General features: G+C 38.6%; 7 protein-coding genes, 3 long non-coding RNA genes, 1 other non-coding gene and 4 pseudogenes across 27 annotated transcripts; 5 read left to right on the plus strand and 10 right to left on the minus strand.

The window, feature by feature from the left end:
• Window positions 1-69,926: 69,926 nt before the first annotated feature.
• Window positions 69,927-867,565, minus strand: Nup205 (nuclear pore complex protein Nup205). 9 transcript variants are annotated; one of them, XM_067782251.1, is made up of 17 exons: window positions 867,284-867,565; window positions 774,767-775,090; window positions 666,426-666,527; window positions 619,851-620,404; window positions 619,301-619,795; window positions 486,430-486,623; window positions 465,463-465,615; window positions 461,960-462,161; window positions 372,731-373,586; window positions 311,916-312,659; window positions 311,649-311,856; window positions 224,850-225,069; window positions 192,971-193,694; window positions 192,616-192,923; window positions 161,139-161,299; window positions 148,046-148,213; window positions 69,927-70,068 (listed from the first exon to the last, which is right to left on the minus strand). In XM_067782251.1, exons 1-17 carry the CDS (start codon window positions 867,476-867,478, stop codon window positions 70,043-70,045), a joined length of 5,634 nt encoding a protein of 1,877 aa, XP_067638352.1. In that variant the 5' UTR covers window positions 867,479-867,565; the 3' UTR covers window positions 69,927-70,042. The 9 variants fall into 9 exon arrangements, with proteins under 9 accessions (XP_067638352.1, XP_067638350.1, XP_067638349.1 ...); XM_067782249.1 differs by lacking the exon at window positions 69,927-70,068 and adding an exon at window positions 112,744-112,988 and having other exon boundaries at window positions 192,616-192,908; XM_067782248.1 differs by lacking the exon at window positions 69,927-70,068 and adding an exon at window positions 112,744-112,985.
• On the plus strand, window positions 182,061-183,626 carry LOC137247643 (uncharacterized; annotated as a pseudogene).
• Window positions 342,832-359,190, minus strand: LOC137250046 (uncharacterized). The gene is made up of 2 exons (XM_067782263.1): window positions 356,943-359,190; window positions 342,832-342,846 (listed from the first exon to the last, which is right to left on the minus strand). Exon 1 carries the CDS (start codon window positions 358,582-358,584, stop codon window positions 357,871-357,873), a length of 714 nt encoding a protein of 237 aa, XP_067638364.1. The 5' UTR covers window positions 358,585-359,190; the 3' UTR covers window positions 342,832-342,846; window positions 356,943-357,870.
• Window positions 525,508-528,639, minus strand: LOC137250041 (uncharacterized). Its single transcript, XM_067782257.1, has 2 exons — window positions 525,742-528,639; window positions 525,508-525,670 (listed from the first exon to the last, which is right to left on the minus strand). The coding sequence occupies exon 1, from the start codon at window positions 528,479-528,481 to the stop codon at window positions 525,956-525,958; it is 2,526 nt and encodes an 841-aa protein (XP_067638358.1). The 5' UTR covers window positions 528,482-528,639; the 3' UTR covers window positions 525,508-525,670; window positions 525,742-525,955.
• Window positions 769,717-773,316, minus strand: LOC137247645 (uncharacterized; annotated as a pseudogene).
• Window positions 777,925-784,315, minus strand: LOC137247646 (beta-1,4-N-acetylgalactosaminyltransferase bre-4-like; annotated as a pseudogene).
• LOC137247647 (helicase ARIP4-like) lies at window positions 784,578-787,623 on the minus strand. Its single transcript, XM_067778620.1, is given in 5 exon segments — window positions 784,578-784,657; window positions 785,813-786,621; window positions 786,623-787,192; window positions 787,254-787,362; window positions 787,443-787,623. Coding segments are annotated over 5 exon segments (1,749 nt in total).
• A 32,756-nt stretch (window positions 867,566-900,321) lies between the features above and the next one.
• Window positions 900,322-906,021, plus strand: LOC137250047 (uncharacterized). 4 transcript variants are annotated; one of them, XM_067782266.1, is made up of 7 exons: window positions 900,402-900,422; window positions 904,074-904,123; window positions 904,187-904,241; window positions 904,300-904,374; window positions 904,876-905,051; window positions 905,120-905,279; window positions 905,337-906,021. In XM_067782266.1, exons 3-7 carry the CDS (start codon window positions 904,187-904,189, stop codon window positions 905,474-905,476), a joined length of 606 nt encoding a protein of 201 aa, XP_067638367.1. In that variant the 5' UTR covers window positions 900,402-900,422; window positions 904,074-904,123; the 3' UTR covers window positions 905,477-906,021. The 4 variants fall into 4 exon arrangements, with proteins under 4 accessions (XP_067638365.1, XP_067638367.1, XP_067638366.1 ...); XM_067782265.1 differs by lacking the exon at window positions 900,402-900,422 and adding an exon at window positions 901,967-902,388; XM_067782264.1 differs by lacking the exon at window positions 904,074-904,123 and having other exon boundaries at window positions 900,322-900,422.
• A 22,475-nt stretch (window positions 906,022-928,496) lies between these two features.
• LOC137250048 (uncharacterized) lies at window positions 928,497-938,435 on the minus strand. 4 transcript variants are annotated; one of them, XM_067782269.1, is made up of 8 exons: window positions 936,071-936,086; window positions 933,065-933,134; window positions 932,823-933,008; window positions 930,117-930,179; window positions 929,457-929,669; window positions 929,242-929,398; window positions 929,085-929,174; window positions 928,497-928,891 (listed from the first exon to the last, which is right to left on the minus strand). In XM_067782269.1, the coding sequence occupies exons 3-7, from the start codon at window positions 932,868-932,870 to the stop codon at window positions 929,131-929,133; spliced, it is 525 nt and encodes a 174-aa protein (XP_067638370.1). In that variant the 5' UTR covers window positions 932,871-933,008; window positions 933,065-933,134; window positions 936,071-936,086; the 3' UTR covers window positions 928,497-928,891; window positions 929,085-929,130. The 4 variants fall into 4 exon arrangements, 3 of the variants coding, with proteins under 3 accessions (XP_067638370.1, XP_067638371.1, XP_067638369.1); XM_067782270.1 differs by lacking the exon at window positions 936,071-936,086 and adding an exon at window positions 935,863-935,884; XM_067782268.1 differs by having other exon boundaries at window positions 933,065-938,435.
• A 52,476-nt stretch (window positions 938,436-990,911) lies between these two features.
• Window positions 990,912-993,398, minus strand: LOC137248605 (putative nuclease HARBI1). Its single transcript, XM_067779514.1, has 3 exons — window positions 992,975-993,398; window positions 991,337-992,182; window positions 990,912-991,086 (listed from the first exon to the last, which is right to left on the minus strand). The coding sequence occupies exons 1-3, from the start codon at window positions 993,187-993,189 to the stop codon at window positions 990,912-990,914; spliced, it is 1,236 nt and encodes a 411-aa protein (XP_067635615.1). The 5' UTR covers window positions 993,190-993,398.
• A 17,175-nt stretch (window positions 993,399-1,010,573) lies between these two features.
• On the minus strand, window positions 1,010,574-1,010,681 carry LOC137251541 (U6 spliceosomal RNA). The gene has a single exon (XR_010953286.1). It is a non-coding gene; the product is annotated as a U6 spliceosomal RNA (small nuclear RNA).
• A 27,835-nt stretch (window positions 1,010,682-1,038,516) lies between these two features.
• Window positions 1,038,517-1,045,364, plus strand: LOC137250053 (uncharacterized). 2 transcript variants are annotated; one of them, XR_010952711.1, is made up of 5 exons: window positions 1,038,517-1,038,743; window positions 1,039,132-1,039,305; window positions 1,039,378-1,039,608; window positions 1,043,656-1,043,835; window positions 1,043,906-1,045,364. It is a non-coding gene; the product is annotated as an uncharacterized lncRNA (long non-coding RNA). The 2 variants fall into 2 exon arrangements; XR_010952710.1 differs by lacking the exon at window positions 1,038,517-1,038,743 and having other exon boundaries at window positions 1,038,775-1,039,305.
• Window positions 1,045,365-1,082,037: 36,673 nt separating this feature from the next.
• LOC137248606 (THO complex subunit 5-like) lies at window positions 1,082,038-1,083,355 on the plus strand (annotated as a pseudogene).
• An 11,431-nt stretch (window positions 1,083,356-1,094,786) lies between these two features.
• LOC137250054 (uncharacterized) lies at window positions 1,094,787-1,102,596 on the minus strand. Its single transcript, XR_010952712.1, has 4 exons — window positions 1,102,282-1,102,596; window positions 1,101,713-1,101,886; window positions 1,095,850-1,096,030; window positions 1,094,787-1,095,779 (listed from the first exon to the last, which is right to left on the minus strand). It is a non-coding gene; the product is annotated as an uncharacterized lncRNA (long non-coding RNA).
• Window positions 1,102,597-1,114,436: 11,840 nt separating this feature from the next.
• Window positions 1,114,437-1,129,249, plus strand: LOC137248057 (uncharacterized). Of its 2 annotated transcripts, none has more exons than XR_010952038.1 (3): window positions 1,114,437-1,114,486; window positions 1,119,221-1,120,612; window positions 1,128,401-1,129,249. It is a non-coding gene; the product is annotated as an uncharacterized lncRNA (long non-coding RNA). The 2 variants fall into 2 exon arrangements; XR_010952039.1 differs by having other exon boundaries at window positions 1,114,467-1,114,648.
• Window positions 1,129,250-1,153,433: the final 24,184 nt, after the last annotated feature.

The following is a 1,153,433-nucleotide window of genomic DNA, read 5'->3' on the forward strand; positions in this document are numbered from 1 at the left end:
TTGCGCTTTCAAATTCACCCTTCGAAGCAAACTTTTGCTTCGTTTCAATTAAAATTTCATACGAAAACAAACCAAACATGAGAATAGTTCGTGAGAGACCGTTGTAGCTTGTATCCATATGCATCATAGCTTATACTTACACAATAATTTTTGTATGTAAACGAATAGATCAGGCTAGCTGCGCTTGGTTGTTTTATACCTACTCATACTCAAATCTTGCGATAGCAAGAAAAGGAGATCCTAAATGTTCTTAGTTATACCATTAAAATTTAACACATTTTTTATTAGAACAATTTGGACTGTGATATAAACTGTAAGATTTAATAATTTAGGTGTAAAGTTTTAATGTTAAAAATATATAATTATGTACAATATACAATTTTTTTGTCGCAGGCGAAATAGCCTAATTATCGTTAAAGGTTACAATGAACTTATAAAGTGTTATATTTCTTTAGAGTCAATTTATTGTTTAATTTTTAGTTAATTGTATTAACCAATAATAAAAGCTTATTTTTAAAAAAGTTTTTTTTCTTCAATTTTATTTGTTTTTTCTCACCAAGTTTTCTGGTACAGTTTTTCAAAGCGTATATAGTTGTTGTTGTTTTTAATGTAATTGTTTCTAATTTATGTATTATTTCTGTTTCCCATTAGTTTCTGTTATTATTAGTTCAAAATTTTTTTATTATTTCCGTTTTTTAATTAGTTTTTGTATTATACGTATTATATATATTCTTTACCTGTTTTTTTAACTAATAATTTTTCCACTAGCCACTGCCATAAGACACCAACACTGCCTTATTTCAAATTTTGTGATTTTTGTAGTCGTTTTAAATGTTTGTATTTATTTGTAATTTTTTGATTTTGTACTTTTTTTGTAGAGATTTTTAAATATATTGTAATTTTTTGTAATGGTTTTTTAAATTTTTGTATTTTTTTTTGTAATGTTTATAGTTTTTTAAAGAATTTTTTTTGTGTAGTTTTTAGAATTATCAGATTTTTTTTGTAACATTTTTGCATTTTTATATTTTTTTATGGTTTTTAAATTTTGTAATTTTTTTTGTAGATTTTTAAATGGTTTTAAATTTTTCTTTGTAGCGTTTTTGTAAGTTTTGTATTTTTTTTTGTAATTTTTTATTTTAAACTTTTTTTGTAGCTTTTCATTTTTATAACTATTTCTTTGGGTATATCTATATTTTTTTTGTAATCTTGTTAATATTTAATTTTTTTCCGATTTTATAAATTTTGTAGGTTTTCGATTTTTTAAAAAGAATTTTTTTTTGTAATTTTTTTTTTTCATTAATTAGTGCACCCACGTCCGTTGGGAGGCTTGCCTCCTACCGGCCACTCACCGTTTTTGCAGGCCTTTGGCCCACGGTCGCCATATAGCGGATCCATTATTCGGGATCCTGCAAAAATGTTCTGCGCAAGACTACTCACTGTTTAATTTATTTTGATTTCTTTCTTGTTTAATTAAAAGAAAGTTTATTTCGGTCCTATTAAGCTGGCAGACACACTATAGCAAACAACAATATTATATATTAAATAATTTTTACCTCATTTAATGGCAATTTATTACCGCAAAAAAAAATTAAGCTGCGTCCGGTTCCGAGAAACGGGAGTTTCTGCTAGCTTTAGTCTTAAGCCAGCAGACACTTCGTGAATACACGACCTACAGCTTCCGAACGACCTGAATAATTGATATTACATTTATTGGCAATTTATTACCACAAAAAAAATTTAAAGCTGCGTCCCGTTCCGAGAAACGGGAGTGTCTGCTAGCTTAAGACTCAAGCCAGCAGACACTTCGTGAATACACGACCTACAGCTTCCGAACGACTTGAATAATTGATATAACATTTAGTGGAAATTTATTACCGCAAAAAAATTTTAAAGATGCGACCGGTTCCGAGAAACGGGAGTGTCTGCTAGCTTAAGACTCAAGCCAGCAGACACTTCGTGAATACACGACCTACAGCTTCCGAACGACCTGAATAATTGATATTACATTTATTGGCAATTTATTACCACAAAAAAAATTTAAAGCTGCGTCCCGTTCCGAGAAACGGGAGTGTCTGCTAGCTTAAGACTCAAGCCAGCAGACACTTCATGAAAACACGACCTACAGCTTCTGAGCGACTTGAATAATTGATATTATATTTATTGGCAATTTATTACCGCAAAAAAAATTTAAAGATGCGACCGGTTCCGAGAAACGGGAGTGTCTGCTAGCTTAAGACTCAAGCCAGCAGACACTTCGTGAATACACGACCTACAGCTTCCGAACGACTTGAATAATTGATATAACATTTAGTGGAAATTTATTACCGCAAAAAAATTTTAAACCTGCGTCCGGTTCCGAGAAACGGGAGTGTCTGCTAGCTTAAGACTCAAGCCAGCAGACACTTCGTGAAAGCACGACCTACAGCTTCCGAACGACTTGAATAATTGATATTACATTTAGTGGAAATTTATTACCGCAAAAAAATTTTAAACCTGCGTCCGGTTCCGAGAAACGGGAGTGTCTGCTAGCTTAAGACTCAAGCCAGCAGACACTTCGTGAAAGCACGACCTACAGCTTCGGGACGACTTGAATAATTGATATAACATTTATTGGCAATTCATTACCGCAAAAACATTTAAAGCTGCGTCCGGTTCCGAGAAACGGGAGTGTCTGCTAGCTTAAGACTCAAGCCAGCAGACACTTCGTGAAGACACGACCTACAGCTTCTGAGCGACTTGAATAATTGATATTATATTTAGTGGTAATTTATTACCGCAAAAAAATTTAAAGCTGCGTCCGGTTCCGAGAAACGGGAGTGTCTGCTAGCTTAAGACTTAAGCCAGCAGACACTTCGTGAAAACACGACCTACAGCTTCCGAGCGACTTGAATAATTGATTTAAGTTTATTGGCAATTTAGTACCGGAAAAAAATGTAAAGCTGCGTCCGGTTCCGAGAAACGGAAGTGTCTGCTAGCTTAAGACTCAAGCCAGCAGACACTTCGTGAATACACGACCTACAGCTTCTGAACGACTTGAGTAATTGATATTACATTTAGTGGAAATTTATTACCGCAAAAAATTTTAAATCTGCGTCCGGTTCCGAGAAACGGGAGTGTCTGCTAGCTTAAGACTCAAGCCAGCAGACACTTCGTGAAAACCCGACCTACAGCTTCCGAGCGACTTGAATAATTGATATTATATTTATTGGCAATTTATTACCGCAAAAAAAATTAAAGCTGCGTCCGGTTCCGAGAAACGGGAGTGTCTGCTAGCTTAAGACTCAAGCCAGCAGACACTTCGTGAAAATACGGCCTACAGCTTCCGAGCGACTTGAATAATTGATATTACACTTATTGGCAATTTATTACCGCAAAAAAATATTTAAAGCTGCGTTCGATTCCGAGAAACGGCAGTGTCTGCAAGCTTAAGACTCAAGCCAGCAGACACTTTGTGAAAATACGACCTACAGCTTCCGAGCGACTTGAATAATTGATATTACATTTATTGGCAAATTATTACCGCAAAAAAAATTTTAAGCTGCGTCCGGTTCCGAGAAAAGTGAATGTCTGCTAGCTTAAGACCCAAGCCAGCAGATACTTCTTGACAACACGACATACAGCTCCCTAACGACTACAATAATATATACCTTATTGATTGCCAAAATGTTTCGTTGTCCTGAAAAATATTTTCACTATACCAAAAGGAAAAAGTTAACTTTTTATTTTTTGCCGACCCTAATAAACATAAACTATAACTTTCGAAAATCAGCGAGTTCGAGAAGTTTTGAATACCGTGCGCGTAGGATTTCACAGCAATTTACTTCGGAATGATATATAAATTCGTTGTTACAAAACTATGTTGACCTTTGTTATACATTTCCTCAGAATTTAATAAATTTCAAAAACTCAACTTTGCGGAAATAAAAGATTTTCGTAAAAAGTTCCGTAAAATTCATGTTAGGACAAAAAATAATTTTTCCCATGTTAACGAAATTGGAAAATACCTGCGTCCGCGGCACAATGAAATTTTTCATATAGACCCGTTTTGCACAAGATTATGCATTCCAGTAACATCGCGACAATCAAGCAAGATGTTGCGTTTATTAATATGAAGCAAAGACTTGGCTCTATTTCGCCTTGCCCATTCACATTCAAAATTTTGCGAATCATTGTTATAACCATTCTCACTATACAAAAAATTTACTTTCTAACATATTTTGAACGCATAATGCATAGGATTGAGTTAAAGGCATCTACATATATGAAAAACTGGTTATGTGACGGTGCTTTAAGTCCCAAGCCAACAGACGCTTCGCGAAAACACACGCGTACAATGATTTAAGTAATGCGTGAGTTTAGTAGCATCAATATGTTGATTGTTTTTGTGTTTACACAAATAGATATTTGCTACTATAACGGTTTATAAAATACACGTCGGTCTTCTTTCTTTCGAAAATCAGAGAAAAGTTTGTATTTTGTATTTCTATTTACCTGCTTGCTCGCAGGATTTCTGATAACGGGTACATACTTATGTATGTACATATGTGCTTTAGGGTGTGCCGAGAAAAACAAGTTTCAAATTTCTATCCACTCAAATGTTTCTATTTTATAAAAGCTTATTTTTAAAAAAGTTTTTTTTTCTTTAATTTTATTTGTTTTTTCTCACCAAGTCTTTTGGTACAGTTTTTCAAAGCGTATATAGTTGTTGTTGTTTTTAATGTAATTGTTTCTAATTTATGTATTATTTCTGCTTCCCATTAGTTTCTTTTATTATTAGTTCACAAATTTCTTATTATCTCCGTTTTTTAATTAGTTATTGTATTATACGTATTATATATATTCTTTACCTGTTTTTTTAACTAATAATTTTTCCACTAGCCACTGCCATAAGACACCAACACTGCCTTATTTCAAATTTTGTGATTTTTGTAGTTGTTTTAAATGTTTGTATTTTTTTGTAATTTTTTGATTTTGTACTTTTTTTTGTAGAGATTTTTAAATATATTGTAATTTTTTTGTAATGGTTTTTTAAATTTTTGTATTTTTTTTTTGTAATGTGTAGTTTTTAGAATTATAATATTTTTTTCGTAAGATTTTTGCATTTTTATATTTTTTTTATGGTTTTTAAATTTTGTAATTTTTTTTTGTAGATTTTTAAATGGTTTTAAATTTTTCTTTGTAGCGTTTTTGTAAGTTTTGTATTTTTTTTGTAATTTTTGATTTTAAACTTTTTTTGTAGCTCTTAATTTTTATAACTATTTCTTTGTGTATATGTATATTTTTTTGTAATTTTGTTAATATTTAATTTTTTCCGATTTTATAAATTTTGTAGGTTTTCGATTTTTTAAAAAGAATTTTTTTTTGTAATTATTTTTTTCCATTAATTAGTGCACCCACGTCCGTTGGGAGGCTTGCCTCCTACCGGCCACTCACCGTTTTTGCAGGCCTTTGACCCACGGTCGCCATATAGCGGATCCATTATTCGGGATCCTGCAAAAATGTTCTGCGCAAAGCTACTCACTGTTTAATTTATTTTGATTTCTTTCTTGTTTAATTAAAACACAGTTTATTTCGGTCCTATTAAGCTGGGAGACACACTATAGTAAATAACAATATTATATATTAAATAATTTATACCTCATTTAATGGCAATTTATTACCGCAAAAAAAAATTTAAAGCTGCGTCCGGTTCCGAGAAACGGGAGAGTCTGCTAGCTTAAGACTCAAGCTAGCAGACACTTCGTGAAAACACGACCTGCAGCTTCCAAACGACTTGAATAATTGATATTACATTTATTGGCAATTTATTACCGCAAAAAAATTGAAAGCTGCGTCCCGTTCCGAGAAACGGGAGTTTCTGCTAGCTTAAGACTCAAGCCAGCAGACACTTCGTGAAAACACGACCTACAGCTTCTGAGCGACTTTAATAATTGATATTATATTTATTGACAATTTATTACCGCAAACAAAATTTTAAGATGCGTCCGGTTCCGAGAAACGGGAGTGTCTGCTACCTTAAGACTCAAGCCAGCAGACACTTCGTGAATACACGACCTACAGCTTCCGAACGACTTGAATAATTGATATTACATTTATTGGCAATTTATTACCGCAAAAAAATTTAAAGCTGCGTCCGGTTCCGAGAAACGGGAGAGTCTGCTAGCTTAAGACTCAAGCCAGCAGACATTTCGTGAAAACACGACCTACAGCTTCTGAGCGACTTGAATAATTGATATTATATTTATTGGCAATTTATTACCGCAAAAAAAATTTAAAGCTGCGTCCGGTCCCGAGAAACGGGAGTGAAACACGACCTACAGCTTCCGAACGACTTGAATAATTGATATTATATTTAGTGGTAATTTATTACCGCAAAAAAAATTTAAAGCTGCGTTCGGTTCCGAGAAACGGGAGTGTCTGCTAGTTTAAGACTCAAGCCAGCAGACACTTCGTGAAAACACGACCTACAGCTTCCGAGCGACTTGAATAATTGATATTACATTTATTGGCAAATTATTACCGCAAAAAAAAATTTTAAAGCTGCGTCCGGTTCCGAGAAAAGTGAATGTCTGCTAGCTTAAGACCCAAGCCAGCAGATACTTCTTGAAAACACGACATACAGCTCCCTAACGACTACAATAATTTATACCTTATTGATTGCCTAAATGTTTTGTTGTCCTCAAAAATATTTTCACTATACCAAAAGGAAAAAGTTAACTTTTTATTTTTTGCCGACCCCAATAAACATAAATTATAACTTTCGAAAATCAGTGAGTTCGAGAAGTTTTAAATACCGTGCGCGCAGGATTTCACAGCAATTTACTTCGGAATGATATATAAATTCGTTGTTACAAAACTATGTTGACCTTTGTTATACATTTCCTCAGAATTTCGTAAATTTCAAAAACTCAACTTTGCGGAAATAAAAGATTTTCGTAAAAAGTTCCGTAAAATTCATGTTAGGACACAAAATAATTTTTCCCATGTTAACGAAATTGGAAAATACCTGCGTCCGCGGCACAACGAAATTTTTATATAGACGTGTTTTGCACAAGATTATGTATTCCAGCAACATCGCGACAATCAAGCAAGATGTTGCGTTTATTAATATGAAGCAAAGACTTGGCTTTATTTCGCCTTGCCCATTCACATTTAAAATTTTGCGAATCATTGTTATAACCATTCTCACTATACAAAAAATTTACTTTCTAACATATTTTGTACGCATAATGCATAGGATTGAGTTAAACGCATCTACATATATGAAAAACTGGTTATGTGACGGTGCTTTAAGTCCCAAGCCAACAGACGCTTCGCGAAAACACGTATGAACATACATACATATGTACACCTGTTAGCGCGCACACAATGATTTAAGTAATGCGTGAGTTTAGTTGCATCAATATTTTGATTGTTTTTGTGTTTACACAAATAGATATTTGCTACTATAACGGTTTATAAAATACATTTCGGTCTTCTTTCTTTCGAAAATCAGAGAAAAGTTTGTATTTTGTATCTGTATTTTCCTGCTTGCGCGCAGGATTTCTGATAACGGGTACATATGTATGGGCATATGTGCTTTAGGGTGTGCCGAGAAAAACAAGTTTCCAATTTCTATCCTCTCAAATGTTTCTATTTTATTAAAAAAAACCCTCACCAAGGATGGGTCATATAACTCCAGGCTACGGGGTACGATGTTTTTATTTTATTTTCCCATTTCGTTATCATGGGAAACATTATTTTTTGTCCTAACTTGAATTTACTTAACTTTTTACGAAAATGTTTATGTGGCGTTTTGACTAGTTTTGAGGTCTTATACAGGTTACAAAAAGTTTTTATGATTTTGGGGGCGAGAAATCCGTTTTTCGGGTTCCCCTTAGGGTGGAGTAATAGGACCAAACTTTGGTGAGGGTTTTATTTTTACATCAAATAGAAACATTTGAGAGGATAGAAGTTGGACAAAATTTTTTTCGAACCACCCTAATGTGCACTTTTTCATATGTACCCGTTAGCGCAGAAATCCTGCGCGCATGCCATTTGAAGCATATCGAAATAAAAACTTTTCTCCGATTTTCGAAAAATAGAGCGAGATGTATTTTAGAAACCGTTATAGTAGCAAACGTATCTGTTACCGCCACATAATACATTTAGCTTCTAGTAGTTATTCAACACTGAAATTTTCGATTGTTATTATTCTTTAGTACATACGATCTTCGTCGATTTCCGTACTCACACGGACTTATACACATTTTTCGAAACTAAGCTATCACATGTGAAATTTGAGGTTAATCATTGCAATTTGAACAGTGTCCGAGTTAAGATAACTTAGTATAAATCACAAGTAAAATTGTCTGTCTTTCTTCACTAAAAAAGTATGTATACTTATCCAAACTTTAATCATATTCTGTTAATAAGAGAAATTCCAATTTCCTCCAGGAATTTTAACTCTTTATGTCACTCCTGGTATATCCAGTCCTGATTTGAATTCAAAATCGACGAAGATCGGCAGACCATACGCAGAATAAATTTCTCCGCTTACAGTATCATTTTGTGCTAACACATCCACAATCAACATATTCATGCAACTAAGTTTACTCATTACTCAAATCATTTGTAGTAAGTATGCTCGCTAGCATGAGTGTATGTTTCAGCGTTATCACTTGCGCAATTTTTTTGTTCCAAAAGTGTATCATTCCTGAAAAAATTTATCAATTCGTTTCAATAGATTAATACATAGTTCTTGAGTCATTTCGTCTGAATTTTATACTATGTGTGAAACAAAATTCTGAAATTCATAATATTTAAAACAAAACATCGCCGCATAATTTTAGCTAAACGGATCGCACAACTGAATTTTATAAAATTTTACCAACGCTCAGTTTTAAATAAAGCTGTAGTTACCCACCGACGTGTGCAACGTATACGTATACGTATGCCGTACGTACATACATTTGAGCGAAATTTATGCCCGTAGTGGCAACGAATGGGCTGGAATTAATATTAAATAAGTATAAATAAATTACATATTTATAATTTGAACTTTTACATAATTATTTCGAATTATTTCCACATTTTTTCAAATTTTAATTAGGAGTTTTTGCATAAAAACTGCAAACGGTCAAAACTTAGGGCGCAAAAGTTTACTAGACAACTCTGTCTAGTAAGAGAGTGATCAGCTGACACGTTTACGGAAAAAATCAAAATTGTTTTGATTTCTACGTTCCGGGCTACGGACGTACGTGCGTTGAACGTCGGTGAGTTTTCGTTTACAGTGCAAATTCATAAGATAGGTCGTGTCAGCTCACACGTTTTTTGTACATACGTTCGTGGGTAACTGCAGCTTAGATGTCGCTGTTATAAAAGTTTTTCTATTTAACATATCGAATCGCGTTTATTTAAAAGTTTTTATTATATATACTTTTTGTAACAAACAATACTTATTTTAAACAAAACTAATATCAGCAAAATAATTATGTAGAAGAAATACGGTTTATCTATGTATATAATATAGCAGGGATGCACCTTAACGTTAAGCTAATCGTTTATCAAAAAATTTCCACCGTTTCCGTTGAAACACTTCGAAATATTATCGATAAATAAATTATCAAAATAAATTGTATCTCGTTTTTAACCGAAACGAAAAGCTTTCGTTAACGTTAAAAACGTTAACAAAAACGTGATACTTTATGTTTGAATTGTGCTGGCAATGCTACAGCCATGGTGAAGCCGTAAGGTGGCAACAACGAGCGCACATACACACACAAACTCTATGTAATTTGTTTGTGTAATTCGTTGGTGGTAATGTCAAAAATACTCTGAGAAATGTTCGTACTGTCAAAATTCAAGAGAAAAGTTGCAATCAGCTTGGCTAATGCTTTCACCTTTAATGACTCCGCCATCAATCAGCTTTGCCAGCATAGTTTGAAATTAATAATCAACATAAACGATTTGATTTCGTTTTGATATGGCAGAAAACGAAACGAAATCATTTCGTTAATTTGACGATCTTAACGTTAATAAACGAAACGAAATGAGTTCGTTTCGTTTATTAACGTTGATTATCGTAACGAAATGATATCGTTTCGCTGGTTAAGCATGCCTGTAATGTAGGTATAAAGGAAAAAATAAATATCATTCTAAAATTTTTTTACTATAAAACTGCGTATTCAAACATTTTTTAGAAACCTTACTGAAAATTTTTGGTTTCCATGACAGGGACAGAGCTTGAATCTTCCAAAGTAAAAATGTATCCATTTTAGATTTTTGTATCTATGTATCCAAATGTATACAATTGTATCCAAATGGCAACCCTGGCATGCACATTTTACGTATCTGTTTTCATGTGTATGCACTAGGGCAGATCTCCTGCGCACATGCTATTAGAAAATATTGTTGGGGACAACGAAAAATTTAGCCTCTAAAAATTGCAGCTTATAACTTTAATGTTAAGAGGTGGATCATGCGAATCTAGTTTTCTCTTAAAAATTACATGGGGAATTTTCATTCGAACTGTACCTACGCTTTATGACTTTTACTTAAATGGTCCGGAAAAGTTCCACCAAAAACACTTATAGCGTTTTCTTTTCCGTCAAAAGTGTTACGCTTTTTGTACGCCGCCAAGGGTTGTAAATATATTTTTGTCGCCCACTAACCAGAACCATAATGTGCCATTTTTCCGATTTTGTGTTATAGGCGATATATTACCCGTTAGATTCTCTAGGTTCTACTTAAATCTAGAGCTTCCTTCGCACATGGAGACCCCAATAATTTGCAGTGCCATTTTGATGAATGTACAATTCAGTCACACAAAGATGAACCAGAAAAATGAATGTAGCACATTCATGTTTCTGGCTGGCAACGAGGTAATGATTTTCCTGTTTGTATGACACATTCGTTGATATGGCTAAACAATTTTTGAAAAAAAGTAGGAACAGCACACATTCGTATGCTCGAATGTTCCGGTATAAGTGCCTGAATGTTGGACACCAACTCGTAACTCACCAAAACTTTTCGAGGTTCACACACAATTGTATGACGATTTTTTATTTATAATTATTTTACTCAGGGATCTATAAAACTACCCATGCGATATATATGCTAGTTGAGATACACAAAAGATGAGCTGTATAAGGTATTCTTCATAAAAAAATTATATCGATGAAGAATTTTTAATAGCTTGATATCCGAAAAAAAGATAGTTGTTTAATTGAAGACAAACCTATTTAATCAAAGCCGTTGCCTCTTCTCGAATCAAAACTAAAATACTTGAAAAAATTTTGTGAAAAACTGGTTATATCAAAAGAATATCATTTTTTGTATCGAAATCTTGAGGGCAACGCTTTATCCGAACCCAATATTTCAGAATATTCTGATTCTGATGAGAATAAGAACTAGTTCTAAGTTTACAATAATATCTTAAATAAAAACACATTAGTGTATATGAAAATGAATTGAATGTGTAACTTTTTCATTTACATACATACTTTCGATAAGTCAAAGGCGCGGATGTTTTCCCAAGTACTGTGATGCTCCGAATCCGAATCCGCCAACAGAATTGGCCTAGCAGGTATTGGCTTGGCCCTAACATTATTTAAAAATCAATCTGCAATGATTTTTTTACGTGCTTTGAGGTTAAGGCCATACCATGACCACTTGAGCCGATTCTTATAGCGTATTTGGATTCAGCGCATCAAAATGTATAGAAAACATGAGTCGCATTATCTGATCCGACTACTTTTAATTTTTTTATAGCTGTGTTACAAAAAATTAGATCAGTTTTTAAAATTTTTGTTGTGCCAAAAAAATGAATGTGCTAAAAATCTGAAAATAGAAGGGATGCGATCAGAGCGATTATCTCAGTTGAAAGAGCATAGTGTGAGTATAATATATAGATACACTTTTACATTAGAAACTAATTCTTCTAATTTTGAGGGAGCAATAAACTTTGAAACTGGATTTCCCAACATTTTCATTTTGGCACATTCGTGCTTCTGGCAAGCAGGCGACGTTTTGTTCTCTTCTAAAAATCAGGTAACGCCTTTACGAGGTATTTCGTTCTTTTGTAAAAATTGTTGCCAGCAGCAACGCAAAAGCGTTACACTTTTACCCTACAAAAAATGGCGGTGTGGCAGTACAACCAGCTAAACCAGCTGATCGTGGCAATTTGTTTTCGTAACTTCGCAAATTTTTAGAGAAGAAATTGAAATGAAGGAAATAATTGCTAATGAATTTTTATTTCATTGACAGCGCATTTATGTTCTTTGCAAGCAGTATATATGTTGAAAATTTTCTGGGGTAGGAGTAACTCTGTTGAGGCTTTACCATTTACTTAGGCAACAATTTATTTCAGAAAAGGAAACTCTATTATTCTCCTGGAATATATGGCAAAAGTGCGTAATTAGTCTTAAAAATATTTTTTTTTAATTCAACACGGCTTCTCAACTACTTGAAACTCACACTTTGCCTTACTCAAATTTATTTGGTATCAACACTGCATAACCAGAATTGTTCTGAAGAGCTTAAGTCAATGGTTCAAAGTTTAGATAAAATATGCAGCCCTTTGCATTTGGGGTTGACATTCAACCCAGAATATCTTTGAAACGATTCGTCTTATTGAAAAATCTCTATAGACCTTTTTTGTAGATCGTCCAATTTTTTATACGAATGGGTATTGCTCATCATTTAAGACCCAGTCGTTAAAGCGCAGGTACACTTCAAATAAAAAGTCAAAACCTTCCCATGTAATTTTGTATGGATAAACTAAAATCGCGGTGAGTCACTTCTTAACATAAAAATTAAAGGCTTTTTAGGACAACCTTTTTGGTTGTCCTGAACAATATTTTTACTATACCAAAAGAATCAAGTAAGGAAGGCTAAGTTCGGGTGTAACCGAACATTACATACTCAGCTGAGAGCTTTGGAGACAAAATAAGGGAAAATGACCATTCAGCAAAATGAACCTAGGGTAACCCTCGAATGTGTTTGTATGGCATGGGTTTCAAATGGAAGGTATTAGAGAGTATTTTAAAAGAGTGTGGGCCTTAGTTCTATAGGTGACGCTTTTTCGAGATATCGCCATAAAGGTGGACCAGGGGTGACTAGAATGTGTTTGTACGATATTGGTATCAAATGAAAGGTGCTAATGAGTATTTTAAAAAGGAGTGGGCCTTAGTTTTATAGGTGGACGCCTTTTCGAGATATCGCCATAAAGGTGGACCTGGGGTGACTCTAGAATGTGTTTGTACGACATGGGTATCAATTGAAAGGTGTTAATGAGTATTTTAAAAGGGAGTGGGCCTTAGTTCTATGGGTGGATATCGGAAAAGTGGGCGTGTTCATATTCGGATTACGGCCATTTTTTATACCAAGATAAAGTGAGTTCAGATAAGTACGTGAACTAAGTTTAGTAAAGATATATCGATTTTTGCTCAATTTATCGTGTTAACGGCCGAGCGGAAGGACAGAAGGTCGACTGTGTATAAAAACTGGGCGTGGCTTTAACCGACTTCGCCCATTTTCACAGAAACCAGTTTTCGTCATAGAATTTAAGCCCCTACCAAATTTCACAAGTATTGCTAAATTTTTCTTCGACTTATGGCATTAAAAGTATTCTAGACGAATTAAATGAAAAAGGGCGAAGCCACGCCCATTTTGAAATTTTCTTTTATTTTTGTATTTTGTTGCACCATATCATTACTGGAGTTGAATGTTCACATAATTTACTTATATACTGTAAAGATATTAAATTTTTTGTTAAAATTTGACTTAAAAAAAATTTGGGTTGTAGTCCGATTTCGTTCATTTTAAATAGCGATATGAGATGAGCGCCTAGGGACCTACATACCAAATTTCATCAAGATACCTCAAAATTTACTTAAGTTATCGTGTTTACGAACGGACGGACAGACAGGCGGACATGACTAAATGAATTTCTTTTTTCGCTCAGATCATTTTGATATATAGAAGTCTATATCTATCTCGATTAGTTTAGGCCGTTATGGATTACCGTTATGCGAAAAAAGTTAATATACTCTGTGCTCTGCTCAGCTGAGTATAAAAATTTTACTTTTTATATCTGGCCCATCCTAAAGAACATAAATTATGAAATACATCTTGCTCTTCTATACTCTTCATATACATCTACATTTGTGGTTAAAAAAACGCTTAGATAATGTTTAGGAGACCCATCTAGCGGTAATTATTGAAGAAACGCGGCAGTGGTAAATAACTTGGTACAAAACGGATTGTTCTGAATAGCGGAGACACGCACCTCTGTTGGTCATAGTTTATAACCTATTGCTGAATCGGTTGCGATTAATAGTAGCCACACATCCACCCTTTTTCGGTCATAGAAGTGGAGAATGACGCGGAGATAAAACGGAGAGGCACATTTCAGTTGCAACTGAGTATAATGCATACTGCAATTTAGCAGCACTAATTTTAGGCGCAACAATTTCATAATAGATAAAATTACACCTTTAAAGGCCTCCTGCGATTTACAACGAGATTGACTGAATTTTTGTATATGTGCGTGTCGGGTATTTGACGATTGCCCGCGACTATAAATAAAAAGCCATCAATCAACATATGCATTGAGAAACCGTAGCTTTCGGGCGTGAATATGTCGTCATCGGATGATGAGTTTTTTACTTGCAACTACAGCAGTTTTATTAAATAATAATAAAATTAATAAATATTTTTATTAAGTAATAATAAAAGCTTTACATTCCATAAAGTTGGTAAAGATTGATAATTTTTAATAAATTTTAATATGAATTGCTGTTCTTCCGAGCACTTGTTCATTTTGAATGTCGACACAAACTAAATACAACACTGCTGTTTTGTCAATCACACCCCGCGACTATCAAATAAGCAAGCGTCAAATGAAAACATAAAAAATTTTTGATTTTCATCAACGTGTAGCCGACAACAAATACGTGTGTCACGAAGCCACCCGACTGCACTAACACACACAAAATTCAGTCAATCTCGTTGTAAATGGCAGGAGGCCTTAACAGTCCATATAGTGGCGTTTTGACTAGTTTTAAGGTCTTGTACAGGCTACAAACAATTTTTATGATTTTTTCTGTAATATATCATTTATAAACACTCTTTAATATATTGAGATCTTAATTACGATTTTTTCCAAAATTCATGGCTATTTGAAGTTATGTTCTTTGACGAAATTGTTTAAACAGTTAGTTGACACTTAAAAAGTGTATTGAAATGATAAAAAATAAATTCAAATAGCCATAACTAAAATGATATAATAATAACATAAATTCGTAATTAAGTTCTCAATATCTTAACAATGTTTTCAAATGATATGGTTAAAAAAAAATTATAAAAACTTGTTGTAACCTGTACAAGACCTCAAAACTAATCAAAACGCCACATACAAATTTTCGTAAAAAGTTGGGTAAATTCAAGTTAGGACAAAAAATAATGTTTCCCATGATAACGAAATGGGAAAATAAAATAAAAACATCGTACCCCGTAGAGTGGAGTTATATGACCCATCCTTGGTGAAGGTTTTTTTTTAATAAAATAGAAACATTTGAGAGGATAAAAATTGGAAACTTGTTTTTCTCGGCACACCCAAACGCACATATGTACATACATATGTACCCGTTATCAAAAATCCTGCGCGCAAGAAGGAAAATACAAATACGAAATACAAACTTTTCTCTGATTTTCGAAAGAAAGAAGACCGACACGTATTTTATAAACCGTTATAGTAGCAAATATCTATTTGTGTAAACACAAAAACAATCAACATATTGATGCAAATAAACTCACGAATTACTTAAATCGTTGTATGCGCGCTAACATGTGTACATATGATAGTATGTTCATACGTGTTTTCGAGAAGCGTCTGCTGGCTTGAGACTTAAAGCACCGTCACATAACCAGTTTTTCATATATGTAGAATGCAATCCTATGTATTATGCGTACAAAATATGTTAGAAAATAAATTTTTTGTATAGTGAGAATGTTTATAACAATGATTCGCAAAATTTTGAATGCGAATGGGCAAGGTGAAATAAACTTCAACTGCCAAGTCTTTCCTTCATATTAATAAACGCAACATCTTGCTTGATTGTCGCGATGCTGCTGGAATGCATAAGCTTGTGCGAAACGCGTCTATATGAAAATTACGTTGTGCCGCGGACGCAGCTATTTTCCAGTTTCTTTAACATGGAAAAAATTATTTTTTGTCCTAACTTGAATTTTACGCAACTTTTTATGAAAATCTTTTATTTCCGCAAGGTTGAGTTTTTGAAATTTACGAAATTCTGAGGAAATGTATAACACAGGTCAACATAGTTATGGAACAACGAATTTATATATCACTCCGAAGTAAATTGCTGTGAAATCCTACGCGCACGGTATTCAAAACTTCTCGAACTCACTGATTTTCGAAAGTTATAATTTATGCTTATAAGGGTCGGAAAAATATAAAAAGTTTAATTTTTCCTTTTGGTATAGTGAAAATATTTTTCAGAACAACGAAACATTTAGGCAATCAATAAGGTATAAATTATTGTAGTCGGTAGGGAGCTGTACGTCGTGTTGTCAAGAAGTATCTGCTGGCTTGGGTCTTCAGCTAGCAAACATTCACTTTTGTCGGAACCGGACGCAGCTATACATTTTTTTGCGGTAATAATTTGCCAATAAATATAATATCAATTATTCAAGTCGTTCGGAAGCTGTAGGTCGCGTCTTCACGAAGTGTCTGCTGGCTTGAGTCTTAAGCTAGCAGACACTCCCGTTTCTCGCAACCGGACGCAGCTTTAAATTCAATTTTCATGAAAGTACAATTCAGTCACACAAAGTTGAGGCAGAAAAATGAATGTAGCACATTCATGTAGCACATTCATGTTTCTGGCTGGCAACAAGGTAATGATTTTCCTGTTTGTTTCACACGTTCGTTGATACCTTGGTAACCTTGCCGTGCGCGGACGTGTTTTTGATCGCTCTTCGAATTGTTATTCTTTTTACTTTGTAAACAAGTTTTATCTTTTATGAATATTCATTAATATAATAGAAAACAGTTTCTAAGTTTAATTTCGTATTAAATCTTTACACAGTGCAATATACATAGTGGCTTTTTGTGCAATTTAAACATTCAGTATGTGTGATCATATATCATAGATTTTCACAAAAATTTGTGATAACTGCATACCTTTTTGTTGGTAGCTGCTATTAGCAAGTCATTGTGTGCTCTTTTTGCTTTCTGTTGTGTTCGCTGCTAGCTATACGCTGTCTTGCGATTTGCATCCAGTGCGCTCCAAAATAACTCGCCCATATTTTTTGAATAGCTGTTCAATTTATCCTATACTTATAGTTTCTTTTGCCTATTTTACTTTTGGGTTTGTTTAACTTTGCAATTATGTTGGATTGCTGTGTCAAGAAGTGCACCAATCAAAAGAAAATTTTCCGTGGTGATACTTATGTTTGTTGTTGGCTCTGTGATAAAATGGCTCATGTTATCTGTGCCGCTTTCTCTCACATAGGTGGTCGGGTGGTTGACCTAATATCCAGCAAAATTGGACTGAACTGGACATGTCATGATTGTCGTTCCGTAGAAAATGACATTCGAGCTTTTATGAGGCAAACTCAGAAAGAGTTCAACAACATTTTTATTGGGTTTCGTGACCTTAACGAAAGATTCAAAACGATGGAGGCTCACTTTAAAAATTTGAAAGTGATATCTGAATCCCCAAAACGTAAGAAATGTATGCCCAACAATGACTTCAACTTGTCTTCGAGTCAGGGGCAAAGCTGTCCTCCTACGAATGTCCCTTCAATCGCGTTGACTGATACGAACAGGCTTACAAAAGACGTTATGAACAGTGCAGCTCAGGAATCTCCACAAGGCTGTGCCGAGACTTCCAGTGAGACGATCTCTGGCAAATTAAACGATGCACGAACTAATAGTGGTACCTTTGCGGCTGTTTGTTCTACGTCACCAGTGTTGATTTCGCTGGACTCCCCAATTCATCCTACACTTCCACCGGTATCTTTAGCTCCAACAATAATAGTTACCGATACTGGGGTTGTTGCTGGCGATACAAGTGTACCTGAAAAAATAGTACTTCTTTGACGGGCTCGATAACCAACGCAAGGTCAAGCAATGCGTTTTCTTTCAACTGTTCTATAACGGCCGCACCTTCCCAGCTCTCTGGTGCGCTATCCGCTACTCCTTTGCAGGTGACTGCCGTGCCACCTCTTAGGGCTGTATTTGTGTCCCGATTGCATGCCTCGCTTACCGAAAATGATATTGCTCATTACGTTTGCTCTAAACTTGGTGTTGCACCCACTAGTAACATCAATGTGTATAAATTTAACTTTAAATATGACAGAGACATCTCCTCATTTAAAATATCCTTTTCAGATGAGTATTTCGATAAGGTACTTGATTCCTCTTTTTGGCCTAAGCACACTGTGGTTCACTTGTTCACAAGAAAGGCGAGGGCCGAACCTGTTTTATTACAGCCAAAAAACGGTATGACGAACACAGTAATAACAACACAAAGGTAATTGCTGATCTGTCCCGTCTTCTCATCAATTACCAAAATGTTCGTGGTTTACGATCAAAACTTGTTTCATTCTTCCTTAATTCTTTCAACTTTTCTGCACAAGTTGTAGCTTTTACGGAGACCTGGCTAAAGCCTGATATTTACAATTCTGAGGTTTTTTCAAATAAATATACTGTTTATAGGCGTGATCGCATCTCTAGAGCGGGAGGTGTCCTTATTGCTGTTGAATCTAACATATCATCTGAGTTGATTTCGCTGGACAATATCTCTCATATCGAATTCATAGCAGTTAGGCTTTCATTCGGTAGCTATAGCGTAATTGTTTGCTGTTCGTATATACCACCTCGTTCGGATTTGGATGTTTATGCTAGTCATACCTCGGCCATCTGCGATTTACATTCGCAGTTGGGAGATAACGATCGACTTGTTGTTGTTGGTGACTTTAACTTGCCAACAGTTAATTGGGTTAATATAAGTGATTCAAACTTTTTAACTCCCACTGCTCAACATGAGTTTCTCAATTGCTTGTTAGACTCATCTCTTTTACAGATTAACAATGTTCCAAATAGTGGAAATAAAATGCTGGATTTAGTATTTGTGGATGGCTCGGTGGGTACTGCCCTTACGCATATACCACCTTTATCCCTTCCAGAAGACCCTCTTCACCCTACTCTAGAGATATCACTTGATATCAGCCTACCCCGTACGATTCAAGTACAGTCTCGTCCCCGATCTGGATGCTTCTACAAAGCGAATTTCATTAAGCTCAATGATCTGTTGGCTTCCCATGATTGATCGGATCTCTATGCTTGCACTGATGTCGATTCGGCTATCTCTATATTTTACAGTACGCTTGATGGCTTCTTTGATACCTGCATTCCTACTCGATATACCCTATGTTCGAATAAGCCCCCTTGGTTTTCAAGGCAACTTATCAGACTTAATAACATTAAATCTAGGCTTTATAAGAGATTCAAGAAATCTGGAGCATCTGCAGACCTCTCTAAATATCTAATAGCTCGTTCTAAATTTCACCGTCTTAATCAGCTTTGTTATAAAAAATACTTGAGTTGTTGTAAAGCCCAATTTTTTAGAAATCCAAAAAAGTTTTACAGTTTCGTAAATTCAAACTTTTGGGTATCCTTCCTCATTAAACTTTGGAGGTAAAAAAGCTTGCACTGATGACGACGTTGCTGAACTATTTTCTGAGTTCTTTAAGTCCACGTATTCATCCAGTGGTTTTCATTCCGGTCACATTCCGGTCAATATCCCTATCGCTTAGATAGCTCGAATTACATTAGGAATCCTGCTATTGATGGTAATATTGTTCTTCAGAGTCTTCAATCTTTGAAGCCCACCTTTTCTCCGGGACCGGAAGGTGTTCCTAGTTGCGTGCTTAGGTACTGCGCCGAAAACATGTATGAGCCTATTTTAAAATTATTTGAGCTATCTCTGGGATCTGCGTCATTCCCGGCACCTTGGAAACAGTCTTTTATTATACCCCTGCATAAAAAAGGTAGTAGGTCAAAAGTTGAAAACTACAGGGGTATTGCTAAACTTTCAGTCATTCCTAAAGTCTTTGAACAGATTGTTACCAGTCAACTCCAATATCAGTGTTCTAGTCTTTTGTCTCCATGCCAACACGGTTTTATTCGTCAAAGGTCAACCACTACAAATTTGCTTGTATTCACCTCTATAGTTATGGAAGGATTTTTAGCGAACAGGCAAACGGATGTCATCTACACGGACTTCAGCAAAGCATTTGATACCGTCAATCATGAGTTGCTTATTCACAAGCTTGTTTTACTGGGCTTTCCGTTTCACCTATTAATGTGGCTGAAAAGCTGTCTTTCTAACCGGACCCAAAAAGTCCTGTTCAAGTGTAATCTGTCGGAATCGTTCGGAGTTTCCTCCGAAGTACCCCAGGGAAGTCATCTAGGCCCTTTGCTCTTTGCCCTTTTCATTAATGTCTTGTCACAGACAATATTATATTCCCATACTATAATGTATGCGGATGATGTAAAACTTTGCTACACTTACTGTCCTACCGATTTGAGTTCCTGGGATCTTCTTCAGGCCGACTTGGACTCATTCCAATGTTAGTACACAACAAATTTACTAGCTTTAAATTGCTCTAAATGTAAGCATATGACATTTCACCGAGTGAAGCCAGCATTGAAATCTTATGTAATAGATGGTACAGCTTTGGAGCGTATATCTATTGCAAATGATCTAGGTCTCCTTTTTGATCCGAAATTGAATTTTAACATGCATATTTCATCTATAGCCAACAAAGCGTTGGGTTTACTTGGATTTTTTAAAAGATGGGCTAAAGAGTTCGATGATCCGTAGCTCACTAAGGTTCTTTACACATCGCTGGTTCTTCCAATACTCGAGTATTGCTCATGCGTTTGGTCCCCTGTTTCTCAAAAGCATATAAAGTGTCTTGAGTCAGTTCAAAAGCAATTTTTGATATTTGCATTGCGCGGCCTTAATTGGAACTCAAGTCTCCACCTTCCTCCATACAGAAGTATACTTCTTCTTATTAACTTACCCACTCTGGAAAATCGGAGAATATTACTGGGGGTATTGTTCATCCATAAGCTCATTATTGGAGAAATTGATTCTGCGGACCTCCTCAGCCGCTTGTTTTTTGCGGTTCCGCTAGAGTATCCAGACACTACGTTCCTTTCTATTTACCCCTTTGTCGACGAAACTTTGCTAAAAATAATCCTCTTCTTATCTGGTGCGCGCACTACAATGACTTGTATAGCTGTATCAGTCTTGAATGTACTTTTGCCACTATACGTAATGCAATACTTGCCTATCTAATTTAAGAGATACAAGCTAATTTAATTTGCCGGCATTTTATTGCTTCCATAAAAAACAGGAACTATCTCGCTTAAGGATGGAGGAACATTTATCAACATGTATCATTAAGAAGGAACAAGACAGTACTGTGTTGATTGGAATCTGGTGCATTCCAACAACGTAAAAAACATGCTTTTTCATGAGTCACTGACCGGAATCGTATGCATTCCGGCAGTATAATCTTATGGGTCAGGCATCGAGCTGATTGGAATCCGGTGCATTCCAACAACACAGGTCATGTTACTTTTTTATGTCTTGTGATGGCGTATCCTCATTACACTACTCTTAGCACTGCCGGATTCCCATGACATGCTGATTGGAATCTTGTTGCATTCCAACAGGAAGATTGGAATCCACTGCATTCCGAAATCATGCTGAGCGGAATCTGATGCATTCCGCCAGTATAAGATTTCGGCATAAGATCTTATTTCTGCTCATATTTCTTATTAGATATTATTATATTCTGAAATTAAAGAGTAATGTTCATTAATATTTCTTTGTTTGTAATATAACATTGTTGAAATATCGATATATCTTAAATTTTATCTTTTGGGTTGTATATTTATATATCTTTTATATTATGCAGTCGATCATAATTTGTCGTCGACTTTAAATAATAAATAAATAAATATGGCCTAAAAAAAGTAAGAACAACACACATTCGTATGTTCGAATGTTCCGGTATACGTGCCTGAATGTTGGGCACCAACTCGTAACTCACCAAAACTTTTCGAGGTTCACACACAATTGTATGACGATTTTATATTTATAATTATTTTAATTTTTATAATTTATTTATAACTATTACTACCCATGCGATATATATGCTAGTTGAGATACACAAAAGATGAGCTGTATAAGGTATTCTTCACAAAAAAATTATATCGATGAAGAAATTTAATAGCTTAATAACAAAAAAAAAAGATAGCTGTTTAATTGAAGACAAACCGATTTAATCGAAGCCGTTGCCTCTTCTCGAATAAAAACTAAAATACTTGAAAAAATTGTGTGAAAAACTGGTTATATCAAAAGAATATCATTATTTTTATAAAAATCTTTTTACCCGAACCCAATATTTTAGAATATTATGATTCTGATGAGAATAAGAACTAGTTCTAAGTTTGCAATTATATCTTAAATAAAAACACATTAGTGTATATGGAAATGAATTGAATGTGTAACTTTTTCATTTACATACATACGTCCGATAAGTCAAAGCCGCGGATGTTTTTCCAAGTACTGTGATGCTCCGAATCCCAATCCGCCAACAGAATTGGTCTAGCAGGTATTGGCATAGCCCTAACATTATTTAAAAACCAATCTGCAGTGATTTTTTTTACGTGTTTTGAGGTTAAGGCCATACCATGACCACTTGGGCCAATTCTTATAGCGTATTTGGATTCAGCGCATCAAAATGTATAGAAAACATGAGTCGCATTACCTGATCCGACTACTTTTAATTTTTTTGTATAGCTGTGTACAAAAAATTAGATCAGAAAAATTGTGCCAGAAAAATGAATGTGCTAAATATCGGGAAATAGAGGGGATGCGAGCAGAGTGTTTATCTCAGTTGAAAGAGCATAGTGCGAGTATAATATTGTAACGAATTTGCTTGCAAATCCTCTTATTTGCCTTTTTGCTAAGTTCGTATCACTAAACTGTTGAATAAATATCTCCAATATTGAATAATGGAAAAATGGCCTTTATTAAAGTACTTCACAATAACACTTATACTTTGCTACTCGCTGGCTTAATAACCAAACTGATTGATAACTCAAATGAAACTTTACTATTGACCGCCAGATCGCGTGCTTAATCAATAACTGATTGATTGCTCAACTCAAACTGAATTACAGCGCCTCTACATCTGTCGCCTTTTATACTCTTTGATTTTAATATTCGCATCTTCTAGTCGCTTCGAGAATCTACTAGTCCAGCAGCTCTCAAACTTCTCAGCTGTAACTACAATTGCACAATTTTATAGTTTTTCTCACTGCATACTTATAGGAGTTTCTCAGATATATGCATGTGTTTGCGCATTGACTCTCCGCTGCTTATACGTACATGGTACATATATGTAGACGCAGTTATTGTTTCGTTTATGTAGATACATAATGATTGAATTATTGATGTGCATTCACGTCACTGCTTAGCATCGGCTTAGAGACGGCAGCACTCCTTAGTTTTGCTAATATTCGTAACACTGCCCTCCACCTAAGTCTGATCGTCCCGATCAGACAGTCTCTCGTTCTAAACGCTGCTAGCATCGCCAAATGTACCACTCTTCTATTTCGTGATTTCCCAATTGCTTGTATGCGGTAGACGACATCACTGATCGCCTTCACAACTCTGTACGGGCCTTCCCAACTGCACCGATATTTGGATGGAACACCTTTCCGCCGGTGAGGGTTGTATAGCTGTACCAAATCTCCCTCCCGGAAACCTTCCAAATTATTTTCCTTGTCGTACCTGTGTTTCATCTTACTACTCATTATCCTGGATCGTTCCCCCGCACTCTGTTGCTTGGCCAATGAACTACTTCGTAGATCTTCCCATATTTCGCAACAGTAGTGCGCTCCGGCTTGAAACTACCCTCGCATTCTTTCTCGGAAATTCGTTGCTTCGTTTTCCTGCGTCTTTTAGGTTTTGTCAATGCCAGTGTTTCTCTCGCAGGTACTTTTGCTTTTGCTTTATTTAGCCCATTCGACCTATTAACCTTTGCTCGATCTACTTTCGTTGACTTTCGTGGTCTCTGTCGAATCTCCTCCACCAGCACTCGCTTACTGCTGAACCCTTTTTCCAAACTGAAGTTAAGTGGCACATCTTGGTTCTCATAATGCACCACCCTTCTCTGCATATCGATCTTGATGTCACGGTCAACCAAGAAATCCACTCCCAATATAACTTCATCAACAATCTCCGCCACAACGAATTTGTGTAAAACCATGACCTTCCCAAATAAAACTTCACAGATCACTCCTCCCCGGACTTGGTTATACTCGCCAGTGACCGTACGCAACCTCGCTCCAGGTAACGGTTTTACTCTCCTGTTGACCAAGTCAGATCGGATCAAGGAGTGAGATGCGCCCGTATCTACAGTCAGTACACGCTCCTTGCCATCCACATTCCCTCTGACGGTAAGACTGCTTGATTTCCTTCCAATTTGCGACACAGATATCACAGGACATTCAATAGCCGGGGTAAGTTTTCGTTCTTTACATCCGACACGCTCTTGCTCATTTCCTCCAGCTTTGCGTTTACGGCCACCCCCATTGTTGGAACTATTAGGACCAAGATCGCAATGACGTGCAATGTGACCGGACTTCCCGCATTTGAAGCTTTTGCTAACTTTTTCACTCCGCTTTTGCGATCCTTTCAGCGCCTCCAATATTTCGTCTACCCAATCTGGTCTTTCCACTTCCACACGATGAGCTTTGTATGCTGGTTTACTCAATAGTGAGGCGGTTTCCTGAGTCAATGCATGTGATACCGTCTCTGCAAATGTTGGCTTTGGGTTTGCGTATGTGGCTCGCTTCGTTTCGACGTCCCGTATGCCATTTATAAGCTCTGAATTTTTACTCTTTCGGTGTATTCCACGGGTGCGTCGGCATTCTCCAAATGTGCAAGCCTTTCGACATCTGACGCAAACTCCTGCAAAGTCTCATTAGCTTTTTGGTAGCGGTTTTGCAACTCTATTTGGTGTATCTGCTTCCTGTGTTCGCTTCCGTATCGCCTCTCTAGAGCGCTCATCAATGTTTCGTAGTTGTTCCGCTCTCCCTCGGAAATAGTCTGTAGGATTTCACCAGCAGATCCTTTCAATGCCACGAATAGTGCAGCAACTTTATCTTCCGCACTCCAGTTGTTCACTGCTGCGATCTTCTCAAACTGAAACTTAAACACATGGAAAGGAACAGAGCCGTCAAAAGTTGGAGTTTTTACCTTCGTATTGCTTGCTGACACAACTGGGCGAATTAGTTGCAATTCCTGTATACCACCTCTCAAAGCATCCACCTCTGCCTCGAATTTTTCTTCAAACTGCGTTATTTTCTCGTGCCTCTTGCTCTTTCAGTTGTGTTTCCATCTTTGATGTAATCTGTGTCGACATTTCTGAAATACGTGTCTCATGTGATTCCATCTTGGATGTTATACGTGTCTCCTGCGATTCCAATTGTGATGACATGTTGGTAGATATTTGTAATGACATTTCGGACATTTGTGCCGATATTGCAGCCAATATCATGTTCAGGTCTGTGTTCGCCATTGTCTGCGGTGTTTCTTCCATTTTTGTTATTTCCTCGCCATCAAGATGAAAGTCATACTCTTCCACATCAATTCCTTCTGCTTCCATTGCCTCTCGTAGCCGTGCCTGAAGATCAAGTTTAACGCCGCTTGTACTCAATCCACGGGTCTCCAACTCCTTCTTTAGTTGCTGGATCTTCAATTCACTGAACTTTGCCATGTCCTTGTTGTCCTCTGGAATTTATTCAACAATTCCTCTTCTGACACCAATTGTAACGAATTTGCTTGCAAATCCTCTTATTTGCTTTTTTGCTAAGGTCGTATCACTAAAATGTTGAATAAATAACTCCAATATTGAATAATGGAAAAATGGCCTTTATTAAAGTACTTCACAATAATACTCATACTTTGCTACTCGCTGGCTTAATAACCAAACTGATTGATAACTCAAATGAAACTCTACTATTGACCGCCAGATCGCGTTCTTAATCAATAACTGATTGATTGCTCAACTCAAACTGAATTACAGCGCCTCTACATCTGTCGCCTTTTATACTCTTTGATTTTAACATTCGCATCTTCTAGTCGCTTCGAGAATCTACTAGTCCAGCAGCTCTCAAACTTCTCAGCTGTAACTACAATTGCACAATTTTATAGTTTTTCTCATTACATACTTATAGGAGTTTCTCAGATATATGCATGTGTTTGCGCATTGACTTTCCCTGCTCGTATACGTACATGGTACATATATGTAGACGCAGTTATTGTTTCGTTTACGTAGATACATAATGATTGAATTATTGATGTGCATCCACGTCACTGCTTAGCATCGGCTTAGAGACGGCAGCACTCCTTAGTTTTGCTAATATTCGTAACAATATATAGATACTCTTTTACATTAGAAACTAATTCTTCTAATTTTGAGGGAGCAATAAACTTTGAAACTCGATTTCCCAACATTTTCGTTTTGGCACATTCATGCTTCTGGCAAGCAGGTGACGTTTTGTTCTCTTCTAAAAATCAGGTAACGCCTTTACGGGGTATTTCGTTCTATTGTGAAAATTGTTGCCAGCAGCAACGCAAAAGCGTTACACTTTTACCCTGCAAAAAATGGCGGTGTGGCAATACAACCAGCTAAACCAGCTGGGCGTGGCAATTTATTTTCGTAACTTCACAAGTTTTTAGCGAAGGAAATTGAAATGAAGGAAATAATTGCTAATGACTTTTTATTTCATTGACAGCGCGTTTTTGAAAATCAGCTAATACAGGGGGTAGCCATTTATGTTCTTTGCAAGCACTATAAATGTTGAAATTTTTCTGGGGTAGGAATAACTCTATTGACCCTTTATCATTTACTTAGGCAACAATTTATTTCAGAAAAGGAAACTCTATTTTTCTCCTGGAATATATGGCAAAAGTGCGTAAGTTAGCATTAAACATTTTTTTAAATTCAACATGGCTTCTCAGCTACTTGAAACTCACACTTTGTCTTACTCAAATTTATTTGGCTTCAACATTGCATAACCAGAATTCTTCTTAAGAGCCTAAGTCAATGGTTCAAAGTTTAGATAAAATATGCAGCTCTTTGCATTTGGGGTTGACATTCAACCCAGAATATCTTTGAAACGATTCGTCTTATTGAAAAATCTCTTTAGACCTTTTTTGTAGATCGTCCAATTTTTTATACGAATGGGTATTGCTCATCATTTAAGACCCAGTCGTTAAAGCGCAGGTACACTTCAAATAAAAAGTCAAAACATTCCCATGTAATTTTGTATGGATAAACTAAAATCGAGATGAGTTTAACATAAAAATTAAAGGCTTTTTAGGACCACGTTTTTGGTTGTCCTGAACAATCACCCCTATTCTGTATTTCGATTACGTTCCCGTTCTACGCTCCGCTTTAATCGAAGTTTGGTATTCTGCATTACGACGGAATCGTAACGAGAAGAGGAAGAGCGAATGATTTTTCGAAATCAGCCGTTTGTACGGAATGTGTGAACATTGGAACAAAATAAATTAAAGAAAATTTGTAAAAAACACTGAAAAACGTTTATATTTTATTATCCTCGCCATTTTTGTACAAAAAAAAAGCAATAGAATATATTGTCGCAGTGTTATATTTTTTTGAGTGAAGTGTTTTCATAATTGTAAGTGTGTTTTTGTCGTTCTTTTGGCCAATTCCCTGCCGTGGCCATCATGTTTTGTTAAAACGGATTCCTGCACCAATATAGCTGACATTTTCTGAACTTTATGGATGCTGATTTCGTTGCACTCGCCTAAAATTCTTTATAAAGATTTATTTATTCTTTCCGCAAGGATTGTTTACGTTTTTGCTTCACCTTCCTCTACTCCGGCAGCTTGCTTTTCCATATAACTGGACCCAACGAACAGACACAAATTATAGCTGTCTATTATAAAGGAATCAATAGCCGCGGCATTATTTGTGGAGTTTGAAAGCAACGCATACGAAAATGGTCAGGCGAGAATGGAAAGGCAAATGTTGCGAGATTTTTGTAATCCATTTGAGATGAGTAACGAATTGTAAGAAATTGAACTTAAAAGTGGTAAAGTTTAATGACATATTTTCTTATTTAGGTTCAAAAAAACTTTCGACTTAATAAGGATGCTTTCAAGTATGTGATAGATACTTTTGCGGGGAAAATACGTCCAAGGACTTCGACATCGACTTGTTGTTTTTGACCCGGAAACATATAAAAAAACAATCATCATGAAGCCTTTTACGTTTCTTAACAAGTTTTACTTAAATTTTTGTTAAAATTCTGTTATAAATTAAATTTCTGTTATAAATAAAAAAAATAAAAAGAAAATATTTTTCCGCCAACTAATTTGCAACTTAGAAAAACGATCGAAATGCAGAATACACAAAATCGAACGATTCGAAGTTGGATCGAAAGAGATTGAAACACAGAATACCAAAATAGCCAAATCGAAAAAATTCCAATACAAGTCGAAATGCAGAATAGGGCTGAATATTTTTACTATACCAAAAGAAACAAGTAAGGAAGGCTAAGTTCGGGTGTAACCGAACATTACATACTCAGCTGAGAGCTTTGGAGACAAAATAAGGGAAAATGACCATTTAGCAAAATGAACCTCGGGTAACCCTGGAATGTGTTTGTATGGCATGGGTTTCAAATGGAAGGTATTAAAGAGTATTTTAATAGGGTGTGGACCTTAGTTCTATAGGTGGACGCTTTTTCGAGATATCGCCATAAAGGTGGACCAGGGGTGACGAGAATGTGTTTGTACGATATGGGTATCAAATGAAAGGTGTTAATGAGTATTTTAAAAGGGAGTGGGCCTTAGTTTTATAGGTGGACGCCTTTTCGAGATATCGCCATAAAGGTGGACCTGGGGTGACTCTAGAATGTGTTTGTACGATATGGGTATCAAATGAAAGGTGTTAATGAGTATTTAAAAAGGGAGTGGGCCTTAGTTTTATAGGTGGACGCCTTTTCGAGATATCGCCATAAAGCTGGACCAGGGGTGACTAGAATGCGTTTGTACGATATAGGCATCAAATTAAAGGTATTAATGAGGGTTTTAAAAGGGCGTGGCCCTTAGTTGTATATGTGAAGGCGTTTTCGAGATATCGACCAAAGTGTGGACCAGGGTGACCCAGAACATCATCTGTCGGGTACCGCTAATTTATTTATATATGTAATACCACGCACAGTATTCCTGCCAAGATTCCAACGGCTTTTGATTTCGCCCTGCAGAACTTTTTCATTTTCTTCTACTTAGGTGTCACACCCATTTTACAAAGTTTTTTCTAAAGTTATATTTTGCGTCAAAAAACCAATCCAATTACAATGTTTCATCTCTTTTTTCATATTTGGTATAAAATTATGGCATTTTTTCATTTTTCGTAATTTTCGATATCGGAAAAGTTGGCGAATATGACGGATTTCGGCCATTTTTTATACCAAGATAAAGTGAGTTCAGATAAGTACGTGAACTAAGTTTAGTAAAGATATATCGATTTTTGCTCAAGTTATCGTGTTAACGGCCGAGCGGAAGGACAGAAGGTCGACTGTGTATAAAAACTGGGCGTGGCTTCAAACGATTTTGCCCATTTTCACAGAAACCAGTTATCGTCATAGAGTCTAAGCCCCTACAAAATTTCACAAGTATTGCTAAATTTGTGTTCGACTTATGGCATTAAAAGTATTCTAGACGAATTAAATGAAAAAGGGCGGAGCCACGCCCATTTTGAAATTTTCTTTTATTTTTGTATTTTGTTGCACCATATTAATAATGGAGTTGAATGTTCACATAATTTACTTATATACTGTAAAGATATTAAATTGTTTGTTAAAATTTGACTTATAACATTTTTTTTTTAAGTGGGCGTGTTCGTCATCCGATTTTGCTAATTTTTATTTATCACACATATAGTAATAGAAGTAACGTGCCTGCCAAATTTCATCATGATATCTTCAACGACCGCCAAATTAGAGCTTGCAAAATTTTAAATTACCTTCTTTTAAAAGTGGGCGGTGCTACGTCCATTGTCCAAAATTTTACTAGTTTTCTATTTTGCGTCATAAGGTCAACGCACCTACCAAGCTTCATCGCTTTATCCGTCTTTGGCAATGAATTATCGCACTTTTTCGGTCTTTCGAAATTTTCGATATCGAAAAAGTGGGCGTGGTTGTAGTCCGATTTCGCTCATTTTAAATAGCGATCTGAGATGAGCGCCCAGGAACATACATACCAAATTTCATCAAGATACCTCAAAATTTACTCAAGTTATCGTGTTTACGGACGGACGGACATGACTAAATGAATTTCTTTTTTCGCTCAGATCATTTTGATATATAGAAGTCTATATCTATCTCGATTAGTTTATGCCGTTATGGATTACCGTTATGCGAACAAAGTTAATATACTCTGTGAGCTCTGCTCAGCTGAGTATAAAAATTTTACTTTTTATATCTGGCCCATCCTAAAGAACATAAATTATGAAATACATCTTGCTCTTCTATTCTCTTCATATACATCTACATTTGTGGTTAAGAAAGCGCTTAGATAACATATGTATATATAATACTTCTATATCAATACTATCCTATCTTCCTAATGTGCAAACTTTCTGTCAATCATTATTTGCTGAAACTGTGCAAATGTAGGTTCTGCACATGCGCGGGCTTTGTAAGCGTTAGTGAATTGTAGTAGCGTGTGTAAAAAAAGTATTAAAAGGAGACAACGGATCACTATCCCCTTACCCAACTTCTGCATACTAATTATTACAAAATCTCAGTTTAGTCGATTAAACAATGAAAAGGCCAACAAATACAATTAGGGAGTTCACAATATGTACTATTCATGCTATTACATTAGCACAGTTGTAAAACTGTTGTTTTTGTTTCACATGCACAAATATTCCTATTTCAATACAACCTTGGAAGGTATGTTTAGTGTGCTATTTGTGTATGCTATACGATCAGCTGATTTTGTTTACCATCATTTTTACAATTTGTGCAAGACCGAAATCAAAAGTAATTACTAATAAAACAGAGGAATGGAATTAGAGCAAAATAATAAAGTAAGTAATATTTTTTTTAATGAAAACTCATTTGGCTTTTTAAAAACTTGTTTGATTCCAGGTCAAAAGCAAGCGCATTCGCTGCAACCCAACTCGGAGATGAACGGTGGCAGATGAGAAGTGTCTGATTGAATTTTTACTGGAAAATCGGCTACTTGAGGTTTGTTTTTGTTTGCACAGAAGTAAAATAAAATTATGTGGAAATATACATATATACATACGTGCATACGTTTATTTTGCAGAAGCCGTCCGCTCAAGTTTACTATAAGCGGTTTTGCGAGGAGAAGAATGTCACAATGGAGTCGAAGCTGGTGCGTGCAAAAGTGCGGAACATGAGGTCGGGATACAATAAAGCCAAAGCATGGGAGGGTTTGACGGGAGCAGGGAGCATGACCGGCGATACCATTAAAGGTATATAGGTTCTTAAAATATTTCTTTACCGATGAATTTCAATAGCCAACATTTTTTCCAAGGAACTTTGCTAAAAATGTGCACATTTTTTTACGAGCTGGATGAAATTTTTGGAAGCCGAATTTGCGAGTCTTTCGTAATCGATGACACAATGGCAAATTTAAATGAAGAGGGCCAAATGATCGAAGTGACTGAAGAGTGCCAAATAATTGAAAGCGAATCGCAAAGGCCGGTACAGATTACGGAAAGCTATCATATTCCGGTATGCTCTTCTAAGATGACACCACCACGAGCTCCCAGAGTCCAACAGCAGGCATGAGCTGTAAAGGTATATACAGCCGGACAGCAGCTTCCGACATTATGAAGGTGCAAGCTGAAGCAATGGCATTCAAGAAGCAGAAATTGGAGGCAGAAACTATAGCAAGAGAGAAGGAGTTGGTCATAAGGGAAAATGAATTTACCCTTAAGCAAAAGGAGTTTGAGCTAAAGGAAAGACAGGCACGAAATGAAGAAAATTTTAAAGAAAAGCAACTCCAAAGCCAAGAAAAATTGAAAATTCTTGAACTTGAAATGCAAGAGCGTTTGGCTATGGAGGAATTGAAACTAAAGTTTAAATGAAAAACTTCATTAAATAATGTCCTCATATACGTATGAAAATATTTTTTTATTAATAAAAAACACACAACTGATTGAAAATTATAAGTTATTCAAAACCTTTTTTCAGTGCTACACAATTTTTTTAAAACTTTCTGATGTCAATTTGTTAGTGTACATTTTAATATCATACCGAAGTGCCTTGGCTTCATATGGAAGTGATTTTTCTTTGCACTTTTAGAAATTCAGGCACTTTTATATGAATGTGAGGGCATATGGGAGTGCTATGAAAATTGTTTTTAAATTCAGGGTGTGAATTTGTATCTGTGCCTATTCTTCAGGGTAAAAAAAAACAAAAATGCTACAAGTGGATATGGGTTGAAAGCTCTGCTATAAGTAAAAATATTTGGAGTAACCATCTTTTATTAACATGATGGAGGAGTTTGATAGTAGCATTAATTACTGGGTTGATTTTGAATAAAGTTTAATAAACTATCCCTGAGGTTCGTTAACGGTAATAAGTTGGCAGTTGGCTCTAAACTACTTTCTTCATCCTCATTGTTGAAGCTTACAAAATACAGCTTGTACAAAATACAGCATACCATTATCCAATCATTGCAATCTCTCTTGTTTTGTATTGTATGCAATCTGAACTTGAGTTCTTTCAGGCTAGGAAATTTTTCTTTCAAAGCCCCGAAACAATTTTCAATTCGCACGCGATATTTTGAGAAGTACTTGTTAAATTTTTCTCGCTCCTCTCTAGTGTATTCTGTGCTATTTTGGCGGAATGGGGTCAGTAGATATGATTTCAGTGGATATGCACTATCACCAGCAATCCATTGCGATGTCGACAAAAACCTATGTGGGTGTTTTGAGAGCAAGGAGTCCGAAAACATTTTTGCATCGTGGACACTACCCGGGTAACCTAGTTTAGCTTGCCTTATGCGTAAGCGATAATCACAAATTACTTGAATTTTGATGGAGTACTGGCGTTTACGGGAAAAGAAGATCTCATGATGCCTTACGGGTGCTTCGGCCAATTTAATTTCGGAGCCGTCAATATATCCAACACATCCAGGCATTTCTTTTTCTGTGGCTGCAATCAAGTTTAAACGCTCCCTTTCATTAGGCCAAAATAAAAATCTACCCTTTAAATTGAGAATGGCTTGAAAAACTCGCCTAGTTACGATTTGAATAGTACCGCCATCTCCAACACCAAACAAAGATGCCATTTTACGGATCGAAAGTCCTTCACCTGAAGATCCCAACCTATAAAGTACGATTTTAAGCTGAAGTTCAATCGGAAGTTGTACTGTGTTGTTATCACTACGAAACGCATCATCGTCTTTTACTAAGTTAAAAAGGTGGTCAAACTCCGTTTGGTTTACGCGCAGCATTTGGCAAAATCTATTTTCATCTAAATGCTCCAATACATTCAGCTCCCATTGGTTGAACTTAGGAATTCCTAAATGGACACCTCGGCGATTGTTTAGCAATAGCAGCATATTCAGTCTGAACCTTTCATCGATATCTTCCTGCTCGTCTTCGTCACCTACAATCAACACGTAAAAAAAGCACAAAGGAAGTGTTGGATTGCTTACTCTCTTCCACAATGACGACGTCATATGTATATTTTTGACAAATCGCAGCTATTATTTTACTTTTTTCGCTCCTCCTGGGCATTTTTATGTTTATATTTATATTTTGTATTATTTTCTCTTCTGCTAAACAGCTGATTAATTGTGTGAATAGCACACACAATATTGCATAAAATAGCACAGGATGTTCACACGTTCGGCTATGCAAGTGTGCTATATCAATAGCAGAAGGTAGAAATAGCATCAATAGTACACCTTGTGAACTCTCTAAATACAAGGCTTCATGTATTCATTATTTAAATATGGGCCGCAGCCATACAAAGCACATTATTTACATAAATAGTAAAAAAAAAACAAGGCAAAGAATTTATATTTTTGAAGTGAAAAAAAATTAAAATATACATGAATAAAAATAATCTTATACATACAGCCCAACAAGCATTTATTTAAACGTTTTAAAAAATAACTTAAAGTGAATTAGCTTGAAAAAACAATATATAAACGTTTTCCAAATTTTACTTATTTTGAGTTTTTTAATGAAGTAAATTTTTGATAAAGTAAACAAAATACATATGAGTACTGGGCTGGCTGATATTGGTGTTGAAATAATATCAATTTTGTAAATTTTTTTCTAACATACTTTTTTCGTCCGTGCTTTTTTCGTTTCAAAAAACAAACGAATATCCAAATAAAAACTTATTACTTCCTTACACAGCTGCGTCCGGTGATTATTAAATATGTCATTGCTAAATAAATTTTCGATGGCTATGTGATCGTCCATGATACTATTGGAGAATGCATCACTTGTATTTTGAAAAATTTTATTTATAAAACTTAATTTTGCCTTTCCAATTTGGCATGCCTTTACATATGTCCACAGATGGTGCGACAAACGGACCTTTATTTTTGTGCGCTGAAAGTAAAGGCATTTACTCACCTATCAATTTCCCTTGACATGTGGAACATTTTATTTTTTTTTTGTACCTTCCAAGCAACATAGCCAGCAATATAACGAACAACATTGTCCATATATATAGACAATCCCCACATCGTATTAACATAAACATTTGCTAACTCGAAATCTATTACCTCGCTAATATTTTTAAGGATACTAGTAGACGCTGATGACGCCTCTAGAATGGATACGCCATCGAAGGTACAATTCCCACTTTCAACCGCACTTAACTCGTGCCTTACTAAGAGCCGTCTATATGCACTTTTAAATTGAACTGCGTTGCCCTAACTGCACCAAAAGAGGTTTCCAGGAAATCTTGTGAAAGCTTATAAGTTAAAAGGTATGTCATGCCAAAATGTTTAAGCTTCTCAAATAGTGGAAAAATATTTCTTAAAGCAACAAATTTTGTGGGGCTCACAACAAATTGCAAGATTTTTACCAGCGCTTTTTGTGCGATCAAAGGCGAAAGGAAATTTCCGACTTTTCGTCCATCACAGGTTTCGAATTTCATTTTATCCCATCGCGATCGACGCATTTCGGTGGGCTCTGGGAAGCTGCTGTTAAATCAGCAAAGCAACGATCATACCAACAAATCCTGTTTTCCGGCCACATTGAACCAGAAGGGTGCCATTAGCATCTCGTAATGAAGAGATATAATCCTCGAATCCCTGCGCGTGCGTCTTTAAGTTGCAATATGATTCATCCGTCAAAGGTCGTCTGAATTCATTCGTAGAAAAATAATTTTTGCAATTGAGTACATCGGTGATAGACGACTTGTTGAAATATACATCTATTTAAGCCCCTTTTTTTACAAAAATTTAACGACAGCCTTGAGATTTTCTCCCCTTCTCTCCGTGTATATCTGTACTGTATGTTTGACAGACTGCACAATTCAGTAGTAGTGATTTAGAAGTATTACATATATGTTAGATAGTGTGTAGGAGACCCATCTAGCGGTAATTATTAAAGACACGCGGCAGTGGTAAATAACTTGCCACAAAACGGATTGTTCTGAATAGCGGAGACACGCACCTCTGTTGGTCATAGTTTATAACCTATAGCTGAATCGGTTGCGCTTAATAGTAGATACACATCCACCCTTTTTCGGTCATAGAAGTGGAGGATGACGCGGAGATAAAACGGAGAGGCACATTTCAGTTGCAACTGAGTATAATGCATACTGCAATTTAGCAGTACTAATTTTAATCGCGGCCACCGTGGTGTGATGGTAGCGTGCTCCGCCTATCACACCGTATGCCCTGGGTTCAACTCCCGGACAAATCAACATCAAAATTTTAGAAATAAGATTTTTCAATTAGAAGAAAATTTTTCTAAGCGGGGTCGCCCCTCGGCAGTGTCTGGCAAGCGCTCCGATTGTATTTCTGCCATGAAAAGCTCTCAGTGAAAACTCATCTGCCTTGCAGATGCCGTTCGGAGTCGGCATAAAACATGTAGGTCCCGTCCGGCCAATTTGTAGGGAAAAATCAAGAGGAGCACGACGCAAATTGGAAGAGAAGCTCGGCCTTAGATCTCTTCGGAGGTTATCGCGCCTTACATTTATTTTTTTTTTTTTTATTTTAATTTTAGGCGCAACAATTTCATAATAGATAAAATTACACCTTTAACAGTCCATATAGTGGCGTTTTGACTAGTTTTAAGGTCTTGTACAGGCTACAAACAATTTTTATGATTTTTACTCTAATCATATCATTTATAAACACTCTCTAATATATTGAGATCTTAATTACGATTTTTCCAAAAGTCATGGTTATTTGAAGTTATGTTCTTTGACGAAATTGTGTAAACAGCTATTTGACACTTAAAAAGTGTTTAAAAATGATAAAGAATAAATTCAAATAGCCATAACTACAATGATATAATAATAACATAAATTCGTAATTAAGTTCTCAACATCTTAACAGTGTTTTCAAATGATATGATTAAAAAAATCATAAAAACTTGTTGTAACCTGTACCAGACCTCAAAACTAGTCAAAACGCCACATAAAAATTTTCGTAAAAAGTTGAGTAAATTCAAGTTAGGACAAAAAATAATGTTTCCCATGATAACGAAATGGGAAAATAAAATAAAAACATCGTACCCCGTAGAGTGGAGTTATATGACCCATCCTTGGTGAAGGTTTTTTTAATCAAATAGAAACATTTGAGAGAATAGAAATTGGAAACTTGTTTTTCTCAGCACACCCTAACGCACATATGTACATACATATGTACCCGTTATCAGAAATCCTGCGCGCAAGTAGGAAAATACAAATACGAAATACAAACCTTTCTCTGATTTTCGAAAGAAAGAAGACCGACATGTATGTATTTTATAAACCGTTATAGTAGCAAATATCTATTTGTGTAAACACAAAAACAATCAACATATTGATGCAACTAAACTCACGCATTACTTAAATCATTGTATGCGCACTAACAGGTGTACATATGTATGTATGTTCATACGTGTTTTCGCGAAGCGTCTGCTGGCTTGAGACTTAAAGCACCGTCACATAAGCAGTTTTTCATATATGTAGATGCGTTTAACTCAATCCTATGCATTATGCGTACAAAATATGTTAGAAAGTAAATTTTTTGTATAGTGAGAATGTTTATAACAATGATTCGCAAAATTTTGAATGTGAATGAGCAAGGCGAAATAAACTTCAACTGCCAAGTCTTTCCTTCATATTAATAAACGCAACATCTTGCTTGATTGTCGCGATGTTGCTGGAATGCATAAGCTTGTGCAAAACTCGTCTATATCAAAAATTTCATTGTGCCGCGGACGCAGCTATTTTCCAATTTCGTTAAGATGGGAAAAATTATTTTTTGTCCTAACTTTTGTTTACCATCATTTTTACAATTTGTGCAAGACCGAAATCAAAAGTAATTACTAATAAAACAGAGGAATGGAATTAGAGCAAAATAATAAAGTAAGTAATATTTTTTTAAATGAAAACTCATTTGGCTTTTTAAAAACTTTTTTGATTCCAGGTCAAAAGCAAGCGCATTCGCTGCAACCCAACTCGGAGATGGACGGTGGCAGATGAGAAGTGTCTGATTGAATTTTTACTGGAAAATCGGCTACTTGAGGTTTGTTTTTGTTTGCACAGAAGTAAAATAAAATTTTGTGGAAATATACATATATACATACGTGCATACGTTTATTTTGCAGAAGCCGTCCGCTCAAGTTTACTATAAGCGGTTTTGCTAGGAGAAGAATGTCACAATGGAGTGGAAGCTGGTGCGTGCAAAAGTGCGGACCATGAGGTCGGGATACAATAAAGCCAAAGCATGGGAGGGTTTGACGGGAGCAGGGAGCATGACCGGCGATACCATTAAAGGTATATAGGTTCTTAAAATATTTCTTTACCGATGAATTTCAATAGCCAACATTTTTTCCAAGGAACCTTGCTAAAAATGTGCACATTTTTTTACGAGCTGGATGACATTTTTGGAAGCCGGATTTGCGAGTCTTTCGTAATCGATGACACAATGGCAAATTTAAATGAAGAGGGCCAAATGATCGAAGTGACTGAAGATTGCCAAATAATTGAAACCGAATCGCAAAGGCCGGTACAGATTACGGAAAGCTATCATATTCCGGTATGTTCTTCTAAGATGACACCACCACGAGCTCCCAGAGTCCAACAGCAGGCATGAGCTGTAAAGGTATATACAGCCGGACAGCAGCTTCCGACAGTATGAAGGTGCAAGCTGAAGCAATGGCATTCAAGAAGCAGAAATTGGAGGCAAAAACTATAGCAAGAGAGAAGGAGTTGGTCATAAGGGAAAATGAATTTACCCTTAAGCAAAAGGAGTTTGAGCTAAAGGAAAGACAGGCACGAAATGAAGAAAATTTTAAAGAAAAGCAATTCCAAAGCCAAGAAAAATTGAAAATTCTTGAACTTGAAATGCAAGAGCGTTTGGCTATGGAGGAATTGAAACTAAAGTTTAAATGAAAAACTTCATTAAATAATGTCCTCATATACGTATGAAAATATCTTTTTATTAATAAAAAACACACAACTGATTGAAAATTATAAGTTATTCAAAACCTTTTTTCAGTGCTACACAATTTTTTTAAAACTTTTTGATGTCAATTTGTTAGTGTACATTTTAATATCATACCGAAGTGCCTTGGCTTCATATGGAAGTGATTTTTCTTTGCACTTTTAGAAATTCAGGCACTTTTATATGAATGTGAGGGCATATGGGAGTGCTATGAAAATTGTTTTTAAATTCAGGGTGTGAATTTGTATCTGTGCCTATTCTTCAGGGTAAAAAAAAACAAAAATGCTACAAGTGGATATGGGTTGAAAGCTCTGCTATAAGTAAAAATATTTGGAGTAACCATCTTTTATTAACATGATGGAGGAGTTTGATAGTAGCATTAATTACTGGGTTGATTTTGAATAAAGTTTAATAAACTATCCCTGAGGTTCGTTAACGGTAATAAGTTGGCAGTTGGCTCTAAACTACTTTCATCGTCCTCATTGTTGAAGCTTATGAAAATGTTGTGCAAAATACAGCATACCATTATCCAATCATTGCAATCTCTCTTGTTTTGTATTGTATGCAATCTGAACTTGAGTTCTTTCAGGCTAGGAAATTTTTCTTTCAAAGCCCCGAAACAATTTTAAATTCGCACGCGATATTTTGAGAAGTACTTGTTAAATTTTTCTCGCTCCTCTCTAGTGTATTCTGTACTATTTTGGCGGAATGGGGTCAGTAGATATGATTTCAGTGGATATGCACTATCACCAGCAATCCATTGCGATGTCGACAAAAACCTATGTGGGTGTTTTGAGAGCAAGGAGTCCGAAAACATTTTTGCATCGTGGACACTACCCGGGTAACCTAGTTTAGCTTGCCTTATGCGTAAGCGATAATCACAAATTACTTGAATTTTGATGGAGTACTGGCGTTTACGGGAAAAGAAGATCTCATGATGCCTTACGGGTGCTTCGGCCAATTTAATTTCGGAGCCGTCAATATATCCAACACATCCAGGCATTTCTTTTTCTGTGGCTGCAATCAAGTTTAAACGCTCCCTTTCATTAGGCCAAAATAAAAATCTACCCTTTAAATTGAGAATGGCTTGAAAAACTCGCCTAGTTACGATTTGAATAGTACCGCCATCTCCAACACCAAACAAAGATGCCATTTTACGGATCGAAAGTCCTTCACCTGAAGATCCCAACCTATAAAGTACGATTTTAAGCTGAAGTTCAATCGGAAGTTGTACTGTGTTGTTATCACTACGAAACGCATCATCGTCTTTTACTAAGTTAAAAAGGTGGTCAAACTCCGTTTGGTTTACGCGCAGCATTTGGCAAAATCTATTTTCATCTAAATGCTCCAATACATTCAGCTCCCATTGGTTGAACTTAGGAATTCCTAAATGGACACCTCGGCGATTGTTTAGCAATAGCAGCATATTCAGTCTGAACCTTTCATCGATATCTTCCTGCTCGTCTTCGTCACCTACAATCAACACGTAAAAAAAGCACAAAGGAAGTGTTGGATTGCTTACTCTCTTCCACAATGACGACGTCATATGTATATTTTTGACAAATCGCAGCTATTATTTTACTTTTTTCGCTCCTCCTGGGCATTTTTATGTTTATATTTATATTTTGTATTATTTTCTCTTCTGCTAAACAGCTGATTAATTGTGTGAATAGCACACACAATATTGCATAAAATAGCACAGGATGTTCACACGTTCGGCTATGCAAGTGTGCTATATCAATAGCAGAAGGTAGAAATAGCATCAATAGTACACCTTGTGAACTCCCTAAATACAAGGCTTCATGTATTCATTATTTAAATATGGGCTGCAGCCATACAAAGCACATTATTTATATAAATAGTAAAAAAAACAAGGCAAAGAATTTATATTTTTGAAGTGAAAAAAAATTAAAATATACATGAATAAAAATAATCTTATACATACAGCCCAACAAGCATTTATTTAAACGTTTTAAAAAATAACTTAAAGTGAATTAGCTTGAAAAAACAATATATAAACGTTTTTCAAATTTTACTTATTTTGAGTTTTTTAATGAAGTAAATTTTTGATAAAGTAAACAAAATACATATAAGTACTGGGCTGGCTGATATTGGTGTTGAAATAATATCAATTTTGTAAATTTTTTTCTAACATACTTTTTTCGTCCGTGCTTTTTTCGTTTCAAAAAACAAACGAATATCCAAATAAAAACTTATTACTTCCTTACACAGCTGCGTCCGGTGATTATTAAATATGTCATTGCTAAATGAATTTTCGATGGCTATGTGATCGTCCATGATACTATTGGAGAATGCATCACTTGTATTTTGAAAAATTTTATTTATAAAACTTAATTTTGCCTTTCCAATTTGGCATGCCTTTACATATGTCCACAGATGGTGCGACAAACGGACCTTTATTTTTGTGCGCTGAAAGTAAAGGCATTTACTCACCTATCAATTTCCCTTGACATGTGGAACATTTTATTTTCTTTTGTACCTTCCAAGCAACATAGCCAGCAATATAACGAACAACATTGTCCACATATATAGACAATCCCCACATCGTATTAACATAAACATTTGCTAACTCGAAATCTATTACCTCGCTAATATTTTTAAGGATACTAGTAGACGCTGATGACGCCTCTAGAATGGATACGCCATCGAAGGTACAATTCCCACTTTCAACCGCACTTAACTCGTGCCTTACTAAGAGCCGTCTATATGCACTTTTAAATTGAACTGCGTTGCCCTAACTGCACCAAAAGAGGTTTCCAGGAAATCTTGTGAAAGCTTATAAGTTAAAAGGTATGTCATGCCAAAATGTTTAAGCTTCTCAAATAGTGGAAAAATATTTCTTAAAGCAACAAATTTTGTGGGGCTCACAACAAATTGCAAGATTTTTACCAGCGCTACTTGTGCGATCAAAGGCGAAAGGAAATTTCCGACTTTTCGTCCATCACAGGTTTCGAATTTCATTTTATCCCATCGCGATCGACGCATTTCGGTGGGCTCTGGGAAGCTGCTGTTAAATCAGCAAAGCAACGATCATACCAACAAATCCTGTTTTCCGGCCAGATTGAACCAGAAGGGTGCCATTAGCATCTCGTAATGAAGAGATATAATCCTCGAATCCCTGCGCGTGCGTCTTTAAGTTGCAATATGATTCATCCGTCAAAGGTCGTCTGAATTCATTCGTAGAAAAATAATTTTTGCAATTGAGTACATCGGTGATAGACGACTTGTTGAAATATACATCTATTTAAGCCCCTTTTTTTACAAAAATTTAACGACAGCCTTGAGATTTTCTCCCCTTCTCTCCGTGTATATCTGTACTGTATGTTTGACAGACTGCACAATTCAGTAGTAGTGATTTAGAAGTATTACATATATGTTAGATAGTGTGTAGGAGACCCATCTAGAGGTAATTATTAAAGACACGCGGCAGTGGTAAATAACTTGCCACAAAACGGATTGTTCTGAATAGCGGAGACACGCACCTCTGTTGGTCATAGTTTATAACCTATAGCTGAATCGGTTGCGCTTAATAGTAGATACAGATCCACCCTTTTTCGGTCATAGAAGTGGAGGATGACGCGGAGATAAAACGGAGAGGCACATTTCAGTTGCAACTGAGTATAATGCATACTGCAATTTAGCAGTACTAATTTTAGGCGCAACAATTTCATAATAGATAAAATTACACCTTTAACAGTCCATATAGTGGCGTTTTGACTAGTTTTAAGGTCTTGTACAGGCTACAAACAATTTTTATGATTTTCACCCTAATCATATCATTTATAAACACTCTCTAATATATTGAGATCTTAATAACGATTTTTCCAAAAGTCATGGTTATTTGAAGTTATGTTCTTTGACGAAATTGTGTAAACAGCTATTTGACACTTAAAAAGTGTTTAAAAATGATAAAGAATAAATTCAAATAGCCATAACTACAATGATATAATAATAACATAAATTCGTAATTAAGTTATCAACATCTTAACAGTGTTTTCAAATGATATGATTAAAAAAATCATAAAAACTTGTTGTAACCTGTACCAGACCTCAAAACTAGTCAAAACGCCACATAAAAATTTTCGTAAAAAGTTGAGTAAATTCAAGTTAGGACAAAAAATAATGTTTCCCATGATAACGAAATGGGAAAATAAAATAAAAACATCGTACCCCGTAGAGTGGAGTTATATGACCCATCCTTGGTGAAGGTTTTTTTAATCAAATAGAAACATTTGAGAGGATAGAAATTGGAAACTTGTTTTTCTCGGCACACCCTAACGCACATATGTACATACATATGTACCCGTTATCAGAAATCCTGCGCGCAAGTAGGAAAATACAAATACGAAATACAAACCTTTCTCTGATTTTCGAAAGAAAGAAGACCGACATGTATGTATTTTATAAACCGTTATAGTAGCAAATATCTATTTGTGTAAACACAAAAACAATCAACATATTGATGCAACTAAACTCACGCATTACTTAAATCATTGTATGCGCACTAACAGGTGTACATATGTATGTATGTTCATACGTGTTTTCGCGAAGCGTCTGCTGGCTTGAGACTTAAAGCACCGTCACATAAGCAGTTTTTCATATATGTAGAAGCGTTTAACTCAATCCTATGCATTATGCGTACAAAATATGTTAGAAAGTAAATTTTTTGTATAGTGAGAATGTTTATGACAATGATTCGCAAAATTTTGAATGTGAATGAGCAAGGCGAAATAAACTTCAACTGCCAAGTCTTTCCTTCATATTAATAAACGCAACATCTTGCTTGATTGTCGCGATGTTGCTGGAATGCATAAGCTTGTGCAAAACTCGTCTATATCAAAAATTTCATTGTGCCGCGGACGCAGCTATTTTCCAATTTCGTTAAGATGGGAAAAATTATTTTTTGTCCTAACTTGAATTTTACGCAACTTCTTACGAAAATCTTTTATTTCCGCAAAGTTGAGTTTTTGAAATTTACGTTTCTCAGAAGCGGACGCAGCTTTAAATTTTTTTGCGGTAATAATTTGCCAATAAATGTAATATCAATTACTCAAGTCGTTCGGAAGCTGTAGGTCGTGCTTTCACGAAGTGTCTGCTGGCTTGAGTCTTAAGCTAGCAGACACTCCCGTTTCTCGGAACCGGACGCAGCTTTAAATTTTTTTTTTGTGGCCATAAATTGCCAATAAATGTAATATCAATTATTCAAGTCGTTCGGAAGCTGTAGGTCGTGTTTTCACGAAGTGTCTGCTGGCTTGAGTCTTAAGCTAGCAGACTCTCCCGTTTCTCGGAACCGCACGTAGCTTTAAATTTTTTTGCGGTAGTAAATTGCCAATAAATGTAATATCGATTATTCAAGTCGTTCGGAAGCTGTAGGTCGTGTTTTCACGAAGTGTCTTCTGGCTTGAGTCTTAAGCTAGCAGACACTCCCGTTTCTCGGAACCGGACGCAGCTTTAAATTTTTTTTGCGGTAGTAAATTGCCAATTAATGTAATATCAATTTTTCAAGTCGTTCGGAAGCTGTAGGTTGTGTTTTCACGAAGTGTCTGCTGGCTTGAGTCTTAAGCTAGCAGACACTCCCGTTTCTCGGAACCGGACGCAGCTTTAAATTTTTTTGCGGTAGTAAATTGCCAATTAATGTAATATCAATTTTTCAAGTCGTTCGGAAGCTGTAGGTCGTGTTTTCACGAAGTGTCTTCTGGCTTGAGTCTTAAGCTAGCAGACACTCCCTGTTTCTCGGAACTTGGCGCAGCTTTAAATTTTTTGCAGTAATAAATTGCCAATAAGTGTATTAATTATTCAAGTCGCTCGGTAGATGTAGGTCGTGTTTTATGAAATGTCTGCTGGCTTGAGTCTTAAGCTAGCAGACACTCCCGTTTCTCGGAACCGGATGCAGCTTTAAATTTGTTTGCGGCAATAAATTGGCATTAAATGTAATATCAATTATTCAAGTCGTTCGGAAGCTGTAGGTCGTGTTTTCACGAAGTGTCTGCTGGATTGAGTCTTAAGCTAGCAGACACACCCGTAACTCTGAACCGGATGAAGCTTAAAATTTTTTTTTGCGGTAATAAATTGCCAATAAATGTAATATAAATTATTCAAATCGTTCGGAAGCTATAGGTTGTGTTTTCACGAAGTGTCTGCTGGCTTGAGTCTTAAGCTAGCAGACACTCCCGTTTCTCGGAACCGAATGCAGCTTTAAATTTGTTTGCGGCAATAAATTGCCAATAAATGTAATATCAATTATTCAAGTCGTTCGGAAGCTGTAGGTCGTGTTTACACGAAGTGTCTGCTGGATTGAGTCTTAAGCTAGCAGACACTCCCGTAACTCGGAACCGGATGCAGCTTTAAATTTTTTTTGCGGTAATAAATTGCCAATAAATGTAATATCAATTATTCAAGTCGTTCCTAAATTGCTAATAAATGTAATATCAATTATTCAAGTCGTTCGGAAACTGTAGGTCGTGTTTTCACGAAGTGTCTGCTGGATTGAGTCTTAAGCTAGCAGACACTCCCGTTTCTCGGAACCGCACGTAGCTTTAAATTTTTTTGCGGTAGTAAATTGCCAATAAATGTAATATCAATTATTCAAGTCGTTCGGAAGCTGTAGGTCGTGTTTTCACGAAGTGTCTGCTGGATTGAGTCTTAAGCTAGCATACACTCCCGTATCTCGGAACCGGACGCAGCTTTACATTTTTTTTTGCAGTAATAAATTGCCAATAAATGTAATATCAATTATTCAAGTCGTTCGGAAGCTGTAGGTTGTGTTTTCACGAAGTGTCTGCTGGCTTGAGTCTTAAGCTAGAAGACACTGCCGTTTCCCGGAACCGGACGCAGCTTTAAATTTTTTTGCGGTAGTAAATTGCCAATAAATGTAATATCAATTATTCAAGACGCTCGGTAGATGTAGGTCGTGTTTTTTATGAAGTGTCTGCTGGCTTGAGTCTTAAGCTAGCAGACACTCCCGTTTCTCGGAACCGGATGCAGCTTTAAATTTGTTTGCGGCAATAAATTGCCAATAAATGTAATATCAATTATTCAAGTCGTTCGGAAGCTGTAGGTCGTGTTTTCACGAAGTGTCTGCTGGCTTGAGTCTTAAGCTAGCATACACTCCCGTATCTCGGAACCGGACGCAGCTTTAAATTTTTTTTTGCAGTAATAAATTGCCAATAAATGTAATATCAATTATTCAAGTCGTTCGGAAGCTGTAGGTTGTGTTTTCACGAAGTGTCTGCTGGTTTGAGTCTTAAGCTAGAAGACACTGCCGTTTCCCGGAACCGGACGCAGCTTTAAATTTTTTTTGCGGTAGTAAATTGCCAATAAATGTAATATCAATTATTCAAGTCGCTCGGTAGATGTAGGTCGTGTTTTTTATGAAGTGTCTGCTGGCTTGAGTCTTAAGCTAGCAGACACCCGTTTCTCGGAACAGGATGCAGCTTTAAATTTTTTTGCGGCAATAAATTGCCAATAAGTGTAATATCAATTATTCAAGTCGTTCGGAAGCTGTAGGTTGTGTTTTCACGAAGTGTCTGCTGGCTTGAGTCTTAAGCTAGCATACACTCCCGTATCTCGGAACCGGACGCAGCTTTAAATTTTTTTTTGCAGTAATAAATTGCCAATAAATGTAATATCAATTATTCAAGTCGTTCGGAAGCTGTAGGTTGTGTTTTCACGAAGTGTCTGCTGGCTTGAGTCTTAAGCTAGAAGACACTGTCGTTTCCCGGAACCGGACGCAGCTTTAAATTTTTTTTGCGGTAGTAAATTGCCAATAAATGTAATATCAATTTTTCAAGTCGCTCGGTAGATGTAGGTCGTGTTTTTTATGAAGTGTCTGCTGGCTTGAGTCTTAAGCTAGAAGACACTGCCATTTCCCGGAACCGGACGCAGCTTTAAATTTTTTTGCGGTAGTAAATTGCCAATAAATGTAATATCAATTATTCAAGTCGTTCGGAAGCTGTAGATCGTGTTTTTCACGAAGTGTCTGCTGGCTTGAGTCTTAAACTAGCAAACACTCCCGTTTCTCGGAACCGGACGCAGCTTTAAATTTTTGTTTGCGGTAATAAATTGCCAATAAATGTAATATCAATTATTCAAGTCGTTCGGAAGCTGTAGGTCGTGTTTTCACGAAGTGTCTGCTGGCTTGAGTCTTAAGCTAGCAGACACTGCCGTTTCTCGGAACCGGACGCAGCTTTAAATTTTTTTTTGTGGTAGTAAATTGCTAATAAATATAATATCAATTATTCAAGTCGTTCGGAAGCTGTAGATCGTGCTTTCATGAAGTGTCTGCTGGTTTGAGTCTTAAGCTAGCAGACACTCCCGTTTCTCGGAACTGGACGCAGCTTTAAATTTTGTTTGCGGTAATAAATTGCCAATAAATGTAATAATTATTCAAGTCGCTCGGTAGATGTAGGTCGTGTTTTTTATGAAGTGTCTGCTGGCTTGAGTCTTAAGCTAGCAGACACTCCCGTTTCTCGGAACCGGATGCAGCTTTAAATTTGTTTGCGGCAATAAATTGCCAATAAATGTAATATCAATTATTCAAGTCGTTCGGAAGCTGTAGGTCGTGTTTTCACGAAGTGTCTGCTGGCTTGAGTCTTAAGCTAGCAGACACTCCCGTTTCTCGGAACCGGACGCAGCTTTAAATTTTTTTTGCGGTAATAAATTGCTAATAAATGAGGTATAAATTATTTAATATATAATAGAGTTGTTTGCTATAGTGCGTCTGCCACCTTAATAGGACCGTTTATTTCGTTTAGTTTTCTTTAATAGGTATATATATAGTCTCTTTAATATAAACTTGCTTAGTTTTTGGTTACTTTAGTGTATAACTTTTAGTTTTCTTCGTTAACTCGCGTGGTTAGCTGGGCGCCGGTCTACTTCAAAACTGTTTTTCTCCTTTTTGATTTCAACCCACGCTGAGTTGCCATTTTTCAATTGCTGAATGCAATTGGCACTGCTGAGTGCAATTGGCACTGCTGTTCAGCAACAGCTGACAGCGATGCCAGTTGCACTCAGTGGTGTGTTCATTGCGTAAAGGCTGGGTAACGCAGTGCGGTTATACTGTCAAACACTTGTAGCTCCTTGATACAATCAGGGAGCCTACAGATATCTTTCATCTCAGCCTCAGAAGTGGGTGGCCGAGCCACTACTTCTTCAACCACTGGAGTAGTGGCCGCTGTAGATGAAGAGCTAGCTGAATCGACGCGAGCCAACCGCCTTTCTAGCAAATTTATTTTTTCAAGAAGCGCGTTGACGGCCCCAGTCAAATTTGTCACTGTGGTTCTTATATCTTCCATTTTTTGTGGGAATATTTTTATATTACTTTACCTTCGTGTTTTTTTATACTCACGTGATGAGATAAATCATCCGTATTATATCAGAATAATATTGCAGTGCGTCCAGGCGCTCTTAGGAACTTTCAATAGCGTCCACAATTACGTTGCAGTGCGTCCAGGCACTTTGGGAACTTCCACTAGTAGGTAATGACGGCATTAGGTAATGCTGATGATCTTGACAGAACATTTTCCTTCAGTTTTTTACAGTTTTCTTCTTTTAAACAAATTCTTTAGACAGTTTTTTCTTTTTAGAATTTTTTGCAAAGTTCCTTTTTTTCAAAAAATTCTTTAGACAGGGTTTTCTTTTTAGAACTTTTTGCACAGTTCCTCTTTTTTCAAACAAATTCTTTAGCCAGTTTTTTTTTTAGAATATTTTTGTACAGTTCGTTTCACTTCTTGGGTACCAGCTCGGGCGCCAGTTAAAGGACAATGGTCCTTGATTGTTAAAAAAATTAATTTGTTGGGCTAACTTGCCCAATGAACAACACAACACAAGTTTAAATCATAATTTTTAATTATACTTGAATGTACTTCCAATTACAATTAAAGGTAACGCTAATTATTACTAAACGCTATTCCGGCCCGAACTCGACTGCTTGCTCTGCCGCAACTGCTCCCTCATATAGCCCAATAACCAGCAGCGACGCGCCTCTTGCGTAAATTGTTTACAGCCCGTTGTCTGAGAATGTTGAAGTCGGTTTCTTACAGGTGCCGTATGCGTGTATTTCACAATTATGTGCAATATAATTTTGCTGACTGTGCGTCTGGAGTAATTCTGCAGCATAAGTATTAGTTGCCGTCACTAACTATGGCCTTGAATTAAGGTGTTAGGTTGCCATGCGCGACCGTATGTTGTGAGAAATATAATTTGCTGACTCAGCGCACCTATACTGGCCATACGTGGGAGTGTTGCAATAAGGGCAACTGCCGCGTGTCAACTTTAATGATATAGAGAATCGCCAACACGAATGCAAGTGGTTTCAAACCACTGGTAGGCAATTCACAATTCAAGTTCAGAAAATTACACTTGAAGTTCTGAATTTTCAATAGAAGTTCAGTAAATTACAATTGAATCTCAGGAATTTCAACTAAAGTTCAGAAAATTACAGTTAAGTTCAGAATATTACAATTTAAGTTCAATTATAATTTTCTGAACTACAAACAAATAAACAAAACAAACAAATAAACAAAATTCTGATCTTCAGTTTTAATTTTCTGAGCTACAAATAGAAATTCTGAGCTTCAATTTTAATTTTCTGAACTTCAATTGTAATTTTCTGAACTCCAAACAGAAATTCTGAACTTCAATTTTAATTTTCTGAACTACAAATAGAAATTCTGAGCTTGAATTTAAATTTTCTGAACTTCAATTGTAATTTTCTGAACTTAAATTGAAATTTTTGAACTTCAATTGTAACTTTCGAACCTAATTGCAACTTTCTGAACTAAAATAAAAAATGTGTAGCATTAAAATTGGCGAATTACAAGTCGACTTACTCACATTGTGAATTGCCTACTCGCGATTTGGTGGTTTACTGCTTGCAACCAATACTTCTGTTAGTTCTTCTCTTTCATCATATCTATTGTTTTCTATATCATTAATTAATTTATTTAAATTTCCCTTAAGTCTGTATGCATACAATCGCATACTATAAAATTTGTATTTGAAAAACTATTCCTTCCTTATGACTTATAGTTAATAATTTACAACTTTAACAGAGAGGACAAATAAACTTTACAACGTGTGGATTGTTGTGCAGAGAAGTTTTCTGTACTTTATTTAATATAATTAAGGTCGTGGGTAGTTACAATAATTGTGGTTACAGATTGGATAATATAATCGCACAGTATGGTAACTAGTCTAGGTAGTAAGAACTTAGAATAAAACTCCTTGATTTAACGCCTTCGACAGTTGAACGCAATTGAAGGAGAAAACTCAAGGGATCGCGCTTTTATAGTAGCTCGAAAAGAGCTTTAGGTATAGCGCTATCTCTCATCAACTTAACGTTACTTCACCTAAATTGAGTGGAATACAATTAAAATTGAGTCTAAAACAGTAACTTACAATAAATAGTATAAATTGAGTGAAGCACAAATGCAATGGTATATATAACAATCTATATAACAATGTTTCACGTTACACACTCCCCCTTGATGATGAGTAGGCGAATCAGTCGTCACAATGCGCTTGCTTCTTCTTTGGTCTTCCTCTTCTGCGGATAGGTTGCACTGGAGTTGGTACTTCATCATTGTTGTTGCTGCCTTTATATAGCGTCAAGGCAGATGCGTGGTATGTTCCGAGTGGCACATTTTGTTCACTTTTAGCTGCTACCTCATGTGTGGATGCGCCAATTTTACGCGTGACAATGTATGGCCCATCTCATCGCGGTACGAACATCGATGTAACTCCCTTAGAGGCATTGCTGAGCACATGCGTCTTCACTAAAACTTCTGATCCTACCGTGATGTATTCTTGCGGTTGACTATTTTTTATTTCGATCTTGCATCATATTCTCTTTCTTTTTAGCGTTCTAAAAATTCTCTGTCATATTTCTCAAATAAGGCGTGATTTGTGGAATAAAATTTTCACTCTCAGTTATGGCTCTTGTATCATGTTGCACATCATCAGAGGTTCGTAACTATCTTCCAAAGGTGAGGTATGCGGCAGAGTAACCGGTACATTTAGCAGTATTTATCTCAAAACGAATGGCAGGTAATCCAATATTCCATATGTTGTGCTGATTTTGAACAAAAATTGATAACTGAGCCTTGAGGTCGCGATTCTTTCGTTCGACTGGATTTGCTTCGGAGTGATACACAGGTGTGAACATTTATTGTATGCCCATACAATATGTGGCCTGCTGCATGATAGCAGATATAAATTGAACACCGTTGTCAGTTCTAAATTGTCTTGGTACACAATATCGAATAAAAATTTCATTAATTAAAATCTTAGCACACATTTCGGCTGTGGCTTCTATCATTGCAAAAATTTCAACCCATCTACTTGCAACATCTTCCACAATAAGTATCCACTGGAAATCTTCAGTAGTCTTTAGAAGAGGGCCAAAAAAGATCAACAGCAACAACTTCAAAGCGTTGCTTGCTTACACTTGTTTGTAGTAAGCCCATTGGTTCCATGTTCGTAGCTTTATATGACATTCGATGCAGTTTTTCGTATACTTAGCTATATCGGCGAGCATTCCTGGCCAGAAATAACGATTGAAAATGCGTGCAATTTCCTTTCTACTCCGTAGTGACCTGCAGTACGTTCGTCGTGGTATGTTTTCAGGATGTCCAATCGTTCGTGCTGTGGTATAATGAGTTGTGCATCTTCTGCGCCGTCATCGAAGCAGTATAAAACACCACCGTTCAGGAGATAACCACGCTTGAACCATAAGGTGACAGTCTCGTCACTCTCTTTCAATGATTTAACAATAACCTTCAAGTATTCGTCCTTAAGCTGTTAATTTCGTTGCTCGTTAGCGTTCTTTTTGGGTCTATCTATGTTAAAAGCGCAAATACAATTTGGAGAGCAATGTTCGCTTACTTCGTATGATGGGCGTGACAACATGTCAGCCAAATAATTGCTTTTACCGGGCGTATAATCGATTTTAATGTTATACTGTTGGATTTGAAGTGCCCATCTGGCGAGACGTCCGGAAGGAGATTTCATCGTCATGAGGCATTTCAGAGGTTGATGATCTGTCATTAAATGCACTTATGCGCCATCGATGTAGCCTCGAAATTTGGCATATGCCCACACAATATCGAGCGGTTCCCGTTCCGTAGTGGAGTAATTCCGTTCGGCTAGCGTTAACAACCGGCTCGCAAATTCTATAGGGTGTTCTCGATTTTTCTCCCACTGGAGTAAAGCTACCCTCAACGCGTACGAACTTGCGTCAGTTTTAATTACAAAAGGTATCAGGTCTTCTTACTCATTCCACTGCCATACGGCAATTTTCTTAAAAAGGTTCGTAAGTGGTTTCGCTATTTTTGCAAAATGGTCAATAAAATAAAGACAACCGCGATAATAAACAAAAACACTCTGAAGACTCACCTAACGCTTTGAATCTTAATCCTGCTCAGAACATTAATCTTCCGCAAGTGAAGCTCATAGACTTGGCTTCCCCTAATCCGCAAGCTGTGGTTCCATCCACTTCTAAGGCCGCGGAAAAAACCTTAGAGCCTCAAACTGTAACTTTTGAAACTGTAACTTCTGAAACTGTAACTTCTCAATCTGTGACTTCTTATTCAGAAGCACCGGCTAAGAAGCTGGTTGTAGTCCCGCTCAAAAAATCGATTTTTGTATCTCGCTTTGACAAAGACACTTCCGTTGAGGATATCAAGTCTTATGTCACTTCGAAAACTAAGGCTGACGGCATGACTTTAGGAAAATTTAAATATAATTACGAAAGAAACATTTCTTCATTTAGAATTGATGTCTTCAAAAGATTTTGATAAACTTTTGGACAGCGCATTTTGGCCGCCAGTGGCTTTTGTTCGCGAATTTGTGCATAAGACCATTGAGATTACTCAAAATGTAGCAAAAATTCCTCCTCAAAGTTCCGATCCAAAAAACTTAATTTAACATCTTGCTTAAGCATTTACTATCAAAACGTTAGAGGCTTAAATACTAAATTAACTGACTTATATTTGAAAACCATTCACTGTAACTATAATATTATTGCTTTTACCGAAACATGGCTGAAACCCAATGTTTTAAATTCCGAAATTTTTTGCGGTGAGTATCAGACCTATAGAAATGATCGCTTAAATAGGACCGGAGGTGGTGTCTTGCTAGCTGTACATTCTTCAATTCCATCTGAAGATCTTAATTTAGCCGAAGTTGATTCCATCGAGTTTAAATGCATCCGAATCTTACTACGCCGGGGTCATATTTACTTAGCCGTTTGCTATATTCCACCGTCTTCTGATCTATCAGTGTATATGCACCATATTTCACTGTTACAATCAGTCAATTCGATGATAAAGCCCGTTTTACATTTTAATAAAACGATTTATACTTTATTTGAAAAACATGTGCCCAAACGCACATGCTCGTACATTGCACCAGTGCAAGCCTGGTTTACTAAAGATTTAAAAGCTTTAAAAAATAAGAAATCACGTTTATTCAAATTATATAAGAGAACCGGCTTACATTCTTATTATGCACAGTACGCTATTTTCCGTCATAAGTATTTTGAACTTAATAAAAAGTGTTATAAAGCTTACATATGTAAAATTAAAAGAAACATTATTTGCAACCCGAAGTCTTTTTATGATTTCGTAAATTATAAACGCAGAACTAACGGGTTTCCTTCTGCCATGAAGTTTAGAAATAGCATTTCCACAGACGATCAAGAGATTGCAAACTTCTTTGCTCAATTCTTTCACTCTAATTACTCTGCTGTGGTTGATTCATCACCTACAAATTATCCGTATGAGCTCCATTCTAGTAACTCAATATATGCCCCACATTTGTTGCCTGAAGATGTTCTACTACATCTAAAGACCCTAAAAGAATCCTTCAAATACGGTCCCGATTTGATCCCATGTTTCTTAAAAAATGTGCGGAATACATTTACCAGCCCCTTACTGATCTGTTTAACCTCTCTTTAAAAATGGCATTTTCCCGACGGCTTGGAAGGAATCTTTTCTTATCCCACTCCATAAAAAAGGAAGCAAGTCGTCTATTGAAAACTATCGTGGAATAGGAAAGCTCTCCGCTATCCCTAAGCTTTTTGAAGCAATCGTTACCAATCACCTTACATTTTCGATTTCTATATTGATAGATAGTTCTCAGCATGGCTTTTGTAGAGCCAAATCAACCACAACCAATTTGCTTGAATTTACAACTCACGTCTTTAATGGGTTTAGAAACAATCATCATACCGACGTTATATACACTGATTTCAGCAAAGCATTCGGCAAAGTACGCCACTCATTACTTGTTTATAAACTCGAATTGCTTGGTTTTCAACCTGGCCTAACTCGCTGGATCTCCTCCTATCTTTGCGGTAGAACTCAAAGAGTCATTTTTAAAAACATTTCTTCGAATGTCATCGATGTTCCCTCCCGTGTGCCTCAGGGCAGCCATCTCGGTCCTTTTCTGTTTTTGTTCTTTATAAACGATGTTTCCACAACTATAAAATATTCAAAAAATTTTAATGTATGCCGACGACGTAAAACTTGTTAAGTCATACGCGTCGGTCGAAGCACGTTCTGTACTCCAGGCGGATTTAAATCGTTTAGTTACTTGGTGTAATACGAATTTTATGCCTCTCAACATAGAAAAATGTAAATCCATGTGTTTTTCACGTGGGAACATACAGCCAGCTTCCTACACAATTAATGGCCAAACTCTGGAAAGCGTTGATGTCTTTGTCGAATTGGGAGTTACAATGAATTGCAAACTTAGTTTCGACCCTCATTTTAATGCCACCGTCAATAAAGCGAGAGGAGATTTAGCATTTGTGAAAAGATGGGCAAAAGCGTTTAGTGACCTTTACGTTACAAAAACCCTTTTTACATAATTGGTGAGGCCGATATTAGAATATGGATCGATAATTTGTAATCCGCGTTATCAAGTTCATGTGGATAGAGAAGAATCAATTCAAAAACAGTTTTTACTTTTCGCCTTGAGAAATCTTCAATGGGACTCTCCGTATAATCTTCCCCTTTACACTAATCGATTAAAACTAATAAACCTTCTTACCCTTGCAAGTCGTAGAGAAATGCTAGGTGTACTATTTATGGCTAGACTTTTAAATGGATCGATTTCAAGCCCATTTCTTTTGAACGAAGTAAACTTGAATGTTCCATGCCGAGTTTCAAGGCATTATAAACCTATAATTCTTAAACAATGCAGAAGCAATTTCCAACTACACGAACCTTTTCTATGTTTGTGTGAAGATTATAACTCTCACTCGAGAATAATTGGTGTTTAGGACTCGCTCTTTGCCATAAAAAAGACGGTTCTATGTTCTCTTAATAATTAAAAAATTATATTTATACTTTTAATCTATTGTATTTTGTGAATCTATATTTCTCAGCTGATGAGTTTCTCTGTAGGTTTTAGATCTCGGCGCTTAAGAAGCCACTGCCTCTCAAAGACTCGGTAACAAAAAAATTATAAATAACACATAAATAAGAATTAGGATAAAAAAGAAGTATGTATGAATTAAAAAAAAAAAACAAAAACAGGATTAGCCTGGTTTCATCGGGCCACTTGAGGGCAGTGCGCTGCCACAACGTCCGAGAACAAAAAAAAGCACATTTGTATAAAAGATATAAGCTCCTTAAGATTTTTCGGCTCTCTTCGCTGAGTTATTGCCGACGTCTTTTCTGGATCAACCTTAATTCCTTCAGGCGTCAATACATGGCCAAGGTATTTCACTTTAGTGCAACAACAATCGACACTTTTTCATATTTATACGCAACTTTAACTTAACCAATTTCTCAAGTACGCTACGCAAAGCATTCATGTGATCCGTGAAAGAAGCTCAACAAATAATTATATCATCAAGATAAGCTAGTATTTGGACGTTTGGCATGGCTGTCTTAAACCGATCTATTAAGCTTTGAACGGTTGCTGGAGCATTGCGAAGGCCAAACGGCATACGCTTGAAACGATAAGTTCCAAATGGTGTGCTAAAACACGTTTTATCACGATCTTCTTCAGCAGCAGATATCTGGAAATATGCACATTGTAAGTCCAAAGTACATTCAACAAATCATCGATTCTAGGTATCGGGTACCTATCTGGTTTCGTAATGGAATTCAATTTGCGATAATTGACACATACTCGTGTGCTTCCATCTCTTTTCGGCACCATAACCACTGGAGATGCCCATGCTGAATCGCAATCATCAATTACCTCACTATCAAGCATCTTGCTTATTTCATCTTTTTGTTCACGAAGTTTTGGAAATGGCAAGGCTATGGGTTTGTGATTACCCGCATCAATAAAATGTTGAGCATACGGCGTTGGCTCAGACGATGCACCAGAAACTATAGAAAATTCAATCAGCATCATATCCAACTGCTCCTTTTCTACCTCTACCAGCTCGACCCCGTCTGTTTCCTTCAAAAAACGAAAGTTTATTGAAAACAAATCAACATACGAAATTGGCCTATAAACACCATTAAACAGCTCTTTCTCTTTCTTTCGCTTGGACGTAACCATATTTGGTCGGAGTGCGTTTTTGAATATTGCATGGGGTGAATAAGTAACCATTTCTTCGGGTCCGTAGTATTCAAACTCAGACATGTAAATTCTTGGTTTGTCACCTTCTCTATCTAACTCCGTATATGGTTCACGTTTATTACGTGCGTCAGTTAATTGGAAATCGTCATCTTATGATTTGCGTTTAGGTACGACGCCACTTACTTTCACAATCTCTACAATATTTAATTCCAGCGACAATGCGTCTACAAAATCAAATTGGATTGAAGGTTCATTTTCGAAATGTCAATACCTTTGGCCCATGTTCATAACAATGCCTGCTTTTTCTAAGAAATCGGCTCCAAATAACGATCTATTGTTTTCAGCGTTTGGCAACACTATAAATTGTATATCGTGCTTGCGTCCGCCTATTGCCATTTCGCATATAGTAGATAAGCACTGTTTGGTTGTAGTATGACCATCAGCGAGAGCGACTTCGCAATTTACGTATTTAAATACACAACGCTTAAAGTCCATTACCTTTTTCAGGTTTGCATTGGCAAGGCTAGTTCGTGCTCCAGAAGCGAAATAAGCCTGACCCGGTACGCCAAAAATCTGAATGTTCGTTACTGGAATATCTCGCCCTATAGAAACGTTAATTGTATTAAAGTTCACGGTACCTGGATTTCATATTGGCTTCTTAGTACAATTTGTGCAATTAGCTCTGGTTACCCCTGGCGCATTGCACCCATAACAAGCGAATTTTGGTACCTGGATTTGATATTGGCTTCTTAGTACAATTTGTGCAATTTGCTCTGGTTACCCCTGGCGCATTGCACCCATAACAAGCGAATTTTGGTTTGAGCGATTGCGCTTGCGATAACGTTGCAGCGTGTACTTTTTTTGCTTCTTCATTTTTCTTTTTGAAGCCAGATTCAACATTATGACCCTTTTGCGACAAAAACTACAGCGAACTGGACCACTTGACCTTTGCGGATCAGCGTTCACAATTTGACTCTTGCGCTGATTCAATTGCATTTCTGCTTCATGTGCTTCTTTCAATAGCCCATCAAAATCAACAACACGTTCGCGGCATACCCTATCTCTAATTTGAAGATGCAACAACCCAAAAACAATATCAATCTGGTCAGCTTCTGTTGGCACATTTGTCAACTGGGAAAATAAGGCACGCTTTCTTCGGATAAAAGTATCCGTTTGTTCATTTCGTGTCTGCTTGGATTCGAAAATTTCCACACAAATGCGCCAATACGGTTAGGGAAGAGAGGACGCTTGAGCTTGAGCATGTGCACAACGTCGCTAAAAGCTTCGGCTTTGGACTTTACACTCTGCCACCATTCTTCTGCGTCGCCCTCAAGTACCATTGACATACCATTAATTCCATTGGAATGGCTTATTTTCTCGACTGCTTTGAATTTCTGAACAGCCGCCAAGAATTCCTCAACCTTTCTGGAGCTACGCTCTCCATTAAATCGAGCAGTGCAACTGCTAAACGAGCCTAACCTTTGATTGCTTTTATTGATTGCTTGAAGCAATTCGCTAAATTGTTCACTGGTAAGAGTGGCCATTTTACTATTTTTCCTCGAAATGCGTTCGCTTCGACGGACAGGCGTGAAATTCAAGAGGTTTGACACTATGTTGGGCGCCAATTTTAAACAGAGAGGACAGAGAAATAAACTTTACAACGCGAGGATTGTTGTGCAGAGAAGTTTTCTGTACTTTATTTGATATAATTGAGGTCTTGGGTAGTTACAATAATTGTGGTTACAGATTGGATGATATAATCGTACAGGATGATAACTAGTCTAGGTAGTAAGAACCTAGAATAAAACCCCCTGATTTAACGCCTTCGACAGCAGTTCAAAACATTGTACTCCAAGCCAGCTAGCAGTAATTACACTGGTTTACAGCCAAAATGCACCAGAGACGCCATTATGAAATTCCTATGTAAAATCACCCACTGATTTCGAAAATCAAGGTTATTTTTAATTCTATGGTAACGTTTTTGAGATATTTACAAATAACGGTTTTTCCAAAAAAAATAGAAATTGGGTCACTTAATCGTATATATCTCAAGAACGAATTGAGCAATTCCAAAACGGTTTGAATTTGCTATAAACTGTGCATACAACACTTTTTGCTAGGCCATGCAGATGCAAAGATAACGAACAATAATTACGGATTTTTTCCATTTTTTTTTTTTTGGTAAAAATATAAAAAAATTTGTATTTGCCGAGGAAGGATCTCGAAAACTTTTTATTTTTTTGCAGATTTGTTTTTTTCTCTCTAAGCTCTGTTTTATTACAAAAACAATAAGCTTTCATTCAACAAAATCGATGGACTAATATAAAAGTTATAAGCATTCATGGGTACTTAAGTATTAAATGGATATATTTACTTGAATGCTCGCAAATCATTCATGTGATCCGTGAAAGAAGCTGAACAAATAATTATATCATCAAGATAAGCTAGTATTTGGACGTTTGGCACGGCTGTCTTAAACCGATCTATTAAGTTTTGAACAGTTGCTGGAGCATTGCGAAGACCAAACGGCATACGCTTGAAATGATAAGTTCCAAATGGCGTGATAAGACACGATCTTCTTCAGCAACAGATATCTGGAAATATCCACATTGTAAGTCCAAAGTAGTCATAAATTTAGCACTTTTTGCAGCATGCAACAAATCATCGATTCTAGGTATCGGGCACCTATCTGGTTTCGTAATAGAATTCAATTTGTGATAACCGACACATACTCGTGTGCTTCCATCTCTTTTCGGCACCATAAACACTGGAGATTCCCATGCTGAATCGCATTCTTCAATTACGTCACTAGCAAGCGTCTTATTTATTTCATCTTTTAGTTCACGAAGTTTTGGAAAAAACAAGGTTATGGGTTTGTGATTACCCGTATCAATAAAATGTTGAGCATACGGTGTTGGCTCAGACGATGCATCCGAAACTATAGAAAATTCATCCACACCATATCCAACTGCTCCTTTTCTACCTCTACCAACTCGACCCCGTCCGTTTCCTTCAAAAAACGAAAGTTTATTGAAAACAAATCAACATACGAAATTGGCCTATAAACACCATTAAACAGCTCTTTCTCTTTCTTTCGCTTGGACGTAACCATATTTAGTCGGAGTGCGTTTTTGAATATTGCATGGGGTGAATAAGTAACCATTTCTTCGGGTCCGTAGTATTCAAACTCAGACATGTAAATTCTTGGTTTGTCACCTTCTCTATCTAACTCCGTATATGGTTTACGTTTATTACGTGCGTCAGTTAATTGGAAATCGTCATCTTAAGATTTGCGTTTAGGTACGACGCCACTTACTTTCACAATCTCTACAATATTTAATTCCAGCGACAATGCGTCTTTTTTTTTATTTTTTATTTTTTGACAATGCGTCTACAAAATCAAATTGCTTTGAGGGTTCATTTTCGAAATGTCAATACCTTTGGCCCATGTTCATAACAATGCCTGCTTTTTCTAAGAAATCGGCTCCAAATAACTAATACCTTTGGCCCATGTTCATAACAATGCCTGCTTTTTCTAAGAAAAAGGCACCAATTAACGTTCTATTGTTTTCGGCCTTTGGCAACACTATAAATTGTATATCGAACTTGCGTCCGCCTATTGCTAATTCGCATATAGTAGACAAGCACTTTTTGGTTGCAGCATGACCATCGGCGAGAGTGACTTCGCAATTTACGCTTTTAAATACACAACGCTTAAAGTCCCTTACCTTTTTCAGGTTTGCACTGGCAATGCTAGTTCGTGCTCCAGAGTCGAAATAAGCCTGACCCGGTACGCCAAAAATCTGAATGTCCGTTATTGGAATATCTCGCCCTATAGAAACGTTTATTGTATTAAAGTTCACGGTACCTGGATTTGATATTGGCTTCTTGGTACAATTTGTGCAATTTGCTCTGGTTACCCCTGGCGCATTGCACCCATAACAAGCGAATTTTGGTACCTGGATTTGATATTGGCTTCCAAAAAATACAGCGCACTGGACTTGACCTTTGCGGGTCAGCGTTCACAATTTGACTCCTGCGCTCACTCAATTACATTTCTGATTCACGTGCTTCTTTCAATAGCCCATCAAAATCAACAATACGTTCGCGGCATACCCTATCTCTAATTTGAAGGTGCAACAACCCAAAAACAATATCAATCTGGTCAGCTTCTGCTGGCATATTTGCCAACTGTGAAATAAGGCTTTCTTCGGATAAAAGTATCCGTTTGTTCATTTCGTGTCTGCTTGGATTCGAAAATTTCCACACAAATGCGCCAAGACGGCTAGGGAAGAGAGGACGCTTGACGGAGCATGTGCACAACGTCGCTAAAAGCTTCGGCTTTGGACTTTACACTCTGCCAACATTCTGCTGCGTCGCCCTCAAGTACCATTGGCATACCATTAATTGCATCGGAATCGCTTATTTTCTCGACTGATTTGAATTTCGGAACAGCCGCCAAGAATTCCTCAACCTTTGTGGAGCTACGCTCTCCATTAAATCGAGCAGTGCAATTGCTAAACGAGCCTAACTTTTGATTGCTTTTATTGATTGCTTGAAGCAATTCGCTAAATTGTTCACTGGTATGAGTGGCCATTTTACTATTTTTCCTCGAAATGCGTTCGCACCGACGGACAGGCGTGAAATTCAAGAGGTTTGGCACTATGTTGGGCGCCAATTGTTAACAGAGAGGACAGAGAAATAAACTTTACAACGCGTGGATTGTGGTGCAGAGAAGTTTTCTGTACTTTATTTGACATAATTAAGGTCGTGGGTAGTTACAATAATTGTGGTTACAGATTGGATGATATAATCGTACAGGATGATAACTGGTCTAGGTAGTAAGAACCTAGAATAAAACCCCCTGATTTAACGCCTTCGACAGTTGAACACAATTGAAGGAGAAAACTGAAGGGATCGCGCTTTTATAGTATCTCGAAAAGAGCTTTCGTCATAGCGCTATCTCAACAACATATCAACTTAACTTCACTTACATTGAGTGGAATACAATTAAAATTGAGTCTAAGACAGTAACTTACAATAAATGGTATAAATTGAGTGAAACAATGGAATATGGAACACAAAACATGCAAATATGGTCATAGATTATATATGACCCTGTGAGAAATATATACATATGAGCTATATTTATATTTAAAATATGTATATATTTTATCTATATAACAACGTTTCACGTTACACAACTATTATACAGATGTGGCCAACTAAATAGAGCCATCGTACACTTTCTTATTCTCTCTTAACGTTTCATTATTTTCTCTTTGATAACAGACATTTCCCCCCTTTTTGTATAGATTGTGAGTCGTTGAGTGAGAAACAGTTTGATTGAAAATATTACGATGGTTTTAATTGAACTTAATTGAAAAAAAGTTAGTAGTGCATTATTGCTTGGACAGCTTAATAGAGCCTTTTTGATAAATTTCAAATTCTAAATAAACAAAAGCAGTAAAAATCCTTTATTCAAGTAAGTAGAGAAGAGCATTACGAAATAAAATATTGTAGCTGTTGAATTTCATAGTCTCACGTTTGGCAGGTCAAAACATTGTACTCCAAGCCAGCGAGCAGTAATTACACTGGTTTACAGCCAAAATACACCAGAGACGCCATTATGAAATTCCTATGTAAAATCACCCAATCAAATAATGTACAACAACGCATTTAAATATATGCCAAGAAATGAATAAATGGCAAGAAATTTATGACAAATTATCAGAAGACACAATTAAAGCGGAAAAAGCATACAAATGCATAAATAAAAACGACGATAAAGCCAGAAACTAAAGTTAAACATTTAAACAAATCGTAGAAGCCCTAAATAATATAGGACAGGTAATCAATACAGTAAATAATATACTCACTAAAGAACACCTAACAGCAGTTCTCCCACTCACAAACAAAGGTGGAATTCATCAAAACTGCCTCGTCAGTGCTACCAGAGGTTGATGGCAAGCCTGAAAATTTGCATAGTTTCTTAGATGCCCTTGATATCCTCGACCAAATCAAGGATAATCATGAGAAGATGGCTTTCCAATTCCATGCGATGGAGTAATAGGACTAGACTTTATAAAGGAGTATAACTGTATTTTATACTATGGAAAAACAGAGGGTAAACTAATACTAAGACCATATGATTTTCCACAAACAATAACAATGCACCTAACAAATTGTCTGTCCGTCAATACAATTACGATCCCTGCTAGATCTAAAGTCATTAGACAAGCAACAGTAAACACTGATAGTAAAAAAAACCTTCATACCTCATCAACAATTATCTGAAGGCATTTTTATAGCAAATACAATCACAAATAAAGATAAAACTTTCGTCAAAATTATTAACACCACACATAAAAACACAACTATTCAAAATTGCAAAATAAACACTGAAAATTTAGATGACTACACATTAATTAAAACAAACGCACACAATAAACAAAGTAATGATACAGAAAAATTAAAAAGATTAACTAAAAATTTGCCAAAATTTGTCAATTAACTTCATTATGCACAGAATTCATAGACATATTTGCACTAGAAACAGAACCAGTTTCCTCTAATAATTTTTACAAGCAAAAACTTCACATGAAAGACGACACACAAGTTTACATAAAAAACTATAGGTTGCCCGAGAGGGAAAATAAGCAAACAGGTTAATAAATTGATCGAAGATGACATTATAGAACCCTCAATATCAGAGTACAACAGACCAATTTTACTGGTACCTAAAAAATCACTACCAGGCAACACAGAAAAAAGATGGAGATTGGCAGTTGACTACAGACAAGTAAACAAAAAATTAGCAGCGGATAAATTCCCACTTTCAAGAATTGGTGATATTTTAGACCAACTTGGAAGAGCAAAATATTTTTCATGCCTAGATCTTATGTCAGGTTTTCATCAAATAGAATTACACACAGATTCTAGAGATATAACCTCATTCACAGCGGAAAATGGCACATATAGATTCAAAAGACTACCCTATGGATTAAAAGTAGCACCAAACTCATTCCAAAGAATGAGGACACTGGCATTTGCAGGCCTCAAACCATTTCAAGCATTTCTCTATATGTATGATTTAGTTGTACTAGGGTGTTCAGAAAAACACATGCTGAAAATTTTAAAAGATGTTTTCTCTTCTTGTAGGAAGTACAATTTAAAATTACGTCCAGATAAATGCCTATTTTTCAGTCAAGAGGTAACTTATTTAGGACATAAATGCACAAGCAAGGGAATACTGCCCGACCCAAGCAAATATGAAACAGTTCAAAACTACCCAACACCAAAAACAGCAGATGAAGTTAAAAGATTCGTAAGGTTCTGCAATTGTTACAGAAGATTTTTACCGAATTTCGCAGAGTACTCAAGAAAATTAACTAGGCTTTGTAAAAAGAATGTTTCCTTCGACTGGACAGAAGAATGTCAAAAAGCTTTTGTATACTTAAAGGAAGCATTAATAAGCCCAAAACTTTTGCAATATCCTGACTTCAATAAAGAATTATGCAGAACAGACGCTATTGGGTATGCTTGCGGAGCAGTCCTAAGCCAAGAACACGATGGCAAATAGTTACCAATTGCTTACGCTTCTAGATCCTTCACAAAAGGTGAAACTGACAAAGCTACAATACAAAAAGAATTAGCAGCAATCCCTTGGGCCATAACCTTCTTCAGACCATACGTCTATGGCAGAAAATTCTTAATTAAAATAGACCATCGCCCTTTAACATACCTATTCTCGATGAAGAGCCCTTCATCTAAATTAACACGAGTAAGATTTAGAGGAATATGATTTTGAAGTGGAGTACCTTGCCGGAAAAGAAAACCATGTCGCGGTCGCATTGTCTCGCATTAACATAACAAATTTAAAAGAAATGTCAGTGGAACATGCAAAATAATGAAAGTCACAACTACATCAGCAGCTAAACATATCAAAAATAATGTTAAAATTGAAGAAAGTCACACAGAGGACCCCTAAATATATTAAGCGCTAAATAAATTTGAAGTAAAAAGACTAGTCGAGCTCGTTTTCAATCCTTCGAAATTCTATTTCAAAAAAGAAAAGAAAATTTGTACGATTTTGATACAAGCAGCCTAATTGTTGACTTAGGACAATTCTTTAGGCTTGAAAAAGAAGCCGGCAATTTAGGCCTTGTACAAATACAGTTGTCCTTAGGGGACGAATTGTTTAAAAGAAATTATACTGCAGTAGGAAATTTTATTGAAACAGGAAACAAGGTTCTCAAAAACTAACAATTGGCTAACCCCAGAGGTTATATACGTGACTAATCCCGGGAAAATTAAAGAAATTCTGCATAAATATCATGACGATCCTATTTATGGTGGCCACCCAGGAATAAATCGCATGAAAGATAAGATCAAGCAAAAATATAGCTGGCTAAACGTGAAAAATGACGTAAGAAAATACGTAAAGAACTGCATCCACTGTCAGAAAAATAAAACAAATAAGCATATAAAAGAGCCAATGACAATAACGGAGTCACCTCCGAAGGCTTTTGATATTGTACAAATCGATGCAGTAGGACCACTACCGGAATCGATAAATGGAAACGAATATGCTGTTACCATTATATGTGTGTGTTCAAACACGCAGCAACAGTCGCTGAAGCCGTGTTTGAACACTTCATTTTGAGTTATGGACCAATGAAGACAATCTTAACGGATATGGGCACAGAATACAAAAATAGTCTATTTGAAGAACTGTGTAAACTGCTAAAAATTGAGCACAAAACCTCAACACCGTACCATCATCAAACTTTAGGCACCGTAGAACGCAGTCATAGGACATTCAATGAATATGTACGCTCATACATATCCAGTGACAAAGATGATTGGGATGAATACCTCAGGTATTTCGCATACTGTTACAATACTACACCATCAACCATACATAAATATTGTCCTTTTGAGTTGACATTTGGAAAGAATCCCCAGAATTTCGAATTTCTTAAGGATAACAAAATAGATCCATTGTATAATCACGAAGCTTATGAAAAGGAAGTAAAATATAGACTTCAAATAACACAACTAAGAGCTAGAAAATTAGTAAAAGAAGCTAAAGAAAAACAAAAATTTAATTATGATAAAAGTAGCTACAGTAAGGAAATAAAAATAGGAGACCTAGTGTTAGAGGAGAAGCAGCTCATAAGCTAGATAATAGATATAAAAGAAATTATAAAGTAAAAAGTATCGATAAAAATAATAATTATACGTTAATACCTAATAGGAAATAGCGATAGTACAAACAAAATAAAAGAAATAGTAATCCATAAAAATAGGCTTAAACCAGTATAGAACATTTGCTAGTAACCCAAATAATTTGAAAAAACAAAATCAAAACAATCGCACTATAAGCATTCCAATTTACTCACTAAACAAAAATCAGCACCATAGATGCGTAAGAAAGAAAATGTAAATAAAAAAAATAATAATAATAAATACAAAACCATGTTGGCATCAAGTGACAGTTACTTCTTCATAAATTCGTAAACATAAGCAGATTTTAATTGGGTCGACACACTTAAAATTCTGATATGTAAAAACAAATGTCAATAACAATTGATGCAAAACATTATTCATAATTACAAGCACACATCCATACAAAATAAATACACAAAAAATAATAATATGTAAATACGAAAGTCAGTACAACAACTCAAATTATATACGTTCCTCCCTTCAAAACATATTAAAAAATGTACAAGCAAAAGAACAAAAGAAAAAAGGATCAGCACAAACTCACACATGTCAAGCAAATGTAAACGGATATAAAAATAAGTAAACAAACTCTTCACTCTCAATATCAAGATACCGCAATACAATAAATTACAATAGAAAATCCATTTTTGTTTAATTTACTTCGCACTTATGTGTGAGCAGTATGGGCAATGACATAAAGAGGTACGATACGGAATGGAATGGTCACAAAAGTTCCCGATGCCCCTGAAAAATGTTTCTGACGATTTTACGTGTTTCATCGTCACAGTTAGGATAATTTTACTAGCCAATTTACGGGTACAGTTTTGCTGAGTAACCGCTGCAAAAAGTCACAATGACCGCAAAATAATTAGTCAAATGACGCGGCGCGTTTTTGCAGGGTATTGTTTTCTGTTGTTGATATACTATATGTAGTATAATTTTAGGCGCTGGTGGAAAATAAGGTTACAGCATTACTACAGTATTTTTACACTGTACACTCACGCCCCGATTCTGAGCGTTACCACTAAAATATTGCTCAGAACATTATGTAACCGAATATCGTTACCAGTTCTTTTATCCGCGATTCTGGCCTAAGTGGCAACGCTGTCATTACCGAAAAACTCACCAGTGTCCGTGGAGAAATTGGAAAGGTAGTTTTCTTCGCTTTCGCGGTTGCCACTTTGGTCCATTTGGACCAAAAATGGTCCCTTCCAACCCCATTTGGTCCGCTGGTCCCTTTTCTTCAATTTTGGTCCTTTTTAGGCAGTAGACACGATTGGTACTTTTCTTTCTTTTTCACTCAGGTAAAAATTCACAACATTGCCCAAAAATTCGCCACACTTTCGTTAGCCCCCTTATAATTTTGAATTTACTGCTTGGCAACATATTGTCGTTAATTGTTGATGAAATAACCGACTAATCAAAAAAAAACTTTTTTTATAATAATATTAATAACGGCTAGATATCTCGATCGGTTATACAACACTATGTAAAATATATATATTGTAACGAATTTACTTCAAATTCTCTTTTGCAACCTTCTGCTAAGTTCGAATCACTAAACTGTTGAATAAATAACTCCAATCTTCAATAATGCAAAAATGGCCTTTATTAAAGTACTGCACAATAACACTTATACTTCGCTTACTGATAGCTTGCTTAACTCAACTGATTGATAGCTTAAATGAAACTAACTCTACTATTGCCCGACAGATTGCGTGCTTAATCAAAACTGATTATAGCGCCTCTATTGTTGAGGCCTTTTATACTCTTTGATTTCCTCGTTGCATCTTCTAGGCGCTTCTGTTCTGGAATCTACTAGTTGGTTATCTGTTATAATTATAACTACAGATGTACGTGTATATCTCTCATATGCGCGTGTGTTTGTGAGCGAAACTTCCACAATTATAATTGCATATCTCAGATAAGATATATGCATGTGCTTGTGCGCTGCTTCTCTGCTTCGTGTACGTACATATGTGTAGACATAATGATTGAATTACTGATGTGCATTCACGTCACTGCTTAGCATCGGTTTAGAGATGGCAGTACCCCTTAGTTTAGTATATTCGTAACAATATAAAATAAAAATTACTTCTCGCCTAGCATAGCTTATAGCGAGTACTCTGCCGTCAGCCTAACACTTTCAAAACTTATACAAAGAAATTATATGCATTACTTCTCGTTTGGCACGTTGATATTTAAATCTTTCTCACCCAGCTCAATGAGTTCAAGGAATTCCAGGACTATTATGGTGTTAAGCCACGCGAGGTAATTGAAAATTAAGTATCTTGGCACAAGAAATATTTTAACTCGCAAACAGAAGGAAGCAAATGCAAAAGAGATTTGATTTCGGATGAAATGTTTTGTATAAAATTATTCCCGTAGGTGCTAGCAGAACCCTTGAGGCCTGGGATCAAAACTAACACTTACTGAATATAGGCTCTGATATGAAGTTTAAACGTTAAGGGAAAAAGTAAGCATCTATAAAAATAGCACTAACAAAATTGCCTAGTTTCGTTTATGATTTACTGATTTTTCCACATACATAGTTCTGCAACACCAGAACGCAAATTTTGAACCGCTTCTTACTAAAACCTAACTGCACTATATATTTTATTTCATTACAATCAACAACATAATTCTAGAACCAAGAGCTTTGTGACCAACACTAGGTTCACAACATTTGGTTGGTGAAAGGCATAGACTTACCCTATGTCAAAATATAGAAACACTTTTTGGTTGCATGCACATATATTTGTTTGTTCAGCTTGAGTTATAGGAAAGTCTTCACTACGTTTAGTAAAATTTTATGTAGAAACATCCTAAAATTTTGTATTTAATACTAATAAAATAAAACAAAAATTTGGTCCTTTTTTTCGATGAATTTTGGTCCCAAATGAAAACATGGTGTGGTAACCGTGTTCGCTTTACCGAAAATGTCTCACTTGTAGATACGACCCTGCTAACCATGAGTGGATAAAAATTTGGGTAAGCATATACACACGCTATCCAAAAAATTGGATAATAAGTTGGATAATTTTGTTCGGAGAGGCGCCGATATTATCCATCTTCCATCTCTGTAGCACTCATTCAGAACCGCCATATCAAAAATGAATAGCTAAACTGCTCTCAAAATGTCATTTTAAAGAGGCTGCATACTTTTAGGCGCTCCAGAGTTGCCATCCCGATAATCAAATAACCTATAATGCGAATTGAAAATACCTAAAAAATTGCAAAAACCCCACAAAATAACCAAAAACCGCCCAAAAATGTCCAAAAATTTTCATTCTATGTTTTTATTAAGAAATTATGGTTTTCAATTTAAAAATACAACAAATTAATTTTAAGGGAATATGAATAATTTAGATGTATGCATATTTTAGATATTTACAATAAAATATATTAACAAAAATTCGCTTTAATTCATTCATTTATATATTAATTCATTTCATTTTTCTTTTGGTTAGTGTTACGTTTGAGTTTTGATTTTGACGTAAAATTAAAATAAATATTTTTTCTTACTTATAATATTTATTTATTTATTTATTAGTCTACAAACTTAACTTTTAATCAGACTAAGTATAATTACGGATTACAGAAGCATACATAGTGAGCAAAATTATATTATAAAATATGTATATATATTATTAAATCAGTTGTCGGGATGGACTGTGATGCCATGCAACGGAATTGATTATTAGTGCTGTCGGAATGGACGTGATTTCGATGTATATTTAACACACAATGAGTAGGGCTGCGATGTGTGGGAGGTTGGAAAGGACGTGATTCCAAGCCACCAACCCAAAGTAACTATTGATTATTAGTGCTGCCGGAATGGACGCGATTTCGAGCAGCTGGTGTATATTTAACACCCAATGAGTAGGGCTGCGATGCGTGGGAGGTTGGAAAGGACGTGATTCCAAGCCACCCGCCCAAAGTAACTGGAGCTGGTAACAGATTTAGTTTAACATGTTAATTTTGAATAAGTTATGAGTTCAAAACAGTGAGTATATATTTTTTTATACTGTAGAGTGTGTCACAAGTATCAATATTATTGCAGTGATTATGGAAATCTTGACACAGACAACGAAGTGGTTCATGCATTTGAAAATTCGATCTACAGGTAATTAAATATAGCGGTTGGAAATACCGAGAGGGCCTAAAAGGGACATTTAGCATCACCTCGCCAAGCAGAATTGGACTGTTTATCATCCCTCTTAATATAGATTTAATTTACTTAGTTGTCATTGGCTTAAAAACTAAACTTTCAATTGAATTTAACATATACTCTTGATTTAAATATTTGGTTATAATAATTTAAGAAAAGTTTTTTATTGAATTAAAAATAAAAATAAAGATTGAAAACGCAGCAGGTTAAAATAATGGTGTAATCCACAATATCCCCAACGTCCTTGTTCTTCCACTTTCGGCATATCTGTCACAGTTTAGACCACCTTTTTTGAATTGTTACCTATTCAGTAATAAAAGAAATTTTGTTAAACTTCTTTAATTTTAGTAGCAATACTATAAAAAATAAGGAATTTAAGTGAAAAAGTCACGTTCCTTACAACATTACATTATTTGATCTGAAATTCGCAAAATTTTCGAAATAACATTTAATTGGCTCTATGAAAGCAATTGGAATTGCCTTTCCTTTGATGCATTTTAACATTTAAAATTCCTTAATAAACATCCAAAAAAAATTACTTTCCTTGCAACTTTACACTATTTGCTCTGACTACATATTAATGTTTCCGAAATTCGCAATATTTTCCAAAAAATATTTAATTGGCTATAAGGAATTTTCCATCAAAAGAAAAGTAATTAAATGGATAATCTAAAAAAAATTACTTTCCATCTAAAAAAATGACTTTCCCTACAACTTTACATTATTTACCCTGACAACTTATCCAATAATTTAAATAACTTTCCTTAAGTGAAACAGTCTCCGCACCACTCTGTCACTCACTGCATTTAACATGGGTCGATACCCCGTTCTTTTCCAGGGCCTTCCTGAACTTGCCTGTAAAAAATTAAGGATTTTATTTTTGACTAAAAACTCTTGATCAGCCAAATCATGACTTTTTCATCAAAAGTTCCACTACAAATTTATTCACGTCGAACAAGTAGCAAAATAACTTGATAATCAGGTCGATATTAATACAGAAAATTTTCATTGCATTACAATAATTTAAGGAAATCTTTTAGGTGGAACTTGTGATCACATTGAAGTTAAAATTTGGGTTATAAAGCTAGCGTTTAAGTATACTGGATGTCCTGTATGCGATCTGTCCCCACATGACACCCAAAATCTTTTCAATTGTAATATGAAAACTACGCATCTAACACTGATCTCCCTATGGTCCACACCTGTTGAGACTACCATTTTCCTTTGTCTCCCGTTATAGTACTTTGATGACAATTTGTGAATGGCCGTGCTCATTAAATGGAGCGAAGCCTTGTTAACATAACAACAACATGATCCTAGAAGTATCCATAGTGGTTCTGCGTTGGCGGTCGCCCGAAGGCCGCTTAAAAGAATCACACTTAGTCTAACATCGAATTGGGAATCAAAATAAAAAACGCCTGAAACCTTTCAGCATTTGTGTGTATACAGCAAAATCAAACCAATTAGAATAACCACTTGCAAAAGTCATTTCTAAATCAAATCCATGTCAAACCCCAAAAAAGTTGGAATGGGGTGAAGCACTGGTAACACAACAAAATACATTTTGGATAAAACAATGACAAAATAATTGACTATTTTCTGTTTCAGCAGTTTATTATTTTGCCATAACAGCTGATTTGAGCAATCTTACCTCGTGTTCCAATGGTACATGAACCAGATACGGATAGAGATTTAACATGCAAATGCAACAACAATGTTATCCATATGTCCATATGTAACACGAGGTTAGTGTTCTCGTAGGCAAGGTGCAGACGGGGCTACGCGTCATCCACGCGTACACGATATTTCATGAAGCTAGAATTCCTCTACGCTTCAAGATCTGCATACGTAGCTACTTCCAAGCTTCGCTACAAAATGAAAAATATTTCTAAAAAAATTAAACAAATTAATTTATGCCGTATAAAACAAAAGTTGATTGTGTATTAAATCAAAATGGAAAGTTTTCACCGCCGCGCATAAGTGAAAAAAAGAACTTTAACAAGTTTGCAAACGAAAAATTGTAAACAAACATCTTCTTCTTGCTCTTTTCTAGGCGTATTTACGCCTAGCGACCAACATTGCTGTACGCCTAGCTACACATGAAACTTTAATGCTTTGTCGCTTTCATGCAGCTGACGCCTCGTACGCAGCTCTCCATTCAAGTACATGTGTTCGACATCAAAGTGTACAGATTTCGCCTTCAGCGTCTAATACGCGTCTATGAAGCGTAGCCTCGTGTGCACCTTGCCTTAATCAGATTACGCTACGCCTCACATTTTTACAAACTTGTGTGCTGTGCTTCTGTTGCTATAAAGATATAGTGAAAGCTTTCCTTTTTAATTTTATACACAATCAAATTTTGTATAATTGCAATTATACAGTATAAATTAATTTGTTTATTTTTTTAGAAATATTTTTTTTTTAGCTACATGAAATATCGTGTACGCGTGGATGACGCGTAGCCTCATGTGCACCTTGCCTAAGTGCGCATAATCCCCTGATAATTCGCGAAACACACTTCGGCCTAATTGGGGTAAACGCAATATTTTTGAGGATGGTAATTTACAAGCGATCATCTGCAAGCAGCAAAAAATTCAATTTCAAGAGAATCCAAATTGTTTACTTTGTTTAAAAATGTTAAAGAAATAAAATTATATTACGTTTATTTAATACGGAGACAAAAGCTCGCCTACCACCCTCGAAAGTGTTGGCGTTAAGTGTTACCCCAAGAAAATACTGTGATGTCATTTATATGATCCTGTTGGCAAACAAAGAATGTGGACATACATATTAAAAGATACTGTTTGTGAATTAATTTATGTAATTCTATACAACAGCATGACCCTATAAATACAAGTCCAAAAATATCGGGAGATTTATCAAAAGATGCGTCTTAGACCCAGAATGAGAATCCGAAAACGGAAAACAAAAATTTTGAGTCGTTCAAAAGATGATAATTATATACGAAAGCATGACACCCTTAATACACGTCCAATAATATCGGGAAGGGTGTAAAAAAAAACGCTGGCCGGTCCCCCAATGGGGTGCAATCAAAATTTAATCCGTGCAAAATCCCTTTGTGCACAAAATGATTTCCTGTGTACACCAACATTACAACAACCACACGAAAAGTTGCAATTTCTTCAGCAAGTATCTCTTCACAGACTCAAAATTTGTGTTTTTATATTCGCGTTTCTGGGTCCAAGACGCATATTTTGATACACCGGTTTGGAGACAAAAATTAAAATGCGCAAAACACTTATGTTCACAATTTTTTTTTTGTGGGTACACCAACGTTACAACACCCACATAAAAATCGTCAACTTCAACTGCAAATATCTCCGGACAGAGATAAAATTTTCCGCCTTCGGATTATTGTTGTCGAGGTCAATACGCGTCTTTTTACACGTCTCTCGATATTTTTGGACGCGTATTAGCAGTGTCATGCTGTCGTATAGAATTACCAAAAGATGCGTCTTGGACCCAGAATGCGAATCCGGAAAGCAAAAATTTTGAGTCGTTCATATGATGGCAATTCTATACGAAAGCATGACACTCTTAATACATGTCCAAACATATCGGGAAGGGTGCCAAAAAACACTGGCCGGTCCCCCGATGGGGTGCAATCAAAATTTAGTCCGTGCAAAAAATCCCTTTTTACACAAAATTATTTCCTGTGTAAACCAACATTACAACAACCACACAAAAAGTTGCAATTTCTTTTGCAAGTATCTCTTCACAGACTAAAAATTTGTGTTTTCATATTGGCGTTTCTGGGTCCAAAACGCATATTTTAATACATCTCCCGATATTTTTGGACGTTTATTTAGAGTTTTGTTGTTGTTGTAGCACTGATTTATTTAGAGTGTATAGAATTACCTAAATTAATTAACATACATATCTTTAAATATGTCCACATTCTTTTTCTTTGCCAACAAGATCATAAACAAATGACACCATAGTATCTGCTTGTTACCCCAAGCAGACTAATACTATGTTCAAACAGAAAAATAAATTGAGGCTATTTCGATTTAACTTGAGTGGTGTTCATACAACTCTATTTAGCTTACACAATAGTAATTTGATAGCTGGTTGGCTCATCTCTACAGTAAGAACTTTGTTGAGACTGTCAAAATGTGCGTGTTGGTATTAGGTGCATGGAATGAAATGAAAACATAAAACTTTGAAATTTTTGTGCGTTGTAAGAAAATGTGTTCAATGTTTTGGTTTCATTTTGATGTTGCCATCTTCTTTTGACAATCCCTACTCCAGTGAAATGAAAGACATAAAATCAGCTGATGAGATGAGCCAACCATATAGTTCAGCCATGCGTAACTGACTTTTAATATACTCAATAAACACACTTCACAATGTTGCATTTGCAGTTTGAAACAATTTATTACGCAATTTTTTTTAAATTGGCAATTTATTATTACAATTTATTATACGACAAATTGCAAAATAAATTGCCCAAATAGTATAAATTGCCAATTTGGTGTGTGTTTGAACCTAGTATAACATTTTCGAGGGTGGTATAAATAAGGCGAGCGTTTGCTCCTGTATTAAATAACCAGAACATAATAACTATTTATTTCACATTTTTATAAAAAAAAAAAAAAACAATTTTCTTTAGCTCACATCTGCTAAAGTAGTCAAAAAATATCGGGAGAGGTGTCAAGAGGCGCCTTTGAATCAGGACATCGAATCCGAAAGCGGAAATTGAAAATTTTATATCTGCGCAGAGATATTTTTAGTTAAAGTTGGCATTTTTCATGTGATTATTGTAATGTTGTTGTTCACAGGAAAACATTTTATGTACGAAGGGAATTTGCACTGATTTAATTTTGATTCCACCTCCTTGGTGGTGATTTTTTATAAGCGCGGCCGAAGGCCAAAATTCTATGGATCACACCGCCTGTTTCGGAGGGAGCAGGGGTAATTTTTCGGGTTTTCGTTAATACATTTTGGGTAACTCTGCCTTCTGGGTAATAACTCTGCACAGATATAAAATTTTCAATTTCCGCTTTCAGATTCGTTGTTCTGAGTTCAAAGCGCTTCTATTGACACCTCTCCCGATATATTTCGACTAGTTTTAACAGTTATGTGCTAAAGAAAAAATTACCAGCAAAAATTGTGCCATCAAACTTATGTATGTATATAACTACATACCCATATTATGGTGATCAAAAACAAAGTCCTGCGTTGGACGGGCAAAACTCCAACTAATTTGGCTATCACCATAACACCCGTATTTCCCAGAACCATTCATATTATGACGATACCAAACTATATTCCTGATCTCGGTCAGGTCCATAATATGTAACACTGATTGGTATCTTCATAATAAGGGTAAGTTCTGCAATATATTTCCAAATTTGCACTGCTACAACAACAAAAAAGTTAGTTATACTAAAATAACTAAACATTTACTTACCTCGGATAATCCAACGTGGAAGTGGCGTCTTGGAGAAGCCCTTTTGTGGCTGGTGAAAGCTGGTTTGCTATGCTGGAGATTTTTTTTGAACGTTCGCCCGTTTTTCTTTAGCGAACCCCGAATTATTGCGCGAAAATTATGTCGCACACTTTTCTGTTATATTTTTTTTGGTTTTTAATGTTCTTACTCACTTGAGCGCTTGTAAAATTCAATTTTCATTAAATTATTTCGCAATGAGACGCCTTTTGCTTAAAAAATTTTCAAAAATGGTGGCGAAATCTGTAGGATCTTATTGTTTCATCCCTACATCATACTACTGTTTCATTCGCACATCTTAGAAATCTACCACAATTATGAAAAATGTCCCACAAATGTGAGTTGGTGTTAGTTGTGTCCAAAAAGAAATTGAGATAGTGTTGGAGTTTGAGGTGAAAAAAGCAAAATGTGGTTAGCCATGGTTAGCAGGGGAGGTTAACGAATAAACGGGACGATGTGTATGTATATGCATATTATGCATGATAACTTTCTACAAAGGTATATTGTAATTTATTCTGTGAAAGTACATAATGTAAACAAATACATATGTATAGCAAGAGGCAACACTTTTATTCTTTTACTAACTTTACTTATTTGCACTTACAATTCTTTATTTTTCAGTTTCGCCTTTTTCTAAACAACAGCTGTTGTGTGGTTATTTCGATGTAACCACCTACTTTTGTGGGTAAAAAATTATCCGGCTACATTCGTGGGTAGAATACCAAAAGGGTGTAAAAGTTGCCACATGATTTCTTTACCGTGGTGAAGAATGTTGTTACCACACTAGAATCAGGGCGTTACGGTAAAAAAAAAAAGCCGAAGAAACAGTTTTCCCTGTCACGGCGTTTCTACAGTATTCAAGTTTATCGGGGTATTTATGTTTTTTTTTTCTGTATATTGCCATTTACTGCTGATCGTCATATGATGGTTGCCTTGTTGATGTAACTGCCTGCTATCACCTGTTATATGTTCCTCTAGCAATAGCCTTAAAATTATGCTATACATACCATATTAAATACCAGGCACAGTGGTGGTAAGCGTTGGAAAAATAAGGGAAATTCAAAAATGACATTTTTTTTTGCTTTTTCTGCTTATTTTTCTTTTAATTTTTTTTCTTTTTTTTACTTTTTAGTTAATAAATAAATAACTAAATTAAAAATGGGGATTTAAAATTTTTATTAGTAAACGTATACAGAAAAAAAGTGTAAATTCCCTTGTGAACTCCCCGACGATTCGAAGAAGAAGCTAGTAAGGGAGGGAGGAAGATCTAAAGAACTGCAACCTCTCTGCGGGTGTTGGTAAATTGTGGTCAACCGGCAAAGCCAACTAAACACAACGATAAATATCCAAAGTCTTCATGAACAAAACTTTATCTGATTCGAAGAAATGCGCGAGCGCCTTTTGCCGACTATTTATATTCTTCTGTAGACAAAGCCAAACGACGTACATACAGACGGGCACATAAACATAAACACGGCGTGCCACCCTCCAAATAAATAGGCCCAAACGGAATAGACATGCCAATGCTAAACATCTTGGCGCTGAGGGAATAAACTATCTAACACACGTTTTCAACCTGTCGCCATTCCTGAAAAATGGAAAATGGCAAGGATAAATTCACTACTAAAGCCATTTTGCTCCCTCATTTCATGGCAAATCTTCGCCTAGCACCACCACCACGCTAAATGCCATAAACATCCAGAAAATTACGGACTTAATCAGGAAAAACCACATCATAGGACGGTGCTCGTGGCACTTGACATGCCAAAAGCTTTTGACACAGTCAACCACGGCACGCTAGTCCAAGACATAAAAGGCTCACACCTTCCCCCTTGTCTAAAAAGATGGACCGCAAACTATCTGAACGAGCGTCGTCAAAACTCCCTTCCCCACCAGAAGGAGTTACAATCATTTCCTATGCCGACGATTGCAAGATTATGACAACAGGACCTGGCCTTTCAATTGATGAATTAGTTTTTAAATTAAACAGCTATCTCCCCGATCTTTCTAGTTTCTTCCCCTCGCGCAACCTGCCGTTTTCATAGATAAAATCCACGGCCACTCTGTTTACGACGTGTTAGGCACAGATATCCGAAATAGTAATTAAGAAAGTTGTGAAACCTTGTTTTGTGGGAATATTATTTTCTTTCAGATTTACATTGCGAATCGAGTTTCTAAAACTGTATTGGCCAATTACGAACCTCTGATGCATTCTTTGAAAATGCTTTAATAGAGATATTTCATCGAATTGAAGTACTAAACAAAGAACTTCAAAAGGTAGAACTTTGTGTCGTAGATTCATCTCGTAAAATTGAACCTGTAACATACACGTTGGAAATTTCTCGCGATTACAAATTTGAATCAATTTGCCTAAAATGCATAGAGTTATCAAAGAAATTTGAAATCAAGAAACCGAATTTGCGACGTCAACGGAAAATTTCAAAGCAAATCGACAGTAAAAATGATAACGACCATGGTTTCAACACTCCAAAATAATATTATCGTAAAATTTACTGTGAACCAAGTACTTTTTTGCTCTTTGAAAAATTCAGCCAAATTTTTTCGAACATTGGTACAATTTGCAGGCGGTGAAACAGTTGACGTGGAAAAAATCATACTGTTTTATAAGGTAATTTTCACGAGTTCAGGTTAGTCAGTGGCAGAGATGTGCCATTGAATTTAATGAAACGTACAAAAGTATTTCCAATTTATGAAAAAAAATAATTGGTGTTGAGGACTTGTTCGTGAATATTTAAGTTTTATACAATTGCTCATTACTATTCCGGGGTAAACTTGTTCTAACGAGAGAGTAAAAAATTATTTGAGATCGACTATGGCGCAAGATCGACTGAACCATGTCGCGATTCTACATTCGCATTCTACATTCTCAAAGGAAACTGATGAGCTTGAAATCCTCATGAATAAATTTATAAATTTTAAATATTCGTTTAAATTGTAGTTTTACGAAAATTATTTTTTGTAACTTAAAGTTGGTTGAAAACAGTACAATGTTATAATTTTATAAGAATACCAGCAAAAGTCAAAATAAGGGGAAGTTTTTCCGGTTCGAAAAATTACCCACCCGGGCTTTTTATGTTTCGCCGGCCCTGGTTGTGTGTATGGTTTATTTCAAATAAATATTATGACTATTGACATAAGTACAGAAAAACAAGGAGTTATCTCATTCGTGTGGATGGGATTTGCAATGGGTCGAGTCCATCGTTTAACGCAGCATATATGTATCATTGCATAGATCTTTTGTCTACATGTGGACTTAGAAACCCAGTTAAATGCAGGGTTTGAATTGCTTACTGAAAAATAGTAAAATTTACAAATTTTTGGCTTTACCAGCAATGAGTGTTTTGTCGGTTTGAAATTTTTGTATACAGCTTACATTTGTATTTGAAAAATATTTCAGCAACAGAAAAAAGCCAATCAAACAATTTCTTTTTTTTTTCATTTTACTTCAGATATTACTTGATGCGAGTTGTCGTCGTCAGCAGAAAAAAAACTTGAATATTTTACTGTGCTTTGAAGTTATAAGTATTTCATGATCAATTATTTTTAAGTAAACATTTTACAGTTTCAGTAACAACCGAAATTCTGGTTTCGAATTACTTGTTTTTATGTTGTTTTAACCCCCGAAATATATATATACGCATGCTTCTACTGAAAAAAAGACAAATACGACGCGTCGGCGCCTTTTGTGTTTTTTCTTTGCAAAAATCATAACTTTTGAACCAATGAAGATATTAAATATTTAAAACGCAAATGAAAGCTAATTATTTGAAGTTTTATTGTGGAAAGCTCAGAATGTGCTTCAAAAAAATTCGTCAAAGTCGAAAATTTTTCGAAAAATGCAAAAACAAAATGTTTTTAGTAAAAAATAAAAAAATAAAATGAGATTCGTCTTATAATGACGTATTTAAGCATTAAATAAGATAAACTAATGATTTTGATAAGATAGCGTGGCACTGCCCACTTATGATAAAAAGTTGTATCTAAGTAGTCACGTAATCAATAACTACCAAAATTGTAATGACATTCCCCTCTTCAATTTCAATTATTGTTGGTTCTAATTTGGCAATTTGATTTTTTATATCACCCACTGTAGCTTTTATGAGTTCCGAAGACTCCTTCTCGTATTTAAATAATATCGGGCGGCACAATATAGTTGATGACGGACGTGGATTTTTCCAATATTCTCAAGCTTCATCTTTTAGTCGTAATGGAAAAATAGAAGCCATAAACATATTACTATCTGTATTGTTTCATCGTCTACATTTATTCCAGGCATGCTTAACGAACGAAACGATATCATTTCGTTATGATAATCAACGCTAATAAACGAAACGAAGTCACTTCGTTTCGTTTATTAACGTTAAGAACGTCAAATTAACGTTAATCTGACGATCTTAACGTTAATAAACGAAACGAAGTGACTTCGTTTCGTTTATTAGCGTTGATTATCGTAACGAAATGATATCGTTTCGTTCGTTAAGCATGCCTGATTTATTCTTTGTTTATATGCGCTTTGTCCTGATGATCCATCACAGCCCCACTTAGTTATCAATGCTAGCTCCTTTGGCAGTGATTTCAACTTTTCTTCAGTAAAACTTTGAAGGAGTCATGTAGACGTATGATCAATTAGGTTTTGTAGCTCAATTTCAGCTGATACTTCGGTTATTTTGGGACTTAGAGGAACTAGTTCTTTCTTGGCTTGAGTAATTTTTTTGTATCCAGGTAAAATATCAGCATTACGTTGCAATAATGACTTACGCAATATAATATATTTTTTCTTCGTTAAACCGAGATCTATAAACAGCGCCAAAGCTTCTTCGGGAGTGTATTTCCTAGGTAGCGCATTTGGTGGTGTGGGAATGCTGTTTTTGATTCCCATTAGTCGCACTGGACTTGCTACCGCAACTGCTTCTGTTATATGAGACTTCACGTTTTCTTCGTCTTTTTTAGATTTAATAGCCAGTGCTTCTGAAAGATGAGTCGTGGCCATAGCTTTTGTGGTATCAGGCAGCTTCCTTTTCATTGTGTAGGTAGAACACTCTTCTATGGGGTTTGTTGGTCTCCCTCTAGTTGAATTGGTTGACGTGCTAGGCGTTTCTTCGTCCAAAAAAATGTTGTCAGCTAGCATGTTTACTTAGAAATTTTGAATTTTTACCATAGACGTCCTTCCATCGCTTCCCAAGGCAGTCGGTTCTAGGTACCGGAGCGACTCGGGATTTTTCCCGACCAAGGACTGTCATTTCAGTGTGACCCCATTTAATTTGTTTCGTCCCTCCAAAAAATTGTCGACCTCCCAGCAGCTCCTTGCAGCAGGACTGCTCCATATTCTCTTTCTCCGGGAAGGCATCGAATCCAATCCGGGTCCGTCTCCTGACCGCGGTCCTGAGAAATGGTTTTGCTGCATCTGCGGGAAAAGAATCTTTTTAGGACGGTCATACTCTTTTCAGTGTGTCTCGTGCAAGGGATGGTTGCATCGGACAGGTTGTTGTGGGCTTGATCCCAAAACCCGACGTCCACGTAACTTTTATAAATCTTTTGTGGCTTCTTGCTGTTCACGCCCAAGGCCGTCCCGTAGTCTACGCCTACGCGCTCCCCACTACCTTCCAGCAGCCCCGCTGCTCAGCAAGCCACAACAAGTACCCGCTGCTGCTCGCGCCCCACGGTGCCAACAACTCAAACAGCTGATACCACTCATAACTACTACCTTCGTAGTAGAGTTGGTAGAAATGCTGAGCATCAGCCCCTGCCCCCGTCTTCTCCCCCCCCCCCCCCCTCTTTTCCGGCAGCAATCGTGCAGGTCATGGAAACAGACTCTTAGTCCCTACCTCCGTTTGCACCGTCTGCCAGCACAGAATATATAGGTTTGCGACATCCGCCCAATGCAGCTCCTGCCTTGGGTGGTGCCACTTTCCTAGATGTTCTGGTCTCCGCGACGGCAACCCCCCTACGGGTTTCATCGCGCCATGTTGCCAGGTCGCAAACCCAAATCATCCGGGTACCCCAATGCTTGCCCAAGGACGCCCAGTCCCAGGGCCACAACAGCAATTGCGTCCTGGCCTTCCACAACCCAGGCGTAGTCACCCGTAACTTACCCCCAGAGTGGCGGCGTCTCCCCTTATGCACTTCAGAATTTTGCAGTTAAATTGTAATGGACTAACTGGGAAGATTACGGAGATAGTCGATTTCATGAAGCGGCACAACATCCGCATTGCTGCGATTCAAGAGACTAAACTCACAGCAGGATCTGCATTGCAGACCTGCTCTGGGTATAATGTACACAGGAAAGACCGCGAGAGCGGAAATGGAGGCGGCCTCGCGTTTATCATACACCACTCTGTGCAATATTATATATTTGATCCTGGCATCGACCGCAGGGACAATGTCTTACAACGTCAAGGCCTATCTGTCCGGTCAGGCGATGCAAACCTAGAAATCATCAACATCTACATCCCTCCTGCCACCTGTTGCCCCAGTGGATACCGCCCTAATATCAGGGCCTTACTAGCGGGCGGACAGTAGGGGTGAGATGTTGGCGGATCAAATAGAAGAAACGACGTTCTGCACAATAAACGGAGACGCCCCCACACGTATGGTAGGAAGCTGTCACAGCTCGCCAGATATCTCAATCGTGAGCGCAGAACTCGTAAACTGCGTCAACTGGAAGCCGATGGTAACAGTGGCATCCGACCACCTGCCCATACTTATTTCGCTCGAGCGTACCGCCGACTTCATCGTCACTGAAAAACGCACTTTCATAAACTTCAAAAAAGGAAAGTGGGAAGAATATAAATCCTTTACAGACAACCGCTTTGCTGCCCTCCCTATCCCGACTGATGCCCGCCAAGGGGAGCGTGCCTTCCGTAAGGTCATTGAATCCGCCTCGGCACGTTTCATTCCCGCCGGGAGAATTCCCGAAATCCGGCCCCACTTCCCGGCGGAGGCCGCAAACTTAGCGAGAGAACGTGACCTTATAAGACAGCTTGATCCAGGCGACCCCATATAAGGGATATAAACCAACGCATCAGACTGCTTGTGGATGAACACAAGCGGGCGAAATGGGAGGACCACCTAAGAGGTTGTAACCTCTCTACCGGTGTGGGTAAACTTTGGTCCACCGTAAAGTCCCTATCGCACCCGACTAAAAAAATGCGCGAGAGCTTTCTGCCGACAATATATAATGCATCCTACGGTCGACAAAGATAGACGGGAGCCAATAGACATGCACATAAACACAAATTCAGCTCTCCACCAATCACCATCACCGCTAAAGAGGTTGAGGACGCCATTGGTCGTGCTAAACCATTCAAAGCAGTGGGCCCAGACGGCATAGTCATGCCGATGCTTAAAAGCCTACGGAAAGAGGGTTTCAAATATTTAGCGCATGTCTTCAACCTGGTCTTTGTCATACCCGAGAAATGGAAGATGGCCAAGGTGGTCCCGCTACTAAAGCCTGGGAAACCAGCTAACATAGGTGAGTCGTATCGTCCGATATCTCTCCTATCGCCAGGGGCAAAGACGCTTGAAGCCATTTTGCTCCCTTATTTCCAAGAAAATTTGCAGCTAGCCCCTCATCAGCATGGCTTCAGAGAACTCCATAGCACTACCACCGCGCTAAATTCCATTAGCACCCAGATAAATTGCGGTTTAAATCAATACCCCCACCATAGAACAGTACTCGTAGCGCTAGACCTATCAAAAGCTTTTGATACGGTCAACCATGGCTCGTTACTGCAAGACCCCATGTCTTAAAAGGTGGACCGCAAATTATCTGGGTGTTCGGCAGGCATCGGTGCAATTTAGAAACGAAACATCAAAACCAAGGAGAATTAAACAAGGGGTGCCACAGGGTGGTGTGCTATCCCTACTTTTGTTTAATTTCTACATATCTAAGCTACCTTCACCACCGGAAGGCGTCACAATCGTTTCCTACGCCGATGACTGCACAATAATGGCCACGGGCCCAGGCCCAAAGATCGATGCGCTATGCAATAAAATAAACGGCTACCTCCCTGATCTCTCCAGTTTTTTCGCCTCGCGAAACCTGGCATTATCACCGACTAAATCTTCCGCGACCTTATTTACAACATGGACGTCCCAAATGTCGACCATTTTGAACATCCACGTCGATGGCACTACGCTACCGACTGTCCTACACCCCAAAATCTTGGGTGAGACGTTTGATCAGGATCTACATTTTGGTGAGCACGCTGTCGAAATTGTTCCGAGAATTCAGAGCCGTAACAAAATCCTCAAATCCCTCGCTGGCAGTACCTGGGGAAAAGATAAAGAAACTCTCATGACTACATACAAAGCAATTAGCCAGCCGATTACGTGCCACGCGTCACCCATATGGTCGCCAAGCCTAAAAATTACCCACTGGAAGAAACTACAGGCCTGCCAAAATACTGCTCTCAGAATCGCCACGGGCTGTCTTCTTATGTCCCCAGAACACCATCTGCATAATGAGGCGAGAATACTCCCCATCAGGGAGAGAAATGAGATGCTGACCAAACAGTTCCTGTTGAATACCCAGAAACCTGGGCATCCCAACAGACATCTGATTGATGAACCAGCACCGCCTAGGGGCTTAAGGAGTCATCTCCGTAAGCATTTTGAGGAAATACGGCACCTGAGAACCCAGCCGTATGAAGTGAAAAAACACAAGCAGGTCCTTGGTGAACTCCATAAACAGGCGTCGGACCTTTATGCCGGGAATTGCCCGGTGAATCCAGTACTTAAAGAAAATTATCCACAACTCGCGGAAGAGGAACGCATACTCCCCAGGGAAACGCGTGTCACTTTTGCTCAACTTCGTTCTGGATACTGTAACAGGTTAAACTCTTACCTATCCAGAATCAACCCCGACATACAAAATGTATGCCCCGCTTGCAATGTGTCCCCACATGACACCAACCATCTCTTTAATTGTAATGTGGAACCAACGCCTCTAACACACCTTTCCTTATGGTCCACCCCTGTTGAAACGGCAAATTTCCTTGGACTCCCGTTAGAGGATATTGATGACAATTTGTGATCGGTCGCGGCTATTAGGTGGGGCGAGCATTGCTACAACAACAACAACAACAACGTCCTTCCATTTTTTTCTATCATAATGTATTGTAAACCAATTTTTTCTTCCAGGTCTTCCTTTTCTTTAATGCTTGCTTCACTCGCTAATTCTCTCATAATAGCCTCAACGACGTCCCGTCTTGACTTTGTAGATTTAAACACCGCAAATAGTTTCGAGTTTCCTAGATACATATTAGAATTGGCTTCGAGTGTATCTGACTAAATATTAAACTGTGAACTATATTTAAAAACAATATTCACTTTATTTATGTAAACAGAATACTTAATTCCTTAATCTCCAAAAGACGAATGATAATGTGCATTGTATGATGGATAGCTCTATATACCTACTCAAATTATTAAAATGAATTTCAGGTATACAATTCGTAACTAAAAAGATGTATGTTGTTAACAAGTTCCAATAACAAAAACGACCTTACGGCCGTACTGAATTATATATACCTGCTCAGGCGCGTATTTATGTCCAAGGTTGTTTAACTTTATTTGATGTAAAAAGGGAAGTTGCAGCTGGACGCAGGCTGCAATGACTTATGAATTTAGGTAACTGAATATTTCGCAAATAACTACTGTTAATTTGACGGAGCACATATTTTAACATTTTTTTTTCCATCAAAGTTTTAAAAAGGGCCTAAAAATAGGCATTTCGAAAAACAGGTATATCCGCCAATTTTTAACAAAAAAAAAATTATTTTTTTTTTCAATCCTAAATTAAATTATCTTTAATTGCTGTACAAGAAAACGACAACCGGCCGCTTTATTTACTCACAAAACCATTTTAAATACAACGAAAAAGAAGAAAAATTTCAAATGTTTCCCAATGTTGAAAATTGGTCAACTTTGAGCGGCTATATCTGGTAAACTATAACGCTTTCATGCTTTTTTTGATTTTTGCCATGCTTTAACCCGGTTCTTACTAAAACTATTTTTTGTCTAGTTACAACGTGATTTTTTAATATTATTACCATAATGCATCTAGTAAACAAGGAAAAATAGTAAAAAAATCTGAGTTTTCTGAAAAGCTTGGAAAATGATGATCTTTATAACGATCAGTAGTAATAAGCAGGTAGGTACCTGCCCATATAAGTACAAGTTAGTCGATCTTACCCTATTCCAACCAAAGAAACAACTTTTTTTTACTGAAAATGGTTTATTTTACTTCATTTTCATTTCAATTCACTTTATTTTTAATTTATTTAAAGAAAAAAATTAGTACCCAGTTTATCTATATAGGAGTATGGTATGTTACAAAACATGATTTAGGGTGCAAATGAATTTTACACTTTTGGCAAGTAAAGTTTGTATTTTTTTTGCAAATCCAACATCGAAGCTGAGAGTCATTGTACTGTATTAAATGATCAATCTTATCGTAACGTGAAGTTTCCCTATAAGTTCTAGGAGTGGGGCAGGGACCGCGTTTTTCACTCTTTTTATGTGTTTCCAAGATACCTCTGGCGACAATTCTCCGGAATAAGAGATGATCGTACTCTCCTCCATTACTTTTGTAAAGTTGCATTGCATTGTGTGTGGCCATGTCCAAGCAGTGAGAAAATAATGAAAAATACCATTTTTTACCACGAACAGATGTACGATAGAGTCCAATGTTTTGATCGGACCTATCGACCCCACCCATATTTTGGTTATAACTTTTTATAATTGCTGGCTGATCAATCATTATATATTTCTTCTGCTGCTGGGAAAATCGTTTTGGTTTATGTAAAGTTTCTATTGTTTCTGAATTTGATGCTACAGTCACCACACTATTGTCATTCCAATTACAAACCAAAATATCTCCAGGTTGACTTGACTTGTACTTGAATGTGCCCCTTTCTGCTTTCTTGAAATCTTTATTGCACGGTAAAGGACAGTTTTTTGTACGGTCTTCGCGAATTGTTCCTGTGGCTTTGAGTCCTCTTTCACCTAATTCGTGAAAGAGAGGAATAGAGGAAAAGAAGTTATCAAAGAATAGGTGAAAAGGCACATCTGGGTAACAAAATTGTAAACAATCAGAAAAACGTAAAACAACAGCAGCCCCTAGACCTAACTGTCTATAAGCCGATGGAATAACTGCGGCATGGCCTTGGTATGGATCAAACCATAATACATATCCTAATCTAGTCGCACCAACCCAAAATTTATACCCCCATCTAATTGGCTTTCCCCGGATAAATTGTTTACAGCTGTGTCCTCCGTAGTAAGGCACCATAGCCTCGTCAATACTGTAAACTTCTTCAAAAGGAGCCATATCGAGAAATATTTCGTTCAACATACTGAACAGTGGTCTCAGCTTGGCAAATTTGTCGCTTTCGGTAGCTATTTGAGTGTTGTCGCAACAGTGAAGGTGAGTCATGATAAATGTGAATCTATCCCTTGAAATGGCGTTATATACAATATCGAAATCAGTGTCGGATGATTTTTCCCAATACATGTATCTTCTTGGAACTACAATATATGCACTATAAAGGAGAACTCCCAGAAAGCACTTCATCTCGCTGTTTGTTACATTACCAACTTTCTTTTTTTGAGTGGCGTAAATATTGGTGTATGTAACCAAAAGATCTATTACGCCATCGCCAAACATACAATCAAAATAACATAATGGACTTTGAGGGTATCGTGCCCCCTGAATTTCTCCCCATTCTAGTTGGCCGCAGGGATTGTGGCGATTTCTCCAAGTATATTTATCTTTGTTGGATACTTTTGGATCAACGAAAGGAATGGATGTTGTAGTTAAACTGGGTAGAGAAAGCTCTGATTCACGTTGTTCAGATATGGGTTCCTCGGTTATTCGACCCCTTTTAGCCAAAAAAGACAAAGGTACATCGTCATCATCACTGTCAGAGGACATGCATTCAATCTCTGCCGGAGCTCTTAGTTGAGAACCTACATACATAAAAATAACGATGTTAGGTATATAAACATTTATATAAGATCTATATCAAACCTGGAAGATTGCTCAATGTTACTATCTCCTCATCACCGGAATCTTCATCGGTAAGTTCACAATTGGCGTTGTCCGGTGGAAAGATGGTTACATTTCTTGGAAATGGACTATGATCATCTAATTTCTCCAATTCATCAATGATTTCATTGAGCGACAAAGGTTTACTGTGCCTTGAGCTTGAAGTAAAAATACATCCAAATATTACTACCGATCTTTTTAACGATCAAGAAGTTTAACATAATTTTATTAAAAAAAAAAATGTATAAAACATCAAACTTTGCTTCACTGGTTTGTTAGGCGGGTTATGAATTTATAAAGTATGTGCACAAAATACATTTCTACTACAAGAAATTTAACAAAAACTTACCGCTTCGTATCCATAGTAAACTTCAATTCCACCAATCTGAATTAAAATGTATATGATTTACGAAATAAAAATCTCAAATTAAATTTGTATGCACCGAAACAATTCTAAACAATCACTTCGACGATCTGTAAACAATAAACAATAAATATATGAGCGTTACTGGTATTATGCTGAAGGTAACTTCGAAGAACTTTTTGATCTTTTTAACGATCGGTCACTGTAAATGGGCAGAGGCGCCACTGTGCGACGTACAAATTCTGCACCTCCACCGGTAGCTTGGTATATGTACTGTAGTCATTAGGGGCTTTTTCCGCGACCAAAGCATGGCATTTCAATGTAGCACGGCTCAATTTCTCTCGGATCGTTCAAAATTTGTCATACAATGAGTAGCTCCTTGTGGAGAGACTGTCCTTTATTCGGTCCTAGCACTGCCGCATCTACCGAAGAAATACATATTTATAAAACAGGCACATATTGTCACATGCACAACGCGATGTTTTAGGCTAACCCCTAATACTTGTAGTCGACGCGATTTCTTTAAAACATGTATGGCTCCTTTCTGTTCTCAACCAAGAGCGATTCACGCCGCGTTTAAGCACACCTCCGTTCCTTCACCACTAAAGCTGGTCTGATAGCCAGAAAAAATTCTCGTTTGTTGCTAATGTTGCAATGAAATTTGTCATGCCGCTACTTTCGAACACGGGTAAGATTCCTACAAGAACTGGCCGTAGTCTGTATATAGCCACGCAGAATTTTTATATGTATATCAAATATATCCTGTAAATTGACGTTTCGATATTTAAGTACCTAATTGAGCTATTGCCTTCAAGTCGGGAGCAATATCTTCAGATATTCCTATTCAAGGAGGAAGTGCTCAAAAAAAAAAAAAAAATACAATCGGCACACAACTACGTCCACTTTTTTATAAAAATACAAATATACATATAAGATATCTCTGTAACTTACGAAGAGCTGCAATCTTAAAAATTAAGGGGAATATCCTGGTAATGATGACTTAAATTACGATTTTACAATTTTGAAAAACAGTCGTGGCAACGGCATGTACACTATTGCACTTATTTTGACGACCATGACACGTTAAAAAATTAAAAAATCAACATAAGGCACGATATACCTTCGAGGTGATTTAGGCGAGCTTCTCTTTCAATCTGCGTTGTTTAAACCAATTCCGCACAGCATCTGCGAGGAAGATGTATTTTAGAAGGTTTAATGTGGTTATATTAATCGTTCCCGAGATGGTCGGGCTAGTACCTTAATAGTGCTTTGTTACCGGAACGTACCGGATCTATATCCGGCAAAGGGCCATCAACATCGATAGCACTCACCAAAGCCTTCGGGGAGTGTCGTTATCGTTGACATATGGTGCGCACGGTGTGAGTCATCTTATGATCTTGTCTCAAATGAATGTTTGTGCCGGAAATGTTGGTGGTCGGGAATTCCGAGCTTGTGAGATTGTATCTCTTAACTTCAGGGGCCTTTTAGAGCTAGCAACAAACGAGAATTTTGTCTGGCTATCAGACCAGCTTTGGTGCTAATAGATGAGGAAGGAACAGAGGTGCGCTTAAACGCGGCGTGAATCGCTCATGGTTGTGAACAGAAAGGAGTCATACATGTTTTAAAGAAATCGCGTTGACAACAAGTATTAGGGGTTAGCCTAAAACATTGCGTTTTGCATGTGACATATACATATGTGCCCGTTTTATAAATACACTTACGGTAAAAAAAGCCGAAGAAACAGTTTTCCCTGTTACGGCGTTTCTACAGTCACTACAGCTGCGTAACGAAACTTTTTAGTTATTGCGGTTAATATTGATATTTCCTTAACTAATTATGCGTATTTTACGGCGATAAAGTTAGAAAATCGCTAGCAGTTTTCGTAAAATCAACTATATCTCATATAAGTAATAATTTTATCCTTGAAGAAAAAATTAATATATTTGTCTAAAAAGAACAAATCACGCAAAATATGGAAAGCGTCAACGGAGAACATTATAATGAATTATCCCTAAGAAGATTCTGGGACGAAATATATTGAATAGGTGAATTTATTCACACGTTATTAAAGTGGACGACCACGAAAGGCCACTGAACGCGTTAATAGGAATATCGTCAGGATAGCTCCTCTGAATACATTTAAAGTTGTTCCAGAAACTATCGCGGAATTGAAGGATGGTATAAACACGAAAACTATAATATTGTTGGTCCGCCGTTAAAAAAAAAAATAAATGTAAGGCGCGATACCTCCGAAGTGATCTAAGGCCGAGCTTCTCTTCCAATTTGCGTCGTGCTCCTCTTGATTTTCCATACAAATTGGCCGGACGGGACCTATATGTTTTATGCCGACTCCGAACGGCATCTGCAAGGCAGATGAGTTTTCACTGAGAGCTTTTCATGGCAGAAATACACCCGGAGCGCTTGCCAAACACTGCCGAGGGACGACCCCGCTTAGAAAAATTTTCTTCTAATTGAAAAACCTTATTTCTAAAAATTTGATGTTGCTTTGCCCGGGGTGTGAACCTGGGGCAACGGTGTGGTAGGCGGAGCACATTACCATGACACCACGGTGGCCGCCGATTACTTGAGGTAAAATAATTAGATGGTCCCTGGCTAGAATAAAAACAGCTTCTTAGCACAGAGGTATATTGAATAGGTGAATTTATTCACACGTTATTAAAGTGGACGACCACGAAAGGCCACTGAACGCGTTAATAGGAATATGTAATGGAACCATGCAAATATATTTAAAACCTACATAGCATAATAGGGCCCTTAGGATATAAATAGGAATAGAACTAGCTTTAATGACATTCGCCGCAGCGCAACCACAACCAAGTTAGCGTGCTTTCAAAAGCTCTACGAGAGGTAGAGACAAAAAATGTAAAGAAAATCAAAAGAGTCATTTTGAGTGGTTCACGCGCGTCGTATACTAAAAAGTCGTATTAAAAGAATTTTTGTGAAATTATATACATTTTTCTAAAATATAATAAAGAGGCTAATCACCAACGCTTCTGTAAGCAAACAAATCGGGTTTTTAATTAGTGCCTTCGCAAGTAAATCATGAAGTTTACGATGGCGCGTGCCCATTTTAAAGCTACAGTGAGTAAAACCTCAATAGGCTCCAATTTGGAGTCGTTTCATGGCGACCGTGACCGTGTGCCTGCCTGCAAAATCGGCGGACACGAGATGTACGTAGCGGCAGCTACGATAAAATATAAAAAAGTTTAAAACAGAAAATTTTTGATGAAATGAATTCCTAAGTTCGTGCTAGTGGCCAGCAAAGTATAACAAAAACTTACAAAAAACCCTACAAAAAAATTTAAAAAAACTTTCAAAAAACTACAAAAAAACATTTAAAAATTTTCAAAAATTTAAAAAACTCAAAAAATTACAAAAAAATTAAAAACTTTTAATAACTACAAAAAAAAAAAACTACAAAAAAAATTTTTTTAATACAGCATAAAATTCTACATAACTATAAACTATCAAAAAATTGCAACAGGAATATATATATGAAATAGCAAACAACGATTTCTAAAATACAAGTTTTTATATTAATCAAAATAAATTACAAATTGGTGAACATTTTTGTGGCGATGCCGAAAATAAAACTTTACCATCATTTAAAAAAAAAAAAATCGTGAAATCATCAGCAATGTGTTAAAATAAGAAAAACATGTAAATCTGAATTTTGGGCAAAAATTGGCAAAACCAATTAACTACAAAAAAAAAAACGCAACACGACATACTTTTTACTAAACATTTTTATAACTTGAAGAACTAAAAACTCGAAATTTAACCAAATTTTTTCTGGTTTTTAACAAAAAGGTTGCGAAGTCCCGTTTGAAAAATGTGTATTTTTGATGATGTGCAAGTGTGGTGTTACGGTATTAATAAAGTGCTGGTGGCATGATTTAGTAAAAACAAAGGCATTTAAATAACGGTTGAGAGAAACATTTGTGAATATATAAATTGTATGTACATAGACAGTACAGTCTTTGCCAAGCGACAAAACAGTGCATCAATAATTTGGTTCATAGCGGCACGCAAAACTCTACCGGAAAAAAAAACCAATAGAAACAAAGAAACTGTAATAGCGGAAACGCTAAAATCATCTTTAATTAGCACAATCACAGCACGAGCATGGAAAGACGAGAGTAGCCAAAGCCAGCAGAAGCAACATAAGTATATACTAACACCTACGTATATATTCTTTCATATACATACATTCTATTATTTATATTCCATTAAATTTTGATACATACATATATTTAACTTGCATTACACTAACGTTTTTCAATTTTCCTATATGGCCAGTAGCACACAAATTTTATTCACAATTATTTCTCTTTAAATTTAAATTTCAAAATTTTTTTTAAACAAATTTTTCTTTTTTCAAATGGATTTTTCACATAAACCTAAATGCATATGTATTGTAATACTTAAATACATACATATATGTATGTATACATATGAAATATCATTTTAATAATAACCATTTAAAACATATTTATATGTACTGTTCTTTCTTATTTGGAATACTGGTTTAAACATACAGTTTTGTGAAAAAAAAAACCTTTAATTGAATTCCTTTTGACACAAAAGAATAAAATAAAAAATCTGCACTTATAAACCCCCTTTTGCTATTTAAATGCGTTTCCCGACGGAAAATATAAATTTTTTTTTATTAAAAGCCTGCTATGAAAAGGTTAGCAATAATTTGGAAATACAGTGCCTACCAACAAATTCGAAAACCCTTGTACAATTATTTTGCAAAAAAACATTATTTTCTTATGAATACAAAATAAATTCGTGCCTACATTCTTTTGCTTTTATTTAAAGCTACAGTGCCAATCAACATTTTCATAATAACTTGTATACAATTTCAACTTTGAATTTTTTTTAAAATTGTCGATTTTTAGAAATTTTTCTCTGAAACTACAGTGCCTTCTACAAATTTACAAAATTTTTTCGATTTTTTTTGCATCTGTGCCTACAAAATATTTTTTTTCATAAAATAAACCTACAGTGCCCATAACAACGTATTCGGAATCCTCTAATGTGTATACCTCGTTACCAAGTGCCTATAACAACAATTTTACATTTACTCTACTTACAAACTTTTCAAAGTCTATATTTTGAGTGTCACCATAAAGCCATTGCCGCCTCTTCCCTTGAGCCAAACTAGATTTTTTTTTTCAACTTTGCTATAAATTCTCACTACAAGTTATCGAATGTTACTGTAGATGTCATATTCTGAAAAAGATTTCCAAGACGCGAGCTCAGAGGAAGTATCATTTACGTATAGCCCTCCATCAAGAATATCCTTACGTGAAGATTTTCGGGGGTTTAATAACGAATCGAGCACAACAGACGCCTCAGATAATAGTACAATTATTAGCGTAAATAGCAGCAATACAATTTCTAACGAAAGCAGCAACGATACAATATCCACTAATCGCGTGAACACAACTGCTGATAGAGATATAAATATGGCTACACCGGAACAGAAAAGAGCAGCTATTAGCCTATGGGCTTCTATGATGCGCGAAAATTATAGCGGAGATCCGTTATCGCTTCCGTCTTTCATTGACAAGATAAACCTAATAGAAAATCTTTCAGATGATTCACTAACGCCAACACTAATAGCTTTTCTCAAATCAAAGTTGGAAGGCAAAGCGCGCGAGTCATTACCAACAGAAGTTAGTACAGTTAGTCAGATAAAAGAAGCGTTAAGTAGCAAAATAAAACCTGACAACTTCAAAGTTGTCGCTGGCAAAATCGCAGCATTAAAAATCACCAATAACAACTATGCCGAATTTGCAAAACAGGTAGAAGAATTGTCTGATTCGTTAGAACGCTCTCTTATAATAGAAGGCATGACCCAAGCAAAATCCCATGAAATGGCCGTGGAACAAACAATTAAGGTTTGTAGACTCAACAGCAGATCAGACATGGCCAAATCCGTTTTAGCTTCGTCCACCTTCACCGATTCGAAAGACGTGGTCGCGAAGATGGTAATAGAAAAGGATAATGAGGTAAAAGAGAGACAAGTATTGGCGTTTCGCTCTAGACCGATACGGTCAAACAATTTTAGAGGTAACTTCCGTGGTAACAATTTTAGATACAACAACAATAATTACAGGTACAGTAATACAAATAGGCAAAGTACTAGTTCAAATTATAGAGGAAATAACAATTATAGTAGAGGAGGTAACAATTACAACAGAAGAGGCAACAATTCCTCCAATAGGCCGAATAACTACAATAGATCAAATACGACAAACAGAAACAACAATTCGAGTTTAAATAATAGTACGGAATTTAAACGCCGAAGCCCCTCAGACGCGAACACTGAGGGAGGAGGAGTAAAAAGCTCTACTACACAATCCATTTACTGTCTAAATTTAAACTACTCTGATTTCATTGAGGTTAATTGTTCTGATTCCGAGAAAACATGTACATTTTTAGTAGATTCGCAAGCAGATATATCCGTCATTAAAATTTCCAGTTTATCAAGAAAAGCAGTAATAAATAACAATAACATTATCGATATCACTGCTGTAACTTCTGACAAAATTACAACTTTAGGCACAATAGATACGAACCTAATAGTACCGGACATTTTAATTCCACACACTCTTCATGTTGTGCACGACTGTTTCAATATACCATCCGATGGCATACTCGAGAAAAATTTCTTAAAAATAAACAAATGCATAATGAATTACGCGAACGACACAATACAAATTTATCACGGGGCAAATAGGGTTAATGTTTCAATTCTACATAGTACATCCAACAATAGTTTAGCAATTCCACCAAGGTGTGAAGTTTTCCGTATTCTTAATTTGGGTAATTCAAAAAATCCAGTTTTCGTAGATTCACATGAAGTTTCCGATGGCGTTTTTACAGCCAAATGCATAGTTGACACGAAAAACCCGATTTTAAAAGTAATTAATACTACAGATGAAGTAAAATACGTAAAAGATTTCAACATTAAGACTGAAGATATTAATAACTTTAACATATACAAAATTAGTAAAGCGTTAGATAATCCAGAAAGATTAGAAGAACTAAAGTCAATTTTAATAAATCAGATGCCCACGTACGCAAACGATGAGCTAATTGAATTATGTTTAAAATATCCCGAAGTATTCGCCCTTGAAACAGACGTAATGACTTTAAATAACTTTTACCAACAAAAACTTAGACTTGCGGACAAAACACCAGTTTACATTAAAAATTACAGATTACCGTATTCACAACGCAGAGAAATTAATAGACAAGTTGACAATTTACTGCAAAATGATTTGATTGAACATAGTCATTCGAATTATAACAGCCCGCTAATATTGGTACCCAAAAAAGACCCAAGTGGACAGAAAAAATACCGCATGTGTGTCGATTTTAGGGCAGTTAATAAAAAACTAATAGCCGACAAATTCCCGCTAGCACGCGTGGATGACATTTTAGATAACCTTGGTCGAGCAAAATATTTTTCTACTTTGGACTTATACTCAGGTTTCCACCAAATCCCGTTACATAAAGATTCGAGAGACATCACCTCTTTCAGCACTGATCGTGGTGCTTTCCGTTGGAAGGTTTTACCTTTCGATTTAATTGTCGCGCCTAACTCATTTTCACGAATGATGTCCATTGCTTTTTCCGGTATTTCCCCAAGCCAAGCCTTTTTACACGTAGACGATGTAATAGTCATAGGGTGTAGCGAGTCTCACCACCTCAACAATTTGGAGAAGGTCTTTCAAACATGTAAAAAGTTTAACTTGCGTTTAAATCCCAAAAAATGCAATTTCATGCGCTCAGAAGTCACATTTCTAGGGCATAAATGCTCGTCCGAAGGACTGCTACCGGATGATTCGAAAATAGTTGCAATTAAGAAATATCCCAAACCGCGCGATAAAGACGCGGTACGAAGATTCGTTGCATTCGCTAACTACTACAGAAGATTCATACCCAATTTCGCATCAATAGTAGCACCTTTGAACAGACTGAGCAGAAAGAAAGTAGAATTTAAATGGGATGACCAATGTGAAAGTGCGTTTGAAAAACTCCGCAAATCTCTCATTTCCCCCCAAATACTGCAATATCCGGACTTAACAAAGGAATTTACTATTACAGTTGATGCGTCGAAGATTGGTTGCGGTGCCATTTTGAGCCAAAATCCCAATGGCAACGACTTACCAATCTGTTTTGCTTCAAAATCATTTAATAATGCAGAACAAAAAAAAGGCAATAATCGAACTGGAACTTTTAGCTATATATTTTGCTATCAAACAATTTCGACCCTATGTCTATGGTACGCATTTTAACGTAAAATCAGATCATCGTCCTTTAGTTTATTTGTTTAACATGAAAGACCCCTCTTCAAAACTTTCACGCATAAGACTAGAATACAATTTCACTATAGAATATACAAAAGGAAAATCTAATGTCGGTGCAGATGCATTATCTCGAATTTCACTTGATGAACTTAAAAACTCAACAAATCAAATCTTAGCGGTACAAACAATGGCAATGTCGAAACAAAACAAACAACAGCAACAAACACATGAAGACATAGACGAAGACATAAAATTACAAGTATACGACAAATTTTCATACAACTTTTCAAAGAAAATTCCGAGGATAAAAAGCCAAATAAATCACGACAAAAACAATAAAATTTCGAATATATACGCACATTTAAAGCATAAAAAACTCGAGTTAATAAATATAAAATCTCCCGACTTTTTATTCCGGATTTTCGACTGCGGCGTTTTTTTTTTACTTTAATAATTAATGTTAAAAAAAGTTTAAACCTTATTGTAATATCCAAAAAATATTTGGTATTTAAATTTGTGTGACTTTTATTCTAAGGATCGGTGGTGCTGTCCAGGTTTTGACATTAATTCGCTTTTGCAAAAAGAATTAAGTCAAATCGGAGCAAAAGTTTTCTGACATTAATCCGCTTTTGAAAAAAGAACTAATGTCAATAACGTCTAATCGACACGAATCGGTAAACACATTTGCTAAGTCGCGTCCGGTGAGCCCTGTTGCAGAAGAAAAAAGCAGACTACCAAGGGAGACACGAGTCACCCTGGCCCAACTTTGTTCTGGATTCTGTAACACCAACTATCTTTTTAATTGTAATGTGGAGCCTATGCCTCTTGATTTAATCCGAAATTTATCTGAGTCCTAACGGCATTTAGCGCGGTGGTAGTGCTATGTAATTTTCGGAAGCCATGCTGATGATTGGCTAGTTGCAAATTTGCATCAAAGTAGGGAAGCAGAATGGCTTCAAGTATCTTGGCTACTGGTGATAGGAGACACACGCTTTAATTGCAACCTAAGACTAAATTAAAGTCACACGTCTGGTGAAGAATGCAGCCGAAATTAGAGGTGACTTTTGTTCGTTGTATTGCATTCCTCCCAAACTGTAAGAATCAAGATATTCACGTCGGGGTCAACAGTACCTATTTGGACAAAGCCTAACATACATCTGTACCGGGTTCCCGGACATAAAAGGATAGAAGGTAACGAAAAGGCCGATGAGTTGGCAAAGGAGGGTGAAGCACTGCTGAATCGACGGTAAACGTCCCGACCCGTTTGGGAGAAATCAAAACTAGACTGGAGTTGCATATAATCCATCAAGCTGGAAATCATGTGCAAATTCTACGGTATTAGACTCAGAAAGTGGTTCATATCTCTGAATAAAGAATACTTTAGGCTCACAAGTAGTATGGAAAACCGATTCTAGCCCAAATGGAGAAAGGAAAAATGAGAAAGGAAAAGTATATACACACCGACACACATATATATATACAACAAAACAATTTCATTGCCTACTTTTAGGCGCACACGTTCTTAAGCTTAGAGCTTTCGGTTTGTGTTCTGGCTGATCTTCCGGTTCCGGTTTGTGTTCTGCCTAACTTCCGCTAGGTGGCGCATATTTATTTTTTCAAATATTTTTTCGATATCGTATCTAAAAGTTACCGGGAACAAAATTCTAAAACATTTTGAAATTATATTGACTGACCCCGTAGAAACAGTGACCGACAACGACAAAAAACTTAAACTGATGACAATCTACCATAATGATCCGATAACAGGTGGACATTTTGGAAGCAAAAAACTATACGTGAAATTACGTACTAAATATTATTGGAAGAATATGACACGTGAAATTGCAAAATTCGTAAAAAATTGCGAAAAATGTTTGGTAAACAAAGTAAAACCAAAAAACAAAGAAAGAATGATGCTTACGCCAACTCCCTGCAAGCCTTTCGATATCGTCGTTATGGACACTACCTCAGTCAATTAATGGTAATAAGTTCGCAGTTACCATTATATGTGACTTAACAAAATATTTAGTAACAATACCAATACCAGATAAAAGCGCTAAAACTGTCGCTTCTGCCGTTTTCGAATGTTTAATTTTGATATACGGCACTATGAAATCAATAAAAACCGACCTTGGCACAGAATTCAAAAACGAAATATTTTCAGAATTAATGAAACTTTTAAAAATTACACATAATTTTTCTACACCATATCACCACGAAACAGTTGGCACTGTTGAAAGAAACCACCGAGTTTTTAATGAGTATTTACAGGCTCATTTAAAAGACAACTTCGATGATTGGGACGTTTATTTACGTTATTTCACTTTTTTGCATAATACAACGACAAATACTGTATTCGATAAGCTAACACCGTATGAATTAATATTCGGAAAAAAAGCAAATTTGCCACTCGAAATGCAAAAAGATGAAATTGACCCAATCTACAATATTGAAAATTACGCGAAAGAAGTAAAATATCGTTTTCAAAAAACAAACTCACTCGCGGAAAAATACGTTAAAAAGCACAAGGTTCAAAACGAAACCGGATACAACCGGGACTCGCAGCCAATATCGGTTAAAGTCCATGACAAGGTTCTATTACAAAAAGAACCTCGCGATAAACATGCTAGCATTTACCAGGGTCCACACGTCGTAACAAAAATCGACGACGTTAACATAACATATTTTGATAAAACAAAGAACAAAGAAAAGACAGTACATAAAAATAGGATACGAAAATTGTAACCTAAATAGCTTGGGAATACAAAAATCAATATTTTATTCCAATAAATAGTATTTTTCTAAACATACCTTAAAACGAAATACATAACGTTTACCTTACAACAAAAAATATATCTTAACTTTACTAGTTAGTATTAAACATTACTCACCTTAGCATAAAATTTGATAAGTAGCTAGTAATAACAACCTACTTTAAAACGTAGAAATTTAAGTTCTTTTAAGATGTGAACTTTATTTTGAATTGTATAAAGTGTTTTGAACGAGCGAAAACGAGGAATGGATTCAGTAAAACATAAATTCGCTCATTCAAGGCAATTTACATCATCTGGGTCAAGAAGCGTTGGTCAAGATTGATCACCTTGACAAACTCTTCTTTTCCAAAAGGGAATGATGTAATGGAACCATGCAAATATATTTAAAACCTACATAGCATAATAGGGCCCTTAGGATATAAATAGTAATAGAACTAGCTTTAATGACATTCGCCGCAGCGCAACCACAACCAAGTTAACGTGCTTTCAAAAGCTCATGAGAGGTAGAGACAAAAAATGTAAAGAAAATAAAAAGAGTGATTTTGAGTGGTTCACGCGCGTCGGATACTAAAAAGTCGTATTAAAAGAATTTTTGTGAAATAATATACCTTTTTCTAAAATATAATAAAGGGGCTAATCACCAACGCTTCTGTAAGCAAACAAATCGGGTTTTTAATTAGTGCCTTCGCAAGTAAAGCATGAAGTTTACGATGGCGCGTGCCCATTTTAAAGCTACAGTGAGTGCAACCTCAATAGGCTCCAATTTGGAGTCGTTTCAAATATCATCAGGATAGCTCCTCTGAATACATTTAAAATTGAAGGATGGTATAAACATGAAAACTATAATATTGTTGGTCCGCCGTTACTTGAGGTAAAATAATTAGATGGTCCCTGGCTAGAATAAAACCAGCTTCTTAGTACAAAAATCCTTCCTCCCTACTAAGCTGGTTCTGCTAAATATGAAACTGGCCTCGGAGTGACTGGGGACGAGTCATATTCTCAGAATAGCGCAAAATAAATAAATTTAATTCTGTACCAAAGCGTGGTGGCAACGGCGCGCACCCACGGAATTGTATAAGAACAAGATTTAGGCGGGAAAAGGAAAGGAAAATAAAAACACCAAAAATTTCGTACTAGTAAACGAGAAATACAATGGTTTTTATTAAATGGCTTGAAATGCAACAAGTGTTAAGGTAGATTTAACAAATGTTGTGAAAATATATGTATTTTGAAAATATTGAAAAGTATTTGAGAATATGAACCCTTCGTGACGTGAGATAACGTGTACCTTCGCTGGCTGCTGGATTCAAAGTGGACGAGCCTCTTTGCGACATGAGCCGATGAACTCACGATATAGCTCCTTGTTGTTGTTGTTGTTGTAGCGATTAGGTTACTCCCCGAAGGCTTTGGGGTGTGTTATCGATGTGATGGTCCTTTGTCGGATACAGATCCGATACGCTCCGGTAACACAGCACCATTAAGGTGCTGGCCCGACCATCTCGGGAACGATTTATATGGCCACATTGAACCTTCAGGCCATCCCTCCCTCCCCACCCCCAAGTTCCATGAGGAGCTTGGGGTCGCCAGAGCCTCGTCTGTTAGTGAAACGGGATTCGCCGCTCGAAGGTGAGGTTGACAATTGGGTTGGAGAAGCTATATATTGCGCTACACAACCCCTAGCTCCTTCGTTGGGTTTCCCGACAACAAAGTTGTTATACCGCGGGCTCACAGCGGTAAAAATCAAAGATGCATACGTACTACCACTCACAGATGCCTTTGTGTATTAGTGATCACAAGCATATGTGGGCGGTAGTAAACGAAGGAAAATAAACTAAAGGAAATTATGTTACGAGGGGGGGGGGGGATATATTTAGGCCTGTGGCCTAAACATACCGGCCCCTTGCCGTAAGCAACAAAGAAAAAAATTGAAAAAAGGAATGCCACGTCATCGCACGTCCAGTAAGGCGCTGTAACGAAATAAGGCAGTGCAGATGCGGACTGCAAGCACTGCACGCCAGATGGTTGACCACACGTTTCTCTCTCCTGTGGAAAAAGAAAAGAAGTTATTAAATATACTTACGTGGTTTTGAATTCCGTGCATATTTACTTAAATATATATAAATGTCGCATGTGTGAGGCGTGAAAATCGGATATTTATCTTTGGCAGGCTCCCGAGACCACCAGTCCGAACACGGTCGCTTGTCTTAGGAGACCGCCAACTGTCAATAATAATAATAATAATTTATTTATAATAATAATAATAATTTATTTATTTACGGTCTTTAAGACCTAGTTCAAGGTAAAAAAAAAATATATATATATATATATATATATATATATATATATATATATATATATAAATAAATTGTATACATTACATGCTTAATGACTTACAGTATAAAAATAATTTTGCTTTAAACTTATTAATATTTTCACAGTCTTTTATCGCATTTGGTAATTCATTGTACATTTTATAACCTATATATTCTAAAGTCTTCTTCGCGAACTCCGTTCTTACTCTAGGCAGTCTTATATTTCCGCTGCTTCTAGTTCCATGGTTATGTATTTCATGATTAAAATGTATTCTCCCGTTCAGATAATTCGGTGTTATTCCTAATTTCATATGATGTATAAATTTCAATGTGAAATAATATATCGACTGTTTTACACTGAGCCAGTTTAACATATTTAGCATTGTAGTTTTTGATGCCGGTGTACCGCCCACCATCATTTCGGCGTATATGTCAGCGCCGAGTGTAAGCCGTATTGGTGATGAGCGGTAGAATTGCGGATTCGCTAGCCGCATGAAATCGAAGGGCGCGGCAACCTTCGGATCCACATTAGACGGCGGACTCAGGCGATAGTGGCCTTTGACCACTGCGGCTTGAGTGGTGACATGCGTCGATGACCCGAACTTGCCGCGCAGAATAAGGGTGCATTACCCTGGTCTTTGGCGCTCCAATTGTAGATCGCGTTCCAGCTCTGCATCGACGATGGTGCTGGTGGCGCAGGGATCGATGATGGCGCGAACCAAGTGTAAGTGCCCGCGTGATTCGATGCGCACGATGGCCGTCGGCGCAATTGATACGAAAAGTCGCATGATGGAGCTGGAGTAGCTTGGAGGAGTCGACCCGTACGAAAATCTTCCGGTATGTCGCGCATAGTGCTCGTATATTTTGGGCGTCAGAAGGGTATGGCGTCGATTTATTTCGCCGCTGCTGTCTTCCGCTTTTGGAGGACTTGGTCGGGCCTCCTTGGAGTCTGATGTCGCGGTGCCGCCAGTTGTCTCATTCGTTTCGACGTTTATTTGCTTTCGCCGCGCTTCTTTCATGCTGTAACAGCGGCCGGACACTGCGCATCCCATGATTGACCGTTGACGGTCTTGTCTCCGTTTTACCTCTTTCTTCCTCCGCCTTTGCTCTCTCCTCCACCATTTCTTCCTCCTCCACCTGCTGAGCCGACGTGTTGTCGTCGCCATTTGTGGTTGTCTCGTCGCATACCTGACGACGCTCATCTAAATGAAGCGTGGTGTGGTGCTTCTCTTGGCACCTCTTGCAGCGATACTTGCTGCTACACTTGTTCACCCGGTGAAAGGGTGACAGACAGTTCGGACAGTACTTATGTAGAAGCACTACCCGCAACCTCTCTTCTGGAGATTTTTTCCGATATTCGGGACAGATTCGGAGACTATGGTCGGTAGGTATTACAGAGTTGTACTTCCACCATTCAACATTATTTTCGACGTATATTGTCGATAATGTTGAGATTCGTGGAATAAAGTATTTTAAATTTCGTCCAAATGAATGATTGATCGCGATATTTAGTACGCGACACGTAGCGTGTAGTAGCGCATAAGGCCTAATGTCGGTAACGCAGTGAATTGACAGTCAGAAATTAAATATGTAGATTTTAGCATCTGCTACGCTTTTCCATTTCCTGAATGGGAAAAAAAGTCATTCATTTAAACACGCGGTGGTGAAGGACTTGTTGCAGATTAGATTGTATTTCTTTTAATTGAGTTTTTCTTCTTTTTACTTTCAGATATGTGGCACTTTTGCTGATGGTGGATAGAAACGGCAAACACACCTTCTTTCAAATTATGTACTTTAAAGAAGTTGAAAAAGTTGGCTTGTGAAATATGTATGTATGCCGTAACGCAATATGACAGAAGTCATAGAAATTAAAATGAAACAAAATGAGTTTACTTGAATACCATTTCGCGAGTTATAATGTTAATAGTGGGAGAGGGGGTTGTTAAACTAACTTTGTTGGTGCTTCAACAAAATGGCTATTCGGAACTGGTGCTTCGCGTACGCAGCTTATGGTACTTGCAGGTTTCTCCGGCACTCACAAAGAGCAGGCAGACAAATTCCAGCAATTATTGGTGACGGTGCTGAATGGTGCCGGCAACGAACCTTTGAACTATGATAGCCATGAACGGCATGATATACCAAATGACGTCTTCGAATTGGATGATAGCATGTTTATAAAGCGCTCCCAAGTCCCGTCGCTGGACATTACGCCACTTTCAATCCCATGCTATGATTGGTTCATCCTGCGGTTAAAAACCATGTGCAGTATGCTTTCGACATTTTCAAGCATAAACATGGCATCAAATATAAGATGGTGGTGAGCATGAATCTCGGAGGAGTATTTTTAGACAGAATTCACGTTTCATACATTTGAAGAGTCGTGCGTGTTTGAGTTAGTTTGGCTGCTAAGACGAATGAGGTATTTCACGCAAGGCGTGGCTATAAATCACTGGTGTATTAAATACATTATTGGTGACGGTGTTTCATGACACCGGCAACGGACTGTGGACACACTGATTTTATTTGTGATTATAGTTAATGAACATGTCCATTCGGTAGTTCCACGACAAATTCTCAATGATGATAGCCACTCCTTGTGTAAACTGATGATATTTCGAAGTAAGTGTCTCATTTTGCATTAGAAAGAGTGCACCCACGCGTTCCCTCCTATGAGGAGCAAGTTGCCGGCATCGGAATATCGAATAAATTTATGGAAAATATTAGATATATAAAGGTGGGCGTGGGTTTATGACGATTGTGCCTATTCTAAAGAAAACGAAAAGAAAACGTTGAAAATTAAGTGGAGGCCGAAGTTCTGTGGATAGGGCCCGTATGTTTAAGGTTTCTTGCAACTGCTGGTAGTTTGCCAGTTGACTTGACATAATACGCAATTCTAGTCCTTGACCAAAAACAGCCGAATAAAGCTTCCAAATCCTCTTCGGAAGCACGATATGGAATATTACCAAGGAATAACTGTTGGTTGTCGCATTGTTGGGAATTACTGGTACGTCGCTGTTCAAAGTTTTTATTGATACGAGATATATTAGCATATTGCGGCAAAGGCCCACCTGGAGATACGGAGTCCATTGTGTTGTTTTTTAAGCGCAACGAGTTTTCATTATTGCGATTGTTATAAACCGAAAGTGATGATGTCGAATTCGAGTTCGACTGTGAGTATATTGTGGTGGATATGGTGGTTGTCGATTGATAAGTGTTATTAGATGATTGTTGCTGTGGTGGATCAACCGACACAACCGCGTTATTAGGATTTACCTGTGCTGCTACAGCCTGTTGATCATTGCCCGGAGCGGCAGATGTAGTTACAGAGGAGAGCGTAGATGGCTGAAGTTGCTGCGCGAGCTCTTCATCGTTCTCTGGCCGTGTTGTTCCCTCAAACTCTTCTTCTGAATACATGTCCTGATACCGAAATATCATTATGAACATAATATTTATTGGGTAACTATGATGCCAATACAAAAGGTGTGAAACGACGCATTGGTTGGCCATCATTCGATAATTCGCCAGTAACTTGTACAACAACACCATTGCTCAATGTTGCTTGAGCATTCACCTGACGCATCTTAGCATGACAATCCTTAAAATTTAATTTCAGAATGCCATTATGGATGTTACGTTGTCCCACAACCAATGTTGATTCTTCATGGATGAATGAATAATTATTATTGTAGAAATGTTGTAAATGGTTTTGGTGCACGATTAAGTAGAATATAATATTGTCGCACAAATTCGCGACCAACAGATTGTGGATAAGTTCTTGGTATTGAGTCGCCTCCATTACCATTGCGCTTTAACTTTTAATATTTACTCTACTTTGTTGGTTGGGTCGTTCCAAATTCAGTTACAATAGGAGATATACTGTTTGTATGGAATCAAAATTTTTCAAAGCGGCCTAAAGACGCTATGCAGCAAGGTTATCAATATTAAGGAAAGAAGAAATGTCTGCCATGTTTTACAATGGTGGGTTCAGCAAATCAATCTCGACGTTCATGCGAATGTATTAATGTTGCTATGGCTTGTCATCTAAAATGTGATGGCTATATTTATTCAATGTTCCGTCCCTTGCTTCACGCAGAAATGCTTTAAGCCCGGATCGTAAAGACCGCGAAGCTCCGACAAAGTTAGTCCCATTGTCGGAGTAAACGTTTTTCGGACAGCCTCGTCTAGATACAAATCTGGCGAAGGCAGCTAGGAAGGACCCGGTGCTAAGGTCTTTTGTCGCTTCTAGATGGATGGCTCCCGTCGAAAAGCAAACGAACAGACAAACATATCCTTTTGAAATTCGACATCCCCTCCCTCGGTAGGATTTTATATCGAATGGTCCCGCGAAATCTACCCCAGTGTTGGTGAAGGACCTAGTAAAGGTGGTGCGCTATTTCGGAAGGATCCCCATAAGTTCGTTTGTGTCCGCTTCCTGTAAATAGTACAGACCTTACAGTTGTGGATAACAGACCTTATCATGATTTTAACACGTGGGATCCAGTACTGAGTGCGGATATGACGTAGCATCAGCTGATTCCCTCCATGCAGAGTGGTCTTATGAGAGGATTGAACTATAAGTCTGGATAACCTGCAGGTGTAAGGAATGATAATGGGATGACTTTCGTTATGGGACATGTCTTTGATGCCCCAACACCCCCCCCCCCCCCCCCCCCCCCAGTTCGAATGATGCCTTCTTCGTCTATATATGGATCCAGGGTAAAATCTCACTCTTGCCATTTATTAGTTTTCCTGACTTCAAATTTGCGTACTCTTCTTGATAATGTTGCCTTTGGCATATTGTTATCAATATTTGTGTTGTTTTTTCTATTTCGTCGGGGCCTATCGAATGAGAATCCCTTTTATCCCTTTTTGATAATGTTGCCTTTGGCATATTGTTATCAATATTTGTGTTGTTTTTTCTATTTCGTCGGGGCCTATCGAATGAGAATCCCTTTTAAAGGAGGCTTTAGTTGTTGGGTGCGTATTCTGGAAAAAACCGAAGAATATAGGATATAACCCGCAAAGCCCTTGGAAGATCGGAAAACCTATCCAGAATATCAAAGTTATTTTCGACCGATGTTGCATGAACTTTCACCTCTTTTCTTCGATATTTGTGTTATAATGCTCTTCTTGTGTTGACCAATTTTCCTTGTCTTCTTGTAACCTGCCACCACAAAGAATTGTCGATTAAATCCGAAGCGAGGAGGCCTCTGCTCGCCAAATCTGCAGGATTTGACGCGGAGTCTACATGCCGCCACACTTTGTCTCCTACTTTGTCGATGATTTTCGTTATTCGATGTGCCACAAACGTTGACCACGAACATGGTGGCTTTCGGATCCATGCCATTGGAAAGTTGCATATTTTCTATGGCCGACTCTATAATTTCTGCAAGTAGGACTGCGCCGCAGAGTTCAGTTCGTGTCAATGATATAGTTTTGACCGGGGCTACTCTTGTCTTTGCAATTAACAGATTGGTGAATACTCGATCCTTTGTCTGAACCCTCAGGAAGACAGTGGCTGCATATGCTTTTTCCGAAGCATCGCTGAATCCATGTATTTCAACGCTGTCCTTTGGAGTAAAATGAACCCATCGCGGTATGCGGATATCGTTAATTTTTCCGTATTGTTGTATAAATGCGGTCCAACGATCTAGAGTAGTTTGTGATACTTCATCGTCCTAACTCGTGCCTTCCAACTAAATATTTTGCATTATAATCTTGGCAGCCAGCCAAGAGGGTCGAACAGCTTTGCAATCGCAGAAATTATAGCCCTTTTTGTGATGGAATCGCTGTTTTCAAAAGGTTTAGCTGTAAAATAGAATAGGTCGGAATGCGCGTTCCACTTAATGCCTAGAGCTTTAACCATACTAGTATCTTCAAACTCTAGGAAGTCCTCTGCTAATAAATGCTGCTTCGGTATACCCTGCAGAATTTTCTTGCAGTTGTACGTCCATCTCCGCAATGGAAAACCTGCCGATTGTAATGCCGATGATATCTGATCCCTTGCCCTTATCGCAGTTTCGATGCTGTGTCCACCGGCGAGTACGCCATCAACGTACATACAATTTCGCAAGATATCTGCTGCCATTGGATGCGAGGTCTCCACGTCATCAGCCAGTTGGTGTAGTGTTCGAATCGCAAGGTAGGGAGAGCAATTCACTCCAAATGTTACTGTTTTCAGTTCATAAAGGTTGATTGGATCCTTGGGGCAGTTGCGAAATACGATTCGCTGGAATTTTATTTGATTTTCATTAACCCATATTTGGCGGTATATTTTTTCTATGTCACTGTTAAATACGTATTTGAACAGCCGCCAACGTAGCATAAGGATTGTTAGGTCGGATTGGAGTATTGGACCTGGGTATAGTGCATCATTTAAACTTTTTCCGTTTGTGGTAGGACATGATGCATTAAATACGACTCTGACTTTTGTCGTCGTATTTCCCTCCTTTATAACAGCATGGTGAGGTTGGAAGTAACAGTCATTTGAGTCTGGCGAAATATTGCCTATTTGTTTCAAGTGCCCTAAGGTTTCATATTCGGATACAACTCTATTATATTCCGTTTGGAGGACTGGGTTTTTTCGCAAGTCGTGTCTCGTTGCGATAGAATTGAGAACATGCACTTCTTAATGAGGGGCCTAAGTTAAACTCTTTCCTAAAGGGTAAGGAGACTACGTATTTGCCATCGTTGCTCCGAACTGTTGTGGATTTATATAGTTCCTCGCAGTAAGTGTCATCGTTATTGAAGCGCCTCTTCTTTGGAATTTCCTCTATCTCCCAAAAAGCCGCCAGTTGTTTGTCTAAAGCGACCTCGTTGAAATATGAATCTAGGGTTTTGTTTGTATCAACCGCATCTGTCCGGCCTGTCAAAATCCCGCCGAACACCGTTTCTTGTGCTATTAATGTGTTTAGCACATCTTTCCTAATGCCGCCTAACATAATTTGGGGGTATATGTCTCCGCCCAGAATTAGATCGACTGGCTCATTGACAAATAATCTTTTATCAGCCAGTACTAAGTCAGGGAACGCTCGCCTAGTCATTGCGTTTATTTGGCAAGTTGGAAGATTCCCTGTTAATTGTGGTAAAACCAGCATGATCGTATTGATCTCGATTAATGGGTCTGTTGGTGACCGCAGTTTTATGTTGCACGCGTCTTTTACTTGTGCAGACATTGTATTATTGATTCCCGAGACTTGGGCATGCAGGTGTTTGGATGGCAGATTAATTCTGCGCTTGAGTTTCTCGGTAATGAATGAACATTCAGATCCCGAGTCTATTAGGGCTCTCGCCGAATAGTCAACACCATTAAAATGAATATTAACCTGAGCTGTCCCTAGTAATACCCCTTTATTGGTATTAGCAAAACATGAGTTCACATTATTAATCGGAGCATTTTCTCGTTCAGCATTGCGTCGTATTTGAGCTTCTCTTGACGTAGATGCTCCGATAGTGTCTGAAGTATTTGTTGGTTTTGGCTGATTCGAAACATGAAGCAGCGTATGATGTCTTAAATGACATGTGGTACAGTTCATTTGACTGGTGCACTTTGTTACCGAATGGCCAGCAGAAAGGCAGTTTATACACCCACGGTTGCTCTTAATTTGTTCAAACCGTTTAGTAGGCGTTAAACGTAAGAACTTTTCGCACTTTGAAATTCGATGTGCAGGACTTTTGCACATCTTACACGTAGGTTTGGCTATACTTGCACTTGCCTGATAGGACCCTAATTTTTTAGTAGATGTATTTGTTGTCGAACGAGATACTTGTGGCTTTGAAGGTTTGGAAACTGTATCCCCTCTCAAATCAGTCACGGTTTCTAGGGTTTGGAACATAGATATGTTAAAATTGCATCCCAGTTTGATATTTCTATATGATGACATTGGAGCGCCGAGATGCACTTATTTATTTCACGTTGCAGTTTCTTTATAGAGCTACCGCATTCACTCTCAACTGCTTTCAAACTAAAAAGAATTTTTAATTGGGCGTTTACTAAAATACGTTTATTTTCGTATCTGTCACAAAGATTTTTCCACGCTGTTTCGAAACCGTCTTTCGTTAAAGGACATCGCCCAACTATCTCTTTGGCCTCACCTTGAGTCTTTTGGTTTAAGTAATATAATTTTTCTACTGCTTCGAGGTTTTTGTTACGTATATATATAGCAGTTAACATGTCTCTAAACGAAGGCCAAGAAAGGTAATTTCCTTTGAAAACGTCCGTATCACACGGTGGCAGGCGCACGCGATATTCCCTATCTCCTGAGCTTTCTTCTTTCTTTTCAGCTTTCTCAAGTTTTTCCGAAAGTTCAGCCATCGCTGCCTGGCACTTGAGAAAGCTGAAGTATGTAACTTTGTGCTTCTTTTTAATGGCCGACTACTCTTTTGCCTCGAGTTCTGAGGAGCTCAAGAGTTCTTCATATGTCTGCTTCGCCTTCTCCAATAGCGATTTCAACTCCTCCCTTTGTACTAAAAGGGTGTGTTTTGTATGGTCTGAAGGGGACATGTCATTATAGTCATTTTCAAACTCAGTCACTGCCTCTGCTTGGCGTATATAGGTATACATTATATTAAATGAAAATTTATTGAAATATTAATTAATTAATTGCCTTTGCAGAGAGTTTTGAGTGAAAATGAACTGGAATGAAGGACTGTATTCGAGAGAGATTTCTCGGTGAAGTGGCCTCGAAGCTTGCGAGAAAGCTAGTAGTTTAAGGGAATGTCCAATTGCGTGGTGGCAACGGCGCGCACCAACGTAACTGTTAAAAGAAAGTGCTAATGCAGATGCGCTAGTGAATTGTGTAAGCCAATTAGTAATAGCTAATGAAAAGTGGTGTTAGTAAAACAATAAAATATATATATATATATGGACTTTTAGAGAGCCTAACCAAGGACTGTATTAAGACTTTAAAGTGATTAGTGTCTTTATATCACCAAAAATAGATTAGCCAAACTGATTTGAGTATTGCCGCAAGTGAAAACTAAACTAAAAATATTGCAATTAAAAAAAAAAAATTGGACAAGAAATGAGCCTATTGGCCACCCAAACAACAACAACAATATGTGCAGTTTAAAAATAAGTGTACTTTGCACTTAAACAACAAAATAAATTGCAGTCGTGCTACCGGAGTAAATGCAAGTGATTTGTATGTGAGATAAAAAATTTTATTTAACTGAATGTGCGCGTAAATTCAATTACAGATTTCTATCTAAATAACCTTAAAAGATCAAAATTTATTTCGGTGAATATTTTGAAAATGAAAATTATACAAAAGCGAAAGTAAAAAAGTGGCGCTAAGCGATGTTGAGGTTATGTTAACCTTTTAGAGCAGTGTTGTGCTACCTTGAGCTGTGTCCGGAAAATCTTACCGCGGGTGGGGGATTATTCCGGATAGTCACAAGGCGTGATGCATAAACTTTAAATAACTGCGTTAAGCGCTTTTTTTCTACTTTTGCACAAAATAAGACTTCTCACTTCACAACAAAAATCACTTGAACGGCTTTAATAAAGGGAAACACTTTCTACCGATTTATAATTTTATTTTTTGAAATTTTTATTAAACAGTGAAAAGGAAACCCCTACAAGCACGGAATGTTTATAAAACCACGTACCTTCGTTATATTGGTTATCCGGAGTACTGATTCTGATTTTTGATGTTGTTGTTTCCAATATGAACTTGCTGGTATCACCAAGAAAGCTGTTGTGTGCAAATTGCTGATAATATCACCACGTACAAAAGCGTACTTTTTGATTTTATCACCACAGTTTTTTAATGCTGAAGTTTCGCTGTAAGATTGGTGTGGACTGTATTTATGAGTTGCTGGTTCTCTTTACCGGCGTGGTAAGGACCATGTACAAAAGCGTGGTGGCAACGGCGCGCACCCACGGAATTGTATAAGAATAGGATTTAGGCGGGAAAAGGAAAGGAAAATAAAAACACCAAAAATTTCGTATTAGTAAACAGAAATACAATGGTTTTTATTAAATGGCTTGAAATGCAACAAGTGTTAAGGCAGATTTAACAGATGTTGTGAAAATATATGTTTTTTGAAAATATTGAAAAGTATTTGAGAATGTGAACACTTACGTGACGTGAGATAACGTGTACCTTCGCTGGCTGCTGGATTCAAAGAGGACGAGCCTCTTTGCGACATGAGCCGATGAACCCACGATACAGTTCCTTCGTTGGGTTTCCCGGCAACAAAGTTGCTGTACCGCGGGCTCACGGCGGTAAAAAGCAAAGATACATACGTACTACCACTCACAGATGCTTGTGTGTATTAGTGATCACAAGCCTATGTGGGTGGTAGTAAACGAAGGAAAATAAACTAAAGAAAATTATGTTACGAGGGGGGGGGGGGGGATATATTTAGGCCTGTGGCCTAAACAAATTCAGTTTTGTAATGCGTGGTTAGTCCCAAAAATACCAAAATATGGATTCGCAGCTGCGTTCAAATTACTGTGCTCGACTAGCCCCAAATTCTTGGTGAGATGCCGTCTTAAATGCTGTCAATGTAGGCAGCGGAGTTAGGTTAACTCCCCATTAACAAAATCTAAGCACCTCTCACGGTTTTTAATGCGTTCCACTCCATTATATACGGAGAGTCCTTCCGTTGTTGCCTTAACGCAGTTCTGACTCAATCTTCCTGATTTTTGGGACTTACTACGCATCGCGAAACTTAAGTGAATAAAACTTATTTTGCACTCATAAGAAAATATGAATCACGACCAATCGTTCCCTGTCCAATTTATGTTTTTGTAATACCAGTTAGCGTGCGGGATGGCTTTTTTGTGGTGGAAGTGGGTTATTTTTTTGACCATGGGCCATCAAATAATTTTTTCTCCAGAGACACTGTGCCGTTGCTATTGTAGTTTTCGTGTTTATATTATCCCTCAATTCCGCGAAAGTTTCTGGAGTAGTTTTAATTGTATTAAGAAGAGCCATGATGACGATATTCCTATCAACGCGTACATTGGTGTTTCGTGGTCGGCCACTTCGCAAAAGTGAGGATAAAGTCATCTATTCAATATATTTCGTCAGTAATCTTTTTAAGGATATTGCATTATGATGTACACCGCCTACGATTTCCAAATTTTGCATAATTTGTCTTTCGTAGACAATTATGTTAATTTTTTCTTCAAGGATAAAACTATTACTTTTATGAAAAATTTTTGCTTTTACTCAAACTGCTAGGAACTTTCTAGCTTTTTCGCTTTAAGATATCACCTAATGAGTTAAGGAATTATCGATGTTAATCACAATAACTAAAAAGTTTCGTTACAGAGCTGCAATGACCGTAGAAACGATTTAAAAGGGGAACACATTGTCGTCGGCTTTTTATGACCGTAAGTGTATGTGTCAGCTGATAAGTTTATCAGCTGATGAGTTCTCTGTAGCTGAGCAGAGCTTTGGGTCTCAGCGCTTAACAGGTCCATGCCGTTGAAAGATTCGGCATATTAAAAACGCATGGCTTTGATAGTTATAATTATTTTGGGTAAATAAAGTCTATTATTTTGTTCACGCCAGGCAGGTCATCTAGTTAAATACTTTTTTTTTTTTAATAAATTTATTATGCTATGCAGAAAACAATTCGTAAACACATAACTTGATGACATGGTCAATTTCAAAAAAAACATACGCATTATATATATTTTCATAATTATAAATTTATTGGCCGGTTTTTTTAAAGATAAAACATTATTCACACACCTGATAAATGTTGTATTAACGACTTTATACGTCGCACCAATGTGCGATTGAAGTAGTTCTCAATGGCAGATTCAGACACTGATGAGAGGTAGCTGCACAATGTTTCGTTAAATACTGATATAAGATTTTGTTTTAACAATTTTATGTCGTCCACTGATGTCGCATTGGGAAGACCTTCTGGAAAAATAGAAAAATCAAATCAAAACAAATGTAGCAATAGAAAGCAGCCAACCAACAAGGTAGCGTATGTTTTAAAACAGAGCCGGCCACACAAATACTAAAACAATTGCGTAAGTGTGTGTGGAAATTGAGTGACAACTCCCCACAGTGTGCTAAAAGAAAATGTGGACTGTGAAGTTTGAAATTAAAAAGGATTTTGGTTATTTGATTTCAAGGTAATCCTGATTATATTTACTTATATTCGTACAACTAAGAAGCGGAGGTCGAGCTAGCAAGATACAACTTCTTTATAGAAGAAGGTATGGTGTTTCTTCAATGCAAAATTTACTTAAAAAAATTCACTTTTTCATTAAGAAAGAACTATGCGAGTAAAACAAAGTAAATGTAAAGATAGAAACATATATTTTCAAAACATAAAGTCATTCAATAATAAAAAATTTATAAAAATTAATAAAACTAAGTAGAACGTATAAAAAGTTACTTATATTAAATTGTCAATATTTATTTCCTTGTTATGTAACTTTATTCGCATCAAGTCTAGCAGATGACTATGACTTATAGAATTACGCCACTGGATTTGAATTAATTTCATTTTTGAGAACGCAGCCTCACAATTACATATAAGGACTGCGTTTGAAAAAATTGTGCATCACTAAATACGAAAAACTTTCTAAACCCGTAGTCCGATTTTAATTACTTTTATCATATTTACATGTTTATTCAGTCGCAATTTTTATTGTACGTTTAAACTTTTTCATTTATTTTTAGTTTGTAAAATATTTTAATTTTTCGGGCACCCCTTCCATTAACGATTTCATTGTACAATATACTATTTTTTGAGTTGCAGAACGCCATTTCTTCCGAAAATCTTCAGCGTTCCGTGCCGCTTTCTTTCTTACCTTGATTTCCCTTTTTACCAAAGCCCAGTATCTTTCGATTGGTCTCAGTTCTGGGCAGTTCGGCGGATTTGCATCTCTAGGCACTAAAATCATATTATTTTTTGAGTACCATTCCAAAGACAATTTGCTGTAACGGCATGAAGCTAGGTCCGGACGAAAGAAGGCTGAAACCTTATGCTGTTTTAGGAAAGGTTTCAGCCTTTTCTTCAAGCACTCTTTAACATACTTTTATGTGTGTATGGTTCCCGTTGTCACAAAAATTGCTTCTTTCGCCACAGCTGCATATTGCCTGCCAAACCAAAAATCTTCGGGAAAATTTTGACTGTCTTTTTGTTTTGTACTTCACATCCACATTACCCCGCGAGTCTGCAGTATGAAATTCTTGGCCTGGAAGCTGCGAAACATCGGCTAACACATAAGTTTCTTCGTCCATAATACAGCAACTGAACTTTTGAAAAAAAAATTGTTCTTAATTTTTTGGAACGTTGTTTTGCTTCAATGTTCTTCACAGCTTTTCTATCTGGAACTTTTTGAACTTTAACTGTCTTGAGACCAGCCTCCTTTTTAGCTTAACTGGGGACATTCCAGTTTCTGCGCCAATTTTCTGCCCAAAATACTGGGGTTTCTCCGTAAACTGGTTATAATTTTATTCTTCTTATTTTGGCCAGTGATTCCTTTTTTTCTGCCAGAACTAGGCTTTCGAGTGACAGTCAACTCCTCTTTACAGCATTCTAAAACTCTGGACACAGTTTTTGGGCACACTTTTACATCCCTCGCAATATTTTTGAAAGTTCACTGAGGATGGTATTGATAAACTTGCACAATTTGTTCACGTATTTCCAATTCGCTTGTTATTTTTAATGGAATAAAAGTGTTTAGAGAAAATATTTGTGTGCAAAATATTTTTGACATTTATAACAAAGCATACAGTAAAAAAATAATTTAAATACATCAATTTGGAAAAGAGTTATTTGATTAAATAAATGTGACAAACTTTTCAAACGCAGACCTTATGTAGATTAGGGTGGTTTTTAAAATGTTTTGTCGAATTTTTACACGTGCTCACTTCTTAAAATGTGCTGTTTAGTGCAAAAATGCAATTTTAAAAGTTTGAACTCAATCGGACTTTGCTTTCCCGTGACGAAAGACCCCTGAAGTTGCCCAACTCATAATTTTTCGTGAAAAATCAATTTTTTTTATTATTTGCAATATATTATACATGTTGAAATAAGTTTATTGTCAAATAAAAGGAAATTTAATGGACTTTAAGTATATAATAGACATCTTCTTTTAAAAATGGGTGGTTTGATAGATATATAATATTTAATGAATCAAGTTCGTGTGAAGTGACCTGGTATGGTATTGCGCTGTTCCCTACAATTTTGATCAAGTCAAGTTCCAGTTTATTGATGTTCTATAAAACTTTTTAATATGACATATTTTTAGCACCGTATACGTTCAGACTACGTTCATTGTTTATTGAGCTCCTCTAGCTTACGCCACGTTGAATTATTTCACAACATTGTGTTTCATGAACACTTTTCTTGCTCTAGGTTGCTCTATCTTTTGTTTCATGAGTATGCTCAATACAAAACTAGAGTAATCCAGATCACAACTTTCTGCTTTAGTTTTTTGTGGAGTAAGTTAGGGCAGAGAAGTAATTGTCAGTTAAGAAAAAATAAATTTTTGAAAACTTCAAAAAACTAGCTTGCAAGAAAAACCACGTTTTAGCATACGCGCATTTGCATTAATTTTGAAGATTAAAAAAAAAACAAATAAATGGAAACTATCGAGATTCAAGTGTTTCATGTCATTGCTGCTCTGAGTTGCTCTAAGTTGCTCTATTTCTATTTTGTCAGCTGTCCTTCTGCTCTGAACTTTTTTTTGTTCGTTTAACAGACCTCGAGCTTTTTGACAAAAATTCAATTATGCGAATATTGATATTTGAAACTTCTGGCATATTTTAGTTCATTTGATATTTATACATAAAAGGAATTTACATTGCCCAACTTTGCTGTTGATTTTTAAAATTGCCTAGTGTAAACGGGTCGTACAAAAACAAGAATACCTTGTCAGATGCCGAAAAATGCTGTTTGTAAAGTTGAAAAATTATATAACGAATGGAGATAACTTCAAAGGAATTCAGCATTGAAGACAAAATTCCAGGAAGGAAAGAATCTTGGATTCAAATCCAAGCTGTCCGACCTTTTTGATATAGCAGTGGAAGATGCCATTTCCAAAATGTCGAATAAAGATGTTCGATTTTTGGAAAGTCAGAGAATGAAGGGTTGCAAAGGTGCATGGAAGGTGTCGATAGGAATACTGCTGGAGCTGATCAAAGGAGAGTAGAAAGAGAGAATAGAAGAGAAGAAATAGAATCTAAGGAAGAACAGTGCAGACTACAAACTTCACTATCAGATGCTGGTGAGTTTATATTATATTTTTCCAATTTAAGCCAAAAACTATATTCTTAGAAGTTATAGCTTTTATTTTTACCAAATTCAACAGTAGATTCCTCCTAAAAACTCTAAACTTTATCTTCTTTTATCACTGCAGCGGAAAGTATGCAAGATAATTCAGAGTCTTTTGAATCCGAAATGGAAATAATAAGTTCTGGTGAAGAATTTATTGACGATAAGAAAATCCACAAAGCGAAAAAGAAGAAACCAGTACATAGTTGTGGGCAGAAGGAAGTAATGACGGAAAATTGTCGATTTTGATAGATAGATGTAGAATTTCTGATAGAAATGCTGTGCGAATAATTTTCGCAACAGCTGAAAGTCTGGGCTCTAACGTGGACGAACTAGCACTTAGTAGAAGTACGATAAGAAAACGTAGAATATCATTTCGGGAGCAAAGGGCACAGAAAATCAAGACGAGCTTTAGAAATTCAGACTTGAAGGGTTGTGTTGTTCATTGGGATGGAAAACTGTTGCCAAAACTTTTTCAGAAGGACTGTACTGAAAGGCTTGCAATCTTAGTAATCAAAGGAGATGAAGAACAACTACTGTCAGTCCCTGAATTAGAGAATAGCACAGGTTTATGTCACGCAGAAGCTGTTAGCGGTTGCCTAGAAGAATGGGATGTTCGAGATAAAATTGTCACATTTTAGAAGTCGCTTTACGGTCAGTGTTTGAGTACAAAATGGGATCAACAACTGCTCCCCAACCCGATATTTTTAGAAAATTTCAAATTCATTGGCCTAACATAGATCAGTCTAAGTACTTGCAAGGGGTAAAGGATGATTCGGTAAAGAGATCAGTGAAAGAATTCGAAAAAGACGTTTCGGAATTTCTTCGCCTTCAGTTAACTGCAATAACTGCCGAGAGTTACCTCGAATTTATCAAGTTATGTTTGATATTTCTAGGAAAACTTCCTTCTCGTGATGTTTCATTTCGCTCTCCTGGTGCTTATCATCACGCTCGTTGGATGGCTAAAGTCATTTACGCTTTAAAATTTTTTATTTTTAGGGAGCAATTTCCTATGTCCAAAGAAGAGTTCAGTTCAATAAAAGTTATTTGTTTATTTATTGTCAATCTATATGAAAAATGTGGTATCAAGCTTCAAACGCTATTACGGCGCCCAATAATGATTTAATGTTTATTAAGAACGTCATTAAGTACAAACGTTTTGATCGAGGTATATCAGAAAAGGTATTGGGAAAATATTTGCATCACTTGTGGTATCTGAATCCGGAATTGATTTGCTTCAGTCTGTTCGATAAAAATGTTTCAAATGAACTTAAGGGAACAATTGCACAAAAGATTTTATCATACAAGGATTTAAGAGAAGATGACAGATTGGTTGATTACGGATAAGGTAAGATATCAGTAAACGTAAAATTGTTTTCGAAATTGTGAGGAACAGCGAAATAACATACCAGGTAACAATCTTTGTCCACTAAATGTTAAATATCTTAACAACTGTCAGTTTTAGAGAAGAAATGTTATTATCTATATATTAATACGCTAACAAAATTTCCATACAATAAATTGACAGGCTGTTTCGCATACTTAGCATACGTAAAATCATATAAAAGTTATATGAATTGATTCGTATTGATCAGCCGCAGCCTTTTTTGTTAACAAATATTACTCTGCTTGTTTATAATTAATAGAAAAAGTTTTTTGTAAATTCGAACAATTCATACAAATATTGTAATTCATTTTCGTGCACAAGCGCGCCATCTTTGGGAACAATTATCTAAGTGTTCTAATGCGAATTTCAAAGACCTAAACCTTTATGCACAAGCGCGCCGTCTTTGCGAACAATTATCTAAGTGTTCTAATGTGAATTTCAAATTTTATGTATCCCCGCTAAATCCGAAAGCACAAATGTTTCACCTACATACAAATATGGTTTCCCATTGTTGCCACTTACATATAATAGCCTCTACCAAAATCCTAAAAAATGTGTTCCAGAATAATTTGTAGCGTACCAAAAAATCTTAAATAGAATTAATTTTTGACCGGCCCATTTTTTGTGGCAAATTTCACTTACACGTAAATACATAAGTCTTTATTTTACAGATTTTTTTGTTTTTTATTTTAGTTGTTTTCAAAAAAACATGAAATCACAAATAATGAGTTAACTTTTGTTGAAACTAATTTATTTATAACAATTAAAGGCAAATTTGCTCGAAAATGTGTTTGCATTTGCAGACTTAATCCTTATTTTAGATAAAGTACGTCTTATACTGAACAAAAAAAAAAGTTACAAATATATAACATTACATTTTTTATATTGCCTTTTATGCTAATTACGAAACAAAAAAACGTCGCAAAAATGTTTTTGATTTTTGGTCAAAGCGGCAACCGGCATCATAGCGGCCGTATTGCATAGGCAGTATATTACCCACTATATTCATTATTAGGCTAACTTTGTTGGATTATATATCCATTAATCGGATGCTTAGATCCCATAACCCTAATTTGTTTATGTCGCTTAAAGTGAATAATTTCAATGCTCTTTTTGTTTTTCTTTTTTTCCTAATTTATTCTGCTTTGTTATATCTTAGTATTATATTGTTCACAGACGATATTTTATGGTAGATATGGTCATATATATTTGTAACGAGCTGACAAGGTTTTTTGTTAGCTGATGCAAAATAAAAACGATGCGACAATTATGATGTGCTAAAGTAGACATAACTTTATTTTTGACTTTCAGTATTCCAGTTCATACCTTTCGCATATGAGCATATATGTATATGTATAAAAAAAATAATAAATGTAAGGCGCGATAACCTCCGAAGAGATCTAAGGCCGAGCTTCTCTTCCAATTTGCGTCGTGCTCCTCTTGATTTTTCCCTACAAATTGGCCGGACGGGACCTACATGTTTTATGCCGACTCCGAACGGCATCTGCAAGGCAGATGAGTTTTCACTGAGAGCTTTTCATGGCAGAAATACAATCGGAGCGCTTGCCAGACACTGCCGAGGGGCGACCCCGCTTAGAAAATTTTTCTTCTAATTGAAATGTATATGTATGCTTAGTACATAACTGGTAAATTTATTGTTTTACAAACTAAGAACCGTTACCGTTATCGGTTCGCCTAATGCGACAAACTAAATTTATTTATTAATACCTTCAGCTGCTATAAGTATGCCCAACAAAGTGTATGATATATACATATGTACATACGTGCATACAGCAATGCAAATAATGAAACAATAGAAATATAACGTTGAATGCGGTGAATGATGGGAGAATATGACTACAAAAAAAAGGTCGATGCACAGGCATATTTAACCTTTCCATGGACATCAATGCTTAACCCTTAACATCCTCCCCCGTTGAAGGATTTAGGCCTTCAAACGTTTCTATAGGTAAAAGTGCAATTTTATTAATGGCTCGCTTTATGACTCCATTCTCTGTTCGGATAAGCGCTATTCGAGCCACTTTGTCCTTGCCTAGAATAACATCCACCACACGACCAAGTTGCCATTTTAATGGTGGGAGGTTTTCGTCTTTCAACAGGACCATTGCTCCTTCTCGTATGTTCGGTGTCTTTGCCTTCCACTTGCTTCTTTCTTGTAAAATGGTTAAGTAATTTTTGCTCCATTTCCTCCAAAACACCTGCTGCATGCAAGACAAACGCTGCCAGCGATCTAATCGGCTTGTTTCAATATCAGTGACATTTGGCTCAGGAAAGCTGGTAAATGGAGCTCCGATTAAGAAATGTGCCGGTTTTAAAACCTCCAAATCGTCGGGATGCTCTGAAATTGCATAAAGTGGTCGAGAATTGATTATAGCACATACCTGGCATACAAGCGTACGCAATTCTTCGAAAGTAAGCACAGAGAGACCGACAACACGTTGAAAATGAAATTTAGCTGCCCTTACCGCTGCTTCCCAAAGACCCCCAAAGTGCGGAGGTCTTGGTTGAATAAAGCGCCATTCAATTCCATCGTCCACACAGTGCCTTTGAACACTTTGGAGGTGAGATGTGGATAGCAAGAGATTTTTCAGATCAGCTAATTCGTTTCTTGTGCCCACAAAATTTGTAGCATTATCTGACCAGATTACCTTTGGTCTCCCCCGAATGGAGATGAATCGCTTTAGAGCCGCCAAGAACGAAGATGTGGATAAGTCACATACCAATTCCAAGTGTGTTGCCTTTGTAGCAAAACAAATAAACACGCAAATGTAACACTTGACCGGACCCTTGTAGCGCACTGCCGACTTGTAAAAGAAAGGACCACAAAAATCAATGCCCGTTGTGAAAAATGGCCTACAAGGCTGCACTCTGTGCTGTGGCAAACTACCCATAATATGTTCCATAACCTTTGGTTTTAGACGAAAGCATCTTAAACATTTATTGACGACGGTGGCAACTGTCTTTCGCCCACCAATCGGCCAAAACTGCAAACGAATCGAAGCTGTCAAGCTTTGGGGTCCGGCGTGCATTAACTTGTGATGGAAATGGCGAATAATTGCTATAGTAATGGGATGTCGTTTTGGTAGGATTATTGGGTGGCGAGCTTCATAATCCCACAACGAGTTGTCAAGGCGACCACCAACTCTAATAAGTCCGACTTCGTCAAGAAATGGGTTATGTGAGTACAATGAGCTGGATGAGTCAATGTTTCGTTTAGCCTTTAAAGCTTTGTACTCCGAAGCGAAGTGAATCTGCTGGATCAGGCGTAGTAGTAGTTGTGTTCCATGTTTGATATCTTCGGGTGTAAGCTCACTACTCACTCTTGAATTTCTTCGATCGTTTCTTGCAATAAACCTTGACACGTAAGCAAAAACGCGCTGCATGGTGCTGAATGAGTTAAGATACCAGCGCAAGGAAATATCTTCGAGTTGGATTGCAGCAGTTAAGGTTGTACGTCGCCGCTCTGGTACGTCAGTGAAAAGCGTAGGAGCTGCTGGCCACTCCCTTTCATCTCCTAGTAGAAAAGAGGGACCATTCATCCAAAGTTGTGAATTGAGAAGTTGATTTGGCGTTGCTCCCGTGATAATATGTCGGCTGGGTTGAGCGCAGTTGGAATATGATGCCACAATGCCCCCTTGGTGAGCATTTGTATACGGCTGACCCTGTTCGAGACAAAAACATTGAAGTTCGAGGACTCCTCCCGTAGCCATGATATAACGATGGTTGAATCCGACCAACAGTGTATGCAGCAATTAAATATTTGTGACTGCTGGATCGATTCTAATAGTTCAGCAAGTAGCAGGGCAGCGCATAACTCGAGTTTTGGGACAGTTAATGTCTTCAATGGCGCTACTCTTGATTTTGAGCATAAAAGGCTAGTTTTGACGCCATCGATGTGTTGGACTCGAACATATACACATGCCCCATATGCGGCTACACTGGCATCACAAAATGCGTGAAGTTCTAAATGAGAATTCGACATTAGTACATACCGAGGAAAATGAAAATTGGATACTAATTCAAGTTCATCGCAGAAATCGGTCCAACTCTTGTGCAAATGTTGTGGCAAACTTTCGTCCCAGTGAAGTTGGTATTTCCACATGTTTTGTATGAATATTTTTGCTTGAGTTAAAACTGGAGCGATGAGACCAAGTGGGTCGTAGAATCTAGCTATTGTTGATAATGCGATACGTTTAGTTACCTTTTTATAGTTGCTCATTGGCGCAAGTGAAAAAATAAAATCGTCCGATGTTGGATCCCAGACTAGTCCAAGCGCCTTTGTAATGTGCGTACCATCCCGAAACTGTAGCAATGGCTCGCGGTCATCGTCAGTCACACCAATAAGCGATTCAGAAACATTTGAACACCACTTTCGAAGAACAAAGTTACCCCTGTGAAGTAACTTCGTTGTTTGGCGTCGAATTTCGATTACTTCCTCTAGCGTGTCTGCACCTGTGATAAGATCATCGACGTAAAAGTCTCGACGAACGATTTGTGCACCAAGTGGAAAACTGGGTTCTTCATCTGCTGCAAGTTGATGCATGGCGCGAATCGCCAAGAATGCGGCGGGCCTGGTACCATATGTCACAGTGTCGAGTGTGTAAATCTTCAAATTATCATTGGGATCGTCGCGCCACAGGATGCATTGTAGGTTATTATCCGGATGCAAAACACGAACACAGCGGTACATTTTACAGATATCTCCTGTTAAGGATAGCTTGAACGTACGAAAACGCACAATCATATTGAAGAGTTTAGGTTGAATTGTTGGACCAACCATAAGAATATCATTTAACGAGTATCCGTTGGTTGATTTTGCGGAGCCATCGAAAACAACTCGCAATTTCGTAGTTGAGCTTTCTGCTTTGTGAACGCAGTGATGTGGCAGAAAGAAAGTTTTAGTTTGTGGATCCAAATTTGCCGGCGACATGTGCTTTAGTTTAGCATATTCCATCATGAATGCAGAGTACTGGGCTTTAACGCCAGGCTTCTGCTGCAGCTTCCTCTCTAAAGTAAAGAATCGTTGCTTGGCTTGTGTGTATGACTCGCCAAGACTATTAGCAGATTGATTTAATGGTAGTCGTACAGCATACTCACCAGAATCAAGACGAATGCGGTTTTGTTGAAAGTGAAGCTCGCACGATATTTCTTCCTGAGTTTGAGTATGTGAAGATAAGCAACTTTCGACCTCCCAGAACTGTTTGATAAGATCCTCGAGGCTATCTGTATCTTCTTCTTGCTGAGCATGAACAGCAACTAAAGCCGATGATTTGTGAAAGTGCAATCCTCCTCCAGAAGCGACCCACCCAAACTTCGTCTTCTGCAAGATTGGTAAATTTTTGGCTAATTTGATTTGACCGACGCTCATCAATTCAAAAAATAGTGATGCTCCCAACAATGCATCAATGCGTTGCGATTTATAGAAGAGTGGATCTGCAAGTTTGGTGTTCGGAGGAATATTCCATGAATCGATATTTAGGTCAAAGTTTGGCTGATGATCGGTGATGGTGTTTGTGACAATGGCTTCAAAGGAGAATGTATATTCATCATGATGTGACTTTGCAAAAATATCAACTGCCTTTTCAGCGATGAAATTCGATTCACCAATGCCGGATATCGAAGTGTTAATCTTTTTCGCTTCTATTTCAAGATGTTTTGCAAGGCGTGATGTAATAAAGTTCACTTGAGAAGCGGAGTCGAGCAGCACCCGACAAGGCACGTATCAGCCTGTACGATTCTTAATGAGTATAATTGCCGTTGCCAGTAAAACAAAGTTTGCTGAGGATGCAGCGGTAGCTACCTGCTGCACGTTTGACAAAGATGTTGCAGTAGTCCCAACCTCGCTGATATTGTTAGCATCAGGCGGCGATTGTTGCTCGGCTTTAGGCATGTGCAAGAGTGAATGATGCTTGGATGGACATTGCCGACAATGCCCTGATTTGCATTTCTTAACTGTGTGCCCTAGACGAAGGCAGTTGATGCACAACTCTAGCCGCTTGGCTTCTTTATAACGCGAAGCAGGTGATAGGGCTCCGAATTGAGCACATCCGTAAATCCAGTGACCAGTGGAACCACAAAAGGAGCATGTATTTGAAGATGCTACAAGCGCCTTCCGTGAACTATTGTTGCTATGAGGTACACGTTTTACTGCAGGGGGTATGTTGTTCGCTGCTGGTACTGTAGCTTCGACATTTTCGAGCATGCGACATCTTTTCTCCAGAAATGTTGCCATAGATTTCCAAGTTGGCAACGAATTTGTAGGCAGATCTTCTTCCCATTTTATTTGCGTTTTTGTGTCGAGTTTTTTGGTTATAAGGTAAATGAGGAAACCATCAGCAATCTGTGCCTCCGTTGCCATGGTTTGTAATGAGCGTAGGTGTGCATTTAACTTGTCGTTAAATGAGCGCAGGCCAACAGCGCAGCCACCTTCGACATTTTTGAGCGAAAATATTTCCTTTATATGAGCCTGAAAATTGAGCAGCTGGTTTCCAAAACGTTTCTTCAAAAGATCTAAAGCTTTGTCGTAGTTAGCGTTACTTGGCTCCAAGGACCGAATTGTGTCCAAGGCGGCACCTCTTAAATTTGCCCGTAAATGTTGAAACTTTTCAATTTTGCTTAGTTCACTGCAGTTGTTAATAACAGAGTTAAACATTGCGATGAAGTCTGGCCAATCTGTGTATGCACCACTGAAGTGTGGAATTTTCTATTCGGGAAGCCGGTTGCGTTGAGATATTATAAACGAGGGTGATGAATCATCGATTGCGAATGGGCGAGCTGTTGATGAATGTGCAATACCGGCCCTGCGTTGATTAAGTTCACGAGTCAGTTTGCCTTTATCCTCCATATGTAGCGTAGCGAACGACCAACTGACTTCGCTATATAACTCGTTGTGATCTTCAGTTTCAAGGCAGGATTGAGCGTCATCAAAACTTGCTCGCAGACGCTCGACTAACTCCAAACGCATAGAAATGTCGACCTCATCTAAGGTCGCCAAAGAATCCGTAGACAATTGTTGGTTGACTTTATCTAACTGTTTTTTAACGAAATAGTCCTCTTTTTGTGGAGGGATTCTATTACGCCAACACCAGTGGCACCTTCAGGTCCGGGAGACATGTTAAATTGTCGTTGATTAACTTATACAGTGCTGTGTGCACGGTGAAGAAAAGTCCCAATAAAGCGATGAATCTTGTACGTGAATACGATCACGTCGGGGTCACCAATGTAACGAGCTGACAAGGTTTTTTGTCAGCTGATGCAAAATAAAAACGATGCGACAATTATGATGTGCTAAAGTAGACTGATAACTTTATTTTTGACTTTCAGTATTCAAGTTCATACCTTTCGCATATGAGCATATATGTATATGTATGCTTAGTACATAACTGGTAAATTTATTGTTTTACAAACTAAGAACCGTTACCGTTATCGGTTCACCTAATGCGACAAACTAAATTTATTTATTAATACCTTCAGCTGCTATAAGTATGCCCAACAAAGTGTATGATATATACAAACATATGTACATACGTGCATATAGCAATGCAAATAATGAAACAATAGAAATATAACGTTGAATGCGGTGAATGATGGGAGAATATGACTACAAAAAAAATGTCGATGCACAGGCATATTTAACCTTTCCATGGACATCAATGCTTAATCCTTAACAATATTAATGAAATGGAGTGTTTACAAATTTAATACAAATTAATTACGTACAAAGATCTCAATTGGAAACCCAAAATTAAATATCCGAACATTAGCTAAACTTTCAGTCATTCCTAAAGTCTTTGAACAGATTGTCACCAATCAACTGCAATATCAGTGTTCTAGTCTTTTATCTCCATGCCAACACGGTTTTATTCGTCAAAGGTCAACCACTACAAATTTGCTTGTATTCACCTCTATAGTTATGGAAGGATTTTTAGCGAACAAGCAAACGGATGTCATCTACACGGACTTCAGCAAAGCATTTGATACCGTCAACCACGAGTTGCTTATTCATAAGCTTGATTTACTGGGCTTTCCGTTTCACCTATTAATGTGGCTGAAAAGCTATCTTTCTAACCGGACCCAAAAAGTCCTGTTCAAGTGCAATCTGTCGGAATCGTTCGGAGTTTCCTCTGGCGTACCCCAGGGAAGTCATCTAGGCCCTTTGCTCTTTGCCCTTTTCATTAATGACTTGCCACAGACAATATTATATTCCCATACTATAATGTATGCGGATGATGTAAAACTTTGCTACACTTACTGTCCTACCGATTTGAGTTCCTTGGATCTTCTTCAGGCCGACTTGGACTCGTTCCAATGTTGGTGCACAACAAATTTATTAGCTTTAAATTGCTCTAAATGTAAGCATATGACATTTCACCGAGTGAAGCCAGCATTGAAATCTTATGTAATAGATGGTACGCCTTTGGAGCGTATATCTATTGCAAATGATCTAGGTGTCCTTTTTGATCCGAAATTGAATTTTAACATGCATATTTCATCTATAGCCAACAAAGCGTTGGGTTTACTTGGATTTGTTAAAAGATGGGCTAAAGAGTTCGATGATCCGTACCTCACTAAGGTTCTTTACACATCGCTGGTTCGTCCAATACTCGAGTATTGCTCATGCGTTTGGTCCCCTGTTTCTCAAAAGCATATAAAGCGTCTTGAGTCAGTTCAAAAGCAATTTTTGATATTTGCATTGCGCGGCCTTAATTGGGACTCAAGTCTCCACCTTCCTCCATACAGAAGTAGACTTCTTCTTATTAACTTACCCACTCTGGAAAATCGGAGAATATTACTGGGGGTATTGTTCATCCATAAGCTCATTATTGGAGAAATTGATTCCGCGGACCTCCTCAGCCGCTTGTTTTTTGCGGTTCCCCCTAGAGTATCCAGACACTACGTTCCTTTCTATTTACCCCTTTGTCGACGAAACTTTGCTAAAAATAATCCTCTTCTTATCTGGTGCGCGCACTACAATGACTTGTATAGCTGCATCAGTCTTGAATGTACTTTTGCCACTATACGTAATGCAATACTTGCCTATCTAATTTAAGAGATACAAGCTAATTTAATTTGCCGGCATTTATTCCTTCGATAAAAAACAGGAACTATCTCGCTTAAGGATGGAGGAACATTTATCAACATGTCTCATTAAGAAGGAACAAGACAGTACTGTGTTGATTGGAATCTGGTGCATTCCAACAACGAAAAAAACATGCTTTTTCAAGAGTCACTGACCGGAATCGTATGCATTCCGGCAGTATAATCTTATGGGTCAGGCATCGAGCTGATTGGAATCCGGTGCATTCCAACAACACAGGTCATGTTACTTTTTTATGCCTTGTGATGGCGTATCCTCATTACACTACTCTTAGCACTGCCGGATTCCCATGACATGCTGATTGGAATCTTGTTGCATTCCAACAGGGAGATTGGAATCCACTGCATTCCGAAGTCATGCTGAGCGGAATCTGATGCATTCCGCCAGTATAAGATTTCGGCATAAGATCTTATTTCTGCTCATATTTCTTATTATTATTATATTCTGAAATTAAATAGTAATGTTCATTAATATTTCTTTGTTTGTAATATAACATTGTTGAAAGCTCGATATATCTTAAATTTTATCTTTTGAGTTGTATATTTATATATCTTTTATATTATGCAGTCGACCATAGTTTGTCGTCGACTTTAAATAATAAATAAATAAATAAATAAATAAATAAATAAATTAGAATATTCATATTTCCACAATGATCACATTAGAACCCGGAAAAAAGTCTAAGTGCACTTATTGCGTTTTTATATGGAGCTGTTTGTTCACTTCACTTAATTTTTTCGCAATTTAAGTACTTTATTTTTTTCTTCTTTAATTAAACATTTTTTTAGTAAACTCTGCCTTCTTTCTCATTACATAATTTTTTTTATATTTTTATTTTATTTTTTATGAAGGTACCCATCCTCTATTCTACTCGAAATTTTTGTTTTGTGTCACGCTTACATGTTAGATATGTATTTATACAAAATTAAACGGGTGGCGTGAAATAGGCTAAATTCCTTTAGCAAATTTCTTCGTTTTTAACTAAAAGTTCATGTTTTTTGAATTATGAGACTATTGAAGTAAATGGGCGATATATGTATATGGGTGATATAGGCCTACTGGGGAACCGAGCTCCCAAAACTAACTTCGGTAACGCTCCAACGGGGACCTTCCGGCTGTGGAAAGACCTATTTTTCAATTCAATTTCAAGTAATTTCACCATAATTCTATGTCAATTTCATTTGATTTTACATAATTTTAATATTTTTGTTTAAGGCTCTCCATACCAAAACGTTATAATTACATGTGAAAAGTTTGTAGAAAATTTAAGAAAATACAATCAAAAAGTAAAAAGTCTTAGATCAAATTCAAAATTTTAAAGAAAAAGTTAAGTAAGTTAGACCAGTTTGCTATATTTCCAACACTTGATGCATAGACTGAGTTGAAAAAAATACACGTTGTTCGAATTTCGACCACAGGTGATACTAGTATACTTTAAAGTCTATTAAATTTTATTTCTTTTAATAATATACCTGTTGCAATGCGGATATCTTATCGCATGTTAAAACAAAAAATTTTCGAGTTTTCGGTAATTGGGATTTTGTCAAACTTCCAGGCTCTTTCGGCTCGGGAAGGCGAATTCCGATTGAGCTGGAACTTATACAATTGCATTTTCATATCTAATAGAACATTTCTAGAAGTGAGCACATACAAATTTCGGAGAAAAAAACTACCCTGTATTGCAAAACCACCCTAATGCAGATCCAAACATGCTATATAGTTTTAAGATTTCAATTCTAATGTTTCGATATTTTTCTGCACTAAGGTTTTTCCAAAAAACTTTTCCAGTTCCTAACGGTAAATTGAAATCTAAACGCATTCTTTGAAATTCGGCACCAAGACACGGGTTCAATTGGGAAATGTCGCTGGTTATTGGATCGTTATGAATATCAATTATGGGTTGAATAATTTTAAAATCTTGGAATCTTGTCTGCAGATTTTTTAAGAGGGACTCTGTTACTATAGCAAATTCTTTTATTTTTTTTGGTTTGAAATGGTAGGTTTTGTATTATGATGGAAATATTACATATAGTGAATACACCGACGGACATACGTATGAATTACAAAACAGATATTGATATTACAGCGCAAGCATAAAGACACTTGTTAACAAAAAAATAAAAATAAATTATAAAATTAAAAAAATTGCTTCAAATAAATGTTTTCATACATTTGAAAAAGCAATATGGGCAACCCCGATTATTAAAATCATACAAAAAAATAAACAGTTTAATACTCCTCGTTATACACTACGGATGTGAAATAAATGTATGTGTCAGGTGTTTTGATTAAATTATAGAATTATTGTTTTTTACATTATATGTTTTTATGTTTGTTGTTAGTTCGCCCTTGAAGACGATTACAGATGTGTAATCGAAATATATTGGCACAAAATATAAACACCTTGTTCTTATTTATATGACCTCGACCCAGCAAATAAAAAGGTAGGTTTTGTATTTGGCCGAAAAATGCGGTTGTTTTAACCAGGGAAGAACAACCTCCATTTTTACGTTGTGGAACTAATATTGATAAGTTTCCTTCACATTGCCTTATGCAAAACAAGAGGTCAAAAATATTTTTGTTTTATCCTTGCATCGCTAAACCTCATTCATAAATTGCGTTAAATCACATAAAAATGACAATTCTGAGATAAAATCTATGTTTTTAACTTCATCTGCCAATACATTTTCATTGCTTTGCTCAAGAAACCACTCTACTTCTTCCCTCAAATTATAAAAACGTTCCAAACTTTTACCATGACTTAACCAAAGAACTTCTGTATACATAGATCAATCCCTATGATCCGTTCCAAGTTCGTCGAGAAACTCCTTGAATTTCCGATGGGTTAGTGCATGGTTACCTCCCTTTATTTTGTTTATGACTTTCACAGCAGTGGTCATAGTGTTGATTTTATTTATCTCTTTCGCAAAAAGAGCTTGCTGATGAATAATGCATTGAAACGTGGGAAAATTTATATTGCTGCTCTTTAGGCGTCCTATAAGGCCCGTTTTTATAATTATAAGTTTTTTTTATTTAGTTTCACTTTTGTTGTCTGTAATGGAAACTTGCAAGTTAAATTTGATACACTTCCCGGTGTCCGATTGAGCTGAAATTTTGCACACATGTATAACTCCGGTGACAATGCAATATTACTTTGTTAGAATTCGATAAATTAATCGATAACACAGTTATCGGTAAAGATTTGTATTTACTTTGGCATAACAGCCTAAGTCCCATACAAACCCGCCGGTACCTATCCGTGGATTGTGATATTTGGACGTGGTGAATCACGCGTGTCACGCGTGGTGAATCTCAACGCTTGCGAAAAGCGGAGACACAACCCTCTGTTGTATTTCTGTGTATAACCAACATAGATGAATTTTTAAGGCTGTTTAACTCTGTAATCTTTTCTGTAATTTATTTTGCTTTTGGAAAAATTACCTATTTGAAAAAAGCTGGCTGAAAAATATTGGCATAACAGCTTAAGTTAAATCAAGAATGGAAAATCTTGGAAAATTTGAGCAGATGTGGCAATTTCGCGCGTCCTTTGAACGAAATATTGACAATCTGCTGATCATCGCTAGGAAATTAGCGACATTCCATCAACTAAGCAGCACTTTAGCAATACTACTGTTATTATTTGGCCGCTCAAACACACATATATTAATTGTGCATTAAATCTAAAATATACAAATACACCATAATAATTTACACGGCCAAAGCCATAATAATTTACACGGGTCATCAATTCTTTCTCTGATTCAAAATCTGAACTACCAGCGCTACCGTCAACAGCTCAGTGTCATCATTGCCAGTAGCGCCAATAACACCAAACTCGTGCCTGACACACAAAAGTCGTTTCACTCAATAGCGCAAGTAAAATGTACTACGCACTCACTACTAAGTAGCGTCAAAAATTCGCTTGGAGTCATTTCGTCAATGAGCTACTATTGAGCTGGCACCGCATTGGCGCTGGCGCCATGCAATTTACATCACTAAAATTGCGCGAATGCCCAGGCTCATGACTTCAATACTTATATTTTATATTTACTATGCTTTAAACTTTGAATACACCGCTGAAGTTGCTGCGCATAAAATGTGTACTAATAAATTCCAATCCGCATTATACCAAAAATTTTTGAATATAAAGATATTGCATGCGCGAACTTCGGTGGATAACAAAATTCTAGTAGGTCACTTTCACCACACCAAAAACTTTAACACAATTTTTAACATAATTTAAGCACAGAAATACACTGGTTGGAGTTTAAGTGAGTAAAAGTTAAAATTCTGAACACATTAGCTGAATAAAAACTGTACAAATAATTATTAAATAACAAATACAGACAGTGGTAGTTTAACAAATTCTGCTGTGGTAAGTGGTCAATGTGACCTACTAGAATTTTGTGAAGCTTGCCTCACACGATTTTTCGTCTATGCAATGTCTCTATATTATATCGTTTCTGATTATACGCAGATGTAACTGAAATATGTGTTTTTGTTTCACCTCCTTTACTTATATTTAAAGCTTTTCTAAGAACAAGCTTCTATTACTTGTTAATAAAACGAACTAAAAAGTAAAAAATAAAATTAAAGAAAAAAAAAACTTTTTTAAAAATAAGCTTTTATTATTTTGGTTAATAAAATTAACTAAATAGTAAACAATAAATTGACTCTAAAGAAATATAACACTTTATAAGTTCATTGTAAGCTTAAACGATAATTAGGCTTTTTCGTCTGCGACAAAAAAATTCTATATTGTACATAATTATATATTTTTAACATTAAAACTTTACACCTAAATTATTAAATCTTACAGTTTATATCACAGTCCTAATTGTTATAATAAAAGCGTGTTACATTGCGATAGCAAGAAAATGAGATCCTAAATGTTCTTAATTATACCATCAAAATTTAACACGTTTTTTATTAGAACAATTAGGACTGTGATATAAACTGTAAGATTTAATAATTTAGGTGTAAAGTTTTAATGTTAAAAATATATAATTATGTAAAATATAGAATTTTTTTGTCGCAGACGAAAAAGCCTAATTATCGTTTAAGCTTACAATGAACTTATAAAGTGTTATATTTCTTTAGAGTCAATTTATTGTTTACTTTTTAGTTAATTTTATTAACCAAAATAATAAAAGCTTATTTTTAAAAAAGTGTTTTTTTTCTTTAATTTTATTTTGCCGATCATATTTGGGGCACCATCTATACAAATTGAGCTCAATTTATTTGGGCTGCATAATGAAAATACGTGGTCATTTACGGCGTCATAAATAGTTTGTCCATTAAATTGGTTATGTAATGCAACAACTGTTAATAAATACTCACTTGTTTCAAAGCTTTGATTAACGACCTTTACAAAAAAAACCATTTTCCTTATATTATTAATATCAGTACTTTCATCTAAAGATAAAGAAAAAAAACTCACGTGTTTCTAAGAGCTGTTTCAATTCCCTTAAAATATAAGCGCTAATATTTTCGGTTTTTCGCGTAATCGTCTGCCTAGATAAAGGTACAGTACTTAATAGGTACCTGATTATTTTGCCTTCTTTTTAAAAACATGAAAAGAATTCCTTCGCAAAAGATTTAAAAAATTCTTCATCTTCATAAGGGCAGCATTGCTTTGCTAAAAATAAAGCGACGACAAAAGAAGCTTTCTTTATTTCATAGTTTCTATCTGCTGTATCTGATTCGCTATCCGAAAATAGTTGGCTTTATCAAATAAACTAAGCTTTTTTGCTTTGGAAGCGGAAGCTATGTCTTTATGGCAGTTATTAAAATGCCATTTCAAGGAAAAAAGTTTATTTGATGTGAAAATTCGCTGGCACAGCAAACATTGCAGCATATTGTTTTTATTTAATGAGCAAAAAGTAGCATTGACATTTTCTAATGCATTCATTCTGGTTTTGTTTAGCATGCGCAGCCGTCTTGCTTATGCAGCGAATGGCAAGCGATAGCAAAATACAAAGAACTATAAAACAATGTAAAAGCAAAAATATTTTTACATTAAGTTTTAAAAAATATGTATATTCAAAGGAACTTAATAGTACTACCTAAAACGTAGTCAAAGTCAAAAAGTAGCATGGACTTTGCCTTTTGCATTCACTGTTAATTTTAGTGAGTGACAAGCGAAAGCAAACGATCGTGATCACACATCGTTAGTGTCGGTGTGAAAATACGAACTCAAATTGCACAATGTGCAACTTTTGGCCGGCCTTGTTTTAAAAGCATTTGGGCATAGCAGAGCTGTGCAGTAGTGAGTAATTGGTCAATAACAAGTATTTGGTAATTAAAAGCTTTAACTATTGAACAATTACTTTTTTCTGGTAATTGGTAATGAATACTTCTTTTTTCAATACTTTCAATTATTTTCACATAATTGCTAATATCTGGTAAACTAAAAAAGACAATGGAATTAGGGTAATGGAGTTCTGATGAATTTTAGATGCAGAAATCAGAAAATAATACTTCCATTCAATGCAATAATTGGCGGCCGCCGTGGTGCGGTGGCAGCGTGCTCCGCCTACTACGCCGAGGGCCCTAGGTTCAACACCAGGCAAAGTACCAAAAAATTATAAACAGGATCGCCGCTCGGCAGTGATTTGGCAAAATTTGCGAGTGTAAATCTGCCATGAAAAGCTGCTCAGTGAAAATTCATCACTGCAGATGCTGCTCGGAGTCGGCATAGAACATGTACTTCCCGTCCCGCCAATTTGTAGGGAAAATTAAAAGAGCCCGACGCAAATGGGAAGAGACGATCGGCCTAAATCTCTTCGGAGGTAAATCGCGTCAAGTATTTTTTTAATACCCTTATTATAGCTTTAACTCTTTGTTAGCTTTTTGCATGTGACAGACTCTTTGGACTCGATTTTGACCCACTTTAAAACGGACAGATTTAATCCAAACTTGGCACACTTATCATAGACCGATGGCAATGCAATAATTTGATAGTGGGGTGACACAAGGTCAATTCACCTTATGACCACTTCAAATGCCCATAAGGTAAATTTGAACTTTGGGGACGTACCAGGGACCGATGATAGTAAAATAATTCGGTTCTCAAGGCAACCCGTTCTATGTACCAGAACGACTCGATATTTTTCCCAACTATTTGCTGTCATTTCGGTGTAGGTTATGTTAGGTTGAAATGACCTGTCCATGAGGACCTCACATAGACTGAATGAGTTTGTAGTGTTGCCAAAAGTTTATTTAACGACCAAACTAAAAAACCCTATCAAAAACCAGGACCTATGTTATAAAATAACTCCGTCCTCTTGGCAAATACTAGAAGCTTTCTAGGCCCTATGCCACTTGCTCCTTCTAGGTCTGACAGCTGTATCACTCCTAATAAGTAGCTGAAGTCTTAGTCTGGCAAGCGCAGGGCACGAGCACAAAACGTGCCCGATCGTTTCCTCCTCCAACCCGAACTTCCTACATCTGCTATCACTGACCAAGCATAATTTAAAGGCATGTGACGCCAGAAGGCAGTGTCGAGTCTGAATACCCGTCATGAGTCTACAGTCCTCTCTTTTTAATGATAGAAACAACTGTGTTAGTGTAAGGTTTTAAGACCTACATATGATCTTCGACACTTTACAGTCCCGCGCTTAGAGCCACGCTTTTCCCGCTTGGTCGATCATGTGCACCTCTCGCCTTCTCTTAATCTCGCTCAATCTAGACGTCTACGGGCACGTTTAAAGAGATGGGACCTTTTTAGCTAGTTCATTCGCTTTTTCAATCCAATTTTTTCCCATATGCCCTGGGACCCAATATATATGCATGCTTTTCCCCGTCCCGATTCTTTCCAGGGATTTATTACACTTTAAGATGCGGTGCTATGCGAGATTATTACCTTGATTGCTGCTTGGTTGTCAATATAAAAGTTAACACGGGCGCAGTTTAAGCTATTATCTTCCAGTGTTTCTATCTATTCGATCTCGACATCGGACAGGGACAGTTGAACAGTGACCTGGAATCTTTTTATTCATACTACAAACCAGAAGCTCCAAATCAATAATTAATAATTAAATGTCTTAGTACAAATACAATTTATTAATGAGAATTTTAAGTAGGTTAGACCAACTATTCTTATACTTTCAAGTTACTATCTTGAAGATATTGGAAAAGAGAATATGAATTTATCAGAATCTGAAACAAATTGTATGTGCACTTATTGCGTTTTGGAATTGAACTCCTTAAGTAATAGTCCAAAAATGTGGTATATCCTATGGTTTTACCTAAATTCGCAAGTACACAACCTAAAAAGAAGTTGGAAAATTGCTTTATTTATTTTGCATATATTTAAAGAAACGTGGGATGAAACCCCGAGCATAAACTAGTGTAAAATAAGTCCAAGTATGCAAAACTTAAGTACCACTTTTAAAAGTATTAAATGTCTTTTGGCATTATTTACATATTTATATTGGAAATTGAATGATTTGCAAAAAAGGTTTAATTTTCATATTTGCTTAATTTTTTGTTAAAAAGTTAATCGCGGTTCAATTTTAATGTTATATGTACCATTTGGGCTCGAACCTTAACCTCAAGCATCAAAAATTTAGAACAATTTTTGTTAAACGATGTCTCGGCAGTGATTTGGCAAAAATTCCGAGTGCATTTCTGCAATTAAAAGCTTCTCATCTGCCTCTCAGCTGCCATTCGGAGTCGGCATAAAACATGTAGGTCGGTCCCGTCCCGCCAGTTTGTAGGGAAAGCTAAAAAGAAAACGACGCAAATTGGCCTCAATTTCCTCGGAGATAATTCGGAGTATTTTTTTAATTTGTTTGTCATTCAAACTTCATGAAAGCACACATCCCCGATTTGTATATCGTATAGTTATAGAAGGTATTAGAATACCCAAGGAAAAGATATGTATATGGCCAGAATCGCGAAAAGTGAAACCGGCTTTTTTTTTTTTTACAAATACTGTATGAAATGTTACTTGATACGAAAGATTATTTCGTAAAATATCTAGTAACACTATATTTCAAGAAAATTAAAATTGTCTGTATTTGACATTTCTCACTCTTTTAAAATTAATCTCCGAATTGAAAAAATGGAAAAAATTTCGAAAAAAAAGGTAAATAAAATTATTTTGACCTATTTTTTCCAGAATTTTCAAGTTTTAAGGGAAGACAATAGTATATTTGGATACTTATCACACTAGATAAGTATCCATATACCTCCGGTATGCATTTTTGGCTTAAAATATTTAGATCGCAAATTATATGTAACGTCGCAGTGCAAACAACTATTTTTTTTTTGTTTGTGGCGAAATTGACCGCTGTTTTTAAAACTCACTGGTATGTGTTCTTAGTATAATCCGCGATTTTTCGGTCTCATTAGAAATCACATTAATAAAATTAGGTAGCATCGAATAAAATGTGCCAATCATGTGTAACGTGGCAGTGATTGTTTTTAATAATTTAACTATGTATATTCTAACATACTAATTATAAAACCTCAGGTTCGTGTAAGTAAAGCTCAGCAAAATAAAAATTACATAGCTAAGCTTAAAAACACCGGAAAATTTGAGGAGTATAAAAAGAAAAGAGCTGCAAGTACGAAACTTTACCGGCGAAAAAAGAAAAATGAAGAAAATGAAATGCCGCAAACAACAATAAGTAGTGTGCTCGAAAAACGACATGAGAACATTCGGCAAAGAGTACAGAAGTTTCGTGAAAAAAGCGTACTGGGGAAAAACGGAGCAGATCAGTTTTGAGTGACACTTAATTAACAGGGTATAACTGTTCACAAACATTCGGTAAGGCGGTGAGGAAAGCAGAACGCGCATTACCCCAATCACCAACTAAGCGGAAAGCTGTCCTGACCAAAATTTTTAGTAACGTGCGTGAAGCCAACAAAATGGACATGGAGACTAGTATTCTACAACCACCGCCCCAAAAAAAGATCCACCAAAATATCTTACTGCTCAAAAAAGGTATTATAGCTTTCTATCAGCGTGATGATATTTCGCGAGTCTCGCCCAGAATTCGAGATGTGAAGGAATATCTGTCCGAAAGTGGCGAGAAAATCTTGTTGCCCACTAGGCATATGGTACTAATATGTACTTTTTATTTACTGTTTAAGACCACTCCACTTTGTTAAGGAAAAACTAGGTTTAAAATTTCTTTCCCTTCCATATAGATACGTGTGGAAGTACTTTTTTCCTAAGGTATCGACCGGATCATGCCAAGTTTATAAAAGAATTGCCACATAACATGTGCTTATGCTCATACCATGCTAATTTCATAGATGTCGTCTCTGCTTTACATAAATTTGTTGCCCACGTATCAGATTATGAAAATGGTTTTGTATTGCAGTTCTTGTGTGATATACCTTCAATGGACAGCTGGTATGGCGAGTGCGTTAAATGTACTGGTATAACAGTACCGAAATTGACTGCCCTGGTGGGTGAAGCTGATCTCGATATGCAAGTATCATGGATGAAATGGAAGAAAAACGATGGTGTAAATCGGACTGAAAGACGACAGAAAAGTGGAAAGCTAACTGATCTTGTTGCATATATATCTGGCTTGTCGGCGCTATTTTTAATACATAGTTTTAACAAATGCGAGCAGTCCGAAGTATTTAATGTTCATGATCGCCCAAGAGCTCTTAGTGTGAATTATGCCGTAGAAGGTCTGTTGCAAGTGGATTTTGCGGAAAATTTCGTTTGCGAAAATCAAGATGAAGTCCAAAGTGCACACTGGAATCAGCGGCAGCTTTCAATTTTTACCAGTGGCTTATATTATAACGAAACCTTCACTGCCAAGGTGCTGGTATCAAACAATTTGTCACATACAAAAGACACTATTGTTCCATACTTGTATATATTGTTTAAAAATTTGCCAAGTACAGTTAGAATTTTAAAAATGTGGAGTGACGGACCATCCTCACAATTCAAAAACAAATATATTGCAGCTTTAATTCCTCATTTTGAAACAATATTTTGAATGAAAATTGTTTGGAATTACTTTTCAACATCACATGGCAAAGGTTGTGTAGACGGGATTGGTGCAACCATTAAAAACAATCGTTCGAAAACATGTAAGAGCGCGTGATATAGTCGTCAACAATGCATCTGACTTTGTACAGGCAGTCCACATGACTCCATCAAAATTATGATTGAAGAAGTAACAACCAATCAAATTGAAATGATTAACGCTGAATTGCAAGTTGTAGAGCTGTTTTCAAGAGCAAAGCCCATACAAAATATTTCTAGCGCCCATCAGATACACGTTCGCGATAATAAAATAGCTACTTTTAATACATCCAGACAAGGGTATAACTAATAACCTGTATAAATGTTTCTTTAAAATAAGATTTTTTGTGTATAGGTACTTAGAATAGCTAACCTATACATTCAGAATAGATTGAAAATTTTAAAAATAAATCATATAAAAAAGCCGTTATTGTTTCACTTTTATTAGACCCTCCCATGAGCAAGTCCTATATATTCTAAAAGAGGAGCTAAACACAGAGTCTCATCCTGTCTTCATTTATCAACTAAATCAATTCGTTTACTCCTATAAAAAAGCAAATGGAAATACATAGAGTCAATGTTATTCATACGCCCAGTGCTTATAAATTTGTTAGTTATATTTTTGGAACGTTTTGTGTATGCAGCTTAATAGCATAATTAGCATAATTAAGTGCAAGTCGTTAGAAGTTATATATATTTTTGAGTATCTATTCACTTTCCGCAATAGCGTTTTTCAAAAAATCGTACGTGTAACGTCGCAGTGATATGTTGTAACGTGGCAGTGCTCAAAAATATACTTATAACGTATGCTGTAATGAGATTTTACGCAAACAGAAGGTGTCTATCTATGATTTCCTCTTTTTCCCATGACACATAAAACAGGGAATATTATCAGATTCGTAGATTCGCAGATTTTTCACAAAACTTCCCATAACATCGAAAACCACTTCCGAAATTACGTAACGTGGCAGTGCAACTAAAAACGGCTTAACTTTAAATTTATAACAGATATAAAGAAATGCCAATATAAATGCAATGCTATTCATCGGTCTCTTTATACGTGCCTAGTAGATTATTCATTTAGTATATACTCTGATAGTTTTAAGCTTAAACAAAGTACGACTGTAATGTGGCAGTGGGAAATTTTGACCATATGCAGGGTTTGAATTGCTTACTGAAAAATAGTAAAATTTACAAATTTTTGACTTTGCTAGCAATGAGTTTTTTGTCGGTTTGGAATTTTTGTATACAGCTTACATTTGTATTTGAAAAATATTTCAGCAACGGAAAAAAGCAAAGCAAAAAAAATTATTTTTTTCAATTTACTTCAGATATTACTTGAATGGATGCGAGCTGTCGACGTCAGCAGAAAAAAAAACTTGAATATTTTACTGTGCTTTGAAGCTATACGTATTTCATGATCAACTATTTTTAATTAAACATTTTTCAGTTTTTTAACAGCTGAAATTCTGGTTTCGAATTACTTGCTGAAAATAAGTGAAAGTAATTTTTTTTACTATTTCAGCTGAAATATTTGATTTTCAAAGGGACATACAAATTTACATACAAATTGTTCGATGTATTGATCGTAATAGCCTTCATCTACGAGTAGGTATTTCTTGTTATACCTTTCATGAACATGGTCCGATGTTTGTAACGTTGAGAAATATAGAAGATAGACTCACCATTAAGTATACCGAATTGATCAGGGCGACGAACTAAGTTGATATAGCCATGTCCGTCTATCCCTCCGTCCGTCTGCTTGTTTGAACGCAAACTAGTCACACAAATTTTGAGATATCTCAATGAAATTTGGCACAAGGATTTTTGTATTATATTAGACATTTGTCGGATCCGGTAGGATCGGACAACTATAACGTATAACCGACCGTTCAGATAAGACGATTTTGGTCATTCCTGCCGCAATTTAGAAATGATAAACGTGAAACTCGGTGATATATATTCTAATATATCATAGAAGATATCCTGAAAAAATCACTTTGATCGGAGCTATATATAGTTACATCCCATACAACCGATCGTTCAGATAGAAAGATTTTTGGCCGTTTCTCCCTTTATTTAGAAAGTATAAACGTGAAACTCGGTGATATATACTTTAATATATCATAGAAGATTTTCTGAAAAAAATCACTTTGATCGGAGCTATATATAGTATATATCCCATACAACCGATCGTTCATATAGAAAGATTTTTGGCAATTTCTCCCTTAATTTCCAATATAAAAACGTTAAACTTGGTGATATTTATTCTAATATATCATAGAAGATTTCATGAAAAAATCATTTCGATCGGAGCTATATATAATATATATCCCATACAACCGATCGTTCAGATAGAAAGATTTTTAGCCATTTCTCCCTAAATTTCCAATATAAAAACGTTAAACTTGGTGATATTTATTCTAATATATCATACAAGATTTCCTGAAAAAATAACTTTGATCGGAGCTATATGTATATAGTATATACCTATCCCATACAACCGATCGTTCAGGTAGAAAGATTTTTGAACATTTCTCCCTTAGCTTCCAATATAAAAACGTGAAACTTGGTGATATATATTCTAATATATCACAGAAGATTTCCTGTAAAAATCATTTCGATCGGAGCTATATATAATATATATCCCATACAACCGATCGTTCAGATAAGGGGGTTTTTTGCCTTTTTTATTTTATATTTATCTTAAAAATCCTTTAGGTATGTACATCTGTTCATTATATATTTCTTATCTTATACATCCGATTATTTGGAGATTACGAACGGGATAAGATTATTGTTCAGCCCCGTTCATGAAAGGTATGAAGTCTTCGGCACAGCCGATGGCAGTCCCGTCCTTACTTGTTTTTATGTTGTTTTAACACCCGACACACATATACACGCATGCTTCCACTGAAAAAAAAGACAAATACGTACGTCCAAAATCTGCATCTCCACCGGTAGCTTGGTATATGTACTGGAGTCGTTGGGGGCTTTTTCCGGGACCAAAGCATGGCATTTCAATGTAGCATGGCTCAATTTCTCGCGGATCGTTCAAAATTTGTCATCCAATGAGTTGCAATGAGTTGAGACTGACCTTCATTCGGCCCTAGAGCCTAGCACTGCCGCGTCTACCGAAGAAATACATATTTATAAAACGGGCACATATATGTCGCGATGTTTTAGGCTAACCCCGAATACTTGTTGTCGACGCGATTTCTTTAAAACATGTATCGCTCCTTTCTGTTCACAACCAAGAGTGATTCACGCCACGTTAAAGCGCACCTCCGTTCCTTCAGAATCTATTAGCACCAAAGCTGGTCTGATAGCCATAAAAAATTCTCGTTTGTTGCTAATTGTTGTAATGAAATTTGTCATGCCGCTACTTTCGAACACGAGTAAGGTTCCTACAAGAAGTGGCCGTAATCGGTATATAGCCACGCAGAGTTTTTATATGTATATCAAATATATCCTCCAAATTGACTTTTCGATATTTAAATACCTAATTGAACTATTGTCTTCAAGTCGGGAGCAATATCTTCAGATATTCCTATTCAAGGAGGAAGTGATCAACAAAAAAAAAATACAATCGGCAGACAACTACGACCACTTTCTTTATAAAAATACAATCATATACATATAAGATATCTCTGTAACTTACGAAGAGCTGCAATCTTAAAAATGAAGGGGAATATCCTCGTAATGATGACTTAAATTACGTATTTTACAATTTTGAAAAACTGGCGTGGCAACGCCTTATTGGCCCATGTATACCCTGCAGTCAAAAGCCCAAGTAGTCAGCAAACATTCTAGTTCATTGACTAGAATTTTGTGGGGTTATTCATACTAGTCAGCTTTTGACTAGTTCATTGACTATAATTTTGTGGTGTTATTCATAATACTTAGTGTATGAGTAGTTAATTGACTAGAACTTTTTGGCGTTCATCATACTAGTCAGTTTTAGAATGGTTCATTGACTATGATTTTGTGGTGTTATTTACAGTAGTTAGTATTTGAGGAAATGTGCGAGTGCCTTCTGTAGCTAGTTTGCAATGCATACTTCAGTTGACAATGCTGGATATCGTCCAAATCAACGAAAAGGCCAAGCCTTCCATATCAATAGTCTCAGACGGAAAACCTATGCCAATGCCAAAACCCCTTGGCCATGAGGGCATCAGCAGCCTAGCATATTTTTTCTACTTGTCGTTAAAAGCCTTTGCAATTCCAGAATAACGGATAATGGTAAGGATAGGAAGACCAAAGACCGGAAACCCAGCCAGTGCCTACCTTTGGTCAGTAACGAAAACGTTTAAAGCCGTTATTGTTCCCCCAATTAAATGAAATTCTTCGGTAATCCAGCCATCATCATGACTTTCGTAAGGTACATATCACTACCACCGTTCTGAACTCCATTAACACTCATCATGGGATGGTGCTAGTGCAGCTTGGCCTGTTTTGACCTAGTCAACCACGATTGGTTCGTCCTTCTCCGTTAGATAGATAGATAATTTATTGAAGATTGCACTGCGACTATTGGTCTATTATGCCCTCACCTCCTTCACAACACATCATCCAAGCCGACTTCCTTGATGAACCCTAGCAGTTCTCTCGGTTTGAGGGATTTAATGTGGGAATTGTCTGGCCATGGTGAGCCCATAAACTAAGCCCTGCGTCTTGAGATTGTGTCACATTCCAGGAGGAGGTGGTCCGCCGTCTCCGCTGATCGATCACAAAATCGGCATGTGTTATTCCGTTACTTTTTAGGTTTTATATATGTGTACGTATTTTTATTAAAATTTATTCCAAAGTATAATGTATTGAAGTGATAAATTTTAAAGTTATATATGTATATATAAATTAGGGTGGGTCGATTTGTTTGGACGAAAGTTAACCGATATCGCGCCATCGATTTTTCGATATGATTTGGGCTCAGGAAAAAAAGTTCCACTCCGCATACCCAAAAATAATTTTTAATTTTTTTTCGACTTTGAATTTTTAGGCTTTTTTCATGACCTACTAAAAAATGTTCATATGTATAGCCTGACCGATCCAAAAATGTCCGCTAAAAACGTTGCCGATAACAGTTTTTTGAAAAAAAAAAATATATTTTAGGGGACATTTTTGGGTCGGACAGGGTATACATGAAAATTTTACAATCAAATGAAAATTTTTTTAGTAGGTCATGAAAAAAACCTTAAAAATCAAAGTCGAAAAAAAGTAAAAAAAAAAAAATTAAATTTCGCAGGCTCGAAAATTATTTTTTTGGGTACGTGTGGTGGAACTTTTTTTCCTGAGCCCAAATCCTATCGAAAAATCAATGACGCGATATCGGTTAATAAATCGACCCTGTATGTATACTAGACTTTTTCTATATATGAAATGTAATGAATAAAACAAATTTGAGCTAATTTATAAATTTTCAAGTAATTTTTCAACCCAACTAGGACTAGTATATTAACTAGTAGGAGGCTGATGCAAATATCCACTAGTATGATAACTGGTATTACAATGATGGGTACACTGAGTGGTATGCCAACTGGTATGTTGATAATGAATACACTGACTAGTATGTCACAGTTGGTATGATATGATGTATATAATAACTAGTATGCCATTTGGTATAATGCTGGCGCAAAGGCTGACTAGTATGTTAATTGGTATGACCTTGATGGGTATGCTGACTAGTATGTCATCTGGTATGATGTTGGTGTATATAATGACTAGTTTGTCAATTAGTATGAAGCTGGTGCAGAGGCTGGCAATTGATATTTCGTAGGACATCGCCGTGTTAAAAATACCAGTTGCTAATATGGAAAAAAGACAGAACTCATACTAGTTAGGATTTTTGGCAAACTAGAATTCTTCTAGTATACAACTAGTTGGTTTGACTGCAGGGTACTATTCCACTTATTCTGACGACCATGATACAATGTCCCTTAAAAAAATCAATAAATCAACATAAGGCGCGACATACCTTCGAGGAGATTTAGGACGAGCTTCTCTTTCTGTTTAAGCCCATTCCGCACGGAATTTGCGAGGAAGATGTATTTTCGGTGAAAAGTTTTTTCATAGCAGAAATATACTCTGAGTATTTGCGAGCCCACTGCTAAGGGGCGATGTTGATGTTGATTTTCTAGGTACTATAACCCAGTTTGGCGGCCACCGGGGTGTGATGGTAGCGTGCTCCGCCTACCACACCAGATGCCCTGGGTTCAAACCCCGGGCAAAGCAACATCAAAAATTTTAGAAATAAGGGTTTTCAATTAGAAGAAAATTTTTCTAAGCGGGGTCGCCCCTTGGCAGTGTTTGGCAAGCGCTCCGGGTGTATTTCTGCCATGAAAAGCTCTCAGTGAAAACTCATCTGCCTTGCAGATGCCGTTCGAAGTCGGCATAAAATCATGTAGGTCCCGTCCGGCCAATTTGTAGGGAAAATCAAGAGGAGCACGACGCAAATTGGAAGAGAAGCTCGGACTTAGATCTCTTCGGAGGTTATCGCGCCTTACATTTATTTTATTTTTTATAACCCAGTTCCTTCGGTGTAGTAGGTAATTCTGTTACAAATATGAGTGTATTATACACATATTTAACAGGCGAAGCTCTGGCGGCCCCAAGTTCCTCATTGAACCATGGGATGGGGAGGACGGAATGGCCTAATGTGGTCATATTAATCGTTCCCGAGATGGTCGGGCTAGTACCTTAATAGCGCTTTGGTAGCGGAACGTACCGGATCTATATCCGGCAAAGGACCATCAACATCGATATCACTCCCAAAGGCCTTCGGGGAGTTTCTTTATCGTTGACATATGGTGCATACGGTGTGAGTCATCTTATGATCTTGTCTCACATGAATGTTTGTGCCGGAAATGTTGGTGGTCGGGCATTTCGAGCTTGTGAGATTGTATCTCTTAACTTAAGTCGCCTTTTAGCGCTAGCAACAAACAAGAATTTTGTCTGGCTATCAGACCAGCTTTGGTGGTAATAGATGAGGAAGGAACGGAGGTGTGCTTAAACGTGGCGTGAATCGCTCTTGGAAACAGAACAGAAGGAGCGATACATGTTTTAAAGAAATCGCGTCGACAACAAGTATTAGGGGTTAGCCTAAACCATCGGGTTTTGCATGTGACATATATGTGCCCGTTTTTTTTAAATATGTATTGGTAGACGCGGCCACCGTGGTGTGATGGTAGCGTGCTTCGCCTACCACACCGGATGCCTTGGGTTCAAACCCCGGGCAAAGCAACATCAAAAATTTTAGAAATAAGGGTTTTCAGTTAGAAGAAAATTTTTCTAAGCGGGGCCGCCCCTCGGCAGTGTTTGGCAAGCGCTCAGTGAAAACTCATCTGCCTTGCAGATGCCGTTCGGAGTCGGCATAAAATCATGTAGGTCCCGTCCGGCCAATTTGTAGGGAAAATCAAGAGGAGCACGACGCAAATTGGAAGAGAAGCTCGGCCTTAGATCTCTTCGGAGGTTATCGCGCCTTACATTTATTTTATTTATTTATTGGTAGACGCGCCAGTGCTAGACTCTAGGACCGAATGAAGGACAGTCTCTCCACAAGGAGTTACTCATTGTATGACAAATTTTGAACGATCCGCTAGAAATTGAGCCATGCTACATTGAAATGGCATGCTTTGGTCCCGGAAAAAGCCCCGAATGACTCCAGTACATATACCAAGCTACCGGTGGAGGTGCAGATTTTGTACGTACGTATTTGTCTTTTTTTCAGTAGAAGCAGCGTATATATGTGTGTCACGTGTTAAAGCAACATAAAAACAAGAAATACCTACTCGTAGATGAAGGCTATTTCGATCAACAAATCGTACAATTTGTATGTAAATTTTTATGTCCCTTTGAAAATCAAATATCGTTAGCTTAATGTGAAAATGTGCTAAGTCACTTTTTTTGAAAAATTGTATTTTAATGCAGTTTTAAAACTGAATTCAAAATACATCGATCACAAAAAAAATATTTAAATTTTTTATTTTTACGTGCTGGGGGCAATGATGTGTAAATGTGCTAAGTCGTCTGCTGTTAAAAAAAAATGTGCTAAGTCAACTTGTCAATAATACCAATCTAAATTACTAGTCATTTCTTTGTGCGCGCATTTTATTTATTTATTTAATTCATTCAGTCTAAAAGTACATGCTTTGTTGTTGTTGTTGTATTAACGATAAAGACACTCCCCGAAGGCTTTGGGGAGTGTTACCGATGTTGATGGCCCTTTGCCGGATATAGATCCGGTACGTTCCGGTACCAAAGCACTATTAAGGTACTACTAGCTCGACCATCTCGGGAACGATTTATATGATCACATTAAACCTTCTAGGCCATCTCGCCCTCCCCACCCCTTGTTCCATGAGGCACTTGGGGTCGCCAGAGCCTCGGCTGCCAATGAAACAGGATTCGCCACGGTTAGGTGAGTTGACAATTGGATTGGAGAAGCTATATATTGCGCTGGAAACCCCTTGAGAGGGTTGCGAACACAGCCCGTTGAAATTGGATTTACCCAATTGAGGCATGCCTTTGGTGTATGATAAATGCTTTGCGCTGACTATAATCTACTTCAATTCTTACATGTCGATAACTACATGCTTTCTTACAGACTAGTTAAATTTGGAAAACAATTCAAGCTTAAACTTATATAAGCTGTTATTAAAAGTAATAATACTACTCAATCGATTTGCTAGATGTATAGTCCTAGTTATAGGTTCATTCATAGCATAATTCGTTTTATGAGTTATTTCGATGACTAATCTATTATGCCGAAGATCACGCAGTGGAATATATGGAATGAACAAAGTATATAAATCAGAGCAATTCGTTCTAAAGTTTATTACATTATAGGTAAGCATGAGTGAGATAAAAGTTCTTTTGTCATGCAAAGCCTGAAGACCAAGCAATTTGTGACTGCTGGTATATGATGGGAGGCCGTCTGGCCAGTGAAGTATACGTAAAGCAATTTTGTAACAATTTTTGGAACTTTCTCAATTTTATAGGAGTTAGATTCATAGAAAGGATTCCATATTATTGAGCAATATTCAACACCACTTCTGACCAAGGATATATAAAGTGGCTTCAACGTCATAGTGTCCTTAAAGTCACTGGTGTTTCGTCTACTGAAGGACGACGACAACGAAATAAATGTGACTAGAAAAAGAGAGTTTGGAGTCAAAAATTACACCCAAGTCTTTACTCTCTTGACAACGATTAAGCGCTTTAGCATTTAGTTTGTAGATAAAGTATGTGGCAGTTGTCTTTATGGAATAAGACACAACACAGCATTTGTTTGAATTTAAAAATAAGTTATTGTCTGCGCACCATCCGGCAAAAGAGTCCAGATCAGAACCGTTAGAAATAAAGAAAATTTTCTTCTAATTGAAAAACCTTATTTCTAAAATTTTGATGTTCCTTTGCCCGGGGTGTGAAACCAGGGCATTCGGTGTGGTAGGCGGAGCACGCTACCATCACACCACGGTGGCCACCAATAGTTAGAAATAGTTTGACAAATAAATAGTATTTTTTGTGTTATATTTCAATCATTAAATGGGAGGAGTGATGGGGAAACATATTGAGTAAAAAGTGCTAAGTCAGGAGAAAAAATTTGTTTTGAGTGAGGAAATTGTGCTAAGTCATAAAATAGCTGCTGGGTTTAGCATACATGGTTTTTATTTATCTTTTTAAAGCTTCTGCACTTAAAGATATTGCAACTAAGATATCCTCATTCACAGTTTTGAAAAAAATAGTTATTTCAAAAATTATTCAGTTTTTTCGTCTCCTGTAAAATTCGTAAAAAGTGACTTAGCACACTTTCACATTAAGCTAACGATATTTCTGCTGGAATAGTAAAAAAAAATTACTTTTACTTATTTTCGGCAAGTAATTCGAAACCAGAATTTCGGCTGTTAAAAAACTGAAAAATGTTAACTTAAAAATAATTGATCATGAAATACTTATAGCTTCAAAGAACAGTAAAATATTCAAGTTCTTTTTCTGCTGACGACGACAGCTCGCATCCATTCAAGTTACATCTGAAGTAAAATGAAAAAAAAAAATGTATTTGTTTGCTTTGCTCTTATCTGTTGCTGAAATATTTTCCTACTTTAAATTCAAGCAATTTTGTAATACTAAAAATGAGTTCAGCATTTTCAAACCCTGTGTATATGTAAACTGCATTTATTATTACCTTCAAAAGCTGACCGAGGCCACTTGCCATCTCTAGTTGCAGATGTTACATAAAAATCCAAATGCAACCATAACAAATATAAAGTCTGCTCTACGATGAAAGTGTAAACTGAAAGTTCTTTTTGCCAAGTTCCATATTGCCTCATCCATTCAACACAAGAGAGGTGAGCTGAAATTTTAAAATAAGTTAAAAACATGAGTTTAGTAGTAGCTATCTAGAAACCTATCATATATTACACAAGACAAAAGTATACATGATAGCTAGTGCAAATAAATTACATTTATTTGTAATTTTAATTATATATTTTAACAATAAATAATAATTATTGTATTAATTTGTTGTTATTATATTGTAACGAATTCACTGCAATCCCGCTTATTTGCAACCTTCTGCTAACGTTCGAATCACTAAACTGTTGAATAAATAACTCCAATATTCGATAATGAAAAATGGCCTTTATTAGACTACATACAAAATAACACTCTATTGCTCGACAGATAGCGTGCTTAAATCAAACTGACTTTCGTGCCTCAACTGCTGCTGCTTTTATAGTGTTTGATTTCCTCGTTGGCGTATTTCTAGGCGCTTCTATTCTAGAATTTACTAGTTAGTTAGCAGCTATAAAATTACCAACAAAACTACGTTTATAGCTTCTCATATGCGCGTGTATATGTGAGCGTTACTTGCACAAATTATTGCCTATTTTTGAGCGCATCTCAGATAAGATATATGCATGTGTTTGTGCGTTTTCTCTCCGCTGCGTGTACGTAAATATGTGTAGACATAATGATTGATTCGTTTATGTAGATACAAGTTTATTTTATTTATTATTTATTGTTGTTGTGCCTTCATTTACTTAGCTTCAGACTAGTGATGTGAGTATTACTTAGTGTCACTAATATTCGTCACACTGCTCCCCACCTAAGTTTGATCGTCCCGATCAGACAAATCTCTCGATCAAAACGCTGCCAGCCTTTCCAAATGAACCACTTTCTTTTTGGTTCGTGGTTTGCCAATGGTTTGTATGCTGTACCCTACATCGTTTATCCGTTTTACAACTTTGTATGGGCCTTCCCAATTACACTGCAATTTCGGGGACAAACCTTTTTTTCGTTGTGGGTTGTTTAACAGCACCAAATCTCTTTCCTGAAAACCTTCCGAATTAATTGCTTTATCGTATCTGGCTTTCATCTTGTCACTCATAATCTTTGATCGTTGCCTTACAAGATCGTGTATCTCTCTCATCTCTTCTTCCAAGACAGCAGTGGATTTCTTGACATTTCTCTCCGCATCGGCATCTATCCCAAACTTCATATCAGCTGGCAGTCGAAGGTCATTGCCAAAAATTACCTTTGCAGGAGTTTGGCCCGTTGTCTCATGCACTGCCGACCGATAAGCCATCAAGAATAAAGATATGTGTGTATCCCACTCCTTATGGTACTTGTCTACTACTTTCCTTTAAATGCTCCTCCAAGGTTCTATTGAAACGCTCCACCATACCATTGGACTAAGGATGCAATGCAGTTGTCCGTATTTTTCGAATGCCCAACTTCTTACACATTTCTTGGAACACAGCTGATTCAAAATTCCTACCTTGGTTAGAATGTAACTCCATTGGTACACCATACCTTGCAACCCAATCGTTTGTAACCACTTCTGCTACTGTTTCCGCTTCTCGGTTTGGGATTGGGTATACCTCTGGCCATTTACTGAAATAATCCATAACCACCAGTACGTATTTGTTTCCGCGATTGCTAATAGGAAATGGACCTGCGACATCCATGGCGATCCTTTCAAATGGTGCACCTGAGTTATATAGCTTCATCTGGCCATGATTTCGGGTTTTGGGCCCTTTCGCTCTGCTGCAAACCTCGCAGTTCGCAATCCACTCAGTGCCCGACTGACGGCAACCAACCCAATAGAATCTCTACTTAATTTTCTCGAGCGTCTTCGTGATTCCAAGATGACCTCCACTTGTACCGTTATATAGTTCACTGAGAACGTCGGGAATCCTTTTCCTTGGAACAACTATCGGTTTCTTCTTAATTTGACCATCCTCACTCTCCCATACTCGATGCAAGCAACCGGATGTCAACTCTAAACTGTTCCACTGTGCCCAATATGACTTCGCAATGGGACTCTCTGCTGACATCTCCTCTCTATTTTGTCTTTCGTTTCGTTCGAGCCCTTGTATAACCGGTGACAGATCTGTACCTTCTAGCTGACACTTCCTTAGCTGTTCCTTGTCCCATTCACCTGTACATGTTATAGTCATTAGCCGGACATCTATAATGTCTTCTTTAGCCTCGGCCTTTGAACAGTGCTTGTACTCCAAACTACATGGCCTTAGTGACATTGCATCAGCATTTCCATGGGTACTACCTTTTCGATGCTCAATGGAAAAGTCGTAGCTTTGTAGTCGCTCGATCAACCGTGCCAATTGTCCTTCTGGATTACGGAACTGCAAGCGCCATTTTAACGCTGCGTGATCTGTCCTGACGCGGAATCGCTGGCGGTAGAGGTACTTGTGAAAATGTTTAATGCACTCTACCAGTGCCAACAGCTCTCTCTGCATAACGCAGTAGTTCCTCTCTGGTTTTCCAATCGAACGGCTGTAATATGCAACTAACTTCTCCTGTCCATCGACGAGTTGTGATAAAACGCCTCCTATAGCATATCCACTCGTATCTGTATCTAGAATAAATTTTGCTCCTGGAATCGGATATGCCAACATTGGGGCAGTGCACAACCGCTCCTTCAATGTTTGGAAGCCACCTCTTGCTCCTTCTTCCATTCAAAAGCTTTATTTTTCCTTGTAAGCTCATGGAGGCTATGAGCTACGCTGGAAAGGTTTGGTACAAATCAGCGGTAATATGTGCACAGCCCAAGGAAACTTCTCAATTAATGCAGGTTCTGTGGTCTTGGCCAATCCTTTACAGCTTCTGTCTTTTCGTTCGCAGTGCAGATGCCCTCTGTCGTTATCTTGTGACCCAAGTAATTTACTTCCTTTTTAAACAGCGCACACTTTTTGGGACTTAGTTTCAGACCAGCGCCAGCTATTCTTTGGAAAACTTCCTCCAAGTTTTTAAGATGTTCATCAAAGTTCTTGCCCAATACGATGACGTCGTTCAGGTATACCAAGCATGTTTTCCAATGTAGTCCTTTCAATACCTGATCCATGAGTCTCCCAAAAGTAGCTGGTGCATTACAAAGTCCAAAAGGCATTTCTGTAAATTGCCAAAGACCATCTCCGACGCTGAAGGCTGCTTTTTCTTTGTCTTCCTCCTTCACCTCCCCTTGCCAGTAACCACTTTTCAAGTCCAGTGTGGAAAACCATTTCGTACCAGAGAGCGAGTCCAGAGTGTCGCCAATTCTTGGCAATGGGTAGCTATCCTTTTTCGTGACGTCGTTCAACTTGCGATAGTCCACGCAAAACCTCATTTTCCCATCCTTCTTCTTCACAAGTACCACCGGTGAGGTCCGTGGACTAGATTATGGTTCGATGACGCCGCTGTCGCTCATTTCTTGTACGATTTGACTCACAACTTCCCGTTTCGCCAGTGGAAACCTACGAGGAGCTTGACGTATCGGCTTCGCGTCTCCAGTGTCAATTTGATGTTTCACATCATTGGTGCGGCCTGGTTTGGTCAAATATGTTTGCGTATTTAGGAGCAGTTGCTTTGCCTTACTCTGATAATCTTCCTCTAGCCCCTCCGTGCATGCCGTGATGTCATTTGAAAGATCAGTCTTGCTAGTTGAAACGTGTTCGTGGAGCTGTTCACAGTTAATAACTACTTCAGCCTCTTGGCATCTTCCCAATATAGCTCCTTTGGTCAGCTTGAGTAGTGACTTGAACTCATTGAGTACTCTTACCGGAATACGTCCATCTTGTTTTGTCATAGCCAGGGTTTTTCTACAAGTACTTTCGGTGCTGATTTGTTTGCTGCTTCGACAACCCACAATTTGTTTGTCCCACAATCTCCATCAACCTTTGCCCAGATGACTGCTTCTGATTTTGCTGGTATATGCTGAATTTCTTCCACTAGCACTCGTTTACAGCTGTAGTCTCTCTCGTAGCCGAAATTAAGTGGCACATCCATGTTCTTATATCGCATCGTCTTGCTTTGCATGTCGATCTTGATACCTTCGTCGATTAAGAAGTCCACTTCAATTATGATTTCATCAACAATCTCTGCCACTATAAAACTGTGTACTACCGTGACGTTCCCAATTGCGACTTCACATGATATTTCCCCTAGAACCGTGGTGTCTTCTCCAGTGGCTGTACGCAATATTGCTACATGCAATGGTCTTATCCTCTTGTTGACTAAATCCGCTCGAATGATGGAATGAGATGCACCCGTATCTATAGTCAGTAAACGTTCCTTTCCATCCACATGTCCTCTGACAGTAAGATTGTTTGACCTTCTTCCAATTTGTGAGATAGAGATTATGGGGCATTCAATTGCGGGGGCCACCTGTTGCCCCTTGCGGCTGACTCGCTTTAGTTTAACGATTGAGTAGATTTGGAGATTAGCTCATCCCCTTCAGCTCTGTGTTTACGGCACACACATTGTTGGAACTGTTAGAACCGGTACTACAATGACGTGCATGTGACCTGGGTTGCCGCACTTGAAACATTTCATAACTCCAGCATTTTTCTGTTGTGACCCCTTCAGTGCTTCCAAAATTGTGTCTACCCAGTCTGGTCTTTCCACTTCCAAGCGCCTGTATACGACCTCTCCAAGCATCCACCTCTGCCTCGATTTTTTCTTCAAACTGCATTATTTTTTCGTCCATGCGCGCTTCGAGTTTGGATGATATACGCGCCTTTTGTGCTTCTAGTTGTACTGTTATGCGTGTCTCTTGTTCTTCCAGTTGAGTTCCCATATATGTCTTGTTCTTCCAGCTGTGATGAAAATTGTGTTTCCTGTGCTTCTATTCTATTATTATCTGTGTCGACATTTCTGAAATACGCGTTTCTTGTGCTTCAATCTTGGACGTTATGCGTGTCTCCTGCGATTCCATATATGTCTTCTGTTCTAACGGTTGAGATGACATGTTGGTTGATATTTGTGACGACATTTCTTTTATACCTGTATCCTGCGATTCCAGTTGGGATGTCATATATGTCTTCTGTTCTGCCGGTTGAGATGACAATGTCGATGTTTGAGCAGATATTGCAGCCAAAATCATGTTCAAGTCTGTGCTCGTAACTGTCTGCGATGTTTCATTTTTCTCTTTAATTTTTGTTGTTGTCTCGTCCCCATCAGGATGAAAGACATCATCGTCCACATTAATTCCTTCCGATTCCATAGCGTCTCGTAGCCGTGCTTGGTGTTCGATCTTATTGCCGGATGTATTCAATCCACGGCTCTCCAACTCCTTCTTCAGTTGCTGGATCCTCAATTCACTCAACTTTGCCATGTCCAAGTTGTATTCACAATCTTCGGAATTTATTCAACAATTCCTCTTTTAAAACCAATTGTAACGAATTTACTGCAATTCCGCTTATTTGCAATCTTCTGCTAACGTTCGAATCACTGAACTGTTGAATAAATAACTCCAATATTCGATAATGCAAAATGGTCTTTATTAGACTACTTTCAAAATAAATATCACTTCTATTGCTCGACAGATAGCGTGCTTAAATCAAACTGACTTTCGTGCCTCAACTGTTGCTGCTTTTGAAGTGTTTGGTTTCCTTGTTGACATATTTCTAGCCGGTTCTATTCTAGAATTTACTAGTTAGTTAGCATCTATAAAATTACCAACTATAACTACTTTTATAGCTTCTCATATGCGCGTGTATATGTGAGTGTTACTTGCACAAATTACTGCCCACTTTTGAGCGCATCTCAGATAAGATATTTGCATGTGTTTGTGCGTTTTCTCTCCGCTGTGTGTACGTACATATATGTAGACTAGAGTCCTGCGTGGATGCATTCACATGTGAATGTACAATGAGACATACTGATACTGTCTCAGTATACATTGTACTACACACCAATAAATTTGTATTGTATGAGTGATGGTTTGCAAAGAGAATTGTATGTACCCGCATTTTGTCTGCGTTGTATACGTGCGTATTCATACCATTACCAAAGAAATTCATACATATACATGTCTCATCGAGAAGCACAATGAGATAAACATTGTTAAAAGTTGTACCGTTGAATGTACTATGAGTACTAAGTACCTAATTCTTTTCGCTCTAAAGTAATGTGTGCATTTATGAAAAGTTAAATGTTTGCGTTGAAACTATGAAAAACGTAAAAAAATATGGGTATTTTTGGGTGGCTAATGCAAAATTTTATAGAGAATTATTCTAGGCTGAAGCTCCTTAATTATTTGGCAAAACGTTATTCCCTAAAATGAATACACATGTATACACACATAAAACTATTTTCATTAGACAATGAAAATCCGCGATACAAAACAATGGCAGGCATTCTTAATTTATGTGGGGATTTCCCATAATTAACGATCCTGAAACATGTATCTTGTGCATCGCTAATCACCATACATACACTTGTATGATGATAGACACTTGCCTACCTGAAGACCATGGATTATGGCCTTAAAAAATGGGTTAGGATATATTTATGTATATACATACATATTTTATTGTAGAAAAATGTCAATATCTATTTCTTTAACTGTAATTAAACGCACTTCAGTACATAAAGAATACATGTACGCTTTGAAATAAAGCGCGGAATAGAACTGTATAAATAGAGAAATTACCTGAAAAAGATCATACCAAGGGATAACTACATTGAAGTATCACCAACTAAACAACAATACATTTTCTGTAGCCTTTTAATATTTAGTATACAAATATATACATATATCATGGACCAATTAACATCAGCCAATTCACCGATATCCGTAAACAATCGTAGATATTGGCGGCAAGTTTTTGGACAAAGTAGTAGCATGCAAAGACTGCAGTAGCGTTCTAACCTTTACAAAGAGCACATCGAATTTAGTCAAACACAAGTGTTACAAAACTTTTACAGATCGAGTTGACAATAGGCCCCGAATAGATGTTGATGACGAAACAACAAAGGACGTTGTCCGATGTTACAGGATGGATTGTAAAAAATTGCCGATCGTTTGAAATTGTCGAGGATGAAGGCCTGCAGGGATGCACAGAGCTAATATTGCCAATTGTAGACGTCGAAAAATTGCTACCACACCCTACCACTGTATCCAGAAACATAGACAAGCTCTACAAAATTGCCTACGAAGAAATTAGAAAAGAACTAAAGAACTAAGTGGCGGATTTCTGGGACTTACTTCGGATTTATGGACAGACGCTGTTTCAAAACATTCCTAATTATCACTAACGGTGCACTTTATTACTTACTTACTTACTGGCTTAATTGACGCTTAACCGTCTAACGCGCCAGTCGCTCCTTCCCTCCGCCAACCGGCGCCAATTGGTCACACCAAGGAAGTTTAAATCGTTTTCCACCTGGTCCTTGCAACGGAGTGGGGACCGCCCTCTACCTCTGCTTCCATAGGCGGGTTCCGATAGAAACACTTTCTTGGCCGGAGCATCATCTTTCATTCGCATAACATGGCCTAGCCAGCGCAGCCGCTGCATTTTAATTCGCTGGACTATGTTGGATGTCTGCGTATAGCTCGTACAGCTCATCATTAAATCTTCTTCGGTATTCGCCATCGCCAACGCGTAGAGGTCCATAAATCTTTCGAAGAACTTTTCTCTCGAACACTCCCAAAGCCGCTTCATCTGCTGTTGTCCATGCTTCTGCCCGATATAGCAGGACGGGTACGATAAGTGACTTGTAGAGTACGATTTTCGTTCGCCGAGAGAGGACTTTACTTTTCAATTGCCTACCTAGTCCAAAGTAGCATTTATTGGCAAGATTGATTCTTCCCTGGATTTCAGTGCTGATGTTGTTGCTAGTGTTGATGCTGGTTCCCAAATAAACGAAGTCTTTTATATATAAATAAATGTAAGGCGCGATAACCTCCGAAGAGATCTAAGGCCGAGCTTCTCTTACAATTTGCGTCGTGCTCCTCTTGATTTTCCCTACAAATTGGCCGGACAGGACCTACATGTTTTATGCCGACTCCGAACGGCATCTGCAAGGCAGATGAGTTTTCACTGAGAGCTTTCCATGGCAGAAATACACTCGGAGCGCTTGCCAAACACTGCCGAGGGGCGACCCCGCATTAGAAAAATTTTCTTCTAATTGAAAAACCTTATTTCTAAAATTTTGATGTTGCTTTGCCCGGGAGTTGAACCCAGGGCATACGGTGTGATAGGCGGAGCACGCTACCATCACACCACGGTGGCCGAAGTCTTTTACTATTTCGAAATTATGGCTGCCAACAGTAGCGTGGTTGCCAAGGCGCGTATGCGCTGACTCTTTGCTCGATGACAGCAGGTACTTCGTTTTGTTCTCATTCACCACCAAACCCATCTTTACCGTTTCTTTTTCCAGTTTGGAGTAAGCAGAACTAACAGCGCGGGTGTTTAGGCCGTTGATATCGATGTCATCAGCATATGCCAGTAATTACACGCTTTTATAGAATATTGTTCCAGTGCGTTTAAGTTCTGCAGCTAGTATAATTTTCTCCAGCATCAAAATAAAGAAATCGCACGATAGGGGGTCACCCTGTTTGAAACCTCGTTAAGTTTCGAACGCTCGGAGAGGTCCTTCCCAATTCTGACTGAGCTGATGGTGTTGCTCAACGTCATTTTGCACAGCCGTATAAGTTTGCGGGGAAACCAAATTCATTCAAATTATTCCGCAAAGTCTGAATTTGGTTTCCCCGCACTTTATTACAAATGCAAAATTAGTCACAAAATTGCTTGCTTTGAAGTCCATGGACTCCGAGCCGTGCACCAGTAAGAATTGCCGATTTCAATACCCTGATTGTTTTTTCACGTACTTTTTCACAGTAGATCAAAGAATTCTGCAAAAAGTGAGGGAAGCTCTGCACGAGGTTGGTTGCTTCTTGGATAAAGCCATTATTGTTACGGATAGAGGAACTAACATGAAATCCCCTTTCCAACATCACAACCACATATTTCGTATTACCCATTCATTGCACAACATCGTAGAAAAATCTCTTAATGAGTCAGCCGATATTAGTGAAATGAAAGAAAAATGCTCACATGTCGTCAGGTATTTCAAGAAATCTGGAGCCAATGCACAATTGACAACAACCCTTAAAAGCATTTCTCAGACAAGATGGAACACAGTTTACTACATGCTCCTATAACTGGGTTGACGTTGGAAATATTTTGGAGGCAAATCGTCAACTGAGCCGTTTTAGTGGAATAAGCTTAAATACCTTAACAGATACCCTTAAAGTGCTAGCCACATTTGAGGATCCATCAAAAGAGTTAGAAGGCGATATCTATCAAACCATACATCTAGTAATAGTACATGTTTACTATTTAATGCGGCATTGTGAATCAACCAACGATGAGTTAGAATACATACAAAATTTGAAGCTACGCCTGCGCACATTGCTTAAGGACACTATACTTAGTAATTTAACAATGATTCATAAAATAGCTATATTTCTGGTCCCACCGACTAACACTCTGTCCCAGTTTACTGCTGTTGAGAAAAATGAAGTCAAAGAACATTCTAAAACTTTGCTTGAAAGGCTAGTAAATAAAGACAGTTTGATAAACAATGAAAACTGTCAGCATAATTCTCTTCCAAACGAAAAGGAATGTCTATTTTCCGGATTTCTCCAGCCTCAAAACATACCTAGTAGTATTGACCGAGCACAACTAAAATTTATGCTATATGACTCCGAGGTCTTGCACAACGATTTTGACGTTCTTAAGTGGTGGGAGTTTAATAAACTTAAATATCCTCTGTTATTCCAGCTAAGCCGAAAAATATTTGGTGTTCCTGCTAGTAGTGCCCCTTCAGAAAGAGTATTTTCAAGCGCCAAGCAATTACTTTCAGATAAGCGTAGTTCCCTAGGGTTTAATCCGACATGTGTTAAAAAAATTATGTTTTTACATATCAATATGAAACATATTTAGAACATATATTAAAAAAAATTGTTTGCTTAAGTAGTATAAGTTAAATCTACTTAGTTAAATAGATATTCAGATCTAACATAAGAAAACGAAATGAAAAATAAATAAAATCCTAAAATGGCACATTTATGCCCTTTGTTATAATAAATGGGTTTTACACAGGCAACTAGTGTACATTTTTATAATTCCTTAAAATTCACCAAACTGTAGTTGTATACACAAGTATACCTGCGATACAAGTAGTACTACTGAATATACAAGAATATACTGAATATACAAGTTGTACTACACACATGCGTTGAAGCCATTGGTTGTAGTTGTGCTGCATGAAACGAGACCATGCAAGTACTTGTGTATTTTGCTACTCACAGTCTTTTGTGCGCATGCACATCAGTTCTCATTCCAGTGAATTGAATGAGTACTTGTACAAAATTTGTGTGAATGCATTCTTAGGCATATTTTTGTGCATTCATGCAGGGGTCTAGTGTAGACATAATAATTGATTCGTTTATGTAGATACGACTGCCTGCTTTATTGTTGTTGTGGCTTCATTTACTTAGCATCAGACTAGTGATGTGAGTATCACTTAGTGTCACTAATATATTAAATTATTATACATAAAAAATTAGTAAATTAGAAAAAACAATATTTAATTCATTTTCTAGGTATAATAATTTAATATAAGATAAAAATATAACAATTAATTATTTACAGACCAGTAAAACCAACATAACAATAAATGATAACATTTGACAACATAAAACAAAGGAGTTGCGATTTTCAATTCCACATTTTCTTTTCATAATTTGCTCTGGCTAAAATCTATAAATCTTATAAAATAAAGTCGCTAAATGCCATGTATGCACATAGCTTCACACAGAATGCTCCAATTTTAAAACGGTTTTTTGCATTTGAAAGCTTAGCTATGTGAGATGGTACAGTTAATATAATTTGAAGATATATATCTTAGGGGCGTGGCAAATTACCAAAATGTAGTAAAAAATCATAAAATTATTGTGTACACAGCTATAACTCATAAACGAATGGACGGATTTAAAAAATTCTACTTTTCAGTAAAACTTTGAAATATTTACCTTCGATCTTCATCAAAAAAATACTTGATTCATTTCTTATATCAGACAAATTGTTTAAACAAAAGTAACATTTTTACCAAAAAATGTGTTTGTGTGGTCGTTCGCTGTGAACTGTGCGCGCTAATTGCTTTTGAGTGAGGCATGATGCGACACATACATACGTACATATATAGCATTCGCTGCGTTATTTAACTTCGGGCGTAGGTTTGTAGGTATGTATATCACTACATAGTATAAAACAAAGTCGATTTTTCTGTCCCTATGTCCCTTTGAATGCTTAAAGCTTTAAAAATACGCAACGGATTTTGATGCGCTTTTTTAATAGATAAAGAGTGATTGACGAAAAAGGAACGGATCAACATATTTGGCTGAAAATTGGTGGAGGGATAGCTTAGAACCTGGAGACAGACATAGGATAATTTTTATACCGTTCTGGAGGGTCTTGAGATTAAAACGTGGATCTGGGTAATCTTGGGATATGTTTGTACAATATGGGTATCAAATGGAAGCTGTTTATGAGTACTTTGATACGGGGTATTCTTCGTACCCGCGGGTAACTAGGGTCTCGAGATATAGGCCAAAACGTGGACCCGGGCACCCCTAGAATGTGTTTATAAATTATGGATATGAAATGAAAGCTGTTGATGAGTGCTTTAGTACAGGGTAGTTTTTCATACCTATTGGTGACTAGGGTCTCGAGATATAGGCCAAAACGTGGACCCGGGCACCCCTAGAATGTGTTTATAGAATATGGATAACAAATGAAAGCTGTTGATGAGTGCTTTAGTACAGGGTAGTTTTCATACCTATTGGTGACTAGGGTCTCGAGATTGAGGCCAAAACGTGGACCCGGGTACCCCTAGAAAGTGTTTATACTATATAGATAACAAATGAAAGCTGTTGATGAGTGCTTTAGTACAGGATAGTTTTAATACCTATTTGTGAAGGGTCTCGAGATTGAGGCCAAAACGTTAACCCGGGTACCCCTAGAAAGTGTTTATACAATATGGATAGCAAGTGAAAGCTGTTGATGAGTGCTTTAGTACAGGGTTGTTTTCATACCTATTTGTGCAGGGTTTCGAGATATAGGCCAAAACGTGGATCACGGTAACACTAGGATGTGTTTTTACATTATGGTTATCAAATTGAAGCTGTTGATGAGTGCTTTAGTACAGAGTAATTTTTATACCGCTGGGTGACTACGGTGGCAAGATACAGGCCAAAACCTGGACCCGGATACCCCTAGAATGTGTGTGTAATAGGGATATCAAATGGAAGCTGTTGCTGAGAGCTTTAAAGTAATTTTCATTGTGATATTCGATTTAGTCCCATCAACCTGGCAAAACTGATAAATATGTATGCGAAGCCGAAATAAAGACATGAATTAATATTACCCACATAACTATTTACATACGTCCTATTCGATTTGCCTGGCAATAAGGGATGAAGATGAATGGGAAAAACTTGAGAGAAGAGAAAAGATGGAAGGAGAAGGAGACTGAGAAAGAGATAGAGTGAGACGGAGATAGAGATAGATAAAGCGAAAAGACAGAGGGAGGAGTGAATAAAAGGATTAAGAAAAAGTGAGGGGGGGAGCATAGTTAGACGGAAAAGCTTATTAAAATTTATGTAGATAGACCAATTTAGGGCAGAACAACGTCTGACGGGTCTGCTAGTATTAGTAATAAATGCAACTCTTAGTGCACAGCTCTCATACAACTGCCAACAATACTTTTTTTTTTTAATTTTGATAAATAATACCAGTGTTGTGAAGAAAAAGTGATTTCGAAGACATTTGATTGTACAGTCTTAAAATTATGTGATCGTTCATTTCTAGGTTGTACGCGAAGAATTACAGCTAATGTTTAAGTTGGAAAAAGAACCTTTACAAATGTTTGGAACCGGTACCCGAAATTAATATACGATCGGTCACTAATATGCAACTTAATGTACTTACAAGAGCCTTCAATGCCGACATCAGCCATATAAGATTTTTGTGAAACCATGTTATCCATGAGACGTTTCTGAATTTCTAGACATTCTATCGAGCCCTCTAAATGGTTTAACACTGTTGCGAAGTCCAGTGAGTTATTAACAGTTCTATCCAATTTGTCAGCTCTGAAAAAAAAAATGGGTTTCTCTTTATATTTACACATGTATAGTAGAAAAAAAGAAAATACGCACTTTACTGTGTTTGTAATTCAAAGAGTTTGAACTTTTTTCCTATAAATCTACTGTACCTTAGCTAATATCCAACGTTTTAAAAAGATATATCATATTTAGTAAATTTCAAACATCGGGTACTCTTTGACTTTCAGTCTCTCAGTTAAGGAATGTAAAACTTGCCTTAATTTTTGTAAGGTTTCCACACTTTCACAAGCAATAAATAACTGCTTCCACACATTTTAATTTTATTTTTATTTTTATGAATTGATATCATTTCGCTTGGCTTATCCTAATTGTAAACGTAGGTCTCATACGTTTCTATTTATCAAAACTAGTATCGCCTGTGGTCGAAATTCGACCAACTTGTATTTTTTTTTCAACTCAGTCTATTCATCCAGTGTTGGAAATATAGCAAACTGGTCTAACTTACTTAAATTTTTCATTCAAATTTTGAATTTGATCTAAGACGTTGTACTTTTTGATTGTATTTTCTTAAATTTTCTACAAACTTGCCAAATGTAATATAACGTTTTGGTATGGAGCTCCTTAAATAAAAATATAAAAAATATGTACAATCAAATGAAATTGACAGAATTATGGTGAAATTACTTGAAATTGAATCGAAAAATAGGTTTTTCCACACCACCCGGAAGGTCCCCGTTGACGCGCTACCGAAGTTAGTTTTGGGTGCTCGGTTCCCCAGTAGGCCTATTTCACCCATATACATATATCGCCCACTTACTTCAATAGTTTCATAATTCAAAAAACACGAACTTTTAGTTAAAAACGAAGAAATATGCTAAAGGAATTTAGCCTATTTCACGCCACCCGTTAGGTATGTAATTGGCGCTCTACCGAGTTTAATTTTGTATAAATACATATGTAATATGTAAGTCTGACACAAAACGAAAATTTCGAATAGAACAGAGGATACCTTCATAAATAATAAAATAAAAAAATTATGTAATGAGAAAGAAGGCAGAGTTTACTAAAAAAATTTTAAATGAAAGAAAACAAGTAAGGACGGGACTGTCTTCGGCTATGCCGAAGAGTTCATACCTTTCATGAATGGGGCTGAACAATAATCTTATCCCGTTCGTAATCTCCGAATAATCGGATGTATAAGATAAGAAATATCTAGTGAACAGATCTACATACCTAAACAATTTTTAAGATAAATATAAAATAAAAAATAGGTAGGTACTTTGTGTGAGGATGCAAAGTTTCAGGTTTTTTGTGGTCTGCGTGTAAAAACTATGACTCCGAATCACGTATTTCAACAACATATGACGTAAACGTAACTATTTGATGAAATGTTATGAATTTTGAAGCTTCTAGCCGTAAGAAAGGGGCAAAAAATACAGTTTATATGGGGTATATAATATATGTACCACGGATCTCTATGATTTTTTCAGACAATAATATATGCTATATACGTAAACATTTGGTGAAATTTGAAGCTTCTAGCTGTTAAAACGGGGCAGAAATTGCGCAAAGTTTCTTATCTGAACAATCGGTTGTATGAGATATATACTATGTATACCACCGATCTCAATGATTTTTTCAGACATCAATATATGCTATACACGTAAGCATTTGGTGAAATTTGAAGCTTCTAGCTGTTAAAATGGGGCCGAAATCCCAAAAAAAAAATATATATATACGATATATACCATCATATATATATTATATATATCACCGATTTCTATGATTTTTTGACACAACAATATATACTATATACGTAAGCAATCGGTGAAATTTGAAGCTTATAGCTGTTAAAATGGGGTAGACATTGCGAAAAGTTTCTTATCTGAACAATCGGTTGAATGAGATATATACTATATATACAACCGATCTCTATGATTTTTTCAGACAACAATAACAACAATATATGCCATATACGTAAGCGTTCGGTAAAATTTGAAGCTTTTAGCTGTTAAAATGGGGCTAAAATTGCGAAAATATATATATATACTATATATATATACTATATATACCACCATATATATACTATATATACCACCGATCTGTATGATTTTTTCAGACAACAATATATGCTATATACGTAAGCATTCGTTGAAATTTGAACCCTCTAGCTCTTAAAATAGGGCAGTAATTACGAAAAGTTTCTTATCTGAACAATCGGTTGTGAGGGATATATACTATATATACGACCGATCTCATAAATTTTTTCAGGCAACAATATGTGCAATATACGAACGTATATGGTGAAGTTTGAAGCTTCAATCTGTTAAATTGAGTAAGATATTACAAAAATCCTCTTTTTCTGAAAAATCGGTTGTATGGAGGATATATGCTATAGTGGTCCGATCCGGCCGGTTCCGACAAATGTCTAATCGGACACCCAAATACACCTGCTCACAAAATTTTATCAAGATATCTCAAAAATTGAGGGACTAGTTTGCATACAAACAGACAGACGGACAGGCGGATAGGGCTAAATCAACTCAGCTCTTCAACCTGATTACTTCGGTATACTTAATGGTGGGTCTATCTATTTTCCTTTAAGGACTTACAACTTTGGGTTTCGTGACGAAATTAATATACCATTTCATTTTCATGAAAGGTATAAAAATAAAGTACTTAAAATGCGAAAAATTAAGTGAAGTGAATAAACAGTTCCATATAAAAACGCAAAAAGTGCACTTATACTTTTTTCCGGGTTTTTAATGTTATCATTGTGGAAATATGAAGATTCTAATGTTCGGATATTTAATGTTGGGATTCCCATTGAGATCTATGACCGTAATTAATTTGTATTAAATTTGTATACACTCCATTTCATGACAACAAAAACATTGAAATTATTCACGCAAATATATTTACTAACACGAGATTAATTTCATAGCTTTAAGCGACATAAACAAATTAGGGTTATGGGATCTAAGCATCCGATTAATGGATATATAATCCAACAAAGTTAGCCTAATAATAAATACTAGTAGCGCCTGTGATCGAAATTCGACCAACGTGTATTTTTTTCAACTCAGTCTATGCATCAAGTGTTGGAAATATAGCAAACTGGTCTAACTTACTTAACTTTTCTTTAAAATTTTGAATTTGATCTAAGACTTTGTACTTTCTGATTGTATTTTCTTAAATTTTCTACAAACTTTTCAGATGTAATTATAACGTTTTGGTATGGAGCTCCTTAAACAAAAATATAAAAATTATGTAAAATCGAATGAAATTGACATAGAATTATAGTGAAATTACTTGAAATTGTATTGAAAAATAGGTTTTTCCACACCTCCCGTGAGGTCCCCGTTGGCGCGCTACCGAAGTTAGTTTTGGGAGCTCGGTTCCCCAGTAGGCCTATATCACCCATATACATTTATCGCCCATTTACTTCAATATTGTCATAATTCAAATATAGTAATAGTTCAAATAACACGAACTTTTAGGTAAAAACCAAGAAATTTGCTAAAGGAATTTAGCCTATTTCACGCCACCCGTTTAATTTTGTATAAATACATATCTGTTACCGCCACTGTCTAAAATCTATTACTTTCTAAAATTAATCGATTATCATCAAATTTATTATCGATAAACTAAAATGTCATATGGGTCGTGAGATGAATTCTCTAACTGCGCCAAATTGTTATAAATAAATTAGTTAGTTTCAACAAAAGTTAACTCATTATTTGCGATTTCATGTTTTTTTTAAAACAACTAAAATAAAAAACAAAGAATCTGTTAAATAAAGACTTATGTTTTTACGTGTAAGTAAAATTTGCCACAAAAAATGGGCAGGTCAGAAATTAATTCTATTTAAGATTTTTTGGTACGCTACAAATTATTTTGTAACAATTATTTAGGATTTTGGTAGAGGCTATTATAGGGAATTGGCAACAATGGGAAACCATGTTTTAATCTTTCACCATGTAGCGCGTACGCTTATGTAGGTTTGTGTCTTAGAGCACTTACATAATTTGTCCAAAGATGGCGCGCTTTTGTGAGATTTTTGGATTTACAAAAAACTTTCTTGTGTCTTAGAGCACTTACATAATTTGTCCAAAGATGGCGCGCTTTTGTGCAAGAAAGTAAATATCCATATTTGGAGAGATTGTTGGATTTACAAAAAACTTTTTCTATTAATTATAAACAAATATAGTAATATTTGTTAACAAAAATAGGCATATGCACTGCGCCTGATCTATACGAATCGATTCATATCACTTTTATATGCTTTTACGTATGCTAACTATGCGAAACCGCCTTTCAATTGTTTGTATGGAAATTTTGTTAGCGTATTAATATATAGATAGTGGGTAATATACTGCCTACACAATACGGCCGCCATGACGCCGGTTTGGCCTAAAATCAAAAACGTTTTTGGGACATTTTTTTTCATTTAATATACAACGTGATATTTTCCGATTTAGTCAAGTTGCATTTAAATAATAACAACCTAAGTTGAAATAAAAGAATATATAATAAAATAAAATAAGAAATAAAATAAATTAGCATAAAAGACAATATAAAAAATGTAATGTTATATTTTTGTAACTTTTTTTTTTGTTCAGTATAAGACGTACTTTATCTAAAATGAGGATTAAATCCGCAAATGCAAAAACATTTTCGGACAAATTTGCCATTAAATGTTATAAATAAATTAGTTAGTTTCAACAAAAGTTAACTCATTATTTGCGATTTCATGTTTTTTTGAAAATAATTAAAATAAAAAACAAAGAATCTGTTAAATAAAGACTTATGTTTTTACGTGTAAGTAAAATTTGCCACAAAAAATGGGCAGGTCAGAAATTAATTCTATTTAAGATTTCTTGGTACGCTACAAATTATTTTGTAACAATTATTTAGGATTTTGGTAGAGGCTATTATAGGGAATTGGCAACAATGGGAAACCATGTTTTAATCTTTCACCGTGTAGCGCTTACGCTTATGTAGGTTTGTGTCTTAGAGCACTTACATAATTTGTCCAAAGATGGCGCGCTTTTGTGAGATTGTTGGATTTACAAAAAACTTGTTCTTGTATCTTAGAGCACTTACATAATTTGTCCAAAGATGGCGCGCTTTTGTGCAAGAAAGTAAATATCCATATTTGGAGAGATTGTTGGATTTACAAAAAACCTTTTCTATTAATTATAAACAAATAGAGTAATATTTGTTAACAAAAATAGGCCTATGCACTGCGGCTGATCTATACGAATCGATTCATATCACTTTTATATGCTCATACGTATGCTAACTATGCGAAACCGCCTTTCAATTGTTTGTATGGAAATTTTGTTAGCGTATTATTATATAGACAGTGGGTAATATACTGCCTACACAATACGGACGCCATGATGCCGGTTGCCGTTTTGGCCTAAAACCAAAAACCTTTTTGGGTCGTTTTTTTCATTTAATATACAACGTGAAATTTTCCGATTCAGTCAAGTTGCATTTAAATAATAATAACCTAAGTTGAAATAAAATAAAATAAGAAATAAAATAAATTAGCATAAAAGACAATATAAAAAAATTAATGTTATATTTTTGTAACTTTTTTTTTTGTTCAGTATAAGACGTACTTTATCTAAATGAGGATTAAATCTGCAAATGCAAAAACATTTTCGGGCAAATTTGCCATTATATGTTATAAATAAATTAGTTAGTTTCAACAAAAGTTAACTCATTATTTGCGATTTCATGTTTTTTTGAAAACAACTAAAATAAAAAACAAAGAATCTGTTAAATAAATACTTATGTATTTACGTGTAAGTGAAATTTGCCACAGAAAATGGGCCGGTCAAAAATTAATTATATTTAAGATTTTTTGGTACGCTACAAATTATTTTGGAACAATTTTATATGATTTTGGTAGAGGCTAGCGTAATGTGGCAACAATGGGAAACCTTGTTTTAATCTTTCACCGTGTAGCGCGTACGCTTATGTAGGCCTGTGTGTTAGAGCACTTACATAATTTGTCCAAAGATGGCGCGCTTTTGTGCACGAAAGTAAACATCCAAATTTGGAGAGATTGTTGGATTTACAAAAAATTTTTCTATTAATTATAGACAAATAGAGTAATATTTGTTAACAAAAATAGGCCTATGCACTGCGGTTGATCTATACGAATCGATTCATATCACTTTTATATGATTTTACGTATGCTAACTATTCGAAACCGCCTGTCAATTGTTCGTATGGAAATTTTGTTAGCGTATTAATATATAGATAGTGGGTAATATACTGCCTATGCAATACGGCCGCTATGATGCCGGTTGCCGTTTTGACCTAAAATCAAAAATGTTTTTGGGACGTTTTTTTGTTTCGTTTAATATACAACGTGAAATTTTCCGATTGAGTCAAGTTGCATTTAAATATTAATAAACCAATTTGAAATAAGAGAATATATAATAAAATAAAATAAGAACTAAAATAAATTAGAATAAAAGGCAATATAAAAAATTTAATGTTATATTTTTGTAACTTTTTTTTTTTGTTCAGTATAAGACGTACTTTATCTAAAATGAGGATTAAATCTGCAAATGCAAAAATATTTTCGGGCAAATTTGACATTAATTGTTATAAATAAATTAATTAGTTTCAACAAAAGTTAACTCATTATTTGCCATTTCATGCTTTTTTTGAAAACAACTAAAATAAAAAACAAAGAATCTGTTAAATAAAGACCTATGTATTTACGTGTAAGTGAAATTTGCCACAAAAAATGGGCCGGTCAAAAATTAATTCTATTTAAGATTTTTTGGTACGCTACAAATTATTTTGGAACAATTTTTTAGGATTTTGGTAGAGGCATAGGTAAGTGGCAACAATGGGAAACCATGTTTTTAGAGTAATATTTGTTAACAAAAATAGGCCTATGCACTGCGGCTGATCTATACGAATCGACTCATATCACTTTTATATAATTTTACGTATGCTAACTATCCGAAACCGCCTGTCAATTGTTTGTATGGAAATTTTGTTAGCGTATTAATAGCCGTGTTTTTTAACACGCGTATATCCGTTTACGCTTAAACTTTATATTGACTGCTAAGAGACAAACTATAAATACACCTCTGAAATTGCTGCGCATAAATTTTGTCCTACTAAATTTCAATACGCATTATACTCAGATGTAACTGAAATATGTGTCTTTGTTTCACCCTGTACACTAATTCTATGTATTATATGTGTGTCCACAATTCATCGCAACTGATTCAGCTATATGTTATACCCTTTGGCCATCAGAGCGTTGCGTCTCCGCTTTTCGGTACACCCTGTTGCTGTAGCTAGTTGTTTTACCACAGCCGCTAGATGGGTCTCCTAAGCATTATCTAAGCGAAGATAGGCGTTTTTTAACACGCGCAAACGAAACGTATACGCGCGTGTTAAAAAACACGGCTAATATAGATAGTGGGTAATATACTGCCTATGCAATACGGCCGCCATGATGCCGGTTACCGTTTTCACCTGAAATCAAGGGACGTTTTTTTCGTTTAATATACAACGTGAAATTTTCCGATTCAGTCCAGTTGCATTTAAATAATCATAAACTAAGTTGAAATAAAAGAATATATAATAAAGTAATATAACAAATAAAATAAATTAGCGTAAAAGACAATATAAAAAATTTAATGTTATATTTTTGTACCTTTTTTGTTTTTTGTTCAGTATAAGACGTTCTTTATTTAAAATGAGGATTTAATCTGCAAAGTCAAAAACATTTTCGGGCAAATTTGCCATTAATTGTTATAAATGAGTTTCAACAAAAGTTAACTCATTATTTGTGATTTCATATTTTTTTTGACAACAACTAAAATAAGAAACAAAGAATATGTTAAATAAAGACCTATGTATTTACGTGTAAGTGAATTTTGCCACAAAAAATGGCCAGGTCAAAAATTAATTCTATTTAAGATTGTTTGGTACGCTACAATTTATTTTGGAACAATTTTTTAGGATTTTGGTTAAGGCTATTATAGGTAAGTGGCAACAATGGGAAACCATGTTTTAATCTTTCACCGTGTAGCGCGTACACTTATGTAGGTTTGTGTCTTAGAGCACCTACATAATTGGTTCTAAGATGGCGCGCTTTTGTGTAAGAAAGTAAATATCCATATTTGGAGAGATTGTTGGATTTACAAAAAACTTTTTCTATTAATTATAAACAAATAGAGTAATATTTGTTAACAAAAATATGCCTATGCAATGCGGCTGATCCATACGAATCGATTCATATCACTTTTATATGATTTTACGTATGCTAACTATACGAAACCGCCTGTCAATTGATTGTATGGAAATTTTGTTAGCGTATTAATATATAGATAGTGGGTAATATACTGCCTATGCAATACGGCCGCTATGATGCCGGTTGCCGCTTTGACCTAAAATCAAAAACTTTTTTGGGACGTTTTTTTTTTGTTTAGTTTAATATACAACGTGAAACTTTCCGATTCAGTCAAGTTGCATTTAAATAATAATAAACTAATTTGAAATAAGAGAATATATAATTAAATAAAATAAGAAATAAAATAAATTAGCATAAAAGGCAATATAAAAAATTTAGTGTTATATTTTTGTAACTTTTTTTTTTTGTTCAGTATAAGACGTACTTTATCTAAAATGAGGATTAAATCTGCAAATGCAAAAACATTTTCGGGCAAATTTTCCATTAATTGTTATAAATAAATTAGTTAGTTTCAACAAAAGTTAACTCATTATTTGTGATTTCATGTTGTTTTGAAAACAGTTAAAATAAAAAACAAAGAATCTGTTAAATAAAGTCACAAAAAATGGGCCGGTCAAAAATTAATTCTATTTAAGAATTTTTTGGTACGCTACAAATTATTTTGGAACAATTTTTTAGGATTTTGTTAGAGGCTATTATAGGTAAGTGGCAACAATGGGAAACCATGTTTTAATCTTTCGCCGTGTAGCGCGTACGCTTATGTAGGTTTGTGTCTTAGAGCACTTATAATTGGTCCAAAGATGGCGCGCTTTTGTGCAAGAAAATAAATATCGATATTTGGAGAGATTGTTGGATTGACAAAAAACTTTTTCTATTAATTATAAACAAATTGAGTAATATTTGTTAACAAAAATAGGCCTATGCACTGCGGCTGATCCATATGAATTGATTCATATCACTTTTATATGATTATACGTATGCTAACTATGCGAAACCGCCTGTCAATTGTTTGTATGGAAATTTTGTTAGCGTATTAATATATAGATGTAAGCAATAATGCGGTCGCGACCGTACGAAAAATGGAAGCCGAATTTAAGTGCTTTCAAAAAGGTGCAAAATATGAGTGGGCTTTTTAAAGAAATTCATCAAATGTTAAAACAGGATAAAAACTATTCCCTTAGATTATTTGATATTGATAGTGTTAAAAGCGAGTCACGAACGTACACTGAAAATAAAATTTCCTAAAAGTGATACGAAAGGCTTTCGAATTACGAAAAATTTTATAAAAATGAAGCAAGATTTTACCAACCATTTGTCAAACTTTGTTTACATTTTTTGTTTATTTACATTTGTTGTGAAAATTGTTTACCTCGCAGCAAATTTGAGTAAAATAAAAGGAATTTAACTATTTGCTTTTTTTCTTCAAAATGGGAAAGTGATTTCTCTGCAGAATAAGAAGGGAGGAAGCGTGTGTCAAGCCTTTCACAATCCTGAAGGTCCTACGAAGAAGCAAAATTGGGACAATGCTTATGGCGTGCAGAGTTCAAAATGGTTTGATTTGCTAGCTTCTTTTTCAGGCGTTAGACTTATTTGAGTACCGAAAATTGTATATTTAATGCCCAACTCCATGTCTGAGTAGAATAGCATAACTGTTTGGTAGTATGACACCAGGCATATAAAAGCTCAACGGGTCCTAAGAATTGTTGCTTCTATGACAGTATTCCGAAGCTCTGTCATTTTAATGCGGTCTTACTCCCGCTAACTACCCTCTCTCTATTGCCCTTTTCGAAAGGACTGTAATTAATTCTAGCTCCTTATTAGTTATTGGGCATACTTATACATAGCCAATAATTGTTCTTACGCTTTATTGTTTGTATGAATGTGTCCATTCAATGAAGACATTAGTTTCTGCACTCAAGGAATAACCTTGCATACATTATCTGCTACGAGTTACTCATCAACTCTATTTAGGATCCAAATCCTGACCGATTTGAAGCGCAACTTCCGAAGATTCTTGTTGTATCAACGATATATACACATGTTGTTGTATTTTCGATAAAGACACTCGCCGAAGGGTTTGGGGAGTGTTATCGATGTTCATGGCCCTTTGCCAGATATAGATCCGGTAACAAGCACCACTAAGGTACTAGCCCGACCATCTCGGCAACGATTATATGATCACATTAGACTTTCTAGGCCATCCCGCCCACCCCCTAGTTCCATGTACCAGAGCCACGCCTGCTAAATATAAGTATGGTACATTAAAAGCTATAAAGTTTTGTGTTAGGCTTATCAACCCCTTGAATGAGGTAAGACGGCTATTTATAACATTGCTATTTACAGTATTTACCGCTTATATGCACCCCGGTTATAAGCATTTTCCGGTTAAATAGCGCTACAAAAATTGTAAAAAAAAGTTCCTCTATTTCAATGTAAACAAAAAATAACGATATAAGCACCCCGCTTAAAAGCACCGATTTTTTCTAAAGTTTTGTAATTTTCCCGCTTATAAGCACTAAATAAAAAAGTTCTATTTTAAATCTTCTCACACACGAATTTATTTGGCTTCTTACTAAATTTACTGCATTAACCATATTACTATTCATTTATCGATTCTATGCATTCTTGCCTGCTACGGAGAATCTCCTGACGAACATATAATCGCAGAAGCCTTCACAGGAGAAAATTCAATAAGAGAAGAATCATCCGATGATGAACCTCCTAATAGTGTTGCAGATAATTTCCAAGCCATAAGGAAGTCATTGATTCCATTGATACTATCCGTAGGGCACTTATGCCTTCAAATAAATTTATGCTCGAGATCGATAAAATTGAGCAATACTATTTCTAATTAGCTAAATTGATCATTTAGTCGAAAATTACACACTTTTTTAAAAATAATTAACGAATTCGTACATGCATTATATGTAGTACTTATATGTAAGTACATATATAAAACCCAATGAATGATACAAAATTCAGTATACCTGTTAATGTATTGATATTTTTACACTTGAAATTATTTGTTTTAAATAAATGAATTCTCTGTTGTTCCTTTTTAAATTGTTTGTGTTAGAGGCACTGGTAATTAAATAAAAATAAATGTAAGGCGCGATAACCTCCGAAGAGATCTAAGGCCGAGCTTCTCTTCCAATTTGCGTCGTGCTCCTCTTGATTTTTCCCTACAAATTGGCCGGACGGGACCTACATGTTTTATGCCGACTCCGAACGGCATCTGCAAGACAGATGAGTTTTCACTGAGAGCTTTTCATGGCAGAAATACAATCGGAGCGCTTGCCAGACACTGCCGAGGGGCGACCCCGCTTAGAAAAATTTTCTTCTAATTGAAAAATCTTATTTCTAAAATTTTGATGTTGCTTTGCCCGGGAGTTGAACCCAGGGCATACGGTGTGATAGGCGGAGCACGCTACCATCACACCACGGTGGCCGCCACTGGTAATTGGGGATTTAAATATTCGTGCTTTTTCTTTTTTTCAATAAACACCTCCCTAGGTGCAATAGTTATACTATGTTCAAACAGAAAAATAAATTGAGGCAATATCAATTCAAATTGAGGGGTGTTCATACAACTCAATTTAGCTTACACAATAGTAATTTGATGGCCGGTTGGTTCATCTCTACAGCAACAACATACCTGTGTAAGATAATGTGTTCAATGTTTTGGTTTCATTTTGAGTTTGCCATCCTCTTTTGACAATTCCTACTCCAGTGAAATGAAAAAAATTATTTCAGTTGATGAGATGAGCCAAACATATAGTTGAGCCATGCGCAACTGACGTTTTAATCTACTCAATAAACACACTTTACAAGGTTGTATTTACAGTTTGAAAAAATTTTTTACGCAATTTTTTTTTAAATTGGCAATTTGTTATTACAATTTATTATATGATAAATAGCGTAATAAATTGCCCAAATGGTATAAATTGCCAATTTGGCGTGTGTTTGTACCTAGTATTAGAGAATATCACCAAATTGAGCTTTGTAAATGTACGAGAGATTTGGGGCTAATAGTGAGAAAAAATGGGAACAAAAACTCCCCCAGCGGATAAGGCGACTTAGAATATACCCGCGGCAGGTATACCTGTCGTAGGAGGCGACTAAAATAATAAATTGATTCAAGGGGTTGTGTGGCGCAACCCTTTCAAAAGGTTGCCGGTGCAACTCATAGCTTCTCCTACCTAATTGTCAACCTCACTTCAAATGGCGAATCCTGCTTCTTTAACCGCCGAGGCTCTGGCGACCCCAAGTTCTTCATGGATTTAGGAGGTGGGAGGGCGGTATGGCATAAAAAGTTTCATGTGGTCATACTAAATCGTTTCCGAGATAGTGGGGCTAGTACCTTAATCGTGATTGTTACCGGAACGTACCGGATCTGCATCCGGCAAAGGACCATAAACATCGAAAGCACTACCCAAAACCGTCGGCCAGTGTCCTTATCGCTACAAAAACAACAAGGGAACAAAAAATTTGTAAATTGGCTCTATGATCTGGTAAAACAAAGACTTAGAATTATTTAAACAAATAAAAATTATATCTTTATTTCGGTGCAGCACTTATGATACGGTACCTAACAAATAAAATTGCTAGACAAATATCCTGTAACGATTTTACTGAAATTCCCCTTATTACCAATCTTCTGTCAACGTTCGTATCGCTAAACTGTTGAATAAATAACTCCAATATTGAATAATGAAAAAATGGCCTTTATTAAAGTACTTCACAATAACACTTCTACTTCGCAACGAATAGCTTGCTTAATAACCAAACTGATTGATAGCTCAAATGAAACTGACTCTCGCCTCCACTGTTCTCGCCCTTTTATACTGTCCGACCTCCTCATTGCATATTTCTAGGCTTTTCTAATTCCAGAACTTACTAGTTAGTTATAAATTTCTCAGCTACAACTACAGATGTATAATTTTTATAGCTTCTCTCATACCCCATGCGCTTGTATGTGTGAGCGACACTTCCACAATTGTAATTGCATACCTTTAGGAGCATCTCAGATAAGATATCTGCATGTGGTTGTGCGTTGCTTCCCAGCTGCGTATACGTACATATGTGTAGACATAATGATTGATTCGTTTATGTAGATACTAGTGACTGTCTGCTTTATTGTTGTTGTGACTTTATTTACTTAGCATCAGACTAGGGATGTGAGTATCACTTAGTGTCACTCATATTCGTCACGCTGCCCTCACTTAAGTCTGATCGTCCCGATCAGACAAATCTCCCGATCTAAACGTTGCCAGCCTTTCCAAATAAACCACTTTCATTTTGGTTCGTGGTTTGCCAATGGTTTGTATGCGGTACACTACATCGTTGATCCGTTTTACAACTTTGTATGGGCCTTCCCAATTACACTGCAATTTCGGGGACAAACCTTTTTTTCGTTGTGGGATGTATAACAGCACCAAATCTCCTTCCTGAAACTCTTCCGAATTAATTGCTTTATCGTACCTCGCTTTCATCTTGTCACTCATAATCTTTGCTCGTTGCCTTACCAGATCGTGTATCTCTCTCAGCTCTTCTTCCAAGACACCAGTGGATTTCTTGACATTTCTCTCCGCATCGGCATCTATCCCATACTTCAAATCAGCTGGCAGTCGACGGTCATTGCCAAAAATTAGCTTTGTGGGAGTTTGGCCCGTTGTCTCATGTACCGCCGATCGGTAGGCCATCAAGAATAATGATATGTGTATATCCCAGTCCTTATGGTATTTGTCTACTTCTTTCCTCAAATGCTCCTCCAATGTTCTATTGAAACGTTCCACCATACCATCGGACTGAGGATGCAATGCAGTTTTCCGTGTTTTCCGAATGCCCAACTTCTTGCACATTTCTTGGAACACAGCTGATTCAAAAGTCCTGCCTTGGCCAGAATGTAACTCCATTGGTACCCCATACCTTTCAACCGAATCGTTTGTAACCACTTCTGCTACTGTTTCTGCTTCTTTTTTTGGGATTGGGTATACCTCTGGCCATTTACTGAAATAATCCATAACCAGTAGTAGGAAATTGTCCTGCGACATCCATGGCGATCCTTTCAAATGGTGCACCTGAAATATACTGCTTCATCTGGCCATGACCTCGTGTTTTGGGCCCTTTCGCTCTGTTGCAAACCTCGCAGTTGGCAATCCACTCGGTGACCGACTGACGGCAGCCAACCCAATAGAATCTCTGCTTAATTTTCTCGAGCGTCTTCGTGATTCCAAGATGACCTCCACTTGGACCATTATGCAGCTCGCTGAGCACGTCAGGAATCCTCTTTCTGGGAACAACTATCAGTTTCTTCTTGCATTTACCATCCTCACTCTCCCATACTCGATGAAGGCAAGAGGATATCAATTCTAAACTGTTCCACTGTGCCCAATATGACTTCGCAATGGAACTCTATGCTGACATCTCTTCTCTGTTTGGTCTTTCGTTTCGTTCGAGCCCTTGCATAACACGTGACAGATCTATGTCTTCTAGCTGACACTTTCTTAGCTGTTCCTTGTCCCATTCATCTGTACATGTTATAGTCATTAGCCGGACATCTATAACGTTTTCTTTAGCCTCGGCCTTTGAACAGTGCTTGCATTCCAAACTACATGGTATTCGTGACATTGCACCAGCATTTCCATGGGTACTACCTTTTCGATGCTCAATGGAAAAGACATAGCTTTGTAGTCGCTCGATCCATCGTGCCAATTGTCCTTCCGATGCTGCGTGATCTGTCCTGACGCGGAATCGCTGGCCGTAGAGGTATTTGTGGAAATGTTTAATGCACTCTAGCAATGCCAACAGCTCTCTCCGTGTAACGCAATAGTTCCTCTCTGGCTTTCCAATTGAACGGCTTGATACTGGTTTGCCAGTAAAAAGTCTGTGGAAAAATCTGAACACTCTGGGCATTGGGGGAAAAATTAAATCAGAAAGTGACTTGGACCCTGATAATATGAAAGATAACTTCTTCCAGTCGTGCAAGTTCCAGAATAATGTGGACTTTAAAATAAATGAGACATTGGTTTATAAACAAGTAATTTTATTTCAGTTTAGTGCAGTTACAGAAGACGATGCATTAAGATGTATGAGTTCTATTAAATCTAATGCATCAATGGTATCAGTCTAAAGTTTTTAAAATTAGTAATCCAGAGCATAGCCCCAACGCTGACTCATATTATCAACTTTTCTATAACAACATCAACCTTTCCCAGCTCGTGGAAGATAGCGAAAGTCATTCCAGTTGCTAAGAAACCGTCGGCTACATGGTTGACAGATTTTCGCCCGATCAGCATATTGCCAGTATTGTCAAAAATCTGGGAGAAATTAGCGGCTGTACAAATCACAGAGTACCTTAATGCCAATGGACTCCTAAGTGAAAATCAGTCTGGTTACAGAGCATTCCATAGTTGTAATACCGCCTTGCTTAAAATTATTGAAGACATTCATCCAGCGTATGACCGAGGTGATTTAACTGTTCTGGCGCTTTTAGATTTTTCCAAAGCTTTCGATACAGTGGATCATTCCATTCTTTTAATAAAACTAAGTAAATACTTTGGTTTCTCATGTAGTGCTGTGAGGTTGCTAGAAATTATCTACGTAATCGGTGGCAGAAAGTAGTGGTCGGCAACAGTTGCTCGGAAATGAAGCGTCTTGATTCGGGGGTGCCACAGGGATCAATACTTGGTCCGATTTTGTTTACGATGTTTATTAATGATATGACTTATTGCTGCAGGAGTGTATCGATACACTTATATGCTGATGACGCTCAGGTATATTTATCTCGCCCGATTCGTTTATGAGAGGACTTAGTTTTCAGGATGAATGAAGACATTGAAAGCATCTCTTCCTGGGCAAATGATAATAAATTAAATCTTAACGCATCCAAGACAACGGCCACATGTTTTACATATTCCTGGCAATTGGTTGAAACATTGCCATCACTTTGCTTTCAAGGCACGTCAATCAGTTATGAGCCCGTTGTTACTAGTCTTGGGTTTAAATTAAATTCTTATCTTGGGTGCAAGGAACATATAAACTACATTTTGAGCAAAATATACTTTGTATTAAGAAAGTTGTGGTACACTGCGGACTTTGTGCCAATCAATGTTAAATTAAGGCTGGTGAAAACTCTTATAGTTCCACTGATATCATTTGGGGCGACCGTATTCAGCAATATTGATTGTGAGTCACAGAGAAAGTTGCAACTTGCTTTAAATAACTGTGCTAGATATATATATTTTTTTTTCAAACGCAAATTTGACCATATATCGGAGTTCTCCATCAAAATCCTTAATTGCAGCCTTGTAAATTTTTTAAATTACCGCAATTTAGTCTTCTTAAATGAACTTATTCATAGAAGGCAGCCTGATTATCTTTTTAGAAATCTAAGTTTCCTCGATCAGACAGAACTTGCAATCTTATTGTTCCATGGTATAGATATCTCACACCATCTAGAACATTCTTTGTTAGTGCTGTAAAACTTTGGAACTCATTACCAAATAAAATTAAAAATTAACGCAATAGTAGACGCTTTAAATGGGAATTATTTGAATATTTGCAATAGCAGGAAAAAGTATATAACTGTTTCCACAACTTCATTTTATTAATATTGTACAATTAAATTATCTATATAGTCAATCTATCCATACAATACATAAATACATGTCTAGTATGATTTATATAATTTTTCTTCTCCTTTTTTTGCTGTCATAGCTCACTTTAAAAAAAAAAAACTTGTATAGTTAAGTTATTTATTATTATTATTATCATTTTGTAATCGTATTTTAACATATATACGTACTAGTTTTATTTCCAAATGTTGATGTACTTTAAGAGACAATAGTCTTACTTGTACAAATTATTAAATAAATTGAAATTGAAATATCGAGATATCTTCACTAAATTCGGTAAACGGACTTATCTGAACCCAGAATAGATTGGTATTATTAGGCTTGCGTTTGCCTAATGACCTCCATCTTCCAATTCTGATGGTTTATTTTGTATGCGTATCTCATTGAGATCTGCAAAATAATGCAAAATAAATAAATAAATACATATGACATAAAAATAAAATTTTAAAAGCATGTTTATACCTTTTCTTTCGCTAAAAATGCCTTTAAACCACAAGTTTATAAGAAAACCAACATTTCTTGCTCTTATACTGACTTTTATCTCGGTTTCTCATTAAAAAAAATTAAACAGAGATTTAAAAAAATTTTTAAATTTTGAGGCCGTCGAAGGGTTAGGGTCATCTAAATCAAACAATAACCAAAAGATTGTATCAAATTTACTACGGAAATAAAGACGAAAAGGGTTAACTAATACAAAACTACCTGCCACGCGTTGCATAGTTTGGGTTCTTCCGGCAGAGGTGGAAGGCGGTTTCATTATTTTTGTTTTTATTTATTATTTTATGCGATATGTATTTATGTATATCTATGTATATGTTAACATACCTAAACTATAAGCGTGTTAAATTTTGATGGTATCATTAAGAATTTAGGACCTCCTTTTCTTGCTATCACAATGTAACACGCTTTTATTAGGACTGTGATATAAACAGTAAGATTTAATAATTTAGGTGTAAAGTTTTAATGTTAAAAATATATAATTATGTACAATATGGAATTTTTTTGTCGCAGACGAAAAAGCCTAATTATCGTTAAAGGTTACAATGAACTTATAGAGTGTTATATTTCGTTACAGCAATTTATGTTTTACTTTTTAGTTAATTTTATTAACCAATAATAAAAGCTTATTTTTAAAAAGTTTTTTTTTTCTTTAATGTTATCTTCAATTATGTTTTGTGTTGACTTTTCTGTCACCCAAAACTGTGACAATTGTCATAAAATAATTTTGTTTTTTTAACAAAATTATTAAATCGTGCACATTTTTTGTGTATGATGATGGTAAGATCTTTTAAATATTAAATTATAATAATAGTAACAGTTTAAAATATGTTTTCACAGCTTTCTAATGTAATCAGAAGCCGTATACATGAAGTTTTTTATGTTTAAACATAGTGCTGGATGAGACTGCGTCAACTGGCAGCCGATGGTAACATTGGTATCCGACCACCTACCCATACTCCCTTCGCTCGAGCAATCTGCCGACTTCATCACTATGAAATACGCACTTTCATCAATTTTAAAAAGGAAAGTGGGCAGATTACAAAACTTATACTGACAATCGTTTTGCTGCCCTCCCTATCCCGACTGATGCCCGCCAAGGGGAGCTTGCATTCCGCAACTTCATTGAATCCCGGAAATCCGACCCCATTTTCCAGCGGAGGCCCCAACTCTAGCGAGAGAACGTGACCTTATAAGACAACACTACCCCGGCGACACCCAAATTAGGGATACAACCCAACGCATCAGGTTGCTAGTGGATAAACACAAGCGGGCAAAATGGAGGGAGCACTTAAATAATTGTAACCTCTCTGCCGTTGTAGGTAAACTATGGTCCACCGTAAAGTCCCTATCGAACCCGACTAAGCTCAACGACGAAATTTCCATCGACTTTGGCGATAAAGTGCTGTGGAATGCGAAAAAATGCGCGAGCGCCTTCTGCCGACATTACGTAATGTATCCTACGGTTGACAAAGATAGATGGCGGGCCAACAGACGCGCACACAAGCATAAACACAGCCCGTCCCAATTACGATCACCGCCAAAGAGGTTGAAGATGTCATCGTTCACGCTAAACCATCTAAAGCAGTGGGCCCAGACGGCACAGCCATGCCGATGCTTGAAAAACATGGCAAGGAGGGATTTAATTATCTAGCGCATGTCTTCAACCAGTCCCTGTCCACCTTCGTCCTCCCCGAAAAATGGAAAAGGATGATTCGACTATTAAAGCCTGGGAAACCAACTAGCTTAGGAGATTCTTATCATCCGATATCTCTAATATCGCTACTAGCCAAACTTTGAGCCATTCTGCTTCCCCATTTCACTGCAAATTTGTGCCTTGCCAATCATCAGCATGGCTTTCGGCAACTACATAGCACTAACACCACGCTAAACGCCATTAACACGCAAATAAGTTGCGGATTAAGTAAAAAAATGCCACCATAGGACAGTACTCGTGGCGCTAAACCCGTCAACAGTTTTTGATACGGTCAAACACGACACGTTACTCTAAGACTAAGGGTCCTCCTCCTCCAAGTCTTAAAAGGTGGACCGCAAATTATCTGCCTGGTCGGCAAGCATCGGTGCAATGCAGGAACATAACATCTAAACCAAGAAGAATTAAATAAGAGGTACCACAGGGTGGTGTTCTATCCCAGCTGTTGTTCTTAAAAGGTGGACCGCAAATTATCTGTCTGGTCGGCAAGCATCGGTGCAATTCAGGAACATAATATCTAAAACAAGAAGAATTAAACAAGGGGTGCCACAGGGCGGTGTTCTATCCCAGCTTTTGTTTAACTCTTACATATCGAAGCTACGTTTACCACCAGAATGAGTCACTATAATTTCCTACGCCGATGACTGCACAATAATGACCACAGGCCCAGGCCCACACATCGATGAGCTTTGTAAAAAAATAAAGAGCTATCTTCTTATCTCTCCAGTTTTTTCGCTTCGCGAAACCTGACATCCCAACAGCCATCTGGTTGAAGAGGTCGCACCTTCCGGTGGCTTAAGAAGTCATCTCCGTAAGTATTATGAGGAAATACGGCACCTGAGAACAGAGCCGTATAATGTTAAAATACACAAACAGGTTTTCAGTGATATCCTCAAACGGGCCTCGGACCTCTATGCCAGGAAGTGCCTTAAAGGAAAATATCCAGAGCTCGCAGAAGAGGAACGAACTCTCCCTAGGGAAACGCGTTTCACTCCAGCTTAACCTCGATCTGGGTACTGTAACAGGTTAAACTCTTACCTATCCAGAATCAACTCCTACATATAAAATATATGTCCTGCTTGAAATGTCCCCATATGACACCAACCTTAAATTGTAATGTGGAACCAACGCCTCTAACACCCCTCTTACTATGGTCCACCCCTGTTAAAACTGCAAGTTTCCTTAAACTCCCGTTAGGAGATATTGATGACAATTTGTGATCGGTCGAGCCTTTTGGTTGGGGTGAAGCACTGCTACAACAACAACAACAACATTAGGGACCGACAAAGGCAATCAGCAGGAATGCATAACGTAAGATCTCGATGTGCAGGCTGAATTCTTTGATTGTGGCACCAAATATACCTTTGTCAATCGTGGCGAATGAACCCAAAAGCGGTATACAGTATTAAGGTACCATGCTCACGTCACCAAGGATGACTTATGGATAAATTAGCGTGGCTAATGTAAATTATTGAAATACGTTTAATTTTTGATTTCAATCTTTATTTCCCTGACACAAGTCAAAGCCGGTTAGATGAGCAACTATGACTAAATTACGACTTTTCGGTAACTGCACCTGAATGCCTATCTCTACTTCCCGAATCGCAACGCTGCTGCCCGTGATAATGTTGACTTGGCATTTGCCGTTTGCTGTTATGTTCGGCTTTCATTAGCAGAGGCGAGTTTCGCATTGCCGTGAGAATGATTACAGCTTGGTGTTCACTTGCTGATTCAGCGTCTGGCTTACTTTGTGCTGTTGTTATGATACGTTTTGTTATTGTTGCTGTTGGCATAATTATTGTTGGGTGCAGTTGTATATAAAGCCTTGCATTCGGCTATATCATCATATAGATAACAGAACCTATAGTAAAGCACCGAGTATTCTGCAGCATAGCGTTGTTACTTATCAAGGTGAAAAAGAGGATAAACATGAGAGTAAGGACTCTGGCAATGGTACTAAAGAAGAAGATGATTCTTGTATACTGTCGCTGTCTCAAATAAAGAAGGCATTTATCCAAAACATTGATAACAACATTTCGTCTGTGGATCTTATCGACTTATTAAAAAAAAAAAATTAAAAAAGAACAAATCACCACAAAATCGCAAACAAAGTGATGCGGTACAAAATCAATCATTATCGCCAAAAAATATTGGCAGCTAAAGAACTAGCTACCAATGCGGGCATGCGTCACTCAGTCGAGCAGTATACAAGCAGTCTTAATACACTCGAGGAACTGCTATCAGAGAACAAGGAGAATTGGGATCCGGAAAAAATGCGCGGTAGGGAATCTCAAGCAGAAACCATGAGTTTCACCGATTCGCTGTTTGAATGCAAGTGATTTGAAGGAGTTACAACACAGCATAGCACAACCACGTTCCCCTATAAGTCCTTTGAACATACCTAATTTACGACTCACACCGAATGAAATCGAAAATGAAATTGAAGATCAAACTAATTCGCCAAAAGTGTCTACAAACCGCAATAGTTCTTCTACATGTAGGGCTAAATTAAGTATGCAAAATAAGTCGATATCATTAAATCGTGGTGAAACAAAAACACTTAATAAAAGCAGTAGTAATATTCAGCTAAAAATTGGCTCACCAACTTCACAGAGTTCTTCATTACAAGGGCGAAAGCCGTTAAGCTCTACGCGATTTGATGACCAGAAAAGTGAATATGATTTTGCTGCCCAAAATGTATCCAAATCTGCAACATCATCCAAAAATAATACAGCTGAACGTACCCTATTAGCTAATGGCAGTCCATATGGCAGCGTGTCTGCTGGTTTACAAAGTCCACCTGCATCGCCAACAGCTAGTAATTCCGTGGATAATGATAATAATACACGTCGGCTTTGTGAAAATTGTTCACCACAAATGCGTGTCAGATTCAGACTGCGACAACTAACGCCATATTACAACGAATGCCGTCCTCCCCGTCGGCAAGTGAGGCCAGTAGTGCCAAAAGTGGTCTACCAAAGCGTACACTTAGTGGATTCTCGTTGAAAAGCAGCAATAGTAATGCTGGCAACCCCGGCGGCGTTATTCGTTGTTCCAGTAGTAGCGAATTTAGTAATAGAGATGGAAACCTAACCCCTAAAAGTAACAGCTCTCGAGTTATCTTGGGGTAGTACACGCTTAAGGAATTCCGCACATAAGTCAATTCAAGTAAATAATACTGCTAATAAAAAGCTTACGCTACGTATAGATGTACATGGTCCCGGATATCAGCTGGCATTCGGCTATATCTTCTGTTTCCAATTATAGTATCTTTTCGTCGTGTATCACGGGCAACATCCTTAAAAGATTACAAACACTAGCTATCTTTGTATATTTTATAACGAAATAAATACAGTGGACCCTCGGTTAACGTACACAATTGGTTCTAGCATCTTGCTCGTTATGCAAAACGTTCGTTAAGCAAAACCATTATTCCTATAAGAATCAATGTAAACTAAAATAATGCGTTCCAGGTCGAAAAAAAATACAGTCTTATATGTTTCAATTTGAATTTTTATTGAAAGAAACCTAGTACCTAGCATTATTAATCTACATTAAGGAAAAAACTGTCTAGAGTCGTTTGTTTCTGACGTCCCTTCAAAATTTGTTCAAAATGGGACACAGCATTATCGTTGAATAATTCTGTTGCACGTACTGCCGCTGTCTGACTGGGGTGATGCTTTTTAACGTATGATGCCACAAACTCCCATGTTTTGAGCATTTCTCTGATTGCACTAGACGGTTGCTGTTCTTCGGTTATCTCCTCGTCTGATAAAGTTTGCTTCTTAACATCTTGTTGTAAATCACATTGCAATTCTATAAGCTCGTCGGTAGTCAGATCTTCACTGTGCTCTGCCACAAGTTCAGCGATGTCATTTCCATCCACCTCTAGCCCAATACGGTCAGCCAAAAATATTATTTCGTTGGTTATTGGATCCGTAGATACTGCGTCGAGTCCTTCAAATGTGCATTCGGCAAAGCGGTCGGGCCAAAGATTTTTCCAGGAAGATTCGAGTGTTCTCTTAGTAACGCCTTTCCATGCCTTATCAATAATTTTCAGACAGGCAACAATGTGGAAGTGATCTTTCCAAAACTCTTTTAGAGTAAGATTTGTTTTTTCAGTCACGTCAAAGCAATGCTGGAAAAGTTCTTTTGTGTAAAGCTTCTTGAAGTTAGAAATCACTTGCTGATCCATGGGCTGAAGCAATGGGGTTGTATTAGGTGGCAAAAAGTGAATTTTGATGAATTTAAACTCTTCAATGAGTTCATCTTGTAAACTTGGTGGATGTGAAGGAGCGTTATCCATAATAAGCAGGACACGAAGAGGCAAATCCATCTCAATCAAATATTTCAGCACAGAGGGGCCAAAAACATTATTGATCCACTCAGTAAAAAGAACACGTGTCACCCAAGCTTTACTGTTCGACTTCCACATGACATTTAGCTTACTCTTGTCAACATTATGCTTTTTGAAGGCACGTGGATTCTCTGAATGATAGACAAGTAGCGGTTTTATTTTCAAGTCGCCACTTGCATTGGAACAAAAAAGCAGAGTAAGGCGGTCTTTCATTGGCTTATGGCCGGGCATTGCTTTCTCCTCTACTGTTATGTAAGTTCGCTTGGGCATCTTTTTCCAAAAAAGACCCGTTTCGTCGCAATTAAACACCTGCTGGGGCAAGTAACCCTCAGTATCCACAAGCTTCTTGAATTCGCCTACATAACTCTCGGCAGCCTTAGCGTCTGAGCTTGCTGCTTCACCATGCCTTATAACGCTATGAATACCAGTACGTTTTTTGAAATTCTCGAACCACCCCTTACTTGCTTTGAAGTCTTCCCTTCTTGCTGTTGATGTTCCTGGCGACTTTTCAATCAGAGTAGTGAATATCGTTTTAGCCTTCTCACAAATTATATTCTGCGAAATTGTGTCAGCTTGCATTTGCTTTTCGTTAATCCATATCAAAAGCAATCTTTCAACATCATCGAGAATTTGTGGTCGTTGCGAAGAAACTCTTGATACTCCCTTTGAAGCGTTTAGCACCTCAAGCTTGTCCTGATTCTTGAGGATAGTAGAAATCGTTGATTTCGACAAGTTGAACGCACGTCCTAAATCAGCCACACCCAAACCTCCTTTATGTTTTTGAATGATCTTGAGTTTCATTTCAATAGTTATTTTGGTCCTTGTATTTTTCTCCTTTTCCGAATTTTTTTTTGAGGGCATTTAATGTTAGTTATTTTGCAATTTTTATAAAAGCAAAATTAAAAATAAAAAATTTGTATGTTTCAACACGTCTTGTTAATTTTACGAACAATTCTGCACTAAAATAAAACAAAATTCTGAACTATGAAGCAAAAGCTAAACGCAGACAGCCCAATAATGTGAATTCGGGGTTTCCCCTGTTTAGGTTGTTATGCGAGACTTCGTTCGTAAAGCGAAACTTTTTTCCCAAAAAAATGTATTCGTTATGCGAAATGTTCGTTATGCGGGGCGTTCATTAACCGAGGGTCCACTGTACATTCATTACTTTGACATATTTTGATCATAAAAATAAATAAATAAAAATGTAAGGCGCGATAACCTCCGAAGAGATCTAAGGCCGAGCTTCTCTTCCAATTTTCGTCGTGCTCCTCTTGGTTTTCCGTACAAATTGGCCGGACGGGACCTACATGTTTTATGCCGACTCCGAACGGCATCTGCAAGGAAGATGAATTTTCACTGAGAGCTTTTCATGGCAGAAATACACCCGGAGCGCTTGCCAAACACTCCCGAGGGGCGACACCGCCTAGAAAAATTTTCTTCTAATTGAAAAACCTTATTTCTAAAATTATGATGTTGCTTTGCCCGGGCTGCGAACCCAGGGCATACGGTATGGCAGGCGGAGCACGCCACCATCACACCACGGTGGCGGCCATTTGATCTTAGAAACTTGTAGTAAATCACTTATAGTTACGTTGGCAGAGTGTTCAGAATCCAGCATTTCCTTACTTCAACACCGTTCAGCAAAATAGGGTTGATTATATTTACCTTACCCAGGGTGACGGATGTTATGGCGGTCTTTAATTCCATCATCATCGCCCTGTTCCTAGCGGTTGCCAAAGAAAAAAGTTGCCAGTGTCTATATGGGTTCGCTTGGCGTTCTTATGCAGTTCGTTAACGGTATTTGTCAATTCATTTATTTTTTCTTGTGGTTTTGAGTTGAACAAAATTTGCTTTTCGTGCGATTCTGTTAAGGTTTCAGTTTCCATTTCAATTTTTAAGAAGTCATCAAAATCAAGCGGTTCGGCGATATATTTTAGGGCACTCCCTCAAACGTTGATGCTACGAGCATGTCGGTAATGTACCCTAACTGCGTCCAGTAGTAGTGTCATTTGTTTCGCGTCACTTTCTAGTAGTTGCCGTACATGTGACTGTGGAACCTGCTCTGATAGCCTGGTCGTGTCGTCAACTATTGTCTCATACAGGGATAAGTTTGTTTTGTGCAATAGAAATCCGCATTGTTCGTGAGTGGCCACTTTACCGGTTGTGAGAGGGATGTAGTAGGAACTGGTGTAATTAAATACCTTTGTTTCGACCGAAATTCCGAGAAAAATGATAGACCTGTAAGGAGACGAAAGGCGTTTCTTAGTATTTTAAGTTACTTTTGTGAACTTTTCTGTTGTCTATCAGGACGGTTGTCCCAAGATCCCTCTGCACCGTTTTTTCGACATAGAGTTTTGTGAACTTGTTACATATTCTTTTGTTCGTCTTCACGAAGAAATTTTCCCCCGGACTATAGAGTCGTAATTTGCTTCCCACATTGTGTCTTACCAAGTGTGACTGTTGAGTTTCCAACAGCTTGAGTCGTATTTGTTCCCTAAGTTCTTCAGGAATAGAATGAATTATATCCATGGGCCTTTTTCGCGTTATGGAATGGACTGTGCGATTGTATTTTGATGTTGCGACAAGAATCAGTTCAATTGTGTCGGAGGGATACCTTACCCTCTAGCTTCCGGCAACGGGCAATTTCAGTGAGTGTACTATGGAACCGTTCAATTTGAGCCATCGAAATACTATGTGCAGGAGGTGTGGTATACATTTCTACACCGAAATTATTTCTTAGTATTGTCTTAATCCGTTTCCGAGTTTAGGGACTTTTCATTGTCGCAGACTAAGGTTTTGGTATTTTTATAAAAGTTAAGCAATTCATATATGTGTTCTTTCACGTCAATTATTGCTCTAGACCAGCGATGGGCAAAACGGCAAAACGGCTCGTATGAAAATTCCTCCATAATTTGAAATTTATAAATGAAAACAGTTATGTTTATAATAAAACTGGTAAAATTAGTCGTTCTTTATGCGATTGGTACCTTTTTTTATTTGTAAACTGATACATTTCTTTCTAAGCTCACGGCAACACTGCCAAAAGTTCTGAAAAGGGTTTCGTTTTCCCACGATTGTATACGAAACGTGCATTAGTACGTTTTTCTACTACTACTTCCTCTAATGCTACTACTTTAAAAATACTTTTTTAAATACTTTTATGTATATATTACAAAATGAATCGGCTTGCATATAATTAAATGTATGTGAAGGCGAAATGAATGTCAATAATGCGCTGCTTAACATAAAGTCGACTTCAGTCTATGGTTATTCCGTTTTTCGTATTTCTTGCCAAAAAATGTATGTTTTTGTTTTCGTACTATTGCAACACAGTTTGGGAATTGGTTTTCGAGGTTGAGAGATAATATTTTCATTTCAGTTTTTTAGTGTTTCCGCAACCTTCTTGCGATGAATATCGTTTGAGACGAGGTGTACGATATTTCCAATGTATTTTTTTACTCCACTAACATTACAAAACACACAAACGTCTCACCTAGCACTCGCTGGCACTGAAACTGACTTAGGAGCCGAAAATAGGCCCATCCCTGCTCTAGACTTTATTGGGAATACTACGGCGAATTTCGAAAATTTGTCTATGGATGTTAGGAGTGAGTTTTGTCCGTGGAATAAATATCCACATGGATAATTTCCCCTGGACACGAGGGAATAGGGGTTTTCCCTACTCCCGGGTTTGGTGGATGCCGTTGGTATTTAGCCTCATGGCATACTTTACAATTAGAATGCCAGGAACTTAGTAGCATTCGAGGATTTGGTGTACATTTTCACGCAACGATCTATGGGCCCTGGTGTGTTCGTCTATGACCTGTTTTTCGTATGCCGTATCCTAACTGCGGGAAACTCGGTAAGTATTTTGTTTTGCATTTTAGCAAGAGTCGGTAAGTCACACACCACACCGTTCACAACGTTTGTATTAACGCATTCCTTCATTGCGCGTACAAGTTCGTCCGGGATACTGAAAATTACACGGTGTCTCATCCTTGTCTTAAAAATTATTTTTGTGCTTTTCGAGAATGATTCACCCTCCTCACGAATAATTTGATTCCGAAAACAGTTTAAAGGATTTGGCACCATCGAAATAGCCTGGGTAAAGGACTGCTCACTATTCGCTATCACGCTGTCTGACCGTTCGCAATCCATCGCATTTATATTGTGACTAATATTCGTCATCACTAAGCGATACTACCATCAATAAGCCGATACTAAGCAGCCACTCGTATGTACGTAAATAAATCAATCATCATGTACACACATACATACAAGGCAGCAGAGAGATACACAAAAACGCATGTCATCATTAGCCGAAGTAGTACTCACATATACATACATATATTGCTCCTAAAAGTAAATGCACACAACTATTTAAAATATTAATTAAGGGAGTGAGGACGATCTACTTCGCCGTTTACACGATGTTCGAACGTCAAACATACGGAGGACAACTTATAATTGACTTCGGGGGATTTGTACCCTGCCCTTTTCAAGCACTGGCCACTTTCCAGTAGTTTAATTATTTTACCCTTTCGTTCGTCATTTCTGGACTCTCTTGCTATGTGTTCTGAACTTAGTGGTAATTGGTTGACTTGGCGAATCATGAAGTCAGGTTGTAATATTTGTGATAATGGCTTATGATCGGTGATTAGTGTCCAATGACGTGCGTATAAATATTTGAAAAATTTCTGAACCGCCCACACAATTACCAATGCCTATTTGTCAATCTGTGAATAGCGTTGTTCTGTAGCATTCAATGTTCGACTTGCGTATGCAATTGGTCGTTCGGTCCCGTTCTCTAAACGGTGTGAAAGCACGGCTCCTAGTCCTGTTGGACTCGCGTCTGTTGCCTGTAGTACAGGTAGTGTTGGGTCGTATGACATCAACACTTGAGGTGAAACCAACGCCTCTTTCAATAGGGCAAACGCTGCGTTTGCCTCCTTAGTCCAGTAAAATTTCTCTCTTTTCAGCATATCCCGCAATGGCCGTGCAGTTGTGGCTAAAACTGGAATAAATGCGCTATAATAGTTGGTTTTTCCTAAAAACATCTATAACTCTTCGAAAGTAGTTGGCTTGGGAGCGTTTAGTACCGCTTCAATATGTTTTTCGGATTTATGTACGCCCTGTTCGTCGGTGCGGTGGCCAAGGAACTCCACCGATGGTGTCGCAAAGACACACTTTGACTTGTTCAAATGCAAACCATGTGATTTAATGCAACTTAGTGTCGTTTCCAAAACTATAAGTAGCCGCTCGAAGTTTTCAGCAAACACCAAGATATCATCAAAAAAATTTAAAACATTTGGGACTCCCTGTAACACAGTCTCCATTTTTCTTTGTAGGATAGCTGGAATATTTGCTGCTCCATATACCGCACGAGTAGGTCGTAGTAACCCATGCGTCACTGTATTTAATGTCAATAAATGCGCAAACTCATCGTCAATTGTTAAAAGCGTATATGCATCTGTTATATCTAAGTGACAAAATATTGTAGCGTTTTTCATTTTTTTTAAACAAATCTTCTGCTTTTGGAATCGGGTGTTCGTCGATGATCATTTTTGGATTGACAGTGGGCTTATAATTACCGGTAATGCGAATACCCCCATTCTTTTTTGCTACTACGTGTGTTGTTGAGGCCCATTCTGAATGCTCTACTCTCTTGTAAAAACCTGACTGAATTTTACGATCTATTTCCTGGGCATACTCCTCTCTCACCGCCATCGGTACATCGCGCGCTCGCGCGAAAACTAGTGTTGCTCCAGCTTTGAGCTTTACTTTTGTAGGTGGCCCACTCAACTTCCGAGCTGTCGTACTGAAGATGTCCTCAAAACGTGTAATGAGATGTTGCAGTCGCGTTTGTTGGTTTATTGATAGCTTTGGTGCTGTTGAATTTATAGTATTGATTCGGTTAGACGATGAAAACAGTTCAGTGAAGTTTATTTCTCGTGCGAATTGCGATATCCATTCTCGGCCGCAAAGTGTATCACAATCTCCTTGAACGACATACAAATTAAGTCGTCGTGAAGTTTTCCCCATTGTCGCAGTTACCCGTCCAATGCAGTTCACCTTGTGGCCCGTATAGCTTGTAAATCGTCGATCTGTCTTTAACAACCTAAAATTGGTTTAATCGAACGCTACGTTTTGCAATTCATTACTGCACATGGTGCACCCGTATCTAATTCCATCTGAATTTGTTTTCCATCTATATATATGAATCATTTTTCTATCTACTGCATTACATTCATTAACACTGTTTAGTTTTTGAACTGATTCACATTCATCCTCTGAAATCTCATCTAATTTGGTCTTGCACACTTTGGCGATGCGGCCCACTCTTCCACATGCAAAGCATTTGGAAATATTAAATTTGCTGTCTTTTCTAAGGTGCTGCCCCCCACATCCGTAACAATTGGACCCTTTCTCTTTTTCCCTCTGCATCGGTTTTTAGAATTTTTATTTCTTTTTATTTTAACTGGTGCGTATCCCAGTTTATACGTTGGCTCGCTTGTTTGTATCACCTCTGTGCACTTTAGGTCTGTTGTGGCGTTTTGTGTTAATTCGATTGTATGCGCAATTTCGTATGCTTCAGCAAAATTTTTTGGTTTCTTTGCAATAACTTTATTACAAACAACTCGTGATTCTAAGCCATACAACAATTTCTCTATTAGCATTCTATCTAAGAATTCTCCATACTCACAGTGTTGAGCCGCTTCTCTTAACCGAAGTGCGAACTTGCAAATCGGCTCTCCCTTTTCTTGTTTGTTTTGCCGGAACTTGATACTTTCTGCATACTTATTCCTACAGCCATCAAAATGGCGAATCAAGATATTTTTTATTTCGCTGTAGTTGAGCGAGTCTGGTGTTTTTGGGCTAACAAGAATTTTTAGCGCTGTATTAATTTCTGCCCCCATGTGTACACATACGAACTTGTGCTGTTCCGCTTCTGGAAACTTGCTCAACTGTAATGCCCAATCTACACGTGTGAAATAATCCTGTACTGAGGATTTATCTTCTGATGTGTATTCCGTAATACTAAACGGTGGCGGTTTGGGTGACACCGAACGATTTACGTTTGTATTTGCCGCAGCATTCTGTACAGCCTCCTCCACAGCTCCTCGGATTGCTCCTGCTAGCGCATCCAACACTGTTTTTAAATCGTCCGGTGTAAGGCTCATTTTTAAAATACACCTCTGACACAACTTTTATATATGAGTGTTTATTTAATTAATGAAATAAGTTAATTGTTACATTTTAAAGTTAATGCGTCAAAGTATATCAATTGAAAGATAAAAAAGTAATAAAGAAGAAGATAAAGAATGTTCTTGTTGTATATATAAATAATTTATTGTCGTGGTGCTGCCATCTCGTTTCATACATAACAGGATGTCAACATATAATTATGTTCAATCAATCCGCGTTGTGCTCCCTTTAATTTGTCCTACAAATTGGCTAGACGAGACCTACGTGTTTACCGCCGACTCCGAACGCCATTTGGAAAGCATATGATTTTTCCTGAGAAGCTTTTCGGGGCAGAAATATACTCGGGGTGTTTGCCAAATTACTGCCAAGGTGCGTCCCCGCTTAGAAAAAAAAATTTATAATTGAAAAAACTTGTTTCTAAATTTGTTGCTTTGCCCTGAACGCAGGATCTTCGGTATGGTAGGCGGAGCACGCTACCTCCACACCACGGCGGCCACGACTCTAAATAATACTTCTTTTTTCACCTCTTACTAAATCATTTAGAGAAAAATATCCCTCAGAAAGTGTAATTCCCTCACTCAACCTGTCATCACTGACCTAATAATTCATCAAACATAAAGGAAGAAATCCAATACAATCCTGTGTAATTGAACATTTTTATTAATGTTATTTGTATTTAACCAAAGTTCTTACCTTTTTATAGCTGTATCCTTTTTTGGCGTGAATAAAATATCACTCAGATTCATCGTATGTGTAAACTTATAACGGAAGAAAATTGTAACATTAGCTGTAACTTCAACTAGACTTTTTATATAACTGCAATGTGGTTCAGATACTTCATTAAAATGTGCATCTGGTTTTGATTTCCTTTTTAGAATGTCGTTATTTAATACAAAAAAGTAGAAAATATGCAGCATATATCTATTAATTTTATGAATGTAGATTTTATTTTGATTACATTTTATATCATCAGGCAAACATACGTCCTTAAATAAAGAAAACTATGTAAATTGATATGTTGTTTAAAAAGTTCGCAAAAGTTACCTACCTTTTTTACTACACGGGCAATAATTCCAGTAACTGCAGAAAGCTCTTGCACTGTACCGAAATCTGAACGTGATATTCCAGTCCTTAATATAAACTCAATTACTTCAAAGTGAGAAAATAAAAAGTTTGATATCTGAGAAATTGCAGATTGGTTTTCAGTTCCAAGTGTTGTTACTATGGCATTACACAACTGCAGAGCCGGAAAAAATATTTGTCGGAAACGGCAATCCACTGCAGGTAAAAAGTCATGTCCGACGATCGGATTTCGTAGACATCCTTGGAAATCTGGGTGCATATCAAATACTCTCATTTTAGACAGTATACTTAACATTTTACACGAAAGTAACATTTCCGCGCCAACATAAGAATTAGCAAACTGCAGAAGTAGTGCCATATGTGATTCATAAACGTATAACGCTTTTAAATTTTTAATGGAATCGTTGACCACGAGACATAAATCTTCATCTGATTGTTCCAAGTTCTCGATAATATTTGCCAAATATCCGCGGTATGCAAACAATTGCGTGACGCTGGGAATGGTATTAAATTCCAACATTGAAACGAAGCACGACATTGCAAGCATTTTACATACATCATGCCCAATAACGCAATCCCGGCACATTATTTCAATTAATTTGTCTCCAAATGAAGACAACAATTCAGTTACCACCTGCATATCAGTAGACCCTATAAATGTATTTTTTTTATCCAAGCGAGACACAAATCTGTAAAAATAAAAACTTTTTATATAAAAACCACTCAGATTGTATTTAAAAAGTAAGGGTGTATAAGTTCGAGTGTAACCGAACATTAAATACCCAGCTTCTTTCATATAGTTCATATACCTTCACACAGTGTATTATCAAAAGTGAGTGAGTTTACGCATACTTTTTATTATAAGTATGACGAGTTTTTTCACGATAGATAAATTTTGTTATGGTGAAAAAAGGGGCGAACCCACGCCCGTTTCGAAAAGTTGTTTTTTATTTTATTTCCTGCTGTCGTTTCATTTTCAAAGTAGAATGCCTTTGATATAAAGTTAATTTTCGCAAAGATATAGCCCATTATATTCGTTATAGTGCCTTTGAACCCGTTTTATAAAAAACTAAAGTACCAGCAAACTTTGTACTGCCTGAAAATTAGTTTGTTTACATTTCGAATGTGAGCCTCGCTTCCCCATTTCACTCTCAATCCTGTTTTCTTCTACTTTGTCGTCCATTTTTCTTCTCCATCCTTTATTCCATTTATCTTCCTCCCACTCCCGAACTCATTCGCACTTCAACTTCTTCTCACACTCCTACTCCTACTACCACTACTACTCCTACTCTTACTTCCACTCCTATGCGCACTCCCTCACCCTCTATAACTCCTAGTCCCACTACCACCACTGCTCCGAGTTCCACTCCCTCTACCTCTGCCACCCCAATTTCTACATATTTGGAGTTTGAAATATGGAATACCTGCTTCACTTGACGGCCCGATTATAATATCTTTGTGTTTATAAGTCACTAAGAAACTGTAACACTAACACAGGCACAATTTTTTAAAACGCATTCATCTTTACATATAAGATATAGATAGATAATTGAGACGTTCTCCTGCCCGTTATTCACTTTCTCTCTTCTAATCCCACTTAATTCCTCTCCCACAGCTTCCCTCTTATTTTCTTAATCTCCATCCTTTCTCTATGTTCCTATATTCTTGCAATTTCTCCACTTTTATCTCCATCTACGAAACATTACGAAGCTAGTGCAGCTATAATTTTTAAAATTGATTCATCCGATATTGAGTTATAAAATAAACAAAAGATTTTGCATTCACTTTTATACATATATAGAACTAACCTATTCGAAAGGCTGTCGGAATATGTAATAATTTTCATAGAAATCGCTCAACCCATGTCCACTTTCCGAAAAAAGGTGCCCCAAAAACTAAGCTTGTAGAAGAGTAAATCGTAGCATAAATATAATGTTTGTAGCGTTACAATAACCTGCGCCTGAAATTGTAAAACACATAGGCAGCCAACAGAACAATCACATACCGATGCAGTCGAGTGGCATTTGTTGACAACAAGGCATATATAACATTGCGACCCATAGTAAATGGCATTTCACTGAAGTGCCAAATTAGCGTAACAGAAGCAGTATATAAGAAATGAATTTGCTGTTGCCACTCCATTCCTCACAGGTTAGTCGAAGGAGGTGGTTGCCTTATTAAAGGCAGCCTGATCTCTTCTCCCGTCTAGCTGAGTGGAAGGGGTACTGCCTTAGCACGGGTCACCATTTGCTTGCAAGAACAACGGGCTTCGCCTTTAATGTTATCTCGCCCGTGTCCAAGCTAAGTTAGGGAGGCGCACGTCTCCTTATTGCTATCCCACCCTTCCCCTCAGCCAAGGCTCCAGCCGACGCGGCTATACAGCTGCGTAGCGTTGATGCCTTCGGGCCCAGATTTTCCTCGAAGCCTACGAACAGGCAAGTGCAGAGATAGCGCACCGCTTCCCGGCACCTTTGTGTGCGAACTCGGGATGGGCGATGTCCAGCGAGCGAGGCAATCCTACTTGCGGAGTGGAAGGGGGTGCCGACATGGCACTGGTCACCCTTCGCTTGCGGAGGCAACGGACCGCACCTCTAAGGCAATCAAGTTCGTGCCCAAGCTAAGACAAGGGAGGCCGACTTATGGCCACCCGACCCTTTCCCCTCCGCCCTGGCTTCAGCCGTAGACCGTTGATCACCTAAAGGGACTATAGCTGTGCTATCAAGGTGCACTTCCCCCCAGCCCACGGATCCACCTACCGAGTTTCGGTCGGTACAACTCCGCGTCCAGCTCTGCCTCCATGCAGGCATAGAGGCGGTGGAGTTCAGCTAGCGTAACGATTCATTCCTCGCAGTCTTTTTCAGGTCACCGACAGGTTCGATCCTGCCTATACCGCCGACGACTACCCCTGAAGGAACAACCGGCCGCTGCAAAGGTAAAACCCCTCACCGGTATTTATCCCCTTCCGCCTACGCCCTGGTACGCGCTCCGTAGCCCACTGCAGATGCTGTGGCACTGTCGCCGATCTGGTGCCGCCAGTGCTACCATACCGCCGTACTGATCCGTGAACAGCCTTTCTCAGGTGATCAAAGATCACGTTGATAGCAGCCACCTCCGCCTGAAAGGCGCTGCAATGATCGGATTGGCTTAAGGATAGATTCCACCCTAGTTGAGGTGCAAAGACACCACTACCCACCTTATCATCCAGTTTGGATCCATAAGTATATATCTGCAGCCTATCGCTCAGGTCCGACGGCTCCTTCAACCAATAATCCCTATCCGGGATAACAACCTCATACTTCATATCGAAAAAGACAGTCGGAACGCAATAGTCCGACGAAGCCGAATCCAGATGCTTAAGGATGGCTGCATGGCCATTCACACTGTCTCTGCAGCCGGATAACTCTCGCAGCCGCAGAGCAGAAAATGACGCAAATTGCTTGGCCATTAAATATATTGGCAGGCAACAAATAAGAAAGAGTGACCAGCGCTTCCGCAAGGGTGGTGCGCAGAGAACCCCGACGCAGACCAGAGCACTTCTTTGTACCTTCTGGAATACCCGTATGATTGACTTAGTGTCTAAGCTCGTCAACCAGACCAATAAACCGTATAAAAGGATTGGTCTAACCACAGCAATGTTGAGCCACAGGGTAATATCCGGTGATAGTCCCTAATCTTGGCGCAACAGCTCCCCTACAGCTGTACAGTGCCACCGTTGCTTTTTTCATACGCTCCTGAGCGTTTACCCTCCAGGATAGTTTCCTATCCAAAATTACTCCTAGGTATTTGGCAGAGTCCCTTAGCGTCAGGGTAGTATCAGCTAGCACCGGCAGCTACAACGCAGCTTTCCTATATTTCCTTGCCCACAGAACCAGTTAGGTTTTATCTGAATTGACCGATAGAACTTTAGCCCGGCCCAGTTCTCCAACAATCTCAGTTCAGTTTGCATTAAATCGAGTTAATGTGTGCGATTATATAACTACTTCCTACTGTCGGTCTACTTCTTTGTCTTTTCCTCTTCTCTTCTTTATATTGATTTTTCTACTAATATGTATACAACTTTTCTTCTATATATAAGCTTAATTAAATTTAAGTTTAATGCCTTTTATATAATTCTATTATGTTAATTTTAGTTGATGTACTTTTAAAAGACTGTTGTCTTACGTGTACAACCGCTGTTTGTTGTTAAATAAATAGTATCTGCGGAAACTTCCCGCTATCTAACAGCGCGAGGACATCTGCATATGCAATTACCTTCCTGCAGCCATTCATCTCAAGAAGAACAAAGAGCTCATTAAGCGTGGGAAGCTAGAGAAGTGGAGAAGGTACCCCACCCTGTGGGGTGCCTCTCCGTATGTGTTTGACCATCGTTGAACCTGCCAGATCGACATGAACCTTTCTTCGCAAAAAACAACTGCTGAACGAGTTTCACTAACCCTGAATCGGCCCCAAATCCGATGCTGCTGGTTATGTGTGTGTGAAATAACTTCTGCTCTTAGGTGATGATTACATGATGTGTGACTGTTTCTCTTTGTTCTTCGCCTTTACCTGTTGACTGCATGTATGTATGTATGGCTGATTGCTTTGATGTTTACATGGATGTGTGTCGAATATTAGCAGTTTCGATAAGTCACTATGCTGCTGCTAAATAATAGCACAACAACAGCGAAGTAGACAGCCACACATTCATGTAAACAGCAAAGCTAAGAGCGAAGAAGAAAGAGAAAACAGACACACATAAGTACTTGTGCAGCAATAAAATATTACTCAACCACATACACACATATTCATAGAAGGCAACAGTTAGAGCGCATAAAAGCTCAGACGTTATTACACATCCGTGTAAATAACAGCTAAAGCGCAGACATATACACTCATAAAAAAGAAGGCCAACCTGAATATGAGTAGGGAAATGAGAAATAAATAAGAAAGTGTTCGAGAAAGCTGTTCGTAAAAAGTTTAAACCCTAGCAAAAATAGGCGAACGAGACTCCGGAGAGTAACACGCTATCAGTGAAGTACGCCGGTAATCTAATGGTGAACTATTTTGCTATACTGAATATTTGACTTATTTATTCGACAATTTAGAGATTCGAACGATTACAGAAGCTGCCAAATAACAAGAAGAGGATTCATGAAATTCGTAACATTGTTGGAAAAATTCCAGAGTCTCAGAGGAAAATGAGGACATGACCAAGTTGAGTGCTTTAAAGATCCAGCAACTGAAAAAGGAGGTGGAGAACCGTGGACTGAATACAAACGGCATAAAAGCGAACTTGTTGTTGTTGTTGTTGTAGCAGTGCTTCGCCCCATCTAATAGGTCATCAATATCCTCTAACGGGAGTTCAAGGAAACTTGCAGCTTCAACAGGGGTGGAGAGGTGTGTTAGAGGCGTGGGTTCCACATTACAATTAAAGAGACGGTTGGTGTCACATTGCAAGCGGGGAATACATTTTATATGTCGGGGCTGATTCTGGATAGGTAAGAGTTTAACCTGTTACAGTATCCAGAACGAAGTTACGCTAGAGTGACTCGCGTTTCCCTGGGGAGTATGCGTTCTTCTTCCGCAAGTTTTGGGTACTGTTCTTTGAGTACTGGATTCACCGGCCAATTCCTGGCATAAAGGTCCGACGACTGTTTGCGGAGTTCGCTGAGGACCTGCTTGTGTTTTTTGGCTTCATACGGCTGAGTTCTCAGGTGCCGTATTTCCTCATAATGCTTACGGAGATGACTCCTTAAGCCCCTGGGCGGTGTTGGCTCATCAATCAAATGTCTGTTTGGTTAGCATCTCATTTCTCTCCCTGATGGGGAGTAGTCTCACCTCATTATGTATATGGTGTGCTAGGGACATAAGAAGACAACCCGTGGCGGTTCTGAGGGCAGTATTTTTGCAGGCCTGTAGCTTCTTCCTGTGAGTGGGCTTTAGGCTTGGCGACCATATCGGGGATGCGTAGCATGCAATCGGCTGGCCAATTGCTCTGTAAATGGTAATGAGCGTTTCTTTATCTTTTCCCCAAGTACTGCCAGCAAGAGATTTGAGGATTTTATTACTGCTCTGCATATTCGGTACAATTGCGGCTGCATGCTCACCAAAATGTAGATCCTGATCAAACGTCACACCCAAGATTTTGGGGTGTAGGACAGTCGGTAGCGTAGTGCCATCGACGTGGATGTTCAAAATGCTCGACATTTGGGACGTCCATGTTGTAAACGGGGTCGCGGAGGATTCAGTCGGTGATAATGCCAGGTCTCGCGAGGCGAAAAAACTGAGAAGATCAGGGAGGTAGCCGTTTATTCTGTTGCAAAGCTCATCGATCTGTGGGCGTGGGCCTGTGGCCATTATTGTGCAGTCAGCGGCGTAGGAAACGATAGTAACTCCATCTGGTGGCTAAAGTAGCTTTGATATGTAGAATTTAAACAAAATTGGGGATAGGACACCACCCTGTGGTACCCCTTATTTAATTCTTCTTGGTTTAGATGATTCGTTTCTAAATTGCACCGATGTCTGCCGACCACCAAACTTCATGCATGGCTATGAGAGGTTATGGAGTCCCCAGCGGGTTAGGGGGCTTAAAATATACCCGCGACAGGTATGCCTGTCGTAAGAGGCGACTAAAATACCAGATTGATTCAAGGAGTTGTGTAGTGCAACCCCTTCACGAGATTGCCAGCGCACTTTATAGCTTCTCCAATCCAATTGTCAACCTCACCTACAAGTGGCGAATCCTGTGTCTTTAACAGCCGAAGGTGTGGCGACCCCAAGTTCCTCATGGATCTAGGAAGTGGGAGGTCGGAAGGCCTAGAAGATTGCATGTGGTCATACTCGAGAGCTCCCCAGATGGTCAGGCTAGTACCTTAATGGTGCTTCTTAAAGGAACAAACCGGATATGCATCCAGCAAAGGACCATCAACATCGATAACACTCCCCAAGGCCTTCGGGGAGTGTCCTTAACTCTACAAAAACAACAACACCAAGATTATGGAGTCGGATGAAATTAATGTGAAGGAGTATGTATTTTATCCTGATGGGAAGAGGCAACACAAAAATGTAAGACAAAAACGAAACATCGCAGACAGAGACGAGCACAGACTTGAACTGGAATCCCAAAAGACACGCATAACATCCAAGATGGGAGCGCAATTGGAAGAAGGGAATACATAACTGATATCTCATCTGCAAGTGCAAGAGGCACGTATATCTGAAATGTCAGCACAAATTTCGGAACAGGTATCATGGCGACCGTCGTGGTATGATGGTAGCGTGCTCCGCTAACCACACCGACGATCCTGGGTTCACGCCCCGAGCAAAGCAACATCAAAATTTTATAAAAACGTTTTTTCAATTTGAAGAAATTTTTTCTAACGGGGTCGCCCCTCGGCAGTGTTTGGCAATCACTCCGAGCGTACCTCTGCCATTAAAAGTTCTCTGAGAAAACTCATCTGCCTTGCAGATGCCGTTCGGAGTCGGCATAAAACAAGTAGGTCCCGTCCTACCAATTTGGAAGAAATATTAAAAGGAGCACGACGCAAATTGGAAGAGAAACTCGGCCTAAAATCTCTTCGGAGGTTATCGTGCCTTACATTTATTTATTTATCATGGCAGATCTTTTCAGAAAAAAATAGAGGCAGAGGTGGATGATTTAAGAGATCGTATACAGGAGCCGCTTCACCGAGTAATCCAAAGGTAAAAACTCCATCTTTTGACGGTTCTGTTCCTTTCCAGGTCTTCAAGCTACAATTTGAGAAGACCGCTGCAGTTAATAGCTGGAATTTCGACGCCAAAGTCGCTGAACTATTTATAGTATTGGAGACAAGCGGCCGAAATCTTACAGACAATTTCCAAAGAGAGCGAAATAACTTCAAAAAATTGATGGACGCTCCAGAAAGCGAACACAGGAAGTATATACACCAAGTAGAATTGCAAACCCGTAATGAAAAAGCTAATGAGACTCTGGAATATGAAACGAATCGAGCGACATACGCAAACCCAAAACCTACATTCGCAGAAACGGTATTGCATGCCTTGACTCAGGAAGCTGCCTCATAATTGAATAGAAAGACCAGACTGGGTAGACAGAATTTTGGAAGCACTGAAAGGATTTTAACAGAAAAATACCGGAGTTATCAAATGCAGTTGAGTGCCCTCAAACATCGGAATAAGGTTACGCAATCTTACTGTTGGAGGACATGTGGGTTGGAAGGAACGTTTACTGACTGTAGATACGGGAACATCTCATTCCATCATTCGATTTGATTTAGTCAACACGAAGATAAGACCATTGCATTGAGCGAGATTGCGTATGGCCACTGGCGAGAACACCCAGGTCCTGAGAGAAGTACCATGTGAAGTCGCAATTGGGAGCGTGACGGTAATACACAATTTTATAGAGGCGGAGATTATAAATGAAATCATAATTGGGGTGGACTTCTTAATCGACCAAGGCATCAAGATCGACATGCAAACCCAGACGATGCGATATAGGAACAAGGATGTGCAACTTAATTTCAGCTACGAGAAAAATATAGCACTAAACGAGTGCTGGTGGAGGAGAGCCAGCAAATACCACCAAAATCGGAGGCAGTTATCTCGGAAAAGGTTGATGGAGATTATGGGACTAACAAATTGTGGGTTATCGAGGCAGCAAAAAAATCAGCACTGAATATACTTATGGGAAAAATCCTGGCTATGTAACTGAACAAGATGGACGTATTCCGGTAAGAGTACTCAATGAGTTCAAGTGAAACATCGAATTGACACTGGTGATGCGAGGATACCCATTACCATGAATTGACGATACTGTGGATTCGCTAAGTGGTAGAAATTGTTTTTCACACTAGAGTTAAAAAGTGGCTACTGGCAAGATGAGGTGAAAGGGGAAGACAAGGAGAAAACATCCTTCAGTGTTGGAGATGGTCTTGGCAATTTACAGTGATGCCCTTTGGACTTTGTAATACACTAGCTACTTTTAAGATACTCATGGATCAGGTATTGAAAATACTACATTGGAAACCATGCTTGGTGTACCTAGAAGACATCATCGTATTGCGAAAGAACTTTGAGGAACATCCTAAGAACTTAGAGGAAGTTTTCTAGAGAATAGCTGGTACTGGTCTGAAACTAAGTCCCGAGTGTTCATTGTTTAAAAAGGAAATAAGTCATTTGGGTCATTAAATAACGACGGAGGGCATCTGCACATCGAATGAAAAGATAGAAGCTGTAAAGTACTGACCAAGACCACATAACTTGCATTAATTAAGAAGTTTCCTTGGGCTGCGCACATATTACCGCCCATTTGTACGAAATTTCGCTAGCATAGCCCATACCTTTAAAGAAAGAAGGAGCAGGAAGTGGCTTTCGAAACATTTAAAGAACGTTTGTAAACTGCCCCAATGTTGGCATATCCGATTTCAGGAGCAACGTTTATTCTAGATACAGATGCGAGTGGATATGCTTTAGAACTGTTCGATGGACAGGAGAAGGAGTTGTCTACTACAGCCGATGAATTTGGAAAAAGAGAGGAACTTTTGCGTTACACGGAGAGAGCTATTGGCATTGGTAGAATGCATTAAACATTTTCACAAGTACCTCTACGGGCAGCGGTTCCGCGTCAGGGCAGATGACGCAGCATTGAAATGGCTCCTGCAGTTACGTAATCCAGAAGGTCAATTGGCAAGGTCGATCGAGCGACTAAAAATATATGACTTTTTCATTGAGCAGCAACGGCGGTCACCGTGGTGTGATGGTAGCGTGCTCCGCCTACCACACCGTATGCCCTGGGTTCACACCCTGGGCAAAGCAACATCAAAATTTTAGAAATAAGGTTTTCAATTAGAAGAAAATTTTTCTAATCGGGGTCGCCCCTCGGCAATGTTTGGCAAGCGCTCTGAGTGTATTTCTGCCATGAAAAGCTCTCAGTGAAAACTCATCTGCCTTGCAGATGCCGTTCGGAGTCGGCATAAAACATGTAGGTCCCGTCCGGCCAATTTTTAGGAAAAATCAAAAGGAGCACGACGCAAATTGGAAGAGAAGCTCGGCCTTAGATCTCTTCGGAGGTTATCGCGCCTTACATTTATTTTATTTATCGAAAAGGGAATGCTGATGCAATGTCACGAAGACCATGCAATGTGGAATGCAAATATGGTTCGAAAGCTGAGGCGAAATATGACATTATAGATGTCCGGCTAATGAGAGCAACATGCAGGAATGAGTGGAGGTCATCTTGGAATCACAAAGACGAAAGCAGAGATTATATTAAGTTGGTTCCGGTCAGTCGGTCACTCAGAGGATTGCCAATTGCGAGGTTTGCAGCAGAGCAAAATGCTGGAAAATCCTACATTCATGGCAGTAATTTTGAATCAGTTTGAGTTTAAAATGTGTAAGACATTGGAAATTCGAAAAACTCGGGCAATTGCAATGCTTCCTCATCCCGATGGAACGATTCAATAGAACCTTGGAGGAAAACTTAAGAAAAGTAGTGAATAAGTTCCACAAAGAGTTGAATATACACATATCCTTATTTTGATGGCGTAACGATCGGCAGTGCACGAGACAACGGGCCAATTTCTCGCAAAGGTAATTTGTGGCAATGGCTTTCGACTGCCAGCTGACTTGCAGTCTGAGATAAATGACGATGCGGAAAGAAATGCCATGAAATCCGCTGGGGTCTTAGAGGAAGAAATGAGGAAATACACGATATTGTGAGGCAACGAACCAGTGACATGATAAAATCCAGGTCAAATAAAAAAATTTGTTCGGAAGGTTTTTTATAAGGAGATTTGTTGCTGTTATACAACCCACAATGAAAAAAAGCTTTGTCCCCGAAATTTCAGTTTAACTGAGAAGGCCCATACGAGGTTGTAAAACGGATCAAAGATGTTGTCTACCTTATAAAAACCACAAACCATTGACAAACCACGAAACCGAATTGAAAGTTGTACATTTGGAAAGGCTGGTATAGATCGGGATATCAGAGTTGAGGGAGGGCGGTGTGACGAATATAAGCAGTTTCAATAAGTTACTATGCTGCTGGTAAATAAATGTACGATAAAAGCGAAGTAACAGCCATGTAAACAGCAAAGCTAAGACCGAAAAAGAAAGAGAAAACTGACACACATATATGTACACAGCAATAAGTGGCGCATATTTCTAAGCCATGTACACACATATACACAGAAGGCAATAGTGAGAGCGCATAAGAACTCAGACGTTATTACACATACATATAAACAACAGCTAAAAGCGCAGAAATTATTTCTCACACATATACACGCATAAAAAAGGAAAGAAAACGTGAATATGGGTACAGAAATTAGAAATCAATAAGCAACTGGTCGAGAAGAAGCAGCGCAAGCCGAGGAGAAATCAATCAGTTTAATTTTAACATGCTATCAGTGAAGTGCGCGAGAAATCTAATTGTGAAGTACTAATGCCAAAGTAGTGTTAATAAAAAACATTTTCCTATACTGAACATTTAAGTCATTTACTCACCAATATAGAGATTCGAACGAAATCAGAAGCTGCTAAATAAGTAAGAGGATTCATAAAATTCGTAATAATAGTTATGTATCGAAATGCTAATATTCGCCATAATATGTTATGTTGATGCTGGCTACTCAGAAATAATGCCTTAAAATTATACCAAAAATTCAGCGGATAACGAAAGATTTCAAGACCGGGACATATTCCTGCAGGAACGATAATGGCGACATGGTAACTGACGTACAGAACGTGCTTAAGTTGTGGAGGGAACACTTCTGCTCATTGCTAGCTAGCGACGGAGAAGACGAACCCGATATCCCAATCGCCATGATGGAAAATACGTTCCGGCACCCTACTATGATGAAGTGAATGGCAATATCCCCGCTGAAAAATCACAAGGCGTCAAGGCGACATAATACCCGCCGAGTTGTTTGCAAACGGGAAAGTTGGTTAAGAGCATGCATCAAATCCTATGCAAAATATGGTCGGATGAGCGCATACCTTCAGATTGGAACTTAAGTGTACCCTGCTCAATCCACATGAAAGACGATCCCGCAAACCGCGCCAATTACCGCGAAAACAGCCTGCTTAATATCGCATATACGGTTTTTTCTAGGGTACTGTGCGAACGACTGAAGCCCATAGTGAACAAACTGATTGAGCCTTATTAGTGCGGCTTCAAACCTGGTAAACCTACTGTCGACCTGATCTTCCCGACGCGCCAGATCCTGGAGAAGACTAACGATTAGAAAGCAGCATTTGACAGCTCGAAAAGAAGCTGATTGTATGCTGCTATGTCTGAATAAAAGTTCCCTGCAAAGTTAATAAGGCTCTGCCAAATGACGTAGAGCAACACCACCAGCTCCGTAATTATTGGGAAGGACCTCTCCGAGAGATTAAAAACCAAGCGAGGCTTCAGACAAGGTGGCTCCTTTCGTAACATTTCTTTAACATAATGCTGGAGAAGATAATTCTAACTATACCGTGATGGTACAATCTATTATAAAGCGTACAATATTTGGCGTATGCTTACGATATTGATATTATTGGCCTGAAAACGCGCTGTGGCTTCTTCGTCCACGAAAGTATTTCAGTCGACACCGCACTTTGGAAGCAGAGGAAGGAGGAGACCTCCACTGAGTTGGGAGAAGCAGGTGTAGGCAGACCTGACTTCATGATGCTCCCAATTGGCGCTAGTTATCACAAAACAGGGATAGCTGGCGTGACTTGTTATCAGTTATCACAGCCAAAAAATCTTAGGCGATTAAAGGCTTGGTTTCCTCGAAAGCGGTGCCGCTATATAGCGGCCGCTAAGTAGCGGTAGAGTACGTTGTCAAAAATGTTGCAAATGTAAAAGTAATTATGTGGAAACTAAGAAGACGGTGAAGCTCACCGTTATTGTTGTTGTTGTATTAACAGTGCTTCGCCCCATTCAATGGGCACGACCACTCACAATTTGTCATCAAAGTCCTCTAACGGGAATCCAAGGAAACTGGCTGTTTCAACAGGGGCGGATCATAGGGAGAAAGGTGTTAAGAGGCGTAGGTTCCACATTACAATTGAAAAGATGGTTGGTGTCATGTGGAGATACATCACATGCAGGACATACATTACGTATGTCGGGGTTGATTCTGGACAAGTAGGAGTTTAACCTGTTACAGTATCCAGAACGAAGTTGGGCCAGGGTGACTCGTGTCTGCCTTGGTAATGTACTTTCTTCTTCTACAAGGGTGGGATATTGCATATTAATAACGGGGTTCACCGGGCGCGTCCTGACATAGGCGTTTACCGATTCTGTGTGGACTTGGCTAAGGGCCTGCTTATGCTTGCCTGGATCAAACGGCTGTGTTGGCAGGTGTCGGATCTCGTCATAGTGCTTTAGGAGATTTTCCCTTAATCCCCGTGGAGGCGGGGCTAAATCAAGCAGTTTTTTGCTAAATGTCCTGGTTTGTGACAATTAAGCAAACACTGCTTGTTCAGCGTTTTGCTCTTTAATATTGAGCTCTTTGGCCTCACTATTCGGGGGTCATTAGGAGACATCCGGTGGCAGCTCTGATTGTAGCATTGTGACAGGTCTGTAGCCTTTTCCAGTGTGTATTTATAGACCAGGCGACCAGACTGGTGACGCGTAGCTCATGAGCGGCCGGCCAATTGCTTTGTACGTGGTTAGCAACGTTTCTTTATCTTTTCCCCATGTGCTGCCGGCAAGCAACTTGAGGATTTTGTTACCACTTAGTACTTTAGAAACAATCTCGGTTGCATGAGCCTTGAAGGTTAGAGTATTATCGAACGTTACCCCTAAGGTCTTTGGGTGACTGACAGTCGGTAGTGTTACACCAGGGACGCGTACGTCCAATATTTGCGAAATCTGTTCCTTCCACGTGGTAAACAGGTGGCCGTGGATTTTGTCGGTGATAATTTCAAGTTGCGCGAGGCGAATAAAACGGAAAGACCGGGGAGATAGCTATTTTTTTAGAAACTAATTCATCAATGGAAGGGCCAGGTCCTGTATCCAAAATCGTGCAGTCGTCAGCAAAGGAATGATTGTAACTCCATCTGGTTGGGAAAGGAATTTTGATATGTAAAAATTAAACAGAAGCGGGGATAGGACAGCACCCTGTGGAATCCCCTGTTTAATTTTTCTGGGTTTAGAAATTTTGTTCCTAAATTGAACCGACGCCTGCCGACCATTCAGATAATTAGCGGTCCATCTTTTTAAACAAACTGGAAGGTGAGAGCCTTCTATGTTTTGGAGTAGCGTGCCGTGGTTTACTGTGTCAAAAGTTTTTGACAGGTCAAGTGCCACGAGCACCATCCTATGATGGAGTTTTTGCTGATTTAATCCGTAATTAATCTGAGTGTTAATGGCATTGAGCGCGGCGGTAGTGCTGTGTGTTTTACGGAAGCCATGTTGGTGCGTGGCTAGGCGAAGATTTGCTGTGAAATGAGGGAGCAGAACGGTTTCCAATGTGTTAGCTACTGGCGAAAGGAGTGATATCGGTCGATAAGGCTCGCCTTCGTTAGCTGGTTTTCCAGGCATTAGTAGCGGAATTATCCTTACCATTTTCCTTTTTTCGGGAATAACGAAGGATTCCACTGACAGGTTGAAAACATGTGTGAGGTACTTTATTCCCTCACCGCCAAGGTGTTTAAGCATTGGCATGGCTATTCCGTCGGGGTCTATCGACTTTGAGGGCTTGTCTGGCTTTGTTTACAGAAGAGTGCATTATAAATTGTTCGCAAAAGCCGCTCGCGTATCAGAATCAGATAAAGTTTTGTCACCGAAGGCTATAGATACTTTATCGTTGTATTTAGTTGGATTAGACAAGGATTTTCCCCGGTGAACAATTTGTCAAATATTTGAAATTATTTATAAAATAAACAACACTTTTGAATAAAAATTTTGTTTTTTCCACGCTTATTTAAAAAACCAAGAAAACCAAGCCTTAAGCGTTACTTAATGATGATATATAATATATCTTATTAAATGAAAAAACAAAACTCGTGGGTTGGATTCGAGCTCAAGGCCTAACAATAATTATTTTATTATTATTATTGTTTTGATAAATCAGAATAGAAGAAAAAAAAATTTAGACAACTGCAATAGCTTGTTGTATAGATCCATTTCGAACTGCTTCGGAACTGCTAAATTCCTTCATCGGCACCGGTTAGGCGCCGCTGCTATAATCATAACAGGTCCTGTTGCAATTGTCGTGCGATCGCCGGCTTAGGAAATGATAGTAACTCATTCTGGTGGGAATAGAGCTTTTATATGTAGAAATTAAATAGAAACGGGGATATGACATCACCATGTGGAACCTCTGTTTAAGGTTTCATTTCTAAATTGAATCGACACTTGCCAGATAATTTGCGGTCCATCTTTTTAGACAAGAGGGAAAGGATAAACCTTCTATATCTTGGAGTAGCGAACCGTGATTAACTGTGTCAAAAGCTTTTGACACGTCGAGTGATACGAGCACCGTCATACGATGGGGTTTTTCCTCATTTAGTCCGTATTTTATCTGGGTGTTTATGGCGCTTAGCGCGGTGGTAGTACTATGCATTTTGCGGAAACTATGTGTGGCTGGCCGAATATTCGCAGTCAAATGAGGGAACAGGATGGGTTAGCATTACCAAAATACACTTTACATACAATGCATTTTTTATGCATATACAAATATCGACCACACACAGTCAAGCCATAGCGACCCAAATAAACTACTCTGAACTCAGCTTGAGTTCAACATCATACAAACATACCGACACCCAAGGCACAACCCTAATTGTTAACGCGTCACATTGACAAACACACTTATCGATCAGCGTGACTGATCGACATTGTGGGTTCGTCAATGTGGCTGCCAAAATATTTACATTACACTATAACTATAATTAGGTCAAAGTAATATATGCTGATTTGGCATACAGGCATTAGGAATGTAGATACTTTTAGTTTGTAAGTGTTAGTGTAATTTTGTATATGTAAGTTAAACAATTTTGTATAAAAGGAAATGCATTTCTCAAATAAAATCAATAATATTCTTACACTGTACATCAGCGTTTCTTTCTAATTTATTTTTCCAAGTTAAGTGTAATTTTGTATATGTAAGTTAAACAATTTTGTATAAAAGGAAATGCATTTCTCAAATAAAATCAATAATATTCTTACACTGCACATCAGCGTTTCTTTCTAATTTATTTTTCCAAGTTTACACGGCGATCCTGCCAGATCGTTAGTAAGCAGAAAAATTTGCTGACAAGCAAAACTCGCTAAGAAGATCTAGCTGAGATCCTGCCACTTATTCGAGGAAGACCCGGTTAAGAATTAAATCCTGAAAAAGAGGATCAATTATTTCCTTGTAAAAACGGGTTAAACTATTTTGAGTCCATCGAAGATGATTGAACATAGCGATATGAGCAACTTACATTCAGCAATATTTGGAGACTTGGCCATGGGTCTCAAGGAATAGTAACAACCACCAAATGACTGGCAGCAAATACACAAAAGAAGCAGAATATTGACACGGCAGCTGGCAGCAAATACAGAGAAGAAGCGGAACATTACCTGAAAAGAAGATTTTCATTGACGGCAAGACTGCATAACAGGGTGGAATATTACCTGAAAAGAAGATTTTGACTGGCAACATTCTAACTGGCAGCAACTTGGCGTAACTTTTTTATATCTTAAAATTTAGAATAAATTGAGCGGCCTTACGGATGCTTAACCATGAGCAAAAACTTTTGTTTTAAGTAATAACTACGGAAGTTATAGAGGCAGAAGGTTCAGATCGCAACCAAGATATAACAATAACACAAGACCGAATAACAATTCCCAAAGGGTCGCAACCCAAAATGGAAATATAAATTATAGCCAGGCCCGTAACGTATGCAACTGTACGCACCAGGAAAACCAGTAGACTCCACTTCAATAGCAGTAAGCAAAAAAATATGTGTACTAAATTTAAACTTAAATAGCTACATATCCACCAAAACGACCTAAGTAACTCAGTTTCAAACCTCCTAGTAGATACAGGAGCAGATATTTCAATTATAAAAAATAATCAAATATATAATCATAAAAAAATAAATAAAACACAAGTAATAGACTTAAATGGCATAGGTCAAGGCATAACCAGCACATTAGGCACAGTCAAAGCGGACTTAAAAGGTGATGACCTCATAATTTATCATAAATTCCACATCGTAGAAGACGACTTCCAAATACCATGCGATGGAATTATAGGACTAGATTTTATAAAGAAAACCAGATGATTTTCCCCAAACAATAACAATGCATCTGACAAATTGTCTGTCTGTTAATGCAATTACGATCCCTGCTAGATCTGAAGTCATTAGACAAGTTACAGTGAACACTGATAGTGAAAACATTTCCATACCCCATCAACAATTATCTGAAGACATTTTCATAGCAAACACGATCACAAATAAAGACCAAACTTTCGTTAGAACTATCTAAAATTTCAAAATTAATACTGAAAATTTAGATGACTATACACTAATTGAAACAAGCAGACACAATAAAAATAGCAATGATACAGAAAAATTAAAAAGACCAAACAAAAACTTTCCAAAATTTGTAAATTCTCAATTAACATCGTTATGCACAGAATTCATAGACATATTTGCACTAGAAACAGAACAGATTTCTTCCAATAATTTTTATAACCAAAAACTACACATGAAAGAGGACCCTCCAGTTTACATAAAAAACTATAGATTGCCTCAGACACAAAAAGGGGAGATAAGCAAACAGGTTAATAAGTTAATCGAAGATGACATAATAGAACCTTCCATATCAGAATACAACAGCCCAATCTTACTAGTCCCTAAAAAGTCACCTCCAAGGCATACAGAAAAAAGATGGAGATTGGTTGTTGATTATAGACAGGTAAATAAAAAGTTAGAGCAGATAAATTTCCACTCCCAAGAATTGATGACATTCTAGACCAACTTGGAAATATTTTTCATGTCTAGACCTTAGGACTCTAGGGATATAACTTCATTCACAGCCGAAGACGGCACATATAGATTCAAAAGGCTACCATATGGATTAAAAGTAGCACCTAATTCGTTCCAAAGAATGATGACATTAGCGCTCCCAGCCCTCAAACTTTCCCAAGCATTTCTCTACATGGATGATTTGGCTGTACTGAAAAACATATGTTAATAAACCTATGAGACGTGTTCTCTACCTGTAGGAAATACAACCTAAAATTACATCCGGATAAATGCCTATTTTTTAGCCAGGAAGTAACTTACTTAGGACATAAATGCACAAGCAAGGGAATATTACCCGACCCAAGCAAATTTGAAACGGTTCAAAACTACCCAACACCAAAAACAGCCGATGAAGTTAAAAGGTTCGTAGCGTTCTACAACTATTACAGAAAATTTGTACCGAATTTCGCAGAATACTCAAGAAAACTAACTAGGCATTGCAAAAAGAATGTTTCCTTCGATTGGACAGAAGAATGTCAGACAGAAGCATTAATTAGTCCAAAAATTTTGCAATACCCAGACTTCAATAAAGAATTCTGCATAACAACAGACGCTAGTGGGTATGCTTATGGAGCAGTCCTTAGCCAAGAACACGATGGCAAACAGTTACCAATTGCTTACGCTTCTAGATCTTTCACAAAAGGTGAAACCAACAAAGCTACAATACAGAAAGAATTAGCAGCAATCCATTGGGCCATAACCTTCTTCAGACCATACGTCTATGGCAGAAAATTCCTAATTAAGACCGACCACCGCCCTTTAACAAAGCTTTTCTCAATGAAGAGCCCTTCGTCTAAGTTAAAACGAGTAAGACTCGATTTAGAGGAGTATGATTTTGAAGTGGAGTACATTGCTGGAAAAGAAAACTCCATCGCGGACGCATTTTCTCGCATTAACATAACAAACTTAAAAGGCATCAGTGGAAGCATGCAAACTATTGAATTGATTTCTTTATTTCAACTGAACTTGACACATTCTTTTACAATACATACTTGACAACATCAAACATAAAAATAATTTGAATATTAATATTTCCTAGAATTTTAAATTCCCAGCTTTGATATCTGCATAGTATTAATATACATGAGTAAATTCCAAGTATTCATATCCGCAAAGTATCAATATAAGCAAAATTGATTTTTATAAATACAGAGTAGCATTGGAAATTATTATTTTTCTACACAAACTAATGAAAGTCACAACTAGATCAGCAGCTAAAAATACTAAAGATAATATTAAAAATGAAGAGAGTCACAAAGAGAACCCCAAAATATATGAAGCGCTAAATACATTTGAAGTAAAAAGACATGTCAGGCTCGTTTTCGATTCCCCGAAATTATATTTCAAAAAGGGAAAGAAAATTTGTAGCACTATAAATACAAGCAACCTAATTGTTGTTGATAAAATTGACTTAGGATAATTCTTTATCAGGCTTGAAAAAGAAGCCGCTAATTTAGGACTTGCACAAATACAGTTGTCTTTAGCAATGATACAGAAAAATTAAAAAGACTAACCAAAAACTTTCCAAAATTTGTAAATTCTCAATTAACATCGTTATGCACAGAATTCATAGACATATTTGCACTAGAAACAGAACAGATTTCTTCCAATAATTTTTATAACCAAAAACTACACATGAAAGAGGACCCACCCAGTTTACATAAAAAACTATAGATTGCCTCAGACACAAAAAGGGGAGATAAGCAAATAGGTTAATAAGTTAATCGAAGATGACATAATAGAACCTTCCATATCAAAATACAACAGCCCAATCTTACTAGTCCCTAAAAAATCACTTCCAAGGCATACAGAAAAAAGATGGAGATTGCTTGTAGATTATAGACAGGTAAATTAAAAGTTAGCAGCAGATAAATTTCCACTCCCAAGAATTGATGACATTCTAGACCAACTTGGAAATATTTTGCATGTCTAGACCTTAGGACTCTAGGGATATAACTTCATTCACAGAAGATGGCACATATATATTCAAAAGGCTACCATATGGATTAAAAGTAGCACCTAATTCGTTCCAAAGAATGACATTAGCGTTCGCAGCCCTCAAACTTTCCCAAGCATTTCTCTACATGGATGATTTGGCTGTACTGAAAAACATATGTTAATAAACCTATGAGACGTGTTCTCTACCTGTAGGAAATACAACCTAAAATTACATCCGGATAAATGCCTATTTTTTAGCCAGGAAGTAACTTACTTAGGACATTTATGAAGAACACGATGGCAAACAGTTACCAATTGCTTACGCTTCTAGATCTTTCACAAAAGGTGAAACCAACAAAGCTACAATACAGAAAGAATTAGCAGCAATCCATTGGGCCATAACCTTCTTCAGACCATACGTCTATGGCAGAAAATTCCTAATTAAGACCGACCACCGCCCTTTAACAAAGCTTTTCTCAATGAAGAGCCCTTCGTCTAAGTTAGAACGAGTAAGACTCGATTTAGAGGAGTATGATTTTGAAGTGGAGTACATTGCTGGAAAAGAAAACCCCGTCGCGGACGCATTGTCTCGCATTAACATAACCAACTTAAAAGGCATCAGTGGAAGCATGCAAACTATTGAATTGATTTCTTTATTTCAACTGAACTTGACACATTCTTTTACAATACATACTTGACAACATCAAACATAAAAATAATTTTAATATTAATATTTCCTAGAATTTTAAATTCCCAGTATTGATATCTGAGCAAAGTTGATTTTTATCAATACAGAGTCGCATTGGAAATTATTATTTTTCTACACCTTTCCTCAATGAGAATCTGTTTACATTAACTAAGATAGGTTCATTAATTTCAAAAAATGCAAATGCTTTGCTTTCGTAAGATTCTTAGTTAAAACATCTGCTATCATATTTTCAGTTGAAACATATTTTAGTTCTACATCACCAGATTGGATAACCTCACGGACGAAATGATGCCTGATGTCGATGTGTTTTGATCTGGAATGGTAAACAGGATTTTTCGCCAGATTTTGTGCACTCAGATTATAACCATATAATACGGTGGGTGTATTAGCTTTGCCACAACCAATCTCAATAATTAAACGTCTCAAATGTAACGCTTCTTTAGCTGCAGACGAAAATGCCATATACTCTGCTTCTGTGCTGCTTAAAGCCACACATCCCTGTTTCTCCGACTTCCATGAAATGGGTCCACCAGCTAAGAAAAATACATACCCGGTGTACGATCTGCGGTTGATCTTATCACCACCCCAATCTGCGTCTACGAAACCTTCAAGTGCCTCGCCACATGAAGAATAGTTTAATTTAAGATCTTTTGTAGCTGCTAGGTAGCGTATTACATGTTTACGCCTGTGACATGTTCACTATGGGGATTGTTATTTCTTTGTGCCAGTTTTACAACCGAATGATAGATATCTGGTCTCAAAGTCAAAGTTAGCCACATTAGCTCACCAATTGTTGACTGATATGTCGTTAAATCTTCAATTACGCATTCTTCGTTATCACACGCTACTTGAAAACCTGTATCTAATGGCGTAGCTGCAACTCTACACTGTTGCATACTGTGAGTTTGTTACATATTATTGATACAAAGTGACTGATTCATCGATATGTTCACCGTCCCGTTGAATCTGTATACCCAAAAACATCTTCAATTGACCCTTATCAACGCTTTCAAACTTCGTCGAAATCATCGATTTTATTTTCATCAAATCTGTTTTGCTCTGGCATGCTATTAGTAAATCATCTATATAGATTAATACTAAACAAAGACTACCTTTTATATCCTGTTTATACAAGCATGGCTCATTCGTGCACTGAGTAAATCCCATTTCACATAGCGCTGCGTTTAATTTTAAGTTCCACTCTCTCCCCGCTTGTTTTAAACCATAAATAGCTTTGTTGAGCCTCAAAACTTTTTCTCTACTGTCTTCATACCCCTCTGGCTGCCTCATATAGACAACATCATTCAACTCTCTATTGAGATAGGCGGTACAAACGTCCATTTGGTGTAAGTATAGCTTCAGCTCAACAGACAAAGCAAGCAATAAACGTATCGTTTCATACCGGCACACTGGTGAAAACGTCTCACAGTAGTTAACGCCAAACTTTTGTGAGCACCCTTTGGCTACCAAACGAGCTTTATAACGCACCATTACACCATTTCCATCTTTTTTTGTTGTATATACCCACTTGCATCCAATTACTTGCTGACCCTTGCGTTAGTCTGTCAGCGTCCACGTACCCTTCGCAATCAGTGCCTCATATTCCTTGTCCATGGCTGCCTCCTCGGCTTGTACTGAATTTATGATATTATAACTCTTCTTCGGACGTCCTCTGATGCCTGTCCGAATCAGTCTCGGTCTGCCTGGCCCGATTTTTAAATCTTGTGTATGTTCAAAATCTGGTTCCTCTGCACTCGCGAAATCGTCACTTTCCATATCGTCTCCACTGCTCATTTTTTCAAGCTGGATGGTGTCAACTTTACATGGAGACTGCTTGACTGTATCATGACTTGACACTTCCTATTGGTAGATCAAACAATATTTGGTCATCACTCCGATCAAAATGTGAAGGTTCATCAAACAAAACATCCCGTTTTTCCACAATTTGATGTTTTTCCTTATCGTAAAGTCTGTATGCTTTTGACACTAATGAGTATCCTACCAGGCGATACTCCTTCCCTTTCGGCTGAAATTTGCTATGACGTGTCTTATCTAAACCTACAGCTACGGACCCAAATGTACGCATATTTTTTACATTCGGGTTTCTTCCGCTCCACGCCTCGAATGGAGTCATACCAGTCAGCGCTGATGTTGGCGATCTGTTCCGTATATAACACGCTGTCTGTACTGCCTCCGCCCAGAGAAACTCTGGCATATTAGAATGTACAAGTCAACTTCTTGCCATTTCAACGAGAGTGCGGTTCGCCCTTTCTGCAACACCGTTCTGCTGTGGACTATATGGAACAGACAATTGCCGCACTATACCATGCTGTTTTAGGAAATCATCGAAACGTTTATTGATGTACTCTCGGCCGTTATCACTACGGATTGCTTTGATTTTTCGCCCAGTCTGACGCTCTGCCATATTCTTAAATTCTATAAGTTTTTCGAAAACCTCATCCTTTGACTTCAAAAAATATGTAAATAGGCGCCTAGACATGTCATCAATGAAAGTTAAAAAATAAGCTGACCCACCAAGGGAATGCTTCTCAAAAGGGCCACATACATCAGTATGTATTAACTCAAGCAATACCTTTGAGCGATTTTCTGACGCAGCTGGAAATGGCAGTGTATGTATATTACACTTCATACACGTTCTGCACTGCGAATTGTCAGGAAAATCAGCAGTTTCTATGCCGAGCACCATCTTATTTTTTATGAAATTTTTCAAACTACCATAATTCAAATGGCCATACCTGTCATGCCATACTACTCCACTGCCCTGCGTTAAACCATAGCATACATTATTTTTGCTTTCAAAGATAAATAACTTTCCTATTTTTTTAGCACTCAAAATTGTTTCGCCTTGTTGGCTTATAATAGCGTATTTGTTGTTGAAACTCACTGTACAACCACGCTCTACTGCTCGACTTACTGAAATAAAATCCCCCCTCATTTGCGGGACATGCAGAACGTTCTCTAACTTAAGCTCACATGAACCGGTTTGAAGTACGACATCACCTCTGCCTACTGCAGGTATTACCTTATTATCAGCCAACACTGCGTCTTCCTCCTGAGAGCAGTAATTCGTAAACAAATTACGTAAGCAGCACATGTGCGCTGTTGCTCCACTGTCCACACACCAGGTCGAAACATCTATATTACCCGTTTCCGTTGCTGCCGAAACTGTAAATGAACGATTTGGTTGCTTCTGCGTACTGATCGATTCCGCCTTGGCTGCATTTTTACATTGATTTTTCTAATGCCCACGCTGACCGCACTTATAACATTCGATGTGTTTCTTCTCTCGACGCTTTTTCTGCAAAGGCTTGGTATTCGCATGAAACGCCTGTTGCTCGCTGCATTGTATTGGTTTAGGTTCCGCCCCTCTGCGGTCCCCTTCTTCTAGTAATTCAATTTTTAAGACTTCTAGGGAAGGCAAACTATTGCGTGTTTCCATAGCTATGACGAAATTTTCATATTGCTTCGATAGACTAGAAAGCAATATGATTACTGCCAGCTCCTCGCCAAGCTTAATGTCGATTTCCGAGAGCTTATCTATGACTGAACAAAATTTATTTATATATTCACACATACCGACACCATCTATCATTCGCAAACCGAGCAACTGCTTATATAGGGATACCTTCCTTACTGGTCCGCTGGGTTGATGTACATCTTTGAGCTTCCGCCAAGCATCCGCTGCATTCGTGGAATTCTTCAAATAGCATAGTTGTGATGGCTTCACGCTCAGCGTAATCATTGCTAAAGCTTTTTTATCCATTGCATCCCAAGAAGCTGGTTCTGTTTCTGGCCGTTGTTCCTCCATTACCTTCCATGTCTCTGCATGCACCAGCACACTACGCATTTGGATGCTCCAGGTATCATAATTATCTGATACATGGAACTCATTACGACTGTATGCAAATGTATGTGTTACTCGTGAACGATAAATAATACTTTAAAATTGCGGAGCCTCCGTGCCTGGGCCCATAACCTATTGAATTGATTTCTTTATTTCAACTGAACTTGACACATTCTTTTACAATACATACTTGACAACATCAAACATAAAAATAATTTCAATATTAATATTTCCTAGAATTTTAAATTCCCAGTATTGATATCTGCATAGTATTAATATACATGAGTAAATTCCAAGTATTCATATCCGCAAAGTATCAATATAAGCAAAGTTGATTTTTATCAATACAGAGTCACATTGGAAATTATTATTTTTCTACACAAACTAATGAAAGTCACAACTAGATCAGCAGCTAAAAATACTAAAGATAATATTAAAAATGAAGAGAGTCACAAAGAGAACCCCAAAATATATGAAGCGCTAAATACATTTGAAGTAAAAAGACATGTCAGGCTCGTTTTCGATTCCCCGAAATTATATTTTCAAAAAGGGAAAGAAAATGTTTAGCACTACAAATACAAGCAAACTAATTGTTGATGATAAAATTGACTTAGGATAATTCTTTATCAGGCTTGAAAAAGAAGCCGCTAATTTAGGACTTGCACAAATACAGTTGTCCTGAGGGGACAAATTGTTTAAAAGTAATTGTGCTGCAGTAGGCAAATTTATAGAAGGTACCAAGGTTTTCAAAAATCTAACAATAAGAGGTTATATATGTGACAAATCCCGGGAAAATTAAAGAAATGCTGCACAAATATCATGACGATCCTATTAGTGGTGGCCATCCAGTAATAAATCGCATGATAAAGAAAATCAAGCAAAAATATAGCTGGAAAAACATGAGAAGTGACATAAAGAAATACGTAAACAACTGCATCCACTGTAAAACGAATAAAGATAATAAGCATATAAAGGAACCAATGACAATAACGGAGACACCTCCGAAAGCTTTTGACATTTTACAAATCGATACAGTCGGACCATTACCGAAGTCGATAAATGGAAACGATCTATATGCGATCTAACCAAATACTTGGTAGCAATCCCAGTCCCAAGCAAACATGCGATAACAGTTGCTAAAGCTGTATTCGAGCAATTCATTTTGACTTATGGTTGCATGAAAACAATCGTAACAGATATGGGAACCGAATACAAAAATAGCTTATTCGAAGAACTATGCAAACTGCTAAAAACTGAGCATAAAAACTCAGCACCATACCATCATCAAACTTTGGGCACTGTAGAGAGTACTCACAAAACGTTTAATGAATACGTTCATACATATCCAGTGACAAAGATGATTGGGATGAATAGCTTAGGTATTTCGCGTACTGTTACAATACAACGCCATCGACCGTACATGGGTATTGTCCTTTCGAGCTTATATTCGCGAAAAACCCCCCCACTTACGAATTTCTAGAAGAAAATAAAATAAGCCCAGTGTATAACCACGAGGCATACAATAAAGAAATAAAATACAGACTACAAATAGCCCAGCAGTGAGCTAGGAAATCAGTCCAGGAGACTAAAGAAAAACAAAAAACAAACTATGATAGAAGTAGCTACAGTAAGGAAATAGGTATAGGTGACCTAGTGTTAGTTAGAGAAGAGGCCGGCCATAAGTTAGATAATAAATATAAAGGACAGTATAGAGTAAAGAATATTGACAAAAACAACAATTTCACATTAATACCACATAGAATAGGAAATAGTGATATGACCAATACAGATAAGGAGATAATAGTTCATAAGAATAGACTTAAACCATAATAAAACATCTGCTAGTAACTCACATAATTTACCAAAAAAAAAAATAACACGATTTCAACATAAGCATTCCACTTTACTCGTCCAAAAAAAAAAAAAAAAACAAAAAAAAAAAAACAAGTAAGGACGGGACTGTCTTCGGCTATGCCGAAGACTTCATACCTTTCATGAATGGGGCTGAACAATAATCTTATCCCGTTCGTAATCTCCGAATGATCGGATGTATAAGATAAGAAATATCTAGTGAACAGATTTACATACCTAAACGATTTTTAAAATAAATATAAAATAAAAAATAGGTAGGTACTTTGTGTGAGGATGCAAAGTTTCAGGTTTTTTGTGGTCTGCGTGTAAAAACTTTGACTACGAATCACGTATTTAACAATATATGACGTAAACGTAACTATTTGATGAAATGTTTTGAATTTTGAAGCTTCTAGCCGTAAAAAAGGGGCAAAAAATACAGTTTATATGGGGTATATAATATATTTACCACCGATCTCTATGATTTTTTCAGACAACAATATATGCTATATACGTAAGCATTTGGTGAAATTTGAAGCTTCTAGCTGTTAAAACGGGGCAGAAATTGCGCAAAGTTTCTTATCTGAACAATCGGTTGCATGATATATATACTATATATACCACCGATCTCAATGATTTTTCCAGACAACAATATATACTATACACGTAAGCATTTGGTGAAATTTGAAGCTTCTAGCTGTTAAAATGGGGAAGAAATTGCGCAAAATTTCTTATCCGAACAATCGGTTGTATGAGATATATACTATATACACCACCGATCTTAATGATTTTTCAGACAACAATATATACTATACACGAAAGCATTTGGTGAAATTTGAAGCTTCTAGCTATTAAAATGGGGAAGAAATTGCACAAAGATTCTTATCTGAACAATCGGTTGTATGAGATTATATATACCACCGGTCTCTATGATTTTTTCAGACAACAATATATGCTATACTCGTAAACATTTGGTGAAATTTGAACATATCTAAACGATTTTTAAGATAAATATAAAATAAAAATTAGGTAGGTACTTTGTGTGAAGATGCAAAGCTTCACGTTTTTTATGGTCTGCATGTAAAAACTACGACTACGAATCACGTATTTCAAAAGTATATGAAGTAAACGTAGCTATTTGATGAAACTTGATGAATTTTGAAGCTTCTATCCGTAAAAAAGGGGCAAAAATGACAGTTTGTATGAAGTATATAATATATATACCACCGATCTCTATGATTTTTTCAGACAACAATATATGCTATATACGTAAGCATTTGGTGAAATTTGAAGCTTCTAGCTGTTAAAACGGGGCAGAAATTGCGCAAAGTTTCTTATCTGAACAATCGGTTGTATGAGATATATACTATGTATACACCCGATCTCAATGATTTTTTCAGACATCAATATATGCTATACACGTAAGCATTTGGTGAAATTTGAAGCTTCTAGCTGTTAAAATGGGGCCGAAATCGAAAAAAAATATATATATATACTATATATATACTTATATACCATCATGCATATATTATATATATCACCGATCTCTATGTTTTTTTGACACAACAATATACACTATATACGTAAGCAATCGGTGAAATTTGAAGCTTATCGCTGTTAAAACGGGGCAGAAATTGCGAAAAGTTTCTTATCTGAACAATCGGTTGTATGAGATATATACTATATATACCACCGATCTGTATGATTTTTTCAGACAACCATATATGCTATATACGTAAGCATTCGTTGAAATTTGAAGCCTCTAGCTCTTAAAATAGAGCAGTAATTACGAAAAGTTTCTTATCTGAACAATCGGTTGTGGGGGATATATACTATATATACGACCGATCTCATCAATTTTTTCAGGCAACAATATGTGCAATATACGAAAGTATATGGTGAAGTTTGAAGCTTCAATCTGTTAAATTGAGTAAGATATTACAAAAATCCTCTTTTTCTGAAAAATCGGTTGTATGGAGGATATATGCTATAGTGGTCCGATCCGGCCGGTTCCGACAAATGTCTAATCGGACACCCAAATACACCTGCTCACCAAATTTTATCAAGATATCTCAAAAATTGAGGGACTAGTTTGCATACAAACAGACAGACGGACAGACGGACAGACAGACAGACGGACATGGCTAAATCAACTCAGCTCTTCATTCTGATTATTTCGGTATACTTAATGGTGGGTCTATCTATTTTCCTTTAAGGACTTACAATTTTGGGTTTCGTGACGAAATTAATATACCATTTCATTATCATGAAAGGTATAAAAACACAAAAAAAAGAAACAAAAATCAGCATAATAGATACATATGTAAAGGAAATGTAAACAAACAAAAGCAAAGAACACATACACATACAAATTCATTTTAGCATCAAGTACTATTACCTCATAAATTATGACCATACAACGATTAAATGTTAAAGAATAATTTGTATACATAAGCGGGTTTTAGGTGGGTCGACACACTTGAAAGTCGATTGTGTCAAACGAATTTAATGGGTCACAGATGTAAAATGATACGAAACTTTACTCACAATAGTAAATATGCACACAAGCCAAAGAAAACAAAAACAGCATGATAAAATAAAAATATACTAAAAAACCAAAGTCAGCACAACAAACACACATGTGAAACAAATTTAAATAGATATAAACAAACTCATTACGTTCAATATCTTTAATAGTCATATACCATTGTCTTCAATTATATATGACTATTTCTAAGGCGGATGGTGTAGCACTACCAAAATACGCACATACAATGCATTTTTTATGCATATACAAATGCATATACCAATATCGACCACACACAGTCAAGCCATAGCGACCAAATAAATTATTCTGAACTCAGCTTGAGTTCATCATCACACAAACATACCGACACCCAAGGCACATATGTGTTTACATTTGTCAACCAGAATTGTTAACGCGTCACATTGACAAACACACTTATCGATCATCGTGACTGATCGACATTGTCGGTTCGTCAATGTGACTGCCAAAATATTTACATTTCACTATAGCTATAATTAGGTCAACGTAATAATATGCTGATTTGGCATACAGGCAGTAGGAATGTAGATACTTTTAGTTTGTAAGTGTTAGTGTAATTATGTATATGTAAGTTAAGAAATTTTGTATAAAAGGAAATGCATTTCTCTGATAAAAACAATAATATTCTTACGCTACACATCACCGTTTCTTTCTAATTTATTTTTCCAAGTTTACAATGGTTTCCGATGTCTTTGCTATTGGCGAAAGGAGTGATATCGGTCGATATGTCGTTAGCTGGTTTTCTAGGCCTTAGTAGTGGAAATATCTTTGCCATTTTCCATTGTTCGGGTATGACAAAGGCCTTTACCGACAATTTGAAAACGTGCGTTAGGTAGTTTATGCCCGCAGCGCCAAGGTTTCTTAGAATTGGCATGGATTTTCCGTGTGGGCCTATTGATTTAGAGGGCTTGTCCTTTTTGATGGCTTTTTCAACCTCTGTAGGGGTATAAGGTCGAATTTTCTGGTAAGGTCACGTTCTTTTGTTAAGTTTGCTGCGTCAGCCGGGAAATTGGGCACTACTTCATGTATTCTACCGGCCGCAATAAAACGTTCCAAAGCTGAAGTGGTGACCTTGCGGAACGCACGCTCGCCTTGCCGGACATCAGTCGGAATGGGGAAAGCAGTAAAAGATTGATTTGTGAAGGTTGTGTAGCCGTTCCAGCTGGCTTTTTTGAAATTAATAAAAGTCCGATTTCAAAGGTGAAACAATTAGCAGGTCGCTGTATTGAAAGAAGTATGGGCATGTGGTCAGATGCGAAAGTGAGCATCGGCTGCCATTCGACACAGCTGTGCTGCGCTTAGGATGAAAATATAGCTGTGACAGTTACCTGCGATTCGAGTAGGGCATAGCAACAATACGATAAGTCTATTTGCTTTGTAAGTTGTCTGCCTCTGGTGTCGACTGGCAAGTTGGAATGCCTGATTTTGTGGTGTGCGTTGATATCACTCTGCTCTGGGGGCTAGATATGGGTCGACACGGCTTGAAAGATTTAGGCTTTGTCGGGTGTGCTGCCCAACTGCTGCTGTAGTACCTGGTGTTGCCGGTTGCCATTGCTAATCCTGAAACATCTATAAAGGTGGAATCGGAAAATGCATTGGCACCGTTTGGCACAACAGCGCACATAGGTAGATTTTCAAGTTTTAGGCGGCCAAAAATATTTTTCTTTTTGTACATCAACAAGGGTGTATCAAACCCTCTATCTAACCCCTATCTGCAAGTATCTGCAGCTAAATTTAAAGCAGTTAGCAAGCTAATTGTGCCAAGTACCATGTTCAAAACTAATTTTCACTTGGACGGACTTGAAAACATAACAAAATTGGTTTTGAACACAAACAATTTTTTAACATCCTAAACAAAACAGGTTCTTTATCAATTTATAACTTTTAAAAATCACAAACACCATTAATAATGTTAGTATTTACCTGAAATATCAGAATCCATCACAATTACTCAATTCAATTGTCTTAAAACTTAAAATAGTCACGTTAAGACACGCGATTTCACATAGGTTAAAAAAAAAAACTATAACACGCGTTTCAGAAATAGCCAAATTCCGATTACTTGACAGCTAACGCCAGCTATGCGATGGATAGGAAGGGGTATAATTATTGTTCCCCTGTCTATCCTTAAGCTGAGGGAGTGATTTTTTTTTTTTTTTTGTAATTGTGGTAACTTTCAGAAATTCAATTATGGCCGCCTAAATGTTTAAAATCTACCTTCGTGCAGCGGTCAGTTGATGTAGCCTACAGGGCAGCGTTGCTGCTAGAAAGTGGCGGTGGTACGCTTGAGCGTGAACCGCGGGTCGTCCTTGGACGCGAACAGCAGGGAGCCACAAAAGTTGTGTAGTAATTTCGGGGACGACGAACGTTGGGTTCTAACCCAGAACATTCCCAACGATGCAACTGTCTTTTCCGCGTGACACACTGACATGAGTATGACCGTCTGAGGTAGATCATTTTCCGGCATATACAGCAAAATCACATCTTTAGACCGATGTTAGCTTCAATACCTTCCCAGAGCAGGAGGGTATGGAGCAAACCAGCTGCAAGGAGCTGCTCCGATATTGGCAATTAGTGGGAGGACGCAACAAATTAAATGGAGTTACACTGAAATTACAGCCCTTGGTCGGAACGAGACGCTACGGTACATAGAACCGGATGCCATGAGAGGCATAGAGCTTTGCTCAGCTGAGTACAAAAATAAAATACCAAATGCAAATCCAGCAAAGCAAATCAAATCGGCTGTGAATAGGAAATGCAGGAAGTTTGCGTGTAAAGATTTGCAAGCATTGTGCCAGAAAATGCCAGTAAAGGGAACGTGGCAAAATAATTATATAGTACTTAAAAATATTCCCTCACAATTTCAGAAAATATTATCGTGACATTAACATAACCCTTATAAGATATTAATTAATACGTACGTAAGTTTGCTATTGTGTGTTGTATTTTCTGACAAATGTCCATTAAATATTCCAAGGCAGGCCAACACTGCAGCATACAAGTTGATTCGAAGTTTTTGAGAGTTAACATTGCTAATAACAATCCATTCCAATAGTCGCTTCAAAACAGTTTTTAAGTTCAAGATGTTTGAGTCTGAGCGAACAATATTCTCAAAGTGGTATGTTCCATTTGTTCCAATTCCTGTGAGATTAAAAAATATGTAGTATTATTATATTTCGCCAGTGGAACAGTTTTGCACATAGGTAGTATAAAGACCAGCATAACAAAATGCAATAATTACATTCTAAGAATGCTAAGAAAACTAAAATATGTATGAAAAGTTGAAAGCTTTAATACCGATCTAAATATTTATATGCCATTTTAATTAGGTTAGTCGAATAAACGTTACATCTTTCAAGTGCCCTTATAGCATTTGGTTTTAAATTCTTCATATTTACAACTTGCCTACATAAGAATCTACGAGGGAACATCATAATCTTTAATTTTAAAAAACCTCACATGAATTAATTCCGACAAAAATTTAAACAATTTTATCAATATATATATTTTGGGTGATTTTGTTGAGGTTTTGTGTTCGAATTTAGTTTATTCAAGAATATGGCTAGTAGGAATTTTATCGTATCTGGATTATGAGTTTCGGGATTGCATGCCCGGTCCCAGGCCGTGGTTTGTGAGATAACAGTACGTAGTAAAATTAGCACCAAGAAAAAAATTTTTTCCAATGGACTCATGCCACTGTCAAAAAATCGGCTCATGTGAGTGCTGGGCAGTAACGCAGAGATAATTTGTGATTTTTTAACGCAGCCATAGTCTTACAGAATAGAAAACCTTGACAAAGTTGACAAGCTCCGGTCCATGGTGCAATAAAGCCGACATGTGAATCAGAAGCATAAACAAAACCAATTTTAGGTCCCTCATAATCCGGCTATGAATAAGGAAGTGGAAAGTAACCTTAGTGCGATATATGTGTGTATATCAACAGAGGGAAAGTGAAATTGAAATATAACTGCCAGCCGGTTCCATTTACCGGAATGACTCGGAATATTTTCCAGATCAAGGGCAGTAATTTCAGTGTATCCCGATTAAATTTGTGTCGTCCTCCCACATGATATTGTGGCGGATGTTGACATCACTAGGCTGTTAGTAAATAATCACGCAACAACAAAAACATGAAGCAGCCACTCTTATATACATGTATATATAGCAACACTTATGTAGAAGGCGACGAAGAGATATCTCACACACACACACATGTAGTCATCAGCCGAAATAGTTTCTCACACATACACACGCATATGGCTATAAACTCCAAATATACACGTATATAGCTGGTAACCAAGCACGAGCTATAAGAGTTCTAGAAGGTGAAACGTCTATACCTTTGGAGAAATATGCGGAAGAGGCAACAGAGAGTATAAAGCAGCGCAAGCTGAGTAATAACTAATCAATTTGATTTAAACGCGCTATTGGTTGTGAAGTATAATTGTGAAGTACTACTCCCAAAGTAATCTAAATAACCACCAGTTTGCAATACTGAATATTGGAGTGATTTATTCAACAGTTTAGCGATTCGAACGTTAGCAGAAGGTTTCAAATAAGCATAATTTCCCTAAATTCGTCACAATATTATCCTCAGAGCAGCTCCTTGCAGCTTGAATCCTCCATACCCTCCTGCTCCGGGAAGTTATTGAACCTAACCCCGATTCCAGGTCAAACGGCGCCTCCATATTATGCGGCCCCTCCAGCCCATCACTACTATCTACGTAGCATGGACAGAAATATTCCGAGCAGCCTGTAGCCCCTTCTCGCTCCTCCTATTCCGGCACACGCAGCATCATAGTGAGTAAGCATCATAGTGCAATTTCAGTTTTGTAGCTATTAAAGTGAGGAATATATGACGAAAAACCTCTTATCCGAAAAATCGGTTTTTGGAGATATATTCACTAGTAGTCTACTCCAGTCGGTTCAGACAAATGATCAACCGGAGCTTGCGTTCAAACAGATAGACTGACGGAGATGGCTAAATCAATCGTAATCTTGATTATTTCGGTGTACTCATTGGTGGGTCTATCTCATCTCCGGAATAAACCTAATTGACCATTTCGTTTTCATGAAAGGTATAATAAAAAAGATACCAGTATGAAATTAAGTATTATAAAAATTATTACTAAAACAACTTAGCCTTAAACTCAATGAACCACCAAATTAAGCAACAATTTGGGGGCTTAAAACTTTTAAACTTAAGTTGTAAAAATACTTCCAAACTGGCTTCCATTGCGAAAGGCCTAGAAAAACTTGAAAAAAAAAGACCTTTCCCAGCCGTTCGAGACCAAACGAGGTTTCAGACAAAGTGGTTTCGTAGTGCATGATTGATTTTACTTGAATACTAGAATAGAGAGCTCCAGCCGCCAAACAAAATCTATCAGGAAAGTTCTTTTATAAAAGCGTGCAATTGCTGGCGTATGCTCGTGGTATTAGTATTATTGGGCTTGAGTTTAAGTAGGATATGTTAAGGTATTTTTCTGTCATGGAAGACGATAGCCGTGTTACATGCTTCTACATTTGCGGGTAAAAAAACGCTTATCATCACTTAGATAATGTTTGGGAAACCCATCCAGCGGAAATTATTGAAGACTCGCGGCAGTGGTTAAATAGATCGATTTTAAACGTGTTGTGCTTAAAAGCGGAGACACTCACCTCTGTTGATCATGGCATATAACCTATAGCTGAATCGGTTGTGATGAATCGTGGACACACACACACTTTTCAGTCATAGAAGTGGAGAATAGTGTAGAGATAAAATAGAGAGACACATGTCAGTTGCAACTTGGTATAATGCATACTGAAATTTAACAGTACTAATTTTTATACTCAGCTGAGCAGAGCTCACAGAGTATATTAACTTTGTTCGCGTAACAGTAATCCGTAACGGCATAAACTAATCGAGATAGATATAGACTTCTATATATCAAAATGATCTGGGTGAAAAAAGAAATTCATTTAGCCATGTCCGTCCGTCCTTCTGCAAACACGATAACTTGAGTAAATTTTGAGGTATCTGGATGAAATTTGGTATGTAGGTTCCTGGGCGCTCATCTCAGATCGTTGTTTAAAATGAACGAAGTCGGACTACAACCGCGCCCACTTTTTCGATATCGAAAATTTCGAAAAACCGAAAAAGTGCGATAATTCATTACCGAAGATGGATAAAGCGATGAAACTTGGTAGGTGCGTTGACCTTGTGACGCAAAATAGAAAATTAGAAAAATTTTGGACAATGGGCGTGGCACCGCCCAATTTTTAAAGAAGGTAATTAAAAAGTTTTGCAAGCTGTAATTGGAAGTCGTTGAAGATATCATGATGAAATTTGGTAGGCACGTTACTCTAATTACTATATGTGTGCTAAATAAAAATTAGCGAAATAGGATGACGAACACGCCCACTTTAAAAAAAATTGTTTTAAGTCAAATTTTAAGAAAAAATCTAATATCTTAACAGTATAAGAGTAAATTATGTCAACATTCGACTCCAGTAATGATATGGTGCAACAAAATACAAAGATAAAAGAAAATTTCAAAATGGGCGTAACTCCGCCCTTTTTCATTTAATTCGTCTAGAATAGTTTTAATGCTATAAGTCGAACAAAAATTTAGCAATCCTTGTGAAATTTGGTAGGGACATAGATTCTGTGACGATAACTGTGAAAATGGGCAAAATCGGTTGAAGCCACGCCCAGTTTTTATACACAGTCGACCGTCTGTCCTTCCGCTCGGCCGTTAATACGATAACTTGCGCAAAAAACGATATATCTTAACTAAACTTAGTTCACATACTTATCTGAACTCACTTTATCTTGGTATAAAATATGGCCGAAATCCGACTATGACCACGCCCACTTTTCCGATATCGAAAATTACGAAAAATGAAAAAAATGCCATAATTCTGTACCAAATATGAAAAAAGAGATGAAACATGGTAATTGGATTGGTTTTTTGACGCAAAATATAACTTTAGAAAAAACTTTGCAAAATGGGTGTGACACCTACCATATTAAGTAGAAGAAAATGAAAAAGTTCTGCAGGGCGAAATCAAAAGCCCTTAGAATCTTGGCAGGAATACTGTACGTGGTATGAAATATATATATAAATTAGCGGTACCCGACAGAAGATGTTCTGAGTCACCCTGGTCCACATTTTGGTCGATATCTCGATAACGCCTTCACATATACAAATAAGGGCTACTCCCTTTTAAAACCCTCATTAATACTTTTAATTTGATACCCATATCGTACAAACACATTCTAGAGTCACCCCTGGTCCACCCTTATTGCGATATCTCGAAAAGGCGTCCACCTATAGAACTAAGGCCCACTACGTTTTAAATAATCATTACCACCTTTCATTTGATACACATGTCATACAAACACAATCCAGGGTTACCCTAGGTTCATTTTGCTAAATGGTGATTTTCCCTTATTTTGTCTCCAAAGCTCTCAGCTGAGTATGTAATGTTCGGTTACACCCGAACTTAGCTTTCCTTACTTGTTTGTACAACAATTTCATAAGTCCGGCAGTCTCCTTTGAGCGGCTGAATTAAATCGGCAGACTCCCTCGTCTGCTGCTTGAAATATATTCAGACTTCCTTTAAAAATCCTTAAACTCTTGAAAGGATCCTGCAATACCTGCTACAATATCTCAAGCAGGACAACCACCTACTGTATTAATTGATTATCCTGCCAAGTACTACCAGCAGACAGTTATTTTGAAGCAGACTGCTAAACTCTTGACAGAACGCACACATCAACTTATTCCCGATGACATATTTTCGAAGTATTTAATTCCTAGGACATATTATTTTCGAAGGCACACTCAGGTGATAAAACGGACGACTTCTTTGAAAAAGTCTACAGTCAGAGAAAGAAACCAAGGAAGAAATTCAATGCCAAGCATAATTGTAGGGTAGAATACACAACAATTTGAATGGCAGTAATAAACAAAAAATTTGAAAGGCAGTAATAAACAAACAGTTTGAATGGCAGCATAAAGTATATCGACGTCGAATAAATCCTGGCCTGAAGCAAACACATCAAGGAGAAAAAGAGGACAGTAGAATATGTATTTATTATTCAAGTATTTTAACATTATATCAGAAACATATGGCAACCTAACGGCTGCCAGTTTAAGGGCAAAAAGTAGATTTTTGCCAATAAATTTAAGAAAGTTTTTTTTCTTTCTCTATCCTTTTCAAATTAATGACATTAATAGTCAAGACGATTTTGACGCATTATTCTTTCGTTGTGGTAAATTAATTGAAGAAGAGGAAAAAAATTAGAAATAGTAGTAGCAAAATCAGTAGAAATAGAAACAGTAGAAAAAATTAAACAGGGCCCTAAGGCAATTACAGTAGAAGAATATAAGCGTAGGATAAAACAACAAAAGATAGAGGAACCAAGGATTCCAAAGCCTACTAAAAGCAAAAGAAGGAAAGGAGGAAAAAGGTTTAATTTAAGAAGGGAAGTAGCGATTTTGTACCAAAAAATTAATTTGACAACAAGCACGGAAGAAAGAATCCGTTTGAAGAATGAAATACGAAATTTAAAGGTCATATAAAAAAAATATATATATATATAATAAATATATAAATATTAGAGTGCTAAACATTTGTAATTTTTACATGGAAAAAGGTAAAAAGTTTGGGACTTATCCAAAAGCCGCAATTGAGGAAATAGAAATCGAAGACGATGAAAGAACTTTAATATGGCTGAACAAATTTTGGAAGGATATGGAATGACTAGAGAGCCAAATATGGAGGATGTTACTAATCTTACTACTAGAATTGAGGAAATCAGACGCATGTTGATAATATATAACCTTACAGATCATAAATAAAAATAAATTAAAAAAAAAGGAACAAAATTTTTGTATATATCTTTTTGACAATGGGAGGCCAAGAATCAAAATTAGAATGTAATCAATTCCATTCAGGTGATTGACCATAGCGAGGCATTAGATATTATCAAAATCTTGTTGATAATTTTGAAAGTCTGCACTTGTCTCAACTTATTCCTAAAATTATACTCAACTCATAATAAATGTTTAAAGAAAAAATACATGAGCCGAGCAGATGGTCTAGACAAGGTCTAAACCCAAGGGAAAAATATAGAACAAAAAAAAAACATTTTTTTTTCCTTCACCTCAATGGGCAAATGGGAAACTATTCTGAACACACCTCTGGAAGAAAAGATTTTGGCAGAAAAATCTTATAAATGTATTAATAAAAATAAAAATGCAAACATACAAGAGAAACTCAACCCAATTTAGGGGAACCCCAAAATTGAAATTCTTGATAAAAACTCACAAACTGAAAACGACAAAATGCCACAAACAATAGTCGAATTTTTTAAGTAAGTAAAGCCGGGAACTTGAATAGCTTCTTGGGTGCTCTGGATATCCTAGAACAAATTAAGGATACCCATGAAGCTGTAGCGGTTTAGATGATAAAAACCAAGCTGAAAGGAACAGCCAGAAACCTGTTAAGCACTGAAAGCTCAATTGAAGCGATAAAACAAAAATTAAAAACAGCAATTAAAGGTGAATCAGTTGAAGTTTTGAATATATAACAGCGCAGTAAAACTGCAAACCAATATACTGCGGAAATAGAAAAACTCACGAAATCGTTGGAAGGAGCATACATATCAGATGGACTATCACCAGAGTTAGCAACCAAGTATGCTACACAATCAGAGTAAAAACTAGCATGCAAGCTGGAACGTTCACAAAAATGAACGAAGCTATATCAAGATTTACTAACAGTTGCACAGAAGTAACTGGAAATACAAATTCGCTTTTACATATTCTCCAACAAAATCACTTCCGAGGTAACTTCCGTAGGAGTTATCAGAACAATAATTCTAGAGGTAATCAGAGGCGCACTTTCAATAATTATAACAATAATAATAACAGACCAAATAACCAAAGATCTGGTCGAAATTTCGGATCCCGAGGATCTAACCGCAATAACACGAGGATCTAACCGCAATAACTCCACCTCAATAAATAAAAAAATATATTTTTTCAATTTACACCTTAATAGCTACATATCTTCCAGAACAACTCTGAATGATTCCATATCAACCCTCCTAATCGATACAGGAGCGGATATTTCAATAATAAAAAAGGGTCAAATTGACAGTAATGTCACGATAAATAATTCTCAAAAAACAGATGTAAGAGGAATTGGTCAGGGTATAACAAGCACTATTGGCACGGTTAAAGCAGACTTAAAAGACGATTATCTATTAATTAGACACAAATTTCAAGTAGTAGAAGACAATTTCCTAATCCCATGCGATGGAATATTAGGATTAGATTTCATTAAAAACAATTAAGGAAGATTAAGTTCGGATGTAACCGAACATTACATACTCAGCTGAGAGCTTTGGAGACAAAATAAGGGAAAATAACCATTTAGCAAAATGAACCTAGGGTAACCCTGGAATGTGTTTGTATGACATTGGTTTCAAATGGAAGGTATTAAAGAGTATTTTAAATGGGAGTGCGCCATAGTTCTATAGGTGGACGCAATTTCAGGATAGCGCCATAAAGGTGGACCAGGGGTGACTCTAGAATGTGTGTTGTACGATATGGGTATCAAATGAAAGGTGTTAATGATTATTTAAAACGTAGTGGGCCTTAGTTCTATAGGTGGACGCCTTTGCGAGATATCGCAATAAGGGTGGACCAGGGGTGACACTAGAATGTGTTTGGACGATATGGGTATAAAACGAAAGGTGTTATGAGTATTTTAAAAGGGAGTGGGCCTTAGTTCTATAGGTGGACGCCTTTTCGAGATATCGCCATAAAGGTGGACCAGGGGTGACTTTATAATGTGTTTGTACGATATGGGTACCAAATTAAAGGTATTAATGAGGGTTTTAAAAGGGAGTGGCCCTTAGTTGTATATGTGAAGGCGTTTTCGAGATATCGGCCGAAATGTGGATTAGGGTGACCCCGAACATCATCTGTCGGGTATCGCTAATTTATTTATATATGTAATACCACGAACAGTATTCCTGCCAAGATTCCAAGGGCTTCTGATTTCGCCCTGCAGAACTTTTTCTTTTTCTTCTACTTGATATGGTAGGTGTCACACCCATTTTACAAAGTTTTTTCTAAAATTACATTTTGCGTCAATAAACCAATCCAATTACCATGTTTCATCTCTTTTTTCATATTTGGTACAGAATTATGACATTTTTTAAATTTTTAGTATTTTCGATATCGCAAAAGTGGGCGTGGTGATAGTCGGATTTCGACCATATTTTATACCAAGATAAAGTGAGTTCAGATAAGTACGTGAACTAAGTTTAGTTAAGATATATCGTTTTTTGCGCAAGTTATCGTGTTAACGGCCGAGCGGAAGGACAGACGGTCGACTGTGTATAAAAACTGGGCGTGGCTTCAACCGATTTCGCCCATTTTCACAGGAAACAGTTATCGTCATAGAATCTATGTCCCTACAGAATTTCACAAGGATTGGTAAATTTTTGTTCGACTTATAGCATTAAAAGTATTCTAAACGAATTAAATGAAAAAGGGTGGAGTTACGCCCATTTTGAAATTTTCTTTTATCTTTGTATTTTGTTGCACCATATCATTACTGGAGTCGAATATTGACATAATTTACTTTTATACTGTTAAGATATTAAATTTTTTCTTAAAATTTGACTTAAACAAAATTTTTTTTTTAAAGTTGGCGTGTTCGTCATCCTATTTTGCTAATTTTATTTAGCACACATATGGTAATAGGAGTAACGTGCCTACCAAATTTCATCATGATATATTCAACGACTTCCAATTACAGCTTACAAAACTTTTAAATTACCTTCTTTTAAAAGTGGGCGGTGCCACGCCCATTGTCCAAAATTTTTCTAATTTTCTATTTTGCGTCACAAGGTCAACGCACCTACCAAGTTTCATCGCTTTATCCGTCTTTGGTAATGAATTATCGCACTTTTTCGGTTTTTGAAATTTTCGATATCGAAAAAGTGGGCGTGGTTGTAGTCTGATTTCGTTCATTATAAATAGCGATCTGAGATGAGCTCCCAGGAACCTACATACCAAATTTCATCAAGATACCTCAAAATTTACTCAAGTTATCGTGTTGACAGACGGACGGACGGTCATGGCTAAATGAATTTCTTTTTTCACCCAGATCATTACGGATTACCGTTATGCGAACAAAGTTAATATACTCTGTGAGCCCTGCTCAGCTGAGTATAAATACACTCAAAAAAAAGTTATCATCAAGGCGATGCCATCTAGGCATCAATGTGCAATTTTTGCTTATCTGTTTTTCGTCATCAATGATCTTATGTTATTGACATTTTCGAAATATTAGTTTGATAATTTATTTGTCAAGTTAATAGACTACATACAAATGTAATGCGTTTTATAATCAATCTAGTATTAAATGTTATCATAATGAAACTAGGAAATTTGTACAGTTATCATTTTGATACATTTTAAGGGCGAAACAAATATTTTCCATGGGCAAATCAATAGTCAAGATACAAAATTGATACTATTAATTATACTTTTTATAATATTTATCGTTGCATTGATGCCACGAAAATGATATCGTTAATTGTTTCATTTTTGCACATCGTGTATTAAAATGATAGTGATACTTTTTTTTTGAGTATATAATTGCATCTTGGATTATCAAACAGAAGGAGACACTCTAATAATAAGACCATATAACTACCCAGAAAACATAATAATACAGATGACTAACAAACCAACAATCAATAGTATTTCAATTCAAGCAACATCAGAAGTACCTCGACAAATTCAAATTAAAAAGAACAATTCAGATTTACTAATTCCACAACAAGAATTGTCTGAAGGCATTTTTATTGCAAACACCTTAGCAGATTCACACCAAACATTTGTCAGAATTATAAATACAACAGATAAAAATGCAATACTCCATGATTTCTATATACAAACAGAAAATTTGAACGATTATACAATAGTTAAAAATAATAAACTCGAAAATGAGGCCAACAGTAAAGAAAAATTAGAAAGATTAAATAAAAATTTTCCAAACTTTGCAAATAAATCACTTAATGCATTATGTGCAGAATTCATTGACATTTTTTCATTGAAAGCAGAACCTATTACCACTAATAATTTTTACAAACAAAAACTTCATATGAAAGACAATAACTCGGGTCTACGTAAAAAATTATAGAATACCAGAAGCTCATAAAAGTGAAATTAGTAAACAAGTAAATAAATTAATTAAAGATGACATAATAGAACCTTCAATTTCAGAATTTAATAGTCCAATTTTATTAGTACCAAAGAAAACACTCCCAAATAACCAAGAAAAAAGATTGAGAATGGTTGTAGATTACAGACAGGTAAGTAAAAAACTAACCGCAGATAAATTCCCGTTGCCAAGAATTGATGACATACTAGATCAATTAGGAAGAGCAAAATATTTTTCATGCTTAGATTTATTGTCGGGATTTCACCAAATTGAACTCAGCTCAGAGTCAAGGAATATCACATCCTTTACAGCAGCTAACGGTACTTTTCGATTTAAAATATTACCGTATGGCCTTAAAGTAGCCCCGAACTCATTCCAAAGAATGATGACATTAGCATTTGCAGGATTGCAACTGTTTAATTACATACTATACTACTCTAATTATATTATCTACTCCTAATTGTACTATATGGTACTAGCACTGCCTGTACTTGCTTAAGTCCGAACAATTGCACGCACAAGAATTCCGCTATACTTAAAGGGTTATTATATGCTTTAAATACATACACCAATAAATGCATTTTTTATATTTTGTTGCTTCTCCCACTTCTAAGTTGGGAGAAACTGCTTTGACAAATTGTAATTGCAAAGCAAAGTAGGTCACCGACTGCTACATCAGCTGATGGTACAGCTAATAAGCAATATACGGTATTGTGCAGCGAAGAATCGACGACCTCTAAATGATGTGATTTGCACAATTGGTGTGGACATATGTACGTATGTACAATTAAATGTATGTATGTATATCGAATATTGTAATTAGGGCGACGTTGGCTATTTAGCTTATGTATACTTCTTTTTTTTCTTGCTGGACTTCGACATTGTCACATCGATTGCGGTAAAATAAATTATAATAAAAAATATTAAATCTTGGCTTTTATTTGGACGCAATTGGCATAAGCTTCACCCCTTACTAGTTGGCTCCACCGTTTTGGATTTTACAGCGTTTCTACAGCGGAGAATTTGCACTGGTTTTATCTAGGTTTGTCTTTTCTTTTTGGAAGCGATTGGTATCAGCTACAGTGCTTAAATTTGGCTATACGATAGAGGCATTTACTATAGTGGTTTTTCAGCTCAGTTCTTTATGCGGTGCAGTTTAATTTGCTTCAGAGGTTTGGCGAACTGCATCTCATTTTATTTGGCAACTGGCTGCTAAAAAAGCTTAGCGGCCACGAAACATTTGGTGACCCCGACGTGATTTGCGATCACAGCCCGTATTATTTAACCCCTTCTTTATTTAAATATTATTAGCGATCATATCCATAATGCCGCCAAAGAAATCGGAGGACTTAGGAGGCGCAAAAAAGAAGCGAGATTCCCTTGTGCAGCAACTTACTGCGATTGACGACATGCTAACATTCGAAGCACTGCGAAATATGGATGAACTGGCAATTGAAGTGCGAATAGAGCAGGTGGAGCGGCTAGAAAAAAGGTTTGATGTTGCGCATTCACAACTGGAAGATGAGGATGGCTCCGAGGAAATTCTTTTGACATTCACAAATCGCTACATAGAGGCTAAAACAAAGTTGAAACGCCAATTACATACGCTTCGTTCAGCCGCATCTGATACATCGACCAGTAGAATAAATGCAGGAGAACAATCCATAATCGTTACACCGCCCAAACAGAAACTACCAGTACTCCAGATTCCGCAGTTTAGTGGTAATTATAAGGAATGGCCTGATTTCTTTTCAAAGTTTAACACAGTGGTGCATCAAGATGTTGATTTAACTCGTGTTGAAAAGTTCCAACATTTGCGCTCTAGCCTTCGCGACGTTGCTTTAGACACAATACGTTCTTTGGAAATTTCAGAGAAAAATTATGAAAAGCCAATCGATTTACTAAAGGCACGATTTGATAATAAAACGTTTGAATTTTCAGGCACATATAAGAGATGTTGTACAATTTAGGAGCATCGAAGGTGAGTCAGTGGCAAAACTTCGGGAATTAAGTGACGGTATAAACGCTCATCTACGCGCACTGCATACAATGGGTACGAAGGAGCAAATTGCGGATGGTATGCTTATCCAACTTATTTTTCAAAAAATGGACGTCGCCTCCAGAAAGAAATGGGAAGAAGAAACACCCATAAATGAATTACCATCCTGGGACTCAATGTCTAAATTTTTGGAAAAACGCTGCCAGCGCTTGGAAAATGTGGAAAACGCAGAAATTGCACTTAGGTCCGACAAACAGGTAGGAAAGCGATCAAATTTAAACAATAATCGTAAGGTATCGCTTGCTTCGACGTCAAGCGAATGCAAATCATGCAAATCTAACCAGCATACCATCGTACAGTGTGAAAACTTTCTTCGGCTTTCACCCTCCTTGCGGTTAAGGAGGTTAAAAAATTGCAACTTTGCATAAACTGCCTTCGAGCTGGACATTCGGTCAAGAGCTGTAGATCAGGCAACTGCAAATATTGCTCATCGAAACATCACACGTTACTTCATCTAGGTAATGCGCCATCCAACAACGCATTAGTGTACGATTCGCCGTCAACATCAAACTATGGACTTTCTTCAGGTAATGTGAACAATTCTAGTTTACCATCAACACAGCACACAGGTTCCACATTGGTGAGTTCTGAGTTTAACTCTAGTAAAACCAATATGCCATTTGTAATCTTAGCAACAGTCGCAATTTACGTAAAAAATCGTTCTGGTTCGCTGGTTCCTCGCAGAGCGTTGATTGACTATGCATCCCAGCTGAACTTCGTCACGAATCGCTTAGTTAATCAGCTTCAGTTAAGAAAATTTAAATCATCATTGTCCGTTTCTGGCATAGGCCAAAATGGATTTGTTGCAGATCATATCGTTGATCTTGAACTACACTCACGTATCACTAATTACTCTACCAAATTATCAGCAGTCGTCGCACCTACCATCACCGATGTGCAACCAAGCCGTTCTTTGAAATCCGTTGACTGGAAGATTCCAACTAACATTAATTTAGCAGATCCACTATTTTTTGAACCGCAGCGCATAGATATGCTTATTGGAGCCAGTTTATTCTTTGACCTGTTATGCGTCGGGCAAATACGTTTGGCCGAAGATTTACCTGTATTACAAAAAACAAAATTAGGATGGGTTGTGTCTGGAAGCAGTACCACAAAGTCATCAAAATTTTCATGTTTGACAGCTGTTGGCATCTCAGGTGAGGTTGAAACAAATATATAACTTGATAATTTCGTAAAGCGTTTTTGGGAAATAGAGGAACGTATAAATTCAGCTTCTCAAATGACTGTGGAAGAAGAAAGGTGCGAAAATCACTTTCTTAAAAATTACACTCGCTTGGAATCTGGCGCTTATTCGGTACATTTACCTAAAAAGATGCCGGCAGAAGAATTAGGAGAATCGTATGAGAAGGCCTTAAATAGATTTAAATCACTTGAGCGTAAGCTTCAGCGTAATCCGGAACTCAAGCAACTATACTCTGCTTTTATTAATGAATATATCGATCTTGGTCATATGTCAGCGGTTGACGTTATACCAGCCCAGGTACGTGCACATTTTTTACCACATCACTGCGTTCACAAAGCAGATAGCACAACAACAAAGCTACGCGTTGTATTTGACGGTTCTGCGCCAACCAGCAATGGGCGCTCACTAAACTCAATTTTAATGGCAGGGCCTACAATACAGCCCACCTTATTCGACACGCTATTGAACTTTCGAGCATTTAAAATTGCTCTGACTGCAGACATATGCAAAATGTATCGTTGCGTTAAAATGTCTGATCCTGATAATTATCTGCAGTGTATTGTCTGGAGGGATCGTCCTACTGAAAACTTTCGTATTTATAAACTTGACACGGTAACTTATGGTACAAAACCAGCTTCGTTTTTAGCAATTCGAGCAATGCAAATTCTTCATATTTACAACTTGCCTACATAAGAATCTACGAGGGAACATCATAATCTTTAATTTTAAAAAACCTCACATGAATTAATTCCGACAAAAATTTAAACAATTTTATCAATATACATATTTTGGGTGATTTTGTTGAGGTTTTGTGTTCGAATTTAGTTTATTCAAGAATATGGCTAGTAGGAATTTTATCGTATCTAGATTATGAGTTTCGGGATTGCATGCCCGGTCCCAGGCCGTGGTTTGTGAGATAACAGTACGTAGTAAAATTAGCACCAAGAAAAAAATTTTTCCCAATGGACTCATGCCACTGTCAAAAAACCGGCTCATGTGAGTGCTGGGCAGTAACGCAGAGATAATTTGTGATTTTTTAACGCAGCCATAGTCTTACAGAATAGAAAACCTTGACAAAGTTGACAAGCTCCGGTCCATGGTGCAATAAAGCCGACATGTGAATCAGAAGCATAAACAAAACCAATTTTAGGTCCCTCATAATCCGGCTATGAATAAGGAAGTGGAAAGTAACCTTAGTGCGATATATGTGTGTATATCAACAGAGGGAAAGTGAAATTGAAATATAACCGCCAGCCGGTTCCATTTACCGGAATGACTCGGAATATTTTCCAGACCAAGGGCAGTAATTTCAGTGTATCCCGATTAAATTTGTGTCGTCCTCCCACATGATATTGTGGCGGATGTTGACATCACTAGGCTGTTAGTAAATAATCACGCAACAACAAAAACATGAAGCAGCCACTCTTATATACATGTATATATAGCAACACTTATGTAGAAGGCGACGAAGAGATATCTCACACACACACACATGTAGTCATCAGCCGAAATAGTTTCTCACACATACACACGCATATGGCTATAAACTCCAAATATACACGTATATAGCTGGTAACCAAGCACGAGCTATAAGAGTTCTAGAAGGTGAAACGTCTATACCTTTGGAGAAATATGCGGAAGAGGCAACAGAGAGTATAAAGCAGCGCAAGCTGAGTAATAACTAATAAATTTGATTTAAACGCGCTATTGGTTGTGAAGTATAATTGTGAAGTACTACTCCCAAAGTAATCTAAATAACCACCAGTTTGCAATACTGAATATTGGAGTGACTTATTCAACAGTTTAGCGACTCGAACGTTAGCAGAAGGTTTCAAATAAGCATAATTTCCCTAAATTCGTCACAATATTATCCTCAGAGCAGCTCCTTGCAGCTTTAATCCTCCATACCCTCCTGCTCCGGGAAGTTATTGAACCTAACCCCGATTCCAGGTCAAACGGCGCCTCCATATTATGCGGCCCCTCCAGCCCATCACTACTATCTACGTAGCATGGACAGAAATATTCCGAGCAGCCTGTAGCCCCTTCTCGCTCCTCCTATTCCGGCACACGCAGCATCATAGTGAGTAAGCATCATAGTGCAATTTCAGTTTTGTAGCTATTAAAGTGAGGAATATATGACGAAAAACCTCTTATCCGAAAAATCGGTTTTTGGAGATATATTCACTAGTAGTCTACTCCAGTCGGTTCAGACAAATGATCAACCGGAGCTTGCGTTCAAACAGATAGACTGACGGAGATGGCTAAATCAATCGTAATCTTGATTATTTCGGTGTACTCATTGGTGGGTCTATCTCATCTCCGGAATAAACCTAATTGACCATTTCGTTTTCATGAAAGGTATAATAAAAAAGTTACCAGTATGAAATTAAGTATTATAAAAATTATTACTAAAACAACTTAGCCTTAAACTCAATGAACCACCAAATTAAGCAACAATTTGGGGGCTTAAAACTTTTAAACTTAAGTTGTAAAAATACTTCCAAACTGGCTTCCATTGCGAAAGGCCTAGAAAAGCTTGAAAAAAAAAGATCTTTCCCAGCCGTTCGAGACCAAACGAGGTTTCAGACAAAGTGGTTTCGTAGTGCATGATTGATTTTACTTGAATACTAGAATAGAGAGCTCCAGCCGCCAAACAAAATCTATCAGGAAAGTTCTTTTATAAAAGCGTGCAATTGCTGGCGTATGCTCGTGGTATTAGTATTATTGGGCTTGAGTTTAAGTAGGATATGTTAAGGTATTTTTCTGTCATGGAAGACGATAGCCGTGTTACATGCTTCTACATTTGCGGGTAAAAAAACGCTTATCATCACTTAGATAATGTTTGGGAAACCCATCCAGCGGAAATTATTGAAGACTCGCGGCAGTGGTTAAATAGATCGATTTTAAACGTGTTGTGCTTAAAAGCGGAGACACTCACCTCTGTTGATCATGGCATATAACCTATAGCTGAATCGGTTGTGATGAATCGTGGACACACACACACTTTTCAGTCATAGAAGTGGAGAATAGTGTAGAGATAAAATAGAGAGACACATGTCAGTTGCAACTTGGTATAATGCATACTGAAATTTAACAGTACTAATTTTTATACTCAGCTGAGCAGAGCTCACAGAGTATATTAACTTTGTTCGCGTAACAGTAATCCGTAACGGCATAAACTAATCGAGATAGATATAGACTTCTATATATCAAAATGATCTGGGTGAAGAAAGAAATTCATTTAGCCATGTCCGTCCGTCCTTCTGCAAACACGATAACTTGAGTAAATTTTGAGGTATCTGGATGAAATTTGGTATGTAGGTTCCTGGGCGCTCATCTCAGATCGTTGTTTAAAATGAACGAAGTCGGACTACAACCGCGCCCACTTTTTCGATATCGAAAATTTCGAAAAACCGAAAAAGTGCGAAAATTCATTACCGAAGATGGATAAAGCGATGAAACTTGGTAGGTGCGTTGACCTTGTGACGCAAAATAGAAAATTAGAAAAATTTTGGACAATGGGCGTGGCACCGCCCAATTTTTAAAGAAGGTAATTAAAAAGTTGGCGGCCACCGTGGTGTGATGGTAGCGTGCTCCGCCTATCACACCGTATGCCCTGGGTTCAACTCCCGGGCAAAGCAACCTCAAAATTTTAGAAATAAGATTTTTCAATTAGAAGAAAATTTTTCTAAGCGGGGTCGCCCCTCGGCAGTGTCTGGCAAGCGCTCCGATTGTATTCCTGCCATGAAAAGCTCTCAGTGAAAACTCATCTGCCTTGCAGATGCCGTTCGGAGTCGGCATAAAACATGTAGGTCCCGTCCGGCCAATTTGTAGGGAAAAATCAAGAGGAGCACGACGCAAATTGGAAGAGAAGCTCGGCCTTAGATCTCTTCGGAGGTTATCGCGCCTTACATTTATTTATTTATTTTTTTTTAATTAAAAAGTTTTGCAAGCTGTAATTGGAAGTCGTTGAAGATATCATGTTGAAATTTGGTAGGCACGTTACTCTAATTACTATATGTGTGCTAAATAAAAATTAGCGAAATAGGATGACGAACACGCCCACTTTAAAAAAAATTGTTTTAAGTCAAATTTTAAGAAAAAATCTAATATCTTAACAGTATAAGAGTAAATTATGTCAACATTCGACTCCAGTAATGATATGGTGCAACAAAATACAAAGATAAAAGAAAATCTCAAAATGGGCGTAACTCCGCCCTTTTTCATTTAATTCGTCTAGAATAGTTTTAATGCTATAAGTCGAACAAAAATTTACCAATCCTTGTGAAATTTGGTAGGGACATAGATTCTGTGACGATAACTGTGAAAATGGGCAAAATCGGTTGAAGCCACGCCCAGTTTTTATACACAGTCGACCGTCTGTCCTTCCGCTCGGCCGTTAATACGATAACTTGCGCAAAAAACGATATATCTTAACTAAACTTAGTTCACATACTTATCTGAACTCACTTTATCTTGGTATAAAATATGGCCGAAATCCGACTATGACCACGCCCACTTTTCCGATATCGAAAATTACGAAAAATGAAAAAAATGCCATAATTCTGTACCAAATATGAAAAAAGAGATGAAACATGGTAATTGGATTGGTTTTTTGACGCAAAATATAACTTTAGAAAAAACTTTGTAAAATGGGTGTGACACCTACCATATTAAGTAGAAGAAAATGAAAAAGTTCTGCAGGGCGAAATCAAAAGCCCTTAGAATCTTGGCAGGAATACTGTACGTGGTATGACATATATAAATAAATTAGCGGTACCCGACAGAAGATGTTCTGAGTCACCCTGGTCCACATTTTGGTCGATATCTCGATAACGCCTTCACATATACAACTAAGGGCTACTCCCTTTTAAAACCCTCATTAATACTTTTAATTTGATACCCATATCGTACAAACACATTCTAGAGTCACCCCTGGTCCACCCTTATTGCGATATCTCGAAAAGGCGTCCACCTATAGAACTAAGGCCCACTACGTTTTAAATAATCATTACCACCTTTCATTTGATACACATGTCATACAAACACAATCCAGGGTTACCCTAGGTTCATTTTGCTAAATGGTGATTTTCCCTTATTTTGTCTCCAAAGCTCTCAGCTGAGTATGTAATGTTCGGTTACACCCGAACTTAGCTTTCCTTACTTGTTTGTACAACAATTTCATAAGTCCGGCAGTCTCCTTTGAGCGGCTGAATTAAATCGGCAGACTCCCTCGTCTGCTGCTTGAAATATATTCAGACTTCCTTTAAAAATCCTTAAACTCTTGAAAGGATCCTGCAATACCTGCTACAATATCTCAAGCAGGACAACCACCTACTGTATTAATTGATTATCCTGCCAAGTACTACCAGCAGACAGTTATTTTGAAGCAGACTGCTAAACTCTTGACAGAACGCACACATCAACTTATTCCCGATGACATATTTTCGAAGTATTTAATTCCTAGGACATATTATTTTCGAAGGCACACTCAGGTGATAAAACGGACGACTTCTTTGAAAAAGTCTACAGTCAGAGAAAGAAACCAAGGAAGAAATTCAATGCCAAGCATAATTGTAGGGTGGAATACACAACAATTTGAATGGCAGTAATAAACAAAAAATTTGAAAGGCAGTAATAAACAAACAGTTTGAATGGCAGCATAAAGTATATCGACGTCGAATAAATCCTGGCCTGAAGCAAACACATCAAGGAGAAAAAGAGGACAGTAGAATATGTATTTATTATTCAAGTATTTTAACATTATATCAGAAACATATGGCAACCTAACGGCTGCCAGTTTAAGGGCAAAAAGTAGATTTTTGCCAATAAATTTAAGAAAGTTTTTTTTCTTTCTCTATCCTTTTCAAATTAATGACATTAATAGTCAAGACGATTTTGACGCATTATTCTTTCGTTGTGGTAAATTAATTGAAGAAGAGGAAAAAAATTAGAAATAGTAGTAGCAACAGGGCCCTAAGGCAATTACAGTAGAAGAATATAAGCGTAGGATAAAACAACAAAAGATAGAGGAACCAAGGATTCCAAAGCCTACTAAAAGCAAAAGAAGGAAAGGAGGAAAAAGGTTTAATTTAAGAAGGGAAGTAGCGATTTTATACCAAAAAATTAATTTGACAACAAGCACGGAAGAAAGAATCCGTTTGAAGAATGAAATACGAAATTTAAAGGTCATATAAAAAAAAAATATATATATAATAAATATATAAATATTAGAGTGCTAAACATTTGTAATTTTTACATGGAAAAAGGTAAAAAGTTTGGGACTTATCCAAAAGCCGCAATTGAGGAAATAGAAATCGAAGACGATGAAAGAACTTTAATATGGCTGAACAAATTTTGGAAGGATATGGAATGACTAGAGAGCCAAGTATGGAGGATGTTACTAATCTTACTACTAGAATTGAGGAAATCAGACGCATGTTGATAATATATAACCTTACAGATCATAAATAAAAATAAATTAAAAAAAAGGAACAAAATTTTTGTATATATCTTTTTGACAATGGGAGGCCAAGAATCAAAATTAGAATGTAATCAATTCCATTCAGGTGATTGACCATAGCGAGGCATTAGATATTATCAAAATCTTGTTGATAATTTTGAAAGTCTGCACTTGTCTCAACTTATTCCTAAAATTATACTCAACTCATAATAAATTTTTAAAGAAAAAATACATGAGCCGAGCAGATGGTCTAGACAAGGTCTAAACCCAAGGGAAAAATATAGAACAAAAAAAAAAACATTTTTTTTTCCTTCACCTCAATGGGCAAATGGGAAACTATTCTGAACACACCTCTGGAAGAAAAGATTTTGGCAGAAAAATCTTATAAATGTATTAATAAAAATAAAAATGCAAACATACAAGAGAAACTCAACCCAATTTAGGGGAACCCCAAAATTGAAATTCTTGATAAAAACTCACAAACTGAAAACGACAAAATGCCACAAACAATAGTCGAATTTTTTAAGTAAGTAAAGCCGGGAACTTGAATAGCTTCTTGGGTGCTCTGGATATCCTAGAACAAATTAAGGATACCCATGAAGCTGTAGCGGTTTAGATGATAAAAACCAAGCTGAAAGGAACAGCCAGAAACCTGTTAAGCACTGAAAGCTCAATTGAAGCGATAAAACAAAAACTAAAAACAGCAATTAAAGGTGAATCAGTTGAAGTTTTGAATATATAACAGCGCAGTAAAACTGCAAACCAATATACTGCGGAAATAGAAAAACTCACGAAATCGTTGGAAGGAGCATACATATCAGATGGACTATCACCAGAGTTAGCAACCAAGTATGCTACACAATCAGAGTAAAAACTAGCATGCAAGCTGGAACGTTCACAAAAATGAACGAAGCTATATCAAGATTTACTAACAGTTGCACAGAAGTAACTGGAAATACAAATTCGCTTTTACATATTCTCCAACAAAATCACTTCCGAGGTAACTTCCGTAGGAGTTATCAGAACAATAATTCTAGAGGTAATCAGAGGCGCACTTTCAATAATTATAACAATAATAATAACAGACCAAATAACCAAAGATCTGGTCGAAATTTCGGATCCCGAGGATCTAACCGCAATAACACGAGGATCTAACCGCAATAACTCCACCTCAATAAATAAAAAAATATATTTTTTCAATTTACACCTTAATAGCTACATATCTTCCAGAACAACTCTGAATGATTCCATATCAACCCTCCTAATCGATACAGGAGCGGATATTTCAATAATAAAAAAGGGTCAAATTGACAGTAATGTCACGATAAATAATTCTCAAAAAACAGATGTAAGAGGAATTGGTCAGGGTATAACAAGCACTATTGGCACGGTTAAAGCAGACTTAAAAGACGATTATCTATTAATTAGACACAAATTTCAAGTAGTAGAAGACAATTTCCTAATCCCATGCGATGGAATATTAGGATTAGATTTCATTAAAAACAATTAAGGAAGATTAAGTTCGGATGTAACCGAACATTACATACTCAGCTGAGAGCTTTGGAGACAAAATAAGGGAAAATAACCATTTAGCAAAATGAACCTAGGGTAACCCTGGAATGTGTTTGTATGACATTGGTTTCAAATGGAAGGTATTAAAGAGTATTTTAAATGGGAGTGCGCCATAGTTCTATAGGTGGACGCAATTTCAGGATAGCGCCACAAAGGTGGACCAGGGGTGACTCTAGAATGTGTGTTGTACGATATGGGTATCAAATGAAAGGTGTTAATGATTATTTAAAACGTAGTGGGCCTTAGTTCTATAGGTGGACGCCTTTGCGAGATATCGCAATAAGGGTGGACCAGGGGTGACACTAGAATGTGTTTGGACGATATGGGTATAAAACGAAAGGTGTTATGAGTATTTTAAAAGGGAGTGGGCCTTAGTTCTATAGGTGGACGCCTTTTCGAGATATCGCCATAAAGGTGGACCAGGGGTGACTTTATAATGTGTTTGTACGATATGGGTACCAAATTAAAGGTATTAATGAGGGTTTTAAAAGGGAGTGGCCCTTAGTTGTATATGTGAAGGCGTTTTCGAGATATCGGCCGAAATGTGGATTAGGGTGACCCCGAACATCATCTGTCGGGTATCGCTAATTTATTTATATATGTAATACCACGAACAGTATTCCTGCCAAGATTCCAAGGGCTTCTGATTTCGCCCTGCAGAACTTTTTCTTTTTCTTCTACTTGATATGGTAGGTGTCACACCCATTTTACAAAGTTTTTTCTAAAATTACATTTTGCGTCAATAAACCAATCCAATTACCATGTTTCATCTCTTTTTTCATATTTGGTACAGAATTATGACATTTTTTAAATTTTTAGTATTTTCGATATCGCAAAAGTGGGCGTGGTGATAGTCGGATTTCGACCATATTTTATACCAAGATAAAGTGAGTTCAGATAAGTACGTGAACTAAGTTTAGTTAAGATATATCGTTTTTTGCGCAAGTTATCGTGTTAACGGCCGAGCGGAAGGACAGACGGTCGACTGTGTATAAAAACTGGGCGTGGCTTCAACCGATTTCGCCCATTTTCACAGGAAACAGTTATCGTCATAGAATCTATGTCCCTACAGAATTTCACAAGGATTGGTAAACTTTTGTTCGACTTATAGCATTAAAAGTATTCTAAACGAATTAAACGAAAAAGGGTGGAGTTACGCCCATTTTGAAATTTTCTTTTATCTTTGTATTTTGTTGCACCATATCATTACTGGAGTCGAATGTTGACATAATTTACTTTTATACTGTTAAGGTATTAAATTTTTTCTTAAAATTTGACTTAAACAAAATTTTTTTTTTAAAGTTGGCGTGTTCGTCATCCTATTTCGCTAATTTTTATTTAGCACACATATGGTAATAGGAGTAACGTGCCTACCAAATTTCATCATGATATATTCAACGACTTCCAATTACAGCTTGCAAAACTTTTAAATTACCTTCTTTTAAAAGTGGGCGGTGCCACGCCCATTGTCCAAAATTTTTCTAATTTTCTATTTTGCGTCACAAGGTCAACGCACCTACCAAGTTTCATCGCTTTTTCGGTTTTTGAAATTTTCGATATCGAAAAAGTGGGCGTGGTTGTAGTCTGATTTCGTTCATTATAAATAGCGATCTGAGATGAGCTCCCAGGAACCTACATACCAAATTTCATCAAGATACCTCAAAATTTACTCAAGTTATCGTGTTTACAGACGGACGGACGGTCATGGCTAAATGAATTTCTTTTTTCACCCAGATCATTACGGATTACCGTTATGCGAACAAAGTTAATATACTCTGTGAGCCCTGCTCAGCTGAGTATAAATACACTCAAAAAAAAGTTATCATCAAGGCGATGCCATCTAGGCATCAATGTGCAATTTTTGCTTATCTGTTTTTCGTCATCAATGATCTTATGTTATTGACATTTTCGAAATATTAGTTTGATAATTTATTTGTCAAGTTAATAGACTACATACAAATGTAATGCGTTTTATAATCAATCTAGTATTAAATGTTATCATAATGAAACTAGGAAATTTGTACAGTTATCATTTTGATACATTTTAAGGGCGAAACAAATATTTTCCATGGGCAAATCAATAGTCAAGATACAAAATTGATACTATTAATTATACTTTTTATAATATTTATCGTTGCATTGATGCCACGAAAATGATACCGTTAATAGTTTCATTTTTGCACATCGTGTATTAAAATGATAGTGATACTTTTTTTTTGAGTATATAATTGCATCTTGTCTGAATTGTCTGAAGGCATTTTTATTGCAACCACCTTAGCAGATTCACACCAAACATTTGTCAGAATTATAAATACAACAGATAAATATGCAATACTCCATGATTTCTATATACAAACAGAAAATTTGAACGATTATACAATAGTTAAAAATAATAAACTCGAAAATGAGGCCAACAGTAAAGAAAAATTAGAAAGATTAAATAAAAATTTTCCAAACTTTGCAAATAAATCACTTAATGCATTATGGGCAGAATTCATTGACATTTTTTCATTGAAAGCAGAACCTATTACCACTAATAATTTTTACAAACAAAAACTTCATATGAAAGACAATAACTCGGGTCTACGTAAAAAATTATAGAATACCAGAAGCTCATAAAAGTGAAATTAGTAAACAAGTAAATAAATTAATTAAAGATGACATAATAGAACCTTCAATTTCAGAATTTAATAGTCCAATTTTATTAGTACCAAAGAAAACACTCCCAAATAACCAAGAAAAAAGATTGAGAATGGTTGTAGATTACAGACAGGTAAGTAAAAAACTAACCGCAGATAAATTCCCGTTGCCAAGAATTGATGACATACTAGATCAATTAGGAAGAGCTAAATATTTTTCATGCTTAGATTTATTGTCGGGATTTCACCAAATTGAACTCAGCTCAGAGTCAAGGAATATCACATCCTTTACAGCAGCTAACGGTACTTTTCGATTTAAAATATTACCGTATGGCCTTAAAGTAGCCCCGAACTCATTCCAAAGAATGATGACATTAGCATTTGCAGGATTGCAACTGTTTAATTACATACTATACTACTCTAATTATATTATCTACTCCTAATTGTACTATATGGTACTAGCACTGCCTGTACTTGCTTAAGTCCGAACAATTGCACGCACAAGAATTCCGCTATACTTAAAGGGTTATTATATGCTTTAAATACATACACCCATAAATGCATTTTTTATATTTTGTTGCTTCTCCCACTTCTAAGTTGGGAGAAACTGCTTTGACAAATTGTAATTGCAAAGCAAAGTAGGTCACCGACTGCTACATCAGCTGATGGTACAGCTAATAAGCAATATACGGTATTGTGCAGCGAAGAATCGACGACCTCTAAATGATGTGATTTGCACAATTGGTGTGGACATATGTACGTATGTACAATTAAATGTATGTATGTATATCGAATATTGTAATTAGGGCGACGTTGGCTATTTAGCTTATGTATACTTCTTTTTTTTCTTGCTGGACTTCGACATTGTCACATCGATTGCGGTAAAATAAATTATAATAAAAAATATTAAATCTTGGCTTTTATTTGGACGCAATTGGCATAAGCTTCACCCCTTACTAGTTGGCTCCACCGTTTTGGATTTTACAGCGTTTCTACAGCGGAGAATTTGCACTGGTTTTATCCAGGTTTGTCTTTTCTTTTTGGAAGCGATTGGTATCAGCTACAGTGCTTAAATTTGGCTATACGATAGAGGCATTTACTATAGTGGTTTTTCAGCTCAGTTCTTTATGCGGTGCAGTTTAATTTGCTTCAGAGGTTTGGCGAACTGCATCTCATTTTATTTGGCAACTGGCTGCTAAAAAAGCTTAGCGGCCACGAAACATTTGGTGACCCCGACGTGATTTGCGATCACAGCCCGTATTATTTAACCCCTTCTTTATTTAAATATTATTAGCGATCATATCCATAATGCCGCCAAAGAAATCGGAGGACTTAGAAGGCGCAAAAAAGAAGCGAGATTCCCTTGTGCAGCAACTTACTGCGATTGACGACAAGCTAACATTCGAAGCACTGCGAAATATGGATGAACTGGCAATTGAAGTGCGAATAGAGCAGGTGGAGCGGCTAGAAAAAAGGTTTGATGTTGCGAATTCACAACTGGAAGATGAGGATGGCTCCGAGGAAATTCTTTCGACATTCACAAATCGCTACATACATAGAGGCTAAAACAAAGTTGAAACGCCAATTACATACGCTTCGTTCAGCCGCATCTGATACATCGACCAGTAGAATAAATGCAGGAGAACAATCCATAATCGTTACACCGCCCAAACAGAAACTACCAGTACTCCAGATTCCGAAGTTTAGTGGTAATTATAAGGAATGGCCTGATTTCTTTTCAAAGTTTAACACAGTGGTGCATCAAGATGTTGATTTAACTCGTGTTGAAAAGTTCCAACATTTGCGCTCTAGCCTTCGCGACGTTGCTTTAGACACAATACGTTCTTTGGAAATTTCAGAGAAAAATTATGAAAAGCCAATCGATTTACTAAAGGCACGATTTGATAATAAAACGTTTGAATTTTCAAGCACATATAAGAGATGTTGTACAATTTAGGAGCATCGAAGGTGAGTCAGTGGCAAAACTTCGGGAATTAAGTGACGGTATAAACGCTCATCTACGCGCACTGCATACAATGGGTACGAAGGAGCAAATTGCGGATGGTATGCTTATCCAACTTATTTTTCAAAAAATGGACGTCGCCTCCAGAAAGAAATGGGAAGAAGAAACACCCATAAATGAATTACCATCCTGGGACTCAATGTCTAAATTTTTGGAAAAACGCTGCCAGCGCTTGGAAAATGTGGAAAACGCAGAAATTGCACTTAGGTCCGACAAACAGGTAGGAAAGCGATCAAATTTAAACAATAATCGTAAGGTATCGCTTGCTTTGACGTCAAGCGAATGCAAATCATGCAAATCTAACCAGCATACCATCGTACAGTGTGAAAACTTTCTTCGGCTTTCACCCTCCTTGCGGTTAAGGAGGTTAAAAAATTGCAACTTTGCATAAACTGCCTTCGAGCTGGACATTCGGTCAAGAGCTGTAGATCAGGCAACTGCAAATATTGCTCATCGAAACATCACACGTTACTTCATCTAGGTAATGCGCCATCCAACAACGCATTAGTGTACGATTCGCCGTCAACATCAAACTATGGACTTTCTTCAGGTAATGTGAACAATTCTAGTTTACCATCAACACAGCACACAGGTTCCACATTGGTGAGTTCTGAGTTTAACTCTAGTAAAACCAATATGCCATTTGTAATCTTAGCAACAGTCGTAATTTACGTAAAAAATCGTTCTGGTTCGCTGGTTCCTCGCAGAGCGTTGATTGACTCTGCATCCCAGCTGAACTTCGTCACGAATCGCTTAGTTAATCAGCTTCAGTTAAGAAAATTTAAATCATCATTGTCCGTTTCTGGCATAGGCCAAAATGGATTTGTTGCAGATCATATCGTTGATCTTGAACTACACTCACGTATCACTAATTACTCTACCAAATTATCAGCAGTCGTCGCACCTACCATCACCGATGTGCAACCAAGCCGTTCTTTGAAATCCGTTGACTGGAAGATTCCAACTAACATTAATTTAGCAGATCCACTATTTTTTGAACCGCAGCGCATAGATATGCTTATTGGAGCCAGTTTATTCTTTGACCTGTTATGCGTCGGGCAAATACGTTTGGCCGAAGATTTACCTGTATTACAAAAAACAAAATTAGGATGGGTTGTGTCTGGAAGCAGTACCACAAAGTCATCAAAATTTTCATGTTTGACAGCTGTTGGCATCTCAGGTGAGGTTGAAACAAATATATAACTTGATAATTTCGTAAAGCGTTTTTGGGAAATAGAGGAACGTATAAATTCAGCTTCTCAAATGACTGTGGAAGAAGAAAGGTGCGAAAATCACTTTCTTAAAAATTACACTCGCTTGGAATCTGGCGCTTATTCGGTACATTTACCTAAAAAGATGCCGGCAGAAGAATTAGGAGAATCGTATGAGAAGGCCTTAAATAGATTTAAATCACTTGAGCGTAAGCTTCAGCGTAATCCGGAACTCAAGCAACTATACTCTGCTTTTATTAATGAATATATCGATCTTGGTCATATGTCAGCGGTTGACGTTATACCAGCCCAGGTACGTGCACATTTTTTACCACATCACTGCGTTCACAAAGCAGATAGCACAACAACAAAGCTACGCGTTGTATTTGACGGTTCTGCGCCAACCAGCAATGGGCGCTCACTAAACTCAATTTTAATGGCAGGGCCTACAATACAGCCCACCTTATTCGACACGCTATTGAACTTTCGAGCATTTAAAATTGCTCTGACTGCAGACATATGCAAAATGTATCGTTGCGTTAAAATGTCTGATCCTGCAGTGTATTGCCTGGAGGGATCGTCCTACTGAAAACTTTCGTATTTATAAACTTGACACGGTAACTTATGGTACAAAACCAGCTTCGTTTTTAGCAATTCGAGCAATGCAACAACTTTGCATTGATGAAGGGCAAGCCTATCCAATTGGGGCAAAAACCATCACTAATTCTTTTTATGTAGACGATATGATTACAGGTGCCGATTCCTTGGATGAAGCTCGTGATATTTTATACCAAACAAGAGATTTACTTTCTTTGGGAAATTTTGAGTTGCGGAAATGGTGTTCAAATGACAAGCGTTTATTACTGGATATAGCTGATCCAGAAAAGCAAAGTTTTTTAGCCTTTCATGATGGCACTACCGTAACGAAAACACTTGGATTAATTTGGGAACCTAACTTAGACACTTTTATATTTTCATTCTCGCCTTTTACAGCACCAACAAAGGTCACAAAGCGCACTATTTTATCAACTATTGCCATATTATACGATCCACTTGGTTTGATTGGGCCTGTGGTTGCGAAGGCCAAAATATTTCTACAACAACTTTGGAAGGAAATTTTGCATTGGGATGAAAGCCTACCCCAATCCATTCAGACAGCGTGGCTAAACATCTGTAACCAATACGAACTCGTTCCTCGTTTCGCATTTGATTGTACAAATGGCTGATGCCGATATACAAATCCATGGATTTTGCGACGCAAGCTTGGCAGCATATGGTGCTTGCGTATATATTCGGGTCGAGAAAGAGAAAATCGTTTGCACAAATCTACTTTGCTCTGGATCGCACGTAGCTCCACTTAAAACACTCACAGTGCCAAAGCTTGAGTTATCGGCCGCCTCGCTATTAGCAGAATTACTAAGTAAGGTGACTAATCTTCGCATTTTTAATGGTAAGGTATTTTGTTGGTCAGACTCGACTATTGTTTTATCCTGGCTGCGTAACGAGCCAGCTAATTTTAACATATTTGTTGCCAACCGTATTAATAGCAAACAAACAATGACACAAAACACGACATGGCTGTATGTTCCATGTGAAATGAATCCAGCTGATATATTATCTAAGGGAGCCAGCCCAAATGAATTATTAAGTAAGCCAATTTGGAAGCACGGACCATCATTCCTCGCAAATGACCAATGCAAATGGCCAGTATCTCCTGCCCTACCAAAGGTACTACCAGAGAAGAAAAAAGGTGCGTTTCGCACTTGAAAGAGGACTATAATTTGTTAGAAGCTAAACTGCAAGTGAAGACTTCATCGGACATTCGATCTTTGAACCCCTTTATCGACGGAAATGGATTGCTTCGAGTTGGTGGTAGAATTCAGAACTCATCTTTAGACTACTCCGCAAAGCACCCAATCATTTTGCCCAGGAAGCATCCGATAACTGATGCAATTATTACATTTTTTCACGAACAGCTGCTTCATGCCGGTCCACAATCCCTGCTAGCCTCTATTCGCCTTCAATACTGGCCTATTGGTGGTAGAAAAACAATTACTCGTGTCATAAACAAGTGCGTTCGCTGCTTTCATGTTAAGCCCAAGGTAATGGAACATTTGATGGGCAGCTTGCCTCCACAACGAGTTCAGTTCAACCGAGCATTTACAACTACGGGTATAGATTTTTGTGGGCCGTTTGTTTACAAGTCTGAAGTCAGAAATCGGCCTCCGATTAAATGTTACATACGCCTTTTCATCTGTTTTTCAACAAAGGCAGTTCATTTGGAACTAGTAAAGGACTTATCTACTCCTTCGTTTTTAGCCGCACTAAAACGTTTCGTATGTAAGCGTGGAAAGCCCCAAACAATATGGTCTGATAATGCAACGAATTTTGTTGGGGCAAAACGTGAACTGAGCGAGCGAAAAGAACTTTTTTTAAATCAGCACCATATAAGATCAGTAAAGGAGCAATGTTTGAACAACGGCATTGAATGGAAATTAATACCTCCACGCTCTCTCCATTTTGGTGGCCTTTGGGAGGCCTCTATCAAGCTAATCAAATATCATTTTTATCGTATTGCAGGTCTCTCAGCTCTGAACTTTGAAGAGCTTCGTACATTGGTTTGCCAAATTGCTGCGATTGTGAACTCAAGACCACTTTGCCCTATCTCAGAAAATATCGATGACTTAGATGTGCTTACTCCTGCATATTTTCTAATTGGCGCACCTTTTACATCTATCATGGAACCCAATCTAACACAAATTGAAATAAGCCGGCTCAACAGATGGCAGCGTATGTGCTGCATGCAACAGCAATTTTGGAGGAAATGGCAGTCCGAATATTCAACTCTCTTGCAACAGCGACAAAAATGGAGTTCGTCCGAAATTAACCTAAAGGTTGGTGATATGGTTTTGGTGAAGGAAGAAAATTATCCTCCTCTAAAGTGGCCTCTCGCTAGAGTCATGGAAACGATTCAAGGAAATGACGGTGTAGTTCGTGTTGCCGTGCTCAAAACCACAAATGGTGTATACAAGCGACCCGTGGCGAAGCTATGCCTTTTACCCATCGACGACAACATTTTGAAAGCCTAAGCCTTTCAACGGGCGGAGGATGTTTAATTACATACTATACTACTCTAATTATATTATCTACTCCTAATTGTACTATATAGTACTAGCACTGCCTGTACTTGCTTAAGTCCGAACAATTGCACGCACAAGAATTCCGCTATACTTAAAGGGTTATTATATGCTTTAAATACATACACCCATAAATGCATTTTTTATGTTTTGTTGCTTCTCCCACTTCTAAGTTGGGAGAAACTGCTTTGACAAATTGTAATTGCAAAGCAAAGTAGGTCACCGACTGCTACATCAGCTGATGGTACAGCTAATAAGCAATCTACGGTATTGTGCAGCGAAGAATCGGCGACCGCTAAATCATGTGATTTGCACAATTGGTGTGTACATATGTACGTATGTACAATGAAATGTATGTATGTATATGTACATCAGCTGATGGTACAGCTAATAAGCAATCTACGGTATTGTGCAGCGAAGAATCGGCGACCGCTAAATCATGTGATTTGCACAATTGGTGTGTACATATGTACGTATGTACAATGAAATGTATGTATGTATATCGAATATTGTAATTAGGGCGACGTTGGCTATTTAGCTTATGTATGTATACTTCTTTTTTTTCTTGCTGGACTTCGACATTGTCACATCGATTGCGGTAAAATAAATTATAATAAAAAATATTAAATCTTGGCTTTTATTTGGACGCAATTGGCATAAGCTTCACCCCTTACTAGTTGGCTCCACCGTTTTGGATTTTACAGCGTTTCTACAGCGGAGAATTTGCACTGGTTTTATTCAGGTTTGTCTTTTCTTTTTGGAAGCGATTGGTATCAGCCAGTGCTTAAATTTGGCTATACGATAGAGGCATTTACTATAGTGGGTTTTCAGCTCAGTTCTTTATGCGGTGCAGTTTAATTTGCTTCAGAGGTTTGGCGAACTGCATCTCATTTCATTTTGGCAACTGGCTGCTAAAAAGGCTTAGCGGCCACGAAACAGCAACCTGCACAAGCATTTTTATACATAGACGATTTAGTCGTATTAGGATGCTCCGAACAACATATGATTAAAAATGTATGAGATGTTTTCGCAACTTGTAGAAAATATAATTTAAAATTACATCCAGATAAATGTATATTTTTCAACCAAGAAGTAACTTACCTTGGTCATAAATGCACAAGCAAAGGAATTTTGCCGGACCCCAGTAAATTAGAAATTGTTAAAAACTATCCGACACCTAAAAATGCGGATGAAGCAAAAAGATTCGTCGCATTTTGCAATTATTACAGAAGATTCATACCAAATTTTGCAGAATATTCTAGAATAATAACAAGACTTTGCAAGAAAAATGCATTTTTCGACTGGACAGAGAACTGTAAATAATCGTTTGACTATTTGAAAGCTGCATTAATAAGCCATATTATTCTACAATATCCAGATTTCAGTAAACAATTTTGTATAACAACAGATGCTAGCGGCTATGCTTGTGGTGCAATTTTGAGTCAAGAATACGAAGGAAGGCAATTAACAATTGCCTACGCATCAAGATCATTTACTAAACGAGAAATTAATAAAGCAACAATTTAAAGAGAATTAGCGGCAATTCATTGGGCCATAACATATTTTAGACCATACGTTTACGGTAGAAAATTTTTGGTCAAAACAGACCACAGATCCTTAACATTCCTATTTTTGATGAAAAATCCGTCATCAAAATTAACTAGAATAAGATTAGATTTGGAAGAATATGATTTCGCAGGAAAAGAAAATTATGTAGCAGACGCATTATCACGCATAGATATCAAAGACTTAAAGAAATATCGGTAGAAGCGTGTAAAATCTTAAAAGTAACAACCAGATCGAATACTAATTCCAGTAATAACCGTAGTAAAATTGAAAACAATACAAGTCACTAAGAGAACCCAATAATATTTGAAGCGCTTAATAAATGTGGAGTAAGAAGACTAGTCCAGCTCGTTTTCGTTCAACCGAAATTATATTTAAAAAAAGGAAAGAAAATTTGTAGCGAAATTAATATATATAACCCAATTTAGGAATTGGAAAAATACAGTTGTCCTTAGGAGACAAATTGTTTAAAAATAGTTATACCCGGGTAGACACATTTAAAGAAATTGGTACCAAAATTCTCAAAAATTTAATTATAGCATTAACTCAAGAAGTTATGCACGTGACAAATAACGAAGAAATTAAAGAAATTCTTCACAAATTTCATGACGATCCTGTTTTTGGTGGCCACGCAGGAATAAATCGCATGGCAAATAAAATAAAATAAAAACACTACTGGAAAGGAATGAAAAACGATATCAGAAAATATATCAAAAAATGCGTTCACTGTAATAAAAATAAAATAAATAAAAATTTTAAAGAGCCTATTATTATAACCGAAACGCCCACAAAAGCGTTCGACATAGTACAAATAGATACGTATTGGAGAGGGTGCGAATCAAATCAAAAACGTATTTTCAGCGTATCCAATTGCTGGTAGTAATGCTAAAATCTATATTTATTTAATTTATTAACAAATCAAGTGTATTTATATTTTTTACAAGATTCTTACACTTATATTTTTGCGTGCTAAGAAGCGACCTTCTCCAATTAAGTTAGAATCCAAAAAGAGCGAATTGTATTCACGAACGTAGGGAAAGCAATTGACAGCGCAGCCAGGTAAATGCAAAGCAGCGCAAAATAATTAAATGTATTGTAGACGTGGGCAATACATTCACAGCTAAGCAGAAGTTAAGTAGTGCAAAGAGAGCGAATTGTATTTGCGAACGTAAGCAAAGGCAAACTCAGAAATACAACGCCGATCAGTCTCGGCGTACGGCGTTAAACTGGAAGCGGCGTAACATACTCCCCTCCGTGAACTTCGTGCTGCTCCGCTGTACGTGGTTCACTTCGCACATCAAGCTTCGCAAGCTTAACAACTGGCCTGGTATAAAATCCTTCACTGGTTTTGATTACAGCACTGCGTACCTTACCGTCAGTTGATTGATTGACGTCCACAACGATCCCCTTTTTCCAAGTATTTCGTTTAACGTTTTCGTCAACGACGATCACTATATCCCCAATTCGTATAGGGGTAGCTGTTTTGTTGAACCATTTTGTCCTTCTTGTCAGCCAAGGTAAATATTCTCGTAACCATCTTTTCCAGAAATGTTCAGCCACTTGTCCAGAGATTCGTAGGTTTTTATTCAGTGTCGCATTATCAGTATCGTCAAAGCAGAATTTTCTTTCTCCGTTTGAACTACCCAGCAGAAAATGGTTAGGCGTAATCGCATCTGCCTCTGGTGCATCAAGCGGGACGTATGTAAGTGCCTTTGCCGCATTTCGTTCACCACGATTTCATTATGGTGATGGTGAAACTTACGATGATAAAAGTCTGCTATGAGACGTGTCACCTGGTGATGACGGGGCAGAATCGTAGGGCGCTTTACCGAGTAACTAACTCCTTCTATTGCGTCGATTCTTCCTTGTACTCTCAAGATTCCATATTCGTCCAAGAAGGGAGAGCATTTGTAAATGCTACTTTTCGGAGATATATTTCCACCCGCAATAAGACATGAGATCTCTTCGTAATAAATTTCCTCTTGACAATTGCGAATAATAACACATTCGTATCCTTCGACGTCTAGCTTACTCAACAAATTAAACATTTTGGAAGACTGCAATATCTTCAACGCGATTTTGTTGAGGAAGCGTATTACATAGCCTTGCGCGTTTCTTAGCCTCTCCCACCTGCAGAATCTACCAGCTTCGGGGCTAATGATCTTAAGAGGTGACATCGTTTTTCGTATTAACTCCATATGAAACAGAGGTTCTGACTCACAGACTAGATTTCCCTTCGGCCATTCACTTTCAGGAAGGGTTAAAAAATGCGGGCCCTTAAACCATCGGGCGTCCGAGTCTAACACCGGTTCCCTCGACCACTTGGTACCTTCGTCGGCCACGTTTTCTGATGTGGGGACCCACCTCCATTCATCCACTAATGAGTCTTCCAATATTTCGCCTACCCTTACAGCCACGAACTGCTGAAATTTTCTTGCATCGGATCGGATCCAGTATAATACATTTTTCGAGTCAGACCAAAAAATCCTGCGTTCAAGGGAAACCGAAAGCTCCTTTTCTAAAAATTTTGCTAATCGTAACCCAAGAATCGCAGCCATTAATTCCAATCTGGGAATCGAAATGGGCTTCAAAGGCGCCACGCGGGTTTTCGAAGCCACCATACTGCAAACAAATACGTTCCTTCTTTCTGCGCGCAAATATGCGACCGCTGCGTAAGCGTCCATACTGGCATCCACAAAAACGTGCAGCTCAACCCTCTCGGCGGAGTTAACTAAGGAATAACAGCGAGGAACACGCACATTTGTTATAGATCCTAGGCGGCTTAACCAGGTCTTCCACTTTTCCTCTTGCTCAGCCTTAATGCACTCGTCCCACATGACACCTGATCGCCATATCTCTTGCATTAGTATCTTCGCATAAATAAGATAGAATCCCAAAAGTCCTAAGGGGTCAAATATTCTCATTATTAACCGAAGTATCTCACGTTTAGTTGGAGATTTATCCACACCATAAACTTCTCTCGAAAACCTATCAGAGAACGTGAACACGTCGTCGACCGGAGACCACCACATTCCCAAAATTTTCTCTTGATACGTACTTGGGTTTTCGATATGTTTGTCCTCTTGATGAAAGTGTCCGCTTAAGGCACCCAACACGGCTGTCGAGTTCGATTTCCAGCTTCTCATATCGAAACCCCCGTCAGCGTGGATACCACGTACAACTGAAGCCAGTTCTATCATCTCCTCCTCTGTATTTGCACTTTGAAGCCAGTCATCTACGAAGGTGTTTTCGATTATCGCATCTACCGCGGCAGGGTGCTGATCCCGGAATCGCTCAGCGTTTTTGTTTTTTACGTAATTGGCTGATGAAGGCGAACATGAGGCTCCGAACGTCATTACCTGCATGATATATATATCGGGATCTCTCGATTTGTCTCCCTCACGCCATAAAAATTTCTGCGCAGCTTGGTCGTCTTTATTCACTAATACTTGATGATACATTTCGCGAATATAGCCACATAAGGCGATTGGCTTTTCCCGAAATCGGATTAGTATGCCTACAAGAGACTTTGTGAGATCTGGGCCCTTCATAAGAAAGGAATTTAGGGACATATTATTAACAGCCGCTGCCGCATCCCACACCAGACGAGTTTTGTTTTTGTTAACGTTAGCAACAGTAAAAATTGGATTATACCACGATTTATCACTCTGGCATGAATCATGCTTACCAAGTTTTTTCACATACCCTTTGCGCTCGTATTCTGCGATGGTAGTTATAAGAAATTGTTTCAAACCAGGATCGCGTGTCATCTTTGCTTCTAAACACTGCAGCCTGCGGCTTGCCATTTGAAAGGAGTCGGGTAGCTTTACGTTGTTGGACTTCCACAAAAGACCCGTCTCCCATCTTCTTTCGTTAGGACGATATCTTGTTGTAGACTCCATAATTCGAAGAGAACGTTCGTCTTCCTTTGAGATGAGGGGTTCAACTGCTCGAATTCCTACCGACTCTAAGGAAAAGTATGACTGAAGCAGCTTCTCCAAACGGCCGCTATTATCGCAATCGCAAACGTGCATCACCCTCTGCGAAGTATCTTCGTTGTTGCTATTCTTACCGAATACCGACCACCCTAGCTCACACCTAACTGCGATGACGTTGTCTAACTCCGATTGCCGAATTTCTAGTGGTACGCAAAGTTTAATATTGTCTAAGCCTATAAGAACTCTAGCTCGTACTGCTTCATAGGGATAAACTGGTACATTCTTTAAATGTTCACGTTCTGATATGTCTTGTTCATCCAAAGATTGTAATGGTAAATTTAGTTTTGACACTGTACGAGCATTATGCAGATAGAAATCTGGCGCTCCTCTATTCTGAGCTGATATTTTCACTCTAACTGTCTTTGATTTTAATTCATTCTGAGTTATGTCGCCCGTCCATTGCAGACAAAGCTCTTTCTGCGGGCCGTCTAAACCCAACTCGTTTGCTAAACTGTGCTCTATTAGCGTGCATGCTGATCCTTCGTCAGCGAATGCGTACGTATTTACGACTTTGTTTTGGCCAAACAATGTCACAGGTATATAACGAAAGAGAGTGCGCTTACTATACTTCAGGTGACATAAAATGGGAGACGTCGTCTGATTTTTGACGTCTGTTTGATTTTTCGTTTGCACGTCGCCGTTGGTTTTAGTAATGGTATGCAAGAGTGGGTTATGAGCCATTTGACAGCCGTCAACACCACATTTCTTCTTTGAGTTACAATTCCTAACGAAATGCTGTTTAAAACAGCGAATACATAGCTTTTCCTTGCGCACAAATTCCCATCTAGCCTCTTTTTTCATAGCTAGAAACTCACTACAATTTGTCAATAAATGATTAACGTGGCATTTCGGACAATCAATTTGCTTCCGGTCTCCCCCAACTACGTCGTGCGTCATAAGGATTTCACGTTGCTGCTTACGACTACCCCTTTTTTCTTCTACACTAGACGAGGATAAAACAGAGCTGCCAATAGGCGTAACCTGACTGGCACATGTGGCCAGAGCGAATAACCACTCGTCAAATGCAATCATGTCAACTCGTTGGTGCGTTAACCTATAACGTCCCCAATCTAGCTTAAGGTCGTAAGGCAACTTGGCCAGCAAATCGTTGAGCAACATTGGGTCATTTAAATAAGTGTCTAACCCGATTGCTTGCATGGTCGTTCTGTAGTTTTGAACGGCCAATGCGAAATTAATTAAAGTATCCATTTTGTTCATCCTTACCTCTGGGTATTGTCTTAGCTTAACTTGCAATGTTTGCTGTATTACGTCGGCACGGCCATATAACATGCGCAAGGTTTCGAGTGCAAAAGGAACAGTGCTCGGCATCATGAGCTTTCCCCGTACAGCTTCCAGAGCCTGACCTCTTAGGCATTTTTGTAGACGAATCAAGTTCTCTTGATTGCTAAAACCGCAGCGCTCTGTAGATTGCTGGAAATTGGTGATAAAAACTGGCCACTCCTCCGGGTTACCCGAAAATAGCGGTAGATCCTTTGAAATTACGTGTCGTGCAGAAATATGAGATGCAGACAACGTTATGTCGTTCTCCGAGTTGTGTCCATATAGCTGATTGCCAAAGGAAGCGTTGGAAAAATTTGGTAGGTTATGGAATGACGTTGGCGGTAAAGCGCTGTCATATTGGTTAGAGCGATTTGGAAAATTCCGAAATGTGTTTGGTTGGTAACCAATAAACGGTTGCGAAGAACTTATCGGATAATGCAATGAAGCTGTCGGCACGTCTATGGGAAATCTGTTTGAACGGGCTCCGCAACTCTGTATACCAGAGAATAAGGACATGCCTTCCCGGTGGTTGCCCGATATGCTGAACACGGGACCCAGATTTGGTGCGAATGCATTTGATACGTTTGTGCCGCTAGATGCAGTATTCTGCGAAGAAATTTCAGAAAAAATTCCAGAAGAACAAGTAGTCGTATGCATTTGTTGTGCATAATTGCGACCAATCACGCCGGTCGTTGCGGGAAAATGTTGAGAAAGGCTGTAATTAGTTAATTCAAGAGGTGGAAAGTTACTTTGCAGCTGACCGCATGTCGAAAACGGTTGATGGAACATACTGACAGTAGGTTTATTACGCAACCCCATTTCCGACGACTGTGTTCCCAGTTCTAGCGACGCATCGTTACGAATAGATATAGGTGGCAGTGAACTAGGAACATAGTTGCTAGAACCGGTACCCCATCTTACTTGCAGATTACTTTCAATACTTGCGGCGTCTCTGGCAATATTTGCTTGTGCAGACCGTGCTCGCTTTTTAGGATTTTCCCTTTCTTTGAGCAAAGTTCCCGCCCGAGTTCGCCGAGGAGAGGGATCACGTGACGACCCTTCTGATGGTTGATGTACAGGTGAGGTTGCTTGCAAGGGCATTGGTGTAGATGCGACGAATATTTGAGTGGCATGAGTACCAGCCACAGTTATTGCAGGTGCCTGTGCTTCTGTGGACGCGCAAACAGTAGACAAAGCTGTGGCGCCGGTTGGAGCGATTTGGCCATCCAAGTTAACAGTGGCTGCATTTTGGTCAACCGAATGCTGTTCTGTCTGAACATTCATTTTCGTTTTTCAGGTTATGATTACACGTGCCTATTCGATCGTTTACAAGATGCGGAAGCACCAAAGTATTTTAGTTTATTGGAGAGGGTGCGAATCAAATCAAAAACGTATTTTCAGCGTATCCAATTGCTGGTAGTAATGCTAAAATCTATATTTATTTAATTTATTAACAAATCAAGTGTATTTATATTTTTTACAAGATTCTTACACTTATATTTTTGCGTGCTAAGAAGCGACCTTCTCCAATTAAGTTAGAATCCAAAAAGAGCGAATTGTATTCACGAACGTAGGGAAAGCAATTGACAGCGCAGCCAGGTAAATGCAAAGCAGCGCAAAATAATTAAATGTATTGTAGACGTGGGCAATACATTCACAGCTAAGCAGAAGTTAAGTAGTGCAAAGAGAGCGAATTGTATTTGCGAACGTAAGCAAAGGCAAACTCAGAAATACAACGCCGATCAGTCTCGGCGTACGGCGTTAAACTGGAAGCGGCGTAACAGATACGATTGGCCCTCTTCCCAGGTCGGAAATGGAAATGAATATGCAGTCACTATAGTATGTGACCTGATGAAGTATTTAGTTACAATACCAATACCCAGAAAACATGCAAAAATAATAGCCAAAGCGATATTTGAAAATGTTATCCTAGTTTACGGTTGCATAAAGACAATTATAACAGATATGGGAAGCGAATATAAAAATAGCTTATTTGAGGAATTATGCAAGCTTCTAAAAATACACCATAAAACTGCAACACCTTACCACCATCAAACTTTAGGCACAGTTGAACGTAGTCATAAAACATTCAATGAATATGTACGTTCGTACATATCCATTGACAAAAACGATTGGGATGAATACCTTAAATATTTTTCGTATTGTTATAATACAACACCATCTACAGTTCATAATTATTGTCCATACGAATTAGTCTTTGGTAAAAAACCCCAGACTTACGAATTTTTACAAGAAAATATAGTAAGCCCATTATACAATTATGAGGCTTACGACAAAGAAATTAAATATAGGTTACAAATAGCGCAAGATAGAGCTTATAAATTAGTAAAAGAGGCTAAGGAAAAACAAAAAATTAGTTATGATAGGAAAAAACAATATAAAGATATAAATTTTGAAGATATATTATTAGTCAGAGATGAAGCAGGTCATAAGTTAGGTAGTAAGTATAAGGGGACCTATAAGGTAGAAAATATCGATAAGAAAAATAACTTCGCCTTAATTCCCTATAATGTAGAAAATAGAAACGATGAAAACATAAATTATCCTCTAAGCTATAAAAATAAGAAAATCATAGTACATAAATATAGGCTTAAACTCGTAGAATAAGAACACTTCAATTTTGTAAACACAAAGAAAATTTCTATTGAATGCAAAAGAAAAATGCAATAATAAAAACAAACAAAAATTCTGAATGACATAAATTATCTAATAGCCCAATTGAAAATCTAGTAAACAAAACAAAATTTTGTCACATAAGTAATTACCTAACACCAAAGAACAAAGCAAAAAAAAAATGTAAAGTCATAAACTCAAGTACTTCACACTGACACATATATACCGCACAAGTAAAACAATTAAAATGGAAAAAAAAATTATTTACAAAATCAAACCCACTTATTAATAAGCAAACCACTTGAGACTCTGTCATAAATTTAATTGAAATAGAAGGCACAGTGAAATAACTCCCAAATGCAATAACTCCTAACAAAAAAATGAAATAACTCCAAATGTTTTCCATACAAATTGGGATTTATTTCATTTTGAAATAGCTCCCAATTTATTAGGACTTATTTCATAATTTTTGATGGTAATTATCTTATAATGAAATAACTCTCAAATGAAATAATCCCCAATAAAATTTCTTTGGGAGTTATTTCATAATTTTTTGAGATTGGGATTTTTTTCATTTATATTGGGACTTACTTCACTGTTAGTAATTCAGGCATTTTTCATTTTTGTTGGGAGTTATTTCATTTTCTTAAAAATACAATTTTATCAAACTTGTCAAAAATGTCAAGTCTTGATTTGGAAGTAGTGAGTGGAAAAAGAAGAAATAGCAAATTATTGTACATAAAAAATGAAAAACAATTTTATTTAAAAAAATCTGAAAGTAATGGTAAAATATTCTATATGTGTTACGAAACAAATTGTAAATCGCGAGTAGGTATCTTTGGAAAACGGACAGTGTCGAAAGGTCCGAAACTAACATGAGCCTATATAAACATGAGCTATATAAAGAACTCAAAGCCCTTAATGAAATAAAGGATAGATGTTTACATTCCACAAGTACTTTTGATGCATCTAGTACTGTCAGCGGAATCCGAGAGAATTTTCAAGAAATATGCATGAGGTAAGTTCATAGTGTTACATGCATGTGTAAACTCACATTGGGTGTTAAAAAATGTCTTTTGTTAATAAAGCCAGCAGGAATCGACGAAAAATATTGATTTTAATAAAATCAAGCGTGGTCTCCAATATTTGACAGCCAAAGTGTTTGCAGCATCTCCGAAGACCCCAACTGATGTTGTTAATATTTTTAAAAAAGAAAATATTTTCAATAACTTTGGACTTACTTTGCACGAGAAAACACCCTTTTATAAAGTTTGCCATAACTCGAAGGATTTTGCGTACTGCGTATTTGCATCTGATAAGATAATCAAGCTGATCGGTGAAAACGTTCTCAACAACAACAATAAACAGATTTTAATTGATGGTACATTTTCAATTGTACCACTTGGCTTTTAAGCAGTTGATTTTAATGCATATTGAATAGTACGAAAAGGTTAGAAACGGCGGGGGGAGAGGGGAAGGGGGGCCGCGCGTCGCGTTACGCCCGGTCGCGCCTGCGCCGCGCCGCCACCCCTTCCTCACCCTTTTTTATATATTAATTAATAAGGTTCCAAAATAATTTCGTTTACTTTTACTAGGTTTTTCCAGTATTTTTTATTTTGACAAATAAAAAGTCAACAAAATGCTATACACATTTATTCAACTACATAAATTCAAATCTTTTGCCACGCGGTACGACGCCAAATAACTACAAAGCATAAACAACTTGCTCAATTGATTCGACAAAACAGTAAGGCGTCATTGGAATACCACAAGCTTTCGTCACTTCCTCTGTTGCCCGCCGATGATATAGTGGCCACATTTCTAAAAATTAAGGACGATATTGGAAACCTCGAGTGTCATTTCCACTTTGCAAGCTTTTTGGAATATTTCGAGAAACAATGGCTAAAGAAGGTAAACTCTATTAAAGAAATCTCGGTAAAAGTCTAGTTGAGGGGTCGACTGCTAATACGCTACCAAAAATAAAAGACAAATTTTATACCGTTCAAAAGATATTAACGAAAAACCGAAAAATGACCCCGGGGGTGGAATCCATAGTATTTTGCGCGGAACACCTTTCTGCGTCGCCGGCCTTCGGCCGCGCTTATAAAAAATTACCTGGGCTACGCCATGCCAAGTCCGGGTGTGTGGTATAACAGTGGCTACAGCCACTGTGTTGTCCTTCTGCGTACAAATTTTTTTCAGTGTACAACAACATTACAACAACCACATGAAAATTGCCAGCTTCAACTGCAAATATCTCCGGACACAGATACAATTTTTATTTCCGCCTTCGGATTATTGTTGTCGAGGACAATACGCGTCTTTTGACACCTCCTTCGATATTTTTGGACACGTATTAACAGTCGACCCCTCATCAACTAGACTTTTACCGAAATCTCATACAAGTCTTGCGTATAGTTCGTTGTTGGTTTTGTTTTTTGCTTTTTATTTATATCGAATAAAGATTGGACCAGATGGAATGTCAGTCTTTGCGACAACAACACGGACGACATCGGCCATCGAGGGATATAATGGAGCGCTGGCAAAAATGATACCAAAACAGGGAAACTTTTATAAATTTATCAAAGTTTTGCAAACAGAGGAGTCCCGAATTTTCAAAATGCTGGCTAAAAGACGGAAATTTATTGGAAAAGCTGAACTGATTGCGAAAGCCAACGAAAATCTACGTTCTGGAATCATAACAGCTACTGCGTTTGTTAATCGAATGGTGTATCCAAAAAATAAAATTGTCAGTGAAATGGAGCCAGAAGAAGATTTTTTTGAAGATCAACCGTATCTTGAAGAAGAGGAGGAGGAAGAACAAGATTCCGCATCAAAGCCATCAGAAATACCGCGCTCACAAATTTTATGCGTAATTGGATTTGAGGTTGAACCCAATGTACTATTGATGTCGTGCAAACATTTAAAAATATGCAACGCTTGTGTTCTAGTGCTGCAAGCTAAGAGTATTTCCGAAGGACTAGAAAGCTTTAACTTTCCAATTTGCCGTGAAAACGTCGACGACACTATTCAAGTTTTCTTGTAATTGTAACTTTTACATATGTACAAAATAGTTTGCTGTATTTTTCAAATCTCATTGTAACTGGTTATATAGTATCAAGATACCATTTCCAATTTTGATTTGGGATTTATTTAATTTTTTTGGGACTTATTTCATTTGGGAGTTATTTCATTTTTTTTTTTTTTGGGACTTGTGGTTTCATTATGAAACAACTGGCAAATATTGGGAGTTATTTCATTTCCTTCTTTGGGAGTTATTTCATTTTTATTGGGACTTATTTCATTGGGACTTATTTCATGGGAGTTATTTCATTTGGGAGTTATTTCACTGCAGCGAAATAGAATGCCTCTACACTCAATGTAAAGTCATCCTCTAAAAACTTGTGGTGTAACATACATATATATTCTTGCATTCTAAACGTTTCTCACGCTGCAGTGCATTCGACACTCTGCTTGTGTCCTAAGTGTGAATGTGTTTATTTTAAGCAATGCGAACATAATTACGTTCCCAGTGGCAAGCAAGCAAGCAAACGCGTGCGATATATTAGCCACGCTAATGCACCAGCGACCGTGCGAAAGGTTGCTATGTACAAACGGTTACATCGCCCATGCAATATGTATGTACGTATGTTTAGTATATAGGAACTTTGGTACATAAGAATTTGTTTAGAATATTTTAGTATAAATAAGCCGAAATGTTATGAATAAAGAGAACTTACTCTTGGTGCCGAATAAATGGCACTTCCTTAATTATTTGCATTCTTATTTTAAATTCTACAGTTGAAGTAAATGCGTGCTTTTTCGTCTATAGGCGGCTTTACGTACAAAAATTTACTCTCTTTAGAAATATGAGGGCGCATTTTGGCGGAAACACTTCAGCAGCAGCTTTTGCTAACCAACTTCTTGAAATTAAATAAAAATAAAATTGCAAAATTCCTATTTCTTTACTAACAGATTTGATTTCTTTTCCTGCAAGTTTTTGAGAAATTATGACATCACCTGAAGCTTTAATAGCTAATGTTTCTTCCATATATTGAATCTATCTTTACAAACTATAAATGGCTTTGAGAAAAGGCATTTTAGGCACCTTAAAATGAGGATGTTAATATCACTAGAACCAAGACAACTCATTATTCTATTAACACAGTCGTGGAAGAGTCCAAAGCTGTGCATATCCGATTGAGTTTATTAACTCTTTTGAGCCATCAGAAACATCTCATCGAATGATCCTTAAAAAAGGGCCCATAATATCGTAATATTTATTATTCGTTATTTCGATTCCCCACGCTTATGTGGTGGGAAGGACAAGGCTTTTCATCACAAAACTTTTACGAATGTCATTGAAGCAATTCATTTTACCGGAAAATTTCGAAAACAAAAAAGTTTAAAACCAAGGATTCCATTGATACGGATAGATATGTATTTTCAATTTTAAATGCCTCAAATTACCTATCCCTATCAATGAAGCTCAAAGACGATCATTAGATGCGATGATGAGCGCAATACAAACCTTTATAGTTTCAGAGCTTCTGCAAGTCAATTGTCAACCTCACCTACGCGAGGGGAATCCTGTTACAAATATGATGATATCATACAACAACAGTCATTAGCTGTAGCAGAAGTCAATCTTACCAACTCATGTTTTACCCATGGCCAGTTATGCGTAGCTTGCATATTTTTATAGAAACGTGGGGTAAAGCCACGGGCATAAGCTAGTATTACATATAGTCCTGTAGAAGTGACATCAAAAAACTTTGGAGTTCGAGGAGGGACAAGCATAAGTGGCGCAGAGTCGAGTAAAGTCTTTGGAAGGATTATGTATTGAGGACTTAGATTGTAACAAATTGTCAGGAAAGAGTCCTTGTAATAATGAGTCACTAAATGAACTAAATAGAATGAGAGGTAATAGGCAATTAAATAAAGACTAAAAACTTGAAAATAAAATAATTAAAAAAAAAATTTTTAAATTAAACGGTTTTATTGAAAACGATACGTACATGAAGTAATAATAATAATACTAAAAGCTAGAAAATAATTAGGTAGGTCCTAGGTACTAGGCATCACACTCCTCATCAATCTAAGGCGTTGATCAGACAATTAAATAAAAGCGTTGGACGCATCAAATTTCTCTTGATAGTCATAAGTAAGACCAACTGAACCTTAATAAGGCTATGCTACGCCTCACATTATTGGACTTTTTTTTATTATTTAACTTTTCTTACAAGAAGTTAAATTTAAAAAAAAAAATTTTTTTTTAATTTTAAGTTAAACGGTTTTTTTGAAAACAATACTTACATTAAGTAATAATAATACTAAAAGCTAGCAAATATTTAGGTAGGTCCTAGGTACTAGTCGTCACACTTCTCATCAATCTAGGGCGTTGATCAGACAATTAAATAAAAGCGTTGGGCGAGTGTGACGACTAGTACCTTTTTTGTATTGACTGTAATGAAGTATATAATACTAATCTACATAGTAATTTCTTATCACAAAACGGATTTTTACTAATTTTTAATTTTTCTGGAGTTTGGGAGTTCTTTTTTCATTATTATTGCATTGTCATCGGGTTCTGAACTACATTCCAAGTTTCAAGCTTGCAGCTACTTAAATTTCAATTACAAAATTCGTGCCAGCCAGCCTGTCAAGTCAAGCTAAATTAAACCGTTTAAAAATACTTGATAACATATTTGTCCAATTTCAGTTTTTAACTGTGAAAAATGCTAGAATAGTACCAAAGAGCGGGAAAAATAATTTCACAATAATTATTCTTCGTATGCTTTACATATAGAACAAGTTGGAGATTGCCAACTTTTGTATGTCAGGTGGCGGTAGAGTCGCTCGATTTGTAGTTCTCCGTAAAAACACGTGAAATCTACTAATCAGGCATAAAATTGCGTTGAACGCATCTATATGAAAAAGTTCATTGTGACGCGGCCATAAGTTACATACCGTACACATACGTAATCTGTATTCATATGTAAATACCATTGTATCATAAATTCCAAAATGAAAGGTGCTTAGCTATTCTTATATAAGAAATATTTATAGGAATGAGTATTTATGTATGTTCTATATATGTAGAATCATATCATCAATTGTACTTCAAGCACGTTCTGTATAACTTTATCTGTAATAAAAATATTTTCAAATCTAAGATAATAACCAATTTCCGTTGCATAAAAGCTCTACAAATGAAAGAAATTGTTTGCTTTCTTGTATTTGATTAGGATATTTTAAAAAAATTTAAGCTCAAAAACATCCTTGGAAGTAAACATTTTTTATTACATATTTACTAGCATAACAATATTCTGTCTATCTTTGTTGTCACTGTTCATATTCATATGAAACGGATGCCCGAGCTTTGGAATTGGACCCATCCGGAAATGCAAATAAAATCTATCATTGCAAAATATCTAATATAAAATAATCACAGCTTTTGTCCAAGAAATTCGAGTAGTCTTGAACAAATGTATTGAATGTAATTGGAAATTTTCAATACCTTTACGAAAATAACAAAAACAAGACATTCCGATGAAGACTCGATTCTGTTTTTTTTTTGACGAACATACATTTTTTAATGACTCTCTCCATAGAAAGGCGTTAGTTAAGGAAAGTTATCATCTTAGGGAACACGTCTGCAACAACTTAACTCATCTCAGACGCATAAACAGAAGTTATGCGGCAGTCAGTTGTTGGATGTTGTTATTGTGTTTTAACCGCGAAAACAGTAATTTTACGCTTAGGGTGCGTTATAGATTTGAACAGTTCTTTGCCTATATGAATACGGTACTCTCCGACTCTGACCATTACCTTCTGGTAGCCAAGATAGGGCCAAGATAGGTCCGGGCCTCTGTGCACCGAAGATAGTGCGTGCATTGCGCAAGGCACCTGCTCACTCATTGCAATCGTTGACACGACGATGCAACGGAGTAGTTAAAGCACATTTCTCACTCACTTGATATCACCGCTGCGGACACCAAATCACTCCTGTGATCCCAAAAACTGATTCGATCAGGAATAACGTGCTGTCTCGGAAAAGAAGAACGCTGCTTACAGGGCTTACAGGCATGTATCGAATGAGTGTTAATAGCAAACTCTATGAGCTTTAGGGAAATTTATACATAGTGATGAGCCAGCCCGGAAAGTTTTGGTTGAAATTAAATTGGGATTAAATTAATTTTTAATTATCAATAGTGTTTTCAATTACAATTTGGCCAACACTGATGTCAAGCTGGGTAATCAAGTTATCTGAGTGATGTCCAGTGATCATCCCGGAGCTAAGATTCGAAGCCCGTTTTGAGGTGCCTACATTCATTTTCGTTCTTTTCTTTCGTTTTATATTTATATCCGCTGTTTAGGGGATTATTACCCTACCTCGCCTCCTATCTCGAACAAAGTACTTTTGAAAAACGCCTTATTTCAGAATATGTTTGAGAAAAGTTTCACTAAAGCATTTTATCGAAAAAGGCCCTATCTCAGAAGTTGTTTTAAAAATACCGCAACTAAGCACAAATTTATGGCAGTTTATGAAAAAAATTCCTTGGATGGGACGTTCTTTAACCGAATTCTCAAATGGGGAGTTTTAGCAACGAATCTTGAGATAGAAGGTTTTTTATAGCTTAATTTTTATCGCTTGAATGAAAATATTTTTCGATCAGTGATCGTATGTTACGATTCCGCAGCTGTAAAGTGGCAAAAGTACATTCAAACCTGATACAGTTATAGAAGTCATAGTAGGGGGGGGGGGGGGGGGGGGGGGGGGGGGGATTATTAGAGGATTATTTTTAGCAAAGTTTCTACGATAACGGGGTAAATAAAAAGGAACGCAGTGTCTGGATACTCTAAGAGAAACCGCACAAATCGACTGAGGTCAGCGGATTCAATTTCTCCAATAATAAGCTTATGAATGAACAATACCCCCACTAATATTCTCCGATATTCCAGAATGGGTAAGCTAATAAGTCTACTATAGAGGAAGGTGGAGGCTTGAGTCCCAATTGAAGCTGCGTAATGCAAATATCAAAAATTACTTTTGTAATAACTTAATACGCTTGGAATTCCTCTGCTTCCATAGGCGAGTTCCGATGTAAACACCTTCTTAGCCAGAGTGCCGTCTTTCACTCGCATAACATGTCCTAGACAGAGTAGCGGCTGCGTTTTAATTCAATGGACTATGTTGATGTCTGCGTAAAGCTCGTACAGCTCATCATTAAATCTTCTTCGGTACTCGCCATCGCCAATGCGTAGAAGTCCATAAATCTTTCGAAGAACTTTTCTCTCGAACACTCCCAGGACCGCTTCATCTGATGTTGTCATGGTCCATGCTTCTGCACCAGATAGCAGGACGGGTACGATAAGTGACTTGTAGAGCATGATTTTCGTTTGCCGAGAGAGGAATTTATTTTTCAATTGGATACCTAGTCCAAAGTAGCATTTATTGGCGAGAGTGATACTTGGCTGGATTCCAGAGCTGATGTTGTTGTTAGTGTTAATGCTGGCACGAAGTCTTTTACTATTTCGAAGTTAAGGCTGCCAACAGTATCGTGGTTGCCAAGGCGCATATGCGCCCACTCCTTGCTTGATGACAGCAGGTACTTCGTTTTGTGATCATTCACCATCAAACCCATCTTTGCCGCTTCTTTTTCCAGTTTGGAGTAAGCAGAACTAACGGTGGGTGTTCAGGACGATGATATCAATGTCATCACCATATGCCAGCAATAGCACGCTTTTATAGAATATTGTTCCAGAGCGGTTAAGTTCTGCAGCTAGTATACTTTTCAAGAGCATCAAATTAAAGAAATCGCACTATAGGGGGTCACCCTGTCTGAAACCTTGTTTAGTTTTGAACGGCTCGGAGAGGTCCTTCCCAATTCTGACTGGGTGGATGGTGTTGCTCTGCGTCCTTTTGCACAGCCGTATAAGTTTTGCGGGGAAACCAAATTCAGACATAGCGGCATATAGTCAGCTCTTCGTTCTGTAGAAGGCGGCTTTAAAATCGACGAAGAGGTTATGTGTGTCGATTCTTTTTCTCGCGGATTCTTTCCAAGATTTGACGCAATGTCGATGGTAGCTTTACCAGGTCTGAAGCCGCACTGATAAGATCAAATCAGCTGATTCACGGTGGGCTTCAATCTTTCGCACAATACAATATACAGGACCTTATATGTATGCGATATTAAGAAGGCTGATTTCGCGAGAGTTGGTGCAGTTTGCAGTATCCCCTTTCTTGTGGACTGGGCAAAGAATATTTAGATTCCAATCGTCGGGCATGTATTCGTCCGATCATATTGTGCAAAGAATCTGATGCATTTGCCTTACCAACTCCTCGCCACCGTATTTGAATAGCACCGCAGGCAATCTATCAGCGCCCGCGGCCTTGTTGTTTTTTAATCTGGTTATTGGTATTCTGACTTCATCATAATCGGGTGGGGGATCGGGCTCATCATCCCTGTGCGGTAAATCGCTGTCTCCATTTAGGATAGCAGAGAAGTGTTCTCTCCATAATCTAAGTACTCTCTGGACATCGGTTACAAGGTCGGCGTTTTCGTTCTTACAACAGTTTGGCCCGGACTTAAAACCAACCGTCTGTCACCGAATTTTTTGGTGAGATTTCCGGGCGTTATTCCTGGTGGCTGGCAGCTCAAGCTCGTTGCACTCACGCCTTTCTGTCTCTGCTTTTTTCTTCCTGAATAGAAGTCTCGCTTCCCTTTTCAAATCACGATAGCATTCACACGCTCCTCTTGTTGCCCTCGCTTTTAACATAGCCCTGTGGGCAGCGCCTTTTCTTTCGGTTGTAACGCGGCATTCTTCATCGAAACAGTTGTTTTCCGTGGTCTCCGGTAAAGTATGACCGTGTGAGGGAAATCCTTTTCTGACATATGCAGCAGAACCACAGCCTGGGATCGGGGTTAGGTTCAATACCGTTCCGTAGCAGGAGGGTATGGAGTAGTCCAGCTGCAGGATGCTGCTCCGAGGATGACAATTTGTGAGAGGGACGCAACAAATTAAATGGGGTTACACTTAAATGGCAGCCCTTGGCCGGGGAAGAAAAACCCGGTACGCTCTTGTACCTAGAACCGGCTGCCATGATAATGTACTTTGGTGCACTTGAAGCTACACGGCAAAATTAATATAATTAAGCCCATATACTTGATGTTAGGTTTAAGTCAGCTGTTCAATAAAGCACATTTAAACTAACCAGTATCAATACGACTAAGAAATGCTTTCTTGGCCCATTGTTTTCTAAGTTAAGAATGACTCTTTGCATACTAATATATGTAACTGCAACTTTTATAATTACCAGCCGATTTTTAACCTCTTTGGATAGCCAAAATTTGGATGTGTGTGAACATTGGTGTGTACTCAACTCAAAATGTATTCAATGTTAAAGAAAATTTGTTTAATGTTAGATTTTTGAAGTCAATTGTTAAAAGAATTTCAAAATAATACAACCTTCTACCATCGTTCGAATCACTAAACTGTTTAATAAATAACTCCACTATTCAATAACGCAAAATGGCTTTTATTAAAGTACTTCACAATAACACTTCTACTACTCGACAGATAGCGTGCTTAAATCAAACTGATTGGTTGCGCCTCAGCTGCTGCTGCTTTTATACTTTTTGGTTTCCTCGTTGACATATTTCTAGGCGTTTCTATTTCTAGAATTTGCTACCAGCTATAAAATTACCAGCTATAACATAACTACATATGTACGTTGTAGCTTCTCATATGTGAGTGTATATGTGCGTGATACTTCCACATATAATTGCCTTCTTTTGGCAGCATCTCAGATAAGATATATGCATGTGTTTGTGCGACTCTCTCCGCTGCGTGTACGTACATATGTGTAGACATAATGATGGATTCGTTTATGTAGATACAAGTGACTGCCTGCTTTATTGTTGCTGTGGCTTCATTTACTTGGCATCAGACTAGTGATGTGAGTATCACTTAGTGTCACTAATATTCGCCACACTGCCCTCCACGCTTTCCCGACCAAGGACTGTAATTTCAGTGTAACCCCATTTAATTTGTTGCGTCCCTCCCACAAATTGTCATCCTCCCAGCAGCTCGTTGCAGCGGGACTGCTCCATATTCTCTTGCTCCGGGAAGGTATCGAATCCAATCCGGGTCGGTCTCCTGACCCCGGTCCTGAGAAATGGTTTTGCTGCATCTGCCGGAAAAGAATCTTTTTAGGACGGTCATACTCTGTTCAGTGTGTCTCGTGTAAGGGATGGTTGCATCGGACAGGTTGCTCTGGGCTTCATCCCAAAACCCAACGTCCACGTAACTTTTATAAATCTTTTGTGGCTCCTTGCTGTTCACGTCCAAGGGCGTCCCGTAGTCTACGCCTTAGCGCCCCACTACCTTCCATCAGCCCAGCTGCTCAGCAAGCCACAACTAGTACCCGCTGCTGCTCGCGCCCCGCGGCGCGAACAACTCAAACAGCTGCTACCACTCATAACTACTATCTTCGTAGCAGAGTCGGTAGCAATGCTGAGCATCAGCCCCTTCACCCGTCTTCTCCCCCCCCCCCCCCCCCCCCCTCTTTTCCTGCAGCAATCGCGTAGGTCAGGGAAACAGACTCTTAGTCCCTAACCCCGTTTGCCAGCACAGAATATATATGTTTGCGACATCCGCCCAATGCAACTCTTGCCTTGGGCGGTGCCACTTTCCTAGATGTTCTGGTCTCCGCAACGGCAACCCCCCGACGGGTTTCATTGCGCCATGTTGCCAGGTCGAAAACCCCAATCCACCGGGTACCCCAACGCTTGCCCAAGGATGCACAGTCCCAGGGCCACAACAGCAGTTGCGTCCTGGCCTTACTCAACCCAGGCGTAGTCACCCGTCACTTACTCCCAGAGTGGCGACGTCTCCCCCTATGCACTTCAGAATTCTGCAGTTAAACTGTACTGTACTAACTGGGAAGATCACGGAGACAGTCGACTTCATGAAGCGGCACAACATCCGCATTGCTGCGATTCAAGAGGCTAAATTCACAGCAAGATCTGCACTGCAAACCTGTTCTGGGTATAATGTCCACAGAAAAGATCGCATGAGCGGAAATGGAGGCGGCCTCGCGTTTATCATACACCACTCTGTGCAATATCTTATATCTTATATGGCATCGACCGCAGGGACAATGTCTTAGAACGTCAAGGCCTATCTGTCCGGTCAGGCGATGAAAACCTAGAAATCATCAACATCTACATCCCTCCTGCGAGCTGTTGCCACAGTGGATACCAACCCTAATATTAGCGCCTTACTCACTGGCAACAATCGCTGTATCTTAAAAAAAAAAAAAAAAAATGTAAGGCGCGATAACCTCCGAAGAGATCTAAGGCCGAGCTTCTCTTCCAATTTGCGTCGTTCTCCCCTTGATTTTCCCTACAAATTGGCCGGACGGGACCTACGTGTTTTAAGCCGACTCCCAACGGCAAGGCAGATGAGTTTTCACTGAGAGCTTTTCATGGCAGAAATACACACGGAGCGCTTGCCAAACACTGCCGAGGGGTGACTCCGCTTAGAAAAATTTTCTTCTAATTGAAAAACCTTTATTTCTAAAATTTTGATGTTGCTTTGCACGGGGTGTGAACCCAGGGCATACGGTGTGGTAGGCGGAGCACGCTACCATCACACCACGATAGCCGCCTATCTTAGGCGACTTTAATGCCCATCACGATCTATGGCATCCAACTTGCGGGCGGACAGTAGGGGTGAGATGTTGGCGGATCAAATAGAGAAACGACGTTCTGCACAATAAACGGAGACGCCCCCACACCTATGGTAGGAAGCTGTCACAGTTCACCGGATATCTCAATCGTGAGCACAGAACTCGTATACTGCGACAACTGGCAGCCGATGGTAACATTGGCATCCGACCACCTGCCAATACTTATTTCGTTCGAGCGTACCGCCTTCATCGTTACAGAAAAACGCACTTTCATAAACTTTAAAAAAGGAAAGTGGGAGGAAAACAAATCTTTTACAGACAACCTCTTTGCTACCCTCCCCATCCCGACTGATGCCCGCCAAGGGGAGCGTGCTTTCCGTCTCGGCACGTTTCATTCCCGCCGGGAGAATTCCCGAAATTCAGCCCCACTTCCCGGCGGAGGCCGCAAATTTAGCGAGAGAACGTGACCTTATAAGAAATCTCGACCCAGGCGACCCCCAAATAAAGGATATAAACCAACGCACCAGATTGCTTGTGGATGAACACAAGCGGGCGAAATGGGAGGAGCACCTAAGAGGTTGTAACCTCTCTGCCGGTGTGGGTAAACTTCGGTCCACCGTAAAGTCCCTATCGAATACGTCTAAGCACAATGACAAAGTTTCCATCGCCTTCGACGATAAAGTGCTCTCGGATTCGAAAAAATGCGCTAGCGATTTCTGCCGTCAATATGTAATGCCTTCTACGGTCGACTATTTTTGTCGGAGGGCCAACAGACACGCACATAAACATAAATTCAGCGCGTCACCAATTACCATCACCGCCAGAGAGGTTGAAGATGCCATTGGTCACGCTAAACCATCCAAAGCAGTGGGCCCAGACGGCATAGCCATGCCGATGCTTAAAAGCCTAGAGAAGGAGGGTTTCAAATACTTAGCACATGTCTTCAACCTGTCTCTTTGCACATTTGGAAAATGGCCAAGGTGGTCCCGCTACTAAAGCCTGGGAAACCAGCTAACATAGAAGAGTCGTATAGTCCGATATCTCTCCTATCGCCAGTAGCAAAGACGCTTGAAGCAATTATGAGGTGGGTTTTGTTTAAGGCTGGGTAACGCTCAGTCAATCCAGAGTATAGTAAAGGTCCCACAAACCCCTACTGAATAAATACACGATATTTATGTGTTACGAACACACGCACACACGGCTGGAGATATTAGGCGGGCAGCAGCTTTCCGTCGCAAGATGGCGAGGGGGCGGAGCCGAGGCTAACGTTCGTTGGAGTAGAGGAGGTTCGGTAGGGCGGTTGAACGATCGGGTAACGGACGGACTGGTACGGCGGTACAGAAGCAGCGGCGGGATAGAAGCAGTGGCTTAACGGCGGTAGGATGGCAAGCGGTCAGTGGCTGGCGTAGCAGCGGCGTGACGGATGCATCAGCTTAACGGTGGTAGGACGGCGAACGGCCAACGGTCGTCGTAGCAGCGGCGGGACGGAGGTAGCGGCTTAACGGCGGTAGGATGGCAGACGGCGAACGGTCTTCGTAGCAGCGGCGTGTCGGATGCAGCGGCTTAACAGCTGGAGGATGGCAAACGGCCAACGGTCGTCGTAGCAGCGGCAGCTGAATGGCGATAGCACGGCGAACGGCCAGTGGTTGGTGTGGCAGTGGCGGCCCCAGCAAGGCGGGATGGGCACGACGGTAGTATGGCGGACGGTCAACGGCCAGCGTAGCACCCGCGGGATGGAGGCAGCGGCGGTGGGCTACGGAGCGCGTACCAGGGGCGTGGTGAGAGGGGAAGTAGGCTGGCGATGGGGTTTACCTGGACAGCGGCGGCTCGTTCCGGGCTCGATGGTAGGCCGGTCGGTTACCTGGGGAAGAGACTGCGTGGTCTCGGGTTAGTGCTGGTTTCACCGCTGGACACCCCCGCCACCCTACTTGCACACTAGTAGAAGGTGCATAAGGGGGGTGGGGTTGTACCAGCCGAGACGCGGTGGGTCGACCCGTGGCGGAGGGGAAGTGCACCTTAACGGCACAGCGGTAGCCCCTTGTGCGCACGCATCGGCTCACGGCCGAAACCAGAGCTGCGGAGAGGGGGTCGTGCGGTCGTTCGGGCGGCGAGTCATTCCTTACCAGACCAGGACGACGGAGGGAAGGGTAGTCCGAAGACACCACTCGCGTCATCTTGGTGCAGGGGGGTTATTTGGTCATTAAGGCAGCGCGCCGCTCAACACCGAGGTGGGCGACGGAGGGAAGAATAGTCCGAAGACACCACTCGCGTCGTCCAGCCCATGTGAAGGGTGACTCGCGCCATGACAGCGCTCCCTCCGCTCAGTCCGAGCCGCGGGAGAGGGGGGTTATTTGGTCATTAAGGCAGCGGGCCGCTCAACACCAGGGTGGGCGACGGAGGGAAGGATAGTCCGAAGACACCACTCCCGTCGTCCAACTCTGGTGGAGGGTGACCCGCGCCATGACAGCGCCCCTTCCACTCAGCTAGCTAGCCGGAGTGCCAATTTTGTCTTTAAAAAGACAACCACTCCCGCTGGCTCACCTGCGAAGACTGAATAAGTACAGGAAGGTTCGGGTGGCTATGCTATAGAAAAATAAGTACAGGGAGGTTCAGGTTTAAGTGAATAAGGAAATACAGGGGGTTACGTTATTGTAACGCTACGTTACAGTCCCCTCCCACTTCGGTTGACGGAAAGCTACGGTGGGGAAAGATGGATCTCCAGGAATGGCCTAGGTCTTATGCCGGTGTGCATGTGGGCGAAGCTCTTTATAAATTTTTTTTTTTTCTCAAAAATACACAGAGTCATTCCACTTATATCTAACAGAGTTTATGTTTTTAATTCATTTGTATAACGTAAGAATAATAACATTTCATTGTTCTTAAAACCCTTCGTGTTTTTGTTCGGTTGGCTGGCCACTGGTACAGCTCCCTCCGTTTGCACCCGCTCTGACGTTGTTTTATTTCGCCGAAGTTTATGCCTGCTGCAGATGTTTTTGATGGAACGGTGCTAACGCTTTTCCGCCAAGCTGCTTCTCATTGTCGGTGAGGAAGGTTTTCGGACAACCAAGAAAGTATATGACCTTTTCTTGTATCGCTTTGAGCACGCTTGCCGTTTTTGCTTGGCGCGCCGGGATCAACTACACCCACTTGTAGAATTTGTAGATCATGGCGAGGAGGTAATTGCTTCTTTGCCTGGAACGTGGTAGTGGTGGCACGAAGTCGATGGTTACTATTTCCCATGGCTGCGGCTATTGCATGTTTGCCAATAATCTCTCCGGGCTCTTCTCTGTCGCTTTTTATTGTGCAAAATATGTCTGGTTTTTGTGTCGGTGTTTTGTAACGGGCGGCGGGAGAGCGTATTGAATATCGCGTTCGGCGCTCTTTTTCGGTGCACTTTATTGCGGTTGTATTTTTGTATAGCCGGGTAACGGGGGTGGAAGCGTTGCTTCAGCGGTCGGTTATGTTTACGGATGATCGAATGTTTGGCTGCGGTAATTGGGCTAACGGTTTTGCACGATCGCTTCTGGTAGGGCGCTGAAAAAGTTTCCTGCTCCGAATTTTGGCCATGCTCGCGTGTTCCCAGCTGGTCATTGCACATAGTGTGTCTAGCTCGGCTGATCTTCTGGTCAAGGTGACTTCTAACGGCTGGCCATCTAGCGTGAGGGTGATTCCCCTTTCCACTAAAAAGTCCATTCCTAAGATCATCCGTTCTGCCAGCTTCGGGATGACGGACATCATTGTGTTGGTCGTTCGTCCTTGGTATGTAATCCTTGCTGTTTAGGAATTCGAACTATAGACACACGTCTGGTCTGCCAATTGGACGCTCCGCCTGTTAAGACGTGGTTTGATGTTGCTTCTCTCCAGGTGATTTCGTATTGACTCATCGACGTATGAAAGGGTGGCGCCGGTGTCCTCTAGCGCGCGCACGCTCATGCCCTCGATGGTTATCGGTATATAGAAACGGTCATCTACTTGCATTTCGGCAGCGGGATCGCAGGCTGGTGGTTCAATAGGCTTCTGTGGCCGCACAAATAATTCTTGGCGACTTCCTCTCACATAACTTGACGGCATCCTGGATGTGTTGTTGTCGGCGGATTGGTTGGTCGAAGGGCATAGGCAGTCCCTGGAGAGGATGTTGTCTTGTCCACACCTGGAGCAGAACATTCTCCAGCGGCCCCTGCATTGGAGGCGGCGGTGTCCGCGTTCCTTGCAGCGCCAGCAGCACTCCTTGCTATCGTACTCCTTTTGAAGATGATACAGGCTGTGGATCACCTCTTTGTCCTGTTTCGCTTCCTCGCTTTTTAGCAGCTCATATTCCTTCGCTATTTCCAGCAGCTCATCGATCGTCTTAAACTCACTGCGCTTGATGAAGAGGCGGTATTCAACGCGTAGGCCATCGTATATTCGCTCGAGGTGATTTTCCTTGCACATTGTCGGATGCTGGCGGATCAGCGTTTCCAATGCGAGGACGTAGTCCTTGGCTCTTTCTCGGCCTTGTTGCCTGCGTTTTCGGATGACCTCTTCTAAATATGTCGCTCATTTCTTGTACGATTTAACTCACAACTTCCCGCTTCGCCAGTGGAACACTACGAGGAGCTTGACGTATCGGCCTCGCGTTTCCAGTGTCAATTTGATGTTTCACAACATGGGTGCGGCCTGGTTTGGAACCATCCTGGTCAAATATGTTTGCGTACTTTGGGAGCAGTTGCTTTGCCTTACTCTGATAATCTTCCCCTCCGTGCATGCCGTGATGTCATTTGAAAGATCAGTCTTGCTAGTTGAAACGTGTTCGTGGAGCTGTTCACAGTTAATAACTACTTCAGCCTCTTGGCATCTTCCCAAAATAGCTCCTTTGGTCAGTTTGAGTGGTGACTTGAACTCATTGAGTACTCTTACTGGAATAAGTCCATCTTGTTTTGTCATAGCCACGGTTTTTCCTACAAGTATGTTCGGTGTTGATTTGTTTGCTGCTTCGACAACCCACAATTTGTTTGTCCCACAATCTCCATCAACCAGATTACTGCTTCTGATTTTGGTGGTAGTTGCTGACTCTCTTCCACCAGCACTTGTTTACTTCTGTAGCCTCTCTCGTAGCCGAAATTAAATGGCATATCCATGTTCTTATATCACATCGTATTGCTTTGCATATCGATCTTGATGCCTTGGTCGATCAAGAAGTCCACTCCAATTATGATTTCATCAACAATCTCTGCCACTATAAAATTGTGTACTACCGTGACGTTTCCAATTGCGGCTTCACATGATACTTCTCCTAGAACCGTGCTGTCTTCTCCAGTGACTGTACGCAATCTTGCTCCATGCAATGGTCTTACCTTCTTGTTGACTAAATCTGATCGAATGATGGAATGAGATGCAGCCGTATCTACAGTCAGTAAACGTTCCTTTCCGTCCACATGTCCTCCGACAGCAAGATTGCTTGACCTTCTTCCAATTTGCGAGATAGAGTTTATGGGGCATTCAATTGTGGGAGCCAGCTGTCGCCCCTTGCGGCTGACTCGCTTTAGTTTAACGATTGAGGGGATTTGGAGATTTGCACATCTCCTTCAGCTCAGCGTTTACGGCCACCCACATTGCTGGAACTGTTAGGATTGGTACTGCAAAAACGTGCAATGTGCTTTCCACGTTTAAAGCATTTGACGGCACCATCGTTTTTCTGCTGCGTTCCTTTTAATGCTTCCAAAATTGTGTCTACCCAGTCTGGCCTTTCCACTTCCACGCGATGACCTTTGTATGCGGGCTTACTCAAAAGTGACGCTGTTTCCTGAGTCAGTGCATGGGATACCGTTTCTGCGAATGTGGGTTTTGGGTATGCATATTTCGCTCGCTTCGTTTCTACGTCCCGTACGCCTTTTATAAAACTCTGAATTTTTACCCTCGCGGTGTACTCCACGGGTGCGTCCGCATTTGCCAAATGAGCCAACCTTTCAACCAACATCCGAAGCAAACTCTTTCAAAGCCTCATTAGCTTTTCGGTAACGATTTTGCAACTCAATTTGGTATATCTGTTTTCTATGCTCGCTTCCATAACGTCTCTCGACAGCGGCCATCAATGCTTCATAGTTGTCCCGCTCTCCTTCGGGAATCGTCTGTAGGATTTCGGCTGCTGGCCCATTCAATGCTACGAATAGAGCTGCAACTTTATCTTCAGCGTTCCAGTTGTTCACTGCTGCGGTCTTTTCAAACTGTAGCTTAAAGACCTGGAAAGGAACAGAACCGTAAAGAATGGCGTTTTTACCTTTGGATTACTCGCTGAAACTGCTGGCCGATTTAAATGCAACTGCTCCATACGACCTTTTAAATCATCGAATTTTGCCTGAAATTGAGCGATTTTTGCATCCTGCGCTTCCAGCTTTGATGTTACCCTTGTTTCGTGTGCTTTTAACTGCGAAGACATTTGTGCCACCTGCAATGATAAACGCTCCTCTTGTTCTTCTATCTTGGATGTTATGCGTGTCTCCTGTGCTTCAATCTTGGATGTTATACGTATCTCCTGTGATTCCAGTTGAGTTTCCATCTTGGATGTTATCTGTATCGACATTTCTGAAATACATGTTACTTGTGCTTCAATCTTCGATGTTAATGTCGACGTTTGTGCAGATATTGCAGCCAATATCACGTTCGAGTCTGTGCTGGTAACTGCCTGCGATGCTTCGTTTTTCTCTTAAATTTTTGTTGTTGTCTCGTCCTCATCAGGATGAAAGACATCATCGTCCACAATAGTTCCTTCCGACTCCATAGCGTCTCGTAGCCGTGATTGAAGTCCGATCTTATTAACGGTTGTATTCAATCCGCGGGCTTCCAACTCCTTTTTCAGTTGCTGGATCCTTAATTCACTTAACTTCGCCATGTCCTTGTTGTGCTCTGCAACTCTGGAATTTATTCAACAATTCCTCTTCTGACACCAATTGTAACGGATTTTAGTGCAACTCCTCTAATTTGCAACCTTCTACTAACGTTCGAATCACCAAACTGTTGAATAAATAACTCCACTATTCAATAATGCAAAATGGCCTTTATTAAAGTACTTCACAATAACACTTCTACTACTCGACAGATAGCGTGCTTAAATCAAACTGATTCGATGCGCCTCAACTGCTGCTGCTTTTACATTTTTTGGTTTCCTCGTTGACATATGTCTAGGCGTTTCTATTTCTAGAATTTGCTACCACCTATAAAATTACCCGCTATAACTTAACTACAGATGCACGTTATAGCTTCTCATATGCGCGTGTATATGTGAGTGATACTTTCACAGATAATTACCTACTTTTGGGAGCATCTCAGATAAGATATATGAATGTGTTTGTGCGACTCTCTCCGCTGCGTGTACGTAGATATGTGTAGACATAATGATTGATTCGTTTATGTAGATACAAGTGACTGCCTGCTTTATTGTTGTTGTGGCTTCATTTACTTGGCATCAGACTAGTGATGTGAGTATCACTTAGTTTCACTAATATTCAGTCACAATATAATAAAATTCTAACAGCTAACGATGTCTGCACATTGAAGATATTTCAGAAAAATTGATAGGAGAGGTCCTTATTGGATCTTCTGAACCCAAATCAGCAGTTTTTAAAATTTGTGTCTGTCTGTATGTTTGTACTCGCATCACTCCGAAACCGCTGCATAGAATTGAGGGCAACTTTCATTGTTACATCAGCCTAGGTCTATCTTAAAATGGTATAGCAAAAATGTGCCCTGAGAGAGAAACCTATATCGAAGCTTATGTTTAAACTCGATGAACAAATTCTATTAATTTACTTTTCAGGGCCACCTTAATCTTTGACCTGGAGATATTAAGCAAAATATGCGTATGACTAACTTTTATTAAAAAAATTATATCTGGAAAACTAAAAATGCTAGAGATTTTAAATCAACGCAAGGCTTTATGTCATTTATAGAGGAATTCAATGCAATTTTTTTTTAATTTCAGGAATGTTTTTTTTCATTAACTATGTTTAAGAACAAAAATATAAAAAACATTTCACGGGCCCTGAAAATTACAATCACGAAAAAAATTTGTACTGTTTTTATAAAAAGTGCGCGAGGGAAGAATTAACGCAGCACTTATTTAAAGTTTTATTATCAATATTTATTATTTAACCGACTGGGCTGTATTTGTGTCCCGATTACACGCCTCGCTTACCGAAAATGACATTGCTCATTACGTTTGCTCTAAACTTGGTGTTGCACCCACTAGTAACATCAATGTGTATAAATTTAACTTTAAATATGAGAGAGACATCTCCTCATTTAAAATATCCCTTTCAGATGAATATTTCGATAAGGTACTTGATTCCTCTTTTTGGCCCAAGCATACTGTGGTTCACTTGTTCACCAGAAAGGCGAGGGCCGAACCTGTTTTATTACAGCCAAAAAACGGTATGACGAACACAGTAATAACAACACAAAGGTAATTGCTGATCTGTCCCGTCTTCTCATTAATTATCAAAATGTTCGTGGTTTACGATCAAAACTTGTTCCATTCTTCCTTAATTCTTTCAACTTTTCTGCACAAGTTGTAGCTTTTACGGAGACCTGGCTAAAGCCTGATAATTACAATTCTGAGGTTTTTTCAAATAAATAAGCTGTTTATCGGCGTGATCGCATCTCTAGAGCGGGAGGTGTCCTTATTGCTGTTGAATCTAACCTATCGTCTGGGTTGATTTCGCTGGACAATATCTCCCATATCGAATTCATAGCAGTTAGGCTTTCATTCGGTAGCTATAGCGTAATTGTTTGCTGTTCGTATATACCACCTCGTTCGGATATGGATGTTTATGCTAGTCATAGCTCGGCCATCTGTGATTTGCATTCACAGTTGGGAGATAACGATCGACTTGTTGTTGTTGGTGACTTTAACTTGCCAACAGTTAGTTGGGTTAATATAAGTGATTCAAACTTTTTAACTCCCACTGCTCAACATGAGTTTCTCAATTGCTTGTTAGACTCATCTCTTTTACAGATTAACAATGTTCCAAATAGTGGAAATAAAATGCTGGATTTAGTATTTGTGGATGGCTCGGTGGGTACTGCCCTTACGCAAATACCGCCTTTATCCCTTCCAGAAGACCCTCTTCACCCTACGCTAGAGATATCACTTGATATCAGCCTACCCCGTAGGATTCAAGTACAGTCTCGTCCCCGATCTAGATGCTTCTAGAAAGCGAATTTCATTATGCTCAATGATCTGTTGGCTTCCCATGATTGGTCGGATCTCTATGCTTGCACTGATGTCGATTCGGCTATCTCTATATTTTACAGTACGCTTGATAGCTTCTTTGATACCTGCATTCCTACTCGCTATACCCTATGTTCGAATAAGCCCCCTTGGTTTTCAAGGCAACTTATCAGACTTAATAACATCAAATCTAGGCTTTATAAGAGGTTCAAGAAATCTGGAGCATCTGCTGACCTCTCTAAATATCTAATAGCTCGTTCTAAATTTCACCGTCTTAATCAGCTTTGTTATAAAAATTACTTGAGTTGTTGTAAAGCCCATTTTTTTAGAAATCCAAAAAAGTTTTACAGTTTCGTAAATTCAAAGCGGAAAACTTCTGGGTATCCTTCCTCATTAACCTTTGGAGGTAAAAAAGCTTGCACTGATGACGACGTTGCTGAACTATTTTCTGAGTTCTTTAAGTCCACGTATTCATCCAGTGGTTTTCATTCTGGTCAATATCCATATCGCTTAGATAGCTCGAATTACATTAGGAATCCTGCTATTGATGGTAATATTGTTCTTCAGAGTCTTCAATCTTTGAAGCCCACTTTTTCTCCGGGACCGGACGGTGTTCCTAGCTGCGTGCTTAGGTACTGCGCCGAAAACATGTATGAGCCTATTTTAAAATTATTTGAGCTATCTCTGGGATCTGCGTCATTCCCGGCACTTTGGAAACAGTCTTTTATTATACCCCTGCATAAAAAAGGTAGTAGGTCAAAAGTTGAAAACTACAGGGGTATTGCTAAACTTTCAGTCATTCCTAAAGTCTTTGAACAGATTGTCACCAATCAACTGCAATATCAGTGTTCTAGTCTTTTATCTCCATGCCAACACGGTTTTATTCGTCAAAGGTCAACCACTACAAATTTGCTTGTATTCACCTCTATAGTTATGGAAGGATTTTTAGCGAACAAGCAAACGGATGTCATCTACACGGACTTCAGCAAAGCATTTGATACCGTCAACCACGAGTTGCTTATTCATAAGCTTGATTTACTGGGCTTTCCGTTTCACCTATTAATGTGGCTGAAAAGCTATCTTTCTAACCGGACCCAAAAAGTCCTGTTCAAGTGCAATCTGTCGGAATCGTTCGGAGTTTCCTCCGGCGTACCCCAGGGAAGTCATCTAGGCCCTTTGCTCTTTGCCCTTTTCATTAATGACTTGCCACATACAATATTATATTCCCATACTATAATGTATGCGGATGATGTAAAACTTTGCTACACTTACTGTCCCACCGATTTGAGTTCCTTGGATCTTCTTCAGGCCGACTTGGACTCGTTCCAATGTTGGTGCACAACAAATTTATTAGCTTTAAATTGCTCTAAATGTAAGCATATGACATTTCACCGAGTGAAGCCAGCATTGAAATCTTATGTAATAGATGGTACGCCTTTGGAGCGTATATCTATTGCAAATGATCTAGGTGTCCTTTTTGATCCGAAATTGAATTTTAACATGCATATTTCATCTATAGCCAACAAAGCGTTGGGTTTACTTGGATTTGTTAAAAGATGGGCTAAAGAGTTCGATGATCCGTACCTCACTAAGGTTCTTTACACATCGCTGGTTCGTCCATTACTCGAGTATTGCTCATGCGTTTGGTCCCCTGTTTCTCAAAAGCATATAAAGCGTCTTGAGTCAGTTCAAAAGCAATTTTTGATATTTCCATTGCGCGGCCTTAATTGGGACTCAAGTCTCCACCTTCCTCCATACAGAAGTAGACTTCTTCTTATTAACTTACCCACTCTGGAAAATCGGAGAATATTACTGGGGGTATTGTTCATCCATAAGCTCATTATTGGAGAAATTGATTCCGCGGACCTCCTCAGCCGCTTGTTTTTTGCGGTTCCCCCTAGAGTATCCAGACACTACGTTCCTTTCTATTTACCCCTTTGTCGACGAAACTTTGCTAAAAATAATCCTCTTCTTATCTGGTACGCGCACTACAATGACTTGTATAGCTGCATCAGTCTTGAATGTACTTTTGCCACTATACGTAATGCAATACTTGCCTATCTAATTTAAGAGATACAAGCTAATTTAATTTGCCGGCATTTTATTCTTCGATAAAAAAACAGGAACTATCTCGCTTAAGGATGGAGGAACATTTATCAACATGTCTCATTATGAAGGAACAAGACAGTACTGTGTTGATTGGAATCTGGTGCATTCCAACAACGTAAAAAACATGCTTTTTCAAGAGTCACTGACCGGAATCGTATGCATTCCGGCAGTATAATCTTATGGGTCAGGCATCGAGCTGATTGGAATCCGGTGCATTCCAACAACACAGGTCATGTTACTTTTTTATGCCTTGTGATGGCGTATCCTCATTACACTACTCTTAGCACTGCCGGATTCCCATGACATGCTGATTGGAATCTTGTTGCATTCCAACAGGGAGATTGGAATCCACTGCATTCCGAAATCATGCTGAGCGGAATCTGATGCATTCCGCCAGTATAAGATTTCGGCATAAGATCTTATTTCTGCTCATATTTCTTATTATTATTATATTCTGAAATTAAATAGTAATGTTCATTAATATTTCTTTGTTTGTAATATAACATTGTTGAAAGCTCGATATATCTTAAATTTTATCTTTTGAGTTGTATATTTATATATCTTTTATATTATGCAGTCGACCATAGTTTGTCGTCGACTTTAAATAATAAATAAATAAATAAATAAATAAATAAATAAATAAATAAATAAATAAAAATAATCAAAATATACTAAGACTAATCTTCCTGACCATTGTAGTAACCACTTCAGTTTCATACTCGCAGCAATACGGACGTGTTTTGTAATTGCTTGCATGCGCCTTTTTTTAATTTTCTAAGTATTTAAATATATATTCCTCAAATGCCATGTAGTTGTGGTCTTAGGGTTGATCGCACTCAACCAAAGGTTCAATGTGCTAAGTGCTGTAATTTTTTTCATCTGCCTTGTGTGGGTGTGCTGCAGACCGATCTCAACTTTTTAAACGAATCCAATAGTGCTTTTTATTTTAATACTTGTGCGTGTGAGCGTCGCAGTTCTATTCGCTCACTGCCTCTCTCTCCAAACAATACTTTTTCGAACGAATCGGATGGTGATGCTGTGAACAAAAGCAATAATGCTAATAATATGTACAGTGTCGAGACAACACTTAAATGCATAATGAGAGAAATTACTGCGCTAATAATGCAAAGATCGTGTGTGTGCTTGAATCATCGATAGCTGAAGGTACTCACCTACGTACTCAAGTCAGTGACGTGCAAATTGAGCTTCGCTCTATGTACCAGTCACTGTGTGACAATAACATAATCGTTTCTAATGAGCTCAGGCACTTAAAAGCTGATATTGCTAAATTTAATGCAGAATTGCCGTTGAATACCTGCGCTTTCTCGAATTCTGCTTTTGGCTCTGTTTCTAAACAAATAATAATAAAAAGCGTAATGCTGTAACTAAACGTCACAAGCACTTGAATACTGCTGCTTCGTGTTCCACTTCAATTTCAAATTCGTCTTCGAGTTTGGCATCAACTATAGCATCTGCATCTACTACTACTGTGAAGTCTGTAACTACAACTCCTTCTGTACAAAGTAAATGCAACGAAAATGTTAATCGCCGTCATGCAAATTTTGTTGGATTAAATATAAGTACAGAATTGAGTGTAGTTAGTATGACTTGGCTGCACTTATCATCATTTAGCCATCAGTTTCCTCTAATGATATCATTAGTTATCTGGTAAGACATCTGAAAGCTGATGCCTGCAAAAGGCTTATAAAAAACTACACTCCCCTTGACTCATTAACAAAAGTCAACTTTAAGCTTGGTGTTACAGAAACACTATATGATGCCGTTTTATCACTAGATTTGTGGCCTGCTGGGGTGAACGTTCGGTCATTTCGTTTTTTTCTCCAAAGAGGTAAGGCAAAGGAATTGCCCTTAGTTGCCAGTGGCAATACTAACCTTGTCAACAAGTAACTAAATATCTATTTTCAAAATATTCTGGCATCAGAACAAAAGCGCATGATGTTAAGTCGCTGAGCTCGCAGTTAGAGTACGATATCTTTGTCAATGTTGAAACTTGGCTGACTGCAGATTTTTTTGATGGCGAATTCTTCGATCCCAATTTGTTTGTCGTTTTCCGTAAAGACAGGGATGCTGAAAAAACTGGGCGTTCTCGAGGTGGAGGTGTACTTATTGCAGCTAATTCAGCTGGATAATAACGATTCGCTACTTGATCAGCTGTGTGTTAATGTTAGTGGCTCTACGTACTCCGAGTCTCTATTCTTGATGGCATCTTATATTCCGCCGAATAGTTCTGAAGATCTTTATAAAGCTCATGCTGACAATATTTCATTTGTAGTTCTTAATAAGCTTGGTGATAATCATGTATGTATTTTAGGTGACTTTAATCTAAGTGATGTCACTTGGTCTCAGGGTTTCTGTGGCCTCATGCCAAATAATATATCGAAGTTCTATGAGATTTATTTTTAGATAACATGCTAAGCTTAAACTTGCTGCAAATCAATAACTTCACTAACATGCTTTACAGAATATTAGATCTTATATTCCTCAGTGATAATATTAATTTTAACATATCCGAATGCCATGCACCATTTGCTCCGCCGAATATGCATCACACTACTATTGTTCTTAAACTTGAGTTTTATGAGTTTTGTGTACCCTCTGTAAATGATGATATCGCTTTTAATTTTGCACGGTGCGACATGTCTATACTTAACCATGTTTTCTCGAAAATTAACTGGGTTGATCTTTTTCCTCCTCAGATGTTAGCATTTGCTATGAAATATTTAGATCCACGCTTTTTGACCTATGTTTAAGGCATGTTCCAGTCTTTAAGAAAAAACCATATATGTAAATTACCTTGGTATACTAAGGGTTTAAAAAAATTGAAGAATTTGCGAAACAAATACTACAAAAAAATTAGTCAGGCCAAGAATCTGTTCTTTTACGAGAAGTATCAGCAGTATCTAAAGGAGTTTAACTGTCTGGATAAGTTTCTTTACAAAAACTATATTCTTAGCTTTGAGACAAACATTAAGTCCAATCCAAAAACATTTTGGAATTTTATTAAATATAAAAGGACCTGCTCCTCGATTCCTGCTTCTGTCTTTTACCAAGATAATGTAGCTACAAATTCTAATGCGAAAGTGAACCTGTTTGCGGACTATTTTAGTGCTAATTTTGCATCCTATTATGATGCCCCTTCTTTCGACTTTGCATCTGATTTAAATTCTTCTCTGGATTTCGGTTCAATGTCAATTTCATGTGACGATATCTCAAGTGATATTACTAAATTAAAGCAATCAGTCAAGACAGATTCTGAGGGTCTCTCAAGTGCCTTGATTAAAGGTTGTCCGGCCTTAGTTTTGCCTCTTGAGATCCTGTTTAATATGTCACTTCAGTGCGGTGAGTTTATTGGTGGCTGGAAACTTGCATCGATAACTCCTATCTACAAATCTGGAAATAAGAATGATGTCTGTAACTACAGACCTATATCAAAGCTCACTACTGTTTCGAAGTTATTTGAATGTGTTGTAAAAGACAAGTTATACTTTTCAGTGAAGAGCCTAATTTATGCAAATCAGCATGGTTTTGTTGCGGGACGTTCCACGGTCACCAATCTAGTGGAGTTTGATGAGTATTGTATATCTGCTTTTGCATCTGGATACAAGGTGGATTGTATTTATACTGACTTCTCCAAAGCCTTCGATAACGTATCACATGAGATCCTTATTCATAAACTTTGCTGTCTTGGTTTTCACTCAATTTTTCTGCAGTGGCTACAATGTTATTTAATTAACAGATAGTGTGTTGTCTGTATTGATGGTGTATCATCCGATCCTTACGTTGCGACTTCCGGCGTTCCGCAAGGCAGTATTCTTTGACCCTTGCTCTTTGTCCTGTTCATCAACGACATCAGCGCTTGCTTTTCGTATGCTAGGTTTCTCTTGTACGCTGATGATCTTAAATTTTTCTCCATTATAAAGTCTTCGCGTGATATGCTCTTCGAACTTCAGTGTGAAATTAATAATCTCTATTCCTGGTGCGTTAGATCGCACCTTTCTTTAAATATTAGTAAATGCTTTCACGTAACCTACTCTAAATTGCGCTTTAAGTTTAATAGTTCATATACAATTGATAACAATCCACTGCAGACTGTTGATAAAATCAATGGACCTTGGTGTGGTTTATGATACCAAATTTTCTTTCAACAGCCATGTAAACTTTATCATAGCCAAATCGTATGCAATGCTTGGTTTTATTCGGCGTAATAGTTCAGAGTTCTCTGACCCGTATTCACTTAAATTGCTCTACAATTCATTTGTACGATCTCATCTCGAGTATCATTTGGCGACCGTTCCAACAGTTTGCAATTAACAGGATTGAGCGAGTTCAAAAAGTTTTTCTTAAATACTGTCTGCGATCACTTAGATTTACTGGCCCTCTTCCCTCATATAATGCACGTTTACTTCTTTTAAATCTTAAACCTTTAGAAGCGAGAAGGTCTATTCTTTCTTTGACCTTTTTGTATTGCATCATCCATGGGGATACAGATTGTGCTGCTCTTCTTGAGAAAATTAATGTTAATGTTCCATGAACTTAGAAGCTTTTACCCTTTTTATGGTATTAATAGTAGAACGAATTATGAGAGAAATGCCCCAATTACCCGCGCTATGAGTGAATTTAATAAGATCTCATATTTTATCGAGCTTGATTTCTCTTTGTCGAAGAATGTTTTTTTTTAATTTATTAAAGTGTGTTTTTAGCTATCAATACTTTTATATTAGTCTGTAAGTGCTAGTTTTTCATTGACTTGTAAACTTTTTGTATTTCTTAATTGTAGTCTGTTTTTTAATTGCATGAAAATTGTTAGTAGTCTGTAAGAATTTTGTTAATAATATGCTGTATAGTTTTTTCATTGGTAGTCTGTAAGAACATGTGTTCATAGACTTAATAAATAAATAAATAAACAAACCAAGAACTGGAATACTCTGAGCTGCAAAAGCTTGGTAAGAATCTCAGCCGGGCGCAGTATTTTTAAACGGGGTTTATTTAGCTTGACTCTGTGTATCGAACAGAATTTGCTAATTAAAATTTAAGTAACTTATCGATAAGCTACATGCTTGAAACTTGGAATATAGTTCAGAACCCGAACATCTCCATTCCTCCTGCTGTTCAAGTGGCTACCGCGCTAATATCAGCGCGTTACTCAGTGGCGAAAAGACGGGTTTCGCGGCGATTTCAACGCACACCACGACCTCTGGCATTTCAGCTCACCAGTCGACACCGACCGTCGACTGCGATACCCTCACTCAAATTGCAGGTAAGTATCACAGCTCGCCAGACATTTCCATCATCGGCTCAGTGCTCAAAAGCTGCGACCTGCTAATTTTATCAGGCTACAAAACCTTCACGAAACTATCTTTTACTGCTTCCCCATTCCGACTGATGCCCGGGAAGGCTAGCGTGCGTTCGGGAAGGTCATCGCTTCAGTTTCGGCACGTTTTACCCTTATTTGAGGGTCGCCGGGGTCGTGATGTCTATAAGGTCACGTTCTCTCGCTAAATTTGCGGCCTCCGCCGGAAAATGAGGCCGGATTATCCGAATTCTTCCGGCGTGAATTAAAGGAACAGATGCGGATTCAATGACCTTGCGGAAAACACGTTCCCCTTGGCGGGCATCAGTCGGGATAGGGAGGACAGCAAAGCGATTGCCTGTAAAGAATATTTAGTCATCCCACGTTCCTTTTTTAAAGCTGATAAACGTGCGGTTCTCAGTAATGAAGAAGTCGGCGGATCGCTCGAGCCAAAGGAGTATAGGCAAGTGGTCAGATACCAATGTTATCATTGGCTGCCAGTTTACTAGTCCTGCGCTCACGATCTATCGTGAGCTATCCGGTCTGGTGAACTGTGACAGCTTCCTACCATACGGGCGGGAGCGTTTCCGTTTATTGTGCAGAACGTTGTTTCCTCTATTTGGTCCGCCAGCATCTCACCCCTGCTGTCCGCCTGTAGGTTGAAATGCCATAGATCATGATGGGCATTGAAATTGTTTAAGATAATGTGATTATCGCCTGCGATTAGTGCTCTGATATCAGGGCGGTATCCACTGGTGCAACAGGTTACAGTAGGGATGTATATGTTGGTGATTCCTAAGGATACATCTCTTGACCGGACAGATATGCCACGACGTTCTAGGACACTGTCCCCGCGGCAGATGTCGGGATCGAATAGATTACATTGCACTGAGTGGTCCCCAGAACACCATCTACATAATGAGGCGAGAGTACTCCCCATTAGGGAGAGAAATGAAGTGCTAACCAGAAACCTCGGCATCCCAACAGACATCTGATTGATGAGGCTACACCGCCCAGGGGTGTAATGAGTCATCTCCGTAAGCATTATGAGGAAATACGGAACCTGAGAACACAGCCGTATGAAGCAAAAAAGCACAAGCAGGTCCTCAGTGATATCCGCAGGCAGGCGTCGGACCTCTATGCCGGAAATAGCCCTGCGAATCCAGTGCTTAAAGAAAAATACCCAGAACTCGCAGAGGAGGAACGCACTCTCCCTAGGGAAACATGTCTCACTCTAGCTAAATTTCGATCTGGGTACTCTAACAGGTTAAGCTCTTACACCCCGACATACAAAGGTATGTCCAGCTTGCAATGTGTCCCCACATGAGACCACCCATCTCTTCAATTGTATTGTGGAACCGACGCCTCTAACACCCCTCTCATTATGGTCCACCACTGTTGAAACAGCAAGCTTCCTTGGACTCCCGTTAGAGGACATTGATGACAATTTGTGATTGGTCCCACCTATTGGATGGGGCGAAGCACTGCTACAACAACAACAACAACATAAAGTATCCATCCCTTTCGCTAAAAAATTGTATTGGATTCGAAGAAATACGCGAGCGCCTTTTGCTGACAAATGGTAATGCGTCCCTCAGTAAACAAGGCCAGACGTCGTGCAAACAGACTGGTACATAAACACAAAAACGACGTATCACCCTTAACCATCACCCCTACAAAGGTTGAAGAAGCCATACAAAAGACCAAGCCCTCTAACTCAATAGGCCCCGACGCAATAGCCATGTAAATGCTAAAAAACCTTAGCGCTGCAGGGATAAGCTACATAACGCACGTTTCCAACTTGTCGTTGAAGTCCTTTGTCCACAACTAAAGACTGGAAAACCAGCTAACGAAGGCGGGTCGCATCGACCGATATCACCAGTAGCGAGAACATCTGAAACCTTCATACTCTCTTATTTCACGGCGATTTTTCGTCTAGCCATTCACTTACATGGCTTCCACAAAATGCATAGCACTACCACCTTGCTAAACGCCATAAACACACAGGTAAATTACGGACAAAGTCAAGAAAATCCCCATCACAGGACTGTGCTCGTGGCACTCGACCTGTCAAAAGCTGTTGACACAGTCAACCACGGCACGCTAAGACATAGAAGATTCATCCCTTCCCCCTTGTCTAAATAGATGGACCGCAAATCATCTGAATGGTCGGCAAGCGCCTGTTTAATATAGGAACAAGAGCTCAAAGCCTGGGAGAATTAAAGGGGGAATTTCCTCTCCCCGCTTCTGTTTGATTTCGACGTATCGAAGCTCACTTCCCCACCAGACGGAGTTACAATCATTTTCTATATCAACGACTGCACGATAATGGCAACGGGACCTGGCCCTCTAATATATGAACTAGTTTCTAATATAAACAGCTATCTCGCTGGTCTTTATGGTTTCTCCACCTCGCGCAACTTGGAATTATCACCGACAAAATCCACAGCTACTCTGTTCTCTGTTTACGACGTGGAAGGAACAGGTGACGCAAATATTGACGTTTACGTTGATGGTGTTACGCTACCGACTGTCAGTCACCCAAAGATCCTAGAAGTAACTATAGAACAAAGGCGCAACCAAATTCTCACGTTGCTTGCCGGCAGCACTTGGGGAAAAGATATTAACAACGTTTCTTTACCACGTACAAAGCTATTGGCCGGCCGCTCATGTGCTAAGCGTCACCAGTTTGGTCGCCTGGTCTTTAAATGTTTTCACGGGATGTCTCTTATGCCCCCTGAACATCGCCTACACATCGAGGCCAGAGAGCTCTACGTTAAATAGCACAACGAAATGCTGTACAGATAGTTTTTGTTAAATTGTGACAAACCAAAACACCCTAGCAAACAACTGCTTGATCTAGTCCCGCCCACAAGAGGGCTAATGTATTATTTCCATAAGTACTATGATGAGATCCGGCAATTGTCAATACAGCTGTTTAATCCAGATGAGCATAGGGAGGCCCTAGGCAAAATTCACACAGAATCGGTAAACGCCTTTGCCAGGTTATCAATCACTGTTATCAATTTTCAAAATCCTACTCTTGCCGAAGAAGAAAGCACACTATCAAGGGAGACACGAATCACCCTGGCCCAACTTCGATCTGTATACTGCAACAGGTTAAACTCTTACTTGTCCAGAATCAACCCCGATATACGGACATACGTAATTTATGTCCTGCATGCGATGTATCCCCATTTGACACCAAACATCTTTTCAACCAACCTCTAACACCAATCTCCCTATGGTCCGCCCCTGTTGAAATTGCCAGTTTCCTTAGACTTCCGTTAGTGGACTTTGATGACAATTTGTGAGTGGTCGCGCCTATTGAATGAGTGTTAAGAGAACAACAACAAGAGAAAAGGAAAATACAAACGACAGTCAAAAATAAAACAGGGGAATGGAGTAAGAGAAACTAGTAGGGAAGATGGAATGGTTTTCGGGTTTCGTGTTGTTCATAATACAAGCTTTACAGATGGTGATTTTCGATATATATTTGCTAGTAACAGTCTTCAAGGCCGTCCCAGATATTTCTGAATGTAGTAAATGTTTAGAAATCAAAACATCACTTAACTTTTATCGATAGCACGGTTCTAATACTGCATAAAGATATTATGCTTAACATAACGCAATAAATAAATGTAAATAACGTGTGTGTTGTAAAATTGCAAGAGGCCCAAAATTAAATCACTGATTAACATCTTTCACCATATATTTACGTTTTCACTGAGGTTAAATCAAATCACATAAAAAAGAACACTGTGCACAACTATTTCACGTCTGCCGTTTCATGTTTTTAAACGCATTTGTCTCCACTTTCACTGCAACGTCACCCACGAGAAGCACCTAAAATCTTTCTTATTTGTGTGGCAACTGATTTCCACTTCCCTTTAAAAAAATTAATGCTTGATTATGTAGAAATGACCAAAAACAGTTTTACAATATAAAATGTCAAAACATGGAGCCATTGAATGCGGGAACAAATTTTGGGATTAATGGTTGTTTTTTAATGTATGTACTAGCTCACTAAGTCATATTTCCAATTAGAATTGAAGCATATAAAATTGAGTTTCATTTATTTGAGGCAAAATTTTATTCAGTGAATTTGTAATCAACTATAAATTCGTTGCTGCGTTTTCAGAACCATCTATCGACCAACTGCAATACCCGCTATCTGATAGCATTTGAATTTTACAGTAGAGCAGAAAAGCTTGTTTTACACGCTTTTTGATTTAGGATTTTTTTTATGATAGATTATAGTAATTTTTTAATCTAAATATGTTATAACATTAAGATTGTATATACTCAAAAATGCTTCCGTTTTCCCCATTAGGCGCTTCACATAAATTAAAAGGATTAAATGAAGTTCTGGAGTCAAGATTCAATTTAACCGTTTTTTTATTCAAATTTGAAAGTTATGATGTTTTTGGATGGAGCTGGATATACTAAGCTCAGTGCTATGAAATCTCAAGTTTGCCACATGGTGGTATTAGGGTGATTGTGAAATATGGCGGTCCTGGTTTTTATTACTATTTTAACAGCTTCAATCCAATCACGGATATGTTAAACATCAAAAGTGCGAAAATATCAACCATGAAAACGGAAATTTCAATGGAACTAAATGAAAAAGTGGTTCCATTCAGCAAATAATGCAGTCACAGTGAGTGGGAGTGTTCTCGATGAATTCATAACTAAGCTGAATGCTTTTCTTACAGTCATTCAACAAATTTTTGAATAGAAATAATTAAATCGCATTCAAAATTGGCCAATAAATTTGAAATCAACCAATCATATCATTTACTGATTTGCATGAAATTTTCAATAAACATAGATTTTAATCCCGACAGTGTTTGACGGTATGCAGGAAAGGAGTTACAGGGCTTTAAAATCTTACAGAAATACACACACACACTAATAATGCCGCTTAGATTTCCTTCCTGTGTTGTCTCTTTGCTTACCAATGCGCACAGACTTGAAGCAAATAATCACTCTTTTCTCTATGTGCTACATGTCTACAAGTGTACAGAAGTTGCAAGGCAAACGAAAATCGACGTTAATTAGCAGTGGTCGCATCAAATAATTTTTATTTATAATTACATCTGAAAAAAAATTTACTAAATTCACCCATAGAATGCTCCGATTTTCGAACGGGTTCTTGAATTTGAGAGCTTAGCTACATACGTGAAATGAACATTTTCAATGTTAGAGGCGTTGGTTCTACATTTCAATTTATTACAGTCATTTTATTTTGTCCTACAACTCAGCTGAGTGCAAAACAAAACCATTTTCCCAAATAATTAACAATAAATTATAAAATTAAAAATTGCTTGAAATAAATGTTTTCATACATTTAAAGAAATAAGGGTAATCCCCGCTTAAAAACTCATAAAAATTATCATTATTGGAAGTTTTCTATGCAAATATTTTTGGCATAACCGCTAAACTGTGAGTGAAGGCTGGTGCATTAATCAGGTGGGAGCATATTGCAAGCAGGTCATACATACTGTCACGGATATTACCATCACTAAGTTATCCCATCACTAAGGCGATGCTAAGGCCACGATAAGCAGTATTTACGTCAATAATCAAATCATGTATACACATATATAAGGCAGCCGAAATAAGTCAACACAGATGCATTTACTTATACGCCTATGTATGCGCGAGAGACTGTAAACTACACACATTCACATCAATAATTCAATCATTATGTATCTACATAAACGAATAAATAATTGCGTCTACACATATGTACGTATACGAGCAGCGGAGCGGCAATGCACAAACACATGCATATATCTTATCTGAGTTGTCACAAGGGAGAGCAATAATCTGTGCACGTAGTTGTGGCTGGCGATTTTGTAGCCGAAAGAAACTAGTAAGTTCTGGAAATCGAAGAGCCTAGAAGTATGCAGCGTAAACTATAAAAGCGGGGCAAGCGAGTAAGAAGTAATTCAGTTTGAGTTGAGCAATCAATCAGTTATTGATTAAGCACGCGATCTGGCGGCCAATAGTAGAGTTTCATTTGAGTTATCAATCAGTTTGGTTATTAAGCCAGCGAGTAGCAAAGTATAAGTGTTATTGTGAAGTACTTTAATAAAGGCCATTTTTTCATTATTCAATATTGGAGTTATTTATTCAACAGTTTAGTGATACGAACTCAGCAGAGGATTGCAAATAAGAGGATTTGCAAGTAAATTCGTTACAATTGGTGTCAGAAGAGGAATTGCTGAATAAATTCCAGAGGACAACAAGGACATGGCAAAGTTCAGTGAATTGAAGATCCAGCAACTAAAAAAGGAGTTGGAGAGCCGTGGATTGAATACAAGCGGCGTTAAACTTGAACTGCAGGCACGGCTACGAGAGGCAATGGAAGCAGAAGGAATTGATGTGGAAGAGTATGACTTTCATCTTGATGGCGAGGAAATAACAAAAATGGAAGAAACACCGCAGACAATGGCGAACACAGACTTGAACATGATTTTGGCTGCAATATCTGCTCAAACATCGACAGTGGCTTCTCAACTGGAAGCGCAAAAGACAGATATAACATCTCAACTGGAATCGCAGGAGACACGCATAACTTCCAAGATGGAAAAACAACTAGAATCACAGGAGAACCGTATAACATCGAAGATTGAGGCACAAGAAACGCGTATGTCAGAAATGTCGACACAGATAACATCTAAGATGGAAACACATTTGGAAGAACAGAAGACATATTTGGCATCTCAACTGGAAGCGCAAGAGGCACGTATATCTGAAATGTCGGCACAAATTTCGGAACAGGTATCATCGCAGCTCTTTGTGAAACTGGAAGAGCAGGATGCAAAAATTTTACAACTCGAGGACAAAATTGATGCCGAAATAGAAGCGTTAAAAGGTCGTATGGAGCAGTTACAACTAAACCGCCCAGCTGTTTCAGCAAGCAATCCAAAGGTAAAAACACCATCATTTGACGGTTCTGTTCCTTTCCAGGTCTTCAAGCTACAGTTTGAGAAGACCGCAGCAGTGAACAACTGGAATGCGGAAGATAAAGTTGCTGCACTGTTCGTGGCATTGAAAGGGCCTGCAGCGGAAATCTTACAGACCATTCCAGAGTACGAACGGAACAGTTATGAAACATTGATGGCTGCTGTAGAACGACGTTATGGAAGCGAGCATAGGAAACAGATATTTCAAATTGAGTTGCAAAACCGCTACCAAAAAGCAAATGAGACATTGCAGGAGTTTGCCTCAGATATTGAAAGATTGGCTCATCTTGCAAATGCGGACGCACCCGTGGAATACACGGAAAGAGTGAAGATTCAGAGCTTTATAAATGGCATACGGGACGTCGAAACGAAGCGAGCCACATACGCGAACCCAAAGCAAACATTTTCTGAAACGGTATCCCATGCATTGACTCAGGAAACGGCGTCATTATTGAGTAAACCAGCATACAAAGCTCATCGTGTGGAAGTAGAAAGGCCAGAGTGGGTAGATACAATTTTGGAAGCTCTGAAGGGATCACAACAGAAAAATGCCGGAGTTATGAAATGTTTCAAGTGCGGTAACCCAGGTCACATTGCACGTCATTGCAGTAGCAATTCCAATAGTTCCAACAATGTGGGTGGTCGTAAACGCAGAGCTGAAGGAGACGAGCAAATCTCCAAATCCACTCAATCGCTAAACTAAAGCGAGTCAGCCGCAAGGGGCGACAGCTGGCTCCCTCAATTGAATGCCCCATAATCTCTATCTCGCAAATTGGAAGAAGGTCAAGCAATCTTACTGTCGGAGGACATGTGGATGGAAAGGAACGTTTACTGACTGTAGATACGGGTGCATCCCATTCCATCATTCGATCAGATTTAATCAACAAGAAGATAAGACCATTGCTTGGAGCAAGATTAAGTACAGCCACGGGAGAGGACACCCAGGTAATTGGAGAAGTAGAATGTGAAGTAGCAATTGGGAACGTCACGGTACTTCACAATTTTGTAGTGGCAGGTATTGTTGATGAAATCATAATTGGAGTGGACTTCTTAATCAACCAAGGCATCAAGATCGATATGCAAAGCAAGACGATGCGATATAAGAACATGGACGTGCCACTTAATTTCGGCTACGAGAGAGGCTACAGTAGTAAACGAGTGCTGGTGGAAGAGAGTCAGCAAATACCACCAAAATCAGAAGCAGTCATCTGGGCAAAGGTTGATGGAGGTTGTGGGACAAACAAATTGTGGGTTGTCGAAGCAGCAAATAAATCAGCACTGAACATACTTGTAGGAAAAACCCTGGCTATGACAAAACAAGATGGACGTATTCCGGTAAGAGTACTCAATGAGTTCAAGTCACCATTCAATTTGACCAAAGGAGCTATTTTGGGAAGATGCCAAGAGGCCGAAGTAGTTATTAACTGTGAACAGCTCCAGGAACACGTTTCATCTAGTAATACTGATCTTTCAAATGATATCACGGCATGGACGCAAGAGCTAGAGGAAGCCTATCAGAGTAAGGCAAAACAACTGCTCATAAAATACGCGAACATATTTGACCAGGATGGTTCCAAACCAGGCCGCACCAATGTTGTGAAACATCAAATTGACACTGGAGACGCGAGGCCGATACGTCAAGCTCCACGTAGTGTTCCACTGGCGAAGCGGGAAGTAGTGAGTCAAATTATACAAGAAATGAGCGACAGCGGCGTCATCGAACCATCAGCTAGTCCATGGAGCTCACCGGTAGTACTTGTAAAGAAGAAGGATGGAAAAATGAGGTTTTGCGTGGACTACCGGAAGTTAAATGACGTTACGAAAAAGGATAGCTACCCATTGCCAAGAATTGACGACACTCTGGACTCGCTATCTGGTACGAAATGGTTTTCCACACTGGACTTGAAAAGCGGTTATTGGCAAGTTGAGGTGAAGGAGGAAGATAAAGAGAAAACAGCCTTCAGTGTCGGTGATGGTCTTTGGCAATTTACAGTGATGCCTTTTGGACTTTGTAATGCACCAGCTACTTTTGAGAGACTCATGGACCAGGTACTGAAAGGACTACATTGGAAAACATGCTTGGTGTACCTGGACGACCTCGTCATATTGGGCAAGAGTTTTGATGAACATCTTAAGAACTTGGAGGTAGTTTTCCAGAGAATAGCGGGCGCTGGTCTGAAATTAAGTCCCAAAAAGTGTACGCTGTTTAAAAAGGAAGTAAATTATTTGGGCCACAAAGTAACTACAGAAGGTGTCTGTACAGCGAATGAAAAGATAGAGGCAGTAAAGGATTGGCCAAGACCACAGAACCTACATGAATTGAGAAGTTTTCTTGGGCTCTGCACATATTACCGCCGATTTGTACCAAATTTTTCCAGCGTAGCCCATAGCCTCCATGACCTTACAAGAAAAAACAAAGCTTTTGAATGGAAGAAGGAGCAAGAAGTGGCTTTCCGAACATTGAAGGAGCGTTTATGCACTGCCCCAATGTTAGCATATCCGATTCCAGGAGCCACATTTATTCTAGATACAGATGCGAGTGGATATGCTATAGGAGGCGTTTTATCACAACTGGTCGATGGACAGGAGAAGGTAGTTGCATATTACAGCCGTTCGATTGGAAAACCAGAGAGGAACTACTGTTACGCGGAGAGAGCTGTTGGCATTGGTAGAGTGCATTAAACATTTTCACAAATACCTCTACGGCCAGCGATTCAGTGTCAGGACAGATCACGCAGCATTGAAATGGCTTCTGCAGTTTCGTAATCCGGAAGGACAATTGGCACGGTGGATCGAGCGACTACAAAGATACGACTTTTCCATTGAGCATCGAAAAGGTAGTACCCATGGAAATGCTGATGCAATGTCACGAAGACCATGTAGTTTGGAATGCAAGCACTGTTCAAAAGCCGAGGCTAAAGAAGACATTATAGATGTCCGGCTAATGAATATAACATGTACAGATGAATGGGACAAGGAACAGCTAAGAAAGTGCCAGCTAGAAGATGCAGATCTGTCACGTGTTATGCAAGGGCTCGAACGAAATGAAAGGCCAAACAGAGAAGAGATGTCAGCAGAGAGTCCCATTGCGAAGTCATATTGGGCACAGTGGAACAGTTTAGAATTGATATCCGGTTGCCTTCATCGAGTATGGGAGAGTGAGGATGGTAAATACAAGAATAAACTGATAGTTGTTCCCAGAAAGAGGATTCCTGACGTGCTCAGCGAGCTGCATAATGGTCCAAGCGGAGGTCATCTTGGAATCACGAAGACGCTCGAGAAGATTAAACAGAGATTCTATTGGGTTGGTTGCCGTCAGTCGGTCACTGAGTGGATTGCGAACTGCGAGGTTTGCAGCAGAGCGAAAGGGCCCAGAACACGAAGTCATGGCCAGATGAAGCAATATAACTCAGGTGCGCCATTTGAAAGGATCGCCATGGATGTCGCAGGTCCATTTCCTACTAGAAACCGCGGAAACAAATACGTACTGGTGGTTATGGATTATTTCAGTAAATGGCCAGAGGTATACCCAATCCCAAACCAAGAATCAGAAACAGTAGCAGAAGTGGTTAAAAACGAATGGGTTGCAAGGTATGGTGTACCAATGGAGTTACATTCTGACCAAGGCAGGAATTTCGAATCAGCTGTGTTCCAGGAAACGTGTAAGTCATTGGGCATTCGAAAAACACGGACAACCTCATTGCATCCTCAATCCGATGGTATGGTAGAACGATTCAATAGAACATTGGAGGAGCACTTAAGGAAAGTAGTAGACAAGTACCATAAAGAATGGGATACCCGCATACCATTATTCTTGATGGCTTACCGATCAGCAGTGCATGAGACAACGGGCCAAACCCCTGCAAAAGTAATTTTTGGCAATGACCTTAGACTGCCAGCTGATTTGAAGTTTGGGATAGATGCCAATGCGGAGAGAAATGTCAGGAAATCCACTAGTGATTTGGAAGAAGAGCTAAGGGAAATACATGATCTGATAAGGCAACGAACAAAGATTATGAGTGACAAGATGAAAGCCAGATATGATAAAGCAATTAATTCAGAAGGTTTTCATGAAGGAGATTTGGTGCTGTTATACAACCCACAACGTAAAAAAGGTTTGTCCCCGAAATTGCAGTGTAATTGGGAAGGCCCATACAAAGTTGTAAAACGGATCAACGATGTAGTGTACCGCATACAAACCATCGATAAACCACGAACTAAATGAAAGTGGTCCATTTGGAAACTGGCACCGTTTAGATCGAGAGATTTGTCTGACCGGGACGATCAGACTTAGGTGGAGGGCAGTGTCACGGATATTACCATCACTAAGTTATCCCATCACTAAGGCGATGCTAAGGCCACGATAAGCAGTATTTACGTCAATAATCAAATCATGTATACACATATATAAGGCAGCCGAAATAAGTCACACACAGATGCATTTACTTATACGCCTATGTATGCGCGAGAGACTGTAAACTACAAACATTCACATCAATAATTCAATCATTATGTATCTACATAAACGAATAAATAATTGCGTCTACACATATGTACGTATACGAGCAGCGGAGCGGCAATGCACAAACACATGCATATATCTTATCTGAGTTGTGACAAGGGAGAGCAATAATTTGTGCACGTAGTTGTGGCTGGCGATTTTGTAGCCGAAAGAAACTAGTAAGTTCTGGAAATCGAAGAGCCTAGAAGTATGCAGCGTAAACTATAAAAGCGGGGCAAGCGAGTAAGAAGTAATTCAGTTTGAGTTGAGCAATCAATCAGTTATTGATTAAGCACGCGATCTGGCGGCCAATAGTAGAGTTTCATTTGAGTTATCAATCAGTTTGGTTATTAAGCCAGCGAGTAGCAAAGTATAAGTGTTATTGTGAAGTACTTTAATAAAGGCCATTTTTTCATTATTCAATATTGGAGTTATTTATTCAACAGTTTAGTGATACGAACTCAGCAGAGGATTGCAAATAAGAGGATTTGCAAGTAAATTCGTTACAATACATTATGTATGTCGGGGTTGACAGTTTAACTTGTTACCGTATCCAGATCGAAGTTCAGCTAGAGTGACGCGCGTTTTCCTAGGGAAAGTGCCTTCCTCTGTTGCGAGTTCAGGGTATTTATCTTTAAGAACGGAGTTCGCTGTACAATTCCTGGCATAGAGGTTCGACACCTTTTTGCGGATATCACTGAGGACCTGTTAGTGTTTTTTTTCTACGTACGGCTGTGTTCTGAGGTGCCGTATTTTATCATAATGCTAGCGGAGATGACTTCTTAAGCCCCTGGGTTTCTGGGTATTCAACAGAAACTGTTTTTTCAGCACTTCATTTCTCTCGCTAATGGGGAGTACTCACCCATCACTGTATAGGTGGTGTTCTGGCGATGTAAGAAGACAGCCCGTAACGATTCTGAGAGCAGTATTTTGTATTTTCTTCCAGGGAGTAAGCTTTAGGTTTGGCGACCATATCAGGGGCGCGTAGCATGCATACGGCCAGTCAATTGCTTTGTAATCGGTAAGGAGCGTTTCTTTATCTTTTCCCCAAGTACTGCCAGCAAGAGTTTCGAGGATATTATTACGGCTCTGGATTTTCGGTACAATTTCGGCTGCATGCTCACCAAAATTTAGATCTTGATCAAACGTCACATTCAAGATTTTGGGGTGTAAGACAGTCAGTAGCGTAGTGCCATTGACGTGGATGTTCAAAATGGTCGACATTTGGGACGTCCATGTTGTAAATAAGGTCGCCGATGATAATGTCCGGTTTCGCGAGGGAAAAAAACTGGAGAGATCAGGAGGGTAGCCGTTTATTTTGTTGCAATGCTCATCGATCTGTGGGCCTGGGAATGTGGCCATTATTGTGCAGTCATCGGCGTAGGAAATGATAGTATCTCCTTCTGGTGGCGAAGGTAGCTGTGATATGTAGGGTAGAGGGGGGAGGCTTCGACAGGTTAAGAGAAAATGATTTTTTTTAGAGAAACTAGAATGAGAAATAGATAACTCCTTTCATAATTACGGATGCCATGTATGTTTATCACACTTCGGATTTGTGGTTAATATTCCACATGCTTTTTTTTTCTAAGTTATAATCAAATAACCAAAAACAAAAAATATCACGAAACCTCCCTTTTTTGGGGAGGCTTCGTCAGTCATCTGGGTGGCTTCGACATTGGGTGGGAGGTTTCGACATTTATCAAATATAGCCATTTAACCAGCAAAATAAAAAAAGGATGTTGGAAAAAACTCTAAATACGATTTTTAATTCATATTTGATGTTATTTATTTCAATACAGTAACAAATTTTTCGAACAAAAACATAAAAAATTTAAGCGAAAAATAAAGTATAACTGCACTTTTAACGAACATCTAAATTTGAAAAATCAAAGTTAAAAATAAACTTGCTTTGCGCACGTGAAGTTCCTGGTGGATGTTCAGTTGAGGGCAATATACTTATTATATCCTGCTTTGAAACCAAGTGTCTGTCTTCAACAATCGGTTCATAGAAATATTGGGTTTTATTTTGATGTCTGAGGAATTTCGCGACACACGTCGAATTTTCAACTTCCACGACTACACCAGTGTAAAAGAAATTTGTTTTGTCAGTGAACATAATAACAAAAACAAAAACGAATCGTCTAGCCAAGTCATACGTCAATCCATGATGAAGATTTGAACATTTCTTGAAGTAAACCGTTAAGTCTTTTTCCTGGACAGCTGTAAGTACTTGATTGGAGGAAAACTTCGACTAAAAATCTTTAACAGTTCCCATATTTGTTTGCTCTTTTGAAATTCGAGATATTAGTGTTGTCCGCTTCAAGTTATATTTCCGAGCAGCGCTTGATGGGGTTTCTTTTTTTTGTTTTATCTCCTCGATGGCTTTTTTCATTTTATCTTCGTTGATGATCTTTTCAGGGAACTTTCTTTTGTAGATATTTGGCATCTTGATGGCGGTAAAATATTACTTGATACGTAAAAACTTTGTCGAAGCCTCCCAAAACATATTGTCGAACCCTCCCCCGTGCACTTATTTCAGATTTTTCGCTCAAAATATACATCTTAGTGTTATTGAAAAAGTCTTTAAAAGCAATAAATCTTCATTTTATTGCAATATTAATGGGCAGAAAACTCATGTTATATATTCTATATTGTACACTTTACACGCGAATACTTACCAGCAATTTTTACATCAACACTTTTCAAAAATAAAAAATCTCGTCTGCATACTATCGCCGTTGAACAAGCACTGAATAGCTTTCATGACAGCGTCACACTCAATTTGGTGACTGTTTATTGGTGGAATAAGAACAATGGCAGTACTAACGGCGGCCAAATTTGAAAAAGTCGAAGCCCCCCTCATGTCGAAGCCTCCCCCTTCTACCCTAGAAGTTAAACAAAAGTGCGGATAGGACACCCCCCTGTGGCACCCCTTGTTTAATTCTTCTTGGCTTTGATGTTGCGTTTCTAAATTACCGATACCTACCGGCCACCCAGATAATTTGCGGCCCACCTTTTAAGACTTGGGAGAAGGGTAGAACCTTCCAGGTCTTGCAGTAACGTGCCATGGTTGACCGTATTAAAAGCTTTTGATAGGTCTAGCGCAACGAGTTCTGTTCTATGGTGGTGGTTTTGATTTAAACCGCAATTTATCTGGGTGCTAATGGCATTTAGCCCGGTGGTTGTGCTATGAAGTCTTCTACAGCCATGCTGTTACAGGCTAGTTGCAAATTTGCTTTGAAATAGGGGACCAAAATGGCTTCATGCGTTTTGGCTACTGGCGATAGGAGAGATATCGGGCGATATGAGTCTCCCATGTTAGCTGGTTTCCCACTTTTTCGGGAATGACAAAGGTGGAAAGGGACAGGTTGAAGACATGTGCTAAATATTTGAAACCCTCTTTTCCTAGGCTTTTAGGCATCGGCATGGCTATGCCGTATGGACCCACTGCTTTAGATGGTTTAGCATGACCGATGGCATCCTCATCCTCTTTAGCGGTGATGGTAATAGGGGACGCGCTGAATTTATGTTTATCTGCGCGTCTGTTGGTCCTCCGTCTAACTTTGTCAAACGTAGAATGCATTATATATTGTCGGTAAAAAGCAATCGCGCATTTTTTAGCATCCGACATCACTTTATCGCCAAACGCGATGGATATTTGTCATTGTGCTTAAACGGATTCGATAGGGACTTTATGGTGGACCAAAGCTTACCCACACCAGCAGAGAGGTTACAACTACTTAGATACTCCTCCCATTTCGCCCGCTTGTGTTCATCCACAAGCAATCTGATGCGTTGATTTATATCCCTTATTTAGGGTCGCCGGGATCGATCTGTCTTATCATAAGGTTCTCTCGCCAAATTTGCGGCCTCCGCCGGAAAATGAGGCCGAATTTCGGGAATTCTTCCGGCGGGAATAAAGCGAGCCGAGGCGGATTCAATGACCATGCGGAAAGCACGTTCCACTTGGCGAATCACTCGAGATAGGGAGGGCAGCAAAACGGCTGTCTGTAAAGGATTTGTATTCATGCCACGTTCCTTTTTTAAGTTTATGAAAGTGCGTTTTTCGGTGACGACGAAGTTGGCGGTACGCTCGAGCGAAATAAGTATTGGCAGGTGGTCGGACACCAATGTTACCATCGGCTGCCAGTTGACGCAGTTTACGAGTCCTGCGCTCATAATTGATATATCCGGCGAACTGTGTCAGCTTCCTACCATACGAGTGGGGGCGTCTCCGTTTATAGTGCAGAACGTCGTTTCTTCTATTTGATCCACCATCATATCACCCCTGCTGTCAGCCTGCAAATTTGAATGCCATAGATCGTGATGGGCATTGAAATCGCCTAAGATAATGCGATTATCGCCAGTGATTAAGGCGCTGATATTAGGGCGGTATCCACTGGGGCAGCAGGTGGCAGGAGGGATGTAGATGTTGATGATTTCTAGGTTTACATCGCCTTACCGGACAGATAAGCCGTGAAGTTCTAAAACACTGTCCCTGCTGTCGATATCGGGATCAAATATGTATATGATATTGCACTTAGTGGTGTATGATAAACGCGAGACTGCCACCATTTCTGCTCTCGCGATCTTTTCTGTGGACATTATACCCAGAACAGGTCTGCAGAGCAGATCTTGCTGTGAGTTTAGTCTCTTGAATCGTAGCAATGCGGATGTTGTGCCGCTTCATGTTGTGTCTCCGTGATCTTACCAGTTAATCCATTAAAGTTTAACTGCAGAATTCTGTAGTGCAGCGGGGGGGACGTCACCCCATTTCTGCCCCTTGTGATCATCCAAAAGCAATCTGATGCGTTGGTTTATATCCCTTATTTGGGGGTCGCCCGGGTCGTGCTAACTTATAAGGTCACTTTCTCTCGAGTTGCGGACTCCGCAGATATGCCTTGACGTTCCAAGACGCCGTCCTTGCGAATGATGTCGGAATCAAATAGATTATATTGCACTGAGTGGTGGGTGATAAATGCGAGACAGCCTCCATTTCCACTCTCGCGATCTTTTCTGTGGATGTTATACCCAGAGCTGATTTGCAAAGCAGACCTTGCTTTGAGTTTAGTCTCTTGGATCACAGCAGTGCGGATGTTGTGCCGCATCATAATGATGGGGTTAGCATTGGCATGGCTACTCCCTCTGGGCATATTTATTTATAGGGCTTGGCCTTGTTGATGGCTTATTCAATCTCTGTGGGGGTGATGGTATTGGGTGGCACGTCGTGTTTGTGCTTATGTGCCCGTCTGTTTGCACGACGTCTGGCCTTGTTTACTGAAAAATGCATTATAAATTATCAGCAAAAGGCGCTCGTACCTTTCCTCGAATCCGATAGCTTTATCGCAGAAAGGGGTGGATACTTCATTGTGTTTTGTTGGGTTGGGCATGGATTTGACGGTCAAGGTTCACCAACACCCGCAGAGAGGTTGCAGTTCTCAAGATGCTCCTCTCGCATCGTCGTTTATCGTGCAGAAAGGCGCATTGTCTATTTGCTCTGCTAGCTGCCTGTTGCCGCTGTCGACTGGCAAGCTGAAATGCCAGAAGTCGTGGTGAACGTTGAAATCGCCAATGATAATGCGGGTTTCGCCACAGAGTAGCGTACATCGGGGCGATAGCCACTTGGACAGAAGGTGGCAGGAAGGATAAAATGTTAATTTTTTCTAGGTCATCATCGCCTGACCCGGTTATTATCCCTTGACTTTCTAAGGTTTTATCACTGCCGCTGCTATTGGGTTGAATTAGACTATATTGCATGGCGTGATGGTGATAAAGGCAAGGCCACCACCATTACCCTATATCAGTAGATATGGGATGGTAAAAACGACAGTTCTGGCGCTGAGCTTAATAAAAGCATCATTGCTTATAGAAAATAAAGCATCATGGAGTGATTCGCTTACCTGAACTTTCTATTTTTCGGGAAAAAGACTGCCTTAAACAAACGATAAGTACAAAAATTGCTTCCGAGGTTAAAAGCAATATCTCAAAAGCAGGTTGCTTTGATATTGATTTGTTGAGAAGTTTCAGCAGCATTTCAAATAGAAGCTCTTGTTTTATAGCATATGACAAAGTTGTTTCCGGAGCGTAAATAAACAAAATTTCAGTGACCTAAATATTAAAAAGTAACTATTATTTGATATTAAATTGTAATTTAATTTCGTTCATACCTGTGCCCATGCGTCCATAACTTTTACTGTTCCTCTGTTTTTATTTCTCATCTCATTTATTTTTAGGGCATATAGCAATATGGACTCAATTTCTTTTAATATTAATTTTCGTTGCCCAACAACTACAGTTCCCTGTATATTACATAATTCCTCGTTAAGTATTTTGTGCAGTTTTTGTAAATTAATTAATGAGTGGCCTTCTTCGCATCGTGTTTCACACTCGTCAAATATCTGCTTCGACATAGAGCTATCAAAAAAATCCCAATTGGGACTATTTATATCTTTTGTCTCAAATGTTAACCAATCTAGAATACTACTCAGCAGAAAGTGCGGTACTTTTTCCGATTTCGGTTTTATAAACTGCTCGCTAATAACTGGCGATGAATGTGAAAAAAATAATGTTGAATTAATTGACAAACGGTCCTCTGCCTTATTCGAAATAGTACCCACTAAAATTTCACAGATTTGTTGAATTCTACTTAATTGTGAATGGAAACTCGCTAGTTTTAGCTCTATTGCCGTACATTCCAGCAAATAACTTGTCTGATACAGGATATTCGAATACTCTGTATTCTTGAATGGAAGCGTCCGAAGATGTCGGCAAATAAAATCATTCGAGGAACGCAAATATCGCAACATTCCTTCTGATGTGCGTGTAGATGAACACAGTGAATACAGAAGCAAATACGTTCGTTTAATTATTTGTTCCAAATCAGCATCATATGTATTTGACGTTTTCTTTATCTGTAAAAAAGGAAGTGGTGTTGAGAAGACTGCCGTGTATAACAAAAAGGCAGTAAAGTGAACTCATTGCTTTTTAGGATATTTGATGGCAAACAATTTCTGCCATTATAATTTACTCACTAACTAAAAACCCCTTATTTGTTATTTAAATTCAACAAGCAAGGAAGGCTAAGTTCGGGTGTAACCGAACATTACATACTCAGCTGAGAGCTTAGCTGTGTTGATTTCGTAGGGTTTCGTAGATGGTTTATAAGTGGTTTTTATTCCATATCACATACGTTTGGGAAATATCGACCAAATTGTAGACCAAGGGTGACGTTTTTTGGAACGATTTTCCTTCATTATTTGTCAAACAAGGGAAAATCAACATGTAGGAAAATGAACCTAGGGTAACCCTGGCATGTGTTTGTATGACATGGGTATCAAATAAAAGGTATTTTAAAAGGAAGTGTGCCTTAGTTCTATAGGTGGAAGCCTTTTCGAGATATCGCCATATAGGTGGACCAGGGGTTACTCTATAATGTGTTTGTACGATATGGGTATCGCATTACAGGTATTAATGATGGTTTTAAAAGGGAGTGGCCCTTAGTTGTATATGTGAAGGCGTTTTCGAGATATCGGCCAAAATGTGGACCAGAGTGACCCAGAACATCATCCGTCGGGTACCGCTAATTTATTTATAGATGTAATACCACGAACAGTATTCCTGCCATGATTCCAAGGGCTTTAGATTTCGCCCTGCAGAACTTTTTCATTTTCTTCTATTTAATATCGTAAAAAAACCAATCGAATCACCATGTTGCATCCCTTTTTTTTGTATTTGGTATAGAATTATGGTATTTTTCGAAATTTCGATAACGAAAAAGTGGGCGTGGTCATAGTCGGATTTCGTCCATTTTTAATACCAAGATAAGGTGGGTGAAGATAAGTACGTGAACTACGTTCAGTAAAGATGTATCGATTTTTGCTCAAGTTATCGTGTTAACGACCGAGCGGAAGGACAGACGGTCGACTGTGTATAAAAAATGGGCGTGGCTTCAACCGATACCGCCCATTTTCACAAAAAAAACAGTTATCGCCATAGAAGCGATACTCTTACGAAATTTTACAAGGATTGGTAAATTTTTGTTAGACTTATGGCATTAAAAGTATTCTAGACAAGTTAAATGAAAAAGGGCAAATTTTTATTTAGAACTCATGTAGTAATAGGAATAACGTTCCTGCCAGATATCATCATGATATCTTCAACGACTGCGAAATTACAGCTTGCAGAACTTTTAAATTACCTTCTTATAAAAGTGGGCGGTGCCCCGCCCATTGTCCACAATTTTACTAATTTTCTATTCTGCGTCATAAGGTCAACCCACCTACCAAGTTTCATCGCTTTATCCATCCTTGGTAATGAAATATCGCACTTTTTCGGTTTTTCGAAATTTTCGATATCGAAAAAGTGGGCGTGATTATAGTCCGATTTCGTTCATTTTAAATGCGATCTGAGATGAGTGCCCAGGAACTTCATTAAGATACCTCAAAATTTACTCAAGTTACCGGATGGATATGACTAAATGAATTTCTTTTTTCGCCCAGATCATTTTGATATATAGAAGTCTATATCTATCTCGATTCAGACATAGCTGCATATAGGCAGCTCATTTCCGTACTGTCGAAGGCGGATTTAAAACCGACGAAGAGGTGAAGTGTGTCGATTCTTTGCGATATTAAGAAGGCTGATTCCAGGATAGTTGGCGCAGTTTACAGTAACCCCTTTATTGTGGACTGGGCAAAGAACACTTAGATTCTAATCGTCGCGTATGCCCTCGTCCGACCATATTTTGCAAAGAAGCTGATGCATGCGCCTTACCAACTCCTCGTCGCCGTATTTGAATAGCTCCGCAGGCAATCCATCAGTGCTCGCGGCGTTGTTGTTTTTTAATCTGGTTATTGCGTTCGTTCGTAACGTCGTCATAATCGGGTGGGGGACATTTATTCCACCATCATCGATTGCGGGATTGGGTTCGTCATCCCTGTGTGGTAAAACGCTGTCTCCATTTAAAGAAGCAGAGAAGTGTTCCGTCCATAATCTAAGTACTCTCTGGACATCGGTTACAAGGTCGGCGTTTTCGTTCTTACAAAAGTTTGCCCCGGACTTAAAACCTTCCGTCTGTCACCGAATTTTTTGGTGAGATTTCCGGGCGTTATTCCTGGTGGCTGGCAGCTCAAGCTCCTCGAACTCACGCCTTTCTGCCTCTGCTTTTTTCTTCCTGAATAGGCGTCTCGCTTCCCTTTTCAACTCACGATAGCATTCACACGCTCCTCTTGTTGCGCTCGGTTTTAACGTAGACCTGCAGGCATCGTATTTTCTTTTGGTTGCAACGCAGCATTCTTCAGCGAACCAGTTGTTTCTCCGTAGTCTCCGGTAGGGTATGACCGTCTGAGGTAAATCCTTTTCCGACATATGCGGCAGAACCACAGCCTGGGACCGGGGTTAGGTTCAATACCTTTCCGTAGCAGAAGGGTATGGAGTAGTCCAGCTGCAGGAGGCTGCTCCGAGGATGAAAATTTGTGGGAGGGACGCAACAAATTAAATGGTTACACTAAAATGGTAGCCCTTGGTTGGGGAAGTAAAACCCGGGTCGCAATGGTACCTAGAACAGGCTGCCATGGTAATGTACTTTGGCGCACTTGAAGCCACACGGCAAAATTAATATAATTAAGCCCATATACTTGATGTTAGGTTTAAGTCAGCTGTTTAATAAAGCACATTTAAACTAACCAGTATCAAAACGGCTAAGAAATGCTTACTTGGCCCATTGTTTTCTAAGTTAAGAATGACTCTTTGCAGACTAATATATGTAACTGCAACTTTTATAGTTACCAGCCGATTTTTAACCTCTTTGGATAGCCAAAATTTGGATGTGTGTGAACATTGGTGCTACTCACCTTAAAATGTATTCAATGTTAAAGAAAAATTTGTTTAATGTTAGATTTTTGAAGTCAATTGTTAAAAGAATTTCAAAATAATAAAATCAAATTTTTAAATCTGTATATATAATAAAATTCTAACAGGTAACGATGTCTGTACATTGAAGATATTTCAGAAAAATTTATAGGAGAGGTCCTTATTGGATCTTCTGAGCCCAAATCAGCAGTTTTTAAAACTTTTGTCTGTCTGTATGTTTAGGCGGCCACCGTGGTGTGATGGTAGCGTGCTCCGCCTACCACACCGTATGCCCTGGGTTCACACCCCGGGCAAAGCAACATCAAAATTTTAGAAATAAGGTTTTTCAATTAGAAGAAAATTTTTCTAATGCAGGGTCGCCCCTCGGCAGTGTTTGGCAAGCGCTCCGAGTGTATTTCTGCCATGGAAAGCTCTCAGTGAAAACTCATCTGCCTTGCAGATGCCGTTCGGAGTCGGCATAAAACATGTAGGTCCTGTCCGGCCAATTTGTAGGGAAAATCAAGAGGAGCACGACGCAAATTGTAAGAGAAGCTCGGCCTTAGATCTCTTCGGAGGTTATCGCGCCTTACATTTTTCTTTTATTGTATGTTTGTACTCGCATCACTCCGAAACCACTGCATAGAATTAAGTGCAACTTTCATTGTTGCATCAGCCTAGGTATAGCGGAAGTGTGCCCTCAGAGAGAAACCTATATCGAAGCTTATGTTTAAACTCGATGAACAAACTCTATTAATGTACTTTTCAGGGCCACCTTAACCTTTGACCTGGAGATTACTTACTTACTTAATTGGCGCCTAACCGTCTAAACGGTTATGGCCGTCCAACAAGGCGCGCCAGTCGCTCCTTCGCTCCGCCAACCGGCGCCAATTGGTCACACCAAGGGAGTTTAAATCGTTTTCCACCTGGTCCTTCCAACGGAGTGGGGGCCGCCCTCTACCTCTGCTTCCATAGGCGGGTTCCGATAGAAACACTTTCTTGGCCGGAGCATCATCTTTCATTCGCATAACATGGCCTAGCCAGCGCAGCCGCTGCGCTTTAATTCGCTGGACTATGTTGATGTCTGCGTATAGCTCGTACAGCTCATCATTAAATCTTCTTCGGTACTCGCCATCGCCAACGCGTAGAGGTCCATAAATCTTTCGAAGAACTTTTCTCTCGAACACTCCCAGGACCGCTTCATCTGATGTTGTCATGGTCCATGCTTCTGCACCAGATAGCAGGACGGGTACGATAAGTGACTTGTAGAGCATGATTTTCGTTTGCCGAGAGAGGAATTTATTTTTCAATTGGATACCTAGTCCAAAGTAGCATTTATTGGCGAGAGTGATACTTGGCTGGATTCCAGAGCTGATGTTGTTGTTAGTGTTAATGCTGGCACGAAGTCTTTTACTATTTCGAAGTTAAGGCTGCCAACAGTATCGTGGTTGCCAAGGCGCATATGCGCCCACTCCTTGCTTGATGACAGCAGGTACTTCGTTTTGTCCTCATTCACCATCAAACCCATTTTTACCGCTTCTTTTTCCAGCTTGGAGTAAGCAGAACTAACAGCGCGGGTGTTTAGGCCGATGATATCAATGTCATCAGCATATGCCAGTAATTGCACGCTTTTATAGTATATTGTTCCAGTGCGGTTAAGTTCTGCAGCTAGTATAATTTTCTCCAGCATCAAATTAAAGAAATCGCACGATAGGGGGTCACCCTGTCTGAAACCTCGTTTAGTTTCGAACGGCTCGGAGAGGTCCTTCCCAATTCTGACTGAGCTGATGGTGTTGCTCAACGTCATTTTGCACAGCCGTATAAGTTTTGCGGGGAAACCAAATTCAGACATAGCGGCATATAGGCAGCTCCTTTTCGTGCTGTCGAAGGCGGCTTTAAAGTCGACGAAGAGGTGATGTGTGTCGATTCTCTTTTCACGGGTTTTTTCCAAGATTTGGCGCATTGTGAAAATCTGGTCGATGGTAGATTTACCAGGTCTGAAGCCGCACTGATAAGGTCCAATCAGCCGGTTCACGGTGGGCTTGAATCTTTCGCACAATACACTTGAAAGGACCTTATATGCGATATTAAGAAGGCTGATTCCACGATAGTTGGTGCATTTTGCAGTATCCCCCTTCTTGTGGACTGGGCAAAGAACACTAAGATTCCAACCGTCGGGCATGCTTTCGTCCGCCCATATTTTGCTAAGAAGCTGCTGCATGCGCCTTACCAACTCCTCGCCGCCGAACTTGAATAGCTCCGCAGGCAATCCATCAGCGCCCACGGCCTTGTTGTTTTTCAATCTGGTTATTGCTATTCTAACTTCGTCATAATCGGGCGGGGGGACATATATTCCATCATCATCGATTGCGGGACCGGGTTCTTCATCTCTGCGCGGTGAATTGCTGCCTCCATTTAGGAGAGCAGAGAAGTGTTCCCTCCATAATCTAAGCACTCTCTGGACATCAGTTACATGGTCGCCGTTTTTATTCCTACAGGAGTTTGCCCCGGTCTTAAAACCTTCCGTCTGTCGCCGTATTTTTTGGTAGAATTTTCGGGCGTTATTCCTGGTGGCTAGCAGCTCAAGGTCCTCGCACTCACGCCTTTCTGCTTCTGCTTTTTTCTTCCTGAAAAGGCGTCTCGCTTCCCTTTTCAACTCCCGATAGCGTTCACACACTCCTCTTGTCGCGCTCGCTTTTAACGTAGCCCTGTAGGCAGCGTCTTTTCTTTCGGTTGCAACGCGGCATTCTTCATCATACCAGTTGTTTTTTCGGGGCCGCCGGTAACCAATTTTTTCCTCGGCGGCGGTACGAAGTGCTTTGGAGATATGCTCCCACTGCTCTTGTATTCCTTCAGGATGAGTTATGCCCTCAGAGAGCAGGTGTGAGAGTCGAGTTGCGAAATCATTGGCAGTCTGTTGTGATTGAAGCTTTTCGACGTCTAGCTTCCCTTGTGTTTTTTGTTCCGTGTTTTTAGCCGCGTTGAGGCGGGTGCGTATTTTGGCTGCAACGATTATCAATATCTATATATATAAAAAGAAGTGTACATTTCGATTGTCACTCCATAACTCGAGAACGGCTCGACAGATTGCCATGAAATTTTTAGGAAATATACAGGAAGGAAAGGTGATGGTTAGTTGATTTTGAAATCTCAAATCGGTTTAGCCATATATATATATAAACCAAATTCTGTGTGTGTGTTCGCTATGGAAACGTATTTCCCACACATCAATCATCACCAAATTTTGGTTATGGGTTCCTTCGATCAACGGGAAGGTTTTAGGCTAAAAATAATTTCGATATTAAAAGGGGCGTGGCACCTCCCATACAAATTGAATCTTTGGTACTGCATACCTTTGAAGGTATACATGCCAGAACATTGAAATTCAATGAGGAGTCATATGAGGTCAATCCCTAACACCACCAAGAAAATGCGGAATTTGGAGAAAGGGGGCGTGGCACCTCCCATACAAATGGAATCTTTAGTAATGCATAACTTTGAAGGTATACATGCCAGAACATTGAAATTCAGTAAGGAGTTATTTGAGGTCAATCCTTAACACCACCACTCGGGCGTTAAAACGTGCGCCTGGTAAAGCTAGTTTATTATATAACCGACAAATCAAAATATACTAGGACTAATCTTCGTGACCATTGTAGTAACCAACAACTGGAATACTCTGAGTTGCAAAAGCTTGGTAAAAATCTCAGCGGGGCGCAGTATTTTTAAACGGTTTTATTTATCTTGACTCTGTGTATCGAACAGAATTTGGTAATTAAAATTTAAGTAACTTATCGATAAGCTACATGCTTGAAACTTGGAATATAGTTCAGAACCCGAACATCTCCATTCCTCCTGCTGTTCAAGTGGCTACCGCGCTAATATCAGCACGCTACTCAGTGGCGAAACCCGTCTTATTCTTGGCGATTTCAACGCACACCACGACCTCTGGCATTTCTGCTTACCAGTCTACACCGACCGGCGACGGCGATACCCTCACTCGAATTGCAGGTAAGTGTCACAGTTCGCCAGACATTTCCATCATCGGCTCAGTGCTCATAAGCTGCGACCTTTCTATACAGCGACCTGCTAATTTTATCACCTCTGAAAAGCGGACTTTTATTAATTAAAAAAAAAAAAACTAACTGGTCGGGCTACAAAACCTTCACAAAACTATCTTTTGCTGCTTCCCCCATTCCGACCGATGTGCGGGAAGGCTACCGTGCGTTCCGCAAGGTCATCGCTTCAGCTTTGGCACGTTTTACTACGGCCCGTGGAGTACCCGAAATCATACGGCTGAAGCCGCAAACTTAGCAAGAGAACGTGACCTAGCGAGACAACTCGACTCTACAGGCCCCATATTACGAATCTTAACTTGAATATTATGCGACTGGTAAATGAACACAAACGGGCTAAATGGGAGGAGCTTCTAAGGATGTGCAACTTCTCTGCGGGTGTTGGCAAACTGTGGTCAACCAAAAAATCTCAGTCCTATGCAACAAAATACAATGATAAATTATCCATAAGAAGACAGCCCGTAGCGGTTCTGCGTGCAGTATTTTGGCAGGCTTGTATTTTCTTCCAGTGAGTAACCTTTAGGATTGGCGACCATATCGGGGACGCGTAGCATGCAATCGGGCGGCCAATTGCTTTGTAAGTGGTAATGAGCGTTTCTTTATTTTACCCCAAGTGCTGCCGGCAAGAGATTTGAGGAATATGTTACGGCTTGCGCCTGCATGCTCTCCAAAATGTAGATCCTGATCGAACGTCACACCCAAGATTTAAGGGTGTAAGACAGTCGGTAGCGTAGTGCCGCGTCCATGTTGTAAATAAGATCACCGATGAATTAGTCTGTGGCAATGTCAGATACCGCGAGAAGAAACTGGAGAGATCAGGGCGATAGTTGTTTATTTTGTTACAAAGCTCATCGATCTGTGGGCCTGGGCCTGCGGCCAATATTGAGGTAGCTTTGATATGTAGAAGTTAAACAAAAGTGGTGATAGGACACCACCCTGTGGAACCTCTTGTTTAATTCTTATTGGTTTGGATGTTACGTCCCTGAATTGTACCGATGCTTCCCGACCAGACAGATAATTTGCGGTCCACCTTTTGAGACTTGGAGGAAGGGCAGAGCCTTCCAGGTCTTGCAGTAACGTGCCATGGATGACCGTATCAAAAGCTTTTGATAGGTCTAACGCAACGCGTACTGTCCTATGGTGGGAGTTTTGATTTAATCCGCAATTTATCTGAGCGCTAATGGCATTTAGCACGGTGTTAGTGCTATGTAATTTTCGGAAGCAATGCTGATGATTGGCTAGTTGCAAATTTTGCAGTAAAGTAGGGAAGTAGAATGGCTTCAAGTGTCTTGGCTAATGGCGATAGGAGAGATATGGGACGATAAGAATCTTCTATGTTAGTTGGTTTCCCAGGCCTTAGTAGCGGAACGACCTTGGCCATTTTCCATTTTTCGGGGATGACGAAGGTGGAAAAGGGCAAGTTGAAGACATGCGCTACAAATTTAAATTCCTCTTTGCCTAGGTTTTTAAGCATCGGCATGGCTATGCCGCCTGGGCCCACTGCTTTAGATGGTTTAGCATGAACGATACCATCCCCAACCTCTTTGGCGGTGATGGTAATTGGGGACACGCTGTATTTATACTTGTGTGCGCGTCTGTTGGCCCGCCATTTAACTTTGTCTACCGTAGAATGCATTAAATATTGTCGGCAAAAAACGATAGCCCATTTTTTCGGATCCGACAGCACTTTATAGCCAAAGGCGATGAAGATTTTGTCATTGTGCTTAGACGGTTTCGATAGGGACTTTACGGTGAACCAAAGCTGACCACACCGGCATAGGTTACAATTCTTAAAATGCTTCGCCCATTTCGCCCGCTTGTGTTCATCCACAAGCAATCGGACGCGTTGGCTTATATTCCTTATTTGAGGGTCGCCGGGGTCGTTGTGTCTTATAAGGTCACGTTCTCTCGCTAAATTTGCGGCCCCGCCGGAAAATGAGGCCGGATTTCCGGAATTCTTCCGCCGGGAATTAAACGAGCCGATGCGGATTCAATGACCTCGCGGAAAACACGTCCCCTTGGCGGGCATCAGTCGGGATAGGGAGATCAGCAAAGCGATTGTCTGTAAAGAATTTGTAGTCATCCCACTTTCCTTTCTTAAAGTTGATAAACGTGCGGTTCTCAGTAATGATGAAGTCGGCGGATCGCTCGAGCGAAAGGAGTATAGGCAGGTGGTCAGATGCCAATGTTACCATCGGCTGCAAGTTGACGCAGTTTACTAGTCCTGCGCTCACGATGGATAGATCTGGCGAACTTTGACAGCTTCCTACCATACGAGCGGGGGCGTCTCCGCTTATTGTGCAGAACGGCGTTTCCTCTATTTGGTCCGCCAACATCTCACCCCTGCTGTCGGCCTGTACCTTGGAATGCCATAGATCATGATGTATGACATTATGTGTGTCGGGGTTGAGAGTTTAACCTGTTACCGTATTCAGATCGAAGTTCAGCTAGAGTGAGGCGCGTTTTCCTAGGGAAAGTGCCTTCCTCTGTTGCGAGTTCAGGGTATTTATCTTTAAGAACGGAGCTCGCTGTACAATTCCATAGAGGTCCGACACCTTTTTGTGGATATCACTGAGGACCTGTTAGTGTTTTTTTCTACGTACGGCTGTGTTCTGAGGTGCCGTATTTTATCATAATGCTAGCGGAGATGACTTCTTAAGCCCCTGGGTTTCTGGGTATTCAACAGAAACTGTTTGTTCAGCACTTCATTTCTCTCGCTAATGGGGAGTAATCACCCATCACTGTGTAGGTGGTGTTCTGTGGACATAAGAAGACAGTCCGTAACGATTCTGAGAGCAGTATTTGGGCAAGCCTGTATTTTCTTCTAAGGAGTAAGCTTTATGTTTGGCGACCATATCAGGGGCGCGTAGCATGCATGCGGTCAGTAAATTGCTTTGTAATTGGTAATGAGCGTTTCTTTATCTTTTCCCCAAGTACTGCCAGCAAGTTTTGAGGATTTTATTACGGCTCTGGATTTTCGGTACAATTTCGGCTGCATGCTCACCAAATTTAGATCCTGATCAAACGTCACACCCAAGATTTTGGGGTGTAAGACAGTCGGTAGCGTAGTGCCATTGACGTGGATGTTCAAAATGGTCGACATTTGGGACGTCCATTTTGTAAACAAGGTCGCCGATGATTTAGTCGGTGATAATGTCAGGTTTCGCGAGGTGAAAAAACTGGAGAGATCAGGAAGGCAGCCGTTTATTTTGTTGCAATGCTCATCGATCTGTGGGCCTTGGCATGTGGCCATTATTGTGCAGTCATCGGCGTAGGAAATGATAGTAACTCCTTCTGGTGGCGAAGGTAGCTTTGATATGTAGAAGTTAAACAAAAGTGCGGATAGGACACCCCCCTGTCGCACCCCTTGCTTAATTCTTCTTGGTTTTGATGTTGAGTTTCTAAATTGAACCGATGCCTGCCGGCCACCAAGATAATTTGCGGCCCACCTTTTAAGACTTGGGAGAAGGGTAGACCCTCCAGGTCTTGCAGTAACGTGCCATGGTTGACCGTATCAAAAGCTTTTGATCGGTCTAGCGCAACGAGTTCTGTTGTATGGTGGGGTTTTGATTTAAACCGCAATTTATCTGGGTGCTAATGGCATTTAGCGCGGTGGTTGTGCTATGAAGTCTTCTAAAGCTATGCTGATGACAGGCTAGTTGCAAATTTGCTTTGAAATAGGGGAGCAAAATGGCTTCATGCGTCTTGGCTACTGGCGATAGGAGAGATATCGGGCGATATGAGTCTTCTATGTTAGCTGGTTTCCGATTTTTTTCCATTTTTCGGGAATGACAAAGGTGGAACAGGTTGAAGACATGTGCTAAATATTTGAAACCCTCTTTTCCTAGGATTTTAAGCTTCGGCATGGCTATGCCGTCTGGGCCCACTGCTTTCGATGGTTTAGCATGATCGATGGCATCCTCAACCTCTTTGGCGGTGATGGTAATAGGGGACGCGCTGAATTTATGTTTATCTGCGCGTCTGTTGGTCCTCCGTCTAACTTTGTCAACCGTAGAATGCATTATATATTGTCGGCAAAAAGCACTCGCGCATTTTTTAGCATCCGACATCACTTTATCGCCAAAGGTGATGGAAATGTTGTCATTGTGCTTAAACGGATTCGATTGGGACTTTACGGTGGACCAAAGCTTACCCACATCAGCAGAGGAGTTACAACTACTTAGATGCTACTCCCATTTCGCCCGCTTGTGTTCATCCACAAGCAATCTGATGCGTTGGTTTATATCCCCAAATAAGGGATCGAGCTGTCTTATCAAAAGGTCACGTTCTCTCGCCAAATTCGCGGCCTCCGCCGGAAAATGAGGCCGAATTTCGGGAATTCTTCCGGCGGGAATAAAGCGAGCCGAGTCGGATTCAAAGACCATGCGGAAAGCATGTTCCCCTTGGCGAGCATCAGTCAGGATAAGGAGGACAGCAAAGCGGTTGTCTGTAAAGGATTCGTATTCATCCCACTTTCCTTTTTTAAATTTATGAAAGTGCGTTTTTCTGTGACGATGAAATCGGCGGTACGCTCGAGCGAAATAAGTATTTTTTCTTAATTGAAACAACAAACATTGTTAATACATTCAATAAATATGACACTATGGCATCATTGCCATGAAAGAAGTCCAATTTACAAATCCTTTCTGCAACAGATGTCGCAGTGCTGTGAATATTAATTGGCAAGAACCAGGATAGAAGTAGAAATAATGAAGACAAACAAGCAACCGCTGTGATAGCTGAATGGTTATAGCAGCGGCGCCTAAACGTTGGCGATGAAGGAATTTGGCTGTTCCCGAAATGGATCTATACAAGGAGCTTTGGCAGTCTAAATTTTTTTTTCTTCTATTCTAATTTAAAATTTTTTCAATTGAGAAAAAATCTATCATAACAATAATAATGATATAATAATTATTGTTAGGCCTTGAGATCGATTCGAACCCGCGATCTTACAAATCAGTAGGCCGATATAACAATAAAAATTGTAAATTCATTTGAAAAAGGCAAACGCGAAAAAAATTTATTAATTACATGCTTGCTATTGCACACAATTCAAAATTTTAGATTGTACTACTTTTTTTTATACATAATTCCTTCCAAATAAATAAACGTTTTTGAATTTTGAGAAAAATTTAATGTTTTTTCTGTCGTCTGATTACTTTCTGAATTTTGCCTTCTGAAATTTGACTTCTGCAATTTAACTTCTGAACTTAGGCTGACTTCTGAGCTTTGACCTTTGAATTTTGTCTTTTTGAAAAAAGGGTTCTGACTAATGTTTTCTGAAAAAATGTGTTTCTGAATTTTTGCTCTCGGAATTTATGGAGGGCATCCATTTGTGCACCTATGAATTTTTATTTAATTATTTATAATAAAAACTTAACAAAAACTAATAAAAGCAATTTTTCATTTTAAGAATGTATCTTGATGAAATTCTATATATCTATTTTTGTTATAACTCCAAATATTTCTTCACAAATAGGCCATATCTTTGTAAAAACTACCTGTAATATTGAAAAGATCATTTTGTTAATATTCATTACTTTTAACTCTGAATTAATTTTATATAATTGTGATGGTAACTATGAATAAAATGATCGTACCACAAGTACGGATCACCTCTGGCGAGGCCTTGTACGTGGCGAAGCGTGCATGATAGTGTTAGCCTGGTCTAAGCTCGCCGGATTGGGGTGGTTCTTGCTTGCCACTAATGTACAAGCTTTACCCATTTCACAAAAAAAATCATGCACACAAAAACATTGAACCAGAAAATCCAAAAAAAATCTTTAACCCCAAAAAAACTCCCCAGTATTAACGGACAGACGGACATGAAGAAAATTTGGGGATGCACCAACCTAACCACAGAAGCAGCAAAAACGCTTCTCTTCTCTCCTCCTACCCAACCATTGAGAGGTAACTTGCAACAAGAAAAAAAAAACTCCCAAAACCCAACCATACCTGAACGAAAGCTTAAATCACCCTACACTCCTTTAAAATAAAAAATTAGCACCGATTCATTTTAAATTCACAAATCGATTACGTATTTATTCGACAATTATATGCATATCTTAATATTTATGTAGCTTTATAGTTTCTTATCAAATATTAATCATTAAAGTTTACAAATATTAACAATTGACATTCTCCTGTGAAATATGAATAAAGATATTCATCAAAAAAAAAATGTCTAGTAATAATATTTTACAAGGATTATTTCATTATAAATTATCAATCAATTAATTCCTAAAAGATAATTCCTATTTAGACAGATTTTGACTGAAATGTTCTTAGTTCGAAACAGAAAAACTGCTATATTACTGATTTAGATAGAAAAAAGTGTTTGTGAACATTAATTCAAGATCTATTCCACTCTAAGCAATCAAGCGTTTATTTTGATCATTATTTACTACTCCAATAACAACAAAATAGTTCTTTTGTCCGCACAACTAAATTTCCAAAAACTATATTTATTATTGACAAATATCAGACATGAGAAAGTTTATTTAACTTAGTTAGCAGTTCTTAGTCTTCACATTTTCTTACATTCAAATAATCGCAAGAGAAAAATTAACATCTGTTTTATTATACCATTTCTAATTGGAATTTGGAAAATTTAAATGTTGAGAGGAAAAAAAAAGGTATATGTCAACTGTGGCAACGCAAAAAAAAAATAACAAAATAACACGTTCTGGTAAAGGGAGAGGGAGTAACGTGATCAAAGCATATAATTATGAACAGCTATTTTCTTGTGTTTTCCATGTTACCTTCTCTCGCTCTACACGCGTGAGCAAATTATCATATACATATTACCAAAAAATATAAGAGAGTGTAATTTAAGAGAACTTACATGATGAGATCCAACGTGGTCAGCAGGCGCCTGTTGAGGTGTGTTGGTTTGCTAAAAAAATTAAAATGATTGCTTTTTCTCTCTCTCTGACGAATATAATTCTTATTAGAAATTTTATTTTAAACTATTCTCTGTATACACAAAAAAATTCTTATTGCCTCAAATATGTAAGACCATTTACCATGTTTTTAACCCTACAATGCTCGAATCTAAAATTTAGAACTCTTTAAAACAAATTTTTCCTCTATTTTTGCAACTCAATTAAAATTACTCATTTAACGTTTCTTTCCTAGTTAGATTCTTTTAACTAATTACACTATAACAAGAAAATTAGGTTTTGATTCATATTAATAGTTTCAATTTATTCTCCTTTTCAACTTTGCTTTAGTTAATTTTTATTTTCTATTTGCTTATACATATGTTCGGCCGGGGTGCGTTTGCTCCTGGAGGTAGGTGGGCGCACCGGGGTCGATCTCAGTGGGAATAGGTGTATGGAATAGAAAATAAGCAAATACACGAGATTTCTCGTTATAATATATATGCTTTATTGGGTAAATGTAAAAATAGCAATAGTTACAATATTACCTGAATAAAACGCAAAAATACGGCAGAGATCGCTGGGGGCAGATGTTAGCTGGTTGGCTGTTAGAATCCAAGAGGCCGGTTGTATAGCAAGCTACAACCGTTGACCCGCAAAATCCTCCGTTTTGGAGGGGAAAGGCACCCACACATCAACCCCGATATGCATATGCATGAGTGCTGACAAAAAGCACACATACACGTGCATGTACATGCATGCACATGCATGTGGCGGTGATGGTGTGGGTGGTTATAAATTAAGTCGAGTATCGAGTATCGATTTGCAGAGTTGCATTTGGGGGGATCGCAATCAGATGCGGAAGAGTTAGGCATCCTGCCTAAACATGCCGGCCCCCCTTGCGATACGCAACATCGTTTTCCGCCAATGACCTCCGCTGAAACGAGAAAAATGAATATAAGACTTACACACTAAACTTAATCTACATGAGGAGTTCGTCTGCGACGCAAACTGGCCGGGAATCCTTTCCGACTTGCTTAGCATGCCACCTGAGCTAAGATGAAAAAATTAGCGGTTATGAACAGGTATAAGTGAATATTTCTTGCCTTTAATTATACATAATTCTTAGATATATATAGAATCCATAAAGGGTTATGACGTAGAAGGTCAATAGTGCTGGACGAAGAGGCCGAGGTCTCCGTTCCAGACTGGCAAAAAAAATGTGTTTCTTTTGTTGGACGGAGAGGCCGAGGTCTCCGTTCCAGATTCGCATTGTTTTTGTTTGGTTGGACGAAGAGGCCGAAGTCTCCGTTCCAGACTCGCATTTTTTTGTTTAGGTTTTTCTGGGCTGGACGAAGAGGCCGAGGTCTCCGTTCCAGCGTCTAGTGTATCGTGTCGCTCTCGCGGCGACTGCCTTTTTTTGTTGGATGAGGTGTGGCATCTTTTGAGGTGCCAGGGCGAGTGATCGTGAGGTTGGTTGGGTGAAACGGCGGTGTTTTATTACAAAACGTATATTAAAATAGATGAATAAAGCGAGTTTAAAACGAAGCGTAGGGGCCGACGAAGGTATGTATTTAATTTTGTGCGACAGCTCATGACGAACAGCGCAAATCGTAATTAAATTCGAAAGTGTACCAACTGCCGGTTCTTACATGCAGATTGGCGATGCGTTCTCCACGACGCGTTCTATCTGCACATACCATTCTGAGATTGCATGCAACCCTGTCATGTATTTATTGGTTAGCTGGCAGCAGGTATGGTGAGTTTGTAGCGTGCGAATATATATATACATATATGTATTTGCTTGCCCTTGAAAAACAAAACTGGGTCACTGGGGCAGTAGCGCACTAGGCCAGTAGAAACAGTTTACTTTTTCCAATTTCGGGATTTTGTCATGTCGGGATTCTTTAATTTCGGGACTCGGGTTGTTTTTGTACCGAACCCTTATAATGACTGTTTGTGATGTTTGTTGTTGAAAACAAACAAGTCCTGCCCCGCCCAAAAAAAACAAGCAGTACCGACGGCAACCAAAAAACAAAACAAAAAAAAACACATTTTTTTGTTTGTTTTTTTTTTTTGTAAATGAAAACATAATTATTTTTAAATGAGGTGTTGGCCGTTATTTTGTGCGTTAGTATTTTTTTGGGACTGCCCGAGGCGTCCGTATGGGTCAAAAAGCCGATCCCGAATTTGTTTCTTTTGCGGGTATTCGGTACCAGCGTGCGTCATTTGACGCAGCACTAAAAAAAATAAGCAAATAGATATACATAAGTTGGTATACGCACATGGACAGTCAGTGCACGGACTTTTCCACTTAATTGATAGATGGAACAGCTTTTTGACCCGTTTTCATTGTTACTACTTCTATCACCAAGGGCCAAAATCTACCAATATTTCAGGATTTTTCGCATTGAAAAACAAAGACTGCGATCATTTGGTAAACGTATTTAATTGCTGAGCACAACCAACTAACATTAGGCGGTTACACTAACCAACCCCACCAAATTTGAACAAAGTTGTGCACAAATTCAAGAAAGAAATAAATTTGCTTATGAAATAAGTGTAGTAAATGAGCACGCAAATAATTTTTGGCGCTATTGTCATCTCCTTTTGTTGTGCGAATAATTTTTCGAATAACATGCAGAAATCGGTTATTTTGTGGCCGTATCTTTGGTACATTGGTAAAATCTACCACTACCAGCATTTCATTATTTAACGGCCGCGCACTGGTATAGGCATACCAGCTGCAAAGCAAAAAATGCTCGCGAACATTTATACATACTTATGTATAGAATGAAAATTCCACAGAATTGAAGTAAATTCGATTCATTGCGCCCTTGCTTTATTCCTTTCAATTTTACGCGTTACTCATGACGAACAGCGCAAATCGTAATTAAATTCGAAAGTGTACCAACTGCCGGTTCTTACATGCAGATTGGCGATGCGTTCTCCACGACGCGTTCTATCTGCACATACCATTCTGAGATTGCATGCAACCCTGTCATGTATTTATTGGTTAGCTGGCAGCAGGTATGGTGAGTTTGTAGCGTGCGAATATATATATACATATATGTATTTGCTTGCCCTTGAAAAACAAAACTGGGTCACTGGGGCAGTAGCGCACTAGGCCAGTAGAAACAGTTTACTTTTTCCAATTTCGGGATTTTGTCATGTCGGGATTCTTTAATTTCGGGACTCGGGTTGTTTTTGTACCGAACCCTTATAATGACTGTTTGTGATGTTTGTTGTTGAAAACAAACAAGTCCTTCCCCACCCAAAAAAACAAGCAGTACCGACGGCAACCAAAAAACAAAACAAAAAAAAAACACATTTTTTTGTTTGTTTTTTTTTTTTGTAAATGAAAACATAATTATTTTTAAATGAGGTGTTGGCCGTTATTTTGTGCGTTAGTATTTTTTTTGGGACTGCCCGAGGCGTCCGTATGGGTCAAAAAGCCGATCCCGAATTTGTTTCTTTTGCGGGTATTCGGTACCAGCGTGCGTCATTTGACGCAGCACTAAAAAAAATAAGCAAATAGATATACATAAGTTGGTATACGCACATGGACAGTCAGTGCACGGACTTTTCCACTTAATTGATAGATGGAACAGCTTTTTGACCCGTTTTCATTGTTACTACTTCTATCACCAAGGGCCAAAATCTACCAATATTTCAGGATTTTTCGCATTGAAAAACAAAGACTGCGATCATTTGGTAAACGTATTTAATTGCTGAGCACAACCAACTAACATTAGGCGGTTACACTAACCAACCCCACCAAATTTGAACAAAGTTGTGCACAAATTCAAGAAAGAAATAAATTTGCTTATGAAATAAGTGTAGTAAATGAGCACGCAAATAATTTTTGGCGCTATTGTCATCTCCTTTTGTTGTGCGAATAATTTTTCGAATAACATGCAGAAATCGGTTATTTTGTGGCCGTATCTTTGGTACATTGGTAAAATCTACCACTACCAGCATTTCATTATTTAACGGCCGCGCACTGGTATAGGCATACCAGCTGCAAAGCAAAAAATGCTCGCGAACATTTATACATACTTATGTATAGAATGGAAATTCCACAGAATTGAAGTAAATTCGATTCATTGCGCCCTTGCTTTATTCCTTTCAATTTTACGCGTCGTTGGAGTAGGGTGGTGTTTTGCTTTGGTATCATGAATGGTAAAAAATGGTAAGTAAATGGAAACATTTTCAATTAATGTTATTACTATCAATTATCTGTCTTTTCTCTTCAGGTTCAAACAATTTCCATAGATATAGCGGCGGTGAGGAACTATGTATGGTAAAATTTTCAGATTTTGGAACATATATGAATCCACTCCCAGGAACGGCGAAAATTAAGCTCGCCTATTGAATTACATATTCTACAAAAATGTTTATATGATGCGTACGCAGCAGGAGATGCACCTTTGTTACCCGGAAACGAAATTAGTGCTATGTGTAGTATCAGTCACTGATATTTGGTATAGCATTCAAATTGTTGAACCGGATAGGGAGGGATGGTGCAAGACCATGTGAACACCATTTACAACAGATGTGACAACTATGCTATTATTAATGCCTGCGATGAGTTTGAGGCTGTAGATGAAGTATTCTTTCGGTAGGTAGAGGACCAACAGTTTGAGGGCTTATCCTTGCCTTGTGAGGTTAGGATAACGTTTTCTTGGTGGGCATTGTGTGATCCTTGCCAAAGCAGCTTTAATTGCACTATCGAAACCTTTGCTGGCGCATGTGCATACCAATTGCCAGCATTGTTTGATTTGCGTATAACTACATTTGCTGCGGTTTTTTACTTTAATATGATTTATACATGGGGATTTTCTACCACTTACTAATTTGATTGATGCCTCTTTGTTACAATCTTCCTCAACCTTCACTGGTATATTTACTTTCACGGAAAGAGTTCTCTGGCGAGATGCCTGGGGGTACGGGGGGGGCCCTGCATGTTTTGCGCTAAGAACTAATTCGGTTTGCAATAGACTGAGGTGCTGAGGAAGTTTTTGAAAGCAGAAATACAGAATCATGTCTACCTATTTGCGCGGGCATAGTTTTGCTAAAGAAATTTCACGCTAAACCTTTCCACACAGACGAGAGTTAATTAGCGTGGAGTGTGAGATGGGTATGGGTAGTCACCTCATATATGTATTTGCTGAAGAGGGTAACGATGTGGATGATATGTTTCGAGAGCTATGAGGTATGTCAGTGGGTACGCGTGGGGCAATTGGAGCGTTTGGAACGATTTACTCCATTGGAAAATACAACCACGCAAATGCCGGTGATACGGCAGAATCCAGATTGGCGAACCTTTCGCCATACCATGTTGTACAAAGAAATTACGACCTTATGTGCATTACCAGCAAATAGCAAGTGCCCCAGTGCTCGTTGGTCCTTGGCATGCGGTAAACTCAAAACGTGAGCATGGCGTCGCAGCACATACAGCTGACTCGGTTACCAAATCAACAACGTCACCAAGCAAATTTATTTGTACCTAACATTAAGGAGGAACGTCTTATGCCATTAAAAGCTAGATTTTTGCTTGGCAGTATGACTACAGCTTGCTTGCTGTAAATTTTGATCCTGTTTCCAGGCCAGAAGTCCGACCCATCATAAAATTTAGGTAGCAGCTTTGGTTGAAAACCGACCACGGTGGTCGCACCAACTCCATAACACCAACCGTATATAACGTTGCCGTAAGGTGTATTATGATTGTAACCAAAAAGATTCTTTCAGGTTTTGGTACGGAACTTGTAGGCCTTTGGCTCATCTTATTGTATCGGAACGTTGTGCCCAAGATGTCGCAAACTTTAAATGCGCACCTGTACCGCCAAATTGCTGTTCGGAATGGAACATTTTCATAATTGATTTTATTTAATTGATGTTGGGGAAAGTTATTGTGGGTAGCTGGATTGAATGCAAATTTTTCTCCTACTTTACAATGTCGGGATGACGGCAAGGATGTTAAAGGACACATATAGAGCTATGCATGATAAACGAGAAAAGCTCATTTTTTTCCAATTGCTTCAGTAGCGGCTACCAGCAGATTCATCCAGCCACTCAAAACAGTAAGTTTTTGTGAAATAGGGTATTTAACCACAATAAATGCAAAATTTTTCATCATCACTGGTTAGGCTCACGCTTTGGCATACGTTATCACAATGCTTCCTCGCCTGTTGCAGTTTGGCAGTGGCATACTCAGTGCGGGTAAATTTTTCTGTATCTACGGTCGCGCTGACAACTAAAACTGCAGCACTTGCCTTGATGTAAGTACAATATTCACGTGGGATGCAAAGCTCTGCATGTAGAAACATATTATAATAAGATTATAGTGCTGATTATTACAGCCAAATGAGTATATACATACGTATGTTGTTGGCACATATTGCTCAAATTAACACCTAACCATACATTTTTTTGTCTTCGGTATTGCACCTCATATGCGTCATCGCATCAAGGTACGATTCGAGTTGAGTATTCTATCGAAAGTGGCGCTGTCAGATTCATAATTTTGTTATGTGAAGAAATATACCCAAAGAAAAGACAAATTCTTCCGAGGTTTACTAACGATTTATGTATTTAGGTACATCATGTTTATGTTTACCTATGAATTATTTGAATCGCGACTCCATAATCGCTGCTTGACAAAGCATTTTCTTTTGCCTCACAAGTGGGCATTATGGTGCTTTAACGAGGCCTCCAGAAGGGAGTAGAGCCTAGTATGCCACTATTGTCACTGTTGCGTTTATTATGGCAATAGTAAAACGGGTGGTTGACATAATTAAAAATTATTGCGAAAACAAATACAAATCATAAATAGGTTAATGCTGTCATCAAAACAATTGTTTATTGCATTGCACTTTAGCTGCGCCGTGTTTTAAAATAAAATCTGTTTGATCAAAAAGCAAAACTTGAGTAGACAACAGCTGATCTTATACGGTTAACTTGAACATATCAAAATATATGCGAGGTGGTCAGTCGGTTCCTTCTTAACTATTTTGGGGTTTGCTTTTTTCGTTAAAACAACATCAGAGAGATCAAGAAATAACATGACCTCCTCTAAGCATGCATTGAACCTATCTGATAAAGCCTGGGAAAAATTTGTGTGAAAACTGGACAACCATCGTTTTATGTGATCCCAGTATTATTGAGGTTAGCAGGTTTCTACATCATTCTTGTGAAGGATATTTTAACGATAGAACGATTTTGAGCAGGCATGGGGTGATACTCTACTCAGCAGCTGTAATAAATTGACGAAAAAATAAAGAAAAAATGGCTTATTGTCTTCCAGCTTTATATTCCGTCCTTGACTTTGACAGAAGAGTCAAACTTTTGTGCGGTCGTTCTAAACAGGGAGTATTCACCTTTTTATTCAAATATTTCGGAAAACTCCTTTTCGGCTAGGTAGTCCTAGACGTGTTCCGGATAAACCGTTAGTTTCCAAGAAGTTCCATGAATTAAGTCCTTTGGTTGATGTAAAGGCTAATTACATTTGACATAAGAGGCACCTGGAGCGCTTATATTTCACAAAGACACTATAACTGACATAGTTTTTTTTTTTTTTTTTTTTTTTTTTTGTTAGTCGAGCTATAGTATAAGGCCCATGAACTAAAGTTCATCTACAACAGAGGAACGTACGAAACTTTAAATTATATTTCTGAGCTCAACCCACGTATTCGTAAAAAATACAAAAAATTTTAATGGTTTTATATTATAAAAATTGTGAAAAGAAGCTTTGGGCTTTTATGCTTACACTGAAATTCACCTTAATTGGAGAAATGCTTGAAAACTTTTTGACAATCTATCTTAAAAAAAAGAACTGTTAGTTATAAAGGCTTTTGGGAGTCCACTTAAACTTGCTTTCTTTTAAAAATTTTTTAAGAGTTTTTATTTGTTTATTTTTTTTTCACAATTCGTGAACAAACATCAACGCCATATAAGCTTAATGTTTGTTTGAGAAAACTTTATTATTTATTTATTTTTTTTTCTCACAATTCGTAAACAAACATCAACGCTTTATAAGCTTAATGTTTGTTTGAGAAAACTTTATTATAGACTTCCTGTATGACGTTTACTTTGTTTTTATGAGTTATAAACTATTGAAATCCTGATTGCTAGGCCCGCTTCGGTGCTGTCGGCCTCGTGCATTTGACAGAGTGCATATGTGTTCTGGGGCAGACCGTGGGTCTGTATTAGGGTTCTAGTATCCTCGCTCGGGGTGAGCGAATGAATTTGGGGTTGATTTTGTAAAAAAAAAGGGAAAAATAAGTGTTTGGTGGCAGATGGGGGAACTGAATTAGGGTTGTCGTTTGGCCTCGTTTCGAGTAAACGAGAGCTGGGTTTTATTTTTTTGAAAGTAGAGATATGGAGGAACGGAGGGATTGTTAGGAGGAGCTCTGGGTCCTCTTGCAATCTATCTAATCTGTGGGAAGAAGGATCAGTTTTACCAAAGGTCGTCTGACTTGACCGTTCTCGGTTATGAGGTCGACTACGCGTACTCGGCCATTTTCGCCGGGGTGTACGTTGGCAACTCGACCTAACCTCCATTCGTTGGGAGATAAGTTATCCTCTTTGAGGACAGCGAGATCTCCCACTTTTATATTTTGCCTGGGATGCTTCCACTTCACTCGTTTTTGAAGTTCGGATAGATATTCGGTTTTCCATCGCTTGTAGAAAGTGTGATGGGGGGCTTTGAGTTTCTGCCACCGATTGATCATCGAGGCAGGGCTATCACTAGCATCTGGTTCTGGCGGAGCCAGTAGATGGCTTCCAGTGAGGAAATGGCCTGGGGTAAGTGGCTCTAGGTCCGTTTGGTCATTGGATGCCGGGCTGAGTGGCCGAGAGTTCAGGCATGCCTCGATGCGGCACAAGAGGGTATGGAATTCCTCGAAGGTGAATTTGTGTGGAGAGGCTATCTTTTTGAAATGTCTTTTGAAGCTTTTCACTCCAGCCTCACACAGCCCTCCCATATGAGGAGCGCCCGCAGGGATGAAATGCCACGTGAGTGACTGGTGGCTGTACTTTGAGACAGCGTTCTCTCGCGCTTGTGAGATAAAGGTCTTGAATTCTGATCGTAAGGATCGTGACGCTCCGGCAAAGTTCGTACCATTGTCGGAGTACATATTTTTTGGGCGTCCGCGCCTAGATATGAAACGGGCAAATGCCGCTAGAAATTATGGTGTGCTGAGGTCAGTAGTGGCCTCCAGATGAACTGCTCGTGTGGAAAAACACACGAACAGGCAAACATAGCCTTTGGATAGTCGACACCCTCTGCCGCGGTAACTTTTAATGTCGAAAGGTCCGGCGAAGTCGACTCCAGTATTCGTGAATGCACGGCTGAATGTCGTGCGTTCGCGAGGGAGAATACCCATAAGTTGGGGCTGAGCACGCTTTCGGTGTATAGTGCAAACTTTGCAATTGTGAATTGTTGCCCTAATCATGGTTTTGATGTTAGGTATCCAATATTGGGTGCGTATCAGACGTAACGTTGGTTTTCCCCATGCAGACTTTGTTGATGAAACATTAGGACTGTCAGACGGGATAACCGGCAGTTGTATGGGAGGAGGATTGGGTGGCGTTCATTGAAAGCTAAGTCCTTTGACGCCCCGAGTCGCCCTCCTACCCGAATGATGCCATCTTGGTCTAAGTAGGGATTAAGTGAGAGTATTGCACTTTTCCCTGCAATTGGTTTTCCGGCCTTTAGATCATTATATTCGGAACTATAATGTTGTTTCTGGTAGATTTTAATTAAGACTTGGGTTACTGATCTGATCTCATCAGGAGAGATTAAAGGTGACTCGACCTGAAATGATTTTTTTGTTTTGGGGTGAGTTCTTCGGTAGAACCTCATAACGTATGAGAGCACCCGTAAAGCCCTAGGTAGGTCTGAAAAGCGTTGGAGAACATCGGTAGTATTTACTGTTGTTGTTGCGCAGGTCTTCGCCCTATTTTCCTCTACGGAGGTGATGTAGTCACTTTCTTGTGCTGGCCATTGGGAAGTGTCTTCTTGCGGCCAAGAAGGTCCCTGCCACCACAACGAATTTTTGACCAATTCAGATGCCGGTAATCCTCCGCTACCTAAATCTGCTTGGTTAGACTCTGAGTTCACGTGCAACCAGTCCTTATTTCCGACCATGTCGATGATCTTGGTTATCCGATGTGCGACGAAGGTTGACCAGGAACAAGGCGGTTTCCTTATCCATGCGAGGACGATCGTTGAATCCGTCCACAGGTGAACTCTCACTGGTCCCAATTTAAGGTTCCTGAAAATTGATTCGGTGATTTCCGCTAACAGCACGGCTCCGCAAAGTTCCAATCGTGGAAGAGACAGGGTTTTCACCGGGGCTACTCGGGTCTTTGCTAGCAGCAGGTTTGTCCAGATGTCGTTATCCGTTCTCACGCGCATGTAAACGGCTGCTGCGTAAGCCTTCTCGGATGCGTCACAAAATCCATGGATCTCGATGTCGGTTCCTGGAGAAAAATTGACCCATCTAGGTATCCTTATTTTATCAATATCATGGTATTGGTCGGTGAAGGTTTTCCATCGTTCCAGCGTACTGGTAGATACTGGTTCGTCCCAAGCGGTGCCTTCCAACCAAATACTCTGCATGAGTATTTTTGCCACAATGACCATTGGTGCCAGCCACCCTAATGGATCAAAAAGTTTGGCGATTGCTGATAGTATCGCTCTCTTTGTAATGTTTTCCGGGTTGTCCAGCGTCCCTGCTTTAAAATAAAATAAATCGGATAGGGCATTCCATCGAATTCCTAATGCTTTAACGGAACTGGTATCTTCGAAGGCCAGGAAGTTTTCACTGAGCAGGTCTGCTTTGGGGATGTCCCTTAGAATGTCCTCTGAATTGGATGTCCATTTGCGAAGTGGAAAGCCCGCGGAGTGTAGGACTTGACGAATTTCATCTCTGGCTTTAATGGTCGATGTAATCGTATGTCCACCCGCTAACACGTCATCTACATACATGTATTCTCGCAGTATGCTAGCCGCTGTAGGGTGCGAGTTTGAGACGTCGTCTGCTAGTTGTAGGAGCGTTCTTATCGCGAGATATGGAGCGCAATTCACTCCGAAGGTAACCGTCTTTAATTCGTAGAGACTAATAGGGTCATTCGGGGAAGTGCGATATACAATGCGTTGACATTTGGTGTGATTTTCGTTCACCCAAATTTGACGATACATCTTTTCGATGTCGCTATTGAAGACAAAACGGTATAGTCTCCATCGTAATATAAGGATGGGTAGATCGGCTTGTAGAACTGGGCCTGGGAGTAGAATATCATTTAAGCTATTACCGTTGGCCGTAGGGCTCGAGGCATTGAATACTGCGCGTACCTTTGTAGTGGTACTTTCCGCTTTAATAACGGCGTGGTGGGGCAGGAAGTAATGATGCGAATCGTCGGATGGGATATTCTTTTTTAATTTTCTCATATGTCCAAGCGTTTCATATTCTGACAACACTCGAACATATTCTTTACCTAAAACTGGGTTTTTTGTTAGCCGCCCCTCATTCCGGAAGAATTGAGAGCATGCTCGTTTCAGGGACGGTCCTAAATTGATGTTATTAGGGTAATCCTGCCTGAATGGTAATGATACGGTGTATCTTCCATCTTTATTCCGTTTCGTTGTTTCCTTAAATAATTGTTCGCAGTACCTTTCCTCTTCATTCAATATTTTATTTTTGGGTAGATTTTCTACCTCCCAGAAAGCTTTTAATTGATTGTCTAACGCAACCTCGTTGTAGAAGGACATGATGCTCTTCGTTGGATTCGGTGCTTCGATACGACCGATTAGTATCCAACCGAACAATGTCTCTTGGGCCAGAAGTGTGTTAAGCACGTTTTTCTTAAGGCCACTTAATATGATTTGGGGATATATGCCTCCGCCAAGTATGAGGTCTACGTCTTCGTTGACGTAGAACCTCTTGTCTGCCAAAACCAAGTCTGGGAATGCCTGCATAGTCATTGCGTTGATATGGCAGGATGGAAGATTCTCAGTGAGTTTCGCTAGAACTAGTACGGGTGTAGTCAGGCTGAAGCAGGGATCCACTGGTGAACGTAATTCGATGTTGGATGCTTCTTTCACCTGAGCTGACACCGCATTTGTGATGCCTGAAACATGGGCATGCATTTTCCTCGCTGGCAAATTGATTCTGCGTTTCAGTCTTTCAGTTATAAAGGAACATTCAGACCCAGAATCAATTAATGCCCGCGCGGAGAAGTCGGTACCATTATGGTGAATGTGTACGCGAGCAGTTCCTAAGAGCACACCTGTGCTGGAATTGGCATGGCAGGATTTGACAGTCTGGTTCGTAGAAGAAGGTGGTTGTCCCGAATCCTGTCTTTTCCGTGCCTGTACCGAAGTTGATGGGGTATTATCCGCATCTTTGAACGGGTTGCGCACCGCTGGTTGCTGAAGTGTGTCCGCATGCAGGAGGGTGTGGTGACGAGAGTGGCATTTGGAACAGTTGTATGAACTGGTGCACCTCGTCACTGTGTGTCCTGGGGATAAACAATTCAGGCAGCCATTTGTGGACTTGACGAATTTAATCCTTTCTACCGGGTTTAAATCGCAAAAACGTGAACAGTTGCGTAATCTGTGCTCCGTAGATTTGCACATTTTACATATTGATTTTGTTGTTTGCTTGGTTACTTTTGTTTGAAAAGCACCAAGTCTTTTTGTAGGGGTTTCTGTCGACTGGCGCGACGCATTTGATTTTTGCACTTTAGAAGTGGCATTCCCTGTAAAACCAGACACGGTTTCAAGTGTCTGGAAACGATTTGACAAGAATTTGTCCATATCCTCCCACTTGGATATGTCCGTCTTGTGGTCAATGCTCTGCTCCCATAGAGCCAACGTATTCTCAGGTAATTTTGTCGAACATAAATAAGTAATAATCGCATCCCAATTTGAAACGTCAATCTGATGTGTTTTTAAGGATGCTAAACAATTATTTATGTCGCGCTGTAAGGTTTTGATTGAGCTGCCGCACTCGCTATCTATCTTTTTTAGATTAAACAAAATTTGTAGTTGTGAGTTTACGAGAATCCGCTTATCCTCGTATCTCTCACATAGGTTTTTCCAGGCTGTTTCGAAGCCTTCATTTGTCAAAGGACATTTCTTGACAATGTCCTTTGCCTCACCTTGGGTTTTTTGGTTAAGGTGGAACAACTTTTCTACCGGGCTTAAGCGACTGTTATTTTTATAGATGGCCGTGAACAGGTCACGAAACGTTGGCCAAGATAGGTAGTCGCCCTTGAATACATCAGTATCGCAAGCTGGCAGGCGGATACTGTGTTCACGCGCGCGTTCTCCCTCAGGTTTGACTGCCCTATCTTTTTCCTCCTTCAATTTGGCTTGAAGTGCAGCCATGTTCGACATGCATCGCAAGAATACGGCATATGCCGCTTTATGCTTGATCTTGACCGCTGCAATTTTCTTTGCGTCGAGCGTGTCAGAGCCAAGCAACTCCTCTAGGGCGTTCTCTGCCTTTTCCCACTTGGCTTGCAACTCTTTTTGCTGTATTGCAAGAGTGTGTACAGTGTGCAGAGCCGCATTTATATCATTAAAATCGGCCTCGAATTCGATTATTCGATCGGCCAATCTAATGTAGGAATCCATGTTCATGGTTGAAAAATTTGTGGACAAATTGAGTAGGAATGTAAATTTGTATGAACCTGTTCGAATCACCCAACCAACAACTATTAAATTACGCAAAATTTTAGTTGTTACTCCTAATTTGTTTATTTTGTCTGACTTTGCAGAGTATTTGTGCTGTAAAACAGCGAGTAGGGGGAGCAATACCAATGTGTACTGTGTGAGGTAAAGGGGGCCACTCGCCAAACGTTTAATTTTATTATAAAATAAGTGCGCGCGTTGATATAAACTCGACGAAAAGTGTGAAATCGTGAAATAAATATTATGCAATAAAGAAGAAAACTGTGTAACAAAGATTGATTAGAGAAATTAGTGAAAATAATAGTGACGCAAAAGAAAGTGAAATTTGCCGCAATCGAATGGCGTGAATTTTTTGTGAAAGTGAGGTTATGTGCACCTCTTCCTTGTGCTGTGTCTGGAGAGCCTTACCGCTGGTGGGGGGACAGACCAGATAGTCATAAGGGATCTAAGACAACGTTAATGTCCCGCGTTTGCACTTAATTATCTTTTCGACACTAATAAATTATTCACACTTTTCGCGGTTAAATACGATTACTACGTGTATGGCACTCACAATATATATTTTTACACGGTTTTTGTATAGTTTATAACCAAAAAAACAAATTGTGGCAAGAAATATTGCACTTACGTTGTGGCTGTTTGCTGTTCTGGTGATGATGTGGCAAGATGACTTGTGGTGTTGCTGATGGCTTAAGCTGGCTGTCGCTTGCTCAGTGTTTTTTTCACGTTTTGATATCGAATATAACCTTTCAGTTTTGGTTTTGTATAGCTGTTGGTGGGCAAATATTTTTCCGTATAAATTTTCGGGCTAATTATGTTGTGGACTGTATTGTTAAAGTGCTGTTTCCAATTCCTGGTGATATAGGACCAAATGTTCGGCCGGGGTGCGTTTGCTCCTGGAGGTAGGTGGGCGTACCGGGGTCGATCTCAGTGGGAATAGGTGTATGGAATAGAAAATAAGCAAATACACGAGATTTCTCGTTATAATATATATGCTTTATTGGGTAAATGTAAAAATAGCAATAGTTACAATATTACCTGAATAAAACGCAAAATTACGGCAGAGATCGCTGGCGGCAGATGTTAGCTGGTTGGCTGTTAGAATCCAAGAGGCCGGTTGTATAGCAAGCTACAATCGTAGACCCGCAAAATCCTCCGTTTTGGAGGGGAAAGGCACCCACACATCAACCCCGATATGCATATGCATGAGTCCTGACAAAAAGCACACATACACGTGCATGTACATGCATGTGGCGGTGATGGTGTGGGTGGTTATAAATTAAGTCGAGTATCGAGTATCGATTTGCAGAGTTGCATTTGGGGGATCGCAATCAGATGCGGAAGAGTTAGGCATCCTGCCTAAACAACATACTTATATATTTTCCTTTAGAAATATGTACGCCTAGAGCATATTTATATTATAAATGTATATATATATATATATATGTATATATATACGTATGTATATGAACCGTAATTATTCCTACATCTTTTTTCTCTTTTAATAGGAAAACTTTTCACCACTATTTTTTTTTTTTTTTTTGTAGTTTCAATGTGAAAAAAATACTAATGATGAAATTTTTAAAATCACAAACTTACCACATTAAATTTACGATTAGATATCCGATCTCTTTTTTCTTTTCTATGTCTTAACACTTTACTTCTTTAATTTTTCCCTTTTTTTTTGTTTTACAGCGGGTAATAACTAAATGTAATAAAAAAATCATATATATTCATTTATATTTTTAGAGCAGAACAAGTTAAATATTAAATAATATTAAACCACAAAAGTTAAATATAAACCGCATTGTATTTTGATCTCCAAGATCTCTAAACTGGAATTGAATTTAGTAACTTTCAAGCCTTTCCATTGCAAATCTCGTCTAAGTAAAGCTTTCTAAGAGGTCTTCATAATAAAGTGATTACGTAACATTTTTGGCCTCGTGCTTTAAAACTATATAGAAATCTGCCAACAGGTTCCCGGATGCTGATGCATTTTCTTGATTTTTCCTCCTGGTATCTGTTAGTACAACAGGAAAACTTGATGCAGGAAAAGGTTTATGGTTTTTTTTTTTTTGACGTAATTCGTTGAAATTATCGTGATTACGCGAGGAAAGCTTCAAATATTTCCTTATATTTTTGTAATTTCACCCGTAACCGAAGTAAATTTGGTGACCATGCACCGTTTCATAAAACTAAGCCCAATGCGGTATCGAAGCACAACTTGTCACTTTGAGATCTCCAGCCAGAAAGAAAGAGCTCATTTTAGCGGAAATCGATCTTTACCTCCTCTTTCTCTATTCTCATTTTCCTAAACCCATCATGTCTGCAGTTAGACCAATTGCCACAGGGTTGCCACTGAGCTAATTCCTTTTAACTTTAACCCTAGTAGGAATTTGTGAAACCAATTGTTGCCAATTGTTATCCTCAAAGAATTTAACTACCAGGCCATTCTATGTGAGTACATCTTACTAATATTACCATCAACAAAGAGACTTTAGGAATCAAATCCGCGCTCACAAAGCAGGTTTCGTATAAACTATATGCATATATATTTTACACGGAATCTGAAAAAGGTGGAAGATTAGCATGGCTGATTGTTACGTGGCTGACTGTTTGGGTGGTGAGGAGCGGCGGCAAGCAGGTATGCTTGCGGGCCCAGGCTAGCTCGTCGTCTTGGGCGGGGTATTGCACCACCGACCTCACCCGCAGCCACATGAACAAAATTGGGGTTCATACCTGCATGATGGAAAAAAAGGATGAAAGAAAAGCTGAAAAAGATATAAATAAACGTGAGGGGCAAAGTTAGAAGGGGAAAGCCTAAGGGACAGAAAAAGCTGGAGGCCTGTCCTGTCAGGTGGAGTCTACCCTCCCTCTGCAGTGCAACTTGCACTGCACCGTGGGCACTGTGCTGACTCCTATTTACCTTACAGTGCCCCCAAACCTGACCTGAGTCTGTCCATCCGTCAATAAGTCATTTCCCTATTACTCACCTTCACCTTACCTTACCGCGCGCAAGCGCAGCACCAACACCAAAATTCGACTTAGCCCTGCATTATGAGGTCTAAATAAAAAAAGGACTGGTAAATTCAACGTGTAGTTCAATAAGGTTTATTTAACAAAACGAAATTAATTGGCAATAAAGTTAAAAAAAAAGGACAAGATGGAAATCCACTCGAAAAATATATTAAAAAAAGGTATTTACAATTCACCAAAAAAAATAACTATTTTATCAATAAAATTTATTTCTAGTACTTAATTCAATTTTAACAAATTTAATCCAATTAATTCAAATAATCAGTAAAAGGGAAAATAATTAGGCCAGGCTAATTTTATATATATATATATATATATATATATATGTATATACGTATATAGATTAGTATATGTATGTACTTATATGCCGCTTTATACTTCTATAAATGAGACAAAAAACTTCAAGATGCAAATATGAAAAAAGCCAAAACGATAAAAATAATGGGGGTAAGATAATGAAAATACAAGGGTAAATGATTAATGAGAAAAAAAAGGGGCTTTTAGAGTCACGGTCCGCGAGGGACAAACAAAATTGTCAAAGCACCAAAGACAAAGGTCGGAATTATCGTACCGCCACTGTTATGCATACGCTCAATTGTGTGGTATATATATATGTTTATGTATATACATAGTGTAAGCAAACTTTAACATAACTTAATAACTAGCACTCACCGATCTACCCAGCAACGATGGCGCCTGCGTCGAAGGGAGGGGGGTTGGCTGAAAAGTTAAAAGTGCATACATAAACTGACATATACCTATGAGCGGACTCTATGTTGGAAGTTTTTCCAATCTACCAACGTTAGTGGGAGAGGAGATATTTTCTGATTTGACTTTATTCGGACATGCGGTCGCGGTCCGAATCGAAGTAAAATATCTCCTCCCTTTTCTTATGCGAAAAAAAAAATATTAATAACTAAATAAAAAGGTAATTAAATAAAAAAAAAAAGCTATGGATAAAAATCAAGATTGATATAGTGCAAAAGAGGTGGCTAACGTGAACTTTGTGAAGGTAAAAAAACTCTATTGACCTGGCGGAATTTAAGTACAAAAGAAAAAAAAGCCAAGAAAGAAATGAAAACAAAAACAAAAAAAAAAATGGTCAAAAGCGAATATGCGAAAAGGGATTGTGTGATAGAAGAAGCAAATTTACTGGGAAGATAGGCAAAGCAAAGGTAGGAAATTAAAAGAGAATCTAGTGGTTTTGGTTAAAATAAACAAACAAAAAAATAAAATACGCCATCACCTACAAAAAGGAAAAATAGCCGAATTGGGGGCTTGGTGACATACATATATGTGTCTATATACACATATATTCACATGTGTCTTTAAAATTTAATAAGAATTTCACGAAATTGAAAGTTAGTTATTAATATTACGGTGCAAGGAAAAGGATAAAAATTTAAAAATTAACAATGAAACCAAACGAAAATTATTAACCTAAATTACCTTACGGCTAACTAATGGTGTTCAAGAGAACAGACTAATAAAAAAAAAACCCTAATGCAAACGTAATTCAAACAAAAATGTCCACAAGAAAATGGACAAGTAATTTTTGGTCTCTGCTCGGCAGTGGCTCGAGACTTGCTCCTCCTCCCCTCTTCGATGTTTTCCTCTGCTGCAATAATGTATAATCCACAACAATGATGGCGGTGCCAGGATAGGAGCGCCAAGACGCCCTTTTACCCCTTTGATGTTCGGCCTGGCACCGTCTGTATGCTTCCTCTTGTCTTCTCCAACTTACTACCCCGCTTTTTTTTTTCTGTTGACTTTAGTGTATGTGTGTGTGTGGCAAGTTCCTGTATGAAGTACTCGATGGTGGTGGTAGATGTGGCAGGCTTTACCTTTAGCGCCGCGATCTATTCGAGGGGAAAAGAAACAGTTTCAGGGGCTGGGTCATAGCAAATAAGGGAACATTTAGATGCATGTGAACTTTATTTAGCTTATATCTTTGTTTTGCCCACTGTATCTTTTATTTGTTATAGTTATTGAATTTTATTAAATTGTGTAATTTTATTTATTTATTTGCTTTTTTTTTGTTTTTTTTTTTCCAATATACCTATTTGTCATTTTATCTATTTAGTTGCTTTTAGTTTATTTTACTTAATTTTATCTGTATATTTAATGTTATCTAGGTATTAGATTTTACTCAAATGTTGGACTTTATGTATTTATGTAAGTTATTTTATATATATTTTTGCCGGCTCGAGGTCAATTAAAAAATAAACACAAGTTTTCTTTAAGTTATTTTATTTTATTTTATTTTATAATTTTAGTTAATTTATTCAAATTTAATTTTATTTTTAACTTTCATTATTTTATTTAATTTTATCACTTCACATTATCTTTGTATTTACTTATATTTATTTATTCAATTTTATGAATTTTAGGTATTTAATTTTATTTAATTTAATTTACATTTTTAACAATTTTATTTATGTTCAGGAATAGTCCACATGCACCAGGGACTGGGGCTGGGGATTTCACTGACTCACCTGAATAGGATCCAGGACACCGAGTTGTTTTTTCCTATGTGCCGGTGCTTAACGGGCCAATAACGCGGTTAGTAACAACCGTAAACCGAAACTTATTTTTTTTTTCACAAAGGACTTTTTTTCCACTTAAAACGGATTTAGTAGCTTCCGCACTCACTTGCATGTACTTTACATTTGAGACATGCCCTGTCATCGTTTGGCGATCGTACCCCACAGATCGAAAGCATTTCTTTCTCACCACTTTCACTCAAGAACGAAAGACACCAATACATACACCCTATTTTGGCGGGAAACGACAGACATAAACTTTGACGATACCAATTTCACCCACACTAACAGATACATATTCATACATCCAAATCACGTTACTAACACACATAAGGGTAACTCCGTTGCTGTTAACACACAGATACGGCGGTGTTCGGACTTTTGCAATGTTGCATTAACCCACAGGCCGCCGCTACAGGCTCGGACGCCGCCGATGTTGCCTGCAACATGGAGCGTGTCCGCAAAAAGATTCAAAGCGCAGTCTGTACTATCCTAGCTTTGTGTGCCCAACGTGTGGCTTCGACCCGCGACCCAAAGCCGGGCTATCTCCTTACCTATTCGATATTTCGTTAAGCTAACGCTCATTTATTTTATGGGCAGTACTCAGAATTATTTTGTCTGATGTCTACTAAAATCTATATCACAGTCTACTATCTAAACGGCTAGAATAGCATGCGGGTTAAACTTAAAGCTATATCACAGGTAAGTATCTAAGTCTAAATCACAGGTGAGAATCCATATCTATATCACAGTTTTGCAAGTTAATAAAAAGGGTGTCAATAAATAAATTCGTAACTAAATTAGTCAATAGGTGGGCAAATAAATCAATATATAATTACAAAAGGAAATAATTAAATGATTAATAACTAATAATATAATACAAAAATATATAAATACAAATATAATTACAGGGGTGAAACTAAAGGGTATAAATAATTGTCAACATGTTTACGCACCGTCAAGACTTTATTGATTACAACATGAAACATGTAACACTTCTACACAAGCCACCTGCCACATATAACAAACTACATGTAACACAGATTTAAGCAACAAAAATGTCTTTAGCGTGGTATACGCCGATTCTCTTGCCACTGGTATCGCCGAGTTCGTACATTGAATTTCCAATAGCTTTCAGGACTACACACTTAACTTGCTTTGGGGCAAGTTTAGCGTTGTAGTTTTCAATCTTCGAACTCTGCTTGAAATTTCGGCGGTATACCACTTGTCCGGTTTGGAATTTCACATCTTTGCTACGGGTATTATACAACTTTTTACTTCGCTCATGTGCTAGTTTGAGTTCCTTCAGTATAGAGTCCCTAATACTTTGTAGTCTATCTGCCTTAGCATTTATCTCTAAATCCACGTCTTTAACTGTACCCAATTTGCGGCATATTTCGTATGATGCCCCATGTTGCATCATGGGCATGCCAAACGTGGCATAGTATGGGGAGCAGTTAATCGACGTGTGTACCGCGCTGCGAAGGGCAAAAGCCGCATCGCTGATACACCTATCCCAGTTCTTTTGATTATCCTTAATGAAGGACCGCACTATTTGGAGCACAGAGCGGTTAACCCTCTCCGCTGCATTCCCTTGGGGGGAATAAAATGCAGTTCTTATATGTTTAACTCCATACTTATCTAAAAATTTAGCAAACATGTCGGAGACAAATTGTTTCCCATTATCGGAATGAACGTATTCCGGGACCCCAAATATGTGAAATACTTCTTTTTCTAAAAATTTACAAACATCTACTGACGTGGCTTTACGCATTGGTTTTAAAAAGACAAACTTGGAAAAATGGTCCAGACAAACAAACACATAGACATTACCGTCACTTGTGCGTGGGTATGGACCCATAAAGTCAATATACAAACGTTGGAAAGGTCTTTCGGTTACGTGTTGCTTCCCCATGAGTGGTTTGTGGAAAGAGTTTTGGGTTTTATTTCCCTTACAGACTTCGCATTCCCTAACATAATTTTGAATCTCTGTTACCATACCAGGCCAGTAGTATTTTTCACGTATTCGGGCTAACGTTTTATGGATGCCTCCGTGCCCAGCAGAAGGTGAGCTGTGGGAGGCTTCCACCAATCCTGCCCGCAATTCCGACGGCACCCAGAGTTTCCAGGCTTGGTCCTGCTGAAGATCGTCTCCCCGGTAAAACTGAGTCCGTTTATATACGTAACCGTCCGACACGCATAGTTCTGGAAGTTTGTCCTGGTTTTCTGTCACGGTTTTTCTAAGTTCGTCATACTCTTCAGTTCTAAAGTGGTCCGAGTCCAAGTCAACGTCCATTAGTCTGTCTGATAGCTGCATTTCCTCCATGTGCGCTCGCGATAGCGTATCGGGTACAACATTGAGTGCTCCTTTTCTGTGCTCGATTTGAAAGTCATACGCCTGAAGTTTTAAACTCCACCGCGCGAGTCTTCCTGACAGGTCCTTTTGGTTCATCAACCATTTAAGACTCGCGTGGTCGGTTATGATAGTGAAGGGTAAGCCTTCGACGTATGGCCTAAATCTTTTCACACTTATCACCGCAGCGTAGCACTCAAGCTCGGTGATACTATAATTACGCTGCGCTTTGTTTAGTTTAGCGGAAATGTAAGCTATGGGTCGTTCGTTGTTCTCGTCGTCTAACTGAAAGAGTACCCCGCCCACTCCGTCTGTAGAGGCATCGCACTGGATGTAAAAACGTCTATCAAAATCAGGATGTACCAGTACGGGAGCAGAAATAAGGCTCTGCTTTAGCCGCTCGAACGACTTCCTCGCTTCGTCTGTCATCGTAAATTTCTTGATTTTATCTTTAGTGAGACAGTCGTGCAGCGGCGCTGCAATGGTCGCGTAGTCTTGGATAAAACGGCGGTACCAGCCTGACATCCCTAGAAACCGTCGGAGCTGCTTTGGTGTTTTCGGTTCGGGGAAATCCCTCACAGCAGCAACCTTGTTCGCATCGGTACGGATGCATCCATCGCCCACCACATAACCTAAGTACCTAACTTCTTTAAAACAAAATTTACTCTTTTCCACGTTAATGGTAAGGTTAGCCCCACGTAAACATCTAGCGACCTTTTCCAACAAACATAAATGAGACGAAAAATCTACGGAACATACCAACAAATCATCTAAATACACAAACACGGAATCACGTAAAGAAGCGGGTATAACCTTGTCCATAAGTCTACACATTCTTTGCGCTGCGTTACACAGTCCAAACGGCATGACTGTGTATTGGTATAGTGGACGCCCTGGTACTGTAAATGCAGTCTTCTCTCGGGACTTCTTCTCCAATGGTATTTGCCAAAAGGCATCCTTTAGGTCGATGGCCGAAATGAACCTGGTATTTTGGAGGCGGCTGAGAATCCCATCAACGTTCGGAAGGGGATAAGCGTCCTTTATAGTTCGCTCATTCACCTTCCTCGCATCGAGACAGAGACGCTTCTTTTCACCCTTTATCACCAGCGATACGGGGGAGCTCCAACTGCTATTACTCTCCTCAATCACCCCCAGACCCAGCATGCGGTCTAGCTCAGCAAAAACAAGTTTTTGTATGGCTGGTGATATCGGATAGTGCCTCTGTTTCACGGGGAGATTCTCATCCGAAACCTCGATCACGTGTTCCTCCACGCTGGTTTTTCCCAACCCCAATACAGCAAAGGATGGAAACTGCGCCCTGACCCCCTCTAAGGCAATACTTTGCTCTTTCGTGAGGACATGTTGCACGGCATCAAACGACAAATCGCCCTCAGCGGGTACTAACTCCGCAACGGCAGTGCGGGTTGAACGCACCATCTTTCCTCGACTAACAACATCCAGGTCGAAAGCCTGCCAAAAGTCCACCCCTAAATAAACTTCCTGTTGGAGGCCTGGCACGATTAGGAATTCCAAATTCTTAACTTCTCCTTCCCATAAGACAGACAGAGTGATAGCACCTACTACCGGGGTTTCACCGCCGTTTGCTGTACGAATATTTTGATTAACTAACTTAATGATGCTATCCTCTCTGCCTTCTATCAAATTTTCAAAATTTTTTCCTAAACAATTCGCGCCAGCCCCCGAGTCTAACAAAGCTAGGACATCCTTGCCTCCAATCTTAGTTTTCGCAAAGAAGCGATTATCTCCCTTGAGGGTTACGATGGTTGACACAATCTGATGGTGTATTCTTTTCATCATTTTCCGCTTTTCGCGCATCTTCTTAATTTTATCGTAACTCCTCTTCTTTATAGAAATTTCTTCAAAAAAAATACGATGCCTAGCTTCCTCATAATCTATTTTCCTCTGGTGTAGACCTTTTGGCTCGGCTTTCTTCCCTTCCGCTGTATTTTCACTATCCTTCACCCCGCTTTCCCTCTTTAGAATTTTTACGCTGTGTTGGTCTCCGGGTAGTCTGTCTCCTGGCGAGAGCTCCCGGCAATCTCCGCCAGTTGGGAGTTTCCCTTCTTAAACACACAAAAAGACGTATCCTTACCACACGCAAAACAGATCATATTATGGAACGGGGACTTACAATGGTTTTCTTTCTTTAGCTCGGACGGATTCTTTACAAAAAAGTCGACAGGCATACCACACGCATAACACAACATTAAATGGTAAGGGGAGGCACAAAAAGCATTGGTGGTGGGATTAGGGCTGAACGTTGCCTTCGGCTGTGCCGAATTTCCTTGGATTGTTGTAGTCGTTTGTTGCTGGAATGGCGTTCTACGCTGGAAATTATTGTTCGTGATCGCGTCTACGGGAGCCTGCTTTACTTCCTCATCCGCCGGTGCCGCTTCGGGATACACTAACTCACTAACGGCCTTGGCCCTACTTTTATTTTCTTTTATGAGCCGTTCCGCTCGCCTACACTCAGCCTTTAACCCAGCCAGCGTGTCGATTTTCGACGCAAACGTTAAATTTGCCAAGTAGGGCTTCAGGTTCCCCCTAATTATCCCTACCAGCTCCTTCTCTGGGATACTTTTCCGGAGCCGGAATGTCAAATTATGGACCTCACCGTAGAAGTCGTTGAACCCTTCCAGTGGCTGTTGTTTGCGTTCCATTATCTCGCGGATTATCTCATAATCGGACTCCGCTGTCTTGAAGTGGGCTAGCAGCTCCGCCCTTAGCTCGGAGTACCCAAACTCGGGTTCGTCCGAGTGGTCCTCTAAGACCTGCCAGTACCACTTCAAGGCAGAGCCCGTTACGAGACAGTGGAAGTCGGTGAAGAGCTGAAAGTGTGAAATATTATGTTGCTGTCGCAACTTCTCAATTCTAAACAGAAAGCTCTCCACCGTTATTCCTTTACTCGTACCGTCAAACTTCACGTGCCACTTGTCCAGGTCCAACTTCTTCCATTTCGGTGGGTCCTGGGTGTTCCTCGAGGAACCTGAACCCCCCAACGTAGCATTTGAATCGACACGCTGGTTGGCTGCTTCATCCCTACCATCCCTCTCTGGCGTCGATGACTGACCAGGACGGCTACCTATCCCTTGCGCCGAGGTTTCCATCACAGCGACTCGGTTACTGAGGTTTGCAATGTTGTCGCGGATATTGCGGACCTCGTCCATATACTGCACCATCACCTCATTTTGTTGCGCCATCATTGCCATCATATGGCTCAGCTGGTTTATGTTCATGGCCGTTGAAGTTGGTCTGCCTTGCCGCTGTTCCGCCACATCAGCACCCTGGTCTTTTGATGGCTCCTTGCGTCTAGGGATAGCCCCGGGTCCTGATCCGCCAACCACTCCACCAGCTGCTCCCTCCTGCTCCGTGTCGGACATATTAAAAAGTTCGTCGATTTTCCTCGAAAAACTACTTTCCCCCCCAGAAAAAGAAAACGTTTCGGTTACTCTAAAACTAGACGGACGGACTGATTGGACTATCTGTTCCCCCGATGACCTAAAAACCTGCGAAGCGCACCTGTTAATTAGGTCCGTTGGTAAGCACTCGGAATGAGGTATGCCCGTATCGATTTGGGTAAAAATGGATCCGATGACCTCGTTCCGCAACGCCCTGGTGATACTTCGAGTCACTATTCGATCCGTGTTCAACCCCAGTCCACCAACAGCTTCTTCCTGCGCGTCCCCCTCTTCCATACACGGAACTTTCTCCACTATTACGAGGTCCGACTCGCCAAACGATGCAGGCACTGACAGTGAGTATAAGGGTTAAGGGCCACAAGTAAAGGAACCAAGGTCTCCAGCTAGAAACCCCAAAACAAATAAACCAAAAAAAAAATCGAAGGCTCGGCCAAGGGCAAGAAAGAAAAACAAAATTATCCAAAAATTTCAAAACGAATTCAAAACTGAAATGATTTATAACCAAAATGAAAAAATATACTATAAAAAAGTACAAGAGGGGAAAGAAACTATTATAGGTCACGGTACCGGAGATAGTAGTTGTAGTAGTTGAAGAGAGAAAAAAAAAAATATATAGGAAAATTTTAGAAATTCAACAGAGAACAATCTTCAAACGTAGGTAATAATAGGAAAGGGATTGAAAAGTAATAAAAAAAAATATAGTAGGAAACCTATTTGGAATCAAAAAATTTAACCAATCCAAATGTTCCTAAATAGTAAAGCAATTTAAACGAAAATTCAATAAAGTAATAATATAATGAGTAAGAAGAAAAAAAACTTCATATATGAACTTTAAACCTAGCTCACGAACGGGTCAATCAAAAATTCAGAAATTTTAAATGTTGAAAACTTATGAACTATTATGTCTAAAGACTAGTAAAAAAATAAAAAAAAAATATAAGTAACCGAAATTCCAAAAAGAATGATACGTAATGAAAAAGTGAGTAAAAGAAAAAAAAAACACAAAAAAATGTTTAAATACAAACCCAAATTCGACTTAATTCAAAGCCTACGCTAAAATCCAATACAAGGCGACAAAAAAAAAATATGTATCTATATATGTTATTAAACAAAGAAAATTATAAAGATCAAATATAGCCAATAAAAGTTAAATTTAGCAAAAAGGAATAAAAAGAATCTACCTTTTCAACCAAAAAAAACAAAAAAAACAGGAATATCCGTGTGTTATTAAAACACACGTGGTGGTAGATACGTAGAGTTAATTATAATATATTTGTATACGCTTTTGTTTTTCTGGTATTTTTTTGTTGTTGCTTCAATTTTTGTTTATATAAATAATTATAAATGTTACTGGTGTGTGTTGGTGTTGCACCTCGGCGAGGTCCTAGTGAATGTGAGTGAGTGGTCCGTTTGTCACTAGTCTAGGTCCTAGTCAAGTAAGTCACCCAAATACGTCCGTGTATTAAGTGTAGCACTACAAGCCTACAAGCCCAGGCCTCAAGCTTGGTTGCCACACTGTTTCCAATCGCCTTCGTGTAGGCTGATTCCAAACCTCACGTGCACGCAGTGCTGGACTAAGTACCCGGTAGCTCAAACAGTCGCCTACACGCTACAACATCTATTTGTCTATATACTAGTCTTACCGCCGAATACCACTTATGTAAGCGTTGCAGCTTACAAAAGGAACTTCTACGGCAAGACGAGTATCCCCCCTTGTGTTTGTTGTAGTGGCACATATCGCGTCGGACAGATCCAAGCGATGATGCCCCTACAACGGTCTCAGTCCTGTCAGAGAAGTAAAACTGAAATTGAGAGAAAGGTAAAAGTTATAAATGTAAACATCAGATATCGTTAAGAAAAGAGTTATGGGAAAAAGGGTATAGGAAAGAAAGGAAAAGTTATAAAAAAAAGACAAAATTTTCTTGGAAAAATAAAAAAAAATTTTTAGGAATGCTAAAATAAAACAAAATAAAGATGGAACTGAAATTAAGAAAAACTTGAAATTGAAAATTGGGCTATTGCGTTGGGCGCCATTGTTACGTGGCTGACTGTTTGGGTGGTGAGGAGCGGCGGCAAGCAGGTATGCTTGCGGGCCCAGGCTAGCTCGTCGTCTTGGGCGGGGTATTGCACCACCGACCTCACCCGCAGCCACATGAACAAAATTGGGGTTCATACCTGCATGATGGAAAAAAAGGATGAAAGAAAAGCTGAAAAAGATATAAATAAACGTGAGGGGCAAAGTTAGAAGGGGAAAGCCTAAGGGACAGAAAAAGCTGGAGGCCTGTCCTGTCAGGTGGAGTCTACCCTCCCTCTGCAGTGCAACTTGCACTGCACCGTGGGCACTGTGCTGACTCCTATTTACCTTACAGTGCCCCCAAACCTGACCTGAGTCTGTCCATCCGTCAATAAGTCATTTCCCTATTACTCACCTTCACCTTACCTTACCGCGCGCAAGCGCAGCACCAACACCAAAATTCGACTTAGCCCTGCATTATGAGGTCTAAATAAAAAAAGGACTGGTAAATTCAACGTGTAGTTCAATAAGGTTTATTTAACAAAACGAAATTAATTGGCAATAAAGTTAAAAAAAAAGGACAAGATGGAAATCCACTCGAAAAATATATTAAAAAAAGGTATTTACAATTCACCAAAAAAAATAACTATTTTATCAATAAAATTTATTTCTAGTACTTAATTCAATTTTAACAAATTTAATCCAATTAATTCAAATAATCAGTAAAAGGGAAAATAATTAGGCCAGGCTAATTTTATATATATATATATATATATATATATGTATATACGTATATAGATTAGTATATGTATGTACTTATATGCCGCTTTATACTTCTATAAATGAGACAAAAAAACTTCAAGATGCAAATATGAAAAAAGCCAAAACGATAAAAATAATGGGGGTAAGATAATGAAAATACAAGGGTAAATGATTAATGAGAAAAAAAAGGGGCTTTTAGAGTCACGGTCCGCGAGGGACAAACAAAATTGTCAAAGCACCAAAGACAAAGGTCGGAATTATCGTACCGCCACTGTTATGCATACGCTCAATTGTGTGGTATATATATATGTTTATGTATATACATAGTGTAAGCAAACTTTAACATAACTTAATAACTAGCACTCACCGATCTACCCAGCAACGATGGCGCCTGCGTCGAAGGGAGGGGGGTTGGCTGAAAAGTTAAAAGTGCATACATAAACTGACATATACCTATGAGCGGACTCTATGTTGGAAGTTTTTCCAATCTACCAACGTTAGTGGGAGAGGAGATATTTTCTGATTTGACTTTATTCGGACATGCGGTCGCGGTCCGAATCGAAGTAAAATATCTCCTCCCTTTTCTTATGCGAAAAAAAAAATATTAATAACTAAATAAAAAGGTAATTAAATAAAAAAAAAAAGCTATGGATAAAAATCAAGATTGATATAGTGCAAAAGAGGTGGCTAACGTGAACTTTGTGAAGGTAAAAAAACTCTATTGACCTGGCGGAATTTAAGTACAAAAGAAAAAAAAGCCAAGAAAGAAATGAAAACAAAAACAAAAAAAAAAATGGTCAAAAGCGAATATGCGAAAAGGGATTGTGTGATAGAAGAAGCAAATTTACTGGGAAGATAGGCAAAGCAAAGGTAGGAAATTAAAAGAGAATCTAGTGGTTTTGGTTAAAATAAACAAACAAAAAAATAAAATACGCCATCACCTACAAAAAGGAAAAATAGCCGAATTGGGGGCTTGGTGACATACATATATGTGTCTATATACACATATATTCACATGTGTCTTTAAAATTTAATAAGAATTTCACGAAATTGAAAGTTAGTTATTAATATTACGGTGCAAGGAAAAGGATAAAAATTTAAAAATTAACAATGAAACCAAACGAAAATTATTAACCTAAATTACCTTACGGCTAACTAATGGTGTTCAAGAGAACAGACTAATAAAAAAAAACCCTAATGCAAACGTAATTCAAACAAAAATGTCCACAAGAAAATGGACAAGTAATTTTTGGTCTCTGCTCGGCAGTGGCTCGAGACTTGCTCCTCCTCCCCTCTTCGATGTTTTCCTCTGCTGCAATAATGTATAATCCACAACAATGATGGCGGTGCCAGGATAGGAGCGCCAAGACGCCCTTTTACCCCTTTGATGTTCGGCCTGGCACCGTCTGTATGCTTCCTCTTGTCTTCTCCAACTTACTACCCCGCTTTTTTTTTTCTGTTGACTTTAGTGTATGTGTGTGTGTGGCAAGTTCCTGTATGAAGTACTCGATGGTGGTGGTAGATGTGGCAGGCTTTACCTTTAGCGCCGCGATCTATTCGAGGGGAAAAGAAACAGTTTCAGGGGCTGGGTCATAGCAAATAAGGGAACATTTAGATGCATGTGAACTTTATTTAGCTTATATCTTTGTTTTGCCCACTGTATCTTTTATTTGTTATAGTTATTGAATTTTATTAAATTGTGTAATTTTATTTATTTATTTGCTTTTTTTTTGTTTTTTTTTTTTCCAATATACCTATTTGTCATTTTATCTATTTAGTTGCTTTTAGTTTATTTTACTTAATTTTATCTGTATATTTAATGTTATCTAGGTATTAGATTTTACTCAAATGTTGGACTTTATGTATTTATGTAAGTTATTTTATATATATTTTTGCCGGCTCGAGGTCAATTAAAAAAATAAACACAAGTTTTCTTTAAGTTATTTTATTTTATTTTATTTTATAATTTTAGTTAATTTATTCAAATTTAATTTTATTTTTAACTTTCATTATTTTATTTAATTTTATCACTTCACATTATCTTTGTATTTACTTATATTTATTTATTCAATTTTATGAATTTTAGGTATTTAATTTTATTTAATTTAATTTACATTTTTAACAATTTTATTTATGTTCAGGAATAGTCCACATGCACCAGGGACTGGGGCTGGGGATTTCACTGACTCACCTGAATAGGATCCAGGACACCGAGTTGTTTTTTCCTATGTGCCGGTGCTTAACGGGCCAATAACGCGGTTAGTAACAACCGTAAACCGAAACTTATTTTTTTTTTCACAAACAACTTTTTTCACCACTTTCACTCAAGAACGAAAGACACCAATACATACACCCTATTTTGGCGGGAAACGACAGACATAAACTTTGACGATACCAATTTCACCCACACTAACAGATACATATTCATACATCCAAATCACGTTACTAACACACATAAGGGTAACTCCGTTGCTGTTAACACACAGATACGGCGGTGTTCGGACTTTTGCAATGTTGCATTAACCCACAGGCCGCCGCTACATGATCGAGTACGTTTAAAAATTCGTTGTCGTGTCTGATGATAAGATTGAAGTCGCTCATGAAATGGTTTTAAAGGGTATAATTTTGGAAAAGGTTTCGCAATTTGACTGTCTGGTTTTAAAATAATTATGGGCATATTAGAGTCTGGGCATCCGATTGTCATTTGGGATGTCTGGACATGTTGCCGACATCCTCACCCTGTTTTCCGGACTATTGCATCTGGGACAATTAGGTAAGAAAAATGCAATTAACCCACACCCGTAGCAAAAAACACGCCTAGGCTCGATGCAGTTTTTATAAGTGTGACCCGTTTTGTCGCAGTTCCCCACGCTTGAATTGGATGCCTGGTTTAGATCACAAACTTCATCGCTTGGTAACGCTTTGTCAACTTCGACTTCTGACACTAGTCTTCTTTGACCGTAAAATGGTTTGGATTGATAGGATTTTCCCTGAATTTCCGAAAAAAGGTTTTCACGTCGTCGACAGGACCTACGAAGTTCAGATATTGTACGAATATCAAGGTGTAGCAGCTCTAGCCGAATGTCTGAGTGTAAATTCCGTATAAGGGTCTCAACCATTTCATGCTCTGTCAGATGTCTACGCAACCCGTCGGCTATGTTCATTATAGAGTCTAGATAACGTTCGAAAGATTCCCCAATCTTCTGTTTTCTATTTCGAATTGTCTCTAAAATGTCAAAATCGGTTCTGAAATCCTTGAAATATCTCCTCATATCCTCACATATATCTGCCCAATCAAGTGCATTGGCAGAACGATGGTATCGCCAGAACCAACGTTTAGCCTTACCTTCGAAAAGGACATGACATGGCAAAGCAATTCAAAATTTTCACGCAGAGTCGATCGAGTTAACGCATTTACTATGTAAATAAATTCATCCACCGTGATGCTATCTAACGAACCATCAAAAGATCATTTCCAACCCGATACGATTTTCGCCGCTACAGATACTGGAGGATTATCTCGTTCTGCACGCGGATTTAACTGATTACCGCTAAAATGAACTTCGTTGCCTGGAGGTGAACTATTTTGTGGAGCCACTCTATTATTAACTGAGTTACTATTACGAGGTATATTTAGACTCATATTATTGAAATAACTCCCCAAGGAATCCGCGACAGCCCTAGTGATTTCTTCCCGCATCTGTCGAGAAGCACGTTCTTCATATTCCCTAAATGTACCTTCTATCATATTATGCATAACATTTTGATTAAAAAACTGACCAGAGGTTTGTGGTGTGCGAGCATTGTTTCCCCCACGATTTATACCTCGCCAGTTGCCATGGTTTGAAGTACGGCGAGTGGAAAACACTTCATTACTATTTACTCTCGATCTTGTGATCTCACCTTCTCGTCTTGGTATTGCACCTTGACTGAGAAAAGTGTCTAAATTAGTTGTAGGATCTTGTTCGTTGAAACTCTTAAGCGACTCAGTTTCGCAAGACCGCCTACATAAGGGACAAGCATTGTTTTCTGTTAACCATCTGGTTATACAGGTACGATGAAAGGAATGTTGACAAGGAGTCGTGCAACCGTTCTCCAATGTCAATTCTTCATTGCAAATAGTACAAGTTAATTGCTGTACACTTAAGTTAACTAAATCTTCGCTGCTATGACGCACAGCCATTATGAATTCTCAAAAAAGTGTCTTATTCGCAAAAAGAATTTGTTAAAGTTCGAATATCGCAGTTTATGTAAACTCGTAAAAAAATTTGTAGGTATGTAGGTTTCTCGTAACTGAAATGAACAGGAATGTGATAATGGTTTTTATAAGCCTTCGTTCGAGCAGAAGAAAGCAGTTAGGTCTAGCATTTCCAAAAAGTAAAAAAAAAAATAATAAAAAAGAGTTTGTATAAGAAACTCATTCAAAAAGTATCTACACTCACAAGTGGTGCTCAGACAATTCCATAATAAATGAATTCACTTTCCCCCCTCATTTTGTCATTTGACTGGTTACGCAACCAATAATGAAACAGTTCGCGTAATTCTGCGCCAAACAAGCAAAAGTTGATAAAAAATTGTTTGTATCTATTTAGTAATTTGATTAGGATTGTGAATTGTGATTTTCACGAAAACGCAGACTAATTCCATTCGCATTAAATCAAACCGAAAGAGAATTTATTTGGTTGGTTAGCTAAAAAGTGCGAAAAGACTTAAAATAACTAAATTCCATACTCAAACAAATTTTTCCCTAAAAGGTTTCAATAAAGCCTATTAATATTAAGTATATATTATTTAATAACGTATAACTGTAATAGTCTGATATCCAACAACTATTCATTGGTAGAGTGTAACAAACTAATATTATTTCAACTCTATTCCAAATGAAAAAGCAAATAGAATCAAACAATCATTGCTAGTGTTTAAATAAAAAAAATGTAAATTCGGGTAACAAAGAGGGCTTGGGCGCCATTTTTTGATGATAACTATGAATAAAATGATCGTACCACAAGTACGGATCACCTCTGACGAGGCCTTGTACGTGGCGAAGCGTGCATGCTAGTGTTAGCCTGGTCTAAGCTCGCCGGATTGGGGTGGTTCTTGCTTTCCACTAATGTACAAGCTTTACCCATTTCACAAAAAAAAATCATGCACACAAAAAAATTGAGCCAGAAAATCCAAAAAAAATCTTTAACCCCAAAAAAAAAACTCCCCATTATTAACGGACAGACGGACATGAAGAAAATTTGGGAATGCACCAACCTAACCACAGAAGCAACAAAAACGCTTCTCTTCTCTCCTCCTACCCAATCATTGAGAGGTAACTTGCAACAAGCAAAAAAAATCCCAAAACCCAACCATACCTGAACGAAAGCTTAAATCACCCTACACTCCTTTAAAATAAAAAATTAGCACCGATTCATTTTAAATTCACAAATCGATTACATATTTATTCGCCAATTATATGCATATCTTAATATTTATGTAGCTTTATAGTTTCTTATCAAATATTAATCATTAAAGTTTACAAATATTAACAATTGGCATTCTCCTGTGAAATATGAATAAAGATATTCATCCGAAAAAAAATGTGTAGTAATAATATTTTACAAGGATAATTTCATTATAAATTATCAATCAATTAATTCCTAAAAGATAATTCCTATTTAGACAGATTTTGACTGAAGTGTTCTTAGTTCGAAACAGCAAAACTGCTATATTACTGATTTAGATAGAAAAAAGTGTTTGTGAACATTCATTCAGGATCTATTCCACTCTAAGCAATCAAGCGTTTATTTTGATCATTATTTACTACTCCAACAACAACAAAATAGTTCTTTTGTCCGCACAACTAAATTTCCAAAAACTATATTTATTATTGACAAATATCAGACATGAGAAAGTTTATTTAACTTTTATAGCTTTTTATTGAACTTAATTAAACCCAATTCTGCACATCTATATACTAATGGCAGTTCTTAGTCCTCACATTTTCTTACATTCAAATAATCGCAAGAGAAAAATTAACATCTGTTTTATTATACCATTTCTAATTAGAATTTGGAAAATTTAAATGTTGAGAGGAAAAAAAAGGTATATGTCAACTGTGGCAACGCAAAAAAAAAAAAAAATAACAAAATAACACGTTCTGGTAAAGGGAGAGGGAGTAACGTGATCAAAGCATATAATTATGAACAGCTATTTTCTTGTGTTTTCCACGTTACCTTCTCTCGCTCTACACGCGTGAACAAATTATCATATACATATTACCAAAAAATATAAGAGAGTGTAATTTAAGAGAACTTACATGATGAGATCCAACGTGGTCAGCAGGCGCCTGTTGAGGTGTGTTGGTTTGCTAAAAAATTAAAATGATCTCTCTCTCTGGCGAATATAATTCTTATTAGAAAATTTCTTTTGAACTATTCTCTGTATATACAAAAAAAATTCTTATTGCCTCAAATATGCAAGACCATTTACCATGTTTTTAACCCTACAATGCTCGAATCTAAAATTTAGAACTTTTTAAAACAAATTTTTCCTCTTTTTTTCCAACTCAATTAAAATTACTCATTTAACGTTTCTTTCCTAATTAGATTCTTTTATCTAATTACACTATAACAAGAAAATTAGGTTTTGATTCATATTAATAGTTTAAATTTATTCTCCCTTTTCAACTTTGCTTTAGTTAATTTTTATTTTCTATTTGCTTATACATACTTATATATTTTCCTTTAGAAATATGTACTCCTAGAGCATATTTATATTATAAATGTATATATATATATGATGAAATTATTAAAATCACAAACTTTCCACATTAAAATTACGATTAGATCTCCGATCTCCTTTTTCTTTTCTATATCTTAACACTTTACTTATTTATTTTTTTTTTCTTTTTTTTTTACAGCGGGTAATAACTAAATGTAAAAACAAAATCATATATATGTAAAGTTATGCAATTAATAACCTGTATTATTCAATTCAAAGTTGAGTATTCGAAAATAAGTACAATTAAAGTTATGGTTTAAAGTGGATTACAATTAAAGTAGGTTGGATTACGACTGACTTGTCCGCTCGCTATTAGTTTTTTCTCCGAGTTAATTTACTCAGGCTGCGCGCTCTTTATTCGCCTTGAGTGTTTTACGTTTGCGCTGCCATATGTGTTGGTATATGCGTGCTGTCACAATGCCTCCTCACCCGACTTACATTCGGCCACCCCGATTAGTCATCTGCCTCAGATGACAAAAGCTCTTCGTTGTTGACTGTATACTTCCAAAGTTTCATATTATCGCAACTCGTGAACGTATTACAGGGCCCCTCTACATCTGCCGCCTTTCTAACGTTGAACCGGCCATTTCGTTTAACTTGTGTGATTTCGTACGGGCCGAGATATTCGCTAGCCAGCTTTCGTCCGGCTACAAACTGCGTGCGTCGTATTGCTACTAAATCGCCGATCTTGTACCCGTATTCCTTCTTTCGTTTGCTATCAAACTGCTTTTTGTATTGATTCTGAGCGCGCTCGATTTCGTGCCTCGCCTCTTGCCGCAAATTGTGCCGCCCTTCGTCGTATGCATCATATAGCTCCTGCTCGAGTAAAAGATGTATCTGATCACTGCATGTGTGGTTCATTTTGACACCAAACATAAGTTCAAACTGCGGCCGCTTTGTAGACGCATGAGTATGTGAATTAATAGCTTGCTGTACTTTTGGAACTAACTTGAACCATTTTGCAAGTTCTTCTGCAAAGAGCTTTGCAATAATCGACAGAACCGTTCGATTCACTCTTTCGATCTGTCCGTTTCCACGTGGGACTCCGGTAGTGCTCCAGATGTGATCAATACCCCTCTCCTTTACGTGCTCTGAAAACATATGTGCCGTGAACGCGGCACCTCTATCGGTAACTATGCGTGCGGGGCTTCCAAAAACCGCAGACCATGACTCCAGCTTCTTCGCAACCTGTGCTCTTTGTGGGGCACAGCCACACAAATTTGGTAAACGCGTCGACGATTGCCAAGATATATTTATACTGCTTTGAGGTAGCGTCCATTGTTCCCAGATGGTCAATATGCAACGTATGCAATGGTTGGTCACCTTTATCAATTACGTGCACATAACCCTCTTTTTTTACCCAGCTTCTTATTATAAATGATACATTTCACACAGTTGTTGATTACCTGCGTAAATTTTTGTTCCAGGTGTGGTATCCAATAATTTTGTTGTATAGCATGCATAGTTTTCTGCACCGCAAAGTGACCAACATTATGAGCATCGACAATAATTTCTTTTTCCATCTTCTTTGGAACCATCAAAAGATCGTTACCCTCAATATTTTTATATAACAGACCACCTTTTATTTTAAAAGCTTCGTATTGTCGGCTTTCAAGTAGATCTGCGATTGCTTTAGTCATTGTATCCTCTTGCTGTGCTTTTTTAATACGAGCTGCCAACTCCGACGCTACTATCATAACCTGCTGTGGGTATCGACTGAGGCAATCAACGTGCTTTAACCTTTCGCCTGCTTGGTGTTCTACACTAAAGTCGAAGTCTTGCAGATAAACCACCCACGAAGCAACTTCTCGGGGTACATCCTTTTTACTTAACGTTTGTTTGAACGTCGCGCAATCAGTCACCAGCTTAAAATGAATGCCCAACAGGTAGTGAAGAAACTTTTTAAAAGCGAGGTATACCGCCTTCGCTTCCAAAACATAGCTCTGCTGTCGCGCCTCTGTCTCCGTCGACTTTTTGCTCCAGAAGTACACTGGGTCTGGCGATGTTTGAGTATCCCTTAATGAACTTTCGAAAAAATGCCGTTAGGCTTAAAAACGACTGCACGGCCTTAACATTTTTTGGGATTGCGAACTTGTTAACCGCATCCGTTTTCTCTTTGCCTGGCCACACGCGTCCATCTTTAACAAAGTGGCCCAGGAAACTTGCAGACGCCTGCATAAAATGGCATTTTGGCCATTTGATTTTTAACCCGTGTTCTGCTGCCGTTGCAAAAACCAGCTTTGTTTTATGAAGACAATCATCAGCTGTTTCTGCATGAATGATAATGTCGTCCATATATAAGTCTAATACGTTATTATTTATTAGATTCTGGAAGACGTAGTTACCGAATCGTATAAAAACGGCGGGAGAGTTGCAGAATCCAAACGGAGCCCGATTAAATTCGTAAAGCCCCCTTGTTGTTGTGAAAGCGGTGTATTTTTCGCTACTCTCTTCAATGGGGACGTGTAAAAACCCATTTTCCAGATCCAAAACCGTAAAAAATTTCGACTTCTGCAACTTTTCGAGTACGTCCTCAATTATAGGGACCGGAAAACAATCTTTTAGTACAGCCGAGTTAATTTTTCGAAAATCCACACAAATGCGGCACGTACCGTCCTTTTTCTTCACGATAACCATGCGGCTGGCGAAGTTGGACGTAGACTGTCTTATGATTCCAGCTCTAAGCCACTCATCAATTTGCTTGTTGACTGCTTCAACTTCGTGGAATGGTATGCGACTTGGAGAATGCCTGAACGGGACAACGTTACCATCCGGAATGATCTTCAATACAACTGGACATTCTCCAACATAATCGACTGGATTGTAATTGGTAATCAAGGAGCGAATTTCGGCTTCGTACTGCGGAGGAACATCAACATGAGAATTTGATTCGGTTACATTATAAATACTTATCTGATTAAGATCCTCCTCATAAGTTTCCCCCACGTTTAGCGGAGAAAACTTATATCCATCTGCCGTCGCCGCCAAGTTGAACTTCGAAATAAAATCGTAACCCAGTAGCGCATCATACATAACGTCTTTGTCGGATACTACAATGAATTTTTGCTGCGTCAGTAAGTCGTCAACACCAACTTCAGCAACGAAACACCCAATTGGTTTTGTAGATTTAGTACCGAGGCCGCGAAGCTGTTGCGTATATGTTTGCAGCACACCTCCACCAACTTTGTCGAATGTACTTTTTTTCATAATAGTTATATCTGTGTGTCTACTAACCCGCTTACTTCGACGTTGTTAATCTTTATGTTTTTACAGCGTTTCGAATTATGGACCAGCTTTACAGCAGCAGCTACAGTTGGACAGTCTTTCGACAGATGCCCACTTTTATTGCAACGAAAACACTTTGTTTCTGCTTGGAAATTTTTCCGCATATGATCCGTAGCGCCACAGTTAAAGCAATGTGTTTTCTTTTCGCTTGAATTGTGTGAACGCTTCTCGTTTACGTGTACTTGCCCTTTATGCTCTTTGTTGCTTTTTTCCCGCAAAACTATTTTCTCGTAAGCTTCGTATTGATCTTGCAATTCCTTATATGACTTACAGCTGCAAAGGTTGTATTTAAATTCGTCTTTTAATTGAAGTCCACCAACTATATAACGAATCACCGACTGCGTGTCTATATTACTACGTGTAGCCAATTTCTTCATCTGCAGCACATATTCCTGGAAACTTTCATTCTTTTGTTTTTTTCATTCTCGTAGCTCTGAGTGAACATCAGCACTACACATTTTTGACTTGTCAAATTCGTCTTCCAACATTGTGCGCATTGCACCATATTCGTAAACAGCTACCGATTCAAGAAAAGGTTTCGCAGTTTTCGTCATTTTCGCCCTTGCTTGCACGTACTTCTGTACATTGTGCAAACCGTATGCAGCTGCGTTTAATTCAAAGTTAGTAAACCAGTGTTTCACTGGCATATTTCCTCCATTGAATTCGGGTATAATTTTGCCAAAACTTTCTGCCGTAATTTTGGTTTCGGCCTGCTTTGTTTCGTCTGCTTGGATTTTCAATGTAAGCAATTGCACCAACTGTTGTAGCAATTCATTATTCTTACATTCCACTGTTTTGTTTTGTTCTGCCATTGCCGCTGCTTCTTTTACTGCTTTCTGCTGCTCTGCTTCTGCCACGACTTTCTTGGAAGCTGCCTGAGCGTATTCTCTCCACCTCGCTGCCTGCTTTGTTGAGCGTGTGTTGTAACGCCGTCTCGCTTCCTCTACCTGCTTTGTCTGCTTATTTTGGTGATGTTTTTTGAATCGCCTGCGCTTTGGCGACTAACACGAGTCATATGCGTTGAACGGAATTTCTTTTTTGACCGATCAACGACCCTTTTTTTTTTTGCGACTGGACTGCAACTGTACAAGTACTGTTTTGCCAACTTTACTTTATTACACTGCTTGCCTATTGTTCTTCAATTCGGCTGCAACTTACATAAGTTTGATTCAATTTGTATCAAGGTTCGGCAGGTTGAGCCCCCAAATGTAAAGTTATGCAATTAATAACGTTTATTATTCAATTCAAAGTTGAGTATTCAAAAATAAGTACAATTAAAGTTATGGTTTAAAGTGGATTACAATTAAATTAGGTTGGTACAGCGAATAATTATAGTAACGACGGCTGCTTTGGTCGACGGCTGATTACGACTGACTTGTCCGCTCGCTATTAGTTTTTTCTCCGAGCTAATTTACTCAGGCTGCGCGCTCTTTATTCGCCTTGAGTGTTTTACGTTTGCGCTGCCATATGTGTAGGTATATGCGTGCTGTCACATTGCCTCCTCACCCGACTTACATATATTCATTTATATTTTTGGAGCAGAAAAGTTAAATATTAAATAATATTGAAACACAAAAGTTAAATATAAACCGCATTGTATTTTGATCTCCAAGATCTCTAAACTGGAATTGAGTTTAGTAACTTTCAAGCCTTTCCATTGCAAATCTAGTCTAAGTAAAGCTTTCTAAGAGGTCTTCACAATAAAGTGATTACGTAACATTTTGGCCTCGTGCTTTAAAACTATATAGAAATCTGCCAACAGGTTCCCGGATGCTGATGCATTTTCTTGATTTTTCCTCCTGGTATCTGTTAGTACAACAGGAAAACTTGATGCAGGAAAAGGTTTATGGTTTTTGTTTTTTTTTTGACGTAATTCGTTGAAATTATCGTGATTACGCGAGGAAAGCTTCACATATTTCCTTATATTTTTGTAATTTCACCCGTAACCGAAGTAAATTTGGTGACCATGCACCGTTTCATAAAACTAAGCCCGATGCGGTATCGAAGCAAAACTTGTCACTTTGAGATCTCCAGCCAGAAAGAAAGAGCTCATTTTAGCGGAAATCGATCTTTACCTCCTCTTTCTCTATTCTCATTTTCCTAAACCCATCATGCCTGCAGTTAGACCAATTTCCACAGGGTTGCCACTGAGCTAATTCCTTTTAACTTTAACCCTAGTAGGAATTTGTGAAACCAATTGTTGCCAATTGTTATCCTCCAAGAATTTAACTACCAGGCCATTCTATGTGAGTACATCTTACTAATATTACGATCAACAAAGAGACTTTAGGAATCAAATCCGCGCTCACATAATGAAATGGATTGCAAATAAATATTTATATTAAACATACTAATTAAAATAATTAACAAGCTCCTTTTTAAAGAAATACTAGTTTCTTCAACAATTCGGAAGTGGTCGGGAAAACCTTCGCGCAAACGCTTACGAAGTGTACATATCTTTATATCTATATATATAAAAATCATGTGCCACATTGTTTGTCCGCGATGGACTCCTCAACTACTGAACCGATTTTGAATTTGTTTTGCACCCCGTTTGATCTAACTTGAAATATAGGATAGGTTATATCTCAGTTTAAAGTCGCAATATTATTTTATTGCAAATTTTTTTATATGTTTATACGTAATAATAAAATGTTACGTATACGCACCGGCACTCATATTTTCAGGTGGTGCGGATATGCTTCCGTGGTTGGTGTTTAATTAAACAACGTGCTTATCAATAAGAAATATTATAGCGAATAATATCAAGTATAGAACATCACCAGGCCCGAGGGTGGGGATTAGGCCCGGGCCGGGGGTTTCTGAGGGAGCCCGTTATTTAGAGGTACTATGACATTTTTTTTAATTCAGGAGAGTCTTTAGTTTTTCCATGTGCAATTTTTGAGCCGAATTTCAAAAGCAACGAAAATCTGCATTTCGTTTTAATATTATAGTGAAGTGTGAAAAATAAAAATCTATATATATATATGACTAAAAAGAGTCATAAGCCACCTTTTCATAGGCCGGTTCACATATATAAAAAGAAAGGCTAAAATGTGTGTTAGTTGGTCGCCGGTGTTTGAAGAGATGCGTCGGTCGATTTTGTTCAAACTTTCACACAAGTTGCGTATACCTCACGCGGGTGGTTACTACATAGGTTTGATTGCGATCGTTGTACTGGCTCTCGAGATATAGGCCGAAACGTGGACCCGGGTACCCCTAGAATGTGTTTATAGTATATGGATAACAAATGAAAGCTGTTGGTGAGTGCTTTAGTAGAGGGTAGTTTTCATACCCCTGGGTGACTATGGTCTCAAGATATAAGCCAAAACGTGGGGCCGTGAATGCCTAGACAGTGTTTATACAATATGGATATCAAATAAAATCTGTTGATGAGTGCTTTAGTACAGAGTAATATATTATAACGCTGAGTGACTAGGGTCTCGACATATAGGCCAAAACGTGGGCTCGGATACCCCTAGATTGTGTGGGTATATTGGATATCAAATGAAAGATGTTGTTGAGAGCTCTAAAGTAATTTTCATTGTGATATTCGATTTAGTCGCATCAACGTGGTAAAACTGATAAATATGCATGCGAAGCCGAAATAAAGACATGAATTAATAATATCCACATACCTATTTACATACGTTCTGTTCGATTTGCTGAAATTTGGTATATAAATTTGCCTATATTAGTATTTACGATTCTTTTTTCCGGGAAGTAGACCAGAAACGCACTGGGATTAGGACTAGGACCGGGACCGAGACTCGGAGTGGGACTGGGACTGGGACTGGAACAAAATACATACCACCCCTGGGAAGGCAATAAGGGATGAAGAAGAATGAGAAGAACTTGAGAAAAGAGAGAACGAGACTGAGAAAGAGAAAAAATGAGACGAAGATGGAGATATATGAAGCGAAAAAGACGGAAGGAGGGGTGAATAAAAAGAATTAGGAAAAAGTGAAGAGGGGGGAGGGCAGAGTTAGACGGAAAAAGCTTATTAAAACGTATGGAGATAGGCCAAATTTAGGGCAGAACAACGTCTGCCGGGTCTGCTAGTACGCATATATAATACGTCTATAAATGTTTGGTTACTCATACGCAACGGATGACCTGTTTATGTATAGTATTCAATTTATCTGCAATAGCAGAGTCTACGCGGTTTTAATAAATTATTAGATGTGACGACGGATTTGAGTGAAACGTACAATCTCTCTCAAATTGCAACAATATTAACTGTTTACTGACGCATTGTAAACATTCAAACGGCGAACACTTAGGTGTAAAACGCGAAAACGAACCAAATGGGTATAAATAAATTAAAAAGCAATAACGAATTTGTTGCTAAAAAAATAAAAATGGTTAAAATTGGCGATTTATGTATTGATCCAATAAAACAAATATTGCATGATAAGAATCTTCCGTGGTTCAAAAGCTGAACTAATTCAAGTTTATATAGAATTTATAGGCACAGACGAAGTGCAAGATACAAATAATAGTATGCAACAGCAACTAAATGAAATGCGTAAAATGATTGAATCTTTGACAACCAAAATTTCTGAAATTAGTGTGGTTTCACAAGTGCCGGTTAATAATACATCACAAGATGCAACTGATCTCGAGTTAAATCGTATCGCGAGCTCAGTATCGACGGGATCAGGACGTAGTTTATATTCTGTTAAAGAAATTGCAGAGTCTAGAGCAGAATTCGATCCGATGGACATGCAATCAATAACAGTTGAACATTTTGTAGAACGGGTAAACGCGGCAGTTAATGCAATAAATGGGATGAAAAAGGACTCATGTTGGCAGTGTTTGGTAAAATGAAAGGTGCAGCGAAATGGTGGTTAGATGCATCTAAAGTTGTATATTCGAATTGGATAGATTTTTCTAGAGATTTAATAAGTGAATTCGGCTTAAATTTAAATGAGGCTGAAGTGCACCATCGAATGTCTGCTACGCCGCGCCGATATAATGGAAACATTATTGACTATTGTTTTCAATTAATACTGTTTTCACACAGAAACTTAATGATCTCATTTCACCTGCTAATGAAATCGTAAATTTTTTGCTTTCACACAGAAGTAACTGCTCGATTAGTATGAAGGATGAGACAGACAATTATGGCGGAACGATACAAGGTGGGAGCATGGTGACATAAATACAAACAAAAAAAATTCCATGTACTTGTAAATTCGATGGACAAATGTCAAAATCGTACTGCGCCGGCAGTTGATGTATCAATTCAAATAAAAAAGGTTATAATCAGCTGTTCGATGCGGCCACCTTGTATCGTTCCGCCATGCAGACAATGACATTTGCTTTGAAAACTAAGAAGCGGAAACGGAAGCGGAACGCTGCCAACAGAGTTGCATTGTGCTTTTGACTTCATTAGGCATTCGATTAGCTACTAATGAAATAATAATAGATTCGAATTTTGTAGGGAAGATTGAGCTCAATAAGCGTCTTAATGTAGAAAATTGCCTTTATTATTCAATAAGCCGTCTGTGTGAAATTAGTATAAGCTCATTAGGTAGGCGTTTTAACTTGAGTGAGCAAGCTATAATAAGATATATACGTGACGGTTTCGACATCGCGATTTACAAACTGCTATTTCGGCAATGAAATTTCGGTCTATAAAAGAACTTTGTGAACATATAACAGAATTTTTCCAACATAATCCGGGTAACTCCAGAGGTACGTGCGTTGTCAAATCGAAAGTTGATAATGTGACTAATAATTTGCAGACCATGGAATCAATATCTCCAGTGAAGTGTTACAACTGTGGAGAAGCAGGACATACATCATTTAAATGTACTAAACCACCACGTCGTCCACGTTGCATAGATTGTGATAAGGTTCATGCTAAAGATGAATCTCAGAATTGTGGCAAATCTAAACCAATTCGGCCAACTATGTGTGATGGCATGGAAAAAGTTTTTGAAAAGATTGCGTATATAAATAAACGCGAACTTATTGCATTTGTGGATAAATCGGTTGCGGATACGTTAAATATAAAACAAGAGTCGTGTGTATTAAAAATTAGTGGCATTTGTGGCGGTGAACGATTTACAATAGCAAAATCTGAAATTAAAATTAGTATCGATGATGTTATCATATCAATACATGTTTATATAGTTGATGATGAAATTTTAACACACAACTTGTTAATTGGTCAAAATATTTTTCGTGATTTAAATTTTACTGTCGAAAACGGAACGGCAAAGTTTTTGAATAGCGGGGCAATGGAAAAATTGCAAGGTAAACCAGAAAAACATTTAATAAATAATACTGACACAACTTTCGGAATCGGTGATGAAAATGTGCAAGACATTGTAGATAATTAAATTAATTAATGAATATCGAGATATATTCGCTTGTGGGTTGCATGAAATAGGTTAAACGAATCCAATGGAAATGAAAATTAATTTAACAACTAATGAACCTGTAGTGCAACAACCATATCGTGTCTCGGAACCAAAACGTGTTATCGTGTCGAAAATTATTAACGAATTATTAGAAAATGATATAATACAAAAGTCGGAATCGGAATATGCTAGTCCAATTACACTCGTCAAAAAGAAGAATGGTCAAGATAGTCTTTGTACCGATTATCGTTAATTGAACAATTTTACAAAAAAAGAAATTTTTCCAATGCCTAATATAGAAGAAACCTTACAGGACGCGAAACGGTATCGAATATTTTATGCGTTAGATTTAAATAGCGGTTATTATCAAGTGCCGATTTCAAATGAAAGTAGAAAATATACTGCATTTGTGACAACCGAAGGATTATACGAATTTAAACGCATGCCGTTCGGGTTAAAAAACGCACCAGCAGTTTTTCAACGTTTGATGGCGAAAGTTAAGGAAAGAACTGAACCAGGTGACATGATCCATTACATGGACGACATATTGGTTTCTGGTAATACTCGTGAAGAAATTATGCAAAAGTTGAGACGCGTCTTTATTGCAATACGTGAGTTATCCCTAACACTCAATATTGGTAAGTGCACTTTCTTTCAAGAAACCATTAAATTTTTGGGTCACCAGATTGTTCCTGAGGGTATAATTCCTGGTAAATTGAAAACTTTAGCCATACAAAATTTTAAGCCACCAACAAATGTTACAGAAGTTCGGAAATTTTTAGGCCTTAGTGGCTATTTGTGCCGCGCTATGCTATATTATCATAACCAATGCGATTAATTTTGCGCAAAGATCAGCCGTTCATTTGAGAGTGCGAGCAAAATGAGTCTTTTGATAAATTAAAGTTAGCACTTATATCGCAATCTGTTATTGCTGCTTTTCGACTTGATACTGAACATTTGTTACATACAGATGCTAGTTCTGTTGGCTTGGCTGGTGTATTGCTGCAATGTGAGGGTAATGATTGGAAACCTGTAATATATTACAGCCGATCGACCACTAACGCAGAGAGACGGTATCATAGCTACGAGTTGTGTGTTTGGCTGTAGTTGAATCTTTGGAGAGGATGAAATACTATATTCAGGGTAAATCAATAGTTGTTGTGACTGATTGCAGTGCTATAAGAACAGTCATGGTGGCTACGTATACAGGATTATGAAATTAAAATTGAACACAGAGCGGGAAACTTGATGTGTCACGTTGGCGCATTGAGTAGGGCTCCTGCCGAACCATCACAGGAAAAAGAAAAAACTTCGTTAAGAATAGGTAAAGTCAACGTCGAAAGTGAAGATTGGTTGTTAGTTTGAAACTTCAGGACGAAAAAATTAAAGCAATTAATGATTCGATGAAGCACCGAAATATTTCGAAGATGGATGGTTATAAGAAAACACATTCTACGGTATTTTCAACAGAGAAGTTAAAACCGTCTAATTCTATGATTCCTGACTATGATAACGAAAGTATTGATGAAGATATAAGCAACAATGAAATCTGATTGAGGTCAATCTGAAATGCAGGAAAGGCCGAGTTGTTACGAATATTTAGTAGGCGGTTTGAATTGAAAAAAATAGTTGGTTGATATTGAAAAGATCATTTTGTTAATATTCATTACGTTTAACTCTGAATTAATTTTATATAATGAAATGGATTGCAAATAAATATTTATATTAAACATAATAATTAAAATAATTAACAAGCTCCTTTTTAAAGGAATACTAGTTTCTTTAACACCTGTATATACTTGCTTCTTCCAAAATACCATTACAAAAAGAAATTAGAAAAATTTAAAACATTAGAAAAAGGGCGTGGGTTCGGAATTCCGATGAAACATTTTCTTTAGATCTTACCTCCAAGTGATTGTCCAAAAACATAATTAGGGACTTAAGACAGTGATTAGATGAATCGGTTATGTTAAGTTTTCGTTTTTCTATAGCATTGTTTGTACATTCAAATCCAAGAAGGTAAAATCCAATATTTGGATAAGGCTGTGTTATACAATTCCTTAGTAGCTCTATTATTGATGCTTTCATTTTTAAATAGATCTTTTGTGAAATATTTAAATCGTTCGCGTTTTCGTAAAAATTAGATGATGCTGGATTTACCTCTATATCTAAGCAGTCTACAAAACCTTGCCGAATCTCATCATACATATGGCTATTTGAAATAAATACATCCAATATTTGGGTAGAGATGTTCGGTGCATTAGATACCATATGGAGTATATTTACAGCAGCATACGAATGATTCGGTAAAGAGCTGCAATAAATTACAAATTGTGTAATATTCAGCAGATGATCGGGACTCTGGCTGCGTGGATTAACATCCAAAAGAATTTTATTCAGACCAAACAATATATTGGGACAATTTGCAGTAACATGACAGTCTAGAAACAACTTTTGCTTTTTTAGACCTTCTTCGATTATCAAAAGGCAAAGAAGCGCACATTCTTCCATCACTTCTTTTTCATTAAATTGTTGGTGATCATCTAGCTTATGTCGCGCGTCATCAACTATTAGAAGAAGCAAGTTCAAAAAATGAGATTTCTTTTGCATCTGCAACATTATGTGGTATCCCAACGATGAGCTTCGATCAGCTTGCTCTTTAAAATCGCTAGGTGTGGGTTCATAAATCTTTACTAAATAATTAATTATCCTCAAACATTTTAAGCCGATTTCCCATTTCTCTGTCTGGTTTTTGTATTGTCTGAAAAGATAACACAAATTAATTAATTCAATTAATTATAAATTTTTATTTTTATATTGATTAACTTTTAGCTGATATTTGAGTCGAAACCATGATACAAATATAGAGTTAGATCCACTACTTCTGCTCCCCCATTGCCACCAATTGACATAAATTGTCTTTTGGCATTCCATGTTTAAATAGCGCTACCTTGTCTTTAAAATATAAACGTCCCAAAACGATACTATCAAGTATTGAATACAAAACCTGTCCAAAAACATACAAGAACTGTATCTGCCGGAAAATATGTATATTGCTCCATTGCATTGATTCCAATATAACGGTTGCTCAAAACTTTACCCATCGCAAACATCCATCAGTTTCCTTTTCACTATTGGATCTTGCCATTTTTAGGACAAGATTGTTACTGTTAAAAGGGCTTAGCCCTCCTAATTACCTGAGTGGCGCTTGCATGCGTGAACTACGTTATATTTGGGTCGCCTTGCAAAGTAAAGGTGCCCTTATCGCAGCAATGGGCGCAGCTGCTAATAAATGATTGATAAGCTGAAGTGTGCTGATACAGAGACTTCGGCAAAATGCTGCTACTCCGGTTGTCCATAAGAAGATGGACGGAGCGATGAAGCAGTCGCTGACTAGCAAACAATGGAGTTAAGTTCATAAGGCTGAACAATATAAACCAATTAAAATATACAAAGGAGTTTTTCCAAACTTACAAAGGCAGGTCAGGAATCCCATCTGAGGTGAAGTCTGACGACGCGCGAAACTGTTGCATAATCATAATCGTAGCATACTGACACTGGACAAAAAGAAGACGTAGTCGCACCCCGAAATGTTTTACGGGATAAACAAACTGCTATGGTTTCCAGGGTGGTTTTCTCACTTAAGAGGTCAGAGATCTTAAAGCACTACTCTTCTCAAAGGAGTATACAGATTCTGCTCTACGTTTTGGTTGCGGTACTTTTTTTTTGAATTTACTTTTTACAAGTTCTGTAAATATTCATCCTTTTAATAGCGATAGTTGAATAAGTGTACCCCATAAAAAATTTAAAACTTCCAATAGATAATTTGGTTGAGGTGGCAATGCTTTTTCAGAATTTGACAAATAGTATCTGTGAAAACTAACACCGTTTACGTCAAAAATGTCAAAAGTGGAATTACTTTCTTTCTTGTATAATGGCCAAAACTATAAATTCTGATCGGGGTTCGAATCGAGCTCAAGGCCTAACAAAAATTATTTTGTCATTATTATTGTTATGTTTTATGTTTTCTTAATTGAAAATTCAAGAGACCAAACTCACAGCAAGATCTGCTCTGGGTATAACGTCCACAGAAAAGATCGTGAGAGCGGAAACGGAGACGGTCTCGCGTTCATCATTCACCACTCAGTGCAATATAATCTATTCGATCCAGACATCGGCCGCAGGGACAATGTCCTGGAACGTCATGGGTTATCTGTCCGATCAGGCGATGTAAACCTAGAAATCATCTACATCCCTCCTGCCTGCTCCAGTGGATACCGCCCTAATATTAGTGCGTCACTCACTGGCGATAATCGCATTATCTTAGGCGATTTCAATGCCTATCATGATCTATGACATTCTAACCTACAGACGAACAGCAGGGGTAAGATGTTGGCGGGCCAAATAGAGGAAACGACGTTCTTCCCAATAAACGGGGACGCCCCCACTCGTATGGTAGGAAGCTGTCAGGGTTCGCCAGATCTATCCATTGTGAGCACAGGACTAGTAAACTGCGTCAACTGGCAGCCAATGATAACATTGGCATCTGACCACGTGCCCATACTCCTTTCGCTCGAGCGATCCGTCGGGATCATCATTACTGAGAACGGCACTTTCATCAACTTTAAGAAAGGCAAGTTGGATGACTACAAATCTTTTACAGACAACCCGACTGATGCCCGCCAATGTGAACGTTCTTTCCGCAAGGTCATTGAATCCGCCTCGGCTCGTTTTATTCCCGCCGGAAGAATTCCAGAAATCCGACCTCATTTTCCGGCGAAGGCCGCATATTTAGCGAGAGAACGTGACCTTATAAGACAGCATGACCCCGGCGACCCCCGGATTGCTTGTGGATGAACACCAGCGGGCGAAATGGGAGGAGCATTTAAAGAATTGTTACCTCTCTGCCGGTGTGAGTAAGCTTTGGTCCACCGTAAAGTCCCTATCGAATTCATTTAAGCACAGTGACAAAATCTCCATCGCCTTCGGCGATAAATTGCTGTCGGATGCGAAAAAATGAGGGAGCACTTTTGCCGACAATAAGTAATGCATTATACGGTTAAAGAAGTTAGGCGCGGGCCAACAGGGGTTAAAGATATGGTCGCCAAGCCTAAAGGTTACTCACTGGAAGAAAATACAGGCTTGCCAAAATACTGCCCCCCTCAGAACCGTTACGGGATGTCTTCTTATGTCTGGGGGTACTCTCCATTACGGAGAGAAATGAAATGCTATACAAACAGTTTCTGTTGAATACCCAGAAACCTGCGCATCCCAACAGGCATCTGATTGATGAGGCTACACCGTCCAGGGGCTTAAGGGGTCATATCCGTAAGCATTATGAGGAAATACGGCACCTGAGTACACAGCCGTATGAAGAAAAAAAGCACAAGCAGGTTTTCGGTCATATCCACAAACAGGCGTCGGACCTCTATGCCAGGAATTGTCCGGCAAATCCGGTACTCAAAGAAAAATACCGAGAACTAGCAAAGGAAGAACGCACTCTCAATTAGCAGTTCCCGAAATGGATCCATACAGCGAGCTTTGGCAGTTGTCTCAATTTTTTCTTTCTTCTATTCTAATTTAAAATTTTTTTCAATTAGGTAAAAATGTGTCATAACAATAATAATGATAAAATAATTATTGCTAGGCCTTGAGCTCGATTCGAACCCGCTATCTTGCAAATCAGTACGTCGACATAACAACAAAAATTATAAATTCTAATGTGTATGACTGAAATTTTAAAGTTAAAGTGGTAAAAAATTGTTTTTGTTTTCTAATGTTGTCATGTACTCTGGAAGCAGTCCTAAGTCCTACAACCATTGCACTACAAACTTAAAGCCCAAAACATAAGTGCGGTATTGCTGCGCAGCGAGACTGTAAAGAAACCTGTTTACACTACGTAAAACACATGTGTCGCTCCATGTTCAGCAGCGCGCTGCATGACCTAGTTAAACAAAATTTGATGTAAAAAATCTGTGTTGGGTAGGAAAAAACCCAAACAATCACGAACAAGCACAAAACAAAATACCAAATAAACAAATATTTTTCTGTCATTTCAGAGGTTTTGCTAGTTTAAAATGAAAAATTTATATTCAAAACTTTTTTTTTGGATTTAAAAATTGATTTTGAATTGTAAAATCGAATCGAGTTAGTAAAATCAAGAAAAATATTACTGAAAATTTTACATACATAAGTCGCTTCAATGCCGGCCAGGTAAATATAACTAAAGCGCTGCAGACAAAACTGCTGCACATGTATTTTGGTCTTTGAAATCAACCATACTCGAAACAAAATTTTCGGATTTTAAACTGATTTTGGATTAACAAAAAAAATCACTATTTCAAACACGCTGAAAAATATCGGTGAAATTTTGGCATAATTCCATTAATGGAGCTGCCAGGTATTTATAGCTTGACATGTGTTTAGAAAGCAATGAAGCAGCAGCAATACTAGCAGCACTGCAGGTAAAACTGCTGCATAGGTGGATGGGTTATCAAAAAAAGTAAGTTTTCTATAGTTTTCGCGAAATACGATTACGCAATAAAGAAGTTGTAACGAAATCTTAGCATTTATAACAAAGTTATATGAATAGTGTTTAAACTTAGCTATCTATAACACAGAACATTTGTAATTTTAATTGTTTCCGGAATTTGGCTTCTTGCAGTAATAAAAAAAAAAAAAAATTAATAAAAGCCTTAATACTTTTCTCCCCTTTTTAGATTTTGGTACTAAGTTGTCTAATTTTTATGTTAAAGACGTGTATACTCAAAAACGGCCAAAAAAAATTACATGAAGTAACAGATAATTTCAAAACTACAAAAAAAAATTAATAAAAATAACGACAAAAAAAAAATTATAAAATTACAAAAAATTACAAAAAGACTACAAAAAAATGTTCATAAAATTGTAAAGCTACAAAATTAAAAAAATTTCAAATACTACAAAAATATATAAAACTTCAAAACAAAAACTACAACAAAAAATATATGTAATTTCAAAAAAAAAAAACAACCTACAAAAAATAAATAAAATTTCAAAAAAACGCCACAAAAAAAGGTATATCCTAAATGGCAAAATGAACTATTTAGAACATACACATACATTTAAAAATTAATTTGACAAAAATTTAAAGAAATTTAAAAATACAATTTTTAATAAATATAAATTTGGAACTTGAACAAAATTTACGGCAAAATTGTGGTGTTAGATATATACATACATGTATCCGGAAAAATTATTTTTGAACTGGCTGTACCACGCCATAACGGTGATACTAAAAACACAACCACCAGCGACGCCTTAACAAGCACCGTTAATAGCGGTAAAACATCGACAACACGCCATTTACTCATCCTAAAATGCGTCAAAAAATTCGAGAGAAAATTAGGAGAGAACGGGAGGCAAAGAAGCAGAAAGAACATCAGTTGGTAATAGCAGCATTGCGGAAGGCAGCAACGAAAGACAACACCAACAACAACTTATTCCAGCAAGCACACACAGGGCAGTACAGTACAGTAGAATTATATAAGTAACATTTGATTTCGGTATATAAGTAGACACTTGGTTTTCTCTCAATACACATGCATACTATGCACGTAGCAATAATTTTTGATAATACACATGCAGACCTGTTAAATAATGATTAAAAATGTTAATAATTATTAATTATAATGAGTTTTCCTCAGCCAATTGTTTAATGATTAAGCACAAGTACGTATGACCTTTTAATGATTATTAATTAATTATTTTCATTAAAAAATTGTAATTAATTAATTAATTATTTTTAATTGCATAATTAATACAAACAATGTTGATTATTTTTAATTCATTTTTCGTTTGTCTTATGGAATGATAAACATAATTATTTGGTTGTTGTAATTAATTTTGATTATTTTTACTTACATAATTAATATAATTATTTGATTAATCTCAATTAATTTTGATTATTTAAATTACATAATTAATACAATTAAATGATTTTTTTGATTAATTTTAATTATTTCTGTGTTTTTCCAGCATCATAATATATTCAACAAAGTAAAGAAAATATTACAAAGATATTTATCTCTGAACGGGCAGTATAGTAACGTAAAAGATATACATAGATACATAAGAATAACAAACAAGAGAAAGAGTACATTGTTTTACTAAATACCAACTAATTACACGATATTACACGATATACGGGTACTATTTTTTTTATTATTAGGTACTAGGAAGGGGACTGCATATACACAAACAAGTAAAGCTTGTATAAGCGTGTTAAAAAGATTAAGTGCTGTTTGCATTTTCTTTAAATAAAACTAGTTTTTCAAATGAAAAATGCATCAAAGATTGAAGCATTGGAGAATTTATAATGCCTGCGAAAGGGAAAAGCCTCTCAACTGGGGCAGACGACGGCAGTAGAGTGTTAAATAACATTGGCGCTTCTTTCAGTATTTGGTGGGTTTTTCAAATTTCCGCATCTATGGAACAATCACGTAGGTAGCTGTAAAGTTGACTTTGAACAAGGATCCTCAAAGTTTCTTTAGAAGTTGAAACTTGCGCAGCACTTGGGTCATTTTCATTATATACAATTAACTTTCATTATTTTTTGAATAATTTTTGAATGTCAACAAAGTTATTTACCATCATCCTCGAAATGGAAGTATTTCCATCGCGATGACGTTTGATTAGTGTTCGTACCGTCGACTTCAAATGAAAGTTTGCACTGTTGGTGATACAAGCATATGTTTGATACAACTCTTTCGTATATAACATCTTCCAGCAAATCACTGTTTGTCTTCTGCAACACCTTGAGCCAGTTGACTTTAACATCTGGTGTTAAAACAGAAGCAGATATTGCAATATTTGCTTCTTGAGCAAACGTTGAACGTTGCTTTAACTGCGCTTCTAATTTTTCCGAAATAAAGCTTAAAAATGTATCGTTTCTTCTACTAAGTTTATTTAGTTTGGTGCTTAGTGTCATGCGCACTGGAAGGAAATATCCGTACACAACGTTTCCTTCCCCTTAAGAGCTTGTGCTATGGACTGCATTATACAGATATATAATTGTGAATACCCGAATATCAAATTACAGGACGATTTGTTTGAAGTTGATGCGGAGCTTTCGAGCTTGCTTTTTCTTTTGATCCGTTTTGGTAAATAAGTTGGATCACGAATAACGCGGTCCACAGAGAAATCCGCCATATTTTCTTCTCCAACCATGTTTTCGACATAAATTTTTTCTGCAAATAATTCATAATGTGTAGGCTTATTGAATGGTAAACAAATTTATACAGATATATACTTACGTCTGTGGTGTAATAAGCCAAAATTTACGCTCCCCAATTTGGTTTTTAAAAGTTTTCACAAAAAGCAGCGACCCTTGACAATATCAGTAAGAATAAATATGTATCTAATATTTCACACACAAGTATGTACATACAATAGTACATTTGGTTTCAGCGACTTATTTCTTACTTCAAACATTTTCTCTTTCACGTTAATAATTCAAAATAATCATATAATTGGAAATAAGTATATAATTAAAAATAATTAAGTAATTGAAATTAATCAAATAATTAAATTTAATTATTAATTGTTGATTAAATTTAATTTTTTGATTAATTTTAACTGTTTGATTATTTTTAATTACTTAATTGTTCTTAATCATATGATTGTCTTTAATTTAAAACAAGGGGTATATTTTTTAATTATTTTTTATTATTATTTTAATGGCCAATAATCATGATTATTTTTAATTATTTTTTTAATTAATTAATTATTAATTGCTAGATGCTGTGGAAAAAATTAATTAGTCATTAAAATTAAAAAGGGAATAGAAATTAATGATTATTAATGTTAATGGAAATTTAACAGGTCTGTACACATGTATACTATGCATGTAGCAACACAAATTGACACTTTGCTCCTAAACATACCTTTCTAAAAACATTTGTATACCACGCATGTAGCAACATACTTTTCTTACTTTAAATACAAAAATTAAAAAAAAAAACTACATAAAATTTCAAAAAAAAAAAAAGCCACAAAGAAAAGGTAAATCCTAAATGGCAAAATGAACTCTTTAGAACATATGGGGTATTCCAGCCCATTTCGACCAATTTTGAACCCGGCCCTTTAGAATTGGCTGAAAGTTTTTCTTCTTTTTCTAGCTTACGAAAGACGTTTTTCAGAATTTTTTCAAATTTTTTCATCCAACTCAAAAAAAGTTATGAATTTAAAAACAAACACCGTTTTTGTTTTCAAAATGCTATAACTTTTTCAAAAATTGACCGTTTGTGATCTTTTTTTTTTAAGTTTTTTTTTAAATGTACTTTTCGGAAAAAATACAAAAAAAATTTTAAAGTTTTTTTTAAATTTTTCAGTTTTTCGAGATTTTTCGAATTTCGCCATTTTTTTCTCATAAAAAACTTCAATCAATTCGGCAATCATCCCCACTAATCCCGGAGTGGGCCGATTTTTTTTTATATTTTTTTTATTTAATTGAAAAAAAAATTTTCAAAAATAAAAATTTTTTTTTATCAATTTTATTTATATAACAAAAAAATGTAGAAAATCATTTTTAAGTATTCTTTTCTTTATATATTATGGTAATCTACGATTAAAATGACTCACTTTCGCTGTCCACCAACTGCATTAGGCCGGTATACACATACATTCGTATTCAATTAATCGTAGATTACCATAATATATAAAGAAAAGAATACTTAAAAATCATTTTCTTACATTTTTTTGTTATATAAATAAAATTGATAAAAAAAAATTTTTATTTTTGAAAATTTTTTTTTCAAATAAAAAAAAAATATAAAAAAATTCGCCCACTCCGGGATTAGTGGGGATGATTGCAAAATTGATTGAAGTTTTTTATGAGAAAAAAAAATGGCGAAATTCAAAAAATCTCGAAAAACTGAAAAATTAAAAAAAAAACTTTAAAATTTGTTTTGTATTTTTTCCGAAAAGTACATTTAAAATCAAATTTTTAAAAAAAAAAAGATCCCAAACGGTAAATTTTTGAAAAATTTATAGCATTTTGAAAACAAAAACGGTGTTTTTTTTTAAATTCATAACTTTTTTTGAGTTGGATGAAAAAATTTGAAAAAATTCTGAAAAACGTCTTTCGTAAGCTAGAAAAAGAAGAAAAACTTTCAGCCAATTCTAAAGGGGTCGGGTTCAAAATTGGTCGAAATGGGATGGAATACCCCATATACATTTAAAAATTAATTTGAGAAAAGTTAAAACAAATTAAAAAAAAAAAATTTTAATAAATATAAATTTGGAACTTGAACCAAATTTACGGAAAATTGTGGTGTTAAATATATACATACATGTATATATAAGTAACATTTGATTTCGGTATATAAGTAGACACTTAGTTTAATATCAATACACATGTATACTATGCACGTAGCAATAATTTTTCATAATACACATGTATACTATGCATGTAGCAACACAAATTGACACTTTTGCTTCTAAACATACCTTTCTAAAAACATTTGTATACTACACATGTAGCACCATACTTTTCTTACTTTAAATACAAAAATGCGTTTAACTAAATAATCTAAGAAATTGAATTTTTTAAACTACACTTTTTCATACTTTAATACAAAAAATGTTTGTCTAATTAAATAATTTACAAAAAATGGAATTTTACAACTAGAAACACATACAAACGTAAAATTCGAATGTACATTAATACAAAGATAATTTCAAATATACGTTTATTAACATGGAACTTGAATTTTTTGTTTAAATTTCGAACATTGATTCATAATCAATACAATCGAAAAACTTTCCTTTTTCATAAATTTATTAATTCCCTTAAAATTTTTGAAACGTAAATTATAAAAACAAAACATCAATCTCATAAAATTGAAAATTCAAAAAAAAAATCAAAGCAAAAAATTTAACCGAACCGGAAATGACCGGTTACCCAAACGCTGAAAATCGAAAATAAAAAAGCTGAAAATTGAAAAGGAAAAAAGGGCCGAATATACATGGTGGCGCCGCTGGTGTTGTTGCGACGCCCGGTGCATAATCCCACCCACCCTCAAAACCATGGCCGCCGACGCACCTATATTTTGGTGGCCCCTTACCTGCGTTACCTAGTGCCTTCTAAATAAAGGGAGGCGTCGGCATTCCCATTTATAGTACAATTTATTTAAGATACATTAAAAAAAAACAAGGATACAAAATTTATTTAAATTTTCCATCTACTCTACTGGCGAAACAGAGAATATGGGTAACCGCAAAATCATAAATTCTTATTGTAAGCTTTTAGCTGTAGATTTTAGTTGAACGCTTATTGGTAAGTATAGCTATTAATCCTAGTTATAATTAATAAGGGGGGCATAATTGGTTCAATTTTTATTGTGTTTTATTTCCTTTTATTTTATTTTATTTTTATTATTATTATTTATAATCTTTATTGTTTATTAAATTTTATTTTATTATTATTATTTATAATCTTTATTACTTATTAAATTTTATTTTATTATAATTTATTTATCTGTGAGTTAAGCTGGCTCGAGGCCAGGTGTAACAAAACACAAGAAGTTCTTGTATAACCGATATATTTCGATTACCTTCGGTAATCGTCCTCAGGGTAACTATTAACAATAAAAAACAACATGAAAATTATAATGAAACAATAATCACAAATAACAATAATTTTTCTTTAAAAAACTAATTACATACATTTATTTCACGTTTACACTGTCTGACGTGGAGTACTGTTTATTTTTTGTCAACAAGTGTCTGTATGACTGTGCAGTATTATCTATATCTGTTTTGTAGTTAATTCGTATGTTTGAAGGTGTGTTAACGATATGTAACATTTCTAATGTGTACCTCTTCTTCCATTTCTCTTCTTTCTAACTGAAGCGTCGTCGAAGTTTGGACTGTGATAACTGCTGGCACAGTTGGCCATGAGAGCTGTTTTATGGTTGTTAGTAGAAGTACATTGTTACCAGATTTGTGTTGTGACAGTCGAGTTTTTAATTTTGCTTTGGTTGTGCCCACATAAATCTTATTACACGATTCTTTATCATTACCTTTGCAAGGAATTTTATATACAACATTGCTTTTTTCGGTGTTCGGTATTTTTGATTTTGTTTTATTGAAAATATGTTTTAGAGTGTTTATTGGTTTATGGGCAATTTTTGTTTCTTCGCTTTTATAGCAATCTAATTTGGCAAATCGCTCTGATAAACCAGGTATGTAAATAACAGATTTAAATATTTTTGGGGTTTTTGGTATAAGATCTCAGTTTGTTGATCGCGTTCTTCTTATTAAACTTTTTATAATATTCTCTGGAAAATCATCATCTCTTAATAGTAATTTAATTTCTTTGTGGTAAGTGTCGTCCGATATTTGTAGCATTCGTCTTATACAGCCCGTTGCTGTATTGATAATCATCGCCTTTGGGTGTTTGGAGTTAAAATTGATGATGCGTCCTGATGATATTGATTTCTTATACCACTTCAATTTAATTTTATTGCCTTCTCTTATTACAAGTGAGTCAAGGTAGGGTAATTTTCCATCTTCTTCGATTTCCGTAGTAAATTTTATATGTCGATCAAAGGAGTTTAATACGTCAAGTGTGTTTTGTACCTCCGTTTCTTTTACTATCGCAAAAATGTCATCAACATATTTTGCTACAGATCTTGGCTTTTGTATTAGCTTTTCAATGCTATTTTCCAACAACTTTTCCATTAATGTGTCTGCTATGATAGGTGAGGTCGGTGATCCCATTGGTAATCCTTGGAGTTGAGTATATATCTTGTCATTAAATTTAAAATATCTATTTTCCTCAATGCAGAACTTTACTATTTCCATAAACATTTTTCTAGGTATTTTAGTGTACTCTTCTATTATTGTCCATGTTTCTCTTATTACGTCAAGTGCAAGTTGTGTGGGTATGCTAGGGAACAGTGATACAACATCGCAAGAAATAAGTTTTTCATCGTCATAAATAAACGTATTGTTTATCTTTTCTTTAAAATCAATGGTATTTTTTACGTTGTAGCTCGAATTTAATGTTAATTTCTTTAAAATGTTTGAAATATATGTACAAAGGCCGTAGGATGGCAATGTTATAGTTGAACATATGGGCCTGAGAGGTGTACCTTCTTTATGAATTTTAGGTAGCCCGTAAATCCTCGGTAGTAATGCCGTTGTTGTAATCATCTTGTTCCTCTCAGGCTTTGAAATAAGTCCCATTTTAAACAATCCGTCAACTAAAAGATTATTTTTAGTTGGAAGTCTAGACGTAGGATCTTGCCTTTGTACTCTGTACATGGTCAAGTTATTAAGTATGCCGTTCATTTTATTGTTGTAATCATCAATTTCCATTGCTACTGTTTTATTGGCTTTGTCAGATGTTAGAATTCTAATATTGTCATTTTGCCTAAGAAATTTACGTGTTCGTTCCACTGTGTCCACTATTGCACGATATATTGCACTTGGTTTGATTTTTGCTCTATATTCTTTTATTAATAGAGAAAACTTTGTGCGAGCGTCTTCTTGCTGCTCTTTGATTTTGTGTGTTTGTATCAGCTCTTCCCCATCCGCGATATATTTAAATATAGGAAAACTCCTGTTTTCAATTGGTAGCGCGAATTTCGGACCCTTAGCTAAGAGCGATTTTATGTCCGATGAGAAATCCACTTTCGTTTTGTTTATAAACCAATCTTGTTTATTGTCGACTAAAATATTGCTGTACGCATTTTTTAGTCTCTCATATTTACTCTCTTGTTTTTTCTTTAATGTTGCTGTTAGCCCGCTAGTTACATATTTTTCACTCTTCAAAAATTCTTCAAAATCATGCGTGTTTAATCGTTTCTTAAGATATTTTGTAATTCCCTCCAACTGTTGTTGTTGTGTTGTTAGTAATGTGTACTTATGTTTAATTAGCAAATTTAGTATTTTTGTATGGTAGTTAAATGTATGTGTATCTAAGATGCTATCAATATCTCGGTGTATGTCGTGGTCAAATACAATTAATTTATTAAATTTAGTTGCATTTTTTATAAAATTGGGGATTAATTTAGATTTTCTGCACTTTAATAGGAATTTTATACTCGATTTAGTTTTTACCAGTTTCTTTGATATATATTGGAACTTGTTTATCGTTGTTTTTGAGTTGCTGTTGTTGTTTTTTCTTTCCGCATATCCCATTTTGTTACTTTGCTTTACGGCGTGCCTTCCGTCTTTGTATTAAGTTAATTTAGTGACCTTTAATAATGTATCTGTGAGTTGAGCTGGCTCGAGGTCAGGTGTAATAAAACATAAGAAGTTCTTGTATAACCGATATATTTCGATTACCTTCGGTAATCGTCCTCAGGGTAACTACTAACAATAAAAAATAACATGAAAATTATAATGAAACAATATATCACAAATAACAATAATTTTTCTTTAAAAAACTACCTTGCAAAGGTAATGATAAAGAATCGTGCAATAAGATGTATGTGGGCACAACCAAAGCAAAATTAAAAACTCGACTGTCGCAACACAAATCTGATTATAAACAATGTAATTCTACTAACAACCATAAAACAGCTCTCATGGCCCACTATGCCAGCAGTTATCACAGTCCGAACTTCGACGACGCTTCAGTTATTGAGAAAGAAGAGAAATGGAAGAAGAGATACACATTAGAAATGTTACATATCGTTAACACACCTTCAAACATACGAATTAACTACAAAACAGATATTGATAATACTGCACAGTCATACAGACACTTGTTGACAAAAAATAAACAGTATAATACTCCACGTCAGACAGTGTAAAAGTGAAATAAATGTATGTAATTAGTTTTTTAAAGAAAAATTATTGTTATTTGTGATATAATTGTTTCATTATAATTTTCATGTTGTTTTTTATTGTTAATAGTTACCCTGAGGGTTATACAAGAACTTCTTGTGTTTTATTACACCTGATGTCGAGCCAGCTTAACTCACAGATACATTATTAAAGGTCACTAAATTAACTTAATATAATTTATTTATTATTATTTTTTTTGTATATTTAGTTTAGTTCTATTGTACTTTATTTTATGTTATTTGATCTTAGTTATATTTAATTTAATTTTATTTTATTTCAGTTTAATTTAACTTAAGTCTATTTTATTTTATTTTATCTTACGTTTTTTCCCTTCACATTAAGCCGATTTTATTAAATCAATATAGGTGTTTATGTAAATAGGTATGTATGTGTTTATATATATTTATGAAATTTTACTGCTATAGATCTAAGCTTATACTAATTTCCTCTCCATTGCATTATCGAAAGTTAATGCTAGGCTACCCTTTTTTTTTGTTTTGTCAATATTCATGAATGTCAGAAATTTAATTGGAATTGGAGGAAAAATATTCTAATTTTAAAATTCTATTTTTAAATTTCCTTCCTCCTTTTTTCTTTCTTTTTTCTTTCACTTAATTTCCTTTTCTGGTTACGTCTAATGGTTCCTTAATTAATGCATGTACAACTTATAGATGTGGTAGGCATATATGTATTCGTACGTACATTCGTGTATGTATGTATTATGTAGTGTTATTAAATATTTGTTATTTTGTTTTTCATTTATTTAATATGACGGCATGCATGCGTTCTTTTATGTTTGTATGAATGCATCATAAAATATGTTTAACTAATATTGCCCCTCCTCTTATGTATTCACTATGTATGTGTGCATACATACATACACAACTACATGTATGTATGCATAGTTTACCCAGCAATTCGGATACAATTTAAATTTTTCTTTATTACCTACATACATTTCTATCTTGCGCCCGATTGCCGTTTCATTTAACAAAGTTCTTCGCTTTAATTTTAGGGTTTTCGTATGCTAATAGTGATTTTACTTGATATGAATTTTAGTTACATTATGTATATTTTTACCATTAGTAATATAATGGAAGAGATTCATATGGAATCAGCTTTCGCCAAAAAAAAAATTTTTTTACCGCTACGCAGCGTAAAGTATAATAAACCTGAACTGTCACACCCAGCTTACGTGATGTTGTTCGACTTTAGCAAAATTTTCTTTAAGCTCCTACCACTCCTCCTACTTCCCTACCAGTTTACAGCACAATAAAAAACTCAACGGAATAGAGATTCTGCTAAGGGTTTGGAATTTCTACATATATTGAAACGAACTCTACAATGGCACGCTTTGAAAGTTGGATAGCCCTCATACATCGCATAAGCTGGATGCAAAAATTGTTTGTTGATTTGCTGGGTTGCGGTCTGCGGTAGGAATTGACACGAATATAAATTTAATCTTTTATGAATCGTTATTTAGAATATAGGTGTTTTTTACTATACTAATATATCTGATTATCGTGGCTACAGTTGTTCGAGAAAAAAACCCAAATCTCAAATATATCAAATGTTGACACATATCGGTTATGCTGAAATTAGGATAATTGAAATTTTATGATTGACAACAAAAATGAAGTAACTACTAAATACAGTGCAGGGGAAATGAGAATCGCAAGTTTTTATCATCAGATCCCTTCGCCATCTTATACTAAGTATTTACAAAGTAGTAATATTATTAAGTTACCCGTATTACGGAACGAACTCACCGCGTTTTATGTAGTTATTGTTGTAGTTGGTGGCTGTATCAGCAAGCCTATGTTCGCCGCCCTGCTGTTGTTGTTGTAGCTGGTAAGTGTTCTTGTTGTGCCGCCTGTTGTTGTTGTTGGTGGTAGTAGCAGCAGGCCTATGTTCGGCGGACCTGTGGTCGTTGTAACTGGTGGTGGTGGTAGGTCTGGTGGTTGTTGCGCGTTTGGTTGGTGCTGTCGATGTGGTTGGCGCGGTCGAGGTGGTTGCGCTCGTAGTTTTGCGCTATTGGTGGTCGTTGCGCTCACGATGTTGTTGGCACTGCGATGGTGGTTTGTGCGTTTGGTTGGCGCAGTCGAGGTGGTTGTGCTCGTAGTTATCGCTATTGGTGGTCGTTGCGCTCAAGATGTTGTTGGCACCGCGATGGTGGTTTGCGCGTTTGGTTGGCGCTGCCGATGTGGTTGCGCTCGTGGTCTCGGGTCTCTGCACTTTACACTTTCACTGTGCCGCTTGCAACAACGTGAATAAATCCCCCAGTTGTTTAAATGATTAAATTGCACACGTTTTGAACTGAGGAGCTTTGTAAAAGTGTATTACAGCAATTTTTCGCATAATTTCCGAAGTAACCAGTCGTATACACATTTCTATCTAAGAAAATAGCCTATCAGGCAATTGGCTGTATTTGTATTTATGGCACACTTTAGTGCTATCACTTCTGTGGTTTTATTTTATTAAATTTTGCAATTAAATCAAAATTACCGAAGAATGATTCTTAATAAACGCGTTATATGTTTTATGCGCGTTTACCAACCGGGCAGAAAAAGAGCAAAATTCGATTCGTTATGGCCACGGCACGACCGATCACTTCACCCTACTTGGTTTCTATAGTAAAAATGTTATTTCTTTTAAATAAATCTTCAGTTTTCTCTAATTTTTATATCGTTTCCTGAGAAATTACCAAAATTCTACTCGAATTTTCACACCACTGGAATATTTGCGATGGCACCCGCGCGAAATTAGAGATAATTTGTTTTAACCACCCCAGGCAGACATGAGTGAGGGTGAATCCTAACCTTTTCCCTATTAGCTAACCACCTAGTGCGTTCAAAATGTGAATCCTCACAAGTGGACCACAACAAGTCATATCATAGTAATGGTGAAAATTTATTTATCGGTGAAAATTTACTTTTCTCTTCTAACATATATAACATATAACATCTAAGATGTTATAAATATTTATTTTTCTCAGCGAATACAGTGTTTTACATATATTTTCCAAGTCAATTTTGAAAACCATTCGACGAATACAGTGCTATAGATATATTTTTCAAATCCCTTTGTAATGACAATTCAAATAATACAGTGCGTATAAATATTTCAAAATTTTATGTTCAAATGAAAGGAGTTATAATTTAATTTATTGGATGAATACAGTGCCATTCAAATATTTCAACAGTTCCTTCGAAGTATACTACGAATACAGTGTCTTTCAAATATTTCAAAATCCCTTTTCCATTTACGATCTTTTCAAACTATGAAACAAATACAGTGTATTTCAAATATTCCAACAGTTCCTTCGAATTATTAAACGGCATTGGTTTAAATATTTCAACATTCATTTGCATTTACAATTCCTTCGAAGTAAGACACGAATACAGCGCCTTTCGAATATGTGAATCTTCTTTACCATTTACCTTAATTCATCAATTTTAAATATTTCAAATCTTTTCTGATTTACAAAAAATTTATTTTTTAATTGCGAACCACAATTACAGAGTGAATGGATAGACTCAACTTTTTTTTTGTATAAACAGTGCCTATCAGCTAACCTTCAAACATTTTCGATTTATTTTATAAAACTATTTTTAATAATTGTAATAAAGTTTTCTTTCGCCACTGCTTGTTGTCAAATTTCAGATTTCGATACCGATTTCAAAGATTTACGTTCTAATTTCACTAAATTTACCAAACGAGTTTTAAATAACCGATCTATCTCTGCGAAAAAGTCAATAGAATATGAAGATGCTTTAATTAAAAGCTATAACGAGATTTTAAAACAAGCAAATTCATATTTTGAAAATCGAGATAAGCCTAGTTCAATAATCGAAAGTTTGTCAAAGTGCAGAGAAAAACTCAGTAAATGTTTTTCCAGAATTAACTGTAATACAAAATTACCCAAAGATCTTTTTGAATCAATACAAGAAAGCGAATCAAGCTCGGATTTTGATACTGAGGAAGAATTCACTGAGGCACCGACACCTTCGACAGACGAAGCTAGTATTATTAGAAAAAGTACCGTATCTTTTCTTGAGGATTTCGCTGGATTTACCAATTCAGTTAACATTAATAATTTAGAAACAATTAGCGAAGAATAACCAACAATGGCGACTGCAGAACAAAATAAGACTTTTGGTAACGTTTTACACGACGGTGCACCACCTATTTTTTTATCAAAAATCATCAAAGGTGGTATCAAAATACCACGTCTCGACGTTTTAAGAATCCGAAAGCGAAAATTTAAGTCTTTATTTCTGTCAAAAGATATAAGCAAAAAATCGGATAAAATTTTCATATGATTGTTGTTTTTTGCCAGATTGACACACACTAATGCAGAAAGGTGTTCTGCGCGCATTTACTTTTGATCCCCAAACCGGTGTCGGACCCACCCAGGATTATTTTTTTAAATCGCGGCCGAAGACCGCCAACGCAGAAAGGTGTTCTGTGCAAAAAAGGTTACGATCGGGCCCCATATTTCGGACCATGTCGGGGTCATTTTACGGTTTTTCGTGAATAACTTTCGACAGAAATAAGGTCGAGACGCATCTTTTGATACCACCTTTGATAATTTTTGATAAAAATTAGGTGATGCACCGTCTTTTAAAACGTTACCAAACTTTTATTACTATGTGTGCCTCTATAATTAGAGAAAACTACAGCGGCGATCCGCTTTCACCTGCATCCTTTATAGAAACAATTATTTTGATAGAAGATATAATGGCACAAAATTTGATAAATACTTTCATTTCGTTTATAAAATAAAGCTAGAAGGAAAGGCTCTCGCGCAATTCCAAATGAAGTAACAACAATTCAACAAATAAAAGATGCGTTAAAAGGTAGAATAAAACCTGACAACTCGAAAGTTGTTGCAGGAAAAATTGCATCATTAAAAGTTTTTAACAATAATCACTCTGAGTTCGCCAAACGTGTAGAGGAACTTTCCGATGCTTTAGAACGATCATTAGTTATAGAAGGAATGACTCAGGAAAAAGCGCACGAGATGGCAGTCGAACAAACTGTCAATGTTTGTCGGCTTAACATTCGCTCAGACCTAGTAGTCAATTTTGGCGTTAACTACGTTTACTGACTCTAAGGATGTAGTTGCTAAAATGATCGTAGAACAAAATAACCAAGCTAGTGAAAGGCAAGTGTTAGCGTTTAGATCGCGTTACATTAGGCAAAATAGTAGTTGTCGAGGTAACTTCAGAGGAAATCAGTATAATAGGAACAACTTTTCGTGGTACAACAATTTTAGCAGAAACAACAATAACATTATAGGCACAATAACAACAATAATTATGACTAGCGAGGTAATGGGAATTTTCGTAATAACAATAGCAGACCCGCAAACCGAAACAATAGTAACAACAATAACACCAACAATCGACGTTCAAATACAACACATTTTTTATTAAAATTTTTCAATTCCACATACTCTAAATATTGTAACGAATTTACTGCAATTCCCCTTATTTGCAATCTTCTGCCAACGTTCGTATCGCTAAACTGTTGAATAAATAACTCCAATATTGAGTAATGGAAAAATGGCCTTTATTAAAGTACTTCACAATAACTCTTATACTTTGCAACGAATAGCTTGCTTAATAACCAAACTGATTGATAGCTCAAATGAAACTGACTTTCAAAATAATACTGCTATTGCTCGCTAGATAGCGTCTTAATCGAAACTGCTTGTAGCGCCTCTACCGCTGGTGCTTTTATACTCTGTGATTTCCTCGTGGCATCTTCAAGGCGCTTCCAGAATTTACTTAGTCACCGCCATATAATTATAAGTTCAGATGCACGTATATGCTTCTCATATGCTTGGATTTGTGAGCGACACTACCACAATTACAATTGCATACTTTTGGGAGCATCTCAGATATCTGCATGTGTTTGTGCATCTCTTGTCTGCTGCGTGTACGTACATATATCTAGACATAATGATTTATTCGTTTATGTAGATACAAGTGACTGTCTGCTTTATTGTTGTTGTGACTTCATTTACTTAGCATCAGACTAGGGATGTGAGTATCACATAGTGTCACTCATATTCGTCACAATATAGTAGATGATAAATTTAACATACCGTCAGATGGTATTTTAGGCAAAGACTTTTTGAAAAAATACAATTGCATAATAGACTATGCAAACGAGAGCATAACAATTGGCATTGGTAAAAATATTCATAAAATTTAAATTTTACATAGTACAACCGATAACACTTTGGTAATTCCTCCTAGATCCGAAGTTTACCGCTCATTTAAGTTGAAAAAATCTAATTATCCAGTTTTTATAGACGCACAGGAAATTTGTAGTGATGTGTTCACCGCAAAGTGTATTGTGGACACTAACAATCCGATAATAAAAGTTTTAAACGTCACCGATGAGGTAAAATACATTAGAAATTGCAACATAGTTACGGATAAAATCACCAACTATAATGTGTATAAAATCAACGAAGTTTCAAAAGATTCGAAAAGGTCAGAGAAATTAAAATCAATTTTAGAAAAACGATTACCAAATTATGCCAAACCAAAGCTTCGCGATTTATGTCTAAAATATGATGACGTGTTTGCATTAAAGACCGACCGTATGACGCTTAACAACTTTTATGAACAGAAATTACGATTGACAGATAAAAATCATGTTTATATAAAAAAATTACCGTTTGCCATATTGTCAGAGAGAGGAAATCAATAGACAAGTTGATAATTTATTACAAAATGATCTTTGAGAACACAGTTATTCTAACTATAATTGCCCTTTGATACTGGTGCCAAAGAAACACCCAAACGGACAGAAATCCTACCGCATGTGTGTCGACTTTAGAGCCGTAAACAAAAAATTGATAGCAGAAAAATTCCCACTTGCACGAATAGACGATATTCTGGATAATCTAGGCAGAGTAAAATATTTTTCTACATTGGATTTGTATTCAGGTTTTCACCAAATTCCATTAAATAAAGATTCTAGAGACATCAACTCATTCAGCACTGATCGTGGTGCTTTTCGATGGAAAGTTTTACCATTCGGTTTAAACGAACTTCCAAACTCATTCTTAAGAATGATGTCAATTGCCTTTTCAGGAATTTCTCCAAACCAAGCATTTTTATATGTCGATGATCTAATAGTCATTGGCACACAGCGAAGCTCACCATCTTAAAAATTTAGAACAAGTATTTCGAACATGCAAAAAATTTTGTGAAGTTCCACTTTGGAACTTCTAGAAAAATTATTGTTCTGCGCGCACACACACCCTACTATGCGCACGTACCTCTCAAAACACCAAACACGTATTTTTAGTTTAGTTTACTTTTCTTTATTTAAGTTAGTTTTAGTTCCTTGGTGTAATAAACGTTTTTAGTCTTTAACACTATACTTAGTTTTATTTTAGGTTATCCTATTAATTATTTTAGTTTTGATTTGCACGCACTTAGTTCACGTTTCTCCTTCGTCCAAAATTATAATAATGGCCGGTCCTTTTTGCCGAGCCGAGTTGCTCTGTTTCCAGATTGTTTCAACACCTGTTGTCCGTTCGCCATAGACAACAGTGTTGCACCAATCTGAAAACAGGGTGACATTATTATTGTGTATTAGGCTGCTGTTACACCACCCCCTTTGCGAAAAAAAGGTTGAAGTCGACAAGTTGATCAAGTTTGTCAGCTTATGCCCCTATTACCGTTTACAACTCAACTCTGATTGGGTTGAAATTTCGCAATTTGGTATTACGGATTACAACTCAACCTGTCAAAAAAAATGTCGGTTGAGTTGTCTAGTCTAACAACTTTGTGTGGCATTACCGTTTACAACCTTGTGTTGGTGTAGTTGTCAAAGACTTCAAAATCTTACAACTGATTACTAGCAGTTGTCTCATACAATTTTGCAGTTGTTTTGAAAAAATGTGAAGTTTTAGAAGACGGTTCACCACCTAATTTTTAACAAAAATTTTCAAAGTTGGTATCAAAAGACACGTTTCGACCTCCGATTTAAGAATCCGAAAACAAAAATTAAAAATTTATTTCTGTCATATCATTTCGGTTCAAATTTTCATGTGGTTGTTGTATTTTGCCAGATTTTTTGTACACACTAATGCAGAAAGGCGTTGGATCCACCCAGCGTTATTTATACAAATCTCGGGCAAAGGCCGCCAACGCAGAAAGATGTTCTGTGCATCGGACCTCATATTTCGGAGCCTCTCGGGCCATTTTGTGAGTTTTTGTAAATATCTTTCGACAGAAATAAAATTTTTAATTTCCGCTTTTGAATCCTAAAAACGGAGATCGAAACACGTCTTTTGGTACCACCTTTGATAAGAGTTAAATGGCGCACGGTCTCATAAAACGTTACCTAATAAAAACAAAAAATTGAAAGCCGGTAGTTAAACCTTTTTAATCAAACAATAAACAACAATTTTGTATGGAAAAAACACGTTTAAACGAAGGATTACATTGAATAATTTTTTGACTATGGAGCGACATTCCGAAGTTGGACGAGGCTGGCCGCAGTTCGGATGCAGCCAAAATAGGTGAAATAATCATCAATTTTGTATACATTTTTAGAAAAAATAACGTTTAAACGAATTACATTTAATAACTTTTTGACTTTATGTAGCGACATTCCATAGTTGGACGAGGCTGGTCGCAGTTCGGGCGCAGCCAAACTAGGTCGAATTATGCGAGTCCCATTGATACTAATCACTACTCCTGGGAATCCTATTTGAGTAAAATACAGTTTTTTCTGTTTGGGTTTTAATCTACTTCGCACAAATACGCTCCTCAATAATATCTAAAACCAGTCCAACACCAAAATCATTTCCACAGCATATTTGATAGCTGCCGTCAGCAAGGAATCGAATTGTGGCGCATAATTTTAAAATACGAACGCGTATGCGGTCCTTAATTTTGTTTAGTATTGAGTAAAATGCTTCCTTTCAAATCTGCAAAATAACTTCATATGAAGCTCATTATTTGTCACTTAAACATTTTCTTACTTGGTGCTTGGTAGTTCCAAGGGATTGTAATGATCACGCGAATGTTTTCCGTATTCGCGACATGTCAATCACCAACATATTCGCCATTATAAAATAGATTTCATATAATATTAATAAAAAAAATCACATTTGAAAATGCTTAAATTTCTGCCACAAATTGATCAGCTGTTCATTTATCTGTCAAATCATCATTTTCTGAGCTTGGCAGCAACAATTCAACTTCAACTGAAATAAGTTGTAATTCGTAATACCAAACAGGAGTTGAGTTGTCTGAAAGTTGAGTTGTTTTAATTACAACCCAACTAAGTTGAGTTGTTCACCGTAATAGGGGCATTCATCTTTTTTGGTGGCGTGGGTTTAAATATATCCCAAATTGAAAAAAATTTACTATGCTTATTTACATTTGCGGTAAGCCTACATATTTACATATATGAATGTTACTAACTTATATATATTTTTTTTTTTTTTGTAATACAAAATTTCATTTTTGTAGGTTTTGTGTGTTAACTTATACATACATTTTCTTTTTGCTTCTTTTACTTAAATTAAGTATAGTTTTTACAGAATTGTATATTCTTATTTAAATTTGCTAAAATTTAGCTTAATAAAATAATTTTAAAACATTTTTTTTTGTTTTTTGACTATCTCAAAATGAAATTGGGTACATCCGATTTTATTTATCCAGGTACTCCTCTTATGCGGTTTTTATGTACCGTTTTGTATTTTTTGTTTTCATTATCAAAAATGGTTACATTTACACCGTCTATATTTGTTACTAGGTATGAGCCCTGATATATGTTTTTGTTTTTCACGTGGTTCTTTTTGAACTAAAACCATATCGTTTATGTTTACATAAACATTTTTGTCGTATGCATCTTTATTTCTTATTTTGTGCCAAGGCGTGGCATTTTTGCATTCGATACTTTACTTCTTTTGAATAATTTTCGATATTTTAAATTGGCTCGATTGTTTCGTTCTTCAATTCAGATGGCACAATGGCCTTTACCCAAAAACTAGTTCAAATGGAGTAAGTTTATTATCGAATACCGTATTTGGCGTTGTGTTATGCCAAAACGTGAAATATTTCAAATATGTATCCCAATAATCAAAAAATCATTTAAGTACGCACGTAGGTACTCGTTAAAAACTCTATGGTTTCGTTCGACAGTTCCTACGGTTTCATGATGGTATGGGGTAGAAAAGTTATGATTGATATTTAGTAAGCTGGTTAAATTTGCAAAAATTTCATTTTTAAATTCAGTGCCTAAATCCGACTTAATAAAGCACCATACATTAAAATAAAGCTTTCGAATAGTGCTGACGCGATGGTTTTTGCGCTTTTATCCGGTGTTGATATTGTAACTAAGTATTTTGTTAGATCGCAAATTATGGTAAGTGCGAACTTTTTACCACATCTCGATTCTGGCAATGGGCCTATGGTATCAATTACGACAATTTCGAAAGGCTTATTAGGAGTAGGAGTTAGAACGAGTTCTTCTTTACTTCCTAGTTTGACTTTGTTCGAAAAACATTTTTTGGATTTCCTAACATAACAAGCTATGTCTTTTGTCATGTTTTTCCAGTAAAATTTGTTTCACAATTTGGCATATAGTTTTTTCGTTCCACAGTGACCTCCAGTGATGGGATCATCGTTATAAATTTCTAATAATTTTGATTTTAGTTCCTGATTAAAATATGATTAAAATAATTTTTAAAAATTGTAAAAAGTTATTTCATCTTTAAAATTTGCAATTGTAATGTATTTGAAAATTAAATCGTTTTTTGGCCATTCTTAATATTAAGTTTTCCGGCTTCTTTTTCTAGCCTCGGAAGTAAAGTATCGAAATTCTTTATTTCGTTAGAAAATTCAAAATCAAATAAAATTATTCTTTTATGCATTATATGCACGCATATTCTTAAAAATTGTTTAATGTTTTTATCATGAAATATTTCGGATCTAATACGAGGATTTTTTTTTTTTTTGAAAAGTTATGAGTGAATTTATCACAAACGTTTAATGTTTGTATATTTTCGCATATTTGTATATTTTCGATAGAACCGCATTTATCTTTTTTCTTACTCATAGCCCTAGTCTGAACTGCAAATATATTTTTGGTCGATTCTTGTATTTCGCCAATGGTTATACGAGAAAGTGCATGTTGTTGTTGTTGTAGCAATGCTCGCCCCACCTAATAGCCGCGACCGATCACAAATTGTCATCAATATCCTCTAACGGGAGTCCAAGGAAACTTGCCGTTTCAACAGGGGTAGACCATAAGGAAAGGGGTGTTTGAGGCGTTGGTTCCACATTACAATTAAAGAGATGGTTGGTGTCATGTGGGGACACATTGCAAGCGGGGCATACATTTTGTATGTCGGGGTTGATTCTGGATAGGTAAGAGTTTAACCTGTTACAGTATCCAGAACGAAGTTGAGCAAGAGTGACACGCGTTTCCCTGGGGAGTATGCGTTCCTCTTCCGCGAGTTCTGGATATTTTTCTTCAAGTACTGGATTCACCGGGCAATTCCCGACATAAAGGTCCAACGCCTGTCTATGGAGTTCACCAAAGACCTGCTTGTGTTTTTTCGCTTCATACGGCTGGGTTCTCAGCCGTACTTACGGAGATGACTCCTTAGGCCCCTAGGCGGTGCTGGTTCGTCAATCAGATGTCTGTTGGGATGCCCAGGTTTCTGGGTATTCAACAGAAACTGTTTGGTCAGCATCTCATTTCTCTCCCTGATGGGGAGTATTCTCGCCTCATTATGCAGATGGTGTTCTGGAGACATAAGAAGACAGCCCGTGGCGATTCTGAGAGCAGTATTTTGGCAGGCCTGTAGTTTCTTCCAGTGGGTAGTTTTTAGGCTTGGCGACCATATGGGTGACACGTAGCACGTAATCGGCTGGCTAATTGCTTTGTATGTGGTCATGAGCGTTTCTTTATCTTTTCCCAGGTACTGCCAGCAAGGGATTTGAGGATTTTATTACGGCTCTGAATTCTCGGAGCAATTGCGGTTGCGTGCGCACCAAAATGTAGATCCTGATCAAACGTCACACCCAAGATTTTGGGGTGTAGGGCAGTCGGTAGCGTAGTGCCATCGACGTACATGTTCAGTATGGTCGACATTTGGGGCGTCCATGTTGTAAATAAGGTCGCGGAAGATTTAGTCGGTGACAATGCCAGGTTTCGCGAGGCGAAAAAACTGGAGAGATCAGGGAGATAGCCGTTTATTTTATTGCATAGCTCATCGATCTCTGGGCCTGGGCCTGTGGCCATTATTGTGCAGTCATCGGCGTAGGAAACGATTGTGACTCCTTCCGGTGGTGAAGGTAGCTTAGATATGTAGAAATTAAACAAAAGTGGGGATAGGGCACCACCCTGTGGCACCCCTTGTTTAATTCTCCTTGGTTTTGATGTTTCGTTTCTGAATTACACCGATGCCTGCCGACCACCCAGATAATTTGCGGTCCACCTTTTAAGACATGGGGGAAGGGTAGACCCTTCCAGGTCTTGCAGTAACGAGCCATGGTTGACCGTATCAAAGGCTTTTGATAGGTCTAGCGCTACGAGTACTGTTCTATGGTGGGGGTATTGATTCAAGCCGCTATTTATCTGGGTGCTAATGACATTTAGCGCGGAGGTAGTGCTATGGAGTTTTCTGAAGCCATGCTGAGGAGGGGCTAGCTGCAAATGTGCTTGGAAATAAGGGAGCAAAATGGCTTCAAGCGTCTTTGCCACTGGCGATAGGAGGGATATCGGACGATATGACTCACCTACGTTAGCTGGTTTCCCAGGCTTTAGTAGCGGGACCACCTTGGCCATTTTCCATTTCTCGGGTATGACAAAGGTGGAAAAAGACAGATTGAAGACATGCGCTAAATATTTGAAACCCTCTTTCCATAGGTTTTTAAGCATCGGCATGGCTATGCCGTCTGGGCCCACTGCTTTGGATGGTTTAGCGCGACCAATGGCGTCCTCAACCTCTCTAGCGGTGATGGTGATTGGTGACGCGCTGAATTTGTGTTTATGTGCGTGTCTATTGGCTCTCCGTGTATCTTTGTCGACCGTGTGATGCATTATATATTGTCGGCAGAAAGCGCTCGCGCATTTTTTCGCATCCGACAGCACCTTATCGTCAAAGGCGATGGAAACTTTGTCTTTGTGCTTAGTCGGATTCGATAGGAACTTTACGGTGGACCAAAGTTTACCTACACCGTTAGAGAGGTTACAACCTCTTAGGTGCTCTTCCCATTTCGCCCGCTTGTGTTCGTCCACAAGCAATCTGATGCGTTGGTTTATATCCCTTATTTGGGGGTCGCCTGGATCAAGCTGTCTTATAAGGTCGCGTTCCCTCGCTAAGCTCGCGGCCTCCGCCGGGAAGTGGGGCCGGATTTCGGGAATTCTCCCGGTGGGAATGAAATGTGCCGAGGCAGATTCAATGACCTTACGGAAGGCACGCTCCCCTTGGCGGGCATCAGTCGGGATAGGGAGGGCAGCAAAGCTGCTGTCTGTTGCAGATTTATATTCTTCCCACTTTCCTTTTTTGAAGTTTATGAAAGTGCGTTTTTCGGTGACGATGAAGTCGGCGGTACGCTCGAACGAAATAAGTATGGGCAGGTGGTCGGATGCCAATGTTACCATCGGCTGCCAGTTGACGCAGTTTACGAGTTCTGCGCTCACGACTGAGATATCTGGCGAGCTATGACAGCTTCCTACCATACGTGTGGGGGCGTCTCCGTTTATTGTGCAGAACGTCGTTTCCTCTATTTGATCCGCCAACATCTCACCCCTACTGTCCGCCCGCAAGTTTGAATGCCATAGGTCGTGATGGGCATTGAAATCGCCTAAGATAATGCGATTGTTGCCAGTGAGTAAGGCCTCGATATTAGGGCGGTATCCACTGGGGCAACAGGTGACAGGAGGGATGTAGATGTTGATGATTTCTAGATTTGCATCGCCTGACCGGACAGATAGGCCTTGCCGTTCTAAGACATTGTCCCTGCGGTCGATGCCAGGATCAAATATATAATATTGCACAGAGTGGTGTATAATAAACGCGAGGCCGCCCCCATTTCCGCTCTCGCGGTCTTTCCTGTGGACATTATAACCAGAGCAGGTCTGCAATGCAGATCTTGCTGTGAGTTTAGTCTCTTGAATCGCAGCAATGCGGATGTTGTGCCGCTTCATGAAATCGACTATCTCCGTAATCTTCCCAGTTAGTCCATTACAGTTTAACTGCAGAATTCTGAAGTGCATGAGGGGTGACGCCGCCACTCTAGGGGTAAGTGACGGGTGACTACGCCTAGGTTGTGGAAGGCCAGGACGCAATTGCTGTTGTGGCCTTGGGACTGGGCGCCCTTGGGCAAGCATTGGGGTACCCGGATGATTTGGGTTTGCGACCTGGCAACATGGCGCGATGAAACCCGTCGAGGGGTTGCCGTCGCGGAGACCAGAACATTTAGGAAAGTGGCACCACCCAAGGCAGGAGCTGCATTGAGCGGATGTCGCAAACCTATATATTCTGTGCTGGCAGACGGTGCAAACGGAGGCAGGGACTAAGAGTCTGTTTCCCTGACCTGCATGATTGCTGCCAGAAAAGAGGGGGGGGGGGGGGGGGGGGGAGAAGACGGGGGCAGGGGCTGATGCTCAGCATTGCTACCAGCTCTACTACGAAGGTAGTAGTTATGAGTGGTATCAGCTGTTTGAGTTGTTGGCGCCGTGGGGCGCGAGCAGCAGCGAGTACTTGTTGTGGCTTGCTGAGCAGCGAGGCTGCTGGAAGGTAGTGGGGGGCGCTTAGGCGTAGACTACGGGACGCCCTTGGGCGTGAGCAGCAAGGAGCCACAAAAGATTTATAAAAGTTACGTGGACGTCGGGTTTTGGGATCAAGCCCAGAACAACCTATCCGATGCAACCATCCCTTGCACGAGACACACTGAACAGAGTATGACCGTCCTAAAAAGATTCTTTTCTGGCAAATGCAGCAAAACCATTTCTCAGGACCGGGGTCAGGAGACGGACCCGGATTGGGTTCGATACCTTCCCGGAGCAAGAGAATATGTAGCAGTCCTGCTGCAAGGAGCTGCTGGGAGGATGACAATTTCTGGGAGGGACGAAACAAATTAAATGGGGTCACACTGAAATGACAGTCCTTGGTCGGGAAAAATCCCGAGTCGCTCCGGTACATAGAACCGACTGCCTTGGGAAGCGCCTGGAAACTTTGTCTTTGTGCTTAGTCAGATTCGATAGGGACTTTACGGTGGACCAAAGTTTACCCACACCGGTAGAGGGGTTACAACCTCTTAGGTGCTCTTCCCATTTCGCCCGCTTGTGTTCGTCCACAAGCAATCTGATGCGTTGGTTTATATCCCTTATTTGGGGGTCGCCTGGATCTAGCTATCTTATAAAGTCACGTTCTCTCGCTAAGTTTGCGGCCTCCGCCGGGAAGTGGGGCCGGATTTCGGGAATTCTCCCGGCGGGAATGAAACGTGCCGAGGCGGATTCAATGACCTTACGGATGGCACGCTCTCCTTGGCGGGCATCAGTCGGGATAGGGAGGGCAGCAAAGCGGTTGTCTGTAAAAGATTTATATTCTTCCCACTTTTCTTTTTTGAAGTTTATGAAAGTGCGTTTTTCGGTGACGTTGAAGTCGGCGGTCCGCTCGAGCGAAATAAGTATAGGCAGGTGGTCGGATGCCAATGTTACCATCGGCTACCAGTTGACGCAGTTTACGAGTTCTGCGCTCACGATTGAGATATCTGACGAACTGTGACAGCTTCCTACCATACGTGTGGGGGCGTCTCCGTTTATTGTGCAGAACGTCGTTTCTTCTATTTGATCCACCAACATCTCACCCCTACTGTCCGCCCGCAAGTTTGAGTGCCATAGATCGTTACGGGCATTGAAATCGCCTAAGATAATGCGATTGTTGCCAGTGAGTAAGGCTCATATATTAGAGCGGTATCCACTGGGGCAACAGGTAGCAGGAGGGATGTAGATGTTGATGATTTTTAGGTTTGCATCGCCTGACCGAACAGATAGGCCTTGACGTTCTAAGACATTGTCCCTCCGGTCGATTCCAGGATCAAATATATAATATTGCACAGAGTGGTGTATGATAAACGCGAGGCCGCCTCCATTTCCGCTCTCGCGGTCTTTGCTGTGGATATTATACCCAGATCAGGTCTGCAATGCAGATCTTGCTGTGAGTTTAGTCTCTTGAATCGCAGCAATGCGGATGTTGTGCCGCTTCATGAAATCGACTATCTCCGTAATCTTCCCAGTTAGTCCATTACAGTTTAACTGCAGAATTTTGAAGTGCATAAGGGGAGACACCGCCACTGTGGGGGTAAGTGACGGGTGACTACGCCTGGGTTGTGGAAGGGCAGGACGCAATTGCTGTTGTGGCCCTGGGACTGGGCGTCCTTGGGCAAGCATTGGGGTACCCGGATGATTTGGGTTTGCGACCTGGCAACATGGCGCGATGAAACCGGTCGGGGAATTGCCGTCGCGGAGACCAGAACATCTAGGAAAGTGGCACCACCCAAGTCAGGAGCTGCATTAGGCGGATGTCGCAAATATATATATTCTGTGCTGGCAAACGGTGTAAACGGAGGTAGGGACTAAGAGTCTGTTTCTCTGACCTACACGATTGCTGCCCGAAAAGAGGGGGAGAAGACGGGGGCAGGGGCTGATGCTCAGCATTGCTACCGACTCTACTACGAAGGTAGTAGTTATGAGTGGTAGCAGCTGTTTGAGTTGTTGGCGCCGTGGGGCGCGAGCAGCAGCGGGGACTTGTTGTGGCTTGCTGAGCAGCGGGGCTGCTGGAAGGTAGTGGGGGGCGCTTAGGCGTAGACTACGGGACGCCCTTGGGCGTGAACAGCAAGGAGCCACAAAAGATTTATAAAAGTTACGTGAACGTCGGGTTTTGGGATCAAGCCCAGAACAACCTGTTCGATGCAACCATCCCTTACACGAGACACACTGAACAGAGTATGACCGTCCTAAAAAGATTCTTTTCCGACAGATGCAGCAAAACCATTTCTCAGGACCGGGGTCAGGAGACGGACCCGGATTGGATTCGATGCCTTCCCGGAGTAAGAGAATATGGAGCAGTCCTGCTGCAAGGAGCTGGGAGGATGACAATTTGTGGGAGGGACGCAACAAATTAAATGGGGTCACACTGAAATGACAGCCCTTGGTCGGGAAAAATCCCAAGTCGCTCCGGCCTTGGGAAGCGACGAGAAAGTGCATCAGCTCCTACATTTAATTTTCCCTTTATGTACTCTATTGTAAAACTGTATTCTTCCAACTCAAGTCTAATTCTAGAAAGTTTAAAAGATGGGTCTTTCATAGTAAATAAATAGGCTAAAGGCTTGTGGTCTGATTTTACAATAAAGTGATTTCCATATACGTACGGTCTGAATTGTCGATGACTATAATGTCGTCTACATAAAGAAAAGCTACGTTAGGTGGTATTCCTGAAAATGCGATGATCATCATTCTTGAAAACGAATTTGGTGCAATGTTCAAACCAAATGGCAATACTTTCAATCGATACGCTCCGCGATCAGTAGAAAATGAGGTTATATCGCGCGAATCTACGTGTAATGGTATTTGGTGAAATCCAGAAAAAAGGTCTAAGGGTTAGAAAAATTTGGCTCTGCCAAGATTGTCTAAAATATCATCGATTCGTGCTAATGGGAATTTGTCTGCTATTAGCTTTTTGTTAACTGCACGAAAATCAACACACATCCTGTACGCTTTTTTCCCACTTATTTTCTTTTAAGGAACTAGGATAAGAGGGATGTTGTAGTTATAATAGCTGTATTCGATTAAATCGATCTCTAGTAATTTTGTAAATTGTTTGTTAATTTCTTCCCGCTGAGAATAGGGTAGACGATAATTCTTTATATACACTGGTCCGTTGTCAGTTACCCACAATTTCTGCTCATAAAAATTGTTTAACGTCATTTTGTCGTTGTCAAGCGCGAATATGTCAGTATATTCTATGCAGAGATCTAAAAGTTCAGATGGTGCATCTTTGGGAATTTGATTTTTTAAAATTTCATTAATTCGTTTCTCATCTGACTTAGTTTTGTCGATTACATAGACGTGATAGTTTGATAGGTTTTCTGTTTTAATAGAATTTTTGTTTACGAATTGTACATCACTTGTGGTATTGATTAATTTTATGACTGGGTGATTGGAGTTTGTAATGCATCTTGCGGTAAATACGCCTTTTTGTATTTCTTGAGATTCAACGAAAAGTGGACTTGTTGAGTTACCTAAGTCGAAATTTCAAAAAACTTCGCATCTTGGTGGTATAATACACATATCTCTTTCCGTTCCGTGTAGGATTGGCATAATGACTTTTTCTTTATTTGCCCAGAATGAGATGCTATTATTTGAATAATTTATTACACATATGTTATAGTGAAGAAAGTCTTTACCCAGTATACCATCTGATGGAATATTGAAGTCATCGTTTACCACATGTAGGCTATGTTCGACTGGATTATTAGAAATATGTAGGTCTATGTTTAATTTATACAAAGTAGGAACAGAATTTGATGTAACGCCAGTGATATTAACTATATCGTCAGAGTTAAGGGGAATTTGCTTATTTAATCTTGAAATTTTAATCAAAGAAATATCGGCCTGTGTATCTAGTAAAAATGTGCATAGTTTGTTAGACTTAATCTCCAATATCAATGGTACGTGATGTTTATCAGTATTAGATAACGGGCAGAGAGAACGGATTAAATTATAATTAATATCATTGAGGATTTTACCTATCGTATTTTCAAAATCCTTGATTTGAACTAACTGTAAACTATAAAAATTATCAACTAAGTACATTTCACTAGCTTGATTGACATTAGTAGGTATGAGAGTTTTCTCACCTGCAAGATAATTCCATACGATTTTATTTAAGTTAAAATCCCCTAAAATACAAAATTTAGAATTCAAGTTAGTGCTCGAAACATGCATTATATTATTAACGTGATTTTCATAAACACTCACTATTTGGGGGTATATAAGAAACACTGACAAATAGACATTCTGTTTTGCCTTTTATACTGATTATAAGCTGATCAATAGAAGTATCAGCGATATCAAGAGGAACCTCCGAGGTTTGTAGGCTTTTTCTTTCAGCAATTAGCACTCCTCCACCTCGATAAAGTCCTGTACTTACACTATCACGACAAATAGACATTCTGTTTTGCCTTTTATACTGATTATAAGCTGATCAATAGAAGTATCAGCGATATTAAGAGGAACCTCTGAGGTTTGTAGGCTTTTTCTTTCAGCAATTAGCACTCCTCCACCTCGATAAAGTCCTGTACTTACACTATCACGATCTTTGCGATAAATATTATACAGATTTTTATCAAAAAACTCATTACTAAAAAAGTCTGCAGTAAGCCACGTCTCAACAAGAACTATCAAATCGTATTCTTCACTAGAGGTAGCAGCAAATACAGCAGAGGCCTTAGTTCTCATGCCTGATATGTTTTGAAAATATATTGATATTGAGTTCTTTAAAGAACGGGCATCATCAATTAGACAGGAATTGTAGCAGTCATTATTGGTGACGGAGCGAGGACTTATGAGTTGTCCTTTGCACCACAGTCCTTTGAAAAAAACGAAACGGCCTTACTTTTACATCCGATAGCCAAATTGACGAAAAGAGCAACTTATTGTAATTAGATGCTGAAATCCCAAGCTTAAAATTAACACTCCGTAAGGATTTTTCATCTACGTCCCTTTTCGTAAGTTTTTGGCAGCGCATTAATAAAAGTGAAATATTTGCAGTTCTTGATACATAGTCAACTATAGTTTCAGCATTCACAGATGGCTTAAAAGATGACAGATGAAGCCATTTGAATCGTACACTAACTTCTAAACTAGCATTAGAGTTACTACCAACAACTATTGGACGCGCCTTTTGGTTATTCATTCCATCACTTTGGGAACTATTTTTCAATTGCTCATTGGGATGTCCAGTATTAGAAGAAACAGAACGAAATGAAGCGACAGACTCTGAAGTATCAGAAACAGCGCCAGCTACAGCAGAATAACTACCAGCATTCACACTCCCAATATCAGCGACGCCAGCAGCAGCTGCAGCAGCATCTTCACCACCAACAAGACTCCGGCTCGCATTATCAAAATCACTAGCACTCAGCTGTTGAAGAGAGTGAGATTGCATCTGACACTGCATTTTTTCTATTACTTTTTGTGGTCGTTTCACGTTCGGTTCGACGCCCTTTGTTTTTGACCGCGTTACAATAACATTGTCTTTAGCAGCAGAGTTATTTTTGTTTCTCTGTTTATTATTAGCATTATTATTTAACGACTTGAAAAAGCTACTGAGAGCTTTGAGACTTTTTTGAGTCTCTGCAATTTTGGTCCGCATAACGGAGGGCAAACCAACAACACAATTGTCACATCTGTAGAACAGGTTATTATTGTTTTTTAATATATTAATAATATTAGCACTAAGTTTTGTGCATTTTATGGGCGTTTTTATTTCACATAGGCCACACATTAAGTGGTCATCACCACCACACAAACTTGTACACTTAAGACAGCTATTCATCATTTAAAATATGATACAAGCACGGCGAATAAAAACACGTCTGCTCACTACTAGGTTCAGTGAGATCCGGTTATATAAATTTCGACAAAATCCGAGTAATTTAAATTCAGACAAAAAACATTTTTAATATTTATTCGCTTATCTCCTCGTCCTTCATTGTTCGCTGCTGAGGGGCGTCCAAGTTTAAAGAGCGAAAGTTTGCATTATTTCGGGTATTTGAACTTCCGCTGTTAGTATTGGTTCTGTTTTCTAACCTATTTTGACTGTTGCTAGTGTTATGCGAATTACTATTGCTTCGATTGTCGTTGTTTTGCCTATAATTGTTGTTTTGCCTATTTTGATTGTTATTGTTGTATCTACCGTTATTATTGTTTTTGTACCTATTGAAATTATTGTTATTGAATCTATTGAAATTACTATTGTTGTTGTACCTTATAGTGTTGTTGTAGTAGTTATTTCATCTATTGTTATTGCGAAAATTATTTTGATTGTTAAACCTTGATCGAAAAGCTAATACCTGTCTTTCTGTAACCTGATCGTTTTGTTCGACTATCATTTTTGCTAAGACGTCTTTTGCGTCACTAAAAGAGGTTGATGCCAGAATTGCTTTGACTAAGTCTGAGCGCGTATTTAGCCTACAAACGTTTACTGACTGCTCTACTGCCATCTCGTGCGCTTTGGCTTTTGACATACCCTCAATAATTAGAGACCTCTCTAAATCATCAGATAATTCCTCTACGCGTTTGGCAAATTCGGTTAAATTATTGTTGGTAACTTTTAGTGAAGCTATTTTTCCTGCAACGACTTTTGAATTGTCTGGCTTTATTCGACTTCTAAGCGCATCTTTAATTTCTTGATAGATGTTATATTTGTCGGAATTGTTTCTCTTGCTTTCCCTTCGAGCTTCGATTTAACAAATGAAATAAAAGTTGGCGTAAGATCTGGATCTGTAAAGCCTTCTACTAGTTCAATTTTATCTATGAAGGACTCTAGCGCTAATGGGTCACCGTTATAGTAATAATAATAGTATTAATAAAATGTTTCTTTTGCTCTGATGTAGCCATTATTGTTGGTTCTAGAAAATTACTACAGATTGGTTGGAATTTGAAAAAGTTGTAAAAAGCCCTAAAGGATTGTTTGATGTAACTACTGGGTTATCGAAACCACAGAAGTTTCCTTGTAATGAAATATTTTCAGTATGAGGTAAAGAACGACTATGTTCACCGATACGACTATCGAGTGTATCTAGCTTTGCTGGGTCAGAGAATTCTTCTTCGTCGAAGGATTCTTTTTCTTCACGATCAGTGTCTGACATAAAAATGTTATCTTGGACTAAGTCGCTGTAGTAAGTTGATACTTTAACTGTGCAGTTGAGTTTTGTAAAGCATTTAATTAATTCTTCCCTACAACCTGATAAACTTTTATTCACAGCAACTGGTCTAGATCTGTTTTCAGAATGATCATTTACCTCTACTAGAATGTTATTATGTGCCTCAATTAAAGAATTTTTATATTCATCTCACTTCTCCTGCCTTGTCGGTAAAGAACGACCTGTATCTAAAACGCGTTTTTTAATTTTAAAGAAATTTTCTCTCAATTCTTTGAATTTTGTTTCGAAATTTGACATTAGCAGAAGAAAAAGGTGTGAGAGCTTTGGTTGTTTGGATATTAACAATATTATTCGAGTAAAAAAAGTTGAAATGATTTTGTAACCTAAATTGAATTAAGAAAAAGTTGCAAGTTTGAGTTGTGAATGTGAATTAATTTGAATGGAAAGGAAATTTTAAATGATTTTATCACCTAAATTGAATCCGTTTTACTTGAATTTTGTATTGAATGTTGGCATTTGTTTGTTAGAATTACTTGAAAGTGAGTTGAATTGTATTCCCTGTGAACCATCAATTAAATTTTGCTTAAAAAATTTTTTTGTTTTGTGCCGGGTGTGCTACCATATACGGTATATAAGAGAGAAGACTGATCTATTTTCCGATTGTCTTGCGCCAACTAAAATATATTTATTGCAATTTAATATTTATTACAATTGTTTAACGTGACGGCCGCACCGTTGCACTAAAAAAACATTAAATTTTAGGGTTTAACGCACGCACAGTTTTCATCAAAAATATGTATTCGTTTTACAGCAAAATGTTTCTTTTTTTTGTATTTTTTTTTTTGTGTTTTAGTATTTTAAAGTATTTCAAACGTATCGAATGTAATAAGAATTAAGTAAGTTTTTAATGTACTAAATTTTCATAAAATGTATCTATGTATATGCATACTTTGTTTTAAGAATGCAATATATTCGCTTTTAGTAACAATGTATGTTAGCGTGCTCTGCCTACCACACCGTATGCCCTGGGTTCGCACTCCGGACAAGGCAACATCAAAATTTTAGAAATAAGGTTTTTCAATTAGAAGAAAATTTTTCTAAGCGGGGTCCAACCTCGGCAGTGTTTGGCAAGCGCTCCGGGTGTATTTCTGCCATGAAAAGTTCTCAGTGAAAACTCATCTGCCTTGCAGATGCCGTTCGGAGTCGGTATAAAACATGTAGGTTCCGTCCCGCCAATTTGTAGGAAAAATCAAGAGGAGCACGACGCAAATTGGAAGAGAAGCTCGGCCTTAGATCTCTTCGGAGGTTATCGCGCCTTACATTTAGTAATTTTTTTTTTTTTTTTTGTATGAGCATATTATGTGCATATACCTACACACTTTATAAAAATTTCTATTTCCAAAAAGAGACTTTGCATATGTAGTTAGTTATGCATTACTGCAAATGTTTTGTAAAGAAAATATAAATTTCGGTGTAATGTGTGTCACCAGTTTCATTTTTCCCAGTTTGTGTCAACAATTTTTTTTTCTTTTTTGTAAATTTTAGTAATATTTGTTTAGCGCGAAAAAAATTCAGAATGTTTTATATAATGTGCAATATGTTATGCGGACGCACCGCGTTTAATAAAAAAAATGGTAAGAGTTAAGTGTACATATGTATATGTACTAAAACCCCTACGAAAAAGTAATTTATTGAATACGTTCATACTTATATATACTTATTTTTTTTTGCCGCTACCTCTGCTGCCGTTGGTGGCTGGTATTTATCGCTGTTGCTGATGTCAATGCTGCTGCCATAAGTCGCTGCTGCTGCTGATGTTCGTTGGTGCTGGCTGTGCTGGCACTGCTGATGTTCGCTGGTGCTGGCGGTGGTACAGTATATGATGCCGTTATTTGAGTGGCGTGGGCTTTTACATGCCGTTATTATATATGCCAGGCATGTTACGTATTTTATATTATATCCGTATTTATTAATTTAAAAAATTTTTAAAGTCGAATTTAGTTATTTGTATTATCTCCGGAGTTTTAGTTTTTAGACAATTTTACGTAGTATATTTTGTATTGTAGTATCTTGTTTCTATAAGAATTTATTACCCCTGCTGTTTATTAGAAAATTGTATTATGTAAATTTCTATTATTTCCGCATTTTGTTGTAATTTAGGTTTTGTAGAAAATTGTATTTGATGAGTTTTTATTATCTCCGCATTTAATTATGGTTTGAGTTTTGTAGAAAAACGATTTAGTGCATTTTTGTTATTTCCGTATTTTATTATAATTTGAAATTTGTAGAAAATTTTATTTAGTGAATTTTTACTATTTCCGCATATTGTTATAATTTAGATTTTGAAGAACATTGTATTTAGTGCATTTTAGTTATTTTTTCATTTAATTGTAAATTAAATTTTGAACCAATTTGTTATTATTAGAAAACTATTTTAAAGCACACGCACTCACTCACTCTGGTATATCGCAGCCTCCTATGCCGCCACTGTACCACCGTCACAAAAACCTCCATGGTGGTTATGATTGGCAGCTTAAAATGTGCCCACAGAAATGCACGTAGTAGTGCACGCCGATGAAACGCCTCGATTAAATTTCCTATCTTGATTGTAATTAATGTTGCAAACACCACTTCATTCACTCATATATAAATATTTATTATATGATATATTTTATATATTTATTAAAGTTCACTACAAGTAACTTAAAAATTGGATAAACGTTTTAGCTTGATGCTGAATTATATGCTGCTTGTCTCGTTTAACCACGCTCAAGATGTCTGCCCGCTGTATCTGTCCAAAATTTAATGATGGCCGGTCCTTTCTGCCGAACCGAGTTTCTCTGTTTCCAGATTGTTTCAACACCTGTTGTCCGTTCACAATAGACAACAGTGTTGCACCAATCTGGAAACAGGGTGACATTATTATTGTGTGTTAGGCTGCTGTTACAATTTAATTTGCCTCTAAATCCCGAAAAATGCAACTTCATGCGTTCAGAAGTTACTTTTCTAGGACACAAATGCTCATCAAAAGGTTTACTTCCCAATGATTCCAAAATAATCGCAATAAAGAAATATCCGAAGCTCTGTGATAAAGATGCAGTAAGACGATTCGTGGCATTCGCCAATTATTATCGAAGGTTTATACCAAATTTCGCTTCAATAGCAGCACCTTTAAATAAACTTAGCAGGAAAAGAGTGGAATTTAAATGAGATGAGTCGTGCGATATAGTTTTTGAAAAACTTCTAAAGTCTTTAATTTCTCCTCAATTTCTCCAATACCCAGACTTCAAAAAGGAATTAATAATCACAGTCGACGCTTCAAAAATTGGTTGTGGTTATTTTAAGTCAATATAAAGATTGCATTGACTAACCAATTTGCTTCGCGTCTAAATCATTTTATAGTTCAGAACAAAAGAAATCAATAATTGAGCTAGAACTTTTTGCTATATTTTTTATTATATTATTATGGCACACACTTTACCGTCAAGTCCGAACATCGTCCATTAGTTTACTTGTTTAATATGAAAGACCCCTCTTCAAAACTTTCACGTATTAGGCTTGAGCTCTCAGAATACAACTTCACTATTGAGTACATAAAAGGAAAAACCAATGTAGGCGCACATGCACTCTCTCGCATCACAATAGAACAAATTAAAAATTCAGGAAAATTGATTTTAGCGGTACAGACAAGATTACAGACAAAACAAGAACAATAAACGCAACAACAAATAGGCAAAGAAGAAAAAGAAAACATAAAATTCATATGTTCGACTTTGATAACGCGAAAATCATAGATAAAGAAATAAGAACAAAAGTCAGATATACATTAGAGCGCCTAAGAATTTTGCAATAAGGATAAAAGAGCATAAATTTAAGAGGGGACAGTGACAATATTGCCGCTGCATATTTAGTTTGTCTATAATTTAAGTTTAGTATGACAAGTGTACCACACAAGATGGTATCGATCTCTTTTTCTTCTTTTTTATACTGTTGATTGTTTGTTTAGTTCAGTTTTAAATGTTCTAATATAATTTCAATCACCACATTTTATTGTAAGTAAAAATAAAAATTCACAAAAAATCTTTTGTTCATTTTTGTTACTTTTATGTCCAGTGTCATACAACTATATACATGTAAAAGTAATAAAACTTAGGTATCTTGTTGTTTTTTGGAAAAAATAAATAGAGAATTATGCCCTTGAAAATGCCAAGGAAATTTGGCGAAACGTCGGGCTGAAGGTGGAATAATCGTGTTGACAATTTTTCAAATCAATTTCCAAAGAAAATACCCAGAGTAAAAACCCAAATAAGTTATGATAAAATTACAAATTTTGAGATAAATGCGCATTTAAACACACACAAAAATTGAGTTAATTAAGGTTGCGTGTGCTAACAAAATAATACATTTAGATGAATTACTTTTGAAGCTCGAAAAAGAAGCTGACAAGAGTAATATTAATATAATTGAATTGCAAAAAATTATAATCTTTTTAAATATTTTTCGATATCAGATCTGAAAACCACTGGGAATAAAATTATAAAACATTTAGAAATCATCCTAGCAGAACCTGTCGAAACTGTGACAGATGAAGACAAAAAACAAAAACTGATAACAATTTACCACACAGACCCAATTTTAGGAGGACATTTCGGTAGCAAAAAAGTTTATGCAAAACTAAGAACCAAAGAAAGGCATAGCGACATTTGTTAAAAAATGTGAAAAATGTTTTTTAAACAAGGTAAAGCCTAAAACAAAAGAAAATTTAATTTAACTGAAACACCCTGTAAGCCATTCGACATTGTTGTTATTGACACTATAGGGCCTCTGCCTCAATCCGATAATGGTAACAAGTTCGCTGTCACCATTATATGCGATCTCAGCAAATACTTAGTAATGATTGCGATACCTGATAAAAGTGCGAAAACGGTTGCATCAGCTATTTTTGAAAATTTTATACTAGTATATTGTATTATGAAAACAATTAAAAATCGAACATAAAATTTCCACAGCGTACCATCATGAAACTCTTGGCACCGTAGAGCGAAACCACCGAGTTTTCAATGAATATTTAAGATCTTATTTAAATCCAAATTTTTCTGATTGGGATGTTTACTTTAAATATTTCACTTTTCTTCACAACACAACAACAAACACAGTATTCGATAATAAGTTTTCGCCATACGAATAAGTCTTTGGCAAAGCAGCTAATTTACCAAATGAACTACAAACCGATAAAATAGACCCGATTAACAACATAGAAAACTATTCGAAAGAAGCACTTGGGAAATGTCAAACAAAATAATTGACAATAAACAAATCCAACATTATCAGCGCCTTGCAACAGATGGCGCAACGCTGAATAAATATAGTTGGTAAGAAGGAATAGAAGTAGCAATTTGTCAGTCAAACAAACCACCGCTGTATAGCTAAATGGTTAGCGCAGCGTGCCTAATAGCTCCGACACGTAAGCAGTTTGTCATATAGATGAGTTTAACACATGCTTTTGCATTATGAGTAGATTGCACGTGTTTTTATGGAGAATGGTAGAATGAGCGCCACTGGCGCCATCTGATATTGAAAAGTAGCCAACTCCCCAATTTTGTTCCAAGCAAATCATAAGAAGAAGAATTTGACATTTGCTTTGGCTAAGGGTGTTGGCACACTTTGCAAGTGAAATTATTTTTCCCACTGCTTGGTAAATTTTCTAACATTTTTCGCAATTAAAAACTGCAATATAACAATCGAGTACGACACAAAATATGTTAGCAAGTATTTTTGTTGTATAGGGAAAATTTTTACAACAGTGCTTCGCGAAATTTTTTATGTGAATGGGCAAGGCGTAATAAACTTCAATTGCCAAGTCTGAAGTTCCTTCATATTTACAAACGCAACAACTTGGTTAATTGTGGCGATGTTATTGGAATGCATAAGCTTGTGTTAAACGCATCTATATGAAAAATGTCATTGTACCGCGGCCTTAAAGCGTACTGATGACGAAGGCGTAGCACCCTTCGAAATTGATCTATCTGCGCAGCTATGGCAGGTTGTCTGAAAAATTGGCTACTCACTATTCCAAAAACAAAATAAAAATTTTCAATTATAGAATAATTAAAAAAAATAATATTCCTTACAAAAAATTATTGTTCTGGCCTTGAGCTCGTTTCGAACCTTGAACCTTGAATATTCGAAAGAAGTTAAATTTCGTTTTCAAAAAACTCACGCATTATCAAAAAAATCCGTTACAGAACACAAATTAAAAAATCAAACCGGATATAACAAAAATTCACAACCAAAATCTGTCAAGGTGCTTGACAAGGTATTGCTTGAAAAAGAACCCCGCGACAAGCATGGCAATATATATAATGGTACTTATACCGTATAAGGTATTGACGGTGTTAATGTCACAATAATAGATGACAAAACGATAGAATAAGAAAAATGAATTAAATCAAATTATTTAGATTTAAAGTTAATTTAAAGTCAATTTCTATTGTTAAATTAGAACTAAAAATCTTTCATCAAAATTTCAAAAAAAAAAAAAAGAAAATTAAATCAAATAAATTTAAATCCCCATTAAAACTTAAGAACTTAGTCGTACATTAGATTTAAAACAACAAACACAAAAAAAAATGTTATTATAAAAAATAAATTTAAGCCCTAAATTAGATCTAATAATAGATGTATATTTAACTTTTAAAAGACTGTTAAACTTTTTTTAAGATAAATTACATCACGTTTGGGATAGAAGAATTTGGCCAATTCTTCTTTTCCAAAGGGGGATGATGTAATGTAACCCTTATGTTAAGTGTTGATTGACCATAACAGTCAAGCAATGCTTATTAAACATATCAATCATACATTATTAACCACATCAATCATTCAAAATGAGGGTTACCTTACAAAATGTCAGATTTAATGACGTCAGAATTTTTGCGCGTGTTAAACTGAACGGTCGATCTAATTACTTGTGGTGGTTGTAATAAATTTGATATACTGAAAAGTTCTCAGTTAACTTACTTGTGATTTTTTATAACTTTTTATTAAATAAACTGTAAACGTTTTTCATCTAAATCAGTGGAACAATTTTTCTTTCAAATTTATGGAAACAAGTGTGAGTAAGCTAATTCTAGCAATTGTGCAGATATTTCGACCGAAGACACCAGTCTACAAATATATGGCGACCATTTTGGCCAAGCCGGAATTGGTCTCCCTACACCACGAATAAAAATAAAATCAAGACCTTTATTTTATAAGTTATTTTTAAAGGACAAATAGAGGTCCGGTCATATAACTATTGAACGGCTCATCCAAATAAAATGACAAATTGAGCTAGCACCGCAGATATACAACAAGACTTTCTGCACGATAAATAGCGATGCTGTCGCCAAGTGTAGGTTTAATTTAGGAACGAAACCTCAAGGCCTAGGAGAATTAAACAAGGGGTGCCACAGGTTGATGCCCTATCCCCAGTTCTGTTTACCTTCTACACACGTCTAAATACTGCTTTCTCCACCAGAAGGGGATTATATCATTTCCTACGCCGATAATGGTAACAGAACCTAACCAAAAGACGAATAAGTTTCTAGGATAAACAGTTTTCTCTCCAGTCTTTCTGGTTTCTTCACCTCACGTGACCTGGAAATATTACCAAATCCACTGCCACTCTGTTTACGACGTGGAAGGAACGGATGGCGCAAATATTGGACGATCACGACGATGGTGTAACGCTACCGACTGTCAGTCACCCAAAGTACTGCTACATCAACAACCACAACAGATACCCGAAGATTTTTGGGGTTAAGATACCACTCTCACCTCCAAGGCGCACGCTGCCGAAATTGTATACGAAGTACAAAGCCGCAGCAAAATATTCAAGTCGCATGCAAGCAGCACTTGTGGAAAGATAAATACACGCTGCTACCCACTTACAACGCCATCGGCCGGTCTATCATGTGCTACGCGTCACCAATCTGGTCGTCTGGTCTGAAAAACACACAATGCAGGCCTTCTAGCGCCGTAGTCGAAAATCTCCCGACTTTTTATTCCAGATTTTCGACTGCAGCGTTTTTTTTTTCTTTAATAATTAATGTTAAAAAAAAGTTGAAACCTTATTGTAATATCCAAAAAATATTTGGTATTTAAATTTGTGTGACTTTTATTCTAAAGATCGGTGGTGCTGTCCAGGTTTTGACATTAATTCGCTTTTGCAAAAAGAATTAAGTCAAATCGGAGAAAAAGTTTTCTGACATTAATCCGCTTTTGAAAAAAGAAATAATGCCAATGACATTTGATGCAGACAAGCATAAGGTGGCCCTAAGTCTAATCGACACGAATCGGTAAACACATTTGCTAAGTCACGTCCGGTGAGCCCTCTTGCAGAAGAAAAAAGCAGACTACCAAGGGAGACACGAGTCACCCTGGCCCAACTTTGTTCTGGATTCTGTAACACAAACTATCTTTTTAATTGTAATGTGGAGCCTATGCCTCTTGATTTAATCCGAAATTTATTTAGCGCGGTGGTAGTGTTATCTAATTTTCGGAAGCCATGCTGATGATTGGCTAGTTGCAAATTTGCATCAAAGTAGGGAAGCAGAATGGCTTTAAGCATCTTGGCTACTGGTGATAGGAGACACACGCTTTAATTGCAACCTAAGACTAAATTAAAGTCACACGTCTGGTGAAGAATGCAGCCGAAATTAGAGGTGACTTTTGTTCGTTGTATTGCATTCCTCCCAAACTGTAAGAATCAAAATATTCACGTCGGGGTCAACAGTACCTATTTGGACAAAGCCTAACATATATCTGTACCGGGTTCCCGGACATAAAGGGATAGCAGGTAACGAAAAGGCCGATGAGTTGGCAAAGGAGGGTGAAGCACTGCTGAATCGACGGTAAACGTCCCGACCCGTTTGGGAGAAATCAAAACTAGACTGGAGTTGCATATAATCCATCAAGCTGGAAATCATGTGCAAATTCTACGGTATTAGACTCAGCAAGTGGTTCATATCTCTGAATAGAGAAGACTTTAGGCTCACAAGTAGTATGTAAAAACCGATTCTAGCCCAAATGGAGAAAGGAAAAATGAGAAAGGAAAAGTATATACACACCGACACACATATATATATACAACAAAACAATTTCATTGCCTACTTTTAGGCGCACATTTCTTAAGCTTAGAGCTTTCGGTTTGTGTTCTGGCTGATCTTCCGGTTCCGGTTTGTGTTCTGCCTAATTTCCGCTTGGTGGCGCATAAGAAAAAAAGCTTTTTACCTTTAGCACAGCTTTGCCGTAAACATGACAGCATATAAATTATATATGGGGTATTCCATCCCATTTCGACCAATTTTGAACCCGACCCCTTTAGAATTGGCTGAAAGTTTTTCTTCTTTTTCTAGTATACGAAAGACGTTTTTCAGAATTTTTTCAATCTTTTTCATCCAACTCGAAAAAAGTTATGAATTTTTAAAAAAACACCGTTTTTGTTTCAAAATGCTTTAACTTTTTCAAAAATTGACCGTTTGGGATTTTTTTTTTTAACAATTTGTTTTTAAATGTGCTTTTCGGAAAAAATACCAAAACATTTTTAAAGTTTTTTTTTCTCATAAAAAACTTCAATCAATTCTGCAATCATCCCCACTAATCCCGGAGTGGGGCGATAATTTTTTTTATTTAATTGAAAAAAAAAGAACTTTAAAAATTTTTTGTATTTTTTCCGAAAAGTACATTTAAAAACAAATTTAAAAAAAAAAAGATCGCAAACGGTCAATTTTTGAAAAAGTTATAGCATTTTGAAAAAAACACCGTTTTTTTTTTTAATTCATAACTTATTTTGAGTTGGACACCGTTCGGCCCACTCCGGGATTAGTGGGGATGATTGCTGAATTGATTGAAGTTTTTTATGAGAAAAAAATGGCGAAATTCGAAAAATCTCGAAAAACTAAAAAATTGCAAAAAAAAAACTTTAACATTTTTTTTGTATTTTTTCCGAAAAGTATATTTAAAAACAAATTTAAAAAAAAAAGATCCCAAACGGTCAATTTTTGAAAAAGTTATAGCATTTTGAAAAAAACAGTTTTTTTTTAAATTCATAACTTTTTTTGAGTTGGATGAAAAAATTTGAAAAAATTCTGAAAAACGTCTTTCGTAAGCTAGAAAAAGAAGAAAAACTTTCAGCCAATTCTAAAGAGGTCAGGTTCAAAATTGGTCGAAATGGGATGGATTACCCCATATATGTCTTTTTTATTAGGTTATAAGTTTGTGTGCACATGCTGATGCTGGTCCATATATATATATATAGATATCTATATATATATATATATATATAGAATTTCATAACTAAGTAAAGGTTATCTTAATATTGAACTCATGATTTTCCATTTGAGCTCCTTAAAAATGAGAGCATATACATAAATTATATTTCATAACTAAGTAAAGGTTATCTTAATATTGAACTCATGATTTTCCATTTGAGCTCCTTAAAAATGAGAGCATATACATAAATTATATTTTTTAAATATGAATATTGAATATTTTGTGTACATGTTTGTTTGATTGTAAGTTTGTGTGCACATGCTGATGCTGGTCCATATATATATCCATGCGAGAATTTCATAATTAACTAAAGGTTATCTTAATATTGAACTTATGTTTTTTTGTTTTGTATTTCAATAAAACATGTTCTCACATTGATTACAACCATTTGGGCTCCTTAAACATGACGGCTCATTGCTCTGTGAAAATCGTATTCTAGGGATCAAAATAAGAAACTTTGCCGAAGGAACCATACCTCTAAAACGAATTCTGATGCCCCCCCCCCCCCTACGACCCAAAGGGGTTTAGAGGTATGGTTTCTTCGGCAAAGTTTCTTATTTTGATCCCTAGAATATGATTTTCACAGAGCAATGGGCGATTTTTTTGCCTCCCCACAAATCGACCCGGCCTAATATATATATATATATATCAACAAAGCGCAAAATACATACCGACACAGTCACATCCATCCATATACATACATTCAGAAAGATAAGGGCTACTTGGCTCAATGTATATAAATTGGACATCTTTTCGGTAAAAAAAAATTTAGTAAATTGTTTAAAGCCGCTCAGCAATCATCTATATTTCACGGATAAACATTTTATACGGATTTTCAACCGTGTTGAATCAGGATCACTTCTAGTAAACATTATAAACTTTAATACTTATACATCGACACATCTCTAACACCATTACTTATTGTAGGCATATTCCACATTATGAATCAAGTTCTTAAGGATTTAAAAGCAATTTCAAAGGAAAAGAGCTCGAAAAAGCCAATTAATAAAAAAATAAAAATGCATCCGTGTAGTTCTTGTGAAAAGATATATACTCGGAAAAGGAATTTAGATAGACATATTGCAATGAAACATCAAGTTATAAAAAAAACCCGCCATTTTTTGCGTGCAGTGTAAAATTCAAGTGAAACAAAATGTATGGACAGCACACTTGAGATAGTAATGTTAAATGTATTAACGCTATGTTTAATAATCGTATTGAGACATACGTTTTGGAAAACGATCAACCCAATGATTTAATTTCTGAACATTTTTTTGAAAAACATTTTAACGAATTATCTGCACTTTTACAGAAATCTATAGAAAAGCATGAAAGCATCAAATTTAACTTTGAGTTATTTTGTAAATATATTCAAATAAAAGAAAATATTGAAGAATTCGCTATAATGCACACCAAACACTAATGACTGAAGCATTTATGGAGAACAATAATGTTGGTGATATAATTAAGGAAAAGTTTAGTAAATTGATTGAAAAAATGAAAACATTTCAAGAGCGAGATAGTGGTTGGAGTCTAAGTGAAATTATCCATCTAGAAGTAAACATAAATAAATATCAACCAATTAGAGGCTCATTATATAAGTTAAATTACTAAAAGTTATTTAGTTGAAAAAAAAAATGTTTTTATTGGGAGCTATGGCTCCTTTATTATTCAATGTCAGAATTAGAACTAACTTTTACAAATATTATTTTCTTACAACTAACTTATTTTGCCGCCGCTCTACCGACTGCGCTGCTGTTGCCGCTTTGTGAATTCGCTGACGATGCGCTTCCCACCGCTTGCTGCATTCTTACTTATTTTCGTGATGTTATGACTTGGTTGAAATTGTTGACGATGCATTTCCCACCGCTTGCTGCATTCTTAGTTATTTTCGTGGTGTTATGTTTCGTTATGGAATTTTGTTTACCAGCTTGTGCAACAAGTGTCTTCTTGCTTTACTATTTGGCGTGCGTCGTGCTAACAGCTCCCCCCCTGAAATTCAAACGTCGGCGTTTGAGGTGCTGGGTTTTTGAAATATTTGATTTAGCCTCTCTATTGCAGCCTCTGTCAGTTCGATGGGCTGCTGTTGGTTGACCTTTTTGAGGGGTAATCTTGACCTTGTAATGGATATAATAATGATTATAGCTACCAGTGCGATACTGATATTAGTAGCATAGTTGAAATGATTTGCAGATTTTGTGTATTCTATTAGTTTCGTGTTATTTATGTTTATCTGCTTTAGCATTTGTAGGGACAATATTTCTTCGGTTGTATTTGATTCTGAAAATGGCTGGAGTATAGCGGGTAGGGGCTTGCTTGTGCGCTTTTCTGTATTGGAAAATTTTTTCCCGTTGATTATAATTGTAGCGTTGTTGTAGTGTATTATAAATGTGCCGTTAAGGGATGTAGTTTCTTCGTTTATTACGATTTCTCCTTTAAAGTCGTTCAAAAATAGGATGTCTGGTGAGAGTGCTTCAACTTCCGGTATGTGTTGACTGTTGGTCACTGTGCAGTTCGGCAAGCGGCTGTTTAGGAGATTACTTATACAATAGCCCCTACTTAAATCTAACAAATTATTTTTTGAACATATTTGAATTGAGTTGTATTGTTTACATTCTTTTTGTATGCCATAAAGGTTTCTTTCACAGGTAAGTATTGATTCGAAATTTATTTTATTAATCTTATTGTTTTTCTTTATTGCTCTAATGTCTATTGTTTTACAAGTTTGTTCTTCTACCGTGGGTAGACTTATGATATAAATGATAATTTTGCCATTTGTTGCTATTTTAATTTGTGAAAATTCTAAAGCTTCATCCAAATTTATAAACGGAATATTATCTTTTTCGAAAATCTGTTTGGCAATGTCTACTTCTTCACTTGACATAATATATGAGTTTACTATATTGGCTTTAGCCCAATGAATTGCATATGCTATATTTATGATTTCTTACTTTAAAATTTCTAATTTGTATTTCAATTTCAAAAATGCTTCTATTTCCCTGCTTTTGTCATTCTGCAATTCCTTGGTAATATTGTTTGTAATATTTGTAATTTCATTTATCTTTTTTATTGTTAGTTTGTTAATAATAACCTGATTGTTATTATTTTCAAGGACGTTATTTAATTTATTCAAAACTATTTCATGATCCTCGTGGTCTGGATTTCCTGCGATCCATTTCCACGCACTACCTATGAAATTTAGTGACCTTTTCGATCTTCCTTCTATTTTTAGATTATTTAGATGAGCCTTTATTTGTGATATGAGAAGGGATAAGAAGGGATAATTGGGATTTTTATAGAGTTCTTCTGCTTGTGTTTTCAGTTCTATATGCTCCAGGATTTCGTTGTATTTGTCAATGTCGATTTCGTGTATTATTCTAAATGTTCCAGTCTGTAGTTTGGCCGTTCCTTTTTCTATTGTTACAAGTTGGGAGTTAGAGTAGTCGAGTATTTGTACCTCTGCTAGGCAGAGCGGTATGAAAAATCTGCAAAGAAGAAGTTTTACACATCGTTTAATTAGTTGCGTATCCTACTTTTGTGTACTATTTGTCCTTTTTCGGTAATTACTGTACTATTTCGATCCTCCTTAACTATTTCCTTAGTATATGGCTTACTTAATTTAGTCCCTAACCTCCTGTTTTTCTTGACGTAAATGATTTGACCTGGTAAATATGATTTTACGTTATGTTTCTTTCTGTTGTGGTATTCTATGTCCTTTCTCTGTTTAAGTGCCAGTTTCTCTAAGTTACTTTGCCTACTTCTTTCTATATCTTCTGGAGTAAACGTGACGTTTCTACCGAAATATAAATCTACTGGCCTCTTTTTAGTCACAGAATGGATAGTATGATTGTATTCCGACACAGCTCTTTCTAGGAGCTCGTCAAATTTCCTTTGTCCTCCATTCTCTTTGAGGCAACGCATTATTTCCACCAGAGTAGAATGGAACCTTTCTACTTGCCCGTTTGCCTGGCTTTTGTATGGTGGTGTTGTAAAAACTTCTATTCCCAACTCGTCCGTCATCATAAATTTAATTGAACTAGAATTCAATGAAGGTTCGTTGTCGATTACAATCAGTTTTGGCACTCCGAAATAGAAAATCAAGTCTCTTAAAGGACCTCTAACGTCTACTATTGCCCTGCTTGAAAGCTTCCTTGTTTGTGCGTATTTCGTAAATTTGTCCAGGGCAGTCATAATTACTTTACCTTCTGTTAAAAAAATGTCTATGTGGACCGTGTGTCCGGGATATGTGGGTAATGGCGTCTCGCCAATTTTGGGTTGGTTGGGATGGCGTTCGTATTTGTTTTCTTTGCAAGTTGTGCAATTAGTTACAATTCTTTTTATTTTGCTGAGCATTCCTGGGAAATAGCTTTTTTCCAGAATCTGTACTTTGTTTTCAACTGCATTTCTGTGTGCGCGTTTATGGATGTCTAAAATAGTGTTTTCCTGGTCCTGTTCGTTGGTGATGTCGTCAACTAATTTTTGGGTATAGCGTATCTTATAGTTACTAAAATGTAGTGGATAGATGTTTTGGATCATGCCCATTATCCTTTCATCTGTGTTGATTCCGTTGATGACGGAGGGGTTAAGGTATCGTTTTAGGTGCGTAGTGAGAATTTGATCGTCATATTGGGGTTCTGTAATTATGTGACGATGGATTGTTGGAAATATTATTTTAAATTGATATGAAGCTGTTTCGTCTTGCTTGAAAAATATTTGATTTTTAAAAACGTTTATTGGGGCCTCTGTACATGGTATGAGGTTATGGCTTGAGCTCTCGTCACTGTGGATTGTGGGTGAGGGAATTTATTTGGGGAGGTATCCTTGATAAGCCGTCTGCGACCACGTTGGAGTACCCTGGTTTATACTTCAGTTCGTAATTATATTCCTCCAGGATTGCTTTCCATCGTTTCATTTTGCTATTCGTATTCCTTGTACTTAAAGCGTATGTAAGCGGTTGGTGGTCGGTAAATATATTTACTTTTCTTGACCCGTACAAGTAGTTCCTTAAGGAGCTTAAGGACCATATAATGGCCAGCATCTCCTTCTCATTGGTTGCATAAGATTCTTCGGTTTTGTTGAGGGTTCTGGATATGTATGTTACGGGTTTTTTATTTTGTGATAGTACGGCGCCTATTGCGAAGTCGGATGCGTCCGTGGTCAGTTCGAAGTCCTTTTCAAAATTCGGATGGGACAGAACGATGTCCGGTGAAGTAAGGGTGTTTTTTATTTTGTCGAATGCATTTAATGCTTCCTGATCTAGGGTAATGAATTGCTTCCTTGATGCGTTTTTGGAAATATTTCCAAATTCGCCTCGCAAAATGGCCGTAAGTGGCTTGGCGATCTTGGCAAAGTCCTGAATAAATATTCTATAATAGCCTGCCATGCCAAGGAACGAACGAAGTTCCTTAAGATTTTTAGGAGGAGGCATATTAACTATGGCTTCTACCTTTTTTGGGTTTGTTTTTATTCCTTCCGGGGTAACAACGTACCCCAGGAATTCTACTTCCTGTTTGGCAAACTCGCACTTGTCTAGCTGTATTTTCATGTTTGCTCTCTCTAGGGTTCTGAACACTAATTCAATATTTTTTAAGTGTTCCTCTTCGTTTTTCCCAAATATTATTACATCATCGATGTAGACGTAACATCTTACGCCGATATGTTGCCGGAGGATATCATCCAGTGCCCGTTGAAATGTGGAAGGGGCATTCTTAAGCCCAAATGGCAATCGGAGAAATTCGTACTTTCCGTTGTTTACGGAAAATGCCGTTTTCTCGATATCGGACTCACGAAGTGGAATCTGATGAAATCCGCTTTTAAGATCAACAACGGTAAATAGTGAATTATTTCCGAGGTTTGCAAGAACCTCATTTATTTCTGGTATAGGGTACTTATCGGGGATTGTAACTGAATTGAGCTTTCGATAGTCGATCAGCATCCGGTATTTCTTTTTACCAGAGGCGTCCAACTTTTTGTCGACTATCCAGACTGGTCAGTTATAGGGGGATTTTGATCTCCTAATTATCCCGTTATCTAGGAGTTCATCTATTTGCCTTTCTATTTCCTCTTTAAGCGCCATTGGATAAGGATAAGGCTTGGAATATACGGGTGTGTCGCTGGTAGTGCGGATTTCGCCCTTCACTAAAGTAGTATATGTTAGTTTTTCGTCGGGATCCGAGAACAGATTGGGACATTTCCCAATTATGCCATTAATTTTTGATTGAATTTCGGCAGAAAGATGTGGTATTTTTATTCCTACATTATTCACTTCTTGTGACACCCTTTGTTTTAGAGGGATAACTATATTTTCGAAAATTGTCATCATATTTTTATCAGTGTGGATTGTTGCTTACAGTTGTTTGAGCGTGTCGTTACCTATTATTCCGTGAAAGGATTTTAATGTTGGTAAAATGAAAAATTTAATTTTGCCTACGCCGTGTCCGAAAATATCCGCGTACGTGTGGTGAGTGATCTCTATGTCTCCTGCGACAGAGTTAACTTTAAAAGTATGCTCATTAGGAATTGGATTTCTTATCCTCGAGGATTGTATGTAATTTTTATTCGAGCCGGTATCTATTAGAAAGTCTAGTCCATCTCCGCTCCTAGCAATGAACTCGTAATAGGGGAGTGAAGATGGAGTTAGTCTAAAAAATGAATAGTATCTAGTTCGGTGCAATCCTGCCCGTTCAGGCCGGATTGTTGTTTGTGATTAAATTAAGGTTACTTTTTGGTATGTGGTCTGGTTGATTTTCATTTCCATAATTAGTTAGGACGGGATTATCCTCGTAGATTTGGTGAGGATCTACCTGATCGTAGTATTCATCCGGTTTAGTGTAGTCCGTATTGGCGTAAAAAGTTCTTTGCATTTTATTTGGTGCGTGAGGATGTTGGGTAGAAAGGGGACACTTCTGCGCGAAGTTGTTTTGGTTATTCTGCGGCCGGTTTTGATAGTTGACCTGCCTGGAATGTATGGACTGGTCTACATCCATTGGTACTGGTGGTTTTGGCGGTAGATTATTTCTGTTATTATTGGAGTAATTATTTTGATTGTTGTATCCTGTTGGGTTCGAACGGAAATATGGGTTATACTGGGGATAATTGGTTTGGCCGTAGTATCCCGTGCGGAATCCTTGTTCATATCCGGGGTAATTGTAGTTGCCAGGGCGATTAGTTTGTGGAATGAATGGATTATTTGGGTACCTATTTGGTTGTCGATTAAACTGTTGCGACCTCGGTGCAAAACTAGGTTTTGGTGCTAAGGAATAAGTCAGCTCGGGATAGAAGGGTCTGTTATTGTTATAATTTGTGGTATTTCGTGGTGGTCGTGGCGGTCCGTTGATAATTGATCTATTCACAGTGTTTGCGTGGTTCATTCGGAAGGACATGTTATCAAGTTTTTGACACAGGTGCAATGCCTGTGGCAGGGTGGTTGGTTCACGGATGCTGAGGAGACGGGGTAGGTCTCCATTAAGCCCGCGAATAAACGTATCCAGAGCTTTCTCCCTGTAGGAGTTTGTCATGGCTCTGATGAACTCTTCGCCCAAGTCGAGGCAGGAAATTTTGTCAAGGATTAGTGAAAGATGTTGATAGACCTTCTGATAGAAGGTAGAAATATCATCGTGGCGCTGGGCCAGTGTGGTCATTTGGTATTCTAAAGTACCAATATCTCTCTTGTCGGAATAGTGCATCATAAGGCACTTTCTAATATGCGTCCAATCTAGTGGAGTACTATAGGATTCGAGAGCCGTGTCGGCATCGCCGACAATTTTGTGTCTGATTGTATGTAGTATGGCGAAATATTTAGGTGTGTCTTTCAAAGATTCATATGCTTTTAGTATTCTGTCGACACTTTTTCTCCATGAGCTAAATTCTCCTGGTCGTCCTGAGAATTCTCTCAGGCATTTTACCATATCTGGTACCCTATATAGATCGTTTATATTTTGCGCATTTAATGTAACACTATGGTCTGGTGGCAAATCATTAGGGGAAGTCCTATTCATTCTATCTAACGCTTCTATAGCTGCTGATTCTACTGCCGTCGTATTAGAGACGGGAGGATTTCCCTGACGGGTATTTCCGTATTCCAACCTAAGTTGGTTCAATTGATCAACGAGTTTTTTTTTTTTTTTTTTATATTTGATTGCTAATTTCTTTTAGTTCTTCTTTTATTTCACAAGGCACAACTCTGTTTACTTTTCAAAATGATTTCTGTATAATATTTTCTTTAGATTTTATGGATTTGTTTCCTAATTTCTAGTTAATTTTTCTTTCACAAAAAGCAATTAAATTTACTTTTCACAATAATTCCCTTTTCTTTTTTGTTCCACAAGCGCAACTCAATTTACTTTCTCGCAATGACTTCTGTGTAAATTTTTGTCTTTGATTTTATGGATTTGTATGCTAATTTATCTTTTAATTTTTCTTTTCTTTCACAAAGCACAATTAGATCTACTTTTCCTAATAATTTCTTTTTCTCTTTTTTTCAATTGTTATTATTATTTTTGTTTTCAATTATTTACTTATTACTATTTAATCTTACGCTAGTATCATGTCCAACGCTGGATGTGGGGTTTTCGCCTCTTCGGTGTTCGTCCTTTTCCCTCCTGGTACTTGGGTACCTCGGTCGTACTGCTTATTCCACTTCCCGGTGCCGCTGTAGACGCGTGGCCTTACTTGTTATTTTTCAGGGACTTTTAAAGTTTTTTTTTTTTTATATACGTCACTCCTTACTTTTTGATTTTCAGGCACTACTACTTTCCGACACTCGCGCTGCTCCCTGCTCGGGCGCCAGTTAAATTACTAAAAGTTATTTAGTTGAAAAAAAATGTTTTTATTGGGAGCTATGGCTCCTTTATTATTCAATGTCAGAATTAGAACTAACTTTTACAAATATTATTTTCTTACAACTAACTTATTTTGTCGCCGCTCTACCGACTGCGCTGCTGTTGCCGCTTTGTGAATTCGCTGACGATGCGCTTCCCACCGCTTGCTGCATTCCTACTTATTTTCGTGATGTTATGACTTGGTTGAAATTGTTGACGATGCATTTCCCACCGCTTGCTGCATTCTCAGTTATTTTCGTGGTGTTATGTTTCGTTATGGAATTTTGTTTACCAGCTTGTGCAATAAGTGTCTTCTTGCTTTACTATTTGGCGTGCGTCGTGCTAACATATATACCACTACCAAAAGTAATAGCAGTTAAAAAAGCTTGTACTAATATTGTTAACAATGGTATACATATATTGCTTTAAGTGGGCCATAATTTCATCTCTTTAACAACCCTCAAAACATGGACAAAGGTGTTCTTCATATGACATTACAAATATCCAAGATTCCATTATAACTTTAATTAATGATAAAGTAGTCAATTTTGAAAATTTGAATTTCCCATTACAATGGAACTTTTATTAAATGAGAGGGTAGCAGACCATTGCCATTTAACTGGTGAATATAGAGGTCCAGCACATAATAAATGTAATTTAGAATATCAGATAGCAAATTTTATTCCAATATTTTTCCATAATTTATCTAAATATGATTGTCATTTATTAATTAAAGAGTTGTCATCTGTAGAGAGGGATATAAATAATAAAGAGTTGTATATTTCAATATCAAAGAGAATATACGTTAATAATAAAGATACTTGATCATGCCTTCTAGCTTAGACAGTTTAGCTAAGAATTTAAGTAATAATGATTTAGAAATAACAAAGGCTTATTTTCCCAACGATCATCACTTTGATTTAATGAAACGTAAAGGTATTTTTCCATATGACTACTTACATTCAGAAGAACGTCTCAATGAAACACAATTACCTGATCGTTCACTTTTCTTTAATAAATTATCAAATGAATCGTGGGGTATCGATGATTATCAGCATGCAAAAAATGTTTGGACAACATTTAGTTGTTCCAATTTATTAGATTATTTATTATTATATCTAAAAGTAGATGTGCTACTCCTCAGTAACATTTTTTAAAATTTTAGAAAATTATGTAAAGGAATTTATCGACTAGACCCTTGTCAATATTATACATCTCCAGGATTATCTTGGGACGCAATGCTCAAAATAACTAGAATAGAATTAGAATTGTTTACTGATGAAAACATGCATAATTTTATAATGTCGGGAATTAGGGGCGGGATTGTTCAATGTTGCAAACGGCGTTCAGTTGCTAACAATAAATATTTAAGTGATTACGATGAGACTAAGGCTTCAAATTATATAATTTATTTAGATGTTAATAATTTATATGGATATGCTATGTCACAATATCTCCCTCATAATAATTTTGAATGGATTGAAAACGTAGAGGAGTTTGATGTTTTTAGCATACCAGAAGATTCTTTAGTCGGATACATATTAGAAGTAGATTAAGATTATCCCATAACCACTCACAATATTGATAATGATTTACCATTTTGTTTTGAAAATAAAAAAGTTGGCTCAATGAAAAACTCAAAGTTGATTGGTGATTTGAGAAACAAAATAAAATATATTATTCATTATTGGAATTTACAACAATGTATTAAACATGGACTTGTATTAAAGAAAATTCATAGAATTCTACAATTTAATCAATCAGATTGGCTAAAAAAATATATTGATTTAAATAATTATCATAGAACATTAGCAGTAAATAAGTTTGGGGAAAATTTCTTTAAATTATTGAATAATGCTGTGTATGGGAAAACTATGGAAAATGTAGATAAAAGAGTAGATGTTAAATTAGTACAAGATTGGGAAAATACTAGTATTGGGGGAAGAGGTAGGAAAAAATTAGGTGCAAGGGCCTTAATAGCAAAACCAAATTTCCATAGTCTAAGCAAATTTTTTAATAATTTAATAGCGATTCAATTGAAACAAGTGTCAACTCTGTACAATAAACCGATACATATTGGTTTTACCGTTTTAGAACTTTCTAAATTTAAAATGTATAGTTTTCATTATGATTATATCAAAGAGAAATATAAAAATAATATAGCCTTGAATTATATGGATACTGATTCATTCATATATGATATTCAAACTGATGAATTTTATAATGATATTCGTGATGATATTTCAAAATTTTTCGATACATCGTCATATCCAAAGGAAAATATTTTTAATTTTCTCAGCTGAATAAGAAGGTTCTAGGTATGATGAAGGATGAATGTAATGGGAAGTTAATAAAAGAGTTTATAGGTTTAAGAGCAAAAATGTATTCATTTAAAATTGATAACGATATAAATGAAACTAAAAAAATTAATGGAATAAAAAAGTGTGTAACTTCTACATTGAGTTTAAGTTATTTTAGAAAATGTTTGTTGGAAAATAAATTGTATAATGCATCAATGTATACATTTAGATCTAAATTACATGCGGTTTATACACAAAATATTTATAAAGTAGCTCTAAGCAATATGGATGATAAGCGAATTGTACGAGAAAATCATATTGATACATATGCTTATGGTCATTTCGAAACCTTATAGTAGTACTTTACTATAAAAAAAAAATAAAAAAATAAATGTAAGGCCCGATAACCTCCGAAGAGATCTAAGGCCGAGCTTCTCTTCCAATTTGCGTCGTGCTCCTCTTCATTTTCCCTACAAATTGGCCGGACGCGACCTACATGTTTTATGCCGAGTCCGAACGGCATCTGCAAGGCAGATGAGTTTTCACTGAGAGCTTTTCATGGCAGAAATACACCCGGAGCGCTTGCCAAACACTGCCGAGGGGCGACTCCGCTTAGAAAAATTTTCTTCTAATTTAAAAACCTTATTTCTAAAATTTTGATGTTGCTTTGCCCGGGTGCGAACCAAGGGCATACGGTGTGGTAGGCGGAGCACGCTACCATCACACCACGGTGGCCGCCGTAAATAAAAATTTTAAACATAATTGACCACATATTACTGTGTTGTATTTTTGTTTCTGATCATAATTGTAATGTATTGGTGGCTTCAGATAATTAATCAGTTCAATTGGTGGATGCAAATTTCCAAAACTATCAAAATATTCTTTATAATTTTTATACTCAGTTGAGCAGAGCTCACAGAGTATATTAAGTTTGATTGGATAACGGTTGGTTGTACATATATAAAGGAATCGAGATAGATATAGACTTCCATATATCAAAATAATCAGGATCGAAAAAAAATTTGATTGAGCCATGTCCGTCCGTCCGTCCGTCCGTTAACACGATAACTTGAGTAAATTTTGAGGTATCTTGATGAAATTTGGTATGTAGGTTCCTGGGCACCCATCTCAGATCGCTATTTAAAATGAACGAAATCGGACTACAACCACGCCCACTTTTTCGATATCGAAAGTTTGGAAAAACCAAGAAAGTGCGATAATTCATAACCAAAAACGGATATAGCGATGAAACTTGGTAGGTGGTTGATCTTATGACGCAGAATAGAAAATTAGTAAAATTTTGGACAATGGGCGTGGCACCGCCCACTTTTAAAAGAAGGTAATTTAGAAGTTTTGCTAGCTGTAATTTGGCAGTCGTTGAATATATCATGATGAACTTTGGCAGGAACGTTACTGCTATTATTATATGTGCGCTCAATAAAAATTAGCAAAATCGGAGAAGGACCACGCCTACTTTTAAAAAAATTTTTTTTTTTAAGTAAAATTTTAACAAAAAATTTAATATCTTTACAGTATATAAGTAAATTATGTCAACATTCAACTCCAGTAATGATATGGTGCAACAAAATACAAAAATAAAAGAAAATTTCAAAATGGGCGTGGCTCCGCCCTTTTTCATTTAATTTGTCTAGGATACTTTTAACGCCATAATTCGAACAAAAACTAACCAATCCTTTTGAAATTTGTTATGGGCATAGATTTTATAACGTTAACTGTTTTCTGTGAAAATGGGCGAAATCGGTTGATGCCACGCCCAGTTTTTATACACAGTCGTCCGTCTGTCCTTCCGCATGGCCGTTAACACGATAACTTGAGCAAAAATCGGCATATCTTTAATGAACTTAGTTCACGTGCTTACTTGAACTCACTTTATCTTGGTATGAAAAATGAACGAAATCCGACTATGACCACGCCCACTTTTTCGATATCGAAAATTAGGAAAAATGAAAAAAATGCCATAATTTTATACCAAATACGAAAAAAGGGATGAAACATGGTAAGGTAATTGGATTGTTTTATTGACGCGAAATATAACTTTAGAAAAAACTTTATAAAATGGTTGTGACACCTACCATATTTAGTAGAAGAAAATTAAAAAAGTTCTGCAGGGCGAAATAAAAAACCCTTAAAATCTTGGCAGGTACTGATGATGTTCTGGGCCACCCTGGTCCACATTTTGGTCGATATCTGGAAAATGCCTTCACATATACAACTACCACCACTCACTTTTAAAACTCTCAATAATACCTTTAATTTGATACCCATATCCTACAAACTTATTCTAGAGTCACCCCTGGTCCACCTTTATGGCGATATCTCGAAAAGGCGTCCACCTATAGAACTAAGTCCCACGCCCTTTTAAAATACTCATTAAAACCTTTCATTTGATACCCATATCGTACAAACATATTTAAAGTCACCCCTGGTCCACCTTTATGGCGATATCTCGAAAAGGCGAACACCTATAGAACGAAGGCCACTCCCTTTTAAAATACACATTAACACCTTTCATTTGATACCCATATCGTACAAACGCATTCTAGAGTCAACCCTGATCCACCTTTATGGCTATATCCCTAAATGGCGTCCACCTATAGAACTATGGCCCACTCCCTCATAAAATACTCTTTAATGCGTTTCATTTGATACACATGTCATACAAACATATTCCAGGTTTTCCCTCGGTTCATTTTCCTACATGGTTATTTTCCCTTATGTTGTCACCATAGCTCTCAACTGAGTATGTAATGTTCGGTTACACCCGAACTTAACCTTCCTTACTTGTTGTTTTTATAGTATGCTACCCAGTGAGTGCCAGGACCATCAACATCGTCTAAATTAAGAATTCCACATTCTTGGGCATTCGGTTTATTCGGTAGGGATTTCGCATAAAAATTCCTCTGAAATGTTTAAGATGTTGCAATATTTCATTAAATCTATGTCTATTACCGGTCTTTTGGGTAGGCTTTTTATTCGTTTTTTGGATAGGATCGTGAAAATAAACCATATCCCCTTCTTACGGTTTGAGGCATAGTCCCTTCCCCATAGCGATTGATTCCATATATCTATTATGACGGCTAGCCTAAGCCAATTGCTCCTTTCCATTCCTGATATCATTCAAAACTTTTGCTATAGCTGATCCACCAGATGCTATACCACCAAGTGCACCCAACGCTGTTAAAATTGGAAGTAGTGGTAAAATTCTACCAATTTTTGGGACTGGAATTATTCTCGGTATATTAATTTCTTTATTTTTAAAGCTAGACTCTATAGCATTCTAAGAAATGTTATAGGCCTCATTAAATGACTGCGGCTTCTTTTCGTTAAGTATGTTGATACCTTTTTCTTGTTAGATGATACTTTAGGAGTTTTCATCTTTTTCCGTTTTTTACATTTAGATGTATTTCTTTTCTTATTTTTTAAACCCATTCCCAATTTGAGTTTTGCTTTCATTGCATTTGTAACTGTTGGATTTATCATTTATTTAATAGTTAATTTTTAATAAGCAAGTTGAATTTATTGTAAGTCCGAGTTACATGAACGAGTTTCTTAAACTGGTACTTGTGCTCTTCTTCTTATGTCTTATAAGTAAACTTAACTATGTAAGTATGCAACTATGCGTGAATAAACATGTGTAAAATAATTGAGTTCAGGGTTGTCATATTTATTTATATTTCCAACACACCTCTTTAAATTTACAATCCTGAACAAATTGTTTTAATAAATAAAGTATTCATACATTGTATTGCAATGCTCAAATTACTCTCAAAGCTTCCCTATTTCTCAAAAAGTTTCTTTTCTCTAAACTCTTTGTTAACATATCAGCTAAATTTAGTTGTGAATTTATTTTAACAATATCGATTACTCCTTTCTCATAATTTTCATTAATATAATGGTATTGCACTTCAATGTGCTTTGAATTCTTTGTAAAATTTCCGAATTTCGCAATTGCAATTGCACCAGAATTTTCTTCATACCTCTTTACCGCTTTATCAAATTTTACATCAAATGATTCAATTAATAAATTGCTTATAAATAATATTTCTGTTACTGCTTCGGACATAGCAGTGTACTCTGCAAAGGTTGAACATTTTGTTACAGTATTTTGTATGTGTGTTTTCCAAAATATCAAATTTCCATATAATCTTATTACAAAACCAGTTTTGGATTTCCTATCTACATTGTCTCCTGCAAAGTCAGAATCTACCATACAATCCAGTATCTCACTTTCTAAATTGTCATAAAATGTTAACTTTAAGTTTTTAGTTGAGTATAAATATTTTAATACTCTCATAGCATATTTAAAGTGTGTAGCGTTGTAGCAACTTTGCTAGCGACTAAAATAATTTGTAGAGTAAGCTATATCTGGTCGTGTGCCAGTACTTATATATAGTAATTCGCCTATGAGATTTCTATATTTAATACTTTCATCTATTTCGCTAGCTTGGGTAAGTTTAAGACTTGTTTCCATAGGAGTATCGTATAGTTTTGCGTTCTCTAAATTGTACTTTACAGCTAAGGACTCAATGTACTTTGTTTGGCTTAGAGTCATAATTTTCTTATCTTCACTATAGCTTATTTCAATGCCAATATAGCTCTGAATCTTACCTAGGTCTTTCATAGAAAATCTTGCCATTAAATATTACTTTACTTCTTTTATTTCTTTTTCATCTTTGCAGCAAATTAAAAGATCGTCTACAAAAACTACAATAGTATTTTCTCTTGAATTATTTACATACAGGCAGTAATCATAATTGCTTCTTACAAAGTTCAATTTCTCAATAAATTTAAATAATATAAATAAAAATTAAATACCATGCTCTGGGACTCTCCCTTAATCCATATAGAGCCTTTTTTGATTTGTAAACTTTGTTTTCCCCCGTTTCGTAACCCTTTTGGTCGTTAACATAAACTTCTGATTTTACAGAGCTATTCAGGAACGCCGTTTCTACGTCCATTTGCTCCACATATAAATTGTTCTTACAGCAGAACGACAACAAAGTCTTCAGAGTTTGTATTTTACCTACGGGCGAATACACATTTTCAATATGTTCTTTTTGTTGGTATCCCCTCACTACTAATCTCGCTTTAAAAATGTTATTATTCCTCTTTTTATATATCCACTTAACATCTATGATTCTTTTGTCTTTTGGTTTTTCTGTTAATTCCCATGTATTGTTTTTCTTTAAACTTTCCATTTCTGAGTTCAATGCATTTCGCCATTCCCTATATTCGCTACAATTACTCGCTTCTTCGAATGTGCTTGGTACGTTTGCATTTATATAATTTACATATATTATAATTTACATATATACAATGTGTTATTGGGCTTCCAAACCTCTCTACCGGTGTTTTCCTTCTATTCGATTTTCCTTCAAATGCATTTTTTTTCCTGATTTCTGTCACTAGGTTCGTTCGTATTTTCATTTGATTCTATCTTAACATCATTTTCTTTCCTAACATTGTCGTCATTGTCTATACTCTTTGTCTTGTCATATTTCTCGTCATCATTTTCATTTTCCCTTCTTGTACTTTCTGGTTTACTTTCGTAGCTGTCATATCTTTCTGAATCGGAACTTTATTGTTTACCAAAGCTCTGTACCCATTATTTGTGTATCCTACTAACACACCCATTTCCGCCTTGTTGTCCCATTTCGATTTGCTTTTCACCTCAGGAACTCTGACAAACCCCTGCTTTTTATTCAAAAATATTTCATAGGGACTTTTGCTCTCGACTGTGTTTGCTATAGTTCTGTTTTTTAAATAAGCTACCGTGTTCATTACTTCCGGCCAATACTTTCTATTTATTCTGGCTTCTTTCATCAGACACCTACCTATATCCATAGCAGATCTATTATACCTTTCAGCTACACCATTTAGCTCATGCACATAGGGTGGACATGGCAGTAATTGTATGCCTTTATAGTTGATAAAGTCGAATATTTCTTTGTTCATAAATTCTTTTCCATTATCGCATTGCAGTTTCTTTACCCGCTTATTAAATTGATTTTCAACTAAATTACCATAGTCAATTAAACAACCTGCAGTTTCAGCTTTGCTTCTTATGCAATATATTCTTGCACATTTGCTAAAATCGTTGATAAACGTTAAACAATATTTTTCACCACAATAACCAGTGGTGCTGTGTGGACCATTTAAATCAGTATGTATAAGTTCTAATGTTTCTGTTGTTCTAGACCTATTATTATTACAAGGTTCATTTGACATTTTGCTTTCAATACAATTAGCACATTTCATTTCTATATTTTCAAGTTCTTGTGGTAATCCGTCCAGCAACTTGTTCTTTACAATTTTACTAAGATACTGAAAATTTACGTGTCCTAACGCTCTATGCCATTTCTCTTTATTTGTTATTTTTGTTGAGTTTGTATATACCCTCTTCTCCCTTTCTGTAATGTAACTATTAATTTTATACAAGTTGTTTTCTTTATATGCAACAGCTAATAGCTTTCCATTTTCTTCATAAAACTTTGCGTTATTATTCTTTGCGACAAAAGTGCAATGCGCTTCTGTTATTTTAGATAAACTTAGTAAATTTTGATTAATGTCTTTAATGTAGTAAACATTTTGTATATCAATTTCGTTTTCGGTATTATAAGTTTTAAAGCTTTCGTAGCTTTCAAAATGTTTCCGTCGGGTAGTTAAACACTAACATGTTCTTTTAATTTCTCGTATTTATCAAAAAACTTACAATCCATAACTATGTGGTCGGAGCAACCACTATCTACCAACCAGTTTATTTCGTTCTCTTTACGCGAATTTTCCCTATCCCTTTTTACCTCTGAATTGTACACTTGGGTGACCCAAACATTTGCGAAGTTAGAATTGTTGGTACTCTGGTTTCGTGAATTCTCGCCTCTTGGTAGGGGTGACTGGTAGCCTCTTCCTCGTCCGCGACTGCTGTATCCACCGCCTCGGTTGTAGCTATGATGATTTCTTACACTTCTTTCTTTATCACTCTTCTCTTCTCGATTGCTCTTGTTCGCTTCTGTGTACCAGCAATCTTTCTATATGTCCCGGCTTTTTGCATGTAAAGCAAACACCTCTTGTTGTTGTTGAAAACGTACTTACGTTGTTCCTCTTTTCAGTTTGGTTTGTATTCAAGTTCTTCTCTATGATTTTTGATTTTACGTACTCCACAGTTCTCTGCTCTTCTGGTATGACATCCAAAAAATCTCGTATATAGCTGTGACTTGGTGGTAATGCTTTCAACGAATATCTCATTTTTTCTTGTTCTTCCATCTTGCCGCCTGCTGCTTTGAATTCATGTACAGACTTTTCAAACTCTAAAAAGAATTCTTCAGCAGTATCGTAATTTTTAAGCTATTGCATAATTTTATCGCGGGCTTGGCGACTAAATCAAACAAAACCGTAACGGATATTTGTCAAAAAAGATCCGAAAAGGCTCGAAAAGGTTCGTAAAGGTTCGGTGTTAGCAACAGGTTAAATACATAAAATTGGATCTCTATCATAAACAGCGGTGGGCACCACTACTTTACATCGAGTTAGGTTTTCACGCAGCAAATTCAATTTGAGTTGCTCTCATACAAGTTGTATGTACCTGAGACATTTTTGACAGAAAATGACTTGCGTGCGTTTATATTAGGTTGGCTTGTTAGCAGGTGCTAAGCTCACGCCCACCCCGGATCATAAAGTTAAAGTGAATGTTAAAGTTAAAGCGAAAGTTAAAGTTAAAAATAAAGTTAAAGATAAGTTAAAGTGAAGGCTAAAGTTAAGGTTAGAGTTAAAGTTGAAGTTGAAGTTAAAGTTAAAGTTAAAGTTAAAGTGAATGTTAAAGTTAAAGCGAAAGTTAAAGTTTAAGTTAAGGTTAAAGTTAAAGTTAAATTTAAGGTTAAAGTTAAATTTAAAGTTAAGGTTAAAGTTAAAGTTAAAGCTAAAATTAAAGTTAAAGTTAAAGTGAATGTTAAAGTTAAAGCGAAAGTTAAAGTTAAAGTTTAAGTTAAAGTTAAAGTTAAAGTGAATGTTAAAGTTAAAGCGAAAGTAAAAGTTGAGGTTAAAGTTAAAGTTAAAGTGAATGTTAAAGTTAAAGCGAAAGTTAAAGTTAAGGTTAAAGTTAAAGTTAAAGTTAGGGTTAAAGTTAAAGTTAAGGTTAAAGTTGAAGTTAAAGATAAAGTTAAAGTTAAAGTCAAAGTTAAAGTTAAGGTTAAAGTTAAAGTTAAAGTTAAATTTGAAGTTAAAGTTAAAGTTAAAGCTAAAGTTAAAGTTAAAGTGAATATTAAAGTTAAAGCGAAAGTTAAAGTTAAAGTTAAAGTTAAGTTAAAGTTAAAGTCAAAGTCAAAGTTAAAGTTAAAGTTAAGGTTAAAGTTAAAGTTAAATTTAAAGTTAAAGTTACAGTTAAAGTTAAAGTTAAAGTGAGTGCTAAAGTTAAAGTTAAAGTTAAAAATAAAGTTAAAGTTAAAGTGAATGTTAAAGTTAAAGTGAAAGTTAAAAATAAAGTTAAAGTTAAAGTGAAAGTTAAATATTAACTTCTCTTTTATTCAATAAAAGTAAAAAATTTGTTTTCTTTTCGGTCACCACGCTTAAAAAGGTTAACTTGAATTAATATCAAAGACAAAACTTGAATTAATATCAAAGAAAACAAAATGTTGCATAAATATTATAATTGCATAAGTTGATAATATGCAATAGCTTTACTGCGGCAGTCCACGAATGCCACACGTCCTTTTTTTAATTTAATTTCATCAATATTGTTTCTACGTAAAATTTGTAAGCCGTTGATTGGGTATTGTACATCCTGTCAAATTTGCTGAGCATTTCCAAAGATCAGACACAATCGCAAATATACTCTAACTGTTTGTCTGATATTGTGCTAATTAATATGGTTTTAGCTTTTAAATCCTTTTTGTTCCACTGAAGTTCATCATCGTCTTCCGCTTTTATTCCCGTAGCCGGTTCTTTGCAACCTTTGTACTCCAACAGCATCATGAGTCGTATCTTCCAGCTCGAAAAATTTGAACCATCAAAAATTGGTATGGCAATATCTTCGAATTTTGCATTGGCCATCGTGAGTTTTTATTGACACGTTGTATAGTCTATACGAGCTACTTTTAATCTGACGACATCAGTCCTTCCATACACATTTGAACATCCACGTTTTAATTTTAGAAAGTTAAATAAATATTTTTCACGTAGGGGCGTATATATTTTTTTATTTTTTTAAACGCTGTATGTCTATAAATGACTTTTTTAATAAACTTAATCTCGCCCACGTGTCTATCAAACTTCTTCTTCAATAATTTAAGCTTCCACGTTTTTATGATGTGATTAACATTATTTTTGATTGTCTTTATTTATATAATCACACTTTTATCATTAATTTTAAATTAGGAACCTTGCTCTGCTACCATGTTGGATTTATCATTTATTTAATAGTTTATTTTTAATAAGTAAGTTGAATTTATTGTAAGTCCGAGTTACATGAACGAGTTTTTTAAACTGGTACTTGTGCTCTTCTTCTTATGTCTTATAAGTAAACTTAACTATGTAAGTATGCAAGTATGCGTGAATTAACATTTGTATAATAATTGAGTTCAGGGTTGTCATATTTATTTATATTTCCAACAGTAACGAACCAAGCGTTTGCTCGTTCTTTGAGATCACTTTCCTTAGATGTTACACGTTGCCAGGCTTTCTCAGATAAAACTTTATCAGCTTGGTGTCTCTTATTTATATCTTTCGATTGGGAATATGCAATATCATGTTCTCTACAGGCTTCATCTAAAGGATTTATACCCTTATATCCTCTTTCTATCCGTTGTCGGAGTTTCGTTCCAGGACCACAAAATTGATATCCAGGTAAATGAAGCTCAATAGGTAAAGAATTAATCAAACTATTTACAAAACCCTGGCCAGCCTTTTTACGCATTCGTCCCATTAAGTGTTTGTTTGTTTATATTGCTATAAATGTAGTAAACAAAATGAAAGTTGTTAAACAACGTCTCCAACTTAAGGTTACTAATGCCGACAATTGTATAAATGTTAAAAATGTTACAAGACATAGTCCCCTTTTACCAAATTCCATACGAGCGCTGATTGTGGGACCGTCAAATTGTGGAAAAACTAATGTTATGCTCAGTTTAATTGAAAGTCAAAACGGGCTTAATTTCCGAAATATATACATTTATTCAAAATCATTTTATCAGCCAAAATATATCTATCTAAAAAGGCTTATTGAGCCGATAAAAGGAATAAATCTTTATACATTTAGTGAAAATGTTGATGTCATCAAACCCGCTGAAGCTAAACCAGACTCAATTTTTATATTCGATGATGTAATATGTGGAAAACAAAGTACAATACGAGATTATTTTTGTATGAGTCGCCATAAGAGCATTGATTCTTTCTATTTATGTCAAACTTATACAAAAATTTCTAAACACTTAATTCGTGATAATGCAAACATGATGATTGTGTTCAAGCAAGATGAAATGAATCTTAAGCATATCTATAATGATCATGTTATCGGAGATATGTCATACAAAACATTTTTAAAAATTTGTATAGAGTCTTTGAGAAATGAATACGGTTTTGTTGTTATAAGTAAAGATGATCCTATAAATAAAGGTCGATATCGAAAGGGTTTCGATAATTTTATACAACTATAAAAGATCTATAAAAGACATATACCACACCAGATTCTTATCAGATACAGAGCTGATAGGTAACAGATTTACCAAAATCATGTCAAATAATCATATGACTGTATTAGCAAATCTTGTTAAGATCAGGAAAGTATTAAAAGAAAAACTTAAAAGAATGAAATTGGGAGAATTGGATAGAATCAACTTGTTGGAGGATACATTTATACCCATTTCGAAACCATTAAATGAATTAGTTGATAATTTGAAAAACTCTAGTAAGAAAAACCAATTATAATGGTGATGATGATGATGATGATGGTGAAATTTTGCAGGCGGACAGTGCAAAAGAAAGTAAAGGCATGGAAGTTGATACATTGCCAACCGTTGAAAATTATGTGAATGATAATGATATCGACAGTAAAACAAACATTTATTCGAACGATGCAGATTTAGAATAATCTACAGATAGTTCTCGGAAAGAAAATGTTGAGAGGCAAGCGATGAAGAAACCTAAAAAAAAGAAGCGAAAACCTATTGATATTATTAATGAGCAATGTTTTAATAAAAAACAAAAACCAGATAATTTTGTTAGCGTTAGACGAAAAATAAATTTTATGAACGACTGCGAAAGACCAGCTTCGTATATTGCAAGTAAACCTCATGACGACGAATTAATAAAAAGAGCTGTACAAAGCAATGTAATGAAAACTGAATCAGATATCGATAGAAAACCTGAAAAGCGAAAATCTGGCGATATCATTAATGAGCAATGTTTTGATAAAACCCAAAAATTAGATAGTGTTATCGGCGCTAAAGAAAAAATTAATTATATGAATAATTGTGAACGACCAGCCGCGCATATTCCCAGTAAACTAAGTGATGAACAATTACTAAACAAGGCTGTAAAAAGTGAAAATCAAACTGAAACTTTAAATGATAATACTTCTCTAACTGAATATGATATTTTGAGAAGAATCGAAGAAGATCCTAATATGTGGGAAAGACATACACCTGTAGGAAGTCAAAATCAAGCTGAAACTTTAAATGATAATACTACCTGAGGTGAGGCTTTGTCCTTCGCAAGAACAGTTGAAGTCAGGTATGAAAACGGAATAGACGTGTAAAATTTCGCTGACAAGAAATCGCACCTTTTTTGCTAATAAACTTTAATTCAAAACTTAAATTGTGCTTGAATTCAGTATTAATATAGTTGCATGCGTTTTAATAAATAAAAACAAAGTTGGTTTGCTTTAGATGGTTCTATTTGTTTGGCTGAAAGTGTTGTCAATCTAAAAAGTTTAATTTTCTGCTGCACCTGTTCTTCCTATATTGCATATTTATATTTACATACAAATCTAAAATGTCAAAAGACAGAAGCAAAAGACAACAACACCGACGGCTGCTGAAGGCAAATGCTAATTTATCTTCGCCGAATACATTGACCACCACTCGGAATCCAGAGAGAAAGGTACAAGGTGAGCTGGCTACATATGAACAGCTTCTTGATATGTGGGTGGAGAAATTAAAGAAACATGAAGATAGCATAATAAAGAAAATCAACGAGTCTATGAAAAATTTGGAGGAGAGGGTTATGCAGAGAAAAAGCTTAGAGCTTTTTACCTTTAGCATAGCTTTGGCGTAAACATGACAGCATATAAATTATATATATATATATCAACAAACCGCAAAATACATACCGACCAAGACACACCCATCCATATACATACATTTAGATAAGAGCTACTTGTCTCAATGTATATAAGTTGGACATCTTTTGAGTAAAAAAATGAGGATCGTGAAATGGGGGCCCTACATTTTTAAAGGGCCGCAAATTTTTAAATGTCTCCTCATATTTCTAATGACTCCTAGACTTCACCCAAGTCGTTTTAAAGAGTCCCATAGATTTCTAATCGAGCGACTGCTCCCCAATCTCCCCACCCACCCCCTTTTTTCTCGTCTACAAAAAGTGGCAGTTGGGCACCTGTAGTACAACCCAACCCCCAACCCCCCAACCCAAACCCCCTTTTTTCTCGTCTACAAAAAGGAGTCGATGGGCACTTGTAGTACCGCCCCCCCCCCCTTTTTTTTTCTCGTCTGCAAAACGGGCCGGTCGGGCACCCGATCAGGGGCAGATTGAACATTTTGTTTGGCATTTTATTAGATTGGGTATGATGAAAGATGATTATAATGGCAAATTAATGAAGGAATTTATTGGTTTGAGAGCAAAAATTTATTCTATTCGCAACGATCAAGAAGAAAAAAGATTAAAATATTAAGGGTGTTAAACAATGTGTTACTCTCAAACTTTCTGCAAATGATTTTAAAAGATGTTTATTCGAAAAGAAATTGTATCTGACTCAATGTATGTTGTTAGATCACAATGTCATGAATTGTATACACAAGAAATAAATAAAGTAACGTTAAGTTTTTAGATGATAAGAGATTTGTAAAAAATAATGGAATAATACCTACGCTTGGGAATGTTTGTACAAGAGAAAAAATCAAAACATGCTGATAAGAAACCTTAAATGATCAACACTGAACATATATATATATGTATATATATATGCATGTGCATTAGGGTGGGCCAAAAAAAATCGATTTTCGTTTTTTTCTAAGGGTACACAGATTTTCGAATTCCTGATCATAAATGGAGTATAATGACCAAATATGAGTTTTTTATGTTAATGGGAAAGCGTGCCTCATTGACGTTTTTTGTTTTCGTGGAAAGCTTTTATGTAAATGAATATATCTTCTCACCCAAATATCGTACAACCAACTTTTACCCCCGCTTTTGCAGGGAATTGAGCGCTCTAAATTTTTTTCATTAATGTGACCATTACAAAGTTCTTCGAGGTCGAAAATTGACTAATTTCTGAAACCCATAAGGTTTTGTTAAAAGTTGTGTAGCTCAAAAACAGCAAAATATTAAGTAACGAATTTTAGATATTTAAATGGGAAATTTTACGGTCTACAAAAAAGGTCACATGCATTTTTTTCATTTACCAAACCATAAAAAAGATATTCACGGTTAACAACGGAACATTTAAAATCGGCATTAAAATTGCAGAATTTGGATGTTGCCTACATTGCTGCCCATATCTGGTTTGCAAAAACAACAAGAACCGAAAATAACCAGTTTTGCAAGTGTCCTAGAGAAGATTTAATATATTTAATATTATAATGTATTTACGCCTGCCTGAGATTCTTTACGAATACATAAATGTGCCACCGCACATGCATACATTCATACACGTACCTAACGCTCGTTAATAGCGATTCAAGTAGATCTTCTTAAATAAAGGATTAGGTAGTTAGCAGTTAGCTACATCTTTTCATTTTACTCAACAGAATCGAAAATATACATAGTATACCACAGAACTCATGCATATTGAGTGCATTTTGTAATAAAATTATTCATTTCAGAAAAAATAAGTTTTTGTTAAGTAAATTTTATATTTTATTTATTAAAACCATTATACTAAATTTTGTTTCTTAATACAGTATTAATACCTAAATATTACATTGAAGAACATTATTTCTAAGCCCTTAGTTATAAAAATCTTGTTTTATTGTAGAGCGTTCAATTCCCTGCAAAAGCGGGGGTAAAAGTTGGCTGTACGATATTTGGGTGAGAAGATATATTCATTTACATAAAAGCTTTTCACGAAAACAAAATACTCCAAATTTTTAAAGGGTCCATATTTCTAAAGTATATAAGTGTGGGCGAAATATAAAAATTCTATTTTATCCCCAACTATACTTCACCTGTCTGTGCTTAACGTATAAAAAGCCTACCATTACAAAGATATTTCTTTATTAATTTTCATAATGTTTGCGACAGTAGATGTGCAAGGCTTTAAAGCATACGATAATAGATTTATTGTAAAGGAAATAGCTGTGGTCCTCAACAATGAAGAATTCCATTGTTTCCACATAAAAGCTCTATTTGAATTTTCGGATCTGAGTAAGGAAAATCAACGACAAGCTAATTGGTTAATGTTACACCACCATAATTTATTATGGTCCTATGGAAGCGATAGTTTTAAATCTGTAAAAAACTATTTGATGTCAACATTGAAGAACATAAAAGTTTATGTTAAGGGGCGACAAAAAAGTGTATGGATAGCAGAGTTCCTCCAAAATCCGGTGTTTAACATTGAAGAGGAGAGCACAGGATGTGATGGAATGAATCTCTCTAGATTATATAGTTTACACCCAGATGTTGTGCGTTGTCAATATCATTTTCATACTGATTGTAATGTAAAAATCAACTAACGACAAATTCGTTGTGCTTTAAAATCAGCATATATTTTGTTGAAATACATATCGGGTAGTAATTTAAATTTACAATGAAATAAAATAGAATTAGAAATCTTCAGTTTGGTGTTTTTATTTTAAAAGGGTGAGAATTAGAAGAAAATTAAGTATATAAATAATGTATATTGGAACGATTTTCCGTCATCTCTTGTCAAATTTGGTTTTGATACAAACCGGTTTCGGCGTTGTGCCATCATCAGTGTCGATTTTCGTTCTGATCTGTTGTTGTCGTTTGTCCTGTATTTATTGTTTGTGTGGCTGACTGGTGTAGGTAGAGATCTGTGATTTTAGTCGTTTGACCTTCTTTGTCGGTTTTTTGTTTTGGTGTGTTAATTGTTTTGTGTTTATTTGTTGTTGTGTGTTTGTCTGTTGTACCTGTGTGATTAAGTTGTTTCCTGTAAACAAGTTTTAAAGGCTCGAATATTGTGTGAGAAATTGTGTTTATCTGTTCGTTTATTATTCTACCGTCGAATGTTTTCTGTTTGTAGATTTCCATGTTTTCGAGTACGTTGAGACGTCGGCCCTTTTCTTGTATGTGAAAAACCCTAACTGTTTTATTGATGTTTGCTGGGGAACATTCATTCTCGACCATGTGATTTGCGAAGTTAGACTCGGGTATAATGTTTGGATTCCGTATTTTTTTGTTGTAATCTCTAATATGTTCTCTGAACCTCGTTCTTATTTGCCGTCCTGTTTGTTCTATGTAACTATGCTGGCATCCGCAGGTAAGCTTGTATACGCCGTGGCTGCTAAACGGATCCTCCGAGTTAATGTTAGTTCTTAGTTTTCGCCCTAGATTGTTCGATGTTTTGAATGCTGTGTTAATGTTGTATTTTTTAAAGAAGTTTGCCAATTTATATGTTGCTTTTCCAGTATATGTCATAGTCGTCAAGCAATTATTTTCCTTTTCATTAATTCTTTTTGGTTCTCCATTTGTCCTTCTGAGCTTATCTACTAGTGTTTTTTTATATCCGTTGTTTGCAGCGATATTATATATGACCTCAAGTTCTCTCTTATATGCCTCTTGTGTAAGAGTTGTTCTTTCAAGTCTATGTACCAAGTGCCTTAATGCTGCATTTTTATGCTGTTGAGGGTGACTTGAGGTATTGTGTATTATTGTGTCGGTGGCCGTTGACTTTCTATATATGTCATAGTTAAATCTTTTGGCTTCTTTATCAATATTTATCGTGAGGTCTAGATAGTTGATTCCTCCGTCTTTTTCGGTTTCCATTGTAAATTTTATATTTCCGGGCTGCTTGTTGAGGTACTCCAGTACAAGCTCTTCGTTATTCGTAGTTAAAACGCATATTATGTCATCCACGTATCTAGCATAAAATGACACGCCTAATTTGGACTTCAGCTCATGTATGTACTTTTCTTCCAGATTTTGCATGAACACTTCCATAAGAATTGCTGATGTGGGGCTTCCCATTCCAAGACCGTTTGTTTGTCTATATATTTTATTGTTGAATTGAAAATAGTTTTGAGGTAAAGTGGTTCTTAGCGTATTTGTGAATTGCATACTTTTCACTTTGTTTTTTGTGTTATGAACTATTGTTGAGCTATGTCCAAAATCTCCGATAGTGGTATAGATGGGTATAAATCTTTTATGTCAAAAGATACCAATTTGCTGTTTCTTGTTAGCTCTACGGTCTCGAGTCTCTCTATTAGTTCTGTTGTGTTAGCTATTGCATATTCGTTCCTTAGCTCCAGAGTATCTATCAATATCGTTTTTAAATATGTGGACAGTTTGTAACATGGTGCCGATTTAAAATTAATGATGGGCCTCATTGGCGTGTCCGGCTTGTGGATTTTTGGTAGCGCAACAAGTGGAGGAGCCGAAGGGTTCATTTGGACCAATCTATTTGCCATGTTAGAATCTACTATATTTGTTGCATTTTTTATAGCAACTTTGATTTGTTTTTGGTATTCATCTGTGGAATCCTCTCTCAATCTACGGCATTTCAATTCCTCTATAAGATCCTCGGTTTTGGATATATATTGCTCTTTTTCGATTAGCACAGTGGTGTTTCCTTTGTCCGCTTTCGTCGTGACAATATTGGTTTTCCTTAGTTTATGCCGTAGATTCTTTATTGTTTTCTCCTCTCTATTCGATTTTTGTCCTTCCTGCGCTTTCACCTCGTTTTTTATGATTTCCCTGCACACGTGTCTTGCGTGCTCCTGTTCTTCCTGTGGTATCAATGATATTACGATCTCCGCATCTACAATCGCTTGCTCCGTTTTTCTTACTGTATTCTGGTCCATGATATTGTGCTTCAGGCCCTTTTCGAGAAGTTGTGCCTCTTCCTTGGTAATGGCCACTGTTGTGAGGTTAACGAACTTGTCATGAAACTGGTGAGTGTTTTGGTTTTGGTTACCCTCTCGTCGTCCTGCCAGCTTGTCCAATTTTTGGTTCATCGACCTGTATTTTTGTTGTAGTTCCTGATCGACCTCTGTCTTAATGCGGTCGAAACATTCCATTAATGCAGTCGTAGGTAGTTGTTCTGCCAATCTTAAATGGATAGATAATAACTCGGCATTTATCTCATCCTTCTTCGAGTATAAGCTTTCCAACTCATATTTTAAAAACTCCTTTTCCGCTTTTCTAACTGTTTTCCTGCTAGATTTGGTATTTGCCTTTATTGTTATTTTTGCGAATTTCGGAGTAGCATTCAATTCCAGGCATTGTTTGTTGAACCAAATGCTCGCCTTTGCTTTATATATTTTCAGTAGGCGTCGCTTGTAAATTGTTAGTAGTCCGTTCGCGTTCAAATTAAAAGCCTGACAAGCAATAACTGACTTATCTTGTTTGGACAAAAATCGAGAAAACAATAAAGAATTTACGGCAATATTGTCACAACGAAAGCGGACAAAGGAAACACCACCGTGCTAATCGAAAAAGAGCAATATACATCCAAAACCGAGGATCTCATAGAGGAAATGAAATGCCGTAGAATGAGAGAGGATCCCACAGATGAATACCAAAAACAAATCAAAGTTGCTATAAAAAATGCAACAAATATAGTAGATTCTAACATGGCACATAGATTGGTCCAAATGAACCCTTCGGCTCCTCCACTGGTTGCGCTAACAAAAATCCACAAGCCGGACACGCCAATGAGGCCCATCATTAATTTTAAATCGGCACCATGTTACAAACTGTCCAAATATTTTAAAAACGATATTGATAGATACTCTGGAGCTAAGGAACGAATATGCAATAGCTAACACAACAGAACTAATAGAGAGACTCGAGACCGTAGAGCTAACAAGAAACAGCAAATTGGTATCTTTTGACATAAAAGATTTATACCCATCTATACCACTATCGGAGACTTTGGACATAGTTAGCTCAACAATAGTTCATAACACAAAAAACAAAGTGAAAAGTATGCAATCACAAATACGCTAAGAACCACTTTACGTCAAAACTATTTTCAATTCAACAATAAAATATATAGACAAACAAACGGTCTTGGAATGGGAAGCCCCACATCAGCAATTCTTATGGAAGTGTTCATGCAAAATCTGGAAGAAAAGTACATACAGGAGCTGAAGTCCAAATTAGGCGTGTCATTTTATGCTAGATACGTGGATGACATAATATGCGTTTTAACTACTAATAACGAAGAGCTTGTACTGGAGTACCTCAACGAGCAGCACGGAAATATAAAATTTACAATGGAAACCGAAAAAGACGGAGGAATCAACTATCTAGACCTCAAGATAAAGATTGATATAGAAGCCAAAAGATTTAACTATGACATGTATAGAAAGTCAACGGCCACCGACACAATAATACACAATACCTCAAGTCACCCTCAACAGCATAAAAATGCAGCATTAAGGCACTTGGTACATAGACTTGAAAGAACAACTCTTACACAAGAGGCATATAAGAGAGAACTTGAGGTCATATATAATATCGCTGCAAACAACGGATATAAAAAAACACTAGTAGATAAGCTCAGAAGGACAAATGGAGAACCAAAAAGAAATAATGAAAAAGAAAATAATTGCTGGACGACTATGACATATACTGGAAAAGCAACATATAAATTGGCAAACTTCTTTAAAAAATACAACATTAACACAGCATTCAAAACATCGAACAATCTAGGGCGAAAACTAAGAACTAACATTAACTCAGAGGATCCGTTTAGCAGCCACGGCGTATACAAGCTTACCTGCGGATGCCACCATAGTTCCATAGGACAAACAGGACGGCAAATAAGAACGAGGTTCAGGGAACATATTAGAGATTACAACAAAAAAATACGGAACCCAAACATTCTACCCGAGTCTAACTTCGCGAATCACATGGTCGAGAATGAATGTTCCCCAGCAAACATCAATAAAACAGTTAGGGGTCTTCACATACAAGAAAAGGGCCGACGTCTCAACGTACTCGAAAACATGGAAATCTACAAACAGAAAACATTCGACGGTAGACTAATAAACGAACAGATAAACACAATTTCTGACACAATATTCGAGCCTTTAAAACTTGTTTACAGCAAACTTAATCACACAGGTACAACAGACAAACACACAACAACAAATAAACACAAAACAATTAACACACCAAAACAAAAAACCGACAAAGAAGGTCAAACGACTAAAATCACAGATTTCTACCTATCCCAGTCAGCCACACAAATCGATTAGTAAACCACCCTCGGTTCTGAATGAACACACAGCACATACACATAACTAAATATACACAAGCATCAATTTGACAATACCTGGTCATATACCTACGAACTATAAATACAGGACAAACGACAACAACAGATCAGAACGAAAATCGACACTGATGATGACACAACGCCGAATCCGGTTTGTCTCAAAACCAAATTTGACAAGGAATGACGGAAAATCGTTCCAATATACATCATTTATCCACCCTGTCGGAAAATCAACCAAACAAGGTAAGTCAAGTATATAAATACATTAAGGGGCGACAAAAAAGTGTATGGAAAGCAGAGTTCCTCCAAAAGCCGGTGTTTAACATTGAAGAGGAGAGTAGAGGATGTGATGGAATGAATCTCTCTAGATTATATAGTTTACACCCAGATGTTGTGCGTTGTCAATATCATTTTCATACTGATTGTAATGTGAAAATCATCCAACGACAAATTCGTTGTGCTTTAAAATCAGCATATATTTTGTTCAAATACATATCGGGTAGTAATTTAAATTTATAATGAAATAAAATAAAATTAGAAATCTTAACTTTAGTGTTTTTATTTTAAAGGGGTGAGAATTAGAAGAAGAAGAAGAAAAGTAAATATATAAATACATTTTTTTCTAATATCAACCTCATTTTAAATTGACGTAAACAAAGGGATATGTTACAATGAATTTTAAATTTTATATCTCATTATTATTATTATTTGTTTTCAAAGCTACCTACGGAGCACCATTTTGGGAAAACCTAGAAAGTAATGCGCTTGCGATAAACCAAAGTTCGAAAAGTATTCAATTTAATTTAACATTACCGAATAGTAATGATATTTTATCAATCAATATTTCATTATTATTACTAAAACAAAGTGAGCCTCTTTTAACTAATGACGAAGAAGAAATTGAAGTGTTGTCAATGATACCATTATTTTCACCATCCAAAACAATCGCACCATCGTCTAAAGATGATTTTTCAACGGAAGGGAAACCTATGAGAACTTTTACTATAGATGAAGCTATAGAGGCATTTCGTAGAGAGCTCATTGAAAAGGAATCTGATTTTGGAGGAATCATTGAGGCAAAACAAGCATTTTATCGACATTTTAAATTGGAATATGATAATTTCGATCTACCAATTCATTGTACTTATGATAGTAGATACATGGAAAAAATGTTGAGCATCAAGTTCTTTGAATATCGTGAAATTGAAACTGAACGAATTCTTAGTAATGGTGATATTGAAAAGATTCTAGCCCAGGATACTTCATTTAAAAGACCACATATAGAAATAATTGATGTGAAAAACTATACACAAACATATAATATTGTAACGAATTTGCTTGCAAATCCTCTTATTTGCCTTTTTGCTAAGTTAGTATCACTAAACTGTTGAATAAATAACTCCAATATTGAATAATGGAAAAATTGCCTTTATTAAAGTACTTCACAATATCACTTATAATTTGCAATTAGCTGGCTTAATAACCAAACTGATAGCTTAAATGAAACTGACTTTCAAAATAATACTGCTATTGCTCGCTGGATATCGTCTTAGTCGAAACTGCTTGACAACTCAAATCAAACTGAATTCCAGCGCCTCTACATCTGCGGCCTTTTATACTCTCTGGTTTCCTCGTTCGCATCTTCTAGAATCTACGAGCATTGTCCATGAGCTCTCAAACTTCTCAGCTATAACTAAAATTGCACGATTTTATAGCTTCTCTCATACCCCATGCTTGTATGTGTGAGCGACACTTCCACAATTATAATTGCCTACATTTAGGAGCATCTCAAATAAGATGTCTGCATATGGTTGTGCTTTGCTTCTCAGCTGCGTGTACCTACATATGTGTAGACATAATGATTGATTCGTTTATGTAGATACAAGTGACTGTCTGCTTTATTGTTGTTGTGACTTTATTTACTTAGCATCAGACTAGGGATGTGATTATCACTTAGTGTCACTCATAGTCGTCACACTGCCCTCCACCTAAGCCTGATCGTCCCGATCAGACAAATCTCCCCATCTAAACGCTGCTAGCATCTCCAATTGAACCACTCTTCTACATCGAGGTTTCCCAATGGTTTGTATGCGGTAGATGGTGTCACTGATCTTCTTCACAACCTTGTACGGGCCTTCCCAACTGCACCGATATTTGGATGGAACACCTTTCCGCCGGTAAGGGTTGTATAGCAGTACCAAATCTCCCTCCCGGAAACCTTCCAAATTATTGTCCTTGTCGTACCTGTGTTTCATCTTACTACTCATTATCCTGGATCGTTCCTTTGCACTCTGTTGCTTGGCCAATGAACTACTTCGTAGAGCTTGCGCTTGACGGATTGGCTTCGCATAATCAGTATCGTTCCCACGTTTCACAAGAGTAGTGCGCTCCGGCTTGAAACTACCCTCGCATTCTTTCTCGGAAATTCGTTGCTTCGTTTTCCTGCGTCTTTTAGGTTTTGTCAATGCCAGTGTTTCTCTCGCAGGTACTTTTGATTTTGCTTTATTTGGCCAATTCGACCTATTAACCTTTGCCTTTGACTTCCGTGGTTTTTGTCGAGTCTTCTCCACCAGTACTCGATTACTACTGAACCCTTTCTACAACTTGAGGTTAAGTGGTATATCCTGGTTCTCATAACGCATCACCCTTCTCTGCATATCGATCTTGATGTCATGGTCAACCAAGAAGTCCACTCCCAATATGACTTCTTCAACGATCTTCGCCACACCGAATTTGTGTAGAACCGTGACCTTTCCAATCAAGACTTCACATATCACTTCTCCCTGAACTTGGTTATACTCGCCATTGTCCGTACGCAACTTTGCTCCAGGTAACGGTTTTATTCTCCTGTTGACCAAGTCAGATCGGATCAAGGAATGAGATGCGCCCGTATCTACAGTCAGTACACGTTCTTTACCATCCACATTCCCTCTGACGGTAAGACTGCTCGATTTTCTACCAATTTGCAACACAGATATCACAGGGCATTCAACAGCTGGATCTAGCTCTCGATTTTTACCTCTTACTCGCTCTTGCTCATCTCCTCCAGCTTTGCGTTTACGGCCACCCACATTGTTGGAACTATTAGGACCAAGATCGCAATGACGTGCAAAGTGACCGGACTTCCCGCATTTGAAGCATTTGAACACTTTTTCACTCCGCTTTTGCGATCCTTTCAGCGCCTCCAATATTGCGTCTACCCACTCTGGCCTTTCTACTTCCACACGGCATGCTTTGAAAACTGGCTTACACAGAAGCGACGCTGTTTCCTGAATCAGAGCTTGTGACACAGTTTCTGCGAATGTTGGCTTTGGGTTTGCGTATGTAGCTCGCTTTGTACCGACGTCCGGTATGCCAGTTATAAAGCTCTGAATCTTTACCCTTTCAATGTATTCCACGGGTGCGTCCGCATTCGCTAAATGTGCTAACCTTTCAACATCCGAAGCAAACTCTTGCAAAGTCTCATTAGCTTTTTGGTAACGGTTTTGCAATTCTATTTGATCATCTGTTTCCTGTGTTCGCTTCCGTACCTTCGTTCTACAACAGCCATCAATGCGTCATAACTGTTCCGTTCGTACTCTGGAATAGTCTGTAAGATTTCCGCGGCAGGCCCTTTCAGTGCCACGAACAGAGCAGCAACTTTATCTTCAGCACTCCATTGGTTCACTGCTTCGGTCTTCTCAAACTGTAGCTTAAAGACCTGAAAAGGGACAGAACCGTCAAAGGATGGTGTCTTTACCTTTGGATTACTCGTTGAAACTGCTGGGCGATTTAGTTGCAACTGCTCGATATGTCCTCTCAAAGCCTAAACCTAGGCCTCGATTTTTTCTTCAACTGTAAAATTTTTGTATCTTGCGCATCCAACTTCGAGGAAATACGTCCTTCTTGCTCTTCCAGTTGAGCAGAGATCTGCGATGATATCTGTGCTGAAGTTTGCGCCGACATTTCGGATATCCGTGCCTCTTGTGCTTCAATCTTCGCTGTTATACGGTTCTCCTGCGATTCCAGCTGAGATAACATTTGCAACGACATTTCGGATATACGCGTTTCTTGTGCTTCTATCTTCGATGTTATTTCTGACGACATTTCTGCAATATGTGTCTCCTGTGATTCCATCTTGGATGCCATATATGTTTTCTGTTCTTCCAGTTGAGTTTCCATCTTGGATGTTATACGTGTCTCCTGTGATTCCAGTTGAGATGCCATTGTCGATGTTTGAGCAGATATTGCAGCCAAAATCATGTTCAAGTCTGTGCTCGTAACTGTCTGCGTAACTGTCTCTTCCATTTTTGTTGTTTCCTCGCCATCAAGATGAAAGTCATACTCTTCCACGTCAAAACTGTTGAATAAATAACTCCAATATTGAATAATGGAAAAATTGCCTTTATTAAAGTACTTCACAATAACACTTATACTTTGCAATTAGCTGGCTTAATAACCAAACTGATAGCTTAAATGAAAATAATACTGCTATTGCTCGCTAGATATCGTACTAGTCGAAACTGCTTGACAACTCAAATCAAACTGAATTCCAGCGCCTCTACATCTGCGGCCTTTTATACTCTCTGGTTTCCTCGTTCGCATCTTCTAGAATCTACTAGCATTGTCCATGAGCTCTCAAACTTCTCAGCTATAACAAAAATTGCACGATTTTATAGCTTCTCTCATACCCCATGCTTGTATGTGTGAGCGACACTTCCACAATTATAATTGCCTACATTTAGGAGCATCTCAAATAAGATGTCTGCATATGGTTGTGCTTTGCTTCTCAGCTCCGTGTACCTACAAATGTGTAGACATAATGATTGATTCGTTTATGTAGATACAAGTGACTGTCTGCTTTATTGTTGTTGTGACTTTATTTACTTAGCATCAGACTAGGGCTGTGAGTATCACTTAGTGTCACTCATAGTCGTCACAATATAATCATTGTATAATGTGACTTATACAGGTATAGATAAAAATAAAAAATAATAACCGATATGAAATTAGCTAATTTAATAAAAAATTTACTTATCTGCTTGTTTCACTTAATTTATGGAAGAAGTTATGCCTAAAATCAATTTATGAATCAAGAACAAAATATAAACAGCTTTAGAAATTTTGAAAATAGTAAACAGACTAGTTTTGAATGCAATATTCCAAACACTTCATTACGTTTAAAAATAAATGTAACAATTCAATTTTTAGATCAGAGTTTTCCTGAGCTCAACCCATCATTATTAAAAACAACAGCAACAACAACAACAACGCAGAGCCCTGTGGGATCTTTTAGACCAACTATCCTCGATCAAAGGAGTGAGTCACATGGTGTGAAAAAAAGTGAATACACCATTCTAGAGGCTATTGACAATTTTAAAGAATTACTAGTTGAAAAGGAAAATAGAATAGGAGGCATTCTTGAAAGCCCAGAGGTTTTTTATAGAAATTTCAATTTAGTTTACGATAATTGTGAAATACGAATTAAATGCTCTTATTACAGCAATTATATACAGCGTACTTTAAATATCTATTGCTTTGAATTTCCGGAAGACAATACGAAGACATTACATAAACGAGAAGCATTATATGAGCACACTTCGTACGATATAAATGCAACAATAATTCATGTTGATCGTTATTATCAAACATTGCATATGAAGGTTCAGTAACCACAAACATGTCATCGTCGTCATCGTCGTCAACAGCAGTAGACATATTTAATTTTCTGAAACAATTTAAACATATTTTATCTGAAGAGCAGAGGAAAAGACTTCGAAATTCATTCAAAAATTGAGTATAGTTATAAATTAAGTAAAATAAAAAATCATTTCGGTGAACACTATGAAAACTGTGTTTAGTCGAATTCTAATAGCACAGATGGTCCATACACTTGCAATTGCTCACACCTAGAGCGTTTGGATGAGGAAGCCTACGAAATTATCAACACTTACACAAAATATTTATAAAGTAGCTCTAAGCAATATGGATGATAAGCGAATTGTACGAGAAAATCATATTGATACTTATGCTTATGGTCATTTCGAAATCTTATAGTAGTACTTTACTGTAATACATTTAAGAAAAAAATAATAAAAAATTTATATTTTATATAATTTATTTTTATTAAATAAAAATTTTAAACTTAATTGATGACATATTACTGTGTTGTATTTTTCTTTCTGCTCATAATTGTAATGTATTGGTGACTTCAGATAATTAATCAGTTCAATCGGCCGCTATAAATTTCCAAAACTATCAAAATATTCTTTTTAGTTTTTGTTAATATTTCATGGTCTTAGCAAGATTTGCTAATACAGTCATATGATTATTTGGCATGATTTTAAACGAGCGATCGGAAAATCTGTTATCTATCAGCTGATAAGAATCTGATAAGAATCTGCTAAATATGTTACCTATCAGTTGTGTATCTGATAAGAATCTGGTCTGATATCAATTTTACTTATTTTGAACTGTTATATATTAAACTTGTCTCGGGGTTTGCTAACAATTTAATAATGTTACCCGTAATTTCCTTGTACATATTTGTTGTGAAGATCTCTTCTAATTATAAATCGATTTTGTTTTTGCAGATGGTAGGTTTTTATGTGTATATTAATCCACAAGTTGATTAAGTATATACACACCGACACACATATATACAGCAAAAGAATTTCGTTGCCTACACTTAGGCGCATCCGTTCTTTCGGTTTGTGTTCTGGCCGATCTATATCATTTAGGTGCATACGTATGACAACGCAAAAGGACAAAACAATTTCGTTGCCTACATTTAGGCGCATCCGTTCAAAACCGCAAATGTGTGCATGTGTGTGCGCGTTTGAACTTTGTAAACCCAGTAAGAAATCGAGCGACTGATACTGATCTGATCTGATCAAATCAGTATCGGTCGCTCGATTTGCTGGGTTTACAAAGTTCAAACGCGCACACACATGCATACATTTGCGGTTTTGAACGGATGCGCCTAAATGTAGGCAACGAAATTGTTTTGTTGTTTTGCGGTGTCATACGTATGCACCTAAATGATATAGATCGGCCAGAACACAAACCGAAAGAACGGATGCGCCTAAGTGTAGGCAACGAAATTCTTTTGCTGTATATATGTGTGTCGGTGTGTATATACTTAATCAACTTGTGGATTAATATACACATAAAAACCTACCATCTGCAAAAACAAAATCGATTCATAATTAGAAGAGATCTTCACAACAAATATGTACAAGGAAATTACCGGTAACATTATTAAAGGTTACAGTGACCTTCTTAGCAAACCCCGAGACAAGTATAATATATAACAGTTCAAAATAAGTAAAATTGATATCAGACCAGATTCTTATCAGATACACAACTGATAGGTAACAGATTTAGCAGATTCTTATCAGATACACAGCTGATAGATAACAGATTTTCCGAACGCTCGTTTAAATTCATGTCAAATAATCATATGACTGTATTAGCAAATCTTGCTAAGGCCATGAAATTATTAAGAAAAACTAAAAAGAATATTTTGATAGTTTTGGAAATTTACAGCAGCCGATTGAACTGATTAATTATCTGAAGTCACCAATACATTACAATTATGAGCAGAAAGAAAAATACAACACAGTAATATGTCATCAATTAAGTTTAAAATTTTTTTTTAATAAAAATAAATTATATAAAATATAAATTTTTTATTATTTTTTTCTTAAATGTATTACAGTAAAGTACTACTATAAGATTTCGAAATGACCATAAGCATAAGTATCAATATGATTTTCTCGTACAATTCGCTTATCATCCATATTGCTTAGAGCTACTTTATAAATATTTTGTGTAAGTGTTGATAATTTCGTAGGCTTCCTCATCCAAGCGCTCTAGGTGTGAGCAATTGCAAGTGTCTGGACCATATGTGTTATTAGAATTCGACTAAACACAGTTTTCATAGTGTTCATCGAAATGTTTTTTTATTTTACTTAATTTATCTCTATACTCAATTTTTGAATGAATTTCGAAAAGTCTTTTCGTCTGCTCTTCAGGTAAAATATGTTTAAATTGTTTCAGAAAATTAAATATGTCTACTGCTGCTGACGACGATGACATGTTTGTGATTACTGAACCTTCATATGCAATGTTTGATAATAACGATCAACATGAATTATTGTTGGTTTTTTATCGTACGTAGTGTGCTCATATAATGCTTCTCGTTTATGTAATGTCTCCGTATTGTCTTCCGGAAATTCAAAGCAATATATATTTAAAGTACGCTGTATATAATTGCTGTAATAAGAGCATTTAATTCGTATTTCACAATTATCGTAAACTAAATTGAAATGTCTATAAAAAACCTATGGGCTTTCAAGAATGCCTCCTATTCTCTTTTCCATTTCAACTAGTAATTCTTTAAAATTGTCAATAGCCTCTAGAATGGTGTATTCACTTTTTTTCACACCATGTGACTCACTCCTTTGATCGCGGATAGTTGGTCTAAAAGATCCCCCAGTGCTCTGCGTTGTTGTTGTTGTTGCTGTTGTTTTTAATAATGATGGGTTGAGCTCAGGAAAACTCTGATCTAACAATTGAAGTGTTACATTTATTTTTAAACGTAATGAAGTGTTTGGAATATTGTATTCAAAACTAGTCTGTTTACTATTTGCAAAATTTCTAAAGCTGTTTATATTTTGTTCTTGATTCATAAATTGATTTTAGGGATAACTTCTTCCATATCTTAAGTGAAACAGGCAAATAAGTAAAATTTTTATTAAATTACCTAATTTCATATCGGTTTTTATTTTTTATTTTTATGTATACCTGTGTGAGTCACTTATACAATGATCATATTATATGTTTGTCTATAGTTTTTCACATCAATTATTTCTATATGTGGTCTTTTAAATGAAGTATCTTGGGCTAGAATCTTTTCAATATCACCATTACTAAGAATTCGTTCAGTTTCAATTTCACGATATTCAAAGCACTTGATGCTCAACATTTTTTCCACGTATCTACTATCATAAGTACAACGAATTGGTAGATCGAAATTATCATATTTCAATTTAAAATGTCGAAAAAATGCTTGTTTAGTCTCAATGATTCCTCCAAGATCAGATTCCTTTTCAGTGAGCTCTCTGCGAAATGCCTCTATAGCTTCATCTATAGTAAAAGTTCTCATAGGCTTCCCTTCCGTTGAAAACTCATCTTCAGACGATGGTGCGATTGTTGTGGATGGTGAAAATAATGGTATCGTTGACAACACTTCAATTTCTTCTTCGTCATTAGTTAAAAGAGGCTCACTTTGTTTCAGTAATAATAATGAAATATTGATTGATAAAATATCATTACTATTCGGTAATGTTAAATTAAATTGAATTAGAGTTTTGGCTTATCGCAAGCGCATTACTATCTAGGTTTTCCCAAAATGGTGCTCCGTAGGTATTTTCAAAACAAATAATAATAATAATGAGATATAAAATTTAAAATTCATTGTGATATACCCCTTTGTTTACGTCAATTTAAAATGAGGTTGATATTAGAAAACAATGTATTTATATATTTAATTTTCTTCTTCTAATTCTCACCCTTTTAAAATAAAAACACTAAAGTTAAGATTTCTAATTCTATTTTATTTCATTGTAAATTTAAATTACTACCCGATATGTATTTCAACAAAATATATGCTGATTTTAAAGCACAACGAATTTGTCGTTGGTTGATTTTCACATTACAATCAGTATGAAAATGATATTGACAACGCACAACATCTGGGTGTAAACTATATAATCTAGAGAGATTCATTCCATCACATCCTGTGCTCTCCTCTTCAATGTTAAACACCGGATTTTGGAGGAACTCTGCTATCCATACACTTTTTTGTCGCCCCTTAACATAAATTTTATGTTCTTCAATGTTGACATCAAATAGTTTTTTACAGATTTAAAACTATCGCTTCCATAGGACCATAATAAATTATGGTGGTGTAACATTAACCAATTAGCTTGTCGTTGATTTTCCTTACTCAGATCCGAAAATTCAAATGGAGCTTTTATGTGGAAACAATGGAATTCTTCATTGTTGAGGACCACAGCTATTTCCTTTACAATAAATCTATTATCGTATGCTTTAAAGCCTTGAACATCTACTGTCGCAAACATTATGAAAATTAATAAAGAATTATCTTTGTAATGGTAGGCTTTTTATACGTTAAGCATACAGGTGAAGTAGAGTTGGGGGTAAAATAGAATTTGTATATCTCGCCCACACTTATATACTTTAGAAATATGGACCCTTTAAAAATTTGGAGTCCCCCATTTAAAATCTGAGATCGATACTCTCCTGCACTGATGAACTTCTAAGCTCTTTTTTTCTTGCAGTCAGAACACAAAACAAACAATTCGAAGCGTTTTCTTATAGATTAGATAGAACGAATGCGTCTAAATGCAGGTACACAAACTAAAAACTAATAAGAAGATAAACAAAATGTTTAGTCTTCACATTTATTTGCGGTTTTATGAAATTCTCACATGCATATATATCCATATACACATGCACATATATATATGGGGTATTCCATCCCATTTCGACCAATTTTGAACCCGACCCCTTTAGAATTGGCTGAAAGTTTTTCTTTTTTTTCTAGCTTACGAAAGACGTTATTCAGAAGTTTTTCAAATTTTTCCACCCAACTCAAAAAAAGTTATGAATTTAATCCTCATTTTTTTACTCAAAAGATATCGAACTTATATACATTGCGACAAGTAGCCCTTATCTAAATGTATGTATATGGATGGGTGTGTCTGTGTCGGTATGTATTTTGCGGTTTGTTGATATATGTATATATATAATTTATATGCTGTCATGTTTACGGCAAAGCTCTACTAAAGGTAAAGAGCTCTAAGCTTTTTTTTATGCGCCACTTAGCGGAAGATCTGCCAGAACACACCACCTAGCGGAAGTTAGCCAGAACACAAACCGGAAGAACGGATGCGACACCTAGCATATATGTGTGTGTGTGTATATATTTTTCCTTGCACCATTTGGGCTAGAATCGCCTTTTTCATACTACTCTCCAGAAAGGAACGGTAGAGCACGTTCTGGGTTCGTGTCCTGCGCTCGCCAGATCAAGGCTCCAGCTAGTAAGTGTGGCAGAGTTACCAGCTGTCGAGACAGCAATTAAGGTACGTTCTAGAAAACTTCTAATATTTGCCAAGACGACGGAGTTATTGTATATCATAAGTTCTGGCATCTGATTGAGGTTCTTACGTTTGGTCGTCTAACAAATTCTGGTAACACTTTGGCACATTCAGTCTATGTGAGGTCTTATTGACCTGCCAGTTAAACCTAACCTGGCATAGACCTATGATTTGGCCGACTAGAAAATCTGGGAAAATGTTATCTGTGGGCTTAGGCAGTAAATAAACATCTATTCGATCAGACGATGCCATCCTTGAAATTTGAAACATCTACTTCCCCCTTTTACCTGCGCCAGCGCAGTGTTTCCTGTTCTGACTTCACTGCACTAATATGGTGAAAACCGTTTAATTTTAATGCACACCACGAACTGAGCGAGAAAAGCTAGAGGTAAAAATAGACACAAAAGTTTGCACATTGAATGAGAACGCCCCCATATATGTAACAACTTCTGGATAAACAAGTTCGGGCGAAATCATTTAAAGAACTGCAACCTATGTGATGGTGTTGTAGGTTATGGTCAACCGTTATGTACCTAAATAATAATAAGGAGTGCTTAAATTGAGATACTAGCTGTATTTTTTATATGTATGTATATACAAATGCACCTAAACTTTATATGGGCTGCCAAGTGCTTAACATTGTCTACACTTGTGAAATTGTTGCGCAGAAAATTAGTACTGCTAAATTTCAGTTTGCATTATACTCAGTTGCAACTGAAATACGTCTTTCCATTTCATCTCAACACTATTCACTAACACTTCTATGTCCGAAAAGTGCTTGTCCATGATTCATCGCAACCGATTCAGCTATAGGTTATAGACTATAACCAACAGAGGTGTGCGTCTCCGCTATCAGGCAAAACCCGTTTTGTAGCGAGTTGTTTAACAACTGCCGCCACTGTATTTAATAATTTCCGCTAGATGGGTGTCCTAAACAGTATCTAAGTGACGATACGGGTTTCTTTACACGCAAATATAGACATACATATATACCTGTAAAAAAAACCCACGACTAATATGTAGCGCAATTTGCTACATGTCTTCTTGCCATAATGTATGTAATTTAAAAGAAATACTTTTTAATTGCTTGACATATATACTTACCGGTCGTAAAATTTAAAAAAAATTTCATCAATAACAAATGTTACATATGGTTGTACACCCGGTTTTCTTTGATCCGCACCTAAATTCTTTGGTATGTCGGCATTTAACAACGAATAAACTAGATCTAATATTCCCCGAGAAAGAGGATATTTTTCAAGGCGAGATTCATTCTGTTCTATTTCTGTTTGAAGATTGCATTCACCTGAAATACATAAAGATATATTTGATATTTACAATTAATTTGTCATCGATCTTACTTAAAACTAGGCACAAGGAAACACAGCGAAAAGAATTAAAAATAAATTAGCTCATATAATCTTTCTTACAATAAGGGTATTCATTAAAATTCTTACATGCCTCGTATTTCGGTTAACCTCGATTACCCTCTTGTAAAACACCTATTAAAATTGTATGAAAATTCGTTTCCACCATCTGCGTAAATTTACGAGCAGAAATTGATAATAGATATGGTAAACTTACGAAGCAGAATATACAACCGTACTTGTATCAACAGATTTATTTACATTTCATATTTAGCCAATTCCCAAGGCCTCTCATTCAACGCACGTATGTGCTATAATTTTAAACCTGCTCACACATGCAGGATGTTGTTTTTAAACGGTTTTATTTAGCTTGACTTGACAGGCTGGCTGGCCGGCATGAATTTTGTAATTGAAATTAAGTAACTTCCCGATAAGCTACAAGTTTGAAACTTGGAATATAGTTCAGAACCCGATGACAATGCAATATAAGAAAAAACTCCGATAGGTGGCGCATGGATCGAAATATTCCAAAAAATCGTATTTGTGGTTCGATTTGGTTCATATTTGGAACACATAATACATACATGAATAGAAAGCGACCCATGAAAAAAATCGCCGCTAGGTGGCGCAAGGATCGAGATATTCAAAAAAATCGTATTTGTGGTCCGATTTGGCTCATATTTGGAACACATAATACATACAAGAATAGAAAACTGCCTGTGAAAAAATCACCGCTAGGTGGCGCAAGGATCGAGATATTCGAAAAAAAGTGTATTTGTGGTCCGATCGATGGCAATTAAATAACGACTAAAAACTTGAAAATAAAATAATTAAAAAAAAATTTTTATGTTAAACGGTTTTATTGAAAAAAAACTTACATGAAGTAATAATAACTAGTCGAAATTCGACCAACTTGTATTTTTTTCAACCCGGTCTATGCATCCAGTGTTGGGGGTAGTGCAATAATGCGTTAATAGTTAAGCAGTGAGTGGAAATATAGCAAACTGGTCTAACTTACTTCAATTTTTCATTAAAATTTTGACTTTGTTCTAAGACGTTATACTTTTTGATTGCATTTTCTTAAATTTTCTACAAACTTTTCAAATGTAAGTATAACCTTTTGGTATGGAGCTCCTTAAACAAAAATATACAAAATATGAGAAGCAAATGAAATTGACATAGAAATATGGTGAAATTACTTGAAATTGAATTGAAAAATAGCTTTTTCCCCACCACCCGGGAGATACGCCGTTGGCGCGCTACCGAAGTTAGTTTTCGGTGCTCGGTTCCCCAGTAGACCTATATCACCCATATAAGCTACTTATACATATATCGCCCATTTACTTCAATAGTACCATAATTAAAAAAACACGAACTTTTAGTTAAAAACGAAGAAATGTGCTAAAGGAATTTAGTCTTTTTCACACCACCCGTTAGGTATGCAATTAGCGCGTTACCGAGTTTAATTATGTATAAATACATATGTAATATGTACGTGTGACACAAATCGAAAATTTCGAATAGAAGAGAGGATACGTTCATAAAAAATAAAATAGAAATATAACAAAATTATGTAATGGGAAAGAAGGAAGTTTACTAAAAAAAATTTAAATGAAAGAAAAAAAATAAAGTACTAAAATGCGAAAAAATTAAGTGAAGTAAATAAACGGTTCCATATAAAAACGCAATAAGTGCACTTAGACTTTTTTCCGGGTTTTAATGCTATCATTGTGGAAATATGAAGATTCTAATGTTCGGATATTTAATGTTAGGATTCGCATTGAGACCCAACGCTTATATTTAATTGTCTGATCAATGCCCTAGATTTATGAGGAGTATAATGACTAGTACCTAGGACCTACCTAATTATTTTCTAGCTTTTAGTATTATTACTTCATGTAAGTATTGTTTTCAATAAACCCGTTTAACTAAAATTTTTTTTATTATTTTATTTCTCATGAAAGTAAAAAATAAATAACATTAATCTTAATCTTAATAATATTATAAATGCGAAAGTTTGGATGTTTAGATGTTTGGATGTCCAGACGTTTGTCTTTGCGACCCAATCACGCAAGAACGGCTGGACGGATTTTGATGCAATTTGGCACACATATAGCCAATAGTATGGAAGGACCTACTAGCTATATTTTTTTGAAAAGGTGGGAGGTCCCCGCCCCGTAGGAACAGTTATAATTTGATTTTTGTATTTTTTCGCCTTTGTTAATGAATTACGCCAGAACGGCTACATGGATTTTTGATGAAATTTGGGACACAGATAGACAATAGTCTACTGGCAAAATTTTTTCGAAAATGGAAAGGAGGAGGAGTACCACGACCCTTCGAACAATTACTTTTTAATAATTTCTACACCTTATAACTTTACCTTTACTGACCTGCACCAATATTACAAACTCAATAGGTCAAATAAGTCGAGGGCTTACAAAGTAAGCAGTGACACCCTCCGTCTCCAATAGGGCATGGTCTTACCCCCCTTATTAAAAATAAAAAATTTATAAAAAAAAAGAACATTTCCATACGAACTTCCAATTAGAAGACCTTTAAAAACTTTTTTAAATTTAAAATTTTTTTTATTACCCCCTTATTAATAAAAAATTATAAAAGTTTTTAAAGGTCTTCTAATTGAAAATGTTTTTTTTTAAGCTTTATAAACCATGTTTATTTTTAATGCGTGGTTAGTTTATAACACAAAGTTAAGTTGCAGCTTTTTGACATAAGTTCCTATGACCTATCTGTATATATATATATGTTTATTTTGTTATGACTCAATAAGTATACGAATTTAATGTTGTCAGTATTGTAAGTTTAGTAAAATATAAAATCAATTTCAAATATTACATGTTAGTTTGCCTTTATTTAATAACTTTGCTTTTTCGTATTTTCAAAAATAAATTAGAGTCCTGATGAAGACGCGAACATGCGTCGAAACACGTAGATTGAAATGCAAAAATAATAGTTTTTGTTGAAAATACTTGGCCCTACAAAATTATTTATTAAGCTGTAACTAAATTGAAAAACTATTTTATTTTGACTAAGAATATGCGCCAAAAAAAAATATATATAATAAAATATCGATTCTTCGATCGTTAAGAAAATATCGATTAAAAATCGAATCGATATCCAGCTCTATTGTATGGATCATTTAATATAAATAATGCTCAGTTACCGCTTAGTTATAATTATTAATAAATACATGTTATGTTAACGTTTCGTAATACTCACAGTGGGATCCTTGAGTAGGAAATGTTGGAATAATTTGAGCTGATTCGATTATGTTCCATAGGATTGTTGCTGTTTCTTTAGATTTGCCTAGCGCGGACAATGTCTCCAAAATATTTCCTTTCAAAACAAGTGGCACTGGGCAGCTTAACAAACCTTGAATAAAAAATGTTTTGATATTATCATGTAATATATACAAATAACGAAATCGTCAGGATAGCTGTGTAGTTGTATATACATTTTGCTATGTTAATTTGTTACATTTAATTTAGTTTACCTAAAACTTTAATCATATTTTGTGAAAAAATGAAGTCAAAATAATGCATTTGGTTTGTTTCATACATACGTATATTCACATTTTACGAATTTCAATTCATTTTGTGTCTCACATTGTGTTTACGAGATATTTTGCATTGTGTATTTATCGTGGCATGATTAGGAGCCATTCTTACAACTTTGCATATTATTTTTCTGCGTTATTTTTGTTTTATAGATTATAGAATTAATTGCTTTATCGTACCTCGCTTTCATCTTGTCACTCATAATCTTTGCTCGTTGCCTTACCAGATCGTGTATCTCTCTCAGCTCTTCTTCCAAGACACCAGTGGATTTCTTGACATTTCTCTCCGCATCGGCATCTATCCCATACTTCAAATCAGCTGGTAGTCGAAGGTCATTGCCAAAAATTACCTTTGCGGGAGTTTGGCCCGTTGTCTCATATACTGCCGATCGGTAGGCCATCAAGAATAATGATATGTGTATATTTATTTATTTATTTATTATTACGGCTGGTTAGGCCTAAAACTTAAACTACTAAGTACAATTCATTATTATATCATTTATTTCTATTGAATATGCTGTTGGAATGCCATGTGATTCCGATCAGCATATTTACTGGCGTAACAAACGGACGAGTCTGGGAGCCAGTCATTTAAGGAAGGTTGGAAAGGACGCGTTTCCAATCCTCCAAGGCTCCCAGCTTAAGGCAACAAAATTTGGAACTTATATTTTTCAATTATATTTGTATTTTAAGCTGTCGGAATGTATTGGTCTCCGATCAACACAGCTAAACATGTCTTTGGATGTTGTAAATTGAAGTGTACCCAATCACCCCTCAACTTTGTTTAGTAAAGACGCTGTCGGAACGCATGAAGATTCCGAGCAGCACATCTCAAAATATATTGGGAGGTTGAAAAGGACGTGTTTCCAATCCCCCCTGCTCCAACTTTTGTTTGACCTTATTTTGGTTACACATCATATAATTTTATTGTTATATTAATGCTGTCGGAATGCGAGTGATCCCGATCAGCAACAGTAAATATAGGCTGAAAATACCGAATTCTAGCGAAATTTGTTGTTGGAACTGTCTGGAGTTACAGGTGGCGACTGATTTTCTTTTCCTTAGGCCTGGGTGCATTGTATTTTGCTGCTACCAGTATTACCATTCCCTTTTCGCGCTCCAGTATCGGTATGTCATGTAAAAAATAAAATAAAAAAAAAACTTTATCTTATTGGAAGGGTTTTACAATGCTCCAATAACCTTTTTTTAAAGGTATTGAAGTTATTACTAGTTTTTATTTGATTAGGAAGTTCATTGAAATATTTCAGGCCCTTATAAAATATATTTTGCTTGTCCACTTCTGTTTTGAAAAGAGGTAATCTAAAATTATTGTTTTCTCTGATTACGTATGAATGTGCATCATTTACATATCTAAGCTTTTCGCTGAGGTATGTTGGTAATTTACCGTGCTTAATATTAAATACAAATTTCATACTGTGGTAGAATATGAGCTGTTTTATACTCAACCAGTTTAGTGCTTCTATCATGTTATTAATGGGAATATCATACCTCATGTTTAATATAAATCTCATAGCTTTATTTTGCATAACTTGTAGCTTATCTACCTGAGTTACATTGGCCATAAAGACTATTGTGGGACAATATATGAAATGCGGCTCTAAGATGGATATATACACTTTCAGTTTGTATTTTCTACTGATAAATTTGCATGACCTTTTCCAAAAACCAATTTTCTTGCCTATTTTGGCAACTATATAATCAATATGATCATTAAATTTTAATTTATTATCAATCTGAACCCCTAAGTACTTGAAAGTTTTAACTTCGTTAATGTTTGAGTTCATTATTTTTAGCTCGATATTACAAGATTCCTTATTCATCGCTCTAGATATGACCATAACTTTAAGCTTATTGTTACAAAGCCACCTGTATAGGGTGTTCAAGTCTTCCTGCTAACATGATATTAAGTTCACTTACTTCGAGCAGTGCGTCATCCGCAAACAGCCTTATTTTACTATGTTTTAGCGCCGAAGATATATCATTTATATATATGTTAAATAGGACCGGTGCCAAAACCGATCCTTGTGGCAATCCAATTCCTGTCAATACCTCTTCCGAGACAACCGACTCAATGGCTGTTTTTTGTCTTCGGTATCCCAGTCCTTATGGTACTTGTCTGCTAATTTCCTTAAATGCTCCCCCAATGTTCTATGGAAACGTTCCACCATACCATCAGACTGAGGATCCAACGCAGTTGTCCGTGTTTTCCGAATGCCCAAATTCTTGCACATTTCTTGGAAAACAGCTGATTCAATATTCCTGCCTTGGTCAGAATCTAACTCCATTGGTACCCCATACCTTGCAACCCAATCGTTTGTAACCACTTCTGCTACTGTTTCTGCTTCTTGGTTTGGGATTGGGTATACCTCTGGCCATTTACTGAAATAATCCATAACCACCAGTACGTATTTGTTTCCGCAGTTGCTAGTAGGAAATGGTCCTGCGACATCCATGGCGATCCTTTCAAATGGTGCACCTGAAATATACTGCTTCATCTGGCCATGACATCGTGTTTTGGGCCCTTTCGCTCTGTTGCAAACCTCGCAGTTGGCAATCCACTCCCCAGCGGGTTAGGGGATCAGAATATACCCGCGGTAGGTATGCCTGTCGTAAGAGGCGACTAAAATACCAGATTCAAGGGGCTGTGTAGCGCAACCTTTCAGGTTGCCAGCGCAATATATAGCTTCTCCAAACCCAATTGTCAACCTCACCTATCCGCGGCGAATCCTGTTTCACTAACAGACGAGGCTCTGGCGACCCCAAGCTCCTCATGGAACTTGGAGGTAGGGGGGAGGGAATGGCCTGAAGGTTTAATGTGGCCACATAAATCGTTCCCGAGATGGTCGGGCTAGCACCTTAATGGTGCTATGGCACCGGAGCGTACCGGATTTGTATCCGGCAAAGGACCATCACATCGATAACACTCCCCAAAGCCTTCGGGGAGCAACCTTATCGCTACAACAACAACAACAACAACCGACTGACGACAAACAACCAAATAGAATCTCTACTTAATTTTCTCGAGCGCCTTCGTGATTCCAAGATGACCTCCACTTTGACCACTATGCAGCTCGCTGAGCACGTCAGGAATCCTCTTTCTGGGAACAACTATCAGTTTCTTCATGCATTTACTATCCTCACTCTCCCATACTCGTTGAAGGCAACCGGATATCAATTCTAGACTGTTCCACTGTGCCCAATATGACTTCGCAATGGGACTCTCTGCTGACATCTCTTATCTGTTTGGTCTTTCGTTTCGTTCGAGCCCTTGCATAACATGTGACAGATCTGTATCTTCTAGCTGACAATTTCTTAGTTGTTTCTTGTCCCATTCATCCGTACACGTTATAGTCATTAGCCGGACATCTATAATGTCTTCTTTAGCCTCGGCCTTTGAACAGTGCTTGCATTCCAAACTACACGGTCTTCGTGACACTGCATCAGCATTTCCATGGGTACTACCTTTTCGATGCTCAATGGAAAAGTCATAGGTTTGTAGTCGCTCGATCCACCGTGCCAATTGTCCTTCCGGATTACGGAACTGCAGAAGTCATTTCAACGCTGCTTGATCTGTCCTGACACGGAATCGCTGGCCGTAGAGGTATTTGTGAAAATGTTTAATGCACTCTACCAATGCTAACAGCTCTCTCTGCATAACGCAGTAGTTCCTCTCTGGTTTTCCAATCGAACGGCTGTAATATGCAACTAACTTCGACCAGTTGTGATAAAACGCCTCCTATAGCATATCCACTCGCATCTGTATCTAGAATAAATGTTGCTCCTGGAATCGGATATGCTAACATTGGGGCAGTACACAAACGCTCCTTCAATGTTTGGAAAGCCACTTATTGCTCCTTCTTCCATTCAAAAGCTTTATTTTTTCTTGTAAGCTCATGGAGGCTATGGGCTACGCTGGAAAAATTTGGTACAAATCGGCGGTAATATGTGCATAGCCCAAGGAAACTTCTTAATTCATGTAGGTTCTGTGGTCTTGGCCAATCCTTTAAAGCCTCTATCTTTTCGTTCGCAGTGCAGATGCCCTCTGTCGTTACCTTGTGACCCAAATAATTTACTTCCTTTTTAAACAGCGCACACTTTTTGGGACTTAACTTCAGACCAGCGCCAGCTATTCTCTGGAAAACTTCCTCCAAGTTCTTAAGATGTTCATCAGAGTGCTTGCCCAATACGATGATGTCGCCCAGGTACACCAAGCATGTTTTCCAATGCAGTCCTTTCAGTACCTGGTCCATGAGTCTCTCAAAAGTAGCTGGTGCATTACAAAGGCCAAAAGGCATCACTGTAAATTGCCAAAGACCATCACCGACACTGAAGGCTGTTTTCCCTTTATCTTCCTCCTTCACCTCAACTTGCCAGTAGCCGCTTTTCAAGTCCAGCGTGGAAACCCATTTCGTACCAGATAGCGAATCCAGAGTGTCGTCAATTCTTGGCAATGGGTAGCTATCCTTTTTCAACTTCCGGTAGTCCACGCAAAACCTCATTTTTCCATCCTTCTTCTTTACAAGTACTACCGCTGAGCTCCAGGGACTAGCTGATGGTTCAATGACGCCGCTGTCGCTCATTTCTTGTATAATTTGACTCACAACTTCCCGCTTCGCCAGTGGAACACTACGTGGAGCTTGACGTATCGGCCTCGCGTCTCCAGTGTCAATTTGATGTTTCACAATATTGGTGCGACCTGGTTTGGAACCATCCTGGTCAAATATGTTTGCGTACTTTAGGAGCAGTTGCTTCGTCTTTCTCTGATAATCTTGATCTAGATTAAGAGGTCCACTCCAATTATGATTTCATCAACAATCTCTGCCATTATAAAATTGTGTACTACCGTGACGTTCCCAATTTCGACTTCACATAATACTTCTCCTAGAACCGTGGTGTCTTCTCCAGTGGCTGTACGCAATCTTGCTCCATGCAAAGGTCTTATTTTCTTGTCGACTAAATACGATCGAATGATGGAATGAGATGCACCCGTATCTACAGTCAGTAAACGTTCCTTTCCATCCACATGTCTTCCGACAGTAAGATTGTTTGACCTTCTTCCAATTTCTGAGATAGAGATTATGGGGCATTCAATTGAGGGAGCCAGCTGTCGCCCCTTGCGGCTGACTCGCTTTAGTTTAACGATTGAGTGGACTTGGAGATTTGCTCATCTCCTTCAACTCTGCGTTTACGGCCACCCACATTGTTGGAGCTATTGGGACCGGTGCTGCAATTTCGTGCAATATGTCCTGGGTTGCCGCACTTGAAACATTTAATAACTCCGGCATTTTTCTGTTGTGATCCCTTCAGTGCTTCCAAAATTGTGTCTACCCAATCTGGTCCTTCCACTTCCACACGATGAGCTTTGTATGCTGGTTTACTCAATAGTGAGGCAGTTTTCTGAGTCAATGCATGTGATACCGTTTCTGCAAATGTTGGATTTGGGTTTGCGTATGTGGCTCGCTTCGTTTCGACGTTCCGTATGCCATTTATAAAACTCTGGATTTTTACCCTCTCGGTGTATTCCACGGGTGCGTCCGCATTTGCCAAATGAGCCAACCTTTCAACATCCGAAGCAAACTCTTGCAAAGTCTCATTAGCTTTTTGGTAACGGTTTTGCAGCTTTATTTGGTGTATCTGCTTCCTGTGTTCGCTTCCGTATCGCCTCTCTAGAGCACTCATCAATGTTTCGTAGTTGTTCCGCTCCCCCTCGGGAATAGTCTGTAGGATTTCAGCAGCAGATCCTTTCAATGCCACGAATAGTGCAGCAACTTTATCTTCAGCACTCCAGTTGTTCACTGCTGCGGTGTTCTCAAACTGAATCTTAAACACCTGGAAAGGAACAGAGTCGTCAAAAGATGGAGTTTTTACCTTCGTATTGCTTGCTGAAACAACTGAGCGATTTATTTGCAACTCCTGTATATGACCTCGCAATGTTTCAATCTCGGCATCGATTTTGTTCTCAAGTTGCAAAATTTTTGTGTCTTGCGCCTCCATCTTCGAAGAAATACGTCCTTCTTGCTCTTCCAGATGTGCAGAGATCTGCGCTGAGATTTGTGCCGACATTTCGGATATTCTTGCCTCTTGTGCTTCAATCTTCGATGTTATACGGTTCTCCTGCGATTCCAGTTGAGATGATATACGTGTCTCCTGTGATTCCATCTGTGATGACATATATGTTTTCTGTTCTTCCAGTTGAGTTTCCATCTTGGATGTAATCTGTGTCGACATTTCTGACATACGCGTTTCTTGTGCTTCAATCTTCGATGTTATTTCTGTCGACATTTCTGACACATCAATCGCCCACATCAATTCCTTGCGACTACATTACCTCTCGTAGCCGTGCTTGAAGTTCGATCTTATTGCCGGTTGTATTCAATCCACGGTTCTCCAAATACTTTTTCAGTTGCTGGATCCTCAATTCACTGAACTTTGCCATGTCCAAGTTGTATTCCCAATCTTCGGAATTTATTCAACAATTCCTCTTCTGACACCAATTTTAACGAATTTACTGCAATTCCCCTTATTTGCAATCTTCTGCTAACGTTCGAATCACTAAACTGTTGAATAAATAACTCCAATATTGAATAATGGAAAAATTGCCTTTATTAAAGTACTTCACAATAAATAATACTGCTATTGCTCGCCAGATAGCGTCTTAATCAAAACTAACTACAGCGCCTCTACCGTGGTTGCCTTTTATACTCTTTGATTTCCTCGTTGCATCTTCTAGGCGCTTCCATTTCTAGAATTTACTAGTTGGTTATCTGTTCTAATTATAACTACAGATGTCGTGTATAGCTATCATATGCGCGTATGTTTGTGAGTGACACCTCCACAATTATATTGCATATCTCAGATAAGATATCTGCATGTGTTTGTGCGTTGTTTCTCCCTGCGTATACGTACATATGTGTAGTCATAATGATTGAATTATTGATCTGACTTGAATCAATGCTTAGCATCGGCTTAGAGATGATAGAATCTCTTAGTGCTGCTAATATTCGTTACAATACCATCAATTGCCTCATCTTGGAATATTCACGCAAGGAAAGTTATTGATGTTTGTACATGGGGCAAATATACGAAATTTCCGACAAAAATTGGCAATCGTCAAAAAAGGTAGACATGTTTTTTTTTAAACCAGGTTTTATTTAAAAGTAAATGAAAAAAACACAAATTTGGTACATATTAAAAAAAAATTTTTTCTACACTTTTTGACGATTGCCAATTTTTGGCGAAAATTTCGTATATTTGCCCATGTACAAACATCAATAGCTTTCCTTGTGTGAATATTCCAAGATATATATCTCTAAAACCGGGTTTCGGGTATCAACAAAATTTTACCTAAATATACCCCACATACATATGTACATCCTGATAAAATTTCAATACAATCAGTTAAGAAGTGTTTAAATAAGTAAAAAAATTTAAGGTTTTCCGGGTTTATATTTTTATCAATATCTCCAAAACCGGATCTCGGGTATTAAAACTTTGTTACCTAAATATACTTCGTTCACATATCTATATGCTTTTAAAGTTTCAAAAGAATCGGTAGAAAGGTGTTAAAATAAATGTGTTGCAAACTTTGCAGTAAAAAATATTTGGCGGTTAATCGGTTTTATATTTTTACCGATATCTCGTGTATCAAAAAAATTTTACATAGCTAACAGCTGCATATATCTCCATATTTTGTTAAAATTTCGATATAATCGGTACAGAAGTGTTGAAATAAATGTATATTTAACATTGCGATCTCAATTTATATATAGTTTGTTCGATCTTTTGACTATATCTTTTTGAGGCATTAAGTAAGACGAGAAACGGCGATGCAATATAGGTCCAATTTACCACTCAATGTTCCTAACAAAAGGATATTTGCGTGATACCATGTTTCAAAAAAAAATGTTTTTCTCCAAAAAAACCAAAGTTTGGCGGATTTCCCCATATATATTGTGACGAATACTAGCAACACTAAGGGGTACTATCATCTCTAAGCCGATGCTAAGCAGTGACTTGTATGTACATCATTAAATCAATCATTATGTCTACCCATATGTCCATACGAGCAGCGGAGAAGAGACGCACAAACACATGCATATATCTTATCTGAGATGCTCACAAAAGAAGGCAATAATTTGTACAAGTATGACTCGCATATACACGCGCATATGAGAAGCTATAATCGTAGTTATAGCTGGTAATTTCATAGCTGATAACTAACTAGTAAATTCTAGAATAGAAAAGACTAGAAATATGCAACGAGGAAACCAGACAGTATAAAAGGCAGCAACAGTAGAGGCACGAGATTCAGTTTGATTTAAGACGCTATCTGGCGAGCAATAGAAGTGTTATTGTGAAGTACTTTAATAAAGGCCATTTTGCATTATTGAAAAGTGAAGTTATTTATTCAACAGTTTAGTGATTCGAACGTTAGCAGAAGGTTGCAAATAAGAGGAATTACAGTAAATTCGCAACAAAATATTATTATTATTGTAAATTCTTTCTTCTTGAGGTTTAGAAAAATATTTTACATTTAATAACGTTGAGTTTTAAACGTCATTTTAAAAATTTTGATATTATATTTTAATTATGCTTCGCACACCACGACAGAAACATATCTACACCAACACATCAGGTTAACGATTCACTTATTGATTTAGAAGGTGCTTCTTCACAAAATGACATAATAAATACATATGAGAATCAAAACAATAACGAATTTTTTTCCACTTCAGTGAAAATTCCTCAGTTTTGGACAACTTTTCCTGACGCATGGTTAATACATGCTGAAATGCAGTTTAATACTAAAAAAATTACTCAAGAAACAACTAAATACGAGTATATTATTACTGCATTACCTCAGGAAGTCATAATGACCATTTTAGATTTTATTCAAAATCCACCAGAAATAAACAAATATTCTGCATTAAAAAAATTTTTTGATTGAAAGACATTCCTTAAAGAGAGAATGCGAAGTTATATAACACAACACGTCCGATTCTGAAATGGGTGATCGTAAAGCTTCGGAATTTTACCGATCGTTGGTTCTACTTTCTGGTTCTAATTTCAGCCAAGAAATTTTAAAGAAACTTTGGATGCGAAAATTACCCAAAAACTGGAATGTAATTTTAACAAGTTCGAATTCCAATGACATAAATGATTTAACTTAATTAGCTGATAACGTTTGGAAAGTTATCGGGAAAAATGAAATTGCTTTGATAAACAGTTCTCAAAATTCAAAAGGAGAAAATTCTATTATTACTAATTTGGTTAAGACAACATCTTTAATTTGTGAAAATTTTCAAAAATGATCTTTGGAATTAAGTGAAATTAAGAAAGAAATTAGTCAGAATTAATCAAGATCACGTTCAACAAGTAGAAGTAGTTTTAGAAGTCCTGTTAGATATAGTTCGAAATCTCGTGATAATCCCAACTGGTGATGTAGATATCATCACAAATTCGGAAATAAAGCTAGGAGATGTGAAGAACCGTGTGCGTTTGTGAAAAATAGTAATCCAAAAAACTAAAATGTTCCGTTATGGCAGCGTCAAATAACGGAATCTCAGAAGTATCAACTCGTCGCTTATTTATATTTGACAAAGAAAACAAATTAAAGTTTTTGGTTGATAGTGGGGCAGAAATTTCAGTGCTTCCAGTTTCAAGATTCTTGTGTACAAAAAAATCATCAGAAATTATCTTAAGAGCAGCTAAGGGTTCAACGATTTTTACAAAACTTGTAAAAGTTAATTTAGGTTTAAGGCGAGAATTTCCTTTTGTGTTTTTTATCGCAGATATGGCGCAACCGATTATAGGTGCAGATTTTATATGCAAATATGGACTTCTCATTTGATATTAAAAACAAATATTTAGTAGATCCATTAACAAATTAATCAGTTAACACGACTATTGTAATGTCTCTCTTCCAAAAATTTTTTCGGTAGAAGATCAATACAAAAAAATTTTGGAAGAATTTCCTTCCTTATAGCAGAACCAAATTATTCGAAACCAGTTAAACATACCACAGTTCATAGACTTGTTACAGAAGGCAATCTTCCTTTCTCAAAGCCCAGACGTCTAGACCCAATCAAATTTAAGGTAGCTAAAACTGAATTTGATTTTCTTGTAAAAACTGGAATTTGTAGACCACCAAATTCCTCTGTAGCATCACCTCTTCATTTGGACCAAAAAAAGAGAGTAATGATTGGCGTCCCTGTGGTGAATTTAGAAGACTTAATACTGTTACTGTTCCTGATCGCTATCCTTTACCACATATTCAGGATTTTAATATGAATCTAAGAAATAAAAAGATATTTCCAAAGTTAGATCTTGTTAGAGCGTATTACCAAATACCAATGGCAGAAGAAGATATATAGGTGCAGATTTTATATGCAAATATGGACTTCTCATTTGATATTAAAAACAAATATTTAGTAGATCCATTAACAAATTAATCAGTTAACACGACTATTGTAATGTCTCTCTTCCAAAAATTTTTTCGGTAGAAGATCAATACAAAAAAATTTTGGAAGAATTTCCTTCCTTATAGCAGAACCAAATTATTCGAAACCAGTTAAACATACCACAGTTCATAGACTTGTTACAGAAGGCAATCTTCCTTTCTCAAAGCCCAGACGTCTAGACCCAATCAAATTTAAGGTAGCTAAAACTGAATTTGATTTTCTTGTAAAAACTGGAATTTGTAGACCACCAAATTCCTCTGTAGCATCACCTCTTCATTTGGACCAAAAAAAGAGAGTAATGATTGGCGTCCCTGTGGTGAATTTAGAAGACTTAATACTGTTACTGTTCCTGATCGCTATCCTTTACCACATATTCAGGATTTTAATATGAATCTAAGAAATAAAAAGATATTTCCAAAGTTAGATCTTGTTAGAGCGTATTACCAAATACCAATGGCAGAAGAAGATATTTATAAAACTACTCCTTTTGGCATGTTTGAGTTTATTCGAATGCCTTTCGACTTGAGGAACTCAGCACAATTTTTTCCAAGATTCATCAATGAAGTTGTAGGTGAATTAGATTTTTTTTTTCACGTACATTGGTGATCTTTTAGTTGCAAGTGAGAGTGAAGAGCAGCATTTTAAAGATCTCCGTATACTTTTTGGCCGTTTGTCTGAATATGGTTTGAATGTTTGGTGTTACTAGAACAGATTTTCTTGGGAATAGTATTTCTGAATTAGGAATACGTCCATCTGAAAATAGAATAAAAGTATTCGAGATTTTGAAATACCAAAATCCATTAAACAAACACAAAAGTTTATTGGTATGGTTAATTATTACCATAGATATATTTCACAATTAGCAGAATTTACTGGAGTTACATATGATTTAATTAATTAATCAAGTAAAAACCGAGACAAAATTCTAGTTTGGGATGATAAATCTATTAAAGCGTTTGAATGCATTAAAGATAAATTTGCATCTAAGGTCTGGTTAAATCATTTTAGCAAAGATGCAAAATTGACTTTAACTGCAGATGTGTCCAATACGGCAGTCGGTGGTGTTCTACAACAAAATTTTAACAATAAGTCTGAGCCTCTCGCATTCTATTCGAAGAAACTTTCTCCAGCTGAAATGAAATAATGATAATAATGAAATTAGCAATTTATCTTAATATTAAACATTTTCGATACCTATTAGAAGGACGACAATTCACTGTGTGTACTGATCATAAGCCCTTAATTTTCGCTGTCAATTCAAAAACTAAACGAAGTGCACGACAAACCAGACATCTTGAATTTATTGCACAATTTACAAGTGATATTCAGCATATTACTGGACAAGCAAATGTGGTAGCTGATACTTTATCTAGGGCATTTGAAATAGAAGCAATTCAAAATTCAGAACTTAATTTTAAAATTCTAGTAAAGGAACAGCAACAAGATGATGAACTAAACAATATTTTACCTGAACAATCATTTCAAAATTTAAAATTAATTTTAAATTTCAATATATGGTGTGAATAATCCGGATTGTCCTAGACCGTTCGTTCCAAACAACTTACGCAAAACAGTATTTGATAAGTTACATGAGATAGTGCATCCGGGTACTAAAGCTACTCGCCGTCTAATTATTAAAAAATATTTTTGGCCAAACATGAATAAAGGGATTAATAGATGTTCCATAGAATGTATTAGTTGTGAAAAATCTAAAGTTTATCGACATACGAAGTCACCAGTTAGTAAAATTTCAATACCGAACAAAAGATTCGAACATATTGATTTAGATATTGTAAGACTTTTACCTATGTCAAAGGGACATCGCTAAATTTTGACTATTATCGATAGGTTCCCAGAAGCATACGGATTAAGGGAAATTTCTGCAGAAGCAATTGCAAATAAATTTTTCGTGAATATATACCTCGGTTTGGTGTACCTCTAGAAATAACTACTGATCAGGGTGCTCAATTTACTTCAAAATTGTTTCCAGAATTAACAAACTTATTAGGCAGTCATCAAATTACAACGTCAACTTATCATCCTCAAGCGAATGGCATTGTAGAGCGATTTCAAAGACAATTGAAATCTTCTTTAATGGCGACAAATGGAACCAGAGATTAGTATGGTGAGCTACCTCTAATACCGTTAGGCTTGCGATCAACATTTAAAGAAGACATTTCAGCTACACCGGGTGAAATGGTTCTTGGACAAAATTTACGATTGCCCGGTGAACTTATTGTTCCTACATCTGAAAATTCATCGTAAAATGAAATTTTGAGTAAATTACGTGAAAAATTTAGAAATGTTCATTCGAGTTTAAATCAGCACAACTCTAATGTTGGTATTTACGTTCCGAAACATGTAAATTTGTTTTTTGTTCGTTTAATTAATAAGCGTCCTTTACAACAACGGTATGAAGGTCCATACAAAGTACTTGAAAAAAACAAGAACTATTTTAAAATTTAAATTGATAATGCAATCAAAACTAATCCAATTGACAGACTAAAACCAGCAATTATTGAAACGTTACCTAACAACTCTAACACTTATCACAATAACAATGGAACAAAAAAGAAAGACACATTTAATTTATTTAATGTTAATTCTCTGGAAGGGGGAGTAATGTAGGGTTTCTATTATATTATACATTTTACTTGTTAACTTTATATACTTTGTGAATTCAATAGTTTATGTTCAATCATTTTATTTTCATTATTTTGATTTTTCAAATATCAAAAATTTTCATTCTGTTAAAAATATTTATCAAATATAAAATCTACATTTAGGCGTTTCTTAATAAAAAGTTTTTATAAAATATAATACTGGTTTCAACCAATAAATAAAAAAAAAAAAAATAAATGTAAGGCGCGATAACCTCCGAAGAGATCTAAAGCCGAGCTTCTCTTCCAATTTGCGTCGTGCTCCTCTTGATTTTTCCCTACAAATTGGCCGGACGGGACCTACATGTTTTATGCCGACTCCGAACGGCATCTGCAAGGCAGATGAGTTTTCACTGAGAGCTTTTCATGGCAGAAATACACTCGGAGCGCTTGCCAGACACTGCCGAGGGGCGACCCCGCTTAGAAAAATTTTCTTCTAATTGAAAAACCTTATTTCTAAAATTTTGATGTTGCTTTGCCCGGGAGTTGAACCCAGGGCATACGGTGTGATAGGCGGAGCACGCTACCATCACACCACGGTGGCCGCGGTTTCAACCAATACATTTGATTTAATAAAAGTGGTTTCAACCACTACACCCGTTATGCTAATTGTTGATACTCTGCATATCCCCTTTAGTTTTTGGTATGCGTACTCTTTTTGTGGGGCTATCCACCAAACAACGACTCCATAGTATAAAATGGCTTTGACAACCGTAAGTACCCAATGAGAGAGTTTGGGTGATAGGCCCTCGTGCATTCTAGCCCCGTCTTGTATGCATGCAGTACCGTGGAGTCTTTCTTCGCTCTCTCTTCCACATGGAGTTTCCATAACAACTTAATGTCTATGATGACTTCTAGATATTTTGTGCTAAATTTTCTTGTAGCTTAGGCTTTGTCCAAATAGGGACCTTACATTTCCTAGTCAATAATACTTTATCGGTTTTTTCCGCGTTGGCGGTTAGCCCAACTTCAGCATATACATCCCGAAGTGCTACTGACTTGTCTTTGGTGTAAGCATGTTGTGCTGAGGAGAATAATTCCTAATTCATATTTGATTTTATATACACATCTATTATCTCTCTAGGGTTTTGGGCAGAAAAGATGTCAAACTAATAGGCCTGTGCAGATGACTTGGCTTTCGATATGAAGACCACCCTAGCCGTTCTCCAATTGTGCGGGACGTGGTTCAGTTTTATGCATCCCTCAAAGATTTATGGTAGGCAATTCTATAGTAATTCCATTAGTTTCTGGACCGCATTTCCCTTCTATAGGACTTTCCTCAGTCTCGCCGTTTCGCTGGAGCAATCTATGCCAGCACAGAAATTTTTCATGAATAAGATCTCTATATACGTCCTAGTACTCCTCGCTTTAAGCAACTTCTGTCAACTTAAAAATCTCTTTTACCTGCCCTCTAAGAAGATGATAAGAAGTCGTTGCACTCTTCCAGTTCTTCTACGGTGGTAATCTCTTTAAGCTGCCCGAGTCTTCCTGATACACCTTTTTGAAATTTGTACCAGTCCACTGGCCCAGTGTTTCTAAAGGTTTTTTCGTTGGCTATATAATGAAAAATTATTTTTCAATTATAGAAAAAATAAAAAAATAACAATAATTATAATACTAGTATTGTTCTCGCCTTGAGCTCGAATCGAACCTTGAGTCCTTTATCAATGGCCGATAAAAGAAAAACAATCGTTAATAAAAACCAAGAGCACATGGAAATGTCAAAAAGACATTGACAGTGAACAAAAAAAAAACACTATCAGTGATTTGCAATAAATGGTGCAACGCTGGTAATATATGGTTGGTAAAGACGAATAGAAGTAGCAATTAATCAGTCAAACCCACCACCAATGTGTAGCTAACTGATACAGAATACTGATGATGAAGGCTTAGCAATTGTGTACATTACCAAGTGTGCCAACTAAGCGATAAATGTCAAAATTACAAACAGCCTCGCTCACCTGACGCAAATCTCAGGTCTAGAGTTGCATTTTTGGTACGTAAGAGTACTTTAAGCTGAGTTGCATTAATTAATAATAAACAATGCGGAAACATATGGAAAGCAAAATTTAGGCTCAAAAAAGTCTAGAGAAACTTAACAAAATATAAAGCGCCACACGTGTGACATTGTTGTTTTTTTTTTTTTCATTTAAAAATGTTGTTACCAGATTCTTGTATTACACAAATATAATGAACTTGGGTTCAGAAATTCAGAAATCCTAGAAAATATTTTACCTTGTTTAAAAAGTTTTTCACAATAATTTGAAAGACTGTAAGGGAGTTAAGGATTTTGTGCAAATGGCCTAGCATCATTGCATTTGCAAACTGGTGTAGTATTTTTACACAAAACGCCAAAAAATTATACGGCTATGCATTTGCTACGTCATGGAAAATACGCAACCTCAAAAACCGTAGTTAATTTTTTCAATTTTGAATAGCAAATGACCAACTGTCAAAATAAAACAAAATATGCAAAGAAAAAATTTTAAACGAGAAAAAGTTGTTCACGATCGATAGCTTTCATTTTCTATAGCAACGTTTCCAACACCAAATACACAAAACTCTTAACTCCCTTATAAAGGCATGTTGTCTATACTTTTTACACTTAGAAAAGTAACCTCATGTAATAAATTAAATTTTTAATGAAAATCAATAACTCTGAACTGAACAATTTTCGCCATGATATAAAACTAAAATGCTGTGTAACAAGAGCAACACTTTTGTGACTACATAAACCCTGTTTCAATCTTTTACGACACTGCACAGAACCCTAATTTACTCTTTTTAACCGAAACAACAATGGCAACCCAGATTTTCGCGTTATGCTAACTTAAGCGAGTGCCTGTCAGAAAGAAGTCAACACACTTGTACTTATCCACAATGGGTTTAGCAACCTTCGAAATGGATCTATCTGCGCAGCTTTGGTAAGTTGTCTGAAAAATTTTCTATCTTCCATTCCAAAATTATAAAAAAAATTTTCAATTATAGAAAAATTATAAAAAAAAACAATAATTATCATAAAAATTATTGTTCTGGACTTGAGCTGCTGCCAACTGAAGTCCACGCGAGTGTAGCCAGTCCTTTGTGCGTATCATGTGTATATTAAGGATAATGTTTTGCCTCTTCTATGTTTCGGCTGTAATGACTCCAGCAATGTCGTCTGGTATTCAACTAAGAGCCATCAGGCGCTTCAAGATTGAATATTTCATGGTAATTGGCGTTCCACAAGTCAGGACCAAGAATTGATCCCTGCGCTGTTCCGCATGTGGCCTTCTGAGGCTTGGCATATAAGGGTGTGATCGCTGAGGTTGCTTCTGATGACGCGCTGTAGGTAGCCGCTGCTCTAAAGCGGCCAACATGTCTTTCCATCTCGCACTATTGAAAGCGTCAGAGACAATTTTAAAGTAGAGATGTTGCATGCGCGAAAAATAGTGTGAAGCAATCTTCACAAAACTTTAGTAGGTCATATTCACCACTCACCACAGCAGAATGTGTTAAACTACCACTGCCTGTATTTATTATTTAACAATTATTTGTACATTTTTTATTCAGCTAATCTGTTCATAACTTTTAATTTTTACTCTCTAAAACTCCAATCAGTGTATTTTGTGTGCTTAAATTATGTTAAAAATTGTGTTAAAGTGAGTGGTGCGGTGAAAGAGTCCTATTAGATTCTTGTGAAGCTCCGCTGCTTTCCACTAAAGTTCGCGCCTGCAACACCTGCTTTTACGTTCTAGGGGGGGAACATTTTTTTAAATATCTATAATAATAACGTAAAAGAGCAATAAAAATTAAAAATTAGTAAAAATCCGTTTTGTGATACGAAACTACTATGTAGATTAGTATTATATATTTCATTACAGTTAATACAGGGGAGGGGGGGGGGACCCCCCTGGAACCCCGCATGGTAATATACATATCCAACATGGGCACATTTTCCCGATTTTCTTAATGGCTTCTGCTGGAATGCCATCTGGACTTGGGCCTTATTATTTTTCAAGCTTCTTGCAGCAAGTTTTGACTCTGGTCGTGTATATGGCGGAAGTTCTTCAAGTGGGCTTATATGGAAATCACTATTTTCCCTTATTTCGTGGAGAGGGAAAAATGGTTTACTATAGCATTTTCAGGTCAAATGAAACTTTTTTCAAGTCAAATGAAACTTTTTTCATTTCAAATGAACCTTTTTTCATTTTAAATGAAACTTTTTTCATTTTAAATGAAACTTTTTTCATTTCAAATGAAACTTTTTTCAAGTCAAATGAAACCACACTACTGAGGTAATTGTCAATATATTTATATCGTACTTTATAACGCTAAGTATTTATCAAATTTTTCTTTAAGACAACTATTTCTAATTAGCCACACTGAAGGCAAAATTTTTGCTTAAATTTTCTTTGTGAATTTAAGCTGCACCTAAGGTCGGCTTAGTTTAGCCTTGCCTTTTGATCGTTTCAATTTTTAATAGATAAAGTAGCAGGGTTATATGCTAGGCAACTTATATACTACAGTTTAACCGCCCACTTAAAACAAGCACCTATATTTTTTACTTGTATCTACTCCTCTTATATATAAAGCACATTCTTCTTCTAAATATACTTCGTTAATAACGTAGGAATAAGGCAACGTAAAGAACAAATAGAAGGAACAAAAGAGCATGATGTGAGCGTATTTCCTATTCACTGTCTGACACCAACTAACACATTGGTTGAATCCTCTGTATTATGCTTTTCTCTTTGACCAACGTCTTACCAAACAACATAAAACGATAGCAAGGTATTGAGAGAAACATTACTTTTACCAACTATATAGTAGAGCATGTGGACTGTGGAGAGATCCTTTTTAACTATGCTGAAAAACATAACGGTAAAAAGTGATCTTTTCTACTCTATGGCGTAGTTACATTGCACTTCACTCGTTTGGGCCTTTGAAAATATATATACTTGTTTTTATTCCATTATTTTTCATCGTATATTGTATTTAAATGTAATACTTAGAATATATATATTAGAATGGGTCGATTTATTAACCGATATCGCGCCATCTATTTTTCGATGGGATTTGGGGTCAGGAAAAAAAGTTTCACTACGCATACCCGAACAAATAATTTTCGAGCCTGCGAAATTTCATTTTTTTTTTTTTTACTTTTTTTGACTTTGATTTTTAAGGGTTTTTTCATGACCTACTAAAAAAATTTTCGGAGATTAAGTTTCCTTTAAACTATTCTAATCTTTTTCGTTGTAGTGCGAATAAAAACAAAGTTTATTCCACCTTATGATATGAAAACTAAATACAATTTACAAAACTTACACCACTAATTACATAGAAAATCGGTACCATCGATTTGTGGTGCACTTTGTCACATTAAACACTATGAAGACTATAAAATTTGAAATTAATTGTATAATTTTCATGTATACCAACGTTTTTCACGGACGTTTTTTGGTCGGACTGGGTATACATAAGAAAATTTTTTAGTAGGTCATGAAAAAAACCCTTATTACCTACATTTAAATACACAATATACAATGAAAAATAATGGAATAAAAACCAATATATATGTTTTCAAAGGCCCAAACGAGTGAAGTGCAATGTAACTACGCCATAGAGTAGAAAAGATCACTTTTTACCGTTATGTTTTTCAGCATAGTTAAAAAAGATCTCTCCACAGTCCACATGCTCTACTATATAGTTGGTAAAAGTAATGTTTCTCTCAAAACCTTGCTATCGTTCTATGTTGTTTGGTAAGACGTTGGTCAAAGAGAGAAGCATAATACAGAGGATTCAACCAATGTGTTAGTTGGTGTCAGACAGTGAATAGGAAATACGCTCACATCATGCTCTTTGGTTCCTTCTATTTGTTCTTTACGTTGCTTTATTCCTACGTTATTAACGAAGTATATGTAGAAGAAGAATGTGCTATATAAGAGTAGATACAAGTAAAAAATATAGGTGCTTATTTTAAGTGGGTGGTTAAACTGTAGTATATAAGTTGCCTAGCGTATAACCCTGCTACTTTATCTACTAAAAATTGAAACGATCAAAAGGCAAGGATAAACTAAGCCGACCTTAGCTGCAGCTTAAATTCACAAAGAAAATTTATGCAAAAATTTTGCCTTCAATGTGGCTAATTAGAAATAATTGTCTTAAAGAAAAATTTGATAAATACCTAGCGTTATAAAGTACGATATAAATATATTGACAATTACCTCAGTAGTATGGTTTCGTTTGACTTGAAAAAAGTTTCATTTGAAATGAAAAAAGTTTCATTTAAAATGAAAAAAGTTTCATTTGACCTGAAAATGCTATATTTTATCCATTTCAGCTGTATCTACATATTCTAGTATTATTTTGTATCCCATGTCCCATGGGTCCCAGTTGACAGCGTCTCCAAGCTCCATTTCCGCTTTTTGCTGGTAAGTATAGCGTTCTTCAGTTCTTTCTATTTCTTGTATAACTCTCCTTCGACAGTAGCTTGCATGGCATATATTTGCTGCATGTCTGTTTGACGCCAAGTATAGTAGCTTTAACACGCTCTTCAACATTCTATGAGACGAGATTGTTTAGCGGGTATGTGTCGATGTCGGCAATTAGGGCGTCAGTGTTAAGATTTACCACGTTCCATCTGCGGGTGCTTCTAATTGTGACCACCCTAGGCACTTCTTGTGACCCAGAAATAGAAAGAAATATAATGGTGATCGTTGCCAGTGAAGTCTTCAATCACTTTCCACTCATGTACGGCTCCAGATAGGCTCTCCGACTATATCGTGATATCCGGTATTGTTTCGTCGCAGCCCGGTCTCCAGGCCTTGTTCCGTACCCGTCATTCTCTTGAGTTAGTGGTTGGCATTGATATTGGGAGATTTCATATCCCTTGGTGCTCCCGAATGGCGTCAGTTCAGCTGGCGCGACCTGTCAGGGATAGCGTCAGTTATTGAAATAATGGCGATGGCTGCGCTGTAAATAATGAAGTTATTTATTTTACTTCAAAGTTAGTTTTTTCAAAAAGCAGAATGGTGCAGTTCACAAGAGAGTCGTATTCGTCGCATAGCCTTAAGTTTTAAGTTGTTTCCATGGTTTCCAATTCAAAACTTAATTATAATAGCACATACGACAATAGATGACCTTTGAATTGGCTAAATGTATTTCAAGCTGTTTACAGCAAGCAAAATTTATGCTTATCCCTTCAGTGTATGGGTGTGTCCGAGCTGCAGATGTAGGAGCAGTGTTACTTTGTATGACAGAGCATACCTTTTTTCGGTAGCAGCTGTGGTATTGTCACGCGTTCATTGAATGAAATGTCTAAAGTTTTTGATCATCACTAGCATACCAACCGCAACAAACATAAAAATTTACACTGCGCTACTGCAGCACATAACAAGCTTGAGTATCAGCAACACTTCATCAATTAAGTAGAACTTTAGCAATCCTGCTGCAATTATTTGGCGGCTCGGACACACCCTTTATTTAAAATAAAACATAGAAATCTTACCTAGAAGGATTTGCAATGCTGCCCAGTTCGGGTTTTCACAAATTGCTATACGTGATAATTCATCATAATTAGCCACACATCGTATCACTTCGAGTACTGCTTGTAGGGCTTCCATTTCTTGAGGATTAATGCAGCGGTTTATATGGCTTTTGTAAGATGTTTCACTACCAACACAATGTTCCTGTCGCAAATTCCTGCAAATATAAAACGATTATTTTCTTTCTTAAGTAATAACACGGCGCTCATGGGTCATTATTTTACAACCCGTTAGAGCTACAACATAGCTCATTACAGCATCTATATTTTCATACCGATGTTTTTAAAAAGTCAGTGCTTCGCCACATTTAATAGGTGCGAACACTCACAAATTCTCATGGATATCCTCTACCGGAAGTCCAAGGAAACTTGCACTTTCAACTAGAGTTGGTTCAAGAAGAGATTGAAAACATGGTTGGTGTCATCTGTAGGCACATTATTTAAAAAGGGTGCCAAAAATCATATACCAACTACCGAAAAAATTTTTTAATTTTTGCATTTCTGAAACTTTTGAAAAGCTTGTTAAATGTAGAACTCCTTCATTCCTTAATAACATAAACTTTTTCTCCTCGATGCAGCACGGATTTAGAGTAACATAGCGAGATATACAAAAAAGGGAACTGTGCTGGATTGATCACCAAATCATCTATATATGTATATAAAAGAAAGTGGTGTTAGTTACACTACGCATAACTCAAGAACGAATGAAGCGACTTGGCTGAAAATTGGTGGAGACGTAGCTTAGAACCAGGGAAGGGCTACAGGATACTTTTTATACCGTTCTGGCTAGGGTCTTGAGATCAAAACGTGGATCTGGGTAATCCTGGGATGTGTGTGTACAATATGGGTATCAAATGGAAGCTGTTTATGAGTGCTTTGATACTGGGTGTTTTTCGTACCCCTGGGTGACTAGGGTCTCGAGATATAGGCCAAAACGTGGACCAGGGCACCCCTAGAATGTGTTTATACAATATGGATATCAAATGAAAGCTGTTGATGAGTGCTTTAGTACAGGGTAGTTTTCATACCTATTGGTGACTAGGGTCTCGAGATATAGGCCAAAACGTGGACACGGGCACCCCTAGAATGTGTTTGTACAATATGGATATCAAACGAAAGCTGTTGATGAGTGCTTTAGTACAGGGTAGTCTTCATACCTATTGGTGACTATGGTCTCGAGATATAGGCCAAAACGTAGACCCGGGCACCCCTAGAACGTGTTTATACAATATGGATATCAAATGAAAGCTGTTGATGAGTGCTTTATTACAGGGTAGTTTTCATACCTATTGGTGACTAGGGTCTCGAGATATAGACCAAAACGTGGATCCGGGCACCCCTAGAATGTGTTTATACAATATGGATATCAAATGAAAGCTGTTGATGAGTGCTGTAGTACAGGGTAGTCTTTATACCTATTGGTGACTAGGGTCTCGAGATATGGCCAAAACGTGGACCCGGGCACCCCTAGAATGTGTTTATACAATATGGATATCAAATGAAAGCTGTTGATGAGTGCTTTAGTACAGGGTAGTCTTCATATCTATTGGTGACTAGGGTCTCGAGATATAGCCCAAAACGTGGACCCGGGCATCCCTAGAATGTGTTTATACAATATGGATATCAAATGAAAGCTGTTGATGAGTGCTTTAGTGCAGGGTAGTTTTCATACCTATTGGTGACTGTGGTCTCGAGATATAGGCCAAAACGTGGACCCGGTCACCCCTAGAATGTGTTTATACAATATGGATATCAAATGAAAGCTGTTAATGAGTGTACAGGGTAGTTTTCATACCTATTGGTACCTGGGGTCTCGAGATATAGGCAAAAACGTGGATCAGGGTAACAATAGGGTGTGTTTTTACATTATGGGTATCAAATGTTGATGAGTGCTTTAGTAGAGGGTAATTTTCATATCCCTGGGTGACTAGGGTCTCGAGATATGGGCCAAAACGTGGACCCAGGTGTAGTGGTACTTGTTTATTGTACAACTTAGATATGTTATACGAAAAATTTAATTTATTAGTTATATTTTCTTTTCCATATGTTGTGCTCTTAGTATAACCAATTAATATAAATTTATTGCAGTAATAATAATATTATTTATTGAAAATAAATTAAAGGAAATTGATGTTTTAAAATTGATAGAAAATTTATATATGAAAATTTTTAACATTCTTTGAAATCAAAAGAAAATATAACTAATAAATTTAATTTTTCGTATAACATATCTAAGTTGTACAATAAACAAGTACCACTACATTTGTTATGCTCTTAGTATAACCAATTAATATAAATTTATTTCAGTAATAATAATATTATTTATTGAAAATAAATTAAAGAAAATTGATGTTTTAAAATTGATAGAAAATTGATATATTAAAATTTTTAACATTCATTGAAATCAAAAGAAAATATAACTAATAAATTTAATTTTTCGTATAACATATCTAAGTTGTACAATAAACAAGTACCACTACATTTACTCCCCCTCCAGTGAAACATATATGTAAATAAGTATTAAGTATATTCTTTACACAAAAGCAACACAACTAATTAATATTAAAAGTAACCTTTTTTATTGTTTGTGCAGGTTCAGTTGAAAAATTAGATGATATATGAGCAGGTTTTAAATGATTTATTGACACAGCTGTAATAACATTAGCTTTCTGAATTCTAAAGGTATTTTTATGTTTCGATACGACTTTATAAGGTCCTTCATAAGGCGGATTAAGTCCTGAAGTCTGATTAACTTTTACAAAAACATATTCACATTCTTCAAGAGATTTTGGAACATAACTCACATCTTTATTATGATGTAAAATTTTTGTTCTAACTCTTGAAAAATGATCTCTTAATTTTTTAATAGTATTATGTACGGAATTTTCATCATTTCTAGAAACGACTAATTCTCCAGGAACTCGAATAGTTTGTCCATAAACTAACTCAGCAGGGGACGATTTTAAATCCTCTTTCACTGCAGTACGTAACCCTATGATTCTATGAATCTCCTGAAGCTATAATTGAAGTTTTGAGTTGACGATGGAATCGTTCTATCATGCCATTAGCTTGTGGATGATAAGCAGACGTTTGAATTTTATGTGAACCAAGAATTTGAGTGAGTTCATTGAATAATTCAGATGAAAATTGTGCACCTTGATCAACAGTAATTTTAAGAGGAACACCAAATCTAGAAATATAATTTTGCACGAATGCTTTTACCACCGTATGTGCAGTTATATTTCTAAGAGGATAAGCCTCTGGCCATCTTGAATGTCTATCAATAATCGTCAGAATATATCTATAACCATCAGATGGTGGAAGTGGTCCAACCAAATCTAAATGGATATGTTCAAATCGGTTATTGGGTATATCAATTTTCTGTATAGGAGGCTTAGTATATCTTGAATTGAAATTTTCGATTGTTGACAAGAAATACAATTTGATACCAATTCATTTATATCCTTCCGCATATTAGGCCAAAAATAATTTGATTGAATTAAACGCCTGGTCGCACGAACCCCTGGATGTGACAAAGAGTGTAATTTTGAAAAAATTATTTCTCTCATGGAACTCGGAACATAAGGACGTGGTATTGAACCCGAAATATCACACCAAATTTTAAAATTATGGATTGGAATTAAAATTTGTTTTAAATTATTCTTCGATAGTGGAGAAGATACTTGAGTTTTAAGAGTCTCATCAGTTTGTTGTTCAACAAACAAAGTATAAAAATAAATATCTTTTGCTGAAAGTGAATCTATTTCTGGAAACCTTGATAATGCATCCGCTACAATATTATTCTTTCCAGATATATGTTGTATATCATTCGTGAATTCTGCTATATATTCTAGATGTCGCGTTTGTCTGGGAGATCTTCCAGTTTTTGAATTTAACACATGTGTCAATGGCTTATGATCTGTATATACTGTAAATACTTGACCTTCTAAAAAATGTTTAAAATGTTTAATAGCTCTATATATTCCTAAAAGTTCCCTATCAAGAGTTGAATATTTACATTCTGCAGGACTCAGCTTCTTAGAAAAAAAAGCCAAAGGTTCCAAAATATTATTTTTTAATTGTTGTAAAACTCCTCCAATTGCAACATTTGAAGCATCAACAGATAAAGATAATTTTGAATGCCCATCAAAATGATTTAATAATGTATTTTGAGCAAAAAGATTTCTCACTTTATTAAATGCTTTAATTGATTCATTAGTCCAGTTAAGAGTTTTACTCTTATTTTTATTTGCTATAGTTAAAATTTAAAGGAATAAGATCTTCTGCAATCATTGGAATATAGCGATGGTAATAATTAACCATTCCAATGAATTTCTGAAGTTTATTAATAGAGTTAGGTTTCTCAAAATTTGTAATTGTTTCTATTCTTTCAGTTGATGGTTTAATACCATTTTCTGAAATTTTATAACTTAAAAAATTGATAACAGGAGAACCAAAAACACACTTTGTTGGTTTAATAGTGAGTGAAAATGAGAAAACCACCTTAGAGGCCAGCTAGAAAAATAATTCTTGCACACGAATTTGCCGTAAATTTGCCGTAGATAAGTGGCATATTTTATAACTTCGAAAAAAAAAATTTCAAAATTTCTTTTATGTTGAACCGCCAACTTCACGTGAAGTCCGCGTGCCACTTTTCGAAAACCACCTTAGACACCAGTTAGGAAAATAATTCTTCCATGTTAATTTGCCGTAAATTTGCCGTGAATTAACCGTGAAACAAAAAAATTTGCCGCGGCCATGTTTTAGAAAATACAGGGTGGCACGCCAACTTCACGTGAAGTTAGCGTGCCACCCTCAGATAACCACCTTAGAGGCCAGCTAGAAAAATAATTCTTGCACACGAATTTGCCGTAGATAAGTGGCATATTTTATAATACGGCATATTCGTGTGCAAGAATTATTTTCCTAGCTGGTGGTTTTCTGAGGGTGGCAGGCTAACTTCACGTGAAGTTGGCGGTGCACCATAAAAAAAATTTGAATTTTTTTTTCGAATTTATAAAATATGCCACTTATCTACGGCAAATTCGTGTGCAAGAATTATTTTCCTAGCTGGCCTCTAAGGTGGTTTTTGAGGGTGGCACGCGAACTTCACGTGAAGGTGGCGGTGCACCATAAAAAAATATGATTTTTTTTTTCGAATTTATAAAATATGCCACTTATCTACGGCATATTCGTGTGCAAGAATTATTTTCCTAGCTGGCCTCTAAGGTGGTTTTCTGAGGGTGGCACGCTAACTTCACGTGAAGTTGGCGGTGCACCATAAAAAAATTTGAATTTTTTTTTTCGAATTTATAAAATATGCCACTTATCTACGGCAAATTTACGGCAAATTCGTGTGCAAGAATTATTTTCCTAGCTGGCCTCTAAGGTGGTTTTCTGAGGGTGGCACGCGAACTTCACGTGAAGGTGGCGGTGCACCATAAAAAAATATGAATTTTTTTTCGAATTTATAAAATATGCCACTTATCTACGGCAAATTTACGGCAAATTCATGTGCAAGAATTATTTTCCTAGCTGGCCACTATGGTGGTTTTCTGAGGGTGGCACGCTAACTTCACGTGAAGTTGGCGGTGCACCATAAAAAAATTTAAATTTTTTTTTTCGAAATTATAAGATATGCCACTTATCTACGGCAAATTTACGGCATATTCGTGAGCAAGAATTATTTTCCTAGCTGGCCTCTAAGGTGGTTTTCTGAGGGTGGCACGCTAACTTCACGTGAAGTTGGCGGGGCACCATAAAAAAAAATTGAAATTTTTTTTTTCGAATTTATAAAATATGCCCCTTATCTACGGCAAATTGACGGCAAATTCGTGTGCAAGAATTATTTTCCTAGCTGGCCTCTAAGGTGGTTTTCTGAGGGTGGCACGCGAACTTCACGTGAAGGTGGCGGTGCACCATAAAAAAATATGAATTTTTTTTTTCGAATTTATAAAATATGCCACTTATCTACGGCAAATTCATGTGCAAGAATTATTTTCCTAGTTGGCCTCTAAGGTGGTTTTCTGAGGGTGGTACGCTAACTTCACGTGGAAGTGGCGGAGCACCATACAAATTTATGATTTTTTTTTTAGAATTTATAAAATATGCCACTTGTCTACGGCAAATTTACGGCATATTCGTGTGCAAGAATTATTTTCCTAGCTGGCCTCTAAGGTGGTTTTCTGAGGGTGTCACGCTAACTTCACGTGAAGTTGGCGGTGCACCATAAAAAAAATTTGAAATTTTTTTTTTTCGAATTTATAAAATATGCCACTTATCTAAGGCAAATTTAAGGCATATTCGTGTGCAAGAATTATTTTCCTAGCTGACCACTAAGGTGGTTTTCTGAGGGTGGCACACTATCTTCACGTGAAATTGGCGGTGCACCATAAAAAAAATTTCTAATTTTTTTTTCGAATTTATAAAATATGCCACTTATCAACGGCAAATTTACGGCAAATTCGAGTGCAAGAATTATTTTCCTAGTTGGCCTCTAAGGTGGTTTTCTGAGGGTGGTACGTTAACTTCACGTGAAAGTGGCGATGCACCATAAAAAAATATGAATTTTTTTTTCGAATTTATAAAATATGCCACTTATCTACGGCAAATTTACGGCAAATTCGTGGGCAAGAATTATTTTCCTAGCTGGTCTATAAGGTGGTTTTCTGAGGGTGGCACGCTAACTTCACGTGAAGTTGGCGTGCCACCCTGTATTTTCTAAAATATGGCCACGGCAAATTGTTTTGTTTCACGGATAAATTACGGCAAATTCACGGCAATTTTCCCAATAGGTAATTTTTTTCCACGTAAAAGTTGTCTTGCCAACTTCAGAGAGATGGAGGGAGGAGTGAATACAAAGATTAGGAAAAAGTGTAGAGGGGCGAGAGCAGAGTTAGACGGAAAAAGCTTATTAAAATGTAAGATGGACCAAATTTAGGGCAGAACAACGTCTGCCAGGTCTGCTAGTGTTAGATAAATTATGTTAAATTTTTGAGATAAAATTTAACAGGAAGAATGCAGAAAACAAATGTTGGAAGTTGTTTAAGTAATTATGTTACAATTACCTTAGGAGTACCCTAAGGGTCTAATATTGTTCTTGATTTATTTTAAGTTCATTTTTGCTTTGACGTTTTTAGGAAAGATTAACGCTTTACAGACGACCTTGCTATGGCATATAGTTTATCGAACTATCTGGATTTGGTAGCAGGCGTCAACTACGAACATAAACTGATTGTCAGCAGGAAAACACTGTTGTTTAAATTTACAACCAAACTGGCCGATCCATTAAGACCAAAATGAACAAGTAATGAAGGCTAAGTTCGGGTGTAACCGAACATTACATACCCAGCTGAGAGCTTTGGAGACAAAATAAGGGAAAATCACCATGTAAGAAAATAAACCTAGGGTAACCTTGGAATGTGTTTGTATGACATGTGAAAGCAAAGATTCGACTATTGCTTCTTGATTTTAGTATTACAAACAAAAATAGATATTTATTGACTTTAGTTACACTGAACAGTTAATTTAAATAACAAGACTGATTTAATATTTAAACGTATGAATACGAGTGGCCCCTCTTAATCGCGTCTTAACGAATACTACCTTCACTGCTACATAGATTCGAACACAAGGTTGCTTATAAATTGGAAAGCAGGGTGTTACAGTCGGCCATCCTGTTTATGGGGCAACCTCGTCACCTTCATCATAGTTGCATTCTAAACCGTCGTCGATATCATCTTTGACAGGTAACATGCACCAGGGTTTAAGCTTGTCCACCGAGTAGACAGATGCGTAATGTTTGCGACAACAATCGACGACGTATCGATATTTTTCGAGCTTTTTAGTAATGATAAACGGACCCTTGTATCGCGGTTCGAGCTTTCGAGAGCAACCAGTGCTAGGGGGTTCGTTCTCCGCGAGCACCAGGTCACCTTCACTGAATTGTTTGGGTTTTGAACGTTTAGCGTCGTAGCGTAGCTTTGCTAATGCTCGTTTGTCGTTAACTCGATTTGCCGCGGTAGTACGCAAGTTCGTTAGCTCTTCGTCGTTAAGCCACTGTTGATCGTGTATGCTCGAAATGATTTTGTTCTTGAGTATATCTCGAGGATGAAACCCGTAAAGTAACTCGTATGGGGTACATCCGGTCGTTGCGTTCTTCATAGTGTTGATACACCACTGGACGTTGCGGATATTGTCGTCCCATCGCTTATCATTTGACGTTGATGGAAGTAGCATAGAAAGTATGGTACGGTTGGTGCGTTCAGCGTGGCCGTTTGCCCTAGGCGTACGGACAGCTGTGAGTATATGTTCGACGTGGTTTTCGGCACAATAGTTCCGGAAATCTCCAGAGGTGAATGCCGTTCCGCGGTCGGTGACGAACTTCTCAGGCATTCCCGTGAAGCTACACATGTCGTTCAACGCTTCAATAACACTTTTAGTTGCTGTGCTTTTAACTGGTCGTAGAAATGTAAACTTGGTGAACGAATCGACGATGACTAAGAGATGTTTGTTACGTTTCGCGCTTTTAGGAAACGGGCCTAAGTGATCAATATGCACCGTCTTGAAAGGTATCGGGTCAATGTCTTCGTAATTATAACATGATTCTTCCTTACCCTCCTTTCGCTTATACTACGCACAATCGACACAAGTTTTTATGTAGCTTTTCAGAAAATTGCGCATTCGAGGGAACCAAAGATGTTCTGTTAGTCGTTGAACTGTTTTATCAACACCCATATGTCCGGCGCGATCATGAGCGTCTTGCGTTACTCGATGTCGCAATGTTTTGGGGACAACCCATAAGGTTTTGTTGTTTGACGTTGCGAAACAATCTACCACTTTTAAGAACGTAGTCACCATCTGTGGTTTTGTTCTTATAGCAAATTTCGTTTACGATTTGACGTAATTTGGCGTTTTGCATCTGCATGCTAAATAGCCAATCGGAATCGTCGATGGCCACCTTAGATATGCGTAGATGAGCTGTTTCTGCGTTGGACGCTTCCTCTACTGGGGCACGGCTTAAAGCGTCGACGTGCTCCATCCTCCTGCCCGCTCTGTGTTGAATTTCGATATCATAATCCTGTATTTTGAGCCACCATCGTGCGATACGTGGTACTGACTCTCTCTTTTGCATTGCTGTACGTATGGCGCTGCAATCGGTTCTCACCGTCACTCTCTTGCCGTATATATAATACTTGAAGCGCTCAAGTGACTCTACGGCCGCTAAAGTCTCTAGTTCGAAACTGTGAAACTGCTTTTCAGTTTGGGACGTTGCTCTACTGAAATATGCTATGGGCTTTAGATCGTCACCATCTCGCTGCAGCAGAACGCCAGCCAAGCCGATGGCGCTTGCATCTGCGTGTATTTCATGCTCTGCGTTAACGTTGTATGCGACTAGTAGAGACTGCGAGACTAACTTATCCTTGAGCTGTTCAAAAGCGTGACTCTGTTCGGGCAGCCACACGAACTTCGTTCCTTTCCGAAGAAGTTTTCTTAGAGGTTCTGAGATTACAGCGTAACCTGGAACGATCTTTCGAAAATAACCGCTAAGACCAAGGATACGACGTACGTCGCCTACGTCCTTTGGTGTTGCAAATTCTGATGTGGCTTGCGTTTTTACCGCACCCGGAGTGATGCCTGCCGGAGTTATTTCGTGTCCCAGAAACGTTATCGTCTTTCGCATAAAACTACATTTCTTAGCATTCAGCGTAAAACCCGAATCGCGTAATGCTGTTAGCACACGTCGTAGTTTCGAAACCATTTCCTCTGGCGAATTGCTACCGACCAAGATGTCGTCCATGTACACCAGCATATCGCCCGGCTGGGTCTTTTCTTGCACCTTCGTCATTAATCGCTGGAATACAATGGGTGCATTGGTGAGGCCAAAAGGCTTTCCCTTGAATTCGTATAAGCCGTCCGGAGTTATGAACGCTGTATACTTTCGGCTACTGGGTGCGATGGGTATCTGATAGTACCCGCTATTCATGTCCACACCGAGAAATACCTGTACTGCTTCGCTTCGTGTAGGCGCTCTTCGATGTTAGGCACAGGAAAGTTCTCATTCCGAACTAGTTGGTTTAAATGTCGATAGTGTACGTATAACCGATCGCCGCCGTCTTTTTTCTTGACCAAGACGAGAGGACTCGCGAATTCGGAGCTTGATTTAGTAATTATGTCGGTTTTTTTAAGTTCGTTGATCATTTGAGTAACTACAGCCCTTTTTGGTGCTGGTACGCGATACGGTGGTTGTGAGATGACTTTATTACCGATTATATCGATGTGCATTTCGACCAGACTAGTTTTATCGATCCCGTTTAAACCTTCCGCGAACACGTCTTCGAAACTTTTAAGTACATTTGCAATTTGTCCGTGTTGGCTTTTATCTTCTGAAGCATAGGCTAGCTGAGGAATGTCGATATGTTTAGGTACGCTTTGCGTCACGACCCGTTTGTTAACGAATTTTGATTTCCCGTCACATACCTCTAATTTCACCGACGAATTAGTTATAATATCCTGGCCGATTAGGAAATCTGTTTGAAGCATAATATCATCAACTATGTAAAACGTTGCATCAAACGATATTCCATCTACCTTAATAGTCAATGAACACTTTTCTCGAATAACATGGGCACCGCCACATTATTTGACATTCTTCCCGTTCTGCACTGAGTGACTCAATGACTGATTTACGCACCGTGTTGCACTGACAACCGGTGTCTATAAATGCTTTAAACTTTTCTTTTTTAACGGAAGTATATTTTGTGAAACATTCATCCAGTGATGATGCCTCTAATCGACGTATTTCTAACCCGCATTTACCGCAGTTCTGGGGTTCACTTCTTGGGTGCACCTTATTACAGTCAACGCACCTTGCACGACGTTGGGGTTTAGGGCATTTGCTCGAAATGTGACCAGCTTCTTTACAATTAAAACACGTAACAGATGATTTTACATTACTGCTGGTTGGGTGCTCCTGCTTGCTGGCGTTTTTCGGTTGGATATCAGTAACTTTACCGCGATTCAACAAGTAGTTTTCGATTGTTTCGCGCATTTCTTTCACGGTCTTAAACTTTGCTGCTGCGATTGCGATTTGTAAGTCTCGGTGTCGTAAACCTGCGCGGATATAATTAATTATTGCAGATTCACTTAAGTGATACTGTTTACCGAGAGCGTATATACGAAAATAATAGTCATTCATTCGCTCACTCGTTTTCCGAACGTTATCGCTCATGGCGCGATGAATTTGCGCTTCGTCGAGATGGATGCCAAATTCTGTTACTAAATCTTTCGAGAATTCATTCCACGTAGTGTGTACTCTTGACAATGAGTCGAGCCACATACGAGCCGCACCGCGCAGTCTGCTATTCACGGCTACCAAAACACATTTCTCGTCGAATTGGTATGCTCGTACGACACTACTAACGCGATCTGTGAACTGTTCCACGGTTAACGACTGGGGATTAGTTGGATCGAATTCGGGAATTGTCTCGCTTATCTCTTTGACCGTTTGACTTCTGCCGCCCGTTTCTAACGTGCTCACCTGCGAAATTGGTGGAGTATCGGTACCTCGATTATTTGCAGTTGTCGTACCTTGTTGCAATAACGATAGAATATTGTCTATACTAACACGTAACTCATTTACTTGCGCCTGCAGATTAGCACTTGCAATACCCGTTTGTTCGCTAGGTAGCTGAATTTCATCGGAATCTGTATTATCGCATAAACGTTGTATAAGCTCGGCGCGAGTGCCTGACGTTGGCAAACTTTTTTGATTTAGTATCGATTTAAGTTGTTCGATTACGTTTTTAGCTTTGACGTTTATTTTCTACTCGTTGTGTTCGCTAATCGTTGATTTTCGTTTTGCTTATGCACACTCGTTCTCATAAGCTCATATACACTTATCGTACTCGTTCGCACTTTCTGCGTTTATGCGCATTCAAAACTGTCTGTATATTATGCGTTAATCGTGTCAATCAAACGCAACTATTTCACCTTCGCTTTTTTTTTGTTATTTCTCCAGTGGAGAGTATCCACGGAAAATTTTACCGGCGTTGGTATAACTGTGATTTCTCCTGCGTAGCGGGCAATCAATTCTCGAATGTTCTCAACATTTGGGTTAAACTTCTACTATACCCATTTGTTAAACGATTTAGGTTATGCTTTTCTGCACAACACTTTGCGAATTTTAATCGGTTTTTGGTGAAATGGCGAGTTTGCGCCGCTTAAGCGTTTTCGACGGAGCCGTTTGTGAAAAATTACACCTTTTGAGTATTCTACTTGCGCGCGCATTTAACTTTGCCACTCGTATTCAATTTAAGGCCGGTCGTCCCTACTTCTGAACTGAAAGCAAATATTCGACTATTGCTTCTTGATTTTAGTATTACAAACAAAAATAGATATTTATTGACTTTAGTTACACTGAACAGTTAATTTACATAACATGACTGATTTAATATTTTAACGTATGAATACGAGTGGCCCCTCTTAATCGCGTCTTAACGAATACTGCCTTCTCATGCTGGATTGATGTTGTTCGTTAGTACATTCAGGGTTGCGGGATACTGCTACATAGATTCGAACACAAGGTTGCTTATAAATTGGAAAGCAGGGTTTTACACATTGGTATCAAATGGAAGGTATTAAAGAGTATTTTAAAAGGGAGTGGGCCATAGTTCTAAAGGTGGACCAGGGGTGACTCTAGAATGTGTTTGTACGATATGGATATCAAATGAAAGGTGGTAATGAGTATTTTAAAAGCCAGTGATCCTTCTATAGGTGGACGCCTTTTCGAGATATCGCCATAAAGGTGGGCCAGGGGTGACTGTAGAATGTGTTTGTACCCATAGTATCAAATGAAAGGTGTTAATGAGTATTTTAAAAGGGAGGGGCCTTAGTTCTATAGGTGGACGCCTTTTCGTGATATCGCCATAAAGGTAGACCAGGGGTGACTCTAGAAAGTGTTTGTACGATATGGGTATCAAACGAAAGGTGTTAATGAGTATTTTAAAAGGGAGTCATCCTTAGTTCCATAGGTGGACGCCGTTTCGAGACATCGCCATAAAGGTGGACCAGGGGTGACTCTAGAATGTGTTTGTACGATATGGGTATGAAATGAATGGTGTTAATGAGTATTTTAAAAGGGAGTGGGCCTTAGTTCTATATGTGGACACTTTTTCCAGATATCGCCATATAGGTGGACCTGGGGTGACTCTAGAATGCGTGTGTGCGATATAGGTATCAAATGAAAGGTATTAATGAGGGTTTTAAAAGGGAGTGGCCCTTAGTTGTATATGTGAAGGCGTTTTCGAGATATAGACCAAAATGTGGACCACGGTGACCCAGAACATCATCTGTCTGGTACCGCTAATTTATTTATATATGTATGTAATACAACGAACAGTATTCCTGCAAAGATTCCAAGGGCTTTTGATTTCACCCTGCAGAACTTTTTCATTTTCTTCTACCTAATATGGTAGGTGTCACACCCATTTTACAAAGTTTTTTCTAAAGTTATTTTTTGCGTCAATAAATCAATCAAATTACCATGTTTCATCCCTTTTTTCGTATTTGGTATAGAATGGTATTTTTTCCATTTTTCGTAATTTTCGATTTCGAAAAAGTGGGCGCGGTTATAATCGGTTTTCGGCCATTTTTGTACCAAGATAAAGTGAGTTCAGATAAGTACGTGGAGTAAGTTTAGTAAAGATATATCGGTTTTTGCTCAAGTTATCGTATTAACGGTCGACCGGAAGGACAGACGGTCGACTGTGTATAAAAATTGGACGTGACTTCAACCTATTTCGCCCATTTTCACAGAAAACAGTTACCGTCATAGAATCTATGCACCTACCAAATTTCAGAAGGATTGGTAAATTTTTGTTCAACTTATGGCATTAAAAGTCTTCTAGACAAACTAAATGAAAAAGGGCGGAGCCACGAACATTTTGAAATTTTCTTTTATAGTAAAATTTTTAGCCATTTCTCCCTTCATTTCCAATATAAAAACGTTAAATTTGGTGATATTTATTCTAATATATCATAGAATTTTTCCTGAAAAAATCACTATGATCGGAGCTATATGTATATAGTATATACCTATCCCATACAACTGATCGTTCAGATAGAAAGATTTTTGGCCATTTCTCCCTTAGTTTCCAATATAAAAACGTGAAACTTGGTGATATATATTCTAATATATCATAGAAGATTTCTGGTAAAAATCATTTTGGTCGGAGCTATATATAATATATATCCCATACAACCGATCGTTCAGATAAGGGGGTTTTTTGTCATTTTTTATTTTATATTTATCTTAAAAATCGTTTAGGTATGTACATATGTTCACTATATATTTCTTACATCCGATTATTTGGAGATTACGAACGGGATAAGATTATTGTTCAGCCCCATTCATGAAAGGTATGAAATCTTCGGCACAGCCGAAGACAGTCCCGTCCTTACTTGTTGGAATAGCCGAAAGTTTAGCTATGCCCCTATAGTTTTCAATATTTATTTATTTATTCTTACAGCTTATACTAAGCCTAGCTTATATCTATATAGAGTTATTAATAAATAATCTAAATTAAGTTATTTATATGAGTCTATTGACTGCCCAAATGGAGTGAGAGGTAGGTATCAGACGAATGACACCAACGCAAGGATTGTACCAGTTGCATCTGACGCTATTAACGTATTTAAAGTGCGAATGCAACATCTGAACAGTGATGCACTTATTAGGTTGAGTGATGCGTTACAGTATGCGCTTCGGCTATTTTTGCATACGTGGGAAAGCTTCCTAGTGCCAGCGTAGAGTACTCGGGATGTATGTATTGCTATTGGTGATTCGAAAGTTTGCGCACCTTGCACTAGAATGGCAGTGTTCTACAGTAATTGTACAATTTCTGTTTAAATTCCCTTATGTTACTAGATTTTACTTCATTTGGTAATTCATTGTAGAATTTTAATCCTTTATAGTACAAATTACATTTGTCTGCTTCTGTTCTATAAGCTGATGAATTAAAATCATTCCTTCTTCTTGTATTTACGGAATGAATATTTCTTACATATTTTATGTTACTTTTCAAATAATCAGGCAAGTTGCCTTCTATTATGTTTCTAATAAACTTCATCGTATGATAAAACAGTACCTGTTTAATGCTTAGCCAATTTAGAGCGGCGAGCATATCTCTGATAGGTGTGTCATAGCGTTTCCTAAGAATAAATCGCAAAGCTCGGTTCTGTTGCTTTTGCAGTTTGTAAATTTGGCTATCTCTCATAATGAAGAATAATGTTGGACAATATATGAAGTTAGGTTCGATTATCGATCTGTAAACCATTACATTGTACCGTCTACTTAAATACTTGCAGGTTCTTTGCATGAAATATATCTTTTTGGCTATATTCCAAACCGTGTAATCGATGTGCTCACTAAAGTTGAGTTTATCGATTCCTAAATACCTGAAAGAACTGACTTTGTCAATTGCTTCGCTGTTTATATTTAGATGTGGTAATTCATTGTTTTGAAAATTGCTTCTTGATATAACCATAAATTTTGTTTTGCTTATATTCAGTTTCAATCTATTCGAGCATAACCAATCATATACTCTGTTTAAGTCTTCTTGTAATTTTCGATATATTTCAGTGACAATATCTCCACTAAGCATCAACACTGTATCGTCAGCAAAGAGTTTAATATCACAGTACTTTAGAGAATTGGTTATATTTTGGTGCGCAAATGAAAGAGTGAACAACGCGATATTCTACAACTGATTGAACAGATATATTTCAATATAAATTACAATACACAAAAGTTAGTTGTTGATCGTGCAGATGGCAGAATGAATAATAATAATAAGAAGAGAACAGGAAGTGTCAGTCATCTGTCAAAGGTGATAGATAGTTGCCAGACGTATGTTGCCAATGACCCTTGTGTGGGAGTTGCCACATGACTCCCCCGCTAATGACCCAGCCGATCATGAATTTTTATTCGTCTCCCTGATCTAGTTTGTTTTACTGGTGCCTGTGACTCTATTTTATCTTGCTTTTGACAATTTAACTCGTAGATTGGCTCGTCGGTTTGCTTTTCAGTAAATGCGGTTTTCAGACGATCAATTGACACGATTTTGTTTTCTCCGTTGATATTGAGTTTAAAATGTTTTTTTCTATGTTTTCGTACTTCGAATGGGCCACAGTATGGAGCTTGTAGTGGTGTTTTGTGGCCATCGACTCGCACAAATACATACTTGGCATTCGGAAGATCCGGATGTATGAAAATTGATGGTGAATCGTGGAAGGAGGTTTCACGAGGTCTGATGTTGTTCATTTTACGTTTGAAAAAGTTGATAAAATCGCTATCTTTTGTACTCTTCGTCGCCTCATTGAAAAATTGTCCTGGTATTGTGAGAGTTTTTCCATAAACCATTTCAGCTGGCGATGCATTCAGGTCGTCTTTTACAACCGAGCGTAGTCCGAGTAAAATGAGAGGTAACTCTTTGATCCAGTCGTAATTTTCAAGTTTCGCTTTTAATGAGGATTTTAATTAGCGATGCCAACGTTCGATAATACCATTTGCTTTCGGGTTGTATGCTGACGTTCGCAAGTGTTTTACCCCAAGTAATCGATTCAGCTCATTGAACAAGGTGGACTCGAACTGTCGGCCTTGGTCTGTCGTTATTTTTTTTTTGGTACACCAAATCGGGAGATCCACCCTGATACTAATGTGTCTGCGACTGTTTCGGCGGAGATGTTTGAGATGGGGAGGGCTTCGGGCCAACGGCTGGCTCGGTCGATGCACGTTAGTAAATACGTGAAGCCTTTAGATTCGGGTAGTGGCCCTACTAGGTCGATGTTAATGTGTTCAAATCGGTCACATGTGATATCGTAATGTTCAATTGGTGATCTCGTATGTCGATGTACCTTAGCTTTTTGGCATTTTAAACAATTACGGACGAATTGTTTACAATCTTTGCGTTAATTGTCCCAGACAAATCGTTGCTGAACAAGTTTTGTTGTGCCGCGTACTCCGGGATGGCTCAGGTCGTGCAATTTGCCTATAACGAGATTTCGAAATTTGTTAGGAACGAAAGGGCGAATATAATTACCAGAAACATCGCAGAACAGTTCTGCCTCCGATCCAGGAATTTTTACTTGTTTCAGTCGGATACTGGTGCTTTTGTTTTTGAGCAATGTATTGAGAGAGGTGTCGTTTTGTTGTTCAGCGGCCATTTCTTCGAAATTTATCTCGCCTCCTCCGATTGCATCAATTCTTGATAGTAGATCTGGAACGACGTTATCTTTCCCTGGGACGTGGCGAATGTGTGTTGTGAATTCGCTGATGTAACTTAATTGTGCTGCACGTCTTGGAATAATTTTTTCGCTGAATGTTGTGAACACGAATGACAATGGCTTATGATCGCAATGTACTTCGAATTCACGTCCGTGCAATAGGTACTCAAAGTATTTTATTGAGCGATAAATTGCTAATAATTCTCGATCGTACGTGGGATACAGGATCTCTGTCTTCCTTAACCGCTTCGAAAAAATCCCAGTGGCTTGTGCTGACTATTCTCAACTTGATGAAGCACTCCCCCAATAGCAGTAGAGCTGGCGTCTGTTGCCAGAATTAATTTAGCGTTAGCTGCTGGATGCACGAGTACCGACGCGTTTGCCAGTTGTTTCTTGTATTTTTTAAAAGCCTCCCTCGCGTCCTCAGTCCACACGAGAGGTGTTTTATCGTTTTTTTTGTTATGTTTTATTAGTGTTTGTAATCGTTGTTGTGTCTCGGCAGCATCTTTGATGAACCGACGGTAGAAGTTAATCATCAACATAAATCGTTTTAAGTCTTTCGCAATCATCGGTTCTTTGAAGGATAGTATTTTTTCCACCTTTTCTGGTACGGGTTTGATACCGTCAGGTGTCACTTCGTGTCCCAAAAATGATATTTTATTTACTGCACAGATGCATTTTTCAGCGTTGATGCGAAGTCCGAATTCGCGCAACCGGCTGAATACGCCTCGGATATCTTGTACGTGTTGGTCGTACGACTCTGACGCGATGAATATGTCATCCACGTAAGCGAAAACGTAGTCAAGTCCACGAAGCACTTCATCAATTAACCGTTGAAATGCTTGTGATGCATTTCGGAGTCCGAAGGCCATAAAAACATATTCAAATAAGCCGAATGGGGTTATGATGGCAGTCTTCGGGATATGTGACTCTTCGATAGGGACTTGATGATATGCTTTTCTCAAGTCGATGCGGCTGAATATCTTTTTTCCATGCAGTATATTCGTAAAGTCTTGCACGTGGGCACTGGATATTTGTCCGGCTTGGTACGGGCATTTAATTGGCGGTAGTCCCCACACGGCCGCCAGTCGCCATTGTTTTTCTGCGCCATGTGGAGTGGCGAAGCATAATTTGATTTAGAGGGTCTGCAAATTCCCAGTCGAAGTAGCTCGTTGAATTCCTTTTTCGCTGTCTGGAATTTTTCGGGTGATAGCCGTTTTGCTTTTGCAGTTACTGGAGGACCAGTCGTTTCGATGAAGTGTGTTACCTTCGCCCTCTCTTTTACCCGAAATGATGGCTTCTCGTCGAGCAAGTCTTTGAATTCTGTTAGCAGAAACGCACATTTGATTGCTGAATCAATTATGGTTACCTGTTGCAAAGACGTTGCAAGAACTTCACCCTTCGAAGACAACCCTGTCATTGGATCGATCAGACGTTTGCGTTTTATGTCAACAAGCAATCCATATTCGTTTAAAAAATCTGCTCCAATTATCGAAGTAGAGCAATCGGCTATAGTGAAATTCCATGGAAGTTCGCGTCGTAATCCAAGGCTTACAGTTAAAAGACGTTTGCCATATGTTTGTATTGGCGAACCATTTGCCGCGTAATATTGTGCGTACTCTTCTACTTTGGCATTGTTGTATCAGCTACGTAATTTTTATTTCATACGATGAGTTGGTCTCAGTATAGAGTGATCAGCACCAGAATCTATTAAAAAGTCAGTGTCGGTTAGTTTGTCGTGGATAAACAGGCGTTTAGATGTCGTGCATAGCGTCGAAGCCTGTGTCGAAACTGCACACGTTAGTTTTTTTGTTTTGCTTTGAACGAGCATGGTGAACGACAGTTTTTCGCATTGTCTCCCAGTTTGCGGTGATACCAGCATACGTCGCTATTATCCTCATCTTCTTTGTCGCTTCGCTTTTTGTTTGTTGACCGGCCCCGTTTTCGATGCGGTGTGTGTTCTCGCCGAGTAGATCGCTTTGGCGTTTCGATTGCGCTTAGCCGATTGGATAATTTGTCTAACTTTTGTTGGATTATTTCTAACGTTTGTTCAAATGGCGCGGTTTTTGCAACGCTGGAAATGGTTACTTTGTCTGAAACTTCCCACATTCGGTCGGCGATCTGTGCGAGGTCATCTAACTTATCTTTTGATGCGGCCAAAACAGTTCTCGTTGTTTGTGAAAGCTTTTTCATCCATAGATTTTTGATGAAATCATCGCCAAAGTCTTTCGATGCGAGGGATTTAATTTTTTGTAACGCCTGTGATGGCCTCATGTCACCCAGCGGCTCGTTGGAAATCAACTTCTCGAATTTTATTGTTGCCGTTTCTGAGTAGATTGATATGAGTTGTTGCTTCAGTTTGTCGTATTTTTCGTCGTTGAATGGTTCAAGTAGCAATTGCCTCACTTGCAGAGCTACTTTGCTTGATAAGTTTGCGACAGTGTGCAAGTATTTTGATTTATTTGAGGTTATTTTTCGTGCCTCAAAATGTGATTCTACGATGACGAACCATAGTTCCGGGTCGTTTTCATAAAACTGCGTGAATTTGACTTCCGAGACAGATGTTATTTGGTTTGCCGAGGAGAATCCATTCTGTCCTGACGACTGCTGTGCACTTATGGACAATGCCTCGTTTAGTTGAATTTTGAGCGATTCAATTTGTTCAGCAAGTTCTTCACTGGTAGGCATTTTGCTTTCATTCACGTCCAATATTTGATTTTGGCAAAATATTCTTTTCTCGGGGTCACCAGTTTTGGTGCGCAAATGAAAGAGTGAACAACGCGATATTCTACAACTGATTGAACAGATATATTTCAATATAAATTACAATACACAAAAGTTAGTTGTTGATCGTGCACATGGCAGAATGAATAATAATAATAAGAAGAGAACAGGAAGTGTCAGTCATCTGTCATAGGTGATAGATAGTTGCCAGACGTATGTTGCCAATGACCCTTGTGTGGGAGTTGCCACAATATCATTAATATATATATTAAACAGTATAGGTGCCAGGACAGACCCTTGCGGAAGTCCAACAGGCACCTCTCTTTTTTCTGACAGAGATGATCCAATTATAGTTCTTTGACTTCTCTTCATGATAAAGTCTTGGAACCATTTCAGCTTCGTTTCAGTAACACCTATGTTATAAAGTTTTTTTAGCAATAAATTTTGATCGATACTCTCAAAAGCACGTTTTAAGTCTAGGAAAACAGCTATTATATGTTTATTTCTGCTCAGATCTTCTTTCCAGTTAGCTAAAACAAGGTTCAAGGCACTTTCACAAGAATGTTTTTTCCGAAAACCTGATTGCCGCGGTATAATAACTTTATTATCATCTAGGTACTTCACTACCTGGTTTTTAACTACAACTTTCAGTATCTTTTCATCACACGCTAACGTGTTAATTGGTCTTATCTCATCAGCTCTTATAGTATTCTTGACTTTCTCTATTGGTACCACAATTGAAGTTTTCCATAGGTTAGGAACTACCCCTTTGTCTAGACTTTCATTTACAATTTGAGTATAAAAGTATCCCGTGTATGTTATAGAGTCCCTTATGACTCCTTCAGTTATAAGTTCTTTCCCTCCAATTTTATTTTTGAATTTACTAACTATTTCTATAATATCGCTTGCAGATACCTTCTGAAATTTGAAAGTAAGAGTGCTAATTTGAACTGCCGGAAAAGCTACGATATTGTTATTAACTGGAATATTCGAGCTGACTTCGACTATACTGTCAATGAAATAGCTTTGAGCGACTCGGCTATTTCATTCTCCTGAGTATATAGTTGGTCGTTTATCAATATTTTATTTATTCCATTATTTTCTTTGGACATACATATAATTTTCTTCAAATGCTTCCACATTGCCTTACTATCCCCAACATTATGTGTAATTCTTTGTTCCATATTCTTGGCCTTTTTAATCTTTATAAGATTTTTATACCTGCGTTTTGTAAGGTTGTATTCATTCCATTCACCTGTTCTTCGAGATATTTTGTATAGATTGAATTTATATTTGTGCAGATTCGCTAGTTCAGAGTCGTACCACCTGTTCATAAGTTTCACAGTGATTTCTTTAGAGTATGTTAATGTAGTCATTGCATTCGATAATGTATTGTTTAGGAATGAGACCTTGTTTTCGACACTGAGATTCTCAAATCCAGAGTAGTTAACCTGTCGTAATTGGTTGAAAGACTATCACATGCATAATACTCCCAAGAAGTAATAGTTTTTTTAGCTCTCATTTGAAATTCTCTATCTAACTTGATTTTGAACTGTATGGATTCGTGATCAGAAATCTGATGCTCTTCCAATTTTTCACATGAGATGGATTCACTATTCGTAAGGAGCAGATCTATCATTGTTTCGGTATTATCGGTCTTTGGGGTATAAAAATCAATTTTTTGTACCATAGCAAAAGACCTACATAGGTCAACTCTGCTTGCTATGTGTCGTGCTTCTATTAAGATTTATGTTGTAATCCTCAATGAAGATGACCTTGTCGAATGTAAGAAAGTTGTTGTTGTTTAGAATTTCGTTAAGGTATGCAATAAAGTCAGCATCACTCGCACTAGGCGAGTGATAAACCAATCCTATTTGGTACTGGGGAAAGATGTTTTTGATTTTTATTATTATGCACCAAATATTTTTGTTAATAGTATTATTGTAAACTATTTTATACTCTATTGAGTCATGTATATATACTAAAACACCCCCTGTATGCCTGCTATGTGAATTACACCGTAAAGGTTTATATGTTGATATCTGTAACTCTTGGTTTGTTATTTCATCTGTGGAACAGCTTTCTGAACAAAGAATCAGATGTGGTTTCAGAAGTTCGGTAAGACGTTCTAGCTCACCTTTATTAGCAACAATACTATTTATATTTAAATATACACAGTTCTATTCATGTAATGCTCGTTGCTAAACGCGCACTTTATTTTTTAACTGCGCGTGTTTTTTGTACGCTGGACAGTCTTTACTGAAAGTGTGATGACTGACATCTACGTCAATCACTTTCTTTTTCACCAGTTCACAACAGTTAACACATTTAATCGTACTTGATGTACATTCCTTGCTGTCGTGGGATCCAGCAAATTTGCTACAAGCCACTTTATTTGTACAATCGCTTGCTTTGTGCTTATATCCCGCGCACTTAAAGCATCTCAAAACACTTACGTGTTCGTAAGAGACACAGGTATCTCACTCTATATACAGTCTTTTTTGCTGCAATATATTCTCGACTGTTATTGCGTCAGTTTCTACTAATGCAATATACCTTTCTTCCCTACGATTCGTATTTTCATACACCTTTCTAACTACCTGCACAAGATTCGTTCTGCTTCGTTAAACACTCTATTAACCGTTCATTGCTAATTTTTTCAGTTATACCAACTATCTTAACTATATTTTTTATCTCACTTTTATTTTTTGTTTTCTCCACTTCGTAATCTTTTCCTATAGTTTCTTGTATTTTCTGACGGACTTGTTCACAAGCTTCCTTGTTTCTACATTCCACTATTATAGCCCCTTTATTTATCTCTTTAAAATTTCTGACATGGCCATCTGTGGGATCAAAAACTTTCGTTAGAGCTTCCTTAGTTTCCTTCGCTTTCTTTTTTTCATTTTTCGGTTTAATAACGATTTTGTTCTCATTTGTTTTAACGGCCTAAGCAAATGTCAACTTAGTGTTTACGTTCTCACTAGCTGTCTTTAAGTTACTAATAACTTCATTACTCTTGTGGAATTGATTAGCTATATCCTTTAAAATTTCATTTTTCATTTCATTTATTTTTACTTCTATATTGTGCTCCAGAACGGAGTTGAAATCTGTTTGGATGCTACTTTTTAATTGTGAACATTTATCGATAAATATTTGTTCGATTATTTGTTTTACATCGGAGACTTGCATTTCTGATTGCTCACTTTTGTTTATAAGGTGTTTGATCTCAATGAACTTTGTATTTGTATCTGGCAAAGTGCATTGATTGCAGAACCATTTTAAATTAAAATTTTTTTAGATTATTTTTATCTCGTTTCTTTTTATGTTACTGCATTTGATGCAAAAACTATAACCACACCCACCAGAGCATGCTATCATTTCATCTATCTGCAGCAATTTCGCTGTACATTCTTTACATTCTGCTGGCATTATGGATGTATATTGTTTGTGAAATTATCGCAAATATATACATTAATTAATAACAACGTTATCTTATAAAAATGTTTATATGTATAATCACTAAAAATTTTATGTAAACTCTAGTTGTAATAGCAAATAACTAAAACTAAACGCGGTACGGTGAATGAGAGGTGGCAGCACGATCTTTGTAGATGTTAAGTTTTCAGGCAGATGTCGCCACTGTAAGTTATACAGGACACAAACCAAGATCAAATGTTATCCGACAAACAGATGGCGCTGAACACAAGAACAGATGATAGATTCTCGTGTTGTTATATCGAGACAGCAGGTTTGCCAATACAAGAAAAAGCAGCAGGAGCATCTTTAAAAACTTACTTGTTTTTACAAAAAAACGTCCGCCGGAATAAATTTTTTATGATGAAAGTTGTTAAATGCACTTTAGTTTGTGAAATTAGCTTTATTTATATTTAATTGGCTACTAAGTCTTTAATTTAAAACAAAATCGTATAAACAGCGCGAAAATATTTCCTTTAGTCACCAGGGTTACCAGGTGATTGGACCTACTACCTTTCTTATGTAAGGGAATAATAAATTATTGCTTCTAAATTGAAGGGAATGCAGTAGATACAAGAGAAAGTGTAAATAATTTAAGGATCGGCTTGGATAAATTGACAGCGCAGAACTTTATTATACAACTAGGAACACCATCTGGATCCGGAGAAGAAAGCGGTTTCAACTCCAGAAGACTCTTCAGAACAACATCTATATCTATAATACAGTTAGAACTGTCTAAGATATACTATACGGATAGAGGTCTGATTGAAAAACTCAGATGAATAGGTTGTTGTTGTTGTTGTAGCAAAGTTTCGCCCCACCTAATAGCTGCGACCGATCACAAATTGTCATCAATGTTACGGTGAAGCCTTTTCAGTTTTTTCGGAAGGCTCACAAAAAGCCTCCTCGCACACAGTAGGGAGAAATCGTCCCGCTAATAAAAGCAGTAACGACTTAAGGATATATTTTCACAATGTATCTGGCATGAGAACCAAGTCTGATCTTGTGTATAATTTTAGTGCGCAAATGGATTATGATATCTTTGTCTTCATCGAGACATGGCTCAATGAAAAATTTTTTGATAGTGAGTTCTTTGACCCAAATCTTTTCAATGTCTATCGCAAGGATCGGGATGCTGGGAAAACTGGTTGCATTCGCGGTGGTGGTGTTTTAATTGCTGTCAAGCGCCAGCTGCGTTCATTTTTATTTCCGCTCAACAATGACGACTCGCTACTTGACCAAATCTGCGTGTGTATAAATGGTTCTGGTTCTGGTGCGCATGGCTCCCTATATCTGCTTGCCTCTTATGTTCCACCAGGCAGCGCATTTGATGTATAAAAAGCTCATGCTGATAACATAATCTCTCTTGTTTTACGAAACCTTAATGATAACCACCTCTGCGTGCTTGGAGACTTCAACCTTTGTAATATTCACTGGTCAACAAATAATTCTAGTTATGGTCTCACACCTAATAATCTTTCTTTGAATCACGAACTGTATTTCATTGATAAGTTATTGAGTCTCAATTTAAAGCAAATTAGTAAAAGTGTTAATGCCCTAAATAGATTATTGGATCTAGTATTTATAAGTGACAACATTAATTGTGAAGTCAGCGAATGCTCTAATGCAGTTATTCCCAAGGATAGGCATCACCTACCACTGGTCATTACTTGTAGTTTTTATTGTTATGCGTCGGATACTTCAGATAGCAGATTAACATTCAACTTCAATTCGTGCGATTTTCCTAGATTTAACGATTTTTTAATGGAAATAAACTGGGACGAATTACTGGAGGGACTTGATACCTCTAACCGCTTCGCCACGTTCAAATCCACTCTATTTAATCACTGTTTGGATAAAATTCCGGTAAAGCGAAAGAGGCCGTATAAACTTCCGTGGTATTCGAAAGAATTAAAAAAACTGAAGAACATAAAAAATAAATATTTGCGTAACTTCAAACGGTCAAAGAATCATATATTCTTTACTAAGTACAAGCACTATTTAAAGATATTTAATCATTTGGATAAGTTTCTGTACAATAACTATATTTATAATATTGAGTCGAATATTAAATCGAATCCTAAAACTTTTTGGAACTATATAAAGTCAAAAAAAGGCGGCTCCATTGTACCCTCTGGAGTTTTCCTTGATGATCAACCTGCGCGATCTCTAAGTGAGGCAGCGAACTTATTTGCTGAGTTTTTTAAGTCAAATTTTTCTCAGGATGATAATAATAAAGCGGTTGATTTTTCATTGGATGCCGTTAGTACCCTGAACTTCGGTACGCTTACTCTCTCCTGTGAGGATGTTAGTAAGGCTATTATTATACTTAAATCCTCATCCCAAACTGACGTTGATGGGTTTTCTTCTGTCTTGTTAAAAAACTGTCCAGCCTTGGTCTATCCGTTGACTCTGATTTTCAATAAATCATTATCATGTGGGACGTTCATCGATGATTGGAAGCTCACCTCGATTACGCCCGTTTTCAAATGTGGAAATAAGAACGATGTGCGTAACTATAGACCAATATCCAAGCTGTCCACAATCTCTAAAATTTTTGAGCATGCTGTGAATGCCAAGTTGAGTTTTGCTGTTAAATCCCTTATATCACCCAACCAGCACGGGTTTGTTGCTGATAGGTCCACGGTTTCAAATCTTGCTGTTTTTAGCGAATACTGTGTAGATTCTTTCTCTGCTGGACTACAGGTTGATTGCATTTACACTGACTTTTCCAAAGCTTTTGATAGAGTTCCTCACACAGTTCTGATAAAAAAATTAAGCTGTATCGGTTTTCATTCAACGTTTCTTTTGTGGATTCGTTCTTATTTAAGTAATAGACACTGCGTTGTTACCATTGATGGGAAAATGTCTAGTCCGTTCGTTGCGACTTCTGGCGTTCCCCAGGGAAGTATACTAGGCCCACTTTTATTTATATTATTTATTAATGACATCAGCAGTTGTTTTTCGTTTGCAAAGTGTTTACTTTATGCAGATGACTTAAAAATATTCTCAGCTATTAAATCGCAAGAAGATGCCATAAAGCTGCAGGACGATATAAATAAGCTTCACCAATGGTGCCTGAACTCCTGTCTCTCTTTAAATACGCAAAAATGCTTCCAAATAGTTTATTCAAAATCAACTAACAATTTCTCTACAAAATACAGTATATCTAACTGTGAACTTCAATGTGTTGACGAGATTAAAGACCTGGGTGTCGTTTTTGACAAAAGGTTTTCCTTCATTAATCACATTAACTACGTAACATCGAAAGCATATTCTATGCTCGGATTTGTAAGGCGCAATGCTTCAAAATTCTCAGACCCCTATACCTTTAAGGTGCTCTACACGTCATACGTTAGATCTCACATTGAATATGCTGTCTTCATTTGGAGACCAAGCAACCAAACGGCCATTTGTAGAATTGAGAGAATTCAAAAAATTTTCCTTAAATATGCCCTTCGCCCGTTAAACTTTTCGGAACCGATTCCTTCCTACTCTGCACGTCTTTTACTTTTAAGCCTCAAGTCTTTGGAAAATCGTAGATCTATACTGTGCTTGTCATTCATGTATAACGTTATTAATGGCTACATTGATTGCCCTTATTTGCTGGAAAGGATTCGATTTAATGTTCCCCAAAGATCTCTCAGAAATTCCTTTCCATTTTATTACGATTATTTCAGAACGAATTACGCTGGTAATGCTCCCATTACGCGTGCTATTCGGGAGCTTAACTCAATAAGTAATTCCGTTGCTCTTGATTTTTCTATACAAAGAGCTGAATTTATGAATATTTTGAAGTCTGCTTTCTAAGTAAACCGATTACTTTTAGGCATAAGTATTTTTTAAATTTTCCTTGTATCATAGTCTGTAAGGATTAAAATTCATAGACTTAAACAAATAAATAAATAAAAATAAAATATCCTCTAACGGGAGTCCAAGGAAACTTGCTGTTTCGACAGGGGTGGACCATAATGAAAGGGGTGTTAGAAGCGTTGGTTCCACATTACAATTAAAGAGATGGTTGGTGTCATGTGGGGACACATTGCAAGCGGGGCATACATTTTGTATGTCGGGGTTGATTCTGGATATGTAAGAGTTTAACCTGCTACAGTATCCAGAACGAAGTTGAGCTAGAGTGACTCGCGTTTCCCTGGGGAGTATGCACCCTCTTCCGCAAGTTTTGGGTACTGTTCCCTGAGTACTGGATTCACTGGGCAATTCCCGGCATAAAGGTCCGACGCCTGTTTGTGGAGTTCACCAAGGACCTCCTTGTGTTTTTTTGCTTCATACGGCTGAGTTTTCAGGTGCCGCATTTCCTCAAAATGCTTACGGAGATTACTCCTTAAGTCCCTAGGCGGTGCTGGATCATCAATCAGATGTCTGTTGGGATGCCCAGGTTTCTGGGTATTCAACTGGAACTGTTTGGTTAGCATCTCATTTCTCTCCCTGATGGGGAGTATTCTCGCCTCACTATGTAGATGGTGTTCTGAGGACATAAGAAGACAGCCCTGCGCTCAGATGAATAGGTCGACTTAAAATATTCAGCAAATAAGTTGGCAACATCATCATCAGAGCTTGCGTCCTCACATCCATAGGCAAAAGCACACCAAGTTTTTCTCTTGGAATTAACAAAACTATAGAATTGTTTCGGGTTGTTAAAAAATTGAGGTTTACACCGGTTTAAGTAACATTTATAGCAATGCTGATTAAGACGATGAAAGTTTGATCTAGCAACTAAATATTTAGAAAAATCGGAGCATAATCCTGATATCTTAAGATTTAATATTATATAGTCTTACAACATATCTTGAGAACCACGGGGCTTGCCCGTTCCGGCAATGCCATGACGAAGAGGCACATAGAATTCAAAGAAGCCATCGAGAGAACTGTAGAAAATAGAAGTTCTGACTCGACATCATTACAAGCATAAAGATCCGACCAGTCATGGGTAGAAATAAGATAATTCAACTTATTAAAATTTGCCTTATAAAAACATCTTGATCGAAAACTAGATTTTACTTTTGCTGCATTAAACAACACAGGCTGAGCATAATCAAGCATTATCTCAAGTGTAGGATGTAGTGGTTCCTCTGGGAGTGATAATGGAGGAATTCGCTTGAGGGCAATACCCACAGGGTCATTCAATCGTCTCTTCATTCCAAACTAGGTTCGCCTCATTTCCCAAAGCGTTTAATCTCTGTGCCCAAAATACATTTTTGTGTACAACTTTTTTGACAATATTCTTGGCAATCTATTTTCATTATATTCAAACAATGTCTTGTAAACGTACCCCAAATGCAGATTTAGTATGTACAAATGTCCGTTTTCCATATCTGATTCCAGCATTATTGCGCAAGCTGGAGTGCAGTTGGGAAGCCTATAAATTCTTTTGAAGAAGTAACATTGCAATTTCTCTACCCCGCTAAACATTTCAGAACCCCATATTTGCGCTGCATACCCTTGTATAGCTCTACAGATCACATTGTACATTTGCCACTTTTCCTTCATTGAAATTTGGTCGTTATTTAAATACGTACCCCAAGTTGCATTTATGCTTGCCTTCGCAGAAGCATTCCTGTTTTCCAGATGCTGTGTAAATACCATTTTTGGTGTGAGCGTTACTCCTAAATATTTATATTCAGATACTATTTTGAGTTCTTCCCCTTTGTATATACATCTTTCCCTGTTAGACAGCCTACCTCCTTTCCTAAACACCATAACTGCTGATTTGGCTAAATTTACCTCTAAATTCCAACTTTCGCAATATGTTTCAAGGTTACGAATCATTTTCTGTACCGTTTGTGCATCATCGGACAAAATCACTATATCATCTGCATATAGCAGCAACCTTATGTTCAGTTCTTCTATTTGCAAACCATTTTTTTAGATATAATGCAAATAGAAGAGGGGAGAGTAAACAGCCTTGTTTGACACCAGAAGTTGTGTTAAAGCTATCGGACACTTCGCTTCCGTTCCAGACTACCAAATTTGTCGTCTGATAAACCTGCTCAATAAAATCTAGGAATTTGCTTGAAACACCTATGCTTCTTAGTTTGTAAATAAGTAATTTTCTAGAGATTTTATCGAAAACCCCTTAAGATCTATGAACACAGAGCATACTTTCTTTTTTCATTAAATTTCAACTTTACGATGGAGGCTAAATTGTAAAGATTGTCGGCTGTGGAATAGTTTTTACGAAATCCTGCTTGATACTCAGACATAATACTATTGTCTTCAACCCAACACGACAGTCTTTCATTGAGCACATCCATCAGTATTTTTGCATTTGTATTCATAAACGCCACTCTCCTATAATTGGCCGCAGCTGAGCTGTCTCCCTTTTGTATATTGGAAATATTATACTCGTTGCAGAGTTTAAATCTTCCCTTCCTGAGTCATACATCTTATTGTATACCTTCGTAAGTTGCTCTAAAAATTCAGTATTTGCATTTTTATAAAATTCATATGGGATTCTATCTAACCATGGCGCCTTCCCGTCTTTTGCTTTTTTTAAGACTTGCAATATCTCCCCCACCGTTATAGTTTGGTAGAGCTCGTCGATTTCTATAAGGTTTGGAGCATACTGCACATTTTTCGCCGTTTGCGTGTGATTAAGGCCTTCAAAGTGCGTCTTGAATTCGTTTGGCGCGATCCGTACCTCATTTATTGACGGCACATTTCTTAGCTTTTTAATCAGCTTCTACCATTCTTTGCCACTTTTAATCGTGTTCATGCGTGTCTCCAGATTTCTATAATATTCAGCTTTACTTTTCCTACATACCTCTTTATATTTCTTATTCGCTTCAAAATATTTTACTCTATCAGTGCTGTTTTCTGTTCTTCTATACTTTCTCAATAAGTGTCTAACCTTTTTTTCGCGAAAAAACATCGGGAGTTATACCATTTTGATTTCCTACCGTTCTCCCATTAGTATTATTTGTCTGCTGTTAACGATCCCGTCTTTTGATTTTCTGAACTCAATACCTGACTTAAATTCAATTAAAAATATTTCCTCAATGTTTTGTTGCATTTTTCCTATTCTGACATTTAGATCGCCTATTAAAATTGTATTTTCAATGTTATTCTCCACCAAACGATTAGCCAGTTGTTGGAAATTATTTTCCCAATATTTACAATTTAGGTATAATGGAACTACTTTGAGATCTGTGGATTTTGTTTTTAAGTTTATTATGTGGATATTATTTACATTTTCAAAACTGTACTCAAAGCCAGCGCTCCTTAGCTCTTTTCTAATTCCGTGAATTTCTCCACCACTAGCGCGGCCAAATGGACTTATTAGTAGCTTTATTAAAATCTAAATCGAAACCCGAGAAATATTTTCTATAATTTTCTAAGTGTTTTTCTTCTATATGTGTTTCGAGTAAACAAAATATATCATGGCCTTTGACGAATTCGAAAAAGTCTTGAAAGATCTTTTTATTACTTAAACCGTTTATATTGTAAGATAAAATACGACCATTTTTGAATTTATCAACTAAATTACTTTTGCTTTCCCTTACATTTTCCCCGCAGATATAGCGTCCCTATTTTTCTTCTACCGTTTTCAACAATTGTTCATAATTAACCTCTATTTTTGATGCTAAGTTTTTATACAATTCTTTTAAAATCGTTTCACCTTTTTAATCGTTACAGATCGGTTCATTTTTATCGCCCCAGTGGTCCCCGATTTTTAGTTTTTCATTCCTAACGCTGACCTTGATTATGAGTAACTTTGTTTGTATAATATTTGGGTGATGCTAGGTTACGACTGCCATTAATGGTTACTTTTAATTGACTTAGGTTTAGTTAACATTACCGGTATTGAAGAAGTCGTTATTTCCTGCATGTAAAGTTCGAAAGTTATATAACATATTGGTTGCATGTCGCGTTATATGCGACTGGCTCAGTCCTACTAATACCTACTTAACTTTTTCTGTGAGAGAAAACTTAAAAATTTAAACACTGAATTTAGATTTATTACTTTTCACCTGCCAATTCGATTAACTCCACCAGTCACATAAAAATTGTAAGGTTTCTGACGATAGTTTTTTGGCTAGTCTTTCTTATTAATTTTAAATACTTTTAGATGAAAGCTACATCTTTATTTATGCATTATATACTATTTATTAGAATTTATATTATAAAGGGAAAAACTATGCATATTATTTAATCGTATTTCTCTACTTTCTGTTTTATGGAGTTAATCGTTTTGTGCATTGAAAGGCTCATATATAAAAGTAAATAGGTTTATTAAAGAAAAGAGCCGCATATACGCAGATATATGCGGACTCAAGAATTAAAAAGGTAAATTACAATAAGCGAATTGCAATAATAATTCAGAAAAATGGTGACTATAGCTCACCTTAGCTTGAAAAATGCTGCTTTTGAACGCTGTCAGAACTGCTGTCGCAAGTAGAACTAAAAACTCTTCAGTTGAGCACAGCGTTCGTGAACTCTAACTTCGAAAGGGAACCACCGGTAGATTTCCAACCACAGCGCAGCCTTATGGCAAACAGCTGTGAATGGAGATAGACCAGTGGGTCCCAACTCTTGAGGGCGTTTGCCTTCAGCATTGCCGCCGGCCTTGTAACACATCGGGTTTGCAACAATTGAAAAGCTAATATATGTACATATAATAATCTACAACTAAAATTCATTAAATGCGTGTAAAGTAATAAATTGTTGAGTGGTCTTTCGTATAGACAGTGCTTTATTGTAGTTATTTCTAATTAATTTTCGTATTTTATAAATTCATAATTGCTGCCCAGTAGGGGTTATAATGTAAAGGCAACTTACTTATATAATTAAGAACCAAGATAATAAAATTCTGTTACGCTAGCCTTAAGATACATAGATACATATGCCACCGGCAACCGTACTTGTTCTTGCGTTACACCATTATCGACAAAATGTGTCTCAACCAGGTATCTGCGCGGGTTGCGCAACATTAGTGGAAGGAGGCCTACATGTACAGGTATGAATGTGTGCATGCGCAAAAACGAAATGCAACTGTACATGCGTGGGTGTGAATTGAGTGAAAGTGGTAGGAAATTCCGTTTAGATACGAATCGGGGTATGCGCACGATAGAGCTGAAGCTCAGAAAATCATTGCAAAAGTTGGATTTAAAGTACGTGGGCGTGCCGCGGAAAAGCTAAAGTATAGCGCCGGTCAAGTGAAAAAAAAAATCCATTTTAAAAGAAAAAAAAAATCACGTAATTTTCGCAAAACGGTTTCAATTCCGTTCAATCAGCACAATTGTAAAGTACAAGCCAACCAACAACGAAAAGGAAATTTCGTTGGACACCCTGCCACCGGTAAGTACTAAGGTACAATTTATTTAATTAAATTCCGTTTTGTGTCTTTTGCTGAAAATTTAAATTGTTGATTATTTCATTCTTTTTTCGAGAAAAAAAAACAAAAAAGATTCACGTTTGAAACTTAGTAAAATTTAAATGCACAGCATTTTTCCAATTTTTAGTTACCTCTTTTTGTACTCGTAAGTTGAGCGAAGTTTCCCTTTTGCAATAAATGTAAAAATCATTAAAATAGACCTTGATCTCAAATGACGCAAAAGAATTTTTTTTTGCAGACAGTTGAACTTTAGCAATATTATTTTTCGCCACGGTAAAATTATATAAATTATTCCCTCAGTTGACATAAATTAAAATTTAGCTAATTTTTCATCAACTTAAACCTAATCTAAAGATTTTTTTGTATTAAACATAAGTGGAAGATAAAATAATCTCTTTAAAATGCAGGCTAAAATTGAATAAAAAAATTAAGTGAATAGAAAAATAAATAGGTAAAAAAAAAAATTAAAATTTTTGGAAGTTAGAAATTAGTTACAATAAATGGTGTAAAATGAAAAAAAAAAATTAAATAAAACCAAAAAAAAGAAAAAAAATTAAAAAGAAAACAATTTTATTAATCAGAATTTGTCTTGAGTTTGAATTTTCGAGTAGCAGAAGTTAATTTAAATTAAAGTAAAAATCCGAATTAAATTAAAGGAGTTTTCTTTTCTGAAAATGGTGTAGCCCTGTTGGTTTTTACCAACTCTCTTGTGAGTTTGTTTGTTCTTTTCAAAAAAATATTTTCCACCGAATAAGAAAAGGGGTCCATTAACTACGAAGAAGAGCCATTTTGCATCGCGGCAGGAGGCTAGATCAAAAGTTAGAATCTATGAGGGCAACATTTTTTTTACAGAAAAGAAAACGCTATAAAATTAACTCGAAATTAGTTAAAAGGAGAAAGCTTAATTGATTAAAAAAAAAAATTGAAGTTGAAATGAGATTAGTAGGTGAAAACAGAAGGAAAGAACTTTTTCTTTGGTTTGCTTTATTGCATGCATATATGTATGTATGTCCATACTTACTGCATTATGTGCCAATTGGGATTGGAAAGGTAGGGTATGGCATGGGTGCAGGAAGCAATAAAGGAGACAACGAGACATGATATTCAGCCTGTATACAATTTTTCGTTTTTTTTTTTTTGTTTCTTGTTTCTTTTATAGATTTTGTGGCAGGACCTAGGAAGGGGCTAAGGCACGTACTTACCCGCATTTTAAACATTTTTTAAAGGGAGTGATTGGAAAGTTTGGAACACATATGTTCCAACGACATATGTAGCGCACTGGATTGCCGTGGAATGTCACAGAGAGCAGGGAAAGAGAAAGAACGAGAGAAAGAGAGAGAAACTTCCAGGCTAGAGAGTGATCGTAGCCTGCAAGCGACAAAAACTGGGCGAAAGCCAGCGCCCACGCCAACGCCAACTTTCAACAGAGGAAGCCAGCCAACGTCAACAGCAGCGACAGCATCACCACCAACAACACGACAGCAGCACCAGCGACGACGTCACCACCAATACAATCGAGCCCAAGGAGGGCAAATGAATGTTAATAGGAATAATTGTTTTTTTATTTTTGATAATTTTGTATTGATACACTTGTTTGCATGCGTTCTATAATATCTCTATAGAAGTTTTTTTTTTATATAAATTTTTTTTGGATTTCTTTATTGCTAGTTTTATAGGTCAAAATTACTTTTGAACTTTACCTTCTTGCATTTAAATAAAATAAATAAATAAATTTTAAATTAAATTACATTTTTTAAATAAGAATATTAAGTTTATTTCGAATTACATTTTTCTGATTGAAGAACGACATTTTTAAGCAGTAGATTTATGCAAAGTATTTTTATACTCAGTTGAGGAGAGCTCACAGAGTATATTAACTTTGATTGGATAACGGTTGGTTGTACAGGTATAAAGGAATCGATATAGATATAGACTTCCATATATCAAAATCATCAGTATCGAAAAAAAATTTGATTAGGACATGTCCGTCCGTCCGTCCGTCTGTCCGTTAACACGATAACTTGAGTAAATTTTGAGATATCTGGACGAAATTTGGTATGTAGATCCCTGGGCGCTCATCTCAGATCGCTATTTAAAATGAACGATATCGGACTATAACCACGCCCACTTTTTCGAAATCGAAAATTTCGAAAAATCGAAAAATTGCGATAATTCATTACCAAAGAGGGATAAAGCGATAAAACTTGGTAGGTGCGTTGAACTTATGACGCAGAATAGAAAATAAGTAAAATTTTGGACAATGGGCGTGGCACCGCCCACTTTTAAAAGAAGGTAATTTAGAAGTTTTGCAAGCTGTAATTTGGCAGTCGTTGAAGATATCATGATGAAATTTGGCAGGAACGTTACTCCTATTACTATATGTATGCTTAATAAAAATTAGAAAACTCGGAGAACGACCACGCCCACTTTTAAAAAAGTTTTTTTTGGCAGGCACGTTACTCCTATTACTATATATGTGCTAAATAAAAATTAGCAAAAACGGATATCGAACACGCCCACTTTTAAAAAAGTTTTTTTTTTAAGTGAAATTTTTACAAAAAATTTAATATCTTTACAGTATATAAGTTAATTATGTCAACATTCAACTCCAGTAATGATATGGTGCAACAAAATACAAAAATAAAAGAAAATTTCAAAATGGGCGTGGCTCCGCCCTTTTTCATTTGATTTGTCTAGGATACATTTAATGCCATAAGTCGAACAAAAATTACCAATCCTTGTGGAATTTGGTAGAGGCTTAGATTCTAGGACGATAACTGTTTTCTGTGAAAAAGGGCGAAATCGGTTGAAGCCACGCCCAGTTTTTATACACAGTCAACCGTCTGTCCTTCCGCTAGGCCGTTAACACGATAACTAGAGCAAAAATCGATATATCTTTACTAAGCTCAGTTGACGTACTTATCTGAACTCACTTTCTATTGGTATAAAAAATGGCCGAAATCTGACTATGACCACGCCCACTTTTTCGATATCGAAAATTACGTAAAATGAAAAAAGTGCCATAATTCTATACCAACTACGAAAAAAGGGTTGAAACATGGTAACTGGATTGGTTTATTGACGCAAAATATAACTTTAGAAAAAAACTTTGTAAAATAGGTGTGACACTTACCATATTAAGTAAAAGAAAATGAAAAAGTTCTGCAGGGCGAAATAAAAAGCCCTTGGAATCATGGCAGGAATACTGTTCGTGGTATTACATATATAAATAAATTAGCGGTACCCGATAGATGATGTGCTGGGTCACCCTGGTCCACATTTTGGTCGATATCTCGAAAACGCCTTCACATATACAACTACCACCACTCCCTTTTAAAATTCTTATTAATACCTTTAATTTGACACCCATATTGTACAAACACATTATAGAGTCACCCCTGGTCCACCTTTATGGCGATATATCGAAAAGGCGTCCACCTATAGAACTAAGGCCCACTCCCTTTTAAAATACTCATTAACACCATTCATTTGATACCCATATCGTACAAATAAATTCCAAAGTCACCCCTGGTCCACCTTTATGGCGATATCTCGAAAAGGCGTCCATCTATAGAACTAAGCCCCACTCCCTTTTAAAATACTCATTAACACCTTTCATTTGATACCCATATCGTACAAACAAATTCTAGAGTCACCCATGGTCCACCTTTATGGCGATATCTCGAAAAAGCCGTCCACCTATAGAACTAAGACCCACTCCGTTTTAAAATACTCATTAACACCTTTCATTTGATACCCATATCGTACAAACAAATTCTAGAGTCAGCCCTGGTCCACCTTTATGGCGATATCTCGAAAAGGTGGACACCTATAGAACTATGGCCCACTCCCTCTTAAAATACTCTTTAATACCTGCCATTTGATACGCATGTCATACAAACACATTCCAGGGTTACCCGAGGTTCATTTTCCTGCATGGTGATTTTCCCTTATTTTGTCTCCATAGCTCTCAACTGAGTATGTAATGTTCGGTTACACCCGTTGTTTCTTTTTATAATGAATAAAAATATGTTTATAACGTTTAGTAACTTAAAGGGTTGAACATTTTATTTTTAATAATGGAGGGCTAAATCCATATTCTTTGGTGCGGGTGTTGTCCTTGGGTTGACGGGGGAAGTGGGAGGTGATGATCCGATAGACCTTAGACAGATGGACTTGAGTCAGACATTGGGGGCGTCGTAAAATTAGAGGAGTCAGCACGGCGCCCATGGCTTCGCGTAAGATAAGCGAAGAGGGTGGGTAGACTCCCCCTGACTCTGGACGGGCCTTCTTTCCTTTTTTTCTTCCATTTCCTACTTTCCCTCTATTTACGTATTCTCCTCTAGGCATGAACCACTTTTTTTGTTTAGATAACTGCGGGTAAGGCAGGTGTGCAAAACCCCACCCCATCCGACGAGCTAGCAGGGGCTTGCAACCATGCCACGTGCCACCTCCGCCTTACCATTAAAAGTCAGTATCGGAGCAATGGCGCCCAACGCTAATAGCCCGAATAGTTTTTTTTTCGATTTCCCATTATATTTCTCCTACTTTTAGTCACCTCAATATCCCTTCTTACTTTACTCACTTCTCTATCTTTATCCTTCACTACTTTCCGGACAGAGCTAGGGTTTTAGGGATCATGGTTGCAGCCATGATAGAAGGGGGGGTTTTATCTCTATCCTTTCAAGGTCCCTTTTGCTATCTTCAAAGCTGGCACTAGTGGTACTTGGAGGATTTGGAGGTGCATATGTGGTTTAAATCTTCTTTTATTAAAATTTAATTTCCTTTTTTTTTGTTTCCTTTTTTGTGTGTATGCATTTGCTGAAGCTACTGCACACTCGTTCCAGCAACAAGTGTGAATGAGGCTTGCAACATGCATTCAAATGGGGGTAGTTTTACAGGGTGGGTATAAAGGTGTTGCATCCGTACTTCAGTGCCGAGTACTGGGTATCGACGTGCACCCTTTACAACGATACATGGGGAATTAGCTAGCTGACACAAGGACAGAATAATACCGGACTGAAACCCTCCACAATGACCTCGCCAAGTGCAACACCACGAACACTCCAAAGCAAATCAATAGATACATAAACTAATAGAGTAAAGTTATTCCCGCCTTGAATTATATTTTATAGGAAGTATAAACCATTTTTTTTGTTCTGTTGTATGTATAACTGATAAAAACATCAAACACATACGTATATCTAAACACACCTTGATACTAAATATACCCACGTTTATATAAATACATATAATTTTTTTTCATTTTTGAAAATTCTTTTTGTTTTAAATTTTTTTTTGGGCTGAAATTTCATTCAATTGAAAACTTAGTTACACAAACATTTTTTTTATTATTACTATTTTTATTTTATTGTTATTACATCGACAGTAATTTCTTTTGCGAAGTTAGATTGCTGTTGTGGAGTTCGAATAACGAATCGCAATTCACACTGTTAGTTTTATCGTAAAACTTTCAATTTCTGAAAAAAAAAAAAAAAAAACTTGTTTGCTTTGAATGCTTTTTTATATCAATTTAAGATTTGGAGTTTAAAATTTTTATTTTTAAAATTCAATCTTTATAATTTTTGTATTTTTTATAGTTTTTTTCTTCTCACCTTATTTCTTTAAATTAATTTTTGTACTTTCTTTAGTTTAAATCTAATGTTTGATTTTTTTTATTCTTTGTATTTATTTTTAACGGGGTATATCCCGTTAATATTACCATTTAAATCCAATTACTTGAATTACCTCTTTGGCCGTTTTAATTTAAGTTCGGTTGTATTTTATTTGGTTTAGGGTTTTGAATTGAATTTCGATAATCCATTGAATTTGATTTGTATCCCATTTTTAAGCTTTGCAATTTTTATTTAATCTTTTTTGAAATTAGTTTTGTTCTTAAAAATTATTAAATATTTTTTTTTTTTTAATATAAAAACTCTATTACCACTTAATTTAAGCTTTACATTTTTTTCAATCAATTTTTAATTTTGAATTTAAATCTAGAAGTTAATTTCCCTTTAGTATTTTGAATTTCATTATCCAAATTGCTTTGTTTTTTTTTTTACTGTTAGTTTTAATCTAATTTCGAAAGGTTAACATTTCGTTTTTACCTTTGAATCGAAATTTTGAATTTTTTTATTTTAGTTTGTCTAAAGTTTTTTTTCAATCGAAGTTTTACTCTTGAATTTATACCTTTTTATTTTTATTTTCGCAAAATATTTAAATTTAATTCCTATAATTTTTTAAATATAAACGAGCTCTAGGCCAAATATTTGTATATTCTTAATAAAACACAATACGTGAATTTTTGATATACAATTATATTATTTAATTTGTCGATATTTCGACTTCAGTCTGAAGTCATCATCAGGACTAGGTACGAAAAGAACAAACATACATATTAAAATCATAAAAATACACATTTGTACAAGTACAGAACTTACATTTTTGAATGCAATATGTCGACTAGTGTAACAAAAATATAAGTTTACGAACAGTGCAAAGCAAATAACAATAAAATGTAAATAACACACAGCCGTTATCATAAACAAAAAATGAACATAAGCAGAAAGTTATCTAAATGAGTAGTGAGCGCCGCTCAAGTGATATCAGCTGCAGCCTGCAGGTGAACTCTTTGGTAAACAGTGGGAGATGCTCTTATCTATTATTGTTGTTGTTGTTGATCAGCTGCCTAAAGGCAGAGGCAATACCAATTGTATCAGATTTGAAGTTCATCCGTTTGTCGCTGGGTGTATTTATTATGTGCAGCATCTCTAATATGTAGCGTTTGTTGTAATTCCTCTCTTGCTGTAGAATTTCTACATTTTCTAAATTGGGAGAGTGTCCAGTTTCTCTGCAATGCTGTGTTAGCGCCGTTTTGCCATCATTAGGGTTGTTGCGATTTTTAATATTCGTTTTATGCCCGGAAATCCTCGTTTTTAGTTTCGATTTAGTAGTCCCCACATATACTTTGTCGCATACGTGGGACCCGTCACCATTACATAGAATTTTATATATCAAGTCCGATTTCTCATATTTATCTATTCTACTCTTGGTATTACTGAAAATTTGTCGCAACGTATTATTGTAGGTAAAGGCTAAATTATATTTCTCTTTGTCATAAATATTTGAATATTTTATTCTGTTAGACAGGCCTGACACATATGTAGTCGATTTATATATTTTATTATTTTCGGCATTTTTCCTCGCAGTGGGTTTCTTATAATAATCTCTTATAAAGTTTTTTATTATGCGTGTAGGAAATTCATTATTTTCTAGAACATTTATTATTATTTTAATGTTTTCTTTATGATAAACTTCATCGCTGATCGAGAGAACTCTGTTGATAAAATTTCTGGCCGTATTGACTATTGTAGATTTGTCATGTTTAGAATTAAAGTTAATTAATCTACCTGACGCGGTAGGTTTTTTATACCAATCAAAACATAATTGGTTATTCTTTTTTATAATAAGAGTATCGAGAAACGGTAGTTTTCCGTCCTTCTCCACCTCAATTGTAAATTTAATACTCCTGTTGTATCCATTTAGAATATTTAGCAATTCTTCCACCGTATCAGTTTTCACAATTGCGAAAAGGTCATCGATGTATTTGGTAAGCAAACGTGGCTTATAAGGGGAGTCATCTTCAAATTTCTCCAGTAATTCTTCCATTACAATGTCTGCTATGACGGGGGATGCTGGGGAACCCATGGGCATACCGCAGCGTTGCTCATAAATTTTATTGTTTAATTTAAAATATCTATTATCTCTAATGCAGAAACGAACAACTTCTAGAAAAAGTTCTTTTGTGAGTGTGGTGTGGCTCTTTATCTGGTTCCACTTAGATGCTATAATTTCTAAGGCATGATCTACGGGAATGCTGGGAAAAAGTGAGATGACATCAAATGACACGAGACTCTCATCATCATATATGTATGTATCTTTTATTTTGTTTTTAAATTCAATTGAGTCTTTTACGTTATATTTGGACGATTTGGTTATGTTCGTGAGAATATTAACCACATACTTGCATAAATTGTACGAAGGGGAGTTGACAGACGAACAAATAGGTCTCAAAGGGATATCTGCTTTATGAATTTTGGGCAGGCCATATAATCTAGGTGCATTGGACGTTTTGCTTATTAGTTTGTATTTCTCTTTTAAATCTATAACTTTGTTTTTAAACAATTTTTCTACAATCTCGTTATTTTTTTCTTGTAATTTATTAGTGGGATCTCGTTTCAATACCCGGTATGCCGAAATGTCATTTACCAAAAGTTGTAACTTCTTTTCATAGTCCGACTTATCCATTAACACGGTAACATTACCCTTATCTGCATTCAGAACCAATAAGTCTTTGTTGTTTTTTAGAAAAGTTTTGGCCGAGTGTAGGGTATCTAAAACAAATTTGTCGCGCGCGCTATTTTTGGGTTTCTTAATATGATCCCGTATTAGTGTTGTTAAATTATTCCTCTCAATCTCTTGCTGCTCTTTATCTTTGATAGTTTGAATGCAGTCTTCTCCGTCTGCTATCACCTTGAATAAAGGGAACCCACTATTTGTTGTTGGCAAAGAGTATTTTGGACCTAAAGAGAGGAGCCACTGAATATCTGTAGGGATCTCGGTTTTCGTAGTATTATGAAACCAATGGGGTATATTTTTAATGTTAAGAGATTGCCTATGTATGTTTTTGAGCTTCTCGAATTTTTGTGTGTGTGTTTTCCTAATTGTTGTTGTAAGGTTATTAATTAGGAGTTTCTCACTTTCAAAAAACGCGGTAGAATCTTCTTCATCAAGAGTTTGGTTTATTTTGTTAGTTAATGTGCTTACCTCTCTTTCATTTTGTTTCTTATGTTCATATTTAATTTTTATGATCAGGTTCAAGAGTTTACATTCCACCGTTTCTATAAATTTTGTGAGAGCCTTATTGATGTTGTTGGGCAAATGCTTGTTGTTGGTGTTGCAGTTTAGTACGTACAAAATATTTTTGGTGGCGTTGTTTATGAATTTGGGTGTTAAGCCAATTTTTCTGCAACTTACCAGAAACTTAATCGACTGTGTCAATTTAGCCAGCTGTTTTGTGCTTTGTTGGTATCGATTTGTGTACTTCTTGATCTCTATACCATACTTGCTTTTCATATGTCTGTAGGTGTTTTTGTTGGCGCGGTGTGCTCTCCGTTCCATAATTATTTTTGTTGTTTACGGCCTTTGAATTATAACTTTTTAAATATAAACGAGCTCTAGGCCAAATATTTGTATATTCTTAATAAAACACAATACGTGAATTTTTGATATACAATTATATTATTTAATTTGTCGATATTTCGACTTCAGTCTGAAGTCATCATCAGGACTAGGTACGAAAAGAACAAACGTACATATTAAAATCATAAAAATACACATTTGTACAAGTACAGAACTTACATTTTTGAATGCAATATGTCGACTAGTGTAACAAAAATATAAGTTTACGAACAGTGCAAAGCAAATAACAATAAAATGTAAATAACACACAGCCGTTATCATAAACAAAAAATGAACATAAGCAGAAAGTTATCTAAATGAGTAGTGAGCGCCGCTCAAGTGATATCAGCTGCAGCCTGCAGGTGAACTCTTTGGTAAACAGTGGGAGATGCTCTTATCTATTATTGTTGTTGTTGTTGATCAGCTGCCTAAAGGCAGAGGCAATACCAATTGTATCAGATTTGAAGTTCATCCGTTTGTCGCTGGGTGTATTTATTATGTGCAGCATCTCTAATATGTAGCGTTTGTTGTAATTCCTCTCTTGCTGTAGAATTTCTACATTTTCTAAATTGGGAGAGTGTCCAGTTTCTCTGCAATGCTGTGTTAGCGCCGTTTTGCCATCATTAGAGTTGTTGCGATTTTTAATATTCGTTTTATGCCCGGAAATCCTCGTTTTTAGTTTCGATTTAGTAGTCCCCACATATACTTTGTCGCATACGTGGGACCCGTCACCATTACATAGAATTTTATATATCAAGTCCGATTTCTCATATTTTTCTATTCTACTCTTGGTATTACTGAAAATTTGTCGCAACGTATTATTGTAGGTAAAGGCTAAATTATATTTCTCTTTGTCATAAATATTTGAATATTTTATTCTGTTAGACAGGCCTGACACATATGTAGTCGATTTATATATTTTATTATTTTCGGCATTTTTCCTCGCAGTGGGTTTCTTATAATAATCTCTTATAAAGTTTTTTATTATGCGTGTAGGAAATTCATTATTTTCTAGAACATTTATTATTATTTTAATGTTTTCTTTATGATAAACTTCATCGCTGATCGAGAGAACTCTGTTGATAAAATTTCTGGCCGTATTGACTATTGTAGATTTGTCATGTTTAGAATTAAAGTTAATTAATCTACCTGACGCGGTAGGTTTTTTATACCAATCAAAACATAATTGGTTATTCTTTTTTATAATAAGAGTATCGAGAAACGGTAGTTTTCCGTCCTTCTCCACCTCAATTGTAAATTTAATACTCCTGTTGTATCCATTTAGAATATTTAGCAATTCTTCCACCGTATCAGTTTTCACAATTGCGAAAAGGTCATCGACGTATTTGGTAAGCAAACGTGGCTTATAAGGGGAGTCATCTTCAAATTTCTCCAGTAATTCTTCCATTACAATGTCTGCTAGGACGGGGGATGCTGGGGAACCCATGGGCATACCGCAGCGTTGCTCATAAATTTTATTGTTTAATTTAAAATATCTATTATCTCTAATGCAGAAACGCACAACTTCTAGAAAAAGTTCTTTTGTGAGTGTGGTGTGGCTCTTTATCTGGTTCCACTTAGATGCTATAATTTCTAAGGCATGATCTACGGGAATGCTGGGAAAAAGTGAGATGACATCAAATGACACGAGACTCTCATCATCATATATGTATGTATCTTTTATTTTGTTTTTAAATTCAATTGAGTCTTTTACGTTATATTTGGACGATTTGGTTATGTTCGTGAGAATATTAACCACATACTTGCATAAATTGTACGAAGGGGAGTTGACAGACGAACAAATAGGTCTCAAAGGGATATCTGCTTTATGAATTTTGGGCAGGCCATATAATCTAGGTGCATTGGACGTTTTGCTTATTAGTTTGTATTTCTCTTTTAAATCTATAACTTTGTTTTTAAACAATTTTTCTACAATCTCGTTATTTTTTTCTTGTAATTTATTAGTGGGATCTCGTTTCAATACCCGGTATGCCGAAATGTCATTTACCAAAAGTTGTAACTTCTTTTCATAGTCCGACTTATCCATTAACACGGTAACATTACCCTTATCTGCATTCAGAACCAATAAGTCTTTGTTGTTTTTTAGAAAAGTTTTGGCCGAGTGTAGGGTATCTAAAACAAATTTGTCGCGCGCGCTATTTTTGGGTTTCTTAATATGATCCCGTATTAGTGTTGTTAAATTATTCCTCTCAATCTCTTGCTGCTCTTTATCTTTGATAGTTTGAATGCAGTCTTCTCCGTCTGCTATCACTTGAATAAAGGGAACCCACTATTTGTTGTTGGCAAAGAGTATTTTGGACCTAAAGAGAGGAGCCACTGAATATCTGTAGGGATCTCGGTTTTCGTAGTATTATGAAACCAATGGGGTATATTTTTAATGTTAAGAGATTGCCTATGTATGTTTTTGAGCTTCTCGAATTTTTGTGTGTGTGTTTTCCTAATTGTTGTTGTAAGGTTATTAATTAGGAGTTTCTCACTTTCAAAAAACGCGGTAGAATCTTCTTCATCAAGAGTTTGGTTTATTTTGTTAGTTAATGTGCTTACCTCTCTTTCATTTTGTTTCTTATGTTCATATTTAATTTTTATGATCAGGTTCAAGAGTTTACATTCCTATAATTAAATTTTTTTAAATTTTTTTTATTTTTATTATTTCTTCCTTGTCATCCCACTTGAATTATTTGAATTTTTTTTTGGGAACTTCTGTTTATTTTAAGTCACACTTGCTATCAAATCTTTATTTTGAATTTTGAGTAAATCCCTAAAATGTTTAGTTTTCGTTCAATTGCTTTAGTTTCTTTTTTAAGCACTTGACTCAATTTCCCTTGTTTTTGGCTTTTTTTTTTGAATTGCTATTTAATTTCGTAATTTTCTTTTATTAGTTTCGTAAAATTTTTTTTTGAGTTATCGGTTAAGTTTCTTTACTTGAATATTTTTTGTTTGTGAAACTTTTTTTTCTAAATTTTTTGGGTTCTGATTTTCAATCAGTTTTGTTTAAGTTGTCTTAATTTTTTTTTGGAAAGGACAATTGAAGGTCATTTTTAAATTTATTTCGCGGTTACTGCGCGTTTGAGATAGTGTGAATCCGTAGAGTGTGTCTGAGTACATATCTGACGGACATAACAGGGAAGAAAGAGTTTTTGGTGGTTTGGGCCTATTCAGCGGAGACAGGCGTATCACGCGTGGCTTTGCGCGTGCCCTTGGAAATCAGGTAGTTGGGTCACTGTTCAACCAAATTGATACAGGTATTCAACACCCGGTAGATTTCGTCCCTGTAAACTACTTTAATCAGTGCACTGCTAGGATTTTCGGCCCTTTCGAAGGAGGGAGCCGACGCGAAGCTAGTGTGTCCCTTGTGAGCCAGGTAGTGGCAAATAGGTCCGAAGAGAGCCTGAAATTTTCGAAAAAGACCGACGAAATTTTAGATATGGCAGACGACGAACAGGACGGTGCTGAGGGGGGCGTTGGTTCAGTAGGGAATCAGATGCCAGGGGTTCCGGCAGCTGGGGTTGCGGCAGCATCAGGAAATAGGATGGCGAACACCGATACCAACACCGAACAACTAAGTTGTTTGATGGCCATGATGGCTCAGCAAGGGGACCTAATGGCGCAATGGACAAACGAACTCAGAAATATCAAAACCTATGTAGCCAACATCAGCGGCCGAGTAGCAGAGATCGAAACCTCTGCAGCACAGGCATTGGACCACCGCTCCACTCTGGCATCGACGCCGAACAACAGAGGCCAAACAAATTCAGATGGAGCAGGCAACAACACCAACAAAGGAGAACGACGAACGGGCGGAGGAAGTCAGGCCACACAGGAGCCACAGCGTTGGAAGAAAATGGACCTGGAGAAGTGGCATATTAAGTTTGACGGCACGGATAAGGGGATTTCGGTCGAAAGTTTCTTATTTCATATTGAGAAGATGGGGGTGCAGCATCAAATCACTCATCACCAGCTGTTTACTGATTTCCATTGCCTCGTGTCGGGCGCGGCTTTGAAATGGTACTGGCAGGTGTTGGAAGATCATGCAGAAGATCCAAACTTCGGATATATGGATCTGAAGGCAGAATTGCTTGCCCATTTCAAAACCGCAGAGTCCGACTACGAGGTAATTCGGCAAATCATGGAACGAAAACAGTTGGTGCATGAGGGATTTGATGAATTCTATGGGGAAGTTCACAATCTAACGTTTAGGCTTCGGAAGAGAATTCCTGAAAAGGAGCTAATAGGAATCATTAAGGGGAACCTAAAGCCATATCTGGCTAACCTTACATTCTCATCGAAAATGGACACACTAGCCGAGCTACAGGCTGAGTGCCGGCGTGCCGAAAAGGTTATAAAGGAAAACAAAAGTAGGTCTAAAGGGGCGGTAAGCGAACTGGTCTACCTCGACGTACAGTTCCCAGAAGAGATGGGTAGTTCCAAGCCACTTGAAGCGATAGGGAACCCATTTAAAAATAGGTCGAACAGTGGTCAGTTACCTGAAAACAGGACACAAAACCTCGCACCGCGTGGTGCACCTGCCACAACGTCTACAACCGGTACCAAACCAACAATAAACTCTTTCTGCCCTCACCTTTCCACTTAATGTTGTGCTTCCCTTGTGGAATACCGGTTGACCATTTTGTGAAGAATCCCGCGGAAGCCAATAGGGAGACGCGATGCAAATATAGCTTCCACAACATGATCTGCTTTTCGTGTGGGGGGACAGCTCTTTTTGTGTTTTCAAACCTGCTAAGGGAAATGAGAATCTGGCAGAGATGACCGGGGTACTCAGCCAGGACAAGGAGCGCCCGGACAACAAACAATGAAAATTTTAAAAAGAGAAAATAATAATGGAAGAATAGAAAACAGTTTAGATGTAAGAAAGAAGAGAGAATTGAAGAGTTTACATATAAGGAAACTAGAATATGAGGAAGCCCGCAGGAGAATATTTAATGAGGATATAGTAGAAAGAAAAAGAAGCAGACATATTAAAAAGATACAAAAGATGAGAGAAAAGAGAAAGATGTTTAGAAGAATCAGGAGCAAAATAATTTCGACAATAGTCACTTTAAAGGGTGACAATAGATTTTTTGCGCAAACCAAGATAGGGGGTAAAGACACATTAGCTTTGTTACATTCGGGAGCAGGAGCATGTTGTCTGGGGAAAAATAGTGAGAAGTTTTTAGAAGGGCACGAAGCAAGGATCCTGCCAATAACACATCAATTTATTAAGACGGCAAACGGAGGAGAAACACCAGTGACAGGCGTGGTAGTATTACCAGTGATGTGGGATGAGATGTGCAGGGACTTAGAGTTTTTAATAGTACCAGGGCTCCAACAAGAAGTATATTTAGGGATTGATTTTTGGAAGATTTTCAACCTGAACGTAGTTAGTAGAGGCCCCAGGGTAAAGGCACAATTCCCGTCGTTCGCTGTCTTAGGATTAGGCCGTACCGGATTAGAAGAACATGTGATAGAGGTACGCGATGAGAATTTACCTGTTAAACAACGTCACTACCCCATCTCACCACCGATTTAAGTTAGTTTACGCCGAATTAGATCGAATGCTTAGTATGGGGGTAATCGAAGAATCCAATAGTAGTTGGAACTCACCAGTTTCACTTGTTATTAAGGGAACTAAGAATAGACTTTGCCTGGATGCGCGTAAGGTAAATGAGCGAACCGTCAAGGACGCCTGTCCACTCCCTCACATCGACGGAATACTTAGCCGGCTACAAAATACTAGGTATATATCAGCCATAGACCTGAAGGACGCCTTCTGGCAGATTCCGTTGGAAAATAAGTCGAGGGAGAAGACAGCGTTCACAGTGCCAGGGAGACCCCTCTACCAATTTACAGTTATGCCCTTCGGACTGTGCAACGCGGCACAAAGAATGTGTCGATTAATGGACAAGGTTATACCCGCGTCGTTACGTGAATGTGTGGTTGTGTACTTTGATGACTTGTTAGTTTGTTCGGAAGATTTTTCGTCTCATATATGTTTGTTAGAAAAGGTCGCTCGGTGTTTTCGCGAAGCAAACCTAACGATAAACGTAGAGAACAGCAAATTTTGTTATAAAGAAGTTCGATACCTTGGTTATGTTGTAGGTGACGGCTGCATTAAAACTGATGCAAACAAAGTAGCAGCTGTGAGGGACTTTCCCGAGCCGAAAACCCCGAAACATTTACGACGGTTCCTAGGCATGTCAGGCTGGTACCGACGCTTCATACAAGATTACGCGACTATTGCAGCTCCGCTGCACGACTGCCTCACCAAGGAAAAGATAAAGAAATTCACTATGACTGATGACGCTAGACGAGCATTTGAACAACTCAAACGAAGCCTAATATCGGCTCCCGTCCTAACGCATCCAGATTTTAACAGACGGTTCTACATCCAATGCGATGCATCGACAGACGGAGTGGGCGGTGTTCTTTTCCAACTCGACGAAGACAATAACGAAAGACCAATTGCTTACATGTCTGCAAAACTGAACAAAGCACAGAAAAACTATAGTGTGACAGAACAGGAATGTTACGCAGCGGTTCTAAGCGTAAAACGTTTTCGACCTTATGTGGAGGGCTTGCCCTTCACGATAATAACGGACCACGCAAGCTTAAAATGGCTTATGAACCAAAAAGACCTTGCTGGACTACTTGCTAGATGGAGTTTAAAACTCCAAAGTTTCGATTTTGACATCGAATATAGAAGAGGCTCACAAAACGTTGTACCGGACACTCTTTCCAGAATGGACATGGAAGAAATTAGACCCAGTGACAGAGTGATGGACATATGTCTAGACTCGCCATATTTTGAGTCAGACGAATACCGTGAGCTACAAAAAACAGTGACGGACAACAAGGATAAATTGCCAGAATTATGTGTATCTGACGGATACGTATATAAACTGACACAGTTTGACCGGGGGGACGTACTTCAAGCGGACCAAGCCTGGAAGCTTTGGGTTCCGTCGGAGCTGCGATCGGGGCTGGTAGAATCTGCTCACAGCTCACCTTCAGCTGGTCACGGTGGAATCCACAAAACTTTGTCCCGTTTACGCGAACGATATTACTGGCCAGGAATGGTAAGAGAAGTTTGCACTTTTATTAAAGGATGTGAAGTCTGCTCAGAAAGCAAGACACAAACTGCTTTTTACAAGCCCCTTATGGGTAAGCAACATGTAACCGAACGGCTTTTTCAACGTTGTTTGTAGATTTTATGGGTCCGTATCCCCGTACGTCTGATGGTAATGTTTATGTGTTTGTATGTTTAGACCATTTTACCAAGTTTGTATTCTTGAAACCTATGCGCAAAGCAACTTCAGCAAAGGTGGTGAAATTTCTGGAACGAGAAGTCTTCCATATATTCGGGGTACCCGAATACATCCATTCGGCCAATGGAAGACAATTCGTTTCAGGAACTTTCACCACCCTTCTAGAAAAATATGGTACTACCCATATCAAGACAGCATTTTATTCACCGCAGGGCAACGCCGCAGAGAGGGTCAATCGGTTCTCCAGATCGTAAGATCATTTATTAACGAAAACCAAAAATCTTGGGACCGGCATATTAGTTATACCGCGTTTGCACTTCGAAGTGCTGTCCACTCCGCAATCAACATGACGCCTTATTATGCCACTTTCGGTATGCCTATGATACTGCATGCAGCATCATAAGAGCTATACCGAAAGTTGGGGTCGCTGAAGGATGTTGATTGCCTGTTCAGCGGAGACAGGCGTATCACGCGTGGCTTTGCGCGTGCCCTTGGAAATCAGGTAGTTGGGTCACTGTTCAACCAAATTGAAACAGATATTCAACACCCGGTAGATTTCGTCCCTGTAGACTACTTTAATCAGTGCACTGCTAGGATTTTCGGCCCTTTCGAAGGAGGGAGCGGACGCGAAGCTAGTGTGTCCCTTGTGAGCCAGGTAGTGGCAAATAGGTCCGAAGAGAGCCTGAAATTTTCGAAAAAGACCGACGAAATTTTAGATATGGCAGACGACGAACAGGACGGTGCTGAGGGGGGCGTTGGTTCAGTAGGGAATCAGATTCCAGGGGTTCCGGCAGCTGGGGTTGCGGCAGCATCAGGAAATAGGATGGCGAACACCGATACCAACACCGAACAACTAAGTCGTTTGATGGTCATGATGGCGCAGCAAGGGGACCTAATGGCGCAGTGGACAAACGAACTCGGAAATATCAAAACCTATGTAGCCAACCTCAGCGGCCGAGTAGCAGAGATCGAAACCTCTGCAGCACAGGCATTGGACCACCGCTCCACTCAGGCATCGACGCCGAACAACAGAGGCCAAACCAATTCAGATGGAGCAGGCAACAACACCAACAAAGAAGAACGACGAACGGACGGAGGAAGTCAGGCCACACAGGAGCCACAGCGTTGGAAGAAAATGGACCTGGAGAAGTGGCATATTAAGTTTGACGGCACGGATAAGGGGACTTTGGTCGAAAGTTTCTTATTCCATATTGAGAAGATGGGGGTGCAGCATCAAATCACTCATCACCAGCTGTTTACTGATTTCCATTGCCTCGTGTCGGGCGCGGCTTTGAAATGGTACTGGCAGGTGTTGGAAGATCATGCAGAAGATCCAAACTTCGGATATATGGATCTGAAGGCAGAATTGCTTGCCCATTTCAGAACCGCAGAGTCCGACTACGACGTGATTCGGCAAATCATGGAACGAAAACAGTTGGTGCATGAGGGATTTGATGAAATCTATGAAGTTCACAATCTAACGTTTAGGCTTCGGAAGAGAATTCCTGAAAAGGAGCTAATAGGAATCATTAAGGGGAACCTAAAGCCATATCTGGCTAACCTTACATTCTCATCGAAAATGGACACACTAGCCGAGCTAAAGGCTGAGTGCCGGCGTGCCGAAAAGGTTATAAAGGAAAACAAAAGTAGGTCTAAAGAGGCGGTAAGCGAACTGGTCTACCCCGACGTACAGTTCCCAGAAGAGATGGGTAGTTCCAAGCCACTTGAAGCGATAGGGAACCCATTTAAAAATAGGTCGAACAGTGGTCAGTTACCTGATAACAGGACACAAAACCTCGCACCGCGTGGTGCACCTGCCACAACGTCTACAACCGGTACCAAACCAACAATAAACTCTTTCTGCCCCTCACCTTTCCACTTAATGTTGTGCTTCTCTTGTGGAATGCCGGTTGACCATTTTGTGAAGAATCCCGCGGAAGCCAATAGGGAGACGCGATGCAAATCTAGCTTCCACAACATGATCTGCTTTTCGTGTGGGGGGACAGCTCTTTTTGTGTTTTCAAACCTGCTAAGGGAAATGGGAATCTAGCAGAGATGACCGGGGTACTCAGCCAGGAGAAGGAGCGCTCGGACAACAAACAATGAAAATTTTAAAAAGAGAAAATAATAATGGAAGAATAGAAAACAGTTTATATGTAAGAAAGAAGAGAGAATTGAAGAGTTTACATATAAGGAAACTAGAATATGAGGAAGCCCGCAGGAGAATATTTAATGAGGAGATAGTAGAAAGAAAAAGAAGCAGACATTTTAAAAAGATACAAAAGATGAGAGAAAAGAGAAAGATGTTTAGAAGAATCAGGAGCAAAATAATTTCGACAATAGTCACTTTAAAGGGTGACAATAGATTTTTTGCGCAAACCAAGATAGGGGGTAAAGACACATTAGCTTTGTTACATTCGGCAGCAGGAGCATGTTGTCTTGGGAAAAATAGTGAGAAGTTTTTAGAAGGGCACGAAGCAAGGGTCCTGCCAATAACACGTCAATTTATTAAGACGGCAAACGGAGGAGAAACACCAGTGACAGGCGTGGTAGTATTACCAGTGATGTGGGATGAGATGTGCAGGGACTTAAGAGTTTTTAATAGTACCAGGGCTCCAACAAGAAGTATATTTAGGGATTGATTTTTGGAAGATTTTCAACCTGAACGTAGTTAGTAGAGGCCCCAGGGTAAAGGCACAATTCCCGTCGTTCGCTGTCTTAGGATTAGGCCGTACCGGATTAGAAGAACATGTGATAGAGGTACGCGATGAGAATTTACCTGTTAAACAACGTCACTACCCCATCTCACCACCGATTCAGAAGTTAGTTTACGCCGAATTAGATCGAATGCTTAGTATGGGGGTAATCGCAGAATCCAAATGTAGTTGGAACTCACCAGTTTCACTTGTTATTAAGGGAACTAAGAATCGACTTTGCCTGGATGCGCGTAAGGTAAATGAGCGAACCGTCAAGGACGCCTATCCACTCCCTCACATCGACGGAATACTTAGCCGGCTACAAAATACTAGGTATATATCAGCCATAGACCTGAAGGACGCCTTCTGGCAGATTCCGTTGGAAAAAAGGTCGAGGAAGAAGACAGCGTTCACAGTGCCAGGGAGACCCCTCTACCAATTTACAGTTATGCCCTTCGGACTGTGCAACGCGGCACAAAGAATGTGTCGATTAATGGACAAGGTTATACCCGCGTCGTTACGTGAATGTGTGGTTGTGTACCTTGATGACTTGTTAGTTTGTTCGGAAGATTTTTCGTCTCATATATGTTTGTTAGAAAAGGTCGCTCGGTGTCTTCGCTAAGCAAACCTAGCGATAAACGTAGAGAAAAGCAAATTTTGTTATAAAGAAGTTCGATACCTTGGTTATGTTGTAGGTGACGGCTGCATTAGAACTGATGCAAACAAGGTAGCAGCTGTGAGGGACTTTCCCGAGCCGAAAACCCCGAAACATTTACGACGGTTCCTAGGCATGTCAGGCTGGTACCGACGCTTCATACAAGATTACCCGACTATTTCAGCTCCGCTACACGACTGCCTCACCAAGGAAAAGATAAAGAAATTCACTATGACTGATGACGCTAGAAAAATATGGTACTACCCATATCAAGACAGCCTTTTATTCACCGCAGGGAAACGCCGCAGAGAGGGTCAATCGGTCGGCTCTCCAGATCGTAAGATCATTCATTAACGAAAACCAAAAATCTTGGGACCGACATATTAGTGATGCGGCGTTTGCACTTCGAAGTGCTGTCCACTCCGCAATCAACATGACGCCCTATCATGCCACTTTCGGTATGCCTATGATACTGCATGCAGCATCATACGAGCTATACCGAAAGTTGGGGTCGCTGAAGGATGTTGATTGCGAGGTGGAGACAAATGGTGATAGATTGCAGTTACTGAGGGACAGAATTAAAAAGGAGCTGAAGTTAGCATACGAGCGTAGTAAGAAAGTGTATGATACCAGAAGTAGGGACGTTAGGTTTAAAATTGGACAAGTGGTATACCGCCGGAATTTTAAACAGAGCTCCCAGATTGACAACTATAACGCCAAACTGGCACCCAAGCAAGTCAAATGTACAGTGCTTAAAACAATAGGAAATTCAATGTACGAGCTAGGGGATGCTAGCGGGAAAAGAATCGGGGTATACCACGCTAAGGATATATGTACAAAGTAAATGTTATATGTTGCATGTTAGACGTGGCACGTTGAATGTTATATGTTAACAATGTGATTGTCAAATACCTTACTAATCTTCTACTTCGGACGACATAATTATTTATCTACATGCTTGACGGTTCCCATATCTACCTTTCTATTGACGTAGGATTTTTAGCATTTTTGCACCCAGTGATTTTTTTATACACCTACTTGACCATTTAGTAATTATTAAACCCTTTCTTATTTATTTATGCAATTATTTATTTGTTAATATTTTTTTGTTTTTTGAGTCAACTAGCAATATTCAGCAATCTGTGATATTTTTTTTCTACGACCTTAATCCTTACTGTGATATATTTTACTAACAATATTGACAGACTACTAAAACTGTGATATTTTTTTTTTTTTAACCTAGAATTATGAGTGAGTTTGTGATATAATCAGTTAGCAGATACTTAGATATTGATGTTGTAAGTACGTGTATAGCAAGTACGTGTTGCACATACCCAGCTATAACTGACTTGGAAGATTTTTTTTTACCTGCCCGGCATTAATTCGTGGGTCGAGGCCACACATTGGGGTTGATGAGGGAAAAGACGCGTAGAAGGCTGCGTATGAATTTCTTTTACGCACACGCTCTATGGGGCAAGCCCCATCGGCGGATGCGAGCCTGTTACGCTAGCCTTAAGATACATAGATACATATGCCACCGGCAACCGTACTTGTTCTTGCGTTACACCATTATCGACAAAATGTGTCTCAACCAGGTATCTGCGCGGGTTGCGCAACATTAGTGGAAGGAGGCCTACACGTACAGGTATGAATGTGTGCATGCGCAAAAACGAAATGCAACTACACATGCGTGGGTGTGAATTGAGTGAAAGTGGTAGGAAATTCCGTTTAGATACGAATCGGGGTATGCGCACGATCGAGCTGAAGCTCAGAAAATCATTGCAAAAGTTGGATTTAAACTGCGTGGGCGTGCCGCGGAAAAGCTAAAGTAAAGTATAGTGGCGGTCAAGTGAAAAAAAAAAAAAAATCCATTTTAAAAGAAAAAAAAAATCCCGTAATTTTCGCAAAACGGTTTGAATTCCGTTCAATCTGCACAATTGTAAAGTACAAGCGAACCAACAACGAAAAGGAAATTTCGTTGGACACCCTGCCACCGGTAAGTACTAAGGTACAGTTTATTTAATTAAATTCCGTTTTGTGTCTTTTGCTGAAAATTTAAATTGTTGATTATTTCATTCTTTTTTCGAGAAAAAAAACAAAAAAGATTCACGTTTGAACTAAAACTTAATGAAATTTAAATGCAGAGCATTTTTCCAATTTTTAGTTACCTCTTTTTGTACTCGTAAGTTGAGCGAAGTTTCCCTTTTGCAATAAATGTAAAAATCATTAAAATAGACATTGATCTCAAATGACGCAAAAGATTTTTTTTTTGCAGACAGTTGAACTTTAGCAATATTATTTTTCGCCACGGTAAAATTATATAAATTATTCCCTCAGTTGACATAAATTAAAATTTAGCTAATTTTTCTTCAACTTAAACCTAATCTAAAGATTTTTTTGTATTAAACATAAGTGGAAGATAAAATAATCTCTTTAAAATTCAGGCTAAAATTGAATAAAAAAATTAAGTGAATAGAAAAATAAATGAGGTAGAAAAAAAAATTAAAATTTTTGGAAGTTAGAAATTAGTTAAAATAAATGGTGTAAAATGAAAAAAAAAATTAAAGAAAACCAAAAAAAGAAAAAAAAATTAAAAAGAAGACAATTTTATTAATCAGAATTTGTCTTGAGTGTGAATTTTCGAGTAGCAGAAGTTAATTTAAATTAAAGTAAATATCCGAATTAAATTAATGGAGTTTTCTTTTCTGAAAATGGTGTAGCCCTGTTGGTTTTTCCCAGCTCTCTTGTGAGTTTGTTTGTTCTTTTCAAAAAAGTATTTTCCACCGAATAAGAAAAGGGGTCCATTAACTACGAAGAAGAGCCATTTTGCATCGCGGCAAGAGGCTAGATCAAAAGTTAGAATCTATGAGGGCAACATGAGGGCAACATTTTTTTTACAGAAAAGAAAACGCTATAAAATTAACTCGAAATTAGTTAAAAGGAGAAAGCTTAATTGATTTGAAAAAAAAAAATTTGAAGTTGAAATGAGATTAGTAGGTGAAAACAGAAGGAAAGAACTTTTTCTTTGGTTTGCTTTATTGCATGCATATATGTATATATGTCCATACTTACTGCATTATGTGCCAATTGGGATTGGAAAGGTAGGGTATGGCTGGGCATACATATGTACATAGGTGCAGGAAGCAATAAAGGAGACGAGACTTATGATATTCAGCCTGTAGACAATTTTTCGTTTTTTTTTTTCTTGTTTCTTTTATAGATTTTGTGGCAGGACCTAGGAACATTTTTTAAAGGGAGTGATTGGAAAGTTTGGAACACATATGTTCCAACGACATATGTAGCGCACTGGATTGCCGTGGAATGTCATAGAGAGCAGGGAAAGAGAGAGAACGAGAGAAAGAGAGAGAAACTTCCAGGCTAGAGAGTGATCGTGGCCTGCAAGCGACATTAACTGAGCGAAAGCCAGCGCCCACGCCAACGCCAACTTTCAACAGAGGAAGCCAGCCAACGTCAGCAGCAGCGACAGCATCACCACCAACAACACGACAGCAGCACCAGCGACGACGTCACCACCAATACAATCGAGCCCAAGGAGTGCAAATGAATGTTAATAGGAATCACTGTTTTTTTATTTTTTGATAATTTTGTATTGATACACTTGTTTGCATGCGTTCCATAATATCTCTATAGAAGTTTTTTTTTTATATAAAATTTTTTTTTGGATTTCTTTATTGCTAGTTTTATAGGTTAAAATTACCTTTGAACTTTTCCTTCTTGCATTTACGTTTTTTTTTTTTTTTGTAATTTTTATGCGAAAACCTATCCCAAAAATTAATTTTCCTTTGAAAGTTTTGTGGTCAACTACACCTTTGGCTCCACGCGGTTCCAATATTGAAGCCAACCCTTTCTTGTTGTGCTAGTGTTGGCTTTGGAGATTTTTTTTGGTTCGATAACACATGCACACGCGGTCTGGTTAGCTTCTTTTAAATTTTCTTTCTTTTTTTATACTTTTGTTAGCGTTTAGTAATCATTAATTAAATTCACTTCTACTTTTATTTGGTTTCTGACCGAACTAATTTCTACTTATTTTGCACCGCTTATTCTGGCCCACTCGACGCCCGCTATCGCGAGTGAGTGAGCGCGATATCAATAGTAAGAAATCATTGAACCTAGTTTAGGTGGTAAATGGTTTCTATGTACACATAGGAAGGAACATATGTATGCAAAATTCTTTTCCTCACAGGTCCCCCACAGTTTGCAGGCGCCTTCAATGCTGATGTGCTGATCAGGTGAGTGAGTAAAAGATCATGCTTGTTTTTCTTTTGTCACACGTATATACATACATATGTAACAAACAATCTCTTTGCTGTGTGCATGCCAAGTACCTTAGCCTAGGTCAGGGATTTTTTGCTTTTCACACACAGTAAATTTTTGATGCACAGATTTTTTTTCTGTTGTGTTTTGGGGTAATAGTATTTAAAGATACAAAGGGTATCTTATATATGGTTATACCAAGTAATTGGCCGACACCACCTGCATTAGGGTGTACCTAAATTACTTTTAAAATTTTCTTATTTTTTTTTTTTTTGTAACAATTATTTTTTTTTTGTTTCAATTTAATCGTTTTTTTATATACCATATTTTTTTTGTATTAGGATACGTCTAACGATGAATTGAATAAGTTAGTCTAAATTTTAAATTAAATTACATTTTTTAAATAAGAAAATTAAGTTTATTTCGAATTACATTTTTTTGATTGAAGAACATTTTTAGGCAGTAGATTTATGCAAAGTATTTTTTTGTTTCTTTTTATAATGAATAAAAATATGTTTATAACGTTTGGTAACTTAAAGGGTTGAACATTTTATTTTTAATAATGGAGGGCTAAATCCATATTCTTTGGTGCGGGTGTTGTCCTTGGGTTGAAGGGGGAAGTGGGAGGTGATGATCCGATAGACCTTAGACAGACGGACTTGAGTCAGGCATTGGGGGCGTCGTAAAATTAGAGGAGTCAGCACGGCGCCTATGGCTTCGCGTAAGATGTGCGAAGAGGGTGGGTAGACTCCCCCTGACTCTGGACGGGCCTTCTTTCCTTTTTTTCTTCCATTTCCTACTTTCCCTCTATTTACGTATTCTCCTCTAGGCATGAACCACTTTTTTTTGTTTAGATAACTGCGGGTAAGGCAGGTGTGCAAAACCACACCCCATCCGACGAGCTAGCAGGGGCTTGCAACCATGCCACGTGCCACCTCCGCCTTACCATTAAAAGTCAGTATCGCAACAATTCATATAATTAGTTCAATTTAGTTTGATACTTAAACCGATGAGAAAATTAAAGTTTGCGAAACGATACATGCGTAGCGGTAGAATCGTATGATGCTGCTGGCATTGAACTTGCATTCGCTTTGTATGTACATAGGGATAGGCCTACGTATGTAAATATGTATGTATGCTTGTTTATTAGGCAAATGCATACTAGTGAGCGCTCAACAGCTTTAGTAGTCTATGCAGTTATTATGTATTAAATATGATGTCATGTTGAAGGAGTTGAATGACTTCCGACATATGACGATACCGCAGAGGTTCCCAAGTAGTTATTACGATGGAACAAAGTAGTCTGCGGTTCCCAAACATACCGCCACCCCTGAACGACGCGTTCAGAAAGGCAATGTCGCTAGCTTTGAAATTGGACGCTTGTGTTCTCCTTTGCTGGTTTTGATGGTAAGCACACGTACTATATCATCTCCTTTGTGCACTTCGACGATGCGTCCTAAAATCCACTTTGATGGTGGGAGATTAGGTTCTTTCAATACGACCAGTTTGCAGATTTCAAGATTAGTAGTGGACTGTTGCCATTTATTCCTCTGTTGTAAAGAGGTTAAGTACTCAGTATTCCAGCGTTTCCAAAAGCCTTGAACCATAGCCTGCAGATGGCGCCAATGTTGTTTTAAGTTAAAATTTGTAGTTAAAGCAGATGGCTCAGGCATACATGTATACGGTTCGCCATTAAAAAATATGCCGGAGTAAGAGGATCGAGATCTGTATCAGAAATGCTGCACAGAGGTCGTGAATTTAAAATAGCTTCGATTTGACATAGTACCGTGCTGTATTCTTCGAACGTAAGTAGGCCGTCTCCAATCGCTCTTCTCAAATGTAATTTTATAGGTCGTACTCCAGTTTCCCACAATCCTCCAAAATGTGGTGTTGAGGGTGGGATGGAATGCCAATTATCGCCTTCGTTTGCTAAGGATGGAGCCACCTCTGCCCGATCTTCAGGAAATATTGAGAGCCGTTGAAGTTCATTTAAAGCTCGTTTCGCACCGTGGGAGGTGGTACCATTATCGAATAAAGGTCACTGGGCTTTCCTCGGCGTGCAATAAATCTGCGAAAATAAGTTAAAAAGGCATCGGTTGTTAAATCCCTCACCAATTCGATGTGTAGGGCTTTAGTAGACAGACAGACGAATATGGCAAACCAAGCTTTACCAATTTTTGGATTTCGCGTTTTTGAATACTTTATGCGTACAGGGCCAACTTAGTCAAGTCCGCAATGTAGAAAACACCGACTGGGCTGAACTCTTGCTGATGGCAGATTACCCATAAGTTGAGTGCTGGTTGCTCTTCTTTGCAAGAAACATGTTTTGCAACCAAATATGACCTTCCTTACTAAGTTTCTGCAGCCCAAAATCCAAAATTGTTGACAAACAAGAGCGAACGTCGCTTCGACACCTGCGTGCATATTGATTTCGTGCGTATGTCTTACGATGAGTAGCGAAATTTTGGCGTCTTTAGGTAGTATAATCGGAAACTTTATATTGGAATTTATATCTGCATGTTTAATCGACCACCAACCCGAAGTACACCTGATTCGTCTATGAATGGCGAATAGCGGATCAGCGTAGATTTGCAATGTAGTTGTTGTAAATTTTGTAATTGATCAATGTCTTTAAAGAATGCATGAGCTTGCGCGCCTTTTAGTAATTTGATTCTAGCTTGTTGGAGCTCATATGTAGATAAAAACGAGATCGCCGCCTTACGATTTTCCTCTACGAGTACCAACGGGTTCGATGACGATATATTGAATTTAGTGTTAGAAGGCCACGATGGTTCAGTGAGTGCTAACCAGCTGGGCCCTGACCACCAAAGCGTATGCTCAATTAGCTCTGTAGGTAGAATACCACGAGAGGCACAGTCAGCAGGGTTGTCTTCGGATCGAACATGTCTCCATTGACTTCGAGGAATTACGTCTAAAATTTCTGCGGTTCTGTTGCTAACAAACGAAGTTCCACAGGCTTTGAAGGATATGAAATGTATCGTGGTATCTGTAATTGTTTTAAATGATGGACCTCCCCCATATAATTGCACCATCGTTTGCATAAGGCCTCCGGTAGTGGGTCATCCCAACCAAGGCCGTAACACCAGGACTCCTAGAATAAAACTAAAAAAAAAACCACAATAGGTGCAACCATACCTAATGAATCGTAAATCTTGGAAGTTTCTGACAACACCATTCGCTTCGTAGGTTTCGGCTCAATTACAGGATCACCAATACTCAAAAGTGGTTGATCGCTAGACGGATTCCAATGTAGCCCCAGAATTTTTACAGATGTTGCAGATGTTTGAGAGTGTATGGCAATTGAATTAAATTCGCAGATTGCTTTTGGTAAAGTTTCAAGCAGAGGCCAACAATTTGAGCTCCACTTTCTCAAGTTGAAATTAGCTTTTGATAAGAGTTCTATAAGTTCATTCTTCAGAGCTATCAGATCTTCGACGGTGTCGCATCCAGTGGGTACCTATGTCATCTACGTATGCATCGTGCTCAAGAACGCGTGAAGCATTGGGATATTCCGCTTTGTAGTCTTCCGCAATTTGTTTTAAAACTCTCACAGCCAGAAAAGGAGACGGCGCAAGCCCATAAATAACAGTTAGCAATCGGTAATGTTGAAGTTCAGCTGTTTGTTCATGCCTCAGTACAATGCGTTGATAATCAGTTTGTTCTGGATGCACCCTTATGCCGCGGAACATTTTCTCAATATCGGTTGCGAACACATACCGATGCCGGCGGAAACGTAAAAAGACGCCAAACAAATCGCGTTGAATCGGTGGACCAATATGTAACCGATCATTCAATGAATACCCAGGGGAATCTTTAAGCGAACCATCAAAAACTACCCGGCATTTGGTTGTTGAACTGTCAGCCTTAAGTACGGGATGATGTGCTAAATAAAACCGTTTTGAAGTACTCACATTAATCTGCTGCTCTGAAATCAATTCCATGTGTCCCAACTCAAGATATTCATTTAAAAATGCTGTGTATTGTTGCTTTAGCGCAGTTAGACGTTGCAGTTGCGGCAAAGTGTCATCGATGGGTTTGATATCGGCTTTAAATGGATATTTGACCACATATGTCCCATTCTCAGCTCGTTGCACTGTTGAAGAAAAATACTTTTCTACCGGATCGTGATCGGCGATTTTACTCTTCAATGATTGTAAACTAATAATTTCTAAAAGTGATCGAACTAGGTAATCTACATCTTCCAACGCGTGATTTACTGGCACCTGGCTTGGACACACCGCCTCAGATAAACATGACCCCCCAGTGATTACCCAACCGAATGAACTATTTAAAGCAGTCAAAGTTTGATTGTTTAATTGTATCTTTGCACTCGTTAAAATCTTCCAAAGTTGATCAGAACAGAGAATCATGTTGATTGGACCAGGAATTCCGAGAGTTGGATCTGCTAATGATAATTGATTTATTTGCTTAAGGGTTTGCTCGCATAAATAAATTGATTGAGGTGGTAGTATTGAAGTCAGCTTCTGAAGAATAAGCGCTTCAACCTCAACATTATTTTCGTTATTTGCAGAGAGTAGTGTAAGAACTACCCGACCTCGAGTATTGCCGACGCTTTTGATGATAGCCCTGCAATTGGAACACGGGCATGCTTGCGCTCTACGCCCACCAACTGAACAAATGCTTTTGTAACGAATGAAGCTGTTGACCTAGTGTCAATCAGCATTCGTCAATTTACCACAGTGCCCCATTTATCACTCGCCCTAGCAAGAACGGTAGGTAAAATTGGTTGCGACGAGATTTTGACTTTTTGAATTGTATGATTAGTTACTCACAATAGGTTGAACTGTACTACTTGTTGCATTTTCAACATTGGCTACACTTTGTCTTTCTAAATCTTTGGGCTTGGCATTATTTTCAAAATGTAATAAAGTATGATGGGCGGAAGAACAAACACTGCATTTCACAGTGCTCAAACACTTGTTAAACTGGTGGGAGCTACCAAGGCAATTAAAGCACAATTAAGCATTAAGTCCTCGAATGACTTCATCTGCTCCGTCGATTATTTTCCGCAAAGAATTCGCATTTTCCGTGTGGCAAATAGGTAGAGATAAAAAGGATTGAATAGACGATCGTACGATAAGCGGTTTACGATCATATCGCTGTGTCAGACGATCCCATGCCTCCAAATAATTTGCATCTGTCAGCGCCAAATGCTTCACCAGCTGCAAGGCTTCTACAGCTAGGTAGGACTTCAAATAATGAAATTTTTGCGTAGGTGTTAGATTATTCTTTTGGTCGATGGCACCCGTAAATAAATTCCTGAACGAGGGCCAATCTTGATAACTACCGTAAAACTTTGGTACTTGGATTTTTGGTAAGTGGATATTCGAAATATTTTGTGTTTCATTTAGGCGTTCGAGGAAAGCAGCTTGTTGACCAGCCAACTTGTTGATCGAATCTTCATTCGACGCACCTGGCAGGTCTCGAGTCTTGCCTTTCAGTGCGGTAGACAGCAATTCATGAGCCGTAAAATACTTATCCTCGTAGTCCAGTATGTCGTCTACTGGATCTACGAACCCGTCTTGATCCTCGTACTCGTAGAGCTGCTTGCTAAATTCAGACAACTCACTAAAACTTAGCTCTAGCTTTTGTAAGCGATTTGCCAAGAGCTCCGCGTTGACTGTCTCCTCAATATTTTGAGCTGCATCATATGCACGGGATATGTTTGCCTTAGCCCAACCACGTCTTCTCGTCAAAACATTCATTTTGTTAATTTAAATTTAAATATTTTATAAAAATTTCAAGTAGGTATTTCACTATTTGCAGTTAGTTATTTTTTCTCAAATGAACGACTCTATGTTGCAACGTCTTAACTTTTTTCGTTTTGATATAAAAATGAGCTATTGAATTATTGTTGTACTATTTTAGCTCCATAGATAAGACTTTTTCCCCACTTTCACAGTTTAAAGCAGTTAGCTTTTTTTGTATTTATTTTACAAGGTTTCAAATGATTTTGTTTTTTTTGCAAATGAACTAGGTATTTACAAATGAAATGTAAAATTTTTTCTCAAATAAAACACACAGCTTTTGTATTTGTTTTATGATTTAGATATAAGAAAGTATCGCCACTTCCACAGTTTAGTTTTTAGATATTTTGTTCCAAAATGAAATGTTTAATTTTTTTTCTCAAATACACTATATCTGTAGTTTTTTGATATAACCGATTAAGTTTTCTTTGATTAGATTCACAAGCTTTTAAATGATGATTTGCAAATAAAATACTAAAGTTTTTTGCAAATACACAGTTTTTGTTATTTTTATCGTTCGCACTTGACTGATTCCCACGCGAATATCGATATTAGAGACCGGAGCCCGCTTGATCCGGCTCGTAAGGACCAAATTTTTTAATGGTAACGAACAATAAACACAATACTTAGCCCGTGTGCTAATTTCCAGCAACCGATTTCACTAAGTCCTTTTAAAATAAAACTCTTAGTATTTTCAGTTGACTTTAACTTTTTTATTGATTTACCGACGGTAATATCGCGTCGGTATGCATATGAGCACAAAATTTGACTGACTTTAATACTTCAATTACCAAAAATGTGTATATTTACTTATTAAATAAATTACATAGGTAAAGAGTTTAACAAAGGAAATTAGAAAACAATGAAATCAAGAAAAAATAAAATAATAGAAAATATTGGAACCAATAAGTGGACTGTAACAATTGAATGCGTAGCGGTAGAATCGTATGATGCTGCTGGCATTGAACTTGCATTCGCTTTGTATCTACATAGGGATAGGCATACATATGTAAATATGTATGTACGCTTGTTATTAAGCAAATGCAAGTGTTCGCCTTCACTTCTTTTGTTCGGGTGAACTTTTTCGAAACAGCTGATGTGAATTAGTGGTGAACAAATAATTTACTTACAATTGTGTAAATTTTGTAACCAAGCATATATTTCCTTAAAATACAACAAAAATTTAAATAAAAAATTTATAAAATAATAATTAGTATTGCACTTATGTTGGTATTGATTGAGCGCGAGGAGAATACAAAAGTGAAAGCGATTCGAAGGCAATTAAGGGACAGTTCTAACCCTTTGGAGCTAAATGATTCACTGTAAGCTAAAAATTACTATTTTCTGTGCGTTTGAATAACAAGTTAATTTTTTTTTTAAATTAGCTTTCTCCAATATTACAGGCTAAACAATCCGGCATTCTAATATGTGCTAGATATTCTTACCAACTCCTTGCTACCATTGAAGCAAAAATTTGGAGTTTCACCAATTGTAAAGTTGAGTACTTGTCTTTGCTTTTTTCGCATACGGAAAGGCGTTGGAAAGGACCATGAAGTGGGTCTTAGTCAATCTTGCTTCAGTGAGGTGCTCAACATTTTGGAACCGTTGCTTTGTCCACAATGGATAACTTGGCCGACTGATTCGTTGTCATAAAAAATAGAATTTACATACTTAGCAATACAGGAATATAAATTTTTTCCACTCAGCTTCCGATTGTGCATTATTTATTGATTTATTTCTAATAATAAAAGTACATATAATTATAAGAGTATCAAATTTGAAAACAAAAAACTACTTACATTTATTAATAATTTGCTGACCAGTTTGTTATTTATTAGAATTTTATTAGGCTTTGCTGGTCTAGTGTAGTTAGTCCAAGTAAAAACTCGTACTTTTTCTCCAATATCACCCTACGTTTCGCCAAGCTCCTTGGCATCCTCAGGGGTATAATGTAAAAAGTATTAAATTAAGGTGTAAACATCACACAACATAAAACAACAAACACTTAAAACTAAAATCATCCATCAGTACCATGGTCATTGGGTACTTTTGTCATACTTACATTTTGTTTTCCTCTCGTTCGCCTGTAAAATATAAGTGAACAAATTTGCGTTTCCCCGCTGTTTATTTCGCCCGAACAAAGAGTTGCCGATAAGGTGAAATCTTTTTCGAACACGAAAAATTGTTTCGGCATCCTCTGCGATAGGGTGAATAAAAACTGTAAATATTTTCGGGTGAAAATAAAACTCACGATAAGGCTGATTATGTATTAAATATGATGTTATGTTGAAGGAGTTGAATGACTTCCGACATATGACGATATCGCAGAGGTGGTAGTTATTACGATGGAACAAAGTAGTCTGCGGTTCCCAAACACTAGGCAAAGAGGGATTTAAAATAGCTAATTGTGGAGCCCTATTTATAAAACACTTTAAAAGCCTTTAATCTATCCTCACTGATATGAGTTTCTTTTTCATTCCATGTAATTGGATTTTGGCGATGTGCGCATAAAAATATCCCAACTATTCGAGCTGTGGCTGTAACCACATATAACGCCCTAACAAGCATATTATGGGAAAAGGTCAAGACCAAAGGCTCAACATCACCGCTATTATACCTACAAAACTCATATGGCTCTGCAAACTGATTTTGAACAATACCACCAGCGCAGGAAAAATTGGGCAGCATCACTATGAGCTTCGAAAAAGGTTTCAGAAAGGACACGATTATAACTAGACGTTAATGTATTTATGTAGGTTGTACATGTCAATATACACATATGTAAAATTTACTAGGGTCATAAGGCAATAATTTGAATTGTATAAACCATTATAAATATGACTTATTAATTAATTAAACATTATTTAAACAAAAAGGACGCGTTTCATTCATGCAAAAAGCGATTTGACAGAAGGTAACCGGTACGGGTAACCGGCAAGCCAGTTACCCGTGTTGTTGTTGTTGCATATGTTTTGGTTAGCGATAACGAAAACATACCTAAAGAAGTAACTTAAAAATGTAAATAACATCCAGCGAGAAGGAATGTCGAAAACACAATAGCTAAGAGCGAGAAAGCGAGTCACACAAACACTATTTTGAGAGAGCGCGTGCGTTACTTTTTGCCCGACATCAATGTAAAAATGATTAAGACGATAATTGGTGACCAAGTTATCGGTGACGATTACGTAATCGATTAGGTAACGAGTACCTGTCTTGTAGGGTAGTAAATATTCTGTGTTAATTTTATTTTCAGCTCTTAGTCCAAAAATCACTTAGTTGATGTGGCAAACAATTTTTTTTTTGTAATTCATCAATGATTCATGAATGAGACGTCATTAATTCAAATTAAAAAAAAAACAACAACACTAAGGGATCTAAGCCGATACTAAGCAGTCACTTGTATCTACATAAACAAATCAATCTTTATGTCTACACATATGTACATACAGCAGCGGAGAGATACTCACAAAAGTATGCAATCATCAGCAAAGTAGTTCTCAAACATACACATGCATATTTCTGAGATACTCACAAAAGTATGCAATCTTCAGCGAAGTAGTAAATCCTAGAAGAAGAAACGCCTAGAAGTATGCGAACGAGGAAACCGAAGAGTATAAAAGCAGCACACGCTGAGGCATGAGCAATCAGTTTGATTTAAGCAAGCTATTGGTTGTGAAGTATCAGTGTTATTACGAAGGCAATAAACCAATCCAATTACCATGTTTCGCCTTTTTTTCATATTTGGTATAGAATTATGGCCTTTTTTCATTTTTCGTAATTTTCGATATCGAAAAAGTGGGCGTGGTCATAGTCAGATTTCGGCCATTATTTTGTATACCAATACAAAGTGAGTTCAGATAATCATGTGAACTGAGTTTAGTAAAGATATATCGATTTTTGCTCAAGTTATCGTGTTAATGGCCGAGCGGAAGGACAGACGGTCGACTGTGTATAAAAACTGGGTGTGGCTTCAACCGATTTCGCCCTTTTTCACAGAAAACAGTTATCGTCCTAGAATCTAAGCCGCTACCAAATTTCACAAGGATTGGTAAATTTTTGTTCGACTTATGGCATTAAATGTATCCTAGACAAATCAAATGAAAAAGGGCGGAGCCACGCCCATTTTGAAATTTTCTTTTATTTTTGTATTTTGTTGCACCATATCATTACTGGAGTTGAATGTTGACATAATTTACTTATATACTGTAAAGATATTAAATTTTTTGTAAAAATTTCACTTAAAAAAAAAACTTTTTTAAAAGTGGGCGTGTTCGATATCCGTTTTTGCTAATTTTTATTTAGCACATATATAGTAATAGGAGTAACGTGCCTGCCAAATTTCATCATGATATCTTCAACGACTGCCAAATTACAGCTTGCAAAACTTTTAAATTACCTTCTTTTAAAAGTGGGCGGTGCCACGCCCACTGTCCAAAATTTTACTAATTTTCTATTTTGCGTCATAAGGTCAACGCACCTACCAAGTTTCATCGCTTTAGCCGTCTTTGGCAATGAATTATCGCACTTTTTCGGTTTTTGAAATTTTCGATATCGAAAAAGTGGGCGTGGTTGTAGTCCGATTTCATTCATTTTAACTAGCGATCTGAGATAAGTGACCAGGAACCTGCGTACCGAATTTCATCAAGATATCTCAAAATTTACTCAAGTTATCGTGTTTACGGACGGACGGACATGGCTTTGGCTGAATTTCTTTTTTCGCCCAGATCATGTTGATATATAGAAGTCTATATCTATCTCATTTAGTTTATGCCGTTACGGATTACCGTTATGAGAACAAAGTTAATATACTCTGTGAGCTCTGCTCAGCTGAGTATAAAAATTTAAGAGAAAAACGAAACATCGCAGACAGTTACGAGCACAGACTTGAACGTGATATGGCTCCAACATCTGCACAAACGTCGACAGTAACATCCAAGATGGAAACTCAACTGGAAGAACAGAAGACATATATGGCATTCCAACTGGAATCGCTAGAGACACGCATAACATCCAAGATGGAAACACAACTAGAAGAACAGAACACATATGTATATGGCCGGGCAGTTGAAAACACAAGAGGCTCGCATATCTTCGCAGCTGTTAGAACAGCAAGGGTATCATCAAAACTGGAAGCGCAGGATGCAAAAATCGCTCAATTTCAGGCAGATGTCGACGATTTAAAAGGTGGTATGGAGCAGTTGCAACTAAATCGCCCAGCAGTTTCAGCGAGTAATCCTAAGGTAAAACACCATCCTTTGACGGTTCTGTTCATTTCCAGGTCTTTAAGCTTCAATTTGAGAAGACGTCAGCAGTGAACAATTGGAATGCGGAAGATAAAGTTGCTGCACTTTTCGTAGCATTTAAAGGACCAGCTGCCGAAATCTTACAGACTATTCCAGAGTACGAACGGAACAGTTATGAAGCATTGATGGCCGCTGTCGAGAGACGTTACGGAAGCGAGCATAGGAAACAGATATATCAAATTGAGTTGCAAAACCGCTACCAAAAACCGAATGAGACTTTGCAATAGTTTGCGTCGGATGTTGAAAGGTTGGCCTATCCAGCAAATGCGGACGCACCCGTGGAATACACCGAGATGGTAAAAATCCAGAGTTTTATAAATGGCATACGGGACGTCGAAACGAAGCGAGCTACATACGCAACCCCAAAGCAAACATTTGCTGAAACAGTATCCCATGCACTGACCCAGGAAACTGGCTCACTTTTCAGTACGCCAGCGTACGAAGCCCATCGTGTGGAAATAGAAAGGCCAGATTGGGTGGACACAATTTTGGAAGTTTTGAAAGGAACGCAGCAGAAAAACGATGGTACCGTCAATTGTTTTAAGTGTGGTAAGCCAGGGCAAATTGCACGTTATTGCAGTACACACCCTAATAGTTTCAAGTTTATTTCATTAAGTTTGCACATGTGAGACTATTGTCTCTTAAAGTCAATCAACTTATGGAAATCTAACATCTAAGATGAATATTAATTATCGCCTTAAATTTAAGAAATAAATACATATTAAAATAAATAAATATATATGTATGTTTGGTTTGATTGGTCTCTTGACCACAAAATAATTGCCAGTGTAAGTGTAAACAACCAATATAATGTAAATAGATGAAATAAGATAATAGAAAAGAAGGTAATGACAGTATTACTGAAGTTGTAAGAACCCATTAAAATGTATGTTTGTATTTTATTGGAAAATTTCAAATAAAGCCAATTTAAAGCGCTTAGTATTGCGTTCATTTTTAATTTGATTAGGTAAAGAGTTCCATAGTTTGATGGCACTGACAAAGAATGTTCTGGAAGATATTTATAGCGAGGCACAATAAGATTACAGGTCCTGTCTGATTTTGAAAAGCATAACTTTGCATAGATGTATTCTGGCTGCCTGTTCTGTAACATCTCTAGCAAACCACGGCTGTTGCTTGCTTCGAACTCTTACTTCCTTGAGCGGTATATATTTATTAAACAGAAAAATAATTTGATTGGCAAGAAAGTTCAGTTTTTTCATTTATATTAGGAAACATCCATACGCTGTTCCAATTTAGAATATTAGCTTCATACGCAAGCTCAGAAAAGTTAAGCGCCGCAATGTCTCGATAATGAAAATGAATTGGAGTTGTGTTGTAGTGTAAACAGCCAGCAATTTAATCCCAAATATTTAAATCAGTCTAATATGCTACCCTGCTACAAAAATAGTCTAAATGTTCATCAACACATAAATATGCATTTGATAATTATTGCACATAGCCATTCACACGATTTAATACAGGTGTGTGTACAACACACAACCAAACAAATTTGAATTCTAGCAAATTTGCAAACATTGCATTTCCCATAGATGTCACAGCTCAACACAGATGTGTAGGTACATATTTTGTATCGAGTTGTATGTAGGTATGTAAGTATGTATGCTTAAGGTAGATATGCATGTAAGTATGTATGCTTAAATGTAAATATGTATGTAAGAATATGTTTAGAATAATTTAATATAAATAAGCTGAAATATTTGAATAAAGATTCATTCAGAATTCACTCATTAAGGTCACAACTCTTTTTATTGCATTTTAATCTTTTACATGGCGATCCTGCCTATGATTCTACTGGCTGAATTTTCAGCTTAATTTCATAGCTGGCAAGGATTTTACTGGCTGATTACAGCCTAAGCCTTGTAAAAGAAGCAAATGATGTTTAGCAATTTTTATGATAATTTACGGGCTTTATAATCGAACTGATGCAGGAGCAGTAGATATGACCAATTTGGAGCACTCAAAAAATTACGCCATTTAGCAATTTTTATGATAATTTACGGGCTTTATAATCGAAATGATGCAGGAGCAGTGGATATGACCAGTAAAAATATTGATATTACCTTGGAAGGAACAAAACGGTGATAAGGTGGTATAAACGGTGATAAGGTGGTATAACAACAGGACTGGCAGCATAAGTATAAGTATGCATAATAAGTATAATCAGCTTAATTTTGAAATAGTTGTAACAATTTAGACATTATTTTTAAGCAGGAAAAATATTCGGGCAACCTAACGGCTGCCTATTGACAAGCAAAAATTAAAATTTCTGCTGTGAAAACCTTTTTTTTTTTTTACTAATTTTTGAGATATGTTCCCAGAAGAGGACATATAAATCATAGCCAATTTGACCAAATTTTCGACAAATTAGTTAAACTAAATTTAAATTTCCAGCAATGTAAACATTAGGGTGTTGAAAAAAATTTTTTATTTTTTTGAAATGTTTAATGATGTTTTACCAAAATACAAAAAGAGAAAAGAAAATAAAAAAACGAAAATAGCATAGGAATTAATTTTTAATAGCACAAGTTTACAAATTCATGTCAACTTTTGGATCTGAGCAGATAAGAACGATTCTTAACTATATTTGATATGCTGAATTCGAATCTGCATTCAGTTTTTTAAGATTGATTCTAGTTTCCGAGTTCTCGCATGATAGCACCATTGTGCTGTTATAGCAGCTTTTAAATAGTTACACTACTTGATAAGTCATTTCAACTGTAACTGTAAAATAATATAAGCGATTAGAGCAAATAGTTCAAAGTTGATTCAAAGTGTTTTTGTTACGTTTTTGGTTGTTATATGATTAAAAAAAATTGGCAAAATAATAACAAATGCGCTCAAAGATGCGTATCTGCACTACTTTGGTTTCAGAGTAGCAGACACTCATAAGTCATCGATACCGAAATTTATTTGTAACACATGCAAAACAAAGCTGTATAAGTGGCCATTAGAAGAACGTGAGTACTTTTCCTTTTCAATTCCAGCGCTCTGGAGAGTCCCTAAAAACCATGTAGATGATTGCTACTTTTGTTTGATGAAAGTTACGGGTATAAATGCAAAAAAATTTAAAAAAATATAAATTTCCTGATGTATCATCAGTATCCAAGCCAGTTACACGTAATGCTAATGATTCATTGCCAGTTTGTCCAAGTATAAGTGGAAACGTCCTGGAAACTTTAACTCTATCACCCCCGAGTAGTGAAAGCGACTTTGTCATGGAAGCGACACATTTAATTTCGCAAGATGAACTAAGCGATTTGATCCTCGATTTGAATTTGTCAAACAAAAAGCAGAGTTGCTAGCATCACGGTTGCAGCAATGGAAATATCTAGACTATTGAACACAAGTTATTGTATACAGAAACAAAAATCAGGCACTTTCACCGTTCTTTAAAAAAGAAGACAACATAAGTTAGAATGTCTATAAAGATGCATTTTCTGCATTTCCATCTTGATTATTTTCCCGAAGACTTGGGTGATACCAGCGACAAACAAGGAGAGCGGCTACATCAAGATCTAGCCAACATTGAAAAACGATACCAAGGATTTTGGGATGAAGGCATGATGAGCGACTACTGTTGGACACTAATACGCGAAACAGATACTAAACAATACAAAAGGCAAAGTTCCACCAATCTTCATTTCTGATTTGTTACTTTGAAGTTAATAAAATGAATATTATTTGACAAAAATCTTTAAAAATGGATTTATTGACTGTATTAAGAACTAGAATCAATCTTAAAAAACGGAATGAAGAATCGGATTCAGCGTCATAAATTGTCTTAAAAACCACTTTTAGTTGCCTAGATCCAAAACCGTGTATACTTGTGTAGTTAAACAAAAAAATAAACTGTATTTAACAATTCATCATCTGAAAAAAAAAATTTTGTAAGGAAATTTAAAAATGTTAACTTAAACAAATTTTCCCTTAAGAACAAAAATGTTTAGAAATAAACTTTTAAATAATAACTTTTATAATGCTAACTAAATAAAGAAAAAATAATAAAAGTAAAAAGGAATGCTTAATATAATAAACATAAAAAACAAAGAAATAAGCATAAATTAGCATTTCTCCCCCACCCCCAAAGAAACAGGAATAAATTTCTAATTTCTCTTTAATTTTCTCTTTCAATCATATCATCTCTTTAAAATTTCTTCGTGGACAAAAATTAGCCCCATAGCTCGTTACGAGGTAGGAAAAAGAAACTCTGAAACATCAGAGAATAGAATATTAAAATATAAACCACCAGCTGAACCAGAGCCAAAAATTAACCCAAACATTTCAGATGTTTGGCTAGCAGTTTCAACCTGCGGAATCGTGCTATTGATATAATATTCAAATTCAGCACCCTAAATCCCCTAAATTCAACAAAATTTCGATAAGAACAGTAAATATTACAAATGAATCACTGCAAAATGCCTCACTCAATAGAAGAATTTATTAAGACAGCTTCATTAGCACTGTCTAAGTTCAAGAATTTGCTAATTCACAGTAGTAGTTTCCATAGAAGTTAATCAAAATAGCATCTATGAAGGCTGTCAAGGTAAAAGATTTATACCACAAACCTTATAAAATAATAACTTTTCGCAACATAATGCTTGACAAAAACCTTACGTAAGTGGAAATATGCAAAATACCTAAAGTTACCACAAGATCGAAAACTTCAAAACCAGCCAGAATGAAGAACATAAAAAGTCACAAAGAGAACCTTATTATAAATAAAGCGCTTAATAAATAAATTTGCAATTAGACAAGTCACGCTCGCTTTCCTCCAAAAGGATAGAAAAATTGTAGCGTAATACAAGCAACCAGATTGTTGAGGAAGTTATTGACTTAGGACAATATTCAACCAGGCTTAAAAATTCCGGCAATCTAGGACTTGTAAGAGAAAAATACAGTTGTCCCTTAGGAGACAAATTGGTCAAGAATAATGAATACTCGAGTAAGCATATTTAAAAATAAAAAAATAGGTAACCAAGTTCTCAAAGATCTAATATTTACATTAACCCCAGAAGTTATGCATGTGACAAATGTCGATAGAAATTAAAGAAATTCTTCATAAATATCATGACGATCCCATCTGGGAAGGCCACCCAGAAAATCACATGACACATAAGATCTACTAAAAATATTGCTGGAAAATATGAAAAATGGTATAAGAAAAGATATGAAAAATGTTTGCATCCGCTGTACCCATTGGTTTAACCACTTATCACTATATAACTACTTCTTACTCTAGCAGCAACTGAATCTACCCAATATACTGTATATCATACCCTCAAAGATCCCGCTTTTAGATCAATGCCAATTTTCAACGAATGATGACTGTAACCATTACCTTATTCTATACGTTTCAATTTTAATTTGAAATGGACTCCCAATACAAAAAACTTTGTTTAGTCGTTTTCATCTAGGAAAACCTCGCCTTTTAGAGAGGTCATAAATTTAGATTATAGGATTTTTGGATCTAGATAAATAGATAGTAGATTTATAGGGCCCTGTAGAATAGGAAAAGTAATTTTATTAATGACCTGCGGAATAGAAAATATCAATAAGAAAAATAATTTTATTGATGACCTGCGGAATAGAAAGTATCAATAGGAAAAATAATTCTATAACCCTGTAGAATATAAAATACCGATAGGAAAATAATTTTATTAATACCCTTTAGAAAAAAAAAAGATCAATAGAAAAAATTATTTTAATTTTACCCTATAAGGTAGAAGAAATCGATGAAAATAATAATTTTACTCTAATACCCTATAAAGAAGAAAATACTAATAAAAAAATAATGACACTTTAATCCCATCTAGAATATGAAATGAGGATAAGCAAACATTTCTCAGTAACATAGAGAATAGCAATATCATAAATAATAAGAAAATAAAAATACACAAAAATAGACTTAAATTAGTAGAATAAGAAAATGTTCAACCTACAAACATAAAATACAAAAGTAGAATTAATTTATAAAAATAGAACACTCCTGCATTCTCCATATGCATAAGCATTCTGAAAAAAAGGGAGATGTTACACTACAACAATGTTACAGCCAACAATTTAATCCCAAATATTTAAATCAGTCTAATATGCTACCCTGCTACAAAAATAGTCTAAATTTTCATCAACACATAAATATGCATTTGATAATTATTGCTGACATAGCCATTCACACGATTTAATACAGGTGTGTGTACAACACGCAACCAAACAAATTTGAATTCTAGCAAATTTGCAAACATTGCATTTCCCATAGAAGTCACAGCTCAACACAGATGTGTAGGTACATGTTTTGTATCGAGTTATATGTAGGTATGTAAGTATGTATGCTTAAGGTAGATATGCATGTAAGTATGTATGCTTAAATGTAAATATGTACGTAAGAATATGTTTAGAATAATTTAATATAAATAAGCTGAAATATTTGAATAAAGATTCATTCAGAATTCACTCATTAAGGTCACAACTCTTTTTATTGCATTTTAATCTTTTACAGTGCAATTGAGATCAATATTATAAGAAAGAAACATTATGTCATGGTCCGATACTCCTGCAAACGATAATTGGTCATAATAAAGCACGTCGGAACTGTTGGATGTACACATCAAGTCTAGCATGCTAGGTTTGCAGTTTGGTGAAAACCGAGTGGGAAATTTATTAACAACATCCATGCCAATGGAGTTTAAGTTATCTCTTAATTTCAAAGATCGCGAATCGTTGTTAAGCAGGTCAATATTTAAGTCCCCACAAAGTAAAATATGTTCATACGCGTGTGAAAGTTGTGCTAATTGCGAAAACAGGGAATCTAATTCAAACAATTTACTAGGGGTGTATGCGCATATAATTAGACACTTCGTAAAGCTATCTCCGACCTCCATGATTATAAATTCAACGGGATCACTTACACTTGATTTATAAATCACTTTTTGGGGAATATTATTCTTGCAATATATGGCGACGCCGCCCCCTCTAGCACCAGTTTTCCTATCGTTTCTTGTTACCCTGTAACCACGCAACTCATACACACTATCGCCAATATCTTCATTAAACCACGTCTCTGTAACGCATATCATATTCATATTTGAGTTTTCTAAAATATAGTTCAAGTAATCAAGCTTTGGCATATATAAGCTACGGGCATTTATATGGCACAGCTGAAAGCCTGGGTGAATCTTGCTTACAGTATTTAACATAAACTTAACACATCCGCTGTCAGTGTTCAAACACTCATTTATGCTAACCATGATCATAAACGCACCTAGCACTGTATAATTGGCCTTCAACAGTGGAATGACTCAAATTAGAACGAAGTGATAAAAATGGAAAAAGATCATAAATATTAATACATACATACATCATTGAAGAATTAAAAAGAAATTAAAAATTGTAAACATGTTATTGTCGTATGAGTGATAGATTATGAGGTGTTTCGGCGGTTCTCTTTGCCTCGCCGACAATGGCATCAATATCGCTTTTGCTGTTCACACGTATCGACTCTTTACTTCGCTGATCTCTTACATATATATTAAGTATATATACTTTGCCTCTTAAACTAAAAGCAGATGCTATTAGTTTTTGACGTTTCAGCATTGTGGCATGGTACATGACTTCTATATTTAGTTTAGTTAAACCCTCATGTACAAAAATATTACCATAGCCAACTTCGTCGATGTCGAATAGTATTAACGACCATTTCTTCGATGTGCAGAACGCAGCAACAGCTGTAAGTAGTTGACGTCTGTCGTGCGCTGAGTTAAGTTTAATTAGAATGGAAGCGGGACTGGATCTGCTGTTATTGCTGTTTGCGCGCATACGAAAGAATTGCCGCAACATAGGAGGCTCAAGATTTATGACACGACACAGCTTTGAAAATATATCGCTGATATTTTCATCCCTAGTAGGCGGTATTACTATCTAGAGACCGCATTTTCTTCAAGTTTTTGAATCTGTTCGCCCATATCATTTGCTTTGCGTTTTAACAAAACCAATTCCATGTATACATATTCCACGCCTTCCACTCTTTCTTAAATTTTTCCAAGACGTTCCTTTGCATTCGCTAACTCACCGGCTATCTCGCTCATTCGCTGCATAACCCTGTCCTTTGGGATATTGAAGCAAAGTTGATCGAGCAGATTCACGCAATCAATTAAGCCATTAACAATGTCGAAAATGAACATTATCGAATGGATTGTGCGCCTACTAGAGAGAGATTTCAAGTTTATGAGCGAACACCGTGCAGTATAGAATGGAAAGGGATAGTCGAAATGAAGTGGAGAGAGAGCAAAGCGAGTAAAGCTGCACTGTACACGCTCGATTCTGTCAAAATGAGAACTATATAATGGGTTCCAGATAATTGAAGCGTACTCCAACTTAGATCGGGCAAGACAAGTAAAAAGGGATTTTCTTGTATAGGGATCTTTAAAGTCTTTCGCATAACGCTTCAAAAAGCCCAAATTCGAAAAGGCCTTAAGGATAACTGTATTCACATGACTGACAAAGGTAAAACCAGAGTCAAACAAAACGCCTAGATCAGAAAATACCTCAACTGAAGACAGTTCAGTGTTAAGAATCGAGTAAGTTGAATTTTTACGATTACGCGTACGCGACAAGGTTAAATGAAAGTATTTTTTATGTTAAGCAACAGCTTGTTTTTGAGACTCCAATAAGTAAGATTGTTGAGTTCATTTTGAAGCCGAAGCGCGTCAGCCACGCAGGTAACTCTAGAATACAATTTCAAGTCATCAGCATAGAGAAAAAAATTGCGAGTGATTAAAGCAGGACCGGATATCATTGATAAACAGAACAAAAGGAAGCCGGCCAAGAATACTACCCTGCGGTACTCCGGAGGTTGCCACAAAAGAGTAAGACGAAGTACCATCGATTTCTACAAACGTTGTTCTGTTCGTGAGGTAGGATCGCAACCACAGAAGAAAGACTGAATGGAAAACAAGGAGCTCAAGATTGTGTAATAAAATATCATGAGAGACTGTATCGAAGGCTTTAGAGAAATCGGTGTAAATGGTATCCACCTGAGATCCACTCTTAAAGGCCGATAAACAGTACTCTGAGAAAACCGCAAGATTGGTTTCGGTGGAACGACCGCGGACAAAACCATGTTGGTTGGGATCAATAATTTCTTTAACTGCGAAGAATAACTTATCTTTTACCACCTTTTCAAAAAGTTTTGAGAAGGTGGTTAATTTTGAGATTGGACGGTAATTTCTGACATCATTCTTGTTACCAGATTTGTGGGTGTAATGGAGCTCACTTTCCATTTGTCGATGAAAATACCACAGGAAAGGTTAATTATCTTAGATAAAGGGAAAGCTAGGGATGAACAGCATTTCTTAAGGAAAAAAGAGGTGAGGCCTTCGGAATCATTTTTACAAGGCAGTTTTAAAGCAGAGATACCATGCTGTATATCCAAGTCAGTGATGCAAAGTGCTCCAAAATCAACGCAATGCGAACCAAGATAATCACCGTAATAATTATAAGTGCCAACGCCAGCATCATTTACAAAATTGAACTTTGAAAAAATCAGCGAAGAGAGTTACGCTGTCATGCAAAAAAGAGGAGGAAAGACCATCCAGTGTCATACAACTAGGAATATTCGAGCATCCTTTCTTAGAACGGATGAAGTTCCAGAATGCTTTCGGATTGGACTTTAACTCATCCTCGTAGCGAGATATATAATTGTTATATAGAGTTTTATCAAGTTCATTGTTTTCTTAACTAAGGCTGATATACTTTTCTCTGAAGCTAAAATCGTTTGTGGACATGAAAAGTTTATAATATTTATGTCGTTTGTTCTTCGGTCTTTTAAGCCTTCTCGTATACCAAGGTAACTTATGTCTCCGAGGAGGGGTCAGATTTAGGTTAGAGTTTAAGACCAAGTAAATTTGTTCAAGAATCATTTCATTGCACTCAGCAACATTACGCGAAAGAAAAATAGAGCTCCAATCAATTTCGTTGAAGCTTGCATTTGAAGAACCGTAATCAGCATTTCTTAAGTTTAAAGACTGGGAATCGAATGTGTAGATTGTAGGAAATGTACAAAACTGAAGGGATAAAAAGAGGGGCACATGGTGCATATCAGATTTACAGATAGGGAAATTACACTCTTGTAACTGAAAGCTCAAGTTCTCATCAATGAATAAAAGGTCAAGAAAGTTACCAAGCATATTGGGAATATAATTAATTTAGGATAGATGAATGCTGTAAAGACTATCTAGAACTTGGATCTCATGTGGAAGGCTAGCATTAGAGGCAGTTAAGACACCGTTCTTAAGCAGTATATGTAAAATATTATTGATATGGAGTGCATATAAGTGTTCAGAACTGTTTGGCGGAATGTAAGATACGCAGGTAAACAAGCTACCAAAGGTGCCGAAGATGCGAACACACAGTTGATCTAAAAGCGAATCTGCATTTCCAAGAGCGACGACTGACGACCTAAACGCACGTTTTACCGCAATTAAGACACCCCCACCCCTACTACAGCCTGTTTTTTGCGCATCTCTATCCTTACGATAAATATGAAAAATATTCGGATCAAAAAAGTCACCAGTTAACCATGTTTCAACTAGCGCAATAACACCGAACTCACACCGAGACGTGAATAAAAATACTTCTTTAGCCTTAGTACGCATTCCAGAGATATTTTGGTAATAAATTTTAAGAAGCTTAAGATTTTCAATATTATTATAATCAGAAAGACAAGGAGTATTAACTACGCTGTTATTTAAGTCGGTCACTTCAGTTCCTTGGGACGTTACGAAATGGCTGGACGTTTATCCCAGTTGGCCATAGGTTGGGATCTAGAAGCAGACTGTAGAAGTCGGGAGACACACCCAGTTTAAAATTAATCTTCCGTAGACTCTGAAGCGGGGTGTCTTTCTTAACTAATTTGTAGCAAGAAATAAATTGATCATCGATACCAGAGTGCTTTTTCACATAATCAACAATCATATCTTCAGATACCGATGGTCTAAACGAAGATAGATGCACCCATTTTCTAATTACGGCTACTTCTAGCTCTGTTGAAGCATTTTCACCAACCACACGATTATTAAAATTGACACCATTAATGTGACGTGCAGTAACATGATTATTTTGCTTACCATCAGACTGTTGAGATGCTTTGGTGGTATGCAAATTAACAACAGTTGCCTCTTCTATATTATTAGAATGTTGAGAGATCGGAGTCAAGGTAGAAGCGCCAGAGAGAAGATCGACCGCAGAGTTATCAGAAATATACGGCACAGTAGGAAGAGTATGTGATGCAGATGCCGACACCGAAGTGTTGTTGTTGGGACAAATTGCAATAAATGCGACGTTGGCAGCAGCAACAGACAATAAATTGGAAGGCGATGACGGCATAAAAACATCGCACGCAGCAGACATTTTATTGTTTTTGTTTGGGGGTGGTTTTTTTAATTTTTTAAATTTGCTTCATTCAGAAAACCGATAAGTAAGACCTGAAGTCCTTTGACATCACTTGCCAGCGCAGTTATCAATTCGTCTTTCTGTGCTATAATTCGGTGTAATACGGTAAAACAAGCAAGCATGCTATCCATTTTTTTCAGCAGGTTGTCATTAACTGATTTTAGATCAGTGATAAGAGTAATAATACTCGCGTTCTCTTTAAGAAAAGAAGCAAGTGTATTAGCTGTCGCTGTTTGACTCATTTGCTCACTGTTATTGTTGATGTAGTTCCCGTTAGTATGCTCGTTAATGTTGATGGGTTTGTTGCCGTTGGTCTGCATGTTATTACTGGTGGTGGCGTTAGTATGCTCATTATTATTATTGATGTTGTTGGTACTGCCGTTGACTTGCAAATTATTATTATTGATATTGACGCTCTTGTTGTTGTGTTGTACAGCGAATACATTTCAGCCTCACGATGAACGACAGCACAATATACGGAGGATGATTAAAGCAGAAAATAAATTGTCTATATTTATAAAAATAAATAAATGTAAGGCGCGATAACCTCCGAAGAGATCTAAGGCCGAGCTTCTCTTCCAATTTGCGTCGTGCTCCTCTTGATTTTCCCTACAAATTGGCCGGACCGGACCTACATGTTTTATGCCGACTCCGAACGGCATCTGCAAGGCAGATGAGTTTTCACTTAGAGCTTTTCATGGCAGAAATACACCCGGAGCGCTTGCCAAACACTGCCGAGGGGCGACCCCGCTTAGAAAAATTTTCTTCTAATTTAAAAACCTTATTTCTAAAATTTTGATGTTGCTTTGCCCGGGGTGCGAACCCAGGGCATACGGTGTGGTAGGCGGAGCACGCTACCATCACACCACGGTGGCCGCCAATTATATATATTTATATTTTAACTTTTAAATAAAGCCGGCAGAAACTATATTGATGCAAATATCGCAGGTTGTATTAATTTAGCATATCAGCACACTTTCGGTTAGATTAATTCACTGTTTACAGCGGAAAACTTCGATTTTTCGTCTGCGAAAATTTACACGTCTACTCAGCTTTGAGCATTTTTTTTTTCTCGGACGTTGGCATGGTTGGTTGACGATGGCAGCGCACTGTTTTTGGCTTTTTTTTAATTCATACATACTTTTTTTTTTTTTTTTTTTTGTTTTTTTTTAGGTATCCTAATTCTTATTTATGTGTTATTTATAATTTTTTTGTTACCGAGTCTTTGAGAGGCAGTGGCTTCTTAAGCGCCGAGATCTAACACCGCTCAGCTACAGAGAAACTCATCAGCTGAGAAATATAGATTCACAAAATACAATAGACTAAAAGTAAATATAATTTTTTAATTATTAAGAGAAGATTTTTACAAACTTTGTGGGTGGCCGTAAACGCAGAGCTGAAGGAGATGAGCAAATCTCCAAGTCCACCCAATCGTTAAACTAAAGCGAGTTAGCCGCAAGGGGCGACAGCTGGCTCCCTTAATTGAATGTCCCATAATATCTATCTCGCAAATTGGAAGAAGGTCAAGCAATCTTACTGTCGGAGGACATGTGGATGGAAAGGAACGTTTACTGACTGTAGATACGGGTGCATCGCATTCCATCATTCGATCAGATTTAGTCATCAAGAAGATAAGACCATTGCTTGGAGCAAGATTACGTACAGCTACGGGAGAGGACACCCAGGTAGAGGAGAAGTAGCATGTGAAGTAGCAATTGGGAACGTCACGGTACTACCCAATTTTATAGTGGCAGAGATTGTTGATGAAATCATAATTGTAGTGGACTTATTAATCGACCAAGGCATCAAGATCCATATGCAAAGCAAGACGAAGCGATATAAGAACATGGATGTGCCACTTAATTTCGGCTACGAGAGAGGCTACATCAGTAAACAAGTGCTGGTGGAAGAGAGTCAGCAAATACCACCAAAATCCGCAGCAGTCATCTGGGCAAAGCTTGATGGAGATTGTGGGTCACACAAATTGTGGGCTGTCGAGGCAGCTAACAAATCAACACCGAACGTACTTGTAGGAGAAACCCTGGCTATGATAAAACAAGATGGACGTATTCCGGTAGGAGTACTCAATGAGTTCAAGTCACCAATCAGCTCCAGGAACACGTTTCAACCAGCAACACTGATCTTTCAAATGACATCGCGGCATGGACGGAGGGGTCAGAGGAAGACTATCAGAGTACGGCAAAACAACTGCTCCTAAAGTACGCCAACATATTTGACCAACATGGCTCCAAACCAGGCCGCACCAACGTTGTGAAATGTCATATTGACACTGGAGATGCGTGGCCGATCCGTCAAGCTCCTCGTAGTGTTCCACTGGCGAAGCGGGAAGTTGTGAGTCAAATCGTACAAGAAATGAGCGCCAGCGGCGAAATCGAACCATCAGCTAGTCCATGTAGCTCACCTGTGGTACTTGTGAAGAAGAAGGATGGAAAAATGAGGTTTTGCGTGGACTATCGAAATTTGAACGTTACTAAAAAGCTACCCATTGCCAAGAATTGACGACACACTGGACTCGCTATCTGGTACGAAATGGTTTTCCACACTGGACTTAAAGAGCGGCTACTGGCAAGTGGAAGTAAAGGAGGAAGACATAGAGAAAACAGCCTTCAGTGTCGGTGATGGCCTTTGGCAATTTACAGTTATGCCCTTTGGACTATGTAATGCACCAGCTACTTTCGGGACACTCATGGATCAGGTATTGAAAGGACTACATTGGAAAACATGCTTAGTGTACCTGGGCGACATCATCGTATTGGGCAACAACTTTGACGAACATCTTAAAAACTTAGAGGAAGTTTTCCAGAGAATAGCTGCCGCTGGTCTGAAACTAAGTCCCCAAAAAGTATTCGCTGTTTAAAAAGAAAGTAAATTATTTGGGTCGCAAGGTAACGACAGAAGGCACCTGTAGTGCAAATGAAAAGATAGAGGCAGTAAAGGATTGGCGAAGACCACTGAACCTTCATGTATTGAGAAGTTTCCTTGGGCTGTGCACATATTACCGCCGATTTGTACCAAACTTTTCCAGCATAGCCCATAGCCCCTATGAGCTTACAAGAAAAAATAAAGCTTTTGAATGGAAGAAGGAGCAAGAACTGGCTTTTCAAACATAGAAGGAGCGTTTGTGCACTGCCCCGATGTTGGCATATCGGATTCCAGGAGCAACATTTATTCTAGATACAGATGCGGGAGGATATGCTACAGGAGGCGTTTTATCACAACTGGTCGATGGACAGGAGAAGGTAGTTGCATATTACAGCCGCTCAATTCATAAACCAGAGAGGAACTATTGCGTTACACGGAGAGAGCTGTTGGCATTGGTAGAGTGCACTAAACATTTTCACAAGTACCTCTACGGGCAGTGATTCCGCGTCAGTACAGATCACGCAGCGTTAAAATGGCTCTTGTACTTCCGTAATCCAGAAGCACAATTGGCACGATGGAGCGAGCGACTACAAAGCTATGACTTTTCCATTGAGCATCGAAAAGGTAGTACCCATGGAAATACGGATGCAATGTCACGAAGACCATGTAATTTGGAATGCAAGCACAGTTCAAAGGCCGAGGTTAAAGAAGACATTATAGATGTCCAGCTAATGACTATAACATGTACGGATGAATGGGACAAGGAACAACTAAGGAAGTTTCAGCTAGAAGATACTGATATGTCACATGTTATGCAAGGGCTCGAACGAAACGCAAAACCAACTAGAGAGGAGATGTCAGCAGAGAGTCCCATTGCGAAGTCATGTTGGGCACATTGGAACAGTTTAGAATTGATATCCGGTTGCTTGCATCGAGTATGTGAGAGTGAGGATGGTCAATGCAAGAAGAAACTGATAGTTGTTCCCAGAAAGAGGATTCCTGACGTGCTCAGCGAGCTGCATAATGGTCCAAGCGGAGGTCATCTTGGAATCACGAAGACGCTCGAGAATATTAAACAGAGATTCTATTGGGTTGGTTGCCGTCAGTCGGTCATTGAGTGGATTGCGAACTGCGAAGTTTGCAGCAGAGCGAAAGGGCCCAAAACCCGAAGTCATGGCCAGATGAAGCAATATAACTCAGGTGCGCCATTTGAAAGGATCGCTATGGATATCGCAGGTCCATTTCCTACTAGCAACTGCGGAAACAAATATGTACTTGTGGTTATGGATTATTTCAGCAAATGGCCAGAGGTATACCCAATCCCAAATCAAGAAGCGGAAACAGTAGCAGAAGTGTTTATAAACAATTGGGTTGCAAGGTAAGGTGTACCAATGGAGTTGCATTCTGACCAAGGCAGGAATTTCGAATCAACTGTATTCCAGGAAATGTGCAAATCAATGGGCATTCGAAAAACACGGACAACTGCATTACATCCTCAGTCCGATGGTTTGGTGGAATGATTCAACAGAACATTGGAGGAGCACTTAAGGAAAGTAGTGGACAAGTTCCACCCGCATACCATTATTCGTGATGGCTTACCGATCAGCAGTGCATGAGACAACGGGCCAAACCCCTGCAAAAGTAATTTTTGGCAATGACCTTCGACTGCCAGCTGATTTGAAGTTTGGGATAGATGCCGATGCGGAGAGAAATGTCAAAAAATCCACTGTTGTTTTGGAAGATCTGAGAGAAATACACGATCTGATAAGGCAACGAACGAAGATTATGAGTGACAAGATGAAAACCAGATACGATAAAGCAATTAATTCGGAAGGTTTTCAGGAAGGAGATTTGGTGCTGTTATACAACCCTCAACTGAAAAAAGGTTTGTCCCCGAAATTGCAGTGTAACTGGGAAGGCTCATACAAAGTTGTAAAACGGATCACCGATGTAGTTTACCGCATACAAACCATTGGTAAAACACGAACCAAAATGAAAGTGGTTCATCTGGAAAGGCTGGTGGCGTTTAGATCAGGAAATTTGTCTGGCCGGGACGATCGGACTTAGGTGGAGGGCAGTGTGACGAATATTAGCAACACTAAGGGATACTATCATCTGTAAGCCGATACTAAGCAGTCACTTGTATCTACATAAAAAAATCAATCATTATGTCTACCCATATATACATATAGCAGCGGAGAACGACCCTTTTAAAAATCTTTTATATAAAAGTGGGCGTGGTCTTTAACCCATCTCGTCCATTCTTTCTAGAAATATTTCCTGCTATAGGGACAATTTGGGTAACCATATTTATTACGATCCGTTAATTTTTCTTCGAGTTATGGCTCCCGAAACATAGAAAATTGCTTAGTCATAAAAGGGGCGGTGCCACGCCCATTTTTTTAAATTTGAAGTTTTTCCTATTTATTGTTATAAATCCACTTGGGAAATGAAATACCATTGATATAAAGCTCTTTTTTGCAAAGATATAGCCTATTTTTTTCGTCCACGACCCTCTAAAAATCTTTTATAGAAAAGTGGGCGTGGTCCTTAACCGATTTCGTTAATTTTTCTTCCAAGCATTCCCTATAGTAAAAGCAAGCTCTCTGCCGAATTTTGTTACGATAGGTTTAACGATTTTTGATTGATGATGATTTGTAAAATTAATTTTTTCACAAGTGGGCGGTGCCACGCCCATTTTAAAAAATGTTTTCAAATTTATATCAAGAGCCTCAATATCAGCCCACATGTCAAATTTCAACATTCTAGGTGGCCACCGTGGTGTGATGGTAGCGTGCTCCGCCTATCACACCGTATACCCTGGGTTCAACTCCCGGGCAAAGCAACATCAAAATTTTAGAAATAAGATTTTTCAATTAGAAGAAAATTTTTCGAAGCGGGGTCGCCCCTCGGCAGTGTCTGGCAAGCGCTCCGATTGTATTTCTGCCATGAAAAGCTCTCAGTGAAAACTCATCTGCCTTGCAGATGCCGTTCGGAGTCGGCATAAAACATGTAGGTCCCGTCCGGCCAATTTGTAGGGAAAAATCAAGAGGAGCACGACGCAAATTGGAAGAGAAGCTCGGCCTTAGATCTCTTCGGAGGTTATCGCGCCTTACATTTATTTATTTAGGTGTATTACTTACTAAATAATCAGGTTTTTTGTGTTTTCCAAAATGTTCACAAAGTGCTTACAAAGTGAGCAGTGATACGCCCCCCCCCCCCCCCCCCTCCTTTCCCCTCTGGTGCAAAATCTATAAATTGTTATAACTCAATGTAAATTTTCTCCTAAATCAATAATTTTTGGTATCTGGTTCATACAGATCGAGAGCTAAACAATTTTGGAAAAACGACCAGTGTTACTCTCCTCCTCCCGCCATCCGCCATCCATCAATTGTTTTTATTTGCACGCTTTTGTTAGCTTTACCTGTATGTTTCTTTGTAACTCTTCATACGCTCCAACGCGCCTGCTGACCTTATTAACATGGTTTTATAATTATCTTCACCCTATTTGTAATCCCGTTAGGGTCATATCGAGACCCTTCCGGGATCATTTCTGAATGGTTTTCGGGATCCGTCCGCGATCCCGCCGGAGTCATTTCGGGACTTTTTCGGGACTATTTCGGGATCATTTTGGGACCCTTCCGGGATAATTTCTGTATAGTTTTCGGGATCCGTCCGGGATCCCGTCGGGATTATTTTGGGACATTTTCGGGACTATTCTGGGATCATTTCGGGACTATTTCGTGATCATTTGGGGACCCTTCCGGCATCATTTCTGGATGATTTTCGGGATCCATCAGGAATCCCGTCGGGGCCATTTCAGGACTTTTCTCGACTAATACGGGATCATTTGGGGACCCTTTCGGCATTATTTCTGGATGGTTTTCGGGATCCGTCCGGGATCCCATCAGGACCATTTCGGGACTATTAGGGGATCATTTGGGGACCTTTCCGGCATCATTTCTGTATAGTTTTCGGGATCCCGTCGTGGTCATTTCGTGACTTTTTCGCGATCATTTGGGGTTCCTTCCGGCATAATTTCTGTATGATTTTCGGGATCCATCAGGAATTCCTTCTGGGTCATTTCGGGACTAATAAGGGATAATTAGGGGAGCCTTTCGGCATCATTTCTGGATGGTTTTCGGGATCCGTACGGGATCCTGCCAGGGTCATTTCGGTACTATTTCGGGATCATTTGGGGTACCTTCCGGCATCATTTCTATATGGTTTCCAGGATCCGTCCGGGATCCCGTCGGGCTTATTTCGGGACTTTTTATCGACTGGTGTCAGATCATTTGGGGACCATTTCGAATGGTTTTCGGGATCCGTCCGGGATCCCTTCGGGGTCATTTCGGGACTTTTTCGGGACTATTTCGGGATCATTTGGGGTATTTTCAGGTATCATTTCTGTATGGTTTTCGGGATCATTTGGGGTCCCTTCGGGCATAATAATCTGGATGGTTTTCGGTCATTTTGGGACTATTAGGGGACCATTTGAGGACCTTTCCGGCATAATTTCTGGATAGTTTTTGGGATCCGACCGGTATCCCGTCGGGGTAATTTCTGGACTTTTCCGAGACTATTTCGGGATCATTTTGGTACCCTCCAGGCATCATTTCTTTGTGGTTCTCTGTATAAGTCTAGAATCGCGTCGTTGTCATTTCGGATTTTTTGGGACTATTCCGGGAACTTTTGGAGACCCTTCCGTGGCATTTCTAGATGGTTTTCGGAATCCGTCCGCGATAGCGTCGGGCTCATTTCGTGGATTTTTCTGGATAATTTCGGGATCATTTGGGGATCCTATCAGGTTATCAGCTCATTTAGTTATTTTTTTACTCAATTACAAAAATAAAATGCATTAGACAAAAAAATTTTTTTAAACAGATAACTTGATAAGCAGGCTAACATGAATAGCCCATATATTTAATTTTCTCCTTGCGGATGGGGCCGCGGGTAGAGGCTAGTACAATATAAATATCAAATGAAAACTGTTGATGGGTGCTATAGTACAGGATAATTTTCATACAACTAGGAGGCTAGGGTCTCGAGATATAGCCCAAAACGTGGACCCGGGTACCCCTAGAATGTGTTTATACAATATGGATATCAAATGAAATCTGCTGAGTGCTATAGTACAGCATAATTTGCATACAACTGGAAGGCTAGGGTCTCGAGATATAGCCCAAAACGTGGAAAAGGGTACCCCTAGAATGTGTTTATACAATATGGATATCAAATGAAAGCTGTTGAGTGCTATAGTACAGCATAATTTTCATACAACTGGAAGGCTAGGGTCTCGAGATATAGCCCAAAACGTGGAAAAGGGTGCCCCTAGAATGTGAGTGCTATAGTACATGGACCCGGATACCCCTAGAATGTGTATGTATTATGGATATCAAATGAAAGCTGTTGCTGAGAGCTCTAAATTTCATAGTGATATTCGATTTAGTCGAATCAACCTGGCAAAACTGATAAATATGCATGCGAAGCCGAAATAAAGACAAGAATTAATAATACCCACATACCTATTTACATACGTCCTATTCGATTTGCCTGAAATTTCGTATATAAATTTGCCTATATTAGTATTTACGATGCTTTTTTCCGGGAAGTATAGCAGAGACGGACTGGGACTGGGATTAGGACTAGGACTGGGACTGAAACTGAGACTCGGAGTGGGACTGGGACTGAGACTCGGAATGGGACTGGAACAAAATACATACCACCCTCTGGGACTGGCAATAAGAGATGAAGAAGAAGGAGAAAAACGTGAGAGAAGAGAAAAAAGAGAGAAGACTGAGAAAGAGATAGAATGAGACGAAGATGGATATGAAGCGAAATAGACGGAGGGAGGAGTGAATAAAAAGATTAGGAAAAAGTGTAGAGGGGTAGGGCAGAGTTAGACGGAAAAAGCTTATTAAAATGTATGCAGATAGGCCAAATTTAGGGCAGAACAATGTCTGCCGGGTCTTCTAGTTTTGATATATGGAAGTCTATATCTATCTCCATTCGTTTATACCTGTACAACCAACCGTTACCCAATCAAAGTTAATATACCCTGTGTGCAAAACACGCTGAGTATAAAAAATGCAACTATTTACAAAAGCAAACCTCAATTTTTTTAATACTTCATTTACTATTTGCCTTTGTTCTTTCATTTTTAACTATTGGTTTTTGTATTTGTTGTGTATTTGTTGTTTCATTTAACGAAAATTAAAAAAAACCTACAAGAATGTCGATAAGAAGGACTCAGCGAAAGTGATCAACATTATTTGGTTTTTGTTCTTAAACTTTCGTTAAATTAAACAACAAATACACAACAAATAGTTTAAAATGAAAATGAATTTGAAATTTGCGTCTTTCGCTTTTGCACTTTTCAATTACTGTTCGTTCGTATTGGCTTTGACTAAGAGTATTTATTGTGTTTTCTTATAACATCTCCAAATTTTTTCGTGACTTTTATTTTAAAATTAATGCAATTAATTCTATTCTAACAAAAACACGGCGTTGTTTGAATAATTCCGATAGTTTCTGTGTTGTTTGTGGTGAATATACCTTCAAAAAGTTTCGTAAAGTCATCCCGGACTTTGTTAAAACCGGATATTTTAATTAATTTGGAGTGAAAATTTGCGATGAAGAGAAGCCATGGGTGCCAAAAGTTGCGTGCCAAAATTGTGTTGCGTCTCTGCGACAATGGTCGAATGGAAAAAGATCAGCTCTCAAATTTAAGACACCTGTGGTTTTAATTTTTACTTGAAAATGAAACAATTCAAATAAATATTTTTATTAAGTTTTAATATCGAAATAACTTACAAAACGTGGAAAATGATTTAAAAGTGTACACAGTGTGTAGTGTTCATAGGTACTATCCCTCAATACACCCCAAATATAGTCTCCCATCATGTTTTCATTATATTTGCCTTGATAACGTTGTTCGAGGAACAAGTTCTGCTTTACTTTTTGGTAAATTTAAATCTCTAATCAAATCATTAAAATCTTCAGTAGTGATGAAATGATGTTTTGGTTGTTCTGGTGTTGGTAAAAACTCCTTATCGACATTGCTTTTATAAGAACTGCTTTTATAAGATGATCCACTTCTCTGCGATAATTTTTTCGGTGACTCTGGTACTGGTCGTGTCAGATCGTGTGCGACTAAGACAGAAGAAGATTCAAGATCAGGATATTGGATAGGTTTTGCATTTTTACCTCTACGTGTTTTTTTAAATTTAAATTCTTTGGTGAACCAGATTTGCGTTCGCTGGTCAAAAACTGAATTACGTTTTGCTACATAATTTTCAAATAACGAATAGATAGTTTTATTAAAATGCGAAACGTTTAGGTCAATATCATTGTTATAATCAGGTCACGCTAGTTTAGATAGCTCTTTATTTATTTTTTTAAAGTTGGATTTAGCAAAATCAAAGTCAAAGCGGCAATTAGATTCAGTTGCTTTGATATCACGCCCTTGAACATAGGCTAAGATCTCGTAAACTATTTCTAACTAAGGATGGTAAACACCTTCTGGTAAGACGAGGGGAAAATTTAGATATATCGTCGAAATAAGCTAAATCTTCTTTCCACATAAGTATCTGATGAAGACAAAGGTCCGACATTTCATCCAAAAACTCATTGTACGCCACTTTAGAAGGAATTGGTAAAATTTTATGGTTAAACGTACTCCGTGGGATATGAGGCAACATAAAGTCGCCCAAAACAATCATAGTGTGACGAATATTAGCAACACTAAGGGATAATATCATCTCTAAGCCGGTACTGAGCAGTGACTTGTATGCACATAACCAAATTAATCATTATGTCTACACATATGTCCATACACGCAGCGGAGAGCAACGCACAAACACATGCATATATCTGAGATACTCCCAAAAGTAGGCAATAATTTGTGCAAGTATCACTCACATATACAAGCGCATATGAGAAGCTATACACGCGCATCTGTAGTTATAATTTTATAGTTGGTAACTAAGTAAATTTTGGAAACGCCTAGAAGTATGGAACGAGGAAATTGAAGAGTATAAAAGAGCGCAATCAGCAATGAGTTTGATTTGAGCACGCTATCTGTCGAGAAGTAGTAGTATTGTGAAGTACTTGAATAAAGGCCATTTTGCATTATTGAATAGTGGAGTTATTTGTTCAACAGTTTAGTGATTCGAACGTTAGTAGAAGGTTGCAAATAAGCAGAATTGCACTAAATTCGTTACAATAAAATCGGAGATTATAGTCATTAAACAAACAGTTTTAAGCAAGGCGATATGCACCATATAGACTGAAATATCAGATGCGGGAGGAATATAGCAAACAGTTAAGTTGTTGTTGTTGTTGTAGCAATGCTTCGCCCCACCTAATAGCTGCGACTGATCACAAATTGTCATCAATATCCTCTAACGGGAGTCCAAGGAAACTTGCTGTTTCAACAAGGGTGGACTATAATGAAAGGGTTGTTAGAGGCGCTGGTTCCATATTGTAACGAATTTGCTGCAAATCCTCTTATTTGCCCTTTTGCTAGGTTCGTATCGCTAAACTGTTGAATAAATAACTCCAATATTGAATAATGGAAAAATGGCCTGTATTAAAATACTTCACAATAACACACAAACTGTGCAACGAATAGCTTAATAACCAAACTGATAGCTTAAATGAACTGACTTTCAAAATAATACTGCTATTGCTCGCTAGATATCGTCTTAGTCGTAACTGCTTGACAACTCAAATCAAACTGAATTACAGCGCCACTACATCTGTCGCCTTTTATACTCTTTGGTTTCCTCGTTCGCATTTTCTAGAATCTACTAGCATTGTCCATGAGCTCTCAAACTTCTCAGCTATAACTAAAATTGCACAATTTTATACATCTTCTAGGCGCTTCCAGAATCTACTAGTCCAGTAGCTCTCAAACTTCTCAGCTGTAACTACAATTGCAAAATTTTATAGTTTTTCTGATTGCATACTTATAGGAGTATCTCAAATATATGCATGTGTTAGTGCATTGACTCTCCGCTGCTCGTATACGTACATGGTACATATATGTAGACGCAGTTATTGTTTCGTTTATGTAGATACATAATGATTGAATTATTGATGTGCATTCACGTCACTGCTTAGCATCGGCTTAGAGACTGCAGCACTCCTTAGTTTTGCTAATATTCGTGACAATATTACAATTAAAGAGATGGTTGGTGTCATGTGGGGACACACTACAAGCGGGGCATACATTTGGTATGTCGGGGTTGATTCTGGATATGTAAGAGTTTAACCTGTTACAGTATCCAGAACGAAGTTGAGCCAGAGTGGCTCGCGTTTCCCTGGGGAGTATGCGTTCCTCTTCCGCAAGTTTTGGGTACTGTTTTTTGAGTACTGGATTCACCGGACAATTCCTGCCATAAAGGTCCGACGCCTGTTTGTGGAGTTCACCAAGGACCTGTTTGTGTTTTTTGCTTCATACGGCTGAGTTCTCAGGTGCCGTATTTCCTCAAAATGCTTACGGAGATGACTCCTTAAGCCCCTGGGCGGTGTTGGCTCATCAATCAGATGTCTGTTGGGATGCCCAGTTTTCTGGGTATTCAACAGGAACTGTTTGGTTAGCATCTCATTTCTCCCCCTGATGGGGAGTATTCTCGCCTCATTATGTAGATGGTGTTCTGGGGACATAGGACAGGCCGTGGCGGTTCTGAGAGCAGTGTTTTCGCAGGCCTGTAGCTTATTCCAGTGGGTAATTTTTAGGCTTGGCTACCATATAGGGGACGCGTAGCATGCAATCGGCTTGCCAATTGCTTTGTATGTGGTAATGAGCGTTTCTTTGCCTTTTCCCCAAATACTGCCAGCAAGGGATTTGAGGATTTTATTACGGCTCTGGATTTTCGGTACAATTGCGGCTGCGTGCTCACCAAAATGTAGATCCTGATCAAACGTAACACCCAAGATTTTGGCGTGTAGGACAGTCGGCAGTGTAGTGCCATCGACGTGGATGTTCGAAATGGTCGACATTTGGGACGTCCATCTTGTAAATAAGGTCGCGGAGGATTTAGTTGACGATAATGCCAGATTTCGCGAGGCGAAAAAACTGGAGAGATCAGGGAGGTAGCCGTTTATTCTGTTGCAAAGCTCATCGATCTTTGGGCCTGGGCCTGTGGCAACGATAGTAACTCCTTCTGGTGGCGAAGATGGCTTAGATATGTAGAAATTAAACAAAAGTTGGGATAGGACACCACCCTGTGGCACCCCCTGTTTAATTCTTCTTAGTTTTGATATTTCATTTCTAAATTGCACCGATGCCTGGCGGTCTTGCAGTAACGTGCCATGGTTGACCGTATCAAAAGCTTTTGATAGGTCTAGCGCAACGAGTACTGTTCTATGGTGGGGGTTTTGATTTAAGCCGCAATTTATCTGGGTGCTGATGGCATTTAACGCGGTGGTGGTGCTATGGAGTTTTCTGAAACCATGCTGATAGCAGGCTAGCTGCAAATTTGGTTTGAAGTAGGGGAGCAAAATGGCTTCAAGCGTCGTGGGTACTGGCGATAGGAGAGATATCGGGCTATATGACTCCTATGTTAGCTGGTTTTCCAGGCATTAGTAGCGGGACCACCTTGGCCATTTTCCATTTTTCGGATATGACAAAGGTGGAAAGAGATAGGTTGAAGACATGTGCTAAATATTTGAAACCCTCTTTCCCTAAGCTTTTAAGCATCGGCATGGCTATGCCGTCTGGGCCCATTGCTTTGGACGGTTTAGCATGACCGATGGCATCCTCAAGCTCTTTGGCGGTGATGGTAATTGGTGACGCGCTGAATTTATGTTTATGTGTGTGTCTGTTGGCCCTCCGTCTATCTTTGTCGACCGTAGAACGCATTATATATTGTTGGCAGAAAGCGGCCGCGCATTTTTTCGCATCCGACAGCACTTTATCGCCAAAGGCGATGGAAACTTTGTCATTGTGCCTAGACGGGTTCGATAGGGATTTTACGGTGGACCAAAGTTTACCTACCCCGGCAGAGAGGTTACAACCGCTTAGGTGCTCCTCCCATTTCGCCCGCTTGTGTTCATCCACAAGCAATCTGATGCGTTGGTTTATATCCCTTATTTGGGGGTCACCGGGATCGAGATGTCTTATAAGGTCAAGTTCTCTCGCTAAACTTGCGGCTTCCGCCGGGAAGTGGGGCCGAATTTCGGGAATTCTCAATGAACTTGCGGAAAGCACGCTCCCCTTGGCGGGTATCAGTCGGGATAGGGAGGGCAGCAAAGTGGTTGTCTGTAAAGGATTTGTATTCGTCCCACTTTCCTTTTTTAAAGTTAATGAAAGTGCGTTTTTCTGTAACGATGAAGTCGGCGGAACGCTCGAGCGAAATAAGTATAGGCAGGTGGTCGGATGCCAATGTTACCATCGGCTGTCAGTTGACGCAGTTTACGAGTTCTGCGCTCACGATTGAAATATCCGGCGAACTTTGACAGCTTCCTACCATACGTGTGGGGGCGTCTCCGTTTATTGTGCAGAACGTCGTTTCTCCTATTTGATCCGCCAACATCTCACCCCTACTGTCCACCCAGAAGTTTGAATGCCATGGATCGTGGTGGGCCTTGAAATCTCCTAAGATAATGCGATTGTTGCCAGTAAGGCGCTGATATTAGCGCGGTATCCACTGGGGCAACAGGTGGCAAGAGGGATGTAGATGCTGATGATTTCTAGATTTGCATCACCTGACCGGACAGATAAGCCTTGACGTTCTAAGACACTGTCCCTGCGGTCGATGTCGGGATCAAATATATGATATTGAACAGAGTGGTGTATGATAAACGCGAGGCCGCCTCCATTTCCGCTCTCGCGAATTTTTCTGTGGACATTATACCCAGAACATGTCTGCAATGCAGATCTTGCTGTGAGTTTAGTCTCTTGAATAGCAGCAATGCGGATGTTGTGCCGCTTCATGAAATCGACTATCTCCGTGATATTCCCAGTTAATCCATTACAGTTTAACTGCAGAATTCTGATGTGCATAGGGGGAGACGTCATCACTCTGGGAGTAAGCGACGGGTGACTACGCTTGGGTTGTGGAAGGCCACGACGCGACTGCCGTTGTGGCCCTGGGACTGGACGACCTTGGGTAAGCATTGGGGTACCCGGTGTATTTGGGTATGCGGCCTGGCAACATGGCGCAATGAAACCGTCGGGGGGTTGCCGTCGCAGAGACCAGAACATCTAGGAAAGTGGCACCGTCCATGGCAGGAGCTGCATTGGGCGGATGTCAGAAACATACATATTCTGTGCTAGCAAACGGTGCAAAAGGAGGTAGGAACTAAGAGTCTGTTTCCCTGACCTACACAATTACTGCCGGAAAAGAGGAGGGCAGAAGACGGGGGCAGGGGCTGATGCTCGGCATTGCTCCCGACTCTACTTCGCAGATTGTTCGATTCGATACCTTCCCGGAGCAAGGGAATATGGAGCAGTCCCGCTGCTGGGAGGATGACAGTTTGTGGGAGGGACGCAACAAATTAAATGGGGTTACACTGAAATGGCAGTCCTTGGTCGGGAAAAATCCCGAGTCGTTCCGGTACATAGAACCGACGGCCTTGGGAAGCGGAACAGCTAAGTACAAATGGATTTTGTCTATGTGGATCCGAATGCATTTTAATTCAATGGAATCTATAACAAATATGTTAAACTGCTCAGAGGGCAAGAAAGAATGAACGGCTAGCAGAACACCACCCCCGACTCTGTCAATGGGGTAATTTCTAAACACTTTATAATCATTTGAGAGAATTTCAGCGTTATAAGTATGTGGTTTCAGCCACGTTTCTGTAAAGATGATGATGTTATATTTGCAGTGAATCGATTTTAGATAAAGGTCCGTTAATTTGGTATTCAAATCTCTAACATTTTGATAATAAATGTCTTTACACTTGTTTTTAGAAGCGTCGTTATTACCCGAAACCGTTGCTAAGCCCTGCATTTTTTATTCGGCCTGTCCGACAAACTGTCAACGTCTTTTACGAATACGTCAATTCTAAATATCTCTTTCATAATTAAATTTAAATTTTCTTATTACTCCATTATCAGCTTTCAATTTAGACGCGATGTAGGACCTTAAGTCGTCATCAGTAGTATCTTTTTCAAAACGCGATACAAAAATGGATCTTCTACGGGGAGCCACAACCTGATTTTTGTCATTTGGAATTGGGATATGAGTTAGAGGTGGGAGCTCAGGGGTTTTACTCGAAGCAGACCTCGAGAAAGCAGTCTTGGAAGTTCAATCTTCAGCTGAGGGATTGGGTGAAGATAAATCAATGACTTCGAGCGGTGGGGGTGGAGAAACTTTGGGAAACACATGAGAACTAACGGAGCTTGAAGAGTCGACTGCGCGTTTGCTTTGCTTTCCGCGGGCGGCCATCTTTATTAGAAGTAGGTGGAATGTCATCTAAACACTTGAAATATTTAACCGAACCCGTTCCGGGTTTGTCTGAAAAGCTTGAAGATATCGACTTTGGTGCAGCGGCATTTCAAACAGGACCAACGCAATGCCTTGCGCTCATTTTGACGTCCGCCACTCTACCAATTAAGCCAGCGCACTTTATATGAGCAAGCCCATCACATAGCCAGCACGCTACGTAAGGTTCGTACTCACTTTTAATATTACAATTATCAAAAATGCAAGACATTGTTATTAAAAGGGTAAAAGTTAAATTTTGGGAGTTAAATAAAAAAAAAGCAACACAGGCATAAAGAAGTAGATGCAAACAGCTGTTTCAAGAGTAAACAAAAACCAATCAATTGCAACAAAAACAATATGCAACAAGAAAGTCTTAGTTCGGGTGAAACCAAACATTACATACCCAGCTGTTCCCTTAAAACACTGTTGTTGTTTGCTTTGTGTGGTTAATAGTATTCTAAGGCTGCGCAATCTAATCTAATCTATATATATAAAAGAAAGTGGTGTTAGGTACACTACGCATAACTCAAGAACGTATGAACCGATTTGGCTGAAAATTGGTGGAGAGGTAGCTTAGAACCAGGGAAGGGATACAGGATACTTTTTATCCCTTTCTGGCTAGCGTCTTGAGATCAAAACGTGGACCTGGGTAATCCTGGGATGTGTTTGTGCAATATGGGTATCAAATGGAAGCTGTTTATGAGTACTTTGATACTGGGTGTTTTTCGTACCCCTGGGTGACTAGGGTCTCGAGATATAGGCCAAAACGTGGACCCGGGCACCCCTAGAATGTGTTTATACAATATGTATATCAAATGAAAGCTGTTGATGAGTGCTTTACTACAGGGTAGTTTTCATACCTATTGGTGACTAGGGTCTCAAGATATAGGCCAAAACGTGGACCCGGAAACCTCTAGAATGTGTGTGTAATATGGATATCAAATGAAAGCTGTTGATGAGTGCTTTAGTAGAGGGTAATTTTCATATCTCTGGGTGACTAGGGTCTCGAGATATGGGCCAAGACGTGGACCCGGGTACCCCCAGAATATGTTTATAGAGTATGGATAACAAATGAAAGCTGTTGATGAGTACTTTATTAGAGGGTAATTTTCATACCTCTGGGTGACTAGGGTCTCGAGATATAGGCCAAAACGTGGACCCGGATACACCTAGAATGTGTTTTTACATTATGGGTATCAAATTGAAGCTGTTGATGTGTGCTTCAGTACAGAGTCAGTTTTACACCGCTGGGTGACTAGGGTCTCGAGATATAGGCCAAAACATGGACCCGGATACCCCTAGAATGTGTGTGTATTATGGATATCAAATGAAAGCTGTTGCTGAGAGCTTTAAATTAATTTTCATTGTGATATTCGATTTAGTCGCATCAACCTGGCAAAACTGATAAATATGCATGCGAAGCCGAAATAAAGACATGAATTAATAATACCCACATACCTATTTACATACGTCCTATTCGATTTGCCTGAAATTTGGTATATAAATTTTGCCTATTAGTATTTACGATGCTTTTTTTCGGGAAGTAGACCAGAGACGGACTGGGACTGTGATTAGGACTAGGACTGGGACTGAGACTGAGACTCGGAGTGGGACTGGGACTGAGACTCGGAAAATACATACCACCCTCTGGGACTGGCAATAAGATATGAAGAAGAATGAGAAAAATTTGAGAAGAGAAAAGAGAGGAGACTGAGAAAGAGATAGAATGAGACGAAGATGGAGATAGATGAAGCGAAAAATACGGAGGGAGGAGTGAATACAAAGATTAGGAAAAAGTGTAGATGGGCGAGAGCAGAGTTAGACGGAAAAAGCTTATTAAAATGTATGCAGATGGACCAAATTTAGGGCAGAACGTCTGCCGGGTCTGCTAGTATATATTATAAATGGGAAAGTTTTGATGTTTGTCTTTGTGCCTGAATCACGCAAGAACGGCTGGACCGATTTGGATGAAATTTTGCACACATATAGCCAATAGTCTAGAAGGATCTACTAGCTATATTTTTTTGAAAAGGGCGGAGGTCCCCGCCCCCCTAGGAACAGTTATAATTTAATTATTGTATTTTTCCGTCTTTGAGGTTGAATCACGCCAGAACTGCTACAGGGATTTTGATGAAATTTGGGACGCAGACAATAGTCTACTAGCGAAATTTTTTCGAGCATGGAAAGGGGTGTGGGGATCCCACGACCCCTTCGAACAATTAGTTTTTAATAATTTTTACACAGTATAACTTTACTTATACTGGCCTTCACCAATATTACAGACTCAATGCGTCAAATAAGTCGAGGGCTTACAAAGTGAGCAGTGACACCCTCCGCCCCCCTACCCCTTCTCTGCCCCTCTGGTGTAAAATCTATAAATTGTTATAACTCAATATACATTTTTTCCAAAATAAATAGTTTTTGGTATCTGGCACATACAGATCGAGATCTAAACAATTTGGAAAAACGATCAGTGGTCCTCTCCTTCTCCTCCCGCCGTCCGCCCTCCTTCAATTGTTTTTATTAGCATGGTTTTATTAGCTTTACCTGTACGTTTCTATGTAACTCTACATTCGCTCCAACGCGCCTGCTGCCTTATTAACATGGTTTTATAATTAGCTTCACCTTATTTGTAATCCCTTTAGGGTCATATAGTAACCCTTCCTGGACCACTTCCGGATGGTTTTCGGGATCCGTCCGGGATGCCGCCGGGGTCATGTTGAGACTTTTTCGGGACTACTTCGGCATCATTTTGGGACCCTTCCGGGATCATTTCTGTATAGTTTTCGGGATCCGTCCGAGATCCTTCGGGTTTATTTTGGGAAATTTTCGGGACTATTCCGGGATGATTTCGGGACTACTTCGCGATCAATTGGGGACCCTCCCGGCATCATTTCTGGATGGGTTTCGGGATCCGTCCGGCATCCCGTCGGGGTATTTTCGGGATCATTTGCGTACCTTTGAGAGATAAATTCTTGATGGTTTCCGGGATCACTACGGGACTTTTTTGGGGGTTATTTTGGGTCCCTTCCGTAATCATTTCTGGATGGTTTTCGGGATCCCGTCGGGCCGTTTCGGGGCTATTTGGGGTATCTTCCGTTACCATTTCTGGATGGTTTCCGGGATCCGTCGGGGATTCCTTCAGGGTCATTTCGGGACTACTAGAGGACCTTTCCGGAATTATTTCTGGATCCCTTCCGGCATCATTTTTGTATGGTTTTCAAGATTCGAGCGGGATCCCGTCGGGGTCATTTCAGGACATTTGGGGTACCTTCCGGCATCATTTCTAGATGGTTTACTGGATCGGTCCGGGATCCTGTCGTAGTCATTTCGAGATTTTCGCCACTAATACTTTTTCGGGATCATTTGGGGACCCTTTCGCCATCATTTCTGGATGGTTTTCGGGAACCCGTCCGGGATCCCATCAGGGTCATTTCGGGACTATCTGGTGATCATTTGGGAACCTTTCCGGGATCCGTCGGGGATCCCTTCAGGTGCATTTCGGGTCAATTCGGGGATCATTTGAGGACCTTTCCGGCATAATTTCTGGATAGTTTTCGGGATCCGTCCGGGATCCCGACGGGGTCATTTCGGGACTATTTCCGGATCATTTTGGGGTCCCTTCCGGCATCATTTCTGGATGGTTTTCGGGATCCATCAGGGATCCCGCCGGGTTCATTTCGGGACCCTTCGGGGATCATTTCTGGATGGTTTTCGGGATCCGTGCGGGATCCCGTCGGTGTCATTTCAGGACTTTTTCGGGATCATTTTGGGGTCCCTTCCGGCATCATTTCTGGATGGTTTTCGGGATCCGTCCGGGATCCCGCCAGGTTCATTTCGGGACTTTTTCGGGATCATTTTGGGACCCTTCGGGGATCATTTCTGGATGGTTTTCGGGATCCATCCGGGATCCCGTCGGCGTCATTTCAGGACTTTTTCGGGATCATTTGGGGTCCCTTCCGGCTTCATTTCTGGATGGTTTTCGGGATCCGTCTGGGATCCCGTGAGGGTCATTTCGGGACAATTTCGAGATCATTTGGGGTACCTTCCGTCATCATTTCTAGATGGTTTTCGGGATCCGTCCGGGATCCCGTCGGGGTCATTTCGGACCTTTTTTCAACTAATTCCGGATTATTTGGGAACACTTTCGGAATAATTTCTGGATGATACTTTTTCGGGGCTAATACGGGATCAGTTGGGGTCCCTTCCGGCATCAATTCTGAATGGATTTCGGGATCTGTACGGGAACCCATCGGGACCATTTGGGGACACTTTAGGGGTAATTTCATGACTTTCCTGTATTATTTCGGGATCATTGATGGTTTGCCGTATCCATGAGGTCATTTCGGGACCATGTTGGGATCATATGGGGACCCTTCCGAAGTCATTTCTGGATCCGTCCGGAATGCCGTAGGAGTCATTTTGAGATGTTTTTTGTTACTTCCGGGATCATTTATGGATCCACGCGCGATCCCATCGGGGTCATTTCCTTACTATTTCGGGATCATTTTGTGACCCTTCCGGAATCATTTCTGTATAGTTTCCGCGATCCGTCGTGGATCCCCTCGGGGTCATTTCGGAACTTTTTCTGGACTATGTCGGCATAATTTAGGAACCCCTCCTGGATGGTTTTTGATATCCGTCCGGGACCCGTCAGGGCCATTTCGGAACTTTTTCGGGACTATTTCGGGATCATTTTGGTACCCTTCAGTGATCATTTCTGTGTGGCTCTCTGGATAAGGCTAGAATCGTGTCGTTGTCATTTCGGGTTTTTTGGAACTATTCCTAGAACTTTTGGAGACCATTCCGGGGCATTTCTGGATGTTTTCGGGATCGGTCCGCGATAGCGTCGGGGTCATTTCGCGGCTTTTTCTGGATAGTTTCGGGATCATTTGAGGATCCTATCAGGTTATCAGCTGATTTAGTTCTTTTTTTACTCAATTACAAAAAAAACACGTTTTAGACAAAAAAAATTTTTTTTAAACAGATAACTTGATAAGCAGGCTAACGTGAATAGCCCATATAATTCATTTTCTCCTTGCGGACGGGACCGCGGGTAAAGGCTAGTAATACATATATGGATCTATTCTGAACAAATTTTCGTTCAAAAGAAACAATAAGGATACAGAGGCTACCACTAATGAACTTGATCGGGTAAAAATGCAGTTTAACAGTTGCAGCTATGAAAAAAATATTTATGCCAAATTTCGTTCGGCTTGGGAGATTTTTGTTCGGCTTATGGCATTAAAAGTATTTTGTAAGGAGTAACAAAAAAAATTTTTTTTTAAGTTTTGTTCTTAGCTCAACCATACCACTACTGAGGTAGAATATCAGTCAAATGTAGTTAAATACATAGAGTTATTGCAAACTTACTTTGTTAAGGTTAAGGGAGAAGTGGGCGTGGTCTATAACCGATTTTGGTTATCTTCACTCAGTCTATATAATTTGGCAAGGATAGTGTCTCTGCCAAATTTCATCATCTTTAACGGCTTGTCAAACTTCCCAATTTTCTTCTTCTAAATATGGATGGTGCCATGCCCATATTCCAAATTTTCATTTTTTTCCATTTATCAAAATTTTCGATATCGAAAAAATGGGCGTGGTTATCGTCCGATTTCGCTCATTTTCAATACCAATGTATTCTGGGGCCAGATAAGCCCGCATACCGTTATCGTGTTAACGGACGGACAGACCGACGGACATGGCTTCATCAAATTTTTTTCGATACTGATGATTTTGGTAATGGAAGTCTATATATATCTCAATTCCTTTATGCCTGTACAACCAACCGGTATCCAGTCAAAGTTATAATACCCTGTGTACAAGTACAGCTGGACATAAAAATTGGCGTGGCTTTTAGTCGATTTCGCTCATGTTCCAAGCAAATAGTTGTCCCTATAAAAAAGTTTTGTTGTCAAATTTCGTTCGGATTGGGAGAGTTTTGTTCGACTTATGGCATTAAAAGTAATTTGGAAAGAGTAACTACAAAAAGGGCGGGGCCACGCCCAATTTCAATTTTTTTTAAGCTTAGCCCAACCATACCATACCATACCTATACTGAGGTAAAATATCAGTCAAATTTACTTATGTTTTGCGTCATAAAATCAATTAGCCTACCGAAATTAATTAGTTTAGTTTACTTTTCAAGATTTAACAACAAAGAAAACATTTTACAACTTCACAGCTAAATTAAAATTCGACTATCAGACAATTTTGCATTTTCCTAAAAAAAGTAAACGTGTTTAGATTTCGCTCAGGTTTTTATTGATCGAGCTGGAAAACATAAATAGAAGACAAACCGGAGGCAATGTGTTGTGGGAATATTCATTGATGACTCTTTCTGAAGCCAGTGTGTGTTCCGGAAAAGAACAGGCGAGGCGGGGGTAGAGGCTTTATTTACTTTTATTTATTTATTTAGTACCGCTTATACTAAGCCTAGCTTATACCTATATAGAGTAATTAATATATAATCTAATTAAAGTTATTTATATTGATACGAATATTAGCAACACTAAGGGGTACTGCCATCTCTAAGCCGATGCTAAGCAGTGACGTGAATTCACATCAATAATTCAATCATTATGTCTACACATACGTGTGCACGCGGCGGAGAAGCAACGCACAATCACATGCAGATATCTTATCTGAAATGCTCCTAAAGGTATGCAATTGTGATTGTGGAAGTGTCGCTCACTCATACAAGCTCATGGGGTATGAGAGAAGCTATAAAAATTTACATCTGTAGTTGTAGCTGAGAAATTTATAACTAACTAGTAAGTTCTGGAATTAGAAAAGCCTAGAATTATGCAACGAGGAGGTCGGACAGTATAAAAAAGCGACAATAGTAGAGGCAAAAAATCAGCTTCATTTGAGCTATCAATCAGTTTGGTTATTAAGCAAGCTATTCGTTGCAAAGTATAAGTGTTATTGTGAAGTACTTTAATAAAGGCCATTTTTCCATTATTCAATATTGGAGTTATTTAGTCAACAGTTTAGCGATACGAACGTTGGCAGAAGATTGCAAATAAGGGGAATTGCAGTAAATTCGTTACAATTGGTGTCAGAAGAGGAATTGTTGAATAAATTCCGAAGATTTCGAATACAACTTGGACATGCCAAAGTTAAGTGAATTGAAGATCCAGCAACTGAAGAAAGAGTTGGAGAGCCGTAGATTGAATACAACCGGCATTAAACTAGAACTTCAGGAACGACTACGACAGGCAATGGAATTAGAAGGAATTGACAGGGAAGAGTATGACTTTCATCTTGATGGCGAGGAAACAACAAAAATGGAAGAGACAGTTACGCAGACAGTTACGAGCACAGACTTGAACATGATTTTGGCTGCAATATCTGCTCAAACATCGACAGTGGTTTCTCAACTGGAATCGCAAGAGACACGTTTAACATCCAAGATGGAAGCACAGGAGGAACGTATTTCAGAAATGTCATCGCAAATGTCATCTCAACTGGCATCTCAACTGGAATCACAGGAGACACGTATAACATCTAAGATAGAAACACAGTTAGAACAGAAGACATATATGGCTGAGTAGTTGAAAGCACAAGAATCTCGCATATCTTCGCAACTGTCAGAACAGGAAGCAAGGGGATCATCAAAACTGCAAGCGCAGGATGCAAAAATCGCTCAATTTCAGGCAGAAGTCGATGATTTGAAAGGTCGTATGGAGCAGTTACAACTAAATCGTCCAGCTGTTTCAACAAGCAATCCGAAGGTAAAGACACCTCCTTTGACGGTTCTGTTCCTTTCCAGGTCTTCAAGCTACAGTTTGAGAAGACCGCAGCAGTGAACAACTGGAATGTGGAAGATAAAGTTGCTGCACTGTTCGTGGCATTGAAGGGGCCAGCAGCCGAAATCCTACAGACGATTCCCGAAGGAGAGCGGAACAACTATGAAGCATTGATGGCCGCTGTCGAGAGACGTTATGGAAGCGAGCATAGAAAACAGATATTCCAAATAGAGTTGCAAAACCGCTACCAAAAAGCAAATGAGACATTGCAGGAGTTTGCTTCAGATATTGAAAGATTGGCTCATCTTGCAAATGCGGACGCACCCGTGGAATACACTGAAAGGGTAAAAATCCAGAGTTTAATAAATGGCATACGAGATATGGAAAGGAAGCGGGCTACATATGCGAATCCAAAACTAACATTCGCAGAAACGGTATCACATGCTCTGATTCAGGAAACAGCGTCGCTTCTGTGTAAGCCTGCTTTCAAAGCACGCAGTGTGGAAGTAGAAAGGCCAGAGTTGGTAGACGCAATATTGGAGGCGCTGAAAGGATCGCAAAAGCGGAGTGAAAGAGTTATCAAATGCTTCAAATACGGGAAGCCCGGTCACATTGCACGTCATTGCGATCTTGGTCCTGGTAGTTCCAACTTGGGTGGCCGTAAGCACAAAGTTGGAGGAGATGAGCAAGAGCGTGCCAGATGTAAAAATCGAGAGCTAGCTCCAGCTATTGAATGTCCTGTGATATCTGTGTCGCAAATTGGAAGGAAATCAAGCAGTCTTACCGTCAGAGGGAATGTGGATGGCAAGGAGCGTGTACTGACTGTAGATACGATCGCATCTCATTCCGTGATTCGATCTGATTTAGTCAACAGGAGAGTAAAACCGTTACCTGGAGCAAGGTTGCGTACGGTCACAGGCGAGTATAACCAAGTCTAGGGCGTAGTGATATGTGAAGTCCTAATTGGAAAGGTCATGGTTCTACACAAATTCGTTGTGGCGGAGATCGTTGATGAAGTCATATTGGGAGTGGACTTCTTAGTTGACCACGCAGAAAGAATGCGAGGGCGGTTTCAAGCCAGGGCACACTACTGTTTTGAAGCGTCGGAACGATACTGATTATGCAAAGCAAATCCGTCCAGCGCAAGCTCTACGAAGTAGTTCATTGGCCAAACAACAGAGTGTGAAGGAACGAACCAGGGTGTTGAGTAGTACGATGAAACATAGGTACGATGAGAACAATAATTCGAAAGGTTTCTTGGCGGGGGATTTGGTACTGTTATACAACCCTCACCGGCGGAAAGGTGTTCCATCCAAATTTCGGTGCAGTTGGGAAGGCCCGTACAAAGTTGTGAAGAAGATCAGTGACACCATCTACCGCATACAAACAATTGGGAAACCACGAAGTAGAAGGGTGGTTCATTTGGAGAGGCTAGCAGCGTTTAGATCGAGAGATTTGTCTGATCGGGACGATCAGACTTAGGTGGAGGGCAGTGATACGAATATTAGCAACACTAAGGGGTACTGCCATCTCTAAGCCGATGCTAAGCAGTGACGTGAATTCACATCAATAATTCAATCATTATGTCTACACATACGTGTGCACGCGGCGGAGAAGCAACGCACAATCACATGCAGATATCTTATCTGAAATGCTCCTAAAGGTATGCAATTGTGATTGTGGAAGTGTCGCTCACTCATACAAGCTCATGGGGTATGAGAGAAGCTATAAAAATTTACATCTGTAGTTGTAGCTGAGAAATTTATAACTAACTAGTAAGTTCTGGAATTAGAAAAGCCTAGAATTATGCAACGAGGAGGTCGGACAGTATAAAAAGGCGACAATAGTAGAGGCAAAAAATCAGTTTCATTTGAGCTATCAATCAGTTTGGTTATTAAGCAAGCTATTCGTTGCAAAGTATAAGTGTTATTGTGAAGTACTTTAATAAAGGCCATTTTTCCATTATTCAATATTGGAGTTATTAATTCAACAGTTTAGCGATACGAACGTTGGCAGAAGATTGCAAATAAGGGGAATTGCAGTAAATTCGTTACAATATGCATCTATTGACTGCACAATGGCTTGTTCTCGGCATTGCTTCTATCCATGCTACGTAGATTGTAGTGACCGGTTGAATCGGCCGTGTGAGCCGACCTATGGCATGAGCATGGGCAGGTGATGTGGCCTTCTAGCCAGCGTTGTTGCCAGAAGGTGACGAAGTTACGCTAGAGCGTGAACCGCGAGACGTCCTTGGGCGCGAACAACAGGCATCCACGCATGGTTTCTAGCCCAGAGCATCCCCAACTATGCAACCATCTTTTGCTCGTTACACACTGACAAGAGTATGACCGTCTGAGATAGATCCCTTTCCGGCATATGCAACAGGACCACATCCTAGGACTGGGGTTGAGTTCAATACCTTCAATTTGTAGGAAAAACGCAACAAATTAAATGGGTTCCCGAAATGGATCTACATAGCGAGCTTTGGCACTTGTCTAAATTTTTTCTTTCTTCTATTCTAATTAAAAAAATTGTCATTTAAAAAAAAATGTATCATAACTCGATTCGAACCCTCGATTTTACAAATCAGTAGGCCGATATAACAAAAAAAAATTTATTTTAGGTATATATATAATATATCGGCACTCTGTATTTAGTGAGTGTACCTAGCCTGTAGCAGCAATATAGGAGTATTACATACATATATGTGAAATATGAATTATAAATGATTATTCAATAATTTAGGGTACATTTTTCTCCTTACAATATGTTCATCTTCGAATAGAAAATAATACTTTTAAATTCGATCGATTTTAATCATCTGGAGTACGATATTTCATCAAAAAAATTAAATCAGCATACCCCCAGATGATTGAAAATTAACCCTGAATGTGATTATTCTTGAACAATAATTTGAGTCTGTTACATTAAGGTCATTTGGTGACCGTTTTGTTTTTTTTTCATATCTCTTGTTAATGTAAAGACAGAATGTCTCAAATTGTGCGAGAGCGTGAAAATGGGATAAAACTGAAACTAGCAAAGAAAGCAAATACAACACAATAGCCCAATGGTTAGGCAATTGTGATTTCAGTAGTTTGACCGTGGTTCGATCGGTGAAACCTGTTGAAACAAATAAAAATATTATGAAATTGCCTGAAGATGATGACGTGGCGGTTTTCGAAATGGTACCATCGCAATATCCCAGTAAATGTTTCAGTTTTTTCCAATAAACAAAAAATAATAATTGAATAACAGTTATTATTAACCGGTGTTAAGCTCATTAATTCTATTAAAAAACAAAAAAAAATCCTCTTGTTAGGAGTGTAGTGCCATGTAGTGCCAGACCACGCGTGTAAAATATAAAAAAAGTTATAAACTGAAAACTAAATGGCTAACAGTGGAAAAATTATACATTGTAAAAATGAAAGTGAAACTAAACAAGAGACGAAATTGTTAGGAAATAAGAATTTTAAATAAAGTGTAATTAAACAATAAAACAAACTAAGTTTATTAATTTAAAAACTAAAGAAGGTTTGTGTGTGCGCGTGGGGCTAAATGCCCAAAATTAAGTGGCATTTTTTTCGTTTCATGATTTTGTGTTTTAAGCAAAAACCCTTCTAAACGCCTAAAACGCAAGATTTCGCTTTATCCAATAACTGATATTAAGAAAGCTTACGTGGGCGCACCATGAAATCATTTTGGCCAGGGCTGTTGTTCTGAGTAAAAAAAAAAAACCATTGTATATAAAATAATAATAATGGTAATAGTTGGATAAGACAGACCCTTTAGAAAATGTGGGCGAAGATAATTTTCCAATTAGTGTTACGGAGCTATTTTTTCCTAAAAATTTATGTTGATCCATATTATCTATGTCGATTATAAATGATAACTGCTTAAATTGTGGTTTTATTTTATGGAGAGGTTTTCTTAGCAGAATATTCTTGGAGGGCATGTCAGACCACTTTCGAGAGGAGACCGCGCTTGAAAAAACTTTTTTAAAGTGTTTTGATGTTAATTTTCTCCTAAGTTGAACTTAGGACCTTCGGTATGGTAGGCCAGCATCCTACGTATATACCACGGCAATTGTCAAGCCCATACTTTAGTACAAAAAGAATTTTGTTCTTTGTCCTAAAGTTTTTTCATGATTTTCTGTTTTATTATAAAAAAAACGAAATGAAAATACCTTTTTTCGGTATAAAGTTTGCTTTCGCAATAGTTATAGTAACAATACTCATGGCGCTAGAGTGATAACTAAACAACGACCAGGTGTTTTGTACAAATCTAGAATACCCTAAAATGTCGTCGCGAAAGTGTAAATATGAAGCTGATGCTTTTTGTTATATATGTGGGCAATTTATTAAAGTTTGAGATATAAAATATGAATTAAATACATCTCCCATTCTCTGTGACTATCGACTATCTCCGTGATATTCCCAGTTAATCCATTACAGTTTAACTGCAGAATTCTGAAGTGCATAGGGGGAGACGTCATCACTCTGGGAGTAAGCGACGGGTGACTATGCTTGGGTTGTGGAAGGCCACGACGCGACTGCCGTTGTCGCAAACATATATATTCTGTGCTGGCAAACGGTGCAAAGGGAGGTAGGGACTAAGAGTCTGTTTCCCTGACCTACACAATTGCTGCCGGAAAAGAGGAGGGCAGAAGACGGGGGCAGGGGCTGATGCTCGGCATTAATCCCGACTCTACTTCGGAGATTGTAGGTATGAGTGGGAGCAGCCGTGTGAGTTGGTGGCGCCGTGGGGTGCGAGCAGCAGCGGGTACTTGTTGTGGCTTGCTGAGCAGCGGGGCTGCTGGAAAGTAGCGGGGCGCTATGGCGCAGACTACGGGACGTCCTAGTGCGTGAACAGCAAGGAGCCACAAAAGATGTATAGAAGTTACGTGGACGTCTAGTTTTGGGATCTAGCCCAGAAAAACCTGTCCGATGCAACCATCCCTTACACCAGACACACTGACAAGAGTATGACCGTCCTAAAAAGATTCTTTTTCGGCAGATGCAGCAAAACCATTTCTCTGGACCGGGGTCAGGAGACGGACCCGGATTGGGTTCGATTCCTTCCCGGAGGAAGAGAATATGGAGCAGTCCCGCTGCTGGGAGGATGACAATTTGTGGGAGGGACGCAACAAATTAAATGGGGTTACACTGAAATGGCAGTCCTTGGTCGGGAAAAATCCCGAGTCGTTCCGGTACATAGAACCGACGGCCTTGGGAAGCGGAACAGCTAAGTACAAATTGATTTTGTCTATGTGGATCCGAATGCATTTTAATTCAATGGAATCTATAACAAATATGTTAAACTGCTCAGAGGGCAAGAAAGAATGAACGGCTAGCAGAACACCACCCCCGACTCTGTCAATGGGGTAATTTCTAAACACTTTATAATCATTTGAGAGAATTTCAGCGTTATAAGTATGTGGTTTCAGCCACGTTTCTGTAAAGATGATGATGTTATATTTGCAGTGAATCGATTTTAGATAAAGGTCCGTTAATTTGGTATTCAAACCTCTAACATTTTGATAATAAATGTCTTTACACTTAGTTTTTAGAAGCGTCGTTATTACCCGAAACCGTTGCTAAGCCCTGCATTTTTTATTCGGCCTGTCCGACAAACTGTCAACGTCTTTTACGAATACGCCGATTCTAAATATCTCTTTCATAATTAAATTTAAATTTTCTTATTACTCCATTATCAGCTTTCAATTTAGACGCGATGTAGGACTTTCAGTCGTCATCAGTAGTATCTTTTTCAAAACGCGATACAAAAATGGATCTTCTACGGGGAGCCACAACCTGATTTTTGACATTTGGAATTGAGATAAGAGTTAGGGTGGGAGCTCAGGGGTTTTACTCGAAGCAGACCTCGAGGAAGCAGTCTTGGAAGTTCAATCTTCAGCTGAGGGATTGGGTGAAGATAAATCAATGACTTCGAGCGGTGGGGGTGGAGAAACTTTGGGAAACACATGAGAACTAACGGAGCTTGAAGAGTCGACTGCGCGTTTGCTTTTCTTTCCGCGGGCGGCCATCTTTATTAGAAGTAGGTGGAATGTCATCTAAACACTTGAAATATTTAACCGAACTTTTATACTTTTTGAACTTTTTATTCAGAGATAAGCCTTTAGCAATTTCAGAAAACCCGTTCCGGGTTTGTCTGAAAAGCTTGAAGATATCGACTTTGGTGTAGCGGCATTTCAAACAGGACAACCGCAATGCCTTGCGCTCATTTTGACGTCCGCCACTCTACCAATTAAGCCAGCGCACTTTATACGAGCAAGCCCATCACATAGCCAGCACGCTACGTAAGGTTCGTACTCACTTTTAATATTACAATTATCAAAAATGCAAGACATTGTTATTAAAAGGGTAAAAGTTAAATTTTGGGAGTTAAATAAAAAAAAGCAACACAGGCATAAAGAAGTAGATGCAAACAGCTGTTTCAAGAGTAAACAAAAACCAATCAATTGCAACAAAAACAATATGCAACAAGAAAGTCTTAGTTCGGGTGAAACCAAAAATTACATACCCAGCTGTTCCCTTAAAACACTGTTGTTGTTTGCTTTGTGTGGTTAATAGTATTCTAAGGCTGCGCAATCTAATCTAATCTATATATATAAAAGAAAGTGGTGTTAGTTACACTACGCATAACTCAAGAACGTATGAACCGATTTTGCTGAAAATTGGTGGAGAGGTAGCTTAGAACCAGGGAAGGGATACAGGATACTTTTTATCCCGTTCTCGCTAGGGTCTTGAGATCAAAACGTGGACCTGGGTAATCCTGGGATGTGTTTGTGCAATATGGGTATCAAATGGAAGCTGTTTATGAGTACTTTGATACTGGGTGTTTTTCGTACCCCTGGGTGACTAGGGTCTCGAGATATAGGCCAAAACGTGGACCCGGGCACCCCTAGAATGTGTTTATACAATATGTATATCAAATGAAAGCTGTTGATGAGTGCTTTAGTACAGGGTAGTTTTCATACCTATTGGTGACTAGGGTCTCGAGATATAGGCCAAAACGTGGACCCGGGACCCCTAGAATGTGTTTATACAATATGGATATCAAATGAAAGCTGTTATGAGTGCTTTAGTACAGGGTATTTTTCATACCTATTGTTGACTAGGGTCTCGATATATGGGCCAAAACGTGGACCCAGGCACCCCTAGAATGTTTATACAATATGGATATCAAATGAAAGCTGTTGATGAGTGTACAGGATAGTTTTCATACCTTTTGGTACCTGGGGTCTCGAGATATAGGCAAAAACGTGGATCAGGGTAACAATAGGGTTTGTTTTTACAATATGGGTATCAAATTGAAGCTGTTGATGTGTGCTTTACTACAGATTATTTTTTATACCGCTGGGTGACTTGGGTCTCGAGATATAGGCCAAAACATGGACCCGGATACCCCGAGACAATGTTTATACAATATGGATATAAAATGAAAGCTGTTTATGAGTGCTTTAGTACAGGGTAGTTTTCATACCTATTGGTGACTAGGGTCTCGAGATATAGGCCAAAACGTGGACCCGGGCACCCCTAGAATGTGTTTATACAATATGTATATCAAATGAAAGCTGTTTATGAGTGCTTTAGTACAGGGTAGTTTTCATACCTATTGGTGACTAGGGTCTAGAGATATAGGCCAAAACGTGGACCCGGACACCCCTAGAATGTGTTTATACAATATGGATATCAAATGAAAGCTGTTGATGAGTGCTTTAGTACAGGGTAGTTTTCATACCTATTGTTTAGGGTCTCGAGATATGGGCCAAAACTTGGACCCAGGCACCCCTAGAATGTTTATACAATATGGATATCAAATGAAAGATGTTGATGAGTGTACACAATAGTTTTCATACCTTTTGGTACCTGGGGTCTCGAGATATAGGCAAAAACGTGGATCAGGGTAACAATAGGGTGTGTTTTTACATTATGGGTATCAAATTGAAGCTGTTGATGTGTGCTTTACTACAGATTATTTTTTATACCGCTGGGTGACTTGGGTCTCGAGATATAGGCCAAAACATGGACCCGGATACCCCGAGACAATGTTTATACAATATGGATATAAGATGAAAGCTGTTGATGACTGCTTTACTACAGGGTAGTTTTCATACCTATTGGTGACTAGGGTCTCAAGATATAGGCCAAAACGTGGACCCGGAAACCTTTAGAATGTGTGTGTAATATGGATATCAAATGAAAGCTGCTGATGAGTGCTTTAGTAGAGGGTAATTTTCATATCCCTGGGTGACTAGGGTCTCGAGATATGGGCCAAAACGTGGACCCGGGTACCCCCAGAATATGTTTATAGAGTATGGATAACAAATGAAAGCTTTTGATGAGTACTTTATTAGAGGGTAATTTTCATACCTCTGGGTGACTAGGGTCTCGAGATATAGGCCAAAACGTGGACCCGGATACACCTAGAATGTGTTTTTACATTATGGGTATCAAATTGAAGCTGTTGATGTGTGCTTTAGTACAGAGTCAGTTTTACACCGAGATATAGGCCAAAACATGGACCCGGATACCCCTAGAATGTGTGTGTATTATGGATATCAAATGAAAGCTGTTGCTGAGAGCTTTAAATTAATTTTCATTGTGATATTCGATTTAGTCGCATCAACCTGGCAAAACTGATAAATATGCATGCGAAGCCGAAATAAAGACATGAATTAATAATACCCACATACCTATTTACATACGTCCTATTCGATTTGCCTGAAATTTGGTATATAAATTTTGCCTATTAGTATTTACGATGCTTTTTTTCGGGAAGTAGACCAGAGACGGACTGGGACTGTGATTAGGACTAGGACTGGGACTGAGACTGAGACTCGGAGTGGGACTGGCACTGAGACTCGGAAAATACATACCGCCCTCTGGGACTGGCAATAAAATATGAAGAAGAATGAGAAAAATTTGAGAGAAGAGAAAAGAGAGGAGACTGAGAAAGAGATAGAATGAGACGAAGATGGAGATAGATGAAGCGAAAAATACGGAGAGAGGAGTGAATACAAAGATTAGGAAAAAGTGTAGATGGGCGAGAGCAGAGTTAGATGGAAAAAGCTTATTAAAATGTATGCAAATGGACCAAATTTAGGGCAGAACAACGTCTGCCGGGTCTGCTAGTATATATTATAAATGGGAAAGTTTTGATGTTTGTCTTTGTGCCTGAATCACGCAAGAACGGCTGGACCGATTTGGATGAAATTTTGCACACATATAGCCAATAGTCTAGAAGGATCTACTAGCTATATTTTTTTTGAAAAGGGGGAGGTCCCCGCCCCCCTAGGAACAGTTATAATTTAATTATTGTATTTTTCCGAATTTGTGGTTGAATCACGCCAGAACTGCTACAGGGATTTTGATGAAATTTGGGACACAGACAATAGTCTACTAGCGAAATTTTTTTCGAGCATGGATAGGGGGGTGGGGATCCCACGACGCCTTCGAACAATTAGTTTTTAATAATTTTTACACAGTATAACTTTACTTATACTGGCCTTCACCAATATTACAGACTCAATGCGTCAAATAAGTCGAGGGCTTACAAAGTGAGCAGTGACACCCTCCGCCCCCTACCCCTTCTCTGCCCCTCTGGTGTAAAATCTATAAATTGTTATAACTCAATATACATTTTTTCCAAAATCAATAGTTTTTGGTATCTGGCACATACAGATCGAGATCTAAACAATTTGGAAAAACGATCAGTGGTCCTCTCCTTCTCCTCCCGCCGTCCGCCCTCCTTCAATTGTTTTTATTGGCATGGTTTTATTAGCTTTACCTGTACGTTTCTATGTAACTCTACATTCGCTCCAACGCGCCTGCTGCCTTATTAACATGGTTTTATAATTAGCTTCACCTTATTTGTAATCCCTTTAGGGTCATATAGAAACCCTTCCTGCACCACTTCCGGATGGATTTCGGGATCCGTCCGGGATGCCGCCGGGGTCATGTCGAGACTTTTTCGGGACTACTTCGGGATCATTTTGGGACCCTTCCGGGATCATTTCTGTATAGTTTTCGGGATCCGTCCGGGATCCCTCGGGTTTATTTTGGGATATTTTCGGGACTATTCCGAGATGATTTCGGGACTACTTCGCGATCAATTGGGGACCCTTCCGGCATCATTTCTGGATGTGTTTCGGGATCCGTCCGGCATCCCGTCGGGGTATTTTCGGGATCATTTGCGTACCTTTGAGAGATAAATTCTTGATGGTTTCCGGGATCACTACGGGACTTTTTTGGGGGTTATTTTGGGTCCCTTCCGTAATCATTTCTGGATGGTTTTCGGGATCCCGTCGGGCCGTTTCGGGGCTATTTGGGGTATCTTCCGTTACCATTTCTGGATGGTTTCCGGGATCCGTCCGGGATTCCTTCAGGGTCATTTCGGGACTATTAGAGGACCTTTCCGGAATTATTTCTGGATCCCTTCCGGCATCATTTCTGTATGGTTTTCAAGATTCGTCCGGGATCCCGTCGGGGTCATTTCAGGACATTTGGGGTACCTTCCGGCATCATTTCTAGATGGTTTACTGGATCGGTCCGGGATCCTGTCGGAGTCATTTCGAGACTTTCGCCACCAATACTTTTTCGGGATCATTTGGGGACCCTTTCGCCATCATTTCTGGATGGTTTTCGGGATCCGTCCGGGATCCCGTCAGGGTCATTTCGGGACTATCTGGGGATCATTTGGGAACCTTTCCGGGATCCGTCGGGGATCCCTTCAGGCGCATTTCGGGACAATTCGGGGCTCATTTGAGGACCTTTCCGGCATAATTTCTGGATAGTTTTCGGGATCCGTCCGGGATCCCGACGGGGTCATTTCGGGACTATTTCCGGATCATTTTGGGGTCCCTTCCGGCATTATTTCTGGATGGTTTTCGGGATCCGTCAGGGATCCCGCCGGGTTCATTTCGGGACCCTTCGGGGATCATTTCTGGATGGTTTTCGGGATCCCGTCGGTGTCATTTCAGGACTTTTTCGGGATCATTTTGGGGTCCCTTCGGCATCATTTCTGGATGGTTTTCGGGATCCGTCCGGGATCCCGCCGGGTTCATTTCGGTACTTTTTCGTGATCATTTTGGGACCCTTCGGGGATCATTTCTGGATGGTTTTCGGGATCCATCCGGGATCCCGTCGGCGTCATTTCAGGACTTTTTCGGGATCATTTGGGGTCCCTTCCGGCTTCATTTCTGGATGGTTTTTGGGATCCGTCCAGGATCCCGTGAGGGTCATTTCGGGACAATTTCGAGATCATTTGGGGTACCTTCCGTCATCATTTCTAGATGGTTTTCGGGATCCATCCGGGATCCCGTCGGGGTAATTTCGGACCTTTTTTCAACTAATTCCGGATCATTTGGGAACACTTTCGGAATAATTTCTGGATGAGACTTTTTCGGGGCTAATACGGGATCAGTTGGGGTCCCTTCCGGCATCAATTCTGGATGGATTTCGGGATCTGTACGGGAACCCATCGGGAACATTTGGGGACACTTTAGGGGTAATTTCATGACTTTTCCTGTATTATTTCGGGATCATTGATGGTTTGCCGGATCCATGAGGTCGTTTCGGGACCATGTTGGGATCATATGGGGACCCTTCCGAAGTCATTTCTGGATCCGTCCGGAATGCCGTAGGAGTCATTTTGAGATATTTTTTGTTACTTCCGGGATCATTTCTGGATCCGCGCGGAATCCCATCGGGGTCATTTCCTTACTATTTCGGGATCATTTTGTGACCCTTCCGGAATCATTTCTGTATGGTTTCCGCGTTCCGTCGTGGATCCCCTCGGGGTCATTTCGGAACTTTTTCTGGACTATGTCGGCATAATTTAGGAACCCCTACTGGATGGTTTTTGATATCCGTCCGGGACCCGTCAGGGTCATTTCGGAACTTTTTCGGGACTATTTCGGGATCATTTTGGTACCCTTCAGTGATCATTTCTGTGTGGCTTTCTGGATAAGGCTAGAATCGTGTCGTTGTCATTTCGGGTTTTTTGGGACTATTCCTAGAACTTTTGGAGACCCTTGCGGGGCATTTCTGGATGTTTTCGGGATAGTTTCGGGATCATTTGGGGATTTAGTTCTTTTTTTACTCAATTACAAAAAAACATGTTTTAGACAAAAAAAAATTTTTTAAACAGATAACTTGATAAGCGGGCTAACGTGAATAGCCCATATAATTCATTTTCTCCTTGCGGACGGGGCCGCGGGCAAAGGCTAGTAATACATATATGGATCTATTCTGAACAAATTTTCGTTCAAAAGAAACAATAAGGATACAGAGGCTACCACTAATGAACTTGATCGGGTAAAAATGCAGTTTAACAGTTGCAGCTATGAAAAAAATATGTATGCCAAATTTCGTTCGGCTTGGGAGATTTTTGTTCGGCTTATGGCATTAAAAGTATTTTGTAAGGAGTAACAAAACAAAATTTGTTTAAGTTTTGTTCTTAGCTCAACCATACCACTACTGAGGTAGAATATCAGTCAAATGTAGTTAAATACATAGAGTTATTGCAAACTTACTTTGTTAAGGTTAAGGGAGGAGTGGGCGTGGTCTATAACCGATTTTGGTTATCTTCACTCAGTCTATATAATTTTGCAAGGATAGAGTCTCTGCCAAATTTCATCATCTTTAACGGCTTGTTAAACTTCCCAATTTTCTTCTTCTAAATGTGGATGGTGCCATGCCCATATTCCAAATTTTCATTTTTTTTCATTTATAAAAATTTTCGTTATCGAAAAAGTGGGCGTGGTTATCGTCCGATTTCGCTCATTTTCAATACCAATGTATTCTGGGGCCAGATAAGCCCGCATACCGTTATCGTGTTAACGGACGGACAGACCGACGGACATGGCTTAATCAAATTTTTTTCGATACTGATGATTTTGGTAATGGAAGTCTATATATATCTCAATTCCTTTATACCTGTACAACCAACCGTTATCCAGTCAAAGTTATAATACCCTGTGTACAAGTACAGCTGGATATAAAAATTGGCGTGGCTTTTAGTCGATTTCGCTCATGTTCCGAGCAAATAATTGTCCCTATAAAAAAATTTTGTTGTGAAATTTCGTTCGGATTGGGAGAGTTTTGTTCGACTTATGGCATTAAAAGTAATTTGGAAAGAGTAACTACAAAAAGGGCGGGGCCATGCCCAATTTCAATTTTTTTTAAGCTTAGCCCAACCATACCATACCATACCTATACTGAGGTAAAATATCAGTCAAATTTACTTATGTTTTGCGTCATAAAATCAATTAGCCTACCGAAATTAATTAGTTTAGTTTACTTTTCAAGATTTAACAACAAAGAAAAAATTTTACAACTTCACAGCTAAATTAAAATTCGACTATCGGACAATTTTACATTTTTCTAAAAAAAGTAAACGTGTTTAGATTTCGCTCAGGTTTTTATTGATCGAGCTGGAAAACATAAATAGAAGACAAACCGGAGGCAATGTGTTGTGGGAATATTCATTGATGACTCTTTCTGAAGCCAGTGTGTGTTCCGGAAAAGAACAGGCGAGGCGGGGGTAGAGGCTTTATTTACTTTTAATTATTTATTTAGTACTGCTTATACTAAGCCTAGCTTATACCTATATAGAGTAATTAATATATAATCTAATTAAATTTATTTATATGCATCTATTGACTGCACAATGGCTTGTTCTCGGCATTGCTTCTATCCATGCTACGTAGATTGTAGTGACCGGTCGAATCGGCCGTGTGAGCCGACGTATGGCACAAGCATGGGCAGTTGATGTGGCCTTCTAGCCAGCGTTGCTGCCAGAAGGTGACGAAGTTACGCTAGAGCGTGAACCGCGAGACGTCCTTGGGCGCGAACAACAGGCATCCACGCATGGTTTCTAGCCCAGAGCATCCCCAACGATGCAACCATCTTTTGATCGTTACACACTGACAAGAGTATGACTGTCTGAGATAGATCCCTTTCCGGCTTATGCAACAGGACCACATCCTAGGACTGGGGTTGAGTTCAATACCTTCAATTTGTAGGAAAAACGCAACAAATTAAATGGGTTCCCGAAATGGATCTACATAGCGAGCTTTGGCACTTGTCTAAATTTTTTCTTTCTTCTATTCTAATTAAAAAAATTGTTCATTTAAAAAAAAATTTATCATAACTCGATTTGAACCCTCGATCTTACAAATCAGTAGGCCGATATAACAAAAAAAAATTTAATTTAGGTATATATATAATATATCGGCACTCTGTATTTAGTGAGTGTACCTAGCCTGTAGCAGCAATATAGGAGTATTACATACATATATGTGAAATATGAATTATAAATGATTATTCAATAATTTAGGGTACATTTTTCTCCTTACAATATGTTCATCTTCGAATAGAAAATAATACTTTTAAATTCGATCGATTTTAATCATCTGGAGTACGATATTTCATCAAAAAAATTAAATCAGCATACCCCCAGATGATTGAAAAACGTTCAAATTTAAATGTATTTTTTCGAAAATTAATGTATCGTCGGCAGAAAAATTAACCCTGAATGTGATTATTCTTGAACAATAATTTGAGTCTGTTACATTAAGGTCATTTGGTGACCGTTTTGTTTTTTTTTTTTCATATCTCTTGTTAATGTAAAGACAGAATGTCTCAAATTGTGCGAGAGCGTGAAAATGGGATAAAACTGAAACTAGCAAAGAAAGCAAATACAACACAATAGCCCAATGGTTAGGCAATTGTGATTTCAGTAGTTTGACCGCGGTTCGATCGGTGAAACCTGTTGAAACAAATAAAAATATTACGAAATTGCCTGAAGATGATGACGTGGCGGTTTTCGAAATGGTACCATCGAAATATCCCAGTAAATGTTTCCCAGTAAATGTTTCAGTTTTTCCCAATAAACAAAAAATAATAATTGAATAACAGTTATTATTAACCGGTGTTAAGCTCATTAATTCTATTAAAAAACAAAAAAAAAAATCCTCTTGTTAGGAGTGTAGTGCCATGTAGTGCCAGACCGCGCGTGTAAAATATAAAAAAGTTATAAACTGAAAACTAAATGGCTAACAGTGGAAAAATTATACATTGTAAAAATGAAAGTGATTCTAACCAAGAGACGAAATTGTTAGGAAATAAGAATTTTAAATAAAGTGTAATTAAACAATGAAATAAAACTAAGTTTATTAATTTAAAAACTAAAAGAAGAAACTAAAGAAGGTTTGTGTGTTCGCGTGGGGCTAAATGCCCAAAATTAAGTGGCATTTAAATCCCACTCTACAGGAGAAAAATTTTGCGTTTGCGTTTTCGTTTCATGATTTTGTGTTTTAAGCAAAAACCCTTCTAAACGCCTAAAACGCAAGATTTCGCTTTATCCAATAACTGATATTAAGAAAGCTTACGTGGGCGCACCATGAAATCATTCTGGCCAGGGCTGTTGTTCTGAGTAAAAAAAAAACCATTGTATATAAAATAATAATAATGGTAATAGTTGGATAAGACAGACCCTTTAGAAAATGTGGGCGAAGATAATTTTCCAATTAGTGTTACGGAGCTATTTTTTCCTAAAAATGTATGTTGATCTATATTATCTATGTCGATTATAAATGATAACTGCTTAAATCGTGGTTTTATTTTATGGAGAGGTTTTCTTAGCAGAATATTCTTGGAGGGCATGTCAGACCACTTTCGAGAGGAGACCCCGCTTGAAAAAACTTTTTTAAAGTGTTTTGATGTTAATTTTCTCCTAAGTTGAATTTAGGACCTTCGGTAGGCCAGCATCCTACGTATATACCACGGCAATTGTCAAGCCCATACTTTAGTATGGGGTCAAATTTGCCGGCCTGCTACATAAAAAAGTACGTACGCCATGCATATTACACTACCCTACAAAAAAAATTTTGTTCTTTGTCCTAAAGTTTTTTTCATGATTTTCTATTTTATTATAAAAAAACGAAATGAAAATACCTTTTTTCGTAATAAAGTTTGCGTTCGCAATAGTTATAGTAACAATACTCATGGCGCTAGAGTGATAACTAAACAACGACCAGGTGTTTTGTACAAATCTAGAATACCCTAAAATGTCGTCGCGAAAGTATAAATATGAAGCTGATGCTTTTTTATATATGTGGGCAATTTATTAAAGTTTGAGATATAAAATATGAATTAAATACATCTCCCATTCTCTGTGAAGACTACGAAGCGTATTTTGGCTGCCCTGTTTGGAATCAGTACAAGACATAGGCTCCACATGTAAAAGATGTTTGGAAGGTAAGCAAATTTTATTTAAATAGTAAATTATATAAAGTAGACATATTGATTTCTCTTTCTATATTTTAGGTTTGGTATCGAGGTGAGAGAAGATCTATGAAATTTGCCAAGAATCGGGCGAAAACCAAAAGACCACGATAAAGACTGCTACTTGTGCCTTGTGAATCCGAGTAAAAGACGTAGAGGTTAAAATGCAAAACCTATCGAATATCTTCATCTTGAATCTTCTTCTGCTCCAGTCGCACACTATCTGACACGACCAGTATCAGAGCCACCGAAAAAGATTATCGCAGAGAAGTGGCTCATCTCATAGTTCTTATAAAAGCAATGCCGTGGTGTGATGGTAGCGTGCTCCGCCTATCACACCGTATGCCCTGGGTTCAACTCCCGGGCAAAGCAACATCAAAATTTTAGAAATAAGGTTTTTCAATTAGAAGCAAATTTTTCTAAGCGGGGTCGCCCCTCGGCAGCGACTGGCAAGCGCTCCGAGTGTATTTCTGCCATGAAAAGCTCTCAGTGAAAACTCATCTGCCTTGCAGATGCCGTTCGGAGTCGGCATAAAACATGTAGGTCCCGTCCGGCCAATTTGTAGGGAAAATCAAGAGGAGCACGACGCAAATTGGAAGAGAAGCTCGGCCTTAGATCTCTTCGGAGGTTATCGCGCCTTACATTTATTTTTTTATTTTTAATGCCGATAAGGAGTTTTCACCGACACCAGAACAACCAAAACATCCTTTCATCACTACTGAAGATTTTAGTGATTTTATTAGAGATTTAAATTTACCAAAAAGTAAAGCAGAGCTTTTAGGTTCTTCTTCGAACAACGTTATCAACGCCAATATAATGAAAATATGATGGGAAACTATATTTGGGGTTTATTGAACATAAAAAAAGTAAAAGTGCACACTTTTAAATAATTTTCCACATTTTTTGTAAGTTATTTCTATATTAAAACTTCAAGCCGTTTGTGGCATTCCCAGAATAAGCCACACATACAAGATATTTGTAATTATGTACGTGCCGGAATGAATCTGTTTCGATGCACTTTTTATGCATAACCAAACACTGACCACACACAGGCAAGCCATAGCGGCATAGATAAATTACGTTGAACCCAGCGGGAGGTCGTATCTGTTTACAGTTGCAATCCCTTACTCAATGCGTTTCAGCTTGACTAATCAATACCGTCGGTTTAGCAACATGCACTGTCCAAATATTCATAAACATATCCAATTACATTTAATGACAGTTTGTCAATGCGCCTGCCGAAATATTTATTAAATAGCAAATTTCTAAAATTAGGCCAAACAATACGCTGACCCAAGCTAGACTAGAATGTAGATACCTCTAGCCTGTAAGTTTTAATGTAATTATGTATGTTCACAATAGAAAATTCTGTATAAATAGTAAGACATTTTCTACAATAAAGTAATTACGTTTTAACGCTTCACATTAGCGCAACTCGTTTCTTTTATTACATGGCGATCCTGCCAGACTAGATTGGAAATTGACAAAACTGCTAAAAAGCTAGCTGGAGGAAGATCCTACCAGTTCACCCTTTAAGGCAAAAGTTGCTGATCAAGCAATGCCAAAACGATTTCATTAGTATAGATCCTGACAGTCTGAAAACAAATATATCGAAGAAGATCTCAAAGATCCTGCCACAAAATTTGAGTCACCAAACAATTTCGAAAGCACACCAGAGCGATATGAAAGACCGAGGCTCCACGTCAAGTTGAAAGCAACCGATTCGAATTCTAAAACACAAACCAAGGCAAAAGGAGACAATAAAATAGGGCAAAGGCATACTTCATGGCAATCGGCAAACCCCAATTACCACGCATAAAAAGGGTGGAATAAATATGACAGAACGGAAAATTGAACAATAAATTTGACTGGCAGCAAACCATGGTGAAGTGACGGCCGGAGACCAACTAAAAGAATGATAGCAAACTAGCAGGGCACGATTAGCAGTACGACTGGCAACAATATTGGCAACGAGTTTTACGTAAGTTAAGTATATAAAAATTTAGAATCAATTGAGCGGCCTTATGACGCTAAACCATTAGCAAAAACTTTTGTTTTTGCTTAGGGATTTAGAATTAGACGAAATCCATAAGGAAACGCAAGACTAAATGTATTGAAAAAAAAAAAAAAAAAAACTCAAAATGCCAAGAATTTTTAAATTGGAATCAAAATGTTGGAAAAAAAACTATTCAAACAAAGAAAGTAAAGAAAGTTAGAAAAATAATTAGAAATTTTTAGATATAGAGTAAATTGGAATGTCTGAAAAATATTTTAAACACCGCATTGAGTGGGAAGACCAAGTAATTTTAGACGCAGGAAAAGTAGATTATGAAAAGGAACTAGAATGGTTAAAAACCCACAATTGAGGATGTAAAAAATCCCACAACTAAAGTAGAAGAAATTATGAGGATGATTAGAAGTGTATTCCCCGAAAGAGCTTAAAGCTAAATTATAATAACGTTTACAAATTTTTGCTAGGAATAAATAAAAATATTTTTAAATATTTTGTAAAAGAAAATAAATTATACTAAGCTAATTATAAAAATTTGGAATTGCTAAAATAAAAATACTTTTAAGGAATTTTTAGATTCACAATTTTTATAATGCAAAATAAATAAAAATTTATATATAAAAAAGAATATAATCAAAGAAATTTTATAAAAATTTAAAAATTGGAATTTCCCCCTTATTTTACTAAAAAAGCAACCACAGAAGGTTCAAAATGTCTTGGTAGACAAAAATAGCCAAGGCCCATAGCTGGCTACGAGGTAGGTAAAGGAAACTCTGAAACATCAGAGAATAGATTTGTAAAATATGAGCCACCAGACCAAGTGGACCCAAAAACCACCCAAAACATCACAGACATTTGGCTAGGTGCCCTAATATGCACAATAGGGCTATTTATCATTGCAATAGCCGCCATACTCAAAAATTATATGAAATTTTAATATAGGCAACTGAATAACGTGCAACAGCGTGTCTAAAATTTCTTTTTTTTCTGCCCAAATTTCCAACTCAAAGTTGAGGAAGAGCAATAAACAATTCAAGTAGATCCCCAAAAGTAACCTTCAAAATGTTTCATTTGACAATGGTCATTATCCCCGCCTAAATTCAATGGAAAATCAAGAATTTACATAATTTTACAATAACCGATAGTACCTTCTAGGGAAGTATGCAAAATGCTAAAATACTAAAAAAAAACAGCAAATAAGAACAACAAAAAAATGAAGAAAAAGTTTCAAAGAGAACCTATAAAAGTATATGAGAAGCGCTATATAAATTTGTAACAAGAACACATGTCGCGCTCGTTTTCACCTTAGGATAGAAAAGTGTAGCGTACAAAAATTTCAAGCAACTAGATTGTTGAGGAAGTTATTGACTAGGACAATATTCGACCAGGCATACAAGAAATGCCGGCAATCCAGGACTTGAAATTTATGAGGAAACGTGAAAATTATAGAGTTTTACTCGAGTAGGCAAATTTAAATGTAATAAAATGGTACCCACGTTCTCTAAGATATAATAATTGCACAAACCCAAGAGGTTGTGCATGGGACAATCCCAGTAAAAATAAAAATAATTCTTCATTAATGTCATGACGATTCTGTATTGGTTGCCACCGCAGAAGTCGCATGACACACTTAAGATCAAAAGTATATTGCTGGAAAATACGAAAAATCCAAAAAAAAAGGATATGAAAAATTTTTGCATCCACTGTACCTGCCTTCCCCTCACTAGCTACTACTTCTAATACACAAATTACCTTGCTCTTCCACCAACAACGTATAATTAGATTTTATGTACAAAAGTTTAATGAAACCCTAAGGAAATAAAATAACAATGAAAATCGTTATTTAGTAGAAATAATTAAAGTTAGAAATATCATAATAAAGAAATAGATATAAGTATAAGTATAAGTTAGATAATAGATATAAGGGACAGTATAAGGTAAAGAAAATAGATAAATATGATAATTTCACATTAATACCGCATAGGGTAGAAAATAATGATAGCAACAATACCAATAAGGAAATAATAGTCCATACGAATATAAAACATCTGCTAGTAAGTCACATAATTCCAAAAAATTTTTTTCCAACACAAAGCATTCCACTTTACACGCTAAAAAAAAAATCAGCACAATAGATACATAAGTAAAGAAAATGTAAACAAACAAAAACCAGAAGAAAAAAATACAAATTCATGTTGGTATCAAGTTACCATTAATTCATAAACGTTAAAGAATAATTTGTAAACACAAGCTGATTTTTTGGTGAGTCAACGCACTTAAAGGTCAGCTGTGCAAAAGGAATTTCAATATGTAACATTAGTCATCATTATAAATAAAAAAAAAAAAAAATAACAAAAGTCAGCCGCGTAAAATTAATTTCAAAAAATAAGAACTTGATACGAAACATTACTCATAATTATAAATGTACAAACATACAACAATAGCATGAAATAAAAATGTAAATAACAAGTCAGCATATTAGAAAAAAATGTAAACAGACTCTTTATTGTCCATATCAAGTTACCGACATGCAATAAATTACAATAGAATACTCAAAGCAATTCAAATTTTTAAATTCAAACAAACCTTAAGTGGGTCATTAAGGCTCTTTAAGAGTCATATACAATTATTTTCAATTGTACATAACTCTTCCTAAGGTGGATGGTGTGGCATTCCCAGAATAAGCCTCAACAAGATATTTGTAATTATGTACGTGCCAGAATGAATCTCAGTTTCGATGCACTTTTTATGCATAACCAAACACTGACCACACACAGGCAAGCCATAGCGGCATGGATAAGTTACGTTGAACCAAGCGGGAGGTCTTATCTGTTTACAGTTGCAATCCCTTACTCAATGCGTTTCAGCATGACTAATCAATACCGTCGGTTTAGCAACATGCACTGTCCAAATATTCATAAACATATCCAATTACATTTAACGACAGTTTGTCAATGCGCCTGCCGAAATATTTATTCAATAGCAAATTTCTAAAATTGGGCCAAACAATATGCTGACCCAAGCTATATGTAACTAGAATGTAGATACCTCTAGCCTGTAAGTATTAATGTAACTATGTATGTGTACAACACAAAATTCGGTATACATAGTAAGACATTTTCTACAATAAATTAATTACGTTTTAACCCTTTACATCAGCGCAACTCGTTTCTTTTATTACAGGTTTCCTAAATAGGAAAGAAAAGTTTTTCATGCCATATATATATTTTTTTTTCGACAAATTACGACCTAAAGAATTGAAATTTAATGCTTTGCAGTCAAATTAAAATTTTGTGTTGACCCGTGCTATCAATGCTGAGCATAACGGCAGCCCTAAAAACTTCCCCCAAAAGCAATGCATGTCATTCTGCCTTTCAGGAGAGGCGATATAGTCACTCTGGGCCGAATTCATTCTGGATACTGTAACAGATTAAATGCTTACTTGTCCAGAATCATCTCCGACATACGCAATGCATTCCCTGCATGCGATGTGTCCCCACATGACACCAAACATCTTTTCAATTGTAATGTGGAACCTAAGCCTCTAACAGCAGCATCCCTATGGCCTCACCCTGTCGAATGTGCTAGCTTCCTAAGATTCCCGTTAGAGAACTTTGATGAAAATCTGTGAGTGGTCGCACCTATTGAATGGAGCGAAGCACTGTCAACACAACGACAACGACAGCAAAGAACATAGCCAAAAACAATTGTATTGATTTCGACCATTTAAACGGTTATGGTCGTGTAGCAAGTTGCGCCAGTCGCTTCTTTTGACAAACTGGCTTAAACTGTTAACACCAAGGGAATTTAAATCGTTTCTCCGCCAGTCCTTCCAGCGGGCTCCGAAAAGAGTACTTTTTTAGCCGGAGCATCATCTTTCATTCGCATAACATGGCCTAACCAGCGAAGCCATTGTGTTCGCTGGCCTATATTGATGTGTGTGGTTTTAAATGATCTTCGGTTCACCATAAACTGAACATGAAAATTGTTTGCCTTTAGTTATTTTTTTTGGGTGAACTTTTTTCGACTATCGGCCAATTCGGGTGAACAAAAGTTCACTTCGAAACATCTGATGCTCTTTTGTGAATTAACAAGGATGCATTTTCCTAAAATAAGTAAACACGTTTAGATAGCTCTTAGGTTTTTATTGATCGAGCTCGAGGAGAACATAAATGAGAAAGCTATACGGAGGTAATGCGGTGTGGGCAATATTAATTGACGACTCTTTCTGACGCGAGTGCGTGTGCCGGAAAAGAAGAGGCGAAACGGGGGCAGAGGCTTATTCTCGGCATAGCTTCTATCCATTCTACGTAGTACATAGGTAGATTTTAGACATTTAGGCGGCCATAATTGAATTTCTGAAAGTTGCCACAATTACAAAAACAGCACTTCCACAGCTTAAGAATAGACAGGGGAACAATAATTCTACCCCTTCCCATCCATCGCATACCTGGCGTTAGCTGTCAAGTAATCGGAATTTCTGAAACGCGTGTTATGGTTTTTTTTATCCGATGTGAAATCGCATGTTTTAACGTAATATTTTAAATTTTAAGACAATTGAATTAAGTTATTGTGATGGATTCTGATATTTCAGGTAAGTACTAACATTATTAATGGTGTTTATGATTTTTAAAAGTTATAAATTGATAAAAAAAACCCCTATTTTATTTTGGATGTTAAAAAAAAAAAATTTATTTGATTTTTGGTGTTCAAAACCAGTTTTGTTATGTTTCCAAGTCCGTCCAAGTGAAAATTAGTTTTGAACATGGTACCTGGCACAATAGCTTGCCAACTGCATTAAATTTAGCTGCAGATACTTGCAGATAGGGGGTTAGATAGAGGGTTTTATACACCCTTGTTGCTGTACAACATGAAAAATAGCCTCACTGTGCATGTATTTTTTAGTGTTACACAGTGTAATATCTATTCAAATATAACCGATTAGTTACACAAATTATTATAATTTTTCATAAGACCAATTAAAAATTTACCCTAGATAAAGACAGATGTAAGTTATTACACTTCTTGCTGTACAACAAGAAAAATAGCCTCAGTGCGCAGGTATTTTTTAGTGCTAAACAGTGTAATATCTATTTTTTTAATAAAACAGATTAATTACACAAATTATTATTATTTTTCATTTATTAAACAGTTTTAAGAAGATATAGGCAATAAAATATTTTTGGCCGCCTAAAACTTGAAAATCTACCTATGTGCGTAGATTGTATCAATCGGCCGTGTGAGCTGGAGCCGCCTATGGTGCGAGAAAGAGGGGGCAGTTGATGTGTCCTGCTAGCCAGCGCTGCTGCTAGACGGTGGCGGAGACACGCTAGAGCGTGAATTGCGAGACATTCTTGGAGCGAACAGCAGGCATCCACAAAAAATTTCCAGAAATTTCGGGGTCGACGAATGTTGGTTTCTAGCACAGAGCATCCCGAACGATGCAAATCTCGTTACACACTGACAAGAGTATGACAGTCTGAGATAGATCCTTTTCCGGCACATGCAACAAGACCACATCCTAGGACTGGGGTTGCATTCAATACCTTCCACGGTTGGTATGGAGCAGTCCAGCTGCAAGGATCTGATCCGAGGATGACAATTTGTAAACTCAACAAATTAAATGGGGTACACTGAAGTGATAGCCCTTGGCCGGGAAAAATCCCGAGAACTGGCTGACGTTGGAAGCACTGGCTCCTTCTCTTCCTGTTCCGAAGGTTTTGGGGAGTTTTAATGATGTTGACGGTACTTTATCGGATATTGATCCCGTACGCTTCGGAAAATATCACCATTAAGGCTCAACCCCGATCATGGCGGGCAGAATTTGATATTAACATGTTGAACCTTCTAGGTCATCTTATCGCCTCCGTCCGTGAGGAGCCCGGGGTGGCATGCTAAATAAACAAGATTCGCTACGGGTTTGGGTTGTACAAGCTATAAATTGCGCTGACCACCCCTAAAATTGTTGAGCTACACTGCCTCTTGAAATTTTTGTTCTCCGAGGCCACGGTGGAATAACCAGATGAAGTAAGCCGTCAGACTTACTCTTAATTCTTCTGATATTCGGCTATATGAAAAATTTTCATCAATGTTGTCCCCGAAAGAGTGTTGCATTTTGCCACTTTTGGTACATTTACACACAAACGTATTAGATGAATATCTGTAGTGATCATTGAATTTGGTTTATTGGTAAACAAGTGTGTAAGCGTACATTGTACATGTAATTTCGATTAACATGGTAGGTATATCTGTGGTACGGTTTTCGTGCAAATGACGATAATTACATACAACTATTTTATTTTCTCTCGGAGAAACTTTTCATGGAAGAAATACACTCGGAGATCCTGTCAAATCCTGTCACTGCAGAGGGGTGACCCCGTTTAGAAAAAGTTTTGTAGTTGGAAAAATTTACTTCTAAATTTTTGATTTTGCTTTGCCGGAACTTGAACCTAGGATCTTCGTTGTGGTAGGCGGAGCCTTCTACGTTATATAGTATGAGAGAGAATCGAAATTTGAAAACTGAATTTCACACGTGTCGTGTACAAACAATTGATTTTTAAGCAAAGTTTTTCTTCAAATTAACTTATTTAGCTTTTTGTTACTCTAACAAACCGTGATACAAGTACTACCAAATGTAGTATTATAATTTCACTGAAGTTTTACCTCACTGGCTCTAACCAAAAAATCCGGTGATTTTTTGTGGTCCCGAACAAACGCATGCTTATTTGCGATTTTCCACACACATATACAAGAGTAGGTTTATAATTTTATTTAATGGTTGGCTGGTTTCTAGCTTTAAAAATGCATTTTAATAATAATTTGTGTGAAAAAGTTATAGTTTTTCATTAGTTAAGGTCTAAAAATGAAAAAAATATGTACGATTTGTCTCGTACCACGTGGAATTCTCCAGTAGCAATTATGTGAAGAGCGGGTGGAACACTTTTAGTGAATCACTTGCGCTGAGTGCTTTATCGCTGCCTCCGTTTGAGAGGACATATACGACTTCCCTCTAGAATCTAAGCACTCTCTAGACATTGGCTAACAGGTCGCGCTTAACGTTCTGACACAAATTTGACCCGGGCTAGAAAGCTTCCATCCTCCGGCGAATTATTGGTAACATTTTAAATTGTTCCTATGCTCAGTTCCGTATTTTTTGACCAGGTGACAGCCGTGTAACTTTGTGGATCTTTTAATATTTAAACTTTGAGCTGGATTAAACAACATTTCTGGAAATTTCGAAGTCGATCGTCCTCACTAGAATTGTTGATATCTGAAAATGCTGTGTAAATGTGTTTTCAAGAATATACATTTTTTCAAATACATGGGAAAAAACGATAGATGCTATAGATCTCGAATTTGTATGTGTGTTCTTTACGTAAATTTTTCATTTTTATATAGAAAGTGGGATTTTATGAACTGGTCTAGCGCAATTCCATTTTAAAAAGGAAAGACGGTTATAAATAACATCACAACATCTTCAACCGTTTTTCAAGTCGATGCAAAGATTTTCAAAGGAGTCGAAGACCTTAGTGGACGTTGTCACGCGCTTTTTTGTCATCCAAAATAGTTAAGATACAATTTTTAGGTCAACCTAGCACAGTTCTTCATATAAAATTTTAGCACAGTAGCTTTGAGTATTGAATTATCGCTAAGCCGTTGCCGTAGCCTTTACATTGTTGTTGTTGTTGTCGTAGCAATGCTTCGCCCCATCCAATAGGTGCGACCAGTCACAACTTGTCATCAATGTCTTCTAACGGGAGTCCAAGGAAACTCGCTGTTTCAGCAGGGGTGGACCATAATGAGAGGGGTGTTAGAGGCGTTGGTTCCACATTACAAATGAGGAGATGGTTGGTGTCATGTGGGGGCACATTGCAAGCAGGGGTTGATTCTGGATAGGTAAGAGTTTAAACTGTTACAGTACCCAGATAAAAGTTGAGCTAGAATGACTCGTGTTTCCCTAGGGAGAGTGCGTTCCCCCTCTGCTAGTTCTAGGTATTTTTCTTTGAGTACCTGATTTGCCGGGCAATTCCTGACATAGAGGTCCCACGCCTGTTTGGGGTATCACTAAGGACCTGCTTGTGCTTTTTTGGTTCATACGGCTGTGTTCTCAGGTGCCGTATTTCCTCATAATATTTACGGAGATTACCCCTTAAGCCCCTGGGCGGTCTAGCCTCATCAATCAGTGTCTGTTGGGATGCCCATGTTTCTGGGTATTTTGGCAGGCCTGTATTTTCTTCCAGTGAGTACCCTTTAGGCTTAGCGACCATATCGGGGACGCGTAGCATGCAATCGGCCGGCCATTTGTTTTATAAGTGGTGATAAACGTTTCTTTATCTTTACCCCAATTGCTGCCGGCAATTTCGGCCCTGGATTTTCAGTACAATTGCGGCTGCATGCTCTCCAGAATGTAGATCCTGATCGAACGTCACACCCAAGATTTTAGGGTGTAAGACAGTGGGCTGTGGGCCTGGGCCTGTGGCCATTATTGTGCAGTCATCGGCGTAGGAAACTATAGTGACTCCTTCTGGTGGTGTAGGTATCTTTGATATGTAGAAGTTAAGCAAAAGTGGGGATAAGACACCACCCTGTGGCACCCCTTGTTTAACTCTTCTTGGTTTGGATATTACGTTCCTGAATTGCACCGATGCTTGCCGACCAGACAGATAATTTGCGGTTCACCTTTCGAGACTTGGCCCATCCAGGTCTTGCAGTAAGTGCCGTGGTTGGCCGTATCAGAAGCTTTTGAAGTAAAGCGATTGTCTATGGGAATTGTAATCATCCTCCTGTCCTTTCTTAAAGTGGATGAAAGTAGTGCGTTTATCTCAGGGCGGTATCCACTAGTGCAACAGGTGACAGGAGGGATGTAGATGCTGATGATTTCTAAGTTTACATCGCCTGACCGGACAGATATGCCTTGACATTCTAGGAAACTGCCCCTGCGGCCGAAGTCGGGATCGAATTGATTATATTGCACTGGGTGGTGGGTGATAAACGCGAGACCGCCTCCATTTCCACTCTCACGATCTTTTCTGTGGACGATATACCCAGAGCAGATTTCGCTGTGAGTTTAGTCTCTTGAATCGCAGCGATGCGGATGTTATGCCGCTTTATGAAATCAACCATCTCAGTGATCTTCCCAGTTAATCCATTACAGTTTAACTGAAGAATTCTGAAGTGTAACTAGGGGGACGTCGTCACTCTAGGGGTAAGTCAAGCGTGACTGCGCCTGAGTTGACGGAGGCCAGGACGCAGTTGCTGTTGTGGCCCTGGGACTGGACGTCCCTGGGTAAGCATTGGGGTACCCGGTAGAGTTGGGTTTGCGGCCTGGCAGCGTGGCGCGACGAAACCCGTCGGGGTTGCCGTCGCTGAGACCAGAACATTTAGGAAAGTGGCTCCGTCTAAGACAGGAGCTGCATTGGGCAGATGTCGCAAACATATATGTATATTCTGTGCTGGAAAACGGTGCAAAAGGTGGAAGGGACGAAGAGTCTGTTTCCCTGACGTACTCGAATGCTAGTGCCGGAAAGAGGAGGAGAAGACGGGGGCTGACACTCGGCATTGCATCGACTCTACTACGGAGATTGTAGTTATGCGTAGGAGCGGCCGTATGAACTGGTGGCGCCATGGGGTGCGAGCAGCAGCGGGTACTTGTTGCGGCTTGCTGAGCAGCAGGGCTGCTGGAAGGTAGTGGGGACGCTAAGGCGCAGAATACGGGACGCTCTTGGGCGTGAACAGCAAGGAGCCACAAAACATTTATAAAAGTTAAGAGGACGTCGGGTTTTGGGGTCCAGCCCAGAACAGCCTTTCCGATGCAACCATCCCTTGCACATGACACACTGATAAGAGTGTGACCGTTCTAGAAAGATTCTTTTCCGGCAAATCAATTTCTCTGGACCGGGGTCAGGTAAAGGTCCCGGATTAGGTTCGATACCTTCCGGGAGTGGGGAGAATATGGCGCAGTCCCGCTGCAAGGATATCCTTGGAGGATGACAATTTGTGGGAGGGGCGCAACAATTAAATGGGGTTACACTGAAATGACAGCGCTTGGTCGGGAAAAATCCCGAGTCGCTCCGGTATATAAAACCGGTTGCCTTGGGAAACGGCCGTAGCCTTTGAGTATTGAATTATCACAGACTTATATTTCATTCTAAAAAAATATTTATTTTTTACAGGAGTATTAGTCGCTGTCAGAAGAAGTAGTGTGTTGAATTTCATTACAATACATTTCTTTAAATCAAAGTTATTGCAAAAAAGCACGTGTTATGATGACCCCTCGTACAAATAGGCTGCCGGATAAACCCATGAATGGATGAGCAATGCTAACATAAACTTTTCTTTCGGTTGACGCCACAGATTTTTCCGGTTGACTTAAATAGAATATCAAAAAAATCGCTAGGCGCTACAATCGGTCAAGTCGATATAATATTAACTACAAACTATTAAAATTCGGAGTTTTTCATGAAGTTCAAACCTCTCTGGATCCCCCCATACATAAAGGAATGCGTTATTATCGAATTTATGAGTCATTATCCATCATTTTTCCAAGTAAAATTAGATGTTTTATCAAACGCTTACGTAAAAAGTGAAGTTTTGATCTATAATAACTTATGAGGAAATAAATTTAACGAAAATTGATTAAAGATCCTTTTAGCGCAATCAAGTTCCCATGAGTATATTTATCTCTTTGGCGAAAATAATTTTTTTTGAGGAAACATTATTTTTTTGTAAAAAAGTTCCAGCACACCATACAAACTATGTATATATTGACCTTACGGCTCGGATTATTAAATTATAAATTAATAAATTTTGTTTGGTGTGATAGTTTTTCTTAAACTAAGCATCTAGATGGTGTCTCTTACATGCACTTTCATATATTGAATGGAAATTATTATACTTACGAGTAGTATTGAATTATAGATCCAAAGAAATGTTCCCAAGACAAAGTTGTACTTCCAGTCAGCCCAGAGGATTGTTTCAAAAGATTGAAAGTATTCCGCGCAGACCTCTCACAGCTTGTCAAACCAGCTATCATTTTTAAATACGACACAAACAGAGTTGATGGTAACAGGTCTCCAGCTAGACGAATAAATTTAAACAATGACACAGAACGTGTAGTTGCTTTGGATGGGCTGAACGTTGAATCAAGTGGTTCCCAAAACTGTACACAAAATGAGAGTCCTGCCCTATTATCTTTGTAAAACTTGGCAATACATAGCATCAGCATTTCAAAGCTATGATCTAAGTTATATGGAGGTTCCAAGCCTTCCCTCAAAAATCCCATAACAGTTCGTGCGGTTTCATCAGCCTTTCCCCTTAATTCTGTTACTTTAGAATGCATAAACTCAATGAAGTCAGTAATTAGCATATGGATACGACGGTAGAAAAACTCATGCCTAAATTCGACAAGAATTAGTGAACAACGTATTTATTAATAAGGAAGCTACCTACCGATATAATGTTTTATTTTCTAAAACATAGTGTAACAAAAAATCAAATACTTTGTTGCTTATAGCTGCGTCAATTAGTTGCTCGTCAGTTGATATAATTTTAGACGAAGAATTTGGTACTTGCTGGGATGAATGTCGGAAACCAGTCAAGGCCAAACCAAATGCAAGCTCTAAGACTGCATTAAGACCGTCTTGATAGCTCACGGTGAGAGCTTCATGCACAGTTTGTAAAAAATCTCCTTGTGAAAGAATGGGTATATTATGAGTAATAGCAGTTGATGCTTCCGATCTAAGGAGAACACTTGTATCGCATGCGTATAATAAAGCGAAGATCACGGTTAAAGTTATGTCGTTTATTACTCCTGATGCTTGCCCTTGAGCTAAAGTTGACAAGTTTTTAATAAGCTTAACTACAATTGCTTTCGGAAGGCCACGCTGAGCCGCCCAATAAAACAAAGCAGTTGCAAGGCCTAATTTGATGTCATGGTAAAGTCGCTGGATTTGGTTTTGATGTTTTTTCGATCCTAAGGCTCGGTTTTTTGTTAATATGACAATCTATAAGAAAAAAAAAACATTTATATAAATTATCTGCACAGTTTACTATTTTTTTAATAGAAACATGGGTTCGAATCGAGCTTAAGGCCTAAACAATAATAATTTCTTTTATTTTTTTATTATTATAGTTATATGTTAGACTAGAAAAAAAAAATTTTTAATAGAGCTTTTTTGGTCGTTAAATTTAAAGCAAAAACATTAGTTTTTCTTTTTTTCTCCGACGCGTTTCGACACGTTATTGTGTCTTCTTCAGGGAGACTATGTATTTATTTTAACAAGAAAACATAATTAGAACATATTTTCTAAATTATAGTACATACATACCTTAATAAAAATTGTAGATTTTGAATTAATTACACATTTTTACAAAATATATACATTTAACATAAACTACATTTTTACATTTAAAAAACATCCACACTCTATTCCAGCTGTTCGTCAATTGTTGGTTATCACACATTAGTATGCACAGCTGATATTATCTACATCCTCTTTGTAGTTCATGGCATTATTTATCTCGGATCCGAAGCCCTTCTAACGTTAATCTTCTCTTTGTTTTGCTCTCCCATCTATTATGCGTACATTATCGAAATCAGCTGAGTGATCGAAATTGTTAAGGTGCTGCGCCAAAGCTGTCGTCATCTTTCTATTTTTGCGTCTGCTTTATGTTCGCCTATTCTCACTCCCAAAGCTCGTTTCGTTGTTCCTATATATATTTTATCGCAAGGTTCGCCTTCTTTACCATTGAATTTAATTTCATAAATAACCTTGTGTTGTTGTTCCTTTTTAGTTCTGTCTTTAGTTTTTGTAAATATTGTATTAAGTGTTTGATGTGGTCAATGAGCGAAGGCTATAGTGTTGTTGGTTATATATGCGCCTAACGTTTCATGTCTGTTAGTCCTGGTAGATATGTTATGCCGGTAAATATTTTTTTTTTTTGGTTATCTGTTTTTGTGTTCTCATTTGAATGTTTGCTATTGTTCATTTTTGTTGCGATCCATTTTTGTATTAGGGTGTTCGGAAATTCGTTTTTATATAAAATATTTTTGATTTTAACGTTGTTTTATTTTCTGAACTCCTGGTCGCTGAGATTATAAATTTTTTCAATCAGGTTCAACGCAGTGTTCCTTTTTTGAGTCCAGGGATGATTCGAGTTGAAATTAATTATCCTGAACGAGGCTACAGACTTGGCATACCAGTTTGTTTTTATGCCATTGTTGTATCTGTGGAGTTGAATATCCAAAAACGCCAACTTTGTATTTTCTTGTTCTTCGCAAGTAAATTTAATTTTTGTATGTTGGTTGTTGAGGGTTTTCAGTATCATTTCTACGTATGTTTTCTTAATTATAGCAAATGTGTCGTCTACATATTTCTTTATGTATTTTATATATATATTCCTTTTGATTTTAGTTCAGCCATACTATCGTCTAGTATTTTGTCGAAGAAAATATCCGCTATAGTCGGGGATAGAGGATTCCCCATTGGCATTCCAAATATTTGTTGGTATATTATTTCGTCGCTAACAAAGTAGTTGTTGTCTCAAACAAAATTCTAGTACAGATAAAAATTGCTTCCTCGTAAGAGTTGTTTGGTTCTCCAGAGTTGGCTACTTTTGCATGATTGTTCGGATTGCTAAGTGGATTGGAATGTTCGTAAAAGGCGAAACGACGCCAAAGGATACCAGTATTTCGTCGTCTTCGATTCTAATATCTTTTAAATCTTCTTTCAATTGTAAAGAGTTTTTGATATTGAAATTTTTCGAGGAAAAATATTAAAGAATATTGTAGACAAAATACTAGACGATAGTATCGCTGAACTAAAATCAAAAGGAATATATATAAAATACATAAAGACATATGTAGACGACACATTTGCTATAATTAAGAAAACCGACGTAGAAATGATACTGAAAACCCTCAACAACCAACATACAAAAATTAAATTTACTTGCGAAAAACAAGAAAATACAAAGTTGGCCTTTTTGGATATTCAACTCCACAGATACAACAATGGCATAAAAACAAACTGGTATGCCAAGTCTGTAGCCTCGTCCAGGATAATTAATTTCAACTCGAATCATCCCTGGACTCAAAAAAGGAACACTGCGTTGAACCTGATTGAAAAAATTTATAATCTCAGCGACCAGGAGTTCAGAAAATAAAACAACGTTAAAATCAAAAATATTTTATATAAAAACGAATTTCCGAACACCCTAATACAAAAATGGATCGCAACAAAAATGAACAATAGCAAACATTCAAATGAAAACACAAAAACAGATAAACAGAAAAAAATATTTACCGGCATAACATATGTACCAGGACTAACAGCCATGAGAACGTTAGGCGAATACATACCCAACAACACTATAGCCTTCGCTCATCGACCACATCAAACAATACAATATTTACAAAAACTAAAGACAGAAATAAAAAGGAACAACACAAGGTTATTTATGAAATTAAATTCAATGGTAAAGAAGGCGAACCTTGCGATAAAATATATATAGGAACAACGAAACGAGCTTTGGGAGTGAGAATAGGCGAACATAAAGCAGACGCAAAAATAGAAAGATGACGACAGCTTTGGCGCAGCACATCAACAATTTCGATAATGCACGCATAATAGATGTGGAAAGCAGAACAAAGAGAAGATTAACGTTTGAAGGGCTTCGAATCCAACAGCAGATAAATAATGCCATGAACTACAAAGAGGATGTAGATAATATCAGCTGTGCATACAAATGTGTGATAACCAACAATTGACGAACAGCTGGGATAGGGTGTGGATGTTTTTTAAATGTAAAAATGTAGTTTATGTTAAATGTATATATTTTGTAAAAATGTGTAATTAATTCAAAATCTGCAATTTTTATTTTTATTAAGGTATGTATGTACTATAATTAGGAAATATGTTCTAATTATGTTTTCTTGTTAAAATAAATACATAGTCTCCTTGAAGAAGACACAATAACGTGTCGAAACGCGTCGGAGAAAAAAAGAAAAACTAATGTTTTTGCTTTAAATTTAACGACCAAAAAAGCTCTAATAAAAAAATCAACTGAACAATTCCCTTGGTCTAATAAATACCAAAAAAATGTTTAGGTTAAACGGTTTTATTGAAAACAGTACTTACATCTTATAACTTTAAACGAGCCATTCTTAAATGATATTTGGCACAGAGATAATGTATCACCTTCTAAGACTTTCTACCTAGGTGTTGCCACTCATAATGTTTCACAAGGTTGCCACCTATTCGAAATTAAAAAAAATTGCACGAGATATGCCGATATGGGTATCAAACGAAATGTATTTCACTCCGCATTGCAATAGGGACATTTTTGAGTAGAGTTGCCACCTATTCGAAATTAAAAAAATTGCATTAGAAATGCCTATAAGGGTATCAAACGAAACTTATTTCACTCCGCATTACAATAGGGACATTTTTGAGTAGCGTTGCCATTTAGGGTTGCCACCTATCCGCAATTCTAAGGCTTTATACCTAGGTGTTGCCACTCAGAATGTTTCACAAGGTTGCCACCTATTCGACATTAAAAAAAATTGCACGAGATATGCCGATATGGGTATCAAACGAAAGGTATTTCACTCCACATTATAATAGCGAAATTTTTGAGTAGGGTTGCCATTTAGGGGTATTCACCTATTCGAAATTTAAAAAAATTCATGAGATATACCGATATGGGTATCAAACGAAACTTATTTCTCTTCGCATTACAATAGGAACATTTTTGAGTAGGGTTGCCATTTAGGGTTGCCACCTATCCGAAATAAAAAAAAATTGCATGAGGTATGCCGATATAGGTACCAAGCGAAAGGTATTTCACTCCGTATTACAATAGGGGCATTTTTGAGTAAGGTTACCATTTAGGGTTGCCACCTGTTCTAAATTTAAAAAAAAATTGCATGAGATATACCGATATGGGTATCAAACGAAAGGTATTTCACTCCGCATTATATTAGGGAAATTTTTGGGTGGGGTTGCCGTTTAGGGTTGCCACCTATTCGAAATTAAAAAAAAAATGCATGAGATATGCCGATATGGGTATCAAACGAAAGGTATTTCACTACGCATTACAATAGGGACATTTTTGAGAAGGGTTGCCATTTAGGGTTGGGGTAGTTAGACGAAATAGTACTCTACTTACTCATATTCTATTAAAGCTTTAAAGTTAAAAATCTTCGTAAAAAAATCTTACACATGATTCGACTTAATTTTCTTAATTTCACACACGCTAATAAAATTGAAATGCAATATCAAGACACCGTGGCAAATTCTAGCAAAATATATTTAAATGCATATTTTTGGCAAAAATGAAATGAATAATTGCAATTTCTCACAGATTACTATTAGAAAGATTTCTCACCATAGCAAAAAGATATTTTACCATGGTAATTTGCTACCGTTGAACACTAGAGGCATATGTTCAATTTGAAAACGACATCTAATCATTTAACTACTTACCAACAGATGGCGCTTAGGGAAGTAAATTGACATTTAATTAAAATAACTAATAATTGTCATTCGTCCTAGGTAGTTACTAGTCATCACACTCCTCACCAATCTAGGGCGTTGATTAAATAGAAGCGTTGGGCGCGTGAAATTCGGCCCCTTGATTTGTAAAAAAAAATATATCATAAAATTCGTAAATATAATGAGTTTGAGATGTTTTTCACAAAAATTATTGTGTTTTTATTATTATTGTTAATGTCCTCAGCTGGATTCGAACCCATGATCCTACGCCGATAAAATAACAACAAAATTGTTAATACATTCCGGAGCACGGGAAAATAGGTGAAAAGGTTGTCGTAAAAATAAGCCCACAATGCCTCACCGACAGATGTTGCTGTTTTTATTTTTGTAGCAGTGCTGCGCCTCATCCAATTGCAACTAAAGAGATCGTTAATGTCATGTTGTTGTTGTTGTAGCGATAAGGACACTCCCCAAAGGTTTTGGGGGCTGTTATCGATGTTAATGGCCCTTTGCTGGATACAGTACTTTTCGGTAGATTTGAGGATTGTATTACGGCTCTGGACTTTAAGTACAGGTACACCACCCTGTAGTACCCTTTGTTTAAGTCTTCTGGGTTTAGATGTTACGTTCCTGAGTTGCACCGATGCCTGCCGGCCAGACAAATAATTTACGGTCCACCTTTGAGACTTGGGGGAAGAGAGGACCCTTTCAAGTATTGCAGTAACGTGCCGTGGTTGACTGCATCAAAAGCTGTGGATAAATCTAGCGCTTCGAATACTACGTTCGAATACTGCTTTATAAGCGGTCCATGGCCATTTTCTATAGTAAATCCCTCTTTTCCAAGTATTTTAAGCAACATCGTAGCTATGCCGTCTGGGCCTACTGCTTTAGGTGGTTTAGCATGCACGATGGCGTCTTCAACCTCTTTCGCGGTAATAGTAATAAGGGACGCGCTTTATGCTTGTGTGAGTGTCTGTTGGGCCGCCGTCTTGCTTTGCCAACCGTAAAATGCTTTACGTATTGTCGGCAGAAAGCGCTCCTGCATTTTTTCGCATCCGACAACACTTAATCGCCAAAGGCGATGGATATTTTGTCATTGTGCTTAGTCGGGTTCGATGAGACTTTACGGTAGACCATAGCTTACCTACACCTGCAGAGAGGTTACAATCCTTTAGACGCTCATCCCCTTTCTCCCGCTTGTGTTTATCCACTTACTGCCTGATACGTTGGTTTATGTCACTTATTTGGTAGTCGCCAGGGTCGTGCTGTCTTATAAGGCCAGGTTCTCCCGCTAAAGCTGCGGCCTCCACTGGAAAGTGTGGCCGGACCTTCGAGATTCTTCCAGCGTGTAAAACGAGCCGACGGGGATGTTGCAGAATGTTTTGTAGTCTGACTAGTTTCCTTTTTTGAAGTTCATGAAAGTGCGTTTTTCAGAAGTGATAAATTCGGCTGATCGCTCGAGCGATAGTTTGTGTAGGTGGTCGGATGCCAATGTTACCATCTGCTGCAAGTTCACCCACTTACCCATGCGCTCACGATGGAAATACATGTGGGGGCTTATCCGTTTATGGTGAAGAATGGTTTCTTTTATTTTGTCCGTCTGTAGATCAGAATGCCACAGATCGTGGTATCCACTGAATTCGCCTAGAATAATGCGATTTTAACCAGTAAGTAGTGCGCTGATGTCAGGGCTGTATCCACCGGGGTAGCAGGTAAGGGTGGGACTATTCGAATAATAAACTCTTTTATTCGCCAGGTATTCGTAATTCGAATAATATTTATTCGAACTTTATATTCGTTTATTCGCTTCCATTTATTCGAATTCCTTTCCTTATTATTCGAATAGTACGTCGGATTCCCCCGGGCCCGGTGTTTCTGAGGGGGCCGCGAGTTAGAGGTACTAAGACATTTTTCTCAATTCAGGAGAGTCTTTAGTTGTTCCATGTGCAATTTTTAAGCCGAATTTCAAAAGCAACGAATATCTTCATTTCGTTTTAATATTATGGTGAAGTGTGAAAAATAATTTGAAGTCCTTTTCCTTAAAATTTAAGAATAACTATTTCATTTGGCCATATTTGATAATATGTTTGTGGAGGAAGATATTGAAGAGTATTGTGATTAATAATTCGGATGTTATAAGTGAAGAGGATGATGTAAATGGCTGTGGTGCTGGCGAGGATGCTGTTGATATGCAACAGCATCGAGATTTTGATATAGAGGTCGAAGATATGTATGACGCTACCGATATAGAAGACGACAAAGAAGCATTACATAAACAATTAGCAATTAATCAACCAGATATAATTGAAATAGGTCCTTCCGATTTGAATGTTGCCGCACAATCGCCAAAACGTGCTCGCTTTAATATTAATTATTCGATTGGACCAACCGGTGAATTGGAGAAACATATAAAAGTGCAAAAACAGCACCATCACACACAACAACTACAAAACCAACAACAGCATCTTCAGCATAATAATAATATAAAACAATATAAAATGCAACCACAGCATATTGTGGTACAAACAATCACAAATGGTAGTAATACAACATCAATACAGCAACAGGAACAACAATTGGTAGTATTAGTGGTGCACTCTCCTCAATAACTAATGGTGCAATGCCAAATAATCGTCGCAAAATACAATTAATCAATCGTATTGCTTAAGAATTCTGTAAAAAAAATGTTAAATTACACAAAGATCCACTCAAGCATTTGTTCCTAATTAACAGATCTTAGATAGGGATGTAAACAATATGGCGCATAATCATAGTCAAAATAAAATAGGTTTTAAATTTAGTTTCAGCTTTTTTGACAGATAGCACATAGAAAATTATGTCAAAAAGCTGCAACTAAATTAAAAATCTATTTTATTTTGACTATGATTATGCGCTTATGTATTTTAATTAAATTTTTTCAATACATGCGATATACAACATATATACTATGTGGTATATCATATTAAGTCATACAGAAGCATATGTTTCAAAAAGGTAAAAAAAAAAATATAATATTTGCAATATCATACCAAAAGCCACGAAGAAGTTGATACATCCTCAATAATGAAACTCATAAGATATTTTTTTATTAAAATATTGAATAACCAAACCGTAAATTACTTAAGTAATTGTTAATCAAACATTGAGGATTTTTCTCAGAGAACTATTATGGAGTGGAATATCACCCTAACTCGGATACTTGCTCGAAAATGCCATATCTCATAGTAAATTTTAAAAGCACCCTATCGGAGGATTTGTTTCACAAATAACCCATCTCAGAATTTGGCGGCCTACCTTGAATTGTTTTCATAAAAGCTCGATCCTTTATTCAAATGTATTGAATTTATGCTCATTCCGGGCAATAATTAAACTCTCTCTAGCGCGTTCTTTAACTAAATTCTGAAAAAGATCCTTTTTCAAAAGTTTTTTGAAAAGGCGTTTTCGAAACGCCAGTAAAAAATGAAAAACATCTAGGGTGTGAACTTTCCCGCTTTTAACTCTTTCACGCTCTTAACAATCAGTTAAACTTTTTTGTTGTTGTTTCGCGAAGCAATGGGAAAATGTTTTTAATAAAAAAGGCGAACATTTACCCGAAAAGTCTTGATAAATCAAGAATTTCATAAATTCATACGCTGTTTGACAATATGACTTCTAAAAATTTTTATTAATCAATTCATGGTAAGATATAAATAGTTCGATAGTTCCATGCTTAGTTGGAGAATTTTTTTTTTAATTTAGGGTAAACACAGTTTCGCATTATCTGGGATGTTAACTTGATGCCTCGTTATTATAACATAATCTCTGTTGTTTGTTGCTATTTCCCTTTGAAATGGCAGCTGCGATGAGCTGGTAAAATATAAACCGTTATACAACATTTATCTCTGCTGAGTTAAATTTGCTTTTTCACAGCAGGTGACTAAATTTGTACACGAAAAAAGAAGAAGAAATTTGAAAATAAACAATTATGTATTATTGTGAAAAGTAAAAATTAAATTAATATTAACAAAATACACATTCAACCAAAAAAGGATATTAAGGCCTATTTGTAGAACGACAAGTTATATTTTTAAATCAGAGTTAGTATCTCATGAAGGGTTGAACTCAAACTGACAAATTTGAAAATCAACTCTGAAGAAAAAAAAGTTGACTTTCCGTTGTGAAAGTGGACCTAACAGATTGGACCTTTAATTGGGCAGAAAACTGTGATTACCCTAAATTTGGTAAAGAAGACTTGCTTTGGTGGACAACGAAATGTGCCACTTTGCCGATTTTATCTAAAACGATTGATGAATAAAGTATTATAACTTGGTCTAAAGCTTCACAACGTCCATTATGAGGGTGTTGATTGTGCAAAGATGTTTTGGGCCATTCAGTGAAAGGTTTTTAGTTTTAAACTACAAATAATAAATATTCAAAACTTTATTTTTTAATTAGCACGGTTTACAGTATAAAGTTGAAATTGCTTTTTATATATTCAATTTTGAAGTTTTTTTATATAAAATTATGCCTAATCCAGGGCGTTATGCCGACCGTGCCTATTGGACGATTTCAAGCCAGGGGATAAATTCGGCTGTATTCGAACAGAGCCTTCTCGATACCGGGCCACCTAGGGAAGTATTTATGGCCTTAAGGGCCTCTGCTATGGCGGACGGTTCTTTCCCCGTATATAATACTGGACCCCCTGGCCCGCCTTGTCGGGCAGGTGGTCGTACGACCAAGATGAACGACTCATTACCTGATTGTAATAAGGACGATGTAAAGTCGGACTCGGCGAGCGAGAGTAGTGCTGATTCAATGAACTCCGTGTTGGAGAAGCACACAAATGAAAACGGAGTAGAAGAGTGGAGAAGGGTACGGAGCAGAGGAAGTAAAAGAGCTCTCTCGCAGTACGGTGCAGCACTGAGAATTGTACAATGCTTGGGAGCAGTGGTCGACCCAACAGAAGTGGAGATCGAGCGCTTGGAATGGGCCCATGAAGCGGTAGAAGTAGGTCGAAGGCAGAGAAACCCTCGGTCCTTTCGGACAAATGACTACTGAAAGGTGGAGATCTGTAGAAAGGGAGCTTATTAGCTTAATGCTTAAGATGATGCGGGAAGAACCAAGTAAGCCCCTTCCAACCTTTGATTCGGGGGATGGTATAATGGTGTGAAGATGATAGCGTGCGACAACATCGCAAGCTTGCGGTGGCTGGAGGAAGTGGTTCCAAACCTCCAAAGGCAAGGCACGAACGCGCGGTTTGATATGGTGGAAAAAGCGCAAATCCCCACGGTACCAAAAGTTAAGGTATGGATACCATGCGTGATGAAGTCGGAGGATACACTGCGACTTCTGCAGAATCAGAATCCGAACATACCGACACAGGATTGGAAGGTACTTACTGTATCTCGGCCTACTGAGGATGGTCAGTTCTACATCTTCCAAATAAACAAGCAGGCGGAGGATATTTTTTACACGCAGCTGGGCAAAATGTCCTTTGGCACTGGCAAAATTTACATGAGACTCAGGAAAAGAAGTCCCGAGGATAAAAAACCTAACACGCTAGAGGTGGGCGAAGTCGAAAGGACCCCAAAAGCCTAAGGGAAAAAAGACAGGTGGAGGTCCCCGACATCACCACAAACATGCTAGAAGAGGACCAACCGCTAAATGGTGCTGTGACTCGCACAGAGAAACACCCGGCACAACAGTCACGAGAGGCTGAAAGGGGCCTCGAATACTCTAAACCAAAAGTGCAAGGGGAGGACGACGACGTCAAGGCGAAGGTGCTGGAGGGGGACAAACAGCCCAATCGTGCTGCGAGTTACAGATAAACCTCCAACACAGTAAAGTGGCATCGAGCGAACTCCTCCTAACCCTTGAGTAGGGTTCGTTTGACGTGGCGCTGATCCAGGAGCCGTGGCTCTCATCGGGAGGAAAGGTTTCTGGACTTAGCGCGCGCGGTTTTGGCGTTTACTACGCGCAAACGGAAGGACGGGTGCGAGCTGTAGTAATGGTAAGGAAACAGCTGCATTTATATATGCTGCCTAATTACACCACTGAGGATCTCGTAGCGGTGGCCGTTGAGCAAAAGAATAAGCAGGCATTTATCCTGGCATCCTGCTACATGGCCCATGCTGCGGAGGTTCCACCGATGGAGTGCCAAAGGCTAGTACAGGAGGAAGGGCGCAAAAGGCGGTTGGTCATAGGCGCAGATGCAAATGCGCACTACAGTGCGTGGGGAGGAGCAGATACGGACGAGAGAGGCGAATCTCTATTTTGTTACATCCTGCAAACCAATTTGCAGATAGCCAACAGGGGAAATGTCCCTACATATATTGGTCCAACATCCAGCAATGTTCTGGATATTACATTGAGCTCCGAGCGTGATATATCAAGGTATGATTGGATGGTTCTTGATAGACCATCCATCTCCGACCATGCGTACATCAGTTCAGCATCCCCCTAAAGAGGGTAGAGTAGGGAGGAACCATTAGAAACCCTACGTCAACGAACTGGACTAAATTCTAGAAACATGTAGAAACAAAACTGGGACAACCCAAAGAGGTTGCTAATGTAGAGGAACTGGAGGAGTCGAATGAATTCCTAACAAGGACGCTTATGAGTGCGTATAACAAAGCTTGCCCTCTAAGAAGATTCAGAGGAAAAGCAAAGCCGCCATGGTGGAGCAATGAGCCGAGTCTTCTAAGAAGACAGGTAAAAGAAATGTTTAAGGTCGCAAAGACCGCGGAAAGCGAAGCGTGTCGGGACGAGTACAGGGATCTACAAGCGTGAAATTACCAAGGCGAAGAGAAACTCATGGAAAAGTTTCTGTACGGACATAGAGTGCTCCAGCGAAACAGCACGGTTGAAAAAAGTCCTAGCAAAGGGACACATAGCCCAGGTACTAATAAAGAAAGAGAACGGGGAATGGTCACGTAATAGTGAGGAATACCTTGAGGTGCTTCTCGATACACATTTCCCATCGGGATACGGTTTAGAAGAGCCAACAGACATCACTCACACTTCGATCACGGAGCTAGTAGTGCCGGTATTGGTGACCGATACCAATATCGAGTGGGCAGTGAAGACGTTTTCTAAGTTTAAATCACCGGGCCTTGCTACAAGTCTCAAGTAGGGCGGTCGTGGAATGGCTTAAAATAATATTCGATGGGTGCATAAGACTGAGTCATGTACCGCACTCTTGGAGAACTGCTCGTGTAGCTTTTCTACCAAAGGTAGGAAAGATCGGTCACGTGTATGCCAAAGATTGTACACCCATTAGCTGAACATCATTTCTGCTCAAAACCTTTGAGAGGCTGATAGATGTGTACATAAAGTCCAACGTGGATGAAAAGCTGCTCTCCACAACACAACATGCGTACGCCAAAGGCAATTCGGTAGACACCGCATTGCATAGGGTGGTAATAAGCATAGAGAAATCCCTGGAATATAAAGAGTATGCTCTAGGAGTCTTCTTGGACATTGCCGGGGCTTTCAATAATGTTGCAAAATGGGCGATTATGGATGGTCTTAATTACAATAAAGTACATCCTGCCTTAATCATATGGCTCGGCTGCATGTTAAATTGCAGAAAAATTACATCAAAATGGGGATTGTACGAGGCCACGAAATCAGTGGACAGGGGCACGCCGCAGGGAGGGGTACTATCACCTCTGCTGTGGACGCTGGTCATCAACCAACTGCTCACGCAATTCGATGAGGATCCGTAAAACTCACGGCTTACGCAGATTACGTTGCAATTGTCATAAGTGGAAAGTGCCTTCCAACGATTAGTTCTTTGATGGATCGGGCGCTTCGGGATATTCATACCTGGACATCTAATACCGGGTTGAAAGTCAATGCGGAGAATACGGATATGGTCTTGTTTACAAAGAGGTACAAGGTCCCAAATTGGACCAAGCCTAAGTTAGGAGGGGTGACCTTACAGGAGAAACCTTCCACAAAATATCTAGGAATCATCCTAGATAGTAAGCTATCATGGAAGCTCAAGAGGGTCAAGATGGCCTCAACGGCACTCTATGCATGTAAAAGAATGCTGGGGTGTACGTGGGGCCTATCGCCCTCTCTTTCTCATTAGGTTTTTAGAGCGATTGTAAGCCCTATTCTATACTATGGAGTTCTTGTTTGGTGGAAAGCCTCACAAAAACCAACATACCTCAAAAAATTAGAGGGGGTATGCAGACTATCGATGCTTAGCATTACGGGAGCCCTGAAAACAACCTCGACGGCTGCACTGTATGCCATTCTGCACATTCCACCTGTAGACCTGGTAGCAAAGAACAAAGCACTAACGACCGCAACCAGGCTCGGTGCTTCGGGGCAGCTTGAGCGCCGACCATATGGCCATGGTAGTATAGCGTCATCAATCATTAGACGAACAGATTACCTGATTCCCTATCTGCGCTTTGAGGGAGATCCGAAGGCCACAATAGAGGTGGAAGGTTGGCGCAAGGGTGCGAAAATGGCGGACGAAGCGATGCATGTGTACACCTATGCACAGTGTTTCGTGTAGAACAAGCTAGCTGGACAAAATTATTTTATGAGATTTTCAGTTTCATATGCAGTCATTGATTACAACTACATACGTCATTTTTTTCAGCCATATGTTCTTTTTTTTTAATTTTTTTCCAAAATTTTACATCATATGCATATATTTGCTTATTTCATATACAGTAAATCATGTGAATAAGTGACATAGATCCAAAAAAAATTTAAAGGACTTAAGAATAATAAAAAAAAATATTTAATTGTACTTAAATTGAATGGACTACAAATCTCAATACTCCAAAAAATTCTAAAAATTCGGAAAAAAAATTAATATTTTTTATGAAAATTCGTCGAATTTTTCAAATACTTTTTAAATATAATTTAGTTTTTGTTATAGATCGTGACAAATTTTCTTATGGGAAATTAGTTAAAATAAATTTGCGAAAGCGAAAATTGTAAGAATAGTCAAAAAAGGGGTGTCTACTTATTTATGTGAGTGACTGTACATATGTACATACATATTTTGTATTTATTTGAGTATTTATCCTGGGACTACAATTTTTACAAAATTATTTTATAGTACCAGTCAGGAATGTAAAAGTGAATTACAATAATAATAATAACAATGTAAATAATTAAATTAATTATGTGAAAATTACTTATTACAAAAACTTAAAAGTAAAGTATCATACAAAATAGAAAAGACAATATATTTAAATTAAATAAAACCTGATCCAACAAAAAGTTATAGGGTAGGTTATCTTTTATAATTATGTTATTATTCGCTATCATCACTTTCATTCGATGAGTCACTTGTGGAATAGTCATGAGCATCAGCAACACTACTGTGAAAGCTTGAAACAACTGGGGTATTTATTGACTCCTCAACATTATCGGGGGACAGTAAATTTAAGACTTCTGAAGTCAAACTTTTAAATTTGTTCTTAGGTATCTCCCTAAAACTGTTAACTAAAGGTTCCGATGTTATAAGCAACATATTTATAAGATCTCTATTCGTGGCTTCACGCGACTGCTTTTGTGTGTTATCATCCCTGAATCGTCTCAAATCTTTGTTACGGGCTTCCTGTGCTTCCTCAGAAAGTTGAACAATAGGTAAAATTGCTGATTTTATAATATCAGTACTATGCACTAAGATTTTATGAACTGTAACAGGCATATTAAACCATTGATAGAGATCTATGTATAGTTTTTTAGTCTCCACCGCAAATTTTTCAAATCTTTGGATATTTATATTGTACCCAGATGCTAATGCGCGAAGGAGAGTGTCGAATCTTTTGATGAGCGTTACATCCAATCTCGTAATCTCAGCACTAGCCTCAGAATTTTCGAAAAACCTACGAGCAGTGTTGCCGTCATTGGTATTGCCGAAACCTGGTTTTGGTTTATCTACTACAATCCAAGTGCCCTTTTTAAATTTATTCTGCGTTTCGTTGGAACGTAGCTTTACACTCTCTTTATATGCCTCATTCCTAAGCTGCCATTTTTTTACTTCGAGGCGATAACTTATGTGAAGCAAGCATTCAAAACATCTTATCCATGCATGGAGAGTAGACAAACCAAAACCAAGATTATCTCGGTTAGGCGTAAAGTCCCGTAACTCATTATTCATATCTTTTGGAGTGGCACCACAAATATAACACTTTTGTGCGGAAGAAGTTTCAGTCAAAGCATTGCAAACTGTTCCGTCAATCATTGTTAGAAGCATATTGTGATTTACGGAAACTTCGTATTCTTCGAGCATGTACTTTGTTGGCAACAACGCATTTATCTCCTCTTAAACTTTGTTCGTTTCAAAAACAATAAAACCTTTTGTTTCTTTAGAAAAAAATAAATTTAATTGGACGAAAGTACATGGTAGAAGAAGGTCGAGGATTCTGCCAAACAATGTTACCTTTTTCATCCTGTGATTGAAGAGGAACGAAAGAAAATATAAACAAAAACTCATCAGTGTCAGAACAGCATGTACACTTTTGCTTATATGTGCTATGGCCAGAGCTTCCATCGCAACCCCACTTGCTGATTAAAGTATACGTCAAGTTTGTAGGAAATATACTAACAAAAACTTCTTGATTTGCTAAATCTAAACGCTCAACAGTTTAATCTAATACGGACTGGACTTTAATTTCCGCAGGTGTTTAACCCACATCAATTTCATTTGGATAGCATTCTGCCTTAGCTTTTCTTAGACTATAAAATGATGGATAAACCTTATGGCCTGCCTTAATGCTCCACTTCCGAGTCGTTTTGTACCCATGAGTCGTCGACTTGCTATCTGCGTAGTATGCTAAAGCTTCTACATTGCTCAAGCATCTTGCATCTGGCTCACTTGTCATCTTTTTGCCGGATATTTGAGTGGTTTCCTGTGATTTTTTTATAATGTTAGCAACATCTCTGCTGCCGGACATACGCGTTGATACTTCTGCCGCATAATGTAACTCACCAGGACTTCTAGATTGCAAGAGGTCATCCACTCGACGGCGTTTGGTTTTTTTACTGCAGCTAACAAATTCCTTCTTTCGTCTTCCGAGGCCGGGGTTACCTGAAGAAGTGGTTGGTTGGTCTGGTGGCAAGTTTGAATCCACCGTTATTGTAAATGTGTAGTCTGGACCCGAAAGCCACTCCGAGTTTTTATTCAAAAATCGCGCCTTATGTCTTCCAGAAGTGTTCCACTTTTGATCCAGCTTCGACGAATATGCCGATATTTGTAAGCTTAAACTTTTTACCGAATACTCGGCTGCTTCGCTTAAATCGTACTTAAGTACAACAAAACTCAATAATTCTTTATATCTGGTTTCCTTCGAATGTTGAACCCTAATGTCAAAAAAATCCGTTCTTGGTACGGTTATAGCTAAACTGCTTTGTGTTGTTGATTTTCCGACAGGGTGAATAGTTGATTATTGTTGTGCTGCCATCTTAAGTGTCGTTGATCGTTCTGATTTGTTATCAGTTGTGCAATATTTATATTACATTCAGGTATTGGTGTAGATGCTACCAAATGGGATTGTTTTGTGTAGCGCTCCTGTTTGGTTATACCTGCATTAGGATTGCTTTGTATGTACCTGTTTTTATGCCTTGGTGACTGGTGCGGTAGGTTGTGGCAGGTTGAAGTCAGTGATCTTCGCCTTTTTGCTTTTGGTGTGCTCTTGTTGACCTTGCGCGTTTATTTTTGTGTGTTTTATGGTTACGTGTTTGTTCCCTGTACCTGGGAATTGGTTTTGCCGTTTGTAGATCAGCTTTAAAGGTTGAAATATTTCTCTCTAAATCTACAAAAAAAAAAAAAAATTTAAATAGATGTGCAAAGAATTCGCAATGGTTTTTTCTTTCGACTATTAGAGAATACTTGTGACTATAACATATGTAAAATTTAGCCCGGATGTCCGCGGATGTATGTAACTTTTTTGTCCCTAAAGTTAAAAATATAGAGAAAAAATACCTTTTCTTCTTAATAACGGAATGTTAGATATATTGAAAATACTCTAATTGCGAAAGAATTACTATTAAACAATGTTACTTACCTTCGAGCTTAGAATCCATCAAAAAAATTATATAAAAGTGTTCACTTAAAAGAAATATGAAGCTTAATATTTAACAAAAATTTTGCAAATTAATCAATGCATTTTACGGCGACTCCTGCCTTCTTATTTCAATTACTTAATATATATGATATTTGTTTGTTTTCTTTCATTTCTCATTACACTTTTCTTGGAATAAGAACTTTGTTTTTGTCCAGCTAGCTTGTTCCACACGAAACACTGTGCGATGGTTCCAAAGTAGTGGAAGGAGTAGGGTCTGCGGTATACTGCGCTGATCCGGAAATAAGCAGATCTTACAGGCTGCCGGATTACTGTAGCGTTTTCCAAGCGGAAATATTAGCAGTAACCAAAGCAGTAGAAACCGTGGAAGAGAATAGCTTAAGCTGCAACCGTGTTAACTTTTATATTGACAGTCAAGCAGCAATTAAGACAATAATCTCGCAAAGCACAGCATCTAAATGCGTGTTAGAGTGTAAGCAGTCTCTGGAGAGAATCGGGACAGGGAGAAGCATACATCTATATTGGGTCCCAGGGCATATGGGAATGAAAAAGCGGACGAATCCCTTGAAGCTCGCTCCGTAGACGTCCCAATTAGATTGGGCGAGATTAAGCGAAGGCGAGAGGTGCACATGATCGACATAGCGGAAAAGGCGTGGGTTCAAGCGCGGGGTTGTAAAGTGTCGAAGATTATGTGTAGGTCTTACAACCTTAGACTAACACAGTTGCTTCTCTATCATTAAAAAGAGAGGACTGTAGACTCATGACGGGTATTCTGACTGGACACTGCCTTCTGGCGTCACATGCCTTTAAATTAGGTTTGGTCAGTGATAGCAGATGTAGGAAGTGCGGGTTGGAGGAGGAAACGATCGAGCACGTTCTGTGCTCATGCCCTGCACTTGCCAGGCTAAGACTCCAGCTATTAGGAGGGATACAGCTGTCAGATCTAGAAGCAGCAAGTGGCTTAAGTCCTAGGAAGCTTCTAGTATTTGCCAAGAGGACGGAGTTATTTTATAACATAGGTCCTGGTTTTTGATAGGGTTTTTCAGTTGGGTAGTTAAAACAAACTTCTGGTAACACTACGGACTCAACCAGTCTATGTGAGGTCCTCATGGACCGGCCAGTTCAACCTAGCCTAACCTATTTCATTTGGCAGCTGGCTCAAAACCATTCAGATTCCGCATCCGATTCGACTATTGATAATGATTATTTGCCTGGGCCTTCGAACAGTGAGGAGACAATAAAACCATCAAATAAAAATGTATGTTTAAATGAACCCGAAATCGTAAAGTTTCGTGGTGACACTGGTGAAGGTTTATCTTCAAAAAGTCTTCCAACAATACCACCAAATCTGTATCAAAGTCCAGATTATTTAAACAACTTCGACATCGGTACAGTGAATAATAAGTTTTTGCGATCTAAAGAAGTCAACGAAATAATTCGTCGAGGTAATCAAAAGTGTCCTGTTATTTTTCCACGCGATCGTCATGACGATGCATTTCCTACCTCCTTGTTAAACAGAATCTTGCAAAATGGAGAGAAAGTGGAGCGTGACTGGTTGGTGTGGAGTGCCAGTAGCAATGCTTTTTATTGCCTACCATGTCGTCTGTTAAGCACCAATACTTTAAATCGACCTAAAATTTGCCGTCCTGGCGGATATTGGAAATTGCAGGTGTGGAATAAGCTATACGATAAACTGTCAGCACACGAAAATACTCAAGACCACATTAAATGTTATATTCAATGGCGATCTTTACAAAATCTAATTCAAAAGGAGGCTACAATTGATACACTTATCAATGACCAGCTAATCACTGAAACTTAAAACTGGAAAGAAATTTTATATGGAATTTTAGACACTATTTTATTTCTGGGTAAAAGAGGCCTAGCTTTCAGAGGCGAAAGTATATATCTTGGTGAACGAAACAATGGAAACTTTTTGGGCATCTTAGAACTCATAAGCCATTATGATCCGATACTTAGAGATCATTTGGAGAAAGTCAGCACAAACGTTTAAAAGTCCACTATCTTTCACCAGACATTCAGAACGAGATTATAGAAATTTGTGCAAAACACGTGAGGGAAACTATATTAAATCAACGCAAAAAAGCCAAGTATTTTGCTATTATCGTTGCTGCTACGTCTGATGCTAGTCACGTTGAACAGACTACGTTCATTTTGCGCTACCTCCATTTCAATTCGAAAGCAAGAAATTTTACAATTCAAGAACGGTTGTCGGCTTTCGTGGATTGTAACCAAAAAACTGGTAAGGAAATCGCGGTTTTAATTTGCCATACTCTAGGTAAACATGAAATCCCATTAAAAGAATGTCGTGCACAAGGGTACGATAACGGCGCCAATATGAAATCAGCTTACAACGGAGCACAACGTCACATTCTCGACAAAAACTCGAATGTTGATTACTCGCCTTGTGCAACCCACAGTCTCAATTTATGTGGTGTTGATGCTGCAGAATGTTGTACGGCAGCAATTACTTTCTTCGGAGTTGTACAAAAATGTTTTACTATTTTCAGCAGCAGTCCACAACGATGGGACATCCTCAAAAAAATGTACCGAGCTCTCTTCACAGTCTTTCAGACGCTAGGTGGTCGGCTAGAATTGAGGCAATTAGACCATTCGCAAACCATGTTCCAGTATTAACACAAGCACTAAACGCATAACTTAAGCTAAATTTGACTGCACAATCATACGGAGATATTACCGGCATTCTCAAGTACATCAACAAGTTCGAATGTATTTTGCTGTGCTCAATTTTGTTCAAAATACTGACTACCATTAATGAAAGAAACGTCGTACTCCAAGCTAGAGACGCCACCATAGATGTTGAGGTCCGACATCTGGTTCCCCCCATAAACTCAGAAAACAAAAATCCGGGAACACATTTTTTCAGAAAACATTAGTCAGAACCCTTTTTTCAGAAAGCTAAAATTCAGAAGTCAAAAATCCGGAAACAAATATTCAGAAATCAATATTCAGAAGTCAAAATTAGGTTGTAAAATTTCAGAAGTCAAAATTCAGAAAGTAATCAGACAGCAAAAAAAAACATAAAATTTTGCGCAATTATGGAATATGTATAATATCACCAAATTAGGTGAAGTCCGTACAAATAATTCTATCTAAAGGTGGCACAACGTCATTCGAAGTGCGTCTGGGACACACCCTAACATATTTAATTTCATAAATAAAATAAAAACGAACATGCAGTAACAGAAACAAAACTGCAGAAATTTTCAGCTGGAGGCGAGCCATATCGGAATCGCAAGATAAAATATAAAGACTTCGTTTTTTTAATATTGTAAATTACATATTCCATAATTCGATTGGATATGACGCCTTCTTTCCACGTTGCTGTGTTCCAGGCTGAACAAAATTTCAGAAGTCAATATTCAGAAAGTAATCAGACAGCAAAAAACATAAAATTTTGCGCAAAATTTTATGTTTTTCTTGCTGTCTGATTACTTTCTGAATTTTGACTTCTGAAATTTTACATCTCAATTTTGACTTCTGAATATTGATTTCTGAATATTTGTTTCCGGATTTTTTACTTCTGAATTTTATTTTTAATACAAGTTAATAGCCTTGAATATTGTAAATTGTTAGATTTATTGAGCTAAAAGGCTTCAAGATGAATAAAACTTATTTTTTTGTTTATATTCATTTATAATTTATTTGGTCGATATTTCAATTTCAATCTGAAGTCATCATCAGGAACATATGGATATGTATGATCGACTCCAGTCCAGTAAATTCATTTGAAAAAGATAAACGCGAAAAGATTCAATTAATTACATGCTTGCTACTGCACACAATATAAAATTTTTGATTTTATTACTTCTTCTTTATACATAATTCCTTCCAATAAATAAATATTTCTGAATTTTGAGAAAAATTTTGTTTTTTCTGTCGTCTGATTACTTTCTGAATTTTGACTTCCGAATTTTGCCTTCTCTGAATTTTCACTTCTGAAATTTGACTTCTGCAATTTGACTTCTGAGTTTTGGCCTCTGAATTTTGTCTTTCTGAAAAAGGGTTCTGCTAATGTTTTCTGAAAAAATGTGTTTCTGATTTTTGTTTTCTGATTTTATGGGGGGGCACCCCGACATCTAGATGCCTTATAAGCTGATTTGAAGTTGATCGGGAACCAATGGGAAACAATTTTAAACGAATGCAAAACAGTTGCTCAAAACCATTCAGATTCCGCATCCGATTCGGCTATTGATAATGATTATTTGCCTGGGCCTTCGAACAGTAAGGAGACAATAAAACCATCAAATAAAAATGTATGTTTACATGAACCCGAAATCGTAAAGTTTCGTGGTGACACTGATGAAGGTTCATCTTCAAAAAGTCTTCCAATACCACCAAATCTGTATCAAAGTCCAGATTATTTAAACGACTTCGACATCGGTACCGTGAATAATAAGTTTTTGCGATCTGAAGAAGTCAACGAAATAATTCGCCGAGGTAATCAAAAGTGTCCTGTTATTTTTCCACGCGATCGTCATGACCGATGCATTTACTACCCTCTTGTTAAACAGAATCTTGCAAAATGGAGAGAAAGTGGAGCGTGACTGGTTGGTGTGGAGAGCCAGTAGCAATGCTTTTTATTGCCTACCATGTCGTCTGTTAAGCACCAATACTTTAAATCGACCTAAAATTTGCTGTCCTGGCGGATATTGGAAATTACAGGTGTGGAATAAGCTATACGATAAACTGTCAGCACACGAAAATACTCAAGACCACATTTAATGTTATATTCAATGGCGATCTTTACAAAATCTAATTCAAAAGGAGGCTACAATTGATACACTTATCAATGACCAGCTAATCACTGAAACTCAAAACTGGAAAGAAATTTTATATAGAATTTTAGACACTATTTTATTTCTGGGTAAAAGAGGCCTAGCTTTTAGAGGCGAAAGTATATATCTTGGTGAACGAAACAATGGAAACTTTTTGGGCATCTTAGAACTCATAAGCCATTATGATCCGATACTTAGAGATCATTTGGAGAAAGTCCGCACAAACGTTTACAAGTCCACTATCTTTCACCAGACATTCAGAACGAGATTATAGAAATTTGTGCAAAACATGTGAGGGAAACTATATTAAATCAACGCAAAAAAGCCAAGTATTTTGCTATTATCGTTGCTGCTACGTCTGATGCTAGTCACGTTGAACAGACTACGTTCATTTTGCGCTACCTCCATTTCAATTCGAAAGCAAGAAATTTTACAATTCAAGAACGGTTGTCGGCTTTCGTGGATTGTAACCAAAAAACTGGTAAGGAAATCGCGGTTTTAATTTGCCATACTCTAGGTAAAGATGAAATCCCATTAAAAGGTGTCGTGCACAAGGGTACGATAACGGAGCGAATATGAAAGCAGCTTAAACGGAGCACAACGTCACATTCTCGACAAAAACTCGAATGTTGATTACTCGCCTTGTGCAACCCACAGTCTCAATTTATGTGGTGTTGATGCTGCAGAATGTTGTACGGCAGCAATTACTTTCTTCGGAGTTGTACAAAAATGTTTTACTATTTTCAGAAGCAGTCCACAACGATGGGACATCCTCAAAAAAAATGTACCGAGCCCTCTTCACAGTCTTTCAGACACTAGGTGGTCGGTTAGAATTGAGGCAATTAGACCATTCGCAAACCATGCTTCAGTATTAACACAAGCACTAAACGCATTACTTAAGCTAAATTTGACTGCACAAGCACACGGAGATATTACCGGCATTCTCACGTACATCAACAAGTTCGAATGTATTTTGCTGTTCTCAATTTTGTTCAAAATACTGACTACCATTAATTAAAGAAACGTCGTACTCCAAGCTAGAGACGCCACCATAGATGTTGAGGTCCGACATCTGGTTCCCCCCATAAATTCAGAAAACAAAAATTCGGATACACATTTTTTCAGAAAACATTAGTCAGAACCATTTTTTCAGAAAGCTAAAATTCGGAAGTCAAAAATCCGGAAACAAACAAACATCCGGAAACAGAAGTCAAAATTAGGATGTAAAATTTCAGAAGTCAAAATTCAGAAAGTAATCAGACAGCAAGAAAAACATAAAATTTTGCGCAAAATTTTGCGCAAAATTTTATGTTTTTTTGCTGTCTGATTACTTTCTGAATATTGACTTCTGAAATTTTTTTCAGCCTGGAACACAGCAACGTGGAAAGAAGGCGTCATATCCAATCGAATTACGGAATATGTATAATATCACCAAATTAGCTGAAGTCCGTACAAATAATTCTATCTAAAGGTGGCACAACGTCATTCGAAGTGCGTCTGGGACACACCCTAACACATTTAATTTCATAAATAAAATAAAAAACGAACATTAGGCCCCACGTACACCCCAGCATTCTTTTACATGCATAGAGTGCCCTTGAGGCCTTCTTGACCCTCTCCTCCACGTTGAGCTTCCATTACAGCTTACTGTCTAGGATGATTCCTAGATATTTTGTGCAAGGTTGCTCCTGTAAGGTCACCCCTCCTAACTTAGGCCTGATCCAATTTGGGGCCTTGTACCTCTCTGTAACCAAGACCATATCCGTCTTCTCCGCATTGACTTTCAACCTGACATGAGATGCCCAGGTATGAATATCCCGAAGCACCCGATCCATCAAAGCAGTAATCGTTGGAAGGCACTTTCCACTTATGACAATTGCAACGTCATCTGCATAAGCCGTAAGTTTTACGGGTCCCTCATCGAATCGCCTGAGCAGTTGGTTGATGACCAGCGTCCACAGCAGGGGTGAGGTCCTTTTCGCCTTCGCCCACCTTTAGCGTGTTAGGGTTTTTATCCTCGGTACTTCTTTTCCTGAGTCGCATGTAAATTTTGCCAGTGCCAAAAGACCTTTTGCCAAGCTGCGTGTACAAAATATCCTCCGCCTGCTTGTCTTTTTGGAAGATGTGGAACTGACCATCCTCGGTAGGCCGAGATACAGTAAGTACCTTCCAATCCTGTGTCGGAAAGTTCGGATTCTGATTCTGCAGGCGTCGGTTTGTATCCTCCGACTTCATCACGCATGGTATCCATAGCTTAGCTTTTGGTACCATGGGGATTTGCGCTTTATCCACCACCTCAAACCCCGCGTTCGTGCCTTGCCTTTGGAGGTTTGGAACCACTTCCTCCAGCCACCGCAAGCACGCGATGTTGTCGCACGCTATCATCTTCACACCATTATACCATCCCCCGAATCAAAGGTTGGAAGGGGCTTACTTGGTTGTTCCCGCATCATCTTAAGCATTAGGCTAATAAGCTCCCTTTCCACAGATCTCCACCTTTCAGTAGTCATTTGTCCGAAAGGACTGCTACGATCAACCAGCGCCACAGTCAGTGACTGCTTTGCCACATCACTCATCTTCTCGGGAAAAGCCGGAGTCTTAGTGTTATCTCCCTTTGGCACCTCCGAGAAATCCGGAGTCTTAGCTTTAACTCCCTTTAGCACCTCCGAGGAAGCCGGACTCTTAGCGTTATCTCCCTTTGGCTTATCTCCTACTTCCGTAGTTGGAACTTCCCTCTGACGCGCAGCTTTCGAGGTAGTTGCTACCTCGCAATTGGAGCCCAACTGTCTTACAGCTTTGGGCCTACTTGTCTTGTCTATGCGACTGCCCTGCCTCGCGGCTCTAGGACTGGGTCCTTTCTGCCTATTGAAAGCAGGCTTGTCGCATTCCGCTGAACGTTGCCTCTTCATTCTGCCATTCGACGCTTCTTCCTCCTCGTACCGGTTGCAGAATCGAGGGTTTCTCGCAGCAACCTTTTGAACTGTCTTCGACCTACTTCTACCGCTTCATGGGCCCATTCCAAGCGCTCGATCTCCACTTCTGTTGGGTCGACCACTGCTCCCAAACGTTATACAATTCTCAGTGCTGCACGGTACTGCGAGAGAGCTCTTTTACTTCCTCTGCTCCGTACCCTTCTCCACTCTTCTACTCCGTTTTCATTTGTGTGCTTCTCCAACACGGAGTTCAATGAATCAGCACTACTCTCGCTCCCCGAGTCCAACGCATCGCTTAATTCGACTCAGTCCTCCTCTTTACATCGTCCTTATTACAATCAGGTAATGAGTCGTTCATCTTGGTCGTACGACCACCTGTCCGACAAGATGGGATCAGCGGTCCAGTATTATATACGGGGAAAGAACCGTCCGCCACAGCAGCGCCCCTTAAGGCCATAAATACTTCCCGAGGTGGCCCGGTATCGGGAAGGCTCCGTTCGAATACAGCCGAATTTATCCCCTGGCTACAAATTGTCCAATAGGCACGGTCCGCATAACACCCTGGATTAGGGTGTTGGCAGTTCTTGGTCACCGACATCCCGCCGCCCTGCTATGAGGCGAAACGGCGTAGATGTCAGTCCTAAACAGCTCCGCCTCATAGTCGGGCGCTATGGAGTTCGGCTAAGCCCTCACACCAACGACAAGGTGCCTACCCTAGTGAGGGTCATGTATCTTTACTTATATAAAATAGTAAATACTTTTAAAGTAATCGGATATATATTGAATTGTAAATACATTTTAAAGTAATCGGATATATATTGAATTGTTAACATCACTAACTTCATACCGCAAGCTGTTTCTCAATATGTACTACTTAATTTTATTGCTATACTCTCTTTGAATTGTGACTTCACTCGTTAAAGAACATCAAATAAAGCGGGCGTAAATTTGTGGATCAGCAAATTTAATTAGTTTTTCCTATTGAACAAAACATTTTGGCGACCGTGCCAGGACATAGCCTGTATTTTATATAATAAAATCAAATTTACAAAAGGAAAGTAAATAAAGTAAAGACCAGTTCAGCAACTAAAAGTTTCATAAAATTCATCGAGGGACTTACAGCTGCGATTTTTCGTGATTGCTAATAAAATTTTCAAGTTATATTTTATTGCTCAACAAGTTTTCATAGTTCAGTTTGTCATTAATCTTTTTCATTTTGAGATAATAAAATAATTTTATATCTAAATTTCAATAGGAAATATTTATTCCTTATTTCCTATATTGGTGACCCCGATAAAAGTTTATAACGTGTATCTCATAAGATGCTTCGAGATGAAGATCAGCTCGTTACCCTTCGCGGAGAAAATGAGGACATAACATAACCGTCAATTGGAGCATCAGCAGCAGCAGCCACCATCACCGCAACCACGACAACAGCAGCGCCAGCCACCATCACCGCAGCCACGACAACAGCAGCAGCAGTGGGATTATGACTTTGCCGCTAACTTCGCCGATCATCGCCCTGCAGTTCATCGTGTTGCAGTAAAACTGCCGCCCTTTTGGTCTGACCCACCAAAATTATGGTTTCCGCAGGCTGATTCGCAGTTTACGTTGTCCGATATCACAAATGAAGTAAAGAAGTTCCATTATATTGTTTCGCAGCTGGACGCACGTATCGCATTGGAGATCGAGGACGTTATAGAAGATCCTCCTCTGCAGAATCCATACACATTTTTCGCACAAAATTGATTGTTCGTTTGTCTGCGTCTGAGGAACAACGAGTCTGCCAACTTATCAGTGAGGAAGAGTTCGGCGATCGCAAACCATCCCAGTTTCTCCGTCACTTACGCTCTCTCGCTGGTTCAACTATCGTGCAGGATAACCTCCTTCGTCAACTCCGGCTTAAACGTCTTTCGTCCAACGTCCAGACTATCCTTGCGACACAATCTGAATTGCAGCTCGACAGCATTGCGGAGCTTGCTGACAAGATTGCCGAAGTCTCACCGAGCACACCGACTTTCGCTGTAAATGCAGCGCTAAGCGATAAAAGTATCGAAAGCAACCTATTAAATACGATTGCTGATCTACAAAAGCAAGTGGCCGAATTTTCTGCTTTTCGTTCGTGCCCTCATTATTCCCATAGTTCTTCCAACAGCTCTCGACGTCGTAGCAAATCTCAAAATCGAAGCAACTCTAACCAAAAAATTTGTTGGTACCATAAAAAATTCCAGGACAAAGCAAAAAAATTTATAAGTCCCTGTAATTATTTGGAAAACAGAAAAAGCAGTCTGTGAATGCGGCATCAGACTGCTTGTCAACCAGCTGCCGCCTAATTGGCACTGATAAATTAATAGCTTTCTCGTCGATACTGGTTCTGACTTATGTTGCTTTCCTCGACGTCTATTACGCGATCGTCATTCTCCTGTCAATTACGACTTGTGTGCTGCAAATGGAAGCAAAATCAAAACATATGGTTTTCTAACCTTGAATCTCAACTTAGGACTTCGTCGTGATTTTCCATGAAGATTTATCGTCGCTGACGTCGATCTACCAATAATTGGATCGGATTTTCTCGCATATTATCACCTTTTACCGGATTGTCGTACAAAGCGCATCGTCGACGTCACAACTGGTCTTCAAGTACACGGTTTTTCTATGCCTTCATTGCAAAGCAGTGTTAAAGCAATTCAGATTTTGTCGACTTTCGGTGCTCTCATTTCTCAATTTCCTGAAATTACTCGTCCACCAGGTTTAACTCGTAATATAAAACACGAGACTGTTCATCACATTCGTACAACTCCTGGACCACCGGTGACAAGAAAGTACGACGCTTTATCGATGGTTGTACGGTATTTTCGAAAATTGATCTTCTTAAAGCTTACCAACAAATTCCTGTAGCGGAAGATGACATTTCCAAAACTGCTATTATTACTCCATTTGGCCTTTTTGAATTTCCATTCATGACGTTTGGACTTCGAAACGCTGGCCAGACCTTTCAAAGGTTCATGGATGAAGTTTTGCGAAGTTTAGATTTTTGTTTCGTTTATATGGATGACACTCTCGTTTTCTCTCGTTCCAAAGAAGAACACGAAAGCCATTTTAAAATCATTTTTGAACGTCTAGCAAAATATTGATTGGTGATCAACGTCAAAAAGTGTACTTTTAGAGTTAATGAAATTCCTTTTATTGGTTATATCATCTCTGCTACTGGAATACAAGCTCCAGAAGAGCGCGTCCGCGTAATCAAAGACTTTCTATTGCCAAAAACAGCACAAGGTCTTCGACGTTTTCTTGGAATGTTAAACTTCTATCGCAGATTCATTCCGCATGTTTCTGAATACGAAGATCCATTGAATAAGGCAATCAGCAATCCACTCCTGAAAGGATCTCAACCAATCCACTGGACGTTTGAACTGGAAGAAGCTTTCATAACCTGTAAAAACTGCATCTCTTCCGCATCACTTCTGATTCATCCTCGCATTGGTGCACCTCTTGGTTTGTTTACAGATGCTTCGAACCATTCAGTCGGAGCATGTTTACAACAGCTTGTCGATGGCGTGTGGCAACCTCTTGCATTCTTCTCGAAGAAAGTTTCCTCAAAAGAATGCTCTTGGCCTGCTTTCTATCGTGAACTTCTTGCGATCTACGCTGCAATCCAGCACTTTCGTCATTTTTGGAAGGACGTTCAGTCACGATTTACACCGATCATAAACCATTGATTTACGCTTGTCAACAGAAACGTGAAAAACTTCCTATTACTATTTCCTATTCTATTTTACCGGAGTTAAAGTAAAAATTTTTTTCCTAAAATTTGTGATATCTATAAAAGCGAGTTTTTATAGCTGAAACACCTCATACTTATATATATTTCTTTAATTATTTTTATTAAATAACACCTTTTCATAGTTATATCATTTTATTAGGGTTACATTAAACTTAGAACCATAAAAAATTGTATAGCTAATTATTCGGAAAATTTAGTAGCTGTAGTTGGTGGAAGAGCGAGGTAGCTATGTATCGATAGTAGTTCTATTAATGGATGAGTGGAAGGTACAGTGGGTGCAAAGAAAAATGTTTCGTATCTTTTAAATGTTATTTTTATATATTCGATAATTTCCCTATTTTCCAGCAACATCTTTGATCTTATGTGTCATGCGATTTCTGCGGGGGCCACGAAGACAGAATCGTCATGACTTTTATGAAGAATTATTTTTATTTTTATACCGGGATTGTCACATGCACAACCTCTTTGGTTAGTGCAATTATTTGATCTTTGAGAACTTGGGTACGAATTATTATTTTATAAATTCGCCTACTGCAGTAAATATTCAATTATTTTTACCAATTTGTCCCTCAGGACAACTGTGTTTTCCTTATAAATTTCAAGTCCTGGATTGCCGGCATTTCTTTTATACCTGGTCGAATATTGTTCTAAGTCAATAACTTCCTCATCAATCTGGTTGCTTGAAAATTTTCTATGCTACCACTTTTCTATCCTAAGATGAAAACGAGCGCGACTAGTCTTTTATTGCAAATTTATATAGCGCTTTATTATATATATATATGTTCTCTTTGTGACTTTTTCTTCATGCTTGATGTTATGGGCTGGTTTATTTTATTTTTTTCTTTTTTTTTTGTGTATTTGCGTATCTCCACTGGCACGGGGTTTTGTTTTTTTTTTTTTCAGGTATAATTTGAAAGAATTATTCTGTTTGGTATAAATTTACGACCGTGCTAGCCTTCGGGGTTGGTATTTCCATGTGAACTACTGTGAGTTTTTGGAATTGCTTCCTGATTTCTTTCTTTTTAAAGATATCAGGAGCATTCATGGGAATTATGCAGATTCTTGACTTGCCGTTGAATTTAGGCGGGGCTAATAAAGCTGTCTTTACTGTCAATTGAGACATTTGAAGTTTACTTTTACTTGACTTGTATTATTGCTCTTCCTCAACATAGAAAAAAAATTTTAGACGCGCTGTTGCACGTTATTCATTCGCCTATATTTGATTTTCATATAGTTTTTAAGAAAAGCGGCTATCGCTATGATTAATAGCCCTATCGTGCATATTAAAGCACCTAGCCAAATGTCTGTAGTTTTTGTGTCCACTTGGGCTTGTGGTTCATATTTTACCAATTTGTTGTCAACTATTTCCTCTTCAGAGGTTTCTTTGCCGAATTCATAGCCTATGGCTATCATAATGCTTTGGGCTATTTTTGTCCACCAAGACATTTTGAAATATAATTATCTTCCTGCTTCTATGAGTAATGAACTAAATTTTAATTTTTAATACAATTTTTCGATTTTATTCTTTCATCCTATGCATTCCATTTTACTTTTATTATTTTTCCTTATTTAGTTGAAATAAAAGTTTTAAGAAAACTTTTGTTGGAAAAATGTGTTTAATTTTAGCATTTTAATGTAATTTTTTTTTTTCAATTTAAACAATATTTTAAAAATAAGTTTTTATGCTATTTTTTCCTGATTTATTTGACATTATAAAGATCTAAGAATAAATTTTTTTTTTGGATTATTTTTCATTGTTTAATTAATGTTATTGAAGCCACTGTTCAAAATTTTCTAAAATTTCGATTTTCTTAAAAAAAAAATTTTCCTAAAGTTAATATTTTAACATTTCTCGATTTTTTTTTTTGAATTTACTTTACAGAGTTTTGTCTACAAATAGTTTTTATGCTTCTTTTTTTCGATTTAGTTTGTGTCATTTTCAAAGCTGACATCAAACTTTTGAAAAAAATTTGTTTATCCTACCACATTTAAAAAAAAATCCTAAGCAAAAACTTTCGTTTTTGCTAATGGTTTAGCGTCCATAAAGGCCGCCCAATTTGTTTCTAGATTTTATACTTATACTTTATATTGCTGCCAGTTTTGCTGTCGCCTCAAATGGTACGCCGCTAATTGATAAGATATCTTCCACCCTTTTATGCGTTGTAGAGGATACCATGAAATACGTAGCTATATAGAAGGATGTAAATATGTAAATATGTCAGCATTGCTTGTCCGTTGGTTGTTTGAAAATAGTTCCTTGGTTTGTGTTTGTGATTGCTTTTGCGGATGCGTTATCGGTCTTTTCCTTTCAAAGTATAAGTTTTTCAATTTGGCAGGATTTTTTTTTATTTATTTACTTATTTATTGTCCTGCTTTTCAAACTGGCAGAATTTCCTCCAGTCAGATCGTCTTAACAATATTTTCTTGTTCAACATATTTTTATGCTTATTAAGGATCGGACTGGCAGGATCGCCATGAAAAGTTAAAATAATAATAAGTGTATTGACTTTGGTAGTCAGATCAAGATTTTCTTTATTACAAAAATTCTTTCCCTTTTTATAGCTAATTACTTAACCTACACATTTATAAATATCCTAATACTAACAACTAAAAATAAGTACATTTGTATTGCTATGCATATATGTAGATTTGTATTAATATGCATATATGTAGTATATGTAGATTTGTATTGCTATGCATATATGTAGATTGGTATTGCTATGCATATATGTATATTTGTATTACTATGCATGCATGTAGATTTGTATTAATATGCTTGCATGTAGATTTGTATGCAAAGTCAGCAGCATATGCTACAGTATATACAAAAGCTTTCTTTTAATAGCAAAATCAAAGGTGGCTCCAATAAAAGCCCAATCACTTCCAAGGCTAGATCTATGCGCTGCAGTAATACTCAATAAAACTTGGAAAAGGATATCGCACAAATTATCAAGATACAAACCAAAGGTATATTTTTGGACGGACTCAAAAATTGTCCTACGATGGCTCAAGATGCACTCCTCGTCATTGAACTGCTTCGTTGGTAATAGAGTATCCGAGCTGCAAGAAGATTGCAATGATATTTCGTGGAGACATGTTCCATCAAAGGAGAACCCCGCAGACATAGTATCTCGGGGATGCAGCGCGGCGGACCTATCAAATACTATTTGGTTTACAGGGCCCGACTGTCTCCTGAAGGATTCAAGGGAATGGCCTAATCAAGACGAGCTGCATATGTCGAATTCTGACGAATTACAAAAAAAAAAACAAGTTATATTAAAATGTGTTAGTAGTGACAGTGGCACCGTTGGAAACATCATACACGACATAATTAATCGCTATTCATCTTACTACCAAATTCTACGCATTCTTTCATACATATTCCGAATTTTTAATAAATGTCCCGCAAACAGAAAACAAACAAGATTGGACATCTTACACTTATCCACATCAGAATTGGATGGAACATTTTGGATAATTATATCTGAAATACAAGGACTTAAATTTAAGGAAGAAATATCAAGTATTTCCGACGATCAGCCAGTTAAGGGGTCTTGCCAAACTTTCACCGTTTTTACAAAAAATGTATCCTGACGGCAAAGTTATTACAAGTAGCGGGATGCTTAGAAAAGGCCCCAATTGCGTATGATGCAAAATTTCCTGCTATTCTTCCCAAAACGCATCGCTTCATCCAACTTTACCTAGAGTATCTTCACAAAAAAGAAATCTTCACGCTGGGCCTATAAGCCTACTTCGACAACGAGTTTGGGTCGTGAACGCAAAAGAAATCGTACGTAAAATTGTAAGGAATTGCACACATTGTGAATCTTGAATTGAGAATCTTCATATAGATTCGAAATAGTTTTCCCATTGTACCATACACACATTATTACCGAAAGAAAATTTTCGGAGGATTCACTAAAGTCAATATTAAAGAAACATCTGAACCCTTCGGTAATAAATGGCATCAGAACTACGGAGCCTATTATGCTAAAAACTCTAGCCCCTACACCTTGCTAATTATAAGATACGGTTCAGACAGCTGATTGTGGAGGATATCAAAAATACGGAACTTCAAAACCGGATTATAATAGAAGAACACAGCCGTGCCCATAGGAATGAGAAAGAAAACAGATTCCAAATATTAGGAAAATACTATTTTCCTGCCATGGAAAACAAAATCAAAAAAATTACAAAGCTATGCAAGGTTTGCAAAGAAAACAAATACGATCGGCACCCTAACAATCCAGAACTAGGCGCTACACCCCTACCCGAATATAGGGGACATACCATTCACATAGACATTTTTTCAACAGACAAGCACAAAATGCTCACCTCTATTGATGAGTTTTCCAAATTAGCTGTAGTAAAGAAAATAGATGGAAAAGTATCGAAAGTATAGGGAACCCTTTAAGGGTCATAATATTCTACTTTGGAGTACCAAAAGCGATCGTTTTTCATAACGAAAAAACATTTAATTCGCAGCCTATAAAATTAATGTTGGAAAATGAATTTAGTATAAACATTTTTACTGCACCACCATATAAAAGCGAAGTAAATGGTTAAATAGAAAGATTTCACTCAACGTTGGCAGAGATCATGATTAGGATATATTCAAATTCGAAAAGGTCCAAATAAAGTTGGTTGCTTAAAACACGAGCAGCCTGATAAAAGCTTTGAGAAACTTATGGAGTAGTCCCTGAATGAATACAACCATTCCATCCACTCGGTTACAGAGAAAAAACCAGTTGATATATTTTTTGGCAGACCTTCTTCAGCCAAGCGTGACGAACGTGAATCAACTAGGAACCAAGCTTTCTAAAAGATACAAGGAGGAAATTGTTAAAGAAAATGGGCACTCTACAATAGTAATACAATCAGGAAAAATCTTCCACAAAGGCCGCATACGAAACTAACTTCCTAACACGCATTCTCTGTATTTCTAGACTATTCCTTTCCCTAACACTTCATCTGTGCAACGGCTCAGTCGAGGTGCTCGACTACTCTCAAGCATAAATCGTTACCGTCGAGAACCGCATCGAAAAGTTGCAAACAGGTATCTACAGAATCCTCCATTACATCAACCTTACCGAGTATTCCTGCATCCTGGAAGACATAAATAGCCACTTCATAAGAAATATTCCAACTTCCCATCCTCTACACCCATTCATTGCAGAGGAAATAAAAATAACTAATGTTACCTTCAGACATATAGCACCCAAATATAGAAGTAAACGATCAATAAATTTTACATGGCTATCAATAGTAAATTCGAAGAGGTTGTTGAAAACAACAACCAGCAACTAATAATCAATAGAAACATTTTTGATAGAATTATAAATATTACTAAAGTAAGTAATATCATACTAAAAACGATGCAAAATAGAAACGAACTTCTAACCTCGTTGATACTCGAGTATAAGTTTACGATTGATACAATAAAAGAAGAAATTGAAAACATCAACAGAGCAATACATCTTACCAAGGGTAATATTATAAATAGCTTTATAATTTCCAACCAAGAAGCTCAGAAAATTAGCGAGATATTTATAAAAGAAAATATAACATTTGGATCGTTGGAAGAATCGTTGAATTTTGCTGACGTCCAAATCGCCATGAATGAAAGCTTAATAATTTATGTAATAAAGGTACCAAAAACGGAAGACCAAATATGTAACTGCATTTTAATGAAACCAATAAATAGGGATGGAAGGATCTTGAAACTAAAGTTTGAAAATGTGTTGAAATGTGGAGGAAAGTATCTTGGAATTTTAAGTTTGCAAAAAAATAAACAATGTAAAAATATGTAAGCGAGATCAAATCGAGGATTTGGAAAATGCAAATTGTATTAAAAATTTAATTAAAAATAAGCCTTTGGATTGCATTGTAACGAATAGTGACCATGTCAATGATATCGATGAAATAAAAACAGGGGTAATATTGTCAAACAATTTTAATGGCAATTTGACCAACAAGAATGTAACAAGTCATCTAAAAGGTTCATATCTTGTAAGGTATTTTAACGAAACAATAAAGATTAATAACTAGAGATGGAAAATGGGTAAATACCCAAATGGTAAATACCCGGTAAATTGGGTATATATGGTAAAAATGGGAAAATACCCAAATATTTACCCAAAAGAAGGGTAAAAATAATCTTTTCGAAAATATTGGAAACAAACACACAAATTCAATCCAAAAGGTACCCAATTTGTCCTATATTTGTGGGTAGTTATCCATTATGCTATCGGTTGAATTAGTTTTAATCTGTAATTCAGCGTTTTTCAAAAATATTTAGCCAATAATACATCCGTTGCAAAAATTTAAGTTTACCCAGTAAACATTTTAAGTCAAACAAGAGTTGGAAAAATATCTAAATTGGAATGTTTACAGGCGGTATGTGCTCATTTGGGATGCCGTAACCAATGTATTTCCTATAAGTCATAAGTAAGTCTTAAAAGGCGTTTAAACAGCTCATATTATACTCTACTGGAACTCTCCGACGTCATTTTTAACTCTAATAAACTCTGATTATCTGAGACCTATATGGCCTATTTATTAGGCATCGTCAGCGCGTATTGGGGTCATATATAGTTCAACACACCTGAACAGAGCGTGGCAGCTTTGCGGTCACATTAAAGATGTCGAGAAGCGTCCATGAGCGGAAAAACGTCGATGCTTATACAAAAAAAGAATAGCAGGGGTAACAATAATGAACAAATGTAATTCATTTTGTATTAAAATGAAAAATTGTCGTAACAAAGTTCCAAAATTTATTCCAAACTCGCTGTGACGAACATAAATAGTTGATAAATGATGCATGCTAGGTTAGGAGCTTTTAGGCCGCTAAAAAAAAAGCAAAAATAAAAATTTCTTTTACCCTCCTAAGCGTTTCGACGCTTTTCTGATTCCTACGTTGCCCACTTATTTTGGATTCGTTTCGGATTCTTAAATTATGAGCGATGTGAGCATGTTTGAGGGGTAGCTTTGTTTGCGTAAATATGTGTACCCTATAAACATTGTTTGACAGTTCTGGAGTTCAACATGGGTCAGAAAAATATCAGCTTCAAAAATACTATCAAAGCAAAGCCTTTTATTACTCCAATTTCATGAAATTATGAGCAAACGAAAAATATTAAAATCAGTAAACTAGTCAGCTACGGAATAAAAACTCAGAAATTTGTCTATGACAATTTATTCTAAATAAATAATTAATTCAGCTAATACTTATTTCATTTCTATCTTGTCCTCATGGGAGTTTTATCACAACAATTTTCTCCCCTATGTTTTCCGCTTCGGATATATGTTAAAAGGTCTTCCTAAAAGCCTTGAAGTACTGTCACTAAAAGACTCAAAATTAGCAGTATATGACGTCAATAAGGCTCATAAGATATCGGAATGAGGACTGTATAAGACTTATGTTAGAGGCAAAATATGAGCATATAGCATTCGCTTCAGGCTCCTAAATGAGTTCATAACGAGTGCAAACGATCCAAATTGTGGACTCCTTTTAGACTAATTGTTGACTCCGAGTGTTTGCTGGGTTGCTTGTTTAAAATCAAAACGAAATTTTTTTAATTTTAAATGACGTATAAATTTAATTGCTGAACTGTAATTCCAAGCAGCCTCAAATGATTTTTAAATACCCAAAAAAGATGCAAAAAAGGGATATTCCGGGTATTTTCCTGGTATTTACCCATAAAAATGGTAAATACCCAGTAGAATCCCAACTCTATTTATAACCTAAGTTTTACTGCGTTGGAAGCACGTTGCCTGATACCGTTGCCTCCTCTAATTAACATCCGAGTTAACGCTCAGAGTTTGAGGAAGTTCTATCTCTTAAATTCATGAAGGAGCTAAATGTTAGAAACATAAAAAATTAGTTCTTTAAACCTATTGGTGAAATCCAGTATGGTTACACACTTTGGGATATTGGCCATAATCATGGCCATAATTGCAATATCTAAATGCAGGGGAAACAGAGGCTCTAAAATAATCATTCAAAAACCACACTCCACCACAATGCCGGGAATACAAAATATTCGTCACAGGAGTCTTAACGACATTCCACTTTTTTAAGATAGTCCAATCGGGGACGATCGGAATTTCGGAGGGAGGAGTTAATGCCATACTTTGTTAAACCGATTCCCACATGAGCAGCAAATTATCATGCGATTGAGTTCCCACACAATTCCACCGGCAAAACGCTCGCATACTTTGGAATCATATTGCAACCAAATATGCAATTGCGCTGCACGCGCATCCGCCGTCTTAGCTAAGGAAATTAAAGACCTTAGGTGAGAGAAATACGCGCAACTAACAAACCAAACACTTCAGGTGAGAGAAACACGCGCAAGCCGTATTCTGCTGACCAGGCATCTTTGGTCACGTAGGCCGGCTCAGGCTTAGGTTAGTTGGTAAGCGGTACCTTAAAGTTAAGTTAGTACTGAACTCACTCGCGAGCTAAAGGCACATAGTGCCGCCTAAAAGAGTTTGGAATAAATAATAAAACATAAATTTAAGTGTCAAAGGCACATAGTGCCGTCTAACAAAGTTTGGAATAAATAAATAGTAAAATAAAAACTTAAGTTTCGCGTTTTATTTATCTTATATCCTGCTTGTAATGTGGCCCCACATGACACCTACCATCTCTTTAACTGTATTGTGGAACAAACGCCTCTAACACACCTCTCATTATGGTCCACCTCTTTTGAAACAGCAAGTTTTCTTGGACTCCCGTTAGAAGATATTGATGACAATTTGTGATCGAGCGCACCTATTGCTACAACAACAACAACAGGAGTTGGTCAACGCAAATATCCATACAATAACTACAGAAATGGCGGCCACCGTGGTGTGATGGTAGCGTGCTCCGCCTACCACACCGTATGCCCTGGGTTCACACCCCGGGCAAGACAACATCAAAATTTTAGAAATAAGGTTTTTCAATTAGAAGAAAATTTTTCTAAGCGGGGTCGCCCCTCGCCAGTGTTCGGCAAGCGCTTCGGGTGTATTTCTGCCACGAAAAGCTCTCAGTGAAAACTCATCTGCCTTGCAGATGCCGTTCGGAGTCGGCATAAAACATGTAGGTCCCGTCCGGCCGATTTGTAGGGAAAATCAATAGGAGCACGACGCAAATTGGAACAGAAGCTCGGCCTTAGATCTCTTCGGAGGTTATCGCGCCTTATATTTATTTTTATTTTTTTAACTACAGAAATGAATAACAAGTCCATACTTACTGAACAATACGCTCGCAGTGGACCATGATATGATATGCGGAAATCGGGGGACCTTTGAACACCGGTTTTTTTTTTTCGAAAAAATGTTACCAAAAATATCTGTCCCATATTTTAGGGTATTATGAGGCAACTTTGAATTAGTCTTTATATAGCGCATTGAATTAAATTAAAATCCACGTAATGAAATACCAGAGTGCAGGCGATTTCAACGAATATATATTTGAGTGATAAGAAACTAAATTTGTCCGGGGTGGACAGCATTTTTTTCTTTATCGCCCAACTAGTGCAAAAAATGCACTTTAGGACCCACTGATACGGTTGGTAATGAAAGAAAAACGACTGATTCAATGCTGTGAAGCACGGTGGAACTCGAAATATAACACGTGCGAAAGTTCTCAACCGTAATGATATTTTGAAGAAGCAGCTGCAGCACTCTGTGAGTATAAAAATTATGGGACATTTTGGCATACCCAATTGCGATATTCTGAATCTAAGTACTGCGAATTCATAAAATTTGCATCCCTTGATGAAAACTTGGTGAGCTTTTCTCCAATTTGTTCGTGCTACCTTGTTTTTCCTACAAATCGCTGGGACGGGAAACACATGTTTTATACCGACTTCGAGACGTCTGCAACAGATGAATTTTCACTGAGAAACTTTTCATGGCAAAAGCTTTTTTAATTGAACAAACTGTTCTACTACTTTTTGATGTTACTTTGCCAAGGACTTGAACCCGCCCGGTGTGATAGGCAGAGCACGCTACCACCACACCATGGCGGTCTCTTAATTTAGACCGTGAAAAAGTTTGATTTCCTTTTATCCTCGGGATTTTTAACACGCTTATATTATGTACGTTTGGTTGTAACTTTCTAGGCTAGGCGCGCAAAGGAGAGTTACAAACAAATAAATACAGTTTAAAAAACTAAATAAAATAATTTTAAAAAATTTTTTTAGTTAAACCGTTTTATTGAAAACAATACTTACATGAAGTAATAATAATACTAAAAGCTAGAAAATAATTAGGTAGGTCCTAGGTACTAGTCATCACACTCCTCATCAATCTAGGGCGTTGCTCAGACAATTAAATAAAAGCGTTGGGCGCGTGAAATTTCTAAAAATATGAGGCGTAGCATAACCTGATTAAGGTTCAGTTGGTTTTATATTTGACTATCAATAGAAATTTTACGCGTCAAACGCTTTTATTTAATTGTCTGACCAACGCCCTAGATTCATGAGGAGTGTGATGACTATTACCTAGGGCCTATTAAATTAATTTCTAGCTTTTAGTATCTATATATTAATACGCTAATAAAATTTCCATATAATCAATTGACAGGCTGTTTCGCATAGTTAGCGTACGTAAAATCCTATAAAAGTTATATGAATCGATTCGTATGGATCAGCCGCATAGGCCTATTTCTGTTAACAAATATTACTCTATTTGTTTATAATTAATAGAAAAAGTTTTTTGTAAATTCCTACAATCTGTTCAAATATCGAAATTGCCATCTGTAGGACCCATTATGTTAGTGCTCTAAGACACCCCGCTGAATTCGAAATTCCAAAATCTGCATTGTCGCGTTGCATATTCGTACGCGCCAAACGCTGAGAGAACTACTGCCTCACTCATTTTCAGTTTCAATAAAATATTGTTACCCATTGTTGCCACTTACCTATATAGGTCTGTACCAAAATCCTTAAAAAATTGTTCTAAAATAATTGTTAGCGCGTGCACAAAAAAACTTTAAAGAGAAGTAATAACTTAAACGGCCCATTTTTGGACAAATTTTACTTACACGTAAATGCATAGGTCTTTATTTAACAGATTCTTTGTTTTTTTATTTTAGTTGCTTTCAAAAAAACATGAAATCACGAATAATGAGTCAACTTTTGCTAATTTATTTTATTTCTTATTTTATTTTATTATATATTTTTTTATTTCAACTTAGTTTATTATTATTTAAATGCAACTTGACTGAATCGAAAATTGCAAAAATACAAATTGGTCGAATTTCGACCACTGGCGATACTAGTTATTATTACTTCATGTAAGTATTGTTTCCAATAAAACCGTTTAACTTAAACATTTTTTTTAATTATTGTATTTTCGAGTCTTTATTTAACCATTATTTAATGCCTATTATTTCTCATTCTATTTAGTTCATTTAGTGACTCATTATTACAAGGACTCATACTTGACAATTTGTTACAATCTAAGTCTTCAATACATAATCCTTCTAAAGACTTTACTCGACCCTGTGCCACGTATGCTTGTCCCTCCTTCAACTCCAAAATATTTTGATGTCACTTCTACCGGACTGTATGTAATATTTGTTCCAAATATGAGCTAAATCGGACATCATAGGTCACTTTCTATTCATGTATGTATTATGTGTTCCAAATATGGACCAAATCGGATCACAAATACGATTTTTTTGAATATCTCGATCCTTGTGCCAGCTAGCGGCGATTTTTTTCACAGTTGCTTTCCATTCTTGTATGTATTATGCGTTCCAAATATGAGCCAAATCGAACCACAAATATGATTTTTGTGAATATCTCGATCCTTGCGCCACCTAGCGGCGATTTTTTCACAGGTCGCTTTCTATTTTTGTATGTATTATGTGTTCTAAATATGAGCCAAATCGGACCACAAATACGATTTTTGGAATATCTCGATCACTGCGCCGCCTAGCGGCGATTTTTTTTATAGGTCACTTTCTATTCTTGTATGTATTATGTGTTCTAAATATGAGCTAAATCGGACCACAAATACGATTTTTGTGAATATCTCGATCCTTGCACCACCTAGCGGCGATTTTTTTCATAGGTCGCTTTTATTTTTGTATGTCTTATGTGTTCCAAATATGAGCCAAATCGGACCACAAATACGATTTTTGTGAATATCTCGATCCTTGCGCCACCTAGCGGCGATTTTTTTCTTATTATTGCATTCATCGGGTTCTGAAGTATATTCCAAGTTTCAAGCTTGTAGCTTATCGGGAAGTTACTTAAATTTCAATTACAAAATTCGTGCCAGCCAACCAACCAGTCTGTCAAGTCAAGCTAAATAAAACCGTTTAAAAACACCCTTTTATAGTATATAAAAGTAAAAGGTGAAACAAATTGTTTAAATACACGCTTTTAAACAATATCGAACTAGGTTAGGTTAGGTGGTAGCTGCCCTGATAAGGAAAGCTCACTTGGACAACACGAAGGTCCGTTGGGATACCACATAAAACAAAAATAACGGTGACGTAGATCTAGCTACTTAGAGAATCGTTGGGTAGCAACGATAAAGTTACGAATGATACCGATCTCAACCTTGGTTAAATCCTGGGGAGATCCAAGTGAGGCGCGACCGAAGTACTTTCGCCTAGTTCTGGCAAAAGCTGGGCAATCAAGCATAAAGTGATTTGGTGATTCCACCTCATCATCCTCCATACAGCTACAGCAGGATGGAGTTTCCAGTATATTGAGACGTACCGCATGGATACCCATGGGACAGTGTGCTGTCAAACCCCCAATGACCATTGATATGTGAGCCTTAGTGAACCCAATTATTTCGGCAGACCTGCTGCCATCCACTTTCGGCCAAAAAGATTTTGCTACCCTGCAAGAGGTGGTATCCGCCCAACGTTTGCTGAGCTGATTCAAGGCCCAGCTATGGAGGAGCCAACCACAGGTGGCCAGCGGAAACCCGAAATCCCTATAGCCATCTTCATCCGGTTCAGTTGTACTGCTGCGGGCTAAGAGATTAATATCGAACTAAAAAGTTAAAAATAATTTTCAAAATAGGTTTACAACAATAATGAACGAAAAATACTAGCATTATTGTGAAAAAAAAACGTGGGCTCTTTGTGCTATATTTTTCGTATATCGAGCGCCCGACGCTTTTTTCACAATAATACTAGCATTTTTCGTTAATTATTGCTTTAAACTTATTTTGAAAACTATTTTTAACTTTTTAGTTCGATATTATTTAAAAGTGTGTATTTTAGTTCCCAGTGAAGTGGAAAGTGCCTTCCAACGATTAGCTCTTTGATGGATCGGGCGCTTCGGGATATTCATACCTGGGCATCTAATGTCGAGTGACAGCCAACGCTGAGACGACGGATATGGTCTTGTTTACAAAGAGGTACAAGGTCCCAAATTGGAGCAGGTCTAAGTTGGTAGGGGTGACCATACAGGGGAAACCTTGCACAAAATATCTAGAAATCATCCTAGACAGTACGCTGTCGTGGAAGCTCAATGTGGAGATGGTGAAGCAGGCCTCAACGGCCTGGGGTTTAACACCCCCTCTTTCTCATTGGGTATTTACAGCGATTGTAAATGAACAGACTACCTGATTCCCTATCTGCGCCATGAGGGAGATCTTAAAACCACAATAGGGGTGTATGGTCGGCGCAACGGTGCTCAAATGGCGGAAGAGGCGACACATGTGTACACAGATGTTTCCCAAGTAGTGGGAGGAGTAGGGTCTGTGGTATACTATGCCGATCCAGAAATAAACAGATCCTACAAGCTGCCAGATCACTGTATCGTTTCCAAGCGGAAGTATTAGCCGTAACCAAAGCAGTAGAAACACTGGAAGATAATAGCTTAAACTACTGCCGTGTTAACTTTTATATAGACAGCCAAGCAGCAATTAAGGCAATAATCTCGAACAGCACAGCATCTAAAAGTGTGTTAGAGTGTAAGCAGTCTTTGGAAAGAATCGGGACAGGGAGAGGCATATATCTTTATTGGGTCCCAGGGCATATGGGAATAGATGGGAAAGAAAAAGCAGATGAACTAGCTAAAAAGGGAGCATCCCTTGAAGCTTGCTCCGTGGACGTCCCAATTAGATTGGGCGAGATTTAGAGAATGCGATAGGTGCACATGATCGACCAAGCGGGAAAGCCGTGGGTTCAAGCGCGGGCTGTAAAGTGTCGAAGATTATGTGTAGGTCTTCCAATCTTAGACTAACAAAGTTGCTTCTATCATAAAAAATACCCATGACGGGTATTCTGACTGGTCACTGCCTTCTGGCTGCACAGGCCTTTAAATAAGGCTTGGCCAGTGATAGCAGGAAGTCGGGTTGGAGGAGAAAATGATCGAACTCGAGCCAGGCTAAGACTCCAGATATTTATTTATTTATTTATTGCGACTCTAAGAGCCTAGCTTATACAATTGAAAAAAATTATTGCATTAATTAACAATAGGTACAGTAGTTTAAATAGATATATGTGTATATATATGGGGTATTCCATCCCATTTCGACCAATTTTGAACCCGATTGGTTGAAAGTTTTTCTTATTTTTCTAGCTTACGAAAGACGTTTTTCAGAAGTTTTTCAAATTTTTTCATCCAACTCAAAAAAAGTTAAAATTTTTTTTGTATTTTTTTCGAAAAGTACATTTAAACACATATTTAAAAAAAATGATCCCAAACGGTCAATTTTTGAAAAAGTTATAGCATTTTGAAAAAAACACCGTTTTCAAACTCAAAATAAGTTTTAAATATTTTGTTTTATGTATATGTATATTATGTATAACCTTTTTTAAACAAGTTATTATCACTATTTTTTATGTATTCAGGTAGTTCATTGAAGTATTTTAACATACCAACCTAATAAAACCGCACTGCGTTTTTTAGCGCACGCAAACAACCGGCGTTTTTTGCCCTAACCCAAAAAAGCATGCGTTGCGACCATGTAAAGCATGTGTGCAAACGTCAAATCTAAATGTCACGCAGAACAAAAATTGGAAATCGAGTTAGATTTTCACGCAGCAAATTCAATTTGGGTTGCTCTCATACAAGTTGTATGTGCATGAGACATTTTTGACAGAAATTACTTGCCTGCGTTTATATTAGGTTGGCTTGTAACCCTTTGTAAAAAATACTATTCTGTTCAGATTCTGTTTTATAATTAGGTAATTTGAAATCATTTCTTTGTCTTGTATTTCTTCCATGGACATCATAATTAACTCTAATATTTGTTCTTAAATATTCAGGTAAATTTCCGGTTTTTATATTGTATATAAACTTCATCATAAAGAAAAATATTTTTTGCTTCGCGCTCATCCAATTAACGTTTGTTTAAGATGAATCGCATAGCTTTATTCTGCATGTTTTGCAATTTATCGATTTGCGAATCTTTCATAACAAATAAAATTGTAGAGCAATATAAAAAGCAAGGTTCAACAATAGATCGATATAATTTAGTTTTATAATAATTACTTAGGTTTTTGCAGGTTCTTTGCATAAACCATATTTTAGTTGCTATTTTATTTGTTATATAAGCGACATGGGTGTCGAATTTTAATTTACAATCTATTACGATACCAAGGTATTTAATAGTATCTACGTTTTCAATTTCTGAATTGTTTATTTTGAGAGTACGAACATCGGAAACATTCTTTCTAGTTATTAACATGTATTTAGTTTTTTCGGTATTAAGTTTAAGTTTGTTAGCACACAACCAAATATAAAAGGCATTTAAGTCACTTTGTAATTTATTTCTTAAATCATTTTCGTTTCTACCACATCGAAATTAGTGCATCGTCAGCAAACAATTTTATTGAACTATATTTCAAAATTGATTTAATATCATTAATGTAAATATTGAATAAAAATGGAGCGAGGACAGAGCCTTGTGGAAGCCCAACCTTAATATCCACTTCATCTGACAACGATGAGCCAATGATTGTTCTTTGCTTACGGTTGCTTAGAAAACTTTTAAATCAGTCTAGCTCTAAACCTTGAATGCCTATGTCCGATATATTTTCCACTAGTATTTTTATATATATGGTTTCAAAAGCTCTTTTAAGATCAACAAAAACTGCTAAAATCGACATTTTATTACTAAGATCATCTTTCCATTCAGCTAAAACCATATTTAAGGCTGCTTCACAGGAATGATTTTTTCTAAAGCCTGATTGTTGAGGTATAAGTATCATATTTTTTTCTAAGTACTGTACCAATTGGTTCTTTACCACAAGTTCTAAAATTTTTTCATCGCTGGGCAATGTATTTATGGGCCGTAACTCCTCTGCTTTAATAGTATTTTTAACTTTCACTATGGGAACAATTGTTGAAGTTTTCCACATACTAGGCACTATGCAACTACTTAAACTTTCGTTCACTATTTGAGAATAGAAGAAGCCTAAATAGGGGGTTGCATCTTTCACCACACACAAAATATTTATTTAAGTTGACAGCAGTTTCCGATTCGCCATTGTATATTTGACCGTTTATTACAATCTTCTTTATTGATGTATCTTCCTTCCCCATACTTATGGCCTGTTTTAGATATTTCCACATCATTTTGCTATCATGACTATTTTTATTTATATTATATTCCATATACTTAACTTTTTTAATTTTTACCAACTGTTTGTATTTATTTTTTATATACCGGTATTCGTCCCAGTTTCCTGAGATTTGAGCCAATTTAAAAAGTTCAAATTTGAATTTGTTCATATTGGCTAGCTCGTTGTCATACCATTTATTATGTATTTTTAAATGCACTAATTTTTCTCTGGTAAGATTTTGCATGATATTTAACCCTAGAATATCATACTTATTTTTAATACGTAAACATCATACTTCGTCAAATCGACTACGGTAATATTTAAAAGGATACAAAGGATGTCTCCTGTTTAAAAAAGATGTTTAAATTTGTATTAATAAATTCTTTTGAATGTATTTTAATGAAAAAAGACAAAAACAGTTTAACTTTTTAATATTATCTATACATAAAATCAGCAAAAAAAAACATATAATTTAAGGAGAAAACCCAATAACAAAAACATGCGTCGTCGTTTCGACGAAGTATGATATTCTAGGGTTAAAATGCTATTAATTATCAGCAAAACCTTACTCTCCAAATCAATATGATCAAAATTACTGAAATCACATAGACGCAGTTGGTTAAGAAGTGGTTCATTATTATAATACTCCCATGAGGTTATTTTTCTAATACTTCTCATTTTTAATTGTGGACTACTTTTAATTTTAAATTGGATTGTTTCATGATCGTGGGAGTGATACAGCTGCCAGATCTAGAAACAGCAAGTGATTTAAGTCCTAGAAAGCGTCTAATATTTGCCAACAGGACGGATTATTTTATAACACAGGTCTTGGTTTTGGATAGGATTTTTCAGTTTGGTCGCTAAAATAAATTTCTGGTAACACTACGGACTCATTCAGTCTATGTGAGGTCCTCATGGACCGGCCAGTTCAACCTAACCTAACCCAGTGAACCCTTTTACTCAAATTAAATGGACGACAATGTTGTTTTCATGTTAAAGTTAAAAATTGCCTATTCAAAAATATACATATACGTAGACTTGGCGGTCGCCGTGGTGTGATGGTAACGTGCTCCGCCTACCACACCGAAGATCCTGGGTTCACACGGGCAAAGCAACAACAAAATATTAGAAACAAGTTTTTTCAATTATAAGAAAATTTTTCTAAGCGGGGTCACCCCTCGCCAGTGTTTGGCAAGCACTCCGGGTGTATTTCTGCCATGAAAAGCTCTCAGTGAAAACTCATCTGGCTTCCGGAATATAAGTAGGTCCTGTCCCGCCAATTTGTAGAAGAAATTAAAAGCAGCACGATGCAAATTGGAAGAAAAGCTCGGCCTAAAATCTCTTCGGAGGTTATCGCGCCCTAAATTTATTTATTTTATATACGTAGACTTTTGTAGAAAATTAAACCGATTAACACTTACCTCCTTGGATATATCAAGCTCGTCTAAAAGGCTAACGATTCTATCCAGAATATTGTAATTATTAACCAAGTTCTGGGTGAAAGTCGAAACTAGACTCGTTATCTGCAAATATGTTTAGTAAAATAATACACACGTACATTACATTTTGTTACAATCGGAATTTGAAATTGGAAAATATATATTTTTCTTTATCGTTATATTCGTTTATTTACTAGCTGACCCGAAAACAGTTGTTTTGCCATATAAAATATATCTTTTGAGTGTTAAGGTTGTTAAATGAGAAATAAAGAATGTGATGTACATAAGTGGGATGGGATGTAAATCATAACACTTTTAAGAAAATAAAGTATCTATCGTTAATTTTAATACAACATATTTCTTTAACATTTATTTCATCTAAAAATTAATTGTAAAGGAAAGTGAGAAATAAACACATGGGTGCAGGAAATTGTTTGTCCGTATGTATTTGCCAACACAAATATACTGGATGGTTTTCCCCGCGAGAAAATTTTTTCCAAGGGCCGATTTAATGAGTTAAATGTAATTTACCTTTAATTATTGATTGTGATTTAAATGCTTCTTAATATTTTTTATTCTTTACGTAGCTTATGATCTATGAAATATCATAGGCACTTGACAACACTATAGCCAAGTTCGCAACACTCACAACTTCCAGTTTTAAAATATATACATGTTTGATGATGTACTGTATTTCTAATTTTATTTATTGCTGTTTATTCGTTTGTATTTCAGTGTGGATGTAAGTGTACTTAATTTATGCTAGATTAGTCCATAAGTTTACTTTCTTATTTGATAAGTTCTTATGGGTTCCTTCTGTATGGCGAACGATAGCTCAGACGAACGATCCGTCTTTAAACGATTTCGTCTAGCAATGGTATTCTTTATCATTTTCTTTCGGATTTTACGTTTCTTACGTTATGTCAAACAGGAAGGCGAAAGCAACTGTCAAATGACATGTTTCCATCATATAACATAGTGCAAATACACTAGCTATTCATCTCTGACGCGAAACTTACCTTCTTTCCGTATTAGAGAATGAGGCCCTTAAATTATGTTAGGTGGTAGCTGCCCTGTAAATGGAAGCTCACTTCGGCAGCATAAAGGTCTGTTCTGATAATAACGGTGACGTAGCGATAGCTACTTAGAGAATCGTTAGTTTCTAATGAGATCGATCTCAACCGGATCCTACGGATATCAAAGTGAGTCATGAACGAAATGCTTTCACCTCAGATGTTGTCAAAATGAACATTGATAGATGAGCCTTAGTGAGCCCAGTTATTTCGGCAGACCTCCTGCCATCCACTTCCAGCTGGAAGGATCTTGCTACCCTGCAAGAGGTGGTGTCCGCCCAGAGCTTGCTGAGCTGAATCGAGGCCTACCTATGCAGGAGCAGACCACATGTAGCCAGCGGAGTCCCGAAATCCCTATAGCCATCTTCATCCGGTTCAATTGTATCCATGCGGGCCAAAAGATTCGCTTGGCAGTTGCCCGGGATATCACTATGGCCCGGGACCAAGATAATCTTAATCATAAAATAGTGCGATGCAATCGCAAGCAAAGTTAAATTCAAGGCCTTAATCGCCGCTTAGCTATCAGAGTAGAGGTTAAACTGCCTAGCCGCAGTAGCACTGGAAAGCATTTCATCCACCGCATGCTTAATCGCGAACACTACGGACTGATTCAGTCTATGTGAGGTCCTCATGAACCGGCCAATTCAACCATGTTTAATCGCGGCAACTTCCGCTTGGAAGTTGCTGCAGTGATCAGCCAACTTAAACATGCTGCTTACATTTAGCTCGTGACAAAAGACCCCACCAACCTTTCTGTCCAACTTCGACCCATCCGTGAACGAGATTTTAGGATTTTATTACGGCTCTGGATTTTAGGAATAATTGAAGTTACATGCTCACCCAAATTTAGATCCAGATCGAACGTCACACCCAGTATTATTGGATGTAAAACAGTCTGTAGCGTAATGCCTTCGACATGGATGTCCAATATGGTCGACATTTGTTATAGTTGTTTATTTTAATATATAGTTCATCGAGGGGTGGGCCGGGACCTGTAGCCATTATCGTGCAGTCATTGGCGTAGGGTACAATGGTGATTCCTTCTGACGGGGACCACCGTGTGTCACCCTTTGCTTAATTTTTCTGGGTTTAGATGTTACTTTCCTGAGTTGCACCGATGCCTGCCGACCAGACAGATAATTTCTGGTTCCACTTGGGACGAACCTTCCAAGTCTTGTAGTAACGTGCCGTGGTTGACTGTATAAAAAGATGTTGATAAGTCTAGCGCCACGGGTAGTGTTCCGTGGTAGGGTTTTTGATTCAATCCGCAATTTATCTATATTGTAAATAGCAGGCATGCTTAACAAACGAAACGATATCATTTCGTTACGATAATCAACGTTAATAAACGAAACAAAGTCATTTCGTTTCGTTTATTAACGTTAAGAACGCCAAATTAACGTTAATTTGACGTTCTTAACGTTAATATACGAAACGAAATGACATGTTTCGTTTATTAACGTTAATTATCGTAACGAAATGATATCGTTTCGTCTGTTAAGCATGCCTGGTAAATAGGGACCTTACTGAAATAGCGGTCGCAAGGTTCCACATTTGGTAAATGGACTTTCTAGACTTAAATATCTTGAACCCAGGCACATCTAGAAAACATTTTTATCTTAAATATTACAACGTAGTAAAGCCCGAAGCTATGCTCAAAGTTTCTGGTCACTGGGGTATCGGGAAGTTCCTTAATACTTGAAAGCAAAATTCCTAAGCTCAGAAAATTTTTTTTGAGTTTTCCAAATCCGTGGACCACCTATCATTTTTTCCCCCATTCTCATCGGGTTTCAATTCGTGTTCCAAGTTTCAAGCCTCTCCGGGAAGTTACTCAAAAGTGGATTGCAAGAATCTCCAATTTTGTAGGGAAATTGGCAGAAAAACATTAAACGGAACTAATATAAAGGAAAAAATTACTGCATAACTGTCAGCAGCCCATTAAAATTCTAATTGTCCGCTGTTGCTGTTGTGTTAACAGTGCTACGTCCCATTCAATGGGTCCGACCACTCACAAATTGTCATCAAAGTCATTTAACTGGCAGTTTCCACAGGGACGGCCCACAGGGAGGTTGGTGTTAAGAGGCGTAGGTTCCACATTACAGTTGAAAATATGGCTGGTGTCATGTGGGGGGACTACGCATGCAGGACATATATTACAATTGTCGGTGTTGATTCTGGACAAGTAAAAGTTTAACTTTTTACAGTATCCAGAACAATGTTCGGGTATTGTATATTAAGATATTGTATATATTGGCGGCCAACGTGGTGCGTTGGTAGCGTGTTCCGCTTACCACACCGAAGACCCTGGGTTCATGCCCCGGGCAAAGCAATATCAAAATTTTAGAAATAAGGTTTTTCAATTAGAAAAAAATTTTCTAAGCGGGGTCGTCCCTCGGCAGTGTTTGGCAAGCACTCCGAGTGTATTTCTGTCATAAAAAGCTCTCAGCAACTTGCAGATGCCGTTCGGAGTCGGCATAAAACAAGTAGCTCCCGTCCCGCCAATTTGTAGGAAATATTAAAAGAGGTCCACGACGCAAATTGAAAGAGAAGCTCGGCCTAAAATCTCTTCGGAGGTTATCGCGCCTTACATTAATTTTTTTAATTTATATTGATAACAGGGTTGACCGGGCGCATCCTGGCAAAGGCGTTTACCGATTTTGCGTGGATTTTGCCTATTGACTTCTTATGCTTGTCTGGATCAATCGACTGTGCTGGCAGAAGCAGGATCTCATCATAGAGCTTATTAGATGTTCCTTAACCCTCTTGGAGGAGGGGCTAGATCAAGCACTTGTTTGCTAAGGTGTCCCGGTTTTTGACAATTTACCAAAAACTGCCCATTTAGCATTTCATTGTGCTTTTTAATGGTAAGCTCTTTGGCCTCACTATATAGGTGATGTTCAGGGGTCATAAGGAGACAACCCGTGGCAGTTTTGATGGGTGCATTTTGACAGCCTGCCACTTTTCCGTATGTCTTTTAGGACCAGGCGACCAAACTGTTGACGCGTAGTAAATGAGCGGCCGGCCAGTTGCTTTGTACGTGATTAGCAACGTTTCTTTTTCTTTCCCCAAGTGCTGCCGGCAAGCGACTTGATGATTTTGTTACGGTTTTGTACCTTAGATACAATTTCGATGGCATGCGCCTTGAAGGTGAGAGTATTATCGAACGTTATCGCTAAGCTCTTTGGGTGACTGACAGTCGGTAGCATAACACCATCGACGTGAACGTCCAATATTTGCGTCATCTGTTCCTCCAAAGTCGTAAACAGGGAGGATTTTAATGGTGATAATGCCAAGTTGCGCGTGGTGAAGAAACTAGAAAAACCGGGGAGATTGCCGTTTATTTTAGAAACTAATTCATCTATTGAAGGACCAGGTTGCCATAATCGTGCAGTCGCTGGCATAGAAAATTATGTTAGCTCCTTCTGGTGGGGAAGAGAGCTTTTATATGAAGAAGTTTAACAGAAGCGGGGATAGGACACCATCCTGTGGTATCCCCTGTTGAATTATCCTAGGCTTTGAGGTTTCGTTCTTAAATTGAAACGAAGTTTGCCAACTATTCATATAATTGTTTAAACCCCCTTGCCTCAGGATCATTTGATTTTTTAGGTCGTTACAATTCAAATATTTGATGTTTTTATGTCTATGTTAATAAATTTCTTTATAATACTGCACGTATTTACTTTGTTGATGATATTATATTTTTAATATGCAAGCATATGTATGCACGAAGTGAACACTTATATATTTTAATCATATTCTGTTTCATAATAATTCTGCAATTTATTAAATATACAAATGTACATGTTAACTTTTACTATAATTTCATAAAGAAGTTTCCTTGTAAATTTGCCTAACGACCATCTACATACATATCACAGAACAGCAAAAATCGAACACAACAACGATCGATTACATTCGGCAACATGACCGTGTTCAATGATCCAACTTGCTTAAATGAACATATTCGACATTGATTTAAAATCAACCAACTTAGGGAACATACCCAAACTACGTGACCCATTTTCTACAACTTTTTATCCCCTCCCTCCCCTCGGTGACCTTCGGTAGTATATTTTAAGACCACCTCCCCCTTTAGTTTTCACGTCGTAGTTTATAAGTATGATTTTAAATTATATTTTGCTAACTTAAAAAAATTTTATTTGATTTATATTTGTTTTTATTAATTCGGCACCCGCCGCGTTACGCGAAGCGTGCGTGCATACATATAATTACAAGTTAATAATATTAAGAAGAAAAAATGTATTTAAAAACATATTCCAACAACAACTTAATTTATAAAGTCTTTTTCCTTTTTATTTCTTTTCATCTAATTCAACTTTATAAAGAATACGCTTCCAGCATCAAGCCACTGGCATACATCGTAGATTATGGGAGCAGTAGCATCGGGAGTTTCCTCAGACGTGATTATTTTTTCCTCGTCGACAGCGTCGACGTCTATCCACTCCGCGCTTTGCTCCACGATACATAAGATCTCTTTTGGTCTCCTGGAGAGGACATGTAGAGGTCGCACGCGAGACACGTCGTCCACTGCATTACCGTGCAAGTTTTTCTGATGATTGTTCATGGAAATTTTTGACGCGAAATAAATTCCACAAAAAATTTGCAAGATTTTCTAGAGATTATTGACTACGTGACAAAGCCCCAATCCCTCCCCTCCCCTCTGTGACCAGGTGTAATACCTAAAGAAACCCCTCTCACCCCTAAAGGGGTCTCGTAATTCGGCTACGCGCCCTTATTGCATGCGTGAATATAATCAATTCAGGCGTTTGCTCGTTTGCCTCAACAGCGATTACATTCATCGGAATGAAAAGGCAAATATGAAAACTCCATGCATCTGAATATTTGCATGATTCTTCTGCCCTTACGTCACGGCGACAAGCTACATATAAAAGAATATGTACCAGACAGTTGAAGCAGAATGCTCTTCTAATGAAATCCCTATTATTTTGCCTAGAAAAAGTGCGCAAACAAACGCGGAGGATCACTACCGTATACAAATTTCTATCCCATTTCTAGACTCAGCAATTCAGAATTTGGAATTACGATTCAACATTTTAAAATGTAAAAAACGCATTAAATAAATTTTTTTAAATAAATTTTTTTTCTATTCGACCAATTTCTTTCTTTTGGATTTTATATACGTATTTTTGGGTTTCGTTAATAGCCTTATAAGTGTATTTTAACTTTCTGGTTAATTATTGAGCTCAAGGCCGCAAGGATAAATAAAACACCATGTATTTTGTGGTATTATAATTTATATCATTGGTCGATATTTCGGTTTCAATCTGAAACCATCATCAGGACTAAAAAAACACAAAATATAATAACAAACATTAGGCAAACATAAAAATAGCAGGTGGATATTTTACATATGGTCATATTTCATAAACAAATACAACTTACACAAATGAATGTACCTGATCGACTGATCATATGTTCGAACAGATGAATGAACAAAGACAAAACAGGAGAAAAGGTAAACAAAATTAAAGTACAGTAAGTATAAACAACTTTTCTTAAAGCATGTACAGTCAAGTATAAACAAAATTAACAATATATGTAACAACAAACAATAAGAACAAACTTCCAAATCATCTGCTTGCTATTTTTGTTGTTTTCGCCCAAGTATGTGGGTAGCGGGATATTCGCTGTCGTATGATGAACACTGCTCAACTCACATTGTATGTTGTTGTTGTTTCAGCACTAAATTTCGATAGACGTGCGCACAGCCTTCTGTGTCAGATTTACAATTCATTCGCTTCTCATTAGGGGTGTTCATAATATGTAGCATTTCTAAAATAAAACGCTTCTTATAAATATTTTCCTTGTCCAGAATGACATTTTCAAAATCAGGGAAATGTCCAGTATCATTGCAATGGGATGACAAGACCGTCTTATTGTCCGAGACATTGTTCCTTAACTTGATGTTAGACCTGTGTCCGGAAATCCTTGTCTTTAATTTTTGTTTAGTTGTCCCAACATATACCTTTTTGCATACGTTGGACCCGTCGCCATTGCATGGAATTTGGTAGATTGTGTCGGATCTCTCATATTTCTTGATTCGGTCTTTTGTATTGCTGTAAATTTGTCTCAGTGTGTTGCTATATGAGAAAGAGATACGATACTTTTCCCTTTTATATACGTATACTTTAGATCGCATGCATAGGCTCAAAAAGCATGAATTCTACTTATTCCTGAAGCAGGTACTTCGGTTTTTTTTTTTATCAGTTTATCTATGATTAATATTACAGAAATGCGATTCTGTGGCTTTTCCTAATGTTCAAATGTTGTTGAAAATCTTGTAATCCAGTAACAACAGCAACGAACGAGATATCTTTTTCAACTCTTAGGCTGATTAATAACTATTTGAGAAATACGATGAGTGAAAATCGATTGAATGGCTGTGCATCACTAAACATCCACCGTGATCAAATTGTTACCGCTGATGAAGTTTTAGATGAAATGGCACAGAAAAGCGGACGCATGCGCTTGAGTTTTTAATGTAACCTTTTTCATATCATATTCTAAATACACGTTTTTTAATCTTAAAGCTAAAGACAACATTTTTTTTTATTTATTTAACTGAAAAAAAAATTTCGCAAACAATTTTCGAAGTTTGATAAATTTTTGTGAGTTAACTATAACTCTTCAATCTTTTTTTTTACATTACATATATGAAAACTATTTCCAAAAATTACATTATTGTGATTAGGAAACAGATTTTTTATATCGGTGCCGTCTTAACGCCCACCATTCACTTTACAACTATAGTTATTTTTTATGCTGTCATAATTTACCACCATAATAATAACACTCTGCTTTAAAATTTTATTTTTGGAGTTTTGCTTTAAGTATACCAATTTCGACATTTTTCGGTCATTTTCGGTCATTTTTCTTTTTTCGACATTTTTAAATTCGATAAAAAAAGTTGTCTGTATAAAGAGGTTTTTAACGATTCGGCCTTTTGTGTTTCGACAATTTTTTTTCGACACATCGTACGGATCCCGTGGTTGACTGTGTCAAAAACTTTTACAGGTCGAGTAGTACGAGCACCGTAATAGGGTGATTTAGTTCCAAATTAATCTGAGTGTTTATGGCGTTTAGCGAGGTGGTCGTGCTATGCATTATGCGGAAGCTATGTTGATGGGTAGCTAGGCGAAGATTCGCCGTGAAATGAGGGAGCAGGACGGTTTCCAAAGCCTTCGCTACTGGCGAAAGGAGTGATATCGGTTGATAGGACTCGCCTTAGTTAGGCCGTTTACCAGGCTTTAGTAGTGGAATTACCCTTGCCATCTTCCATTGTTCAGGAGTGACAGAGGACTTCAACGACAGGTTGAAAACATGCAGTTTATTCCCTAAGCGCCAAGGTTTTTTAGCATTAGCATAGCTATTCCGTCTGTGCCAATTGATTTATAGAGCTTGGCTTTTTGGATGACTTCTTCAACCTCTGTGGGGGTGATGGTAATGGGTGACACGTCGTGTTTATGTGACCGTGTGTTTGCACGACGTCAGGCCTTGTCTACTGAAAGATTTATTATAAATTGTCGGCAAAAGGCGCTCGCGCATTTCTTCGAATCCGATCAAGTTTTATCGCCGATAGCGATAAATACTTTGTCATTGTATTTTGTTGGATTGGAGAAGGATTTGCCGGTTGACCACAGTTTACCAACACCGCAGACCTGTTGCAGTTCTTTAGATGGTCCTCCAATTTGGCACGTTTGTGTTCATTTACCAGACGCAGAATTTCCAAGCGAGTTGTCTCGCCAGGTCACGTTCTCTTGCTAAGTTCGCAGATTCAGCCGAGAAATGCGGCACGATTACTGGTATTCTACAGGCTGAAATAGACACTGAAGAAGCTGAAGCGATGACCTTGGGTAAGGCACGCTCGTCTTGTCGGACATTAATCGGAATGAGGAGGGCAGATAAAGATTTATTTGTGAAGGTTGTGTAGCCTTCCCAGTTACCTCAGTTAGCTTTTTGAAATTAATAAAAGAGCGCTTTTCGGAGGTGATAAAATTAGCAGGTCGCTGTAGTGAAAGCAGGTGGTCAGATACTAAAGAAAGCAGCTGTCATTGTTGTTGTTGATGTAGAAGTGCTTTGCCCCATCCAATAGCCGCGGCCGATCACAAATTGTATCAATATCTTTTAACGGGAGTCCAAGGAAACTTGCAGTTTCTACAGGGGTGGACCATAGTGAGGGATGTTAGAGGAGTTGGTTCCACATTGCAATTGAAGAGGGCATACATTATGTATGTCGGGGTTGATTCTCCTCACCGTGGCCATTACCAAGGAAGAGGCACAACTTCTCGAAAAGGGCCTGAAGCACAATATCATGGACCAAAATACAGTAAGACATACGGAGAAAGCGATTGTAAATGCGGAGATCGCAATATCATTGATACCACAGGAAGAACAGGAGCATGCAATACAGATGTTCAGGGAAATCAAAAAAAAGGTGAAACCACAGGAAAGACAAAAATCGAATACAGAGGAGAAAACAATAAAGAATCTACGGAATAAACTAAGGAAAAACAATATTGTCACAACGAAAGCGGACAAAGGAAACACCACTGTGCTAATCGAAAAAGAGCAATATATATCCAAAACCGAAGATCTCATAGAGGAAATGAAATGTCGTAGAACGAGGGAGGATCCCACAGATGAATACCAAAAACAAATCAAAGTTGCTATAAAAAATGCAACAAATATAGTAGATTCTAACATGGCACATAGATTGGTCCTAATGAACCCTTCAGCTCCTCCACTGATTGCGCTACCAAAAATCCACAAGCCGGACACGCCAATGAGGTCCATCATTAATTTTAAATCGGCACCATGTTACAAATTTTCCAAATATTTAAAAACGATATTGAAAGATACTCTGGAACTAAGGAACGAATATGCAATAGCTAACACAACAGAACTAATAGAGAGACTTGAGACCGTAGAGCTGACAAGGAACAGCAAATTGGTATCTTTTGACATAAAAGATTTATACCCATCTATACCACTATCGGAGACTTTGGACATAGTTAGCTCAACAATAGTTCATAATACAAAAAACAAAGTGAAAAGTATGCAAATCACAAATACCACTTTACGTCAAAACTATTTTCAATTCGACAATAAAATATATAGACAAATAAACGGTCTTGGAATGGGAAGCCCCACATCAGCAATTCTTATGGAAGTGTTCATGCAAAATCTGGAAGAAAAGTACATACAGGAGCTGAAGTCCAAATTAGGCGTGTCATTTTATGCTAGGTACGCGGATGATATAATATGCGTTTTAACTACTAATAACGAAGAGCTTGTACTGGCGTACCTCACCAAGCAGCGTGGAAATATAAAATTTACAATGGAAACCGAAAAAGACGGAGGAATCAACTATCTAGACCTCACGATAAATATTGATAAAGAAGCCAAAAGAATTAACTATGAAATATATAGAAAGCCAACGGCCACCGACACAATAATACAAAATACTTCAAATCACCCCCAACAGCATAAAAATGCAGCATTAAGGCACTTGGTAAATAGACTTGAAAGAGCACCTCTTACACAAGAGGCATATAAGAGAGAACTTGAGGTCATATATAATATCGCTGCAAACAACGGATATAAAAAAGCACTAGTAGATAAGCTCAGAAGGAGAAATGGAGAACCAAAAAGAAATAATGAAAAGGAAAATAATAGCTGGACGACTATGACATATACTGGAAAAGCAACATATAAATTGGCAAACTTCTTTAAAAAATACAACATTAACACAGTACGATTCGAGCTCAAGGCTAGAACAATAATTTTTTTCTAATGATAATTATTGTATGATTTTTAATAATCGGGGATTGCCCATATTGCTTTTTTTTTTTTTTTTTTTTAATGTATGAAAACATTTATTTGAAGCAATTTTTTAATTTTATAATTTATTTAATAATTTGGGAAAAATTTTAAACAACGTGACATCAGGACGGACAAGGCGACAGCTGTTTCGATTATACCTTGTAAATCTCTTCAAAGCCTTTTCTCCCGGGAGTGGGAGTCGAACTCGCACCCCTACGATAGTTGAAATGGTTGTAAACGCATTCAGCTACGTCATGCCTGTTGTGAAGTCTTTCCCAATTGCCTTCTTTTTGCATATTTTAATCTTTTACACATTGCATACTTCGTATGCAATTATGTGTTAAAGCTATTCTTGGTACGACGGTTTTCAAAGAAACTTTGGTTTTGTTGCTGTTTTCGTTCTATTTATAGAACTACAACGAATTAACCAATTTTGTCTGTTTGTATGATTTTTAATAATCGGGGATTGCCCATATTGCATTTTTTTTTTTTAAATGTATGAAAACATTTATTTGAAGCAATTTTTTAATTTTATAATTTATTTAATAATTTGGGAAAAATTTTAAACAACGTGACATCAGGACGGACAAGGCGACAGCTGTTTCGATTATACCTTGTAAATCTCTTCAAAGCCTTTTCTCCCGGGAGTGGGAGTCGAACTCGCACCCCTACGATAGTTGAAATGGTTGTAAACGCATTCAGCTACGTCATGCCTGTTGTGAAGTCTTTCCCAATTGCCTTCTTTTTGCATATTTTAATCTTTTACACATTGCATACTTCGTATGCAATTATGTGTTAAAGCTATGCTTGGTACGGCGGTTTTCAAAGAAACTTTGGTTTTGTTGCTGTTTTCGTTCTATTTATAGAACTACAACGAATTAACCAATTTTGTCTGTTTGTATGATTTTTAATAATCGGGGATTGGCCATATTGCTTTTTTTTTTTTTTTTTAATGTATGAAAACATTTATTTGAAGCAATTTTTTAATTTTATAATTTATTTAATAATTTGGGAAAAATTTTAAACAACGTGACATCAGGACGGACAAGGCGACAGCTGTTTCGATTATACCTTGTAAATCTCTTCAAAGCCTTTTCTCCCGGGAGTGGGAGTCGAACTCGCACCCCTACGATAGTTGAAATGGTTGTAAACGCATTCAGCTACGTCATGCCTGTTGTGAAGTCTTTCCCAATTGCCTTCTTTTTGCATATTTTAATCTTTTACACATTGCATACTTCGTATGCAATTATGTGTTAAAGCTATGCTTGGTACGGCGGTTTTCAAAGAAACTTTGGTTTTGTTGCTGTTTTCGTTCTATTTATAGAACTACAACGAATTAACCAATTTTGTCTGTTTGTATGATTTTTAATAATCGGGGATTGCCCATATTGCTTTTTTTTTTTTTTAAATGTATGAAAACATTTATTTGAAGCAATTTTTTAATTTTATAATTTATTTAATAATTTGGGAAAAATTTTAAACAACGTGACATCAGGACGGACAAGGCGACAGCTGTTTCGATTATACCTTGTAAATCTCTTCAAAGCCTTTTCTCCCGGGAGTGGGAGTCGAACTCGCACCCCTACGATAGTTGAAATGGTTGTAAACGCATTCAGCTACGTCATGCCTGTTGTGAAGTCTTTCCCAATTGCCTTCTTTTTGCATATTTTAATCTTTTACACATTGCATACTTCGTATGCAATTATGTGTTAAAGCTATGCTTGGTACGGCGGTTTTCAAAGAAACTTTGGTTTTGTTGCTGTTTTCGTTCTATTTATAGAACTACAACGAATTAACCAATTTTGTCTGTTTGTATGATTTTTAATAATCGGGGATTGCCCATATTGCTTTTTTTGATCAGTCTGCATACTCTTGCCAGTAGGCGATTGATATCTGGCTTAGTTTTTATTCGTGATGTTCTCAATGGGACTATTGATTGTCCGTTTTTATTGCGTTGCATTGAACTCAATGTTCCAGCCAGAAACTTACGACATCATGATTTATTTGCTATTGACCTCTGCATAACCAGGTATGCTCAAAATGAACCAATTATCAGACTGCTATCGGAATTTAATTTGTTATGTAGAGAAATAAATATAGATATATTTGTAAATCGCAATGAATTTAAAGAAAAACTTTGTATGTACTATTTTCTTAGGCGACTTTAATCTACCCAATATCTCTTGGGAAAATCATAATAAAACTTTAATACCGCATAATCTCAGCTCCAGCGTCGAAATCTATGTCGTAAGCACTTTGCTCTCTCATGGTTTCCTGCAACGTAACGGAGTTCAGAATGACAATAATAAAATCCTAGATCTAATGTTTGTTACTAATAATTTAAAAGTATCATGCCATGAATGTCTATCTCCAATTTTGAATAATAGTTTTCATCATAAGGCTATTTTTCTTAGTATTATGTTTTATAGTTTCGATACCGTAAGAGATGAACCACTTGCTCGGCGTGATTACATGAGTGCCGATTATGAGTCTATAAATAATTTTTTGCACTCTTCCAATTGGGAGTTTCTGAAAAATTCCGGCTGTCCCAATACTTCTTACGAGATATTGTGTTCCATTTTTTCTGAAGCCATCTCTAATTTTGTTCCCCTAAAAAGATGCGCAGCTAAAAACAAGCCACCTTGGTTCAATCTAAGACTCTCTAACTTGAGAAATAAAAAGAATAAGGCTTTTAAGAAGTTCAAGAATTATAGTTCTGAAATCAATCGTCTTAACTTCATTCATTTAAGAAAGGAGTATGATCATCTTCATAACTTCTTATTTAGGCACTATATGTATACCGTTGAAACGAATTTAAAGTCCAATCCGAGAGGATTTTGGAAATTCATAGATTCCAGGAGGAAAACAAATGGATTCCCAACGAACTTGGAATATGATGGCGCTATCTCTGATAATACTGTCGAGTCCTGCGACTTGTTTGCAAAGTTTTTTCAGAAAGTTTATGAGAATCATAGCATTCCTATATCGCCTACATTTCATTCCATACCTTTACCTTTTATAACCTCCTTTTCAATCGCCGAAGAGGATGTACTATCCGCTATTTCATCGCTAAAGTCCAGCTCCAAACATGACTCCGAGGGATTTGCGCCTGTATTTTTCAAGCGTTGCTGCTATACTTTAGCTAATCCCATATCCCTGCTTTTCCAGCATTGTATCAATAAGGGTACTTTCCTCGACCAGTGGAAGTTATGTCACATTGTTCCGGTCTTTAAGTCTGGTGATCGTAATGATGTTTGTAATTATAGGCCTATCGTTATACAGGGGACACTGGCCAAATTGTTCGACTACATAATCCAATCAAAGTTATTTTACCATGTTCGGGATTTTATCTCTAAAGATCAACACGGCTTCTTTCCTGGAAGATCAACCTGTTCGAACTTGACCCTATTATCGAATAGTATAGTGGGTGCGTTCGGAAAGCAGGCACAACTTGATGTGATTTACACAGACTTCTCCAAAGCCTTCGATAAGGTATGTCATACCATACTTTTGCAGAAGTTACGAAGTTACGGAGTTAGTGGCATTCTCATTAATTTCTTCGCTAGTTTTCTGTCAAACAGGAAACTATTTATTAAGTTAGGGAATACAACCTCAAGACTATTTATCGACGCGTGGTCAGGTATACCTCAGGGTACTCACTGCGGACCACTGCTATTTCTTTTATTTATTAACGACCTACCGAATTGCTTTAAATTCGCTAAGTGCCTAATGTTCGCGGATGACGTCAAACTTTTTTGTACCGTTCGTGATGCAAGTGATAGCCATAAGTTACAAGTCGATCTCAATTCACTGAATCAGTGGTGCACTTTGAATTGTCTCAAACTGAACATCAATAAATGCTGTGTTGTCACCTTCTCTAGGAAGTCTAACAACATAATATTTAGTTACAATATAGACAATTGTGCTCTAGCTAGAAGTACCAAAATGAAAGATTTGGGTGTTATTTTCGACTCAAAGCTAACATTTTCTCAACACATTGACTTAATAGTATCAAAAGCTTTTTCTATGATAGGGTTCATAAGAAGAAATTCAATGGATTTCAGAGATCCTTGCACTTTAAAAGCTCTTTACATATCTCTTGTTCGAAGCAGACTAGAGTATTGTTCTCTAATATGGTGCCCATACTATGAAACCCACTCAAACAAAATCGAAAGAGTTCAAAAAGTTTTCACGAAATTTGCTCTAAGAAAGTTACCGTGGCAAGGTAATCTTCCTTCTTATATTGGTAGACGGAAACTAATGGGCTTGCAGTCCCTATATGATAGGAGAATATACTTCTCAATACTTTTTATTTATAATGTCATTAATAATAACATACACTGTGACGACTTATCTAATTTGGTCAATTTATATGACCCGCCTCGTAACTTAAGAAATAATCGCTTATTGGTAGACACATTCCACTCTACTAATTACGCCATGAACGAGCCGATTGCTAGGAGCGTTAGATTATGCAATACCTATGCAAGCGTTATTGAGTTTAATGATAGTATAAGTATATTTAAATTAAAATTATACACTATTTTTAATTGATTAACTGCGTATTATATCTAGTCTGTAAGAATTAAATTCTGTAGACTGAACTTAAATAAATAAATAAATAAATAAATAAATAAATAAATATAATTAATAACCTATGTACGTCTTAGTCTGTAAGGTTTCTAAACCATAGACTTAATAAATAAATCTAAATCTTAAGATACATTAATATTTGTAACATGATTCCCCTCGCGTAGGTTAAGTTGATAATTGGGTTGCGGAAGCTTTGGAGCTATAAAGCTTGAATCCCTGTAAATTCACTTGGAAAAGATAAACGTGAAAACTATTTAATTAATTACATGCTTGCCATTGCACACAATTTAAAATTTTACATTGTGCTACTTTTTCTTTATATGTACAAAATATCTTCCAAATATGTAAATAAACGAGAGAAATTTAATGTTTTTTCTGTAGTCTGATTACTTTCTGAATTTTGCCTTCTGAAATTTGACTTCTGAAATTTGACTTCTGAATTTTGTCTACTGAAATTTGACTTCTGAAATTTGACTTCTGAGACTTCAGTTCTGAATTTTGTCTTCCTAAAAAAAGGGTTCTGACGAATGAAAAAATGTTTCTGAATTTATGGGGGCACCCCTGCGCTGACGATGTCAATGAATTGCGAACTATGTCAGCTTTTTTTTGTTACGAGTTAAGATAGGATAGGACAGTTTTCTGTATGGTAGAAAGTGAATCCGTTATATCAAATGAATTAGAATGAGTATTAAAATTATGACACAAACACAGAAAATGTTCATTTTATTTGAAAAAAAGTTCTACACTGCCTCAAAAGAAGAGGTTTGTAATGTCTTGACACTGGTGATGGGACGTTAAAATTTACTTCGTTCAAAAGAATTGAGCTAGAAATCAATCCATTCAGAAGTTTAGCCATAAATATTACGCCTAGCAGTATTTTCAAAAATGACTTTTTGCGCTCAAACGCATAGATACGACAAGATCCCCTGGGTAAAACCAGCTTGGAAGCCAAACCGATCCAGCTATTAGATAAGTAAGGAGTGGGATACTTTGTCAAATGCTTTACTGAAATCAGTATAAATAACATCGGTGTGAAGATTTTCTCTAAATGCATTAGAAACATGAGTTGTGAATTCAAGTAGATTTTTAATGGTAAATTTGTCTTTACAGAATCCGGGTTGCGGTTCTGCAAAGTAAAAATGGAAAATGTTAGCTCATTGGCAACGATGGCTTCAAACAACTTTGGGATGGCCGACAACTTTGGAATTCCTCGATAGTTTTCTACACACGACCTACTACCACTTTTGTGAAGGGGTATGAGAAAAGATTCCATTCAAGCAGAAGGGAAAACTCCACGTTTTAGGGACAGATTGACTAAATCAGTTAGAGGCTGATAAATGTGCTCAACGCATTTTTTAAGAAAAAATACTTGTAAGATTCCTTCAAACACGTTAAATATGAAAAAAATTCATCAGGAGATATTGCTGGAATATTAATTGTGTTAAGTGAGTTGTGTTGGAATGGTTGGAATTAAATTCAGTGGAATGGTTGGACTTGAAAAATTGTGCAAAGAAATTAGCAATATCCTTATCGTCGCTAGACAAATCATCCTGGTATTTTAAAGCAGAGGGAAACCCTTTAACCCCACGTTAAGAGTTCACGAAATCATAGAAGGCTTTCGGATTGGAAGTTATTTTCCTTTTCATCTTACGTATCGTATTATAGCAATTTTTGTTTAATTCAAAATATTTATTGACTAATTTGAAGAAGCGCGATTTTCTGTTATTTAAAGACCTCAGCTCTTTATTGAAGCATATTTGGACTAGTTCGGTAGACACACGTTTTCGCTTCGGTACTGCCGTCGCCCATTCTTACTCGTGTCTTTACTTCCTTGAATTTGCCAGTTTTTAATCTCTTCGCCGTTGCATCACTTATAAAGCTCCTCGTCGCTCCCGTGTCAATCGCTGCTACCGCTTCTTCTCCGTTCACATACGTTGTTACCAATATTCGGCCCTTTGTGTATTTGAACATGTCTAATTTCTCCGAGGTTGCACTTCCGAAGACCCCATCCCTCGGCTCCAATGTGGTCTCTGGTTGTTTCCCTGTGGCTTACGACAACAATTACGAGTGAGCACGCCTATCTTACCACATGTCCCGCAAAATTTTCACCTCTTCCGCATCGTCTGCACGCCGTTCTTGTGTCTACATAATCTCGTTGTGGCTCTGACCTCTATTGTTGTTGGACGTCTATTCGCTCCTCCTGTCTTTGTTCTGCCTGGAGACACTGGTACCGATCTTCTTAACGTCGTGGTACGAATGGCCTCGCCGTTGGCCGCATTGGTTGCCTATCTGGAGCAATATTTTCATAATCGTGAGCTAAACTTGCCAGCTCCTTAAGATTTCTGACCTCGCTCCGCTTTATATATAGTTGAAACTCTCTGCGCGAGTTTCTGTAGATGCGGGTTAGTTTCTGCTCCTCGGTGTAGCCCGCACGACGCATGAGTCCTTGTAGTTCTAAGACATAATCTTTAAATAGCTCACCTTGTCGTTATACGCGCATTCGAATTTCATCTTCCAATTGCTCTAAGTAGCGGCAGCTTAGGAAGAACTTCAGGAAGTCCTTCTTGAAGGCGTCCCACTCCTGCCAATGCCGGTTGTTATTCCTATACCATACTAACGCTTTGTCCTTCAATAACTCCGGCAGCGCTTTCGGAATCGTGTTGCGGTTGATTTCGTACCCATCTGCTAGCTCCTCCACTCTTTCGATGCCTAGGGGATCTTTGCCTCCGTCGTACTTTAATCCCTTCCTTACTCTAACCATGGTCGTTGCGTATATGACATGCTGCTGAATATAATGTATCGGTGGTTGTCCGACCTCCAGCTGATTGGATGCAGCACTTGCCTGTCTATCATTTACCGGTGAATTTAAATCGCTGCTTTCTTTGATGCTTGTGGATTTGTTAACCGCGCATGCCGAATTGCCAGCTCTATTACCCGATCCCGCAAGTTATCGTTATCGTTCTCCTCTTGGATGAATGCCGCCAGTCGTTTTCTTAGCTCGTCAACCGTTCAGCTATCCTCTATCCCAAATTCTGTGCTGTAGGCTACAAGCTCCTCTCGAGTGAGGTAGTATACCCACGATACCTTTACCATTGTTCTGCTGTATATTCTCATAGTATTAACCCAGAAGTGTGTGAATCTTGTTGACCTCTTCCTCGCTGAAGCTCTTGAAGTTTATCTTAAAATTTTTATTTAAACCTGCTCGGGCGCCATACATGTGACGGACTTTTTCCTTTGGTTTGCCGGGTTTAAGGTCTCAGTCCGTCCAGCGTTCCTGAAAATAAAAATCCCTACTGGTTCTTCAAATGAATAACCCTGTTAATTTCATAAAAAAACGTTATAAATAGTTATTGGAACGAATTCAGCTTCTACTCCTAGCTTATTTCCTGGCTTTATAAGCGTGAATGAGGTAAAAAAACCCTCGGTCAATCTCTGTAGTCGAATGGAGTCAAAACTTCCAGACGAATATACTCTAGGCACAAATAAAGTAAAAAAAATCTTCAGGTGTGCTCTTGGTCGGTAGTAATAAAACCTACCGACTCGTATGCCTGTCTCCTAATCTCTCTGAATTTCAATGCGAATTCGTCGCCCTTATATACTAATTTTGCACGCAGGCAAACGGTTATTTTATAAAAAACAATTTTCATTTAGTAATATTACAATATATTGCAACCGTTATTCATTTTTTTCCATAAGTACCCATGCACCATAATACTCCTCGTTGAATCCAAATGTATTTGCATTTGCCCGCACGCCGTGTTTTGCAGCCTTCGCTTTACCTATTGTATTTGACTATTGTGTGTTTGTACCAGTGAGCTACAATTATTCATCTTTTAAGGTTATTAGTTGACTAATCAAAAAATGAGTATTAGTGCGTACACAAAGAATATCAAGCACTTATATCCACTAAAACAAATTTACATAAGCAGTTCAGTACTCAATTGTCTTATTGAGCAAGAAAGTCAACTGTGTTATACGAAAACACTAATGTGAATCAGTAAGACTAATAGTGCAATAAAATGAATGTAGTCATATCAGTCTTCTGACGCTAGCAACACAACGATGTACACGAAACTAAACTGAATACAGCGCTAAAGAAAACCCGATAGTAAACGAAGTATACAGTGTATTACACACGAAACCAACATGCTACTGAGTTAAAGAAACTATGATTTCAGTTTATACTCAACAATGTCATATATATATGGGACATATGTGTTGCGGGGCACTCATATGTATTTTCTATTTTATGTGCTAGTCACTCATAGTATTTTTCTGTTCTTGACTAAGTACACATTTAGACACAATTTTTTGGCTCATGACTAACTAAGTGCACTCATTTTATTAGTACTCAAAGCAGATCTCTGGTTTGTACGTAAGTTCGTTCACTTGATTCTAATGCTGCGTTGACCTTGTTGGATGCTTTCGACTTCTACTTTACGGAGTGTGTTGGTATGTCGTATGCTAGTGCGTAAGTCTGTATACCAAATTTCCAATCAGTAGCGGCGCTTATTTTTGGCGACTTGCTGCTGATCTCCGTTCACTCAAATTATTATGTTGTTGTGCATTGGGTTGCGCGTGCATAAAGTGTTGGTTGACCGATGCATTTTTATGTTTTGTGCGTCTCCACTTCTTCTCCAAATGTTCAGTGTACATTAGGTTGACCATTTATTTAAAATTTATGTGGGCGGAAATGTAAATATATTGCTTGCGTGTAAAAGTGCGCAAGTCTAATTTGTAATTCAATTCAGCAATTAATAATTCAATATACGGCAGAATATATATATTTTGGCGTATAATTCATAAATATATATGTACATTTCGGGTACTTCATAGAAATGTATAAATAATAAATTCAAATATTGCATTACGAAATGTATGTTTAAAAATGTATATGTATGTATATGTTGTGAGGGTACAAAACCCTCGGTTTTGGGGTCCTCACAGTGGTCAGATGCTAAACTAAGCATCTCCTGCTTTCAACACATTTTATGAGTCCTGCTCTGGCGATGGAAATTTCTGACGGGTTGTGACAGTTAACTGCGATTCGAGTGGGGACATCGGCGTTTATCGTACATAAAGTCGTATGGTCTATTTACTATGCTAGCTGAATGCGTCTGATGTCGACTGGAAATATTGCACGGTCTCCACCATTACTACTTCTGCGTAATTTCCTATGCATGTTGTAGCCATCGCAAGTTCGGATGTCCGATCTGGCTTTTAGCTTCTTTTTCTGAATTGCGTCTATACGTATGATATTTTATTACCTTTATATTAAGTCCCTTTCAGGCTTGTTCCCTCATTTCCATACGAATTTTTGACCCACGGAAGTCTTTTTCGGTAACTTCACGTTGAGCTAGACACTTGATACTTAGAATATAGTTCAGACCTGGGGGACATTACAATGCAAGTGAAAAAAAATCCGCTAACTTCCCGGTGACCTAGAGACTTGAAACTTGGCACAGAGTTCGAGGCTTGGTGAAAATACAATTTACAAAAAACAAAATTTCGCTTGGTGCCGCGCTAAGTGAGATAACTAAAAATCCTTGAAAAACGAGGGGAATCGATTGCAATCGATTTTTGAGTAACTTCGATGGCACTACAATTCGTGGAAAACAAAATGCCGCCAGGTGGCAGACGAATCGAGATAAACGAAAATCCTTGTAAATCCCTGAAAAAATGCAGGGAATCTTGCGATCGATTTTTAAGTAACTTCCCGGTGAGCTAGAGACTTGAAACTTGGGCCGTGAGTCAGAACCCGGTGACAATGCAACATTTTATGAAAAAAATTCCGCTAGGTGGCGCATGGATCGAGATATTAGGAAAATTAATTTTAATTTGGGAATCTTTTAATCCATTTTTAACTAACTTCCCAGTTACCTAGAGACTTGACACTTGGCACATGGTTAGAGGCCTGGTGACAATAAAACTTATAGAAAATAAAGTTCCTCTTGGTGCCGCGCTAAGTGAGATAACTACAAATCCCTGAAAAACGAGGGGTCTTGCGTTCGATTTTTGAGTAACTTGCCGGTGAGCTAGAGACTTGAAACTTGGGCCGTGGGTCAGAACCCGGTGACAATGCAACCTTTGATCAAAAAAATTCGGTAGGTGGCACACGGATCGAGATAGTAAGAAAACAAATTTTAATTTTGGAATCTTTCATTCCATTTTTAACTAACTTCCCGGTTGTTATGGTCCACTTGGGAGATTCACCCTTTAAACGTACTAGTTGGCTAGTGATAGGTGAAAAGTTCAGAATTCACCTCACTCATGTCTGCCTGGGGTGTTAAAACAAATTTTCTTTAAATTCGCGCGGGTGGCATAGCCAAGAATTCCAATAACATTGACAATTTTTCAATAACACCTGGCGCAATTGTATAGGTGGGTCATCTCATCAGCTGAAGTTTTCTCTTCATTGTAATGGCATAGAGATTGTCGAAAGGAGATGGCAAACGCAAAAGTAACCAACACATTGGCAATTATTTACTGCCGTGGTGGTAAATTTTATCTAATTGAGCCCATAATTTTCCCACAACACACAAGAGTTGCAAAGTTTTACGCTTATCTCCAACACGTAGCTTTAACAATCTGAGCAAGGTATATACAGTGCGGTAGAGATGAGCAAACCATAACGTCAAGCCGGCAGTCACAGTTAAATCATGCGATATAACGGCGACTTTCCATTGCGCAGTCGCAATAATGGGGAACGTTTTTTTTATGATATGTTGGAGTGGTAGCCATTTTTTTGAACGCCATGACAGCGGGAATCTTGTTTCAAAAGCGAAAGAGAATGGTCGCAATATCAAAAGAGTGAAAGTTACATTGATATAAATATAGCAAATTGTGCTACATACATACATGTAAGGCGCGATAACCTCCGAAGAGATCTAAGGCCGAGCTTCTCTTCCAATTTGCGTCGTGCTCCTCTTGATTTTCGCTACAAATTGGCCGGACGGGACCTACATGTTTTATGCCGACTCCGAACGGCATCTGCAGGCAGATGAGTTTTCACTGAGAGCTTTTCATGGCAGAAATACAATCGGAGCGCTTGCCAGTCACTGCCGAGGGGCGACCCCGCTTAGAAAAATTTTCTTCTAATTGAAAAATCTTATTTCTAAAATTTTGATGTTGCTTTGCCCGGGAGTTGAACCCAGGGCATACGGTGTGATAGGCGGAGCACGCTACCATCACACCACGGTGGCCGCAAATTGTGCTAGCCGACCAGAAATTGAGCGCCTAACGCATCAAAGTAACTTGTGAAATTTTCTAATACGTTTGAGATGCCAAAAAATTAAAGCAAATTAATCAAAGTTAAAATTGTGTACGCTCCGCAAACAAAATTCGAATAAACCTCATTTCGTCACACAAAAAACCAACCCAACAGCGACATTAGCAGACCCGAAACATTGCGCTCCATAAAAAAATTCGGTTTCAGGGCACAAAACGAGCGCACCCGCCGAACAACACCTGATATGACAGCCGGCCATCGCCAACAATTGCCGGCACAACAACGGCAGGTCGCATACATAGGCCCTCCTACAACATCTGCTACGACGCCGGCCAACGCCAACATTTGCCGGCACAACAACGGCAGGCCGCCATACATAGACCCGCCTACAACATCTGATACGACAGCCGGCCAACGCCAAAACAATTGCCGGCACAACAACGGCAGGCCTGCCATACATAGGCCCGCCTAACAAACCTGATACGACAGCCGGCCAACGCCAAAACAATTGCCGGCACAACAACGGCAGGCCGCATACATAGGCCCGCCTACAACATCTGCTACGACGCCGTCCAACGCCAAAACAATTGCCGGCACAACAACGGCAGGCCGCATACATAGGCCCGCCTATAACATCTGCTACGACGCCGGCCAACGGCAACAATTGCCGCCACTACAACGGCAGGCCGCATACATAGGCCCGCCTACAACATCTGCTACGACGCCCGCCAACGCCAACAATTGTCGGCACAACAACGGAAGGCCGCATACATAGGCCCGCCTACAACACTGCTAGAACGCCGGCCAACGCCAACAATTGCCGGCACAACAACGGCAGGCCGCATACATAGGCCCGCCTACAACACTGATACGACGCCGGCCAACGCCACCAATTGCCGGCACAACAACGCCAGGCCGCCATACATGGGCCCGCCTACCGGCAACAACAACTACCCAGCTATAACAACTTACCGGCAACAACAATATACTACCAACAACAACAAACACCAAATTTAACAACAAGCGGTGAGATCGTTCCGTAATACAGAAACCAAATTTTTTTTCTATTCACATTTAATTTAATAAACCACTGTTTGGTTTTGAAATAATACTACATATTCAAAATATACGTATATGTATGTATACGCACGAATCGTAGAAAGAATTACATTAAATTATATGAACTTCATTTAAATCTTTTTTTGCATAAAATGTATTCTATACATGCTACATATGTACATCTATGTAAGGGCGTATACGTTTTAAATATATTTAGATGTTCCTTACCATCTAAATATATTTAAACCTTTGAAAGGTGAACTATTGTCGTTGACGACCAATAAGTATTGAATTTTTGCACTATCTGTCCATGATTATCGGAACGTTAACATCTACGGTGAGCCCAATTTTAAAATTTCGGATTATTAAATTTAAAAATCCAAAATGAATATAAGCAAAAATTTGATATCAAATGTATAAGCATGATAAATACATTGACTATATATGTATACTTAGCTCCAAAATACTAGACATGCATTTTTGTATGTTGTATACACTGGATTGAAATGTAAAGCTAAATATATTGTTTAAAGAGCGTTCAGATTTTTCGTTTGCCTTACTGGGAATTAGTACATTCATACATACATAAGTACACTAGGAGCTGCCTATATGCCGCTATGTCTGAATTTGGTTTCCCCGCAAAACTTATACGGCTGTGCAAAATGACGTTGATCAACACCATCAGCTCAGTCAGAATGGGGAAGGACCTCTCCGAGCCGTTCGAAACTAAGCGAGGTTTCAGACAGGGTGACCCCCTATCGTGCGATTTCTTTAATTTGATGCTGGAGGAAATTATACTATCTGCAGAACTTAACCGCACTGGAACAGTATACTATAAAAGCGTGCAATTACTGGCATATGCTGATGACATTGATATCATCGGCCTAAACACCCGCGCTGTTAGTTCTGCTTACTCCAAACTGGAAAAAGAAGCGATAAAGATGGGTTTGATGGTGAATGAGGACAAAACGAAGTACCTGCTGTCATCGAGCAAAGAGTCGGCGCATATGCGCCTTGGCAACCACGCTACTGTTGGCAGCCATAATTTCGAAATAGTAAAATACTTCGTTTATTTGGAAACCAGCATCAACACTAGCAACAACATCAGCACTGAAATCCAGCGAAGAATCAATCTTGCCAATAAATGCTACTTTGGACTAGGTAGGTAAATGAAAAGTAAAGTCCTCTCTCGGCGAACGGAAATCATACTCTACAAGTCACTTATCGTACCCGTCCTGCTATATGGGGCAGAAGCATGGACCATGACAACAGCAGATGAAGCGGCTTTGGGAGTTTTCGAGAGAAAAGTTCTTCGAAAGATTTATGGACCTCTACGCGTTGGCGATGGGGAGTACCGAAGAAGATTTAATGATGAGCTGTACGAGCTATACGCAGACATCAACATAGTCCAGCGAATTAAAACGCAGCGGCTGCTCTGGCTAGACCATGTTATGCGAATGAAAGATGATGCGCCGGCCAAGAAAGTGTTTCTATCGGAACCCGCCTATGGAAGCAGAGGTAGAGGGCGGCCCCAACTCCGTTGGAAGGACCAGGTGGAAAACGATTTAAACGCCCTTAGTGTGACCAATTGGCACCGGTTGGCGGAGCGAAGGAGCGACTGGCGCGCCTTGTTGGACGGCCATAACCGTTTAGACGGTGAAGCACCAATTAAGTAAGTAAGTTAGTAGTTTAGACAAGCTCGGTCTTTATCCTTATATATATTTTTTTTTATCCTTAAATGAAAGCCAAATTTACTTAGTATACCTAAGTAAAATGTAAATTTTAAGTACGGACTCAATTAAATAAAATAGAAAAGGAAAATTTATAAATAGGGAAATAAAAGGGGAAAATATGTATTAAAGTAATCTTAAACTAAGTGACATTAAAATTAAATAAAGAAAAAAATCTAAATAAAATAAAATTACCTAAAATGGGATAAATGGAAATAAAATAAATTACATTAAAATAATAAATCCAACAAAAAGAAAAAGGAAGCAATAAAATAAAATAAAACAAAAATGAAATAAACTATAATGAAATAAAATTTGATGAAATAACAAATATTATAAATATGCAATAATAATAAAAATAAAATTTAATTAAATACGATAAAAATTAAACTAAATATACCAAAAATAAAATAAAATAGAATAAAGTAAAATAAAATACGATAAAAATTTAGCTACCATACCACTTAATTACATATATATAAGGTTTATAAACACACTTACCTCCAAAGCTTATGCTAAAATTTGCTTTTTTTTATCATTTAAAGCTCCTTTTATCGGGGAGTTAATAATTTTTTTTTATATCAAAAATGAATATCAAGCAAAGGTAAAGAAACAAAAAGTAAAATTTTTTTCGTATACATTTGTAATTTATATAGAGGTTAATACATGTAGTGTACAAGATATTTTGTAATTTACGATTACTTTCTTTTAAAATGAATTGTCAATAAATTTTTGTAAAATGGGAATACTGATGGTTCTTCTCATTTAGAAGGCACAAAGGTTATATTCAGGTAAGGGGTCACCGAAAGAGGTGCGTCGGTGGCCATGGTTTTGAGGGTCGGTCAAGCGTCGCTACAACACCCGCGGGGCCCCCTATGTATATTCGGTCCTTTATTATTTTTTTTCTCTTTCAATTTTCAGCTTTTTTTATTCTTTTATTCTCAGCCATAGTAACTGGTCAATTCCGGTTCGATTAGTTCTTGGTTTCTTTCGCGTTTTGATTTTTTGTTTTGAATTTTGGAATGTTTAACGGTCTGTCCGTGGCATCCGGTGCGACCAGATGTCGGTTTATTTTGAAATTATAAGCGTTTTGAGTCGTCTCTGCACTTCTGTCAGTTTTGAAAGGCATGATAGGATTTTTCTGTTTATGGCGCAAGACGGCAAGGTTGACAAGAACCCCGCCCAGCCGACATGACTAGCCACAGAGCACCACTAGATCATGCCGACTGCCTTCCTTGCTGCTCCATTGTAGATGCGTTACCATAACACGGTTACCTAGAGACTTGAACCTTGGCACTTAGTTAGAGGCCTGGTGACACTGCAACTTATAGGTTAGGTGACGCGCTAGTCAAGATAACTGCAAATCCTTTAAAACCGGGTTACATTTCTACTGGCGCATTGACCAAATCGTCAATGACAATGACCGAGTGTCAATGACAATTTGTGAATGCGCCTGCCAAAATATTTCTACAGTTACAATTTCCAAAATTAGGTCGAACTTATATGCCGACTCAGAATGTAAATGTTAAGAATGTAGTGTATTAGTTTTAGTGTAATTATTATGTGTAAAATGGATAATTTTGTATAACAGGAAAGACAATTCTAAAATAATCGGGATTCAAGGGATTGTGTAGCGCAATATATAGCTTCTCCAACCCAATTGTCAACCTCACCTTCGAGCGGCGAATCCCGTTTCACTAACAGACGAGGCTCTGGCGACCCCAAGCTCCTCATGGAACTTGGGGGTGGGGAGGGAGGGATGGCCTGAAGGTTCAATGTGGCCATATAAATCGTTCCCGAGATGGTCGGGCCAGCACCTTAATGGTGCTGTGTTACCGGAGCGTATCGGATCTGTATCCGACAAAGGACCATCACATCGATAACACTCCCCAAAGCCTTCGGGGAGTAACCTAATCGCTACAACAACAACAACAACAACAATCGCATTTTAACGCTACACTTAGGCGTTCTTATTTTATTTATTTTTACGTATTTACATGGCAATCCTGCCAGCTCATAAATAAAAAAAAAAACGGGAAAAAGGATAACGCTTTGTAACGCGTATACTTTACCTAACCAAGGATAACGCCTTGTAACGCTAAACCATGAGCAAAAACTTCGTTTTTGCTTAGGAATTTTTTTTCTCTCTCCATTAAGTTAGAATCAACACAGTAGGACTAGTTTAATTGAAAATTTTGTCAAAAAAAAGGAGAAAAATAAAATTAGTCAAAACATTTTTGTCGTAAAGGAAAATAGAAAAATAATTAGAAATATAATTTGTCAAAAAAATTTTGTCCTAAAGAAAAATAGAAAAATAATTAGAAATATTTATATATCAAGTAAATTGGAATGTCTGAAAAATATTTTAAACACCCCATTGAGTGGGAAGGCAAAGTAATTTTAGACGCAGGAAAAGTAGATTACGAAAAGGAGTTAGAATGGTTAAAAACATTTTGGAAAAAGATAGGCATGGATACGGAACCCACAATTGAGGATGTAAAAAATCCCACAACCAAACTAGAAGAAATTATTAGGATGATTAGAAGTGTATTCCCCGAAAGAGCTTAAAATTAAATTATAATAACGTTTAAATTTTTTTTGCTATGAATAAATAAAAATATTTTTAAATATCTTGTAAAAGAAAATAAATTATACTAAGCTAATTATAAAATTTTGGAAATGCGAAAATAAAAATACTTTTAAACATTTTTAGATTTACAATTTTTATAATACAAAAGTTATAAATAAATTGGAGTATTTAGGATAAAGAATATAATCAAAGAAATTTTATTAAAATTGGAATTTTCTATATTTAAGTGGAAACTAGTGAAAAATGGGCCTACTAGTCCGGTCAATTTAGACATAAAATAGTGAATAAATAATAAAAATTACGACAAAGCCAAATTTTGGTGAGGTCTTTTAGTTTAACATAAAAAAATTAAAAAATGTAAGTCCCCATCGATCCCATTTGAGCTAAAAAAGTTACATGAGCTCAAAATTTCAGGTTTTTGGTTTTTTTTTCACGATAACAGTAAGTTTTATCAAAAAATAAAGTTATAGATATCGAAATTCCGTACAAAAATGAGCCGTGAGATTTTTTCTTCGAACATCACCGTTGTTGAGATATCTCCATTGTAAGAGTCACATTGTATATAAAATGCACCATTTTCCAAACCACTTGTGAGGTAGTGTACTCGGCGCGTTTTTTATATTAACTTCACTTGTATGTATGATTGTTTGTAACTCCCTAGGCTAGGCCCGCAAAGAATAGTTAGACCCATCTAGCGGCTATTATTGAAGACTCGCGGCAGTGGTTAAATAACTCGCTACAAAACGAGTCGTGCTTAATAGCGGAGACACGAACCTCGGTGCTACGATGCTATCAATATCAAATATCTAAGTGGATTGTATATACTAAAACTACACCAAATTTGCGTGTTTTTTAGTTTTTTTAAACTATATTTATTTTAATGTAATTGTTTTTAACGTGTGGCCGCTAGCTTTACAGTGGGACATGAGTGCTGTTTTTTGAATATGTGACGATTTGCACTGTTTTACGTCAGACTTATGTTTACGTCAGACTTATCTTGTTAATGTAATTCTTTTTGGTGACCTGTATTACTTTAAATAACGTAAGATAGCTGGCTCAATGTCTTAAAAATTGTAAAAAAAAAAACACACAAGCTCTTTTTAATTTTTTTTTAATATTAATAAAAATTTGTTTTATGCTTGTAGTTCCCTGAAGACGACTACCGTTGAGTAGCCGAAATATATCGGAGAAAAGAAAATTAAAACCAACAACAAGACAAAAGCGCTGCTGTCGAAAGGGCCAAAATTTGCTATACCAGTAGAAAACCAACGATTTCCAGTATATCGCTGATGGAGAGGATCTTATACAGACTCACAATGAGAAAGAAATGCAGGAAAAGGCTCGACCAAAATTCTCCCTACTAATAAAAGAACATAGGAAAACAAATAAACCTGGTGCAATAGACCGTGCAATAATTACAACATAAAAATTGTAACCTCTGACAAAGGAAACATAACTGTAGCAATGGAAAAAGATGACTATGAAAATAAAGTGACGCGTATATTGAATGACTCGACTACTTACAGAGTTCCCACATCAAGACTACAGAACAATAATAACAATCTAGTGGAAAAACTGTTTAAAATAGCGTTCATTACAAAGAATGAGAAATATACGCTAAGTACAACGACTGCGCTTCCACCAAGAATATATGGCCTTCCGAAAATTCATAAAGAGGGAATGCCACCAAGACCAATATGTTCAGCAATTGGATCTTCATCATACGGCCTATGCAAATTAATGACAAATTTTTTGTTGTTTTATTTGGAGCTTTTCGGCCGGTTTATCTCAATAAAATCTACTTTTTTGTTTCAATCAACGCGTTTCGACGCATATTCGCGTCTTCTTCAGGATTCAAATTTATTTCTTAGAAAATACGAAAAACAAAGTTATTAAATACAGGCAAATTAATATGTTACATATAAAACTGATATTACATTTCACTAAACTTACATTATTGACAAAATTAAATTGGTCTAGTTGTTGAGCACATATAAACATATATACACATGACATTAACAAACAGATACATTTTGTAAAAAGTCAAACTGCACAGCACGTCTTTATTCGTCAATCTTTTGCATTGACTGTGATCGTTGTAGCATAAGCGCAGTTTATGTTGTCGAGGTCTTCTTTGAAGTTCATCGCTGTATGTATTTGTTGCTGTATGCACAACCCTTCTAATGTCATCCTTCTTCTGGTTCTGTTCTCCACGTCTAATACTTTTGTTTCATCAAAATTGGCTGTGTGTTTACTTTCCGTCAGGTGTTGTGGTAGTGCGGTGGAGCTTTTGTTGTTTTTAGCATCTTGCTTATGCTCGTATATTCTCGTTCCTAACGATCTTTTCGTTGTTCCAATGTATACTTTATTGCATTTTTCTCCTTCTTTTCCATTGCACTTTATTTCATATACTACATTATGTAGTTGTTCCTTATGAATGTTGTCTTTTGTTCTTGTATAAATGTTATGGATTGTGTGATGTGGTTTGTGTGCATATCTAATATTTGTATTTTTTATTATCTTCCTCAAAGTGTTTTTGTCCGTTAGCTTTGGTATATATGTTAGTCCGATATATATTTTCTTATTGTTTTCGTTTACTTGTGCATTATCAATTTTAAGCTTAGTTTTGTTTCTTGCTGTTGTTGTTAGTGCGTCAATTACATTATTAGGGTACCCATTATTTCTTAGAGTGTGATCACTCAGAGAGTAAACTTTATTTATAAAGTTAATAGCCGTGTTCCTTTTTTGAGTCCATGGGTGATTTGATTGAAAATGTATCATTATTGATGATGCTACGGCTTTTCTGTACCAGTTGGTTTTTATATTGTTATCTGGGGAATTGTGAATCTCCACATCTAAAAAAGCTAATTTCCTGGACTTTTCTGTTTCGAGGGTGAATTGAATTTTCGTATGTTGTCCATTGATTGTATTTAGAATTTCTTCCACGTCTTTAATCTTAACTATCGTGAAGTTCCGTGAGGCTGTCGTCCATAATTTTATCTAAAACTATGTCATCTATAGTCGGTGACAAGGGATTGCCCATCGGCATTCCATAAATTTGTTGGTAGTACGTTTCATCTCAAACAGAACTCTAAAATTTTAAGAAACTGGGAACTTGGGTTTGTGTTTGGAGAATTGGCCACTTCTTCATTATTGTGGTAATTGCCAGGTGTATCGGTTGTGGTAATTGCCAGGTGTATCAGTGTATCGGTGGTTGGTAAAAGGAGATACAAAGTCTAGGGATATAAGCGTTTCATCGTCATCAATGACTGTTTTCCTTAGGTGGTCTTTTAGTTGCAGAGAATTTTTTATGTTGTATGCTTCGGATATAATATTTTTTACGATCTTTCCTATGAATTTTGATAACTTCGAGCAGGGTACATTTAACGACGAGGATATCGGATATGTGCTCTTTATGCACTTTTGGTAACCCGTATAGTCTTGGTGCTCTAGCGGCTTTGCTTTTCCTTCTGATTTATGTTTTGAGCTTGGTAGAGGCCATTCACAATTTTGTTGTTCTTTCTTAATAAGGTTTGCGTGGGATCAGTTTTAATAGTTTTGTATGTGGATTTGTCGCTCAGTAAGTCTTTAATTTTTCCCTTGTAGTCAGATCTATACATCATGTCTGTCCTATTACCTCTGTCTGCATTTGTAATTATGATAGATTCTTGGTGCCGCTTTATGAATTGCTTGGTTTTTTTCGTATATTTTAAGTATGAATTTTTCTTTGGGGCTATTTTTTAGTATGTTTTTATAAGTATTTACCCTCGTTGCGAACTTGCATCTGACCATGTATTTTTCTTTGTCATTTTCTATTGTTTGTATACCTTGTTGGATGTCTATGGGTGTATAGGGGAAAAACTTTTCCAGAAATTGGGAGAGCGAATTTATTTCCTAGGGAGAGTAACCACTGGCACTCTACTGGAATCTCTATTTTGGTTTTATTCATAAACCAATCTTCGTTGTATTTTAGGTCAAATATCTCAAAATTGTTTCTTATCGATTTTTGTAGTTTTCTGTTAAGATTCTCTTCTGTTTTCCTTTTCATATCATTTAAAAATCTGTTTTGAGCATCCACTACTGAGGTAAATTCATTTTCTTCTAAAATTTCGTATAACCTTTGCCTAATTTTATTATCTGGTCATTAGCAGTTTTAATATGTATGTTTGCCTCCAAGTTCAAAACCTTCATCAAGAATTGGTTTTAAATTTTCTGTATTTCCTTAATGGTTTTTTCAAGCCTAAATTCATGTGTCATTTTACCCGTCTTACCCTTTAAGTGTGGTGGTAGAAGTCCTTGCATTGGAGCAGGAATTTTAATCGTTGTTGTTGTTTTACCATATTTTTATGGTATTTGCCATATTGTTTGATAGTGTTGCAGGTACTTACGTTGTATTTTTGCCTTATGTGCTGGAAAAATTGCTTCGTTTTGCTGTACTTCTTTTGTTTTTTGTATTTGTTAGTTCGGTGTAGCTCTCCGATAATTTGGATAAATAATTTTGTAGGGCCAAGTATTTTAGTTAAACTTTTTGTTGTTTTATTTGGAGCTTTTCGGCCGGTTTATCTCAATAAAATCTACTTTTTTATTTCAATCAACGCGTTTCGATGCATATTCGCGTCTTCATGACAAATATTTTAAACAATGTTACGACGAACTCTATTTATAATATAAAAAACAAAATTCAGTCTGCAATTTATGTTATGGTATGTATGTACTATAATTTAGAAAAATATTTTCTAATTATGTTTTCTTGTCGAAATAAATACATAGTCTCCCTGGAGAAGACACAATAACGTGTCGAAACGTTTTTCCTTTTAATTGAACGACCAAAAAGCTCTTACAAATAAATAACAACAAAATACAGTTTAAAAACAGAATTAATAATACATTTATACGCGATAATGAGAAATTAATCTATTTCGATGTCGCCTCACTTTTCTCCAGCATTCCAACACAGCTGGCACTTGAAACTATACCGAAAAAATGGACCTTAATACAAAAACATACCAAGATTCCAAAACAATTTTTATGGCAATTCTACAATTTTGTATTGAAGATAATAGGTATTTCAAGTTCAACTAGAAGGTATACTCACAGCTAAAAAGAATGCCAATTGGATCCCCTCTGTCACCAGTCATCGCGGATATAATAATGGAAGAGTTATTGGATACTACAATGGAGAAACTTAGTCGTAGACCAAGAGTAATTACAAAATATCTTGATGACCTCTTTGCAATTATACACGGGGACGAGTTACAAAGCATTCTCAATGCGCTAAATTCGTTTCATAAAAATATTAAATTTACAAAAGGGTTATAAGAAGACGAAAAATTAGCTTATTTAGTTTCAATGGTATCTAAAGAAGGGAACCATCTAAAGTTAAAGTGTATCAGAAACAAACATCGTCAGGACGAATCATTATCTTCCACTCCAAACACCGATGATAATGAATACAGCAATGAGCTGCATAAGACGAATGTTGCAGATATCAGACCAAAAGTACCACACGGAAATTGTAGAAGAAGCAACCTCTTTACTAAAGGATAATGATTTTCCAGAGCGCATTGATAAAAAATCTAAATCTATAAACAACCAATGCAAGCTGAAACAACCTATACTATCTAAATCAGTAACGTATGTTCCTCGATTATCAAAACGCTTGCTACAACACAGAGAAGATCAAAATCGCCCACAAACCTTCGGGTACATTAAAATATTTATTCATTAAAACAAAGTCCACGATACCTGAAATTGAGAAAAGGAACGTAATTTACAAAATTCCATATAATGGTAAAGCCAATGAGCCATGTAACAGCATTTATGTAGGGACAACTAAGGCCAAATTAAAAACCAGACTGGCGCAACATAAGTCTGACATAAAACAGTGCAAATCTTCGCATATTCAAAAAATATCACTTTGTTGTTGTTGTTGTAGTAGCAGTGCTTCGCCCCATCCAATAGGTGCGGCCGATCACAAAATGTCCTCTAACGGGAGTCCAAGGAAACTTGCTGTTTCAACAGGGGTGGGCCATAATGAGAGGGGTTTTAGAGGCGTTTGTTCCACATTACAATTGAAGAGAAGGTTGGTGTCATGTGGGGACACGTTACAAGCAGGACATATGTTTTGTATGTCGGGGTTGATTCTGTATGGGTAAGAGTTTAACCTGTTACAGTATCCAGATCGAAGTTGAGCTAGAGTGACTCGCGTTTCCCTAGGGAGAGTGCGTTCCTCTTCTGTTACTTTCGGGTATTTTTTCTTTGAGTACAGGATTCACCGGGCAATTCCTGGCATAAAGGCCCGACGCCGTTTGTGGAGTTCACTGAGGACCTGCTTGTGTTTTTTATCTGCATACTGCTGTGTTTTCAGGTACTGTATTTCCTCATAATGCTTAGGGAGATGACTCCTTAAGCCCTTGGGCGGTGTTGGCTCATCAATCAGATGTCTGTTGGGATGCCCAGTTTTCTAGGTATTCAACAAGAACTTTTTGGTTAGCATTTCATTTCTCTCCCTAATAGGGAGTATTCTCGCCTTATTATGTAGATAGTGTTCTGGAGACATAAGACAACCCGTGGCGGTTCTGAGGGCGGTCTTTTGGCAGGCCTGTAGCTTCTTCCAGTGAGTACTTTTTAGGCTTGGCGACCATATAGGGGACGCGTAGCATGTAATCGGCTGGCCAATTGCTTTGTAAGTGGTAATGAGCGTTTCTTGGTCTTTTCTCCAAGTACTGCCAGCAAGAGATTTGATGATTTTATTACGTCTCTGGATTTTCGGTACAATTGCGACTGTATGCTCACCAAAATGTAGATCCCGATCAAACGTCACACCCAAGATTTTGGGGTGTAGAACAGTCGGTAGCGTAGTGCCATCGACGTGGATGTTCAAAATGGTCGACATTTGGGACGTCCACGTTGTAAAAAGGTCGCGGAGGATTTAGTCGGTGATAATGCCAGGTTTCGCGAGGCGAAAAAACTGGAGAGATCAGGGAGGTAGTCATTTATTCTGTTGCAAAGCTCATCGATCTGTGGCCCCGGGGCTGAGGCCATTATTGCGCAGTCATGGGCGTAGGAAACGATAGTAACTCCTTCTGGTGGCGAGGGTAGCTTTGATGTGTAGAAGTTTAACAAAAGTGGGGATAGGACACCACCCTGTGGCACCCCTTGTTTAATTCTTCTTGGTTTTGCTGTTTCGTTTCTAAATTGCACCGATGGCTGCCGACCACCCAGATAATTTGCGGTTCACCTTTTAAGACATGGGGGAAAGGTAGACCCTTCCAGGTCTTGCAGTAACGTGCCATGGTTGACCGTATCAAAAGCTTTTGATAGGTCTAGCGCAACGAGTACTGTTCTATGGTGGGGTTTTGATGTAAACCGCAATTTATCTGGGTGCTAATGCCATTTAGCGAGGTGGTGGTGCTATGGAGTTTTCTGAAGCCATGCTGATCACAGGCTAGCTGCAAATTTGCTCTGAAGTAGGGGAGCAAATGGGCTTCAAGCGTCTTGGCTACTGGCGATAGGAGAGATATCGGGCGATATGACTCTCCTATGTTAGCAGACTCTTAGTCCCTACCTCCCTTTGCACCTGCCAGCACAGAATATATATGTTTGCGACATCCGACCAATGCAGCTCCTGCCATGGACGGTGCCACTTTCCTAGATGTTCTGGTCTCCGCGACGGCAACTCCCCGACGGGTTTCGTTTCGCCATGTTGCCAGGCCGCATACCCAAATACACCGGGTACGCCAATGCTTACCCAAGGACGTCCAGTGCCAGAGCCACAACAGCAGTCGCGTCCTAACCTTCCACAACACAGGCGTAGTCACCCGTCACTTACTCCTAGAGTGACGACGTCTCCCCCTATGCACTTCAGAATTCTGAAGTTAAACTGTAATGGATTAACTGGGAAGATCACGGAGATAGTCGATTTCATGAAGCGACACAACATCCGCATTGCTGCGACTCAGTAGACTAAACTCACAGCAAGATCTGCACTGCAGATCTGTTCTGGGTATAATGTCCACAGAAAAGATCGCGAGAACAGAAATGGAGGCGGCCTCGCGTTTACCATACACCACTCTGTGCAATATCATATATTTGATCCCGACATCGACCGCAGGGACAGTGTCTTAGAACGTCAAGGCTTATCTGCCCGGCCAGGCGATGTAAACCTAGAAATCATCAACATCTACATCCCTCCTGCCATCTGTTACCCCAGTGGATACCGCCCTAATATCAGCGCCTTACTCACTGGCAACAAACGCATTATATATTAGGCGATTTCAATACCCATCACGATCTATGGCATTCAAACTTGCGGGCGGACAGTAGGGGTGAGATGTTTGCGGATCAAATAGAAGAAACGACGCTCTGCACGATAAACGGAGACGCCCCCCTCGCATGGTAGGAAGATGTCACAGTTCCCCAGATATATCAATCGTGAGCGGAGGACTAGTAAACTGCGTCAACTGGCAGCCGATGGTAACATTGGCATCCGACCACCTGCGCATACTTATTTCGCTCGAGCGTACCGCTGACTTCATCGTCACAGAAAAACGCACTTTGATTTACTTTAAAAAAGGAAAGTGGGACGAATACAAATCCTTTACAGACAACCGGTTTGCTGCCCTCCCAATCCCGACTGTTGCCCGGCAAGGGGAGCGTGCTTTCCGCAAGGTCATTGAATCCGCCTCGGCTCGCTTCATTCCCGCCAGTAGAATTCCCGAAATTCGGCCTCACTTTCCGGCTGAGGCCGCAAATTTACCGAGAGAACGTGACCTTATAAGACAGCTCGATCCCGGCGACCCCCAAATAAGGGACACAAACCAACGCATCAGATTGCTTGTGGATGAACACAAGCGGGCGAAATGGGAGGATCACCTAAGCGGTTGTAACCTCGCTGCCGGCGTAGGTAAACTCTGGTCCACCGTAAAGTCCCTATCGAATCCGTCTAGGCACAACTACAAAGTTTACATCGCCTGTGGCGATAAGGTGCTGTCGGATGCGAAAAAATGCGCGAGCGCTTTCTGCCGGCAATATATAATGTATTCTACGGTCGACAAAGATAGACGGAGGGCCAACAGACACGCACATAAATATAAATTCAGCGCGTCACCAATTACCATTACCGCCAAAGAGGTTGAGGATACCATCGGTCATGCTGAACCATCCAAAGCAGTGGGCGCAGACAGCATAGCCATGCCGATGCTTAAAAGCCTAGGGAAAGAGGGTTACAAATATTTAGCACATGTCTTCAACCTGTCTCTTTCCACCTTTGTCATACCCGAAAAATGGAAATTGGCCAAGATGGTCCCGCTACTAAAGCCTGGGAAACCAGCTAACATAGGAGAGTCATATCGCCCGATATCTCTCCTATCGCCAGTAGCGAATACGCTTGAAGCCATTTTGCTCCCATACTTCAAAGCAAATTTGTTATCAGCATGGCTTCAGAAAACTCCATAGCACCACCACCGCGCTAAATGCCATCAGCACCCAGATAAATTGCGGTTTAAATCAAAACCCCACCATAGAACAGTACTCGTTGCGCTAGACCTATCAAAAGCTTTTGATACGGTCAACCATGACACGTTAATGCAAGACCTAGAAGGGTCTACCCTTCCCCCATGTCTTGAAAGGTGGATCGCAAATTATCTGGGTGGTCGGCAGGCAACGGTGCAATTTAGAAATGAAAGATTAAAACCAAGAAGAATTAAAAAAGGGGTGCCCCAGGGTGGTGTCCTATCCCCACTTTTGTTTAATTTCTACATGTCTAAGCTACCTTCGCCACCAGAAGGAGTTACTATCGTTTCCTACGCCGATGACTGCACAATAATGGCCACAGGCCCAGGCCCACAGATCGATGAGTTTTGCACCAGAATAAACGGCTACCTCCCTGATCTCTCCAGTTTTTTCGCCTCACGAAACCTGGCATTATCACCAACTAAATCCTCCGCGACCTTATTTACAACATGAACGTCCCAAATGTCGACCATTTTGAACATCCACGTCGATGGCACTACGCTACCGACTGTCCTACACCCCAAAACTTTGGGTGTCACGTTTGATCAGGATCTACATTTTGGTGAGCACGCAGCCGCAATTGTACCGAAAATCCAGAGCCGTAATAAAATCCTCAAATCCCTTGCTGGCAGTATTTGGGGAAAAGACAAAGAAACGCTCATTACCACATACAAAGCAATTGGCCAACCGATTGCATGCTACGCGTCCCCTATATGGCGTAGACTACGGGATGCACTTTGGCGCGAACAGAAAGTAGCCACAAAAGATTTATAAAAGTTACGAGGACGTCGGGTTTTGGGATCTAGACCAGAACAACCTGTCCGATGCAACCATCCATTGCACGAGACACACTGACAAGAGTAGGATGGATTATTTTCCGGCAGACGCAGCAAAACCATTTCTCAGGACCGGAGTCAGGAGACGGACCCGGATTGGGTTCGATACCTTCCCGGAGCAAGAGAGTATGGCGCAGTCCCGCTGCGAGGAGCTGCTGGGAGGATGACAAGTTGTTCGAGGGACGCAACAAATTAAATGGGGTTACACTGAAATGACATTCTTTGGTCGGGAAAAATTACGAGTCGTTCCGGTACATAGAACCGACTGCCTTGGGAAGCGATGCTGGCAGTCCAACTAACTTTATAAGGAAGTCCTTGCTAAGTGAAATTTTGCACTACGCAGATAAGCAGTTTACAAATTATAAAGCCTTGGGAAATACAAATTTACAGTGTTTTGGTCAAATTAATTTACTTATGAAGTATCGTGGAATAACAAAATCTTTAAGCTTTTCAATACTAGCGGATGAGGTCATGCCGTTTCTAATCCTTTTAGGACGAATTTTTTTAAATATACATACAATATTTTTCATTGTATACAAAAAGTAGTTGAACAAAAAAATCGGGTGATATAAGGATGTGTATCGGCTACAGAAGCTTAAATAAGGTTATAGTAAAAGACAACTACCCACTTCCGCTAATCGAAGATTGCCTAGAGTACCTTGAAGAAAAAATAATATTCACATTGTTAGATCGCAAGTCAGGGTTCTACCAAATAAGAAGGGACGAAAACTCAAACAAGTATACGTCGTTCGTGGTGCCAAGAGACGGTATGAACTCTTTCGAATGCCATTTGGATTACAAAATAGGCCGGCGATTTTCCAAAGGTTTATTAGCCAGGTGTTAAGGGACTTCATAGCCAATAATAACATAATGGTATATATGGACTGCAATCTTATTGCTAGTTCAACAATAGAAGAACACTTCAGAATAGTGGGTCTAGTACTCACGCGGTTATCAGCGTATGGGCTTGAATTGAAACCAGAAAAGTGAAGATTCGCATATTACGAAATAGAGTATCTAGGTTATAGGGTAAAACATGAGGGTATTAAGCCAACAGCTCGGCACGTGAAAGCAATAGCTGAATACCTGACAAAGATACCCGTACCCAAAGAACCAAAGATATGTACAATCTTTTCTAGGGCTATGTTTGTACTTCAGAAAATTTGTTAAATTATTCTCAGCCATAGCCGCTCCCTTGTACAAATTGGTAAAACAAGATTCCAAATTCGAATTTGGTGAAAACTGTAGGAGTGCGTTCGATAATTTAACATTGCAACTGATGACTTGCCCAATATTATCGATCTACAATCCTAAACGAGAAATAGAACTCCATTGCAACGCGAGCTCTACTGGGTATGGTGCAATTTTACTTCAGAAGCAAGACGATGGTGCTTTTCATCCAATCGCATATTTTTCTAAGCGTACTACAGAAGCGGAAAGTCGTTATCATAGTTTTGAGCTCGAAACGCTCGCTATTATTAATGCCTATCGCAGATTTAGGGAATATTTAGAAGGAATAAAGTTTAAAATCGTTACGGATTGCAACTCCTTAGCACTGATGTTAAATAAGAAACAAGTAAATAGTCGTATCGCCCGTTGGGCCGTATAATTAGAAACTATATAACACAACATCGTGCTGGTACGAAAATGGCTCATGTAGATGCGCTAAGTAGGTATCAAACTAATTGCGAACAAATAGTATCAGCAGTATACAGCGAAGATATATACTTTCGTTTACAGGCAGCACAGGCACAGGACCCAGTTCTATGTACTGGAGCAACTCGGGATTTTTCCCGACCAAGGACTGTAATTTCAGTGTAACCCTATTTAATTTGTTGCGCCCCTCCCATAAATTGTCATCCTCCCAGCAGCTCCTTGCAGCGGGACTGCTCCATATTCTCTTGTTCCGGGAAGGTATCGAACCCAATCCGGGTCCGTCTCCTGACCCCGGTCCTGAGAAATGATTTTGCTGCATCTGCCGGAAAAGAATCTTATTAGGATGGTCATACTCTGTACAGTGTGTCTCGTGTAAGGGATGGTTGCATCGGACATGTTGTTCTGGGCTTGATCCCAAAACCTTCCGTCCACGTAACTTTTATAAATGTTTTGTGGCTCCTTGCTGTTAACGCCCAAGGGCAGCTCCTGCCTTGGGCGTTGCCACTTTCCTAGATGTTCTGGTCTCCGCGACAGCAACCCCCCGACGGGTTTCATTTCGCCATGTTGCCAGGTTGCTAACCCAATTACACCGGGTACCCCAATGCTTACCCAAGGACGTCTAGTCCCAGGGTCACAACAGCAGTTGCGTCCTAGCCTTTCACAAACCAGGCGTAGTCACCCATCTCTTACTCCTAGAGTGACGAAGTCTCCCCCATTGGACTTCAGAATTCTGCAGTTAAACTGTAATGGATTAACTGGGAAGATCACGGAGATAGTCGATTTCATGAAGCGGCCCAACATCCGCATCGCCGCGATTCAAGAGAGTAAACTCACAGCAAGATCTGCTCTGCAGACCTGTTCTGGGTATAATGTCCACAGAAAAGATCGTGAGAGCGGAAATGGAGGCGGCCTCGCGTTTATTTTACACCACTCAGTGCAATATCATTTATTTGATCCCGACATCGGCCGCAGGGACAGCGTCTTAGAACGTCAAGGCTTATCTGTCCGGTCAGGCGATGCAAACCTAGAAATCATCAACATCTACATCCCTCCTGCCACTTGTTGCCGCAGTGGATACCGCCCTAACATCAGCGCCTTACTCACTGGCAATAATAGCATTATTTTAGGCGGCTTCAATGCCCATCACGATCAATGGCATTAAACTTGCAGTCAGACAGTAGGGGTGAGATGTTGGCGGATCAAATAGAAAAAACGACGTTCTGCACAATAAACGGAGATGCCCCCACACGTATGGTAGGAAGCTGTCACAGTTCGCCGGATATATCTATCGTGAGCGCAGGACTCGTAAACTGCGTCAACTGGCAGCCGATTGTAACATTGGCATCCGACCACCTGCCTATACTTGTTTCGTTCAAGCTTACCGCCGACTTCATTGTCACAGAAAAACGCACTTTCATAAACTTTAAAAAAGTAAAGTGGGACGAATACAAATCCTTTACAGACAACCGCTTTGCTGCCCTCCCAATCCCGATTGATGCTCCCCAAGGGGAGCGTGCTTTCCGCAAGGTCATTGAATCCGCCTCGGCTCGCTTCATTACCGCCGGTAGAATTCCCGATATTCGGCCTCTTTTTCCGGCGGAGTCCGCAAATTTAGCGCGAGAACGTGACCTTATAAGACAGCTCGATCCCGGCGATCCCCAAATTAGGGATATAAACCAACGCATCAGATTGCTTGTGGATGAACACAAGCGGGCGAAATTGGAGGAGCACCTAAGCGGTTGTATTCTCTCTGCCGGTGTAGGTAAACTTTGGTCCACCGTAAAGTCCCTATCGAATCCGTCCAAGCACAATGACAAAATTTCCATAGCCTTTGGCGATAAAGTGCTGTCGGATGCGAAAAAATGCACGAGCGCTTTCTGCCGGCAATATATAATGCATTCTACGGTCCACAAAGATAGGCGGAGGGCCAACAGACACGCACATAAACATAAATTCAGCGCGTCACCAATTACCATCACCGCCAAAGAGGTTGAGGATGCCATCGGTCATGCTAAACCATCCAAAGCAGTGGGCCCAGACGGCATAGCCATGCCGATGCTTAAAAGCCTAGGGAAAGAGGTTTTCAAATATTCAGCACATGTCTTCAACCTGTCTCTTTCCACCTTTGTCATACCCGAAAAATGGAAAATGGCCAAGGTGGTCCCGCTACTAAAGCCTCGGAAACCAGCTAACAATCATATCGCCCGATATCTCTCCTATCGCCAGTAGCCAAGACGCTTGAAGCCATTTTGCTCCCCTACTTCAAAGCAAATTTGTCATCAGCATGGCTTCGGGAAACTCCATAGCACCACCACCGCGCTAAATGCCATCAGCACCCAGATAAATTGCGGTTTAAATCAAAACCCCACCATAGAACAGTACTCGTTGCGCTAGACCTATCAAAAGCTTTTGATACGGTCAACCATGGCACGTTAATGCAACACCTGGAAGGGTCTACCCTTCCCCCATGTCTTGAAAGGTGGACCGCAAATTATCTGGGTGGTCGGCAGGCAACGGTTCAATTTAGAAATGAAACATCAAAACCAAGAAGAATTAAAAAAGGGGTGCCCCAGGGTGGTGTGCTATCCCCACTTTTGTTTAATTTCTACATGTCTAAGCTACCTTCGCCACCAGAAGGAGTTACTATCGTTTCCTACGCCGATGACTGCACAATAATGGCCACAGGCCCCGGCCCACAGATCGGTGAGTTTTGTAACAGAATAAACGGCTACCTCCCTGATCTCTCCAGTTTTTTCGCCTCATGAAACCTGGCATTATCACCGACTAAATCCTCCGCGACCTTATTTACAACATGGACGTCCCAAATGTCGACCATTTTGAACATCCACGTCGATGGCACTACGCTGCCGACTGTCCTACACCCCAAAATCTTGGATGTCACGTTTAATCAGGATCTACATTTTGGTGAGCACGCAGCCGCAATTGTACCGAAAATCCAGAGCCGCAATAGAATCCTCAAATCCCTTGCTGGCAGTACTTGGGGAAAGACCAAGAAACGCTCATTACCACATACAAAGCAATTGGCCAGCCGATTGCATGCTACGCGTCCCCTATATGGCGTAGACTACGGGACGCCCTTTGGCGCGAACAGCAAGGAGCCACAAAAGATTTATAAAAGTTACGAGGACGTCGGGTTTTGAGATCTAGACCAGAACAACCTGTCCGATGCAACCATCCTTTGCACGAGACACACTGACAAGAGTATGACCATCCTACAAAGATTATTTTCCGGCAGACGCAGCAAAAACATTTCTCAGGACCGGGGTCAGGAGAAGGACCCGGATTGGGTTCGATACCTTCCCGGAGCAAGAGGGTATGGCGCAGTCCCGCTGCGAGGAGCTGCTGGGAGGATGACAAGTTGTGCGAGGGACGCAACAAATTAAATGGGGTTACACTGAAATGACAGTCCTTGGTCGGGAAAAATTCCGAGTCGCTCCGGTACATAGAACCGACTGCCTTGGGAAGCGATACTGGCAGTCCAACTAACTTTATAAGGAAGTCCTTGCTAAGTGAAATTTTGCACTACGCAGATAAGCAGTTTACAAATTATAAAGCCTTGGGAAATACAAATTTACAGTGTTTTGGTCAAATTAATTTACTTACGAAGTATCGTGGAATAACAAAATCTTTAAGCTTTTCAATACTAGCGAATGAGCTCATACCGTTTCCAATCCTTTTAGGACGAATTTTTTTAAATATACATACAATATTTTTTATTGTATACAAAAAGCAGTTGAACAAAAAAATCAGGTGATATAAGGACGTGTATCGGCTACAGAAGCTTAAATAAAGTTATAGTAAAAGACAACTACCCACCTCCACTAATCGAAGATTGCCTAGAGTACCTTGAAGAAAAAATAATATTCACATTGTTAGATCGCAAGTCAGGGTTCTACCAAATAAGAAGGGACGAAAACTCAATCAAGTATACGTCGTTCGTGGTGCCAAGAGGACGGTATGAATTCTCCCGAATGCCATTTGGGTTACAAAATGGGCCGGCGATTTTCCAAAGGTTTATTAACCAGGTGTTAAGGGACTTCATAGCCAATAATAACATAATGGTATATATGGACGGCAATCTTATTGCTAGTTCAACAATAGAAGAACACTTCAGAATAGTGAGTCTAGTACTCTCGCGGTTATGAATTGAAACCAGAAAAGTGAAGATTCGCATATTACGAAATAGACTATCTAGGTTATAGGGTAAAACATGAGGGTATTAAGCCAACAGATCGGCACGTGAAAGCAATAGCTGAATACCCGTACCCAAAGAACCAAAGATATGTACACTCTTTTCTAGGGCTATGTTTGTACTTCAGAAAATTTGTGAAATTATTCTCAGCCATAGCCGCTCCCTTGTACAAATTGGTAAAAAAAGATTCCAAATTCGAATTTGGTGAAAATTGTAGGAGTTCGTTCGATAATTTAACATTGCAACTGATGACTTGTTTCTGCTGATTTGAATTCTTCTTGTGGGGAATGTATTTCACCATTATTAAATAATAGTATTCATCACAAAGCACTAACCATAGAGTTTCAATTCTACCAATACGATAGGAATGTCGTTAATGATACCAATTCATATAACTATAATAAAGCAGATGTTACTGGAATTAATAATTATCTTAATAATGTTTACTGGTCGTTTCTAGACTCCCTAGATGATCCACAGTTATTATACAGCAAGATCACCCAGATATTTACTGTTATGATTTCAAATTTTGTTCCTCAACATAAATTAAGGTCCAACAATAAGCCTCTTTGGTTCAATCACAGATTGTGTCACCTAAAAAATTTAAAAAATAAAGCCTACAAAAAGTATAAAACAACGGCTTCAGAGGCCGTTCATTTAGTCTTCATCCGTCTAAGAAAGGACTTTGATTGTTTGAATAATTTTCTCTACAAGCAATATATGTTTAGAATTGAATCCAACTTGAGACAAAATCCTAAAAGTTTTTGGCAATACATCAACACGAAACGGAAAAGTTGTGGATTTCCAACTACCCTGTCTTACGATGGTACTGTATCCGACAACATAGTTGATTCTTGTAATCTCTTCGCAAATTTTTTTCAAAAAGTGTATGAAATTCATGCACATAGTGTCTATACAACGCCCAATGCCTTGGCATTGGATCAAGTTGATGGCTTTAGCGTCTCGCCACAGGATGTTGCGAACGCAATATATATTCTAAAAAATAGCTCAAAAGCTGATCACGAGGGGTTTCCTCCAATATTTTTCAGGCTACTTAACTCAATCATATCTACTCCCATCGCTAAATTATTCAATAAGTGCTTAAGTAAAGGTATCTTTTTAGACTCTTTGAAGCTTTGCACAATATTGCCAGTCTACAAATCGGGTAACCGAAATGACGTATCTAACTATAGACCCATTGTGAAACAAAGTAATTTTGCAAAAATCTTCGATTACGTGGTCAAAGCTAAACTATACGATCACGTTCAATCATATATCTCTATACATCAACACGGATTTGTACCCTCGAGATCAACTTGCTCAAATCTGGTCTTAATTACAAACAAAATAGTTAACGCTTTTGAGAGCCAAGCAAAGTTAGATGTAGTTTACACTGACTTTTCTAAGGCATTCGACAAGGTAGACCATTCCATTCTCTTGGAAAAACTCAAAGCATTCGGTATTAACGGAAACCTTCTTGATTTTTTCTCAAGTTTTCTTATGGGACGAAAACTGTTCGTCCAAATGGAATCCGCTAGATCTCAAACTTACATACATGCTTGGTCAGGTATCCCCCAAGGTACACATCTTGGGCCTCTCCTCTTTTTACTATTTATTAATGACCTTCCTGATCAATTTTCAACTGCGGATTGTCTTAGTTTGCGGATGATGTTAAATTATTCCTAAAAATTCAAAATACAATTAACTGTTCTAGTCTTCAGTCTGATCTAAATAATCTCTCTAATTGGTGTATATTAAATCATCTCCATCTAAATGTTAGTAAATGTTGCGTCATCACGTTTGCTAAAAAGTCTAAGACAGTGACTTGCGACTATGCACTAAATGGACAAAAATTGTGCCGTAAATATACTATTAAGGATCTAGGGGTTATTTTCGACTCTAAGTTGACCTTTTCCAACCATGTAGACTATGTGGTGTCGAAGTCTTTTTCTATGATTGGTTTTATATGCAGAAACACTGTGGATTTTGTTGACCCACTTACTCTCAAAGCGCTTTAGTGCGTAGTCATTTGGACTATTGCTGTATAATTTGGAACCCTTACTATCAAAATCTTACTTCTATAATTGAACCTTGCAAAGGGTGCTCACTAGAATGGCCATGCGTCCTCTTTCATGGCCTGATAGGCTTCCAAACTATATTGGCAGACGCAAGTTGCTAGGTCTACAAAGTTTGGAAGAGAGAAGGGCTTATTTTTCTATTATTTTTGTGTATAATGTGATGAATTCTAGAATCAACTGTGAAGTCATTTCTAATTTAATACATGTTCACTCATCAAGTCTTAATTTAAGGACAACTCGTTTATTCGATGTAATTTTTCATGCAACCAATTATGATTTCAATGAGCCACTCACAAGATGCGTTCGAATATGCAATACTTATGCTAAAACTTTGAATTTCAGTTTGGTTATAAGTAGCTTTAAGACTAGTCTCTTTATACTTTTTAATTAATGAGTCTGTTAGAACTATTCGGTAGCAATAAGAAATAAATAAATAAATAAATATTATCGATCTGCAATCCTAAACGAGAAACCGAACCCCATTGCAACGCGAGCGCTATTGGGTATGGTGCAATTTTACTTCAAAAGCAAGACGATGGTGCTTTTCATCCAATCGCATATTTTTCTAAGCGTACTACAGAAGCGGAAAGTCGTTATCATAGTTTTGAGCTCAAAGCGCTCGCTTTTATTAATGCATATCGCAGATTTAGGGCATATTTAGAAGGAATAAAGTTTAAAATCGTTACGGATTGCAACTCCTTACCACTGACGTTAAATAATTTGCAGCACAGAGTAATGTATGAGAAATACTTGACTGAGTTTAACTGTCTAAATAAATTTCTTTATAAAAATTATTTACTTGGGTTTGAAATGAATATTAAATCTAATCCCAAAGCTTTTTGGAGTTTTGTAAATTCAAAACGTTCTTCGTCAGTTATTCCGTCCATAGTGTCTTACAAAGGCATGAGTTCAAGCACCGCTAATAAAAGGGCAAATCTGTTTGCTGAATTTTTTAAGTCTAATTTTGTTGACAATTGTGTTCAGATTGTTACTTCTAGTGCTGGGCAATTAGCTTCTTCGCTTGATTTTGGCTCCCTAGTTTTAACTGAGGATGATATTTTCGCAGCTATAAAAGACCTAAAATGCTCCAAGCAATTAGATGCTCATAACATCTCTGCTTTTTTTCTCTGACGTGCATTGTCATCTACAGTGTATCCGCTACTTTTGTTGTTTAATTTGTCTCTTAGGTCAGGTCATTTTTTAGATGAATGGAAAGTGACTTCTGTTACTCCAGTTTTTAAGAGTGGGAGTAAGAACCTGGTTTCGAACTCTCGTCCTATCTCTAAAATTACTAATATTGCTAAATTATTTGAAATAATCATTAGCTCTAAATTGCCATTTGCTATCAAGCCCTATATTTCGTATACTCAACATGGTTTTATACCGGGCAGATCTACGGTCACTAATCTAACTGTTTTCTCTAGCTTTTGTTTTTCAGCCTTTGTTGAGGGCTTTCAGGTAGATACAATCTATACTGGTTTTGTCAAAAGCTTTTGATAGAGTGTCTCACGACTTATTAATTAAAAAACTTGAAAATTTTGGCTTTCATTCTACTTTCTTGTCATGGGTAAAGTCATATCTAATAGATAGAATTAACTATGTTGTTGATGGCGTAAAATCATTTTCATATAGAGCTACCTTTGGGGTTCCTCAAGGTAGTATCCTTGGTCCTCTATTTTTTGTTATTTTCATCAACGATTGCTCAGAGTGTTTTTCCTTGTGTGAACATCTACTTTATGCCGATGATTTAAAAATGTTTAAAAAAATAACAAGCTTCTCTGATATTCAAATTATGCAAAATGAGGTTAACAAATTCCAGGAATGGTGTGATCGAAATATGCTAATGATCAATATCGAAAAATGCTGCTCGGTCACCTTCAACAAAATTAGATTGCCACTCATATCTTCGTACTCTATTTCTGGCTCTGTCCTCAGTTCTAGTTACAAAATCAAAGACCTTGGGGTTGTTTTTGACTCGAATTTCACGTTTATTGATCACTTGAATTACATTATTCCTAAAGCATATTCCTCTCTAGCTTTCATTAGATGGAATAGTTCTGAATTTAAGGATCCTTATACTAAAAAATTGCTGTTTAGTACATTTGTAAGGTCCAAATTGGAATATGCTTCTATAATCTGGAATCCGTTTTATGATGTGCATTCCAATAGACTTGAACGTATACAAAAAAAGTTTCTAAAATTTGCATTATACAGTATTAGGTTTAATATGCCTATTCCATCTTATGTTCCGCGGTGCAGACTGATCAGTCTGCATACTCTTGCCAGTAGGCGATTGATATCTGGCTTAGTTTTATTCGTGATGTTCTCAATGGGACTATTGATTGTCCGTTTTTATTGCGTCGTATTAAACTCAATGTTCCAGCCAGAAACTTACGACATCATGATTTATTTGCTATTGACCTCTGCAAAACCAGGTATGCTCAAAATGAACCAATTATCAGACTGCTATCGGAATTTAATTTGTTATGTAGAGAAATAAATTTAGATATATTTCTAAATCGCAATGAATTTAAAGAAAAACTTTGTATGTACTATTTTCAATATAATTAATAACCTATGTACGTCTTAGTCTGTAAGGTTTCTAAACCATAGACTTAATAAATAAATCTAAATCTAAAAAAAAAATAAGAAACAAGTAAATAGTCGTATCGCCCGTTGGGCCGTAGAATTAGAAATTATATAACACAACATCGTGCTGGTACGAAAATGGCTCATGTAGATGCGCTAAGTAGGTATCAAACTAATTGCGAACAAATAGTATGAGCAGTATACAGCGAAGATATAGACTTTCGTTTACAGGCAGCACAGGCACACGACCCTAGGCAGTCGGTTCTATGTACCGGAGCAACTCGGGATTTTTCCCGACCAAGGACTGTCATTTCAGTGTAACCCTATTTAATTTGTTGCGTCCCTCCCATAACTTGTCATCCTCCCAGCAGCTCCTTGCACCGGGACTGCTCCATATTCTCTTGTTCCGGGAAGGTATCGAACCCAATCCGAGTCCGTCTCCTGATCCCGGTCCTGAGAAATGGTTTGCTGCATCTGCCGGAAAAGAATCTTATTAGGATGGTCATACCCTGTACAGTGTGTATCGTGTAAGGGATGGTTGCATCGGACAGGTTGTTCTGGGCTTGATCCCAAAACCCTACGTCCACGTAACTTTTATAAATTCTTTGTGGTTCCTTGCTGTTCACGCCCAAGGGCAGCTCCTGCCTTGGGCGTTGCCACTTTCCTAGATGTTCTGGTCTCCGCGACAGCAACCCCCGACGGGTTTCATTGCGCCATGTTGCCAGGTCACTAACCCAATTACACCGGGTACCCCAATGCTTACCCAAGGACGTCCAGTTCCATGGTCACGACAGCAGTTGCGTCCTAGCCTTTCACAACCCAGGCGTAGTCACCCATCTCTTACTCCTAGAGTGACGAAGTCTCCCCCCACTGCACTTCAGAATTCTGCGGTTAAACTGTAATGGATTAACTGGGAAGATCACGGAGATAGTCGATTTCATGAAGTGGCACAACATCCGCATCGCCGCGATTCAAGAGACTAAACTCACAGCAAGATCTGCTCTGCAGACCTATTCTGGGTATAATGTCCACAGAAAAGATCGTGAGAGCGGAAATGGAGGCGGCCTCGCGTTTATCTTACACCGCTCAGTGCAATATCATTTATTTGATCCCGACATCGGCCGCAGGGACAGTATCTTCGAACACCAAGGCTTATCTGTCCGGTCAGGCGATGCAAACCTAGAAATCATCAACATCTACGTCCCTCGTGTCACTTGTTGCCGCAGTGGATACCGCCCTAACATCAACGCCTTACTCACTGGCAATAATCGCATTATTTTAGGCGACTTCAATGCCCATCACGATCTATGGCATTGAAACTTGCAGTCAGACAGTAGGGGTGAGATGTTGGCGGATCAAATAGAAGAAACGACGTTCTGCCCAATAAACGGAGATGCCCCCACAGGTATGGTAGGAAGCTGTCACAGTTCGCCGGATATATCTATCGTGAGCGCAGGACTCGTAAACTGCGTCAACTGGCAGCCGATTGTAATATTGGCATCCGACCACCTGCCTACACTTGTTTCGTTCAAGCGTACCGCCGACTTCATTGTCACAGAAAAACGCACTTTCGTAAACTTTAAAAAAGGAAAGTGGGACGAATACAAATCCTTTACAGACAACCGCTTTGCTGCCCTCCCAATCCCGACTGATGCTCGCCAAGGGGAGCGTGCTTTCCGCAAGGTCATTGAATCCGCCTCGGCTCGCTTCATTCCCGCCGGTAGAATTCCCGAAATTCGGCCTCACTTTCCGGCGGTGGCCGCAAATTTAGCGAGAGAACGTGACAGCTCGATCCCGGCGACCCCCAAATAAGGGATATAAACCAACGCATCAGATTGCTTGTGGATGAACACAAGCGGGCGAAATGGGAGGAGAACCTAAGCGGCTGCAACCTCTCTGCCGGTGTAGGGAAACTTTGGTTCACCGTAAAGTCCCTATCGAATCCGTCTAAGCACAATGACAAAATTTCCATCGCCTTTGGCGATAAAGTGCTGTCGGATGCGAAAAAATGCGCGAGCGCTTTCTACCGACAATATATAATGCATTCTACGGTCGACAGAGATAGACGGAGGGCCAACAGAAACGCACATAAGCATAAATTCAGCGCGTCTCTGATTACCATCACCGCCAAAGAGGTTGAGGATGCCATCGGTCATGCTAAACGATCCAAAGCAGTGGGCTCAGACGGCATAGCCATGCCGATGCTTAAAAGCATGGGGAAAGAGGGTTTCAAATATTTAGCGCATGTCTTCAACCTGTCTCTTTCCACCTTTGTGATTCCCGAAAAATGGAAAATGGCCAAGGTGGTCCCGCTACTAAAGCCTGGGAAACCAGCTAACATAGGAGAGTCATATCGCCCGATATCTCTCCTATCGCCAGTAGCCAATACGCTTGAAGCCATTTTGCTCCCCTAGTTCAAAGCAAATTTGCAGCTAGCCTGTCATCAGCATGGCTTTAGGAAACTCCATAGCACCACCACCGCGCTAAATGCCATTAGCACCCAGATAAATTGTGGTTTAAATCAGAAGCCACACCATAGAGCAGTACTCGTTGCACTAGACCTATCAAAAACTTTTGATACGGTCAACCATGGCACGTTACTGCAAGACTTGGAAAGGTCTACCATTCCCCCATGTCTTAAAAGGTGGACCGCAAATTATCTGGGTGGTCGGCAGGCATCGGTGCAATTCAGAAACGAAACATCAAAGGCAAGAAGAATTAAACAAGGGGTGCCACAGGGTGGTGTCCTATTCCAACTTTTTTTTAATTTCTACATATCAAAACTACCTTCACCACCGGAAGGAGATAATATCGTTTCTTACGCCGATGACTGCACAATAATGGCCACAGGCCCGGGCCCACAGATCGATGAGATTTGCAACAGCATAAATGGCTACCTCCCTGATCTCTTCAGTTTTTTCGCCTCGCGAAACCTATCATTATCGCCGACTAAATCATCCGCGACCTCATTTACAACTTGAACGTCCCAAATGTCGACCATTTTGAACATTCACGTCGATGGCACTGCGCTACCGACTGCCCCACACCCCAAAATCTTGGGTGTGACGTTTGATCAGGATCTAAATTTTGGTGAGCATGCAACCGCGATTGTACCGAAAATCCAGAGCCGTAATAAAATCCTCAAATCTCTTGCTGACAGTACTTGGGGAAAAGATAAAGAAACGCTCATTACTACTTACAAAGCAATTAGCCAGCCGATTACATGCTACGCGTCCCCTATATGGTCGCCAAGCCTTAAAACTACTCACTGGAAGAAGCTACATGCCTGCCAAAATACTGCTCTCAGAATCGTAACGGGATGTCTTCTTATGTCCCCAGAGCACCATCTACATAATGCGGCGCGAATACTCCCCATCAGGGAGAGAAATGAGATGCTAACCAAACAATTCCTGTTGAATACCCAGAAACCTGGGCATCCCAACAAGTATCTGATTGATGAGCCAACACCGCCTAGGGGCTTAAGGAGTCATCTCCGTAAGTATTATGAGGAAATACGGCACCTGAGAACTCAACCGTATGAAGCCAAAAAACACAAGCAGGTCCTCAGTGAACTCCACAAACAGGCGTCGAACCTTTATGCCGGGAATTGCCCGGTGAATCCAGTACTCAAAGATACCAGGGAAACACGAGTCACTCTAGCTCAACTTCGATCTGGATACTGTAACAGGTTAAACTCTTACCTATCCAGAATCAACCCCGACATACAAAATGTATGCCCCGCTTGCAATGTATCCCCACATGACACCAACCATCTCTTTAATTGTAATGTGGAACCAATGCCTCTAACATCCCTCTCATTATGGTCCACCCCTGTTGAAACAGCAAGTTTCCTTGGACTCCCGTTAGAGGATATTGATGACAATTTGTGATCGGCCGCACCTATTGGATGGGGCGAAGCACTACTACAACAACAATAAAAACAACAACCCTAAATTATTAGATTTAAAAAACCACTTAGAGAAGGAGGAGCATAGTCACTTCGAAATGTCGACCGGATTAGTATACAAAAAAGATAAAGATAACCTAGTGTTTTATGTGCCTCAGGAACTAGAACAAGAAATCACATTTCCAAAAAATAAAAATAAAATTAATAAATTTACGAGAAATTGCATACGGTGCATTATGTATTTTCCACCGCTAAAATCGAAAGAAGGAATATTACATAACAAATTTAAAAGATTAAGTATATAGAGAAAAATATCGCCTTAAATTCCTCTGATAGCAAATTAATGTGGAAACACCTTAAGCAAGCAGTAAACGTAACTAAGGTGCGAGACGATATCCTGACAGTGATTGTAAATGGTATAACATATGAAACACCAGAAGATGTAGCTAAAGCATTGAATTCCTTCTTTGTTGATAAATCGAGAAATCGAAACTTTTGATAGTGGCGACAGTGTGCAATACACGGTTATCACATGTCTGAAATTCCAAGAAGTGACGGTTGATGATGTCATATTGGTAGCTAAAAGGTTAAAAAATAAAATCGGAGGGACAAACTTACTATCAGAAGGAGTAATTAAAGATTCGGTGTCTTACATGGGCCATTTCTATGCGGATATCATAAATAAATCATTATTAGAGGAAATAGTGTATCGAAAATATCAACAATAGTACCAATAAAGAAGGTGAAAAATTCATTAATGGCTGAAGATCTTAGACCTATCAACACGTTGCTGAATATCGAAAAAATTCTAGAAACAGTAGTAAAAAATCCACTCGTGAGCTACTTGGAAATAAATAAAATACTAATTAAAGAACAATCCGGTTTCAGAGAAGGGCACTATTGTTAAACGGCTTTAAATTACGTAATATCGAGTTGGAAAGAAGATCTAAATCAAAAGAAAAGTATACTTGCGGTGTTTATCGACTTAAAGAGAGCTTTTGAAACTATAGACAGAAATATAATGATTAAAAAATTAGAAAAAATTGGAATTGGGGGCAACGAGCTGCAGTGGTTTCAGAGCTTTTTAGGTAACCGAAGACAAAAAACAGCCATTGAGTCGCTTGTTTCGGATGAAGTGTTGACAGGAATAGGATTGCCACAAGAATCGGTTTTGACATATATATAAATGATATATCCTCGGCGCTAAAACATAGTAAAATAAGGCTGTTTGCGGATGACGCATTGCTCGAAATAAGTGAAATTAATATCATGTTAGCTATGAGCAAAATGCAGGAAGACCTAAACTCCCTATATAGGTGGCTTTGTAACAATAAGCTGAAACTTAAAGTTAATAAAACCCATTTTATGGTCATATCCAGAGCAATGAACAAGGAACCTTGTAATATCGAGCTAAAAATAATGAACTCAACCATTAACGAAGTTCAAACGTTCAAGTACTTCGGCGTTCAGATTGATAACAAGTTAAAATTTAATGATCATATTGATTATATATTGGCTTTTGGAAGAGGTCATGCAAATTTATCAGTAGAAAATACAAACTGAAAGTGTATAAATCGATCATAGAGCCGCATTTCATATATTGCCCCACAATATTCTTTATTGCCAATGAAACTCAGGTAGATAAGCTACAAGTTATGCAACATAAAGCTATGAGAATTATATTAAGCATGAGGTGCACTAAACTGGTTGAGTATTATAAAAGATTAAAATGCAATAAAAAGAGTAGTGACCTTAATGAGTGAATTCTGAATGAATCTTTACTCCAATATTTCAGCTTATTTATATTAAATTATTCTAAACATATTCTTACATACATATTTACATTTAAGCATACATACTTACATGCATATCTACCTTAAGCATACATACTTACATACCTACATACAACTCGACACAAAATATGTACCTACACATCTGTGCTGAGCTGCGACTTCTATGGGAAATGCAAACCTTGCAAATTTGCTGGAATTCAAATTTGTTTGGTGGTGTGTTGTACACACACCTGTTTTAATGGCTATGTCAGCATTAATTATCAAATGCATATTTATGTGTTGATGAACATTTAGACTATTTTTGTAGCAGGGTAGCATATTAGACTGATGTTTACACTACATCTCCCTTTTTTCAGAATACTTATGCATTTGGAGAATGCATGAACATTCTATTTTTATAAATTAATTCTACTTTTTACTAATTTAAGTCTATTTTTGTGTATTTTTATTTTCTTATTATTTATGATATTGCTATTCTCTATGTTACTGAGAAATTTTTGCTTATCCTCATTTCCTATTCTAGATGGGATTAAAGTGTCATTATTTTTATTATTAGTATTTTCTTCTTTATAGGGTATTGGAGTATAATTATTATATTCATCGATTTCTTCTACATTATAGGGAATTAATGTAAAATTGTTGTTTTCATCGATATTTACTACTCTGAAGGGCCCTTTATATCTATTATCTAACTTATGCCCTGATTAATTTTTTACTAACACTACATTTCCTATATTTATTTCCTTATAGTGAATATTTTTATCATAACTAATCTTTTGTTTTTCTTTAGCCTCTTTTACTAATTTAAAGGCTCTATCCTGTGCTATTTGTAACCTATATTTAATTTCTTTATCGTAAGCCTCATAATTGTACAATGGGCTTACCGTATTTCCCTGTAAAAATTCGTAAGTCTGGGGTTTTTGCCAAAGATCTATTCGAATGGACAATAGTTATGGACTGTAGATGGGGTAGTATTGTAACAATATGCAAAATATTTAAGACATTCGTTCCAGTCATCTTTGTTAATGGATATGTATGAACGCACATATTCATTGAAAGTTCTATGTCTACGTTCAACAGTGCCTAAAGTTTGGTGGTGATACGGCGTAGATGTTTTGTGCTCAATTTTGAGAAGTTTACATAGTTCTTCAAACAGGCTATTTTTATATTCAGATCCCATATCCGTTATTATTGTTTTCATACTTCCATAAATTAATATGAAATTCTCGAATATAGCTCTGGCTACTGTTATGGCATGTTTGCTCTGTATAGGAATTGCAACTAAGTATTTAGTCAAATCACATATTAGAGTGACAGCGTATTCGTTTCCATTTAATGATCTTGGTAAACGTCCAATTGTATCTATTTGCACTGTTTCGAACGCCTTTTGTGGTGTTTCAGTCAAAATCATTGGTTCTTTTAAATTTTTATAAATTTTATTTTTATTGTAATTAACGCATTTCTTTATATATTTTCTTATATCATTTTCATATTTTTCCAGTAATATTTTTGTCTTATTTTATTAGTGGCCTGGGTGGCCACCATTAACAGGATCATCGTGATATTTTTGAAGAATCTTTTTAATTTTATCATTTTCCGTCACATGCACAACCTCCGGAGTTAATGCAATAGTTAAATTTTTGAGAACTTTGGTACCTATTTCCTTAAATGTGTCTACTCGAGTATAATTAAACAATTAGTCTCCTAAAGACAACTGTATTTTCTTAATTCCCAAATTGCCGGCTTTTTCCATAAGCCTGGTAAAGCATTGGCCTAAGTCAATCTTCGCCTCAACAATTTGATTTTCTATATTTATTTCACTACAAATTTTCTTTCCTTTTTTGAAATATAATTTCGGGGGATCGAAAACGAGCTGGACTAGTCTTTTTACTTCACATTTATTAAGCGCTTCGTATATTATAGGGTTCTCTTTGTGACTTTTCTTCTCTTCATTTCTATTACTGTTATTACTGGAATTCTTTTTAGTTTGCGATCTTGTCGTGACTTTTATTATTTTACATGCCTGTACTGACATTTCTTTCAAATCAATGATATCTATTCGTGACAGAGCGTCTGTCACGTAATTTTCTTTTCCGGCTATGTAGTCCACCCCAAAGTCATACTCTTCCAAATCTAACCTGATTCTAGTTAATTTAGATGAAGGGTTTTTCATTGAGAATAAATACGTTAAAGGTTGATGATCCGTTTTCACTGTGAATTTTTTGCCATAAACATATGGTCTAAAATATATAATTGCCCAATTTATGACCGCTAATTCTTTTTCGATCGTGGCTTTGTTTATTTCGCCTTTTGTAAATGATCTTGAGGCATAGGCAATGGGTAATTGTTTTCCTTCATATTCTTGGCTTAGCACAGCACCGCAAGCATAACCACTTGCGTCGGTTGTAATAAAGAACTCTTTATCAAAATTGGGATATTGTAGGATATTTGGACTAACTAATGCATTTTTTAGGTAATTAAAAGATTTCCCGCAGTCGTCTGCCCAATTGAAAATTACATTTTTCTTACTAAGTCTTGTTAGAATCGTGGCGTATTCCGCGAAATTTGGTATGAATCTTCTATAATAATTACAAAATGCGACAAATCTTTTTGCTTCATCGGCATTTTTGGGAGTTGGGTAATTTTGAACAATTTTAAATTTGCTTGGGTCTGGTAAAATTCCAGTACTTGTGCATTTAGGTCCAAGATAAGTGACTTCTTGGCTGAAAAATAGACATTTGTCCGGATTTAATTTTAAATTATATATTCTGCATGTGGAGAATACATCCCGTAAATTTTTAATCATATGTTTTTCAGAGCATCCTAATACGACTAAATCGTCCATGTATAAGAATGCTTGTGATGGTTTTAGACCTGCGAATGCCAATGTCATCATCCTCTGGAATGAGTTTGGCGCTACTTTGAGGCCATAAGGTAATATCTTGAAACGATAAGTACCGTTGTCCGCTGTAAAGGATGTGATATATCTTGATTCTGGGCTAAGTTCGATTTGGTGAAATCCTGACATTAAATCTAGGCATGAGAAATATTTCGCTCTTCCCAATTGATCCAGAATATCATCTATTCTAGGCAAAGGGAATTTATCAGCTGTTATTTTTTTATTTATTTGTCTGAAATCAACCATTAATCTCCACCTTTTTTCTTCTTTGTCCGGAAGAGATTTTTTAGGTATCAATAAAATAGGGCTGTTGTACTCTGAGGTTGATGGTTCAACAATATCATCTTGTTAGATGACTTTTTTGTACGTAGGCTATTATGGATCCATGTAGTGAAATTAAAAAACCAGGTTTATGAAAATTTTTCACTTAATGCCCGACGTTTCGCTAACGATTCTTAGCTTCTTCTGGGGCTTATCTTTTTTATTTATGTAAAGAAACAGAAAAATTTTGTATAAAATTAACAACCCTGTACACAGGCAAATTCAAAAAAAACACCAAAATATTAGATATTGAGAAGAGAGGAAGAATAAGATATACCATGGAAAGCCTTCGTATATTGGAAAAAAGAGAACAAACTGTCAACATAAAGGAAGACACCAAAGATATTGCTGCAATCTACCTCTTGTGTTTACAAAACACAAAACACAAATTAGTATGACAAGTGTACCGAAACCTGCTGGTACTGATACAGACACACATATATATATAAATATGTATATTTAATTTATATAGAAATTTGTTACGTCAATTTATGTGAGTGTTTTTTACGTTTTTTACATTTTTGAATTTGCCTGTGTACAGGGTTGTTAATTTTATACAAAATTTTTCTGTTTCTTTACACAAATAAAAAAGATAAGCCCCAGAAGAAGCTAAGAATCGTTAGCGAAACGTCGGGCATTAAGTGAAAAATTTTCATCAACCTGGTTTTTTAATTTCACTACATGGATCCATAATAGCCTACGTACAAAAAAGTCATCTAAGAAGAATAACTGGATCAGCTCAATAATAAAATAAAATAAGTATTTCGGAAGGCCTGCCGATATTTTTCAAGAATTTTTTAAAATTATACAACAAACGGAAAAAAACAGCAAATATGAAACACTATTTTGTGCACATGAAGTTCAAATATGGCGAAGACACATACAAAATACTCAAACTATACTGCAAACAAAAACAAAAACTATCCAAACTAAAAGCACAACTAAATTTTTTGTTAGAATGTAGAAGATATGACCTTATACCGAACCATCTGTCTGACACAGTGAGAAAGATCACTATAAATACAACGTCTCAAAGAGTAAAACAACAAATAGAAACAACAAAGTGCAACTTCATGAGAAAAGTACTTAACATAGAAATAACACAAACAAATATAGAAATCAAATCAACCAAAAATAATCTAAACCGCTATGAGAGGAATCTACGAAATTATATAAACGAATTCGATTTTAGCTCGTTCATATCCCATCAAAATATCGCCAGTAAAAATACTGCGATAAAAAGAGAGACAGTTCAAACGTCAAAACTTGAGAGACTTAAAAGCCAACAACTAAAAAAGTTGGGTATACATACAAATGACGATTGGTTTATAAATAGAACGAATATACAATTTCCAAAAGAAGTAAAATGGTTACTCTCTCTAGGGAGAAAATTCGCGTTACCCACAACAACAAACAACCTTAAACCTATTAAAATAATTGCAGAACTAGAACAAGTAATTCATGAGACCGCGGGAGATACCGATAAAAAAGAAGTAGCAAGAAGCAAATTGAACAATAGAATCTTAGAATTCAAACGAAGCATCAGAAGCAATACCTCTCAGAAGTTTATATTGGAAGCATTAAACAAAACAAAAATCATACTAAAGAAGCACAAAGAAGACATAGTTGTTACAGATTCGGATAAGGGGAACAAAACGGTGGTTTTCTATAAAGCAGACTACAAAAGGAAAATGAACGATCTACTGGGAGACAAAAATACATACAAAGTACTAAGAAACGACCCAACAAACACGCTCCAGAAGAAAAACAACCAACTGATAAATGAATTACACAGAAGCAAAATAATAAGCACTACACAAAAATTTAAAATGAACAGTAGCGCCGCCATAGCACCCCGCCTGTACGGCTTACCGAAAATCCGTAAGCCAGACCTACCTTTAAGACCAATAGCATCATCATTCAACGTACCATGCTATAATCTATCCAAATTTATAGTAAATGCCTTAAACGACTTAACTTCAGAAAAGTACAATATAAAAAACTCGTACGATCTAAAAGATAGGCTCAATAATATAAATATAAATGACGATGAAATACTAGTTTCATTTGACGTTGTCTCGTTATTCACAAATATATCGACATACCTAGCTACAAAAATAATAATGAATAAATTTGGTTCAATACAAGAAAAACTTAATATTTCGCGGAACACATTTCATAAGATCTTAGATTTCTGTTTAAAAGAAAATAATTATTTCATGTATGAGGGAAAAATATTTACACAAACATGCGGTATGCCAATGGGAAACCCTCTTTCGCCAACAATCGCGGACATTGTCATGGACGATCTTCTACAATATACAACGTTAGAGCTGAAAAATGTACACAATATAGACATCAAATTTATTGTGAAATATGTAGACGACATTTTCGCAATCGTACGACGAACAGATGTTGATATCATTCTTAAAACACTAAACGAATATCACAATAAATTAAAATTCACGGTAGAAAAGGAAGAAAATCTTAGCATCCCTTTCCTGGATGTAAAATTACACAGGGAGGCCAACAAAATAATTCTAAACTGGTACTCCAAACCAATCTGCTCGGGTCGTATAATAAATTTTCTATCTGCTCACCCCCTTAAGTACAAAATAAATACCGCGAGAAATTTAGTACAAAAGATACTCACCATTAGCCATCATAAGTTCAAAGAAGCTAACATACAGAAAATACATAAAATACTAAAAAGCAATAATTTTCCGAGTCAACTTATAAATAGCTGAATAGAGGACACCCTAATGTCAATAAACAATAAACATATAAAGCAAACCACAACAAACACAGACACAGATAACAATAAATTCTTCAGTGTTACATATATACCAAAATTAACAGAGAAATTCAATCGCGACTTAGACAACAAAAAACACAAAATAACTCTCGCATATAAACCAAATTGCACTTTGTCTTCGGTTTTCACAAAAACAAAAAGCCCGGTAGAGCTGCAAGAACAAAACAATGTAGTATATGAAATAAGATGTAATGGTAAAGAGAACGAACAATGCAACAAAGTTTATATTGGAACAACAAAACGAGCCCTTGGAGTGCGACTGTCAGAACATGAAGCAGATATAAGGAAGAAGAAAGATAATACCGCGCTATCGCAACATATATTAAACAGTGGACACGAAGCAGATATAAAAAACACCAAAATATTAGATATTGAGAAGAGAGGAAGAATAAGATACACCATGGAAAGCCTTCGTATATTGGAAAAAAGAGAACAAACTGTCAACATAAAGGAAGACACCAAAGATATTGCTGCAATCTACCTCTTGTGTTTACAAAACACAAAACACAAATTAGTATGACAAGTGTACCGAAACCTGCTGGTACTGATACAGACACACATATATATATAAATATGTATATTTAATTTTTATAGAAATTTATTACGTCAATTTATGTGAGTGTTTTTTACGTTTTTTACATTTTTGAATTTGCCTGTGTACAGGGTTGTTAATTTTATACAAAATTTTTAAATAAAAAAGATAAGCCCCAGAAGAGGCTAAGAATCGTTAGCGAAACGTCGGGCATTAAGTGAAAAATTTTCATAAACCTGGTTTTTTAATTTCACTACATGGATCCATAATAGCCTACGTACAAAAAAGTCATCTAAGAAGAATAACTGGATCAGCTCAATAATAAAATAAAATATCATCTTGAGTTAGTTTATTTACTTGTTTATTTATTTCATTCTTATGTGCTTGGGGTAGTCTATAATTTTTAATATACACAGGAGTGCTATCCTTCAGATGCAACTTTTGTTTGTAAAAGTTGTTGGTCGTAATTGGTTCTGTTTCTAATGAGAATATATCAACGAATTCTGAGCATAATGTGTTGAGTGATTTACTAGCGAATGGTGGGAAATTTTTATTCAATCTTTCTAACTTTTCTTTATTATTAGCTTTACAGTGAAGTGTATTTTCAATTATTACATGTTGTATTTATTATTCTTATTAAATCTTGATTTGAGTTTACAATCGTGTTGGCTACAAAAATGCCATTAGTCAATTCTTGATGAGGTACTAATAGTTCCTTATTGTGACTATTGATATGAACCTGTCTAATTACTTCGGCTCTTGCGGGTATTGTAATGCTATTAATTCTTGGTTTATTTGTCATTTGTATAACTATATCTTCTGGGTAGTCATATGGTCGTAGTATTAGGCTGTCCCCATTTTTATTATAATCTAGAATGCAATTATATTTTTTAATGAAGTCGAGTCCCAAAATTCCATCACATGGGATTGGGAAATTGTCTTCTACTATGTGAAATTTATGTCGTATTAAAAGACTATCATCTTTTAGATCTGCTTTTACTGTTCCAAGTGTGCTTGTTATGCCTCGGCCAATACCTTTTAAATCTGTGATCTGTGAGTTACTTATTGTGGCATTACTGTCGATTTGACCCTTCTTTTTATTGAGATATCTATCAGGAACGTTGAAAGTGACTTATTTAGGGTAGTATTGAAAGATATGTAGCTGTTTAGATGCAAGCTGAATGTGTGTTGGTTTATATTACGGAGATTGCTTGTGTTACTCTGATTGGATGATCTTGACTGACTTCCAAAATTACGTCTTTGGATATTATTTATTTGTCTATTGCTATTGTTGTTATTATATCTGTTAGTGTTACCGTAATATCTTCGGTTTTGGTTACTTCGATAATTATTATTTTGGTAGCTTCTTCGGAAGTTACCTCGGTAATTACCTTGTGAGCGCGTCAGGCGTAACACTGTATTTGGGTTACCCGTGACTTCAGTATAGCAATTCGTGAATGTTGAAATAGCCTCGTTCATAGATTATGAACGTTCCTGCTTGCATTATCCGTTTAACTCTTTCGTTAGCCGAGTTTTTACACGTGGCGTTTACAGCTGATTGTGTGGCATATTTGGTTGCCACATCAGGTGCAAGACCGTCTGATATGTAAGCACCTTCCAACGATTTTGTTAATTTTTCGATTTCGGCAGTGTACTGGTTAGCTGTTTTACTGCGCTGTTGGATGTTTAGGAGTTTTGCCGTCAAAACTTCTACAGATTCACCTTTAATTGCTGAACTCAACTTTTGCCTTATTGCTAGTATTGAATTTTCAGTGCTCAAAAGGTTTATAGCTGTTCCCTTGAGCTTAGTTTTTATCATGGAGACTGCTATGGTCTCGTGGGTATCCTTAATTTGTTCTAGGATATCTAGTGCGTCTAAGAAGCTATGTAGGTTATCATGTTTACCATCAAACTCAGGTAGAATTGACGAAGCCGTTTTTAAGAATTCTACTGTGGTTTGAGCCATTTTGTCTTTTCTTGTTTGGTAGTTTGGCGACTCTGTTAAAATTGTTCCTGTTTTTCTTCTTCTTTTTGTTCTACTTTTGGTTCCTCTTCTAAGTCGGATGCTGACTCCAGAAGGAATGTGCTATAGTCTATTTCTATTTCCTTCTTGAAACTCGTTGGTACTATGAATTCTATATCATATCTTGCCAGTGAGGACACCAATTTGTCTCTAATGCTGGAAAAAATTTGATATGCTTGGTCTTTTCGATTGCCGTCGAGTTTACCATTTAACTGTTGAATTATTTTTCCTATTTTGTTAAATGCTTCAACTATTATTTTAAGATGCTTTACTACTTTTGTATTTTTATTAATACATTTGTAAGATTTTTCTGCTGTTGTTTTTTCTTCTATGAGTAGTTTAACGATATCTTTCCATTTGCCCATTGGGGATGGCAGTTAAAATTTAGTTAAACCTTATCTAAACCGTCTGCGCGGCTAGCATATCGCTTTTTGAAGAATTTATTATGGGTTGAGTAGAGTTTCAGAAACAAACTGATGCAACTGACTACGCAAATTATTAGAACCATGATTTTGATAGTATCTAGTGCCTCAGTATGATCTACTACTTGGACTGAGTTTACAAAGTTTGCCGTTGGTTTTTCTATTTTTGATTCTTGGCCTCCCATCTTCAAAAATATGAAGACAAGAAATTTTTTTTTTCAACACCCTAATGTTTACATTGTTGGATTTGGTTGTTTTTGTGATTTTTCCTTAATTCCTTGATTTTTTTTTTTGTAGTTAAATTTTTTCTGCCTGACTTGTGCTTAAATTAATTTTTTCATAAATCTAGGCTATTCTTTTTCGAATGGCAAATTGCTTTCCTCCTCTTTTTCTTTTCAATTTTATCGGTTTTGGAACTTTAGGTTCCTCGATTTTTTGAATCTTATTTCTATGTCTATATTCTTCAATTGTTATTGGCCTAGGGCCTCGCTTGATTTTCTCGGGTGTTTTCTTTTCACCTTGCAAATTTAAATTTAATCTAACTAATATATCAAAAATTTGGTCAAAATGACTTTGATTTTGTATGTCCTCTTCTGGGAACATAATTCAATAAGTAGGAGAAAAAAAAAATGTTTACAGAAAAACTACAATTTTTGCTTGTCAATAGGCAGCCGTTAGGTTGCCCGAATATTTTCCCTGCTTAAAAATAATGTCTAAATTCAAAATTAAGCTGATTATACTTATTACGCATACTTATACTTATGCTGCCAGTCCTGTTGTTATACCACCTTATCACCGTTTATACCACCTTATCACTGTTTGTTCCTTCCAAGGTAATATCAATATTTTTACTGGTCATATCCACTGCTCCTGCATTATTTCGATTATAAAGCCCATAAATTATCATAAAAATTGCTAAATGGCGTCATTTTTGAGTGCTCCAAATTGGTCGTATTCACTGCTCCTGCATCAGTTCGATTATAAAGCCCATAAATTGCTAAATGGTGTCATTCTTGAGTGCTCCAGATTGGTCATATCCAGTGCTCGTGCATCAGTTCGATTATAAAGCCCGTAAATTATCATAAAAATTGCTAAACATCATTTGCTTCTTTTACAAGGCTTAGGCTGCAATCAGCCAGTAAAATCCTTGCCAGCTATGAAATTAGGCTGAAAATTCAGCCAGTAGGATCATAGGCAGGATCGCCATATAAAAGATTAAAATGCAATAAAAAGAGTAGTGACCTTAATGAGTGAATTCTGAATGAATCTTTATTCAAATATTTCAGCTTATTTATATTAAATTATTATAAACATATTCTTACATACATATTTACATTTAAGCATACATACTTACATGCATATCTACCTTAAGCATACATACTTACATACCTACATACAACTCGACACAAAATATGTACCTACACATCTGTGCTGAGCTGCGACTTCTATGGGAAATGCAAACCTTGCAAATTTGCTGGAATTCAAATTTGTTTGGATGTGTGTTGTACACACACCTGTTTTAATAGCTATGTCAGCATTAATAATCAAATGCATATTTATGTTTTGATGAACATTTTTGTAGCAGGGTAGCATATTAGACTCATTTAAATATTTGGGATTAAATTGTTGGCTGTTTACACTACAGTATAAAACAGCTTATATTCTATCATCAAGCATGGTAGATTACCAACATACCTCACAGAAAAACTTACATATGTAAATGATGCACATTCATACGTAATCAGAGAAAACAACAATTTTAGATTACCTCTTTTCAAAACAGAAGTGGACAAGCAAAATATATTTTATGAAGGTCTGAAATATTTCAATGAAGTTCCTAATCACATAAAAAGTAGTAATAACTTTAATACTTTTAAAAAAAGTTTATTGGAGCATTGTAAAACCTTTCCAATAAGATAAAGTTTTTCTCCTTTTATTCTTTACATGATATATCCGATACTGGAGCGCGAAAAGGAATGGTAATATCGGAAGCAGCAAAACACAATGCATTCGGCCCTAAGAAAAAGAAAATCGTTCGCCACCTTTAACTCCAGACAGTTCCAAAAACTAATTTTGCTGGAATTCGGTATTTTCAGCCGATATTTACTGTTGCTGATCGGAATAACTCGCATTCCGACAGCATTAATATAACAATAAAATTATATGATGTGTAACGAAAATAAGGCCAAACAAAACTTGGAGCAGGGGGGATTGGAAACACGTCCTTTTCAACCTCCCATTATACGTTGAGCTGTGCTGATCTGAATCTTTATGCCTTCCGACAGCGCCCTTACTAAACAAAGTTGGGGGTGATTGGATAAACGTTATTTTCAATTTCCAACATCCAAAGACATGTTTAGCTGTGTTGATCGGAGACTAATACATTCCAACAGCTTAAAATACAAATATAATTGAAAAATATAAGTTCCAAATTTTGTTGCCTTAAGCTGGGAGCACTGGAGGATTGGAAACGCGTCCTTTCCAACCTCCCTTAAATAAGTTGTTGTTGTTGTATTTATTTATTTCTATAAATAAGTGGCTCCCAGACTCGTCCGTTTGTCACGCAAATATGCTGATCGGAATCACATGGCATTCCAACAGCATATTCAATACTAATAAGTGATTGTTATAATGAATTGTACTTAGTAGTTTAAGTTTTAGGGCTAAAAATCCGTAATAATAAATAAACTAAAATTGAAATTAACAATCCTAAAGAGCCTATACCATTCCATACAGTTCACCTAGATCACTTGGGCCCACTACCATCACTGCAGTCTAAGCGAAAACATATTTTAGTCATTATAGACAGTTTCACAAAATATATTAAATTATACCCAGTACTCACAACGATCACAAAAGAAGTTAAGGCATCTCTTTCTGAATACTTTGATTGTTATAGCCGTCCCGCCAGGTGCATCACAGATAGGGGAAGCTGTTTCACCTCGAATGATTTTTCCGAGTTCATGACAAGTAGAAATATCAACATATTAAGGTAGCAGTCCATTCTCCACAGGCGAACGGACAGGTTGAAAGGATCAACGGAACGCTTGTCGGCATGCTCGCGAAATTCACCGAGTCCATCCAACACGCGTATTGGGTAAAACATGTCGCTAAAATTAAATTCGCGCTAACCAACACAATCAATAGGTCTATAGCTGTGACACCCAGCCAAGCATTGTTTGGAGTAAGCCAGCGGAGCCCATTGGTTAATAAACTTACAGAATACTTAGAGGATTGCATTTCACAGAGGGGGCAATATTGAAGTTTTGCGTGAAATTGCAAACGAAAACATTGAGAAAGTACAACACTACAACCTAAAACGCGTGAGTTGAGAAATACGAACGTCAAGGAATTTCAGGTAGGAGACTTCATAGTAATAAAAAACATCGACACTACGGTAGGAAGAAAAAACTTCTACCAAAGTATAAGGGACCCTATGTGATACATAAGCGCCTTCCGAACGATCGATATGTTGTTAAGGATATCGAGAACTGCCAGATCACCCAAATTCCCTATGACGGGCTGATAGAGGCTTGCAATATCAAAATGAGGAAACCCCTTCCCGAAAATCAAAGCAGCACTCAACCTCTAAAATAGCATAGCTAGTTTGTAAATGGTCATTAAGTGCCTTTACCAGGTGTGCATGCGATAATGGACACTCGCTGGAAAATTTAAGCATTTCATAACTTTATTACTTTAGGTGTATTATACATCGGTGACCGAGGCCGGTCACTCATTGTCAGGATGGCCGAGATGTAGTGTAGTTGCTATGTGTGAATATAGCCTAATGTAGTTTAATGTACTATTGTGAACGGTTGAACGAAGCGGGTGCAAGAGGAAGAAAATAATAAAAGATGATTTTCTGCATAGATATCAACGAGAAAATGCGTGTTCTTATTACTTCACTATAGGTTTTTTAAAAAATTATAGAAAACGACATTAAGCTTACAAAAATCATTAACAAACATTCGCTCTCAACGCTTACAAAAAGATAATGAAAGAAATTTAAAATAAATTTAGTACTGAAAGCGTTTATACTTCGATTATATAAACTTGCTTTAGGTTATTTCCAAAACCATTTACAGAAATGCAAGTTGAGACACTTCAAAGGGTGCAATAATTTGCGTGCACATTCTGATTTCAATAGCTTTTCGACGGTGTTTGGTTAAACATTGCGATAATGAATGTATTCGTGATTTCTCTGTTTATCATCCTTGTATGGAGAAAAATTTATGAAATATAATCAAAGATTTAAAAAAATATAAGATGGTGCATTGTAGACCTTTGGATTTTTGTAGAATGGTTGTGGGAGGAATTCACCATACGTTTTCTATGCTGTCCCTCTCAACATAGCTGATTTTTTAAGGCTATCTAACCCTGGAATTTATTTTTCCTTTGGAAAAATTATCTATTTGAAAATAAGCCGGCTGAAAAATAGTGGCATTACAGCTTAAGTTAAATATACAAATAAAAATCTAAACCAAACGATTTGTAGGATAAGAGCCAATTTGCCAATTTTTTTTATATTTGCTCGATATAGGTATGTTCGAGCTGCTGTTGCAGCAGTGCTACTTTTTATGACACACCCACATTAATAGTAGATTTAATATATAATACTCAAAAATGATGCCGGATGTTTTGTCCGCAGCATTTACCAGCGTTGCGTTATCAGAGACTTCTACTAACAAAAGGGGAAAAGTGTTACGCAGCAAATTCACAACCAATAATAATAATAATTAATGTTATTATTATGCCTGGAAGCACTGCGGCCCTTGTGCAGATCTACTGTGCATGACTTTTCAGCCTAATTTTGTATGTGAAGGCTTTTGATGTATCTAAGTACCTCTTCAGGCTTTTTACTCCATATCACACGAGGATTAAGCGTCACGCCATCTAGATGGGAGGGTATCTGCCTTGCCAGAGCGACGCATTCGCGTTTCATCCTCCAGCTCACAGAAACAACCAATAATGGCCAGAGTCATATTATTTTACATTTTACCAACACCAAACCAGTCAAAATGACTTTGATTTTGTATGTCCTCTTCTGGAAACATAATTCAATAAGTAGGAGAAAAAAAAAAATGTTTACAGAAAAACTACAATTTTTGCTTGTCAATAGGCAGCCGTTAGGTTGCCCGAATATTTTCCCTGCTTAAAAATAATGTCTAAATTCAAAATTAAGCTGATTATACTTATTACGCATACTTATACTTATGCTGCCAGTCCTGTTGTTATACCACCTTATCACCGTTTATACCACCTTATCACTGTTTGTTCCTTCCAAGGTAATATCAATATTTTTACTGGTCATATCCACTGCTCCTGCATTATTTCGATTATAAAGCCCGTAAATTATCATAAAAATTGCTAAATGGCGTCATTTTTGAGTGCTCCAAATTGGTCGTATTCACTGCTCCTGCATCAGTTCGATTATAAAGCCCATAAATTGCTAAATGGTGTCATTCTTGAGTGCTCCAGATTGGTCATATCCAGTGCTCGTGCATCAGTTCGATTATAAAGCCCGTAAATTATCATAAAAATTGCTAAACATCATTTGCTTCTTTTACAAGGCTTAGGCTGCAATCAGCCAGTAAAATCCTTGCCAGCTATGAAATTAGGCTGAAAGTTCAGCCAGTAGGATCATAGGCAGGATCGCCATATAAAAGATTAAAATGCAATAAAAAGAGTAGTGACCTTAATGAGTGAATTCTGAATGAATCTTTATTCAAATATTTCAGCTTATTTATATTAAATTATTATAAACATATTCTTACATACATATTTACATTTAAGCATACATACTTACATGCATATCTACCTTAAGCATACATACTTACATACCTACATACAACTCGACACAAAATATGTACCTACACATCTGTGCTGAGCTGCGACTTCTATGGGAAATGCAAACCTTGCAAATTTGCTGGAATTCAAATTTGTTTGGATGTGTGTTGTACACACACCTGTTTTAATAGCTATGTCAGCATTAATAATCAAATGCATATTTATGTGTTGATGAACATTTTTGTAGCAGGGTAGCATATTAGACTGATTTAAATATTTGGGATTAAATTGTTGGCTGTTTACACTACAGTATAAAACAGCTTATATTCTACCACAGTATGAAATTTGTATTTAATATCAAGCATGGTAGATTACCAACATACCTCACAGAAAAACTTACATATGTAAATGATGCACATTCATACGTAATCAGAGAAAACAACAATTTTAGATTACCTCTTTTCAAAACAGAAGTGGACAAGCAAAATATATTTTATGAAGGTCTGAAATATTTCAATGAAGTTCCTAATCACATAAAAAGTAGTAATAACTTTAATACTTTTAAAAAAAGTTTATTGGAGCATTGTAAAACCTTTCCAATAAGATAAAGTTTTTCTCCTTTTATTCTTTACATGATATATCCGATACTGGAGCGCGAAAAGGAATGGTAATATCGGAAGCAGCAAAACACAATGCATTCGGCCCTAAGAAAAAGAAAATCGTTCGCCACCTTTAACTCCAGACAGTTCCAAAAACTAATTTTGCTGGAATTCGGTATTTTCAGCCGATATTTACTGTTGCTGATCGGAATAACTCGCATTCCGACAGCATTAATATAACAATAAAATTATATGATGTGTAACGAAAATAAGGCCAAACAAAACTTGGAGCAGGGGGGATTGGAAACACGTCCTTTTCAACCTCCCATTATACGTTGAGCTGTGCTGATCTGAATCTTTATGCCTTCCGACAGCGCCCTTACTAAACAAAGTTGGGGGTGATTGGACAAACGTTATTTTCAATTTCCAACATCCAAAGACATGTTTAGCTGGGTTGATCGGAGACTAATACATTCCAACAGCTTAAAATACAAATATAATTGAAAAATATAAGTTCCAAATTTTGTTGCCTTAAGCTGGGAGCACTGGAGGATTGGAAACGCGTCCTTTCCAACCTCCCTTAAATAAGTTGTTGTTGTTGTATTTATTTATTTCTATAAATAAGTGGCTCCCAGACTCGTCAGTTTGTCACGCAAATATGCTGATCGGAATCACATGGCATTCCAACAGCATATTCAATACTAATAAGTGATTGTTATAATGAATTGTACTTAGTAGTTTAAGTTTTAGGGCTAAAAATCCGTAATAATAAATATACTAAAATTGAAATTAACATTCCTAAAGAGCCTATACCATTCCATACAGTTCACCTAGATCACTTGGGCCCACTACCATCACTGCAGTCTAAGCGAAAACATATTTTAGTCATTATAGACAGTTTCACAAAATATATTAAATTATACCCAGTACTCACAACGATCACAAAAGAAGTTAAGGCATCTCTTACTGAATACTTTGATTGTTATAGCCGTCCCGCCAGGTGCATCACAGATAGGGGAAGCTGTTTCACCTCGAATGATTTTTCCGAGTTCATGACAAGTAGAAATATCAACATATTAAGGTAGCAGTCCATTCTCCACAGGCGAACGGACAGGTTGAAAGGGTCAACGGAACGCTTGTCGGCATGCTCGCGAAATTCACCGAGTCCATCCAACACGCGTATTGGGTAAAACATGTCGCTAAAATTAAATTCGCGCTAACCAACACAATCAATAGGTCTATAGCTGTGACACCCAGCCAAGCATTGTTTGGAGTAAGCCAGCGGAGCCCATTGGTTAATAAACTTACAGAATACTTAGAGGATTGCATTTCACAGAGGGGGCAATATTGAAGTTTTGCGTGAAATTGCAAACGAAAACATTGAGAAAGTACAACACTACAACCTAAAACGCGTGAGTTGAGAAATACGAACGTCAAGGAATTTCAGGTAGGAGACTTCATAGTAATAAAAAACATCGACACTACGGTAGGAAGAAAAAACTTCTACCAAAGTATAAGGGACCCTATGTGATACATAAGCGCCTTCCGAACGATCGATATGTTGTTAAGGATATCGAGAACTGCCAGATCACCCAAATTCCCTATGACGGGCTGATAGAGGCTTGCAATATCAAAATGAGGAAACCCCTTCCCGAAAATCAAAGCAGCACTCAACCTCTAAAATAGCATAGCTAGTTTGTAAATGGTCATTAAGTGCCTTTACCAGGTGTGCATGCGATAATGGACACTCGCTGGAAAATTTAAGCATTTCATAACTTTATTACTTTAGGTGTATTATACATCGGTGACCGAGGCCGGTCACTCATTGTCAGGATGGCCGAGATGTAGTGTAGTTGCTATGTGTGAATATAGCCTAATGTAGTTTAATGTACTATTGTGAACGGTTGAACGAAGCGGGTGCAAGAGGAAGAAAATAATAAAAGATGATTTTCTGCATAGATATCAACGAGAAAATGCGTGTTCTTATTACTTCACTATAGGTTTTTTAAAAAATTATAGAAAACGACATTAAGCTTACAAAAATCATTAACAAACATTCGCTCTCAACGCTTACAAAAAGATAATGAAAGAAATTTAAAATAAATTTAGTACTGAAAGCGTTTATACTTCGATTATATAAACTTGCTTTAGGTTATTTCCAAAACCATTTACAGAAATGCAAGTTGAGACACTTCAAAGGGTGCAATAATTTGCGTGCACATTCTGATTTCAATAGCTTTTCGACGGTGTTTGGTTAAACATTGCGATAATGAATGTATTCGTGATTTCTCTGTTTATCATCCTTGTATGGAGAAAAATTTATGAAATATAATCAAAGATTTAAAAAAATATAAGATGGTGCATTGTAGACCTTTGGATTTTTGTAGAATGGTTGTGGGAGGAATTCACCATACGTTTTCTATGCTGTCCCTCTCAACATAGCTGATTTTTTAAGGCTATCTAACCCTGGAATTTATTTTTCCTTTGGAAAAATTATCTATTTGAAAATAAGCCGGCTGAAAAATAGTGGCATTACAGCTTAAGTTAAATATACAAATAAAAATCTAAACCAAACGATTTGTAGGATAAGAGCCAATTTGCCAATTTTTTTTATATTTGCTCGATATAGGTATGTTCGAGCTGCTGTTGCAGCAGTGCTACTTTTTATGACACACCCACATTAATAGTAGATTTAATATATAATACTCAAAAATGATGCCGGATGTTTTGTCCGCAGCATTTACCAGCGTTGCGTTATCAGAGACTTCTACTAACAAAAGGGGAAAAGTGTTACGCAGCAAATTCACAACCAATAATAATAATAATTAATGTTATTATTATGCCTGGAAGCACTGCGGCCCTTGCGCAGATCTACTGTGCATGACTTTTCAGCCTAATTTTGTATGTGAAGGCTTTTGATGTATCTAAGTACCTCTTCAGGCTTTTTACTCCATATCACACGAGGATTAAGCGTCACGCCATCTAGATGGGAGGGTATCTGCCTTGCCAGAGCGACGCATTCGCGTTTCATCCTCCAGCTCACAGAAACAACCAATAATGGCCAGAGTCATATTATTTTACATTTTACCAACACCAAACCACCAAACTCGTGTCTGACGCACACAAATCGAAACACTCAATAGCGCAAGTAAAATGTACCACCAACTCACAACTGAGCAGCGTAAAAAATTCGCTTGGAGTCATTGCGCCAATGAGCTATCATGGAGCTGGCACCGGCATTGGCGCTGTCGCCGTGCTATTTACACCACAAAAAATGCGCGAATGCCCAGGCTTATGACTTTTTTAGCCCCAGTGGTGAAAACGAAGCAGGGGAAAAACGTATGGTGACTTCCTCCCACTGCCGTTCTACATCTACAGATACACGCCATCCTATAATGCTCCCTCTTGATTATCCTCTTTGATATAAGGGCATTTTTTTCTTTTGTTACCAAATTTTTTTCCGCTCAAAAAAGAAATTGCGAGAAACAGCTGTTAAAGATAAACAATGCATTTCTTCAGTTTCTTAGTAGTAGTAGTTTTTTTTTAATTATAAGCCACCTTTCCATAGGCCGGGTCACTTATATGGAAGACAGATGTAATCCAAAACTTTCATTTTTTGGGAAAACGCTGCAAAAGTTTTTTCATTTTCAGGAGTTCAATTCTCCGGCTTATAACAATAGGTCCGAAGGGCTGACGCCAATTTGGAAGATATTACGGTAACCTAAAATTATTAAGCTAGTAGATGGTTAAAGGATATTTTCATATTAGTTAAAAGAAAATTATTTATCCACGCTTTGCTTTTTTCGTTTCGAGTTCATTGACTTTACTATAAAAAATTTATTCAGTAAGATTAATATCATACGGAATATTTCTGATTTTTTTTTTATGAGGTGGGTTTTGTCTAAGGCTGGGGTAACGCTCATTCAATCCAGAGTCGAGTAGAGGTCCCACAAACCCCTACTGAATAAATACACAATATTTATGTGTTACGATCACACGCACACACGGCTGGCGATATTAGGCGGACAGCAGCTTTCCGTCGCAAGAAGGCGAGGGGGCGGAGCGGCGGCTAACGTTCGTTGGAGTAGAGGGGGTTCGGTAGGGCGGTTGAACGGCCGGGTAACGGACGGACTCGTACGGCGGTACGGAAGCAGCGGCAGGATAGAAGCAGCGGCTTAACGGCGGTAGGATGGCAAGCGGCCAACGGTCGTCGTGGCAACAGCGTGACGGATGCGGCAGCCTAACGGCGGGAGGGCGGCTAACGACCAACGGTCGTCGTAGCAGCGGCGGGACGGATGCAGCGGCTTAGCGGCGGTAGGATGGCAGACGGCCAACGGTCGTCGTAGCAGCGGCGTGACGGATGCAGCGGCTGAACGGTGGTAGGATGGCAAACGGCCAACGGTCGTCGTAGCAGCGGCTTAACGGCGGTAGGATGGCGAATGGCTGACGGTCGTCGTAGAAGCGGCGTGACGGATGCAGCGGCTTAACGGCGGTAGGGCGGCGAACGACCAACGGTCGTCGTAGCAGCGGCGTGACGAATGCAGCGGCTGAACGGCGGTAGGATGGCAAACGGCCAACGGTCGTCGTAGCAGCGGCGTGACGGATGCAGCGCCTTAACGGCGGTAGGATGGCGAACGGCCGATTGTTAGTGGGGCAGCGGCGGCACCAGCAAGGCGGGATGGGCACGGCGGTAGTATGGCGGACGGCTGACGGTCGGCGTAGCACCAGCGGGATGGAAGCAGCGGCTTAACGGCGGTAGGATGGGCGTACCAACGGGCTGGTATTGGTCGGTCGGCTTCAACAGGGTTTGGGATATCGCTCTTCTTCGGCAGCCTTGGTAGTCGGCGGGGTCAGTAACCTGCGGGAGAAACTGCGAGGACTCGTTAGTGTTGGTTTCACCTCTGGACACCCCCGCATCCCTAGTTGCACGCTAATAGAAGTTGCGTAAGAGGGGCGGGGCTGTACCAGCCGATACACCGTGGGTCGATCCGTGCGCGGAGGGGAAGTGCACCCTAACGGCACAGCGGTAGCCCCTTATGCGCACGCATCGGCTCACGGCCGAAACCAGAGTTGAGGGGGAGGGGGGTATAGTCATTAAGGCGTCGGGCCGCTCAACACCCGGGGGGGGGGGGGGGGGGGGGGGGGAGGGGGCGACGGGAGGCAATAGCACAAAGGCATCCGCCCCGCTCGTCCTTACCCGGGTGAAGGGTGACCCGCGCCATGACGGCGCCCCTTCCACTCAACTAGCCGTGGCCAGAACTGAGGGGGAGGGGTTATATAGTCATTAAGGCGGCGGGCCGCTCAACACCCAGGGGGCGACGGGTGGCAATAACACAAAGGCATCCGCCCCGCTCGTCCTTACCTGGGTGAAGGGTGACCCGCGCCATGACGGCGCCCCTTCCACTCAACTAGCCGTGGCCAGAACTGAGGGGGAGGGGTTATATAGTCATTAAGGCGGCGGGCCGCTCAACACCCAGGGGGCGACGGGTGGCAATAACACAAAGGCATCCGCCCCGCTCGTCCTTACCTGGGTGAAGGGTGACCCGCGCCATGACAGCGCCCCCTCCACTCAGCTGGCTAGCCGGAGTGGCAATCTTGTCTTTAAAAAGACAACCACTCCCGCTGGCTCACCTGCGAGGACTGAATTGCAAAAATGCAAATTCGCTGTTTATATGGGTGGTGCCGCAAACTGGTTGAGAAGTCAACGCACCATTATTGTGCTTTTTCATTCCTTTGCTATCAGTGGTTGTTGATTATGCTATACAAGTGGTTTTTGGCTATGCTAAAGAAACTGGTTGAGAAGTCAACGCACCATTATTGTGCTTTTTCATTGGTTTGCTATTAGTGGTGGTTGACTATGCTATACAAGCATAAGTACAAGTGGTTTATTGTAACGCTACGTTACAGTCCCCCTCCCACTTCGGTTGACGGAAAGCTGCGGTGGGGAAAGATGGATCTCCAGGCATGGCCTAGGTCTTATGCCGGTGTGCATGTGGGCGAAGCACTTTATTTAAAAACAAAATTATTTTTTTCCAAGAATCTACAGAGTCAATCCACTTATATCTAACAGAGTTAATATTAACATTTCAGGTTCAATCGCAAAAAAGTATTGTTCTAAGAAGAAAAAAAAAATTTTTTTTGTCGGGGGTGGAGTCGTACTAAACTGTATCCGTTGTCGTACTTCTCTTGTTCCCTTTATAATGTTATATATATGTATATATATATATATATATATGTATATTTTTTCCTTCTTTTTTTTTTACTTTTTTTTTTTTTTTAATTTGAAAAATAATTCACATTTCATTTCTGTCTTAAGTCTAACAAGTTTTTGTAAATGGTATAAAAGTATGAAAACAATGTATTTCGCCTCCTCTCTTGGTATCTCATTCGACTGGTACCACTCTTTTTACCCCCATCAGTGAAACAGTCGCCTGTGTTTCGCCCATCATTTTTACCTTGACCTGCTTGGTTTTCCAGCCGAACGTGTAGCTCTTCCTGTCCTTGTGGTTCGTGCGCTTTAGTTTCAGTTCCTTGAACAACTGTTCGGGATCAGGGTCACCCTCTTCGTATGATGTTTTCTTTGTGTGGTTGTGTTCGGTGTCGCCCCGTTTCTGTTGCTTTGACGTAATTTCTTTAATAAATCCATCTGGGTCTGGTTGTTCATTTATAGCCTTTTCTGTGGGCACCTGTTTTGCGTGCGGGTCGGCCTTTTCTCTCTCTGGTGCCAACTCCTCTTCCCTGATGGCCATTAGGTGGTCTTAGATTGGTGGGCCGTGAAAAATCTGTATTTTTTGGATTTTTGGCTTATTCGCCGGCCATACTGTTGCCTCAAATGGTGGGCGCCATGGGCGGATAGGTTTCGGTGGTGTGGGTTGCCGGTGTTTGTGACTCATGTCGGGCGGTTTGGTTTCTGAATGAATAAGTAAACGGGTTGTTTAGGATTCGTACGGCTTCAGGTCTTGTAAATGTGAGTGCGCGTGTTGACGCTTTGGTCGCTCCGGGTGGCTTAGTTTCACCGTGTTCGTGGATACATATTCCATCACCAAGTATGGGCCGGAAAATTTTGGTGCTAACTTCTGGGCGAATTTGTCTGCCGCGGATGAGAGTGGGTGGTCTCTTTTCATCACCTGCTCGCCTATACGTGGTTTCCATTGCCGTCTGCGTAAGTCGTAGTGTTTTTTCTGTTGCTTTGAAGCTTTGGCTAGGTGCCCTTTTATCTCGTCCCATAGCTTGGTGATGGACGGTGGTACGGTTGGTGGCTCTGCTGGTACTGCTCCCTCCGTGCGCACTTGCTGTGGTGCCGTAAGATGTCTACCGAAATTGATCTCTGCTGCCGATGCTGTTGTAGATTCGTGGCTAGCCGTGTTTATCGCGAATGCTATTTGTGGAATCTCCTGGTCCCAGGTGCGGTGGTCGTCCTTGCATCGCTGAGCTATCATGGTTTTCACGACTCGGTTGGTTCGCTCGGTGGGGTTTTCGTGCGGTGCGTAGGCTGCCGTAAACTTGTGATCGATGCGGTGGTCGTTCAAAAACGTTGCTAATGCCTTCCCGACGAATTGTTTGCCATTGTCGGTGAGGAAGGTTTTCGGGCAGCCAAATCGATATATGACTCTTTCTTGGAGTGCTTTGATCACGCTTGCCGTTGGCGCCTGGCGCATTGGGATCAACTACACCCACTTGGAGAATTTATCCACGATGACGAGGAGACACGTGTTTCCTTGCTTGGAACGAGGCAGTGGTCCCACGAAGTCAGCGGTTACTATTTCCCACGGTCGTGATGATTGCATAGTTGCCATCAGTCCTGCTGGGCGTCTTTGCTCGACTTTGTATTCCGCGCATCTGATACACTTCCGTACGTGTTTTAGTACGTCGCGGAACATCCCGGGCCAGTAATAGTTCTGCTGCGCTCTTTTGAGCTCCGAGATGTCCGGCGGCAGCGGCGTCGTGGACTTCCTGTAGTACGTTTTTTCGTCGGTCGGCTGGGACGCATAGCTTCCATTGCGGTGACCGCGAGAGTTGATTCCTCGGGGCAATATGGCGGAAGAGTCGGTTATCGACGATCTGGTAATCGGGATGTGCCTGCGGTTGTTCCTGCACTTGTCGTGCTTTCCTCCCGTGCCAGTCGTTTGTTCCGCTGGTTATGGTATATAAAATGTCTTCTTCGGCGTGTTGTAGCGGGCAGCGGGAGAGCGCGTCGGCTATTACATTATGTGCTCCTTTCCTGTATTCTATCTCGAAGTTATATTGTTGTAATTCCAGTGCCCATCTTGCCAGACGTCGAGAGGGGTTTTGGAGTGAGTGCAGCCATTTTAGTGAGTGGTGGTCGGTTATGACGGTGAAGTTATACCCCTCCAGATACGGTCTCATCTTACGGATGCTCCATAGCACGGCGAGGCATTCTTGTTCGGTGGCCGAGTATCGCTTTTCCAGCTGGGTTAGGCTTCGGCTGGCGTAAGCTACTACATTCTCGTGGCCGGAATGGCGTTGATAGAGCACGACGCCCAGGCCCTCTCCGCTCGCGTCGGTCTGGAGAAAAAACGGTCGAGAGAAGTCTGGACAACAAAGTATTGGCGCGCTGGAAAGCTTATCCTTGAGTGCTTTGAAAGCGTGATTTTGTTGCGCCTCCCATTTCTAGACCTGTCCCTTTTTCAGCAGTTGGTTAAGCGGTGCGGCGAGCGTAGAGAAGTCTGCCACGAAGTGGCGGTACCAGGACGCGAGTCCAAGGAAACGGCGGACCTCTTTGAGCGTTTTCGGTGCAGGCATCTCCTGTACAGCGGATACTTTTGCTGGATCGGTGTGAATTCCTTTCGAACTGATGATGTGTCCTAGGTAATGGAGTTGTTGCTGGACGAAGCTGCACTTTTCGAAGTTTACTTGTATCTTGTGTCCTTGTAGGCGCTCGAACACTTCCCTCAAGATCGCCAAGTGTTCTTCGAAGGTATCTCCCAATACGATGATATCGTCCAGGTAGGCGAAAACTTTTGGTTGGAGTTCGGGCCCAAGTATCGAATCCAGAGCGCGTTGAGATGTAGCCGGAGCAGAGTGTAGGCCAAATGGCATTACTTTCCACTGGAACAATCCCCTGCCAGGAACTGTAAATGCGGTATATGATCGAGATGCTCTGGCGAGCGGGATCTGCCAGTAGCCGTTCTTCAAGTCAATAGTACAGATGAATTTCGCCTCTTTCAGCTGGTAGAGAATGGCTCCGATTTGCGGCAACGGGTAAGCGTCTGGTTCGCTGGCGGCGTTGAGCTGACGGTAATCTATGCACATCCTCCAAGTGCCCTGTTTTTTGCGGACTAGCACGATTGGCGTGCTGTACGCGCTTCGCGATGGCTATATTTTCCTCCTGCTAATAACTCGTCTACCTCTTCGTTGATGACTTGTTGCATGGCCGGGTTGCGGGGGTAGTATCGTTGCTTCAGCGGTCGGTTGTGTTTGAGACGAATCGTATGCTCGGCTGCAGTGCTTGGTCCGATGATTTCGCCAAACCGCTTTTCGTGATGTGCCAGGAAGTTTCCCAGTTCCATATTTTGGTCGTCGCTCAGGTGTTCTCGGCTCGTCAATGCACATAGCGTATCCAGTTCGGGTGCTCTCTTGGTCACGGTGGCCTCCAACGGCTGACCATCCCCTTTTTCTTAGGAAGTCCATTCCGAGGATTACCTTTTCGGCCAAGTTTGGGATGACGGACATCATTGCGTCTGTGGCTCGTCCTTGATACACAATCCTTGCCGGGTAGGAGTTCGAGGTAAAGACACACGTTTGGTCTGCCAGCTGGATGCTTCGCTTGTTGGGGCGCGCCTTAATGTTGTTCTTTTCTAGGTGTTTCCGTACGGTGTCATATACATAGGATAGGGTGGCGCCGGTGTCCACTAGTGCGCGCACGCTCATGCCCTCGATGACCACTGGTATGTAGAATCGGCCATTTACTTGTGTTTCTGCGGTTGATTTGCCGGCGGGTGGGTCCCTCGGCTTCTCTGGTCGGACGTACGGTGCTTGGCGGCTTCCTTTAATAGCGTTGGGCGGCGTTCTCGGTACTTGGGCTAGTCGGAGGGCATAGGCAGTCCCTGGAGAGGATGTTGTCTTGGCCACACCGGGAGCAGAACTTCTTCCAGGGGCCCTTACATTGGAAGCGGTGGTGTCCGCGTTCCTTGCAGCGCCAACAGCACTCCTTGCTGTCGTATTCCATGGGTAGGTGGTATAGGCTGTGGACCACCATTTTTCCCTGTTTTGCTTCCTCGCCTCTTAACAGCTCATACTCTTCCGTTAGCTCCAGGAGCTCCTCGATCGTCCTAAACTCGCTGTGCTTGACGAAAAGGCGGTATTCCACGCGTAGACCATCGTAGATCCGTTCGAGGTGATTCTCTTCGCACATCGTCGGGTGTTGGCGGATCAGCGTTTCCAGTGCGAGGATTTAGTCCTTGGCCTTTTCCCGGCCTTGCTGTTTGCGTTGTCGGATGGCCTCTTCCAAATGTCGTATGTGTCGCTTAGGTAGAAAAAAAATTTGTACCTCCCTCCGCAGATCGCTCCAGAGGTGTATGTGTTGTTTACGGACGCGGTACCATTGCAGTGCTTTCCCGCGTAGAAGCTCCGGCAGCGTTGGGAGGAGCCGGTCGACGGGGATGCGGTAGCATTCGGCGAGCTCCTCTATCCTCTCAAGAAATTCGTGCAGTGACCCCTCTCCCGAAAAGTGCAAATCCCAGCGGCGAACGGTATTTATAAGGTCACCGTCGCTTATTTCGTCTCGTTTCGGCGATGCGTTCTCTCTCTTTCCTCCGTGCGGCTGTGGGCAGTGGATCTGGATTGAAGGGATCGGCTTTGTTGTTGGCTGAGGTAGCATAGCGGACTTCCCCTCTTCCTCGTTCACTTCTCGTTCCAGCTCTTTCAGCAGGTCTTCATTGGATTTTCTGGCGCGTTTCGTTCGCACGTAAGTACTCCTCAGTAGGTAGATCCAATTGAGCGAGTCGGTGTTCAGCAGCGTGCCTTCCGGAACCGGTGCGTGTGTTCGTTGAACCCGCCCCGGCAGTTTTGGTGGTGGTTGTAGTTGTTTTTCCACGGTCATCTGCGGAGGAGGGTCCCTACTCGGGCGCCATTTATGAGGTGGGTTTTGTCTAAGGCTGGGGTAACGCTCAGTCAATCCAGAGTCGAGTAGAGGTCCCACAAACCCCTACTGAATAAATACACAATATTTATGTGTTACGAACACACGCACACACGGCTGGCGATATTAGGCGGACAGCAGCTTTCCGTCGCAAGAAGGCGAGGGGGCGGAGCGGCGGCTAACGGTCGTTGGAGTAGAGGGGGTTCGGTAGGGCGGTTGAACGGTCGGGTAACGTACGGACTCGTACGGCGGTACGGAAGCAGCGGCGAGATAGAAGCAGCGGCTTAACGGCGGTAGGATGGCAAGCGGCCAACGGTCGTCGTGGCAGCGGCGTGACGGATGCGGCAGCCTAACGGCGGTAGGGCGGCGAACGACCAACGGTCGTCGTAGCAGCGGCGGGGCGGATGCAGCGGCTTAACGGCGGTAGGATGGCAGACGGCCAACGGTCGTCGTAGCAGCGGCGTGACGGATGCAGCGGCTGAACGGCGGTAGTATGGCAAACGGCCAACGGTCGTCGTAGCAGCGGCGTGACGGATGCAGCGGCTTAACGGCGGTAGGATGGCGAATGGCTGACGGTCGTCGTAGCAGCGGCTTAACGGCGATAGGGCGGCGAACGACCAACGGTCGTCGTAGCAGCGGCTGAACGGCGGTAGGATGGCAAGCGGCCAACGGTCGTCGTGGCAGCGGCGTGACGGATGCGGCAGCCTAACGGCGGTAGGGCGGCGAACGGCCAACGGTCGTCGTAGCAGCGGCGGGACGGATGCAGCGGCTTAACAGCGGTAGGATGGCAGACGGCCAACGGTCGTCGTAGCAGCGGCGTGACGGATGCAGCGGCTGAACGGCGGTAGTATGGCAAACGGCCAACGGTCGTCGTAGCAGCGGCGTGACGGATGCAGCGCCTTAACGGTGGTAGGATGGCGAACGACCGACGGTTAGTGGGGCAGCGGCGGCACCAGCAAGGCGGAATGGGCACGGCGGTAGTATGGCGGACGACTGACGGTCGGCGTAGCACCAGCGGGATGGAAGCAGCGGCTTAACGGCGGTAGGATGGCGAACGGCCGACGGTTAGTGGGGCAGCGGCGGCACCAGCAAGGCGGGATGGGCACGGCGGTAGTATGGCGGACGGCTGACGGTCGGCGTAGCACCAGCGGGATGGAAGCAGCGGCTTAACGGCGGTGGGATGGGCGTACCAACGGGCTGGTATTGGTCGGTCGGCTTCAACAGGGTTTGGGATATCGCTCTTCTTCGGCAGCCTTGGTAGTCGGCGGGGTCAGTCACCTGCGGGAGAAACTGCGAGGACTCGTTAGTGCTGGTTTCACCGCTGGACACCCCCGCCTCCCTAGTTGCACGCTAATAGAAGGTGCGTAAGAGGGGCGGGGCTGTACCAGCCGATACACCGTGGGTCGATCCGTGCGCGGAGGGGAAGTGCACCCTAACGGCACAGCGGTATCCCCTTATGCGCACGCATCGGCTCACGGCCGAAACCAGAGTTGAGGGGGAGGGGGGTATAGTCATTAAGGCGTCGGGCCGCTCAACACCCGGGGGGGGGGGGGGGGGGGGGGGGGGGGCGACGGGTGGCAATAGCACAAAGGCATCCGCCCCGCTCGTTCTTACCCGGGTGAAGGGTGACCCGCGCCATGACGGCGCCCCTTCCACTCAACTAGCCGTGGCCAGAGCTGAGGGGGAGGGGGTTATATAGTCAGTAAGGCGTCGGGCCGCTCCACACCCAGGGGGGCGAAGGGTGGCAATAGAACAAAGGCATCCGCCCCGCTCGTCCTTACCTGGGTGAAGGGTGACCCGCGCCATGACGGCGCCCCTTCCACTCAACTAGCCGTGGCCAGAACTGAGGGGGAGGGGGTTATATAGTCATTAAGGCGTCGGGCCGCTCACCACCCAGGGGGGCGACGGGTGGCAATAGCACAAAGGCATCCTCCCCGCTCGTCCTTACCTGGGTGAAGGGTGACCCGCGCCATGACAGCGACCCCTCCACTCAGCTGGCTAGCCGGAGTGGCAATCTTGTCTTTAAAAAGACAACCACTCCCGCTCGCTCACCTGCGAGGACTGAATTGCAAAAATGCAAATTCGCTGTTTATATGGGTGGTGCCGCAAACTGGTTGAGAAGTCAACGCACCATTATTGTGCTTTTTCATTGGTTTGCTATTAGTGGTGGTTGACTATGCTATACAAGCATAAGTACAAGTGGTTTATTGTAACGCTACGTTACATTTTTTTAAATAAATAAACAGTAATTCATACGGAATACTTCTGATTTTTTTATTACCTTTATATTAAGTCCCTTTCATGTTTGTTCCCTCATTTCCATTCGAATTTTTGACCCACGGAAAAGTCTTTTTCGGTAACTTCCCGTTGAGCTAGACACTTGATACTTAGAACATAGTTCAGATCTGGGAGACATTACAATGCAAGTGAAAAAAAAAAATCCACTAGGTGGCGCACGGATCGAGATTACAGAAAATTAATTTTAAAATGGAAATTTTGCGATCGAATTTTAACTAACTTCTCGGTGACCCAGAGACTTCAAACCTAGCACATAGTTTGCGAGTCGATGGCACTACAATTCGTGGAAAACAAAATGCCGCCAGGTGGCAGAAAAATCGAGATAAACGATAATCCCTGAAAATCCCTGAAAAACGCAGGGAATCATACAATCCACTTTTAACTAACTTCCCGGTTACCTAGAGACTTGAAACTTGGCACTTAGTTAGAGGCCTGGTGACAATACAACTTATAGAAAACAAAGTTCCGATAGGTGGCGCTAGTTCAGATAACTGCAAATCCTTTAAAAAAGGGAATAATATTGCGATAGATTTTCCAGTAACTTCCCGTTGTGCTAGAGACATGAAACTTGGGCCGTAAGTCAGAACCCGGTGACAATGCAATATTTTATCAAAAAAATTCCGCTGGGTGGCGCATGGATCGAGATATTGAGCACTCTAGTTTTAAATTGGGAATCTTGCAATCGATTTTTAACTAACTTCCTGGATATATAGACTTGAAACCTGAAATATAGTTTAAAACTCGATGACAGTGCAATGTTTGATCAAAAAATTTGAGCTACGTAACGCACAAGTCAAACTATTTAGCCTCCTGAGTGTTGCAGGCTTAGTAGAATTCCACCTCGTTGAAGGCCCAACTCAATGCACGTCCTTGCATACTTTTAGGCGTACGCTAATTTCACCACGATTCTTTTAGAAATTTAGGCGTATGCGAATTTCACCACGAGTTTCATTTGTGCAAATTAAGTAGCTGACAAACGAGGTGGAATTCTCTTATTATGATGCACATTCACCAGCAATGAAAATTCACCACATCATCAATTGTGTTGAACTTACTTCCTCAACAATTGTGATTATATTCACCAACAACGATTGTGTTGCACTATCCGTCTTCGCCAATTATGAGAATAATCGCCAACAAGAATCATTCACCACATTCATTCTCTTTGCCCAACTCACCCGCTCCACCAATATCAAGAACACCGAACAGCTATAATAACTCACCGATTTATATGTAGCACACATACATCTTTCTACAGTCACCTAAGCCGAATATAGATATAGACGTAGTACGTCCGAGCAACGCCAAAGAACGGGTAGCTATTTTGAACAAATAAATAAAGATAAGAATTTTCACTTAGGAATTACTTAAATTACTAATCAAAGTTACAATTGCCTTTTTGTAGGCAGTACTAAGAAATTTAAAATAAAATGATAAAAAATTTAAGGACTACCTTTATATAAATGGACCATAAAATGGAAGGCAATTTTTCCTTTAATACAGACATAGTCTTGTTGAATTTTAACTAAAAAACTTTAACAATAGCTTTTGTAAAAGAATTTTTGGATTTAAAATTATAAAGGTATAGCGGGTGTTTAAATTTTAAATAATCAAATAGTTAATCCCAAGTACATGGTTTGCCTTAAATTGAAAGATGCGCTCCACCTTTATAGTTTTAAATGCTAAAATTCTTTACAAGAGCTATTGTTAAAGTTTTTTAGTCAAAAATCAACAAGACTATGTCTGTATTAAAGGAAAAATTGCCTTCTACTTTTTGGTCCATTTATATAAAGGTAGTCCTTAATCGTTTCACGTTTAGGTGGTATGTATAAAACTACTCTTACTTGAGATAGACATTACGGTATTATTGCTACATACCACACATCGACAAGGCCCTACTTAAATTGGAAGAAAATGAAATAGAAACTTAGCAAAGTCATCCACATATTTTTCGGCTAAAAGCTAAAATAAACTCCGCACTTCAAAGTGTTTTGTAGTCTGTTATTACTCGTTTAAGACTGTTTAGTACCGCCGCCGCCGCCGAATGTCAAAAATATCGGCGGCGGCGTCCGGCGCGTTACTATATTTTCTACTCTTTTAAAAGTGTCCAGGCCATTTATTGTTCATCTGGAAAATTTGTCCGATATGGTCGAAAGGGGTATCAAGGAATCCGCATCACTGCCAGTTGTAAAAATCCAATTGCGAAATTTAACACTTTCTGACCGTTCAAAAGGTTTTTGAGAAAACAGGCGATTTCAATGCCAGCTTAACACGGATCGCATCACCGAAATGACCAAGTTATTAAAACAAAACACTTAAAGAAAAGTTATATAATAAATTTAGCTAAGCGTGGGGCAGTTAAGGGCGAACAGTTTAATGTGAGTTATAAGGGAGTAATTTGATGTGCTTGTAGGCGATGAGTCGTGGCACAGTGGATGACGTACCCGACTCAAACGTTTGGGGTTGCGGGTTTAAAGCCCACTTGCAACCAAGCATTTTTCTTTTTTTTTAAATTTATTATTTTTTTTATTTTATAAATTATAATTTTAATGGACTGTATTTTATTTTCATTTAGTTTATGGTGTACCTAAATCACGGGAGGGTGCAAAGCACTGACTGGTACATCTTTATGCATTTAGCTTATGGTATATTTAAAACACGGGATGACGCAAAGCATCGATACATATATATTTATAATATCTTTATTTTAATGTATTCAATTTATTAAGTTTATTATTTTTAATTTTATTTTTGGTGTACTTAAGACATGGGAGGATGCAAAAAGCACTTGGTACACCTTTATTTATTTAATTTGGGGCGAGCATAGGGAACTCTGAAGTTTCGCTTTAATGAGCCACCTCATCTTCTATTTGAAGACCCCTTTCAAAATGTGATGTGGAGGCGAGCACTGAGCTCTGAGGTATTGGCACCCCATCTTCTACTCGAAGAACCTCAATTTTAAATTAAAAACTAAAACTATGTCTGTAGAATATTTCATAAGCCGGATGAGAATTTCAGCGCTTACGAAACAAACGAAAGAAAAAGAACTAATAGTTTAAGTCGCTTAAACATGCTCCCCCCCTAGACGGCTTAGTCGTCTAGTTGTAATTCCATAGGAGCCGGTCATCCGGCTCGAAGGAACATAGCTAAGCGTGGGGCAGTTAAGGGCGAGCAGTTTAATGTGAGTTATAAGGGAGTAATTTGATGTGATTGTAGGCGTATGAGTCGTGGCACAGTGGATGACGTACCCGACTCAAACGTTTGGGGTTGCGGGTTCAAAGCCCACTGCAACCAAGCATTTTTCTTTTTTTTTAATTTATTATTTTTTTATTTATAAATTATTATTTTATTTTCATTTAGTTTACTTGTACAGCTTTATGCATTTAGTTTATAGTGTATTTAAAACACGGGACGATGCAAAGCATCGATACACCTTTATATATTTATATCTTTATTTTAATGTATTCAATTTATTAAGTTTATTATTTTTAATTTTATTTATGGTGTACTTAAGACATGGGAGGATGCAAAAAGCACTTGATACACCCCTATTTATTTAATTTGGGGCGAGCATAGGGAACTCTGAGGTTTCGCTCTAGTGAGCCACCTCATCTTCTATTTGAAGACCCCTTTCAAAATGTGATGTGGAGACGAGCACTGGGCTCTAAGGTATTGGCACCCCATCTTCTACTCGAAGAACCGCAATTTTAAATTAAAAACTAAAACTATGTCTTTAGAATATTTCACAAGCCGGATGAGAATTTCAGCGCTTATGAAACAAACGAAAGAAAAAAAACTCATAGTTTAAGTCGCTTAAACAAAATTTAAGTGCTGACTTATGAGCATAATTTTTTCAAAAAACTAATCAAGAAAAATTAATTTAAATAAAATGTCCCAAAATGTCGCATATATTTTCAAATTGTCCTCAAGTTGCTAAAAAATGCAAGTTACCCGAAAAAGGTGCCGAATTTTATATCCCGATTGGCTGAAAGAATAAGCGAAATCACTGATGCAAAATCCTTTAGTAGGCTCCAGTGGTTTAAATTCTCCTTTGTAATGATTCTCAGCTCACACTTAAGTTGCATATATCTTCAACACGTATGAGAAGGGTTTGAAAAATCACTTTATTTGCTTAACTATAAAATAGCGTCTGAAATACTAATTTTGATTTTCACACTTCATCACGACCCAAGTCTCCCGGTTCGACATTTCCCAAAGGTGGCGACCCTATCCGCAACTAGTCCCTTGGAGTGAATTACGTTGGATATAGCCTATCAACCATGTTTAAATATGACCAACACGTGACGGCTCCTGTTACAAATGTGAATACGTAGGCACATTTTTAAACCAGCTTAGACTTTGTTCTTCGCGAGAACACTCAAAGTGGTGAAGCAAAAGCTTTCTCAAGACAGTCGAACAAATGAACGGGTGTTCTACTACCCTAACGTAGGGGATAGTCGAACTAGTCTGAAAACTGAAGGCGGTCATCCATAATGAGCTCTTATATGATAAGGCCGAAAACGAGACTATTGAACACAAACGTTGCAAATTGTGGTCTACATTTTAAAACTTTTATCCACGGTCCTTGTAACGTTTAAATTATATAACTAGATGCGCCAAGGATTATACCATTTTCACCCATGTGTTACCCAATGATATCCACTTAGACACCTTATGATTTGGAGGGCGGCATCCTTGGCCGAATAGATACTCCCTAGCGTTTCAAGGTGTTTTTTGGTGAAGCTCGGAATGATAGCGCGACAAAAACATCCATCAGAAAGCCTTCGGAGCTACACCTAGAGATTATAGGAAAGTGACGTCGACGAAGGTATGAGTTCGAAGTCGCATTCCTATAGCTGCTGTGCTGGCATATGGTATAAGGGCCCTTTGGCACGATCAACAATAAGTCCGCAATGACGCTAATCTTTAAAACTAGGCCACGAGAGTCATGACTATTAGTAGATAATTGATAGCAACCGTAAGTCGCCTTTGTGCGTGACCAACATGTAGCCACAAATGATTCAAAGAAATCGTGCCGACGACGGGTATTAGAGTTAGCGCAGAACATCTCCTTCGGTGAAACTACGCTACAAAAGTGTGACCATATTAAGTATTTCTCCCTCTCCCCGCAAGGAGCTACTCCCGAAATATGGTTATCGATCCGCAATATTTTGAGGCAAAAACCGCGGTTCTTTCCGAAATGGCCGAAACGTCGATTTCCTTAAACACACATAAACAAAACCTTTCCAAATATTATTTTTTTAAATTTTCGCTTTACAAGCCTCCCAGATACTCATCCGCAAGTTAATGATATTGTTCCAGATCGTCAAACATACCATTGACGTCAGAAGTATGTTTCCATATTCATTAGTTGTGGACAATGTGATACTCTGAAGTAGAAGTTTAGCGTAAACCTCTGAATTGAATGGCTGGATTTCAGAGTATCATATTATCCACAACTTATGAATATCGAAACATACTGCTGACGTCAATGGTATTTTTGACGATCTGGAACTATATCAACACCGGCGCACAGTGGACCGAAATTAAAAATTGGGACTTAGGAATTTAAATGTACATTTTCGTATTCTGTGATCTTTTTCCATAATTTATTGTTATATTCAATTTTTTCGTAAAACCTAATTTAAACAAGTTATGACACTTTTAGTAACCGGGTTTCATATCGACATACCCGAACAAGCATATGTGTACATCTGGGTATCTTTCCAATTTCCAGCAATTTTCTCTTCACTATATATTTTTACTATTTCTAAATAAAAATATGTATCAAGGTCTAACCCAGAAGCTTTAAATTTTATTTTAATGTGTGCAAAATTCGCGAAAACACGACGAATCTTAAGAGGTTATACAGAGTCAATAGTTGGTCATGAAATCAAAGTGACGCTTAGATTTACTTGCTATAAAAAAGGTTACAAAGAGTTTATAGTAGGCCATGAAACAAAAGTTTAGAAAATTATTGAAGAAAACAAATATCCTATCACTCAAGATATGAGTGCGATTCAATTCGAATTCGACAATTTAACGGAAACAAAATGTGAAAAAGTTAAAGTCAGTCACTCATTAGTACTAACCATGATTGATGGAAAAGCTTCATCAATTTTGAGTGATACATCCACGCAACGTTGTGACATATGTAAGGCTACCCCAAAAGAGATGAATGGCCTCACTTTAATTTTTAACATAGACATTGATAATGACATTTACAAATATGGGATGTAAGCTCTGCATGCCAGAATTCGGTTTATGGAGTGTATTCTTCATATATCTTACCGATTAGAATTTAAATCATGGATAGCGGAAGGAGATAATAAATCTACAATCTGGAAGAAAAGCTGAGAGCAGTACAGGATTCTTTCAGAAATCAGACTGGCTTATTGGTAGACGTGGTAAAGCAAGGACACAGTAGAAGAAGCCGCTGAATGCTGAAATAAGGATTTTAGAGCATATCGTCGGGACCATGCAAGAAAAATTAGCCGCAAAGCCATAAATGAGGACATTTTAAATAATTTGTTAGTTACTTCTGACCCATTTATTTCATCGAGGAGATCGGAATTACCTGAAATCTCTACTACTCATACCGCAAAACCTCGGCTATGATACAGAAAACTAAATATTTTAGTTTCTCAGTTTTAATTGGGTACGAATATTCATGCTAATATGAAACGCAACATTTACGTAAAAAAAATATTTTTGTTTTAAAATTCTACCCAAAATTAAAAAGTGATTCGCAATAATAAATAAATAAATAAAAAAAAGCGAACCTTTTCGAACCATGACAAAGAGTACATTGCATAGTATATAACCCTAACTATGTATATAAATAAATTAATCAAGGTTTGCGGAAACTGAGCTAACGGTAAAATGTGATTTTTCCCATACACAAATTTTTTTAATTTCCTATAACTTTTTTGTTTAAGACTTTATGAAAAAATACTCATATATAAAAACGTCATGTAATAAGATTTAAAATCGATCCCCATCAAAGTTTTTGTGTTATTAACTAATATTTTTTTAATTTCCCTAAGTCCACTGAAAGCTAAATCCAGACCACTGTGCGGCGTACGCTGGCCCGCCGCCCACGCCGCCGCCGATAAAGTAATCGGCGTAAACCTCTACTGCAAGGATCCTAACCAGATCGGCACGTATGCCAGACCTCGAGAGTAGAGCGGAAAGCGACAACGTACGAGAAATACTGGCGGAGATTAAATGCGGGAAAGCGGTGATACCGGACCGGGAGCCACAAGTGGCAACCACAAGGGCAAGGTCGGCGGAAGTAGTGCCTACCAAACCAAAGAGGCCGAAGGTGCATGGGCGCTATTTTGCAGAAGTGGTCAAGGACAAAAAATCCTGCTGGGGGTCCTTGACGACAATCAGGAAGACGGCGCAATCAAGAAAGAAAAATGGAAATGTGGGAAGAGCCAGCTGTTAAATATCACCCTGGACGTGCTTATGCGCAATCCTGGGCCGCCACCGGTATGCAAGGACGCCGGGTTGTTCCAGGGCAGCATCAAGGTTGTGGCATGCGGAGACGAGAGGTCCGCAGCCATATACAAAAAGGCGATAGAGTCTGTAGGTGAAGTCTTCCCTGGAGCGAAGCTCAGGCCGGTTGATTTCAAGGATATACCGTCACGCCACGAGCAAGGGTGTGGCTACCGGCAAAACCAGCCGAACCAGAGAGGATACTCAGCATGATAAGGATCCTCAACCCGACGCTGCCAGCCGCCAATTGGAGAGTTATCAGCGTAGAGAAAGGGGGCAGAGCCACACGTCAGGCTGTCCTCCTACTGAATGAGGAATCGCTGAAAGTATTGAGGAAAACTGAAGGCGAGATCAATTATGGTTTAGACACCGTGACTATAAGGGTCTACAGTAACGACGTCAACGCCACTAGGAATTTGGCAGCTGAGGTGGAGCCTGACAAAGAAGAGGGCGACGAGGACGTGGATATGAAGGCAGATGGGGGTGAGCCGGATACGCTGGACGGCTACACCTCGTCTACGTCATCCATGGGAATGGTGGGTTACAGCTACAATACACGGAGGAGGAGCTGATGATGGAAGATGCGGCTAACTCCACCCTCAAGGAGGAAGGGAAAGTGTGCGATGTTGGTGCGGGTCCTCCAGATAAACCTGAACTACAGTAAAGCAGCCTCTGCTGCACTGCTGCTCCGACTGACATCTAAAGGGGCAGCTGATATTGTCCTCATCCAGGAGCCGGGGGTGGTAGGACAACACATATGCCGACTCAAGTCCACCGGCTACACATTTGTAAGTTGTGCCACCTCGGGAAAGCCTAGATCGTGTATACTTGTTAGTACCAAAGTTAGTGTTTTGTTTCTTCCTCAATTTAGCGATGAAGACACAACAACGATCAGCCTGAGCTTAAGTATGGGTCAAATCAGGCTATCATCAATTTATCTAGCCCATGGCACGACAGTACCAACATCGACCATCAGGAAGCTGGTTGAGGCTACATCAGGTGCATTGATACTGGGAGGAGACGTAAATGCGCACCACTCCACCTGGGGAAGTAATGACGAAAACGAAAAGGGTGAATTACTATTTGATTTCATCCTAAACTCTAGGATGAACCAAGACCAACCTCTATTACAAAAACAAGAAAGGAAGTTCTCGATGTCACCCTAGTCTCAGAAGATGCGGAAGAGTTGGTCAGAAACTGGAGGGTCCTTCAGGACCACTCATTCTCTGACCATCGCTACTTCCATTTCGACTTAGACTTGGCGAAGAAGCAGAGCCACCAGAAATATTAAAAATACAAACTTGCAAGAGTACAATAGGGAACTAGCTAAGATGTTGCCACTTGAGAGCGTACCCGCAACGCCAGCAGCATACCAGAACTGGAAAGACTGGTAAATAACTTCACGGGGGAATGGCATAAGGCACTAGATAAAATCTGCCCGAATAGAATTCAAAGGGGTAAAAATAAAAGATCCTCCTGGCGAGATTTCTCTAGCAGCATGGAGACAGTGTCTGAAGGGGGGAGACTCAGGAAAGTACTTTCCAGATCGGCTAATACGGCCCCAGGATGCTTGCAAAGCCCTGATGGTTCGTGGACTGAAACTGGGGAGGAAAGCCTGGACCTACTGCTGAATACACATTTTCCAGGTGCAACTAGGACCAGCGGATTCACAAAGCTCGATACAAGTAACGGTGCAACCTATATTGCACAACCTAATTACAAGAGATAAGATATCTTGCGCCATTAAATCGTTTGAACCATTCAAAACTCCAGGGCCAGACGGTGTTACACCTATACAACTGCAACAATCACTGGAATGCAACACTAAATGGCTATACGCTATAATTGATTCGTGGCACTTAACCACATCTCACGTATATGGAAAAGATTTAGGGCGGTATTTATTCCCAAGGCAGGCAAAGCGTGCCACGCGAAACCAAAAGACTTCAGACCCACCAGTCTATCGTCGTTTCAACTAAAGGTGTTGGGAGAGGCTGATGGAAACATATATCAGGGAGGCAGTGAATGGCCAACTCTCTGAAGCACAAAACGCCTATATGAAGGGAAAATCAACGGAAACGGCATTACACCAAATTACATCCTGCATAGAGAGATCGTTCTCCTTCAAGGAACACTGTCTGGCAGTCTTCCTAGACATAGAAGGAGCGTTTAACAACATTAAACCCGACTCGATCACTAAGGTACTGACTGATCTGGGCAGACCTTGCAGGGTATCGGTGAGCAGGTTCGTCAGTAGGGGAACTCCCCAAGGTGGAGTCCTATCCCCTCTGCTGTGGGTATTGGCGGTGAATCAACTGCTAAAGGACATAGAGGAGGAGAGGGGATGTAAAGTTATAGCATATACTGACGACCTTGCCTTGGTGATAATTGGGAAGTTTCCACAAACTCTCTTCGATATGATGCAGTTGGAATTTAAAAGGGTCGAAGCATGGGCCGCTGATAATGGTCTGGGCGTGAACCCAAATAAAACGGAAATGGTGCTCTTTTAAGATACCACCTCTCTCAACTCCGGTGCTGGCCAACACAGTGCTTAAGTGAGTCCGCCACCTATCTAGGCTCACACTTGATATTAAATTGAACTGGACACAGAACACCACGGAACGTATCCGTAAGGCCACGGTTGCCCTCTACACATGTAAAGGGGCAATTGGACGGAAATGGGGTATGTCCGCTATGATAGTGCATTGGATATATACGGCCATAGTTAGGCCAATATTGCTATACGGGGTGGCGGTATGGTGGCCCGCCCTGAATAAATCCTCGACGGTTGTTGCTCTTTAAAGAGCTACACTACTATGCATAAGCGGATCCATCCGCACAACACCAACGGAGGCTATGAATGTAATACTGAACCTACTACCCATAGATATAGTAGGCATAAAATATGCAGCATGTGCAGCTATTAGGTTGAGAAAATTGACCACATGGTCTCACTGCAACCATACTGAAATTCTCGACAGATTCTGCATACCAGAATGGACAGATTTCTGTAAACCACATACCACCCTTAACAAGGGATATGAGATATTAATCCCTGAGAGGGAACAGTGGGCGAATGACCCATATTAGCCCACTGACAGCATTCAGATCTACCCAGATAGATCTAAACTGGATAACAGGGTCGGAGGGCGTCTCTATTCGGAACGATCGTTTCGCCTTCCGGAGCACTGTAGCGTATTTCAGGCCGAGCTTGTAGCCATGCAAGACGCTGTGGACTGCCTTAGACAGGCTCAGAAGCACATTTATATTTTCTCAGACAGTCAAGCAGCACTGAAAGCCCTTGACTCTGTTACAACTAATTCTGAAACTGTAGTATGCTGTCGCAGATCACTTAACGTGATGACTGAACAGTTTACTATGCATCTGGTATGGGTTCCGGGACATAAGGGCATACCAGGTAATGAGATGGCGGATGAGCTTGCAAGAAAGGGTACCTCCCTTCCACTTTCGCCATCCTGCCGCTCTCCACCTGCAAGCCCAAGATAAAGGAGGCTCTACTGATGGAAGCCGGAGCCACTTACATGGCCGGAATGGAATGAGAAGAGATCGCGAGAGATTCTCACCCTCCGTAAGAGGGGTTTTTCCTTAGTTGTAGGTCTTTCCACTGGTCACGTTTGTATTGGACCGCATGCGGAAAGGATTGGCGCTCCATTTAATTATTATTGTAGAAGCTGCGGCAACGAAGAAGAGTCTGAAACCAGTACGCATCTACTTTGCGAATGTCCAGCGCTCGGTAGAAAAAGGTACCGTTTCATGGGCAAGATGTTTCTTGTAGATCTGACTGATAGAGCTGAGGTCAATACACGACGCTTATTTAGCTTCACAAACTCAACGAAGTGGTTTGATTAGGAGAGTAGGAACAAATGGGCCTATAAAGGCCTAAGCGTGCCGCTCCGATGTGGACGGCAGTCACTTGAACCTAACCTAACCCTAACCTAAGGGTTAATATACATGAAATACAAGGTATTTATAATATTGAAATATTATCCTTTTTACAGGAGTGCTCTCAAAATTTGTATTATCATTCATCTCTTGTTTTTGAAGATATGCCGGTTTAAGCCTTTTTGTTGAAATGAGGTTAATTTGCCTTCTTTTAAGAAATAACTCAATGCCTTGTAATTTTCCTCCTCGTATGAGGTTTTGTAAAGAAAGTTTGTAGTACTCTCTTTAGTAATTTTTTAAACTTTTATTTCATTGCAATTAAAATCGTTTTCATCAGCGTTGTTGTTAAAATTGTACCACTTATGCATTTTGCGTTTAATTTTCTTCGGCAAATAAATATAAAGATGTTCCATTCTTATTTTTATTTTGATGGCAACACCTGTCATGTCATTCACAGTAGCCTGTCTTAATAGCCGCTCAATTTGCCTCACCTTCGGACCAAAAATAATAATGTACGTTCTCGTACATCATTTTGGACTATTTTCTAGTTAATTCTGTAACAGCAAAGTTGTATTAATTTTATTTATGAAGGATTATGTCCCCTCCCACATTGTAAGACTGCCTCCAAATAATACACAGCTAATTTTAAGATTTTGCCTTATTACGATCATTGACCATTTCGGTTCTACTTAGATCCTTTTCTTAAAAATGCGAGTTATATTGTTCCTCTAAATCGTGATTTGGGCTAATATTGTTAGAGCTATATGCGGCACAGAGATCACACTGATTCTTTTTGGGTTAATGCAATCCAATATTAAATTATGTTGTAAATATTTTATAATAGCTTGCTATCATCCAGTATTTTAAAATCACTATATAAATCTCTGATAGTTTTCCTGCCGTCTATGTACTCTTTAGAAGAAGAAGATCTAAGATCATGTGATTCCGATTCAAAGAATAGAATTCAAATGCTCTTTTATATTACGATTTATTACAGAGTTGTTAGAATTAAAATGTTTTCTTTTAAATCTTTCAAATGAAAGGGATGCTCTTTTGTTTATAGTTGAAGTAAACTCCATTTTTAAAATAAAGTATCGATCAATGAAGTAGTATTATTGATCTAAATTATTTTTCCATGGATAATAAAAGTTGTAATATGCGTTACTGCACCTGATTATATATAGTAAGCTGTATCAACTGATAATCATATAAGAATCAAAGCTCTATAAAAGTGAAGTAAAGGGAAATATCATCATCTCGCACTCTAAGTTTACAATAATACGAAGGGAAAGAGATCATTAAAAACTCAATCTTCGAAAAATTGGTTGGCACTTTTGAGAGCTTCTGATCAAGGGAATTTCACTTTGAAGTATTTGAAATAAATAATGTTAGTACTCAGTTGGTCCTCCTTTAAGACTTCTTATTTGATTGGCAGCCGCGGTGGTGTGGTGGTAGCATGCTCCGCCTACTACACCGAAAATCCTGGGTTCAATCTTCGGTCAAAGAAACATCAAAAAATTAGAAACAAGTATTTCTAAGCGGGGTCGCTCCTCGGCAGTGATTTGGCAAACACTTCGAGTATATTTTGGCCATGAAAAGCTTCTCAGTGAAAACTCATCTGCCTTGCAGAGGCCGTTCGGAGTCCAACATTTAGGTATCGCTGCGCCGATTTGTAGAAAAATTAAAAAAGAGCACGACGCAAATTGGAAAAGAAGCTCGGCCTTAATTCTCTTCAGAGGTATATCGCGCTTTGCATTTTTGTTTTTGTACCCTTTTCAACGGTTGCGGGCGTCCCACAAGGCGAACCAGTGGCTTTTTGTTGTTATTATTGTGTTAACAGTGCTTCGCCCCACACCATGGGTGCGACCACTCACAAATTGTCACCAAAGTCCTCTAAAGGAAGTTCAAGGAAACTAGCAGTTTCAACTGGGGTAGACCATAGCTGTTAGAGGCTTAGGTCCCAGATTACAATTTAAAATATGGTTCGTGTCACGTGGGGACACGTCGCATACAGGACACACATTAGGTATGTCGGTGTTAATTCTGGACAAATAAGTGTTTAACCTGCTACAGTATCCAGAACGAAGTAGGTGCAGGGTGACTCGTGCTTCCCTTGGTAGTGTGCTTTCCACTTCTGCGAGTATAGGGTATTTATCTTTAAGAACGGAGCTCGTCGGGCAATTCCTGGCATATAGGCCCGATGCATTTTGGTGGATTTCTCTGAGGGCCTCTTTGTAAATGACTTACTTCCTTACTTAATTGGCGCTTAACCGTTTAAACGGTTATGACCGTCCAACAAGGCGCGCCAGTCGCTCCTTCTCTATGCCAACCGGCGGCAATTGGTCACACCAAGGGAGTTTAAATAGTTTTCCACCTGGCCCTTCCAACGGGGCTTCCAAAGGCGGGTTCCGATAGAAACACTTTCTTGGCCGGAGCGTCATCTTTCATTCACATAACATGGCCTAGTCTGCGCACCCGCTGCGTTTTAATTCGCTGGAATATGTTGATGTGGGAGTATAGCTCGTACATCTCATCGTTAAATCTTCTTCGATACTCGCCATGGCCAACGCGTAGAGGTCCGTAAATCTGTCGAAGAACTTTTCTCTCGAACACTCCCAGATCCGTTTCATCTGATGTTGTTGTTGTTGTAGCAGTGCTTCGCCCCATGCAATAGGTGTGACCGATCACAAATTGTCATCAATATCCTCTAACGGGAGTCCAAGGAAACTTGCTGTTTCAACAGGGATGGACCATAATGAGAGGGGTTTTAGAGGCGTTTGTTCCACATTACAAATGAAGAGATGGTTGGTGTCATGTGGGGACACGTTACAAGCAGGACATATGTTTTGTATGTCGGGGTTGATTAAGAGTTTAGCCTGTTACAGTATCCAGATCTAAGATGAGCTAGAGTGACTCGCGTTTCCCTAGGGAGTGTGCGTTCCTCTTCTGCAAGTTTAGGGTATTGTTCTTTGAGTACAGGATTCACAGGGCAATTCCTGACATAGAGGTCCGACGCCTGTTTGTGGAGTTCACTGAGGACCTGCTTGTGTTTTTTGGCTTCATGCGGCTGTGTTCTCAGGTGCCGTATTTCCTCATAATGCTTACGGAGATGACTCCTTAAGCCCATAGGCGGTGTTGGCTCATCAATCAGATGTCTGTTGGGATGCCCAGGTTTCTGGGTATTCAACAGGAACTGTTTGGTTAGCATTTCATTTCTCTCCCTGATGGGGAGTATTCTCGCCTCATTATGTAGATGGTGTTCTGGGGACATAAGAAGGCAACCCGTGACGGTTCTGAGGGCAGTATTTTGGCAGGCCTGTAGCTCTTCCAGTGAGTAGTCTTTAGGCTTGGCTACCATATCGGGTACGCGTAGCATGCCCATGTTGTTGTTAAGCCCATGTTGTTGTTGTAGCAGTGTTTCCTTAAACTCCTTAAGCCCCTGAGCGGTGTAGGCTCATCAATCACATGTCTGTTGGGATGCCCAGGTTTCTGGGTATTCAACAGGAACTGTTTGGTTTCATTTCTCTCCCTTATGGGGAGTATTCTCGTCTCATTATGTAGATGGTGTTCTGGGGACATAAGAAGACAACCCGTGCGGTTCTGAGGGCAGTATTTTGGCAGGCCTGTAGCTTCTTCCAGTGAGTAGTCTTTAGGCTTGGCGACCATATCGGGGACGCGTAGCATGCAATCGGCTGGCCAATTGCTTTGTAAGTGGTAATGAGCGTTTATTTATCTTTTCCCCAAGCACTGCCAGCAAGAGATTTGAGGATATTATTACGGTTCTGGTTCTGTATAATTGCAGCTGCGTGCTCACCAAAATGTAGATCTTGATCGAACGTCACATCCAAGATTTTGGGGTGTAAGACAGTCGGGAGCGTAGTGCCATCGACGCGGATGTTCAAAATGGTCGACATTTAGGACGTCCATGTTGTAAATAAGGTCGCGAAGGATTTAGTCGGTGATAATGCCAGGTTTCATGAGGCGAAAAAACTGGAGAGATCAGGGATGTAGCCGTTTATTTTGTTGCAAAGCTCATCGATCTGTGGGCCTGAGCCTGTGGCCATTATTGTGCAGTCATCGGCGTAGGAAACGATAGTAACTCCTTCTGGTGGCGAAGGTAGCTTTTATGTGTAGAAGTTAAACAAAAGTGGGTATAGAACACCACCTTGTTTAATTCTTCTTGGCTTTGATGTTTCGTTTCTGAATTGCACCGATGCCTGCCGACCGCCCAGATAATTTGCGGTCCACCTTTTATGACATGGGGAAACGGTAGACCCTTCCAGGTCTTGCAGTAACGTGCCATGTTTGACCGTATCAAAAGCTTTTGATAGGTCTAGCACAACGAGTACTGTTCTATGGTGGGGGTTTTGATTTAAACCACAATTTATCTGGGTGCTAATGGCATTTAGTGCGGTGGTTGTGCTATGAAATTTTCTAAAGCCATGCTGATGACAGGCTTGTTGCAAATTTTCTTTGAAATATGGGAGCAAATGACTTCAAGCGTCTTGGCAACTGGCGATAGGAGAGATATCGGGCAATATGATGACTCTCCTATGTTTCATCTGATGTTTTCATGGTTCATGCTTCTGCACCATATAGCAGGACGGGAACGATAAGAGACTTGTAGAGTATGATTTTCGTTTGCCGAGAGAGGACTTTACTTTTCAGTTGCCTAACTAGTCCAAAGCAGCATTTATTGGCAAGGGTGATTCTTCGCTGGATTTCAGAGCTGATATTGTTGCCAGTGTTGCTGCTGGTTCCCAAATAAACAAAGTCTTTTACTATTTCAATATTATGGCTGCCAACAGTAGCGTGGTTGCCAAGGCGCATATGTGCTGACTCTTTGCTCGATGACAGCAGTTACTTCATTTTGTCCTCATTCACCATCAAACCCATCTTTACCGCTTCTTTTTTCAGTTTGGAGTAAGCAGAACTATCGGTGCGGTGTTTAGGCCGATGATATTAATGTCATCAGCATATGCCAGTAATTGCACGCTTTTATAGAATATTGTTCCAGAGCGGTTAAGTTCTGCAGCTAGTATAATTTTCTCCAGCATCATATTAAAGAAATCGCACGATAGGGGGTCAGCCTGTCTGAAACCTCGTTTAGTTTCGAACGACTCGGAGAGGTCCTTCCCAATTCTGACTGAGCTGATGGTGTTGCTCAACGTCATTTTGCACAGCCGTATAAGTTTTGCGGGGAAACCAAATTCAGACATAGCGGCATATAGGCAGTTCCTTTTGGTGCTGTCGAAGGCGGCTTTAAAATCGATGAAGAGGTGATGTGTGCCGATTCTTTTTTCGCGGGTTTTTTCCAAGATTTGGCGCATTGTGAGAATCTGGCCGATGGTAAATTTACCAGGTCTGAAGCCGCACTGATAAGGTCCAATCAGCCGATTCACGGTGGGCTTCAATCTTTCGCACAATACACTTGAAATGAGCTAATATGCGATATTAAGAAGGTTGATTCAGTTATAGTTGGTGCAGTTTGCAGTATCCGCCTTCTTGTGGACGGGGCAAAGAACACTTAGATTCCAATCGTCGGGCATGCACTCGTCCGCCCATATTTTGCGAAGAAGCTGATGCATGCGCCTTACTAACTCCTCGCCGCCGTATTTGAATAGCTCCGCAGGCAATCCATGAGCGCCCGCGGCCTTGTTGTTTTTCAATCTGGTTATTGCTATTCTGACTTCTTCGTCATAATCGGGTAGGCGACATTTATTCCATCATCATCGATTTCGGGATCTGGTTCGCCATCCCTCTGCGGTAAATCGCTGTGTCCATTTAGGAGAGCAGAGAAGTGTTCCCTCCATACTCTAAGTACTTTCTGGACATCAGTTACAAGGTCGCCGTTTTCGTTCTTAGAGGAGTTTGCCCCGGTCTTGAAACCTTCCCTCTGTCGCCGAATTTTTTGGTAAAATTGTCGGGCGTTATTCCTGGTGGCTAGCAGCTCAAGCTCCTCGCACTCACGCTTTTCTCCCTCTGCTTTTTTCTTCCTGAAAAGGCGTCTCGCTTCGCTTTTTAACTCGCGATAGCGTTCACACACTCCTCTTGTTGCGCTCGCCTTTAACGTAGGCCTGTAGGCAGCGTCTTTTCTTTCGGTTGCAACGCGGCATTCTTCATCGTACCAGTTGTTTTTTCGTGGCCGCCGGTAACCAATTTTTTTCTCGGCGGCAGTACAAAGTGCTTTGGAGATATGCTCCCAATGGTCCTGCATTCCGTCAGGCTGAGTGGTGCTCTCAGAGAGCAGGTGTGAGAGTTGAGTTGCGAAATCATTGTCAGTCTGTTGCGATTGCAGTCTTTCGACGTCTAGATTTCCTCGTCTCTTTTGTTCCTTGGTTTTAGCGGCGCAGAAGCGGGTGCGTATTTTGGCTGCGACGAGATAAAGGTCCGAGTCGAAGTTAGGTCCTCGGATCCTGCGCACATCTAAAACGCTGGAGGCATGCCGTCCTTCTATCACAACATGGTCTGAGTGCGAGTATTTCGATCGGGGGACAGCATGAACCTCGTGCTGGATATGACCATGTTTCGACCACCGGTAAAGTCAATCAGCCTTAGTCCATTAGGAGAAGTTTAATTGTGTAGGCTGAACTTTCCGAATGTGGGGCCAAAAACACCTTCCTTGCCCACCCTGGCGTTAAAGTCGCCAAGCACGACTTTTATATCATGGCCGGGGGCAGCGCACGGTAGGGTATTTGATCAATTTAGCTGGCCAAAAGTAGATTTTTCGAAATATTCCAATTTTTTTAAATATTTTCCCTGGGGTTCCTAGATGTCCACTGAATAGTATACATACCCCAAAACCCAACTGCAACTTCAACGGAGCTAACCGCGCACACCTAAAGTTGTATACAAATTGTGTGCAGTTCGATGTATTTTTGCATTAAAAAGCAATATACAGTTCTATCCTAAATACTTGTTCACTTGTTTAGCCTTAATCAAATCTAGTTAAATTTTCTGTTAGGACAGGTAAATGTGTCTTTAATTCATATGTTAGATTTTTTATTCCGCATATTTTAACTAAGTTATTTTACTTGTAATGCTACTACTTTTCAATATTAAATTTTTTAAAACCCTTGCAAACAAAAAGATATATCTTTTTTTCATGGCATATTATGTCAGTAATTTTTTGACAATTTACCTTATGTTTGTTTCAAAGTTTAATACCAAAAGCGGCTGCGCATACCCGCGAATTTTTGAGTGGTGATCAATTTTGTAAGAGACTGATACCCCTTGTGAAAACATTCTCAGTGGCAACACCTAGGTGAAAAGTCTTAAAATGTAATACTATATCGATTAGGCCGGGTCGATTTGTGGGTAGGCAAAAAAATCGCCCATTGCTCTGTGAAAATCATATTCTAGGGATCAAAATAAGAAACTTTCTGATGTCCCCCCCATTTGGGTCGTAGGGGCAAATTTTGAAAAATCCCACTTTGAAATGCCTATGTTTTTTCTTTTTGGAGTTTATTTTTCTCTTTAGAAATTTATTTAGTCAGAACATATGTAAATGAAAAAATGAATTTAACTTAGTAATAGAAAAGAAATTTTAAAAAATTATTAGAAATTAGCGTTTTTACAACCCCCTTTTAAAACCAAGGCATCACTGTGATGCATTTGCATGTCGTAAACATAGTTGTGTGGGTTTTTTATTCAACTGTTTTAAAAAATGAAGGTATCACTGTGACACAATTGCAGATCGTAAAATTGCTTGTGTTGTTTTTCTTAAGCCACCACAAGACACAGCAGGTAGGATTGAAATTGCCCCTACCCAAAAGTTGGACCCAAAGGGGGGAACATCAGAATTCGTTTTAGAGGTATGGTTCCTTCGGCAAAGTTTCTTATTTTGATCCCTAGAATACGATTTTCACAGAGCAATGAGCGATTTTTAAATCGACCCGCCCTAATATCGATGTACCAAGTTTGAATCAAATCGGTCAGGCCGTTTCCGAGATGGTAGTGGATATACAAAGAAATCTAAAAAAGGTGAGGTGGCAACCCTTAGTGGCAGCCCTACTCAAAGTATCAATAGAAATGCAGAATAAAATACCTTTCGTTTGATACCCATACTGACACACATATCTAATGCCAAAAAATGATCCCGGGTCCCTCCGAAACCGGGGGCTCGATCCAAGTAATTCTGCGCGGAACACCGTGAATTTACTGTCAAAAATTTCCTTTCATAACAATGAACTTTTTAACAGAAATAACTGCTGTTTTAGTTTTGGCCAGCTAGATTGATCTAATACCCCACGCTCTTATGTGCGTTCTAATTATTCATAAAAAGCGTTCTTCACCTCATCGTTGTTGTTGTTGTTGTAGCAATGCTCGCCCCACCTAATAGCCGCGACCGATTACAAATTGTCATCAATATCCTCTAACGGGAGTCCAAGGAAACTTGCCGTTTCAACAGGGGTGGACCATAAGGAAAGGGGTGTTAGAGGCGTTGGTTCCACATTACAATTAAAGAGATGGTTGGTGTCATGTGGGGACACATTGCAAGCGGGGCATACATTTTGTATGTCGGGGTTGATTCTGGATAGGTAAGAGTTTAACCTGTTACAGCATCCAGAACGAAGTTGAGCAAGAGTGACACGCGTTTCCCTGGGGAGTATGCGTTCCTCTTCCGCGAGTTCTGGATATTTTTCTTCAAGTACTGGATTCACCGGGCAATTCCCGACATAAAGGTCCGACGCCTGTCTATGGAGTTCACCAAGGACCTGCTTGTGTTTTTTCACTTCATACGGCTGGGTTCTCAGGTGCCGTATTTCCTCAAAATGCTTACGGAGATGACTCCTTAGGCCCCTAGGCGGTGCTGGTTCGTCAATCAGATGTCTGTTGGGATGCCCAGGTTTCTGGGTATTCAACAGAAACTGTTTGGTCAGCATCTCATTCCTCTCCCTGATGGGGAGTATTCTCGCCTCATTATGCAGATGGTGTTCTGGGGACATAAGAAGACAGCCCGATCCTGATCAAACGTCACACCCAAGATTTTGGGGTGTAGGACAGTCGGTAGCGTAGTGCCATCGACGTGGATGTTCAATATGGTCGACATTTGGGGCGTCCATGTTGTAAATAAGGTCGCGGAAGATTTAGTCGGTGACAATGCCAGGTTTCGCGAGGCGAAAAAACTGGAGAGATCAGGGAGATAGCCGTTTATTTTATTGCATAGCTCATCGATCTCTGGGCCTGGGCCTGTGGCCATTATTGTGCAGTCATCGGCGTAGGAAACGATTGTGACTCCTTCCGGTGGTGAAGGTAGCTTAGATATGTAGAAATTAAACAAAAGTGGGGATAGGACACCACCCTGTGGCACCCCTTGTTTAATTCTCCTTGGTTTTGATGTTTCGTTTCTGAATTGCACCGACGCCTGCCGACCACCCAGATAATTTGCGGTCCACCTTTTAAGACATGGGGGAAGGGTAGACCCTTCCAGGTCTTGCAGTAATGAGCCATGGTTGACCGTATCAAAGGCTTTTGATAGGTCTAGCGCTACGAGTACTGTTCTATGGTGGGGGTATTGATTCAAACCGCAATTTATCTGGGTGCTAATGACATTTAGCGCGGAGGTAGTGCTATAGAGTTTTCTGAAACCATGCTGATGAGGGGCTAGCTGCAAATGTGCTTGGAAATAAGGGAGCAAAATTGCTTCAAGCGTCTTTGCCACTGGCGATAGGAGAGATATCGGACGATATGACTCACCTACGTTAGCTGGTTTCCCAGGCTTTAGTAGCGGGACCACCTTGGCCATTTTCCATTTCTCGGGTATGGCAAAGGTGGAGAGAGACAGGTTGAAGACATGCGCTAAATATTTGAAACCCTCTTTCCCTAGGTTTTTAAGCATCGGCATGGCTATGCCGTCTGGGCCCACTGCTTTGGATGGTTTAGCGCGACCAATGGCGTCCTCAACCTCTCTAGCGGTGATGGTGATTGGTGACGCGCTGAATTTGTGTTTATGTGCGTGTCTATTGGCTCTCCGTCTATCTTTGTCGACCGTAGGATGCATTATATATTGTCGGCAGAAAGCGCTCGCGCATTTTTCCGCATCCGACAGCACCTTATCGCCAAAGGCGATGGAAACTTTGTCTTTGTGCTTAGTCGGATTCGATAGGGACTTTACGGTGGACCAAAGTTTACCTACACCGGTAGAGAGGTTACAACCTCTTAGGTGCTCTTCCCATTTCGCCCGCTTGTGTTCGTCCACAAGCAATCTGATGCGTTGGTTTATATCCCTTATTTGGGGGTCGCCTGGATCAAGCTGTCTTATAAGGTCGCGTTCCCTCGCTAAGCTCGCGGCCTCCGCCGGGAAGTGGGGCCGGATTTCGGGAATTCTCCCGGCGGGAATGAAATGTGCCGAGGCGGATTCAATGACCTTACGGAAGGCACGCTCCCCTTGGCGGGCATCAGTCGGGATAGGGAGGGCAGCAAAGCTGCTGTCTGTTGCAGATTTATATTCTTCCCAGATTTATATTCATCGTCTTTCTCCTCTGTCGGTACATGGGCGCAGATGAATGATATATTAAAACATTTTGCTTTTATTCGGATAGCGGCGAGACGTTCGGCCACAGGGGTGAACGCCAATACTTGTCGACAAAGTCTCTCTCCCACCACGAATTCGACGCCGAAACTGCTCTTATTTGTATGGCCACAGCAATAGATGTCACAATTTTTAATCTTATTTCTTCCTTGCTTCGTCCACCGCATTTCTTGGATGGCGGTGATGTCAAATTTTTTTCTGACGAGGAAATCAACCAGCCGGGCATCTGCACCAATCCCATTCAGGGAGCGGACGTTCCAGGTGTATTCACTCAATTCGTTGCCTTCAAACGTTTGCCATGGTGTTGTTGTTGTTGTATTAACAGTGCTTCGCCCAATTCAATGGGCACAACCGCTCACAAATTGTCATCTAACGGGAGCCCAAGGAAACTGGCTGTTTCAACAGGGGCGGACCATAGGGAGATAGGTGTTAGAGGCGTAGGTTCCACATTACAATTGAAAAGGTAGTTGGTGGCATGTGGGGACACATCACATGCAGGACATACATTACGTATGTTGGGGTTGATTCTGGTCAAGTAGGAGTTTAATCTGTTACATTATCCAGAACGAAGTTGGGTCAGGGTGACTCGTGTCTCCCTTGGCAGTGTGCTTTCTTCTTCTGCATGGGTGGGATATTGCATATTAAGAACGGGGTTCAACGGGCGCGTCCTGACGAAGGCGTTTACCGATATTGTGTGGATTTGGCTAAGGGTCTGCTTATGCTTGCCTGGATCAAACGGCTGTGTCGGCAGGTGCCGCATCTCGTCATAGTGCTTTAGGAGATGTTCCCTTAATCATTTCGGAGGTGGTGCTAAATCAAGCAGTTGTTTGTTATGATGCCCTGGTTTGTGACAATTAAGCAAGAACTACTTGTTCAGCATTTCGTTGTTTTCTTTAATATTGAACTCTTTGGCCTCACTATGTAGATGGTGTTCGGGGGTCATAAGGAGACATCCGGTGCCAGTTCTGATTGCAGCATTTTGACAGGCCTGTAGCCTTTTCCAGTGTGTATTTTTAAGACCAAGCGACCAGACTGATGACGCGTAGCTCATGAGCGGCCGGCCAATTGCTTTGCACGTGGTCAGCAACGTTTCTTTATCTTTCCCCCATGTGGTGCCGGCAAGCGACTTGAGGATTTTGTTCCGACTTTGTACATTAGAAACAATCTCGGTGGCATGAGCCTTGAAGGTTAGAGTATTATCGAACGTTACCCCTAAGATTTTTGGGTGACTGACAGTCGGTAGTGTGACACTGTCGATGCGTAGTTCCAATATTTGCGACATCTGTTCCTTCCCCGTCGTAAACATGGTGGCCGTGGATTTTGTCGGTGATAATGCCAAGTTGCGCGAGGTGAAGAAACCGGAAAGATCGGGGAGATAGCTGTTTATTTTAGAAACTAATTCATCAATTGAAGGTCGTTAGCATAGGAAATGATTGTAACTCCTTCTGGCGGGGAAGGCAGTTTTGATATGTAAAAAATACACAGAAGCAGGGATAGGACACCACCCTGTGGAACCCCCTGTTTAATTTTTCTAGGTTTAGAAATTTCGTTCCTAAATTGAACCGACGGCTGCCGACCACTCGTGCCGTGATTGACTGTGTCAAAAGCTTTTGCCAGGTCAAGTGTCACGAGCACCGTCCTATTATGGGGTTTTTGCTGATTTAATCCGTAATTAATCGGAGTGTTAATGGCGCGGTGGTGGTGCTGTGCATTTTACGGAAGCCATTTGATGCGTGGCTAGGTGAAGATTTGCCGTGAAATGAGGGAGCAGGACGGTTTCCAATGTCTTAGCTACTGGCGAAAGGAGTGATATCGGTCGATAAGACCCTCCTTCGCTAGCTGGTTTGCCAGGCTTTAGTAGTGTGATTATCCTAGCCATTTTCCATTTTTCTGGAATAACGAAGGATTCCAGGGGTAGGTTGAAAACATGTGTGAGGTATTTTATTCCCTAATCGCCAAGGAGTTTAAGCATTGGCATGGCTATTCCGTCGGGGCCTATCGACTTGGAGGGCTTGGCCTTACGGATGGCTGCTTCAACCTCGTGATTGATCTGATTGCGAGTATTTCGATCGGGGGACAGCCATGTAGCTTGATGTATCTTTTTACGCATGAACCTCGTGCTGGAACTGACCATGTTTCGAGTACCGGAAAAGTCAATCAGCCTCAGTCCATTAGGAGAAGTTTCTTTGTAAATAACTAATCTTCAAAAAAATTAAAATACCCTTACTAGGAGGGCAGAATACCGGCCCCGAACTGCTTACTCGGCAGTCAAAAAAGGGGCCAAAAATCGACTCGTGTTAAGAGGAAAATAAGATGGTAACTTTTCCTACGCTTCACACAATCAACACATATTTCACATGTTTTCCGCTTTGTATTAATAAAGGAAAGAGGCAAGTATAATTGCAAACAAAAATATCGCTTTGGGACGTTTATTTTTTAAGGATATGGTAGCGCTGTTTCTAAAGGGAATAGGTGTGCTCGGCCGGGAAAACTAGCACAAATTGTTCAGCATCAAAATTCACGCTCTCAAAGAATTTATTCTCACAAAGAGCGAACATGGCTAAGTGTTAAACGAACACAAATTAGCAAACATTTGTCAGCAATCTGTATAATCAGCTGTTTGCTTTAATACTTTTGTATGTGACTACTTATATTTATTACTAAATTATTGAAATTAAACATATAAACATAGTTCTTCGATTTTATGAGTTATTTTCTTATTAAATCACTCATAAAAATACCTCCGCAATATTTTAATTTAAAAAATTTAGGACATAAAAAACTGAAAACACCGCTTCGTTTGCTGGTTACCCGATAATAATCTGGGATCGAAAAGTGTTATGATACAAAAAAATAGATATACGTACTTCTTTAGGTATCTCGGTTATCCATGAAATGCCACTTGTTGCACGAAAGAGGTCGCGAAGAGAGTGCACCAAAGTCTTCTTGCCATCATAGTAAAGTAAAACTGCAACCAGTCCTCTTGATAATCCTGGGTGTCTCGACATTTCGCGTTGAGCAGTGCATAACAACTCCATAGCCATCATTTCGTCTACGTTAAACATATCAGATATTATCAAAGCTTCATCAATTAACTCCTTAGAAATCGGAACAGACCGAGAGTACTTTGACGTTAAGACTCCATCTATTAGGCCATTTTTCAACACCTGTCTATGCTTTTCATTTTTTTGCTATACGAATATTAGATGAAATGGAAAAAAAAATTTACTTATATAGATATGTACATTAAGTTGTCGGTTAAAAAAATTGCTGTTGAGAGATTACGTAATAATAGGAAAATATACTAAGATTTACATTGAGAACAAAGAACAAAAACTTGGAAGTTGGGAAAGTAACACATAGTGCCAAAAAATTGGTAGTAAATAGTCTAGTAGGCTCCCTCACTAAGATAGGCACCTTCTCATTGGTGTGAGAGCTTAGCCGAACTCCATAGCGCCCGCTGTTTAGGACTGGCATCTACGCCGTTTCGCCTCATAGGAAAGCGGCGGGATGTCAGTGACCAAGAACTGCCAACGCCCTAATCCAGGGTGTTATGCGGACCGTTCTTATTGGACGATATGCAGCTAGGGGATAAATTCGGCCGTATTCGTACGGAGTCTTCCCGATACCGGGCTACCACTGTAAGGGGCGCCGCTGTGGCGGATGGTTCTTTTCCCGTATATAATACTTGAACGATGAGCTGGAGGGGGACAAACAGCCCAATGGTGCTGACAGTCTTACAGACAAAACCTACAACGCAGTAAAATGGCGTCGAGCGAACTCCTCCTAACCTTGAGGAGGGTTTGTTTGACGTGGCGCTGATCCAGGAGCCGTGGCTCTCATCGGGAGGAAAGGTTTCTGGACTCAGCGTGCGTGGATTTGGCGTTTACTACGCGCAAACGGAAGGACGGGTGAGAGCGGTAGTCATGGTAAGGAAACAACTGCACTCATATATGCTGCCTAATTACACTAGTGAGGACCTCGTAGTGGGGCCGTTGAGCAAAAGAATAAGCAGGCACTTATCCTGACATCCTGCTACATGGCCCATGCTGCGGAGGTTCCACCGATGGAGTGCAAGAGGCTAGGACAGGACAAAGGACGCAAACCGCCACGGGTTGTCTTCTTATGTCCCCAGACCACCATCTACATAATGAGGCGAGAATACTCCCCATCAGGGAGAGAAATGAAATGCTAACCAAACAGTTCCTGTTGAATACCCAGAAACCTGGGCATCCCAACAGACATCTGATTGATGAGCCAACACCACCCAGGGGCTTAAGGAGCCATTTCCGTAAGGTTATGAGGAAATACGGCACTTGAGAACACAGCCGTATGAAGCCAAAAAACACAAGCAGGTCTTCAGTGAACTCCATACACAGGCGTCGGACCTCTATGTCAGGAAATGCCCGGTGAATTCTGTACTCAAAGAACAATACCCTAAACTTGTACAAGAGGAAAGCACACTCCCTAGGGAAATGCGAGTCACTCTAGCTCAACTTCGATCTGGATACTGTTACAGGTTATACTCTTTTTCGACGCTCAGAGACCTATTCGACAAATAAGATTTTAACCATGACAAAAAGAAAAAATGAGATCCAATACATTCCAGTTTAAATAATAAGATTTTATGTGAAACTTTATCGAAAGCCTTTGAGAAATCAGTGTATATAGTATCTACATGACAGCCATCCTGAAATGCAGATGCAGAAATCAGAAAACGACGCCAGGCTCGTAACAGTCGAGCGCCCACCACAAACCCATGTTGGCACGGCTCAAAAACGCTTTTGATGACAAAAGTTAGCTTCTCCTTTATAATTCTTTCAAAAAGCTTCGAGCAAACTGTGAGTTTGGCGATAGGCCTATAGTTAGAGACATCATTTTTATTGCCAGCTTTAAAGATTGGACATATGGAACTTTTTTTTCCACCTATCGATAAAAGTTCCGGAAGACAGGGATAAAAGATAAACTACAGAAATTCAGGACAAAGGCACAGAGGCCATCACTGCCACACTTTAACGAGGGTTTTAGGGAAGACATAGCATTGCTGACGTTATCGGCGGAGATAATGAGGGAGCCAAAATCTAAACGATCACAGAGCCCGGAGAGCGAATAAGAGTCAATCAGATCTACAGTAGCATCATCAAAGTTTGATTTAAAAAATTCAGCAAACAGCTCCACTGTTTCAGGTAAAGACTGGGAGCTTACTCCATTAAAGCTCATGCAGGTCGGGATAATCGTCGAACCACGTTTAGAGAGGATAAAGTTCCAAAAGGCTTTTGGATTTTCTTTAAGTTTATTTTCGGGCCTACACATATAGCTATTATAAAGAAATTTGTCAAGGACATTAAATTGACACAGACTGGTAATGAACTGTTCTCTGAGAAGGAAGTTATCTGTATTTGCCTTAAATAAGTTATTGAGTTGGCGGCCACCGTGGTGTGATGGTAGCATGCTCCGCCTACCACACCGAATGCCCTGGGTTCACACCCCGGGCAAAGCAACATCAAATTTTTAGAAATAAGGTTTTTCAATTAGAAGAAAATTTTTCTAAGCGGGGTCGCCCCTCGGCAGTGTTTGGCAAGAACTCCGAGTGTATTTCTGCCATGAAAAGCTCTCAGTGAAAACTCATCTGCCTCGCAGATGCCGTTCGGAGTCGGCATAAAACAAGTAGGTCCCGTCCCGCCAATTTGTAGGAAAAATTAAAAAAAAGGAGCATGACGTAAATTGGAAGAGAAGCTCGGCCTAAAATCTCTTCGGAGGTTATCGCGCCTTACATTTTTTTTTTTAAGTTATTGAGTTTGTTACGCTTATTTTTAATCTCTTAATAGTTTTATTATACCATTATATAAAACAGATGACGTAGGGATAGCATCAAAGTTATTATTATTATTTATAATATTATATGTAAATGAAATATACAATAAATGTAAAGCAGTAAGAGTAAACACTTTTTATCTTAAATATTTATAAAAGAAAAACCTAAACAACTGAGCAATCACTATTTACCTACTTATATATGGAAATACTAACTTGTTTGGTCACGGATTTTTAATTCTGCTAAATACCAAGTCATTGTTGGAAATTCTTTTATACTATATATATTATACTTAATGAATTTATACCATCCATTACCATTTTGTTGATTCCATTCCCGAGATTTTCATATCTTTTTGGATTTGCTTTTTCCTTGGGGTGTTTTATCATCATATAACGTGCTATATTGACGGGATATCTGATATGAACAAATTGGCGTGTTTCAATCTGTTCGACATATCATCATCTTCCCCACCCCAACCTAAGTATGAATTTGAGAAGCCATTCACCAGGTGAAACTGTTTACGTGTCATAGCAGATACTCCCCCAAAAATTGATCCACAAGGCAACTTGAAGTTTAATGTGTCTATAGCAACCGACATGTGCGGCGGTTGCCGCGGGTATGTGTATAAGTTTCGATTATCTAGAAGTAACAAGTCAACGTCATGGAAGATAAAGCAGTCCCATGGAAATATTTTTAATGTTTCTAGGAGGCCAATATTCATAAGTAAGCACGACTGAAAGCTTTTGCATTTGTTTGCTCAATAAGAAATATTCTATAAGCGATATGCTGTTTCATTAGGAATGGATGAATGTTTCGCAGAAAAACTGCCAAATGAGCGTAACGATCCCTAAACGGAGCCACAATCATTTGGCTCAAATGCTCCACCTGTCTTTAAAAGCGGAGCTAATTCAGCTTCTACAATATCCAAGGACTCTAAAGTTGTATTGGGAGTAATAGGACCTTCACTCTCATCAAACTTCGGTGTTTTACACGTCCTATTTTTAAAAGCTGTATGTGTCTTTATAGGCAGCCAAGTATTAGGTATTGAATCCTTATTTGATTTTCCATTGTCATAAGTAGTACCATTATTATCGCCAATTGATAAACTAGACAATTGGGACTCGACATCTTGCGAAAATATTGTGTGATTAACGGACAACGATTCGTTTTTGTTAATTAACACATCACTGGAAATGTTATCCAATAGAAAACCTATGCATATGAGTAAGCTTACTAAAGATGAATAACTATCGGTATATGATGTCTATCAGATAGACATACAGGAAAGGTACTCTCAGAGAGTTGATATATTAAATTCTCGTCGACAAATATAAGATCAAGTAACCTGGAAAATAAGATTTCCTTGAAATTACTTTTGTTTAGCTTACTCTTAACAGAGGCTGGTATGCAATTCCAGGTTCTTATAGTGTTGACAAAGGACAACCTCGCAGATGCTATAAAATTAAAGGTAGGGAGAATTAAATCACTGGTACGCTCAGACCTAGTGAAAACAAGTTTGTCAAACAAGAGGGAGACATAAGACGAAACAGAAAAATACAGCTTCTGGCTTTACCGTACTGGAAAATATCACATCCCAAAAGTTTATTTCTCCAGCTGGAGAAGTAATCATATCTCTTAGGACCATAAATATACCGAGTAATATGATTGAATAACACATCAATTTTGTGGGCAGATTGTAAGTCCAACTTATTATAGACTAATTCAGAATACGAAATTATTGGTAGCAGTAGCTGAATTGCGAGTCTCGGCCTAATGACTAAAGGTGTAAAAGCACCAGCCGGCCTCAGACTTCTTAAGGAGGCATACACTGAATTTGTGTGATCAACACAGGACAAGTTAGAATTAATTACGAAGCCAAGGTTAGTAATTTTACTAACAACCTGCAAAGGCATCCTGTTCAAGTACAGCAGGGGCAAGGTAACACCTTGCAACCTCTTTTTCGCAATAGGCAGGACAAAAGATTTATTGGGATTCAGGCGCAGACTATACACACTGCGGATCTGGCAACTCTGGATACGTGATTCAAAAGTTTTTGCTTACAAATTTTAATAATTTCATTGTTTTTAAGTGCATTACGCTTAGTAGAAGTGTTCAATATACGTTTTCGAAGAGGGACTTTTGTATAAAATCGCGCAGTTTCATCAATTCGAACTCTCCTTTTGGATTTGCTGCAAATATAGAAAGGTCTTAAATTATATTTTTTGCAATAACATCTAGCGCGAAAAAGTTTGCAAATAAGTTGACCAACTTATCAGGGCGCCACCTGTGTGTGAACCATCTTTCTTCAGCTGATTTAAATTACGGTGACCAGGTGTACTTAATAACTCATAAAGTACTCGCAAGTATTAATAGAATAAATTTCTGAGTACCCTATAATCTAGAATGGCGTCTACTACTCCTCCCTCTGTAAATCGTCGGCTAAGCAAGCAGGGCTCTCCTACTCCGAAAGCGGCTAAGTTTGAAGAAGGTATTATCCTTGCAGCTGTATTCGGCAAATTGAAGGAGCTGGAAGAGAATGTTCAGCAGCACACTGAGCAGTTGTGGCCACTAATTAAAAGGAGTTCGGACCAGCTTGCTGAGGTGGAGAGTAAGCTTACTAAAAGTATTGAGGATATAACTTCGTTTGCTTATACGGTTGCTGACTCGTCTGCCCGGATTGCTGTATTGGAAGCTAATGCGCAGAAAACAGGGGAGGATCTTGCGTTAATGAAAGATCATTTGGAGGATGTATTCGAGAGGAGTGCTGCGCCTGATATTGCGGCGGATGCCATTGTTTTCGGAATTCCGTTCGGTAAGGGCGAAAACTTAAAAAAAAGTATTACCAAGTCTGTTTCTCAATTGAGTTCATGGCTCCGCAGATCAGGGATATTTTCCGCACTAAGGCGTCAAGTACTACATTGAACAGTGCAGTGATACGCTCCTCTTGAACGCAACCGTACCCTGCGAGCTTTTAGAGAACATCGCAAGAGAATAAAATTGCGACTCCTTTGCGTCCAATCGGCATTGAGGGGTCCTTTCATATATACGAGAGCCTCACTAGGGAGAATACTTTTACTGCAAGAGGCCATTAAGTTGCGACGAAAAGGAAGCCTAGTATCGGTATTTACTATGAGAGGTATGGTACATATAAGAGCGGACAGGTCAACTAACAGCCCACCACTAAAAATAAGGAGTGTTGATGATTTGCAGCAGTTTGGCTAGAGTTGTATTTAATATAGTAATGGTATCTTGTTGTTTCTGTTTTGTATATGTATATATTTTGTAAGTGTAGTTAAACTCAGTTACTGCGTGGTATCTTTACTTCGGTTTATTTGTAATTATCTTAGGGTTGCTTTTAACTTATGCTATCTAAATCATTCTAAACGGTGGAATGAATAGCATTGATGAAAATAGTCTTGCACTTTTAAATATCATGTGCAGTACACAAAGAGGATTTAATGTTGTGCATTTTAATGCACGAAGTCTTAATTATGAGAAAATGCATCTGGTTAGGAGAACGTTTGAGCGGTCGTCTATGGATGTTATTTGCGTATCAAAGACCTGGTTTAGACATGATTTAAGAGACGACACTTTGAAATAGAGGGCTATAAATTATATCGAAATGATAGACTGAATAGAAAGGGTGGAGGAGTGGCGGTGTACTGCAAATCTCATCTGAAGACTCGCATAGTGTCCCATTCTGTTGAGAGTACAACTGAGTTTGTACTTATTGAAGTGTCTAGTTCTGCGTCAAAAATCTTTGTGTCATGTGTGTATAATCCTAATAGGTGTTCTAGTGTAAGTGATTTTTGTAGCATGCTATCTGCATTCACAGTTGACTTCGATAATATCGTTGTGTGTGGTGACTTTAATGTTAATATGTTATGTCGTGACATGTATAGCTCCCGTCTGTTGGACGATGTTTCTGGTAATGGTCTTTCTCTAGTCAACTCATCAGTACCAACAAGGTTCGCGAATAACTGTTGTCCTAGTCTGCTTGATTATTTCTTTGTCTCCGATCCGTCCTCTGTTTTAAAATTTGACCAAATATCATTTATCTCTGACCATGATTTAATTTTTTGTTCGTTTAACCACCATAATTCATTACCTGTTGCATATAGTTTCCCTGAATATCGCTCGATTAACCTTAACAGCTTGACTGCTGACATATCTCGTGTTTACTGGGCCGATTGCTGGAGTTTATCTGATATGAACGATAAACTCAAATTTTTAAATGAAAAGGTTCTCACTCTTTACTATTCCTATGTACCAATGCGTTGTTTACAAAGAAAATCGTCCACGCCCCCATCATTCAACACAACTGTTTTTTTATTATTATTATTTATTTATTACGGCCAGAAGCCTAATTCTTAAATTTGAATATATTACAGTTTCTATCTTATAGCTAAAGTTTTACAATATTCATATAATTTTGTTTTAAATACCGTTATTTGGTTGCAACTTTTTATATCCATAGGCATAGCATTGTAACTTTTCAGACCCTTGTAGAAAATATTCTGTTGATCAATTTCAGTTCTAAAAAACGGCAATTTGAAATTATGTTTGTTCCTCGTACTCAACTAATGCTATATTTTTATTTAAATACGCTGGTACATTTCCATGTTTGATATTAAATATGAATTTCATGGAGTGGAAAAAAATCTTTTGTTTCACACTTAACCAGTCTAAAGTCTTCAACATGTCAGCCGTTCGTGTATATCTAGGTTTCTGAAGAATAAATCTCATGCATCTATTTTGAATCTTGTCTACTTCTTTATCCGATATTATGAATATAATGGACGGGCAGTACACGAAGTGCGGTTCTATAATTGATTTATATAAAATTATTTTGTACTTTTTTTGAATGAATTTAGTTGTTCTCTGCATGACTCCTATTTTATTAGCAACTTTTTCAATTGTATAATTTATATGATCTTCAAATTTGAGTTTATTATCAATTATTATTCCTAAGTATTTTATACTGTTAACTCTTTGTATGATTTCATCATTTATTTTTAGCTAGTCTATATCATCCTCATTGATATTCGTTCTTGTTATTATCATATATTTAGAATTTTTTGTTGTTATATCGGCCTATTGATTTGTAATATCGCGGGTTCGAATCGAGCTCAAGGGCTAACAATAATTATTTTATCATTATTATTGTTATGATAAATTTTTTCTTAATTGAAAAAATTATTAAATTAGAATAGAAGAAAGAAAAAATTTAGACAACTGCCAAAGCTTGTTGTATAGATCCATTTCGGGCACTGCTAAATTCCTTCATCGCAACGTTTAGGCGCCGCTGCTATAACCATTCAGCCATCACAGTGGTTTTTTGTTTGTCTTCTTTAATCCTACTTCTATTCTGGTTCTTGCCAATTGTTATTCACAACACTGCGACATCTGTTGCAGAATGAATGTGAAAATTAGACTTGTTTGATGGCAATGCTGCCATAGTGTCATATTTTATTGACACTTTTCCCCGTGCCCTGGGATGTATTAAGAATTTTTTGTTGTTATATCGGTCTACTGATTTGTAAGATCGCGGGTTCGAATCGAGCTCAAGGCCTAAAAATAATTATTTTATCATTGTTATTATGATATTTTTTTATTAATTGAAAAAATTATTAAATTAGAATAGAAGAAAGAAAAAATTTAGACAACTGCCAAAGCTCGTTGTATAGATCCTGTTCGGCCTGGGTGCGTCTGAAACCGGCAGTGGGTAGGCGCACACGGGTCGATCTTGAAGTGGATGGTTCACTCAAAAGAAATAAATAAGAACACAAAGAGGAATTTCCTCGTTATAATATAATATTTAATTTAGAGTGAAGGAAAATATAAAATGTGGTTACAATATTACCGTGGTGTTTTAAGTGACGATGGTGATCCTTGCGATGTGTGCTGGTTGGCGGTCAATCAAGAAAGAGGCCGGTTGTCCCGTTGATGACAACCGCTAAGCCGCGAAAAGGCATGCACAGAAATGCGGCGTGAGTGAGGGTGGCTGGAAATATTATTAAAACGTTAGGGAGGGGCGCCGTCAATCAGGTAAAAGTTAGGCATTGGGCCTAAACATGCCGCCCCTTGCGGTACGCAACATCACAGTCCGCCAAGGATCACCGACCGTGAAGAAGAAAAGAAAAAAAAAATGAAAAACTTATAACTAATTATATCTAACTTAACATAACGCCGGCCAGTCCGCCGGCTTGGCGGCACGCAAAATGGTTTGCGCAGTGTGTGAGCTTGGTTGCTGCTGCCTCGGTCATTCGCCAATTTTCCCGTTATGGTTTAAGGCCTGAGCCAGGTTTGCCTAGAGCTAGGGATTGCGAAAAAAAGTAAGAAGTAATACGTGTTCATATTTCTTGCCGTTTATTACAAATTCATTGGAAATGAACAAGCATAGAATTTTGTATGAAGAAAATTCAATAAAAAATAACTTATTGTGATGATACAAGATTTTAAACGCACACCTCCATTGTGAATTCATACAAGTGGCGAAGGTTTGATAGAAATGTTCACAATAGTAAACAGCTTCGATCACCTGTTCAATCGTTGTTCGATTACCTAAATCATTAGCTCACCAGTGGTTTTCAAACATTTTTGTAGACGACGGGTATATTGCTTTATTTACATATTTTAAAATGCCTGCATAGCTGGTGGCTTGAATTTAATCTACAAACTTTATTTTAGAAATGAATATTAATATGTAGTCTGATTTTCGGTACACAAATTTAAAAGAAAGCTGATTTGAAACAAATGTACAATTCATGGCATTTCAATTTAATAACGGCGAACAAAAGAAAAACAAACCTTTATTCCCTTATCTGGCCATTCGCGACTGCCGTTCTCCCTGTCAGCTATTATTTGACACGTAGGTATGGCAATGGAGGAATTGAACGATTTTTCGCTGGTACGAATTCACAATGCAAGTCTTTTGCAACTATGTACACCAAAAAATCAATAAAAATAAAAAAGGATAAAAAAATTCATTTGTTTCGGTCGTTACCGAACATTTTGATGTTAGGCCTTGGTTGTGCCCGAGAGTACCCAACCGAAGATGGTACTCTGAGCCAGCAAAGGGCCAAACGTGGTGGGCAGAATCCCTGGTAATATTATCTCGGGATATACATCTGTTCCTAGGATGAAGCGGATCGGCGCGGATGCATGGAACTGCGGATCCGCCAGACGGAGATGTGCGTACGGGGCTGCGATAGCGCTGTCGATGGTGGTCGTGGGTGTCATGCGCCGAAAATTGGATAAGACCGCAGCATGGGTCGCAATCCTTTTGTTCTGTCCGTGTCTTCCTCGGATACACAGCAGACATCCTGCTTGCCCGCCAATGTTGCTGGTAGGAAGTTGGAGTTCCTGGGCGAGCTCATCCGCAATCACTGTGGTGGGGGAGCATCCATCGATTAAGGCGCGAACGAGGTGTAGCCGCCCCCCTGCTTCTATTTTCACGACCGCGGTGGGGGTGATCGCTACCGTCGGTATCATTGTGGCGGTGGCAGCTGAATGCGGGGCTAGGAGCCCTTCCCGGAAGGCGGACACTGTGGTGAGTTGTAACGATCCGGATCCGTTGCGGCGGTCCTGCGGCTGATGATGGGTGTGATGTCGTTGTTGCAGGCGAAGAGGCCTTGTCTCCGATCTGCGGTCGCGCGAATATCGTCTCCGTTGGGGGTTCCTGGTTTGCCGGCGAAGAGACCGGGTCTCCGCTCGGCCGTTATATGTATGGCGGTGTGCTGTCGCTGTCCCTTGTTAGAGCCGCTTCATCTCATGCTGCAATCGAGGTAGAAATGACTTGGCTGTTGGTGGTGTGGTCGGGCGAAGAGACCGCGTCTCCGCTCCGGTCCGGCTGGCATCGTGGTTTCGGGGTGGACGAAGAGGTCCAGTCTCCGTTCCAGCGTTCGACGCATATAAAGAAATCGATTCGTCTATCCGCTCTCGGGGTGAGTCTAGCTCCTCTTCCACTTGGACGCTCCATGGCTTGGATCGGGCTTCTCGGAGTAGCTGCTCCTCCTCGTCGATCGAGGCGATCGATACAGAAAAAAGGTGAGTATCGTATAGGCATAAGCTATGTAGGTATATACAAATGTACATGTAATTTTGTCTTGTTTACGTGTTTTAAAGGTGTCATTTCGTGTTAGTATAACATATTCTAATTTTTTATGTAATGTTTGTTGTAGTACAACATGTGAACGACGTTGCACAAACCCAAGTACGAGCGAATGTAATGCGTGTGCACGGTAACGCATCAATTTATGACCTTCAGGTGTTGAATCAATACATCGTCCATTTTGTATGGGACGTTCGAACATATAACAAAATTCATTACGCGTAGCAAAATAATTGGGACGTACAAAATCCACCATACACCAATATTCCAATAGATTATTTTGTAATGGATAATCAGTTAAAACAATTCTACGTCTTGTGCGTATATGTTTGAGAGCAAGTGATATGCCAACATGAGCATTTGTAATACGGTGACCCTCATCGCATATAACCACATCTGGACCAGGTTTAACTAACGCTTGATGTACAATTTCCATTAGACGTGAATTCACTTCGGAACCATTTCGTTCACAATTAACCGCTTTAGCACTCCGCCTCTTACGTGTAGTCATCAATTTTAAGGCCAACAAACGAAATAATTCATAGCCACCTTTCTCAGCCCATTTCAGTATAACTTTAGCACGTGCATTCAATGTTTCATGCTGATCGTTAAGTATGAAAACATCAAATTACCCCGGGTGTATGTGATCGGGATTATCAGAGAATTTCGGTAGCCACATATTGAATTCTGATACCCAATTTTGCAACGTATTTATAGGCATTACACAAAGTACCGTTCTGGATGGTGTATGCCGTAGGAAGATATCCCAGAAACGAATCGCTTGTAGCGTCCAATCCCATTGAGTGGGATAGTATACAACCAAACCCACTAGAACTTTTAAAACGTTTCGTTGATGCAATAATATTGTCGAACAAAAATTATACGCCACCAATTTGATGTGGTTTTAGAGTGCGCGCTATTTGTGGTGCTACAAAAATAACATCTTCACCCTCTGGATGTCCGATGTTGACCAATACACGCCAATGTTCATCGGGTACATTATATGCATCTTTCACATGTGTGCCACTATTATTCGGATCGTCCTCCACTTCTTCTTCATCTTCCGATAACATAATGCAATCATCCTCAGAGGACCTACCTTCAATTATAATTACATCGCAAATAACCTGATCTTCTGCTGGCTTGGCACTATCATCATCATCATCACCACCAACTTGGGCTGCAGCGGTTGGAACCGTAACATCTTTCTTTATATCAACTTCAGTTTCAATTTTATTTACCAAGCTTTTATCACCAACAATACTTGCAACAAATGGTACTGCTTGTGTAGTAGCAATTTTTTGTAGTGGAAGCGGAGGTGGCGAATGCCTCGATATCCTCAGATGGTGTTTCACTGGTAACCTTTGCAAATGTTGTGCCACTTTGTAACAGTGAGAGTACTTTCTTTTGTGTACGCACTGACCTACGAATAACTGCTGCTTGCCGCTGTGTTTCACGTATGTTTTTCTGTTGTTTGGCAACACGTGCCAAGCGTTCAGATTCCTCACGTTGTGTTGCGAAGGGATTTGTATCTAATTGATTCTCATCATAAACATTGCGTATATTTTGCGCATATTTGCAGTCTTCCTCTCCTCCGCAGACATTGTATTACTTAGCTTCTTCGCCTCAACAATTGCGTCATCATAATCAATATATTTCTTTCTCTTCTGCTCAAATTGATCATTATTGGCATAGCTGCTACCAGTAGCAGAGGGATAGCCACCGACGCTAGTAACTGTTTCAATAGCGCTAGTTTGTTTCGTTCGGAAATCTAATGATTGTTTGGCATTCATATCATTTATGTCAAGTGGATCGGGGTTTCTTAGATATTGTTGGCCTTAGGGAATTTCTGGAGCGGATTTCCGGTAGGGACATCAGGCCGTAAAAAAGGTTGGAATGGCTCGGTAATAGGAAGGTTTGTTGGAGGATTATAAGATCATGAAGAATTTCCACATATTTAATATACGAAAAACACGGAAACTTAATTAGTGCAACACTGTATAGCGTAATAGAGATCATAATTAAGTTATTGTAGTTCATTTTCTAATTTAAATTAATTACAAGATGAAAAAATTTTATATCTACAAACAGTGCAATCTTTTCTTCACAAAAACCTAATCAAGTGTTTTGTGGCAGATGGGATCTGCATTAGGGTGGTTGATTGGCCTCGTTTCGGTGAACGAGCGCTGGGTTTTGAAAATTTAAAAAAGATTAAGGGCCGAGGGCCTTTGTTTTCTGTGGCAGACCGAGGGTCTGCGTAAAGGCTTTTCTGGTATACTCGTTATGGAATAACGAGTGAGTGGGATGGTTTGGGATATTTCGAAAGTAGGGAGGAACGGAGGGATTGTTAGGAGGAGCTCTTGGTCCTCTCGCAATCTATCTCCTCCGTGGGAAGTAGGATCAGTTTGACCAAAGGTCGTCGGACTTGACCCTTCTCGGTAAAGAGGTCGACCACACGTACTCGGTTATCTTCGCCGAGGTGTACGTTGACGACTCTACCTAACCTCCGTTCGTTGGGAGATAAGTTGTCTTCTTTGAGGACAACGAGATCTCCCACTTGTATATTTTGTTTGGGGTGTTTCCACTTAACACGCTTTTGAAGTTCGGATAAATATTCGGTTTTCCATCGCCGGCAGAGGGCTTGATGGAGGGCCTTGAGTTTCTGCCATCTATTTAGCATGGAGGCAGGGCTTTCGTTTGCATCCGGTTCTGGCGGCGCCAGAAGATGGCTGCCCGTGAGGAAATGTCCTGGGGTTAGTGGCTCCAGGTCCGTTGGGTCATTGGACGCCGGGCTGAGAGGCCGTGAATTTAGACATGCCTCGATCCGGCACAAAAGGGTTTGGAACTCTTCCATGGTATATTTATGGAGAAGCGACCTTTTTGAAGTGGCTTTTGAAGCTCTTCACTCCCGCTTTCCACAGGCCGCCCATATGTGGAGCGCCGGCGGGAATAAAATGCCAAGTTAATGCTTGATGGCTATACCTGGAGACTGTTTTGTCTCGGCTTTCTGCCAGGAAGGCTTTGAATTCCGATCGTAGAGATCTGGAAGCTCCGACAAAGTTCGTACCATTGTCGGAGTAGATGTTTTTCGGACATCCTCTTCTAGCAATAAAACGCGAAAAGGCTGCGAGGAAGCATGGGGTGCTCAGGTCACTAGTGGCTTCTAGGTGGATGGCCTTAGTGGAGAAACAGACAAAGAGGCATACGTAGCCTTTGGACAGTCGACATACCCTACCGCTGTAGGTTTTGATGTCGAAAGGCCCCGCGAAATATACACCGGTATTGGTGAACGCGCGGGTAAAAGTAGTTCGTTCGCAGGGAAGGGTACCCATAAGTTGGGACTGCGCCTGCTTCCTATGAATAATGCAGGTTTTGCAATTGTGGATGATGGCTCTGATCATTGTCTTGACATTCGGAATCCAATACTGGGTTCGAATAAGGCGGAGCATGAGCTGGTTCTCGACATGAAGGGAATCATGATGAATCATCATGACTGCAAGGCGAGACAGCCTGCAATTGTAAGGCAAGATGATCGGATACCGCTCGTTGTATGACATGTCTTTTGAAGCCCCTAGACGCCCTCCTGTTCTGATAATATCATCTTTGTCGATGTATGGGTTGAGTGACAGGATTTCACTCTTCCGATCAATAGGTTCCCTATTTTTCAATTTTAAATATTCTGTACCGTAAAATTGTTTCTGGCAGACTAGTATTAATGCTTGAGTCGTTGCCTTAATCTCATCGGCTGAGATTATACGCGACCTTTCGTGGAACATGGCTTTAGTTTTAGGATGCGTTCTTTTGTAGAATCTCCTAACATATGATAGAACCTTCAAAGCCCTGGGTAAGTTTGAAAAACGGTCGAGAATATCTACATGATCTACCCTTGTCGTGGCATATGTTTGTGCCCTCTTCTCCTCAACGGACGTTTTGTATTCGGTCTCTTGTGCTGGCCAGGGGGAATTGTCTTCTTGCAGCCAAGAAGGTCCCTGCCACCACAACGAATTGTTGACCAACTCTGATGCAAGTAGTCCTCTGCTTCCTAAATCCGCTGGATTAGATTCCGAGTCCACGTGAAGCCAGTCCTTGCTACCGACCGTATCGATGATCTTAGTGATTCGGTGTGCGACGAAGGTTGACCAGGAGCAGGGCGGGTTTCTTATCCATGCGAGTACGATGGTTGAATCTGTCCAGAGGTGAACTTTTGCTGGTCCCAAATGAATGTTTCGGAATATTGATTCCATGATTTCTGCAAGGAGCACGGCGCCGCAGAGTTCTAAACGTGGTAGCGAGATGGTTTTCACTGGCGCTACTCTGGTTTTTGCTAAAAGTAAGTGTATGAAAACTTGATCGTCTCTTTTCACGCGCATGTATATCGCTGCCGCATATGCTTTCTCGGAGGCGTCACAGAAGCCGTGGATTTCTATGTCGTCTTCCGGTGAATAATTTACCCACCGCGGTATCCTAATGTTATCTATTTCGATATAGTGTTGGGTGAAATTTTCCCACCGTTCTAAGGTAGTTGGGGAGACAGGCTCGTCCCACCCGGTGCCCTCTAACCAGATATTCTGCATTAGTATTTTTGCCACTATGACCATTGGTGCAAGCCAGCCTAAAGGGTCGAAAAGTTTGGCTATAGCGGATAGGATTGCGCGTTTGGTGATGCTCTCGCCATTCTCTAAAACTCCTGCGCTGAAGTAAAACATGCCTGAATGCGCGTTCCATCGTATTCCGAGTATCTTCAAACGCTAGGAAGTCCTCGCTGAGCAGATCCGTTTTGGGGATGTCCTGAAGGATTTCCTCACAATTTGATGTCCACTTGCGCAATGGAAAGCCAGCTGAGTGTAATGCTTCGCGAATCTCGTTTCTTGCTTTGATAGTTGACGCTATTGTATGCCCTCCAGATAAAACGTCGTCGACATACATGGTTTCGCGTAATATACCCGATGCTATTGGGTGGGTATTTTCTACATCATCAGCCAATTGTAGAAGTGACCGTATCGCGAGGTAGGGGGCGCATTTTACACCAAATGTAACAGTCTTTAGTTCGTAAAGACTGATGGGTTCGTTGGGGGATGTTCGATGGACAATTCTTTGAAATTTGGCGTGATTATCGGTCACCCAAATCTGCCTATACATCTTTTCTATGTCGCTATTAAAGACAAAGCGGTACAGTCTCCAACGTAGAATTAAAATGGGCAAGTCTGCTTGGAGTACTGGACCTGGGTGGAGTATGTCGTTTAGGCTAATGCCATTTGTCGTCGGACTTGACGCGTTGAAGACGACGCGCACCTTGGTAGTGGTGCTTTCCGCCTTTACAACGGCGTGGTTGGGCAGGAAATAATTATCCGATTCGTCGGATGGTATATTATTTTTGATTTTTCGCATATGTCCAAGTGTTTCGTATTCTGACAACACCCGAACATACTCTTTCCCTAACTCTTGGTTTTTCAGTAATCGCCCCTCATTTCTGAAGAATTGTGAACATGCGCGCTTTAGGGACGGTCCTAATTTAATTATTTCAGGGTAATCCTGCCTGAATGGTAGCGAAACTGTATACCTCCCATTTTCATCACGTTTTGTCGTTTCCTTAAATAACTGTTCACAATACCTTTCTTCTTCATTAAGCATTTTATTTTTGGGAAAATTTTCTATCTCCCAGAACGCTTTTAATTGGTTGTCCAATGCAACCTTGTTGTAAAATGACACGATGCTCTTCGTTGGACTCGGTGCTTCAACTCGACCGGTTAGTATCCAACCGAACACTGTCTCTTGGGCCAGAAGTGTATTAAGTACATTTTTTTTCAGACCGCTCATTATAATTTGGGGATATATGTCTCCACCAAGTATGAGGTCTACATCTTCGTTGACGTAGAACCTCTTGTCTGCCAGAACCAAGTCTGGGAATGCCTGCATAGTCATTGTGTTGATATGGCAGGATGGCAGATTCCCGGTAAGTTTGGCTAGAATCAGAACTGGAGTAGTCAAGCTGAAGCATGAATCCACTGGTGAACGTAATTCGATGGTGGATGCCTCTCTAACTTGAGCAGATACTGCGTTGGTGATGCCCGACACTTGGGCATGCATTTTCCTCGCCGGCAAATTGATTCTGCGTTTCAGTCTTTCTGTCATGAAAGAACTTTCAGACCCTGAATCAATTAATGCCCGCGCGGAGAAGTCGGTACCATTATGGTGAATGTGTACGCGAGCAGTTCCTAATAGCACGCCTGTGCTGGAATTGGCATGACAGGATTTTACATTCTGGTTTGCAGATTGTCGCGCCTGTGCTGATGTTGTTGGGATATTATCCGCATCTTTGAAAGGATTGCGTACAGCCGTGTGCTGAGATGTATCCGCATGCAGGAGCGTGTAGTGACGAGAGTGGCATTTGGAACAGTTGTAGGAACTGGTGCACTTCGTCACGGTGTGTCCTGGGGATAAGCAATTCAGGCAGCCACTTGTGGATTTTATAAATTTAATCCTTTCTACTGGGGTTAACTCGCAGAAGCGTGAACAGTTGCGTAATCTGTGTTCAGGGGATTTACACATTTTACAAATTGATTTTATTGTTTGCTTGGATACTTTTGTTTGAAAAGCACCTTTCGTGGGGGTTTATGACGATTGTCGCGACGCGTTTGGTTTTTGCACTTTGGAAGTGGCATGCCCTGTAAAACCAGACACTGTTTCAAGTGTCTGAAACCGATTAGACAGGAATTTATCCATATCCTCCCACTTGGATATGTCCATTTTATGGTCTTTGCTCCCAAAGAGCCAGCGTGCTCTCTGGTAACTTGGTTGAGCATAGATAGGTCAGGATTGCATCCCAATTGGAAGTGTCAATTTTGTGGCATTTGAGGGACGAAATACAATTATTTATATCATTTTGCAGCTTTTTTATTGAACTGCCACACTCACTTTCTACCTTTTTTAAGTTGAATAAAATTTGTAGTTGTGTGTTAACTAAGATACGTTTGTTCTCGTATCTTTCACACAAGTTTTCCAGTTCATCTCGAAACCTTCATTTGTGAGAGGGCATTTTTTAACGATATCTTTTGCTTCGCCCTGCGTTTTGTTGTTGAGATGGAATAACTTTTCCACCCCTTTCAAGCTGGAATTGTTTATATAAATTGCCGTGAAAAGGTCGCGAAAAGTTGGCCAATACAGATAATCCCCTTTAAAAACTTCCGTGTCGCAAGCAGGGAGGCGAATTTTATGCCCATGAGGTTCTTGCTCAGGGTTGACGTTCTTTTCATCCTTCTTGTATTTTTCTGCCTCAGCAGATATAGACGCTGAACATCGCACGTAGATTGCGTATGCTGCCTTTTGCTTCTTTCTGATCGCCATAACGTCATCCGCTGACACCTCATCAGATCCCAATAGCGAATCAAACGCCTTCTTCCACAAGAGCCGCAACTCTTCCTGCTGTATTGCAAGGGTGTGTTTGCTATGGTCGCTCTCCGGAATAAGGCTGTAATCTTTATCAAACTCTGCGATTGATTCTGCTAAACGGATGTAGGTTTCCATTGTTTTATTTACGTTTATTAACGAGAAAATTTCCCATTATAGAAATGGAACGCTTTAGAGTAAAAATACCTGCCCAGCCGTAAATAAACACTATTGAAATTCGAAGTTTATTATTTATTTTGTTTATTGCAGACTTTGTCAGAGTAGCGACAACGAAAAAAGGGTTTGTTTTAAGGACCTTTTGTCACAGCAGCGACAATAGCAAAAGATTTAATGTACAAACTTTTTGTCTCAGCGGCAACAACAAAAAAGGGGACCACTCGCCACCTCCACAAATAATGGGTTAATTTTGGAAAAGTGAAAAAGTGCGTGCGATATTCGAAACCAAGCGCAAAAAAAGTGTAAAAAGTGTTTAAAAAGTGAAGTGAGCACCGGATGAATTAATTAAATTGAACTTAATTTCGTGTTTGTGATGTGCAAAAAAACAACAACACAAAACTATTTAGTATGGTGCGGAAAATGAGGTTAGGTTACCCTCTTCCTTGTGTTGTGTCTGGAAAACCTTACCACTGGTGGGGGGATAGACCAGATAATCACAAGGATCGAAATAAAATTAATAAACCAAGTGATTTAATTTTTGAAATTGGAAAGAAAAAATGGTGCTCACTAAATAACTTCACTTTTTCACTTCTTTTTTTTGATTTTAATTTTTCGCGCACTACACGGGTTTTTTTCCTTTATTTTACAAAAAAACAACACTCAAAAAAAGTGGCAAGAAATATTACACTTACTTCTTATTGGTTTTTGTGCTGGAAAAGTTGATTGTGCTGTGCTTTGGTTGGCGAATATGCTGTGGCTCTGGTCACCTATGTACAATATAAAAACTCCAACTTTCTCCTTGTCAATTTTTGGCAGCTGTGATCTGCTGTGGCAAATAAAATTCCTTTGTGGCAATCCTCTAGCAAATTGTGTAGTATGGAAATGTGCTGTGCAGGTTGATATGTGGACTGTAATTTGTAGGTGCTTTTAGTTCCTTTTTCGGGGAGTTAGGACCAATGGTCGGCCTGGGTGCGTCTGAAACCGGCAGTGGGTAGGCGCACACGGGTCGATCTTGGAGTGGATGGTTCGCTCAAAAGAAATAAATAAGAACACAAAGAGGAATTTCCTCGTTATAATATAATATTTAATTTAGAGTGAAGGAAAATATACAATGTGGTTACAATATTACCTTGGTGTTTTAAGTGACGATGGTGATCCTTGCGATGTGTGCTGGTTGGCGGTTAATCGAGAAAGAGTCCGGTTGTCCCGTTGATGACAACCGCTAAGCCGCGAAAGGTCCTCTGGTATTAAGGAGGGCAAAAAAGCCACACACACAACAACCCCCACATATACGTGCATGGGTGCTGACAACCTGCACACACACGTGCATGTGTATGAAACGCATGCATGTGCATGCATGCACACAAATGCGGCGTGAGTGTGGGTGGCTGGAAATATTATTAAAACGTTGCCAATCAGGTAAAGGTTAGGCATTGGGCCTAAACAGATCCATTTCGGGAACTGCTAAATTCCTTCATCGGCAACATTTAGGCGCCGCTGCTATAACCATTCAGCCATCACAGCGGTTTTTTGTTTGTCTTAATTAATCCTAACAATAATTATTTTATCATTATTATTGTTATGATAAATTTTTTCTTAATTGAAAAAATTATTAAATTAGAATAGAAGAAAGAAAAAATTTAGACAACTGCCAAAGCTCGTTGTATAGATCCATTTCGGGAACTGCTAAATTCCTTCATCGGCAACGTTTAGGCGCCGCTGCTATAACCATTCAGCCATCACAGCGGTTTTTTGTTTGTCCTTATTAATCCTACTTCTATTCTGGTTCTTGCCAATTGATATTCACAACACTGCGACATCTGTTGCAGAATGAATGTGAAAATTGGACTTGTTTGATGGAAATGCTGCCATAGTGTCATATTTTATTAACACTTCCCCGTGCTCTGGGATGTATTAAGAATTTTTGTATCATAACAATAATAATGATAAAATAATTATTGTTAGGCCTTGAGCTCGATTCGAACCCGCGATCTTTTGAATTTACCGTATTAAAAAACGAAGTCTATATTTTTTCTTGCGTTTCCGATATGGCTCGCCTCCAGCTGAAAATTGCTGCAGTTTTGTTTCTACTATTGCCTGTTCGTTTTTTATTTTATTTATACAATTAAATATGTTAGCGGTGTCCCAAACGCACTTCGAATGACGTTGTGCCACCTTTAGATAGAATTATTTGTACGGACTTCACCTAATTTGGTGATGTTATACATATTCCATAATTCGATTGGATATGACGCCTTCTTTCCACGTTGCTGTGTTCCAGGCTGAAAAAAATTCAGAAAGTAATCAGACAATTTTGCGCAAAATTTTATGTTTTTTTGCTGTCTGATTACTTTCTGAATTTTGACTTCTGAAATTTTACATCTTAATTTTGACTACTCAATATTGTGTCTACCTCGGCTGGTGGTTCGTATTTAACCATTCTATTCTCTGGTACTTCAGAATTTTCTTTCCCTAATTCGTGCCCGGCTATCGATATCATGATGCCTTGTGCGATCTTTGTCCACCAAGCCACGTTAAAATTTTACTATAATTATTTTTCCGCTTTCGTCAGAAATGAACTAAATTTAATTTTTAATAACATTTTTTGATTTAATTCTTTTATCCTATGCATTCCATTTTACTTGTTTTTTAGATAACGCTATTAAAGTATAAAAAAAATTTTGGTTTTAATGGAAAAATTTGTTTAATTAAAAATTTTTAGCATTTTTTTTTTCAATTTACAAAATATTTTAAAAATTAATTTTTATGCCATTTTGCTTTTATTATTTCTCCCTGGTGGCGGCCACCGTGGTGTGATGGTAGCGTGCTCCGCCTACCACACCGTATGCCCTGGGTTCACACCCCGGGCAAAGCAACATCAAAATTTTAGAAAAAAGGTTTTTTAATTAGAAGAAACTTTTTCTAAGCGGGGTCGCCCCTCGGCAGTGTTTGGCAAGCGCTCCGCGTGTATTTCTGCCATGAAAAGCTCTCAGTGAAAACTCATCTGCCTTGCAGATGCCGTTCGGAGTCGGCATAAAACATGTAGGTCCCGTCTGGCCAATTTTTAGGGAAAATCAAGAGCACGACGCAAATTGGAAGAGAAGCTCGGCCTTAGATCTCTTCGGAGGTTGTCGCGCCTTACATTTCCTTTTTTTTATTTATTTATTTCTCCCTGATTTATTTGACATTATAAAGATCTAAGAAGGATTTTGTTAATTTTATTTTTCCTTATTTAATTAATATTATAGAAACTACTGTTTAAAATTTGTTTCTAAAATTTTTGATTTTCTTAAAAAAATTTGTCTAAAGTTAATATTTTTAACATTTCCAGTTTTCTTAAAATTGAAATTTATTTTTTTTTTGTTGAATTTATTTTACAAAGTATTGTTTAAAATTAGATGTTATGCTATTATTTTTTTTTTTTCTACGCCACATTGGGCTTCAATCTTTTTCTCTATTTTTAGGTTTACTTTGTGCCATTTTCAAGGCTGACATCAAACTTTTGGAAAAAAAATTTGTTCATCCTACCATATTTCAAAATAACCCTAAGCAAAAACGAAGTTTTTGCTCATAGTTTAGCGTCCCTGAGGCTGCTCAATTGATTCCAACGATTAAAAAATACTTATATTACTTGCTGCCAGTCAGAATGTTGCTGGTCACCAATTTTCATATTTTACGCTGCCAGTCTTAGTGCTGATCTATTGTTATTGTAGATATTCCACTTGATTTATGCCCGCTCGCCAGTCATGCTGCCAGTCGTTTATTCCACCCTTTTATGCGTTGTAGAAGATGTCAAAATTGCTGATATGTTGATTGTTTGAAATTAATGCATTCTGTTTGGTGGCTGAACATAATTCCTGTTGTTTGCCTTTGCGATTGAGTTTGCATTTGGGTATGCATATGCGTTATTTATCCTTTGCTCCTTCCAAATTATTAGTATGTATATGCGTTATTTACCCTTTGCTACTTCCAAATTATTCGTTTTGCCAATTTGACAGGATTTCTTCAATGTCCTGCTTTTTCAAACTGGCAATAAAATCTTTTTAGCGTTGCTTGATCAGCAACTTTTTGCTTTAAAGATTGAACTGGCAGGATCGCCATGTAATATCTTCTAGGTGAAAAAAAGTATTGCGTGTATGCCGATGATAAGCGTTAAAAAGCAATTCTTCTTTATTGGCGAAATTCATTTCTATTTATACAAAAGTTCCCTCACTAGGGTAGGCACTTTGTCGTTGGTGTGAGGGCTTAGCAGAACTCCATAGCGCCCGACTATGAGGCGGAGCTGTTTAGGACTGACATCTACGCCGTTTCGCCTCATAGGAGGGCGGCGGGATGTCGCTGACCAATAACTGCCAACCCCCTAATCCAGGGTGTTATGCGGGCCGTGCCTATTGGACGATTTGCAGCCAAGGGATAAATTCGGCTGTATTCGAAAGGAGCCTTCCCGATACCAGGCCACCTCGGGAAGTATTTATGGCCTTACCACAGTAAGGGGCGCTGCTGTGGCGGACGGTTCTTTCCCCGTATATAATACTGGACCGCTGAGCCCGCCTTGTCGGGCAGGTGGTCGTACGAGCAAGATGAACGACTCATTACCTGATTGTAATAAGGACGATGTAAAGAGGAGGCCTGAGTCGCAATCCAAGGACGACAAATACGAATTAAGCGATGTGTCGGACTCGGGGAGCGAGGGTAGTGCTGATTCAATGAACTCCGTGTTGGAGAAGCACACAAATGAAAACGGAGTAGAAGAGTGGAGAAGGGTACGGAGCAGAGGAAGTAAAAGAGCTCTCTCTCAGTACCGCGCAGCACTAAGAATTGTACAACGCTTGGGAGCAGTGGTCGACCCAACGGAAGTGGAGATCGAGCGCTTGGAATGGGCCCATGAAGCGTTAGAAGTAGGTCGAAGGCAGTTCAAAAGGTTTGCTGCGAGAAACCCTCGGTTCTGCAACCAGTACGAGGAGGAAGAAGCGTCGAATGGCAGAATGAAGAGGCAACGTTCGGCGGAAGGCGACAAGCCTGCTTTCAAGAGGCAGAAAGGACCCAGTCCTAGAGCCGCGAGGCAGGGCAGTCGCATAGGCAAGACAAGTAGGCCCAAAGCTGTAAGACAGGTGGGCTCCAAAGCGAGGTAGCAACTACCTCGAAAGCTGTGAGTCAGAGGGAAGTTCCAACCACGGAAGTAGGAGATAACGCTAAGACTCCGGCTTTCTCGGAGGTGCCAAAGGAAGAAAACACTAGGACTCCTGCTTTTCCCGAGAAGATGAGTGATGTGGCAAAGCAGTCGAGGAATATTTTGAATAAGGTGCCACGATTTTCCAACTTTTTTTCGAGGGGTGGAGAGGGTCCTAAAAATCACAAAATTATCATCCGCAACTCTAGGAAACTCTTAGTTTATGAAATATAAGCTTTTTAATTTCCAAATTTAGTAAAATTTCTACTTAAGTCCTGCACTTAAAATTCGGGTCGCACATGTCGATATCGGTATCAAAAGACGCGTATTTGCGTCAAGATTCAGAATCCGAAAGCAGAAACTATATTTTTTATCTCGTTTACAAGTTATTCGCAGAAAACCCGTCGATACTATTGTAGCTTTTTTCGTTGAATTAAACAAACGAAAACATATGAAGGTGGTGAATAGTGTTGCCAGCTCCGCAACAATATCTTTTTTATCTTGGTAGAACATTATAAGGTGGTGGTGGAAAACACCAAGACTCCTGCTTTTCCGAGAAGATGAGTGATGTGGCAAAGCAGTCGAGAAATATTTTGAATAAGGTGCCACGATTTTCCAACTTTTTTTCGAGGGGTGGAGGGGGTCCTAAAAATCACAAAATTATCATCCGCAACTCTAGGAAACTCTTAGTTTATGAAATATAAGCTTTTTAATTTCCAAATTTAGTAAAATTTCAATTTAAGTCCTGCACTTAAAACTCGGTTCGCACATGTCGATAGCGGTATCAAAAGACGCGTATTTGCGTGAAGATTCAGAATCCGAAAGCAGAAACTATATTTTTTTATCTCGTTTACAAGTTATTCGCGGAAAACCCGTCGATACTATTGTAGCTTTTTTCGTTGAATTAAACAAACGAAAACATATGAAGGTGGTGAATAGTGTTGCCAGCTCCGCAACAATATCTTTTTTATCTTGGTAGAACATTATAAGGTGGTGGTGGAAAACACCAAGACTCCTGCTTTTCCGAGAAGATGAGTGATGTGGCAAAGCAGTCGAGAAATATTTTGAATAAGGTGCCACGATTTTCCAACTTTTTTTCGAGGGGTGGAGGGGGTCCTAAAAATCACAAAATTATCATCCGCAACTCTAGGAAACTCTTAGTTTATGAAATATAAGCTTTTTAATTTCCAAATTTAGTAACATTTCAATTTAAGTCCTGCACTTAAAACTCGGTTCGCACATGTCGATAGCGGTATCAAAAGACGCGTATTTGCGATTTTTTATGTTTTTTTTTGACAAATGTATGTATTCATATTATCATAAAAAATTTTAATATTTACTTAAAAATCTCGCGTTTCGGTAAATTAAATACATTAATTTCAAATTATTCAGAGAATTACAAAAACAAAATGCATTGATAGTGTATGTTTGTTTGCATTTATGTCGACGTGCCACCACCATATAATGTTCTACCAAGATAAAAAGATTGTTCAAATAAAAATTGAACATGCATATACACATGTGAACAAATATTAGTAATATAATCAGTAGATATTTTTGAGAAGTATTATTGACAAGTAAACTGATATTTCCAACAAACACAGATACGTTTCTTATCTTAGTTTTAAAATGTTTGCCTACTTGTAAATGTTGTAAAAATCAAGAGGCTAGCATTAAGCAAATAATAAATGAATCCCTATCATACATGTAAACAATCACACATACACATATAATTAGTTTTAGGAACATATTTTTAAGATTTTCTTTATAAGCTATTGTAAATAACTTTAGAATTCAGAATTAAAAATATTCTCAAACGACAACGTTGTTTCTATTTATCCCTCAACATTTGGTCCATACGAGCCGCCAAATTGAGCTCCAACGAATGTGGAAATAAGCTGTATAATATAAAATATTATACGAAATTAAAGTGATTTGTAATCAATCCAAGGAATACATCAGCTGTGAGTCGAGGAACAGCAAGGTCAACCGGGCGGCCAAACCAATTTCCTCCAACGATTCCTTTGGAGAAAAACAAGTCAAAATAAAAAGTGAAGTGTTTTAAATAGTGCTCAGTGTTTATTTTTGAATAGTGAAAAATAAAAAAAAAAAAAAAAAGCAATATGGGAATAAACAGAGGAAACGTCTTTGAATCCCAGATGGACATAAGTGAAAAAGTACTGCAGATGTACAATAATGTTGCAGGAAAAAAAGTAACTAGGTCGAAGGCCGAGGAGGTGATAAAAGCAATAGAAAAGCTCCAAAAAGAATTGGACGTCAACAACGAGAAACTTTTGGCGGATGGCGTTGGCAATGAGGATTATTTCACGCAAGATAAATACAGTGCCATAAGAATGCAAATTGACGAAGTAGTTCAAGGGTTCAAACAATCCCTTAGTGATGAAGTGTCATTTCAACCAAGAAGATTGCATACTTCTTTAGCATATAACCGCATGCCACAAACACCAACAGCAGCACAAACTACAAGCATGGGTAAAAATGACCCAAAAATTGAATTTTTCATGAAGAAAATTCAAACAATAACAAACAAAATGACTGATATGCGCTTCGAGAGCACGATCGGTAATAATCAAATAAAATATTTAGAAAGTTTATATATCGACATCAAAAATGCGTACACAAATGATTTTTCAAAATACTACAATGCTGAAATAGAAGATGCCTATGCCAAGGTAGTTGCAGAATATTTTGAAAATCTGGGGCATTTGGAAAGATGTCTAGTGAAAGAAGAGCCAAAAATAAATTATCGCCCTAATTTGGAATTAGAAAAATTAAAAATTCCAATATTTTATGGCGAGATAAAAGAATGGGCCAATTTCTACAATGTGTTCCAGGATATGGTCCATAAAAATGAGCAATTATCAAGCTCAGAAAAAATGCTACGCCTTCGCCTTTGTTTGAAGGGTGAAGCTGCAAGGTTAATACAACACCTGCAAATATCAACCGAAAATTATGAAGCAGCGTGGAGTCTGCTTAAACAAAGATACGATAATAAACGTATTTTATTTACAACACAGTGGGATAGGATAATGGATCAGCCGCCCATAAATAGTGACAATGCTGAAAGCGTAAGGCAATTGCTCGATACTACAAATGAGTGCCTTAACGCAATACAATCACTAGGAATACAAATTGAAAACGCAGATCCATTTATTGCTCGAGTCATAGTTCGCAAATTGGACAAAGATGGACTCAAATTATATGAACAAACGGTTAAAAAGACAAGAGAGGTGCAGACATTATCTGATATTAGAGATTTTCTGGATCAACACTTCCAGACATTGAAAGCTGTAGCCGAAAAGGAGCAAGGTTACAAAATCCGAAAGCAGCAAATATTTAATCACACGTCAACCAACGCGAGGAAACCATTTAGGCAGTGTACTTACTGCAAAATACCAAATCATATCATAACCGAATGCAGAAGTTTCAAGAGCATATCAACGGAAGAAAGGCATAAATATGCCAAAGACAATAAAATCTGCTACAGATGTCTGCTTCACAAATTAGGAGAAACTTGTGCTAGTAATATGAAGTGTAAAATATGCAAATTCAGCAGTCATCATGAGCTCCTTCATTTCGATAACGTTCAAAAGAAGGCAGCAATGTCCACAAAAGCAGGTCTAACAACGATAATTCTGGCCACAGCCAAAGTGAGAGCAAAAGCTGCGAATGGTGAGCACATATTATTAAGGGCTCTTATTGATCAAGGGTCACAAATAACATCAATTTCCGAAGAGGCAGCACAGATATTAGGTGCACCAAAGAAAAAAGTGATGACAAAGCTTCATGGTCTAGGAGATGTTGTGGTTGGTGAATCGAAGTTTAAAATTAAAGTGCAAATTACACCACGTTTTCTGAGCCAGCACGTCGAAGAAGTGAATGCCATAGTTTTATCAACCCTTACAACTGCGCAACCTGATCAATCCTTCAGGTTCAACTTTAAAAAATGGGAAAACTACACTCTTGCTGACCCATTATTTAACAAAGCTGATAGAATTGACATGGTGATTGGTGGTGATATATTTGGCAGAATAATAGAAAAAGGCATAAAAAAACACAATGGAGTTCTTGCACAAGCTACGAAGTTTGGCTGGATTTTGTCTGGAATAATTAAGCAAAAGAAACCAAGCAAAGTCACATCGGCAGTAACCAACCTTGAGAGATTTTGGGAGCTAGAGGAAGAACAGGATGAAGAAGCTAAAGTGGAAGACGAAATGTGTTTGAAAAAGTTTGAGGAAACCACTACACAAGATGCAGATGGGCGATTCATTGTGGAAATTCCATTTAAAGATGACATGGAGCTGGGTGACTCTCGTAAACAGGCAGTTGCTCGGTTGATATCCATGGAAGCTAAATTCAAAAAGAGCGAAAAGCTTTGCAATGATTACAAGGAGTTCATTCACGAATACCAAAACCTTGGGCACATGATAAAAGCAAACGAGAAGGTAAATGGGAAGTATTATTTGCCACACCATGCTGTTATACGCGAGGATAAATTAACTACAAAACTTCGTGTTGTTTTCGATGCGTCAGCCAAAACTTCAAATGGAAAATGCCTAAACGATATCATGTTAACAGGACCGAAACTTCAAAGTGATGTGTTTGATATCATCCTCAAGTGGAGACTATGGAAAGTGGTAATCACAGCAGATGTTGAAAAAATGTTCCGGCAAATAAAAATTTCGGAGAAAGATCAAGTGTATCATCGAATTTTGTGGCGGGAACATCCTTCAAATAATATAGAGGAATACGAGTTGACAACAGTGACATATGGTACCGCTTCAGCACCATATTTAGCAGTGCGTACATTAGTTGAAATTGCCAACAAATGCTCAAGTGAAAACAATTGGCTACAAAAAATCGTAAGGGAAGATTTTTATATGGATGATCTAATGACTGGTGGAGATACGGTTAATCAATGTATTATGATCCAGAAAGAAATCAGCAAGCATCTTCATTTATTTGGTTTTCATTTGAGGAAATGGCTATCGAATTGCGACAGTATTACCAAAAATATCACCACTATGGGAGAAAATGAAATAATTCAAATAAAAGAAAATGAAGCAGTGAAAACACTTGGGCTATACTGGGATCCAAAGAAAGATGAGTTCCAGTTTAAAATTAATTTGGGAATGCCGAAGAAAATAACAAAAAGAAGTATTTTATCACAAATCGCCCAAATATTTGATCCGTTGGGCTGGTTATCGCCAATCACTGTGGTTGCAAAACTATATATGCAAAAACTTTGGATTGAAAAGGCTGGATGGGACGAACAGCTTTCTGGTGACCTACAAAACGAATGGAAGCTTTTCATTGACACTGTTAGCATATTGGAAGAAGTGCGAATTCCACGCTGGATTGAAACTAGCATGGAATGTGAAGTAGAAATTCACGGATTCGGCGATGCTTCCGAAAAGGCTGCAGTAATTTACGCAAAAGTTGGCGATTCCGTAAAGCTTTTAACTGCCAAAACGAAAGTTAATCCACTTAAAAATCGGAAAACTTTACCAAAACTGGAACTCTGTGCTGCTCATTTATTGGCAAAATTTTTGAATAAAGTGTGCGCGATCATTGCAAGGGATCATAAAGCTTATGCATGGAGTGATTCAACAATAACCCTGGGCTGGATTGCAAATCCGAAGAACAAAGATAAATTTATCAGAAATCGGGTAGAAGACATTCAAAAACTTATACCACAAGTAACCTGGGGACACGTGAACACGAAAGACAATCCAGCAGATGTGGCGTCAAGAGGTATTCCATCTCCAAAATTATTAAATATGGATATTTGGTGGAATGGACCCAAGTGGCTATCGTCAACAGAAGATCAAGAGTCAACAACGATAAATGCATGCAACAAAGTAACGGTTTTATTGACATCCAGAGACCAAGATTCTTTTATGGACAATTTAATAAACAAATATTCAAGTTGGCTAAAATTACAAAGAGTGCATACATTTTACGCTTTCGTAAAAAGAAAGAAACGCGCAAATTTTCACATTTATCGGCAGAGGAGCTTCAGACAGCTACATTAACGGTCATCCGACAAACACAGAAGAACTTCTATAAAGAAGAATTAAGTAAACTTCTTGATGGAAAGGCAGTCAAGAGTTCAAGCAAATTAGCAGCCTCAACCCCTTCTTGGATAAAAATGGCATAAGGGTTGGAGGCAGGCTTACAAATTCAGAGCTACCTTATAATGAAAAGCACCCAATAGTCGTACCAAAATCAAACTTGGCCGGATTAATTATTAAAGATGCTCATCATGCGACTATACATGGTGGAAATCGGTTAACAGAAGCAGTCGTCAGGCGACAATACTGGATAATCGGATTAAAAAATGCAGTGAAACATTGCATACGTATCTGTTGTAAATGCATACGATTCAAGCAAGCTGCTGCAACGCAGATCATGGGTGATCTTCCATTAGCCAGAGTGTCGATATCCAGTCCCTTTACATATACTGGAGTAGACTATGCCGGACCTTTTCAAATGAGGTGTTCTAAAGGGCGAGGACAAAAATCGTTCAAAGGATATGTCGCAGTATTTGTCTGCCTTTCAACCAAAGCTATACATTTGGAAGCCGTCAGTGACTTGTCAACAGAAGCATTTTTGGCAGCACTAAGAAGATTTTTTGGCAGACGAGGAAAATCTCTACACATTTACTCCGACAATGGAACTAATTTCGTGGGTGCAAGCAGATGGCTCGACAAAGACTTTAAAAAAGCTGTAAAACAAAATTGTGAAGTTGCACCAATCTTAGCCAATGAGCAAATTACTTGGCATCTTATTACCCCGGCAGGACCACATTTTGGTGGAATATGGGAGGCTGGTGTAAAAGGAATGAAATATCATTTGAAACGAGCAATCGGAGACACAAAACTAACATTTGAGGAGATGTCTACTGTTCTAGCACAGATCGAGGCATCATTAAACTCACGCCAACTATATGCCATTAATGATGAAAACGGAATGGATGCTTTAACCCCAGGCCATTTTCTAATCGGGAGACCATTGGTATCGACACCATCTTCAGAAGATGACAACAATATATCATCTTTGAATAAATGGAAGCTGATACAAAAAATTCATCGAGATTTTTGGAAACGTTGGAAGGATGAATATCTACACACCCTTCAACAGAGAAATAAGTGGAAAACACCAGCAGAATATATGAAAATAGGTGACATAGTCATAGTAAAGGATGAGAATACCCAACCAGCTAAATGGCCTCTTGGTAGAATAATAGAGTGCCATCCAGGACTTGATGGTAGAGTTCGAGTCGCCACATTGAAGCTACAGAATAGTACGCTGAAACGACCGATTCAGAAGTTATGTCCGCTAGTTATATCACCAGACACTAATCAAGAAGAGCGAGCGGATGAATCACTAGCACAGGTACTAACTACATTTAAATCAAGTAAACTGGCAAAGCACAGACCAAGTACAAACATATGTGCACTTCTACTTATGGTTCTGTTTTGTATTACACCAATAAATGGATTCAAAGCAGTCAGCAGTCAAACAGGAAGCAATGGAGTAGTTGCTCAACTTCCAGATAACACAGCTTTCTATTTGGATTCACTGGGAAAGATGGACGTCATAACTTCAAATTGGAATTTGGTAATCTATTATGATCTCCATTCATATTTTGAACAAATGAATATGATGCCAGGCTGTCTACACCGAATAAAAAATCACTGCAATCTGTTGTCAGATTTCGAGGAAGCATGCACGGTTATATCGCTGTCCCTAGGAAGGCGGTATGAAGCGATAAAAAGTAGTCACGATTTAATCGTGTCCAATAAAAGACAACGAAGGGCTCCCTTTGAATGGATTGGCTCTATTTATAATATGCTATTTGGTCTAATGGATGCTGACAGCGAAGAGCAAATAGAATCCAACTTCAGATTACTACTGAATAACCAGCATAACATCAAAGAGAGACTAAAGGCTCAATTTTCAATAATAAATTCCACGGCAAACATAATAAATAAAAATGTAAATGAGGTCAATATGCAATTTACAAAAATAGCCAGTCAAATCAACAGGTTTCAGTCAGAATTAATAAAAAACATTAACAAAGATAAAATGGCCATCCAATTTCAAATGTTAGTAACCCAAGTCACCATTTTATTGAGCGAATGTGAGACTATTCAAAAGTCTATAATTGAATTATTGATAGACTTGAACCATGGACGAATTAATCCAACTCTTATCACTCCAACACAGTTGAACAAGGAATTGGTACTGATTAAAGAAAAACTTCCATCAAAACTTCAAATACCTGGACAGCAAGATAACAACCAACTACGCGATGTATACAATCTTATGAGAGAAAATGGACTCATAATCGACAACAAGCTGGTAATTAAAGCTGAAATACCACTTATGCACAGCGAATCGTCAGAAATATACAAACTGATAGCGATCCCATTTGAGTTCAAAGGAAAAATCATAAAGATAAAACAAAAAATAATTTCTTAGTATACAACTTCGGGCTGCACTTGTATTTTTTGATTTCTCAAGCAGAACTGAATAAGTGTACTAGAGGTTTAAATAGGCATCTCATATGCAAAGGAAAAATACCGTGGAAATCTGCTTTGGATCAAACCTGTGAACTGTCACCACTTTTAAAAGGCAGCCAAGCAGATTGCCAGTATGAGGAAACAAAGAAAACTTCATTATGGGCAGAACTATACCAAGACAATAAGTGGATTTACAAAGTATTTAAAAATTCCACGTTACATTTAGACTGCGGTAACAGCAAAACCGAAATAATGGAAATTCCAGCCCAAGGAATTATTTCCATCATATCCGGTTGCACTGCCAGTCACGAAGGTATAACCATATCAGGTTTACAAATATTTAAAATGCAGAGCACAATCAATACAGAACAGGATCCAATAGCCACAGCCATACACAACATTTCTGAGGACAACATAACTCCACTACAAATCAACAATATAAGCAGTAACAAGGAGTTAGACAAAATCAAAGGGGATATTGAAAAATTGGCCAAAAATGAACTAAAGATAAGCAACCTAAACTTAAAAAATCATAGCGGACATTTGTCTCTAATACTAATAATTTTACTTATCATTTGCCTTTTAATATTTTATGTCATATACAAATGCAAGTCAAAAGATAAAATCACTATAAATCTTTCACGTCCACAAACATAAAAATATAAAAACATGTACACACAGTAAAATAGCAAAATACATACAGTCCACACACATCCATTTCAATAAAAACATATCTAGACCTAAACGATAATTTTCCCCTCTGCAATATGTTCAAATAAAAATTGAACATGCATATACACATGTGAACAAATATTAGTAATATAATCAGTAGATATTTTTGAGAAGTAATATTGACAAGTAAACTGATATTTCCAACAAACACAGATACGTTTCTTATCTTAGTTTTAAAATGTTTGCCTACTTGCAAATGTTATAAAAATCAAGAGGCTAGCATTAATCAAATAATAAATGAATCCCTATCATACATTTAACAATCACACATACACATATAATTAGTTTTAGGAACATATTTTTAAGATTTTCTTTATAAGCTATTGTAAATAACTTTAGAATTCAGAATTAAAAATATTCTCAAACGACAACGTTGTTTCTATTTATCCCTCATTTGGTCCATACGAGCCGCCAAATTGAGCTCCAACGAATGTGGAAATAAGCTGTATAATATAAAATATTATACGAAATTAAAGTGATTTGTAATCAATCCAAGGAATACATCAGCTGTGAGTCGAGGCACAGCAAGGTCAACCGGGTGGCCAAACCAATTTCCTCCAACGATTCCTTTGGAGAAAAACAAGTCAAAATAAAAAGTGAAGTGTTTTAAATAGTGCTCAGTGTTTATTTTTGAATAGTGAAAAAAAAAAAGCAATATGGGAATAAACAGAGGAAAAGCCCTTGAATCCCAGATGGACATAAGTGAAAAAGTACTGCAGATGTACAATAATGTTGCAGGAAAAAAAGTAACTAGGTCGAAGGCCGAGGAGGTGATAAAAGCAATAGAAAAGCTCCAAAAAGAATTGGACGCCAACAACGAGAAACCTTTGGCGGATGGCGTTGGCAATGAGGATTATTTCACGCAAGATAAATACAGTGCCATAAGAATGCAAATTGACGAAGTAGTTCAAGGGTTCAAACAATCCCTTAGTGATGAAGTGTCATTTCAACCAAGAAGATTGCATACTTCTTTAGCAGATAACCGCATGCCACAAACACCAACAACAGCAGCACAAACTACAAGCATGGGTAAAAATGACCCAAAAATTGAATTTTTCATGAAGAAATTTCAAACAATAACAAACAAAATGACTGATATGCGCTTCGAGAGCACGATCGGTAATAATCAAATAAAATATTTAGAAAGTTTATATATCGACATCAAAAATGCGTACACAAATGATTTTTCAAAATACTACAATGCTGAAATAGAAGATGCCTATGCCAAGGTAGTTGCAGAATATTTTGAAAATCTGGGGCATTTGGAAAGATGTCTAGTGAAAGAAGAGCCAAAAATAAATTATCGCCCTAATTTGGAATTAGAAAAATTAAAAATTCCAATATTTTATGGCGAGATAAAAGAATGGGCCAATTTCTACAATGTGTTCCAGGATATGGTCCATAAAAATGAGCAATTATCAAGCTCAGAAAAAATGCTACGCCTTCGCCTTTGTTTGAAGGGTGAAGCTGCAAGGTTAATACAACACCTGCAAATATCAACCGAAAATTATGAAGCAGCGTGGAGTCTGCTTAAACAAAGATACGATAATAAACGTATTTTATTTACAACACAGTGGGATAGGATAATGGATCAGCCGCCCATAAATAGTGACAATGCTGAAAGCGTAAGGCAATTGCTCGATACTGCAAATGAGTGCCTTAACGCAATACAATCACTAGGAATACAAATTGAAAACGCAGATCCATTTATTGCTCGAGTCATAGTTCGCAAATTGGACAAAGATGGACTCAAATTATATGAACAAACGGTTAAAAAGACAAGAGAGGTGCAGACATTATCTGATATTAGAGATTTTCTGGATCAACACTTCCAGACATTGAAAGCTGTAGCCGAAAAGGAGCAAGGTTACAAAATCCGAAAGCAGCAAATATTTAATCACACGTCAACCAACGCGAGGAAACCATTTAGGCAGTGTACTTACTGCAAAATACCAAATCATATCATAACCGAATGCAGAAGTTTCAAGAGCATATCAACGGAAGAAAGGCATAAATATGCCAAAGACAATAAAATCTGCTACAGATGTCTGCTTCACAAATTAGGAGAAACTTGTGCTAGTAATATGAAGTGTAAAATATGCAAATTCAGCAGTCATCATGAGCTCCTTCATTTCGATAACGTTCAAAAGAAGGCAGCAATGTCCACAAAAGCAGGTCTAACAACGGTAATTATGGCCACAGCCAAAGTGAGAGAAAAAGCTGCGAATGGTGAGCACATATTATTAAGGGCTCTTATTGATCAAGGGTCACAAATAACATCAATTTCCGAAGAGGCAGCACAGATATTAGGTGCACCAAAGAAAAAAGTGATGTCAAAGCTTCATGGTCTAGGAGATGTTGTGGTTGGTGAATCGAAGTTTAAAATTAAAGTGCAAATTACACCACGTTTTCTGAGCCAGCACGTCGAAGAAGTGGATGCCATAGTTTTATCAACCCTTACAACTGCGCAACCTGATCAATCCTTCAGGTTCAACTTTAAAAAATGGGAAAACTACACTCTTGCTGACCCATTATTTAACAAAGCTGATAGAATTGACATGGTGATTGGTGGTGATATATTTGGCAGAATAATAGAAAAAGGCATAAAAAACACAATGGAGTTCTTGCACAAGCTACGAAGTTTGGCTGGATTTTGTCTGGAATAATTAAGCAAAAGAAACCAAGCAAAGTCACATCGGCAGTAACCAACCTTGAGAGATTTTGGGAGCTAGAGGAAGAACAGGATGAAGAAGCTAAAGTGGAAGACGAAATGTGTTTGAAAAAGTTTGAGGAAACCACTACACAAGATGCAGATGGGCGATTCATTGTGGAAATTCCATTTAAAGATGACATGGAGCTGGGTGACTCTCGTAAACAGGCAGTTGCTCGGTTGATATCCATGGAAGCTAAATTCAAAAAGAGCGAAAAGCTTTGCAATGATTACAAGGAGTTCATTCACGAATACCAAAACCTTGGGCACATGATAAAAGCAAACGAGAAGGTAAATGGGAAGTATTATTTGCCACACCATGCTGTTATACGCGAGGATAAATTAACTACAAAACTTCGTGTTGTTTTCGATGCGTCAGCCAAAACTTCAAATGGAAAATGCCTAAACGATATCATGTTAACAGGACCGAAACTTCAAAGTGATGTGTTTGATATCATCCTCAAGTGGAGACTATGGAAAGTGGTAATCACAGCAGATGTTGAAAAAATGTTCCGGCAAATAAAAATTTCGGAGAAAGATCAAGTGTATCATCGAATTTTGTGGCGGGAACATCCTTCAAATAATATAGAGGAATACGAGTTGACAACAGTGACATATGGTACCGCTTCAGCACCATATTTAGCAGTGCGTACATTAGTTGAAATTGCCAACAAATGCTCAAGTGAAAACAATTGGCTACAAAAAATCGTAAGGGAAGATTTTTATATGGATGATCTAATGACTGGTGGAGATACGGTTAATCAATGTATTATGATCCAGAAAGAAATCAGCAAGCATCTTCATTTATTTGGTTTTCATTTGAGGAAATGGCTATCGAATTGCGACAGTATTACCAAAAATATCACCACTATGGGAGAAAATGAAATAATTCAAATAAAAGAAAATGAAGCAGTGAAAACACTTGGGCTATACTGGGATCCAAAGAAAGATGAGTTCCAGTTTAAAATTAATTTGGGAATGCCGAAGAAAATAACAAAAAGAAGTATTTTATCACAAATCGCCCAAATATTTGATCCGTTGGGCTGGTTATCGCCAATCACTGTGGTTGCAAAACTATATATGCAAAAACTTTGGATTGAAAAGGCTGGATGGGACGAACAGCTTTCTGGTGACCTACAAAACGAATGGAAGCTTTTCATTGACACTGTTAGCATATTGGAAGAAGTGCGAATTCCACGCTGGATTGAAACTAGCATGGAATGTGAAGTAGAAATTCACGGATTCGGCGATGCTTCCGAAAAGGCGTACGCTGCAGTAATTTACGCAAAAGTTGGCGATTCCGTAAAGCTTTTAACTGCCAAAACGAAAGTTAATCCACTTAAAAATCGGAAAACTTTACCAAAACTGGAACTCTGTGCTGCTCATTTATTGGCAAAATTTTTGAATAAAGTGTGCGCGATCATTGCAAAGGATCATAAAGCTTATGCATGGAGTGATTCAACAATAACCCTGGGTTGGATTGCAAATCCGAAGAACAAAGATAAATTTATCAGAAATCGGGTAGAAGACATTCAAAAACTTATACCACAAGTAACCTGGGGACACGTGAACACGAAAGACAATCCAGCAGATGTGGCGTCAAGAGGTATTCCATCTCCAAAATTATTAAATATGGATATTTGGTGGAATGGACCCAAGTGGCTATCGTCAACAGAAGATCAAGAGTCAACAACGATAAATGCATGCAACAAAGTAACGGTTTTATTGACATCCAGAGACCAAGATTCTTTTATGGACAATTTAATAAACAAATATTCAAGTTGGATTAAATTACAAAGAGTGCATACATTTTACGCTTTCGTAAAAAGAAAGAAACGCGCAAATTTTCACATTTATCGGCAGAGGAGCTTCAGACAGCTACATTAACGGTCATCCGACAAACACAAAAGAACTTCTATAAAGAAGAATTAAGTAAACTTCTTGATGGAAAGGCAGTCAAGAGTTCAAGCAAATTAGCAAGCCTCAACCCCTTCTTGGATAAAAATGGCATAATAAGGGTTGGAGGCAGGCTTACAAATTCAGAGCTACCTTATAATGAAAAGCACCCAATAGTCGTACCAAAATCAAACTTGGCCGGATTAATTATTAAAGATGCTCATCATGCGACTATACATGGTGGAAATCGGTTAACAGAAGCAGTCGTCAGGCGACAATACTGGATAATCGGATTAAAAAATGCAGTGCAACATTGCATACGTATCTGTTGTAAATGCATACGATTCAAGCAAGCTGCTGCAACGCAGATCATGGGTGATCTTCCATTAGCCAGAGTGTCGATATCCAGTCCCTTTACATATACTGGAGTAGACTATGCCGGACCTTTTCAAATGAGGTGTTCCAAATGGCGAGGACAAAAATCGTTCAAAGGATATGTCGCAGTATTTGTCTGCCTTTCAACCAAAGCTATACATTTGGAAGCCGTCAGTGACTTGTCAACAGAAGCATTTTTGGCAGCACTAAGAAGATTTTTTGGCAGACGAGGAAAATCTCTACACATTTACTCCGACAATGGAACTAATTTCGTGGGTGCAAGCAGATGGCTCGACAAAGACTTTCAAAAAGCTGTAAAACAAAATTGTGAAGTTGCACCAATCTTAGCCAATGAGCAAATTACTTGGCATCTTATTACCCCGGCAGGACCACATTTTGGTGGAATATGGGAGGCTGGTGTAAAAGGAATGAAATATCATTTGAAACGAGCAATCGGAGACACAAAACTAACATTTGAGGAGATGTCTACTGTTCTAGCACAGATCGAGGCATCATTAAACTCACGCCAACTATATGCCATTAATGATGAAAACGGAATGGATGCTTTGACCCCAGGCCATTTTCTAATCGGGAGACCATTGGTATCGACACCATCTTCAGAAGATGACAACAATATATCATCTTTGAATAAATGGAAGCTGATACAAAAAATTCATCGAGATTTTTGGAAACGTTGGAAGGATGAATATCTACACACCCTTCAACAGAGAAATAAGTGGAAAACACCAGCAGAATATATGAAAATAGGTGACATACTCATAGTAAAGGATGAGAATACCCAACCAGCTAAATGGCCTCTTGGTAGAATAATAGAGTGCCATCCAGGACTTGATGGTAGAGTTCGAGTCGCCACATTGAAGCTACAGAATAGTACGCTGAAACGACCGATTCAGAAGTTATGTCCGCTAGTTATATCACCAGACACTAATCAAGAAGAGCGAGCGGATGAATCACTAGCACAGGTACTAACTACATTTAAATCAAGTAAACTGGCAAAGCACAGACCAAGTACAAACATATGTGCACTTCTACTTATGGTTCTGTTTTGTATTACACCAATCACTGCAATCTGTTGTCAGATTTCGAGGAAGCATGCACGGTTATATCGCTGTCACTACGAAGGCGGTATGAAGCGATAAAAAGTAGTCACGATTTAATCGTGTCCAATAAAAGACAACGAAGGGCTCCCTTTGAATGGATTGGCTCTATTTATAATATGCTAATTGGTCTAATGGATGCTGACAGCGAAGAGCAAATAGAATCCAACTTCAGATTACTACTGAATAACCAGCATAACATCAAAGAGAGACTAAAGGCTCAATTTTCAATAATAAATTCCACGGCAAACATAATAAATAAAAATGTAAATGAGGTCAATATGCAATTTACAAAAATAGCCAGTCAAATCAACAGGTTTCAGTCAGAATTAATAAAAAAACATTAACAAAGATAAAATGGCCATCCAATTTCAAATGTTAGTAACCCAAGTCAACATTTTATTGAGCGAATGTGAGACTATTCAAAAGTCTATAATTGAATTATTGACTTGAACCATGGACGAATTAATCCAACTCTTATCACTCCAACACAGTTGAACAAGGAATTGGTACTGATTAAAGAAAAACTTCCATCAAAACTTCAAATACCTGGACAGCAAGATAACAACCAACTACGCGATTTATACAATCTTATGAGAGCAAATGGACTCATAATCGACAACAAGCTGGTAATTAAAGCAGAAATACCACTTATGCACAGCGAATCGTCAGAAATATACAAACTGAAAGCGATCCCATTTGAGTACAAAGGAAAAATCATAAAGATAAAACAAAAAATAATTTCTTAGTATACAACTTCGGGCTGCACTTGTATTTTTTGATTTCTCAAGCAGAACTGAATAAGTGTACTAGAGGTTTAAATAGCCATCTCATATGCAAAGGAAAAACACCGTGGACATCTGCTTTGGATCAAACCTGTGAACTGTCACCACTTTTAAAAGGCAGCCAAGCAGATTGCCAGTATGAGGAAACAAAGAAAACTTCATTATGGGCAGAACTATACCAAGACAATAAGAGGATTTACAAAGTATTTAAAAATTCCACGTTACATTTAGACTGCGGTAACAGCAAAACCGAAATAATGGAAATTCCAGCCCAAGGAATTCTTTCCATCAAATCCGGTTGCACTGCCAGGCACGAAGGTATAACCATATCAGGTTTACAAATATTTAAAATGCAAAGCACAATCAATACAGAACAGGATCCAATAGCCACAGCCATACACAACATTTCTGAGGACAACATAACTCCACTACAAATCAACAATATAAGCAGTAACAAGGAGTTAGACAAAATCAAAGGGTATATTGAAAAATTGGCCAAAAATGAACTAAAGATAAGCAACCTAAACTTAAAAAATCATAGCGGACATTTGTCTCTAATACTAATAATTTTACTTATCATTTGCCTTTTAATATTTTATGTCATATACAAATGCAAGTCAAAAGATAAAATCACTATAAATCTTTCACGTCCACAAACATAAAAATATAAAAACATGTACACACACAGTAAAATATCAAAATACATACAGTCCACACACATCCATTTCAATAAAAAGATATCTAGACCTAACCGATAATTTTCCCCTCGGCAATATGTTCAAATAAAAATTGAACATGCATATACACATGTGAACAAATATTAGTAATATAATCAGTAGATATTGACAAGTAAACTGATATTTCCAACAAACACAGATACGTTTCTTATCTTAGTTTTAAAATGTTTGCCTACTTGTAAATGTTATAAAAATCAAGAGGCTAGCATTAATCAAATAATAAATGAATCCCTATCATACATGTAAACAATCACACATACACATATAATTAGTTTTAGGAACATATTTTTAAGATTTTCTTTATAAGCTATTGTAAATAACTTTAGAATTCAGAATTAAAAATATTCTCAAACGACAACGTTGTTTCTATTTATCCCTCAACAAAGATGTTGTTGCGGAGCTGGCAACACTATTCACCACCTTCATATGTTTTCGTTTGTTCAATTCAACGAAAAAAACGACAATAGTATCGACGGGTTTTCCGCAAATAACTTTTAAACGAGATAAAAAATACAGTTTCTGCTTTCGGATTCTGAATCTTGACGCAAACTCGCATCTTTTGATACCGCTATCGACATGTGCGACCCGAATTTTAAGTGCAGGACTTAAGTTGAAATTTTACTAAATTTGGAAATTAAAAAGCTTATATTTCATAAACTGAGAGTTTCCTAGAGCTGCGGATTCCATTTTGGTGATTTTTAGGACCCCCTCTACCCCTACTAATCAACAAAAGTTTGAAAATCGTGGCACCTTATATAAAATCCAACCCAAGCAGTCACTGACTGTGGCGCTGGTTGATCGTAGCAGTCCTTTCGGACAAATGACTACTGAAAGGTGGAGATCTGTGGAAAGGGAGCTTATTAGCTTAATGTTTAAGATGATGCGGGAACAACCAAGTAAGCCCCTTCCAACCTTTGATTCGGAGGGATGGTATAATGGTGTGAAGATGATAGCGTGCGACAACATCGCGAGCTTGCGGTGGCTGGAGGAAGTGGTTCCAAACTTCCAAAGGCAAGGCACGAACGCGCGGTTTGAGGTAGTGGATAAAGCGCAAATCCCCACGGTACCAAAAGTTAAGGTATGGATACCATGCGTGATGAAGTCGGAGGATACACTGCGACTTCTGCAGAATCAGAATCCGAACATACCGATACAGGATTGGAAGTTACTTACTGTATCTCGGCCTACCGAGGATGATCAGTTCTACATCTACATAAACAAGCAGGCGGAGGATATTTTGTACACGCAGCTTGGCAAAATGTCCTTTGGCACTGGCAAAATTTACATGCGACTCAGGAAAAGAAGTCCCGAGGATAAAAACCCTAACACGCTAGAGGTGGGCGAAGTCGAAAAGGACCTCAAAAGCCTAAGGGAAAAAGACAGGTGGAGGTCCCCGACGTCACCACGAACGTGCTAGAAGAGGACCAACCGCTAAATGGTGCTGTGACTCGCATAGAGGAACACCCGGCACAACAGTCACGAGAGGCTGAAGGGGGCCTCGAATACTCTAAACTAAAAAGGCAAGGGGATGACGACGACGTCAAGACGAAGGTGCTGGAGGGGGGCAAACAGCCCAATGGTGCTGCGAGTCCTACAGATAAACCTCCAACACAGTAAAGTGGCGTCGAGCGAACTCCTCCTAACCCTTGAGGAGGGTTCGTTTGACGTGGCGCTGATCCAGGAGCCGTAGCTCTCATCCGGAGGAAAGGTTTCTGGACTTAGCGCGCGCGGGTTTGGCGTTTACTACGCGCAAACGGAAGGACGGGTGCGAGCTGTAGTAATGGTAAGGAAACAGCTGCATTTATATATGCTGCCTGATTACACCACTGAGGATCTCGTAGCGGTGGCCGTTGAGCAAAAGAATAAGCAGGCATATATCCTGGCGTCCTGCTACAGGGCCCATGCTGCGGAGGTCCCAACGATGGAGTGCAAAAGGCTTTTACAGGAGGAAGGACGCAAAGGGCGGTTGGTCATAGGCGCAGATGCAAATGCACACCACAATGGGTGGGGAGGAGCAGATACGAACGAGAGAGCCCAACCTCTATTTTGTTACATCCTGCAAACCAATTTGCAGATAGTCAACAGGGGAAATGTCCCTACATACATTGGGCCAACATCCAGCAATGTTCTGGATATTACATTGAGCTCCGAGCGTGATATATCAAGGTATGATTGGATGGTTCTTGATAGACCATCCTTCTCCGACCATGCGTATATCAGCTCCAGCATCCCCCTAAAGAGGGAAGAGAAGGGAGGAACCTTTAGAAACCCTAGGTCAACGAACTGGACTAAATTCCAGAAACATGTAGAAACAAAACTGGGACAACCCAAAGAGGTTGCTAATGTAGAGGAACTGGAGGAGTCGAATGAATTCCTAACAAGGACGCTTATGACTGCGTATAACAAAGCTTGCCCTCTAAGAAGATTCAGAAGAAAAGCAAAGCCGCCATGGTGGAGCAATGAGCTGAGTCTTCTAAGAAGACAGGTAAAATAAATGTTTAAGCTCGCAAAGACCGCGGAAAGCGAAGCGTATCGGGACGAGTACAGGGATCTACTGAGGATCTACAAGCGTGAAATTGCCAGGGCGAAGAGAAACTCATGGAAAAGTTTCTGTACGAACATAGTGCTCCAGGGTGCCTTTCATGGGGGTGTTTGCGCCTTGCACTCACCGGCGTCACCCCAAACCGTCGACTCGTAGGTGTTTTTACACCCTCTCTCCCTCATATAGGGGCGGAGCCTCATCGTGGTGGCACCTGGTAACGCTTCGGCGGCTAAGGGCAAAGGGCCAATCTAGGCAGGAAAGGGCTGAGGGAAAATCCAGCCAGGGTATTCCAAAGGCCGGTACCTCTCGGGGAGGGGCCACCGACCGGGAGGCCCTTGGGGCGGCTGCCGCCCATTTCGTAGCCACCAGCACGGCTGCCACTCAGCGTCAAGCGTCTGGCGGTTTGGTTGCTGGGGGCTCCAGGGGTGTGGGGGCCGGCTCTAGTGTCAAGGGAGTCAAAAAGCCCAATCATCAGGACAAGCGCTGGGCTGCCCGGATCCTGCGTAGGAATGCCTCCTCGCCGATAAGGGAGGGGGAAGTTTCCGCGGAGGACTGGGCGAAGGCTCAGCGCGATCTTGCTTGGGCAAAGCAGATGTTGCCGGAGTTCAGGCCGGACTGGGTCGAGAGCGATGAAGCCTCGAAGCGTCAGCGGTCTATGGATGAATCCAACCCTACGGCGCCGAAACGGGCCAAGATGCAGGGAGACTGGACTCGGTCTTTCGCCGAAATAGCCAAGGATCGGCAGATCATTGGTGTTATGGACGAGAGCAGCGAAGATGGCAGGATCCCGAAAGAGCAGTGGAAGTGGATTGAGGCAGCGCTCGCTACTGTGGCCGTTAAGGTCAAAAAAGATAACCCTGGTCCGCCGACTTCTTATACCGATGCGGGGTGGTTCCAGGGCAATATAAAACTAATTGCGTGTGACGACACCTCGGTCGGCGAAGCTTTATAAAGCCGCCGTTTCGCTGATAGGGGAGGTGTATCCGGGCGCGCGCCTCAAGGTAGTGGAGGCGTGTGATATCCCCTCACGACCAAGGGCGAGATCCTGGGTTTCAGGGACGCCAACGGACCCCGCTGATATCCTGGAACTGCTCCAGGAGTACAACCCGGGTCTACCGACCCAAAACTGGAAGGTGGTTAACGTGGAGAAGACTGAACGGGCCACGATGCAGATAGTCCTGCTGCTCGACAGCGCAAGCGTCGAAGCGTTGAAAGGCAGGATTTCAGGGTAAGCTACGGCTTCAAAAATATAAGCCTTAAGGTTTATAAGGCTGACGTCGAAGCCTTGGTAAACCTTCCATCTCGTACGGAGGTGGCTGAACTCCCCCCCAGTGAAGACGAGATGGAGGTAGACGAGGGCGAAGAAGCTGGTGCCTATGCTTCGTCAGGTCCGAGCGGAAGCTTGGCTCTCAGGGGGTTGTACTCTGAGGGTCAGCTTCTGGAGGATGGCGATTCCGACGCGACGCTCACGGAGGAGAGCACAAACAAGCAGTGATCCGGGTCCTCCAAATAAACCTGCATCACTGCAAAGCAGCATCAGCTGCACTCCTACTGCACCTGTCTTCAGGTGCGGTAGACATCGTTCTAGTCCAGGAGCCGTGGATCGCTGGCAATAGGATCTGTGGCCTGCGGACACCAACGTATAAGCTTTATAGCGCTCAGGAAAAGGGAAGCCTCGCACATGTATATTGGCTAAGTCTACTCTTAATGTTTTTCTTCTACCCAATTATAGCGATGGGGATTTGACAGCGGTCAGCGTGGAGGTGCTAGGGAGGAGCTTTAAACTTGCCTCCTTCTACCTAGCGCACGATCACCAAGGCTCATTACCACCGGATAATTTCAAGGAGTTCGTGAGAGCGGCAAATCCATGAAACGATTTTATCCTACTCGGAGGCGACGCCAATGCTCATCACGCCCAGTGGGGTAGCAGAGATACAAATGACCGAGGTGAGTCTCTATTCAACTATCTGTTAGGCACTAATCCGAGTATATGTAATAGGGGAAATGATTCCACTTTCATTACGAGGAACCGCGAAGAGGTCCTTCACATAACACTGGTCACAGACTCTTTCAGTGACCTGATCGTTTCATTGAGGGTTCTAAAGGAGCACTCCTTTTCTGACCATAGATATATAAGTTTTTCTATATCGCAGGCGCACGCAAGTCCTAAGTATATACAAAATATTAGAAGAACTAACTGGGGCTACTATAAGATTATAGGTAAAAAGCTATCTGAGGAGGTACGAGTCCCAGAAAGCGAGGAGGAGCTGGACGTGTTTGTAAACAATTTCAGTCAAAATTGCAGGAATGCTTTAGATAGGGCTTGCCCGGCCAAAAAGGTTTTGGAAACTCACAAACCACCATGGTGGTCGTCTGATCTTGATAAACTTAGGAAGTCATGTAGGGCGGCCTTCAATAAAGCAAAGCATGATGGACATGAATCATCATGGGCTGCTTATAAAGGGAAGATAAATATATATAAAAAAGCAATCTGGAATGGAAAGCGATCCTCCTGGAGGATTTCTGTGGCAGGATTGAATCCGCAGGATTGAATCGGCGTGACTTCAAGTATTGTCAGCGGAGGGTCACCTAATGATCAGCTGATAAGTGAAATCACAGATGATAAAAGGATAGATTGGGCTTTACATACCTTCAAGCCCTATAAATCGCCGGGCCGGATGGAATTTTTCCGGCTCAGCTCCAGTATACTGCCGAACTTATAATGCCCTGGATTAAAGGGATGTTTATAGGTTGTCTTAGGCTCAATTACGTACCAGTATCGTGGAGGGAAGTCAACGTGGTCTTTATCCCCAAGGCAGGGAAACCCTCCCACTCTAAACCAAATGATTATAGGCCTATAAGCTTATCTTCTTTTCTGCTTAAAGCGCTCGAAAGAGGACAACATCAGGAGGAGGATTGAGCCGTCGCTTCTTTCGCAAGCACAGCATGCCTATACTAAGGGCAGGTCAACTGACACGGCCTTGCACTCACTGGTATCCGCTATCGAAAGGTCACTAGACCTCAAGGAATACACATTGGTGGCATTTCTAGATATAGCCGGTGCCTTCAACAACGTTCTCCCGGAGGTCATCACCTCGGTGCTGACCGATCTAGAAGTGGACGCGTGCCTGGTGGAGTTTATATACAATCTGCTTACGCGTAGGCAGATAAAAACTGAGCTAGGTGGATGCGTGATCCGCAGACCGGTCGGCAGGGGCACTCCGCAGGGAGGTGTTCTCTCTCCGCTACTTTGGGTGGTTACCGTCAACCAACTACTCCGCCTCATGGAATCGGAAGGTCACCAAGTGATCGCGTATGCAGATGACATCTGCGTCACCATGCGGGGGAAATTTCCGCAAATTCTTTGCAACCTAATGGAAGGGGCACTATCCAAAATCTCGCACTGGGCCACAGCCACAGGCTTGGAAGTCAACCCAGATAAAACCGAGCTTGTCCTCTTCACGAGGAGGTATAAGGTACCAAATCTAACACCGCCAAGAATTTGGGGTACGTTTTTAGCGTTTAGCGATCGAGTCAAGTATTTGGGAATAATTCTGGATAGGAAGCTATTATGGAGTGACCATATAGTGGAGCGATGCAAGAAGGCAGCAGCGATGTTCACCTGCAAGAGGGCAATTGGCACCTCCTGGGGATTCTTCCCCAAGGTGACATACTGGATTTATACAGCCATTGTGCGCCCGATTATTCTTTTTGGTGCCTTGGTCTGGTGGCCTGCACTACCTAAAACTACCTATCTTATCTGCATCACCGGGGCTCTCGGCTCCACTCCATCTGAAGCACTCAACACAATGCTATACCTTCCACCTCTTGACCTGGTGGCGAAGGAAATAGCGGTCATCGCCGCTCTACGCATAAGGGAAACAGGTCTCTGGTCAAATGGATCTAGTGGACACGCAACAATCCTGGGCACGAGCGCCCCAGTCCCAATACCGGTGCGAACTGACTACTGCACGCCAAATAACGTCTTCGTTAAAAATTATAGTATATATATACCATCGCGACAGGACTGGAATACCAGACACCACACGGTACCGGGTGCCATCAACATATTCACGGATGGTTCTAAGTTTGATGGGAAGGTGGGAGCAGGCCTCTTTTCGCCGGATCTGGGTCTACAGGTCTCTTTTCGCCTACCTGATTACTGTAGTGTTTACCAAGCGGAAATGCTGGCGATACACAGGGCTGTGAACCATCTAGGGTCTATGCATAAGGATGGTAAACGGGTGTTTATTTTCTCAGACAGCCAGGCCGCCTTAAAGGCCCTGGACTCATTCGTCGACAACGCAAAGTCGGTCACTGAATGCCGCAGATCTCTTAACGAGATGGCTCAGCACTTCAGTATCAGCCTTATATGGGTACCTGGGCACAGGGATATCGAAGGCAATTGCAGGGCAGACGAGCTGGCCAGAAGAGGCACCACCGACGATATCCTTCCGGGAAATGATTCGGTAGGCATACCCATGGCCACTTTCAGGCTTCGTGTGAACACAAGCACTATAAGAATCGCAAATGGACTATGGTCAGCCATATCATCGTGTGAGACATCCAGACAAACCTGGCCCTCATATGACAAGGGGCGCACAGAAGCGCTTCTGATTTTAAACAAATCAGCTCTATCGTCCCTGATAAGGGTTCTAACAGGGCATAGCTTAATAGGCACGCACGGTGCTAGAATGGGGGTAACGACCTTCGACTGTTGTCGCAGCTGCAGATGTACAGAAGAGGAAGAGAGTGTTCAGCACCTTCTCTGTCACTGTCCAGCGCTTAGTAGGCGTAGGATGGCTATCCTTGGTAAACCTTTTCTACATGACCTCGCTGAGGTCTCTTGCTATGAAGTAAAGGCTCTGGCAAAATTTATAATTTCCACGAGGTGGTTTGACCCGCTTTAGGCAGGGTAGGGGTCCTCTTTTGAGACCGTATAGGGTATTACAATGGGCCCATTGGTGGCCTAAGTTGTGAGCTGTTACCATAGTGTTCAGCTCAGCCCTGCAACCTAACCTAACCTAGAGTGCTCCAGCGAAACAGCACGGTTGAAAAAAGTCCTAGCAAAGGGAAACATAGTCCAGGGACTAATAAAGAAAGAGAACGGGGAATGGTCGCGTAATAGTGAGGAATCCCTTGAGGCGCTTCTCGATACACATTTCAAATCGGGAGACGGTTTAGAAGAGCCAGCAGCCATCACTCACACTTCGATCACGGAGCTAGTAGTGCCGGACTTGGTGACCGATACCAAGATCGAGTGGGCAGTGAAGACGTTTGCTAAGTTTAAATCGCCGGGCCCAGATGGTATATTCCCGGCCATGCTACAAGTCTCAAGTAGGGCGGTCGTGGAATGGCTTAAAATAATATTCGATGGGTGCATAAGACTGAATCATGTACCGCACTCTTGGAGAACTGCTCGTGTAGCTTTTCTACCAAAGGCGGGGAAGATCGGTCACGTGTATCCCAAAGACTATAGACCCATTAGCTTAACATCAGTTCTGCTCAAAACCTTTGAGGCTGATATATGTGTACATAAAGTCCAACGTGGATGAAAAGCTGCTCTCCACAACACAGCATGTGTACACCAAAGGCAAGTCGGTAGATACCACATTGCATAGGGTGGTTATAAGCATAGAGAAATCCCTGGAATATAAGGAGTATGCTCTAGGAGTATTCTTGGACATTGCCGGGGCTTTCAATAATGTTGCAAAATGGGCGATTATGGATGGTCTTAATTACATTAAAGTACATCCTGCCTTAATCAGATGGATCGGCTGCATGTTAAATTGCAGAAGATTACATCACAATGTGGATTGTACGAGGCCACGAAATCAGTGGACAGGGGCACGCCGCAGGGAGGAATGAGAAATGATTTGTCAGAAAATTATTATATTGACCTACATATTGTCAATATGATCCTCGCTTGAGCAGTTTGGTATGACGCATCAATATATTGGGCGATTTGGTAAATGCGAATGAACTCATGGTGGTTATCTGGGTCAATTAGATATGAACGTTTGTTTGTATGTATATTTGTAACGTTAAACGTGTTTGAAGTGAGGTGAATTCCACGCAATACTACAGTACTTTATTTTTTTTAATTTGACTAATTTTTTGTATGAACTATTTATATTTTTATAATCATCCCACTCTCCAGTTTGTAACGCACGTCTGTACATATTATATTTGTATTTATTCATTTGTGCCAATTCTCTGTCATACCATTTATTCATTAACTTGATATGCACTTCAATTATTTCAATTGATAAGTTTACAGTAAAGTTGAAGTTAAATGATCTAAGGATGCTTATTAATATATCACTATTATATTTGTCCCAAGCTATGATTTCCTTGGTCAGTCTCATCTTTTATACTTTGGACGTTTTAATATTAAATTTTATAGTTTCATGATCAAATATTTTGTATTCCTGCAAATTATTACAGTGAATTTCATCCGAGTTTGAAAATAATAAATCAATTTTCGATTCACTTGTTTCTGTGATTCGCGTATTAAATTCTATTTTTTGGCTCATTCCCCTTAACAGCAAATATCTCATATAATTTAGTACTATATGTTGATATGCAGTTCATGTTAATATTAAACTCACCGACTACTATATTATGGTTACTTTTTTTATATTTATCAATTAGAATTTCATTTAGGTATTCTACAAAAGCTGCATCACTAGTGATTGGCGAGTGGTACCGAACTCCAATCTGCCACTTTTTATCGACCTTTTTCAGTTTTATTACAATGCACCATACGTTTTCATTTATGTTGTCATTATAAATTACTTTAACATCAATTGTACTATGTACATAAACTAACACACCTCCTGTGTGCCTGCTATGGGAATCACATATTATCATTTTATAGGTTGCTATTTCTAATTCACTGTCTAGAATATCTTTGGTTGTACATGTTTCAGAGCACAGTATGATGCCTGGTCTTTGAACTTCCGCCAAGACTTCCAACGCTGATTTGTTAGCTACTAGGCTGTTTATGTTTAAATAGATACATTTAAAGTCATTGTTGATGTCCCTTTGTGGGTCTATTTTGGTACCTTGATACCCTGCGTTGCATATAATTAGCATGGTCCAGGTGAGCCATTGGTTGCTAACAATTTCTCATTAGCTTTAATATAGTTTATGCACATGTTTTTAGGTTGTTCTTTGCACTCCATGGGTTTATGTTTGCCCAAGCATTTGCTACAAACATCCTCATTTTTACATTCACTACCTTTGTGGTTTTTTTTTTTTTTAGCTTTGTGGTTGTATCCTTTACATTTAAAACACATTGCTATATCAACACCATCGTATACTTTGCAACTTTCTCATCCTATGTTCAGTTTATCTAATTTTAACGCTTCAGTAAATATTTCCACATCCACCTCAACTATTGCATTATAATAATTTTTGTGACTAACTTTAACATTATATTGCTTAATAATTTTTAATTTACCCTGTTCAAAGCATATATTTTGTTTTTATAGACATTCAGTTAATTCATCACCATTCTTTTCAAATTGCATACCTGTTATAAACAGTCTTTGTTTATATTCACGAGGTATCTTTATCTCATATTCATTACTAATTTCTTTGTACATGATTTCTTTTATTTTCTCTTTCATTTTCATTAACGCTATCGATCACCATAAAACGCTTCCTAAGGCCGTCGGTTCTATGTACCGGAGCGACTAGGGATTTTTCCCGACCAAGGACTGCCATTTCAGTGTAACCCCATTTAATTTGTTGCGTCCCTACCACAAATTGTCATCCTCCAGCAGCTCCTTGCAGCGGGACTGCTCCATATTCTCTTGCTCCGGGAAGGTATCGAACCCAATCCGGGTTCGTCTCCTGACCCCGCTCCTGGGAAACACCCTAGGACGTCCCGTAGTCTGCGCCTTAGCGCCCCCCTCCACTACCTTCCAGCAGCCCCACTGCTCAGCAAGGCACAAGTACCCGCTGCTGCTCGCGCCCAAAGCGCTACTACTCATACCTACCATCTCCGTAGTAGAGTCGGGAACAATGCCGAGCATCAGCCCTGCCCCCGTCTTCTCCCCCATGGGCGGAGCCACTTTCCTAGATGTTATAGTCTACGCGACGGCAACCCCTCGACGGGTTTCATTGCGCCATGTTGCCAGGCCGCATACCCAAATACACCGGGTACCCAATTGCTTACCCAAGGACGTCCAGTCCCAGGGCCACAACAGCAGTTGCGTCCTAGCCTTCCACAACCTACGCGTAGTCACCCGTCACTTACTCCCAGAGTGACGACGTCTCCCCCCATGTACTTCAGAGTTCTGCAGTTAAACTGTAATGGATTAACTGGGAAAATCACGGAGATAGTCGATTTCATGAAGCGGCACAACATCCGCATTGCTGCGATTCAAGAGACTAAACTCACAGCAAGATCTGCTCTGCAGACCTGTTCTGGGTATAATGTTCACAGAAAAGATCACGAGAGCGGAAATGGAGGCGGTCTCGCGTTTATCATACATCACTCTGAGCAATATCATATGTTTGATCCCGAGATCGGCCGCAGGGACAGTGTCTTAGAAAGTCAAGACTTCTCTGTCCGGTCAGGCGATACAAACCTAGAAATCATTAACATCTACATCCCTCCTGCCACCTGTTGCCCCAGTGCATACCGCCCTAATATCAGAGCCTTACTCACTGGCAACAATCGCTTCATCTTAGGCGATTTCAATGCCCATCACGATCTATGGCATTCAAACTTGTGGACGGACAGTAGGGGTGAGATGTTGGCGGATTAAATAGAAGAAACGACGTTCTGCACAATATACAGAGACGCCCCCACACCTATGGTAGGAAGCTGTCACAGTTCGCCGGATATTTCAATCGTGAACGCAGAACTCGTAGACTGCTCCCGCCAGTAGAATTCCCGAAATTCGGCCCCACTTCCCGGCGGAGGCCGCAAATTTAGACAGCTCGATCCCGGTGACCCCCAAATAAGGGATATAAACCAACGCATCAGATTGCTTGTGGATGAACACAAACGGGCGAAATGGGAGGAGCACCTAAGCGGTTGTAACCTCTCTGCCAGTGTAGGTAAACTTTGGTCCACCGTAAACTCCCTATCGAATCCGTCTAAGCACAATGACAAAGTTTCCATAGCCTTCGGCGATAAAGTGCTGTCGGATTCGAAAAAATGCGCGAGAGCCTTCTGCTGTCAATATGTAATGCATTCTACGGTCGACAGATAGACGGAGGGCCAACAGACACGCACATAAACATAAATTCAGCGCGTCTCCAATTACCATCACCGCCAGAGAGGTTGAAGATGCCATTGGTCACGCTAAACCATCCAAAGCAGTGGGCCCAGACGAAATAGCCATGCCGCAGCTTAAAGTCCTAGGGAAAGAGGGTTTCAAATACTTAGCACATGTCTTCAACCTGTCTCTTTCCACCTTTGTCATACCCGAAAAATGGAAAATGGCCACGGTGATCCCGCTACTAAAGCCTAAGAAACCAGCTAACATAGGAGATTCGTATCGTCCGATATCTCTCCTATCGCCAGTAGCAAAGACGCTTGAAGCCATTTTGCTCCCCTACTGTCAAGCAAATTTGCAGCTAGCCTGTCATCAGCATGGCTTCAGAAAACTCCATAGCACCACCACCGCTCTAAATGCCATCAGCACCCAGATAAATTGCGGTTTAAGTCAAAACCCCCACCATAGAGCAGTACTCTTAGCGCTAAACCTATCAAAAGCTTTTGATACGGTCAACCATGGCTCGTTACTGCAAGACTTGGAAGGGTCTACCCTTCCCCCATGTCTTAAAAGGTGGACCGCAAATTATCTGGGTGGTCGGCAGGCATCGGTGCAATTCAGAAACGAAATATCAAAGCCAAGAAGAATTAAACAAGGGGTGCCTCAGGGTGGTGTCCTATCCCCAGTTTTGTTTAATTTTTACATATCAAAACGACCTTCGCCACCAGAAGGAGTTACTATCGTTTCTTACACCCATGACTGCACAATAATGGCAACAGGCCCGGGCCCAAAGATCGATGAGCTTTGCAACAGAATAAACGGCTACCTCCCTGATCTCTCCAGTTTTTTCGCCTAGCGAAACCTGGCATTATCACCGAATAAATCCTCCGCGACCTTATTCACGACATGGACGTCCCAAATGTCGACCAATTTGAACATCCACGTCGATGACACTACGCTACCGACTGTCCTACACCCCAAAATCTTGGGTGTGATGTTTGGTCAGGATCTACATTTTCCTGAGCACGCAGTCGCAATTGTTCCGAAAATCCAGAGCCGTAATAAAATCCTCAAATCCCTTGCTGGCAGTACTTGGAGAAAAGACAAAAAACGCTCATTACCACATACAAAGCAATTGGTCTGCCGATTGCGTGCTACGCGTCCCCTGTATGGTCGCCAAGCCTAATGTGTCCCCACATGACACCAACCATCTCTTTAATTGTAATGTGCAACCAACGCCTCTAACACCCCTTTCACTAGGGTCCACCCCTGTTGAAACAGCAAGTTTTCTTGGACTCCCGTTAGAGGATATTGATGACCATTTGTGATCGGTCGCAGCTGTTAGGTGGGGCGAAGCACTGCTACAACAACAACATCACCATAATACCATTATTACCAGCTTGAATATCTGTTATCTTTAGTTCCTTAGGATTCATTTTATTGTTTAGATCTTTCTTGGTTTTTTCACACGTTTGTTTGACTTTCGGTTTAACAATAATAAGAGTACGTTTCTTTAATTCAGGCACTATAGTATCTTTGCTTTTGTTTTCACCTTTTTTGGTATTATATTTCATTACTTCTGCGTATGACAGTCCTTTTTCATTATTATTACTACTGATTTTCTTTATTTCGTTACATACCTTTTCATTGTCTTTACCAATTATTTCAGTTTTATTTTTCACTTCTTCTATCATTTCATATAAGCTTTTTATCTCACCAATTTTTTTTCAAAAAGCTTTTGCGATCTTTCCATTGTTGCTACTCTTTGAGTATATCGACCCTCTACAGCTTCCAATAAAGCTTTTATTTCATTTTGGCTTTTCTTCATCACCTCTTCAAATTCATATTTATACTCATTTAATATTGTGTTGTTTTTCTTCACACTCATTGCATTTCTTGTAGCACCAAGTCTACATTATGAATATATGTAACACATTCATCACACATAAATCGTGCCATGGCTTTTTCCTCAAAAATTTTAGAGCTATATTTATCAACACCCGCACATGCAAGGCTTAAATGGTAAACTTTATTACACACACCCTTGCATCGTATACCTCTCTCCTCTTATCGATTGATTGCATTTCGCGCACATACTCATTTTGCTTTTGCCTTATTTCGGTTTACTTCTCCGTTTGTTATTATATGTATGTGTTTAAATTTGTTTATTAAATAAAATTTTTGAGTCTTTTTTCTCGAAGTAAATTCTTATTATATTAGGAATTCAATAACGTATTATTACATTATTTGATACATTATGTGAAGCGCGCACAAAACACTTTATTTAGATTTGAGACTACATCTCTACAACTGCATAAAAAAATAAAGCAGTAAATACACCAATGTTCAATTGCGTAGACTGGAAACAAGCACTATTCAACTGCGCAAAGTGGAGCCATCGTACTATGATTAAAAAACGCAACAAGGCCTATGCAGTGTGGAAAAAAAATCGGATAGATTTGAACTGGCGTACCTATAAGAATGTTCGAAATGAAATAGCAGCCGTTATCAAACGTGAAAAACGCTAGTATTTTGGTAAAATGTTAAATTCCGAGCTGCCAAATAATGTCCTCTGGCGTAATCTAAAAAACCTTCGTGTATATGTTAAAGATAATCCAAATTGTTCCCTTAACCCTGATGAGCTTAATAATGTTTTTGTAAATCGTACTTCCTCACCCAGTGCCACAATTTCCCAGCACACCCTCTCCACCTGCATCGGTTAAGCAATTTGAATTCCGTTTCGGAGTTTGATGTTGCAAGATGTGTTTGTAAGATCCGCTCAAACGGTATTGGTACTGATGGAATCCCGGTGAAATTTCTAAAAATAATTCTTCCTCATATTTTGCCAACCCCAACACATATTATCAACCATTGTATTACAACTTCTTGCTTTTCTGATGCATGGGAGCTTACAATTAGAGTCCTGCATGAATGCATTCACACGTGAATGTACAATGAGACATACTGATACTGTCTCAGTATCCATTGTACTTCACGCCAATGAGTTTGTATTGTATGAGTGATGGTATGCAAAGAGAAGTTGTATGTACCCGAATTTTGTCTGCGTTGTACATGCGCGCATTCATACCATTACCAAAGAAATTCATACATACACATGTCTCATCGAGAAGCACAATGAGATAAACGTTGTACAAGTTGTACCAATGAATATACTATGAGTACTAAGTACTTATATACTTGTTTTCGTTCTAAAATGATGTGTACATTTATGAAAATTTAAATGTTTGCGTTGAAACTATGAAAAACGTAACAAAAAATATGGGTATTTTTAAGTGTCGAATGCAAAATTTTTTAATAAGAAAGAAAAATACTAAATATCTTTTCTTAAGAGCTAATAAACGTTTACAAATCAGCCATGCTGGATAAATTTGCAATGTTTCCCGCCTTTCATACAAAAATTTCAAAAATTAACAAAACTTCAAAATATATATTGCGCCGTTATCCCTAATCACCGTCAACTTGTATGATGTATGTATAGAATTATTCTAGGCTGAAAGTCATTGATTATTTGGCAAAACGTTATTTCCCCCAAAATGAATACACATGCATACATACATAAAACTATTTTCATTAGACAATGAAAATCCGCGATACAAAACAATGGTAGGCATTTTCAATTTATGTGGGGCTTTCCCATAATTAACGATCCTGAAACATGTATGTTGTGCATCGCTAATCACCATACATACACTTGTATGATGATAGACATTTGCCTGCCTGAAGGCCATCGATCATGGCCTTAAAAATAGGTTAGGATATATTTATGTATATACATATTGCATTGTAGAAAAATTTCCCTATCTATTTCTTTAACTATTTATATAATTAAACGCAATTCAGTATATATAGAATACATGTACATACGCTTTGAAATAAAAAGCGGAATAGAACTATATAAATAGAGAAATTAACTGAAGAAAGATCATACCAATGGATAACTACATTGAAGTATCACCAACTAAACCACAATACTTTTTCTGAAGCCTTTTAATATTTAAAAGAATTAAAAAAAATAAATGTAAGGCACGATAACCTCCGAAGAGATCTAAGGCCGAGCTTCTCTTCCAATTTGCGTCGTGCTCCTCTTTATTTTCCCTACAAATTGGCCGGACGGGACCTACATGTTTTATGCCTACTCCGAACGGCATCTACAAGGCAGATGAGTTTTCACTGAGAGCTTTTCATGGTAGAAATACACTCGGAGCGCTTGCCAAACACTGCCGAGGGGCGACCCCGCTTACAAAAATTTTCTTCTAATTGAAAAACCTTATTTCTAAAATTTTGATGTTGCTTTGCCCGGGGTGTGAACCCAGGGCATACGGTGTGGTAGGCGGAGCACGCATCACACCACGGTGGCCGCCAGTGCACAAATATATACATATTGTCACGGATATTAGCATCCCTAAGCTATACCATCACTAAGGCGATGCTAAGCGATGTTCACGTCAATAATCAAATCATGTATACACATATATAAGGCAGCCGAGAGATGTCACACACAGATGTATTTACTTATACGCCTATGTGTGTGCGAGAGACTGTAAACTACAAACTCACATACATCTGAGAGACGCTGAAAAGTAGAAAATTGTAAACAAGTAGAAACTATATGAGAACTATAAACACTCGAAATAGTTGGTAAGTTCTGGAAATAGAAGAGCCTAGATGTATGCAGCGTAAACTATAAAAGCGGCACAAGCGAGTAAAATGTAATTCAGTTTGATTTGAGTTGTCAAGCAGTTCCGATTAAGACGATATCTAGCGAGCAATAGCAGTATTATTTTGAATAGCAGAGTTTCATTGAGCTATCAATCAGTGTGGTTATTAAACAAGCTATTCGTTGCACAGTTGAGTGTTATTGTGAAGCACTTTAATAAAGGCCATTTTGCATTACTACAAATTGGAGTTATTTATTCAACAGTTTAGTGATTCGAACTTAGCAGAGGATTGCAAATAAGAGGATTTGCAGAAAATTCGTTACAATTGGTGTCAGAAGAGGAATTGTTGAATAAATTCCGAAGATTGGGAATACAACTTGGACATGGCAAAGTTCAGTGAATTGAAGATCCAGCAACTGAAAAAGGAGTTGGAGAACCGTGGATTAAATACAACCGGCAATAAGATCGAACTTCAAGCACGGCTGCGAGAGGTAATGGAGTCGCAAGGAATTGATGTGGACGAGTTTGTCTTTTATCCTGATGGGGACGAAACAACAACAAAAATTGAAGAGAAAAACGAAACATCGCAGACGGTTACCAGCACAGACTTAAACATGATATTGGCTGCAATATCTGCACAAACATCGACAGTAGCATCAATGTCGTCGTAACTGGCATCCCAACTGGAAGCGCAAGAGGCACGTATAACAGAAATGTCATCGCAAATATCCACCAACATGTCATCACAATTGGAATCGCAGGAGACACGCATAACATCGAAGATGGAATCGCAGGAAACCCGTATAACATCACAATTGGAAGAACAGAAGACATATATGGCATCCCAACTGGAATCGCAGGAGACACGCATAACATCAAAGATGGAAGAACAAGAGGAGCGCTTATCATTGCAGGTGGCACAAATGTCTTCACAGTTAGAAGCACAGGAAGCAAGGGTAACATCAAAGCTGGAAGCGCAGGATGCAAAAATCGCTCAATTTCAGGCAGAAGTCGATGATTTGAAGGGTCGTATGGAGCAGTTACAATTAAATCGTCCAGCAGTTTCAGCGAGTAATTCAAAGGTAAAAACACCATCCTTTGACGGTTCTGTTCCTTTCCAGGTCTTTAAGCTACAGTTTGAGAAGACCGCAGCAGTGAACCAATGGAATGCTGAAGATAAAGTTGCAGCTCTGTTCGTGGCACTGAAAGGGCCTGCCGCGGAAATCTTACAGACCATCCCAGAGTACGAGCGGAACCACTACGAAACATTGATGAGCGCTTTAGAGAGACGTTACGGAAGCGAGCATAGGAAACAGATATTCCAAATGGAGTTGGTGAACCGCTTCCAGAGGCCTGGTGAAACATTGCAAGAGTTTGCGTCGGATATTGAAAGACTAGCACATTTAGCGAATGCGGACGCACCCGTGGAGTACACCGAGAGGATAAAAATCCAGAGTTTTATAAACGGCATACGGGACGTAGAAACGAAGCGAGCGACATATGCAAACCCAAAACCCACATTCGCAGAAACGGTGTCACAAGCTCTGATTCAGGAAACAGCGTCGCTTCTGTGTAAGCCAGTTTTCAAAGCACGCCGTGTGGAAGTGGAAAGACCAGAGTGGGTAGACACAATTTTGGAAGCACTAAGGGGATCTCAACAGAATAATGCCGGAGTTATTAAATGTTTCAAGTGCGGCAACCCAGGTCACATTGCACGTCATTGCGATCTTGGTCCTAATAGTTCCAACAATGTGGGTGGCCGTAAACGCAAAGCTGGCGGAAATGAGCAAGAGCGTGTCGAAAGTAAAGAACGGAAACTTGCCCCGGCTGTTGAATATCCTGTGATATCTGTGTCGCAGATTGGAAGGAAATCAAGCAGTCTTACCATCAGAGGGAATGTGGATGGTAAAGAGCGTGTACTGACTGTAGATACGGGGGCATCTCATTCCTTGATTCGATCTGATTTGGTCTACAGGGGAATAAAGTCATTACCTGGAGCGAGGTTGCGTACGGTCACAGGCGAATATAACCAAGTTCAGGGAGAAGTAATATGTGAAGTCCTAATTGGGAAGGTCATGGTTCTACACAAATTCGTTGTGGCGGAGATCGTTGATGAAGTTATATTGGGAGTGGATTTCTTGGTTGACCATGACATCAAGATCGATATGCAGAGAAGGGTGATGCATTATGAGAACCAAGATGTGCCACTTAACTTCAGTTTGGAAAAAGGGTTCAGCAGTAAGCGAGTGCTGGTCGAGGAGATTCGACAGAGACCACGAAAGTCAAGGAAAGTAGATCGAGCAAAGGTTGATGGATCGAATGTGCCAAATAAAGCGAAATTAAAAGTACCTGCGAGGAAAAGACCGGCATCAACAAACCCTAATGGACGCACTAAATTCACTGAAAGAATTTTTCAGAAAGAATGCAAGGATGATTTCAAGCCAGCGCGCACTTTTGTTGGGAAACGTCGGAACGATACTGAGTATGTGAAGCTAATCCGTCAAGAACAAGCTCTACAAAGTAGTTCTTCATTGGCCAAGCAACAGAGTGCGAGAGAACGATCCAGAATAATGAGTAGTAAGATGAAACACAGGTACGACAAGGAAAATAATTCGAAAGGTTTCTTGGTACTGTTATACAACCCTCACCGGCGGAAAGGTGTTCCATCCAAATTTCGGTGCAGTTGGGAAGGCCCGTACAAGGTTGTGAAGAAGATCAGTGATACCATCTACCGCATACAAAGCATTGAGAAACCACGGAGTAGAAGAGTGGTACATTTGGCGATGCTAGCAGCGTTTAGATCGAGAGATTTGTCTGATCGGGACGATCAGACTTAGGTGGAGGGCAGTGTCACGGATATTAGCATCCCTAAGCTATACCATCACTAAGGCGATGCTAAGCGATGTTCACGTCAATAATCAAATCATGTATACACATATATAAGGCAGCCGAGAGATGTCACACACAGATGTATTTACTTATACGCCTATGTGTGTGCGAGAGACTGTAAACTACAAACTCACATACATCTGAGAGACGCTGAAAAGTAGAAAATTGTAAACAAGTAGAAACTATATGAGAACTATAAACACTCGAAATAGTTGGTAAGTTCTGGAAATAGAAGAGCCTAGATGTATGCAGCGTAAACTATAAACGCGGCACAAGCGAGTAAAATGTAATTCAGTTTGATTTGAGTTGTCAAGCAGTTCCGATTAAGACGATATCTAGCGAGCAATAGCAGTATTATTTTGAATAGCAGTGTTTCATTGAGCTATCAATCAGTGTGGTTATTAAGCAAGCTATTCGTTGCACAGTTGAGTGTTATTGTGAAGCACTTTAATAAAGGCCATTTTGCATTACTACAAATTGGAGTTATTTATTCAACAGTTTAGTGATTCGAACTTAGCAGAGGATTGCAAATAAGAGGATTTGCAGAAAATTCGTTACAATATATTATGGACCAATTAACATCAGCCAATTCACCGATTTCCGTAAGAAATCGCCAATCTGCCGAAATAAAAGAAAAAATAGTAAAGGGAGACGATAAAATCATTTTAACTGCCGGAAAGAGCAAAGTTTGGAATATTTTCGGCAAAGCAGATATTGGCGGCAGCTTTTTGGACAAAGTAGTAGCTTGCAAAGACTGCAGTAGCGTTTTGACCTTTACAAAGTTCACATCGAATTTAGTCAAACACAAGTGTTACAACACTTTTACAGATCGAGTTGACAATAGGCCCCGAATAGATGTTGATGACGAAACAAGAAAGGACGTTGTCCGATCTGTTACAGGATGGGTTGTAAAAAATTGTCAATCATTTCAAATTGTCGAGGATGAAGGCCTGCAGCAATACATAGAGCTAATATTGTCAATAGGCACCAAGTATGGTCCAAATGTAGACGTTGAAAAATTGCTACCACACCCTACCACTCTATCCAGAAACATAGACAAGCTCTACAAAATTTCCTACGACGAAATAAGAACAGAACTAAAGGAACTAAGTGGCGGATTTCTTGGACTCACTTCGGATATATGGACAGACACTGTTTCAAAGCATTCCTACTTATCACTAACGGTGCACTTTATTACAAATGTAAAATTGGTCACAAAATTGCTTGCTTTTAAGTCCATGGACTGCGAGCCCTGTACCAGTAAGAATAGCCTATTTCAATACCCTGCTGTATACCCTGATTTTTTTTTCACGAACTTTTTCACAATAGATCAAATAATTCTGCAAAAAGTGACGGAAGCTTTGGACGAATTTGATTGCTCCTTGGATAAAGCCATTAAGGTTACGGATAGAGGAACTAACATGAAAGCCGCTTTCCAACATCACAACCACATATTTTGTATTACCCATTTATTACACAACATCGTGGAAAAATCTCTTAACGAGTCAGCCGATATTAGCGAAATGAAAGAAAAATGTTCACATGCCGTCAGGTATTTCAAGAAATCTGGAGCCAATACACAATTGACAACAACCCTTAAAAGCATTTCTCCGACAAGATGGAACACAGTTTACTACATGCTACAGTCTCTCAAAAATAATTGGGTTGACGTTGGAAATATTTTGGAGGAAAATCGTCAACTAAGCTGTATTAGTGGAATAAGCTTAAATGCCTTAAAAGATACTCTTAAAGTGCTGGCTAAATTTGAGGAAACATCAAAAAATTTGGAAGGCGATAGCTATCCAACCTCACATTTAGTAATAGTACATGTTTACTACTTAATGCGGCATTGTGAATCAACCAACGATGAGTCAGAATGCATACAAGATTTGAAGCTACATTGCCTAAGGACACTGTACTTAGTAATTTAACAATGATTTATAAAATAGCTCTATTTCTGTTCCCACCCACTAACAATCTCTCCCAGTTTACTGCTGCTGAGAGAAATTAAGTCAAAGAACATTGTAATACTTTGCTTGAAAGGCTAATAAATGAAGACAGTTTGATAAACAATGAAAACTGTCAGCAGAATTCTCTTTCAAACGAAAAAGAGTGCCTATTTTCCGGATTTCTCCAGCCTCAAAACATACCTAGTAGTATTGACCGAGTACAAGAAGAATTGATGCTATATGAAAATATTTCTGAGGTCATGCACAACGATTTTGACGTTCTAAAGTGGTGGGAGTTTAATAAACTTAAATATCCTCTGTTATTCCAGCTAAGCCGAAAAATATTTCCTACTCCTGCTAGTAGTGCCCCTTCAGAGATAGTATTTTCAAGCGCCAAGCAATTACTTTCAGATAAGCGTAGTTCCCTAGGGTTTAACCCGACATGTGTTGAAAAAATTATGTTTTTACATATCAATATATAAAAAAAAACTTGCTTGCTTTAATAGTATAGGTTAAAGCTACTTAGTTAAAGAGATATTAATATCTAACATAAGAAAACGCTTTAATATGAAAAATAAATAAAATCCTAAAATGGCACATTTATGCACTTTATTTTGTTATAATAAATGGGTTTTACACGGGCAACTAGTGTACATTTTTATAATTCCTTAAAATTCACCAAACTGTAGTTGTATACACGAGTACACCTGCGATACATTTAGTACTACTGAATATACAAGAATATACTTAATATACAAGTTGTACTAGTGAATCTACAAGTTGTACTACACACATGCGTTGACGTCATTGGTTGTAGTTGTGCTGTATGAGACGAGACCGTGCAAGTACATGTATATTTTGCTACTCACAGCCTTTTGTACGCATACCCATAAGTTCTCATGCCAGTGAATTGAATGAGTGCTTGTACAAAATTTGTGTGAATGTATTCATAGGCATATTTTTGTGCATTCATGCAGGGGTCTACTTACAATCATTACTCCGGTAGCTAAAAATAAAAGTGCTAGTAGTCCATCTGATTTCCGTCCCATAAGCATTCTTTCCGCTCTATCGAAGACCCTTGGGTCCCTGTTACCTGAGCAAACCGACTGTTGTTGTTGTTGTAGCAGTGCTTCGCTTGTTGTTGTTGTAGCAATGCTTCGCCCCACCTAACAGCCGCGACCGATCACAAATTGTCATCAATATCCTCTAACGGAAGTCCAAGGAAACTTCCCGTTTCAACAGGGGTGGCCCATAAGGAAAGGGGTGTTAGAGGCGTTGGTTCCACATTACAATTAAAGAGATGGTTGGTGTCATGTGGGGACACATTGCAAGCGGGGCATACATTTTGTATGCCGGGGTTGATTCTGGATAGGTAAGAGTTTAACCTGTTACAGTATCCAAAACGAAGTTGAGCAAGAGTGACACGCGTTTCCCTGGGGAGTATGCGTTCCTCTTCCACAAGTTTTGACTACTTTTCTTTGAGTACTGGATTCACCGGGCAATTCCCGACATAAAGGTCCGACGCCTGTTTGTGGAGTTCACCAAGGACCTGCTTGTGTTTTTTTGCTTCATACGGCTGGGTTTTCAGGTGCCGTATTTCCTCAAAATGCTTACGGAGATGACTCCTTAAGCCCCTAGGCGGTGTTGGCTCATCAATCAGATGTCTGTTTGGATGCCCAGGTTTCTGGGTATTCAACACGAACTGTTTGGCTAGCATCTCATTTCTCTCCCTGATGGGGAGTATACTCGCCTCATTATGTAGATGGCGTTCTGGGGACATAAGAAGACAGCCCGTGGCGATTCTGAGAGCAGTATTTTGGCAGGCCTGTAGCTTCTTCCAGTGGGTAATTTTTAGGCTTGGCGACCATATGGGTGACGCGTAGCACGTAAACCAAAATGTAGATCCTGATCAAACGTCACACCCAAGATGTTGGGGTTTAGGACAGTCGGTAGCGTAGTGCCATCGACGTGGATGTTGAAAATGGTCGACCTTTGGGACGTCCATTTTGTAAATAAGGTCGCGGAAGATTTAGTCGGTGATAATGCCAGGTTTCGCGAAGCGAAAAAACTGGAGAGATCAGGGAGGTAGCCGTTTATTCTGTTGCAGAGCTCATCGATCTGTGGGCCTGGGCCTGTGGCCATTATTGTGCAGTCATCGGCGTATGAAACGATAGTGACTCCTTCTGGTGGTGAGGGTAGCTTAGATATGTAGAAATTAAACAAAAGTGGGGATAGGACACCACCCTGTCGCACCCCTTGTTTAATTCTTCTTGGTTTTGATGTTTCGTTTCTAAATTGCACCGATTCCTGCGCCGACCACCCAGATAATTTGCGGTCCACCTTTTAAGACATGGGGAAGGGTAGACCCTTCCAGGTCTTGCAGTAACGTGCCATGGTTGCCCGTATCAAAAGCTTTTGATAGGTCTAGCGCTACGAGTACTGTTCTATGGTGGGGGTTTTGATTTAAACCGCAATTTATCTGGGTGCTGATGGCATTTAGCGCGGTGGTGGTGCTATGGAGTTTTCTGAAGCCATGCTGATGACAGGCTAGCTGCAAATTTGCTTGGAAGTAGGGGAGCAAAATGGCTTCAAGCGTCTTTGCTACTGGCGATTGGAGAGATATCGGACGATGCGACTCTCCTATGTTAGCTGGTTTCCCAGGCTTTAGTAGCGGGACAACCTTGGCCATTTTCCATTTTTCGGGTATAACAAAAGTGGAAAGAGAGAGGTTAAAGACATGTGCTAAGTATTTGAAACCCTCTTTCCCTAGGCTTTTAAGCATCGGCATGGCTATGCCGTCTGGGCCCACTGCTTTGGATGGTTTAGCGTGACCAATAGCATCTTCAACCTCTCTGGCGGTGATGGTAATTGGAGACGCGCTGAATTTATGTTTATGTGCGTGTCTGTTGGCCTTCCGTCTATATTTGTCGACCGTAGAATGCATTACATACTGACGGCAGAAAGCGCTCGCGCATTTTTTCGAATCCGACACCACTTTTTCTCCGAAGGCTATGGAAACTTTGTCATTGTGCTTAGACGGATTCGATAGGGACTTTACGGTGGACCAAAGTTTACCCACACCGGCAGAGAGGTTACAACCTCTTAGGTGCTGCTCCCATTTCGCCCGCTTGTGTTCATCCACAAGCAATCTGATGCGTTGGTTTATATCCCTTATTTGGGGGTCGCCTGGGTCGAGCTGTCTTATAAGGTCACGTTCTCTCGCTAAATTTGCGGCCTCCGCCGGGAAGTGGGGCCGAATTTCGGGAATTCTCCCGGCGGGAATGAAACGTGCCGAGGCGGATTCAATGACCTTGTGGAAAGCACGCTCCCCTTGGCGGGCATCAGTCGGGATAGGGAGGGCAGCAAAGAGGTTGTCTGTAAAAGATTTGTATTCGTCCCACTTTCCTTTTTTAAAGTTTATGAAAGTGCGTTTTTCTGTAACGATGAAGTCGGCGGTATGCTCGAACGAAATAAGTATAGGCAGGTGGTCGGATGCCAATGTTACCGTCGGCTGCCAGTTGACGCAGTTTACGAGTTCTGCGCTCACGATTGAGATATCCGACGAACTGTGACAGCTTCCTACCATACTTGTGGGGGCGTCTCCGTTTATTGTGCAGAACGCCGTTGCTTCTATTTGATCCGCCAACATCTCACCCCTACTATCCGCCCGCAAGTTTGAGTGCCATAGATCGTGATGGGCATTAAAGTCGCCCAAGATAATGCGATTTTTGCCAGTGATTAAGGCGCTAATATTAGGGCGGCAGGAGGGACTTAGATGTTGATGATTTCTAGGTTTGCATTGCCTGACCGGACAGATAGGCCTTGACGTTCTAAGATATTGTCCCTGCGGTCGATGCCAGGATCAAATATATGATATTGCACAGAGTGGTGTATGATAAACGCGAGGCCGCCTCCATTTCCGCTCATGCGATCTTTTCTGTGGACATTATACCCAGAACAGGTTTGCAGTGCAGATCTTGCTGTGAGGTTAGTCTCTTAAATCGCAGCAATGCCGATGTTGTGCCGGTTCATGAAATCGACTATTACCGTGATCTTCCCAGTTAGTCCATTACAGTTTAACTGCAGAATTCTGAAGTGCATAGGGGGAGACGTCGCCACTCTGGGAGTAAGTGACGGGTGACTAGGCCTGGGTTGAGGAAGGCCAGGACGCAACTGGGACTGGGCGTCATTGGGCAAGCATTGGGGTATCCGGTAGATTGGTGTTTGCGACCTGGCAACAGGGCGTAATCAAACCCGTCGTGGGTTTGCCGTCGCGGAGACCAGAACATCTAGGAAAGTGGCACCGCCCAATGCAGTTCCTGCCTTGGGCGGATGTCGCAAACTTATATATTCTGTGCTGGCAAACGGTGCAAACGGGGTTAGGGACTAAGAGTCTGTTTCCCTTACCTACACGATTGCTGCCGGAAAAGAGGGGGGGGGGGGGGGGGGGGGGGGGGGGGGAGAGAAGACGGGGGCAGGGGCTGATGCTCAGCATTGCTACCGCCTCTACTACGGATATAGTAGTTATGAGTGGTAGCAGCTGTTTGAGTTGTTGGCGCCGCGGGGAGCGAGCAGCGGTGGGTACTAGTTGTGCTTGCTGAGCAGCTGAGCAGCTCGGCTGCTGGAAGGTAGTGGTGGGGCGCTAAGGCGTAAACTACGGGACGCCCTTGGACGTGAACAGCAAGGAGCCACAAAAGATTTATAAAAGTTACGTGGACGTCGGGTTTTGGGATCAAGCCCAGAACAACCTGTCCGATGCAACCATCCCTTACACGAGACACACTGAACAGAGTATGACCGTCCTAAAAAGATTCTTTTCCGGCAGATGCAGAAAAACCATTTCTCAGGACCGGGGACAGGAGACGGACCCGGATTGGATTCGATGCCTTCCCGGAGCAAGAGAATATGGAGCAGTCCCGCTGCAAGGAGCTGCTGGGAGGATGACAATTTATGGGAAGGACGGAACAAATTAAATGGGGTTACACTGAAATGACAGTCCTTGGTCCGGAAAAATCCCGAGTCGCTCCGGTACATAGAACCGACTGCCTTGGGAGCAAATCCACGCGTATATAACTGTATACAAATTGCTTTCACCGCTGCAGTCGGGTTTTAGATCTAAGCACAGCTGCACTACTACTGTTATAAAAACTTTGGATGACATACGTCTATACTATGACAAAATTTAATTAACATTGTTGTGCATGCTCGACTTTTCAAAGGCATTTGAATCAGTTAACCATAGTTTGCTATGTATGAAACTGAAAGCCTACTTCGGATTTAGTGACTCTGTGGTAAAATTAATGATGAGCTACTTGGGGGTAGGGCGCAGCGTGTTAAGGTTGGATCGGAATTATCTGACATTAGGCCATTGCTCGCTGGTGCACCCAAGGTTCTATATTGGGACCGCTATTATTTTGTCTATTTATGAATGACATCTTCAGCACCTGTCAGCATGCGCAAATACACGCCTACGCAGATGATATCCAGATCTATATGTCAGCGATGCTGGGGCAAGCCCCTGAACTTTGTGCCAAGTTTAACAGTGACCTGTCATCCTTATCCCATTGGGCATCCACGAATCTCCTTGCCCTTAACACTGCTAAATCGTATGTACTTCCCATTTCAAAAAAGCATATTAACTTTCAGGATCTACCAAATCTTTCGATTTGATCATGTATCTGAATGGAGGACTCGTCTGTTGGGTTGTGAGGTCTCTGATTACCTAAGAGCGAGGAACTGCATTTTCCTTTATCGTATGATGTCAGATAACGAGCCCAGTTAGTTATATAACAAGTTGACTCTCTCGCAGTCTGCTCGCATATGTGACATAATTTTACCAAACTATAACTATTTGAACTCTGCAACGCTATTCTTTGTCAATGCTTTCCGCATATGGAACTCCATCCAGAATTCAATTCGCAATAGCTTAAGTAAAGGCAACTTTAAGAATGTTATATATTCGTTCTTTCGTCAATGAATGTCTTGATTCGAAACTGAGTTCACCTACATAGCTTCTAGTCAATTATTATTATTATTTTAAATATTCTGGTACCCAACTAGCAATTCTGTTTTCGAAAATAGCTTATTGCAAGCTTTCTGTATATTTACATATAACCTATTTTAATACTAAGTTCATTTTTATTTTCCTAATTGTTTTTCGTAAAATTTGGGAGCAAATATTTGCTAATGCATAACTTTTTTTCTTTTTGAATTGTAATAAGCATTTCTGTTATGAATCTTTTTTCGTTTCATCATATATTATTTTATATACCTTAATAGGTTAGGTTAATGTTTTAAATTTAAAGCTTGAATGTTTTATTATTGTCCTGTTATTTAATGTCTGTTGTGCTATAAAAGATCATACATGATCTTATTGTGCTAATATACTGTGACGAATATTAGCATCACTAAGGGATACTCTCATCTCTAAGCCGATGCTAAGCAGTGCCTTGTATGCACATCAGTAGATCAATCATTATGCCTACACATATGTACGTACACGCAGCGGAGAAGAGACGCACAAATACATGCAGATATCTTATCTGAGATGCTCCTAAAAGTATGCAATTGTAATTGTGGAAGTGTCGCTCACAAATACACGCGCATATGAGAAGCTATACACCTGCATCTGTAGTCATAATTATATGGCAGTAACTAAGTAAATTCTGGAAGCGCCTAGAAGATGCAACGAGGAAATTACAGAGTATAAAAGCACCAACAGTAGAAACGCGAGAATCAGTTTTCATTAAGCACGCTATCTGTCGAGCAATAGAAGTGTTATTTTGAAAGTAGTCTAATAAAGACCATTTTACATTACTGAATAGTGGTGTTATTTATTCAACAGTTTAGTGATTCGAACCTTAGTAGAAGATTTGAAATAAGCGGAATTGCAGTAAATTCGTTAGAATTGGTGTCAGAAGAGGAATTGTTAAAAATAATTCCAGAGGACAACAAGGACATGGCAAAGTTCAGTGAATCGAAGATCCAGCAACTGGAAAAGGATTTGGAGAGCCGTGGATTGAATACAACCGGCATTAAACTCGAACTTCAGGCACGACTACGAGAGACAATGGAAGCAGAAGGAATTAACGTGGAAGAGTATGTCTTTCATCATGTTGTCTCCGACGAGACAACTACAAAAATTTAAGAGAAAAACGAAACATCGCAGACAGTTACGAGCACAGACTTGAACACGATTTTGGCTGCAATAACTGCTCAAACATCGACAGTGCCATCTCAGCTGGAATCGTAGGAGACACGTTTAACATCCAAGATGGAAGAACAGAAGACATATATGGCATCTCAATTGGAATCGCAGGAGACACGCATAACATCAAAGATTGAAGCACAAGAAACGCGTATTTCAGAAATGTCGACACAGATAAAAACCAAGCCGTAATAAAATCCTCAAATCCCTTGCTGGCAGTACCTGGGGAAAAGATAAAGAAACGCGCATGACCACATACAAAGCAATTAGCCAGCCGATTACGTGCTACGCGTCACCCATATGGTCGCCAAGCCTAAAAACTACCCACTGGAAGAAACTACAGGCCTGCCAAAATACTGCTCTCAGAATCGCCACGGGCTGTCTTCTTATGTCCCCAGAACACCATCTGCATAATGAGGAGAGAATACTCCCCATCAGGGAGAGAAATGAGATGCTGACCAAACAGTTTCTGTTGAATACCCAGAAACCTGGCATCCCAACAGACATCTGATTGACGAACCAGCACCGCCTAGGGGCCTAAGGAGTCATCTCCGTAAGCATTTTGAGGAAATACGGCACCTGAGAACCCAGCCGTATGAAGCGAAAAAACACAAGCAGGTCCTTGGTGAACTCCATAGACAGGCGTCGGACCTTTATGTCGGGAATTGCCCGGTGAATCCAGTACTTGAAGAAAAATATCCAGAACTCGCGGAAGAGGAACGCATACTCCCCAGGGAAACGCGTGTCACTCTTGCTCAACTTCGTTCTGGATACTGTAACAGGTTAAACTCTTACCTATCCAGAATCAACCCCGACATACAAAATGTATGCCCCGCTTGCAATGTGTCCCCACACGACACCCACCATCTCTTTAATTGTAATGTGGAACCAACGCCTCTAACACCCCTTTCCTTATGGTCCACCCCTGTTGAAACGGCAAGTTTCCTTGGACTCCCGTTAGAGGATATCGATGACAATTTGTGATCGGTCGCGGCTATTAGGTGGGGCGAGCATTGCTACAACAACAACAACAAGATGGAAACACAGTTAGAAGAACAGAAGACATATATGGCTGAGCAGTTGAAAGTACAAGAAACTCGCATATCCTTGCAACTGGAGGCAGAGGAAGCAAGGGTTTCATCAAAACTTGAATCGCAGGATGCAAATAACGCACAATTTCAGGCAGAAGTCGATGATTTAAAAGGTCGAATATGGAGCAATTACAACTAAATCGCCCGGCTGTTTCAGCAAGCAATCCAAAGGTAAAGACACCATCCCTTGACGGTTCTGTTCCTGTCTGCTGAAGATAAAGTTGCAGCTCTGTTCGTGGCATTGAAAGGGCCAGCAGTCGAAATCCTACAGACGATTCCCGAAGGAGAGCGGAACAACTATGAAGGATTGATGGCCGCTGTCGAGAGACGTTATGGAAGCGAGCATAGAAAACAGATATACCAAATTGAGTTGCAAAACCGTCACCAAAGAGCGAATGAGACTTTGCAGGAGTTTGCCTCAGATGTTGAAAGATTGGCTCATCTCGCAAATGCAGACGCACCCGTGGAATACACTGAAAGGGTAAAGATACAGAGCTTTATAAATGGCATACGGGACGTCGAAACAAAGCGAGCTACATACGCAAACCCAAAGCCAACATTCGCAGAAACGGTAGCACATGCTCCAATTCAGGAAACAGCGTCGCTTCTGTGTAAGCCAGTTTTCAAAGCACGCCGTGTGGAAGTAGAAAGGCCAGAGTGGGTAGACGCAATATTGGAGGCGCCGGAAGGTTCGCAAAAGCGGAGTGAAAGAGTTATCAAATGCTTCAAATGCGGGAAGCCCGGTCACATTGCACGTCATCGCGATCTTGATACTAGTGGTTTCAACAGCATGGGTGGTCTTAATAACACAGATGGAAGAGATAAGCCAGATCGAGTCAAATGTAAAGATCGAGAACTTGCCCCAGCTATTGAACGTCGGGTGATACCTATCTCGCAAACTGGAAGGAAATCGAGCAGTTTTACCGTCAAAGGAATTGGGGATGGCAATAAGCGTGTACTGACTGTAGATACGGGCGCATCTCATTCTTTAATCCGATCCGATTTGGTCAACAGGAGAGTAAAGCCATTACCTGGAGCAAGATTACGTATGATTACTGGCGAGTATAACAAAGTCCAGGTAGAAGTGATCTGTGAAGTCTTAATTGGGAATGTCATGGTTCTACACAAATTCGTTGTGGCGGAGATCGTTGATGAAGACATATTGGGAGTGGACTTCTTAGTTGACCATGACATCAGGATCGATATGCCAAGAAAGATTATGCGCTATGAGAACCAGGATGTGCCACTTAACTTCAGTTTGGAAGAAGGGTTCAGCAGTAATCGAGTGCTGGTGAAAGAGATTCGACAAAAACCGCAAAAGTCAAAGGCAGCAGATCGGGCAAGGGTTGATGGAACGAATGGGCCAAACAAATCAAAACCAAAGGTACCTGCGAGAAAATCACTGGCATTGACAAAACCTAATGGATGCACTAAAACGACTGAAAGAATTTTCCAGAAAGAATGCGAGGGTGGTTTCAAGCCAGCGCGCAATTCTGTTGAGAAGCGTCGGAACGATACAGATTATGTGAAGCCAGTCCGTCAAGAGCAAGCTCTACAAAGTGGTTCATTGGCCAAACAACAGAGTGCGAGGGAACGATCAATATTGGAGGCGCCGAAATTTCAGTGTGACCCCATTTAATTTGTTTCGTCCCCCCCCCCCCCCACAAATTGTCATCCTCCCAGCAGCTCCTTGCAGCAGGACTGCTACATATTCTCTTATTCCGGGAAGGTATCGAACCCAATCCGGGTCCGTCTCCTGACCCCGGTCATGAGAAATGGTTTTGCTGCATTTGCCAGAAAAGAATCTTTTTAGGATGGTCATACTCTGTTCAGTGTGTCTCGTGCAAGGGATGGTTGCATCGGACAGGTTGTTCTGGGCTTGATCCCAAAACCCGACGTCCACGCAACTTTTATAAATCTTTTGTGGCTCCTTGCTGCTCACGCCCAAGGGCGTCCCGTAGTCTACGCCTAAGCGTATCCCCACTACCTTCCAGCAGCTTCGCTGCTCAGCAACCCACAACAAGTACCCGCTGCTGCTCGCGCCCCACGGCGCCAACAACTCAAACAGCTGATACCACTCATAACTACTACCTTCGTAGTAGAGCTGGTTGCAATGCTGATCATCAGCCCCTGCCCCGTCTTCTTCTCCCCCCCCCCCCTCTTTTCTGGCAGCAATCGTGCAGGTCAGGGAAACAGACTCTTAGTCCCTGCCTCCGTTTGCACCGTCTGCCAGCACAGAATATATAGGTTTGCGACATCCGCTCAATGCAGCTCCTGCCTTGGGTGGTGCCACTTTCCTAGATGTTCTGGTCTCCGCGACGGCAACCCCTCGACGGGTTTCATCGCGCCATGTTGCCAGGTCGCAAACCCAAATCATCCGGGTACCCCAATGCTTGCCCAAGGGCGCCCAGTCCCAAGGCCACAACAGCAATTGCGTCCTGGCCTTCCACAACCTAGGCGTAGTCACCCGTCACTTACTCCTAGAGTGGCGGCGTCACCCCTCATGCACTTCAGAATTCTGCAGTTAAACTGTAATGGACTAACTGGGAAGATTACGGAGATAGTCGATTTCATGAAGCGGCACAACATCCGCATTGCTGCGATTCAAGAGACTAAACTCACAGCAAGATCTGCATTGCAGACCTGCTCTGGTTATAATGTCCACAGGAAAGACCGCGAGAGCGGAAATGGAGGCGGCCTCGCGTTTATTATACACCACTCTGTGCAATATCATATATTTGATCCTGGCATCGACCGCAGTGACAATGTCTAAGAACGTCAAGGCCTATCTGTCCGGTCAGGCGATGCAAATCTAGAAATCATCAACATCTACATCCCTCCTGTCACCTGTTGCCCCAGTGGATACCGCCCTAATATCGAGGCCTTACTCACTGGCAACAATCGCATTATCTTAGGCGATTTCAATGCCCATCACGACCTATGGCATTCAAACTTGCGGGCGGACAGTGGGGGTGAGATGTTGGCGGATCAAATAGACGAAACGACGTTCTGCACAATAAACGGAGACGCCCCCACACGTATGGTAGGAAGCTGTCATAGCTCGCCAGATATCTCAATCGTGAGCGCAGAACTCGTAAACTGCGTCAACTGGCAGCCGATGGTAACATTGGCATCCGACCACCTGCCCATACTTATTTCGTTCGAGCGTACCGCCGACTTCATCGTCACCGAAAAACGCACTTTCATAAACTTCAAAAAAGGAAAGTGGGAAGAATATAAATCTGCAACAGACAGCAGCTTTGCTGCCCTCCCTATCCCGACTGATGCCCGCCAAGGGGAGCGTGCCTTCCGTAAGGTCATTGAATCCGCCTCGGCACATTTCATTCCCGCCGGGAGAATTCCCGAAATCCGGCCCCACTTCCCGGCGGAGGCCGCGAGCTTAGCGAGGGAACGCGACCTTATAAGACAGCTTGATCCAGGCGACCCCCAAATAAGGGATATAAACCAACGCATCAGATTGCTTGTGGACGCACACAAGCGGGCGAAATGGGAAGAGCACCTAAGAGGTTGTAACCTCTCTACCGGTGTAGGTAAACTTTGGTTCACCGTAAAGTCCCTATCGAATCCGACTAAGCACAAAGACAAAGTTTCCATCGCCTTTGGCGATAAGGTGCTGTCGGATGCGAAAAAATGCGCGAGCGCTTTCTGCCGACAATATATAATGCATCCTACGGTCGACAAAGATAGACGGAGAGCCAATAGACACGCACATAAACACAAACTCAGCGCGTCACCAATTACCATCACCGCTAGAGAGGTTGAGGACGCCATTGGTCGCGCTAAACCATCCAAAGCAGTGGGCCCAGACGGCATAGCCATGCCGATGCTTAAAAACCTAGGGAAAGAGGGTTTCAAATATTTAGCGCATGTCTTCAACCTGTCTCTTTCCAGCTTTGTCATACCCGAGAAATGGAAAATGGCCAAGGTGGTCCCGCTACTAAAGCCTGGGAAACCAGCTAACGTAGGTGAGTCATATCGTCCGATATCTCTCCTATCGCCAGTGGCAAAGACGCTTGAAGCCATTTTGCTCCCTTATTTCCAAGCACATTTGCAACTAGCCCCTCATCAGCATGGCTTCAGAAAACTCCATAGCACTACCTCCGCGCTAAATGTCATTAGCACCCAGATAAATTGCGGTTTGAATCAATATCCCCACCATAGAACAGTACTCGTAGCGTTAGACCTATCAAAAGCTTTTGATACGGTCAACCATGGCTCGTTACTGCAAGACCTGGAAGGGTCCACCCTTCCCCCATGTCTTAAAAGGTGGACCGCAAATTATCTGGGTGGTCGGCAGGCATCGGTGCAATTCAGAAACGAAACATCAAAACAAAGGAGAATTAAACAAGGGGTGCCACAGGGTGGTGTCCTATCCCCGCTTTTGTTTGATTTCTACATATCTAAGCTACCTTCACCACCGGAAGGAGTCACAATCGTTTCCTACGCCGATGACTGCACAATAATGGCCACAGGCCCAGGCCCAAAGATCGATGAGCTATGCAATAAAATAAACGGCTATCTCCCTGATCTCTCCAGTTTTTTCGCCTCGCGAAACCTGGCATTGTCACCGACTAAATCTTCCGCGACCTTATTTACAACATGGACGCCCCAAATGTCGACCATATTGAACATCCACGTCGATGGCACTAAGCTACCGACTGTCGTACACCCCAAAATCTTGGGTGTGACGTTTGATCAGGATCTACATTTTGGTGCGCACGCAACCGCAATTGTTCCAAGAATTCAGAGCCGTAATAAAATCCTCAAATCCCTTGCTGGCAGTACCTGGGGAAAAGATAAAGAAACGCTCTTGACCACATACAAAGCAATTAGCCAGCCGATTACGTGCTACGCGTCACCCATATGGTCGCCAAGCCTAAAAACCACCCACTGGAAGAAACTACAGGCCTGCCAAAATACTGCTCTCAGAATCGCCACGGGCTGTCTTCTTATGTCCCCAGAACACCATCTGCATAATGAGGCGAGAATACTCCCCATCAGGGAGAGAAATGAGATGCTGACCAAACAGTTTCTGTTGAATACCCAGAAACCTGGGCATCCCAACAGACATCTGATTGACGAACCAGCACCGCCCAGGGGCCTAAGGAGTCATCTCCGTAGGCATTTTGAGGAAATACGGCACCTGAGAACCCAGCCGTATGAAGCGGAAAAACACAAGCAGGTCCTTGGTGAACTCCATAGACAGGCGTCGGACCTTTATGTCGGGAATTGCCCGGTGAATCCAGTACTTGAAGAAAAATATCCAGAACTCGCAGAAGAGGAACGCATACTCCCCAGGGAAACGCGTGTCACTCTTGCTCAACTTCGTTCTGGATACTGTAACAGGTTAAACTCTTACCTATCCAGAATCAACCCCGACATACAAAATGTATGCCCTGCTTGCAATGTGTCCCCACATGACACCAACCATCTCTTTAATTGTAATGTGGAACCAACGCCTCTAACACCCCTTTCCTTATGGTCCACCCCTGTTGAAACGGCAAGTTTCCTTGGACTCCCGTTAGAGGATATTGATGACAATTTGTGATCCGTCGCGGCTATTAGGTGGGGCGAGCATTGCTACAACAACAACAACAGGGAACGATCAAGGATAATGAGTATTAAGATGAAACACAGGTACGATGATAACAATAATTCGGAAGGTTTCTTGGAGGGAGATTTGGTACTGTTATACAACCCTCACCGGCGGAAAGGTGTTCTATCCAAATTTCGGTGCAGTTGGGAAGGCCCGTACAAAGTTGTGAAGAAGATCAGTGATTTGTCTGATCGGGACGATCAGACTTAGGTGGAGGGCAGTGGGACGAATATTAGCAACACTAAGGGATACTCTCATCTCTAAGCCGATGCTAAGCAGTGCCTTGTATGCACATCAATAGATCAATCATTATGCCTACACATATGTACGTACACGCAGCGCATGCAGATATCTTATCTGAGATGCTCCCAAATGTATGCAATTGTAATTGTGGAAGTGTCGCTCACAAATACACGCGCATATGAGAAGCTATACACCTGCATCTGTAGTCATAATTATATGGCAGTAACTAAGTAAATTCTGGAAGCGCCTAGAAGATGCAACGAGGAAATCACAGAGTATAAAAGCACCAACAGTAGAGGCGCGAGAATCAGTTTTGATTAAGCACGCTATCTGTCGAGTATTAGAAGTGTTATTTTGAAAGTAGTCTAATAAAGACCATTTTACATTACTGAATAGTGGTGTTATTTATTCAACAGTTCAGTGATTCGAACCTTAGTAGAAGCTTTGAAATAAGCGGAATTGCAGTAAATTCGTTACAATATTATTTATTATTATTATTGGTTAGGTACTGGTATGAATATCAGAACTAACTAAAAGAGCATTGGCTACTCAGGCCATCAGCTCAATTTTGATGATTAATTTTTACATCTACCTTTTCGGTTTTTGATAAGCGTATTATTGGTGCATTGCAGCAAATTTTGCTGCTTCGTCGGCGTATTTGTTGCCACTGATGTCTGCGTGTGCCGGTATCCATAGTAGTTTTAGTTTTTTTCTAATTTTTTGTTATTAAGTCTCTTATTTGATTAACTGTTTCCCAATCGTTGCAGATTGGATTTTTGACTGCTTGAAGCACCGAAAGACTGTCGGAGCATATCACGTATTTTCTTTTTTGTGAAGAGCGTAGAGTGCGGCTTCATGTATTGCTTCTGATTCCGCCGAAAAGATTGAAGAGAAGGGGAGCATCGATTTCATGCCGATACAGTCGCCAGTATCGATTGATATACTGAAAGCAACACTGTTTTGCGTTTTTGATCAATCGGTGTATATTATTTTCTAGCCGTTATTTTTGTAGGTGTTGGCCTTTTCCAGGAACAATTGTTGAAATACTGAGTTCGGGGTGGTCTCTTTTTTGTAGGTGTGTAGTGATAGATCACATGATTGGGTCCATGTTGGGTCATACGATCGAAGTGCGCTGGGTTTTTGTTCTAAGTTGTATTCCCTGCATAGCCTGATGATACGAAGAAGTGATGGTGTGGTGTTAAATGTGCGGTTATGTGAGACTATTTTTTTGACGTCTTCGCTTATTATTGAGGAATTTAAAAATAGAATTTTTGAAACCAGGTTACTGTTGACTATGTGAATCCGTTCTTCTAAAGTGGGCAAGCCGGACTCAGTTAATATATTTTTTATTGGGGTGGTGCGGAAAGCAAACAAACTAGTTCATATTGCTTTGTGATACGTAGGTTTTATTCAGGGTTTGAAAATGCTGAACTAATTTTCAGTATTACAAAATTGCTTGAATTTAAATTTGGAAAATATTTCAGCAACAGAAAAAAGCAAAGCAAACAAAAAAATTTTTTTTTTCATTTTACTTCAGATATTACTTGAATGGATGCGAGCTGTCGTAGTCAGCAGAAAAAAAAATTAAATATTTTACTTTGCTTTGAAGCTATAAGTATTCCATTATCAACTATTTTTAAGTAAACATTTTTCAGTTTTTAACAGCCGAAATTCTGGTTTCGAATTACTTGCTAAAAATACGTAAAAGTTAGTTTTTTTTTTTACTATTTCAGCAGAACTATTTGATTTCCAAGGGACATACAAACAATTGCACGATGTATTGATCGTGATAGCCTTCATCTACGAGTAGGTATTTCTTGTTTTTGTGTTGTTTTAACACCCTACACATATATATATACGCATGCTTCTACTGAAAAAAAAGACAAATACGTATGCACAAAATCTGCACCTCCATCGGTAGCTTGGTATATGTACTGGAGTCATTCTGGGCTTTTTCCGGGACGAAAGCATGGCATTTCAATGTAGCATGGCTCAATTTCTCGCGGATCGTTCAAAATTTGTCATCCAATGAGTAGCTCATAGAGCGATTGTCCTTCATTCGGACCTAGAGCCTAGCACTGCCGCATCTACCGAAGAAATACATATTTATAAAACGGCCACATATATGTCACATTCAAAACGCGATGTTTTAGGCTAACCCCTAATACTTGTTCTCGACGCGATTTCTTTAAAACATGTATGGCTCCTGTCCGTTCACAACCACCAGCGATTCACGCCGCGTTTAAGCGCACCTCCGTTCCTTCAGCATCTATTAGCACCAAAGCTGGTCTGAAAGCCAGACAAAATTCTCGTTTGTTGCTAGTGCTAAAAGCAGCGTGAAGTTAAGAGATACAATCTCACTAGCCTCGAAATGCCCGACCTCCAACATTTCCGGCACGAACATTCATGTGAGACAAGATCATAAGATGACTCACACCATGTGCACCGTATGTCAACGATAAAGAAACTCCCCGAAGGCATTGGAGAGTGCTACCGATGTTGATGGTCCTTTGCTGGATATAGATCTGGTAAGTTGCGCTAACAAAGCACTATTAAGGTACTAGCCCGACCATCTCGGGAACGATTAATATGACCACACCACATCGCTTCCCAAGGCAGTCGGTTTTATGTACCGGAGCGACTCGGGATTTTTCCCGACCAAGGACTGTCATTTCAGTGTGAAACCATTTAATTTGTTTCGTCCCTCCCACAAATTGTCATCCTCCCAGCAGCTCCTTGCAGCAGGACTGCTACATATTCTCTTACTCCGGGAAGGTATCGAACCCAAACCGGGTCCGTCTCCTGACCCCGGTCCTGAGAAATGGTTTTGCTGCATTTGCCAGAAAAGAATCTTTTTAGGACGGTCATACTCTGTTCAGTGTGTCTCGTGCAAGGGATGGTTGCATCGGACAGGTTGTTCTGGGCTTGATCCCAAAACCCGACGTCCACGTAACTTTTATAAATCTTTTGTGGCTCCTTGCTGCTCACGCCCAAGGGCGTCCCGTAGTCTACGCCTAAGCGTATCCCCACTACCTTCCAGCAGATTCGCTGCTCAGCAAGCCACAACAAGTACCCGCTGCTGCTCGCGCCCCACGGCGCCAACAACTCAAACAGCTGATACCACTCATAACTACTACCTTCGTAGTAGAGCTGGTAGCAATGCTGAGCATCAGCCCCTGCCCCCGTCTTCTTCTCCCCCCCTCTTTTCTGGCAGCAATCGTGCAGGTCAGGGAAACAGACTCTTAGTCCCTGCCTCCGTTTGCACCGTCTGCCAGCACAGAATATATATAGGTTTGCGACATCCGCTCAATGCAGCTCCTGCCTTTGGTGGTGCCACTTTCCTAGATGTTCTGGTCTCCGCGACGGCAACCCCTCGACGGGTTTCATTGCGCCATGTTGCCAGGTCGCAAACCCAAATCATCCGGGTACCCCAATGCTTGCCCAAGGGCGCCCAGTCCCAAGGCCACAACAGCAATTGCGTCCTGGCCTTCCACAACCTAGGCGTAGTCACCCGTCACTTACCCCTAGAGTGGCGGCGTCACCCCTCATGCACTTCAGAATTCTGCAGTTCAACTGTAATGGACTAACTGGGAAGATTACGGAGATAGTCTAATTTCATGAAGCGAAACAACATCCGCATTGCTGCGATTCAAGAGACTAACACAGCAAAAATCTACATTGCAGACCTGCTCTGGTTATAATGTCCACAGGAAAGACCGCGAGAGCGGAAATGGAGGCGGCCTCGCGTTTATTATACACCACTCTGTGCAATATTATATATTTGATCCTGGCATCGACCGCAGGGACAATGTCTTAGAACGTCAAGGCCTATCTGTCCGGTCAGGCGATGCAAATCTAGAAATCATCAACATCTACATCCCTCCTGTCACCTGTTGCCCCAGTGGATACCGCCCTAATATCGAGGCCTTACTCACTGGCAACAATCGCATTATCTTAGGCGATTTCAATGCCCATCACGACCTATGGCATTCAAACTTGCGGGCGGACAGTAGGGGTGAGATGTTGGCGGATCAAATAGACGAAACGACGTTCTGCACAATAAACGGAGACGCCCCCACACGTATGGTAGGAAGCTGTCATAGCTCGCCAGATATCTCAATCGTGAGCGCAGAACTCGTAAACTGTGTCAACTGGCAGCCGATGGTAACATTGGCATCCGACCACCTGCCCATACTTATTTCGTTCGAGCGTACCGCCGACTTCATCGTCACCGAAAAACGCACTTTCATAAACTTCAAAAAAGGAAAGTGGGAAGAATATAAATCTGCAGCAGACAGCAGCTTTGCTGCCCTCCCTATCCCGACTGATGCCCGCCAAGGGGAGCGTGCCTTCCGTAAGGTCATTGAATCCGCCTCGGCACATTTCATTCCCGCCGGGAGAATTCCCGAAATCCGGCCCCACTTCCCGGCGGAGGCCGCGAGCTTAGCGAGGCAACGCGACCTTATAAGACAGCTTGATCCAGGCGACGCCCAAATAAGGGATATAAACCAACGCATCAGATTGCTTGTGGACGAACACAAGCGGGCGAAATGGGAAGAGCACCTAAGAGGTTGTAACCTCTCTACCGGTGTAGGTAAACTTTGGTCCACCGTAAAGTCCCTATCGAATCCGACTAAGCACAAAGACAAAGTTTCCATCGCCTTTGGCGATAAGGTGCTGTCGGATGCGAAAAAATGCGCGAGCGCTTTCTGCCGACAATATATAATGCATCCTACGGTCGACAAAGATAGACGGAGAGCCAATAGACACGCACATAAACACAAACTCAGCGCGTCACCAATTACCATCACCGCTAGAGAGGTTGAGGACGCCATTGGTCGCGCTAAACCATCCAAAGCAGTGGGCCCAGACGGCATAGCCATGCCGATGCTTAAAAACCTAGGGAAAGAGGGTTTCAAATATTTAGCGCATGTCTTCAACCTGTCTCTTTCCACCTTTGTCATACCCGAGAAATGGAAAATGGCCAAGCTGGTCCCGCTACTAAAGCCTGGGAAACCAGCTAACGTAGGTGAGTCATATCGTCCGATATCTCTCCTATCGCCAGTGGCAAAGACGCTTGAAGCCATTTTGCTCCCTTATTTCCAAGCACATTTGCAGCTAGCCCCTCATCAGCATGGCTTCAGAAAACTCCATAGCACTACCTCCGCGCTAAATGTCATTAGCACCCAGATAAATTGCGGTTTGAATCAATATCCCCACCATAGAACAGTACTCGTAGCGTTAGACCTATCAAAAGCTTTTGATACGGTCAACCATGGCTCGTTACTGCAAGTCCTGGAAGGGTCTACCCTTCCCCCATGTCTTAAAAGGTGGACCGCAAATTATCTGGGTGGTCGGCAGGCATCGGTGCAATTCAGAAACGAAACATCAAAACAAAGGAGAATTAAACAAGGGGTGCCACAGGGTGGTGTCCTATCCCCGCTTTTGTTTAATTTCTACATATCTAAGCTACCTTCACCACCGGAAGGAGTCACAATCGTTTCCTACGCCGATGACTGCACAATAATGGCCACAGGCCCAGGCCCAGAGATCGATGAGCTATGCAATAAAATAAACGGCTATCTCCCTGATCTCTCCAGTTTTTTCACCTCGCGAAACCTGGCATTTGTCACCGACTAAATCTTCCGCGACCTTATTTACAACATGGACGCCCCAAATGTCGACCATATTGAACATCCACGTCGATGGCACTACGCTACCGACTGTCCTACACCCCAAAATCTTGGGTGTGACGTTTGATCAGGATCTACATTTTGGTGCGCACGCAACCGCAATTGTTCCAAGAATTCAGAGCCGTAATAAAATCCTCAAATCCCTTGCTGGCAGTACCTGGGGAAAAGATATAGAAACGCTCTTGACCACATACAAAGCAATTAGCCAGCCGATTACGTGCTACGCGTCACCCATATGGTCGCCAAGCCTAAAAACCACCCACTGGAAGAAACTACAGGCCTGCCAAAATACTGCTCTCAGAATCGCCACGGGCTGTCTTCTTATGTCCCCAGAACACCATCTGCATAATGAGGCGAGAATACTCCCCATCAGGGAGAGAAATGAGATGCTGACCAAACAGTTTCTGTTGAATACCCAGAAACCTGGGCATCCCAACAGACATCTGATTGACGAACCAGCACCGCCTAGGGGCCTAAGGAGTCATCTCCGTGAGCATTTTGAGGAAATACGGCACCTGAGAACCCAGCCGTATGAAGCGAAAAAACACAAGCAAGTCCTTGGTGAACTCCATAGACAGGCGTCGGACCTTTATGTCGGGAATTGTCCGGTGAATCCAGTACTTGAAGAAAAATATCCAGAACTCGCAGAAGAGGAACGCATACTCCCCAGGGAAACGCGTGTCACTCTTGCTCAACTTCGTTCTGGATACTGTAACAGGTTAAACTCTTACCTATCCAGAATCAACCCCGACATACAATCAGGTCCCTTAAGCTAGCCAAACCTTTCCAGCCCAATCAAAAAACGAGACCGTACTAAATTGCACAATATTTAATGCTAATTTAATACTGGTTAATTAAATTTATTACACCTGTTTTTTAAAAAGTATCAAGGGTTGGGCTAGCTTACGTATTTAATTACAGCATATTTAATGCTAATTTAATCCGGGTTAACTAAATTTATTACACTTGTTTTTTTTAAATATCGAATATGCCCAATGAAAAACTGAAAACGTATTTAATTACAGAATATTTAGTGCTTATTTAATACGGGTTAATTAAATTTATTACACTTGTTTTTTTAAAAATATCGAGGGTTGGGCTACCTTGAACTTAAGCTAGCCCAACCCATATGCCCAATCAAAAAACGAAAATGTATTTAATTACAGCATATTTAATGCTATTGCAGCTATTCCCAATGTTAAGTCTAATTTTAATTGCCTAAAAACATACTTTCAAAATGTATCTGGTCTTCGTACTAAATGTTCGGAAGTTTTTATGTATAGTTCTGCATTAGATTATGATATTTTCGTTTTTGTTGAATCTTGGCTGAACGAGAAATTTTTTAGTAGTGAAATCTTTGATCCACATCTCTTTGATGTTTTCCGTAAGGACCGTGATCCTGTTAATACAGGTTGCTCGAGAGGGGGTGTTCTCATTGCTGTTCGGAGGAAATTCCAGGCGGCCGTGGTAACACTCGCTAACTCTGATACACTCATTGATCAGCTCTGCGTACGTGTTCATGGTTCTTCTGGAATCTTGTATTTGTGCGCTTCGTATATTCCACGGAACAGTGCAGATGCCTTATATATTGCACATGCTGACAACGTTCTCGTTTATCTTTGGCCTAATTTCTGGAGCTGTTGATTGTCCATCGCTCCTGGAAAAAATTCAGTTCAATGTTCCCTGCAGAAACTTGCGGCACTTTGAGACCTTTAAAATTAGTTTTGCAAGGACAAACTATGCGGTAAACGCGCCTATTGCAAGGGCTTGTGCGGATCTCAATTTTTTTTCAGTTCTTCAGGTGTTGACTGTACTTCTTCGTATGTAACTCTAATTAATCATTTAAGATCTTTCTACTCTTAATATTATGCTAGTCTGTAAAAATTTGTAAAATTAAAGACTCAAATAAATAAATATAAAATACATATATATAATAATTGCGGCTGCGTGCTCACCAAAATGTAGATCTTGATGGAACGTCACATTCAAGATTTTGGGGTGTAAGACAGTCGGTAGCGTAGTGTCATTAACGTGGATGTTCAAAATGGTCGACAGTTGTGACGTCCAAGTTGTAAATAAGGTCACGGATGATTTAGTCGGTGATAATGCTAGGTCTCGCGAGGCGAAAAAACTGGAGAGATCAGGGAGGTAGCCGTTTATTCTGTTGCAAAGCTCATCGATATGCGGTCCACCTTTTATGACATGGGGGAAGGGTAGACCCTTCCAGGTTGTTGTTGTTGTTGTTGTAGCAATGCTCGCCCCACCTAATAGCCGCGACCGATCACAAATTGTCATCAATATCCTCTAACGGGAGTCCAAGGAAACTTGCCGTTTCAACAGGGGTGGACCATAAGGAAAGGGGTGCTAGAGGCGTTGGTTCCACATTACAATATATGATTATATGGCGCGCGGTATGGACGTACAAAATTCTGCTCGGGAAAAGTTAACTAAAATAATAGTAAAACGCTCCTAAAAAATGTTGAATATCGCTGCAATTGTGAGATAGAGACTCAATAAGTGCTTTATAATAATTTTGCTAAAAATAAAGTGTAACTATTTTATATTTAAACAATTTTAAACTATATTATTAATTTAAAAGTGCTCAAAATAAAAATAATTAAACCATAAACGCGGATAAACAAACGGGAAAGAGAAAAAGAGGCAAATTATGGGTGTGTGTGCTAAATGCAATGGTAGTATCAGAGGGGAAAGTGGTATACCGTGCGAAGGTGTGTGTGGTAAAATATACCATGATAGCGTTCAATGCTCAGGAGTTGATAAATACAGCTCAAAAATTATTGGCGAGAAAAACAATATGGTTCGGTTTATGTGTGATGAATGTGTAACATACATTCAAAACGTTGACTTGGTGTTACAAGAGATGCAGGTTAATGTGAAAAAAAATAACTCAATTCTAAGTGAGTATAAGCTTGAGTTTGAAAGTGTAATGAAAACAAGCCAAAATGAAATAAAAGCTCTATTGGAAGCAGTTGAGAGTCGTTACACTCAACGTGCTGCGATGATAGAAAAATCGCAAAAGCAATTTGAAAAGAAAATAGGAGAAATGAAAAGTTTATATTCCATGGTTGAAGAGATAAAAAATAAAACTGATTTAATTGGCAAAGGCAGTGAAAAGGTACAGAATATGGTTGAAGAAGTGAAAAAGCAGGCAGAGTTAATTGGTAAAGACAATGAAAAAGTGCATACTGAAATAAAAAAAATAAACAGCAATAATAATGAAAAGAGAGTGTCATATGCTGATGCCATAAGAAATAATAATAAAAAGAGTGAAGTACCACAGCTTAAAAAAGATGTCGCAATAATAGTGAAACCGAAAGGAAAACAAACTAGTGAAAAAACAAAGCAAGATCTGAACAACAAGGTTGATCCGAAAAACCTAAAGATTTCAAATATCGAAACAAGAAATAATGGGGTGATGGTTATCCATAGTGAAAATAATGATGAGCGTGAAAAAATAAAATTAGCAATTGAAAACAACATTGGTAGAGAATACGAAGTAAAAGTGCCTGAGCAGATTCGTCCAAGTTTTGTAGTCTCGGGCATAATTTTTAAATACGAAAATGATGTGCTAATAGACACCATAAAAAAACAAAATGAATGTGTAAGCAAGAGTTCACTAAAAATTGTAAAAAAAATCGAGAGAAAACGAGGTAACACAATGGTGCAAGATATAATTTTTGAAATTGATAAAGAGGACTTTTCCAAGATTTTGGCAGCTGAGAGAATTAACATCGGGTGGGAAAGATGCAAAGTGTATGACGCGATTAGCGTACTAATGTGCTACAAATGTAAAGGTTTCAATCATAGAGCATCAGATTGTAAAAGCGATGAAGCCTGCAATAGGTGCCATGGAAAACATAGCTCAAAAACGTGTGAAGAAACCCCCATAAATAAATGCCTAAATTGTATAAAGGCCAAAGAAAAGTTGAAGTTAGAAATAGACTTTAATCACGACACATATGATAAAGAGTGCACATGCTATATCAATAAACTACAAATAAAAAAACAAAAGCTCGGTTATTAGCAATTAAGAAATATTGAAGGTACCAATATAAAAGTACAAAATAAAGTGAAAGAAGAGTTGAAGTGTATATACCTCAATACTAACAGTATTACGGCAAACAAAGCCGAAGTCCAAAGAATGGTTGAAGAAGAAAATCCCAGTATTGTGTTATGTGCTGAGACCCACACCACAGAGAATATAAGTGACACAGAAATAAATATTATTGGATATAATCACGTTAGATGCGATTCGCATAGCCGACACACAGGTGGTGTCCTTATATACATTCATAAATCGATCGAATTTAAAGTAGTATTTAATAACAGTATTAATAATAACCTATGGTGTATTGTGATTAAAACCATAAAAAACACGATTAAATGGAAAATAGGTGTAGTATACCACTCACCAAACACAAGCGATGCTGAATTTATAAACCATATGGGCGAGGTGTTAGAAGAATATTTTTGTGAAACTGAAAACAATATTATTATAGGCGATTTTAACATAAATGTGAATGTACAGTCAACGTACACAAACCAGCTAAATCATATATTCGCGATAGCATCAATGCACCAACTAATTAAGTTTAATACAAGGGTAACAGAAGTGTCACAGACAAAAATAGACCTTCTTTATAGTAACAATGATAAAATTGAAATAAAAAATCTAGAAAACCATAGAATATCAGACCATGAAACGATCTGCTTCAAAATGCCTGTTCAAGAAAGACACAAAATGAGAATATATGAAAACCGCGTATGCTGGGATAATTATACAAAGGAAAGTCTGGTTGCTCTCCTTAGGAATTACAATATATCGGAACTGAATAAATGTGATATAGGACTTAAAGTTGAAACTATTAACAATATATTAGGGGATATAATGGCAACGCTTACCTACGAGAAACGAGTGCAAATTAAATTAGTAAATGAATGGTATGACCGGGAGCTTACGGATTTAAACAAATTAAAATATGAGCTTTACAAAATAGCACAGAGTACAAATGAGTGGGATAGTTATAATTATACAAAACGTATATATAAAAGACTTGTAAAAATAAAAAAGAAGCAATACATGGAAAATAAAATAGCGCTTAATTGCAACAATCAGAAACTAATGTGGAAATGTCTTAAAGATGCCATAAACATGAGTCATGACACAGCCCAAGTAAAACGTATAGTAATAAATAGTACAGTTATTGAAGGAGACCCCGATATCGCGACCCATTTGAATCAGTTCTTTGTCGAGAGCATCACAACAATATGTAATACCATTGAACCAGCTACATCAGATGAGGCCACAGAGGATATTAGGGGGAGTGTTTTTGAACTGAAGCAAATAAATGTGGAACAGCTGTTGAGAACAGCAACTAATTTAAAAAATAAGTATGGAGGAAAAAAACTGGTAACAGAAGGTGTATATAAAGACAGTATGGAATATTTGGGATGCGCTTATACATGTATTGTTAATGAGAGCTTTAGAGAAGGTGTAGTCCCAGCATGCTGGAAAACATCGACAGTGATACCAGTTGAAAAAGTTAAAGGGACTGAAAAACCAGAGGAAATACGGCCTATTAATACGTTGCCTAGTGATGAAAAGATTTTAGAGAAAATCGTAAAAGACCAGCTTCTCGATTACCTGAATAAAAATCAAATTATTATATGTGAACAATCAGGGTTCAGAACTAAACACTCTTGTGAAAGCGCTCTAAACCTGGTTATAGCGGAATGGAAACAAAGCCTATCAAACAAGTTAGTAACAGTGTCGGTCTTTCTGGACCTAAAAAGGGCATTTGAAACCATCGACAGGGTCATCCTACTAAGGAAACTGCATAATATTGGGGTACGTAATACAGCACTGCGGTGGTTTAAAAGCTACCTTACTAGCAGAAAACAGAAAACCATAATTAGAAGCACATCGTCGCCGGAAGTTGATGTTGACATAGGTCTTCCACAAGGATCTATTCTTGCTGCAATATTATTCATTGTATATATAAACGATATAAAGAGCTGTCTTAGCCACTGCAAGATACGACTCTTCGCAGATGATGCATTATTGACAATAAGTTGTTCGTCGGAGATTGAAGCTATAACTAAAATGCAAGCGGACTTGAATGCTGTTTATAATTGGTTGTGTCAAAATAAGCTTAAAATAAATATTGAAAAAACGAAATGGATGACCATGAGAAGAAAGAATGCAGAAGAAAATAATTTAGCCTTGAAAATAGCAAATAGTACCATACAAAAAGTTAAAGAAATTAAATACCTAGGAATTATAATTGATGAGAAACTTAAGTTCAATGAGCATCTTAAGTATACAGAGGCAAAGATATCAAAAAAAATTGGATTTATGTTCCGGACATGCAAGCACGTCAGCAAATATTATAAAATTATGGTTTATAGGTCCATTATAGAACCTCATTTCATATACTGCCCTACGATATTATTCATGTTAGCCGACTCGAACATCGCAAAACTACAGGTGAAACAAAATAAAGCAATGCGGTTTATTCTTAGAAAACGATATGATACCCCAATACATGAAATGTTAGAAAGTTTAAATTGGCTGAGTGTAAAGCAACTCATTGTATACTACACTCTAAAATTCATACACAACATTAAACTAGGCAACCTGCCGAAATATTTAAATGACCGAGTAACATACAACAACGAGGTTCATGACTACCACACAAGAAACAGGAATAACTTCCGTCTGCCAGCTGTTCGATCAGAATTCGACAAGAACAATATATACTACGAGGGATTGAGAGAGTACAATGATCTACCATTTGAAATAAAACAATGTCCAAATATCAATAAATTTAAGAAATTATTATATAACTATTGCAAAGCACTACCATTTAGATAATGATCTCATACATACATGTACCTAATTTAGGTCTACAAGACTGTAAATAAATAAATAAATAAATAAATAAATAAAATTGAAGAGATGGTTGGTGTCATGTGGGGACACATTGCAAGCGGGGCATACATTTTGTATGTCGGGGTTGATTCTGGATAGGTAAGAGTTTAACCTGTTACAGTATCCAGAACGAAGTTGAGCAAGAGTGACACGCGTTTCCCTGGGGAGTATGCGTTCCTCTTCCGCAAGTTTTGGATAATTTTCGTTAAGTACTGGATTCACCGGGCAATTCCCGGCATAAAGGTCCGACGCCTGTTTATGGAGTTCACCAAGGACCTGCTTGTTTTTTCACTTCATACGGCTGGGTTCTCAGGTGCCGTATTTCCTCAAAATGCTTACGGAGATGACTCCTTAAGCCCCTAGGCGGTGCTGGTTCAACAATCAGATGTCTGTTGGGATGCCCAGGTTTCTGGGTATTCAACAGGAACTGTTTGGTAAGCATCTCATTTCTCTCCCTGATGGGGAGTATTCTCGCCTCATTATGCAGATGGTGTTCTGGGGACATAAGAAGACAGCCCGTGGCGATTCTGAGAGCAGTGTTTTGGCAGGCCTGTAGTGTCTTCCAGTGGGTGATTTTTAGGCTTGGCGACCATATGGGTGACGCGTAGCACGTAATCGGCTGGCTAATTGCTTTGTATGTAGTCATGAGCGTTTCTTTATCTTTTCCCCAAGTACTGCCAGCGAGGGATTTGAGGATTTTGTTATGGCTCTGAATTCTCGGAACAATTGCGGCTGCGTGCTCACCAAAATGTAGATCCTGATCAAACGTCACACCCAAGATTTTGGGGTGTAGGACAGTCGGTAGCGTAGTGCCATCGACGTGGATGTTCAAAATGGTCGACATTTGGGGCGTCCATGTTGTAAATAAGGTCGCGGAAGATTTAGTCGGTGATAATGCCAGGTTTCGCGAGGCGAAAAAACTGGAGAGATCAGGGAGGTAGCCGTTTATTTTATTGCATAGCGCATCGATCTTTGGGCCTGGGCCTGTGGCCATTATTGTGCAGACATCGGCGTAGGAAACGATTGTGACTCCTTCCAGGTCTTGCAGTAACGTGCCATGGTTGACCGTATCAAAAGCTGTTCTATGGTGGGGCTTCTGATTTAAACCACAATTTATCTGGGTGCTAATGGCATTTAGCGCGCTGGTGGTGCTATGGAGTTTTCTAAAGCCAATCTGATGACAGGCTAGCTGGAAATTTGTCGGTAATAGAACCGACTGCCTTGCGAAGCGATGTCCGTTCCTCAATTGCACCGATGCTTGGCGACAGATAATTTGCGGTTCACCATTTAAGACTTGGGGGAAGGGAAGACCCTTCCAGGACTTTCAGAAACGTACCATGGTTGGCCGTATCAAAAGCTTTTGACAGGTCTAACGCAAAGAGTACTCTCTTATGGTGGGGCTTCTGATTTAATCCGCAATTTAGCTGGGTACTAATGGCATTTAGCACAGTGGTTGTGCTATGTTATTTTCGGAGGCCATACTGATGAATGACAAATTTTCATTAAAGTAGGAAAGCAGAAAGGCATCAAGTGTCTTGGCTACTGGCGATAGAAGTGATATCGGAAGATAAGAATCTCCTATGGTAGCTTGTTTCCCAGGCTTTCCCAGGACCACCTTGACCATTTCCCATTTTTCACATGGCACCAACCATCTCTTCAATTGTAATTTTATCGCTGCCCCAACAACATTGTAATGTGGAACCAACGCCTCTAACACCACTCTCATTATGGCCCCCCCTGTTGAAACAGCCAGTTTCCGTGGACACCCGTTAGAGGAATTTGATGACAATTTGTGATTTGTCGTACCTATTTGGATTCGGCGAAGCACTGCTACAACAACCTCGGACGTTGCTCACATAAGCGGACAAATGTCCGCAAAATAAAATTTGGGTAACGTTTTACAAGACGGTGCACCACCTAATTTTTATCAAAAATTATCAAAGGTGGTATCAAAAGACGTCTCGGCCTCCGTTTTAAGAATCCGAAAGCGGAAATCAAATTTTATTTCTGCCGAAAGTCATTTACAAAAAAACGTGAAATATTCCCAGAACACCATCTACATAATGAGGCGAGGATACTCCCCATCAGGGAGAGAAATGAAATGCTGACCAAACAGTTCGAGCTGTATACCCAGAAACCTGGGATTCCCAACAGACACCAGATTGATGAGCCAACGCCGCCCAGGGGATTAAGGAGTCACCTATGTAAGTATTATGAGGAAATACGGCACCTTAGAACTCAGCCGTATGAAGCAAAAAACACAAGCAGGTCCTCAGTGAACTCCACAAACAGGTGTCGGACCTATATGCCAGGAATTGCCCGGTGAATCCAGTACTCAAAGAAGAGTACCCAAAACTTGTGGAAGAGGAACGCACACTCCCTAGGGAAACGCGAGTCACTCTAACTCAACTTCGATCTGTATACTGTAACAGGTTAAACTCTTACCTATCCAGAATCAACCCCGACATACAAAATGTATGCCCTGCTTGGAATGTGTCCCACATGACACCAACCATCTCTTCAATTGTAATGTGGAACCAACGCCTCTAATACTCCTCTCATTATGGTCCGCACCTGTTGAAACAGCAAGTTTCCTTGGACTCCCGTTAGAGGATATTGACAATTTGTGATAGGTCGCACCTACTGGTTGGGGCGAAGCACGGTAATAGTCTAGTAGAGGGGTCGACTGCTAATACGCTACCAAAAATATCAAGAGAGGTATCGAACGACGCGTCTTGATATCAGTATTAATAATCCGAAGGCGGAAAATAAAAGTTTTAACGCGTTCAAAAGATATTAACGAAAAACCGAAAAAAGACCCGCGGGTACCTCCGAAACCAGGGGTCGGATCCATGGAATTTTTGCGCAGAACACCTTTCTGCGTTGGCGGCCTTCGGCCGCGCTTATAAAAAATAACCCTGGGCTACGCCATGCCAAGTCCGGGTGTGTGGTATAACCGTGGCTACCGCCACGGTGATGCACAAATTTTTTTGTGGGTACGAACACAACAACAACCACATGGAAATCGCCAACTTCAACTGCAAATATCTCCGGACAGAGATAAAATTTTTCTTTTCCGCCTTCAGATTATTGTTCTAAAGATTAATACGCGTCTTTTGACACCTCACTCGATATTTTTGGTAGCGTATTAGCAGTCGACCCCTCAACTAGACTATTACCCGAAGCACTGCTGCAAAACCACAACAACCACCCGCTTTCGGAGCGCTCCCACGACTTTTTCAAGTTTTTGGAAATATCTTTGGTAAGTCTAGTTAAGGGGTTGACTGCTATTACGCTACCAAAAATAGGTAATAGTCTAGTTGAGGATTCGACTGCTAATACACTACCAAAAATATCGAGAGGTGTCAAACGACGGGTCTTGACATCAGTATGGATAACCCGAAGGCGGCTACCGCCACGGTGATGCACAATTTTTTTTGGAGGTACAAACACAACAACCACATGGAAATCGCCAACTTCAACTGCAAATATCTCCGGACAGAGATAAAATTTTTCTTTTCCGCAATGGGATTATTGTTCTCGAGATTTATACGCGTCTTTTGACACCTCTCTCGATATTTTTGGTAGCGTAGTAGCAGTCGACCCCTCAATTAGACTATTACCGAAATGAAATTTTAGATTTCCGCTCTCGTTGTTCTGGGTCGGTCCAAAACGCGAGATGTACAACTCTATACAAACATTAAAGCAAAACAATCTTACCGGGTACACTAGGAGTGAAGAAAGGCTTTGTTTATACTTTTTAAAATGAACATCCAATTCTATAACAGAATGTTCAGCGGGATAGCTCAAATTCCGTTGAATAACCACATTAAAATGTTTATATGGTGTCCACAAATCTTCGGTCGGCTTTAAGAAATGATCTTTGCATTGTTTGCAGCATCTATTAGTTTCCATATCTTTAATTCTTAAAAAAAAAAACTTAAATAATTTACTGTAGACTATAAATTCTTGCGCCAAAAGACATGCTAAGAGTTGCCATAACAAAAAGATACATGAAAGATATCGATATACTGAAAGTTTAATAACATATCGACTGCTTTATAATGTATCCATGGTGGAATCACCAGGTGAAGTAAGCCGAGAATTTCCTGTTCTAAATTCTTCTTTTTTCTGTCAATCGGCTATCTGAAAATTTTTCGCCAATGTTGTCCCCGAAGAGTGTTGTTTTTTGCATTTTTCAGGAATAAAATATGGTAGTTTTAGTACTTTTTTCACATAAACTAGTAGGTGAATATCGATGGACCTTTAGTGGATTTAATTCCAGATATTTATCATTTGAGTATCTTTCGTATTGCCTTTCATAAGTAAGGCTGTGCTGAACTATTACGTTCATATAAGCCGTGTTTTTTTTTTACACGAGTATACGTTTACGTTTAAACTTTATATGGACCGCTAAGCGTCAAACTTTAAATACACCTCTGAAATTGCTGCGCATAAAATTTGTCCTACTAAATTTCAATACGCATTACACTCAGATGTAACTGAAATATGTGTATATGTTTCACCCTCTACACTAATTATATGTATTCTATGCGTGTCCACTATTTATCACAACTGATTCAGCTATATGTTTTACAAAGACATACAACAGAGGGATGTGTCTCCGCGTTTTGGTACACCCTGTGCTGTAGCTAGTTATTTAGCCACTTCCGCTAGATGGGTCCCCTAAGCATTATCTAAGCGAGGAGTGGCGTTTTTTTACACGCAAACGTAAACGTATACGGATGTGAAAAAACGCGGCTTTTGTTGATGTTTCCATTATATATATATACACAAGTTGGATTTTCGCCTCTTCAGCGCTACTGATTTCAACCCAACTGTTGGCAGCCATAATTTCGAAATAGTAAAAGACTTCGCTCCACGCCATTTGACTAGTCATTTTACCGACATTGTGCGGTCACGCCCCTTGTTAAATTTTAATCACGTTTGTTCAGGCGTCGGTAACTTTTTTACACCTTTTTCCCATTTCGTACCTATCATGGTTCAATTATGTACAGGTTGGCTCATCTCATCAGCTGATTTTATTTATGTCATTGCATGGTCGAAGGGATTGTCAAAAGGAGATGGCTAACTCAAACTAAAACCAACACATTGGCAACATTTTACTTACACATACAAAAACTACTGCTAAGTTTTATGTTTTCATTCCATACCATTCGCACCAACACCAATACACAGATTTTGACAATTTGAACAGACATGTTTTGTTGCTTTACAGATGAGCCAACCTGTATATAGTTGAACCATGGTACCTATTTATGTTATTGTGCATTCCGCTCCCACTTATAGGATGTGAGCATATCACTGTTCTGCTCACACACGTCACAATGCGCATCAAATGGCGGTCATATTTTCGGTCATTTCACTCTACATTTTCCAGTCATTTGACAATCATTTTTACTGCGGTTTTACCATTTATATAACCGCCATATAACTTGAATTTTACCTGCCGGTTTACTTTAACTGGGGGTCAATTCCGTAACTGTGAAAAACTGAAAAATGTACACTCATTGAAAACTCATTTGCACACACAATTTACACTTTAAATTTTCATGCGATTCTGTAAATTATTGTGTACATTGTTTTGCTGAATGAGCGCTGAATGTAAAAGTCTTATGTCAGTGAGGAAATATTCATCACACGCCATGAAAACAAAAAAGTCATTCCGCAACAGTGCGTATGAGCTATGAATGTCAGAATAGTGCACACTGGCTGCCAAGAAAACTCACGAAGTTTTTATCAGTGAGTTTTTTTGTTCACAGTTTTGCTTTACAGAATCAGAATTTCAAAGTTTACACAATTTCTTGTGTACACTTTAAAACTCACAGTTAGCGAATAGGGCCACTTGAGCAGCCACATGAAGAAAATACCAACCAAAAAAATTGAATTTTCAATATTTATTTTTAAATATAATAACCAAACATAACATATGATATAAACATTTATTTAAAGCATATCGTTAGATTTAGTAATTTTTCCCAAATAAAGAATATGTGAGGCCCCTAGATGCAAAACCAGATATGTATTTAAAAATTTAAAAATATTTAAATTTCGACAATATTGCCTGGCCAACATTCTAAAACCCATTATTGAAAATTCATAGCAATTTTAAAAATGTCAGCTTTTTTGTGCTTTTCTAAGTTTTAAATATCATGGATTCATCTGGTTTTGCATCTTGGAGCCTCATATATACATGAAATTGCAACTTAAATTAACACATTTAATATAAAAAGGAAGTAAGTAGTTTAATAATAACATAAAAATATATTAATTGCTTTGAGCTATATTGCTGCTGCAGCTAACTTTATATTTGGACAATTCAGAAGTGTGTTATATTCATGTAAAATTTTAGTTGTTTACATTGTTTCGAATACAAAATTTGATTATTTGAATCAATTTAAGTCTACAACTTATTAAAAAAAAAAACATGTAAGGCGCGATAACCTCCGAAGAGATCTAAGGCCGAGCTTCTCTTCCAATTTCCGTCGTGCTCCTCTTGATTTTCCCTACAAATTGGCCGGACGGGACCTACATGTTTTATGCCGACTCCGAACGGCATTTGCAAGGCAGATGAGTTTTCACTGAGAGCTTTTTCATGGCAGAAATACACTCGGAGCGCTTGCCAAACACTGCCGAGGGGCGACCCCGCTTAGACAAATTTTCTTCTAATTGAAAAACCTTATTTCTAAAATGTTGATGTTGTTTTGCCCGGGGTGTGAACCCAGGGCATACGGTGTGGTAGGCGGAGCACGCTACCATCACACCACGGCGTCTACAAGTTAAAGCTAAGTAGAAATTCAGATTAGATTTACTCTTGTTTTCAAATCAAGAATATTCAAAGGTGTCGTGGAATCGGATTGCTGTCGTAATTGAATTTGAAAGTAATAAAGTAAAGTAAAATATGAATTTAAAAATGTAGGACTAGTAATTGAGTCAGACTTATTATTATTCTAAATCTAATCATTCAATCAATAATTCTGCAACCCTTAGCAGGAGTATTGATTGGTTTCAAATGTAATTCCAACAGCAATCGTATCACGACATACCTTATTATATATGTACATGAAATTGTAACTTAAATTAATACAGTTGATATAAAGAAAAGTAAGTATTTTAATAATAAATAAACTCGCCTTATTGGTTTTTATTTTCCAATTGAAGTCTTTTCCAAGCGAACAGAAAATAATTTTAAGCTTTAGAAAAACTCCAATTATTTGAATCAATTTAAATCAACAGCAAATTAGATTTACTCCTTTTTTTTAGATCAAGAATATTCAAAGGTGTCATGGAATCCGATTGCTATCGTAATTGATGAACTTAAAAATGTACGAAGAGTAATTGAGTCAGACTTATTATTGTTCTAAATCTAATCATTCAAGCAATAATTCTGCAACCCTTAGCAGGAGTATTGATTGGTTTCAAATCTAATTCCGATAGCAATCGTAGCAACTTAAATTAATACAGTTGATATAAAGAAAAGTAAGTACTTTAATAATAACATAAACTCTCTAAATTGGTATTTGTTTACCAATTGAAATCTTTTCCTGTGCAAGCACATCGCTAACCTATGTTGGCAAAAGATATGATTATACTGTCTTCGATAGATAGTCGGACGAGCCGCTACTCGGCGAAGTAGAGATGACCGTTGTGTCGGTGGCAGATGTTACAACAGAAGTTTCTAACTTTGAACCATCCGTACAGTGTGATGAATGTTTCACTGCCTTTTCCAATTGCTTGGCGCCAGCAATTTTTGCTGTTTGTAAAGCTTTAGCTGCAATGCAAATATATAGATGGGTTAAAGTAGTTTTCATATGTTATTCAACAACTCACCCTATACCATCATTCTCATCGATTTTGAATATGTGTACTGTTTCAGTATTCAGACCCAGTTCGTTTGGTGCAATATTTTCAATTTGATGAATATGTATACTATCCGTTAGGCAGACAATTATGTGCGTTCGATTCATTCATATACTGTGGGTATTTGAGCCGTAGACGCAATGGCAGATATTTTGATTCTTTTTGAAGTGTAACATTTGCAAACAGTTGGGTTTCTCTGCTGTCACCATCACCACTAAAGAGATATTGAAGAAACGCTCGACCAAGATAATATGTTGCGATTTACGCGCGAGAAAATTCGAAAGCCATATTTACCATCCAATACCGAAATGGAACTGTAGAGGAAGAAACATTTTATAAAATTTAATAAAATCAAAAAATGATAGTTGTGCTAAAATGGGGTAACGTATTGTATGTTAAAGTATAGCGAAGTCTCAGCGGCTTTGTCCTGGTGAAAATTGAGTTTGAATAGGTTTTATTCTTCATTCTTAGAAACATGTACGAAGGTACCTGGTAAGATATTAAAAATTCTCAACGCTTTTTTTGCAATAACTTAAAAAAACTCATATTCAAACTTCTGCTTAACTTCTACATATCAATAGCTACCTTTACCACCAGGAGTCACTATTGCGTCTACGCCTATGCTATTGTTTCCTACATCGATGAGCTTTGTAATAAAATAGATTAGATTAGATTAGATTATTTATTTATTACGGCCAGAAGCCTAATTCGTAAATTTGAAAATATTACAGTTTTTATCTTATAGCTAAGGTTTTACAATATTCATATAATTTTGTTTTAAATACTGTTATTTGGTTGCAACTTTTTATATCCATAGGCAGTTCATTGTAACTTTTCAGACCCTTGTAGAAAATGTTCTGTTGATCAATTTCAGTTCTAAAAAACGGCAATTTGAAATTATGTTTGCTCCTCGTATTTATGTTGTGAGTTTGCTCAACTAATGCTATATTTTTATTTAAATACTCAGGTACATTTCCATGTTTAATATTAAATATGAATTTCATGGAGTGGAAAAAAATCTTTTGTTTCACACTTAACCAGTCTAAAGTCTTCAACATGTCAGCCGTTCGTGTATCTCTAGGTTTCTGAAGAATAAATCTCATGCATCTATTTTGAAGCTTTTGGAGCTTGTCTACTTCTTTATCCGATATTATGAATAGAATGGACGGGCAGTACACGAAGTGCGGTTCTATAACTGATTTATATAAGATTATTTTGTACTTTTTCTGAATGAATTTCGTTGTTCTCTGCATCACTCCTATTTTATTAGCAGCTTTTTTAATTGTATAATTTATATGATCTTCAAATTTGAGTTTATTATCAATTATTATTCCTAAGTATTTTATACTGTTAACTCTTTGTATGATTTCATCATTTATTTTTAGCTCGGCTATATCCTCCTCATTGATATTCCTCCTTGTTATTATCATATATTTAGTTTTATTTATGTTTAGTTTCAGTCTATTACCACACAACCATTTATATAAGTTATTTATTTCATGTTGCATTTTGGCGAGTGCAGTATTAATATTATTTTCACTTATCATAATTAATGCATCATCCGCAAAAAGTCTAATTTCGCAACCTTCGATAGCATTGACTATGTCATTTATGTATATAAGAAATAATATAGGTGCCAATACTGAGCCTTGAGGTAACCCTATGGGTACCTCTAATTCATCCGACGTCACAGCATTTATAACTGTTTTCTGCTTTCTCTGCTTCAAATAGTTGCGGAACCATTTAAGTTCAATATCAGTTATGCCAATCCGCTGCATTTTTTTTATTAATATCTCTCTATCCACCGTTTCAAAAGCTCTTTTGAGGTCAAGGAAAACTGAAACCACTACTTTTTTGTTGTTTAGCTCTTCTTTCCAATCAGATATCACCAAGTTCAGCGCTGTCTCACAGGAGTGTTTTTTCCTAAATCCTGACTGTTGGTAGACTAATATATTATTTACTTCAAGATGATTCACCAACTGATTCTTAACAACGACTTCGAGAATTTTAGCATCACTTGGCAGGGTATTTATGGGTCTAAGTTCTTCAGGTTGCATTGTCTTTTTAACTTTTTCCACAGGTATTATTGTTGACGTTTTCCACATTTCAGGTACTACACCATCTTCTAAGCTGTTATTAATTATTTGAGCATAGAAATATCCGGTATACGATATACAATCTTTTAGTACACCTTCGGATAGCAGTTTTCTTCCACCTATTTTATATTTAAAGTCTGTTAAGATATTAATAACATCATCGGTGGTAATTTCAGCAAACTTTAATTTTGAATGGACTTGTGTATCCTCTAGTGCTACTTGACAGGTTTCGATGTTATTATTAATTTCAATCACACTGTTTACAAAAAATCTATTTAGACCATTCGCCAGATCGGTCTCGTTTTCAACCAGTATGCCATCCAGTATAACCTTTTTTATCCCTTCGTTATCTTTAGTTTGGTTAACCGTTTGTTTGAGATATTTCCACATTTCTTTAGCATTATATTCATTCAAAATGATTTTATTCTCCATATACTTTATTTTTTTCAATTTGACTAATTTTTTGTAAGACCTATTTATATTTTTATATTCATCCCACTCTCCAGTTTGTAACGCACGCGTGTACATATTGTATTTATATTTATTCATTTGTGCCAATCCTCTATCATACCATTTAATAAACAGCTATCTCCCCAATCTCTCCAGTTTTGTCGCCTCGCGAAACCTGATATTATCACCAACCAAATCATCGGTGAATTTATTTAAAACATGGCCGCGGCAAATGTCGACCATATGGCATTACCCTACCGACTGTCTTACACCCTAAAATTTTGGGTGTAACTTTCGATCAGGATCTACATCTTGGAGAGCATGCACTAGCAATTGTAACGAAAATCGTCGTTGGTGTGAGGGCTTAGCCGATCTCCATAGCGCCCGACTCTGAGGCGGAGCTGTTTAGGACTGGCATCTACGCCGTTTCGCCTCATAGGAGGGCGGCCTGATGTCGGTGACCAAGAACTGCCAACCTCCTAATTAAGGGTGTTATGCGGACCGTGACTATTGGACGATTTGTAGCCAGGGGATAAATTCGGCTGTATTCGAACGGAGCCGTCCCGATACCGGACCACCTCGGGAAGTATTGATGGCCTTACCACAGTAAGGAGCGCTGCTGTGGCTGACGGTTCCTTCCCCGTATATAATACTGGACCGCTGAGCCCGCCTTGTCGGGCTGGTGGTCGTACGACCAAGATGAACGACTCATTACCTAATTTTCATAAGGACGATGATAAGAAGAGGACTGAGTCGCAAGCCAAGGACAAGTACGCATTAAGCGATGCGTCGTACTCGGAGAGCGAGAGTAGTGCTGATTCAATGACCACCGTGTTGGAGAAGCACACATATGAAAACGGAGTAGAAGAGTGGAGAAGGGTACGGAACAGAGAGCTCTCTCGAAGTATCGTGTAGTACTAAGAATTGTACAACGCTTGGGAGCAGTGGTGGACCCAACAGAAGAGGAGATCGATTGCTTGGCATGGGCCCATGAGGCGGTTGAAGTATGTCAAAGGCAGTTCAAAAGGTTTGCTGCAAGAAACCCTCGGTTCTGCAACCGGTATGAGGAGGAAGAAGCGTCGAATGGCAGAATGGAAAGGCAACGAAGGCCGAAGGCGACAAGCCTACTTTCAAGAGGCAGAAAGGGCCCAGTCCCAGAGCCGCGACGCAGGGCAGTCCCATAGACAAGACAAGTAGGCCCAAAGCTGTAAGACAGATGGGCCCCAATATCGAGGTAGCAACTACCTCGAAGGCTGCGAGTCAGAGGGAAGTACCAACTATGGAAATAGGAGATAAGCCAAAGGGAGATAACGCTAAGACTCCGACTTTCTCGGAGGTGCTAAAGGGAGTTAAAGCTAAGACTCTGGCTTTCTTGGAGGTGTCAAAGGGAAATAACACTAAGACGCCGGCTTTTCCCGAGAAGATGAGTGATGTGGCAAAGAAGTCACTGACTGTGGCGCTGGTTGATCGTAGCAGTCCTTTCGAACAGATGACTAGTGAAAGGTGGAGATCTGTAGAAAGGGAGCTTATTAGCTTAATGCTTAAGATGATGCGGGAATAAACAAGTAAGCGCCTTCCAACCTTTGATTCGGGGATGGTATAATGGTATGAAGATGATAGCGTGCGACAACATCGCGAGCTTGCGGTGGCTGGAGGAAGTGGTTCCTAACCTCCAAAGGCAGGGCACGAACGCGCGTTTTGGGATGGTGGATAAAGCGCAAATCCCCAAGGTACCAAAAGTTAAGGTATGGATACCATGCGGGATGAAGTCGGAGGATACACTGCGACTTTTGCAGAATCAGAATCCGAACATACCGACACAGGATTGGAAGGTACTTACTGTATCTCGGCCTACGGAGGAAGGTCAGTTATACATCTTCCAAATAAACAAGCAGGCTGAGGATATATTGTACAAGCAGCTTGGAAAAATGTCCTTAGGTACAGGCAAAATTTATATGCGATTCAGGAAAAGAAGTCCCGGGTATAAAAAACCTAACACGCTGGACGTGGGCGAAGTCGAAAATGACCTCAAAAGCCTGAGCGAAAAAAGACAAGTGGAGGTAGCCCAAGTCATCCCGAAGGTGTTAGAAGGGAACCAACAGCCAGATGGTGCTGTGGGTCGCACAGAGGAACACCCCGCACAACAGTTACAAGAGGCTGAAGGGGGCTTCGAACACTCTAAACCAAAATGGCAAGGGGAGAACGACGACGTCACGATGAAGGTGCTGGAGGGGGACAAGCAGCCCATTGGTGCTGCGAGTCCTACAGATAAACCTCCAACACAGTAAAGTGGCGTTGAGCGAACTCTCCTAATCCTTAACGAGGGTTCGTTTGACGTGGCGCTGATCCAGGTGCCGTGGCTTCCATCGGGGGGAAAGGTTTCTGGACTTAGCGCGCGCGGATTTGGCGTTTACTATGCGCAAACGGAAGGACAGGTGCGAGCTGTAGTAATGGTAAAGAAACAGCTGCATTCATATATGCTGCCTAATTAACTACTGAGGACCTCGTAGTGGTGGTGAAATCGCGGGGTCAGATGGTACATGTCCGGCCATGCAACAAGTTTCAAGTAGGGCGGTCGTGGGATGGCTTAAAATAATATTCGATGGGTGCATAAACTGAATCATGTACCGCACTCTTGGAGAACTGCTCGTGTAGCTTTCCTACCAAAGGCAGGGAAGATCGGCCACGTGTATTCCAAAGATTATAGACCCAATGGCTTAACATCATTTCTGCTCAAACCCTTTGAGAGGCTGATAGATGTGTACTTAAGTCCCACGTGGATGAAAAGCTGCTCTCCACAACACAAAAGGCGTACACCAAAGGCAAGTCAGTAGGCACCGCATTGCATAGGGTGGTAATAAGCATAGAAAAAGCCCTGGTAGTGATCATTTTATCAATGGACTCTTTTAGTTTATTACTTAAAATACTAGCCATATCGCTTAGACCGCTATTGCTCCTCATAATATTTTCAAAATTTGTATCTTGCAGTTGTCTTATCAAAAGATCCTTATCAAATTTGAATTTTTAACAGTAATTTTTATTTTATCACGGTTAATTTGCCGGTTTTTTAGATTTATCTCAATTGATTCTTGATCACTTATTTTATAGTTCATGTTCACCTTAGCTTCAACATAAAGCATATTAGTCACTACATAATCAATCAATGTAGCGCTAGTGTTCGTAACTCTTGTTGGTTCTGAAACAACTTGCGTGAACGCATTGCACATAAGTATACGCATATTTCGGTTGTCCAATAACTAAAAATTTTTAAATCGCCTTCATATTTCTTGTACATTTTACATTATATATACATACAATACAAACTCGAACGCAATCACGTGTATTAACTTGTATGTGAACACCCTAATGCATTATACCTTCCTTTGCATGGCACTTTCATATGTTTTCAGGTGGCTTTTGCAAACGATACTTCTGGAATTTCGTAAGTTCAATCTTAACGTTTCTTTTTCCCTACCACATACAATTAGGAAACCCTACCTCAGTTCAGTACGTCCTTAACGCACACTACAAAATAATACTATTTTCACACAGACGGCTTATTGAATAATAAAGGCAATTTTCTACATTAAGACGCTTATTGAGCTCAATCTTCCCTACAAAATTCGAATCTATTATTATTTCATTAGTAGCTAATCGAATGCCTAATGAAGTCAAAAGCACAATGCAACTCTGTTGGCACCTTTCCGCTTCCGTTTCCGCTTCTTAGTTTTTGGTGTGTTCAGTGCTTAAAAATGTCATTTGTCAAAGCAAATGTCATTGTCTGCATGGCGGAACGATACAAGGTGACCGCATGGAACAGCTGATTATAACCTTTTTTATTTGATTTGATACATCAACTACCGGCGCAGTACGATTTTGACATTTGTCCATCGAATTTACAAGTACATGGAATTTTTTTGTTTGTAGGTATGTCACCATGCTCCCACCTTGTATCGTTCCGCCATGATTGTCTGTCTCATCCTTCATACTAATCGAGCAGTTACTTCTGTGTGAAAGCAAAAAATTTACGATTTCATTATCAGGTGAAATGAGATCATTAAGTTTCTGTGTGAAAATAGTATAACTCTTCATTCCAATTCCGCTTCTTCCTCGAAATTTCTTCTTTTCAATTAATTTGATTTAAATACCGAGTTGGAAATACATCAAGCTCTTCGAAACTTGTGATGTTTTATTTAATAACTTCTAACACCGAATATATAGAATTAATAATTTCGCTTCGGCAACGACATCTCTCATTTTCAATTTATATACATCCCAGCAAAAATCTAGTGACCAAAAATGGCGACCAACAACAAAATATCCCACATTGATCCACAATTGTTAGTATGGCAGAATGAGATGGCCTAATTGAAATGCCCGATACATATATGCTTGCCTTTTCTTACATGTTATGTACCCTCAAATACGTCACAAAAATTTTCTGCGAATCCGCCATTTAAGTGTTGTGTGCGCTACGGTATTTGCATTTATATTTTCCATAAAGGAACCAAAATCAAGTGAGTTTTAATGGATGTAGGTTATTGCATTTTTGGTAGCATCTGCGTACAGTGAATAATTCAATTCGTGCATGCAATTTCTTTTGTGATTGTGGAAAAGATGTTGTGGAGAAAATGTTTCAATTTATGTTGTCTTTTAATGCATGTTTATTGGAAAGCCAAGAAAAAATAGTCGCTCAGCATCAGGTTGGGTAATTGTTTTTGTATAAAAAGGAACATTGCGAAAAATGTGACTATCGCTGCTTTGATGAAGGTGGTCGTTGCGAATATTTTTCCCTATGGTAATAGTCTAGTTGAGGGGTCGACTTCTAATACGCTACCAAAAATAACAAGAGAGGTGTCAGAAGACGCGTATTAATTTCGAGAACAATAATCCGAAGGCGGAAAGTAAAAATTTTATCTCTGTCCGGAGATATTTGCAGTTGAAGTTGGTGATTTTCATGTGGTTGTTGTTGTGTTCGTGCCCACAAAAAAAATTGTGCATCACCGTGGCGATAGCCACCGTTATACCACACACCCGGACTTGGCATGGCGTAGCCCAGGGTTATTTTTTATAAGCGCAGCCGAAGGCCGCCAACGCAGAAAGGTGTTTTGCGCAAAAATACTATGGATTCCACCCCCCGTTTCGGAACTCCCCAGGGCCATTTTTCGGTTTTGAAAATATCTTTTGACAGAAACTAATTATTTAATTTCCGCTTTCGGATTCGTGGTCCTGGGTTCATAACGCGTCTTTGACACCTCGCAATATTTTTGGACGAGTTTTAGCAGTTGTGAGCTAAAGTAAAGAATTACCATAGCTTCTCCAACCCAATTGTCAACCTGACCTACCCGTGGCGAACCACGTTTCTTTAGCATCCGAGGTATTGGCGATCCCAAGTTCCTCATGGAACTAGGGGCTGGGGCGGAATGGCCTAGAAGTCGAGAAGTGTGGTTATCGCTATAACATCAATGTCGTCGCATTTAAAATTCGGACTTTCATATTTACTGAAGTGTCCCGTGATCTTTTATTTCGCTCATAACCTATTATAATCTCACGGTTTTATAATAATAATTTATTTGAAATTATATTAAGTGATACGGAAAACAGTTTAAATTATGGTAAGAAAAATCTTCGACTGAAAAAATATGACAAAACATTTTTTTCTTCATAAACTTGAATTACATAGATTGCTACAGTGATAATGCGAGGTTTCGCGTGGCGAAAAAACTGGAGAGATCAGGGAGGTAGCCGTTTATTCTGTTGCAAAGCTCATCGATCTGTGGCCATTATCCTGCAGTCATCGGCATCATCGTAACGCATGTCGTAGCGCCAATAGCCCCACCATTTTGGATCTTTACGCATAACACGATGGAACCAGTCAACCAATTCACTCAGCTGATAACGTTTGGGTCTGTAAAGATAAAAAAACATTCCCTGCTGTCCCTGCGGTCTATGTCGGGATCAAATATATGATATTGCACAGTGTGGTGTATGATAAACGCGAGGCCGCATCCATTTCTGCTCTCGCGATCTTTTCTGTGGACATTGTACCCAGAACAGGTCTGCAGAGCAGATCTTGCTGTGAGCTTAGCCTCTTGAATCGCAGCAATTCGGATGTTGTACCGCTTCATGAAATCGACTATCTCCGTGATCTTCCCAGTTAGTCCATTACAGTTTAACTGCAGAATTCTGAAGTGCATAGGGGGAGACGTCGCCACTCTGGGAGTAAGTGAAGGTGACTACGCCTGAGTTGAGGAAGGCCAGGACGCAACTGCTGTTGTGGCCTTGGGACTGGGAGTCCTTGGGAAAGCATTGGGGTACCCGGTAGATTGGGGTTTGCGACCTGGCAACATGGCGCAATGAAACCCGTCGGGGGGTTGCCGTCGCGGAGACCAGAACATCTAGGAAAGTGGCACCGCCATCAATCAGATGTCTGTTGGGATGCCCAGGTTCCTGGGTATAGGAGACAGCCCGTGGCGGTTCTGAGGGCAGTATTTTGGCAGGCCTGTAGCTTCTTCTGTGGGTAATCTTTAGGCTTGGCGACCATATGGTGTAGGAAACAATAGTGACTCCTTCTGGTGGTGAAGATAGCTATTGATATGTAGAAGTTAAACAGAAGTAGAGATAGGACACCGGTTTGAATGCGAGTTTTTTGAAGTTATTTCAAAAAAAGCGTTGAGGATTTTTAATATCTTACGAGGTACCTTCGTACATGTTTCTGAGAATGAAGAATGAGACCTATTCAAACTCAATTTTCACCAGGACAAGGCCGCTGAGACTTTGCTATACTTTAACATACAATACTTTACCCCTTTTTAGCACAACTATCATTTTTGATTTTATTACATTTTAAAAAATGTTTCTTCCTCTACAGTTCAGCATATCTTTTGCCAACACTGTCAATTGCCACCAATGGATATTGCGGCGCGCGATCGCGAACAATCGCATAAAGTTTGCAAAGATTTTTGTCAAAAATTTTTAAGAAATTATAACGTTTTCTAGATGTATAGCAAAAAATATTTTGAATATAAATATTTGCTGATGAATTTAACTGACAGTACCAAAACCATCAACTAAACGGTCCTTATAAATATTGTAATCACATAATTTAAAACAAAATATTACTATGAGTACCTACGTTTATTATTGCAAAATCACGAAAAAAAGAAAATTGCATAAAGTACCCTCAATGTAAAATTATTCCACTGAATGTATATATCGCATATAAAAAATGTCAAAACTGAAAGCATCGTAAAATAACTTATGTTTTTTTTTGGTAGTTAACGTTATCGTTTAGCCTGGTTTTGTTAAGAATTTTGTTATTTTTGTGGTATCAATCAACATTCAACACAAAGCTTCTCTGATTATGAGTTGCAATACTTTTTGGTTTAGGCTGCGATATTTAAAATTACATATTTTTGTACACAGTTCTAAAATGTAAAGGAAAAAAAATATATTTGTCTATTAATGAAATTATTAAAAAGATATTGTTATATTAATGATATAGAGAAGCGCCAACACGAATGCAAGTGGTTTCAAACCTCTGGTAGGCAATTCACCACTTTAACTGTCAGAAAAAATGTTAAATTTTTCATTTTACGTAAAAAAAAAATTGAAAGTTGCAATTGATGTTCTGAAAGCTCGGAAATTTCAATTGAAGTTCAAAAAATTACAATTGAAGTTCACAATTTTCAATAGAAGTTCAGTAAATTATAATTGAAGCTCAGGAATTTCAACTGCAGTTCAGCAAATTACAACTGAAGTTCAGAAAATTACAATTTAAGTTCAAATATAATTTTCTGAACTACAAACAGAAATTCTGAACTTCAATTTTAATTTTCTGAACTACAAATAGAAATTCTGAGCTTGAATTTAAATTTTCTGAACTTGAATTGAAATTTTTGAACTTAAATTGTAACTTTCGAGCCTCAATTGCAGCTTTCTGAACTAAAATAAAAAAGGTATAGCATTAAAATTGGCGAATTACAAGTCAACTTACTCAATTTGTCAATTGCCTACTCGCGATTTGATGGTTTACTGCAACCAATAGTGTTGTTAGTTCTTCTCTTTTGTTTTCTATTTCATTAATTAATTTATTTAAGTTTCCCTTAACTTTGTATGCATACAATCGCATACAATAAAATTTGTATTTATGGCTCACCAACAAGACTGAAAAACTATTCCTTCCTTATAGTTAATAATTTACAACTATTATATATAATGTAATATATTATAAAAATGTTGAATAAAAGAAATGTTAATGGATTTGAATTAAAGAAATGTTTTATTTATATAGCAGTATAATCCAAGTAAAAAACGGTCATAATACTAGTCAAAAGGCGGTCATATTAACGTAAAAATACTGTAAAAATACTCGTCAAGTTACAGGTATATAAAAACCGTATATGTGTGAGCAGTATGGACAATCACATAAATAGGTACGACGGAATGGACTGGTCACGAAAGCAAAGAGTATATATTTGTTAAGAGGCGGCACTCGATACTTTAGGGGGACTCATGTAACCGTATAAATGCCTTATAAAGTGTGTAAACGTATAAATTTATCTAGTTTACGCACGAGCTGTCAAATTTTGTATGAAAAATCATTTACACAATTTGTATAAATTTACGCGCACATTTCATTGTGTAAACGCGGTAAACTCAAAGGAATGCAACCTTGCAGACATTACAGCAGGCATTTTCATCAAAAATCTCCAACATCAGCAAGTAAAGGCGTTTTAGTTTTGATTTTTCACTTAGTCTTGGCATTTTTTAATTTGTATAACAATCAAAAAATGTTCGGCAATAATACAGCTGATAAACAATCAAGTTTATCAAGAGTATTACTAGGTGCGTTCACATAACAGCGTGTGTAAATGGATATAATTTTACACCTTATAAGTTTATATGCTATCATGAGTCCCCCTTTTGTTGTTGCCAGAGCAACCTTGTCATGTCGAATGTGATTCTCAAGGAAGTTTTGTTTAGTTTTTTTTAATTGAATCCTATATAGTTATGCGGTAAAGTGACTTTGCATAATTACGATTTTTGGAAAGAGAATTAATTAATTAATTTAATACAATCAGTAAAATAAACACAAATACCCCACGAAAATGTATAGAAGGCGTTTTCATAAATACATCTGATAAAAAAAAACCAACGACTTCCTTGAGAAAACATCGAGTAATTTGCTTTGGCAACAACAAAAGTATCGAGTGACGCCTCTTGACAAATATATACTCTTTGACGAAAGTTACCGCTGCCCTGTACAAATGCTACTTAACGATTTACGTGTTCCATCGACACAGCTTTTAGTCATTTTCCTAATAAATTTACGGGCACATTTTTGCTCGGTTTTGTTTAAATCAAACAAGATTTCTCTTCAATTTTAAACGCATTTTTTCTTCGAGTTTAAATACAAATTCATATTTCCCTAAACCGTTCATTTAGCTACAATTTCCAGATTGATATCCGCTATAACACTCCTTACAAATTCCTTCCCTACAAGACAGGTACCACCCTACAAGACGGAGGTAACTACCCTAAAAGACAGGTACCCGTTACCTAATATACTAGTCATTATAAATAGCTTGTAGATGCCACATAGGTGTAACCATACCCTCAAGATCTTTCAGGTCAAATCTTGTGGTGTACAATGAGCAAACTTTTCATAAACATGTACACGTAAACTTGCATTTGTTCTAAATTGTTCACCACATGCTAAACATAGAAAAGATGTTCTTTCATCCACTGATTTCTCATGCTCCTGTATTAAGTGTTTGCGTAAATACCATTGTGATTACAATATGGACAAACAGTTAATTCTAAACTTTTCGTTGTTACATCTATTGTTTCGTAAATGAAAATTCATACTTGAATGTATTTTAGTCTTCCAATCGCATAATTTACATTTTAAATAATGACTATTGGGCATATGAGAAATCTCATGGTGCAATAATTTGTTGTTGGTGTAGCTGCTTGAAAATCACAAAATTTACATTTTGCACAACGTTCGTTATATTTAAATTGTAAATGTTCTGGTTTCTCAAGACGATGCATAAAGTTTAGATGCTTTTTGCAGCAATGTGCTGAATTTAATTGAAATTCATACAGTGGGCATTGTCTCATGATAAATTTTCCATAAATAGTCATTAATTGTTTAGAAGTTTCAACTTGTTGCGATTGTTGTTGTTCTTGCTGGCTGCTGATGTGGTGTTAACGTTTGTTGTACAATTTATTCGGGTGCTTGCACATATTGTTGGTGTTGTTATGGTGCTGGAAAACCTTCCGATATTGAAAGTCCTTGATTAGTGTAATCTCCACGTAGTGAACTACTCCAGTAACCGCGTCCGCGGTAACTATTACATCTGAAGGTTAGGTTGCAAGAGCTGAGCTGAACACTATGGTAACAGCTCACTACTTAGGCCACCAATGGGCCCATTGCAATACCCTATACGGTCTCAAAAAAGGACCCTTACCCTGCCTAAAGCGGGTCCAACCACCTCGTGGAAATTATAAATTTTGCCAGAGCCTTTACTTCATAGCAAGAGACCTCAGCGAGGTCATGTAGAAAAGGTTTACCTAAGATAGCCATCCTACGCCTACTAAGCGCTGGACAGTGACAGAGAAGGTGCTGGACGCTCTCTTCCTCTTCTGTACGTCTGCAGCTGCGACAATAGTCGAAGGTCGTTACCCCATTCTAGCACCGTGCGTGCCTATTAAGCAATGCCCTGTTAGAACCCTTACCAGGGACGATAGAGCTGATTTGTTTAAAATCAGAAGCGCCTCTGTGCGCCCCTTGTCATATGAGGGCCAGGTTTGCCTGGATGTCTCACACGATGATATGGGTGACCATAGTCCATTTGCGATTCTTATAGTGCTTGTTTTCACACGAAGCCTGAAAGTGGCCATGGGTATGCCTACCGAATCATTTCCCGGAAGGATATCGTCGGTGGTGCCTCTTCTGGCCAGCTCGTCTGCCCTGCAATTGCCTTCGATATCCATGTGCCCAGGTACCCATATAAGGCTGATACTGAAGTGCTGAGCCATCTCGTTAAGAGATCTGCGGCATTCAGTAACCAACTTTACGTTGTCGACGAATGAGTCCAGGGCCTTTAAGGCGGTCTGGCTGTCTGAGAAAATAAACACCCGTTTACCATCCTTGGGCATAGACCCTAGATGGTTCACAGCCCTGTGTATCGCAAGCATTTCTGCTTGGTAAACACTACAGTAATCTGGTAGGCGAAAAGAGACCTCTAGACCCAGATCCGGCGAAAAGAGGCCTGCTCCCACCTTCCCGTCAAGCTTAGAACCATCCGTGAATATGTTGATGGCACCCGGTACCGTATGTTGTCTGGTATTCCAGTCCTGTCGCGATGGTATATATATACTATAATTTTTAACGAAGACGTTATTTTGCGTGTAGTAGTCAGTGCACACCGGTATTGGGACTGGGGCGCTCGTGCCCAGGATTGTTGCATGTCCACTAGATCCATTTGACCAGAGACATGTTTCCCTTATGCGTAGAGCGGCAATGACCGCTATTTCCTTCGCCACCAGGTCAAGAGGTGGAAGGTATAGCATTGTGTTGAGTGCTTCAGATGGAGTGGAGCCGAGAAGCAAGGTACCATAAAGAAGAATCGGACGCACAATGGCTGTATAAATCCAGTATGTCACCTTGGGGGAGAATCCCCAGGAGGTGCCAATTGCCCTCTTGCAGGTGAACAGCGCTGCTGCTGCCTTCTTGCATCGCTCCACTATATGGTCACTCCATAATAGCTTCCTATCCAGAATTATTCCCAAATACTTGACTCGATCGCTAAACGCTAAAAACGTACCCCCAATTCTTGGCGGTGTTAGATTTGGTACCTTATACCTCCTCGTGAAGAGGACAAGCTCGGTTTTATCCGGGTTGACTTCCAAGCCCGTGGCTGTGGCCCAGTGCGAGATTTTGGATAGTGCCCCTTCCATTAGGTTGCAAAGAGTTTGTGGAAATTTCCCCCGCATGGTGACGCAGATGTCATCTGCATACGCGATCACTTGGTGACCTTCCGATTCCATGAGGCGGAGTAGTTGGTTGACGGTAACCACACAAAGTAGCGGAGAGAGAACACCTCCCTGCGGAGTGCCTCTGCCGACCGGTCTGCGGATCACGCATCCACCTAGCTCAGTTTTAATCTGCCTACGCGTTAGCAGATTGTATATAAACTCCACCAGGCACGCGTCCACCTCCAGATCGGTCAGCGCCGAGGTGATGACCTCCGGGAGAACGTTGTTAAAGGCACCAGCTATATCTAGAAATGCCACCAATGGGTATTCCTTGAGGTCTAGTGACCTTTCGATAGCGGATACCAGTGAGTGCAAGGCCGTGTCAGTTGACCTGCCCTTAGTATAGGCATGCTGTGCTTGCGAAAGAAGCGACGGCTCAATCCTCCTCCTGAGTTGGTCCTCTAGAAGTCTTTCGAGCGCTTTAAGCAGAAAAGAAGATAAGCTTATAGGCCTATAATCATTTGGTTTAGAGTGGGAGGGTTTCCCTGCCTTGGGGATAAAGACCACGTTGACTTCCCTCCACGATACTGGTACGTAATTGAGCCTAAGACAACCTATAAACATCCCTTTAATCCAGGGCCTTATAAGTTCGGCAGTATACTGGAGCTGAGCCGGAAAAATTCCATCCGGCCCCGGCGATTTATAGGGCTTGAAGGTATGTAAAGCCCAATCTATCCTTTTATCATCTGTGATTTCGCTTATCAGCTGATCATTAGGTGACCCTCCGCTGACAATACTTGAAGACATGCCCGTACTTGCTGGTAAGTGCGTATCCATTAGCAAGTTTATGGTTTCAGCGCTGGAGTCCGTCCAGTGCTCATCCGGCTTTTAGACGTAACTTAGCTGAGTTGGAGATTTCGATAGCACCTTCCTTAACCGGGAGGCCGCGGATACGGATTCAATCCTGCCGCAGAAATCCCTCCAGGAGGATCGCTTTCCATTCCGGATTCCTTTTTTATATATATTTATCTTCGCTTTATAAGCAGCCCATGAGGATTCATGTCCATCATGCTTTGCTTTATTGAAGGCCGCCCTACATGACTTCCTAAGTTTATCAAGATCAGACGACCACCATGGTGGTTTGTGAGTTTCCAAAACCTTTTTAGCCGGGCAAGCCCTATCTAAAGCATTCCTGCAATTTTGACTGAAATTGTTTACAAACACGTCCAGCTCCTCCTCGCTTTCTGGGACTCGTACCTCCTCAGATAGATTTTTACCTATATTCTTCTTATAGTAGCCCCAGTTAGTTCTTCTAATATTTTGTATATACTTAGGACTTACGTGCGCCTGCGATATAGAAAAACTTATATATCTATGGTCAGAAAAGGAGTGCTCCTTTAGAACCCTCAATGAAACGATCAGGTCACTGAAAGAGTCTGTGACCAGTGTTATGTGAAGGACCTCTTCGCGGTTCCTCGTAATGAAAGTGGGATCATTTCCCCTATTACATATACTCGGATTCGTGCCTAACAGATAGTTGAATAGAGACTCACCTCGGTCATTTGTATCTCTGCTGCCCCACTGGGCGTGATGAGCATTGGCGTCGCCTCCGAGTAGGATAAAATCGTTTCGTGGATTTGCCGCTCTCACGAACTCCTTGAAATTATCCGGTGGTAATGAGCCTTGGTGATCGTGCGCTAGGTAGAAGGAGGCAAGTTTAAAGCCCCTCCCTAGCACCTCTACGCTTACCGCTGTCAAATCCCCATCGCTATAATTGGGTAGAAGAAAAACATTAAGAGTAGACTTAGCCAATATACATGTACGAGGCTTACCCTTTTCCTGAGCGCTATAAAGTTATACGTTGGTGTCCGTATGCCACAGATCCTATTGCCAGCGATCCACGCCTCCTGGACTAGAACGATGTCTACCGCACCTGAATACAGGTGCAGTATGAGTGCAGCTGATGCTGCTTTGCAGTGATGCAGGTTTATTTGGAGGACCCGGGTCACTGCTTGTTTGTGCTCTCCTCCGTGAGCGTCGCGTCGGAATCGCCATCCTCCAGAAGCTGACCCTCAGAGTACAACCCTCTGAGAGCCAAGCTTCCGCTCGAACCTGACGAAGCATAGCCACCAGCTTCTTCGCCCTCGTCTACCTCTATCTCGTCTTCACTGGGGAGGAGTTCAGCCACCTCCGTACGAGATGCAAGGTTTACCAAGGCTTCGACATCAGCCTTATAAACTTAAGGCTTACATTTTTGAAGCCGTAGCTTACCCTGAAATCCTGCCTTTTCAACGCTTCGACGCTTGCGCTGTCGAGCAGCAGGACTATCTGCATCGTGGCCCGTTCAGTCTTCTCCACGTTAACCACCTTCCAGTTTTGGGTCGGTAGACCCGGGTTGTACTCCTGGAGCAGTTCCAGGATATCAGCGGGGTCCGTTGGCGCCACTGGAACCCAGGCTCCCGCCCTTGGTCGTGAGGGGATATCACACGCCTCCACTACCTTGAGGCGCGCGCCCGGATACACCTCCCCTATCAGCGAAACGGCGGCTTTCTAAAGCTTCGCCGACCTGGCGTCGTCACACGCAATTAGTTTTATATTGCCCTGGAACCACCCCGCATCGGTATAAGAAGGCGGCGGACCAGTGTTATCTTTTTTGACCTTAACGGCGCTTAAGTTACAGGCATAGCTGATATACGCTTATATAACCGGTTGACTCTAAATTAAAAAACAAAACAAAATATTAGAATCAGTGTTAATGAATAACATATTTAAAATAAGATCTTACAACAACGTGATCGGAGGCTACATCCCCGTGAAAGTAGTGTGGTGTTCCTCCTTGTATAAACGTGGGTACTGGATGTGCTCAACCATGCAGTTTTCTTCTAATTTGAGCAAATGTATGTTCTTACAGCCACAGTTGGAATATTTGGGATATTGCTATCCGCACATCGTCAAAATCAAATTACCTAGAATGAAAAAGAAACTCATATCAGTAAGAAAAGATTAAAAGCAGAAAAGTGTTCCATAAATAGGGCTCCACAATTAGCTCTTTTCTGAGAGGCCAAAGGCACAAGAGAAATTTCAGATAACTAGAATCAGGACCTGGTAAAGTAAATTCAATTGAACCTCCACCATGCCTATGCATCTTCCGATGGCAGGGGTACCCAAAGATACTTTGCTGTTGCATTCATAGAGAACATAAAATTATAACGAGGGACAATTGATAGATGTTACGAAGTAAATTAGACGTGACTCCAAACAGTTCCAAAAACTAATTTCGCTGGAATTCGGTATTTTCAGCCGATATTTACTGTTGCTGATCGGAATTACTCGCATTCCGACAGCATTTATATATTAATAAAATTATATAATGTGTAACGAAAATAACGAAAATAAGGCCAAACAAAAGTTGGAGCAGGGGGGGATTGGAAACACGTCCTTTCCAACCTCCCATTATATGTTGAGCTGTGCTGATCGGAATCTTCATGCATTCCGACAGCGTCTTTACTAAACAATGTTGAGGGGTGATTGGATACACGTTATTTTCAATTTCCAACATCCAAAGACATGTTTAGCGTTGATCGGAGACCAATACATTCCGACATCTTAAAATATAAGTATAATTGAAAAATATAAGTTCCAAATTTTGTTGCCTTAAGCTGGGAGCAATGGAGGATTGGAAACGCGCCCTTTCCAACCTTCCTTAAATGAGTGGCTCCCAGACTCGTCCGTTTGTCGCGCTAGTAAATATGCTGATCGGAATCACATGGCATTCCAACAGCACATTCAATAGAAATAAGTGATTATAACAATGAATTGTACTTAGTAGTTTAAGTTTTAGGCCTAAACAGCCGTAATAATAAATAAATAAAATTAAAAAAATAAATATTCTTGTCAATGTTTCACGTGCAAGGGATGGTTGCATCGGACAGGTTGCTTTGGGCTAGATCCCAAAATCCATATCGTAACTTTTATAAATCGTTTGTGACTCTTGTTGTTCACGCCCTCCTTACATTATGAGGAAATACGGCACCTGAGAACACAGCCGTATGAAGCTAAAAAACACAAGCATGTCTTCAGTGAACTCCACAAAAAGGCGTCGGACCTCTATGCCGATGATTCCTGTACTCAAAGAACAAAACTAGCAGAGGAGGAACGCACTCTCCCTAGGGAAACGCGAGTAGTCACTCTCAACTTCGATCTGGATACCGTATCAGGTTAAAATCTTACCTATCCAGAATCAACACCGACATACAAAACATTGTCCTGCTTGTAATGTGTCCCCACATGACACCAAACATCTCTTTAACTGTATTGGGGAACAAACGCCTCTAACACTCCTCTCATTATGGTCCACCCCTGTTGAAACAGAAAGTTTCTTTGGACTCCCGTTAGAGGACATTGATGACAATTTGTGTAAACTGTCACATGCAAAAGCTGGGTATAATATCGAACAACTCATACCGATTTTGTGATGGATCAGCAGACGGCGGACCATATCCTTCTAGATTGCGGCGCTATTTCAAAACGTAGGGCTAAGTTTATGGGCTCACCATGGCCAGAGCATTCCCATATTTAATCCCTCAAGCCAAGAACACTGCTGGGGTTCATCAAGGAAGTCGGCTAGGATGAGGTGCTGTGAAGCAGATGTGCAAGTCACTGTGCAATCCTCAATAAATTATCTACCTATCTACGTTCCGGTAACAAGCACCATTGTGGTACTAGCCCCACCATCTCGGGAGCTATTGATATGACTACATTAAACCTTCTAGGGATTTAATATTAATAGTGACCGCAATGCGAAAGTCTGCTAAAATGTACCATTCTCCATGGAATGCTCGATATATAACTTTCCACGTTTTGAAATAAAAGAGCAAAATTTACTAAAATTGTAACTGGCTGTGGGTAGTAAGGTGTTGATGCCTTCTCTTAACGCAATGTAATGACAACTGCGACGCAGGGAAAATGACAAAAATCTTGTAAATCTACTGATAATAATTAATTAATTCCTCCCCTTCTATGCAGTTCTATGCATGCATACATATGTATTTTTCTCTCCAAACGCTAATTAAAAAAATTAATTGGTTTTCACATGAACTTCGAACTCTGTCGTATTTGCATTCTTCAGTTGATTATCAACGAAAGCATGACAAGTTATCACTAAAAAATTCATACATGTTGCTTATATATTTAATATGGTAGCCAATTTATTTACCCTTTCTGGTGCGATGATTCCTGGACAATCGGGCCTGACTAGATGCGAATTTTTTTGCCTTAACGCAAACCTTATCATGTTATGGCACACCTTTGCAGACATTTCTGTTTCTAATGCTTCTAGGATAGCAGCAGCAGCTCCCGGTAGCGCCACATAAATAACAGTTGCATTCACATTACATTATCTACTATTGCAATTTTTAATCAATACAAATCAATATAAATTACCGAAGCAAGTACTGGGAAACCAAGATGCGTAGTTCCACCCTTTTTTAGGGAAATACATCCAACCAGTTTGGTACCGCATTCCAAAGCATGTTAGTTTTGTAAAGTACCTTCTTTAGCGGTAAATCCTTGGCAAATGGCACGTGAATCTGCATTTAATTGTAGGTTTCCTGTGGTTTTGGCATATTCTGAGCTGAATCGCACTCCGGCGGAGATGCTATCTATTAGAATAATATAACATTTTTTTTATTATTTAAAAATGCACATACATATGAATGAAAATCAGAAAGTAAATAATGTTGTTGTTGTTGTAGCGATAAGGACACTCCCCGTTATCGACTTTGTTGGTCCTTTGCCGGATGCAGATTGGGTACGTTCCGGGAACCATTAAGGTACTAGACCATATCGGGAGCAATTTAGTATGACATGAAATCTTGTAGGCCATCCCGTCGATTCTATACAACTTAATATGGTAACGATTTAAAAGACGGTGCATCACCTAATTTGTATCAAAAATTATCAAACGTGGAATCAAAAAACGCGCCTCGAGCTCCGTTTTTATTATTATTTGATATTTTTAAATTAGGTGGTGCACGGTCTTGAAAAACGTTACCCTTAATATTATTTTTGGCGAAGGCCGCCAACGCAAAAATATGGTCTCTGCAACAAAATTTTTAATTTTCGTCACATGTCACAACTAAAACTAACTTAATATTATTTTGGGCGAAGGCCGCCAATGCAAAAAGGTGTTTTCTGCAACAAAATTATTTCCGTCACATGTTACAACTAAAAGCATAAGATATTTTTCGTTGTAAACAATGACATTTTTTCTCCGTTTCAAAGTTTCCCGGAATAATTATTGAACTGTCATTTCGATGACAGCATGAAATGTCGATGTGTTAGTGGAGAACGAAAAAAGCTTTGAATGTGTGGGTGAACTAGTTACCCAACAAACACTGAAAACAAAAATCTCAAATGTTTGAGAAAACATTGATTCTCAGTTTGATATTCAACATTATTTATCATTTGAAACAACATATTTTCTCGACTTTTTCTCAAACGTCGATCTTCAACTTGAGAATAATTTGAGACATACTTGACAATTTTTTTTCTCTCAACTGTTTGAGAAAACATTAATTCTCAGTTTGATATTCAGCATTATTAATCATTCGAAACTAAATATTCTCCCAACTTTTTCTCAAACGTTGTTTTTCAACTTGAGAATGGTTTTAGATATGCTTTCATTTCATTCCCTTCCTGAAATGTCAACATAGCAAAGATATCGAAATCTATCGAATCGGTGGATATTCGCCGATCTCTAATTTGCATAGTTTAGCTGGAAATGTAAACAAGCTATTTTATTGAGTGAAGTTGGACATAAAGTGAAAAAATAAGGAAGTATATATACCTTTTGATAATATTAAGTGATATTTTACTACATTATGCATAAATCTAAACGAGTTAAAAGTGAAGTGAGGCAAATAATAAATTTGCTTACCGAAAGTGGCACAACAGTAGCACCGGGAATAATAGAAAGGGGAAAATTTTAGAATAGCACCCCCCGAGTTCGGGGTTAAACTTTGCGTGTAGTAGTCAGTGCACACCGGTATTGGGACTGGGGCGCTCGTGCCCAGGATTGTTGCATGTCCACTAGATCCATTTGACCAGAGACCTGTTTCCCTTATGCGTAGAGCGGCAATGACCGCTATTTCCTTCGCCACCAGGTCAAGAGGTGGAAGGTATAGCATTGTGTTGAGTGCTTCAGATGGAGTGGAGCCGAGAAGCAAGGTACCATAAAGAAGAATCGGGCGCACAATGGCTGTATAAATCCAGTATGTCACCTTGGGGGAGAATCCCCAGGAGGTGCCAATTGCCCTCTTGCAGGTGAACAGCGCTGCTGCTGCCTTCTTGCATCGCTCCACTATATGGTCACTCCATAATAGCTTCCTATCCAGAATTATTCCCAAATACTTGACTCGATCGCTAAACGCTAAAAACGTACCCCCAATTCTTGGCGGTGTTAGATTTGGTACCTTATACCTCCTCGTGAAGAGGACAAGCTCGGTATTATCCGGGTTGACTTCCAAGCCCGTGGCTGTGGCCCAGTGCGAGATTTTGGATAGTGCCCCTTCCATTAGGTTGCAAAGAGTTTGTGGAAATTTCCCCCGCATGGTGACGCAGATGTCATCTGCATACGCGATCACTTGGTGACCTTCCGATTCCATGAGGCGGAGTAGTTGGTTGACGGTAACCACACAAAGTAGCGGAGAGAGAACACCTCCCTGCGGAGTGCCTCTGCCGACCGGTCTGCGGATCACGCATCCACCTAGCTCAGTTTTAATCTGCATACGCGTTAGCAGATTGTATATAAACTCCACCAGGCACGCGTCCACCTCCAGATCGGTCAGCGCCGAGGTGATGACCTCCGGGAGAACGTTGTTAAAGGCACCGGATATATCTAGAAATGCCACCAATGGGTATTCCTTGAGGTCTAGTGACCTTTCGATAGCGGATACCAGTGAGTGCAAGGCCGTGTCAGTTGACCTGCCCTTAGTATAGGCATGCTGTGCTTGCGAAAGAAGCGACGGCTCAATCCTCCTCCTGAGTTGGTCCTCTAGAAGTCTTTCGAGCGCTTTAAGCAGAAAAGAAGATAAGCTTATAGGCCTATAATCATTTGGTTTAGAGTGGGAGGGTTTCCCTGCCTTGGGGATAAAGACCACGTTGACTTCCCTCCACGATACTGGTACGTAATTGAGCCTAAGACAACCTATAAACATCCCTTTAATCCAGGGCCTTATAAGTTCGGCAGTATACTGGAGCTGAGCCGGAAAAATTCCATCCGGCCCCGGCGATTTATAGGGCTTGAAGGTATGTAAAGCCCAATCTATCCTTTTATCATCTGTGATTTCGCTTATCAGCTGATCATTAGGTGACCCTCCGCTGACAATACTTGAAGACATGCCCGTACTTGCTGGTAAGTGCGTATCCATTAGCAAGTTTATGGTTTCAGCGCTGGAGTCCGTCCAGTGCTCATCCGGCTTTTAGACGTAACTTAGCTGAGTTGGAGATTTCGATAGCACCTTCCTTAACCGGGAGGCCGCGGATACGGATTCAATCCTGCCGCAGAAATCCCTCCAGGGGGATCGCTTTCCATTCCGGATTCCTTTTTTATATATATTTATTTTCGCTTTATAAGCAGCCCATGAGGATTCATGTCCATCATGCTTTGCTTTATTGAAGGCCGCCCTACATGACTTCCTAAGTTTATCAAGATCAGACGACCACCATGGTGGTTTGTGAGTTTCCAAAACCTTTTTAGCCGGGCAAGCCCTATCTAAAGCATTCCTGCAATTTTGACTGAAATTGTTTACAAACACGTCCAGCTCCTCCTCGCTTTCTGGGACTCGTACCTCCTCAGATAGATTTTTACCTATATTCTTCTTATAGTAGCCCCAGTTAGTTCTTCTAATATTTTGTATATACTTAGGACTTACGTGCGCCTGCGATATAGAAAAACTTATATATCTATGGTCAGAAAAGGAGTGCTCCTTTAGAACCCTCAATGAAACGATCAGGTCACTGAAAGAGTCTGTGACCAGTGTTATGTGAAGGACCTCTTCGCGGTTCCTCGTAATGAAAGTGGGATCATTTCCCCTATTACATATACTCGGATTCGTGCCTAACAGATAGTTGAATAGAGACTCACCTCGGTCATTTGTATCTCTGCTGCCCCACTGGGCGTGATGAGCATTGGCGTCGCCTCCGAGTAGGATAAAATCGTTTCGTGGATTTGCCGCTCTCACGAACTCCTTGAAATTATCCGGTGGTAATGAGCCTTGGTGATCGTGCGCTAGGTAGAAGGAGGCAAGTTTAAAGCTCCTCCCTAGCACCTCTACGCTTACCGCTGTCAAATCCCCATCGCTATAATTGGGTAGAAGAAAAACATTAAGAGTAGACTTAGCCAATATACATGTACGAGGCTTACCCTTTTCCTGAGCGCTATAAAGTTATACGTTGGTGTCCGTAGGCCACAGATCCTATTGCCAGCGATCCACGCCTCCTGGACTAGAACGATGTCTACCGCACCTGAATACAGGTGCAGTATGAGTGCAGCTGATGCTGCTTTGCAGTGATGCAGGTTTATTTGGAGGACCCGGGTCACTGCTTGTTTGTGCTCTCCTCCGTGAGCGTCGCGTCGGAATCGCCATCCTCCAGAAGCTGACCCTCAGAGTACAACCCTCTGAGAGCCAAGCTTACGCTCGAACCTGACGAAGCATAGCCACCAGCTTCTTCGCCCTTGTCTACCTCTATCTCGTCTTCACTGGGGAGGAGTTCAGCCACCTCCGTACGAGATGCAAGGTTTACCAAGGCTTCGACATCAGCCTTATAAACCTTAAGGCTTACATTTTTGAAGCCGTAGCTTACCCTGAAATCCTGCTTTTTCAACGCTTCGACGCTTGCGCTGTCGAGCAGCAGGACTATCTGCATCGTGGCCCGTTCAGTCTTCTCCACGTTAACCACCTTCCAGTTTTGGGTCGGTAGACCCGGGTTGTACTCCTGGAGCAGTTCCAGGATATCAGCGGGGTCCGTTGGCGCCACTGGAACCCAGGCTCCCGCCCTTGGTCGTGAGGGGATATCACACGCCTCCACTACCTTGAGGCGCGCGCCCGGATACACCTCCCCTATCAGCGAAACGGCGGCTTTCTAAAGCTTCGCCGACCTGGCGTCGTCACACGCAATTAGTTTTATATTGCCCTGGAACCACCCCGCATCGGTATAAGAAGGCGGCGGACCAGTGTTATCTTTTTTGACCTTAACGGCGCTTAAGTTACAGGCATAGCTGATATACGCTTATATAACCGGTTGACTCTAAATTAAAAAACAAAACAAAATATTAGAATCAGTGTTAATGAATAACATATTTAAAATAAGATCTTACAACAACGTGATGGGAGGCTACATCCCCGTGAAAGTAGTGTGGTGTTCCTCCTTGTATAAACGTGGGTACTGGATGTGCTCAACCATGCAGTTTTCTTCTAATTTGAGCAAATGTATCTTCTTACAGCCACAGTTGGAATATTTGGGATATTGCTATCCGCACATCGTCAAAATCAAATTACCTAGAATGAAAAAGAAACTCATATCAGTAAGAAAAGATTAAAAGCAGAAAAGTGTTCCATAAATAGGGCTCCACAATTAGCTCTTTTCTGAGAGGCCAAAGGCACAAGAGAAATTTCAGATAACTAGAATCAGGACCTGGTAAAGTAAATTCAATTCAACCTCCACCATGCCTATGCATCTTCCGATGGCAGGGGTACCCAAAGATACTTTGCTGTTGCATTCATAGAGAACATAAAATTATAACGAGGGACAATTGATTGATGTTACGAAGTAAATTAGACGTGACTCCAAACAGTTCCAAAAACTAATTTCGCTGGAATTCGGTATTTTCAGCCGATATTTACTGTTGCTGATCGGAATTACTCGCATTCCGACAGCATTTATATATTAATAAAATTATATAATGTGTAACGAAAATAACGAAAATAAGGCCAAACAAAAGTTGGAGCAGGGGGGATTGGAAACACGTCCTTTCCAACCTCCCATTATATGTTGAGCTGTGCTGATCGGAATCTTCATGCATTCCGACAGCGTCTTTACTAAACAATGTTGAGGGGTGATTGGATACACGTTATTTTCAATTTCCAACATCCAAAGACATGTTTAGCTGTGTTGATCGGAGACCAATACATTCCGACATCTTAAAATATAAGTATAATTGAAAAATATAAGTTCCAAATTTTGTTGCCTTAAGCTGGGAGCACTGGAGGATTGGAAACGCGCCCTTTCCAACCTTCCTTAAATGAGTGGCTCCCAGACTCGTCCGTTTGTCGCGCTAGTAAATATGCTGATCGGAATCACATGGCATTCCAACAGCACATTCAATAGAAATAAGTGATTATAACAATGAATTGTACTTAGTAGTTTAAGTTTTAGGCCTAAACAGCCGTAATAATAAATAAATAAAATTAAAAAAATAAATACTCTTGTCAATGTTTCACGTGCAAGGGATGGTTGCATCGGACAGGTTGCTTTGGGCTAGATCCCAAAATCCATATCGTAACTTTTATAAATCGTTTGTGACTCTTGTTGTTCACGCCCTCCTTACATTATGAGGAAATACGGCACCTGAGAACACAGCCGTATGAAGCTAAAAAACACAAGCATATCTTCAGTGAACTCCACAAAAAGGCGTCGGACCTCTATGCCGATGATTCCTGTACTCAAAGAACAAAACTAGCAGAGGAGGAACGCACTCTCCCTAGGGAAACGCGAGTAGTCACTCTCAACTTCGATCTGGATACCGTATCAGGTTAAAATCTTACCTATCCAGAATCAACACCGACATACAAAACATTGTCCTGCTTGTAATGTGTCCCCACATGACACCAAACATCTCTTTAACTGTATTGTGGAACAAACGCCTCTAACACTCCTCTCATTATGGTCCACCCCTGTTGAAACAGAAAGTTTCTTTGGACTCCCATTAGAGGACATTGATGACAATTTGTGTAAACTGTCACATGCAAAAGCTGGGTATAATATCGAACAACTCATACCGATTTTGTGATGGATCAGCAGACGGCGGACCATATCCTTCTAGATTGCGGCGCTATTTCAAAACGTAGGGCTAAGTTTATGGGCTCACCATGGCCAGAGCATTCCCATATTTAATCCCTCAAGCCAAGAACACTGCTGGGGTTCATCAAGGAAGTCGGCTAGGATGAGGTGCTGTGAAGCAGATGTGCAAGTCACTGTGCAATCCTCAATAAATTATCTATCTATCTACGTTCCGGTAACAAGCACCATTGTGGTACTAGCCCCACCATCTCGGGAGCTATTGATATGACTACATTAAACCTTCTAGGGATTTAATATTAATAGTGACCGCAATGCGAAAGTCTGCTAAAATGTACCATTCTCCATGGAATGCTCGATATATAACTTTCCACGTTTTGAAATAAAAGAGCAAAATTTACTAAAATTGTAACTGGCTGTGGGTAGTAAGGTGTTGATGCCTTCTCTTAACGCAATGTAATGACAACTGCGACGCAGGGAAAATGACAAAAATCTTGTAAATCTACTGATAATAATTAATTAATTCCTCCCCTTCTATGCAGTTCTATGCATGCATACATATGTATTTTTCTCTCCAAACGCTAATTAAAAAAATTAATTGGTTTTCACATGAACTTCGAACTCTGTCGTATTTGCATTCTTCAGTTGATTATCAACGAAAGCATGACAAGTTATCACTAAAAAATTCATACATGTTGCTTATATATTTAATATGGTAGCCAATTTATTTACCCTTTCTGGTGCGATGATTCCTGGACAATCGGGCCTGACTAGATGCGAATTTTTTTGCCTTAAGAGAGCGTGCTTAACGCAAACCTTATCATGTTATGGCACACCTTTGCAGACATTTCTGTTTCTAATGCTTCTAGGATAGCAGCAGCAGCTCCCGGTAGCGCCACATAAATAACAGTTGCATTCACATTACATTATCTACTATTGCAATTTTTAATCAATACAAATCAATATAAATTACCGAAGCAAGTACTGGGAAACCAAGATGCGTAGTTCCACCCTTTTTTAGGGAAATACATCCAACCAGTTTGGTACCGCATTCCAAAGCATGTTAGTTTTGTAAAGTACCTTCTTTAGCGGTAAATCCTTAGCAAATGGCACGTGAATCTGCTTTTAATTGTAGGTTTCCTGTGGTTTTGGCATATTCTGAGCTGAATCGCACTCCGGCGGAGATGCTATCTATTAGAATAATATAACATTTTTTTTATTATTTAAAAATGCACATACATATGAATGAAAATCAGAAAGTAAATAATGTTGTTGTTGTTGTAGCGATAAGGACACTCCCCGTTATCGACTTTGTTGGTCCTTTGCCGGATGCAGATAGGGTACGTTCCGGGAACCATTAAGGTACTAGACCATATCGGGAGCGATTTAGTATGACATGAAATCTTGTAGGCCATCCCGTCGATTCTATACAACTTAATATGGTAACGATTTAAAAGACGGTGCATCACCTAATTTGTATCAAAAATTATCAAACGTGGAATCAAAAAACGCGCCTCGAGCTCCGTTTTCATTATTATTTGATATTTTTAAATTAGGTGGTGCACGGTCTTGAAAAACGTTACCCTTAATATTATTTTTGGCGAAGGCCGCCAACGCAAAAATATGGTCTCTGCAACAAAATTTTTAATTTCCGTCACATGTCACAACTAAAACTAACTTAATATTATTTTGGGCAAAGGCCGCCAATGCAAAAAGGTGTTTTCTGCAACAAAATTATTTCCGTCACATGTTACAACTAAAAGCATAAGATATTTTTCATTGTAAACAATGACATTTTTTCTCCGTTTCAAAGTTTCCCGGAATAATTATTGAACTGTCATTTCGATGACAGCATGAAATGTCGATGTGTTAGTGGAGAACGAAAAAAGCTTTGAATGTGTGGGTGAACTAGTTACCCAACAAACACTGAAAACAAAAATCTCAAATGTTTGAGAAAAACATTGATTCTCAGTTTGATATTCAACATTATTTATCATTTGAAACAACATATTTTCTCGACTTTTTCTCAAATGTCGATCTTCAACTTGAGAATAATTTGAGACATACTTGACAATTTTTTTTCTCACAACTGTTTGAGAAAACATTAATTCTCAGTTTGATATTCAGCATTATTAATCATTCGAAACTAAATATTCTCCCAACTTTTTCTCAAACGTTGTTTTTCAACTTGAGAATGGTTTTAGATATGCTTTCATTTCATTCCCTTCCTGAAATGTCAACATAGCAAAGATATCGAAATCTATCGAATCGGTAGATATTCGCCGATCTCTAATTTGCATAGTTTAGCTGGAAATGTAAACAAGCTATTTTATTGAGTGAAGTTGGACATAAAGTGAAAAAATAAGGAAGTATATATACCTTTTGATAATATTAAGTGATATTTTACTACATTATGCATAAATCTAAACGAGTTAAAAGTGAAGTGAGGCAAATAATAAATTTGCTTACCGAAAGTGGCACAACAGTAGCACCGGGAATAATAGAAAGGGGAAAATTTTAGAATAGCACCCCCCGAGTTCGGGGTTAAACTTGGTATCAAATGAAAGAAAGAGTTCTCCCGATCACAAATATATATAACTTAAAGTGCGCAGACTTATAGTTTACGAGTTATTTGATGTTAAAGTTTGCAAATTTAGCAAATTTCTATAGCACTTTCAGTTACAATTTACACATCTTTCAAAACCTTTATGCACATAAATATCTATATAAATTGGCAACGATACACTTAAATTTTAGTATATTTCACATATAATTCTTGCATTGTTTTTACTTAATATAAAAGTTTTTATTAAATCAATCGCGCTTTTGTAGCAACATTCACATTTATGTATATATATATTTTATTGATGACATTACAAAGCTGCGCAGCCACATCTAAAAAACGGAACAAGTGCAGAATCGAAAAATAACTTATAAAGATATCTTTCATCTGATGTATATATATCTTTAACTTTTCTAGTCTTTATTTACCAAAAATTTGAAAAAGCTCTTTTTTGCATTCGTGAACGAGCTGATATTACCTTATAACTCTTATGTTTATTGTTATGTTAGCCGATCCAACACCGGCTGCGCCATGCACAGTAATTCTGCGTAGAACACCTTTCCGCGTAGGCGGCCTTTGGCCGCGCTTATTTAAAATAACCCTGGGCTACGCCATGCCAAGTCCGGGTGCGTGGTATAACCGTGGCTACCGCCACGGTGATGTCCTTCCGCATATTACCTTATAACTCTTATGTTTATTGTTATGTTATCCGATCCAACACCGGCTGCGCCATGCACAGTAATTCTGCGTAGAACACCTTTCCGCGTAGGCGGCCTTCGGCCGCGCTTATTTAAAATAACCCTGGGCTACGCCATGCCAAGCCCGGGTGTGTGGTATAACCGTGGCTACCGCCACGGTGATGTCCTTCCGCATATTACCTTATAACTCTTATGTTTATTGTTATGTTAGCCGATCCAACACCGGCTGCGCCATGCACAGTAATTCTGCGTAGAACACCTTTCCGCGTAGGCGGCCTTCGGCCGCGCTTATTTAAAATAACCCTGGGCTACGCCATGCCAAGTCCGGGTGCGTGGTATAACCGTGGCTACCGCCACGGTGATGTCCTTCCGCATATTACCTTATAACTCTTACGTTTATTGTTATGTTATCCGATCCAACACCGGCTGCGCCATGCACAGTAATTCTGCGTAGAACACCTTTCCGCGTAGGCGGCCTTCGGCCGCGCTTATTTAAAATAACCCTGGGCTACGCCATGCCAAGTCCGGGTGTGTGGTATAACCGTGGCTACCGCCACGGTGATGTCCTTCCGCATATTACCTTATAACTCTTATGTTTATTGTTATGTTAGCCGATCCAACACCGGCTGCGCCATGCACAGTAATTCTGCGTAGAACACCTTTCCGCGTAGGCGGCCTTCGGCCGCGCTTATTTAAAATAACCCTGGGCTACGCCATGCCAAGTCCGGGTGCGTGGTATAACCGTGGCTACCGCCACGGTGATGTCCTTCCGCATAGTAGTAAAAATATATATTTTCCTTTTTCTTTATTAACTGAAAGGTGGCACGTTAATATTTATATTTGTTTTTTCTTTGTTGATGTGGCAGCACAGCTTTGTAATGTCATCGATAAAATATATACATACATAAATGTGAATGTTGCTACAAAAGCGCGATTTATTTAATAAAAACATTTAAATTAAGTAAAAAGAATGCAAGAATTATATGTGAAATATACTAAAATGAAATTTAAGTGTATCGTTGCCAATTTATATAGATATTTATGAGCATAAAGGTTTTGAAAGATGTGTAAATTGTAAGTGAGAGTGCTATAGAAATTTGCTAAATTTGCAAACTTTAACATCAAATAACTCGTAAACTATAAGTCTGCGCTTTAAGTTATATATATTTGTGATCGGGAGAACTCCCTCTTTCATTTGATACCAAGTTTAACGCCGAACTCGGGGGGTGCTAAACTAAATCGCTGCCATAGAAAGTTCAGGAGTAGGCGCCACCTTAGGCGAAGGCCCTTCTATTTCCAATAGTGTTATTTATGATCGAAGTGATTCAGAAAGTGTGGATTGCGACTATTCGGAATCTGATATTGATGCAGAAAGTGAAATGGGAAGTGTTATTCGAGAAGAGCTTGCTGTATGGGCCGTCCATTTTAATATTTCCACTGATGCAACTAATGGTTTGTTAAGAATACTTCGGAAATATATTACTAGCATTCCTAAAGATGGCAGGACATTGAAATGTACTCGGAAGGTACCGCCAGTGGAAAAAATGGGGTCAGGAGAATATTTCCACTACGGTGTTGAAGATTCTCTTACAGAATTTTAATGAGAAAATCGTTCATATCTTCTGAAATCCACCTCAACATAAATATTGACGGTCTTCCACTAGCAAAATGTTCCAATTTGCAGGCATGGCCCATTTTAATAAACGTGAATGGGGACCCGGTTGTTATGGTCGTAGGTGCTGAAAGGGTAGGACGCAGAAAGGGGATAGTAAAGGCCATAGAATGATTTTTCACCATGAAATGAATAGTAGTAGTAGAACAGACTCAGATTTCCGCCTAAGGTAATCATCACAGAATAATAGAACAAACCGCCATTGAGAAATTGCCAATTGATGTTGTAAAATCCTTCCCATATGACCATGTGGTATGCCTTGGTGTGATGAAAACTTTGCTTGTAGGTTGGGTTAAACAAAGAAATGAGCCGTATTCATTAAAATCTGCACAGATTGATGCATTAAATTCTAAAATATTATTTTTGAGTAATAAGGTACCTAGAGAGTTCGCTCGACGTCCACGTACCTTAAAGGAAATTGAAAGATTTGAGGCCACAGAATTGAGGCAATTTCTATTATATACTGGAGTTTTTTTACTTGCCGATATCTTAGACGCCGAACGGTACCACCATTTCTTGTTACTTAGTTTGGGTATTCGAATTTTACTTGATAAAAAATCATGTTCGGAAAATAATGAATGTGCGAAAATTCTTTTAAATGAATTCGTTAAAAATGTCTCTAGGCTTTATGATGATTCTTTTTTAACATTTAATTTTCATTGCCTTACTCATTTACACAGTGATGCATTAAACTTTGGCGATTTAGAATCTGTAAGCGCATTTAAATTTGAAAACTTTTTGTCTAAATTAAAACGAAAATGTAGAAAAAAAAACCATATTGCTGCACAGATTTATAATCGTTTAGTAGAAGAAAGCTTGTTCTGTAATGAAAGTGTTACGGAAAAAATTGAAAAGGAAAAATTACGAAATGGGCCAGTAAACTCAATTAATACAAATTTATTTTATTTATCCATAAAAAATCCTGACAACTTTTATAGCGCAAACAAAAAAATATTCAAGATAATAAGTATTATTTATGAAAATTTTGTTCCAAAGGTAATATCTTTGGAGGTCAAAAATTTAAATGATCTTTTTATTACACCAATAAAGTCATCAAACTTTAATATTTATTGTTGCGCCACTTTAGACTTTTCCAGTGATCGATTTGAGCATTCTGTAGATGAAATATCAAAAAAAGTAATTTTATTTCATAACTTTGAAAATACCGAATTCGTATTTTTACCACTTGTTCACTCATAGATGGATTTTAGCAGCACATTTTTGTCTACTGGAGATAACCAAGTTACCAAACAAGGTAAGGTTTTTGACTATTCATTGTTTATACTAATAGTCTATTACCGTTCATTTTTCAGATTTGGATAATTTTAATAGGAATATTGATGCCTTAGACAAGAAAATAGACGAATGGAGAACAAATTTATCAAAGGGTAATATTTGTTTATTTATTTATTAAAATTTTTTGAATTAGTGTGCGATATGTTCAACGTGAATACCTTTTATATTTTTAGTCAGGTTTTTCATAACATTTTCGAGTATGCAATTTTTAGTATAACTTTAGTATACAAAATTTAAATTTTGTCCTGACTTTGTATGGAAAAAATGGAATACTCGAAAATATTGTTAAAAATTTGATTGAACAGTTAAAAAAATTTTGTAATGAAGAATACTGTCTTTACTCAAAATCAGCCAAACCGTGTATATATAAGGATAATCCTCCTTGAAAGTACTTTAGTTGGTATACGACTTAAAATACCTTTCATTTGATACCCCTATTGGCATATCTTGCTTAATACTTATATAAAAAAATCACATTGGTGGCAACAGCCCAGTAGACAATCTTGAAACGAGGCGTAGTTTCCATATATATAATTATTTCATGCAAATATTTTTCTAATATTCATACATATCTATAAATTCAATAATTTCAGAAAATCAATCAACACAAAAGTTGTTAAAGAGGGTATTGGAAGAAGTTAAATTAGGCGCAAGTTCTGCAACTGTAAAAAGGAAGAAGATTTTACCGCAAAAACCTTTTTCAGAAGTGCATGAATTTTCCGAATTTGAAGCAAAAATTCAAAGCTCTGAGAATAAATATAACGATCTGGTGAATATCCTAACAATTTAGCTATTCAATTAAAATGCAGCCATTTTATACATGTTTATTTTTTCCAGGTGGCCGAACTGCAGACCATCATCTGTGCAAGTACAACTAAATTCATAAAAATGGCTTGGCGCAAAATAATAACTGACAATGTTGCGCAATCGTATTCCTGGCAAGGAACTAAAACGAAGACACCAGCTAGGGCGCTAAGTGTAACAGGAGCACTGAAACGTAATTACGCGTATGATCATATGTTGTGGCTTTAGTTATTTTGTTTATTATATTTAGAAGCCTTTTGTCTCAAATTTCCTAATGTGGCCAACGACAGTGATTTTGAACGAGCGACAATCAACTTTTTCCAACACGCTAGTACTAGGCTAAATAAAAAGGTTGAATACGAAAAACAGAAGAATACCAGCTTGCAATAGATTATAATCTATATATAATAATTTTTAGATGCATTTTATTCATTTACCTATTTATTATTTAATGTTTCCTTTTTCTTAAAAACGCAGGATATTTCTGTTGTATTTTTGAACTACAAAAATTTTATTTGAATTTTTGTATTAAATTCTTTTCACTTCTTCAACTAAATTGAAAGAACATTTTTATGTGTAACCCGTAGGAGTTTTTCTAGCTATATGCATTTTTTGTAACCTTTTATGTAAATTTTTTTTTATTTATGTGAAATGATAGGCCTGTTCATTTACAAAAAAATTGTTACTGGAATTTACTAATTGTTGATGTTTTGTATGAGCAATGACAGAAATTCCTAACTTCCAGTAATAATTTTTTTGTAGATGAACACATCTAATATGTTAGGCTTGTATCTATGTCACTAATGGGAACTTTTGTACCTCATTTGCACTTTTCTTTGCAACCTTAAATTTTTGTGCCTAAGTTTTTTGTTTACCTATATGTGTACTTAATCAACATGAAATAATATTTTAATGTATTCACCATGTATATATAACTAGTCGGAGTTTCTCTACATCCTATGCTGTTTTGTAACATTGAATTTAATGCTTAGTTTTTTGATTTTCATGAAATAATAATTTTTTTATAATATAATTTTAATTTTTTTATTCATTTATCTATCAACATTAAACAATATAAAATGTATACATATTTGTTACAGAATATTTTAATAAAATAGAAAGATGGTTGAAAAACTGGTATGTAACTAATCTTTTGCTTTGATATACTTTTTTGAATTAACTGAATAAAGAAAATTTAAAAAATTTGTCAAAACTCATAAAAAAGAACTCTTATTATTAAAACTGGGTATATCTTTTACAGCGTAGGTAACACTGAATAAACAATTAAATTAGAGTAATTGGATTCCATTTCGTTCCGCTTTATTTTCGTTTGAGAAAAAGTTGAGAATCCAAAAATTCTCATTTTGAAAATAAAGAAAAATCCCATATTAAAAATGAGCCTTTTAGCTTGAGAACGCTATCAACGGTTATTTTAAATGCATTTGAAAACTAACGTTTGAAATGTGAGAAATGGACTGATTCTCAAATGTATTTCAAACTGAGATTTGACAAAAATGTTTATTGGGTTACCTCCGTCTTGTAGGGTAGTTCACCCACACATTCAAAGCTTTTTTTGCTCTTTCGAAATGACAGTTCATTAATTATTCCGGAAAACATTGAAACGCAGAAAAAATATAATTGTTGAGATGTTAATAAAACCATGATGCAATTATTATTACATTATGAATAAAACTCTTACAAGTTCTCGCTTAATCTGGTGTGTAAAAAGTAAAAATTCTTGTGCTTTTAGTTGTGACATGTGACGGAAATTAAAAATTTTGTTACAGAGTACACCTTTTTGCGTTGGCGGCCTTCGCTCAAAAATAATATTAAGTTAATTTTAGTTGTGACATGTCACGGAAATTAAAAATTTTGTTGCAGAGAACACCTTTTTGCGTTCGCGGCCTTCGCCCAAAATAATATTAAGTTAATTTTAGTTGTGACATGTGACGGAAATTAAAAATTTTTTTGCAGAGAACACCTTTTTGCGTTGGCGGCCTTCGCCCAAAATAATATTAAGGGTAACGTTTTGCAAGACGGTGCACCACCTAATTTAAAAATTATCCCAATTATGTTTTGACGGAAATAAAAATTTATATTTTCGGATATTTCGGATACTAAAAACGGAGCTCGAGGCGCGTCTTTTGATTCCACGTTTGATAATTTTTGATGAAAATTAGGTGGTGCACCGTCTTTAAAATCGTTACCATATTAAGTTGTATAGAATCGACGGGATGGCCTAAAAGGTTTCATGTCATACTAAATCGCTCCCGAGATGGTCGGGCTAGTACCTTAATGGTTCCCGGAACGTACCCGATCTAAATCCGGCAAAGGACCAACAAAGTCGATACGGGGAGTGTCCTTATCGCTACAACAACAACAACATTATTTACTTTCTGATTTTAATTCATACGTATGTGCATTTTTAAATAATAAAAAAAATGTTATATTATTCTAATAGATAGCATCTCCGCCGGAGTGCGATTCAGCTCAGAATATGCCAAAACCACAGGAAACCTACAATTAAGTGCAGATTCACGCGCCATTTGCCAAAGATTTACCGCTAAACAAGGTACTTACACAACCAACATGCTTTGGAATGCGGTACCAAACTGGTTGGATGTATTTCCCTAAAAAACGGTGGAACTACGCATCTTGGTTTCCCAGTATTTGCTTCGGTAATTTATATTGATTTGTGTTGATTAAAAATTGCAATAGTAGATAATGTAATGTTAATTAAAATTGAATAGGTAGCCGGAGCAAAAAAGGCAACTGATCCGCATGCAACTGTTATTTATGTGGCGCCACCGGGAGCTGCTGCTGCTATCCTAGAAGCATTAGAAGCAGAAATTTCTTTGATTGTTTGCATCACAAAAGGTGTACCATAACATGATTTGCTTCGCGTTAAGCACGCTCTCTTAAGGCAAAAAAATCGCGTCTAGTCAGGCCCGAGTGTCCAGGAATCATCGCACCAGAAAGGGTAAGTAAATTGTCTACCATATTAAATATATATACAACATGTATGAATTTGTTAGTGATAATTTGTCATGCTCTGGTTGATAATCAACTGAAGAATGCAAATACGACAGAGTTCGACGTTCATGTAAATACCAATTGATTTTTTTAATTAGGCTTTGGAGAGCAGAATACATATGTATGTATGCATAGAACTACATAGAAGGGGAAGAATTAATTTATTATTATCAGTAGATTTACAAGATTTTTGTCATTTTCCCTGCGTCGCAGTTGTCATTACATTGCGTTAGGAGAGGGCATCAACACCTTATTACCCACAGCCAGTTAAAATTTTAGTAAATTTTGCACTTTTCATCACTGTTTCAAAACGTGGAAAGTTATATATCGAGCATTCCATGGAGAATAGTACATTTTAGCAGACTTTCGCATTGCGGTCGTTATTAATATTTAATCCCTAGAAGGTTTAATGTAGTCATATCAATAGTTCCCGAGATGGTGGGGCTAGTACCTCAATGGTGCTTGTTACCGGAACGTAGATAGATAGATAATTTATTGGGCACAGTGAATTCCACAACTCCTTCACAGCACCTCATGCTAGCCGACTTCCTTGATGAACCCTAGCAGTGTTCTTGGCTTGAGGGATTAAATGTGGGAATGCTCTGGCCATGGTGAGCCCATAAACTTAGCCCTACGTCTTGAAATTGCGTCGCATTCTAGAAGGATATGGTCCGCCGTCTGCTGATCCATCACAAAATCGGCATGTGTGACTGTTCAGTCTACAGTGTCCTGTAAGAATAGCCGTTAGCCGTATCTTTCGAGAGGCCTATTAATGCCCTACATCGAGTTGTGCTGCAACCCCCTAACAGTAACTTAGATTGACTCAGGCCTGGCATATTGCGCCAGTGTTCTTCTCTCTTTTCCCTCCCTTCTACTAATAGGGGCATTTATTGAGTGGGCCAACTGGCAGGAACGGCTCGGGATCGATGGGTCATGCAGTTGCTGCCTCTCTTTCAGGGTTGTCCGCCTGCTGTTGTTGTTGTAGCAGTGCTTCGCCCCATCCAATAGGTACGACCGATCACAAATTGTCATCAATGTCCTCTAACGGGAGTACAAGGAAACTTTCTGTTTCAACAGGAGTGGACCATAATGAGAGGAGTGTTAGAGGCGTTGGTTCCACAATACAGTTGGTGTCATGTAGGGACACATTGCAAGCGTGACACACATTTTGTATGTCGGGGTTGATTCTGGAGAGGTAAGAGTTTAACCTGTTACAGTATCCAGAACGAAGTTGAGCTAGAGTAACTCGCGTTTCCCTGGGGAGTATGCGTTCCTCTTCCGCAAGTTTTGGGTACTGTTCTTTTAGTACTGGATTCACCGGGCAATTCCTGGCATAAAGGTCTGACGCCTGTTTGTGGAGTTCACCAAGGACCTGCTTGTGTTTTTTTGCTTCATACGGCTGAGTTCTCAGGTGCCGTATTTCCTCATAATGTAATGAGGGCATGAACAACAAGAGCCACAAAAGATTTATAAAAGTTACGAAGACGCTGGATTTTGGGATCTAGCCCAGAGCAACCTGCCCGATGCAACCATCCCTTGCACGTGAAACACTGACAAGGGTATTTATTTTTTTAATTTAATTAATTTATTATTACGGCTGTTTAGGCCTAAAACTTAAACTACGAAGTACAATTCATTGTTATAATCACTTATTTCAATTGAATGTGCTGTTGGAATACCATGTGATTCCGATCAGCATATTTACTAGCGCGACAAACGGACGAGTCTGGGAGCCACTCATTTAAGGAAGGTTGGAAAGGGCGCGTTTCCAATCCTCCAGTGCTCCCAGCTTAAGGCAACAAAATTTGGAACTTATATTTTTCAATTATATTTATATTTTAAGATGTCGGAATGTATTAGTCTCCGATCAACACAACTAAACATGTCTTTGGATGTTGGAAATTGAAAATACGTGTATCCAATCACCCCTCAACTTTGTTTAGTAAAGACGCTGTCGGAATGCATGAAGATTCCGATCAGCACAGCTCAACATATAATGGGAGGTTGAAAAGGACATGTTTCCAATCCCCCCTGCTCCAACTTTTGTTTGACCTTATTTTCGTTACACATTATATAATTTTATTGTTATATTAATGCTGTCGGAATGCGAGTAATTCTGATCAGCAACAGTAAATATTGGCTGAAAATACCGAATTCCAGCGAAATTAGTTACAGGTGGCGACCGATTTTCTTTTCCTTAGGGCCGGATGCATTGTATTTTGCTGCTTCCAATATTACCATTCCGTTTTCGCGCTCAAGTATCGCATATATCATGTAAAAAGTAAGACGAGAAAAACTTTATCTTATTGGAAGGGTTTTACAATGATTCCATAAACTGTTTTTAAAAGTATTGAAGTTATTACTACTTTTTATGTGATTAGGAAGTTCATTGAAATATTTCAGGCCCTTATATTTATGACCGTCCTAAAAAGATTTTTTTCCGGCAAACGCTGCAAACCCATTTCTCAGGACCGGGGTCAGGAGAAGGACCCGGATTGGGGTCGATACCTTCCCGGAAGAGGAGAGGCACAGACCCGCTGCAAGGATCTGCTGGGAGGATGACAATCTGTGGGAGGAACGCAACAAATTAAACACTGAGTCCGCCTGCTCATTACCCTCTACTCCCCTGTGGTCTAGGACCCAGGGCAACAGTACTACGTTGTGTGCTCCTAATTGATTCAGCTTTTCTACGCACTGAAGGACCAGTGCTGACTTTATTTCGAACGCCGCAAATGCCTTTGGTGGGGCCTGACTGTCTGACTGAGTATGGCAATTGTTTCAATGGGGTATCAGCGCTGAACTTTCAGCTTAGCGCACTAACTTATGGCGAATACTTCCGCTTGAAAAATTCTCGGATATGCTTTTAGAGGTACTGATATTTTGGCTCTGGGTCCGAAAAGTCTGGCTCCAATCCCCTCTGGCGTCTTTGAGCCATCTATGTACCATACGATCTTCAGCAGACTAGTAATACATTGCACCCGCCCCTACCTATACAGCAGACGGAGCAGCCCATTACATATTGGCACAACCGGAGCACTGCTGGACATCCAATCTATATGAAAGCTATGCATTCAAAAGTGTTTGTACCAGTGGCTGGTGCACACCGAACTGGACCAATGTATGCTATATTGATGCCTGCACAAATACCAAGCTATGTTTATGTAAATAATGTTACTGCTAATGTCAATTTGCACGGTTGAGCACATACGGTACCTACGTTTATACAAGGTGGAACACCACACTACCTACATGGCGTTGTAACCACCGATCAGGTTGTTGTAAGAGATAAATTAAAACATGTTATTCATAAACACTGATTCTTATATTTTCATTATCATTAAACTGTAGACTGTAGACTCATGACGGGTATTCTTGCTGAACACTGCCTTCTGGCGTCACATGCCTTTAAATTAGGCTTGGTCAGTGATAGCAAATGTAGGAAGTGCAGGTTGGAGGAGGAAACGCTCGATTACGTTCTGTGCTCGTGCCCTGCGCTTGCCAGACTAAGACTCCAGCTGACAGCTGTCAGATCTAGAAACAGCAAGTGGCTTAAGTTCTAGGAAGCTTCTAGTATTTGTCAAGAGGACGGAGTTATTTTATAACATAGGTCCTGGTTGTTGATAGGGTTTTCAGCTTGGTCGTTAAAACAAACTTCTGGTAACACTTCGGACTCATTCAGTCTATTTGAGGTCCTCATGAACCCGCCAGTTAAACCTAACCTATATTTGGTTTTTACTTTAGAATCAACCGTTTAAGTAAGCGATGTCAGCTAACTAAGCGCCTTCAAATGTAGATCCATAAGGAACATGGGGTCGCCAGAGCATCGGTTGTTAAAGAAACAGGATTCGCCACGGGTAGGTGAGGTTGGAAATTGGGTTTGAGAAGCTATATGTGACCCGGCCTATGAAAAGGTGGCTTATGACTCAAAAAAGAAACAGCTGCTAAAGATAAACAATGCATTTCTTCAGTTTCTTAGTAGGTTTTCTTTTGCATTATTTTTTTGAGTCATAAGCCACCTTTTCATAGGCCGGGTCACATATATTGCTGGCAACCCATTGAAAGGGTTGCGCTACACAACCCCTTGAACCAATTTGGTATTTTAGTCGCCTCTTACGACAGGCATACCTACCTCGGGTATACTCTTAGCCCCCCTAACCCGCTGGAGCCATGAGAAGCGTGAGTGCACTTTGGGTGTCCCAAGACAAGTTCCGTACCTGCTCCGAATAATTGGTAACTATCTAAGCGACAGAGTACTCCTTTTTGATACGGATGAGGGACCAAGAAAGCACAACACCACGGGTGGTGTCCCTCAGGGATCTGTTCTAGGTCGAACCCTTTGGAATACGATGTATGACGGGGTGCTACAAATCGACCTTTCCGGAGGCACGGAAATTGTCGGCTATGCAGATGATATTGTCGTAGTAGCAGTGGCCAAGAAACTTGATCTGCTCCAAGCATAATGTAATGACGCCGTGGGAAGAATAAAGGAATGGTTGACGAACATGGGCTGGAGATGGCTAGCAATAAGACAGAAGTCGTTCTGTTGAGCTCAAAGCGGACTGTGGATGAGTTGGTCCTAACCATAGGAGATTATCAAATAAATTCAAAGCCCTCCTTGAAATATCTAGGAGTAATTATTGACTCAAAACTAACTTTTAGGGAGCACTTCAGGGCGGTGGGGGAGAAAGTTTCTAGAGTTAGTGGAGCCCTAACGCGAATAATGCCCAACATCAGCGGCCCAAGCGAAGCTACCCGTCAGCTATTATCCAACGTAACCAGCTCTATAATATTACATGCAGCACCAGTATGGCACGGATCTAAAATGGTCCACCAAAAAGATATACTAGGAGCCTACCGCATTACTGCTATACGAATATCATGTGCTTATCGGCCGGTGTCCGCCGACGCCATCCATGTTTTATCCAGGAAAATCCCAGTAGATCTACTCTCAGGTGAAATGGCCGATCTGTATGGTATTGGAATCATCCGACCATCTGAAGATGCTAAGAAAAGCGCAAGGCCACGAACAATAGTTAGGTTGCAAGAACGGAAGATTCGAGAAAAGGGCGCTGGACCTTCATGATTCATACAGCTCAGGGCACGGTGGCTTCAAGGAATATCTACATAAGCGTGGGATAGAGGAGGATCCTTTCTGTCTAAGCTGTCCCTCCGAATTGGAAGGCGCAGAACATTTAATGTTTCACTGCCCTCCTTTTCACGGCGAAAGACTGTCTGTAAACAGTTTTTGGAGAGAAGCCTTCCATTAGGAATTTAGACAAATAGATTATTGGATTGCTGTGAGCAAGATGGCCTTTATAGTAATGACGAAATTGATGCATGGCGAAAGGGAGCGCAGAGAAATGCGCATACGAAGTAATGGCGACTAAATCGTCTTTTCCCACGTGACGTTATGTAACGGCGGTCCCACGGGGTGCGGACGCATGAACAGGATTAGCCTGGTTTCATTGGCCCACTTGAGGGTAATGCGCTACCACAACGTCCAATAAAAAAAGACAAGTTCCGTCGTGCCTGGTGTTGTTGGGTGAACGGCCAGACAGCAGGGTGCAACAAATGCACCTTCCAGTAGGTAGATGTAGCAAACGAGTATATTCTGTATCATATGATCAACTTGGAGACAACCAAACGTTTATTTTCCTGTCCAACACAGAACTGGTGCACGGCACTGTTGCTAAAGAAGGATAGGCGTAGTCATATCAATTCGTTCCTGGGTTACTCGGGGAAAGTAATTTTAGCAGTACTTCGCCCTTTTCAATTTGCATATCCATTCAAGAACTTCGCATAATGGATTAAAAAGTCATCTGCATTTATTTGTTTTTGTTTTTGTAGCGAGCATAATTTAATTCGTATCATCAATTAACCCTTGTTATAATTTTATGCTTTCTATAAATGCAACAGGGAAGTATCTTCGGGTACCCCTGCCATCGGACGATACCTTGGTATGGTGGATGGGCACTTGAAGTTACTTTACAAGGGCCTGATTCTGGTTATCTGAAATCTCATTGAGTCCCTTGAGACTTTGGCCTCTCAGAAAAGAGCTAATCGTGGAGTTCTATTTATAGAGCACTTTTCCGCTTATATTAAAAACTTTTAATCTATCCTTACTGATATTAGTTTCTTTTTCATTCTAGGTAATTTAATTTTGACGATGTGCGCATAGCAATATTCCAAATATTTCAGCAGTGGCTGTAAGAAGAACAGACATTTGCTCAAATAACAGGAAAAATGCGACAACTATCCCTCCGCCTTTTTATTGCCACATATATGGCCCTACCAAGCATATTATGGGAAAGGGTTAAAGCCAAATGCTCAACATCACCTGTGAATCAACTTTGAAAGCACGAATTGGGGCTGCCAATATATTCCGGTATATTACCTACAAAACTCATATGGCTCTGCAAACTGATGTTGAACAACACCAGCACGGGAAAAATTGGGCAGCATACTCTGAGCTTCGAAACAAGGTTGCAGAGGTGGCACGACCCCAGTGGGTTAAGGTGTTAGAATATACCCGCGGTAGGTATGCCTGTCGTAAGAGGCGACTAAAATACCAGATTCAAGGGGATGTGTAGCGCAACCCTTCAGGTTGCCAGCGCAATATATAGCTTCCCCAAACCCAATTGTCAACCTCACCTATCCGTGGCGAATCCTGTTTCACTAACAGACGAGGCTCTGGCGACCCTAAGCTCCTCATGGAACTTGGGGTTGGGGAGGGAGGGGATGGCCTGAAGGTTTAATATGGCCACATAAATCGTTCCCGAGATGGACGGGCTAGCACCTTAATGGTGCTGTGGTACCGGCGCGTACCGGATCTGTATCCGGCAAAGGACCATCACACTGATAACACTCCCAAAGCCTTCGGGGAGAATCCTTATCGCTACAACAACAATGGGCACGACTATGAAAGGCCGTTAAAGTATTTATGTAGCTTGTACATATCAATATTTTATTTATTTATTTATATGTTAAGTTTATTAGGGTCATAAGGAAATAACTTCAATTGTAAAAACCATTATAAATATGAATTATTTGTTAATTAAATATTATTTAAACAAAAAGGACGGTTTCATTCATGGAAAAAGCGAATTGAGAGAAGGTAACCGGTACGGGTAACCGACAGGCCAGTTACCCGTGTTGTTGTTGTTGCATATGTTTTGGCAGTTACCTAATCGATTACTTAATCGTCACCAATAACTTGGTCACCAATTATCGTCTTAATGACTTTTACATTGCTGTACGTGTGACTCGCTTTCTCGCTCTTACCTATTGTGTTTTCGATATTCCTTCTCCCTCGATGTTATTTACATTTTTAAGTTCCTTCATTAGGTATGTTTTCGTTATCGCTAACCAAAACGTATGCAACATCAACAACACGGGTAACTGGCCTATCGGTTACCCGTACCGGTTACCTTCTGTCAATTCGCTTTTTATATGAATGAAACGCGTCCTTTTTGTCTAAATATTTAATTCATAAATAATGCTTGTTTAAAATTGTTTTTAGAGTTAAAATCATGCCCTATTATTCTAGTAATTTTTACATATGTGCTTTTTATATTTATAAACTATATAAATACATTAACGTCTATTTGTTTTCGTTATCGCTAACCAAAACATATGCAACAACAACAACACGGGTAACTGGCCTATCGGTTACCCGTACCGGTTACCTTCTGTCAATTCGCTTTTTATATGAATGAAACGCGTCCTTTTTGTCTAAATATTTAATTCATAAATAATGCTTGTTTAAAATTGTTTTTAGAGTTAAAATCATGCCCTATTATTCTAGTAATTTTTACATATGTGCTTTTTATATTTATAAACTATATAAATACATTAACGTCTATTCATGGTCGTGCCCTTTCCGAAACCTTGTTTTGAAGTTCTTATTTTTCCTGCGCTGGTAGTGTTGCTCATCATCAGTTTGCAGTCATATTAGTTTGGCAGGTATAGTAAGATCAGCCGTAGCGAAATTAGGAAGCATGTCAAGAGTATCACCAGAATCCAAAGAAGCATGGTGATTCATTTCGTCACCTCCGTTTTCTTCCATATCCGGATTCATTCCATACTAGTCATTATAAATAGCTTGTAGATGCCACATAGGTGTAACCATACCGTCAAAATATTTCTTGTCGTGTACAATGAGCAAACTTTTCATAAACATGTACACGTAAACTTGCATTTGTTCTAAATTCTTCACCACATTCTAAACATAGAAAAGATGTTCTTTCATCCACTGTTTTCTCATGTTCCTGTATTAAGTGTTTGCGTAAATACCATTGTGATGCACATTCTTGTTTACAATATGGACAAACAGTTAATTCTAAACTTTTCGTTGTTACATCAATTGTTTCAGCGTGTTGTGCACGTAAATGAAAATTCTACTTGAACGTATTTTAGTCTTCCAATCGCATAATTTACATTTTAAATAATGACTATTGGGCATATGAGAAATCTCATGGTCCAATAATTTGTTGAAGCTTGGTGTAGCTGTTTGAAAATCACACAATTTACATTTTGTACCACGTTCGTTATATTTAAATTGTAAATGTTCTGGTTTCTCTAGACGATGCATACAGTTTTGACCTTTTTTCCAACAATGTGCTCAATTTAATTGAAATTCATACATTGGGCATTGTCTCATGATAAATTTTCCATAAATATACTGAGCACTCTTTATGTAGGCTCTTTTCTTAACATATAATTCTGGTCTTACCGGATATGACAGTTTTGCTTCAGGTCTACACTCATACTATTTTCAGATTCTGTTTCATAATTTTCATCATTTTCAACATTGGACTTGGCATGAACATCATTATCATCATCGTAATTTTTGATAACTCTGTTTTAAGCTTCATATTTATCAAAGGTTCAGCTTCCTTAGTATTAGAATTAGAAACATCGTCATCTCCCGTTAAGTTTTTATGCAGTTTAGTTTTATTCCTAGGTTTAAATTCTTCACTATCCGTACTAGAATTAATACCATTATCAACATTTTTCGTAAAGTCTGTTTGAGTTTTTAAATTTGCCAATGGTTCGCCTTTATCAGTATTAGAATCAGAATGGCCTTGGCCATCTTCACCGGGTATATATTGATATTCGGGCGAATAAACAAATGGAGCACTTAAAATTGTACACGTGATGTTTATTCGCATACATATGTTGCATATGTGAAACATATAACGGTGTACCAGTGGCTTGTTATGCAGCTGACACTGGATGAAGCATTGGATTTTGTGTTGCAAAGTAGGCGACATACGTTGCTGTTGATGGATGCGCATATTGCGGATATGTTGGTGGTTCACAAGTCATTAATTGATTAGAAGTTTCAACTTGTTGCGATTGTTGTTGTTGTTGCTAGCTGTTGATGTGGTGTTAACGTTTGTTGTACAATTTATTCGGGTGCTTGCACATATTGTTGGTGTTGTTATGGTGCTGGAAAACCTTCCGATATTGAAAGTGGTTTATTAGTGTAATCTCCATGTAGTGAACTACACCCACGACCGCGTCCGCGGTAACTATTACATCTGAAGGCGCTTAAGTTACAGGCATAGCTGACATCGCGTATATAACCGGTTGAATCTAAAGTAAAAACCAAAACAAAATATTAGAATCAGTGTTTATGAATACTTACTTACTTCCTTACTTAATTGGCGCCTAACCGTCCAAACGGCTATGGCCGTCCAACAAGGCGCGCCAGTCGCTCCTTCGCTCCGCCAACCGGCGCCAATTGGTCACACCAAGGGAGTTTAAATCGTTTTCCACCTGGTCCTTCCAACGGAGTGGGGGCCGCCCTCTACCTCTGCTTCCATAGGCGGGTTCCGATAGAAACACTTTCTTGGCCGGAGCATCATCTTTCATTCGCATAACATGGCCTAGCCAGCGCAGCCGCTGCGTTTTAATTCGCTGGACTATGTTGATGTCTGCGTATAGCTCGTACAGCTCATCATTAAATCTTCTTCGGTACTCGCCATCGCCAACGCGTAGAGGTCCATAAATCTTTCGAAGAACTTTTCTCTCGAACACTCCCAAAGCCGCTTCATCTGCTGTTGTCATGGTCCATGCTTCTGCCCCATATAGCAGGACGGGTACGATAAGTGACTTGTAGAGTATGATTTTCGTTCGCCGAGAGAGGACTTTACTTTTCAATTGCCTACCTAGTCCAAAGTAGCATTTATTGGCAAGATTGATTCTTCGCTGGATTTCAGTGCTGATGTTGTTGCTAGTGTTGATGCTGGTTCCCAAATAAACGAAGTCTTTTACTATTTCGAAATTATGGCTGCCAACAGTAGCGTGGTTGCCAAGGCGCATATGCGCTGACTCTTTGCTCGATGACAGCAGGTACTTCGTTTTGTCCTCATTCACCATCAAACCCATCTTTACCGCTTCTTTTTCCAGCTTGGAGTAAGCAGAACTAACAGCGCGGGTGTTTAGGCCGATGATATCAATGTCATCAGCATATGCCAGTAATTGCATGCTTTTATAGTATATTGTTCCAGTGCGGTTAAGTTCTGCAGCTAGTATAATTTTCTCCAGCATCAAATTAAAGAAATCGCACGATAGGGGGTCACCCTGTCTGAAACCTCGTTTAGTTTCGAACGGCTCGGAGAGGTCCTTCCCAATTCTGACTGAGCTGATGGTGTTGCTCAACGTCATTTTGCACAGCCGTATAAGTTTTGCGGGGAAACCAAATTCAGACATAGCGGCATATAGGCAGCTCCTTTTCGTGCTGTCGAAGGCGGCTTTAAAGTCGACGAAGAGGTGATGTGTGTCGATTCTCTTTTCACGGGTTTTTTCCAAGATTTGGCGCATTGTGAAAATCTGGTCGATGGTAGATTTACCAGGTCTGAAGCCGCACTGATAAGGTCCAATCAGCCGGTTCACGGTGGGCTTCAATCTTTCGCACAATACACTTGAAAGGACCTTATATGCGATATTAAGAAGGCTGATTCCACGATAGTTGGTGCATTTTGCAGTATCCCCCTGCTTGTGGACTGGGCAAAGAACACTTAGATTCCAACCGTCGGGCATGCTTTCGTCCGCCCATATTTTGCTAAGAAGCTGCTGCATGCGCCTTACCAACTCCTCGCCGCCGAACTTGAATAGCTCCGCAGGCAATCCATCAGCGCCCATGGCCTTGTTGTTTTTCAATCTGGTTATTGCTATTCTAACTTCGTCATAATCGGGCGGGGGGACATATATTCCATCATCATCGATTGCGGGATCGGGTTCTTCATCTCTGCGCGGTGAATTGCTGCCTCCATTTAGGAGAGCAGACAAGTGTTCCCTCCATAATCTAAGCACTATCTGGACATCAGTTACAAGGTCGCCGTTTTCATTCCTACAGGAGTTTGCCCCGGTCTTAAAACCTTCCGTCTGTCGCCGTATTTTTTGGTAGAATTTTCGGGCGTTATTCCTGGTGGCTAGCAGCTCAAGCTCCTCGCACTCACGCCTTTCTGCTTCTGCTTTTTTCTTCCTGAAAAGGCGTCTCGCTTCCCTTTTCAACTCACGATAGCGTTCACACACTCCTCTTGTCGCGCTCGCTTTTAACGTAGCCCTGTAGGCAGCGTCTTTTCTTTCGGTTGCGACGCGGCATTCTTCATCATACCAGTTGTTTTTTCGTGGCCGCCGGTAACCAATTTTTTCCTCGGCGGCAGTATGAAGTGCTTTGGAGATATGCTCCCACTGCTCCTGTATTCCTTCAGGATGAGTTGTGCCCTCAGAGAGCAGGTGTGAGAGTCGAGTTGCGAAATCATTGGCAGTCTGTTGTGATTGAAGCTTTTCGACGTCTAACCGTGCAGTTTTCTTCTGATTTGAGCAAATGTATGTTCTTACAGCCACAGCTGGAATATTTTGGTATTGCTATGCGCACATCGCCAAAATCAAATTTCCTAGAATGAAAAAGAAACTCATATCAGTAAGAATAGATTAAAAGTTTTTAATATAAGCCGAAAAGTGTTCTATAAATAGGGTTCCACAATTATAAATTATAACAAGGGACAATTGATTGATGTTACGAAGTAAATTAGACGTGCTACAAAAACAAATAAATACAGATGACTGTTTAATCTATTATGCGAAGTTCTTGAATGAATGTTCAAATTGAAAATGGCAAAGTACTACTAAAACTGCTTTCCCCGAGAAACCCGGGAACGAATTGATATGACTACGCCTATTATTATTATTATTTATTTATTATTACGGCGTTTTAAGCCTACAACTTAGGTTATTACAAATTATAAACACATTTTAATAATAATAGGATTTCTGCGTTTGGGGTGTCGGAATGCATGAGATTCCGATCAGCACGGGAACTGGTGGTCCCAACGGGCAAGTCTTGGAGTCATCTCATCATCCTTCCTTAGCAGCAGTGCCGAGCACCAGTTCCGTGGTGGAAAGGAAAATAAAAGCTTGGTTGTCTCCAAGTTGATCATATGATATAGAATATACTCGTTTGCTGCATCTGACCAGTATATCTAATTTTCCCCGATTTTCTGGGCTTCTCCTGAAAGGTGCATTTGTTGCACCCTGCTGCCTGGCCGCTCACTCAACAACACCAGGCACGACGGAACTTGCCTTGGGACACCCAAAGTACACCCACGCTTTTCATGGCTCCAGTGGGTTAGAGGGCTTAAAGTTTACCCGCGGTAGGTATGCCTGTCGTAAGAGGCGACTAAAATACCATATTGATTCAAGGGGTTGTGTAGCGCAACCCTTTCAATGGGTTGCCAGCGCACTATATAGCTTCTCCAAACCCAATTGTCAACATCACCTATTCGCGGCGAATCCTGTTTCACTAACACACGAGACTCTGGCGACCCCAAGCTCCTAATGGAACTTGGTGGTGGAGAGGGAGGGATGGCCTGAAGGGTTAATGTGGACATATAAATCGTTCCCGAGATGGTCGGGCTAGCACCTTAATGGTCCTGTGTTGCTGGAGCGTACCGGATCTGTATCCGGCAAAGGACCATCACATCGATAACATTTCCCAAAGCGTTCGGGAGTAACGTTATCGCTACAACAACAACAACAACACGCCAGGTTTGAGAAAATCTATGTTACTGTTAGGTGATTATGTTACAAGTCGGTACAGGGCAATAATAGACTTCTCGAAAGATAACCTTAGAATCCCAAGAGCTTTCTTACAGGGCATTATAGACTGAACGTCCGTATGCAGAAACTGGGCATACTATCGAATAACACCCTGCAAAAATCGCGAGTACTCCATGCATACATGTATGGAGTACTCGCTATGGACCAACCGAGTGCTCCAAAATTAACCACAATTCATACAAAAAATATGGTCCAATTAACATTGCGATGACCTAGGACTGGACAATATACTCCAGCTCCGCATTACATCAGAGTAATCCATGGAGTACCCACAGTCCAATAAACAGCGTGTAGTGATTACAATCGTTAAAAACCAGGAATGATCTGCTTACAATGTGTTCGTGTAGAAACATGGGTTGGTCCATTGCTGCATTACAGTGGAGTATAATGGTAATTATTCCAGTGGACAACATGATCCAACGATTATTGCAGCGATGTTCGTGTAGAAACAGGAGTTGGTCCATTGCTGCATTACATTGGAGTATAATGGTAAGTACTCCAGTGGACTACATGATCCAACGATTTTCGATTCTCGCAATTGGTAATTCGATTTCCTTGGTATTTGCATTCTTCAGTTGGCTATCAACAAGAGCATGACAAATTGTCACTAACAAATTCATACATGTTGTGTATATATTTAATATGCTAGGCAATTTATTTACCCTTTATGGTGCGAGGATTCCTGGACCATCGGGTCTGACTAGTCGCGATTTATTTTGCCTAAAGAGAGCGTGCTTAACGCGATCCATATCTTAATAAGGCACACCTTCGGTGATGCAGCAATCAAAGAAATTTCTGCTTCTAATGCTTCTAGGATAGCAGCAGCAGCTCCCAGTGGCGGCACATAAATAACAGTTGCATGCGGATCAGTTGCCTTTTTTGCTTCGTCTACCTATTCAATTTTAAAAATCTACGATTCGCGGACGTCGTAGTAATATATTGTGATTTGCCTGCCTCCTTTGTTACGGTACTATATGTAGGTTTAGAGTGGAGTATTGTGTGGTGAGATTTAGCGCAGTGCCGACTTGGGAAAGTGCTTAGACAATTAGATAGAACATGACTGTAAGCCAAGCAATTGGTACAAAATAGATTCTGTTTGACAAAACTTGAGCACTCGTTGACTGTTAGATTTTTTGAATTTTTTGCAGTATTTCAGTGGGTGCTTAATTTTGCAAAGTTTACATTTCATTGAAAAGCTTTTATCGGAATTTACCGGTGCCTTTTTTACCCATGAGTTTTTTTCTTTGATAGTTTTATAAAACTCTAGACGCTCAAGTACCTCATAACAGGTAGTAAGGAAGGGGTCCATTTGAGTCCAGTTGGGAAGGTCTTTTGATGACTTAATAGAATACTCCCAATGTGAAAGAGTTTCGTACGGGAGTTTGGGAGAACATAAGTATATTAAAAAGGGGTCCCATCCAGACATTAAAACTCCGTGAAACTTAAGGCGCGAGAGGCAATCACTAACGCAAGTTCGAATTCTTTGAATTTCTTGGCTAGTTTCGTACGTAGCAGAGGGAAGATTGAAAAGTATTTTAAGTTGGTTATCGATATAAATCCTCTCATTTTCGAAGAGAGCTTGTAATGTTTCCCACGCAAGCGGAAGACTTTGATCGCATATTATATAACGCTTAACAATGGCTCCTGCTTTACCACGGGTTTTGCTTCGTAAATGGAGTAACTTCTGCCGGAGTTAAATTAGGATTATTGAGGTATATAACCGTGAACATACCACGGAAGGATGGCCACTCCTCATAGCTCCCATAAAAAATATCGAAATCGCAAGATGTTATCTTAATACAGGGCAGAGTATCAAAGTTTAAAGAGTGTGATTGATTGGAGGTACCATTTAAGCAGCCTAACACATTGACATGGTTAGAGTTGACATCGTGATTTGATGCCTATATGGAATGGTAACTTAAATTCTGACTTTTCTGTCCCAACTGCTACCTAAATATCGCGAGTAGTGCACTTGGCCTAAAATTTTTCTATACACGGTGTCCAGCCGAGTGTATTTGATAATTTAACTATATGTGTATACATATGTACATAAGTATATTCTCCAAAACAATAGGGGGACTCATGAAAGCATATAAACTTATAGGGTGTAAAATTATATCCATTTACACAGGCTGTTATATGAACGCACCTAGTAATACTCTTGATAAACTTGATTGTTTATCAGCTGTATTATTGCCGAACAAAATTTTTTTGATTGTTATACAAATTAAAAAATGCCAAGATTAAGTGAAAAATCAAAACTAAAATGCATTTACTTGCTGGTGTTGGAGATTTCTGATGAAAATGCCTGCTGTAATGTCTGCAAGGTTGCATTCCTTTGAGTTTACCGCGTTTACACAATGAAATGTGCGCGTAAATTTATACAAGTTGTGTAAATGATTTTTCATACAAAATTTGACAGCTCGTTTACGCACTAGATAAATTTATACGTTTACACACTTTATAAGGCATTTATACGGTTACATGAGTCCCCCTAATGAAATCGTGGTGTGTATTAATCTCGATATGTTCTTCTACATACAGATTTCACATTGTATAATGGCAATTTTTAAAAGAAAATATGTATGTATAAATTTTGCGGTGTCGTTAATATTAGAAATAACGCGAACCAAGAGAAAATTAAAGATGTTCATAGTACCCTGACAATAAGCGCTGGCGCGATTACCCAGCAACGACAAAAATGTTCAGTTAAGAAAATTTCGAGTGCTTAATCAGATTTTCAGAAATGTAGTTTGAATGAAAGGTTTATAATGTACACCACCAGCCGGGAATTATTTAAAAATATGTTAAATTTTCAAATGTAATCAATAGCTACGTTAGATTGGAACTATGGTTTCAGATCCTAAAATGTAATTTGTTTCGCAGTGCTCCACTAGATATGATAGAGAATTTTTCTGCTGGGATATCTACGTATGTACATAAGAATGCGCAATGGAAAAGCGCAACCGACTGAAACATATGTAGAGTATGTACAAAGATTATCGAAAAGTAAAGATGTTGCAGGCGCAAACTTCGGTGGAAAGCAGCGGAGCGTAACAAAATTCTAGTAGGTCACTTTCACCACACCACAAATTGTAACACAATTTTTAACATAATTTAAGCACAGAAATACACTGATTGAAGTTTTAGAGAGTAAAAATTAAAATTCTGAACACATTACCTGAATAAAAAGTGTAGAAATAATTATTAAATAGCAAATACCGACAGTGGTAGTTTACAAATTCTGCTGTGGTGAATGTGACCTACTAGAAATTTTGTGGAGCTTGCTTCACACGACTTTTCGTCACTGCAACATCTTTACTTTTCGATAATCTGGTATGTATTGGAATATTGTGATTTAACTCTTGCGCCGGCAGCGAAAAGAAGTTGAGAAAGAGAATATGTAATTGCCTGCGATATCGAAAATCAAATTGAATTCCTATTAACTAACAGGATATCTTAATTCTGATGTATGTATATTATATAAATATGTATGTTTGTATGTACAATCAAAGTGATGAAAAACTTACGGCTTCTTTCGGGTACTTAGCCATTAAATGATGAAAAATCCCTCGCTGGACGCTGCTGTTCTAAGTTATGCGCCTTCTGGAAACTTCTTCCGGCACTGCTCATTACTAATTTCTGTACGTATGTACATACACGGGCGGCCACCGTGGTGTGATGGTAGCATGCTCCGCCTACCACACCGTATGCCCTGGGTTCACACCCCGGGCAAAGCAACATCAAAATTTTAGAAATAAGGGTTTTCAATTAGAAGAAAATTTTTCTAAGCGGGGTCGCCCCTCGGCAGTGTTTGGCAAGCGCTCCGGGTGTATTTCTGCCATGAAAAGCTCTCAGTGAACTCATCTGCCTTGCAGATGCCGTTCGGAGTCGGCATAAAACATGTAGGTCCCGTCCGGCCGATTTGTAGGGAAAATCAATGGGAGCACGACGCAAATTGGAAGAGAAGCTCGGCCTTAGATCTCTTCGGAAGTTATCGCGCCTTACATTTATTTATTTTTTATGTACATACACGTATATTAAATCCCTCGTTGAGCAGCAAACAGGATTAATTAGTTTCAAGTTTCTTTCTTTTGGTGATTTTTACCAAATTTTCGTCTTCACTACCGGTTTTGATGAGAACAAAAAACACTGTCACCTGACCAAAAGTGTTGCACTTTTTTTTTATTAGAATATTAAAATGCTTGCCAAATTTATGGTTCAAATTTGGCTCGCAAGGACCATGTTAAATTCGGAGAGGGCTTTTGATTTAAAACTTAAAGAATCCAATTTTAATGATGTACTTTATTAAAATTTACATATCACTTATTAAATATAAAGATATTTCAAGAAATTCAATATAGTTACGCTCGATGATTAATTTATATAAAGTGCTTCTTGTTGGCGGTGACGATGATGATGACGATGATTGTTGTCCGATCCGATGCACCTTGGTGGTTTGATGGTATGTATGTATGTATGTATGTATCTATGTATGCATAATTTATTCAGTCTATGATTAAACAATCTTACAGACTAGAATACAAAAGCAAATAAATACTTAAACAAATAATCAACTGAAAACCACAACGAATAACGTAAGTAACATGACTAGCGAAAACAAAAGATAAAAAGATAATGCAAGTAAAGATTATAGGAACTCTTGCAAAGTTGACTTGAAGATGCTTCTCGACAAAGAAAAATCAATGAAAAATCTCCTTGAGAGTCTATTAAATTCATTTAGTGCCCGAAAAATTGCGTCAAAATTACAATAATTAGCCCTGCAAGCACTCATGTAAAATGGAAAAAATGTTCGAAGACTCCGATTAGGTACATTAAATGACACCTTCGCTAAGAGAACTGGGCAATCAAGAGAGCCAACTATTAGATCATAGACGAACATTAGCATATGTTCTATCCTTCTGGATTCGAGAGGTTGGAGATTTATGAGTAAACAGCGCGAGTGATAGGATGGAATTGGGTCGTCAAAGTTGAGTGAAAATAGACAAAAACGAGTAAATTTTCTTTGAACCCTTTCAATTCTGGCAGCATAGCAGCTATAGATAGGATTCCAAACAATTGAGGCGTATTCTAGTTTTGAACGAACGAGAGAGATATAAAGAGCCTTCCTTGTATAAGGATCCTTAAAGTCTTTTGCATATCTACGAAGAAAGGCAAGGTTTCTGTAAACCTTGGGAAGCATATAAGAGATATGATTGACAAAAGAGAAAGAGGAATCAAAAACAACACCTAAGTCAATAAATTCATTAACCGAAACCAGTCGAGCACCTGCGATATCGTAGAGGGTGGAATATAAGTTAGATGATTTAGTAAACGACATGTGGAAACATTTATTCACATTGAGGAAGAGATTATTGGCATTACACCATTCAATAAGATTATTTAGGTCATTTTGTATGAGTAGGGAATCCGACTCGCCATTAACTCTATGAAATAACTTTAAATCATCTGCATATAGAAGGAAAGAGGACGAAAAAAAACAGGAACCAATATCATTTATAAAAAGCACAAACAACAAAGGCCCGAGAATGCCACCCTGTGGAACTCCAGACGTTGCATAAAAAGGTAGGGACTTGCAGCCCTCGATTTCAACACATAGAGACCGGTTGGATAGATACGATTTTAACCAAGATAAGAATACAGAGTGAAATCCAATATACTCAAGTTTAGATAGTAAGATTTGATGTGAAACTTTATCAAAAGCCTTTGAGAAGTCGGTATATATGGTATCAACCTGGCAGCCATCCTTAAATGCAGAGATACATAAATCAGAAAACGACCCTAGATTAGTGACAGTAGAGCGGCCAGCAACAAACCCATGCTGACGCGGGTCAATCACCCTTTTAATGATAGAAGACAACTTCTCCTTTATGATTTTTTCGAAAAGCTTTGAGCATACTGTGAGTTTGGCAATCGGCCTATAGTTAGAAATGTCAAAAAGAGAGCGAGAATCGATGTCCAAAAGCATTTATAGGCATTACAAAGCTGGAAATTAATTCCACGCCAGAGCAATTTCCAAATGAAGAAGAGATGATTGAGTATTAGCATAACGCAGAGGTGAATTGGGAGTTATTTAAGTGTACGAAAATTACTTATAGAGATGCATTCCTGAAATGTTTGTGACTTATGAATTATGTATTTAAGTGGGCGCAATTCACTTAAACACTGTCTAAATCTTAATTTCTCAGACTTTATCCAATTAAACGTAACCGGATCTAACAAATGTTGCACCTTTTTAGTCGGCACGCAAGCCGACATTTCATTAATTAAAATCTCACGCATTAACAAAAATTTATCATTCAATGATAATGATAAATGCCTCTATTACGGTTATCAACTCAAATTAGTTGGGCTGTAATGAAAACAACTCAACTTTAAGAAAACTCAACTCCCGTTTGGTATTACGAATTACAACTTATTTCAGTTGAAGTTGAGTTGAGTTCCCTACTAGACAGCTGACAATCAGATGATTGATCATCTGTCAAGAAGTGCTGTAAGAAAGTCACATCAGGGCGCAGTACGAATATCCCATCAGGTTTGCTCTAGCAGTATGACAAACCTGATGGGTTTGGCTGTATACGTGTGACTTCAGACATGACGTAAACATTTGTCAGGGCGGAGGCATCATGCCGGATGTAAACATTTGTCAGAGCGGAGGCATCATGCCGGATGTAAACATTCGTCAGAGCGGAGGCATCATGCCGGATGTAAACATTCGTCAGAGCGGAGGCATCATGCCGGATGTAAACATTAGTCAGGGCGGAACCATCAAACATGATGTAAACATTAGTCAGGGCGGATCCATCAAACCGGATGTGCAAATCAATCACAGAGGATGCATCATAATAAATAAAAAACATATAGATGTATATAAAAATTCGTTTATTATTCAATATATGTGCACTTTTATATAGTACTTATGATAAAAGACTATAAAAAGATCTCAAAACGTCCAATTAAATATATATATCACATTATTTATTCTAACTTAATTTTACTTGTATATCTGATTACTTTTTTTAATGTTTTCATTGTTCATTAAAATTTAATTTCTTGAAATAAAGTATATTTACATTATTTATTCTAACTTTACCTATTTACATATATATTACATTGCTTTTCTTTATGTATTCATTAAAATTTCATTTCTTTGAAAAGCGAATAATTGTTTGTCTTTTCATTCTCAGGTACTTATGATAAAAAAACTATAAAAAAAATATATATATTGCATTATTTATTATAACTTTTACTTATTTAAATTTGTATCTCATTACTTTTTTATGGATTCAGTATTCATAAAAATTTTATTTCTTTAAAAAAAACATAAATTGCCTTTTTAATTTTAACTTAAACTATTTACATATGTGTCAGATTGCTTTTCTTTATGTGCTCATTATTAATTAAAATTTCATTTCTTTTTTGTCAAAAAGGCTTTTATTTATTATTTATTTGTCCTTTTTGTCTCAGGTAGTTATGATAAAAACTATATAAAAAATTCAATTAAACATTGGGACTAAATTGAAAAATATTTTGAAAACTTAGAAAACTTCATTTAAATATCACATTATTCTAACTAAAAAAAAAGTAACTGACTAACTTAAAAATATAACGAAAACTTAAAAACTTCATTTATATATTACATTAGCCTAACTTAAAAACAACAACTAATTAACTTAAATATATTCCGCAAACTAAAAAAATTCAAAAACATATAAAAAACCGAAAATTCAAAAGCTACAACTTAAAAAGAAAAGAGGAAAAATGTCATTGCGCTGGTGGACTTGTCTTTGCAGTAACTAATTTTTGCTTTTTGCCGAATTCCCTTTGTGCCATCCTGTGGTGGCTGAGTTCAACCGCCTTTCTCATTCCTTTTTCATACGATGCATGTCCTTGGTGTATGAATAATCTAAAAACGTACCAAAAATCAAAAAAGGAATCCAATTTATAATACATCTCTCTTTATAACATCTTACCGCGAAGAACTGTCTCGAACAAGGAAAGCTTTTGGAGACTTTTCTTTCCAGCTGCTCCCGCCCAGTTGCACTCTTCCATCAACGTATCACTAAAAATTTCTTTTACTACTCGGGGTATGTCCTCTGAAATGCCCTTAATTTTGAACATATGAGCCTTCTAAAGTATGAAAGCGAAATTAAATTATGGTAAAAGAGAACTTTTTGAGCCAAATTACCATTGCTACAGCATACTCCTCTACCTTCAATCTTTCTTCCACCTTTAGAACCTCTAATACATTCTGGAGAGGCAATGCGCTGGCAACTTCATCCATGTACTTGTCTCTGACTTCCCCAGTAATTTTGCACACAGAGCTTTCCACCTTCTTCAGCGTCACCTTGCACTCTCGCATTAAGTGCTGTTGCGCCAAAACTTCACTCTTCGGTACCGCCTGTTTAAAATGAAGGTTTATTGTTAAAGTATATATATTAACAAGAAACGAGTTGAAAATCGGTGTTACAAAACATTATATACTGAGATGTGAGCTTTAGCAACAAAGTAGTTTGGTTGAGATATGGTCGGTACCTTTTTTCGTTATCAGCCAAATTCTCAATCTTTTTCCCATTCTCCATACAAAAATGGTTGAGGATGGCAAATAACGGGAGAAATCTCCCCGGGGAATTGGGCTGTATATTTAAGATAATAATCTATCGTTGTTGGACGGCCATAACCGTTTAGACGGTTAAGCGCCAATTAAGTAAGAAGTAAGTAATCTATCGTTAGGGGAATGAAACTAATATTCTGCATAGCAAAGATTTGTATACACACAAAAAAGCCTAAGTCATTAGAGAATAATTGAAGTTAAAAGTAAAATTAATTAAATAAAAACAATACTTACATCTTGCTTAATTTCCTCCACCATTTTCATTAGTACGCTTTGATTATAGCTGAGTGTACGTTGCTAAGTTTAAGGAATACAAAAAGTACTTTGCATGAATATTGTAAAATACAAATATCTAGTTAAATACAAAATCATTCTGAATTTTAATGCTATTTTTCCTCCGTCTCCTATTACCCTACTTCTTACATTCTGTTCAATTTAATCCATCTTATAAATAATCTCCATCAAAACTCTCAGCACATCTATAAAAAGAATAATATACGTTTAATATCTTATACAAAACAATGGGGCGTATTCATAGTCAAACTTAGTTAAGAACTAAAAGTTAGTTACAGCTTTTTGACATAATTTTCTATTGGCTATCTGTCGAAAAAGCTTCAACTAACTTTATGTACCAAATAAATTTCGTCTATGAATATGCCGCAATATGTAATATACATCACAGCTACCTAACTGATAGCTTTCTTGTTGGGGCATTGAAAACGATAGAAGTCAGTTGATCAAGCTAATTTTGTTGCACATATCTACCTTTGGATAAAATATTCGTGCAAGTTTAAAAGACACTTAGGAATGAAAAAAACTTTACTGGCGATTAACTTGGTGTATAGAGTAATTAAATAACTCTAACCCATATCAAACTGGATGTGAGACAGTTCTCAAGCCCAAAAAACTTTTGTTATAATGCAAAATAAATAAATAGTGCAATGAATTGATAGCAAGGGCGTTAATTCTTTACTTTAGCTCAGAACTGCTAAAACTCGTCCAAAACTATCAGGAGAGGTGTTAAAAGACGCGCTTTGGACCCAGGATCACGAATCCGAAAGCGGAAGTTCAAAAGTTTATTTCGTTTCGGAGATATTTGCAAACAAATTTGAAAATTTTCATGTGGTTGTTGTTTTGTGTTTTGCGCGGATATAGTTGTGGTCTCCAAACCGGTGTTGGACCTACCCAGAGTAGTTTTTTAAAAGCGCGGCCAAAGGCCGCCAATGCAGAAAGTTGTTCCGCGCAAAAAATATGGGTAATAGTGCAGTTTACGGTACCCACCGAAATTTGGGCCAAAATTTTCGAGTGACGTATCAAAAGACGCGTATTCACGTCTAGATCAAGAATCCGAAAGCGGAAGTTAACTTTTTTATCCATTCAAAAGATATTAACGAAAAACCGAAAAAAGACCCCGGGTCCCTCCGAAACCGGGGGTGGGATCCATAGTATTTTTGCGCAGAACACATTTCTGCGTTGGCGGCCTTCGGGTGCCAAGTCCGGGTGTGTGGTATAACCGTGGCTACCGCCACGGTGATGCACAATTTTTTTTTGTGGGTATAAACACAACAACAACCACATTAAAATCGCCAACTTCAACTGCAAATATCTCCGGACAGAGATACAATTTTTCTTTTCCGCCTTCGGATTATTGTTCTCGAGATTAATACCTCACTCGAAAATCTAGGCCCAACTTTAGGGTGGGTACCGTAAACTGCACTACTACCAAAATATGGATCCCACCCCCGGTTTCGCAGTGCTTCGGGGCCATTTTTTGGTTTTTTGGAAATATCTTTTGACAGAAATAAAATTTTGAATTTCCACTTTCGGATTCATGGTCCTGGGATTAAAACGCGGTCGAGCTAAGTGAGCTAAAGTAAAGAATTACCGCAATGGGGTGCTCTACATAGCAAATTTCTTTGTGATTACTATATCTGGTTCTGCTTTAATAGTGGTGGAAAGTGCAGCGACGTTATGTCGGGGAATGTTTCCAGTTATGACTTGTTGCAATGTGGGAATTCTTTTGCTAAACCAGAGGGCCCTTTATTCAATCCTGCGCTATTAAATTTAATTATCATGTTACACCTGTATATTATACCCGTCTTTGTATTAAAGGGTGCATCTATACTTGTAAATGTAACTTCTGGCATGATATTACATGGGGCTTTCATCTTGGCAATCATTTCATTGCTTGGACAGTGGAAAAATATAGAAATATTGCATCTGGATTATCTGTTTTCCTAAAAAATAAGTCTGAAATAGGTCGGTGTGCAATCCCATTCTGAGGTAGGGCAGCAATCGATGTGCAAATGTATTAGGGCGGGCTGAATAAATACAAAGCTTTCTCTTTTGGTATAGTGAAAATATGGTTAAGGACATTCAAAGAGATGGCTGTGAACATTTAAGCTTTTAATTTTAATGTAGTGTATTATCACGATTTTTGTTTTCACCTACAAATAACATGGGAATATTTGATTTTTAACTATATGTGGGCAAATGATTTGTGTATAAACGAAAGGTAAAACTCTTGCGGCCACCGTGGTGTGATGGTAGCGTGCTCCGCCTACCACACCGTATGCCCTACGTTCACACCCCGGGCAAAGCAACATCAAAATTTTAGAAAAAAGGTTTTTCAATTAGAAGAAATTTTTTCTAAGCGGGGTCGCCCCTCGGCAGCGTTTGGGAAGCGCTCCGGGTGTATTTCTGCCATGAAAAGCTCTCAGTGAAAACTCATCTGCCTTGCAGATGCCGTTCGGAGTCGGCATAACACATGTAGGTCCCGTCCGGCCAATTTGTAGGGAAAATCAAGAGGAGCACGGCGCCAATTGGAAGAGAAGCTCGGCCTTATATCTCTTCGGAGGTAATCGCACCTTACATTTATTTATTTATTTTTAATACTCTAGAAGGGGGGTTTAAAACAAAATGAAAATTTAAAAAATTTACCTCCATTAGGTCCTGCCAGGTTGACTTCAATTTGGTTGGTTCCAACATCTTCAGCCGGATCTCCTTGTAGCAGTCCTTCAGCCTGATCGACTACCATTCCTGCTGAGGAAATGGCAGCACCTTCGGCTTCAGATGTAGCCTCATTAAAACATCTATTCGTTGCAAACACTTTATTGAAATAATTCGCTGAAAATTATTGAAAGTTAACTTATGTACAAATCATGTACAAGAGATTTTCTTACCATTATTTGTAGATTCCATAACTGCACTTCTTCTTGTAACTGGACTTTTCAAAAATTTTAGAATCAAAAGCTAAAGGATACGTTTTAATTATATTTTTAAGATTCATTTATTCGAAAGTTTGGAAAGTGTTACTTTATTGAAAGTTTATGAAACAAGGGTTAGGAAAAACTGGCTTAATTGGAAAACTCATGGAATAGGTGGTGAAGAAGGGGTATAAGCAAAAATTTGCTTTCCTGAGGGATACAGAAGTACTTGTAATCAAGATCTTCTCTCTTTAAATCAACCAAATTTAAGCTTGGCTCACTTGCAACAACAATACCTAAACTATCGGAGGAGCTAACAGGTACATCGAAACAATTTTGCGTTTTCCGAAAAACAGTACATTGCACTATTTCCAATTCTCCTGACCCTATAAGTTCTACTACTTTTATAGGGCCGACTTTTTTGCTATAACAAAAACAGTCTTTATCTTTCTTTAAATCAATATCGAAAGAGCCTAGCTTGGAAGGTTTGTGAATCGATGAACTTACATCCTGCCTTTCTTTCAACCTTAAAAACAGCTGTTGCAATATTTGATTTGGTTTTCTTACTATCTTTTTTAAAAATTGCATAAAATTTTCAAACCTGTAAGCAGAAAAGGAATCTAAAGGACCAAGATCTTTGACACATTCTGACAAGTGTAGTAAACCATGAATGTTGAAAGTAACGCTTTCTTTCCCAAACATTACACTGAACTGCGTGACGAAATGCTCTAATATATCTTGGGCAACATCAGCCTCAGACCTAAACGACCTTTCACTTGAAAGAAGTCGAATGCCGGTATGTAGTAGTAGGAAAAGGAAGTACAACTCACTACTAATGCAGTCTTTTAAAACAAAAATGCCTGTGTATAGCAGGAACTGTCTGAATTCCGTTGCGTTCCACCGACTAACTTCATCTAAACTTCTCGCAGTACGACAGAATTCAGACGGAAAGTAATTAGAAATAAATTTAATATTTTCATTTATCTTTCGGATATTTGCATCGCTATTCAAATTTTTTAAAAACCTTTTTACGACACCTAAATCTACCAAATGCATAGTCTAGTGGAAACTGAAAAACCATTTTAAAGCCGGCATCTTCTAAAACGGTTTTCTGTTGCCTGAATTGAGGACTGTGGTGAGAGACATGATCTCTTTTCTCAAAACTTATATCCGTCCTGGGTATACCAAACGTTGTGGGTAAATATACTTTCCCATCCCAGTCACCCCCTATATGACACCTGGGGCATCCATGTTTGGCATTAAATGACATAACACCACTAACAAACGCCCTAGCTGGGGAGTCGCAAATGAACACACGCACATCAAATCTTAACAACACTTTATTGGGACCGACAGCAATACCGTTTTCTCGCAGGGATTTTGCCTCTGAAGCGAACTTAGCCATAAAATCATTAATATTTTCAGGCTTTTTAAAACCTGAGAAGCTAGCTATAACAAAAGGATCAACACAAGGAAAATGTACTAGTGCTCCAAGAATAGGCCATAAAACTCGACTTGAACTGTTAAAAAGTTTGAGACCATCTACTCCCACATCAATTAAAACCTCTTCTTGTGCCTCCAAAAATGAAAATTGTTTAGAAACTAGTTGGTCTTGTATACCAAAGTACAAAAATTCACCATTTGGCATAGATTCTACACTGACTTTTTCTCGAAAGGTATCTAAAAGAGTTTTGGCACACAACGGCACATCCTTTATCCCACCCTTTTGGAGTGCCTGAAGAAGTCCGTCTATAATATTATGAGGAACTTTAAAATCTATGGCCCAACTTCTTAGCAAGTCGTTCAGATCCGTACCTGCACCCTCTTCTACATAATAACTTTGGGCACCTAAACACTCTTCTACGCTATCATCACTATCACTTCGAACACTATCAACTGGCAAACACTGACTTTGCAAAATCTCACTACTCAAAGGATTAGCCTCACTTTCCAAAGGATTAGCAACACTTTCCAAAGAATTAGCAACACTTTGCACTTTATCTTGAGAGGACTTCTCAAGTTCTTTAAACATTTTAACGTTATCGTCAAAGAGCTTTTTCTCTTTCGATAAGCAATTAGCAAAATGCCTTCTTTTCATATTTTTTTTATTATATTAACCTTTATTTTATTTATTAATTAATTAATTTAAAAATCCCATCGCGCTCTGAAATTTTTAAGTCTTTTGCGTTTTAGAAAATAATAGCTTTGTTCTGATATTCTCCAACTATCGTTCTCTGGTTCCCAAAACTGACCGAAAATAATGCAAGGGAACACAAATTGAGTTATTTATGGACAGGTACGCACAGTTTCGGGCAAACATGAAAAAAAATTAACAACACCAAGTTTGTATGTATTAGTAATCGCAATACTTTTGTGTGAATGTGTTGGTGAACACATCAGCGTTCTGCTCACGCGTCTTGTAGGGTTGCCAACTTCAGAAAGTGATGATTTGACAGATAAATGAACAGCTGATTAATTTGTGGCGGAAATTTAAGCATTTCCAAAAGTGATTTGTTATTAAAAGTAAAACGGATATTATATGAAATCTATTTTATAATGGCGAAAATGTCGGCGATTGATATATCGCGTATACGAAACACATTCGCGTGATCATTCCAATCCCTTGGAACTACCAAGCACCAAGTATGAAAATATTTAAGTGACAAATGATGAGCTGCAAATAGTTATTTTGCAGATTTGAAAGGAAGCATTTTGCCTATTACTCAACACAATTAAGGACCATTTCGGCAAACGCGTTCGATGGAAGGCTTTACCTCTATTTTAAAATTATGCGCCACATTCAGATTCCTTGCTGATGGCGGATATCAAAAATGCTGTGGAAATGATTTTGGTGTTGGACTGGTTTTAGATATTATTGAGGAGCATATTTATGCGAAGTGGATTAAAACCCAAACAGGAAAAATTGTATTTTACTCTAAAACAAGATTCCCAGGAGTAGTGATTAGTACCAATGGGACTCACGTTCGCATAATTTCACCTATTTTGGCTGCATCCGAACTGCGGCCAGCCTCGTCCAACTTCGGAATGTCGCTCCATAAAGTCCCGTTCGATGGAAGGCTTTACCTCTATTTTAAAATTATGCGCCACATTCAGATTCCTTGCTGTTGGCAGATATCAAAAATGCTGTGGAAATGATTTTGGTGTTGGACTGGTTTTAGATATTATTGAAGAGCATATTTGTGCGAAGTGGATTAAAACCCAAACAGGAAAAATTGTATTTTACTCTAAAACAGGATGGCCAGGAGTAGTGATTAGTACCAATGGGACTCACGTTCGCATAATTTCACCTATTTTGACTGCATCCGAACTGCGGCCAGCCTCGTCCAACTTCGGAATGTCGCTCCATTAAGTCAAAAAGATATCCAACATAATCCTTCGTTTAAACGTTGTTTTTTCTATAAATGTGTACAAAATTGTTGATTATTGTTTCATTAAAAAAGGTTTAACTACCGGCTTTCAATTTTTTGTTTTTTTTTTCGTAACGTTTTATGAGACCGTGTAACATCTAACTCTTATCAAAGGTGATATCAAAAGACGCGTTTCGATCTCCGTTTTTAGGATTCGAAAGCGGAAATTAAAAACTTTCGAAAAATATTTACAAAAACCCACAAAATGGCCCCGAGAGGGTCCGAAATATGAGGCCCGATCCATAGTTTTTTTGCACAGAACACGTTTCTGCATTGGCGGCCTTCGGCCGCGATTTGTAAAAATAGCTCTGGGTGGATCCAACGCATTTCTGCGCACAAAAAATCTGCCAAAATACAACAACCACATGAAAATTTTAACTGAAATGATATGACAGAAATTAAATTTTTAATTTTTGTTTTCGGATTCTAAAATCGGAGGTCAAAACGTGGCTTTTGATACCAACTTTGATTTTTGTTAAAAATTAGGTGAACCGTCTTGTAAAACGTTACCTTTTTTCAAAACAACTGCAAAATTGTATGAGACAACTGCTAGTAATCAGTTGTAAGATTTTGACGTCTTTGACGACTACACCAACACAAGGTTGTAAACGGTAATGCCACAAAAAGTTGTTAAACTAGACAACTCAACCGAAATTTTTTTGACAGGTTGAGTTGTAATCTGTAATACCACATTGCGAAATTTCAACCCAACCAGAGTTGAGTTGTAAACGGTAATAGGGGAAATAATTAATATTACGGGAGTTACTTCAGATGTGGTTCCTACCTTGGGAACGTTCACAACAAATTTACATTTTTCAAATTTTTTTATTAAGCATACGTTGCATGTGGTGAATGACGATTTCAATATTCCGTCGGATGGAATATTAGGTAAAGACTTTTTGAAACATAACCAATGCGAAAGCAGCTACGCGACAAATAGTATTTCTTTTTGGATAAAAGGCAAAAAAGTCTCACTTCCAATCCTACACGGTACGGAAAGTGACTCTAGTGTTATTCCACCAAGATGCGAAGTTTTCCGAATTTTTGACTTAGAAAAGTCACCAGAACCACTGTTCGTGGACTCACAAGAAATAACAGAAGGCGTCTTTACAGCAAGATGCATCATCGATACCGAAAATCCGATAGTAAAAGTTATAAATACCACAAAAATATTCGTACAGAAAAACTATATAAATATAACTTTTACGAAATCAACACAACAGACAATCGAACTAATCGTGTTAGCGAGCTAAAACAAATTTTACAAAAAAAAAATACCTAAATATGCAGAAAGTAATTTGCTTGAGTTATGTTTAAAATATTCGGACATTTTTGTGTTAAATAATGATAAAATGACACGAAACAACTTCTACGAACAAAAACTCCGACTTTCAGATACAACGCCAGTGTACATCAAAAATTATCGCCTTCAACACTCTCAGCGCGAAGAAATAAACACCAAAGTTAGTAAATTATCGCAAAATGATTTAATCGAAGAAAGCTTTTCAAACTATAATAGTCCACTTATAATTGTACCAAAGAAAGATAGAAACGGCGAAAAAGCGTATAGAATGTGCGTAGATTTTCGCGCAGTAAACAAAAAACTAATAGCCGACAAATGACATTCTTGACAATCTTGGCCGTGCAAAATATTTTTCAACGCTTGACCTTTTCCACCAAATAGCGCTTCATCCCGACTCACGCGACATAACCTCGTTTAGCACTGACCGTGGATCATTCAGATGGAAAGTATTACCTTTTGGGTTAAACGTTGCACCTAACTTTTTCTAGATTGATGACGATTGCTTTTTCAGGTATTTCATCTAACGTAGCTTTTTTGTATGTGGATGAGATTATAGTGATTGGATGTAGCAAAAAACATCACATAAAAAATCTGTCTCAAGTATTCAGCACATGTAGAAAGTTGTGAGGACCCCAAAACCGAGGGTTTTGTACTCTCACAACATATATCTATTTTCTCATTTTTTACATGTTATACAATGATTGAACTTAACTCCGAATTTAACATTTGTACATTTTTATAACATGAATTATATACATATTTATGAATTACACGTCAAAACACATACATGCGGTTGCATATTGAATTATTATTTACTAAATGGAAGGATAAACCAGACTTGCGTACTTTTGCACGCAAGCAAAATATTTACATTTTTCGCCCACATAAGGTTCAAATATAGGTCACCCTAACATACACTAAAACATTTGGAAGTAAAATGGAAACGCACAAAAACATAAAATTATGCCGGTCAACCAACCCTTTGCGCAACCAATGCCACAAATACAACATACATAATAATTGGGATAAACAAAGATCAGCAGTAAAAGTCGCCAAACTAAGCGCTGCTACTAATTGGGACTTTTTTCTACATACTTACGTACAAGCATACGACACACCAACGCACGCGCTAAGCAGAAGCCGAAAGCATCAAACGAGGCCAACGCACCATCAAAACCAAGTGACAGCGAACATACGCATAAACACAAATGATCGAATTCGATAGGTAAAGCAATGACTGGAAAACACGGCAGGCATACAACAAGCGTACGTACGAGATTTGGCACATTGTTCGCTAAGTATATTAGGGCTCCCTAAAATTGGGATATGAAATGCCGGGATAGCGGATTGTCATACATGATCGAAAATATGCATATATGTATATATACCGATGTACCACCATATGTATGATAATGGAAAGAGGGAAAACGCATGTTAGCATGTAAGCGTATGTATGTACCAATAGAATACAGCGAAAGTAGCGTTAAACTAGAATTCGATTTTTGCATTTCCAACTTTTATAATTGTTATTGTAAAATTACTGACTGCCTGCGTGCAGTCCTACATAATTCTATAACTGAGGAATTATTACAATGAATTGTTTTTAGGAAATAACTGTCCACCGGCGTACAAAATCGTATATAAGGGCGGCAAATTAGCTTGTAAGATCAGAAGCTAGGAGATAGGCATACGAGTCAGTGGGCTTCTACCACTGACCAACACGACCTGAAGGTTTCTACTTCATTTCGTGAATTATTTTATATTCAGTAGGAGGTTTCTACTCCAACTGACGGAGAGCTAGCAGAGGGGTTCTACCTCAGCTACTCTTATTTAGACAGGGACAAAGAATAGGAGTAGCTCTTAAGGGCATTGAATTTTTTAAATAAACTTTATAACGTTTTTCAGAACTCCTTTGTCTATTTGTTTTCATCGGAATAGGTTCTCCCATCAAATATAGGAACCCTGGACGGACTGGGCATACCTCAGCAGGAATAAGTCCGTCACATATGGCGCCCGAGCAGGCTTATAAATAAAATCACATATGGCGACCGAGCAGGCTTATAAATAAAAACACATATGGCACCCAAGCAGACTTAAATAAAATCAAGGAAATCATCAAGGCTTTACTTAAAGGAAGTTAACAAGGATATACGGAAGGCAAAGCAACGAAGGCTAAGCAGACAAACTAACAAGGAAAGGATACGCAAATAAGAAAATGGTAAAGGTATCATGGGTATATTATCTGACCCGAGAGGAGCTGGTAAGTTACCACTCGGAGTTCGAGCTGGATGATACGGGAACGGTAGACGAACTAAGGAAGCGATTGGCGGCGTTCGTACAGGCAGAAAAGGACAACGAGAAATGGCGTGATCGGCTTACAGAACTAGCTCTACAACATGCAAGGACGACATCTAATCTAAACAAACCACAGGCAAGTAGTCGTTCGACATCTCCAAGCGCTACGAGAACGGATGACGAGAATACAACCGGCGCACCCATCCAACACGAGGTCCCACAACCACCACTATATGCGATGCAACAGCCAGGCACATACGCAACCACTATGGACCGGGTAAGAAAATGGGGTTTAAAATACGACGGGGGCAAGGATCCTCTAGGGTTCATAGAACGCGTGGAAGAACTGGCAGAAGGATACGAAATAAACGTCAACTCGATACCAAGAGCATTGCCGGAGCTACTCAAAGATAAAGCGTTGGTTTGGTACCGAAATAACAACCGGAGTTGGAAAGAGTGGGACTCATTCAAGAAAGACTTCCTAAAATTTTTCCTCAGCTCCAGATATTTTGAACAGTTGGACGACGAGATACGGACACGCATACAAAGACCAGGAGAGAAGTTCAAGGATTATGTGCTAGCACTACAAGGGCTGATGCGACATGCCGCCTACACCGAAGACAAAAAGCTAAACCGCATATACAGGAACTCCCGCAGAGAAATACAGCTGTATGTTAAAAGAGGCGAGATCAGCAGCCTGGAAGAATTGGTAAGTTTGGTAGAAGATTATGAAAATATTACCCCTGACAGAGATCCGATGCGACCAACGGCAAGACCATTTGTACCAAGGCGCCCAGAAGAACGTTACCAATATATACAGGCAGAGGAGCGGGAACAGCAGACAGAGAAAAAACCATCCCAGAAATCAGACCCGGCACCAAGATACATCGATACAAACACGGCGTGCAGACGAAGCCGGAGGAGGCGGCCATGTCGCATACGGTTGCCGTAGCGCTCGCATCGAATTCTGCTGGACATGCGGAAAAGTAGGCACACTCACACGAAATTGTTGTAGACGAACGCAGGGAAACGGCCAGAGACCTCATTGGCACCGAGGAGTGGGGTCTCCCCAAACGCAACCTCGGGAAAACTAAACACGTTAAGACATACAAAGGGCCGGATCTTGGCGAATATTACGGTGAATGGCGAAGAGGTAGTAGCAGCAATCGACACAGGGGCGACGCGAAGCTTTGTGAGTGGAACATTGGCAAGAAGGCTGAAGACAGGTATATTCAAGGCGATAGAAACACGAGTGATACTGGGAGATGGCAAACCTAAGACGATCATAGAAGCGGTAGATGCAGAAGTGAGAATGAGTAACCAAGTGCTGCGAAATGAAATGCTAATCCTACCAGGACTAGTCGACGAAGTGGTGCTTGGAACGGATTACCTAGCGAAGGTGAACATGGAGATGAGATGCGGAGAACAAACGCTAACCTTGAACACAAACAATCAGGAGGAGGATGCGGTCACTTGTACAACAATGGTCGAAAGTAGAAATGAAAGTAGTCGCAAAGATAACAGCCTAAAAGTTGCGAACACAGACGAGTCGGTGAGTAAATTTCTCAACAAAGAATTACAGATGTTCCAGGAAATGTCAGGTGTATCCAACGTGGCCACGCACAAGATAGTGATGAAAGACGACCGCCCCATAAAACAAAGATATTACCCGAAGAATCCCAAGATGCAAGAGATTATTAATAAGGAAATCGATGAGCTTATCGAGAAAGGTTGCATCGAACCTTCTAGAAGTCCGCACAGCGCACCAATAGTTTTGGCAAGGAAGAAAAATGGTAAGTGGAGATTATGCGTAAATTACCGCCAACTAAACGCAAGGTCAGTACCGGACGCATACCCATTACCCCGTATCCAACACATCCTGGACAGATTGAGAAGTGCTCGGTTTATCAGCAGCCTCGATTTAAAAAACGGATATTGGCAAATCCCCATGGAAGAAAACAGCAAACAATACACCGCATTCACTGTACCCGGACGTGGGCTATATCAATGGAAAGTAATGCCGTTCGGTCTGCACTCAGCCCCAGCAACTTTCCAGAGGGCACTTGATCACGTTATAGGACCAGAGTTGGAACCTTACGCATTCGCATATCTAGATGACATCATCATTACGAGCAAAACATTGGAAGAACACATAAGACACCTGGCGGAAGTATTTCAACGGCTGCGAAGAGCAAACCTTAAGATAAACCCGGAAAAATGTGAGTTTTTTAAGAAAAGTTTAAAGTATCTAGGTCATGTCGTTAGCGAGGAAGGCATTCACACGGACCCGGACAAGATAGCAGCCATCAAAGAGTTGACACCGCCAAACAATTTACGCGAACTACGAAGATTCCTAGGAGTGGTATCGTGGTACAGGAGATTCGTCTCAGACTTTTCACAAGTTTCACACCCGTTGACGTCAATGCTAAAGAAAGGAAGGAAGTGGAAGTGGTCGGAAGAGCAGCAGTCGGCATTCGAAGCATTAAAAGCCGCACTCACCCAAGCACCTGTACTAGCTTGCCCAGATTTTTCGAAGAAGTTTTGCCTACAGACGGATGCAAGCGATTTTGGCCTCGGAGCAGTGCTCACCCAAGGATCAGGCAGCGAAGAACGAGTGATTGCTTACGCGAGTCGCCGACTTAACAAGGCAGAAACAAATTATTCCCCGACAGAGAAAGAATGTTTGGCAATAGTGTGGGCGATAAGGAAGATGAGACCCTACCTAGAGGGATACACGTTCACGGTAATCACAGACCACCTAGCTCTAAAATGGTTAAACGCAATAGACAGTCCGACGGGACGGATTGCTAGATGGGCACTAGAACTACAACAATACTCATTCGACGTACAGTACCGGAAAGGAAAGCTAAACGTGGTGGCAGATGCACTTTCGAGACAGCCGATGGACGAGCAACTAACTACGTTGACAGTAGAGCAAGGCAAAGACGAGTGCAAGTGGCTAAAAGCGAAGATTACAGAGGTAAGAAAGGCTCCGGAGAAATTCCCAGACTATGTGATCGAGGACGGAAAGCTCTACAGGAGAATAGAGAGTCAAGTTGATGGTGAAGACGCAGTACCCTGGAAGCTATGTGTACCGACCCCACAGAGACGCAGAGTGCTGGCGGAAATTCATGACACACCAAGCGCAGGACACATGGGCGTTCGAAAATCTATTGCACGAGCGACGACACGATATTACTGGCCCGGAATGTTCAGAGACGTAAGAAAGTACGTACAGCAATGCCATGGATGTCAGGTATACAAACCTAGTCAACAACAGGCCGCGGGTAAGATGTTAACTAAAATTCCAGAAGAACCGTGGGCAACAGTGTGTGCAGACTTTGTTGGTCCGATGCCACGCTCAAAACATGGTAATACAATGGCATTAGTTTTCGTTGACAGATTTTCAAAATGGGTGGAGATAATGGCAATTAGAAAGGCAACAACAGAAAGCGTAGTACGAGGATTTAGAGAGAGAATTTTGGCACGATTTGGCATTCCAAAGGTATTAATCACAGACAATGGAGCGCAGTTCGTCAGCAATCGTTTTAAGAAGTATTTGGAGGAGCTTGGCGTAAAACACCAGCTGACAGAACCATACACACCGCAGGAAAATCCGACAGAAAGAGCGAACCGCAACATCAAGAGGATGATAGCACAGCTTTCAGGGAATGAGCAGAGAACATGGGACGAGCTGATACCAGAGATAACACTCGCATTAAACACAAGCGTATGCGAATCGACAGGGTATAGTCCAGCATATGTAGTACAAGGCAGAGAACCAAGGATTCCCAATAGCCTTTACGACGAGCATACATTCGGTACAGGTGAGAGAGTAGCTAATCCAGCCGAGAAATCAATGAAGATGAAGGAGATATTCGAGATGGTACGACGGAAGCAAGAGCGAGCATCAGCGGAGCAAGCAAAGCATTATAATTTAAGAAGAATGCAATGGCGACCGGCTATAGGCGACCTAGTGCTGGTAAAGGAGCATCAGCTGTCAAAAGCGGTGGATAACTTTGCAGCCAAACTAGCGCCCAGGTACAGTGGACCCCACCGGGTAACGAACTTTGTATCACCAGTGATCGTAGAGCTAGACAAAGTTTTCAGAGGAAGGAGGAGGACAGCCCACTTAAGTGAGCTGAAAGCATACCACGCAACAGACGCCGCCGACAAAAATGAATCCATAAAGCAAAGGAATGAACAGGGTAACAAGAAGAACGCTAGTGAAGATCAAATCCCGTCAACATCGTCCAATCGAACAACAAACAATATCCCCGAGGTACAACAACAGAGAGAGAACAGCGAGGTAGCCATCTGTGGTACGATCACACGAGTCAGCGAAGAGACCGGGAGGCAACGAGGAGAGAACCAAAGTACAAACCAACAACTGATAGTATATAAAGACGCTCAAGTGCAAAACAATACGGAGAATCAGGCACGAACATTTCCAGAAAATCAGGTACAGGTCGCTCGAGGAACCCAAGTACAGATCGCCAAAGGACCGATACCTGTAGCAAGATTACACCTAGGAAGACAGTTTGCTATAGCAGCCCTAAATGAACACACACCCAGAGACAGCTCCGTAATAACGGATTATTACGTGAGATTCTACTGCAACTCGAATCAAATCGGTAGTAACGTACACGCCCAACCGCAACAGTATCAAATCATACACGAAGAAATTTCATTTCAAGAAGTACCCGAACTTCGGATCAACCACTGAAGCGCGGTAAACTCTACCCACAATTACATAATCACATAAATATACCCTGTAACTAGGCTCATGATATACCACATTTTTTTTAAATCCACCACATACGGTGAGAGCACCCTAAGGAAAATCCACCAGTTTTTTATTTACAGTATAGACTGGAGTCACACACCGCCGATGGTAAGGGAAGCAAAACGCCAACAACGAACAACGACAGCGAAGTATTAAGCCGTATGGCCAGCGAGGTCAACGGCAGCCTCAACGACAACAACAACCATGACGACAGCGACGACGAAGGCAGTGTGAGCGAACACTTCTTCCGAGTACGGATCACACGAACCTGCATGGTGACCGTAAGCTTCGCTGCGGTAGGTGAGGGGGGAGTGTGAGGACCCCAAAACCGAGGGTTTTGTACTCTCACAACATATATCTATTTTCTCATTTTTTACATGTTATACAATGATTGAACTTAACTCCGAATTTAACATTTGTACATTTTTATAACATGAATTATATACATATTTATGAATTACACGTCAAAACACATACATGCGGTTGCATATTGAATTATTATTTACTAAATTGAAGGATAAACCAGACTTGCGTACTTTTGCACGCAAGCAAAATATTTACATTTTTCGCCCACATAAGGTTCAAATATAGGTCACCCTAACATACACTAAAACATTTGGAAGTAAAATGGAAACGCACAAAAACATAAAATTATGCCGGTCAACCAACCCTTTGCGCAACCAATGCCACAAATACAACATACATAATAATTGGGATAAACAAAGATCAGCAGTAAAAGTCGCCAAACTAAGCGCTGCTACTAATTGGGACTTTTTTCTACATACTTACGTACAAGCATACGACACACCAACGCACGCGCTAAGCAGAAGCCGAAAGCATCAAACGAGGCCAACGCACCATCAAAACCAAGTGACAGCGAACATACGCATAAACACAAATGATCGAATTCGATAGGTAAAGCAATGACTGGAAAACACGGCAGGCATACAACAAGCGTACGTACGAGATTTGGCACATTGTTCGCTAAGTATATTAGGGCTCCCTAAAATTGGGATATGAAATGCCGGGATAGCGGATTGTCATACATGATCGAAAATATGCATATATGTATATATACCGATGTACCACCATATGTATGATAATGGAAAGAGGGAAAACGCATGTTAGCATGTAAGCGTATGTATATACCAATAGAATACAGCGAAAGTAGCGTTAAACTAGAATTCGATTTTTGCATTTCCAACTTTTATAATTGTTATTGTAAAATTACTGACTGCCTGCGTGCAGTCCTACATAATTCTATAACTGAGGAATTATTACAATGAATTGTTTTTAGGAAATAACTGTCCACCGGCGTACAAAATCGTATATAAGGGCGGCAAATTAGCTTGTAAGATCAGAAGCTAGGAGATAGGCATACGAGTCAGTGGGCTTCTACCACTGACCAACACGACCTGAAGGTTTCTACTTCATTTCGTGAATTATTTTATATTCAGTAGGAGGTTTCTACTCCAACTGACGGAGAGCTAGCAGAGGGGTTCTACCTCAGCTACTCTTATTTAGACAGGGACAAAGAATAGGAGTAGCTCTTAAGGGCATTGAATTTTTTAAATAAACTTTATAACATTTTTCAGAACTCCTTTGTCTATTTGTTTTCATCGGAATAGGTTCTCCCATCAAATATAGGAACCCTGGACGGACTGGGCATACCTCAGCAGGAATAAGTCCGTCACAAAGTCTAACCTTAAATTAAATCCTAATAAATGTTATTTTCTTAGACCAGAAGTAACTTTTTTGGGTCACAAGTGTTCGGCAAAGGGCTTGCTGCCAGATTCCTCAAAAATTGAAGCAATTAATAAATATACAAAACCCACCAACAAAGACGCTGTGCGACGCTTCGTAGCGTTTGCAAATTACTATCGAAGATTTATTCCAAATTTTGCTTCACTGGCAGCACCCTTAAATAGCTTGAATAGGAAAAAGGTAGACTTCATTTGGGACAGTGCTTGTGAAAACGCATTTCAATCATTAAAATCCGTTTTAATGTCACCACATCTACTATAATATCCAGATTTCAAAAAATAGTTTATAATTACAGTCGATGCGTCCAAAGCAGGTTGTGGTGCTATACTCAGTCAAATCCATGAAGGTAACGACTTACCCATATGCTTTGAGTCGAAATCATTTAACAACGCAGAACAAAAGAAACCCATCATAGAGTTAGAGCTGCTAGCGATTTACTTTGGCATTAAGAATTTCAGGCCATATATTTACGGAACTCATTTTCTTGTTAAATCTGATCATAGGCCACTTGTATATATTGTAACGAATTTACTTGCAAATCCTCTTATTTGCAATCCTCTGCTAAGTTCGAATCACTAAACTGTTGAATAAATAACTCCAATATTGAATGATGGAAAAATGGCCTTTATTAAGTACTTCACAATAACACCCAAACTGTGCAACGAATAGCTTAATAACCAAACTGATATCTTAAAGGAAACTGACTTTCAAAATAATAGTGCTATTGCTCGCTAGATATCGTCTTACTCGTAACTGCTTGACAATTCAAATCAAACTGAATTACTTCTTACTCGCCTGCGTCGCTTTTATAGTTTACGCTGCATACTTCTAGGCTCTTCGATTTCCAGAAGTTACTAGTTGTTTCGGCTACAAAATCGCCAGCCACAACTACGTGCACAAATTATTGCTCTCTCTTGTGACAACTCAGATAAGGTATATGCATGTGTTTGTAGTTTACAGTCTCCCGCACACACATAAGCGTATAAGTAAATTCATCGGTGTGTGACATCTCATCTCTCGCTGCCTTGTATGTAAATGTTGCTCGTCGGAATGTGTACATATGTGTAGACGCAATTATTGATTCGTTTATGTAGATACATAATGATTGAATTATTGATGTGCATTCACGTCACTGCTTAGATCGGCTTAGAGCTGGCAGCACTCCTTAGTTTTGCTAATATTCGTAACACTGCCCTCCACCTAAGTCTGATCGTCCCGATCAGACAAATCTCTCGATCTAAACGCTGTTAATCTCTCCAAATGAACCACTTTCATTTTGGTTCGTGGTTTGGTAGTGGTTTGTATGCGGTACACTACATCGTTGATCCGTTTTACAACTTTGTATGGGCCTTCCCAGTTACACTGCAATTTCGGGGACAAACCTTTTTTTCGTTGTGGGTTGTATAGCAGCACCAAATCTCCTTCCTGAAACCCTTCCGAATTAATTGCTTTATCGTACCTCGCTTTCATCTTGTCACTCATAATCTTTGCTCGTTGCCTTACCAGATCGTGTATCTCTCTCAGCTCTTCTTCTAAGACATCAGTGGATTTCTTGACATTCCTCTCCGCATCGGCATCTATCCCATACTTCAAATCAGCTGGCAGTCGAAGGTCATTGCCAAAAATTACCTTTGCGGGAGTTTGGCCCGTTGTGTCATGTACTGCCGATCGGTAGGCCATCAAGAATAATGATATGTGTGTATCCCAGTCCTTATGGTACTTGTCGACTACTTTCCTTAAATGCTCCTCCAATGTTCTATTGAAACGTTCCACCATACCATCGGACTGAGGATGCAATGCAGTTGTCCGTGTTTTTCGAATGCCCAACTTCTTGCACAGTTCTTGGAACACAGCTGATTCAAAATTCCTGCCTTGGTCAGAATGTAACTCCATTGGTACACCATACCTTGCAACCCATTCGTTTTTAACCACTTCTGCTACTGTTTCTGCTTCTTGGTTTGGGATTGGGTATACCTCTGGCCATTTACTGAAATAATCCATAACCACCAGTACGTATTTGTTTCCGCGGTTGCTAGTAGGAAATGGACCTGCGACATCCATGGCGATCCTTTCAAATGGTGCACCTGAAATATACTGCTTCATCTGGCCACGACTTCGGGTTTTGGGCCCTTTCGCTCTGTTGCATACCTCGCAATTGGCAATCCACTCGGTGACCGACTGACGGCAACCAACCCAATAGAATCTCTGCTTAATCTTCTCGAGTGTCTTCGTGATTCCAAGATGGCCTCCACTTGGACCATTGTGCAACTCGCTGAGCACGTCAGGAATCCTCTTTCTGGGAACAACTATAAGTTTCTTCTTGCACTGACCATCCTCACTCTCCCATACTCGATGCAAGCAACCGGATATCAATTCCAAACTGTTCCACTGTGCCCAATATGACTTCGCAATGGGACTCTCTGCTGACATATCCTCTCTGCTTGGTCTTTCGTTTCGTTCGAGCCCTTGCATAACATGTGACAGATCTGTATCTTCTAGCTGACACTTCCTTAGTTGTTCCTTGTCCCATTCATCCGTACACGTTATAGTCATTAGCCGGACATCTATAATGTCTTCTTTAGCCTCGGCCTTTGAACAGTGCTTGCATTCCAAACTACATGGCCTTCGTGACATTGCATCGGCATTTCCATGGGTACTACCTTTTCGATGCTCAATGGAAAAGTCATAGCTTTGAAGTCGCTCGATCCACCGTGCCAATTGTCCTTCCGGATTACGGAACTGCAGAAGCCATTTCAATGCTGCGTGATCTGTCCTGACATGGAATCGCTGGCCGTAGAGGTATTTGTGAAAATGTTTAATGCACTCTACCAATGCCAACAGCTCTCTCCGCGTAACACAGTAGTTCCTCTCTGGTTTTCCAATCGAACGGCTGTAATAGGCAACTACCTTCTCCTGTCCATCGACCAGTTGTGATAAAACGCCTCCTATAGCATATCCACTTGCATCTGTATCTAGAATAAATGTTGCTCCTGGAATCGGATATGCTAACATTGGGGCAGTGCACAAACGCTCCTTCAATGTTTGGAAAGCCACTTCTTGCTCCTTCTTCCATTCAAAAGCTTTGTTTTTTCTTGTAAGCTCATGGAGGCTATGGGCTACGCTGGAAAAATTTGGTACAAATCGGCGGTAATATGTGCACAGCCCAAGAAAACTTCTCAATTCATGTAGATTCTGTGGTCTTGGCCAATCCTGTACAGCCTCTATTTTTTCGTTCGCTGTGCAGATGCCCTCTGTCGTTACCTTGTGACCCAAATAATTGACTTCCTTTTTAAACAGCGCACACTTTTTGGGACTTAACTTCAGACCAGCGCCAGCTATTCTCTGGAAAACTTCCTCCAAGTTCTTAAGATGTTCATCAAAGTTCTTGCCCAATACGATGATGTCGTCCAGGTACACCAAGCATGTTTTCCAATGTAGTCCTTTCAGTACCTGGTCCATGAGTCTCTCAAAAGTAGCTGGTGCATTACAAAGTCCAAAAGGCATCACTGTAAATTGCCAAAGACCATCACCGACACTGAAGGCTGTTTTCTCTTTATCTTCCTCCTTCACCTCCACTTGCCAGTAGCCGCTTTTCAAGTCCAGCGTGGAAAACCATTTCGTACCAGATAGCGAGTCCAGAGTGTCGTCAATTCTTGGCAATGGGTAGCTATCCTTTTTCGTTACGTCATTCAACTTCCGGTAGTCCACGCAAAACCTCATTTTTCCATCCTTCTTTTTTACAAGTACTACCGGTGAGCTCCATGGACTAGCTGATGGTTCGATGACGCCGCTGTCGTTCATTTCTTGAATGATTTGACTCACAACTTCCCGCTTCGCCAGTGGAACACTACGTGGAGCTTGACGGATCGGTCTCGCATCTCCAGTGTCAATTTGATGTTTCACAACGTTGGTGCGGCCTGGTTTAGAATCATCCTGGTCAAATATGTTCGCGTACTTTAGGAGCAGTTGTTTTGCCTTTCTCTGATATGCTTCCTCTAGTCCCTGCATCCATGCCGTGATGTCATTTGAAAGATCAATATTACTAGCTGAAACGTGTTCCTGGAGCTGTTCACAGTTAATAACCACTTCAGCCTCTTGGCATCTTCCCAAAATAGCTCCTTTAGTCAGTTTGAGTGGTGACTTGAACTCATTGAGTACTCTTACCGGAATACGTCCATCTTGTTTTGTCATAGCCAGGGTTTTTCCTACAAGTATGTTTAGTGCTGATTTGTTTGCTGCTTCGACAACCCACAATTTGTTTGTCCCACAATCTCCATCAACCTTTGCCCAGATTACTGCTTCGGATTTTGGTGGTATTTGCTGACTCTCTTCCACCAGCACTCGTTTACTGCTGTAGCCTCTCTCGTAGCCGAAATTAAGTGGTACATCTATGTTTTTATATCGCATCGTCTTGCTTTGCATGTCGATCTTGATGCCCTGGTCGATTAAGAAGTCCACTCCAATTATGATTTCATCAACAATTTCTGCCACTATAAAATTGTGTACTACCATGACGTTCCCAATTGCGACTTCACATTCTACTTCTCCAATTACCTGGGTGTCCTCTCCCGTGGCTGTACGTAATCTTGCTCCAAGCAATGGTCTTATCTTTTTGTTGACTAAATCCGCTCGAATGATGGAATGAGATGCACCCGTATCTACAGTCAATAACCGTTCCTTTCCGTCCACATGTCCTCCAACAGTAAGGTTGCTCGATCTTCTTTCAATCTGCGAGATAGAGATTATGGGGCATTCAATTGCGGGAGCCAGCTGTCGCCCCTTGCGGCTGACTCGATTTAGTTTAACGATTGAGTGGTCTTGGATATTTGCTCATCACCTTCTGCTCTGCGTTTACGACCACCCACATTGTTGGAGCTATTGGGACCGCTGCTGCAATGTCGTGCAATATGACCTGGGTTGCCGCACTTGAAACATTTAATAACTCCGGCATTTTTCTGTTGTGATCCCTTCAGTGCTTCCAAAATAGTGTCTACCCAATCTGGTCTTTCCACTTCTACACGATGAGCTTTGTATGCTGGTTTACTCAATAGTGAGGCCGTTTCCTGAGTCAATGCATGTGATACCGTTTCAGAAAATGTCAGCTTTGGGTTTGCGTATGTAGCTCGCTTCGTTTCCACGTCCCGTATGCCATTTATGAAACTCTGGATTTTTACCCTTTCAGTGTATTCCACGGGTGCGTCCGCATTTGCAAGATGAGCCAATCTTTCAATATCTGAAGCAAACTCCTGCAATGTTTCATTTGCTTTTTGGTAGCGGTTTTGCAACTCAATTTGGAATATCTGTTTCCTATGCTCGCTTCCATAACGTCGTTCTACAGCAGCCATCAATGCTTCATAATTGTTCCGCTCTCCTTCGGGAATCGTCTGTAGAATTTCCGCTGCTGGCCCCTTCAATGCCACGAATAGTGCAGCAACTTTATCTTCCGCATTCCAGTTGTTCACTGCTGCGGTCTTCTCAAACTGTAGCTTAAAGACCTGGAAAGGAACAGAACCGTCAAAGGATGGTGTTTTTACCTTTGGATTGCTTGCTGAAACAGCTGGGCGGTTTAGTTGTAACTGCTCCATACGACCTTTTAACGCTTCTATTTCGGCATCAATTTTGTCCTCGAGTTGTAAAATTTTTGCATCCTGCTCTTCCAGTTTCACAAAGAGCTGCGATGATACCTGTTCCGAAATTAGTGCCGACATTTCAGATATACGTGCCTCTTGCGCTTCCAGTTGAGATGCCAAATATGTCTTCTGTTCTTCCAATTGTGATGTTATACGGGTTTCCTGCGATTCCATCTTCGATGTTATGCGTGTCTCCTGCGATTCTAGTTGTGATGCCATATATGTCTTCTGTTCTTCCATCTTGGATGTTATACGGTTCTCCTGCGATTCCATATATGTCTGCTGTTCTGCCAGTTGAGATGACACTGTCGATGTTTGAGCAGATATTGCAGCTAAAATCATGTTCAAGTCTGTACTGGTAACCGTCTGCGATGTTTCGTTCTTCTCTTCAATTTTTGTTGTCTCCTCGCCATCAAGATGAAAGACATGCTCTTCCACATCAATTCCTTCTGCTTCCATTGCTTCTCGTAGCCGTGCCTGAAGTTCGAGTTTAACGCCGCTTGTATTCAATCCACGGCTCTCCAACTCCTTCTTCAGTTGCGGGATCTTCAATTCACTTAACTTTGCCATGTCCTTGTTGTCCTCTAGAATTTATTCAACAATTCCTCTTCTGACACCAATTGTAACGAATTTACTTGCAAATCCTCTTATTTGCAATCCTCTGCTAAGTTCGAATCACTAAACTGTTGAATAAATAACTCCAATATTGAATGATGGAAAAATGGCCTTTATTAAGTACTTCACAATAACACCCAAACTGTGCAACGAATAGCTTAATAACCAAACTGATATCTTAAAGGAAACTGACTTTCAAAATAATAGTGCTATTGCTCGCTAGATATCGTCTTACTCGTAACTGCTTGACAATTCAAATCAAACTGAATTACTTCTTACTCGCCTGCATCGCTTTTATAGTTTACGCTGCATACTTCTAGGCTCTTCGATTTCCAGAAGTTACTAGTTGTTTCGGCTACAAAATCGCCAGCCACAACTACGTGCACAAATTATTGCTCTCTCTTGTGACAACTCAGATAAGGTATATGCATGTGTTTGTAGTTTACAGTCTCCCGCACACACATAAGCGTATAAGTAAATTCATCGGTGTGTGACATCTCATCTCTCGCTGCCTTGTATGTAAATGTTGCTCGTCGGAATGTGTACATATGTGTAGACGCAATTATTGATTCGTTTATGTAGATACATAATGATTGAATTATTGATGTGCATTCACGTCACTGCTTAGATCGGCTTAGAGCTGGCAGCACTCCTTAGTTTTGCTAATATTCGTAACAATATTTTTAATATGAAAGATCCAACATCGAAACTTGCGAGAATGCGACTCGAGTTAGGAGAATACAATTTTGAAATAGAATACATTAAAGGAAAGTCAATCGTTGGTGCCGATGCACTTTCTTCTATCACTTTCAAGGAAATAAAAGAGCCAACAAAAAACGTTTGGGCGGTACAAACTAGAGCGAAGACAAAACAAAAAAAACGACACAGACGTACAAAATAGCGATAACGACACAGAGCCCATATAACGTAAAGGTTTACGACAAATTTGCATACAAATTTTCTAAAAACGTTCCGCGTATCAGATCCATAATTTTTCACGATGATAAAAATATAATTTCTAGAATACATATCAGCGCGAGATTTGGTTTCCTTTATATTTTTAGGAAACCAAGCAAACAAATTTTATTTCTTTGTTACCTTAAGAAATCAAAATATTAAATTTTAGCTTTTTTAATATAAATTTTATTTCTTTATTTGTTTCTTTAAACTTTAGCTCCGGTCATTGTACAGGTTTACAAGTATGATATGTATGAGAAGCAAACAATTCCTTTCTCTTTCTAACACACTTCCGTTTGACACTTCGGTCAGTGTCAAACTAGCGTGGAACCCAGTGGAACCTGCGTGGAACATGAGTTTTGACACTGAACGAAGTGTCAAAATTACCGGGGTTGCTTCGTCGAAAGCGACACAGGGAAGCAAGAAAGGGATCGGAATATCAGATATGGGTTGCTGTGATGGTAAATTTTTTTGAACAAATTTAGTAGGAAATTTTAAGTGCACCCATATGGGTCCTTCAGAAAATTATAAAAAAGTCTTCAATTGGGGTATCTGAGGACGCGTAGTTATTTCAGAATTAAGAATACAAACACGTGAGTTAAGTTTTTCTACCCGTTCAAAAGTTCTCCGCGAAAAACAGTTTGAAACCGAGGTCGACTGCAATAACCCGTCCAAAAAAGCGGAAAGAAAAATCAATAGACGCGTTTTGTCCTGTTGTCAATAGTCCGAAGAGAAAAAGTATTCGAATTATTGGAAGCGAGGCCAAAACGCGTCTATTAATAACTCCCCCGACGGTTTTGGTCGTGTTTTAGCAATCGTCCCCGGTAATAAAGTATCACAATTTGTTAATTAAAATTGTCCAAAATATATGGTTATTAAAGAGAGATGTAATTAAGTGCTCGTTTGAAAGTAAATAAGTATATTTCTTTGTAATATAAGAAAAAAAATTTTAATCAGTTTTCGATAGCAGCTACTAAACTTTTTTTTGTCCTAAGAAGTACAACAGTGCCAAATAGCATCCACAAAAAAAACGAACAAGAACAAGCATTTTATCAGGTGAGCGTGGCTGTGTATGTGCGTGCTGCTACATATCCTACTTGTAGACCTGTACAATGGCTCCGGTTTCTTTTATATTCAATATTAAGAGAAGATATTTTCGTTCTTGATAATAATATCTAATCGATTTTATATCGATTTCATGTAGTAAGGCATGGTTTACATCAATCAACTTATGTATACATAAGGCTAAATCCATAAGTTGGTGGTTACGTACTGTAACTCCTCCCTTTCCAAAAAAACGAATAGTAATGAAGATAGCTTAAATTAAATAATTACATGTCCTTATTATTTTAAGCATATTGACTAATTTACGTGGGTATACGTGAATCCCAAACTATTAATTACGGTAATAAACATTTTTATAATATTGTGTATATATATTTTTTTTTTATAATTTTTTGCATTTGTTCTTAAGTTTCTGTTTATGAATTTTTTTTTTTCGGTTTCTACTGTTATTTTGTTATCATTTTTACTCTATGTTTTACGAATTTTGGAGCTAGCTTATTTCTTTTATTATCGGCTACATAAGCCGGAGCATCTTCATTAAAATTTTTGGTTCTATGCGATTCAAGTTAAGTTTGTTTATATTTTTTTCTTTATCTTTAAGACTTCGTTTGAATATAATTTCAGCAAGCTTTTCGTATTCTCTGGTATGGTTGTTTAAGAATTCATGATTCGTAATGTTATGTCCTGAAAAAATGGCCTGTTATTACCTCGAATGAGGTAAGTTTAGTTGAAGAGTGGATGGAGTTGTTATATGTAAGGATAGCTTCATCGACAATTTCACTAATTGGCTTATTTCTGTCTTGGTGGCAAAGAGTATATATTTGTTAAGAGGCGTCACTCGATACTTTTGTTGTTGCCAAAGCAACCCTGTCATGTCGAATGTGATTCTCAAGGAAGTTTTGTTTAGTTTTCTTTAACTGCATCCTATATATTTATGCGGTGAAGTGACTTTGCATAATTACAATTTTTGGAAAGAGAATTAATTAATTAATTTAATACAATCAATAAAATAAACACAAATACCCCACGAAAATATATAGAAGGCGTTTTTATAAATACATCTGACAAAAAAAACCAACGACTACCTTGAGAAAACATCGAGTAATTTGCTTTTGTAACAACAAAAGTATCGAGTGACGCCTCTTAACAAATATATACTCTTTGTTGGTGGTATATAATCCTGATTATTTCTGTTAAAGGTGAGTGGAATCTTTCAACTGGTGAATTACCGATTGAATTTTTTGCTGAAGTAACGTGTGCTTTTATATTGTATAAGTTAAGAAATTCTTGAGAAATGGTTGATGTGAATTCCAATGCATTATCGAAAACAAGTTTCTTTGGTATACCATGATGAGAAAAAAAATGTTTGGGCTTTTGTATTATACAGATGCTACCTCTTGAGGGCAATAAATAAGCGCTTGAGAATTTACTGAATTTATCTATAATTGTTAAAAAATTTTCTTTATGAATTTTGTAGACGTCCATGTGAAGCATTTCCATTGGTTTTTTGGGGGTCTTACTCAACTCGAACTTTATGGGTCTATTGTTTCTGTCGTACTTAAGTGTCATACATATTTCGCAATTCTTTAGCACCCTGGTTATTGAATCTTTCATTTTTGGAAAAAAGTATCTTGTTTTCAGATGGTTATATGTTTCGTTCACACCTCTATGATTGGAGTTTCTATGATAGTCTCGGATGATTTCTTCCTGTTCTTCGGGTTTTACTACATCTGTCACAAGCATGACACAGCGGACTAGAGTTAACCTACTGTTGTTAAATACTTAGAGTAAACTTCTTGAACAACTTTGAAGCCTTCATCATCACTTAGAATGGCGATTGTTTTTTTTGAATTGGAAAAGGACTAAGATATCGACGATATCTTTTAAAATACTGGAATCGGTTGTCTTTATGGTGTATCTGCGATTTTTCTTAAACAAAATTTTTAAAGATTTTTGAGTTCCACTGTTGTTATGTTTATTTACAATAACCTGATAACGAAAGTCGTTAACCGGACGCTCCGATATAGGTATTGCGTCGTTAAGGTTTTCTATGGCGGAGTGTACCGTGTTCGAGTCTAAATCATCTACATTATTTTCAACTGATTCTGTGAGATTTATCTCTACTCTCGACAAGGAGTCTGCGTTACTGTTTTCATTTCCTTTCTTATAAACTATTTCGTAGTCAAACTCCTCGAGCTTAAGTCGCCAACGAACAAGTTTTGAATTAGGTTCTTTAAGGGAAAAAATCCAAGTGAGTGGCTTATGATCGGTAACTATTTTGAATTTTCGGCCAAAGAGATACGGCCTGAAGCACTTCGTCGCCCAAACTATCGCCAATCTTTTCTATAGCACTATAATTTTGTTCTAATTTATTAAGTGTTCTGCTGGCAAAACATATTGGCTTATCTAAACCGATTGGCCCTTGCGATAGGACGGCACCTAGAGCAACATTACTTGCATCTGTTGTCAGAACAAATAGCTTTTCTAAGTTCGGATACTGTAGAATGGGTTCATTGCAAAGAATATTTTTGCATGTTTCAAAACAATTGAGAAAACGGGAGTCGATTCGTATTTTCTGATCTTTTCGTAGGCATTCTGTCAAAGGTTTTGTAAGTTTGGCGAAATCCCTAATAAATTTTCGGTAGTATCCCACCAAGCCAAGAAATGATTTTATTTGCTTTGGAGTTTTCGGACCGGAAAATATTTTATAGCCTTTATTTTATCGGGATTGGGTTTTACACCGTTAACAGTCACGATGTGACCTAAAAATGAAATTTCCTTGCAGAGAAACTCGCATTTATCCATTAGGTTTGCTTCCTTTAGCTTAGAGAACACAGATTTTAAATTCTCGAGATGTTCTTGAAGAGATGTTGAAAAAACGATTATGTCATCCATATAGACGAAACATATTTTACCTATTAAGTCACGTAGAATATTATCTATAACCCTCTGGAATGTCGCAGGAGCGTTTTTCAGCAAGAACGGCATTCTTGTAAATTCGTAGTGACCGTGATCAACCGAAAAAGCAGTTTTAGGTATGTCTACCTTTTTCACTTCGATTTGGTAATATCCTGAAGCTAAATCTAGAGTGCTGAAGTACTTTTACCGAGTTTATCGAGAATATCATTTATGTTTGGAAGAGGGTACCGATGATCTATAGTTTTTTGATTGATCTTTCTATAGTCGACAACTAACCTCCATTTTTGTTTCCCACTTGCATCAACTTTTTTTGGAACAATCCAAATGGGTGAAGACCAAGGCGAATAACTTGGCTGTATTATGCAATCTTCTAGCATTTTCGAAATCTGCCTTTGTATTTCAGCTTTATGCATTTCCGGATATCTATAGGATTTCATATAGATCGGAATGTCATCAGCTGTTTTGATTTCGTGCTTGATATTGTTTGTGAATGTTAGACTTTGGTTTTCTTTAAAAAATATGTCTTCAAAATGTGCGCATGCTTTTCTTCTGAATTTAAATGGTTAATTATTAGAGAGCTCAAAATGCTACATTCGTTTGTACTACCTGCACTACATTGTATTGAATAATTGTGTACTTCTAAGAAACTTTCTTTCCTGAATTGTTTTACTTTTATAGGCTGGTCTACAATAAAATTTTGTTCGATCTCAGAGAAATTAATGACTTCGACCAAGGCGTGCCAATCCTGGGCCTTAACAATTCCTTCGGATATAAATAAGTGGTCGCTTATGCATTTGCTTTTTATGAAAATATCACCTGACTGTATATCTACTGGCAGATTGGCGACTATTTTGGTTCTAGGTGGAACAATGTATTTTTTTGACATATAGCTTGGTTTATATTTAGTATTTATTTATTTATTAAGCCAATTAAAATACAAAATCTTACAGGCTAAGTAGAAATATGTGGTAACAGTAAGCAAATTACTAGTATGAATAAATGGCTTACTTATAAAAAGGGTTTATTGTACTTAAAAAGCGCTCTTTTGAGCAAGAAAAATCTATTTCCAAATAATTTAAAATTCTATTATACTCAATCAAGGTTCTAGTAATTGGAGCATTGCTTGCATAAAGAGCTTTGAAAAGACGAACATTGAAGAATTCAGAGTACCTAAGCGCTCTGGCAGGAATGTTTATAAAAATCCTCTCAAGGAGTATTGCGAAAAACGTCAAAAATAAACGACAGCGACACAATTAGTCTCCTGTTCTGCAGTGACTTTAAATTAATCAATACGCATCTAGCTTCATAAGTCGGAGTGGGTTCAGAGAAGCGTAAGCTGCGCAAAGCAAAATATAAGAATACTTTCTGGATCCGCTCAATTCTTGCAATGTGGTACTGATAATACGGCGACCAAATGAAACAGGCATACTCAAGTTTAGAGCGCACAAACGCTGTATAAAAAAGCTTTAGCGTGTAAGGGTCAGTGAATTCTGAGCTATGACGCCTAAGAAATGCAAGCATGGCATACGATTTCGAGATGCAACGGTTAATATTGTTTGCGAAAGTAAATTTAGAGTCAAAAGTTACTCCCAGATCTTTTACTTCACTAACCCTTATAAGGGGCGAGTTAGATAAATGGTATGAGGTATCAATGACATTAACGCGTTTTGAAAAAGTTATATGAAAACTTTTTTACCGATTGCTATTACACCATGTACTTAAATTATCCAAATCTAATTGCAGCAATTCAGAGTCACGCTGACTGTGAATAAGTGAATAGATTTTTAAATCATCCGCATATAGTAGAAATCTAACTGCAGAGAAGCAAGAGCGAATGTCATTAATGAACAATATGAAGAAAAGTGGGCCTGGGATGCTTCCTTGTGGGACACCAGAACAGGCAACGAAAGGCGAAGACCTCACATTGTCCACAACAACCCTATAACTGCGGTTTTGTAGGTATGATTCAATCCATTTTAGAAACACTGAGTGGAGACCCATACAGGCCAGCTTCCTAACCAGGACTACATGAGAAATCCGATCAAAAGCTTTAGAAAAGTCCGTATATACTGCGTCAACCTGACACCCAGACTGAAAAGCTGCGATGCAGTCATCAGAAAATATAGCTAAGTTAGTCAAAGTTGAGCGTCCGGGAAGAAAGCCATGTTGTTCTGGACATACAACGAAAAAAAGTAATTTTTCTTGGATTATGCATTCAAAAAGCTTTGACGTGGCGGAAAGTTTTGAAATGGGTCTGTAGTTGCTAATATCATTTTTATTGCCACTCTTAAAAATAGGTGTAATAAAAGCCAGTTTCCACGCGTCAATGAAAGTACCCGAGGAAAGGGAACTATTAAATATTAATAAAAGGGGATAAACAAGAGCTTCGCACTGCTTAAATAAAATTGCTGATCGACCATCAACATCGGTATTTGATGACTGTTTAAGTCGAGAGATGTCGACATCATCAAAAGACAGTGCAAGATTTCCAAAATTTATCGATGGTTGTATGTTGAAACTAAAGTCATCACTATTATCAGGGTCCGAAGCGAAGTTGGCCATGAAAAACTCAGCGAACAGATTTGCCGCATCAGCTGGAGTATCAACAGTTTTATCTCCAAGGAAGAAACAGGAGGGAATATTCGACACAGATTTTTTCGAGTTAACAAAATTCCAAAACGATTTTGGATTTGTTTTTAAGTTTTCTTCAAAACATAAAATGTAATTTCTGTGCAAAAATTTATCCAGGCACGTGCACTTCCTTTCAAACTCTTTATACTTAGCGAAGAACACCACATTTTTACTATTTTTGAATTTGCGAAAAAATTTATTCCTCAAATTTCGAATTTTCATCAAGGCTGCGTTATGCCAAGGAACTTTATACTTCTTTTTTGAAACCAAAGGAATAGACCGTTTGCAGATGTCCACAACAGTAGTTTTAAATATCTCGAAAGAACTGTTAGTGTCTAAGTTGTGAAACAGGCTATCCCAATTAATTTCCAGAAATAGATTTTTCACGTCAAAAAAGTTGCATCGCTTAAAATTAAAAGAAAATTTGATTTATCATTACTGACTTTGGCAAATCTATAAAATTCAAAAGTTATGACTAACGGTACATGATGCATGTCAGACTTTGTAATAGGTGAGTAGCATTTAAGCAATGTGAAATTTAAATTATTACTCAAAAATACCAAATCTAAGGTGCGACAAAGTAGATTTGGGTAATAATTAATTTGCCTTAAATCAATGCTTAAAAAGCTATCAATCACATATATTTCATTCAGGCTGGTAACAGCACCCGCTATTAATGAAGAACTGGAAGCATCTTGAGACCAATTTATGTTAGGAAGGTTGAAATCCCCTAGCACGCAGAGATGATCGCCACCAATTTTATTCAGAGCTAAGGAAACAATATTGTCAACATGCGCTGTGTATAGGTTATGGCTACTGTTGGGCGGAATATAAGATGCACACAGAAATATTGAGTCTGAGGTGCCTCGGATTTGAACACAGACTTGATCAAGCAGCTCGTTGTTATTATTAAGTGCAACCTCAGAAGCGCGATGTTTGCAATGCACTGCGATGAGAGATCCACCACCTCTAGCACATCCTGTGATGTTAGCATTTCTGTCCTTGCGAAACACGTTATATAACATGGGGTCCAAGTACTCCGCGCTATCAAAGTTATCATTCAACCACGTCTCGACGATAACGAAGACATCATAATCCTGGTGGGAACTGAATAACCGCAAAAACTGGGATTTGGTTCTAATGCCAGCCATGTTTTGCATATAAATTTTTAATCGGTTCGTTATACCGTCTGACCCAACCGATTGGTTGGACCTCGTCGTTGTTTGAATGAAAATTAAATGGACGCACAGCTATATTTGAAGGCCATAACTTTGACACCAAAAGCTTTGGAAGTCAGCTGGCCTCAACACCCAGCTTAAAATTAATATACCGCAGAAATTTTGGATCCACGCCAGACTTTACCAACGGAACACAAACGATGGAGTTTTCATCTATACCGGTATGTTGAGAAATGTGCGATTTCAATTTTTCGGATGTAACCGAGGCAGAGAAAGGCGAGAGATGCAACCACTTCCTTTTCGCAACAGCACTTAAATCCCCATTAATGACCGACCCAACAACTAAAGGCTAAACGCAAATTATTTCGTTTACCATTATTGGGGGTGGGTCTTATGTTGTTATTTGCCATGGCAGCATTATTGTTGCTTTGAGCACTATCCGGCATTGAACTTGTACCTGCTTCAGCATTCGCATTGCTAGAACCACTTTCTTTGTTGTTTTGAGGTTTATTTTTATTTCTTCGTTTGTATTTTTTTTTATTTTGCACTGTTCTCCATTCGTTTTGGTTACCAACAACTGCAGGAGAATTGTCAACAGTACCCGATGTAGGCGAAGAAATTTGAAAAGCAGCGGCGTTAGGAGTTGGCGTCACAGTGGAAATGTTAGCAGCAGCATCATTAGGCGGTGGATGAGCAGCAGTAGCAGCTGATATTATATCAGCATTAGCAACGACGTCAACAGAGCCAAAAGCACCCATTGGTACACACGAAGAAGCTGGCTGCATTGATTTAGCAGAGTTGTTGTTATTGATGAATTTTTCAAATTGTGTTAGCAGATTAGGTAAAATTGAGTTATTTTCGTTGAGCTTACAGTGCAAGTCACGAACTTCGGTTTGAAGAGAATCAGTTTGTTGACGTAAGCACTCATTATCTTCGTGCAAAGTAGTCACATCAGAAAGAAGTTGAGAGTTAACTATTTTCAACTCCGCAAAATTATCATTATCACTACGCGGAATTTGCATTTGCACTTGTATGGCTTATTGTTGTAGTAACGAAGAATTATGCGAAGACATAGAATCGTCTTGTTGAACGGGAGCACACAAACCACAAATGTAAATATTTTCAGAGGCATTACTGTCTTTGGTGTTTTTAGGATAGACTTTTCCAGATCAATAACTGCGCCAAGCTGTTTCATAGTCTCTAGACCTATAAGACCATCGAAGTAGTTATGAAACTTAAATAAAAGGAAGCGAAATTTCTTATTATCGTTGAAATCTTTGAAACAGTTAAATCTTACTTGATTGTCGACCATATGAGTATTAAAAACGGTTTTAATTGCAATGGGTTTGATTTTTTCGATAACGTCTATGTTTACAAGTTCTGGGTTTATGAACGACATATTACTACCAGTAGCTATGAAAAATTTTAGGTTATTATTTTGGCTATCGGCGATATCAATGTAAGGCAAATTACAAGACTGATGTGAGTTAAAATTTACGAATGTAATGGAGTCTCCGAGGCTGCTATCTGAAAATTTCCGTCATCTATTTCGTATTTAGTATGGAAGTGAGGCTCAGAAGAGATGTGAGGGCTAAAAGCGTATGTTTTGCCTTTGTGATGGATTGTGATGATCTGGATATTCTACGTTAAATACTTCCTTTACCGTGTACTGTGTTGGGTTACGTGGTTGCAAATTGCTATTGGAACGATTTAGGTATGAGTTTCCACTAGACGTATCCATAGGTTCTGGCACGTCTAAGTTTCTAGATTGTTGATTGTTTCTTCCAAAAATGTCGGAAGACCTTTGCGATTGTGGCATTCTACTTAATGATTTTTGAAAGGTAGTTTGTGGTGAATTTGTATTGTTGGGAAAACTCGTGGATTTATTTGAGTTGAAGGGATGGGGGAAAAGGGATTGTTGATTTGTTGTTGTACGATTGACTTTAATAGACGGTTCGGAATATTTTGAGGGTTGGGAACTGAAACTCGCTTTGAAGCTTCTCCTGACGACAAAGGACTTCTCAAGTATTGAATGTTTTGTTCTTCGAGACAAAAATTAAAAGCCTGAGCTATTGAGTTAGGACGCATAACTCGAATAGTGGATCCAAGATTCTCTCTAAGTCCAGATAAGAAAACGTTAAGACACATTTCCTGATACAATTTAAGCTTCGCTACTCTTACATTCTGATCGCACTCATGAACATTTAAGGTATTCGTTAAGCTTGCTAAAATTTCTATAATCTTTGCATAAAAATTTTCGACGATGCCTGTATTTTGCTTAATAAAATGTAGATCTCAAATTAGGCTAGTTTTATTTCGCTCAACGGCATAGTGCGTAATTAAATTGCTTCTTATCTGTGGCCAATCGAGTGTTGTTCCATACATATTAAGAACGTAGTTAGCTTCACCGATAATTTTATTACGCACCGACCTTACTATAATTTGTTATGGTAACGCATCTACATGGAAGCAGTAAGGAAGGCGGTCGGCATGATGTGGTGGTGCACAGTGGCTAGTCATTGTCGGCTGGGGCGGGTCCTTGCCAACCTTACTGTTCCTGCGCCATAATCAGAAAAAATCATATCATGCCTATCAAAACGAGCAGCTGTCAAATTCAAAAAAAAAACCGACAGAAGCGCAGAGACCGACTCAAAACGCTTAAAATTCAATTTAAAACAACATCCGGTCGAACCGGATGCCACAGACAGACCGTTAAACATTCAAAATTTAAATATTCAAAAAAACTGACGCAAAAAAAAAAAATACCGAACCGGACATGACCGGTTACTACTCTGAAATCAAATAATAACAAAAAAGCTGAAAAAGTAAGACAAAAGAAGGGAAATAAACAAAAAGGGCCGAATATATAGAGGGGCGCCGCGGGTGTTGTTGCGACGCCCGGTGCTTAGTCCCACCCTCAAATAACCATGGCCACCGACGCACCTAATTTTCGGTGGCCCCTTACCTGTATGCGTACCTAGTGCCTTCTAAATAACGTAGACGCCAGCATTCCCATTTAGATTACAAAATTTATTCACAAGTCATTATTAAGACAGAGGTATACTAGAAATACAAAAATGTTGAAATATTTTCTATTATTTATAAGTTACCCTAACTACTGATTTTACATTTTGGTGCTTTACGCACTTGTATTAAAGGAAAAGAAAAAAAACCTCAAAATAATTAAATAAAATTGAAAAATTTCCTCAAAATTGCTGGTATGTATAAATATGCAAAAGGCTCCAAAGAAATAAAATACCATATCAGAGGTTTAGGTTAACTACCGAACGCAAAACTATTAGAGCCAAAAAAAAATTTACTTTGAATTCCTTTCTTTTCTTTTCCTAACCTGTTCTTAGTTATTTAGTTTAAGTTTAGCTAGTTGTATTACCCTTTCCAATTGCTATTCATTTATAATTGCCTTTTGGTTTTGTTAATAATTCATTTTATTTATAAGGTTTTATCTTATTTTATTTTATTGATTTATTGTATTTATTTACTATTAATATATTTATTGTCTTATTTATTTACTCTATTTATTTATTTCGCTTTAATTGATTTTAATGTAGTTTTATTCTAATTTACTTTAACCTGATTTTATTTTAAATTACATTCATTATTTCGTTTATGTGCGCGCGCTGATTTTAGGTTTATAATTTATTTTCTTTTTCTTTTATATGTATGTATATATATATGCATTTGGTTTGCTCATATACTAGTAGACATACTTATATTCTTGCAAGTTGTATGAAAGCTTGCTGACATTTAACTTTCTTAAATTTATGTATATGTAGGTATGTTTTATAATATACTATTTCCGTGTATTAATAAAGTCATTTTAGTATCTGATGTAAAGTTAGCATATTTTTAACTTTATCTTCTTTATTTAGTTATGTTCTTTTAATAATTTGTTACCGCTTTTGAATATATATATAATAATATAATTCGATTTACAACAAATTCAACTCCTACGCACCTTTTTTATTTTGTATGTATGTTTGTATATTTTAATTACGTTACGCCTTCACTTATTGATTTGTGAACTTATCTGATCTAATGCAAATTGATGCAATTGATTTAACTCAAATTTCCGTAAATACTTATTTACTCTGGTTGTTGTATGTTATCTTTATATATGTATATTAGTTGCATTTGCTACTATATATGTATGTATGTATGTATAGATTTTTGTTTGCTTATATTTGCACACTTAAACGCTAGAATATTGTTTTCGAACTGTCGCTATACTTGTGCTTTTGCTTTGCCATTTCATGGTACAATTATGCATGTTTATGCTATATACTACACATTTTCTTACTGCTCCTCCTATTCCTGCTCCCTACAGTTGTATGTATTATATATTAATGTAATTACTAGCATTATTTAATTAGATTGTGTTCAATTAAGTTAAGTATAATTTTCTTCTTTTTGTCAACTTCTAAGCTTTCTAATTCAAAAATTCCATTTTCTGTTTATTATTATTACTTATGTTTTGGAACGAACTCACCCAAGTCAGGTTGCAGGCCATTGGTGTTGGCTCTGCCGTTGTCGTTGTCGTTGCAGGTTGGTGCTGGTACTGTTCGTGGTTGTTGCGCTCTGGTCCGAGGTGATCGAGTGAACCTGGTGGCAATAGACTTCGTGTTGACCTTTACGATCTTGATGACTTGGTGCTGATTTTAGCGTTCGTTGGGTTACGCTGCCGCGTACTGCTGCCGTTTCTTACTTGTCCTTATGTTACTACGAGAACACCCAATTGCGTGGTTGCTGTTGACTAAGAGTGGTCCGGAGACTGATGGCCTACTTATTGATGAATGCATCATGGCATCAACTCGAATACTCTTCCAGCTTGAACATTTTAAGTATTTTATTCTTCTCTGGTGCGGTAGTGGTGTTGAAAATATGTTTAGAACCCTCCACAAAAACAATTCGTAATCTCAATTTCGTTTCCACCATTTATGTTGCCGATAATAAAACGTTTGAACATTTGCCGTCTTGGCTTTCGGTTTCTTTTGCTATGTGATTTCTATGATGAGGCAAAACCCAAAAGGGGATACATACATACACATATGTATGTATATTAAATTTAATTCATTGGATTGCAATTTTCCAAGAAAATAGAAACGCTAAATTGCAAACTCGTTCGATTTTATTTAGCGCTGTTCACGGCGAATTAAGTACTTTTGTTTTATTTTCGCAAATTCTGTTATAAATATTAGATCAGATCGAGAAATAAACTCTCACACAAGCACATGCCAGACAAAAACCGTTTCTCCTCTTCTTTTTTTCTCTATGGGGCGGAAACTCATGGTAGCATGCCCAATTTTTTCTTCGTGATGGCCGGTCTGTCTCTTCCTTCTTTTCGATATTTTTCATCGCAACCTTCGCCACATCGCTGGGTGTGTTCCCGTGAACACGCTCCCAAGTGGATCGCAGCCATATACCGTAGCAGCAGACCGTAACAAACCTGCTTCGCTTAGAAGGCCCGACGATGGAGCGAACAGGAAACCGGATCATCTGTGGGAAGCTACTGCCAGGGGTCTCCGACGAAAAGCGACGTGGGGCACGACTCACCCCTGAGATAAGAGTCTCAAAGTCCTACTACGAAGCTAGCCGGGCAACATAGGTCTATCAAAAAAAAATTAAGTCAAGTTGGGAATAATTTCTGTTTCCTAGTTATATGGGCTTTGCGGCAATTAGACATTTGTTATGGAGAACTCGTCAAAACTCCGAAAGATGATTTCTAGTGGGTATCGCTCCCACAAGAATGCAAAACAAAAGTGTAGACATTTTGATCTGGAGAACTCGTCCAAACTCCGAAAGGCTAGTCCGACCTAAGTGTGGACTGCCGGGGTGTTCACGGTCCTCGGTGAGTACGCGTGTGAACATCCCATGAGGTCAGTGCTCGGGGAGAATACTGGGCGAGATGTCCCCGACCGCCAAAACGCCCAGAAAAAAGGTCCAGAAACTTCGGTTTGAAGAGAATCAGTTTGTTGACGTAAGCACTCATTATCTTCGTGCAAAGTAGTCACATCAGAAAGAAGTTGAGAGTTAACTATTTTCAACTCCGCAAAATTATCATTATCACTACGCGGAATTTGCATTTGCACTTGTATGGCTTATTGTTGTAGTAACGAAGAATTATGCGAAGACATAGAATGGTCTTGTTGAACGGGAGCACACAAACCACAAATGTAAATATTTTCAGAGGCATTACTGTCTTTGGTGTTTTTAGGATAGACTTTTCCAGATCAATAACTGCGCCAAGCTGTTTCATAGTCTCTAGACCTATAAGACCATCGAAGTAGTTATGAAACTTAAATAAAAGGAAGCGAAATTTCTTATTATCGTTGAAATCTTTGAAACAGTTAAATCTTACTTGATTGTCGACCATATGAGTATTAAAAACGGTTTTAATTGCAATGGGTTTGATTTTTTCGATAACGTCTATGTTTACAAGTTCTGGGTTTATGAACGACATATTACTACCAGTATCTATGAAAAATTTTAGGTTATTATTTTGGCTATCGGCGATATCAATGTGAGGCAAATTACAAGACTGATGTGAGTTAAAATTTACGAATGTAATGGAGTCTCCGAGGCTGCTATCTGAAAATTTCCGTCATCTATTTCGTATTTAGTATGGAAGTGAGGCTCAGAAGAGATGTGAGGGCTAAAAGCGTATGTTTTGCCTTTGTGATGGATTGTGATGATCTGGATATTCTACGTTAAATACTTCCTTTACCGTGTACTGTGTTGGGTTACGTGGTTGCAAATTGCTATTGGAACGATTTAGGTATGAGTTTCCACTAGACGTATCCATAGGTTCTGGCACGTCTAAGTTTCTAGATTGTTGATTGTTTCTTCCAAAAATGTCGGAAGACCTTTGCGATTGTGGCGTTCTACTTAATGATTTTTGAAAGGTAGTTTGTGGTGAATTTGTATTGTTGGGAAAACTCGTGGATTTATTTGAGTTGAAGGGATGGGGGAAAAGGGATTGTTGATTTGTTGTTGTACGATTGGCTTTAATAGACGGTTCGGAATATTTTGAGGGTTGGGAACTGAAACTCGCTTTGAAGCTTCTCCTGACGACAAAGGACTTCTCAAGTATTGAATGTTTTGTTCTTCGAGACAAAAATTAAAAGCCTGAGCTATTGAGTTAGGACGCATAACTCGAATAGTGGATCCAAGATTCTCTCTAAGTCCAGATAAGAAAACGTTAAGACACATTTCCTGATACAATTTAAGCTTCGCTACTCTTACATTCTGACCGCACTCATGAACATTTAAGGTATTCGTTAAGCTTGCTAAAATTTCTATAATCTTTGCATAAAAATTTTCGACGATGCCTGTATTTTGCTTAATAAAATGTAGATCTCAAATTAGGCTAGTTTTATTTCGCTCAACGGCATAGTGCGTAATTAAATTGCTTCTTATCTGTGGCCAATCGAGTGTTGTTCCATACATATTAAGAACGTAGTTAGCTTCACCGATAATTTTATTACGCACCGACCTTACTATAATTTGTTATGGTAACGCATCTACATGGAAGCAGTAAGGAAGGCGGTCGGCATGATGTGGTGGTGCACAGTGGCTAGTCATTGTCGGCTGGGGCGGGTCCTTGCCAACCTTACTGTTCCTGCGCCATAATCAGAAAAAAATCATATCATGCCTATCAAAACGAGCAGCTGTCAAATTCAAAAAAAAAACCGACAGAAGCGCAGAGACCGACTCAAAACGCTTAAAATTCAATTTAAAACAACATCCGGTCGAACCGGATGCCACGGACAGACCGTTAAACATTCAAAATTTAAATATTCAAAAAAACTGACGCAAAAAAAAATACCGAACCGGACATGACCGGTTACTACTCTGAAATCAAATAATAACAAAAAAGCTGAACAAGTAAAACAAAAGAAGGGAAATAAACAAAAAGGGCCGAATATATAGAGGGGCGCCGCGGGTGTTGTTGCGACGCCCGGTGCTTAGTCCCACCCTCAAATAACCATGGCCACCGACGCACCTAATTTTCGGTGGCCCCTTACCTGTATGCGTACCTAGTGCCTTCTAAATAACGTAGACGCCAGCATTCCCATTTAGATTACAAAATTTATTCACAAGTCATTATTAAGACAGAGGTATTCTAGAAATACAAAAATGTTGAAATATTTTCTATTATTTATAAGTTACCCTAACTACTGATTTTACATTTTGGTGCTTTACGCACTTGTATTAAAGGAAAAGAAAAAAAACCTCAAAATAATTAAATAAAATTGAAAAATTTCCTCAAAATTGCTGGTATGTATAAATATGCAAAAGGCTCCAAAGAAATAAAATACCATATCAGAGGTTTAGGTTAACTACCGAACGCAAAACTATTAGAGCCAAAAAAAAATTTACTTTGAATTCCTTTCTTTTCTTTTCCTAACCTGTTCTTAGTTATTTAGTTTAAGTTTAGCTAGTTGTATTACCCTTTCCAATTGCTATTCATTTATAATTGCCTTTTGGTTTTGTTAATAATTCATTTTATTTATGAGGTTTTATCTTATTTTATTTTATTGATTTATTGTATTTATTTACTATTAAGATATTTATTGTCTTATTTATTTACTCTATTTATTTATTTCGCTTTAATTGATTTTAATGTAGTTTTATTCTAATTTACTTTAACCTGATTTTATTTAAAATTACATTCATTATTTCGTTTATATACGCGCGCTGATTTTAGGTTTATAATTTATTTTCTTTTTCTTTTATATGTATGTATATATATATGCATTTCGTTTGCTCATATACTAGTAGACATACTTATATTCTTGCAAGTTGTATGAAAGCTTGCTGATATTTAACTTTCTTAAATTTATGTATATGTAGGTATGTTTTATAATATACTATTTCCGTGTATTAATAAAGTCATTTTAGTATCTGATGTAAAGTTAGCATATTTTTAACTTTATCTTCTTTATTTAGTTATGTTCTTTTAATAATTTGTTACCGCTTTTGAATATATATATAATAATATAATTCGATTTACAACATATTCAACTCCTACGCACCTTTTTTATTTTGTATGTATGTTTGTATATTTTAATTACGTTACGCCTCCACTTATTGATTTCTGAACTTATCTGATCTAATGCAAATTGATGCAATTGATTTAACTCAAATTTCCGTAAATACTTATTTACTCTGGTTGTTGTATGTTATCTTTATATATGTATATTAGTTGCATTTGCTACTATATATGTATGTATGTATGTATAGATTTTTGTTTGCTTATATTTGCACACTTAAACGCTAGAATATTGTTTTCGAACTGTCGCTATACTTGTGCTTTTGCTTTGCCATTTCATGGTACAATTATGCATGTTTATGCTATATACTACACATTTTCTTACTGCTCCTCCTATTCCTGCTCCCTACAGTTGTATGTATTATATATTAATGTAATTACTAGCATTATTTAATTAGATTGTGTTCAATTAAGTTAAGTATAATTTTCTTCTTTTTGTCAACTTCTAAGCTTTCTAATTCAAAAATTCCATTTTCTGTTTATTATTATTACTTATGTTTTGGAACGAACTCACCCAAGTCAGGTTGCAGGCCATTGGTGTTGGCTCTGCCGTTGTCGTTGTCGTTGCAGGTTGGTGTTGGTACTGTTCGTGGTTGTTGCGCTCTGGTCCGAGGTGATCGAGTGAACCTGGTGGCAATAGACTTCGTGTTGACCTTTACGATCTTGATGACTTGGTGCTGATTTTAGCGTTCGTTGGGTTACGCTGCCGCGTACTGCTGCCGTTTCTTACTTGTCCTTATGTTACTACGAGAACACCCAATTGCGTGGTTGCTGTTGACTAAGAGTGGTCCGGAGACTGATGGCCTACTTATTGATGAATGCATCATGGCATCAACTCGAATACTCTTCCAGCTTGAACATTTTAAGTATTTTATTCCTCTCTGGTGCGGTAGTGGTGTTGAAAATATGTTTAGAACCCTCCACAAAAACAATTCGTAATCTCAATTTCGTTTCCACCATTTATGTTGCCGATAATAAAACGTTTGAACATTTGCCGTCTTGGCTTTCGGTTTCTTTTGCTATGTGATTTCTATGATGAGGCAAAACCCAAAAGGGGATACATACATACACATATGTATGTATATTAAATTTAATTCATTGGATTGCAATTTTCCAAGAAAATAGAAACGCTAAATTGCAAACTCGTTCGATTTTATTTAGCGCTGTTCACGGCGAATTAAGTACTTTTGTTTTATTTTCGCAAATTCTGTTATAAATATTAGATCAGATCGAGAAATAAACTCTCACACAAGCACATGCCAGACAAAAACCGTTTCTCCTCTTCTTTTTTTCTCTATGGGGCGGAAACTCATGGTAGCAAGCCCAATTTTTTCTTCGTGATGGCCGGTCTGTCTCTTCCTTCTTTTCGATATTTTTCATCGCAACCTTCGCCACATCGCTAGGTGTGTTCCCGTGAACACGCTCCCAAGTGGATCGCAGCCATATACCGTAGCAGCAGACCGTAACAAACCTGCTTCGCTTAGAAGGCCCGACGATGGAGCGAACAGGAAACCGGATCATCTGTGGGAAGCTACTGCCAGGGGTCTCCGACGACAAGCGACGTGGGGCACGACTCACCCCTGAGATAAGAGTCTCAAAGTCCTACTAGGAAGCTAGCCGGGCAACATAGGTCTATCAAAAAAAAATTAAGTCAAGTTGGGAATAATTTCTGTTTCCTAGTTATATGGGCTTTGCGGCAATTAGACATTTGTTATGGAGAACTCGTCAAAACTCCGAAAGATGATTTCTAGTGGGTATCGCTCCCACAAGAATGCAAAACAAAAGTGTGGACATTTTGATCTGGAGAACTCGTCCAAACTCCGAAAGGCTAGTCCGACCTAAGGGTGGACTGCCGGGGTGTTCACGGTCCTCGGTGAGTACGCGTGTGAACATCCCATGAGGTCAGTGCTCGGGGAGAATACTGGGCGAGATGTCCCCGACCGCCAAAACGCCCAGAAAAAAGGTCCAATTGGTGGGTATAGAAGAAAAAAATCAAATTGTAAATTGGAAAGGAAACGTTTTCTGGTTCATTGCGGGCGAATGTCCGAAGCGTGAAAGCGACCTATCAGTTTCCCGTTTAGGTCTTCGAGATCATACAGTGCATTGCCCATTTTTCGAAGCACGCGACACTTCAGGTATTTGGGTAGGAATTTGGCGTTAATGCCCTGTTTGAAATTACTTAAGGCAAAGTTTCTCCGAAAAACTTCCTGACCTTCCTTATAGTTGACTTGTCTAGAGCGCTTGTTATAGGTGGTTACTCCCCTATCCTTGGCCTTGATCTAAATTTCTACGGATCTGCTCACGAATATTAGTCAACTTGTCAGCTCGGCTTACTACCGTAACCTGGTCTTCTCGAAGGCTGCCGAGTTTCCCTAAAATGTTGTACGTTGAGGCATGCTGGACCATATTTTGGCCATATAATGCAAAGTATGGAGAACACTGAATCGCCGTATGAAAATCACTTCTCAAAACTGATAAAATCTCGGGTATATGCCTATCCCAATCGGTATGGTCAGGTTTATCTTTCAGGAAAATCCAAATTTTTGAAACAATTTCTCTATTGACGCGTTCGGATGCGTTCGCTTGGGGAGAATATAGCCCCGTCCTTACGTGCGTCACCCCGTAGTTTGCAAAAAATTGGTTCATTTCCTTCGAGATAAACTGTTTACCATTGTCACTGTGAATAAACTCAGGGACCCCTACAGCCGGAAAAATTTCTGAAGCGAAGTAATTTATAACGTTAACAGTGGTAGCTCTCTGCATGGGCTTTAGCCAAAGTCTAAATATTCGTTGCTGCAAAATTCGGGAGAGACTAAATCTATTTCTCCGGGCGTGGTGGTGAAAGTTAACTCGTCAACATCAAAACGCGACAGCGCGTCTGGTACTACATTCAGGGTGCCCTTACGATGTTCCATTCTAAAATCGTATCTTTGCAGTAAGAGTGACCATCTCGCCAACCTGCCGCTCAAGTCCTTTTGTGTCATCAACCACTTGAGACTGGAGTGGTCCGTAACAATCCGAAAAGGTAATCCTTCGACATAGGGTCGGAAACGCTTCACGCTAATTATGGCTGCAAGACATTCCAGCTCGGTTACTGTATAATTGCGTTGAGCATTATTCAGCGTTTTCGACACGAATGCGATTGGATGCTCAGCGCCCTCTTCATCGACCTGGAACAACACTCCGCCAACACCTATTTTGGAAGCGTCGCATTGTATTACGAATTCTTTGGAAAAGTCTGGTTGGGCCAAGACAGGCGCCGAACTCAAGGCTACTTTTAGTTTTTCGAATGCCTCTATAGCTTCAGGAGTAAGCCTGAACGGGCCTGCTGACTTGCGGAGACAGTCGGTCAAGGGACCTGCCAAGTCAGCAAAATTGGTAATAAACGCTCGGTACCAATTCGCCATGCCCACAAACCTACGCACTTGCCGAGGGGATTTAGGGATCGGGAAGTTTTGTATTGCTTCTACTTTTCCCGGATCCACTTTCAGACATCCGCTGCCTATCAGGCACCCTAAATAGCGTATTTCCTTCTGACAAAATTTACTTTTTTCCACATTTATTGTCAGACCTGCGTCTTTCAAACAGTTAGCCACTTCCGCTAGCAATTTTAGATGATCCTCAAAATTAGTGCTACATACAATCAGATCGTCCAGGTAGACAAAGACGTTCTCTCGCAGACGCGAGGGGATCGCCTTGTCCATCAGCCTACTCATAGTCTGCGGTCCATTGCACAGACCAAATGGCATCACCTTGAAGTGGTACTGAGGCCTCCCCGGAACTGCGAATGCTGTTTTTTCCTTAGAGGACTCTGTCAATTTGATCTGGAAGAACGCGTCTTTCAGATCAATGCCACTAATAAAATGCGTGTCCTTGAGTCTGCTCAATAAGCCGTTGATATGAGGCAGGGGTACGAATCCTTCTTAGTCACCGCGTTGACCTTCCTCGAATCTATGCACAGCCTAACTTTACCTGGTTTCCGGACCAGTACTACAGGACTACACCACGGGGAGTTGGATTCTTCTATAACTCCTAATTCGAGTAACCTGTCTAGTTCTCTAAAAGCTTCGGCTTGCCTCGGTGGCGAAAGAGGGAAGTGTTTGCTTTTTATAGGTACAGCATCACCGGTGTCGATGTGATGCTCCACTAATTTCGTTTGCCCTAGGCCTAAATTTTCATACGAAGGAAACGTCTCGATGACCTTTTGCAATTCTAATTTTTGCGTTGGCGACAATTCGTGCAGGTTAAGTTCTTCTTCCCACTCAAGTCTAACCTCTAAACACTCTACGCTTGGGAATATTTCGGGAGCTAACGCAAATGCTCTCCAAAAATCTACCCCGAAGTATGCTTCTTGGAGCAATGAGGGAACAAGGTAAAAACGAATAATCTTTGTGATATTTTTAAAAGTGACCGGTAGAGATACTGAGCCTAAAATTTTTTGCTTGTTGCCGCCTGCGGTATATACGAACGCATGTAAGGGCTGATATTCGAAGCCGTTATCCTTTAGGAATTCTAATCCATTTTTCCCTAAGATGGAGACGTTGGCTCCCGAGTCCAACAACCCTACAAGAAAACTATTTTTAATTTTAGCCTTTACTAAAGGCCTTTCGTCCTCTGTAAGCGTTAACGTGGTGGCTTGCAGCAATCTACGCTCCTGTACTCTCCTGTGGTATCTCTTCCTACACTTCAAAATATTTTCCGATACCGGATATTGTTCAAAAATGGTATGTCTTATGTGTATTGTATTGTATTGTATTTTATTAAACATTTTCCAGATGCATACTTATTAACCTAAGATTACAATATTACATTAAATAATTTCAAATTACTATGCAGCATAGGAAAAGTATATGGCATTTTTTATATTAAAGTTTAACATAGTTCTAAATGCCAGTCCTAGCTTTGGTATATTGTTTTGTGTGGGGTGTACAAAAATAAAAATTTCATAAAGAGTTTAAGTTATACATTAAATTAATCGTACCTATGTTCCCTTTCTTCTAGGTTTGGTGAAAGTTGCGTCTGGCAAGCGACATCCCTATGCTGGCGTCGCAGAATTCTAATCGGCTCGCTTATCGCGGATGAAGACGTTTGACTCTCGGCTTCAGAACTATTCGAACTGTCCGTACTGTCAGGGTAAGTTATTATTACTTTTGAGGGCTCTTCTGCCAGGGTACTACTGCACCTCGGAAGCTCACCACCTCCATGCAGAGATTCGCCCTCTGGTTCAGCGCACGGGACGACGCCTCGAGCACTGGCTGATGTGGGAGCTATGAGGCCGAACGAGGTTCCCCCGCCTTCTCGCTCGGGTACTGGTTTCCCTGCCTGCGATGGTCCCTAGGGCATTTAGGAGTGAATACAAAAAGGACTTTTTATGGGTTCCTCACAATATATATAGGAGTGCCCCATTCCCTGGCAATTCCAGCATTGGATTCCGGAGTAGTCCGGTCTTCTGCTGCGTCTATATTCCAGCGCCTCTATCTGCGGATCTATCTCGCCGTCCTCGCCTTCCATCTTCATGTCCGGGGTTGTCACGCGTGCCTCGCTTACATCCCGTCCTGGGTAAATGGCTCCCAGCAGCTTGCTCTCTTTCAGCACTTGTTCACCTCTGCGTGCTACATCGCGTAGATCATGGAGGGTCCTTACGTCCGCATTAAAAAGCATTAGCTTAAGGCTACTGTTGACGTTCCTTTTTATTATGTCAATCAGTAGAAGCTCTGACATCGGCTCCCTTAAGCGCGCGTTCAAGGAGATTATGTCCGCGTGAAACACGTCATAACACTCACTTGCCTTTTGCTTCCGCATGGAGATCTCCATCATGATCTCGTGGTCCGTTTTCAAAGTGCCAAACTCTCTTTTCAACGAGTAGCACAAAAAGGCATATGTCGCATTTGGGTTTTGTTTTGTGAACAGCCAGACCATTCTTCGGCTCGTCCCGAAAGGAATAAGTGGAAACTGGCCATTATTTGTTCGTCAGGGCATTGTGTGCGCTCACACAAGGTGTTCAATTTGAAGAGGAAATCGGCTACGCTCCCAGTGCCGTCGAATGCGATTTTCCACTCCTGCGGTTTTACGGCTATGCTGCCGATGGCAATGGGTTACGGTTCATCCTACTCGCGTTCCTGTGTTGCTGGTTTGCTTACTGCGTGGATTCGAGAGCGGCGTTGAGCTGGGCCATGTTGGCTCTAATTGAGCCCATCTCTCTCCGCATTTCCTCCTGCGAAGCCTGGAACAGTTGGTGTAGCACGTCCACCCACGAGCCTCCACGATTGGCTTCGTCCTGCATTCCTACGGTATTCGCCCGATCACTTGTAGCGTCTCCAAAATTTCCCATCTCCTGGTTTGGTGGTAAAGCACCAGCTCCTTCGGGTGCGTAGATCGCCACATTGGGCATTAGCCCCGAGATATCGTGCGCGTCCACATGACTGGTGCTTACAGGTATGTCCAGTTTTTCGCGAGGCCCATTCAGGTCCGAGCCGATGTTTAATAACGCGGGGTCTCCGTATTGTCCGCCCACTGGGGTGTGCACCACCAAGGGACGCCTGGCCTGAGCGAAGGCCCCTCTATTTATATTACCGCCCCGGTTCTGGTTTCTCCGGGGATTCCCTGCACTCCCAAACGGGGTATTCCGGCCCGGTTGCCCGAATGACTGGTCGCGCGATATGTTCAAGAAAAAAAATTGGTCAAGCAAAAAAAACTTATGCCCGTAAGGCGCTTAGTGATACAAAAAAAAAGGTTTATGTATGTAAATTTATTTAAAAAAAAAAATGAAACTTCCAAAAGCTGGAAAAAGAAGCGATTAAATACTTTGGATATAAGTCGGAAATCAATGGGAATGCTGACATCCCCCTTCCGAAGGCACTCGGGATACAGGCTAATAAAAAAACATAAATCCATTCATACTTGCCCCTAGTGCTCCCAACCGCAATGCGAGGGGGTCTTAAGGCCCCCCTCCGAGACTGGTTGGGGCCACTAGGGTCACTCCAGGCACACACGGGTTGGTCTCAACACGCCCAGCCGCAACGCAGGGGCAGTCTCCAGGGGGCTTGCCCCTGGGACTGGTTGGGGGTGTTGAGGCCGCCCGTCCATTCTCACTGGACACCCCTCCTGCCTCCACCGCAATGGGTGGAGCGGTTTCGGAACCGCTCCCCCAGTCTGGTGGGACAGGTAAGGGTGCCGCGTGGGATCCCAGCTCACCCGTCACAATCCAGGTGGTATTCGGTGGTACCACCTGAGACGTGGCTGAGCTGGGGTCCGTACAACTCGCACACACACTCACACAAGACAACACAAATTCGGCATAAGAGGACTATATATACAACAAAAAAAAATTAAATATTACAAAGAAAATCCCAATTTAGCGGACATATAATTTTCCATCGCCGACTGCGGACAACTTCCGGTTACAATACAAAAAAAAAAAAAAAAACCCCAATTACAAAAAAAACTAAGTGCGTTCAGCACTGCCTCATTGGGTGAAAATAAAAAAAAATTCCGGAGACTTGACGTAAAGTCTCGTGGCTCCCTCCGCTACTGCCCCCGATGACCAGCCCGGACAACCTGATTCGTCTAACCATCCCACCGCAACGTAGGTGGCAGCTCTGTGGCTGCTCACTCGGACTGGTGGTATGGTCAACCTCACAGGTTGACCCGACTGACCCCCGCGGTCAGCGCTTCAGGCGCCGCGTTGGGCGCCATCTGTTATGGTAACGCATCTACATGGAAGCAGTAAGTAAGGCGGTCGGCATGATGTGGTGGTGCACAGTGGCTAGTCATTGTCGGCTGGGGCGGGTCCTTGCCAACCTTACTGTTCCTGCGCCATAATCAGAAAAAAATCATATCATGCCTATCAAAACGAGCAGCTGTCAAATTAAAAAAAAAACCGACAGAAGCGCAGAGACCGACTCAAAACGCTTAAAATTCAATTTAAAACAACATCCGGTCGAACCGGATGCCACGGACAGACCGTTAAACATTCAAAATTTAAATATTCAAAAAAAAACTGACGCAAAAAAAAAATACCGAACCGGACATGACCGGTTACTACTCTGAAATCAAATAATAACAAAAAAGCTGAAAAAGTAAAACAAAAGAAGGGAAATAAACAAAAAGGGCCGAATATATAGAGGGGCGCCGCGGGTGTTGTTGCGACGCCCGGTGCTTAGTCCCACCCTCAAATAACCATGGCCACCGACGCACCTAATTTTCGGTGGCCCTTTACCTGTATGCGTTTACCTTCTAAATAACGTAGACGCCAGCATTCCCATTTACATTACAAAATTTTTTCACAAGTCATTATTAAGACAGAGGTATACTAGAAATACAAAAATGTTGAAATATTTTCTATTATTTATAAGTTACCCTAACTACTGATTTTACATTTTGGTGCTTTACGCACTTGTATTAAAGGAAAAAAAAACCTCAAAATAATTAAATAAAATTGAAAAATTTCCTCAAAATTGCTGGTATGTATAAATATGCAAAAGGCTCCAAAGAAATAAAATACCATATCAGAGGTTTAGGTTAACTACCGAACGCAAAACTATTAGAGCCAAAAAAAAATTTACTTTGAATTCCTTTCTTTTCTTTTCCTAACCTGTTCTTAGTTATTTAGTTTAAGTTTAGCTAGTTGTATTACCCTTTCCAATTGCTATTCATTTATAATTGCCTTTTGGTTTTGTTAATAATTCATTTTATTTATGAGGTTTTATCTTATTTTATTTTATTGATTTATTGTATTTATTTACGTATTAAGATATTTATTGTCTTATTTATTTACTCTATTTATTTATTTCGCTTTAATTGATTTTAATGTAGTTTTATTCTAATTTACTTTAACCTGATTTTATTTTAAATTACATTCATTATTTCGTTTATATACGCGCGCTGATTTTATATGTATGTATATATATATGCATTTCGTTTGCTCATATACTAGTAGACATACTTATATTCTTGCAAGTTGTATGAAAGCTTGCTGACATTTAACTTTCTTAAATTTATGTATATGTAGGTATGTTTTATAATATACTATTTCCGTGTATTAATAAAGTCATTTTAGTATCTGATGTAAAGTTAGCATATTTTTAACTTTATCTTCTTTATTTAGTTATGTTCTTTTAATAATTTGTTACCGCTTTTGAATATATATATAATAATATAATTCGATTTACAACAAATTCAACTCCTACGCACCTTTTTTATTTTGTATGTATGTTTGTATATTTTAATTACGTTACGCCTTCACTTATTGATTTCTGAACTTATCTGATCTAATGCAAATTGATGCAATTGATTTAACTCAAATTTCCGTAAATACTTATTTACTCTGGTTGTTGTATGTTATCTTTATATATGTATATTAGTTGCATTTGCTACTATATATGTATGTATGTATGTATAGATTTTTGTTTGCTTATATTTGCACACTTAAACGCTAGAATATTGTTTTCGAACTGTCGCTATACTTGTGCTTTTGCTTTGCCATTTCATGGTACAATTATGCATGTTTATGCTATATACTACACATTTCCTTACTGCACCTCCTATTCCTGCTCCCTACAGTTGTATGTATTATATATTAATGTAATTACTAGCATTATTTAATTAGGTTGTGTTCAATTAAATTAAGTATAATTTTCTTCTTTTTGTCAACTTCTAAGCTTTCTAATTCAAAAATTCCATTTTCTGTTTATTATTATTACTTATGTTTTGGAACGAACTCACCCAAGTCAGGTTGCAGGCCATTGGTGTTGGCTCTGCCGTTGTCGTTGTCGTTGCAGGTTGGTGTTGGTACTGTTCGTGGTTGTTGCGCTCTGGTCCGAGGTGATCGAGTGAACCTGGTGGCAATAGACTTCGTGTTGACCTTTACGATCTTGATGACTTGGTGCTGATTTTAGCGTTCGTTGGGTTACGCTGCCGCGTACTGCTGCCGTTTCTTACTTGTCCTTATGTTACTACGAGAACACCCAATTGCGTGGTTGCTGTTGACTAAGAGTGGTCCGGAGACCGATGGCCTACTTATTGATGAATGCATCATGGCATCCACTCGAATACTCTTCCAGCTTGAACATTTTAAGTATTTTATTCTTCTCTGGTGCGGTAGTGGTGTTGAAAATATGTTTAGAACCCTCCACAAAAACAATTCGTAATCTCAATTTCGTTTCCACCATTTATGTTGCCGATAATAAAACGTTTGAACATTTGCCGTCTTGGCTTTCGGTTTCTTTTGCTATGTGATTTCTATGATGAGGCAAAACCCAAAAGGGGATACAAACATACACATATGTATGTATATTAAATTTAATTCATTGGATTGCAATTTTCCAAGAAAATAGAAACGCTAAATTGCAAACTCGTTCGATTTTATTTAGCGCTGTTCACGGCGAATTAAGTACTTTTGTTTTATTTTCGCAAATTCTGTTATAAATATTAGATCAAATCGAGAAATAAACTCTCACACAAGCACATGCCAGACAAAAACCGTTTCTCCTCTTCTTTTTTTCTCTATGGGGCGGAAACTCATGGTAGCAAGCCCAATTTTTTCTTCGTGATGGCCGGTCTGTCTCTTCCTTCTTTTCGATATTTTTCATCGCAACCTTCGCCACATCGCTAGGTGTGTTCCCGTGAACACGCTCCCAAGTGGATCGCAGCCATATACCGTAGCAGCAGACCGTAACAAATTTTTATGTAATTACTGCCAAGATCTGGCAAAAGACTTAATATTTCCTCTACATTATCGATAAAATCGTACAACGATGTTGAGTTGCCTTTAAACTCTGGCACATCTTTTACGGCGTCCGGAATTTTTAAGTGTGCTAGAAGTTGCGTTACATTAGGATGTGTGTTAAGATTTCCTCCGTTTGAGCTAGCTTGTCCACCAATGGCAGATGCGCTTGCCCCATTTTTCGCCTCCATCCTTATGCTATTTTCACAAATATTACTTAGAACTAACTTACTTAAAGGAAGTTCCTTATCAAATTCAAGTTGTCTCCGGGTCTTAATAGCTGATTTCATGTGCCCAAATTCGCTAACTTAGTAGTACCTCTTGACTTTTAATTAGAGCATCAGATGGTGAAAATGTGTACTATACGAGATTTCGATGCATCCTGGAAATTTCATAAAACGATTGTTGTCGATGTTCTCTAGACGTAGCGATACCGGTGCTGTTATGACTACGAACGGCTATTGAATTTGTCGATATTCTCTTGACGGGCTAATATGCCGGAATTCTGTTTATAGTTCTTTAGCCAAAGATTCAATTTCCACTTGGAAAAATGCTCAGCTTTAAACTGTGAAGCTCAGCGAATTTGGAAAAGGGCGACGTGATGTATTATCACAATGGTTTACGTTTGAGGTTAAGGTCATGCACGTTTTTTGCATGCGATTTCCTCCTTGCCTTTTTTTTCTTATACCGACTGCGCCAGATTTGGTTTCCTTTATATTTTTCGGAAACCCAGAAATCAAATTTTATTTCTTTGTTACCTTAAGAAATCAAAATATTAAATTTTAGCTTTTTTAATATAAATTTTATTTCTTTATTTGTTTCTTTAAAATTTAGCTCCGGTTTCTTTTATCATTGTGAATGATGACTAACAGCCCTATTCTGTGCACTTGACAAATTCACCATCTTGCTTATTTGTCAAGTTTGATAATTTATCAAGTAATTGCTATTCTATGTAAAAAATAAAAAGCCTTTTCGCTGACCAATTGTCAATAAGTCAAACGCTCTTGATAATTTAATTTATACGGATAAACTTAAATTAGAATTTTGTTATTGTGCGATCGAGAGAAAATGGAAATTTATTACTTTTGCTATTATTGTGGGAAGATCCTCTGGGAATTTTGGGGGTAATTTCAGGACGGTTTTGGGGACTCCCTCGGGGTAATTTGGGGGACATTCCGGGATGGTTTTGGGGTTTCCATTGGGTGCTCCCTGGGTCATTTGGGGGTCGTTCCTGTATCGTTTTGGGGACTCCCTAGGGGTCATTTGGGATCATTCCGGTACAGTTTTGGGGACTCCCTCGTGGTATTTGGGGGTCCTTCCGGTACAGTCTTGGGGACTCCCTCGGGGTAATTTGGGGGTCGTTCCGGGATGTTTATGGGGACTCTCTCGGGGTCGTTTAGGGGTAATTTTGGCATGGCTTTGGGGACTCCCGCGGGGTCATTTGGGGATCATTACGGGGAGGTTTTGGGGAGTCCCTCGGTGTCATTTGGAGATCATTCCGGGACGGTTTTGGGCACTCCCTCGGGGGCATTTGGGGGACATTCCGGGATGGTTTTGGGGACTCCTTCCAGGTTATTTGGGGGTTATGTCCCCCAAATGACCCCCAGAGAGTCTCCAAAAAGATCTCGGAACGACCCCTAAATGACCCCGGGAGGACCCGATGGAGTCCCCAAATCCATCCCGGAATGGCCCCCAAATGACCCTGAGGGAGTCCCCAAAACCATCTCAGAATTCTCCCAAATGAATCCGAGGGAGTCCCTAAAAACATCCCGGCACGACCCCAATTCACCCTGGGAAGACCCCGAGGGAGTCCCCATAAACATCCCGGAACGACCCCTAAATGACCCCGAGGGAGTCCCCAAAATCATCCCGGAAGACACCCAAATTATCCGGAGAGTCCCCAAAAAGATCCCGGAACGCCCCCAAAATGCACCCGATGGGGACCCCAAAACAATCCCGCATTGTCCCCCAAATGACCCCGAGGGAGTCCCCAAACCCGTCCCGGAATGATCCCCAAATGACCCCGAGGGAGTCCCCAAAGCCATGCCGAAATAACCCCCAAAAAACCCAGCGGATTATTTTTTCCTATTCCAATTTCGGGGTTAGAAGCATAAAATGAGACGTATCGCTCCAATTGCTCATGCGTAGCACGTTTCACTTTTGATTTCTTTGAAAAAACTATGATTTTAAAATATTTCTTACAAAAAATTAAGAACAATATTTAACTCTTACGTTTTTTCCATTTCGCGATTGTTGCACTAAACCGCTGATTTAAATGAAAATAAAATACAATCCATTAAAATAATAATTTATAAAATAAAAAAAAAAAATAAATTTAAAAAATGCTTGCTTGCAGTGGGCTTTGAACCCGCAACCCCAAACGTGTGAGTCGGGTACGTCATCCACTGTGCCACGGCTCATACACGCACAAACACATCAAATTACTCCCTTATAACTCACATTTAACTGCTCGCCCTCAACTCCCCACGCTTAGCTAATTTAGTTCACCCCAATATGGTGAAAAGCACAGGTCGTAGAGCTTTTTAGAGTTGTCAAACTATGCACAGAATATAAATATTTGTCAACTTGATAAAAATCTTGATTACTTGTCAACTTATTGACAATTTGTCAAGTACACAGAATAATCCCGTTAGTCATCATTCACAATGTCTTTTATATCCAATATTAAGAGAAGATATTTTCGTTCTTGATAATAATATCTAATCGATTTTATATCGATTTCATTTAGTAAGGCATTGTTTACATCAATCAACTTATGTATACATAAGGCTAAATCCATAAGGCGGTGGTTACGTACTGTAACTCGCGCATATGCGTCGTAAAAAGATCGAACTACCCTTCAAAAAACGCGAGTACTCCATAAATAATGTAAGGAATACTCCTTTGGGAGTATAGGAGTATTCCAAAACTAATCTGTATTCATACAAAAAATGTGCTCCAATTAACATTGTGATGTCCTAGGAGAGGAGTAGGTGATCCCACTTTCGCTTTGTTGTTGTTGTTGTTGTAGCAATGCTCGCCCCACCCAATAGGCGCGACCGATCACAAATTGTCATCAATATCCTCTAACGGGAGTCCAAGGAAACTTGCCGTTTCAACAGGGGTGGACCATAAGGAAAGGGGTGTTAGAGGCGTTGGTTCCACATTACAATTAAAGAGATGGTTGGTGTCATGTGGGGACACATTGCAAGCAGGGCATACATTTTGTATGTCGGGGTTGATTCTGGATAGGTAAGAGTTTAACCTGTTACAGTATCCAGAACGAAGTTGAGCAAGAGTGACACGCGTTTCCCTGGGGAGTATGCGTTCCTCTTCTGCGAGTGCTGGATATTTTTCTTCAAGTACTGGATTCACCGGGCAATTCCCGACATAAAGGTCCGACGCCTGTCTATGGAGTTCACCAAGGACCTGCTTGTGTTTTTCCGCTTCATACGGCTGGGTTCTCAGGTGCCGTATTTCCTCAAAATGCTTACGGAGATGATTCCTTAGGCCCCTAGGCGGTGCTGGTTCGTCAATCAGATGTCTGTTGGGATGCCCAGGTTTCTGGGTATTCAACAGAAACTGTTTAGTCAGCATCTCATTTCTCTCCCTGATGGGGAGTATTCTCGCCTCATTATGCAGATGGTGTTCTGGGGACATAAGAAGACAGCCCGTGGCGATTCTGAGAGCAGTATTTTGACAGGCCTGTAGTTTCTTCCAGTGGGTGGTTTTTAGGCTTGGCGACCATATGGGTGACGCGTAGCACGTAATCGGCTGGCTAATTGCTTTATATGTGGTCAAGAGCGTTTCTTTATCTTTTCCCCAGGTACTGCCAGCAAGGGATTTGAGGATTTTATTACGGCTCTGAATTCTTGGAACAATTGCGGTTGCGTGCGCACCAAAATGTAGATCCTGATCAAACGTCACACCCAAGATTTTGGGGTGTAGGACAGTCGGTAGCGTAGTGCCATCGACGTGGATGTTCAATATGGTCGACATTTGGGGCGTCCATGTTGTAAATAAGGTCGCGGAAGATTTAGTGGGTGACAATGCCAGGTTTCGCGAGGCGAAAAAACTGGAGAGATCAGGGAGATAGCCGTTTATTTTATTGCATAGCTCATCGATCTTTGGGCCTGGGCCTGTGGCCATTATTGTGCAGTCATCGGCGTAGGAAACGATTGTGACTCCTTCCGGTAGTGAAGGTAGCTTAGATATGTAGAAATTAAACAAAAGCGGGGATAGGACACCACCCTGTGGCACCCCTTGTTTAATTCTCCTTTGTTTTGATGTTTCGTTTCTGAATTGCACCGATGCCTGCCGACCACCCAGATAATTTGCGGTCCACCTTTTAAGACATGGGGGAAGGGTGGACCCTTCCAGGTCTTGCAGTAACGAGCCATGGTTGACCGTATCAAAAGCTTTTGATAGGTCTAACGCTACGAGTACTGTTCTATGGTGGGGATATTGATTCAAACCGCAATTTATCTGGGTGCTAATGACATTTAGCGCGGAGGTAGTGCTATGGAGTTTTCTGAAGCCATGCTGATGAGGGGCTAGCTGCAAATGTGCTTGGAAATAAGGGAGCAAAATGGCTTCAAGCGTCTTTGCCACTGGCGATAGGAGAGATATCGGACGATATGACTCACCTACGTTAGCTGGTTTCCCAGGCTTTAGTAGCGGGACCACCTTGGCCATTTTCCATTTCTCGGGTATGACAAAGGTGGAAAGAGACAGGTTGAAGACATGCGCTAAGTATTTGAAACCCTCTTTCCCTAGGTTTTTAAGCATCGGCATGGCTATGCCGTCTGGGCCCACTGCTTTGGATGGTTTAGCGCGACCAATGGCGTCCTCAACCTCTCTAGCGGTGATGGTAATTGGTGACGCGCTGAGTTTGTGTTTATGTGCGTGTCTATTGGCTCTCCGTCTATCTTTGTCGACCGTAGGATGCATTATATATTGTCGGCAGAAAGCGCTCGCGCATTTTTTCGCATCCGACAGCACCTTATCGCCAAAGGCGATGGAAACTTTGTCTTTGTGCTTAGTCGGATTCGATAGGGACTTTACGGTGGACCAAAGTTTACCTACACCGGTAGAGAGGTTACAACCTCTTAGGTGCTCTTCCCATTTCGCCCGCTTGTGTTCGTCCACAAGCAATCTGATGCGTTGGTTTATATCCCTTATTTGGGGGTCGCCTGGATCAAGCTGTCTTATAAGGTCGCGTTCCCTCGCTAAGCTCGCGGCCTCCGCCGGGAAGTGGGGCCGGATTTCGGGAATTCTCCCGGCGGGAATGAAATGTGCCGAGGCGGATTCAATGACCTTACGGAAGGCACGCTCCCCTTGGCGGGCATCAGTCGGGATAGGGAGGGCAGCAAAGCTGCTGTCTGTTGCAGATTTATATTCTTCCCACTTTCCTTTTTTGAAGTTTATGAAAGTGCGTTTTTCGGTGTCGATGAAGTCGGCAGTACGCTCGAACGAAATAAGTATGGGCAGGTGGTCGGATGCCAATGTTACCATCGGCTGCCAGTTGACGCAGTTTACGAGTTCTGCGCTCACGATTGAGATATTTGGCGAGCTATGACAGCTTCCTACCATACGTGTGGGGGCGTCTCCGTTTATTGTGCAGAACGTCGTTTCGTCTATTTGATCCGCCAACATCTCACCCCTACTGTCCGCCCGCAAGTTTGAATGCCATAGGTCGTGATGGGCATTGAAATCGCCTAAGATAATGCGATTGTTGCCAGTGAGTAAGGCCTCGATATTAGGGCGGTATCCACTGGGGCAACAGGTGACAGGAGGGATGTAGATGTTGATGATTTCTAGATTTGCATCGCCTGACCGGACAGATAGGCCTTGACGTTCTAAGACATTGTCACTGCGGTCGATGCCAGGATCAAGTATATGATATTGCACAGAGTGGTGTATAATAAACGCGAGGCCGCCTCCATTTCCGCTCTCGCGGTCTTTCCTGTGGACATTATAACCAGAGCAGGTCTGCAATGCAGATCTTGCTGTGAGTTTAGTCTCTTGAAGCGCAGCAATGCGGATGTTGTGCCGCTTCATGAAATCGACTATCTCCGTAATCTTCCCAGTTAGTCCATTACAGTTGAACTGCAGAATTCTGAAGTGCATGAGGGGTGACGCCGCCACTCTAGGGGTAAGTGAGGGGTGACTACGCCTAGGTTGTGGAAGGCCAGGACGCAATTGCTGTTGTGGCCTTGGGACTGGGCGCCCTTGGGCAAGCATTGGGGTACCCGGATAATTTGGGTTTGCGACCTGGCAACATGGCGCGATGAAACCCGTCGGGGGGTTGCCGTCGCGGAGACCAGAACATCTAGGAAAGTGGCACCACCCAAGGCAGGAGCTGCATTGAGCGGATGTCGCAAACCTATATATTCTGTGCTGGCAGACGGTGCAAACGGAGGCAGGGACTAAGAGTCTGTTTCCCTGACCTGCACGATTGCTGCCAGAAAAGAAGGGGGAGAAGAAGGCGGGGGCAGGGGCTGATGCTCAGCATTGCTACCAGCTCTACTACGAAGGTAGTAGTCATGAGTGGTATCAGCTGTTTGAGTTGTTGGCGCCGTGGGGCGCGAGCAGCAGCGGGTACTTGTTGTGGCTTGCTGAGCAGCGAAGCTGCTGGAAGGTAGTGGGGATACGCTTAGGCGTAGACTACGGGACGCCCTTGGGCGTGAGCAGCAAGGAGCCACAAAAGATTTATAAAAGTTACGTGGACGTCGGGTTTTGGGATCAAGCCCAGAACAACCTGTCCGATGCAACCATCCCTTGCACGAGACACACTGAACAGAGTATGACCGTCCTAAAAAGATTCTTTTCTGGCAAATGCAGCAAAACCATTTCTCATGACCGGGGTCAGGAGACGGACCCGGATTGGGTTCGATACCTTCCCGGAGTAAGAGAATATGTAGCAGTCCTGCTGCAAGGAGCTGCTGGGAGGATGACAATTTGTGGGACGGACGAAACAAATTAAATGGGGTCACACTGAAATGACAGTCCTTGGTCGGGAAAAATCCCGAGTCGCTCCGGTACATAGAACCGACTGCCTTGGGAAGCTGCCACTTTCGCTTTCTTTGTGAGTATTCCATAGAGTACATACGTGAGAGTACTTTCCAAAGTACTTTCACTGTAGTACTCCATGGAGCACCCACAGAGGATCATATGTCAAAGTACTAAAGAGGAATTGTGTCAGAAAGAATTATCGGAGTGAATTTAATTTAAAATGAAAGTAAATGGAGAGGGGCAATACAACTTTTATATTTTTTACTACGAATATTCTTATGTTATTTAGCATTTGCGTGAATAAAGAAACTAATATTTCTCTATACTATAGTATGTATACATAAAACCAGTGCGTTGTTGCATTTTATCAGAGTTGACATAGTAAAATTTTATCATCACTAATTTGTATGCAATATTTTACTTTTGGCAACGCGCCGGCAAACCATTACCAATAGAAAAAATCAGTCCCAACAAAGATACGCCAGCACCATATTGCACACACAAAACGAACTTTGAATATGTGGACGATGAAGATTCCCAGAGTTCAGACTAACCGATAACTGTGAATTTTTAATATTTAGTTTTTTTGCAGCTGTTGTTATTTATTTTCATTTAAATATGCTAGTATAGTATTCTTCTTCGAGATCATACAAATTCATTGCTATTTCATCTCGTAATTTCACAAATTTCTTATCACATTCCATTTGTTTTGAACGAAATAGTTGTGAGTTATTTGTAATTGCTTCATTGACTGAGTGGAAATCGTTTAGTATGAGATATTGTTTAATATCTGATACAAGCTTCATTAGTGATTCGCCAGCGCGCACTGGAATAGAGAAAAATTGATTGCTGAGCTAACAAACTGAACAAAATTACAGGTACCTATATTTGCTGCACGCACTTGCATTTCATAAGTGTCTTGCTCGCATTGTGTTGTTTTCGAGATTAGTGAATCGCCTTCACCGCGCGCTAATTTAATAATTTCTGAAATGTATTCAGAAAAACATTGTTATCGTAAAATAAAGTAAAAATTATTATTTTTCAAGATACTAATAAGTAACATAATCACAAACACTATATGCATATAGAATAAACAATTCGAAACCGATCATTAATCGAGTTACAGATTAATATATCTGTCATAGATAGATAGATGGATAATTAATTGAGGATTGCACTGTGACCATTGGTCTATTATGCCCTCAGCTGCTTCACAACATCTCATCCAAGCCGACATCTCTGATGAACCCTAGCAGTTCACCTGGCTTGAGAGATTGTATGTGAGAATGATCTGGGCATATTGAGCCCATGAACTTAGCCCTACGTCTTGAGATTGCATCAAGGATATGGTCCGCCGTCTCCACTGATCGATCACAAAATCGGTATGTGTTGTTCGATATTATACCCAGATTTTGCATGTGGCTGTTTAGTCCACAGTGTCCTGTAAGAATAGCTGTTAGGATTCTTAGGTTATCTTTCGAGAGGCCTATTAATGCCCTGCATCGAATTGTGCAGAAACCCCATTGTTCTTCCCTCTTTTCCATTTCTTCTTCTAATAGATGCCCCTAATTTACTGCGGGCCTACTGCCAGGAATGGCTCAGGACCAATAGGTCGTATCGTTGCTGCCTCTCTGGCCAGGATGTCCGCCTGCTCATTACCCTCAACTCCCCTGTGGCCAGGAACCCAAGCCAACAGTAGTTCATTGTGTGCTCCTAGTTGATTCAGCTTTTCCACGCACTCAAGGAACAGTGCTGATTTTATTTCAAATGCCGAGATAGCCTTGAGGGCGGCCTGACTGAGTCTGGCAATTCTTTCATTGGAGTATTTTCGCTGAAGGTTCAATATCTCTGTCATAGTCTATGTAGAAAAAAACAAAAGAGCCCTCAACCGTTCTATTAGCTATGTTATTTGCTCGCGTTCATTACATTACTTTTGACAAGATCAGCAACGTTTCCATCAATAGTTTTGCTTTGACAATCGGTTCTACTACAACGGGCGGTATGGCCTAGAAGGTTTAATGTGGTCATATTAGTCGTTCCCGAGATGGTCGGGCTAGTACCTTTATAGTGCTTTGTTAGCGGAACGTACCGGATCTGTATCCAGCAAAGGACCATCAACATCGATAACACACCCCAAAACATTCGGGGAGTGTCTTTATCGTTAATACAACAACAGCTGTGTGAGCTGGAAGCATGATCGAAAGATGCTGGGATTTAGCGCAGAACATCCAAAGATGTATGAATGTCCTGAACAATATTTTCACCATACCAAAACGAAACTAAAAATTTGTTTGGCAAGCGTAAAAAGGGACAACTGATTTGATGCCTTTGTGCATACATAAGAAGCTGATTTTTGGCAATTTTTTTTTCATACAAATTTTCAAATGTATTTTTCTTATTTTATTTTATTCTACTGAGGCTTAAGTTGATAAAAATTGCAAAAAACTACCTGTACGCAGACATATGCTGGCGAGTGTATATTTTCATGTGACACGGTGTGCTCGAACCAACTTTAAATACAAGGTCAAAGCACATCCAAAAACATGGCAATATGAGTGCAGCTACAATCACGCGAAGGGGTATATGATAAGAATATAATGTAAAAGCTGGTCTTGATAGCCTGTAAATAAAAATATAAATAAAAACTTGAATTTAGAAAAAATAATATAGTATTTAGGCCCGGTTTTTCAGTTCAAGTTTAAACTCCAGTCAAAGTTGACTAAGAGTTTAACCCTGCCACTTTGACTATTTAAATCAAGGTAGGCAGCTAAATTTTTTGAAAATGAACAAAGTTACTAATAAAATCCAGTCAACTTTGACTGTAGTTTAAACTTCAACTGAAAAACCGGGCCTTTGTATTTGAAATTTACCTTGCAAAATAGTCGCTTATCAAAACAGTTCTCGCAGTTGTGTCTCCGTCGGTTCTAAAGCTCGTTTCAGGTTCCTCTAAAATTTGTGATGGTGATATTTCAATATCTATTGGAGGAAGCGGATCTTTCGCAGATATAGCAATGTTATGAAGAACTGCGCAAGCCGATATAATTGCCATAACGGTGTCCATTGATACTCGAATCCCCATAGATAACATTGGAAAACGTCGTTTCGAAACTCCGAAAGTTCGCTCTATGGTGTTCCGACTACGAATCTGGGACTCGTTATATAACCTTTCTGCCGCAGATTGTGGATTTAGTAGGGGAGTCATCATATATCGACATTGTTTGTAGCCACTGTCCCCAAGGATCATATAGTCTTTAAAATATCCCGTATCCAGTTGGTATTTCAAACGGCTACAGTTGAATATATGACTGTCGTGAGCAGATCCTGGCCACCTCGCTACTAAATTTTGAAAACGTAAGTTTGCATCACACACCGCTTGAATATTGAGTGAAAAATAACCCTTTCTATTGCGGAACATTTCCGCATTGTCACCACCTGGTGATTGCACCTTAACGTGGGTACAGTAAATAGCCCCAATAACTCTGGGAAATTTTGCGATTTTATAAAAATCGAATAGAGTTTGCTCCATGCCAGCTGGATCACGGAATTTCACCCAATCTTTAGAGAGTGATGCAATAGCATTGGACACTTCTCTTACTACTCTGCATGCCGTGGGTACGCTTACTCCACAAAAGTTGGCCACAGTTATTAAAAAACTTCCTGTTGCATAAAACCTGAGTGTTAGCAAAAGCTTAGTTTTTGGTGTAACATTGGTTCGTCTGAAAAATATATAAATGAAGAGTATTTATTGCTTTTTGTTTTCAGATAAATGAAGTATAACAAAGGTTTCTAGCATAGTATTGCTACCTTGTAGAATAGTTTTTTAAGCCGCAAAATCAAAGCATTTGGAATTATAGGCGTTAGCAACATTTCAAGGCAAAAAATGTTGCCAAGGTAATTACGCCATGAAAAAAAAAGTTCAAGACGTGGAAAGGATTGAATAAGATGGGATACGATGATAGGAACGTATTTTTCACTCTAGGCACTGAAATTGCGATTTCAAATGGTTTCTAGGCCACTTGCAACATTTTTCACGCGTGAAGACAATACCCAGCTTTATGCTTTGCTTTTTTGTAGTGTTATTTTTGCTATTGGTCTGGCTTTGAACTTCAATAGAGAATGGAGACAAATGGGCAATGTGAGTTGTTCGAGTATAAAATGGGTTAAGTAAGCTGGAAGTGGCTTCGGCAGTTCGGTTTCAGTGGGGATAACATGGACGTAGCTCATAGCTATGTGGTTAACATTTGCTTTTATAACATTTAAATATTTGATTTAGGTTTACCCCATGGTCCTATGCTTTGTTTAAGTTCAGATTTGGATTATTCGTGGAATAAAACCTTTATTGCTATTGCCACTCTGGAGCAAAAGAATATTCATCAGAAACTGTGGCCTAAAACCAAACCTGGTCATGGGATCATACACAGCAGTCATTAGATCAATACTAACGGAGGCACAGCAACCAAGCAGTTGCTCTGGAGTAGCAAAAGTAAACACTGATATTTGTAACTTACCTATTAGTGCTGGGCGTAATAGCGCTTTCAATGGGACTTAAAATATCCATGCAGGTGCATTTTCTCAACCGGAACCTTTTCGTGAATTCTTCCTCCGTGTACTCTTCAAAATAATCCAAGCGGTTGCGAAAAGTCCTCTTGGCTATAGTTCGCTCACTTGTTTCCTCATATGCTTCTTCCAGTGCATGCACATAAAACGCACGTCGGTTTTCCATAGAAATTTTAATTTTATTTATTTTTTAATTTTCTTTCAAAATAAATTCACTTGACAATCAGCTGTTTTGTGGTTTTCGAGCCGATAAATTTTAAAGGCTGGATTGACTGCCTGTTAAATTTGTCGACGGAATAAACAAAACAAGCACTACAGAAAACAAAATTTCGTTTGAAGAAGAGATAAATTTTAGCACGCAGTCGAGAAAACGGCCCTTAGGAGAGTTACTTATTTTAATTTATTTCGGCTACTCTTCCGGTAACCGTCTTCAGGGCGTAACTATTGACAAAATCAAAACAAAATAAAATAAAACATTGACAATTGCACATATTAAAAATTATAAAATTGAGCAAAATATATATACATACATTGCATTTATTTACACGTCTGCTCTGTCCATAGTGTACAAGTACAAGTGTGTTGACTTCTTTCTGACAGGCACTCGCTTAAGTGAGCATAACGGGAAAATCTGGGTTGCCATTGTTGTTTCGGTTGAAAACGGTCAATTCGGGTTCTGTGCAGAGACGTAAAAGGTTGAAACAGGGTTTATGTAGTCACAAAAGTGTGGCTCCTGTTCCACAGTATTTTAATTTTATATCATCGCGAAAAGTGTTCAGTTCAGAGTTATTGATTTTCATTAAAAGTTTAATTTATTACGGAGGATTACTCCTTTAAGTGTAAAAAGCAAAGAAAACGTAGAGTTTTTCAAATTATTGTGAAAAACTTTTTAATTTAAATTTCTGTACCCAAGTTCACTATATTTGCGTAACACAAGAATCTGGCAGTCAATTCCTTAACTATGAAAACTGAAAAATGTACACGTATTGAAAACTCATTTGCACACACAATTTACACTTTGAATTTAGTTGTGTTTTTATGCACAAAATTTTGAAACTAAAAACAAAATTTTCATTTGTCAGAAAAAATAAAGAAAAAACGGCCTAATATCAAAAAACCCTATCGAAATACAAACGGGCTTGTTTGTTTTTAATGAACTACGTTGTATTTTCCTTGTATTTCATCAGTTTTTTTAAATATAGTTCACACACTTACCCCAGTACTGAAACCTTATTGGCTCCCTCAACAAAAAATATAAGAGAAAATACATAGAAAATAAAGTAGTGTCATATAGGAGTTTGATTTGTTTGCACTTACAATACCATTTTATTTGCAGGAGAATTTCACAGCTACAAAAATTAGCAAGCCTCATGCACATACAACTTGTATGGGAGCAACCCAATTTGAATTTGCTCCGTGAAGACCTAACTCGATTTCCAATTTTTATTCTGCGCGACATTTATATTTGACGTTTACACACATGCTTTACATTGTCGCAACGTATGCTTATTTGGGTTAGGGCAAAAAACGCCGGTTGTTTGCGTGCGCTAAAAAAACGCAGTGCGGTTTTATTAGGTTGGCTTGTAAGGCGGACTTACACAGACGCTTTGGTTGTGTTACATTTATTAATTCATCTGTCGAGCGAAGTATCGAAAAGTTTGCATAAATGCTTTGCTTGCGTGCCTACGCTTTGACAACGCCATACGAAAAACAATGAAACGCCGTACGTTATCCATGCTATGAAGCGACCAAAGCGTTTATATAATTTTGCCCTTATGCATTTGTGTAAACAGCCTTAGAAGTGAAATTTTTCCACGTTACACGTATTTTGACTCTAATTTAAATAAATTTTGCTTTCCGTACGTTTCCGCATTGTTGCAGGCAACACATCTTCTAGTATTCTTATTTCCGCGGAAATATATGCAACTATTTCATCTGTAAATACTACAAAGTTTTATCAAACTATCAAATGCAACTCAGCTTGAAGTACTCTTACGTACCAAAAATGCAACTCTAGACCTGAGATTTGCATCAGGTGAGCGAGGCTGTTTGTAGTTTTGACGTTTATCGCTTAGTTGACACACTTGTATAGGTACACTATGGCTCTGTCTGACGTGGAGCTGTGTACTGTCTTGTTGGAAAGTAAATATTTGTAGCTGTGCGCGCAGTTCGCTATATCTGTCTTATAATTGAGCCTAATGTTTGTATCTTTGTCGACGATATGTAACATTTCTAGAGTGAAACGTTTGATATAATGTTGTTCTTGCTGGAGAATCTTTGTTTCTTCAAAATTTGGTGTATGTGCTCCCACTACAGTGCATCATGAGTGCTGTTTTTTATTCATTACATTATGGCAATGTTTTAAATCCGACTAGTGTTGGGCAAGTCTACTTTTCAATTTTTGTTTGCTTGTTCCTACATAAACACTATGGCAAGGCTCATTGTTTTTACCACCTTTGCATGGAATTTCGGGTATTTTAGATTTTGTTTTGTTGAAAAAGTTTTTCAAGGTATTTATAGGTTTGTGTGCTATTTTAATATTTTCTTTATTGTAACAGTCTGACGTCGCGAGTCGTTCAGAGAGTTGAGGTACATAAATACCTGATTTGAAAATTACTGGGTTTTCGGATTTTTGCTTTTGGTTTTGATGTTTTGATTTATTTAATAAGCTTTTAATAGTTTTATCGGGGAAATCGTTATTCCTTAGTAATACAAATATTTCTATTTCTATTTGGTTGTGGTACATCTCATCTGAACTTTGTAACATCCTTCGAATACAGCCCATTGCTGTATTTCGTATCATCGCCTTTGGGTGTTTAGAAAAAAAGTTGACGATTCGGCCTTATTGTACCACTTTAATTTGAGTACATTTCGATACTTGTTTATCACTGAATCCAGATAAGGTATTTTTCCGTCTTGTTCTAGTTCTATGGTGAATTGTATACTTTTGTTGAAAGAGTTTATCGCGTTTAAAGTGTTTTGTACCTCCTTTTCACTTACTATTGCAAACAAGTCATCGACATACTTTGTAAGCAATCTTGGTTTGCATCCCAATTTTTCCAATGTGTTTTGCAAAGGTTTTTCCATATTATGTCTGCAATCACTGGCGAAGCAGGTGATCCATTGGCATGCCTTTTATTTGCATATATATAGTGTCGTTGTATTTAAAACATCTACTTTCCTGAATACAGACTTTTACTATTTCCATAAATAATTGCTTTGGTATCATTGTGTGTTCTTGTATTATTGTCCATTTTTCTAAAATAACGTCAAGTGCTAATTGTATAGGTATACTCGGGAATAGGGAAATAACGTCAAATGATATAAGTTTTTCGTCATCACCTATGTGGGCATTGTTTACTCTTTGTTTAAAATCTAGTGTGTTTCGTATATTATATATGGAGTTCGCTGTTAAATTTTTGAGTATATCCGCAATATATTTACATAATCCGTACGATGGCGATCCGATTGCCGAACATATCGGTCTAAGTGGTAATCCTTCCTTATGTGTTTTGGGTAAGCCATAAATTCTGGGCGGTAACGACGTATTAGATGTAAGTTTGCTTCTTTCGGCTTTTGTTATAAATTCCCTTTTAAACAGCTTTTCGACTAGATTATTGTTCCTGGCTTGTAATCGTGATGTGGGATCTTTATTTAGAATTCTATACGTATTTTTGTCATTTAAAATATTTGTAATTTTTTCATTATATTCGCCAATTTCCATTGCCACCGTTTTTTTACCTTTGTCCGATGTTAAAATTTTTATGTTTTTAATTTTGCTAAGAAAATTTCGTGTTTGCTCCACTGTGTCTGTTATTGTTCTATCTACTGCACTTTGCCGATGTGTTCTCGTGTGGTTTTTTATAAGCCACGAGAATTTCGTGCGGGCATCTTCTTGCTGCTCTTTGTTGTTAAGAGTTTGTATCAGCTCCTCTCCATCCGCTATATATTTGAAGAGAGGAAAGCTCTTGTTGTCCACTGGTAGACCAAACTTTTGTCCCTTTGCTAACAATGCTTTTACGTCATGTGGAATCTCTACTTTCGTTGTATTTATAAACCACTCTTTTTGTTTATTGTTGTTGGTAAAAAATGAATTTCGTTTGGTTCGTAGCTTCTCATATTTCACACTTTGTCGGTTTTTTATCGTTTTTGCTAGTTTTTTACCGATTTTTTCTTCGCTTTCCATAAACTCATAGAAATCTTCTTCGCTTAATTGTTCTTTTAATTTTGTTGTTGCTTCTTCTATTTTTCTATTTAGATCTCTCATTGCATTATGTTTATGTTTGATTAGTAAGTTTAATATTTTTGTTTGATAGTAATGTGTGTGTTGTTGTAGAAGTTTTTCTATGTCAGTGTATGTGTCACGGTCAGATACAAATAATTTATAACATTTATCTGAATTTTTTATGAAATTCGGAATTAGCTTCGGCTTTCTACATTGTAAAAGGAACTTTATATTACACTTAATTTTTACCAATTTTTTGGATGTTGCCTGAAGTTTGTTGATTGTTGTTTTGGTGTTGTCATAGTTGGTTTTTATACTTGCATATCCCATTGTAATTTGTTATATGCCTACGGCGTGCCTTCCGTTTTTATATAATTCTGATTTTGGCGACCTCTTAGCTAATTACTTATTTTGTTTAAAGCTGTGACGAATATAATGAAAAATTGACAAATATTTTAAATGACATAAATACGTATAGAATTCTAAATAAAGATCCCACATCACGACTACAAGCCAGGAACAATAATCTAATCGAAAATCTGTTTAAAAGGGAACTTATAACAAAGGCCGAAAGAAGCAAACTTACATCTAATACGTCGTTACCGCCCAGAATTTATGGCTTACCCAAAACACATAAGGAAGGATTACCACTCAGACCGATATGTTCGGCAATCGGATCGCCATCGTACGGATTATGTAAATATATTACGGATATACTCAAAAATTTAACAGCGAACTCCATATATAATATACGAAACACACTAGATTTTAAACAAATAGTAAACAATGCCCACATAGGTGATGACGACAAACTTATATCATTTGACATTATTTCCCTATTCCCGTGTATACCTATACAATTAGCACTTGACGCTATTTTAGAAAAATGAACAATAATACAAGAACACACAATGATACCAAAGCAATTATTTATGGAAATAGTAAAATTTTGTACTCAAGAAATTAGATATTTTAAATACAACGACACTATATATACGCAAATAAAAGGCATGCCAATGGGATCACCTGCTTCGCCAGTGATTGCAGACATAATAATGGAAAAACTCTTGCAAAACACATCGGAAAAATTGGGATGCAAACCAAGATTGCTTACAAAGTATGTCGATGACTTGTTTGCAATAGTAAGTGAAAAGGAGGTACAAAACACTTTAAACGCGCTAAACTCTTTCAACAAAAGTATACAATTCACCATAGAACTAGAACAAGACGGAAAATTACTTTATCTGGATTCAATGATAAACAAGTATGGAAATGTACTCAAATTAAAGTGGTACAATAAACCGACTGCATCAGGACGAATCGTCAACTTTTTTTCTAAACACCCAAAGGCGATGATACGAAATACAGCAATGGGCTGTATTCGAAGGATGTTACAAAGTTCAGATGAGATGTACCACAACCAAATAGAAAAAGAAATATTTGTATTACTAAGGAATAACGATTTCCCCGATAAAACTATTAAAAGCTTATTAAATAAATGAAAACATCAAAACTAAAAGCAAAAATCCGAAAAACCAGTAATTTTCAAATCAGTTATTTATGTACCTCAACTCTCTGAACGACTCGAGACGTCAGATTGTTACAATAAAGAAAATATTAGAATAGCACACAAACCTATAAATACCTTGAAACACTTTTTCAACAAAACAAAATCTAAAATACCCGAAATGGAAAAAAGTAACGTAGTTTATGAAATTCCATGCAAAGGAGGTAAAAACAATGAGCCTTGCCATAGTGTTTATGTTCCTACATAAACAAGCAAACAAAAATTGAAAAGTAGACTTGCCCAACACAAGTCGGATTTAAAACATTGCCATAATGTAATGAATCAAAAAACAGCACTCATGATGCACTGTAAAGTGAGAGCACATACACCAAATTTTGAAGAAACAAAGATTCTCCAGCAAGAACAACATTATAGCAAACGTTTCACTCTAGAAATGTTACATATCGTCGACAAAGATACAAACATTAGGCTCAATTATAAGACAGATATAGCTAACTGCACGCACAGCTACAAATATTTACTTTCCAACAAGACAGTAAACAGCTCCACGTCAGACAGAGCAGACGTGTAAATAAATGCAATGTAGATACATATATTTTGTTCAATTTTATAATTTTTAATATGTATGCGCAGTCCCTCTAGTGTCATCCTTCTACGCATTCTGTTCTACACATCCAGTATTGTTGCGTTGTCGAAATCAGCTGTGTGTTTGTTTTCCGTAAGGTGTTGGGCCAGTGCTGTGTTGCTTTTGTTGTTTTTGCATCTAGTTTATGTTCCTTTATTCTCGTTCCTAGTGATTTTTTGTTGTGCCGATATAAACTTTATTACATTTCTCTCCTTCGTTACCATGACAGAGAATTTCGTAATCTACGTTATGTAGTTGTTCCTTTTCAATTGTGTCCTTTGTTTTTGTATATATGCTTTTTAATGTATGATTTGGTTTGTGTGCATAGCTTTTGTTACTGCTTGGTATGATTTTGTGTAATGTTTTGTTGTCTGTTAGGTGTGGTATGTATGTAACGCTAATGTATGTTTTTTTGGTATTTTCGCTATTTGCTGTGTTCAGGTTCTTGTGTTTGTTTTTGTTTATTGCTATTTGTATTAAATTTTCTATTGTATTGACTGGATAACCATTTTTGCGTAATATGTTTATCACTTTCTCTCTGTTGTGATTTATGAACTCCTGGTCGCTAAAGGTGTAAATTTTCGATATAAAATTGATAATGGTGTTCTTCTTTTGCGTCCATGGGTGGTTGGAATGATAGATAATTAGCCCTGATGATGCTATGGATTTTGTGTACCAGTTAGTTGTTAGTTTGTTATTGGATTTGTATATTTCTATTTCCAGGAATGCCAGTTTATTGCCCATTTCTTTTTCTATTGGAAATTGTATCTTTGTGTGTTGTCTATTGAATGTTCTTAGAATTTCGTCTACGTCTTTGACCTTAACTACGGCGAATATATCATCTACGTATTTGGTTATGTATTTGATATATATGTCGGAAGATTTTAGCTCAGCGATGCTGTCGTCAATAATTTTGTCAAGGACAATGTCTGCAATGGTTGGGGATAAAGGAGCAAAGCAAAATATACAGACAATAACAGACAATAGGGAGAAAGATATGGCTAGATGCAAATTCGCAAAGAAAGTTAATACCTTTAGGAACAAAATTCAGAACAGCGCAAAAGATAAATTCATACTCCAAATCTCTAGGAACGAGAATAAAGGGACATAAAGCAAAAAACAACAAAAGCAACACAGCACTGGCCCAACACCTTACGGTAAAGAAACACACAGCTGATTTCGACAACGCAACAATACTGGATGTGGAGAACAGAACGCGTAGAAGGATGACACTAGAGGGACTGCGCATACAACAAAAACTACCAACAACGATTAACTTTAAAGAGGACGTTAATAATATTAATTGTGCCTATCCGACGTCAATAACAAGATTGTCTGGAGGTGACAAGTGCAATATTGTTTTTAATGTTAATAGACGGTATTTTAATGTAGTAAATGTCGGTATGATTTTTAATTATTGTTCTTATTTGTTTGTTATTAATATGTGTACTTATATTTTTAAAGAAATGTGACAAAACCACTGGTTTAAACAATGTAAGTTATTTAGTATTGAACATTAATACCAATTATTGTATTTGTAACATATATGTTTTTCGTATTTAATAAATAGATTACCTGAGGAAGACACGAAAATGTGTCGAAACGCGTCGGAAATAAAAAAATAAACTTGTTTTATTTAATTAAATCGGCCTAAAAGCTCCAAATTCATATTAAATAGCTAAGCAAATATTTGGCCCAACTCAATCATATAATAAATTAAATAAGTTTAACAACCTTTAAATTCATTGGCACACAAGTTGATGTCGGGTTAAATCTCTTTTATTTAAAATTAGTTTGCATAAATGAACGAATTTAAAATTAAAAGGGAAGAAACATCCACTTATCAAAGTTAAATTCGTTCATCATTTCGCTACTCTAACTACGTCTTGAAAATGCACACTAAGCTTCCTTAAAATTTGACTTAATAAATTGAGAAATTCTTCCTTCAATTTTTCACTCTATTTTGGTCAAGAAGAAGCCGACAGACTTGATCACCTTGCCGACTTCTTCTTTGCCAAAGGATGGTGATGTTATGTCACATGTGAACTGGCCTTAAATTCACCGATCATCACTCAACACAACAAACATAAAACACAACCCTGCAACAGCTGGCATTCCGATGGTCGAGCCGTGAGATGGGAGAAATGTTCACAGTTCGGCCATCTTGTACAATTACACATTCGGATTTGAACTGAGCGGTTGTGCCGACAAAAATTGTATTTCATTTCGGGCTGCAATTCCCAATAAAAATTCAACAAGTTTTTAAGTTCAATTTAAATATCCCAAAAGTGCTTGTTTTATTGTTACAACGATATTTGAACGGTATGCAGCCTCCTGAATCCAGGAATCAGCCAGTTTGGCCACGCGCCACTTCAAGAAGGGAGCTGCAGAAATTATAACACCAAATGAATGGTATGTAATTATGTGTGTGTGTGCGTGCCTTTAGCACTGGCTGACCTGAGGGACACCAACTGAAATATATTTAATCTTCACTTGCAAATAATAATGCAATACATGCTCCTATTTTTTCAAAGCGGGTAAACATTTTACCCTCCTTGCACCGTTGGAAATACATCCTTACCGTTTCAGATAGCGTACATCTTCTGCCTTTGTTTATTTACTTCACCTGGTGATTCCACCATGGACTGGTTCGAATATTAGCATTTTAGGACCCTCACTATAGTTCCGTGCCAATGAAACGTGATCCATATAATTTTAAGATGCAAATGCTACAAAAACGTTGTGATCCTAATATCGCTTCCCAAGGCAGTCGGATTTTTCCCGACAAAGGACTGTCGTTTCAGTGTAACCCCATTTAATTTGTTGTCATTCTCCCAGCAGCTCCTTGCAGCGGGACTGTGCCATATACTCCTGCTGCGGAAGGTATCGAAACCAATCCGGGCCCGTCTCTAGACCCCGGTGCCGAGAAATGGTTTTGCTGCGTTTGCCGGAAAAGAATCTTTTTAGGACGGTCATACTCTTGTCAGTGTGTCACGTGCTAGGGTAGGTTGCATCGGACAGGTTATCTTGGGCTAGATCCCAAAACCCGACGTACTCGTAACTTTTATAAATCTTTTGTGGCTTCTTGCTGTTCACGCCGGAGGGCGTCCCGTAGTCTACGATGTCTCCCCCGCTGCACTTCAGAATGCTGCAGTTAAACTGTAATGGATTAACTGGGAAGATCACGGGGATAGCCGATTTCATGAAACGGCATAACATCCGCATTGCTGCGATTTAAGAGACTAAACTCACAGCAAGATCTGCTCTGCAGAACTGTTCTGTGTATAATGTCCACAGAAAAGATCGCGAGAGCGGAAAAGGAGGCGGTCTCGCGTTTATCATACACCACTCAACGCCATATCACATATTTGATCCCGATATCGGCCGCAGGGACAATGTCTTAGAACGTCACGGCTTATCTGTCCGGTCAGGCGATGTAAACCTAGAAATCATCAACATCTACATCCCTCATGCCACCTGTTGCCCCAGTGGATACCGCCCTAATATCAGCGCCTTACTCACTGGCAATAACCGCGCTATATTAGGCGATTTCAATGCCCATCACGATCTATGACATTCCAACTTGCAGGCAGACAGTAGCTACAGCAACAGGGTGCACCGAAAAGCGGAGACACAACGCTCTGTTTTATTTCTCTGTATAACTTATAGCTGAATCAGTTGTGATAAATAGTGGCCGCGCATAGATAGAATTAGTGCCGAGGGTGGAACATAGACACATATTTCAGTTACATCTGAGTATAATGCGTATTGAAATTTAGTAGTACTAATTTTATATATCAATTTCAGAGGTGTATTTAAAATTTGTCGCTTAGCAGTCCATACAAAGTTTATGCGTAAACGTATATAGATGAGAAAAAAAAAACACAGCTAATGTTCTCGCAATTAGTTTTGATCTCGAAATCAAAAAAAGACAGCCTTCGAAATTTTTGTGATTGCAGAAGCATAAGTGTGAGAATAAAAAATTTTAATTTGGGTACATTCGATTTTTGACTACAAAAACAAAAACTTTTAAACAGCAATATATCGACGCTCTGATGTTTGTAAGTGTACCCAGCCTGTATTAGCAATATAAGATATATTACATACATATATGATCATACCAAAAAATAGATAAACATATTTTCAATATATTGCTTACCAGAAGTGGCTTCTCTCGAAGCCAACAACACAATAAAGCTAAATTTATAAAAATAAAAAAATTACAGAATATGTATTTCCTTAAGTGTCCGTAAAGCAGATAGTGATGAAAACCTCGTAAAGAGTCGTATGATTTAAAAAAAATCGATTCTACATTTCTAAAAAAAGATCGATTTAATCGATTAGGAATCGAATCGAAATCCAGCTCTAATCCAGAGCTCGATGACTCAATGGAACGTTACTTATGACGCTATTAAAAAATTAGAGGAATGCTGATAGCTTTATAATGGCAACGGAGGTGAAATACTCTGGAATACATATGTACACTGATTAAAAACTCATTTGCACACAAAATTTTTATGCAATTCTGTAAGGTATTGCTTTAGAAAATATTTCTATCAAATGCCGTGAAAACAAAAGTCCTTCTGTAACAGTGTGTGTGAGTTTTTAAAGCGGAGTCATTGGTGCCGTTTGTCGTATCCCTAACGTAATTAGCTGTTTATCGTTACGGCGGAAAACCAAAAACCAATTGGTTGGCTACGATTTGGTTACAACCTTATGTTACGATATGGCACCAATAATCGATTACATTGATTCCCATAAGGTTGGTCGAATCAGCTGTTATAAGGTTGCCGATACGGTTACCAATAACGCACCAATGTTTGCAGTTTTAAAGCCACAATAGTGTATACTGGCTGTCATAAAAGATTAAAAATGAGTAATCGGTTTTGACAGGTTTCAACATCAATGAGCGAATGCTCCTTTATTGAAATATTGTCAGCTTATTTATTCTAAATTATTCTAAACATATTCTTACATACATATTTACTTTAAGCATACATACTTACATACATATTTACCTTAAGCATACATACTTACATACCTACATACAACTCGACACAAAATATGTACCTACACACCTGTGTTGAGTTGTGAATTCTGTGGGAAATGCAACGTCCGCAAATTTGCCGGAATGCAAATTTGGTTTGGTTGTGCGTTGTACACTCACCTGTATTAAATCGTGTGAATGGCTATGTCAGCAACAATTATCAGATGCCTTTTTTTGTGTTGATGAAAATTTAGACTTTTTTATTACAGGGATATTTGGCATTGAAATTGTTGGCTGTGTACACTACATCTCCCTTTTTTTCAGAATTCTTATGCATTTGGAGAATGCATGTACATTTTTTTTATTATTTATATTATACATTATTTTGTATTTTATGTTTGTAGGCTGAAAATTTACTTATTCTATTAATTTAAGTCTATTTTTGTGTATTATTATTTTCTTATTATTTATGATATTGCTATTCTCTATGTCACTGGGAAATTTTTGCCTATCATCATTTCCAATTCTAGATGGGATTAAAGTTTCATTATTTTTACTATCAATATTTTCTACTTTATAGGGTATTAGAGTAAAATTATTATTTTCGTCGTTTTTTCTACCTTATAGGGTATTGCTAAAATAATTTTTCCTATTGATATTTTTTTCTGTACAGGTTATTAATAAAATTATATTTCCTATTCTACAGGTCATAATAAAATTGTTTTTCCTATTGATACTTTCTATTCCGCAGGTCATCAATAAAATTATTTTTCTTCTTGATATTTTCTATTCCGCATAAATATAATTGTTGGTCTATTTGTCATTTGCATTACTATATCTTTTGGGTTATCGTATGGTCGTAGTATTAGGCTGTCCCCATTTTTATTATGATCTAAAATCAAGTTATATTTTTTAATGAAGTCGAGTCCCGAAATTATATCACATGGGATTGGGAAATTGTCTTCCACTATGTGAAATTTGTGTCCTATTAAAAGACTATCATCTGTTAGATCTGCTTTTACTGTTCCAAGTGTGCTTGTTATGCCTCGGCCAATACCTTTTAAATCTGTGATCTGTGAGTTATTTATTGTAACATTACTGTCAATTTGACCCTTCTTTATTATTGAGATATCCGCTGGTCCTATTAACGTGGCAGACACACTATAGCAAAGAACAATATTATATATTAAATAATTTATTCCTCATTTATTGGCAATTTATTACCGCAAAAAAAAAGTTAAAGCTGCTTCCGGTTCCGAGAAACGGGAGTGTCTGCTAGCTTAAGACTCAAGCTAGCAGACACTTCGTGAAAACACGACCTACAGCTTCCGAACGACTTGGATAATTGATATTACATTTATTGGCAATTTAATACCGGAAAAAAAAATTTAAAGCTACGTCCGGTTCCGAGAAACGGGAGTGTTTGCTATCTTAAGACTCAAGCCAGCAGACACTTCGTGAAAACACGACCTACAGCTTCCGAACGACTTGGATAATTGATATTACATTTATTGGCAACTTAATACCGTAAAAAAAATTTTTAAAGCTGCGTCCGGTTCCGAGAAACGGGAGTGTCTGCTAGCTTAAGACTCAAGCCAGCCGACACTTCGTGAAAACACGACCTGCGACTTCCAAACGACTTGGATAATTGATATTACATTTATTGGCAATTTAATACCGCAAAAAAATTTAAGCTGCGTCCGGTTCCGAGAAACGGGAGTGTCCGCTAGCTTAAGACTCAAGCCAGCAGACACTTCGTGAAAACATGACCTACAGCTTCCGAACGACTTGGATAATTGATATTACATTTATTGGCAATTTAATACCGCAAGCAAAAATTTAAAGCTGCGCCCGGTTCCGAGAAACGGGAGTGTCTCCTAGCTTGAGACTAAAGCCAGCAGACACTTCGTGAAAACACGACCTACGACTTCCGAACGACTTGGATAATTGATATTACATTTTTTGGCAATTTAGTACCGCAAAAAAATTTAAAGCTGCGTCCGGTTCCGAGAAACGGGAGTGTCTGCTAGCTTAAGATTCAAGCCAGCAGACCCTTCGTGAAAACACGACCTACGACTGCCGAACGACTTGGATAATTGATATTACATTTATGTGCAATTTAATACCGCAAAAAAAAATTAAAGCTGCGTCCGGTTCCGAGAAACGGGAGTGTCTGCTAGCTTAAGACTCAAGACAGCAGAAAATGTAATATCAATTATCCCAGTCGTTCAGAAGTCGTAGGTCGTGTTTAGCGAAGTGTCTGCTGGCTTGAATAATATGCTAGCAGACACTCCCGTTTCTCGGAACCGGACGCAGCTTTAAATTTTTGTTTACGTTACTAAATTGCCAATAAATGTAATATCAATTATCCAAGTCGTTCGGAACTGTAAGTCGCGTTTTCACGAAGTGTCTGCTGGCTTGAATAATATGCTAGCAGACACTCCCGTTTCTCGGAACCGGACGCAGCTTTAAATTTGTTTTTGCGGTACTGAATTGCCAATAGATGTAATATCAAATATCCAAGTCGTTTGGAAGTCGTAGGTCGTGTTTTCACGAAGTGTCTGCTGGCTTGAGTCTTAAGCTAGCAGACACTCCCGTTTCTCGGAACCGGACGCAGCTTTAATTTTTTTTGCGGTATTAAATTGCACATAAATGTAATATCAATTATCCAAGTCGTTCGGCAGTCGTAGGTCGTGTTTTCACAAAGGGTCTGCTGGCTTGAATCTTAAGCTAGCAGACACTCCCGTTTCTCGGAACCGGACGCAGCTTTAAATTTTTTTTTGCGGTATTAAATTGCCAATAAATGTAATATCAATTATCCAAGTCGTTCGGAAGCTGTAAGTCGTGTTTTCACGAAGTGTCTGCTGGCTTGAGTCTTAAGCTAGCAGACACTCCTGTTTCTCGGAACCGGACGCAGCTTTGAATTTTTTTTGCGGTATTAAATTGCCAATAAATGTAATATCAATTATCCAAGTCGTTCGGAAGCTGTAACTCGTGTTTTCACGAAGTGTCTGCTGGCTTGAGTCTTAAGCTAGCAGACACTCCTGTTTCTCGGAACCGGACGCAGCTTTGAATTTTTTTTGCGGTATTAAATTGCCAATAAATGTAATATCAATTATCCAAGTCGTTCGGAAGCTGTAGGTCGTGTTTTCACGAAGTGTCTGCTGGCTTGAGCCTTAAGCTAGCAGACACTCCCGTTTCTCGGAACCGGACGCAGCTTTAAATTTTTGTTCGCGATATTAAATTGCCAATAAAGGTAATATCAATTATCCAAGTCGTTCGGAAGCTGTAGGTCGTGTTTTCACGAAGTGTCTACTGGCTTGAGTCTTAAGCTAGCAGACACTCCCGTTTTTTGGAACCGACGCAGCTTTAAATTTTTTTTACGGTATTAAATTGCCAATAAATATTATATCAATTATCCAAGTCGTTCGGAAGCCGTAGGTCGTGTTTTCACGAAGTGTCTGCTGACTTGAGTCTTTAGCTAGCAGACACTCACGTTTCTTGGAACCGGACGCATCTTTAAATTTTTTTTGCGGTAATAAATTGCCAATAAATGAGGTATAAATTAATTAATATACAAGATTGTTGTTTACTATAGTGTGTCGGCCACCTTAATAGGACCATATCCGCTCCTGTATCTATCAGGAACCTTGAAGTTGACTTATTTAGAGTAGTATTGGAAGATATGTAGCTTTTCAGATGCAAGTGGAATGTACGTACTTTATTACCGTTAGAATTTACTGTTGGGGTGGAGTTGCTGGTTTTCCTGTTAGTTTATATTACGGAGATTGCTCGTGTTAGTCTGATTGGATGATCTTGACTGACCTCCAAAATTGCGTCTTGGGAAATTATTATTTTGCCTATTACTATTGTTATATCTGTTAGCATTACCATAATATCTTTGGTTTTGGTTACCTCGATATTTATTATTTTGGTAGCTTCTTCGGAAGTTACCTCGGTAATTACCTTGTGAGCGTGTCAGGCGTAACACTGTATTTGGGTTACCCGTGACTTCAGTACAGCTATTCGTGAATTTTGAAATAGCCTCCTTCATAGATGTGAACGTTCCTGCTTGCATTATCAGTTTAACTCTTTTGCTAGCTGAGTTCTTACACATGGCCTTTACAGCTGATTGTGTGGCATATTTGGTTGCACATCAGGTGCATGACCGTCAGATATGTAAGCACACTCCAACGCGTTTGTTAATTTTTCGATTTCGGCAGTGTACTGGGTAGCTGTTTTACTGCGCTGTTGGACGTTTAGGAGTTTTGCCGTCAAAACTTCTACAGATCCACCTTTAATTGCTGAACTCAGCTTTTGCCTTATAGCTAGTATTAAATTTTGAGTGCTCAAAAGGTTTCTAGCTGTTTCCTTGAGCTTAGTTTTTATCATGGATACTGCTATGGTCTCGTGAGTATCCTTAATTTGTTCTAGGATATCTAGTGCGTCTAAGAAGCTATGTAAGCTCTCATGTTTACCATCAAACTCAGGTAGAATTTACGAAGCCGTTTTTAAGAATTCTACTGTGGTTTGTGCCATTTTGTCTTTTCTTGTTTGGGAGTTTGGTGTCTCTATTAAAATTTCTTTTTGTTACTGTTTTTCTTCTTTTTTTTTTTGTTCTACTTCTGGTTCCTCTTCTAAATCGGAGGCTGACTCCAGCAGCAATGTGCTAAAGTCTATTCTATTTCCTTCTTGAAACTCGTTGGTACTATGAATTCTATATCATATCTTGCCAGTGAGGACACCAATTTGTCTCTAACGCTGGCAAAAATTTGATATGCTTGGTCTTTTCGATTGCCGTCTAGTTTACCATTTAACTGTTGAATTGTTTTCCTATTTTGTTAAATGCTTCAACTATTATTTTAAGATGCTTTACTACTGTTTCTGCCTTTACTTTTGTCTTTTTATTAATACATTTGTAAGATTTTTCTCCTATCGTTTTTTCTTCCATGAGTAGTTTAACGACATCTTCCCATTTTCCCATTGGGGATGGCAGTTAATATTTAGTTAAACCTTATCTAAACCGTCGGCGCGGCTGGCATATTGCTTTTTTTAGGAATTTGTTATGGGTTGAGTAGAGTTTCAGAAACTAACTGATGCAACTAACTACGCAGATGATTAGAAGCATGATCTTAATAGTATCTACTGCCTCAGTATGGTCTACTATTTGGACTGAGTTTACAACGTTTGCCGTTGGTTTTTCTATTTTTTATTCTTGGCCTCCCATCATAAAAAATATGAAAGACAAATTTTTTGTTCTTTATTAAATTTTTTTTTTGAATATTTTAATCTGTTCTTCCCATAAATTTGTCTACGAACCTATACAATTCTTCAGGTGTTGTTGCTTGTGGGTTTCTTACATTCCATATTGTTGGTTCCCCAGGCATATCAATAAGTTTCCAATGACTTTTAAACCAAATTAGAGTTTTTTCCTCATCTAAAATTTCAATACAATTTCAGTTTAATTTTTAAGGTCCTATAGTGGGCCTTTTATATAAGTTTTAATTTTCCTTAGGGTTTTCATAATTTAAAATCAATAGTTTTTCAAAATTGTATTTTATTTTTTTTTCAACACCCTAATGTTTATATCGGCGGCCACCGTGGTGTGATGGTAGCGTGCTCCGCCTATCACACCGTATGCCCTGGGTTCAACTCCCGGGCAAAGCAACATCAAAAATTTTAGAAATAAAATTTTTCAATTAGAAGAAAATTTTTCTAAGCGGGGTCGCCCCTCGGCAGTGTCTGGCAAGCGCTCCGATTGTATTTCTGCCATGAAAAGCTCTCAGTGAAAACTCATCTGCCTTGCAGATGCCGTTCGGAGTCGGCATAAAACATGTAGGTCCCGTCCGGCCAATTTGTAGGGAAAAATCAAGAGGAGCACGACGCAAATTGGAAGAGAAGCTCGGCCTTAGATCTCTTCGGAGGTTATCGCGCCTTACATTTATTTTTTTATTTAATGTTTATATTACTGGCCTTGGTTTTTTATGTTAATTAGGAAAAAAAATTTTAACAGCAAAAATATAATTTTTGCTTGTCAATAGGCAGTCGTTAGGTTGCCCGAATATTTTCCTGCTTAAAAATATTGTCTAAATTGTCAAAATGACTTCATAATTAAGCTAATATACTTATTATACTTATAATTTTTATGCTGCCAGTCCTGTTGTTTATATCATCTTATCACCATTAAAAATGTGGAACGCTTCACGATTTCGGTGTCGTCCTTGCGTAGGGGCCATGCTAATCTTCTTTGTATCATTCCAATTTTAGTGTATGTTCTGTCGAAGTTTTTCAATTGCCGCAATTTTTATTGTTGGTGCCCAAATTTAATTCATCTTCTCTCTTTTTTTCTTTCTTTTACAAGGCTTAGGCTGTAATCAGCCAGTAAAATCCTTACCAATGAATTAGGCTGAGTAATCAGCCAGTATAATCAAGGCAGGATCGCCATATAAAAGGCGTATCCTTGCCAGCAATGATCTCAGGCTGAAAAATCAGCCACCAGAATCATAGGCAGGATCGCCATATAAAAGATTAAAAATGAATAATCGGTTTTGAGAGGTTTCAACATCAATGAGCGAATGCTCCTTTATTCAAATATTGTCAGCTTATTTATACTAAATTATTCTAAACATGTTCTTACATACATATCTACTTTAAGCATATATACTTACATACATATTTACCTTAAGCATACATACTTATATACCTACATACAACTCGACACAAAATATGTACCTACACACCTGTGTTGAGTTGTGAGTTCTGTGGGAAATGCAACGTCCGGAAATTTGCCGGAATGCAAATTTGGTTTGGTTGTGTGTTGTACACACACCTGTATTAAATCGTGTGAATGGCTATGTCAGCAACAATTATCAGATGCCTTTTTTTGTGTTGATGAAAATTTAGACTCTTTTTGATACAGGGTAGCATATTAACTGATTTAAATATTTAGCATTGGAATTGTTGGCTGTGTACACTACACTGTCAGGAAAACTAAGGAAGTTGCTACCAATGAGTTTTCTTGTTTATAGCTCCGCGGCTCTGTATGCATGCAAGAGGATGGTAGGATGCAGTGACGCCTATCACTCAAACTCTTTCATTGAGTATTTACGGCAATTTTCAAACCTATATTTAACTTTGAAGCCCTTGTTTGGTGTAGAGCCAAACAAAATAGTACGTATACCAATAGATGTCGGTTCAACCAATTCATGAGTTCGTAAACGACTTTAAAAACTTTATTTGAGAAAAGGGTTACAAGGAGAATTAATTAAATAAGTGAATATTTTGTATAAGTATACTCACATTTGGTTTTCCCAACTGCACCTTTTTTTCACGCCGTAACCAAAGAGCTGAAAGAATGTACGAAAAGGAGGTAATACGAATAAGCAAGTTTAAAAAAGGGTTACCTAATTGCGTTCAAACATACCGCGTTGCCTAATAAATTTATTGTGTGGTTGGAAAGACCAAGTGTGAGTATAGACATGGAAACTAGCCAGTGACGGTGTTTCCAACATTCTCGCTCCCGCTAACTCCCTCATGAGGGAATACCTTGGCATATTGATAACCGACTCGGGATATGTCCAATGCGGCTAACTTAGTCGCTGAGCGATGATAATGTCCTTGCGTAGTTCGAACGGTCGCACTTCTGACCTGGCCGTCTCTTCCTGGTATTGTGGATACGATGATACCTTTCGGCCAGGAATAACGTGGTGAGTTTGGGTCGACAATGACAACCATGTCTCCGACTTCAATCGGCTTGTCTTTGTCAAACCAATTAGTCCTCCGTGTGAGCATAGGTAAAACTTCCGCCGCCCATTTCTTCCAAAACATTTCAGCAAGGTACTGAGAGTGCTGCCGCCATGAGGCACGAGCAAATTTGTCTGCTCCTTTAAAGTCACCTATTGGTTTGAGTCCTGACGATGAGCTCAGCAGAACTTGATTGGGCGTTAGCGCCTCTTGGTCGGCACTTTCGAGGGGCAATTACGTTAGAGGTTGACTGTTTAGTATATCCTCCACTTCGACGAACAAGTTGTAGAGCTTTCGTCAGTTAATCTTGTTGTCGGCGTAACAATTTGGTACATAACTGTCTTTATCGAGCAATCTGCGTTCCCATGCCCCTCCTATATGGGGCGGTGCGGGTGGAATGAATGTCCATTTGGTGTAAGGGCTGGTAAACTCAACTTCTAAGCCAACAAAGTCAACTTGCGATAACAACTCACGCAGCTTTTTTTCTGTCGCTTTCAAATTCGTTCCCTTGTCGCTAAAGAATTGCCTCGGACTTCCTTTACGGGCGATGAAATTACGCAGAACAATGCAGCATGAGCTAGAAGTCAAGCTGTATGCCATTTCGATGTGCACAGCACGGCACTTCATACATGTGAACACCACGCCATATCGCTTTTCAGTACGTCTTCCGATGGTAGTTAGGAATGGTCCAAAAAGTCCAGCCCCACACAAGTAAATGGTCGTGTGTAGGGTGATAACCGTGCTTCAGGTTGGTCGGACATCGCAGGTGCTTGCGGACGAGCGGCGTTTATCTTGCAGAATTGACAACACTTTCGCACGGACCTTAATAAAGTCCTCAATCATGGCATGTAGAACTTCTGGAATAACTCACTGATTACGGTCTCATGGTTCCAATGCTTCCATTTTCTTTGATACCTATCTACTATCAATCTTGTAAGAGCAAATTATTAAGCAGTATAATTGGGTTTTTGTATCATTATTTATTATATATAACCGGCTACGCATTCTAACTTTCATTTGCTGGTCTAAAAACGGCGATAGCTTACGAATAGGGCTTGTTTTGGGCATGGAGCATCCTGGATTCTGATGCAATATTTTCATTTCTTTATGAAAGGCTTGGGCTTGGACAAGGCCACATAAATAGCTTTCGCTCCAGACTAGCTCGCCATACTAAGGCCATCTTGATTGGGGAGACCACGTAACTTACTTACAAATCGTTTGACATATGCCGTACTTCGGACTAACCGCTCCCATTTTGAAAAACGGTTAAAATTTATCAGAGGAAAGTCCTCTACTATATTGACGGCAACTAGTTGAGAGCGTAGTTTCTCATGCTCCTGCGGAAGGATATCTTGTTGCTTGAGATCGACGATTGTCCAGTTCTCAGCCAGCTGACGCAAGAAATTAGGGCCGGAGATCCATTGGCCAACACTTGAAAAATCCGATACGGAAGTCTGCTTGGTTTCTAGGTTTGCGACGTTGAATTTTGATGGCACATAGCCCTACTGTGAGATATCGGTAGTCCGCTGAACATAACGAATTGTTAGTATCCCCTAGGATCGGACTGTAACCAGGAGAGAACAGTTTTTGAATCTGTACAATAGTGTACTCCATCGACTTGAAGTCAAGGGCTTTCACCACCTCGTTACCAAATCTCGCCATCATCACCGCAGCGAGTAGTTCCATTCGAGGGATAGATACAGGGCATAGCGGTGCAACCTTAGATTTGGAACACACCAACGATACTTCGATGTCATCACCTGGCTCTATCCTTAGGTATGCTATCGTGGCGTAAGCGTTTCAGCTGCATCTACGAATACATGTAGCTCAATATTGTCCACTTAACTGCTTACTCTATTGAAGTAGCATCTGGGAACCTTCATTCTTTGGAGTTGCGGGAGGTAGGATAGCCATCTCATCCAATCACCTGGCAACTGCTGTGTAATGGTGTCGTCCCATCCAATACCACTTCGCCACACTTTCTGTAGCAGAAGCTTTGCGTCGATTAAGAAAAACGTTAATAGTCCCAATGGGTTGAATATAGACATTAGGAGTCGTAGCAGTTCCCTTTTTGTTGGTACTTTAGCTCCCTGGAGGATCTCCTTGTTTGCTTTAGTAAACTTCAAATTATATTTTTCTCTTCGCTATTAATGACACCATACGCGGTCCACCCAAGACGATTTTTGGTTGCAGCTGGTTCATGTACCTTGCCTTATTGAAACTTTAGTGGCATCATCACGTTTTATTAATTAATCCAATTTCAAAGTCAGGGTAGTTAAGCTGTCGTAATTCATTAAGAAGGCTGTCGCTTGTATAATTTTCCCAGGAAATTATGGTTCTCTTCGTTCTCATCTGAAATAGTTTATGTAATTTGATTTTGAATTTAATCGTTTCATGATCTGAAATCTGAAACTCTTCTAATTTTAAACATGATATAGAGCTACTATCTGTAAATGACAAGTCGATCAATGTATCTGTCTTATCGCCCTTTCGTGTATAAAAATCTATTTTGTGCTCCATAGCAAAGGATCGAAATAAGTCAACTAACTGTTTACTATAAGTTGTGCTCTTGTAAAGGTTTATATTGAAATCGCCCACAAAGATAATATTATCCTGTGTTACGCAGTTATTATTTAAAATGTCGTATAAGTACGTTATAAATTCTGCATCACTCGAGCTCGGTGAGCTATTTGATATTGGGGGAAAATATTTTTAACTTTTAGTATAATACACCAGATGTTCTGGTTTAATTGATATTAGAGAAAAATTGTAAGTTTACAAACGGCGATGGTTACTAGGACATGTTTCTGAATTTCACTTCTTCATCAGCTAGCTTTTCGGGAGCTGAGCGTTGAACACGAATCTCCAACATTCATATCAGTGCAAGCCTTTAGCTGCTAAGCCATATGAATGTCCCGTTGTTCGCTGTAAAATTGGTCTCTAAGAGTTGCCTTTTTGTTTATATTCCTTTTGATCACCATGTAGGCACATACACTCTGTATGTAGTTTATTCCTAATGGTGTGGATATGATTTTTTGGCGCGCTTTTGAAAGCTTAGTAACATTTGTTCGGATTTTTATAGTATTTGTTTTTAATACTTCCGCTGTTACTATTATATCAATATGATCATATGTATTTAATTAGCGAGCTTTGCTCATATTGCTTTATACAATGGCTTTTGTAATTGATATTAGAGAAAAATTGTAAGTTTACAAACGGCGATGGTTACTAGGACATGTTTCTGAATTTCACTTCTTCATCAGCTAGCTTTTCGGGAGCTGAGCATTGAACTCGAATCTCCAACATTCATGTCAGTGCAAGCCTTTAGCTGCTAAGCCATATGAATGTCCCGTTGTTCGCTGTAAAATTGGTCTCTAAGAGTTGCCTTTTTGTGTATATTCCTTTTGATCACCATGTAGGCAAATACACTCTGTATGTAGTTTATTCCTTATGGTGTGGATATGATTTTTAAGCGCGCTTTTGAAAGCTTAGTAACATTTGTTTGGATTTTTACAGTATTTGTTTTTAATACTTCCGCTGCTACTATTATATCAATATGATCATATGTATTTAATTAGCGAGCTTTGCTCATATTGCTTTATACAATGGTTTTTGTAATTGATATTAGAGAAAAATTGTAAGTTTACAAACGGCGATGGTTACAAGGACACGCTTCTGAATTTCACTTCTTCATCAGCTAGCTTTTCGGGAGCTGAGCGTTGAACTCGAATCTCCAACATTCATATCAGTGCAAGCCTTTAGCTGCTAAGCCATATGAATGTCCCGTTGTTCGCTGTACAATTGGTCTCTAAGAGTTGCCTTTTTGTTTATATTCCTTTTGATCACCATGTAGACAAATACACTCTGTATGCAGTTTATTCCTTATGGTGTGGATATGATTTTTAGCCGCGCTTTTGAAACTTACAATTCTTCTCTAATATCAATTACAAAAACCATTGTATAAAGCAATATGAGCAAAGCTCGCTAATTAAATACATATGTTCTTGTTTAATGTTCTGTTGTAACTTATTGAGTATTCAATTGTTTCATTTATATATATTAGCTCACCGCCTGTGTGCCTGATGTGGGAATCGCACCGTACAAGTTTATATGTTTGTATCTGTAGCTCTTGATTCGTTATTTCTTCAGTCGAACAAATCTCCGAACAAAATATTAAATGTGGTTTATGTACATCTATCAGACGCTCTAGTTCAGCTTTATTGGCGACGATACTGTTAATATTTAAATATATACAACTTAGCTCCTCTGGTATTCGTTGCTAAACTCGTGTCTTATTTGTTGGCTGCGAATATTTTTTATACGCAGGACAATCTTTGCTGAAAGCGTAATGGCTAACATCGACGTCAATTACTTTTTTTTGAACAAGTTCACTACAGTTTACACATTTAACAATGTTAGATGTGCACTCTTTGCTATCATGGGGTCCAGAACATTTGCTGCAAGCTACTTTATTCGTCCACTCAGCTGCTTTGTGCTTATATCCCAGACATTTAAAATACCTCAAAACACTTATATGCTTTTAAGCGACGCAAGTATCCCACTATATATAGAGTTTCTTTTGTTGCAACACATTATCGAATGTTACTGCATCTGTTTCCACAAACGCAATGTAGCTTACTTCTCTACGATTGGTATTTTCATACGGTTTTAACACTTTAAAATCCTTTCCGTTACATGAGTCATTTTGCTTAGTTAAGCATTCTACCAAACGCTCATTGCTAACTTTTTCAGTTAAACCAACAATTTTTATTTTCTTTTTTATTTCATCCTTACTTTTTGTTTTCTCTGCTTCGTAATCGTTTCCAATACCTTCTCTTACCTTTAGCTGGACTTTTTCACAGGCGTCTTTATTTTTACATTCTACACTAATGGCACCACTATTTACTTCTTTAACATTTTTAACAAGGCTTTCGGTAGGTTCGACAACTTTTTTTATATTAACAATATTATTATTTTCTATTGTATACTGGAATTCCTTTCAGATGATTATCCATTTCGGCGTGCTCCGTTATATTTATTGTTTGAATTGGAACATCAAGGGCGTTTTTGTTTTCTCTGCTTCGTAATCGTTTCCAATACTTTCTCTTACCTTTAGCTGGACTTTTTCACAGGCGTCTTTATTTTTACATTCTACACTAATGGCACCACTATTTACTTCTTTAACATTTTTAACAAGGCTTTCGGTAGGTTCGACAACTTTTTTTATATTAACAATATTATTATCTATTGTATACTGGAATTCCTTTCAGATGATTATCCATTTCGGCGTGCTCCGTTATATTTATTGTTTGAATTGCAACATCAAGGGCGTCCACAGACCGCACGTTATGCAGCATGAGTATCTTCTTTTTCCCACGCGGCGAAATACCTAAACCGACCCTATCAGAGTCACGCTTTACGCGTACAGTTCCGTCTGTCCACTTTATACATAGATCTGCTTTACCACCTCGTTGTTGCAATCGTTGCAACACGTCTTTCTCAATTAAAGTTGGGCCGGATCCATCGTCCTAAAGGGCATAAATGTCGCACGAAGTGTCCTTGCCGTAAATCGTTATCGGCACAACTCGAAAAAGCGTGTTGGATACCTGCTTGTGATGAGCCACAACTGCAGGTGAAACATCGGCGGGTTCCCCCAGCAGGTTAGGGGGTCAGAATATACCCGCGGTAGGTATGCCTGTCGTAAGAGGCGACTAAAATACCAGATTCAAGGGGCTGTGTAGCGCAACCCTTCAGGTTGCCAGCGTAATATATAGCTTCTCCAAACCCAATTGTCAACCTCACCTATCTGCGGCGAAGGTTTAATTTGGCCACATAAATCGTTCCCGAGATGGTCGGGCTAGCATCTAAATGGTGCTATAGTACCGGAGCGTACCCGATCTGTATCCGGCAAAGGGCCATCACATCGATAACACTCCCCAAAGCCTTCGGGGAGCAACCTTATCGCTACAACAACAACAAACATCGACGGGTTTGTGTAGAACCGGATGTTTCTGGCGTTCACGCCGCACGCCTTTCTCTCACTGCAGCTTCTATAATCATGCTTTCCTAGACATAGCCTACAAAGCTGAAATCTGTGCATTTCAATCCATTTTTCATCGTAAGGTAAATTTTTAAATTTGTCGCATTTCAAAATTACATGCTCTTCGTTGCATAAATAGCACGCTAGTTTTGGTTTGGCCCGCTCTACAGATTCTTTTCCAGTATTCTTTCCCCTATAAAGTGGGCATTTTTATGTCCACGTTTTTGGGCATGCGGCCCCACGCACACACAACACACTCTCACCACCTTAAATTCTTTCTTTTTGTTTGCACATTAATAAAATCTGTTTTTCTTTTTAGTTACATTAAAAATCCACGTTTCGTTTTTATTTATAAGCTTTAGTTCTATTTATAAACTTTATTTGAAAACTTTGTTATTACACTATACTTTCAATTAGAACTTTTTAGATCTCTTAGTCTTTTTTCCGATTTTAATTTGCGCGTGTAGCGCGCGGCCGGTTTACTTCAAAATGATCTTAATTGAAAAACTCTATTCGCAAGCTTGTCACAATGCATTTTTGCATAGCAGTAAAGTTGGGTGATGGAGTCGAATAACAGGAGATCTAGCCAATCAGAATTCTCCCCGTCATTCGACTTCTTCACCAGGCGCATACATGCATGGTTGCATGTGGGGGGTGTTGCCAGCTATTTAGTTTTTTAGTTTTACGTTTTAGTTTTTAATTGGCTGACACTGGCAAGGTAATTAATCTTGTCACATTCATCTTTATACTTTACCAATTTGTTGTATTGTTTTGAATGAACAGTTTTAACCCGGGATAGTTGAAGCAAAGTGAGAAAATTTAAAAAAATTAGCTTTAAGATATTTATAATTTATATGATTTTTGTTTGAAATGAGTGAAATATTTAAAAGTTAATTTTTTCAGATCTTAATAATTTATAAAAGTTTGTTTGAAGTGAAAAAAAACTTTGTTTAAAGTATGCTTTTTTATTTTACCTACATATATGTTGTGACGGACTTTTCCTTTGGCTTTGCCGGGGTTGGCCTCAGTCCGTCCAGGGTTCCTGAAAGTAAAAATCCCTACCGGTCCTTCTAAAAGAATAACCCTGTTTATTTCATGTAAAAAGAACGTTAAAAGTATTTACTTAATAAAAATTCTATTTCTACTCCTAGCTTATTCACTTGCTTTGTAAGAGGTGACTGAGGTAATAAAACCTTCGGCCAACCTCTGCGGTCGAATGGAGTAATAAAGCCTCCAGACGAATATGCTTTAGTACAAATGAAGTCAAAAACCTTCAGGTGTACTCTTGGTCGGTAGTCATAAAATCTTCCGACTCGTATGCCTGTCTCCTAATCTCTCTGAATTTTAATGCTAATTCGTCGCCCTTATATACTAATTTTTGCACGCAGGCAAACGGTTATTCTATAATAACAATTTCTAACTAATAATATTAACAATATAAAACAACAGTTATTTCGGTGAATATTTCTTTCCATAAATATCCACGCACCATAATGTTCCTTATTGAATACAATGCCTTTGTATTTGCCCGCATTCCGTGCCTTCCAGCCTGCGCTTTAACTATTGCGTGTTTTTACATTTGTTTGTTGTCACCTGATTCTAACGTTGTGTTTTGCTTTGCCCAATGCTTCTGCCTTCTGTCGTGTGGCGTGCGTTGGTGTGTTGTATGCTAGTGCATAAGTATGTATAGCAAAATTCCAATTAGTAGCGGCGCTTATTTTTGACGACTTGCTGCTGATCTCCGTTCAATTAAGTTATTATGTATGTTGTATTTGTGACTGGGTGCATTCGATTTTGAGTGTGCAAAGGGTTGGTTGACCGTTAGGGTGATCCTATATTTAAAATTTATGTGGGCGGAAATGTAAATATTTTGCTTGCGTGCAAAAGTGCGCAAGTCTTATTTGTCCTTCACTTTAGTAATTAGCCATTCAGTGTACAACAGAATATATGTATTTAGGGTATAATTCATAAAGGTATACATATGTATATTTCTGGTGCTTAATATAAAATGTATAAGTGATAAATTCAAATATTATTATAAATTCCAAGTTATTTCAAAATGTATGTTCTTTAGAAAAATATATGGATATGTGTATGTTGTGAGGATACAAAGCCTTGGCTTTGAGGTCCTCACACTCCCCCCTCACCTGCCGCAACGAGGATCACCGTCACCAGCGCAGTGCGAGTGATGCCAGTCTATACTTGAAATGAAAAAGTGGTGGATTTTCCTTAGGGTGTTCCCACCGTATATGGCGGATTTAAAAAAAGTGGTATATCATGCGCTTAGTTAAAGAGTATATTTATGTGATTATTTAATTGTGGTTAGAGTTTACCGGGCATTTGTGGTTGATTCGAAGTCCGGGTACTTCTTGATATGAAATTTCTTCGTGTATGATTTGATACTGTTCCGGTTGGCCGTGTACGTTATTATTGGTTTGATTCGGGTGGAAGTAGAATCTTACAAAATAGGTCGTTATTCCGCAGTAGTCTCGGGGTGTGTGTTCGTTTAAGGCCGATATAGCAAGCTGCCTTCCTAGGCGTACCCTTGATCCATGAGTCTGTTCTCTGGCGATCTATATTTCTGGAAATATTCGTGCCTGATTCTCCGCAATATTTTGTACTTAACCGCCTCTGTATGCTATCAGCTGTTGACTTGTACCTTGATTCTCTCCGTGTTGTCTCTGGGTCTCTTCGCTGACTCGTGTGAGCGTACCGCAAATGGCTACCTCGCTGTTCTTTCTCTGTTGTTGTGCCTCGGGATTGTTGTTTGCTCTACGATTGGACGATGTTGACGCGGTTTGATCTTCACTAGCGTCCTTCTTGTTGCTCTGTTTATAACTTTGCTTCCTGGATTCGTTGTTGTCGGTGGCGTTGGTTGCGTGGTATGCTTTCAACTCATTTAGGTGGGTTGTCCTCCTCCTACCTCTAAAGACTTTGTCTAGCTCTACGATCACTGGTGATACAAAGTTCAGTACCCGGTTAGGTCCACTGTACCTGGGCGCTAATTTGGCTCTAAAGTTATCCACCGCTTTTGACAGCTGATGCTGCTTTACCAGCACTAGGTCTCCTATCGCCGGTCGCCATTGCCTTCTTCTTAAATTGTAATACTTGGCTTGCTCTAGAGATGCTCTCTCTTGCTTCCGTCGTACCATCTCGAATATTCATTTCATCCTCGTTAACTTCTCTCCTGGGTTCGCTAATTTCTCATCTGTACCAAATGTCTGCTCATCGTAAAAGGCTGTGGGGAATTCTCGGTTTCCTCTCTTGCACTATGTATGCTGGACTGTAATCGGTCGATTCACATACACTTGTATTCAATGCCAGCGTTATCTCTGGCAACAACTCATCCCATGTCTTATGCTCTTTTCCCGTAAATTGTGCTAGCGTCCTCTTGATGTTCCTGTTTGCTCTCTCTGCCGGGTTCTCCTGCGGTGTGTATGGTGCCGTTAATTGGTGTTTCACGCCAAGTTCCTCTAGAAATCTCTTAAAACATCTACTGAAAAACTGCGCTCCGTTGTCCGTAATAAATACTTTTGGGACGCCGAACCGTGCCAAAATCCTCTCTCGAAATCCTCTTATTAAACATTCTGTCGTTTCCTTTCTGATTGGTACTACCTCTACCCATTTTGAAAATTTGTCTAGGAAGACTAATACCATTGTGTTGCCATGCTTCGATCGTGGCATTGGACCAACAAAGTCTGCACAGGCTGTTGCCCAAGGCTCCTCTGAAATTTTCGTTAGCATCATACCCGCGGCTGGCTGTTGACTCGGTTTGTATATTTGACATGCGTGACACTGATGTACGTACTTTCTTATATCCCTGAACATTCCTGGCCAGCAATAACGTGTTACTGCTCTTGCTATCGTCAAATTGTCAGACAGTCCTTGTAATAATGAGTCACTAAATGAACTAAATAGAATGAGAAATAATAGGCAATTAAATAAAGACTAAAAACTTAAAAATAAAATAATAAACATTTTTTTTTTAGTTAAACTGTTTTATTGAAAACAATACTTACGTGAAGTAATAATAATACTAAAAGCTAGAAAATAATTAGGTAGGTCCTAGGTACTAGTAATCACACTCCTCATCAATCTAGGGCATTGATCAGAAAATTAAATAAAAGAGTTGGACGCATCAAATTTCCATTGATAGTCATATATAAGACCAACTGAACCTAAATAAGGTTATGCTGCGCCTCACATTTTTCGAAATTTTGCGCGTCCAATGCTTTTATTTAATTGTCTGATTAATGCCCTAGATTGATGAGGAGCGTGATGACTAGTACCTAGGACCTACATATTTATTTTCTAGCTTTTACTATTATTATTATTTCATGTAAGTATTGTTTTCAATAAAACAGTTTAACTTGAATTTTGACTCGCCTTTCGGATACCCATATGCCCTGCACTCGGTGTGTCGTGAATCTCCTCTAGCACTCTGCGTCTCTGAGGGGTCGGAACACATATCTTCTATGGCACAGCGTCGTCGCCATCCACTTGACTCCCTATGCGTCTGTACAACTTTCCATCCTCGATAACGTACTTTGGGAATTTCTCCGGGGCCTTTCTTACATCTGTCATTTTTGCTTTAGACCACTTACACTCGGCTTTTCCGTCATCCATCGTAACCAACTGCTAGTCCATCGGTTGCCTGGATAATGCATCTGCCACGACGTTCAACTTTCATTTTCGATACTGTACGTCAAATGAGTATTGCTGTAGTTCAAGCGCCCATCTCGCAATCCGACCAATCGGACTCTATCGCATTCAACCATTGCAACGCTAGGTGATCTGTTATTACTGTACCCTTCTACGTACGGCCTCATCTTTCGTATTGCCCAAACTATTGCCAAACACTCCTTTCTGTCGGTGAGTAGTTTATTTCTGCCTTGTTTAACCTGCGGCTTGCGTATGCTATTACTCGCTCTTCGTCGCCTGAACCTTGCGTAAGTACTGCACCAAGACCAAAACCACTTGCATCCGTCTATAAACTAAACTTCCTCGAAAAATCTGGGCAAGCGAGTACCGGTGCCTGCGCCAGTGCTGCCTTAAATGCTTCGAATTCCAATTGCTGCTGTTCAGACCACCTCCACTTACTACCTTTCTTAAGCATCGATGTTAACGGGTGTGCGATTTGTGAGAAATCCGGCACGAATCTTCTATACCATGACACGACTCCTAGAAAACGCCGTAATTCTCGTATTTTCTTCTGTGGTTCCAGTTCTTTGATGGCTGCTATCTTTTCTGGGTCGGTATGGATGCCTTTTTCGCTAACGACATGACCTAGATATTTTAACCTTTTCTTAAAAAACTCACATTTTTCAGGGTTGATCCTCAGGTTCGCTCTATGTAGTCTTCGAAATTCGTCTGTTAAATGTGCAATGTGCTCTACCAATGTTTTGATTGTAATGATAATATCGTCAAGATAAGCAAACGCATATGGTTCCAATTCTGGTCCTATGACACGACCAAGTGCTCTCTGGAAAGTTGCTTTGGTATAGTCCGCGCCCAGGTACTGTGAATGTGGTGTATTGCTTGCTGCTGGCTTCCATAGGGATTTGCCAATATCCATTTTTCAAGACGAGGCTACTTATAAATCTCGCGATTCTTAATTTGTCCAAGATATGTTGTATACGTGGTAAAGGCAATGCGTCTGGTACCGATCTTGCGTTTAGTTGGCGGTAGTCTAGGTCTCCATTTGCCATTCTTCTTCTTTGCCAAAACTATGGGTGCGCTTCGCGGGCTACTCGATGGTTCGATGAAACCTTTTTCGATCAGCTCGTCGATTTCCTTGTTTATAATTTCTTGCATTTTCGAATTCTTCGGATAGTACCTTTGCGTAATTGGACGGTCGTCTCTCAAAACTATTTTGTGTGTGGCCACGTTGGATACTCCAGGCATCTTTGCGAACACCTGTAATTCTTGGCTGAGAAATTTACTCACCGAATCTTCTGTCTTGCTAGTTGCTATCGCCGACATTGGGTTGTGTTCTTACAAATCTTTGCTATTCGTTTAGACCATAGTTGTACATGTCACTACCTCTTGCTTCCGTTCGTCTACTCTCAACGTTATTTCTTGACCACCACATCTCATCTCCAAGTTTACCTCCGCCAGATAGTCAGTGCCAATTACCACCTCATCGCCCAATCCAGGTAGGATTAGCATCTCGTTCCTCTGTACTTTATCACCCATTCTTAATTCTGCATCTACCGCTTCTTTGATTATTATTGCTCTGCCATCGCCCATTCTTACTCGTGTCTTTACTTCCTTGAATTTGCCAGTTTTTAATCTCTTCGCCGTTGCATCACTTATAAATCTCCTCATTGCTCCCGTGTCAATCGCTGCTACCGCTTCTTCTCCGTTCACATACGTTGTTACCAATATGCGGCCCAATGTGGTCTCTGGTCGTTTCCCTGTGGCTTTCTACAACAATTACGCGTGGGCACGCCTATCTTACCACATGTCCAGCAAAATTATCTTCTTATGCCTCGGCACCCGTATGAAATTTGACCGTCTCTCCCGCATCGTCTGCACGCCGTTCTTGTATCTACATATTCTTGTTGTGGCTCTGACCTCTGCTGTTGTTGGACTTCTATTCGCTCCTACTGTCTTTGTTCTGCCTGGAAACACTGGTACTGACCTTCTTGACGCCGTGGTATGAATGGCCATGTGGTTGGTCGCATTGGTTCCCTGTCAGGAGTAATCCTTTCATAATCTTGAGCTAAACTTACCAGCTCCTCAAGATTGCTGACCTCGCTTCGCTTTATATATAGTTGGTACTCTCTGCGCGAGTTTCTGTAGATGCGGGTTAGTTTCTGCTCCTCGGTGTAGCCCACGTAACGCATGAGTCCTTGTAGTACTATGACATAATCTTTAAATAGCTCACTTTGTCGTTGTACGCGAATTCGGATTTCATCTTTCAATTGCTCTAAGTATCGGGAGCTTAGGAAGAACTTCAGGAAGTCCTTCTTGAAGGCCAATGCCGGTTGTTATTCCTATACCATACCAATGCTTTGTCCTTCAACAACTCCGGCAGCGCTTTCGCTCCTCCACTCTTTCGATGAGTCCTAGGGGATCTTTGCCTCCGTCGTACTTTAACCCCCACTTCCTTACTCTGTCCATGGTCGTTGCATATGTGGCAGGCTGCTGAATATAATGTATGGCTGGTTGTCCGACCTCCAGTTGATTTGATGCATCATTTGCCTGCCCATCATTTCTTGGTGAATTTAGTTCGCTGCTTGTCCTTGATGCTTGTGAATTTGTTAATCGCGCGTGCCGAATTGCCAACTCTATGAATCGATTCCGTAAGTTCTCGTTATCCTTCTCCTCCTGGATGAATGCCGCCAATCGTTTTCTTAGCTCGTCAACCGTTCCGCCATCCTCTGTTATGCTTTCTATCCTAATAGTATTAACCCAGAAGTGTGTGAATCTTGTTTCCCTCTTCGTTCCTGATGCTCTGAAAGTATATCTTAAAATTTGCTTTATTTAAATCTGCTCGGGCGCCAAAATGTGACGGTATTTTCCTTTGGCTTTGCCGGGGTTGGCCTCAGTCCGTCCAGGGTTCCTGAAAGTAAAAATCCCTACCGGTCCTTCTAAAAGAATAACCCTGTTTATTTTATGTAAAAAAACGTTATAAGTATTTATTTAATAAAAATTCTATTTCTACTCCTAGCTTATCCCATTGCTTTGTAAGAGGTGACTGAGGTAATAAAACCCTCGGCCAACCTCTGCGGTCGAATGGAGTAATAAAGCCTCCAGACGAATATGCTTTAGTACAAATGAAGTCAAAAACCTTCAGGTGTACTCTTGGTCGGTAGTCATAAAACCTGCCGACTCGTGTGCCTGTCTCCTAATCTCTCTGAATTTTAATGCGAATTCGTCGCCCTTATATACTAATTTTTGCACGCAGGCAAACGGTTATTCTATAATAACAATTTCTAACTAATAATATTAACAATATAAAACAACAGTTATTCCGGTTAATATTTCTTTCCATAAATATCCACGCACCATAATGCTCCTTATTGAATACAATGCCTTTGTATTTGCCTGCATTCCGTGTTTTCCAGCCTTCGCTTTAACTATTGTGTGTTTGTACATTTGTTTGTTGTCACCTGATTCTAACGTTGTGTTTTTCTTTGCCCAATGATTCTGCCTTCTGTTGTATGGCGTGCGTTGGTGTGTTGTATGCTAGTACGTAAGTATGTATAGCAAAATTCCAATTATTAGCGGCGCTTATTTTTGACGACTTGCTGCTGATATCCTTTCACTTAAGTTATTTGTTGTATTTGTAACTGGGTGCATTCGTTTTTGAGTGTGCAAAGGGTTGATTGACACTGCGTTTTTATGTTTTGTGCGTATCTACTTCCCTTCCAAATATTCAACGCATGTTAGGGTGATCCTATATTTAAAATGTATGTGGGCGGAAATGTAAATATTTTGCTTGCGTGCAAAAGTGCGCAAGTCTAATTTGTCCTTCAATTTAGTAATTATTCATTCAGTGTACAACAGAATATGTGTATTTAGGGTATAATTCATAAAGGTATACATATGTATATTTCTGGCGCTTCATATAAAATGTATAAGTGATAAATTCAAATATTATTATAATTTCCAAGTTATTTCAAAATGTATGTTCTTTAGAAAAATGTATGGATATGTGTATGTTGTGAGGATACAAAGTCCTCGGCTTTGGGGTCCTCACAATGTATACGCTTAACGTGAGTAAATTTAATTTAGTATTGGTGTGTTCTTAAAATATATTTATATTTAAAGATTATTTACAGCTATGAATTTATTAATTTTTGGGACACGATTTTTGTGTACAGTTATATCAATTTTATTAATTTCATCACAAATCGTTACACTTGGTCCATCAATATTCTTGACTATGTACGGACCTTGATATATATTTTTTAAACGGTTTTATTTAGCTTGACTTGACAGGCTGGCTGACTGGCTGGCACGGATTTTGTAATTGAAATTTAAGTAACTTCTCGATAAGCTACAAACTTGAAACTTGGAATATAGTTCAGAACCCCATGACAATGCAATAATTAGAAAAAAACTCCGATAGGTAGCGCATAGATCGAAATATTTAAAAAAAATCGTATTTGTGGCCCGATTTGGTTAATATTTGGAACACATAATACATACATGAATAAAAAGCGACCTATGAAAAAAATTGCCACTAGGTGGCGGAAGAATCGAGATATTTAAAAAATCGTATTTGTGGTCCGATTTGGCTCATATTTGAAACAAATATTATATACAGTCCTGTAGAAGTGACATCAAAATACTTTGGAGTTCGAGGAGGGACAAGCAAACGTGGCGCAGGTCGAGTAAAGTCTTTGGAAGGATTATGTATTGGGGACTTGGATTGTATCAAATTGTCAGACAGTTCTTGTAATAATGAGTCACTAAATGAACTAAATAGATTGAGAAATAATAGGCAATTAAATAAAGACTAAAAAATTAAAAATAAAATAATAAAATTTTTTTTTTAGTTAAACGGTTTTATTGAAAACAATACTTACGTGAAGTAATAATAATACTAAAAGCTAGAAAATAATTAGGTAGGTCCTAGGTACTAGTAATCACACTCCTCATCAATCTAGGGCATTGATCAGAAAATTAAATAAAAGAGTTGGACGCGTCAAATTTCTATTGATAGTCATATATAAGACCAACTGAACCTTAATAAGGTTATGCTGCGCCTCACATTTTTCTAAATTTTGCGCGCCCAATGCTTTTATTTAATTGGCTGATTAATGCCCTAGATTGATGAGGAGCGTGATGGCTAGTACCTAGGACCTACGTATTTATTTTCTAGCTTTTACTATTATTATTATTTCATGTAAGTATGGTTTTCAATAAAACAGTTTAACTTGAATTTTTTTTAAATTATTTTTTATGTTTATTTCTTTGTTCTGTTTCTACTAAAACTCTATCATTTATTTTAATTTTTAAAGGCTTAGTCGTTTTGTCGTATAATTCTTTATTTCTAATTTTATCTTTATTAATCAAATTTGTTGCCATTTTATCGGATTTATGCATTCTATATTTTAGCTCTTTTGTATAATTTTCTACTTTATTATCGGATCAATTTGTCCCTTTTGTAATTCATGTGGCGTTGTAGATTTTCTGCCAAATATGAATTCGAAAGGAGTAAATTTATTATCAAAACCCGAACTATTTGTAGTATTATGTAAAAATTTAAAGTTTTTCAAATATGTATCCCAATCTGAATACGTTTCATTAAGATATGCACGTAAATATTCGTTAAACACTCCATGATTTCTTCCAATAGTATCAACAGTTTCATGGTGGTGAGCTGTTGAGAAATCATGATTAATTTTTAAAAGTTTTGTTAATTCAGAGAACAATTCGTTTTTTTATTCCATTCCCAAATCGGATCTAATGGCTTTCATTGTACCATACGTTAATATAAAGCTTTCAAAAATAGTACATGCGATAGTTTCTGCTGATTTATCTGGTACGGCTACCCTTACCAGGTATTTAGAAAAGTCAAAAATGAGCGAACTTTTTGTCATAGTTTGATTCTAGAAGTGGATCTATTGTATCGACAATTATTACATATGTCAAATGGTTTACAGGGTGTTGGAGTAAGGACAAGATTTTCCTTTGTTTTGGGTCTCACTTTATTTAAAGGGCATTAATTGCATTTTTTACAAATTTCGCTACATCACGTGTCATGTTCTTTCAGAAATATTTTGTTCTTAATTTGGCATATAGCCTTTTTGTACCGCAATGATCTTCGTGATAAATTGTCATAAGTTTTTGTTTCACTTCATTGAACTTAGCCCCCGCAAACAACTTTTTTTTTGATTTTAAAATTTGTATTATTTTACATAGCTTGTTGGGGGTTAAGATACTTGGCTTGGATATCATACGTGGTTCCAGGCTCTGGATCAGGGACTGGTATCAGTCTTAGACTGGCCATAGTGACGAATTGTCACACGTGATTGGTTGTCACGTCCTGCACGAAGTGCCCCTGCTTCTACTGATAATGGCGGATCTAGAGAGGACAACTCGATAAAACTCGCACCGCTGAGTCATTGTGCCGAGCTCAGGGGAGGGAGGACCCTGTTAAGGGTCAAGATCGGTACTCAACGGTGACGAACTGGATTTTTAGGGACTTGATTTTGACTATGGATAGGAATTGATGACTTTGGGCTGGTAGGTGCAGTATTCTGCCACCTTAGTAGGTCGGGGTGAAACCCTATCGAAATGGCTGGTAGGCTAATGCTGCACCTGCCCACGTCCCGTTAAAACCGTGGCGGGCCTCAAGGTACGTTCCGGCTCCGTCGCCGTTAAGTTGGTGGTGTAGGTGCGGTTGAAGATTTTCCCGCTTTGCGTCCGGTCTGGCTCTGAACGCATTACCCATAAGGTAATGCGTCAACCCTCGCGTTGCCTCCCTGCGCAGCATAGATAACCACGGGACCGTTGAAGGGCGACTACACAATCGGCTCCGGATAGCGGCCTTGAGGGGGGACTTCTTAGAATGGACACGAAGACGAACAAAAAGGAGGGTAGGAGTGACGGCGAATGTCGTCATGGTGCGAGGGACGCGACAGGTGCGGAGAGTGCTCCGAAGCAGGTTGCCGCCAGCCGGGAAAGCTCCCGGCGGGTCAAAAGGGCTGATCAGACGGATCAGCGCAGGGGTTTGGTTTCAAACCCCGTAGGTACGGGTAGTTCGGGTAGTGGAGGGGTGTCGAAACCGACACCCAATGCAGGCCCATATGGGGCTGTGACAGGGAAAGGCAGAGGTCCGGCGAATGCGACGGACCAGCCCAGTACTAGTAAGGAAGCCCTGTCACGAGGAGCTTTCCCAACGGGAGCCCTGGGGTCGAAGCCTGCCAGGAAAGGTAGGCGATCGACGCCGCGTAGGAAAGCTCTGGGTGATCGGCGCCTAGCTGAGAAGATCTTGGAGCGCTACGGCGGTAGGGATGCAGCTCAGATGTCTGAGAAGCATTCCCGGACGCTGGAGTTGGCCAGGAGCGTCGTAGCTTGCGACGACCACACACCGGTGTCGAACGACGCGGGTGAGCAGCAGGGTTTGGGGGCTATGAAGCGGCAAAGGTCGGATGAGCGGAATGCCTCAACGACAAAAAGGGCCCGAGGAGGTGGGGACGCAATTTCGTTTAGCGAAATCGCTAAACGAGCGGGCTCCATCACCCTCGGGGTCCTGGATAGGAGTAGGGAGGATGGTGCCATCTCCCGAGAGGAGTGGCCGTGGGTCGCCAGCGCCATATCAGCGGCCTATATGACCGCTGTTATGGAGAGCCCAGGTACGCGGCCATGCTTCGAATACTCGGGGTGGTATCATGGTTTTAGACTGATTACTTGTGCTGACGAGCGGTCGGCCTGTATCTTTAAGAAAATAATTTCTTTGGTTGGGGAGGTCTGGAGGGGAGCCAGACTCTAGGCCGTGGAACGGAGGGATGTTCCCCTTCGACCAAGGGCTCGGGTGTGGTTGCCTGCCGGGCCATCTCAGCCGGAGAAAATACTTGAATTAATGCGTTACTGCAACCCGAACCTTCCGACGCATAACTGGAGGGTCCTCAGAGTAGAGGAGGCTGTTGGGCCACGTCGGCAAGTGCTGATTCTGCTAAACGCAGAGTCCACCGGTCCTCTCTCTGACACGAGGGGGGTTATCTCCTATGGCCTCGAGCGTGTGGTTCTCAAAATCTACCACGCCGATTCCAGGGGAGATGGTTCCTCTCCCACAGAGACTGTTCGGGAGGTGGAGGCGTCCGCAGGGGAGCCAGTACCCATGGTTGTGGATGCTGACTCCGCTAATTTGGACAGCGAAAGCACTGTTGACGTCCCGTCAATAGCGGGATCTGTCATCAGTGCTAGTCGTCTGGCTGATAGGGCCGAGGAGGAGCTCCTAGCCTCCGAGGGCGAATCATCGATGGCGGGATCCGTCATCAGTGTAAGTCGTCTGTTGGGAGGGGGGAGGAGGATCTCCTAGTCTCCGAGGGCGAAGCCGCCAAGGATGGGGTGCAGAAGAAGAAGGGTGGTGTTGATGGAAATCCGTCAAATCAATCTTCAGCATTCTAAGGCGGCTTCCGCAAACTTGTTGCTCTGTCTTTAGAAAGGCGGAGTGGATATAGTCCTTGTCCAGGAGCCGTGGCTGAGTAGTAACGGCGGAAAAATTTCTGGATTAAAGACGGGAAAATTCAACACCTTGGTGCATGGGGAGGCAGGTAGGCCTAGATCCTGTGTGCTCATTAAAAAGGAATTTAAAGCTTTTATTCTCTCTAATTTCAGCAATGCTGACGTAACCACGGTCTGCCTCGAGCGAGGCAGTAACGAATTGTGGGTGGTCTCAGCGTATATGCCCCATGGGGACGTAACGGGACCACCGCCTGTGATACTGGGCGAAATCACCGCTGAAGCAAGGCGGAGAGGTGTTGGCGTAATCATAGGTGCCGATGCTAATGCACATATCATATGGGGGAGCTCGGATACGAACACCAGAGGTGAGTCTTTATTTACTTTTATTGTAGGTGAGGGACTTTGTATATGTAATAGGGGGAATGACCCGACTTTTATTACTGCGGTAAGGGAGGAGGTCCTGGACCTCACCCTGGTTAGCAGAGAACTGGAAGATCGGATATCTGGATAGAGGGTTCTCAACGAGCACTCTTTCTCTGATCACCGATATATTCAGTTATCGGTGATTGAAGAACGTCCCGGCAAAATATCTTTTAGGAACCCTAAAAGTACCAACTGGGACTTGTATTGTAGGAAGTTGGGAGAGCTATTGCCTGAGGCGCCTATCGTTGGTTCGGACCTGTCCGAATCTGAAATAGGCGGTCTGGTGGAAAACTTCACCTTGGCAAGCAATAGCGCCTTTCAACAGTCCTGCCCACTGAAAACTTACAGGGGGAAGGGCAAGCCGCCCTGGTGGTCTGATTCCCTTGACGACCTAAGAGCGTCCAGTAGGCGGCTCTTTAACAGAGCCAGGAGGAGTAAACTACCCTCGGACTGGGAGCTCTATAAGGTGAGTCTGGGGATTTATAAATATGAAATAAGGTTAGCCAAGCGAGATTCATGGCGAAGCTTCTGCGAAAACGTAGAGGGCTGCAATGAATCCGCGAGGCTTAGAAAAATACTCTCTAGGAATCCCGCCCCTCGCGGGTATCTGAGAGATGATGGTGGGGACTGGTCGATGAGTAGCGAGGAGTCCCTGAGACTTTTACTGGACAATCATTTTCCCGATGTCCCAGTTGTGCAGGGATCTTCGCTTGCGTGGTCGGCGGTTGCTGGCCATACAGAAATGCCTGCCATCCCACTACGGGAAAGTCAAATATCCTGGGCTATAAATTCGTTCAAGCCCTATAAGTCACCCGGTCCGGATGGCATCATTCCTGCGCAACTTCAAAGGTCTTTAGGGATTTCCTGCCGCTGTTTGGCCATCATCTACACTAACTGCCTCAGGCTTAACTATATCCCTAAGTCGTGGCACACGGTTAGGGTCATCTTCATTCCGAAGGCCGGCAGGAGCTCTCATGTGTCACCTAAGGATTTCAGGCCAATCAGTCTCTCGTCGTTTCTTCTTAAGACGTTTGAGCGGCTGATTGACCTGTACCTACGAGAAAGGATACCTGGGGGGTTACTGTCGGCTTCACAGTATGCGTACTGCAAAGGCAGATCGACGGAAACGGCTCTCCATTCGATTTTAAAGCAAATAGAGGGGTCTCTAGAACATAAAGAGTATGCCCTGGGTGCCTTTCTAGATATCGAGGGGGCTTTTAACAATGTCTTACCGGGGGCAATGGAAAGAGCTCTGGTGGGTTTAGGAGTCGAAGCGGCTCTGGTTGAATTTATTAGCAAACTTCTATGCGGCAGAATTGTCGCAGCGGAGTGGGGAGGAGCCATAATAAGGAGGAAGGTGTGCAGGGGCACGCCACAGGGGGGTGTCCTATCTCCTCTGCTCTGGGTTGTGGTAGTCAACGAGCTTCTTGTGGAGCTGGAAGCCAATGGTTGTCGGGTGGTTGCCTATGCAGATGACCTCGCTATCCTAGTCAGGGGCAAATTTCTGGGCACCCTGCGCGATGTTCTGCAGGGATACCTGGATACTGTGGCTAGGTGGGCTGAATCATGTGGATTGGCGGTCAACCCGGGAAAAACAGAATTGGTTCATTTTACAAGGAGATATAAGATACCCGACTTCAGAACTCCTTCGGTTGGAGGGGTACCGTTGGTACTTACTGACAGGGTTAAATATTTGGGAATTGTTCTGGACAAGAAGCTGTCCTGGAGGCCCAATGTGGAAGATAGGGCCAGGAAGGCCGCGGTTGCCTTGTACTGCTGCAGGGGGCTATCGGAAAGAGATGGGGGCTCTCGCCAGGAGTAGTACACTGGCTTTATGAGATGGTGGTCAAACCGATTCTGCTATATGGGGTGCTGGTCTGGTGGAAAGCACTGGATGAATTATCTGGGGCATGGGACCGGTTAACTTGTTCACGGATGGGTCGAAGTTGGACGGAAAGGTTGGCGGGGGGTCTTTTGTCAAGAGCTAAATGTAAGCCGCAAGTTTAAGTTGGCTGATCACTGCAGTGTATTCCAAGCGGAAGTTGCTGCGATTAAGGATGCGGTGGATGAAATGCTATCCAGCGCTACTATGGTTAGGGAATTTAACATCTACTCTGATAGCCAAGCGGCTATAAAGGCCTTGAGTTCAACTACAGTGCGATCGAGGGTGGTCTGGGAGTGCCTGACCTCACTTGCGATTGCATCGAATTATTTTACAATTAAGATTATCTGGGTCCCGGGCCATAGTGATATTTCGGGTAACTGTCAAGCGGATCTTTTAGCCCGAATCGGTACAACTGAACCGGATGAAGATGGCTGTAGGGATTTCGGGATTCCGCTATCCACCTGTGGATTGCTCTTCCATAGCTGGGCCTCGAGTCAGCTCAGCAAACATTGGGCGGACACTACGTCTTGTAGGATATCAAGATCTTTCTGGCCGAAAGTGGATGGCAGGAGGTCTGCTGAAATAATTGGGTTCACTAAGGCTTACCTATCAATGGTCATTGGGGTTTTGACAGGGCACTGTCCCATGGGTATCCATGCGGTACGTCTCAATATATTGGAAACTCCATCCTGCTGCAGCTGTATGGAGGATGATGAGGTGGAATCACCAAATCACTTTATGCTTGACTGCCCAGCTTTTGCCAGAACTAGGCGAAAGTATTTCGGTCGTGACTCACTTGGATCTCCCGAGGAGCTATCCAAGGTTGAGATCGGGATCATTCGGAACTTTATCGTTGCTACCCAACGATTCTCTAAGTAGTTATATCTACGTCACCGTTAGTTTAGTTTATTATATGTGGTATCACAACGGACCGTCATGTTGTCCAAGTGAGCTTCCTCTATCAGGGAAGCTACCACCCAAACTAACCTAACCTACATAGCTTGTTCATCGTTTATTCTTAAATGTTTGATATAAATATATTTTTTTGTTCGTCAATTGTATATTAAAAAAAACGAAATAAAAATATAGCCTTAATTTGGCCCCCGCTTACAAAATTATTGATATTTTCCCCCATTATTAGTCTATAAATATATATTAACTTTTGTTCGTCAATAAAGAACATTTGTTCCAATATTTAATTGCTGTGTTATTGTTTAATTTGCAATTTTTATCTTTTTGGGAGGCCAACTTGGCCCCGCAAAATATTGCTTTGGATTTTTAAATTTTCATTATTTTACATCGATAGTTCGTCGCTTTTTCTTAGTTAGTTAGTTACAGCTTTTTGATAGATAACCTATTAGCCAGGATCACAATTTTTTTTCAAATATTTATTATTTTAAATCGTTAGTTCGTCGATTGTTTTTAATTGTTCTCTATAAATAATTGTTTGTTCGTCAATTGTTTATTAAAAAAGAAAAACTAACTAAAAATATACTGTTTAGTTGGCCCCTCACGCAAAATTATTGATTTTTGTACCCATTGTTACTCTATAAATATATATTAACGTTTATTCCTCAATAAAGAACATTTCTTCCAATATCTAATTGCTGTGTTATTGTTTAATTTGCAATTTTTATCTTTTTGGGAGGCCAACTTGGCCCCGCAAAATATTTCTTTTAATTATTATATTATATTAAATTTTCATTATTTTACATCGATTGTTCGTCGTTTGTTCTTAATTGTTCGCTATAAATAATTGTTTGTTTTTCAATTGTTTATTAAAAAAAAACTAAAAAAAAATATCTACTGTTTGGTTGGGACTCAAAACTATCAATGCATGAATGGGTCAATTCACGCAGCATTCTTACTGAGTTTGCTCGCTGGCCTTGCATATGTTGACAGTTAATCGAAAAACGATTATTGTTTCATTCACAAGTATCTTTAAAGGTTTTCGGGCGCGAATATAATTAAATTATAATAACATTTTTGTAACGAAATATTTATATCCTTAAAACTCTACATCAACACTTTTGTTTCTAATTAATATATTTACCAAAAGGTAATGGTAATTCTAGAGTTTGACTTGCAAATGCTAAAAAATTAGCTAAAAATCCGGGAATGGTACCCAGAGACGCGTTTCGGCCCAGGATCACAAATCATAAGACCCGATATCTGCAGTAGTTCTCGAGGTATTTTCAAAAAAAGGCTGCACTTTTTCAATTGTGAATAAAAATGTTCTGAGCAGAAATACTGTAGATGGCGTATCCGGTGTTGGACTGGCTAAGGGCTATTTTTTTAAAGCGCGGCGAAGGCCGCCTATGTGGAGAGGTGTTCCGCGAAAAAATACTTTGGATCCGACCCCGGGTTTCGCATGGACCCGGGGTTGTTTTTCAGTTTTTTGCGGATATCTCGAAAAGTATCCGAAATATCATATTTCCGCCTCCGGATTCGAGAACTTTGGGCCGAAACGCGTCTTTGGGTGCCACCTTTATATTTTAGCTATTTTTTTAAGCGTCCGGCGTAGTCCCGGACCATTACCTAAAATAAATATCCATTATCAAGGTGCTTACGAAATTTTATTACTTTTTCAGCGCTTTCTGGTCATTTTACTATCAAAATGGCAGCAATCGGTAGTGAATATGATTATATATGGGGGTTTTGGGAAAGCGCCGATGCACAAGGGAGAGAATTTTCCACCATAAATAATAACACTGCACTTTAAATATACTGGCACTTCATGTGCTTGAATACAAATTTTATTATATGCATGCTTAAATCACTTTACACGAAATTTCGTTTTTATGTAGATGATTGCGATGCGGACGCGGCGGTAGTTAAAGACAACTAACTTAACTTATATGAAGGGAAGAACAACTAGAGCGGCTTTTAACCGATTACAATTTTGAAAGGACCGTTACGTGACTCTCTTATACATTTTTTATATAGGAAAAAGATGAAAGGGTAGGGTTGCCTTCCGCACGCAATTTATACATAAATACAGGGGATTAAATTAATTGAGACTCATGTCTTCAACATGGCGGCCCGCCTGCGCCGTTACGCGGTGAAGCAGCTTCTGCAATTTCTCCCATGTGGTGACTGCCTGGTTGAGCTTTAAATTCTGACGCTGGCTGCGAGCGTAGGGATCGTGTATCTTCTATCTGGGAGTGTTGATGGGAGTGTGTTGTTCGTGACGAGATGAGAAGTAGGGATCTCTGCGTCGGGAAGTAGGCATAACCTTATTATATTACGCGTGACAGTTCCTGCCTGAGTGCGAATATCAGCTGTATGATATGATACTATATGGGGGTTATGGGAAAGCGCCGATGCGCAAGGGAGAGAATTTTCCACCAGAAATAATAACACTGCACTTTAAATATTCTGGCACTTCATGTGCTTGAATACAAATTTTATTATATGTATGTTTAAATCACTTTACGCGAAATTTCGTTTTTATGAAGATGATTGCGATGCGGACGCGGCGGTAGTTAAAGACAACTAACTTAACTTATATGAAGGGAAGAACAACTAGAGCGGCTTTTGACCGCTTACAATTTTGAAAAGACCGTTACGTGACTCTCTTATACATTTTTTATATAGGAAAGGATGAAAGGGTAGGGTTGCCGTCCGCACGCAATTTATACATAAATACAGGGGATTAAATTAATTGAGACTCATGTCTTCAACAGGTAGTATCCGTTGATTTGGCAGTAAATGTTTTGATTAAATATATATCATACTTCGAGACAGATGTGTTACCAAAATACAACCCGCCAGTATGGAAAAATATTTCGGAAATTTGGAAGGATTGTGGAACATACCAGCTGTTCGAACAAATGGCCATCAATACAGAAGAAAAATTTTGAAAATTGCTCGAGAAAGGTGTGGAATTGAATGCTTTAACCGATAGTGTGGGTGATTTTGATAATACTTGTGATTCATACAATATTCGTGCTGAAAATATTGAAGAAGATGATGAACCTGATGACTTATCTGATAATGATGAATTTGAAGAATTTCACGTAACCATTTCTCGCTTCCAATGGAATTCATTAAAACGAGGCAAACCACTTGTATACAAAGATCGCGAGATTGTGCTTTGAACCTGGCGTGCAGACGAATATCGTTTCTTTTGCTTTTTGGGAACAGCACCGTCTCATGTGCTTTCGTATTCAAACGTGTGGAAAATCAACCATCGCAGTAATACATATGTAATTATGAATGGACGCTGTAGAGATCGCTCTTGCCGTAATCCTGTGCGTGGTATCATAAAAAATCCTCCTGCAGATGAAGGACCTGTTGTTATTATTATGAAATGTCGAGATACACGTCATTCAACGCATGCTGATGTGAAGCATCCTCTAAATGGTCATAAACGGAAGGAAGATCAGCAAAAACTTGTACGTTCTAGTATTTTAGGCTGGAGAAAAGAAGCAAAAATATTTTAAAACCGGGAAATACTGGATCACCATTTTTATACGGCTTGAACGTACTTCACCAAGCTGAAATGAAAGCTTCATACGAAGAATTTGAGATAACTCCCAATGATCAAAGGGATACAGTGTGGGCTGTACGTAATATGAATCAAGATCCAAAATACGTGAACTCCATTTCATGGGTCGGTGATACTCCGTTCTTTGTATTCTATATGACTCCTACGCAATTACACACTTACGCGGAATATGTGCGAATTCATAAGCAACATTCATCAATATGCATCGATGCGACTGGTGGGGTAGTAAAGCGATGTAAATTAAGGGAGCTCCCGCCCTACAAGACGGAGGTAACCAGTTCACCCACACATTCAAAGCTTTTTTCGCTCTCCACTAACACATCGACGTTTCATGCTGTCATCGAAATGACAGTTCATTAATTATTCCGGAAAACATTGAAACGCAAAAAAAATATAAATTGTTTACAACGAAAAATATCTTGTGCTTATAGTTGTGACATGTGACGGAAATTAAAAATTTTGTTGCAGAGAACACCTTTTTGCGTTGGCGACCTTCGCCCAAAATAACATTAAGTTAATTTGAGTTTTGACATGTGACGGAAATTAAAAATATTGCTGCAGAGACCATCTTTGTGCGTTGGCGGCCTTCGCCCAAAATAATATTAAGGGTAACGTTTTACAAAACGGTACACCACCTAATTTAAAAATATCAAATAATAATAAAAACGGAGCTCGAGGCGCGCCTTTTGATTCCACGTTTGATAATTTTTGATAAAAATTGGGTGGTGCACCGTCTTTTAAATCGTTACCATATTAAGTTGCATAGAATCGACGGGATGGCCTACAAGGTTTTATGTCAACTAAATCGCTCCCGATATGGGCTAGTACCTTAATGGTTCCCGGAACGTACCCGATCTGCATCTGGCAAAGGACCAACAAAGTCGATAACGGGGAGTGTCCTTATCGCTACAACAACAACATTATTTACTTTCTGATTTTCATTCATACGTATGTGCATTTTTAAATAATAAAAAAAATGTTATATTATTCTAATAGATAGCATCTCCGCCGGGTTGCGATTCAGCTCAGAATATGCCAAAATCAGAGGAAATCTACAAAAACAAGGTACTTTACAAGCAACATGCTTTGGAATACGGTACCAAACTGGTTGGATGTATTTCCCTAAAAAAGGGTGGAACTACGCATCTTGGTTTGCCAGTATTTGCTTCGGTAATTTATATTGATTTGTAGTGATTAAAAATTGCAATAGTAGATAATGTAATGTGAATTAAAATTGAATAGGTAGCCGGAGCAAAAAAGGCAACTGATCGGCATGCAACTGTTATTTATGTGGCGCCACCGGGAGCTGCTGCTGCTATCCTAGAAGCATTAGAAGCAGAAATGTCTTTGATTTTTTGCATCACCAAAGTTGTGCCATAACATGATAGGGTTCGCGTTAAGCACGCTCTCTTAAGGCAAAAAAAATCGCGTCTAGTCAGGCCCGATTGTCCAGGAAACATCGCACCAGAAAGCGTAAGTAAATTGGCTACCATATTAAATATATAAGCAACATGTATGCATTTTTTAGTGATAATTTGTCATGCTTTTGTTGATAATCAACTGAAGGTGCGACCGATCACAAATTGTCATCAATGTCCTCTAACGGGAGCCCAAAGAAATTTTCTGTTTCAACAGGGGTGGGCCATAATGAGAGGAGTGTTAGAGGCGTTGGTTCCACAATACAGTTAAAGAGATGGTTGGTGACATGAGGGGACACATTACAAGCAGGACAATGTTTTGTATGTCGGGGTTGATTCTGGATAGGTAAGAGTTTAACCTGTTACGTTATCCAGCTCGAAGTTGAGCTAGAGTGACTACTCTCGTTTCCCTAGGGAGAGTGCGTTCCTCCTCTGCTAGTTTTGTTCTTTGAGTATAGGAATCACCGGCATAGAGGTCCGACGCCTGTTGTTGGAGTTCACTGAAGACATGCTTGTGTTTTTTAGCTTCATACTGCTGTGTTCTCAGGTGCCGTATTTCCTCATAATGTAATGAGGCCGTGAACAACAAGAGCCACAAAGATTTATAAAACAACGAGGACGCTGGATTTTGGAATCTAGCCCAGAGCAACCTGTCCGATGCAACCATCCCTTGCACGTGAAACACTGACAAGAGTATTTATTTTTTTAATTTAATTTATTTATTATTACGGCTGTTTAGGCCCAAAACTTAAACTACTAAGTACAATTCATTGTTATAATCACTTATTTCTATTGAATATGCTGTTGGAATGCCATGTGATTCCGATCAGCATATTTACTAGCGTGACAGAGGGACGAGTCTGGGAGCCACTCATTATAGTAAGGTTGGAAAGGACGCGTTTCCAATCCTCCAGTGCTCCCAGCTTAAGGCAACAAAATTTGGAACTTATATTTTTCAATTATATGTGTATTTTAAGCTTTCGGAATGTATTAGTCTCCGATCAATGCAGCTAAACATGTCTTTGGATGTTGGAAATTGAAAATAAGTGTATCCAATCAACCCTCAACTTTGTTTAGTAAAGACGCTGTCGGAATGCATGAAGATTCCGATTAGCACAGCTCAACAAATAATGGGAGGTTGAAAAGGACGCGTTTCCAATCCCCCTTGCTCCAGCTTTTATTTGGCCTTATTTTCGTTATTTTTGTTACACATTATATAATTTTATTGTTAATTTATGCTGTCGGAATGCGAATTATTCCGATCAGCAACAGTAAATACCAGCTGGAAATACCGAATTCCAGCGAAATTAGTTGTTGGAACTGTCTGGAGTTACAGGTGGCGACCGATTTTCTTTTCCTTAGGGCCGGATGCATTGTATTTTGCTGCTACCATTATTACCATTCCCTTTTCGCGCTCCAGTATCGGTATATCATGTAAAAAAATAAAAGAAAAAAAACTATCTTATTGGAAGGGTTACACAATGCTCCAATAAACTTTTTTTAAAAGTATTGAAGTTATTACTACTTTTTATGTGATTAGGAAGTTCATTGAAATATTTCAGGCCCTTATATATATGACCGTCCTAAAAAGATTCTTTTCCGGCAAACGCAGCAAACCCATTTCTCAGTACTGGGGTCAGGAGAAGGACCCGGATTGGGGTCGATACCTTCCCGGAAGAGGAGAGTATGGCGCAGACCCGCTGCAAGGATCTGCTGGGGGTTGACAATTTGTGGGAGAGACGCAACAAATTAAACATGGAGTCCGCCTGCTCATTGCCCTCCACTCCCCTGTGGCCTAGGACACAGGCCAACAGTACTACGTTGTGTGGTCCTAATTGATTCAGCTTTTCTACGCACTGAAGGACAAGTGCTGACTTTATTTCGAACGCCGCAAGTGCCTTTAGTGGAACCTGACTGTCTGACTGAGTATGGCAATTGTTTCAATGGGGTATCAGCGCTGAAGGTTCAGCTTAGCGCACTAACTTATGGCGAATACTTCCGCTCGAAAATGCTCGGATGTGCTTTTAGAGTTACTGATATTTTGGTTCTGGATCCGAAAACTCTGGCTCCAATCCCCTCTGGCGTCTTCGAGCCATCTATGTACCTTCCGATCTTGAGCCTAGTAATACATTGCACCCGCCTATACCTATACAGCCGTACCAAGGGAAGGAGCAGCCCACTACATATTGGCACAACCGGAGCACTGCTGGACATCCATCCTATATGAAAGCTATGCATTCAAAAGTGTTTGTACCAGTGGCTGGTGCACACCGAACTGGACAAATGTATGCTATATTGAGTCCTGCACAAATACCAAGCTATGTTTATGTAAATAATGTTACTGCTAATGTCAATTTGCACGGTTGAGCACATACAGTACCTACGTTTATACAAGGTGGAACACCACACTACCTACATGGCGATGTAGCCACCGATCAGGTTGTTGTAAGAGATTAATTAAAATATGTTATTCATAAACACTGATTCTTATATTTTTATTATCATTAAACTGTAGACTAGGCTCATGACGGGTATTCTTACTGGACACTGCCTTCTGGCGTCACATGCCTTTAAATTAGGCTTGGTCAGTGATAGCAGATGTAGGAAGTGCGAGTTGGCTAAGACTCCAGCTGACAGATGTCAGATCTAGAAGCAGCAAGTGGCTTAAGTTCTAGGAAGCCGCTAACCCGCTGGAGCCATGAGAAGCGTGGGTGCACTTTGGGTGTCCCAAGACAAGTTCCGTACCTGCTCCGAATAATTTGATAGATAGATATATTAGATAGGGATCTGTTCTTGGTCCAACTCTTTGCAATGCGGTGTATGGCGGGGTGCTACAAATCGACCTTCCCGGAGGCACGGAAATTGTCGGCTACGCAGATGATATTGTCGTAGTAGCAGTGGCCAAGAAACTTGATCTGCTCCAAGCATTATGTAATGACGCCATGGGAAGAATAACGGAATTGTTGACGAACACGGGGCTGGAGATGGCTAGCAATAAGACAGAAGTGGTTCTGATAAGCTCAAACCGGACTGTGGATGAGTTGGTCCTAACCATAGGAGATTTTCAAATAAATTCAAAGCCCTCCTTGAAATATCTAGGAGTAATCATTGACTCAAAACTAACTTTTAGGGAGCACTTCAGGGCGGTGGGGGACAAAGTTTCTAGAGTTAGTGGAACCCTAACGCGAATAATGCCCAACATCGGCGGCCCAAGCGAAGCTACCCGTCAGCGATTATCCAACGTAACCAGCTCTATAATATTATATGCAGCACCAGTATGGCACAGATCTAAAATGGTCCACCAAAAAGATATACTAGCAGCCTACCGCATTACTGCTATACGAATAGCATGTGCTGCTCCGACGACGCGATCCATGTTTTATCCAGGAAAATCGCAGTAGATCTACTCTCAGGTGAAATGGCCGATCTGTATGGCGTTGGATTCAGCCGACCATCTGAAGATGCTAAGAAAAGCGCAAGGTCACGAACAATAGTTAGGTGGCAAGAACGGCGGGAAGATTCGAGAAAAGAGCGCTGAACCTTCATGCTAGTCCGGAATATAGCGGAATGGTACGAGCGAAAACACGGCAAACTAAATTACCATCTCACACAGATATTGAGCGGGCACGGTGGCTTGAAGGAATATCTACATAAGAGTGGGATAAAGGAGGATCCTTTCTGTCCAAGCTGTCCGTCCGAATTGGAAAGCGCAGAACATGTAATATTTCACTGCCATCGTTTTCACGGCGAAAGACTGTCTGTAAACAGAGTTTTTGGAGAGGAACCTTCCATTAGGAATTTAGTTCCACGAATTTTGCGGACAAATAGATAGAATGGATTGCTGTGAGCAAGATCGCCTTTATAGTAATGACGAAATTGATGATGCATGCCGAAAGGGAGCGTAGAGAAATGCGCATACGAAGTAGTGGCGACTAAATCGCCTTTGAAGTTACTTTACCAGGTCCTGATTCTAGTTATCTGAAATTTCTCTTGTGCCTTTGGAAAAGAGCTATGTGTGGAGCCCTATTTATGGAACACTTTTCGGCTTATATTAAAAACTTTTAATCTATTCTTACTGATATGAGTTTCTTTTTCATTCTAGGTAATTTGATTTTGACGATGTGAGGATAGAAATATCCCAAATATTCCAGCTGTGGCTGTAAGAACATACATTTGCTCAAATTAGAAGAAAACTGCACGGTTGAGCACATCCAGTACCTACGTTTATGCCAGGAGGAACACCACACTACTTTCACGGGATGTAGCCACCGATCACGTTGTTGTAAGAGCTCATTTTAAATATGTTATTCATAAACACTGATTCTAATATTTTGTTTTGGTTTTTACTATAGAGTCAACCTGTTATATAAGCGATGTCAGCTATGCCTGTAACTTAAGCGCCTTCAGAAGTAATAGTTACCGCGGACGCGGTCACAGGAGTAGTTCATTACGTGGGGATTACATTAATCAATATCGGAAGGTTTTCCAGCACCATAACAACACCAACAATATGTGCAATCACCCGAATAAATTGTACAACAAACGTTAACACCACATCATCAGCCAGCAACAACAACAACAATCGCAACAAGTTGAAACTTCTAAACAATTAATGACTAGTGAACCACCAACATATCCGCAATATGCGCAAACATCAACACCAACATATGTCGCCTACTTTGCAACACGGTGAAGATGGCCAAGGCCATTCTGATTCTAATACTGCTAAAGGCGAACCATTAGCAAATTTAAAAACTCAAACAGACCACGAAAAATGTAGATGATGGTATTAACAGAATCTGAAAATAGTATGAGTGTGGATTATAACCTGAAGCAAAACTGTCATATCCGGTACGACCAGAATTAGATGTTAAGAAAAGAGCCTACATAAAGAGGCTCAGTATATTTATGGAAAATTTATCATGAGACAATGCCCAATGTATGTATTTCAATTAAATTCAGCACATTGTTGGAAAAAGCATCTAAACTTTATGCATCGTGTAGAGAAACCAGAACATTTACAATTTAAATATAACGAACGTGGTGCAAAATGTAAATTTTGTGATATTCAAGCAGCTACACCAAGCTTCAACAAATTATTGGACCATGAGATTTCTCATATGCCTAATAGTCATTATTTAAAATGTAAATAATGCGATTGGAAGACGAAAATACATTCAAGTACGAATTTTCATTTACGTGTACAACACGCTGAAACAATTGATGTAACAACGAAAAGTTTAGAATTGAATGTTTGTCCATATTGTAATCACAATGGTGTTTACGCAAACACTTAATACATCTTTTGGTGAATAATTTAGAACAAATACAAGTTTACGTGTACATGTTTATGAAAAGTTTGCGCATTGTACACCACAAGATTTGAACGGAAATATCTTGAGGGTATGGTTACACCTATGTGGCATCTACAAGCTATTTATAATGACTAGTATGGAATGAATCCGGATATGGAAGAAAACGGAGGTGACGAAATGAATCACCATGCTTCTGTGGATTCTGGTGATACTCCTGACATGTTTCCTAATTTCCCTACGTCTGATGTTACTATACCTACCAAACTAATATGACTGCAAACTGATGAGCAACACTACCAGCGCAGGAAAAATAAGAACTTCAAAACAAGGTTTCGGAAAGGGCACGACTATGAATAGACGTTAATGTATTTATATAGTTTATAAATATAAAAATTCACATATGTAAAGTTCGCTAGAGTAATAAGGCAATAATTTAAATTGTAAAAAAACATTGTATATATGAATAATTTATAATTAAATATTATCTGAACATAAAGGACACGTTTCATTCATAGAAAAAGCGATTTGACAGAAGGTAACCGATACGGGTAACCGATAGGCCAGTTACCCGTGTTGTTGTTGTTGCTTATGTTTTGGTTAGCGATAACGAAAACATAACTGATGAAGTAACTTAAAAATGCAAATACCATCGAGCGAGAAGGAATGTCGAAAACACAATAGGTAAGAGCGAGTAGAAAGCGAGTCACACGTACACTATTTTGAGAGAGCGCATGCGTTACCTTTTTCACGACAGCAATGTAAAAGTCATTAAGATGATAATTGGTGAACAAGTTATTGGTGACGATTAAGTAATCGATTAGGGAACAGGTACCTGTCTTGTAGGGCGGTTTATTTAGATTTGAAGTTTGAAAATGACGATGGGTCCACAATTAATATACGTTATCGGTAACTTTATGATTCTTGGCAATATTCAGATTTTAGGTGTAGTTTTAGACCGAATTTACACAGCGCAAGTTTTGTTGCCGAAACTATGATTGTGAATATTGAATAGGGAGTGGAATGAAGGAAAACAGAAATCAGAGTTGAAATTCTTGAAAATTCGCTTTTCTGATTTTCTGTTTTTCTTCATTCCACTACATCCCTGTGCTATATTCACAATATAGTTGCTGGGTTTCGGCAACAAAACTTGCCCGGTGTAAATCCGGTCTTATGGCTAAAATTCATTATCAATTTATTTATTTTCAGACTATCTGGAGTTGCATCATATGAAACAGGCCACTACTTCGCGCATTGCCGACGATTAAACGGTAATTGGCATATTTATAATGATGATTTGACTAAATGTGAGCCGACATCTGTCAATACCGAGGTAGAAACTCACGCAGCGTTTTATATTTTACAATAAGGCCGATAAGATAAGATCGATATTTATATCGCGTTTCTCTAGCGATACTTCAGTCGAGGACGTGAAGCAGTACATAACGTCTCGGTCATTGTTAACTTTACCAAGTAGCGCAACTAACAGCTGATCGTTCAAAATTGCGCACACACACCCAAACATCACTAATGGCCATATTACGGAAATCTTGGGGAAATTGAAGTTAAATTTTTAAACAGACATAAAATGTTATAGTTTTGGAATATATATCATCTAGGACACCTTAATTGCAGTAATTGAAAGAAAATGTTTGCTTATACTCAAGTATTTAATTACTTTTCCTAAATTTATCTTTAATATTGATTCAATGATTGATCCAATGCAACTCTGGTCTTCCTACTGTTCTTCGTTCCACTCCATTCGAGTGCCTATTTTCACGGCCTGCGAGTGCCTTCCACTCTATTCGCAACATAACCTCGAATTAAGCTGCCAAACTATATAGTAAACAATGGTCTCGGTTGAAGCCCAGTGAGCTAAATATTCATTATATAATTCAAATTTAGAGAAGAAAGAAGTATATCATCTTTTAAAATTGATGTCTCTTGGGAACATTTTTTAACGATTTTAGATAAATCTTTTTGGCCGAGTGGCGCACTCATTCGGGAATTTGTTCGGGAACAACCTCGGAAAACTTTACGAATTCCTCAAAGTTGTGCTCCAGCTTCAAAAAACTAGTTTGTGATTTTAGCACTACCTTGTGCTATCAAAATGTAAGGCGATTAAACACAAAACTTACTGACCTATTCCTTAAGAGCCACGACCTCACCTACAAGGTGAAATTTGTTATGGTAACGCATCTTTAATGGAGCAACAACGAAGGCAGTCAGCATGATATTGTAAGACACTGTGGCTAGTCAGTCGGCTGGGCTGGGTTCTTGCCAACCTTGCTGTCCTGCGCCATAAACAGAACAAAAGGTCATATCATGCCTTTAAAAAAACTGTCAAAAGCGCAGAGCCGACTCAAAACGCTCAAAATTAAAAAAAAAACACCTGCGCCATAAAAAGAACAAAAGATCATATCATGCCTTTAAAAAAAACTGCCAAAAGCGCAGAGCCGACTCAAAACGCTCAAAATTCAAAAGAAAACGACATCCAGTCGAACCGGATGCCATGGACAGACCGTTAAATTCAATTCAAAATTTGACAAAAAAAAAAATCAGACCGCGAAAGAAAACAAAACTAATCGAACCGGAATTGACCGGTTACTATGGCTGAAAATCAAAGACATAAAAAAAGCTGAAAAGGGAAGAAAAGGGCCGGATAAACATAGGGGGCGCCACGGGTATTGTTGCGACGCCCGGTGCATAACCCACCCTCAAGTCCATGGCCATCGTGGACCTAATTTTTCGGTGGCCCCCTTACCTTTAATACCCTAAGTGCCTTCTAAATGAAAGAGAACTCCAGCATTCCCATTACTACAATATTTTTATTGACAAATCATTATTAATTAGTATTGACAAAGTCTCATTTAATTTAGGATATTCAAAACTGAAATCGGTTGCACATTTCCAAGGCAAAAAAAACTTATTTAACTAACTGGATTTACGCCTAAATTAAATATTTTTATGTTACTTTTGGTTGGGCTTACTTATTTAGCAAAATTTCATGATGTTGTAGAAAACCTATATATATATATCAACGCTGTATGTACACTTTGTAAAAGTTAAGGTTATGGAAACAAGATTATATATTCTTTACGAATAAGAAAGAGAAACTACGCCTATTTCTCTAAACCTGTAATAATAAAAAAAATCTTTGTTGTCCATTTGTTCGAGTGAAGCTTATACAACCAGGAAGCCTCATATGAATTATGTAAATGTAATGTTAGCAATTGATAAGTCGGTTAGCAATTGTATTTATTTATAAGTGGCCTTTTATTTTGTTATTGGGTTCGTGTTATTTGTTCGTTGTATTTACTTATTTTATTCCCTTATTGTACTTATTTAGTTAATTTGTTTATCTTATTCATTTATTGTGTTTACTTCTTTTGGTTATTTATTAGTTGAATTTATTTATTTTAATGTAATTTTATTTTGATTTAATTTTAATTTTATTGAGTTTAATTGTAATGATGTTTAGTTTAATATTACTTCCATTTTTACGTATTTCCCTTATGTCCTTAGAAAAATTTCCTTTCCCATATATTATTATTATTTTTTTTATTATTATAAATTTGAAAATTCTTCCTATTACGTGTTCCAATTTGGTTTTAATCTATTCTTATCTCTACGCTCCTCTTATTTTAACCTATCTTATTATTAGTTGCAAAAAAAACCTTAACTTATTTTGAGTTGGATCAATTTTCGTTCTATTAAATCTTGTTAAATATTAAGTGCACGTAAATGTAGTATATTTTGTCATACCATCGCTCTCTCTTCAGACGCATACATGAATGTTAAGTACTGCCAACTTTGCATCGTGAGCGCGTTCAATTGTTTCGAAATTTTACGAAATCAAAAAAAAAAATTATATTTATAATAAAGGTTATGTTTGGTTTCTTCGATTGTGTAGTATTAACACAATCAGAGTTATACCAAATTTCTCTCACGATGGAAAAAGAAGTAGAGAAAATTGTGTTTGAATGTTTATTTCAAAATGTCAGGGTTTTTACGTAGGTAATTAACCTCCCGAGTCACAGTTCATCACAAAGTAAAACATTTACTGTGAAGAACGAGCTTTTATACTCTTGTCAATTCTATTGGAATGTATAGCGTTTCTTTATGTTACGATTTAAGCTTGCATGAAGTGGTTGCAAAAATCTTTGTTTACTTGGAATGCTTACACAGGGTGACCCTATGAATAATAGTACTAAAAATATAATGGTGAATACACCCTACAATACTTATAATGTATAGTGTTGCTACATATTTAGAATATTTAGTAACTGAACGGAGTTGGGAGAAAATTCATTGGATCGTTACGTCACTACTAACAAAAATTAAGAATCAAACCTAGATCTGATTAATAATTGCTTACACATTCATGTTCTGTAATAAAGGGCGCTGATACCTTAATACGCGTGTCATATATATGGGCACATATTTATTGCCTCATTAATTCTATATTACTATAACCTAATTGTGGTTTCTTCTCCAGATAGTTTAAATGGGTTTGTTTTGGCTTTCTTTTTACTTACAATTCATTCTGTATCCGAACAGCAATATTTAAAAAATTTTCTATTCATTCAAATTGAGTTAGCAATGCGCATGTGTATTACGTAATGTAACATACTATTCAAATATACGTACGTCGTTTCACTTAGGACACTAAGGCTCGTTTTTATTTTCTATACTCAGTTCGACATATCCAATTTGATTACAAAAAAAAAAAAAAAAATCCAATTTGATCTACCACTACTAGGTAGCAAAATGCAAAATAAATGTATTTAAATAAGTGAATCAACTGGAACTGAGCTCCAGTAGAGCTAGAGCAGTGCCCTAAAAGAAACAACGCGCGCCTATGTGCGTTAACTTCACATTAATGTACTATTTTTATATACAGGTAAACATATTCCTACCAAAGAAAATCAACTCCTTGATTACAAAAATTCTTCTTTAAGGTTTAGGTACAACTTATACAATTTTTGTTGTCTAACCCTCAATTTTCTTTTTGGGTTATCTTAATTTTAAAAAAATGTATATTTAGTTGTGTCAAAATGAACTGGTTATGCAACTACCTACTTTGGCATGACTCACCCGGTAGGCTAGTACTTACTTAGCCAGCAAGAGGCCGTACTGTGGGCCTCTGCCGGCGCAGTTCCTGGTGATGTTGTTGTTGGTAGTTGTTGTAGCCAGTGGGCTGTTGTAACCGGTACGTTGTTGTTGCCGGTAATTGTTGTTGGTCTGGTTGTTAAGGCTGGTGATGTGGTTGAACCGGTAATGCTGCTGCTGGTGACCGGTGTTACGATGGAAGCGCCGTGGCCAAAATTGTGACGCCTTCTGTGTTATTTGGGTGATCCTGGGGAAAGAAAAGAGGAAAACAAATGGCCTTTATGGTCACAGCGTGTGGCATATATTGTGAGGACCCCAAAACCGAGGATTATGTACCCTCACAACATATACCTATTTTTTCATTTTTTTACATACATGTTATACAATAATTCAATTTAACTCTGAATTTAACATTTATACATTTGTATGACATAAACTATATCTTTATGAATTACACGTCCAAATACATATATGCGGTTGTATATTGAATTATTATTTACTAAATTGAAGGACAAACCAGACTTGCGCACTTTTGCACGCAAGCAAAATATTTACATTTTCGCCCAAATAAATTTCAAATATAGGTCACCCTAACATACACCAAAACATTTGGAAGGGAAGTGGAAACGCACAAAAACATAAAATTGCGCCGGTCAACCAACCCTTTGCGCATCCAGTGCACTCAACTACAAATACAACATACATAATAATTTGGATAAACGGAGATCAGCAGCACTACAAGGGCTGATGCGACATACCGCCTACACCGAAGACCAAAAGCTAAACCGCATATACAAGAACTCCCGCAGAGAAATCCAGCTGTATGTTAAAAGAGGCGAGGTCAGCAGCCTGGAAGAATTGGTAAGTTTGGTAGAAGATTATGAAAATATTACCCCTGACAGATATCCGATGCGACCTACGGCAAGACCATTTGTACCAAGGCGCCCAGAAGAACGTTACCAATATATACAGGCGGAGGAGCGGGAACAGCAGACAGAGGAACAACCACCCCAGAAGTCAGACCCGGCACCGATGAGGAGGAGGCGGCCATGTCGCATACGGTTGCCGTAGCGCTCGCATTGAATTCTGCTGGACATGCGGAAAGGTAGGCACACTCACACGAAACTGTTGTAGACGGGCGCAGGGAAACGGCCAGAGACCTCATTGGCACCGAGGAGTGAGGTCTCCCCAAACGCAACCTCGGGAAAACTAAACACGTTAAGACATACAAAGGGCCGGATCTTGGCAAATATTACGGTGAATGGCGAGGAGGTGGTAGCAGCAATTGATACAGGGGCGACGCGAAGCTTTGTAAGTGCAACAGTGGCAAGAAGGCTGAACACAGGTATATTCAAGGCGATAGAAACACGAGTGATACTGGGAGATGGCAAACCGAAGACGATCATAGAAGCGGTAGATGTAGAAGTGGGAATGAATACCCAAGTGCTGCAAAATGAAATGCTAATCCTACCAGGACTAGTCGACGAAGTGGTGCTTGGAACGGATTACCTGGCAAGGTAAACATGGAGATGAGATGCGGAGAACAAACGCTAACCTTGAACACAGACAATCAGGAGGAGGATGCGGTCACTTGTACAACAATGGTCGAAAGTTGAAATGGAAGTAGTCACAAAGATAACAGCCTAAAAGTTGCGAACACAGGCGAGTCGGTGAGTAGATTTCTCAACAAAGAATTACAGATGTTCCAGGAGATGTCAGGTGTATCCAACGTGGCCACGCACAAGATAGTGATGAGAGACGACCGTCCCATAAAACAAAGGTATTACTCGAAGAATCCCAAGATGCAAGAGATTATTAATAAGGAAATCGATGAGCTTATCGAGAAAGGTTGCATTGAAGGAAGAAAAATGGTAAGTGGAGACTATGCGTAGATTACCGCCAACTAAACGCAAGGTGAGTACAAGATGCATACTCGTTACCCCGTATCCAACACATCCTGGACAGATTGAGAAGTGCTCGGTTTATCAGCAGCCTCGATTTAAAAAACGGATATTGGCAAATCCCCATGGAAGAAAACAGCAAACAATACACCGCATTCACTGTACCCGGACGTGGACTATATCAGTGGAAAGTAATGCCGTTCGGTCTGCACTCAGCCCCAGCAACTTTCCAGAGAGCTCTCGATCACGTTATAGGACCAGATTTGGAACCTTACGCATTCGCATATCTAGATGACATCATCATTACGAGCAAAACATTGGAAGAACACATAAGACACCTGACGGAAGTATTTCAACGGCTACGAAGAGCAAACCTTAAGATAAACTCGGAAAAATGTGAGTTTTTTAAGAAAAGTTTAAAGTATCTAGGTCATGTCGTTAGCGAGGAAGGCATTCACACGGACTCGGACAAGATAGAAGCCATCAAAGAGTTGACACCGCCAAACAATTTACCCGAACTACGAAGATTCATAGGAGTGGTATCGTGGTACAGGAGATTCGTCTCAGACTTTTCACAAGTTGCACACCCGTTGACGTCAATGCTAAAGAAAGGAAGGAAGTGGAAGTGGTCGGAAGAGCAGCAGTCGGCATTCGAAGCATTAAAAGCCGCACTCACCCAAGCACCTGTACTAGCTTGCCCAGATTTTTCGAAGAAGTTTTGCCTACAGACGGATGCAAGCGATTTTGGCCTCGGAGCAGTGCTCACCTAAAGATCAGACAGCGAAGAACGAGTGATTGCTTATGCGAGTCGCCGACTTAACTCACTCGACGCACAGTACCGGAAAGGAAAGCTAAACGTGGTAGCAGATGCACTTTCGAGACAGCCGGTGGACGAGCAACTAACTACGTTGACAGTAGAGCAAGGCAAAGACGAGTGCGAGTGGCTAAAAGCGAAGATTACAGAGGTAAGGAAGGCTCCGGAGAAATTCCCAGACTATGTGATCGAGGACGGAAAGCTATACAGGAGAATAGAGAGTCAAGTTGATGGTGAAGACACAGTACCGTGGAAGCTATGTGTACCGACCCCACAGAGACGCAGAGTGCTGGCGGAAATTCATGACACACTAAGCGCAGGACACATGGGCGTTCAAAAATCTATTGCACGAGCGACGACACGATATTACTGGCCCGGAATGTTCAGAGACCTAAGGAAAATCCACCAGTTTTTCATTTACAGTATAGACTGGCATCACACACACCACCGACGGGAAGGACAGCGAAACGCCAGCAACGAACACAACGACGACAGTGAAATACTAAACCGTATGGCCAGCGAGGTCAACGGCAGCCTCAACGACAACAACATCGACATATTGAGCCTGATGCCCAGCGAGGCCAGTGGTAGCATCAACAGCAAACAGCAACAGCAACGACAACCATGACGAAAGCGACGACGAAGGCAGTGTGGGCGAACACTACTTCCGCGAACGGATCACGCGCGCCGGCATGGTGACCGTAAGCTTCGCTGCGGTAGGTGAGGGGGGAGTGTGAGGACCCCAAAACCGAGGGTTTTGTACCCTCACAACATATACCTATTTTTTCATTTTTTCACATACATCTTATACAATAATTCAATTTAACTCTGAATTTAACATTTATACATTTTTATGACATGAACTATATCTTTATGAATTACACGTCAAAATACATATATGCGGTTGTATATTGAATTATTATTTACTAAATTGAAGGACAAACCAGACTTGCGCACTTTTGCACGCAACCAAAATATTTACATTTTCGCCCAAATAAATTTCAAATATAGGTCACCCTAACATACACTAAAACATTTGGAAGGGAAGTGGAAACGCACAAAAACATAAAATTGCGCCGGTCAACCAACCCTTTGCGCATCCAGTGCACTCAACTACAAATACAACATACATAATAATTTGGATAAACGGAGATCAGCAGCAAAAGTCGCCAAAATAAGCGCCGCTACTATTTGGAACTTTTCTATACATACTTACACACGACCATACGACACACCAACGCACGCCGTAAGCAGAAGTCGAAAGCATCAAGCGAGGCCAATGCACCACCAGAAACAAGTGACAGCGAACATACGCATAAACACAAATGATTGAATTCAATAGGTAAAGCGAAGATTGGAAAACACGGCAGGCATACAACAAATGTATGTACGAGATTAGGTACATTGTTCGCTATGTATATTAGGGCTCCCGAAAATTGGGATACGAAATGCCGGGATAACGGATTATTATACATGATCGAAAGTATGCATATATATATATATATACAGATGTACAAGTCATATGCATGATAATGGAAGAAGGGAAAGCGTATGTATATACTAATAGAATCCAGCGAAAGTAGCGTTAGACTAGTATTCGGTTTTGAATTTCTACATTTTTAATTGTTATAATTGTTATTGTAAAATTACTGACTGCCTGCGCACAGTCCGACATAATTTTATAACGGAGGAATTATTGCAGATGAATTGTTTTTGGGAAATAACCGTCCGCCGGCGTACAAAATCGTATATAAGGGCGGAAAATTAGCTTGTAAAATCAGAAGCTAGGAGATAGGCATATGAGTCAGTGGGCTTCTAGCACTGGCCAGAACACGACCTGAAGGTTTCTACTTCATTTCATGATTAGTTTTATATTCAGTAGGAGGTTTCTAATCCAACTGACGGGAAGCTTAGCAGAGGGGTTCTACCTCAGCTACTCTTATCTAGACAGGGACAGAGAGTAGGAGTAGCCATTAAGGACATCGATTTTTTTGAATAAATCTTATAACGTTTTCGAAACTCCTTTGCTTATTTATTTCAAGCGGAATAGGTTCTCCCACCAAACATAGGAACCCTGGACGGACTGGGCATACCTCAGCAGAAATAAGTCCCTAACAATATTTCGCCCGACAAAGCGACTTCGGGTGTAAGTTATTACAGCTTAATTTTGGGGGATGGTGAGCGTTTACTGGGGTTTGGAGTTTGGTTACCCGTATCGCGCACTGTTCTACTTACGTTTTCCTTCTTGATGTTGATCTTATGTAAGTTGTGATTGTTGTAGTGCGCGGTGTTGTTGTGCTGTTGATGGTGTTAGCGCGCGGTCTTGCGCTATCAATGATGGTGACGCGCTGTTTTGGTAGGCGCAGTTGGTGGTGGTGGCGCGCGGTTGTTAAGACAAGCAGGGTGCGATAATTGCTTACGATTGGCTATATTTAATGCTGCAATATTGCTGATTTATTTGTAGTCGTAGAGGAAAATAGAGAAATATACCATGTATGTTTATAAGTGTAAATATACCTAAGATTTATGACAATTCTACTTTCACCAAATATATTCGTATGTAAAGCTTGTGGTTTTAAGTTGTAGCTGATCACTAACTTTTATAAGTATTAATTGGTATAGCTGAATTTTTTTATCTTTTCAATAACAATTGCATTAACTTATAGTGGCAATTCTATGGAATAGTTTCCGCCTTTATTATGCATCAGCCTTCGTAGCATTTATTTTGTGTATATTTTCTTTTGTCTTTCCCATTTTCCTTGCAATTTGGAAAATATAATTCTTTGAATACTCTGTTTTTATACACCCATCGTGATATTCGTTACGCAGTAAATGATTATTTCACTTTGGAAAATGTTCAATTCTACCCATTGAGCAGAGCTACAAAAGTGTGCAATCATGTGAAATTTTAAATCATTGATTTAAGAATGCTTGCTCTTCATACATTCCTTGTTGAGGAATGTGGCTTAAAAGTCAACCAATTCTTCATTCAGTAGTGGAAGAGAAGAATGCATTCCTGAACTCATTTCGAAGAAAGAATGAAGTAATTGAATGAAACACAAACATTTTTCAACACAGAATAAGCACTCAAATGAATGCAGCCTTTGCTGACTGTGCACACACTTTTCTAGTACCAATCAACTATGAAAAATGTCGTACATGCACAAATCCTCTCAAATATCATATGGTTGCATTTAATTAAAGCCACTTCAAAACATCAACACAAAACTTAATTATTGTCCGTGATGACCAGTTTATTCGTTAATTAAATGGTAATAAAGCACAAAGCATTTAACTGGAAAAGTATTTTATTGAACTTTTCCTAAAAATTTAATAATAAAAAAAAATGATAAATATTTCAACATCCCTGTTCCGAAAATTGTCATCTTTTCAAACAAGTGTTGCCAATGTGCCACATAAAAGGTTGCATGAAAAGTACTAACCTACACTTGAACGTCCTCAATTGGTGATTAAACAATTGAAGAAAAGGCAATTCAATGAAAAAATATGCTCTTAAGTTCCTTCATATATTCTTCTTAGCGGTATATGGTCAAATACTGTATCTATTATGGTTTGTTGGTTTGCAAATTGTAAAAGCATTGCCGCTGTAACATCTAGCGAACCGACATGGTACTTTACAAATTACAATCGCCCAACCTCTATGGGTAGTTTTAGCTTTTTTGATAGCACAGAAAATTGACTTTGAATACAAATCTGCTCAAATAAGAGAGAATTTAACCATGCAAAGCAATTTCAATCTTTTCCCAATGCCGTGCAAATAGGCATATAGACTAAAGGTCCTTCTCAATCACTCGGGTCCTATATTTATATCCCGTAAAGCACTGTCAAAACCTCAGCTTTAAGAAAACTGTAGTCCAAGGGAGCCAATCTCTTTGTGGGGAGAGAAATTAAAAACCTCTGCACAGCTTCTACTGATTTTTATGGCACAGATGGAAGAAACGGAGAAGATGACTAAGGTGAATAGAAAAAGCCTGAATCGCTGTAGGACGTTGCCATGAAAATAGACATACATTTTATCAAAATTCTCAAAATTAGGAATCTCCAACGAAATCGCGGATAGACCAATGTACCGTGATGAATTTAAATGACTTAAACTCAAATATTTGTTTTTGTTATACGATCGACAAAATAACCACAATTTACTCTATTTGGTCAATGCACAATGTGTTCATTTACATATTCCATTTTACAACACGTAGCAAGAAAGCAATAGATTGTCTTTGCGAAGTTTCAGCAGAATTCGATTATCTCTCCATGTTTTTGGAATACTTTACATAATGAAGAGCCTTATGCTTTTATATAAAGAAGTTATCCGCGGGATATACCTAAATAGGAAACCAGTCAACCCCCAAGAGCCTAAAATTTTTTATACACATACACTTTGGCTTTGGGTTGAAAGTATTTTAAGCCATTCAGGAATGGAGATTTATAATATGCAACGGAAAAAATCACAATTTTTAAAGGAATGCTGAGAGAATGCACACTCAATTCATTCAATCCTTTTACAGCTCTGCCATTGAGTTAAAATTATTATTGAAATGTTTTACGAGTATATATCCAATATATCCACGACATGAAAATTTTATTTGACACAAAATTGTGTGCACTCTATCCGCTTTTTGCACACCATTTAACATTATCAATTCCATATAAATTCTTATATTTGCATTTACGCATATTTATTTAATGGCATTTACAATGTGCGCTCACTTGGTGTAAGTTTTTTTTCTAAACATTGAAGTTGGCTATGCGTTTATTGCGTTTCTTTCAATTATGCAAATTTACCCGCACATTTGAACATAATGGTAAGTAGCTTCATCCACCATAAAGTCTTAATTGTTTAACACTTTATGTATGCACATATTGCAAGTGTTCTTTTTTTTTGTGGAACCATACAAGGTGGTAGTCGCGGTGACATTCCTGCAGCCATCATTAAAAGTTCCACATACTTTGTTTTTGTGAACCGTTGGACAAAAATTTTTATTAATTTTTTTATTATTTAATAAAACTACTGTAGTTGCAAGTAAAAAAAAGTCATTATCCGATGATGGCATATTCACGTCCGAACGCTACGGTTTCTCAATGCAAATGTTGATTGATGGCTTTTTATTTGATAGTCGCGGGGCAAGCGTCAAATACCCGACACGCACACATACAAAAATTCAGTCAATCTGGTTGTAAATCGCAGGAGGCTCTATCACTAGCCAACTGGTACGTTCCAAGGGTGAATCTCCCAAGTGGAACAGAACAAACCTGCTTCGCGTTGAAGACCTGACGATGAAGCGAACAGGAAACCGGTTCACTGGTGGGAAGCCACTTCCAGAAACCTCCAAGGTCAGTTAACGTGGGGCTCGACTCACGTTAAAGATAGAGTCTCAAAGTTCGACCGGGAAGCTAGCCGGGCAACAGAAATTTGTTTGCTAAAAAACGGTCTGGTAGGTTATTGTGGACGAATATCCGAAGCATGGAAGCGACCTATCAATTTCCCGCTTCCCAAGGCAGTCGATTCTATGTACCGGACCGACTCGGGATTTTTCCCGACCAAGGACTGTCATTTCAGTGTGACCCCATTTAATTTGTTTCGTCCCTACCACAAATTGTCATCCTCCCAGCAGCTCCTTGCAGCAGGCCTGCTCCATACTCTCTTACTCCGGGAAGGCATCGAATCCAATCTGGGTCCGTCTCCTGACCCCGGTCCTGAGAAATGGTTTTGCTGCATCTGCCGGAAAAGAATCTTTTTAGGACGATCATACTCTGTTCAGTGTATCTCGTGCAAGGGATGGTTGCATCGGACAAGTTGTTCTGGGCTTGATCTTTTGTGGCTCCTTGCTGTTCACGCCCAAGGACGTCCCGTAGTCTGCGCCTAAGCGCCCCCCCCCCCTACCTTCCAGCAGCCCCGCTGCTCAGCAAGCCACAACAAGTACCCGCGGCTGCTCGCGCCCCACGGCGCCAACAACTCAAACAGCTGATACCACTCATAACTACTACCTTCGTAGTAGAGTTGTTAGCAATGCTGAGCATCAGCCCTGCCCCCGTCTTCTCCCCCCTCTTTTCCGGCAGCAATCGTGCAGGTCAGGGAAACAGACTCTTAGTCCCTACCTCCGTTTGCACCGTCTGCCAGCACAGAATATATAGGTTTGCGACATACGCCCAATGAATCTCCTGCCTTGGGTGGTGCCACTTTCCTAAATGTTCTGGTCTCCGCGACGGCAACCCCCGACGGGTTTCATCGCGCCATGTTACCAGGTCGCAAAGCCAAATCATCCGGGTACCCCAATGCTTGCCCAAGGATGCCCAGTCCCAGGGCCACAACAGCAATTGCGTCCTGGCCTTCCACAACCCAGGCGTAGTCACCCGTCACTTACCCCCAGAGTGGCGGCGTCTCCCCTTATGCACTTCAGAATTCTGCAGTTAAAATGTAATGGACTAACTAGGAAGATTACGGAGATAGTCGATTACATGAAGCGGCACAACATCCGCATTGCTGCGATTCAAGAGACTAAACTCACAGCAATATCTGCATTGCAGACCTGCTCTGGGTATAATGTCCACAGGAAAGACCGCGAGAGCGGAAATGGAGGCGGCCTCACGTTTATCATACACCACTCTGTGCAATATTATATATTTGATCCTGGCATCGACCGCAGGGACAACGTCTTAGAACGTCAAGGCCTATCTGTCCGGTCAGGCGATGCAAACCTATAAATCATCAACTTATACATCCCTCCTGCCACCTGTTGCCCCAGTGGATACCGCCCTAACATCAGGGCCTTACTCACTGGCAGCAATCGCATTATTTTAGGCGATTTCAATGTCCATCATGATCTATGGCATTCAAACTTGCGGGCGGAGAGTAGGGGTGAGATGTTGGCGGATCAAATAGAAGAAACGACGTTCTGCATAATAAACGGAGACGCCCCCACACGTATGGTAGGAAGCTGTCACAGCTCGCCAGATATCTCAATCGTGAGCGCAGAACTCGTAAACTGCGTCAACTGGCAGCCGATGGTAACATTGGCATCCGACCACCTGCCCATACTTATTTCGCTCGAGCGTACCGCCGACTTCATCGTCACTGAAAAACGCACTTTCATAAACTTCAAAAAAGGAAAGTGGGAAGAATATAAATCCTTTACAGACAACCGCTTTGCTGCCCTCCCTATTCCGACTGATGTCCCCAAGGGGATCGTGCCTTCCGTAAGGTCATTGAATCCGCCTCGGCACGTTTCATTCCCGCCGGGAGAATTCCCGAAATCCGGCCCAATTCCCGGCGGAGGCCGCAAACTTAGCGAGAGAACGTGACCTTATAAGACAGCTTGATCCAAGCGACCCCCAAATAAGGGATATAAACCAATGCATCAGATTGCTTGTGAATGAACACAAGCGGGCGAAATGGGAGGATCACCTAAGAGGTTGTAACCTCTCTGCCGGTGTGGGTAAACTTTGGTCCACCGTAAAGTCCCTATCGAATCCGACTAAGCACAAAGACAAAGTTTCCATCGCCTTTGGCGACAAAGTGCTGTCGGATGCGAAAAAATGCGTGAGCGCTTTCTGCCGACAATATATAATGCATCCTACGGTCGACAAAGATAGACGGAGAGCCAATAGACACGCACATAAACACAAATTCAGCGCGTCACCAATCAACATCACCGCTAAAGAGGTTTAGGACGCCATTGGTCGTGCTAAACCATCCAAAGCAGTGGGCCCAAGCGGCATAGCCATGCCGATGCTTAAAAGCCTAGGGAAAGAGGGTTTCAAATATTTAGCGCATGTCTTCAACCTGTCTCTTTCCACCTTTGTCATATCCGAGAAATGGAAAATGGCCAAGGTGGTCCCGCTACTAAAGCCTGGGAAACCAGCTAACATAGGTGAGTCGTATCGTCCGATGTCTCTCCTATCGCCAATGGCAAAGACGCTTGAAGCCATTTTGCTCACTTATTTCCAAGCAAATTTGCAGCTAGCCCCTCATCAGCATAGCTTCAGGAAACTCCATAGCACTACCACCGCGCTAAATGCCATTAGCACCCAGATAAATTGCGGTTTAAATCAATACCCCCACCATAGAACAGTACGCGTAGCGCTAGACCTATCAAAAGCTTTTGATACGGTCAACCATGGCTCGTTACTGCAAGACCTGGAAGGGTCTACCCTTCCCCCATGTCTTAAAAGGGTGGACCGCACATTATCTGGGTGGTCGGCAGGCATCGGTGCAATTTAGAAACGAAACATCAAAACCAAGGAGAATTAAACAAGGGGTGCCACAGGGTGGTGTCCTATCCCCACTTTTGTTTAATTTCTACATATATAAGCTACCTTCACCACCGGAAGGAGTCACAATCGTTTCCTACGCCGATGACTGCACAATAATGGCCACAGGCCCAGGCCAAAAGATCGATGCGCTATGCAATAAAATAAACGGCCACCTCCCTGATCTCTCCAGTTTTTTCGCCTCGCGAAATTTGGCATTATCACCGAATAAATCTTCCGCAACCTTATTTACAACATGGACGTCCCAAATGTCGACCATTTTTAACATCCACGTCGATGGCACTACGCTACCGACTGTCCTACACCCCAAAATCTTGTGTGTGACGTTTGATCAGGATCTAAATTTTGGTGAGCACGCAGCCGCAATTGTTCCGAGAATTCAGAGCCGTAACAAAATCCTCAAATCCCTCGCTGGCAGTACCTGGGGAAAAAATAAAGAAACGCTCATGACTACATACAAAGCAATTAGCCAGCCGATTACGTGCTACGCGTCACCCATATGGTCGCCAAGCCTAAAAATTACCCACTGGAAGAAGCTACATGCCTGCCAAAATACTGCTCTCAGAATTGCCACGGGCTGTCTTCTTATGTCAGAACACCATCTGCATAATGAGGCGAGGATACTCCCCATCAGTGAGAGAAATGAGATGCTGACCAAACAGTTCCTGTTGAATACCCAGACACCTGGGCATCTCAACAGACATCTGATTGATGAACCAGCACCGCCTAGGGGCTTAAGGAGTCATTTCCGTAAGCATTTTGAGGAAATACGGCACCTGAGAACCCAGCCGTATGAAGTGAAAAAACACAAGCAGGTCCTTGGTGAACTCCATAAACAGGCGTCGGACCTTTATGCCGGGAATTGCCTGGTGAATCCAGTACTTAAAGAAAAGTATCCAAAACTCGCGGAAGAGGAACGCATACTCCCCAGAGAAACGCGTGTCACTCTTGCTCAGCTTCGCTCTGGATACTTTAACAGGTTAAACTCTTATCTATCCAGAATCAACACCGACATACAAAATGTATGCCCCGCTTGCAATGTGTCCCCACATGACACCAACCATCTATTTAATTGTAATGTGAAAGCAACGCCTATAACACCCCTTTCCTTATGGTCCACCCCTGTTGAAACGGCATTTTTCCTTGGACTCCCGTTAGAGGATATTGAAGGCAATTTGTGAACGTTCGCGGCTATTAGGTGGGGCGAGCATTGCTACAACAACAACCTATCAATTTTCCGTTTAGGTCCTCGAGATCATACAACGCATTGCCTACTTTTCGGAGCACTCGACACTTAAGGTATTTGGGTAGGAATTTCGCGTTAATGCCCTGATTGAAGTTGCTCAAAGCAAAGTTTTTCCGGAAAAGTTCCTGACCTTCCTTGTAGTTGACTTGCCTAGAGCGCTTGTTATAGGTGTTTATTCCCCTACCCTTTGCCTGATCTAAGTTTTTACGGATTTGCTCACGAATATTAGTCAACTTTTCGGCTCTATTTGCTATTGTGCCCTGGTATTCCCTAAGGCTGTCGAGTTTCTCTAAAATATTGTACGCTGAGGCATGTTGAACCATGTTTTGACCATATAATGCAAAGTAGGGAGAGCACTGAATCGCCGTATGAAAATCGCTCCTCAAAACTGTTAAAATCTCGGGTATATGTTTATCCCAATGGGTATGGTCTGGTTTATCCTTCAGGAAAATTCTTATTTTAGGAAAAATTTCTCTATTAACTCGTTCTGTGGCGTTCGCTTGAGGAGAAGACAACCCTGTCCTCACATGTGTCACTCCATAACTTTCTAAAAATTGTTTAATTTCCTTCGAAATAAACTGTTTACCATTGTCACTATGAATAAACTCAGGGACCCCTACAGCTGCACAAATTTCTGAAGCCAAGTAATTTATAACATTAACAGTTGTGGCTTTCTGCATGGGCTTTAGCCAAACATACTTTGCAAAATGGTCCAGAACTATGAAAAGGAATTGATTTCGCCGTTTGGATCGCGGATAAGGCACTAGACAATCGCAATATAATCGCTGAAATGGCTTTCGGATGCAAAGGTACTCCCTATAGGTGGTATCCACTGTTGATTAGTGGGTTTTACAGCTTTGCAGGTGTCACAGAGCTGGACGTAGTCCCTGACGTCCTTAGCCTGCTGTGGCCAGAAGTATTTTTACCTAACGCGTTCCAGGGTTTTCTGCCACCCACCATGGTAACTCTGGTTGGCGTCATGTGCCAATCTCACGGCTTCCTCCGTCAGCCCCTTCGACAACCACAAACGCCATAGCGAGTCTTCTTCACCTTCCACCCCCTTCCGAAATTTAACCCTCTTGAAAATGACACCATCCACCACTCGTAAGTCCGGGAGCGACTCCTCGTTTTCAGTGACGGTCCTAATCAAATCTAGATATTCGTTACTGTTAAATACAGGGGAGACTAGATCTATTTCCCCGGGTGTGACAGTGAAAGTCAACTCGTCGGCATCAAACCGCGAAAGCGCATGAGGTATTATATTATTTTTATTATTTATTTATTATTACGGCGTTTTTAGCCTAAAACTAAGATTATTACAAATTTTAAATACATTTTAATAATAATAGGATTTCTAGCGTTTGGGGTGTCGGAATGCATGAGATTCCGATCAGCATGGGAACTGGTGGTCCCAACGGGCGAGTCTTGGAGTCATATCATTGGGAGGTTGGAAGGACGTGCTCTCAACCCTGCCCTACTCCAAGACGTATGATTACACAGTTTTATTATTTATGCTATCGGAATGCATTTGATTCCGGTCAACCCAAAAGCTAGCAGCTCAGCAGCATGAGCCACTCTTATCGGACGGTTGGAAAGGACGTGTTTCCAATCCTCCCTGTACCAGCTTTTATGTAAACATAATTAATTATAAGTGATTTTGGGCCAGAGTATAGTTTTTATTAATTTTTCCAAAAGGAGCTTTTCGGCCGATAAATAAAAAGACAAAAACTTTTGTTTTTTCTTATTCTCCTACGCGTTTCGATGTTTTTTATAACATCTTCATCAGGGAGTCTGGTTTATTCTAATAAAACATAAAACGAAAAAACAAACATTAAAAAGTTATTAATAACTAACATCAAGCAATAACATATTTTCCAACAGTTCACTTAAATTTAACATAATACAATAACATTTGAACTGCAATTTAGTCTTTAGACGTAACATTTAACATAAAACGTTTACCTTTAACATAAAATGTTTCCTTTTTACATGTAACATTTATTAACAAAAACGTTCATTCAACAACATACATATATATACAAACTAGCACAATTAAAATTTTCGACTGCGTCCATTGCCTCGTCCATTGCATTTGATGGCAGTTGTGTATGCGCCGTTTATATTATTTACGTCTTCTTTGAAGTTTACCGTCTTCTCTATTTTTTGTTGTATGCGTAACCCTTCGAGTGTTAGTCGCGTCCTCTCTCTCCTCTCTATATCTAAAATCTTAACATTACCGAAGTCCGCTGTATGGCATTTGTTGGTTAGGTGCTCAGCAATAGCAGTAGTCGTTTTCATATTTTTCGCATCTGATTTGTGCTCACTAATTCGGATGCCCAATGATCTCTTCGTTGTACCAATATAAACTTTTTCGCACACTTCTCCTTCCTTTCCGTTGCATTTTATTTCGTAGACTACATCGTGTTGTTGTTCCTTGTTAATTTTGTCTTTTGTTTGTGTAAATATTTTATTTAGTGTTTGGTTTGGTTTATGTGCTAATGTTATGTTGTTGTTTCGCATAAAATTTTCCATTGATTTGTTGTCCGTTAGTCCTGGTATGTATGTTACACCTGTATATAGTCTCTTATTGTTTTCATTATTCAAATTTGCATTGTTGGTTACATTGTTAGTGCTGATTGTTTTTATTGTTGCCAGCCATGTGTCTATTAATTTAATGCGTACCCTAATAAATTAATAGACACATGGCTGGCAACAATAAAAACAATCAGCACTAACAATGTAACCAACAATGCAAATTTGAATAATGAAAACAATAAGATACTATATACAGGTGTAACATACATACCAGGACTAACGGACAACAAATCAATGGAAAATTTTATGCGAAACAACAACATAACATTAGCACATAAACCAAACCAAACACTAAATAAAATATTTACACAAACAAAAGACAAAATTAACAAGGAACAACAACACGATGTAGTCTACGAAATAAAATGCAACGGAAAGGAAGGAGAAGTGTGCGAAAAAGTTTATATTGGTATAACGAAGAGATCATTGGGCATCCGAATTAGTGAGCACAAATCAGATGCGAAAAATATGAAAACGACTACTGCTATTGCTGAGCACCTAACCAACAAATGCCATACAGCGGACTTCGATAATGTTAAGATTTTAGATATAGAGAGGAGAGAGAGGACGCGACTAACACTCGAAGGGTTACGCATACAACAAAAAATAGAGAAGACGGTAAACTTCAAAGAAGACGTAAATAATATAAACGGCGCATACACAACTGCCATCAAATGCAATGGACGAGGCAATGGACGCAGTCGAAAATTTTAATTGTGCTAGTTTGTATATATATGTATGTTGTTGAATGAACGTTTTTGTTAATAAATGTTACATGTAAAAAGGAAACATTTTATGTTAAAGGTAAACGTTTTATGTTAAATGTTACGTCTAAAGACTAAATTGCAGTTCAAATGTTATTGTATTATGTTAAATTTAAGTGAACTGTTGGAAAATATGTTATTGCTTGATGTTAGTTATTAATAACTTTTTAATGTTTGTTTTTTCGTTTTATGTTTTATTAGAATAAACCAGACTCCCTGATGAAGATGTTATAAAAAACATCGAAACGCGTAGGAGAATAAGAAAAAACAAAAGTTTTTGTCTTTTTATTTATCGGCCGAAAAGCTCCTTTTGGAAAAAAAAAAAAAAAAAAAAATTTATAATTAATTATAATTTATCATTGTTGTAGGAATATACGTGATTCACATGAACACTCCAACTGTTTGTCTGGGACGATATTTTCAGGAATTCTTTGCTAATTTGATTACGAGCGATATATGTATTTGGCCTAATGCATAAGGTTCCTCTGTGTCTATTTGGATTGCCATGTACGCTCAAGGATCAGTAACATGAAATACAGATACAAAATATTTTATCTTATTGGAAGGGTTTTGCAATATTCTAATAAACTTTTTTTGAAGGTGTTTAAGTTTTCACAATTTTTAACATAATTAGGTAGTTCATTAAAACATTTCAGGCCTTTGTAAAATATATTTTGCTTGTCCATTTCTGTTTTGAGAAGAAGTAATCTAAAATTATTATTTTCCCTGATTATGTAAGAATGGGTTTCATTCACATAAACAAGTTTTTCACTTAGGTAGGCTGGTAATTTACCATGCTTGATATAAAATACAAATTTTATACTATGGTAAAATATCAACTGTTTCACGCTCAGCCAGTTTAGTGCATCAAGCATACTCTTTATGCAAGTGTCGTACCTCACTTTCAATATAAATCTCATAGCTTTCTTTTACATAATTTGTAACCTGTATACTTGTGTTTCATTGGCAATAAAGAATATTGTAGGGCAATATAAGAAGTGCGGTTCTATGATGGATCTATAAACTTTCAACTTATATTTCTTACTAATAAGTTTACACGATCTCTTCCAAAATCCAATTTTTTTGCCCATTTTGGCAACAATATAATCAGTTTATTCTCAACCAGGATGCCTAAGTACTTAAATATTTTAACATCCTCAATGCTCGTATTCATTATTTTTAGATCTAAATTAAGTGATTCTCTATTGGTCGTCCTAGATAAAATCATGAACTTAGTTTTGTTAACGTTAAGCTTGAGTTTATTAATGCAAAGTCATATATACAATGAGTCCAAATCTTCTTGCATTTTGCTCCTTGCTATTGAAATGTCCGTTTCATTTACTTCAAGTAGCGAATCATCTGCAAACAACCTGACTTTACTATATTTCAGTGCTGATGATATATCGTTTATGTAAATGTTGAACAGGATTGGTGCTAATACCGACCCTTGTTGTAAACCTATGTCAACTTGTGCCTCGGGTGAGACTACTGACTCGATGGTTGTTCTTTGTTTCCGGTGTGATAAGAAGCTTCTAAGCCACTGCAATTCATTTTCTCTAATACCAATTTTTTGTAGTTTATCGAGCATTATATTCCTATCAATTGTTTCGAACGCTCTTTTCAGGTCAATGAAAACTGCTACTACATTTCTTTTAGGCTCAGCTCTTCCTTCCAGCTAGATATGACGTAATTTAACGCCGTCTCGCAAGAGTGCCTTTCTCGGAAACCGGATTGTTCCTTTATAAGGATTTTATTATTTTCTAAGTCATTAAGCAGTTGATTTTTTATTACAATTTCCAGAATTTTTTCTATGTTCGGCAATGTATTTATCGGCCTTAGTTCTTCTGTCATTATTGAATCTTTTACTTTCCCAATTGGTACTATTGTCGAAATTTTCCAGATGTCTGGCACTATTCCAGTAGTCATGGATTTGTTTATAGCGGTTGCATAGAAGAAACCCATGTACGATACCGAATCTTTAATTACGCCTTCCCAGTTTTATTTTTGAACCTTTTTGCTATACGTATAACATCCTCAACCGTAATTTGTTCGAATTTTAAACATGATCTAGCTGCATATTGGAAATCGTTCTGACTCTGAACAACTTCAATTTCCCTGTTTATATCAACAATGCTATCGATATGCTTCAGCAATATCGCGAGGTGTATCATATGTCACACCTTTTACGATCACCGTCAAGATCTTTTCTTGTGGCCCCGTTAAGTTTACAGCATGCTTAAGATGCTTCCACATTAGCCTGCTATCTGAACAATTGATATCAATATTATTCTCCATGTATTTAATATTTTTAAATTTGATTAGTTTTTTGTAGTACCTCGCGACCATGTTATATTCTGTATAGTCACCCGTTGCTCTAGCTTATGAGTGCAACCGGCAATTCTTGGTCATACCATTTATTTCTTAACTTTACCGTACTGTTTTTTTCAAACGTTAGTACTCCCATACAATCTAGTAAACAAGTATGTATTTATATAGTTGACCATGTCGTTGACATTCATGCTTCTTATTAAACTGAGATCGCAATTCCTCAGTAGAGTCGTCAAGTTATCGGTCGAATAATTCTCCCAGGATGTTGAAATGACTCTTCGTAACGGGTTTGAATTACTTACTTTTATAGCAAATGAAATAGTATCGTGATCGGATATTCTGTGGTCTGCAATATTTACACAAGACAATATATCAGCGTTTGCATATAGTAAATCTATTTTTGTTTGAGAAGTTTCCGCGACTCTCGTATTGAAATTTATTTTTTGTTTCATTGCGCTACGTGCACAAATTTAATTCAGTTTGTAGCTACTCGAAGAGTTAATATTTAAGTTTATATTGAAATTCCCAACTAGAAGGGAATTCGTACCTTATTCTAATACTTCTGATAAAATACTCTCTACGTGATTTAAAAATTCACTGTCACTAGAACTTGGGGAATGGTACAACACACCTATTTGCCACTTAATGTCCACTTGCTTTAATTTTACTATAGCACACCATACATTTCTCAATTGATCGATTAAACTTGATTTCCCTTTTCAGTAATAAAACGACCTCTCCCGTATGTCTACTATGAGAGTCGCAGCGAATTAATGTATCCGGTGCAATATGAATTTCAGAATCAAGAATATCTGAAGTTATACGTGTTTCTGAGCATAAAACAATGTCCGGATCCACTTCTTCTATCATTTTTTCGAGCTCTGCTTTATTTGCTAACAAACTATAAATATTCAAGTAGACATATTTCAAATCCAAAACATTTATTACTGGGCCTGTACGTCTTGTTTGCTAAAAACCAACTGGTTGCTTTTCCAGTTTAAACTTCCTTTGATAAATTGGGCAGTCATGGCCCTTTATGTTATGGTCTATATTGAGCTTAAAACCTAACTGATTATTGGCATCTACGCAATTACCACATTAATTAATGGGCATGCTCTCCTTGCAGTTTTCTGCCCATGTTCTCTCAGACATTTACTACATTTTAGCTTCCCTCAGTGTATCATTCTGCGCAAGGATCCGGCTAACTATTTCGCTCTCGGTATGTTCTGCACTAATATTAGCTACCACAACTCTAGGAAAATACACTTTTAGCTCAGCTATATTATACACATTTTTATCCAACTTTTCTGTTAGCGTATCTCTAATTTTGTCCTTGTCGCCTGCTGTATTAGCGCTTATAATTATCGTGCCATTATTTTTGTTTTGTACCCTTCCTATATTTAAATGGGATGGATCTATTTTGTTTAAATCCGTTTTTGTTTTCTCAATGGCTTGTTTCACTTTGGGCTTAATAACAATTGGAGGGATGCCTTTTGTAACAGTGGCATATGTAGAAACATTTCCACCGTCAAAACCTTTATTCTGATTTGCAGCCTTCTTAACCTCTTTTATAATTTCCTCTTTCTGTTTAGTAAATGCCTCATTAGGGATATTAGCAACCTTTTTAACTTCATTAATAATTTCATTCTTTTGCTTAGTGAACGCCTCATTCGGTATACTAATTTTACTTAGTTTATACTTATTTTCTAAGCACAAGCATTCTATTTTTTCATTAACTCTAGTTTTTCTGAGTTCGCCTTATAGATTTTTTCTACTATTATTTTCATCTCTCTTTTGTTGTGAGTTATGGAAGCGCTTATTTCCCTTTTATGCTCACTCTACATTTCTTCAATTTCGCTTTTTTGCTCTTTCAAATTTACTTTGTTTACCTGTGAAATAGCCAAGATTTCTCTTAAAGCCTCATCAACATTGGAAACATAAGTCATGCAATCATCACAAATAAATCTTAAAAGTTTACAACCTTGCAAACAATTAAGGCCATAATCAACGATAGATGCACACGCAATGTTTTTATGGTAAACCTTACCACATACACCTTCACATCTTACACCTGTTTCCCATCTTATTTTTTTGCGACATTTCCCGCACTCTTCCATTTTCTGCTTAACAGTTACACAAAACTGCACAAGCAAAATATATTTTCACCTTTTTATTTAAATTAAATATAATTGAGTCTCACAGGCACTTTATTAATGCTGGTACATCACCTGTCACTAAGTACTTTGCTAGTTTCATCAATTTTTAGTGCTTATCAAAGCACACAGACTTAATAATGTTTATTCTATTTACGAGCTCCAAATACACGTCCGTTCGCACGCAATTCACATTTATATATTCAGGGTGCCTTTACGATGTTCCATTCTAAAGTCGTATCTTTGCAGGAGGAGCGACCACCTCGCCAACATCCCGCTCAAGTCCTTTTGCGCCATCAACCACTTTAGACTAGAGTGGTCGGTGATAATCCGAAACGGTAATCCTTCAATATATGATCGGAAGTGCTTCACGCTGACTATGGCGGCGAAACATTCCAGCTCGGTTTCTGTATAATTGCGTTGAGCATTATTCAGCTTTTTCGAAACGAACGCGATTGGATGCTCAGCGCCCTCATCATCGACCTGGAACAACACCCCGCCAACACCTATTTTGGAAGCGTCGCATTGGATTACAAACTCTTTGGAAATATCGGGTTGGGCCAAGACAGGAGCGGAACTCAAGGCTACTTTAAGTTTTTCAAAGGCCTCTATAATTTCAGAGGTAATCTTGAATGGTGCTGGCGATTTCCGAAGACAATCTGTTAGTGGACCTGCTAGGTCAGCAAAATTCGTGTTGAACGCCCTATACCAATTGGCCATGCCAACGAACCTGACGAGGAGATTTCGGGATTGGGAAATTCTTAACGGCTTCTATTTTCCCTGGGTCTACCTTTAAACACCCGCTACCTATCAGGTTCCCATGTATCGAATCTCCTTTTGGCAAAATTTGCTCTTTTTAACGTTGATGGTAAGGCCGGCATCTTTCAAACACTTCGCCACTTCCACCAGCAGTTTCATATGATCCTCGAAATTCGCGCTGCATACCATTAGATCATCCAAGTAAATGAAAACATTCTCCCTCAAGCGGGATGGAATTACCTTATCCATGAGTCGGCTCATTGTCTGCGGTCCATTGTATAGGCCGAACGGCATCACTTTGAAATGATACAGTGATTTTCCCGGAACGGCGAAGGCTGTCTTCTCCTTGGATGATTCCGTCAATTTAATTTGGAAGAACGCGTCGTTTAGGTCAATGCCGCTGATATAATGCATGTCCTTCAGTCTACTCAACATGCCGTTGATATGCGGCAACGGGTACGAGCCCTTTTTAGTGACCTCGTTGACCTTCCTAGAGTAAATGCACATCCGGACCTTCCCTGGTTTTCGAACTAACACCACCGGGCTACACCACGGCGAGTTCGACTCCTCGATCACTCCCATTTCAAGCAATCTGTATTTCCTTAAACGCTTCGGCTTGCTTTGGTGGCGAAAGAGGGAAGTGCTTGCTTTTGATCGGAACCGCGTCGCCCGTATCACTATGGTCTTCGGCCAGCTGTGTTTGCCCCAAACCTAACTTCTCAAATAAAGGAAATATCTCTATCACCTTCTGCAATTCGGTCTTCTGCTCTTTTGTCAAATCGTGGAAATTATGTTCTTGATCTTTTTCTTCGCTAACTTCTAAACACGCTACATTTGGAAATATATCAGGAGCTAACGCGAACTATTTCCAGAAGTCAACTCCGAAGTAGGCTTCTTGAAGTAGCGAAGGTACAAGATAAAAACGAATAGTCTTGGTAGTATTTTTGAAAGTCATTGGTAACGAAATCGAACCTAATATTTTCTGTTTTTTTACGGCATTTTGAAATATTTTCCGACACCGTGATCTCCCTAGCTCATAATTATGTTCTCTTTGTTTGAGACTAGGTGGAATTGCGGCCTGGCAGGCAACATCCCTACTAGATTACTTCAAAATTTTTACCGGCTGGGAAAAAAAATACGTAGAAGTTGGGCTAGCTGTGTATGGTCCGGTTGAACTACCTGTACTATCAGGGAACGTTACTATGACCTTCGGAGGTTTCTTCGCAGGAGTTATACTAACATCTGTTAACTCACCACTTGTGAAGGCTCTACTAACTGGTTCAGCGCATGAGACAACTCGAACACTGGCTGATATGGAGGCTATAGCCCCGAACAGTTACCCCCTCTGTCTTCTCGCTCGGATTCTGGTTTCCCTGTCGACGATGATCTCTAGGACATTTCGGAGTGGCGACCCACTTTAGACCACACTTGAAATAAAACGAGTTTTTAATGGGCTCTTCGCAATAGATGTACGAATACCCCCATGCCTTGGCAATTCCAACACTGGATTCCTGAGTAATCCGGTCTCCTCGTTCTTCTAAGATCCATCGCCTCGATCTGCGGGTCTACTTCGCCGTCTTCATATTCGAGTCTTACGTCTGGTGTTATTGTGCGAACTTCGTTGACGTGGCGACCATGAAACCCCCGTGGTGATGCTCCTGCTTTCCTTTAGCACTTGTTCGCCTCTCCGGGCAACATTTCCAAGGTCGTGCAAGTTTCTCACGTCTGCATTAAAGATCATCAATTTCAGACTACTGTTGGCGTTCCGCTTTATTATGTCAGTAGAGGCTCTGCCATGGGCTCCCCCAACCGCGCATTTAGCCCTATCATGTCAGTGTGGAAAATGCCATATGATTCATTCGTTTTCTGTTTGCGTATTGAGATCTCCATTATGATCTCATGATCGCTTTTCAGAGTACCGAATTCCCTTTTTAGCGAATAGCACAAAAATGCATAAGTCGCGTTTGGGTTTTGTTTAGTAAACAACCAGTACCACTCTTCGGCCCGCCCAGAAAGGAATAGGTGGAAACTAGCCATTATTTTGTCTTCAGAGCACACGCTCACACAGGGTGTCTAGCTTAAAGAGGAAATCCGCAACGCTTCCAGTACCATCGAACAATATTTTCCACTCCTGGGGTTTCACTACTATGCTGCCCGGAGCAGGAATTGGGTTACGTTCCGTTCTACTCGCGTTCCTGTTGAAATTCATAGATTGTTGAGCAGACTCGAGAGCTGCGTTGAGCTGGTCCATGTTGTTTCGGATCGTCCCCATCTCCCTCCACATTTCTTCCTGCGAGGTCCGGATAAGTTGGTGTAACACTTCCACCCACGAGTCTCCACGAGGAGCTTCGGCACCGATCCCTGGGGTATACACCCTATCGCTTGTAGCTCCTCCAATGATTTAATGGCAAAGCACTAACTCCGTCCAGTGCGTATGTCGACACATTGGTCATTAGTCCCGAGGTATTATGCGGGTTTATCAGGGGCGCATTAAGATTGCTGGTGCTTCCCGGTCTATCCACTTTTTCGTGCTGGTCACTTTGGTCCGAGCTTGCATTTGTCTCCGCTGGATCTCCATATTGGCCACCTACTGGTGTATGCATCACCAGGGGACGCTTAGCCTTCGAAAAGGTCCCCTATTATTGCTACCCCGGTATTAGTTCCCTCTAAAACGAACGGAGTGTTCCTGGTCATTCGCCCAAACGATTGGTCATGCGACATTATAATTAAAAAAAAATTGTAACTGCTAAACTTGAGTATTAGTGTTATAAAAAAAACGTCTAACTAAAGCAAAACCTAAGGCAGTTAGGGGTTAAAGAAAAAGTCACCCTATATTACCGACGATTTTCTTGAAAAAGAGAAAAATTTTATGTGCGAGAAAAAAAATTTGCGAGAATACAATCAATATTAATTCGATAATTGTTTGGAAAAAAAATAAAAAATGGTTATTGAAATATACGTGTTATATAATCAATTAAAAAACAGTATAGGTTTCGCAAAACTACTTGTGTATTTAGGTGTTAATGTGAATGCTGACATTCCATCTATAGAAGGCACTGGCATATAGGCAAAAAAATATTTTTTTGGTACAAAAGAAAATTAACACAAATCCACTCATACCTGTCCCTAGTGCTCCCAACCGCAATGCGGAGAGGGTCTTAGGAACCAACTCTGAGATTGGTTGGGGCCACTAGGGTCAGTTCCAGACACCCACAGTTTGGTCCCCGCACACCCAGCCGCAACGCAGGGGCGGTCTCCAGGGGCTCACCCCTGGGACTTGCTGGGGGTGTTGGGGCCTTCCGTCCACTCAAACTGGACAGCCCTCCTGCCTCCGCCGCAATGGATGGAGCGGTTTCAGAAGCCGCTCCCCAGACTGGTGGGACAGGAAAGGGTGCCGCTTTGAATCCCAGCTCAACCCGTCACAATCCAGGTGGTATTCAGTATTACCACCTGGGACGTGGAATGAGCTGGAGTCCTTATAACACACACACTCACACACTCATACCAGACAACACAAGACAATACAAATATTCGGCAAAAAAGAAAACAAATTACAAAATTTTAAACATTAAAAAAAATAAAAACCCCAATTAGCGGACACATATTTTAATCCAGAGTCGACTAACGGACAACATCCGGGAAACAAAAACCCCAAATCCAAAAAAAAATTAAGTGCGTGCAGCACTGCCTCATCGGGTGAAATCAAACTCCGGAGGACACGATGTTCAGTCTCGTGGATCCCTCAGCTACCAGCGACGATGATCATTCCGGACACCCTGATCCGTCCAACCATTCCACCGCAACGCAGGGGCAGTCTACAGGGGCTCACCCCTGGGACTTGTGGGATGGTCAACTTCACAAGTTAATTTGTAGACTGATAAATAAATAAACAAATAGTAAAACTCTTAAGGGGGATGATAGCTACCCCATTTTTGCTTAGCGCAATTAAGTTCAACGTGCCAGTCAGACCGTCTAGATATTTTGATCAACTGCATATAAGTACATGCAGATCGAACTTTGAAATGCATGACCCACTTCGTGGTATTTGTCATGATTTCAATAGTCACTGCAAAAATTTAGATACATGCGATCCGATTCTCAGAATTAAAAAGTACCTACTTACTACCTTAAATATGTAAAGTGTAACCCCCCATACCTCTGTGTGTCTTTTGATTTGATTTTGCATTTGAATGATTTAATACATAAGTATACAGTATATTTTTGTAATTATTATATATTTAAATTGCCAAGCCGTTTGTTTGTTTTTTATACTATACTTTATTTAGTCTGATTAATTGTTAAATTTGTATACTAATAAATAAATAAATAAATAAAATGTTCTGTAATAAAGGGCGCTGATACCGTAATACACGTGTCATATATATGGACACATATTTATTGCCTCATTAATTCTATATTACTACTAGCTTTACCAGGCGCACGTTGTAACGCCCGAGATCGAATGGATGTTGCGTTATTTTTTCTGTTTTGTTTGTGGATAATTTAATTTCTTGTTCTGTAAATTGAATTGAATTTTGTACGCATATTTGGTGAAATTTTCTGTTAAAACATTTTATTCTTGTATCTTATTGTATCTTATTTTATATTATTGTATTGCTTTTACCGCTGATGATTGTTGCTTTGATTACATTCCGAAGAAGCACGACTGGTGAGCCAATTTTCAAAGTTGATATATGCGCAGGCATTCCTTTCGGTTCTAAGGAGTATAGAAATTCATTTGGATAATTCACAATTTTATCTTCATCTGTAACTGTGTCGATCGATTTATATTTCGACACTTCACCAGGAAATTGATTTTGAAAGCGATCATTGATTTTGTTAACATGATCATTTTTGGGAGCTAAGATAGTTCTTTCGCATAGCCAAAAAACAAAAATATTTAAATTTAAAATTCTTAATTCTGAAATATGAAAAACTTTCGTCTTGATCGAAGGAACCTCGACCCAAAATTTGGTGATGATCGAAGAAAACGTGTTTTCATACGGAACACACACACAGAATTTGATTTTTATAGAAGATGTAGATAGACTGAAGCTAAAAAATTTTTTTAACAGCGGCAGATTACTAAACGTCCAAAAGGCATAACAGCTAAACTCAACAATGCAGTCAAACTTTAGGTGTTAAAATAACTCAAGTTTGTACGGCAGCCATAGTTTTTCCCCATTCCACATTTTACTGGAGGTTTTAGGACTTAACGTCACATAGCTCCTTACCAATTTTAATTATCCTACCATTACGACATCCAGATATATGCAGTATAATATATTCCATTTGTATGGGAGGTGCCACGCCCCCTTTTTCCCAATTCCATATTTTCTTGGTGGTGTTACGGATTGACCTCAAATAACTCCTTACTGAATTTCAATGTTCTGGCATTTATACCTTCAAAGTTATGCAGTACCAAAGATTCCATTTGAATGGGAGGTTCCACGCCCCCTTTTTCCAAATTCCGCATTTTCTTGGTGGTGTTAGGGATTGACCTAATATAACTCCTCATTGAATTTCAATGTTCGGGCCAAAATACCTTCAAAGGTATGCAGTACCAAAGATTCCATTTGTATGGGAGGTGCCACGCCCCTTTTATATATCGAAATTATTTTAGCCTAAAACCGTTAGCAGCATTGCCAACAAACAAGTCCAATTTTCACAGCTATTCTGCAACAGATGTCGCAGTGGTGTGAATATCAATTGGCACGAACCAGAATAGAAGTAGGATTAATGAAGACAAACAAAAAACCGCTGTGGTTGCTGAATGGTTATAGCAGCGGCGCCTAAACGTTGCCGATGAAGGAATTTAGTAGTTCCCGAAATGGATCTATACAACGAGCTTTGGCAGTTGTCTAAAATTTTTTCTTTCTTCTATTCTAATTTAAAAATTTTTTCAATTAAGAAAAAATTTATCATAACAATAATAATGATACAAAATTATTGTTAGGCCTTGAGCTCGATTCGAACCCGCGATCTTAAAATCAGTAGGCCGATATAACAACAAAAATTGTTAACAACAAAAATTGTTAAAACCTTCTCGTTGACAGAAGGAACCCATAACCCAAATTTGGTGATGATTGATGTGTGGGAAATACGTTTCCATAGCGAACACACACACACACAATTTTATTTATATATATATAAACTAAACTGATTTTGGATTTCAAAATCAACTAACCATCATCTTTCCTTCCCGTATGTTTCCTAAAAATTTCATGGCAATATGTCGAGCCGTTCTCGAGTTATGGAGTGACAATCAAAATGTACACTTCTTTTTATATATATAGATAACTTAATTGTGGTTTCTTCTCCATATAGTTTAAATGGAGTTGTGTTGGCTTTCTTTTTATTTATAATTCATTCTGTAGCTGAACAGAAAAATTTTAAAATTTTTCTATTCCGTGGAAGCGCCGTGGCCAAAATTGTGTTATTCGGGTGATCCTGGGGAAAGAAAAGAGCAAAACAAATGGCGTTTATGGTCATTGCGTGAGGCATATATTTCGCCCGACAAAGCAACTTCGGGTGTAAGTTATTACAGCTTAATTTAGGGGGATGGTGAGCGTTTACTGGGGTTAGGAGTTTGGTTACCCGTATCGCGCACTTTTCTACTTACGTTTTCCTTCTTGATGTTGATCTTATGTAAGTTGTGATTGTTGTAGTGCGCGGTGTTGTTGTGCTGTTGATGGTATTAGCGCGCGGCCTTGCGCTATCAATGATGGTGACGCGCGGTTTTGGTAGGCGCAGTTGGTGGTGGTCGCGCGCGGGGTTTAAGATAAGCAGGGCGCGTTAATTGCTTACGATTGGCTATATTTAACGCTGCAATATTGCTCATTTATTTGTAGTCGTAGAGGAAAATGGAGAAATATACCATGTATGTTTAGAGGTATAAGTATACCTAAGATTTAGGACAATTCTACTTTCACCAAATATATGCGTATGTAACGCTTGCGGTTTTAAGTTTTAGCTGATCACTAACTTTTATAAGTATTAATTGGTATAGCTGAATTTTTTTAACTTATCAATAACAGTTGCATTAACTTATAGTAGCAATTCTATGGAATAGTTTCCGCCTTTATTGTGCATCAGCCTTCGTAGCATGTATTTTGTGTATATTTTCTTTTGTCTTTTCCATTTTCTTTGCACTTTGGAAAATATATTCTTTGAATACTCTGTGTTATACGTTACGTAGTAAATGATTATTTCACTTTGGAAAATGTTCAATTCTACCCATTGAGCAGAGCTACAAAAGTGTGCAATCATTTGAAATTTTAAATTATTGATTTAAGAATGCTTGCTCTTCATTCATTCCTTATTGAGCAATGTGGCTTAAAATTCAACCCATTCTTCATTCAGTAGTGGAAGAGAAGACTGCATTCCTGAACTCATTTCGAAGAAAGAATGAAGTAATTGAATGAAACACAAACATTTTTCAACACAGAATAAGCATTCAAATGAATGCAGCCTTTGCTGACTGTGCACACACTTTTCTAGTACCAATCAATTATGAAAAATGTCGTACATGCACAAATCCTCTCAAATATCATATGGTTGCATTTAATTAAAGCCACTTCAAAACATCAACACAAAACTTAATTATTGTCCGTGATGACCAGTTTATTCGTTAATTAAATGGTAATAAAGCACAAAGCATTTAACTGGAAAAGTATTTTATTGAACTTTTCCTAAAAATTTAATAATAAAAAAAAATGTTAATATTTCAACATCCCTGTTCCGAAAATGGTCATCTTTTCAAACAAGTGTTGCCAAAGTGCCACAAACACTGTATCTGTTCGGCCGGGGTGCGTGTGCTCCTGGAGGTAGGTGGGCGCACCGGGGTCGATCTCAGTGGGAATAGGTGTATGGAATAGAAAATAACCAAATAGACGAGATTTCTCGTTATAATATATGTGGTTTATTGTATAACTATATGAATTAGTTGGTTACAATATTACCTGAATTTATTGTGATCAGAACGGCAGAGATCGTTGGCGGTAGATGCGTGCTGTACGGCTGTTGAAATCCAAGAGGCCGGTTGTATAGCAAGCTACAACCGTTGACCCACAAAATCCTCCGTTTTGGAGGGGAAAGGCACCCACACATCAACCCCGACATGCATATGCATGAGTGCTGACAAAAAACACACATACACGTACATGTACATGCATGCACATGCATGTGGCGGTGATGGTGTGGGTGGTTACAAATTAATTCGAGTATCGAGTATCGATTCGCAGGGTTGCATTGGGGGGATCGCGGACAGATGCGGAAAAAGTTGAGCATCCTGCCTAAACATGCCGGCCCCCTTGCGATACGCAACATCGTTTTCCGCCAATGACCTCCGCTGAAACGAGAAAAATGAATATAAGACTTACACACTAAACTTAATCTAAATGAGGAGTTCGTCTGACGACGCAAAATGGTCGGGAATCCTTTCCGACTTGCTTAGCATGCCACCTGAGCTAAGATGAAAAAATTAGCGGTTATGAACAGTTATAAGTGAATATTTCTTGCCATTGAATTATACATAAATATAGAAATTCAGAATGTAATATGTGTATAGTCGATGGCCAGTAAGGTTGGACGAAGAGGCAGAGGTCTCCGTTCCAGAGTGGCACCATTTTTTGTTATTCTTTGGTTATTTGTCGTTCCGGATGGAGAGGCCGAGGTCTCCATTCCAGATTCGCGGATTTTTTATTTTTTTTTGTTTGGGTGGACGAAGAGGCAGAGGTCTCCGTTCCAGACTCGAGGGCTTTGAGGTTTTTCTGGGCTGGACGAAGAGGCCGAGGTCTCCGTTCCAGCGTCTAACGTGTCGTATCGCTCTCAAGGCAACTGTGGCATGTACCGGGGCGAGCGGCCGTGAGGTTGGTTGGGTGAAGCGGAGGTGTTTTATTACAAAACGTATGTTAGGCTATATAACTTAAGTGCATACGCGAAGCATATTATTAAATACAGTTTTTACCAAGCAGGGATGCGTTATTTACGGTCACCTGACATAAATTTGCAGATTGACGATGCGTTCTCCGCGACGCGTTCAATCTGCACGTACCATTATGCCAAATGGATCATGCAACCCTGTAGTGTATTTATTGGTCACCTGACAGCTGGTATGGTGAATTTGTGGTGTGGGAGTATATATATACTTATAAGTATTTGCTTGCCCTTGAAAAAAAAACTAGGTCACTGGGGCAGTAGCACACTAGGCCGGTAGAAACAGTTGACTTTTTCCAATTTCGGGACTTTGTCGTGTCGGGATTCTTTACTTTCGGGACTCGGATTGTTTTTGCACCGAGTCCTTATAATGACGGTTTGTGATATTTGTTGTTGACAAACAACAAGTCCTGCCCCCCGCCAAAAAACAGGCAGTACCGAAGGCAAAAAAATTCAAAAAATCAAAAAAAAATTTTTTTTTGGTTGTTTTTTTTTTTTTGTTTGTAAATGAGAGCAATTAATTTTTTAAGGAGGTGTTTGCCTTTATTTTTTGTGCGTAAGTATGTTTTGGGACTGCCCGGGTCAAAAAAGCCGATCCCGATTGTGTTCCTTTTGCGGTTTTTCGGTATCAGTGTGCGTCATTTGATGCAGCACTAATAGGATATGCCGAACCAAGTAGGCATACATACATACATATGTACATACGTTGGTTACAAATATGCCAACGGCAAAAGACAAAACAAATGAACATTCATACACACCCGTGTATAGAATGTAAAATTCCGATGAATTGAAAGAAACGGTAAAAAAATCTAATGATTTTTTTCGTTCTTTCAATTCTTTGACTACGGCGCTTGGAGTAAGATGCATGGCTACTGGAGGAGGCAAATAGTAAGTGAATTTTAAGATTTGTTCATTTGGTGTATTCTTTTATTTTAAGTTATTAATTAATATTCTTTTTATTTTCAGGTGACTGGTGATGGATGCAGGCGGTTGGCGTGATCCAGGGAATTATTGGTTTGGTGTGTCGTTCCCTTTTTTTATTTTCTAGGTTACCGGCATCGCAAAAGGGGTGCTCCAACTGCGGCGTCGGCCGCGCCGTCAGTTGTCACCTTGTTTGCGATGCCCATTTATGCATTTGTATTAATGGACTTTCTTTTCTTTTTCTTTGCAGGTTTTGCTATTTGTATAATATGCTGTGCACAAAACTGCATTTTAATCACTACCTCTTTGAAACGCTATACACCAGAGCTAGCAGCGGTTAGTTCCCTTGAAGAAGCAGGATTTCCGGTTTTACAAGGCATATTTCCACAAGACATTTTGGAATTTATGCCTTGTTTTTTTTCCAAATGTTTTCGCTATTGTTATAAATACGCGAGGGCAGCGGCACTGTACCGGAGCCATACTGGGCACTTTTTCCTTGTTTGTTGGTGCCAGGTTTGTGGGATCAGCCAGGAAATGTTACGCCACTTGTACGTTTGATAACGGCGTTTATTAGGCCAGGTTTTTCGCAAATCTTAGAACTTGAACGCTGTCTTAGGCATTTTCCAAAAAATTATTGCCTCAAAATCGAATGATCATGAGGGTTTCTAGCTTATGCAAAATTTGCTCGCCTATTATCCCGCCCACCAATTACAACCCAATATGCGCCAGATATTTGCATTGTTCCTTCAACGCCTGTCGTTATCAAAGACTACCAAATATGTACCTTGTATTATAGTATGCCTTTGTTACTTCGCCGCCAAAATGGTTGCACCAGCTTTGGTAGCATTAATCGATCAAATACAAGTATTAAAGAGGGAAGGTTTCTCCATAAGACACCTCGGGACCAAGTTGACATTAAATATCCTGAGGAAATTTGCTAAAAAATGTCACCAAGTTGGAGAAATACATAAATTGCACCATCGCATAGCCGAATGCAAAAAATGTTACCAAATTCATGTCAGTCACAATTTCCGGCTTCATCCAAAGCTCTAGGTCAGGGTGGTAATGTTATGTTAATTTTTGACAGTACTCCGGAGTTGATTGTGCTACAGGACTTACCGAGAATTGCGCAATCCAAAACAAATTTTAAATGGCTGAATTGTGTGCAGTATATATTTTTTTTTTTTGTACGAATCGGTTATAAAATTTGTGTTAAATGGCGGAATCCTTGCATAAAGGTTTCGAAACACTATGCATCATCTTCGATAATGTACTCAAAATGAAGAATGGCTTGGGGGAACGCGAGCGGACTGCTATTTGTCTTGATCAAAAAGGTCAATCAATCGCATGATTAAAGACAGCCTACGTTCTGAACGAGAAGATCTGCATCGTGAAAAGGTCCGAGTAGATAGTAATCGTTTGCATTTGCAGACTTTATTCCACGAACAATCAGCTGCACAGTGCAAAGAATTACTGAATACCACTCATCAAGTATTTAGGGAAATTGTACTAGAGACCGAGAAATTAACATCATTTGCACCATCCTTGCGTACGTTGTTGAAAGCTGCGCGTCCACTAAAGGATGCACTACTAGTACCAATGTATAAGGAATGGAAGTTGCAACAGCTTGTGCAGCGTCATCCACTTGAAGTACGAATTACAATTGGTAATAACGCCAAAAGTATGGAGGAATCTATAGTAATGAAGCTACGTTATTTCAAGCGTTTAGGATTTGTAACGCAGCTACAGTGGTAAGCTTAAGTGATGTTGAACAAAGTTTTGTTAATGCAGCGCTCACACAAGACGCTCAATATTTGTGTGACAACGATTTGGGTGATACGATACCCGTGCCTGGCGGTGAAGATGAGTTGAAACATATTAGCATGACACCAAAAGAATGTTTGGATCATTTAAGTACGATGGAATATCGACGTCCCTATCGTTGGCTGCAGTCAATGTGTTGCATAGAAGTCGTTAATAACATCGATAACACATCGCTCACTGTTACAGCCGCGATGCAAGCTGAGTCACCAAAGTTACAAAAAATGATACCAGCACTCTGAAAATACATACAACAATTGTGGAGCTCTCGCTTGAATTTGATTAAACAAATACGTGCACTGGTTCAAAAGCAAATTGATTTATACTTGAAGGAAGAATGTTTACCCACTACACGTTCTGCTTGCAGCCTTGTACAATGGACTTCACTTAGCTATGAGGAGTATATTGCATCTGCACCTAACGTCAATTTGGAGCTCGTCAATAGTACTCATCTTTTTTATCGCGCCATTGTTATACGTGGATCAGCTAAACTGGAATGTCATGTAAGTATAGGTAGTAACTTTCCTGCAGAGAGCCCGATTTGGTCTATATGCATTTATGGGAATGGGCATCTTAATGGCATGAACAGTGCCGCTGTGAAAACAATGGAATTTTGGACGAATTCTTTAACTCAAAGCTTGTTGAAGCATCATTTGGCTTTGTTGGCGACACAACTTGTACGCACTATGTACAGTTTGGATAGATTTTGGAAACAGAGGGCCCGCTCTACAATCCTGTGGAGTATCATCGTGAAAAGTATTATATAATGGCATTTGCAATGCGTATACGCGCTAGGCCGTATCGTTATATTGAGGGCGGTGCTGTTAATACATTTAAGCAATAGTTTTTAAGAATTCTTTTACGTGCCATTTTTCATGAATTTATAAACACTGAAATATCTTTTACAGCAACCAAAAAAAAAAAAAACTCGGAAATCGAAGTGCTTAACTAGCCTGCAAAGTTTGACAGAGTTGGGTGTGGGAAATTTGCAAAAACAATATCCAGCGATGGTTCACACTATAATACGTACTGGAAATAATCTGCAACATCCAGTTATATTGAGGATCAGGAAAAAATCCGAGGTGACCTAAATATTGGGTTATGTAGTCTTTGCAGATCACCATTTCTTTTAACAGCTTCAAATACGATTTTGGCTGTAGACTATTCACTTTATGTGTCTACCGAAGGCTCCATGAATTCCTTGGAAAATTTTATTGCACATTTGGACACCAATCGCAAAAACAAAGTAGATGTTTTAGCTGGGAATATATACCGCGTGACTGTAATTAAGTTACTCATATACAATAAGAATGAAGGACTTGATACAATATTTATTAAATGAAAATGTGGTTTCTCAACCAACTTCATTAACAGGAGCTCATTGGTAGTATAATTTGTAGTCTAAAATATCGTCGGTGAAAGCTCCAACCAACCCTTCTATGATGGAAAACGTTTTATATGTGGTTTGAGCTTTCATAGATGATATAACGTATTTACATAAATGAAGATGTGCGATGGAGAACTTCATATTTCCTTTTCAATAAAATTAGGTGTCATGAGCTTCCCTGTAAAATACGTGACGCTTAGATGCCTCCACAATTCCTTGCGTTATCCTTACGTTATGAAACCAATGAAAGTTGATGAGATCATGGATCCGGAAGTACCCAATTTATCTGGTGGTGCACTGTAACGAGTTACACATCCGTTCACGAATCGCAGCTATCAGTCAATGAACAAAGAGAGGGTGAGTATAATTGAAGAAGTTTACACTTAAGCTTTTTGATATAAGTTCCGAAATGTTATTGATTTGAGTCAGTTACTAGAGGTTTGTTCGTCAATGATGACCGATCTTTGACACTCCCAACCGCGAAATCTGGAAGGGTTCCTTTGACTAAGTAAGGAAAACGGGGATTAATTCAATCACCTTAGTGAAATTGTAGTAGACAAGTGTCTTTAGTAGGATATTAGTAGTGCTAATAAATTTGTCAATGCCACAAGTTTTTGGGGAAATCATTCATCTTCTACTAAATATTCAGTGAGTTGATAAAGTTATGATGGTTTGGTCATTCTTGCAGAACTTGTTTGAGGAATGCTGCACCATCCCAATATTTGTTGCCAAAACTCCCTATATGAGCATAAGGTCAAGGCATTTTGTCGTAAGAAAAGTTAATGGAAAGTTTACCGAGATGCAGTGTTCCTCAATCTAACTCTAATATAGGACGGTTTTTTTTGGGAGTGATACGACCCTCTGCAGCCGCAATGAACTGGCAAAACATAAAAAAAAAAAAATAGAGAAAATGGCCTGACAATCTTATATTCCTACCTTAACTTGGACAGAAGAGTCCAACTTTTGTGCGATCCTGCTAAACAGGGCGTATTCACCCTTTTTGTCAGAAATTTCGGAAAGCTGTTGTCCGTTTAAGTCTTCATGGAAGTGTTCGAGAGATTAATGTTCCGAACATACGGAACTTGACGCCGAGCGATGAATTTGATGTGGCTTAGGTTTCGTATGTTTGTAGGTTTACGAAAGTCCACGCTTCCATGGTTTCCGTACTTTTCCTAAACCCTCTTGTGACCGAATCCTGGACTCCACTAAGCGAAGCTCTGTAAAACGATGTCAAGCCATATTTAGTATATGGCTGTCCCTACTCATTCAGTAAAAAATCCTGTTGGTCTCGTGCTTTTGGCGGAGTGTATCTATGTTCTCTAGCAGACAGTGATCTGCGTTAGGGTTCTGGTGTCCTCGTTCTGGGATAACGAGTGAGTTGGGGTTGTTTCTGTAAAAATAAAAAAATAAGTGTTTGGTGGCAGATGGGCGATCTGCATTAGGATTGTTGGTTGGCTCTCGTTCCGGGTGAACGAGAGCTGGGTTTAAATTTTTTTTGAAAGTAGGGATATGGAGGAACGGAGGGATTGTTAGGAGGAGTTCGTCGCCTTCTCGCAATCCGTCTCTTCCGGTGGAAGAAGGATCAGTTTGACCAAAGGTCGTCTGACTTGACCCTTCTCGGTTATGAGGTCGACTACACGTACTCGGTTATCTTCGCCGGGATGTACGTTGACGACTCTACCTAACCTCCATTCGTTGGGAGATAAGTTGTCCTCTTAGAGGACGGCGAGATCTCCCACTTGTATGTTTTCTTTCGGATGCTTCCACTTCACTCGTTTTTGAAGTTCGGATAGATATTCCACCTTCCATCGCTTGCAGAAAGTATGATGGAGGGCTTTGAGTTTCTGCCACCGATTTATCATCGAGGCAGAGCTGTCACTAGCATCTGGTTCTGGCGGAGCCAGTAGGTGGCTGCCCGTCAGGAAATGTCCTGGGGTTAGTGGTTCCAGATCCGTTGGGTCATTCGACCCTGGACTGAGTGGGCGCGAGTTGAGGCACGCCTCAATCCTGCACAAAAGGGTTTGGAACTCCTCCCTGGTGTACTTATGGGGAGACGCGATCTTTTTGAAGTGGCTTTTGAAGCTCTTCACTCCCGCCTCCCACAAGCCGCCCATATGTGGAGCAGCGGCGGGAATAAAATGCCAGCTTAATGCTTGATGATTGTACTTTGAGACTGTTTTGTCTCGGCTTTCTGCCAGGAAGGCTTTAAACTCGGATCGTAAAGATCTTGACGCTGTACAAAGTTTGTACCATTGTCGGAGAAGATGTTTTTCGGACATCCTCTTCTCGCGATAAAACGCGCAAAGGCTGCGAGAAAGCATGGAGTACTAAGGTCACTAGTGGCTTCTAAGTGGATGGCCTTAGTGGAGAAACAGACAACAGGCATACGTAGCCTTTTGACAGTCGACATCCCCTACCGCGGTAGCTTTTGATGTCGAAAGGCCCCGCAAAGTCGACCCCGGTATTGGTGAACGCGCGGGTAAAAGTAGTCCGTTCGCAGGGAAGGGTACCCATAAGTTGGGACTGCGCCTGTTTTCGGTGAATAGTGCAGGTTTTGCAATTATGAATGGTGGCCCTAATCATGGTTTTGATGTTAGGTATCCAGTATTGGGTGCGTATCAGACGTAACATGAGTTGGTTTTCCCCATGCAGACTTTGTTGATGAAACATTAGGACTGTCAGACGGGATAAACGGCAGTTGTATGGGAGGAGGATTGGGTGGCGTTCAATAAAAGCTAAGTCCCCGAGTCGCCCTCCTACCCGAATGATGCCATGTTGGTCTAGGTAGGGATTAAGTGAGAGTATTATTTAGATCATTATATTCAGAACTATAATGTTGTTTCTGATATATTTTAATTAAGAGTTGGGTTACTGATTTGATCTCATCAAGAGAGATTAAAGGTGACTCGACCTGAAATTTTGATCTGATTTTTTTGTTTTGGGGTGAGTTCTTCGGTAGAACCTCATAACGTATGAGAGCACCCGTAAAGCCCTAGGTAGGTCTGAAAAGCGTTGGAGAACATCGGCAGTATTTACTGTTGTTGTTGCGCAGGTCTTCGCCCTCTTTTCCTCTACGGAGGTCATGTAGTCACTTTCTTGTGCTGGCCATTGGGAAGTGTCTTCTTGCAGCCAAGATGGTCCCTGCCACCACAACGAATTGTTGACCAATTCAGACGCAGGTAATCCTCTGCTACCTAAATCTGCTGGGTTAGATTCTGAGTTTACATGCAACCAGTCCTTATTTCCGACCATGTCGATGATCTTGGTGATCCGATGTGCGACGAAAGTGGACCAGGAACACGGCGGTTTCCTTATCCATGCGAGGACGATAGTTGAATCCGTCCAAAGGTGCACTTTCACTGGTCCCAACTTGAGGTTCCTGAAAATTGATTCGGTGATTTCCGCTAACAGCACGGCTCCGCAAAGTTCCAAACGTGGAAGAGAAAGAGTTTTCACTGGGGCTACTCGGGTTTTGGCTAGAAGCAGGTTCGTGCAGACATTATCATCCGTTTTGACGCGCATGTAAATGGCTGCTGCATAAGCCTTCTCGGATGCGTCACAAAATCCGTCGATCTCGATGTCGGTTCCTGCTGAAAAGTTGACCCATTTAGGTATCCGGATTTTATCGATTTCATGGTATTGGTCGGTGAAGGTTTTCCATCGTTCCAGCGTACTGGTAGATACTGGTTCGTCCCAAGCGGTGCCTTCCAACCAAATACTCTGCATGAGTATTTTGGCCACAATGACCATTGGTGCCAGCCATCCCAAGGGATCGAAAAGTTTGGCGATTGCTGATAGTATCGCTCTCTTCGTAATGTTTTCCGGGTTGTCCAGCGTCCCGGCTTTAAAATAAAATAAATCGGAGAGGGAATTCCATCGAATGCCTAACGCTTTAACTGAACTGGTATCTTCGAATGCCAGGAAGTTTTCATTGAGCAGGTCTGCTTTGGGGATTTCCCTTAGAATGTCCTCTGAATTGGATGTCCATTTGCGAAGTGGAAAGCCCGCTGAGTGTAGGACTTGACGAATTTCATCTCTGGCTTTAATAGTCGATGTGATCGTATGTCCACCCGCTAACACGTCATCTACATACATGTATTCTCGTAGTATGTTAGCCGCTGTAGGGTGTGAGTTTGACACGTCGTCTGCCAGTTGTAGGAGCGTTCTTATCGCGAGATATGGAGCGCAATTCACTCCGAAGGTAACCGTCTTTAATTCATAAAGACTAATAGGGTCATTCGGGGAAGTGCGATGCACAATACGTTGAAATTTGGTGTGCTTATCGTTCACCCAAATTTGACGATACATCTTTTCGATGTCGCTATTGAAGACAAAACGGTATAGTCTCCATCGTAATATAAGGATGGGTAGATCGGCTTGTAGAACTGGGCCCGGGAGGAGAATGTCGTTTAGGCTATTACCGTTGGCCGTAGGGCTCGAGGCATTGAATACTACGCGTACCTTTGTGGTGGTACTTTCCGCTTTAATAACGGCGTGGTGGGGCAGGAAGTAATGATCCGAATCGTCGGATGGGATATTTCCTTTCAATTTTTCCATATGTCCGAGCGTTTCATATTCTGACAACACCCGAACATATTCCTTACCTAAATCTGGGTTTTTTATTAGCCGCCCCTTATTCCGGAAGAATTGAGAGCATGCACGCTTCAGGGATGGTCCTAAGTTAATATTGTTAGGGTAATCCTGCCGGAATGGTAGTCACACGGTGTACCTTCCATTCTCACTTCGCTGCGTTGTTTCTTTAAATAGTTGTTCGCAGTACCTTTCATCTTCATTTAATATTTTATTTTTGGGTACATTTTCTACCTCCCAGAAAGCTTTGAGTTGGTTGTCTAACGCAACCTCGTTGTAGAAAGACATAATGCTCTTCGTTGGATTCGGTGATTCGATACGACCGGTCAGTATCCAACCGAACACTGTCTCTTGGGCTAAGAGTGTGTTAAGCACATTCTTTTTTATACCGTTCATTATAATTTGGGGATATATGTCTCCGCCAAGTATGAGGCCTACGTCTTCGTTGACGTAGAACCTCTTGTCTGCCAAAACCAAATCTGGGAATGCCTGCATAGTCATCGTTGATATGGCAGGATGGAAGATTCTCAGTGAGTTTCGTTAGAACTAGTACGGATGTAGTCAGGCTGAAGCAGGGATCCACTGGTGAACGTAGTTCGATGTTGGATGCTTCTTTCACCTGAGCTGACACCGCATTTGTGATGCCTGAAACATGGGCATGCATTTTCCTCGCTGGCAAATTGATTCTGCGTTTCAGTCTTTCAGTTATAAAGGAACATTCAGACCCAGAATCAATTAATGCCCGCGCGGAGAAGTCGGTACCATTTTGGTGAATGTGTACGCGAGCAGTTCCTAATATCACGCCTGTGATGGAATTGGCATGGCAGGATTTGACATTCTGATTCGCAGAGGAAGGTGGTTGTCCCGATTCCTGTCTTTTCCTTGCCTGTGCTGAAGTTGATGGGGCATTATCCGCATCTTTGAAGGGATTTCGTACCGCCGGTTGCTGAAGTGTGTCCGCATGCAGGAGCGTGTGGTGACGAGAGTGGCATTTGGAACAGTTGTATGAACTGGTGCACCTTGTCACTGTGTGTCCTGGGGATAAACAATTCAGGCAGACATTTGTGGATTTGACGAATTTAATCCTTTTTACTGGGTTTAAATCGCAAAAACGTGAACAGTTGCGTAATCTGTGCTCCGTAGATTTGCACATTTTACACATTGATTTTGTTGTTTGCTTAGTTACTTTGGTTTGAAAAGCACCAAGTCTTTCTGTAGGGTTTTCCGTCGACTGGCGCGACGTGTTTGATTTTTGCACTTTAGAAGTGGCATTACCTGTAAAACCAGACACGGTTTCAAGTGTCTGGAAACGATTTGACAAGAATTTGTCCATATCCTCCCACTTGGATATGTCCGTCTTGTGGTCAATGCTCTGCTCCCATAGAGCCAACGTATTTTCAGGTAATTTTGCCGAACATAAATAGGAAATAATCGCATTCCAATTTGAAACAGCGATCTGATGTGTTTTTAAAGATGCCAAGCAATTATTTATGTCGCGCTGTAAGGTTTTCATAGAGCTGCCGCACTCGCTATCTATCTTTTTTAGATTAAACAAAATTTGTAGTTGTGAGTTTAAGAGAATCCGCTTATTCTCGTATCTCTCACATAGGTTTTTCCAGGCTGTTTCGAAGCCTTCATTTGTCAAGGGACATTTCTTGACGATGTCCTTTGCCTCACCTTGAGTTTTCTGATTGAGGTGGAACAACTTTTCTACCTGGCTTAGGCGACTGTTGTTTTTGTATATGGCCGTGAACAGGTCACGAAACGTTGGCCAAGATAGGTAGTCGCCCTTGAACACCTCAGTATCACAAGCTGACGCGCGTTCTCCCTCAGGTTTGACTGCCCTATCTTTTTCCTCCTTCAATTTGGCTTGAAGTTCAGCCATGTTCGACATGCATCGCAAGAATACGGCATATGCCGCTTTATGCTTGATCTTGACCGCTGCAATTTTCTTTGCGTCGAGCGTGTCAGAGCCAAGCAACTCTTCTAGGGCGTTCTCTGCTTTTTCCCACTTAGCTTGCTACTCTTTTTGCTGTATTGCAAGAGTGTGTACAGTGTGCAGAGCCGCATTGATATCATTAAAATCGGCCTCGAATTCGATTATTCGATCGGCCAATCTAATATATGATTCCATGTTCATGGATTAAAATTTGTGATCAAATTAAAAAGGGATTGTAAAACTGAAAAAACCTGTGCGAATCACCCAACCAACAATGATTAAAATATAGAAAAAACTCTTTGTTTAACGCTTTCAATTTGTTTATTTTTTCACTGACTTTGCAGCTTATTTGTGCCGAAAAGCAGGGAGAAGGGGAGAGCAATAACAACGTCTTTTGTGGAATTAATTATAAATAAGTGCGCGCGCTGATATAACAACTCGACGAAAAGTGTAAAAACTCAGTGAAAACTGTTGTAAAAACTGTGTCGATTGAATTAGTGAAAATTAAAGTGCTTGAAAAGAAAATGAAAATTGCCACAGCCGTATGGCGTGAGATTTTAATGTGAATGTGAGGTTATGTGCACCTTTTCCTTGTGCTGTGTCCGGATAGCCTTACCGCTGGTGGGGGGACAGACCAGATAGTCACAAGGAATGTTAAACGACGTTAATGCAACGCGTTTGCACTTATTGTTCTTTTCGGCACTAAATTTTTTACACTTTTCGCGGTTAATTAGAAATCACTACGCACTTTAAATTGATTTTTCGCACATTTTATTTATTGTTTTAACCAAAAAAATGTGGCAAGAAATATTGCACTTACTCTGTCTTTTTATGGCGATTTGTATAGTGGTGCTTATGTTGCAGTGGCTTTAGCTGGCTGTCGCTTGCTCAGTGTTTTTGCAAGATGTTGTTAGGCAATTGTAGTGTATCACCCCAATAATTTACCACCAAGGTGTATAACCAAGCGTGCATATAATGGTTTTGTACGGATGTGGACTGTATATAGGTACTGTATTCCAAATTCCTGGTGAAGAAGGACCAAATGTTCGGCCGGGGTGCGTGTGCTCCTGGAGGTAGGTGGGCGCACCGGGGTCGATCTCAGTGGGAATAGGTGTATGGAATAGAAAATAAGCAAATAGACGAGATTTCTCGTTATAATATATGTGGTTTATTGTATAACTATATGAATTAGTTGGTTACAATATTACCTGAATTTATTGTGATCAGAACGGCAGAGATCGTTGGCCGCAGATGCGTGCTGTACGGCTGTTGAAATCCAAGAGGCCGGTTGTATAGCAAGCTACAACCGTTGACCCGCAAAATCCTCCGTTTTGGAGGGGAAAGGCACCCACACATCAACCCCGACATGCATATGCATGAGTGCTGACAAAAACACACATACACGTACATGTACATGCATGCACATGCATGTGGCGGTGATGGTGTGGGTGGTTACAAATTAATTCGAGTATCGATTCGCAGGGTTGCATTGGGGGGATCGCGGACAGATGCGGAAAAAGTTAGGCATCCTGCCTAAACAGTATCTATTCTGGTTTGTGGGTTTGCAAATTGTAAAAGCATTGCCGCTGTAACATCTAGTCGACATAGTACCGACATAGTACATTACAAATTACAATCGCCCAACCTAGGCTCTATGGGTAGGTATAGCTTTTTCGATAGCAAAGAAAATTGACTTTGAATACAAATCTGCTCAAACAAGAGAGAATTTAACCATGCAAAGCTTTTTCAATCTTTTCCCAATGCCGTGCAAATAGGCATATAGACTAAAGGTCCTTCTCAATCACTGGGGTCCTATATTTATATACTGTCAAAACCTCAGCTTTAAAAAAACGGAGAATGTGACTAAGGTGAATAGAAAAAGCCTGAATCGCTGTAGGACGTTGCTATGGAAATAGACATAATTTTATCAAAATTCTCAGAATTAGGAAACTCCAACCAAATCGCCGATAGACCTATGTACTTTGATGAATTTAAATGACTTAAACTCAAGTATTTGTTCTTGTTATACGATCGACAAAAATAACGACAATTTACTCTATTTGGTCAATGCACAATGTGTTCATTTACATGTTCCATTTTACAACAATAGCAAAATAAGTAGGACATATAGTAACATTTTGACACATAGCAAGAAAGCAATAGATTGTCTTTGCGAAGTTTCAGCAAAATTCAACTATATCTTCATGTTTTTGGAATACTTTACATAATGAAGAGCCTTATGCTTTTATATAAAGAAGTTATCCGAGAGATATACCTAAATAGGAAACCAGTCAACACCCAAGAGCCAACATTTTTTATACACATACACTTTGGCTTTGAGTTGAAAGTATTTTAAGCCATTCAGGAATGGAGATTTATAATATGCAACCAAAAAAAAATCACAATTTTTAAAGGAATGCTGAGAGAATGCACACTCAATTGATTCAATCCTTTTACAACTCTGCCATTGAGTTAAAATTATTATTGAGATGTTTTACGAGTATATATGCAATATATCCACGACATGAAAATTTTATTTGACACAAAATTGTATGCACGCTATTCGCTTTTTGCACACCATTTAAAATTATCAATTCCATATAAGATCTTCCATTTGCATTTATGCATATTTATTTAATGGCATTTACAATGTGCGCTCACTTGGTGTAAGTTTTTGTTCTAAACATTGGATATGCGCTTATCGCATTTCTTTCAATTATGGAGATTTACCCGTATATTTGAAGATAAGGTAACCCTACAAGACAGGTACCCGTTCCCTAATCGATTACTTAATCGTCATCAATAACTTGTTCACCAATAATCGTCTTAATGACTTTTACATTGCTGTCGTGAAAAAGGTAACGCATGCGCTCTCTCAAAATAGTGTACGTGTGACTCTCTTTCTCGCTCTTACCTATTGTGTTTTCGACATTCCTTCTCGCTCGATGTTATTTACATTTTTAAGTTACTTCATCAGTTATGTTTTCGTTATCGCTAACCAAAACATATGCAACAACAAAAACACGGGTAACTGGTCTATCGGTTACCCGTATCGGTTACCTTCTGTCAAATCGCTTTTTCTATGAATGAAACGCGTCCTTTATGTTCAGATAATATTTAATTATAAATTATTCATATATACAATGTTTTTTTAGAATTTAAATTATTGCCTTATTACTCTAGCGAACTTTACATATGTGAATTTTTATATTTATAAACTATATAAATACATTAACGTCTATTCATAGTCGTGCCCTTTCCGAAACCTTGTTTTGAAGTTCTTATTTTTCCTGCGCTGGTAGTGTTGCTCATCAGTTTGCAGTCATATTAGTTTGGTAGATATAGTAACATCAGACGTAGGGAAATTAGGAAGCATGTCAGGAGTATCACCAGAATCCAAAGAAGCATGGTGATTCATTTCGTCACCTCCGTTTTCTTCCATATCCGGATTCATTCCATACTAGTAATTATAAATATCTTGTAGATGCCACATAGGTGTAACCATACCCTCAAGATATTTCCGTTCAAATCTTGTGGTGTACACGTAAACTTGTATTTGTTCTAAATTATTCACCACATTCTAAACATAGAAAAGATGTATTAAGTGTTTGCGTAAATACCATTGTGATTACAATATGGACAAACATTCAATTCTAAACTTTTCGTTGTTACATCAATTGTTTCAGCGTGTTGTACACGTAAATAAAAATTCATACTTGAATGTATTTTCGTCTTCCAATCGCATAATTTACATTTTAAATCAGGCATGCTTAACCAACGAACCGATATCATTTCGTTACGATAATTAACGTTAATAAACGAAACAAAGTCATTTCGTTTCGTTTATTAACGTTAAAAACGTCAAATTAGCGAAATGATTTCGTTTCGTTTTCTGCCATATCAAAACGAAATCAAATCGTTTATGTTGATTATTAATTTAAAACTATGCTGGCAAAGCTGATTGATGGCGGAGTCATTAAAGGTGAAAGCATTCGCCAAGCTGATTGCAACTTTTCTCATGAATTTTGACAGTACGAACATTTCTCAGAGTATTTTTGACATTACCACCAACGAATTACACAAACAAATTACATGGAGTTTGTGTGTGTATGTGCCCTCGTTGTTACCACCTTACGGCTTCACCATGGCTATAGCATTGCCATCACAATTCAAACATAAAGTATCACGTTTTTGTTAACGTTTTTAACGTAAACGAAAGCTTTTCGTTTCGGTTAAAAACGAGATACAATTTATCTTGATAATTTCTTTATCGATAATATTTCGAAGTGTTTCAACGGAAACGGTGGAAATTTTTTGATAAACGATTAGCTTAACGTTAAGGTGCATCCCTGTTTTAAATAATGACTATTAGGCATATGAGAAATCTCATGGTCCAATAATTTGTTGAAGCTTGGTGTAGCTGCTTGAATAACACAAAATTTACATTTTGCACCACGTTCGTTATATTTAAATTGTAAATGTTCTGGTTTCTCTACACGATGCATAAAGTTTAGATGCTTTTTCCAACAATGTGCTGAATTTAATTGAAATACATACATTGGGCATTGTCTCATGATAAATTTTCCATAAATATACTGAGCCTCTTTATGTAGGCTCTTTTCTTAACATCTAATTCTGGTCGTACAGGATATGACAGTTTTGCTTCAGGTTATAATCCACACTCATACTATTTTCAGATTCTGTTTCATAATTTTCATCATTTTCAACATTGGACTTTGCATCAACATCATTATCATCATCTTCATTTTTTGATAACTCTGTTTTAAGCTTCATATTTATCAAAGGTTCATCTTCCTTAGTATTAGAATTGTCATCTTCGGTTAAGTTTTTATCAAGTTTAGCTTTTTCCTAGGTTTAAATTCTTTACTATCCGTACTAGAATTAATACCATCATCAACATTTTTCGTGGTCTGTTTGAGTTTTTAAATTTGCCAATGGTTCGCCTTTATCAGTATTACAATCAGAATGGCCTTGGCCATCTTCACCGTGTTGCAAAGTAGGCGACACATGTTGGTGTTGATGTTTGCGCATATTGCGGATATGTTGGTGGTTCACTAGTCATTAATTGTTTAGAAGTTTCAACTTGTTGCGTTTGTTGTTGTTGTTGCTGGCTGATGATGTGGTGTTAACGTTTGTTGTACAATTTATTCGGGTGATTGCACATATTGTTGGTGTGTTATAGTGCTGGAAATCCTTCCGATATTGAAAGTCCTTGATTAGTGTAATCCCCACGTAGTGAACTACTCCTGTGACCGCGTCCGCGGTAACTATTACATCTGAAGGCGCTTAAGTTACAGGCATAGCTGACATTGCTTATATAACAGGTTGACTCTAAAGTAAAAACCAAAACAAAATATTAGAATCAGTGTTTATGAATAACATATTTAAAATAAGCTCTTACAACAACGTGATCGGTGGCTACATCCCCGTGAAAGTAGTGTGGTGTTCCTCCTTGTATAAACGTAGATACTGGATGTGCTCAACCGTGCAGTTTTCTTCTAATTTGAGCAAATGTATGTTCTTACAGCCACAGCTGGAATATTTGGGATATTTCTATCCTCACATCGTCAAAATCAAATTACCTAGAATGAAAAAGAAACTCATATCAGTAAGAATAGATTAAAAGTTTTTAATATAAGCCGAAAAGTGTTCCATAAATAGGGCTCCACACATAGCTCTTTTCCAAAGGCACAAGAGAAATTTCAGATAACTAGAATCAGGACCTGGTAAAGTAACTTCAAAGGCGATTTAGTCGCCACTACTTCGTATGCGCATTTCTCTGCGCTCCCTTTCGGCATGCATCATCAATTTCGTCATTTCTATAAAGGCCATCTTGCTCACAGCAATCCAACAATCTATTTGTCCGCAAATTCGTGGAACTAAATTCCTAATGGAAGGTTCCTCTCCAAAAACTCTGTTTACAGACAGTCTTTCGCCGTGAAAACGAGGGCAGTGAAATATTACATGTTCTGCGCTTTCCAATTCGGACGGACAGCTTGGACAGAAAGGATCCTCCTCTATCCCACGCTTATGTAGATATTCCTTGAAGCCACCGTGCCCGCTCAATATCTGTGTGAGATGGTAATTTAGTTTGCCGTGTTTTCGCTCGTACCATTCCGCTATATTCCGGACTAGCATGAGGGTCTAGCGCTCTTTTCTCGAATCTTCCCACCGTTCTCGCCACCTAACTATTGTTCGTGACCTTGCGCTTTTCTTAGCATCTTCAGATGGTCGGCTGAATCCAATGGCATACAGATCGGCCATTTCACCTGAAAGTAGATCTACTGGGATTTTCCTGGATAAAACATGGATCGCGTCGTCGGAACAGCACATGCTATTCGTATAGCAGTAATGCGGTCGGCTGCTAGTATATCTTTTTGGTGGACCATTTTAGATCTGTGCCATACTGGTGCTGCATATAATATTATAGAGCTGGTTACGTTGGATATAAGCTGACGGGTAGCTTCGCTTGGGCCGCCGATGTTGGGCATTATTCGCGTTAGGGTTCCACTAACTCTAGAAACTTTGTCCCACACCGCCCTGAAGTGCTCCCTAAAAGTTAGTTTTGAGTCAATGATTACTCCTAGATATTTCAAGGAGGGCTTTGAATTTATTTGATAATCTCCTATGGTTAGGACCAACTCATCCACAGTCCGCTTTGAGCTCATCAGAACCACTTCTGTCTTATTGCTAGCCATCTCCAGCCCCGTGTTCGTCAACCACTCCTTTATTCCTCCCACGGCGTCATTACATAATGCTTGGAGCAGATCAAGTTTCTTGGCCACTGCTACTACGACAATATCATCTGCATAGCCGACAATTTCCGTGCCTCCGGGAAGGTCGATTTCTAGCACCCCGCCATACATCGCATTCCAAAGAGTTGGACCTAGAACAGATCCCTGAGGGACACCGCCCGTAGTGTTGTGCTTTCTTAGTCCCTCATCTGTATCAAAAGGGAGTACTTTGTCGCTTAAATAGCTACAAATTATTCGGAGCAGGTACGGAACTTGTCTTGGGACACCCAAAGTGCACTCACGCTTCTCATGGCTCCAGCGGGTTAGCGGCTTCCTAGAACTTAAGCCACTTGCTGCTTCTAGATCTGACATCTGTCAGCTGGAGTCTTAGCCCGGCAAGCGCAAGGCACGAGCACAGAATGAAATCGATCGTTTCTTCCTCCAACCCGCACTTCCTACATCTGCTATCACTGACCAAGCCTAATTTAAAGGCATGTGACGCCAGAAGGCAGTGTCCAGTAAGAATACCCGTCATGAGTCTAGTCTACAATTTAATGATAATGAAAATATAAGAATCAGTGTTTATGAATAACATATTTTAATTAATCTCTTACAACAACCTGATCGGTGGCTACATCGCCATGTAGGTAGTGTGGTGTTCCGCAAGTTGACATTAGCAGTAATATTATTTACATAAACATAGTTTGGTATTTGTGCAGGCCTCAATATAGCATACATTGGTTCAGTTCGGTGTGCACCAGCCACTGGTACAAACACTTTTGAATGCATAGCTTTCATATAGGATGGATGTCCAGCAGTGCTCCGGTTGTGCCAATATGTAATGGGCTGCTCCGTCTCTTGGTACGGCTGTATAGGTATAGGCGGGTGTAATGTATTACTAGGCTCAAGATCGTATGGTACATAGATGGCTCGAAGACGCCAGAGGGGATTGGAGCCAGAGTTTTCGGACCCAGAACCAAAATATCAGTAACTCTAAAAGCACATCCGAGCATTTTCGAGCGAAAGTATTCGCCATAAGTTAGTGCGCTAAGCTGAACCTTCAGCGCTGATACCCCAATGAAACAATTGCCATACTCAGTCAGGCCCCACTAAAGGCATTTGCGGCGTTCTAAATTAAGTCAGCACTGGTCCTTCAGTGCGTATAAAAGCTAAATCAATTAGGAGCACACAACGTAGTACTGTTGCCCTGGGTCCTAGGCCACAGGGGAGTAGGGGGTAATGAGCAGGCGGACTCAGTGTTTAATTTATTGCGTCCCTCCCACAAATTGTCATCCTCCCAGCAGATCCTTGCAGCGGGTCTGCGCCATACTCTCCTCTTCCGGGAAGGTATCGATCCCCAATCCGGGTCCTTCTCCTGACCCCAGTACTGAGAAATGGGTTTGCTGCGTTTGCCGGAAAAGAATCTTTTTAGGACGGTCATATATATAAGGGCCTGAAATATTTCAATGAACTTCCTAATCACAGAAAAAGTAATAATAACTTCAATACTTTTAAAAAAAAATTTATTGGAGCATTGTAAAACCCTTCCAATAAGATAAAGTTTTTGTCCTCTTATTTTTTACATGATATATCCGATACTGGAGCGCGAAAAGGGAATGGTAATATTAAAAATAAAATAAATGTAAGGCGCGATAACCTCCGAAGGGATCTAAGGCCGAGCTTCTCTTCCAATTTGCGTCGTGCTCCTCTTGATTTTTCCCTACAAATTGGCCGGACGGGACCTACATGTTTTATACCGACTCCGAACGGCAGATGAGTTTTCACTGAGAGCTTTTCATGGCAGAAATACAATCGGAGCGCTTGCCAAACACTGCCAAGGGGCGACCCCGCTTAGAAAAATTTTCTTCTAATTGAAAAATCTTATTTCTAAAATTTTGATGTTGCTTTGCCCGGGATTTGAACCCAGGGTATACGGTGTGATAGGCGGAGCACGCTACCATCACACCACGGTGGCCGCCAGAATTCGGTATTTCCAGATGATATTTATTGTTGCTGATCGGCATCACTCGCATTCCGACAGCATTAATATAACAATAAAATTATATAATGTGTAACAAAAATAACGAAAATAAGGCCAAACAAAAGTTGGAGCAGGGGGGATTGGAAACACGCCCTTTTCAACCTCCCATTATATGTTGAGCTGTGCTGATCGGAATCTTCATGCATTCCGACAGCGTCTTTACTAAAAAAAAGTTGAGGGGTGATTGGATACACGTCATTTTCAATTTCCAACATCGAAAGACATGTTTAGCTGTGTTGATCGGAGACTAATACATTCCGACAGCTTAAAATACAAATATAATTGAAAAATATAAGTTCCAAATTTTGTTGCCTTAAGCTGGGAGCACTGGAGGATTGGAAACGCGTCCTTTCCAACCTTCCTTTAATGAGTGGCTCCCAGACTCGTCCCTCTGTCACGCTAGTAAATATGCTGATCGGAAACACATGGCATTCCAACAGCATATTCAATAGAAATAAGTGATTATAACAATGAATTGTACTTAGTAGTTTAAGTTTTAGGCCTAAACAGCCGTAATAATAAATAAATTAAATTAAAAAAATAAATACTCTTGTCAGTGTTTCACGTGCAAGGGATGGTTGCATCGGACAGGTTGCTCTGGGCTAGATTCCAAAATCCAGAGTCCTCGTAACTTTTATAAATATTTGTGGCTCTTGCTGTTCACGGCCTCATTACATTATGATGAAATACGGCACCTGAGAACACAGCCGTATGAAGCTAAAAAACACAAGCATGTCTTCAGTGAACTCCACAAACAGGCGTCGGACCTCTATGCCGGTGATTCCTGTACTCAAAGAACAAAACTAGCAGAGGAGGAACGCACTCTCCCTAGGGAAACGAGAGTAGTCACTCTAGCTTAACTTCGAGCTGGATAACGTAACAGGTTAAACTCTTACCTATCCAGAATCAACCCCGACATACAAAACATTGTCCTGCTTGTAATGTGTCCTCACATGTCACCAACCATCTCTTTAACTGTATTGTGGAACCAACGCCTCTAACACTCCTCTCATTATGGCCCACCCGTGTTGAAACAGAAAGTTTCTTTGGACTCCCGTTAGAGGACATTGATGACAATTTGTGATCGGTCGCACCTATTGGATGGGGCGAAGCACTGCTACTACTACAACAGCAGTCGGACAACACGGAGAGAGGCAGCAACTGCATGACCCATCGATCCCCAGCCGTTCCTGCAATTTGGCCCACAGGGGCATTTATTAGCAGAAGGGAGGGAAAAGAGAGAACACTGGCGCAATATGCCAGGCCTGAGTCCATCTAAGTTACTGTTAGGGGGTTACAGCACAACTCGATATAGGGCATTAATAGGCCTCTCAAAAAGATTACCTAAGAACCCCAACGTCTATTCTTACAAGACACTGTAGACTGAACAGTCACATGCAAAAGCTGGGTATAGTATCGAACAACACATACAGATGTGATAGATCAGCAGACGGTGGACCATATCCTTCTAGATTACGGCGCAATTTCAAGACGTAGGGCTAAGTTTATGGGCTCACCATGGCCAGAGCATTCCCACATTTAATCCCTCAAGCAAAGAACACTACTGGGGTTCATCAAGGAAGTCGGCCAGGATGAGGTGCTGTGAAGGAAATGTGCAAGTCACTGTGCAATCCTCAATAAATGATCTATCTATCTACGTTCCGGTAACAAGCACCATTGTGGTACTAGCCCCACCATCTCGGGAACTATTGATATGACTACATTAAACCTTCTAGGGATTGAATATTAATAATGCCGGCAATGCGAAAGTCTGCTAAAATGTACCATTCTCAATGGAATGCTCGATATATAATTTTCCACGTTTTAAAACAGTGATGAAAAGAGCAAAATTTACAATAATTTTAACTGGATGTGGGTAGTAAGGTGTTGATGTCCTCTCTTAACGCAATGTAATGACAACTGCGATGCAGGGAAAATGACAAAAATCTTGCAAATCTACTGATTATAATTAATTTTTCCTCCCCTTCTATGCAGTTCTATGCATACATACATATGTATTTTTCTCTCCAAACGCTAATTAAAAAAATTAATTGGTTTTCACATGAACTTCGAACTCTGTCGTATTTGCATTCTTCAGTTGATTATCAACAAAAGCATGACAAATTATCACTAAAAAATTCATACATTTTGCTTATGTATTTAATATGGTAGCCAATTCACTTACCCTTTCTGGTGCGATGATTCCTGGACAATCGGGCCTGACTAGACGCGATTTTTTTTTGCTTTAAGAGAGCGTGCTTAACGCGAACCCTATCATGTTATGGCACACCTTTGGTGATGCAAAAAATCAAAGAAATTTCTGCTTCTAATGCTACTAGGATAGCAGAAGCAGCTCTCGGTGGCGCCACATAAATAACAGTTGCATGCCGATCAGTTGCCTTTTTTGCTCCGGCTACTTATTCAGTTTTAATTCACATTACATTATCTACTATTGCAATTTTTAATCACTACAAATCAATATAAATTACCGAAGCAAATACTGGAAAACCAAGATGCGTAGTTCCACCCTTTTTTAGGGAAACACATCCAACCAGTTTGGTACCGTATTCCAAAGCATGTTGCTTGTAAAGTACCTTGTTTTTGTAGATATCCTCTGATTTTGGCATATTCTGAGCTGAATCGCAACCCGGCGGAGATGCTATCTTTTAGAATAATATAACATTTTTTTTATTATTTGAAAATGCACATACGTATGAATGAAAATCAGAAAGTAAATAATGTTGTTGTTGTTGTAGCGATAAGGACACTCCCCGTTATCGACTTTGTTGGTCCTTTGCCGGATGCAGATTGGGTACGTTCCGGGAACCATTAAGGTACTAGCCCGACCATATCGGGAGCGATTTAGTTGACATAAAACCTTGTAGGCCATCCCGTCGATTCTATACAACCTAATATGGTAACGATTTAAAAGACGGTGCACAACCCAATTTTTATCAAAAATTATCAAACGTGGAATCAAAAGGCGCGCCTCGAGCTCCGTTTTTATTATTATTTTATATTTTTAAATTAGGTGGTGTACCGTCTTGTAAAACGCTACCCTTAATATTATTTTGGGCGCAGGCCGCCAACGCAAAAAGATGGTCTCTGCAGCAATATCTTTAATTTCCGTCACATGTCACAACTCAAATTAACTTAATGTTATTTTGGTCGAAGGTCGCCAACGCAAAAAGGTGTTCTCTGTAACAAAATTTTTAATTTCCGTCACATGTCACAACTAAAAGCACAACATATTTTTCGTTGTAAACAATTTATATTTTTTTGCGTTTCAATGTTTTCCGGAATAATTAATGAACTGTCATTTCGATGACAGCATGAAACGTCGATGTGTTAGTGGAGAGCGAAAAAAGCTTTGAATGTGTTGGTGAACTGGTTACCTCCGTCTTGTAGGGAAGTAGCTTCATCTACCATATAGTTTTAATTGTTTAACACTTTATGTATGCATATATTGCAATTTTTCTTTTCTTTTTTTTTTTCTTTTTTTACTAACTCGCGACCTCAACCGGCAATGACGCGTGCACTTTACTTTTTGACTCTTCAAAATGGTCTACCACGCCGTCCAGCCGTTAAAGAAAAAATTCCATTCCAATATTGCTACTGCGCAGTGGAACGGCGCCGTTAAATCGCATGATTTAACTGTGGTTGCCATAGTGGAACCATACAAGGTGGTAGTCGCGGTGACATTCCTGCAGCCATCATTAAAAGTTCCATATATGTACTTTGTTTTTGTGGACCGATAGATTAATGTCAAAATCGTACTGCGCTGAAAGTTGATGTGCCAAATCGTATAAAAACTACAAGGCAGCTGCCACCTTGTATAGTTACGCCATGGTGGTTGCCGTTATTGGGAATTTTCCCACACCTTTGGATTCTTTGGCGATGCCACCCGCGAGAAATTAACAAAAAATTGTTTTAACCACCCCAGGCAGACATGAGTGAGGGTGAATCCTAACCTTTTCCCTATCACTAGCGAACTGGTACGTTTCAAGGGTCAATCTCCCAAGTGGACCATAACAAATTGAAATCTGTCTTAAGCCGCACGTGTTTAGCTCTGAAATCTTGAGTAATAGCTTTGAAGTTTTCAGTAATGATCTTCAGGACAAAGTTGGTGGAGGAGATATGATTGCTGTTGATACCAGCTTTTCCGCTACAATTCTGATTCCTGAAGCCGATAAAATCGAATTTCTTTATTTACGAGTTAAACATTTTACCTGTTATACTTATATTACTGTAAGCTACGTCCCTCCGCAATCTGATATACAGATATACTGCAAACATTCATCAGCTATACGGTTAGTGTCTTCTTTAGTTAATGCTTCTGACTTGGTCATAGTGTAAGGCGATTCTAACTTTTCATGTGCAACGTGGAATATAATTGACCGTTTATTGGTTCCCTGTTCATCTAGAGACATCTTCAATGAGTTTTTAAACGACCTTGCAGATATGGCGATTTATCAAGTAAATAGTGTTTTAAATAAGTTTGGTAAATGCTTGGATATCGTATATGTTAGTGACGTTTCTAAACTCGCTTTGGTTCCATGTAACCCATTGGTATTGCCCGAGGACGTGTATCACGCACCATTGGAGATTATTGCTGAAACATCCCGACAACTAAAACATGTTGTTGTAAGGGTAAAATTCCCCATATCACCTTGCCACAATACCATCTGGCAACATCGTTGCTCACAATGGCATATGTCATTGTGAATAGCATAAAAAAAAACACACAAAAACACATCTTAACATATTCTCAGCTATCATAAGGTGGCATGTAGAAAAGAATAAGATATATGTGGGGTGAAACATGAAAATGACGATTGGCAAGAGTGGCATCGGCATTTTCATGTTTCACCGCCATCATTATATTTTCGGCAACCTAATACTCCGGACGCTTGAGCGCCCTCTTTAATAAAAGTGCAAATACTTAAAATCAATCGGTTTGGTGTATTTAATTGAAACGAAAACGTGACAAGGAAGACCGCCACGCTAAGATCTCTAACATAGGAAAAGGTAAACCAGCCACGGTGTGGAGGCGGCGCCCTCCAAGAAGACGACGCAACAATTATCGTAGGTATCATTAAAGACGTGCTTTTGGTTGTCCAATATAGCGACCGTGATGGTTTCCAGCTGTGGTACAACAGCGGCATGCACTAAGGGATACTATCATCTCTATGCCGATGCTAACCAGTGAATTGGATGCACATCAATAATTCAATCATTATGTCTACACATATGTACGTACACGCAGCGGAGAAGCAACGCACAAATAAATGCAGATATCTTATGTGAGATGCTCCCAAAAGTATGCAATTATAATTGTGGAAGTGTCGCTCACAAATACACGCGCATATGAGAGCTATACACGTACATCTGTAGATATAATTATATAGCAGTAACTAAGTAAATTCTGGAAGAGCCTTGAACTATGCAAACGAGAAATCACAAAGTATAAAAGACCGCCACAGTACAGGCGCAAGAATCAGTTTGATTTAAGCAATCCATCTGTCGAGCAGTAGCAGTGTTATTTTTGAAAAGTACTTTAATAAAGGCCATTTTGCATTATTGAATAGTGGTGTTATTTATTCAACAGTTTAGTGCAGAAGATTGCAAATAAGGGGAATTGCACTAAATTCGTTACAATTGGTGTCAGAAGAGGAATTGTTGAATTAATTCTAGAGGACAACAAGGACATGGCAAAGTTAAGTGCATTGAAGATCCAGCAACTGAAGAAGGAGTTCGAGAGCCGTGGATTGAATACAACCGGCATTAAACTCGAACTTCAGGTACGACTACGAGAGGCAATGGAATTAGGAGGAATTGACGTGGAAGAGTATGAGTTTCATCTTGATGGAGATGAGACAACAAAATTTGAGGAGAAAAATGAAACACCGCAGACAATGGCCAACACAGACCTGAACACGATATTGTCTGCAATATCGGCACAAATGTCTGAAATGTCATCACAAATATCTACCAATATGTCATCGAAATTGGAATCCCAGGAGAACCGTATAACATCCAAGATGGAAGAACAAGAGGAGCGCTTATCATTGCAGGTGGCACAAATGTCTTTGCAGTTAGAAACACAGGAAGCAAGGGTAACATCAAAGCTGGAAGCGCAGGATGCAAAAATCGCTCAATTTCAGGCAGAAATCGATGATTTAAATGGTTGTATGGAGCAGTTGCAACTAAATCGGCTAGCAGTTTCAGCGAGTAATCCAAAGGTAAGAACAACATCCTTTGACGGCTCTATTCCTTTCCAGGTCTTTAAGCTACAGTTTGAGAAGACTGCAGCAGTGAACAACTGGAATGCTGAAGATAAAGTTGCCGCTCTATTCGTAGCATTAAAGGTGTCAGCAGCCGAGATCCTACAGACTAATCCCGAAGGAGAGCGGAAAAACAATGAAGCATTGATGGGCGCTATCGGGAGACGTTATGGAATCGAGCACAGAAAACAGATATACCAAATTGAGTTGCAAAATCATTACCAAAAACCTAATGAGAGTTTGCTTCGGATGTTGAAAGATTGTCTCATTTGGGAAATGCGAACGCACCCGTGGAGTACACCGAAAGGGTAAAAAATCTGAGTTTTATAAATGGCATACGGGACGTAGAAACGAAACGTGCTACACATGCGATCCCAAAGCCAACATTTGCTGAAACGGTATTCCATGCACTGACTAAGGAACAATGTGGGTGGCCGTAAACGCAGAGCTGAAGGAGATGAGCAAATCTCCAAATCTACTCAATCGTTAAACTAAAGCGAGTCAGCCGCAAGGGGCGACAGCTGGCTCTCGCAATGGAATACCCTATAATAAGACCATTGCTTGGAGCGATATTACGTACAGCCACGGGAGAGGACACCCAGGTAATTGGAGAAGTAGCATGTGAAGTAGCAAATTGGGAACGTTACGGTACTACACAATTTCATAGTGGCAGAGATTGTTGATGAAATCATAATTGGAGTGGACTTCTTAATCGACCAACGCATCAACATCGATATGCAAAGCAAGACGATGCGATATAAGACAATGGATGTGCTACTTAATTTCGGCTACGAGAGAGGCTACAGCAGTAAACGAGTGGAAGAGAGTCAGCAAATACCACCAAAATCCGAAGCAGTCATCTGGCAAAGGTTGAAGGAGATTGTGGGACAAACAAATTGTGGGTTGTGAAGGCAGCAAACAAATCAGCACTGAAGGTGGGAACATGCCAAGAGGCTGAAGTAGTTACTAACTGTGAACAGCTCCAGGAACACGTTTCATCTAGTAATACTGATCTTTCAAGTGACATCACGGCATGGATGCAGGGGTTAGAGGAAGCCTATCAGAGTAAGGTAAAACAACTGCTCCTAAAGTACGCGAACATATTTGACCAGGATGGTTTCAACCCAGGCCACACTAACGTTGTGAAACATCAAATTGACACCGAGATGCGAGGCCGACCCGTCAAGCTCCACGTATTGTTCCACTGGCGAAGCGGGAAGTTGTGAGTCAAATCATACAAGAAATGAGCGACAGCAGCGTCATCAAACCATAAGCTAGTCCATGGAGCTCACCGGTAGTACTTGTAAAGAAGAAGGATGGAAAATGATGTTTTGAGTGGACTACCGGAAGTTGAATGACGTTACGAAAAAGGATAGCTACCCATTGCCAAGAATTGACGACACCCTGGACTCGCTATCTGGTACGAAATGGTTTTCCACACTGGACTTGAAAAGCGGCTACTGGCAAGTTGAAGTGAAGGAGGAATATAAAGAGAAAACTGCCTTCAGTGTCCGTGATGGTCTTTGGCAATTTACAGTGATGCCTTTTGGACTTTGTAATGCACCAGCTACTTTTGAGAGACTTATGGACCAGGTACTGAAAGGACTATATTGGAAAACATGCTTAGTGTACCTGGACGACATTATCGTATTGGGCAAGAACTATGATGAACATCTTAAGAACTTGGAGGAAGTTTTCCAGAGAATAGCTGGCGCTGGTCTGAAGTTAAGTCCCAAAAAGTGTGCGCTGTTTAAAAAGGAAGTAAATTATTTGGGTCACAAGGTAACGACAGAGGGCATCTGCACTGCGAACGAAAAGATGGAGGCTGTAAAGGATTGGCCAAGACCACAGAACCTACATGAATTGAGAAGTTTCCTTGGGCTGCGCACATATTACCGCCGATTTGTACCAAATTTTTCCAGCGTAGCCCATAGCCTCCATGAGCTTACAAGAAAAAATAGAGCTTTTAAATGAAAGAGGGAGCGATAAGTGGTTTTCCAAACATTGAAGGTGCGTTTGTGCACTGCTCCAATGTTAGTATATCCGATTCCAGGAGCAACATTTATTCTAGATACAGATGCGAGTGGATATGCTATAGGAGGCGTTTTATCACAACTGGTCGATGGACAGGAGAAGGTAGTTGCATATTACAGCCATTCTATTGAAAAACCTGAAAGGAACTACTGCGTTACTCGGAGAGAGCTGTTGGCATTGGTAGAGTGCATTAAACATTTTCCCAAATATCTCTACGGCAAACGGACGTTTCAGGACAGATCACGCAGCGTTGAAATGGCTTTGCAGTTCCGCAATCCGTAAGGACAATTGGCATGGTGGATAGAGCGACTACAAAGCTATAACTTTTCCATTCAGCTTCGAAAAAGTAGTACCCATGGAAATGCTGATGCAATGTCACGAAGACCATGTAGTTTGGAATGCGAGCACTGTTCAAAGGCCGAGGCTAAAGAAGACATTATAGCTGTCCGGCTAATGACTATAGCGTGTACGGATGAATGGAACAAGGAACAACTAAGAAAGTGTCAGCTAGAAGATACAGATTTGGGCTCGAACGAAACGAAAGACCAAACAGAGAAGAGTTGTCAGCAGAGAGTCCCATTGCGAAGTCATATTAGGCACAGTGGAACAGTTTAGAATTGATATCCGGTTGCCTTCATCGAGTATGGGATAGTGAGGATGGTCAATGCAAGAAGATACTGATAGTTGTTCCCAGAAAGAGGATTCCTTATGTGCTCAGCGAGCTGCATAATGGTCCAAGTGGAGGTCATCTTGGAATCACGAAGACGCTCCAGAAAATTAAGCAGAGATTCTATTGGGTTGGTTACCGTCAGTCGTTCACCGAGTGGATTGCCAACTACGAGGTTTGCAACAGAGCGAAAGGGCTCAAAACACAAAGTCATGGCCAGATGAAGCAGCATATTTCTTGTGCAACATTTGAAAGGATCGCCATGGATGTCGTAGGTACATTTCCTACTAGCAACCGCGGAAACAAATACGTGCTGGTGGTTATGGATTATTTCAGTAAATGGCCAGAGGTATACCCAATCCCAAACCAAGAAGGGGAAACAGTAGCAGAAGTGGTTATAAACGATTGGGTTGCAAGGTATGGTGTACCAATGGAGTTACATTCTGACCAAGGCAGGAATTTTGAATCAGCTGTGTTCCAAGAAATGTGTAAGAAGTTGAGCATTCGAAAAACACGGACAACTGCATTACATCCCCAGTCCCATGGTATGGTGGATCGTTTCAATAAAACATTGGAGAAACACTTAGTAGTAGACAAGTACCATAAGGAATGGGATACACACATATCATTATTCTTGATGGCTTACCGATCGGCAGTGCATGAGACAACGGGCCAAACTCCCGCAAAGGTAATTTTTGGCAATGGTGTTCGACTGCCAGCTGATTTGAAGTATGGAATAGAAGCTGATGCGGAGATAAATGTCAAGAAATCCACTGGTGTCTTGGAAGAAGAGCTGAGAGAGATACACGATCTGGTAAGGCAACGAGCAAAGATTATGAGTGACAAGATGAAAGCCAGATACGATAAAGCAATTAATTCGGAAGGTTTTCAGGAAGGAGATTTGTTGCTGTTATACAACCCACAACGAAAAAAGGTTTGTCTCCGAAATTGCAGTGTAATTGGGAAGGCTCATACAAAGTTGTAAAACGGATCAACGATGTAGTGTACCGCATAAAAACCATTGACAAACCACGAACCAAAATGAAAGTGGTTAATTTGGAAAGGCTGGCAGCGTTTAAATCGAGAGATTTGTCTGATCGGGTCGATCAGACTTAGGTGGAGGGCAGTGTAACGAATATTAGCAGTACTAAGGGATACTATCGTCTCTAAGCCGATGCTAAGTAGTGACTTGGATGCACATCAATAATTCAATCATTATGTCTACACATATGTACGTACACGCAGCGGAGAAGCAAGGCACAAACACAGGCAGATATCTTATCAGAGATACTCCAAAAGTATGCAATTATAATCGTAGAAGTGTCGCTCACAAATACACGCGCATCTGAGAGTTATACACGTACATCTTTAGGTATATTATATAGCAGTAACTAAGTAAATTCTGGAAGAGCCTAGAACTATGCAAACGAGAAATCACAAAGTATAAAATGCCGCCACAGTACAGGCGCGAGAATCAGTTTGATTTAAGCATTCGATCTGTCGAGCAGTAGCAGTGTTATTTTTGAAAAGTACTTTAATAAAGGCCATTTTGCATTATTGAATAGTGGTGTTATTTAATCAACAGTTTAGTGATTCGAACGTTAGCAGAAGATTGCAAATAAGGGGAATTGCACTTAATTCGTTACAATAATTTGGTAATATAAAGACTACAAAAAAAAAAAATGTTCAATAAAAACCTGTGCTTGTGGCTTAAAGACAATTTTTGTAATAAAAAGACTTAAACTTTTCAATAAAAACAAGTTTTCAAGCTAAATTAATTAAAATAATCAAGTGCGGAGATAATAATTACAATAATAAGGCAATAAAATTTTTCTAACAAAATTCAGTTTGCTTCAAAAAACCTAAAATACTACGCAGTGATAATAAAAAATTTTTCTAACTAAAGCGTTTCTACAAGAACTCTAATTAAATGTAATTTTTTACAAGAACTTTAATAATACTATGCGGAGATAATAATTCTAATTAAAAACAATTTTCAAAAAGTAATAATACTATGGAGAGATAATACAAATTTTTTCTAACAAATGCGGTTTCCTACAAAAGTCATAATACTATGCAGAGATAATAAAGTTTTTCTAATTAAATAAAATTTTTAAGAAAAAGCGGAGATAAAAGATTTTTCAAACATATTAATACAACAATACATAATGGGAAAAATAAAACTGTACTAAAACTAAATACTACGGAAATAATAAAAAAAACTAAAATTCGAATATCTAAAAAATTTACAAAATAATACAAATTATTAAACTCATCGGCATCCATAACGGCATCCAAAAACCGACGCCACTCAGACAACGGTATCAGCAACTGTACCACCGCCAGCAGCAACATCAGCAGCAGCAACAACACCGGCAGCGACTTCGGCAGCAGAAACAACTCCGGCAGGAGTAGCATTGGCGACATCAGGGGCAGCCATCATTCTAGCAGCAGCGAAGCAGTACAATAAGTATATATGTATTTAACATTTTTTTTTTAAGTTAATTTTTTTATTAAATTCGGTGCCTTCGCATTTCAATTAAAATAATTTCGCATTTCATATAAATTTTGGATTTTTCATATAACGGTGGTTTGTGAAAAACCAATTGCATTTTTTTTTAAAAAGGGTGGTTTGTTAAAAAAAATTTCGCATTTCATATAAATTTTAGATTTTTCATATAACGGTGGTTTGTGAAAAACCAATTGAATTTTTTTTATAAACGGTGGTTTGTTAAAAACCAATTAACTTTTTTTGATATATGCGGTGGTTCCGTTAAAAACCAATTAACACTTTTTTGGCATGTGCGGTGGTTCCGTGAAAAACCAACTAAGATTTTTTTTGATATATGCAGTAGTTCCCTCAAAAACCAAATTAAATTTTTTTGAATAAAGCGGTGCGTCCGTGATTACCACATTTTGGGATTTTTACCAATTCCTACTTACATACTTTTGAGCCATTTTAAATTCAATTACTTTTTACGTATTTTTCATACAAGTATAATGCAGTTTCAATTAATTCTTCCAATAAATTGTTTAATATTTCTTTAGCGACTATTCATCTGTAAATCAGTTCCCTTTTATAAATTTTTTTTTTCTCTTTTTCCTCAACACTTCAGCTTCAAATATAAATTCAGACATTCAAGCAAGTGCTTCATTAATTTCATAGTTTGAACTGAATTCTTTTTGCTATTCTGATAACTACATATGTACCTTGGTCAGCAAGTGCAAAAAACTTCAGACTCAGAATCCGATTCCGATAAATCAGCCTCAAGCTACGAAAGTTTAACTTCATCTTCGACCGAAGAAGTCATAAACCAGGAAAATAGATTATTTTTGTCAACAGATTTCCCAGGCTTCGAAGATTCTTCCAGTAAAAATTTAACTTCTAATTTAGCTTCAAATCTTAACGATTCAAATAGTACAAAATTAACTTCAACTTCTTCTACTTTAAAATCAGAGCTTAACGACTCAAATAGTACAAACTTAGTTACCCGTTCTTCTAACGCTAACCCAGATCTTAACGATCCAATTAGTACAAACGTTGCCTCACCTTCTTCTAATTCAGCTTCAGATCTTAACGAACAAATCATGGCAACACCTGAGGAAAAGAAAACTTTCATTAACATGTGTGCAAATTCTATTAGAGAAAACTACAGCGGTGATCCTCTAGCACGTGAAACCTTTATAGACAAAATCGAATTAATTTAAGAGTTCGCTGATGTAAATTTAACTGGTGCTTTTATAGCTTTCTTAAAATCACAAAACTGGAGGGTAAAGCCCGTGAAGCAATACCGACGCAAGTAACGTCAGTTAACGAAATTAAAGTAGCTCTACGTAATAGAATAAAACCAGAAAACTCAAAAGTTGTAGCAGGGAAAATTGCAGCGTTGCACGTTAACAACAACAATTATACAGATTTTGCCAAAAAAGTTGAAGAGTTACCTGACTCACTTGAGCGGTCTCTTATTATTGAAGGGATCACTCAAGCGAAAACTCATGAAATGGCAGTCGATCAAACTGTTAACGTGTGACGTTTAAACGGAAAATCCAATTTAGTCAAAACCATTTTAGCCTCAACGGCATTCACTGATCCGAAAGACGTAGTAGCGAAATTAATTGTAGAACAAAATAACGAAGTAACAGAGCGTCAGGTTTTAGCTTTTCGATCACGTGGTAACAACCCTTCAAAAAAACGCGAGTACTCCATAAATAGTGTAAGGAATACTCCTTTAGGAGTATGGGAGTGTTCCAAAAATAATCTTTCCCTGCAAAAATTGTTGGATTGCTTGTTCCATTTTCTTCATGTTGGAGTACTCTAACAACATGATGGAAATTTAGAAGGTGGCGCATTGCGCATGTAAACATTATTTTAAAGGCAATTTTTACGTCATTTTCTTTTAGCTCTTGTTTTTCTCTCTCTTTCTTTCATTCGCTGAAGAAGTCAAGTGTGATGTAGATGGCAGAACGAAGCAATTTTGAACTCGTGAATGCACAACCTTATGTGTGTGAATTGTGCTCTAACAATACTCCTTTGCAATGCGTTTTCGAACCACCATCAGCCGATCATTGCTCGTTTTTAACGACCGTGAACACGACACGATGACGATCGAACAGAGTTGCCAAAAGTAATATACTGCATACAAATGATTGATAATAAAATTTACTTTGGCAGCTCTGATAAAATACAACCGCGCACTGATTTTATGTACACAACAAAAATGTACCCGTAAATTGACCAAGAAAATGACTAATATCTGTGTCGATGGAACACGTAAATCGTTATGTAGCATTTGTACAGGGCGTCGGGCCCTTTTTTGACCAGTCCATTCCGTCGTACATATTTATGTGATTGTCCACACTGCTCACACATTTGCGGTATTAGGTTATCGAAATGTAAACAAACTATAGTGCTGTACTGTTCTTACATTCACGTTATGGCAGTCATTTTTTAAGTTATATACCTGTAACTTTACGAGTATTGTTACAGTATTTTAACGTTAATATGACCGCCTTTTCACTAGTATTATGACCGTTTTTTTACTTGGATTATACTGCTATATAAATGAAACATTTCTTTACTACAAATCCATTAACATTTCTTTTATTCAATATTTTTATAATATGGCGACTCATGTAACCGTATAAATGCCTTAAGGGCGAATTAATGGTGACTTATAACCATAAAGCCATAACCAGATAAAACAGATGATCGAACCTGCCTTAAGGAAATCAATGTAAGCGAGTTAGCGTTATGGTATGGCACCATTAATCGATTACATTGATTTCCATAAGGTAGGTTCGATCAGCTATTTTATCTGGTTATGGCTTTATGGTTATAAGTCACCATTAATTCGCCCTTTATAAAGTGTGTAAACGTATAAATTTATGTAGTGCGTAAAAGAGCTGTCAAATTTTGTATGAAAAATCATTTACACAATTTGTATAAGGGAGACTCATGTAACCGTATAAATGCCTTATAAAGTGTGTAAACGTATAAATTTATCTAGTGCGAAAACGAACTGTCAAATTTTGTATGAAAAATCATTTACACAATTTGTATAAATTTACGCGCACATTTCATTGTGTAAACGCGGTAAACTCAAAGGAATGCAACCTTGCACACATTACAGCAGGCATTTTCATCAGAAATCTCTAACATCAGCAAGTCATTTACAAGAATATCTTAGTAAAGACGTTTTAATTTTGATTTTTCACTTAATCTTGGCATTTTTTAATTTGTATAACAATTAAAAAATTTTTGTTTGGCAATAATACAGCTGATAAACAATCAGGTTTATCAAGAGTATTTCTAGGTGCGCTTATATAACAGCGTGTGTAAATGGATATAATTTTACACCTTATAAGTTTATATGCTTTCATGAGTCCCCCTATAAATTTACGCGCACATTTCATTGTGTAAACGCGATAAACTCAAAGGAATGCAACCTTGCAGACATTACAGCAGGCGTTTTCATCAGAAATCTTCAACATCAGCAAGTAAATGCGTTTTGGTTTTGATTTTTCACTTAATCTTGGCATTTTTTAATTTGTATAACAATCAAAAAAACTTTGTTCGGCAATAATACAGCTGATAAACAATCAAGTTTATCAAGAGTATTACTAGGTGCGTTCATATAACAGCGTGTGTAAATGGATATGATTCACACCTTATAAGTTTATATGCTTTCATGAGTCCCCCTAATATATTAGATTATTTATAATAGATGTAAATTATTAACTATAAGTCTTAAGGAAGGAGTAGTTTTTCAGTCTTGTTGGTGAGCCATAAATACAAATTTTATTGTATGCGATTGTACGCATACAAAGTTAAGGGAAACTTAAATAAATTAATTAAAGATATAGAAAACAAAAGAGAGGAACTAACAGAACTATTCGTTGCAGTAAAACATCAAATCGCGAGTAGGCAATTCACAATTTTAGTAAGTTGACTTGTAATTCGCCAATTTTAATACTATACCTTTTTTATTTTAGTTCAGAAAGCTGCAATTGAAGTTCAAAAATTTCAATTCAAGTTCAGAAAGTTTAAATTCAAGCTCAGAATTTCTATTTGTAGTTCAAAAAATTAAAATTGAAGTTCAGAATTTCTGTTTGTAGTTCAGAAAATTATAACTGAATTTAAATTGTAATTTTCTGAACTTCAGTTGTAATTTTCTGAACTGCAGTTGAAATTCCTGAGCTTCAATTATAATTTACTGAACTTCTATTGAAAATTGTGAACTTCAATTGTAATTTTTTGAACTTCAATTGAAATTCCCGAGCTTTCAGAACTTCAATCGTAACTTTCAAAATTTTTTTACATAAAATGAACAATTTAACATTTTTTCTGACAGTTAAAGTGGTGAATTGCCTTCCAGAGGTTTGAAACCACTTGCATTCGTGTTGGCGCTTCTCTATATCATTAATATAACAATATCTTTTTAATAATTTCATTAATAGACAAATATAAATTTTTTCCTTTACATTTTAGAACTGTGTACAAAAATATGTAATTTTACATATCGCAGCCTAAACCAAAAAGTATTGCAACTCATAATCAGAGAAGCTTTGTGTTGAATGTTGATTTATACCACAAAAATAACAAAATTCTTAACAAAACCAGGCTAAACGATGACGTTAACTACCAAAAAAACCTTATAAGACAGCTTGATCCAGGCGACCCCCAAATAAGGGATATAAACCAACGCATCAGATTGCTTGTGGACGAACACAAGCGGGCGAAATGGGAAGAGCACCTAAGAGGTTGTAACCTCTCTACCGGTGTAGGTAAACTTTGGTCCACCGTAAAGTCCCTATCGAATCCGACTAAGCACAAAGACAAAGTTTCCATCGCCTTTGGCGATAAGGTGCTGTCGGATGCGAAAAAATGCGCGAGCGCTTTCTGCCGACAATATATAATGCATCCTACGGTCGACAAAGATAGACGGAGAGCCAATAGACACGCACATAAACACAAACTCAGCGCGTCACCAATTACCATCACCGCTAGAGAGGTTGAGGACGCCATTCGTCGCGCTAAACCATCCAAAGGAGTGGGCCCAGACGGCATAGCCATGCCGATGCTTAAAAACCTAGGGAAAGAGGGTTTCAAATATTTAGCGCATGTCTTCAACCTGTCTCTTTCCACCTTTGTCATACCCGAGAAATGGAAAAAGGCCAAGGTGGTCCCGCTACTAAAGCCTGGGAAACCAGCTAACGTAGGTGAGTCATATCGTCCGATATCCCTCCTATCGCCAGTGGCAAAGACGCTTGAAGCCATTTTGCTCCCTTATTTCCAAGCACATTTGCAGCTAGCCCCTCATCAGCATGGCTTCAGAAAACTCCATAGCACTACCTCCGCGCTAAATGTCATTAGCACCCAGATAAATTGCGGTTTGAATCAATATCCCCACCATAGAACAGTACTCGTAGCGTTAGACCTATCAAAAGCTTTTGATACGGTCAACCATGGCTCGTTACTGCAAGACCTGGAAGGGTCTACCCTTCCCCCATGTCTTAAAAGGTGGACCGCAAATTATCTGGGTGGTCGGCAGGCATCGGTGCAATTCAGAAACGAAACATCAAAACAAAGGAGAATTAAACAAGGGGTGCCACAGGGTGGTGTACTATCCCCGATTTTGTTTAATTTCTACATATCTAAGCTACCTTCACCACCGGAAGGAGTCACAATCGTTTCCTACGCCGATGACTGCACAATAATGGCCACAGGCCCAGGCCCAAAGATCGATGAGCTATGCAATAAAATAAACGGCTATCTCCCTGATCTCTCCAGTTTTTTCGCCTCGCGAAACCTGGCATTGTCACCGACTAAATCTTCCGCGACCTTATTTACAACATGGACGCCCCAAATGTCGACCATGTTGAACATCCACGTCGATGGCACTACGCTACCGACTGTCCTACACCCCAAAATCTTGGGTGTGACGTTTGATCAGGATCTACTTTTTGGTGCGCACGCAACCGCAATTGTTCCAAGAATTCAGAGCCGTAATAAAATCCTCAAATCCCTTGGTGGCAGTACCTGGGGAAAAGATAAAGAAACGCTCTTGACCACATACAAAGCAATTAGCCAGCCGATTACGTGCTACGCGTCACCCATATGGTCGCCAAGCCTAAAAACCACCCACTGGAAGAAACTACAGGCCTGCCAAAATACTGCTCTCAGAATCTCCACGGGCTGTCTTCTTATGTCCCCAGAACACCATCTGCATAATGAGGCGAGAATACTCCCCATCAGGGAGAGAAATGAGATGCCGACCAAACAGTTTCTGTTGAATACCCAGAAACCTGGGCATCCCAACAGACATCTGATTGACGAACCAGCACCGCCTAGGGGCCTAAGGAGTCATCTCCGTAAGCATTTTGAGGAAATACGGCACCTGAGAACCCAGCCGTATGAAGCGGAAAAACACAAGCAGGTCCTTGGTGAACTCCATAGACAGGCGTCGGACCTTTATGTCGGGAATTGCCCGGTGAATCCAGTACTTGAAGAAAAATATCCAGAACTCGCAGAAGAGGAACGCATACTCCCCAGGGAAACGCGTGTCACTCTTGCTCAACTTCGCTCTGGATACTGTAACAGGTTAAACTCTTACCTATCCAGAATCAACCCCGACATACAAAATGTATGCCCTGCTTGCAATGTGTCCCCACATGACACCAACCATCTCTTTAATTGTAATGTGGAACCAACGCCTCTAACACCCCTTTCCTTATGGTCCACCCCTGTTGAAACGGCAAGTTTCCTTGGACTCCCGTTAGAGGATATTGATGACAATTTGTGATCGGTCGCGGCTATTAGGTGGAGCGAGCATTGCTACAACAACAACAACCAAAAAAAAAAACATAAGTTATTTTACGATGCTTTCATGGATCGATTTACACTTAAATACCGACTTAATTTTTTTTAAGTTTTCACATTTGTTAGTTTAAAATGCGATATATACATTCAGTGGAATAATTTTAGATTGACGGTACCTCATGCAATTTTCTTTCTTCGTGATTTTGCAATAATACACGTAGGTACTCATAGTAATTATTTGTTTTGAATTATATGATTACAATATTTATAAGTACCATTTAGTTGATGGTATTGGTACTGTCAGTTAAATTCATCAGCTGTTGAAATTCATGAGATTCAATTATAATTTACTGAACTTCTATTGAAAATTGTGAACTTCAATTGTAATTTTTTGAACTTCAATTGAAATTCCCGAGCTTTCAGAACTTCAATCGCAACTTTCAAAATTTTTTTACATAAAATGAACAATTTAACCTTTTTTCTGACAGTTAAAGTGGTGAATTGCCTACCAAAGGTTTGAAACCACTTGCATTCGTGTTGGCGCTTCTGTATACCATTAATATAACAATATCTTTTTAATAATTTCATTAATAGACAAATATACATTTTTTCCCTTTACATTTTAGAACTGTGTGCAAAAATATGTAATTTTACATATCGCAGCCTAAACCAAAAAGTATTGCAACTCATAATCAGAGAAGCTTTGTGTTGAATGTTGATTTATACCACAAAAATAACAAAATTCTTAACAAAACCAGGCTAAACGATAACGTTAACTACCTACACTTAAATACCGACTTAATTTTTTTTAAGTTTTCACATTTTTTAGTTTAAAATGCGATAAATACATTCAGTGGAATAATTTTAGATTGAGGGTACTTCATGCAATTTTCTTTCCTCGTGATTTTGCAATAATACACGTAGGTACTCATAGTAATTGTTTGTTTTGAATTATATGATTACAATATTTATAAGTACCATTTAGTTGATGGTTAAATTCATCAGCAATTACTTATATTCAAAATATGTTTTTGTTATACATCTCTTTATAAATTTTGGTTAAAAATTATTGACAAATTCGTTGCAATTAAATTGCTTTAAAAATCTTTGCAAACTTTACGGGATTGTTGAATATTATTTTAATTTGATCATAAAAAGCTTAGAATAGTAACGTAGGAAAAAACTTAGAATTATTTCATTTAAGTTCATCACAAATATTTATATTCAAAATACTTATTTGTTATACATCTAGTTTATAAATTTTGGTTAAAAATTATTGACAAATTCGTTGCAATAAAATTGCCTTAAAATTCTTTGCAAACTTTACGAGATTGTTGAATATTATTTTAATTAGAGCATAAAAAGTTTAGATTAGTAACGTAGGAAAAAACTTTGAATTATTTCAGTTAAGTTCATCACAAATATTTATATTCAAAATACTTTTTTGTTATACATCTTGTTTATAAATTTTGGTTAAAAATTATTGACAAATTCGTTGCAATTAAATTGCTTTAAAATTCTTTGCAAACTTTGTGCGATTGTTGAATATTTTTTTTTAATTAGAGCATGAAAAGCTTAGAATACGAACGTAGGAAAAAGCTTAGAATTATTAGATGCTTAGATACTTTTTACCAAGATTATTTCAGTGTGTGTTGTTCGTTTGTTGTACAAATTTTTGCATATTAATTTTCAGATCAAGAATACTCAAAGGTGTCGTGGCATCGTCTTGTTTGTCAATCGCGTTCCGCAATATCCAGTGATGGGAATTGACATCATTATAAAGAAGCGAAGGCACGGTCCTGCGCAAACACATCGCCAACCTGTGTTGGCAAAAGATATGCTGAACTGTAGAGGAGGAAACATTTTTAAAATTTAATAAAATCAAAAATGATAGTTGTGCTAAAAAGGGGTAAAGTATTGTATGTTAAAGTAAAGCAAAGTCTCAGCGGCATTGTCCTGGTGAAAATTGAGTTTGAATAGGTCTCATTCTGTTTAAGTGACTTACGTCACTTAAAGGAAACGCCACCCTGCGATCCCAAAGCCCATCACGCATCCCTGCGTGTCGTTTCATAGCGAAGCATCCCTGTTTTATTTCGAATTTCCAACAGTGTTGGAAAGGCTATAAAAGCACTGCGCGCTCCTGAATTCACTCCTCTGTTCCTACAACTTTCATCAATCAACACAGGTAAACTGTATCATCACGGAAAGCAATCCGATCTTCGCAGTGTTTGTGCCACCGATAGTTGTAGCGCGTTCAATTAAAATCATTGTTCAAAAGTTACATAATTTCATTTTAAGGTGTTCATTTAGATAACTTTCAAATATACTTAAGTTAAAAGTAAAATTAATCTAGAGTCCAAACTCTAACATTGAATTCAAATATCAAAAATAAGAAATTTTACGTGTTAATATTAATATACGAACTCAATTGAATTAAATATTGAACTTGCGCCAATATCTCACATCTCGCCTTCTTTTCTTTCATTCCTTGGAACCACCCTTATAGTCCAAAGCAGGTGAAATCCCCTTTCCCTTTTGTCCTTATTGGTTATCACCAAAATTAACATGGTCCTTGCAAGCCGAATTTGACGGCACCGAAACGCCCCTAATAAAAAAGTGATATTGGCAACGCGAGTAGTTCAACTTCGAATTTCAACGCGCAAGGCAACACTGCTTTGCATTTTATGATACACACAAAAAGAACAAGAAGCAGCATCTCATACAAATTTTCAATCATCGAACTGAACGGCAGCTGTGGCAGTGAAGTGCAAAAAAGAAAAAAATACACAAAACAAACATTTGTGAAAGAACTAAAATAAATTAATTGCGAAAATCGTCGAAAATTAAAAGAAAGTAAAAAGTTATAGTCGGGAGTGTCGCGATAATAAAACAAATTTGCACAGCGAACTGCCGCTGCCCAACGATGGAGCCTAATACAAAAAAGGCACGGCCGGTACATACACCTTTGGCTACTAAATTTTAGATTTGCCACTTCATACAGGCGGTGGAGTCACTTATAACCGCCACATAGCAAACTCTTGCGGATTCCGATCACGGGAAAAATGAGTAGTCTCAAAAACATCAAGTAAGTCAGTTATTTTCCACATAAAATTTCTTTCAAACCGTTACTCTAACGGAATTAACGCCATATATATGTACATGCACATATATGCATATGATCCGCTATCCACATAAAAGTGGTCCACAGTGAAAAAATTGGAAGCAGTCGTTCTCTTCCAACATATAGCGTATTCACGTATCTACATTCATACATACACATGTACATAAATACACATTTCTAGTGGTTCAGTGTTTCTACAACTAAGCGGTAAAACCAAAGAGGATAAATATAATAGGGGGACTCATGTAACCGTATAAATGCCTTATAAAGTGTGTAAACGTATAAATTTATCTAGTGCGTAAACGAACTGTCAAATTTTGTATGAAAAATCATTTACACAATTTGTATAAATTTACGCGCACATTTCATTGTGTAAACGCGGTAAACTCAAAGGAATGCAACCTTGCAGACATTACAGCCGGCATTTTCATCAGAAATCTCCAACATCAGCAAGTCATTTACAAGAATATCTTAGTAAAGACGTTTTAGTTTTGATTTTTCACTTAATCTTGACATTTTTTAATTTGTATAACAATCAAAAAAATTTTTGTTTGGCAATAATACAGCTGATAAACAATCAAGTTTATCAAGAGTATTACTAGGTGCGTTCATATAACAGCGTGTGTAAATGGATATAATTTTACACCTTATAAGTTTATATGCTTTCATGAGTCCCCCTAATAAGAGCCGTCACTCGTTATTTTTTAGGCATTTACTCGATGTAAGCTGTGAGGTAGTCGCTACTTTTTTTTTTTTAATTAATTATTTAATTAATTATTTAATTCTCTTTCCAAAAAACATGTTTGCATATAGTGACAACACCGCATGGATAAATGGAAGGCAATTCAAAAATGTCCCTCACAAAACAAAAGTAGCGACTACCTCACAGTTTACACCGAGTAAATGCCTAAAAAATAACGTGTGACGGCTCATATTATATTTATCCTCTTTGGTAAAACACCCGTTTTCCAATCACATTTCTTCTTCAATTCTTCTTTATTACCGCTTACGCCGGCTACTTACTACTTGTCCCTCTCTTTACTTCTTCAATTGCATGGAAATTAGAAGTCCAGTTTCAAATGTGCATGGTTGTTTCACTCGTGAACTTGTGAACGATTTCTTTTCGTCATCATATTTTTCATTGTTGTCGCTTGCGTCGGCCAACAACTACTTTGCTATTTCTTGATGTTCTTCATAGTTGCTTACATTTTCAGTCAAAAAGTAAATAATCCCCTTTCTGTAGGTGCACACATAACCCAATACACATCTAAAACACACATTATGATCGGCATAAAATAGTTCTAGCAAACAGTGCTGTTTGCATCAGTTACAAAAGCAAGCATGGTAGAGAATTGATATAGTACAAACATCGGTACTTTAAGGCTTGGACAATTTAATGTCACCATATTAACATCATATTGGCACAGTCTGTGGTGACAATAATTTACACTCCCTAATAGATATACATAACTACACCTGTATAATAAAAATAAATACCTTAAAAAATATATATAAAAAAAAAAACATACATATATGACATAATCTCTGCTGGGCATTTTAAAAGCTTATCCGCTGCTTACGCTAGCATCGAACCACCGTTTTGAGTTGACTCGGTGTTTTCACCAAATCACCAATCCGAACATTATACAAGGTGATGAAATCAAGTTCTCATCAGGGGGGTCTACAATCAAAAACCTATTATCCAACTAATCTTTCGAAATCACATTTCATGGTTATACATCCATCACCCATTACAGTAAACTACACACGTCAGTCCGGAATTTAATAACCGTTTTAGCCTTCAAAGTATTCACTCCCGATAACCATGGCTACTGGCTCAGTCTCAACGGCAGAGGTCATATTCCGTTCGAATGATTTAATGAACTTCTGTTCCCGTAATGAAAAAGAAGACCACGAGGAGAATACCGATACATTGCTGGAAGTAAAACTCCAGGATTTAAATACGAGTTGGGAGATGTTACAAACATCTTATAGGACCGTTTGTCTTACCGACGAGTATGAAGTGCCCACCGACTTTAAGGAAGAAGCCACCAACAAATTCCAAGTGTGTACTGACAGCTTCTATATATGCAAATCTCAAACGCTTGATCAGTTAAAGCTTTTCCATGGAAGCAGTTCCGATAAAAATGTCACTACTACACCGTCCACTTCTTTGGTAGATAACTCTACTCCCTGCATCAAAGTTCCACCATGCGATACCAAAGTTTTTTATGGCAGTTATGAGGAATGGCCAAGCTTCCGCGACATGTTCACAGCGGTATATCTTAATCACCCAAAGCTAACTGCCGCACAAAAACTATTGCATTTACGGAATAAAACCAGGGGAAAGGCAGGAACAATTGTTAAACAGTACAGGCTCTGCGAAGAAAATTTTTCTCTTGTCTGGGAGGCACTTAGAGCCCGCTTTGAAAATAAACGAATATTAATCGACAACCAGTTGAAGACCCTTTTCAACATTGGCCCTGTCACGACAGAAAATAGTGAGGGTATTCAGCAGATTCAGAGTACAATCAATGACTGCCTTTCGTGCCTAAAATTTCAAGGAGTTTCAGTCGCCGAATGGGATCCTATCTTAATTTATCTATGCTCCACAAAACTCCCTGAAGAAACCCTTTCTCTCTGGGAACAGTCCCTGAAGTCTAGGAAAGAACTCCCCGACTGGTCCCCAATGGACGCATTCCTTACTAGTCGTTACGAAGTGGTGGAACGATTAAATAACTACAAGGCCTCTAAATCTCGCAATTCTCTCCCTGCGAAAACTCCGCCCAGGATACAATCTTATCATTCCCAAGAACAGTTTGCTGTCACCTGCAAACTTTGCAATAACAATCCCACTTTAAGGTCCTGTCCCGAATTCCGAAGCCTGACAGTCCCTGATCGTATCGAGTTCGCTGAGAAAAATGGGTATTGTACTAATTGCTTGGCGTATAATCACACTCTCACTCACTGTAAAAGTTTGTTCCGATGTGTGCATTGTAGAAAATCACATCACTCCATGCTTCATCCTAGTTCAATAACCAGAGCGGGTGGCAAGCCAACCGTCAAAAATCCATAACCAAAATCAACCACAAAATCAACACCCCTGTTACACATCCAATCTACCGCATCATCAAATCCCTCTCGGCACCCGATCTCCAACCTAACCGAAGACCAATACGAGGAATCACCAACCACATCTGCTAACAGGGACTCTTACATCCAAGGGAACTTCTCCGCGAACCACGAGAAGACGCTACTTCCCACCGCCCGTGTGCAAATCGAGCATTTGGGCACACTTTTCACCTTAAGAGCCTTAATTGACCAAGGCTCGCAGAAGACCTTCATACCAGAAGAGGTCCAAAAACGTTTAAACCTCCCTACTTATCGCGCGGATTTTTCAGTTACCGGAATGGGAGGAATTATTGTAGAAAAGCCGATAGGGTCTGCCAATTTACCCTCGTCTCCAAGAGATGTCACACCAGAATTAATACCAAAGCGATAGTACTTCACAAGTTCACCAGCTTCTTACCAACATTCTCCCTACCAGAACACAGTCTTCTAGAACTAAAAGACCTAGATCTCGCCGATCCACACCTTTTCACTCCTGGTCTGATCGATGTGGTGATCGGAAGCGACTTAATACCCCAAATCCTTACTCCAGTAGTTAAGCATCAAGTACTAGGAAGTCTCCTCGCTCAAAACACCATTTTTGGGTGGTTTTTGAGTGGGCCCATCCAATCCACGCACTGCACCACTGTCCACACACACGCCGCGGAAGTATCCAATGAAAATCTCAACTCCCAGCTGAAGCGCTTCTGGGAGCTCGAGGAACTCCCTGAAGCCCACGTGCCCTCCGAAGAAGATGCCTTTTGCGAAAAATTTTACCAAGATACCACTGTTAGGCGCAGCGATGATCGATATGTAGTTCGGTTGCCATTTAAATCCGGATTTCCATCAAATATGACTTTAGGACCTCCTCGTACCCAAGCTTTGCGATAAGCAATAAGAATGGAACATACGCTGAGCAAACATCGCAATCTAAAAGAATACAATCGTGTACTAGAAGAGTACCTAGTTCTGGATCATATGATTCAAATCACTCCTGATGAAATAAAGAAAAGTGGTTCATATCTATCGTATTATCTCCCGCATCACTCGGTTCTCAAACCAGAAAGTAAATCCACAAAACTTCGCTTTTAATGCTTCTAAATCAACGGCATCTGGTATTTCACTCAATGAAATATCCATATCGGTCCTACCTTACAAACAGATCTTCTATTCGTCATATTGAATTGGCGCTTGTACCAGTATGTTTTTAATGGGGATATACAAAAGATGTACCGACAAATTCTTCTTCAGGAAGATGATCAGCCCTACCAATGTATTGTGTTTCGTAGAAATAACGATAGCCAATTCTCGGACTTCGCTCTGAAGACTGTGACATTCGGCGTCAATTGCGCGCCGTATTTGGTCATTCGCACGTTGCATCAATTAGCAAACGATACAAAAGATTCCCATTCTTTAGCTGGAAAGATTTTGAAGAAAGAAACGTATGTCGACGATGCATTATCGGGAGGCCACGATATCGCATCATGCTTAAAAGCTCAAACCGAACTTACTGAATGTTTGCTTTCAGTCGGGTTCCCACTTAGGAAAATAACGGCAAACCATCCGCAACTTCTAAACCACATCCCCGCCGAACATCAGTTAGACTCCGATTTTTTAAAGTTCGATTGCTCAAGTTCTACAAAAACGCTTGGCATCCAATGGAACGCATTGGCCGATTCGTTCTCATATTCGATAGAATCACTGGAACCCCTTCCAGTGCCACAAAAAGACAAATTTTATCTTCAGTCTCGAAACTATTTGACCCCGCAGTATGGCTAGCGCCTATCCTCATCCAGGCAAAAATATTATTACAACAGATATGGCTAGGGGGTACTGAATGGGACGAGTGATCGCTTCAAAGTGGCACCAATTTCTAACAGATTTACCTAGCATTGAACAAATTCAAATTCCCAGATGGACGGAGTTTTCTCCCAATCGAATTATTCAAATACACGGGTTTTGTGACACCTCAGAAAAGGCCTATTGCGCATCAGTGTACATACGGTTCAAATCAAATACCACAGTTTCATCACATCTACTGTTTTCAAAAACAAAGGTGGCGCCACTCCAAACAGTAAACCTTACGCGATTGAAATTGTGTGGTGCCGTCTTATTATCTAAATGCATCAAGAATGTTATCAGCCAACTATCCGCAACTTCTAAACCACATTCCCGCCGAACATCAGTTAGACTCCGATTTTTTAAAGTTCGATTGCTCAAGTTCTACCAAAACGCTTGGCATCCAATGGAACGCATTGGCCGATTCGTTCTCATATTCGATAGAATCACTGGAACCCCTTCCAGTGCCACAAAAAGACAAATTTTATCTTCAGTCTCGAAACTATTTGACCCCGCAGTATGGCTAGCGCCTATCCTCATCCAGGCAAAAATATTATTACAACAGATATGGCTAGGGGGTACTGAATGGGACGAGTTATCGCTTCAAAGTGGCACCAATTTCTAACAGATTTACCTAGCATTGAACAAACTCAAATTCCCAGATGGACGGAGTTTTCTACCAATCGAATTATTCAAATACACGGGTTTTGTGACGCCTCAGAAAAGGCCTATTTCGCATCTGTGTACATACGGTCCAAATCAAATACCACAGTTTCATCACATCTACTGTTTTCAAAAACAAAGGTGGCGCCACTCCAAACAGTAAACCTTACGCGATTGAAATTGTGTGGTGCCGTCTTATTACCTAAATGCATCAAGAATGTTATCAGCCAACTATCCCTCAAACCTGCAGCCATTTTCCTGTGGTCCGGTTCTTCCGTTCCGTGACTGGAAAAACCGCCATGTACTTGGAAGGTGTATGTAGCAAACCGCACATCAGAAATCATAAAAAATATAGGAAATGTCAAATGGAGACACGTAGCCACTAAACATAACCCTGCAGATCTAGGAACTCGAGGTTGCAGGCCACAGGACCTGATACTAAGGACAGTTTGGTGGCACGGACCAGAGTGGTTACTAAAACCCCCGACCATTGGCCATTATCACTTCGCCAAAATGTCCCCCCTCACGAGGAACATAAAGTGGAAGCTCTTCAAATTTTAGACAACCAGCCTGACATATTAGATCGCTTTTCTTCATGGTCTAAAGCCTTACGTGTGATAGCGTACATGTTCAGATTTGTCCACCGATTCAAACCAATACAGTCTACTGCTCCTACCCGTTACGAGTCCGTCGTTATCACACAAAAGGAAATCCACTGGGTCAAAACACGCCTTATCAAACTTGCACAAGAAAGACATTACCCAAACGAATTTTCTCAATTAACCCACAGGCAACCAATTTCCAAAAGAGCTCTCTTTTAACTTTGAATCCCCTACTAGACGAAAATGGACTTCTTCGTGTTGACGGCCGCTTGGCCAACGCTGACCTACCATACAATGAGAGATACTCAGTCATAATTCCGGAATCGTGGAGATTATGCTATATTTTTCTTAACTTCCAACATAACCTCCTCATACACGCTGAACACCAACTGATGTTTCGAATAACAAGGCAAGAATATTACATTCCTCGATTGAAATCGAAAGTAAGAAACTGTATACGTTGCTGCAAAACCTGCACCCTTTTTAAACAAACACCCGTTACCAAATTATGGCAGCTCTACCACCTGAGCGTGCTACTTTCTCCCTACCTTTCACCTACACAGGTTTAGATTTTGCAAGCCCGCTGGATATTAAATCTTCAACGCTCCGGAAGTCCCCACTACTTAAAGGATATGTTGGCGTTTCCATCTGCTTCTCCACCAAAGCTATTCACCTTGAGCCCTGTTCAGACTTGTCAACCAAAGCATTTCAGGCAGCATTCGCTCGTTTCGTTGGCAGACGAGGACTCCCACAGCAAGTCTTCTCAGACAATGGAGGGAACTTTGTTGGCGCCAATCGCGCTTTTCAACAAGATTTCCGTAAATTTTTGAAAGACACCTCCGATGACATACGTGCAAAGTATAGCCTGCATGGATTTGAATGGCATTTCTTGCCACCTAATGCTCCCCACATGGGAGGCAGCCGTGAAGTGTCTTAAACATCATTTCAACCGGACAGTTGGAAGCCATACCCTTACCTTTGAAGAATTAGCCACTCTGCTTGCTCGAATCGCAGCAGTCCTGAACTCCCGACCTCTCTCTCCCATGTCCGATAACCCCCAGAAATTACTAGCATTAACTCCGGGATATTTTTTGCGTGGAGGGCCAGTCCTAGGTATACCAGAACCCCGATTCGACAATCTATCCCTTCAGAATAGATGGGAAAAACTCAGAGTCTTACATCAACAGCTCAGCCTGCGCTGGAAAGAAGATTATCTCAAAGAGTTATATCAGAGATACAAATGGAAGCTACCTCAAACAAACCTTTCCATTGGCGACTTCGTCGTCATTAAAAACGAGCTAACACCGAATGGAGATTAGGGCGTGTAGAGAAGGTGTATTATGGATCGGATAATCGTGTGCGAGTGGCGGATGTCAAGACACAAAATGGAATTTTCACACGACCGATTGTTAAGCTCTGTCCACTTCCTATTGCATCTGATACCCCACAGGCCAACTCTACACCGGAAATTTAATGAACACAATCACATATATTAGTATTAAGCTTGCAAAGAATTTCTTATTTATTTATACATTTACAGGTTGTGGCCACCAACAGAAGGCACCCGAGATCCAGCCATTCACAAATGTATGGTATGCCTCAGGTACCATCCTCTTGGGTTTTGTAAGGAGTTCCGGGCAATGACGGTCAACGAGCGTAAGGAGATAGTGCGGCAGTTCAAACACTGCCCAAATAGTTTGGCTCGCTCGCACGACAACACAAGGCAATGCTCAAGTCCAGAAACTTGCAAGGTATGTAATGAACTACACCATACCCTATTACACAAACGAGAGTTCGGAGAAAGAGAACCCGAAAGCAGTGGAACCCGCAAACAGGTGAAGCAACTCAAAGAACAGCACAAGCAACTCGATGTGGCCATTCGTGCACTCGAGAAACTGAGAGCATCACTTGCACCAGTGCAACGGGGACGCCATGTTTAAGTGACTTACGTCACTTAAAGGAAACGCAACCCTGCGATCCCAAAGCCCATCACGCATCCCTGAGTGTTGTTCCATAGCGAAACATGCCTGTTTTATTTCGAACTTCCAACAGTGTTGGAAAGGCTATAAAAGCGCTGCGCGCTCCTGAATTCACTCCTTTGTTTCTACAACTTTCATCAATCAACGCAGGTAAACTGTATCGGCAATCCGATCTTCGCAGTGTTTGTGCCACCGATAGTTGTAGCGCGTTCAATTAAAATCATTGTTCAAAATTACTTAATTTCATTTTAAGTTGTTCATTTAGATAACTTTCAAATATACTTAAGTTAAAAGTAAAATTAACCTAGAGTCGAAACTCTCACATTGAATTCAAATATCAAAAATAAGAAATTTTACGTGTTAATATTAATATACGAACTCAATTGAATTAAATATTGAACTTGTGCCAATATCACACATTTCGCCTTCTTTTCTTTCATTCCTTGGATCGACCCTTATAGTCCAAAGCAGGTGAAATCCCCTTTCCGTTTTATCCTTATTGGTTATCACCAAAATTAACACATTCTTCATTCTCAGAATCATTTACAAAGGTACCTCGTAAGATATTAAAAATCCTCAACGCTTTTTGCAATAACTTCAAAAAAACTCACATTCAAACCGGTGTCATATCCCTACTTCTGTTTAAATTGTACACATCAATATCTATCTTCACCACCAGAAGGAGTCACTATTGTTTTCTACACCATATGGCGCCAAGCCTAAGGATTATCCACTGGAAGAAGCTACAGGCCTGCCAAAATACTGCCCTCTCAATAAGTGCAAGAAATGGAATGCTAACCGAACAGTTTCTGTTGAATACCCAGGAACCTGGGCTTCCCAACAGACATCTGATTGATGAGCCAACATCGCCCAGGGTGTTAAGGAGTCACCCCCATAAGCACTATGAGGAAATACGGCACCTGAGAACACAGCCGTATGTAGCCAAAAAACATAAGCAGGTCCTTGGTGAACTCCATAATCTGGCGTCGGACCTCTATGTCAGGAATTGCCCGGTGAATTCAGTACTCAAAAAACAATACCCTAAAATGGCAGAACAGGAACGCACGCTCTCTAGGGAAACACGAGTCACTCTAGTCCAACTTCGATCTGTATACTGTAACAGGTTAAACTCTTACCTATCCAGAATCAACCCCGACATACAAAATGTCCCTGCTTGCAATGTGTCCCCACACATGTTCTAGCATTAATGCAACCGTTAAATAATTATAAATTATAAACATAAAATTAATGTCAAACCCACCATCAAACCTTGGAAAATGTTGAAATGTTCACCACCAACTTGACGTTCTTCAAAGTAATCACATTGACCCAAAACACTTGAATATCATTAGCTGTAGTCATAACAGCACCACCACAAGCTTTCATTGTACGTTTCAAATCTTCTTCTGGTACACTAATAGAACATTTCACGGTCTGCAAAATACTGTGTACCAACATCACCAATTGGTAGTTTAGATAACACAACATTGGCGTCGTACTTGGCTAGTTTATTGTACAGAATACGCCATTCAGCATCAACAATTTTCTGATACTCTTGAACATTATCAATACGTACTTCAGCATTGTCACGCTCAGTCTTGAATTCCAATTCTGTATTTAAAATTGCGATTTTATATTTTTTGTATGACGTTGGATCCACCAAAGAAAAGTACAGCGTCCACAACCATTTTAGAAAAGAAATCTTTTTGTTGATGAATAAGTTTGGAGGACATTGCTGTGGCAGCGCATTTTTCCAATAAAGCACGTTGTTGTTCCTTTGATTGGCGCTTCGACATGTTCAGCCATGTCATATTTTGGTCATGCATAATTGTAATGTTGTGCGTATAGCTTTAATGATGATACGTGCATGCACGCCTTCCTCAACATATGGCCTAACTTTTTTCAAGATTTCACATGCTTAAAGTACTACTGAAGTGTGCCATCGCCGACCTGATAAGAGAAACATTTTTATTCTACACATTCTAATATAACAAAAAACGTACCTGAGCATTTTAAAATTTGGCGTTGTCGACTACAGTTTTACGGCTGGATGCACAATATCCAATAGTTTCATAATGGTTGCCCCATCATTTGAAATTGTGACCCTACCACTGGAATCAACAATATGTTTGTCCATATTCAGGACATTCATATTTATCGACACATCTTGTGTGTCCATTTTTATAAAATGCATAAAATTGTCCATCTCCGTAATTTTTTTACAACAATTGTGAAAATTTGGTGTTTTATTACTATTTCTTGACAGCGCGCTTTAGAGAATCAGCTGATACACGGGGTAGCCATTTGTGTTCTTTTTGTGCACCAAATGTTGGAAATATTTAGTTGGCACTGTTGAGAAAAAATATGGATAAATGAACACAAGTAAAAGTGAAAGAGTTTTTTTACCATCTGTTGTTACTTTACACATTAGACATTGGAAACGACGACCAGCATCTACAAATTGCATATTAGCCTTGCAATGATTACATCTAATTGGACCCATTTCACCAAACTTTACAATGGGTGGCTCATATTCACCCTCAACCGTGCGTGCCATTGGTGAGATGGTAAGTGTAAAGGACAAACCTGTTGTTTTTAATAAATCAGCTGTTGCAGGTATGCAATAAAAAACGGCCTGCAAACGAGAAAGATCGATGTAATTGCCAAACAAAAAATAAATTTCGAATATCAATACCTAACGTAACGTGGCGAGGAGTTACCCTGATTTTGTACCACATATTTTGTGGTCACCAATGGTGGTAATAAACCCTGTTCATTAGTAATAAAAGCACCACCAGCGCTATTTTGATTTTCAACGATAACGCTTATCGGATGAGGCATCTGATCGGGATCTAAACGGCGTTGGGCTTCTGTTGCGGCTGTTGATATATACCAGTACCAGGTGCAGGTGGTTGCTAAAGAAAATAATACAAAAATAATCATCAGTAATATTTGAAATATATTATTTGTATTACCATACATTATAAACATAACGGCCGGGTATTGGGGGTTGACCCGGCATGCGTGGCTGACTGGGCATTGGCGCCTGTCCAGGTTGTGGTGGATAGCCCGACTGTTGTGGCATTGGCAGATAGGTTGTTGCTGCTGCTGTCGTGGCATTGTATAAAAAATGGCTTTTCGTTTGAACTCCGGAAAAAGCTTTCACAACAGTGGACTTACCGTGTCCAATCCTGCCAATATTGATTGTTGCCTGACGCAAAATTACCTCTGGCGATAATGGGGACACATTTTCGATATCCTGTAAATAATAGTTTTTTATTAATTCAAATTATATTAAAGCAAATCCTACAATATAACAGATTGAACGATGCAGATTTTGTAGCACCAGTAATGAAAATGAATGAATGGATGTGTAGCGATATGGGAAAATGATCTTAGATCTCCCAGAAAATGGCTTTTCCCATATCGCATTAAAACTTACTTGATTTTGGTTCATTTGTGGAAAATATAAATGAATTACAGTAGCGCACACAACACTTAATATAAATTTAGTTTTTATTATAGCCGAAATTATTTGTAAATCAATTTTTATTACTCTGCTGTTGCTGCGCTTGTGGTTTCAAGCTAAAACAACAAATGGCGGATTCGCAGAAAATTTTTGAGACGTATTTGAGGGTACATAGCATGTAAGGAAAGGCAAGCATATATGGATCGGACATTTCAATTAGGCCATCTCATTCAGTCATACTAACAATTGTGGAACAATCCCTTCAAAAAACGCGAGTACTCCATAAATAGTGTAAAGAATACTCCTTTAGGAGTGTTCCAAAACTAATCCGTATTCATACAAAAAATGTGCTCCAATTAATATTGCGATGTCCTAGGAGAGGAGTAGGTGATCCCACTCTCGCTTTGTTTGTGAGTATTCCATAGAGTACATACGTGACAGTACTTTCCAAAGTACTTTCACTGTTGTACTCCATGGAGCACCCACAGAGGATCATATGCCAAAGTACTACAGAGGAATTGTGTCGGAAAGAATTATCGGAGTGAATTTAATTTAAAATGAAAGTAAATGAAGAGGGGCAATACAACTTTTATATTTTATACTACGAATATTCTTATGTTATTTAGTATTTGCATTAGTAAAGAAACTAATATTGTTCCATACCATAGTATGTATACATAAAAAGTTAGTTGTATTCCTAGATAGAATTTAACATTTGGTTGACAATCACAAAAGTTAAAACTAATACCCTAGCCATCCAGAAGCACAACTTATCGCTCCTAGTCGGAGCACAGGGCGGAGTACATAAAACCAGTGCGCGGTTGTATTTTATCAGAGTTGCCATAGTAAAATTTTATTATCAGTTATTTGTTCAGTACTCTGTTCGATCGTCATCGTGTCGTGATCACGGTCGTTAAAAACCAACCAATGATCGGCTGATGGTGGTTCGAAAACGCATTGCAAAGGAGTATTGTTAGAGTACTCCAACATGAAGAAAATGGAACACGTAATCCAATAATTTTTGCAGGGAATACATTCAGAAATTCACGTGGTAGTTATCGAGGTTTTTACCCAAATCGCAGCTATACTGCTTATAGAAAAAATAGCTCATTCTCATACAACAGCAACCGTAACGGTAACAATAGTCAGCGATATCGATGTGATAACAGAAATAGATATCAAAATAATAATAATAGTAATACGCGTTCAAGTACAAATTCTAATTCAAACAATAGTAACAATAGAGGTAACAATTCTAGATCGTCAAGCGGTAGAGGTAGAAACGCAAACGTTCGCGCTTTAAACGCGAGTGCCCCTCAGGAGCGAACACTGGGGGAGGACGAACTAACCGAGTAAGCGAACTTCCTTCACCAATAGGCATTTATTGTTTAAATTTAAATTACTCAGATTTCATAGAATTACAACTTAACGAGTCACAAAAATTTTGTTCTTTCCTAGTAGACACTCAAGCCGATATTTCTTTAATAAAAATATCATACATAGACAGTAATATTTCTTTAAATGCAAACGACATTATCAACATTACCGGTGTTACTCCAAATTCAGTTTCCACTTCAGGTAAAATTACCGCAAATTTTAATTTTTCAAACTTTTCTATTAAACATACTTTACATGCAGTAAATGAAGACTTTACTATTCCATCCGATGGCATATTGGGTAAAGATTTTCTAAAAATTAACAAATGCATTATTAATTATGAAAGAAACAGAATTTCCTTTTGGGTAGGTAATGAAAAAGTCGCGATACCAATCCTACACGGAACAGAAAGCGACATTTGTAACATTCCTCCCAGATGTGAAATCTTCAGACATTTTGATTTAGGAGATTCACCCGAGCTACTTTTTGTGGACTCGCAGGAAATTGAAAAGGCGTTTTCACACCTAGGTGCATTGTCAATTCCAGTAACCCAAAAATTAAAGTCATAAACACCACAGATGATGTCAAGTATGTGAAAATAAACAGTATTCGGACAGAAAAACTTTCAAATTATAATTTTTATACAATTAAAAAGACAGAAACAGAAGACAAACGTACGAAAAAACTGACTTCAGTTTTAAAAAATCAAATACCGCAACATGCTCAAAGTAAATTAATTGACCTTTGCATAGATTATGCCGACATTTTCGCTCTTGACATGGACAAAATGACTTTAAACAACTTCTATGAGCAAAAATTAAGATTGACAGACAACGAGCCGGTATATGTTAAACACTATCGATTGCCATACTCTCAACGCGAAGAAATAAATCGCCAAGTAAATAAATTGTTAGACAACGATTTGATTGAACCCAGTTATTCCAATTACAATAGTCTTTTGATTGTAGCCCCAAAGAAGGATATTAATGGTCAAAAAGCTTATCGTATGTGCGTAGATTTTCGTGCAGTAAACAAAAATCTCATTGCTGATAAATTTCCACTAGCTAGAGTTGACGATATTTTAGATAATCTTGGTAGAGCAGTGTTTTTCGACATTAGATCTTTTTTCGTGATTTCATCAAATCCCCTTGCATCCTGACTCACGTGTCATTACTTCTTTCAGCACTGACCGAGGTGCATTTAGATGGAAGGTGCTTCCATTCGGTAATAGTCTAGTTGAGGGGTCGACTCCTAATACGCTACCAAAAATATCGAGTGAGGTGTCAAAAGACGCGTATTAATCTCGACAACAATAATCCGATGGCGGAAAGGAAAAATTTTATCTCTGGCCGAAGATATTTGCAGTTGAAGTTGGCGATTTCCATGTGGTTGTTGTTGTGTTTATACCCACAAAAAAAATTGTGCATCGCCACGGTTATACCACACACCAGGACTTGGCATGGTGTAGCCCAGGGTTATTTTTTATAAGCGCGGCCGAAGGCCGCCAACGCAGAAAGGTGTTCTGCGCAAAAATACTATGGATCCGACCTCCGGTTTCGGAGGTACCCGCAGGTCTTTTTTCGGTTTTTCGTTAATATCTTTTGAACGAGTTAATATTTTTATTTTCCGCCTTCGGATTATTAATACTGATGACAATACGCGTCGTTTGACACCTCTGCCGATATTTTTGGTACAGTATTAGCAGTCGACTCCTCAACTAGACTATTACCCCTACTTTTTTCAAAAATAGATGTCGCTGCTTAGCCTTTCGGCGTATGAGTTAAATGAAAAACAGCGCCGACATCTGCCTATCACATTTCACGTCTGCGCAAATTTCACGACATCTGCTTCTCAAGTCTCTCAATGATCCAGAGCATTCCCGTGAGAATTGAGCGGGACCCGGAGTTATAAAACTCACTGGATGACGGCATTGGTCTTTAGCTTTAGGCCCTTATTATGTATGTCACCGTGAATGTTTGCGTCGCATTCACTCACATTCACATTCACCCAGAATTCGTATTATATAACTTCTTACGTTTTCGCGTTCGTTCTCTTACGTGTCACAACGTATTCACTGCGTATTCACTGAGACTGTCAAGCCCAATACGTAGCCAGTATAACCACTTATTCATTTTGTTATTTCGGAAAAGTTTGCAGTGCAATTTTTTCGGAATAACATCGTTTTAACGAGCTGGCAATATTACAGGGAAACACCTGACAAATGTTACAAGCAATTGTAAACAATGGAGAAAACTTCATCTATGGAGAAAACAGTGTAAAGCAATAAATCAATAGATTATTAATATTGTTTGGTAATACTTTTATGTGAAGTGTTTATTATTGTTATTATTGACTTTTTGTGAACATGTAAAAATAAATTTATAAAAGAAAACAAACATATGCCTGAGTGTATTACTTTAGCCTCCTTCAACCAAATTTTGTTTCAAGATTTCTTGTTCGAACTTCATCATAACATTGCTTCAATGTTCCTTCAAATTGTATGTCGGGGTTGATTCTGGATAAGTAAGAATTTAACATGTAACAGGTATCCAGATTGAAGTTGAGCTAGAGTGACTCGCGGGTCCCTTCTGCTTTCCTTCTCTGCGAGTTTGGGTTATTTAACTTTAAGAACGGGGTTCGCAGGGCAATTTCTGGCATAGAGGTCCAGGAGCCGACATTGAATGTCATCAAAGGCATGTGTATCATGGACAATTGTGGCAATCGCATTTTCGCCAAGTACTATGACAAAAACGTCCTTCTAACTGTATGTAGAAAAACGTTTGGTATTGGAAAATATTATGTTGGCATTTGATGAGACCTGTGATGGCGAGTAAGTGGAAGATGTGTTTTGTAAGTTGTGAAATAGTTCAAGAGCTGACGTGGTTACATCATTTTTAATGAGACTAGATATTAGGCTAACTGAAAGTGTAACAGCTCTTTATATAGGTTCTTTGTTATATTAAACTAATGCCGTAACGTTTTTTTTTTTGTTTTTTTTTTTTTTGAGACTTTTAAGGTGATGGTAACGCAAAATACTCTTGAAAGCACAGGGGTAAGGTTGCAGTATATCTGATCTTTAAATTAAAAACTGCAACGAAATGCTTAGCATGTAGTTCCTGTTGGGTTTTAACCATGTGGACACTTCAGGCAAATAGGGCGTCACCACCGCGTAACTTGTAATTCTTCGATAATACAGTCTTGACAAATAGCTGCTAAAACCACAACATTGTTTTAGCAATCAAAGGTGTTCTTCTTTGCACTATCGAAAAAAATGAATACTTTGCATAGGCAAACGGAGCCGTGAACTGATGTCGTTGTTGTCGTGACAGTGCTTCGCCCCATCCAATAGGTGCGACAGATCACAAATTTTCATCAATATCCTCTAACGTAAGTCCAAGGAAACTTGCTGTTTCAACAGGGGTGGATCATAATTGAGGAGTGTTAGAGGACTTGGTTCCACAATACAGTTGAAGAGATGGTTGGTGTCACGTGGGGACACGTTACAAGATGGACATATGTTTTGTATATCGGGGTTGATTCTGAATAGGTAATAGTTTAACCTGTTACAGTATCCAGATCGAAGTTGAGCCCTGGGTAGTGTGCGTTCCTCTTCTGAAAGTTTTGGGTATTGCTCTTTGAGTACTGGATTCACCAGACAATCCCTGGCATAAAAGTCCGACGCCTGTTTGTGGAGTTCACTGAGGACCTACTTGTGTTTTTTGGGTTCATACGGCTGTGTTGTCAGGTGCCGTATTTCCTCATAATGCTTACGGAGATTACTCCTTAAGCCCCTGGGCGGTGTTGGTTCATCAATCAGATGTCTGTTGGGATTCCCATGTTTCTGGGTATTCAACCGGAACTGTTTGGTTAGCATCTAATTTCTCTCCCTGATGGGGAGTATTCTCGCCTCATTGTGTAAATGGTGTTCTGGGGACACAAGAAGACAACCCGAGGCGGTTCTAAGGGCAGTAGTTTGGCAGGCCTGTAGCTTTTTACACTGAGTAGTCTTTAGGCTTGACGATCACATCGGGGAGGCGTAGCGTGCTATCGGCTAGCCAATTGCTTTGTAAGTGGTAATGAGCGTTTCTTTATCTTTAACCCAAGTGACGCCGGCAAGAGATTAGAGGATTTTATTACGGCTATGGATTTTAGGAATCGAACGTCACACATAGGAGTTTTGGGTGTAAGACAGACGGTAGCGTGACGCCATCGACGTGGATGTTCAATATGGTCGACATTTGGCGCATCCATGTTATAAATAAAGTCGCCGATGATTTGGTCGGTAACAATGTCAGGGTTCGCGAAGCGAAAGAATTTGAGAGATCAGGAGATAGTTGTCTATTTTATTACCTATCTCATCGATGGGTGGCCCGGGACCTGTAGCCATTATCGTGCAGTGAGGGGCTTCGATATATAGAAGTTAAACAGAAGCGAGGATAGGACACCACCCTGTGGTACCCCTTACCTAATTCCTCTGGGCTTAGATGTTGCGTACCTGAATTGTACCGATGCTTGTCGATTATTTGCGATACACTTTTGAGACTCGAAATAATTCACTACGTTGTTCGAGAATCAGCAGAATCACCGATTTATAAGAACATTTTAAAAAAAGTAGCACGGAGGTATAATTATTATAGTTATTAAAAAATCCACAATAAAATTATTATTTTTATTTTCCTATTACTCAGAATTAATTTTTGACATAAAAGTAAGAAAGGCGAAAGATAGTGACAAAACTATAGTATAACGATTAGTTATAATCAGTTACTCATTTTAATAGGCTTTTTTTCTTTACTCGAAAAAGTCCGGTTAAAAACTATTCCTTGGTGAAGTTGTATGGGATTCCGGGGATACGCATAGCATTTTCATGACGAATCATGCATCCTTTTTCAAAAAAATCTACACAAAGAAATAAAATCCGGATATTTATTTTATAAGTCCGAAAATAATAGGGTAATTCTCTACTTTAGCTCACAATTGCTAAAACTCGTCCAAAAATATCGTGAGAGGTGTCAAAAGACGCGTTTTCATCCCAGGACCACGAATCCGAAAGCGGAAATTCCAAATTTTATTTCTGTCAAAAGATATTTCCAAAAAACGCAAAATGGCCCCGGATCGCTCCGAAACGGGGGGTGGGATCCATAGTATTTTTGCGCAGAATACCTTTCTGCATTGGTGGTCTTCGGCCGCGCTTATAAAAAATACATTGGGTGGGTCCAACACCGGTTTGGAGACCAAATCTATATCCGCGCAAAACACTTTTACCCAGTTTTTCTTGTGGGTACAACAAAATCATCAAAATTACAACAACCACGTGGAAATTTTCAATTTTGTTTGCAAATATCTCCTAAAAAAAAAAAAAATGTCCAACTTTCGCTTTCGAGTTCGTGATCCTGGGTCCAAAGCCCGTCTTTTGAGACCTCTTTAGCAGTTGTGAGCCAAAATAAAGAATTACCAATAAAAGTTAAATCCAAACTTATATTTTTTATTAACAGAATAAAAGTACGACCCTATAACTAAGATACGGTTCATCCAAATGAAATGAATTTTTCACCAATCCATTCTCATAAATATCTGGATTTGAAACCTGTAGGGACACTTTAAAATTTTTGCTTCTAGCACTAGAAACTTGTTATCGAAAAATCATAACCAACTGTTGTTGTTGTTGTAGCGATAAAGAAACTCCCCGAAGGTTTCAGGGAGTGGTATTGATGGTCCTTTACCGGAAAAATATCCGGTATGTTCCGGTAACAAGCAACATTTTTTCTGAGGGACTTTTATTACAAAAGGAATAACTGTTCTGGTCCCTGGCTATAATTTGTATAACCTTCGCTTATATTTTTTTATTCCTGTAAAATTTTTTGATGAAATATACATTGAACGAAGCTCTAAATATAACCTTTATGTCTATGGATATATGAATATACGTAGATATGATGGTAAATTTAATATTCATGTTAACCTCTATAGCAATAGTCGCTAATCGAGATTGGACGTCGAATCGTTTGTGGGGTATATCATTTCTAACCATAACGGCTATCCCTTGCTTGCTAGCCAGATTTTCTGGCAAGTTGTAAAAGTATGTTGTGTACGAATTAGAAATGGGCGGTGTTCTATTGAATTGTAGGTGTGTTTCTTGAAGCGATATAATGGAAGGTGAGTGCTCTTTTATTAGAAGGCGTAATTCATTCATGTCGTTGAATATTCCTTTTATGTTCCATTGAAGAACATTAAGGCTATAATCTTCAGCAAAACTGACGTTCAGGATGTCTCCTGAATCTGCGTTGGAAAATTGTATGTTAGAATTTGGCAATAAGTAATAATTGCTGTTTTGAATCAATTGCTGACTCAGTCGAGTTATAGGCGAATCGATTGTTGTTTGTTTATTTTCGGTAGTAATTGTGGTTTCTTGGTTTGTTGGTAACAGTTTATGGCAGTGCTTTTTGGTGTGACTTAGCTCTATCCATGGATTCGGTTTAAATATAGCACCAAATTCATTCTCACGAATGATGACAATAGCTTTTTCGGGTATATCACCCGATGTCGCATTTTTGTACGTCGACGATATTATAGTCATAGGTTGTAGTGAAGCATACCACATTAAAAATCTTTCAAAATTTTCAATACTTGTAGGTCTTTCTATCTCAAGCTTAACCCAAATAAATGCAACTTTTTACGACCAGAAGTTACATTTTTAGGTCATAAATGTTCAGCCAAAGGTTTGTTGCCAGACGACTCCAAAATAAACGCAATTAAAAAGTATACAAAACCAACTGATAAAGACACGGTACGACGATTCGTCGCATTTGCAAACTATTACAGACGGTTTATACCTAATTTTGCGTATCTGGCAGCGCCTCTGAATCGATTAAGCAGAAAAAGAGTTAAATTTAAATGGGATGTAGAGTGCGAAAGGGCATTTTTATGTTTGAAAGCAGCGTTACTTTCACCAAAATTACTTCAATATCCAGATTTTACTAAACAATTCATTATTACCGTTGATGCTTCCACAACTGGATGTGGCGCTAGTCAAGAACAGCAAGGTAGTGATTTACCAATTTGTTTCGCTTCTAAAGCATTTAATAAAGCAGAGCAGAAAAAACCAATTATAGAATTGGAGCTCTTAGCTATCTATTTCGCAATAAAGTAGTTTCGACCATACGATTATGGCACAAATATCATCGTAAAGTCAGATCATAGACCTCTAGTATACCTTTTCAATATGAAAGACCCTTCTTCAAAACGTTCGAGAATTAGGCTAGAATTAGCAGAATACAACTTTACTATACTTTACAAAAAGGGTAAATTAAACGTTGGCGCTGATGCACTATCGTGCATTACAATGGATGAGATTAAAGAAACTAACAAACAAAATTTAGCAGTACAGGCAAGATCAATGACAAAACAGGCAAACGACAATAACTTTCCTATGAAAACAGACAAAACCGACGAAAAAGAACTTACTTTACATGTCTACGACAAATTTTCATTTAATTTTTCAAAAAAGATTCCACGAATAAGATCTGAAATTACTTACGATAAAAATAATAAAACAACAAATTTGAAAATTTTTGCGCATATTAAACATAAAAAACTCGAGTTACTTAGTTTTGAGCTTGTTAACGAGATAATGACTTTAGAGAAATTACTTTCGAAGCTTGAATCAGAAGCCAGCAAACGCAAAATTAAGCAGATTGAATGGCCTAAAAATTATATTTTATTCAAACATTATACCATTACAATTTTCAAAGATATTGGAAATAAGATTTTAAAATCATTAGAAATTATACTAACAGATCCATTGGAGACAGTAACAGACGAGGATACAAAATTAAAGCTAATGAAAATTTACCATAACGATACCATTTCTAGTGGACATTGCAGAATGAAAAAATTATACGCGAAACTACGAACAAAATTTTACTGGAAAGATATGACTCGTGATATATCGAAATATATCAAAAATTGTAAAGGTTAAACCTAAAACGAAAGAAAACTTGTTTTAACACCAACTTCTTGTAAACTATTCGATATACTAGTAATTGACACAATAGGACCCCTACCTGAGTCCAAATATGGAAACAAGTTCGCACTTACCATGATTTGCGACATGACTAAATACCTGGTAACAGTCGCTGTGCCAGACAAATCGGCAAAAACAATCGCTTCAGCAATTTTTGAAAGATTAATTTTAACATACGGCACAATGAATGCCATAAAATCAGATTTAGGTACAGAATTTAAAAATGAATTATTCGAAGAATTAACAAAACTTTTAAATATTAAACATAATTTTTCAACTGGTACAATTGAACGTAATCATAGAGTTTTTAATGAATACTTACGTGCATATCTGAAAGATACTTTTTCTGTTTGGAATGTTTATTTAAAATACTTTACTTTCTTACACAATACTACGAGTAGCAAAGTTTTCGACAATCAATTTTCTCCTTTTGAGTTAGTTTTTGGGGAAAAGGCAACTTTGCCTAATGAATTAAGTAAAGAAAAAATTGACCCAATCTATAATGTCGAAAACTATGCCAAAGGAGTTAAGTATAGAATGCAGAAAACGCACAAAATGGCACAAAACCTAACAAATAAAAATAAGTTACAAAGCAAAAATCTATATGACAAAACGGCTCGTCCGTTAGTTGTCAAAATCGGAGATAAAGTACTTTTACAGAAAGAACCACATCATAAACACGAAAATATTTATCAAGGTCCGTTTATTATAACTAAAAGTAACGAACCTAACGTAACTATTTTCGATGAATTTAAAAACAAAGAAAAAGTAGTACATAAAAATCGCCTAAGTAAAGTAAATTAACATTACTTTAATTCCTTGATTAAACCTTAAATTTGGTTGAAAGAAAAAAATCCAATTTTTTTTAGCAATAGTTTCATTTTCTTCATTTTTCAATAGCCACGAAGGCACAAAAATATATATAAAAACAAAAAAAAAATAACACACACTTTTGTACATCCAAATGAAAGAATGTAAATCATCAAAATTATTCATATATGTGTAGCTTATATTTATTATAGGACAAGCTGAAAAACAAAAAAGAACCTAAGTTAACTACATATAAAAAATGTAAATACATTGATATTAAAATTTAAATATTGTACAAAGAAAAATTCAAACAAAAAAAAAAAAAACAAAAAACAGAATATTTTAAACAAAAATGTAACTAAAATTCAAGTATTTTAGTTCTAAGTTCTTTTTCAATCAGTAGCAAAAATGGTTCAGAACCAAGGAATTCTCACTCTAATGTAAATATATTCGCTAGTTCGCAACAATTTTTACAAGTTTATGGGTAAGAAGAATGTGACAAAACTGATCACTTTGTCAATTCTTCTTTTCCCCAAAAAGAATGATGTAAGGGTAGAATTCCCCATATCACCTTGCCGCAGTACCATCTGGCAACATCGTTGCTCAGAATGACATATGTCATTGTGAATAGCATAAAAAAAAGAATAAAACACATCTTAATATATTGTCAGCTATTATAAGGTAGCATGTAAGAAAGAATAAGATATATGTGGGGTGAAACATGAAAATTACGATTGGTAAGATTGGCATCGGCATTTTCATGTTTCACCGCCATCATTATATTTTCGGCAACCTAATACTCCGGACATTTGAGCGTCCATTTCTTTAATAAAAGTGCAAATACTTAAAATCAATCGGTTTGGTGTATTTTAATTGAAACGAAAACGTTGCCAGGAAGACCGCCACGCTAAGATCTCTAACAAAGGAAAAGGTAAACCAGCCACGGTGTGGAGGCGGCGCCCTCCAAGAAGACGACGCAACAATTATCATAGGTATCATTAAAGACGTGCTTTTGGTTGTCCAATATTGTTTCCAATCAAAACGATTTGTCTTCTGTTCGGTTTTTACTTAGAAAAACCGACTTCGAAATGCTGAAAGACAAGGTATCCAATATAATTTGGCCTCAATATGACGGAGATGTTGAAGAAAGCGTACTGCATCTCACTAATGTGCTACACCGCATTTTTGATACTTGCGTTCCTCAAATTTCTCGCCCTAGAGCAGCACTTAAAACTGCCTGGTGCACTAGAGAATTGAACTACATAAAAAATAAAAAAAAAATCTCTCTGGTTTAAGCGATATAATAAATCTGGCTTGTCAAGTAGTGAATATGGTGTTTATTCTATTTTACGTCACAAATATAATTCTCTGAGCAAGATATGCTACAAGAGCTACTTAGAAAAGCCAAACCTTCATCTTTCTTCCAACTCGAAGTCGTTCTACGGTTTTGTTAACTCCAAACGTAAGACTATTGGTTTTCCTTCTGTCATGAAATTTGACAACATGATTTCAACTGATGACGTCATGATTGCTGATATGTTCGCTGATTTCTTTAAATCAAACTACTGCGAGTCGGCTTCACGACAACCCGGACCTCCACCTGCGTTACCAATGCTTGACTGTGTTCGAGTTGCGTTAATATCTGCTACAGATGTATTTTTAAAGCTAGAAAACCTGAAGACTTCTTATTCTAGTGGTCCTGGTAAGATTCCCACTGTTGTTCTGAAAATTTGCGCTGAATTTCTTTATCGGCCCTTAACTAATATATTTAACGCTTCTCTAAAACAAGGAATGTTTCCTAGTTTCTGGAAAGAATCTTTTATAATACCACTGTACAAAAGTGGCAGTATATCTTGCGTAGCAAACTATAAAGGGAATTGCAAAACTTAGTGACATACCGAAGCTTTTCGAGTGCATTCTTACAAAACAGTTAGCTCACTCACTATATCCAATAATCCACCCCTCTTAGCATGGGTTCTGCAGAGGTAAATCAACCGAATCAAATTTGCTTGAGTTCACAACGCAAGTCTCTAGAAACTTTAGAAATAACCTTTAAACTGGTGTAATTTACACAGACTTTAGCAAGGCTTTTGATAAAGTTTCTCATACAATTCTTATTAACAAACTTGACTGTGTGGGGTTCTCATCGACGTTTCTAGGATGGATCCCCACTTACTTAACAGGAAGGAAGCAAAAAGTGATCTTTAAAGACGTCTCATCGCAATTCATCAAAGTTACATCTGGCGTACCTCAAGGAAGCCATCTTGGGCCGCTATTGTTTTTATTATTTATCAATGCTCTTCCAATTATGTTAACTCACTCCGAGATTTTAATGTACGCCGATGATGTAAAGTTCCTTAGACCCATTCAAAGCCCTGGAGACAGACTACTTCTTCAGAATGATTTTGATAGCTTAGTTCAATGGTGCAAGGCCAAGAAAATGGCCCTCAACCTAAATAAATGCAAATTCACGAGTTTTACTAGAAAATCATATCAGGTACATATCTACTCGATAGGTGACTACCAGCTCGAGCAAGTTACCAGTTTCATCGATCTCGGTGTCACAATGGACACCAAACTAGACTTCAAATATCATATTGAAACTTGTGGGAATCGATCTAGGGGTGTGTTAACTTTCATTAAACGATGGTCCAAAGAATTTATGCACCCTTACGTCACAAAAGCACTCTTTACTGCCATAGTTCGACCGATACTAGAATACGCGTCAATTGTTTGGAACCCACGGTATCAGATTTATCGTGACAAGCTGGAATCGACTCAAAAACAGTTCCTGCTTTTTGCGTTAAGTCACTTATCGTGGGATCCAACAAGGAATCTTCCATTCTATAATAGCCGGTTGAAGCTTATTAACTTTCCTTCCCTTGAGAGCCGCAGGGAAATGTTGGATGTATTGTTCATGGTGAAATTATTAGAAGGGATTATGAATAGCCCATTTTTACTTAGTGAGATAAAGATTAACGTCCCTATGAGGTCATCAAGACATTTTCAACCACTCGTCCTGAGTACAGGCAGATCTAATTTTGAAATGCACGAAGCTTTTCGTTGTTTGTGTCTGGATTTCAACAAGCTCTACATCAATTTCGATATTTCAGACTCACCTTTCTTAATAAAGAAAAGTATACTATTCAACCTAAATTAGAAAATGCTTATCTAATGCAAGCACGGCAAAAATTCGATATTTCAGATTCGTCTTTCTTAATATAGAAAAGTATACTATTTAACCTAAATTGGAAAATGCTTATCTAATGCAAGCACAGGCAAATCAAAACACATAAAAATGTGATAAGATCATACACCTAATAAATACATTCCAAAAACGCAAAAATCACACACAGAAGATTGCGCATTACGCATGTAAACAAGAGATCAGCTGTTTTTATGGGCAATTTTTACGTCATTTTCCGTTAGCTCAAGCAGTCAAGTGTGACTTATATGCGCAGAACGAAGCAATTTTGAACTCGTGAATGCGCAATCTTCTGTGTGTGATTTGTGAGAAAAACGTGCTGGTCACTGCGTCATCTAGAACATACATTACATCTCACGAGAGCCCCCTACAGGGCAAACAGCTCCCTTATGAGCATTTCGCGTTGGCTCCTTTATGAGCGCTTCACGTCGGCTCCGTAATGGGCATACAACTCCTTTCTGAGCAATTCTCGTCCTTCAGAGATCCTCACGGCGGCTGCCTGCTTGGGCATACGTAAAATAATTGATGCACAACAATCTATCCTTCTTATAAATTTGTAGAATAAATATGTTACTAATATCGCACTAGCAGACCCGGCAGACGTTGTTCTGCCCTAAATTTGACCTATCTGCTTACATTTTAATAAGCTTTTTATTAAAATCTATTATACAACACCAAACCAGGACACCGCAATCGAAATTGACCAATCCTCCACAGCAACAAGACCATACAGCCAGCAACTCCTATGCAGCACAAACAACAACAGCAACCAAGATTTCTTTTCTAGCAACCAATTTTCTTTACAATAATCCAATTAAACAAACACTTTGTACACTATCGTACAGAGACAACAAAACATCAGTACATTAGTTATTTAATTAAACTTATTGATTTTATTTCAATTTCTTTTAGCTTTTCTTATTTTATTCACTTTCAGCAATCTTGTCACACCGGCATTAATAAATAAAAAAAAACGTTCAATGTTGAGTTTCTACATAGCATATAAACTTAACATTGCTATAATGAATATTGCAATTTGCTTTGGTCATGCAATGTAGAACATTCTAGAATATTATCTATGTTAACTAACATAGCTTCACATGTATGCTTGCCATGTATCTTCAAATGCCAATATCAAATACATGAGTTGCCAACACACCTCCTCAAATTGCAATAATCATATTAAAGTTTAGATATATTAAAGTTTTAGATAAATATATATCTATGAGTTAAATTACATATACTATCAGTCCAAATTCATTGTTTTTAATCTTATAATTAAAATATAGATGTGACAGGCCTGATATTATCTGGGAGTAATAATTATAGTCCAACATTTGTTGCAAGGATTAGGAAAAACCCAGAGAAACCTAATCAGACCAAAATAAAAAAAATTACATATATTATATAAAAATATTAATCGAATACTGTTTATGTCAGGTTCAGTCTCATAGTTTTCTTCAGTAATATCCATTAGTCAGTTAAACCCATTTGGCATCTTAGTTCATTGAAACGTGGAGCTGGAAGTGGTTTAGTTAATATATCTGCAATCTGCTTCTCTGTGGAAATATAAATAACTTTTATTAGTTTATTTTCAATTTGTTCTCTAGTAAAATGATATTTTATATCTATATGTTTAGATCGTTTGTGACTAGAGGGGTTATTTGCAATACTTATACAACAACCCTGGTTATCTTCAAACAAGTTAATTGATTTTGTAAATTTTATTTTCAAACTTTCTAATAATGATTTAAGCCACAGTGCTTCCCTAACTGCCTCGAACAAAGCCATATACTCTGCTTCAGTAGATGAAGCAGCTACAGAATTTTGTTTTCATGTATTCCAACAGATCACATTCGATTCAAACATTTTAAATAAGTACCCTGTTGTGCTCTTTCTATCACTCTCACTACCACCCCAATCTGAGTCTAAGAATCTAAGAGATTTTCATAGTTAATATTCTTTCTATATACTAATTTTGAATCAATTGTTCCTTTTAAATATCTTAAAACTCTTTTTTAAACATTGCCATAGTTCTTGGTTATTTTTCTGACAATATCGACTTAACAAGTTAACAGATGTACTTAAGTCCGGTCTTGTACATATCATAACATACATTAAGCATCCTATCAAACTACGACACGGTGCATCATACTTATAATCAGAATTCAATGCTTCCTGATTTAGTTTGCTTGGAAGTGGAGAATTTACTGGGTTACATTCAACCATTCCAAATTTATTTAAAACCTTATTAATATAAGCTAATTGACTCAATCTAATTTGATTATCATCTCTATCAATTTTTATTCCGACAAAATATTTAATTTCTAAAAGATCAGTCATCCGAAATTTATTCTTCAAATAATATTTAAAATTGTTCATTGTATGAATATTTTCTGTTGATATAACTAAATCATCAACATACAATAAAACATATATATTCTTTTGAATATTCCCTTTTACTAATATATAAATACATCGATCCACAGGCGAATTTATGGAACCAATTTCTTTTAAAGCTTGTTCAAATACCTCGAACCAACATCTAGCAGCTTGCTTTAGCCCATAAATAGCTTTATTCAACTTACATACTTGATCTTTTTCACAATCTACTCCTTGAGGAACTGTCATGTATATTTCTTCTTTTAAAACGCCATTCAAAAATGCAGTCTTTACATCCATATGATGTACTTTCAATCCATATTGATTTGAAAACTCGAAATTCGAGCAACTGGCGCAAATGTTTCATCATAATAAATAAAACTTGAATTTCCTACTTTATCTAGGATTTTTGTAATGCGATGGGCCACAAAGGTAGACCATGAGCATGGGAGTTTGCGTATCCATGCGAGAACTATCGTAGAATCGGTCCAAAGATGCAATTTCAAGTTACCGAAATCAAGATTATTGATAACCGATTCAATAATTTCTGCGAGTAGAACGGCCCAGAAAGCTCCAAGCGTGGCAGAGAAATAGTTTTAACGGGAGCAACTCTAGTTTTCGCTAAAAGTAAGTTGACGTGTATCCCGTCTTCCCTTTCCACGCGTAGATATACAGCAGCAGCATATGCTTTCTCCGAAGCATCGCAAAATCCATGAATCTCGACTTTGTCCTTCGGTGAAAATAGTACCCATCGTGGAATTCTCATTTGCTCGATTGCAATGTGGTTTTGCGCGAAAATGTTCCATTGATCCTGCGTGGCTGGTGAAACTGGTTCATCCCAATTAGTACCCTCTAACCAGATGTTTTGCATCAAAATTTTAGCAACTATAATAATTGGTGCCAGCCACCCTAATGGATCGAAAAGCTTGGCAATAGCCGAAAGTATTTCTCTCTTACTTAGAATTTGGTTAGTTTCAATACATTTGACTTTAAAATAGAAATGATCCGCATGAGCATTCCATCTAATACCAAGTGCTTTGGCACTGCTCGTATCTTCGAATTCGAGAAAATCTTCATGCAAAAGATGCGCTTTTGGAATCCCGCCTAAAATTTCACTGAAATTCGAAGTCCATTTTCGTAATGGAAAACCAGCTGATTTCAAAACCGTATTAACTTGATCTCGCGCTTTAATTGTCGATTCTATGGAATGACCTCCAGAAAGGACGTCATCGACGTACATATAATTTCTCAAAATATTCGATGCGATTGGGTATACGGGTTCCGAGTCATCAGCTAGCTGTAATAAAGTTCTAATCGCTAAGTAAGGAGCACAATTAACTCCGAAAGTCACAGTCTTCAATTCATAAAGATTGATAGGTTCATTCGGACTAGAACGAAAAACTATTCTCTGATATTTGGTATGGTCACTATTGACCAGAATCTGGCGATACATCTTCTCAATATCGCTGTTGAAGACGTATTTAAAAAGTCGCCAACGTAATAACAACATAGTTAAATCAGACTGAAGCACCGGCCCTGGCAGGAGAATGTCGTTAAGGCTTTTGCCATTCGCTGTTGCAGACGAGGCATTAAAAACCACCCTAACCTTTGTTGTTGTACTTTCCGTTTTGATTACCGCATGATGAGGCAAGTAATAATTGTCAGTAGCATTAGCTGACTGCATTTCAGGTAATTTGGACATGTGGCCCATGGATTCATATTCCATGACCACCCTATTATATTCCTGATGTAACTCGGGACTTTTTGCTAGTCGTGATTCGTTTGAATAAAATTGTGAACAGGCTTTTCCTAAAGAAGGGCCTAAATTAATGTTATTTGGGAAATCTGATCGGAAAGGAAGTGAAACGATATATCTTCCCTGATCATTCCGCACTGTTGTACGTTTGAAGAGCTCTTCGCATTGTTGCTCGTCTTGCGTACGAATTTTTGTTTTTGGTACATCTTCCAGTTCCCAAAAGCTTCCTAATTGTTTCACTAATGACACTTCATTGAAATAGGATGCCCGATGGTTAGATGGTTTTACTGCGTCCGCTTGACCAGTTAAAATCCACCCGAACACAGTTTCTTGAGCTAAAAGTGTATTAAGCACGTTTTTCCTAATACCCTCTAATATTATTTGTGGGTAAACGTCTCCTCCCAAAACAAGATCAACTTGCTCGTTGATGAAGAACCGCTTATCCGCCAAGATAAGGTCTGGAAAAGCTTGTTGTGTCAACGCCGAAATTTGGCATGTTGGCAAGTTCCCAGTTACTTGTGGCAAAACAAGAACCATAGCCTCGATAGCAATCAGTGGGTCGACAGGTGACCGCAGTTGGATCATGCACGCTTCCTTTACCTGCGCAGAAACCGTATTATTGATGACCGAAACTTGAGCATGCATTTTACGTGTTGGCAGGTTTATTCTGCGTCTGAGCCTCTCCGTAATGAAGGAACACTCTGATCCTGAATCTATAAGTGCTCTGGCAGAAAAGTTTGTACCATTTTGATGTATGTTAACCCGCGCCGTACCTAATAAATTCACTTTGCTTGTATTAGCATGATGGGATTGTACGTTGCTAGCAGATGGTGTGTTACTGCTAGTGGAGTCGCGCGTTTGTAGGGCTTGTGTAGAAGTGCACTGTATATTATCCGAAGGTTTCTGTGATTTGTTAGACGGTTTCGACCGTTGATTCTGTAAATGCAATAAAGAATGATGTCAAGAGTGGCAAGTGCCGCAATTGTACGGGCTAGTACATCTCGACACCGAATGTCCCGAAGAGAGGCAATTGAGGCAGCAGTCATTGGATTTAATAAAACTAATCCTTTTGCTAACCTCTAACCTTTTGAAATTGGGACATCTATGAAGTTTGTGCTCTTTTGATTTGCACATCTTGCACGCATTATTGGTAACACTAGATTGATGTGCGCCAAGCTTCTTTTGTGAAGGTTCGGGGGAGGATTTATGTGTACTATTCGATTTCTGAACCTTTGGTTTGGCCCCTCGGAGACGCGAAACGCTTTCCAAAGTCTGAAATCTATTAGTGAGGAACTTGTCCATGTCCTCCCACTTGGATATGTCCGTCTTATTTTCGACCGTTTGCTCCCAAAGCGATAGTGTTAGTTCAGGTAATTTTGTTGAACATAAGTAGGTGATAATTGCATCCCAGTTAGTAATGTCAATTTTGTGACATTTAAGGGCGGATATACAATTGTTGATATCCCTCTGCAATTTTTTAATAGAAGTCCCGCACTCTGACTCTATTAAATCTAAATTGAAAAGAATTTTCAATTGGGAATTAATAAGAATTCTCTTATTCTCATATCTATCGCTAAGGTTTTTCCAAGCAGTGTCAAAACCTTCATTGGTCAAAGGGCATTTTTCAACAATTTCCCTTGCTTCACCTTGTGTCTTTTGCGTAAGGTAATATAGTTTTTGAACTCCGTCAAGTGATTCATTGCTTTTATAAATAGCCGTGAACATATCACGAAAAGTTGGCCATGAAATATAATCGCCCTTGAAAGTTATGGTATCGCAAGGAGGCAGACGGAGATTATGATGCTTGTGGACGATATTCTCTTTCCCCTTGTTTTTCGCTTCCTCTTCAAGCGATTCGCATAAACTATGTATTTTTGACATAGTTCTAATATAAGTTGCATAGCATATTTTATGCTTTTTGCGAATTGATGAAACCGCTTTTTGGTCAATGGTTTCATCTGCCAACAATCCGTCAAATGCTTCTTTCACTTTTTCATACATTGCCTTAAAATCGGCTTGCTGAATTTTCAGCGCATGGATTGTATGATTTTTTGCAGGAATTTCATTAAAATCCTTGTCGAAATCTACTACTGAATCAGTAAGTCTGGTAAAGTTTTCCATTTTGTTACAAAAAGCTTATAATGAGATGAAATTACGCAAAGGTTATGAAAAACTTATATATTTGACGGGTTCAATAATTACCACCACAGATGTAACACACAAAAATATTTCCAGCCAGAAAAATATATGTTTTTAGACAAAGAAACGTAAAAAACTGATATTTTTAATATTTTGGTAAACTAGTTCCTTTGCGACCAGTTTCGAACCAGTATAAGGGTGGGTGGGTGAGAGCTTTGTAATGCTGTGCTAAGATACTCGTGGTTATGGTAACCAATTTATATGTTGCCTGTACATCCCTAAGCTGTGTCGGATATTCCTTACCAGGGTAGGGGGAAATAACCGATAGCAAAGAACTTTGTTGTACGAGGTCGAAATATTAACTTGTGAACTTTTCCTTGTACAGCCCTAGGCTGTGTCGAATATTTCTTACCAGAATATGGGGAAAATACTCGATAGCAAAAGGCTTTGTCGTACAAGATAATTTTTTGTGGCACTGATTTTAACAATAACTAACACAACCAGACACCCTGTTTATATAAAACATATGTTTCAGCAATCAGATGACCGCTCGTACCTAATTGCACATATGTACATATGTATATGTATGATTGTAAATAATCAAAGTGGTGTATTGCTCGCCAGTCAGCAAAATTTTAATAATTAAAAACAAGTGCAGTGATTTTGTAAAATAATTGAAGTGACTTTTAAAACTATAATAATTTAAGTGATTTCGTGAAATGAACAATTGTTAAGGTTTTTATATATGTATGTGCACGGGCCAAGTGTTAAAAAGTGAGGTTAAAAGGAAAAGTGTGATACTCCTATTCTCTAGCCTTTTCCCTAGCTTTATAAGAGGTCACTGAGGTAGAAACCCTCGGCCAACCTCTGCAGTCGAATGGAGTCAAAACCTCCAGACGAATATACTCTAAGCGCAAATGAAGTCAAAAACCTTCAGGTGCACTCTTGGTCGGAAGTAATAAAGCCTTCCGACTCATATGCCTGTCTCCTGAAACTTTAAAAGCAAATTAATTTAATGTAAAAATATTTGTGACTAATTAACAAAAAATTTACCGAAATCACAAAAAAAAATATTTTAACACTCTTTTTGGCCTTTGCGTGCACTATTTACGAAATCAAGAAAAAGAATGTACGTGCGTAGGTCACAAACAAAAACAACCCTTAACTTCAATTAATTTTCAAAACCACTTTACAACACTTTTAAATAATTCTTTCAATTTGATTCACTTTATTCTTTACAAGAAAAGTAACCAATATATTTTTAAAAAGTGCACTGAAATTTTTCACACGTAACTTTTATTTAAAAATCGCAGATTTGTATTGTAAAAGCGCTGGATGGCTGCTTGCAATATTATTTGCTGGATATTTTCCAATTTATGTGCTGGACCACCAATAATAATAAGTTTTCCGAAAATTGAAAATGCAATTCTGTT

Source organism: Eurosta solidaginis, chromosome 4, assembly GCF_040869045.1.
Source record: "Eurosta solidaginis isolate ZX-2024a chromosome 4, ASM4086904v1, whole genome shotgun sequence".
In the NCBI taxonomy this organism is placed as follows: domain Eukaryota; kingdom Metazoa; phylum Arthropoda; class Insecta; order Diptera; family Tephritidae; genus Eurosta; species Eurosta solidaginis.

What these genes read in the sequence shown, in the direction of transcription:
- LOC137250046 (XM_067782263.1), bottom strand. Translation starts at nt 358,584, where the DNA reads ATGGCTGTGCGTCATAGCAGCGAAGATTTAGTTAACTTAAGTGTACAG.
- LOC137250041 (XM_067782257.1), bottom strand. Translation starts at nt 528,481, where the DNA reads ATGGAACGGAGAGCACACCGCGCCAACAAAAACACCTACAGACATATG.
- Nup205 (XM_067782247.1), bottom strand. Translation starts at nt 867,478, where the DNA reads ATGGAAACTAATAGATGCTGCAAACAATGCAAAGATCATTTCTTAAAG. An exon ending in AGCATTGCAAATCCTTCTAG is followed by an intron (nt 465,616 to 486,429) that starts GTAAGATTTCTA and finishes TTTTTATTCAAG; the next exon opens with GTTTGTTAAGCTGCCCAGTG. An exon ending in TTTTTTAAATTTTACGACCG is followed by an intron (nt 373,587 to 461,959) that starts GTAAGTATATAT and finishes TTATCTTTTCAG; the next exon opens with ACAATACAAAAACCAGACAG.
- LOC137250047 (XM_067782264.1), top strand. Translation starts at nt 904,187, where the DNA reads ATGGATTTTAGCAGCACATTTTTGTCTACTGGAGATAACCAAGTTACC. An exon ending in TAACCAAGTTACCAAACAAG is followed by an intron (nt 904,242 to 904,299) that starts GTAAGGTTTTTG and finishes TTCATTTTTCAG; the next exon opens with ATTTGGATAATTTTAATAGG. An exon ending in AGAATAAATATAACGATCTG is followed by an intron (nt 905,052 to 905,119) that starts GTGAATATCCTA and finishes TATTTTTTCCAG; the next exon opens with GTGGCCGAACTGCAGACCAT.
- LOC137250048 (XM_067782268.1), bottom strand. Translation starts at nt 932,870, where the DNA reads ATGTTGGAACCAACCAAATTGAAGTCAACCTGGCAGGACCTAATGGAG. An exon ending in CCTGGCAGGACCTAATGGAG is followed by an intron (nt 930,180 to 932,822) that starts GTAAATTTTTTA and finishes CCTTAAACTTAG; the next exon opens with CAACGTACACTCAGCTATAA. An exon ending in TGGAGGAAATTAAGCAAGAT is followed by an intron (nt 929,670 to 930,116) that starts GTAAGTATTGTT and finishes CATTTTAAACAG; the next exon opens with GCGGTACCGAAGAGTGAAGT.
- LOC137248605 (XM_067779514.1), bottom strand. Translation starts at nt 993,189, where the DNA reads ATGGAAAACCGACGTGCGTTTTATGTGCATGCACTGGAAGAAGCATAT. An exon ending in ATTACGCCCAGCACTAATAG is followed by an intron (nt 992,183 to 992,974) that starts GTAAGTTACAAA and finishes TATATTTTTCAG; the next exon opens with ACGAACCAATGTTACACCAA. An exon ending in ATAAGCGACTATTTTGCAAG is followed by an intron (nt 991,087 to 991,336) that starts GTAAATTTCAAA and finishes TTTTATTTACAG; the next exon opens with GCTATCAAGACCAGCTTTTA.